Below are 1,144,945 nucleotides of genomic sequence, written 5' to 3'. Positions count from 1 at the left end.
AAGTACAGCTTCCTGTCTGAGTTAGTAAAAAAAGCATTATCGCATTGCCAGAGCAAGTCACGTCACATTTATTCTCATTTTAACCATGCTGCACAGCACTGACCATTCTGCTGTGGAACATGTCTGAAAGTGAATACAATAATATCACTATGATGCAGTCAACATTAGCCACATCTTTGGACGTTTTTCTTGTCTTTAAGCCATGTTGAACAGCAGTGAGTGCCCTGCTCTGCAGAGTCTAAAAACATTGACAAAGCCAATAGATCTTGCATAGGTGAAACCTGTTGGCTTTACCAATGCTAGTTTATAATATAGGCGTTTGCTGCTTAAATGACAGTTTCGTCAGACACAACTGCCAATTCTACGAGAATAACTGTACATAATGCATAAATAATTATACTTTTGCAGGTCTGCAAGATTTTAAACATATAAAAGTTTTCGTATGGTGGAAACCTTTGATAGTGACCATTTTGTGAAGAGTATGGAATTGGCTCTTGACATAATGCGACAGGGACAAAAGCCCAGGCAAATTTACAGGAGTGCAGAGATTAAAAAGGTTAAAACAGGAAATGCCCTAAGAAAATAGAAGAATTTGGAAATGGCACACAAATAAAGAAATAGTTTAGTAGTATGACCAATAGTCTGCTAAAATATAGTGGCAATATGAAAGGAAAGATATGGCACTAATGAGTCATATGGAGAAAGGTAACATCAAGAATAACTGAACAGAATGACAACAAATAACTGAAGTCCCTGTCTTGGTTGGGTATTGATTCCTGGGGTCGTAGATGACCTCTCCGTCCCTCTGTAGTACGGTAGGCCCAATGTGTAGCCTGAATCCTCCTTCTTTGGTCTTCCCACTTCTCGTTCAGAGAGGGCATTCAGTGGACCTCAAGATAAAATATAGGGTATCTTTTAGTCAGGATGGTAGAGTTCACGTACAGTATCTCACTCCACCATGTTGTGGTTCCAGTAATGTAAAAAACGGCAAGCTGTCAGGGATAACACACCCAGGCATCTCTTTTGAGTCATGCTCCCCTTGCTAACGTAGTCCTGCACTCCCAGTGACCCAGCCTGCCACCTCTCTACAATGAATGCACAAAAGCACAGGACTTGCCTGAGGCCACAACGCTCCTGGGCCGCAGCGTTTGGGGTCACAGGGTCCCTCTGCTCTCCAGGACAATTGGACTTGAGCGTAATACTATTACCGCTCTCCTCTTGGCCCCACTGTGGCCAGACTCCCTCTTCACTCACGTGCCTCCGGTGTCGAAACAGGTCTCAGCCTCAACATCTCCCTCCTGCGGGTCTCGGTCCTCTGCCTCTATTGCTTCACTTCTCACGCTGTGCTCTCCTCATTTGTCCAGCACACGCCTTTCTTGCATCCTTCTTGGTTCCTCCTTTATGATGCCCACACAGTCCTCAGATCATGTGACAGCCTCAAGGCCTGCTAGATCACTAGAGGGCTCTTCGAATGTCTCCACACCTGTTGCCATGTTGGAAGCCCTGGAGGCACCAGTCACTGGACTACAATGCCTTTCTCCCAGGAATGGATGTTCGGGCCATTCCGAAACAGGACAGCAGGAGAGGAAGTCTGCATGCACTGCAGCTTCCCGGGCTACTGAAAGACCTGAAACAAAAAAGTCTGTAACGCAAAAATCCACCTCAGTACTCTCTCTAGTTCGAGTCTTTATGCAAGGACAACCAAGTAAAGGGGGATGATCAGTCAAGAGAATAACGTAAAGCCTAGCAGATAATACTGTAGGGCCTCCATGGCCCATTTAACTGCCAGACATTTCTTCTGTATGATGGCCAGATGCTCTTTTCGGGGAAACAACTTACGCTCAGGTATAAAACGGAGTGCAACTCGCTGTGTCCATCAGGTTGCAACAACAGGGCCCCCAAAACCTGAGCAGAGGCGTCAGTCTATAGTGCAAATGTTTTGTCGAAATTAGGGCAAAGCAGTATAGGAGCTTGGCACAATGTCTCCTTGATCTTAAGGAAGATTTATTCCTGAACCGCAGACCAAGGTAACTGTTTCCCCGTAACCTTGTGAGACAAGAGATCCATAGCGGACTCGTGCAGACCTGCCAACTCACACGGTGCCAATGTTTGAAACATGATATCGACTCCCTTCACACGGTCATTCGCTGAGGAAGCAATATCACATAGCGGTATGGAAAACAAGCTCAAACCCATTGTAAACAGTGGGTTTTCAACTCGTTTTCATAGGCTTTTAACTGTTTATGACCATTAAGGGGTGTGAAAACAGCTGAGGGCCTTGGCACCATCTCAACAGGCCTTTTTTCTTTTACTCTGGAGGAGGGGGTTTCGGGCATAGCTGGGATAAAGGTGCCTTGTAGGTACTTCTCATCATGAAACTCCACCCCTCTTCTCACACAGTGATCTTTTCATTGTAGTTGGCAGTTCTGCTTGCAATTTCAGAGAACTAGGGAACAAACCTATAGTAATAACACACAAGTCCCAAAAATGGTTGATTCTCTTTCTTTGTGGTCGGTATCTTTTGGATAGCCTAGAGTTTGTTCGTTTGGACTCAGGTTGTCCCCGTATGGATGGAGTACCCCAGATATTCAATATGGTTAATAGCAAACATGTTTTTTCTTGTCCTTAAAGTAAGACCAGCTTGCTCCAGGGGGCTTAATACTTGCTATAGATGTTTCATCTGTGTTTCCCAGTCAGGATTGTACAGCACTATGTCATCTAAATAGGCCACTGCTTAAGTTTGATGAGGCCTCAGCAACTCATCCATATGCCTATGAAAAGTGGCAGGCCCCATAAAAGCCAAAATGTAACATCTTAAAATGATAAAGACCAGCAGGGTTCGAAAAGGCTGTTTTCTCTCATGCTGTTTGGGTGAGGGGAACCTGCCAATACCCCTTCGTGAAATTAATCGTGGATATGATTCTTGCCCCTTCCAGCCTTTAAACCAGCTTGTACACCCAGGACTTTGGATAGTTCTCAAATCTGGATATAGCATTTAATTGATGGAAGTCAACACAAAAACGTAGACTACCATTCCTTTTCGGACCCAGCACCACTGACGAGCACAGATCTGTGACTGTTCGATTATGTGTGCTTCCAGCATAGCCTTGACCAAGTGATGTACACCCAGAGACACCCGAAAGAACCCCACCAGTATGCTCAGCTGTTGCTTTTGCCAGTTTGTCAGAGAGGTACCCATTCTAACAATGTCTGTTTTTGGCTCCACAGAGGTTTGAAGGGGAAAGTCAAGGGGAATGTAGGTTGTAACAGGGCTAACGGAGAAAACTGGTACCACTGTAGAGGGTGGATGCTCTTCCCAGGCCTTCAATAGGTTGGCATGGTAGATGTGACCCATCCATCCTTATGTGGTATCAATATTCTCTATGTCTCTTGTGTCACCCTCTCAAGTATCTGGAAATGGCCTTGCCATGTGGTCAGTACTTTCTTTTTCGGAGGTTAGGAGCAAAATCAACACTTTGTCCCCCATTCCGAGTTTGGAGGTCCGAGGACCACCACAGTGGAGGTGGCGATTGCACCGCCACAGGCCCAGTGTGGAAGGCCGCCATATTATGACCATGTCATTGTTCCCAATGGGACACAGCCATACACCGCCAGTGCGGACGGACCGCCATGGCCGGCAGAGGCATCTCCAGTCCGGTGGGGACTATGTTACCGCTGACCATACTACGAGGTTACACACCGGCAGGATATCCGGTGTGGTCGGACTACCACTAAAACCCTGGCAGAAACGACCAGTATAAAAGGAGACACTCACCTTAAGGAACACAGACACGTGTGGAGCCACCATGGACCCTGAACTTGAAGTCTTACCACTGCTCCTGATCGTCCTACGACTCCAAAACCAGCGACAAAGACAACAACCATAAGTACACCCACCTAGCACACACTGGAGGGAAAGGCATTAGTACACCCCCGCACACTACACACACATCCGGGATGGCTAGCGGCGGCCACACACGCAAACTAACACCCGTACCAACACACATACACACAGCAACATAAACACATGCATACACAAGAACCACACAATGACACACAACAACATCCCAACACATCACAAATAGAAAGCACAAGGAAACCACACAACACATGCTGCAATACAGTCACATCACATACACAAAACACACACATACTAAATCGCACAAATACAACACATCCATCACAAGGGAAAGGCAGGACAAGTATGTCTCCATCTAGACCAACAGGCGGTTGGGCCATATATATATGAGATGGAAAGATATCAAGTTCTCAAGAAATGTACAAATAGGGCCAAGTGGCCAGTCCAAAAAGTCCATGTGCCACCAGGCACACATGGCTCTTTTGAATGCCCCAACTTGACTCTTGACTACAAAGTGGCCTCCACATGGTAGGGACATCAAGGGGGGCAGGCAGGCACCTCAGGACTGATGAGGTGGTGGACGGGGGGTTTGGGAGGGGGGTCCTTGGGTTTGCCCTTGGTTTTGAGGAGGGGGTTGGGCCTGGCTTTCCCCTTACTTTGTGGCTCCTTCGGTTTGTCCTTGGGAGGGGGGGAGCATAGGTTTGGGGGGCTCAATTTCATTGCAGTGGGGGGCATGGGATACACCGGGTGGGGGCAAGGGAGGACTGGGAGGTGGAAGGGCTGGGTTTGGGGAGGGACACAGTGCGTTTTGGGGAATTACAGGGTGGGAGAGTGGTAGGGAAGAGGGAAAACTCATAAAGGAATCTTTTCTTAGGGACACAAGGGTGGTCATGGAAAAGGGTTTGGGAGTGGAGGGAGAGGGAGTGATGTGAGGTGTGTAGGTGTCTTGAGTGCAGGTGCATGGGTGGAAGGCATGTGTGTGCTGGGTGTCTGTTGGGTGTGTGACTTCGGGCGTGTAGGTGTTTTGGGAGGAAGGAGGAGCAGGTAGATGCCATGGTGGATGGGTGACTGTCTTTTGGGGTGGTGCCTGCAGGTAAGGTGGATGCGCTGCATGTGGGGGTGTTGGTAGTTTTGGTGAGTGTGCATGTGGTGAATGGGGTGGATGTATGCGGATAAGGAAGTGTGGTGACTGGGTATGATGGGACTAGTGGCTGGATCAGGGAGTGTTGGTGTTGTGCCAGCAGGTGTGAGTGGTGTAGTGTCTGAAGGAAGGGTGGTGTGGGGGTAAGTGTAGGGAGTGGATGTTGTGTGTGCAGGTGGGTGTTGCTTGTTTGCATGCTGGTAGTGGGTCTTGTGGTGCTTGTGTTTGTCACTACAAACCATGTCTGTTGAGGTGGATGAATGGCAGTCTGACTGTGTGCTCTGGATGGGTGTGGAGAGAGGGATATGGGATTGTGCAGAGGTAGATGGTGGGGGGACGGAAGAAGAAGGGACACAGGCTGCTTTCAGAAAGAAGGCCAGAGCCTGAAAGGATCTCTGCTGGCCAGACAGGGCACAGTGAATGCCTTCCAGGAACGCATTGCTCTGCTGTACCTGAGCTGCCAGTACCTGGATGGGATTCACAATGGTTGACTGTCCCACAGAGATGAACCTCAGGAGGTCAATAGCCTCCTCACTGAGGGCATCAAGGCTGACTGGGGCAGGGGTGCCTGCGGTGAAGGAGACACCCACCCGCTGGGTGAACGGGCACACGCAACTGGGTGGAGAGCTATGGGAGGGCGGTGCTAGTAAGGGGGTAGCGGGCACAGATGGTGCAAGGGTGGTCCTTGATGGGTCTGCCACCGCCAGGGAGTTTCCACTGGAGGACTAATCCGGTGATGAAGTTGAAGAACCGCTCACCCCGTGGCACTCCCCTCGCCCTCCGTCCCACTGGGTCTCTCGGCCTGGCTGGATCCAGCCTCCTGAGTCCCGTGGGCTGCCGCATTAACACTCGCCTGTGCTCCTTCGCCAGATGATGCTGATGCACACAAATGGAGAGAAAGAGAGGGGGGAGGGAAAAAGAGAGGTAGGGAAAGGGTCAAAACCTAACTCTCGTTGACATATATGAACATGTACATAACACACTTTATATCTCTTGTCAGGGAATGCCATTGCCAAGGTACTCCAAGTCTGCTAATAACTATTGCACATGCAAAGCTGTAAGTCTTAGGATATCACCTGTGCACACAGCTAGGGATATGGACATGTGGAGGCTGTGACTTTGCTGTACTACTAGGATGTGCCTAAAACATATGACAATTCACATGGAGGCCTTAAGTTGTCACATCAGTTAGGTCCCTGGGCCACCATCTGATCTAGTAGCACACCATTTTAGTAAGGCCTAGTCCACACACTGACATCTAAATGAGCAGCACTTGCTGTACCATCAGCCCTCATCTCAGAGCCATTAGAAGTATCCCATTTTTGTGTCAAAACACATCCCTGAACTCTGAGGGTGAAGGATGATTGCATAGTCAGCTATCAGTACAATACTCCTGTCCCTTTAAGGCCCTTCTCATCGAGAACATGTTTAGCCACACCCACGTACAGTCAATGGCAGCTACTGTACCATGCCAATGCAAAAGTTGCAGTGGGGGACTTACATAGATGGAATAGCATTGACAGCTCTGATACAAAAATGGATTTGTATGAAGCTGGTCAGACAGAATGAATAGGGTGTCGAAACAGGCCCACCCATGTCAAGTTAGGGCTTCACTGGCTCCACTGCTTTGTCACACTTACTCCATGGTTACCCAGGCAGGGTCACTGATACACGCTGTCAATGTGCACCTTACAGTGTACACATTCACAGTATGCAGCCAACCAATCCCATTCAAGGCCTGTCCGGTGCCAGTTTACAGTCAGTACTTAACCCCTTGTGGCTGCTGTGCTGCCCTCAAGTGCCCATCCACCTCAGGGTAGGCCACTGCCTAAATACGAGCCATTAGGGGGTCAGGGTCTGACGGGCACCCCTCCCTTGTTGGGAGGACATCCCCAGCTGGGCCTCCGTGATCTTCCGGGTCCAGCATCTCAGGTCCTCACAACACTTTCTGCAATGGGTGCTCGCAGACTATGGAACCACATGGTCTGCACTTGCTTAGAAATGGTCTTCCAAAGCCCCTTCTTCTGATGGGTGTTGTCCTGGATGGGTGACACAGACAGGAGGAGAAAGTGATCAGGAGTTGCACTACATCGACAGCAGTGGTCTACATACACCACACACACACACACACACACACATCTCCATCCACATCTATCCAAATGGATCACACTCCATATATCCATGCCCCCAGCATGCATGCACACCGAGGTCGGTATGACACTGCCACTCACAGCGACACACCACTTTCACACACGCCAATGGCAGGGGGCTCACCTGTTCCTCTGGTGACCCATACAGCTGTCCATACAGCTTTCCACCAGTTTCTCCTTCTTCCTGGGTAAAGGCAGGGGCCCTATCACCTGCAGGACGTGGCATAATGGCTCCCAGAGACAGTACGCAGCAGCTCACGAAGTGGAGGTCTTGCTTGCAGGAGTGTCAGACGTCAAGTGAGATAGTTTGCAGAAAATGGCGTTCACGGCCGCCACGTACAGGACCCTGGCAGTAATCATCATTGGCCCAAATCCCCCATAGGCAGCAATGGCAACCAATGAGAAGTTACACTGCGGTTACGGCCGCCTACCGCCATGACAGAATACGCTTGCGGAATTCCATCACTTCCAACTGTCCTTGGCTGCTGGACAGGTGGCTGGCACTTTATGTACAGTTAATGGGCTTATCTGAGAACTGTGTAATGACACTTAAATGTGCCGATCAGTGCACATGCCCATGAATGTACATCATACACATCCACATACATGTGTAATACAACACATACGTAACATGAAGTGACTATGCCCCTACATGCTGGTCCATTTGCTGTTTTGCTACATATATCACTGTCATATGTACATGCATGTCATGTGCAGGACACATATGCACACAGGACCTGCACCATCACATTTGTATTGGTTGGCACATACCATGTACAGGACCAGTTATTGCCAGCCCACCTGCCATTAATGACACTCTTACATATCCTATGTAGTTACTGTCACCCGTTCAGTCATGGCTGCATTGTTTATTGTGTATCACAATATATTGGACTGATAGCATGTTTGACCTGCACATCACATGAAACAGTATTTCCCACTCCAACCGGAAAAACTTCCACTCTATAAAACATGCAGTTGGCATGCTTGGTGGACCAGTATATCTCCCAGATGACTACCAAGTTTCCGGGATCTGTCCTTGACAACTATATAATGAGGAACAGCAATATTCCAAACATGATGGCACGTCAAAAACGAGACAGGGCTTGCCTAATTGGTAGGTATCTGTGTGAATGTGTGTCTCTGTTGTTGCACCTGTCAACACTGTCTTCCATGTGTCTGTATCTGGTTTCTGCAGGCCCTGTCTCTATTCACACAGGAGACTCTGGATATCCTAACCTTCCCTGGCTGTTGACACCAGTGAGGTACCCTGCCTCTGATGCAGAGACACATTACAACAAGGCCCACGGTAGGATGAGGTGTGTGATTGAAAGGACATTTGTCCTACTCAGGGCTAGATTTAGATGTTTCCACGTCTCAGGAGGTGCCCTCCTCTACAGTCCCCAAAAGGTGTGTAAGATAATTGTTGCCTGCTGCATGCTCTACAATCTGACCCTCAGACGTAACATCCCATTACTGGCAGATGAGGAGGTGCCTGCTGGACCAGTGGGTGGTGATGGACACATGGAGAGTGATGAGGAGGCAGATGAGGATGGTGCAGCTGAGTCCAGGACGGAGTTGATCAATCAGTACTTCCAATGACCTACAAGTATGTTGTCTGCGGTATATTGCAAATGACATCTCAGCACTTGGATACAATGAAATGTCAATCCTGGCCAGGTTTATCAGTGGGGATGCCACATTTCCCTTCCCATATGTGGCTGATGAAGGACGACTGACTGTATGTCTGGAGCAGTGTAGTGTAGTCAACACTCTGCCATTTTGACCATCTATAGGTTGGCAGGTTTACATCAACTTGCAACAATAATGTTATGTGCAATGTGTCATGTCATCTCCTGTCCAGAAGTGAGGCAGGCTATGGGACTGTATGAAGAGTTTTTTTTTGTTTTTTTTGTGCTTTTTTTTGCTTGGGAGAGGGGGGTGGGTTGGGGGGGGGGAGAGAGACTCTTTTGGCTCTTTGACCAACTGTCATGGCCGCCATGGCTGACAGAGTGAAATCTCTTGACAAATCCTGTTCACTTTGTGGGCAGAGAAATATTTACACTGATCTGCATTCTCAGTTTATCTGCTGTGGTTATGCTGGCCTTAGAACACCACCATACAAGAAACAGACTATAGGTGGTACATCCTTCTCCGTTCAAGCAGCAAAACCATGGAATTCATTACCCCCAACTACAAGAGCTACAGGTAACTATCTTGTCTTCAGAAAACTACTCAAGAGTTGGCTCTTTCCTTCATAACCACCATATTCAAACAGCTATGGACTGCATATGCCTATGTTGATAAGTATTTTTGATCTGATTAGATGTATATTCTAGTTATATATAGTTCTTTCGAAAATATGTATCACTACTATGTCATAACAATAAACTACATACATACTCTTTAAACTTGTTTAACTAATGTATATTTACTCATGGTTTAAATATGTATACGTATGTTGGGGAGGTCCCTGTACACCCCTGCAAAGCTGGCCATGGAGGCAATGAGTCTGCTACTGCTGCATTGCCTCCTGGGGGTATTCCCTATGTAGCATTGTTTTTTCCTTCAAGATGGCGATTATTTGGCCCATGTTTTCCTGGGATTGCTGGTATGCACCTAGGACTTGTGAAATTGACTCCTGGTCAGTTGGCTACCTTGGCTGAACCGTCCTCTGGGCCACAGGTGCCCTCCCACGCCCCTGCCACAGGCATGGTGTACCCACTCCCAGTGTCACCATGACCTTCATTGTCTTGGGTTTGAGGGTTTGACTCTGGTCCCTGTACTGTGGGGCACACAATTGATTGTCCTGTCCTTGTGACACAGGTCTGGGGATGAGGGGTTGGCTGTGATGTTTATGCCACTAGGTGGGGGATGGGCTGATTGTGGGCCGGGTGAGGCTGGTAGTGGAAGACTGACCCGGTATCCCAGATGGGCCAGGTAAGTCGTCACTGTCCATGCATCCTGAGGCGTAGTCTTCACTGGGGCCTTCATCCTGGGGAGGGCTGGCTGTCTATGTCATTGTCTCCATGGTGCAAGCAGCTGGGGTGCCTGTGAAAGGAGTGGAAGAGTGTTACGTGAAGGTGTGATTGGTTGTCTGATGCATACAGTTGCTTCACTTGATTCCCACTTATGGCAATGACAGATACAGCACTACAGGCATTGTTTGTGGATTGTGAGAGGGATGATTTGTTACATTGTGAAATGGGGCATGAGAATTGCATAGCTGCATGGCTGTCATTGTCATGAGTTTTCCTCATTCTATACATCCAGTTAGTGTGGGGCTGCAAGGGTTGTACATGCAGGTATTGTATTGTGCAGTCTGGTTAACAGGTATTGCAGTGGATGTGCAGGTGCATTGTGGGAGTCATAGTGTTTGTTATTGGCATTGCTATCCATTCACTTGGGAGGGACTGTGAGGGCATTGTGGCTGGGTGTTGTGGTTGCATGCATGCAGGGGAGGGGTATTGGGTGATTAGATGTGGGATGGAGTGGCTGATAGGGTGATTTGGGGAGTGATAAGGTGGTGAGAAAGCATGCTGGACAGGAGTAGTTGGTGCCAGGAGAGTGTTTGTGACTTACCAGACTCCAGTCCTCCGGGAATTCCAGTCAGGCCCCCAGGGTGCAGTATTGCCAAGACCTTCTCCTCCCACAATACGAACTCTGGGGGAGGAGGTGGGGGTCCACCTCAAGTTTTGTAAACAGCGATCTGGTGTTGTGATGCCATGAAACGCATCTTCCCCCGTAAGTCGTATCACCTCTTCTTGATGTCCTCCCTTGTGCGTGGATGGTTGCCCACTGAGTTTACCCTGTCGACAATCTCTGCCCTAACTCAATTTTCCTGGCTATGAAGGTTTGCTGTTCCTGTGCTCCGAACAGTTGTGGCTCTACCAGGCAATTTCATCGACCATGACCCTCAGCTCATCGTCTGTGAAGCGTGAGTGCTTTTGACATGACCTGGTTGTGTTGTGGGTGGTGGTGTGTGTTGTGTGCAAGGGTGCAGTGTGTGGTGGGGTGGGTGTGTGTGCTTATTTGCGCTGTTGTTATATAGTGTTTTTGTGTAGTGGCGATGTGTGTATTATGTAGCTAGTGCAGTGTTGTGTGTGATGCGTGTGTAGTGTGATGGTCGCTATGGTATTGAAGAGCTGTGTCTTTTGTGTGTGTGCTCCTCTCTGTCCGTGTGTGTTTCTCTGGTTACAAAGGTTTGTGGGTCTGTGTGGGGGGTGTTATATGGTGCAGTGAGCAGGTGTGTGTATGTTTCTCAGGTGTGGGTTATTCGTACTGTCCAATGTGATGTTGGTGTATTGGCTGAGGTGAGTTTTTCAGCATGGCCGTTTGGACCACCAATGGTTTTACAGCAGTGCAACTACCACTGTGCTGATTTGTGAGTCGTAATATGGATGGCGGAATGTTTTCGGCGTGGCAGTGCTGGTGGTAGGACCACCTCTTTCCCACCCTCGGTTGTTCTGGAGGTGTCGGGTTTGTGGCTGTATTTTGGTTGTTTTCATTGTTGACCCTTAATACAGGGGGCGTGATACCACCAACACTGGCAGTCTTTTGGCGCCCGCAACTGCGGTTGTCCTGCCAAAAGACAGCCAAACTCATAACGAGGGCCTTTGTCTCCCATGGAAAATCCTCTCAATTTCGTCCCCTGATCATATGACTGTTTTTGTCTCTGTTAGGCCAGCTCCATATTGATGTGTACCTCTTGCCACGAGGACGAAAGGGTTTCTGTTAATGAAGTGTCATAAGACAACAGTTTGTTTTATCTGTCCTCCGTCCATTGTTCGGCAGCCATGTCGAAGAGGGTACTGGATTTCCTCACAAATTGCTATGTACGGAGACGTCCGTGGTATTGAGGATTTCCTCCTCAGCTAAGTAGGGCACCCTGTCTGATGCTGGAGGCTGTTCAAGCTTGAACCTAAAAGGAAAATCCCCATTTGGTGTTCTGATCTCTGAACAAATTTACCATCTAATATGGCGAATCCACAACAGGTAGCAATTGCAGTCAATATGAGACAACCCCTGACTGAACATTTATTGGCAAATGGCCTAACGGCCCAGGGGGGTCCAGTCACATTTGTGGTTGACGCACATACAGCTTACAGAACAGAAGTTTTCTATTCTTGGGTCACATTTTCAGCAGTTGATGGGAACACAAATACATTTCATAACTATACACTTGCAAATGCACCAGGACAATACAGAGCATATGCATATTTAGAAATACCTTTATCTTATCAAGAACATAATAATGGGCTTGATGGCGCCCTACCCCATACAATTTTACCAGTTACGTTAGGTCCTCTAAGTAATGATGGTCCTACCTGGCCTTTATTGGCCACTTATACACCTCACCATGCAGTAGCAAACCTAGTGGTAGCTGAAGTCCATCACTTATATACTGAGTTTACGGCAATATATAGACAATTCTTACAGTTTGTAATGCAATCATTAAATACAAACCCAGCCTGTGCTGCTCCAGCGTCACCACATGCAGTGACGCCAGGTATTAATCCCACAACTGTACATTCTATCATGGGTAAAGTACCCACCAAACGAGAAGAAATTCCATTTTGGTTAGCTAAAAAAATAAATGCACTGGAAGCAGTATTTCCCCATACTGGACCTCATAATAAACACAGAATACTAACAGTGTGCTTGCCATTTGGAATGGTTCCCACAATAGATAACTGCAATACATGGGGTACAATATTTGCTGCACTCTATACTACCACACACGGTACACTAACACTTGCCAATTTGTCGGAAGTGTTGAAACAAATTAAAGATGAATACGGGGCTGCCCCGGCCCAAGATTTGGGGATGCAATAAATGGGCAACTTTGCCACAGTATCTTCAATTATTTTAAGCAACGTTAAAGGGGAAGCGGTCGCACTAGCGGTGTGCATGCGGCTCCGGGATGTTCCTCAACAGGATCAAGAACCTGAGCTGCCAAAGATTATCGCTGAGACCTACTCTGGTACTGGTCGAGATAGTCTGGGGGCCAGACCAACAAAACCACAATTTAAGGGTAAATCTAATAAAGATTTTTCCAAGCAAGCTCCTGAGGGTAACGAGAAACGCTGGGATACAAAACAACAAACTCCTAAAAAAGAAAGGGGAGAATCTCCATGCACGGAGACCCCATAGAATAGATATAACCTCAGAAATAGAGATAATATAAAAACACCTGACAGATATCAATATACTTGAAATGACAATCTCATTCCTTTCAGGACTCATCGGAAAAACACAGTGAGAGAGGTGGGCGGTCAGACCGAAGAACAGAGTATGTGAAAACGAGACAGGAGTCACAACACTCAACAGAGGTTTCTGTTAGAAAAGAAGAGAAACCTCCACAACAAAAACCCCAATTTAAAAAGAAAAAAGACAGCGCAGCAGAGGTCACAATAGTTCGCCGAAATCCTCTAGAGCATCTGGAGGTGAAAGCAACTTATGACTTTCTACAAGTAGAAACTGCAGACATGTGTGTCTCCACGCCTGACAGGGTGTAGAAAGTACAAATACAATTAGAAGGAGACATTGAACGCACAATAGAGGCAATATTTTGGGATCGCGTAGTACACATATATGATATTTTGTTGGCTGAACAAGATTGGCCACCTGAATTTGTCTGTACTTGCCTATATGGGGAAGATGTTATCAAACCTTCTTTCTTGCCCCTTGTTCCCGAGGAACTCTCAGAATCCTACACCATCGATTGGGCATTGGCGCCGGCACGCGCGTTATATCGCAACCATGTAGGATGGGACAAAGATTCCCCCTACCATGTAATCCCAATTAAAAATCAACCACAACCTCAACCCCAATATCCAATAAAACATGATGCTAAAGCACCTGTGAGAGAAATCCTCACACAACTGGAGTACCAGGGCGTAATCGAACCCTGTGTCTCCCCAATGAATAATCCATTATTCCCAGTAGCTAAAACGGACCATTCATACGCAATCGTCTTAGACTACCGACATTTAAACAGTCATACACGCACATATGCTAGACCAAACTCACATAGCACAGCACTGATGAACAACATAGTGCGTAAAAAATACAAAACAACACACTGGACATTTCCAATGGCTGTTTTCTGCCAAAATGTAGTGCCTGAGAGTAGAGACTTAACTAGTTTCAGTGCACTAGGCACCCAGAAAAAAATCTGTCTTTTACCCCAGGGGTACAAGAACAGTTCAGGACTGTTCGCGGCTCGTGTGATTCAATATTGCACGGCATTGACCCAGAAGCTTGTTCTATGTAGATATCTATCTATCTCACGGATGATGAATTGCTACAACATTTAAGACGGGTAGCCCTCATTGTTGTGGGATTTGCTGAATTTGGCTACAAATTCAATTAAAAAAAACAAAACTAGCTTTCCTTAATGTCCGGTTTCTGGGATACAAACTTATCGAGTGAAGGAAAGAGCCTAACACCACAATTCTTAGAAAAATGTGCACAAATACAACCTCCACATACCATTAAAAAAACTCCATTCTCTATTGGGTTTCCTAAATTTTGGCAGAACTTACATTCCTGATTATGCAACACGCATAAAACCTTTATATGACTTAATACGTCCTGTTTTATCAAGTACATTTTGGACAATCGAACACACTCACATTCCCAGAGACCTGCAGACAGACATGCTTGCAGCACAACATTTACACACAAGGGACAACAAAAGACATTTGGTCATCAGAGTAATTGCTGGTGCCATTGGTTTCACCTATGTAACTTTTAATGAGGGTGAGACAGTCCCGATTGCATACAAATCACATTTGTACTCAGCAGCAGAACAACGTTTTGCTCCCACTGAGAAAATTCTCACTGCTGTTCCGATGGCTGTCATTAAAGAAAGACCTCTAACCCAAGGCAAACGCATTATTGTCGTCACTCCAATTCCAGCCCTTGAGCCTGTCACCAAAGCCAGTGTTCCAAACGCTAAAGCATTACATCCACGTTCGATAAAATGGGCCACGTCTTTGACAGCCACTGATGTAGACTACATTTTTGACCCAAAACTACAAACCCAATAATTTTTACAATATGAACGAGAATACTCAGTTCCTGCATATACACTGCCTATTGATCAGTATCAAAGAGTCATGTACACCGATGGCTCAGCGCAACCTGCAATTGGCACAAAACATCAATACTCCGCTGCTTGCACAGTCATAAGTGACTACATGGAGGATAATACATTTTGTCCCCAACATACGTACACGCAAACCCTAGGGGATTGCACAGCACAACTAGCAGAGCTAAAAGCTCTGGTGATGGCAGTGGAACATAAGGATCCTGCACAGCTGACGCTGATTGTTTGTGATTCGTACTACTGTGTCCAGTCCTTCAATGAATACCTGCATTACTGGCGCCAGAATGGGTTCAGAGATTCTAAAGGCAACACCATTAAACCCAGACTTCTGTGGGGGAAAGTAGCGGATCCGAAGGAAATGCTACCAAATGTCCATTTTGTACATACACTTGGACACCAGCGCGTTGGAATACACGCTGCTGGGAATACACTGGCTGATGAAGAAGCCGCAAATAGGGCAGTAGCTACGGCCACTGTTGCTGCAGTATCCCGCTTTGGTGCGAAACCGGATGAAGACATATGGGCTGCCATGAAAGCTACGGCTGAAGGTACGCCCTATCCAAAAACATTTCTGCTACATATTCCTACCGAATGGGAGGCTGCCTAAACGCTGAGGTTAAGATACCAGGCGTAGGGTTTGAGATATTCCCAATAAAGATATAAGACCAGAGTTGATTAAAGCAGCGCATGAAGGGGCAGCATGAAGCGGCTACAATATCATTGTTACAAGCCCATTATTGGTGGCCAGGCCTATACAAAGAGGCCAAGCAGTATGTCCTTTGTTGTGGCAGCTGCCAACAAATTAAAGTTTCCACTGATAAGCGCCCACCACAGACACCCCTCCTAATTTCCTTTACAATGTGTGTACTTGGACCATTGTGGTCCCCTAACACCGGACAGTGCATACAAATACATCTTAGTCACTGTTGACTCCTGCTCCAGATTTCTATGGGTGTGGCTTCAACGCTCAGCTGACGCTCGGACTGTTATTAAAGATTTGTGAGTCTTTATTGGTACATACGCAGTTGCGGCTTTCTACTCGGACCAGGGCCCTGTTTTTGCCTAAAGGGCATTCAGGGACATCATGGCTTCGTTGGAGGTCCAACTCCAGTGCTCGTCTCCATTTCGTCCCGAGGGAGATTCCAGCCAGAGGACCACGACTGTATGCTGATTGCTGAACGCTTCGCTACAGCTGCTTATGCAGACTTCAGGCCTTTGCTCAGGTATGGGGGATGATGTCTTCCCAGGGGAACCTGAAGGGCAGAATTAGAGCTTAATATGCTGTGCTCTATTATAGCCTAGGCAGGAATTAGTCTATTGACTCTAGTGACAACATTGTAGTGTTATTTCTATGCTTCACTCTCCTTGTCACCATTTTAATCTTGTCATGCCGTATTGTCCTGGTTATTGCAGTACATGCTTTGCTATCTAAGATGCAGTCACTTCATTAAAACCTTATTGAAACATATACTGCCTCTGTTTGTCATTGTATATGTGAGGCTAATGTAACTGAGAGAAACGGATGAGACCTGAGTGACCACAGTTTCCCTGTGAAATCAATTATGTCATGCGCTCGGCTGCCCAATCATCCTTGCCCTTGGGTAGAGATGAGGCACTGCTAGTTAGCCGGAGCGAAACCTGGATTGGGGAGACAGGTTTCACCTGTAGTGGGTCAGACTCTGTCTCCCACACTGCAGGTGATTCTGCTGCTCAAAATCACTTAAGTTCATTTCATTCCAGCCCATCAAAATGGTACTTCTGTTATGGGAAGGGGGCACAGAGGGGCGCTTGCTGGCTATATTGTTCCCCCCACCCCAGTTTGACTATGTGCTAGATGCATGACCCGCTTGCGAAATGCTAATGGCACTAATAGCTGTTTGATATGGCATCCATTACCACATGTGACTCTAAATAGGAGAATTCCTTTAATATAGAAAAACGGGCATACCATACCTGGCTTGTCATCAACCATGCATTCATCAGGGTGTTATCGCTCTTCTGTGGCGTCTGGAAACTCCATGAGGGAGACTGGTACCCCTCTTCTGAGGAAAGGACACAAGCAGAAGAGAGTTGAGACATCATTCTATACATGGCCCAATCCCTTTTTTTCTCACTTTGTGTTTTTATTCATTTCCCAACCGGGGTGTCTATTTTGGTTTCAGAAAAGGGTGCCTCCTTGCGCTACTCTTCTGGATCTTTACGGGGAGGGATCAGAGCAGCCAAATACTCATCAAAACAAGGTGGATCTCGATGTAGTAGGATTTTCTCAGGCAGGCTACAATACCAACCTTACGCAGCTGTGGATCTACCTCTAATAACACTTTGAGAAGGGGATAGGCCTTTTTCTCACCATGGACACATGTAATGTGAACCATTTCTCCCTCCCTGATCTGGGATCAGTTCCATAATGAACATCGTTTTTTGGTACCCTGTGTCTAGTAAGACTACTATGGGTCTGCCATTCAAATGCACATTTTTGTCATAGACCTTGGGTTCTCCACATTCAATCAAAACCCTACCCTGGGTATACGCCACCTCCATGGGTTCACTAGTGGTAGAGCGAAGGGGGAAATTATGGGATATGGTGTCCCTATTCTGCACATTGGTAACACTGAGGTCCATGGTGTGGTACAGTCTTCACTTCTGTAGGTGTTCTCACTACATGTCCAGGTGATGTTGGAGCCCTGTATTTCTCTAATGCTGGACTACCCAAAACGGGTGTTACTGGATGGGTTGACTGCTTGATATGCAGCCTGCAGTTCTCCCGATAAGAGGAGGAACAATATACTCTGTCCATCTCTCTTGTTTCCACTCTCTCAAAGTTAACAAATAATCTGGGTCTCCTCTTCCTGAAATTTCTGCAATACCAATCCAAGCACATTGGGATGCACATATTCACTGGAGATAGTCTCTGTGAAGTGCACAATGGCTTGAACCTGTTGATTAGTAGTTAACAACGCTGCCTGGTTATTCAAAGCGGTCTGGCAGGCTTCCCTTTCTTTTTGTGACATTTTGGGACTGTCGCCCCATAACCAGTTGCAGATGACGCTGCCCCTCACAAGCCGTGTGGCCATTGCCTCCATTATTACAGGGTCATTGTGGCAGACCCCAAGATCCCACTTCACTTGCATGCCTCTGGTGTTGATGCTGATCTCATCCTCAGCGTCTCCCTCTTGCTGGACTCGGTCCTCTGCTTTCGTTGCTCCTCTTCTCATGCCACGCTCTGCTCCTTCGTCCAGCACATGCCTCTTTCACATACTTCCTGGTTCCTCCTTAATGATGCCCACACAGGTCTCAGATGTCCTCACGGCCTGCTAGAGCATTCTTCGATCAGCTCCACATTCGCAGCCATGCTGTAAGTCCTCAAGGCAACAGTCACCAGACTACACAGGGTTAATTCCACCTTCCAGGTAGAGCTCAATCCTCTGCTCTCTCCACAAGAAAGAGTCGCCCAACTTTTCAACGAGCTATTGTATGATAGCACTGCCAGATGTGGAGGCCTAACAGTATGCCACTCTACTTGTGAGCGATTTAAAGGCATGAGCCGGGGAACAGGCACTGATTAAATGGAATCAAAAAGCTTCAGAAATACTTATGGCACCATAGACAACATCATGACGTTAGAATAACATATTTAGCATCATCAACAGCAGAACTCTTTAGCTATTTTATTAACTTACACATAGCATTTGATACAATTGATTGGAATGTACTTTGGCGCAAATTAAATGGATGGGTGTAGTACACAGAGGCAGAAATAAAAGTAAGAGATTCCACTCGCACTCCTGTGTAAGTTATTTAGTTGTAGTTTTTTGTTGAATCCACGACAGACATCGACACCCTCACAGGTCCAGAGCCAACCTCCAACTGCCTTCACACCAGGCCCCAGAACCCGAGGACACCGATGTCACATGGAACTTAGAATGCATGAATATTACAGTTCTAAAGCAGAAAACAATGAAGAGCCATACAGAGAATGCATGCGTCATTGAACAAATCCCAGACCTAATAAATACACAGTTAAGCAATAAATACAAAGTAAACACATATGACATCATCTTCCCCCTTCACAACAAAAACGAAGTCAAAAAAATAAAATAAAAAACAAAAATTTATTCCAAAACAAAATCGTTAAATTTGGAAGGCATCTTAGTCATCCGTTTACTCCGTGTACTTTTTAAACCTGAAGAGGTAAGAACATCCCTGCTACAATTATCGTTGATAATTTGAGGAAACACCTCACTCTCACAAGAGACATTTGGAGCATTAACTTCTGATCTGTCTTCGCTACCTGATTTGGTCACATTTGTATATGGGAGCTCATGAAACATAGCATGACTAGAGATGTCTACCTCCCTATTAGCATAAACCTCTTTGAAGATGTGTAGCAGAAATAGGAATGACACTGTTTCTGTTCCACCACCCTTTGCCTTCCAATAGGACCGAAGCCTTGGTTACTTTCAGAATTCTAACAGGAAGAGAATATTTAGATTCTCCTTTAGAAACTTTCTGAGGTTTTTTAATTAACACCCAATCATGAATATTTAACTCAGTTTCTTTAACTTTGTTCCTGGAATCATAATTCTCCTTTTGCTTAATTTGTTTCTTCAATACTTGTTTTCTCAAATCATCCAATGTCACATCCGATTTGCCCAATTTGTTAGGTAAGTAATCGGTCAACCATGCTATCACAAGTTTAGACCTCGACTCCCTCCCTCTAAGAAGAGCAAAAGGGGAAAACCCTGTGGTGGAGTGAGGAGTATTGGAGTAAGCCCAAACCTTCTCTTTGAGAAAATCATGAACACTGTAATTATTGGCTAAAGCTGTTTGAATGCCTTCTTTTAAAATTCTATTGGCCCTTTCTACTAGGCCATTAGAAGCTGGACTATAAAGAGCTACCTGTAAATGATGAACATTGAATTTCTCCAAGAAAGTTCTAATTTTCTTTGAAGTGAAATGTACCCCATTATCAGTAACAATTACCGACGGGGCTCCCTCCAGCATAAACAAATTTGACAAAAATTGTATTGCAGTGTCCGTATCAGTATTTTCAACAAAGGCAAAATAAATCCACTTTGAAAAGTAGTCAATTACAACAATTAGATATCTCATATCCCTAGACAGCATGTTGAAAGGCCCAGAAAAATCCATGGCAATTTTTTCCCATGGTTTACATGGCAAAGGAACACTGTATAAAGGTTTCACATTGCTTTTCCAATGTTTATTTGACACTACACACGTTGGGCATTTATCAATAAAGTCTGCCACTTGTTTATAAATGTTGGGCCACCAGTATTTTTCTTTTAAAGTCTTACAAGTGGCAGAAACACCCAAGTGACCCTCATGCGCAATTTTAATCAATTTCGATCTCAACACACTTGGTGGAACACAGACAGTGCATTGCAGTGCCGGCCTGACGAGGAGCTGGCCCTATGATGAAGCATGTCACCGGATGGTGAGTGAGGGCTCTTGCTTCGAAAATTTTGGTTTCCAGTCAATGACTGAACTACATATTGGAAAGAAACCCATAGTATTAGTTGGAACCGTGTGTTACCCTCTTCTGTTTTAGTGTTTATTGGGAACCTGACACACGGGACCAGGAGTCACTCTCCGAATATCCCGATTTTTTTGCCCCTCCTTTGTTGCTTTTTTAGGAACACAGACAGAACCTCTCATACAAAATCCATTTTCACAAGATAATTCCATGACTATCTGTTTGTACGTGTTCATTTCACCACAGTATTTTTTTATTATTAGGCCAACCATGTCTAATGTAATGTAAAACCTGAGATAGTAAGGTGTCATTAGACATGGCCAATTTCCATTCTTCCTGTGTAAACAAACCATCAGATGCAGAGACAAGATCTAAAGCACCCACTACACATTCTGTGTCTTGGTCATCATTAGAATCAGTAGAGTGTGGTAGTGGTAATCTGGATAAACAATCTGCTGTAATATTTTTCCCACCTTGTACATACTTCACCTCAAGATTATACTCTTGTAATTTGGATAATAATCTGACAAGTCGGTCAGAGGCTTTACCAAGACCATTACCCTCATTAAATACACTAGTGGTTTGTGATCGGTGTAAATCTCAAAATGGGTTCCCCATATGTACGTTCTAAACTTTTGGACAGCCCAGACACTAGCCAGAGCTTCCCTCTCAATAGTGCTGTAGATACTTTCAGCATGAGAAAGTGTCCTGGAAGCGAATGCAACTGTGTGTTCTTGGGCATTAAGCCATTGTCCAAACACCACTCCTAGTCCTTTGAGACTAGCATCCACTGTGATAAATGACGTGACAGTGGGGATGAAAGATTTCAATGTGGGTGCAGACAACACCATTTGTTTGATGTGCTCAAAGGAATCATTTACATGTTCATCCCAAACATATTTGCTACCCTTCTTTAACAGTGATCTAAGGGGTTGTACTAATAAGGCAAAACCAGACACAAACCTCGAATAATACTCGCAGAGACCAAGAAAGGAACATAGTTCATCTTTGTTGGATGGAGGAGGAGCCTTCTTTATGGCTTCTAAATTACACATTTTGGGTTTGATGCCTTCAGCTGAAATAGAATGGCCAAGATATTCCACACTGTCAACCAAGAATTTGCATTTCTCAGTTTTGATAGTCAGACCATAACTTTGAAGGATACTAAACACTTCATCTAAAACTTCTTTGTGCTTTTTAATGGTTTCAGTATGTATTAAAATATCATCCTGGAATGCACAAACATCTCTGATTTGACCAAACAATGTATCCATCATTTTCTGAAATACGCTAGCACCTGAAGCTAGACCAAAAGGTAATCTGAGGAACTTAAAAGCTCCATAAGGGGTAATGAATGTAGTTAATTCTTGAGAATCTTCACTAAGGGGAATTGGATGGTAAGCTGAATGCAAATCTATGGTAGAAAAGAATTTAGAATTTCCCAAAGTGGTTATAAGTTCTTGTATGTGGGGTAGTGGATGGCAATCTACCAGAATGTTCTTATTAAGTGATCTCAAATCCACACATAGCCTAAGGTCACCATTTATTTTCTTCGTAACCACAATAGGAGAAACCCACTCAGAGGCATTAGTAGGGGCAATTATATTGTCAGAAACTTATTTATCAAGCAATGCTTTAAGTTGATCTCTGATAGATAAAGGAACAGGTCTAACTTTATGTGAAACAGGGATAGCTCCATCTTTGAGTCTAATGGTGTGTTCAAACCCTTTAACTGTACCCACTTTATTAGCAAAAATATCCGGACATTTTTAAGTAAAGTGTTCGGGAACTCCTTTATTGGGTGTGATATGTAAAACAGAATTACCATCACTGAGGAGAGGCATCTGACTTAAAACAATGGGATTCTCCCGACCAGGACATAATATAATTCCCAATAGTCCTAGGTCTTTCCACCCCACAATGTTTCTTCCTTTTACAGCTACATACATTTTTGTATACACCGTCCTTCCTAAAATCTCCAAAGAAGCATGGAAAAATCCTAACAAATCAATGTCTTGATCGCCAAACGCTTTAGGTGCAATGTCCACAGTTTCCAACTTTTGTTTACCTTCCCACAAATGAAAGAAAGTTTTATCGCCTAAAATAGTAACTGGTGCTCCAGAATCAGCCATAACCAGGACTGCCTTGAAGTCTATTAAAGCTTCACAAAATGGGCCCTTAATATGTCCAATGTCACAATTTTTTATATTATCGCTTGGAAAATTAACTGTGAGAATCATGTTGGATAGACTGCTAGAACAATGTATTAAATCGTCAGAGTCAGGCGTGTACACATTACTGATTCTCACCTTGTTCCCGGAATTAACATTATGGGTCGCCTGTCTACAGACTGCCTGAAAGTGACCTATTTTGTGACACTTCAAACATTTTTTCCCAGTCGCAGGACAGGTAGGATTGTTACCAATGTGATTGTGGGAACCACAACGGTAACAAAACTTAACTGTTTGAGAGAGAACTTTCTTTTGTTTAAATGATCTTTCTTTAACATAATTAACTCCTAGTTCTTCACTTATCTGTCCAACATTCATTTGTTCATTTGGCACACACAATGCTCCCTGTCCACTCACAACTCTAGAAGTAAGAATAGATCTCTCGATGGCCTTAGCTAAATCCACCACTTCATCTAAAGATGGGTTGCGACAAGCCAAAAGACGTTCTTGTATCTTCTTTGAATAGCAATGAAAAACAAATTGGTCTCTCAAATATGTATCTACTATGTTGCCAAAATCACACCTTGCTGCAAGCACCCGTAAATTAGCCAAATATTCATCAACCGAATCATCAGCAGATTGTCTGCACATAGCAAAATTAAACCTCTCAAGCAAAACATTTGAGTCATCTGAATATTGTTTTCTGAGTCTCTCTTTTCCTTCAATGTAGACGTCCCAAATAGTGTCCTCGCCCACGGGTGGCGAAATAGTTGGCAAGTTGTCAAACACACGTTGACCAGCAGTTCCAAGATGGTTAAAAAGAAGAGCCAGTTTTCTTAGCGGTGGATATCTCATAGCACCTATCGCCGATAGATAATTTTCAAAAATTCTAAGCCACTCATTCCACTTTATTTCCGGCTTACCAGCTTTTTGCAGGAAAGGAAGCGGTTGCACTACTAGTTGGCTCGTTGACATGTTATTATTATTATTATTATTATTATATTTTTTTAAGGACGCTTAATTTGCAGCAATAAATGTACGAACCTTCAAATGTATTTCATTCACATAAAATTGTACATAAAATATATACATATATATATATATATATATTTTTAATATCATTATATATAATGTTTCAATTTTTGTTGTAAATGTTCCACTTAAATATTCCACTCTCAATGTAAGTGACACTTCCTGGTGTTAATCTGCTTAATCTGCAACCAAATTTGCAAAGAAAAAAAATTAACACGAAGTTGTTGGCCAAACGGACGTTTAAAGACAAGAGGTTGCTATGAAGTTGCTAATAACAAAGGGTCTCCGGAGAATAACGTGAGTCCAAGGTCGCTGGGCAACGCGATCGGCATAAACTGGACGTGGCACGCTCACACAGCTCGCATGCGTCTCACATTAAGAGAGTGCGCACAAGTGCATGCCGTCATTGCTAAGCAACACGCCTTAAACCCGCTTGTGCACTTCCTGCTTCTGATTTCTCTTGAAGTGCGCTAACTTCGTGCACAGAATGTCACGCGCGCTGAGAGCGGAAAACGCTTGAGCGCTATGCAGTTTCTTTCTTTCCCAAAAAAGAGGCTCACCTTGTCAAAACATGAAACGGAAACGGAAAAGAATAATAATACACCGTCGATGTCAACATTTTTCTTTCTCTGAGTCAGGAACACAGGAAATCGCTGATGGGTCGCATCCGGTAGGTCGGTGGATCCAAACAAAGTCTACCCCACTCCTGGTACCAAAATTTGTAGTACACAGAGGCAGAAATAAAAGCAAGAGATTCCACTCGCACTCCTGTGTAAGTTATTTAGTTGTAGTTTATTTGTTGAATCCACGACAGACATCGACACCCTCACAGGTCCAGAGCCAACCTCCAACTGCCTTCACACCAGGCTCCAGAACCCGAGGACACTGATGTCACATGGAACTTAGAATGCATGAATATTACAGTTCTAAAGCAGAAAACAATGAAAAGCCATACAGAGAATGCAAGTGTCATTGAACAAATCCCAGACCTAATAAATACACAGCTAAGCAATAAATACAAAGTAAACACATATTACAATGGGGAATAAACACAGTGTGAAAGGCCATCCAGGTTATACATTGTGATGGCTGGGTTACAGTGACATTGGGTGACACAAATCCCTGTCCAGAAGGTTCTTGAATACCAAAGGCTCTTGAATAAGAGGCTGCGTCCTATCACCAATGCTCTTTAATTTCTATTTTGCCAATATTATAACCAACTTGTAGAATCAAACACCTTGCCCCTCCCCCCAAAGTTGGAGGAACACAATCCAACTATTAATGTACATGGATGACACCATGATCTTTGATCAAACAAGTGTCTGTCCTTACACACGCACTGAAATGATTTTAAATTTACTGTGCCAAGAACCATTTAAGAGTAAATTATAATAAGTCAATGACTGATACTTTGGGAGCAGGGAAAGCAAAATGAGTGAATGGTACATAAACAATAAACATATCATGCTAGCAAACTCTTAGACATATCTAGGCTTCTTTATCAACATTACTAGATTATTTACAAAGAAAAAAGACGAGTTGAATACTAAAGCGACCAGTCTTAATATGCACTTCTAAAACATGCAAATAATCTCCCTGGGCTATCTCTGAAGTCATTGCTTGACACGATTAAAGCAAAATTTATACCAGCTCTAAGCTATGGTAATGGAATCTTTAATGTATTATCGGAACATTAGATTTAGGGCAGTGCAGCCTGTTCAGGTGACTTTTCACCTTGCCCACATCTTCATCACAAGCACAAATTCCTCTAGAATTCAGTTTATTGAATCAGTCTTTATATCAAGCCAGTCACATTCTAAGTTTCTGGCATAAATGCAAATCAGCGCAGCTGAACACACTTAGGGCAGCGATATGACGTGAAGTTCAGTCTTTTAAGAAGATTTATGAAAGTCACCTTAAAATTGTAAATGAATCACTTGATCTTCTGAAAATGTCATATGCATCGGAACTCTTTCTCTCCAAGAGGCATTTTACGGCACATGTAAAAAACATAACTCCCCTTTGCCTTAGGCCAGTCTTAATGCACTTTAAGAAAGCACATTGCCCTTCCATTGTCACCTTACTGCGCAAATGCAACGCAACTCCACTTGGTGGCCCCATCATCCAAAATAAAAAGGATTTTAACAAGGCTAAGATTTGGTCAATTTGATACGGGCAAGATTAGATAACAGTGGAGGTATGCGTGTAAATTGCAAAAGTGCTGCTTCTGCCAATATTGGGGAGAATCCCTGGCACATGTCATCTGCTGCTGCAAGGAGCTTTTTCAGAACAAACAAAACTCCTCGTGCCATCCTTCAGTTGTTAGAATATAAAATCTATCACATTGATTTTAAAGACATGCTTCAATCCAACAAATATGCTACAGGCAAGTGGATTTAACTAGTTGTTCAACATGGTAGTAGTAAAGCTAAATAAACTGTACAAGAGCAACTTAGTATGAGTCAGAGCTAAGTGACAATTTTAACAATGGACAAGAATTGTATTACTTCATTTTGTATGATGCATAGGCCTTCAACCATTGTTTTCACTTCTTTATTAATTTAATGGCAATGAAAAAAACAGTCCTGCTTATTGTGAAGTGCTTTATACAGTTTGATTGATTTTGAATTGGTAAGTGAAATCACAGAAATGTTTAAAGTGGTGCTAGCTAAACTAGCGAAATAGCACAAGGGTAACTCAGCCTGTGCCTCCGTTTTTTGACAACTCGATTATGGAAGGGTACTAAGTCATTTTATTCACAAGCCGCTGAGTATTGTGGGATTTTTTTGTATTGTTGATTATTATGATAGTGTTTTTTTTTTATCATCATAAAACAAGCTTTATTCGGTCACACATAACCATCAAAGCAATAAAAGACCAATAATCAAAAAAGAAAAATTACAAATGGATAAAAGGGGAGAAAAATATAAATAGGTAAATAAAAACATAAAAGGAGTTAAAAAATAGTCAGTCAACATTTATAATAGAATACAAAACCTTTCATTCCCTGTCCAGTAGCATACATATTTACAGAAAATTTTAAAAAAAATAAAAAGCGAATACGTATATGTCATGCAGCCACAAGAAACTTGCCAACAGCAGAAATTAGAGTAGTCGAAGTGTCACTTTTCAAAATCCTTAAGGCAATGTCACATTGTCTTATGCCCAAATTCCAAAACTGTATTAATCCACTGGCGCCGGGGAAGGGCATACACTGGACAGAAAAACATAAAATGTTCAACAGATTCAATAGCATCATTGCAGGCAGGACATAAATCAGATGTTGGTGGTAAACTCCAGCTACCAGTTAAAGACAGGAGCGGTAAACACCCAAAGCAGAAGCGGGCGTACAAGCTCTTACCCAATGAATCGGGAATAAGATCTAAAAAAGATTAACACTGGGGATACCACTTAAAATCAAGAAATTGAATAGTCAATCGACCATGTGATATACAGAGAAGAGATTATTTCTTACATAGGACCAATAGACAGATTTCAAAGATAGTTTATGGGTCTTTCCTAAATTCTGTGGATTCTCCCAGTAGCTCCCAAGTCCCAAGGTACGAAACCATTTTGACACATACCTGAGCCATGGGATGGAAACTGTATTAGGTCTTTTTAAGATGCCAAGAAGGGAGTCCCTGTAAATGGTAAGCTCTGGTGTGGTCCAGGTCCTTACCCAAAAGAGTTAGGGTCTCAGAGCTATCATATCAGAAATGCGATTAAACCTAAGATCCCAAAAAAACAGGATCAAGAGTATGCTACGTGGACACGCAAGGAGTGCTCTAGCAAAACTATTTTTGCCCACAGACAATCTATTAGTATTGCAAGATCCCCACACATCAGCACCATAGGCAGCCGCACCCTACGCTTTTGCCAGATAGATCTCAATAGCCGGGGAGACGGCTTTCGTAGTGATGCTTTTATAAAAGTGCAAGATGGCGCCTGACCTATGATGAAGAAGTGATGCACTTTTGCTAATCTGATCCTCCAAATGTAGATTATTTGAAATCATCACTCCCAGGTAGTCTATTGAACTAACCTTACTTAAGGGGGTCCCATCTAAAATGATAATCTAAAATGATGGTACATCTCCTAGCTGGTCCTGAGCTAAACACCATTAATTTAGTTTTACTAGCATTCAGTTCCAGGCCATAATCTGCACAGATTGATTTAAACCTGTCAACAAGAATCTGAAGACCCATTGGGGTCTTAGAGACAAGGAGGAAGTCGTCTGCAAAAAGTAATATGGGAATTTTCTGCGCATTTAGGGAAGGGGCATCATTTTGACAGAAAGACACAGTTTGTACCACCTAATTTATAAATAAGGTAAATACAGTTGGTGCCAAAACACATCCTTGACGAACCCCCTGCTGAATGGCAAGATGATCTGTTAATTCTTCCTGATTACCCCATCTCACCTGGGCATATGTGTTCTCATGTAGCCGTTGTAATAGATGGATTATATTGGCGGGAGTACCCATTCTATGCAGGACATCCCATAGTTTTTCTCTAGGAACCAGGTCGAAAGCAGACCGAAGGTCCACAAAGGCGACATATACATTTTGCTTTGCAAGGACTACATATTTCCAGTATAGAAGCATCAGCCTAAAAACCTGATCTACAGTGCTGGTTTTCGGGCGGAAACCTGCCTGGAGTGGGGATAACACCTGATGGATATGAGCCCAATTCAATAGCCTATCCAGAAGCTGCTTGGCAAAGATTTTCTGGAGGTTTTCAATAAGGCTAATGTGTCTATTTGCAGGGGAGCCCACATTACCCTTTTTACAAATGGGGATTATTTCGGCCCCTTTCCAAGTACTAGGAATTGGGCCCCCAGCTGCTATATTATTCAAGATTGTATTTATATACCAGGACCATATTACTGGTCCGGATTTATAAAGATCCCCCAGTATCTTATCTTGGCCTGTGCTTGGGCAGATTTTAAAGAATTAATTGCTGCTGTAGTTTCCCCCAACGTGAAAATAATTGGGTCATCTTGGATAAGAGTATCCGTTCCTTGATCATCAAGCAAGTGGCACGTTTTAACCACCTGCTGGGGAAGAAGTTCATAGGTTAAGGAATTGCAAGCTGGAGCATCAAGTTTGGAGAAATGGTCCACCCAGCTTTCAGGTTGAATGTAGGTACGGATTGTACTCTTACCCCCTCTATGTCTATTAGACAATAGCTTCCAAAATGTTGTGTTATCATTATGTTCGATTGCATCAAGCAGGTTTTGCCAAGTTGTATCTTCCCAGCTTTTCTTTGCCTGTGTTATAGTCTTGTTATAGGCAACTCTAGCTGTTTTTATCGCACCCTGTGAACGTGTCATAATAGCTGATTTTAATGCTACCTTGGCCTTAGAACAATCCTTATTAAACCACTCGTTAATTTTAAGATTATCATCAGAATACTTAATGATGGTCTTCCTGTAAAAAAGAATTCTGCAGTTTCTTCAACATATATTCATGAATGATGAGAATAGGAATGTTACTGACCTCATGCTCCTCGTAATCAGCCATAACATCAACAAACAGTTGGTAAATTCATTTGATCAAATAAGGGTTAGACAACACTTTTGGCCAGCTAACACGAGGATGGCTATTATCCAACAGTGGCTCTGGGACCACAGTAAGGAGGACATTCTGCGATCTCCTAAATACGCCATTGTGTAAAGTAAGAAGCGAGGGATTATGATCACTCTTGTGGCGAAAAATCCACCTTCATATCTTTTAAGGATGGCCATAGCCTGTCATCCACTAGAAAGCAGTCAATAACACTTGAGGACTGACCTCGCTTGAAAGTAGGTGCAATACTCAAATCGGAGCGAGTACGGCCATTGCAAGCCCAAAGTCCATATTTAAGACATAAAGATGTCAACTGGGAAGCAGCACAGGAGCGAATACACTGTCGCTTGTTCATCAGTTGTGGAATACCCCAAAGTTCATCCTCTTCGACCGTTAAATCGCTACTTAAACAAGAGGGTTCAAAGGTACAGTATCCCCTGCAACCACTAATTTTGTCAAGGGATGCAGGATATCCATAAATTCAGACAACTGAGCCAAGGTCTGAGACTCTAGTCCCTGTGAGACAGACCTGGCATATACATTAATTATGATCACCTTGAAGTCTCGATAAAATGTGAGCTGGACACCCAATAAGTCAGGGGAATCTATTTTTAATGCAAAGTGGTCACATTGTAGTTTCTTATTTAACAGTATCAATAAACCCCCTTTGGCGCAGCCTGTACCTTCCTCTGCGGGCTTGGCCACAACATTGTACGATAAAAACCCATCCATGGAAACTTTGTCCTCTCTCCCATGTCTCCTGGAATAGGCATACGTCCTGCTTATTTATATAGTTGACCCACTCAGGATTTCCCGTCTTCCTACCTAGCCCAGCTAAATTCCAAGACATAATAGAAAGTTCAGAACTAACTGTCAGAATTCTGGGCCTGGAACACTGGGCCTCCCTGTGATTTTTATCCTCATCAGATACTCCAAATTTAGCATCCGAAGTCAAAGTTGAGCTTATTGAATAGGGATCGGTATTCAGTCAATCAGTTTCTGATAATGTGTGGGAGGATTTTACTGCCAGAGCTAGAGCACACGGTTGGGTAGGGTCAAACTTCCTGCCCACTGGACCGCCATGAGATATAGGTGGACTAACAGTGGGCGGGAAAGATTTAAGTCTAATACCAACCCCTCTAGGATTCCTAAGATGGCAAGTGCGTAGTTCAAATCAATAAGTTTGTCCACCAACAACCTATCCACAAAGCAGATAGAAATTAAATCAAAATTTGAGCAAGGCTGATTATGTCTGCCCACCTCAAAAATATCTGCACCAATGACGGAAAGGCAGTTGCACTGGACACTTAACCAGCAAATTACCTTGTTGATCAGAGAATCCTGGGTTTCCAAAAAGCCAGAGGGTAACTTTGGTACCTCAGCCATATAGATAGTGCCTCCTTTGCTCCTCGAACCTTGGCCCTGTTTCATAAAAACTGGCCGACTTGTGAGAGCCTGATATACAACATCATCAGATGACTTAATGTAGTGCGTTGTGAAAGTAGCTACCTCAGCAGGCACCTGAGTACCAACATCCCCCCTGGAACCCTCGATATAGTCAGCAGACTGAACTTCCGCGGGCCTTTGTGACCCACATGTATTCCTATCCTTAAGGGCAGTGTTATACTTCCGCCTTACAGTTACAGGCGCAGTCTGGGATCCCTCAACATGGGGTGCAGATGAACTTTCTAAAGGGGAAGAGGTAGCAAGCCCCAGGGGATGGTTGCCAGCTCTGGGCCTAGATTCAGGCATGATAGTAACAGTGGACAAAACTCCTGGAGCAGGCATAATCCCGCCCCTGTTTAATCTCTGACACTTTTACACACACACTTCTGCGCTAGATCCCCGTTAAATTGTCCATCAACAATAACACCAGTCTCTTAATTCGTCTAACTTCTGGGGAATAGTAACCAAACCTAATTCCCCGCAAGACAATGACAATCTACCAATGTCCAAAGGCAAATTAGTCATGATGTTGTCGTCAACACAAGCGCCGGGTTGTATATGTGTAACACAATCATAGGACCCCCCCATCCTCAGCCAGGGGCACAAACTGATTAGAGCATGGTATATTGGGAATCACCGTAACCTCCGGGCTTAGAGGGGGCAGGGAGCCTCTTTCCCCATGGGAGGATCACCTGTGATGCAGGATACAACGTCCAGATCACTACACAAGGTAGTGGTAAGCACAGGAGAGAAATTAGATCTAGGAACTTGAGGTGCCGAATTTGGTTCAATCTCCGAGAAGGAGGTGGGTAGCTACAACTTCTTCTTAAATATATCTGGAATTTTTTTAATAGAAGTACTACACTTTATGGATGGTGGGTTGGAATTGCTTCTTATAATAGCCTCCTCCTCTTCAAACAATATATCAATGTCTTCTAGGGGATTACTTCCTTTATTGGACAGGGAACTCATTTGGTTATTTGACCGTTTTTTTTTATTTTTTATACCACTAGAGTGTGCAGGAGCATCCACAGCTTTACGTTTCCCCATCACTGAACAGCAGAAGCTTTGAACAAAGAAACAATAAATAGAGCCTGGGGTTAACTTCCATAAACATAACTTACTTCAAAAAGTCAGGGAAATACACCCAGCCCGGCCTCTATTGGGCGATGACGGGCACAGATGGGTCCGTCTTGGCCGGGTCTTCGCCCGGGAGCGTCCCACACGCATCCCGCGCTGGGGTCGCCGCTTGCGCTTATGAGCGCGATGTAGAACAGAGGAGCCTGGGGGACGTAGTCCCACCCCAGGCGATGTGGCCTGGTGGTGTCCCAGCAACCAGGTAGAGCATCCCGCGCTGCGGTCGTCGCTTGCGCTTAAGAGCGCGATGTGGCGCGGAGGAGCCTTGGGGACATAGTCCCACCCCAGGCGATGTGGCCTTGTGGTTTCCCAGCAACCAGGTAGCGAGTCCCGAGCTGCGGTCATCGATTGCGCTTAAGAGCGCAATGTAGAGCAGAGGAGCCTGGGGGACGTAGTCCCACCCCAGGTGATGTGGCCTTGTGGTGTCCCAGGAACCAGGTAGCGCATCGTAGTGTTTCTTTATACTTTGTTTTTGTAATGTTTTTCAGTATCCACGCAATAAACAATACTTAGTTACTTTACAAAGTAAAGTTAGTATGTGACTCCTGAAAACCCACAACTGCATACTTCAGGTGGCAATTATGAGTGGTCTCCCACAGCCACTGAATCCATTCTGAATGCTGCTCAAGGTGACACTGAGATTCTGGCAGAACATCATGTAAATAAAACACAATTGTTAATGTCAACAAAATGTTCTTAGTAAAAATTATAAATAACTAAATAGCACACAATACATCACCTTCCCTTTTATAAAAAGAATTATAACCTATTCAATGTACAACATAGTCATTGAATACAGAAGGAATCATGGATGTTCGCCCACTTCTGGTTCTTGGACATGATGACACCAATCCTGAACTGCAAACACCATTATTCATACATTTGGAACAGTTGCTACAGTCACTAGAACTTTCAGGATTTACACTATCACTATGTCTACCATCAATATTTTACTGTGCTGAAGAGTCACTAATCACATCAATCTTGTTGGTTGGTGATAAATCACTCCACATTGTCAATCCGAATTTCCAGACTTATCAGGGTTGTTATATACAGACACATATACCCTTGATCTGGCGTTATTAGGATTCTTATGTATGGGTCTGATAGAGCACCTCTGTCACTTATTTCAGTTTCCGAATTTCATAACCCACTGCTACGACATGGCAACAATTGATAACAAAACTGGTTACTCACAGTTGTGACGTCATAAAGGCCTTTCATTCCATGCTGACAGGGCTTTCTGGGAGCATGTCAGCTCAGCTCTGCTTAGAGTTAAAACAGAAAGCACAGCTACAGGCAGGGGAAGGAAGGCAGGGAAGGTGGTGGGGTTTGGTCAAAGATGGCAAGCGTTTTTTTTTAACCTCTGGGAGAAGAAAACCTAACAGAGGCCTCCATTACTCCTCTGGCACTGCGTAGCAGTTGAAAGCAGAGGAAGATGATTTTTGGGGCCGTACATAACATAAAATTAAATATGGGTAAAAAGTGCATTACGACGATGCTTTTCAACTTGGGGCTGTGACTGACATCATAGATAACTCAAGCTTCTCTCTTGTCTATTTGACGTCACTAAGAACCCCTCGGTGGAAAACATGCTGGTAATTCACTATTACCTATCTATAAATTTGCCGCTCAAATTCCACCACCCTTTCCCTTCCAAAATGTTTTGTTACTTTCATCGCATTTAAAGATGCTGAAAACTGTGATTTCTCTTTAGCCTATTTTACAGATTACTTGATCAGCACAGTCTCCTTCTTTCACATTAATTTTGTATGCTTGATCCCATTAGAGTAATTTTTTCCCGTCTCATTTTTAATTTCCACCCTATCTCTGATCGTATCAATTTCCAATTTAGACTTCCATTCACTGCCCTTGCTGCACAACCATGTTGGCCTCCATCTAGGGAAAGGTTCTCTTCCCTGCAGTAATACAAATTATGTTACACCTGTAGTACTATGTGGGGTTGTATTGCAACTCCATACGTGTTCATGCAAATAAATATTAACATCTACATTATTTGCAATTGCCATTTGAATTCCTTCTGTCAATAGGCAATTCACTCTCTCAACTGGTCTGTTAAAAGAAGGGCTATGTAGTGTCACTCTAAGAGGCCTAACTCCATGTTTGTTCATAAAATGAATCATATTAGCGGAAGTTAGTAAAAACTGTAACTAAATCACACACACACTTCAGAGGTTGAGGAACAGATAAGTATTGTCATTGCAGGATGAGCGATAGAAAAAGAACTCCGTGGAAAGCATTTGGTGTGTTGGTAACAGGCCTGCTACATGAGATACAGTTTCTTGCCCCATCACAAAGACCTTCATAGTGAAGAGGAGCAATCACACAAAGACCTGGAAACCCTTGCCCAGAAGGGGTTTCCAACTTGGGTGTGAACTGTCTACACAATTGGGCTCAAATTAAAATCACTTCAAGACATGGAAGGTAGCGCTCACTGAGTTTCATTTTGTTGTGGAGAAAGTGAGTTACATTGGTAGTAAGAAGTCTTCTTCATGCTTTCAGGTACGGCACAGAGTGAGTTTATCTGTAGTTGCCTTTTCAAGTACCTAGGTAACACTAAACCCCACCAGGAACTATTGATGTTTCCCACTGAGCCTTCTGATCCTCCCTGCCAATTCTAGCAGACACTCTTATTTTGTAATTATTTATTTGTTTGATAACAAACTGTTGGAAACAATGTTAGATCATTCATAGGTTATTAAATAAGTAGGTTTATTAGCTCAGTTGTAGGTTACGGATAAAGCCCCACTAGGAACAGCATCTTGCCGCTCAGCCCTTCTCATTCCAAATGGCTGCTCATCCAAGCACAAACACTCTCAGCATTCCAATCATACAATGACCTCACTCACTAGTTGAGCAGCATGGAACATTAAGTCTGTGGGCTGAGTGCATAAGATAGCAAGAGGCCACAACACAAACTTTTCTTCTCTGTAACAAAAGTAGTGCAAAAAACAATTAGATGTGACAATGACAGTATGCAGGTTTTACAAAAAGGACAGAGGTGGTTAGCTACTCCTTTCTGGTCGCACATATTCCATTGTATACAGGCTGGCATCTGGACAAGCCTGACTTTCAGTATACATCTTCTAAAATTGGAGCTTTTAATATTGTGCAGGTATGGTTACAAGCCGCCTTCACAATCTGAGGTCAATAGCTGGAACAGGTGATTTCTTATACCCATTTCGTATAAATCTCAGTTTCTGGATTTTTTTGACCACACGTTTTTTAACTTTGATGCAATGAACTGCTCCCTATGTCTGTTGTAATTGATATAGTCAGTCATGACTTTGTGAACATTTACAATCCATGGTACTGATTTTTTTTTTTTACTATAGATCACATTTGATTAAATGTCTCACTGATCTGTTAGTCCAATTGATGTGACAGGCCCAATACGTGAGCATTTTTTGCTGGTACTTAAATACTATAATAGCCCCAAACTCGAGCGTTAATGAGCTATTAAGTGTGTCTCTCGGGAGGCGTAACCATAATTTCTAGATATTAATTTCAATAATTGGAAGTTGGGGGGTGTTTTTTCTAAGATGATTTCACAACCATACTATGAAGCAGATCTTCTATTTCTGAGTTTTAAATCTCTTTGATGACTTCTACGAATATGCACCTTAGTTTGTAGTCTATTCTTTGTAATATACAAGCCACCATCGATGTTCTTAGCTCCTGTTGGTCAATGTGTTCTTTCAAGTTATGATTATATATGAAAAGAAGGCCTAAATTCCTGCACTCTCTAACCTCCTCCAATAGCACTCCATTGGACCATCACTTCTGATATATTTTCTGGATGACTTTGTTGGATAATACCATCACTTTTGTTTTGGAACCGTTTATTGTCAAATCTTGTAATGTACAGCAGGCTGAAAATGCATGTAATTGTCTCTGAAGGCCTTCTGGAGTGAGATGTAATAAAACTGTATCATCTGTGTTATATAGTCCTAAATACAAAAATAGCCTCATCACCTAATTTTGGTGAAAAAGAACGGTCCTTGCTTAGGAGTGTAGGTGCATCTGCAATGTAAATGGAGACGTGGAGTGGGTCTAAAATACACCCTCGGCTTAAGCTATTTGGTGTATATAATTGTGTCCTTAATCCATGATCCTTCATGAAGTTGAATTGTCAATTTTAGCAATCAGACGGAATTTTCAGTTTGTAATTTTTTTCCAAAGGAGGACCCGGTTAATGGTGTAAAATGGTATAGACAAGTCTGTATATGAAAACTAAAGAGACCGTTCATTATGCTTTTGGTGGTCACCTGACCGCCATGGCAACAGTGGAGGTCGGTCCGCCGCCAGGCTGGCGGTGAAGACCGCCATATGACGACTTCAGCCGTTTGGCTGAAGCCAAAACGCCGCTCGTACCGCCTGGGCGGTCGGACCTCCGGGCCAGAGGAACCGCAATATCCCCACCAGTATTATGAGTCTGCGACAGCCACGAAAATTCTGACGGTCATGCACCCGTTGACAGGAATCTCCATTCCTGTCACCGGCAGACAGACGACCACACACCTACATACAACCACCCTTAGTCACCCACGCATTCACTTTCATACACCCCCACACACTCGCACCCAAACACTCACTCAGATTCAACCGTTCACTTGCATGCATGCATTCAGACATACACATTTACTTGAATACACGCACTCAGACTTACACCCCGCATTCACACAAACATACACACACTCACCCCCCCCCCCGGATTCATACACACACAGACACCACTCACATTCAGACAACACCTCCCCCCCCATCTACTCACCCCCTCTTTTGGATGATCAATTTACCTGCTTCTATCTGGGAGGGGGTGGGTCCGTGCTCTTTCCACTGCCGGCACCGCAGTGCCATGCAGGAAACTGCAGCACCGCATTACGGATTGTAATACGGCAGGCGGAGTCCTGTTGGCGTGGTGGTGCCGGCATTAAAAACCACCTCTATTACAACATTGGCCAGGCCGACCGTGTCGGATTTCCATCCGTAATCAGTTTGAAATCAGCACAATGCCGTAATTTGTGCAGTCTTCAGACCGCCAGGCCTGGCAGTCTTTTGGCACCGGCGGCTTTTGCGGTCTTACCAAAAGCCCGCCGAAGTCGTAATGCCCACCATAATCCTTGGACTGCAAATTCCAAATTAGACATCCTTCAACCGTTGAATGCCCTCTCCGGAAGACACCTGTGCCTCCAAGAGCACTGCTTCCTTTACAGTCCAATCTTCCAGTGGATGATTAGCTTATATTTTACTTTTAATTGTCAGGTACAGACCTAGGTGGAATCCATTCTTCCTGCATATGGTCAAATAGTCAGCATGGACCCACAATCCCCTAGAAACGTCTGACAGCCTGTGGCTATGCTCTGGCTATTGCTTTGCTAGAGATGGTGCCCGGCTGGCAGCAGGAGAGTGGCACCGGCGTGTCCAAGGCAACAACAAACCAAGCCGCGTGCCTTCGAGAGATCAGTTCCTATGCTTTACTGAATGGCTCACTGGGCCATTCACCGTGAATGTACACTTCCCCGTTGCCCCTGTTGCTAGGTCAGTGCTATAAAAATACGTTTAATAAAATATTTCCTGGTTGGCGTCTCCACAGAAATAAGTGCATGCTCCTCACTGAGATGCTAATCCTCAACTGGCTACTCTTCAGTAAATCAAGATGGGGGTAAATATCACTTGATAGAACTAAATTTACCCCCCCCCCTAAGATGCATTGTCCTCTGTCAGTGTAAGGAGCATGGGCTGCAAACGTCCCTTCCCCCTCCAAGGATGAGCGAGGGACTCATATGTGAGGCTATCACAATGGGGACCAAAAGCCAGACAATAAGGTCACACAAACGCCCAGTAGTCAGTATACGCCAGTGGGCAAGAAACACAATTCTTCACTGTCCCACCCTATAACAGTTATTCCAAGAGCGGTCACAGGTACTCAGTGGCACAAGTTGGCCTAATTTGGTCGAAGAATGAGTACAGGCAATCTGATTGACCTTTTAATGTAAATCAGATATAGTAAGCTTGCATTGACCTTCAGCTCAGGCAAGGAAAGTCCCAAGATGTAGTCAGCTTTTGCGTCTTGGTCAAAGTAACCATGATTTCAAATCCTAGCCCTGGAACTGACTTAAGCTACCATTCCCTGTAATTGGTTGATTCTGTACGCCTTTTCTCAGTGATATCAATTTAATCGTCTGATAATTTGGCTTGCTTGTGCAAAAGTTTCCTTTATCACGAAGGGACCCAATATCCCTCCAAGTAACTCAACGAATGTATGGATATGCCATTATTTATATAGTGAAACTAGGTAGGAAGCAAGCAAGCACTGAACAGAGAGTGTTTTAATCATGTATCGTACGGTGTGGTCTAGTGTGGTGTGGTGTGATGCGGTCCAGTATGGGCAGTGCGGCTTCATGGTATCTGGAGCAGGTTTGTATGGAGTCTAATGTGCTTCAAGGAGGGGTGGATCCTACATCGCAGTGGTTTTTCAAATGGTTTAAGGCCGCGCACCCCCAGTGGAGTTACGTTTTGTTGCATTTTTAAAAAATAAGGAAATTATTTTCTGCTTAAGACAAAGCACTGTTCTCTGCATAATGCTTCATTTGCCCAGAGCCTGGTGAACCCGTCCCCTCTCCCCCGGGATCACTTGAGATCCCGTGGGGGGGGGGCGCCCCTTAGTCTGAAGACCCCTGCTATATAGTGTTGTATTTTCTGTTCTCAAGATGTACCTTAGCACGATGTGGTACTGCAAGAAGTGCTGTGGAGTGACATTGTGAGGGTGATTTACAGTGTGTGCTTGGTATTGCTTGATGTGGTGAGGCCATTTGATAGGATGTGATATGGTCTGGGTCATATGTTATAGTTTGTATTGTGAGGTGGTTCTGCAGTCTGCTGCTTTCATGCTACATAAATTGTACAGTTACACTAACAATGATATATGTGGAGGTGTATGATGAGATGCGTGGTGTTGCGAGCTGTGTGATACGGTGTGGTGCCATGTGGCGAATTGTGTTGTGTTGTGGTGTTGCTATTATAGTTGTTGCATCAGAATCTCTTTGTGCCCTCTCCAAAGTTTCTAGTTCTTGGTGCAGGTGATTGGTCCTCTGGAAATGTTTGTTTTACAAGTTCCCTTGGAAATGTTTGTTTTACATCACAGAATGTCTTCCACTTGGGTGAATAATTTTTAAAAATTAACCATGTTTAGCTGCCAGACTTGGCATAATGTGATTCTAGCCTTTGCTGTGTCTGTAAAGGTAACCCAGGTTCATTTGGGCATTTTCTAAGGTTGGTTATATTTTTGAGCAACGTTTTGTAGCCAGCAGAACTAGCATCATATAGTTGAATCTTGTAAATGTATTGCTGGTCAGCAGATACTGGTGGTTCGAATTTGGATGCTACCCAAGACTAGCATTATTAAATTGTGAAAACCCGCTGTTGGCCCTTTAGTAGAGCAATTGTGCTTTTAAAGAATGAAAAAATACAGTTATAGGTTGGCGTTTGCTGATAAGTTTAAAGATGTATGGTCTGTGCACAATGAGTTGCATACCTGCTGTGCGGCACCATTCTGTTTTATTGTTTGCCCGATCATCTTGTGGAACATTGGAAAACAATTATTTTGATGGTATTGGTATAAATATAATATTTATCATATTTGTATTGTCTACCACACAAGGCTGCATTGTCATAAGCATGTGTGTGTAGTTAGAAATGGGGTTTCTGGTTGACTAGGGTATGCACCTAAGCCAGCCAGGAACCCACCACTCCTCTGGTCATGGCATGTAAGTTACACACCAAAAATAACCCGTGCTCCCCCCTGTTAGCTTGGCACAGAGCAATCAGGCTTATCCCCAGAGGCAATGTGTAAAGCCTTTGCTCAACACACTCGCAAAAGGGACAAAATAAATACACCACAAAACAGACTCCACACAAGATTATATAAAAATAGGTTTCTTTATTATTATATATATATATATATATATATATATATATATATATATATATATATATATATATCATAAGACTAACAACAACATAGATCATAAGCACTGAGCACTGTGCATAAGGTACCTAGCCTATGATAATACTTATCATCCTGACAAGACAGGGTAACAATGACTTATACTATAGCATTAGATCATGAAATGCTGCTGTAAAGCATGTAGATGGTAATTATTGTGCCTCATAAACCACTACTGACAACAGTACCCGTTATTCTGGATAATGCAAGGCAGAAATTACCTATATCATGAAAGTACTGCAGTTTATCAGAGCAGATCACACATCTCAAAGTAATATCGGAAACACATTTGTAGAAAATGCCATAATCTCATCCAAACCAACATTTCCGGAAAGAACTACAGGGTCAAGGAGCACTTGCGCTTCTATTAGGGTCAATATGGTAAGGTCCCACTGAACGTTGGTGACAGGAACACCTGCACATCTACTACCTGGATTACAATAACTTTCAGAGCAGGGGAAGCAAGATCGGGACTTCTGTCGAGGAGTCACCCTGTCATGCTATTCAGATTCCAGCTCCTCGGTATGTGCCTTGGAGGGAGGGTGAGTGACACACACAAGCCCCTGTTCAGGCAGAATACTGTAGGAAGCTGGCCCTTTATATGATATATCAAAATGAGATATATTGTACAAACAGAGGGGTTCCATCACTGGTGGACAGGAGCTTGCTCTAGCAATCCCAAGGTGCTCTTCTTTTGGCAGGTAGTGTGGTCGAGCAGCCTTAGGCTTATCAGAGAGGAGTGTTACACATCTGCAAATATACACACAGTCAACAAATGAGAAATACAACTCAATAAGGAAATCCATTCCAATTTACAAAAATAACAAGTATCTTTATATATGTTTAGGCACCAGATTCAGTTCAATCAGGTAAGTATGTTTTGCAAGAAAAATCTTTACAGTTTTGAAAAGTCGACAGTGCCATTTTTGGAAGCTGCAATGTTATCCTATCGAGGAAAAACAAATACAGCAACCAGGTACAGTGCAGTGACTTACAGGACCAATTTCCTGGATTCAAGGTAAGTATTAGGCAACGGTAAGGACCACACCAACAGGTCACACTAGGCGGCTATGGGGCAGCCAGGTGCAGAAGTGTAGTATGGCATCGGGTGCCCATCTGGTTGAAAAGAGGCTGCAGTTTTGGACAGGGAGTCCAGTCAAGGAGAACCAACAGGTGGGTTCAGATCTTGAGATGCTCAGGGATGGAGTGACACCTTTGGTCCTCTTTGCATGGGTACAGAGGTGTCCTGAGACGTCAGGTTTTCCTCCACAGGAAGCACTCAAGGATGAGGGGGGCCTGCATGCAGCGGCTGCAGACGGCATCAGTGAGTCCACTGTGGGCAAGTCCAAGGTGGACATTGATCCGGAGGGCTGGGGGACCACTTTGGCACCAGTGGCCTACTTCAAGGTAGGCTAGGTGGCACATGTGCAGTGGTGTGTTCAGTTATAGGGTTTTCAGCGGTCTGGAGTCCTCGCAATTCTCCTGGGATGCCTGCAAGATGGAGGGAAGCAGCAACGCTGCTCCACAGGAGTTCCTGGGTCTTTGTTGAAGACAGGCAGGCCTCCCAGGCTTTTGGAGGCACAGCAGCTTGCAGGATGAGTCGACACTTGGGCAAATCGGCGGGATCAGCAGGCAGGCCGGCAGGGCTGGGGCCAAGTCACGTGCTTCTTCATCAGTCTTTGCTTTTGTGGCTCTTGGCTGTCCTTCTTCATAGGTCAGCAGGATTCTAGTTTCCTGGCGCCAGAGGCTCCCCTAAATGCTGAATTTAGAAGCAATAAGGGAGTGTTGGGAAGTAGCCAATGGGCTGCTTCCCCCTACGGTCACTAGGCCCCCTATATGACTACTTACTGTGGGAACTACCACCCTAGGGGTGGGACCAACCTGAGGGGTGGACACACCTCCTTGAATACTAAATTTCCTGCCTGACCTGGTGCCAAATGGGCCCTGGAGCAGGGGGGTCGCTATCTCTCCTTTGAATGAAGCCAGATCTGCACACTAAGGGCGGTGGGCTTCTTTGAAGCCCCCTGCCTTGAAATGCAGATTCACAGGTCATCCTGGTGGGTGGGGTGTATAAACACCTCTGCCGGAACAGGCTTTGTTTCTGACTGCCCTAGAGCAAAGGCTCTCACCTTAAGGGGTCAGAATCATGTCTTATGATGGCAGCTGGCTAAAGCTAGTCAGTCTGCACACTGGTAGTTGGTAGGTTTTCAGGGAGTACCTCTGAGGTGCCCACTGAGTGTATGTATTAATAAATCCATCACTGGCATCAGTGAGGATTTATTCATGCGAGATGTTTGAATCCAAACATCCCTATTTTCAGTGAAGCCATCATGTAGCTGGGGAACTCATATTGACCAGTGTCCAGCACATGTACTTAAAATGGCTTCCCTGTTCCCTCACAATGTCTAAGAATCGACAAAGACATAGCAGGGGCATATCTGCTCTTGCAGGTATGCCCTCACATGTAATGTAATGCACCCTGCCTTAGGGCTTTCATGTTCCGCCATTATTTTATTACGCTTTTTACATTTTAAATGGATATTTAAAGGATGGATACTTATTTCTCCAATTTTTCTTGGTATTACACTGCATTTTTTAATGAATCATAATTTTCAGTGAACTTTGGTCCTTTTCTCTCAGAACAGAGGGGTCTTGTTGGTTTGTCTTTCACGTCATTTGCTTCAGATTTTTCTTCAAATTCGACATTTAGGGGAAAAAGCAGGAAATTGTTTCAGTAAACTAACGCTCCCTTGAATATTATATTGGATTTGGATCACCCTTTTATGATTTCTTTGATGGAGGCTTCAATTTCTCCTGTTGACGAGGCTCGAGCAAATTCTCCTCGTCCAACGACTTCTGCGCTTCTATCCTCAAAGTCGTCATAATCGTCTTTGGCAAATAAAAGGCATAAACATGACCCTCCTTCCCCTCCGAAGTCTACATCTCCGGTTTCTCTAGATAATATACTGGAGGAAATCAGGGCCTTGCAACCATTTCTTGAGGAAACTAATGCTCGCATTCAAAATTTGGACGATAAATGGTCCTCTATGGAATCTAGGTTGAATTTGGTGGAACAAAGTGTCAGCACTATACAGGAATCCTCTTCTCGAATTGCGTCTCTAGAGAAAGATGTCTCAATATTAAAGAAACATGATGAAGATCTTGAAATTAGAAATAGATGCAATAACTTATGTTTATATGGTCTTCCAGAGGGCATTGAAAGTGGAGATCTAGTTTCTTTCTTCACTTCCTTTCTACCAAAACTGTTGGATTTACCTTCAACCTCTACTTTGAATATTCAACGAGCTCATCGGTTGGGCCACCTGCTCACTTCTTCCTCTGCTCCAACAAGACCTCGGGTGTAATCATTTTATTTTTGAAGTTCACGGATCTTTTACAAGTTTTAAATGCTGCCAAAACAAAAATCAGCTTAAATGGTCTGAAGCTAAATTATTTTTGACCCAAGATGTGTCTTCTGCCACTGCTAAACGTAGAAAGGATTTTCTTGATCTTAGTCCTGCATTGCACTCTTTAGGTGCAGGATATGGTTTGTTTAATTTTTGCACTTTTAAAGTTACATTTCAGAATAACACATCCTCGTTTGAAGATCCAGCAGACCTCAGAAAATGTATCCATTCTCACTCAACAGACTTAATGGACATTGCAGGCCCCTCAACTTCAAGATGAATTGATTATTGATTCTAATTGTCTTTATTCTTGAGCCATGTTTTAGATTAATATGTATTAATGTTTATTGCTGATTCAACCCTATTTCTTTATTCTCTTTACAGTACATCGTGGTCTCTTATGTCTTTGTGTCCCGTATGCTCCCATGTTAGGTTCCGGTGTAGCCCGTTTCTTCGTGTTGGTTGTGCTGCCTCCTATGTGTTACCGCTCCCCTTTTCCTTCATGTTTCATATAAGGTACGTTGTTCAGTTGTCTTGTCGTTTGACATGTGCTGTCATCTCTCACTGTATTCAATTCCCTTTCCTTCCCATTTTCTCTTTTCTTTTTCTGACTTCCTGCATTCTTCTCTTTTTCTTTTCCTCTTTTTCCTATTCGTGAAAGTTTTTTTGTCTTCATTTACAATTTTTGCATTTTTGAAGGTCGTGTAGTTCTATATTTATTTCCTGTTGGTTACATTCAGAGTCATATTTTGGAATGTGAAAGGATTTGTTAATCCCGTGAAAGACAGAGAATCTTATCTCACCTTGCCTCTTAAAATCCAGATTTAGTGCTTTTGCAAGAGACTCATTTTACAGAAAAGGAGGCATTAAAACGTAAGCAAAATTGGGTGGGATCAGTTTTTGTTTCTCCCACCTCTACTAAGCAAAGTGGTATAGTCGTTTTATTTCACAGAAAGTTGAATTGTATTTTTGTATCTCAAGAAAATGATTCTGAAGATAGATGGTTGTGTGTAAAATTACTTATAAATTATATTCTGGTGATATTCTGTTAACTGTTCTTAATATATATATGGCCCAACTCAACCAGATCTTTTGTTCTGGCCTAATATTGCTAAGAAATTATTTTTTTTTATTTTAGGTGGTGATTGTAATTAGATTATGGACCCTTTAGTTGACTGGAAGTCTCAAATTTGTTTTCTTCCAAATAAATCTCATAAGTGATTCCACTCCACCATTTCCCAGAATTCTTTAGCTGATGCGTGGAGATTATGTAATCTCACTGTTCAAGGGTATTCCTTTTATCCCCCATATGGTTCTCTTCTTTGCCCAGGTTATATTTTTCTTAGCAAATCACTAATACAGAATCTAATCTCTGCCTCTATTGAACCTATAGTCATATCTGACCAGGCCTCTGTTGTTGCTGATTTAGATCTAATTCGTTCATATCCCAAGTCTCCTCGGTGGAGACTGAATAATGCGCTTTTGTTGGATCCAAACTTTTCTTCTTCCCTTGTCTCTTTCACTAATAAATTATTTTTTATTTAATACTAATTCTGATACATCTCCTCAATTGGTTTGGGATTCATTTAAAGCCACACCTTGTGGTTTTATCATAGATTTTGTTTAAAAGAAAAATAAGTTTTTTGCTTATCAGCAGAAACTTTTACTATCTAACATTAAACCTCTAGAACATAAATTCTATTCCTCAGCTTCAGATTCTTTGTTACATAAACTAGTTCAGGCCAAATTAGCTTTTAATAAAAAAATCAACTGATCAAGCTTCCTCTATATCTTTACATAGTAGTGCCCGTTATTATGGTGGTCGTAATAGATCAGGAAAACATTTAGCCAATTAATTGAAAATTCATAAAGAGAACTCTTTTATTGAATCCATTCAGTTATCAGATGGGACACTTTTATTTAAAAAATGGTGACATTTTAACTGAATTCACGAAATTGTACGAAAATCTACATACTCCGGAACATCCCATTCATTCTACTTCTATTGATTTTATCTTAAAACTGTTTCTCCTCCTTCCCAGTCTTTATTAAATTTTGATCTTCTTGAAGCTGATTTATCGATTATAGAATTACTCAAAGCCCTTAACACACGGATAACAGGGAAGTCACCTGGTCCAGATGGGCTTACTGAAAAATGTTATCTAGATTTCTCCAGTCTTTTGATGCCTAAACTACAACTCTTTCAATTTTTCTTCCTTACTGGCAAGGCTGGTGGTACTTTTCAGAAAACTACTATCTGTCTAAAACATAAAGATGGACGAGATCCTACACAATGCAAGAACTATCGCCCAATATCTCTTGTTAATGTAGATTGTAAAATGTTTGCCAAATTACTAGCCCTTCGTATTGAATTGTTTTTGTTCAGATAATTCTTGTTTATTTTTTAATGTATTAAATAAAGCACCTTCTCTTTCTTATCCTCTTGCAGCTATTTCTGTAGATGCTGAAAAAGTCTTTGACAGAATAAGCTGGTCTTTTTTACTCAAAGTATTGAAATGGTATGGCTTTGGACCCAAAATGATATCTCTTATTTCTTTGCTTTACACAGATCCTCAGGCTGCAGTATTAATGGTCGTGTATCTCACTATTGTTCCTTGCAACGAGGGGTTCGTCAATGTTGTCCTTTATCACCTCTTTTATTTGTTTTAGCCCATGAACCTTTCCTCTCTCGTATTTGTGGAAACACTTTTATATCAGGTTTTCAATATGGTGATATACATTTAAAACTATCTGCCTATGCAGATGACATTCGTCTTTTCCTTTCTAATCCTGATATATCTATACCTGCTTTGCTTAAAGAGCTTTCAAGTTTTTTATCTGTCTCTGGTTATAAAATGAATTCAGAGAAGACGGAAATTCTGCCCCTTACCAAATTGTTCACTAAGCAATCCTCTGACTCCACTTGCTTTCGTTGGAATAATTCTAAAATTAAATATTTGGTCATTTGGTTTACTACCTCCGTTTTAGAATCTGTTAAAATAAATATGAAGGATTGTATCAATATAATTGACAAACTACTGTCCTCCTGGAATCCTCTTTATCATGGTGAGGTTGTATGGATTCCATAAAAATTATGATTATACCCATTGTTTTATACATTTTATCTATGACCCAGTTCATATACCAGATACTCACTTCAAAAAAATTTACTCACATTTCTCCAAATTCCTTTGGAATAAGAAAAAATGACTAATTTCTCTTTTACTTCTTAAAAAAGCTAAGGATAATAGAGGGGTGAACTTTCCAGATTTTCTGACTTATCATCAAGCTTTTGGTTTGAAACAAGAAACCAAATGGGTTTCTTCCGCTCCCTTTCTTTTTACTCCCTTTTGGCTTGGCATTGAACTAACATTACTTGTACCTTTCTCTAGTAAGGAAATTTTAACGTTTTCTTAAAAAATAACATAATTTCTTCACCACTTTTTAAACATACTTGCTGTTTATTGAGTCCCTATTATCAAATAAAAATCTCATCTAGAGCCACTTTCTTACAATCCCCGCTATGATATAACAAACTTATAACTATTAATAATAGACCCTTATATTTGAAATCTTGGAGAACTAGGGGAATTATCTGGGTTCAAGATCTTTTTGATGGCCTCAATCCTTGTTCCTTTCCTCAATTCCAAGTGATTTTTGACTGTCCTCGATCATTTTTGCACACATTTTCAATCCTTATAACGACAGTTTTAGCCATTTTCTGTTCGCTCCCATTAGACTCCATACCTCTTTCCCCTTCTCCCCCAGATTCACTTTTACATTTGTTATCTCTTAATCCTAAAGCATCTGTTATATACAAATATGTTCAATCAACTGATCCCTTTCACCCTAAAGGCAAAGTAGAACTTACTTCAGAAGCTGATTTGGAATGTAATTAGACCCTTTTTTTCTGGAACAAAGTATTGCCCAGAATCTTTAAAACTTCAAATCGGCCTCTACCACTCAATCTATGTTTTTATTTATCATAGATTATATCATACACCAACATCCTTAGCGAAATTTGGTATCAGGTTTAGCCCTGCTTGTTGTCATGTCATTCATCGAAAGGGGATTTGCCCCATATTCTTTTTTTATGCCCCCCTACTGATATTTTTTGGCAAAAGGTCTGGGCCCAACTCTCAATTATTTTTAGAATAAAATGTCCTCTGTCAATTATCTAAAAAATTATAAAATTATAGTCTATCAGATACAATTGAATTACATGCCCATGACAAAGGATTATTTGATCTTATGTTGGCCTTAGCTTTTCAACAAGTTACAATTAACTGGAAATCCTCCTCTAGCATATATTTTGCAGCTTCGTGGAATAATGTTTGCCATTATCATTGTTTAGATACTATTTTTGTTTCTGTTTGTAGACCTCTGGTGAATAGAGGTTTGTATTGGTCCACAGTTATGAACTTTCTCAATAATAACGTTGAACAATGTGATCACTCCATTAGGTCTGAGAATTTTAAACCACTGTAATTTGTTTTTTATCTCTGTTCTTTTCTCAGAAACATGGTTCTGCTTATATATTATTATATCTACCTACATGATCTTCAAATATTGAATTGCATTCCCCTTTCCCCTTTTATGCCCTTCCTTCTCCCTTATGACCATAAAATTGTAAACAGCTTTTCTCTTTATATTGCTTTGTACTTTTACTGCTTCTTGTGTTGATTACTTTTTGTTGGATTTTCATATATTCCATAATAAAGCTGAATAAACCAAAAAAAAGAGTAGATACGCAGTTGCGGGAATGCGACGCATTCTTTATGTGTACTTAGCTAAGGAGATGCACTTTTCTTTTTTTGGGTATGATTTGAAGAAAGATGGCAAAGTTCACCTGTGCCAAATTCAGAAGTGTTTTTTATTGCAACTTTTAGAAGGGCGCAATGCAATAGTATTTTCTTTTAAGTGGACAGCAAAGCCGAGAAAATAGGTGTTGCAGGAGGAAAATAAAAAGCATGCAAAACATTTTTAGCATAGATTTCTCTTCCAAAGAAAGTTTTTTGCAGAAGAATTCTCCCCCAAAAACATTTTCCTTTATGTGTATGTTTTTTTGTTTGAAATTTCTCTGGCTGGCAAAGTTGTGCAAAGGTTACATAGTCATACTTAACAGCTTCACAAAACTCAATCAATGCTATTTAATATTAAAAGCAATTTAATATGATACTATTGGGTAAATTTCAATTTCAACATTCAACATTACACTCATTAACATATAAAACATTTTAAAACAGCAAAAGTCAAGTCAGATTCCGAAAAGCCTTGATGTGACCACTTCTCTGGCATTTCTGAATAATAAATGCTTTTTAGACCATATCTAGTTCATAAAATTGTCTAGAAAAAAGACATTTAGACTACCGCACAAAAACAATCCTTTGTACTTGACAGATTGGTCTACTTTCTCATTAACACTTGCCTTTAGTGTTAGAAAGGTTAGGAATACAAGCAAGCAAAAACATACCTAGATGATAATATTTAGAACACAGAACTGGATAAAGATATGCAACACATTATGGCGCAAAAAAAACCACTTCTTTATTCTTAGTGATTGTGTACAATCCATGTTTTGTAGTGTACAGACCTTTTTTCAATGGTTGATTTGTGCTTCCGACATGGATTTTATTGCAGGGGCATTGTGTGCTATAGACAACATATGTGCTTTTACAGTTTATCCACGGTTTGAGTGACATTTTGGTTTCTTTGTAGAATTTGATTTATTCAAGTTTGTGTTGCATTTATTTGCACACTGAGCAGTCCTGGCTTGTGTGGAATCCTGTGGGATTGTCCAGAAAGTTGTAGTTGTGTTTCTTTTATTCACAAACTTAGACTAGTATAATATCTGTTTTGAGGTTTGTGACTCTTCTAAACCCTATTTGGGATTCTCTGAAATGTTGCTGAAGGATGGAATATTCGATAGCATATACCAGTGTTCAGTACGCGTCTGATGTGATGATGTCTGCTAAGAAAATTGGTGATGAATCGGATAGGATCTTTCTCTGAGCTTCAGTTTTTTAATGAAATCCTGTGAAACAGCCCACATAGTTTATAGTGACCCCTTCCTTGGCTGTGTACTCAAGACGGATTGCTTTTGCCTTGTCTGTTCTAGTCGGCCAATCAGTTCCTCAGTTTTTCTTTGAATACGTTTTGTTAACTACATTTCCTTTTGGTTTGTAGACTTTCCCTCTGGGGATATTCTGTATGATACTAGGAGGGTGCTAGCTGTTTTCTGTTAAGATTGAATTGGCAGCAGTTTCTTTCAATCAATCAATCATAAAGTTAATAGAGTGCATGCCTACTCAAAGAGTGTCCCGGCGCCATGTTGCTCGCTGCGATCTCTATAGACAAATAACTACTGAAATGCTCTCTCAAAAAGGTCTGTTCTTCAATAACCTCCGAGAGGTGCAAAGGGAGGGAGTTCCAAGCAGTGGTAGTGAGAACCGTAGAAAGAGAAACCACCACATTTCTTTCTCATGAATCTTGAAACAGCAGCCAAGATGCAACACAGGAGCGTAGAGATCGACCCGGAATATACGGTCTGGTTCTGTTCCTCTGATGATATTGCCCTTTATGGTGAAATGCTCTGTGTGTTAAAAGGAGACTCTTAAACCAGCTTTGCTGTTTAATAGGGAGCCAGTGAAGCTCTTTCAAGTGCTGCTGAATGTGACTCCTTTTTGATAATTTCAATAGAAGCCAAGCTGAGGCATGGGAGAGCTGTGTATCCTTTCGGACCAGCGAGCAGTCCATAGCCTTTGCCCCGATATCTATACACCCTATTGCAGGCGAGTTAGGGATGCAATTTCCCGGGTCAGCACAATGTACAGTCTAGAGCTGTCTTGATATGTTACCTGCCTGCTCTTTGCACTAATAAATGCATATCTTTTTGGATGCACACTTTGGGGCTGCCAACACAACATCAATAATATTGTGTTGCTTTTCAACCCTGGCTTGTAGGCACACAGGCCATTGGCTGTTCAAGCCTGGAATCAATCACATAAGCTTAACTTTAGTTTTTAGCTCCTTTTAGATCCCTCCGTTATTGAATTGCAAAAAATTTTATTGAATGTAAAACGAGACACAGGAATCGGTCACAGAACAGTTTAGAAAGTAAGTTCTACCTTACTATTGAGCATTTAGAGTGGCCGAGTGTACTTTTTACGCGTCCTTGTTGATTAATCACAGAGTTAAACAGCATGTCCCAACATTATTTCTCTATATGTTTAGACATGGATTTCACCTTTTAAGGAGCCCCTCTTTCTTAGGCGGTGTGATAGATGCTTGTCTGGGACGGCTGGTAGTACAACGAATAGGCAATAACTGGAAGTTGAATTAGTAACTCCTGGTGGGTAATCTTGTTTTACAGTATAACTGATTGGATTGTGGAAGGATTTTTAAAGGGAACCTTATGTGAAGGAAGGACAGTTTGGTGTAGATATATTTATTTTTATTTAGAAGAGGATTGCACTGAAGATGTGATGAAGGAGTTTTTAGCATGCTCTGGGTTATAGGAAAGGCAGAAGCACTATGGGCCAGATGTAGCAAAAAGAAAATTTGCGATTTGGAAATTGCGAGTCCATGCGACTCGCAATTTGCAACTCGCAAATTGGTATGCAGTACGGTGTCTCAGACACCGTCTGCGAGTCGCTATGGGGTCGCAATGACCCACCTCATTAAAATTAATGAGGTGGGTCGCAAATTGCGGCCCCATAGCGAGTCTAGGCACTCGCAAACATGGAGGCCTGCTGTAGTCAGCAGACCTCCATGTTCGTGACTGCTTTCTCAATAAAGCAGTTTTTTTTTTAAGTGTAGCCCGTTTTCCTTAAAGGAAAACGAGCTGCACTTAAAAAAAAAAAACGAAACCTTTAGTTTCGGTATTTTTTCAGGGCAGGTAGTGGTCCCTTGGACCACTGCCTGCCCTGAAAAAATAGTATTGGGTCCATTCGCAAAGGGGAAGGGGTCCCCTGGGGACCCCTTCCAATTTGCGAGTGGGTTACCATCCACTTGAAGTGGATGGTAACTGCGACACCCTGCGGTCGCAAATGGTATTGCATGCCACTCCGAATCGCAAATAGGAAGGGAACACCCCTTCCTATTTGTGATTCTGAAATGCATATTGCGAGTCGGTCCCGACTCGCAATATGCATTTCTGCATAGCAAAGAGGCATTTGCGCCTCGCAAACGGTGATTTTCGCCGTTTGCGACGCGCAAATCCTTTGCTACATCTGGTCCTAAATTGTTGCACTGGGTAAGTGGAGGTTTCTCTGTTGGTCCTACTTTCTGTCAGTGTGAATGCTCAGAAAAGTACTATACTTTGTCTTTGCAAGTGTGGGGAGGCAGCTTCAGGACCGTCAAATGTGGCTAACCTGAGCAAGGCACTTGTTCCGAAACTCACGTAGAATGAATAAAGAATATAGCCACACAAGGTACATTTACAGAACAGATGAATATAAAATATAGCTGTGGAAATTATATTCATAGAATCATTGACTCTTGATTATGTATAGTGATTGTATTGTAGGAACTTGAACATTTGGTGTAAAAAGCAAATATATGAACCATGTTGAGGAACCATAACTGAGTAACTCACTAAATGAGATATATTTTTGGAAGAAATAGGGTATTTTTTAATGACCATGAATGAATAGATTGAAAAAAGTTTTGAAGTGTGAGGTGTGGGTCGATTGGCTGTATAAGCCTTTGCTGTTTTTTTTATATAAATATGTAAATACTATGAAATGAAACAATCTTTAAAAAATGTTGTTAAATAGTATTTAATAAAACTGTCATTCAACATATAACTTTTCTGAGCATTAAAATGAATATGAGCTGTGAATGGACTGTAGGACAAGGGTTTCTCTTTATTAATACACTCTCATTTTAATGCTTACTCGCACACCATGTGCAATGCTTGTGACCTCACCCTAATGAAAAATGCAATTACAAATAGTGCAAATCGTCATACAGATGACATTACATATCACATTAACGTTACCACTTTCACATTTTTGCTAAGTGGTTTGAGTATGCATTCTTGTTTGATTACGTTTCACTTTCACGTGTTATTTGTTAATATAAGGTATAGTATTTAGTTTGAAAGTTTTGATTTGCATTGCTCTTATACGATTTATGGATTGTGCTCCTAACTATAGCTTGCAAATTCCTGTTTTTTAATATATACCCATACTGCACTTAAAACAATATTGAAAGTGTATTTCTAACATTATACTCAAAGCTTACCATAACTTTGCTTCCACCTTTGAGGGTTTCCATTGATTTTTGTGGGTTTTTCATCATACACTACATCTAAGAGTTCCATGTGCCCAACCCTCCATGAGCTGTCACTCCTCACTGCACTTGGCTGTGGCTGTATGCATATAAACACACAGAAATGTTCCATGGGACTCTATGTTTTCGCAGTTAATAAGATGTAATATAGATGTCACTATTCTCCATTTATTCTCCAAAAATAGGTATAGTTCAACGTATACGTGAAATCAAAAAAGTGCAGACGGCACAGTGCTCAAAAGTGAGATAATATGCAACTTTTACAATGATACATATATGCAAGTAGGATGTCTGCAGAGTCTGTAAATATAAAAAGAGTCCGCAATGTATTCAATTATTCCTGTCTACAATGTAATTGAATGACAGACAATCTCTTCTAAAATTGTCAATGTTTCGACCCTATAATCAACGTGCAAGGGTGTCTTCAGGACAAGAAATGCCGTCTGTCACGTCACATCCAAGCAGTGTACATTTTTCACCTGATTGGGTATCTGGAACCACACTATTATTTCTATAACCAGTGTTCAATGTCACCCTCCCCTCTCGTTATTTCGGCTGTATGCAGCAGGGATGGCCACATGTCTTTGCCTCTGGCCAACCCCTGTTTTCAACTCTCCGCGGATGGCCAACCCCTGCTGCGGATCGCCTTTGGCCATTCTGAGCTGGGCTGGGTGCAAGCCTTGTCTTTGAAGCTGACCTGCTTCACTGACGGATCTGTATGAAACTTTCCATTAAAAAACGTGAATCCACTTTGGGTTGGACATGGCAAATGGGCCCAGGGCCCCACCTCAGCTGAGCCCAGAAGAGGGCTTGTCACCAGCTGGAGGCCTGTGGCGACACCGGAGCCCTGTGAGGGCATTACTTGGTTGTTCATTTGACTTGAAATAGTGTGTTAGGCCCTGGGACATCAATGGTGAACAGCAGCATCTATAGACCAGCTTTGTCCCCATGTCACAATATTACTATGAATGTTGCATTGCAGCTCGAGGCTGACTGGTAGGAAAAAAATCTAATCTAGTGGGCCTACTAGAGACCTGATCACAGTCTGCGATTTTTGCTTTGCCAGGGCCCATCTGTGCTTCTAAAACATAAGATCTCTACTTTTTAAATCAAGGTTCAGGAGGCCAACTTTTCAATCACTTTGGTAATTTAATGAATGTCCCTGTGGCTTCCCAGAAATACAATCATGAATATAAGGTATTGATCAGCTTTAGTTAGACAGTGGCTGTCAATCTGTCTTCTCTGTTCGCTTATATGAAACTGCTGCAAACTTAGGGGGTCATTCTGAGGGTCACAAATGACGGAAGCACCGCCAACAGGCTGGCGGTGCTTCAAATGGCATTCTGACCGCGGCGGTATGCAAGCAGCGCTGCCCTGGGGATTCTGACCCCCGTACCGCCAGCCTGTTTCTGGCGGTTTTCACTGCCAGGAAGAGGCTGGCGGTAAGGGGTGTCCTGGGGCCCCTGGGGGCCCCTGCACTGCCCATGCCACTGGTATGGGCAGTGCAGGGGCCCCCTAACAGGGCCCCAGCCATCTTTTCACTGTCTGCCTAGCAGACAGTAAAAAGCGCGACGGGTGCAACTGCACCCGTCGCACCGCCGCAACACCGCCTGCTCCATTCGGAGCCGGCTCCTGTGTTGCGGCCTCATTCCCGCTGGGCCGGCGGGAATGTTGGAATGGGGACCGCAGAAATTTCCGCCGGAATCACCCCCTTAATGTTGGGACCCATGCTTTGGCTGACAGGTAGGAATGTGTTACAATTCATAGTGCCCCATTGGAATGGCTTCTTCTGGAAGGAAAAACGCAGCATTCTCAATAGTATTTACTTCTGGGAAAACAAGAGCTGGTCTTTGGTATAGTTTTACTTAAGTCTGGTGAATGAAAACAGAGTCATATGTTCCCTTTGCATCCATTTACATAACATGTCCTGCTCAGCTCACATTGTTCTAAAATAGTAAACAGGGGGCGTTAGCAGGGCAGTGTGTGGTTCCAGGTTCGAGCCCATTTCTATAGGGTGCATGGGCACAGCAAACAACTTCAACCTTAGTCTGCAAAGAAATTGGAATTTATGACAAAACTGCATGGCTTCACCATGATATATATATAATCACATATACACACATGAAGAGGAGCTGCTTCCGTTTTGTAACCTGCTTTTTCAACTAAAAACACTTCCTTAAGGACAACCAGAATCCCACTCCCTGACCGTGCCTGCTCTCCCCCACTTTAATGATGAAATGAAATTAACCAACCCCATGTAAATGGAACATGCTGGGACTGGGACTAGGATTCACTGTGCAGTTTAGATGGTCGGAAAATTAATTATGTACAGTTTCCAAACGCCGGGGATTTGTTTGTTTTTTATTTAATAGAAGCCCAGGCCGAGATTTAGGTTCCTGAACCCCTATGTCCCATAAAAGAAATGGAGGGGGAGGAGATGCCCTTTAAGATCAGCTGCTCATAAAACCAGTCAAGCAGTCATTAAATGCGTGTGTCACTTCGCAATCTGGGACACACATCATTGAAGTGATTATACAAGTGCATGAGGGCATTAGTCACATGATGGCACTGACGCAGGAGAGCAGGATGGAGCAGCCAAGTTATGCGCGGGCAGGGCTCCCTCCTTGTACATGCTTGTTTTAATGAAAGCCCTTTTTAAATGAAAATGCTCAGAGCAGGTACTTTTGTGGCTCTGCCAGGATGAAGCTTCAGCTATTGCTGCAGGGTTCTGTCGATGGCTCAGCTTTAATGCTTCCAATGTCTCTGAAACGAGAATCTCAATAATTACACCGATTACATAAGTACCCAGAAACAATCCAGTGTGTGTTGTGCTCTGCAGCAGAGCTAGTCTTGTAATGCCTGGCAGAGTTCTTATGTATCATTCATTTGTTCTATTCCTTTTTCATTTAGGCAGTTGTTTTCATATCAATGTTTTGAACGTGAGCAAAACGTCACATTGCAGATAGTGAGTTAATACAGAAACTAAACCTCCACATATCCCTCGAATAAGACACATATTGTAACCACTGTCCCCAAATGTTGGCATGCTTCTGAGGGCATCCTCTTGTGGCATATATGGGATCCTCCTGCTTTGCAAACCACTCTATTTCTTAGCTCCATTCGGTCAGGGGTGGAGACCCCTTGGAAATACAATGGTTGGCAATATCACCCTTAGCAATATTCATACCAATCAATCCCCACCAGGGTCCGGTCACACTGAGGGAACCCGCCCCCCCCCCCACCCCGGCTAGGATCTCAGTTAGAGCCAGCCTCAGTGAGGGGTCGATCAAACCTCCCAGGGCTTTCAACAAAGAGGCAAAGATCTTTTGTCAATACGCCACTATGACAGGGCAGCCCCATACCATGTGAAAGAAGTCTCCCTTAGATTGTGGACAACGGAAGCATTTTGGTTTGTGCATCACTACCACCGTGTTCCCAGGCTCAAGCTCGGGTGAGTGAATAACCAGTGTTTTATAAACCTGAGTTGTACCTCACTTTCCTATAGGGCCGATAAGCAATCATGCCTCCAGTGGGCTATATTCGGGGACCTCTAAATGTGACTCTTGGTGGATCTACAGGGTATGGCGCAAGTGTAACAGAACTGGGATTTATGTAGGTCGATGTTGGCCTGGAGCTGCTGAAAGGACTTTTATGTGTACACGCTCACATACATCCCTGACCTTTGATATTCTGATCTGGTCCCAATTACGAAACCCTCCAATCGCGCCAAATGGCCCATTCTGTGTTCTGTCCAAAGAGAAGTCTCAAGTGTTTTCTTCTGGTTCCAGCTGGCCCATCGCAACGGAGATCCCCCCGTCCGTAATACCACCATGGTCACCTCAGGTAGTGCTCTGGTGATGGACGAGCCATACAAAAGATCTAGAATTTTGTTCGGGTTAATCAGTGCTATCTCTCCCCTGAATGCAGCCCCCCTCCTCCGGTATAGCCAGTCATTGATAACCAGAGTCTGTGTTGCCCAATGATATAGATGTACATCTGCCATGGCGAGCCAGCCTTCAAATGTGGATTGCAGACATTTGCCAAAGGCTATCATGAGTTAGCTCAACCACAAGAATGCATGTACATCAGCAGTCAGGAATCAGCTCTGTAGGATAATGAGGGGGAATATCTGGAACACATAAATCATATGCCCTATATGCAGGAATAACAACCAAACTCCTAACGAAACTGCAAAGAATCCAGAACGCATCCGCCCGCCTCATTCTGGACATCCCACACCGTGACCACATTTCCCCCCACCTCAGAGACCTTCACTGGCTACCAGTATCAAAGAGGATCACCTTCAAACTCCTCTTCCACGCACACAAGGCCCTCCACAACACATGCCCAGACTACCTCAACGACAGAGTCACCTTCCACACCCCCACCCGCAATCTTCGCTCCGCCAGCCTCGCCCTCGCCTCCATCCCCCGCATCCGCCGCCCCACCGCCGGAGGAAGATCCTTCTCTCACCTAGCCGCCAAGACCTGGAACTCCCTACCGCTCCACCTTCGCCAGACCCAAGACCTCTTGACATTCAGGAAACGCCTCAAGACATGGCTCTACAACCAGTAGCTCCCCCCCAGCGCCTTGAGACCCTAACGGGTGATTAGTGCGCTCTATAAATCCTTGATTGATTGATATGCAGTAGTGCCATCATCTTGAACACGGGGGCCCTGCCTAAAATGTTGAGCTGTAATCTGGCCAATCTATTCAGGCTGTCTTGCGTTTTGCATAAAGGTGTGCGGAGGTTCAGGTTCCAGGTCAGGCCTGTTTCCCTAGCAACGCGTATGCCCAAGTAGTGAAAACTGAGGTGGCGTATTGGAAGGTTCTGCTGCCGTCCCCAATGTTGCCCCTCAAGGGGCCATTAGGAATTTAGACCAGCTGATACAAAGGCCAGGCACCTCCCTAAAGGTGTCCAGAATATGAACTAGCCAAGGTCCCATTTCGGATGGGCGAGCCAGGAATAAAAGAACATCATCTGCATGCAATGCTATCCTGTCCTCCATTTCCATCTTCCAGTGGAATGCCGAGTCCTGGGTTTCGCATCATATCCATACCGCAAGCAGTTCTATGGCCAGAACAAATAGAAAAGGGGAGAGGAGACAGGCCTGTCTGGTTCCTGTACATATAGGGAATCTGGAAGAGAAGACTCAATTCACTATCACCCAGGCTTGTGGCTATGCGCATAGTATGCAAACACATAAAATGAACCTGGAACCAAAGCCCAGTTTATGAAGTACCTCTTCCGGGAATACCTAGTTCAGAGAATCAAAAGCTTTTTCTAAATCAGTGAGCATTAGGGCATTGAAGCATTGTAAGGATTGAGAGGGTGAACCGGCTAGATGAACTCTGTGCATGCAGTGTCTTCTACTGCGTTGTGGGATGACGCTGCATTGATCTGAGTGTACCAAGTGTTTCGATATCCAGAGGACCAGTTTAGCCAGAAACCTGGCAAAGAGTTTTATCGCCGTATTTACAGTTGAAATCGGACAATATGAGGCACAGTAGTTCAACGGCCTACCCGGTTTTGGTGATACCACAGTGGTCACCAAGCCCAGCTCTGACAGAAAATGGCCCCTACCAATCGATTCAAGATACATAGCCAAAAGGGGTTAGGAGTATCACCGTATCGAGTTTGTGGTAGTATTCAATGAGGAATCTGTTATGTTAGGTTATGTTTAGTTGTGTAGCACACTAATTCCATGTGCTGTATCCAGGTGCTATCTGTCTGGTCCTGGTACCTTACCAGGATCCATGTCTGTGAGAGCCTCGTATGGGGCACCACTGTTCAGTGTATAGGGATTGATAGTAGTTGGCAAAGGTGGTTGAAATACCTTGCACCGTCAATATTAATCTGCCGGTCCCATCTATAAGATGGGGGACTATTCGCATCTCAGCATCTTTGGTAGCCAGCCAGTAGAGGAGTTTGCTTAATTGATGCCCTCATTCATACACCCGCCAGGTGGAGGTCACCCAGGTTTGGCAGGTCTCTTCCAGATAGAGCTGCAGCAGAACCCTCGATCCATCAGCAGGTGGTGCCTCACATGCTCTGTTTGATGCCCGTGATTTTTCCTGTTTCAGTTTCAAGAATCCTGTCACAAGAGCATTAATTCAGGTATATTTCTCTCGGTATCCACCTCTCAGGTATGAGCGGCCGATCCCCTTCATAGTAGCCTGAGACTTGCCGGCTGTCCATAGCACCTCAGGGGACTCGACCATCTCTTAATTGACTTCTAGGAATACATGTAGTTCTTGTAGCTTGTAGCAATAAAAAAGGGCAGATTGGTTGTCTCCCAGGAATCATGCGTTAAGATACCACACTGGTCTCTCACCTGCTCCATGGGAGCCAAAGTGGATCGTGACCAAGGCATGATCTAATATACCCCAAGACAGGATGTGGGAGGCCACTGTGTAAAGGAGATCAGGGGCAGAAAGTAGTAGCAGGTCAATGCAGGACATCGACTCATGGGCTGTAGATGCATGAGTGTATCCTCAGGTCCGTGGATTCCAGACACTTCCAGCATCACACTCTCCCAGGCCATTTACCCAGTTGGCCAGGCTTCACTCTGTGTCGCCTCGAAGGCCTAGTCGAGTCAATAGGTCCGATGATATCATTGAAGTCCCCCCCCCATAATGAAACAGGTGTCTTGGGGGAGTCCTAGGCCGAGTCCCTTGAGTGTTTCCAGTGTGTTTTTAACTAAAAGAGGGGGAGTGTAAACACTCAGTATGTTGTAGGGGGTGTCCTTTAGGGACCCCTCAATAATAATGTAATGCCCTAGTGTGTCAAGAGAGATGCAGGAGCCAGCAAGGGGCATAGTTTTATGAAGAAGAATCACCACCTTCCTAGAACTTAGTAAATGCCCTGTGTGATACACCCTGTCAAAACCATATCGAGTTAGGACTAAGCATTTGGTACCCAGGATATAGGTCTCCTGGAGCAACAGGATTGTCAGTGTATGGCATTGCACAAACTGCACAACAGTGTCTTACTTAACCCGGTTTTGAGACTGTTAACATTCCACTCATTACCGGGAAGTCAGGCATGCAGGAAGGGACATTGGATAATACTGTAGGCTGTACCATCATCATCCATGTCCGGTTGATGCCAGCAGATCCTGGCCCATAAACCGTGAGTTGAGTCTCAACGTTTTAGAGACAGGAATGCAGAGAACGTAACATTCACTGTGTGCAATGTAAAACATATAAGAAACAAAACGAAAGAACAAGAGAAACAGTGCCCTACCTCCAACTCCTCCCCTCTCTATACTTTAACCCAAACAAGCATCTGGCACCTAGAACAATAAACCAGACAAGAATTAGGCAGCAGTAATGTCTTCCCTCTCCCCTGCCCCCACAAAGTAACATATGTAGGATACAGCGGGCTGGCATGCTATTTATTATGAAAGTAGAGTGAATTGTCCATAATCAGTCCCAGATTACCCACTTCAGATTACTGTTCTTTGTACTCGGGTGAGGAGGAACCTCCAGCATTCTCTGGGACTCTGTTATTACTTGGTCCCTCCTGTTCACCCTTGGAGCCCGATGGGGCTTGTGTATCGAGGGTGCCCCATGCCCCCTCCATGCTTTCTATGGGATTTGCTGCTTCTACGGGGTCCTGCAACCACTCTGGGGACAGACCCCTCCACCAGGGTCTGCAGGCCATCTGAAGGGGGAGCAGGCCATCTCGGTACCTGGTCGAGTTTAAGCCAGTCCCTAGCCGCCTCACATGCTTCAAAGAAATGTGACTTGGACTTATGAATCACATGCAGCTTCACTGCGTATAAAAGCATATTATGGAGTTTCATGGCATGGAGTTTATGCTTAACATGGTCATAAGATTTCTGGTGCTGTTTCACCTGGAGCGTGTTGTCCAGAAAGATCATGAAGCGACTAGATTAGAATGAGAGTTGCCCCAGAATCTGTGCCCCTCGCACAACAACATCTCTGCCTCAGTAGTTCTTTAGTTTGGTGGTCATGGGGTATGGTGGGGAACCCATGAGCACTTCTGTGCTCCAGTTCCACTCCAAAGCATGGTGACAGTCAGCCCGCTTCCACCCACGATCGAATCCACTGCTGCAGAATAGTTTTCAGGTGGCACATTTTCCACTTCTTCAGGGAAGCTAACACGTCGAAAGTTACTTCTGCGGGCTCTCTTCTCTGCGTCCTCCACCTGGTCTTGGATGTCGATGCCGGTAGGGTCACTTAAGATTTAAGCTCCTGTACTGTGTCCTCCATATCCGAGATCCATCCCTCTGAAACTCTGTCAACAGCATTACAGAGGTCTTGTTGCAGGAGAGATACATTGAAATGTACTTCTCCTATCATGGATTCCAATGATGACTTTAAACCCTAGGGGGCCTGAAGTATCATACTGGTGTCCGTTCTCCACCTGGAGCTGACAAAGCCCCAATGTAGAGGCGGTGAGCCTGTCTCTTTTGGTCTGTGTCTGTGAATATGGGGGGCCCATTGCGCCCTAAAACCTGTTAGCTGTCGGACAAGGCCCTCCACTCTGGGCCAGTGAGAATTCGGGAGGAAGTGGTTGGTTGTTGTGTCCCCAAAGATCGCCTCATATCCTGGAAATGCTGGGGATTCCCTCACAGTCTTGACCTCATCAGATCAAGCCCAACCCGCTTGCTCTACAGGTTTCAGTAAAGTGGCGGGCAGCAAGAGCAGTCGGGCTATGCACCAGCGCAGTCCCCTCAAAAGAGGGTTGTGGGTATGCCAGACTCAGCATCTGTCTCCCCTGAGATCCTCTCTGAGGGTGGTGCAACCATCAGGCGATGGAATCCGCCAAGCAAACCTTCAGTGCCGAGGGTGTCCCCCACTCAAGGTCACGTTCACAACTAATTCAACTGTCCACGGGGCTAGGCCCCACTACACTGAGACCTGGCATACCTGACTCCAGGCATCAGTCAATCGTATTTTGAGAGTTTTATAAATCATGAACATGACCCAAGGCACATCAGAGCTCTGTAAAGTGAAACCATTTAATTAGATATAGCATAAGCATGACATAGCCTCAAAATAACATAAAAAGCCAAAAACATAAAGTTCACTGCTTGCTTCAATGTTCTTTTTCTGGAGGCATGCAGGTGAGAGTGCTTAATGCAGTTAGATGACCAGGAGAGGGTACCTGAAAAGTCTAGCGTGCCAGGTGTCTATTCTGGTGGATTCATTCTCAGCATCATCTCTGAGGTCCTTGCACAAATGAAGCCTGGGCTGAGCGCCACGTCTCGAGTTGCCTATAATACTTGCATATGATTTTGGTAATCAGACCACGATGTACCTTTAGTGCCAGCTTCCTGCAGTGATATAGGGGAACGTAACAATATACAAACAAATATTGCAGGCAAAGCTTACCGTATGTACATGAATACAATACACTGTTCCAACTGGAAGAAGAGAGAGGATACAAAGGAGTCCTAAATTTTAAGAGCAAGAAACCTCACACACCCAAATGGGTGTCATGCTTCATCATCGGAGTTGCTCCTCGTCAGACCGGCACTGCAATGTCTGACGGGCACCACCCCAAAGGGGGGGCTCTTTACCGGAGATCTTTTTGTGATGATGCCAAGACCCCAAGAGTGAGTTTGGGAAGGAGAAAAATGGAAGAATAAAGCAAAGGTTAAAATTGACTCCCAAACCTAAACACAGGGTAATCAATGTATTAGTCCATACGGAAGATTGAGGCCAAGCTTAAAAAATAGTCAAAAGAGTGAAACAGAGGTAATGGTCAATCACTCAATACCACAAGAAAAGACAGGGTGGGGAACTTCCAAACCATCCCTAACAAAGGGACATGTTTCTACTAATTATAAGCTGCAGGGATTGCTATAACCTGAAATTCTCAGTTGCAATGTATCCAGTCACTTACACTAGTCCGGGAATATATTGGATGTACTATTCCTAAATGTCGCCCCTCCCTATCAGGGAACGCGCTTCCTGGGACCACACGGACCAGTGGTCGGGCGCAAAATACTTTGGAGCGCTCCTGACAGCAGTGGGGAACCTACCCGGGTCCGTGTTCCCGAATCAAGCTTACCGTAGGCCGGGGTGCCAGATACTAAGGCCAAATATTCCTGATTTTACCTCATGACTTTCTTCCATCCCATACACTTCCTGTCTCTTAATCAGATTCTTACAGGATCTTTTCAACGCTGCTTTTTCTTTGTCACTGTTTTCTTATTTTTCTCTTTGTTCTTCGTTCTGCTTTTGCTTCCTTCCCTCTGTTGCGCTTGCTCAAAATTTAACAACGAAAAAAAAGCTCTGACAGCCTAAAGTGAGTGTTGGTGCCTATCACCTGCAAACACCTGAACAAATTAAGCACTGCATGATGTATTAAAGGCAATGCTTTGAGAAGTAATTCCCAAGAATTAAGCTTTTAATTTCTTTGGGCCATGGGGCCTCCGTCTGCTTGTAAGGCCTGAAAGAAAGCGTTTCCTTGTTGGGACATCTGCCTGACATCTGCATCACTTCCTGACCCAGGTGCAAAGATGACGGAACTCACAGAAGTGCGTGAGCCTGAAGCAGAGTAGAAGCCAGGGAAAGAGATTGCTGATTGGAATGTTAAAAGGTCTTTCTCTGTTTGGCATCTCGCCTGACATACTTGTTTACTACAAGTGGCAAAAAGTAAAAGCATGATACTTCAAATAGTCTGAGCTGTCTGAGGTACATGGACAGAGTTCATTATGCTGTCCACAAGGAGGCTATCAATTTCTCCTTGCTGCCTATTCCCTGTTTTCATGGTAAGCTGCCTTGCTCACTCTACTGCGTCTCACCAAAGACCATGTCATTCTCTGGAGATGAGACACCTGAAGTGAAAACCGAACATAGCACAGACAACCGACCAGCTCCACAACCTGTGCAAACATATGTTGATTCTCTATCTCTTCGTGTCCCCCTCGACTTCCCCTCAACTCACCATTTATGCTTTGGGACATTCGTAACTTTGGTCCGTGGTGGCAGAAGAAGTTTGACATATACATGGTCACCCTTGATGCTGAAAATGAAAAGTTCTGGCTATACATACTGACACACTGTATTGGCTCTGCTTCTAAAGACTGCATTTACAAAAACAATGTAACCTCTATCAGTACAGATAACTCGGCTTCAAAATTTCCTCTGCTGCGGTGGTTTAAAGCTTCCCGCCGCATTGAGGCGTATGCCAGTGTCAGTATCACCTGATGATGACGATGATGAAGATAATGATAATTGATTTGTATATCCAAAGCTTTCCTGGTGCTTAAGGATCAATCTGAGAAAGGCAGATTGGTGCTGTTGAAATAGCTAGGTTTATAGGTTCGAGCATGCGAGTGCATGCACTAGCGCATGTGTCTCGCTTGAAAGACTCTGTTGGCTACAGTAGAGGCTTGGAGCCCGCCTGTCCCCTACCATTTGTTGGCTTGCATGGCACTCTTCTTTACAGCCTTGTAATTCATCACTGCAGTCCAAGCATCATTTCTGTTCCTCTGTGTGGTGCAGAGACCAAGTACTGATTGATTCATCTTAATCAGTTCCGTCCGCTACTCCCAACATGACTGAGGTAGTATTTTGTTCTTTTTTACTTCTAGTACCCTGCAAACAGATGGTGTGTGACAGGCAAAAACATGCCCAACAGAACAAACAAAATTGCAGAGCTTAATTTTGTATGGCTATCTTCCTTTTATTTTGCCAATTCGTTTTTTTCTGACTTTGCACTCATGTTTTCTTTTGTTTTTGCTTGCGGTACTGTTCTCAAAAGATGATCATTATCTTGCGATAAATATTTCAGAGTGACGTTGTTTCTTTATTACATGTAATTTCTGATATGATGCTTTAACACATAACCGTTCAGTACACCCCAATCCAATCCACCCCACTCCAATCCACCTCACTGTAATCCACCCCAATCCATCCCACCTCACATCAGCCCACCATACTCCATTCCACTCCAAACCACCCCACTCCAGTCCTCCTAACCCACTCTAATCTAATCTGCCCCACTCTAATCCAGAACAATCTACATCACTCCAAAACAGTCTGCCCCACTGCAAGCCAAACCAATATGCCCCACTCCCATCTACTCCACTCCAATCTGCACCACTCCACTCCAATCTGCCCTATTCCAAAACAATCTGCCCTGCTGCAATCCACGACAATTTGCCCCACTCCAGTCTAAAACAATATGCCCCACTCCCATCTGCTCTACTCCAGTCTGCCCACTGCAATCCAAAACAGTCTGCCCCACTCCAATCCAGAACAAACTGCCCCACTCCAATCTTCCCCAATCTAAAACAATCTGGCCCACTGCCGTCTGCTGCACTCCTATTTAAAAGTCTGCCAAGCGCCAATCCAAAACAATCTGCCCCACTCCACTCCATTCTGCCTCATTCCAATCCAAAACAATATACCCCACTCCATCCTAATACAATCCACCCCACCCCACACTAACTCAATTATCCCACTCTGACCCAGACACCACCCCTCCAATCCAATCCACCCTAATACAATCTGCCACACTCCAATCCAAAACAATCTGCCCCACTTCAATGCCCCAATCCAAAACAATCTGCCCCACTCCAATACAATCTACCCCACTCCAATCCATTTGTCTGCCCCACTCCAATCTGCCCCACTTTAATCCAAACAACCTGCCCCACTCCAACCTGCCTTCTCCGTCCTGCCTCACTCCAATCCCAAAAACCCACTCCAACCCAAAACAACCTGCCCCACTCCAATTCGCCCCACTCCAATCCACCTCACCCCATTCCAATCCACCCCACTCAATCATAATTCACCCACTCAATCCACCACAATCCACTCACTCCACTACAATCCATTCCACCCCACACCAATCCAATCCAGCCCAGTCCAGTCTACCCCAGTCCAATACAATATACATCTCCTCACCCCAATCAAATCCACCTCACCCCAATCCAGTCCACTCCATTCTACTCCAGTCCGATCTACCCCCCTCCAGTCCAACCCACCCCACTCCAATCCATCCCACCTACCCCACTCCAATTCAATCCACCCTACTCCACTCCACCCACCCCACTCCAATCCAATCCAGTCTACCCCACTTCAATCAAGTCCACTGCTACCCAATCCACCTCACTCCAATCAACCCACCCTACTTCAATAAAATCCCCTTTAATCCACTCCACTGCAGCCCAGTCCACATTAATCCACCCTATTCCAGTCCAATCCACCTCACTCCACCTTAATCTACCCCAATCAAATCTGCCCCTCTCCAGTTAATCCACCCCACAGCAATCCATTCTGCCCCATACCAATCCAATCGACCCCCACTCCAATCCAATTCACCCCTCTCCAGTCCACTCCAACCCACTCCATTCCAATCCAATCCAAACCACTTCTATCCAATCCACCACTCAGTCCAGTCCACCACAATCCAGTCTACCCAAATCCACCCCCTCAATTCAAACCACCCCAATCCAACCCTCCCCACCCCTATCCAGTCAACCCCAACCCAATCCACCACACTCAGTCCAGATCACCGCACCCCAACCCACCCTAATCCACCCCACTCAATCCAATCCACCCCACTCAGTCTAATCCACGGCACCCCACTCTTAACCACCCACTCAATCCAATTCACCCCAGTCAATCCAATCCACCTCACTTCAATTCACTCCACCCCAATCCAAACCACCCTAATCTGAACCACCCCATCTGATCATCTACACTCCAGTCCACCCCAAAACACCAGTCCAGATCATCCCACACTAATCCAATCCACCTCACCTAAGTGAAATCATCCCACTCCAATCCACCCCACCTCACTCTAATTCAACCCCCAAACCACACCCCAATCCACCTACTCCGTTTCAATCCAGTCCACCCCACGCTACGCCAATCCACCCCATCGAAGTTCACCACACTCGAAACCACATTACCCCACTCCAATCCACCCCGCTCCAATTCAATTGATTCCAACACACACACTCCAATCCAATCCACTCTACCCCACTCCAATCCATCCCACTACAGCCCACCCCACTCCTATCCACCACACTCTATCCCAATCCAGTCCACGCAACCCCATTCCAGTTCAGTCCACCCCAGTTCATCCAGCCCAATCCACTCCAGTCCATCCCACTCCAATCCAATCCACCCCACTCTTATCCAATCCACTCCACCCTACTCTTATCCATTTCACTCCACCCCACTCCAGTCTACCCACTCCAATTCAGTGAACCCAAACCACCCACTCCATTCCAGTCCAATCTAATCCACCCCACTCCACTCCACCTCAACCCTATCACTCCAATCCAAACCACAATCCAGTCCAATCCACGTCACTGCATTTTTATCCACCCCACTCCAATCCACCCCACACCAATCCACCCCACTCACCCCAATCCATCCACCCAACTCCAACCCAGTCTACCCTACCACCTCAATCCGCTCCAACCCACTCCACCCTATTCTACCTCACTCCACTCTACAACTCTGAACTCTATTCCCCTCCACTCAACTCTACCACACTTTAATCCCCCTGTTCCACTCTATGACCACACATGGTTTTGAATTTATGGTATGGCCCAGGGCACCCGGCCCATCCCAGCTGCATCCATATGTACTCAGAGACACTCCGTTTCGTAGAATGACCATTTGTAGAAAATTCGGAGGTGAACTGCCTGGTAATATTTTCAAATGTCTGGAAGGGTCAGCCCTCCCAATCTCTTGGAGGCCTCAGCACAGACCTGGAAATACACACTTGTTTCCCACCCCAAAAAAATGGTCTAGGGATTTCTGCAGGAGCTTTATTTCACTTCCTGGGAACTTCATAGGAAGCACCTGGAAGATGTAGCGTAACCAAGGGAGTATGTTTTGCTTAATAACTGCCACCTTCCCCAACCATGAATTGTATAAGGGATTCCACCGTGAAATCTTGCTTTTAATAATATTAAGGAGGTGTGGTAGTTTGCCGAGTAAAGTTGGCGATAGTGCGAAGTAATATGCACCATCAGGTATTTCAGTTTTTTACCTACCACCCAACGGAGTGGGAGCATAGTTATTAGCCTGGTTTGTGTGTATGGTGATAGCCCCACACTAAGCACTGATGATTTAGCTAAGTTCACTTTGAATCCAGATAACTCACTGTATGTTTCCAGAAAGTCTGCCACCCTGTAAGCCAATCATGTGGGGCTGGTCAGTGTAAGAATATCTTCAGAAAACAAGTGAGTAGTGTATTGTACTCTGTTAGGTCTCAGCTTAGCTCAGAGTGTTGCCATTCAACAATTTTGAGCGTGTATAGAATGTGGAATGTTTGTCGTGGAAGGCTGGTGATTGGGAGAGAGCGGTGGGGGGAGAAGCAGGAAAGAGGTCAGGTGGAAGAAGGTGATCGTCCTGTTTCACAATTAAACTTACTTTTTCGAACAGAGGCTTTGTATTGGCGACGAGCTGAGAACAGGACGATTCCCCATGTGTGCCGTCATATCTTCATTTAGACTCTGGGTGTGTTGCAGATGAGGTGAAGTTTTCTGGCCTCCGGACCTACCAGTCCTACCTCCGGAACCTTGTCCTTCTTTTTTGCATTTTTTGGCGGACCGCCTCTGAACACCCAGGTTTGGGGTTACGCTTGGGGGACCTTGCACGCACACCAGGAACCGTTGTTAGTAGGCGCATGCCTGTCTGTAGCCGATCTCCGCATGACGTTGTAGTCCTGCGTTCCTGTTTCCTAGCAATGCTTGACAACGTCCGCTCGTGCTTGGACCGGATCTTGAGCTGTGTTTGAACCTGCGCACGCTGCACTGCAGTGCATGTGCAGGGCCACGAGGCTTCTGTTTCCTAGCAACGCAACGCTTGGATTTGGTTTTAGTGTTCATCATTGTGCCTTTATACATGTGCGTATCACAGTATCTCCTTGCAATTAACTTTGTATTGACTGCTGCACGATGATACGCACACCAAAATGGAAATAAGTTCAGTGACATTGTGCTCACTTCTACATCAAAACAAATTCATTGTACTATTGTATTGTATTGTATTGTAATAGTATTTATATAGCGCTTACTACCCCTGACGAGGCGTCAAAGTGCTTTTCGGTGAGTAGCACGCTACTTGGGAACCCAACAAGAATTAGTGATGGATTAGTATCGGGAAATAATGAGTACAGTTTTAGTATTATTATAAGCGAATTTGAGCCGCGGATATGAGAGTTTGTTAGTTAGATTGACTGGAGTAATGAAGAAGGAAAGAAATCCAGAAGTGTTAATTGGGAGTATATCCTTCATTTACTCAACCAAAAGGCTTGGGATGAGTAAAAGGGGATGGAGGAGGGAAGAGTATGTGGAAGGGTTAGGGAGAGCATAGTAGAAGGGTGAGATAAATGAGGGAGAATTTTGTAGGGTTGTGTGGGAGGTCATGGTAGTAGAGTGAGGTTTGGTGAGTTAGATGTGGACGCGGAGGGAAGAGCTTAGGCAGAGTTATTTAGGAGATGAAAGTAGTAGAAAGGATTTGGGATGAGTCAGAGTGGGAATGGAGGATAGTTTGATAGAGACATGACATATGATGATGGGTAGATAAGTGCGAAAAGATGAGAGCAGGAATTCATAGATATCTAGTATATAACAACCCACCCAGGAGCCATGCAATGACCCACGAACATGCCAAGCACAGAAACAACATATACACATACATACATACATATATATATATACATACACACATACACACACACATACAAACACACATGAATACACACACATATGCGCATACAATGCATAATTAGAACCATGGGTAAATGTACTTAGTCAAACAGGTTTAAAGAGTGTGTATGTATTTTATTGTTATTACATAGTAGCGATACATATTTTCTAAAGAACTATACATAACTAGAAATATACACATAATCAGAAAAAAATATTTATCAACATGGGTATATACAGTTTATAGTTGTTTGAATATGGTGGTTATGTAGGAAAGAGCCAACTCTTGAGTAGTTTTCTGAAGACAAGAAAGTTATCTGTGGCTCTTATAGTTGGGGGTAATGAATTCCATAGTTTGGCTGCTTGAACGGAGAAGGATGTACCACCTATAGTCTTTTTCTTTTATGGTGGTGTTCTAAGGCGGGGTGCCAATCTTGAGCAGAGGTTTCTTTGTTGGATGTATTTGGTTATTTTGTTTCTGATAAAAAGCGGTCCTGTTCCATGTATAGCTTTGTGGGTGATACAAAGCAGCTTGAAAGTGCATCTTCTGGCAACGGGTAACCAGTGTAGTGCTCTCAAGGCAGAGGAGATGTGGGCTTGTGGCTTTACATGTAATAGTAGCCTGGCTGTGGAATTCTGGATACGTTGTAGTTTTTTCATAATAGATAGAGATGATCCATGGTAGAGGCCATTGGAATAGTCCAGTTTGGATAGTACAAGCGAGATAGTAGCTTGCACCTTGTGTGGAAATCCGAGGTGGGGGAAGATGCGTCGTAAAGTCTTCAAGGTGATGAAGCTTGTTCGTGCTAATTTGTCCACTTGGGCATTCATAGTTAACTTGGAATCCATAGTGATTCCTAGGTTTTTAACTTCCTTGGATAATTGAGGAGGTGGCCTGAGATCATCAGGCCAGACGCACAGAGGGTCATATTTTTCCAGTCACCACATATGAGTATTTCTGGTTTGGAGGTATTTAGTTTGAGATGGCTCCAGGTCATCCACTGATCAACGGTTCTGAGGCAACTGAAGATTTGTGAGTTTTCAATGTTTTTGGGGCATTCCAATTTAAGTAGTATTTGTTTGTCATCTGCATAGTTGTAGCATGTGAGATGGAAATCATTGATCAGTTCTGGTAAAGATATCATGTAGATGTTGAAAAGCAAAGGTGAGATGATTAATCCTTGGGGGACCCCTGCTTTTGTGAGGTAGGGTTCGGACGAGAAGGGGGGCGAGTGGATGATATTAGATCTTTTTTGAAGATAAGAAGTAATCCAGTCGAGAGCAATCCCTTGTATGCTGGCTTTGTGGAGTCTTTGAATTAGGGTGTCCTGGTCAACCGTATCAAAGGCAGCTGAGAGGTCCAAGAGAAGTAGTGCAGCAACTCCATTGCGGTCGACTGCGTTTTTAAGATCATCCCAGATTGCTATGAGTGCCGATTCAGTGCTTCTTCCTGGCCGGAATCCAGTTTGGAAGTCTGAAAGTATAGAATTGTCTTCAATGAATTGTGACATCTGGGCGAATGCTGCTCTTTCTATCAATTTGCCCAGGAAAAGTCCATTTGTGATTGGTCTGTAGTTGTTGGGGTCTTGCAGGTGTAGGTTTGTTTTCTTTAATAACGGTTGTATGTATGCCTTTTTCAGGTCTACAGGAAAAGTTCCTGAAGTTAAAGAGTTGTTGATGATTCTTCTTACAGGTGTGACAGCAGAAGTAGATAGAAGAATGTTCTTGAAGATTTGTGGTGGGCAAGGGTCAGAAGGGCAACCGGAAGGTCTGCTTGCTTTGACCAAATCCATAAATGTACCTTGGGATATTTGTTTGAAGGACTGTAGAGGTTGGGTTGGTTTATTCTTAGAGGGTATTTTAGGAAAGGGGTTGGTGCTGATGTTTGTCTTCTGTTTTAAATAGGAGTCCAATGTGTCTGCCTTGGTTGTGTAGTGAATTGCCAATTTGTTTGTGAAATCTTGAGTAGTGGGATGACTTCCTTCCATACGTGTAGGTTTTCGAAATTCATTGAGAATTTTATAAAATTCCTTGGTTGTAGATTGAGCATTTTGAATTCTGTCTGAGTAGTACCTTTTTTTAGCTTTTTTTATTGATGATTTGTATATTCTGTTAAGTTTGTGTAGCTGCAGTTTTTCTTGACTGTTGTTTGTTTTGAGCCAGGTCCGCTGCAACTTTCTGATTTGTTGCTTTATCTTTTTAAGTTCTGTGTTTCTCCAAGGTGTTGGTTTTCTTTTGTCATGTTTAGTTTTTCTGAGTGGTATTAGGATATCAAAAGCTTCCTGTAGCCACTCATAGAGTTTTGGCACAGAATTAATTGTATCTAGATCTGGGTTGGCTGTTAGTTGTGTTTCTAAGTCATCCAAATTGAGTTTGCTCCATGGTCGATAGGTGTATGTACTATGATGTTTTGCACGAAAAACACAGCATACCTGCAGTGATTTTCTGGATCTGGCATTGAGGTGGCAAAAGATTTTAGTGCACAGTGCAAGTTGGATAACTTGCATTTATACCTTTAGTCTTGCAACATTCTATAATTCCACCACCTGTTTTTACTCCTTTTTCTTCTTCTTCTGAGTCAGATTGGGAATTATGGAAAGAAGGCTTTGAAGCGTACCTGGATGCCTTGGATGGTGACACTTTTACACATAAGAAAAAGTTTGGCATTCTTCGGCACTGTTTGGGATCCGAAGGTCGGGAAATTTTAAAACACATACCTCAAATATTAGTTAAGTTAGGAGAAGGTGAAGGAGATGGAGGAACAGACGAATATGCTTTTGCCATTAAATCTATGTATTCTAGGTTTAAAGCTTGCAAGAATGTCATTATGGAAAGGCATACATTTTACAAAAGAGCTCAAGTATCGGGTGAACCTGTTGCAAGTTTTGTGGGGACGTTGAAAATACTTGCTGTTACATGCAAGTTCAAGGTGTGCAAAGATTAAATGATTATACGTGATCAACTGGTAGAGAAAACGAGTAGCAAAAAGGTGCAAGAAACTCTGCTGTCTACCCCGAACCTAACTTTGGAAAAAGCGGTTGAAATTGCCACAAGAATAGAGAATACAACCGTGTATATGGAACAAATGAATATTTCAGATGAAAAATATTTGCATCAGAGTGTATCGTTCGTGAAAGGGAAGATGAGAAGTAAAGGAAAAGAAGGAGTTGAAACAGAAAAAAATAAGGGAGAACTTTAGGAAATTGGTGTTTTATAGGTGTGGCAGTGTGTTCCTTTTAGGAAATGCTAATGTGTGTCCAGCAATGGATAAGGGGTGTTCCAAATGTATGAAAAAGGGACATTTTGCCAGAGTTTGTAGGTCTAAAGGTAAAATTACACCTGGAAATGTTCTTGGTGTAATCAAAGATGGAACATCTGGTTTCGAGGCAGCGTCCAGTGGCGAAGATGACATTTTGACCATTATTGACACATGTGAAACACAGGAGGAGAATGTATGCGGCATAACATCTAACAAAGTTAAGAGACCGTTTTGCGACCTACTTATTAATGGGAGGGGCGTGAGAGTGATGGCTGATTCAGGCTCACCTTTCACCTTGCTAAGTGAAAAAAATTGAGAGAGTGTTTTAATCATATTTGTCTTAAAGATTCCTACATTAAACCTCTTGGTTATGGTGGAAAACTCATAGAAGTTGTGGGGGAATATGAAGCAGAATTCAATTTTCAAGGCAATATTGCAAACGGTGTGGTGTATGTTGCTAAGGATGACAATTTTGCTTGATCCTAACAATCCTGCTCAAGTGAATTTAAGTAAGGATTACAAGCCAGTGTTTTCTATTAAAAATAACACATGGGAAGGTGAGTTTTTGGAAGGCTTCCAGGATGGACTTGGGAGGTTCAGGAGTTTTTCTCATAAGGTCAAGTTGAGGGATGATACCATTCCAAGAATACATAGAGTGCGTACAGTTCCTTTAGCCTTAAGAGAGGTGTTATGGAAGGAACTTGACAAACTGTGTCGTCAAGGAGCAATGGAAAGAATTGAATCGTCTGATTGGGTTGCTCCCATTGTTATAGCTCGTAAGGCAAATGGGTCAATTCGCATGTGCGTGGACTTGCGAGATTTGAACGGTCAAATTTGGGTTGATCGCCATCCCTTACCTAATATTACTTAGATGCTGTCCAATTTGAAGGAGGCCAGACTTCAGTTTGTTGGATATGGCTTCGGCTTCGCACCAGATCAATTTACATCCGGAGTCCAGGCATCTAACTGCATTCATTACTACGGAGGGTTTATTCCAATTCAAGCATATGCCGTTTGCATTGGACTCTGCTTCTGCTGTCTTCCAAAGGGTGGTGGATAATTTGTTCAACAATATTGAGGGAGTTGTGGCGTTCCAGGATGATGTATTCATTTTTGGGAAGAATCAGAATCAACATGATGAGAGGTTGAGACGAGCATTATCAATATTAATGGAAAAAGGGGTCAATCTCAATGCAAACAAATGCAAATTCAATGTGTCATGTATAGATTATTTGGGGTACAAGATTTCAAGGCATGGTGTAGAACCTAAGGCCAGTTTGGTTAGGGCAAGTGAGGATATCCAGTCTCCTGAAAACAAGGATCAATTAAGGTCCTTTATGGGGCTAGTGGAATTTTATAGTAGATGTATTCCTAACTTTGCTGAGAAGTCATTTAATATGAGGAATTTGTTAAAGAAAAATGTCAAGTTTGAATGGGGTTTGAATTGTGAACAAGAATTCCAAATAATAAAAGTTGAAATAGCTCAGGCGATTCCGTTAAAACCATTGGATCCTAAGGACAAGACTATAATTATGACGGATGCCAATCAAAGAGACTTAGGTGCAGTTTTATTGCAACGGAAACTGGGCAAGGATGAAGTAATTGCGTTTGTTTCTTGCAGCCTGAGAGGTGCAGAACCTACGTATTTAACAATAGAAAGAGAAGCACTTGAATGCTGGAGGGGTATTATGCATTTTAAGACTTACTTGTGGGGCAAGCATTTTACATTTTGGATAGCTCACGAACCCTTAGTGCAGTTGTTTTCTACAAAAGAAGCGGAACATGCTTCTCCTAGATTGGCCAAGTGGCAATACAGATTTCAAGCTTTTGATTACCACACTGAGTATGTACCTGGTGCTAGGAACTTGTAAGCAGATTGTCTTTCACGGCTTCCCAGTGAAAATATGAGCAGTGAAGATGAAGTAGGAACGAGTGAGGATGATGTTGTTGTATGCTCTGTTGAAAGTTGTCTGGAAGGAATAGTGACAGAAGATGAGTGGAAGGTTGCGAGTGATGCAGATGAACAGATGTGTGATGTTAAACATGGTTTATCGCAAGGATGGACAAAATGGTGATAAGTTGCCCTTACTTGGTCATGGTGCTGAAGAAAGTCCTCCAGAATAATGCTGCTGTAGAAGTGGCTTAAAATCAAGGCCTGTGTACAGCTACCAGTCAACTCTTCACTCTGGCGCATTGGCATCTCACTCCAGGACGGCCTCTTTTTGGGTGCTCCAGAAGTCGTTCATGGCCAAGAAGGCTGCCCCGTCATCACATCCTCAGGCATACCACTGCTCAATCCAGGCTTACTTACTGCACCATCACAGTGAAAGACTATCATCTTGTGTCAGTGGGGTTCCCAGGACAGAGGCTCCCGTAATCCCTCACATCCGGGCTCTTGTTGCACATCCGGGTGCTCTAGATGGAAGTCCAAGTCAGTAGCTCACCAGTTGGATGCCATGCTCATGTGGCTGTAGGCCACACCCGTCGAAAAAACGATTAATGCGAAACAAATGACGACGTATGGAAAAAATAAGCCTTCTGTTACACATGAAAAATAATGGAATATCTAAAGTGGTTTGACAATCTAACAAATGTACATTTTTCATACTTCATAAGGCTTAATCTCATGTAGGTGTCAAAATCTGATACGGGTGCATGTCTATTCTTCTGAGAACAGTTGCAAACCTGACAACTTCAATACTTCTCAGGCTGACCTCTACCTACTCATTCGCCCATTAATAACTTTACCACGAGTATGGGCGACTTCATTCTCTTCAAATGAACTGTGGCCATAGTTTTACCTTGAAAAAGCCCCAAGCTTAATTGCCCCGAGTTTGAAACACGTCTTGGCCTTTATATTATCAATGCAGTCAAGATAATGTCATAAAAGATATAAACAAGAAGAATATACCCTATCTCTATTCTATCTATGTTGCAATTAAATAATGTATTTGGCGATTAACTATTTGAGTTACAATACAATCCCCCCATGTGGATATTAATACCTTTGAGTGTTGGTGAGATCATAGACTCTTCCATCCCACATCCTTATTGCTCTAAAACACCTCTGCTGCAACTGAAGCATCGCCCTCTCGAGCACACTGAATTGCTCAGCTGTAGGGGTACTGCCATCATCCTAAGCTGGCAATGGCTTTTGTCCCCACTTATTTAGGTCTGATTCTCCTGGCTCTGGCTGCTCTTGGTGACCTGCACTGGTGCCAGTGGTGGGATGAGGCGGTACTGCTTTTTCTGCTGCCAGTAGAGCTAGAGGTGAAATAGCTGGTTCTGAGGCCATGGTTTGGAGAGGTGGCACTCCAGGGTCTACTATGAAGGGTGATGGAGGTGATTAAATCAGTTCCAGTTGTGGAATCGGTACCAAATTCTTAGCCATGGAATTTGAGAAAGAAGGAGCCATTACATGGCCATTTGAAATAGGCCCCCGGTTTAGGTGTTGTTGTGTTGTGTCTTCATGTCGTACTCATCATTGCCTGGGTGCCATTTGGATCTGATAGATTGGGAGGCAATCAGGGACACCTCGAAGGGTAGTGCCATTTACATTGCACAAATGCACTTGTTATTTGTGTCTTTGTAGACACACAATAAATGTATGGGTGTGTGAGCAGTAGTAATGTCCCTGTGGAGGTGTGTTGATTGTTTTGTAAGCAATACTGTTTCTGGTTGTTATAATACGTGTCTTTGGAGTACAGGTACTATGATGCAATCAGTGGGATTTATAGTTGGTCTGGAATGCAGTGCTATTTTAAGCTCATGTCCTTTGTTCCTGTTTGCTCTGTTTACCACTCTCTAGTGGGCATGTTTCCTAGCTATATGAATTATTATTATTACTCGATATAATCCCTGGGGTGGACGTTCACTTGTCACTGTGTCTTCTGGAGTGGATGTTTAATGATGCTCATTCCTGCAACTGCTCTGGACTGGAAGTGCTCTTAAGGAGTTCGTACCGTGGTGGAGGGTGGTTGGGTACCTAGTCCATCCCCTGTTGCAGGAGTCTCCTGCATTCTTCTGACTTCCATCTCTGTGGTCCCTGGATGAAGGTCATACAATTTTTTTAAATCTCATCCACATTTCTATTGCTCACACCTAGAGGCATTGGTTCTCAGAAGGATCTGTGTTTGTATAATTTAATGCCTCTGGTACAGTTAGGGTTCCTTCTGCCCATCAATTTGTTATAATTATGTGTACATTCTTCCCCAATGATTTAAAGCATACCCACTCTTTCAGTGATGCTGTTCAGGCAGGCTGCCATCTACAGCCCTGGTTGCTGAGAAGATGCTTCTTAACAGGTTATGCCTGGATCAGCTCAGTTTCAACTGCATCATGCTCTACCTCGCTCTGATGCCCTCAGTGTCCTCTAGACATTCGGCCTAGTATTTAATGGGCAGCCAGAATCTGCAACAACTAATAGTAGAAGAGGCTTAAATGCTTGCAAGACAAATGGAAAGGAGATTGGCTGTTTGCAGAAACCAACCAGTAAAGATGATGTCCCACTCAACCCCCACCTAGTGACAGGTGACAGTTTTTCCCTGCTCCACGTCTATAGCAGTGAACAAATCTAGATCATCTGCAGTCCAGGATGTATCTACTGTGCTACTAGGCAGTACTGCAGGTTAGCAACTAGGCAAAAGATCCAATCTCTAACATTAGGATGAAACATATTTTCGTAACAGATTAGAACAGTCTCTTCCCACCTACCCGGTCTTCTACTTTAACAAATCTCTATCTGCAGTGCCATTCAATATTCCAGGGCAGTGGTTCTTAACCTGTGGTCTGGGGACCCGGTTGCGGGTTTGCAAAGCCTACTCAGTGGGTCCGCGAATGCTTAGAAAATTAAATAATATTAATAGATCAGTAAAGCGTCTATAAATAAAAATGCGAAATTAAAACGTTTTGAAAATGTGAAAAATGTTGAAATCGAAGGCTTAAAATTAAATTTGTATGCTCTGATTGATTTGTGAGACCAGTTTTTTATACTTGTTTGTGAATCTGTGTTATGAATGCTTCTTCTGTATTTTTTGTATATTGTTTTGTGGTCAAAGAATTGAAATTGCTTAGTCTGGGGTCCTGGGATTCCTGTACTGACCGTGTGGATCCTCAGACTCCAATAATGATTCAGTGGGGGTCCCCGGGTTCCAGTAAAAATTACGTGGGGGTCCACAGGAGTCAAAGATTAAGAACCACTGATATTGGAAATTCTGGGAACTGAAATGCTGCCCTCACCTAAATTTTATATGTGCATACCACACTTTTTCAGAAGGGAAGGATTCCGAAGGCAATCAGAGTGAGATGCAAAATGAGGAGGTAAGTGGCAAGGAGGGCAAAGTGGTTAAAAATGCAAACATTAAGTCTGAACCTTCAGTGATCTGGGATCCTTCGGTTGACAAAATGGTCATTGTTTGGTAGGATGCTACCTCAGGGCACAAAACCTGTTGGCAAGTTGGTAAAATCATATGGCATTGATTTAGCAGGAAATGAGTACCCAACCTAGTTTGGAAAGAGACTTTGGGCCCAATTTATATGTTGGTGGAGAGGGAGATCCAAAACGGTGACGGGTTCCCTCCTGGGTGAACTCTAGTTTGAAGACAGCAGAGACTACTCTGTCTCCGCCATGGTCAAACTGTTCCAGCGGAGTAATGGCCATCGGAGGATTGGCTGTATGGATACCACCTAATTTAGATGGGTGGACACAGAGTTGTTTTTCAATGCCTGTCACCGCCTGCAAAAACCCAGTGGTAAGGAGCACTCAAAAGTGTTCAGTGCCCCCCTCGCCATGGGAGTGAACTCCCATATTGAAGGGGCATTGTTTCTTTTTATTTTCAAAAAGAAAATTGCACTTTGATGTAGGGCTTTATTATGTTGAGGGAACCATTCTTCAGACTTACAGTACATTGGCAAGAACTACTGTGACAGCAGTTCTTGCTAATGCTTGAAATTTAAGCTATGCCAGCTGCCATTTCAAAGTTTGGTAGGCCACACCTTGTCAGGGCGACGGAGTAATTAACTCCATCACCCTGGCGGAAATAACGGCCGACCGCCAACATTTAAATCAGCCCCTTTGTTGTGAACTGTACATTCATGCAGGTCCTACACAAACTAAGCAGCTGCTTGTATGAACAGTCACCAGAATTGTGAAAACTGAAGAGCAACTCAACAAGAAGAAAATGTTGCCTTATAAACGTAAAAGTTAGAAACTGCATGACTACACATATATGCAAGTTACATTAGAAGATCGGGGTCCTCTGAAATCAGCAATGGAGTAATAAAAGATAGGTGTGGGGTATTGTAGAAGGGAAGGACAAAAAATGTTGCAATACAGCTACTTCCTAAACTCTCCCCTTATTTGAATTATTTCTCCAAGGAAGTGCAGAGAATGCAGCTGCTTCCATTGTAGCTAGATTAAATTACTCCACCCCGTGACGCAGGTACCTCCCACTGAATTAATAAATGACCGCTAACCATCCAGTCATTTATAAAGCACAGCAGTTCCTGTCAATGCATCTCGCTTCTTGGTGCAGTGCTGCATCAACATGACCGAACCATGCACCAGACAGTATTCTTTTTATATTTTCAGAAAGTAGATCATTAAACAGGATTTTCTTTTTGAAAATAAAGAAAAAGGAAAGCTCCCCTCAGCATTGGGGTCTCAAGCCGGGGGAAGCATTATTTAGTTTTTACTGTCCTTCACCACCAGGATTTCCCTGGCGGTGATGCACAGTAAAACCAAATGGATACATGTCGGTGCATCCTGATTGGGCAGATGTCCATATAGCCATTTCTTCAGTGCTCTTACTCCTGCGGGCCATCAGAGAGATTGGGCTGTGGCAGTAATGGAGTTGACCGCCGTAGCCAAACCGAAGGTCGTCCACATTTATATAAGCTGGGCGAACTTCATGTTGGCGGTACGTATACTCTGTCGCTGTTGTGGCGGAGTATACATACCACTATATTTAAATTGTGCCTTTTTTCTGAGAGACCTTCTATATTGAAAAGGAAGGTCCCAAGAATCCAGTAATTACTAGAGAGACTACTTTTTTCAGGTCAGACTTTTCTGCCTGCAATGGACAAGAAGAGGCGATTAAAAGGATTTTTCCGAACATTTAAAACAGTGAATAGTGAAGCAATTTATTGAGAACCTATAAGGCTGAAAGTGATCTACAAAAGTCAGACAGTGTTTTGCATGACAAAGAGATCAGCAATTATAAAACTGGTGAGAACTAAGAGTAATTGAATACTAAATCAACTAGGTATGTCTGAGACTGAATAAGAAATTAGCTTTCAAGGCTGTTCCCAGGTGTGAACTGCCAGATTACATAGCGAAGTTTAGCAACACTTGAACATGTTCCAAGACATACTGAAGCAGTAAGTGCAAAAGATGTCCAAAACATTTATTGTTGTAAACCTCAGATGTGGAATTGTCATATTTGATGGTGATTATTACTTTGTTTTTTCTCATTGTATCCAACATTAGGAATGAGAATGGAGGCAGAAGAACTACATCAGTTTTAAAATGCTCAGGGACTCGTTACAAGTCTGGCGGTCACTAGACCGCCAGACTTGTGGTGGAGGTTGGACCACTGCAAATGCGGCAGTCCGACTGCCACATTACAACCCTGGCGGTTGGGCCGCCAGCTCTGCCAGAATCACAGATCGCAGCAGTCTGGAGGTTGGTAGCGGTCCTAATCCACCAGGGCAGTGCTGCAGGCAGTGCTGCCCTGGAGATTACAACCTTGTTCTCTGCCAGCCTTTTCATGGTGGTGCTACCGCCATGAAAAGGCTGGCAGAGAACGAGTGCAGGGGGCCCCTGGGTGGCCCCTGCACTGCCCATGCACTTGGCGGTGGCCACCCTGTCGGGAGTTTAGCAGAGAGGCTTTCCCTTCTGCTAAACTCTAAATAGGGACCTCAGTGTCTTCTGAGAATAGGTGGTAAATTATATATAGTCTACATAGCGGTATAGCAAGCTCAATAGCTTTCAAAGGTCTATAGGTAATCGTTTGATAGGGAGGTCCTCGAGGTGGGCCACAGCGATTGGGAGCTCCATCAGGGTGAGAGTGTGGGAATGGGTTAGGTGGATGTAGGGTCACGGTGGTGGGTGGAAGGAGTGTGATGAGGGCAAGGGAGGGGGAAAAGGATTTATTGGCAAACAAAGATGCTATTTTAATAATAATGCATACCCAGCTCCACAGATCTTTAAAGCCTTTTAATAAATAAAGCTACTTACTTGGAATGTAAAGGTCTTGAATAGGACGTCTAAGGAAGTGAGGTGGTATAGAAAAAGGCTTTTGCCCTGAACATACTTTGTTAATCCGGAGACACATTTTGCTAGATATTAAATCAATAAAGTGCCAAAATGGTTGAGTTTCTGACAGGTCTACTCCTCATGTGGTGGGTCACTTATCGGGGGAGTATTAAGTGCAATATTGAATTCAATGTGGGAAATACAAAACTCCAAAATAGACAGCTGTAGTAGGATGGTAAAACCAGAGGTTTGCAGTGGAAAAGCACACTTTACTATTGGCTCCATAAACCTCGATTTTTAAGAGCCTTCAGTTTTACTGTCAGGCGTGATGAGTCCATACACTATCACACCATTTAGTTGAGTATCATTGATGTTCCTGTGGAAGATGATGTAGTTATTAGATAGGGTGCAGGTGATCTGCAAGGCACCTACTGCCAAAGTTTTGGTCAATATTTGCTTGATGCTCCACTCATTCATATTCAACACAGCATATGGCAAGGCTGGATTCTCCCCACTATGCAAGAAACATGGAGCCATTTACCAGGAAGGTATCAAACCTTGTATCAGAAGCTAAGGGCGTAAGCAGCCAGGTCAACAACCAACAACAGGAACAAAATAAATAATGAAAAATGTAGTCCTGAATGTGCTGTGCAGTAAGTATGAGCTCAGCAGGGAAAACATCCATATATTGTTGGCGAAATACAATCAACTGACTTGTTGATATCTAGGAGCGTTTTTTTTAAAGAAGGTGATGAACTCTGACTGTACTGCGCTGGTCATAATATGGATGCATACATAATTGTCTTTAAACTGGCAGGATCAACATGATTATAATTTCCGAAATTACTATATGTGTTTAGGGGCGTTTTTTTATTTCCACCACCTTATTTTCGTGAGCTGTCGGCTCTGGTCTACATTTTAATTTGGCAGAATTAAAAAACATAGAAGAGTTTATAAACTTCTCCTTTCTTGGGAAAGAGAGGGCCAGGAACCCTGGAGTGGTGTTTGTATTATAGCGCAACCAGGGGGAACAGCCTATATGCCACCGTCGCCAACATTTTGATTCTGTGCCCATATTCTACTGCACCTTTTTCTTCTAGGTTGTTAATTCAACTTTTTTAAGCTAAGAAATGTGCAATATTTTAGACAACTTTAATTTAAATCTCTAGCAGGGAGGGGATTAAAAGGTTTTTCAAAATACCTCACCTGCATACTATGAGTGGAGGGTTACCCATAAACCAGGGCTCTTCAGCGATCTGTTCTGTTGACCTTGGCAGAAGGTAGAAGTGTGAACTGTGCAGGATTTGTTGTGATAAGGATTTCACATACTTTTATAAAGTTAAGGGGGAATCGGTGCTCTCAAGCGTAACGCTTTTTGAGATTCAAGATTACTTTAGTTAGTACTTTCAAAGCCAGAAATAACCCATGTTATATGAATCCCCAGTGTGCAACTTGTTTAATTAACCTACGACTCCAACCATGTACGATTTTTACTTCATGCTAATGAAGGAAAGAAAGGATGGCCTCCTCAGATGGGCAGAGAAATGGTAAAATTGGATCAGTACTCCAAATAACTGAATTTATTGAGGAAACGTTTAAAAATGTCTAAAAAGTCATAATGTCTGTACATTGGACATTATGGCTTTTATATATCTCCCGCCAGGGTTTCTACGTGGAAAGCTGGTGATGAAGGTCTATGTCTGTGATGTCTTAAGCCACCTGCGGATAGAATACCTATGTTTGCACTTCATAGAAGTGGTTTTCAGGTGGTAGGGGAGAACTATGGGATTAATCCAGTATGGTTATGTTTGGGGACAATGACTCCCCTATGGTTCACCTGTAGGTACTGCAGCTAGTAATTAAGAAATTCCTAAGGCTTGGAAAATGAGGGATCTGCCCTCGTTCTGGGATGTGGGGAGGAGACTTACTGAGGCACAAATATTTAATATTTGTGTATCACTGGCTAGAGGTATATTGGAGAAGCATAATATGATCTGAGCAGCTTTTTATTTAAACGCTGTCTCACTAGCAATTACTGGAACTATTTATTATTGGAACTATTTGTTATATTTATATTCTATGCTATTTATTTGATTTGATCTGTTTATATTCTGTTGTGGTTATTTTATTTATTTATTCTATTCATATCTATTATGGAACTATATATTTTTGGAGTTATTATTATGTAATTATTGTAACTATTACTGAGCATGTGATTGCTGATTTCAAATGTGGTCATGAAATAACCTGCAATGTTATAACCAGATATATGATTTGTTCTTCCTAGCGTAGGCTTGTTTACGTCACATTCAACTCTTGTGTCAACACATATTCTTTTTGCTTTCGACCACTAAATCCTTAATACTACATACATGGAGACACCTAGAAAGGGTGGAGAAAATAGAGACAAAAAACTTCAGATACGATGGACCCTAAATAATCCTCGTGTTTTTTACATTGCCGAAGGGAGGCACCAATAAAGAGGGAATTAGTCTACCAAAGGAGACTTTTAGTCCAATAGTCTCATCTACAATGATGGAGCATTTCCAATCACATCCCTTCCAATGCGCTTCATAGTAACACATTAAGAATTCCTGATTACAGGGAGCCCATCTCAGACACCAGTCAGAGAGGATGAGGAGCAGAAACTCGATGATGAAACAGCCACTATGGTGGGTGATGGTTCTCTGTGCTTTTAAATAACCTGCTCCATAGTACCTACAGCTGAGCAAGGTGAACTCTGCTACCCAGGGCACATCCACAACACAACTTGTGCAGAACGTTTGTCACAACAAAAAGCAGCTGATCTGTCCAGGTATATTATACCTAGTAACCTACCAGGTTAACACCCAAATGTCCAAAAATGCAGAGTCATCGTATACTGAGCCATATGCTCGGGCACATCTTCAGATACCAAGGCCCAGTGTCAAATGCCTAGGCACAACGGTACACCAATAGAGACAACAGCCCTGATCACAGGTTCTAACATCAAGGAAAATGTACATTTATAGCTTCAAGTGTCCAATCACAGTCGCGTTTGCTCAGATACAACCATCATATGTCCAGCTACAGTCAAAACTTGCCTAGGTCGGTCTAACATGATCAGTGATATAGTCTGGAGTGACCACTACCCAGCTTAACCTCATAGGTACTAGCATAGCTCAGAAGTACTCCGGTGTGGCCTTGTGTGCCCTCGGTTGCCCCATCATAGTTTTAAAAACATGCAAAGACCCAGTAGAGCTCCACAATGGACACGTGGGGCTTGAAATGTTACTGCACCCTCATTCGCACTTCTGACACCTAAGACATACATTTACATCCACTAAAATGCGTGTTTATGGCTATTTACAAATCTTTTCCTGCCCCAGTTGCTCTCTGGCAATGATTGCAGATTTACTTTTGTCAAGGGCAGGAGTAAATTCGAATTCTGGAATAGGTAGGGAATCGTCCACCATTTAAAAAAATGTTGGGGGCATAGGGATGAGGTTGGTCGATGGCTGATATTCCTCCTGGAAAGAAATCTACAAATTTAGCTAATACAGTTCCACTTGGTTGGAGTTTCTCAGATGAGCAAATCTGTATGCCTTTACTCGTTTGAAAATCGAATTCACAGTGGATTTTCAGGACTGGAACTTGAAAAGCCGAGGCAGTCACAGCGTCCCAAGAGTTCCCCAGGAAACCTTTGTGAATTGCCTTAAGTATAAAATGTGCTGCAATCTTAGGAGTAAAACTAATGGAGCACATTTCTAAAAGCCTCTTTAGCATAAAGCCCCAGGTGTGGGGGCTGGGGAGGCGTACCTTGCAACAACTGGTACCAGTGCTGCGCCTCCTGAAGCATGATGACACAGAAAAAGAGAAAAATCCCCAGACCCCTGCCCTGCATATCACCACACCATGAGGTGAGAGGTGCTGATGGGTTAGAGCAGTGGTTCCCAACCTTTTGACTTCTGTGGACTCCTCTTTATCAATACTGGAACCTGTGGACCCCCACTGAATCATCATTGGAATTCGGGACCCCCACTGAGTTATTACTGAAAGCTGGTGATCTAATCTGTTAATATTACAGAATTTTCTAAGAATCATCATTGGAATTCGGGACCCCCATTGAGTTATTACTGAAAGCTGGTGATCTAATCTGTTAATATTACTGAATTTTCTAAGTATCATCATTGGAATTCGGGAACCCCCCACTGAGTTATTGCTGAAAGCTGCTGATCTAATCTGTTAATATTACTGAATTTTCTAAGAATCATCATTGGAATTCGGGAACCCCCCACTTAGTTATTACTGAAAGCTGCTGATCTAATCTGTTAACATTACTGAATTACTGAATTTTCTAAGCAGTCGCGGACCCCCAGAAGACGCTTTGTGGACCCCAGGGGTCCCCGGAACCACTGGGTTAGAGGAAGGACCATCCTTTTGCTTTCCACACGCTTTTCTTTCTCAGTTTAGAACTGTACCCCTGCCCCAGGGTCCCCCCGGGTGCATGCCAGGTCAGCAGCTGCTAACCCTGGCAACCCTTAAATGATGTGCCCGACCAACTCCTATGCAGAGATTTTCATAATTAACTTGGCCTTGTCAGAAGCGGAAACCACAACGCAGTTTGATTTTCACCCTGAACAGAACACATTTCTAATTCTCTAATAAAACATGCTTCAAATGCAAATCAGCTAATATGCTTCCGGCGAAGAGCAGTCTTATTTCCCATTTCGTTGAGCTTTCAGAATAACTGGGAATGAAGCAATTAAAATAATTTTGTGTCTCATTCTTACTTGTCACAATGACAATAATGCCAGCGTGCAAATAGCAACATCATTATAATGGAATCAAACAGGCGATAAACAGCGTAGCCTGCAACCCAGAAGTTGTCTGTGACAGTGCTGGTAATATTCCCATCTTAATCTCTGTAGTTAATTATTGTAATACGTTCCACATGACAAAGAACCAGATTGCTCATTTCGTTCTGAGCGAGCATCACAATGCATCAAGTGCGGTCTGGCCTATTTATATGGTGCCATTTAGTAGGACATGTTTCCTTTTGTTTGGCAATTGTGCATTTCCAGATAATGATATAAATTGCATGTGTATTGCTACATCTGGGGCGCAACCTAGCTAAAAAGTGAAGGGAACTCAACATAGGAGTGGGCCATGGGGAAGAATTCAAGATCATGCACACTGTTAAGGCAAAGAGGTGATGGATAATTCTGTTGTGGCGGCAGAGGATGCTGGATCTGAGGGTCCTTACTGAGGGTTGATGAGCTGTTCCCTGAAGAGGTAGGTCTTAAAGCCCTTTCTGAATTGCAGTAGTGGTGAAGCAAGACTGATATAAAAGGTGTGCTGGTCCCATATCCTTGACTAGTGTGCATGAAGTTGCAAACTCTTCTGACTTGCAATTTTTTTTAAACTTTGCAAAGTTCAGGATGTGTAAGGCTTGTGAAGTTTAGAAAAACCCTTGAAAGGAATTGCTTCGGCGATCTTTCATGGTTTTGAGAAGCTTTATCCTAACACAAGGGGCCTCTCCGGACAGCCGGAAGGGCTCATGGGTGGTGCGGTTTGACATCAAGTCCTATCTCCCCACTCAAAGTCCATAGCCCTTGCATCCCCACACATACTTACAAAAATTCTCAGAGCACTCAGCTACCCACCGCAATACTGTGCTGCACCCAGCCACCCCATGCCAGAATCCCCAGTGGTACCCTCAGATGCCTACATCCAGGGCATGATTTTCAAAATAATGAGTGTCAGTGCCCAAAGCTCTGCTCAGAAGCCCGCAGCTAATGCTGTTAAATGCCGTTGAGCCAAATACTAAGGTTGCACAGACCTAAATCCATTTCCTGGCTCTTTAATGCATTACCAGACACTCTGTGCTCCTTTAACTCACTCTTGCGGGTCCCTGCCTTCTCCTTTTTAGAATTTGTTTTCTGCCTATCTCTTCCTCTGTCTTTCTGATTTGTGTGTTTTTCCCTTTAGCTCTCAAGAAATGTTAGATGAGGAAAAATAAGTGTCTGGTCCCAAACATGAGTGCCTGTGGCCCACTCCAACAACCACCGGCTCAAATTAGGCACTGCATGCATCATCCCTTGTGACTCACCCTGGCACCTCTGGCCTAGCAATTATGAGACAGCTGAAGTTTTCTACAATGTAGATTTTACTAGTACTATGACGGAAAGTCTTAATTTTATTAAAGACACGGAGGCGAGTATTATGCGTTTCTTTTCTTACTTTAATTAAATATCAGCAGTCAAGAAACATACTACGATTCCCAGAAGGCCAAATAACAATAGCCAATGGGAATCAAAACGTAGTCATAACAGTGTACACCAATCACATGCATACAAGGGTATTATGACATCACTTGACTACGAAGAGCCCTCTTTTCTTGCGAGAGAGTCAATTAGAATTAAACAATGGAAATATAGAAAACAAAATGAGAATTGCCATAATGAAGGACAAAACAGCAGAACAATAGTTCAAGATCCAAGGTAACCAAGACGGATCCTGGTAGGTAACTCCTGTGGGAAGTCCGGCTTTGAGCAGTGCCATGGAAGCTTGAAGAGTAGAAAACCAAGCTGAAGGAGGAGTCTTAAGTGGAAGGTTGAGTGATGGCCAGTGGCGCTAGAAGAAAGGGAGGGAAAAGAAAGAACAAAGTTAATGAAAGTGGAGGGATAATACTAGCCTCCGTGTCTTTAATAAAATTAAGACTTTCCGTCATAGTACTAGCAAAATCTACATTTTATGACAAGACCGGAGGCTCCTATTATGCGAGTTTAAAGCATATTAATTACACTCAGTGAGACATTATCGATAGGTTTACAATAAAAAACTTTGAATACGTTGTCATTAGACCAGTCTGCAGATTTAAGAATATCTTCTAAACGGGAGCCTGCCCAGAACACTTTAGAAGCTATTGCCCCTCTGGAAGAGTGAGCTCCAAACATAGAGGTATCTATACCTGCCAAAGACATCAACCAACGAACCCACCGGGCCAGGGTAGCTGCCGAAACAGGAGAGGGAGGTTTCCTAAACGAAATTAGTAATTGGGAATGAGAAGAGGATCTTAAATCTGCAGTCTTTAATTCATACACTTTCAAACATTGTCCCACACATAGTTTCGGATGATCAGGAAAATAAGGATAAAAAACTGAGTATAAATTGGTTTTAGTTCGACGAACCACAGTAAACAAAACCCCAGAAGGTGTAAATTGACGTTTAGAAATATCTAGAGCTTTAACATCTGAGAGACGTTTTATAGAAACAAGGCACAATAACATGGTTAACTTTGCAGATAACATTTTTAGAGAAAGCATGAAATTATCAGGCCATGACAATAGAAATTTTAAAACAATGTTAACATCCCACAACTGACTGTATTTAGGCAAAGGAGGATTGGAAAACTTTACTCCCTTTCGTAAGCGGCAGATCAGAGGGTGTTCTCCAACAGGTTTCCCATTAACTAGGGAATGATTGGCAGAAATAGCTGATCTATATAGATTGATAGTACGAAAGGTTTTGCCTTTGGTTGGCTTCAGCCGCTAAATAATTGAGAATAAAATTCAAATCCGCTGAAAAGGAATCAATGTGTTTTCCCAAACACCAGCTGTGCCAAATAGACCAGGCTGATGTATAAGCCTTTTTTGTACCTGGGGCCCAAGACTTTGAGATGTATTGGGAAGCTTCTGCCAAAATGCTCGGGAGACATTGGGATTGCCTGAGATTTTCCATGCAGAGAGAGTTACCACATTGTCCAGGATGAGAGGATGAGATCAGCCTAGAGGGTCGAGCAATAGATTCGGGAAGGAAGGAATCAGAACCGGGAAATCTATTGATAGTTCTAAAAGAGCTGGGAATCAAGTTTGTGACTGCCAAAAGGGGGTTATGAGAATTAAAGAGGCTTGTTGGCGCCTAAGATGGGCCAGCACCCTGCTGATCATGAGGAAAGGGGGAAATGCATAATTGAGGGAAGGGGACCAGTCCTGTAAGAAGGCATCTGATGCTAAGGCCAATGGATCTGGACGCCAGCTATAAAATTGGGGAAGCTGAGAATTGAGGCGTGACGCAAAAAGGTCTATTGCTAGGGGACCCCATTTGTTCTGTATGTTCTGGAAAATTGAAATGTGGAGTTTCCATTCGCTTGAATCTCGAAGATGAGGAGAATGCCAATCTGCCACGGAATTGAGAGACCCCGGAAGATACTCTGCATGAACCGAAATGTGGTTTAAAAGGCAGAATTCCCAAAAGCCCTTGGCTAATTCCGTCAGAGGTTTGGATTTTGTGCCTCCAAGATAATTGATATAATGAACGGCAGAGATGCTGTCCATTCTGAGGAGAATGGCACAGCGAACTCTGTTTTTTGCAAGGCTTCTGATTGCAAAGGAGCCGGCAAGCATCTCTAAACAGTTGATATGCATTTTGGACTCCTCTGACGACCATGTGCTTCCAGTCGAGATTGGTCCACATCGGGCCCCCCAGCCTGATTGGCTTGCATCTGATTCTAATACTAGATCTGGGGCTGATGCAAAGATAGTCCTTACGTTCCAAGCATCTAAATGGTCTATCCCCCATTGAAGTTCCTTGCGAGAATCGACGTCTAGTGGAATGATGTCTGCGTACGAGAGACCTTTCCTTAAGTGACACATTTTTTACCTTTGAAGGGCTCTGTAGTGGAGAGGACCTGGGAAAATGGCTTGAATTGAAGAGGAGAGAAGACCCACAATTTACACTAACGTTCTGAATGAGATCTGAGAACTGCGTAGGACTTGTAGAATTTCCGACTTTATGGTCTTGATCTTTGCTGAGGGAAGCATAAGAGTAGCCGAAATTGAATTTATTTGGAATCCTAAGAATTCTATAACTTGAGAAGGAATTAGAATGTATTTTTCTCTGTTTCTGATAAAACCTAGGTCCGATAGGAGGGAACGCGTGAGAGATAGATGAGACAAAAGGGATTGTGGAGACTGACTCATTATTAGAATATCGTCGAGATAGAAGATGAGTCTGACGCCTTGCGCCCTGAGAAAAGCTACCACAGGTTTCATGAGTTTGGTGAAACACCATGGGGCTGATGAGAGACCGAAGGGTAGAGAGGTAAAATGAAAATACTGGTTTGACCACTGAAATTGGAGAAACTTCCTGAAATGAGGATGGATTGGAACTACTAGATACGCATCTTGAAGATCCAGTCGTACCATCCAATCCTGTTGAAGAAGGGTATCTCTGAGATGGAGGATGGTTTCCATCTTGAAATGATGATAGACTACAAAATGGTTGAAACACTTGAAGTTTATCACTGGGTGCATCTTTTTGTTTTTCTTTTGAACCAGGAAAATTGAGCTGGTAAAACCTGTTGGATCGGGAAGGATAGGAACAATGGCTTGTTTTTGCAATAGAGATTGCACTTCCGAAGTACTGAGAGATGCCATGTCTGAGGAAAAAGGAGGGAGAGGGGGTAACTGAGTCTGAATAGGACTTGCGTAAAGTTCTATGGAGTAAACTCGAACAGTGTTGAGAGTCCATGGGTCCGCCTTGATTTCCGACCACTTTGGTAGGAAAAAACAGAGACGCCCTCCTATGGGTATGGAAGAAAAAATATGACTTACTTGGTTGGGAAGAGGGTCTAGAGTTCCTGAAGCCTCTGGAGCGGAAACCTCTGCTTCTCTGAGGATAAAATTGCGGCCTATATTCCTGGTAGGACGTGTTGTGGTATCCTCTGAAACCTTGATTGTGGTATGGACGGCCGGCAAAGCGGTTCCTTCCTCTGCCAGCCGTTGCAAAAACACGCTGGGAAAACATATTTTTCATCGATTGCTGAGCCTTGTCCAGTGAAGTGAAAGTTGTTACGTATTTGCTTAAGTCTTTGATGAAAGACTCTCCAAACAGAGCACCATCGGTCTGAGTATTGGGTTGGACAGTCGCCAAGTTGACTAGTTTAGAGTCAAGTTTCAAGAGTAGACCCTTGCGCCTCTCATGCGTAAGAGTGGAATTCGCATTCCCCAGAAGGCAAAAGGTACGTTGGACCCATAGAGTAAGTTCTTCAGGGTCAATGAAGGAACCATCAATTCTAGCTGCCTCCGCAATGTCAAAAATACGGGTTAGAGGTCCCATAACGTCAAGCAATTTGTCTTGGCAAGGGGCCCACGCTTTATCCACCCCTTTGCGTGGATCCTTGCCCAATTTTGTAAAAAATGTTAAGAGAGGTTGGTCTATAGAGGGAGTAGCAGATAGATTACGGGACAGGGAGGGGCGAGGACACTCTGATTTTAATTTCACTCTGGTTTGTTTGTCCAAGGGGCAATTATTTTTTTTGCAGAGACATATTGTGCGACATGGTCTGCGGGGACCCACTCAGTAGAGTTGGGGTGAAGTATATTGGAAGGGTCAAACATCGGGAAACCCTTAGGGTCTAGAAGGGTGGAAGTTTGGAGGGAGGATAACTTGGACTTCTTAGGGGGCGGGGGAGAAAAGGTACTATCGTCTCCATTGTCCGAGACATTGGAATCGGAGTCCAAATCAGATAGATCGTCATCTGTATCAGGGATGGACGAAATAATCAAGGGAGAAATAATATTCTTTGCTTTAGATTTATGTTTTAAACTTGGTTTCCCCATGTCCAAATTTTATACTCCTTGGTGGGAGCCTTTTGAGGAACCGCGTCCTCTGCCACATGTGAGGAAACCTCACTTCTCTTTTGCGCCAATTTTTTTTTATTTTTTAGGATTTTTATTGGGAGAAAGGCGCCGACTTCATTGCCCCGCAGCCTGGGCCGACATAGACCTAGAAATCATGTCAGAAAAGGAAAGTTCTAGGTTTTTAGAAATTTTTTGTATAGAGGAAGATACTGCCTGATGGACAGAGGAATTTATGAAGGCAGACAGTTCCTGCCTAATATCCTCAACATCATGAGGTGAGGGGGAATTATCTGAATTCATGATGTTAACCAAAAAAGAACTGGGCAGTGAGGGGTTAACAGTAGGGAAAGAGGACGTTTTGTGGGCGTTGCTAAAGTTGAAAAGACAGCTGTGAGACGAGACGAGGGAGGAAATAAGGTCTGTGGAGCCACAAGAAGCCGACCAGGAATGGAAGCGTTAAAGCCTGTAATTAATTACTAAGCGCGATAAGCGGCAAGTCCAGAAATAGCCGCTCAGCCTCAGGGAATTTAAAACCAAGCGCTCGCCTCGAGGAATTGCTGTGCCGTAGTGCACCCGTTGATTCCTCAAGCGCGACCAGGCTAACTGCCGCTTGAGGAAAAAAACGGGTAGATAAAAGCAGGACGCGTGGGGCGCTGCGCCCCGAGGGAAAAAAAGTTAAAATTAGATCGCGCGAGCGAACTGGCGCCCAAGAAATGCGGCAACCTGCCGTCTCTGAAAATGAGGGAAATAAGCCTGAAACCTACGCATTAGTGAAGCGCGAGCATGTAAATAAATAAAGGTTAATAATAATAACAAAGCAATATTAAAGCACCATAAAATTGTGTGGAGAAAGATAAAAGGGTACTTATCTTGACTGCGAGCAGCAAGAAAAGAGGGCTGTTCGCAGTCAAGTGATGTCATAATACCCAAGGATGCATGTGATTGGTGTACACTGTTATGACTACGTTTTGATTCCCATTGGCTGTTGTTATTTGGCCTTCTGGGAATCGTAGTATGTTTCTTGACTGCTGCTATTTAATTAAAGTAAGAAAAGAAACGCATAATAGGAGTCTCCGGTCTTGTCATAAAATTTCTTTCTCGCCTCAACTCTTTCTGTAGGATATCCTGTAACAGGAAGTCTGTCATAGTCTGGGGCCTTGCCTCACCTTCCTACGCTCAATGAGGATGCAAATGCATTCACTGGTGCTGAATTCACTGTGGGGATTGATAAGCAGACCGTGCTTCTAGAACATCAGCGCCATTTGCCGAAAGGTTTGCATGTATGGCCAGGCAAACTACATTTCCCATGAATAAGGAAATCGCTGTTGCCATTTTGAAAATTATTGAATATAGATTTCCTCATGGTTCAGAACTACCTTACTAGGCAAGGGACATACTGTGCTACGGCAGCCAGGACCATTGTACCAGAACTTGTGAAACCTTGGGGGCTGTTTATTTTCCTTTTGAAAGCCTGTTTGGAAGATGAAGCTTAATACAGAGTTGTATGCTAAGGCTTAAGTTGTGTTTGAAAACAGATGTTAATAGTTTGAAATACTGATTCTGACTTTACCTTGAAGGAACATATATCTACATTTTTGGTGCATATTTTTGGATGCTGTTTTACATGAGGAAGCGGAAAGGATCTACTTCATTTTAAAAGACCAAAGCCCTATTCACCACAAACATATTATGTTTAAGGGGGTTGTGTGCAAGAGAAGTAATCAATTGGTACCAGTGTGAACTGGGGATAGAGAGAAGTGTGGAAAAGCCCTTTGCTCCAGTTGGATCTTCAGTTCAGGTCAGTGCATTCTGACAGCTATACCTCAGTATAAAACATCACCTGCAATCACCAAGGGTGTAAATTCCTGATTTTGTCCGGCAATACAGGTGTACTAACACCTTTGCATATTGCAAATGAATAATAACAAATACAATGAAGTGTGTAAAGGAAGAAACTTGTCTTCCGGATTTCCCCTGTTTTACACTTCTTGATTTCTTGATTTCTTGATTTTGAGCACGGTACATGGCAATATTGTGACTCCTTGTGCAGGGGCGGCTCCTCCATTAGGAAGGAGGAACGCCCCCCCCCCCACCGCCAGCAGTGGCAGCTGCAAAACCCTTACAAGGAAACAATAATAAACTGAGTTTATTATCTTTTCCTTGTAAAGGGGCGGGACCACGGGGATGACGAGCAGTGAGGTGGAGTACACAGCACTCCCCTTTCAGTGCGCATGTGTGTTTGGCCAGCCGTCTCAGAGTTGTTTGCAATCAATGTTTCTGTACAGCCACTCAAATTGAATGACATTAGAATCTGTGTGAGGGTGTCCACTACTGAGCGGGTCTGCCCTTCAGACAAGGAATACTTGAGGTGGGAAATACTATGGCCCTCATTATGATATTGGCGGTAAAAACCGACTACCACCCCGCCGGCGGCTGCCAAAAGACCGTCGCCGTGGCTACCAGCCATCCGCCGTATCATGACCACAGCCGGATTTCCGCCAGAAGAATGGCAGAAATCCGGCTTTGGCCACCCCAGTAGACTTCCACCAGCCGTATTATGACCCTTAATACGGCCTGGCAGTGTTCTGCTGATGGATGCTGCTGCTGGCAGCAGTGTCCTGTCCTGTCTTCTGCCAGAGGACCCCCTGAACACAGGTAAGTGGGTGCTCTGACAGGGGAGGGGGATGGAGGGTTTTGTGTGTGTGTGTGTGTGGGTGTGTGTGTGAATGTTTGAGCATGCCTGAATACGGGTGTGTGTTTCATGTTGAATGTGTGTGCATGTATGGAGGTGTGAGTGTGTGTATGTTGTGTTCTATGAATGCGTGTGCTTATATGTATGAAAGTGTGTGCGGGTGTGTGTGTGTGAATGGATGTATGCATGCGTGGATGCATGTGGGAATGGGTGTGTGTAAAGGGGGGTGTGACTGTTGGGGGGGTTTGGAGAGGAATTGGTGGGGCCCTCTCGAGAGGGGTGGGTGTGGGGAATACCTCTATCAGTGACAGGGAAGGTATTCCCTGTCACTGATAGGGCCTACCATCATGGTTTTTGTGGCAGTAAGGAGGCCACAGAAACCATGGCGGTAGGTGAGGTAATTATCCTGCAGGCGGTACAGTGACGGCCACTGGGCTGAAGATTGATATCTCCAACCCGGCGGCTGTTACCGCCATGGTGGTCAGTGTGGTACATTGGCGGTTTTGCCTCAGCCAAACCACCAATGTCAAAATATGGTAGAGAGTACCGCCAGCCTATTGGCAGTACTTTACACCATATTACCGCCGACTGCCAGGGTCATAATGAGGGCCTATGTTTCTGTGCAAGGTAAACATGGCAAAAATCTTTTGTGGGGTCTACGTCATAATTTTGTCTCCTCTGTGACATTTAAGCAACAACTCTTTTAATAAAAAAACTAATGGGAAATGTAAAGCCCAAAGCTTTAATTAAATTGACTGAGACAACATTTAGATGTTTTCAGAAGGATGTTTTCACTCAATTATCAACAAGGTGTATTTGTTTCAAATCTGATCTTTGCAGAACCCCAAATAAGGCCTGTCCTCAGCCAGCTCGGGAAAACCCAGGATTGAAAAGGTGAGTTGGAGAAAATGGCAGGGGTACTGGTTGGCCTTTGTACTGATTATTTGTGGTCTCATAAAGTCAGATAATGGTCCACCCTTTAATAGCAAAGAAAGTAAGGAATTTCTGAAGCATCTAACTTCAAAAGATCACAACCTTGTGGCCATGGGCCAATGGGCTTGTTGAACGTTTTATAGGTACGCTAAACAAAGAAGGGCAATGTGCAGCTCTTGAGAACCTCAATTTAAAAACATTGCTGAACTCTGGGAGCTTATTGTTCAACACTCAACTCGACCACAGGTGAAAGTCTTGCAACTTTGATGTTCAGGAGAGCAATAGCAACCAAGATACCCCAATGGATCACAAAGAGAGATACTAATGAAAACCTGTGGGACTTGGTTCAAAAACAGAAAATGGAAATGTATGCAAACAAGAGGTAACATGCGAAAGACCTCTCATTCCAAAAGGGGGACTTGGTGATTGCTTGACAACTACGAAAAAGAAAATCTTATGCTCCTTACGAAGCGGAACCATTTCAAGTAGTGTTTACCAAAGGACACATGGTGGCAGCCAAACAAACTGAGAAGTCTCTTGCCAGAGACCCTTCCCACTTTAGACTTGTTTTTCATTGATCTTCAGCTCTAGATGGTGAAAAAAAAACTGATTGAAAATTCAATGACTGTTGCTGATTCATTACCATCCTTGGCAAACCAGATCAGGTAGACAGTTCGAAGCGTGAAGAAGATTAATTGAAAAGATATATTTGTACATTTTTCTGTAAATATATATGTATAGATTTTGTGTCCGTCTAATGATTTCTGAAAAATTAAAAATGTTCATTTAACAGAGGGGGAAATTAAATGTCTTGCATGGTTTTGAACTGAACCTTTATGACTCCCTGAGGACCCTGCATCAGTGGGTGATGTAATTGCTACAATAGAATGTATGAGAGTTTGCTTTAGTTGCTGGAGTTCCCAGATACACGTAGAGGTGAAAAGATGTGTGATTTACAGCTCCATGTGTGCCCAAGTCATTCAGCAGGTTCCAGGCTGGGGAGCATGATACAGCCATGTCTTCTGCTTCTTGTAAAATTCAAGAAGAGAAGAGGAGGCTCTGATGTATGGTGGGAGGTTGTTCTCTGCTTTAGAGGCTATGTATGAGACGTGCTGACCTATGGTTCTGTTTTTGTGAATTTATGTGCAAGTAGGAATCAGGTTGAGCGGAGTTGTCTGGCTGGTTAGTGGAAGGAGATGCAATTATTCAAGTAGTCTTTAAAAGTAAGGGGTACTCTGACTCAGGCTTCTTCTGGCTGTCTTCTGTGACAATCTTGTAGCCAGCAGGGATGGCTATGGCAATGTCCAGAGTACATGCTGGGTTCAGCCACGTTTTTGTAAAGAAGAATAGGTCTGGGGCGTGATCGTGCAGCAGGTCTAATATCTCTCTGATATGTTTGCTGAGCGAGCAGGTGTTGACGAGCATGCATGAGGGTGTGGATTGGTGTTTGTTCAGTGTCTGGTTGGGGTGTGTGCGGGTATGTGAGGAGTTGGTGTCTGGGTTGTGGGTGTAAGGGACATGTATTGGCCAAAAAATGGTTGTAAAGGCATGTGTTGGAAAGGCATTCATGGAAACAACGCGGTTGTTGTTCCGACCGTGTTGTTCAGGCATGCGTGGTTGGCGCATGCGTTGTTCTATCATACAACCTATGTGCCCACAGTTTGAGTGCTTTCAGTCTGGGGTTATAGCCACTCCATAAGTAAGCCCGAATGTGAGTGTCTATGTTAGGACTTGTCTGGGTTTCTTAAGAAGTATCATCCTAAACACATGATTAAAGCAGGGTCCTATAGTCATCTTGATAGTTTGTACTCCGCCCATAGTGATAAGTCAAAATGTCTTGATTTTCTGTGGTTTATCAAAGGTACTAGTAAGTTATTTTCCGACATATGTGCCACACCATGACTGATAAGAGATTCCTTGATAATAGAAGGCATTCAGGCACCCGCTGCATGTTATAGCCCTAAAGGCTAGCTTTAGTAGTAATCTGGGACATCCAGAGGACTTCAAACTTACACCTGTTAATTTTGTAACAAGAGCTTCCAAAGAATGTGTTGACAAAAGGCAATTGCAGGGATGGTAGTCTTGATTCTGGTTAAAGTAAGTAATATATAATCTGCATATGGGAACAAATTAATCTGTTCGATCATTGTCTGCACTCCTTGTTGCTCTTGGGATTGCCTAATAGCTGTTGACAATGGTTTCAAGGCCAATAAGAACAGAAGCACTGATAATGGGCATTCCTCTCGGGTGCCTCTCCTGCTTTGGACCACTCTGGTCATTAAGCCGCCACAATTCATATCCACTGTCATGGAATCATGTAGAAGATGGATTTTATTTATAAAATCAGCTCCCAGACCAGTTCTGGACATTATTCCTATTCCACTTAGTCAAACTCCTTCTTGGAGTCGAGCGATACGGCAAGAACTTCTATTGGATTATCCTTGGTTTGCCACAAAAGATGTTCCAACGTGCGAAGATGATTACGAGATGACTTATCCGGCACAAAACCAACTAGGGAATTATTTATCAAAGAAGAGATACAGCTACAAAGTTGCATTGCTAGGACTTAAGCCGGTATATTAATATCAACACTGATTCAGGATACAGACAATAGCTGGAGCAGTCTAAAGGATCTTTACTTTCTTTGGGAAGGGGATAATTGGGCCTTATTCAATACTGGTTGGTCCCAGGGAATCTGCCACTTCTCTTTCCTTGAAAGTGCAGTACAGTATACGTACCAGTAATGTTTTGCCCATTTTATAAAATTCAATGGAATATCCATCTTCCCCAGGGGACTTACACGTCGGTAGTCAGAGAGTTCTGAGGCACACATTCTAAGTGTCTTTTAGGTCTGCGTTAGCCAAGACCTTTTGTTTTATTAACATCATATGTTTAAAATACTTAATACCATGGCTTTCAGCCAGCGTTCTTCATCTATTGGTATGTTGTTTTTCGTTTATGTTCTTCTTCCGGCCACTACAGCACACAGCACTGGGTCAGCTTACTTCAGCCATTGGCCATTTTCACTCTGAAAGGTGGTGTTTTAGTGTTTCAGAAGGACCACATCTGCACACAAAGTTCCCTCCTGTGCCACTGACCACTGACTATCTCAAATTGTGCTTTGCAAGACCTAAAAAATATTTTGGCATTGAGCCAAATCTTTTTTATGATATTGATGAGAGCTCTGCAACTTCACTAACAATAAAGTTTAAACAAAATTCACAACAAAACAAAAAAAACATTGACAAATCCAGAAGGCACAGTGCCAGACCTGCTGGGTTTACCAAAGGTAGTTTGATAGAACAACGTGAAGAAACGCTAATTGTTTTAGTCTGTCCCAATAGACACGCAGTGGTGAGATTTGCATATTGAAAATACACTGTTAGGTTTGCACATTCTACTTCCCTCTTTTTTTATGAAAAAAAGGATCTGGGGCAGTTTGTTGCTGTTGTCATTCCCTGCATGCTTTCCCCTTCGTGCCCTGAAAGTTGCCTCTTGCACATTCTCACCTAGATAAAGTAGCAGAGCTCTGGCAAGAGAGGGAGCATGCATGGAAACCTTTGATAGGACTAAGTACACAAGCACTAGGGCTTGAAATAGTCCCCACCCCATTGAGGCTCAGGGCTCACTTAGAAAGTGCATCAAACGAGCAGCCCAGAGCTTACAACCTCTTTCTCTTCCCTCCATCTTCTTTTAACACCACTGACTCTAGTGCAGGTGGCAACATTTATTTTAAAAACAAGGGTTAGTGTTGGACTTTTTTGCTTATGCGGGGCCATCCCCAATCTTTTTGCCTCCTGCCTCCTATTTTTGTCTGACCTGTTGCTGTTGGCTTTTGAACTCTGAGCACTTTACCACTGCTAACCAGTGCTAAAGTGCATATGCTCTCTGTGTAATTTGCATGTGATTGATTTATCCATGATTAGCATATTTGATTTACTAGTAAGTCCCTAGTAAAGTGCACTAGATGTGCCAGGGCCTGTAAATCAAATGCTACTAGTGGGCCTGCAGCACTGGTTGTCCCACCCACATAAGTAGCTCTGTAATCATGTCCCAGACCAGCCATTGCAGTGTCTGTGTGTGCAGTTCTAACTGTAAATTCGACTTGGCAAGTGTACCCACTTGCCAGTCCTAAACCTTCCCTTTTCTTACATGTAAGGCACCCCTAAGGTAGGCCCTAAGTAGCCCCAAGGGCAGGGTGCAGAGTATGGTTAAGGTGGGACATATAGTAATGTGTTTTATATGTCCTGACAGTGAAATATGGCTAAATTCGTTTTTCACTGTTGCAAGGCCTGTCCCTCTCATAGGTTAACATGGGGGCTACCTTTAAATCTGATTAAAGTGTAGATTCCCTTTGGGAGCGGATGGACATGTGGAGTTAGGGGTCTCTGAGCTCACAATTTAAAAATACATCTTTTAGTAAAGTTGATTTTAAGATTGTTTGTTTGAAAATGCCACTTTTAGAAAGTGAGCATTTTCTTGCTTATACCATTTCTGTGACTCTGCCTGTTTGTGGATTCCCTGTCTGGGTCAGTTTGACAGTTGGGCTGGTTGCACTTCACACTAGACAGTGACACAAAGGGAGCTGGGGAGTAGTCTGCATTTCATGATGAGCCATCTGTGCTAGGATAGAGGGGAGGGGTGGTCACTTACACCTGAAAGGGCTGTGCCTGCCCTCACACAATGCAGTCTCCAACCCGCTGATGAGTGTCTGGGGCCTGGCCTGGGCAAGGCAGGATTTCACATTCAAAAGAGACTTTACTTTGAAGTAGGCCTACTTCAAAGGAGAAATTGAGTATAAGAAGGGCACCCAAAACCAGACTTTAGATCACTTCTGGACATCAAGAAGAACCTCTGCCAGGAGAAGAGCTGATGAGCTGAGGAGAAGTGCTGCCCTGCCTGTGACTGTGCTTTGTGGAGCTATCCTGCAGTTGCTGCTTCTGCCTGTGCAAGGGGACAAAGACTAGACTTTGTGGTATATTCCTGCTTGAGAAGGACTCTCCAAGGGCTTGGACTGAGCTTGCCCCCTGTTCTGAAGTCTCAGGGCCATCAAAGACTTCCCTTACTAGCACCTGGACTCTCTGCTGATACTCCTGCCCTGACAAGTGGTGCCCTATCCAGTCCCTGGGCCCTTGAAAGGAAAAGCTGGTGAAAATTCGAGGAAATCGACTTCGGACGACTCCGGACCGACGCCGCTGCTGAATCCGGTGATGCTGCCTGCAACTGACTCAGTGATCTTCGCTGGAACCCGACGACCTTCGCAGGCCCGACACCGCTGCAGCCCCGCCGAAGTCCGTGACTCCGTGGAAGTCGCCGCACCACGTCGTGACCGACGCCACTCGAAGTGCGCGGATTCAACGTTTCGCACAGATGCTGTGATCCCCGACTTCACGCATCCGCGTGTTTTCTTTCTTCACTAAGGTACTGTACCTGGGGGTCTGCGTGACTCCGTGGCCGGTGCCGCTGGTGTTGGATTGTTGGGAACGACTCCGTCACGACGCCGTGTTAACACCTCATTGAAGCATTTTGTGTTTCTAAGCGTTATTTTTTTATTTAATCTTTAAAAATTCATAACTTGACTTGTGTATTGTGGCTTTTTGTAGTTTTGGTCTTGTTTTGTTTAGATAACTATTTCCTATTTTTCTAAACCTGTGTTGTGTCATTTTGTAGTGTTTTCATTAAGTTACTGTTTGTGTTGGTACAAATACTTTCCACCTAGCACTCTGAAGTTAAGCCTACTGCTCTGCCAAGCTACCAAGGGGGTAAGCAGGGGTTAGCTGAGGGTGATTCTCTTTTACCCTGACTAGAGTGAGGGTCCTTGCTTGAACAGGGGGTAACCTGACTGTCAACCAAAGGCCCCATTTGTAACAGTTAGTTTTCCAAAAACAAACTGCAAAGTGTTCTAAGGGTGTATCCAATGTTAAGCATTGCCCCAGCTCTTGTATCAGGTTACAACGAGTCTTACCTAGGCATTAAAATGGTACATAGAACAGTATGCAGCGGGGTGATATAAATAATTCAGAGTTGCTGCAATACTGTGTGAGTTAGCAACTCTGTTGCATTCAATTCTAAAAAAAACAAATAACCACAAGGTTATTCAACAACTGATATTAGCTTTCAAATCAGGAAAGCAATTTGTGGTTTTTGATGTACAAAACATAGGCAACCTGACACTTCTTTAATGATTTTGGCGGAAGAGTTTAATACAACCTTCAAACTTATAGGCTGGTAAAGGATCAAATCAATCAGGTGTGAGGAGCCTTGAAAGTGCAGGTGATGGAAATCGGATAGTCTACTTGAGTGATCCTCCAGCTGGCCCATTTCACTCTAGCACATGGCATGCGGGCATGTGATGGCAGAATTAAATCAGACTTGCCAAGACATCACACGTTCTTGAGTGACTCACATGAGAGTATAGTAAATGATATAATTCCCTAGCTCGAACCTTGTCCTAGCTATGTCAGTTATGGAACGCAGTGAAAAAAGCAACAATCCCCTAGCCCTTTAATGATCATACCAAGCCTGTACTCCATTGCCAGGAAATCTTGAAGGCCCCACAGCATCACCAACACGTACGTATCAAACACCAGAAAAAGATTAGAATGGGACCAAGTCCCGTCTGAATCCACTGTCAAACCACTAAATGACTTTGTAGCTAATGTCTTGGACTCTGCACATCTCCCATCACTTGATCCCCACCAAAGCATCTATTTTTACTTTTGTTGCTCAACAATTTTTGAAACCAACCACTCAATCATAAGACAAGGCCGAAATCCTTGGTTTGAGAAAGATTGTAGAAAAGCGGAGACACCACACTACTTGTTGGACTAAAAAGTGACAAAAGAGCCTTAATCAAAGCATGCTGAGCAAATTATGAGGGTTTGTTGACCAGCAAGAAAATTGATTGGGAACAAATTAAACAGCAAGATCTTAAGTGGGCAGCTTACTTTCAGTAAATGTCGTCTGGCTAAGCCGGAAGTTTATATCACCAGAAGACCAACGGGGAAAGCTTTGTACCAAGGAACAATCAGAGAGGGGCAGATAAAAACTGAGCCTTTTACACTAAAAGAAGCCCTAGCAGAATTAACAAACAAAAAACCCTTAAAGCTCTGGTGTTGGCAAAGATCCAGCAGACATATAAATTGGAATCCATTTTATGGGGACTCTACATCAGCTTAATATCCAACACCATAGTGAAGAGGGCTCCTCTACCGTCCCCTTGGCATGATGCTGAAATAACACCAATATTCAAGAGAGGTGATAGGATCCTGCTAAACATCTCCCTCTGAGTCTCCCAAACCAACTACAAATAATCATTTCCTCGGTTGTGCTGTCAAGGCTCAAGGGCTGGGCCAAGTCCATCTCGATCCTGTCAATAAACTGGTCTAGTTTCAGGAACAACTTAGGCACAATTGACCAGATGTTCAGATTTCAGATCTTTTTAGAAACTTTTGTATCACTGAAAAGATTACCTCTCTATGTCGTCTTCGGGGACCTTCAATCTACATCACACAGTGTTCTAAGGCACTTGCTGCAGATTTTCTTTTTTTTACGAGATATTGATATTGTGCTGGAACTTCAAAATATTTTTACTCATCTCCATGACAGCTACCTGGCTAAAGTTAGGCGAGGGGTTGAAGGTGACACAACACAACCCTGCCCTATAAACAAAGGAATTTGCACCCCAGCACCCCTTTTGTTTCATTGCATATAAGCTAGGTAGTCAAGGAGGTCAGCAACAACAATAATGGAGCTCCCTGTTTAGAGGGAACCAAGATCACTACTCTACTAGTCTGCTAGGAGTCTACATGCCCGGTTAGACATGTTTTACAGATGTAATATATTATTAGTGAATGCAGGAAAAACAAAACTGATGAGTTTTAGACCACACAAATGTATGAAAATTAAATTCATCCTGAACACCTCTGGTTTATAGCATGTGGATGTCTTCACCTAGTAGAGGATCTGTTTGTCATGCCATACAACATGGAAGCCTCACGTATCCTAAAATGAAGAATATCTTGGCAAAATATTGGGGTGCAATAGCTCAGCTCACCTTGCAGTAGAAAATAGGGAGCATCTGGTGCCCCCATCCGAAGAAGCATACAAAGCACAATGCCAGAATGCTTCTCTCTATGGAGCGGAACCTTGGGGCTACTAACTTTGGGGCTACTTAAAAGTTTCATAGTTGTCAAAAGAGGGTTCCTAAAGTAGACTGCTAATACTACCATCTAGTATACCTCCAGTTCACTTGTAACTAGCCTTGGGGATAACTGATATAACATCACAGGCCAAACGTAGACCCTCACTGCATTGGACAAGACTTTGGGGCATACCAGACCTTCACCATCTCAAGGATGATCTTGGTGATGTCCTGAGTTACTGTCGCACCGCTGCGTGCGGCACGAGACGTACATTCGGCTCAGGCCGCGGCACACGGTTTAAAGACGTGCCGCATCCCCAGCCTGCTCTGCTCCTTACGAGGCCCCAAATTGGGCATGGGGCCTCGTTCTTTTTTAGCGCACCGGGCTCTCAGGCAGGTCTGACCTCCCCCACTCACCTGTTCTTCTTTTCTTCTTCTTCTTTTCCCTGTTGTCTTCTTGTGCCTTCCTTTATGTTTTATCCCTTTCCCATATTCCCCTCTCTTCCCAGCATTCCTTGTTTCCCTACTCTCTATGGCTCCTTGTCCATTCTGTTCTATGTGTTTTTCCCTATCTAATATGGTGTCCTTGTACTTCCTTTGGTCACTTCCGGTTTGTTGGTATTTAAGGGCTGTACTTATTTCTCTCCTTGCGCTGCAACACTTTCTGTTTGGATGGTGTCTTCGCTCCAGCTTCCTTGTATCCTGTGCTGGTTCTCGTCTGTTCCAGTGTTTTTCCTGTATTTTGCTCCTGTTGTTACCTATTCATTTTGTTCCTGTTGCAGGAACCTATCTTTTTGGAGGTTTTTTCCCTTTTCAGGGTTTTTTTCCCTCTGGCACTACTTCTGAGGGACACGGCCTGCTCTTGGCGTTCCCATTGCCTGCAGCACCATGGCTACCAGAAAGAGTCGCCCCTACCTGGGCCAGGGCCGAACATTCAAGAACAAGATCCTCGCCACTCGTTCTGTGGACTCCAGATTAAAGCAGCACGTAAGTCGTGACAGTTACATCAACAGCAGTGCTCTGAGTTGATTTAGGTATATCAGGGATATGCTGGGGCATATTGTTCCTTCTCTCTGGGAATTCCCTTATGGGATTGCATGCAACAGGGCCTTCAAAGTCAAGACAGCACCCAAGCTCTGGTCGAAGAATCAGCTCCTCTAAGTCCAACATAGCAATTTGACTATGGGTTTTCTGCTGCATACATACATAGAGAAATTTGAGCCTTTTCAGGGTCGAGCGCACAAGTGCTCCATCCCTGTTGTAATCTCTCTAAGGGCTTTTAACCACACCCATGTGACACCTGTCGCTTTCATTGGTACATGGGCTTGCCTTTTAAAATCCGCTTGATTTCATTAGTGAAAGGCATGCATACGTCATGCATTTTTCTGGTGTTTAGCCCTCCTCGAGCGCACCAGCCAACTACTGAAAACATACGAGGCTCCATGTTTTCAGCCTGGTTTCTGCACTACTTTATCTTTTTATTTTCCATGCAGCGCTATCGCTCAGGGTTTTACATAGCGCAATCGTGCTGTTTTTTTTTTCTTTTCAATTTCAGGGCGATCGCGCTGGGTTTAACATACCGCGATCATGCTCGTGTTTTTTTCTTTCAATTTATGTGGCAAGAAAAGTCCGGTTAGGAGTTTAGAACACTAATAGCTCTAACTCGAGCAAATGCGAGACCTGTTGCAATGCAAATGCTTGTTTAGATGTTGTTACCTGGACCCTTTTTATTTCTAAGTATGGTAAATCATCTCTCCAAACACTACTGCCCAAGCTGTTCTAACCTTTTTGAAGACGAGATATGCTTATTCTTTTTTTGCCCTTTTTACACTATCTTTATGCATCAATGGCTTCTGCCTCTGTTAAGAGATATTAGTATTCAAAATCTGAAACTATCCTGGGAGCTACTGAAGGCTCTTACACTAAGTGAAACATTAATTATTAGGCGCTGGTCTAGTGACCTGTTTTCTTTATGGTGTTTATAAATTTCTATGTATAATCATTAATTTTATTTAGTTATTTTCATTTTTTATGTGTAGTACCCGAAATAAAGCACATTTATTGATTTTCACTAAGGGACAAGGCATATATGCAGAAAAGAAGATGACTTTTGACTAAGGCTTGGGGGACACCAACTGTTCGTGGCCTGGGAGGAGATTGTTGGCAAGGAACAGAGAAAGTCTGACCAGTCAGTATAAGGGTAACCCTTTGAGCACAAAGCCAATGATGCTGAGGTTCTTTAGGGAGGATATGGTGTGTATGGTAGGTTGAGTGTGGTGGTGTGTGATGGATGTGTTAAGGGAAGTTGATGATATTCTAGTTGTGGAATGTTAAGTAGAAGGTGTTTTGGGGGGGGTGTGGGGAAGGAATAATGAGGAAATGTAATATGAAAATAAAGGGAAGGTTGGTGCTTGGGGACATTTGAACCAAGAAGGTGCTTCAGACGCTGCCTACTCCCGAATCAAGAAGTACAAGAACAGAAGAAAGACTGTTGTGTTTAACAGATGAGCCAAAGTTTGCTGGGCACAGGAGTGCATTTTCCGAGGAGTGAAACACCTGGAATCTATATTATTTATTTATTATTTATTTATTATTTTATTTATTCATTTATGCAATTGTCTGTGAGCGCTTTACAGCCGAGCCAGAATATTAAGTACAAGATAAAAACAAAGGCAATTAAATGAGTAGCATTCAGGGTAAGAGTGATCGGCCATGGGCAGGTTCCCGGGCCAAGGGACTATGGTGAGACGAGCACAGGTTAGGAACAGTCGCAACCTATGCATGGGGGTGTAATAGGATGACCCTGAGGAGCACTTGTTGGTCATAATGATTACAAGCGGATACAGACTATCAGTCACAGTCAAAATGTCCCTAGAACAGGAAGATTTTAAGCTTCTTTTGAAAAAACGAAAGGCAAAGGGATGACACGAACATCTGGAGAGAGAGAATTCTAAATTCATCCTCTCCAGGTGTGCTTCCACAGACAAACTGCTTCATAAGCTGTTCTTATTTGAATGCAAGAGGCTCGAGGAGGAGGAATGTGGCATTTCTCAACCCCCTTTGGCTGTGTAATCGTTTATATTTTTCCGTCGCACTTGAGGAGTGGCGGAACACAGGGCTTTGTACGTGATGCAGGCAATGTCGATTTGTGCTCTAGCTTCCAGGTGACACCCGCGTTGTGAAGGTAGAACCGGTGAAAGGCACTGACATGTTTTGCTTCCAAAAGCAAACTGAGCGGTTGCATGCAGAACCTCTCTGAGGGTGGCTAGGTGGACACTGGGAAGGACAGTGAGTATAGATTCCCATTAGCCCAGTCTGCAAGAACACGTTTCTGAACCAAACGTTAGCGGATAGACCGCCTACTACCCCAAAGCACACTCAGGTGGTAACATGCACTCTTGGCTATATCAGAAATGTACCCTTTAAGTCTGTTGTCGAGGATGGAAGGATTTGGAATTGCCTGCGATAGCGGTTTACATTCCAGCAAAGCCAAAATTTATTTTTTAGAAAGGATTAGAAAAAAAGCTCACTTTCTACACAATTTATTTATGCAGTTGTACATAATGGGGCATGGGACAAAGGTGTTACAGTGTTTCACGGTGAGAAGCAATGGTTCAGTTAAAGGTGATGCTTCGATATTCGTCTTTAGAAGTTTGCCCGGGTGTTGAAAAGTGATGTCCTCCAAGGATGAGATGTTGCGATACATCGGGGTATCAGCAGCGTAATGATGATACAGCATCCCCGAGTTACTGAAGAAATTCTTCAGTGGTTCCAAAAATAGATTAAACACAGTCAAGGACAGGATGGACCCTTGAGGGACCCTTTGTTGCAGACTGATGTTGCTGGATATATTATTACCAATTTTGATTTTTGGGTTTGGTTTGACAATTGGGGGAACCTGTCTACTAATACACCTATGGTGCTCATTTGTTTTTCCAAAATATTGATCACAGAGGTATGATTGACTATATTGAAGGCAGCCGACAGGTCTTGAAGCAGCAGTAACGCAGAGTTTCCAGAGACCCGAGAGGTACATCTTTTACAAATTATAGATTCTGCTAGTAATTCCACTATTGTAGCAAATGTGTTGGCAGATCTTTACGAATATTACTAGGAACTGCATCAGTGAAGTGGTTCAAGGGTTTAACTTTGGTGATTGTTTGGAGTAGGTCAAAATCTGAAGTTTCTGTAAAATGAGACCAGGCCCTCTGGCTTTCCAGAGTTAACCTGCCCTGTAACCGAGGGACAGAAGGTGTAGGAAGAAGAGCTCAATGGTCTTTACCTTCTCAGCAAAGAGTTTCACATTTGGACTTTTGGTTGTTGGTTATGGTGATGGTGGTCGGGTTATAAGCCTGTTTAACTAAATCAAACAGATATAATAGGTGATTCTTTGAGGTACTCAATAGAGGCTTGATGTAGGAAGGTTTTGGCAAGTAAATGTGAATGTTGTACCTTTTTGTGGCAGCCCTAATCTGAGCAGGTATCCAGGAAGAGGGGGATTGCTTTCATTGAGCTCAAGTCTTCTCATGGACTTTCTTTCTACATACACTTGTTCGAGATTGGAGAGGGTTAAGATGAGTGTAAGAAATAGTGAAAGGCTGTTGGAAACAAGGTATTCTTCTTTTGGAAAAGAGTGGGGATTGATATATTGGGTAGAAGCTAAGGGGCTTGTGGCGTTGGCTGCTGGTTTCTTTATAAAAGGTATGACCAGAGCAGAATTAAAACATGACGGGTAAATACCAGAGTTCGGGGGAGTGATTGAAAAGCCAGGCCGGGCACAGCATGTGAGAGCAAGATGATGGTTTGGGGACTGAAATAGACGGATGGAGGTAAGTATACTCATTATGAAAAAAGAAATAAAATCAACCCCTCTAGGTTACTGATGGTGGTAGAATTGCCACTGGTAGTAAATGACAAGGAGTGTTAGGCAACTGGATTCCTGCCAGTGCTTGTGTAAATTACATTTGTAATTGTCCAGTGTTTTGTAACGGTGGCGTCAATTACCCCTGGCAGTATTTACCATCTGTGGCGATGCATTTCATATTAAGTTGGTGGACAGATATGAGTCCTTTTGTAGCTCAAAATTTAATTGAAGTCTTTTAGGGCAGTTTTGTGATTTTTTTTTACTTATAGAATCTGGTGGATCAATGCCCCTGGTGCATAGTTCTGAGGAGGATGTATACTGTGGGCATGGCAGCATCAATAGCACCTCGCTTAAATGACCTCTAGGCCCCGGTGTCTACCCCATTCAATCTTTTGTCTCTTTGAACATGTACAGAAATGTGTTTCACCTAGCACACTAAAAAGGACCAAACACATATCTGCAATTTCATGTGGCATCTTCTGGCAGCTATGCACATTGGTTTACAGTATGTTTCTCTGCGACCTAGCTGTGTCCCGGAGACGGCATTCTCCTGAAACCCGCCTACAGCATCCAGTCACCATCAGTATCATATTGATGGAATAGGCCTCAGTTACTTCGTTACTGATGACTTTATTGGGAAACACCCCACCTGGTATGTGTCCTCTTCTTCTGGTGGAACTGACCTCCTGCCTGTCCTTCCGGGGACCCAAGCCGGAGATGTCCTTACTCCATCCAGCCCTCCAGATGTTCACTCACAGGAAGTGCTGCCCAATATCCACTCTCAGTTTACTTTAAGAGCCCAGTCCATGTTACACTTTTGTCTTTAACAGGCAGGTGCATGCACCTGGCATCCTGTCTATAAGAAGGTCTGGCCTTGAATCTGGCTGTGTGGAGACGAGTAGCTGGCAGCAGGGTACATTGATCCCTCCTTTTTATCTATGCCTGACAGGTTGCATGAATCTCTTGTGCCAGGAATCGGCACTGTGTAACGTACACAGCTCGCATCCACAGCTCTTGCACAACGGGTAATTGCACTGATGTCTCCAAGATTTTCGGCCTTAATCCTTTATATATTTATCGCTCTTTGCCCCAAGGTAAAAGGCCAAGGGGCGCTTTTACAGGGTGTGATAGAGGACACTGGACGTGGGTGGTTCATTCCTCCTCCCCAGCCCCCACCCTGAGTCCACTAACTGGTGCTCATTAGGCAGGGATCCAAAGCAATTACAGCCACTGTGCCATGGCATTCCAAGAATCCTTGGAAAGTAAAATATTGCCCTGTAAGGGGCATCCTGTCAGCAAGAAACAACAGTAATACAAATTAACTATCTTTTTTGCTTGGTACAGGAACTTTTATTGAACTGATTCTGAAGGCTGAAAAGGGCTCTAATGGAAAAGTTTGTGATCCATGAATTCACTCATGAAATTTCAGATTAACCACTTGGCACCTGTTCAAAGAGGCTCCTTAAAATGTCACCGCCACTGCCAATAAATGGAATTCCTAATGCGAGTCTAATGGCAGTCAGTCCTACTGTAAGTGCATTCCAGGTCCAAACTGCTGAGTCCACAATCACAGATCTGTTTGTCCCCCGCGCTAGGGATGTACTTTGGTCCTCAGAGGACCAGGCCTGGGGTTGGACACGTCGGGGGCACGCCTGGTTTCAAATGAGTGCCGAAGGAGGTGTCCTATTTAGTCTGTGCAACCTTGTGTGCCCTTTCGCAATCACTCCTGCAGACATGAACTTGGCTTTTTCAGAAGGGACAATAAACCTTTCATAATTCATTTATTAGGAAAACATAGATATACTGACCCCTTTGCCGTGATACTTGCATACTGCTCGTGGTAGTAGGGGGTGGCGGCTGTGTCTTGTTACGAATTTCTCTGGCCCCCAGCGAGACATATTTCGGGGTTCTCTGTTCAGACTAACTTTAAATGACTAAATTTAAGGCCACTTGATCAGAAACAGTGGCTAGCAAAAACAGCCAAAAATGCAATCTGACTGACATCTGCCTAAAAAATACTACCAAAGAAACTTTTTGGGCTTGGATATGAAAATATCCCAATGTCCCCCCACCCCCCTAACTGGCGCTGTATTTTGACTGAACACCTGTGCGGGCTGGTCCTTGTACACTTTGAGCTGGGACTGGCCCTGGACGTTTCTGATAGCAGAAACACCAATATGGAGAGCAGGATGATAACATATTTATTGTACCTCGCCTTTATCAGCCCTCAAGGAGTCAGGTAACAGACTTCCGCTTGCAGTAGGACATCCATCCAATATCTTACTGCAAGTTTTAGTTCTGTTACCTGACTCATTGGCAAAGGGAATGTACAGCAATGTGGTACATCTGAGGACGAAGGGATGCGGCTTTAAACAGAAATAACAGCCGCACAGGCGGAAGCATTCCAAGGGAGCAGTGTGCATTTATTCAACACAACTTCACAGCCGCACAAGATGCAAGCAGAACAGTCGGGATAGCGGCCTGCTGCTGATGCTAGGACAAAGGTCTCCAATATGAGGCACTTTAAGTGGAAATGGAGACGTCCTCGTTCTCTCTATCCAGGGTACCCGTTTGTTTCTGAGAAGTTCGGTACTCTCCAGAAGGCACTCTTTTTTCAGAGCAAGCATACAAAATATGTCCTATTAAATGTTGTGCTGAAGGTAGCAAACTGTGGGCAGGGCCAAAACCCCTCTATGAAAAGTGTTTCTTAAAGCTGTTTTTGTTGACTACAGCTGCACTATCGAACCAGACCTAAAAATAGGGTTCTTAACTGTCCATATAATTCCAAATAGGATGTTAAATTTATAGACAGGCGGGGGCTCCGGCATTCTCAAGCTTCATAGAAGACAGCCAGACCACCCTTTCCTCTTGACCTCACGAGTGTTTTGTATCTATAATACTAGGGCGCATGAGAAAGGGTGTGTCACAGAAGAAGTGAGGTTTACACTATGGGCAGGGCCACTGGAATTATGCGGCAGGGAACACCAAATTATGTGGCAGGGTTCACCAGGTTATGAGGCAAGACAGGGCAAATAATGCAGCATAATGCGGCACATTTTGTGATAGTAATTCATTATTTTGTCATTTGTACACATTGTAATACTGCCTGGGCCAAGGTTTCAACCTATTATTACCAGTTTAAGAACCAAATACAGAAATAAGAAACTGAAGGATGACCGGTTAACCTTTGTGAAGGGTCTTTACCTGCGCACAAACACGTCACCACGTGTTTAGTAACCCTTGATTCGTTTGAGCTAGAACCATTTTTTTGTTAAAATCAGCGGATTTATGGAGTACGTAATAGATTATGTGGCAAATGCCGAAAATCTGTAATAATGTGAAAAATGTTGTGGCCGCAGAGTCACATAATTCCTGTGGCCTTCACTATGGGTAAATAGGTTGTATGTGACCAATGACAGCACAGAAGCATGTAATAAATAGATTAAATACAAATGTATGTCTAATGTGTTGAAATACACAGCAGACTTTCGCATGCATTGCAAAAAATGCTGCCCTAATGGCAGCAGTCAGAGAAGTGCACCACATAAACCTGCACCACCACTAGACCACTGTGAGGTGGTGGGAAATGCAATGGAATCACCTAGATTAGGCTTCAGTGATGGCCCCATAGTTCACAGTCCAGCCACGCCTCTGCACTTCAGGTTACATTCACAGAAAACTTGAGTAACCTGTGGTTGATGAAACAGACGGCTGGCAGGGTGATGGCACCAGAGTCCAAGGGTCGGAGTCCAACCACGCCTCTGCACTTGAGCTTACACTCACAAGCAATTTGAGAACCTCTGTGCTGCGCTGTTGAGGACAGAGGTGGCGGGCGGATTGTTGGCAATGCAGGTAATGGCACGCTAATTCAAAGCTCACAGCCCGCAACATCGCAGCACTTTAAGGTACATTATAAGGTGACCAGATTTTGAGGAGCAAAAACCGGGACAGATCAGACATAAAAGAAGGACTAAAGACTTTACTCTCACTTTTATATCTGGCCTGTCCCGTTTTTTCGCGTAGCTTTGTGAACGTGTGCCTAACAGGTGTGTGTATATATATATATATATACACACACACACACACACACTTATACACATATATACACACACACACACATTTAAAAGACTACATATATAAAATTTTCCTAACCTAACATGGCGCCCATGACAATGATCTTAGGATCAAACCGAGGACTTTTTTTGTCATAAATAAGACCATCTGCATTTTGTAAAGGATTTTCTCAGATGTACAACGCAAATGCCTTCAAAAAGCCCAGGTGAACACACCACAAGGGGGCGAAACACGTCTCGGCTGTCTCTTCTTGTATTCCCTGAAAAAATCTCTATGTATGGGACCAATAAATGCACTTAAATTGAACACGTGGATTTGACGTATTATTGCTTGAATGTGATCTGAAACATCACAATAATCTTGATACTTTGAATGTGGGTTCTTGATTCTTTCGGATCTTTTTTTTTTCCTTCTTGGGGCAAACGGGTCCATCTCCCAATTGATTACCCACTGTTAAGCAGCAAAATAAGGCAGTCCTGAGGAAGGAAGAATTGGACCTGGGTCACTTGTCTTTGATATATAAAATTAGCTATGGCTTGACCTCCCACCCTGCACCCCAAACCCGCCCCCACCCACCTCTCTCTGCTTCCCACTCCGTCTTTCTGCTGGGAGCAGACAGGGGACTGTGTTGTCTGACAGTAACAGATAAATTAGTTTAATTATTTCATACTTTGTAGGTGTTTTTAACTTATGTTTCCCTAGGTGATCTGACCTGTGTCCCAAAAACCGGGACATTTATTTAAAGATCTCACCTTTGTCCCAAAAACCGGGACATTTATTTAAAATTAAGAGAAGCGTGGGGACACCGGGACAGTTCTCTAAAAACCGGGACTGTCTGGGGAAATCCTGGACGTCTGGTCGCCCTAGTACATTACCAGGCGACTCGAGCAACCTCTGCCCGGCATTCTCGATGACACAGGCAGCAGGCCAGGGGCTGGCTCCTGTTTCAGGGCCGTAGCACATTCAAAAGGAAGTCCCCGGCCCTGTGCTGGCAGCTAACTCCAAAGCAGGATGAAACTCACTGTAAATTGCCAACTGCTCTCAGCCACAGGTGTCTCACTGACAGCACAGAGGTCCATGTACAGGCATCACCAGGGGCGTAGCTCTGGGGGGTGGGGGGTGTTTGGGGTGTTACATCCCCCTAAAAAAATTATTCTGCACTATTCAGTTGGGTACAAGTAATTTTGGCTGGGTAATGTGAAGTATGTCACACAGTCTTTCCTCTATGTTTTAAAAGCCTTAAAAATGTTTTATTGGTTTGAAAAATATTGTATTCCTCTCTCTTTCCACTGCCCTTAAGCCCCATTTATGTCCTGCTTCTCAGATAATGTGTTTTAACAATAGGTCCCAGCACGATTGATGGGAAATCTCAAGCTCACCCCCCCCAAACCATACTGACCAAGCTACGCCCCTGAGCATCACATGGGGGTACCATGGCTATTAGTAAGCGCACAGGTTCACCTAAGCTTCTATCCTGAGCACCCCTTGCAGCCATGTGCCTGCCCCAACTTAACTTACTTCATCAACACACTTCTTTTCTCCCTCTTAGATTTCATCATCCCCTGCACACCAGTGATTCTGCTTGTTTTTATATCTGATGCTCAAAAATTACTCATTGTCCCTTCCCTTTTGGCTTTCCCGCAGCCCTCTGACCGCGAAATCTCTACACATCTTCTTTGCTCCTAATAGGCAGATCCTTGAATGTGTCCCCCAAACCCTTCTCCCTGTGTTTCTCTTCATTAGTCAGTGCACTCCTTTTCTTTCTCCCTCACCAGCCCATCCTCTGATTGTTCCTTGTTCTATGTAATTGCCTTTTGGATAGGTTACCATTTTTCTCCTTCTCCCCTCTCACCATGGTAGTGCCCCGTCCATTAGGTCTTGTGATGTGGCCCCTCAAACCGGGCTACCAAGACATCGTTGCCCAACCCACAGAGCAAAGGGCCAGACGAGCTGAGCTAACAATCCCGTGGCACTCCTTGTGTTTCCTGTTAGGAGGCACTACACACCATCTTAGGCTCAGGACCTCAATATATGTTGCACTGAGAGAAGACCATAAACATGTGGGCAGATGTGTACTGAGGAAGCAGTGGCCTTGGACACTCTTGCCCATAAGGTTGGTCCCACCTGTCAGATTACTTTGCCTAGAAGTTTTCTGTACCACCTGAGTACTCTTGTGTAACGAGAGGATACACACCACTGCCACTAATACCTATCCAGAGGACCAATCACCTGCACCAAGAACTAGAAACTCTGGAGAGGCCACAAAGAGATTCTGATCCAACAACTATAATAGCAACACCACATCACAACACAATTCGCCACATGGCACCACACCGTATCACACAACTAACAACACCACGCATCTCATCATACCCCACCACATATATCATTGTTAGCGTAACTGTACAATTTATATAGCATGAAAGCAGCAGAGTGCAGAACCACCTCACAATACAAACTATAACATATAACCCAGACCATATCACATCCTATCAAATGGCCTCACCACATCAAACAATACCAACACATAACTTAGAGCACACTGTAAATCACCCTCACAATATCACGCCACAGCACTTCTTGCAGTACCACATCGTGCCAAGACACATCTTGAGAACAGAAAATACAACACTATATAGCAGGGGTCTTCAGACTAAGGGGCGGCCCCCCTACGGGATCTCAAGTGATTGCAGGGGAGAGGGGACGGGTTCACCAGGCTCTGGGCAAATGAAGCATTATGCAGAGAACAGTGCTTTGTCTTAAGCAGAAAATAATTTCCTTAATTTTATAAATGCAACAAAACGTAACTGCAATGTTTAAATAGGTCTAGACATCTTTAAACATTGCTAAATTAATAGAATAATTGAGAAAAATTCTGAGAGGGACCCAAGGTTGTTTTTTTTTTTCCACTGGGGGTGCGCGGCCTTAAAACATTTGAAAACCACTGCAATGTAGGATCCACCCCTCCTTGAAGCACATTAGACTCCATACAAACCTGCTCCAGATACCATGAAGCCGCACTGCCCATACTGGACCGCATCACACCACACCACACTAGACCACACCGTACGATACATGATTAAAACACTCTCTGTTCAGTGCTTGCTTGCTTCCTACCTAGTTTCACTATATAAATAATGGCATATCCATACATTCGTTGAGTTACTTGGAGGGATATTGAGACCCTTAGTGATAAAGGAAACTTTTGCAAAAGCAAGCCAAATTATCAGACGATAAAATTGATATCACTGAGAAAAGGCGTACAGAATCAACCAATTACAGGGAATGGCACGCTTAAGTCAGTTCCAAGGCTAGGATTTGAAATCATGGTTACTTTGACCAAGACGCAAAAGCTGACTACATCTTGGGACTTTCCTTGCGTGAGCTGAAGGTCAATGCAAATTTACTATATGTGATTTACATTAAAAGGTCAATCAGATTGCCTGTACTCATTCTTCGACCAAATTTGGCCAACTTGTGCCACTGAGTACCTGTGACCGCTCTTGGAATAACTGTTATAGGGTGGGACAGTGAAGAATTGTGTTTCTTGCCCAGTGGCGTATACTGACTACTGGGCGTTTGTGTGACCTTATTGTCTGGCTTTTGGTCCCCATTGTGATAGCCTCACATATGAGTCCCTCGCTCGTCCTTGGAGGGGGAAGGGACGTTTGCAGCCCATGCTCCTTACACTGACAGAGCACAATGCATCTTGGGGGGGGGGGGGGTAAATTTAGTTCTATCATGCGATATTTACCCCATCTGGATTTACTGAAGAGTAGCCAGTTGAGGATTAGCATCTCAGTGAGGAGCATGCACTTATTGCTGTGGAGACGCCAACTAGGAAATATTTGTTTTAACTTATTTTTATAGCACTGACCTAGCAACGGGGCAGTGTACATTCACGGTGAATAGCCCAGTGAGCCATTCAGTAAAGCATAGGAACTGATCTCTCGAAGGCACGCGGCTGGGTTTGTTGTTGCCTTGGACACGCTGGTGCCACTCTCCTGCTGCCAGCCGGGCACCATCTCTAGCAAAGCAATAGCCAGAGCATAGCCACAGGCCCGGGCAGGCTACTATCTGTCCTGTGAGAGTAGAGAAGGTGCTATGTTACTGGCCTTGGGCCCGTGGCTGATCAGATCCACCAAATGCACCTCTCTGCTTTCCCTCAACTTCCCTGCTGGGTCCTAGGGTTACAGATAAAGTGGAGTGATGGGGAGACCTGAACAAACCCAGAGTATTGGTCACACTGTATCCAAACTCTGTCACTCGTACATACCAGGCAGGGCAGGTTTGCCCCACACCCGACCTACGTAGGTGGGCGCTCTGGTGCCATGCAGTGGCATGAACATGCTATATTAACGAAACAATTCAGTATATTACAGTCTGCTCAAAGGGTCACTCTGATGGTCTAATATATTTTACACACGCTCAGATGGTTTGCTCTTTATAGATACTTTTGGTATCACAGTTGTTTAGCTGAATTGTGTTAATTGTACAGGTATTGTAGTTGTACTGACAATGGGAAATATAATCTCGCTGCCTGAGGTGCAACTTCTTTTTGTAAAAAGTTAAGTAAATGCAGATGCAATTATGAATAGGTGTTCCATTCACGTGCCAAGGTACGCTTGGGTAATAGAGAACAAATGCTCAGGGGGTGGGCAAGGGAGAAGGTACGTTATGCATGATCCATACACCTTATGGAGAATTTAAGCACTCCAGATCTCACTGGGTTAATGTCGACAGGTTGGGTTAGACATTCTGCATGCACAGCCATGCACGCCCCAGGAAGGAATGAGTCTCATTCTTTAGGCAGGGCAAGTTCGGATATTGTTCTTTCACTGGCAGCAGAAAAGCAGGTCCTTTTAACCCTAACCCTTACTTAATTTATATGCACATTGGCGTGTGCCCATCAGGCCCCATCCATAAAGTGCTTTTACAGATATGTGCCAAAACACGCATTTTGGGTTTGTGTATGCATAAAATGGGCTGAGTGTGTGTAAAATATTGAATGCATCTCGTCCTCAAACAGAATTTACTAACGAGGGCTCAATGCTTAATTTGTGGGTGAGTTTTATCATAAGTGCAGGAGCTCTAACTTTTTGTACAAAGACCATTTTTGGCACTGCTCAGTGTTTGGATTGTCTCCCTAGTTCTGATTCCATCTCATGCCTTTTTTCTCCTAACAGCTTACACTTTCACGGCCAGATGTACAAAAATCGTTTTGTATTCGTAAATCCTGTAGTCACCGAAACCACAGGGTTTGTGAGCGCAAGATCGGCTTTTACAGTTTACTTAACTCAGTTGAAATATATCTTTCTCATGCAAATTGTTTTCACAACTCACACCAAATCACAACTTGGAAGGGAAGGAAAAGGTGCATTCCTCCATAACTCTGATTTGGTATGTATCAATGGTTTGTGATTGTAATTATGATTGCCTTTGACCAATTACAAAACCACTCAAAGGAAATGGTTATTGATTAACAAAGGGGAAGGGCATTCAAGGTGGCCTCCTCCCCTTTAAAACTGTGACAACAGCCTTGCATGGAGCAGGCAGTGGCCGAGGGGAACACCGCTTGTCCCCCGATATATTCCGAAACAGGAAACCTTTTTTTAAGCAGCACTTATTTATTCAAGGAACACAGGCTGCTTTGCAAAAAAAGGTCCCATTTGGGAACACATAACACAAGAATGGTGGTCTGTTGTCCCTTGCATCCCTGTGTTTGTAGCCACTCACAACAAAAGGTCTCAAAGATCGACCTGCCTAATATTCATTTTGTTTTACAACACTCTGCAACTGGAGATTTTGCAATACAACTTACATAATCAGAGGCAGATCGCAAAAAGTCGGTGCACAATGTGCAGCCACTTTCTGTAGCCTGTCTCTCCATACATCCGGCCTCCTATCTCTTTATCTCACTTGTTCTCCTTTGAATGCAACCAGTACACCTGCATCAGTGGTGGCCTGTCATTAAGGGAGTAGGGGCCCCGCCCCACCCCACCATTTTTTAAAGCATGAAGAGTGTCTGCCAGGTCTGCCAAGGTTAGCCTCACAAACGCTGTTCATGGTCGGGTCAGGCTGCCAGGAGCTCCACAGGTGCTAAATGTGCAGGCACCTACCAGCCTGTGCCAAGCTTTGCCAGGCTGAAGATTTCACAGCCCTATGGGCATGACCTCCTCAGCCCAGCAAAAAGCTGCAAGGTCTTCCCCTTCACGATGAGGGCGGGGTGTCGTTGATGGCCTAAGATTTGTGTGCTTCAGTTTTAAGCCCTGAATTGCCCAGGGCTGAGTGTTTAACATGATATCTTGTCACAGAATGGGGTGGGATCAGCAATTCTCACTGACCCCCATCCCACTCTGTGAGGAGGTAGGGAAGGTCCTCCTCTCATTGGCTAACCCTTGGCAAGGTCAACCAGTGAGAGGAGGTGGCTGGTTCATCCTGTTCTCCTTTCCCTCCGAAGCATCCAGCTTCTTATGGTGCCTTCTGTTTCCCCTCTCTTCAGCCGCTGGATCTGCCATCACCTGGTAAGTACTTTAAAAAAAATGTTTTAGTGTGTGCATGCATGTGTGAATGTATGTGTATCTGCGCATGTGTGCTGTGAATAGATGTGTGTGTGTGTTTAAGAATGGTTGGTGTACGTGTTCCCACTTGTGAATGGATGGGTGTATGTGTACCTATGGATGAGTTTGAATGTGTGTGTGTGTGTTCACGTGACAGGCCACCACTGACCAACCCTCTTGTAGGGAGATCTGTCCCTTACCTGCATGTGTCTTCCCCTGCACCAGGTCAGGATCTCCCAAGAGAGCAGCAGCCACAGATCTGTGTGCACTCCTGTGTGAAAGAAGGATCTGGACAGATGTGTTGCATTAATGTGTGCCCGTGTTTGTAGGTGGGGTGCATCAGCACTCGTTTGTGAGGGAATTTTTTCATCAGACTTTAAGAGAGAAAATGGCAGGAAAGGAGGACAAAGATAAAGTTAGATAAACACTGGCAAAGGGAGAATGCAGGGATGAAAAAGAATCTTTCAGGAGTGAGGAGAAAGGATGTGGACGTGTAGGTGGAAGAAAGGCACGAGACAGAATGAAGCTAGCCAGCCTTGATACTGGAGACACAGGCGTTTAGCAGCAGCGGCTGTGTGCTAATAGGAACATCTGTGACTCCCTGCACGTATGTTTCACACGCTAATTAAACTCTGCTTTTTTGTGCATATTTAATTAAATAAGAATAGAATCAACCGCCTCGCCTGCCTGTGGACCAAAAGGGGTGCCGAAGGGCAGACATGCCGCATCATGGCATGGCCCGGGGGAAGCAGCGGGCTCATGGGAACAGCACAGAAGCCGCAGGCCCGGACAGGTTCCGGGTGAGAGTACTAAAAATACACTGGAGCCTCACCGGAGGATTTGCTGGTTTGGCACAGACTCTATGGTTTGGCGGAAGTCTAGCGCGCCCCGTCTGAGCTCGAAACCTGGCCAAGGGTAAAGAAGCTCCCAGTAGCTATTTTAAGCAGCTGCTCTGTACATAAATAAAGCAGTGGCCTTGTTTCAGTTCTGGATTCTGACTAGAGTTTGGAATTATAATGCTTGTAAAACTGAACACTTCGATCCAGATGGTTATAGAGGAGTTTAAGATAAGACAAAAATACAGGACACGTCCTACAAATGTGGTGAGAGTAACTGACATAGCATGCAATGACTTCACAGGAAGTGATGTCAGGGAAATGACGTTGAATTATTTTTTTACCACTCACTTTAATGAGGAGAATACAGTTAGGGGCATTTTTATACTTGGTTTGCACCGTTTTAGCATCATTTATTTTGACACTAAAACAGGGCAAACTTAACTCCGTATTTATATTTTGATGCTAGACAAATCTAGTGTCAAAATATAGGAGTTAGTGCCATATTGTGGATGCGGCAAACTACCTTTCGCATATTAGGTGCAAAGTAGACGTTCCCGTCCACAATATCATGCTAACCCCCTACCGCCATATTTATACTCCGCACCAAAACGAGGTGCACTGAGTAGGTGGACCTAAATAATGGTGCTGAGCCTGCTGGTCAGACCAAGGCGTTAGGGGACCTGTGGACCCATTTCCAAGGCTAAACACCATGGAATGGACCCACAGATGCCCCGCCCACACCAGAGAGACGCCATAGGATAGGGGACCCCATCCTGGGTAAGTACAGGTAAGTATGTACATATTTTTTTATTCTGTGCCATTGAGGGGCCCCCTGCCTAGCACTGGGTATTATGGACTTTCCCAGGGGACACTGGTCCCCTGGGCTGGCCATTGGGGTGGTGGGCATGACTCCTGTCTTTACTAAGACAGGAGTCATGTTTGGGTTGTAGTGCGTCATTTATGGCCCAATAATGCCTTTTTCCCTACCACCATCCCCCCACCCCCCCCCCAGCTAGCGTCTTTTTCTTAGACGCTAGCCATTCCTTAGTGCCAGCGTGCGCCATTCCATAAATATGGCGCCCGACTGGAGCTCTGGAATGGCGCTAGCAGGCGCTAAGGATTTTGATGCGAAACTGCGTTAGTGCAGTTTTACATCAAAATCCATAACTATGGGCCTCATTCTCTTGTCAAAGTACAAAGTTTGCTACATAACTACAACATTAAGCTTCTTGTGTTACTGAGTCAGTGTGGAGTGTCCATAAAGTCCTGTAGCTAGAAACAGAAGTTGCAGGGGCATCAACGAAGCTCATTGAGGTAAGTGCAGGGCCAAGGGGTATAAGGGACAGCGGCACAGCAGAGGGAAACAAATAGTGCCTCACCACTGCGGTGTGAGCCTCATTCCCTAGACCACACTCTCACTAATTGTATGTAAGTCCTGTTTCTTTAAAGCACAACCTCTCCCTGGGTGTGAGTGTCAAATGCCTCGCTCACTGAACTTGAATCATATGTAGGAGCAAAGTTGCACTCATCTGGGGTGATTCTCGTGCTTTGTCTCACTTGTGTGGTGCAAGGAGTCCCAAGAAACAGAGAGAGGGAGCACGACTATAGGAACAAGTAGTTTCACAAACTGGACACAAGTCTCAGACCTTGAAGCAGGGTTTAACCCACTAGTGGTGGGGCCCCCTTCTGGGTGCACATTATCACTTATTGTTTGTAATTCGTGTTTTTTGGAGCACAATCTTGCCTATTTGGTGCTTACCCCACATGTTAGTGCAAGTCTCTCCAATTAGTATGAATCTCACACCTTGGTGCACAGTTTAACACACTAGGTGTATATTGCACACATTGGCCTCAGTCATTTAGTCTGTCACACAGTTGGGTGCACAGTCTTGTTTATTTCTTGTGAATCACACTTATTGGGGTACAATATCACTCATGGGTGTGAGTGAGCCACTTAGGAGCACAGATTCTTTATTTACTATTAACAATGCTCCCATTAACTTTAAAAGACTAGCGGAGCAATACTTAGTATCCAGAATCCCTCAGATCTTATTCCTTGGCCTTGAGATCTCTGCTGAGGCCTTGACTAGGGTGGCCAGGGGATTCCACGTAAAGAAAGAAGCGGTAAATCAGTTGAATGAACATACTTTCCAAAGACACGAATGCATTAAGCAATTAGCAGAACAAATGTCCTCAGCTGTGCTTTCTGCAGGCACCCGGGAAAATGGATGAAAATTTGTGATTGCATTGAAACAGGTGCAAGGCAAATTGAAAAAAACAGGGGTTGAGCGTTTGTGGGGAGGACTGAAAATACACAAAGGGGGGATGCCTGGGTGAATGAAACACATGAGTGGAAAAATGAAGAGAGACGGCAAGGAACTTTTTACTGATAGTGAGGCAGTTGAAAATTGTGGAGATTGTTCGAGGGAGGCTCCAAAAGGATAATACGAGGGCATGGGATAGAAAATAAACTTTTGTTGTGCATTGCTTGCATTGGGATTTACTGGGATAACAATTTAATTTGTTTTCGTTAGATTTTCTTTTCATTTCGCGCTTGAAAGATGTAATTTGGCTGTTTGTTCTGTCTATGGCTGATGGAAGTAGTAAAGGGAAGATACACGCTGAACCCCTTGTGCGCCAGACCCACTGCACTAGGCCCAAGGCCATACACAGAAGCCCAATGGCAGAGGTTTGTGCATAGGTCAGCGAGCACAGGGATGATGACTAATCATGCAGAAAAGCATCTCTGCAGGTGCACGACCCATGCAATTCATTGCCTGTGGTATTTCTAGTGATCTTGCTTCCAGGACAGCTTGACAGCAGGTATCATCCATGTAATTATACAGTTCTCTGGGCTTTGCATAGGTTTTCCAGTGGTCTGGATAGTTTCTGTCCGTGAAAAGCAGGTCACCCACTGGTCACAGCAACACGGTATTCCAAGCCTCAGGGCCTGCAGAGAGGTATGCTCTATCCAACTCATCTCCTGCAGGCACACAAATGAGTAAATACATAATGCATAATTGTACCCTGGTTAAATTGCAAAGCATAATACCCTGCTTTCTGGGAGGACCTAGACATCAGATTTAGAGGTAGAGGACTCATTAGTGCTAGCACTGGCCAACCACACCAGGGTCCAGTCCAGGTTTTCAGCGCTCAAGACTTTTCCCTGAAGGGCCTAGCTGAATATTTCAGTGACTCTGGTGTGCTTATAGCCTGACGAGGCCTGTAGCTCCTGTTTGAGATAAAAAAAAGACATCATGTATGCTTCCTTCTCGTAACAAACTTATGATTCCTGTGCCCAGCATAGGTCCCTCAGCACGTGCACAAACATACTCCTTCTTTCACCCAGAGTCCCACTCACCTGGTTAAAGAGTGTCATGTGCTTCCATTGGAAGCACTAGACAAGCTTCAGTGGTTTGTGTATTGATGTGTGGGTACCTCGAGTAATTTGTGCAAAAACACAATGTGACTCAACTGGAGGCCAGAGGCGAGGAGGGGATTTTCAAGGGCTTTTGCATCAGGACAGAATACTAAGCTGGGTCCCAGTGCTAAACTCAAATCAAGCTACAGAGGACACTTAAATCTCTAGAGGACCGCTCTAGAGAAAGATCCCGGTCTCATGTAGGCGAAGAGGCAGACCTGCCAATTCACAAGGTGACACAGTGTGACACACGATATTGGCTCCCTTCATACGGTCACTCGGTGAGCAGCCGATGTCACAGGGGCAGGGAAGCCAAGCTGAAAACCACTGTAAACAGTGGATCCAAGATCTCTTTGGAAAGCTTTGAACTTCTGACATCCATAATGGGAGTGTGAAAGCACCCCAGGACACAACCCTTGTTTCTTTTTTTGGAGGAGGAGGTTTAGGGATGGGAACAAAAGTTCCTCTTAGGTACTTCTTGGAACGAGGCCCTGCCCCTTCAAGGCCCCGCCCCCTCATCACACAGTGCCATTTTTGTTTCAGTTGGCAGGTCTGAAGAGGGCCAGTGAGTAGTGAATATTCTTTGCTATTTTCCTCACCTGACCAAATGGTACATAGTCTCTGCTATTTAATGAGGTGCTGGCTAAGATGTGGAGAGACACAGTGGCTGGTTAAATAGGTGCTGCCGACGTTTACAGTGCTTTAAGCTCTCACACAGTCACCTCCTGATGAGAGCTGTCCATGGTCTGTGTGCCCTATGACACCATATTTTCAATGAAAATTAAAAATATGCAGTGGACACATAGAGGAGAGCGTAAACACTGAAGGGGTACTGTTCTACTTGAACCCTTTCTGAAGTTTAAATGCAGAATGAAGACGAGCTGGGAAACAACCAAGCACAGAACATATATGTGGAAGCCTGTTTGCAGCCAAGCTGCTCTTCATGTGTATCCCATTCAAGGCTCAAAACCAGACTGCAAACTCTTTTTGATCTCTGAGACTCCAAGGTGGTGCGAATAATTGTAATTGATGTTATTGATCGTTATAGCAAGACTTCTTGTCGGATTGATCAACATGTGATAAATAGTATATGTGCAGAAGTGCAGGGTGTGATAAGCTACTATCAATGTTGAGAGTGTGGAGGGGCCATGGCTCATGAGAGACAACGCCTCCCCTCCCTCAACCACTCTTACAAATATCATATTACACACTACGCATCTGCATATATGGTTAATGTCACAGCACTTTTTTCATTTTTTTTTTACATAAAAAAAAAAAGATTTAACTAAAATCAGGATGCAAGAGGTTAAAATTGTTCAGCCAGTTAGGCAAAATCCTACCTAGGAGGCTTGTGTCCAATAGGACAACTGTTTCCATTTGTGAAGGAATTGCAACATGGAACCTCTGAGACAGTAAATACTATTCTAATGTCAAGTCCGTTCTACTGTGGTAATCAACAGCAATTTGACCATTGCACCGTAGTAATAAATGTGCAAATGTGCTTTTTTTAGTACAGTCGCACTAAACAACAGACTATTGGACCATATTTATATTCACTGCCATGGCATAACTGTGTTTATGATACTGTGGTGAAAATAAATGCGACCCAGTTATAGGAACACATATTACAGTAGGATATTACCTTACTACACAGTACTAGACTCTTGCATCCTGGTTTTTGTTAAATATCTTTTTAAAATAAATAAACATAATTCTTTTTCATGGCTTAAACCATATATGCAGATGCTCAGAAATAATGTGCTATTCATTAACATTGTTGTCGGAGTGGAGGGGCATCATACCTACTCGATGATTCGCGCTTGTGAGTCATGGTCCCTCCAGACATTTAACAATAGTAAACAAAGTATGTTTATTCGCAGTGTATCTACATATATTGTATATGCCTTTGCATTTTTTCATATGTATTTGTTTCAACAAAATAAAATGTAAGCAAAACAAAGATGCATGGAGGGAGTTAAACTTGTGCAACCTCACTGAAGAGGCCTTGCGAGTCTAGAGAGAGTTGTGTCCATGTGTTAAGTACTTGTAAAGTGCAGTTTGTGAGACAGTAAAAAATAATTTTCTCATGAATTTTACACTACTCTAGTAATGAACTAGAAACTGGAATTTGACAATTTTCACTGTAGTAATAAAAAGTGGATGTGTGTTCATCAGTAGAGTTGCTCCACATAACGCAAGATATTGGACAATTTTTTTTATGGCATAAAATGTATATTATATATGTTAGATGTGGAGAGGGAGATATGATATTTAATACCTTTGTTGAGGGAGGGGAGAAGCACCGTGGCCCACTCAAGATTCTTGTGAGTTATGGCCCCTCCCCACACTCACCAGTGATAATAAAGAGCATCTTACACCCTACACGTCTGCATATATACTATTTATTGAAAGAAGCGAACTAATTTAGCTTCTGAAAAAAACACAAACTACCATTGTTTGGTGTCAAATGGGAGAGTGTAGAAGATGCCCATACTGTGGCTGAACTGCCCAATGGTTAACAGGAAACCTGAGGTAAAATCCTGTATTTTCCACTTGACTAAATTGTGCGATCTTTGCAGTCACTTAAAACCACCGTTTTGATGACCAACTTTGGCAGGCCCTTTTGACTTCTTCGGTTCACGATGTGCACGATACACAAATCTTGCCTCTCTGTTGTTTTATAGACTAAACTGTTGCATCACATATAGGCGGTCATTCTGACCGCGGCGGGCGGCGGTCGCCGCCCGCCATGCGGTTACCGCCGAATGACCGCCCTGCGGTCAAAAGACCGCGGCGGCCATTCCAACTTTCCCGCTGGGCCGGCGGGCGACCGCCAAAAGGCCGCCCGCCGGCCCAGCGGGAAAGCCCCTGCAACGAGGAAGCCGGCTCCGAATGGAGCCGGCGGAGTTGCAGCGGTGCGACGGGTGCAGTGGCACCCGTCGCGATTTTCACTGTCTGCAAAGCAGACAGTGAAAATCTGTATGGGGCCCTGTTAGGGGGCCCCTGCACTGCCCATGCCAGTGGCATGGGCAGTGCAGGGGCCCCCAGGGGCCCCACAACACCCGTTCCCGCCATCCTGGTTCTGGCGGTGACAACCGCCAGAAACAGGCTGGCGGGAAGGGGGTCGGAATCCCCATGGCGGCGCTGGGCCAGGGGAAAACCGGCGGGAAACCGCCGGTTCCCCATTTCTGACCGCGGCTTTACAGCCGCGTTCAGAATAGCCCAGGAAGCACCGCCAGCCTGTTGGCGGTGCTTCCGCTGCCCTCCGCCCTGGCGGTCACAGACCGCCAGGGTTGGAATGAGGGCCATAGTAACAAAAATTATCACATTTTCAGTGCATCTGACAAAATGACTCGTTTCCTTGCCGTTTTTCCTTCCATCACTGGGGGGTTTCATGAATGTTTCTAACCTCATATATAGAAAATATTACTGTTATTAAATGTTAAAAATAAATCACACATAAAAAATACAAACTATTTTTTGAATTAATGAGACTCATTTTTATATGACGTTTGTTACCCAATTTACACACCACGTACATAGTTCCGTTCGTGTTTTGGCTCTCAAAGGCTAATCCAGGCCCCTGGCTCGACTGTCTCTAGCACTGTGCCAGGTTACTAGTCTCCAGCCTACGCAACCACAGAAATACTGTGTCGGCCTTCGGGGTTAATACAGGTCAAAGCCAGCTGTGCGAAGCAGAGCAATCTTTACCCTGAATAATTAACCAGGTCTGCACTAGCTGCGAGACAGCGTGCTCCCCAAAACAAGCAAACAGATGGCAGGCAATGTAAACAAGCAGCGCGGGCCGGGCTGGACCGCTCCCAGCATGCCTCGCTGCCAGGGAACGGCCCTTTAGCCTGCCCTTCAGCACGAGGGCGGAAGGGGAGAAGCTTTGCACCCACTTTCATCTCTGCAAGGCCTCCGCGCGCAGTTTAGCCCCCTGGTTTAGATTTATTCGCTTGCTTGCTTGTAAGGCAACTTGCAATAATGTCCTTGGTTAAAACAGCTCCTGGTGCCTGGGGTAAATAAAATGTTCAGGAAGTACTAATGTGCACTGTGGTTCCATTTAGCACTGCATGCCACCCAAAGCTGTTATGTTTCCCAGGTCCATGCGTGATGTGGTGCGTCAGTACTTGGAATTTTGGTACTTGTAGTCCTGAATTGTAATGAATAAAATAAGACTACAAGCCCCAGAGTTCAAAGAAAAAAATCTGGACTGGGGCAGCACATCATGCATGGGTCTGGGAAAGTTGGCCAGGTTGGCCACTTCAGTGTTTTATACTCTTTCTGGGGATGCCCCGACGGCCGGTCCCTGCAGACTTCTCTCACCAGTGATGCCCATTACACCTTCCTCAGGTAAGCTGTTCATGGTGATAGTAAGTCAAAAACAACTATTATGAAGGGAAATCCTTCATGCCACTCCAATTTCCTGTCCACTCATCACCTTAAGAGCCATCCACCTCCTCTCTCTGCGTGCCTCCTTCAGTTGCACGGGAATGAAGCCAAATGACACAGAAGGCAGACTCAGAAAGTCTGCATGCTAGAACCTGTCGTTAATTGGATTGCGTCTTTTCTTTCCAATCAACAGCACATCATTTCTCTTGGTTCCCACCTTTCCAAACCTTGCACAGTATGCGAGGTGTCCTCAGGGCTCCTTTCACAGCCCCACTCCTTTTAATATCTATATAATACCTTGGCAAATCTGATAAGGGAGAGTTTGGCTAGAAATTTTATTGCTATCCAGAGTTGCCAACTTTCCCAGAGAAAAATACCAGCCAGTTGTTCATGTTTCAACATTCGGCAAAGGCATGGGCATAATACTTAAATGGATCTTTATCGCAAAACGTCTGTATTCATTTTTAACATGGCATTTCTGTCTTTGCTTACTTGTGATGATCTGTCAAGGATCTTTAAGGCGGCTCTAGAACACATTTTAGAGTGCTTTCAATGTATATTTACTGCCTTAAGTGGGAACTGATGAGGGTGAAAAATACCACCTTAGAGTCACTGATCATTTTTGTACCAGCCGGGCGTTGAAATTCCGGTCATGATGGTAAAGAAACAGGGGTTATCCTTGTACGAGGAGGAGCATTTATGTAATATATACATATATGCGCATATATATATATATATATATATATATATATATATATATATATATACATATATATATATAAATATATATGTATGTATATATATATATATGGATTTACAAGGCTATATTATGTAACAATATGTGTTGGCAGGACCGCCACCCTAGGCCCCCTGCCCTCCTCGCACACTCTGCTGGAAGCACGTGGCCAACCTCCTCCTATGCTGCTTGAAAGAAACAAATAATACATTACATCACTTTAGAGGGTTCTTTTGAAAGGAGAGCGTAGTTTCATTTCAGCTTTTCAGTATGACTTTATAATGATCCCAAAAACCGGGACATTTATTAAAAAAATTAGGAAAACCGTTGGAACGCTGAGACAGTCCTCGGAAAACCAGGACTTTCCGGGAAAATCCGGGACTTCTGGTCACCCTACGCACAATGACGATTTTAAGCTCAATTCTAACGAGACTGAAGCGATTACTTTTGGCAACAAGTGCTGAGTTTGGTCTGATTAGGGGTGGCTTGCTACTAGGGGCCTTCTCCGTGCCTGGTAATTCATGATCTCAATGTAAGATATATTTGTGATCACCTAGCTTTTTTTAAATACCAACATTTTTAAATTGACCTCCGCCTGTTTTTTCAGCTGCCCATCTTTAAGGAAAACCCTCCCTCTTTTTTATTCTACCTTGCTGCAAATCTATAGTCTGAGCATTAATTCAGCCTATCTCGTCTGTAATAACATATCGTCTCTCAAGCTTCCTCAATGTCTTGTGAATCAGTTCCCCAGGCCCACAAAGTGGCTCCATGCAAGTCATTAGCATCCCAGACGCACACAACATGTCTCTTACCTACAGGTAAATGTACCTGCCAGGGACAGGCTGCCTGCTAGACCCGCCTGTGAACATTTGGGGGACAGGTTGGTGGAGAGTAGAATCAATCGTTTGTGTAGGCCTCGTCTTTTTATCTTCAACAGAGTGACACCATTTCTAACTCTCCATCAGTCTCTGAATCTTCTGTCTCTTTTCACTCCCACTTTTACCCCTTTCCTTCCCCACTCCCTCCAGCCCTCTCCTGCCTGCTCAACCACTCGCTCTCCTTTACTTTCCATCCTTTCCCACGTGATGGACATCTAAAGCAGCCACCATCTAAGTATCACTATCGGATGTGAAACTGGGGCTTTATGGACCTTCCAGGCCACCTTAGTTGTTTGCATCTCTCTTGTACCCTCTCGGATCTTTGCGGTGAACGTCGGGCGGCGGAAAGAGCCGTGCAGAACGCATCTCATGTCAAGGGTGTGAATGTACACCCATTTGCTTGCAGTGTTGCTTAGACGCAAATAATATCAATGTTTATATTTTATATAAGTAAAAAAATGCAAAACATTGTTTTCTGCTGCCCGAAAGCATCGCTGGCCCTCTGGTAAAGAAACGGAGCGAAATTCTCACAAAAAATAATATGGTCATAAACTGCACGTTCGATGGCTCAGTGAGTTAATCACTCTTCGTGACATCTGAGAGTTCAGCTCCCAGCAGGGTGAACAAAGTCTTTGTTTCATATTATGACTTGGCCCTGCACTCTACCTCCCAGTGCCACTTGTGCATCAATCAGTGGTACGAACTTAGGGCCATATGCACGAACACTTTTTCCCATAGACATAGAATGGGGAAAAACCTTTGCTACATCTGGCCCTTAGTTCCAAATGCAGGTTTTGCAAAACAACAAAAATGATAACTGAAGAGCACAGGCAGCAGTTGTCCTTGAAAGTGAATACAATGAAAGACTGCAGATATCCCCTATCACCAAAAGAGAAAAAGATAGGAGAGAAAACTTATGAACAGCACATGCCTGGAATAGTTGTTTTTTTACTGGGCAAGACGCCATTTCCTAGCATGGGTGAAATCCGTAAGATGAACAGGACCATATTCTGCAAGATTTTCAGTGCAATGTGCCAGATATTGTTGCCAGTAAAAAGCAGTGATAGTGTCTTATTTATATTTGCCAAGAAAAACTACCACTTGACATAGATGTATGGCGAGTGGCAGATTTCCATAGCCCCACATACAGTGCACTTGAGCTGACAAAGACGCACCAGCCATTGAAAAGGTCTTCACTTGAAGAGGAGAGAGTTGGAGGAGTTTCAGGTTATATGGCCCATTGCGCCTATAAAGACAGCAATTTATTGTTGTCTGGGTAGGTCTGGAGGTAGCCATGGTCATGACCCGTCAAGCAATAGAAGAAATACTACCGTACCTGTGATGTACTTATTTTACTGTCATAATGACAGCCCCCAAATCACTCAGCAGAGCTTTAAGATTGTCAGGGCTACAAGGATTATATGACGTGGAGGATCACATTATGTGGCAAATTTTCCCAAATAATGTGGCTGAAAATGCAAATGATGCCACACATTCTCAGTCAATATTATTTTTATCCATTTTCAGTAGAAACAACATTTCATGTGAAATCTGCAAATTTCGTAAGACTGTGGCAAATGATGTGCCAAATTATATGGCAAATGGAATATATGCACAGAATCACCTAAATCCGTTGGCTGTCACTATTCCCTACTGTTTTATTAACAATTTATTCAAGGATGGCAGACAAAGCCTAATCATTTTAATTCCAATCAATGCCTTTTGTTAGCAGCACTTAAAAGAAAGGAACCTGCAACCCCAAAATAAACTCATAATATGAAAATATGTGAGGGGTTCCATGTATAGTGTGTTACTACACTGCCCTCTCAGCATTCTGGTGACATTTACATACCACACAACCTTTGTGCTCAATCTCTGTATTGTACCATATTACACACTTACCCATCATATTCTTTTTCTCAACAATGATGTCATTTGAGATGTCAACAGTGATGTCATCAATGATGTCATTGAACATGCCATGAGTGATGTAATATGTCAGGTCACAAGCAGTGCAATACAGAGGCAGAAGTTATAATTACCTCAGTAAACTATAACTGGCAAATTTCAGTGTTTTTTAGTCTAAAATGGTATATTGTAAATGACATTTTCAGCTAACCATAGCATCACTTTAACCTTTATTTTTTTCAGTAGAATTGATAATTTTTTTAAAAGGTTAAGTAAGATATTATTACCAGACCTAACTAGAACGCCACTTTAACATCACTTTAACCTTTGTGTATTTTGCTCTATCCAGTAACATTTTCCGTAAAGTAAAATATTACTAAACTACTTAGATTTTTTTTTAGTAAATTTCGAGTAATATTTTATGTAAAGTAAAATATCACTAAAATACCTGTCTATACATAGTAGGCCCTTTGCTCCATAAGGAGGCTGGACTATCTGACGTGAGTGAGTGCTCTGCGAAGAACTGGACAGAGAGCACCGCCAGTCTGTTGTAGTGGCTAGCCCAGCTAATTAGGCGTAGGTGTCTGAGGGGGTGGACTCTCAATGAACTGCAGCAAAGAGATCACAGGCTTTACATAGTAGGGGCGTGACCACCTAATGGGGCTTGGATCTTTGGAGAGAGTAGGTCCTACACACAGTGTGCGCCCTTGGGGCTGACTGTATGGAGTAGGCGCTTGCACATATAATGGGGCCTGGGTCTCTGGAGGGAGCGTGCTCTACACACATTCTGTGCAATCCGCACTGACTGTATGTAGTATGGGCTTGACAATCTAATAGTGCTTGCATGTCTGGAGATTGTGGGGCCTAAACACAGTAGAGACTGGGTAGCAGGGGCTAGCCCACCAAGTGGGGTTTGGGTCTTTGGAGAGAGCTATCTCTACATGCAGTTTGTGCTCTGAGAACCGACTGTGCATAGTAGGGCTTGTCCACCTAATGGGGCTAAGGCTTCTGGCGGGAGTGGGCTCTATGCACAGTGAGTTCACTGAGTATAGACTGTGTGCGTAGTACGGGATTGTCCAGCTAAGGGGGCTTCACAGTGTACTTGGAGTGCACTCTACTTGAAGAGCTATGCACTGCTCATAGGCTGTGCTTTTTTTTTTTTTTTTTGCTCTCTCCTGATCCCACAGGACTCTCCCGGGAGCGATGTGAGCCAAATCCTCTTTTTTTTAAATTGACAAAGGGGGCTTGGGGTCCATGTGGGACCTCCTCCCAACACATGGCCCCGGAGGTCTGGGTACTCTGCCACCTTCCATATGTTTTTATTTTTTCTCAGGGCATGGGGACTGATTCTCCATGTCCTGTAATGGTGGCGGCAACATTTCTGAAACTGTTGCGGCCAGCCAATCAGAGCGTTTGCCCAAGAGCAACAAGATGGCATGGTGTTCGCCAATCAAGGGATACTCCATTTGGGACCCCTGCCTCTTGGGGCCAGTGTGCGCTCTCCCTACCCCCTTATACATTTTTTATTCCTTTTCAGGACACAGGGACCATATCCCTGTGTCCTGTAATGGCTGCCACAACATAGTGCCCAACTACACGTTAAAGATGAGTGCCAGAAAGACATGCTCGCTGACACCACAACCGCCGACAACTATCTAACCACTCTGAGCATATTCTACTGTGTTTCAACTTGGAAAACCCTAAACTTGACAACCTCATCTGTATCCTCATTGAGTCTGCCACTTTTACGATGGCAGGACCTGTGTTGACAGCACCTCAGCTACCTGCCACCACCCCCAGTGCTCGTGCCATGCCTGCGGTACTACGCAGCCTGGCTCCTATAACCACAATATAATAAAGCCTGGTACTTCACCTTCCACATTTACCACCTAATGTCACTGCAGGTCTGGTCCTCTACACTGTCACATAGGTGTGCACCTCAGTGTGACTCGGTCACATGCAAGTTAAGGAAATGCATGTCACAGGTAGCCACATTGTGGGGATCCCCATAAGTTTCCTATCTTAATTATCCACACACAACACACATTCTTGTCATCATAAGCAGCACTGGTTCCACCAACTACAAGCTTTGCACTCAAGACGTGTGTCACAAAATTTCCACAATGTGTAACTTATCAGGTTAATTTGAGGATGATTACAGTACTTACAGGGTTTGGAGAGCGAGTGAGAGAAACATGGGGGCAAACCATAGAGATACGTGCCCCTACCAGCCTGTCCTTGGCCTGCTCGGGTGGGCGACTTCTAGCGCTTTCAAGACAAGGCACATCATTAGTTTATATAGTAATGCAATGCCACTATATAGCATTTTACTTTTCACTTTAGTCCCCAACTGTATTAATACATGGGCAGAAGGCTGCCCCAATAAAAGCAAAATAAGGCAATGTTATACACGGTTTTACACTCAGTGCCACATATTGGTTCACAATGTTCACCAGTAGAGCAATGACTCTCTCAGGTCAACCTAAGAATTAGGTATTGTTTTTTTTTTAGCAGGTTTTCAGTCCCTGCACACTGCAACTATGAGGTGTTACTTCAATATTTGTGAAAATCACAACCAGAAATTGGTTAGTTGCATCACTACATTTTAGTAAAATCATTACCTTGGGGATGTGTAGGTAATTCCAAAATCACTAATCTTTTGCTGTTTCTTTATTTCTGTCTTTTCCCAGGTTGAAGACTCTCTGGTAAACAAGGGGTGTGGAAACAGAAGCGGTGTTCCAAGATCAGGGAAAAAGTGAGGTGCTCTATAAAATATGAGTTGCTGCACTAGCCCTCTTTCATAAAAAGATATTAAGGGGGTCATTACAAGCCTGCCAAGCTGTAACCGCCGTGCGGCCGCCAATGCGGCCGCACTCTCGCGGTCCCCATTACAACATCCCCGCTGGGCCGGCGGGCGCAAACCTAGTTTACGCCCGCCGGCCCAGCGGGGATGCGGCCGCAACATAGGAGCCAGCTCCTAATGGAGCCGGCGGTGTTGCGGCCGTGCGACGGGTGCAGTAGCACCCGTCGCGCTTTTCACTGTCTGCTATGCAGACAGTGAAAAGCTGCACGGGGCCCTGTTAGGGGGCCCCTGACCTGCCCATGCCAGTGGCTTGGGCAGTGCAGGGGCCCCCAGGGGTCCCAGGACTCCCCTTACCGCCAGCCTCTTCCTGGCGGTGCAAACCGCCAGAAACAGGCTGGCGGTAGGGGAGTCATAATCCCCAGGGCAGCGCTGCTTGCAGCGCTGCCCTGGCGGATTATCACCGCCGGGGCTAAAATGGCAGGAAACCGCCAGCCCCGGTGGTGCGACCACGGCGCTACCGCCACGGTCATAATATGGGTCTCGGTACCGCCAACCTGTTGGCGGTACGGACGCCACTTTAGCCCTGGCTGTCTCAGACCGCCATGGTCGTAATGACCCCCTAAGTACTGGCATATGCTTCTGGGATGGCATAGTTCAAATACAGAGCCACACCCAAGATGGTCACTGCTGATTATTGTGGTACATCATCTGGGTTCCAAAGTACCCTGACATCAGTAGCCAACAGTGCTAGAATCCCACTGCTTCCAGCAGAGCCGCCTTTAGCGCTGGTGGCGCCCCGTGCAACAGACTTTTTTGGTGCCCCTCCCTCCCATGACCACCTCCTCAAATTCCCTTCCTACTACCCGGCAAATGTGCCCCTCATCTCACCATAGCTCCCCTTTCACATACATTCATTTGTTTTAAAGCTCTTCTAAAGGCTGGGTTTATTAATCCACTCAGCTATCCACATAAAATATAGTTATTTTCTTTGCAACAGGCACATTAACCCTCTACGCTACTTTATGGCGAGCGAAAGCTGCCGCTAGACAAAACTCTATCTCTCTCCCTAGCAGGAACATTAACCACAAGAGGTATCTTGACATTTTAATTGCTTCCTGAACGCAGGACACACAAGGAACTTTTCAGCAGGTGCTTTTAAATTGCAAGTTTCGTAAGTCATTGCTAAACACAGCGCCCCCGTGAGGTCAGCACCCCCAGTCCAGGTGAGCACCCAGTACGGGCGCACTGCTCACACCGCCCTAAAGCTGGTCTTGCCTCCAGGTGCCTCCTCGATTTTCATGGTTTGGACCCTAATACTGTCGTTTCTAGGGCTGAACATAGGGATATTGGGCTGTGTTTACGGTGTTCCCAGGGGGTAGTTGGCTGTGGGTCTCACTTGTGGCTACCCTGGGAAGGGGACTGTCCATTGCCAGACTGCCATTTAAGCGGGTAGGCTTTTTCCTAAGAGGCTGCCATTCTGGGGACTGGTTTTGTTGCCTTTTCTTGCCCCAGTCAAACCAACCTCAACCCAACAGATCTTCTGGGGTAAAGCATTCTGTCACTTGCAATCAAGTAGTCACTGGAGGACACGACAAATTCAGTGGACCCCGAGATAGAACTATAGATAGATACGGAATGACCCGTATGGAATGCAATGAGGATGCTCCGGAAGATTTCCGAGCAAGAGTTGGCGGCTTCCTCAGCTTCCCTGGTCATAGAAAGTAACACGGGCAGAGACTAGAAGGAGATGGGGGCACACGGTGAGTGCTAGCGTGGGGGCCGGGTCATGTCACTGTCACCGCTGTGTCCTCAGCACACCGTGAGCACTTACACCCCTCTCAGAGCTCAGGCTGACAGGCACGGTCCTCACGCCCATCGCCAGTACCATCCACAGGTGGTATTTCTGATAATCAAAGGTAGATTTGCAATGAGAGGATGTGGTTAACATGGCAGGAGGACCAGGCCCCGTCCACTCTGCACAAAGAGGGGCCCGAGGAGAGCAGAGGTAACTGGTGAGGAGCTTAGGGGGTGTTTGGGGGCAACGACATGCGGCTGCAGCTTTACATCATCCTGTATTGTGGCCACGAAGGGACCATCCTTAGGTCGTCGCCAGGGTACATGGCAGAACACTTTTGGGAGCAGGTTGGGTGGGGAATACTGACTTGTGTGAATGTTGCTGGGAGCAGGCGGAGTGAAAACTGAAAGAACAGGGATCAGCATTGAGAGGACGGATATGTGAAGGAGGGAAGAGAGAGGACAGGGGAAGCAACAGTTAGGCCAGGCCCTGGGTGGGCAGGCTAGACTAGCGAAGGGAAGAGAGCAGGTGAGAAGAGTGGGAGACGAAAGGGTTTAGGCATATAATGCTGGAGAAACCTTTATTATTGATAAGGGAGGAGGTGAGAGATGTCGGGGTGGGAATTTGTTTAGAGGTTGGAAGGAAAGAATAATATTAAATGTAAGTATTTTGTTTAGGCCATGCAACTTTGTGTGGCTCAGCCAAAGGTGTAATGAAGTTACGCCTTTCCACATCCTATAAGGCGCAGTGTAAGTTACTTCTCTCCAAAGCCCGTGGCTCGCTCGTTCTGCGTCCTGATGCAGGGCCCATCCTGTAGGGCCCATCCTGTAGGGTCCATCCTGCAGGGCCCATCCTGTAGGGCCCATCCTGTAGGATCCACCTTCAGAGGTGCAGATTCAGCCAGTCCTATGAACATCACAGTGCTGAAAATACTGCACCCGGCAGTGATCTGTCTCCAACAGCTGGGCGCAGGTTCTTATCCCGGTAAAATATCCCTTCCATCAGTGGCAGTGACGTCCCCACACTGTGGCTGCCTCCGTGGAACCGGTAGGTCACCTGTAGAAGTAGCCCTTCCATCAGAGCCGCGGCAGTGCAGTCAGAGTGCAGTTAAAAAGAGGGAAAATCAACATCACATTGAAATATCTCGCCTCACAAATGCAACAAGCCCAGGGCTCAAGTTCAACCAAATCCCCCAACATCCCAAACCCTTTCCACACGGGTCCACACATGTCCTTCTGTTGACCTCCAGGGCCGGCCTTTAACCACGCCACTGGCTGCAGCCCAGAACACTCAGAACTGCGGCATCTCACTAGTCATTCTGTTTCTAGATGTAGGACAGACATCAGACCTCGTGTATAACATTTCTAATACACTTCTCGTATAATATCTGTTCGAGTAAAACATGTGTTTAGGTTTTACATAAAAATGAAATGTGTTCATTAAAGGGAAATCGCCATATGAAAAGAATAACGGGCTGGATGAATGAATAATGGGTGGGTGAAAGCTTTGTTTATGGATGGATGGATGAGGGAAAAGAGGGCGTTTAAAAGGAGTCTGCAAAGAGGAAGAGCTCTTTGCATAACTTGTGCAATTCATATCGATTATGCGCAGTGCTTAATTTGTAAACAAAAAGGTGCCGGTGCTCAAAGCCCTCCTCTTAAACACGCGGCTGCTGCAATTAAATGTACAAACACGGAATACTGAGGCAGCGTAATCCCGCTGCCATCCCGGGCCTCTTCAATCCATATAAAGCCACTCCCTGCCCCTTCAGCTCACACTTGCAGCTTTCTGCTTTCTCTCATCGTGACGCTTTTTCGTTTTTCTCTTCCTCCGTCTTTCCCATATGTGTCTTTTGTTCTAGTAAATACTTGAGGCAGAAGAATTAGCCCCGGCCCTCAAAAATAAGTGCCGGTGCTCAGCACCGGAAACAACAAGCACAAATTAGGCACTGATTATGCGCAGAGCATGGCTTTGGTACTTTGCGTGTCAGAGATATTTGCATTCTGCCACGAGATTTTTAATTTACATAAGAGGAGACTTTGGATCTTTACATAGAAGTGGTGTTTTACAAGTGGCACAACTTCTTACTCCAATTCATCCATTGTTTGAGCTGCACAAACAATACACATGTATGCAAATACACGCTCCTAGCTATAGTAAGAATTTCTGAAGGATTCTCTTTCCTTCAGAGCTCCTTGTTAATTTGAGATGTAGTCCATATAAGTGAAATTTGTGCTGTAAAGTGCACTATTTCATGGGCTGCCTCACTGCGCCAACTCACACAGTGCACCGTGGTGCTGATTCCCAAATTTATGTCAGGGCTGTCTCCCTTTCCCTGTCCGACCCCGGGCTTGCTGCGGGGCATAACACTTTCCATCTGACAACAACTGGCACAAGAATGTAGAGGTAACATGTTTGTCAGGATTTGTGTGACACCTATATTTGTGTGCCAGGGCCCAAGTCCTCACGGCAATCTCATATCCACCGGATGTCAGAAGGGGCTCTGTCCATTCTCATTCATTTTCCTTCCTACTTTTCAGCAACAGCTGCTTCATCACATGTCACGTCATCAACTCACATCGCGCCGCATAGACCTCCCACATCACCGGCAAGCAAGACATGCTGATGATTAAAGCACCGGAGCCCATTGAAAACACCAGCAACCCAACTACTCTGCTTTTCGTAGGAAATTGCCTGTCAATGTCTCCTTTTACTAACCAAGTCATACATTAGCATGACATTGATCAAATCTGCCCCCTACCTGCAGATGGTTAAGTCTCGCTCTCTCTCTCTCTCTTTCTTAGACACATCACTTGGGGACCAGGAGCTAGAATATGATGCGTCAACCAGAAGCTGAGGATGATATGCAATTCTAGAGTACGCCCTGCTCCTGCAAGCCTCCATCACAGCGGCACACAAGATCACAGAGGGCAAGGAGATTGTTGGCCCTATGTAAAATGACCCAACTACCACTTCTCGCCGCTAGTCAACAGTCTTCCTCGTTGGACATTCGTCTAGATTGAAAGTTCCCAGGCTTATGGACCACAGCCATGGATACTTGTAATAGTTATGCAGGACTCCGTTACCTGCATAGCTGTTACTGCTAATAAGTAACTAATAGTTACTCCCTCAAAATCAGGTGCAATTCCTGTGTTCGTTCTGGCATCTTAGGGACAAGCATCCTTGGGCAAGGAATGGGCCTCTCCCCTGCTTTTTCACCCATGTGCTGTCACCCCGTCAGCCCTCTACCTCTTACGCACCCAGGTGGCTGAGTAAAACGGCCAGGCATGCATGGACGGTAGGCTTGTGGAAGTGCTAACCCTCTTGGAAAAGGATTTATTTGACCAGCAAAAATCCCAGTGGTGTGCCATCTACAACATGGAGCACACCCTGCACTTCATGAACACCACACTTGCCCTTGATAGGTACAATAAGTTTCTGCAGATTCAGAACTGGATCCTGCAGGTGACACTGGATGTACACCACAAACATCTCCAATTGCTGAGGAAGGAAAATAACAGATGGCATGATGAGCTCCTGAACCTCATTCGGGCCATGGCCAATAAGCCGTTTATCACTGCAGCAGGACTAAGCCATGCTCTTGCTCCATTTGGTGGACATCATCTACCTACAGGGCCAGCCAACCCCAACCCACCAGCCTGCTTCCAGTGGAGGACCAAACCTAAGCCCTGTATTGTGCAGTGAGGAATGTCAACACCATACAACCGCCCCCAAAACCTCCCCCCGACTGTGGTTACCCACCACTTTACCACTTGTCACTTATCCCTGGTGTGCACTATTTTCAAAAACAACCCACCCACCCGTGTTTTCATGTTACTTCTATATGCAAATAATAACTCCTTTTTAGCTCCGCATACTATCACATTCACATATTTCAGCACAAACCTGTATGTCATCCCTCCACTCTATTGGATTGCCTAAACTGTATCAAAAAATTGTATTTTATGTATTTTACTGTGTGCAAAATGCTCTAGCAGGTTTAAATGTCATTTCAATATTTTAATGTCACATCATCAAAATGCATCCTTACACAGTATACACTCAAGGAAGAGTGACATAAGGTTAAATTCTGAGAAACTGGCATACAGAAATAACTAGAAAGGCAATGAATGGGATAGGTATTTACAAAAAAATGAAATTTAAAAAAAACTAAGAAAAATACAGTCTTGGCGCATGGAGGGATCTTTGATTTGGAGTAGGGGTGGTTGTTTGAAACAGTTTATTCAAAGAAACACAATCCAAATAACAAGCACACAGCATAAATATCCCTAAAATGTAACCAAAGTTGAATTCAAACCAAACGCAAGCCATGGTCCTAACAAAATGAAATTCCAATTGAAACTAAAGGCCTAAGACCTTCTCTCAACCCAAATATTGTGCTATTCAAGAGTTCCAGCCTATGCATTTGCTGGTTGGTGGGCACTGCCATCTCCTCGGGCATGGGGATGCCCACAGATGCGGATGGACCAGACACCTCTAGGGGGACTTCACACACTGGGTGAGATGACGGGAGTCATAAAGTTGGTGGGACTCACATAGACAACCGGTGTGGAGGGATATGGGGCTAAGAATGTAGAGGGAGACAGTCCAGGAGGAGAGAAGGCAAGGTGAGAAGCCTACACATCCTGCATGCCTCAGGCCATTCTCTACCTTTACAAAGCCCCTGTCAACGGTGTGCAGTATAGGATTCTGCCATGGGATTCTGCCAAGCCACCACTTGCCTTCACACCTCCAGTTTGGCCCCAAGGAGAGCAGAGGTTGGGGTGGAGTTGATGGGGACACAAGGTGGCTCAAGAGTGTTTGTGGAGAGATGTACACTTGCCTCCTGTTGTTCTGATAGATAGTCACTACTCAAGGAAAGAAGAGGCTGAAAGTGGTGAGATCAGGCTGTGGTGTAACAAAAGCTTGATCACCAGAAACCATAGGTTCTTCCTGGCCAGAAGGACCACATTCCCCACTATCTGTAGTGATATTTGTGTGTTGACCACTGATGTTGTGTCTCACCACTTTGCACCTGGCTTAGCTGCCCACTGTCACTTTAGTGGTCACTGGTTACAGACTCCATTTTGTATTCAGCCTAAACTCCATTTTGTATTCAGCTTAGCTTCACTGCAACGTTAAAGATACGAGTAGTTTTCCACACAAACATGTTCTGCAACGTGTTTTCCATTTCTATGTGTTTTCCTTCTCACGAAGAGCTAGGACATATTATCACCCAGGACTGGTACATAATATGTAGGAGGTAAGCAGTCAGTACGATAAGAATGTAGCAGGCTGATGTTTATAATACAAGCAGAGAACAGTTTGACTTTGGGAGAAATGCCTTGGGATGTTGACCAATTCTCAATGCGTTCCTTTCAAAGCTTACCTAAACTAGCCAGCATTTTTGAATATTTCCGTCTTAGGGGAGGGTTTTTTCCAGAAAGCCCTTTCCACAGTTCTTTAAGATATAAAAAGATGGCCTTGCTCAGTAGCGGTGAATTCCCCAGACCTGAGTCAGGATTGGACGTCAAATGTCTGACATCTTTCCCGTGAGGGTGGAGATCTCTTTCTCGCAGTCGAACGGGGAGATCTTCTTGCTGGCAGGAGAAAGACAAAGCATCTGACATGCCCTACGGTGATGAATTTTTATTAATTATTTGCTTTGCATTGCGTATAAATATATATCTATATATCAATATAAGTGTTGGTATTCTTGCATGTACATATCTGCTGTTCATAGATTGAAGGTTCTTTACACATGGTTTTACGTTGTTGTGGCACATTTTGAAAGTACACTTTTTGCTATTCAAACCTTCCTTCACAAACCTTGCAAAAAGCTATAATAAATGACTTCTTCAGATTAAGAAGTGCATTCCAGAGAATCTTTTTGACTCCTTTCAGTGTGTATATCTTGGCTCAGTCAAAAGTAAAGCAAAACACTTTGGCGTAGGTTGGCAAGGGAAGGGTTTGTAGGTCAAAAGTGTACATTTAAAAGGAGAAAATTTGTTTGGCACGAAGACTAAGGCATTTGCTTCTAAAAACGTGGGTGAAAACAGTTTTTTTCAAATTCCTGGATGGTGCCACGCACCTTATGAATAGTTAGCTAGTGAATTTTCACATTCAGCTGGTTTATCAGAAAGCTGGGACGAATGTTTGAATTAGGCGGAACCAGCTGATGTTCTGTCTTGCTTAAGAAAAATAGGGAAGGATCTTTCAGTTCTTGGCAGACTAGGGTGTATACTTTTGTCTGCCTACAGAAAAATGTGTGACAAATATAAACAGTTAGAAAAGGTAAATTAGCAACTGGAAAAGCAGCTTGTGGATTAAAAAAATAGTTTTACTATGTTGCCTTGCCAAAATAAATTATTACAAGATAAGGCAGACACGTATCAAACCATTGTAGAACGAGCTTCAATCAAAATAGCTCAAAACAGATATTGTAAATGTAGGGGAAGGATAAATCAGAAAAAGATTCATTTAGTCATTGCTAATGCTGGTTTGGTTTGGTGCCCAGATTTGTTCTTGGATGGATAGTGTTTGGACAGGCAGTGAGCCGTCAAACTCTAGTGAAGATGAGAGTGAAAAGGTGGGGAACAGGGGTACCTACAGGAGCACAATGTGGTGTATTGCGCAGCCAATTTTTAGATGAAAATTGCAGCACTCACCACAGGATCCAGCAGGAGTTGCATTACATGCTTTAGAAGATTACACTCAGCAAGAAGTAAATGACATTATGGATCGTTTTAAACAGAGAACAGGGGAGTCCCTACTTGCCTGGGTTGTGAGGTTGTTTGAAACTGGTGCTTTGTTTTGTTAGATATTGGGGACTCTCGCAAGTTCTGTACTCTAAGTTCTGATCAAGTAATATAGGAACAGTTCAGGGGTTTTCAAGGAAACCACCAGACTACTTTGTTACAACTAGTTGTTGAGGGATGTAATTTGAAGTACCCCACTGATGCACAGTGGCCTCCCAATGAGAAATCCTGGTATACATTATGTGATGCAATTTAGAGAATTAAGGAAGAGGCAATTAAATCTGCTATTTTCATGGGCACTGCACACCAATTGCTAGATGGACAGCTTACTGTGCCAATAAGAAACAAAAAAATTCGCTTTGCTCCACCTGCCTATAAGCAAGTAATTATGACTTTATTAATCAACCAGACAGGGCAGGCTTTGAAAAATGTACTAGAAGGAGTCAGAGAGTTAGGTGAATTAGGATTGTGGGATAAACCTGAGAAATCTTCAAGGTCTGTGGGTCGCACAGATAACAACCGAGTGTCCAGAAAAGACCTGTTCACAGCACTATTAAAAGATGGTGTCATAAAAGAACAGATTGATGGGATAGATACCAAAAGCTTGTGGGAGATGTACCGTAAAAGGGGCTTAGATCAAAAGGAAGGCAGCAAAAAGATAAGCAAGAAAGATAACAAGCGGGAAATGCAGAGTCAGTCACAGATATCAAGGGAAGGAAAGGAAAGGGAGAAAAATATTTCTTCACGAGAGAGTGAGGAAAACCTGGACAGTGACTGGTTAACTTTTGAGAACAGAGACGGGGGCGAGCCTGCTTGCAAATATGAAAGCATGTATCCAGATCTCACTTCGGCAAAAGTTGACAGGTTTAAATCAGACTAGGAAACTGGCAAAGCTCCGGTACAACGTTGGGCTCGTCGAGATAACAGACCTCATGTTGATTTAGAAATACATTGGAAACACAAAAATGTCCAAAAAGTTTGAGCCTTAGTTGACACCGGAGCAGAGGCCTCTTTGATTTATGGGAACCCTAAGAAGCTTAACGGACCGCATTACACCATCACAGGCTTGGGAGGAAGGCAGACCCCCACTGTACAAACCACCATACAAATGAAAATAGGGAGAACAGCAAAAAGATAATTTACTGTGCTGATTGTGCCACTTTTAGAATACATACTTGGAATTGACATTTTGAAAGGAATTACTTTGTATTTGGATGATGATTGCTATCAGTTTGGAATAAAAAGATGCATTTCAGTGGCTGCCATGAAAGTGGGTTGTTTAAAAATTCCCCCAGTGAAGGTGCCTTTGGCAACTAAAGTAATTAATTTGAAACAGTACTGCATTCCTGGAGGGCATGAGGAAATAAGTGAAACTATAAAAGACATGATTTAGGCAGGTGTAATAGTTCCAACTACTACTGAATAGAACAATCCTTTATGGCCCGTGCATAAACCTGACGGGCGGTACAGAATAACCATTGATTACTGCGAACTGAATAAATATACACCTCCTTGACAGCCGCGGTCCAGACACCATCACTTTGATTGAACAGACACAGAAACATACAGGGACATGGTACACCACTATCGACATCGCCAATGCATTTTTCTCTATACCATTGGTCCCAGAATGCCAAGGGCAATTTTTGTTCACCCATGGCAGCGGGCAATTTAAGATGTTATCTTTACTCACGGGGTACATACATAGTCCCACTATCTGTCACCAGCTGTTGGCAGAGCACCTAGATAAAGTATCTATCATTCCGGGTGTGCAACTGAACCTTTACATTGATGATGTGATGATTCAGGGAGCGACAGAAGAACTAGTGCAAATTCAGTTGGAGAGAGCAGTGGAACTCTTGCAGAGTAAGGGGTGGATGATTAACACAGATAAAATACAAGGACCATCTCAAAATGTGAAGTTTTTAGGTATTCAGTGGAATCAGGGACACAGAGAGGTATTACCACAAGCAAAACAAAAGATTCTTGAGTTTGCCACACCACGCACCAAGCAGGAGACACAGAAATTCATTGGATTGTTTGGTTTTTGGAGACAGCACATTCCTCATTTGAGTCGGATCTTGGCCCCTCTGTACAAAGTGACAAGGAAGAAACACAAGTTTGAATGGGGTGAAGAGCAGCAGCATGCTTTTGATTTGGCAAAGGTAGCAATTCAACAGGCCTTAGACTTATGGCCAGTGCAGGATGGAGACATTGAGTGACATGTAACTGTTCAGGGACAATATGCAAATTGGAGTCTGTGGCAAAAACAGGGAAGTACGAGGGTGCCCTGTGGGTTTGGACCACAAAACTACCTGACTCTGGGGCGCGCTATACTCCTTGTGAAAAACAGCTTTTGGCCTGTTATTGGGCTCTAGAGGATACTGAGCAAATAACACTAGGTCATAATGTAATTCTGAGACCTGAAATACCAATTATGCAGTGGGTCATGAGCTCACCAAAATCTTACCGTATAGGGCATGCACAAGAGACTAGCATCATATGCTGGAAATGGTACATACAAGAAGCTGATACGTTTGACTGTGAGCAAACTTCTTTTTCCTTTTTTGTCTCTCCTTGGCGCTTATGCTCATGGCGGCCAGGAATTGACTTGCTTATGTCAACTGTTTTACTTTTCATTTTCAATTTATGTGGCAAGAAAAGTCCAGTTAGGAATTAACAGCGCTAATAGCTCTAACTCGAGCAAACGTGAGACCCATTGCATTGCAAATGTTTGTTTTAGAAGGGCCTTTCTTCAGAAGCAGGTTGGAGTACATTTGAGTATTGGGCTGACTTACCCCTTTATGAACGTGTTGGTGGATTTGCTTGACTCTCCCAGCACACCTCCTTGATTTTCCTCATATCCCAGCATCACAGCTTCTATAAAGTGAAGTGAAGGGGCAGCCTTAGGACCACATCTTGCAGTGGCACCGAATGAATGAAAATGAGTGAAAAACAACCTTTTTCAGTGAGTGGGGTTAGAGCTCGATAAGGCAAATTTGTAGTTTGCCTAGATACTAAAAACACTTGTGTTGTTCTGTTTTTTTATCTGATCTCATGCACTTTTAAAAACAAATATCATAGTACAAATGGTTTTGCTGGTGGGGTTCGCGAATACCTTGCAGATCGGTTAGTAATCCACCAAGATCCAACTTTCAGTTTTCTGCTCCCTTTCCGACATGCACAGGTGAAATGCTAAGCTACTGTGAAAGGGATAAAGAGAAGACCACGTAACATACATTTTTCCATTTGTCACATTTTGGCCATACATATTAGTCAAGAAGAAAAATTTTACTTGACTTCTCAACATAGACAAGCACGTTTTCAAACTTTGGGCCATATTTATACTCCGTTTGCGCCGAAATTGCGTCGTTTTTTTTGACGCAATTTCGACGCAAAACTAACGCCAACTAACGCCATATTTATACTATGGCGTTAGAGGCGAATAGCGCCAAAGTTCCCGGAATGTGCGTCATTTTTTAGCGTGAACCCCTTCCTTGCGTTAATGATATGCAAGGGAGGCGTTCCCGTCTAAAAAATGACTCCCAGGCCTTTACGTGGTATTTATACTCCCGGGCAAAAGAGACGCCCGGGAGTTGGCGTGGCTAAAAACGGCGCATTTGCGCCACTTTTTAACGCCTGCTCAGGGCAGGCGTTAAGGGGCCTGTGGGCTCAAAATGAGCCCACAGGTGCCCTCCCATGCCCCCAGGGACCCCCCCTGCCACCCTTGCCCACCCCAGGAGGACCCCCAAGGATGGAGGGACCCACCCCAGGGACATTCAGGTAAGTTCAGGTAAGTATAATTTTTTATTTTTTATATTTTTTTTTGGTGGCATAGGGGGGCCTTATTTGTGCCCCCCTACATGCCACTATGCCCAATGACCATGCCCAGGGGACAGAAGTCCCCTGGGCATGGCCATTGGGCAAGGGGGCATGACTCCTATCTTTACAATGATAGGAGTCATGTTGATGGGGGATGGGCGTCGTTAAAAAATGGCGCAAGTCGGGTTAAGACGATTTTTTCGACGTAACCTGACTTGCCCCATTTTAAGACGCCCATGCGCCATTTTCCCCCTACGCCGGCGCTGTCTGGTCTACGTGGTTTTTTCCCACGCAAACCAGGCAGCGCCGGTCTGATTGCGCCGTCTAACGCCATTCCATAAATACGGCGCCCGCTTGGCGCTTCAGAATGGCGTTAGACGGCGCAAAACTTTTTGACGCTAAACTGCGTTAGCGCAGTTTAGCGTCAAAAAGTATAAATATGGGCCTTTGTGTCTGAAAACATTTGTTGCACTGGTGCAATGTTGGGCTGGCAGTTGGACCAACAAGCTGGTGCAAAATGTCACTTTTGCACTTTTTGTCTAGGCCTGTATTACATATATGGTGCAGAGCCCTGGTTTGGGCTGCGGTGCACCTTTAACTGGGTGTGCCAGGTGTAGGCTAACACAGCGAACCCCATTACAATAAATGGCTGTACCCAACACAGCCGTGAACCTGCGCCTGCACAGGGAACAGCGCATTATTGAAAGGCAGATAGCTTTTTAAAGTAGCTGGTCTGCCTTTCACTGTGCTGGCTGTAACCCAGCCTGCATTTGAAAGGGAGGGACCGAGATCCCCCTGCAGGCGATTGCAGTGAGTGAGTGCCCCCGCCTGCAGGGGGATATCCGGAGGGGTGATCCAAGGGATCCTTTTCACCCCTACCTATGGAGACTATTGGGGTGCACCGATTGCACCAAGGTGGCGTAGAGTCAGGGCAGTCTCTTTGCCTCCTCATCCAGCATCTACACTACAGCATAGGAACAAAGGCAAATGATTCCTTCATTTGCAAGGGGCTATGTCCCTATGGAAAAAGTAAGTATCACTTTGAGATCATGCTTTGACTCTGTTTTACAGAAGGGACCGCTCAAGCATCTGAGGCCCCTTCTGTAACATAAAAGTTTGCAGGTGGCGCAAAAGCAGACTCAGATGCCTGTGCCCCCTGGGCACTTTCTATAATACTCCCCTGATATAACTGTTTATATAAAACTATGCCAGCGCAATCTGTCTACTGTAGCTTCAAACTGTAATGGTACCAGCTGAATAAAACGTTCTAAAGATCAAACATTCTTCACGGCTTTGAGACTTGTTGATTTGATAAGTAACACTTTTAATCAATATTCAGTTTTATAATCCAGTCGTTCACAACCTTTTGACTTATTTATAATTACTGGATCCCAGGGACCCCCTACTGAATCATTATTGGAATCCGGTGACCCCCCCTCTAGGTCAATATTGCCAGCCCAGGACCCAGGCCTAAATATCGTTGATGATTTGAAAAGCAAAACAATTCACAAAAAATACAGAAACAAGCATTCATCAAACACATACACAAATGATAACACATTTTATTTATTTGCAGACAAATATAAATACAAAAATAAAAACATAATTTTGATAGAAGGTTGGTGCTTTTCTGACTTCAACTGAAGCCATACATCTTCCACACTATGGTGGTCATTATGACATTGGCGGTGACTGTTAAAGTGGCGGTAATACAGCCAACAGGCTGGAGGTAATTACCGCCAAATTATGACCATGGCAGTGATAACTCCCATAGACTTCGAATGTACCACACCAACCGCCAGGGTGTTAACCCCACTGACCATGGCAGTAGCCACCTACAGCCAGGCGGAAGCCAAGGTATCGCCCACCATATTATGAAATAGCAAGCTGCCAGGATTTCCGGGGCAGTACCATTGCCATGAAAAGCCTGGGCAGTACAAAGTACAAAATGCTCACATGGCCACAGTCCAAGGCCCTACTCGTTCCCTGATGTAATCCGTACTACACTGTGCAGGGGCATCATGTTGTGAATGGCCAGGCACCTCAGGGGGAAGGCGGGTAGGGTACACCTCAGCTGAAGTGGGGAACTCGCCAACTGGTTCTGGAGGGGGCTCCATGCCCATTACAATTAGCTGGGGAGTGCAAGGTCACAGTCTCTGAGGTAGGGAACTTGACCACTGGTTCTGGAGGGGGCTCCCTGCCCATTATCCTTTGCTGGGGAGTGCAAGGTCACAGTCTCAGAGTTGGGGGACTTGCCCACTGGTTCTGGAGGGGGCTCCATGCCCATTACAATTAGCTGGGGAGTGAAAGGTCACAGTCTCTGAGTTGGGGGACTTGCCCACTGGTTCTGGAGGGGGCCCAATGCCCATTACAATTAGCTGGGGGGTGCAAGGTCACAGTCTCTGAGTTGGGGGACTTGCCCACTGGTTCTGGACGGGGCTCCAGGTACAACAGTCCCTGGAGGGTGGCCTACATGCCCCCTGCTGGAGGTGAGGGCTGCGGTGTCCAGCTGGAGGTGAGGGCTGCTGTGTCCCAGCCGGAGGTGAGGGCTGCTGTGTCCCAGCTGGAGGTGAGGGCTGATGGATCCCAGCTGGAGGTGAGGGCTGCTGTTTTCCAGCTGGAGGTGAGGGCTGGTGTGTCCCAGCTGGAGGTGAGGGCTGATGTGTCCCAGCTGGAGGTGACGGCTCCATGCCCACTGCTGCTGGAGGGGGCCTCTTGCCTCTATTAGTTGGTAGAGTGGGAACCTTCCCTCTCTTGCCTGGTGGAGTGGGATCCATACCTCTCTTGGGAGTGGAGTGGGATCCTTCCCTCTCTTGCCTGGTGGAGTGGGATCCTTCCCTCTCTTGCCTAGTGGAGTGCAATCCTTCCCTCTCTTGCCTGGTGGAGCAGGATCCTTCCCTCTCTTGGGTGGTATACTGGGATACTTCCCTCTCTTGGGTTGGCGGAGTGGGATCCTTTTCTATCCTACCTCTCTGACTAGGAGGTGCCTCCATTGTCCCCATGGGCTGTTTGGCTGAGGTGCTAGGCTGGGTCGTTGTGACCCTGCTCCTTTCGGGCAGGACGGAGGGGGAGGAATAGGTCAAGTTGGGCAAGGAAAAGCTTCTTAGGGAAGGTCGGGTGAGATGAGGGAGGAGGGATGGGAGTGGAGGTTGAGGGAGAGGCACACTGACCATGCATCTGCACCCAAAGTGCTGGGTGCAGGTGCATCGGCAGTATGCTGATGTGAGGTGGATGGCTGTTGGGTGTCTGAGTGCGTGCGTTTTTTTCTCTTAGGGGGGCAGACAGGGTGGGATAGGGCACGGGACGCGTGGATGGATGTTGTGGAGGTGTATGCAAGTGAGGTGTGTGTGCTGCTTGGTGTGGTGATGGTGGTGGTGGCTGTTGATGCAATGCATGCAGGTGTGAGTGCGGATGTGACAGTGAGGGAGGAGGAGGAGAAGGAGGGGGAGACAATTGAGGTAGTGTATGTTGTTGTGTGTGCAACTGTCTGTTGTTTGTGTGAGTGCTTATGGCCTGAAGTGTGCTGCCTGTGTTTGTCTGTGCCACTCTTGTGTGATGTTTTGTGTGCATGCTTGTCTGTATGTGTGCATGGGATGGGTTGGGGTTGAGGAGACTGGGACTGGGACACGCACTCAACGCCGGCCGAAACACCGCCTGCTACCGAGCCACCCCGAGACGCACCCACGGACCCTTCACCTGCCTGACCTGCCGCTTCATCCAGCCTCCGACCCAACACCGCACCTACTAAACCGAGCCCCAGCAACAAACACCTGATGTGCATCCTGCTCAACACCCGCTCCGTTCACAGGCATGCCGTCGAACTCTGGAACCTCCTCGACTCGACAGCACCAGACATCGCCTTCCTGACGGAAACCTGGATGAACACCTCCTCAGCGCCCGACGTCGCCATCGCCGTCCCAGAAGGCTACAAAATCACCAAGAGGGACCGCGTCAACCAAACAGGAGGAGGCATCGCCATCATCCACAAGAACACCATCCGCATCACGACCAACTCCGATGACACCTTCACCTCCGCCGAACACCTCCACTTCCAGATACACACCGACCCCAAGACCACGCTCAGAGGCACCCTCATCTACAGACCACCGGGACCACGCACACAGTTCAACGAAGACATCACAGACTTCGTCAGCCCCCACGCCATCAATTCCACTGACTACATCCTCCTGGGGGACCTCAACTTCCACCTGGAGGACGACAAGGACCGCAACACCACTGCTCTACTGGACAACCTGGCCAACCTCGGACTCAAGCAACTGGTAACCACCCCCACCCACCACGCCGGCCACACGCTTGACCCAGTCTTCTCATCCAGCAAATACGTCACCTTCAGCCACTCCACCAATCTCCAGTGGACTGACCACAGCTGCGTCCACTTCAGCTTCAGTAAAACGACGACCCACCACCACCCTCAACAAGCCCCCCGCAGGAGCTGGAACAAGATCACCGACGACCAGCTCACCACCTTCCTCAGCCAGAACCCCCCCACCAGCTCAACGGACCCCAACGAAGCCGCCAACAACCTCACACAGTGGATCACCAACTGCGCAGACGCCCTCGCACCACTGAAGAAGAACCCCCCCAGCAGACGCAGCAGCAAGAAAGCCTCCTGGTTCATCGACGAGCTCATCACCTCCAAGAAGAACTGCCGCTCCCTGGAGAACACCTGGCGCACCAACCAGACCACAGACAACATGACGGCCCTCAAACACGCCACCCGCAAACACCACCAACTGATCCGCGCCACAAAGAAGACAGCCTTCAAGGAACGACTGGACAACAACACCCACAACAGCAAGGAACTCTTCAGCATCGTCAAAGAGCTCTCCAACCCCGACGCCGGAAACAATGACATCACTCCCTCGCAAGACCTCTGCGACTCCCTCGCAGCCTTCTTCCACGACAAGATCGCCAACATTCACAACAGCTTCGGCCCACCAACCACGAACCCCACCACCGAACCGATGCACTCTGTATTGAGTGTTTGAACGCAGCGGTTCGCTCCGCCAAAGGTTTTCTGCCATGGAAGAACCGCTTTGGTGATTTGTAGTTTGTAATGTGGTGGGTGGAAAGTTGTTGGGCTGGTGGTGCTGGTGGTGGAACCGTCTCTTTTCCGCCCTCCAGTGTCCTGGTGGTCTCCAATTTTTGGCTGTAATTTGGCGGTCTTCACTGTGTGGCTCTTAATACGGCAGTCGGATGACCGCCAACATGGTGGTCTTTTGCGGCCGCCACTGCGGCGGCCTTCCGAAAAGATCGCCAAAGTCGTAATGAGGCCCAGAGTGTATATTTTTGCACTGTCATATTGGGACATAAACATGGCCATCACTGACCCGAAAAATGTTTACTGAGTGTAAATCTATTTCACATGTTCTACAAACACAAGCTCTTTCGTTCTTAAGCAGAAAAACAAACTTAGCTTTAGGGATGTTTAACATATGTGGTTATGCTCAAAAGCAAATGTAAAGTGTGGCAGAAGGCCCCTAGGCACGAGGGTGGCTATTTACTCGAATGTCTCTCATTTGCACAGCCTACTGAATTTATGAAGTATTTATCACCAGTGGTATAGGTAAGCAATCCCTTGTGCAGTGCTTTCCTTCATGAACCACAAAAATTGAGGTTTTATGGAGGTGAGCAGCATACCCTACTCCCCTAAAAGCTTTGATCAGGTGGTAGGGTCCAGAGGCATAGGGAATAGGTATTAGTCAGGGCAGCACGGGGGCGGGGATTTGGGACAGGGAATGTGGTCACCTGACATCATTTTGTAGTCACACCTTGGTTGGAAGAGCCGGATTTGGCATTTTTGCCCTACCTTCCACCCTGAAAGTGCTGTTATGGAGGAGGGGTATTTGTTTTTGGAGAGATTGCCTTCCCATTATACTTCCAGGTGGGTGCCTGTTTTTTTCAGTGGTCAGGTTTGCTTCTGACAATGGTTTTTTTCGAGGTTCTGGTTTGTTAGGACAGGTGTGCAGTTTTAGATATGAGGTTGTCGCTGAGAATGAACAGGTGCTTTTGCTATTGGTTAAAATAGTTTTAACTTACAACAAGGAACACTGGTCAGGTTGAATCCAGTTGAGAATGTGGGGGGAGGATGGGAGTTAGAAACCAACAAGAAGGCAACAGGAGTGCATACAGAATGTTTGGATGCATGAAGTTTGAGTAAGGAATGTTTGCAATGGGGTTTTGGGGAAGCTTAAGGGATGGGGGAGGAGGATGGTTAGTTAATAATTATGGGGGTCATTCTGACTTTGGCGGGCGGCCTCTGCCGCCCACCAAAGTCCCGCCATCAGAATACCGCTGCGCGGTCAAAAGACCGCCGCGGTAATTCTGAGTTTCCCGCTGGGCTGGCGGGCGACCGCCAGAAGGCCGCCCGCCAGCCCAGCGGGAAACCCCCTTCCATGAGGATGCCGGCTCCGAATGGAGCCGGCGGAGTGGAAGGGGTGCGACGGGTGCTGTTGCACCCGTCGCGATTTTCAGTGTCTGCTTGGCAGACACTGAAAATCTTGGTGGGGCCCTGTTAGGGGGCCCCTGCAGTGCCCATGCCATTGGGGATGATGTTTGAAATTCCTTATAAATATGTGCATGCCAACATGTATTTGGAAATGGACATGTGCGATGGGGCTACAGTTCATGTGGTGACACAGGCAGGAGTGTGGCAGCATTGATTGATGGCTCACACATACCCTCAACCATCATTGCATGTAATTTGGCTGATACAACTGTAATTTGCTGAATCATGCAGCAAATTGCTTTGCACATGTAAAATGGGGAAGGTTACTTTCTTTGCCGACCGGGACAGACTTGGCTGATCCCTTATGTTATGGGTAATAATAGGTTGGACATTTCATTCCAATAATATGGAAAGACAATCAATTTAAAGACCATGCAAATATAAGCCCTGAAGAATTCCTTTTGTGTAGGACGAAACGTGTTGGCTGATTGCTGGTTTGTTCAAGAAAAAGCAATAATAAAAAATGAAGATTTTTAAAAGACACCGTTGTGTTACTGGACTTTACTGACTTTGCACAGTGGTGCACTATCCATATAATTTAAGGGAATCTGTGTTTGCATGACAAAAAGAGACCATGACATGGATTCCCACTGGGTAGCATGTTAAGTGCCTACTACAAGTACTTGAAAATCCCTGGGCCTCTGCAACATTCAAAGGACTATTGGCTTCTACTGATGTAATCAGAGTATGATATTGTTAGGAGTACCAATCAAGAGAGGTGTTATCCCAGGGGCTAGCTGATCCATTGTGCCATGAAATTTGTAGACATTTCTCCCTGACATTTTGCCCATCTTGTCGCCTGTGTACGTTTCCATGCAAGATGTATCAGTCTGAGCAACATTAGTACAACCTCCAGGAGTCTATTTAGACAGTGTACTCATAGTGAAGTGACCATTGTTAATTTGTTTCCAGTGTGACATGGGTGTTTCCATGTCACCTTCTTCAGGCTACTGTACTTCTGTCAGCAACATGGCTGGATTATTTGGCCATCATTTCTTCATGATGTGGCATTGGGTGTGTGAAGATTCCCTGGATGTATGACCTTGTGTGGAATCTGGGTGAATGAACTTTGCATTTCTCTACTATTGTATGACAACCGGTAACTGAGGGATACTACATGAAGCAAACCATTGTTAAATTAGTACTGTGATTGCACAACTTCAGTCATGTAATTGGAGTTGTCTGTGATTCAGAATTTCCTCTGGCAACTGTTGACAGTTCATGTAGCATGCATGCATATGGTGTGGCAAATGTTGGCGCCACTTTGCTGGAGCTTGTGTCTGGGGACTACTGTACGTCATGGTAATGTTTGCTAATCACAACTGTTGTTCAGTTGTGATCTGGTGATCAGGCACATGTAGTGACCCTATCTGTCTTTGAAATTTCAGCAAGCGGAGGAGAGAGGGCAGAACCAAGTGGGAAGCAGCTGGCTGTGGTACCTACAGTCATGACACGACCGACACATAGGGATCCTGTGGCCCGCAGGGTGAGGGGAGTGCCACGGAAGACACAGGAACAATCTCATCATCTTCTGATTCTTCCTCCAGTGGCCACTCCCTAGGGATGGTGGAACCATAAGGACCTGCTCCTGTTCCATCCTTGTTCTCCCAGTTTCAAACCCACCCTCCTTGTTGCTCCCCAACTAGTTGGCTGTGCCCACTTACTCAAGAGGGTGGGTGTCTCCTTTGCCCCAAGCACCTCAGACCCTGCCCCTGTTACCCCTGCTGCCCTGAGTGAGGAGGCTATTGACCTCCAGAGGAGTATCTGTGTGGGTCAGACTGCCATTCTGAATGCCATCCAGGTGCAGGGCAGCCAGCTCCAATAGATGGTTGCATACCTGGAAGGCATTCATAGTGCCATGTCTGGCCTACAGAGATCTTTTCAGGCTCTGACCTCCTCACTGACGTCAGCCATCCACCCTCCACAATCCTTCTCCCACAACCTACCTGTTCCTAATTCAAATTCCCTATTCCCCTATCTGTCCCAAGCACACAGACACATCCGCACGCACCCCCCTCAACACATACAAGCAGCACACATAAACACAAGCACCACAAGACACACGGCACACAAGCACTCAACAGTCACTCACACAGACAGCAACAACCACCATTCCCACAGACACTACCACCACCCCACCCACACCTCCCCCATCACCACCAATCCACCCACAACAAACACCATACACACAAACACCACCACAACACCCATAGACCCACACACCCCAGACACCACCCCCACACACACAGACACCACATCCACCAAACCCCCAGATACCACCTCAACACCCACAAACAGATACTGCATCCACCATACCACCAGACACTACACCAACACCCACACACTCAGACACCACATCCACCATGCCCCTAGACACCACTGCAACACCCACACACTCCCATATCACCTCCACCTCAAAGCCTCCCAAGAAACGCAATCACAAACGCCCACCCCACCCAAACCCAAGAGTACCTCAGACGCGCACACACTAGCAGCATCAACACCCACAAGCAAGACAACTCCCTCAATTTCCCAAACCCCAATCCCTAGAAAAGTTTCCTTTTTGACTTTGATCTTTCCCCTGTGACCTCTAACCCACCTCCCAAACTCTAGGACCCCACCCACATCCCAGCCCTTCAACATCTAAGTCCTCCCCTCTCATACCTGACCCCTTGCAAGCTCCCATACCCTCCCCACCCCAAAAAAGAAGCCCACCCCTCCTAAGAAAAAGCCCACCTCTCCCAAACCCACCCATCTCAAATACAACCCCACCCAAAAGTGATCCCTGAGGTGCCTGAATGGCACTTGATGCCCCATCTGTGTCTTTGTGTTGTATGCATATAGTTGTGTGGGATTCACCCTGATGTCTGATCCATTTGCTGTTTTTGGCAAGATTTGACTTTGTGGGCAGTGCAAGTGTCACCCAGGAAAAGGGTAAATGTTCATTGTATGGATATGTGGGTGGTAATCAAATTGGGGTGTCATTGCATTGCGTTTTGTTTGATATTGTAAGAATTTCATCTTGGGGTGGCCAATGTCAGCATGTATTGTGTTGTAAATTGTCCTCCTGATGTAGATTGGACATTTGTCTCATGTGTGCAAGCTAGGGTTTTGTTTGTCCACACATGGAGGGTGGTCAATTGTGCTACCTTCCTAAACATTTCACTGGCCATGTGTTCATTTTGATGTGTGTATCTTCCAGCTACTTCATCTAAATTTGTGACCCATGCTGTTGCTATTGTTTTGCTTTCTTGACTTCCACTTACACATTTGGCAGATTGGCATGTCACTTGGCTCTACTATTGGTTGTCCCTGAGATACACGAAGGGCCATTTCCTGTGCAATTAGTGTTTTGAGGGCACATGCAAAGTGAAATGTGTCCCAGGCCAGCATCCTTCCTGGAGTGCTCCGGATGCCCTATTCCTTTTGTGCAGGTATTGTTGACATTGTGAACTATGGATATTTGTCTCCCAAAATATTGTGCATCCGATTGACCTTCCATTGTGTTGCAATGTGGGTCCATCATAGGGATGTTGCATGGAAGGGGTGTTTGGGTTAAATGACAAATCCATACAAATGTGTGTTCAATATCATGACAGGCCATGGCATGTGAGCAATGTAAGGGTGTCAATTTAATTATGTGTGATGTTGATGTGGTGTTGCTGTTGTATGACACAATGTACTGTACACTTCATTGTCCCTGAAACTGGGATGAACAGACATGTGTGTTTTGATGGAGTGTGTTGTTGAACAGTCAGTGACTTTCCCAAAGGAGGCATCATGTAGCTGTGTATGGGTGTACATCTCTGACCCAGGGCACACAAATGGCTCCATGGCAGCACAGGATGTTTGATGCTGCCACAGGTGAGTTCTTGCCTTATATGCCTCTGTTTCCGCCACCTGGAACGTGGTGGTTGGACCGCCAAAGGCGTGTTTGTGGACATCCAAATCACGACCTGTCCGGCGGAAACACTGGCTCTGACGGCCTCATTTGTGTATCTCACTACCATGGCGGTCTGCGTTGCCAGGCGCTACCGTGGCGGTCTTTGCTCCAGGGAAATGCATGCATCGTAATACGGTGGTCCGACCACCAACCCAACAGCGGTCGGACTGCAGCCATGACATTCCATGGACCGCCAAACTCGTATTCAGGCCCTTTCATCCCCCACCCCCTCAAAACAGAAAGTGGCCCCTCCTGAAAAAATGTTTACTAGTGTAAAATTACTAGTAATAACTTTTTACACGTAGGCGGAGGTCCCGCCTTAGTAAAGTATAGCGAAAAATAATAAGGTTTAATAATGATTATAAAATCTAGAAATATTTTAGGATGAAATAGGAATGTTCAGTTGCTTAAAATATTTATTATTAACCTAGAACTAAAAAATAATGTTACAACTCATTCAATCATTAAATTAAATGTTTTATACATGGTTAAATACATAAAATATAGTAATTTAATTTATAATTAATGGAAAAGGATTTAAAAAGCACATCCTTGCTGTCGTTGTTAGGTCTAATTACCTAATTATTTTTTTTAAATATAACAGCTATTTTTTTATTGAATTGTACTTTTAAAATGTAATATATAAGTATATGTGTGTGAAATTCCAAATTCAAAATAAAATATTTTACTTAACACCATTTCCTATTTGCCCCTGCCTCTGTTATTTTTCTATCCTAGTGCCAGTGAGTGATCATGTGTGTTGCCGACTATTTCACAGCCGGGCTGGAGTACATTTACGTCTCATGGGGGCCCGTTTTGGCTGTAGTAACTTTAGAAGTGCAGTTTTGAATAACAATGGACTTACTCTTTTTTGGGTGGGTATTTGAATTTACATGTCCCAACACAAATCTCTCCTTACCACTCCCTACGCTACTCCTTAGTCATCCATAGGCCCAACCCTATGATAATTATTCCCAATTTTTGAGACTCTTCCACATTTACTAATAATACATGGCATTCTGCAGTAGGGGAGAAGTAGTTTTAACCCTAATACAAAATGCAGTTTTCTAATAGGTCCCAAAGAATGTTTAGTTCGAATATCAGATATAGCTCACAGCAACCCATATGTTAAAAATCCTATATTCAAACAAAACAGGAGTAAAGGTGTCCGAGTGTTTCTGGGCACAATTCCACCTGCAAAAATGCAGGGGGAAATATTACAGAAAACATGCACAACAGGATGCGGTAATGTACTTTCCAGATATAATATCGGAAAGTTGGCGAGTAGAGGCATACTAACACCGCTTGGTTACAGATCAGCAGTCCTGTGTGCTGTTTTACCACCCCTTATTACGAGGCGACCTCTCACCGAGACCTTACTGCTGAAATACATGCTGTTCACTAGAAACACAGCCCCAATCCCATTGGTTTTGTCAATGCTTATTGGGAGAGTTTACAGTTCAAGTCCTCTGTACTCCTTCTGTGACCAGCCCTTCATGTGTACCATGGTGCTCCTCACTCCTTCAAGTGTCACACACGTGTTGTAAGCCACACTTCATGAAACTATTGCTTACCCAGACCCTCAGGCTCACTGTGTCTTGCTGTGCAGATTAATTGAAAGTAGCATTGCTGCTGTCATGGGGGGATTAATCTCCATGGCGTGAAGAGGAACTGCAGCGAAGTCCTAGATGTGGGCAGATATGAAAATCCATTGGCATTAATAATGCATGTGTTGCTTTTAATAGAATAGTCACATTTAATATGATGAATAAATAAACAGGATTGACTCTGAAATGTGGGATAAACTCCTAAGGGAATTAAGTATGTTTGTATTGTTTCTTTGTGCTTGTTTGGGCTCACTGAGTGCATTTGTGTGACTTCGTGAATGTTTGAACTCCTTTTTATAGAAAGTTGATTTAGTTAGAGCACACATTGAGTGAAATCTCATTGTATTGAGACACTTTCCTCAGCATATTCACCACATGTAATATAAACATGTAGCGCCGGAAAGTTATGAAGTTCATTGAATTTGGTAACCTTTGGTGTAGTTTGGTGATGAGGAGCTAGCTGTACTCTTTGGCTGGGCTGCATCTAAGAGCTGTGTGTGCAGAACGTCTCCACTAGATGAGGTTTCTGCACTGTGCTGGATGTATTTATTCCGCTGCAGCGCCAAGAGGCTGGTTGCAGGGATTCACAGAAATACTACCTCAACAATCATCAATATTGATGATGCTATGAGATGTAAAGAAATTCAGGACCTACAAGGGTATTAATATTACAAACAGGGTAGGAAAGTATTTTGGACTAGTGTAAGGGTGCACAACTAATGACACCAGGTACCCACCGGTGTCATAATTTACCAAGTTCTCCAAAATCTCAGAAGCACCCACATTGACAAATCTGATTAAATAAAAAATGATTATAACAACACATCACGCTTGAAAAGTCTACTATATTTACACGAAATCCATTTATTATATCAACAATCTTGCTTCCCATTCCATTATCTGTTTATTCATTCAAATTGTAGCATATGATATGGAAGAGATAAAACAGGGATTCTTAAACTTTTGACTTCAATGGACCCCACTGAATCATTACTGGAATTCGGGACCCTCAATCAATCATTATTGGAAGCCGGTACTCCTGGCCATAGCAGTTTCTATAATTACAATTTGAACCTCAAACTAATACACCAAAATACAAAAACAAGTATACACCAAACAAATGTTAAACTAATTAATATTTTGCTTAATTCATAATCAAATATAAACAAGCATTTGCAGTGCAAAGGGTCTCGCATTTCTCCGAGTTAGAGCTATAAGCATTTGTAAACGCCCAACCGGACTTTTCTTGCCCCATTAAATGGAAAAAAAGAGTGCCATTGCAATGCTACAGTTCACTTGAAGTGAAACCTATCGTAAAAGTGCAATTATCTACGTAACCAGCAAAAGTACAATTAACTATGTAACAGGGTCGATTTCATGGAAAGCGCTCGACCTCCGCTAAGCGAGATCGCGCTGTAAACAAAGATAAAAAGAAGTTCACAAACCGGACGGAAAACAGCGAGCCTCGCATGTTTTCAGTACTTGGTCGCTGCACTGTCAGAGGGCTAACCACCGGAAAAGGCATGACGTATGCATGCCTTCCACTAATGAAAGCAAGCAGATTTTAACAGGCAAGCCCACGAACCAATGAAAGACACTGACCTTACATGGACGGGGCTCCGAGCCCTTTTCTAGCTCCTAAAGCGTCTCGCTAGTGAAACACATGCGCAAAGCACATGCGACGCAGGCTCAACCCTAAAAAAGATTTCACATTTTCAATTTTGCTTCTTTATCTGTAAACACTTTTTTTATTTTTTTATTTATTCATTTTAATATTATTTAAATTTGTAAAATAGTCACAGACTCCCTGAGTAGGCCTTGCAAACTCCCAGGGGTCCTCGGACCAGAGATTAAAAACTAATGTGATAGAGGATCCTTTCAGATGAGGATTTGATTCTCTTGTATTGTATCATTGAGCAGAACCACAGTCGGCACGTGTTTCGCAAGTACATTCCCCCTATCAAGGCTGCATTGATGTTATTTTAAACATCTTTGATTTTATGAAGTATGGTTCATTATATCTGAATACCACAAATTAAGATGCTTTATTAGGGTCATAGAGAATTATTTCCAGCAAGCCCATCACAAGAGTAAAATTAATAATTAAGGCCCATTTTAGCACAATAAACACTTGTGCAGCACTCAAGCACGGTGCCTCTGAAGATTTAATACATTACATTTGGGCCTTTTATCCATTCAAAGCCTGCCACTTTGTGCAGCCAACTCATTGCAAGTGTGCAAAAAATTTCAGTCGTCTGTCCCGTTTTGTGGCTAAATTGCTAATGGCGGAAATATGAGCCCTGACTATTAATTTACCCTCTTTCATTGGTTCACAGTGGTGTAATTCTGGTGTTCCTAATTTAGGTTGTTGTACCCAAGTTGTGGGTACCTTGAAAGAGCCAAAGCATATTTGTAGGGAAGAATCATAGTATTGAAAGTATGTTTTCTGGGGATAGTTAACATTTACCCCAATGCAAAAAGTTTGAATTGTGCCTCTATTCTGAATCAAAGGTTTGAGAGATGAATTGTACGGTTTACCAGTGCCCTGCTATCAATATAAGAGATACTGGCTGATTTGAGCTTTTAGCAGGTTTTTTGGCTCTAATTCACTAGTTAGAGATTCTAAGGTCGAAGTTAAATAAATATGAGTACCACTGGATAAGATTACTAGTCCCGTCGCCGCCGTCTCCTGCCACCTCAATCCTCTTCTGGTGTCCCAGCATTCGCTGGGACCCAGCAGAGGCTGCCCAGCAATCCTAGCACTGCTTTCATGCTAAACCTAGCATGAAAACAGCGTAAGGATTGGTCTGAGCGGCTTGGACTGATGCACAGACACAACCCTGGGATCTGTGCAGTTTCTCCAGCCCAGCTGTTCAACACAGCTGGCCTGGAGAAACCTAAGTTGACACCTGAGACGGCCGGCCATACACACATGCACACTTAGGTGCACTCGCTCCCCCTCCCCTCACATGCTGCTGGCTGAGCCAGCAGCTGAAAGATAAAACAATAAAGAAATGTTGCTTTATCTTTCAGCTCCTGGCAGAGGCAGGGGGGTGACACTCCTTCATCCTTGTGAAGGAGCCACCTCTGTTACCAGTAGTTAGTGAAAAGAAGATTGGGGTTTTAGTGGAGTTTCTGCTGCTCGAGTGGTAACTCCCGCACAAATGCAAGGACTCCACAACTTTTCAAATTTTAGTAATTTTCCATTTGTCCATTTCATATGTGAATCTAGAAGCCTTCACTTCTGCAAAGTTCATGAAATTCTGGGAGAAATTTGGAAATGTTTCTGAACTTTTATGAATCTGTAAATGTTTTTTTTAAATTGCCTGAGAAAAACCCAGGATCTTACTGCACATTTGTTTTCTCTGCCTGATCAGTACACATTCTTCACCTTTTTCCAGCCCCTTTTTGCTGATACAGTGACTCTGTGCCCTGTAACACTCTTCTTCTGTGCCATCGTGCATGTGATCTGGCCTCAAAATGGTATTAGTAAAATAGGTTTCACCCGATTGGCATTGTTACGTTTACCATAAGCTCAGGGTAGATGGCATAGAAATTATACTTGTTGTGTGGAAGATAAATGTAATGTCTATATTGCAATATGTATTTACACCACACACATAAATGACAGTATATGGCTTCCAGAAGCACCACTGTGCCCTGACTGGGCTGTGAGTTAAAGGTACTGAAGTAAAACAGGGCAAGCAAAGGTACCTCGACCATGTAAAGAAACCTATTTTTATTTATTGGTAAGTCACCCCTAAAGTGTGCTTTGTAAGTTCACAAAGCAGAATGCCTAATATATAAAACAGTGATGTTCTATATATTGAGAACGTATGACTTAACAATGTCTGCAGGCCTCAAAGCTATTTCCATTTTGTAGGTCAGCCATATTTTTCAAAAGGCAGGCCTAGCTACGATAAACATATTAATTTTCAAAATTCACATGGGAAAATGCTAGATAAATCACTCATCTAAAAAGCAGAGTGACAAGGGAACAGGAGAGAGGCCTAGCTGATGTCAGAAAGTTATTCTTGGTAATTTTACAGTAATGTGAAGATAAAGTGATGCAACAGGAGGTGAACACAGGGCAAGAAAGTAGCCAATATTTTCAGGGAAATGTATGCAATCACTGGCTAGTGCACATGATAAGACTGACCATTAAAACAGCCTCCTCAGAACATTCCAGGACCTATGAAGACAAAGGCTGAAGAAGGCTCTGCTAGAAATAAAAGCACTGCTGACTACTACTGGAAGAAGAGGACTGAAGGACGCCTGACTTATGTTTGCCCACAGTGCCTGGACTGCTCTCCAAGGGTAAAGCAATTGGCCTCCAGTTTGACTGTTTCTGGGATGCAAAAAGCAGGACTCCTGAATCCAAGAAGGAGCACTGACGCCAGAGGACTGGACCCTGTGGAATTCATTGCTTAAGAGAGATCTAGAACCTACTTTTGACTCTGGTAGGTGGGTACTCCATCACAAACATGACAGATAACCCGTCCACCCAATTACAAGTGCATTAGGTTATAATTGGGCCCCTGGTGTCTAGAAGCATGCCATGAGGAGCTAGGGGGCTGAAGGCCAGACAAAAAGGAACTTTTTCAACAATTGTATAACAGTGGAAATTCATAATTTTTATAATTCTCTGGAGAATTAGGACAAAAACCTGAGTCTTGCACACAGAGTCCACAACTAACCCAAGCATGAGAACAAGGATTGTCCTGCTCACAGATTTTTGCTGCTCTGAAAATTATTTGAGGGGGCCTTGCGGTACAAAATCCAGCCAGTGGAGCCCTGCCTGACTAGAGCATCCAGCCTTGCCCCAGTGGAGGATTTTGTGAACTAAAAACGTGATAAAGAGCAAGATCTTGGGTTTGGCGGAGGCTACTGTGTCCATCAGGATGGCAGATGCAATTATGTCTGTTACACTGATGAACCATCATCTGCTAAATTTAGAGCTCACTGCTGGCCCTACTGTTGGATCCTCTACAAAAGTTAAAAATGCTAAAGTGCTGATGTTCACTCTCACCATGAAATCGTGACTCAAAATTAGGTGACAGGGATATACTAGCTTCTTACTGAGGAGAGCACAACATAAGATATTGGCATAAACAAAAGTGCCCAATTTTTCATAAGCATAATACTAACGCAAAACAGCCAACACATTTCGTTGCAATGACAAAGTGGAACTTCTTCAGGGTGATTGTTTTGTAGTTATTAGTCAGTGTTTCTACAATATATGTCCCACAATCCTTGAAGTCATCCAAGCAACATATTAGTATATTTGTGTAGCGATTTGGTAATGCCACTATATACACAGTCTGGTGCCTATCACATCTCAAGCTGATTTGGAACAACTGAATACCTCTATGAATCTACCTGACTCACCTAGAACCCTGCATGCCTGCTGAGAGATGGAAAGAGTCTTGCTGGCCCTGCAGGAGGAGAGACGTTCCGGGAGCAGAGAGGCCCAACATGTCCTAGCATGTCACTGGGACTACTGTACATCCAGAGAGAGCTGACTGCCGAGAGTGAGCCAAGCGTGTCCATTGTGACTAAGCGTCTTTCTGGTCTCAGACTCCAATGCTGGCAAGAAAAGATCAAACTGTTATATCTTTGTCCCAGTCAGGCCCAGTTGGGAATGCATCTATTTTTAGCTCATGCAGGGCTGCAAATGACGTGGAATCATAGACCCATTCAGGGCTGCATCTACCTTTAGCCAGGTGGGGTGCTGCAACTACAGTGATCAGCGTTGATCCAATCAGGGCTGCAAATGCAAAGAGGCTCTTAGGATGGCATCATCCTGTTCCAAGATGACAGCTAAATCTGGGTCTGCACTTGACCAGAGAAACCTCGTTGAACCACTGAGGCAGGCGGACACGTGGTCTGTCATTACCTGTGCTTGGCCTACAGGTACACAGAAGGCCTTCTGGACAGCTCAAGAGGAACGTGGACCGTATTGTTACCTACTCAAAACACAAAAAGGGGTAAGATTCAAAAACAAACTTGAACTGAGTGGGCAAATGACTGAGGGAAACACAAAGACTGCACCTGAGCTTACCTTACCTTCAGGAAACTTCTCAAGACCTGGCTGTTTGAGCAGTAGCAGCAGTTCCCCCCTCCTCCCCCCTCCTCAGTGCCTTGAGACCCTTACGGGTGAGTAGTGCACTTTACAAATTCCTGATTGATTGATTGTTTAATGCTGTAACTGATTTTCAAAATGGGGAAACTAGCTTGTGTGTGTGTGTGTGTATATGGGGGTGGATGGGTGTGTTTGGAAAGATATAGCTTTTTGTTTCAAAAAGTTATATTAAATTTAAATGTAAATATAATTTTAAAAATATTGATGCCCTTATTGTTTAAAAAAATTAGCTTCTAAACTTTTAATAAATAATTAAATCTATTTTAAAATAATAAAGTTAATAATATTTACTTTTAATTACTAAATATTGATTATGTTTCAAAATGGTTAGTTATTAAATTATTTATTGACCATTTGCTCTGATGAGTTGAAGTGGTATAAGACGTTATTCAGTCTAGATAAATAATTATCATTTTGATGTTATTTGCATTTCTTTTAATTAAAATATTTTAATTATTTTTAAAGAATGAATAAAAGTGTGTTTACGACAGGGAGCTCTCCACCCTGTAGTGGAGAACTCAACCTAAAAGTTAAAAGTAGTAACTTTACATTCATAAACTCAGCCTTAAATATCTCCACCTTCTGGATTCAGTAGGTAGAGACAAGTAATCTACAGGTAGTTGTATATCTATAATTAGAAATGAAGAAGAGCAAAAAGTATAGATTTACACCAAGATTGTAGAGTAAATTTACACATGAGTAAATCTACACATCTGACAATAGAGTACATTGGGCCTGTTTGTTGATTGCTGAGGGCGGAGCTCAGGCACTACCTCCCTGAGATGGGTGTGAGTACATCCCCCACCATTACCATGAGAGTCAAATGCAGAAAGGATTGTACTTGGCCCACTTTGCAGACGCCAGTGGCAAACAAACTCAGACCCCTGGTTAACGCCCAGTAGCCCTTGTCTGCTCCATGACCCCCTGAATTAGGTCTCACACTACACGTTTTTGCTCATCTATGCAATCAAACAAGCTATCTAGCAATTTTTCTCAAGAAATGATAAAAATAATCTGAAGTAACCTCCTCTAGTCATGCATCTAGATTCACTACCCTATGTACAACAAATTTTAATTTTAAATATCATCCTCCAACAATAACACCTGCAAGACATTGACTTGCACAATATCTTCAAGGCAAGTAGACGTGGCATTAGAATAATACATCTACACTCCATATGTATGCCTATCCTGACACTTGTTTGTAAGCTGATATCTTACTGTATGCATCAGGTGTCTTCAGCCAGCCCATCACACGCTACTGGTAGCTCACTGACACCTTCAGAGTACCTTGTAGCCTTGAGTTCATTTTTCAGTAAGGCCAGGCCAATACAGTTTATTTTATTGTAGTATTGTGTTTTCCATTTAAAGTTAATGAAGCCTGTGTTTATTTTAGTCAGGCCTCTACAGCTGGACAGCAGGGACTGATAATGATCAGTGGTGGACTCTGCTTTATGACACAGGGTGGGGCACAGAGGTGAAGAACTGAAGGACTGATGTGTTTAACTCTTGAATAAAAGTTGATGTTAATTCGATAACTGAGGGTGAAAACAAAATGTTTCTGAATGCTTTTAAATGGTAGAAAATGAAAAATTAATAGTTAACTTAATGATTGAGTTAACTCTTCTATTGAATTTTGTTCCATTTCAAAGTGTTGTATTTACACACAGACGTTATCCTGCTACAGAGGCTGGTAGACACCACATATGTATAACTGAAAAATATAGCTATTTTTAAGTGGGAGAAATTTGAATTGCATAAACATGTTCCATATTATGGAACATTTTTCTACAGTTTAAAATTCTTCCATTTAAAACAAAAATGGTATGCTTGTGCTATACATGTAACAGTGCCACATATTGTGAAAGGTATGTCCTGCGCCACACATATGACACAGTGTCTCAGCCACCCATGCATAAAGATCCCATTCAAACACACACATGTTCATGCATCTCCAAAGACCTTGTTCTCATTGACACACATGACAGCTCTGTCATAGTGCCCCTAGTCTAAAGTACTTTGTTCAAACCATACTATCTGACTCAATAGGCATTTGCCTTAAAGCCAATTAAGCGTGACTTGGAGAATCCGGTAACAATGCGCGACTTGCCTGGCCTTTAGTAGCTCACAATGATTTTCACTGATCAGAAGATGCCCTCACTGCAAAAAAGGATGGAGACCCTTGGTATATTGTTGCCTGTTGATATCTTTGTAATTTATTTTTAGACCTACAACTGTCCACTCAACATACTCGACTCATCACTCCTGTCGTTCAGAAAAAGGTTGAAGACTCATCTTTTATGGAACACCTAATGCACCATGGACAAATAACCTCCCAGCTCCCCACTCACGTAGGCTCAATACAGAAGGGCTCTACCTTCTTGCCTTTTTTCCCGCTTCCCCTTTATTCCCTTCCTCTATCCGCCCGTCTCCTCTCGTTTGCCCTCCACTTGCTTCCTCGCACACTCCCTCGGCCCCTCTCCTCTACCCACTTCTCCTCCCCACATCTTTTATCTTTTCTCTACTTAATTTACTTCTCCCTCATCTGCCTTTCTCCTCCTTTGTCTATTTAGGACCTCACTTCCTATCTTTCCATGTTCCTTCCTTCACTTCCATACCTCTTCCCTACTGTCTCCTTCCCATTTGTATATATGTAGTTTCAAATCTTCGTTACAGCCCTCCTAGATTTACAGCACCCCATTACTCTACAGCTAGTTGTATACTATATGAATACCAACACCCTGAAAAACATCTTTAGAACATCATTTTAATTTAGATTTTTTGCTTTTATGAAAATGGTTTAAATAGTATAATTTGAGTTTGGACACCAGACCCTGCTAAACATTGGCCAGGACAAAGATATTCTATCCCCTAAACATGGTATCAGATTGCCTAACACAAAGTGAATTTTATGTTTTCTAAATAATATTTTACTACAGTTATACTGATCCATACAGACAAGCGGGGCCAATTAGTTAAAGGAATCACACAGCTATATCTAGTGCACCCTCCATAGGTAGGCCAGTAGACAGTGGGAAAGAAGAACTCAAGGCTCAAACTACATTTTTCAGTGTAACATCCCTTGAAGAAAACCAATCTAGTGAAATCACAGTAAGTAGGATATAAAGAGGGTGGGGTTAGAAAGGGAGCAAAGAGAATACGAAAAGGCGGTTTGAGAGGCCTGGAGGAAAACCTGCATCTCAAAAGTGAAAACCATCACCTTTCATCAACAGCAATATCCTCCTAGTCCCATGTCGCATCCATATGTGACCACTTGAGGGTATTCAGCAAGTGCCAACATTGTGAAACAAATCACCACCTCACGAACAGTGAAACAATCAAGATATGATGCACTATCTGAGGCCCTGTCCAACTAAGACCTAGCTGCTTCAGGTACAGTAAAGATAAATGAGTTCTTCCCAAACATCGTCTTGTGGTTTGCGTAACTCCACGTAATTGCTACTAGTCCTAAGTTCAGACACAGTTCTTTTCTCATCACCTGGAGCTGTTTTCTCGTAGACTTCTCAACGATGAAGTCTGGGAAAATTAGAAGACATCTACCACCTTTTTGCAAATCACCTTTAAGGATGTCACTTTCCCCAAGACAGGAATGTGTTGATGCAGATCTCCCAAGTTGACTATTATGATTATCTTACCTCTGTTAGACTCAGAGGACGCTGTATGGACAGGGATTCTTCTATACCTTCCACACAACAACAACAGCAAATGAGTCAGAAGGGCTTAAAAAATGTTTATCATCACATCTGTGACTTCCACATTAAAGATAAACACCCTAAGATTCTTACATTCGCCATTCTCCTCGGTTTATCCAAAAAACCCTTTTAGTTCCACGTGCAACTCTAACCCAGATACTCCTCACTGAAAATTCAAGTGTACCAGACCTGTGCTTCAGATTTTTCGTTTGCTGTTTCAAATTCTGCAACCTGGAGTCAACAGTGGCCCGGGAATTTTTCACCACTGATATCCTGTCCTCTAGCCTCTCTATCCTCGCCTCCAAAGTCGTGACTGTCGTCTCCGCTTTGTCCAGCTTAGTCTAAATGTTGCCATGCTCAGCAAGAATCTTCCTTTGTCTCCTGGGAAGCTCCTCTATTGCCTGGTCATCTGCTTACTCCCTTGGGCCTATCTTCTACTTGTGTGGGTTAGAAAATCTTGCTCCTCCCTGCATGTGAATTTTCCAGCTACCTCGCCTTCATCTGTCAGCTAAGCGCCATCATGCAGCAATGAGCCCACACAAGTCCACATAGACAAAACTTCACCCTCTGGTTGCCATCCCTCGTTGCCCTCATTGAGCATAAGCTAGGTTCCACAGAACGGTGTGTTGTAGGTCTACCCAGTTTAGCCGGCCAACACCAAGGTTCCTGGAATATACCATTGCCCAACTGGAATAGTGTGTGGTATCATCCACCAAGAGGACTGTGGCAGCCCTCTTACTGACCCTATCTATGAACAAGTCAAGGCCCCTTCCTAGCAACTGCGGCCCATGTTCACACTGCAAAGGGCAAGTGACAGGAGCAGCCCTGCCCCTCAACAAGGCAGTTCCAGATCAACAGGAGACACTGAGGGTACCAGCCATCACACTGCTGATTAGGGCTTCTTCTGTCCTGCCCTATGAAAATCAGAGCCCTGCAGACCACTACAGAAGCAGAGAAGCAAACGTGGAAGAGGGAGAACTGAAATGAGGGGACATCACAGTCTAATCCAGACTCTGCCACCATTTGTTTGTCTTTAAGGTTATGGACATCAACCGTGGCACAGCAATACAACCAATGACACAATAACTAAAGTTAGTGACTAATAACTAAAGTTAGTGATCAAGTTTGGGTGCAAAATATCTAAACGCAAGACATAAATCCTATTAGCATATACTCCGAATTAACACTTCTGGATTCTTTCCACCTCACCCCTCCATTACTCCAGTCAATCTAACTAACAAACTCTCATATCCGCGGCTCAAATTAACTCATAATAATACTAAAACAGTACTCATATTTCCCGATACTAATCCATAACTAATTCTTGTTGGGTTCCGGAGTAGCGTGCTACTCGCCGAAAAGCGCTTCGATGCCTCGTCAGGGGTAGTAAGCGCTATATAAATACTATTACAATACAATACAATACATGCTTAATATTTAGATTGGTGTGAAACTTCAGTGAAATGACAAATAAAAACTCACTTTCACTGCACAGGATTTGGTAGCCTTTTTTCCTACGAGAAACGACTGCTTGTGAGTAAAATCTTTTTTTTTTTTCAGAAGTCCAACTTGGTAAAAGCTATGCTGATCATTGTGCACTGTTATATTATGTATCAAAAATGCAATTCATTGGGGAACATGTTTTTATTAAGAAAGCTATAAAGAAGATGGCATAAAGATGTATTGATTTCTGCTTGAGAGCCTAGGCATTAATTGAATCATTTCTGCTCGGCTTGCTATCTTCCCTCCAGTGTCAGTAATAAAGACTTTGATGAGGTGTGAAACAACATTCCTGGGAGAAGACAGTAGGCCTGGGCCTGCTGACAGGAAGGGTGGTAGGAGGAATCACTGGCTACTTATTTTGGAGTGTGATGGGGGAAGTGGATAGGAACAGCAGATCACCAGGACAGCTCACTGTGTGAAACCTTCCAGAGTACATGCTTATAATATAGAGCATTATAGTGTCATGAGGCCTTTGAAGGTCCTCTGCTTCCAGCCAACCCGCCTCTGCTACCAGCAAAGGAGAACGACACCACAACAGAGCCAAGGTTGGTTCTCAATAGGATGTCCCTCCTCTAAATGGGACAGCTCTGGAATTTCTTCACTGTGTGTCAAGGCTATTATTAGTTTTAGTTTTACCTGCCTGGGGCCCACATACATGGAAGTTCTGGTCAAGGAAATTCAGTGACTTCCACCATGCACCAACTAGGATCAGACCACCTTATTTGTAAACTGGCTGCTTTTTGGTGGGTGGGCTGCCGGGTCAAAGATCCACTCTCAGAGCCACCTAAAGTTCCGCAGGTAGTAACCCAGTGGTTCCCTCGTTTCTATACCGGCTGGGGAACTGCAAGATCGGTGGGACGACATCTGATATTTTGGGCAGATGCCCTGAAACCACCATACATGAGTGTTTTTTTACCTCTAGTGTACTGTGACAATGTGTCAAGGCTCTCGAAAAAGATGCAACCTCTGCATCCAAGATCTTCTGGATTACCCAACTCAGAACCTTTTGGCCGGACATTCAAGGCTTCCAAAGGACCAATGAAAAGAAGAATCTATCCTTGCAGAGATTGTATGCGACAGCAGCCTACTTTAATGGATTGCTGGACCACTCCAAATTTCAGGAGCAGTGGCATAGCGAGTCATATAGAGTTTGGTGGAGTGGGACCACCTCTGTAAACTGGCGGTGCTCCTGCCCCACCAACCTCATGGTTCCTCTGCCACATTTAGATGTGGGGAACCATATGATTTCTGATGGCAGAGACCCAGCTCGCTCCACCATCAGGTACCTTTGACTTCTCTGCTCAGACCACCACTAGCTGTCAGTTCAGAATGACGGCCATCCTACCCTACTCTGAGTACAGTGGTCATCACTATATTTTCTTCCCAAGTGTTACAAGGCGGAGAATGGCAGCTCAAGGCAAGGAAATCACTCAGTGGCCAAGAAAAGAAGCACTCTCTACCCATTGGGGCTATTATTATTTTGTTTTTGAAGAACAAACTCCCACGCCCGTTTTGCAGTCTTTCCCTTCCACCCACGTCCATGTTGCTTGTTTCCCTCCATCCATACATTGCAAAACAATTATTCAGGGTATCTTTACAAGTTCAGATCCGCCCCAGTTTGCAAACACGGCCCACTTTTTTAGTTATCAAATTCAATATTGGGGATCACTTTTATTTTGGTGCCCAGGCCTGTTTTCTAACTCAGTCCAGCCTCGGAGGGGAACAGGAATGGCCCTGTTTAATAACAATGACAGAGTGAACGGGTATGCCTAAGGGTGCTTTGTTACCAGCCTCGGATTGGCAAGGCGGGCAATTGGGCATCGGCCGATGGGTCTGTGCCTGAGGCCATATAATGCACCGGTATTTCGGTCTGTTACACAGTGCAACCTGCTTTGGCCTTCTCTGGCTCCAGCAAGTGCACAACATGAAAGCCTCTTATACTAGCGTTTATATACATCTCCATCAAATGAAGTCAGGGCAGCCGGCTAATTGTCATAGGCAGAATGACAATGGGTTGCTCCAGCTGTCACAGCGTGCCCCCTCCGACTCTCTCCAGGTGTGACAGAGCTCCTGATGGGAAGCAGTTCCCACTTGCTTTGCAGAGGACTGGGGCAGGGTAGAGGACCTGAGAGTTTGGTAGTATGGGTTGGTGAGAGGCAGAGAGGGAACTCTTCAGTTGATTTTTCTCCCTTCCATTGAACAGGGTTGGATAAATTAGTCTCTGCTGTTCTTCTTTGCCTGCCCCATTTCCGTTTCTGCAGTCAACAGGGAGAGGTTGTGGCCTTAGCGGACTTTGAAACTGAGAAACCATGTTTAAGTCCTAGTATCAGCTCAGCATCTTGTGATCCCGGGCAAATCACATAATTCACCTAAGCCTCCAAAGGAATTAATCTGACCTTCTGTATTGTTATATGGTGCCCTTGTAAAGCTCTCCAACATTCCTGTGTCAAGTTTATGCTATATAAAACTGTGAGGAAAGTGACACTATGTATATTTATTTTTGCATTTACACACTAGCGTCATTTCATTTGTGAGAACTTACGCAAGTAAAAGAAAAGAACGATGAGGTGGTCTCTGCACACTACACTACAGGACCTCTGTTAAGTAGTGTAAACTACTGCGCATATCTAAAAAGCCATGGGTGAGTGTAAAAGGCCTAAGGATGAAGAGGACTCTCAGGGAATCTCAGGGTGAGAAATATTCCAAGAACGCCCAAGAGAATAATGTGGAATAATTTTGTTTCCAGTCTTGACAAAAGTTACAGGCCCTATAAGGTTTAAAATACTTTTAGTACCGCAAATGTTTACGAACAATAGGTCCATGCCCCTAACTAAACAGTATTTTGCGAAAGGTTGGGATCTGCGAATGTGGGCCAATTTTTTTTGACTGCCCGGGTCTCATTGTGGCCCCACTCCAATCCTGTCTGTTACTCCTGACACCACCTAACCTGTACCTGTTCTTTATGACTTTTAGTAAACCTAGGCCACATCAATGCATTTTTCAAATTTAAAGTGAAAGCTGGAGGCTAAATAGAATCTGTAAAGCCACTTCTCGAAAGAGAATTAAAAAACCTGGAAAGGTGTGATAGGCCTTCTTCTAGCCATGGTCTTTAAGTGTGCTTCCGGGTCGCATGTTCCGGTATTGCTCAAGTAAACCGAGGTCACCTCAGAAGCGACCATTAGCCAGACTTTAACTCGGGTGCGAACCAGGGTGACTCCACCAAATGGCCTCTTTGTTTTGAATATACAGCCAGGTGAGATATTAATATCGGAATTTCATACAAAGACAAACCCGTGGTCTATAGGGATTGTTGCCTCATCAGAAGCATTACAGATCAAATTGCAAAAATAAAATGATTTTTTCAGTAAGCATCAATATAAGATACATTAATGAGGAGGTTTGCAAAATAATCAAAGGTCGGTAGTTTCCAGCAGGATTCAGTAATTTGCATCTATTTTCAAGGATCTTTCGGAAAAACAACTGTATTTTGCAGTTCTACAGATTTAAAAAAATCCTTGTGAAAGCCACTCCTGCTGGCAGATTTGTTATGTTTCATAAAATGAATATTCCCTTTGAAGCTGCATGGGAAATTACACTAATGCATAATTCGGAACAATACCTTCTCACTCCCCAGCCTTTTGTATGAACAGGGCTTGTTTTAAATTCATACTGCAGACTGTGCCAAATGTACACATTTATATTTTGCCACCAGGGCACACAACTATAGCTTCTAGGGCTCTGAACATTGGCATTAACTGAAATACAGTTTTAAAGTTTAAAATGGAAGTTGAAAAAATAAAAATTAATTCGTTAAAATAGTGTTACTAACAAAAGAGCGGAACAAAATTAAAATTCTGAATGGTTTTAAAGTGTTACAAATGAATCAAGAGCCTCATGTTTTAAAAAATATTGCGTTCATGAAGAAATATCTCGTTAATGAAGAAATATCTCTCGAAAACTTTGTCGAGAGAGGTCATGGTGCAGTTGATAGATTACCCCGGGTTCAACGGGTCCTTGCTATGCCCTAGTCTCGCCTATTGTGGGCAGGTGGACTCCTCAGGTGACACTTCTCCCCTACCTTTCCTGTCAGATGGCAGCTGTGGGTGGAGATAATGATAGGCCATGCGGTGTCACCGTCTGCCTGGCAGAGAGCATATCTTGGCTCCTCTGCTCATGTTTGCAACTGCAGGCAGTACAAAGGCTGGGAACTTGACCTTCTCTTTGTGAATTTTTCCCAAGGAAAGATGGAGCTTACCACCTTTAGTTCAACCATCGTGTTCCATGGTGGTGAGGATCGTGCTGCTCCCACTTCTTTTCAGCTGGGACTAGTACCAAGCAAAGGTCCGCTGACCTACAAACACTCTTTGGTTAAATTCTAGGGGAGTGTTTTTGAGTGCACAGGGAGACTACACAGTTAACTGCTCAACCAAGTTGCCCATTCCAATATGGTGGCTGCAGGGCATCAGCTTGCTCCTGTTGTGGATGTCATGCACCACATGCATCTGATATTGGTCTTCACGCACAGTATATCACTGCGGGAATCTCCTCTGTCTTAACTTTTTTTATGTCTTATAATGCGAGGATGCAGGATATCAATTATGAGGTTTATAAAGACCTGAAGTAGAAGTGATTGGTTGTTGCAAGGCCATTCTTCATAGCATCCTGTGAGAGGAAGTTTGTTGCCATGCAAAGTGCCACAAGGCCACTGAGACCTATTGCTCATTATATGTGTTATGTCTAGGATTGTGGTCATGATTTCTGGTGCTGTAGGCTTATGAGGGTGGTATTGATTTGTCTAACAGGTAAAAAGGCCAAGGCCGTGTCCCCAGGGAGGACACTTGGCTCAGTTCTGACCATGCAGACTGCCCTTGATATTGGGCTGCATTGAGTTCAGTCAATGGCCAGCAGGGGATGACTACAATTATAGTGGTCACTAGATCACTGAGGATTTAGTAGGGAGGGGAGACTCATAAGTAGTGTCCCCCCAAGAGGTACTCGCGTGAAGTGTCTAGGAAGTGAGATAGTTGAGTTGGCCTAGGTGGAAAGTAGAGCAAAGTGATTTATTTGTGCATTGCACATTTTGTTTACTATTGAATTGTGGTCTCTCTTTCTAGTTATTACTTGCAGGTTTTTGGGGGGATTATGAGGCATGAAAGAAGGACGAAGTCAAAGATCGCCTTACTGCTAGTTGCAAGAACATGAAGGTAGTGTGATGGTAGTATGGGGATCAGAGTGACTACAAAAAAACAATGGTTGGGATACAAACCTGAAATAACTTATGCTGTTGAGGACCTACCCATACCTCCCATCTGACCTCATCAAAGGACGGGGCAAAGACTCAAGACAAGGAAGAGCAAGTGCGCATAACGATGGAGACTGCCTTGCTGCACACCATCACTCTAAAGGAGATAAAGAGAAAGCTCCAAATACTCAGTGCAATGTGTAACTACAATGAGTATTAATCAATGCCACCTCGACCTCCATAATTTTCAATCTCTACATTGATCCTCTTGAGACTCTGCACACTGATAACAGCACAAATTTCACTAATGAGGTGACAACGCGCCACTCTCCTTCAATGTGTCCTGTGCTTCGGACAGCCAACACCCAAAACACTGCATGCCCTTCGTCCAGACCCGAAGGTCCAGCACCTACCTGAAGCTAAACCATATGAAGACAGAATTCCTCCTAGTAGCAAATCCAACAGGCAAAAACTAGTTCAAACGTTGCGCAACAACATAAACACGACAGATTTCAACCTCAACTTTCACCAAATTCCTAGTCACTCATATTCACACTGTGCACCGATCTCATCCTCGAGGAACCCATCTGCAAGAAAACCAAGAAAGCCCAGTAGCAGTAGCCTTCCAGTAACAGTAGCCACCCAGTAGCCTTCAATCATAGTATTTAGTGCAACTCTGGCCAAAAGACAGCAAAGCATAGCACAGTGTAAATTGCAAGGACACAGAGAGTGAGTTATTGGAGGGAAAGCTGGATTCTGAAAGTGAAGATGGGCTGTTACTTTTATGTGGTGTGTGTTCTTCGTTGAAGAGGTGTGTCTTCAGTTCTTTTCTAAATTACAGCAGGGTTCAGGTTGTCCTGATACATTAGAACATTTGTGTCAGGTTCTGGGTACAGAAAGGGAGAAGGCCCAATATCTTATTTATGTCTTTTTTTTCAATTATTTGTTTCCAGTCTGATAGTGTTCTAGCTGCAGGGTTTCTTGTCAGCCATAATGGCAGGTTTGTCACTAGTGATGGCGTTTTAGATGGTGCAGAATGTTTTGAAACTTGCGCTGTCTAGTAAGGGGAGGCAAAGACGTTCAAGCAGGGTTTGGTGATATGGTTTAGTTCAGTGGTTCCAAACCTTTTGACTTCTGTGGACCCCCATTTCATCAATACTGGAGCCCGGGGACCCCCACTGAATCATTATTGGAATCCGGGGACCCCCACTGAGTCATCACTGATAGTTGGAACCTAATATTATTACATTTTCCGAGCAGTCACGGACCCCCTGAGGAGTCTTCGCGGACCCCTAGGGGTCCCCGGCCCACAGGTTGGGAACGACTGGTTTAGTTTCCTCAGGCCCTTGATGAGGCATGCCGCAGCATTTAGAGTGCTCTAAGAGGTGGCCATTTTGGAATCTGGTAAGCATGTTGCTGCCATCTAGGTGTTGCAGCACAAGGGTTTGAATGGCAGTTCTGAAGTTATTTGAGGGAAGGAAGTGTTTTACTTTCTTCAATCGAGAAAGCTGCCACTGGGCTGTCTTGGCTTTCTTGCAGATGTATTCCTTGAGGATGAGATCGGAGCCCAGTGCGATTTAAATTGCTGGTCTAGAGATAGCCAGAGTCATAATTTCCTGAAAGATATTCTATTTCCTCAAGCAGGTCAAGAGATTCTGCGACCTGACGCATGGATTTGGGACTTATTCAATTAATTGACAACTTTCAAGAAACCTACACTCATTATCAGGAAAGGCCCTGTGAATTTGATAGGGGGTGGGTGTTATATGGGGCACAGACTGCAGCTTAGAGGACACATAAGTAGCAGGCTGGCCTTACATGCAATCATATGTGCAATCTCCCAAGATGCCAGGTATCTGTCACGCCCAAGCAGGAAGATATTTGTTAGGAATTTGATGCGGCTGAATATCTGAATGGATCAATAGTGGACTCCAGGTTGCAACATCCTGTCCGCTTCTCACATCCACATAACCTACCTTCCATGGTTCGAGAAGTCCATGCAACACTTTCGAAGTTGTTTTGAACTTTTTCCTCTAACATGGCCTCTTGCAATTTCTCTCAAGATCTTTCTATCCACCCTTGCTCTACTTTTTTGTCCTCATGTATCTTTTCCCCCAATTTGCCTCCTGCTCAAAATCATTTTACCACCACTCAAATAGTCCATGTTTTTCTGTACGTTTTTTGGTACTTCTAAGTGTAGGAAATTGACTGACTGAATAGATGCACTAGGTGTCGCATGGATGTAAGGGGAGCAGCAGTGGCCCCTTGTCTATGGGTCATGCAAAGAGTGATGGAATATAGCATAAATAGGGATTTGCGAATCCTGTTTTCTTTCTTTCTTTCTGCTTCCTCCCTATGCCCTTCCCCGAACATCAGCATCAAATAGAAGGCTGTTAATTGGTTAACGGTGAGAAAAAGGGACATCCTGTGATGGCACCGGGGTTCAAACCCTGCGTGAAGTGTCTCCTAATACTCCACCACGGCTCTATGGAAAGCTACAGTAGATTTGTTAGGAATATTAGTGCAGAGCATCTATAGGGCATTATAATGTTGCTGGTTGTTTAGAAGAGGGGTGCTACTTTAAAATATACCCAAACTATGTGTGTTCAGAGAGCTGTTTTACAGTTCTAAAATAACTATAAGCTTGGTATATGATTATTGCAGTACTCTGCTATATGGTGAATAATAATATACTCACGTCAATCAAAGACTCCAGTCTGTGTAATATGCATGTAGGTGTAAAAGTTCAATAAGGTAATAGAATGCTTGACCAAAGTAGGGGTAAAGTGCGTTTTCTTAATAAAATACATACAAAATATATGATATGAGTTCGGGACACAAGTCCAAGATCATACACAGGTCCTGGGTGTAGTAAGTGTTGTTTCCTTTCCTTTCCTGGGCTCAACCATTTCTAAAGGCTCCTGGGTGAGATTCAAACAAAAAGTTCCCTACAAGGCTCAAACCATTCAACAACAGAGAGTGGCGAGATTTACTCTACCTCTAGCCCCATCTCAGAGACCCTCTGGTGCGAGACAGTGATATGATCCAGTGTTCAACTCATCATGACCTCACAGTGTAGACACACAGGAAAATGTCATGCTTCCCTACTCAAGAAGAATGGGTCATTCTCAGACTCGTCCCCATCCTGTGCATCTGAACGAATATCAAGCTCCTTCAGAACTATGCTAAACTTTGATTGCATAATAAAATACATATTGAAATCTTTGCACACCTCAGTGGAGCGCATTCTTCATGCCCCCCTGCTGGTGAGAAGGTGCATTTCTCTTGTAGGGGATCTCCATTGATAGTCAGAAGCACTGAATAGCCCACCTACATGCAGGGAGCCCGGAGCACTTCTTCACAATATATCTTCTCAAGTGTAATATTCACCTTTCTTCAGAAATGCCTGCAGAGTCACTTAGGAGAGAAACATAGTATGCAGCCCATAGGAGTAGGCTACAATTTCCCAATTCCTCATCTTAGAGTGAAAAAAGGGCCAGGAAAATTATATATGTATATAATGTCACGATATTTTGGGAAAACAGCATAAATGCCTTTCACAAACCCTTTTATGAAGGAGTAGAAAGATGAGGTAAAACAGGGCAGTGTAGCCCCATAGGCTGTCAGTATATGAGTAAAAATTAGAGACTGTGCCCTTAAAGACCCAGAGACCACCATTATCCCGTCATGCTCAGCAGTTGGCAGTTGCTTCAGTTTTTTTTCTGGCTCCTGCTGACAGGATCTTGGGGCACTGAGCTCGGTCTTTTTTAGGCTTTTTTTAACAAACTCAACTATTTTTATTTCTCAAAATGCCATCTTTTCATGACAAATGCTCTGCCTGTGAGAGAAAGAAGGCCAAAATGAACCCCTGTGAAGTCTGTATCATCTGCCTTTGGTCAATTCATGTTCCTGACTCTTGCAGCCACTGCAAGACCTTTTAATGGTGCGCCCTGAGAGACAGTGAGAAAATCCTTCTCCATGACACCAAGTAGTGGCAAACACAACAAGCGCAATCTGAAGGTGGGACCTCAGGGCAAGAAGAGGGTAGTCCTCTACCAGGGTCCTACCAGCTGTCTCTCAGACATCAAGAAAGAAGATGACAGCACAAGATGACATCAGTCCTAGTCGACGTTGAGGGGATCGACATTGAGGAGATGCACACCACCTACTTGCCTGCTGTCAGCAGCTGGCTCGATGTCGAGAGAGCGACAAAGATCATTGTCGAGACAAGGTGGGTCAGCTTCAAAGACCAAGACACCATCGACGCACACAGGCAGGTCGGCATCAAGAAGTGTATTGACATCATCTAGAAGTGGTGCGACATCAAGATGGTGAGGAAGGTCGCTGTCGAGGAGTATGTCGACTTTATGGTGCCGTCGAAGATCACCCTCAAGAGGCAGTTCGACATCAAGCTGCCAAACGTCTCTCATAAAAAGCAGATCGATGTTGAGACGGCGAAAAATGTTGATGTCGAGGAGTATGTCAATGTCGAGGTCAGAGCAGGAGGCAAGAAAGAGGAGGAGACATAGCTATTAATCTCCACACTCGGAATACTCAAGCCTATACTCCCCCTCTTCACCTGTTATCATTCCAAGTACTCATCCACCATCCTTACCTCCTCAACACCACTTGCTCCTCCACCACTGACTCCTCCTCCACCTACGCACCACTTCCAATAGCCCCAGTTCCGCAACCAGTAGAAGCACCTATGCTGAGGACCAGATAACGGTACACAGTGTGCCATCATTCCCACCATCACCACATTGGCTCCAGACACTCACTATCACACCATCGTCATCACTCTGGGAGGTCGCGCTCCAGATCCAGTTCTTCCATAAGGTCTCTTTACCGTTCCTCTTATACCTTCTCTACTTCTACGGGGCGATACTCACTGACACTGTCGGATTCACCAACACCTTGTGTATCTCCAGTGAATGATATTACCACTTTTCAGGAAGATTCGCCCAACAGCCCGCACAAAGGGGCAAACAACCAGCTGCTTCAAAACCCTGTATCTTCTCTTCTTCCTCTTCCATTACACACTCTGGTAGGGGGAATCATTTCACATTATCTGGCACAGTGGAAACGAATAACACAAGACACCTGGGTTCTGAATTTTGTGCAAAATGGGTATTGTCTCAGGTTCAACAGCCCGCCACCGTCCACACCTCCAAAACCGTCCAATTACCATCCCCATTGCTACGGTTGAAGGTCAGCATTCTTTTACAGAAGAAAGCTGTGGAAACCGTTCCACAAGGACAATGAGGGGCTGCCATTTACTCCAGGTACTGGCAAGAACAAATTCAGACCCATATTCAACCTTAAGGTGGCCAACAAATGGATTTGGCAGAAAAGGTTCCAGGTGCTGGCATTACATCAACTCTACCCCCAACTGCACCAGGGAGACTGGCTGTGCTCCACTGACCTTCAAGATGCATACTTTCATATGTCATCAAGTATCGGTAGTTTCTAAGGGTCGTTGTGGGGCAGGACCATTACCAGTACACAGTACCTCCATTTGGACTAAAGACAGCCCCCAAACACATTCTGGAAGTAACTGGAAGTAGTAGCAGACCATCTCAGAAAACACTGAATCTTCATCTACCCATACGTAGGTGATTGACTCATAAAGACGTAAACTTCTAAAGAAGCTCAACGTCATTTCAACTAGACCGGCAATCTTCTTCAATGACTGGGGCTTCATGTAAACCACAAGTCCAATCCCACTCCGGTTCAGACTTTACATTACTTGGGAGTCTCCATGGACACAGTGCAGGGAAAAGTGTGTCCTTCAGAGAAGGGATGCATGTCAATCAGTCAGAAGTATCACTCTCTCATGAAGATATCTCATCCAACAGTAAGGGCAGTGTCCTCTCTTCTTGGTTCGGTGGCCCCCTGCATCTTCCTTACTTCAAATGCTCGGCTCCACATGTGGCCTCTTCAAGAATGCCTCGAGGACCAGTGGGACCAACTTATGGGCAACTGGGAGGATAAGATCAGGCTGTTCTTTCACACCAAACAGTCCATGAAATGTTGGTGACTCCTGCCAATCTCATGCAAAGGATGCTGTTCCACCAACAGGTCCCATCTCAAACCATAATGATGAATGTATCACTACTGGGATGGGGAGCTTACATGAATCACCTCCAGTTTCAGGGCATGTGGTCTCAGAGAGAGTAACTATCACATCAATCTCCTTGAGCTCTGTGCAGTCTATCTGGTGCTCAAAGTCTTTCATCCATCATTCACGACCCATACTCTGCTTGTTCAGACGGATAATACAACCACCATGTATTACCTTGGCAAGCGGGGTAACAAGGTCCAGGCCCTTGTCTTACGAGGCACAGACAACTTTGAAATGGCCCATCGCCGGGAACCTCCCAGGTGTCCAAATTGCTAAGGCAGACGCTCTCAGCAGAGTTCTGACAGAAAACCACAAAGGGGTTCTGCATGATGATGTCGTACAAAACATTTTCCAACTGTGGTCAGGCAAATTTCTTTCTGCCTTTCCACCAAGACCCCTGATTCAGGTATTCTTCATCAAACTGTCCCACTCGAGAGCCAAGATGATCCTCATAGCTCCAGAGTAGCCAGGTCAATGGTGGTTCATGGACCTGCTTCACTGATCACAGCGTCCACATCTCAAGCTGCCTTGCCGACAGCATCTGCTAACTAAATTCAGAGGCAAGATGGTTCATCACAACCTCTCCTCCTTGAATTTGGGGGTATGACTCCAGAGCTAGAACAAACCAGACAATTTAACCTGCCACACGAATGTATGGAGAACTTCAAGCAGGCTAAGTGGCCTTCCACATATTCCACATATGCCTTCAAGTGGAAGAGATTTTGCTTGCGGTGTTCCTACATGTTGCCCAAAGGATGTTTTTCTTCCATACCTGCTACACTTGGCTAAATCTGTCTTGCAATTCTCTTCCCTAAAGGTTCACCTATCAGCCCTTTGTCCTTCACAAAGCTCTTTTTTCAAAATCCCTGTAATAAAAGATTTTCTAGAAGGTTTGAAGAAGGTTTTACCTCCCATTAGGCGTCCTTCACCTCCTTGGGAGCTCAACATAGTTCTTTCATGACTGATGCAGGCACCTTTTGAACCAATACACAAGGCTTCCCTGCAGCATCTTTTTTGGAAAACAGCTTTTCTAGTAGCTATAACATCATCCCGCAGGGTTAGCAAGATGCAAGCACTATCCTCTTATGAACCGTACACAGTCTTCCACTTTAACAAAGTGGTTAGGAGGACTCACCCGAAATTCCTTCCGAAGGTTATTTCGGATTTCCATGTCACCCAGACAATCTTCTTACCAACTTTCTTTTAGAATCCCTCTATTCCAGCTAAGTGGCCTCCTAATTCCCTAGATGTGAGGAGAGTTTTGAGATTCTACCTTGATAAAACATGTGACAGCCGTAGTTCTAACCAACTATTTATCAACTATGAGCCAGTACATACAGGGTTGGCCACATCTAAGCAGTCCATCTCCAGATAGATAGTTTTTGTATTCTGTTATGCTATCAAAAAGCTAACAAAGGCTTAACAGGTAGGCTAACAGCCCACCAAAAGCCCACTCCACTAGAGGTAAAGTGGCTACTGCTGCTTTAATGAGAAATATCCCTATAGCAGATATTTGCAAAGCAGTCACGTGTAGATCTGTTCACACTTTCACTAAGTACTGCTGCCTAGACTCAAATGCTAGAGCAGATGCTCAAGTAGGACAGGCCTCACTCAGAAATTTGTTTGCCTAAATTGGGCTCTCTCACTCAGTCCTCTGTCTTCTCTACCACTCTTAATAGGGATGGTCTTTCTACTCTATTCAGTGCTTATGACTATCAATGGAGATCCCCAATAAGAGAAGGAACCATTTCTTACCTCTAGCTCCAGTTCTCTCATAGGGGGGTCACTATTGAAGTCATAAGCAACCCTCCCTCCTCTCTGGTGGAGTGGACAGAGGTAAATATACCTCATCATAAATTCTACCATCACCTCAAAGATAACTGAAGCAACTGCCACCTGCTTAGCATGATGGGATACTTGTGGTCTCTGGGTCATTAAAGGCACAGTCTCTAATGTTCACTCATATACTGACTGTGGGGTGACCCTGCCCAGTTGTACTTTCTACTCCTTCAAAAAAGAGTTTCTAAAAGGCATTTGTGCTGTTTTCACAAACCATCATGACATTATATCCATATATGCATTTCCTGACCCCTTTTTGACTCAAAGATGAAGAATTGGGCCATTGTAGTATACTCCTATAAACTGCATACTATGTTTCTCTCTTAAGTGACTCTGCAAGCCTTTCCAAAGAAAGGCGAACATTATACTTAAGAAGATATATTGTGAAGAAATGCTCTGGGGTCCCTGCACATGGGTGGGACTATTCACTGTTTGTGACTTCAGTGGATAGTCCCCTGTGAGAGAACTTGAGTTACAGGTAAGAAACTGTTCCTTCCTCTATTTTATGTGTCTGACGTATAGTTGCGAGTTCTGCTGATGTCCCAGTGCCTGCAAGGGTTGAGGCCTTCTGTGATTACATCATTGGAGTGTTTGTACTGGTGGGGAGGTGAATGCTTATCAGATGGTGGTTATGATTTGAAGAGATAAGTGGGGAGGCCAATAACTTTATTTTGTTCAGTGACGTCAGGAATGCCTTCATACGTTTAGCCCCTGAGGTCTACTTGGACATCTCGGGCTTTTCCTGCAAGTGACCACAAGTTTCTAAGATCACAGTCTATGGGACAGTGAACAAAACTTCTTTCCTCAGTTTGAGAGATGCAGGTTGAGAGGTGGACCCTGTATTAATAAGTCCCTAGGTGAACCATCAGGATTCCATATTTTGGCAGCGTTGAGGTATTAGTCAGTTTTTCCTAATATGACACTCTCCAGTAGGACTGAGAGAAGAATGATGAAACTGTGAGAGAATGATATTGTCACCAGCCAAGGACAAATAGAGGGCAGGAAAGGTGATGATTATTAACAAAGATAACTTCACTGATTGTGAGTGCTTTGTTCGGATACAAGAGTGTGGGTAGAGATCACTGTGGGACTGAGGGAACAGGGCAGTGCAGAACACTGGGAAGGACATCTGCGTGAGAAAAGTGACTTTTGCCGCCCCAATAAGAAACCTTTCCGCTAATACATGGAAAGAGAATAATTTTAGTTTATCAACAAAATCCTTTTTAAATAAAGACCTTTGAAGCCCCTATGACCAAGGCCCCTATGGGCATCAAAATCCGTTTCATATGTTCCTGTGTCAAACATGTGTTTTTTTCTTGCAAGATGTGTTCATTATTGCCAAACGCCAATTCCAGTTGAAGAAGACCCCAGGCCTCTCCTTCCTAGAGCAGCTATTCTCCTACTCCACCTATGTTTCTTCTCCTACCCTCAGCAGCAAGGCAAATACTTACATTTGATACATGTATTGGGCTGGGTGGCTTGCTTGGTCCCTAGCAGGTAGTAGAAGCCATGAGGTGGCCGGGACCGCAGCCAGTGTAGGTTACTGCTGGTGCACAGAGGGCTTCTGCTTCTTCATTTAGGAGAGGGTGAGGCGAGCCCCCCTTTAACAGGCTAGTGGAGGGTTGTAGGCAGGTAGCTAGGCTTGGCGCTCCTACTGTGCAAAGATAATCGTTATTCACAAGGGAATAATCCTACAGTCACTTGAGATACTCCAACCTGTAAAATGTGATATGATCACGTGCAGGATACCAATGAGAGACAAATCCATGTGCCCATCCTTGAAGTATGCTAGCCTCTGTCCGCATCATTTCACTGGCGCACCCAGTCCAGCAGGGAGTGCACAAGAGCTAACCTGTAATGAACCCAGTTTATCTTGACAACGACTGTCACCTAGCAAGAAGGTGTCCCCCACCCCCTTAGGGATTCACTAGTGTATTACCGCAGGGTAGAAAAGAGGCTGCAAAGGTGGTTGTAGTTTTCTGTCCTCACTAAGTTAGCTGTAGTGATCAACAAGAGTAGATAGTGGTCGCGAATATGGGTGTGAAGGGCAAAGCATACAGCGCCCTATGACAAAACCCAAACAAATTGCCTTTATCAAGCATGTGGGCAGTCACGAGAAATGAATCACTCCTCATTACCAATGCAGGCACACCGGTTTTAGTGTACTGGTGCTCCTTAGAGGGGACAAGAACATCCTCTTCAGCCAGCCCTAACAGGCTCCAATAATCCACATTCTAAAACTTTCCTTTGATGAGGCATGGTTGGGTTTTAAGACCTTCAGTTACACCACTCACTGGATGGCTCCTTCGTTAAGGCATATACAAGACTCTGATTCAGGCAGACTCTCAAAAAAGGGGTAAACACATAGAGGATCCCTCCCCACATGGTGGTGGCCCTCCTAGACACTTCTAACATGTTCGCACACCAGGCTCCACCACATAAGGGAGCAGCATCTTAGGTTCAGGATATCGCCTGAACTCACTCTGTCATTTCTAACTTTGCTAGCCGTGGTAACTCTGTCAACAGAGTGGATGTGAAATACCTGTGTCTGGGCACACCCACTAAATTGGAACAATGAGATAGAGCTGCACAGTGGCCAAGAGCTTGGGTCCTGCGATCTTCCAGATGTGATGCCCCATGCTGCGAGGACTCCTCCCTGATGCAAATTCCCTATCTTGCTAGGAGCATCCGCTTAGTGCTTTCTTCCTCTCTCTCAACCAGATAACTCACAAACTGCTACAAATTGGTTTCAGCCACACCCATCCATTATCCTGGCCTATCATTCACTCACACCAGGTCAATTACCAGCAGGCATGGGCAAAGGGACCATCAGACTGCCATCTTTTGATAAAGAATATCGTTTAGTTGTTCCACCTACATTTGACCGATATCAAAGGGGGCCAAAAAGGAGTGCTCAGTTCACGTACACTATCCTAATACTAAGATGCACAAGTGACCTAGTCACTGCATTCAACATTTCAATCACTGTTTTGGAAAGAACCTCTAGGATAATCTTCTCATTTCATTTCTTCCAGTCCCAAGTAAATGTGAGCACTCTGAATATCAAAACCAGAATATCGACGGCACAGAATATAGAGGTCTAAATGTTGAAACCAACTAGGTAAGTATGTATGGATTTTCGCTACCTACCCACACACATATATATATATATATATATATATATATATATATATATATATATATATATATATATATACATATATATATAAAATATAGCTTGGTGACAGATCTTCAAAGTATCTAAATGTGGAGTTAGGAATAGTAAACCTATACTTCCCTATATGCACTTTAACTTTTGATGCTGTGTCCCTCGATATTCTGTCCACAATATTCTTGTAGTTATATATTCTGTGGATCGATATGCAGTAGTACAATACCAAGTAACTATTGTGAGTGTCTGCTCACATGCATAAGCCATCATGTTAATGAGTTCACATGTGTAAGACCTAATACTAGGGGCTTACATTTTGCTCTCAATTCTTTTCTTCCCAGTACGTGACTGACTCTCTCCCCCCCCCCTCTCTCTCTCTCTCTCTCTCTCTCTCTCTATATATATATATATATATATATATATATATATATTTATATATATATATATATATATATAGATATGTATAAAAAAATATATATATATATCATTCAATCTCTATTTCTCTCTCGTCCTCTTTCTCTTTCACTGTTTGTCTTTATGTCCCTTATGCACTCCCTTACAATCCTCTAATTATTTCACCATTATCAAGTCCCTTATCTTAAGAAGGTCAGGAGTAGGTTCCTTGTATTGCCACCAATATTGGCGAAGAGAAGAATAGCTGTGGATTGGGGTGGAGACCTGGATTAGGGACGTGACATTGTGGCCCGAGCAGAGGAGAGAGCACTACAGGGGGGAGCGCCCGTGGAGTTAGGGGCACCCCTCAGACGTCGAGACACAGACTGAGCCCGAAGACATGAATGAGAGCACAGTCCAGGCCCCGACTGACTGATTGGGACACCGCACTGGACTGGATAGTATGGAAGATGACCAGTCTGAAGGCCACTTGAAATGATGCAGCAGAGAGGTCCTCCTAGACATACTGGATGCCGGGGCATGCTTGGGACGGAGGGCTGGGCAGATCCAGAAGAATGTGCCTCCCTCCACCCTTCCTTTCCCATGGGATAGACCTCATTGCCTCCCGGCAACACTAACAATGAAAGAGGCATGTATCCGTTGAGATGGTAGGGACTTAAGGCGTTTCTGGCGAACTCCCGAACACCGCGCAAACACTGAAAAGGGAGGCAACCCCCCAGTGGCATCTAGTTGATGGGTCATGGCCCAAATACCAGGTGAAATGCGGGGAAAAAGCCACACCCAGCCCACCCTCTGGCCCTTACGTCTTCAGGTTGTGGGAGGAGCTGGGCCCACCCGTCACCGCTGCAATACACGAGGGGGCCATGGCAGTGCTATTGGAGCCATAAAGCCTCTACCCATCTGGGCGGCTTCGAACCCTGAAATGGACTGGATGAAGGTATGATGACTATTATTATCTGCCAAATGCCAAATAAATACATTTTGTTTTAAAAGCAAGTCCCCTTTCTTCTCGTTCTATAATTTTACTTCCTCTCTCCCCTCTCACATTCTTTCTGTCACTTGCATCTCCTTTCCTCATCCCTTCCTACCACCTCTTGTTTACCACCTTCACTGCTACTCTGCTCCCATCTATCCAAGATGTCCGCCCTCTTCCAGGAAGCAGATTGGAGCAATTCTGATTGATTTGATAGGCACACAGTGATAACGCATTGCAGACTGAGCGGCTGCTCCTGCATGACTGGAAATGGAAAAGAGCAATGGAGCACTCGGGAGCTGCCAAAGCCCAGCTCCTCTCCCCAGGATAACAGTCTGAAGTGCAGTGTAGAAATTCAATTAGTTCCATCAGATGTTTAAGTCAAACAGCCAGACCTCGGCTTCAGCCAGAACCATCAATAATGCATCTGAACAATGTCAGCTCTTATTAACTTGCTATTTTATGTGCCATTTCACGTGGTGAGATCTTTGTCTAGGGAGTAAAGACGTTGTTATTAAAGAAATCAAAATTGAAACACTACATAGAACATGAAATGAAGACAGAAAGGCTTGATCTGGGAATAACATATGAAAAAAAGCAGATTGGAAACAGTGTGGGACCGAGGCTGCTCTTATGATCAGTGATGCACTATGCATTCACAAACTGCTGGAGTCAGAGGGGCTGGGATTCTGCAAGCACCAACCTCCAAGTACCATAGAGATGGCAAAGGGCCAATGGGAAGCGGGGAGGAGTCTGTTCATGAAACCTGACAGCTAAACGTCACCTGGTCCATGTGGTCTGATTGCAACACATGGATAGCTCTGAGCAGGCGTTAACAATGACGGAGAAAAAGGCACAGCGGAATGTTGTAAATTTCACCGTGCCATTTTTTCTGGCCTCCCCGCATCGGAACGGCCCCCTTGCATTCATTATGCCTGATGCAGGCATAAGGTGGTGCAAGGGGTTGCTAAGTGGGGCAATGCAAGCACTGCACTACTTTGTGAATACAGCGTGGGAGAAAAGCCACCTTAGCGTAAAAAAAATGTATGCTGTGGTGGCACAAGTTGGCGCTGGGGGCTTGTAAGTATGCCCCTTAGTGACTAGCCTCATGGACGTCAAATTAGGGTAGTGACGGGTAGCAGCTGCTGTCACTGACTTTCCTATGTCACTGTGCTTGCTAGCCCTGAAGCATAATAACGGGACCATGAGGAATAGAAAGAAACAGAAGTCCCAAAAGGCACACTAATTACCCTTCCTCTAATCCATCAGCGTTAAATAAGAAATAGCTGAGTGGCTAATGATCAGGCCTGTGACATCATTTGGGATCTAAAGGTGTGTTGCAATCAGAAGAAAGCCCCTAGTCAAGCAAAAGTCCAAACAAGACAGGCTTCAGATTACAATGTAGAAGGCCCATAAGGTGCACCATCCTCCCTGCTCAGATGCTGTTGTGGTGCCCGGGGCTAAAACATTTACCGGGCTCCTCTCTGATTCAAGGAGCTGCTTTATGAAAATCTGTGGTAGAGAAAGGGAAACACAGTATTTGGCACCACCGCGTGGTTTAGCTGCACTATCTGCACCACAAAGGAACAGGTGACGCCTGCCTTTTTAGGGTTTGCCTGCTGACAATGAATGTGCTGTCTGCTGTGAGGCGTAATTTTTCCTATGAAGGGCTTGGGGCTCACCCATTGCTTACTATTCATTGACTTCATTGTCACTCTTCTTTGCTGCCTACTAATTGGCCAGTGCATGCTGGTTTCGCATCCTCTTCTTTCGTGTGGAGCATGGACCAAGTTCTGATTGCTTCATCCTGATTAGTGCCCATCCGCTGCTTGTGCGATTCATGTACTATTTAATTTTTTCTTCCCTTACCACCCACCTACCTCTTTACCATGTTGCTTCTTCCCTTCCCTTCCCTCCCACTCCCTGTTGTGTTTTTAAAAAGCGAGATGATGTGGCCAGCACTAGTCGCATCATAGCACTTTTTTCTTACCATGCTGTTGCTGATTTGTCTTAAGTGATTGTGTTTTATGATTTTTTAACTTTGGGTTTTTAAGTATTAATTATACAGTTGATCACCACCAGCTCTTTCCTTTTTACCCACACATATATATATGTAGACACATATATATATGTCCTGGGTGTGTTCTTGTTTACAGTCAAATCACACTGACCCGCTCTCCTCACACACATTCCTGGCTCGATTGCAAAGGTTACAGCCGCAACAGAAGCTGGAGAACATACCTTGTTGAATGCTGTCTGTGATAAATTGGTCCCATTGCCTGACCGTGCTCGAAGTCTTGTTCTAAAATGTGTGCACCCACACCATTTTATGTAACCTTTAAATGCAATTTCAAATGGCAAAAATATTCCTTGTTCTATCTTAATTTTTTAACAGATCTTCAGAAACCAGATTTTGATATTTTGTTGTAGTCAGTGCTTTCGTTGTTTCTGACTTCCAATTGAGGTACCACCTGAGTCCATCATCAGTACTGTTCTGCCTTCTGCCAACCCCACATGGTGCCCTAACAACCTGGCATTAGTGGAGGGATGTCCAGCACAGCTGCAGAAGGGCCAGGAGAATGTCAGATTTTCAAGCTAACCAATACGTTTCTTTGTTTACTGTACTTTTTACTAATTCTGAAAATCTCGTGTAGATACAAAAATTTGGGATATACACTAGGCTTAGAAGATGACTTTACATGACTGCTTTCACCTCTTCCATGAAGGTGAAGTCCAACCCCCTACACATCTTCATGGATTCCAAAGGAGGCATGACTTTCTGCCTCCTCTGGAATGCATGGAGGTCTAGTTTATATTTGAGATGAGTCAGGGAGTCAGCGAGTGGCCCTGTAGCACTTGGCAGTGAGCCCTGACCAAAGCATCTGAAAAATGATTGCTTCAGAAAAAAGGTTTGCTTCAATTTTTCAGATGTATTTGTCTACACTTTAATACAATAGGTTTAGCATTTGTAAGGCAAGCAAATACCCGATACTCAATAAAACAAGCATTGACATAGCCAAAAGGTTTCAAGAGCTTATCACATCATAAACTTAATGTTTTTTTAAAGGTCTGGCTTGACAGCGCAACTGTCTGCCTGACATTGTTTCGAATTCCTTACAGTATACATGGAGTGGGCTTTGGCTCTTCACAGTGGGGTATTTAGTTCTTTCCTCATGCTATTGGCTATTTGATGTATCATTCCATCTTCCAGGAAATGTTTCCATTTAATGCATTGAGGACTATTGTATATCTGCATTGAGGACTATTGTAGTCATACTGTTTGTTATGTTGACTTCTTTAGGGCCTGTGTGCATTCTATATGGAAAGCAAACCTTTTTTTCTATTTTTAATATCTTGCCTGACAGCGCATTATTTGCCACTTGCAAAACATTTTGTTACCTTACAGAGGGCTTGTAGCCCGCCAATTGCTAACCATTGGTTGGCTTCATCGTCAATCTAATTTCCATGCTTCTCAATGGTAAGCGCTTGCCGGCTTCACTTTCTCTTAGTGTGTTAGACCTTCCCCTGGAGCATGGCCCAGGAATTGCACAGCCATGCCGCATAACCACACTGCTAAACAATATGCCTAAATGACATTGGCAATGCCAATAGCTTTCGCTTAGATGAGGCCTATTGGCTTTGCCTTTTTGTGTGTTTTATATATGCCTGTTGCAACAAGACTGCAGGGTTGCCAAAAGCGACTGGGGCTGTGTCCTAGCTGTCATATTGATGGCTCTGCTCAGTTCCCTGTCCCAAAGTGCCAACCAAGCCTCTTGGTGACGTAACTAAATGATTCCTTGGATATTGGTTAACAATTTGTTTCTTTTTCAGCTTTCCAATTGTAAAACTTTACAATTTTGGGAGATTTTAACTTTCATTTAGAGGTTTTAGATAATAATGACATGGAGCATATTTTTGATAATATGTGTACTTTTAATTTAATTCAAATAGTAGATGCAGTTACCCATTTAGGAGACAACTTTGCCCCTGACATGGATGGATCATCAGACTGTATTTTTTCGCTGACATGGGCTCCTACCACTTAGGCCCTCATAACGACTGTGGTGGTCCGAGGACTGCCACACTCACGTTGATGGTTGGACAGCCGCACACTCCAGGCGATCTGACCTCCACATTACAACCTTGGCAGGCAGACCCACTTAAAAACCGCAGTTCCGACCAGGAACATGGTTCCCAACGTGGTGACGGTGGTCTGAGTTGTACTTACCCAGGGTGGCACTGAACTCAGCGCCACCTGACTGATTACAACTCAGCTTTCTGCCAGCCTTTCCATAGCATGGACCCCGCCATGGAAAGGCTGGCAGAGAGCCAGTGCTGGAGGCTACAGGGGACCCCTCCACTAGCCATGCATGTGCCCCCCTGTCCAGCACTGTCAGAATGCGCACTGTCTGCTTTGGAGACAGTGTGCATTCCGAGGGTGCTGGAGTGCTACGAGGAGCCGAGACCAATATCTGCGGGAACATTGCAGTACGCTCGGGGGGGACGTCAACGCCATGGTGGTGGCGTCCTACGGGTGAGTTTGGCGGTCCTTCAGTGAGACCGACAAACTCATAATGAGGTCCTAAGTCTACCACAAGGAAATATTGTTCCTGGAAATAAATTGACAACACTAAATTGAATAAGATTTTGTTGGAATCTCAGCCCACTTCTGCCAGTAATATAGACACAGTGGCCATAAATTCTTGCACAGAAAGAAGACCTCTGCTCCGCGGTACTCACATGACTTAAGATTATTGAAAAAAAATGCAGATGTGAGGAACAAAAATGGAGGAAAAACTAATGTCCAGATGAAAGAAGCAGATATAAAAAATTAATCAGTAAATACAAAGCCTTGATTAACACAGAAAAAGCTAAATACTTTACGGAGAAAATAAATACTTCTAAAAACTCCTCTATGGAACTATTTAAAACAGTAAAAATTTTAGCTAACTGTAACACAACCAGTTTGGCAGAATTTGACTAAGCAATGTGTGATAAAGTAGCAGATTTCTTCCAATTGAAGGTGAATTCAATTTTTTATGTATTTTCTCCAAATCTGACTAATAACTCCACTGAGGCTAGGATAGCAAGCATTAATGAAACATCTAATGTGTTTTCAGCTTTCTTCCCCCTTATTATCGAAAAAAGTGGCAAATCTTATTGAGGCCACAAAATCATGGGCTCCCATACACCCCTGCCCTCCCAATGTTCTTCATGATGTCTCTGAAACAGCGATTCAGGTAACCAAATTGCTAAACAAGATTTTCTCGAGTCATTTCCCTTCGTCGTGGAAGGAGGCATCAGTGCTTCCTTAAATGGAAAAGCCATCCTTGAATCCAGGTGATGAGAAAAACTATCACCCTATTTCTCTCCTCCTTTTTTTGGCTCAGATTCTTGAAAAGGCAAAGAATTTGGAGCTTGTAGCTTTAATCAATAAATATGATATTTTAAATGGCTCCCTGTATGGTTTTAGGCCAAACCACTGCACAGAATCAGCACTAGTATTGGCCACCGAAGAAATTAAATCATTGTTTGATAAGGAACGGCAACACAGCCTTAGTCCTTTTTGACCTATCAGCCACATTCGATACTGTTAACCCTGCTTTGTTAATTGACGGGCTTGAGTCCATTGGTATTAAGAGACTCTGCCCTCTCCGTGCTAAGCTCCTTCTTAGTGAATAGGAAACACACAGTATCTCTTGACGACTTTAAATCAGAATCATTTTCTCTTCCATGTGGGGTTCCTCAGGGATCCTCTCTGAGCCACAGTCTTTTTAATATGTATGTTGCCCCGCTGGCAAATTTGATTAGATAAATGGGTTTTTCTATGATTTTACATGCTGTCTCACGCAGATTGTGGTCTCAGTTACAAGTGATGTTGAGACAGTGGCTAAACAATTCAAGAGATGTATGGAACAAATTGTTATTTGGATGAGGGAAAACTGTCTTCAGCTAAATTCTGATAAGACAGATGTACTTTTATTAGGTAAGGAGCGCTCGTTTTGGTCAAATCCTTGGTGGCCCCAGAATCTCGCTCTCTCCCCTGTCCAGCTGATAAAGCCAAATATTTAGGGGTCCTTTTTGACAGGATATTATCTTTCACAGACCATATATATCAGATTACCTCTGTTGGTTTCTTTCTGCTGCGAATCTTGAGGAAGTTGTTTCCATTCATTCTGTTGGATGTCCAAAAATCGGTCATTATTGCATTAGTCAAGTCAACCACTGATTAATGTAAAGCTCTGTATGTGGAGATCCAACAACAGCTGCTAAATAAACTCCAGATTCTTCAGAATGCTGTAGCCCAGCTGATTTTGAAAATTCCAAAACTTAATCCAGTGCGGAGGCCTTTCTCAATCTTCATTGGCTTCCTATCTGCAAGAGGGTACAGTTCAAAGCTCTTTGCTTGGCAACTAAAGCCATACATAATGCTGGCCCGAACACCTTAAAAAAATCTTTCACTGGTACGTTTCTAAGTGTACGTTGTGCTCCTCTGCAGCAAAAAAGATGACCAGTCCTAGATTTAATAAAGCTCAGTGGGGTGGCAGAAGGTTTTCTGTCTTTGCTTGCAAGCTGTTGAATTATTTGCCCTTTGAACTTAGAGCTCAACCAGATCTGCTACAACTCAGGTAATTATTAAAAGCATGGATTTTTGTACGATCTCTCTTACATTAGTTCCCGTTATAACTTTTGGCATTTGCGCGCTTTATAACAAAAAAAGCAAGCATTTGCAATGCAACTGGTCTCGCATTTCTCCGAGTTAGAGCTATTAGCAGTTGTAAACTCCCAACCGGACTTTTCTTGCCTCATTAAATGGAAAAAAAGAGCACGATCGCGCTGCTACAGTTCACTCGTAGTGAAACCTAGCGGCAAAAGTGCAATTATCTGCGTAACCAGCAAAAGTGCAATTAACTATGTTACAGGGTCGATGTCATGCACAGCGCTCGACTTCTGCCAAGCGAGATCGGGCTGCGAAGCAAGAAGTCCACAATCCGGACGGAAAACAGCGAGCCTTGTATGTCTTTAGTACTTGGTTGCATGCCTTCCACTTATTAAAGCAAGCAGATTTTAAAAGGCAAGCCCACGAACCAATGAAAGACACTGACGTGACATGGACGGGGCTCTGAGCCCTTTTCTAACTACAACAGTGTCTCGCAAGTAATACGCATGCGCAAGCGCATGCTACCGCAGGCTCGACCCTAAAAATGTGTGTTTTCAATGAAGTACAAATAGGTGGCAAAATCCACAGATTCTATCCATACCACATGCTAGCAAGTTTAATTTAGCAATCCATCCAGTTCACTGATTAGTAGTAATGTCACCTTTTTAAGTCATGGCATAAAAGCAAGGGCCCTTCAGGCGATTTTGCAATTTTATGTTATACCAACTATACTCTTTGGCTACTGGTTCAGTTCTACTTTACTTTTTCTCCTCCATGTGTTTCTCACTTGTATTAAAGCTCTCCAGTTTTGTGGCAAGCAGCTGTGAAAGCCTCACTTTCTCATGCAAAAGGAATGATACAAACCCAGTAAGGTTAATAACTAGTAACTTCACTGCACCTCGACACAACATTCTTCCTTAGTCCCTAGAGCAGGGACGTAGAATCCATTGGTGCAGCAGGTGCAGTGGCACCGGGGCCCAGAGTCTTCAAGGGCCCACTGAGCACTGGTTATTGACGTATTTTAGCATTCAGAAAACATGTGGTCCAATCTCTTCCTCGCTCTAGGGCCCATGACACACCGGCTGACCGTTCACGCCACCTATGGCGGACATTAAATTTACCCAAGCCATAACTCCGTTTTTCTTATGCGTCCATAAGGATGTAATCCTTCTTTTTCCCCTCTTCAGTGACCATTTCCACCTTAAATGTATCTCACTGTCTTTAACCTGGAAAAGCATGAATGCTTCTGTCCTTTGTGATTTATAGGTTACTTTAAATAAAGTATGTATCTATGTAGACCTCTATTACACATGCTCTGTTTTGATACTTACTTTTTTAGATGCTGGGTACTACTACTTGCCAAACAGTGGGTAGTTCTACACCCCTGAACCTTCTTCATACACACTGAACACTCTCAGATGCAAGCAGGGTCCTCCGAAGGTGACCCTTCACTGCACTCCTACCGAAGCCCGCGTGGGAGGAGTTATACAAATGAGTGCGCATGTGTACAGACCACAAGGTCATTGGTCCAGCTGCAAGGAAATTTCTACTACTAACAGAGTGGTGCAAAGAACGTGCACGGTTTGTTACTGCTCAATTTATTTTCAATCCTTACAAACAGTGGTTTTGTAAATTTCTATCCACAGGTTAATGTGGGGAGTAAGAGAAAAAATAATTCAATAGAAAATCCACATCTTGGTAACAAAATACGGTTTACTGTATGAAGGGTTGTATAAATAGCTTCTTTAATGAATCCCAGAGCATTTTCACTCCTTTCTGTGTTCATCTGTGATGGAACAAAGTAGGGGTGGGGGGAGGGGATGATGTATCACTGTACCATAAAACAGATCTATATTTTTGAAACATTTAAACCACTGACAATTGCTTTGGGCAGCATTCCATTCCAATTTTTAACACGTGGGCCTTTCAGAAGCAGATGTTCTGTATCCAAAAATTATTAAACCGCCCGCAAAGAGCTGTCTCTAGTTAAGACTAAGACTTTAAGGGCCATATGTACCAAAGCATTTTCCCATTGACATAGAATGGGTAAAACCCTTTGATACATCTAGCACTAAATTATTTTGAGGCTGTTTTGTGTTTCTTTTTTAAAAAGAATTGGACTATCAGTTAGAGCGGGACTGCTTTATTAAAAGCAGGACCAAGACGTATTTATTTCCCCAGGGAACTGGCAATTAAATCTGGGTTCTGCCTGGTGCAACTAAAAATACTACATAGGTCCTATTTTACTTGCCTTGTCATGGTAAAAGTGGGTAGGACAGCATATGCAAGCTGCCTTGGGCATTGTGGCAAAGAGGGGTACTTCTTGCATATAATATGGGACTGCCCGGCGGTGCAGCAGAACTGGGACTCAGTGGCTGCTTGCATGAACAATGTGTGTGGGACCCTCAGTGAAATGGTGTTTGTTGAATATGTGGGACTAAACAGACCATAGCAGAATGGAGATGATGTGGATGACCCTAGGGCTGGCTGTTGCCAAACGCAACATAGCACGGCAGTGGGAGGCACCACCTGTACCGCAACTGGAAGACTGGAAAAGCGACATGGATTGGTGCACAATGGCAAAGAAGGTGACTTATGAAAGCCGTGGCTGCCCACAAAAATGGGTGAAAATATGGGGGAGGTGGAACATTTACAGGTGGAATCCTTTTACATCCCTCATTTTGAACACTCCTACTGCATTGAACTCTGACCTATTAAGTCTGCTGCGATAAAGTATGGGGCGGGTGGAAGGGTTGAGAACCATCTGCATGTTTAGTAATATTGTTAGTATTCCATTGATACATGACCCTTGACTGATGGTATGTATAAACTGTGTTTTCAATGCACTTGCCAAAAAAGACGTTTACATTTATTGGGACTCCGCTCTAATGTGTATGTTGTTGATCATACTTATTTGTTTTGTAGAGCACATCTGTCACTCCACTGAGGTATCATGGCACTAAAAACAAACCATAAGCCAAGTCATTTCTGTTATATATCAGTTCTCCTGATTAGCCAGGCTTTCAAATTTCCCCTGAAGCTCAGATAATCTTTCTCTCTTTTAAGTGTGTCAGGGAGGGGTCGGGACTTGGCACCGTTAGAAGATGGTTGCCCGGTGAAGCAGTCTGTGGAGATTACAGGGAAAACCAAGTCTTTAGCATCAGACACGACACTAGCCAGTTATGTAGCCTAAACAGGTTGGAGTGAAGCAGTCCTGCTACTTTTTTCACAGTACTTGCCCACCTGCAAGGCTTTGCTGGTATGTTTCCTTTACACGGCGATAGTGCTCATGACAAAACTCATGTCCACCATTTTGATGTTAAATTATGCTGCGCTTGTCGTCTATTCACCAGTTGGTGGTTTGATCACCAGAAATTGAAGTTTAACTTTTAGTTCTTTGTTACATGGCATCCTGTCCCCCTTTAGTGCTGCTTTGATGGTCTGACTTTTCTAAATGGAGGAATTATCACCTACCCCAGCTCCACAGTTATTCTCACACTGCATTTGGTCTCAGTTAAAGTTTTTATGGGTTATGTTAGAGGTTCAAAACACGTCTCTGCCTATAAAACTGCTCCAAATCCTGGCTTACTTCCCGCACTGAGCAACCACACACCTCAGCCTTACCTCATAGCTTTGGTCTCATCATGGTGGATTCTATGCAGTCTAATCTGGAACTGGCTGTACTTCCTTTTGCGTCTACTAATATAGTCTCCTCCAAACCTGGACTTAAGTGTGGTGGGACATCTTCGACTTTCACTCATTAGAGAATGAAGAAGGATCCTCCTCACCAGTGAAGCCACCCCACCCTCTGGTTTCCATGGAGCTTGTTTTCTCGAGATTCTGATGAATAGTGGAGATGGATTCTAGTGAATTTACTCCTAAATAACTATCCCATCACGATTTCTAATGTCTATGCTCCTACACAGCCTGATAAGCGATTTTGGCACGGTATTTCACATAAACTAATGTCCATTTTGTATGATTATTCAATTTCTGGTGGCAATTATAATTTGGCTTTGAGTGGAGAAGAGTGGAACAATGGTTAGAGTGGCAGACCCTGATGCATAGATCTGCCTGGGACCAGGGTTCAATTCCCCACCTTGGTGGGTCTTGGGCTCAATTCCCTTGGACCAGATAATTCTCGCCTCGGTGCCTAATCTAATCAATGGGTCCAACTCTGGGCAATAGCTTGCTTAATCTCCACAACAGCCCTCACAGCGCTTGGATGCCTGGCTTCACCCTGGGGCTGTCCAGGAGTGGGTGCCCTGCAGGGAAAAGCCAGGAGGGGTTCCACAGCGGTATGTGTACAGCACCTTGAGACCCTAATGGGTGAGTAGTGCGCTATACAACTGCAAAGTTTACAGTTTTTATCTCAATTCTAAGGTAAAGTTTGTACCCCTGTTCATGCATAAACAGTTTATCTCAAGTACAAAATACGATTTCTGAGGGATACATGGAGGCTCTTTAACCCTTGCTTCTCAATGCAGAGTCAAACATGCATTTCCCTCTAAATCACTATCTGAACACCCATTGAACTCTGATTTTTATTCCATATTAATCTCAGATGATTCTTCTGTTAATGTAGACTTAGATTTGCTCCCTGTCTCTACACACCTACAGAAAAGGTGTTTCAATAATGCATTTTATTGGACAGTGTGCTTAATGAGCGTTTGGCTGATTTTGTAAAGGAATTCTTTCATTTTAATGACATGCAAATCCTTTGGGATTCCTTCAAAGCTGTAGCCAATAATATTATTCTTTCATATTTTTCTTTGAAAAGAAGAATAAACCACCAAGAATCGTCTTAGATTCTGACTAATAATAAAAGCAAAGAACATGCAGATTATTCTACTCACTTTTCCACTTATTTAGATGATTTAATGAAAGCTAAGTTGTAATTTAATTACCACACCACAGGTGATGCTGCTTCCTACTTATTACGATCTAGTGCTAAATTTGATGGGGCAATATAAGTCAGGTTAAATTTTGCAAACTATTTAAAAATTAAAAAAGAACAGGTCAAAATAGACACAATTACTGCTACTGATATAAACACCCTCTTTAAGGATGAAGATATTTTAGAAGAATTTAAAAATTATTATATGAATCTCTACACTCCTGAAACAAATCCTACTTCAAAGTCCATACAGCAATATTTAGCTCATATTCACAAGCACCATGATGCGACTACTTGATTTGTCCCCCCCTAGAAAAAGATATCACTTCTCAAGAAATACTTCACACTATGGAATCGATTACATCAGGGGAGGCTCCAGGACCAGATGGCTTTACAATTGAATTCCAGCATTATTGTTCACATCTTCTGATATCTCAGTTACTTCAGCTATTCCAATTTTTTATTCTAAACAAAACAACAGAAGAAAATATTTAGTAAGCTTTAATTTGTTTAATCTCAAAGGAATGTAAGGACCTCAAGTTATATAAAAAATAGATTGATCTCTGTAGTGAACCTAGATTATAAAATTCTCACTAAACTTTTGCTCTTTGATTGGATCCAATATTACCAAGCTTGATAGGAAGGGAACAATCAGTTTTTTATTAAAGGTAGACTGATAGTGGATAACACTGGGCTTCTATTTAATGTTTTAAGAGAGTGTAATTATTATAAACATGCTTTAGCTGCAATTTCTCTGGATGCAGATACAGCTTTTGATCGAATGTTTTGGGATTCATTTTTCACATGCTAAAGTGGTTTGGTTTTGGCCGCACGTTATTTCAGACTTTGGTTTCTATTCTTTAATCTTCTCCAAGGGCATCTATTTTTGTAAATGGTCTACAATCTTCCTACTGTTCTCTACATAGAGATGTCAAGCAGGGATGCCTCCTATCACCTTACTTTTCATCCTCACCTTGGAATCATTCTTACTCAAAATCTGACAAAACCCCTCCTTTCAATGGTTTCAATATAAGAAAATATGGTAGAAATGGTTGTGTATGCTGATGACATTCAGTTATTTTTATCCCATCCGGTTACTTCTTTGCCTGCATTTTTAACTGAAGTAGAACACGTTGTTGCAGTCTCTGAATACAAACTTAATTCGGATAAATGCAAATTTCTTTCACTAAATAAATTGTGTTTTAAAGAGGATTTTGCCTGTACCAACCTTGTTTGGGTCCCACCAACAATTACGGGACAGATTTATGAAAAGCGATGCTGCACCTAGTGCAGCGTCACTTTTCTTGGGCCCCTAACACCACCATGTGTGTGCTGCGTTTAATATACGGCACTCCATGGCAGTAGTTAGGGAACTAGCGTCAAACTTTTTGACACTAGTTCGGCGCTTTGCAGGATTAGCTTCAAAATTCTTACACTAACCCTGCAAAGCCCCCAGAGGCCAATTGAAACCAATGGGATCCTACTTTTAACGCCTGCTATGAGCAGGTGTTAAAAGTGCCAAAATCTCTTAGATTTCTTTGCGCCATTTTTGCGGCCCCTTTGGGTACATTATGCCTGGCGCCGGAATAATATAGTGCAAAGGGTTACAAAGTGGCGCAATGCATGTATTGTGCCACTTTGTAAATATGGTGCTGCGATTTTGGCCACGTTGGCGCGCATTAGAGTAAAAAATGACACTAATGTGATGCAAGGAGGTGCTAGCGACTTTTCAATTCTGTCCCTACATACCTAGGCTTGTAGTTTGCGAATAGCATTAAAGAAACAGTTTCTTTGAACCTTAATTCAGCAATAATAAAATTAGGCACTCTGACGTCTAAATGGAATCCATCGTATGTATCATGCTGGGGTAGATTGGATTAAGTTAAGATGATGTTTGTTCCTCTTGTTTAATATTTTCTCTCTAATATTCCCATTCAAATTACTTCTACTTATTCAAGAAAAGGTATACAATTTTATCTAAATTTCTTTGGCAATATAAAAAATCCTGAATGTCTATTTGCAATTTACAGAGCACTAAAGAAATGGGTGGGGATAATTTTCCCAATTTTCTTTTATATCAGTCTGCTTTCTGTTTGAGACAATCCACCTTTTTTCTTTGTGCAGGTAATTATACACTCCCTCCTACATGGACAGATATTGACCTCTCTGGTCTCTTTCCCTTCGCTTTTCAAGAATTTGTCTCATTGTTTCCTGGTCCATTCCAAATTTTAAACACTCATATAGAATACTGCATCTAATTTGTTTGTCAACATCTTGCTCAAAGGGAAGTATTCTTAAAATCATCCTTACGGTACAACAAATTAATTAAAATTAATGGTAGGTCCAGTTTTTGAAAGCGTGGAGAGGCAAGGGTCTGTTATGGGTCCAACAGCTTTTACTTGAAAAAAAACCCTAATCTCTTTTCACCAGGCACAATGGTTATTTAGTCTTCCAGATTCTTTAGATTCTTTGGTGGGAAATATGTGTGTCTCACTTATTCCATTTCGCAGACTCCAATTCCCATTTGTCACAGCTTCTGTCCTCACCTGCTTCTGCATCTACTTTTTACAGAACTCTTCACTCATCCACTAGTTCTAGAAATAAAACCGAAATTGAGCTTCAGTTGGAAAAAACAGGTTTCTTGGTCTACACAATTATGGAATCAAATTTGAATTAAAACTCGCAAATCCTCTTGTGTAGTAAATACCACTCAAACTTTATTTTTGTATCTACAACAGGCTTTTATACACCTCCCTTGCTTTAAATAAAATGCACCCTGATGTATCCTCAAATTGCTGGTCATGTCAAACTCCATCTGCTAAGGTATTTCCCGCTGCTGTTTTAATGATCCGTTATTCATCAATTTTGGTTAAAGGTCTAGAAGCAACACAAGGACATTTTTCTCACTCAAACATGTTTCTCATACTCCATTGTTTTTCTAGTGTGTGCAGGATATGAATGGTCCAGTTCTTTGCTCAGTGTGAAAATTATTGATCCTTTATTGGCTGTTGAATTCATCATCATCAATATAATTTATTCGACTCAATCGAGCCATAAAAGTCACACAGAAAAAGAAATACATTATAATAGACAATAAAAAACCTTTAAAAAAAATCATCAAAAAAGGATAAAAATACCGGGGCAACAACAGTAATTGACGTGATTCAATATTTAGATCGAATTCTTACTGTACTTAAAATATAATTTAGTACAGCATAAATAACACTTACATTACCCAAATAATGTAAATAATCAAAGGCAGTTACATGAGAAGTTTTTAGAACTCGTAATATTGGACGAAGAAACTGCCTTCTTTGTGGGTATAAAATATACAAAATAAAGTCAAGTGCATAGTGCTTTGCTCTGCCGGGACTTCCCAGTGACAGGAGGGAAGAGTTGAAAACCAGATGCCTTTGGTTAGAAAAGAAAGAAAAAATTTCTAGTTTTATGGCGAAACCTGGTCAACAGAAAGTTCTGCCCCCTCATTTTCAGTTATCTGCTAATAAAGTGCATGGCGTGCAGGTAATTGGAGAGGATTACGTCCATCCCATCTCTCTTTCATTCGCATTAATTGAATCTCTTTTATTCTACCCGGGGAGATGTTGAGTAGTCTAGCTGGGTTAAAAAAAAATGCTGGAGTACTTACCCTAGCAAAGCTCATTTGAATATATTTACGCCATACAATTTCTAAGCCATTATCCAGATTCATACTATCAGTCAGAATTGTTCTACGCATGGGCTTCTGGGTTTTCCTATATTCTGAGCTGAAGTAACAAGGGATGCAATTTGATATGATCTCCTAGGCAGTCCAGCTCAACCTCATTATGAAAGAAGGACATTACAGTGGATTGTGGGACTGCCAGCAGCCTTCTTATGAACCCATTTTCCACAATTTGGAGGGATTTACAATTGCATGGCCCCAGATACCGGCACCGAATGAGTCAACGGACAGACTTTACTTTTAAAGATGCAAAGCAATTTATTAATTGGTTTGTGCCTCAACCTCATAGAAAATCTATACACTGTGTCAATCGAAATTTGGAATTGAAAACTCTAATATTCAATAAAAACGTCCAGTTAAAATCTACATCTATTGGTACTCCTCTATATTTAAAATGAGGGGTTTTCCTAATTTCTTCAACCCCAGAAGAAATTTCCTAGTCTTGGATAGTTTAGGGTCACATTTCATTACAAAGGACTTTGTGTGGTTTGTCTGAAGTCCTATGCTGACCATAAAACTATTTAATGCATCTAGCAAAGATTGAAGACCATTTGCTGTTCTTGCTATCTTATGTATATAGTAACATAGGGACTTGTCGTGAGTTGACCTTTCAGATATCTTTTCCTGTCCTTAGCAAATACTCTCTAAGGCAATTAATACGAATTAAAAAGTGAAATAGTGCCAATGCACAGCTCTGTCTCACCCTCCTACTGAGGGAAATTCTTCTGTATGATCCTCACTCTACTATAATGTCCTCTATCTGTAGCATGTGCGTGAAGCCTACAAAGCAGGGTAATGATAGCTGTGTTGATGCCTAACTGTAACATTATTGATCATAATTTAGGGCTGTCCACTGTGCCAATGGCACATGTTAAGTCCATGAAGACTAGATGGACACAGCCTTTTTTTGCTTTTGTGTATTTTTTGACTATTGAGGATAGATTCAGGGACTGCTCTACCGTTCCTAGGCCTGGTCGAAAGCCACACTGGATATCTGAGAATCCTTGCATCTCAGTAGCACAGGTTTACAGTTTGGCCAAAATTATCCTGCCAAAATTGTAACCGTACAATCTAGGATGGATATTAGACAATAACAATGGGGTCACATTCACACTCTGCGCCTTTGGGCCAAATGTAACACAAGTGATTCACCCAGTCTTTACTTGGGACGACACACTCAACTTTAGGCATATCCTCACCTCAAAGGTTTTAAGAATTTACCAACTGCAGAAAGGTTAGGGAATCTTTCATTAGGCTTGCAGTTCTTAAATCTTAGAATGTCTTTCCCATAGTTTCCATTTTCCAGCTTCTTTATAAGATTTCCTGGACCTTATCTTGTGGTCATTTACTAAGAAGAAGCTTTAAAGATTTGTGGGCCTTGGAGCAGGTAGTGCCAAACCACCTTGGGTTATTGCTAGTTTTTACAGGATTCTTTGTCAGTTTGGATGCCATATTATTATTCAAGGAGGTATATGCGTATATGCCTGGATAACATCTGCTGGGTTTGAGTCATCTTGCAGAACCCTTTCAATATTAGTTTGATTGCATACAAAAGAGCTCTTTAGAAAGCTTCCTTCTCAATTCTCTCCCACTTGATAGTTGTACTTTGTTCTTACTGTATTCTGTCCTATGTTCTGAGTTTTTATATGTTTTCCCAGTTAGATATAGATTAAGCTGCAGTGTTAGGGGGTTATGGTCGCTTATGAAGCTGGCCAAGACTTTGCTGCTAATAAACACAAAAATCCTTGGAGATTAGTGTGTGATCAGTAATGGAATTTGAACCGGACACCACATATGTTGGATTTGTACAGAGCTCACAGTACCACCATCTAGAGTATACAGTATATTAGATTATTAGCAAAAATGACTGTGTTGAGTGTACCCTCAAGGGGGCTGTGCTTAAAATGGGTGAGGGGTCGGTCTGATTCATCACAGATGCCACGTGAGGTGTAGAATGCAGGATCACACATTTCAGTGCTAAAGTCACCTGCCAAGATAACTAGAAATTCCTTTCCATGATCATTCCATGCCTTAAGTAAGGCATCCTCTAATCCATCCAAATTTTAATTACTGTTGAATCAAACATGTTATAATAAAAAATAATCAGTACTAAATCAAAATATTTCTGCAAAGTAATTTAAAGCATATGGTAATAAAATGTAGCAGTAATTTCAAGAACCTTAATGGTCACTGACATAAAGGTGGCCAGGCCCCCTTTTGCCTTGCCAGACTTAGCGGGGATAGTTGGGACATGATAGGTAGCAGAACCATCTATATGAGGCTGATCAGGGAGCCATGTCTATTGGCAACAAATTATTGATTATTTTCCCACAGTGTTCAGCCAATCTGGGGTATCCTCAAGCTGGGTGTGCAGTCCTTCCACATTCTGTGAAATTAAACTCAAGATCCCATCCTGTTGGAAAGAGATAGGTTTCTTTGTGGATGGTGGCTTATTGTTTTGCCTTTCACAGTACCAGGCTGCAGGTCGTTACTACCAGTTCCCAATGGTTGAGGGGTACCTGGCTGATTAAAAAAAAACAGTGGGCAGTCTCCAGAATGATAACAGCAGTGTAGCAGTGCCCGAACTAAGGCTGGTCTTCTAAAGTTACTAATACCACAGTCACTCTGCGAGCTCTTTTGCAATGGGCCGACCCAAGGGACCCTCCTTGTGGTGATAATTTCTTTTGATAGGTCACTAGACCAGCCAGAATATTTTTGCATCCAGTGTGAAACTTTATTCAATGGGGAGGTGTGGGATTCAGAATGCACATGCGCTACTTTAGGGACATTCTCTGATACAATGATGTATGGGGTACATTCTGGAGGAGTATGAGGTCGGACGTCATTTACCTCATTCTGGGATCCCTTATTTAAAGATCTTCACCCCTTTGTAATTAATCTCCTGCTGATCTATAGATATCTGATTTCTTTGGGTTTGCTGGGTAGAGGATATCATCTCTCGATTGAGGGCCTGGAAGCACTTGTGGGTTCCTTTCTCTAACATTCTAAATGGGCCTCCTCAAAGAGGTTGGGTAACTGGACTTTGGCATTTAACAAACCTATGGCCTTCTCATGTTTTTCCGAGAGGGACACTCTCTCCACCATTTTCTCCTGGGTTGACTGGATGGAATCTAACTTTCCCTCCAAAGAAACTAGTTTTGGTATAACTAAAGAACAACTTTGGTCTATTTTATTAAAGTGATTGCCCAATTGGTCCAACCTTACTGCGCAGTTATGAACACATTTCTTTAAATAAAACTCAACAGTAGTAGCCCTCATTGCTTTATTGCTTGTTTCTTGCCCAGCACTCTTTTACCACCTGCACCCTGTTTCTGTGTTGAATGGGTGTTGGGCTCCAAATAGACAAGGTTAGAAGAGCCTACATGTACCCCCTCGGGTCTACTTCTTTTAACAGAAGGGCTCTCCGGACCAGGTATTATTTCCATCCTATCCAATGCCTGCAAATCTTGAACAACACATGAATTTGAGCGACCAGATATAGGGGGAAGTTCTTGTTAGCTAATAATAAATCCACAGGATTATGAATGTCAAGAAAGTTATGACTATGGTTTCCTCCTGCATGGATTCTAGTAAGTCCACAGTAAGGGTTTCAGTTTCAATCTCAGAGGAACCGGTTTTCTTCAAGACAAAGTCCTTCTTTGCTTCCACCCGCCTGAACTTTTTTTCAGTGGCACCCATAACATAGGTCAAATACCTTGTAGGCACATTCTTCCCCTTTTTTAAGCATGCAGACAGTTTCGTTTCCCCATCTTTAAATGAGAAAATTACCAATTGGTTACCTGAAGATTGTTCCAAATACCAGTCGGAACCACATCTTTATCACTAAAGATTTGAAGCACCGAGCCAAGAGGTGAGTCCCAGACCAGCCTCCTCCGTGCTCTGATGGGTGCAGTCATGCTTGCTCTTGGCCCGGTCTTTGCCCAGGCACACACCTGCACCTCCTGGCACAGAATGGCTGTGGGCGGTATCCCTGGGCTAGAACTTTTTGGAGCCTGAAGTCCATGGCTTAGCCATGTGTTGCTGCTCACCCCGCGGTGTGGAAGCACCTATGCGCCCTTTAAACAAACACCTCCTGGCACGCGATGGCTGTGGGCAGTCTCCCTGGACGAGGGCTTTCTGGAGCCTGAAGTCTGCAGCTCAGCCCTGTGCTGCTGCTCACCTCACAGTACCGGAGCACCACTGGGCCCTTTAAACAAGAACTCCTGGTGCGCCATGGCTATTGGCGGTCTCCCTGGACTAAGGCTTTTGGGGACCTGAGGTCCGCGGCTCAGCCTGTGCTGCTGCTCACCACTGTTGCATTCTGAAAAAAAATCAGGAATTGGAAAAATGCAGCTGATGTATCTTTTAAGTCAGGGTGGTATTGAATGTGTAATAATCTCACACTGGATAGAGCCTATGTTTCATCCCATTGCTCTTGCTATACAAAGAAATGCTCCTTGGACTCCTACTACTGTATTTCCAGACTGCTCTTCATATAGACAAAAGAAACACAAATCAATCCTTGAAGAAGTTAACAACCCCCCCAAAGAGATGCTCCTTGGACTCCACCTACTGTATTTCCAGACTGCTCTTCATTTAAACATAAGATACACCAATCATTCTTTGAAGGAGTTAACAACCCTCCCTCAAATGTTCCTATGCTTTGTTCTCTCATAGAAATTGCAATCCTATATCATGTTTTGTGTACTATAAATTCATTAAGTTTTCTTTAATCGATGGAATATAAATGGCCTTACTGTTCTAAGTTATGTTCTTTGAATTATTTGAAAGATTCCCCTCTCTTGTCTCTTTTCTTATTTCTGTTTCCATCCTTACCCTCTTTTTCCTCCAAGTTAGTATGTTCAGAACACAGCTGGTTATACCATGATGTCACCTACTCATTTGTTTTATGGATATGTGTAAGGTTATTGGCAAATGACTTGTGTGTTTCCTCTTTAATAACCGTTTTCTGTTTCAACATTTAAATAAAGAAAAAGTGTGTGAGGGTGCATGTTCCATCTGGGTTGTAATTATTCCAAAGCTTTCCCACCAATAGTCCTACGTTGTTCTTTCAGAACTATGAAATTCAGTTGGGAGGATGATCTAAAAGTATGTATGGGACAATACAGCTTAAAGTAAGATCTAAAAGGTGAAAGGCTTTGATGATGTAAAACTTTATGGACCAACAAAATCCTAACTGGAATAAAAGCAATGGAATTGAATTACCCAAAGAAATTCCCAGATGTTATGATGGGTTCCATCATTTCAATCTGTGACTTTGTTGCTGTCCTACACACCAGGTATGTCACCAAATCCAAATGTTAATGTTAAAATAGAACAAATGTGACCTAAACAGTCCCTCTTGGATGGTAATACCTCAGTCCTACCATTTTTTAAATTAGTTTAATAGATCTTCACTTCTGACTATTCACCACAAAAACAAAAACTGCAATAGGAAAACCCAAAATGCAAAAGCATGATAAAATGGAACTTATGCAGGAGAATAAAGTACAACAAATGCAAAATGGAGCACAAGGCAACAGGTAAAAAAACACATGATGCAGGCCAGGCAACAAAAGGAAAATATATATTTTTTTTTTTAAAAGGGAGAAGGAGACAGACGGACACAAGGGGATCAAAAGATAAGAAACCAGCATATTACGAAATGAAAAACATAGAGAGAAAAGAAAATGAAATAAAAATAAAAATAAAGAATTAAAAGAAATTAGTTATACGACGAGTAAGTTGTAAAAATTAATGAATGATATACAAACTGTCATCCACACTTTAAGGACGCATTTTGACCCTCATATTCCGAGAGTTTGAGGCTTCCTCCCTGTTTGCTTTCCACAATACTAGACAGGTGGCTGAGGTTGACGTAGTTCATCTATTCTCCATCTTGTTTCAACAGGCTTTATGAGAACAGGACACATTCGTAAAAAATGATGGTTTCCACAAAAATCAAGTTATTCTGGATAACTTTATCACTGTAAATACAATAGGATTATATATTTACATGTAGAATTGGTGCTTTCCACATGTTATTCATCATTGCATAGGGTGCTTTAGGGGTTCATCTTGTGATCCCCAGTAATACCGGGAACAGATATCACCAAAACCACTGGTATTGCTCATAATGGGTGCAATATCATGGGCCACATTTACAGATTCACTCATAATGCAGGTCTAGGACTCCAACCACCTTCAGTACAGAGAACAAGAGTAGCTAGTGCTACATATGGATGTGCAAAAATATCGCGATCTGACTATCGACTTCCAGAATATCATAAATATTAGAATAGTTATGTTTACTATATTTCGCTCCACATGTAGGCACCTTGATAATAATATTATATTTCCAAAGCATGTAGCTGTGACGTTAAGAACAGTTACTCTATACCTACCGATACACACATACCTTCTGGATATTCTGCTTGTAAAACGCACAGGGGTGGCTCCTCCGCTATCGTGGAGGAGCGTCGTCCCCCGCCAGCAGCAGCTGCAAAACTTTCATAGTGAAAACATAATAAACTCTTTTTATTAAGTTTTTACTATAAAAGAGGCGGGACCACAGGCGATGAAAGGGATGGCGGGGGAGTGCACAGCACTCCCCCTCATGTATGGAAGGTTGGCCGTCTCAGACCGGCCAAACATATATGTGCACTAGGCTCTCTCCAACCTGTCACTACGTTGCTAGGTTGGAGAGAGCAGGCAGAGGCTCCCACTCTGCCTTGGAGCTCCCTGGCTGAGCGCTCCACCCAATCTTGCCTCTGCAGTAGGGTTGGACGCAGGGCAGGGTGGGAGTCTGTGCGTGTGATGCAAGACGGAGCACAGCACCGCAGATGGAGTGGCGTAGCGGGGAAAAAAGGTGCGTTTTTTTAATTTTTATTATCATATAATATGCCCCGCGCCACCCCACTCCGCCCCTTTTCCCTCCTGAGAGCAGCGCCTGAAAAAAGAGATTATTTTGAGTAGTATGTGTAGATGTTTTGCCCAACCACTCCACTGCCTGCCCATACCTCCCTCATAACTCCCCACCCCATGGTTGACTGCGCGTGTAGACAATAAAAATGCCTCTTCCACGTTTGGTCCCCAAGTCAGAGGCATCACTGGCTTCCATTTCACGGCTTGAAGTTTCCCTTTGTCTGACAAAGACATCCAGCTTAAATCTTTGCAGCTTCAGGGCAATTAAATGCCATCTTCTTTTACTGCAAATCCACAGAGATGCTGGAGCCAGGTAATTGAATGTGAGTGAAATCAATGGCTGAGCTCTCAAACTGAGGGAGTTCTTTGGAGATGTTTCATCTGCGCAGGCAGGCGGTATTGTGTGGTGTAATCATAACGTGTTCCATTAGATGTGCTCTGGCAAAGAGAGTATATTGGTTGTGAAGTTCATGAAATTATGTTTCTTGGGAGTGAACAGGAAGGGGGAAGTGTTGTGGTTGTTGGGTGGCCACGACTGCTTGGGGTGCAATAATCACCAAGTTTTTATATCAGACGTCCAAGAACTTCCAAGTGCTGTCTATAACAGGTCTCATTATTACCCAATCTAGGAGTACTTTGAGCCGCATTTACAGAGTTATTTTGCAATTGCAAACCCTGCAGTTCAGACAACCACAGGCTTTGTGATGGCAAAATGTCATTTTGTTTTGTATAAAGCCCATTTTGCAAATCAGAAAAGCATTTTCAAACGGCAAACTGAGTTTACCGACCCATAACCTAATGTAAGTCGGAAGTGGTGTGAAAGGGGCGTTCCTTCCGAACTGTGATTCAGTATTTTATATATTAATAGTTGCGACTGCAATTATGGTCGCAAACCATTGATCAGTTACCGAAACCTCAAAGGAGAAGATAACTGATTCTGTGTCGGACCGGAGGCAAGGATTATGCTAATCTTTCTACCTTTATTACTTCCAGCAGCTTTCAACAATTCAAGAAAAGAACTACCTTTCCTATGAAGCCCATGGAAATGAAATAGAACAGTAAACAACCAATCAGTGACAATATCCAGGGTCCATATACGTTAATAGTCCCCAGTGCATTTCCTCTTTCTTTCCTGCAATAAGATAAGTACTTCCTTCCTCATTCGTGCAAGTACTTGCCATAACGTTTCTGCTAGTATAACGTGTTCCCTAACAGCTTTGTACGTGTGGCTGCGAGAATGCATTCAAAAGCTCCCTCCTGACTGGTGCAAATTTTTTCTGCCTAAGCCCCTCAGGACCGCGGAGTGCGGTGTAGCGCATGACCCACTAGAGAGTGGATTCTCAGGGCGAGACGCGAAGCTCGAATGCCCAGTGGGAAAGCACGTTGATCACTTCAAAGCGGAGTGCCCTTGGCCACACTCATGGGGTGAGGAGATCCTTCACATATGCTGGATCCCGATTACCTGGTTCACCCTAGATCAACAGAATGGTTCCCCTCAGAAAAAGTGGGCAATAATGTGTCCAATTGCCTTAGGAAGCCTGTTGAGAAAGAGGCTAGGGCCAAGCTTCGGGCGGAATGTCCTCAGTCCTCCCTTTCGGGCAAAGTGTCAGCTACCCTGGAGATTGATGCCCATAAGGCGACTTTCTTGCAGATGTTCATACGCAGCCCAAAAAAGGCATAGACAGTTCATGGGAAGCTTGTCAGGACAAGCTCCTTGACGCCATTGGCCTCCTTACGAGAATGGTCGAGTTGGCCGAAGACACCAAGGCCTCTGATACCTCTCTGTTCCCTGAGGTTGTATCAGGCTGGGCACAAATCGCAGTTATTTTTCTTGGGAATGCAAATGGCACATCATCCACAGAAAGACGCCGTTCTCTTCTAATCAGGGTCGACTCAAAATTGGAGGACCTGGCTTCCACAGAAGCAGGCATGGTGGCACAAGGAAGTCTTTTTGGTGAACCCTTTGTGAGAGAGCTAGCGAAATTCGTGGACACCTTCACTTCTGTGGACAAGACACAGACCTCTGAAAAAAGGTCTTCTATCCTTGCATTTTTGTAGGGGCCAGTTGTGGCAGAGGGCGCTCTGCTGGCTGCTTCTACATCCCAGGCCCTCCCAGAGGACAAGGTTTCCGGAGAGGTCAAGATCAATACAGATCAGGAGAGTTCTTCCCGACCAGAAAGGGCCAGCATGGACGAGGCACCCGAAGCTCCCCCAGGGGGCCATTTTAAGGATCTCAGTCTGGTAAATGTTTGTTTTCAACCCCAGGTACTCGTGGAAGGTTGTCTTTCTCTTTTTTGGCACAATTGGTGCACCCTTACCTTGGACGCGTGAGTGATTCAGACTGTACAGGGGTTCCAAATAGAGCTATATGAATCTCCTGTTCAGCACTCGCACCCACACCCAAAGGTTTTTTGCGCACCCCAAAAGTCTTTCATAGATCAGGAGATAAAAGATCTTCTCCACAAGAAGGCCTTAATCCCATCCCAGTTCCACACCCATAGTTTCCTCAGCAATCTCTTTCTCATGGAGAAACGAGATGGAGGGCAACGTCCAGTCATCAACCTGTGAGAATTCAATGGCTGTATGGTCTACCAACACTTCAAAATGGAAGGGATTTATGCCTTCTGGGATCTTCTTCGACCAGAGGACTGGGTGGTGCACATCGACCTCAACAATGCATACTTAACAGTGCCTATTTTCCCCCCTCACCACAGAGTTCCACAGTTCCTCTGACGCAGCATTATTTACAAGTTTACAACTCTTCCTTTCAGCTTATTCTCAGCTCCTTGGTGTTTCACCAAGCTCCTGAAGCCGGTAGTGGAGTTCATAAGGGCTCAAGGATATCGTCTTATAGTATACGTTGACAATATCCTTCTCATGGGTTAATGCGAATTCACCCAGCGGAGCCAACTGCCATCGACGATCTCCCTCTTAGAGAATCTGGGCTTTGTTATCAGCACCTCAAAATCAGTTCCTGTTCCATTCAAACAAATCACCTTCCTTGGTTTTGGTATAGACTCCACAGCAAAGACTCTCAGTTTGCCCCCATAGAAGATAACAAAAATCCACAGGGAACTGAGGGAAACACTCTCCAGATCGACCACCTCGTTACGCCAAGTGGCACGAATCGTGGGCTTTCTGCCGTCTACAATACAGGTGATTTTTACTGGGCCTCTGCATTACAGGGCCCTACCAAAGCTCAAGGCATTCCACCTGCAAAAGGGCCTTCAGTACTCAGAACAAGTTCCTCTGATGCCAGAGGTCAGACCGAAATGAACTGGTGGCTGTCCTGTATGGAGGCCTGGAACGGCAGGGCTAATTTAGGCTCGGATACAGATCTCATTATAGAATTGGTCACCAGCAAATACAGCTAGAGAGCACAATGTGGAGAATTGTTCACAGGAGGAAAATTGTTTGCGTAAGAACAGTCCCTCCAAATCAACTGTCTCAAACTCGTGGGGGGTTCCTTCGCGGTGCAGTGCTGGACCAAGGAGAAGGTAAGCTGCTCCGTGCTACTCAAGATGGACAGCATGTCAGCTGTCGGCTATGTAAATCACCTAGGTGGCTCCAGGTCGAAATTCCTGGTGAATCTCCCCAAGGATCTCTGGACCTATTTCCTTGACAATGACATATCGGTGACAGCGAAGCACCTTCTGGGCACACCCAATCAGATCAAAGATTGGTGCTCAAAGGTGTGGCCAGACATGAGTTTGTGGCAGCTAGATCCTCATGTGTTCTCTGAGCTCAACAGTCGATGGGGCCCATTCTCTGTGGACCTTTTCGCATCCCGCTTGGACCACTAGACTACACTCCCAGATATTTCAGCTGGAAATTGGATCCCCTGGTACGTGCGACAGGCGGCTTTCTTCAGAATTGGTCGAATGAGAAGGGCTACGCGTTTCCCCCCTTCGCAATGATAATGAGGCTGTCGGCTCAGGAGAGGAGGCAGCAGACAGACGTGGTGTTGATCACACCGATTTGGAGATCTGAAATTTGGTTTCCCGTTCTTCTGGAACTTTGTTGGGATTTTCCAATTCGCCTACGCCACACTCCAGACATTCTTTGGGATCCTCTAGGCCACCCTCACTGTCTAGTTCGCCAGGGTCGTCTGCTCCTCATGGCATGGAGGATTACTGGGAAAGATGGCGCTACTCTGGGATTTCACGAGAAGCTGAATATATGCTGGCCACAGCCTGGGCGTACAAAGCAGAATAAGTCAGCCTTGTTCAGGTGGGTACGTTGGTGTGTTCGACACCAAGAAAATCCCATGGGGTGCGACGTTGTCCCCATCCTCAATTTTTTTTGCATTGTTAGCGTCTCAGGGTTTGGCCTATAGGACCATTAACTCATATTGATCTGATATATTGGCAGGTCACTGCCTGATTCAAGGATCTTGAGTCAGGGTGTATCCCCTGGTTTGCAAACTGCTCTGGGGAATTCTATTATTCGTAACCCCGGATCCAAAATCCTTTGGGATGTTAATTTGATTCTGAACTTTTTCCAATTGTGCCGGAAGAATGAGCCTCTTGCGCAAATAATTGTCTGCAAAACTGATGATGCTTCTCTGCCTAGTCTCATGCTGCAGTGTATCTGATGTCAGAACTCTGGACATTTTGAGTAGAGTCTTAAGGAGTTACATTTCATATTGCCAGGATGATATAAACAAGTTCTAGGATGATATCCTATCCAGATTTTGATAATCAGCCCAAGCTTTGCGTGGTCAGGTGTCTCAAGGCATATGAAGCTGCTAAGGCAATGTTCCTCCCACCCAGACAAAGGCAATTATTGATATCCATTAAAAAAAACTTTTTCATGCAGTCGCATCCTCCACCACCGCTCGCTGGGTCTGTTGGGTCATGCAGGAAGCAGGCATCGTATCTCTTTTCGAAGCCCACTCTGCGAAGTGGGGTATGGCCTCAAAAGGTTTTTCTTTGGGTGCCAGACTAGAACATTATCACACAGCTGATTGGTCTTCGGACTCTATGTTTAAGCAGTTTTATTTCACACCGGAAATGGATATGGTGTAGTTGGTGGTGGATAAGCTTTGAACGAGCATATTCCTCGCCTCCAGTCCTTACATAGAAGGTAACATTTCCTAGCCATCGTGAAGGAAAGTTTCAATTCTACAAAGGACACGGAGGCGAGGATTATACCCTCCCATTTGCAATCTCTCTCTCTCCTCCCCCCGCCGCCTCCCAGAACAGCTCCCTTTGTTTTTTTTTGGGCTGGTTTTTAATCCAGGAATGCTTCGTTATAGGTGAGTAAAAAATGATTTCCCTATTGGAAGTTTTTTGCATCATGCGACTGTTTGTTCAGGTTTCTTTAGCATGATGGTTCTATTCTCTGTGTTGTTAATATGTTTTGGTGTATGCTTCTGTTACACGTCACACGAGGTGACAATTATAATTTAGTTTCCAACCAACAACTTGGTTGGTATGTCTTTTGTTTTTCCTCCAGGTGAGGGTTTCAATAAATGCGAATGATCCAGAATTTCATCAGGTCGCACTCAAAAAAGAGGAAACGCACTGGGGACTATTCACTTATAGGGAGCGTGGATATTGCCACTGTTTGGTTGTTCACTGTTCTATTTCCTTTCCGTGGGCTTCATGGGAAAGGTTCTTCACAATGGCTAGGACATTTTACAATTGCAAACAGTAAGGCTCTGAATGATGTCAGTGGCATCAAGGGAAGGAGGCAGAGGGCCAGGGGACCACTAGCTGCTCTAATGATGTTTTCGCAAACTAAAAACTTTTTTTAAAACAGCACATAATCCTTGAACACAGGTGTGTTGGTCTGCTTTTCTTTGCAGGACACCATCCATGTATTTGTAGCTAAACATATGGAACAGGAAACAGCAACATGTGTCAGTGATATTGAAAAGGCTGGCCATTTTCCAAATCCCGTGACCAGAGATTTTGCAACACAACCTATTTGTACATTGGTCATCTTGCAAAATCAGAGACAGTTCTCAAATATTTGGTGTACAATTTATGACGACTATTAGTGACCCGTTGCTTCAATGAGTGGCTTTTGAGGCTAATGAAATCGTAGCAAATGGCATCAACCAAACTTTAATTCACCAATGGGCCCAATGGCTGTTTTTAAAGTCTTTTTTTCAACTGGAGACAGCAACATGTTAATCAAGCGATTAACAAGTGATAGAGCGTTCCAGCCTAATAAATTACCTGTATTTGGACGCTCTTGGGTCGATTAATCTTTTGACCAAGTGGGACTCTCTTCACCCGAGATCAATCAATTTAATCAAATCAATAATCAATAACGAACATAAGCAATGCCCTGATCAACATAACACTTAACAATTAATCCAGAAAACATTTCGGCGAACCATGACCTTTCGGCCATGAATAACCACACCAGTTTATTCAAAGTTAATGAATTTATTTCCCTTTATTAACAAAGCTAGCACAATATAGATGTGTCTCAACACCAAATGATATATGTAAATGAACATTAATAGCTGTCCATAACGGCGGAAAAGATGCAATCTATGCAGCATTTGAATAACAATGCATTCGATAATAGCAACGCAAATCACTAAAACTATAATCTGTAATGAGCTAATTGCATACATTTGTCAGCATAACAAGGTCTCAAATTGCATCGTGCAACAAAAGGAATCCTCATCTAACCTCAAATTAGCATCGGCATGTGGGACTTCATGCAAAACAATTTAGTAATGTTGATTTGGAAAACTCCTAACTAGGGCTCTTATCAAAATCAGCAGTTGGTTACCTAAAAAGAAACACAATGCAATTGTACATTTTTCCTTTCATATTTACCAAATTTAATCAGCATTCAAGGAAGTCTTCGTCTCACAGGTACCGTTTCTCGATCAGCATGGGACGGGGCAAAGGGGTAAGGTGGACGGGGCAATTGCCTCACAGCGGCAAGATAAAGGACGACTACTTCATGCAAAGGGGCAGATCAAAGTTAAAGTCTCTAAGGCGAGAATTATTTAAAGTCTCTTTCTCTCGATTAGAGAAAGCATCAAAGTCTCATTCAAAATGGCGTCGAACATCAATTGGCATCGTAGAAAATGGCAAAATGACGAAGTCGGCAAGATGGGCCATAATGGCTGCAATGTCCTGCAAAATGGCTAATGTCCAATGTCTAATGTCTAATGGCTGATAGGTAATGGACTAAAATGGCTGAAATGGCGAGTAATGGCAAATGGCTGCTTTCTTCTTGTGCACCAGGTTTTTATAAACAACAGTTCAAATCCAGTAGGGTCTTCCATTGGAGGGTTCATAGGTTGGCTTCAAATTGTCCAATCAAAAACAACAGTTCTCAAGCTTCTACCTAGGCATACATTATCCTTGGAGACGGGTACGTAAGTTGCAACATATTTTACCAATTAACTCACTTTCAGAGCTTCCATTGTCCGCACCTGCAGATTGACCTTGGAGCAAAGAAGAAGATGCCAGGCTGGCACGAAACCTTAATGATAAGCATGTGAACCGATCTCACTGGAAAAGTACTGCTTCAAGCAGAAATACACGTTTATTAGCACGTTAGAAAAACACGAGCATCTAAATCGTGAGACAAGGCAACTAGGCCGAAGCCTCCACTAAAGTTATGCTAAGTTAAAATATTTCAAACAAGCAAATCATGGCACACGTTTACGGTTATGTCAGATTAGTACAATTCTAATACATCACGTTATATAAAGCACGCTTATAAATGTTGGCGAACTACTCTGAGGGCACATTTTGTCCCCGTACAATCTTTATTAGTTCGGTTAAAGTCACACTTGATTATTGCGGCACTACGTTTATGCGCTAATAAATGTAAAACCTTCGTTTCTGCGTCATCAATCCCTCCTCTGATGACTACTTGTCATCACACAAAACTATTCCCACAAATTGTATTCCATTAAAATTCTGTCAGTTCTCTTTGCCTTTTAGTTCCCCTTGTTCTTGCCTTGTATTCTTCTGCCATTCTTTTCATCATTTTCTCTTCCTTCCTTCTCTTAATTCTTGCCATTATCATTAGTATTCCCCTTTTTATTCCCCAAATCCCAAAAATGCAAATTAGTACTATTAGTATTCCCTGTATTATTTTTAGTAATATTCCATTCCAAATGCTACCAAGCCAATTTCCCACTGAAGCAATTCCTTTTCCAACCTTCTCCCAAACTCCTGGTTCTTTCAGTTCCTTCAAGTCTGCACTCTCTTTTGTTAGATTTGCAAGCATTGTTTTAATCTTCACACTGTTGTCTGGTATATACGTGCAACAGTGACGCGCACCAAGCATTTTGCAAACGCCGCCATCCTTTGCTAAAAGAATGTCTAGGGCAAGCCTGTTTTGAAGAGTCATAGCTCTTTCTGCTGCAAGTTCAGCATCCATCAGGATTATAGCACCTGAAAACTTTGTCAACATGTTATCCACTATAGTAGACAACTTTCTTATTTTGATGGAATTCAACACAACTCCCAATGAAGGAATCATGGCTCCAAATATATCTCCTACCACAGCAGCTGCGGTCTCTCTTTTCTGGATACGATGAGATCCAGATGTCTTTGGAATCACCGATAGGTCATCCAGTTGATAAACCTTTGGGAACACTATACCCAAATAACATCTCCCCCACCATCCCTTTGGAAGACGATAATAGGCATTATGCCCACAAATGTAATATACACCAGGTATGACAGGGTCAAGTCCGTTCAGCATGAATGTCCATTTGGCCTTAAAGATATACGTATGTTTACATTCACTCGCTCCTACGAAAATGTTATCATAATAAGATTCACCACGATATATACAAAATTTCCCTACATGCCAAGCATCTAAAGCTATTCTCCCTTGTGTTTTTATTGCGGCAAAAGCATAATTATCTACTGAAGTCCTCTTACTTAGCTCTTTTTCTAATTTCGCATTCATTTGTGCCCTTCTATCATCTGTGCGATCTAAAAAGCTTATTTCTACTGCAGTGAGTGAGCATGTAAGGTTTTCCCTATGAGCGTGAGCCGTTTCAAAAGGTTGCATTGGCTCGAAAAATTCCCTCATTATTTTAGCATCCCAATCTTTAGCAATCTGGCTTAGTTGCGTTATTATAGGAACATATGCAAAGGTAACATCATAATTTGAATAAAAATATTGTATGTTAGTTTGACCATAAAATCTAGAAGTTACTAAACTACATGTAATCCCGTATGTAAGAGGCATGTGGTGATAAGTCACCCCTTCCGTTACCGATGTCGGTATCTGTGTACACACATAACAATCTTTCGCATCCATAGTCTCAACATATTCTGTTAGTAGGCGATAGAAAACATTATACGAAAGCTCCTTTTTATCATGCAAGTGTCTCTCATCTAATTCTAGTCTTTTCAATGCGGTTAGTTCAGTGACAGTAACAGGAGCAAAAGTAGAAGCATCAATTGTCTCATTCTCACCCTTACCACGCGTTGCAAGCACTATTGCCATTATTATTAGTACACATGCAGTTATCAAGCCTATACACGCATATTTACAATATTTCACTCTACTGTTTTGTGTAGCGTACCTAGTCATGATCTGTATAGAATCAGAGAGCTAGAAGCACCTATAAAAGAAACGATTTAGCAATTAGTTACAAAGCTGAACGAGCGCAATGTTCACACAGTTCTCTTCAGAAGCCCAGTCACTTATCTGTTAGCAGCATTTGTCTCAATTCGGCAATAACTCAGTTTTTTTTTTTTTTTTTTTTCCCCAAAGTTCAATCAGTCTTTTATCAGTTCAACGTTGTCTCAAATCGGGTTTAAGAGTCAATCAGGTTATCAAAGTCTTATCAAGTTAGCAAATGTCTCATCCGGTTTAGCAGTGTCTCAGCTGGTTGTATCACGTTAGGTTTATAGCAAGCAATGTCATTTATCACCCTTTCAATCAACAGTGTCCATAAAACTTTTCTTTTCTATTGGTATCTCTTCTTCTTCGTTCTCGAGGCTTAGAGATACAAATTCGTCAGTCCAATCGTCATTGACTACATATGCCCATTCTGGACCGGAATATCTCCTGTTTGGTATCCTTTTCCTTTTCAATTTTGCATCTCTCTTCGATTCTGCCTCGCTGGTACTTTCCTCTTTGGCCACGTCTTTTCTTTCACTTGATGTCGGTACCACGACAGACACTTCCTTTCTTTTCTCTTTCACTCTTGGCCCTTCACTGTCGTTCAACTTTTCTCTAGTTCTTAGTTTTATTGGTGATATACTTGGTCTCCTCTTTGCACTGTGTCCACTTGATGGACCTGCTATTTCTTCTGAGGAATTTTGAACAGTGTCGTTCTGTTCTGCCTTGTCCCCTCCTTCTGGGGAGTCAATCAGGTTTTTCTTTTCTTTTTCTGTACCGTCTGCTTCTGGGAAAGCCCTCCTCTGATCAGGCTCTCCTGCTTCTTCACCTCTTTCGAGCCCTTCGTCACCGTTACTTTCGTCAGGCTCTTTATCACTTTCAGCTGCTTCAGGCTCTTTGTCACCTTCAGCTGCTTCAGGCTCTTTGCTACCCTCAGCTGCTTCAGGCTCTTTGTCACCTTCAGCTGCTTCGTCGCTGTCTGAGGTTTCTCCTTGGTCTTCCCCAAGTGAATCGGTCGTTTCGTCCTCAGAGAATATTTCTCTCTCTCCTGTTCCTGCCTGTTCGCTTCTAGTTCTGTTTTGCTCTGTCTCAGCGCTCACCACTTTGTTATCAGGAACTGGCAGTTTCAGCGCTTCAACTTCCTCATCTGTGGGACACAACACTTTCTTTGTATGACTGGCGTGAATCCAGTTGGGAACTCCCGCACACTTCACAGCGGTAGTGGTCGTCAGGATCACTTGGAAAGGGCCTTTCCAACGGTGTTCCAGACACGACTTCCTCACGTGCTTCTTTATCACGACCCAGTCACCTGCTTTCAGTGTGTGTCCTGGACCTTGGATCGGTGGCAAGGTGGTTGCTTCCACCTGGTGAGAGAAAGAGCGAACCACGTCAGCCAGACCCTTGCAGTAGTCTAACACCATATCATCTGTAATATTCAAAAGCGCATTTGCGGGAACTGCAGGAAGTCTCATGGCCCTACCCATGAGAATTTTGTGCGGGGACAATCCAGTCTTTCTGTCAGGGGTGTTTCTCATTGACATTAACACCAAAGGCAATGCGTCAGGCCATTTCAAATTTGTCGATGCACATATTTTCGCCATTCTTGATTTCAGTGTACCATTCATTTGTTCCACCAGTCCTGAGGCTTCAGGGCGATAGCTACAATGCAGTTTTTGCTCAATGTTCAGCGCTGCGCAAAGTAACTTTATCACCTCGTTATTGAAGTGACTTCCTCTATCTGATTCTAAAGAGATCGGGAATCCGAAACGTGGTATCAACTCCCTCAACAATAGTTTTGCAACTGTAAGGCTGTCATTTCTACGTGTGGGGTATGCTTCAATCCAGTGACTAAAAATGCACACAATCACCAACACATACTTCAGACCTCCATGCACAGGCATCTCAATAAAGTCCATCTGCATTCTGCTGAACGGGCCACCCGCCCTACCAATGTGGCTCACGTTCACAACCGTTCCCTTTCCTGGGTTCATCTGCTGGCAAATGACACAACGATGGCAAACTGCTTCTGCAACTTGACGGAATCTGGGGTTAAACCAATCAGTTTTGAACAATCTTATCATGGCATCTCTCCCTAGGTGAGCCTGCCCATGATAGAACCGCGCTATCTGCGATAAGAGACCATTTGGCAGAACAAATTTTCCCTCATTTGAAACCCATAACTCATCTGGTCTCTTTGTACATTGTGACTTAATCCAGGAATCTCTTTCATCCTCCCTGACGCTATTCTGTAATGCTTTTAGTTCATCCATTGTATCCACGACCTTCAAGGCAAATGCTTCAGCTGGTTCGAGTTCTGGTTCACTTATCAAATTCCATTCATCCCTGAGCAATATACAGTTCAAGGCACAAAATCTTGCGACTTGATCCGCATATGCATTTCCCAGAGAAACATAGTCCTGTCCTTTTGTATGAGCACTACACTTTACCACTGCAATTTCGGCTGGCATTTGAATGGCATGTAACAATTCCCTTATTCTCTCCCCGTTTTTCACTGGGGACCCTGAAGAGGTCAGGAAACCTCTCTGTGACCATAGTTGCCCAAAGTCGTGTACAATTCCAAACCCGTACTGACTGTCAGTGTAAATGGTAACCTTCATGAATGTAGACAGTTGGCATGCTCTTGTAAGGGCTACAAGCTCTGCTACTTGTGCGGAATAGACTCCTTGAAGCCAGGATGCTTCCAAGACACCTGTTACAGTACATACAGCATATCCTGCCTTCAAAATTCCCATCCCATCTCTTAGACATGAACCATCAACAAAAACAATTTGGTCATTTTCATCAAGCTTAGTATCCTTAATGTCAGGTCGGGGCTTTGTGCAAAATTCAGTCACCTGAAGGCAGTCATGCTCGACGTCTTCAGCGTTCTCAATTTCAGCATTTTCACCGGGAAGCAAGGTTGCTGGATTCAACGTAGTGCACCTTTTCAGCTGCACATTCGGTGAGCCCAGAATTATTGTCTCATACCTTGTGAGTTTTGCTCCGGTCATGTGTTGCGTTCGGGAGCGGGTCAAAAGTATCTCAACTGAGTGAGGGACCATGACTGTTACTGGGTGTCCCATCACTATTCCTTCACTCTGAGTGAGGCTGATACCAACTGCTGCTACGGCGCGCAAACACCCTGGAAGTGCTGCTGCGACCGGATCCAAAGTAGCTGAAAAATACGCTACTGGTCTGTTTATGCCACCATGGGCTTGGGTCAAGACAGACAAAGAACATGCATCTCGTTCATGACAAAACAATGTGAAAGGCTTTGTGTAATCAGGCATACCTAAAGCTGGAGCCCTGCACATGCATTCTTTCAATTCAATAAAAGCATCCATCTCATCTCCTTTCAGCTCAATTTAATCCAAGGCATCCTTCTGGGTCAGTTTCAGTAAAGGCTTTGCTAGAGTTGAGAAGTTGGGAATCCACTGGCGACAGTAGCTCACCATCCCCAAAAACTTCCTCACCTCCCTCCTTGTCTTTGGTGGACTCATTTGAAGTACACTTGTTATTCTTTCCTTCATTATTCTCCTTGACCCTTTCTCTATTTGATGACCCAAGTATTTTACTTTCTTCTGACAGAACTGCAACTTGGAAGGAGACACCTTGTGTCCATTCCTTCCCAAATGGTTCAGTAGAGCAATGGTATCGGCTGTGCAGCCACTTTCTTTCTTAGATGCAATCAGTAAGTCATCGATGTACTGTACTAGGGTTGACTCGAATGGCAATTCTAACGCTTCCAAGTCTTTCTTTAGAATCTGATTGAAAATTGACGGTGACTCCGAAAACCCTTGAGGAATTCGACACCAACTGTAAACTCTGTCTAAGAATTTGAAACAAAAGAGAAATTGGCTGTCCTCGTGAAGAGGCACCGAAAAGAATGCTTGTGACAAGTCGATGACTGAGAACCACTCGGCATCGCAAGGGACTTGAAACATTATCACAGCTGGATTCGGTACTACAGGGCAGCATTTAATTATGATGTCATTTATTTTCCTCAAGTCCTGCACTATTCGGACCTTTCCACTTGGCTTTATTAGTCCCATGATTGGTGAATTACATGGACTGCTTAACACTTCTTTCAGTACTCCCTGTTTTACAAACTCGTCAATGAGTTGGGCGACTTTCATGAGGGTGTCTTGTGCCATGTGGTATTGTGGGGTCTGGGGAAAGGTTACATTGGGTTTTACGTTCACTTTCACTGGTTCCACTCCTTTCATCAATCCCACCTCTTTTCCTGTCATATCCCACACTTCCTTTCCGACTGTTTCCCGTAATTCAGCTGGAATATCTTCTTCAGTTATCATCGGAAAAAGGTTAATCAGAGGATATTCTTCATCGACAGTTTCCATCTCATCCCCTTCTACACTGTCCTCTTCTTCCCCATCACTGCTCGTCTGAATTCTAATTCCATCGTTCGAACACATAATCGAACATCCCAATTTGCACAATAGGTCTCTCCCTAACAGTGCTATCGGGCTTGAGTCACATACCACAAAATTATGTAACCCTTGATAGTTACCAATTCTGACTGGTACTGGATCTGTGATTGGGTTCGTCAGGTGCCTGTTTGCTACTCCCACTACTTGAACTGTTCTCCCTGAAAGTGGCAAATTTGGTACTTCAATGCTCCTAACAGTTGAACGTGTGGCTCCTGTGTCAACCAAGAATGAAACACTATGACCCATAACTCTTCCCTCCACATATGGACCCTTTTGATCAACTTCCAAGGATGCTGCAAGCACACAATTTCCCTCCTCATCTGAACTTTCACTCTCCCATACATTGTTTATTCCATTCTCACTGTGTAATGGGAACTGTTGTACGGTGCCATTTGTACTCATTACCTGACCCGAGACCTGTGGAGGAACCATCACTTGCTGCTGACTCACTGGTGCCAAAGGTATTTGCATTTGCTGATTAGGTACCATGGGAAACTGCTGTTGCATTGGCTGCATTTGCGTCATCTGCATACGGGGCATCTGCATCTGCTGCGGCTGCATGGGCTGTAATCCCTGCAGCTGATTTATGGTCTGAAAATTTGGGTTTGGACCTCTCATTTTCGGTCCCCTCATTGTCTGGAATGCATTGACATCATTGTTTTGCTGACCAACACCTGCACCTTCCTGCACCACCATCGGACACTCGTGTTTCCAATGACCGACGATTCCGCACACGTGACACGGCATCACCCTTTTCAATGCCTGCACACCATTCGGAGTCACCACAGTGTTCAAATCCGGACCATTACTCCCAAAACCTCCCCTGCCTCTGCCTCTCGCCTGTGGCTGAAACACCATATTTCCCTGCGGCTGCGGTATCTGCTGTTGGAACCCTTGCAACCCTTGCAGACCTGTCTGAGCTGCTTTAAGTTGCATCACCATCACTTTCTCTTTCAACCTTTTCTGCTTCACTTCAATTTCGTCGCTACAGTATTTCGCATAATTCAACACCTCATCAATAGGTTTCGACTGCCAACGAATCAAATGCGTCTTTATCATCTGACTTATCTCTGGTCTCAGCCCTTCCACAAATCTAAACACAAAATGAAGCATGTCCTTCGCCTCTATTGTTTCCGTGCCACTGTAGTTCTTGAACGCCTTCAACAACCTCTCATAGTAACCGTGAATCGACTCTTTAGCCTCTTGGGCAGTTCGATCAATCTTCTGCCAATCCACATTCTTCGCGGCAACCTTCGTCTTCAAATGCTCAATCACCTTATAGTACAAACTCATCACCATAGGTGACGGTGCACCCGTGTCCCAGTCTCTCTCTGGTTCACTTGTCGGCCAACCTACAGCCCTTTTGCAGTCTTCCCACAAATCTGCCGGAACCACAATCTCAAAGAGGGTGTTCAGGTCTTCCCAAAGACATTTCGCAAGCTTCACAAACCTATCAGTCTGTTGATACCATTCAATCGGTTTCTCTCTCAGTTTGGGAAAATCATCCGTAAAAGACTGAATGTCGCTTCTGTGCCACGGTACATGTATTAATTTTCCCCCAGCTGTCTCCCTCATTGGTAACATGGTTATTGCATCACTACTCTGTGGTCTTTTCTCATTGTGCTCTGGGACACTGTCTTTCTTCTTTTCCTTTTTCTTTGCCCATCTGCTTTCCCATTTGTCTAAGCACCTCCACACTTGTGCACTCTGCAGCAATTCTCTAAGGTGCGTTTTCATGCCTGCTGACCTCATGTGTTCAAAGTCTATGGTCCCGAAATCCAATCTATAGCTCCTGCTCAAGTGTTTTGTCTTGTCTATCTCAACCCCATTTTTGTCAGCTATTTCTTGCAACCTTCTATGTACCTTGTTCACTTCTCTCGTAATCCTGGGACATAGATACCTCAGCTCTTCTTCCGAGTAGGACTCTAACCTATTCACCCCCATAGTCCCTTCCACCAATTCTTGTGCTTCCATGTTCAACCTGACCCTATTCAGATAGTCTTCTCCCTTCCCACTGGCTGAGCTTTGTGTGGAATTCAGACTGTTGAACCACTGTGTCAGCTGTTGCGCATTCAACCCCATCAGTGTAGCATTCACATCGACTGCCATTGATGGTTGCGGCAACTTTTCAGTGTTCGATGATAGCGGTATCATCAGTGGGGGACTCGACCTCACCACTGTTGACTGAGCACATATGGGACTAAACTCCATCAAGGACCCAGATCCAGTTGGCAGAGCCGCTATCGGAGTTGTCTCTGGAGTGTTTTCTATGCACCTCCTTTCCGTCCCACTCTGCACCATTGATCCTTGACCGCTCATACCTGAGTTAGGCTGAATGTACAAAGGTACCGGTGGACCTACAGTAATGGGTAGGGATATCGCATCTGGGTTCTGTCCATTCCCCATGTTCTGAGGCATGTTCATTCCCACACTATGGGTCATCATTGCCGGCATGCCCATCTGACTCCCCGTCGTCTGAGCATGTGCGTTTCCCCCCTGCATCTGCTTTTGAGGCATCAAAAACTGGGTTGATTCAGCTTGTGCCAATGTTGAGTTGCGACCATTCTGTACTCCCATTACGGTTGGATCTAGAATCATTCCCGTACTGTTGTCACTGCTGTAGTACCTTGGGACCTGCGGCTGATAATTTTCTGCTGTTTTCAATATAGGCACATCTGGATATATTCTCCTAACCTGCGGTATCTGCGGGGTGAACAGTAAACTCGGGTCCTTAGATCCCGATGGCGTTCCTGAACTCGGAGTTTCATTATTCTGTACCGGTGCCGGAGGGGCAGAACTGGTACTTGGACCTTGTCCACTCTCTGCATAAGGTGGTGGACGGTCGTTCAGCAATTGCATGATTAACTCCTCATCCTCTAACTCCTCTTCTCTCCTTAACTTTTCCTCGTCCTTTCTATCTTTGGAACACCTCCTGTTTGTCTTACAGGTAGCTTTCTTGCCTGTCGCCTCTTCTTCCTTAGTAATTGCGGGAAACAATTTTATCCCCTGCAATATATCTGACCTCCACGCCTTCTGTGTATTATCCCACCTAGCGTCCGCTAGTGTCTTTTCTGCCTTTCTTATCCTGGTCTCGAACTTCTTTTGTTGTTGCTGTCTAGCCATTAGTTCCCAAATCGCTAGAGCCTCAAACTGTGCTGGCCTTGGAGGTACCTTCATGTCGTACATCGCGAATCTCAAATTCTCTAGGATCCTTATATTGAATGTCCCATGGATCGGGAATGCTACGCTCCCATGTTTCTCTGTCAGCTTGTGCCATTGCTTTAGCCAAAGGCACGGAGCTACCCCCCTTTCCTCTATTACAATGTAAGCTGGTGTACCTTCGGGTGGTGTCTCCTCTCCTACGCTCGCTTTAATGTAAGACTCCCCCTTCATCGCACTCTTTAATGCTTTAAAAAATTTCATTTTCTCGTCTTTTTATTTCACAAAGTTTGTAATCAATAAGTGACTTTAATTCCCGGAATACTCTTCGCTTGCCTTTCCCCTTCCAATCGAGCCCCACGGACTGCGTCCAATCCGTGCGCGACCCTTCTCTACAACCAACCTATCCCAGCGCGGCTCCTAGTGACGTCACACACACTGCGGCTGACAAAGCCTCGCGGCTTGTCCTCCTTCACTCAGCTCCTCTCGTAACAACTTCTAGCAAGTATCGCGAGCAACCAAATAATAATAAAACAGATCTGTCGGTTTACTATAGGAAGGGTAACACAATCGCTTCAGGACCTTAGGGATTTTTCACTAGCCTCGGCAGTTATTCCATCTTTCTCGGTCCCCACTTTCGCAAGCAAATCTGACCCGCAGACTCTGCTCTCAACTTGTCAGTGATCTATTCTAGTGCACTTAGAATTTGTCAAAGCCCGAAGTCGAAATTTTCTTTCACTCCCTTAACACACGTACCGACTCGTTGACCACGCCCGGTCAACCTATTAAACCGACCAGACCACAACATAAAACAAGTGTCTCATACACTTTTCAACATACTCCGGAGTCTCTTGATCTCGCAGGGCCCGTCTCAACAACAACAACCACGTGGACCTTTTTCTGCACAAAGCGCCACATACACATGAAGTTCGACGACTTCCCTACTCTCACACTCGGAGTCGCACCTCCGCTATTCTCTAAAATCCTCGCAACCTTTCCAAACAATCTGCGGCAATAAGCTGTGCAAGCGCAAAACCCTGACTTCACTCATACCGTCACTAGTACCGCCAACGCCGATCTCACACCTCCATTCTTTCCATTCGCAAGCTCCGAGATCCCGGGAAAGTCGCGGGGGACTTAGCCCATCATCATTTTCTCAATCTGTTTTACCCAAGAAAAATCTAATTCAACACCATATACCTCTCGAGCGGGGTCCCAAAGGGCGTAACCGTTATCTCTCGAGTGGGGTCCCAAAAGACGTAACCGTCCTCTGCTACCATCTACTGATAGAGCGTTCCAGCCTAATAAATTACCTGTATTTGGACGCTCTTGGGTCGATGAATCTTTTGACCAAGTGGGACTCTCTTCACCCGAGATCAATCAATTTAATCAAATCAATAATCAATAACGAACATAAGCAATGCCCTGATCAACATAACACTTAACAATTAATCCAGAAAACATTTAGGCGAACCATGACCTTTCCGCCATGAATAACCACACCAGTTTATTCAAAGTTAATGAATTTATTTCCCTATATTAACAAAGCTAGCACAATATAGATGTGTCTCAACACCAAATGATATATGTAAATGAACATTAATAGCTGTCCATAACGGCGGAAAAGATGCAATCTATGCAGCATTTGAATAACAATGCATTCGATAATAGCAACGCAAATCACTAAAACTATAATCTGTAATGAGCTAATTGCATACATTTGTCAGCATAACAAGGTCTCAAATTGCATCGTGCAACAAAAGGAATCCTCATCTAACCTCAAATTAGCATCGGCATGTGGGACTTCATGCAAAACAATTTAGTAACGTTGATTTGGAAAACTCCTAACTAGGGCTCTTATCAAAATCAGCAGTTGGTTACCTAAAAAGAAACACAATGCAATTGTACATTTTTCCTTTCATATTTACCAAATTTAATCAGCATTCAAGGAAGTCTTCGTCTCACAGGTACCGTTTCTCGATCAGCATGGGACGGGGCAAAGGGGTAAGGTGGACGGGGCAATTGCCTCACAGCGGCAAGATAAAGGACGACTACTTCATGCAAAGGGGCAGATCAAAGTTAAAGTCTCTAAGGCGAGAATTATTTAAAGTCTCTTTCTCTCGATTAGAGAAAGCATCAAAGTCTCATTCAAAATGGCGTCGAACATCAATTGGCATCGTAGAAGATGGCAAAATGACGAAGTCGGCAAGATGGGCCATAATGGCTGCAATGTCCTGCAAAATGGCTAATGTCCAATGTCTAATGTCTAATGGCTGATAGGTAATGGACTAAAATGGCTGAAATGGCGAGTAATGGCAAATGGCTGCTTTCTTCTTGTGCACCAGGTTTTTATAAACAACAGTTCAAATCCAGTAGGGTCTTCCATTGGAGGGTTCATAGGTTGGCTTCAAATAGTCCAATCAAAAACAACAGTTCTCAAGCTTCTACCTAGGCATACATTATCCTTGGAGACGGGTACGTAAGTTGCAACATATTATACCAATTAACTCACTTTCAGAGCTTCCATTGTCCGCACCTGCAGATTGACCTTGGAGCAAAGAAGAAGATGCCAGGCTGGCACGAAACCTTAAAGATAAGCATGTGAACCGATCTCACTGGAAAAGTACTGCTTCAAGCAGAAATACACGTTTATTAGCACGTTAGAAAAACACGAGCATCTAAATCGTGAGACAAGGCAACTAGGCCGAAGCCTCCACTAAAGTTATGCTAAGTTAAAACATTTCAAACAAGCAAATCATGGCACACGTTTACGGTTATGTCAGATTAGTACAATTCTAATACATCACGTTATATAAAGCACGCTTATAAATGTTGGCGAACTACTCCGAGGGCACATTTTGTCCCCGTACAATCTTTATTAGTTCGGTTAAAGTCACACTTGATTATTGCGGCACTACGTTTATGCGCTAATAAATGTAAAACCTTCGTTTCTGCGTCATCACAAGTGACTTGAGCCTGGTCTGTTACTCTAACTAGCAAAAGCTGAAGTTTTGAGCGTTATCAGTCAATGCTTTTCTTTAGTTTTCATACCCTGGTTTATATCCTTCAGTTTTTTGACATATTATTTTTGTCTTCTGGCACATTTTGCAAAGCATTTAGGACTAAAGTACTTTAGATGTATAATAAATTATTAATTACATAAATAAATAAATGTTTTATCTATAATGAGAAAAAAAATCCCATTTCAAAGATATGCTCCTGTAGGAAGCTATGTTCTGGTTGCAGTACCCTCCTCCTTCACTTTTTGCGTGGTTTTTGATACAACTTTGGCTGAAGTGCACTTGGTTCCTCCTAACCTGGCCTGCCAGTGTTCCTTCCCCAAAACGAGATACCTGGTCACTTGATCCCCAACTGGCCGGGCCCTTTAGCACCTCTGTAAGTCCCTAAATGATACCCCCGGTACCTAGGCCATGGGTGCTGAAGAGGGGCTCTAAGAGCTGTAGCACAAATTGTGCTACTCTGAGGGACCCAGCACCAACCTCAGACTGCCATTGCAGGCTGCGTGACAAGGTTCTCCCTAAAAGTGAAAACATGGCATGGCAAGAAGACTGTGTGCCATGTCCCCTAAACACTGCATATAACATTTGTAAGACACCCCTTTAGCAGTCCTTACAGCCCTAAGGCTGGGTGCATTGTGTTACATGTGTGGGCTTACTACAAGACCCTGCTATGTCTTTTGTCTATTCTTGGACATAGTAAGTGCACAGTGAAGCCATTTTAACTACATGTGCTGGGCACTAGGCAATATGAGTTCCCCAGCTGCGTGAAACGGAGGATGTTTGGTATCAAACACATCATATTATTAAGCCCCCACTGATTCCAGTGACAGAATTAATAGCTTCATCCAGAGGGTACCTTAGAGATGCCTCCTGAAAACCTTTGACTGCTGGTGAGCTCACTGACCAGTTCTAACCAGTCTGCCCCCGACAGACAAGAATCTCACACTGATGGGAGAGAGCCTTTGCTCTCTGTGGGTCAAAAACAAAGCTTGCTCGGGCAGGGGTGTTACACACTCCTCCCCATAAGATGACCTGTATTCCAAGGCAGGAACTTCAAAGAAGCCCACCGCCTTTGGTCCGTAGATTTTCCCTTCCTCAGAGAAAGATGCAGAACCCCTACCCCAGGGCCCATCGGGCACCTGGATAGGTAGGAAAATTAGCTTTGCAAGAGGCGTGTTGACTTTCCAGACTGGACACACCCCTAGGGTGACCAGCCTGAAATGCACACAGGCTTAGAAAGTACACCATTTTGTGTGTGGTGGAATTGGGAATTCTTTGACAGGGTGATGCCCACTCTTCAAAGTAAGTGGTCATCTAGGGGGTGTAGTGACCCAAAGGGTTGTTGGCCCATTGGCTGCTGCCCTTCACTCCCCTTAACACCCCGTAAATTGAGTACTTAGGGACCCCCTGATATCAGATTTCCAGATCTTCGCTGGACACAAAAGAAGAAGTAGAAGAGAAGCATGCTGAGCCCGAATACAGAGGAGCATGACTGACTTTGCGCCAACCCCACGAGTCTGCCTGCTGCACCCAGCCCTCGAAGAGCAACTGACCTGTCCTGCCTTTGCAGCCTCCCAGAAACGGAGAGCTGCTAATGCTTCGCAATTCACCAAGAAGAACTCCCTTGGAGTAGAGGTGCTGCTTCCCAGCATCTGCAGGGACCCATAAAAAGAGCTGTGAGAACTGGGGCTGCCACAAACTGTGAAGACTTGGGCAGCATACTAACAACCCCAGATGGCTTTTCTCTGTTCTCTGCTACTTCTGCTCTCTACTGAGGAAGGGTTAACCCCACAAACACGTGTCTAGAGATAACAGAACTACCTGCACCAACTTTGATGAGAAACTACTGCCACTTTGAAGTAAGCATACTGCATTTACTAGGATGCAATGTGGTAGACTGTGCTGGGATGAAAGGCAGTGTGCCCCCTCCTCCTTCTGCTAAAACCCAACGCTGGACAGCACCACTGCACCCGAGCTGCCTAGCTCGAGCTGAAGTGGGCCAGCAGGGCCAGTGTGGTTCCCAGGCCCTCCAGAGACAAAGCCCACACCAAGCTTGCCCTCTGTGGACTTCACAACGGCGTCTGCAGCCTGTTACTGCAGACTCCCCCCTGAAGCCACGAGTGACCAAGAGCCACAGACCTGATGCCCCAGGACACCTCTGCACCCGTCCACCCCAGCCCGAGGAGAAGAAAACTAAGTGTGTCCTCATGACTCCCAGCCATGTGTGACATGAGCCCACTTGTTGGCTTTACATGCAGACAGTTTCTGTGGGTCCCCTGCAACCGTGAGCAACTTCTGCACTGGACCTGACGCCATAAGACACCCCTGCACCCGAGCCCCACTGCCCAAGGGGGAGTGGGCCAATGGTCTCTCTCCTTGCCTGAGGACCTCGAGGGTCAAGTCCCTCCGTGGGTTCCCCTGGACTGACTTTCCAGCCTATCTCTGCAGAAACTTTGTGACCGGATGGATCTCCATATGTTAGTATGGCCTTGGATCATGTCCTTGACTTACCTTACATCTAGGAGATTGGTCCCGTAAGTCACTGTACTATGCCTGAATGTAGCACTTGTTCTTCATCCAGAGAATAACATTAGCGCATGTGAAAAGTGTACTGCATCAACTTTTAAAAACTCTGAAAATTCCTAACTCAAAAAGTACTCACCTGGTTCCGGTGATCTTGTCATCAAAGTTCATATAAAAGTATGTGCTATTTTTATAAATTGGTGTCTGATTTCTTTATTGACTGTGTGTCTCACTTACTGCATGAGTGTGTGCCTTACATGCTTAGCACTACCCACTGACATGCCTAACTGCTGGACCACACTACAACAAAAGATGGCATTTGGGATATTATTTGGGCCTCTGTGATACCTCTGGGGTTTGCTGGACTCTTTGCACAGTGTACCTAATTTTTGTCCACTATATAAAGAACCATCTTCCTACGGTTCCTTAATGTGCCACCCTCTAAAAAAGAAGCTCTCATTCTACTTTTCAGGAAGAAATAAGTTTAGCAAACACTGAACCTGAAGCCATTCTACCTTCAGTTTTTCAAATAATAACTGAGAGATGGCCAAGTACCTCTCAAAGCATTAGTTGATTCCAACAGCTTTAAGGGGGCCTTTCTCAGGTGCCGTATTTCCAAAGTGGCACAATGTTTGCATTACGCCACTTTGTAAACACTTGCGCCACATTATGCCTGCGCCAGGCATAATGTATGCAAGGGGGTCAGGGAGACCTGAAAAAATGGTGCAGTGAAATTTACATTTCACTGAGCCATTTTCAGAGCAGGCATTAAAATGACGCACCCATTTTAAAATGGACCTCCTTGTGCTTTGCTGCACTAGCGTCAAATTTTTTTATGCTAATGCAGCAAAGCGCCACAATAGCGTAAAAAATGATGATGCTATTGTCCTAAAGACCTCCATTGTACGCCGTTTTGTGAATACGGTACAAGTATTGTGTCGTTAGGTTGGGCAAAGGCGATGCAAGAAAAACGGCACACTTTCTTGTAAATATGCCTCTATTTACTCTCAATCTTTACATGTGACAGAATCATTTTTTTCCTATTTCAGGTGACCAGAAGAGAGATTAGTGGGGCAGCAATACAAAACAAGTCTTGTTAAATGTGCAGACTGTGTTTGACACTATCAACCACATGACCTTTTCTGACAGACTAAAATGTATTGAAATATAGCACCTGGCAGTATCATGGACCATATTCTATGGGCTACGGTATTTGGGGTGCTGATGCCAAACCCAATAAATTCCATAACCATTTGGTGCAGTATTTAAGGGAGCAGTATTTCATCCCCATCAAGTTGCGAACCTCGAAATGGGACTTAGGGCCAGATGTAGCAAGCATTTTGCATGGTGCAAACTGCGAATATCGCAGTTTGTGCCATGCAAAATGCCCATCGCGATGCACATTCACAATTTGCGAGTCGGTACCGACTTGCAAATTGTGAATGCGAGTCGCAAATAGGAAGGGGTCCCCCCTTCCTATTTGTGACTATGCTAAATTGCTTTGTGACCACGAATGCGGTCGCAAAGCAATTCGCAGTTACCACCAGTGTCACACTGGTGGTAACCCATTCGCAAAAGGGAAGGGGTCCCCATGAGACCCCTTCACCTTTGTGAATGTTGCCCAAAATGTTTTTTCAGAGCAGGCAGTGGTCCTTTAAGGAAAACGGGCTGCAAAATAAAAAAAAAACTGCTTTATTTAAAAAGCAGTCACAGACATGGAGGTCTGCTGTCTTCAGCAGGCCAACATCCCTGTGAGTGCAGGGACTCGCTATGGGGTTGCAAAATTCGACCCACCTCATTAATGAGGTGGGTCTTTGTGACCCCATAGCGAATCGCAGACTGTGTCTGAGACACCGTTCTACATCCGATTTTGCGAATCGGAAATTGCGAGTTGCACCGACTCACAATTTCCGATTCGCAAAATTGGAACTACCTACATCTGGCCCTTAGTGCGCACATTCTGCCACGCTTTTCCTGGCAAGGTTAGGGATTAAGGTGTGGTAATACCGCACAAATTGTGTCCTGCATAAATGCCTGAATTAGGATTATCGTCTCTATTGGAATAAGCCCTTTGGATTACATCCTTTTTGTCAGTTCGACAACAGGTTATCTCCATACACTCAGCCTACTATGATGATATTTTATTTCATGTTTATTCATATTGAAAACCAGGTACAAAAGCAACAGGAGAAGATAGTTCCATTAATAACTTAATAATCTCAAAAACATCACATAGCAATACATAACCATAGAATTCATTTTAGAAACACAGATCTTCTCACAAGCAAGATTGTATTACCCTGTTTGGACCTCACCATTAAGTGAGGTCCAAACAGAAATCCCCCTCCAGAAAATGACTGTTTATGTTTTTTTTTATCTTCTTGAAATGAGAGATTTCAGCCTGAAGCACATCCTCACTTCTCAGACTTTTAAGTCAACCCAAAATATTCAACTTAATGTTCAGGTGGTGTGGAGATCCCAGATGCACCTCTCTAGAGGTGCAGGTGTCTAGTTGTTTAGTTGCACAGCTTTAGCAGACCAATGAACCGAAAAGGCATAAGTTGAATGTAGTATATTCTGAGGCCCATATTTAAACTTTTTCACGCAAAACTGTGCTAACGCAGTTTTGTGGGAAAATGTTTACCGCCGGCTAGCACCATTCCAGAGTGCCAGCCGGGTGCCATATTTAAGGAGTGGCGCAAGCTGGTGCTAACGATGGGCTAACATCAAGGAAAATTAAGTTAGCCAGGTGGGGTGGCAGTATAGGGGAATGGGGTCTTGCACTGAAAAATGACATTCTGCTGGTTAGAGTAAAGAAAAATGACTCTAACCAGCATAGCCTCATTTCTCAAAGTAAAACCTACCATACCACATGACTCCTGTCTTATAAAAGATAGGAGTCATGCACTTCACCCCAAAGGCCAGCAGAGGGGACAAGGGTCCCCTGGGCATGGCCATTGCACCCGGTGCCATGTAGGGGGGCCCATTTCAGTGCCCCCAATGGCACTTTTAAAAATTAAACCAAATGCTTGCCTCTACTTACCTATACTCACCTGGGATGGGGTCCCCCATCCTCCACTGTTCTTTAGGTGTGGGTGGGAGTGTCCCTGGGGCCTGGGGAGGGCACTTGTGGGCCTATTTCCATTGTGTTCCACCATGTAAATAGGCCCAAGGGTCCCCTAACGCCTGCCCTGACCCAGGCATTAAATAATGGCGCTATGCACCTTGTGACACAGGATATCGGCTCTAATCACAGGGTCACCCCGTGAGGAGCCGATATGAGACAGTGGCATGGAAAACATTTTCAACCTCCGACGTTTATCAATGTGTAGGAAAACACCTGAGGACATCGGCAAAAGCTTCAGTTATCTTTGGTTTCTTTTTTAGAGGAAGGGGCTTGTGGCTGGGTTGGGGGCAAAAATGCTTCTTAGGTACTTCTTGACACTAGGGTCCACCCCTTCAAGGCCCCACCTCCCTCCTCACATGGAGTGTTTTTTGTCAAAGCTGGCAGGCATGTGGTAAGAACAGCCATAATCAACCAGCGAGGGTGATGCAACACACGGGGGGTTGTGATCACTTTTTTGTCGCCTCCACACCCGTTGCAGCTTGATTGCGGGGTTCAGTACTGTTTGATGAAAGCCTTTCACTGACCACTCATATTTGAGTTTGGTTGTTCAGAGAACAAAGGGGACATTCAGAGCCTTGTGGAATGTTAGGTGTTTTCTACCTTCTACCTATGTTCTGGGAGAGTGTTCTATCCCTTGATGCTAGGGCGGAAGGCGGACCCAATAAATGTTCTTGTACATTTGGTTGCATGGGTGGTTAGTAGTTTGGGTAACTGAGGGTGATCATAGTTGTGTTTAAATGGTTTAGCCTACCACTAGGGAGGATGTTAATGTATGCTCCCTGGAATATGATGAACGTTTTGAGAGTAAACAGAAGCTTTTATTTGTATAGCGAACCTATATTGCTAGTAGACTTTTTGGGTTACTGTAGGAAATATTAATTTACTTACAGGTCATGCAGAATTTTTGACCTTTTGCTGAACCCCATAGGTTTGCTAGCTGTAGAACTCTGTGCACTTTACTCCTGACATCCAGCTGTAAAGTGCCTATGCTCCTCCTTTCAGCATGACATTGGTAAAATCCTAATTGGTATATTTAACTCATACTAAAGATCCCAGGGCCTGTCACTAGTGGACTGCAGCTCCTATTGTGTCATCCACTACAACAACAGTGTAAGACGTGGCTTCAGGCTTATCATGTTAGCCTGAATGTGCCAGTTTAAACACTGGAATTTGACCTGTCAAAATAACCCATTTTGACAGGTCAAAACCTACCTTTTAAATATTAATGAGTCACCCCTATATAGGCCATGTAGTCCACAAGGCAAGATGTATGGTAATTAAAAGCAGGATAGGGTGAAATATTATGGTAACATATCCTAACACTGACTAGCACTCAAAAGCTATTTTTCACTGCGGGAGGCCTAGCTCTCCTATGTAGAAAACTAGAGCAGAGATAAAAATATTAATATTGTATCTCAAGAATTGGAATAGCTAGAAAAATAATTAATAAGATATTGACACTAGTTATTAAAACTCTTATTCAATGGTGAAAGTGGATTTTAGCAAATATTAAGGAAAAGTAACTTTAGAAACCCATGTTGCAGAAAATACAACTATATTTTGGGCTAGCGCAGCCGCCCCCCCCCAACCCACTCCCCCAAAATGCCCAGCATAGCCAGTCTTGCTGGCATATCAAACTGCGACCCCACTACTCTGGAGATGGAATCCTTTATTCTTCTCCAAAAGGGTTGTATAAATAGGCAGTCTCATATGGTATCTATGAATGCTCATCTAGACCACAGCTCATCTGACGTTTGTGTCAGTAGTCCTACCAAGCCTGACCAATTGTGCTCATGTCTACTATATCTAGTGTAGGATGTTTAGCTACACTGGCCAGAAATCTAGCCTGATTACCTCTGCCCATGGGTATCTACATACTTCTCCCCAGTCACAGTCATCAAGCATTCTTTTGTCTTTTTTATATCCATAAAATGGTGGGTGCTAGAAATAGGGTTTCTAGTTGATTAGGGTATGCACCTCAGCCAAGAAGAACTCACCATTCTAGTCAGGGTAAGGGAGCTACACACCTAAGATAACCCCTGCTTACCCGCTTGGTAGTTTGGCACCAGCAGTCAGGCTTATACCAGAGGAAATGTGTAAAGCGTTTGCACTACACACACAAGCCAGAGACACAGTAAAAACACACCACAAAGAAAACTCCACAACAAGTTATATGAAAATAAACTGTATTGCGCATAAAACATTAGACCAAAAACAACATAAATCAGTAATCACTTTGCAAAACAGGCAATTGTCAATCCAACATGGTGAAGAGTAACAGAAACATTTCCAAATTGCACTTGTCAGAAAAACAGTGCCCCCCCAATGCCTGTAATGCAGATCCTGAAGTATACGTGTTACCATAGCCACGCAAAAAAAGAACCCAATAAACAATCAGCATCCGCCATTAGTAATGGGGAGAATACTCTCTATAGGGAAAGGTAGAACCTAAAGGAATCACCCCCAAAGATATATGGACATTGGTTGCCTAACTCCGAGACACAGCGTTCTTGCGATCTTTTTATAAATTACACACTATCTTGTCCCTGACGTAGAGAGCAGCCACAACTGTGTGCCTACTAGGGAGCATACTGTGGTAAAACTGAATCGGCAGGGCCGGGACGTCTGATGAGGACTCCTTCCTGCCCCGCATGGGGAATACTCGTGGGCTGCTTGTGGCCACTGCAGGCTTCTCCCTACTAGAAGAAATATGGTATCCTAGAAGCGCCTCCGGGCTCGGGCGCCTCATCTGGCACAAAACTGACACACTGCTTCATCCGGATCAGTCCAGGGGCAGAAAGCTCCTATGAGGACACAGCTCTCCTACCCTGTGTGTCTTCTTGACTTGCCGAGGGGAGGGGGGCTGTCACAGAACTCCTCTGGGGTGGTGAAGGCCTCACAGGGTCCTGTTCAGATGACAGCGGCTGTCTCTTAATAACAATCAGAAAGGGTGCGAGAGGCAGCAGAGCAGAGTGCGGCCGTCCTTGCAGTTCCCTCTTCGACAGTGGGTGCCTGCTTGTCACCTGGGGGCACGGAATAGTGCGCACCTCGTCCAGTCACGTCAGGGGAGATGGGTGGTCATCGCCGCACTTCTCCATCCTCCTCCGGCCCCTCCACGGACAGGAGGGGGAAAACAGCAGCCCTCACACAGCACTAGCTGAACACGCGCTACCCATAAGCCCACACACTGCTCCTGGGCCTAACAGAGTGCTCTTCTAGTGCTCCAGCAAAAGAATAGAGCACGCACCTCGTGCTAATAAATAGAAAGCAGAGGGGAAGGAGGCGCAACACCAAGCCCCTGGAGTACACTGGGCACCAAAGCAGGGCAGGCAGGCAGGCCACCACAAAGGTCCTGAGCACAAGGTGGCAGTCCTTCTTGTGACTGAGCAGGCCACAGGTCAGCACATCAGCAGGGCTATTCCAATGGCAGTTCCTGGCAAGTCCTTGCAGCAGCATCTGGTGTCCATTCCATACAGTGTCTGGGAAGGCCAAGTCAAGGAGTACTGGCAGCAGGGTAACAAGCAGAAAAGCAGTCCTAATGAGTCCTTTGTGCAACCCTGCAGACACCAGGCAGCAGGGCAACAAACAGAAGAGCAATCCAGAGGAGTCCTTTGTGCAGTCCAGCAGTCCTTCTGATAGAGGTTCAGTCTCAGTTCCAAAAATGCTCTGTGCATAAGGGGGCTACAGCCCCTCTACTTATACTCAGAAATGCCTTTGTTTGGGGGTAACTTCAAAAGAGCCCTTTCAAGTGAAGCACAACACCCTTTCAACCCAGTCCTGTCTCCATACATCCGTAGGGGGTAATCAGTCCATTGTGTGAGGACAGGGCACAGCCTATTCACATGTAAGATGTGAACCACCCTTCCTCTCCCCTGACCAGGAAGACTATAAATATGCAGATGCCTCTTACATCACACTCAGCTCTTTCTGTTATGGCTGTTTGGAAAGTATGCACCAAGTGGAGCTGTCACTTTGCACCAGACGTGGATTGGAGTCAGGCTGCAAAGCACTAGAGCTATAAGCACAAATAAAGGCCCACTTCCTAAAAGTGGCATTTCCAAATAGTAATGTAAAATCCACCTACACCAGTAAGCAGGATTTCTCACTACCATTCCAGACATACTAAACATGCCCATGCTACTCCTTATAGATCAGAAGGTACCACTTAGACATATGTAATGGAATTTCCAATGCAATCCTATGAGAGGAGCATCACTCACAGTAGTGAGAAACTAAATAGGCTGTTAGTCACTACTAGGACATGTAGTACATAAAAACATATGTCCTACCAAGTACATACATAGCACCCTGCCCATACTGCTATCTAGAGCCTACCTTAGGGGTGATTTAGGTTTAGCAAATAAGGAGTTAAGGCCTTGCCAAGCAGTTTGATTTGCACTAGTAACATTTCATTTACAGGCCGTGGGTATATAGCATACCATTTTACAAAGGGACTTAAAAGTAAATTAAATAAATAGGCCAAACAAGTGCAAACCAATTATACCAAGTTGTAGGGGCGAGAGCACATCCACTTTAGCACTGATTAGCAGTGGTAAAGTGCCCAGAGTCCTAAAGACAACAAAAAGAGGGTTAGAAAAATAGGAGGAGGAAGGCAAAAAGTTGGGGGATAACCCTTCCGTGTGTTTGAGCAGCGGACCATGAGTGTTGTTCATTCAGGAGGGGGTTTCCTCTTCAATCCCTTGTAGTCTGTCTACACATCTCATCAATGCATGTTTAACCTATAAATATGTAATGAATTTGGGTATGTTAAGTAACAGTCTTCATTGAGGGTTACATATGGTTTAATGCTATCCATTCCCCAAATATTTCCCAGTTTAGAGATCCCTATGGCATCCCATTTGTGGAATTCAGTGACCTTTCCCACATGTCGAAAGGACAACTGTATCCCACTGGACTATATGTAGGGTCACCGCCATCTGCTAGCCCAGCCTCTGATTTGCAACACACCATGTCTTGTTTTACTGTCTCTGTGGGTTCCAGCCAGCCATCTCTGGGGGTCCGCTCCACCATATATAGTCCTTGGGGTACCATTGGAGTTCATGCCTTGCTTGCCCTCTTGGTGCAGGGTCCTGCTGGTTTCCAAAAGCCTAGTCATTTCAAGCCAACAGCCATGATACCCAATAGTATTTCCAGAGATCAGACAGTGCTGTTTCCTCTTCACAAACCTCAGGGTCAGGGTAAGGCAATCCTGGCCGTCTCCTACATCCAAGGAAGGTGCACACTGCCCCTTGACTTTTGCAAAGAAGGCATGCAGAATTCCAAATGGGGTCTGTTGGCCACATAGTGAAATTTGCAGAGGGCCACCATCTTATAGAGTGCCTCTCTACCCAGTAGGGAGAGTGTAGGTTTTCTTTAGTGAGAAACATCAGTCTTGAAATCTGTAAAGATGAAAATGAAAGCCCTTTTCTGTGCACATATCCCTATCTTCGACCTCATTGAAGCCTAATGATTAAAAGCCCTTCATTGAAAGGAAGAGAGAACGCCTCACCTATCAGTGAGTGCCGAATCCATACGAGGGTAGGCAATAGACTTCAATCAGGTAACGCGGAGCCCAGAATGAGTTCCATATCTGTTAATTATGTCTCAGGGTCTTGGAAATGAGTGGGTTGGCATTAGAGGGGCAATCTGTGTACTGTAAGAACACAACATTCCAACCACTATCCCAGCTCATGTCCCTTACCTGGGCAGCCCTCTTGATTCAAGGCCATTGGGTCCAGCACTCGGGTAAAGCAAAGTGATGAAAGGGGGCACCTGTGCTTTATACCATGGCACAAGAGGAAGGCTTTTGCCATATACAATACCAAAGCCCATGAGAGGAGTTGTTGGCCAAAGGAGTTGTTGGCCAAAGCCTAGAGGTCTTAAGACTGCCATCAGAAAGACGACTTGATAGAGTTGAATACCTTTTTGGCATCTAATGAAAGGATCATCCAAGACTCCTGATGGTTACACACCTTTGTTGTATTGCCATAGAGACCCCTTAAATTGTGTCTGGAGGATCTGTGTGGCATGAAGCCCATCTGTTAGAGGTCAACCAATGTATCAATAACTGTGTACAGTCAGTTAGCCAGGACCCTCATGAGCACCTTCACCAGAATATTTAAGATCAAGATTGGTGTACAGAAGGTGCACTTATTTCACCTTGCTTGTGAACAAGCACTCTTGTGGTCATAAACGTATCCCGTCTGGAGTATCTATCTTCTATCACCTTCTTCAGCCTAGGTACAATGGATCTGGGCACCATCAATGACAGGTTCTTAAATAAGACTGTTCACTACTTCAATACAAATGTAGGGACTCCAGGTGCCCACTGAGGTAGTTAACTTTGTTTGTTGCATTAACTGGTTGGCCACCCACCTAAACTGTCTTATGGAGATAATGTTGTAGTAAAATGTAAATATTCTAGAAAATTGATGGCCTTTTTCAACAGTGTGGATAGGTTTCCTATTTTTAATTCGTACATCAGTTCTGTTCAATTGTGGTACTTTTGCAACCCTCAAATACCCCTGTCGGAACCATTACTCTAACATTCAGTTTGTGAGGCAGTCTGTCTCTGAGCCAATGTTGCAGTCAACATCTGTATTATTTATTAGATTTTTGTCCCTGGGCTCTCTTGCCTCAGCTGCCTGCCTACAAACCAACAGTATGATAAGATAATAAATGCAGAGTGTGATTTACTTAAGCACATGTCTCCTAGACCTGAAATTTTTGGAGGGCTCTAAGATTGATGTGATTTACTAATCTCATGGAACATAGCTGGCTTTCGTTTGAAGATAGAGAATTCTAAATAGTTATGTCACATTTGATCATATAACATCATATTATTCCAAGAGAACTGGTTACCAGCTACTGTCCACTTTAATGGCTACATGAATATCATTGTCTTGGATTCCCCTTCCAATTCTGAAGGAGCGAAATGGGGTACCCTTATTTGAATTACTCAAAAATAAGACTGTGCTTTAATTTGACCATCCTTGGAAAAACAGCAGTATATTGGTTATTGAGCTAAGGTTTTCAAGGGAAATATGTCTTATTGGAAACTATTATTAGTGATACCTGTTCAGCTTTAAATGCAATAAATTTCCAGAGCTTACAATAAACATTAGATTATCTTCCTCTTCGTGCTTATAGTAGGTTTGGGATATGTTGCAACATTTCTGTACCTGGGAATTTTAATATCAAACTACAGGGAATGTTTAATAATTTTTTGTTTATCTCAACAGGGTTACAGCTTAGATACAGATATCCCAGATCCAGTGATACCAGAGGACCTAAGCCCATAAATTTGCTTATTCCAAGAGATTGCTGCTGAGTGGAGCTTATACAGTGCACAGCAGGGAGTTTGGGATGTGCTTATTCATGTTCCTATATTTGGGGCCGAGATAGCTCCAGTATTAAAGATTTTGTTTCTATTTCTAGACACAAACAGAAGGACATTGTAGGTTAAAAAGTAACAATAACCCCTTCAGCGATCATAATCCTATCCAACTTGTTTTAGTGGTGACTCACTGTAATGGTTTGCTGTGTTTAAACCCACACTCCATCTTTTAGCTATTTGGGTTTCCTTTTAACACAACGCATTTATGGTCTCACTTATTTCAGTCTAACAGAGTTAAGTTGGTCCAGTCTACGGGAGCAGGCTTCAATTTTGCATCTCGGGTTGGATAACAAACTTATTAAATAGAAAAAACTAACTATAGCAGTAAATATATTAGGGTGCTGGGGTCTGAGATTATGTGGAAAAAACTAGTTTGCAGTTTATGGAGAATATGTTTTGTAGGTGCTTACCCAATCTTCTTATAGATGTCTATTAGGACAAATCTCAAAGCAACTTTAAACCATAAAATCATTTAGCCATGTTAAAATTAGATGCCAAACACAAGATTCCACAGTTGCCATCTGTTAACAAAAGGCTGGATCGGGGGCATGTCAAAGATGGCTGCGATGGCAGACATGTGAAACGCTGTTCCACTGCAGCCTGTTTGCTGGCCTAGGATATCCTGAACCAGACACCAGCAAAATACTAGCGCCTGACCCCAGAACAGTCACAAACACGGCTGGGGCCAAAAGTGGCGTTCTGGGGGCCGACTGCAGCAGGGATTGCCACGTAGTGAAACTCAGGGCCTGTGGGACGCTGCAACCGTTTGGAGACACTGTTGGGAGGCAGTGGGCACCGAGCGGGTAAGAGCAGTGTCTTGCGGTTGCCGGTCCCCCCCGGAGGAGAAAGAACATTGTGCATGTGACAGGGGGGAGCGACCCTGCCTGAACTGCTGGGGCGTCCAAGGTGCTGCCGGGGGCCGAAGAAGACCGCGATGAGGCCCCCTGCGCATGGTGAGGACTGAGTGCGTGAGCCGAGGCCTGGGCAGAGCGCCGCCTGCCCGACCTCGTGGGTGTGGCTGCGGGCCCTGGAGGTCGAAGTGCCGCGTTCTACTGGACCCCCCTTTGTACCCCCCAGAGTTAAAAGACGGTGAGCGGGCAGAGTAGGGGGGCGGACTGCAGCGAGGATCAGCTGGGAGACGGGCAGCGTGGCCCGGGCCTTTGGGGTCCCGCGGTTGATGCGGCCCATGCCCCCCCACTAGAGGAGAGATTGCTTGGGGAGCAATTTGCCTGCACCCTCCACCCCTTCTGACTGCTTGGTTTGATTTGCCTTCCCCTTCTGGGCACAGTTGTAGGAGCTGAGGGTCCCGGATCTCGAAAGGCCCATTGCTCTAAGGGGGAGGCCGAAAAGGACTTGGGGCGGGCCCAAACCCTGTGCTTTACTCTCTATCATTGCGGGAGCGCCATCTGCAGACGCGACCCAACATGGGCACAGAGAAGGAAATAGTGCACCCTATTGCATGGGCCCCTCCTCAAACACTGCTACCGCATATGCTGGGCACCCCCCTCCTGCCCACGTGGGTCGCTCTGGAGGCTGGAGTGACCATTGGAGGCCCACAGGTGGGGACCCAATCATCGTGAGAAATATCTTCGGACAGGAGGGCGTTGAGGGGCAAGACACTTGGGGGGTTATTACAACTTTGGAGGAGGTGTTAATCCGTCCAAAAAGTGACGGTAAAGTGACGGATATACCACCAGCCGTATTACGAGTCCATTATATCCTATGGAACTCGTAATACGGCTGGTGGTATATCTGTCACTTTACCGTCACTTTTGGGACGGATTAACACCTCCTCCAAAGTTGTAATAACCCCCTTGGTGCTGAATGTGCATAGTCACTGGCTGGCTCAGGAGTGTGAACCAGAACAAGAGAAGGGCTGGGTCTTGGGCATCCTGATTGGCCCTACCGGGAGGAGGATTCATAGGTAGAGGAGGCGGAACCACAAGGATTGGCCCCCAGCGACGTTGAATGCAATGAGTGAGAAGTGGCTGGACCATAGCCCTGATACGGCGTAGACCAGCCCGCATTAATTACCTCAGCATGGGGAAGCCAGCAGAAAGAGAGAAACCAGCGAGGTCCAGGAGATGCCGCTGACGGGACCGGACACACTAGAACAGCAAGACATTCCCCTAATGCTGGCAGGAGGCCCTACCCTGGGTGACATACTCCAAGCAATAACGGCCTCTCGTGAGGCTCTAGAAATAAAAATTGATTCCCTGTGAGCTGAGTTTGGTCTACTGAAAGACGATCATCACTGATTGGCTGAGAGAGTGGCGGCTGTGGAGAGAAAAGTAGCGGACATACCAGCTGCAGTGGCAAGTACCCAAGTACAACTAATGGAACTGGAGAACAAGGTCAAGGTCTTAGAACAGAAAGCTGATGATGCGGAGAATAGGTCCAGGCTTAATAATATACAGATTCTGGGAATACCCAAGAAAGCAGAGGGCAGAGACATGGTCACCTTCCTTGAACAGTGGATCAAAGATAAAATAGCACCTTCTGGACTATCGATCTTTTTTGCGCTGGAAAGAGTGCACGGAGTCTCATCGCAGCCCCCTTTGCCGGGGGCCCCACCAAGAGCGATGATAGCGTGCCTCCTGCATTATAAGGACAGGGACACAATTCTAGCAAAAACTTGAGGAAAAGGGGACATCATGATGGACAATAGTATGGTAATGCTCTTCCCAGACTATTCGAGGGAAGTCCAAACCCGCATAAACATTTTCCTGGCTGCGAACCGGAAACTGAGACAAATGGGAATCTCGTATGCAATGATCTACCCGGCCCGGTCGAGAATACAATCCCAGGGTTTTGCCCTTTTTTTCAACACCCCACAGGAAGTGTGGTCTTGGATCGAAACACAATCTCTGCAGGACTCACAGGGTACACAGGCCTGATAGACGGCACGTCCGAAACGTACCAGGCGGCGGGGGATGGTGGTTGGGGGGATTCCTCCCCATGGCAGAGGAGAAGCAACGGGCCCAGCATCGGGCATTGGCAGATGTGGTGGAGTTTGAGAAGCATGCTCGCTCCATCTCTACCACTAGAGGAACTCAGCTAATGGACGGGGGACCATCGAGGGAACCCAGAGCCCTGTACCAAACCATTCAGAATCAACAGATCTATTAGACTCTGAGTAGGAGCTTACTGTGGTCACCCCAGAACAGCGGATGAACTAATCTGGAACCAGTGGCTGCTGTGATCAACAGGAGGATCTCTGGGGAAGCCTTCTTAGAGTGGGCAACCCCCCTGTTCCAGCATGACGACCACCCTGGGGCCAGAAGTAGGAGACTGGCCCAGGCTGCAAATTGGACAATACACAGTGGACATTTCAGCTCGAGCCAGGGCCATCTCCCAAATCAATACGCGGCGCTTGGGCTTCCCATGATTCAATTTCGATGGCTGGCGAAACGGGTCGCACTTGCACGCGACCATCACCAACCCCTCATCCGGAGAGGTAGAGGATACCACAATGTTGGTATCTTTGAACACAGTTTGGCCCAAATAACTTTGCCAGTCTAGGGGATTGGGAGTTGGGGAGTTAAATTGTTGTCTGTTCAATAGGGGGAAAGTGCAGCATGCCACAACACAGGGGATATACATACAGTACACACAAGCCTATGGCCCCTGCACTCTCTAGAGCGACCTGCAGGAGGGACTAGAGTACCACCAAAAGATAGTACCATACAAAATGACAGAACCCAAGTGTTATAATATACTTTCCTGGAATGTGATGGGTATCCCTACACTAACTAAACTGTATAAAGTATTTTCATATCTTTCCCGTACGGGTGCACATATTGCATTACTCCAGGAAACACACCTACTGCAGAAGGAAGGACAAAGCCTACAGAGGAGGTAGAGGGGACAGCAGTACTACACAACATGCTCGGCATTTGCAAGAGGAGTGCTGATTTGGTGCAAACCTGGGGTCCTGTTTCAATGCACGGACCAGAGGGTGGACCCACAGGGGCGTTTTGTGGTGCTCCGGGGACGCCTGGATGGGCGAGACATCACTGTCATTAACATTTATGCCCCGAACATTAATCAGGCAGTTTTCCTCAATGAGCTATCCCGGTAATTGGCTTCCTATATCACTGAGGAAGTACTAATTGGAGGTGACTTCAATTGTGTAAGTGACCCCGACAAAGACAGATCACACTCTCCTCTGGATGGGACTGTGATCCGTAAACTGGCTCGCACACTCCAGGAACGGGAGAGCAACTGGGCCTTGATGGACACCTGGCGGGTGATTAAACCTGATGGTCGGGAATATTCATATTTCTCCTCAGTTTGCAATTTACTTGTGCGGTTATACAAATTCCTTGGCTCCCTGCCACTTCATCAGAAGATTTGTGATGTGGAATACTTGACTGGAACCATATCTGATCACAACCCCGAACTACTGTATTTGCGCTGGGGCACAGACCCTCTGCCCATACTCACATGGAAGCTCCATCCAGAGGCGCTCTTTGATCTTCCCTCTAGGGGACAAATAGTAACTTGTATCTCACAGTATTATGCAGAGAACGCAGAATCAACGGATTACAGAGAGATGGAATGGGCCATCTTCAAACGGGCCTAAGGGGTTGATGTATCGCGGAGGCCGTGGTGATATGACATACCCTTTTGTGAGAAACACTGGCCGCTGAAGCAAAACTGAAGCAAAACTGAAGCAAAAGGAGGTCGAACTAGCGGAGGGGAGGGGGACCAAGGAAGCGGTATTGCAGGCCAAGGAGTAGATGGCGCCCTAGTGCAACGTCTCCGCTGTCACAAATACAGAAATTACATGATAAAACACAAGGAACTCGAGAAAAGGCTGGGTAATTGTTGGCATGGATGGCTTCGCCAAGCGTACGAGGGTCCCCAGTAGTAGAGCTCCAAGAAGATTCGGAACATACAGTGACTACACAGGCCGAGATTAACGGGCCTTCCATACCTATTATGCTGGATTGTACAAAAGTAAATCGCATGTCACCCCTTCTGAAATTGCAGAATTTCTGCAGCCGCTGGCCTTCCCTAGACTAAGGCTAGAAGAGGCAGAATCATTGGGGGGAGAAATAACACTCCCAAAAGTACGGGCAGCCATACAGCATTTATCAAGAGGGAAAACACCGGGGTCAGTTGAGATCCTGGTGGAGTTTTAAGCTACCTTCATGGAGCAAATGGCACCTAAATTGGTAGCCGGCTACAATAAAGACGTACAATTGCAGACTCTCCCTCCCACGACCAGAGAGGCCTTGATGGGTCCCCCTATTAAAACCCAGGAACCCATCGCATGATATGAAGGCTTACCGCCCTCTGTCCACTCTCAACACGGACTACAAAATTCGTAGTAGAATCTTAGCCTCTCAGCTGTTAGCCCATATGCCACAGTTGGTACACGGAGACCAGATGGGCTTTATCCCATATCGTAACACAGCCCAAAACATCCGTTGACTATTGTTAATATTGGAGAAAGCCCCGACCATTGCACCACAGGCAGCAGTCTTAACCATTGACATTGAAAAATCTTTTGACAGCTTAGAATGGAACTTCCTGAGGAAGGTATTACTAAGGTTTGTGCTGGGCAGTGGATTCTTACGCTGGGTCAAACTCTTATGTGCGGAAGCACACGCAAGAGTTAAAATGGGTGCTTTCATATCGCTGAGTTTTACAACAGAGCGCAGCACTGGCCAGGGCTACCCACTGTCTCCTTTACTATTTGCTCTGGCTGTAGAACCCTTGGCCTTTTGTGCTCGCTTGGGGAATGACTATAGGGGCCTGACCATAGAGGCGGAGCACCAAAAGATCGTGTTGTACGCGGATGGCATTTTAATATTTTTACGTGATCCGGTGAGAGACTTGACAGGGGCCCAATTATTACTACGCTCATATGGAGAGATTTCTGTTCTGCAAGTAAACTGGGAGAAGACCTGCCTGTTCCCAGTCTGTCCCGATGCCCTCCCCCCGGCAGCCCAGGATCCCATCCCCTGGGAACCGCACCAGATTACATATCTAGGAGTAAGGATATGCCATGACCACAATGATATGTTACAGAGTACCATAGGCAGGGCAATGGGTTGCCTACGACAGACCAAAGACTTTTGGAAAACACTGCCGCTATCCGTCATGGGACGAGTGGCCCTACTAAAGGTGGTAGCGGTGCCGCGTTTGCTTTTACTTTGGCGCATTACCAATTAAAATCCTGCGGGCCATGTTTAAAGATTTGGATAAGATGACACTATCCCTCTTATGGGGTACTTGGCACAAAAGAGTTGCACTAACCACTTTGCAACATCCAACTTCTGATGGGGGATTAGCAGCACCAAACTTTGAGGACTACTACTTAGCAGAATAGCTGCCATAACTCACGCAGTGGCAGTGGAGCCAACAAAGCCCGCCGAACGAAGACGGTTTGGCACTCCCTCAGGGACTGGACCCCCCCCAAAAACAAGCACTAGACTCGACGGACCTTCCACTTGATTCTTTGGGTACGTTCGGGTTGCACTTACATAGCGATGGCAGCGGGCACACGGAAAGCAGTCATTTGCCTATATCGCAGGATACACTGCCACCAAATACCGCCCCTAACGCGAATACAACAGAAATGGGAAGCGGATGTAGATGGCCCCTTTACAGACGCATGTTGGGAGGCCTTAGTGGACAGGGTACCCAAAATCTCACGCAACACCATGGTCAAATTAATACACTTCTATGTCTTCCACAGAGCGATTCTCACTCCACACAGGTTGAATAAGATGCTTAGAACATTGGAGGTTACATGCCCTAGATGTGGAGAGGAAGGGGCAAGATTTCTGCATGTGTTCTGGAGTTGCCCACATTTAGATAGATACTGTTATGAAATTCTAGATACACTCTCTACATTATTTGAAAAGGAGATCTCCAGGGACCCCGCTTACTTTCTGCTGAGCAACTTCCCACAGACGGCCAAGTCCAGGGTCACAAGCAGCTTCCTAGACTTTGGGTTCGTTCTGGCTAAGCGGGAGATCGCCCGTAACTGGAAAGTCACACAGGGCCCCCGTGCACTAGTTTGGCATAAATACCTTCTACGGTGGGCAGATTACAAAGGGGCATTGCTAACCCTAGAAGTACAAAGGCTTGGAGTCCATGTTGGAGAGGGCTCGGGCGGGTCGGTCCTGGTGGAGGAGCTCAGATGCTTTCTGTCCCGGCCGGATGACTCTACTGTGGGATCCTCATAACAGAAAACTAAGGGGCAGGGAAAAGGATTGCCAGAAGAGTAACAGAACAGTCATACGAGGCTCATGCAGGCAGGGATCATACTGTGTGTGTGATAATGCTTGCTCTGTGATTAAGCTGCACACCTGCGATGTGGGAGGGGGATGTCAGTTGGGGGGTTTTAAGGATTAATATTGGATCGGGGGATTTGATGTACATACTGCCAACAAAGCAATGACTTGTACAATGTGAAATTCATACCGATTTCAGACCATGTTGGTCACTGAAAGTCTCACGATGTTGGTTATCGAAAAAGCAATAAAATAAGTTTTTTAAAAAGGCTGGATCGGAAAAGGGTGTTTAGAATTGGTCGATGCCTCCCAGAAGATATGTAGAGTGTGTAAAAAGTGGACTAAGAATGGATCTTTTAAGAGACACTGATCTGTAGATGAAAGTATTGAGCTGGGAAAGCCACAATTAGACCATTTTACTCATTTAAAAATGTCCTTCGGTCAGGAACCATATCTAGAATTAGGAATAATCTGTCAAGAACAAAATTTACTTTCAATGTTTAGAGTAGGATTAATTAGTTGTCACTTATTCACACTAGACTGGGTCCAGCGCATAATGCACGTTTGTGTCCCTGTGATCATTTCCCATTACAAAGTGCAGTACATTTTCTGTTTTTGTCTTTTTACAGGCGCCCCAGTATGATATTTTTAGCACCTTTTGAAAGACCTGAAAAATGTACAAGATCACCACCAACACCCTCGACACCCTCAATAACGCAGAACACATGCACTTCCTCATCCACGTCAACGACACCACCACCCTCAGAGGCACACTCATATACAGGCCCCCAGGACAGCGCCCCCCTTTCTGCGACACCATCGCAGACACCGTCAGCACACACGCTCTCACCTCCACAGACTACTTACTCCTCGGCGACTTCAAATTCCACCTAGAAAACCCTCACGATCACAACTCATTTTCCCTCCTAGACAACCTTTCAAACCTAGGACTCAAACAACTAGTCACAGCCCCCACCCACTCCGCTGGACACACACCCGAAGCAATTTTCACATCTAGCCAACACATCACCTACACCCACACCACCAAACTCCAATGGACAGATCACCAATGCATCCACTTCTCCTACAACAAACCTCACAAGCACCACCAACATCACACCACCCCCTACCGCATGTGGGACAAGATACCCGCGGAACACCTAATCAACCAACTGATGCAAACCCCCCCCCCAACATAACCGACACCAACACCGCCGCTCACAACCTCAACAAATGGATCACCTCCTGGGCTGACAACCTCGCCCCCCTCAGAAAAAACATCACTACTCGAAACATCAAGAACGCACCATAGTTCACCACTGAACTCCACTAATCCAAACGCAAATGCCGCAAAGCAGAGAAAATCTGGAGACAAGAACCCACCACCACTAACTTCACCACCCTCAAAACCACCACACGCACCCACCACCAACTCATACGCACCGCCAAAAGAGCACACTTCAAAGAACGCATTGACAACAACTCACAGAACAGTAAAGAACTCTTTACCATCATCAAAGAGCTCTCCAAACCCAAGGCCAGCAACCTAGACCCCACGCACACACAAACCCTTTGGGACTCCCTCTCAAATCACTTCCACCGCAAAATTCTAGACATACATAACAGCTTCGCTCCACACACACCCCCCCTCCCACACCACTCACCCACCTCACATATACCCACCACACACAAACCACATAACCTACTCACCACCTGGGCCCCCACCACCGACGAAGAAACTGAAACCACTATGAACTCTATTCACTCTGGCTCCCCCTCTGACCCATGCCCCCACCGTATATACAACAGAGCCAGCCCCGCCATCGCCCCCATACTCCAAGCCACAATCAACAGCTCCTTCGAAACCGCCGCCTTCCCAGACCTCTGGAAACACGCAGAAGTCACTGCACTCCCAAAAAAACCTAAAGCCAACCCAGACGATCTCTCCAACTACCGCCCCATCTCCCTCCTCCCCTTCCCAGCCAAGGTTACGGAAAAAATTGTCAACTCCCGCCTATCCCACTTCCTCGAGACAAACAACACACTCGACCCCTCCCAATCTGGGTTCCGCAAGAACCACAGCACAGAAACCGCCCTCTTAGCATGCACCGACGAAATCAGATCCAGAGTCGACATGGGCGAGACAGTAGCAATCATACTCCTGGACCTCTCTGCAGCCTTTGACACTGTCTGCCACCACACACTCAGCACACGCCTTCACGACGCAGGGATAAGGCACAAAGCCCTGGACTTGCTCACCTCCTTCCTCACCAACAGAACCCAAAAAGTCCGACTCCCCCCCTTCCAATCGCCCACCACCAAAATCACCTGCGGAGTCCCCCAAGGCTCCTCCCTCAGCCCCACACTATTTAACATATACATGACCCCACTAGCCAACATCATCAAACCCCATGGAATCACCATCCTCTCATACGCCGATGACACCTAACTCATCCTCTCTCTCACCCACAACCCCAACACTGCCAAATCCAACCTACACAACGCACTCATCGACAGCCAACCACCTGAAACTCAACTCAAGGAAAACCAAAATAATCCTCTTTGGCCCACACAAAAACACCTGGGACCCCTCATGGTGGCCCACCACGCTAGGCCCTGCACCCACCCCCGCCAACCACGCACGCAACCTCGGCATCATCCTAGACTCCTCCCTCTCGATGACCCAACAAATCAACGCTCTCACCTCCTCATGCTTCAACACACTCCGTATACTGAAAAAAACATTCAAATGGATCCCCACAGAGACCAGAAAAACTGTCACTCACGCACTCATCAGCAGCAGACTTGATTACGGAAACGCCCTCTACGCTGGCACCACTCTAAAACTCAAGCGCAAACTACAGCGCATCCAGAACTCAGCAGCACGACTCATCCTCGACCTCCCCCGACACGAACACATCTCTCCACACCTCAGATCCCTCCACTGGCTCCCCATTGACAAAAGGATCACCTTCAAGATCCTCAACCTCGCACACAAATCACTCCACAACACAGGCCCTGCCTACCTCAAACGAAAGAGTCACCTTCCACACCCCCACACGAAACCTCTGCTCAGCTGAGCTCTCTGTCGCCTCTGTCCCCCGCATCAAACACACCACCACTGGGGGCAGATCCTTCTCCTACCTTGCTCCCAAAACCTGGAACTCCCTCCCAACCCACCTCCGCAAGACCCAAAACCTACTTCTTTTCAGGAAGGGCCTCAAAACCTGGCTTTTCGAACAGTGATCCTCCCAGTTTCCCCCCCCCCAGCGCCTTGAGACCCTCGCGGGTGAGTAGCGTGCTTTATAAATCTCTTTGATTGATTGATTGATTGATTGATTGATACGAGCTGAAGGATAACTTTCTTGTTAGATTTGTTTTTTTAATGTATAGTATACTTACTTTTAGGACCTTTCACGCATTCTACTCCATCCACTGGTCTGTTACTCTGAGATTGTGTTTTTTCTTCCGTCCCCTACAGGTTGCAGCATGGGCCAGTGGGTCAGTCCACTTCAGCCATTGACTGACTCCACTGTGAGTGATGGCAAGGTCTGTTATGAACACAAACTAGTTCCCTTCAGTGCATGGGACTTATGTGGCAATGCGTGCTTTTGAAACACAAAAAGTATATTTTTGCTCTTTAGTCAATGTTTTGTTTAAGATTAACGAGGGAGTGTAGATTCTCCAACAATAACGTTTTTCAATAACCATAGCAAATCAAAACAAGCAGAGATAGAGCCAAAATAGTGTCGGCCAACACCAGACCTATTGCCTTTGCCAATTCTTGTTTTAGAATTATAGGACGATTTTTAAATGCAGCTGTACGAGTACGGTAAACTATTTCTATCTACTTTATGAATGAGCAATACTGTGTTTCGTTGTATTGTTGATTTTGCATGTGTTTTAATGGGTATTGGCGAGGCGCCGAAGCGCTTTTCGTCGAGTTCTAAAGGAAATAAACTATGTAGTGAGGCTGTTTGCCTCTTTCAGCTTCTAATTACTTGTTTTCTATTATGGCCGGACGCCAAGAAACACTCATGGGTGATTTCTGTGTAAAAATGCACTCTCCACGTAGCCTTTCTTGTATCCGATTGGCTGTTCCCTGTACCCCCCTTAGTTTATGTGATGCTGCACCCAATGGGGTGTTTTTTTCTGAAACACGAAGGGAAACCGCCGCAGTTAATAAAGCAGTTGTTTGGATGTTTGCGTCAGTCCATATAAATCAAGAGTATATATTTTTGCTTGCAATCCGGTGCAAACATGCTTTGTATGGCGTGTTCCATTGACTTCAACAGCGACGAGCGCTTAGCACTGTTGAGGCAACGCAAGGGCGCCTCCTGGTGGTATTGGTTGAGAGCAGACTTAAGCATCTACAGTTAATACTGACCTTGACAGTAAACAGATCGAATAGTATTTGCATCTGCATAAGCAATAGGAGGAACTGAACTGCGTCCATTTGGGCTTAAATGGCGTTGGAGAGAAAGTTTCAGGCCTGGGGTTAGAATTAAATTAGAGGCAATGGCCAGGAAGGACCCAACTGGAGAGAGCCCGATTTTGTTGGCAAACGTAAGCGTGGTGTCTCCAGCAGGCCACCATACATCCTGCACAGGTTAGTGGCAGTACCATAAATATCTAGGAGAATTAAAAGTCCTCAGATCATGCATATTCATGAGAGGACTGGCTGCGCCATGTCGTACACAGGAGTCGCGGCCCATAAAGTGTTCAGTTCAGTTCCTTGTGAAATAGGGAGTTGGGTCATTTTCTGCATTCGTTCAACTTTGCACGTCTCAGTCGTTACAAAACCATGTCTGTATATTTCCCCAAGGTCGTCACCTTTCATACATTTGGTGTTTGAAGTCCTTCCCTGCACCTCCACACATTTTATTTTAAGCGCGCTCTTTTCATTCCTTTTATGATAGTACGGTAATTTCATCGGTTCGTGTTAATATTTGTTCTCCTGTTCTATAGCTAATCTTTTTGCATTTGCATGTGCACATGAATATTTAATGAGACTATAATTGGGATCATTAATTGAAGAGAACGAATTACTGAACATTTTATCACCTAGCGGTAAGATATTCTACAGCTGTATGTGAAGTATTGTCATCCTAGAATGTGGTCTCTAGCCCTCTGCAGTGATGTGAGCCGGTCGGCTTTAGCCCTGGTGGCACCCAGTGTGACAGGCCTTGCTCGGATTCCCTCAGGCAAAGGGGCCCCTCATCGCTCCGTAGCCCCTCTTGCACATACATTTCATTTGTTTTAAAGCACTGGTAAAAAGCTAGGTTTACTAATCCACCCAGCTATCCACATAAAATACAGATCTGTTATTTGCATGAGGCAAATTAACCCTCTGTGCTACTTTATGGAGAGTCTAAACTGCTACTATACAAAACTCTGATCTCCCTCTTTAGCAGGAATATTAATCACAAATCTTGACATTTTTATTGCTGTCTGAAAGCTGGATGCACAAGAACTCACCAGCAGGTCTTTTTAAATCAAATTATTGCTAAACGCAGTGCCCCCTCCCCCCCCGAGATCAGTGCCCTCTTTCCAGGTCAGTGGCCAGCGTGAAGGCACTGGTTGCGCTGCCCTAAAGCCTCCCCTAGTTGTGTGACAGTGCTTCCTGGGTTAACCAATGAACACAGGTGTTCAGGTAAAGCATAGGCAGGTACAAGACAGGTCGAGACATTTAATGAGCAAAGGGTTATGCTCTGGTGACCGTAGTTAGATAGAAATGGAAGCAGCAGTGCTTAATTTGAGCCAGTGGTTTCCGGTGCTCGGCACTGGAACTTGACTGTCAACATCATCACTTATGACAGCTGCCACATGGTGGCGCTGTTTGTGTGATTTAGAGATGAGTAGAACAACAGTTGTTTATTAATTCAAAAATACATTAAAAACAACTTATACCTGCCATCCAAGCCATTCCTATTGCTTTGTGGGCCTTGGAAAGTCTGAACTGCCACACCTAGTCGTGTAATGGTTAGTAGTTGTGTTGGTACTGTCACTGTCAGCGCTGGCAATGGTCGGTGCAAGCTTCTGTGGCCTCCTGAAGAGGGCCCTGGTGCTTATCTCTTTACAAATTAAACCCCGGGTTGCAGTTGAGTCTCAAAAGTGATATTGACTCACACTACACTGGCTTGAATCTTGAGGGTAATTAGGTTGAGTTTCTTAGTAAGACATGGAAAGAGAAACATTGGGGTTGTGGCCACAATGTATGTTTGAAAGGAAATGGTAATGGTGCTGGCGAGGAACACCTCAAGCGTTCACACTCCGGGTTTATCTATAGGAGTATGACCAGAGATGGATGAAGCAGAAAATGATGATAAGTTTTGGTGCCGATTTGTCGCCATCGCCCTCAAACCATCAGTGAGATATCCAGATCTTTCAAGCATGTGCACCGATTTTCAGATCGTCGCGGGACCTACTAACCTTCTCTGGAGCTGGATATTACCACTGTAGGGTCTGTGCATCGACCTCTGCTTATCAATCAAGCTTATCAGGGGATTCATATATATGATGAACATTCAAGTGGACATCAGAGTTGTCTGGAGGAACCAGCTTGCTACAGCTAGTGGATTAAAGGTAACAGATTCCAACTTGAATTTTGCATCCTTTGGCTGAGAAATAAGTCAAATGAGAACAGTCCAGTGCATTCTAGGGTTGAGTTAACAAAGCCTTTCAATCAGTTATGGTCAAGTGCTGGAAATGCTGCAAAGAGGTCAAATGGATAGCGCAGAGGTTTCTCAAGAGCGGGTCACAGCCCCCCTGTGGCCCTCAATTCAGGCTGAACTGACTTCACCAGTTCTGGAAGCAAATGTTGAGGCAGAAAATGAAGGAAGTTTCTGGGCAGCTACCCCTCGAGGTCTCTTGCAGTCAGCAAGTAATTATGGGGGTCATTCTGACCCTGGCGGTCATGGACCGCCAGGGCCAACGACCGCGGAAGCACCGCCAACAGGCTGGCGGTGCTTCCGGGGGCATTCTGACCGCGGCGGTAAAGAGGCGGTCAGAAACGGGAAACCGGCGGTTTCCCGCTGCCCCAGGGAATGGGGATTCCGACCCCCTTACCGCCATCCTGTTCCTGGCGGTGACAGGATGGCGGTAACGGGTGTCGTGGGGCCCCTGCACTGCCCATGCCACTGGCATGGGCAGTGCAGGGGCCCCCTAACAGGGCCCCATAAAGATTTTCAGTGTCTGCTTTGCAGACACTGAAAATCGCGACGGGTGCCACTGCACCCGTCGCACCCCTTCGACTTTGCTGTTAGTTGCAATCTCCACACCAATCCCGATGTCATACTCTGCAATGATTGTGTGCTGCTTTGTGTTCCATCTTAATCTGCCTGCCTTAAGAACGTGGCAAATTTGTATATCTTATGTTCTGTACCCTATGGAGTTGGGATTGTAATATTTGCAGTTCAGCTGGGTATACTTTGCTGACACTTGGACGTGCATCCAGGTTATGATGAATACATATTCACCCACATCTGGTCTCCTGGTCTCCTGAGGATGTATTACAATGCTATATAGCTTTAATTTTGTAGCAGAGCAATGCAATTCCTGTTCTGAGAATGCACTTCATGGCATCAGATCTCTCCGTAAGTATCATGGACCTTCAATTCCAAATGGTGGGACCATGTCTCATCTGGGAAGATCTCTTCTCTGCTTCATAATTCTACACTTCTCCCAGTTCGCCCCCTGAGTATCAAACAAAAAAGGAGTATTTAACAACGGCCCTGGTTTGCAGGGGAGTGGTGCTGTGCGGATGGGAACAGTTACTCTCTGGCTTCCAACAACCCATTCCCCCTTCCTTTGCCTCATCAGTTTCACGTTTGTAGTGCTGAGTAGAGAAGGTGTCAGGAGACCGGTCCCTAGTCTCTGGCGAAGGCTTAATATCACTTCACGTGCTCCTTGTCAAAATGCCCTTGCGTTCTTAGTTAAATTACTCTCTAGTGCTTAAGAAATCGAAATAAAATACAGCGTGAAAGAATGCCATCCTTAACAAGACCCAATCAAGACTTTATTAGAAGTTGGTGCTCAGGTGAAGTAGAACAATAGTTGTTTTGAAAACAAAAGTTGTAATCAGGTCTATACCAGACTTGGGTGCCTGGTCCCTGATGTAACAATAGCCCCCGCAGCCCCCGCAGTGCGAGGTGGGCGAGCTCCAGGGTCCACCTCAACACAGTACACTGGCCTGAGAGCTCCTGACTGGGTGGGGAAGGGACCCCTCTAAGTACTTTGCAGACACCCTCCCCAAACCTTTGTTACGCCAACACATTCACTTTTCAAAAAAAGAGCAATTCTAAGTACATATAAAGCCACAGACAGCTACCACCCTTGCTGGGCAGTAGCAAAATGACCAATCTATGCAAAAATGTAACTTCAAATGGGTTAAATTCATGCATATATTTCTGGTTCTTTGGTAAAAATGTAGTCATGGATTGCATGTTTCTTTAGACACTGGTTACATTTTTGGATGCATAACTTAAATTCAAGCTGGTATACAGCACAACACTGTCACAAAAAACCTGCAAATTCAAAAACAAAAACATTGCGTCCTGAAAACGCACTAGGCTTTAAGAGAACATCCCTTTCAAATATGTTACAGTGTGTCTCAAAACTCAAGTACACGTCATCAAACAAAGGAACATTCTAGAATGCCTATTGTTGATGAGTGTAAGAGATGGAGGTCTGGGTGAGAAACATAGTAGCCAGTCTGTGTGACAGTTGGGAGCACCTGTCTCTCTCCCTCCTGACCCTTTGTTTTTCCTTGGCTTTTTTATTTATCTTGATCCAGTATGCGGGATTAATTACATTTGCTTTAAACTTCTAGCCAGATGCCCCCTTGAATGCAAGGTTTTAGAGTATTTTGGGAGAGAGCTCGCATACCTGCTGCCCGGTGCTGGGTGGCATGCTGGTGGTGAAGTGGAAGGGTGCCAGGTTGGTGGCCTCAGCCACGGAGAACAGGCTCTGGAGCCAGGTGGAGAAGGAGAACTCACCTCCATACCGAAAGATGAGTGGTGTTGTCATATCAGATGCTGGAGTAGGTCTTAAACCTAATGGAATCAAAGGATGAAGACAAGGGGGTTTAAACAGTCACAGATAAAAAATCGGATGAACAGCTTTAATAGCAATACTTCTACCGAACTGCATAAATGGCCATTTTAGCCCAGATAATAGTTAGGAAATAGCACAAATTATTAGTAGATATTCTTTGAGGAAAAAGGGGACATTAATAGACTAGAGGTGTCACAATGCACCACACCACGTAGGGAGAACAAACTAAGAGCTAGATGTTTGAAAATGCAATTTTGCATTTCTTAAATTGCGACTTCATAGAAATCGCTATTCAGGAAATGCAAAATGCTATGTGCAAAGATTCCGATTTCCTAATAGCAATTCCTACAAATCGCTATTAGGAAATCGGTATTGAGAAATCCCATTCCATTTGTACAAATGTGCCTGTTTTGCATTTCCTAAATAGCGATATCTTATTAAGAATTTGTTATTTAGGAAATGCAAAACCAGGTATGGCAATGGGAAAAAGCCCCCCCCCCCTTAGTGCGCCACAAAACTAGGGGTGCACCTGTATAGCACACATACTTAAGAGGCATGTGCGTGCTCTATGGCAATTAAAAAACGTACCTTGGGGTGTTTTTTTTTAAATTGCACCTGGTTATCACTGACTTCAAGTCGGTGGTAATTGCATCTCCAAAATGCCCAACTTGCATTTTAAAAATGCATGGTACATCAGAAGAGGAAACGCAAATAGGAAATCACTATTTGCATTTCCTATTCTGGGAATCCCATATTGGGATTTCTACAGGGTAGAAATCGCAATTTGTGATTCCTTAAAGGACTTTATGCATAAGAAAAGCCCAGTTTGCATTTCTTAACTGCCTGAAATATTCGATTCGGACTGTTAAGAAATGCAAACAGGCTTCGACCATCTGGCCCTAAATCAATTAAACTGGGAACATGACAAGTCTCTAAAGAAAACAATGGGACTTCAGGATGTTCACATTTAGTAACACCCCAATGATGTCTTGTCATGTAATGTTAATGTTAATTTGTAGTGCACACAACTCACCCTGGAGGATATTCTGGTGTTGAAGCAGGAGCTGTATGGGTGAACCAGGGTCAGGGATTGGTGAAGAGCCTGGTCTTCAGTTTCTTCCTAATTCAAGCACCGAGGAGGCAGATCTGATGGGCAGAGGCAGTCGTTCCAGGCCTTGGGAGAGAGGTATGCGAAGGCATTACTGCTGGCTCTGGTTCTACACATGTTGGGTTGTGCGAACATGAGTCTAGCTGCATTGAGGTGCTCGGTGGTTTTATGGGAGTTTATGCAGTTGTGAGGTCTGTGGGGATAATGTTGTGTAAGGCTTTGTATGTGAGTGTGAGGAGTCTGAAGAGTGCTGGTTTGCGGACTGGAAGCCAGTGGAGCTCTTTTAGGGGCAGGGTGATGTGAGTGTGGGGTGGGCGGTTGAGCCCGGCGGCTGAGTTTTGGATGGGCTGGAGTCCTTTGTCAGCTGAGTGAAGGTCCTTGTGGAACTCCGCAGTTGCGGTCGACGGCGTCCGAGGTGAAGGGAGGTAGGCAATTTGATAGGAAACCACATTTCCCTGTTAGCTAAAAAGAAAGCTCATAGTGTTCTGTGAAAGTTGCTGTACTTCTGAAGTGATGACTCAAGGGCAGTAAACAATATTTTTCTATTAAGGATACTCCCTTTCCACAATGCTTTTTAAGGATAACTTGTAAAAATCACAGTCCAGATTAGAGTGGATCCATGGCATTAGACCAGTCAGGACATAGGAACATAACAATGTGCCTCTTTGAGGGGCGTAGCTTCGGGTGGGGTGTCTGGGGTGCTATGCCCTCCTAAAAAATGAATGTTCTCATGAATAGTTGGGTACAGATGCTATCTGTCAGGTATGGGGAGATGTATGCTGGATTTCACCAGCAATTTTTATTAACGTTCAGAAAGAAACACACACACACACTCTCCCTCTCAGTTTTTAAAGTTGTCAAAAATATTGGTAACTATACAAAATATTTTGTTTTCCCTCAGTACCCTTACCACTTCACATTCCTCTCGCTTGTCACTGCCCCTTAGGTCCCTCTCATGCACCCTGCTTGTCATCTAATGTATTTAAGCATTATATGCCAGCCTGATTGTCGGAAATTCTGAAGCTCAAACCCCCCCCTCATCTTACTGACCAAGCTACGGCCCTGCTGGCCAAAAAGCTTGTGGAGTCCCCACTTACCTGTTACTTCAAGCAGTGAAGCCATAGCAAGCAAGTCCATTAGTCCAGAGATACCTCCAGCTGCTCCAGAGGAGAAGACTTTGATGGGACACGGTTTTCAAATATTAGGTGCAAGACCCAAGAATGTTAACTGGGGACCAAGAAGAGCAGCAGAGGTTGTGGCTAGTTTACTTGTTTTGTTAACCAAAATAGGTTAGAATTTTTGAGCCCTATAATCAGTTTTGTAGAGATTAATTAGTTAGTGTCATGAGGAGGAGTGCGTGCCTGTGTGAAACTTGGGCCTATATTTACACTTTTTTGACGCAAAAGCGGCTCAAACTTACAAAATACACTTGTAGGGGCATATTTATACTCTGTCTGCGCTGAATGTGCGTCAAAAAATTTGACCCACATTTGGCGCAAACCTTGCACCATATTTATAATATGACGCCCGACCCCGCGAACGTCAAAATTCCTCCATGTTTGTCATTTTCTGGATGTGGGAAACCGCCTTGCGTTAATGACATGCAAGGTAGGCGTTCCCCGTCCAAAAAATGAATTAAACACCCGTGCGCCATATTTATACTCCTGCGCAAAAATCCTGCACGGCCGGGAGGCAGAAAATGACACACAGCCCGATTTGCGTCAAAAAATAACACCTGGGTCAGGCAGGTGTTAAAATGTGGCAAACACACCAGTACTTAAGGAAAACACACAGAAACAACAGCAGAGCTCCAAAAGGAAGACATGTAGGTGCTTTTCATCCAGCATGCACGAAGATGCAGAGCACAGGATTAACACCGGCACCTTCCACAACACCAGCAGGGACCCCAAAGGCAACGCAGAAGGCAGGAGAGGATATTCAGGACCAGGACAACCCTTCAGTGACTCCGGCAACAAGACATCATCCAGAGGTACAGACTCAACTTGCAAGCCATTCAGCAGCTGCTGCTCAACATTGAGCCACAGTTGGCACCCAGCTTGCAGACACCCCACACCATTCCACCAGAAACCAAGCTGCTAGCTGCACTCCACATGTTGGCAAGTGGCTTGTTTCAAACCACTGCTGCCCTGGTTGCCAGGATCTCACAGTCCTCATTCTCTGCTTTCCTACCCAAGGTATTGGATGCCATCAGCTCCCTCAAACCCCACCACATCAGCTTCCCCAACACACAGCAGAAGCAGCAGGAGACCAAACAGGGCTTTTACCAAATCAACGGCTTCCCACACGTGCTTGGTGCCATTGACTGCACACATGTACGCATTGTGCCACCTGCCGCAACCGAGCATCTATACCACAACAGGAAGCACACACACTCCATCAATGTGCAGGCCATTGTCGATCACCGGGGACTGATCACCAACATCGTGGCAAAGTATCCTGGGAGTTTACATGATTCATTCATCTTTCGCCACTGCACCATCAATCACCACTTCCAGGATGGGCGATATGAAATGGCCTACTTGTTGGTAAGTACAGAAACCTACTTATATACACACAGCACAGCTACCGTGACACGTGACTACATTGACACGTGGCCAGGAAGACACTGAGGTTGTGACACTGCAAGTCATGTGTGATATCCTCACCCAATGGGATACACACCTATAGACAAATGACAGAGGAAAATAACAACAGATGCCACTCCAAAGACACAAGGGACCAATTTAAAACAACACAATGACAATGACATGGCCTTAACTGGCAGTACAACTTGGAAGATGAATCTTTCAATATCACATCAATAACACTCGATCATACACCCTTCCAATCAATACGTACTGTGTAAGGGGTGTGTAATGTGTTTCACCGCAGGTCAAACACCATGAGACACATAGCATGATGATGATGATCACTCTAATGATGGTGACATGGAATCATTGAGGCCGTACCAATATCTCACATCACTCCTGCTCTGACATTGCCCACTACCAATAAGCAAGTGGACTGTGCTAAGAGCACATATTGATGTGACAATATTGAAAGTGCACATTCCTACACATACGGTTTGAGACAATTACACATATACACAACAGATGTACAGGCATATGGACCTTCTGACACTCAAACCGTCAACCTCTCAACCAAGTTAGCCAGCTGAACTGGACCAGGTTCAGTAGTATAGGTACACGTTTGAACATGAGTCAACTCGGTAAGGGCTGATAAATAGGTCTGCAGAGAACTTGTCACACATGGGATATTTGTGGATTGTCAATTGTCAACACGTCGGTGCTGCAAACTTATGGAGATGTGTTGTACAATGTCACCTAGCCAAATCAAAGGGCCTCACTGATGTTTAACAAATTCTATTGCATATGTTAAATTGGATGGGATGTACAGGCCATAAAGATGCAACCGTGTTACCACCACTGTGGAATTGATTCTGTGTATGGAAGTATCATGTCACCCCCAGGTAAGACACATGGACACCTCTTTCACATGACATAATGCATGGGAGTACACAATGTACTTCAAGTCTACAAAAATACAGCTGACATCCGGACAATCAGCCAAACACCAGTTCAGATAATGAAACATCCCAATGCCGATGGTACATCCTAGAAGCCAAGGATTCCACACAATGACACAAACATAGATGAGTCACAGACAACACATGCGAACAACTGCCATGCAAAGTGATAATCATGGTGAAAGCAACCTCCACGTTTTCTCACTCATTTTCTCTTTCAGCTGATCAGGGGTATGGGATCCAACCATGGATCATGACCCCATTTGCAAACTCAAGCACAGCCTCAGAGCGTGCCTATAATGAGGCACATCAGAGGACATGCACCATAGTCAAGAGGACCTTTGGCATCCTGAAGTCAAGATTCAGGTGCCTCAACATCACCGGAGGCAGACTCCTATACTCACCAGAAATGGTCTGCAAGATCATTTTGACCTGTGCCATCCTGCACAACATTTGTGTAAGAAGGAACATTCCCCTCTATGAACCAGACCCACAAATGGTTGAAGAGGAGGATGCTGTCCATCAACATGAGGGGGACCATCCAAACACTGCAGCAGGATTGCGTCGGAGACAACACATTGTCCAAAACGTCTTTTAACTATAGTCACCATCACCACTGTCTTACCATATGTCATTAAACACCTATTCTAATCACTATCTCATGGTCTGGGTAATCATTTATGCATCACATTATCCCTAAGATTCATAATCAGAGTGTTGCCTCATGGAGCATTGCAGATATACAGATTAGGATACTGAAAAATCCACATCACATTTGATGAGTATGAATGTACACCCAACTTAACACACACTGTAAATGACATATGTCCTGTCCATTTCCACATTTGAAGGGCAATATCAGAGGACCACAGCTATGGCACACATACATGTTGGCAACATGGTTCACTGCAGCATATGGCACACAACTAAGACACCATGATTAATAAGGAGAGAAAAAATGCCTCATACATGAGGCAGTGGATGCGCTATTGCATTGGTAACAGGAATATATGACCAGACCCTTGACAGCAGTAAGTGTGACATCAGCTACCTCTGCAAGGAGTATGTGTGACAAGAAGTCCATGTAAACTGCAAATGGATAGCATGAGTGCCACAGTTATGACTAGCATTGCTCACAAGACATCCCCTGCACATGCCATCCCAGGTCATAAGTCCTGCCACTGCCATGTTTTCAATCTCTCCCCCCCCTTCTCTAGGAGGCCCTGGAAATTGACTATTTGTACCCAGATAATCCTTTATCTACACACACCCAGACTAACATTCTGACTCCAGTGTGCTTCCCTCTTTAGCATGGCATGCCATAGTCATAGTTCATCTGTCTGCATGGACTTCTGGTCAGATATTGCACTGCCTGGTAGTCTGTAGGACCTGTAATCACCTGTCCATTGCTTCCCATATGAAAGGCACTGTTGGCCATTTGAACTTGATTCTCACCTACAGGACTTGTGAGAGACTGAAGCTGCACACACCTGTGGGCACTTCCATGCAGACCAGCCATTTGAACATGCACTGCCCCTGCTGCTGCCTGGAACGGCATAGAAGCTGCCATTATATGTATATCCTTGTTATGCATTTCCGTATAAATCACTTGTGTAACACAGGCCTTGGGTCTGTGTGTAACGTTGCCGCACACAGGACAAATGCAGTTTTCAATTTCCACAATGTTGTTCCAGCTTTGACCAGTCTCAGTCTGCTCACTGTGTATTTGCCTTGTTCATGTTAGTTTCTGACAGAGCCTCCAACCTGTTAGCCTGATTGGTCCCTGTCTTTCTGTGACATAAAGGTTCCATGTGGCTACTTTTGTCTCATAGTTGCTTTCCATACCCTCACTTGCCTCCTGGGGTATTGTGTCAGGTAGGTCTACAATGAATACTCAAATACATTGTATAGCGTAATCAGTTTACCTATCGTATCATGGGGTGGGACATGTCTTCAAATAGCCTAATCACGGCCCATCCCTTGTCTGGGTTTCATGTATGCATGAGTAACAAATAGTGACAGCGTACCATGGCTGTATGTATGGATTGGGTATGGTGCCTCCAGCACAACAAACAAAGTTTGATAATGTGCATGAAATGTCAAAACATGTTTGTACCCTGATGGTCCTAACACTGATTCACATCGGCCCCAACCTACGGATGGGGCTTGTGTGGTGAATAGCTGTGAGATTAATCAGCACAGAGGCACTGATGTTCCCGGCTGCAGTGGGAATTTGTAGAGGCCACCCTGTGTACAAATGTTGTGAGGAAACCTGCCGGTTTTAAATTACTGATCCATTAACTTTGTGAGCACACCAAGGTTGCCCTGTTGCCAGTCTCATAAAACATCTGCAGTGCCATAGCTGGACTATCCCTATGTGTGTTCTCAATTCCTCTTTGGCTTTCGTTCAATTCAGCTGTGAAGGATACTTTGTTAATGCAGGGAATGGCTCTACAGACTCATGACTAGACCTGCACGTAACTGTGACATCATGGACCCCAATAATGACACAGGCTACACATGGCCCCACATACTTGAACTGGACACCTTTGTGCTATTAACCACTGGAAATGACTCAAACTGTGGAGTGACATTAAATTTGTGGATTGGTTTTGGGACTCTGTGTCACAAACACCGTACCCACATAGCATTTTCAAGTGCCTGACTCATGGGTAGTATCCAAACAAGTGACCAGGAAGTGGCATCCAACATTCCAGGACATGTGATGGCTTAGTCTTGGAACATTGCCATGATCAACCGCCCTCTATCTATCCTGCGCATGGTTTGTCATGCGAGATACTTTTGTCCCAAAATTCTGTGAAGTTCACACAGCATTTGTTGCCACGTTTATGACAAACACATTTCCTTACTCATTTCCACACCGAATAGCATCTGATGGTTAGCCACATTGACAACACATGCATACAAGCACATTTATGAAAACACGTTTTGTGATGTTCACACAGTGGGACAACTAAAATTGAAATAGCCAATTCACACACATTGACACACAAGCAATGTTACTGTATTAAGTTGCGTAGACTTGCTATCCTCTATTGACGCACTACCTGCTCAAACTGGGTAATACCAATTTGTATTCCAAAAGTTTGGGTATCTATTGCGTCAGTGAAGAGTGCAAATCCGATACAACAACTAGAGGATCATGGTCCGCAGTAGTGTGATCTGCCACATGTGCCCAAACACTGGAATGCACAATGTAGGTGCAAACAGCCTATCTCTGTGTAGTTACAGCTGTCATGTATTATAAAAATGTGAGAAATTACCCAAACCCAGTAAAAGACATACATTTTGACGCATACGTGTAAAAAACGCTGCATATGCGGAGAAAAATGATGCCCTCTGCTATGATACATCCATTGGCCATGAGCGGTAATTCCCACACTGTACCCCATGAAATTGGTTAACAAAGAAAAATATTTGAAAATATGGATGCAGGGTAATTTCTAAGCATGTGCGTAAAAAAAAATGATCCACAGACTGTAAGCGTTATAATATTTTGACGCATCATAATAAAAATGCACCGCATTTGAGGCAGGAAGTGATGTAATAGGATATCATGTTTACAGAATTGGTACAGTGGGTGTACTTTCACTTTCACTTTGCAGTCTGTGATTCGTCTTGACTGTGTGGCTGTGTTTGGACTTGTCTCTCTGTGAATATTGTGAATGTGTCTCCTGTGTGCTGTTTATATTGTCTTTTGGTGTTTTCTAAGTGTCTGTGGTATCCTGTGTATGTGTATTTTTGTCACTTCTGGTGTCTAATTTTGTCTTTGTACTGTTGGGAGTCTGTTGTGGGTATTGTTAGTTTGGGGATAGTTGGGCTGTTTTAGGGTTATTTACATTTCATTTCCCTCTCCTCCTTTCCCTTCATTACCCTATGTACCCCTTAATTCCCTTATTATTTCAGTCATGTTGGGTAGGCCAAGTCTGGGTAGAATGGGTGAGGAGGAGCTGGGGGATTCATTTGGCTGGTGTGCCACTTCCTCCCATTGATGATCGAAGCAGGTGGCAGGGTGATACAGGGGTATCACAAAGAGGCAAGGAGGCTCCGGTGGGCAAAGGTCCTGTACCATCTGCAACGTGTCTACAACACACCGTGCAAAGACCACCAACTAAAGCACCGCTGGGCTGACCTTGTTGCCAGGAAGCAAGATCTGCTGGACCACCTGGGTATTGTGATTGGTGGCCCTGTTGGTGAGTACAATTCAGACTAATGTGCACATTTAAATACTCTGTAGAGACAGTAGCAGATTTGTTCATATGCTGCAGGCAATGTATTTGGACATGTGGAATGCAAGTTGAACATATAGCAGCCCTGAGTTATACAATAATTGCTACACATTACCGTCATTTGTTGACGCAACAGCTGCACTAAGTTACAAAACACAACTGGAGCCTGTAAATTATTGCTTCCTTCAAATCAATAGATGATGCAAATGTGGCTCTAACATGTTTTAGCCATGGTATGTGAGTGTACCAGGAAAGACATGTTTTTCACCAGAAAATGTCAAGAATTAATGTGTCCCCCAATTATTTCTAATACACGTCTGAACTGTATTCTGGCCCATACGTACCAAGTTCTTTCTAACTTCAGGTAATATCTTAGGCTGATAGTTTGACTTGGTTGTGCCGCAATTAAATTAGGAATGGATGCCAAAGTAATGCACACGGGTTCATATCTAAATGTTTGGTGCTACTTTCCATAGCTGTGGCACATAAGATGAAGCAAATGATACAAATTGAGGGATAACAACTATCCATGGCCCTCTGTTCATTGTACCTGTGTGTTTTACATTGGTCTTGGGCACAATAGCTGGAACAGAGCTAATGCATTTGCCATCTGTGTTACTCTATAGCCATGAACTTCTCATTTAAGTTATGGGATCATCATGGGATACCTGACGTTGGGGAATGCATGGTCACAATGTATTACATGCATGATGTCGTGCAAGGGACCCCTGACCAATTCCATCATCCATATAAAGTTCCCTAATACTTTGCTAGTTTTGTTTGGTACACCCCAGCTGATCTAGTGCAGCATATGTTCAATAACTAAATTCCCAGTATGGAGGCTATCACACACATGGGTGTATGCTATGATCAGAAGACCAGCATTCCTGTGACTGCTACCATTCCAAAGGCACATACAAATTGAAACCTACATCATCATGATTGACACAGTGGTACATTTGCTAAACCATGTGTTTATAATATGACAGTGTCAGTTTGCTGTAAAGCCGCTGTTCTACCAACTTGGCAAATGTAAGATGATGAATGTGGCTCACTGTGTTTTCCAAAACCCATAATGGGTACACAGGGCAATGAGTGACACATTTCAGGTGCAATGACTACACCTGTGCCCATGCAGTGTGTCATGGATGACTACAATAAACACTGTCAGCACATATCTCCTTGTTGTATAAAAATATTAAAAGTGGTCATTCCATGGCTAGCCTCAAATTGTCACCAATTAACGCATAGGATCCCTGCCATTATGGTGTCATGAGGGCATATGTGGCTCAGGGTACACTGTTAATGTATCATATGCAACCTACACACAACACAGGCCCTACATGTAAGGGACCATAGAAAGAATGATAAATCATGACCTTAAATCAACCCACAGGTGCGTCACACAGTAAATGATTGTCCCTTGATGCACAAGCCACAATACCTGAGTGACTGGTATTGCTGTGCTCCAGGAATGTGGCTTTGCACGTCTCTTATTACTACAAATGATGAGAGGAGTACACTCCATAAATGAGTCTGCAACCAATTGATGGAGCATGCTTGTCACCACATGATAGTTAGGGCCACTGCATGTGTGCAGATATGTGTGTATCACTCACTGGGGTGACCGGGTCTGTACATGTTTGCATTGCTATGTCTGTTGGAGTATCATCATGCCTGAGAGGCTGAACTTTCAGATTTAATGTTACACACAGTAATTTTATTTGAAAGTGTTGTACAGTGCACAGACATTGAACACATTTCTCCCTTCCATGCTTTACAGGTGGACCTGCCCCCTACACAATCGGAGAAGTGGCTTGATTTGCGGACCCAGACATATCCAGTAAGTGTTGATATTTCAGTTCGGTGTTGTGTTTGCAGCTGTTGTGATTGACTCCTGTGTGTTGGACACATAGCAAGGTATGATGTGCTGGCAAATGATCTGATATGTTACCTGTGTGGACTTTCACTTTTTTTCCATCTTTGAGTTGGACAATCAGTAGCGTATAGTCATATTTTGGGATTGTAGTGCAGCCCTGTAGGCTTGGCCATGTGAAGAGGGTGACATTTGTTTTTTAAATTTTTATAAAGAAAAATTAGCAGAGGCCCATAGTCATGATTTAGTCGGCAACTCAGACCCTGAATCTCTCAGAATAGGGATGCCAAAGTCTTACCCACAGACTTGAGCCTTCCTGTTTACTAATGACCATGTTCGACTGTATGTTTGACTTCCTAGCAGCATATAGGTCCACATGTTGTGATACGTGTATGTGGCACTTGAGTACAATGTCATAGGTGTGCATGCAGCTCATGGCCAGATGCGTGCTTGCATCTATAAAGCTTTCTGGGTGTCCTTGATCTTTGAAAGTATGTGTTGCTTGTCCATCCCCCCCCTCCGAGGCACAGGCTTAGGGTTATGAAATGTGTACCTAGGTGTGATGATCCAAGTTTAGTACTCACACATATAAATCTGTAAATCACTTGTCCAAACCTAGGGTACCCACTCATGATTAGCAACTGCATTCCATCCGGGCAATTCCATTTGCAAATCACAGATCTTGTGGCCCTTGATAGTCATCCAGAAGATAGTCATAAGTTGGGCCGTCTCATGTGGAGGACTTGCAGCATTTTTTATGTGACTAATGGCTGAACAATGTTGCAAAGTTGTTACACATCTTTTAGAGCATTGCTGTGCTGTTAGATAGGACATGTGTAGGCTGCGTTGGCATGTACTTCCTCAGGGACAATCTGTGTTCTGTATGGTGATATGGCCTGTTTCGGCTACATTAGATGTATTTTCTGATTCTCATCAGTAGCTATAGCACACAATGAAGTACCTAATGATTGGCTTTATCTTTTTTAACAGCAGCCAATATGGATGGCATCCAGATTTGTCAGTTTCAGCGCCGGGCGATGCGTTACTGTCACATTCTGGATGTGGAGTCCTGGTTCCGCCACATGGCACGGCATTATCACCATGAAAAAGCCTCAGGAGTGTGGAGGGCATTTGCCAAAGGGGGCCATTCGGTGTCCACAACAGCCGCCACCACCAGCACCACCACTACCACCCAGGTCGCACCAAGGATATCAGCCACCACTGCAGGACCATCGACTTCCACTGCTCCAGGACCACTGACAGCAGCACCGGCACCTCCTCCTACAAGCGTGGCACCGACAACTGGACAAACATCTACAACTGGCACCCAGACCACCCCTGCTGCAGTCATTGACTCTGCAGATTTCAGAGTGATGCAACGTGACATGCAACGTATGTTGCGGAGACCGGACAGGCTGCAGCAGGAGGTGTCACAAATTAAAAAGAAGGTGCGTGACATAAAGAAGACCCTGCGGAGAGCGAACTTGTGACAATTATACCCTCTGCTATGGTTCCAGCCCCTCCCTCCTCTTTCCTGGTTCTTTTAATTAGTGGGTTTAGTGGGCTTAGTGTTAGGTATAATAGGCTGTTAATTTAGTTAGTAGTAGTGGGTTGGGGGCGGGGGTATAATATTTTGAAATGTTATTTTATTATGTGTGGGTGGGTGTGTGTGTAATGATGTTGGGGTTTTAAAAAATAAAAAAAAATAAAAAATAAAAAAATATAAAAATATAAAAATCCAAAAATATATATATTTGTTTAGTATAAGACAGTATGTGTTTAGGTTAGTATATGTTGTCCTCCATGTGTCCCATCTTATAAGGGGGGGGGTTGATGTTTAGAGTGTTTAGTTATATGTGATAAGTACGTTTAGCTTTGGTTAGTTAGGGCCAGTTTTGGGTAATGTGTAGTTAGGATAGGTTAGGTTAGTTAAGGTGTTTCCCCTGGTTTTATTATCCATTTTTACTGTTAAATAAATATTTAGGTACTCCTTTACAGTATGTGTCATATGCTTGGGGATCAGGGCCTTGGCATGGGTGAACAGTGTCTCTTTAGTATTTGCATTTGTGTCCCATCCTGCCACCAAATCCCAATTGAGCTGTCACATAGGCAGCTACACCAGAGCTACTTTGCTAAGAATCTGCCATCCATTGCACCCACCACTCAAGGTTACTATGGATCCCAATGTGTTGTTCATTTTTGATGTATGTTTTCAATCTCACATACTTTGGGACTAGATTTGGGATTGAGGACACTGTTTTACGTCTGCCTGCAGCCTGATGTTCAAGTGAAGCCTTATGAGGTGAGTGATGGTATATTCCCAAGTAGTATAGTATACATGACTCACACCTATCATTTATTACATTGTACAGCCAGGTAACTTATTTGTACGTACTCTCATACACATCCATTCCTGCTGTATGGTGTGTGTGTGGAAACAAATTGTAACAAATGTCACATACGTAAAGATTGTCTAGTACAATAATTTGAGGGCAATATTTTTTGTCTTAGACATCCCTTGAAGAAGACTTATTCTGTCCAACACAGCATTTTACTGTATAGTTTTGAGTTACCTCAGAAATGACCTTCATGAAGGGTAGATGATGGTACAATCCAGACCCCAGTGCATAGTTATCAGCCCACATTCTTTCAGGGCAGTTGTATTAATATTCTATGGGCATTGACATGAGACAAACATCACTAATCTCCCTCATGGTTGATGTGTCACATTACACAGAGACAAAGTGGTTGTTGAAGTGCTATTTATTTTAAAGTGCTGTTGTGCTATATTTACATTGTCCATGATTGTGGGTCCATTAGTGTGACACCTTCCATTGTGATCATACACAAGTGCAAAAAGACATGTCATTTGACATGCTGGGGTGAAGTGTCACACAGTGCAGAGGGACATGATTTGCCAATGAGTTAGTGAGAGACAATCACAGTGCATTGTGACAAGGTAAACAGTGGGCTGGAGAACAGTGCTTGAGAGCAGCTGTTGCAAGACTGGCATGTTACAAAGCACAGAACCTTGGTTATAAGTGGCCAGGTGGCAGGGACTAGTGCTACCGGGTACTCTTACGGGTGAAGGTGATCTGTTCCACGTCTTCATCTTCTGATGTGTGTGTTGTCTCCTCTGCCCTTGGTGGTGGTGGGTGTGAAGGGCCAACACACACCTCAGTGTTTGATGACGTGGAGTCAGACATCCCGGTAGCTGCCAACTGTGGGGCTATTAAGTGCAGTACTGCAGCAAGGAGGAGCTGCTGGTTCTTAAGAATAGCAACCACATCACTGTGGTAGGCAGCCAGGTCGGCCCTGAGGGGGTCAATATTGCATTCGTGCACCCGTTGAAAGGTTTGTTGTTGGAGGTGTTGTGTCGACTCTCTTACAGCTGTGCTGATTTCCTTCACACTTTTTCAAGTTCTTTCAAGATTGATGTTCGCCCTTGCATGGCTGCTGCCTGTTCTGCTGTTGACATCATGCACGAATGCACCCCCTCTAAGCTGGCTGCCATATTTTCCATCCCCACCGCACCTCCTTGGCCCGCTGTACTCCAACTACAGTTCTCTCAAAGCTGGAGCCAGTGTTGTCAGAGTCCTCAGCTGGGTTGGAGCTGGCAGGTTGTACAATTAGGGTGGTGGGTGGTTCCTCTGTGATGGCTGCTGTATCTGTGCTCCTCCTTGCGACTGAAGGTGGGGTCTGGTGGGTTCCAAGGACATCTTGGAGCGTCTGCAGGCTGATGTTTGTCAGCTCGTCATCCACGTCATCAGGGAAGTCCAGGACAGGTATATCCCCAGGAGAGCCTTCGTCCTCTGCAATGAGATATGGTACAATTAGTGTGTCTGTGTTGTGGGATTTGTAATGTGACGTGCCTGCCTTCCTATTAGTTGCACTTTGTGATGTAGGTTCCTGTTCATTGTTCCTGTCTATAATATTAGCATTATCCCACGCCTATGCCCCACCTGCATGCCACATGTAGTGTGGTCAGTTTGGGGACTTGTCTGCATCACATCCTCTAGGTGTTGGTTCTGGCCAAATTGTATATTGCCACCTTCTTGTCCTACTCAACCCTCCGTCTACTTCCATTCTCATGGTGAGGCCTTGCACTGGCTGTTGGTATTCTGATGGCACTTGCACCACACTTAACAATCTGGAACTGAGCCAGTCTCTGAAATTTCACAACCAGCTATATGTTGCTGAGACCTAGCATAACAATGTATAGAATTGGCATGGCACACTACATGTGTCAGCATTGGTAGTGTGTAAAGTTGATGTTGGGGAATGTGTGCTACATTGGATTGCACTGATGGTCCTAGCAGTGTTCCATTTCCTCTTCTACTGTATTTCACCAGCCGGTGACATATGTCCTCCCCCTCAAAGCTGTTGTCTGAGCAGTATCACATTTGGGATGTTGCATGGTGGCATTGGAGCTAGTGTGACCCAGGCACAGGGTGGACCCTGACATATGCAGCATGGTATGACATTAGGGCTGTGGGCCAGATGTAGCAAAGTATTTGCACGTCGCAAACGGCGAAAATCGCCGTTTGCGAGGTGCAAATGCCTCTTTGCTATGCAGAAATGCATATTGCGAGTCGGTACCGACTCGCAATATGCATTTCCGACTCGCAAATAGGAAGGGGTGTTCCCTTCCTATTTGCGAGTCTGAGTGGTATGCAATACCATTTGCAACCGCGTACGCGGTCGCAAATGGCATCGCAGTTACCATCCACTTCAAGTGGATGGTAACCCACTCGCAAATTGGAAGGGGTCCCTATGGGACCCCTTCCAGTTTGTGACTGGACCCACAAATATTTTTTTAGGGCAGGGAGTGGTCCAAGGGACCACTCCCTGCCCTGAAAAAATACTGAAACTAAACCTTTCGGTTTTTTTTTAAGTGCAGCTCGTTTTCCTGTAAGGAAAACAGGCTACACTTAAAAAAAAAAAAACTGCTTTATTTAAAAGCAGTCACGAACATGGAGGTCTGCTGACGACAGCAGGCCTCCATGTTTGCGAGTGCCTATACTCGCTATGGGGCCGCAATTTGCGACCCACCTCATGAATATTCATGAGGTGGGTCATTGCGACCCCATAGCGAGTTGCAGTCGGTGTCTGAGACACCGTACTGCATACCAATTTGCGAGGTGCAAAGTGCGAGTCGCATGGACTCGCACTTTGCACCTCGCAAATTTAAAATTTGCTACATCTGGCCCTGTGTTCCTCATAATGTTTATGACAATGGCTGATGTTTGTAGCAACTATGGATATTCACATTTGATAGGATTAGCACATTTGTATTGATTTCAGGGGATTGATAGCATTGTCATCCTGACCCATCTAATTTGGGTGTGTTTGATCCATGGGGACGTTACTGCCATTAGCTACATGACCTGCACACACAGCAGAGGTGGTAGTGGCAACTGTTGTCAATATTACATTCCACTTGTGGATATGGCCTGAGACTGCTAATTGAACACTAGTTCATGTAGGGAGAATACCAGCTGTCGTGTGACAGCAGGCCGGTTTTACGTTGTACCCTACCCTCCTGGACTGGCTTTACCTTTCCAACATCCTTGGCATGGCAGCATACCCCCATGCAAAGGTTGTTGGTGTAGTGTAGTGCTGTGCCCCAGCTTTCCTCTGAACAGCCCATGCCCCCGTGCTGTGGCGCTTTACCCATGCCACTCCCTGAATATCTTGACTTACATGCATTGTGTAGTAGGTATGTCCACCCCCCCTGCTTACAGTTAACTTTTGTGCATTTTAATTCCCCATGCGACTTACCCTGCATCTGTGTTGTCTCCTAGTAGTCTGCGATGTCCTGTCCTTGAATCCCTGTGACGATCTCCTCAGAGATGATGGCTGCCACCATCTCCTCCATGTGGTCCAGGGCCTCCTGTGGTGCTGGACTCCCACCTCCAGTCTGCAGTGCTGCCTTCCGGTTCCTGGCCATCTTTTCCTTTGTCCTGCGCTTGCAGTCATGCCAGCGTTTCTTGCACTCGATGACTGTTCTCCGTACTTCTGCCACACTGTTTATCTTGTCAACAATTTGTTGCCATATTGCCTCTCTCCTACTAGTTGGCAATTTAGAGGTGACAAAAAGTTGGCGCTGGAGTTTTGTCACCTCTTTCACCAGAATTTCCTGCTGCTCTGCACTGAACCAACACTTTATTTTCTTCTTCTCCCTCTCCTGGGTCTTGTGTGGGTCCTCCAGGCTTTTTCCTGGTCTGTTGTCATCTTCCTGGGGTCTGTCCAAGCATCTGGGATCCATTTTGGCTCTCCTTAGCACATCTTGCAGTGTTTTTCACCGTTTTTTGACGCTATTGTGTCAAAAAATACTGCGTATCCGGTTTGCAACTACGTAAACTCACTCACAATGATTTTCGCCACATTAACGTTGTTTTTCCTTACGACGTAACGCATTGGTTTGAGTAAAAAAAAAAGACTCACACCTGTGGTTTGTGCCGCTATGCGTCAAAGTTTAAATTTGACGCTCGAGCGGCGCAAAGAAATGGCGTTAGCCGGCGGTAAATTTTTGGGCGCAAAACTGCGTCTGCGCAGTTTTGCATCAAAAAGTATAAATATGGGGATATTTTGTAAGTTTGTGCCGCTTTTGTGTCAAAATGTGGCGCTAAAAAAGTATAAATATGGGCCTTGGTGTTATGCACTGCACAGTTGACATTGAAATCCAGTGTGCTGTGGTCCTATAATTGAAAGCTAGTACCCTGTACATTGCAACCTAGTGCTCTGTACTGATATGCTACCGTTGAAATTAAGGGCCATATGTACGAACACTTTTCCCATAGACACAGAATGGGTAAAAACCTTTGCTACATCTGGCCCCCTAGTGTGCTGTACTGAAGAAGTGTCCTTGGGCCCAGGTTTACTGTACTGTGAGTCTGACACTGATACTTTGACTATTGCAATGTGGTAATTGCGCCCTGTCGTGTGCTGCTAACATCAGCTGACGTTTTGATTGCAAATATACTCGCAGCAGTACCCAGCTGTGCATCTTCCCCACACATTGAAAACGAATCACTTCAATTGTGAATGCAGTCTTTAGGTGGTTAGAGACCAAGGATCATTAGTTTTGAAAAATGTTCATCCCTTGGTCACTGCTCTGTTGTTCTAGTGATTTTCTCAGTTTGTTTGGGCTGCACATTTGCCAGCATCACAGAGAGGCTGTTCAAGAACCACCTCAGCAGGTTGCAAGGACACTTTTTTTCTCATCCTAATGGTTTCCGGCTCTCATCTGACAGCTTTTCTCGTTTGTCCCTTGATTTATAAAAAAAAAAACGCTTTGTCTGAAATTGCTCCTCTTCTGTCACAGGCAGGAACATGTTTAACCTGCTGTCCTGAATTAATCTTCCTTCAGAACTTTTGCCTTCGCCTCTTATTTAATTCTAGTTTCTCCTTTCATTGTCTGATCTTATGACATTGATTTTATTTCGAAGTGTAAATGTGTTAACATTTTAATTCTTCATTCATGGACTATCAGTGTGACTATCTCTTCTGCTTTAGTCTTTTTTATTGTTTTCTTTCAAATCCATGATTGTTGACCAGAGAAGTAATTCCTAAAACACGTTTTTCAAGTGAACACTTAGGTATTGGTGTGCCCTAGCTTAGTCTCTCAGGTTTTTATTACAGTCTAAAAAAACATCTGAAATTCTGAGCAATTACATTTAAAATGTAATAATGGCAACAATTTAACAAGTATATTGTAAACATATATTGCCGCCATAGATGAAGCACTAGATGATGTCTTATTTTTGAATTGGGATGACAACATCTCGGGAGAATTACCTGGGGCATCAGAACATTGGATAACAAGCACTGGCAAAGCCAATACTAGTTCTGGCCTTGCTCATAGCTGCAGTAGCCCAAGCCATTACTATATGTCTCTCTCAAGTCAGAAGCAAAACTTTTAGGTCTTTTTAAAGGCTACACTCTCTCAAGTCATTACTAGCTGTCCCTCCTCAGTCGGAAGCACTTGCCTGAATAATCTTTCACAAAGCTGGAGTACCTCAAGTCGTTACTATATGTTCCTGGCCAGTCAAATGCACCTGGCTGAAAAGTCTTTAACAGGACTGCATTTCTGAAAGAAGTTATGTGACTTTTGTCCCTATTAAGTCAGATCCAACTATTTCAAGTCTTCACAAAGTTGCAGTACTTTAAGATGTTATTAATGTCCCTCTCGAGTCATATGCAACTGATTCAAACATCTTTTTCACAATTGCTTTATTTTAGGTAGTTACTGAATGACATCACTGACACCAACTCCACCAACCTCCTGGAAAGACTACACAACATTGACCGCAAGAGCTGGTCATTGACCTTGTACACAAAGCAAGACACATGCTAGACCCTATATTCACGTCCAGCAATAGAGTCTGCTAACTCACACCTCGGAACTCAGCTGGTCGGACCACTCCATCATACACTTCACATTTGCTGAACCCCACCGCACTATCCTGAGCCACCACACCTCCCTCCCACGGCTGGACCAGGGTCACTCAGCAGCACTGTACTGACTCCCTCAAAACCTCACAACCCAACGTCACCACCAACATGGATCAGGGTGTACAGAACTTTAACGACTGGATCATCAGACCAGCCTATTGGGTCACCCGAATCAAGTAAGCCAAGACCCACAAAGCTACCAAGCAAGCCAGCCTGGTACACCCCGGAACTCAGCGAGGCAAAATGCAAATGCAAACAACAAGAGAGAAGATGGCACACCAGCAAGAACCTCACCAACCGAGCCACCTTCAAATAAGCCGTCAACAACTACTACTGCCAGATCAAAACTGCCAATAAAGTTGCCCTTGCCCGACGGATCGATCTAGCACCAAGCAGACCAAGGATCTCTTTACCATCATCAGAGAGTTTGCCTGCCCGTCAGCGGTCGAAAACTACCCCACCCCACCCCACCCACCCACCACAGGAACTCTGCAGGGCCCTTGACGATCACTTCCACAACAAGATAGAGGCCATCAACAGAAACTTCAATTCCCAACCCCCAGAACCTCCCAGGATCTCATCCACCACTACCGCCAACCACCCACTCACTGCATGGGAATTTGCTCAGGGCACCAACCACGGCCACTCTCATGAGCTCCATCCACTCAGGGGCACCCATCGACCCCTGCCCCCAAAGAATTTTCAACCTCAGAAGAGACGAGATCAGGTGCCAGCTCACCATCATCCTCAACACCTCGCTCTCCACAGCCACTTTCCCAGAAACCTGGAAACACGCAGATATCAGACCTCTCGTCAAGAAACCCTCAGCTGACCCCTACAAGCAGCAAAACTACCGCCTCATCTCCCTGCTCTCATTCCCCACCAAAGTCCTGGAGAAGGCCATCAACCTCCAACTCACTGAGCACCTGGAGAGAAACAACCTTGTAGACCCTGTCCCATTTAGGTTTCAGAGCCAATCACAACACCGATACAGCTCTAATCGCTGCAATGGACGACATCCACGCTCTGCTCGACAGGAGGGAAATAGCCGCCCTGATTCTACTCGATCTCTCCGCCGCCTGCGATACTGGCCCTCCCTACACCCTCATTGGCCAGCTACGCCAGATTGGGATCATGCACGACATGCTCAGGAGGAAGGCATCCCTCCTCACGGGACACACCCAGAGAGTCCACCTCCCCCACTTCACTTCACAAGCCAAGCACACCATCTGTGGCATCCACCAAGGCTCTGCACTCAGCCCAACCCTCTTCAACATTTATAAGGCACCACTAGCAGACATTGTGAGAGTGACAATATCAACATTGTCTCCTACACAAAAGACGCGCAGCTCATCCTCTTGCTCCCAACAGACCCCACCTGAACGAAGAAAACTTTCACAACTGTATGAAAAGCATTTCTGCTTGGATGAGGATGCAGCTGCCTGAAGCTACGCTGGACAAAATGGAGGTGCTGATCTTCAGCAGACACTCAACCCTCTTGAATGACTCCTGGTGACCACTGGAAATCGACCCACTCCAATGCCTAAAGATCACGCCCTGAACCTCAGAATAATCTTCAACAGTGAACTCTCCATGAGGCGACAGGTCAACGCCATCTCCTCAGCCTGTTTTCACAGGCTTCACATGCTCTGCAAGATTTTCAAATGGTTCCCCATCGACACAAGGAAAACAGTAGCACGGGCCCTCAACACCAGCCGACTAGACAGTGGCAATGCACTCTACGCAGACACCTTCACCAAATTCCTGCAGCGACTCCAAACAATCTGAATGCAGCTGGAAGACTTATCTTCAACCTACTTAAGAGAACCCACATCACCCAGCATCTGAAGGACCTCGACGGACTCTTGATCCATAAGAGATGTCTTTTCAAGCCCCTAACCCATGCCTACAAAGTCCTCCACAACCTAGGACCCACGTACCTAAACCACTGCCTTCACCTCCACCAACCGCCCAGGAACATCCACTCCACACACCTTGCCCATGCAGAGATACCACGAATATGCCGCTGCCACACAGAAGGAAGCTCCTTCTCCCACCACCACCACCTCCACACCACACCATCACTGACCCACTTCAGAAAAGGGTTGAAAACCTGACTGTTTGAATAACACCTCCAGCAAGAGCCTGGATACTCTCTCAGGTGATAAGCCGTGCTAGACAAATACCATTGATTGATTGATTGATTACTAGATGTCCGTCTTGGGTGCCTGTAGAGCACTAGGGAATCAATTGACAGGTTGCTGCTCCTGCTGGAAGTATATGTGTTACTCAGAATATCATACTTTATTCTCATATGACTGAAAAAGATAGTGTTAACTTATAGAAAATGTCGTTTAATTTTAGCTTCTGGGGCACCTTCCATAACCTCCTTGAGAAAATCAGTTTTCTTTCAAACATCGGTGATCAAATTCCAGGAGGTCAAATTTTTTCTAGAGTAAAATCAACTGAGATTTTCTAAAATGAGTATAAAACCCACCAACAAATGATTTATATTGTGACTGAAATCTGTTTTCTCCCTTTATATGTGTTCATTTTTGTGACCCTCCAAATGTGGCAATCACTACAATTCGTTTTAGAGGTGACCATATCCCTAAGTCTTGAAATGGCTTCCAAATCATGTTGCCCATGTTGAGACCAGCTTGTCAAGGTAGAGGAGGAAGGTTCCTTAGGGACTCCCCACATGCCCTTAGGAGTCAGAGTGTGCACACCGTACCACATCATATTTTTTAATTCATTCCAGGACACAGGGACCATGTCCCTGGGTCCTGCAATGGCGACCACAACATATAGTTGCTGGTTTGGCCAGTCCCTATGGATTGATTAGTCTCTGTTAAATCTATACTTAATTATTTGCACTTACCTTCTCAATATTTTGGTCCTTATATTTTTGGCATGCTATTTTGTCCAGATGATATTTTTCACTTCAATATGGCGTAAAATAGCTGTAACTGGGTTTCCATTGCTTCACCTTGAAGTATATTCTGCCACAGTTTGCTAGTTCAGGAAGAGGTTGAGTAGACTGCTTTTCATTGTGTACACTTGTGGTTTAAAGTTTAGCATTTAGTTGTGTGTGAATTAAAGCATTTGTCATTCCAAAGGTAAAAAGCACTGGCTACCCATTGATTGTTAAGTGTTGTTGTTGTTGTGCGCTTTGCAGAGTTCGGCGTTTCTAGGCCACACCACCTTCCTGAGTAGGTTTCCAACAGCTCTGCCTCACTGCCCTGAAGGTCAAGTGCTAAAACCGTGCATAGATGCTCATTTTGGATCCAAAAGTGAGGTGGTCCCAGGTTATAAAAGGTACAGAGCCTTCAGTTGTCCTAACTGGAGCCCGGTAACTCCAGATTCCCCCGAAACCGTCCTGAGCCAATTTTGACTTTCTTACATAAACTATAAAGGAGGTGCATTGTGTTGGTCCCAGATGCCAGTCCAGGCACCGTTCCGAGTGGCCTCGGTGAAGGCACCACAAGGTCCAACAGCTGCAGTGCTAGTCATCAATTAAAATACAGCAGTGGTCCTTCATTCCATGTGTATCAGCACATCTGCTATTGGTTCCCTACTCCAAAGAGGGTCATTGCATCCTAGCGTAAGCAGCAGTGCATGGAGGGAACTGTGGGGTGGCCCATTCACTGTGATGCACTCGCATCCCTCTCCCAGTGGTGTGCATGGTATGTACTGTGTTGATCTCTGCCAGGCTTCCCTCAGAGGTGATGCCTCTCCATCCCAGTGAGTGATGAGGACAATGGATAGGTCATAGACTGCTCTATGCTGATTTATCTAGTGCATGAGTATAGGCTCTTCTGCGCATGCGCAGTGCAGTGATCCTGCCTGGTGGCCAACCAACTGCTCCCATCTTGCAGGGTAATTGCACTTTTTCTAGTATAAAAACCTAAAAAGAGGACAGATTGGCCTCCTGGGGTCTGCTTTACTAAATAAGCAGAGATGCTTCCTCTGCTCACTGGTTCGGGTTTAGGTCCATAGTTCAGCTCCTACAGTATTCACCGTGTGACCTTGGTTGACCCCGCTCTCTGAGATGTGCACCCGCGGAAGAAATGCCTGTGTAAATCATATGCATGAGCCCATTATCAGGTGTCCTCGGGCATGAGAACATCTAACCCGCCTGATATGGATCGCTTTCTGCAATGCAATCCCCTGCACAATAAATATTACTCAGCAAGGAGCTTATTATAAATTATTCAAGCAAAGAGGAGGCCGAAAATGTTATATATGGAAAGAAACGCAAGAGCTGTTTCAAAAACCTTTCCATCACCTTCACTCTGCAAGACGAGGGCGGACATGAATGCCAAACCAAATGCACATAGGACTTGTCTGTCTCAAAACCAAAAGGACTGCACGCCTTAAATGGTAGGAAAAAACATCTCGCTCTCTATCGACTCAGTAATTTCCACTGGAATTTTACTGCAGTCTCTCGCGGCAACAAACCTCAGGGGCCTTTGAAATCTCTTCAGGTAGACCCACGACCCAAGACAAGTTTAGCGGTGAAGTGCAGATTTTAATATGTAAATAGTGCGTGCATGAGCCTTATGTATGGTTTAAGGTAAAATCCTCAAAGTTTTTCCTAAGCAGAATTCATTCCTCCTCCTCATGGCTGAGGCAGAAGGTATAAGGGGCGCTGACGTTTTATACCAGATATTTTGAGGTACATTGAGAAGAGTACACAAATCTCTCTCAGTGCTGCAGACCCCACACTCACCGCCCCCCCCAAGAAGGGATAATCAAGAGACAGATTCACTCAGTGGCGGCCACTGCAAATCTTAATTGGGGATGGCGGGACTAGGGATATAATAATTTTAAAAAGTACCTGTCCTGCCGCTGGCTGCCTTACTCCTCTTCTCCTGATGATGTCCCAGCAGCCCCTGGGACACCAGCACAGACTCCCCACCCAATACTGGTGCTGCTCTTATGCTATCCCTAGCATGAGAATAGCACCAGGATTCGTCTGAGCAGCTTGGTTTGCTGCTCAGAAAGTGCATGGGAGTCTGTTCTGTTTCCCCAGCCTGGCTATGCAACACAGCTGGGATGGAGAACCCTGAGAAACCTAAGTGTGCATGTCAGTTTGGCCGGCCTAAGACAGCTGGCCAACCTGACATGTGTACTTAAGTGCACTCCACTCCACTCCTCCTCCCCCCTCCCATGGCCTGGCCTCACCCCTCCCTGCACACGGTGGCTCAGCCAGCAGCTGAAAAATAAAACGATAATAAAATAATGTTTTTTTTTTCCAGCCGCAAGCTCTGAGCTAGTGGGGCGACTCTCCTCCGCTAGTGCGGAGGACCCACCGCTGGATTCACAGTTGGATTGGGCCAAAGGCCCTTGCATTACCTGACCTGCTAAAGGACTAGGAAGAACTGAGCTCAGACTGTGCAAGGGGCATTGGACGGTAATTCTTTTGATATTCATTCCTTTATAGTATCATGCTTCCCAGTCGCTAATGCTTTTAGGGTTCATTGTGAATTGACTGCAGTAGGTTTTCATTTGTTGGTGGGGACCAGTGACATATTGTATCACGCCTGCACGTAGTTAATAGCTGACATTTCTAGTTTCGACCAATACCATTGCCATAAAAAGTGAAAGACAGGGAAAAACCTACGAAAAGAGAATTGGGCACTGTGACGCGTGAGTGCAAGCATCACCTGACATCGCGATGGCTCAGTGAGCAGAATGACCGTTGCTGAAAAAAACAGTGATCTGCAGGTCACGAGTTTGGATGCAGACAAGACAGACTCAACCTTCCATCCTTTTTAGGTCAGTAAACTGAGTATCACAAATTGATAATCACAACATATGTTATTTCTTGTGCTCGGAAAGGGTAACGTGTTAAATAGAAAAAAACAAGTTGTTATAATTATTGGCCGATCTCACAGGCTAGAGAAAGTACTCAGTAGCCTAAATGGGATGGATCAGGCGTTCAGTGAGATGTAACTAGGAGGACAGGGCAGTCTGGGGCCTTTGGACTCTGAGGCCTTAGGACCACGAGGTCGACAAAAAATGAGGCCAAGAGCGTTCTGAGCTCGTGAGGCTTCCGCTAGTTTGCAACCATGAGATTCACACAACTTTAGACCATGAGGGTTAGTGTTTTTAGGGCCATGCGAGTGGTTACAAAGAGCTTAGGAGGAGTGTAAGAGAATGGATCCTACTGAGTTTGGGGTAATGCATCCATCATATGAGCTCTAGGTATGTGAGGTACAAGTGACCTTATGACCACGAGATCCGCTGCACTTAGGAGCAGGACTTAAGATGCAATCAGGACCATGATAGTAGTGACTATGAGGTTAAGAGAAGTGTAAGAGAGTAAGGTCCTTATGAGTTTAGGATAATGCGGTGTTCCAGGTGTGTGATCTACAGGTGAGTTTGGGGCCATGAGGATTTGATGCTTTTAGGAACCATGAGGTAGAGACAGATGCCTAGAGAACCATGAGGTTAGTGACAGCGGGTTTAAGATGAGTGTAACAGAATGATGTCCGGATAGGTTTAGGACAGTGCGGTGTAAAGGCATCGATATGTGTGAGTTACAAGTGAGTTTGGAACCAGGAGGTTCAGATTTATTTAGAACCACGAAGTTGAGATGTGTATAGGACAATGCAAGCAGGGACCATGAGGTGAGGAAGAGTGTAGGAGAGTGATGTCCTGGTGACTTTAGAATAATGAGGTCTAGTGGATCTGTCTATATGAGATACAAGTGAGTTTGGGACCATAAGGTTTGGATGCGTTTAGCAGGATGAAGTACAGAAGTCTAGAGAACCATGAGGTTAGTGGCAGTGTGTTTAAGATGAGTGTAAGAGAATGATGTCTGGATAGGTTTAGGACAACGAGGTTTAGAGGCATCGATGTGTGTGAGGTACAAGTGAGTTGGGGACAATGAGTTTCCGATGACCTTAGGGCCATGATGTCTGGGATGGTAAGATTGTGGCTGAAGTTGGTCTGGTTGAGATTGGCACCTTGAGTTTCGTTGGCATGTCGGGTCACAAAGTCTAGAAAGAATTGAGAACGCGAGGTTGTGTATGAGTTTAAAAAGTTTGGGAATAAGTGAAATGCTAGCTTGAGAGCCAGCTAGGATTAGGGCAATGATGTCTGGATCATAATGTTGAGGGAAGCCTTCGAGTGTGAGGCGTGTGTGACATTGGCAGCAGGAGTTTCAAAGCAGGGGATTTCCAGTCAATAAAGACATGGCTTCGGTAAGATTTTTAGGCAGACAGTTACACAATCAATCTGTAGAACAGTCAAACCGACAGACAGACAGTCAGATGTTTCTGCACTGGAATTTGCATAACTATTAACACTTTTAGGTTTTAAATGCACGGAGCACTTTACGATTCTGGGAAATTAACATTTCTACTTGTACATACACAACAGCACTTCTGTCCTGATGATCAGTCATCGAGGGATCTCTTTGGGCACGGGGCACTACGATTTGGCCAGTGAGTTTTGTTCGTGACCGCTGTGTGCCTTGCAGTGTGCATCCGGCTATGAGATGCGAGGTACTGGGGAAAGAATGGATACAGAGGCGAGAGCTCAGCAGCACGGAGCTCTGTACTCCAGTCCCCATCAGCTCGGTTGCAGAGAATCACTCAAGCATAACCAATAAGCTTACAAGCTTCATTTTGTCTATTTTGTATTTTTACTTTATACTGTCACGCTTGAACGTCGTTTAAATTGGTTGCCTATTTTTATACTAATGGCTTTATTTTATTGTGTGGCACAAAAGACAGTAATCGAAAGTCCCCAATAAAAGCTATGCTTTTGAAATACATCGCATTACCCTATCTATTTAAGTTGTCACCAAGAAATTGGAAAACCTCTGAGGGAAATTATTTTGCTTATAACTGCAACATACTTCAGTGTAGTAAACCTGGAGTGCCTTCGTGCCATTTGCTTTTTGTCGGGTATCTTAAAGTGTCTAACCCTTATTTTATTGTTGCATTATAAATCAACTGAGGGACCAGAGGCATTCGCACATTCATCCATACTAGCATTTACACGGTGCTATGATATATTTTTGCTGCCTGTGAGTTTTTCTGTGTTGACAATGCCACATCCATTTTATGTGCTATCATGGAGTTTACCTGCCCTCAAAATTTGTCTCTCTCTAACCCAGCTTCAGAAGTAACATGGATATTTGGAGAAAAAGCCAGGGACACCTTTCCTCACTAAATGAGTACCCCCCCCCCCAATGAAATCTCACAAGGCAACCTCCATTGGTGTCATTTCTTGGCTCTGAGTCCTCTCAGCACTTAGGCCCATATTTATACTTATACGCCATTCTTTCACGTACAACCTCCAGTTTCCCTACGCCTACCCCACCAGGTTGGCGTCAATAATTTTGACGCAAACTGGGCCTCAGCGCCGGCCAGCGTTGTAGCTTAAATATGCCGCCCGGCTGGCGTCCAGTAATGGCGCTAGCCGGCGATATACTTTTTGATGCAAACCAGGGCCATAATTGTATTTTGTAAGTTTGCATCACTTTTGCGTCACAAAATGGCGCAAATGCACCACAAAAAAAGTATAAATATGGGCCTGAGTCCTTTTTCATATCAGACTTCTACTTACTACCCCCACCCACAATCCTAGTATTCTAAGCAGCTCTAATATACCACCCAATCAGCATGCAGAGGTAACAGCACCCTGCTGTCTCACAGCTTCAAAAATTGTTCTAAATATAGCACAATGGGCCAGATGTATGAAAAAAGCCTTTTGCGAATCGGAAATAGCGATTTTTAAGAAATCGCTATTTCTGATTCGCAAAATGCAATGTATCACATTTGCGATTCAGTAATAGCGATTTCTTAAAAATCGTGAATGCTATTACAGAATCGCAAATTGCAATACTAGCCCCCATTCGCACCTATGGGCCTGTAGGCCCATATGTGCGATTTTGTTTGCATTTCCAAAATTGTGAATTCCTAACTGGAATTCGCAATTTTTGGAAATGCAAAGTCCAGGGTGCTGGGGGCCTTAGACCCTCTCTGCTGCACCCCAAAATATTTTTTTACAACATGTAAGGTGCACACATGCCAAAAGGCCATGTGTGCTTTACATGTAAATTTAAAAAATGCATTTTAAATGCATTTTTAAAATTTGCACATGGTTACCACCAAGTTCAACTTGGTGGTAATAGCGATTCCTTAATGCCCATTTCGCAATAAGGAATTGCTTGTTACATGTGCTTTAGAAATCGCAAATAAGGATCCCTTATTTGCGATTTCTTATTTAGATGATCGCAATTTGCGACTCTCTAAACAGGGTCGCAATTTTAAGGAATCGCTATTTTAGCGATTCTTTAAAATTGCATTCAGAATGCCTTTGATACATTCTGAAAGGGCTTTTTGCATTCGCAAACGGGCATTCGCACCGTTTGCAAATGCAAAAAGCTTTGATACATCTGGCCCAATATGCGCTTTTAAAATCCGGAAGGACAGCATGTGGTTTCTTCAACTTAAATCCCATAGGAAACACCCAATTTGTCCTCTGGGCTTTTCTCTGTTTCCTTGTACCTGAAACATACTGATACTCTATGAAAATGTTTATGCCGATTACATGAGCAGTGTCAACATTTATTCATTATATGTTCTGAATACATTTCAGCAGATAAAATACTGAACAACAATGTTTAATGCATGTGTGTGCTCTGAGAAGTGCATAATATGTCTCCATAAGGGAGGGCAGAGGAGCTTGAGGTTTTGTGTTGTTACTTAGTCGATCTGTCGATGTCTCATTATATATCGAACGCCTCTGTACCCTAGGGTCCTCACTGCATTGGACTATTGCTCTGGTGTTATTGAGTCTTGAGATCTGCAACATTGTCTAAATCAGACGTCCCAAGAAATCAATTGCGACGCTAAATGGCATACGAAATTACGCAGCAAGGCTCAATTTAAAGAAATCAGAACACATTTCTCCGACCATTGATCAAAATGTGGAATTTCTGCACCCCTTTTTCTTTTTAAAGCATGGGAGGGATTGGCCCATTCATACCTTCAAGAGTTATTCACAAGCTACGTACCTTGCGAGAATCTGAGATCTGGCAAGACAAATCTAATTTTAGAAGTCATGTTGAACCCTAACAAACACTGGTGGTCCCAAGGTCCAGCGCTCCCCTTCCTGCTGCTTCGCTCTAGCTCCTGTTCTTTTCCTTGCTTTTTCACTGGTTTTTGAGTGCTTTCTTTTTGTTTCTATAATCATTCTCACTGCTTTCTCCTTGCTCCCGACCCCTGTTTTTTGTGTGCCTTCTCTTTGCTTTTCCCTTGTTTTCACTGCTTTCTCCTTTATTTTAACCCCCATTTTTTGTGTGCCCTCTCCTTGGTTTTCCCCTCATTTTCACTGCTTTCTCCTTGCTTTTCCCCCCATTTATAGGATCGAGCACGCAAGCGCTCTAGCCTGCTGTAATCTCTCTGTGGGCTTTTAACCACGCCCACCGCACACCCATCAGTTCCGTTGATTCATGGACTTGCCTTTTAAAAATCGCTTATTTGTGAAAGGCATGCATATGTCATGCCTTTTCCTGTGTTTAGCCCTCCTCGAGCGCACCAGCCAACTATTGCAAACATACGAGGCTCCATGTTTTCAGCATGGCTTCTGGACTACTTTTTCTTTTTATTCGCTTCTTTTTTGCTTCTGTTTCATTTTGTTTGCTCCTTCACGCTCATGGCGCTTTAAATCAGCTCACTTATGTAAAACTGTATTACTTTTCATTTTCATTTTCATTTTATGTGGCTATGAAAGTCCAGGGAGGACTTTAAAAGGATAATAGCTCTAAGTCGAGCAAATGCAAGACCCATTGCATTGCAAATGCTTGTTTGTACAGCCTCCCCACGCAACTCTGGACCATCATCTCATTTCCAAAATTCTGAAGGGCCCTCAAGACCTGGCTGTTTGAATGACCCTCTGGGACCTGCAGGTGCTGCACACCCTGTGGGGTGATTAGCTGTGCTTTACAAATCCTGTTTGATTGATTGATTGAGAAGGGGATCAAGCAGGGTTCTGGGAGCTCAACTCTGGAGGTCTCTTTGCTCAAAGATTAGACATCTCACATGTCTGGCAGTGTTAATGAAAAAAGTCTATTGAAAAATGCTTTACCTTATTGCTGGATGTTCCAATGGGATAGAACTCCTGTGACAATAAGACCCTTGAAAAAGCAACACAAACCATTGGTGAAGTCTGTGGATGATGATCCTTCAGATGTCTCCTTATCTGCCATCTATGGACCAGCTCAGATGGGTAAGAACAAAGGGCTATCCACAATATTATTTACCATACAGCTGTGCTTCAAAGTAGCCCCCATAACAAAGTAGTTTTTTGCAAAACACAATTAATTAGTTAATTAATTAACAGATGGGGCCTGGCATCATCCAAGGTTATGGTCTTTTAATATCAGCGATCGTTTGGTCTCAAGCATATGGGGACCGTCCGGATCACCTGATCTGTTGGGGGGTGTGGTGTGGATCCAAGGTTTATTAGTCCAGACCTCAGAAGGTCTCATGCGTGGCAACGAGGACTTAGAAATTCATTTTCTGTTCAAATGAAATACAATTGCATAATTTTACGGGGGCAAGAGAAGGATAATTCCATTTAAATTGCTATTTATTGTGCATGATTGTTTCATCCACCTCAACTTTTCTAGTGTAGTGATGATGCTTACATGTGCTGTGGTGCTGCTCCAAAAAGCAGCAATAACTCTCTTAGATATAATGATTATTCGCTGAGTTGCAGTAATGATGTATTAAAATGCAACCATGGTGCTCACGTGCAGTAGCTCTGAAATGCAAAGATGAAACTCTGGGATGCAGTGGTGATTATCTTAGACACAGTAATGATGTGCTGAGATTGTGAGACCATATTCTGAGATGCAGTTGTGTTGTTCTATGATGCAGTTAGGATAATTCGAGATATGTGGAAATGCCCTGAAAGGGAATAATTGAGCTCTGGGTCAAAGAACATGTGTGTATTTGCCAATCGAAGTTTGAAAGGGTTTATTAACAAAAGAAACATTAATTATATGTGAATCACGGATTCAGTCGACTAAGAAGTCCCCCAGAAAACCGCACCGGAGAGAACTAGGTAGGCAAAGGCAAGATACATATTTAAATCGATTTATATGCAGTTTCCAACGATCACTTGACTTTCTAAAACAAAGGGTGTTTGCAGGTACTTAAAAGGAGTACCTGCAGAAAGGAAGATTACAACTTTCTGTTGCAACAAGGTAATCAACGCTTTTTTTGTCTCGGGAGTCAAGATGTGCAAAAGAGACTCAAAACGTCATAACAGCACTACCTTTAGGCTTGGTTAGCAAGAGGAAGAAATCATGGCCGCATAAGTTAATCATATGCTAGTGCAGTAATTTGCAGTTTACAGGTGAAGTTCCTTGGTGATGTTCTGAGATGCACTGATGACAGAGATGCAGTCACGACGCTCCAAGATTAAATGACCATGTTCAAGGATGTTGAGGTAATGCTTTAAGATGAAGCGATGATGGTTTGAGATACCTTGGTGATACTCTGAGGCACCGTGACAATGCACTTAAGTTCAGAGGTAATGCTTTAAGATGCAACAATATCTTTGACATTCAGTGATGATGGGCTGAGATGAATTATTGTTGCTATCAGAATCTTTGGTGATGTTCTCAAATGCATTGATGGTGCTCTTAAATGCAGTGATAGTCAAATACAGCTATGACTCTCTGGGGTGAAGTGATGATGCTTTAGGGTGTTGTAATACTACTGTGAGATGCAGTGATAAAGCTCTCAAAAACAGTGAAGTTGTTCAAAGAGGCAGTGACAATGTTATGGGGTGCAGTGATGGTTGGTAGGTAGTGACAATGTTGAGACGTGCAGTGTTGATGCTCTGAGATGAAGCTGTGCAGCTATACCGTTCTAAAAATACATTGATGATGCTGTGAGATAAAGTGATGATGCTATGAGATGCAGAGTAAATGCACTACAGTGCAGTGAGGATGCTCTGAGATAAAGTAATGATAGTCTTGGATTCAGTGATGATGCTTTGGCATGCTTAGATGATGCTGTGAAATGCAGTAATGATAATATGAGATGATATGATGATGCTCTTAGATGCACTAGTCATACTCTGAGATGGAACAATGGTACGATAATCTGTGATGCCTCGATGATGTACTTGGATGCAGAGATGGTGGTCTCAGATGAAGTAACAATGGTCCTAGATGCAGTGATGATACTGTAGGATGCAGTGATGAGGCTCTGGAATCCAATAATGTGGATGTGAGAGGTCATAATGGTATACGATGCAGAGAGTATGCTCTGGGCTGCAGTGATGATAGTTTGGGAGAAAGTGATGGTGCTCAGATGCTGTGATGATTCTGTAATGTATAAGGAGAGGTGTCAGTTTCTGCAGAAGTCTTTGCCTGCATTTCTATAACCAATCCTTATTTCTTTCACTTGAATCCCTTTCTGTCTTTCCTTAGGCTGCTAAAATCAGTTATACATACCCATGACGTGGGTCGAATCTCCAGGGGAAGTTGCAGAAACAAACTTAAGAACACTGTATACAATTCCAGGAGCAGCTCCTCCTTTAGGGCAGAGGAGCATCAACCCACTAACTACAATGCTATCCCAGAAAAGCCCCAGAGATGAAAAGTTGGTAGTTAAGTTAATTTATTATCATTTTATTTTTCACCAACCAGTCCCAAACCTAGTGTCAAGACGGGCAGGGCCATTGCTGCAGCAGGGAGGAGTGGTGAGCTGGCTGTGCACTTAGCTTTAAGGTGTGCATGTCTCTTTGGCTGTCTGTCTGGCGACAGCCAGCCAGACATGCGCATTTTAAACCTCTCTAACCCATCTGTCTATGACAGATGGGTTACAGAAAGTACAGGCCTCCAGCATGAGAGCAGCGCCAGGAGGGGTGGGGGAATTGGCAGGAGCCCATGGAGCCTGGAGGAGACAGAAGCAGAACACAGACCGAAGCGAGGACGTTGAACCGTCGGAAGTTGTGCAGAATGCAAGGTAAGTGGCTAATTCTTTTTAAGGGCGAGCGGAAAGCGCTCCGTCCCTCTTTTAATCTCTCTTTAGGGGGATTTTGACATCGCCCATGTTACGTCAGTCACTTCCATTGATTTGTGGGCTTGCCTTTTAAAATCCGCTTGATTTAATTTGTGAAAGGCATGCATACGTCATGCCTTAACCGATGTTTAGCCCTCCTCGAGAGCACCGGTAAACTACTGGAAACATACGAGGCTCCATGTTTTCCGTATGGTTTCTGGACTACTTTTTCTCTTTATTTCTTAGCGCGATTGCGCTGTTTTTTTTTACACATTTGATGTGGCAAGAAAAGTCTGGTTAGGAGTTCACAACTCTAATAGCTCTAACTCGACGTAACGCGAGACCCATTGCATTGCAAATGCTTGTTCTTTATAGTTGCCACGAGCCTGGCATGCATGCACCCCCCATATATTGCCCCCCTCAATCTTCCTAGTTGCCAGCCTCCACCGCACAACTCTCAGAACCTGGTGTGTAGCAATACTTCTGTCGCGTGGGCTCTCATTATTCTAAATGAGACTACTGGATTTCTAGGTAGCAGGATCTATAACGGTGTGGGGGACTGAGTCTGACCCACGTGTAAAGAACTCTGTCACCCTAAATCCGTTTTTTGCTCCGGCTAACTAGCAGTGCCTCATTTCTCCCATGTGGAAGAAATGATTTGGCAGCCGAGCGCATGACATCTTTGGAACTTCTCAGGGAAGTCGTGGTTACTCAGATCCAAACCAACTCTCTTATTTCCAATATGATCTCATATACAAATGCAAAGACAGTATAAGTTTTATATAATGTTTTTAATAAAACGACTGTATTTTAGATATTAAGGCGTGAGCCGCAATAACCAGAACGATACAACACAGTAGGATTGAAATAGTCACCAGGAGAGTAAAACATAAGTAAAATTCAGAAACCCCAACAATGACTGGAGCTTCCGAACCGTATTAGGAGGCTGCAATAAAGGACATTTCTCCAAAAAATGTGGCGCTAAGCTCTTGCCCTCACTCGACAACTCATATCCCAGGAAAATGACGCTGAGGAAGGCAATCTTTGATTTCTTAAAATTAAACTTATAGCCAATATCAGCAAACCCCACAACAATGCGCAATACACGCCTTAGATGTTGCAGAATCTCATCGTCTGTCAAATATATGTCATCAACATATGATAACGCTTCAGGGTCGAACTCATGCAGCATTTCAGTTACACGAGCTGAAAACAGTCCTGGGCTATTCTTATATCCCTGAGGCAAACAACAACATTTTTTCTGAGAGCCAAACGCACTGAAACAGGTATAGTCCCGACTCTCGGGCGCTATATTCTGGCAGAAAAATCCATTCGAGATATCTAATGTTGTCTTGTATTTTTTACGCACTATATTATTCATAAGCGCTGCCAATAATATAAAAGGATGCCCCAAATATAAACAATACCTAAAACAATTATTTTGACAAGGTGAGAAGACAACAAAGTCATAAATTTAGGTAACATGTGATCATAAAGCCAAATTTAATATAGTGTCAATTTCGTAAAAATCCAATCGTCAGATAGAAGCAATTGAACGCAGGAGCTCCTCCACTTCGATATATGTCAATATCGGAAGATCCACGCCACAAAGTACCATGAAGCAGGTGTGATCCAAAGCCCCAAAACCATTCAGGGCGGCACCCCGTGCAGGGCCTATGAAAGAGACAATGCCATCTTCCTCCAGGAAGGGAATCTCATAAACTGCCTCACGAAGCAAGCGCATCCGTAGTGCACAAGTCTGGGAATGAGCCCTAATCGAGAACATCAACAGATCAGTATCGACCATTGGAGGGTGCTGCAATGAGATAGAGAGCCAGTGCATGTTCAAACGAGCACCAAAGGCATCGAAACACGGGTTGCACACAATCCAAAACCGGTCTGAATGACAGAGACCAGTCGCACTCCAAATGTCCCAGGAGTGTCGCTCCAAAATGCTGCATCATGCGTTCACGACACAGCTGCGCTGACAGGAGCAGCAATACAGGACCTCGTCGTGACGGGACAGCCATTGCGAAAAAATAGCAACAACAGCAAGACTCCAGCCAATAAAGCCAAAGTAATCGGGAAACCCCCAAAAATGCTTCAGAAAATAAAATGTATAGCCGAAGGTATCAAACCGAATATGGAAGAGAAGGTATGAGCAAAACCAACACCAACGACTTTGAAAAAATGTGCAATACCAGCAGTGCTGGATGCATTAAATATACGTCCCACAAGTTCACCGAAGTGATTCGGAAAGTTAGTATTCAAAAGGGACTGTATCTCTGCCGATGTCCTTGCCACTTGAAGTGCGTAGGTCTCGCTAGCAGATGTAAGGGCCACATGTTTTTGAAACAATAAATCTTTTAGCCGACTCAACTTGTCGAAATCAACCTTGGAAGTAGCAATATGAGGCCAGATGTCCGCTTCCCCCCTAAATTGAGTGGGGGGAAACAACACATTCCCGCAGCACGTAACGGCCTTGTTGACAACGACGATGTAAACTATTCCGGCACGCATGCCACAGCAGCGTTCGCTGTTAAGAACAATGTAACTGCCGTTAGAAAGCACCTGGAAAGTGTTTTTAATAACCGGGACTGGAACTCCCTTCAGATAACAAGCTAAGTTAGCAATCGAAGCGTTACACGCCCGTGCAAGGACAGCTGTTTACAAACCATTGAATGGCTGACAGAAGCTTCGCATTCGCTGCCGCCAAGAAAAACCTCCTTCAAACCATTAACACATCTGTACTGAAAGGGAAGGTCCCACACCTCGTGTATGTAACTGTCTCCCAATAGTTCATATCTACCCACCGGAATGTGCTTCAAACACGAAGTAAATTGCAAAGTGGAGATAGGCAAATTAATAACCCCATGAATCAACCACTCAGCTGACGGAATCTCAGCTACCGTGAAAGGCAGTTTCTCTAATTTCTCAATATTCAACATAACATATGTTGCTTCCTTTTTAGCCATCAGTTGTTGCTGACGAGTCAAATTAAAAGAGATAAAGATCTCTCTGGCACGAACGTGCTGCCATGGAACGCGACCCGCCTTCAAGGTCTGAAGAGTCCAACCCAGCTGCATGATGGACCGCGTCTGACTCTGCCCATGATATAAAGAAGACATGTCCGATTTAATAATGTCAATGGCAGAGGAAACAATGCTGTCAATCGTGTAAACACGGTCAGAAAGGGTATGCATGCCATTATCAACAACAGACTTTGGTGGTCATTCTGACCCTGGCGGTCTTTGACCGCCAGGGCGGAGGACCGCGGGAGCACCGCCGACAGGCCGGCGGTGCTCCAATGGGGATTCCGACCGCGGCGGTAAAGCCGCGGTCGGACCGGCACAACTGGCGGGGTCCCGCCAGTGTACCGCGGCCCCATTGAATCCTCCGCGGCGGCGCAGCTTGCTGCACCGCCGCGGGGATTCCGACCCCCCCTACCGCCATCCAGATCCCGGCGATCGGACCGCCAAGATCTGGATGGCGGTAGGGGGGGTCGCGGGGCCCCTGGGGGCCCCTGCAGTGCCCATGCCACTGGCATGGGCATTGCAGGGGCCCCCGTAAGAGGGCCCCTACATGTATTTCACTGTCTGCTGCGCAGACAGTGAAATACGCGACGGGTGCAACTGCACCCGTCGCACAGCTTCCACTCCGCCGGCTCGATTACGAGCCGGCTTCATCGTGGAAGCCTCTTTCCCGCTGGGCTGGCTGGCGGTCTGAAGGCGACCGCCCGCCAGCCCAGCGGGAAAGTCAGAATTACCGCCGCGGTCTTTCGACCGCGGAACGGTAACCTGACGGCGGGACTTTGGCGGGCGGCCTCCGCCGCCCGCCAAGGTCAGAATGAGGGCCAAAGTCTGCATCAGGTTTTCCTAATCAATCTGCCTCAACCGGGCTGCAGCCTCTTGTTGTGAAAGCTTCCAAATCTCATTATAAACTTCGTATAAGAACCGTTTCTTCCGTGGTTCTTTGGGACCCGATAAAAAATCTTGTAAATCAGTATCATTAGACAGTAACGTGAGATGTGACTTAACTGCATCCAGCGTGGATGACTTCAACCATTGTTGACAAAGCTTCCCCACACTGTATGTAGTTATAATATCAGCATGTTCTGGTGATACGTAACGAGGGTCTGCCCTACTAGTCCTGAACCCCCCGAAGAGGTGACAAAACGTCGATGACACAAATTAGTGTCTACAGGCCATAATAACCACCCGCCTGGATGTAACGATGAAGTGTTAAGTGTACCATTCTGGACCCAATGTGTAAAATCACTAAAAGTAGCATTCACATAGTGCTGCCAATTTGTCAATTTAGAAGGGACAGGTATACTAGGCAAAGTCAACTCCCTAATTGTCGCTAAGCCCAAACAGCTAGTCTGTTGTACTGTGTCATTGAGGAAAATCATTTGGACCGGGATAATACATGCTCTAAATAACGTGTCCCTATGCTTTGCATATGCCAATTTTTCGAACCCCAAACACTTTTCAAGTCAACAGTTTTAAACCAGTATTCATATCCCTCGACCGAAAGTTTAGATACAAACAAATTGGAATACAGTAATTTAGTATCGGTCAATAACATTTGCTTATTAGAATACGGTGCAACTTTAAAATAGTAGGACTTAGCATTACGTTGATCATGCCGAGAAAAATATGCACATTTTTCATAATACGTTTTCGAACTTCCTTGTGGAGGAGTCGAGCAATGTTCCCATTGCACATAATTAAACATGGGCTTAGGGCTACTAGCTTTATGAATAAAGTGGTGTCCATAATAGTTGTAACAAAACATGTCACCATGATTATCTCTAAACTGGTAAGCATCATCATCGTCATAGACAGTATAATATTGCAAATCCGTTAGCATAGAATCTACTGTCTTCACATCCCAATCATCAGAAACAATGCCAGGTATAACAATATCATCCATTGATAATTTGAGGACATACGGTATTTGAATCAATTCAGTGGGACCATATATATCAAACATTACTTTATCCCACACAATTCCATCCGGAACTGGTATCGCAGAAATGTTAACAGTGGACAAATCTCTTCGAACCATATGAGACGAAAAATGCGGTTTTAACACAGTCTCCACGTGCTCAATGTCAGATCGATCAGGAAGAAAATGTATTATCAGAAAAAAAGTAACTACAAATCCCAACCATAATAAAATAGTCATCACGGCCAAAAACAGCCAAAAATAGTTCCAAGGAAAAACAAAATATGTTCGTTTAAGCCATCCCAGCAGCCGTCGTGGACCGTGGACAGAAGACATCGAGGACGAGGAGCCGGACAAATCATTATCAGCGTCGTTGAAGCAGCCAGAAGCAGTTCTAGCAAAAGGTGCAACTGTGAACGAACAAGCAGATGGAGGCTCTCGCCGTGGCACGCTATAAACCACATGTTCAGAAACATCAGTAGAACGTACAGCAATTTGATCAAAAGATTCCATATTAATCGCCGTCGGTGGAACAATCGCAAGATCATCATCCACCCTCCCCAAGCTCGGAGAGGAAACAGTGTCGGTGTAAATCACCTGCAGCGGGACTTCCTCCCCAGTAGTGAGAGGGATTCCGGAACTACTGGGTGTCCCTCTTGGTCTGCTGTGCAGAATCGGCCACATGTTGTAACTTGACATGATCAATGGAAACAAAGCGATTTCCTTTGGCCCCTCGCAGCGGCGGTAAAATCACAGTTCTCGTGCCGCTCACCCCCAAACACAGGGACAGGTTCTCGATAAGAAGGACCAAATTCTTTTTTAACTGCGACCTTTTCACGCACTAGATCCCCAATCCTGGGTATCCAACCAGTAGGTGTTACTGGCTCATCCTTAATTCCTGAGGAGGCAGCACTGGCAGAAGAGTTATCTTCACAGAATTGTTGTAAATCCTGCAAAACAGTGACACGATCATTTATGTCAAAGGGCGTATCTGCCGCCTCCACACCAGGACCATCTAGATCAGGAACATACATTCGTGTTCCAAACAGGCACTCATATGAAGTACGACCCCCCAGTGACCTTCTAGGCAAGTTATTAAGTGCTCTCTGTACTCCATATAGGTGGGCTAGCCAACCACGACCCGTACCTATAACTCTGGCCGTTAAGGACTGCTTTAAATCACGATTTAAACGCTCCACGACAGAATTTCCCTCAGGATGAAATGGAGACGAGAATTGGAGTTGGACCCCCAACGAAGCCATGGTGTCCCTGAATGCCTTAGAGGCAAAAGCAGGGCCCTGGTCCGAATGAAAAGCCGCAACTGCAAATGTATCGACAAAGATGCGCAAATCTTTAATAACAGTTCGAGCGTCAGCCGAGCGTTGTGGCCATACCCACACAGATCTGGAGCACGAATCTACAGCAACCAATAATTATTTGTATGCACTATCTGGTGTCAGCGGACCACAATGATCCAAGTACACACACTGTAATGGTTTATTTGAAATCAGAAGGGGCGTCTGCTGCGGGCGTCTAGCCGACGATGCTTTAATTTGTTGACAAACGTCACAACAAAGGACATATTGCTTCGTCTCTTTATAGAGACCAGGCCACCAGTAACGAGCCTGTAAAAGTGAAATCGTGGCAGCCACACCAGCATGTGCAGAAGCCACCCCCTCATGTGCTGCAGAAATTAATTGAGGTCTCTCAATCTTATTGGGAATTTCCCGTACACCAATGCCTGGAATTGTAACAGTAGCATTCAGCGCACCATTCAAGCAGTAACCATATTTTGAAGGAAATCCTTTAGGAAAGGGCGTGCCATCAACCGTAGCCTTTATGGCAGCCGAAATTTCTGTGTCTGGTTTGGAACTCGAACGAGTCACTGCGGCCACAGTGGCGACAGCCACTGCCGATTTTGCGGCTTCATCAGCCAAAGTATTTCCAGCAACGTGTATTCCAACGCGCTGGTGTCCAAGTGTATGCACAACATGGACTTTAGGAAGCGTTTCCTTCAGATCCGCAACCTTACCCCACAACATTTTATGTTTAATGGTGTTGCCTTTAGAATCTCTGAACCCATTCATCTTCCAATAGTGTAGATATTCATTGAAAGACTGAACACAGTAGTAGGAGTCACAGACCAGCAAGGTTAAAGTCGCTGGAGCCGCGTGCTCCAATGCTAACAATAGAGCTTTGAGCTCAGCCAGCTGTGCCGTGCAATCTCCCAAGGTTTTAGTATAAGTATGTCGGGGGCAGAACACGTCCCCCTCCATAGTGGCGCTCACCACCGCACATGCAGCAGAATACTGTTGTTTAGTCCCAACCGCTGGTTGCGCAGAGCCATCGGTATACATGATCACATGATATTGGTCAATAGGCAACGTACCAGCAGGAACAGGGTATTCCATCTCATATTGAAGAAATTCTTGAGTCTGCAGTTTAGGGTCAAATATATAATCTACATCAGTGGCTGTCAAAGACGTAGCCCATTGTATCCATCGCGTGTGTAAAGCTTTCGAATTTGGAACACTCGCTTTGGTAACAGCCTCTAAGGCCGGAATCGGGGAAACGACAACAATGCGTTGACCCTGGGCCAGAGGTCTTTCTTTAATAACAGCCATCTGAACTGCCGTGAGAATTTTCTCAGTCTGTGCAAAACGTTGTTCTGCAGCAGAATACAAGTGAGACTTGTATGCAATCGGGACTGTCTCCCCCTCATTAAAGGTGACATAAGTAAACCCAACAGCCCCAGGTATCACCCTGATGACCAAATGTGTCTTATTGTCCCGTGTGTGTAAGTGTTGAACTGCCAAGAGATCACTTTGTAATTCTCGTAGTATGTGTGTATGTTCAATCGTCCAAAATCTACTCGAAAAATTCGGGCGAATCAACTCGTATAAGGGTTTTATACACGTCGCATAATCAGGAATGTAAGTTCTGCCAAAATTCAGAAACCCCAACAATGACTGGAGCTTCCGAACCGTATTAGGAGGCTGCAACAAAGCACATTTCTCCAAAAAATGTGGCGCTAAGCTCTTGCCCTCACTCGACAACTCATATCCCAGGAAAATGACGCTGAGGAAGGCAATCTTTGATTTCTTAAAATTAAACTTATAGCCAATATCAGCAAACCCCACAACAATGTGCGATACACGCCTTAGATGTTGCAGAATCTCATCGTCTGTCAAATATATGTCATCAACATATGATAACGCTTCAGGGTCGAACTCATGCAGCATTTCAGTTACACGAGCTGAAAACAGTCCTGGGCTATTCTTATATCCCTGAGGCAAACAACAAAAAATTTTCTGAGAGCCAAACGCACTGAAACAGGTATAGTCCCGACTCTCGGGCGCTATATTCTGGCAGAAAAATCCATTCAAGATATCTAATGTTGTGTTGTCTTGTATTTTTTACGCACTATATTATTCATAAGCTCTGCGCTGTGTGAATTCTGTATTGCATATGTGCGTGTATGACTATTCAAATGTCTATAATCCACCACTATCCTATATGAATGGTCCGGTTTAGCAACCGGAAATAAGGGATTATTCATCGGCGAGACACAGGGCTCAATCACACCCTGATATTCCAATTTTTCTAACCGATGCCCTTGCTTCAAATTTGATAGGATACTGCGGTTGTGGCTGAGGTTCGCCCTTTATCGGAATTACATGATAAGGTGATTGTCTGTCCCACCCCACGTTATTTCTATACAAGGCGGGAGCCTGTGCTAGAGCCCATGATTCACTATAGGACTCCACTAGTTCTCTCGGAACAAGTGGTGAGAAGGAAGGTGTAATAACCTCCTCCCCAACTGGACAGTCGCGCACAAAGTCAGGTGGCCAATCCTGTTCGGCCAGCAGAACATCATATGATTTTACCACATGGTCCCAAAAAATGGCGTTTATAATACGGTCAATGTCCCCTTCCAATCGTATAGTCACTGCATATACTCTATCAGGATCAGAGACTCGCATGTCCGCCGTCTCGACTTTTATGAAGTCATCAGTTGCTTTCACCTCCAGATGCTCTAGAAGACTCCGGCGAACTATTGTGACCTCTGCTACGCTGTCTAACAGTGCTAACGGCCATGTCTTGTTCGTCAAGAGAACTCTCTTCTTGAGCGGCATGTCTAACTGAGACTGCTGCCACTTTCTTCTTTTTAAATTGCTGTTTTTGTTGCAGCGGTTTCTCTTCTTGTTTAATAGAAACCTCCGCCGAGCGTTGTGAATCCTGTCTCGGTTTCATGTACTCTGTCCTCCGCTATGACCGCCCACCTCTCTCACTTCTCTTTTCCGAGGAGTCCTGAAAGGAACGAGATTGGCGTGTATCAGTATATTGATATCTATCAGGCGTCTTCAAAGTATCCCTATTCCTGAGATTATACTTATTCCGTGGGGTCTCCGGTTGCGGAGACTGTCCACCATCTTTCTTAGGTGTTTGCTGTTTCTTTTCCCAGCGCTTTTTCGAACCCTCAGGTTGTTGCTGTTTAGCAGTATCTTTATTATTTTTACTCTGTAACTGTGGTTTTTGTGGTCTAGCCCCTAGGCTATCACGACCAATACTAGAATATGTTTCCGCTATTATTCTCGGAAGCTCCCGCTCCTGATTAAGCAGCGGAACATCCCGAAGACGCATTCGCACTGCCAGTGCTACTGCCTCTCCTTTGAGATTACTCAAAATAATAGAAGAAACTGTGGCAATATTTCCCAGCAACTGCATGCCCAAATCTAAGGCAGGAGCAGCCCCATATTCATCCTGAATCTGTTTAAGCACGTCCGGTAAATTAGCTAATGTCGGTGTACCGTGTGCCGTAGTGTAGAGCGCGGCAAACACCGTGCCCCAGGTATTACAAAGGTCCACCGGAGGAACCATCCCATACGGCAAACACATCGTCAAAATTCTATGTTTATCCTGAGGTCCCGTATGGGGAAATACTGCTTCCAGCGTATTAATTTTTTGCGCCAGCCACAATGGAGTCTCCTCTCGTTTAGCCGGTACTTTACCCATAACTGAGTGTACAGTGGCCGGATTAATACCCGGAACCACAGCCTGTGGGTGTGCTGGAGAGGCACGCGCTGCATTCGTATTTAGTGTCTGCATTACAAACTGAACTAATCGTCTATATGTAGCCGTTAAGTCTGTATATAAACGACGAACTTCAACCACTGCCAATTGAGCAGGATGAGGTGTATATGTAGCCAGTAAAGGCCAGGTAGGACCATCATTACTCAGCGGACCTAACCTAACTTGTGCTACTGTGTGTGGGAGGGCGCCATCAAGCCAATTATGGTGTTCTTGATAAGATAGAGGTATTTCTAAATAAGCGTAAGCCCTGTATTGTCCAGGGACATTCGCAACAGTGTATTCGTGAAAAGTATTTGTTCCCCCATCCACTGCTGGAAATCCGACCCAAGAATAAAATAGTTCCGTTCTATAGGCTGCATGTGCGTCCACCACAAAAGTGACTGGACCCCCCTGGACTGTCAGTCCATGTGTCAATAGATGTCCCGTGAGCGGGTGACGCATATTAATTGCTATATTCACTACATTAGGATTCGCCATTTTATAAAAAATAGCTCCAGGTCAGAGAAGGCACACCAATATTGTGGTTTTCCTTTCAAAGTTCAAGCTTGAACTACCAACCACTAAGCAATAGGAGACACCTATGCCGTGGCGGCGGAAACCCTCAGCCCCACGGAAGTCTCCGTATACGGAACCGAGGAGTCAAAATATATATGAGACCAAGAGAGTCAGTCGGACCCAATCATTAGTGCCAGACCAAACGTTGGCGGCGCCATGTCGCGTGGGCTCTCATTATTCTAAATGAGACTAATGGATTTCTAGGTAGGTGGATCTATAACGGTGTGGGGGACTGAGTCTGACCCACGTGTAAAGAACTCTGTCACCCTAAATCCGGTTTTTGCTCCGGCTAACTAGCAGTGCCTCATTTCTCCCATGTGGAAGAAATGATTTGGCAGCCGAGCGCATGACATCTTTGGAACTTCTCAGGGAAGTCGTGGTTACTCAGATCCAAACCAACTCTCTTATTTCCAATATGATCTCATATACAAATGACAAAGACAGTATAAGTTTTATATAATGTTTTTAATAAAACGACTGTATTTTAGATATTAAGGCGTGAGCCGCAATAACCAGAACGATACAACACAGTAGGATTGAAATAGTCACCAGGAGAGTAAAACATAAGAACAAAGCTATCATATTGTCTAACAGTTTCTACTCTCCCTCTGCTTGTTCTATTTAGAGCACAGCATGTTAAGCTTCTAGCTTGCCTATTAGAATCACTGTGGAGACATCAGCCCTCATACCTAAGCAAAGACCTGTGATCTTGGTTCAGCATCTGCAACAAGGCCGTCAGCGTCTAGTTGTGGTTCCCTGGTCGGAATCTCCCTCTTGCGTGTATTGGGACAAGGAAGTGATTTTATAACTAACATGTCATCGTGATCACAAAATGTCCCTACGCAGGAATGCCAAGTCTAAACTCTTACCACGTCTATCGGCAATGTACCAGACTATATCCTTGACTGAAGCACAGAGTAAATATGTTATGGAGAACTCCAGTGCTGAAGTAGGCAAAACAGTGTGATATGAATAAAAAAACAACACCGGAGAATTGGCTATTTGAAAAATAACAGTACGAAGCCTAATAAAAAGCATGTAGAGCAAAGTGCACAAAGGCTCGAAGCTGTCAGCAAATGAATAAAATATATTCAGGGCAGAGTGCACAAAGGCCTAAAGCCTGAAGCTAAAGCGCAATGAATACGTAAAACTAACCACACTACAGTTCTTGAAGCGTTTCAGGTTTCAGTCTGTTACGTTATTATGCCCGTCTTGTGTTTTTAATCTGTGTGACTCAAAGCCCATGCGTTTTAAAATCCATAATGCAAACATCGACTCTGACTTCAGAGGAAAAGCAGCTTAGCAGCAAGTCTGAAAGCACTGCAGTCTGAAGACTGGTTCCTAGGGGCCCTGCATTGAAGGTGTGTGACCATGCAGGGCTCATCTGTGGGCTGCTTTCATGTGATTACACTTTCAAAAGGCTCCCATTTAACTCCTAATTTCGCTCACTGAGTGCATCTATGCAGGCAGCAGGGCTCGGAAACAGAGAGATGCAATCACTGTGGTGCAGCGCATGAAAACATGACAATAGTCTCTGATTCAGCAAGACAACTTCTGCGCTTTCTTAAATATTTACTTATTTTGGATTTATATGCAGCAAAGAAAAATCGTCCAAGTCAGATGGAAACAAGCCAGTTCATGACTTTTGGAGAAATGAAATTCAACAGCTAATGATATTTGGACCCATAATGTAAAGTGACAAAATCAAAGATCATAAGTAACAGCTGTTAAATATTTGGAGCCAATCTTTTTGAGAATAATGGTTCACTGAAAACCATCCAGTCTTTTAAGTAAAGAATAAAAAAATAAGATGCATGCGAGGGGACTGAGCATTTCAACTTCTTGCTTCTTGGCAGGTGAAACTGTACCAGACTTCTTTCTGTCTAGATGTAACGTCAATACACGTATGCTACGTGACAAAGAATGAAATCAGAAGAGGTGCCAACACATACAAGAAACTCCTGGCACAGCGGATCAGAAATGGCTCCAACATACACAAGAGCCTCCCGGCACAACTGATCTTACGGGCTTCATTTTTGATCATCACCAAAACCCAAGCTTCAAAAGGAAAGACCGTGAATAAACCTACCCAGTTTCTGGCAGTGCCCCCACTGCAGCAGGCAGTAGGTCCGTGGACTCTGTCATTTAACATTAGGGGGCTGATTTAAGAGCCCCTAGCGCCCCCTTACACCACATTAACGTCATTTTTGTTACACTAATGTGGCCCAACGAGGCCAAAATTTCTGTGCCAAATTTACAAAAAGGTGCAATGCATGCACTGCGCCACTTTGTTAACCCTTTGTGCTACATTATGCCTGCACCAGGCACAATGTATGCAAAGGGAGCCGAAATAAATGGCGCAAAGAAATCTAAAAGATTTTGTTTGCGTCATTTATTTCGGCACTTTTAATGCCTGCTCAGAGAAGACGTTAAAAAGAGGCATGCCATTCTTTTCAATGGGCCTCAATGTGCTTTAAAGGATTAGTGCAACATTTTATTACGCTAATCCTGCAAAGCTCTGAACTAACGTAAAAAAGTTTGATGCTAGTTCTCCTAACTACCACCATGGTGCGCCATGTCTTAGATATGGTGCACACATGCAGGTTTTATGGGGGCGCTAAGGGGCACAAGAAAAGTGGTGCGGCACCCAGTGCACTTACTTGATTTAAGTCTGTACCTAAATCAGGGCCTAAGGCCTTAATTAGAGTTCCGCAAGCAAAAAGAACAGGTGATGGACAGAATGTGGAACAAATCAAACATTCAACCCCAGTCACAGATCTGGGTTTAATCAATCAATTTTTGTGCTCAATATGCCAACCCAGTATGGACCAAGCCATAGGCAAATCAGTCTTGACCCTGCTCCCCATTGGAACAGTCCAGCCCGAACTGCCAGGGAGGACCTGGCCGCAGTTCGAGCTGGACTGTTCCCATGGGCAGCAAGGTCAAGACTGAATTGCAAATCGCTGGGTCCAAACTGAAATGGCATGGTGAGCAAAAAACTGATGGATTAAACCCAGATCTGGAACTCAGGTTGAAAGTTTGATTGTTCCTCATTCCATCCATCATCTGTTCTTTTTGCCTTTCTAAATTAGAGTTCAGCAGGTGGGTTACTCCATCACAATGTGATGGATATTCCGACCGACTTATTACTTGTGCTCTAGGATAACACACTTGTAATAAAGTGGATGGCATGTCTGCCTAACTGTTCTCCAAACAGTAAATCAGGTCCTAAATTCCTAGACATTGTCAGCAGCCCTTTAACAGTGAGGATTGTCTGCAAGTGGCACGCTTATGGTTGAGCACTTATGCTACTGTTGGTTGGAATTGCAGGGCTACTGAAGATACTTTGCATTATTATCCCACTAGATTGTGCTGTGGTGTGCACTGACCTCGCTTGGCCCAAATAATAGAGTGACATTTCTAGATGTGCATGAATGTATGTTTTTGCTCCTTGTGCCCCAGGGGTCCAAGGTGATGGAATGCGAGTACAGAATAAGCCAACCTTCTGTACCCGGCATGTGTGTCTGCATCCATTGCTTCAAATACTTAGCAGCAGCAGCTCCTCCGTTAGGACGGAGGAGCGTCGCCCCTGCCAGCAACAAGAGCTGCAAAACCTTTAAGAAATGAAACTATAATAAACCATGTTTATTATTGTTTGGTTGTTAAAGGGGCGGGGCCACTGGGGTGGCGAGCAGTGAGGGGAGTACACTCCCATCAGTGTCCATGTATGTTTGGTCAGCTGACTCGGGCCGGCCAAACACACATGCACAGTAGGCTCTCTCCAGCCCAGCAAAACAGTTGCCGCGCTGGAGGGAGCATGCACGGGCTCCCAGTCTGCCTGGGAGCATCCTGGCTGGGTGCTCTCAGCCAATCCTGACGCTGCTCCGAGCAGCGTCAGGATTTGCCGCAGGCAGGCTGCTAGACTGTGCCTGCAGCGACGGGAGAAAGAGGAGCAGCACGGTGGATCAGATAAGTTTTTTTTTTTTTTTTATTCAATTTTAGCCCCTTCCACCCCCACCCCCACTTGCCGCACCCGCCCCACCTCTTGTGTGAGCGAAGTGAGTGCAACTGATACTTACTACCTTAACTTTCAATTCTCAGATCGTTAAGTGTCGTCTTAAGGACGGAGTCACTATCGCAATAAACTATACACAGCTCTCCACAGTATATAAGCCTCGGGAGTCTTACATTATGCAGCTCACCTGGTCTTTGGCCTGAAGTAACACAATCAGATTGCATCAGCTCTGAAAGCCCCCCCATGGTTTCCAGTAAAAGAAGCACTTCAAAACACATTACAATGTTTATAAAGATTTTACTTAGCCACTCTCCCAGCTCTCGTGCCAAACTGTTTATCCCCATCACCTGATTAGGGCACTGAAATCTTCCAATTGGGGTCTAATAACACCTCTACATTTTAGATACAAAAGATACGGTGGTTGATTCCTTCACGTCCATGGCTCTTCTATACGGAGGGGCATATTTACAAGCCCCTTGCGCCACCTTAGCGTAATTTATTTTATGCTAAGGCGGCGATAAGGTGGCTTTTCTGTTATGCCATATTTACAAAGTGGTGCAATGCTTGCATTGTGCCACTTTGTAACCCCTTGCGCCACATTATGCCTGCGGCAGGCAAATTGTATGCAAGGGGAGCGTTCTGACGCAGGGATGCCCGAAAAAATGGCGCAGTTAAATTTACAACATTCTACTGTGCCATTTTTTCTGTCATTTTTAACATCTGCTCGGAGCAGGCGTTACAATGATACACCCGTTATATTCAGTGGGCCTCCCTGTACTTTGCTGCACTAGCGTCAACATTTTTGATGCTAGTGTAGCAAAGCGCCACCATAGCATCAAACATTTTGACGCTATTGTGCTAATGACTGCCATGGTGCGCCACTTTCTTGTACATGTGCCCCAGAATTTCTTACCATCACCACGGACCCACCTCATCACTCCAGTTTTTGATTAACCATCTCTGTGACAGCCATCCAGTTGGACATCAAGTGGTGCTCTTTCACACAACTAAGACTGACTATGCCAACTTCATCTTGACGTTTAGGCTTTTTACCCTGTGCAAGACCTTGCCATCTGTTTGGGGACACAGTAGTAAGAGGGTACCTATTGACATGCTCCGTTCCTGCCAGATGATTTTATGCAATTGTCCTATACTGAAACCCACCACTGCTTATGTGTCTTTACCCTAAAGCACTCTGAGGCTACTGCAGCATGATTTGCAGTGCTTCATAAAGCCCCCTGTAGGAAATTGGGTTACTGCTTGAGGGGCGTGAAGCCATACTCAGGCACCAACCACAAACTATGTGAGGGTGAAATACAAGCAAACCACAAATTAACCTGTGCTTAACCCTCTGTTAGCTTGACACAAAATCAGTCAGGTTTAACTTAGAGGCAATGTATAAAGTATGTATCACTTCAAACAGTAATAAAGTGAAAACACAACACAAGAAAAATCCCACACCAATTTAGAAAAATAGAGTAAAATTTAATAAATGATGTGAGACCAAAATGATACAAATCCAATCAGTAAAACTGGATATATGCTATTTTAAAGTTTTAAGTAAAAATAGTGCCTAAAAGCACAAAGCACCAACTGTGGTTATATGGTCGAGCTGGACAGGGACCAAATTCCAAGTTTAGGCCAACCACGATGGCGCACAAGCCAGATCCAAGGACAAAGTTAGGCCCCCTTTACAAAGTACCTTCAATCCTGGTTAATGGAGCTCTGTGAAATGCAAAGTCAAGGACAGCCGCTGTTCCCAGGAGCTGTGGGGCTGTGATGCAGAGTCCTGCATTATTGTCGAAGATGCCATTATCGAGGGGGTTGTGATGCAAGTTCCTGCATCAAAGATACATTGCACATTGGCGGCTCCAAAGAGCTGCAGGGCTGTGATACGGAGTCCTGCGTCGTCATCAAGGAGGTTGTCGACAGGGGATTCGCAATGTGAAGGCCTGCATTGTGGAGACTATGATGCGAGCTCTGGTGTTGCTGTGCGGCTGTTCTGATGGGTATGCAAGGAGTTGCATCACACTGTGTTGGTTCTGCTTCCCAGGACCACAGGTGGGCTGGCAGAGCACCTTAGGCCCACTTCCAAAGGTCCAGGACTGGCTGGCACCACTTGGGGGTAGGCCTCACAGCAGACAGAGTCCAGGTGCTGAGTTCAAGGTGGTTGAAGCCTTTTCTGTTCCTGGCACTCATCAGGAGGCCAGACAACGAGCCCTTGGAGTCACTCCAGTGGTCCTGGTTTCAAGAAGCAGGTTCAGTCCTCTCACTTAGGCAGCAAGGCACCAGAGTAGCAGGTCTTCTTGCAGAGCAGCACAGCAGTCCTTCTGAGTCTTCCACGGGTCCAGAGGGGTAGTGAATAATTTGGTCTGAGGGTCAAATATTTATACCTGTCCACTTTGAAGTAGAAGATTCCTGAGGTTTTTACCCCCAGCGGTGTCATAATTTCCTGCCTCCTTGCCCTGGCCCCAGCTTGTCTGGGGACACAAAAGACTTGTGTCAAACCCTTTCTAGTGTGCTCAGGGACAGCCATTGTGATGTGGAAGTGGTAGGTGGCAGCTCTTCTGCCTCATCAAGTCAGAGAAGGCCTATCCTGCCAAAACCTAAGGTTCATATTCACTGTCTGGGAGCAATAGACAAAGGCAGCAATAGACAAAGGGAGTAATAGACAATAGTGAGCAATAGATAAAGGGAGCAATAGACAAAAACCAACTGCTAGTTACATCTAGCCAGGTGACCCTGGATGCAGGCTGCAGGCACAAAATGGATAGGACAATAAAAGTGCCATTGTCAGAATTGTGACTTAAAATCCAACTTTACCATTAAAAGGGGTTTAAATTACAATTCCGTAGACACCAAAATCGATTTTCCCACCTGCTCTCAACTGTCAGTTATCACTTTTTAAATGTAATAAGGCCAGCCAATGTTCTCCCATGCAAGAGGTAGGCTATGCAGTAGTGAAAAATACATGTTTTTCACTACCATAACATGTAAAACGTATGTGTCCAACTTTTTAAATATATTGCACCCTGCCCTGTGAGTTATGTGCGGTCTACATATTAAAAAGGAATATATATTAAAAAGGAATTTTTAGCCCTGGCGCAAGGTTTATTTTGCCAGGTCAAATGGCGGTTTTAAAACTGCACACAGAGGCTGCAATTTCTGGCCTGAGACATTTTTTTAAAATGCTACATAAGTGAATGACACAATGAGCGCGGCAGGCCCAGTAGTAGCATTTAATTTACAGGCACTGGGTACATGTAGTGCCACTTTACTAGGGAATTACAAATAAATTGAATATGCCATTTGGGGGTAAGTCAATTGTACCCTGTTTTGAGGAGAAAGCACAAGTACATTAGCACGAGTTAGCTGTGGTAAAGTGTGCAGAGTACTAAAAAACAACAAAAAGAGGCTCAGAAAACAGAAGAAAAAGGCAAAAAGCTTGGGGATGACCCTGCAGAAAGGGCCAAGTCCAACCCCCCCATATATGATTCATATTATAAGCCCGCCATATATGGATATCTAACGTATTTTTCATCTTTTCATACTTGTATAGCGTTAAAGAGACTTGGTTCTACACTTCACTAAGATGGTGCCAGTGAAATGTAGAGAGCAGGAGTTTTAGCCCAGATGCAAAGCCTGCAAAGCTAGAGGGAGCTAGAGGATGGTCGCCGGAGGAGTGGACGTTGACATAGTGTTCATGAGGCATCACTTATTAGGAAATACATCTCTGACTTGGTATGATCCTCTACACAAGATGTTTCCACTAGCAAAATCAACCTAATGATTAATTCATATGCAAGCATAGTTAATTCACTTGAATTAGCGTAAGTGTCTTCCATCCTACAGCGCTTGGAAAATTCAGAACTTAACCCTCTGTTACAAAGTGGTGTATTAATTATGTATTAGTTATGTGCTCTCAGTTTTTTTCATGAGGACTGTGTGTAGTAGTAAGTACAAGGTTAAAATGCAAAGGCAAGAACAATTTCAGAACTCTTAAAAGTAGTGTTCCGCTTTCTACAACTGTTGAAAAAATTTAACAGACAAGCTAAAGAAATGATCGCTGAGAACCACTTCTTGTAGTTGGCACTACCCTGTGAAGAATCCAAGAAGGGATTAATGTATTATGGCCAACAAATGGAGGCTAGACAAATATTTACCTATTAAAAAATTCATCCTCATCACCCTAGTCATAACACTAGCCCAATGACCTGGGATCGGTGGTTGGAAGATGCAGTCATGTGTAGCTATACATCCAACAACTAGTTTAGAATTCCCCCAAAGATCTGTGCACGATGTTCACACAACCTGTGGCACATCCATGCCTCCTGTGTCTTCAATGGGGAGAGGGTGGTAGAACCAAGATCTGGGCACACTTCACCAATGTGAATGAAAGGTTTCATTCACTGAGACTGAAACCTCCAGATGCCTCACAAGGAGCTGCATCAAGGGCAATGGGTGGCACATCCATTTGTCCTCTATCTTGACCTTGGAGAGCAGTAATTCTGCAGTCTGGTGCCTACTTCACCACTGTGTCATTGTAGGTTCTTCCTCACTGAAACTGAGACCTCCGGATGCCTGACTCTGAGAGGGCAACCAGCAACTTATCCAAAGCTCCTGCGTCTTGATTGGGGAGGCCATTAATTCTGCATTGGACTGGCTGGGCTCCTGCTGAGGGCCTGCTTCACCAATGTAGATGGGAGGTTTCTATCACCGATGGCAGTAGGGCAGTACACCCCTTCCAATGAACACTACTAAAGCTAGCCCCACTTTCTGGGGAGTACGTGAACATTTCCGAAGAACTGTAAATATTTGTTAAATATTCTATAAACATGAGTCTTTTATGTGTGTTTGTGATCTAAGGCTTTTATATTTTAGTACTTCTAACCTACTTTATCAATCAACAGTTTCCTTTCACACATTGAGGCTGGTGATGCAACTGTTTCTTAAGGACAAAAAGACCATTTTGAGGTTGATCTACTGAGTGCACGGGACATGGTGATACGGGACAATTATAAATAAAGGAGATGTTGTCTACGTCAACACGGAAGATGCTCAAGGAGGTAGTCACACTCATGCTGAGAGGCAGAAACTTCTAGTGGAAGGGCATGAAAAGGGAGAATGATATTAATCATGCTGCGGTCAGGTAGAAGTATTTGGAGTGATAAGGTGGTGCTGGGTTTGTGATTGCAAAGGGTGACACAATGTATAGATGGTGATTGTGTTCCAGGTACTGGAGGCCTAAGCCATGTATAGACTTAAAAATTGGTATGAGGAATTTGTGCAGGCACCGGTGCTGCACTGTCAGCCAATATGTGTCACGTCACGTCTTTAAAAGGACATGGCAGTAGATCCAGGAAGGTAGAACAGAGTGCCTGTAACAAACTTCGGCCCTTTTGAAGGGAGACAATAGATCTGAACAAAGACTGTTAAATAAAAAATAAATAAAATAAATACAGGATTTGTAAAGCGCAGCAAATCACCCGTGAGGGTCTCAAGGCACAGAATGTTGATCCAATGCCAAGGTTCGAACCTGGTTCCCCCAGCTGAGGCAGCAGCTCAGGCCGTTACACCACACCCTCTCAATGCTTCAGGTGAAGCAACAATTTTACAGCTCCTTCATTTTAGGTGAGGCCATAATTGATTATTTCTATGCTGGTGCCAGCATTACTATGATCCCCTACTACCTCCTGTTGGTACCAGCCTAGCCCTCCACCTTGCCATAGATCCAGCCGTACCATAGAAGATGTATTGGGTGGAATGAGAAGATGGAAGCTTTTGGAGAGGTCCACCTTGGTGGCAGCTTGTTCATTGACAAGAGTCGTGGATGGCCGGTGGGAAGCTTCATCATTTCATCAAAATTAATTGATAGGTTAAGTGAAGAGCCAAAAGAGAGAAAGGACTAAAGAGGGGGAAGATGGAGGAGGGTAGCAGATGATTTCATTTTTGGCAGAGCTGGACTTCATGCAGCAAGTGGCCCTTAGATTATTGAAGTACAATACAAAATCTACACCTTTTATGGCAATCTGCTGTAGTTGTGGGGCTTTGAAATCAGACCAACTAAAATACTTTCTGTTGCAATGACAAGAGGGTCTCCACAATATGCCTACCACCACTTGGGTGTAATCCAGCTTTTATCGACTCCCACTTTCCATATGCCAACAATTCACAGCATGCCATGTTATTTTTGTACTGCAAATGTACATGAGCATTTTCGTTCAATATAAACTGTTATTGGTCTCCTTCGATCTCAAGTTGTTCTTAAACCTTGCCAACTTCAGAGGTGTGAACAAGAAGCATCTGCGAGCAGCAACTAGGGCCTCACGATATTACATAGTGTGCTGCAGTCAAGTGTTCGGGAAGCAGGGAAAGGACATAGCAATCTGTTTGTGAAGATTGTTATTTAAATTAATTAAATGGTGTCATTTACAGTGGCTAATGCTTGGATTGGAACGGATTTTTATCCCACCCGTGTTATTGATCAGATGCATTCTGCTTCGTGGACTGTCCTTGTGGTTTTAGAAGGCCTGTTTGTTGTGTATTCTGCTTTTGGCCACATTGACAGACCCCTACAACAATTCGTAGGATTGAAGACAGTCTGCCAGACTATTTCTTTATGTTTCACACGGTCCTGATGAAGGTGGAGCGGCGAAAGGAAGATTTCCACTGAAACGTGTGTTGAGGTTTTTAAATATCCACTGGGTAAAGCTAGAAGGCAAAGTCTACCAGCAGGTCCACTCTCACATCAAGCCAGCCTGTAACCCTCATCAAAGTCAGTCTGGACCATCTTTAATTCTGCAATAGGTTCCATAAGCTTCTCCATGATCTTTGCTTTTATCACATTTTTAGGCTAATTAAATTATGAATTAATTATAATTATTAATAATGAATTACTTATGACAGAATTAAAGATGTAGGCAGAACAGAAATTACCACTCTTTGTGGACAAGGATGGGAACTGAGACAAAGAGTGCTCAATAGGGGTTGGCTGGGATTATTGACCTCTGGTCCCTTCCCACCAAGCCCAAGGACCACCCTCCTAGGTGTGCCCGTGTGGTCCAGCCCTCTCCTCCTTCCTTTTGGAGGTTCCAGAATATAGAGTCAACCAGAGTAGTAAGGCCTGGGGGAGGGGAGACAGCACCCTGCAGGGGAAACCTTGCAATCAGTCTCCCCACCTGCACGGAAATGTAGGGGGCAGTGCGTTCACAGGGTTGGCGCGACTACAGCCCTCACCTCACTAATCAGGCGAATGTAAGCAGGTGCAGGCTACATTAGAAATGTTTCTGCAGGTGCAATATACTGTGCATAGTAAAGCGATGCACAATATATACTTGCAGAAAGAGAATTGTGCACACATATTCCTGCCTGGAATTGTAACAGATCGCAAGTGGCATGGACCTCTCTCCAGAGGCCCTGTTGGTCGGGCTGGTTTCTCTCTAAAATGCCAAGTGCGTCGAAAAATAACCTTGTAGGAGGAAAGGCGAATGAATACTGGGACGTCTTGCAAACTACAAGAAGGGTGAGAGCCATAAAGTTTGCAAACATTACTGGATATACCCTGATTTGAAAAGTCCTAAATTTCATCAGTCTGCTTACCCTGGCTGAAGTTGATTCCAGGGAATGTTTTCCCCCACAGCTCTTGAGGGAATCTTAGATGCTGGTCTTTCTGTGGTGAGATTTCTCAAGTCCCCGAAGGGTTGATGGAAAAAGTCAACCTGCTTTGTCTTTGGCATGATGCTGTTCAGGAAACAATGGTGGTCATTACAACCTCGGCGGTCTTTTAAGAAGACCGCCGAGGGACCGCCGTGCGGAAGACCGCCAGTAGTGGCGGTTTGCCGCTCTGCGTATTATGACCGTTGGCTGCTCTCTGTCGTTTTTCTGACGGAGAGCCGCCAACAGCCATACTTGCGGGCGGCGGGGAAGTGGAGGTTGCTCCACCTCTACCGCCACGCCAACAGAACACCGCCGAGCTAATCACGTCCTGTGATTCTGCGCAGCGGTGTTCTGTTGGCGGTGTGGTGTTGGCGGAGCCGCCCCCATGGCTCCCGTCCCCTCCCGGAGGATCGACGGAACAGGTAAGTCGATCGTCCGTTAGGGGAGGGGGGTGGGGGGGTGTTGTGTGTTGTGTGGGTGCATGGGGGTGTGCGTCTGTGTATGTAGGGGGGTGTGTGAGTGCGTGTATGCTTGCGGGGGTGTTGCGTGTTTCGGAAATGTGTGCGTGAATGTGGGTGTCTGATTGTGTGTGTGGATGTTGGCATGTATGTCGGTGTGTGTGCGTGTATGTGTGTTGGTGGTGCCTGCGTGCGTGTCGGGTGTGTATGTGTAAGGTAATGTCAGGGGTCGGGGTGGGGAGGGGGGCCCTGCCACCTTTGGGGGGTGGCAGGGGTGGTGGGGGGTGTAGGGGAGGGAGTCGGGGTGGGGATGGGGGGTGGGGGAGACCCCTATCAGTGCTAGGGAAGGAATTCCCTGGCACTGATAGTGCTTACCGCCATGGATTTCATGGCGGTTCCTACCGCTGGAAATCCACGGTGGTAAGCCGGGTCACAATACCGGCGGCGGTATTGTCACGGCCACCGGGCTGGAGACCCAGGTCTCCAGCCCTGCGGTCGTCTCCGCCCTGGCGGGTGGAACGGGGAAGCGGCAGATGACCATGGCGGTAACCGCCATGGTCATAATACTAAAAAAAAGACTGCCAGCCTGTTGGCGGTCTTACCGCCTCTTTAACACCGTCCGCCAGGGTTGTAATGACCCCCAATGTGTCTTGAGCTGTCGGACATAACTGTGAGAAGAAGTCTGTGCTTGGCTAATATGTATGTTTAAAGTAACATTGGCTTTCAACTATGAAATGATTCTGAGCATCTTACCTTACAAAGTCAGTATTTCCCATTGACATTGTGCATATCAACATCATGTGTGAGTGCAGGGAGTCTGGGGTGAGATTCCTCAGTGCCCAAAGCTCTCTTTTGAAACATGTGGCTGCTTCATTTAAATGTGCATACCATCTCGGGCCTCTTTAATCCATTTACAGCCACTCCCTGCCTCTTCAGTTCACTCTTGCAGCTTTCTGCTTTCCCCCTTTGTGACACCTTTTTGCTTTTCTCTTCCTCCACCTTTCACATATGTGTCTTTTGCTCACCACCAGCTCAAATTAAGCACTGTCAGATACAATATTCGAGACAGTGGTGACAGTAGTGACAGCATATCATATCTCGAAGCCTCTACTTGCATTCTTATCCTCGTATTCACATGCGTTCTACCATACTCTAGTGTTTAGGTCTGCCTAAGACAGCTTGCTGTCCCCAGATCTCATATCATGACAATACACAGAAAGGGGCTTTCTGTCAGCCATCATTAGCCATTAGTCGCTTTGGTTCAGCCCCCATTCAGCCACTGCTTGCAGTGTCACAACTGCATCAGCCCACTGCTGTATTGCTTAGTGACATATTTTGGACTTGATACTGAGACTCATTGCAGGGCTTATGACCAGGGCCCATGTGCTAAAAAACAGAAGGGGGGGGAACTAACCAAGTTACACAGTATACAAGTGACATCATGACGCATGATATCACAGTATGTGACATCATAGCGCGTTACCATAAGTGGCATCACAGGAAGTAGCATTACAACCCAAAACCTCACAGAAAGTGACATCACAAGGAGTGAAATCCGATCCTAAGACTTCACACACATGTTTAGCAGGACTATACGGCATATATTTGACAGAATTACCAGATTTAACAAATGAGATTTTGCATTTGGAGTTGTGCCAAAAAAGTGACACAACCCTGATGCAAAATTGGCGCCACAATTTCAACATTTAAAATCTCTGTCGCAAGCATATTGACACAAGGCGAAACTTGGCAATACATTGGTTCTGCTTAATTAATTGCAAAGACAGCATTTAAAAAAATCTTAAGGCAGAGAGCTTTGTATGCCCTGTAAATCTCAGAGAAATATGATAATGGTAAAATATCTCTGGTGGGTAATACGTTGGCTGGAAAGATGTGTGTTTGTGTCTAGTCCCAGTTTTGAATCAAAGTAGCATAGAGGGTTAACGTGTCTCCTGAAAAGCACATCATGACATATTTTTATTTTATGTAGACAACTAAGTTGGCTACTGCTTTTAACATGGAGATCTTTTTGTTACTTGCAGTTCATAACTTGTAATACTTCTAATACAGCACAGTGAACTATGAAGGAAATTTGACTCCTACACCTTGTATAACCCCCTTATCCTATGTAAAACATCCTGTACATAGATTTACACTTTTATGATTTATTGTAAATGTACAATATGTACATATGATGTAAGGCGATCTGACAGCTTGCACTGGGATAAGTAGCGCTATAAAAGAAATAAAACAAAATAGTTATACTTGTTTATTTCTCTTATATACAGGGACTGACCAAAGTCAAAACCATGCCTCTCTTAAGTGCTTGCGAAGTCACAACAAGCTATGTACCTTTGTTTTCCTTTCATTGCATTTGCAGGTAGGTGTGACGCTCCAGGTAGCTCCAGCGAGAACATAAGGAAGCCTGATGGCCACTTAATTTCCACCTTTGTTTTGGTTGCAGCTTGAATTTAAAATAAAAAAGCCCCCTCCTGCCTGGCTGCACGTTGCTGCTCAGAAAGAAAGCAGACAATGTGCAGGTGCTGCTGAATTCCTGGTCAAGTGGTCAAAGGGCCTGATTTAGATCTTGGCGGTAATGATCATGCCTTCGGTTTTGCAACTGAAAACCTGTGTGCCATGTATACATGTTAGTCATTTTTTAACATTCCTGTGACATACATATGTCAGGAACACGTTTGTGTCAGTCATGGATGGGGACACACTGGTACAAGACACATATCACACACATACACAACTGTCATTATGGTGTAGGTTTTTCATTGCGGTGTGAATGCTGGTATCACAATAGCGCGATACTCAAACTTATCAACTGTGTCTATGTGTGCACATTCTTAAGCACACTACTCACCCGGTAGGGTATCAAGGTCTTGCAAGGGCACCTATGATGTTGTGCTTCCTGTAGTGAATATGAGTCTGTATGTGAATGAATATGTGTGAATGCTATTGGCAGTTTGAGGTGGAGGGAGCTGGAGTGGGTGATGTGGTTGTGTCAGTATGAGTACCAAATGCATACAGGTCTGATGTTGCGTTTTGTTGGTTGTGTTGCTGTGTGTAACATTAAGGTGAGTGTCGTTGTGTGGTGGACGTTGTTGTGATGCATGTAGTTGTGCCTCATGTGAGTGTGTTTGTGTAGATGAGTGTGTAGTTGCGTTTGTTGTTGTGATTGTTTTTTGTGTGGGTGCACTGCCAATGGTATGTGTATGTTGTGTCATGGATGTATGGCAATGTGTTTTTTCGACATGTATGGGTTGTGTGGTGTTGAATGGCAATTGATAATGGTGTGTACCTGGTGTGTTGAGTTGTGCGTCGTGCAGGGGATCACATATGGCTAAGGTACAGTGTGTGTGTGTGTGACATACCTGTATTCCATAGCCACTGCCATAGTTCTATGGGTCCAGTGACAGGCTCCTTCTGTCAGCAGTGTGTCGCAGTACATCGCCCGCAGAGCTGTAACATCTAAATATGGTCGTTGGGAACCCGCCTACATAATAGCTAGGAAGAGCCATTCATCACGGTAGTCCTCGGTTCAGTCACTGTACATCTAAATACGGTGGGCAGAACACCTTCTACTTGACGGAGTACTCGGGTCTGCCGTGGACTGGCGGTAATACTGTGAAGACCTAAATCAGGCCCAAAGTCTTTTAGCTTTGTGCTTATCAATTTAAAAAAAAAAAAAAGTTTCAAGGTCTACCTTAATTTTGTTTCTCTTTTTGATTTTATTTGTGAACTGGAACCTAAACACACCCTTCATGATGGAGGTTTTAACATTGTCCTTGCTGGGGATTTCATTGCCAAACTGGGTTCAGGGAAGGGTGGCTATACTGGTTTAAATTTCTCTACCTTTGTAACTAGTTCCTCGGACACTTTGGCCTTCCACAATGATACCAGAAGTCAGATGTTTTTCCACTACTTGGCCAGGCATGATTTATTTATTCTTTTCAAATGGGGGTGGGGGGTTGGGCATTGTTTAATACTACCTACCTTCATTGGAGGGGCAGACCTGTTGGTTATTAATTATATCTTTGTTAGTAGGAACCTCATTGGCTGCTTGGGGGATGGTATTGTTATCTCTAGCCCTCACAGCGATCATAACCTTCTTTCTGTCACTCTGCTTTGTCTGAAGTTGTCCACAGGCCATTACCTTGGGGCCGGGAGGTCTCAACTCTTGCCGAGCAGTGATGGACTTAGGCTGGCTTGGAAGTCTGCTAACATGTATGATGTCCTAAGCAGGCTTTGCATGGAACAATTGGATTTGCTACACGATTGCTTGTGCCTAACTTACGAGTCTGGTAGCAGCACCCCATGTTTTTGATCTTTTAGGGTCCACTTCCACTTTTAAGAGTTTCCTGATGAAGCCGATCCCCCTCCTAATTCCATCGCCCACTCTTTGTTTGATAAGGCCTGAAGGGAGGCCAATCGTTGCCTATTGTGGACATTGAAAGCGACTCCACGGGCCCTGGCCGAGATTGTGTCTTGCAGAAAGATATGTAGGTTAGCCACCTGTAGAAAGAAGGCGGAGCTTAGGGAGGAAGTTTGGTGACTTTAGTCACTGCTTGTAGAACCGGCACCAGTAGCCTATTCTAGCACAAGGTTAACCACAGCCAGTTGGTCAAACTGACACCAATTGCATAGGCGATAACATTAGCACTGATTCCTAGGCCAGCCATTTTAAACACGTGGATCATACAAATGATAGTATGAGTACTAATCTGACATGCCTACGCCCTCCTAACCATTAGACATTGCATTTGCAGTGAAGGAAGTGGTTGAAGCTATCCACAATAGCCAGTCACGCAATGCCCTGGGGCCTGATGGAGTGCCCATGGACTTATATAAATTGGAAGTGAAACTTTGGGCACCATTCTAACAAACTATGCTAACCTAGCATGTCAGGTTGGCTTGCTGAAGTCGTGGTGTTCTGCCATCATAGTTCCTATCTTTTAAAAAGGCAAAAGGGCCTCTCCTAGCTGTTATAGACCCATATGCCTTTTTTACCGACGTCCAGTATGACTTTAGGCATGGTCTGAGGACCCAGGCTCAATGTCTCATTCTCTACTTCCTCATTAACAAATAATCTATGACCAAAGATGGTTCTTTGTATCTTGCTTTTATGGACCTGGTTTGCTCTTTTGATAGCATAGTCAGGTCCAAACTTTGAGAAGTTGTAGTATCCCTGGGGCTTGATCCTGGCCTTGTGTCCTTTCTAGGAAGACTCCACTATGACCTCAGTGCATGAGTTAGATTTGGGCAGAATGGTGAATGCACTGAGAGTTTCGTCCTGGACGTGAGGATCAGCAAGATTGTGTCCGTGCCCCAGTCTTGTTTCTTTCGTATAAACAGCCTGGAGGTGATTCTGATGGCCAGGGGCGGGGACCAGCCAACCATGAAGGGAAGGTGTGTCTCCATTCTCCTGTATGCAGATGATGCTGTCTTGATGTCCTGAACACCGAATGACCTCCAGACTTTATTGAACTCTTTTGTTGATCTTATGAACAGTTTGGGACTGCACACGAACCTTGCCAAAATGTTTGTAATGCCCAGTAGGCCAAACATGTAGAATTGCATTGTTTTGCAATACAGGGTACGCCCCGACTAAAAAATGCACAAAGTCCCTTATCTGGGGGGGTTACCTTTGACTCACAAGGGTCACGGGGGCCCTGCTTAATCAGAGAAGCCTTAAGTTCTGTAATTCAGCCAGATTTCTCTTTAGTCTGTTGTCAAAGATAGGAAGTAAGTCAGTTATGGCTCTTGTTGAGAACTATAGCAGGAAGCGTGTGCCGATCCTTATCTATGGCTCTGGTTTGTGTGGGTTCAAAGCAATCAATAGATTACAGGCTGAGAAAACAGGATTTGCAGATGTTTCCTTGGAGTGCTGCTAGGACCCCCTAATTATGCCATCCACAAGGAATTGGGTCTGAGTATGTTTTGAACACTATTAAACTGGCCCTTCAGATGCTATGGTGTTCCATCTGGCACAACCCAGAAGCATCGCTGAATAGGGATATCATCTTGGATTGCCTTGGTTGTGATATGGGTCTCCGTATCCCATGGCTTAGGTATGTTAAGGACATGTGTAATAAGTTGGGTAGACCTGATATTATTTCCTCACCTGCTGTTATTACTGCGAGGGATAAAGGTTGGTTAAAGCGCTTTTAGGGACTTATGAGCAGGAAAGGGAGGAGTCGGAGTGGCGGAAACCTACTAACAGAGAGTATTTGTTGGTACAAACCCCACCGGCGTGGAACCTTACCTGGCCTTGGTGCCGAAAGGAAGGGATAGGGTTCTTCTTATAAGGTTTAGGTTGGGTCTGATTAAGTGTCAACTCTCCTCTCCCCCCCGGGCCAGCTTGATCCAAAGGGGATTTTGGCCTGTCCTTGTGATAAGCGATCACTGCAAACTTTGGCACACTTGGTCTTCTTTTGCAGGTGTGTTGATACGATTGAATTGTTGGATATTGTTGTTTTTAACTATTGTATTTTAATTCTGCATTTCATTGTGTAACTATGCTTCGTGGTTTATTTTATGATCCGAAATAAAGCTGATGATGATGAAAGACTTTGCATTGGTGCATATAGTGTTTTAAATGGAAACACAGAAGTGCTAGTAATCACTATCTACGATACCTGTCTAGGCCTCAGATGTGCCAGTAAACTGTTCTAATAAATGTATTGCAGCAGTGCTGAGGAGTGCAGGTACTCTCTCTTTTAAACTAAACAAGTGTAGGTACTCTGTACCATAGAAGGCCTGCCCGTTTAAAGCAGTGGGTGCATACCTAAAAAAGTAGGCAGTGCCTGGAGGTTGAGGAGCGGTGGTGTCCAGTGGCATAACAAAACTTGAGGGGGCCTCCCTGTACAGTACATAGAGGGGCACCCCTTTAGACTCACGGAGGAGTTCTCAGGCCAGGATACGGTGCAGAAGGAGCCCCTTGGAGCTCAGGCCCCCTTGCACCACTGGGTGCGGGGACCTTTGTTACACCAGGGATGACGTCCTTCAGAGCAGTCAGATGTTTGAGCTGACTGTGTCTGGTCATTCCTAGTACTCACACTGTTTCTTTTGAATGCAAGTTGCTGGCTCGAATTACCTTCCCTTAATACATACTTCCACCCATGCATTTTGTTTTTCAAGGGGAGGCAATGCAAGCATTATGAAAGGACAATCACAGAAAAGCCACATGGAAAGACATAAAAAAAAAGTAGAAGGAACAGCCTACCCAATGCCCCAGCCATCTTGAAAAGGCGACCTGTCACTGCGACCTGCAAGAGCATGGTGTAATTGTGTCCTCTTGTGTTCACATAAACATTTTAAGATATACAGGGCTTTAAGTGGGATGAAAAAAGTGGCCACGTCTCTAAAAGGGCGTGGCCTATACAATTAAGGATATGGCCTAAACATGTAGCCTACATTTCTGTCATTTCCATAGTGTGCTACCCGGTTCCTCTCTGAGCTTTCTGTTATTGCATCAAGATACATAACACCACAACTGACCTAAAACCAGAAAGGACTATTGGCTTAGTCAGTGGTTGTTGTAATGTCTGGAGCCCAGCAATATAATGGAGGGGTTACGCCTTTATTGGTTTAGTAGTAGAGCTCATGCAAATTTAAACCACACGATACTCTGTATCCCCTTCCTTCTTTTTATACCCTCTCCCTTTCCGGTTCTCTAATCACTTTCTCTTTCCTGTGGGTCCCTCTATCCCCCCAGGGTCCTAGTGCCCGGCTATTAAATGTGCAATTACAATATTACAGTTGTTAGCTATTTAAAATAAATAATAATGATTTTGTTGTATGCAACATTAAAAATGTCTAAATTCTGAAATTGTAAGACTGTGAATTAAACCTTACTGAGGCCTGTGAAAAAGGAAGTGGTCAGCGGTGTCTGGCTCTTATTTACAATGGGGGTGCGGTCGGAGGGGGGGATAAAATAATATTAAAATACATTTTTTTTTTAAAACAGCACTTACCTTAGGACGGTCATCCTCCTCTCGTTGTCTCTCCTTCTCTCCTGGGTCCAACGCACAACAGGACCCAGGAAAATGCACTAGCTAATCCTGGCACTGCTTTCATACTGGTAACCAGGTTTAAGTGCGCATGTGAGGCTGGCCGTTGCAAGTCAGCAGGCTAAAGGGACACGCGCACTTTAAACAAGTGCACAGCTTCCGCCTGCCACTCAGCAGCAATTGCTTCTTGACAACTGGTTCAGGACAGGGTGATGAAAAATAAAATGGGAATAAAGAAAGTTTATTACCATTTTATTTGTCCATTATGGGTGCATTTTTCTTAGTTGGGCGACGCTCCTTCGCCTTCGTAGCGGGACCGCACCTGGAAGTGGTCTTCAGTTGTTATATTCACTCTGTGTTAGACATGTACGCCCTTGTTCTCTCCACATCTCGCCCATCTGCATATCTTAATTACACTGCCTTTCTGTCCTTATCACCCTCCTCGCTCTCTCCTGAATGCACTTCCTCGCACCTGTGTACCTCTTTCACACACATTTGCACAGAATCATAATTGTGAATGTAATACGTGACCACTGCTCTGTGCACTCAGCAGAGAGGCCAAGAATTGGATGACTATGTATTCTGAGCACCTTTTCAACACACTGATAGGCACTGTGGGAAACTCACACTGCCTTCTGCCTGATCTCTCAGTCGTGGCCCGTTATAAACTCCAGAAGAGCGACCTCTGACCCTGGTTCTCAGGCAGGTCGCTCCCCTCACCGCCTCACAGCCTCCAGCGTGACCGCTCTCACTCCTGTGCCCTGTGCTCCTGTGCCCTGACTGCCTTTTCCCGCCTCCAGTGACCTAGCGCCAGCGCCCTCTTCGTTGTGCCCGAGTACCTGTGTCCGCTCTTTCTTCTGTACCCCGAGTGCCTGTGCCCCTGGTATTGTTCCACTGTATTGTATTGTTTTTACCTTGTTTGCCCTCACCGTGTTCTTCTCTCTTCCAGCCTCGTCGCGTCACCCCATCGCCGCCCGTTCGTTTCCCGCCGCTACACTCCGGTAGCTCCGCCCCCTTGCTCCCCATTGGGCGCCCCGCTCCCACCTCCCAGCTGCTCCTCCCTCCCTCTTCCCCTCATATGGAGGCCGCGCCTGGACCGTGCCCAGCGCCAGACCCCCTGGCCCCCACCACTGCGAGCCTACACGCCGGACCTACGAAGCCGCCACCCTCATCGCACTCAACACCGGCCGGATCCCCGGGTGCTGCCGTGCCGCCCCAAGACGCACCCACGGACCCTTCACCTGCCAATCCTGCAAGTTCTCCTGCATCCAGACCCGCACCGCGCCCGCCAAACCAAGCACCAACAGCAACCACCTGAAGTGCATCCTGCTTAACACCCGCTCCATCCACAGACACGCCGTGGAACTCTGGAACCTGCTCGACACCACATCTCCAGACGTCGCCTTCCTCACAGAAACCTGGATGAACGCCTCCTCAGCGCCCGACATCGCCATCGCCATCCCGGACGGAAACAAGATCACCCGGAGGGACCGCATCAACCAGACAGGAGGAGGCATCGCCATTGTCCACAAGAACACCATCCGCATCACGACCAACTCCGACGACACCCTCACAGCTGCCGAACATCTCCACTTCCAGATTCACACCGACCCCAAGACCACACTCAGAGGCACCCTCATCTATAGACCGCCAGGACCCCGCACACAATTCAGCGAAGACATCGCAGACTTCATCAGCCCTCACGCCCTCCCCTCCGCCGACTACATCCTCCTAGGGGACCTCAACTTCCACCTGGAGAACAACAACGACAACAACACCACCACCCTGCTGGACAACCTCGCCAACCTCGGACTCAAGCAACTGGTGAACACCCCCACCCACTACGCCGGACACACGCTTGACCCAGTCTTCTCCTCCAGCAAGTACATCTCCTTCAGCCACTCCACCGGACTCCAATGGACAGACCACAGCTGCGTCCACTTCAGCTTCAGAAAAACCACGACTCACCACCACCCACAACAGGCTCCCCGCAGGAGCTGGAACAAGATCACCACCGACCAGCTCTCCACATCACTGAGCCAGAACCCTCCCGCCAGCTCAGCGGACCCCAACCAAGCAGCCAACAACCTTACACAGTGGATCACCAACTGCGCTGACAACCTCGCACCTCTGAAAACCCATCCCATCAGGCCCAACAGCAAGAAAGCCTCCTGGTTCAACAACGACCTCAAGAACTCCAAGAAGAACTGCCGCACCCTCGAGAGAGCCTGGCGAAAAAAACCCACTACAGACAACATGACCGCCCTCAAGTACGCGTCCCGTAAACACCACCAGCTGATCCACACCACCAAGAAGACAGCATTCAAAGAACGACTAGACAACAACGCACACAACAGCAAGGAACTCTTCAGCATCGTCAAAGAGCTCTCCAACCCCAGCGCCGGAAACAACGACATCACCCCCTCACAAGACCTCTGCGACTCACTCGCCTCGTTCTTTCACCCCAAGATCGCCGACATACACAACAGCTTCGGTGCACAGACCACGCACCCAACCACCAAACAGATGCCCCCCAACACCACCCTCCGCGCCTGGACCCCGGTCAGCACCGAAGACACCATCCATACGATGAACACTATCCATTCCGGATCACCAACCGACCCATGCCCCCACCACGTCTTCAACAAGGCCGACTCCGTCATCGCACCCCATCTCCGGGACATCATCAATTGCTCCTTCAACACCGCCACCTACCCGGAGAGCTGGAAGCATGCCGAACTCAGCGCCCTCCTGAAGAAACCATCAGCAGACCCCACCGACCTCAAGAACTACCGCCCCATCTCGCTCCTCCCGTTTCCTGCCAAAGTCATCGAGAAGACCGTCAACAGACAGCTGGCCGCCTTCCTCGAGACTAATGGATCCCTCGACCACTCACAGTCCGGCTTCCGAGCCAACCACAGCACCGAGACCGCCCTCATCGCAGCCACTGACGACATCCGAGCCCTGCTCGACAATGGGGAAACAGCGGCCCTCATCCTCCTGGACCTCTCCGCAGCGTTCGACACGGTCTGCCACCGCACCCTAGTGCAGCGCCTCAGCAACATCGGAATTCAAGAGAAGGCTCTAGAGTGGATCATCTCGTTCCTCACCGGAAGAACCCAGAGAGTTCGCCTCCCCCCGTTCAGATCCGAGGCCACCGAAGTCATCTGCGGCGTACCACAAGGATCCTCACTCAGCCCCACCCTCTTCAACGTCTACATGAGCCCCCTCTCAGCCATCGCACGCCATCACAACCTCAACATCATCTCCTACGCCGACGACACCCAGCTGATCCTCTCCCTCACCAACGACCCAGCCACCGCCAGAACCAACCTGCACGAAGGGATGAAAGACGTAGCCGAGTGGATGATGAACAGCCGCCTGAAACTAAACTCAGACAAGACGGAAGTCCTCATCCTTGGATCATCACCCTGGGACGACTCCTGGTGGCCCCCTGCCCTGGGCAGCGCACCCAAACCAACGGACCACGCACGCAACCTGGGCTTCATCCTGGACTCCTCCCTCTCGATGACCAGACAAGTCAACGCCGTCTCTTCATCATGCTTCAACATCTTACGCATGCTCCGAAAGATCTTCCGATGGATCCCCACCGAAACCAGGAAGACGGTCACCCAGGCACTCGTCACCAGCCGACTGGACTACGGTAACACCCTCTACACCGGAACCACGGTCAAACTACAGAAAAGACTCCAACGCATCCAGAACGCCTCCGCACGCCTCATCCTTGACATCCCCCGACACAGCCACATCTCCGGACACCTGAGAGACTTGCACTGGCTCCCCGTCAGCAAGAGAATCACGTTCCGCCTCCTCACCCACGCACACAAGGCCCTCCACGACCTGGGCCCCAGGTACCTCAACAACCGCCTGACCTTCTACACTCCCACCCGCCAGCTACGATCGATCAGCCACGCCCTCGCCGCCGTGCCACGCATTAGAAAAGCCACCATGGGAGGAAGATCCTTCTCCTACCTGGCAGCCAAGACTTGGAACTCCCTCCCCATCCACCTCCGTCTGACCCACGACCACCTCTCCTTCAGGAAGCAACTCAAGACCTGGCTGTTTGAGCAGTAGCGGTCCCCCCTCCCCCCCAGCGCCTTGAGACCCTCCGGGTGAGTAGCGTGCTATACAAATTTTTTGATTGATTGATTGATTGACTCAGTTCAAAGTATGCACTATACAAGAATAATATTCTACATAATAAAATATAGAAAACCAACATCCTAAGAATAGCAGGCACTGTTAGGGAGCGCAAAATTACGTAAATCGAGTGAAATATAAACAGGAACTAAATCGCTGACATGGATTACCTTAACGTTGTTTACGTTCACTATTCAGAAATCGATCAGTGTTTTGCCATTGTCTTCGTGGACATGAATATAGGGACCTGTTTCAACGTCCCTTTTCAATTACTTCCGGGTCTGAGGTCCAGTGGAACGTGGTCCTTTAAAAGGTACACCAACATTCTCCAAGTGCAGGCAGTGCCCTTGGCATTTTTGGTGATTATTAGGATTGTTATGTCGCTAATCGCATCCCTGGACTGGCATTCAGGCGCTTCCCTTCGAGTGCCTGGCGCTGTCTGCACTCAGTGTATACAGATTGTCGCTCCCAAGGGGCCTCTCGTTCGGGGTCTGAGTCTGTCAGTCCTTACCTGGGAAGCACAAGAGGGAAGGAGTTGGGAACTGAAGGGATGCGGGGGTATGAAGCTATGAACCAAGGGCACGATAAAACAACGACACCAGTGAACTGTCGTGATTGGACCAGTGGATCGGAAAATCCCATAGAAAGAAAAAGCATCAACTCTAAGACGTCCAATTCATCCACGTGACGAAGAAGCCAACCTGCCTCCTAAAACAGTCCGGTTCACACTCTTCAATCAAACCGAATGAGAGGGAGCTCTCGCTCGTGTTTCTGGCCCTCCCCTGCGCTGGCAGACGGGAGACCCACAGTGCGCCGCCTAACCCCCACAAGCACGAAGCCGAGAGAGGCAGATGGTACAGGCTTGAAAGCGAAGGAGTCCTTTGTTCTGTGGCGAACTGATCTGTCAACACTGATAGGCACTAATGCGACAAACTGCAGGAACAGCGCCCGACTCAGTCAAGAATGTTCACTAATCAGAGATGCCTAATTAGGAAGAGTAGATTGTCAAATCAGGAAACTGGAAACAGGCACTTGGACGTCTCTAAGAGCGTTCTCTCTATTTAAGAAGCCGCTGTTTATATTTGTAGATCAGTGCTTAATATGTAAAAACCATTAGTGCCAGGCCCCATCCAGGAGGTCACGCAGCTTGCACCAGTATTACCACCGTCAGTGCTGCCGATGGCTGTACCTACAGAGCTCCTAACCACCACACTGCTGCAGGTGTGACAATTCATACTGTTCGAGGCCTCCAAAGCTATAAAAATGGCTTGGGTGCAGGCAGGTATTCGTTGCATATTCAATTAGTAAACAACTGTAGTTCTGCTCATCATTACATTACGAAAAACAGCGCCACCATGTGGCAGCCCGCAAGTGAAATAATTGGCACAAATTAAGCACTGGTTGATCATTGTTGTGGTGCCAGACACCACTTCAGAGCTCTATGACAGGGGGGCAAGTTTATGAGAGGGAAAGCTGAATAAGTGTGGATAAAAGTTGTTTTTAACTCAGTTCAGCGAGACATGCAAACGTTACTAAGTCCTCTATGTCAGTGGTTCTTAATTTTGCAACTTCTGTGGACCCACACACAATCATTACTATAACCCAGGGACCCCCACTAGATCATTATTGAAATCATTGGAACCCCACTGAGTCATTACTGAAAGCTGGGTACACCGGCCTAAGCATTTTTTTTTATTATTTGAACAGCAAATACAACGCACAAAAAACAGAGAAAGAAGCATTCATCAAGCAAATACACAAATTATGAAATATTTTATTTAATTCCCAAACAAATATGAACAATTCAAAACTTAGTGGGAAGGTTGGGACTTTTCTAAATTCATCTGACGCCACTCATCGTCCACGCTATGTTCTCTTTGATGCACTCGCCACTATTCCCATGTCTCAATTTGAGGGTACCAGCTTAGGGCCTGAACTCAGCGAACAGGTTACTCTGTCACAACGGTGACGGATATCCCATCCACCAAATTCTAAATCCCATTCTATCCTGTGGGATTTAGATTTTGGCGGGCGGGATAACCATCACTGTTGTAACGGAGTAACCTTCTGCTGAGTTCTAGATCAGCCCCTTAATTTTTAGCCTTCAATTTCGAGCTCCTTTATATTAACAGAGCGTTTTAAAATTTCCAGCTTTACATTTTGCTTCTTTATTTGCATACATTTTACTAATCTGTGACTTATTCAATCTTCTAAGCAGTCGCGGACCCACTGAGTAGACTTTGCAGCCCCGCAAGGGTCCTGGGACCACAGGTTAAGAACCACTGGTCTATGTGATCTGAAAATAAAACTAGGAGGTTTGGTGTATCTTTGGGGTGCCAGTGTCTGACTCCTGATTTAGGAGACGAAAAGTAAAATTTCCACTGGGTGTCTAAGCCACCATGAAGTATAGCTCTGATCAAGGATCAGAAACAACCACCCTGCATGGTGCAATGTACATAGATGCTAACAAGCCCATATAGTCTTACTGTTTCCCTGCCAGTTCTACCCCACAGATTTTATCAACTTCCAACTCTGTCTTTGCTCTTAGGCTAGCAATCTGGAGTGCTAGTTATACACCAGTGTGAGCCCCACACCCGCGAGTACTGCAAGCAGTACCAGGGCACGTTCACTCGGTCATACACAAGTTACCCAAAAAGCATAAAATTAAGTTATGAGTAGTTATTGCATTCTTCAGTGTTGAGCCTTAACTATCCAATATGCTCTGCATAGGTGGTGATAAATGGATCACAGTCACATTAAGGGTGATAATTCATGTTATTTTGTCTTTAAGAGCAATAGCCATCCAAGTTTTAATTGGGTGGGGAGGGGGAAATAATTATACAGTATTAGATCTTCACGTGTCAGCTTGTCCTGAATTTGTAGTTGATGTGGTCAGATGGGCTTGCGCGGGCATCCCTTCAGTGTGCCTGTGCATGACCACGCTTCCAGTGCTATCTGGTTGGAGTTCACAGAGTCACTGCAAGGTACAAAAAAGATGGCTGCCAGGGTAGTATAGTACACAGCTTGTGCGATATGCTGGTAATGTCAGCAGCCAGAGGACACTAAAATAAAATATTCCTACAAGAGAATGCTGATGATTAAACTTGTCATGCTGTGTACCTAGCAGCAATTACCAAAACAATTACACGAGCAAAATGAGCACATTTCAGCAGCAGAAAACATCAAGAGTTTAGACATACGGTTACTGTGGGCAGTGTGCCCAGTAGACGTGCCCACAATCCCTCAGAAGCATATCAAGGGGATTTCTTTAGACACACACTACAAAGCAAGAATTAACATGTGCCTGTCAATTACCTCACAGTGGTGAAGCACAAGTCTATATAATATTGAGTACTTTTATTGAAGAAAGCTTCCATAATCAGTGTATGGGCTGAGTCTGCAAAATGCATTTATTCAAAACCTGTAATCACAAGAATATGGCAGTGGTTTCCCGACAATCACCAAGGACAGGAGCTCCCCAAGGCAAAGCAGACATTTGTAGCAAATGTTAGAGGCTTCTAGAATAGGGTCACTTGATCATAGGTTACATTGCTCAAGGGGGCAAGTGATTGAATGAGATCACCAGAAACAAGGGAGTTGAGAGTAAGCATCCTTCAAATGTTCCTTAATATGGAGCTGGTCTTCTCATTATTCAACACATGCAGCAGTTTTCAAAAATTATTTTTTCATGTGCAAAGCACAACCTCCATTTGGCTGAGAAGCAAAAGCTTCTGGTTAGTGAATGAGCAGCAGGGACATCTTAAGGATTTTCGGGGCCCGGGGCCAAACGCAATTTGGGACCCCATGAACTCTGAATTTAGGCCCTCTAGAGGCCTCCATTGAGTGCAAAACCTTTGAATATTTATGAGATATTGGAGACCTTGGGGGCCCCTTTCATATTGTGTAGGGGACCCCATCATTTTTGCGTCATATCACTGTCTGGTACTGTCCTGAAAGCTTAATGATGAGAAGGGTGGGAGCCCTGGGTTGGAGCCCGTTTTGCCCATGCGTTAAAACGTCTCTGAATTAGCACAGCCTAAAACAATGGCTACAGCAACAGGTTTTCGTTTCTTTTATTGGATGCCATCTTGTGTATTTTTTTCTGGAATTATGTTCTATAAATAAATAAACAAAAGTCTTACAGCATTATTCACTCCTTTTCTCCTTTGGCTCTACTTTGTTCATGTCAATCTAAAATATTATTGTCAGCAAGCAGAGTTATTTTGGCCAGAGAAGGGTTTCACAATATATACATTATTTTAATGACCTAAGCTGAGTAGTGAGTCCATTCAGTAAGAAAAAGTGGACGGCAACAGCAGCCACTGCTGTCTAGTTCCTTGGCTTATTACAAAACTCTAGTTATTTCCTGATTAATTGTGCTTTTTTGCTTGTGAATTAAAAATATATGTTTGTAATCTTACTAGTGAAATCCTCTAGAAAGCCTATGCTGTGAGACCACACGTTCATTATGTGTGACCACAAGACTTTTTGGCATCTAAATGGAGCAGCGCTGAAGTTATGTTGGTGGCGCGGTCACTTACTTCACCTTCACAAAGAGTATACATACGTTTTTTAGGGTCGACCGCACAAGCACTCCGTCCCTGTTGTAATATCTCTTTGGGCTTTTAACCACGCCCATGTCAGGCCTGTCACTTTCATTGGTTCGTGGGCTTGCCTTTTAAAATACGCTTGCTTTTATTAGTGAAAGGCATGCATACGTCATGCCTTTTCCAGTATTTAGCCCTCCTCGAGCACACTGACCAACTACTGAAAACATACGAGGCTCCATGTTTTCAGCCTCGTTTCTGCACTACTTTATCTTTTTATTTTCCACGCAGTGCTATTGCACTGGGTTTTACATAACACGATTGCGCTCGTGTTTTTTTCTTTCAATATTATGTGGAAGTAAAAGTCTGGTTAGGAGTTTGCAAGGCTAATAGCTGTAACTCGAGCAAATGCGAGACCCGTTGCATTGCAAATGCTTCTTTGCATTGTGCTATGAAAAAAAGCCTTGTTGTTTCAAAGCCACTACACAGTGTACACTTTTGTTTAGTGAATGTATCCTGTTATTTAAAAACTTATAACAATCGACATTTAGCAAAGAGCTAGGGTTGGCCATTCAGTATGCCATCATATCTTTGTCTTCTTTGCCTTTGCCATAGGATTGTAGCTATAAGTGCTTCTAGCCAACATGGTGAGGCGTTTTCCCAGTTGTTGATACCCTTGGAAATGTAACCATCCGTCTGACTAGTTCATCTCAAAATCATTGAGGACTTTCCTGTGTTAAATCTAAAGACCAGTAGCATTCCTGTTTTCAGATTTCTTATAGACCAGACTATTTCATGCTCATTTACGTGAGAGAAAACATTCAATTACGACATTACGTAATGCCAGAGACGAGAGTGTAATTTTTCCAAATAGTCTGCAATTTCTTTGCGAGTTTCTCTTTTTTCCTTGTATGGAGCCACCCAGGGTCATTTGAATCGTGTATAAATATTTAACGCACACAGCTCTAAAATCTCATGAGTCTGGTTGGGTAGGTTAATTTCATTTTCCCGTTTGTTTTCCTGTCTTTGATGTAATTTTAATATTTTGTCTGATTTCTCGTAGAGTTATTGATTGTTGAATTACTGTAGTAATGCACAAATTATTTATGTTTTAATGCATTTTGGGCAAGATGTACAAAAATTAGGAATACCAATTTCCTAATTGTGATTCTCTCTGAATCGCAAGTAGGAAATCGGTATTCATAATGTAAGGAACTCATTGATTTTCATTTAGGGAATCCTTGTGGGTGGCAAATCGAACTACCTCATGAATATTAATGAGGTAGGTCACAGTTTTGCGACCCATTAGGAATCACAACCATCACAGTGGTGGTGGCTTGCTGAGATCAGCAGGCCACCGTGTCTGTGATTGCTTTTTAATAAAGCAATTTTTAAAAACTTTAGCCCGTTTTCCTTATAGGAAAACAGGATGTGTTTAAAAAGAAAAAAAAAATGAAACCTTGAAGCTTTATTTTTAGGTTTAGCATAGCAGCGCACAAGCGCTGCTTTTCCAACATGTTGGTATGCACCAGGGCTTTTAACCATGCCCACCACTATCACTCGTTCATGGGCTTGCCCTTCAGAAATCCTTTATTTTAGTTAGTAAATGCTTTACCTTTGTCCCTCCTTGGGGCGGCTTTGTTACCGCCTTGGCCATCAACCTTGTTACATGGATAAATACACTTTTGCCAATAACTTTGACTGTGAGCGAACTTCTTTCTCCTTTTGTGTCTCTCCTTCGGGCTCACGGCGACAGTGGTAGTGGCAGCGTTTTGAATCGGCTCGCTTATGTCAACTGTTTTTCTTTTTATTTTCCGTTTTTGGTGAAAGAAAAGTCCAGTTAGGAATTTACAACTCTAATAGCTCTAACTCAAGCAAACACGAGAGCCATTGCATCGCAAATGCTTGTTAAGAGTAGGCAAAGGTCCATGTGACCACTGTCTGCTCTTAAAAATATTATTATTTACATTTTCTAGGGGGAAGGAGTCCCTTGGGCACCCCTTCCCATTTAAGAATGGGTTACAATCAGTTTTAGGCTGATAATAGATTATTACTGTTTTGCAACCAGAATTCAGACGCAAAACAGTAATACATACCATACAGATTGGGTATTTGGAAGGGAAGCCCTAAACACGCTCCTTCCAAATACTGAATCACAAATGCAAAATGCGATTCTGTAACAAGCTACTGAAGTGCATTTTGCAGGTTGTACATTTAAAAAAACCATTCCGCGAATCCGGCCATTTGAGACCAGAAAAATGCTTTGTTCATCTGGCCCTTTACTCGTACTTTTACAAAGTCATAAATAACTATGGGTATTTGAGTCATGAGACAATTTCCAGCGTTGCCACGTTTTTAACACATGCATTTATTTCCAATCACCAGTTGCAATATATTTCTACTTCAGGAGATCCTTTCTCCTGTAATAATTGCTTTAGCTTTATCACACTATCCCCATGTTATGGTCATCCCAATTCCTCCCAATTGTCCCCGATTTCTTTGGGGATTAATTTGTAGAAGCTGGAACCCAAAAACAGATTTATGTACAAAAATACCATATCTAGGTGCCTGTCTTATCTATTTTCCACGTCCTTCCTTTTTTGTTTTTACTTGATTTCCCTTTTTTACTTTTCTCTTGCTTCCCATACTTTTCTCCTCCTGCATCTCTGCTCCTCCTAATCTTACTTTGCTTTTCTTCTCTTTCCTTCTTCCTTTCACCTTCTATAATTTTTTCCCAATTCGCCTTCTTTTTCCCAATTTCATATTGTTTGTTCCCCTTCTTTTTATATTTGGACATAGAGGGGCTGATTATTAGTTTGGTGGATGGACCTCCCCGCCGGCCCCATTACGACCTTCCCACTGGGCTGACCGGTGGAAAAGCCAGAACAGCCCAGTGGGAAAGGTGCAGCAGCATTGTTGTCATCTCATAACCAACGCAGGGACCAATAGGGGTAGGTCTGTGTTCCCCTCCCCAAAAGGGAGTGGACAAAGGAAGGATGTAGCCATCCTCTGGGACAGTATCCATTGGCTATCAACCTCTGACTCCTGTAATGCCCCTAAATCCAGGATTTAAGGGCTCCCCTGAACCCAGGTCATCAGATTCCTGGCAACCTCACAAGAAGAAAGAAGGAGGACTGCCAAAACCCCAGCAGAGAAGACTAAAGGCGCAAACTGACTTGGTCCCAGCCCTACTGGCCTGTCTCCAGCTTCGAAAGGCCTGCAAGAAGAAAGCAACCCATCCTGCAGGACCAGCAACCTCTGAAAAGCCTCCAGAGGACTGCCTCCATCACAGAGGACCAAGAACTTCTGTGGACAGCGGCCATGTCCAAGAAGAAAGTCCATGGACTCCAGAACCGCCCGGATCCGCGAGTCCTGCCCACTCTACAACCGCTTCCCACAGCCTGAGTCCAAGTGGCCCAACAGACTAGAGCTGGTCCCCAAGCGATTCTGGGCAAGTGCCCACCCTGGATTGACCCCTCCTGTCCAACACAATGATGCCTGCAGGCTGAATCCGGAGGACCCCCTGACCATGACAGAACCGGACGAAGATTCCAGACGCCAAAAGTTACCCCATAACCCACAGCACCGTGGCCTTGGGGAATCCAACCTTCGGTGCAGCAACGTCCAGCAGGCGGCACTCATCTTTGTCCAGCCTTTGGTTTCCCGGAACTGACCCCCTGGGCTTCAGCTGTAGCATCTTTGTGACACCCAGTGCCCCCATAGGAAAGCATTGGGAGCCCGACGCTGTGTTTGCACCCTGCACCCGGCCGCCTCTGCGCTGCTGAGGGTATGTGTTTGTTTGTTAAAAAACAAAGTAGTATGAGGGTGCAAAATAGGGACCCCTGAGCTCCTGGCACCTTTGGGGAGGCCTAATAGGGACCCCCTGGGGCAAAAAAAGTAAAAAACTAATATTGTCATGCTCTGGTACCGGTGTACTCCATGGGACCCAGTGCAACCCTATTGTGAGATACTTCAGCGAGAGCTGCTGCCCATGCTATGCCGGCATGGTACCACAGTACTGTACAAGCTTCTAGGGGATAGCGTGGATGGTTCTGTGGTACTGTGACACCTGCGAAAAATGGAGAAAAAAAAAACAATAAATGAAACATGGGCACTAGGCTTGTGGGGGGAAGGTTGGCCATCTGTGAGAAGTTTGGTACCTCTGGCCAGAGTCTGCAGCCAAACCACCCAAAGGGCACAACTAATTGTGTGTGTTTAGCACCTTTTCTTGAGGTGTCTATCAGAACTCATTACTTCTCCTTGAAGGATGCATTTATATAGTCCCTCCCCAAGGAATATACAAAAGGTTATAGGGTGCAGGCTGTCCAGAGCACATATTCCAGCACAGGAATGAGGAAAGTTCTGTAATACACAAGGTGCATCAATTGCTCTTCGAGAGTGTGATTGAAAAATGATTTGCTGGCAGCATATTGTTCCCTGTGTATATCTCCCCAGAATTTAAAGTACAAGATCGTTCTAAAGTGCACAAATTGAAGCATTGCCACCTGAAAACAAAGCAAGTAATCTAAAAAATGTAGGCCTTATTGGTCTGAGATCATTAACCCTCCACAAATAAGGACAGAACTATTTTCTAAAAAGTGCAGGAAAATGACTGCATAAGTGTTGCAGTTCATAATCACTTACTAAGAGTCTCTGGTGTTTCTCTGTCTCCTTTTGACTTCTACAGGGTACCCCCTACTCCGCATGGTTCCAAACTCATTAAGCCATATTACAGAGCAAATTGCAATTTGGTTCAGCTTTCGCTGTTCCAAGATCTCTGTCTAAAAGTGGAGGTACCATGCTACGTCCTGATCTACAATTAAAAGACCAAACCGCGCTCCTCAAAGTTTCTAAAGTATGGGTGCATCATTATGCACAGCAAGTGGGGCCTGGGGACTCTGGATCCCTGGAGTCACAGGCGAGATCCATTTTTTCATCCCACAGTGATCCCCAAGAATTGGCCTAAGCTTGCTACTTCTTGGGACCCAGAGTGGAAAGGAGCTAAGCACCTGAGAGGAGAGTGGGGGAAGGCGTCATCGAGAGCCCAGGATACACATGAGGAAATGTGCAGTGTGGGGGATAGACTCCACGCAGGAGATTGAGGAATGCTGACAGGCGAGGGTCCACACTAGAGCAGAGCCTCTGATGGAACCTGAAAGAGTTACCTAGGTTTAGTACGACATGCTAATAGGAACGGGCAAATGCAGGGGGAACACCTTGCAACCTGCACAGGAGAGCACTCAGCATGGCAGAGAGAGGTGAACATAATGAAAACACATTGAGGTTCACACAAAGGAGGAGGTAAATGGAAGGGGAATATAAGATTTAATTTCCACAAGGAGGGAACATCACTAGCATGGAATAGAGGGTGAAAACACACCATTAACACAAGACCTGTCCCCATCCCTGACAAACATGATGGCCCTCGAAGAATAACTTAATAAAACAGACGTTCCCTCAACAGTAAACTAGATGCATTTATTATTAAATTGCAAGAAAGGCAGACACAAACATAGAGTGAAATAAATGCAAACACTACTGACATACAGGGGGGCCAGGGAAAGCACAGGAGCAACAGTGCACCGTGCAAGCGGTACCCTCACCTGTCAAAGACTTGTGAGAGTGGGAAACAAAGTCAGGGCTGCCAACATGTGCCGTCTGGAGATTCCTAAAGCAGAAGAGGGAGATGACCTTGTTACACTCATGGCTGCCTGGATTTCAGAGATGTTGGCTAGATCTCCAGAAAGCGATCAATTAGGGATAAGCTGAGAATCCACGCGGAGACCATACAGGACAGAGCAGTATGCGTAAATGACTCCTGTCTCCCTTGTCATAAATCCCTGGTATGCTCTTATTTACCCTACCTCAACCCACTCTATCACCATGCAGATTTTCCCTATCTCCGCTGCGTGATCCACTTTACTCTTGTATACTTTGGTCTTCTTTCCAAACCTACGCATCAAGTGGTACCCATGTCTGACGCTGTACTACAAAACTCCTTATTTGGGTATTAGGCCGCTAATGAGCGACTCTACAGTGTTTGTGTGTGTGTTTGTGTGTCAGGGTGGAAAGTAGAAGACTGGGACCTGGAAATTAGGGTTGTTGGCATTTGGTGGTTGGAAATAGCTTGTCGCTGGTCTGCATTTCTCTCTCTCTTGCTTGTAACTTAAGAAATTGGAATTAAGACCTCTCTAACCTCATATACCGCCTTCCTCTTCAGTGTGACAAAGCCACTGACAATGGGGAAGAAGAGGGAGGACAGTTGAAAGATATAGTGCAACCAACGGAGTAAAGAGGAGAGTGCATTGAAATTAAGGAGCAAGTTACAGAACACACTGGAACTCTGGAGGGGTTGTAGCAGGTTGCCCGCGCTGCAGGACTTTTTTTGAGCCATAGCAAGGAACTAATGCTGGGAACTATTTGACGCCAGCACCAGACCTGCATGGATTACTTAGTGAGCACTACGGATTATGGAGAGCACAGAGGACTGTACGCTAGGACAGGAGGGAGAATTGAGTGCGAGGTAGAATTTTTGGATGATCTGTTGATGTGACCGCCGTGCAAGGTTACCCAGTGTGACCTTGCGCGGAGGCCAGTTTATCAAGTACTTCAAGATAGGACTTGTGGAGTGAGAAGCTATCAACAAAAAAACCACACCATATATCACGATCTGGTCTACTTTTCTTGTTTTAATAAACTGTGTGTCTGCACAGACCACTGTGACTACATTTATTGTTTTATTTCAGACAGACTATGGCTTCCAATGAACCTCCAGCAGCTTCTTACAACATGCAGGAGAACAATCTAGGTCATGAAAAGACTGGTATGAGACATTTATGGCATATGTAGATGCTGTTGAGGTCTTTGCGTTCACATGCAAATGACCTCTCCTTAACCCCTTCGCTGCCAGGCCTTTTCCACCTCCTGTGCCGAGCCTTTTTTTTGGCTATTTGGAGCAGTTCGCGCTTAGGTCCTAATAACTTTTTGTTCACATAAGCTACCCACGCCAAATTTGCGTCCTTTTTTTCCAACATCCTAGGGATTCTAGCGGTACCCGGACTTTGTGGGTTCCCCAGAAGGAGGCCAAGAAATTAGCCAAAATACAGTGAAAATTTCGTTTTTTTCAAAAAAATGGGAAAAAGGGGCTGCAGAAGAAGGCTTGTGGTTTTTTCCCTGAAAAGGGCATCAACAAAGGGTTTGCGGTGCTAAAATCACCAGCTTCCCAGCTTTCAGGAACAGGCAGACTTGAATCAGAAAACCCAGTTTTATAACACAATTTTGGCATTTTACTGGGACATACCCCATTTTTACGATTTTTTGTGCTTTCAGCCTCCTTCCAGTCAGTGACAGAAATGGGCATGAAACCAACGCTGGATCCCAGAAACCGCAACATTTCTGAAAAGTAGACAAAATTCTGAATTCAGCAAGGGGTAATTTGTGTAGATCCTACAAGGGTTTCCTACAGAAAATAACAACTGAAAAAGAAAAATATTGAAATTGAGGTGAAAAAAACATAAATTTTTCTCTACGTTTTACTCTGTAACTTTTTCCTGCAATGTCAGATTTTCGAAAGCAATATACCGTAACGTCTGCTGGACTCTTCTGGTTGCGGGGATACATAGGGCTTGTAGGTTCATCAAGAACTCTAGGTACCCAGAGCCAATAAATGACCTGCACCCTGCAGTGGGTTTTCATTCTATGCCGGGTATGCAGCAATTCATTTGCTGAAATATAAAGAGTGAAAATAGCTATCAAGAAAACCTTTGTATTTCCAAAATGGGCACAAGATAAGGTGTTGAGAAGCAGTGGTTATTTGCACATCTCTGAATTCCGGGGTGCCCATACTAGCATGTGAATTACAGGGCATTTCTCAAATAGACGTCTTTTTTACACACTGTCTTACATTTGGAAGGGAAAAATGTACAGAAAGACAAGGGGCAATAACACTTGTTTTGCTATTCTATGTTCCCCCAAGTCTCCTGATAAAAATGATACCTCACTTGTGTGGGTAGGCCTAGCGCCCGCAACAGGATATGCCCCAAAACACAACGTGGACACATCACAGAAAACAGAGCTGTTTTTAACAAAGTGCCTACCTGTAGATTTTGGCCTCTAGCTCAGCCGGCACCTAGGGAAACCTACCAAACCTGTGCATTTCTGAAAACTAGAGACCTAGGGGAATCTAAGATGGGGTGACTTGTGGGGCTCTGACCAGGTTCTGTTACCCAGAATCCTTTGCAAACCTCAAATTTTGGCTAAAAAAACACATTTTCCTCACATTTCGGTGACAGAAAGTTCTGGAATCTGAGAGGAGCCACAAATTTCCTTCCACCCAGCGCTCCCCCAAGTCTCCCGATAAAAATGGTACCTCACTTGTGTGGGTAGGCCTAGCGCCCGCGACAGGATATGCCCCAAAGCACAACGTGGACACATCACAGAAAACAGAGCTGTTTTTAGCAAAGTGCCTACCTGGAGATTTTGGCCTCTAGCTCAGCCGGCACCTAGGGAAATGTTGGGTTCCTCTTCTGGTTCCTCGCGCTGTTCCTCGCGCTGTGGAACTGATGAACGAAGAACCAGAGTGTGGAATGTTGGAAGGTCGGGGTTACGGCGGCAGTTGGAATCGTAGACTGATGAGGGAGGACGGGTGGAAGGAGCTGTCTTAAGAATGCAACTACAATAAAGATTTATCCTGCTTACCTGGACTCGAGTGAACGGCCAGTCCTTTCAGTGGCGACGAGGACTTCCAGAGATGAAATTACCTTCCTCTACGCAAGCAAATATCCAGTAAGGTCCCGTATTCCTTCCTGCTTGCACCTCCGATTTGTGGGAATATTGGTTCCTTGCTTTCGTGGGACATGGCGTCTTGAATCCAGTTTTTTTTTTGTGGATTTATTAGCCGCATGTGCCACTGTGTGTGAGGAGCGTGCTCGTGCCTCATCAACGGCACGCCGATGGAACCCACGTTACTCCGGTGGCCGTCTCCTTGGAGACAGTAACGCAAGCGGCGTGCTCGCGCTTTGGCAGCTGCAGTTCAGGCGGAGCGGAATAGTCTCAGGAGACTGAGACGTGAGGTGTGTACTCGCGAGACTGAGACGAGAGGTGCGTGCTCGCGCCTCAGCAACAGCACTCTAGGCGGACGTGCTCACGCATTTCCAGCGTCATCGTAGGTCTCCTTGGCAACGGCACACCAAGGAAGATCATTTCTCTTCTAGGGATCTCGCGGAACACGGAAACGTTTGTTCGCAGTGGTGAGAGGTGTACTTGCTCATCGTTGGGACATTTTTAAAGGGAGGAGAACTTTACTTCCACCTGCTAATTATTCTTTCATGACAGCTTCTTCTACCGCCTTACATTAATGAACTATGTAGTTTTGTTGCCTCCTTGCTACAGTCATTGATTACGCACACCTTTCTATTGCATTGTTGCTTCATATATTATATAATTGTATTTTTTGCGAATTTCACATTACCTTGTATTTTGTCACATTACTTTAATTACGATATGCAACAGTCCATATCTCCACCTTCTCCTTTTGTTCCTAATCCGGCGTCTCCTGATGCTGATTGGGAGCAATGGAAGGAGGCATTTGAAGCATATTTAGACGCTCTTGAGGGTGAATCGTTCACTCACAAGAGGAAGTTTGCGATTTTGAGGCATTGTTTAGGTAATGAGGGTAGGAAAATTTTAAAATATATTCCTAAGGTGTCCGTGATAACTGCAGTGGGCGAAGGTGATGGAATCGAAGATGAGTATGAGACTGCAATTAAGTCTTTGGACACTAGACACAAGAGGTGCAGGAATGTTACTTTAGAGAGACATCAATTCTATAAAAGAGTTCAAGCTGAAGGCGAATCAGCGTCTAGCTATGTTGGTGCTTTGAGACTTTTAGCGGTTTCGTGTGACTACAAGGATTTTGAGGAAGAAATGATCAAAGACCAGCTCGTGGAGAAAACAAATAATAAGAAGGTACAGGAAGCTCTATTATCTACACACAATTTAACTCTTCAGAAAGCATTGGAGATTGCCACAAGAATTGAAAGTACGACTTCTTTTATGGAGCAAATGTCTATTTCTGAAAAGAAGTTTCATTCTCCGAGGTCTGATGTATTTACGGTCAATTCTAAATTAAAAAAAAAATATAAGGGGTATTCACCACAAGCCTCAAACGGTAAATCTGATAAGAAATTTACGAGATTATTAGAATGTTATAGATGTGGCAGTACTGCACATTTGGGTAATGCAAAGTTTTGTCCGGCTATCGATAAAATATGTGCCAAATGTTATAGGAAAGGCCATTTTGCAAGAGTATGCAAGGCAAACAGATCTAACAATGAGTCTAACAAGGTAAACAATGTGGATGCGAATAATTCTCCTTCTTCTAGCAGTAACGAAGAGGAAGTATTCATAGTGAATACTGGTCTCACCGACCACTGTACAAGAAGACCCTTCTGTTTGGTAGAGGTAAACGGAATTCAAGTTCAGATGATGGCTGATTCTGGATCTCCCTTTACTCTCTTAAGTGATTCCAAGTGGAATGAATTATTTAAAGGTGGTGGAATCATTTTAAACCAGTCACGTATTCAACCAATTGGGTATGGAGGGAAATCAATTGACGTAATTGGTGAGTTTCAAGCTAATATCAGGTTTAAGAACAACACAACGTCTGCTACTATATATGTTGCTAAGGATAATGCTTGTCTTTTGGGGTGGTTTGATCAGGGTAAATTGGATTTGGTTTTGGATCCGAATAACCCTGAACAAGTTATAACGAGAAGTGATTTCATGCCTGTATCCTCTGTAACGTGTGAACAGTGGGAATCTCGCTATCCTGAGATTTTTAATGATAAGGTAGGGTTATACAAGGGGTTCTCTCATAAAATCAGAATTAATGACAATGCCCTACCTAAGGTGCACAAAGTGCGAAAAGTTCCCGTCACTTTGAGGGAGGATTTCAAGAAAGAATTAGACAAACTTTGTACACAGGACATAATTGAACCTATTGAGTCCTCAGATTGGGTGTCACCGGTGGTTTTAGCTCGCAAGGCCAACGGAATGTTAAGAATGTGTGTGGATATGCGTGATCTTAACGATCAAATTTGGGTTGATCAATACCCATTACCCAACATAACAGAAATGTTATCTTCTGTTAAGGGCGGGAGAATGTTTTCTTTGCTCGATATGACTTCTGCTTACCACCAAATTAGTCTTCACCCTAGTTCTAGACACTACACCGCTTTCATTACTCCTTTTGGATTGTTTCAATTTAAACGCATGCCGTTTGGGTTGGCGTCCGCTTCCGCTGTCTTCCAGAGGACAGTTGAAAGTATGTTTAGAGGCATGAGGGGTGTGATGGCGTTTCAGGATGACATTCTAGTTTATGGCAAAGATTTGTGTGAGCATAATGATAGATTAAGCGAGGTATTGGATACACTGAAACTGAAGGGAGTAACTCTCAGTTCAAATAAGTGTCGTTTTCGAGTATCCATGGTGAATTATTTAGGATTTGAATTGTCAGCTGATGGCATCAAACCCAAGATGAGTTTGGTGAAGGCTATTCAAGATTTTATTTGTCCTGAAAACAAAGATCAACTAAGGTCCTTCATGGGTTTAATAGAGTTTTATGCCAGATTTGTACCTAATTGTTCGGAAAAAACGTACAATCTGAGGAAATTATTGAAAAAGAATACTAAATTTATGTGGAATGCCGACTGTGAGCGTGAATTTGGTGATATTAAGCAAGAGATTTCCCAAGCGATTCCCTTGAAACCTTTTGATACCCGAGATTACACTATTATTATGACTGATGCTAGTCAGAAAGGTTTAGGAGCGGTATTGTTACAGAAAAGGGATGATAGGGAGGAGGTTGTCGCATTTGCTTCAAGGAGCTTGAAAGGTGCCGAAGCAACTTATTCTGTAATTGAACGCGAGGCTTTGGCATGTTGGTGGGGCATTAACCACTTTAGACAATTTGTATGGGGTACAAGGTTTTCGGTTCGAACTGATCACAAGCCGTTAGTTCAACTTTTTACTGCCAAAGGTGCAGAAAGGGCTACTCCACGAATAGCTAAGTGGCAATATAAATTACGTGAGCACAACTTCAAGTTAGAGTATATTCCTGGTAAAAAGAACATTCTGGCCGATTGTTTGTCTAGATTAACAACCACTGATCCTTTAGAAGAAATATCTATGGATCCCAATCCCAATGATGAAGATGGAGAGGTTGTTGTCTGCATAATAGATGAACAATTGAATGGAGCATTGAGTGAACAAGAGTGGAGGGAAGCTTCTGAAGAGGATGATGAAATCAAGTCAATTGTGCATGGTGTTGTGAATGGGTGGTCGCAGTGGTCTCCAGATGGTGATATTAAAGATAAGTTTAAACATGTTTTTGATGAATTGTCGGTAATTAATGGATTATTATTCAGGTCGAATTTGCTGGTGGTGCCGAAGGGAATGAGAAATAGGGTTTTGAACCTTGCGCATGAGGGTCATATTGGTATGCATGCCGTGAAAAGGAGGGTCAGAGAAGGATTCTGGTGGCCTGGAATGGATAAGTGTGTCGAGCACTTCGTAAGAGACTGCGTCTATTGTGCAGCCAGTGACAAATCTCAGATTACAGTTCCTAGTCCTGTAGAAGCGATCTGTGTTCCTGATAAACCCTGGAGCAAGTTAGCAATTGATATAATTGGGCCTGTGAATTTATCAATTGGATCTCAGGAATATGGGTTTGTGCTAATAGATTTTTACAGTAGATGGCCGGAAGTAAAATTTGTTAAAGTTCCTGACTCGAATAATATGATCCGATGGTTGGAAGGAATTTTTGCCAGGGAAGGAATTCCTGATGAAATTTTGACGGACAATGGTTCTCAATTTACTTCGGGCCAATTTGCAGAGTTTGTGAATTTCTTAGGAATCAAACACACTAAATCCTCTTTATACCATCCTAGGAGTAATGGATTAGTAGAGAGATTCAACAGGGTCTTCAAGGACAATATTCAATTGTCTAAGGTGGGTGGTTTGCATTGCAAGAGCGAGTTGGATAAGTTGTTGTGGGCTGTGCGCACTACTAACAATTCAGATACCCAAGTGTCACCTTTCGTTTTATTACGGGGACGTGTTCCTTCCTCAAAATTGACTAGAGAATGGATGGGTCATTTTCGTGTGCCTTGGTATAAGGTTGATGGTGTGAAGGAGAGACGCCAAGTCGCGCAACAGAAATATGTGCAGAGTACACATGTATCTCGTTGTCGTAAATTCGATTGGAAGATTGGTGATGTAGTGAGAGTGAGGTGTCCAAGGTACACGGGTTTGTCCAAATTTTCTAGCGGTAAGAAAATAATACAAGTTGGCGACAGCGCAGTTAAACTGGATGATGGTAAATGGTGGAACAAGGACAAGATATCCCTTACCAAGCCTCATACTGCAAAGCATATTATCCGTAGGGACAGTAGTGGCAAGAGTGTTGAACGTCTTGGAGTACAGTCTCCACTTACAACAAAATTGATCAAACATACTAAGAGGGCTATCAATCCTCCTAAGAAACTCGATGATTACATTATGCATTTTGGTAGCTTTGCATCTAAAACAATCGATTTTCCTGTGCGTCCAAATAGACGTTCATCCAGAACTGTTAAAGCTCCTGTGAGATTAGAAGATTATACATGCTAGTGTAATGGCCAGATTATTCTGTTATGAATGTTTTTTCATGTTCAGTTTTCTTCCTTCAAGGATTGTGTTTTAAGTTTTTTTTTGATTTTGTAAATTAAATAGTTTTTATTGTTGTTAAATTTGTTGTAAGGGAGGAGATGTGTTGGGTTCTTCTTCTTGTTCCTCGCGCTGTTCCTCGCGCTGTGGAACTGATGAACGAAGAACCAGAGTGTGGAATGTTGGAAGGTCGGGGTTACGGCGGCAGTTGGAGCCGTAGACTGATGAGGGAGGACGGGTGGAAGGAGCTGTCTTAAGAATGCAACTACAATAAAGATTTATCCTGCTTACCTGGACTCGAGTGAACGGCCAGTCCTTTCAGGAAACCTACCAAACCTGTGCATTTCTGAAAACTAGAGACCTAGGGGAATCCAAGATGGGGTGACTTGTGGGGCTCTGACCAGGTTCTGTTACCCAGAATCCTTTGCAAACCTCAAATTTTGGCTAAAAAAACACATTTTCCACACATTTCAGTGACAGAAAGTTCTGGAATCTGAGAGGAGCCACATATTTCCTTCCACCCAGCGCTCCCCCAAGTCTCCCGATAAAAATGGTACCTCACTTGTGTGGGTAGGCCTAGCGCCCGCGACAGGATATGCCCCAAAACACAACGTGGACACATCACAGAAAACAGAACTGTTTTTAGCAAAGTGCCTACCTGTAGATTTTGGCCTCTAGCTCAGCCGGCACCTAGGGAAACCTACCAAACCTGTGCATTTCTGAAAACTAAAGACCTAGGGGAATCCAAGATGGGGTGACTTGTGTGGCTCGGACCAGGTTCTGTTACACAGAATCCTTTGCAAACCTCAAAATTTGGCTAAAAAAACACATGTTCCTCACATTTCTGAGGCAGAAAGTTCTGGAATCTGAGAGGGGCCACAAATTTCCTTCCACCCAGCGTTCCCCCAAGTCTCCCTATAAAAATGATACCTCATTTGTGTGGGTAGGCCTAGCGGCCGCGACAGGAAACGCCCCAAAACGCAACGTGGACACATCCCATTTTTTTAAAGAAAACAGAGCTGTTTTTTGCAAAGTGCCTACCTGTAGATTTTGGCCTGTAGCTCAGCCGGCACCTAGGGAAACCTACCAAACCTGTGCATTTCTGAAAACTAGAGACCTAGGGGAATCCAAGATGGGGTGACTTGTGTGGCTCAGACCAGGTTCTGTTACCCAGAATCCTTTGCAAACCTCAAATTTTGGCTAAAAAAACACATTTTCCTCACATTTCGGTGACAGAAAGTTATGGAATCTGAGAGGAGCCACAAATTTCCTTCCACCCAGCGCTCCCCCAAGTCTCCCGATAAAAATGGTACCTCACTTGTGTGGGTAGGCCTAGCGCCCGCGACAGGATATGCCCCAAAACACAACGTGGACACATCACAGAAAACAGAGCTGTTTTTAGCAAAGTGCCTACCTGTAGATTTTGGCCTCTAGCTCAGCCGGCACCTAGGGAAACCTACCAAACCTGTGCATTTCTGAAAACTAGAGACCTAGGGGAATCCAAGATGGGGTGACTTGTGGGGCTCTGACCAGGTTCTGTTACCCAGAATCCTTTGCAAACCTCAAATTTTGGCTAAAAAAACACATTTTCCTCACATTTCGGTGACAGAAAGTTCTGGAATCTGAGAGGAGCCACATATTTCCTTCCACCCAGCGCTCCCCCAAGTCTCCCGATAAAAATGGTACCTCACTTGTGTGGGTAGGCCTAGCGCCCGCGACAGGATATGCCCCAAAACACAACGTGGACACATCACAGAAAACAGAGCTGTTTTTAGCAAAGTGCCTACCTGTAGATTTTGGCCTCTAGCTCAGCCGGCACCTAGGGAAACCTACCAAACCTGTGCATTTCTGAAAACTAGAGACCTAGGGGAATCCAAGATGGGGTGACTTGTGTGGCTCAGACCAGGTTCTTTTACCCAGAATCCTTTGCAAACCTCAAAATTTGTCTAAAAAAACACATGTTCCTCACATTTCTGTTGCAGAAAGTTCTGGAATCTGAGAGGAGCCACAAATTTCCTTCCACCCAGTGTTCCCCCAAGTCTCCCGATAAAAATGATACCTCACTTGTGTGGGTGGGCCTAGCGGCCGCGACAGGAGACGCCCCAAAGCGCAACGTGGACACATCCCATTTTTTGAAAGAAAACAGAGCTGTTTTTTGCAAAGTGCCTACCTGTAGATTTTGGCCTGTAGCTCAGCCGCCACCCAGGGAAACCTACCAAACCTGTGCATTTCTGGAAACTAGAGACCTAGGGGAATCCAAGATGGGGTGACTTGTGTGGCTCGGACCAGGTTCTGTTACCCAGAATCCTTTGCAAACCTCAAAATTTGGCTAAAAAAACACATGTTCCTCACATTTCTGTGGCAGAAAGTTCTGGAATCTGAGAGGAGCCACAAATTTCCTTCCACTCAGCATTCCCCCAAGTCTCCCGATAAAAATGATACCTCACTTGTGTGGGTAGGCCTAGCGGCCGCGACAGGAGACGCCCCAAAACACAACGTGGACACATCACATTTCTTCATTGAAAACAGTGCCTACCTGTAGATTTTGGCCTCTAGCTCAGCCGGCACCTAGGGAAAACTACCAAACCTGTGCATTTTTGAAAACTAGAGACCTAGGGGAATCCAAGATGGGGAGACTTGCGGGGCTCTGACCAGGTTCTGTTACCCATAATCCTTTGCAAACCTCAAATTTTGGCTTAAAAAACGCATTTTCCACACATTTCGGTGACAGAAAGTTCTGGAATCTGAGAGGAGCCACAAATTTCCTTCCACCCAGCGTTCCCCCAAGTCCCCCGATAAAAATGATACCTCACTTGTGTGGGTGGGCCAGGTGCCTGCAACAGAATAAGCCCCAAAACTTGTAGAGATAGAGGGGATAGCACAGCGAGTTTATAAGGACATATTCTTTTATACATCTTTAGACTGACTCTGCTTTGGGGACCCACATAAGTGAGGTGTCATTTTACTTTGGAGACTGAGGGGAACACTGGGGAGTAGGAATTTTGTGCTGGAGTGGTGATCCTACGAAGTAAAGTCAGGAAAATATGCTTTTTTAAGCAAATTTTGAGGTTTACAGAGGAGTCTGGGTAAGAAAATGTTGGGGGATCCACGCAAGCCACACCTCCCTGGACTCCTTGGGGTGTCTAGTTTTAAAAAATGTCTGGGTTTGGTAGGTTTCCCTAGATGAAGGCCGCACACAGGACCAAAAACATAGGTGCCCTCTCCCCCCCAAACACAGGTAGTTTTGTAATATATCGTTTTGATGTGTCCACATACGTCGGTGATGTGCCAAACACTAAAATTGTGAAAAGAAACGCACTTAGGTTATGTGAAAAAGACCCCTCACCCACCAACCAAGTTGGTGGCATGCTTCATCATCAGGGTCCCACCTGAGGCACCTAGTGTGTCACAGGTGTGCTGCAACGCCTGATTACAGCGGAGCAGGTTTTGTCATTTTTACCACACATACTGGTTGGATTTGGCACGAGGGTGAGTGATGGTTCAGTGGATCAAATTTTACTAACAAGAGCTTTCACAAAAATGAAATGCACTGTTAATAACTGAAAGGCAAAAAACTGAACCAATGACTCACAGCTCGTGAGCTGTAAAGCCGCGACAAGGCACCAACCGCTTTACTATCCATTCACACAACTTTCATACATGACACACACAAGACCATTCACACCGCCAGCCACGGGCCCAGCACATTACAACACTCACATCGACAGACAGCGCCACTCAAGGGCCCATCACTTACATACGCCCACATGCCTGATACAACAATCACACCAGCTGATGGGAGTGTGTGGACTGGTGTTTGGCTGGCAGTGTGTTGCAGTAGCCAACAGCAAGTCAATATGTACACTCTCAGCCAAGCCCCACTCCACACACAATGGCATCATTTTTTTTTTTTTAAACAGAGGAACCCCTAACTAAGTAGAAAGAATTACAAAACTACAAACACAAAAGCTTTAACTAAGAACATGACAGAAATGCTAACCATGAAACTGAACACATGAAAATACAAAACAGACATGAGTTTACACTCATGGTTGTTCCCAGTAATTCTTCTGGGTGTGGTAATTCTTAAAACAACCACCGACACACAGCCCTCCGGATACCTCTTCGAAAACACACTCTACATTTCTTAGCTCGAAAGTCTTTTTTGGGTGTGGGAGGAATGTGCTCAGCAAAGTGGCGATCTTTCAATCTAGCCACATCCTCCACCACTGCTTCTCTAGGAACTCTGGCCTGTTCCACCACAATAAGGCTCTCTATCACTGACTCCTGAAATTTCACAAATGTCATCTTTGACTCTGGAGAGCTATCCCTAAACACAATAAAAGCACTGAAGGTTGCTAAGTGGAAGAGGTGAAGTGCTAACTTCTTATACCAAACGTAAGACTTACGAATAGCAGTATAAGGTTCCAACCTCTGGTCAACTCTATCTACACCTCCCATGTGCTTATTATAATCTAAAATGCACACAGGTTTGCGCACTTCAGCAACCTGGCCCCAAACAGTCACGGGGAAGTACCCTCATCATGGATTGTACTTAGCATGTAGACATCCCTCTTGTCTGAAAATTTCAAAGCTAGCAGCTCCTCGTTCCGCAAGGCACAGCACTGTCCCCTCTCAAGTTTTTTACAGACAAGCTCCCTTGGATAGCCTTTCCGGTTAGAACGGATTGTGCCACAAGCAACTGTGTCCACTCTAAACAATTCCTTGAACAACTGCACACCAGTGTAGAAGTTATCTACATACAAATGGTGACCTTTGTTGAACAGTCGTCTACCAAGACCCCACACAATTTTCTCTGTAACTCCAAAAGTGGGAGGACAACCAGGGGGGTCAATATTGGAATCCCTACCAGTGTACACACGGAAACTATACACATATCCTGTCCTACTTTCAGACAGCATATACAATTTAATTCCATATCGTGCCCTTTTGCTAGGAATGTACTGCCTAAAAACCAAACGACCCTTGAAGAGGACCAAAGACTCGTCCACACTTATCTCTTTGCCTGGAACATAGACCTCCGAAAACCGATCTACAAAATGATCAAGGACAGGCCTAATCTTAAAAAGACGGTCAGAATCTGGGTGATCTCGTGGCAAGGCTAATGCATTGTCAACAAAATGCAGCATCCTAAGAAGAAGCAAATACCGATTACGACTCATGGTCGCAGGAAATATAGCTGTTGCCATCAAGGGACTAGTAGACCAATAAGGAGCCAGTGACAGCTTCCTTATCAACCCCATCAAAAAAGTCAAACCCAAAAACTTTTTTATCTCCTCCAAATTTGTGGGAATCCACTGGGCAGCTCTAGAGTGTGGCCTAAGTCTAGCAGCGTTGTCCCTCAAATGCTGCTCCGCATACAAATTAGTCTGCTCATCAATCTCTTCCAAAAACATATCATCCATGAATAACTCAAAGAAATTGATAGGCAAAAAGTTCTCTGTATTGGCGTTACACCCCGGGAGACCAGTAAAGGCAGGCAACCCAGACATCAGGGGGGTCAGGGCGGAAGCCGCGGCCTGGCTGGGACCGCCAGAATACCGCTGCGCGGTCAAAAGACCGCCGCGGGTATTCTGGGTTTCCCGCTGGGCTGGCGGGCGACCGCCAGAAGGCCGCCCGCCAGCCCAGCGGGAAACACCCTTCCATGAGGATGCCGGCTCCGAATGGAGCCGGCGGAGTGGAAGGGGTGCGACGGGTGCAGTTGCACCCGTCGCGATTTTCAGTGTCTGCATGGCAGACACTGAAAATCATGGTGGGGCCCTGTTACGGGGGCTCCTGCAGTGCCCATGCCACTAGGGGCCCCACGACACCCCATACCGCCATCCTGTTCCTGGTGGCCAAAACCGCCAGGAACAGGATGGCGGTATGGGGGTCGGAATCCGAGCCGCCATGGAGGATTCCCCAGGGCAGCGGAAAACCGTCGGTACACCGCCGGTTTTCCGTTTCTGACCGCGGCTGTACCGCTGCGGTCAGAATGCCCGAGGGAGCACCGCCAGCCTGTTGGCGGTGCTCCCGCGGTCGTTGGCCCTGGCGGATTTTACCGCCAGGGTCAGAATGACCCCCCAGGTCTTATAACGGGAAACCTTTCAGCCCCAGGTTGCTGCACTATTGGCACATCAATGTCCTCCTCTAAAACAGGCCCTTCATCTGCACTGAGTGTGGCTTCATCATCAGAAGATTCCCCTCCAACAGAAACATCACTGCCAGAATCTCTGACTTCCTCCTCTGCCTCGGATGCAGAGTCCGTCTCATAGTCATGATCAGACTGTGACTCAAAAAGCATACCAACCACCTGCTGAGCGGTCATCCTGCGGCTAGCCATGATCTCTCCTGCTAAAATTAACTGGACAAATTCACCACCAACAACCAGCACTGTGTAAGACAAGTAACAAAGTGTAGCTTTGTTAGTAAGAGTTATAAACTCAAAAACTATACAGCTCACTTGCCTGAAAAAGCTTGATTCACCAGCAACTACACAGCAATCACCAATGATATCCCACTAAAAAGAAAGAAAGAAAGAAAGGCAAATTAGAAATAAGACAAAACAAATATCACTGTGCACAAACCTAAGGACAATTTCACACACAATCCTGCATTTAGTACACCCCCTACAAACATGTCATTCATGCATGGCAACAATACTCCTTTGGAGTAAATTGTTTTTACTTACCTAAAACATGCAACTGTGCAAACTGCAGGTCAACCACCGCCAAAACCGCAAGGAGCCACAGCAAATAAGGCAAAAGCTTTGAACTAGAACAAAAAGGAGGAAAACATTTTTTATCACAAATGCAAAGACTTCATCAGTTGACAAACACCCCACCATCAAACATTTAGAAATTGGTGCCTAAGTGGATTCTGCCATAGGGGCAGATGGGCCTACTAAAATAATAGGCCTGTCTGCCCCAAGGAAGCCAGAAAATACCTTTAGTAGTGTGTCCCCATGGAGAGCGACCCTTGCCAAAGGGGACAGCCCTCAAACAAAAAAAAACAAAAAAACACACACAACACTATCCCTGGTGCCTAAGTGGCTTCTGCCCCCCTTGGGGGCAGATCAGCCTAAAAATAATAGGCTGATCTGTCTCCAAGGGGTGCAGAAATGGCGTGGGTACATGTGCCCCCAAAGTGGGGGGCGATCCTTGCCCATGCCCCCCCCCCATCCACTAACACACACACACACACACTATCGCTGGTGTCTAAGTGGCTTCTGCCCCCCTTGGGGGCAGGTGGGACTAAATAAATAGGCCCATCTGCCCCCAAGGGGGGCAGAAATGGCCAACAGGTAATGTCCCCCTTGGGGGGGCGCCCCGTGACCAAGGGGACGCCCCCCACAAAAATAAACAAATAAAAAAAAAACTGGCGTTCTAGTGGTTTCTGCCCCCCTTGGGGGCAGATCAGCCTAAAAATAATAGGCTGATCTGTCTCCAAGGGGTGCAGAAATGGCCTGGGTACATGTGCCCCCAAAGTGGGGGAGCGACCCTTGCCCATGCCCCCCCCCATCCACTAACACACACACACACACACACACACACACTATCCCTGGTGTCTAAGTGGCTTCTGCCCCCCTTGGGGACATGTGGGCCTAAATAAATAGGCCCATCTGCCCCCAAGGGGGGCAGAAATGGCCAACAGGTCAATGCCCCCCTTGGGGGGGGTGCCCCGTGACCAAGGGGACGCCCCCCCACAAAAAAAAACAAATACAAAAAAAACCTGCCGTTCTAGTGGTTTCTGCCCCCCTTGGGGGCAGATCAGCCTAAAAATAATAGGCTGATCTGTCTCCAAGGGGTGCAGAAATGGCCTTGGTATATGTGCCCCCAAAGTGGGGGGCGACCCTTGCCCATGCCCCCCCCCATCCACTAACACACACACACACTATCCCTGGTGTCTAAGTGGCTTCTGCCCCCCTTGGGGGCAAGTGGGCCTAAAAATATAGGCCCATCTGCCCCCAGGGGGGGCAGAAATGGCCAACAGGTCAATGCCCCCCTTGGGGGGGCGCCCCGTGCCCAAGGGGACGCCCCCCACAAAAATAAACACATAAAAAAAAATCCCTGGAGTTCTAGTGGTTTCTGTCCCCCTTTGGGCAGATCAGCCTAAAAATAATAGGCTGATCTGCCCCCAAGGGGGGCAGAAATGGCCCTAAATGACATGCCCCCCAAAGGGGAGCGACCCTTGCCCAAGGGGCCGCCCCCCCATCCACTACACACACAATCCCTGGTGCCTAAGTGGCTTCTGCCCCCCTTGGGGGCAGATGGACCTAAAAAAAATAGGCCGATCTACCCCCAAGGGGGGCAGAAAAGGCCAACAGTTCTATGCCCCCTTGGGGGGGCCGCCCCTTGCCCAAGGGGGCACCCCCCCCCACATAAATAAACAAATATATAAAACATCCCTGGTGATCTAGTGTTTTCTGCCCCCCTTGGGGGCAGATCTGCCTAAAAAGTAGGCCAATCTGCCCCCAAGGGGGGCAGAAATGGCCGTCAATAATTGCCCCCACAAGGGGAGCGACCCTTGCCCAAGGGGCCGCTCCCCGCAAAACAAAATCATTACACAAATAAAAAAATTAAAAAATCCCTGGTGTCTAGTGGGCATTCCTGCTGCCCGATCGCAATGCGATCGGGCAGCAGGAATGCTCAAAGAGACACCGGGGGAAAGGAAAAGCCTTTCCTTTCCCCCGGTGCCTCTTTGGCCCAAACCCCCCACCCACCGGGAAGAGGAACACACCTCTTCTCCGCTCGCCGCACAGGAAGCAAATGGCTTCCTGTGCGGCGAGATCCCCATAATGAAGTCAGCGCGCTGACGTCATTATGGGGGGTTGGGGCTTCCCCTTCCATCCCTGACTTTGGAGGGTGGGGGGAAGCACACAGAGGGAGCGAGAGTGCTCCCTCTGGGCTGTGTGCCGAGGACGTAATGGTTATGTCCTCGGCACAGCAGCACTGTGCCGCAGGACGTAACCATTACGTCTGCGGCACAGAACGGGTTAAACATTACTTGGGAGCATCGATGTGGTACTGAGAAGGTACAGATTTTATTCAAGAGCACACCAGGAAAATTACTCTATTAAGGGAACTCAAGCCACACTGAGGTCACTAGCAGCCTCTTGTGACTTTCAGCATATTACATATGAACAGGTACTCAGGAACAAGCTCTGAATGAAGACAATATACAAAAAGTACAGGAAAGGTGTGGGTTTTCTTGGATTTAACCAATAAAGCAGCCACTGATGTAAGCAAGCATTGGCAAAGCCAACAGATCTTACCTTTGGGACCTACTGGCTTTGCAAATAGTTGTAGCCACGTAGTACAGCATCCCTGATGCAGTGCTGCATAGATAAACATTTTTTTAGAACAGCTTTTGATGCGGCCAACACTGTCATTTTGTATGCGAGTGACCACGAAGCTGCGTTTTTTTCTTTTTAGTTACGGATCTGACTTGAATCGCTAACTATATAGAAAAAAAACACACAAAAGCATTTTTTTAAGTGGGCGGGGGAAGCAATATGGTGAGAGGAATTAACACACAGGGGAAGCAGCACTGGGGGTGAAGCAGTGCTGGGGAAGAAAGCAACACAGGGGTGCGGGTGGTGGATAGAAGTAACACGGGAAGCACCACAGGGGTGCAGATGAGAGAAGCAAAATGAGGAACGTGTGTGGAGGAAGCAACGGGGGTACACGTGGTGTGATCAAATGAAAGACAACAACATATAACTGGCACGGACACAGCACATGGGCAAGAAGGCACAGCAGGGTGGGTGGGGGAGAAGCACATGGGTGAGAGATTGGAACATGGAATGCAGTGGTGGCATGCTCTCTTGTAGAGTACTTAAATGAAAGGAAAAAAGTAACACCTGAAAAAGTGAGCAGTGGAAGGGCAGCAGTAATACGCCCATGCTCCAGAGGAGAGACAAACACAACAAGCATTTGCAATGGGTCTCGCGTTACTGAGAAGTAAAACAGTTTCACATGAGTGAGCTGAAGGCTGCCATGAGCGCAAAGCAAACACACAAAAGGAAACAGAAGTTCACTCGCAGTGAAACGTATTGGCAAAAGTGCAATTATTCTTGTAACCGCCAAAAGTGCAATTATCCATATAACCAGCAAAAGTGCAAATATCCATGTAACAGGGTCGATATCATGCAAAGCGCTCTACTACTGCCCGGTGAGATTGCGCTGCCTATGAAATAAAATGAAAAAGTAGTGCAGAAACCATACAGAAAACATTGAGCCTCATATGTTTTCAGTAGTTGGCTGGTGCGTTTGAGGCGGGCTAAACACCAGAAAAGGGAAGGCATGACGTATGCATGCTTTTCAATAATTAAATCAAGCTAATTTTAAAAGGCAAGCCCACAAACCAACCAAACTGATGGGCTTGACATGGGCGTGGTTAAAAGCCCACAGAGAGATTACACCAGGGGCAAAGCACTTTGTGCTCGACCCTAAAAAGAGGAAACAGAAAGCCCATATGCTAACAAATAGAAAGCAAGCAAATGAAAGTGACAATGAAGTCAACTAATAGTGAATAATGGGTGTGCTGTAAGCCCACTGTAATATGTCTTGATACAGAGAGAGCATACCCTGTCCTTGTTACGACTCTGTCGTCCCATCTCTAGGGGGCGCTGTAAGGGGACTGTCGGAAGCCTGGGAATCACCTTAAACACTTATCTGGAGTCCCTTGCTGACTCCTGTTTGTTTCTCTTTTCTCCATGGTACACTTGTGTAGTACTACATTTGCTTCTTGGGACTGCAACTCCCATAATGCACAGCCTGGTAGTCAGGAAAGCCCGGATTCTGTTTCCCATTGTTTTCTACGGGAGAAGTCCAGTTGCTCCTTTTCACTGGATCCTCTCCTCCAGGACTTGCAAGTGTCTGAAACTACACACACCTGAGACCTCTCCTGTGCAGCCCAGCTTGGAACTGCTTATAAGCAGCCATTTCCTCAAGATCCCCATTGTGCATTGGAGTTTGATTCCTTTGTGTTACAGACCCTTTGTCGGATGGTGGTCCAGTTTTGTTCCTGTTCTGTTCCAGCTTGATCCTGTTTCCTGTTTCTCTGCCCTGCTCCTGATTGTTCCAGCCAGAGTCTGCCCCCTATCTCTTAGTCTTGTACCTGTTTGTTTCTTCCAGAGTCTGCTCCCTGTTTCTCTGCCCTGCTCCTGCCTTGTTTCAGCCTGAACCTGCTCTCTGTTTCCCAGTCCTGTTTACTACTCATTCCTACTCCCTGTATTCCAGTCCTGTCCTTGCCTGTTCTAGCAAGAGCCTGCTCTTATTTCCCAGTCCTATCTCTGTTTGTTCCAGCCAGAAGTTTGCACCCTGTTTTCAAGTCCTAGTCCAGCCTTTACTTCAGCCTGAGCCTGTTCCCAGTTCTCAATCCCTAAAAGCTCTGCTAAACCCTTTTCTATTCTGAGTGGGTTTGATAACAATATGGACATACACACACTAAAAGAGCAGGTTTGGCTGATTTAAAGGCAGATATTGGACTTCTATGATGAATATGTTACAACATATACTAGAAATCTTGCCTGTGGGCTTTTTTCATCAATGCATATTTCACTGTTTCCAGAACCAGACATTCTGTTTATCTGTAAGGTAGAAGAAGTATCAAAGCAGCTGATGGAAACTACTGCAAGGCAATTTGAAAACCTGAAAAAGAAAATGATCACCAGCTTTGGCTTAAAGAACAGTATGCTACCTCATGTGCCTCTCCAAAGACTGCTATAAAGCAGATTTTCCCTGCTATGAATGAATGTCAAAAGACTGCTTATAAATATATCAGCCTCTTCTTCAGACTCTCTCTCAGCTTGTAGTTTTCCAGGGAATATTCCTGTGCAATTGACTGAATCTCTGAGAGATTTGACAACTCTTGATTCAAAGGATGGATCAGAGTCTTCTGATGCAGAATCCAATAGCTGCACCTTAAGAAACCCAGATATGACTTTACTGGAGATTAATGGCAAGTTGTGCAACAATGTTGAAGAATCTGAATCTAGTGATGACAGTGGTTCCTGCCTTGCCGTGAACAAACCTGCAGATAGTGCTGTTCAAACGGCGCACACACCAGAATTTTCAGATTGTGGGGATACTCCTGCCCTTTCAAACAATATCATAGAATTTTCAGATAATGAAGAGACAGTTCCTGTTTCAAGTGAATTAATGGATTTTTCTAACCGTGAAGAAATACCCGCAGTTACTAAGGATGTAATAGACTTTTCAGAAAGTTTAAAAATCTCTTCTGTGCCACAGCAAACCGTGGAAATTTCAGACAAGAAAGAAAGCCAGCAATCTGAAACTGAACAGCCTGTCATAAGAAATGAGAGCCTTCTCCTAGAACAGGACACAGTTGCAGCCTCAGCCACTGATTCTGACTTGCTGTTCCCTGGCACTATGTATCCTGTTTCCAGCTCAACGGTTAGTGAAGAACAGATCTCTGATCTACAGGTATCTGATTTTGATGTAAAACTAGCCACACCAATGCCACCTGCTGTGTCTCTGAAATTAAAGACTCCTGAAAACCAGCAATCTGACACCGAAGCTCAAGTACTGAAAGATGTAATATTTCCCACTAAAACTAAAGACTTGAATTTGAATCTTGTATTCGAAGATCTGATGATAAGTACTGTACTTAGTGTTTATTGCAAGAAACCATCATCACTTCAAAGGCAAGAGCTGAAATTGTAGATAACAATGTAAAGGCGATTTCTGAAGAGACTCTAGTTCCATTTCTTTCCAAAGAACAACCTTTCAGTGTTAACAGAGTTGAAGATCAACTACCTGTAGTAGAAACGCTTTGCAAAGAAACCATTTCTGATACCAAGAAAACACCACAGAGCACTTGCAATGAAGAAATCTAAGTCTTGTCTGAAGATCACCCTAAAGAATTAGCTTGTGGAACTTCTACATTTTCAGATGTTAATCCAGTTTTTAAAGACTTGAAAACTCTTGTTGCTCCTGAATTTGATACTCCGAAGTCATCCAAGACGAAAGACAATTCTGACTTTTTCATGTTTACCTTGAGAACACCAGTTACCCATGTCTCCCAAGTCCCTCTGTTTTGCAAGCCTCAGACCACAATCAATGTAAATACTGCTGCAGAAACAGACAAATCCTGCTTGTCGGAAGGTGTTACAGACCTGACAGTTACTAATACGCCAATTATCTCCTCCAAAGAAGAAAGTACTGAACAGGTAACTAATGTCCTAAAGAATACCACCCATAATGCCATTCCAGATCTCCTTGCTCCTGAAATCACTTCACCAGAAACCAACTCCATGCACTCCTCCCATATCAATCCAACAATAAAGAGGAAAGACATCAGAACCCATATGGGTATTAATACATGCTTTGCTCATTGGAAGATTCACCTATGGCAGGTCTGTAAAGTTATCCACCAAGGTTGGTGTTGGATTTTCTTGCTGTGGCTTTTCCTCTTCAACTTTTTTCAGCCAAAGGATCGCCTTCTCTTCTTGAGCAGACTGGTGGGAGGGAGTATTCTGTTACGACTCTGTCGTCCCATCTCTAGGGGGTGCTGTAAGGGGACTGTCGGAAGCCTGGGAATCACCTTAAACACTTATCTAGAGTCCCTTGCTGACTCCTGTTTGTTTCTCTTTTCTCCATGGTACACTTGTGTAGTACTACATTTGCTTCTTGGGACTGCAAATCCCATAATGCACAGCCTGGTAGTCAGGAAAGCCCGGATTCTGTTTCCCATTGTTTTCTATGGGAGAAGTCCAGTTGCTCCTTTTCACTGGATCCTCTCCTCCAGGACTTGCAAGTGTCTGAAACTACACACACCTGAGACCTCTCCTGTGCAGCCCAGCTTGGAACTGCTTATAAGCAGCCATTTCCTCAAGATCCCCGTCGTGCATTGGAGTTTGATTCCTTTGTGTTACAGACCCTTTGTTGGACGGTGGTCCAGTTTTGTTCCTGTTCTGTTCCAGCTTGATCCTGTTTCCTGTTTCTCTGCCCTGCTCCTGATTGTTCCAGCCAGAGTCTGCCCCCTATCTCTTAGCCTTGTACCTGTTTGTTTCTTCCAGAGCCTGCTCCCTGTTTCTCTGCCCTGCTCCTGCCTTGTTTCAGCCTGAACCTGCTCTCTGTTTCCCTGTCCTGTTTACTACTCATTCCTACTCCCTGTATTCCAGTCCTGTCCTTGCCTGTTCCAGCCAGAGCCTGCTCTCAGTTTCCCAGTCCTATCTCTGTTTTTTCCAGCCAGAGGTTTGCACCCTGTTTTAAATTCCTAGTCCTGCCTTTACTTCAACCTGAGCCTGTTCCCAGTTCTTGCCTCTGCCTCTTTGTTTGTTCCCTTCTGTTTCTTATTGGTTCTTTGTGTCTGGTAAGTGTTCTATCAGTCTTCACCAGTGTATAAGTGTCCTCCTTTGTACTGGGGTTGGCTCCTGGTTTCCAGGAGGCAATTCCAGCCCCCATCCTTGCCCAGTGTTATACGTTGTCTTTCGTGCCTAACAGTGACATTGTGCTATTGCTGTTTTCTCAGGAATCGCCACTGTGTTTCCAGCTGGACCCACAAGAGCGTGTCTTGTGTATGTAAGTACTTTCCTTGTCTGTGCTCTAGGGTCCAGAGACAAAATCACTTCTGCTGCCTCCTTTCTATGGGGCTGGCAGGGTGACTATCTGTAAGAGCAAATTACACAGTGGCATTGACATTCCCTGTCACTGTGGGAGGTTCTGCGCCTTACTCTGTGTACAACCCCAGCGTGTTTGTCCATTAGTAATCTGTTTCCTGTTTGTTCACACAAGGGTTGTGAAGAGTCGGGTATCACGTAAGTGTTCTTTATTTCAAGTTCAATGTTCATTAATGCAGAACAGCAAAGTACCTCCAACCCCGACGCTCTCCCCAACCGTTCTCCCGTCGTATCTCGAGTCTCGAGGACAGGTTCTAGAATCCTTCCAAGACTCGACATACGAACCGAGAGAGAACCCAACATATCCTTCCCTTTAACACATGCAAAGTTACACTCAACAGTTGCAAAAACGTAACAAGTTATGCTAAACTAAAAATACATAATCACGGAACTTCGTAGGAAACCTCCTATTCCTAGTGGAAGATTTCCTTTCCATGTCCATCAACTCAACTTCCTTCTTAGTATGACCTTCCAAATCCTTGACCTTCTGTGGATCATTTCTTGCATCTTGATTTACTTTGGTGGATTCCTTCAAAGATCTGTTCAAGAGTTCCACATCACGAGCCAAGGACAACCTCTCCTTATTCCACCAATTGCCATCTTCCAATTTAACAGCATTTTTACAGATTTTTATGACTTTCTTAGGATGAGAGAATCTAGATTCACCTTTCTGAACAATGCGGGCACTCTTGATTTTGACAAAATCACCCAACTTTACACAAATTGTTTTTCTATAATCACCTTTGTATTTATTCTGAGCAGAAATCCTTTTTCCACTCACTTCCTCAATCAATGCCTCATCAACTCCATTTTCACCCATCCACTTCCTTTTCAACTTAGTACCAGGAGCTCTTCCCTTCAATAATATAAAAGGAGATACACCGGTATCTGCATTGGGTGTGGTCCGCACAGCCCACAACAACTTTTTAAGTTCATCCTTACAATTTAACCCTCCAGCTTTGGCCAACTGGATATTTTCTTTAATCACTCTGTTAAAGCGCTCAACAAGACCATTACTCCTAGGATGATAAAGTGAAGTCTTAACATGTTTAATGCCCATGAGCACTAAAAAATCAGAAAATTGAGAAGATGTGAATTGACTACCATTGTCGGTAAGTATCTCATCAGGAATACCCTCTCTGAGAAAAACAGATTCCAAAAATTCAATGATCTTATGCGAATTAGGTACTTTCACCAACTTAAACTCGGGCCAACGACTATAAAAGTCCATTAACACTATACCATACTCCGCTTGCCCATTGAGCAAATGGACAGGTCCAATCAAATCCACTGCAACCTTACTCCAGGCTTTCCCAGGCACTCCAATAACTTCAACCGGGGAAGGCAGGACAACCTGAGACTTGTCACTGATAGCACAGGCCAAACAATCTCTCACAAAGTGTTCTACATCTCTGTCCATTCCAGGCCACCAGAAATCCTCTCTTATTCTCCTTTTCATAGCCCGCATACCTATGTGTCCTTCATGTCCCAAAGATAATACTTTGTATCTTAAATCCTTAGGTACGACCACTGCATCCACACGCATCAACACGTTATTTACAATAGATAACTCCTCAAAAACATGTTTGTACACTTCACACTGTTCCGACTTGCATACAGACCATCCCTGTGCAATCCCCTTCATGACCTCCTTCACTTGATCATCACTTCCACACGCTTGCCTCCACTCATCTTCCGTCACCGCACCACCCAAATGAAACTCTATAGAACATACCAGTACATCATCTTCTTCTGGTTCCTCATCATCTGACTTATTCTTGCAAGGAAGTCGAGAAAGAGAATCAGCAAGTGTATTCCTTGCACCCGGAATATATTCCACATGAAAATTATACATTTGTAATCTATACTGCCACTTAGCTATTCCAGGAGTGGCTCGATGCGCACCAGAGGTAGAAAACAATTGCACTAATGGTTTGTGATCCATCCTGACTGTAAAGTGCACACCCCACAAATATGATTTAAAATGCACGATGCCCCACCAACATGCAAGTGCTTCCCTTTCAATAGTTGAGTAAGTTTCTTCAGCACCTCTCAGACTACGTGAAGCAAAGGCTACCACTTCATCCCTACCATTTTTCTTCTGCATTAAAACAGCACCTAATCCAAGTTGACTGGCATCCGTCATTATAACTATTTCATCCCTTGTGTTAAAAGACTTCAACGGAACTGCCATTGCTACTTCCTTTTTAATGGCTGTAAATTCCCGTTCACACTCCAGACACCAATCAAATTTGACATTTTTCTTTAAAAGAGATCTGATTCTATGAGTTTTACTTGCACAATTAGGAATGAACCTTGAATAAAATTCAATCAGACCCATGAAGGATCTGACTTGGTCTTTATTACTAGGGGACTGAAAATCTTCAATAGCTTCAACCAGCTTTTTCTTTGGTTCCACTCCACACTTAGAAATTTTATACCCCAGATAATCAATACTAGATACACTGAATTTACATTTGTTCGCTCCTAGTACAATCCCCTTTTTATTTAACAAAGTTAACACTTGTTCCATTCTTTCATCATGCTGTGCTTGATCCTTGCCGAAGATAAGAATGTCATCCTGGAAAGCAATTACACCTTCCATACTCCCAAATAGACTATCCACCACCCTTTGGAATACCGCAGAGGCTGAAGCTAAACCAAATGGCATGCGTCTAAATTGGAACAACCCTTCCGGAGTAATAAAAGCTGTCAAATGTCTTGACTCAGGATGCAGACTAATCTGATGATAAGCCAATGTCATGTCTAACAAACTGAACACGCTGGCCTCATCTAAAATGGATAGAATTTCAACAATGTTAGGTAATGGATGCAATCCACCCAAATGTGTGCATTGAGATCACGTAAATCAACACACATGCGAATAGAGTTATTGGCTTTACGAGCAATAACTATGGGGGCCACCCAATCTGATGCATCCACCCTCTCAATTATGCGTTGATCACATAATCTGTCTAGCTCCTTTTTCAACTCTGCTCTCAACGCTAAAGGTACTCTACGTACCTTATGAACTTTGGGAATTGCATTCTCCTTTAACTTTATCTTGTGTGCAAATCCCTTGAACATACCAATTCCTTCTTTAAAAACACCTGGAAATGCATCGACCCACATAGAACTAATAGATAACACCTGGTTATAATTCTTGCTCAGTATAACTTGTTCGGGGTTGTTGGGATCTAACAAAATACCCAACTTTCTTTGGTCTTCCCAACCTAAAAGACAAGTCTCATCATTGGCTACATACACTACTCCCTTAGTCACATTACCTTGGAAACTCAACTCGACTTCACACTCCCCCAAAACTTCCACAGGCTTGCCACCATATCCCACAGGCTTAATGCTAGACTTCCTGAGTCCCACATGGTTGAAATTTTTCTTCCACACCTTTTGACTAACAAGTGTATAAGGTGATCCAGAGTCTGCAACAACAATTATTTCATGGCCATTAATCGACAATTTACAGGTAGGCCTTTTAGTGTTGTTAAACATAACAACACCACTCTCATTAGAACAACACACAACAGTAAGAATTTCGTCATCCTCATTAGAGGAAGAATTAGATCCATCCAATTTGTCATTGTGTAACTTAAAAACCTTATCCCTTGAAGTGGAACTTGATATGTTAACAGCCCTACATACTCTAGCAAAATGCCCAACTTTGGAACATTTTGCACATTTTTTACCTACTGCAGGGCAATTACTTGCATTACCTAAATGGGTGGAACTACCACACCTAAAACATTCCCTTCTTTTGTAATTTTCCTTCCTAACTGATGTTTCAGCTTTGGCAATTGCTTGGGATTTGTTAAATTTCTGTTTGATTATAGCCACTTTCTCATGAGAATCTTTCTGAAAAGTTATATTCATCTGTTGCATATACGTTGTTGTATTCTCAATTCTATTGGCTATCTCCACAGCCTTTTCTAAAGTTAAATTCGGTGTAGACAACAGGGTCTCTTGAACCTTCTTATTATTGGTTTTCTCGACAAGTTGATCTCTAATCATTTCATCCTCACACGCCTTGTAATCACAGGAAACAGCTAACATTCTTAAAGCCCCCACATAATTAGCAACAGGTTCACCAGGAACTTGTTCCCTTTTATAGAATTTGTGTCTTTCCATAATAACATTTTTACACGTTCTGAATCTGTTATCAAGAGACTTAATGGCAGAAGCATATTCATCAATACCGCCATCACCTTCACCCACATCTAATGCAACAGTCATCTGTGGAATGTGTTTTAAAATTTTACGTCCCTCTGGACCTAAACAGTGACGTAAAACAGCAAACTTTTTCCTATGAGTAAAAAAGTCACCGTCAATGGCATCTAAATATGCCTCGAAACCTTCTTTCCAGGAATCCCAATCCGCTTCTGAAGAAACAGGATCCGGAGAAAATACAGGAGGAGGAAGAATGGATTGCTGCATATTAAATGTAACCACCCTAAATGTTAATTAAAATTAAGCAATGAGGAATAGTTTAAAATACAAAGATATGCGTGTCCTGTTAATTTTCAAAACACACTGCGCAAGGAGTGCCTGTCACCGCAGAAAATATTCTTGAATTGAATTGTAGAAGACCAATTTAACATTACTATACTGCTTGAAATGTTTTGAAACGCTTGGAAGAAGTAACTTGCAGAATGGAGCCACTTTCCATTAAGTAACGTCAAAATGAAATTTTTACGAAGAATTTGCCGGTTCACTCGTTTCCTGGTGTCTCCGTTGCCAGGAAACAAAGTCTCTCATAAGACGCTCGTTTCCTGGCATCCCCGTTGCCAGGAAACAAAGTCTCTCATAAGACGCGTATTCAGCGTCTTTCACTCGTTTCCTGGCGTCTGCGTTGCCAGGAAACGAGGTCTCTCGTAAGACGCGTCTCCGTTGCTAAGCAACTAAGTAATCAACGGCGCGCGTGATGGGACGCGTGAATAACGTCAAGAGGAGGCGTGCGTTGAATCAAACAGCCCAAAATCGATGAAAATTTAATCGGACATATAGCAGGCTCCTCAAAGAACTTCTTTCAGCAGGATTGAAACATTGAGTGCTGGATGAAGACGCCGTGCGTTGAACATCCAAAAATTCCACATCGATCTGAAAAGGTACACACCTAGGTCCCGCTGTCCTGCCGTCCTCGTCGCCAATGAAGAGTCGGGTATCACGTAAGTGTTCTTTATTTCAAGTTCAATGTTCATTAATGCAGAACAGCAAAGTACCTCCAACCCCGACGCTCTCCCCAACCGTTCTCCCGTCGTATCTCGAGTCTCGAGGACAGGTTCTAGAATCCTTCCAAGACTCGACATACGAACCGAGAGAGAACCCAACAGGTTGCTCTGCTTTTACTTTCCTGTGCCTGTTCATAGCTGTCCTTTCCGTGTATGCCTTTAGCTGCTCTTCTTCCCCTGTATACTACCTCTTTAGGATATTCGGTGACCTCAAGGGGTGTCCCAACCAGAGTCCTGATCCGACCCTCCCGAAACCGTTACAGTCTTAGGCAGGGTTGAAAATTCATGGAATTGTTTTCAAGAGATTAGAGGCAATACAAATGTGTACGATGAGGGAAGGAAGCAGTAATGCGTGCAAAATAAGAAACAGGGATTTCTAGAACAAGGGGCCGGAAAACTATTGTTACAGGTGTGACAGTGTCAACCATTCTGGTGATTTTAAGGGTTGGGCAAGATTTGCAATAATTGCGTGAAAAGGTCATTTTGGAAAAGTATGCAAAGGGAACCCATGGAGTAAGGAAAGTTTGGTAGAAGAAGTAGAATCAGACAAAGAATTGAAACTCCAGGTTGCACTTAGTGTGGTTGAAAAAAGATTGCAAAACAAGTTACCTTCAACTAATATCAGAGTAGATGGTAAAAAGATGCAGGCGATGACAGTTTCCTGTGCTTGGTATTCCATAACAAGAATGGATATGTTTGGGGAACTTTGGCCAAGTTTATTTGCACCATATATTAGCTCTGGTAGATATGCAGGATATAAAATGAAAATGTTACACATGAGTACACCTAGATGTTAAAGGGAGGCATGAAAGTGGGAAGGTATTTATTGCAGGTAAAGGAGTATCTCTTATAGACAAACAGCATCAGGAGGATTTAGGGAGAATGCTGAATCCCAGGGCAGTACAAGTGTATTCTGTGCTAGGAAATGAGACACAAGGAAAGGAAACTTGGGCAGATGAAGTAAGGAACTGTGTTTGAGAAGAATCTGTGAGAGTCCAAAGTGTCAAGTACCAGATTATAATGAAAGAAAACACAATCCTATTCTTACAACAAGGGCAGGGACATTCTTATTAACTATAGAAGTAAAATAAAGGAAAGTTTGCAAGACTTGTATGGTAAGGAAATCATATATCCTATAGATAAATCCTCCGTTTGGGTGTCTCCCAAAGTGATTTCACTTAAGGCCAATGGGGAGCTCCATCTTTGCATAGACCTTCAGAGTATAAATGAGACAGCATGGGTACTCAGTACCTGTTGCCCAATACCCATGAACTGATTTCCACTCTAGCTAGGGCTAAAGTATTTTAAAGATGAATTTAATGTATTCACTGTGTATCATCAGGGGGTATTTGATGAAAAAAAAAACATCTAACTGCTGTGTGAATGTGCATGTGTGATTATTTACACATGATGACTTATATCAGTACAAAAGCATGCCATTCGTTTTCCAGCGGCTGGAGAAGGCGAGTATGAAAGGAGTAAACACAGCGGTAGCATTACAAAACTACAATTTGATATTTGTGAGGAACCAAGAAGGTCAAGACAGAAACCTCAAGACAAGTTTTGAAAGTACTGGATAGTAAGGGACGCACAATGACGTGAGAAATGTAAATCAGCATTCAGTGATGAGTATGTGGACCAAAGAATATCTGCAGAGGGCACTTATCCTAATGTAGGATCATATCAACGCCTTAGGGCAAGCTCCTTGTCCCAGACCTAGGGATGAGATATCACAATTCCAGAGACTAACAGAGTTTTATTTCTAATTTGAGGAGAACTATGCCCAAAAGATGAATCCATTAAGGAAACTGATTTAGATGAAGCAGTGTTTGAATGGGGTGAACATCAAGAAGGGGTTATTGCTCAACTGAGAACGAGCTTGTGAACGCCCTATATTTACACCCATTTGTAGGTGGGAAGGATTGCCTAATATGTGTGAAATCAATCTTAATTGGTATTGTTTTGGCATTGCTGCAGAGAGAGGGTCATTCGGAATGGGTTCTTCCATATCGTCAAAGAACATTGAGAGATGCTTTGAAGTATTTGGTGGTGAAAAGGGAGCCTCTTCTGCGCACGTGAGCTGCTGAGCACTATAAAAAAAGTTCATTTGGGGTGCCAAGTCCACATCTGAGACACCCCAAAAACATTTGTGAACATTGTATCCAGGGGGAGTTGGGGAGGAATCAGAAGCAAAGGTTGGCCAGGTTAGTGGCTATGTTACAAGTAATCCGCGTCAATGTCTAAAATGTTCCAGGTAGGCCAAATATCCATTTGGACCGCGAAATGAAGGATCAGAGGATACTGAGAGCACAGCCATGTGTGAGATAGCGTTCACTGTCCTGGGTGCACAAGAGTTAGGCAGCATTCCATATATTAGAGTAGACTTGGGAGAAAGGGATTGAATGGGATTATAGTATGCTGAAGATCAAGGAATGTATCAAGCTAGGATGGCTGGAGGAAAGGCAGTTGGACAAGAATTTAAGCCTTTTGGGAAAATGCAGGAGGAGTTATGGATAGTGAATGACACTGTAGCTAGCAGAGAGGAGGTAATTCCCCATTTGTGCCTAGGGAAGGGGAATTTTGAATATTGCCATAAGGGATACTTAGGTACGTCTGCCACTAAGGGAACTGTTTCTGGGTCTTACTGGTGGCCGGAAGTGGATGAGAGCATTGACAATTTAATGACAAATCAGCCAAGGGTTATTGGCTGGAATCGAGACCAGTAAATGACCACCAGGTCCTTGGAGACCACTTGGAATTGATATTATTTGACTGTTTGCACTTTGCCACACAATGAAGCGTTTGGTACAGTATCTAAGAGCTATTTCTCCAAATTGGCTATATTAAGGATGGTGGAAATGGTGACTTCTGATCTAGCTTTGATTTTCAAGATGATGTTTTTGTCTCAAGAAGCGTTGCCAGAAAGCATTGTTTCAGACATTGAACCTCAATTCATTAGTAGCCACATGGAGGATTACCTTTCACAAGCAGGCATTATGCTTAAAAGAATATTTCTGTTCCATCTTGAAGGAAACTGCCAAATAGAAAGATTCAATAAAGTAATCAACTATGTCATCCAATTAATCCAGAAGAACAATTTGAATTGGAAGCAGTTGTTTTCAGCCAACTTTTTGTCATGTTGCACTTTAAAACCCCTTCTCAAGAGACATATGTCTGCATTCAAGTTGCTTCTCTGTTGGTTGAGGATGCAATTTTGTTCTGAAAGGAGTTATAAATGTTGGAAATTGGGAGAAAGAGCACACCCCTGAAATTAGAAGAAAGCATTACCATGAACCAACTAATGAGAATGTGCCAAAGAATAACCAGGTGTGGAAACTATAGTGAATTTTCATGCAGTTACACTGCTACAAACACTCAATAAAATATTAGCAAAAAAGCACAACTCTCTGAATTTTCAGATCATACAAGGAAGGGGAGAAGCGTGATGCTGGCAATAGACTCCAGCTGAACCTCGAAAGTCATTTGGCAATATCAAAGGACATTGACTTGAACAGAAGGGTGAACCATCTGAGGCTCATCTAACTGTTATCTGTTTACTGGACAGGACTTTCAATGACTCGGTGGATAGGTACACCAGGCCCTCTGCAGTCAATGATCTTGTGACGCTGCCAACACAGGCTTGCTGTACAAGTGATTGAGCAAACAATGACTCTCATTAAAGGCAGGGTGACCTGAGAGTGTGGAGACACTGCCTCCCTGCGTTTGGCCTTCAGGTGATACATTTTTAAACTCCATCAAGTTACCTGAAAGAGCAAGTATGCACAACCCTGAGCTTCATGTTTTATCTGCTTAATAAGTCACATCAGAAGTGAAAAGATACAGTCCCTCATTATGAGATTGGCGGCAAATGCCGCCTACCGTCACAGCGACAGCTGCCAACATACCGTCACCGTGGATACCGACCGTCCATGCCATTATGACTGTAGCCGGAATTCCACCAGAAGGCTGGAGGAATACCAGCGATGGTCATGGCGGCGGACGCGGTAAGGTGGCGCTGCTGCCAGCGGCAGCGCCACACCAGCAAAACACCGCCTACCGTATCAAGTTCCATGATATGGCCTGGTGGTGTTTTGCTGGCGGCCAGCAGCAGCGCCGCATCCCGTCTCCTGCCGGAGGACCCCCTGCAAGCAGGTAAGTCAGGTTCTCCGACAGGAGAGAGGGGTGGGGGGTGTTGTGTGCGTGTGTGGGGGTGTGTGTGACTGTGTGTGAATGCGTGTGTAATGCATGTGTGCATGAGTGGGTGTGTGTTTATGTGCATGTTGTGTCGTGTGCTTGCGGGTGTGCCTGGATGTATGTTCATGAGTGTTGCTGTGAGTGTGTTTGAATGGTGTGGGTGAATGTGTGTATGCGTGTGTGTATGGGTGTGTATATATTTGCGTGTATATGTGGGGGGTTGGGAGTGGGAGGATGGGGAAGGACTCTGGGAGGGGAACGGGTGGGGGGGAGACCCCTTTCAGTGCCAGGGAAAGAATTCCCTGGTACTGATAGTGCCTACCGTCATGGTTTCCGTGGCGGTACAGAAACCACGGAAACCATGGCGGTGGGTGGAGTCAAAATGCCATGTGCGGCCTAGTTACCGCCATGGCGGACGGTGTGTTGACTTGGTGGTTTTGCTTTGGCCAAACCGCAATGTCATAATAGTGGAGATAGGTACTGGCAGCCTGTTGGCGGTAATACCTCCGCTACAGCACCGATCGCAGGGGTCGTAATGACTCCCATAATCTTGCTTAACATTAAGGAAGAGAGATATTCAGTTCTGGACAATGGCATGCCAGGCCCTGATTTGTACGAGCACAACTCTTGAAATTTTATGTAAGGTTGCAGTACGCTTGCAGCCCTTTTACTTCTCTAGGTCTTGCTTTGCCTAGACAATATTTATTGTTTGAAAATATTACTTTAGAAAGTAATACTTCCACCCAATAAATAGAGTAAAGCTCTTGCACAAGAAGCGGCTAAACAACTGAGCCTAACATAATTGTTAGCTTTACTTTGAGAAATGCTTTCTCCATGTTTCTCCTTAAAGAACTGTGTATCTATCATATCAGAGTAAGCACTAACACATTGCATTATTCTTTTAGTCTATGCATGTAACCAGTAGGATAACTCAGTGGGTTAAACATTCACTGATGACATACTTCAACTAGCTGCAGATTACAGGTTTGAATCCACGTCGGGTTATCCTTTCCTACTATGGCACAACATTTTCTAAACATGTATTGCAACTAGAGGTGGGCATAACCCGTGTAATTTGCTGTAGCATAATTACATAAAATTACAGCAAATTTATGTGAGATTATGCAGAATTGCGCACTTAACCCTGCATTTGATGCTATTTTCATAGTGCACAGTACACACTTGCGTCCCAAATTGGCCAGAGCATGCATTTTGTGCCAAGAAAATGGTGTTAAATGCAGCAGAACATAAACATTAGCAGCCAGCAGCTGCTTGCACTCACTAAATTCATTCCTGCTGTGCTCCTGTGGTAGAATTTATGTGCCAAATTACTCATAATTACCTGAACGAGTGCAAGCACATACTTTTTTGTAATTTTGTGTCAAAAGAATAATGTGAGATTACCAAAATTACTATAATTACTCTGGCATAATTAAAATTTCGGCCAGGCCTGGTTGCAACTCATCACTTGCAATCGAGCTTTAAAGCTGAAAAGGTCGCTCCCTTGTCCTGTTTGAGATGTCAACCACTGACTGAAAATGAATTAAAAACTTCTCCAGGCTCATGTTCCTGTAACTGCTGCTGTGGAATGCAACGTTCTGGAAATGATGGAATTGACCAACCACAGAAGACACATAACATCCAGGTCTAAGTTAAGATATGACTCTCGCTGCATGCTGATGCCACAAACTGTGGCACTGAATGGCCAAGAGAAAACTCCATGAATAGGAGTGTTCTTCACACATTATGGATGGCGAAATCACCATGCTAACCAGTGACCATGTTAAATGAACTGCATATAAAATCATTGTATGTTACATTTTCCTACGTGGATATACTGAAAATCTGGCATAGATCCGGCCCTCCCAGAATCTACCTTGCACCATAATGCAGCAATGCGTGGAGTTAGTGCACTTTGATAAAATCTCATTGTACAAACTTTAGTAATGAGGAGAGATAACAGTTCATTTCACCTTTTTTTAGCGAATATCCTGTTTGATGACAACTACAGAAAAAAATTATTGTTGGATTAAATCCAATATGTTTCCAACAATGAGGCTAAAGGCCAGATGTATCAAACTATTTTGCTTTCACAAATGGTGCGAATCGCAAAAGTCCACTGTCACGATTTATTAAAGGCATTAGCAGTGCAATTTTAAGTAGCGATTCCCTAAAATTGCGACTCAATTTTGTGAATCGCAAATTGCAATTCCCTAAATAGGAAATTGCAAATAGGGAATTCCTATTTGTGATTCCCTAAGCACATGTATCAAGCATTTCCTAAATACTGGGCATTTTGGAAATGCACTTACCACCAACTCCAAGTTGGTGGTAACCATGTGCAATTTAAAAAAGTGCCATGTAGCACACTCATGCCCCTAGGGCATGTGTGCACTTCACATGTTCACAATTAAATTTTTGAGTGCCTTAAAGAGGGCTTTAGGCACCCTTGGTTTTGCATTTCCTAATTTGCGGTTCCTTATCAGGGAATTGCAAATTAAGAAATGCAAAAACATTTGCACCTAAAGGCCCATAGGAACGAATGGAGTTGCATTTCTTAATAGCGATTCCCTAATAGCAATTGCGACTCTGTGGGTATCGCTAGTAGGGAATCGGTATTTTCTTACATACCATTTTGCATTTCTTAAATAGCGATTTCTTAAAGTTCGCTATTTAAGAAATGCAAAACAGTACTTTGATACATATGGCCCCAAATTCTTATTTATCATGGTTATGCAATTGAAGGTTAACGTTAATTAATTATACACTTTTCTACGATTTTATATAGCATGTAACATGTATATTGAAAACGGTTTATGGATTTATTTTAAACCTAAATGGACTATTTATTGATATTACAAACTTGAAGGTAGGCATTTATACATCGGCCCTGATTATCTTAGGACGAAGTTATTTGTGTCACTCTCAGGACAGTGCAGAGAGATTCAGAATTTAATATGGAGAGGAGGTAACTTTAAGCTAAATATTCAATTTTATCAACGGGTTCTTTTATTAATATCCTACAATTTTGAAATTCCTATACTGCCCAGAATTGGCCACATTATTCTTTGAGTGATGCCTCAGCAGCATTGTACACCTATTCTAGGTACAAAAGATGGAAGCATGCCATCCATCAACACCCAAACTAATCCAGCAATGAAAGATCTGCCAACAAACCACACCCTCGCCACAATGACTACAAAAGAGTGTATCTGCCACTTAACACTTGTTAGTAGCAGATTAACATCCCATCAGAGATATCTGAGTCCCTACGAGTAAATCCCCTGTGAATTTACTAAAGTTAAACTGTTGCTGGACTAACCTCAATCTACAATTAACTCTTGAATTTCTGAAAACCACCCCAAGTGGAGCTTCCTAACTGATATTAACATTTTTCTTAAAACTCTAAAACCTTGTAAAACATTTGAGAGGAATCCCCAGAAATTCACACCACAAAGGTCTAGAGACTCTCAAACTATGACTAAAATGGAAGTTCAGTTAATCAGCCAACACTTTCCAGGACACCAAATCCTCCGCATGTATCAACAACCTAAGAGCTTCTAGCCCCTCTAACTGACCTAAGACTTCCCCACGCCCTACACCAGAAGATACATCTTCCATCTTATTTTCAGTAACACAATCATTTTGAAACTTCTGACAGCCTTTCTCTCCTTTGTTATGTATCCCTTCTACATTCACAGTACCAAAACAGAAACAAAGAGCATGCTTGAGAATTCGTCTCTGAGGCCAGATTTCAAAAACAGCTCTTCACTGCATTCTTTCACACTGTTATCACCAAGTGCTAAGCCATAGTGCATCACGTGGTATCCAGTCGCAAGGCCCTCCACTTTGAGGGATCTGCTACAATTCTGACAAAAACCACTAAATGGTTTAGCAAATCCTAGTTGTCTATAACGAAGAAGTGTAGAAGAGAAGAATCAGTTCAGAGAAAATCCATAGAAACCGATTTTCTCTGAGCACCCCGTAAAACTGCTGCAATAGAAAACCATAAGGTGTATTATCTGCAAAAAAGAGTCCTAAAAACCACAAAAAAGGTCAGATGAGAACTGTCTGAATGAGTTTCTCTGATTGTTAACCCTGCGTTCATAATTTCTGCATCTAATGACTGTTCCAAAACTCAGATAACAAACTGTAGTCCATTGACTATTGGAAGGACATGTGCTTCCTTAAACTCATGGTTAAACAAGCATTGGCAAAGCCAATAGACCTGGCTTCCGTTTTGAGTCTTACTACAATATTAAAGAAAATCCTTTGTAGAGCAAAAACAAAACGAATCTATGAGATAAAGATTTTAAAGTGTGAAGATTGTTTATTTTTAAGACGTAAAATAGTCGTTCAAGCATTGCAATGCAAGCACCCATGAGATTGAATGATACACCAAACAGCCAAAAGCATGTAGTGGAAGACTAATAACCGTCTGGGTGGAGCTAAAACCCACTCCATGTACAATTTAAGGAACTGTTAACAACAGATCATGCAGAGAGCTGACCTAAAAGCACAGAACGAATATTTCTCAATTCTAAGCGATTTCAGAATGCCAATTTAACATGTCCATTTTCTATTAAATCATCAAACTCAGCTTCAAAGTCAACAGCACTGGAGCAATGCTGGAAATGTAAGATAATGCAAGAGGACCATATTTGGTCAATTTTCGGCTCAAGTCAGGAAAGAACCTTTGCGATATGCTTGCTACCAAGAGAAACCTTTAGTGGCTCCAGTGTAAGCCATGTGATTTTTGAAGCCCTGGGCCGCACAATCACCAGTGAACTCATGGGGGCATATTTACAAAAAAATGGTGCATCATGAGCGATGCACCATTTTTCTTGCACCCACCTACCTGCATCTAACGAAACCAAGGTTGCGCTGTATTTACAATACGGTGCACCATGGCGGTCGTTAGCAGAATAGCGTAAAAGTTTTTGATGTTATTGTGGCGCTTTGATACATGCACGTCAAAAACTTTTGACACTAGTGCAGCAAAGCACAGGGCTCTCTCCAGAGGGTTGCTGGGCTGGAGACAGCCTGCACATGGTCCCAATATGCCTGGGAGCGGCCTGGCTGGGCACTCCCAGACAATCCTAATGCTCCTCTAAACAGCATCAGGATTGGCGCAGGGCAGGCTGGGAGCCTGTGCCTGCCAGCAGAGAGGAGACCGGAGGAGCGGAGCGGTGCGCGGCAGTAAGGTAAGTGTTTTTTTTTTGTTTAATTTGTTATTTAATTGAATTCTTCTCCCCAACTCTGCACCGCCCCGCCCATTATGCTTAGAGCGAGCCGCGACTGGTCTAGAGGGTGCCTTGATGAAACCAAGTGCACTATGTCATATTATATAAAATCAGTGCCTCTATCATTTACGCTCTCGCTCACTTAGTCATCCACTCATGTTTTTTCTCTCACCCCTTGAGCCATTCAGTTACTAACTCACCAGACTCACTCACTAATTAATCACTCAATCGCTTGCTCGTTCACTGACTTGCTCGCTCACTCACTCACTTAACTACTCACTCAGTCATTCATCTCATTCGCTCTCCCACGTGCTCACTCGCCCGACCATCTCACTCACTCAATCACTTGCTTACTCAGTATGCCACTGATTTAACTAACAACACGTTTGCTCATTTATTTCAATCACTTGATCACTCCTTCGGTTATTTACTCACTTGCTCATTCACTCATTTATCCAGTTCACTCAGTCAGTTGTTTTATTCGCTAAGGGACAGATGTATCAAAATATTTTGCACTCGCAAACGGCAAAATCGGCCGTTTGCGAGTGCAAAATCGTGGTCTGCAATGCATCAAAGGCATTCGCAGACCACAAAATGAAAATCGCAAAAATTGCGATTTTCTGTGTTGCGACCTGGATTTTGCGAATCGCAAATTGCGATTCGCAAAATCCAGGTCGCAAGGCAATTCTGCAAAAAATCGCAAATTGCGATTTTTCGCAGAATGGTATTTTGCACATGCAAAATACCATTGTCTGCAACCAGGTGGTAACCTGGTGCAAAATTAAAAAATGCAGTAAAACTGCATTTTTAAATTTCATCTGTAAAGCACACATGCCCTTTTGGTATGTGTGTACTTTACATGGTAAAAAAAAAAAACATTGGGGTGCAGGAGAGGGGGCCTTAGGCCCCCAGCACCCTGGCCTTTTGCATTTCCCAAATTGCGATTTCTGGTTCAGAAATCGCAATTTAGGAAATGCAAAAAATTCGCAGCTATGGGCCAACAGGCCCATAGCTGCGAATGGGGCCAGTATCGCAATTTGCGATTCGGTAATTGCATTTGCGATTTTTAAGAAATCGCAATTACCGAATCGCAATGGGCCAGATTCATACATCTGGTCCTAAGTTACCTCACTCCCTAAATCGCTTGCACCTTTACTTAGTCACCTTGCTCGTTCCCCCGCTGAACTATCCACCCTCTTGCTCATTCACATCCTTCACTCACTTGCTCAAGTTGTTTTCCCTGCCTTTTGCACCCACTCTCTTATGCAACTCACTCATTCAGCTTCTGATTTACTTTCGAACTCGCCCAACCCATTCATTCACTAATTCACTAGAGTCACTCAGCCATCCACTCAAGGCACAGTCACTTATTTACTCAGTTGCCCTCAACTGCTTACTCTCCCAACCCACTTTCAAACATTTCACCCACCTGACTCACAATGGCTCCCTCACTCCCTACTTCATTCATTCACATTCCCCCCTTTAATCTCGAGCTACACCGACTGTCTCTGTAGTGACTCTTCTGCTAAAGCACCTGAGTAATTCAAGTGCCCGGAGCCACTGAGAGTCACCTGAGGACAGAAACGCCCACAGCAAGCTCAGCTTTGTTTTCCTGAAGACTGAGACCAGGTGCAGGCTGACTACCCAACCCAGCCGGATGTTTGACTTTCCTCTCCCATCCTGGCGCTGATGTTGGTCACGAGAACACAGTCATACGATAAAAGAAGTGCTTTCAGTGGCTCAGGTCTGCCATGTTAGGAGGCCTGGGAGAGGAACGTCACGTGGGAGCCGCTTCACCCTACGCGCAGCGCAGCCCTCACTCACTCACATTTCTCTACTTCACCCGTGGTTCTGTGGCGTGACCGGGACACCTAGTGGCCAGGCGGGTATTGCATCGGGATCGCTTGTTAACTTGTCTAAATCAAAGCAAGAGTTTCACCTGTCCCTAATACAAAGGGGTTTGGTAAGCCGCCATTAAATCATAGATAGAGAAAAAATGCCAACAGTTTGTGAAAGTAAGTTTGAAGCCGGACATCGTTATAGCCCGTACCTCCACCGTCTAGCACGTTTAATGTGTAGTTTGTTAACATTTGCTGTTAACTAATCCACACCAGTGATTAATGTGAGCTTGTAGTTTCAGGTGCTGAGCACCGGCACTTATGTTTGAGGGCCGGCACTTATTTTTCTGCCTCAAGCATTTACTGCGAGCAGAAGGAACATATGGGAAGACAGAAAAAGAGAAAAAACGTAAAAGCGTCAGAAAGGGCAAAAGCAGGAAGCTGCAAGAGTGAGCTGAAGGGGCATGGAGTGGCTGTAAATGGATTAATGAGGCCCAAGGCTGCTTCAGAATTATGATGTTTTAGTATTCTGTGCTCGCACATTTAATTGCAGCAGCCGGGTGTTTAAGATGAGAGCTTGTGGCACGTCTTTATTCATAAATTATCACGGGTCTACACCTTCGTCTCTTGTGAGATTACTAGTGCCTGCACAAGATACTGAAGGCTGAAAGCTGGGCACCTGAAGGGGGCAGATCAGGGGCTGGATTAGGGTGACCAGATTTTGAGGATCAAAAACCGGGTCAGATCAGACATAAAAGAAGGACTAAAGACATTACTCTCACTTTTATATCAGGCCTGTCCTGTTTTTTTGGGCATGCCTGCATGCGTACGTATGTGTACATATATATATATATATGTATATATATATATATATATATATATATATATATATATATATATATATATATATATACATATCTATACACACATTTACAATACTACATATATAAAATAAGCTATGGCTTGACCTCCCACCCTGCACCCCCAACCAACCCACCTCTCTCTGCTCCCCACTCCCTCTCTCTGCTGGGAGCAGATAGGGGACTGTGTTGCCTGACAGTAACAGATAAAAAAAGATAAAATACTTTAATTATTTCATACTATGCAGGCCTCTTTAACTTATGCTTCCCTAGATGATCTGACCTTTGTCCCAAAAACTGGGACATTTATCAGTGGCGGCCAGCAGCTTTAGGAGAGAGGGGGGTGGGCAGGAAGCACACACACACTCATTCTTTCACACACACATGCACGCACACACGCACGCACATCCATTAACAACACTCATAACATTCAAACATGCACACACGCACCATTCATTTTAAAAGATCACACACACACACTCATTCTTTCACACACGCACGTACGCACATCCATTAACAATACTCATAACATTCAAACATGCACGCATGCACCAAACATTCATTTTAAAAGATCACACACACACACATTCTTTCTTTCACACACACACGCACGCACGCACATCCATTAACAACACTCATAACATTAAAACATGCACGCACGCGCCAAACATTCATTTTAAAAGATCACACACACACACACACTTACTTTCAGCCTCAGAGGTCCCAGGAGAGATGGGACTGCTGCCTTACCTGAGGGAAGGCAGCAGTCCCAGCCTCATCTCAGAGTGGGATGGGGTCAGTGAGACTGCTGACCCCACCCCACTCTGTGACGAAGTGTCACTGATTGACACTCGCCTTGGTTGAAGTCAATGCGTGACGCTTTCCTCGTCACCCAGGGGAGGGCCCTGAGGCACCTTTGCTGAGCTGAGGAAGTCATGCCAATAGGACCTCCTCAGCCCAGCAAAGTTCAGCTCAGACAGCCAGGAGTCTGCGCAAATCGTGCATGTCTGGTCCTGGCTGCCTGACCTGAACATAAAGAGTGTCTGTCAGGGTGACCTTTGTTCAGCCTGACAGACACTCTTCATGAGAGGCAAAAGGTGGGGGGGGGGGGAGTGTGGTCCCTCCCCCCTAAAGGACAGGCCGTGCCTGACATTTATTTAAAATGAAAATAAGCGCCTGGACACCGGGACAGGCCTCTAAAAACCAGGACTGTCCAGGGAAATCCGGGATGTCTGGATGCCAGTGGTCGAGAGACCCTCCACTATTTTTAGAAAGGGGGCTTCGTTCCCTTTTGCAGGAGGCTGGGGAGTGGCACTGTCACCCTGTGCCCCAGAACTGCAGCTGTTGCATTTCCCGGCGCTGTATGGGTGTAACATGGCCTCTGGATGTTTGTAAACCCCCAACCCTCTGGCAGCACCCCTTTATTTGTGAGAATGGCCAAAGTAGGGGTGTCCATCCTTTGTGTGAAGAGCAGAGAACAGCACTCCATTAACCTTTTGTGGCTTAACAAACTGCAAATGTGAAGGACTTGTGTGCTTTGAGGCGCGATAATGAATGCCATCAAGTGCAAGTTTATTGTTTAAAAAATACATCCAGCAGTTTGCGGAGTTTCTAAAAGTAGTTTACTATATAATTATGAAGTTGCAAGTCTGTTTAAAAATATGGCCACATTTACAGTGGTGTACACAGTATGCCACGGGGCGTGGTGACAACCAGGAAACCGACCCCTGGCCACTTTTTGAACTGTGAAATACAGCACCTGCTGCTCCAATGGAAGTTATTCCCCTGCACATTAAATCATTTTCGAGTTTAGTAAAACATTAAACTCTGGAAAAAATACATGTAATTTAGAAAATGCAAATCCCCCCAAAAACTTTGTGATTGTGTTAATTTGTTGTTACTTAAGCCCAGGAGCACAGACCCCAACATCCCAATCATCATCACATTCTCTCAGCCGTGCAGCAGAGGTCACACCTACATTGTCACGTAAAGACTCTACAATAACCTGCGTAAGGCCAAAAGTTCACCTGCCCTTAGCATCCCTGAGTAAACCCCCCTTCAACACACATGACCAAAGCAACTACTGGGAAGGCCACACTCAGGGGCATTTATCGTCATTTACATGATAAGAATCTCAACAACTAGGATTTGCATCCCTGACCTAAAGTCTTCATGCAAACAGCTGCAGTAGACATCTTAACCTCGTGTGCTAGCAATCCTGCTGACCGCCTTATCCATTCCACACAGATACTTCAATAGTTATTGGTTTTAAATGATTCTTTTAAAGGGGTTGCCTTGGATTCAGCATTGGATGGAGCTTGTATCAGGTTCGGGGGACATGTGCCCTTTCAGAGTATAAGGTTTTTTGTTACCCACTTGCAGTTCGTGTGAGCCTCTGTTTTAAGTATATGCCATGCCCCCTCGGAGTAGCGAGGCCTGCTCTCCTGCACAGCCAGATTGCAGACTAGAGTAGTCAATAAGCATTTTTATCAGGAGCAGGAGTGTTTGTCACCGGGTTTGGGAAAAGGACCTGCAGCCTTTTGGGAAAAGATTCTGAGCACAACAGGACAAGCGTAAAGGCTGATGCCCCCTGCCGCCGGGGGCGTAACACAGACCTCCACAACCTCTGCGGCACAGGGGCCCCCCAAACCTCCAGAGGGGCCCCAATCTTCAAGGGGCCCCCGTTCAGCGTAAAGTCAATGGAGATCTGTGAGATATGGTGGACTCAGGGACCCCTCCTCAAATTCTGCAGGGGCGGGGTCACCATTTCGTGTTACACCAGTGCCTGCCCTGTGCAAAACCCTAGCAGCAACCATACCCCCAACCCCAGCATCTCAGTTTCCAGAGCCTCTATAATCTTAGATAGATAGATAGATAGATAGATAGATAGATAGATAGATAGATAGATAGATAGATAGATAGATAGATAGATAGATAGATAGATAGATAGATAGATAGATAGATAGACTGACAGATAGACAGACAGACAGACAGGCAGGCAGGCAGACAGACAGACAAAGAGAGAGAATGCAGAAATAGAAACCAACTTTTATGGGACCATGGGGCCAAAACCCAGCTATTTTGTCTTTTTATTGTCTGGTAGGGCAAGCAGGGTAAAGAAAGCGGCTGTGCTTGTGGCCTTATAAATATAATATATATACCTAAGAGCAAAAAGGGCTCTGAAGATGGTCTGCTTATTTGATCAGAGACAGTCCTTAATTTGTAAATAAAAACGTGCCAGTGCTCAAAGCCCTCCTCTTAAACACGTGGCTGTTGCAATTAAATGTGGGAACACGGAATACAGAGGCAGCGTAATCTTGAAGCCATTTCGGGCCTCTTCAATCCATTTACAGCCACTCCCTGCCCCTTGAACTCACTCCTGCAGCTTTCTGCTTTCTCCCTTTGTGACGCTTTCTCGTTTTTCACTTCCTCCGTCTTTCCCATATGTCTCTTTTGCTTGCATCAAATGCTTGAAGCAGAAGAATAAGCCCCGGCCCACAAAAGTAAGTGCCATGCTCAGCACCGGAGACAACAAGCACAAATTAAGCACTGTTCAGAGATAAGTAACCACACTCTTAATTGTGAAGACGTGGGGATAGTTTGACATCAGCAAAAGATGAAGACACTGTTTGTACTTTTTAAGAAACAACAGCTCACTCAGTGTGACTGATTCAATCAGCAATTTGGTTAAGTTATGTGTTCGCTTTTATTTTCACACTTCTTTTTTTTGTAATAAAGTCACTTACTCTGATTATCAAGAAGTTATCTGTTGAGAGTGCTAGATAAAAGAAATTTACAGGAGGAGAAAATATCAATCAAAGAAACACTTTGCCTAACTATTAGCAAGGAAAATTCCTCAAAGCGCAGGTGTAAAATTAAATCAATTTACACAGTCATTTAAGAGCCAGGCACTTGCAGCTGCTGAAATATATAACAGCACAATAAAACATCAACTCAGTAACTATGAAGACTGCTTTGATTGGAATGTTGCCACTCTGCCACTCTGCCACTCTGGAATTACGGTATATTCAACAGAACTTGAATGCCATCCAGGAAACATTCACCATTTTATGAAACACATCAGATTCATCCTTTGTATCCCTTGAGCTGGGAACTTCTAAAGAGTTCTGAGCTGGTGCTTTGGATGCCGGAGTCTCTGGGTTACTGAGAAACACATACTATAATAGAATACATTAACTAATCCCAACCCCTGGGAGCAATTCCATTCCAATGTTTTTGTTTGTCACTGTGCCTTAACACACTATGAGCAGCCATATCCCAATCAGCATTGCTCCACCCCTAGTGGATGTGCTCCAATTATAGGTTGTACTTCCATATAGTGCTTCATAGCATCATACTGGTGCTAAGCACTATAAAATACAGCTGGTGCTGTTATCCAGTTGAGTTAGGGAAACAACATTTATCATGCTGTCTTTACCACAAATTGCATTTACAAAGCATTCTTTACCATGCATATGTCTTTACAATGCATGCCTTAACTATACATATATCTTTACCATATATGCCTGCACCAAGCATAATGGTAAGTACAGATAAGTATTGGTTAGGGTAAGTATAGATAAGTATAGGTAATAGTCAAGTATATGTTATGTTTTTAGTTTTAATTAGGAATAACCTGATGTAAAATGTATTTTCATTAATTTAGTTGTAATAAATAACATTTATAATATAAACTTGGTTTTAGTATTTGATATACTTTTTAAGTATTATGCCCAGAGCGGGATGTAAGGGATTTAGGGATTATGTGTGGGGTAGTGTATTAATACTCGGGTATTAATTAAAATACTAGTGTATTAGGAATTTAATCTACATTTTAATTATTTATACTTCAATGCATATTAGTTTTAAATATGCTAAATATTGTTTATGGAGGTAAGGATACAGGGGTATTATTTTAATTAGAATACATATGTACCCATATTTAATTGTAATTAAAATTATATAAACATTATAGCATATTGGTATTCAATAGGCAAAATATTGTTCTAGGGATGGGCTGTAAGGGATATGAGGTAATTGATGGGAAAATATATTGATACTTAGGCATTAATTAAATACCTGTGTATTATTGCTTTTCCCTAATTAGAATGAATTTAACATCAATGCAAATAGTAAGTAAAATTAAAATAATAGAAATAATTAACTATAGTAACAGAAAAAACATGCAAACATGTAAAATATTAAATACACAAAAACGATTTGACATTTATTAATACATATATTTAATACAATATATTAATTAGAAGTATATAAAAACATTTTTTTCTTTTTCCAAAAGCATGTTTTACTTTTACAAATTAAATAATATTTTTTTACATTTTTTGTTAACATTTAAACCATTTTTGTTAAAAAAAAAACATTTCCCCACACTTTTCCATTCATTTCAATTATCCTGTTTTTATTTTAACTTTTCGGGTTAATGTTCTTGGTTGTAAGTCTTTTTTTACATTTGGTGGAGTGTTGAGATCAAAATTGGCAGCACAGAGGAGGTGCGGTCAGGTAAGTACAATCTAATTTTCTTATAACGCTTAGGTTAGTAGCTGTGTTGTAGGGTGAGAGTAAGGGATTTAGGTAGATGATTTATCCATTAGTAATGTATGTACTGTGACATTTAACCACTTTTATATCCCCTACAATTTATGTTTGTATGTGCACATCTGGACAGATTTGTCTTTTTTAGGTTTTAAACAAATCATAATTTATTTTTAGTAAATCTAAATTAAAAAGAACATCCTTTTTTTGGTCAGGTTTTTATAAAGAAGAAAGAAACACTGTAAGGATTTTATTTTTTTAATGATAACATTTGTTTAAATAAAAGCTTTATGGGATTTTTGGACATTGTTATGGAACACTGTTGGGAAATCAATGAAGGCAACATGGAAATTAGTTAGTAGTCAGTTTCACTTGTATTGTTGATTGTGATTCACTGTTATGTATTATTGGATGCTTGAGACTCTTGGTGGGTGGGTGGTTGGATAGAATATCACCAACAGTTGAAGAAAGAAAACATCACCAAGATTTGAAGAAAGAATACAACTACAGGCTGGGCAAAACATTAACCATTTAAAATATTTTTTTTAATGCAATATAATTAAAGGTACATTTTAGAATAGGAGAGTAATGGTTGTTATTTTTAAATATTTTAATGATGCAAGAAGTATGCAGTGTTGACTATGTAGTCTAAACCTCCCCACAGTGAACATTGTTGGGCCAATAGACTTTCTGACATTTCTAATACTGGAAACAAAAAGATTCTGAGAATGTGACACTGATTGTGCCTATCTCATTTCCTGGAAACTTTGTTTCTTTTTCAAAAGTTCCAGGAATTGGTACATGTTGGAGTGACCTTTATGGACTGAGCTGTTAAAAGAATTATACAAACCTCAATTGCATTGTTTGTTTTTGCACCTCCCTTTAAGGAGGTTAAATAGCACTTTTACCAGGCAAAAAGAACTAGTGGTTTCCTTGTGAAGCAACAATTTTCTATTGTTTGAGAGTTTTGAACTTATTGGTGTGTAGTTATTGTGTTGATTACTGCTGAGAAACAGGCAAGAAGTGAATTTGTTTCTCTGCTAGGGATTAAAATATTGAGTATTGGTTTGTTTATTGGAATTTGTAATGATAACTACCTTCTAGAGGAGACCTAAGGTGAATTTTCTCTTTTTTGATGTATTTAGGTAGTTCCTGATGTTTTTCTTGTGTGAAAGACAGCTTATTGGCCTAGAGGACTACAAGAAGTTATTTGTAACAGTACTTTTTAAAATTCCTGTTCACATTTGAATTAACTATATAATTAACTTGGTTAGAAATACTTTAAGTTGTATATTCACAGAGATGTCTCTGACTGGAGTTGAAAATAGTGAATCTACCTTCTCTCGTTTCTGTTACACACCTTCCCCGAGTTGGTCCTGAGTGGAGTTGGTAATGGTTAATCTGCCACCTTCATTGTCCATTACATTCTCTGAGTTGTTATTGACTGGAGGTGGCAAAAATAAATGAGCCCCTTCACTGTCAAGCACCACCCCTGAGTTGGAGTTGGGAATAATAAATCTGCTCCCTTCACTGTCCAACTCTTTCCTCGGGTTGACCTTGACTGGAGTTGGTAATGGTAAATCTGCCCCTTCAATGTCCTGTTGGTTGGTTCTTACTGGAGTTGGGAGTAGTAAATCTGCCCCCTTTCAGTGAGCAGCACCTTCCCTGTGTTGGCTCTGACTGCAGTTAGGAACAGTAAATCTGCCCTTCTTCAGTGTCCTGCACCTTCTCCAAGTTGAAGTTGCCCCCCTTTATTGTCCCGAGATGCACAATATGCAAAATAATGATAGACTGAGATGTGGCCAGAGTAATTATCAGTGGCTGAGTTTAATTCAAGCATTCCATCCATCACTTTTTTAATATACTGTAGCGGGTTGCCCTGAGTGGGACGGGTATTCCCATGCGTAGGTTCAGTGCACACTGTGTCACTGGAACCAAGCTGTACCGTACAGGTTAGTCCAAACTAGCGTGAAACAGATCCTAGGTTGCTTCTGTTCTGGTTTCAGGAGGTCCTGGCCTGGCAGTTAGGGCTGGACAGTTGTCATTGGAGCAGGGTCAAGACTGATTTGCATATGGCTGCGTCTAAACTGAGGTGGCATGTTGTGCAAAATAACAGTGGACTGGGATGTGGCCTGAGTAAATACCAGTGTCTGAGATTAATTCAAGCATTTCATCTATCACCTTTTTGCAGACTTTAGTCTGCCGCCCTAAGTGGGAGAGGTATGCCTAGACGTGGATCCAGTGTACACTGTGTCACTGGAACCAAGCTATAACTGGATGTTGAGCCCTAACAAGGAGGAAACTGGCCCCAGGTTGCTTGTGTTTTGGTTCAGGTATGATCTGGCCTGGCAGTTTGCAATGGTTTGTTCCGATTGGAGCAGGATCAAGACTGATTTGCACCTGGCTGGATCCAAAGTGAGGTGTCATGGTGTGCAAAATAGCAATTGACTGGGACGCAGCCTGAGTAACTTTAAGTGGCAGATATTAATTCTAGCATTCCATCCATCACATTTTTGTATACTGTATTGTGTTGCCCTGAGTCAGACCGGTATGCCCAGTTGTGGGTCCCGTACACACTGTGTCACTGGAACCAAACTATTTGTGGATGATGCACCTAACTACGATGAAACCGGTACTAGGTTGTTTGTGTTCCGGCTCAGGAAGGTCCTGGTCTGGAGGTTCTGGCTAGACTATTCCCATTGGAGCAAGGTCAGAACTGATTTGCATATTGCTGGGTCCAAACTGAGGTGGCATGGTGTGCAAAGTAACAATGAACTAGGATGCAGCCCTGAGTAATTACCAGTGGGTGAGATAAATTCAAACATTCCATCCATTACTTTTTTTAAACCTTTTTAGTGCCTACATAATTCCCCAAGTTGGCCCTAACTGGAGTTGGGAATAGTAAATCTGCCTCCTTCGCCTAGTTGGCTCTGACTAGAGTTAGGAATTGTAAATCTGACCTCTTTCAGGGTGCTGTATATTCCCCGAGTTGGGCCTGACTGGAGTTGGGAGTAATAAACCCGCCCCCATTCAGTGTTCAGGTCCTTACCTGAGTTGGTCCTGGCTGGACTTGAGAATAGTAAATCTGCCCTCTTTCAGTGTACATCTCCTTCCCCGAGTTGGCTCTGACTGGAGTCTGGAATAGAAAATCTGCTCCGTTTACTGATTAGCAACTTCCCTGAGTTGGCTCTGACTCAATTTGTATTAACAAAATAGGAAAACATATTTGAATCAACTTACCTATTCAGGATTTTTCTATGTGTTAAGAAGTAAATGTAAAGCACCAGTAAAAAATACAGATTTCTTCACTTTTAGGGCATCGTGGGAGTAAAAAAGTATTTATTATATGTTTATTTGATTGCAAGTAGCCATTATTACAGATAGTCTAGTGCACCTCAGTAATGCTTACTTTGAAAAATAGGTGGCGCTGTGTTCAGCTATCACCGTCTCTGCCTCTCTTCCTCCCAACAGTGAGCTTGGTCACCTCACAGGTCAGAGTACCACTTAGCACAGCATGGAGGGAAACTGTTTCAATGTTTCTAAAGCATTTACCATCATTTACAATAAATAAACAGGCGAACTCCTTGGTTAAATGTGGAATAAGTATAACAAAACATTTATTTAAATGATTGTTTTGTTAATGTGGTTTTGCCCTTCTTCAGTGTGTGTTCACCATCTTTTTTGGGGATAGTGAGATAGGTTTATTACAGTTTTGTTCACCATGTGACACAATTCTGTGCAAATTGCCCATTGCATTGCATTGGTAATATTTCTAAAAGTTTTGCATTAACCTGCATTGTGTTGCACAATACAATTTGAAGTCTTTCCTTTCTAATGTGTTGTTTTGTGAGACGTTGATACAATCTAACCAACGGTTTAGTAATTTTGAACAGATTTTATTTCAATGTTTTCTCTGAGTATTTAATTTGCTTTCAATCATAGTAGTGCAGTTTAAGTATGTATTGTTTATTCACAATGATTAACTTTCAACATATAAAATTGTATTGTAAAGGGTTGCGTGGTAAAAGTTTGCATGCCAAAGTTATTTTTAATGTTATCAAAAGTGAATGCCTGGTAAAAGCATGCTTGGAAAATGTATATGCCTGGTAAAGGCATTTGTTGTAAATACTGCGAGATAAAGGCCTTTGTGGTAAAGGCATGCATTGTATTAAACATCTGTTTACTTGTACTCAGTTTACACACCTTGGGAGGATCAGAGACTGGGTTGGAGTTGCTAAGTGCTTGCAGATCAATCCATATCCATGCAGTGAGGGTTTAACTCAATGAGAAACCTTGGTGGCTGATAAGGGTCCGAATTAATAATTTCATGGGATGAGGGGGCAGGGTAGACAGATTGTTGAGAAAATATGGAATAACGTGCTTTACCTTTTCAGACAGGAAACTGACCTGATAAAATATCAGAAGAATCTCAAGTATTACAATTTTTTGTTTCTTCCTCTAACAAGTAATAGTTGACTGGTGCTTCAAGGGGTAAGTCATATTAAGCTTCTACAAATACCCTTTATAAATGTTCAGAATTCCGTCCATCATCTGTTCTTTTTGATTTTGTAACCCTAAGTGGGCAAGGTACACCCAGACATTGGCCCCTTGCTCACTGTGCCACTGGATTAAAGCTAGACTGGCTGATGATGGGTGATACCCCGAAACTGGTCCCTGGATGCTTCTTTCCAGCCCAGGGAGGACCTGGCAGTTCGGCCTGGACTGTTCCCATGGGGAAGGGTCTAGACTGATTTTTCTTACAATGTTTCTGCCAGTCAGCCCGGTGGAAACAGTGCAGCGACATTGGCCTTGGCTCCCTTAGGGAGCCGATGCCAATGCTGTTGCACAGAGGGTGCCCCCAGCACCCTCGGAATGCATAGTGTCTGCCATAGCAGACAGTGCGCATTCCGACGGTGCTGGGAGGGGGTGCACTGGCAGACAGTGCACATTCCGAGGGCGCTGGCAGGGGGCCTTGCACGACCTACGACATGGTTGTAAATGCTGCCAGATTGATAAACCACACCACAAGAAAAGAAACAACCCCAAAGAAATAAACAACTTATTTCTAAATAACTTAAACAAATTAAACTTACATTAAATTAAATGAACAAAAACTACATAATTTTAATGCACACAGGGGACTCCAACCCCTTCAAACTCTACTTAGCGCCAATGTTGCCCCCGCTGCACGGGACGACACGCTGGGGATCTCAGGCCCCACAACCACTCATTCCAGGATGCGCTGGACCAGCTGACAGGGGGAGGAGCCTCAACCCCCTCAAGCTCTACGTGGCGCCAACGCTACATCTGCTGCACAGGAGAACACACAGGAGACTCCAGGCCCCATGACCACTCGCACCCGGAGGTGTTGCACCATCTGACAGGGGGAGGAGCCCTCCACTCCCTCAAGCGCTACTTATTGCCAATGCTGCACCTGCTACGTAGAATGACACACAGCGGACTCCAGGCCCCACAATGACTCGCACCAGGAGATACTGCACCAACTGACAGAGGGAGGAGCCCTTAACCCCCAAAAGTTCTAATGAGCGCCAATGCTGGACCCGCTGAGCGGGATGACACACAGGGGACTCCAGGTCCCACGACCACTCATGCCATAAGGCGCTGCACCAGCTGACTGGTGGAGGAGCCCTCAACCCCCTCAAGCGCTATTTGAACCAATGCTGCACCTACTGGTCATAACAACACACAGGGTACTCTAGGCCCCACAACTGTAGGAGGCTGGCTCTCTATGTAGTGTGCAAAACCAGCCACACTGTGCAGAGAGTACAGGTAAGCATACGTTGGTTCTATCGTTGGTTCTATTCCCGGTCGCTGCAGCCCCTGTGGCCCCCACCCCTCTGCAAAGCGCTTTGCTGCCCTCCCGCCTTTGTGTGGGGTATTCCAGATCTTGTCCCCTCTAAAAAACAGTCCCAGTTGAGAGCAGCCATGCAAGTTGTGGACCTCACAATCACACATGGCATTCTGGCTTGCAATGGGCGCTCACCCTCAAAGTGCTTGCCCCGACCTTTAGACAAAGTCTTTACCGCAGCTGAATTGACTACATCCTTCTGGATGTAAGCTTGTGGAGTAAGAAGGTCGACATGGTCGCAAAAGATAGAGAGGAGAGCGACCATAAACCCTTCTCACTAAAGTTGAGAGCTTCGATGACCCTCTCATGCTCTGCATCTATGGATCATGTGGATGAACAGTTAGTCGTTACAAACAATAGGCGGAATTTGAGGTGGGAAACTGAAGCCTCCTCTCCAAAGGACCCAAGGGCCCTCTACTTAGCTCTGGCTACCCACAGGGAGAGCATATATGCTGAGTGGGGGGAAAACGACTTGATCCTTGCTAACCACCACATGTTATTCTCTAAGTTAAAGAGTGTCCTAACTAGAGAGGTGAGGCCATGCAAAGCGACTAATGGGATGGTTCAATGATCAGTGTTAAATGGCAAAGGCTCACCTTTTGCTAGCTATAAAAAGGGGGGACATTCAATCTACAATGGCCTGTGGGGCGATCTATAGGGTGAGCCTAAAAGCAGCAAGAGTAGCTTGGGAGGAGGATATGAGGGTTGATCTGTTAGACTCTGCTGTGAACAAGGACCAGAAGAAGTTCTGGTCTATAGTTGATAGGAGTGAAGGAAGGCCACGATATCCCTCCGAATCATCCATTTTGCCCTGCGAGTGGGTTGCGCATAATGTCATTAGGATATTCCCTTCCTAGGCTATGTTAGAGCATAGCATAGTAAGCCCTAATTTGCCCATCAGGTTTCCCTGCTGGGAAGACATCATCCCCAATACCTGAGCAAGGAAGCCTGCAGTCTAGGAAGATACCATTCCCATATAGGGCAGGGATTCGGTAGTCTGAACAAGCGGCTGTAGCGTGGCAGTCAGCAATCAGCTTGCAGTCGTGGTCATCTGGCTGGAATCTCACTCTAACATGTATGGGACAGAGAGGTGTTTTATATCAAAACAACTGATGTTCTAAGAAAGTGTCCCCACGTAAGGATGTGTATATTTTCTGTGAATGTCAGAGACACAGTGTACCACTTTAGCCAGCAACTCTGACTGTTGCCTTGGTAAAAGCACAGAGTGAAAAAGAATATCTTGCAAAGAACGTAGTGCTTTCCTTGGCTAAGGAAGAGCTAGATAAGAAAATAAAAACAGCGCTGCAAATGTTACTTGTATTAGAATAAAATCAAGTTTAGTAAAAATGTAACTGGGCTAAAATGCATATCAGCAGGCCTAGGTGCTAAAATAACATGTCTAAAAGCATGGCTAAAAGAGCCATACAGCAAGGGAGCACACGGGAGCGAGTACACCCATAGTGTGAAGAGCCTGATTCATCCCATGTTAACATTTTCCCTCCAGGAAACCGATCATGCAGTGGTCTCGTTTAAACCTGGGAAAGCTCTGGAGCTCAACAAAATACCTGCTGATATCTTTAAAGCGGATCCTGGAGTTTGGGTCCCTTGCTGATGTAAGTTAGGTTTCAAGTGCCATTGCATCAGCAGGAGTAATCCCTCCTTCATGGAAAGGGGCAGAGAGTGTGCCTAGTCTTAAAAAGGGATCCTGGCGTGCCTTCTGAATATCACCCTATTAGCTTAATAGACAATCTTCACAAAATGTTGTGTAAGCAGGTCCTTGAGCGAATCTTTGGATGGTGCGTGGGCAAGCAGATTTTGTCAGGGCTCCAGGCACAAGGTCAGTGCCGTTGACCAGGTCTTCTGGTTCATCTTTGTTAAGCGGTAGGATGTGGACGTGGCCAGAGGCGACCTGCTTCAACCTGTTCTGCAGCCATTTGGTCTTGAAATAAACACCTCAAAGACCAAATATATGCCGTTCACTAGGAAAGGTGAGGGGAGTGGAGTCGTTAAGGTGGGGTCAGAAGTGCCCAAAAGGTTTCAGGAATTTGATTACCTGGGCATCAGGTTAGATCAGTGTTGTCCAACCTTTTTATCGCCGCGGACCGGTAAATGTTTGATAATTTTTCCGTGGCCCGCTTGTCCCATTGTGTGACAAGCGGGCCACGGAAAAATGATCAAACATTTACCGCCCGCCACAGTGGGGCGGCCCGGTGCCGATTGATCCACGGACCGGCACCGGTCCGCGGCCCGGGGGTTGGGGAACACTGGGTTAGATGATTCAGGTTTCTGGGACCCGCATATTTTAAAATTTGGTGTAATCTCAAAGCAGCAGGCTGGAGCCATACTTAAGTTGGCCAAAAAGGCCCCATTGTCCCCCGTACGGCAAGCAGTGGAAATCTACAAAGCCCAAACAAGAGGGGGGGCTGCCCTTTATGGGGCAGAATTATGGGGGCACTTTAACATTAAGCACCTTAGTGTAGCTGGGAATAATTTAATCAGAAGTTTGGTGAGCTTGGGTGAGGGCACACAGCTTGACCCGCTCCATTTGGACCTGGGGATCCATTAGATTTTCTCTTTAGTAGAGCTGAGACCCCTATTGTATTGGATCAGAGTTTGGGGCACTGATGAACTGTCCCTCTTACAAGAGGATGTGCAGGATGTCATCTCGGCCAATCGTGGGGGGAAAAATTAAATGGTTAGGTGCACTCAAGAAGGGTTGGTGCAAGCTGGGGTTGGGTAAGTTTGGGACAGAGCCACAATCCATCAAGAGAGGGGATGCTGCTCTAGTTAAAAAGATGATGGAAGACAAGGCTATTAGATGCAGGGATTACTTGTCCTCAACCTCACAAGGGAGTTTAACAAATGCTTATCTTGTCTCTTCAAAGGAACATTAGAACCAACACTATACCAATGTTTCAAACTTTTGAAAATGAACAAAGCTGCCAAGAACTAAGAATGGAACAATCACTAGCTTAACTGAAACAAAGTCTAAAAACAAACAGAAGAAATGAACACATGTTACAAGGCAAAGTCCTTGTTAACAATCAAAGCCTACCATGCCTAGAGTCCATCGCAAGAATCTTACTCTAAACTAACCAATTGAAAAACCCACCAATAACATCCCAAAACCTATAAACAAATAAAAAAATCCATGTATTTGTTAACATATTTTAATATTTTTACTATTCAGTCTTAGTTACAAATAAGCTGGTAAATAAATAAACTGATTAGTTAATAAATATGTAACCCTTTCGTTGCCAGGCCTTTTCCCCTCAGGTGCCAATCTTTTTGTTCGCTATTTGGGGCAGTTCACGCTTAGGCCCTCATAACGTTTTGTCCACATAAGCTACCCACGCCAACTTAGCGTCCTAGGGATTCTAGAGTTACCCAGAGTTTTGTGGGTTCCCCTGGAGGAGACCAAAAAAGTAGCCAAAATACAGCTAAAATTTAGGTTTTTAAAAAAAAAAATGGGAAAAGGGCTGCAGATGAAGGTTTGTCGTTCCCCTGAAAATGACATCAACAAAGGGTTTATGGTGCTAAAATTACCATCTTCCCAGATTTTAGGAACAGGCAGACTTGAATCAGAAAACCACATTTTTCAACACAATTTGGGCATTTTACTGGGACATACCCCATTTTTACTATTTGTTGTGCTTTTAGCCTCCTTCCAGTTAGTGACAGAAATGGGTGTGAAACTAATACTGGATTCCAGAAAGCTAAACATTTCTGCAAAGTAGACAACATTCTGAATTCAGCAAGGGGTCATTTGTGTAGATCCTACAAGGTTTTCTTACAGACAATTACAGCTGAAATAAAACAATATTGAAATTGAGGTGAAGAAAACAGCTGTTTCTCTCCACTTTTTACTCTGTAACTTTTTCACGTCTGCTGGACTCTTCTGGCTGCGGGGATATATAAGGCTTGTAGGTTTATTAAGACCCCTAGGTACCCAGAGCCAATAAAAGAGCTGTACCTTGCAATGAGTTTTCATTGTATACCGGGTATACAACAATTCATTTGGTGAAATATAAAGAGTATAAAATAGGTATCAAGGAAACCTTTGTATTTCCAAAATTGGCACAAGATAAGGTGTTGAGAAGCAGTGGTTATTTGCACGTCTCTGAATTCCGAGGTCCCCATACTAGCATGTGAATTACAGGGCATTTCTCAAATAGACGTGTTTTTACACACTGTCTTACATTTGGAACGAAAAACTGTAGAGAGAGACAGGGGGCAATAACACTTGTTCTTCTATTCTGTGTTCCCCCAAGTCTTCCGATAAAAATGATACCTCACTTGTGTTGGTAGGCCTAATGCCCGTGACAGGAAAGGCAACATGGACACATCACATTTTTACATTGAAATCTGACGTGTTTTTTGGAAAGTGCCTAGCTGTGGATTTTGGCCTCTAGCTGAGCCGGCACCTTTGAAAACCTAGCAAACCTGGACATTTCTGAAAACTAGACACCTAGGGGAACCCAGGATGGAGTAACTTGTGGTGCTCTCTCCAGGTTCTGTTCCCCAGAATACTTAGCAAACCTCAAAATTTGGCAAAAAAGCATCTCAGGGGAGCCACAAACTTCCTTCCACCCAGTGTACCCCCAGGTCTCCCAATACAACTGGTACCTCACTTGTGTGGGTAGGACTAGTGCCCGCAAGAGGAAATGCCTCAAAACACTATGTGGACACATCAAATACAAAACTACCTGTTTTTTTGAGGGGCCACCTGCGTTTTTAGTCATGGGCTCAGCAGCCATCTAGAGAAACCTACCAAACCCAAACATTTCTGAAAACTAAACACCAGAGGGAGTCCAGGGAGGTGTGACTTGTGTGGATCCCCCAGAGTTTTCTTACCCAGAATCCTTGGCAAACCTCAAATTTAGCTAAAAAAATCACATTTCCCCCTTATTTCTGTGTGGGATCACCAAATTTCCTACCACCCAACGTTCCCCTCAGTCTCCTGGTAAAAATGATACCTCACTTGTGTAGGTGGGTGAAGTGCCTGTAAAAGGGAAAAGCCAAAAACATGTAAAAAATGAGGGGGAACCAAAGCGGGTCCAAAAGGGCAGTTTGAAAAAAAAAAACGTTTTTAGGCTGACAAGTGGGGCTGTATGTTTATCAGTATAGATGGAACAATGCTGGGTGGTAGGAATTTGTGGATTCTTGCAGATTCCGCTAGGTTCCATCACAAAAATGTGGCAAAAATGTGTGATTTCAAGCAAAGTTGGAGGTTTGCAGGGCATTGTGGGTAAGAAAATGGTGCGGTGCATGTTTAGCACACCACCTTGGACTCACCCATATGTTTAGTTTTCAGATGTGTCTAGGTCTTGTAGATTTTTTTACATGGCAGGGTCCTAAAGTCCAAAAAGGTCAGCCCTCACCATTCCAAGTGGGACGATTTTGAGAGTTAGACAAGCTTTCATGGCCCAAATGTAAAACCAAAACCCAGAATAATCAAATGTCCTCTTGCTTGCTGTGGGATAAGATGTTTTAGTGTCTGGGGGTAGAGCTGAAAGACTGTTATCACCTTCAGTTGGGGTGGGGTAGCCACCACCCAACTATTTTTTTTTTATTCCCTGGCATCTAGTAGGCTTTCTGCCCCCCGGGAAGTGGATCAGGAGTAATTGCCCCATCTGCCCACCGGTGGGCAGAACAACCTTGTCCCCATTTATTTGGGGTGGGGGCATGGCCATACCCCACCCATTTTTTTGAGAAAAAAAAAGTCTTCCCTGCTCTCTGGTGGGCTTTCTGCCCCCCTTGGGGGCAGATGTACCTTACAAAAATAGTCTGATCTGCCCCGAAAGGGAGCAGAAATGGCCAACAGTAATGTGCCCCCATGGGGAGCAACCCTTGCCCAAGGGCCTGCCCCCCTCAAACAAAACACACACACCAATCCCTGGTGCCTAAGTGGTTTCTGCCCCCCTGGGCAGATGGGCCAAATATAAATAGGCTGATCTGCCTAAAGGTGGGTCGGAAATGACCTGAAATAAATTTGCCCCCCCGGGGGAGTGACCCTTGCTTAAGGGGTCGCTCCCCTTGTATGAAACTGACAAAAAATCCCTGGTATCTAGTGGTTTTTGCCCGCCCTGGGCAGATTGGCCTAGGAAAAATAGGCCGATCTGCCCCCGGCGGGGCAGAAATGGCCCAAAAATAATTTGCCCCCAGAGGAGCGACCCTTGCCTAAGGGGTCGCTCCCCACATGTAAAAAAACACAGAAAAAATTATCCCTGGTGTCTAATGGGTTCTGCCCCCCCAAGGGGCAGATTTGCCTAATGAAAATAGGCTAATCTGCCTCCAGAGTGGGCAGAAAAGGCCTAATAATAAATTGTCCCCCAGGGGAGCGACCCTTGCTCAAGGGGTCGCTCCCCTTCATTCATAAAATAAAAAAAATACCCTGGCATCTAGTGGCTTCTGCCCCCCCCCGCCCCCCCATGGGGGCAGATCGGCCTAATTAAAATAGGCCTATCTGCCCCCAGGGGGCCCAGAAAAGGCCTAATGATAAATTGCTCCCCTCGGGTGAGGCCCTTGCCAAAGGGGACCTTCTCCATATGTAATAAACACACACACAAACAAAATCCCTGGTGTCTAGTGGGCATTTCTGCAGCCCAATCAAATTATTACAAAATAAAACTGAAATCTACCAAGCTGTTACAGGAGAATCTGACTTTTCACATACCAGTAATGAGAAGGTTAAAAAAGGTTGGGGCCAGTGTGAGCCTCATGAGCAGAGCATAGTTCTCCGTGCGCAGAGCAGCCCACAGTTTTTGGCAGGAGTGGAAATGCATTCTTTAAAAAATTACACTGAACAAAAAGTTGATGATGGTATATTCAGAGAACTTTTTCAGAGTATGATGTGTATAATTAATTCAGACAAGACACAGGTACTGTAGCAAAATGTGCAGTTTCTGGGAATTCAGTGGAATCCAGAACATAGAGAGATGTTGTTAGAAGTAAAACAAAAGATTTTAGAGTTTGCTACTATTTGCACTAAGCCAGAGACACAGAGTTTCATGTAATTGTTTGATTTTTGGAAACATTATAGCTCTCATCTGGACAAAGGTGCCCCTAGGATTTTGGATTAGAAAAAAATCTCACTTTGGGGAGCACTAAACTCCTTTTGAAAAACAGCTTTTGGCTTGTTATTGGGCTCTAGTGGATACTGAGCAAATTACACTAGGTTATAATGTAATTCTGAAATCTGAAATATCAGTCATGCAGTGGGTGATGAGTTCACCTAAATCTCACCGTATAGGACATGCACAAGAGGCTAGTATCATACACTGGATCTGGTATATACAAAACAGGGCTCGAGTAGGACCGGCAGGCACTGCAGCCCTACATGAACAGGTGTCACAAGCCCCTATACAGGATGAGGAGAGAGTGCAGGAGGTACAACAGGTAAAAGAGTCACCAGTAAAATGGAGTGCACCATTTGAATTCTTGTCCCCTGAGGATAGAAAGCATGTTTGTTTTACTAATGATTCAATGAAATACGTGGGTACTAAAAGACATTGGAAAGCAGTGTCATACAATCCAGTTACTGAAAAGTTGTTGTCCACCACAGGAGAAAGAAAAAATAGCCAATATGCAGAGTTGTACACTGTGTGTGAGACTCTAAAGCCAGAGTTGCCTGGAACGTGTCATTTTTACACTGATTCTTGGTTCACTGCCAATGGATTAGCCGTTTGGCTTTCCACATGGCTTGCACATAACTGGTTCATTCATTCAAAGAAGGTGAGGAGCAAAGAATTGTGGCAGGAAATTTGGGAAATGTTAGAACAGAATAATGTCATAGATGCTCATTGTCCCATTGACTCATTAGAACGCTGGTTCAATTCTTTTGCAGACGTCAAAGACAAAAGTTCAGAGGCAGAAGTGCCAATCCAGAATTGTGACTTGGTGGGGATGGCTGAGTGGGCGCACCAGAATTGTGGACACCTGGGAGAAAAAGCCACTTATAGGTGGGCAGAGGTTAGAGGGATGCACATTCCCCTAGATTTGATAAAAATAGTGTTTTGCAATGTTGTATTTGTCAACACACACAACAGAGATCTATCCCACAAACAGTCAAAGATCAATTGGGGAGAGGAATGTTACCAGGACAGATAGAAATCAAAGCTGTTCTGTTAAACAGTGGAAAAGCTGATTCATTCATACAGATTGGAGACAGAATTGTCCAATTTATCATAAGTGCAGTGTATGGAGGATTGGGAAGGAAGGGGACTACCTCAGCTGTTCTGACAGTGCAAGGAAAGGGAAGTTCAGCAGATTAAAACCTCAGTGCTAAGGTGTGGGTTGAATCCCCAAATGGCCCTTCGGAACCTGCAAAAATTATAGCAAAGGGCCCCAATAACATCCTGCTGATCATAAAACAAGGAAAGGAAAAAGGAGAGCACATTTCAGATGACAACTGTTATTTGCAAGAAAAGTCAAACTTGTTTCTTTTGCAGATCTTACTACGACTTGCCACTGACCATGAGTGTGATGTGTGGTCTGCCTTCGGGCTTTTGCGTGTGAGGTCGGGGGAGGGACCGCACTCCCAACCTGAACCTGATTGATAACCTTTGTGCAACGCTCCTGCTGCTTTTAAAGTACAAAACCTATGGATCCATTTTGCACAAATTGTGCTTCACAGATCAAAGTTCTACATGGGAACAATACAGAGTACCATGGATGTTATGTCAACTTGTTTGATTACATTCTTCCACTGGAACTAACCCATAGTTGTTATCATCTGATTACTGTTGCCAGTCTCATTAAGCAAAATTGCCAGTTGGTTGGCTGTTTTCAAGTGGAAACCTGACTTTCACTTACATTCCAGCAAACCTTTCAGGTGGACCGTGTGCCTTTACATGATTAGAACTTATGATATTTTCATCTAATTCTACACCAACTCGCTATCCCTGAGAAGCTATGCAACTAGATGACAACTGTGATTCAGATATTCAACTGTTATCCCAATCAGAGTATATAAGCTTCAGTGTTTTCATTGTAGGTGTGTCTGATTTAAACGTTTCTAAGATCAATACGTTAATCCACTTCCATTGCTTTCTAGTGATTGCTTTTATCATTGCATTATGTTGCTGTATACAAAAGCAAACCTGATTTGCTTATGATTTTTTTTTAAGTAAGAGAAAAGTACACAAAGTCATTGATCAAATGGTGGAAATGTAGTAAAATAGGTATGTTTGACCACTGACTTTGTGTTGCACCACTTTGCATATTAGTTGTTCAGTGTTCACCAGTTGCAGATTACATTTTGTATTCAGTTTAGCTGCCTATTGACTTTATCGTGGTGTTAGACATTGCAGTTGAGCTGAGTTTTTCCACATGGTAAACTAGGCTTGTTTTTCGTATTTCTTTCTCACCAAACACGAACAGTTAGTCAGTCAGCATGATAAGAAAGTACTTTTTTTTTTCAGTGCGGGGAACGGTTCGGCCTTGAGAGGAGAGCCTTGAAATGTTGGCCAGTTTTTAACGTTTTTCGTCCAACTCTGACTTACAGTAGCCAGCATTTTTGAATATTTCTCTTTCATGGGAGTTTTTTTTCCAGAAAGCCCTTTCAGTTCTTTAAGGTATAAAAAAGGTGTCCCTGCTCAGGAGCGAGGGAATTTCCAAGACCTTGGTCAGGATTAGACGTTGAATGCCTGACATACACACTTGTCCCGTGAGGGTGGATATCCCTTTCTCGCAGTTGAATGGGGTCATCTTCTTGCTGGCATGAGAAAGATGAAGAGCTTGGCAGGCCCTACGGTGATGAATTTTTACTTTATTCTTTGCTTTGCAATTATGCTATAATATAATCACATATATTTGCTGTGTACATTGCAGTTGAGAATCATTTTTGATATATTTTCCTTTCATTGCTGTGACTAGTTTTAAACAAGTGCTTTCGACCTACTAATCTCATTTTTTAGGAACCTCGTGGTGAAGTAATAATAAATGTCTTCTTTGAATTGAGAAGTGCTTTCCAGAGATTTTTGTCAGCTCGGTCATTAGTGAATGCAAAACAGTAGATTAACTATTCCCATTGCAATCTAAGCCACCTTGGTGAAAGCACTGGAATTGGAGGAGAGTAGATTTACTATTCCCACTCCAATCTAATCCACATTGAGGAAACAATTGGACTTTGAAGGGAGCAGATTTACTATTCCCAAGCCAATCTAAGCCACATTGAGGAAAGCGTTGGATTTTTTTGTTAGGTAGGTTAACTATTTCCACTCCAATTTAAGCCACATTGAGGAAAGCGCAGTACTTTGAGGTAGGTAGATTAATTATTTCAACTACAATCTATGCCACATTGGGAAAGTGTTGGACTTTGAGAGGTGTAGATTTACTATTTTAAATGAAAACTAAGGGCCTAATTTAGATGTTGGTTGACGGGTTACTCCGTCACAATGGTGAGGGGTAAACCTTCCGCCAAAATCTAAATCCCATAGAATATAATGGGATTTAGATTTCAGCAGAGTGAATATCTGTCAAAGTTGTGACGGAGTAACCCATCCGCTGAGTTCTAAATCAGGTCCCAAATCACATCAGGAAAAGCACTGGACTTTGAGGGGTAGATTTACTATTCCCACTCCAATTTGATCCACATTGTTGAAAATGTTGGATTTGAGGGGATTAGATTTACTTTTCCGACTTCAATCTAAGCCATATCTGTGAAATACTTAACTTGATAAAATATAAATAAAATATTTCCTAACCAATACATATTGGTGAAACTACTACAGTAGCAAAAAACACATATAACTATATAACCAAGACAATAAAGAACAATTGTAGTAGTTAAAAATAGCAATGTATAAATTACACTGAAAGACATTTATGAACACAAATTAGTTATATAAAATTAAGTATTGAAACAAAATCTTAATTATTTCAAGAAATTAATACATTTCAAAAAATAATGATCAATTTACAAAATCAGATAAAAATATAAAATGAATTTAAAATATAAATAACAAAAAAGAACAATTAATATTAAAAATACAGAAACAAATGTAAAAATAAACATTATTAATTATATTAAATGCCACATTCATTTTACTAAAACCTAAGTTAAAATTAAATACTTTCATTAAAATATTAATTAATACTTAAGGGAAAACATGTACCCAACCAATAACAAATAAAAATATTTAATGGAAGCTTCAGGCCCTGTGCAAGGTAGGCTTTTTTAACTTCTGCCAAGTCTTTCTCTTGCAAAAGTCTGTAATCTCCAAGCAAAGAATTGCCCACACACAAGGATTGCAAGGTCATAGGTCATGGTCTCCTGAAATCGAAAGATTATCATTATCAGCCTTAGGGTGAATCTATGGTTTGATGTCACTGGCATGTCATGTTCCCAGTCTTGAACGATATAGACAGACTCTAGAGAAGAGGCAGTCCCTTAGATGGCAATGTTCTGGAAGTTTTACTTCCAGAACATCGCAAAGTATCACTTTGTCAGTGGCACTGCTTCCTACTAGTGCCGGTACTGGCCTTACTACCCATTGCGGAAATAACATCTATATCAGATAGATAACCCCTATTCACTCTAGTGTATTTAGCCATCATGTCTGGTTTTTCAAGTTTACTTTAAGCTTGGTCTGAGATGAAATTACAGCACATGGTTCGACATAGTTGTTACTCCTGATGATGGCCAGCCGATCAACACGTTTCGATCTCTGAACTGCGGATTTACTTTCTCTGGGCACAAAATATTAGGATGCATTCCAGTGTTGATCAGTATCACTCGCTTGATAGCATTAGTAGTAGAATGTGGTCTATGAAAATGTGCCCCACCGGACACTCTGCCTCCTCCATTGACCACCGTCTTGATGCCCCCACACTTTCCACTGCCTTATTCTCAGGCACATTTAACCATGTGACAATGGGGAGAATTGTAGGTTCAGCACAATATCTTGCAGAAGTATTCACTGTTGCTCCCGGACACTGTAATGTTCTAAACCCTGTCTCGTTTAAGTGTGACACAATTGGGTTACATCACGTCTTTTCCAGTCGTGAAGTTTCACCACTTTTCCTCACTTCAGGAGAGAAGTTACAACTTTATCCAGCCCGAGGATGGCCACACGGGATCATGCGAGACCACAATGACCTCCTATTCTCTTAGTAGTCAGGCCTCCACCCTAAATGCAGAACCTGTACAGCTTTTATTCAGATTTACAATAATTCAGTCCCTATATATAATTGATAGGGGAGCCCAGCTCCTTGACCTGCTGTTTTTATTTACCCTGTAGCCATCAAGCCCTTCTTACTACTCTATTTACTCACAAAGCAATCAACCAGATCGTCCTCAAGTGGTTATTGTTTTTCGTATGTTGGTGCTAATAACGTATTCAAAGGCGACAGTGACATGTCTCCGCCCATGCCCCAGCTGCCTGCTGGGATTTCCAATAATCCATTTTTTTACCCCTTCTATTGAGTCTTCATGTGGAAACCCTGTCACTTATGCTGGCCACTTAGTACATCACAATCCACCCAAGTGCCCACGATACCCAGCTGTACAGCAGATCTTATAGAAAGAGGGCGTGGTCCATCTCCGGCTCTGCCTCACTCCCACCCATTCCTGGATGGCACCACCCACCTCAAGCTAGATCAACCACATCTTGTTGTCCTTCATAAGTAAATAGATAAATCCAATCAATAATAGCTGCCAGGCATGGACCTTGATGGATTCACTCTGATACAAGTACATTGAGCCAGATGCAACAGATTTACATGAACTCTAACCTGCCAGAGAAGCTTTGGAGGATTAAGAAAATGGAAAAAGTGCAGCACACTCTAAGAATCCTTTGGAAGAAGAAGAACCTCCACCCTGGAGTCCCATCAGGCCCTGCTCAACAGTTCAAGCATTGCGCATTCCTACATTCACTGCGGGGAATGCCTTTCTGAAGTGTCCAGATCTCAAACTTACCGCACTGAAGACGGTCACCGCTGCCCCACCCTTGCCCCACTCAGGGCAGCCACCACTGCCCCACCCTTGCCCCACTCAGGACAGCCACCACTGCCCCATCCTTGCTGCTCTGAAGACATTCACCACTGCCCCAACCTTACCCCACTGAAGACAGTCACCACTGCCCCAACCTTACCCCACTGAAGACAGTCACCACTGCCCCAACCTTACCGCCCTGCAAACAGTCACTACTTCCTCATCGCACTGAAGACAGTCACCACAGCCCCACACATGCAGCACTGAAGACAGTCACCACTGCCCCAACCTTACCCCACTAAAGACAGTCACCACTGCCCCAACCTTACCCCACTGCCCCACCCTTGCAGCACTGAAGACAGTCACCACTGCCCCAACCCTACCCTACTGAAGACAGTCACCTCTTCATCGCACTGAAGACAGTCACCACCGTCCCACACATACAACACTGAAGATAGTCACCACTTCCTCATTCTTCCTGCACTGAAGACAGCCACCACCGCTCAACCCTTACTGCACTGAAGAAAGTCACCACTGCTCCACCCTTAGTGCACTGAAGACAGTCATTACTGTCCCACACATGCAGCACTGAAGACAGTCACCACTGTCCCACACATGCAGCACTGAAGACAGTCACCACTGTCCCACACATGCAGCACTGAAGACAGTCACCACTGCCTTATTCTTCCCGCACTGAAGACAGTCACCACCGTCCCACACATACAACACTGAAGATAGTCACCACTCCCTCATTCTGCCCAACCCTTACCGCACTGAAGACAGTCCCCGCTGCCCCACACATGCAGCACTGAGACAGTCACCACTGCCCCACACATGCAGCACTGAAGACAGTATTCCACCACTAATCGTCTTTCATTTCTCACAAGAAATAAATGAATATCAGTTATCGGTGGATATCAGTGGACCCCATGATCGGGAGCCCACAGAAATGACTTTCAGTATTTTTTGTATAATTTACATTGTATTTTACTTGAGCAAACCAGAAAACTTCACCAACTGGTCTAGAAGCCTCAGGCGGTAAGGCAACTCGTATCCACTCCACCACGAGAGTGTAAATCACAGGCAGGAAAAGGATTCTGAATCAAGCATTTTCTTTGAAAAAACTTTGGACCTACTTTTTCATCTCATCGTCTGTCTCCATCCCTTTTCTAGTTCAGCCAAGAACTGTAAACGTCCCGTTCCTGCTTTTTTCTGCCCCTCACCACAACTTTTTAGGGTGTTTCTGACACTCACCATCTTTACACAATGTAATCTCCAGTTCGAACATACGTCTTTTCAGGAACGATTAGGATACGCTGAATAATTGAACTGTCCTTTACACGTTTGGTAACTGTTGGTGAGCGATCTCAAGAGTAGTATTTACACCCTAAAAGTTTGAGGTATCTCTTACTAGCACCCCGTTGTGCCTAGGTTTACCTCATAAATTAAAGACAACAACGTAGTCCAGAACAATAACAGCGTTTGAAGTATTCCAAGCATAATGTGATTTTGCCTACTTGAGCGCTCCCAGTGCACAGAGAAACCACCATTCACAGGCTTTAGGCTCTACTATCACATCGCCATTAGGTATCATCCCATGCCTTCCATCTTAACTTGCTTTGTGGAAGCAAAGGCTCTGAAAATAATATAGCGTGATGCAGTGGTCATTACTCATATGGAGCCATAGGGTCACCCTAAGGCCCAGTCTGCCTATATAGTATATAGTATAGAGGCTGCCCACATATCGTAGCTCTATTTTTCCTTCTCTCCATCTTCCTTACTCCCTGCCGTCAGTCCCTCCAGGCCAGGTCTTCTGAGCAGCACCACACAGCACTTCTGCCGAGGAGCAGGCAGTCCGTTTCAGGAAACCTTTTGAAATGAACATTACATAAATCAGCCCTTTTAATACGCGCTGGTCCATTGTAAGTATTTTTTAGTGATGGCGGTCCTCCGGTATAAATTATGACGTCCCGGTGGGTTTTGACAGCAGGCACCAGGTCTGGCGTGAGTGCTTATAAATTTGCCAGAACTTATGCCCCGAGACAGATTTATGGGGCGGCCTCGGTAGAGGAACGGGCGGTGTTTAAGGCTGCAGTGGCCAGGGAGTTGTGGTCAGTACCTGCGCTGCCCGCTATTCAGGAAGCGTCCATTTCAGTAATGGACCTAAGTAATCGCTGTAAGACTGGGGCGTTGCTGAGACAGCGCGTAAATGTATGTATGGATTACACGTTCATATGGAAATACGCAGGTCCTTAGTATAATACTCCCAAGTTCTGTGAACCTAGGGGCCAGATTCAAGAGCCCCTAGCGCCTCCTTGCTGAGGGGGGACCAGATTTTGAGGAGAAAAAAAAACCCGGGACAGGTTAGACATAAAAGTAGGACTAAATCATTTAGTCTCACTTTTATATCTGCCCTATCGCGCGTGTTTATATATATATATATATATATACAGTATATATAACACACACGCACAAGCACACGCACACACACGCAGCAGAAGTATTTAAGACTCTAGGGGTGCATGTGACAGAAGAGCATACCTTTCACTTCTGATGCACAGGTTGACCTGACCTTTGTCCCGAAAACTGGGACATTTATGTAAAATGAACAACAGCGTTGGGACACCATCTGGTCAGCCTACTCCTTGCACCACATTAATGGCATTTTTATGACGCTAATGTTGTTTAACGAGGCCAAAATCGCTGCGCCATATTTACAAAGTGGAGCAATGCATGCAATGTGCGTCTGCGCCAGGCATAATGTATGCGAAGAGGGCGTCCCCCTTTTGCGGGGGGGAGGCTGAAAAAATGGCACAAAAAAACTAAGAGATTTCTTTGCGTCATTTTTATCTGTACTTTTAACGGCGTTAAAAGGAGGCACAAGATTGTTTACAATGGGCCTCAATGGGTTTTGCAGGATTAGCCTCAACATTTTTGACACAAATCCTGCAAAGCTCCGAACAAGCTTCATACATTTTGATGCTAGTTCCCTAACTACTGCCATTGTGCACCATATCTTAGATACAGCGCACACATGGTGACGTTAGGGGAGCGCTAAGGGGCGCAAGGAAAGTGGCGCTGCACTGTGTGCAGCACCACGTTCCTTAAATCAGTCCCCTAGTCTGCTCTTGACTGTTCAGCACCTGGGACCAAGACAAGCTTGATTAAAATCTGCGTTGGTCAGGTAGCAAAAAGACCGAAATGAAACTCGAGCTGAACTTACCTCTAGCTTTTTGAAGTTTACTGCATTCTTTTTGTTTAGTGCCTGAAAATCTCTTTCCATGCGTTCCTAGTGCTGAAACAAATGGGAACTGAGGCACGGGTAGATAGGGATTTGCACAATATTAATAATTTTGTGTCCAGCATGGACGCTCTGATTAACACTTGATCACCAGCCCACATCTTCTGGAATCCAACAGCTGAAAAAACACCCCACATAAAAAAAAAAATAGACTGACCTTGAAAACAGGGAAAACAAGTTTATCCTTTAGGGTGGAAAATCTAAAAGTAGCATCTTCATTACTCTAACTACTTTCTAGTTTCTGTTTCACTGTAAAGCTTTCGGACACATTACACTTGTTAGAAAGGTACTCACCCCCCCTTTATGTCCTTTGCCTCCTTAGGGGTCTATGATCAGTCAGTGACCTGCATCCTGTCTAAGTGGCTGCGTCCATACTGGTTCCCTCCTGCTGAAGAAGCCTCTGCCTGGTCTTCATCCTCTTGTTTCACTGAGACAACAGTACTCCAGTTCCACCATCAAAAGTACCCATGTACCTTGTGACTGTTGAGTGTGGGTACGGCTGTGCCACAGAGCAGTGCTTTGGTTAAACCCCTTGTCGTTAGATCACATTTTGATATCTGGGAGGTTTTTAATGATTTATGGTTTTAGAAGAGTCCACATACAAATGCAGAAGCACTAGAGGAGCAGTTCACCTGCTTACTTCAGGCTCCTAGTGGGAGTTGATCCCAAAGCATTGCTAGCACGCCCGGTCCTTAGTAAGTAAACGTACAAGGGAACGTGTATAGGTCGATGAACCTTTTGAATCGCATGGAGTATCCTATTCATGCAGTAACCACTGGACCAGAAATCAACATCAATAACCAAAATAACCACTTTATGAGACCCCAATAGAGATCATACTAATAAGAAATAACCACTACTCATGAAAAGGTTAACAAGTATTATTTCCTATTGCTTACAATTCTAGGTCATCTGTTAGTTCAAAGTTCATTCAATCAATTCTTTACTAACTCATCAGTTAGAAGATATTATTCTCTTGAAGAAAACATATGCGACCAAGCAACAACATAAGCTATGAATATCGGCATTAACATTGTAATTCAGCAATAAAGTTTGTCAGTCATTTGTCACTGTCCACGTCACTCCTAACAGCCTACCTAACCAAGATTAGCATTAGCATGGGGGTCTACTTGCAAAAACAATTGAGAGAAAAACATTAATTTGGAAAACTCTACCTAAGAGTGAATCCCTGTAAAACAGTGCAGTTGGTACCTAGAAAGAAAAGGCACAAAATCATCAGTCACATTTCATAGCTACCTATCCAAGATGGATCAGCAACAAGTCAGTCTTCGTCTTCAGGTCATCAATGGTCAGGTACAGATCAGGCTCACAGAGTATGAGCCCAATATCAGCACCTCGGACAGCATCTCCTGACGTCATCAACTTTCTCCTCGCAGTTCTGAGTTCTCACCCCTTGTCATGACTTTTTATTATGGTCTCCCAGTCCATCCCTCTAATTGCTAATTGGTCAGTCTATCGGAAGTTATGACTCTAACCTATAGTTTTTTGTTTACCAAATCTTTGAGTTTGCATATGTCTTGTGTCCCATAAAACTGATTGGGCCTTCTTGCGATGAGAACATCATCCGGCTCTTCAGGTAACGAAATTGTTGCATACGAGTCTTTAGTCAGTGCCTCTATTGTTCAAGTCCTGGCAAAGTACATTTAGCCTACACTACACATAATTGTATCAAATTATCTTCATCATCTCCTGTCCATTGGTACATTTGCAGGATGTTCTAGCTGAGCGTCTTGAACTCTGAGCGGTTCAAGGTTGCGATCCCTGGTGTCATGACCACACAAACTTGCCAAATCAAATCAAAGAAATGCTTGAGAAAAGCAAAGAGATATCCTCAGTGGAGACAGCAAAGCCCAAACTGGAAGTAGGTTTGCAGAGTAATCTTGCGCTTATTTCAAAGGAAGAATCAAGAAGAGAAGATTCAAGATGGCCGTCGTGAGTCCTGAAGGTTAGTTACAGTTCTAGTCTGGCAATCGGTTGGTTGCTAGGTTACGAGCTCACCAGCTGGAAGCTTGGCACTTCAACTGAGGTCTGACAGGAATCAGCTGTGTGGAGAGAGAGCGCGCTTCAGAGCAGAAACTCCTGTGAGGTAAAATTACACTTGAAGACTATTTTACAGAAAACGTGTAAGGAAATGCCTCCTTGGCATGGTTACCCCCTGACTTTTTGCCTTTGCTGATGCTAAGTTTTGATTTGAAAGTGTGCTGAGGCCTGCTAACCAGGCCCCAGCACCAGTGTTCTTTCCCTAACCTGTACTTTTGTTTCCACAATTGGCACACCCTGGCATCCAGGTAAGTCCCTTGTAACTGGTACCCCTGGTACCAAGGGCCCTGATGCCAGGGAAGGTCTCTAAGGGATGCAGCATGTCTTATGCCACCCTGGGGACCCCTCACTCAGCACAGACACACTGCTTGCCAGCTTGTGTGTGCTAGTGAGGACAAAACGACTGAGTCGACATGGCACTCCCCTCAGGGTGCCATGCCAACCTCACACTGCCTGTGCAGTATAGATAAGTCACCCCTCAAGCAGGCCTTACAGCCCTAAGGCAGGGTGCACTATACCATAGGTGAGGGCACCAGTGCATGAGCACTGTGCCCCTACAGTGTCTAAGCAAAACCTTAGACATTGTAAATGCAGGGTAGCCATAACAGTATATGGTCTGGGAGTCTGTCATGCACGAACTCCACAGCACCATAATGACTACACTGAAAACTGCGAAGTTTGGTATCAAACTTCTCAGCACAATAAATGCACACTGATGCCAGTGTACATTTTATTGTAACATACACCCCAGAGGGCACCTTAGAGGTGCCCCCTGAAACCTTAACCGACTATCCGTGTAGGCTGACTAGTTTAAGCAGCCTGCCACACACCAGACATGTTGCTGGCCACATGGGGAGAGTGCCTTTGTCACTCTGTGGCTAGTAACAAAGCCTGTACTGGGTGGAGGTGCTTCACACTTCCCCCTTGCAGGAACTGTAACACCTGGAGGTGAGCCTCAAAGGCTCACTCCCTTTGTTACAGCCCCACAGGGAACTCCAGATAGTGGAGTTGCCCGTCCCCTCCGGCCACGGCCCCACTTTTGGCGGCAAGGCCGGAGGAGATAATGAGAAAAACAAGGAGGAGTCACTGGCCAGTCAGGACAGCCCCTGAGGTGTCCTGAGCTGAGGTGACTCTAACTTTTAGAAATCCTCCATCTTGCAGATGGAGGATTCCCCCAATAGGATTAGGGATGTGCCCCCCTCCCCTCAGGGAGGAGGCACAAAGAGGGAGTACCCACCCTCAGGGCTAGTAGCCATTGGCTACTAACCCCCCAGACCTAAACACACCCTTAAATTTAGTATTTAAGGGCTCCCCAGAACCTAGGAACTCAGGGGCATATTTATACTCCGTTTGCGCCAAATTTGCGTCGTTTTTTTCGACGCAAATTCGGCGCAAAACTAACTCCATATTTATACTTTGGCATTAGACGCGTCTAGCGCCAAAGTTCATGGAATTAGCGTCATTTTTTTGCGTGAACACCTTCCTTGCGTTAATGATATGCAAGGTAGGCGTTCCCGTCTTAAAAAATGACTCCGATTAGATTGCGTCGGATTTATACTCCCGGGCAAAAATGACGCCCGGGAGTGGGCGGGTCTAAAAAACCTGCATTTGCGCCGGATTTTAGCACCTGGGTCAGGGCAGGCGTTAAGGGACCTGTGGGCTCAGAATGAGCCCAGAGGTGCCCTCCCCTGCCCCCAGGGACACCCCCTGCCACCCTTGCCCACCCCAGGAGGACACCCAAGGATGGAGGGACCCACCCCAGGGAAGAAAAGGTAAGTTGTGGTAAGTATTTTTTTTAAATTTTTTTTGTGGCATAGGGGGGCCTGATTTGTGCCCCCCTACATGCCACTATGCCCAATGACCATGCCCAGGGGACAGAAGTCCCCTGGGCATGGCCATTGGGCAAGGGGGCATGACTCCTGTCTTTGCTAAGACAGGAGTCATGTTAATGGCGTCTGTGCGCCCAAAAAAAATGGCGCAAATCGGGTTAAGACGATTTTTTTGCCTCAGCCTGACTTGCCCCATTTTTGGACACCCAAACGCCATTTTTCCCTACGCCGGCACTGCCTGGTGTACGTGGTTTTTTTTCACGCACACCAGGCAGTGCCGGTCGGCTAACGCCGGCTAACGCCATTCAATAAATACGGCGCCCGCATGGCGCTTCAGAATGGCGTTAGCCGGCGCTAATTTTTTTGGCGCAAAACTGCGTTAGCGCAGTTTTGCGTCAAAAAGTATAAATATGGGCCATAGATTCCTGCAACCTAAGAAGAAGAGGACTGCTAAGCTGAAAAACCCTGCAGAGAAGACGGAGACACCAACTGCTTTGGCCCCAGCTCTACCGGCCTGTCTCCCCACTTCTAAAGACACTGCTCCAGCGACGCTCTCCCCAGGGACCAGCGACCTCTGAAGCCTCAGATGACTGCCCTGCATCTAGAAGGACCAAGAACTCCCGAGGACAGCGGCTCTGTTCACCCGAGACTGCGACTTTGCTACAAAGAAGTAACTTTGAAACAACTTGCGTTTCCCGCCGGAAGCGTGAGACTTGACACTCTGCACCCGACGCCCCCGGCTCGACTTGTGGAGAACAATCACTTCAGGGAGGACTCCCCAGCGACTGCGAGACCGTGAGTAGCCAGAGTTGCCCCCCCTGAGACCCCACAGCGACGCCTGCAGAGGGAATCCCGAGGCTCCCCCTGACCGCGACTGCCTGCTTCTAAGATCCGACGCCTGGTAAAGACTCTGCACCCGCAGCCCCCAGGACCTGAAGGATCCGACCTCCAGTGCAGGAGCGAGCCCCAGGTGGCCCTCTCCCTTGCCCAGGTGGTGGCTACCCCGAGGAGCCCCCCCCCTTGCCTGTCTGCATCGCTGAAGAGACCCCTTGGTCTCCCATTAAAACCTATTGAAAACCCGACGCGTGTTTGCACACTGCACCCGGCCGCCCCGTGCTGCTGAGGGTGTACTTTCTGTGTGGACTTGTGTCCCCCCCCGGTGCCCTACAAAACCCCCCTGGTCTGCCCTCCGAAGACGCGGGTACTTACCTGCTGGCAGACTGGAACCGGGGCACCCCCTTCTCCATTGAAGCCTATACGTTTTGGGCACCACTTTGACCTCTGCACCTGACCGGCCCTGAGCTGCTGGTGTGGTAACTTTGGGGTTGCTCTGAACCCCCAACGGTGGGCTACCTTGGACCCAAACTTGAACTCCGTAGGTGGTTTACTTACCTGCAAAAACTAACAAACTCTTACTCCCCCTAGGAACTGTTGACAATTGCACTGTGTCTAGTTTTAAAATAGCTATATGTGATGTATGTGAAAACTGTATATGCTATTTTGCTAATTCAAAGTTCTCCTACCTGCAATACCTTTCATTTGAAGTATTACATGTAAATCTTGAACCTGTGGTTCTTAAAATAAACTAAGAAAATATATTTTTCTATACAAAAACCTATTGGCCTGGAATTGTCTCTGAGTGTGTGTTCCTCATTTATTGCCTGTGTTTGTACAACAAATGCTTAACACTACTCCATTGATAAGCCTACTGCTCGACCACACTACCACAAAATAGAGCATTAGTATTATCTCTTTTTGCCACTATCTTACCTCTAAGGGGAACCCTTGGACTCTGTGCATACTATTCCTCACTTTGAAATAGTGCATACAGAGCCAACTTCCTACAAAACGTGATAAATATTGTCAAGGTTTATTTGAGGAGTTTGATAGTAGACCGTTCCAGTGGAGGTTTGGCAAGGCTACAGAGTTTAATGTATGAATAAACCTTATGTTTATAAGGTTCCTGTTTAAGATACCAAAGTCAAAAGAAAAACGAACTTTAACAAGCAAGTATTTACAAATACCAAGGTTATAAACGAAGGCCGAGTTTAACGGAGAAATTAATGTTAACAAGTAAGCATTTACAAATGCAACGGTAATAAACCAAAGTAGAGTTTAAAAGAGAAACAAACTTTAATAAACAAGCATTTACAAATACAAGTTATCGACAGATGTCGAAGTAAGAAAGGAGAAACTAACTTTAATAAACAAGCATTTACAAATACAAGTTATCAACACATGTCGAAGTAAGAAAGAAGAAGCAAACTTTAATAAACAAGCTTTTACAAATACAAGTATTGACAGAAGTCAAAATAAGACAGGAGAAACAAACTTTCACAAGCAAGAATTACCAATGCAATAAACGTAATTGAACTCTCTAATGTAAAGTGGAAACCAACTAACATCAGCTGATTTGGAGAACGCATTATCACCAACTATATATATATATATAGCAACATAAAACCAATCTCTAACAAAGGTTGAGAAGTTCTTCCAGAATCAGTAATAAGCATTTTTAAGAAGAGCTTATCATTCATAGAGAGAAGCAAGGCTACAGAGAACTCAGGGTGAGTGAAGAAATAATAGAATTAAAGAGAATTAAGTGTTAAGAGTAGAAAGTGTAAAACTGATGTTGTATGTCCCTAGTAATTGCAACTGTGACTCTTGCAGGTGCTGCATCCAATCTTAGACGTGAAGAGGCAGACTGAGCACTAACGTTCATCATCTCTGTGGCAGTCTCTCTACAATCCCATTCCCCTTTCCCCCTCCGGGGTACTCAGCACGAATGATTAAAATTTGTTGTGAGTAGCTTGGGTCGGGACTGAGGAGATATCTTCTGCTTCTGAGGAAATCGAATTGAAGTATCCTGACAGATTGAAGTGCCATCACCCTAATTTTAGGGAAAAAACTGATTTCCTCCTGAGCAGAATGGCAGAATGGCAGAAGGAATTGATATAAAAGCATTAGCCACCGTTTTGGAAGGGTTACAGAAACAATTAAATAACACCATAGAAGAAACAGTCCAAATAAAACAGCGAATAAATGAGTTAGGGAACACCGCTAAATCAAATGAATCTGTGTTTTCACAAATCCCTAGCCCTTCACAGTCTGCAGGTATATCCACTCAAGTAATTCATGCGTTTTCCCCTATTATTCCTTTGGCTCAACCCAAGCGCTTCGGTGGGGATCCAAATAAGGCGCAGATTTTTCTGACCCAATGCTCATTGCATTTTTTATGTAGACCAGTCATTTTTTCCGAAGACCAGTCCAGAGTGGCATTTATATTGTTTTATCTGACAGGTGATGCGGCCGCATGGTCCATGCCAATAATTTCCAGAAATTATCCTGTTTTATATAATTTTCAAAATTTCAAGGAAGAGTTCTTAAGAATATTTGATCGGCGAACTGCAGCTCAAGCCACTGACAATGAACTATTGGAAATCAGGCAAGGTAATAAAGATCTAGTAGCCTATCTGGCTCATTTCAATAAACTCATTGTAGAGACTGCCTGGCCGGAGTCAAAAAGAGCCGCCATATTTTATCGTTGACTGAGAGATGAATTGAAAGATGCCTTAGCACAAGTTCCAAATAGACCCACCGAAATTTCAGAGTTAATTCATCTTGTGTTACAGATTGACCACCGGTTAACCGAACGAAGAGCAGAAAAGAGAAGAGAATATCAACCATTTCCCCTGAGAATTGATTGTGTAAGAAATGATCATGCGAGAGCCGGAGAAGGGATAACAATAGAAGAACCAATGCAAATTGGTTCCATTCGAGGTCCTTTATCTAAGGAAGAAAAAGAGAAAAGAAGAGTGAATCAACTATGTTTATATTGTGGTGCATCTGGGCATTTTGTTAAAAACTGTCCCAAGAAACCCAAAGCTCTTCAGTCGGGAAAAGGCCAGCTTCATCAGTAGAGGGAGTTGCCCTGATGAAAGCAGAACCCAAGACAACTCCTTTAGATCAACGAGAGGCAAATACCTTACAAACTGCAGCGCCACATTTGGTACAAACAGTATCAGTTAAGACCCTTGAGAAGGAAATTCAAGGGATCTCAGTCATGATAGACTCTGGAGCTACGGGCAACTTCTGTGATATCAAATACGCTCGTAAAATGGGTATTCGATTTATCAAGAAATCTACTTTGAAAGTAGTAAGAGCTGTGGATGGAACCAATCTTTCTTCAGGACCCATTTCCCATGAGACCGAACCAATTCAGATGCAAGGTTTTGGTGGGCATCAGGAGCAGATAATCTTTAATTTGATAGATGCTCCACAATTTCACCTCATTTTGGGTCTGCCCTGGCTTACAGAACATAATCCACAAATTGATTGGAGCAAGAGAACGATCAAGATGAATTCCTCTTACTGCAAAGAGAATTGCTTTCATGATGGAGTGGAAGTGTCCACCAAGTCCCAAGCGGCCTGTTTATCATCACACTATTCAATGATCTGTGCACTAAAAACAACAGAACTCCCAAAAGAATATGAGGATTTAGTCGCCGTTTTTGATGAAAAGGAGGCTGAGAAATTGCCGCCACATCGACCCTACGACTGCAAAATTGAACTGGAGCCAGGTGCGATATTGCCATGTAGAAGAATATACGCATGACCGAAGCAGAGAACCAACATTTAAAGGAGTATTTGGATCAATATCTTGCTAATGGTTTTATTCGTCCTTCTGAATCCCCAGTGTCATCCCCACTATTTTTCATACCAAAGAAGGATGGGGGGTCTTCGAACTTGCATTGATTATCGAGCCCTCAATCAGGTTACCATCAAGAATCGATACCCACTGCCTTTAGTGTCAGTTTTATTAGATCAAGTAAAGAATGCTAGAATCTACACCAAATTGGACCTGCGAGGAGCATATCATTTGATACCAGTGGCTTCAGGGGATGAATGGAAAACCGCTTTTCGGACTCAATACGGATTATTTGAATATCAAGTGATGCCTTATGGGTTATGCAATGCTCCTGTTGCTTTCCAGCATTTCGTTAATGATATATTACGAGAATTCCTCGACCGGATTGCCGTGGTTTATATAGATGACATTTTAATCTTTTCCGACAATCTACAGGAGCACATTTCCCATGTTCGATCCATCCTCACAAGGTTGCAAGAAAACCATCTCTATGTAAAATTGGAGAAGTGTGCATTTCATGTGGAACGAGTTGAGTTCTTAGGATTCATTTTGTCACCAGAAGGAGTTAGTATGGTTCCTACCAAGATAAAGACAGTGCAACATTGGCCTTCTCCTTGCAATGTCAAAGAGATCCAGAGTTTCTTGGGGTTCGCTAATTTCTATTGAAGATTCATATCCAATTTTTCTCAAACAGTTACACCCATTACTCGATTGTTGAAGAAAGGAGTGAAGTTTGAGTGGACAAAAGAAGCTGAAAATGCTTTTAAGTTTTTTGAAGAATTCCTTTGTCTCAGCTCCAATCTTGCTCCACCCCAATCCGGATGAGCCATATTATGTGGAGGCAGATGCTTCAGATGTTGCCATAGGAGGTATCCTTTCCCAGCGTCATAAAGATACAGGTCAATTACATCCAGTGGCCTATTTCTCTTGAAAATTAACACCACCAGAGATAAATTATTCAATTGCGGATAAGGAGCTATTGGCAGTCAAAGAAACTTTTCGTGAGTGGAGGCATTACATTTTTGGAGCTAAGCATAAAGTGACCGTTTACACGGACCACCGAAATTTACAGTTTTTAAAATCAGCTCGAACTCTAACAGCTAGGCAACTGCGTTGGTCTCTATATTTTGCAGACTTTGATTTTGTTATTACTTTCAGGCCAGGAAAAGTAAATGGGAAGGCACATGCTCTACCTTGAATTGAGACCGGTTGCAGTTAAATAGCCTCCAGAAAAATAATTGATTATTCCACAAGAGAAGTTCATATCTGCCATATTGTATGAAGATTTAACCAAAGAAATTCAAGAAAACTTAACATTCGAAGGAATGCTGAAGCAGTCCAAAGAAGGCCAAGGAAGAGAAATCAAAGATGGTTTGCCATACTTTAAAGGTGCACAGTATGTTCCGACTGTGGAGCTGCAAGAAAAAATTCTTCAGGCTTATCATGATGATCAATTGGCTGGACACAAAGTAATTCAAAAAACTCAAAATCTGATACAACGAGAATTTTGGTGGCCAAAAATGAAAACTCAGATAAGACAATATGGGGGTTATTCTAACTTTGGAGGAGTGTTAATCCGTCCCAAAAGTGACGGTAAAGTGACGGATATACCACCAGCCGTATTACGAGTTCCATAGGATATAATGGACTCGTAATACGGCTGGTGGTAAATCCGTCACTTTTCCGTCACTTTTGGGACGGATTAACACCTCCTCCAAAGTTAGAATAACCCCCTCTGTGTCAACTTGTGACAAATGTCAAAGAGGGAAATCAAATAGAACAGTTTCACAAGGTCTGTTAAGACCTTTGCCCACTGCACCCCATGCTTGGCATACTGTCACTATGGATCTTATAGTGGATCTCCCAAGTAGCCAAGGTTTTAACACTATCCTAATTTTTGTAGACACTTTCACTAAAATGGCGCATTTCATTCCTTTGAAAGAAATCCATTGAGCCCCACAGGTTGCACAGTTGTTTACACAACACATAGTACGCACCCATGGTATCCCAAAAATTCTAGTTTCGGACAGGGGGTCCCAATTTGTTTCTCGCTTTTGGAAGGCCTTTAGTAAAAGATTAGGAATTGATTCTCGTTACTCTACCAGTTACCATCCTGAAACCGATGGGCAAACAGAGAGAGTGAATCAAGAGTAGAACAGTATTTAAGACTCAATTTATTTGATCAAGAGAAGTAATGGCCCGAGTTGATGTGGGCAGCTGAATTTGCTTACAATAATGCTGTTCATTCCACCACTGGGTTCACCCCCTTTTATCTGAACCATGGTAGACATCCTAAAGTAATGTTGGGTAAAGAAGATGATTCAGTGCCTGCAGTGGAAGAGATGGTGAGGGATTTGCAGACCATGTTAGTTAGGGCTAGAAAAAACATAATTCAAGCAAAAGATTCATATAAGACTCAGGCTGATAGAAAAAGAAGAGAGAGACCCATTTATTCGAAAGGAGACAAAGTTTGGTTATCCACTCGTCATTTACGTCTCAAAGGAAATCGCAAATTTCAGCCACGATTTATAGGCCCATTTAAAGTTGGCAAGATGATCAATCCAGTGGCAGTTAAATTGCAGTTGCCAGCTCATCTAAAGATACATCCTGTTTTCCATGTCTCCTTGTTAAAAAACAGTCCTCCAAATTTACGTCAAACCTCCCCCCAAATCCTATCCAGATTAGCTCTGCAGAAGAGTATGAGGTCAATCAATTCTTAGATTCCAAAATCCGTAATGGCAAGCTTTATTATCTAATTGATTGGAAAGGTTTTGGTCCAGAGGAACGATCCTGGGAGCCACACGAGTATGTAGATGCTTCAAGATTAGTGAGAAACTTTCATAGAACCTACGCAAGCAAACCTAAATTGGAGAACTGTTCCTTGAGGGGGAGTACTGTCATGACCACACAAACTTGCCAAATCAAATCAAAGAAATGCTTGAGAAAAGCAAAGAGATATCCTCAGTGGAGACAGCAAAGCCCAAACTGGAAGAAGATTTGCAGAGTAATCTTGCGCTTATTTCAAAGGAAGAATCAAGAAGAGAAGATTCAAGATGGCCGTCGTGAGTCCTGAAGGTTAGTTACAGTTCTAGTCTTGCAATCGGTTGGTTGCTAGGTTACGAGCTCACCAGCTGGAAGCTTGGCACTTCAACTGAGGTCTGACAGGAATCAGCTGTGTGGAGAGAGAGCGCGCTTCAGAGCAGAAACTCCTGTGAGGTAAAATTACATTTGAAGACTATTTTACTGAAAACTTGATAAATATTGTCAAGGTTTATTTGAGGAGTTTGATAGTAGACCGTTCCAGTGGAGGTTTGGCAAGGCTACAGAGTTTAATGTATGAATAAACCTTATGTTTACAAGGTTCCTGTTTAAGATACCAAAGTCAAAAGAAAAATGAACTTTAACAAGCAAGTATTTACAAATACCAAGGTTATAAACGAAGGCCGAGTTTAACGGAGAAATTAATGTTAACAAGTAAGCATTTACAAATGCAACGGTAATAAACCAAAGTAGAGTTTAAAAGAGAAACAAACTTTAATAAACAAGCATTTACAAATACAAGTTATCGACAGATGTCGAAGTAAGAAAGGAGAAACTAACTTTAATAAACAAGCATTTACAAATACAAGTTATCAACACGTGTCGAAGTAAGAAAGAAGAAGCGAACTTTAATAAACAAGCATTTACAAATACAAGTATTGACAGAAGTCAAAATAAGACAGGAGAAACAAACTTTCACAAGCAAGAATTACCAATGCAATAAACGTAATTGAACTCTCTAATATAAAGTAGAAACCAACTAACATCAGCTGATTTGGAGAACGCATTATCACCAACTATATATATATATATCTATATATAGCAACATAAAACCAATCTCTAACAAAGGTTGAGAAGTTCTTCCAGAATCAGTAATAAGCATTTTTAAGAAGAGCTTATCATTCATAGAGAGAAGCAAGGCTACAGAGAACTCAGGGTAAGTGAAGAAATAATAGAATTAAAGAGAATTAAGTGTTAAGAGTAGAAAGTGTAAAACTGATGTTGTATGTCCCTAGTAATTGTGACTGTGACTCTTGCAGGTGCTAAATCCAATCTTAGACGTGAAGAGGCAGACTGAGTACTGACGTTCCTCATCTCTGTGGCAGTCTCTCTACAATCCCATTCCCCTTTCCCCCTCCGGGGTACTCAGCACGAATGATTAAAATTTGTTGTGAGTAGCTTGGGTCGGGACTGAGGAGTTATCTTCTGCTTCTGAGGAAATCAAATTGAAGTATCCTGACACCTGGTTACCAGTCCTGTGCAAGACACTCGAATTCTTCATGTTCAGAGCAAGCAAGGCCTAGTAAAACCAGGCCCTTAGTCCGACTAATTTAAGAAGATGAATTTATATAAAACATAAGTTATACATTTCATTATGACATATTAGTGCATTTTCTTATACATTTCCATTATTTTGCATCTGTTAATACACATGGTGACCACTCCCAGAGGGCACATTTTCAAATTCACACATTATTTTTCTAAAATTAATTTCTCTATGCATATTTCTTATTAATAAACATACATAAGTCATTAGAAATTTCTTAATTAACATATCTGCTCCATCAGTATGGAGAAGCCGCACCATGGGCTAGGACAAATGGTGATGAAGCCATGGAGGTTAGTAGCTCCAACCTGTGTAGGCGAGGCTCAGTTAGCAAGGCGCTGATGGTGAATAGACAACAGAATGTGTGGATTCCAGATTATGGCCTGAGAAACCTGCACACCTTCTGGTGGACTCTGGCTGCATCACCCGAGCAGCAAGAACTTGGGGGAGGGGCTGATCTAACCAGAGCAAATACAGCAAGTCCAAAAGAGAAGACAGACAAGAACTAGAAATAATTAAAGCAATTGTGGTCCTCTAGGAAAGCCGATTCTCCACAACCACACAGGAGTCCCATGCAAGCACCAGCTTCCTTCCTTTTCTGGAGAAAAGGAGATCTTGCTAGAAGTGTCGGAAAGCCTGAATTGGCCATTTAGTTACAGCTGTACTTCTGTCTCAGTGATAGTAAAAATAATAACAATTTAATGGCAGCCTTTAACTGCGTGAAGCAGGATTATCATTGCGGCAAGCTGTATCCTCACCCTGTCCTGGATCCCAACCATCCACCGATGGGTAACTGACAATGAAGAGGCATAAGGTCTTTGTGTTCAATTCAGGAAGGGGCACTGTGTGGAGAGGATACAACCACCTGCTGATGAGTTGAAGAAAAGCTAATGGCACATGTTGGATTTGGAAAAGAACAATCAAAAGAGAAAATGTGGGATGAGAATGGCCCAAAGAAAGATAGCAGAATTGCAAAATGTGCAGTACCAAATAACTCCACAGTGTAATTTCTTCTTCGTCGCTGCAGGTGTTTGAAGCACGCAGAATATATATGATGCCCTCTTGCAGATGGTATAGCTAATTTCTCTGATTTATCGTATTGAATCAGTTTAGCATTTTTTTGTCTCAAGAAGGATATGTGACTTGGTAAAAGTTTAAAGCAATGAGGAAACAGAGGGGCTCCCAAATTCGCTAGGTCCCACCTCTTGAAGTGGAGAGGAGCGTTGCTGACCAGCCAATCACAGCTCAGGCTCAGGAATGCAATGTGGCATCAATTCCTGACACAACAATCTCAGGGGAAGTCACTCCTGGTTTAAAAAAGTGTAAGAAAGGTCTATTAAAAGAGGTTCATTCTATTCAAGATAAAGAGGAACATATCCCTGACCTAACTCCAAAGAGAGCTTCAGAGCTGCTTGAGGCCACTGGAAACTCCAAGGAAGCTACCAACAAACCGCATTTTAAAAATGTTTAGTGGAGCTGTATAAGTACTACTCACATACTGCAAATACAATTACAAACCTATGTGAGGAGACATATGATTTAATGGCAAGACAGGAGGCTATCATTTTAGCCTTACAGTCCGCCTTTGCAGGCTATACTGGCCATTAAAGGCCGGCTCCAACGTTAAAGGCCAGAGCCTAAGGCGAGGGCCTTTAACAAGGGAGCGGGGTTTTAATCGCCGGAATAGCCCAGCTACGAAGGGCTATAAGGCTATTAGAAAATTCAGCCACTAGAGGGCAGCATGCTCTAATAAATACAACAAAGGCCTCACGGAGCCCGACAATTAAAATCCCCTTGTGCTCCGTGAGGCCTTTTTTCACAGCTGTTACTGTGTGAAAAAACATTGGAATGTTGAAGCTCCGGGCTTCTATCAGCCATTAGAACCCTGGACCATTCCATTGTCTTCAATGGAGCTGCTAACATTCCAATGTTCTGATATACATTAACCCTTTTTATTCACCACTTCCAAGCCATCTTCAAAGCACCATATTAGAACAAAATATGACAAAATAAAAAGAATAGAGCATTCAGTCCATAAAACGTCTCCACACTCCAACATCTTGCTCTTTTTTTTGCTGCCTCTGTGCAGATACGTATAACTCCATGAACTTGAGTAGAGAAATATCTAGTTATTATTATATTGTGTGTTTGTTTAAACAATTTGTAGTTTTAGTTCTGTTTATTAGATAAGGGTAGATGACAGAACCCAAATTATGGGTTCTGTGTTGAGTATTTATATTTAGTAAGGAATTTGATTGGTAAATATTTGTATAATTCAATCAAATTAGGTAATACATCATGGAGATTTGTAGTAAAGATTGAAAATACAAACCGTTTAGCATTCAACTTGTATTTGTATAGTATTACAGAATAGCTGTTTTGTTATAAAAATGCCTCATGATCAGACTGTTACGGCTCTTCGTGTAGAGCATTCCGAACGCTGCACTCGACCTTACAACAGGTGACTTACTGCCTCTCAGCTGGCTCAGGCGGGGAAAAGAGGCTCGAGACGGCAGGCTTGTGTTGCGTGTGCAGAACGCCTCGAGATCACTCCTTCATCCTCACTCGTACGGTAGCGTCCTACCCCACGGCGAGCTTCAAATCCTTCCAGAGATACATCGCGAGGTCGTGTGAGGTGCGCGCGACCTCAAGTGACTGGAAATAGCAAAAAAGCCATCTATAATTAAGAAATAAAGGCTTTGGTGTTGTATTTCTTAAATTAAAGAGCTCAAACATAAATGTAATCTTATCTGGAAAATAACCAGAAGAGGAGTAAAACAGGAACAGAGACACATGAAATACAGCCTATCACCTCAATATAGGCTTTGGGTCTTTTTTTTTTTTAAGTTGAACAGCTTGTTTGATTAGAATACTTTCAGACAGATTTTCTGAGGGATTTGCAATCACTCTCCTGTTCAGATAAGTGTATCTTCAAAAGAGTATTGCATTGGCTTTATTAGTAGGTGATTTAAAATAAACAAAATAAAAAAAAAATGTCAGAGGAGAATTCAGGGAAGGATTTGCAGGAGGAGAGAGTAAGGGACATTATTGGGAAAGAATTAAAGGAAAGTGTTCAGGAGACAGTAAAAGTAGGTTAATAAATAGGAAAAGGAGGGGAATGGATGATGAGGAAGAGTATTGGTCTATGTCAGAAGAGGAAGGTATATTGAATAAAGGACCGGGGGCAAATGTTTAAGTGAAAAGAAACATCTGATGGTTGAAGAGACGCCTCTTTCTTCTAAAGTAGGAGCCCAATGCGGCTCACAAGGAAAGGTGTCCCTAAGCGTCACAAGTTCAAGGCTGCTGAACCCTGCAAATGATTGCCTTTTTCAAGGGAATAGAGATGAGGCTATTGCAGTACTGGATGAATATAGCCTTAGAACCCGCCATAGCGGGCTTTACCGGCCATTAAGGGCACGCTCCCGCTTTAAAGGCCTGAGTCGAAGGCGAAGGCTTTTAACAAAGGAGCTGGCCTTTAATGGCAGGTAGAGCCCTCTACAGCGGGTTCTAAAGCTATTAGAGCATTGGTCCTTTTCAGATGTCGGTTGCCATGAGTTTTGACAAGGCACGTGGATTTTCAAAATTTATGTTGAAGAATACCGTTGCAGCTCGGGCTGCACACATTGCGCAACCAGTAAATGGGCAAAATTAAAGAGGCAAAGAATAAACATTTGAACATGTTCCTGGCACACTAATTTACTTTTATGTAAAGTGAAAACACATTTTTCTACCTTGAAAGATAAATTGAATGAAAAAACGCTTCCATACACCGACCTTCATCTCTGCCAGACAATGGGGTCTGCCGTTAGGTGTAACGGTGCTTCTCACGCACTCTAACTCCGATTTGAAGAGGTGCTGTAGAGGGCATATTTCACTTTGTTTAACTAATTTCCAGAGTTCACCCCACCCTACTGGGATGAGGGGAGATTCTCATTATTGATCTAGAGAAAGAGAATGTATTTTCCCTTTTAGCAAAGAGTCTTTTTGCTGGGCATGCGCTTCGTGCAAACAGACATGGAGATTTTGTAAATAAAGAAGAGCCCACCCACTGTGTTGATTACCTATGCAAGCTAGAAAGCCCACCCTTCTTAACTAAAATGAGGTATGCACAGCACGCATTGTCGAAAAATAAGGAGGCTTGTAAAGTGTCCGCCTCATTTTGAAAAGATGATTAAATGATTGGCAAAAATCGAATCGAAAGAAGCACTGTATTTCTAATGTTTATATTATTATTCTTTACTTAGGTGTTGTAGAACGGGCTGCCAACTTTCTCTCTCAAAAGAGAAAGTCAGCCCTTTTAACACAGTTTAAATTTCAGCAACAAACTGGAAACCGAAATTAAATGGAAGTTAAATTAACATTGTAAAAATGTATTTTAATCTTGTCTTTTCTGTCCTTGTTTTCTTAAATTAGCAGTTGGGGAACATATGCGTCAGCTGTAGAATACATGCTGTTACATTTAAAATAAAAAGGTAGTACTAAAGGGGAATTAAAACAGCTTTGGATAAGCGAGCTAATTGTAATCCTGAACACAATTTCTAAAACACAGGTAGTGACAGGAAAATGTTTACAGACATAAAGAATAAAAACAGAAACAAAAGGCAACTATGTGCATGACAAAACATTATTTATTATATTGTTAACACCACCATGCGCTTTATTCTACAATTACAGTACTAAAATCATGAAACAAAAAGTTAAAAATATACAAGTTAAACATGCACACTAATGTGTTTGAGTTAAAATGAGCATTGGAATGCATTAAAACCATCAAGAAAAATCTGTATTAGTAAGATTTCATTTCAGTAAAAATTGTCCATTGGGAGAAAACATCAGAAAAAATTATTTTCATATTGTGATCTGTGCTGCTCCCTGTTAGCCTCAATAAAGGTTTGTCTTCTATTTCTACACAGGTTTGTGCTCCATTTATGTATTTTCCAGATGCATCTTTCTTGATCCTGTCACCTGCATTTGCTAGTACAGTGAAGCATACATTTCGATCTTCAGATGATGCTTTCCAGTAACTCTGCACACTGATTTAATTTTTGTGGCCAGTGACTGCCATTATCTGACACGCTTCAAAACCATTATCTGCAAGCAGTTGCACAGCTGTAAGGCGCAGACAATGGTTTGTGTAAATGCCGCTCAATCATGCTTTCCTGCTGATTTCTTTCATTAGTCCTCCAATTGTATTTTTCCCAAGAGGCTTATTGAAATACCACACAGAGGCACTTGCAGCATCCTCCACAGTAAGTTTCCTTGGTTGTGCATAGAAGCAACTGCATTCTCTGTGCAATTTGGAAATATACAATTTCAAAGATTTCACAGGACACATTGCACTGTCCGGTTGAACATAAATGTGCCCTCTGTTTTGTTATCTAAGTTTCTCATTTACTCAGCAGTGGCTCCTCCGCTAAGGTGGAGGAGTGTCGCACAGGAGAAGAACAAATAAAATGATAATGACGGAATGTTATTATTATTTTATTTTTATCTGGAGCCAGGTGGGGGGACGGGGCTGGAGGAGGAGTGGTATGTGCACCATAAGTGCATATATCTGTTTGGCCGGCTGTGTTGGGCCAGCCAAACAGACATGGGCACTTAGCATTTCTCCACATGGCTGTATTGCACAGCCCGGAGGAGAAAGTGCACAGGGTCCCACTCCCCGTGTGAGTGCTGAACGAGGCCTATCACAGCAGTCACGACACTGCTGCCATGCTGGTGGCAGCAGGCTCATGATTGGCTGAGGGGAGTGTGTGAAGAGGACAAAGCTGCTTGGGACGAGGACGGAGAAGAAGCCGTCTCCTGACGAACCAGGTAAGTGTTTTTTTTAAAGTTTTTTTTTATTCCCCACCCCATCACCCCATTCAGTGGCAGCCGCCACTGCATTTACTTCCTTATGGTTTTTTGTTTGTTCAATATAGGTTAACGTTGCATACTGTTGGTTATTTTCATCTACTAGGAATATGAAAGCATTTTTAGGCAACTCTCTTAATCCTTCCCTGCAACATCTTGCAAGGTGAATTTGGGTATCAAACAACCTTTGTACTGCAGTGAAATAGGTTCATCACAGTTCAAGATACCACAGTGTTTTATCAAAGACAAGTCCTGTGCTGATATACATTATTTTCTAATTCTGACATCTTTACCTTCGCCATTTTGCTTTTAAAAAATTGGTACTAACACATTCTTAGCGGGTGCAAACACAGTATCATGCATGATATTAACAGCTGTGCTCTGTCTATTTAGTCCAGCCCTTATTGATATAAGGCTTTGATTACTATGACATTCCCCTCTAGCATGGGGGCGTGGCCAAGATGGCGTAGGGTGCAGACGCCTAAAAGTAAGCTCCGTTCACGATCCGGTTATATCCTGACCATCATCCGCACCCGGGCCCCCTAAGCACTGCTCATGTCGCAGCTACCATCCAAATGCTCCAGTGAGCTTGTGAGCCGCGGCTCCAGCCGCAGACGTGGCGCGACGGTATGACAGAGACGAGGCGAAGGCACAATACGGAGAGGGTGCGCTGACTTGGAGCCGCCCTCGCAGCAGAGGAGCCAGGGACTCGGCCCTGGAGCAAATCGGAAATAAAGACGGCACAGACTAAGGTACATCGATCGGCGTGAGGGCGACCCAAGCGGAGCATGCTGGCACACTGCGGCCCCGTTGGGGAAGAGCGGAGCAGGGCCGCCGGGCCCGGTCGAGACATGAGGGAGTGCCCCCTGGGGGAACCGAGGCGCAGGCGGAGCGAAGAGAGGACGCGGTTTCCCTACACTGCTCTCGCAGTGGAGGAGGCCGGAACCCGGCCCCGGAGAAAGAATCGGAGCAGGGGGCGGCGTGGCCCCCAGCCTAGCAGACGGCGCAGGGGTGTTACCTGTGGAGCGCGCCGATCCTCTGCAGCCCTGCCGGAGGAGAACTGAGCCGGACTGCCAGTGAAGGTACGTGGGCCGTCCCCGGACGCGGCGCGGTACCGCGAGTGAAGTCCCCGCAGGGACCGGATGGGAAGAGGCGCGGGGTGGCCGCCACGGTCTTGGATCACCCTGAGAGCGCCCCGGGGGGTCCTGCTGAGCCTTGATCCACACACAGTAGCACACTGCGACCATCAAAAAACGGGGCGACACTGTACGGCATCCGGGAAAAAATTAGGACCTTCTCCCTGATATCAGGGACCTTGGAGCAACGACGGTCCTCATCGACCGGGGGGCACCTGTAGACAACGGCCCACAATTCGAACTCCCACATCTTGCCGCTATCTGAGGGGCCCGACCGGGGCTGCACCCGGTCTACTGGGAGGAATAAAAGAGGGCAGACAAAAATAAAGGAACCACGCAACAATCTGTGCAACTCCCTGGGAACAGCGGAAACTGACCTACTGCTGTTCGAGACTCAACTGCCAACCACCTCTGCAGGTGCCCAACGGTGATCACTCCTCCTTGAGCGCCACGCAAAACGCCCTTGGACCACAGACACTACACGTGGCCCCAACTAGAAGGCGCACCACCACACTCATACCAATCTCGACCAAAGAGAACAGAAGATGATTGGAGTTCTCTAATAAATCTTTTGAAAAACGAACTGCCCACAGTGAATTTGCATTTCAGCCCATAATCAACAGACGCAAACACATATAAACATGGTCAAACCGAAGCCCCCACGAGGTCACCATGAAACCAGGACCGAGACACCATCTTCGGAGATGACCATAGACACTCAAAAGGGCACCCTTCGTAAAATGTCTGACACTTTGGCCAATCATACTGCGCAGTTCGACAAACTAATGCACGCAGTACTTGAAACCAGGACATCCTTAGAAGGAAAAATAGACTCTGTAGTTGCGGAGGTCAATATCCTCTGAGTTGAACATCGTAAACTAGCGCAGAGAGTAACAACTACCGATTCAGTCCACCCCGATATAGCAGACATGAAAACAAAACTCCGACACCTGGAAACAGAGGTCACGCAGTTGCAAAGGCGGGCTGAAGATGCGGAAGGCCGATCACGCCGTAACAATGTCAGATTCCTAGGGATACCGGAACGCACAGAACTACCAAGCGCAGAATTGTTTCTCGAACAATGGCTGAAGGACACCGTGCTGGAACAGGGAGCATCACCATCATTGACAATAGAACGAGCACACCGGATCCCAGGCGGCCCCCCTTGCCCAGGTGCTCCTCCTCGACCTCTGATAGCGAGACTCCTGAACTACCACAACAGAGACTTGATCCTGCAGAGCTTCCGGACGCTGGGCTGTGTGAAACTGGACAATGCAAAGATCACAGCCTACCCAGACTACACAATGGAGGTCCAACGCAGACAAGCCACGTTCACCAAAGCGAAACAGGTCCTACGGGACAAAAACATTGCTTACTCCCTCATGTTTCCAGCCAGGCTGCGCGTGGTGGATGGGGACAGGACTCTCATCTTCCGTACTTCGGAGGATGCGTGGACGTGGCTCCATGCAAAAGGTCTGGCAAACCCACTCGAGGAAGACACTGAGCAGAAGGAATGGCTCGCCCAGCGCTCACGGCGAAGGAGGAGGGCGGGTACCGGGACAACGACACGACCGACCAGGACACAAGCGGCAGACGAGCAGGCGCAAACCCTGAAGGAGGTCAGTATGTTTTCGACCATGCAAACACCACACTGATCCGACGCTAGAGCCACAGACTAGGATTCTCCAGGGAGCCGGCGCAGTTCCCCCTCATCGCCTCTAATGCTTGGCCCAGAGCTCACTCCGCGCTCAGCCGACGACCTATGACGAAACACATGTGTCTTGTGATCTTCCAGTACTCATCAACCTCACAAAATAACACTACTATCATGGACACCGCCGACATGCCCGGTTCCTCTCCTATCGGAAAAAACACAACACATGTGCCTTTAATATGCCCATCTTAATTGTCAAAACGAGCACCTAGCCCCAGCAATCATGCAAAATGGCACATCACCGCAAGCAGTAGACAAAATTAACATGCCCGAGCCCATAAGGGAAACTTGAACAATCGTCCGGATCGAAGAACGCGAAAACCTTCAGATGGCACCCCTGCCGTTCCCTAGACCCTCACGAGTGGGTCACCAAATGGAACTGGTTCAAACTGTTGAATACATGTGCACCTGTTGTGCCTTAATGCTTAATGGGAAATCAACCATTACAAGTTGTACTACCCTTCCCCATTCACCCTCATTGCGCCAACTTCCCTACATATGCGGAGCGGACGGAGGGGACGCACGGAGCAGGGGCGCCCGACTCAGCAAGCACATTGCATCGCACCCACATAACACAACACCATGGCAACTTATAACATCTTAACATGGAACGTACGGGGACTGGCTAATGCTACAAAAAGCCGCACAGTATACACCTACCTCAAACGATATAATATACACATTGCCATAGTTCAAGAGACACATACCAACGCTCATGAACTGGGCAACATTAGTAAGAGATGGCCGGGAGTGACTCACGGTACTACGACCTCAACATACGCCAAGGGGGTTCTGATCTGGATAGCCCCGGGAATCCCATACACGGTAAAACGAACACAAATAGACAAAGACGGCAGATACGTACACCTTATGGGGGAGTTAGACGGTAAGCAGCTAATTATAACTGGCCTGTATGCACCCAACACAGGACAGGGGGAATTCTTACGATCAACCACTGCACAATTATCACACGACCCGACCACACCCATCATTTGGGGAGGTGACTTCAACTGTGTACCAGATATAACCCTAGATAGATCTTACCCCCCAATAGAGGGCGCCCACAGCAGAAGAACATCCAGTGCACTATGGTCCTGGATGTCGGAGAGGAGATTACGCGATGCCTGGAGGGACTTACACCCCACAGACAGGGAATATTCTTTTTACTCCCCAGTGCATCAACTCCAAACCTGAATAGATTTAGCACTGTGCTCAGAAGAGATTATGCACCTACTGCACAAGGCCTCATATATGGCCAAGACCCTGTCAGATCACAGTCCCCTGGTCACTACACTGAAGTGGGGTAGGCAGTACTCCCGTATCCCCACATGACGCTTACAGCCAGCCCTGTTGCGCGACCCCCCCTTCCGCGCTGAATTAGCAGACAATATAGATTCTTATTTCAAAAACAATAACCGGTCGGCATCAACACGGTCAATCGAGTGGGACGGAAACAAAGTAGTAATGAGGGGTATTTGCATGGCGGCATCAGGGGGGATCAGACGCACCCTGAACCACGGGTTACGCAACATCGAGGTTGCATTACGGGACGTAGAACGTGGGGAGGCGACAGATAAAATTGACTGAACGGAGGTGGCGAGATTCAAAAAGCAGAGGAGCGAGGCCGATGAGCGCTTGCAAAAGTTCGACTATCGCCACTACACAGCGCGACTCAATGCAGTAGGTTACTGGCCTGGCTGGTGAAGGGAGAACAACAACATACCCCCATAAATGCTATTTGCCTAGAATCAGGAACAATAGTTAACACACAATTAGAGATCAATGAAGCCTTCAGACAGTATTATGACACGTTATATAAAGCTGGGCCTTCCCCAGCCCCGGATCAGATAAGGGAATTCCTCCGGCTCTCTCCACTGACTCGCCTAACGGAAACACAACTCCTAGACTTGGATAGGCCCATAGAAATGGACGAGTTGCAACAAGCACTCCGGCAACTAGCCCACAATAAAGCCCCCGGGGGGAGGGCTTCCCAATTGAATACTACCAGGCCTTCCCGACGCAGACGCTCACGCCTTATTTGACAATGTTACAAGAGGCATTCGAACTAGGGCACCTATCAGAGTCGCAACGCAAAGCAATAATCGTTGTCCTACACAAAAAGAGTCGAGACCCTCTAGACGTCCGCTTTTACCGTCCTTTATCGCTACTAAACTCGGATTGCAAATTGTTGGGAAAGGTGCTGGCGAATCGCTTTCTTCCATTGATGCCCACCCTGATCCATCCAGATCAATCTGGATTCATACCCGGATGTAGCACTTTCATCAACATCAGGCACCTTCTGCGACTAATGGCCGAGACCCGGATGACAGATCACACACGAGTTGCGGTCTCTTTAGACGTTGAAAAAGCGTTCAACACTCTGGGTTGGCCGTTCCTGATGGCCACATTAAAACACATGGGATTCGGCGCCAGGTTCATGCGATGGATATCAATACTATACACTGATCCAAAAGCACGCGTCAAGACTGTCGCGGTGTTATCTAAAAAATTTGCCATAGGGAGGGGCAACCACCAGGGTTGCCCTCTACCGCCATTATTGTTTGCACTAGCAATAGAACCTCTCGCAGCCAGACTACGCAACGAGGCGACACGCTGGCTCATCCCAGACGGATGCGCCCACTGCGCCATCTCTTTATATGCAGACGACGCACTAATATACCTGCGTGACTGGCTCGAGTCCCTACCGCAAGTACTACAACCTCTCAACTTCTTCGGCGAACTCTCGGGCCTACGTGTAAACTGGTCAAAATCATGTCTCTTCCCGATGAGGCAGATAACAGGTCCGCAAAGCGACACGCCTACTATACACGATTTACAATGGAGCCACACAACCTTTAAATATCTAGGGGTAAACATATACCACGATGAATCAGACCTCAGAGAGGGAAATTTAGAGCGGGCGATTAGGTCAGTGAGAAGCTCGATACCTTTCTGGCAATCCCTGCCGCTCTCACCTATGGGCAGGGTAGCACTAGCCAAAATGATCATTCTCCCTCGACTGTTATACTTTTTTTCCGCGTTACCCCTTGTGCTCCCTAAAAGATTCTTTGGGCTGCTGTCCAGCTTATTGACAGACCTGATATGGGGCGGGGGACGACGCCGAGTAGCCTTGGCCAAGACGCACCTCCCGCTGGATAAGGGCGGGATGGGGGTGCCGCAATTAGAGCTGTACTACACTGCAGCACAAATACACTGGATCATGAACTGGATCGACAATCCCCTCAGTTCTGAGAGCCGTATGATAAACGCAGTCCTGGAACACTCCGACGTGCAGAGGTGGCTACTGGGTCGCGAGACCCTCCCACAAAGCAGTAATATACTATTAAAAACGGCAGACCGCATTTGGCGTCGGTATGTGATAGCGGGTGAACGCCTACCCCCGTACCTACCGAAGATCCCACTGACAGCTATACCAGGAGCAGACAAAATAAATGGACGAATGGTTCTGGCGAACCGGGTGGGGAAAGGTATTCAAACGGTGGGTGAACTCTTCGAGGGGGTACAACTCTTAACATACGAGGAACTGGCAGACACGCATACTTTGGGAAAGGGTGAATTCATCACGTATGGTGCGTTACAACATCTGGTGTGGGCCGCTTGGGGTGTCGGGGTAGAGAACCAGAGATATCATCGGTGCTTCACGAGCTTCTGACGGGCTCTGGTACACAACCCAGAATTTCTTGGATATACAAAATATTGTAGGCTGCAAAGGTCATTGCGGTGGTTTCATCTTATAATCAGGTACATGCTAATTTTTTACCAGCTTGTCTCTAAATATTTGGGTTGCCCATTTTGTTGCTGTTCTAGTTTTGGTTTCAGCCCTCCGCTCTTCAAGTATATCCAGTTCATGTGTAGCAAAATGTTGGTGGCATTTTCCAGGCATCTTTCTTTGTACTCCAGCTGATTTATTTACCCATTCATCAATGGAAATGTGTCCAAATAAATTGAAATAAATTTGTTGAGGCTTTCCCAAAAACTGAACATTCTGTGGAGGATTTGCCATAGCTACTGCTCAGCTCTTCACCTGTTTAGGACTGTTGAGCTAACTGCACTTTTAAACAGTAGAATGGATTGCTAGTGGCAGGTTGTGGGGTTTAGAAAACTCAGCTGAGAGGGTCTTTACCAGTGAATACAGATCTCTGGAGCTGCATTGTCTTCAATGGAGCTCTCAACATTGCAATGCTTTAATATATTTTCAATATGGATTACGATGATGGGGATATGTACTCTGGTACAGAATTTGGAGACCGTGAGAATATCTCCCAAAAGCTGAGAAACGTATAAAGGACCTTCTAGGGCAAACAATGTTAGACTCAAAAGAGATCACACACCCTAGGAGTCCCCACTGGTGGCTTATGGGGAATATGGCAGAATATGTAAAAAATGAAAACAGAAAAACTTTGGAAAGGGCAGAAAGAAATATCATGAGAACTGAGTGCTCAAGACCTAAAATTGATGATAAAGTCACTATGACAACTAATTTAGACCCAGAACATATTACATATTTGTTCAAACGTGGCTGAGATCCAAGTAAGGGTCAGTGCGAAGACAAAATGCTGGATTTTCTGGGTTCCCTTACACATATTTTGGCCTTGCTGAGGAACCTTACATTAAATGGAAGCAAAGTTGATTCAGAGCTTCTTAGAGGTTGGAGCCAAAGAGGAGTCTTGTTTTCTCAGAAAAGCCAATGCCAGTATTGTGGCTGAGAGGAAAAAGGCAGTACCATTTAGGGTTAGTCCAAATTTTGGAGATCTTGCTAGGAAGGAAACTGAGATGAAAACTGAAGGTCTTCTTTTCGGAAAGGGTAGGGTCAAGTCTTTGTGAAAGCTTGTGACAATGTTCACAACTTTGGACAAAGCACAATCGTCTATGAGAAAAGTCTTCAGTGCAAGTAGTTTATATCAGAGGGCTGAAGCCTTCTGGCTGAGGATATTATAAGACCCTGATGGTATACGGGAGAACGAATTACAGAAGAAATCAAGGAACACAAGGCTTCTACCCCCGGAGAGGTAGAGGAAATAGAGGCAGAAGCTCGAGATGAAGAGGACAACTATCATCCTCAACAGGTGATTATGGAGACTACTTTTGGTTCTTCCCAAATAAAGGTAAGAGGAAGGTTGAGTTTTTTAGGAAAGAATGGGAAAATATAACGCAAGACCAATGAATTCTGAGTACAGCAAATGGTTACAAAGTGGAGTTTGACAATATTCGAGCACAAGACAAAAAACAAGAGAACTTCAGTTTGAAGAAGAGCAGAAGGAAGTGGTAAGAGAAGAGACAGAGCACTGTTAGGGAAGGATGTCATAATTCAAGTAAAGGAAGAAGAAAAGTGTCCTTTAAGCAATTTGTTTTTAGTAAAGAAGAAATACAAAGGTTGGAGGCCAGTAGTAAATCTTCGACAGGTGACTCAATTTGTGACATATCGCCACTTCAAAATGGAGGGTATTCACAATTTGAGAGATATTTTACAAAGGAAGGATTGGTTGGTGAAATTAGATTTAAAAGATGCTTATTTCACAATACCAATGAACAAAGAGAGTCAGACATTTTTGAAGACAGGGGGAATGTAGATCTGTTCCAAATCCAGTGTTTACCCTTTGGACTTTCTTCATTGCTGTGGTATTTTAAAAAGGATTAAAAACCTGTTGTGGGTCTGTTGAGAGAACAGGGGGTGAGATTGGTGATTTATCTGGATGACATCCTTATCATAAACCAAGAGAAAGTGGTTTTGGAAGAACAATTGAAGATGGTGAGACAGTTGCTAAAGAATTTAGGATATGTAGTGAATCTGGAAAAGTCAATTATGTTGCCATTTCAGCAACTGGAGTTTCTAGGTTTCATAATAGATACAGCGAAGGTGCAGCTAAAACTTCCAGACAGGAAGATAAAACTGATAAAGAGAGAAGTGAGTCTGTTATGTTTGAGACAGGAAGTATCATTGAGCGATGCCGCTCTGGGAGTAGGCCTTTTGTCCTCTTCAATTCAGGCTGTTTTTCCAGGACCTTTACATTACAGAGTCCTGCAGAGACTGTAGAATTCAGGCTTATTGAGGGGTCTGTGGTACGGCGACATGGTGAAGGTATCAGAGGAAGCGAAAGGGGAATTAACGTGGTGGTTATAAACTTTGTAAGCGTGGAATGTATGTGCAGTCTTTGGGACAGCACCAAATTGTGGGCCTCATTACAACATTGGCAGTCGGACCAGCCGACTGCCAATACCGCGGAGAGGATGCCACTTTCATACTGGTTGGCGTCCCCCTCCCTATTACAACATTTTCTACTAGGCTGATCGGTGGGAACATTGTAAGAGACCATTACAGCCAGTCAGTCTGGCAGGAACAGTGCCACGATATAGGACTTGGCTCCCTTAAGAGGCCTATACCATAGCACAGAGGGGGCCAATGAGCACCCTCTGAATGCGCACTGTCTGCAAACCAGACAGTGGGCATTCTGACAGTGCTGCGCAAGGGGTCCCCTGCACTACCCATGCCGTAGGCAATGGCAGTGCAGGGGCTCCTCTGTGACCACTGGCACTGGCTTTCTGCCAGCCTTTTCATGGCAGGGCCCCCACCATGAAAAGGCTGGTGGAAAGTGAGGTTGTAATCAGCCTGTTGGTGCTGGTTCAGCGCTGCCCTGACTGGTTACAACTCCGACTGCCATCACCCGTCCAGGGTTGTAATCTCGTGGTTAGGCCGCCAGGATTGTGCGCGGTCTGACTGCCACCGCAAGTCTGGCAGTCCTAGGACCGCCAGACTCATAATCAGGCCCTAAGTCTTGGATTCAGATGCGAGCTTGTTAGAATGAGGTGCAAGGTGCATAGATCAGGATACAGGAGTGAAATAGTATGTATCAGAGAAACAGGAACATATAAATTACTTGGAGATTAAAGAATATTTTTTTTGCTCGACGCAGCTTCAAGGTTACCTAATGAGGTTGTTCAGTCTTTCAAAGAATGGACAATATAACGGCAGTGACATATAAACAAGCAGGTCCAAAAAATGATCAGAGATAGCAAAAGAAATATGGAAATTTTGTCAGGAACGAGAGATAAACTTGACAGCACAGAATTTACCAGGGAAAGAGAATACAAAGGCAAATTGGAATTCCCGATACATCAAAGTTTACAGTGATCAGATGTTGAGCAAGGAGATTTTTTCAGGGTGATAGATTGTATTATGGGACTGATAGAAGTAGATCTCTTTGCATCTCGGTTAACAACTCAAAAGAAGAATTATTTCAGTTGGCCTCTGGATCAAGATGCGCTTGTAATGGATGCTTTTACGCAGAACTCAGCAGGTGTGAATGGGTATGCTTTTCCCCCGTTTGCCATGATTCAGAGGGTGTTGTTGCAGGTGAAGAGAAAGCTATGCCTATGATTTTAATAACATAGACTCAAGTTTGGTGCCCGTCAGTCTTGAAGATAGCAGTGGACGTACCATAACAAGTCGATTGTTTCCAGGGAATGTTGTCAGGAGTAGACGGAGGTGGACATCCTCTAGTGGAAGAGGCTATGCTCAACCTTCTAGTTTGGAGGATATCAGGAGTGCAGAGAGATTCAGAGGATTTTCAGGTAAGGCTTCAGAAAGCTTACCCCACAAATTATGGCACTTATGGCATCTTTCATAACATCATTAATAATATCAATGTAATATTTGCAGTAATATTTTTGATGAAAAAACTGCGTTGCTGGGGCACAAGTTATAGTTACCTTGGGGCACGAGTTATAGTTACTTGAGATGACTAACTATAACAAGTGAATGTCTACGGTTTTATATGTTTGAAATGTGAGCCTAACTATATCATCCCTGTAACCTTTGTTTTTTTTGAGTGAAAAAGAAAATTTACTACAGGCACTATGGCCCTCATTATGACTTTGGCGGTCTTCCAACCACCATATTATGAGTACTGTAGGATTTCCGCCACAATTTGGGTGGAAATCCTCCAGTAGTCGTGCAGGAGGTCGGAGGCGCAGAGGCGGTTCCACTGCCAGCCCCGCCCTGCCAAAAGGACTCCGCCAGCCTTATTACAACCTGTAATATGCCCTGGCGGTGTCCTGATGCAGGGTGCTGCCGGAGGTGGGAGGGGCTCATTCTGGAATTTGGCACAGTCTGATGCCTGGGTGGGTGGCTAAACAACCCTTATTGTTTGGGCAGTTTTTCTCCTAATGTCTAGTAGGCTTTCTACCTTTTGAGTGGGAAATCTCCCATCAGGGAAACCTCCTATCTGCCCCCTGGACTCTATGTCCCTTCTGGTATGGGAGCATGCCCCACTGACAGGGTGGGTGCCCCATTTTTTTGGCCACTATTCAAAGGAATGGGGCACCCACCTATTCAAACTCCCTGGTTTCTAGTGGGCTTTCTGTCCCTCAAAATGGCAAATTGGGGCAAACCCATTTTCTGATCCCTCGGGGGGAAGACTGTTGCCCCTTTAGGGGTGGGGTAAGACCCAATGTCAGTGTGGGACACCTCCACCCCTTTTTTGTGCCCCATTGGTGTCTGGTGTATGCTTCTTTTTGTTTAGCAACCCTAGCATCTAGAGAGATTCCCACCATCCCTGGGGAGGCAGAATTGATGCAACCACCAATCTGCCCCTTAATGGCATATTGGGGTTTGCAGAAAGGCTGTTTTGCACTTACGTGGGTGGCACTAGTCCAAGCCCAGGAGCCTGCTCCCCACTCACAAAATTAAATCCATGACTGTAGGGGAGTGGTACCCTGCAATGGGTTTGTCCTCTGAGGACAATCTCCAAACTGAGATTTACCCAGGGAGAGATATTTTTGGAAAGGGGAGATTTTCCAACAATAACCCTCCCATTAAAATTGATACTTCTTCAAGTTTTACGACCTAGTCTGAGCAAATGAAAGTAAAATGAGCGAGCCTATCAGCTACTAGCAGGGTTACCTGTTCCACAGCAAAGAATTGGGAATTAATATTAAAGTTAGAACATGTTATCTCCACATGAGAACCAGTTAAAAAAGCTCATTTGTGGACTTTTTTAAATAATTATTACAAAGACAATCCAATGGAAAAGTCAGATTTGTACTAAATATTTTACAAAAGTAGTTTTAAAAAGTCACCTTTTGTCTGCCCGAAGCTTCTAGAAGCCCATTTTCACGAGCTTCCAGGTGTGCCTCTGGAGCTGAATAGCTCCTTGATGAGGTGTACACTTGTTCTCAGAGCTAAGACAAAGGCCTTGGGAATGGGGAGGTGTTCTGTTCCTCTGAGCAGATGGCCACCCGGGCAGTGCCCAGGAACTTCTTATCTTTAATGGGACCTATCCTGTCACAGGCAGATTTAGCTAACACCTAAGCCTACCCCCTACTTTATCCTTTTAGCCATCCAAACACCAATCCCAGTGGGAAAGGAGATGTCTATTAAACTGGTTTTGAGTGACCACAGAGGAAGGATTTCTCATTTCCCTGGCCACACCGCTAAAATAGGCACATGAGCTCTGCAAAGGTTCTGTTTTTTTGGTTTTAGGTGGAGTGTGGCACTTTGGGAGTGTTTACAGTAGGGCAGACTGGAATTACTGCAAAGTGGTTTGGCTCACCCCTTGGAACCTTTTCTCTATTGCTTAGGGAGAGGCTAGGAGTCACTCCCACCCACAGTCCTGTGCCAGGAATAAATATGACACCACTGGGCACAATCTTTAGAACACCACTGGACCTGCGCAAGACAGAAGAAGGGCTACACCTGCTATTAAGACCTGTGAGGAGAGCCCCAAGGGCTGGACCTTCCCCCTATTGCACCCAGGGCAAAGAAGTGAACTCCATGGGTCAGTTGGCTGCCCTCCTGTTGAGCTACAGATAAACATAAGCTGCAAGAAGCACACTTCCTTGAAAGAGCTCGGCTGACCAATTTCAATTGGACCTGCCCCGGACTCCGAAGTGGATTCTATTGCTGTGAGTCCTGACCCCCTAAGGCCTTTTCTGATGTCACAGAAGCCTTTGCTGGTATCAGAGTGCACTCCTCCTGCTGAAGCTTAAAAACTTGGTGCTTATTAGCTTTCTGCTCACTTTTGCCTACAGAATGGCTATGGAATCAGAACCAACCTGCCAGTGGATCCACCAAGGGAGCATCCTTGGTGTGATTGACTTCGCCATAGATCCAGCTATATTTGTCTCTGCAGCAGTAAGTCTGATTCAGTGGGCCTGATGCTGATTGACATTCAATGACATTGAATTATTTTCAGCTGCAGCATGCAGCCTTGCCCCTCTCGGAAAATAGAATTTCCAGAAAAGAGTCTAAGTCAAAGATAGAAAGCTTGACAGGCCAGTTGCAGAGCAGCATCCAATTGACGTTGATACCTTCCTAAACATGAGCTCTGGACTTTGCCAGCTCAAAGCTTTTCCCACCTTTGTCGACAGCATCACTAAAACATCTTCTTTCATCAGCTTGTTGTTGACTAGCTTGTCTTTGGATCCAGCCTGCAGCCTTGCCGTGCTGAGTACTCTACCTTCTTGGAAGTTTTCTAAGTGCATCTGACCTCTGCTCATCACTGTTGGTATTAAACCATACCTTTTTCCCAGTCTAGAGAGACCAGTTGCCCTGCATTTTCTTCCACTATTTTCATTAAAAACTTTACAAAATAAAATTTCTGGTTCCCCTTATTGGATTGTTGTCATTTTGGTGTCAGTTTGTTTATTAAAGTATTCTTTATTTTTATCAGTTGGAGCAGGATATTATTGCATTGCGTTTTTAACTTTCTAACAGTTTTGGTACTTCTAAATGCTTTACCCTCTCCTAAGTTATGCCTATGTGCCTTGTGCTATGGCTACCAGGGGTTGAGCCCAGGCTTAAATTATTTAAATCGTTATTGGACCTTACACTAATTGTAACATTTTTACTTGTGTTTGACTACTATCCACCCCAACTATTAGTCCACCTTGTTGCAATAACCATTAGCCAAAAAGAGAAAAATAGAAAGAAGAAAATGTGAAAAAGAAGAAACCCTACTCGTGACTGAAACACATTCACTTAAAGAAGTCCAGTTCTATATATCATATCATTCAAAAAAGTGTATGCTGCTGCAGACATTTTGGCAGCACAATGATAGTAAGAAAATGTAGGACCTTAAGAAAAAAAGCAAAAGTGAAGAGGATTAAAAATGTGTGCAATAACCCACAAACTTATGCTGTAAGATTTCTGAAACAGGGTACACATTTGAAACCATTTCATAAAAATACCTTAGATAAAACATCAAAGACATCCTGTAGTAAATGGAAAGTTAAGATACAGGCTAAAATTGGATCCAGTAAAAATTAAAGTCAGTACCAACATAAGTTACTGTCATATTGTTACTTAGAATGAACTTCCTGTTCTACATCTGCATTAAGGCCAATTTTACTGCATGTACCTAAATCAATGATATACCTCGACTCAATTTGTGCGACCCTTGACCCTCGGGTAGGTCGCTTCCCCGCCGCTGCAGCTCCACCTGCCCAGGCCCCTGCCACTGGTTTGTAGGTCTAAGGTTTTTCCTTTGCGCTCTGCTTTTGATTTCTCCATTTCTCTCCTGTTGTCTTCTGATTTCTCCATTTCTCTCCTGTTGTCTTCTGATTTCTCCTTCTCTCCCCTGTTGTGCCTCTGTATTTTCCATTTCTCTCCTGTTGTCTTCTGATTTCTCCATTTCTCTCCTGTTGTCTTCTGATTTCTCCTTCTCTCCCCTGTTGTGCCTCTGTATTTTCCATTTCTCTCCTGTTGTCTTCTGATTTCTCCATTTCTCTCCTGTTGTCTTCTGATTTCTCCTTCTCTCCCCTGTTGTGCCTCTGTATTTTCCATTTCTCTCCTGTTGTCTTCTGATTTCTCCATTTCTCTCCTGTTCCGCTTTCCCGCTCTCCCGCCTCCCGCTTTCCCGCCGCTGCTTCCTGTGCGTCCCCGTCCCCCCTGCTCCCATTCGTTGTCCTCCCTCCCGCCTCCCGCCTCCCAGCTGACCCCTCCCCCCCCTTCCCTCTTATGGTGGACGCTGCGCGGCCACGCTGAAGGCGCGCCAAAGGCAAGCCCATCTGCGCCTGTACGGGCCTGGACCGCGCCCAGCACCAGAACCCCAGGCCCCCACCGCACTCAAAACCCCCATCTTAGATACGACGCTGCCTCCCTCAACCCACTCAACCCCGGACGAACAGCCACCTGCTACCAGGCCAGCCCTAAACGCACTCATGGACCCTTCGCCTGTCAAGCCTGCAAGTATACCTTCCACCGAGCCTGCAAACCTCCCACCGGCCCACACACCAACAACCACCTCAAGTGCATCCTCCTCAACACACGCTCCGTCCACAAGCACACCATCGAATTATGGGACCTCCTGGACACAGCAGCACCTGACGTCGCCTTCATCACAGAAACCTGGATGAACGCCTCCTCGGCTCCTGACATCGCCTTAGCCATCCCCGACGGCTACAAGATCGCCCAGAAGGACCGCGTCAACCAAATCGGGGGAGGAATCGCCAACATCTTCAAGAACTCCATCAACATTACAACCACCACCGAAGACACCCCCCTCGCCGCCGAACACATAAACTTCCAGATCCACACCGACCCCAGAACCACCCTCAGAGGAACTCTCGTCTGCAGGCCCCCGGGCCCACGCGCCCTATTCAGCGAATCCATCACTGACTTCATCAGCCCGCACGCCCTAGCCTCACCAGACTACATCCTCCTCGGGGACCTGAACTTCCACCTGGAGAAAAACAACGACAACAACACCGCCACCCTGCTCGACAACCTCGCCAACCTCGGACTCAAGCAACTGGTGAACACCCCCACCCACTCCACTGGCCACACGCTCGACCCCATCTTCTCCACCAGCAACCACATATCCTTCAGCCACTCCTCTGAACTACACTGGACCGACCACAGATGTGTCCACTTCACCTTCAAATGAGAGACCCACCACCATCGCTCACAACAAATCCCCCGCAGACCCTGGAGCAAAATCTCCACAGAGCAGCTCCTCTCAACTCTGAACCAAAACCCACCAGCCATCACCACCGACGCCAACAACGCAGCCCTCAGCCTCACACAATGGATCACCAACTGTGCCGAAATCCTCGCCCCACTTAAAAGCCACCCAAGAGGGACCAACATCAGGAAACCCCCGTGGTTCACGGACGCCTCAAAGAATCCAAGAAATCCTGCCGTACCCTCGAAAAAACCTGGCGCAGAGAACACACCGCAGAAAACATGTCAGCCCTCAAGATCGCCACCCGTGAACACCACCACCTGATCCGCTCCACCAAAAGGGCATCATTCAAAGAGAGACTTGACAACAACACCCACAACAGCAAAGAACTCTTCAACATCGTCAAAGAGCTCTACAACCCCAGCGCCAGCTCCAACACCATCACGCCCTCACAAGAACTCTGCAACTCCCTCGCTACTTTCTTTCATCGAAAGATCGCTGACCTACACGACAGCTTCGGACCCCAGACCCCGCCGTCCACCACTGAACCAACAGCCCCCGCCACTACCCTCAACGCCTGGACCCCCATCAGCTCCGAAGAGACCAGAATCACCATGAACACCATCCACTCCGGCTCCCCCTCGGACCCGTGCCCCCATCACATCTTCAACAAAGCCGACTCCATCATCGCCCCCTATCTCCAGAGCATCATCAACAGCTCGTTCGCATCTGTCACCTTCCCCGAGAGCTGGAAACACGCGGAAGTCAGCGCTCTCCTGAAAAACCCACGGCTGACCCCAACGACCTGAAGAACTTCCGCTCCATCTCTCTCCTCCCCTTCCCGGCCAAGGTCATCGAGAAGTCCGTCAACAAGCAACTGACCAACTTTCTGGAAGCTAACAACCTGCTCGACCCTTCAGGTTTTCGGGCCAAACACTGCACGGAAACCGCCCTCATCACAGTCACCGACGACATCAGAACTCTGATGGACAACGGAGAAACAACCGCCCTCATCCTCCTGGACCTCTCGGCTGCCTTCGACACCGTGTGCCATTGCATCCTAAAATCCCGCCTCCGCTCCACTGGAATCCTAGGACAGGCCCTGGACTGGATCATCTCGTTCCTCTCAGACCGAACCCAAAGAGTCTACCTACCGCCCTTCTGCTCAGAACCCACCGAGATCATCTGCGGCGTACCGCAAGGCTCATCGCTCAGCACAACCCTCTTCAATATCTACATGAGCCCCCTCGCCGACATCGCTCGCAAACACAACATCAACATCATCTCCTATGCCGACAACACCCAGCTGACCCAACCACCGCCAAAACTAACCTACAGGAAGGAATGAAAGACGTCGCGGAATGGATGAAGCTCAGCCGCCTGAAGCTGAACTCAGACAAGACGGAGGTCCTCATCCTCGGACATTCCCCGTCTGCCTGGGACGACTCCTGGTGGCCCACGGCTCTGGGCACTGCACCAACCCCAACAGACCACGCACGCAACCTCGGATTCATCCTGGACCCCCTCCTCACTATGACCAAGCAAGTCAACGCCGTCTCCTCTTCTTGCTTCCACACCCTTCGCATGCTCTCTAAAATCTTCCAATGGATACCCGCCGAAACCAGAAAAACTGTTACCCACGCCCTCGTCACAAGTCGCCTGGACTACGGAAACGCCCTATACGCAGGAACCACCGCAAAGCTACAGAAACGTCTTCAACGCATACAGAACGCCTCCGCACGCCTCATCCTCGACATACCACGCCACAGCCACATATCCGCCCACCTGAAACACCTGCACTGGCTCCCCGTCAACAAAAGGATCACCTTCAGGCTCCTCACCCACGCACACAAAGCCCTCCACAACATGGGCCCCGAATACCTCAACGGACGCCTCTCGTTCTACACGCCCACCCGTCAGCTTCGCTCAGACAGCCTCGCCCTCGCCACCGTTCCACGTATCTGCAGAACCACCCCTGAAGGTAAATCCTTCTCCTACCTGGCAGCCAAAACATGGAACTCCCTCCCCGACCACCTAAGAACTACCCAGGACCATCTCGCCTTCAGGAAGTGCCTCAAGACATGGCTTTTTGAGCAGCAGTAACCCTCCCCCCCCCCTAGCGCATTGAGACCCTTGTGGGTGAGTAGCGCGCTCTATAAATGCATTGATTGATTGATTGATTGAATTTGTCTGAAAGTCAGAATAGATGTTAAATTGAATTATTTAAAATAGTTAAAAATAAAAATAAATATACCGTAATGCTAAAAAAAATCAAAAAATATTACATATTTAGTTAAAAATATGTTAACAACCTTTTTGAATTTATAAATTAATGTAACATTTTTTATTAAAGCACAACTAAAATACTTTTCATGATCTATACATCACTTTTAATGAATATTGATGCATAATACAAATAATGTATACTTTATGTTAGATGTTGTTAGTTTAAACATCAGAAAACATATTTTTATCATTAATTAAATAATAAAATGCTTGTGGGTTGGAATTTTTAATTATGTTTAAAAAATAGTTAAAATTTTAAAAAAGTATTTTGATAATTACATTACTCAATTAACATTTAATTTGATGAGTAAATGTGCTGCAACATTTTACTTCATTAGACCTTATTTAATAATTATTAATTTAATTTACATTTTAATTTTACTTTGAAATATTTCTATTTTTTGTGTCATTGAAAACGTTTGTTATTTTGTCTGATACTTTACAATAAGGAGATCTATCCCCACTGGCAGAGATCTCTAATTACATTGAAAAGTTACTAGTATTATCTTTATACATATATTTAACCTTAGATTACCCCACTCCCTAGTTTCAGGGTGTGGTGACATGTTAGTATACTCTAGAACATAAACCTGCACTTAGAAATGGTGAATAGCACAAAACTGTAGAATTATACCTAAGTGTAAGAGTAAATTTGAGGGTGAGTAAATCAACACTTGTAAAATCACCTTTAAGAAAAGGAAACCCAGAATTTAAGGATTCGGAGTTATCCTCTTATTGCATCATTTCTACATCAGCCCTTCTTTCTCCCCTTTAATAAATTCACAAAAATCCTGGGGAATTCTGATAAAGGCTACTCGAGTGGCTATTTAATTTATTAACATTTTGCATGGTGGGCTAGGTGGTACCTTATAGCTGTGTAGCAAGTAAACATTTATATTTATTCTTTGAAGAGTACACCCATTCTAACAGAACTACTGCGTAGTATCACAAAACTGTGCATAAAATATTTAGATTAGGATAGTGATATGAAGGGTGGCCGGTGAGGTTGCAAGTGATTCAAGGAGTGATACTAAGAACGGTAGGACATCAAATAATTATAATGCAAATTAGTAGATGTAGGTGTACATTATCTACACTAGAAGGACAAAAAATATTCATAGTTACTGTTCCACTCAAAACTCATCAATGAGATGAAGAAGCAAGTTCACTAAGAGCAGCAAGAAAACACCCAACAGTTTAAAAGGGTGTGAGAAGGTAGCCTCTTTCTAGCCTTGTTACCCCCACTTTTGGCCTGTTTGTGAGTGTATGTCAGGGTGTTTGTCACTGTTTTCACTGTCTCACTGGGATCCTGATAGCCAGGCCTCAGTGCTCATAGTGAAAACACTATGTTTTCAGTATGTTTGTTATGTGTCACTGGGATCCTGCTGGTCAGGACCCCAGTGCTCATAGGTTTGTGGCCTATATGTATGTGTCACTGGGACCCTGTCACACAGGGCCCCAGTGCTCATAGGTGTGCATGTATATGTTCCCTGTGTGGTGCCTAACTGTCTCACTGAGGCTCTGCTAACCAGAACCTCAGTGGTTATGCTCTCTCATTTCTTTCCAAATTGTCACTGACAGGCTAGTGACCATTTTTACCAATTTACATTGGCTTACTGGAACACCCTTATAATCCCCTAGTATATGGTACTGAGGTACCAAGGGTATTGGGGTTCCAGGAGATCCCTATGGGCTGCAGCATTTCTTTTGCCACCCATAGGGAGCTCTGACAATTCTTACACAGGCCTGCCACTGCAGCCTGAGTGAAATAACGTCCACGTTATTTCACAGCCATTTTACACTGCACTTAAGTAACTTATAAGTCACCTATATGTCTAACCTTTACCTGGTAAAGGTTAGGTGCAAAGTTACTTAGTGTGAGGGCACCCTGACACTAGCCAAGGTGCCCCCACATTGTTCAGAGCCAATTCACTGAACTTTGTGAGTGCGGGGACACCATTACACGCGTGCACTACATATAGGTCACTACCTATATGTAGCTTCACCATGGTAACTCCGAATATGGCCATGTAACATGTCTATGATCATGGAATTGCCCCCTCTATGCCATCCTGGCATTGTTGGTACAATTCCATGATCCCAGTGGTCTGTAGCACAGACCCTGGTACTGCCAAACTGCCCTTCCTGGGGTTTCTCTGCAGCTGCTGCTGCTGCCAACCCCTCAGACAGGCATCTGCCCTCCTGGGGTCCAGCCAGGCCTGGCCCAGGATGGCAGAACAAAGAACTTCCTCTGAGAGAGGGTGTAACACCCTCTCCCTTTGGAAAATGGTGTGAAGGCAGGGGAGGAGTAGCCTCCCCCAGCCTCTGGAAATGCTTTGTTGGGCACAGAGGTGCCCAATTCTGCATAAGCCAGTCTACACCGGTTCAGGGACCCCTTAGCCCCTGCTCTGGCGCGAAACTGGACAAAGGAAAGGGGAGTGACCACTCCCCTGACCTGCACCTCCCCTGGGAGGTGTCCAGAGCTCCTCCAGTGTGCTCCAGACCTCTGCCATCTTGGAAACAGAGGTGCTGCTGGCACACTGGACTGCTCTGAGTGGCCAGTGCCACCAGGTGACGTCAGAGACTCCTTGTGATAGGCTCCTTCAGGTGTTAGTAGCCTTTCCTCTCTCCTAGGTAGCCAAACCCTCTTTTCTGGCTATTTAGGGTCTCTGTCTCTGGGGAAACTTTAGATAACGAATGCATGAGCTCAGCCGAGTTCCTCTGCATCTCCCTCTTCACCTTCTGATAAGGAATCGACCGCTGACCGCGCTGGAAGCCTGCAAACCTGCAACATAGTAGCAAAGACGACTACTGCAACTCTGTAACGCTGATCCTGCCGCCTTCTCGACTGTTTTCCTGCTTGTGCATGCTGTGGGGGTAGTCTGCCTCCTCTCTGCACCAGAAGATCCGAAGAAATCTCCCGTGGGTCGACGGAATCTTCCCCCTGCAACCGCAGGCACCAAAAAGCTGCATCTCCGGTCCCTTGGGTCTCCTCTCAGCACGACGAGCGAGGTCCCTCGAATCCAGCGACACCGTCCAAGTGACCCCCACAGTCCAGTGACTCTTCAGCCCAAGTTTGGTGGAGGTAAGTCCTTGCCTCACCTCGCTGGGCTGCATTGCTGGGAACCGCGACTTTGCAAGCTTCTCCGGCCCCTGTGCACTTCCGGCGGAAATCCTTCGTGCACAGCCAAGCCTGGGTCCACGGCACTCTAACCTGCATTGCACGACTTTCTAAGTTGGTCTCCGGCGACGTGGGACTCCTTTGTGCAACTTCGGCGAGCACCGTTTCACGCATCCTCGTAGTGCCTGTTTCTGGCACTTCTCCGGGTGCTACCTGCTTCAGTGAGGGCTCCTTGTCTTGCTCGACGTCCCCTCTCTCTGCAGGTCCAATTTGCGACCTCCTGGTCCCTCCTGGGCCCCAGCAGCGTCCAAAAACGCCAAACGCACGATTTGCGTGTAGCAAGGCTTGTTGGCGTCCATCCGGCGGGAAAACACTTCTGCACGACTCTCCAAGGCGTGGGGGATCCATCCTCCAAAGGGGAAGTCTCTAGCCCTTGTCGTTCCTGCAGTATTCACAGTTCTTCAGCCTAGTAAGAGCTTCTTTGCACCAACCGCTGGCATTTCTTGGGCATCTGCCCATCTCCGAGCTGCTTGTGACTTTTGGACTTGGTCCCCTTGTTCCACAGGTACCTTCAGACAGGAATCCATCGTTGTTGCATTGCTGATTTGTGTTTTCCTTGCATTCTCCCTCTAACACGACTATTTTGTCCTTAGGGGAACTTTAGTGCACTTTGCACTCACTTTTCAGGGTCTTGGGGAGGGTTAGTTTGCTAACTCTCACTATTTTCTAATAGTCCCAGCGACCCTCTACAAGGTCACATAGGTTTGGGGTCCATTCGTGGTTCACATTCCACTTTTGGAGTATATGGTTTGTGTTGCCCCTATCCCTATGTTTCCCCATTGCATCCTATTGTAATTATACATTGTTTGCACTGTTTTCTAAGACTATACTGCATATTTTTGCTATTGTGTATATATATCTTGTGTATATTTCCTATCCTCTTGCTGAGGGTACACTCTAAGATACTTTGGCATATTGTCATAAAAATAAAGTACCTTTATTTTTAGTATAACTGTGTATTGTGTTTTCTTATGATATTGTGCATATGACACTAAGTGGTACTGTAGTAGCTTCACACGTCTCCTAGTTCAGCCTAAGCTGCTCTGCTAAGCTACCATTATCTATCAGCCTAAGCTGCTAGACACCCTATACACTAATAAGGGATAACTGGGCCTGGTGCAAGGTGCAAGTACCCCTTGGTACTCACTACAAGCCAGTCCAGCCTCCTACATTGGTTGTGCAGTGGTGGGATAAGTGCTTTGAGACTACTTACCACTCTTGTCATTGTACTTTTCATAAGAGAAAAATATACAAAACAAGGTCAGTGTATATACACATAGCCAAAAAGTTTTGCATTTCCTCTTTTCACTCTTTTCTAAGTGCTGAAAAGTACTTCTAAACTTTCAAAAAGTTCTTAAAAAGTTTAAAAAGTTTTTTCTGTCTTTCCAAAAAGTTCTGAAAACTTTTTTCTCTTTGTCTATCACTTTAACTCTCTCTAAAAAATGTCTGGCACAGGCCAAAAAGTTGAACTGTCCAAACTTGCATATGATCACCTTAGCTGGAAAGGAGCAAGGAGTCTCTGCATAGAGAGAGGTTTGAGTGTAGGGAAGAATCCTTCCTTAGAACTGTTAATTAATATGCTTAGAGTACAGGATAAGGCCATAAGTGCCCAATCTGTAGAAAAAGTAGCTAATGGTTCTCAATCTGATCCAGGGACTCCCCCAGGAAAAGGTTCAGGAAAGAAACTTCTCAGCCTGCCCATTACTAGACAGTCTAGCATAGTTGGTACAGAGGTTGAATCACATCATACTGATGATGTGCTCTCACATTATACTGGTAGCCAAGCTGTTAGGGTGCCCTCTGTAAGGGACAGGTCTCCTTCTGTTCATTCCCATCATACATCTGTATCTAGAAATGTCCCTCCCACCCACCCTGATGACAGATTGTTAGAAAGGGAGCTCAATAGATTGAGAGTGGAGCAAACCAGACTGAAGCTCAAGAAGCAACAGCTGGATTTGGATAGACAGTCTTTAGAATTAGAGAAGGAAAGACAGAAGTTGGGTTTAGATACCCATGGTGGCAGCAGCAGTATTCCCCATAGTCATCCTGCAAAAGAGCATGATTCCAGGAATCTGCACAAGATAGTTCCCCCTTATAAGGAGGGGGATGACATTAACAAGTGGTTTGCTGCACTTGAGAGGGCCTGTGCTGTACAGGATGTCCCTCAAAAGCAGTGGGCTGCTATCCTATGGCTATCATTTAGTGGAAAAGGTAGGGATAGGCTCCTTACTGTGAAAGAAAATGATGCCAATAATTTTACAGTTCTTAAGAATGCACTCCTGGATGGTTATGGCTTAACCACTGAACAGTACAGGATAAAGTTCAGAGAGACCAAAAAGGAGTCTTCACAAGACTGGGTTGATTTCATTGACCAGGCAGTGAAGGCCTTGGAGGGGTGGTTACATGGCAGTAAAGTTACTGATTATGAAAGCCTGTATAACACAATCCTGAGAGAGCATATACTTAATAATTGTGTGTCTGATTTGTTGCACCAGTACCTGGTAGACTCTGATCTGACCTCTCCCCAAGAATTGGGAAAGAAGGCAGACAAATGGGTCAGAACAAGGGTGAACAGAAAAGTTCATACAGGGGGTGACAAAGATGGCAATAAGAAGAAAGATGGTGAAAAATCTCAAGATAAGCATGGGGATAAGGGTAAAACCAAAGATCCCACTTCAAATCTTAAACACTCTTCAGAGGGTGGGGATAAAACAAATTCTTCCTCTTCTTCCCAACCTGCACACATTAAAAAGCCTTGGTGCTTTGTGTGTAAAAATAGAGGCCATAGGCCAGGGGATAAGTCCTGTCCAGGTAAACCCCCTGAGCCTACCACCACTAATACATCAAGCTCTAGTGCCCCTAGCAGTAGTGGTACTAGTGGTGGGACTGCTGGCAACAGTCAAGCAAAGGGTGTAGTTGGGTTCACTTATGGGTCCATAGTGGAAACTGATGTAATCAGTCCCAAGACAGTTTCTGTCACACCTAGTGGCATTGGCCTTGCCACACTGGCTGCTTGTCCCCTTACAATGGATAAGTACAGGCAGACAGTTTCAATAAATGGTGTTGAGGCCTTGGCCTACAGGGACACAGGTGCCAGTTTCACTTTGGTGACTGAAAACCTAGTGCCTCCTGAACAACACATCATTGGACAACAGTATAAGATTATTGATGTCCATAACTCCACTAAGTTTCTTCCCTTAGCTATAATTCAGTTTAGTTGGGGTGGAGTTACTGGCCCTAAGCAGGTGGTGGTATCACCTAGCTTACCTGTAGACTGTCTCTTAGGTAATGACCTAGAGGCCTCAGGTTGGGCTGATGTAGAGTTTTATGCCCATGCAGCCATGCTGGGCATCCCTGAGGAATTGTTCCCTCTCATTTCAAGTGAAATGAAAAAGCAAAGGAGAGAAGGCCTGAAAACTCAGGATCCCTCTCCATCAACAGGTAAAAAGGGTATCACAGTATCCCCTAACCACCCTACCATTCAGGATACTATTCCTGTGGTGGGAGAAACCTCTCCTGGGGTGGCACCTGTTCCAAGGGAATCATCAGCTGGCAAAGCTGGACTCCCTGAGGTGGAAGTACCTCTCTGTGGGATAACTAACATTGGTGAGAAAAAGAGCACCATTTTAGTTAACATGGAGCATCCCTCCAACCCTCCCAGAGAAACTTTAGTGCAGAAACTCTGCACTGCCTCACAACACTTAGGACAGCATCCCTGCCCTAGTGTGGAGCTGATAGGACAGCATCCCTGCCCTGCTCCAACTCAAGAGAAACAGCATCCCTGTTCTCTCTTCCAGCCAGATGGACAAAGTTTTTGCCCAGCTATGGCTTTTCTGAGACAGCATCCCTGTCTGGCATTTCCATCACTACAAATAGGTTCAGTGGACAATTCCCACTGCTCTAAACTAAAACTTACTGATAGAAACTCTGAAAATACATCTTCACATTGTTGCTTAGCTAAAAAACTTCAAACAGGGTGGTTTACATCCCCACAGGGAAGTAACCATATAGTGGATGATAAAGGGAGTAACCAGTCTATTGCAGAGCTACTCTCTACTTATCACCACTTAGACAATAAAGTCTCAACTGGCCAAGGTTAGCCTTATTGTCCTTCGTTTGGGGGGGGGTTGTGTGAGAAGGTAGCCTCTTTCTAGCCTTGTTACCCCCACTTTTGGCCTGTTTGTGAGTGTATGTCAGGGTGTTTGTCACTGTTTTCACTGTCTCACTGGGATCCTGATAGCCAGGCCTCAGTGCTCATAGTGAAAACACTATGTTTTCAGTATGTTTGTTATGTGTCACTGGGATCCTGCTGGTCAGGACCCCAGTGCTCATAGGTTTGTGGCCTATATGTATGTGTCACTGGGACCCTGTCACACAGGGCCCCAGTGCTCATAGGTGTGCATGTATATGTTCCCTGTGTGGTGCCTAACTGTCTCACTGAGGCTCTGCTAACCAGAACCTCAGTGGTTATGCTCTCTCATTTCTTTCCAAATTGTCACTGACAGGCTAGTGACCATTTTTACCAATTTACATTGGCTTACTGGAACACCCTTATAATCCCCTAGTATATGGTACTGAGGTACCAAGGGTATTGGGGTTCCAGGAGATCCCTATGGGCTGCAGCATTTCTTTTGCCACCCATAGGGAGCTCTGACAATTCTTACACAGGCCTGCCACTGCAGCCTGAGTGAAATAACGTCCACGTTATTTCACAGCCATTTTACACTGCACTTAAGTAACTTATAAGTCACCTATATGTCTAACCTTTACCTGGTAAAGGTTAGGTGCAAAGTTACTTAGTGTGAGGGCACCCTGACACTAGCCAAGGTGCCCCCACATTGTTCAGAGCCAATTCACTGAACTTTGTGAGTGCGGGGACACCATTACACGCGTGCACTACATATAGGTCACTACCTATATGTAGCTTCACCATGGTAACTCCGAATATGGCCATGTAACATGTCTATGATCATGGAATTGCCCCCTCTATGCCATCCTGGCATTGTTGGTACAATTCCATGATCCCAGTGGTCTGTAGCACAGACCCTGGTACTGCCAAACTGCCCTTCCTGGGGTTTCTCTGCAGCTGCTGCTGCTGCCAACCCCTCAGACAGGCATCTGCCCTCCTGGGGTCCAGCCAGGCCTGGCCCAGGATGGCAGAACAAAGAACTTCCTCTGAGAGAGGGTGTAACACCCTCTCCCTTTGGAAAATGGTGTGAAGGCAGGGGAGGAGTAGCCTCCCCCAGCCTCTGGAAATGCTTTGTTGGGCACAGAGGTGCCCAATTCTGCATAAGCCAGTCTACACCGGTTCAGGGACCCCTTAGCCCCTGCTCTGGCGCGAAACTGGACAAAGGAAAGGGGAGTGACCACTCCCCTGACCTGCACCTCCCCTGGGAGGTGTCCAGAGCTCCTCCAGTGTGCTCCAGACCTCTGCCATCTTGGAAACAGAGGTGCTGCTGGCACACTGGACTGCTCTGAGTGGCCAGTGCCACCAGGTGACGTCAGAGACTCCTTGTGATAGGCTCCTTCAGGTGTTAGTAGCCTTTCCTCTCTCCTAGGTAGCCAAACCCTCTTTTCTGGCTATTTAGGGTCTCTGTCTCTGGGGAAACTTTAGATAACGAATGCATGAGCTCAGCCGAGTTCCTCTGCATCTCCCTCTTCACCTTCTGATAAGGAATCGACCGCTGACCGCGCTGGAAGCCTGCAAACCTGCAACATAGTAGCAAAGACGACTACTGCAACTCTGTAACGCTGATCCTGCCGCCTTCTCGACTGTTTTCCTGCTTGTGCATGCTGTGGGGGTAGTCTGCCTCCTCTCTGCACCAGAAGATCCGAAGAAATCTCCCGTGGGTCGACGGAATCTTCCCCCTGCAACCGCAGGCACCAAAAAGCTGCATCTCCGGTCCCTTGGGTCTCCTCTCAGCACGACGAGCGAGGTCCCTCGAATCCAGCGACACCGTCCAAGTGACCCCCACAGTCCAGTGACTCTTCAGCCCAAGTTTGGTGGAGGTAAGTCCTTGCCTCACCTCGCTGGGCTGCATTGCTGGGAACCGCGACTTTGCAAGCTTCTCCGGCCCCTGTGCACTTCCGGCGGAAATCCTTCGTGCACAGCCAAGCCTGGGTCCACGGCACTCTAACCTGCATTGCACGACTTTCTAAGTTGGTCTCCGGCGACGTGGGACTCCTTTGTGCAACTTCGGCGAGCACCGTTTCACGCATCCTCGTAGTGCCTGTTTCTGGCACTTCTCCGGGTGCTACCTGCTTCAGTGAGGGCTCCTTGTCTTGCTCGACGTCCCCTCTCTCTGCAGGTCCAATTTGCGACCTCCTGGTCCCTCCTGGGCCCCAGCAGCGTCCAAAAACGCCAAACGCACGATTTGCGTGTAGCAAGGCTTGTTGGCGTCCATCCGGCGGGAAAACACTTCTGCACGACTCTCCAAGGCGTGGGGGATCCATCCTCCAAAGGGGAAGTCTCTAGCCCTTGTCGTTCCTGCAGTATTCACAGTTCTTCAGCCTAGTAAGAGCTTCTTTGCACCAACCGCTGGCATTTCTTGGGCATCTGCCCATCTCCGAGCTGCTTGTGACTTTTGGACTTGGTCCCCTTGTTCCACAGGTACCTTCAGACAGGAATCCATCGTTGTTGCATTGCTGATTTGTGTTTTCCTTGCATTCTCCCTCTAACACGACTATTTTGTCCTTAGGGGAACTTTAGTGCACTTTGCACTCACTTTTCAGGGTCTTGGGGAGGGTTAGTTTGCTAACTCTCACTATTTTCTAATAGTCCCAGCGACCCTCTACAAGGTCACATAGGTTTGGGGTCCATTCGTGGTTCACATTCCACTTTTGGAGTATATGGTTTGTGTTGCCCCTATCCCTATGTTTCCCCATTGCATCCTATTGTAATTATACATTGTTTGCACTGTTTTCTAAGACTATACTGCATATTTTTGCTATTGTGTATATATATCTTGTGTATATTTCCTATCCTCTTGCTGAGGGTACACTCTAAGATACTTTGGCATATTGTCATAAAAATAAAGTACCTTTATTTTTAGTATAACTGTGTATTGTGTTTTCTTATGATATTGTGCATATGACACTAAGTGGTACTGTAGTAGCTTCACACGTCTCCTAGTTCAGCCTAAGCTGCTCTGCTAAGCTACCATTATCTATCAGCCTAAGCTGCTAGACACCCTATACACTAATAAGGGATAACTGGGCCTGGTGCAAGGTGCAAGTACCCCTTGGTACTCACTACAAGCCAGTCCAGCCTCCTACAAAGGGGCATGGAGCCTGGGTACCAGAAGGCATGGAAAATGAGGTGTGGCACAGGACCAAGTGAGAGAGGTATGGAGAACCAATGCCGTGCACAGTTTTGAGAACCAGTAGGTGTTCTGCTTTTAGTAGAAAATGTATCTGTGTAATCCCAGCGGAATGTTATGGTTGATGATCAACGTGGGAGAGAGAGAATAATGCCTGGGGTAAAGCTAAGAGAGGAGTCCAGGTTGTGAATAAAGGGAAGGGAGTCCAGGTCCAAAGAAACAGCAAAACTCAGATTACCCTTAGTGCTGGAGCATACTTGGGATAACATGAGAAGGCTCTAAATATGGCTCAGACTTTTGAAGTGCAATCCAGGAAACTACAATGAGGATGTCTATCTGTCGAGATGACATGGTGTGCTGCAGAGTTGTGATGAAGAGGGTAACGAACGGAGGATGCTGAAATCAGAGCTGTGTGTGTGTTTGGGTGTGTCTGTGTGGTGTGTGTGCTTCAGAATCATCAATTGAAGAGGTTAGCATGTTCTCAGAAGAAGATAAGAGACTAGCAATTGGAGAATGGAAGGACATGCAGGGTCTTAAACATAAAGGTCCTAATTACAAGTTTGGTGGACGGGAACACCAGTCTGCCAAACTCCCGACAGGGTGGCTGCCACTGTAGTGGTGACCTCCCCGCCGGACCCATTCTGACTTTTCCGCTGGGCTGACTGGCAGAAACTAAGGTATCGGCAGTTAACCCAGCGGGAAAGTGACGGCAGCATTGTCAGCGGCTCATAATCGAGCTGGCCGCAATGCTGCCGCTAGCAGGGTCACCGGCACCCTTGCAATGCGCACTGTCTGCTGGGCCCCCCTATGGCCCCTTACTAGCCTTTCATGGTGGTGAAAGTGCCTTGAAAAGGCTGGCGGTGAAACAGCGATGAAAAGGCTGGTGGAGAACCAGGTTGCAATCAGCAAGGCGCCACTGTGTGCAGCACCGCCCCAGCTGATTGCAACCTGCAGCCACCGTCAGGCTGTGGATCAACGATGGTACCCTGGTGGTCAGGCTGCCAGGGTCATAATGTGGCAGTCGGACCGCCACAGCAGTGGTGGTCCAGACCGCCACCGCAAGTCATAATTAGGCCGAAAGTTACTGCGATAGCTCAGAGTCAAACTACACCATTAAAAAAGCTTAATGAAAAGACGGATCTGCATAAGCAAATCATTTACATGTTGAATATTTCAGCATACAGTCTTCGTAACCAAGCAACATTTGTGGCTTCAGTCTAACCCACTTGTCCATAAGGGCCTAATACAGTACTACTTATGTCTTTCTGATTTTTTTTAACCAATCACAAGATCAGTTATGTATAAGTGATGGGAGGGAGAGAAGTTGGTGATAACCTATGCTTCCTACATAGCATTGGTGTAATCTACTGTGAATTTGGCCATCCTTCCCCACATCTGACAGTGACCACCTTCACGCTTTCGAAGGAGCCCCCAACAGTGATACTGGAAAACCTTGGTCAGGTCACCTGGCTAAAACTTTGCTTTGCATGTGAGGAAGAATTTAGAAAATGTTCCTTTATTCTTATTCCATCTTTGGTTAACAAAATGGCTGTTTGTCCTATTGTCTGTATTGTCTTGGCCATCCTGGAAGCCCTACTGAAGTAATTTTATGAGCAAACTAAACCCAATAATGTATACATGCTGAGACACCCCTACCCTTGTGTTGTCCCAATTTAAGGGCCTCTCGATTTACTGTACATAAACCTTTCTTCCAGGGCTCCTTAGACCACACTCAAGGGTTATTCTTCTTGTGCCATTCTGTCTGTCTCTTCATGTCTAGAAAGGTGAGACCTTCACTTTCCACTCTGCAGAACATTGCACGCAGGGTAGGGCCTCGTACATCTTACTGTCGCTACCAGTCACATATTCGAGACACAGCCCCTCAGTATTCTGACTCTGCTGAGCTAAGTTCTCGACAGCATAATTGTTTTGCTATCGTTTGGCAGTTTTGGTTTCCAGAATTTAGGTTTCATCCTTGAAACGTCATCTTGTCAGCTACCTTTGGTATAGCTGGCATTACCATCACCTCAAATCAAGAGAAACCTGTTTTCAGGGATCCACTCCAACTATCGTCTAGAGCAGATCATTGCCTTCCTTTTCAACAACTACCTCTGCTCTAGAGCCAACTGTGCCAGGAACCATAGTGTCCACTTATATGAATATGGATCGGTTCCTTAATGCTTCGAGCATGACATGTTGCCACTATTCATAATTCCCACAAATTGTCAGTTTACACAGTGTCTCGGTTCCCCCAATCATACCTAAAGTTGTGTATACAAAAGATCCCACTTGGGGGTCCCTGGGTATCTGGCAGCCAAGCATACGTTTCCCTGGCACAAGAAGCAGCCTGGGGCAGAGTCAGTAGCACAAGCAATCTTAGAAACTTAAGTACACTATTGTGGTGTGTCTGACATGCTCCTTACTTGTGAGGGGGCTTAGTCCATTATCACTTACTGGGGGACCCTTGCACCATTGCCGGCCCATAGTCTTTGTCCCTATGCCCAAAGGCCCACTTTACGGCCTCCATTATTTCCATTCTAAATTGCTCGCACCATGCGGGAGCCTATGCATGCAGACATTGTCCTTTGTCATAAGCAATTGATAATTAACTCTTATAGTTCATTCTTGATCTACAGCACCAACCAGCTCCATCGACAGTACTGAGACCCAACACATTGCTCTGTCAGTGCACCTTAAGCCATATTTATGTAGATGGAGGCTTGTATCTCTCATCTATAAACATAATAACCTTTAGAAGTTAGTCTCACTATGTAAAGGTGGTAGGTATGGTGAGAGTGTGGTATTGGAGATATGGGGGTGAACTCATGTAGGTCTCTGCTTAATTCACGCTATTCACACATTGTTTGGAGAAGGACAAGCCAAATTTGTTCATCTTCCATAAAGAATTGTTCATTAGACAATGTTGAAAAATCAGATAGGGGCATGAATGACAGAGAGGCTCACTAGTGTCAGTTACCCAAGAGCACTTCCTCTTGACCCCCTTAAAAGTGCAAATGTGATGCTGAACCAACTAAAAATCAGCATATATTCTAGGTATTGCTTGTAATTTTCACACTAAGGGCCATATTTGCCAATGTTTCATGCAATTCAGTGCAGCAAGCAAATTTGTTGTGGTGTGTTGCAAATGGAGGGAAAACAACACTGCGCATATTTACAAAGATTGGCCTCCTGCTTCTTTCCCCAGTGTGGGTACTCCTAAAGGGCTGTCCCACATGGCGCAGGGCTCTGTACCATGGTGCAGAGGTGCGTGTGCACAGTAAGCATACAATTCCAGTATAAAATCCTATGCCCAGACAAACTCAAAGGGATCCCACACATTGGAAGTGTGCTGTGCACTTCCACACACATACAATATGTGGGTTTTTTTTTTAGAAATAAACACATTTCCCCTTGTCGAACCTGCTTCAAGTAGGTGGTATTTTGGCAAAAACGGGGTTAAAACTATCTTAGTAGATCAGACATTGTGTCAAAGCCTATGAGTGCTTGCACTGATCTGTCCAAGTAACATCCCCTTGACGCAAAGCGATCTCAAAACAGTGATGGGTGCTTTTGTGCTCAGGAAAGGGAAGCTATCCAGCACACAATGCCTTTTCCACTGGGAACTAACAGGCAGATGAATGTCTATTACATTTTGCGAGTCTCTAATTATGACTTTTTGCAAGTCGCGATAGAGACACACAAAATTAAATGTACAAATCTGTCTCAGACGCATTTAGCGATTCCCAATGGACCTACATCATCAATAGTCATGAGGTAGGTCGCAATTTGCAACCCAATTTCGAATGGCCATACTCACAGGGATGGTGGCCTCCTGGGGACAGCAGACCACAATGTCTGTGACTGTTTTCAAATAAAGCAGTTTTTTAAAAAAATGCAGCCCTTTTTCCTTGAAGGAAAACAAGATGCATGTAAAACAAAAACATTTCCATTCACAAAGGGTAAGGGGACCCTGTTATCATCTTGCTGTTTGCAGATGGGTTACCACCAACATGAAGTTGGTGGTAACTGCGAATGTTTTGCGACCGCATTCACGGTCACAAAACATTCCTACATGCCAGTGCAATTCAGTGTTAGGAAGGGACGCCCTAAACTCACCCCTTCGAATACTGAATTGCAAAAGCAAAATGCAATTCGGTAAACAAGTTACAGAGTCGCATTTTGCTTTGGTACATAGAAAAAAAGCATTTTTCCGGTCACATGGGACGTTTGCGACCAGAAAAATGCTTCATGCATCTGGCCCTAAATACCAGTGCATCACTTTGCATCCGTTTGCGCCACTTTGCGACCACGCAAAGCCTTAGTAAAGGTGGAGCGACATATGTAATCTCTTCCACATTAGGGTGACCAGGCGTCCCGGATTTGCCAGGACAGTCCCGGTTTTTCACCAGCTGTCCCAGTAGATTTCGGGAAATTTAGCTCATGTCCCGGTTTTTAAAAAGAGTCGCCTGAAAACTGTAAAAAGTGTTTTTTTTGTTTTCTAAAGCAGAAATACAAAGCAGCTGTTATTCGAAAGCTATTTAATTAAAAGGCATTATACTGGCTTTAAAAATGGCATTTGATTTGTGTTCTTAGTGCCTCTTCTGTAATTCTTGGATGATGAGAGCTGTAATTCTCGGCGCTCAGTTGAAGAAAACTTTTTGTCCTTCTTCTATTTTTGTGAAATGTCCCGGTTTTTGGCTTTAAAATGCTGGTCACCCTATTCCACATTGCATCCTGCTTCTGCCAGATTGAGTACGACCAGGGTGTGTTGTTAGAGTACCCGTGGGTTTAGCATTCCTGAAGAACAGGAATACCTGAAGTGACCTCTTGTGAAAGGTTAGTTGATTCTGGAGCTTAGGAAATAGCAGAGCCCTGGATCTGACGTTCTGGTTCATATCTCATTCTCAGACACTTTAATTCTCTTTTTAATATCTTGAAGCTAAAATGCCGCCTGCCCTTTACGAAAAACATAATCTGCAACTCATTCCATTCAATCAGAGCTAAATATCACGCCATATACGGCGAATGAAACGCACTGATGGAATTAAGTTGATTTAACTCAACCTGCGCCGCCGACGCTCTCCCCACCTGGCAGAGTAAGAGAAGATATGGGGTTTTTCGTGGGGTAATCAGCCTTGCTTATGCGGGGGCTTACTGCAGTATTTAATTTCCTGCCGCTGAAGCTTTCAGAGTAATGATGCTGTAACCCAGTCACCGGCGAGATGGCCGCCGCGCGCCGGAGGAGCGTTCCCCGGCAGGAGCGCCGCTGACAGCTCGGAGCAGCGCTCAGCCCGCTCTTTCCATTCTGCTGAACATATATTTAGAGCAACAGATAAGTGAGTGAGCGCTGAGACGCCGATGCTTATTCAGTGGCACCAGGTCCATCTTTGCAGAGATTGAGTTTGCGGCCTTTAATGCTCGCCGAGCGGGAGGTGGCGAATCAACTGTGTATAAAAAAGGCACACATCATTTGCAAGAAAATTCAAGCGTTTCTTTGCTCCTTTTTTTCTGCACTATAAAAGCTGGTCTTGCTAGATATGAGTTTCATTGATTTGTGCACTTTGGGGCTGGGAAAGGAAAATGTCGTGAAAAGTTACTGTTCGTGTTTTTTATTTTGTATTTAAATAAATGTTCATTGCTTCCGTTCCTTCCCAAATGAGAGCAGGTTCTTGCAGACAGGGACGAGCCATGCAAGTTAGTCCGGCATTGGGGCTCGTGCGCTGATGTTGTCACAATGAACAAAAAAGCTATTTATTTGGAATTGAGACAATGCTCCTGACTTAGAGTTTGTAGGAGAAGATATGCTGCTGCAGCTGAACCGCCGCGATGGTTGTTCCTGCCAATGACAAAAGATGTCTGCAGGGCCGGCAGACATCTCCAAGGACCAGATGTACATTTTGTTGTGTGAGTCGCAATTTGCGATTAGTTTGCGAATTGCAAATTGCGAGTCCCAAAACAAAATGTACAGTAGTGTGCGATTCCCAAATGGGTCGCAAGGGACCTGCTTCACTAACATTCATGAGGCAGGTCACAATTTGCAACCCATTTCGGAATCGTCACACTCACAAGGGTGGTGGCCTGCTGGAGTCAGCAGACCACCATGTCTGTGACTGCTTTTTAAATAAAACTGTTTTTTTAAAATGCATCCCATTTTCCATAAAGAACAACGGGATGCATTTCAGAAATAAAAATAAAAATAAAAAAAATTTCAGAGCAGGGCCGCTGCCTGCTCTGAAAAAACATTTTCACTACCATTAACAAAGGGGTCCTTTGGTGATCCGGTCCCATTTACAAATGGGTTGCCACCAACTTGAAGTTGGTGGTAACTGTGAATGTTTTGCGACTGCATTCCCGGCCCCAAAACATTCTTACATCCCCCTGCAAGTTGCAATTAAGAAGGGACACCCTTGGCACACTCCTTCCTAATAGCGAGCCGTAAACACATTTTGTGAGTCGGTAGTAGCTTACCAACTCACAAAATGGGAATGGTACGTGCCAAAAGGCATTGGGCCGTTTGCGACCCATAAAAGTCTTTGTATATCTGGCCCTAACTGCAGAGGGCAAATACTCTGTCAAGGAGACATTGGGCAATATTTAAGAAAAAGTGGCGCATCAGAACTGATGCGCCACTTTTTCTGCCCCTCCCTACTGGCACCAAACGACACCATGGTTGAGCCGTATTTATAATATGGCACACCATGGCAGGCGTTAGCAAAATAGTGTCAACATTTTTGACGCTATTGTGGCACTTTGCTACACTAGTGTCAAAAATGTTGCCGCTAGTGTAGCAAAATGCAAGGAGGCCAATAGGTTTCTATGGGAGCATCATTTTAACGCCTGCTCAGAGCAGGCGTTAAAATGATGCAAAAATGGTGCAGTGAAACTCTTAAATTTCACTGCACCATTTCTGCGGGCCTACTAGCGCCGGAACACCCCTTGCATACATTATGCCTGGCGCAGGCATAATGTGGAGCAAGGGTTTACAAAGTGGTGCAATGCATGCATTGTGCCACTTTGTAAATATGGTGTGTGGAAACAGCCACTTTCGCACCACCTTAGTGTAAAAAAACATGACGCTATGACAGCACTAAGGGGGTGCTAGGGGATCTTACATATGCCCCAGAGTACTTTACTCTGTCTCCTTAACGGAGTACAAGCTGTACAACACACTCTAAATCAGCCTCCAAGTTAGGATTATCCAAGGTTTGTTCATTCTGATGCTGATTCATGGCAAATTTTCATGATCACCACTTTGTAATTTGGTCAATTTACATTTATTATATTTTACCACATATTTCTGATCTGGAAATATAGCATAGATCGACCCTCAGCTCCAAAACAGGACAGCCAAATGACATTTGGTCTCTTATCAATGTCAGCTGTACAATTTAGCAGAACATAACACTAGGACAAAATGTTTATCATTTGATGGGAAGACAAAATCGCTATAAAGAGAAGGGCGAGAATGTAATCAGAAATAAGGAGATGGTGCTTATAAAGACTGCACTCACTCGGTTGTGGATGTCTTCCAAGTTTATTCTAAGTAGTATTTATACAGTAAATGACACACTTCAAAGCGGAGGACCCATGTAATACACGTTCCCGCATCCAAGCTTCTCTCCAACTGCCAATCCCTTTACACTCACCACTCTGGAATCCTCAACCTCTTACCGGTGAGGTATGATGCTCGTGCAGCGCGATAGACTGCTCGCGTACAACATGCTCCACTCCAAGTATCATCACAACAGTGCTATGATAGAGGATCTGCCTTGTCACAAATTCTCCAAACTTTTTTGGAAATTAAAAATGTGGTTAATTTATTGTAAAGCTCTTTTGATTGAATCACTCTGAAAGAGCCCTTTGCATTGTTCAAGGGAGATGGCACTATGTTGAATAAGGCTGATTATTGAATATATTTACTTCAGAATCCCTGAAAAACTATTTAGCTTTCAGGGTCCTTTTTTGAAAGGTTTCAAAGAAGAGTGATCTTCTTCCATACTAAGAAGGCATTTGTTTTGCAACATTTTGCTTCCATCTTAAGGTTGAACTTCTTCATGGACCTTTATTCTACTTGAACCATAGAACATATGAGATTGGTTACAGGTTCAATATCTGGTGATCATCTGGGTCACCAGTGCCTTCATTGTGATGGAAAAAGCCCCAAATTGGCTCTGCAATGTAAATTCACACGAATTACACCCTGTAGTGGTGTACAGAAAGGACCAGATGGCTTAACCGAAAAAACAGCAGCTAACCACAAGTTAACATTTTGGAACATCTAGCTAAAAGTTGCATATCACCTAATATGAGGACAGAGGAATAGCGAATAGCTTGGTGGGTGGCATTAAAGATGATTTATTTTGAAAAGTAGGTAGTAACAGAGCAAACACATTCTGTTTTTAGGTCTTGTCTGCAGAAAGATTTTAGCTGTCTGTTGTCCAAGACCTATTGTTGACAATATCAGTAATTAAAGCGAGCTTTGTGGCAGCTCATTGTTTAACACAGGTTGTTTTTTGTCTCTCTCATTTGTTTGCTTTTTATTCAACAACATTCCTTCCATTTCTTGGTTGGCTTTGTTGTCTCTTTCATTTGCTTGCTTCTTATTAAATGACTTTCCATTCTTGCCTTGTTTCTGTCCCACCCCTGGAGCATTGGTTCTTTGTAATCGTTTTGGCTAGATGAGGTATACTTCCACTTTAATTTGTAAATAAAAGCGTGCCGGTGCCCAGAGCTCTTTTAAACACGCAGCTGCTGCAATTAAATGTGCGAGCACCGAATACTGAGGCAGCGTAATCCTGAAGCCATCTCGGGCCTCATTAATACATTTACAGACACTCCCTGCCCCTTCAGCTCATTCAAGCAGCTTTCTGCTTTCTCCCATTGTGATGCTTTTTCGTTTTTCTCTTCCTCTTTCTTCCCCATATGTGTCTTTTGCTCGAGGTAAATGCTTGAGGCAGAAGAATAAGCGCCGGCCCTCAAAAATAAGTGCCGGTGCTCAGCACCGGAAACAACAAGCACAAAGTAAGCACTGCTTCCACAACTCTAATAGGGGAATTACTTTCTTGTTTTTCTTGAGCACTCCATGGGCGTTTATGTGTTTTCTTGCTCTCTCTCCCATGTGCTGCTTTCCAACACATTCCGGCCCCCTCCACACGCTCGGTGTTGTTCTTCACTCTTCCAGGTCATCTAATCAAATAGATACATCTTTTCAGGTTTCACTAAAGAGCAGACTTTTTTGAGTTGTTTTTCTTTTATATTCTGCGTTGTACCTGTTAATAAAAGCCCAGGCGTTGGCACACACAGACATCATTTATGGCACTTGGGCAGGGGTAGGCTGCAACACTCCATCTGCCTCTGAAGCAGAAGGTTTGAAGTAACTGGATAGGAGATAAATCTACCCCTGAGGCTGCTGCAAAGCCCAAATGGCCTGAGAATTTGTTTCAGTGCAGAGTCTGGTGGAAAGTAAACAGCATGCGATTTCCTTTAATTTCTGACACCTCCTCACACAGCTGTTAAGCTCGTTTGTGTATTCTGTGTTACTTTTAAGTTCGATCATGAGCAACAGGGTTTTTAAATACTGTTTAGAGTTTTCTGTATGAAATGTGAAGAATAATCCGTCCCGTCTATAAAGATTGTTTATAAAGATTGATAATACTGAATTTAAATTTCAGTTTCAACATACCTTAAGGCAGTGGTCTTCAAACTTTTTAATGCCGCGCCCCCCCAGTTGAAAAATAAAAATCATTAGGCCCCCCTCATAATTTTTCACAATTATTTTAGAAGGATGGCAATGTTTAAATAGGTCTAGGTCTATTTAAACATTGCAGTTAAGTACTGTTACCTTTTTAAAACTGCAATAACATGCTTCTGCTTAAAACAAAGGCATGTTATCTGTATAATATTTCTTTTGGCCAGAGTTTAGCGCCCCCCCTGGGATCACTTGAGGCCCCCCAAGGGGGGCTCGCCCCCCAGTTTGAAGACCTCTGCCTTAAGGTGTGTGTTTGCTTCAACTCATGTTTTCAATTTTATTTCTGTTACTTTTTTGAACAATGCTTAGTTGCAGGTTTAGAAAGATAATACTTGTTGGCCTTGCCAATGCGTGACATCATAGTTGTTTAAAGACCTATTGTTTCGATTTCTTTTAAAATAATGCATAAACTGGCCTTTGGCTCTGCTTAGAGAAGTATTTCTCTCTCACCTGAGGATACTGATTGTTTGAATAGGTGTTAAGCAAGTGAGAGTGTAAGACTGAAGGAACAGATTTTTTTGTTTGTCTCACATTTTTAAAGGTGGTAAAGGTCTGAGTGGAAATTGATGTGGAGGGAGGCATGGTCTCTGTGCCAAAAAAGATGGCCGCATTCTGTTGAAGCTCCGCTGCGTCTCAGCTTGCGGGACCAAGTATGCATCGAAAAAACAAAATATGAAGTGAATCCAGGTGAATTTACAGCCTGACAAGGTGGAGAGTGGCTCTCCACGAATTTTTGGGAGCATTTTATTTATTAAAAAGCCTTTCTGTCTATGCTCCTCAACTCCACGCGAAGTCCTGCCCACCATTTTGTTTATTGTGCATGACGGGACCTTTATGCTGCGATTAACTTTTTTATGAATGGCAGTGCGCTCCTGCTGACCCTGCTGCCTGGATAAGGAATGTTTCCTGTTGCTTTTGAACATATAATTATTTATTGAAGAGTTTTGGGTGGAATATAATGAACATTTCAGCACTCATATCCTCGGACTGCCATTTTGTATTTTCATCCCAGATGTGAGCTACATGCCTCTACCTCAGAATACAAATGCTTCATGTTTTTCTCATATATCTATATTGCTGAGAGGTGTGAGTTAACTTCATTTCTTTTGTTTGACTCAAAAATGGACTGATATAATCTAAATTAATTGATGGATACATTTTCCAGCACTAGTTTATTTTCTACGCTGCCTTAGAACCTACAGACTTTCCTTCTCTGAGTTTTTCTTTTGACTTGTGCATATCTTATATTTGTTTATTGGCAGGAATAAGAAAATCCATAAGCACCTGGAGAAGTTCCTATCAAAGATTATACATTTCCAAACTGTAACCAAGTTTAAAGCAGATATGATGAAGGGCATGGATCTTTCTACTTCAGACAGTCAGGGACCAATGCCTCCAAATTAGAGTTTGGGTGGCATTGCTAAAATATTGATGCTTCAGGTTCAGTTAAAAGGCCCAAAAAACCCTCCTCCTAAATCTCCATCGGCACTGACTCTTGATGACTCTCCTCCTAAATCTCCATCTGCACTGACTCTTGATAATTTGATAGATGAGCTGAAGTCTTTCCAGCCATTTGTCATTGAAAATACAGTTTCTTTGCAGCGGTTAGAGGAAAGAGGGTAAATGCTCGAGAAAAAGATCTCTATTGTGGAACAAGGTAACAGCAACAGGGAGGGTTCGGTACCTAATGTCTCCGAAATTAATAAAGATATTGATATGCTTACAAGAGTCACCGAAGAGTTGGAAAATAGAAACAGGAGAAATAATCTCAGGTTCTATAGTTTCCCGGAATGCGCAGAGTGCTCAGACATAATAGCTTTTCTCCAGTCAATATTACCACAGATTGTTCGATGCAATCTTAAATACCCTTTAAGCACTCAGAGAGGTCACTGGTTGGGTTCAAAGTCTCCGTCAACCTCAAGAGCCAAACCTAGAGGTATGATTATGTTATTTCTTCAGTGCACAGACTTGATGGAAATTGTCAAAGCTGTAAAATTACAAAAATCTCTTCAATGGTCAGGAAATATCATTGTTTTGTTTCAGGATGTCTCCAATGTAACTGCTACTAAGTAGAAAAAAAATCCTTGGATTAAAACTGCAACTTTGAGCTATGAATGCCAGATATGAGCTGGTACATCCTTGTCTCTTCACGGTCACTTACAGAAACAAGACCACCACTTTTACTGAACCTATGGTTTTAAAGGATTTCATATGCAGACATCAGTAAGAAGATATGGTGTTCATGCTATTGTTTACTTGTTCTTTGTCATTGTCAAACGTATTAACAAATTGTTTTCTACCCTATTAGCATTTCTATCTTGATGTTTCAAAATAACCTACTATTTTTCTTCTTTTGCAGACTCATCTGTAAATCTTCATGATTGTACTCGGGATATGTTGTAAATTAAAGCTGTTCAATGGATATTAGTTGTTGAATATTCATTAGTTGCACGTTCAATATATCTGCCTTTTGTGTAGGTAATGACAGTCATTTTTTTATATGTTATTTATGCCTATTATTGTTCATTTCATACATTATCTCAGAATCTATAAATTGTATTGTTATTAATTTTGTTGTTCTTGTCTTCTATGATTATAAGCCGGGATCAGCATGTCTTCCTGTGAGTGTTCCCACTCCCCTGCATCTGGTATGGTGTATGTCTCATTGTTTGAAATGCTTTTATATGTGGCTTTTTGGGTTGTCACCCTTTCTTCTTATACTTCCAATTCAGGATGCTTTCTCCTGTTTCTTTTTGTACTTTTTGCTTTCAACATTATTTTCTACACTTCTCTTTTTCATCCTTTTATCTATTTTTCTTCCTCTCTCCTTCTTTTATAGTATTCAATTTCTTTGACAATGAGTGTTGCTGTTATCTTTAGAATTATGTATTATAAACCTTAGAGTTATCACTTGGAATGTTAAGGGTCTAAAAAAGCATATTAAGAGACAACAAGTTTTGTCCCATCTGTCAAGGTTGAAGGGACAAAAACGGACATATGTAAACTGTGAATACAGTGGGTTGGAGACATTTTTAATGTTTCTGCTTTGTAATAAGACTGGAGTCACTTTTTTATGTCATAAAGATTTAACAGTACAGTTGCTTTTAGAAGAAAAATACTTTGTTGGCAGGTGGTTAATGATTCATATTAAGGTCAATCACAGTGAAATTTGTTTTATTAATGTCTATGGTCCTAATAATCTTGACCCTCAATTTTGGTTTACCTTATCACAAATGCTTATAAAATGCCTTACTGTAGTTTCATTTTGGGGGTGACCAGAGAGTCAATCCCTTCCCAGATGGACATTCTATGGTTAAAGTCATCCTCAAACCCACAGACGTCCAATAGATGATTGAAGATTGGTGAACCCAGATCTCAGAAAATATACTTTCACTACGCATTATATCAATCTCAGGGAGTGCCAACTTTTCATTAGTAAACCTATGACTCAGGCCTCACATAACTCAGAGATTTCAGACCATGCCCTAGTTTGGTCTGATTTTTACCTGATGTATTTGTATGTATTTTTAAATATTTTTATGAGTTAATTATTTTCTGAGTGAATTTAGTTTTGCAATTTTTAGAAATTATTGCACGTTAGTAAAAAGATTATTTTCAACTGTAAACTAAAGTAACAAGTGCAAACAGTTTTATAAGTTGTGCGCTCAGAGTCCTTTTTTCATCTAACTGAGCCCATGTTAGACTGCCTGAGAGCTCACACCCAATTAGCATGTGCCACCGATGGTTGATGCCCAGTGAATGCGCTTTTGTGGGTCGCCATTTGATTCATGATGTGTCTGAAGCAGTATTACCATAACCAAACAGAACACATTCTTCATCCTAATGTCTTCGCTGTGGCTTCCTCCTCTGACACCGGCTCCCATCCTCCCACACCCCTTTCTCCTTCTTGATTGACATGTGACCTCTTTCCCAGACCTCTTGCTTCTGGTGTATTGTCCAGGGCAGTATTTGTAATCCCCGAGTGCCTGCATTTAGTACAGGTAGGAGATGTGCAGATTAGCTTGCGTTACAGTAATTCTGGATGAATGAATGTGACCTCAGTGAATCTAAAAGGGCTCACTTATGAAAAAAGTCGTCTGCATGCAGAGTTTCAACTTTCAGGAATCCACATAGCTTTTCAAGAATATTACTGTAAAGCTGTGACAGTTGCAGCTTTGCCAGTATACTTCTGGAAAACATTTGTGAATTCTTGTCTGCAACAATGCGGGGGCATTTCTGCGTGTGTATTTGTACATGAACTCCAATGACACATGGCAGAATGACATCGCATATGTGCAATGGCACAACGTGTTCTTTCTATTTTTTTCTCTACAGTGAAAAGCTTTATACCCATATGTAAACCTCTTGCCATACACCAAAACGAATTTCGGGGGTCTTCCCTTCCTCCCACCCTGGAAAGGATTTACCCCTAGTAGGAGTAAAGCGCTGACCATTTCGAAGGTGAGAGAGGGAGGTAGACATTCTTGAAAATAAACAGTTAGATTTGTGGCTGTTCTAAAAAATTCTTGAGGTAGGACTCCCACGAATACCACTCCCCAATCCATGAGGGGAATTTACTCATGCACACTATTACTCCATCGTGGACTAATGTTGTGCATGAGTGAAAGGGTTTGCAGTTGCACATACACCCTTTGTGAATTTATTGTACTTATAAATTATGCCATTTGCATGAGTTATTAAATGTAGTCTCACAAAATGATCTGCGGATCTTAGCTCGAGTATTTACACATATCTGCAGATAAGTCAATGTACACCCATGTCGATTTGTATACTTGTTCAGTTAGACAAGGTTTTCATCATTGATTTGAACAAAAAAACCTATAGGTTAAAGGCCATGGTCGCTTTTAGGGGATGAATAAAATAAGTGCCACACTCTATGGTGTGGTGCACTAGCTTTGGGGTTACGCAGAGGTTTCTTCACATAGATTATGTAATAATATGCATGAGTAGACTGACTGAAGTGCCGAAAAATGTAGGCCCAGATTTAGGAGGGCCTAGCGCCTCGTTGCATCACATTAGCGTCATTATTTTTTAAGTTAATGTGTCCCAATGAGGCCAAAATCGCCACGCCAGATTTACAAAGTGGAGCAACGCATGCATTGCGACACTTTGTAACCCCTTGCGCCACATTATGTCTGTGCCAGGTATAATGTACTTAAGGGGGCGTTCCATGTTATAGGGGGCTGAAAAACATGGCACAAGGAAATCTAAAAGATTTCTTTGTGCCATTTTTAACACCTGCTCAGAGCAGGTGTTAAAAGTAGGCACTCCGTTGGTTACAATGGGCCTCTATGTACTGTTCAGGGTTAGCGCCAAAATGTCGCTAATCCTGAACAGTACATCAATAGCGTCAAACATTTGACGCCATTGCCCCCTACCCTGCACCACAGAGCACCGTATTTTAAATATGGTGCAGACATGATGGCGGTAGGGGGGCACTAAGGGGTGCAAGAAAAGTGGCACTGGGCGCAGCGCTGCTTTTCTTAAGTCAGCCCCGTAGTGTTTGAGTCAAGCCACTCATTGGACTGCTTGAAGTGCACAAGAGTGGCAAACAAAAAAGAGCTTGTATATGCTCTATGCATTAGGATCCCAAAGGATTTCTTTACAGTCTACCATCTAATACATTTCTTTACAATTTATTTTTATGTAATTCCTCATACTCGTACCGTTAAACCTTTGCGATTTAGCCACAAAATACAAATGCTTTGAGTTTCAGTTTGTTTCTTTCAAGCCTCCCTAAGGGGCTGAGATACAAGCACCAAAAAGGAAGAATGCACCAGTCATTTAGCTGCTGTTATACATAGGGAGGGCAAATATGGGTGCTTCTGGGCAGTCCCAGAACCACCTTCGAGGCTTCTCCTTCCATTTTAATCAAGATCCACATCCTCACTTCTATAATCAAGTTACTGTCTGTCTAAATTCCCCAAATGATGGGTCTGCCAGAGATCTCCATACCTCAGTTTGAATCTCGATAACCCACTCTGAGCCACCAATTGTACTCAAGTTGACATTCCACTTTAAAGTAGGGGTGATCAGATATCTGAAGAAGCTATACTCATTAATGATATCTTACTAGGTTATGTCTTATTCTAGAATTGAAAGGATGCAAATTATCCATGAAATGTGAGAGATGGTTTAGGCTATGAGGACAATACGAGGACGTCGAAGGATGGCCAGTGATCTGGGGAAAAGACTAATATAAAGATTGATGCTAAAGCAATTTTCCTACACCAGATCCTCTGTCACTGCCTCAGCTAGGTGCCAGTAAAATGACTATACTACTACTACTTAAGCAACACCCTTCCAGAGAGGCCGAGGCTTTCCTACACTTCCACTACATATGATGTTGAGTGAGACATTGAGCCCTGTAAAGTGTACAGCCAGGAGTAGTGAACCGTCCTTGCTTATGGTGAAGTGGAAAGAAAGCATTTCCAAAAGCAGATTGGATCGGAGTTACTATATGCGCTGTTGGAAATTTGCCCTTTCTGCAGGCTCACCCCAGATTTTGCCTTCTCTTGTTGAACCTGCTTTTGTTTCTCCGTAGCACGCTCTGCACTTTAGCCTGCTAACCAGTGGTTAAGTGTTTGTCCTCTTTCCTCTGTAAATATGGCAGAATTGGCGCATAGGTGATTGGTACATTTAATTTACTTATAAGACCCTAATATATGGTTCTACATTTCCCAGGGCCTGTAAATTAAATGCTCTAGTGGGCTTCAGCACTCCCTGTGCTACCCACTAAAGCAGACCTCTAAAATGTCTCTTTCCTGCCATTGCAGCCTGTAGGGCAGTTTTAAGCTGCCAATCCAACCGAGTAAAATAAAATATTTAGCCAAACCGACCCTTCGTTTTTAATACTTCTAGGTCACCCAGAAGGTAGGCTCTAAATGCTCATAGAGCAAGGTGTGTGGTGTTTAAAAAAGTAGGACTTGTATGTTCAATATTTTAGACTCTTGGCAGTGAAAGACCTCCAAAGTCTATTTTGTTACGGCAAGGCTGGCCTTCCAAAGACAAACACTGATTTACCTTATTACATTAATTAAGTGCTAAATTCAGTTTAGGACCAGCTGGAAAGACCCTTCATCCACCCAATTTAATAACAATTGCAATTTTAAATGATTTTTAACAGTAGAGGCAGATTTTAAATTATTGTTTTGGAAATGTCATGTTTGGAAAGTTGGCATTTCCGTTCCTAAAGTTTCTGGGACTTCCCTGTGAGTGGCCAGCTCCATTAGACTGCTGATGACTCCCACACTGGAAGTGTGCATTGGATCAAGACAGTGGATAAAGGGCCTCAGTGTAGAGGGGAGTGGGGTTTCCTGCAGGATGGCTGGGGAGCAGATGTGCCCTGCCCAGATTAGACTTCGAAGGGTCCTTCCCAGTACACACAAAAAGACTTGATGCCAGGCATGTCCCCGTCTTTTGTTTCACTAGCCAGGCTAAGGCTGAACCCAGGCAATAGGGGAGAGCAGACCTAAACCAGTTTTGGGGTTAGACAAAGGGGTGTCGCTCACCCACAGTCTGATTTTTGTTTCAGAATGAGAGTGATTGGCACCAGTGTGCAATGGGACCACAGGGGAAGCCTCAAGGCCCCTGATGTCCCAGTCAGCTCCCCGCCATCTGAGAGAGCTGGCATTGCTTTTGCACACAGGGAGCTGCTAAACATGCAGCTCCATGTCTGCAAAAACAATTTTTTCATCTCTTTCATTGCCCGTTTCAGGAATAAGACCATGCGCGGTCCAGGTCCCACCTGAAACTCCGCTGCGCGGCTCTGCAGCGCTTTCTCCGCACCACTTGTCATCCCCTCTTGCTCCAAAGGTGGCCATCAGCGTCGTCTGCCCTGTGGCAAAGCTCATAGAGTTGCAGGTTCAGGACATTGGTGGACAAGATGCACTTATCAGTGCTATTCCATGAAGGGACTACAATTCCTATGTTTTTAGAGGCAGCAGCCATCTTGGGGTGCGGCAGGCCTATAGAGCCCAGCCACACCCAAGCACGTTGCTCACCATTTTGAAGACTTCGATGCAGTCAGACCTTGTGGGGGATTCTCTGAAGAAGAGCAGAGTTCCTGCATGGCAGAGTGGCATCCAATCGAAGTATCCTTGTTTCCATGGTGAATTAAAAAATGAGTAGGTCGTACTCGTAGCGGTAAGGCCTTGATGACTTCAATTTTGGAGGAAGTCATTACTTCCAGAAGTAAAGTGCTCCTTAGCACAACAAGCAAAGCGTTTTCATTTTCCAGGTTACAGTGGCCTAGGTGCGATGATCAAAGGTGTTTCACTCCACAGATGTAAAGCGCTCTAGGCACGGCAATTCAAGCACTTCAGTGCACAGGTGTAAAGCGCTCTTGGCACGACAATTCAGGTGCTTCAGTCCACAGGTGTAAAGCGCACTTGGCACGACAATTCAGGCGCTTCAGTCCACAGGTGTAAAGCGCTCTTGGCACGGCAATTCAGGCATTCCAGTCCACAGATGTAAAGTGCTCTTGGCACGACAATTCAAGTGTTTCAGTCCACAGATGTAAAGTGCTCTTGGCACGACAATTCAGGCGCTTCAGTCCACAGGTGTAAAGCGCTCTTGGCACGGCAATTCAGGCGCTTCAGTCCACAGGTGTAAAGCGCTCTTGGCACGGCAATTCAGGCGCTTCAGTCCACAGGTGTAAAGCGCTCTTGGCACGACAATTCAAGTGTTTCAGTCCACAGATGTAAAGTGCTCTTGGCACGACAATTCAGGCATTCCAGTCCACAGATGTAAAGTGCTCTTGGCACTGCAGTTCAGGCGCTTCAGTCCACAGATGTAAAGCGCTCTTGGCATGGCAATTCAAGCGCTTCAGTCCACAGATGTAAAGCACTCTTGGCATGGCAATTCAAGCGCTTCAGTCCACAGATGTAAAGCGCTCTTGGCACGGCAATTCAATCGCTTCAGTCCACAGATGTAAAGCGCTCTTGGCACGGCAATTCAAGCGCTTCAGTCCATAGGTGTATAGCACTCTTGGCACTGCAATTCAATCGCATCAGTTCACAGATGAAAAGTGCTCCTGGCACGGCAATCAAAGCGCTTCAATCCACAGGAGTGAAAGGCTCTTGGTACAACAATCAAAGTGATTCAGGCCACATGAGGTAAGTGCCCCCTTAGCATAACGAGTGCAGCGCTTCGGGGAAGACAAGTAAAAGTGCTTTCTGGTGTTATAAGTAAAGCGCTTCAAGTTGAATGAGTAAAAACATTTCGGCCTTTATAGTTGTGAATGTAAAAGTATTTCTGGAGATAAGCAAATCATAGTTTTCATTGTTTTTTGGAAAGCATAACATGTGAAAAGCATATTTAATTCTTTGAGATTTTCTAGGTCATGATAAAGGTTTATGTTATGAATGCATAGATGTTACAGGATTGATATTCTGAGTATAAACATAGTTCAAAGCTCTTGCCATCTCTTGGTTCTGAGGTCGTAGTTTATTCTTGTTCCATGATGATCATAGTCTAAAGCTCACGCCATCTCTTGGTTCTGAGGTCGTAGTTTATTCTTGTTCCATGATTCAAAGAAGGGGCTTTGCCCTAATTTCAAAAGGGGTCTCCATCAGATATAGAAGACGCATTTGAGTCAAGAGTTATATTTCTATGAATGAGTAAATGCATATTTGTTCTAACCTTTTCTTTTCAGTTCGCTCTCTCTGCTGCTCCCTACCCTAATTCCCTTCCCCTCCCGACTGGCTTCATCATAACCCTGTGCTATATTAGCTTTCTGAGTTGGTGACGCTGGAAGGTGGGCCTTTTGTTCAGCAACGTGCAGACCCCGAGGAAAGGACACTGTGACAGCCCGCATCTCTGCGGGCATAAAAAGAGTTGAAACATCTGCTTCCAGCAGATGAGAGCACCTTGACAGCTCTTGCCTGCTGGAAGCAGATTGTTTTCACTGACTTGGCCTGTACTGTCATAGCTCCCGCCAAGTCAGAGCAACAGCTATGGTGGGCACCCTGGGACATAGAAGGAGCATTGCTGGAGGGTGGCGGTCCCCAGGGCCATTATTGGCTCCATGAGGGTGGCTGCATGGCACCCTCCAACATTTAAGGAGGTGGTGGTCCCCAAGGGTGGGGGCCACAATGGACCCCTTATTTTATTTCAGCCCCGTTGAAGTGGCGGTCCCGGGGGCTTCACGGAGGGCACGTACCTTCTACACAAAATACAATGTTGGCCCCGGGGAGGTGGCGGTCCCCAGGGCCTGGGAGAGGGGGCAGTACACAGGTCCTATATTTGAAAGATTTTGCCCCGGGACGTGGTGGCCCCACGCACACTATTTGATTTAAGCCCCGGGGAGGTGGCATAAATAAGCCCAGGAGAGGGTCCATGTGCCCCCCATCCTTTATGCTTTGATATGCCCCTAGGACCTGGTCCACTTGGGGGCTTTAGTAAAACAAGTGTGGGAGGCAACACTTTTTTTTGCTAAGTTTTGCTACAAATGTGCGACATTGTCGTGAATTCAAGACAATTTTTTTTTTAAGTGCTTTTTTTGCCATTGCAGGGTCCCTTTGGGACCCCAACATCAGAGCTAAGGGGTCAGGGCGTCCCTACTCTAGCCCATTTTCTTTTCTTATTATCTTTTTTTCTGGGACTTGGCTGAAGCCGAGTTCCAAGATGGCTGGCACCACTTTTTTTTCTGATTGAATCTGAACTCTGCACGAGGTCGGGAGTATTTGCGAGCCTTTGCACCTCTAGATACCTATATTTCTTTTTTAGTACATTTTGTAAAGATTATTCAAACTGTGCTAAAGTTGTAGGCAGGTCAAAGAAAGTTCAATTGAAACATGGTCCTAACTATAGTTACCTACTGGTGACACCAGTAGGTAATATTCACTTAAAAAATCTAAGGTTACAGGGACGTTATAGTTAGGTTCACATTTTAAAATTACCAAACCATAGAAATTCATCAATTATACTTAGAGTTACCTCATGTAAATATAACTCGTCTCCTAAGGAAACTATAACTCACGCCCTTGCCATAATTGTATTGTTGGATTTAACAAAAAAAAATATTTGTTATTTTTTTTAAAAAGTATAATATATTTTTAATTAAAAAAGAAATATGGAAATGAGTCCAGCCAGACTCAAACCCCAAAAGCTCACTGTGAAGGTCTGCAACTTTCACACTGAGCTATGGAGATTTTGTTTTCTTTTATTTAGCCCTTTATGGGCTGTGTGGGACTGAGAGGTAGCACTCAAAGGGTCACCTGCGGTCCCTACTTTTTTATTTATTTATTATTATTTCCTTTATTTCTTTTATTAAAAAGCCCTTTATGGGCTATGTGGGACCATGAGGAAGCCCTCAAGTCCCTACTTTTTTCTTTAATTTTTTTTCTTAGATTTTTTTCAATTAAAAGCTTTAAGGCTTCCCTCGCAGTGCCAATGCTCCAGCAAGCCGGGAGTTGCTTCAACAGCAGTTCCCTGCTTGCTGAAGCAATCTGAGATGAAATTTCAGATGTTGGCAGCGGGACCTGCTTTAAAGGCCCTGCTGTCAAAACCAGAAGTGTTTGCAGGGGCTTGGCTGCAGATGCAGAGCTGCAGCCAAGCCACAACAAACAGCTATGTACATAGCTGGAGCTGGAGCTGGCCCCTGCGGCATAGCAGTCCCCAGGCCCCTCTGTGGCTCCAACGAGGACTTAGCCCTGGGTGATGGTGATCTGCGGGGTTCCCATTTTTTATTTAACATTTGCCCTGGGGTGTGTTGGACCCTGGGGCAGCGTACGGGCTGTGCACCTCCCACTCCAAATCACATGTTGCCCTACAGGGGAGGCCTCCTGGCGCAGAGGGGGGCCATGAGGCCCCCCTCCTCCAAATCAAGAGTAGTCCCCTTGGCAGAGGGGGCCTCAGGGCCCTGTGCATTAATTACAAGATCGCCCCGGGGAGGTACCCGGAGCAGCGGGAGTGGGCCAAGAGGACCCATCCCACAAAGTAAAACAGCCCTGGGGAGATGGCGGTTACCAGGGCAGCGGGGGGCCCACAGGCCCCCCGCATACAAAAAAAATAGCTCTGAGGAGGTGGCGGTCCCCAGGGTTTTGGGAGGGAGCCAGGAGGCCCCCCCGCTTTAAAAAAAAAAAAAAGCCCTGGGACATGGGCCTCCTGGGGGCATTAGGCTAATGAAGCGCAGGAGACTGAGCTTCATTTTTATTTTATTTTACGAGCAGAGTCTCGGATCCACCGCGTTTCCGCTCATAAAATTTAAAAAATGCATTTTAGCCTTAGGGTGTCCCTTTGGCACCCCACCACCAGAACTTAGGGGTCAGGGGGTTCGTATCCTGGCCCCTTTTATATTTATTTAATTTGTTTTTGGGACTCGGTTGAAGCCAAGTCCCAAGATGGCTGACAATACTTTAACAACTTATGTTGTTGAAGTGTTATCAGCCAATCAGATCTCTGCACATGATCAGGAGAGTTCATGAATCCTTCACATCCCTAGAGATACAAATTAGTTTTTTCCTTAATTTGTCAAAAACTGCTGAACAGAATTACACCAAAACAAAAAGCACTCTTTCTGGACCAGGACCTAACTTCCTGCCAAATTTGGTGTAATTCCGTCCAGTAGACTTTGCGATATTGCTGTTTAAAATCCCTATGGAAAAATAAATGGGGAAAACATGTTTAGGGACCCCTCTTTTTTCTTGGCTCTCTGCCCCCGAATGCTTAAGGCAGCAACTGATGATACTAGCACATTTGTGGGGACGTTTTGTGAAGATTCGTCAAGCGGCGCCAACGATATAGGCAAGTAAAAAAATGATTGCTAGGGCCCAGAACTTTAAAAGGGCCTCCAGCTCCTTGCGCCACATTAACATAATTCTTTTTACGCAAGTGTGGCCCAATGAGGCCAAAATCGCTGCACCATATTTACAAAGTGGCACAAAGCATGCATTGCACCACTTAGTAACCCCTTGCCCCACATTATGCCTGCGTCAGATATAATGTTAGCAAGGGGGCATTCCCCCATTGGGGGGGCCACAATAATGGTGCAAAGAGATCTCAGAGATTTCTTTGCATCATTTTGTCCGGCACTTTTTGACACCTGCTCAGAGCAGGCATTAAAAGGGGGCGTGCCATTGTTTTCAATGGGTCCCTATGTACTGTTCAGTTTTTAGCACTAACCCTGAACAGTGTATCAATAGCATCAGAAATTCTGATCCTATTGCCCCCTACCCTGCGCCATGGTGCACCATATTCTAAATACGGCGCACACATGGTGGCAGTAGGGGGCCCAACGGGCTGCAAGAAAAGTGGCGCTACATGTCATGTAGCACCTCTTTTCTTAAATCTGGCCCTTGAAGTCTCACAGATCCATGGCACCAGCCGATGTTGTAACCTACCTCACAGAAACCTTCAAGGTAGCGATAAAATCCTGCATTTTTCCGTGCAGCGCAGCAGGCTGTAATTGTCGCATGAACTGTAGCCTGCTGTTGCAGAATCAGAGGACAGGATTCCTAACATTCTTGTTCTATTCTCAGAAAACGGAAATCTGCCTGATTACTATCTTGCATGGGTGCGGACTTATGACTTTTCGGAGTTCTCAAAACTTTCCTGCGTACACCTGAAAACTTGTACCTGCTGCAGCTGTCCAGGCGTAAACCAGAAAAAGTTTTGAGAATTGTTTTGTGTATGGAGAGATCCCCATCTTACATCTCCTGCAGTATGATAGCCAAAGGTAGGAGAGTAAGCCAAGGTAGACCTCAACCAGTGTCATAACGAAACTGGAGGGGGCCTCCCTACAAAGAACATGGAGGGAACCCCCCTCTAGACTTATTCGGCCAGGTGCTGTGCTGAGGGGGCCCCTGGGGGGCTGCCGGGACGTTTGTTATGCCGGTGACATCAAACTGGCTCAGGCCAAAGACCTTGCTCTAGCCTGCCACATGCTCTAATTATAGTAGTTGTGGAGGCAGCCGCAAATCTCAGGGGTGTGGGGGGATGGGGCAAATAATTAAAAAAAATGATATGTCCTGTCGCTGCTGGCCGTCTCACTCCTCCTCTCACTCCTGATGGTGTCCCAGCAGTCCTTGGACAACAGCACAGGCTCCCCCATGCAATCCTGGTGCTGCTCTCATGCTATACCTAGAATAAGAGCAGCATCAGGATTGGTCTAAGCGGCTTGGTCTTCCGCTCAGACTGCGGATTGGAGTCTGTGCTGTTTCTCCAACCCGGCTGTGCAACACAGCTGGGCTGGAGAAACCTAAGTGCGCATGTCAGTTTGGCCGGCCTAAGATGGCCGGCCAAAGTGACATGCGCACTTAAGTGCACTCCACTCCTCCCCCGTTCCATGGCCCAGCCCCATCCCTTATTTTGCACAAGCTGGCTGAGCCAGCAGCTAACAAATAAAAAGATAATATTTATTTTTTATTTTTCAGCTGCTCTGAGCCAGGGGGGCAACGCTCCTTCACTATTGAGAAGGAGCAGCCGCTGTATAATAGTAATAGTAAGCTTTAGCAATATACTGTATATCGAATGCAATAGAAAAATAAAAACATTAAAATGATAAAAAATCCTTGTAGGCTAAGGGAAGGAAGGTGATCAGTGTCCGAATTTGTAAATAAAAAGACTAAAAAAACCTTATTTGTGCATGTGTGGAGGAGCAGCTTAATAATTGCATAAAACGAGTGAACATTATTCCGCCTGAGGCCACAGGCTAGACTGCTTCTGCAAACTTGTGCAGTGATTCTATAAAGTGGCGTTGGAATGGTTGCCTCGCTATTGAGCTTATCGGTGCAGTAATGCAAGTAATTAGTATGGCTCCGGAGGGAAGTGCTTTTTGCAAGAAGAAGGGCTAGTGAAAACGGTTATTTCAGCACAGCAAGTGAGCTGAGGATGCTTTAGTCCGGTACTATGGTTGTATGACTAGGAGGGTGGAAGTGTTCCAGGCTGAGTGAAATGATACAGACTGAATAGGGTGCCTTCTTTAGGGCCCGGTCAACTCCCTGGAAGTATTTTACTGTTCAGGAGCTGACTCGAGGGTCTCCGGAGTTTAGGAATGCAGTAATGCAGTGGTTGCCAACATGTGGGCCGGGGACCCCTGGAGGTCCGCGAAGCCTCCTCAGGGGGTCCGTGGCTGCTTAAAAAATTTAATAATATTAGGTCCCAGCTATCAGTAATGACTCCTTGGGGGTCCCCATGTTCCAATAACGATTCAGTGGGGGTCCCCGGGCTCCAGTATTGATAAAATGGGGGTCCGCAGAAGTCAAAAGGTTGGGAACCACTGCAGTAATGGCTTGTCTGCAGTAACACATCCCTGCCTGGATGCAGAAGGGCTGGAGCCTGCGACAGAGCAGCTTTAAAGTGGACCTGCAGAGCCAGATAGGGTGGATTGCGTCCTCCTTTGGTTGACCACACAGCCTGCATGGAACCTCTCCGTCTGCCCATAGCCATGACGCTGCATGCACGTTAGTAGGAAGGATCCATAGGCGTTCTTGTAAAACATTCCCTTGGTTCTGCTGTTAAAAGCCTTGTCCAGATAACATGGTCTTAGGAAAGGGTAGCTGTTTAGCATCATCCACATGTGGGCACGGTTCTCCAGAGATGGCCTGTCCTCCAGAGATGGAATTAGTTTTGATGTTTGTTAACAATTCTTCAAAATGTTTGAAGGCTCAGCAATGTAGACCATAATTGAGCGAGCCCAAACAGGTCGATTGATTTTTTCACGTATTTATTGGCAGCTGAATGGGGTTTGTTTATTTCCAGCCAAACTATATTGGGTTTCAGGAGACTGGAACCAGTAGCAGATGGTGGTAAATGCAGCACATCTTACTATTGACTGTTTGGCTAGACAAAATTCTAGCCTGATTTTGGGAGGGGTGAGGTGTACCTCGGGAGCTGGAAAGTTTCTCTATAGATGCTTGTGACCATGCTGCCCAGTGTTTTTGAGGCGCTGCCCTGAAGAGCTTCACTCCCGTACACCAGGGTCGCGACTGCCTTGGCCCTTGCTATTTCTAAAATGGAGCTGTATAACAGACCATTAAGGTACTTGAATAGCGCCATGAGACCTGGTGCCAAAGCAAGCCCCCTCTTTCTTTTCCCTCTAGGGCTTATAGATCCTTTTATTGTCAAAAGAAAGTCTGAGGTATTTATATTCATTGACTTCTTCGACCTTGGTGGAATCCAGAAACCAGTTTATTTTTCCGCCTGTACTTCTAGAGCAGTTCATGATTTTAGTTTTCTTAGTGGTAATTGTCACATATTCGTGGGTGGCGTTCAGAAGGCGTTGCATCCCGACCTTGGCCCAGCTGATCAGCACCAGGTCGTCAGCACAGAGCAGATTTGAAAGGAGAATTGAGCCAAGCTTTGGGGCGTGGGAGTTAATTGAAGCCAGAGATGCTCTGATTATAGGATGAGCCATAGACAAGACAGGTCATTGCCTCATCACGCTCTCCTTGCTGCAGGTTTTAACAGAAAAAAATCATTCAAGCAGCATCCTGGAGACTGACAAAGGGCTGCTGAAACACAGTGTGAATGTAAAAAGCAATGTGTGGGTATATCCCACCCCTAAGCATGCAGGTGTTTTTACATTTCACCTACTAAGTGATTTACATGATGGCTCTTTCAAACTTCCGCCTCAGGGTTTGGCGCTTAGATCCCACGATGCAGAGACAACCAGGCAGAAAAGAACTTTACTGATCAGTATACCCACAAAGATTCAGCTTTTACTATGGCCCATGATATAGCACAATATGGGCTTAAAACTCTTAAAACACTATTTCATAATCTAGATTTCCTTGTATGTTTAGAATGCTGCATCATAAACATAAAATATGATTAAAGACTAAGACTACTTTGAGCAGTCTTTTTTTTTCACCAGTGTGTATCTGTGTCTTTTACTTAGGAATCACATTTTTCTAAAAAAAAAAAATGTCCTTAAATTGTAATTGAATTTATATAACTTTTGCTACCCTTGACGAGGCATTGAAGTGCTTTAGGAGGGGCAACATGCTGCTCCGAAACCCTAGGTTAGAGATTAGTCCAGTGTCATTGTTGGTTATTGGAATTAGTATTGTGTGCTCAAGCAAACAATTCCATGCATTCACTTTATTTTTGTTTGCTGTGGTAGATGAACTTAATAGCAGTTAGATGTGATCAGTAGTAGGGAAAAGAGGATGTGTGAATTCATGCAGATATTTGATGGGGTTAATAGATGAACTACAGGTGATCGGTTGTGTTAAGTTGCAGAGATGTAGCTTCCAAAGAAGAGGAGATTGTGATCTTTAAAATGAGTTGGGGGAAATTTGCAGAAATATATTACTATAGATCAAGGGAAACATGCGTGTGACTTAGAGAAGGCTGTGCTCAGAGAGAGGTTTCACGCAGAGAATAGGAAGGAAAGAGAAAAAATTTGAAAGGAAAAGGAAGAGATGACCATCAGAACCTTTAAATAAAGGTCGCTTGTTCATACCAGAATTTAAAAATATAGAGGGTATTTTATGTGATTGATGCAAGTTGAGATTACAAGGCTGAAGGAGAAACCACAATATTTGCTTGTGAAGTTAATGTTATGTGAGGTACTTTTATACAGGCAAAAGTATTGAAGTGATTACCTCTGGATCACCACTTCCACAAGAAGACCTGATCAGCTCAGGGGTTCGAAGCATAAAGTAATGGCTGTATGCTAAGATTGAAGGAGATTCTGCAAATGCTGGGGTGGATATCTGTTGATGTTCATCCTTAGATTTGACTCACAGTATAAAGCACAGTGGGATCCGCATAGGACACCTCTGGTTTGACATGATCCAGGATGGAGGCTAAGGACAGCTTTCCAGACAGTGGAAGTGTATTGCGGCATTCCTGTGGGTGAGATTCAGACACTGAGGTTTGGGGACTCCCTTTAAAAATTCAATGAATATTATGTTACAGTTATGAATGTATTTAAGCAATACATAACTCTTAGAGAGGGGCAATGGTTCATGAGAGGCCACCTCCTTTACAAAGTGACCTTTGAGGTGATCAGGAATCAGCCAAGCTTGGGAATGCATTAGTTTACTCTTAATAATGAACACTGCTTTGGGGAGAACACCAACCTCTCTTTCGCTTTTGTACGTTTTAAAGTGTATCTGTTTTAGCTCAATTTACTACACTGAAATGTATTTTCCCAATTATCTTTAATTTTTACTACATTTAGGGAAGAGTTTATTGTGTTTTGTGAACTAGTAGCATAGAGGAGACTCTAGACTAAACTTTAAAGGTATAATACTATCTTCATCTCTGTGAACCCTCTTTTCACAAGATTAGATCACTTTCTGGGGCTCTGTCACCAATGGCGGTATCATACGGTGGCAGCGGGTACCACAGCAGTGGCAATGGATGACCACCGTAAAAGCAGCAGCATTGTCCCAGCCCCATCGATGAAACTTTGAGCACTAAATACCTAAGGCACCATTGTCATGGAGCAGATTCCCTTCAAAACCCTATACAAACCTCCCTGTCAGAACTAATATTGACTTCTTTCCTGTCAAGACTAAATTTGACTTTCTTCCTGTCAGGACTTATATTGATTTACTCTCTATCAGAACTAATGTGGACTTGATTATGTTTACCTATATGAATATTGGTAGGCGCCACGTTACCATTCTGAATTGGCCCATACATAAAAAAGGCACATGGTGTGTCAGCCCGTAATACATTTGTTTGCAAAATACATTTGAAGCTTACAAATATACATAATACAATCACTCCTTCAGTAGATCTTCTCATGCACACGTCAAAAAGAACAAAAGTAAAAAATGTAGTTCTAAAATTCCTTGAGGGCCATGCTAATAATTGCAGACCCGGCTGTCAAAGATCAATATTCCCTTTAAATAATACACCAAAATGGTAAACTCACGAACAGCCTAAATGCAGTATTCCAACCGATTGTAGTCTCATGTATTAGAGACATCAATTATAAAGAACTTCTCTCAGCAGACAACAGACTTCCTCAAAGTGGTAAGTGCTTACCAAAACACTGACCTAAGTAAGAAAGCGGTGTACTGCCTGAAATGTAAGCCACTTAAATACACTTCTTTTCCACACTATTCCTTTTAGATAATTCATTATACTTGCTAGATGAGTCCACACATTTTCAGTATAGGTTGATGTAGTGACAAACACTACGCATACTCCCTTGTGCCTGTAGGCGTGGATGCCTCTATGAGAGTTCATGTAGGTGTCTGTGTGTCTGTATGGAACTGTCAGCCTGTGTATGTCGAGTTCTCGTAGAGGATGTGTGTGGGTAAAGTTTGTCTGTAGATCTGTCTCAAGGTTGGTCTATCTCTGGGTGAACTCAAGTGTTGTGGTGTTCAGTGTATCTTAATGCATGTGGTTGAGTGTATGTGTTATAGTGGTCATGCGCAGGTTCACGTAAGGTTGTTTGTGTATGTAAGAGAGGGATTCTGCATGTTGGCATGTATCTGTGCAGGGTGTGTGTATGTGCTGTGTATCTGCTTAAGAAACTGTGGCCCGTATTTATACTCCGTTTGCACCGAATTTGCGTCGTTTTTTTCGACGCAAATTTGGCGCAAAACTAACGCCATATTTATACTTTGGCGTTAGACGCGTCTAGCGCCAAAGTATTGGCAAATAGCGTCATTTTTTTGCGTGAACGCCTTCCTTGCGTTAATGAGATGCAAGGAAGGCGTTCCCGTCTAAATAAATGACGGCGACGCAAATGCGTCGTATTTATACTCCCGGTCAAAAATCACGCCCGGGAGTTGGCGGGTCAAAAAACCCCGCATTTGCGCCACTATTTAACGCCTGGGTCAGGGTAGGCGTTAAGGGGCCTGTGGGCTCAAAATGAGCCCACAGGTGCCCTCCCCTGCCCCCAGGGACCCCCCCTGCCACCCCTGCCCACCCCAGGAGGACACCCAAGGATGGAGGGACCCACCCCAGGGACATTCAGGTAAGTTCAGGTAAGTATAATTTTTTATATTTTTTAATTTTTTTTGGGTGGCATAGGGGGGCCTTATTTGTGCCCCCCTACATGCCACTATGCCCAATGACCATGCCCAGGGGACACAAGTCCCCTGGGCATGGCCATTGGGCAAGGGGGCATGACTCCTGTCTTTACTAAGACAGGAGTCATGAAATGGCGTCTGGGCATCGTAAAAAAATGGCGCAAATCGGGTTGAGGCGATTTTTTTGCCTCAACCTGACTTGCCCCATTTTAAGACGCCCTAACGTCATTTTTGCCCAACGCCGGCGCTGCCTGGTCTACGTGGTTTTTTTCCACGCACACCAGGCAGCGCCGGTCTGCTTGCGCCGGCTAACGCCATTCCATAAATACGGCGCCCGCATGGCGCTTCAGAATGGCGTTAGACGGCGCTAAATTTTTTGACGCTAAACTGCGTTAGCGCAGTTTAGCGTCAAAAAGTATAAATATGGGCCTGTATTCTTTGTATGTGTGGCGGGGTTTGTATGTTTGGGTTTGTCATTGTTGACCTGTCTGGTGGGGATGGCAGTCTGTGTGTGGAGAGTCTCTGTGGAGGAATCTCTGGCCCAGATTTATACTTTTTAGCACCACATTTGCGTCGTTTTTTGCCGCAAAATCAGAGTAAACTTACAAAATACAATTGTATTTTGTAAGTTTGTGCTGCTTTTGCATAAAAACATGACGCAAATGCAGCGCTAAAAAAGTATAAATATGGGCCTCTGTGTCTTGCTGTAAGGGCTGGAAGCCATTTTCATAAATAAATCCTTAAACTCATATTGGCATTAAAATGTTCACATGAAAATATATTTACTGTCAGTTATTCATGTGTGGTTGACCATAGCTAACGTAGGCCTGTATTTTAAAATGGCTAATGTTCGGTTATTCTCTTGCTTCACATAATGCGCCTTTATTTCACAAGCGGGTGACTCATAGCTTACAATGTGAATGTGTCCTTGTTCTTTTTCTCACGTGAAATGTTTTCTTTTATACGATAACTGCAGAAAGTCCTAATTAATTGCTAGTGTGCACCTGCACAGTACAGCATGGTATTATGTACATTATTATGTTTCAGATAACTGAGAGTTTGAAGGACGTGTATAGAGGAATCATTGTGTAGGAGCCTGAAAAAATAATAAACTTAGGATCTGTTTTAGAGTTGAGAGGAAGAGTTAGTCACAAACGTGATGGCTATCCCATCCACCTTATTACAAATGCATTACATCCAATGGCTCTTGTAATATGACAGACAGGACCGCCATCATGTTTGTGATGGAGCAATCCGTCCGCCGGACACCAGATCAGGCAGGCCCTTTATTGTCCACCTGAGCCTTAACTCTGATTGTTTTGTTATATAAGAACCATGTATAGATGTATCAATTGTAAGAATTGTGTGATTTATAAGGTAATGGAATGTAGATGAGAATTCAAACCACTTCTTTCCTGACTATCTAGCAGAACCACTCCACACCTTAACAGAGTAGGTTCTCCCTTTATGGGAGAACTGATTTTATTTTCCTTTCCTTTTCGAGACAACTTCACCCCAGTTCATCTTTGGTTTATTACTTTTTAACTTTGACTATACATTGAGTAATGCATGATTTGATTATTGATTTATAACTAATGTGTTGATTTGAATTTGTAAGTTTGATAATCCTTTAATAAAATTAATGGTTGGAAACCTTATCATTCTTTGTCTTCATTGTGTAGTCATATGTACGTACATGCTGTTTAATTGTATTTGATTTGATGTCTAGATTCAGTTGTAAAATCAAGATTCATCGCTTAGAGCTTTATGGGTCCAGAATTTGCACCAAGAAAAAAAAATGCAAATAGTTTATATGTGTGTTTGGATGTATGCATGTATTGTTTTATGTGTAGTGGTCTTCCTGATTGTGTGTGCAATGGTGTGAATTTTGGTGGGTGTCTGTGTGTGTGCATATGTATTTGTTTATGCGGTTTCCTGTCTGCTTTGTAAGTTTCTCTTTGTGTTTTGGGTCTATTGTGCGTTTTGTTTTGTGTCCTCAGGTTTAAGAGGGGACCTATGTGTGTGAGGGGCTTACATGTGGGCGTCTGTGGTGGGCACAATGTTCAGGAAGGTGCTGTATGTGTTGAGGACAAGTGTGGAGTCTTAATGCATGTATAAGTACATGTGTTTTTGTGCGTGCATGTGTATAAGACAGAGCTAGAGAGAGAGAGCATGAATGTGGAATTTTTGGTTTAAGTATAATGATCACAAGAAACACAAGCTTAGTCTGCCTATTGCAAGTTTCTAGCCCCAGCATCCACCCACTTACCTGGATTGCCTGTGGCACTGCTTGCTGTGTGAGGCCAAGAACAATAAAGATAGTGGAGTCTGAGGCACCTCATTGATCAGATGTTCTAAGCCCTCTTGATAATTGTTACATGCTACCACATCATATGTATTACAGAGTAAAATCATGTCATATTCAATGGTTGTGCCTCATTGGAAATGACACTGAATATATACCGCAATCAACACAAACCCTCACTCGGCCAAGGGGGCATGCTTCATCATTGGGCTGTTGCTCCCCAAAGACATGATCCTGTGTTTAATTCAGACTTCCTTGAACTCTTAATGGATTTTTTATATTTGTAGAATGGCTGTCAGTAGCAATCAGAAGGGGTCATTTTACTGTAAAAAATTGTGTAGTGGTAGATATGTTCATTATCGTCACCTCCTTGTCACAATCCTAAAAACAAGAGGGTCGCTGGCAGCCCTTCATGTCATGGTGTTGGTAGACCATGATTAAAAGACTCAGTCCTAGTGCAGACAATAGTTGTTCATCTCATACACTACAAGTCAAGCAACAACACAGTGTTTTTCTTAAAAATGTAATACTAGGAGTTAAATGATAAGGTTGCATGGAGAAAGATGTAGTTCCACCTAATAACTCCTCACTCCCTGGCCCCATATTGCCCATCATACTGATCCTGGGTCAGTGTGTTAGACCAATGATGTATTCTTCTGTGCCACTCTGTACTACACATTTACACTCCCAATACAATTATATTTTGATGAAAGGCCTAATGGCACATCCTATTTTTATAGTCTTTTTTGTATAACTGAGACAATGCCGAGGATGTCTGTGTTTATCATAGGACAATCTTCTGGATCCATTTGAGATATGTTGAATAAAAGACCACATTTTTCAAATAAGTATCATGCACTCCATACCAATACAAAATGGGTATATTGTCCTTCATTTCAATATAAAAGTACTTGGCTTCAGACAACTTGGTCACCTGCCCTACCAGCTGTGGCCCCACTCGTTATCTACAGTGGTAGGAATGACAGCAGTGCTTCTGTAACACACCACTGTGCTCACTTTACCAATGATACACATCAGAGGAGAACTAAGATTTTGTAAGGACTGATACTCAGTTCAGAACTAGAGCCTTTACCCACAACACAGTCTCCTCAGCCACACGTTTGTTATGGGGTTTGTTGAATTGGGAGCAAACACTTTTGCAACGTGAATTAAGCCTACCTTCTTCCTTTAAAATGTGAAAACGTGTACTTGGTATAATGTACTGAAAAGGAAAAATATAGCTCTGGTCACCAAGTGACCTGAAGAATCTAATTTTCATTTTCCAACTATCATAGTTCTGACATGAGTAAGTGTATTTGCTAATGTTCTACTGGTAAAGAACAACACCTTAGAAAGCACATATGTACTTTTTTTTATTTTTTATAAAGAACTTTTATTGAGTTTGAGGTTAGGTAAACGGAAAAAAATACAAATACAAATTTAAGCACATTTAAATTAAAAGTAAAAATAAAAATACACCATTAAACCAAAATGAATCTAAATGCATCGTTCGTCTCCCTGGCTCCCCCTGGGCTCCACAGACATTGGGTGTGTGTGTTCGTCTAGTTTTGGGACAATAGTTCACAATGTAACAACAGGCACTGGTACTATACACACGCACCCTGGACCCCTCTCCCTTCCCTCATCTCGGAGGCATCAAGCCTAAGGCTAGGATAGATCGTCATTCATGAGCACGGACAGTTAGTTGTCTTATGTGTTTACCCATTTCCCCCATACTCTATTGTGCTTGTTTGGGCATCCCCTTGCTTCATATATCGTTTTTTCGCATTGCGCACACCAGTCCACCCCTCGCCTCCACTTGGCCAAAGCTGGCGCTGTTTCAGCCTTCCAATCTACCATGATGTCTCTTTTTGCCACCAAGCAAGCCACTCCCAGGAAGGTCCGATTCGCTCTAGTGAGACCCGATTCCCCCATGGCCCCCAGTAGAAGCTGTGTAGGGGACATCTCCACCTCGGATTGTAGGACTTCTGAGATCTCTCCTGTGACTGCCTTCCAGTACGTCGCTATGACTGGGCAAGCCCAGACCATATGAAAAAAGTCGGCCTCCAAATTGGAGCACCGGGGGCAATTAGCTGTAGGCCGGAAGCCTGCTTTAAAGAGTCTTTTAGGGGTGAGGTATGCTGCATGCAAATAGAGGGTTTGTAACATTTGGTATCGGGAGGAGATGGCCAGTGATCAGGGAGCCATCAACGCTTCTCTCCAGTCTGTTTCTTCTATTGGACCCACCCAGTTCTCCCATCTTGAGCGGAGTCCCTCGAGAGGTGGGGAGGTGTTGGTAAGTATGGTGCGGTATAGTTGAGAGATACCCCCCCTACCCAGGCTTCCCATCAGTACCTTCGCTTCCAGTGGGCTGTGCTCTGGAAAATGGTCCCCTGGTCGCACGTGCACCAATAGGGCGTGTCTAAGTTGTAGATATTTGTGGAATTGGGTGTTGTTCAGTGAGTAGGCTCCTTGGAGTTCCCCAAATGATTGCGGGTGTGACCCTCCCCATACATCCCCGAGGGTGGAGATTCCAATGTTGTCCCATTTCTGGAAACCTTCTAATGCGGTGACTTCCGCCAACCATTTCCCTTGCCAAAGAGGGGTCTGTTGAGTGAGACGGTTCCACCAGCCCGATACCCTCTGGGCTGCTCACCACCCTGTGAGAATCATCCTAGTCACCTCCGGAATGTTTTATGGGATCGGTCTCCCGTACAGTGCATTAAAAATACCCTTGTAGCCTGTTGTCTGGAGTTCCAGTCTGTACGCTGGGTCTGTCCAGCCCCCCCCCCCCCAGCCAGTCATTAATCACCAGCAGTTGTGTTGCTAAATAGTAGAAGTAGATATTGGACATCCCCAGCCCCCCGTCGTGGATATCTCGCTGGCAAATAGTAAGAGATAGCTTGGGGCGGGAGCCATGCCACAAGAATTGGCGTGCTGTTGATTCCACTTCTTTGAACCACTTCCTAGGGATTGGGTGTGGAAAGTTCTGCAGCTGATACAAGAACCTGGGAAGTATCATCATCTTATAAAGTGCTATCCTGCCCAGTAAGTTAAGGGGAAGGCTCCACCACCGCTGGAGATCATCTTTAATTTTCTTGACCAGTGGGGTGATGTTTAGTTCCCATGTCATTTCAGGTAGGAAGGCTATATGTACGCCCAAGTATTTAAAACTATTGCGACGGATCGGGATGCTTTGTTGCCAGTTGATGCAATCTCTAGAAGGGTGCAGGGGGATCAGCAAGGATTTGCCCGGGTTTAAGGTCAGACCCGAGGCTTGTGAGAAAAGGTCTAGTAGTTGTAAGATTTGCGGGCCACTCGAGGCAGGGTTAGCAAGGTAGATGAGGACATCATCTGCGTACAATGCTATTCGGTCTTCTGGGCCAGTGGGCCATGACCAACCCTCCAGTAGGGGGTCTTCCCTTATCAGCCTCACCAGTGGTTCTATCGCTAGTGCGAATAGTAACGGGGACAGTGGGCAACCCTGTCGAGTTCCCCAACGGATGGGAAACGGTTCGGAGGCTACACCGTTTACCTGGACACTTGCGGTTGGGTTAGAGTTTAGTAGCTTTACAAGACCGCGGAACCTAGGCCCAACTCCGTTATTCCGTAGGACGTGTTCCAGGTAGGACCAGTCCACAGTGTCAAAGGCTTTTTCGAAGTCCAGTAGAAGAAGGGCCAAAGGGGAACGGGTCAAAGTAATGCGATGTGCCAGGGCGGCGTGCAGTCGTCTGATGCAGTGTCTAGTGCTACGTGATGGCATAAACCCACACTGGTCCGGGTGTACGAGGGATGGAAGTACAACCTTCAATCTAGTGGCGAGTACAGTTGACAGCACCTTAATTTAGGTGTTCAGGAGAGAGATAGGTCTGCATGCCGAGCGGTTGTGAGACGGGGGTTGGGTTTTCGGGATCACCACTATAGTGGCTTGGTCAATCCCGGAGGGGAAACCGCCATTCTTCTCAGCCTCCTCATACATATTGAGCAGGTGAGGGCTTAGAATGTCCCCACACCTGTTGTAAAGTTCCGACGGGAAGCCATCCGGGCCAGGTGTTTTGCCTGTTGATAAGCTGGATATTGCCGCTGTAATTTCCGCAAGTGTTATGGCCACGTCTAAGTTTTCCCTGGCCGCTTGTGTAAGTTTTGGAAGGGCAATGTCATCTAGGAGGGGGGCTTCCTTCTCGGCCAGGGGGCGGGGGCGTTCCGCATATAGTTGCGCATAAAAAGTGGCAAAGCTTTTGGCAATTTCACTCTGTGTTTTCGCAATTAAACCTGTCTCATCCGTGATTTCCGGGATAACTCTATTGGCTAGTGGACGTGAGGCCAGCCAATGTAGGAGTTTACCATTCTTGTCCCCCCAGCCGTACACACGGGCCATTGAGGCCCTCCAGGAATGCTTCACAGATTCCATGGTGGGTTGCCTCAGGATAGATGCTGAGGCAGCTGTGGTGTCCAGTCGTTCAAGGTATGTTACCTTGGCTTTGAGTTTCTCCACCCGTGAGTCGCGGGCGCGCTCCCGTATACGGACAAGGTGTTTGGCGAAGCCTCTGAGTGAAGCCTTGCAAGCGGCCCAGATTGTGCCCGGGGATTGTACAGATCCTACATTCAGGTCGAAATATTGGGTGAGGTGGTCCCTAATCTCGAGAGTGTACTCCTCTTCCTGTAGGTGCCAGGCATTCATGCGCCACATCAGGCGCTGGGTCGGGTCAATGCCCCCCTGTCGGATTCGCACTGGAGAGTGGTCGGAAACCCCTCGAGGTAGTATTTCCCCATGGGTGACCCTAGAGACGTTGAGTGCCGGCATGAATACGAGGTCAATTCTGGCCTGGGATTGGTGAGCGGCCGATGTATGTGTATATTGCCGCGTCCTGGGGTGCCAGGTCCTCCACACCTCACACAGAACCAGGCCGTTGGCCCACCCATTCAAGATTGACGCCCTTCCGGACCGCGCGGTGGGCACAGATCCAGAGACATCAAGTCCGGGGTCTAAGACGGAGTTGAAATCCCCTCCTATTAGTGTAGTGCCTTGGGGGAGGTCAGTCAGAACCCGGCGGAGCGCGAGTAGGAAGGCATCTAGTCCGGTCGGAGGGTCATAAGCACTCACCACATTAAATGGTAGGCCGTTTAGCGTTCCCGTCACCACACAAATCTACCCTGTGGGTCTGAGTGTGTGGTTGTGACTACAATGGGCAATGTGCGGTGGCATAGGATTGCCACCCCCCTAGAGCCCCTTGCGAACCCCGCGTGGTAAACCCTATCATAGCCCCCCCTCGCCAGCATAGGGCACTTAGTACCGAGGAGGTGCGTCTCTTGTAACAAAACCATTGATGGGGTGTGCCTGCGCAGGGTGCTAAATACTGCGGATCTCTTGATTTTGTCTAATAGACCGTTTATGTTCCATGAAAGAACCTGTATCAGTGAGGATGCCATGTGTATGTTGCTAAGGTCGTGAATTGTTGGGAGCCCATTCGAGGGCCCAGAGACGGACTATCTAAACGCGAAGGGTCAGTATGACTGGTGAATCAAAGGAAACTTAACAAAACAACTGTACTAAACCTTAAAGAACTTTTCCCCCCTCTGACCTCCCCCAACCCCATACTTCTACCCAGGAAGCATCTGTAGCCCAAGTACCCAATTGGGGTGTCACAGCCAGGTGGGCTGTCACTAAGTGGAGCAGTGGACCCCTCCATTCAGACGGATCAATTGCAATCGGCTAGTAGTAGCCAAGCTTTGGATATTGCTAGAAACCGCCACATTGTAGCGTGTGTGTGTCCCTATTTAGTCTGCATGAATCAATGCCAAGTGTGGTAGATTCCCCCTATTATATCAGAGCCCAACATGTGGAACCGCATTATCCAAGTGTGGGGGATTGACTCAGGCGATCTCCCCCTGGCCCCTGACCCGAGGCTTGATCTCCCAGGAAGCCGCCGGGGTCCCCGCCCACCCGGGAGTCCAGGTTTGAAACATTGTTCTTGTCCTCCTCCGCCGGGGCATCCGCACTCCTCCGCCTCCCGCGCCTGGACCTTGTACTCCTGCGGCCTCTCCGTGTATTCAGGTGGGGGCCGGGCCCAGCTCCCGGGGCCTCTCCAGGGCGGTCCACGGGGCCCCTTCGGCTCCCCACCCCCTCCTCCGTGAGCCAGTCCCACGCCTCCTTGGGTGACTCGAAGAAGTGTGCCTTACCGGACAGGATAACTTTGAGGCGTGCGGGGAAGAGGAGCATGTAGGAGAGTTGCATTGCTCTGAGTTTTTGTTTTACTTGTTCGTATGATCGACGCCGGGCCTAGACCTCTCGGGTGTAATCGGGGAAAATTAGGATTTTGTGGTTGTCCCAGAGGAGGTCGGGGGAGTGCCTAGCCTCCTTAAGAATAGTGTCGCTGTCTTTAAAGTTTAGAAAGCGAGCAATCATGGGTCTCCTAGGCCCGCCCGGCGGAGGCCGCGGAGACAGGGCCCTGTGAGCCCTTTCAATTGCAAACCATGGCGAAAGGGTGTGCTCCGGCATCCAGGACTTAATCCACCCCTCTAGGAATTCAGGGGTCTTGTTTTCTTCCACTCCCTCCGGGAAGCCCACAGAGCGCAGGTTGTTGCGCCTAGAGCGGTTTTCGGCGTCTTCGGCCCGGCGGTGCAGTTCGCCAGTTCGAGTTTGTAGTTGGGCTACCTTGGCCCTGAGGTCCGCCAGGTCACCCAGCTGGTGCACGGCTCCGCCTCCTCCTCCACCCGCGCCCCTGACGTGGCTCCGGTGCGGATTGCACCAGGGGGGGCAACTCGGCCCAGTGGAGCCGCTCCCGGAGACATCGGGCGGGGCCACCTCTTCCCTCCGCCGCGTGGGGCAGCACGGTGCCACTCCCGGGGCGCCAGCGAACACGACGCGGCCCTGCTGGGCACCACCCAGCAGTGCGGCCAGGCCGGCCGCGAAAAGCACGTCGCCGCAAGGAGCTCCGGCCCCAGCCGCTGGAGGACCGGTTAGTTTTCCTAGGGGAGCACGAGCTCCCGGAAGCCGCGGCTCACGGCCGATCGGAAGCGCCAGCTGCCAGCACACCCCCGGGGGTCCCGTGAGTGAAGGGACAGGATCCAAGGGGTCGATTTATCCGGGCGGATGACGGAGGGGTCCGGAGCACTCTCAGAGTGCGACCGCCATCTTGACGCCCGCTGCCACGCCCCCGCACATATGCACTTTTGGTGGCTGGTCTACTCTTTTCATTTTCTTTTTTGCACATCACAATTCACCTATAGAATAAGTAGAGGTAAGTGACCTCTATGTCAAAGTCCTGCTGAATGCTGCAAACTAGTGTGTATCTTATGAGGGCCTAACGATGACACGCTCCACTACAATATCAAGAGTAGCCAGTGACTTTCTTTGTTTTTCATATTGTGATGGAGAGGAGACAGTAAAGATTATGGGCCAGATGTACATAGATTTTTTGTGCTCGCAAATGGCAGATTCACATTATTGGGCAGTTTGCGACTGCAAAAAAGCCTTTTTTTAATGTATAAACCTATTTTGCGATTTGATAACCTATTACCAAATCACTTCCTATTAGGAAGGGGTGTGTTCAGGGCCTCCCTTCCTAATGGTAACTCACAGTAGGATGTAAGAATGTTTTGCAACCGAAATGCGGTTGCAAATCATTTGCAGCTTACCACCAACTTCAAGTTGGTGGTAACCTTTTCGTAAAAGAGAAGGGGTCCTCAAGTGACCCCTTCCTCTTTGTGAATGTGGATGCAAACATTTTTTAAGAGCAGGCAGTGGTCTCACACACCAATGCCTACTCTTAAAAATTAAAAGAAAACGTTTCAGTTTTCTTTTTGAAACACATCCCATTTTCCTTTAAGGAATACGGGCTACATTTAAAATAAACTGCTTTGTTTAAAAACCAATCATTGTGATCTGCGTACCCCAGAAGGCCTCCATCACTGTGATTTTTGGCCGTTCCCAATCGGTTGCAAATTGTGAGCTACCTCATGAATTTTAATGAGGTAGGTGAATTTGCGACTCACCAGGAATCGCTAAATGTGTCTGAGACACATTAGTACATCGCTGTTTGTGATTTCCTAATTGTAACTCACAAAGATGCGCAATTAGGAAAACGCAAATACAAAACTACATATATCTGGTCCTTTGTTATGTACCACTGCAAATTTTTAACATTTAGATCATCCCTTTTTATTACAACTGACAGCCATTCTCTCTCCTAAAGAAAACTTCAATAAGAGCACAAGGAAGCTCATCCCAGACATGGAATCCTGACTTTGAAAGGGAGCAGCCCGATGGTGAAGCTTGCCACCTTGTGTGGGTGAGGGTTTTCATTCATTTTAGAGTAGAACCTTTATTTGCTTAGAAGAACAATAGTTGAGAAAAACATACTTTTCCCTGACTTTTAAAAGATGTGATAATTTGTCTGATGTTATACTATGTTAAGTGTTTCACAGAAGCCAGGCTATTAGTGTGTTGGAGGAGACATGGTGCCACAGTCCTAGTCGCAGGAACCAGGCTGCATCTTTCTCTCCTGCCTTAGTCTATTTCTTTCTCAGCCCTTACATTTTTTATTTTATTTCCATGCAAATCCATGTTGTGTTGGTGGCTCCGGATTGATATGTTTTGTTTTCACACTACTCTTCATCTTTTCCCCTTCACCCATCTCCGTTTGCATAGACTGTGCTTGCCCCCTCAAGTACATCACAGATGCCATGTAGTGATGTCTTGTACAACATTTATTCTGTGCCCATGACCCTTCCAGTTTTATTCTCTGTCCCACCCCCGCTTTATCACAGCACCCGGCATCCTGCACATAGGCAGTCACTGCTCCTTTCTTAGCACCAAGGGGGTCATTCTGACCCCAGCGGGCGGCGGGCGCCGCCCGCCAAAAGACCGTACCGCGGGAATGACCCCCCATGTCTTTTAAGTTGTGGCAGGGGCCATGGATTGTTTTATCTCTGTTCCCTCGTCGTTTTCCAAACTCTCCTTATCTCACTCCCACCAATCGGTAAGCTCTGCAGAGGCTGGCCCCAACTCTTCCTGCACACCATATCCGCCATATTTTATTGGTCTTCACAGAATTTGTCTCTGCCCCAGCCTCCCCTTATCTGCCACTGTTGCATTGCACTAAGGGGGTCAGTCCGACCCTGGCGGTCATGGACCGACAGGGCCGGGCACGGAGGAAGCACTGCCAACAGGCTGGCGGTGCTTCTGGGGCAATTTAGACCGCGGCGGTAAAGACGCGGTCAGAAAAGGGACACCGGCGGTTTCCCGCCGGTTTTCCCCTGCCCCAGGGAATCCTCCACGGCGGCGCTGCAAGCAGCGCCGCCATGGGGATTCCGACCCCCTTCCCGCCAGCCTGTTCCTGGCGGTTTACACCGCCAGGAAGAGGCTGGCGGGAACGGGTGTCGTGGGGCCCCTGGGGGCCCCTGCAGTGCCCATGCCATTGGCATGGGCACTGCAGGGGCCCCCTAACAGGGCCCCATTAAGATTTTCAGTGTCTGCAAAGCAGACACTGAAAATCGCGACGGGTGCCACTGCACCCGTCGCACACCAGCAACTCTGCCGGCTCCATTCGGAGCCGGCTTCATCGTTGCTGGGGCTTTCCCGCTGGGCGGGCGGGCGGCCTTTTGGCGGTCGCCCGCCCGCCCAGCGGGAAAGTCAAAATGACCGCCGCGGTCATTTGACCGCGGTACGGTCTTTTGGCGGTCTCCGCCCGGCGGGCGGTGCCCGCCGGGGTTGGAATGACCCCCTAAGACTGTCCATACTCCCTCCTACACAGCAAACACAGCATGCTGTGTCAGTAGCCACAGCTTGATTGTTTTTTTGGTTTCCATCTCAACTAAATTTTCTCTCCCCTTGCCATGCATCATCTTCTGAAGCTTTCTTATCTATCATTATTCATCTGCTACTTGACTCCTTCCGTTTCTAGCCATTAAGACCCGGGCAAGGCACTATTAAAGATTGCAAGTTAGATTTTGGGGGATTTGACCGACAGCCTTGGTGCACAATTTTGTTAATGTCAACAGGGTCTTAGAGAACAAAAAAGGTGAGAATGTTCCCCTGGATATGAGGGTCACATCCAGTCAGTGAGACTGTACTTTAAGTTGTGTGATTCACACCAAATGCGTGAGACTGTGCACCAAGGTCTGGGACTCCCAACAAAACAAACATATTACACCAAGTCATGAGAAAAACTCAAAGATTGACTGTGCACTCTAAGACATAAAACTCATTCCTAGTGAGTGGGACGGTGTTCCATGGATATAAATTCACATTTAATAAGTGTGATCATGCTGAAAGCATGAGACTTGCACCCAAGGTGTAAGATGTGCATGCAGTGAGAAAATTGTCAACATGTGCACTTCAATGCAGAACGTGCATTCAATGATTGAGACTTTGCTGATGTCACGAGACCTGCACCAAAGGTTTGAGACTTTCACCCACTGATAAATGCTGTCAACTTGTGCACAAAGCTGGGGGGCTCCCACCAAAACAAATAAGACCAAGGCATGAGACAAAACCCAAAAGAGTGACTGTGTGCTCCATGACCATGAGTGGCACAGTGTTTCTTGGAGTGAAACTCAAATCCAATGAGCTATGGCTCAAGGCACAAGACTTGGACCCAGGGTATGAGACTTTCACCCAATGAGAGAGTCTGTCAACCTGTGTACCAAAGCATGAGACTTACACCCAATGAGTGAGACTGTGTTCCTAGTAGTGGGTTGTACAAACAGTGAGTGATGCTTTGGTCGAAGAAGTAAAATATATAATCAAACAGTTACATCGTGCTCTAAATAGTGAATCTCACACCCAGTAGCTCACTGTGTTGCCAGAAATGAGATTCGTCCCCGGTTTGTGAGGTTGCTCTTCCCACTCTACGTAGGAATTACTGCACACCTCTTGAAGAGACTGCAGACCATACAGAACACAGCAGCCAGACTCATCTTCGACCTGCACTCTGGTTCCCTCTCCTACACACATATACCAGCTTCCACCGAAGTAACAGTGGGGGCACTCCTTCTCCTACCTCACAGGAAAATCCTGGAACAACCTCCCCCTTCACCTACGAACATCTTCCTCTCTTTCGAAATTCAGGAAAGGACTCAAGACCTGGCTGTTCAACTGAGCCCCCATAGTACAATAACATGAGGGTGATTAGCCACGCTTTATAAATCCTGTTTGATTTGATTAGACTCTGGGTGTTCCTCTTCTGTCTCCTTACTATGTGTTCTTTATGGTGGAAGATTCCAGCTCAGCACATGCTTGCTGCCTGCCTCCTCCCCAAGAGCTCCCCCGTCCCCCAGGACTTGTGGCTCCTGATGGTGGTGGAGTTCTGCTTCTGGACTCACCACTTTGGTGAACTGGAACAAGAGGCAGTAATACTGGAAACTTAATCTGTTTATGCAGCTCAGTCCAAAAAAATCATGACGAAGCACATTTAGTATAAAAACAATAAAATTAATGAATAAGCAAAACAACAGAATCAAATGAAATCTGGAGTAGGGCCTAATAGCTAGTGAAAGCAGGATGAAAAATTGAAAATTGTTAGTTCGAGCAAATCATTTTGTAAGTGGCTTTTGAAGGTAGAAAATGACTGAACGCAACACAATTCACCTGGAAAACACATCAAGGAGATGAAAGATCATCACACACAATCTGGTTATGCACCTAATGCACAGAGCAGTATACATGTGGTATGTGAAGCAGAACTACAAGTGGAATGCAAATCTAATATTCAGAAAGTAAAGGCTGAGATAAAAACAAGTCATTCGCTGATTTATGTGATCTAAAAAGCAAATGGTATAGATGTGACAGTCTTGGACACATGTCCAATAGTCATAACTGATTTGCTAGGAATTCCACTTGACTCAAGTGTGGTCTTAAAGGAAATTATGCTTGTGTCTGCAAGTCAGGTAAGTCATTGCTGTTGAAAATGTAATAGAAGGCGCAAGAAAGGTGGTTGTGAGTGTGAAGGGAGATGCGCATATTGTAGGTACTGGAACCCTGATTATGCCTGAACATTAAATTGACATAGGTGGGAAGACGTTTTTTAGTTTTAGCTGATTCTGGGTCACCATATACCATGATTGGAGATAACATTTGGGTGGAATATTAATCCAGTTAGCTATGGCGCAACCAAAATTAATATTTTGAGCTAAGTGGTGATGAGACTTTGCTTCTGGGACAGGAAGGTGATTTGGGAAAGTGTATGTTGCAAAAAGGGGTGATAAACCTTTGGGGAGGAATCACTAGAGGGAGATGGGAATAATTCTCAATCCGAATTTGAACGATCAGGTAATGCTAACTGACGACACTGGTGATGGCGAATGCTTTTATGCAGAATTTCCTGCTGTATTCAAGGATGAGTTGGGCCTGCTCAAGAATTTTCAGCACAAAATTGTTCCAAACAGTGGTGCTAAAACTTAAGTCCATACATGACATAAGGTTCCTATTCCTCATGCCTGATCAAGGGCAGAATTAGAAAGTTAAAATGACAAGAAGGGTACTAAAGAAATAAAATCTTCGGCGTGGTTATCTTCTGAGTGGTTGGCCTTTGTTGTTCTGGCACCTAACGATGGGGGGGAATCTATAATAATGTGTAGATCTTCAAGACTTGAACAGATGTATTTGGGTAAATCGACAAGCACAACAGAATAACTTTGAAATATTAACTATGCTTTCTGAGGTCAATGCATTCAGAATCATGGATTTGTCATTGGTGTAGCACCAAATTTTGCTTCATGAAGACTACAAAGTTCATTAAAGGGTTTACGAGTGTGACTGAGCCTGTATGAATATTGTTGAAATCTTTTTCTCCTTTTCACTGGTCGAAAGAATGTGAGTTTGCTTTTAAGGTGATCAAAAGTGAGATTAGAGAAATTCCTACTCTGCAATATTTTGAAGTAAGAACGAAAACCATACTGACCACAGATGCCAGTCTGAAGGGGCTCGAGGACTGTGGCCTTTGCCTCACGTGCCCTGAAGGAAGAGGAAGGGCACTATTCAGTCATAGAGAGGGAAACTTGGGCAATTCAGCATTTCGGGATCCATCTGTGGGGTCTCCCTTTCTGGCTTATAACTGAGCATCACCCTATGGTTAAAATATTCTCACGCAAGGGCAGAGAACGCTTGACCTCAAGATTAAGGGGATGGGGTGAAGAATTGGAAGACTTTATTTTAAAAACACAGCATTTGCGAGGGCTTAAGAACAAAGCTGCCAACTGTCTGCCCATTGAGTGAGATGGTGCTAATGCCTTGATGGATGTTGTAAACTTCCCACTTTTTGCTGCTTGATGCTGTCGTTTTTGATCTGAAACTGCCCTGAGGCCTGCTAATCAGACCTCAGTGCCAGTCTCTCTCCTTTAAATTGTACTGTGATTTGGTAAACTCAATTGGCAAGGACTTTGCCACCCCTGTAAGGCACTAGTAAATGGTACTAGTGGTACTCATGGCAAGGATAATAAAGGGGTCATCAGGGCTGCAGCACTGATTGCCCCAACCCTGCTTGACCTGACTAAATGTAAAGCCTACAGAGCTGCCAGGTCAGCCTGCATAAGCAGCTTTTCTGCTCAAATTCGACTCTGCCCACACAGGTGCAGGTAGAGTCCCTTCACTGCCCATAGAGTAGGTCGGTCAACCCTAAGGCAGGCCACCTATAGCCCATGACGCATGGTGCACTGTGTTATGGGTGAGGACATATATGCCCGATCATATATAACCCTGTGATAGCGTTTGAAACTTAATGCCAACACAAGAGCCCAGCAGTCCATAGGATAACATGGGCAAACCCCAGATGTTCAGCTCCAAGATAGCCAGACCGATTTCCCCCGTGTTTGGTGTCAAACACTGTGCTTTTTACCCCTGAGCATGGTTCTCATGCCAAGGGTTACCAAGCATATACCCTGGTGGCGTCCTCAGAGAATGCCCACCAAGTTGTTATCTTTCTTTTGCCTTGGTGGGCTCCCCCGAACCATTGGCCACAAAAGACAAGAGTCTTCCCTCCTGTTGGTTGTGCTAGCACTTCCCCCAGGACAAAGACAAAGGACCTCGGCAGGGAGGAGGTCACACCTCCGCCCTCCCTGGACGGCTAGTGTTAATAGTAGGCAAGGCATTAAGCATCAAAGGCTTTCACCACCCTTGATGTATAATCTCTAGGCCCCACTCGAGGACAAAGTCCTTCCCACCCTCTCCAGGGTGGCAAGCAGAAAACTAGTGATACAGGAGGCATACACCTCCAAGAGGATAACCACACCTATAGGGTGGGCTAGGAGATCTGTACAGCCAGGGAAGGGTTCTGCCATCTTGGTAAACCCTGAATTAGTAGGTTCTGGGTAGAAAAGTGATGTACTCCCACAGGAAGATGTCACCTCAGGGGCGGTTTAGCAACAGGGACCAGTAGCACGTTGGCCACTGTCCCCCACACCCTTAATGTCCCCTAAACTAGGATTTAATGAGGCTACCCTCCCACTAGAACCTCAGTTCTGACTTTGAATCCAAGATTGACAGCACTTGTGGTTCCCGATCTGATCTAAGGACAAAAGGCTACCTCTGCACCCGGACTCCGTTGGCAAGGTAAAAAGGTACTGTCTATAGAATCTTGGTCTAGGGACCCCTCAGACCTTAACTCCAGGTGGGTCCCACAGAAGTCACACCACAAGTGACTGATTTCACACTGTGCCTACCCCATTGACTTCAGTGGTATTAGTTTGGCAACTAAAAGTGCTCCCGTCTTTAACCGCTTTAAAAATCCACAACTCTGGCTGTATGAAATTTAAAAAGTTTGTTTTGGTGTCTAAATTAAGATAAAAATCTGCGGGGTCTGTGGGGTCCCTAGACCAATTTTCTATAGACATGCTTTAGATACTGTCATTGTGGCAGAAGGCTTACCTTTCCTGAAGGCTCCTCAGCATACGGCACATGCAAGTGAAGGCAGCATGATTAGAAAAGCAACTCTTTCACCTAGGATTGCTCTTAAGTTGTCCCAGCAGCAGTGCTCTGTTCTAGCTTACCTCTCAGTTCTTGGGGCAATAACACAACAGGCAAATTTGTTTAACAAAAAAGCCTCAGCATTACTGACAAATAAGATATGTTTAATGTTACTCTACCCAGTGGTACTCCTCCTACTGCTGGATTTATCAGCGACATTTGATACTGTTTCTCATTCCATCTCCTTCAAAGACTAAGTAGTATCGGAATGGGGGGGCTGCTTTGGCATGGTTCAAATCCTTTCTTTTGGATAGAATCCAGTCGGATTGGATGCCACCTTTTGTGTCTAATCCTAAACCTCTGAGGTACGGTGTCCCCCAGGGCTTTGCATTGAGTCCTACACTCTTCAATGTGTATAAGACTCCACTGGCAGCCCTGGTTGAATTATTCGGTGTGCAGGTGTTGTCAATGCTGATAATACTCTTATCCTCCTTACTTGGGATGGTAACACCCACAATATGCACAACCGATTCACTACTTGTCTATCAGCAGTTTTCCAGTGGATGTAGGAGAATAATGTCCAATGTAACTTTAGCAAAACTGCAATATTACTTTTTGGTTCCACCATTCCTGATTGGGGAGGCAATTTGTGGAGTAGTATGGTCCCTTATCCACCCACCCCAGCCTCAGTTATTTGAAGCTTAGGAATAACATTTGATAAGTTGAAATTTGTCCCTGAAGTGGACAATGTGGTGGGAACGTGTTTTGGCCTGCTATGCTTATTAAAAAAAATGTATTCCTACATCCCTTACATTGCCAGAAGACAATAATCCATGCCATTATCACCTCACGTTTGGATTATGCTTATGCTTTGTACTGGGGTCTCTCTGCTTACCAACTTAAAAGACTCCATTTGGTGCAGAATGCAGCAGCTCATCTGATTTGGGGGGCGTGTTCAGTTTAAGGGTCTAGTCTTAGTGCACAGAGTTTTTTATCAGTCTGGCCCGAGCTATATGACTAACAGAATAGAGCATTATCGTCCAGCCAGTCTGTTGCGTTCTTCTGACGCTTTGTTCCAAAAACTAAAAGGAAGAGATGAGGTGGGTGCTCTTTTTCAGCATTAGCTGCTTTAAGCTGGAATTCTCTTCCACTAGATCTGAGGGCCACCAAAGATGAAGGGCCCTTCAAACGAAGGCTAAAAACATGGATGTTTTCACACTCCTTCTGACCTCACCTCCTTTGTGATCAATGGTAGTCTACTGGGACACTCTTTGAGTAGCCATGCACTTTACAAAATATCAATAATAATAATAATAATAATAATAATAACAATATGCCCACCCAAGGATGAAAAGCTATGGGCCCCATAGCTGGATTGAAACCTGTGACCATATAAAAAACTGGTCCCTGCAACAGCAGCATTAGTCCACTGATGGCCCAGCCAGGCAGACTATTGCCAATTCCAGAGAGCACTGACTGGTATCTGAAAATGCCTTTGTGGTCAGGAAGGATTATGTGAAAGGACAGATGATAAACCTTCAGGACAAGCACCAACAAAACACAGGTGGCTCTAGGAGCAATTTCCAAAAGTGTAAGGGGCAAATTTAATATGATTTTGGTGCATTCCTAGATTTACTAAAGGTAGTAAACCTGGGAACGTATCATAATCCTACACCTTCCCAAGTGAGGCATAACAAGGAGAAATATTTTTTCTCCTTGTTATTTCTTCTTTCTACAGCACACATACACAGAGGAATACACTTCTAAGGATTGCTTTTGTTTGAGAAAGTACGCTTACCTGCACAAAAAGAATTATGAGAACGTTGGCACCCTGCACCAGTGTTTTGACATTAACAGCCTCAAGTGCACCAGGGCATTGAGAGAGCTGAACAGTGCCATATCTTAAGAGATATGGTGATTTTCAGGTCCCTCTCGTCCACGCAACGCAGTGCAGCCACTTGCCTTGTGTAAGTAAAGTTGCCCTCAAGTGTCTCCCGAATGTGTTTAGGCCAATCAAAGAAGCACGACTCAGGAAAAACAGAATGTGCCTGATGCATTATCTAAAACTGAAATCTAAGCTATATGCAGAAGTGTGCGTTCTGCAATCAAATCTAAGCTCAAATAGCAAAGGAGAAGTATAATGTCAGACAGTTAGCATCCAGAGTGAAAATGTTCAATAGTATCTTCCCGTCAATGTTTTGATAAAGAAAAACTAGAGTGATAACATTCCATACTGATAACATAGCACAGCGAGGCAACCGTGGAAGCCATTTTGCTATGGAACAGGCAGTAAGAAATGAGTAAAACTTTTAATTGAACAGTTTCTTTTTTTGTTCATGCACACTTAAAATCCTCTGTTTAAAAAATGATAAGGGTGTTTATAGTTTAGTCAGTTATGGTATCATATAATTTAAAAATAATCAATGAAAGAAATTTAAATATTTTCCCTTGGAATATTCACCCTCGCTGTCTTTTCATGCATTCCAGAGTTTAAATTCTGAAAACAGTTTAGAAGATACATTTTTGTTAGTGAACATTGTAATGCACTTGAGTATTGTTTTTAGAAATTAAAACAAGTTCTTGTTTATAATTACCATTGTTATGTCCAAATAGGTGGACAGACCCTGCAAATGAGGTGGCACTTCAAGACATTCTATTTCTTGTAACCTTATCTCACATTCTTTTTAGGTTCACTCCTTTTCTCTATATGGAGGGATTAGACACACTCATTGTGTATTCTTCTACCACCGTGTTTATTGGGAGGTCTTATTATCAGATCAACGTGCTAAGTAAACAAAGAAGATGATTACACAGGTGAGTATTTGTAATTCTTTCTTGTATTGAGATAGAAAAGCAATATAGTTGAGAGCGTAAGGGCTTGGCCCCACATACATATACCACCTCTGCGAGGGCAGAGCATCAGAGAGGAGTCACCTATTACAGATCACTTTAAAATTTACTTTTTAGGGTATATCTGGGTGCGGCCACCCAACTCCCCATGGGTGCCCAACCACCCAATGTGGGTAGGCACCCAACCCTACACTGGTGCCCAACCTCCAATTCATTCACCCACCCAACCCCCCACTGGTGCTCACCAACCCCCCACAGGTAAAAACCAGTGCCCAACATCCCCTCACCGTGCATAGCAATCAGCGGTGTGTAGCGGTGGGGTGGTTCTGCTCCCAGCTCACTGCTGATGGTCCACCCTACTGCGCACTGCTTACAGTCTGTGCAATGCAGGGCCTGGTCCATGATAGACCCTTTAATTTTTTTTTAATGTTTTTTGATGCCATGAAACTGCAGTATACAAGGCGGTGCTGCGCTGCGTACCGTGATACCAGTTGCAAGTACAGCGGTACTGGTTCTCTGAATTTGTTTTCTAATCTAATTTATTGGGGTCCTTCTGGGACTCACCCACATAGCTCTGGGGATCAGGGTGTAGCCACCCAGTCGCCTTATGGGTTTTTCAATTTTTTTTCAGGACTCAGGGACTGAATAGAATTTTGTTAAATACTAATTTCTCAAACATGGATGAACAGATTTAGACCAAAGGATAAAAGTAGCCTTTCTGAGTAAAGTTCTAACTTTTTGCCAAATGTATAATTCCTTTCTGCTGTTTTTTTCTGTATTGTAGAGAAAAGTGTCCTATGGAACTGGCATATGAAATCACACTATAGGGCCTCTGACCCCTTTTTCTAGGCTCCGATTGATGATTCACATAAAACATTTTGATGTAGGAGGCATGGTGGAGGAACAGTGCCATCACTACAACCCTAGAAATTCCCGCAATGCATGGGTTAAAGTGCTATCCTCACCTAATATCCTAACCCCACCATCCTAAGTGAACACTAACTCCCACGCTTTTTATTTGAGAGCTTGAAATGATATGTGTTTGAGAGACTAATTGTTTTGTTTGTAAGTGTGCAAAAAGTTGTGAGATAAAATGACTAAGGGCCTGATTTATATGTTGTTCCAGAGGGAACTCTGTTGCAACTCCCTCCCAACAGAGTGGTCGGCCTGCCCGATTTTGATGAGGGTGGAACTTAAGTTTGGCCACAACAGTGATTAGTCCCACACCCTTGTGGCCAAACTTCTCCGCCAGCCCAAAGGAGTGAGAACCATTAGAGAACTGGCTATAAGTCCATCCGCCCAATAGTGATGGAGGTGCATAGAGTCATTTTTTACTGCCAGTCACAACCAGGTTAACCTTGGCAGTGAGGAACAGTAAAATCGAAATAATACCGCCCTCAACATGGGAGATGGCTCCCACAGTGAGGGGCACATTATCTTTCCTATTTCCAAAAAAAATCCAGTTTCATTTTTGAAAATATAAAAAGAAAACAGTTTGAAAATACAAACAGAGCGCAGCAACAAACAGTGAAATGTATTGACAGGAAATTCCATGACACCGGTTCCTGCCAATGCTTTATAAATGACTGCCAGCTTGGTGGTCATTTGTAAATCGCGCAGACGGTCCATCAGCCAGGGCGACGGATGGCAAACACACCACTGAGCAAAAGGCCCTCACACACCCCTGGAATAAAATAACAACAGTGCAAGACATAATTCTGGCATGAACTGGTAGGGACTCCATGCCATATAATAAGTTAGCATTTCTAGGCATCTCTCACTCAACCTATACTGTTCCAGAAGTGCCTCCTGAGCATCCATGTCCCCTGCCCTCACACAACACATATGTGATGTGCCCCGCCACCAAGCTATGGCCTTCCACCGGCACCGGCACAAGAAGGCAATGGTAGACGTGGCAGAGTCCGTTCCTCCCTCACTTCTATTAGTTGGGAGGTGTGGCAATGTAGAGAGGGCTGAGAAAGCATGGCAGCTTGCTCTGCATGCACCAGTGATAAAGCAGGTGGTTCTCTGCCTGGGGAGCAGAACTAAAAGCCTCCGCCAGCATGGCAAGATGGCAGGCTGCCCACTGACAGTAAATGAGTCTCACAGTTTTTTGCATTGAACATTAAAGTTAAACACATGTGTAACACAGTTGAGACAGTGGCATCTGGCTTGTTAACAAGTGTTTATGAATCTAGAGCCTTCTGTGATGGCATGTCTTTAATCACTCATTCAGTGCGGTCAGTCACCCCATTTGTAACTCCATTGTACTCTGTACTTCTGCCCATGTTTAGTGCCGCATTTGCGTCGTTTTTTGACGCAAAATTTACGCAAACTTACAAAATACAATTACATTTTGTAAGTTTGCACTGCTTTTGCGTCAAAAAATGCGGCGCTAAAAAAGTATAAATATGGGCCTTGGTGTGCACATGAGGTCGAGTTCCTCTGTTCACAAAAACTGAAATCCAAACTTTTATTGAATCCTGCACCTACTCAGTATTCATGCCCCTTGTGTTGCACAGCGGCTTGAGTACCAATTGTTACTTCAGTATCTCATATTGTATTAAACCACTTATATCAACCACTAGCAATACACTTGGGGGCATATTTAAAATAAAATGGCGCATCAGCTATGATGCGCCACATTTCTTGTGCCCACCTAACGTCACAATGGTATTGCCGTATTTCCATACGCCGCACCATGGCACACGTTAGCGTCAACATTTTTTATGCTATTGTAGTGCATTGGTTGACTAGCACCAAAAATTATGGCGATACTCCAGCAATGCGTGGGAGGCGCACAGGAAACAATGGGAGAGTAACTTTAACACCTGCCTTGGGAAGGCTTTAAAAATAACGGGAAAAATAGTGCAGTGCAATCTCGTAAATTGCACTGTGCCATTTTTTTGGGGCCTCCTAAAGAGAGGAATGTCACCCCCTGCATACATTATGCCTGGTGCAGGCATAATGTGGAGAGAGGGGTTACAAAGTGGCACAGTGCTTGCATTGTGCCACTTTGTAAATGTGGCGCCGGGAAAAGGACTCCCTTACAGCACCTTAGCGTAAAAAAAAAGTGATGCAAGGAGGCGCTAGGGGCTTGTAAATATGCCCCTTAATGTCTACATGTTACCACTTTGTTTTCTAATGTGCTTCTTGATTAAAATATGATTGTCCAGTGTGTCTAATTACATTTCTCCATGTCCACCTATACATACGATCAGAATTTGTCATTGGTTTCCCTGTATCCCTTTCTTTGGTTGCGGGGGCAGTGCATTAAATGCATATCAAGAAACAAACAACAAAACAATAACACTAACTTGCCTCATTGTATACATGTATCACAAACTTTAAGATATGCGGTCAATAATTATGGAACCCACTTTGGTGCAACATTCTACTTTAGTGCCTGTGAGGCTTACATATTGGTCTTACAAAGAGTTGCAGATTGCTACCACTGAGCTAGATGTATGACTTCTACTGTTAACCTTTCACAGGTATGTGTAAAATTTGCACGAGTCTTACACATTAACCAAGTAGACTGCTTGCAATTCATTTGTGTTCATAATTTGACAATACAGTATTGCGTCCTATTCTGATTACGAAAGTGAAACAGCCAAGGGAATAGTTCGGGGATGGAGGTGATTTGGAGTGTTACACCCCCCCAATAAATTTATTTTCTAGTACAGGTGGTTTCAGCCGGGTGTATGGTGAGGTTTCTGTCGATTTCACCAGGATTTTTTACATAAACAGAGACAGAACGCACACACTCTCTTGCTTACTTTGTTCTGAAAGTCTTCAAAAATGTTAGTAAGTTTACAAAATACTGTGGCCCATATTTGAGAAAAAGTGGCACATCAGAGCTGATGCGCCTCTTTTTCAGGGGCCCCCTACCGGCACCTAACGACACCATGGTTGCTCTGTATTTATAATACAGCACGCCATGGCGGTCGTTAGCAGAATAGAGTCAAAATAAATTACGCTATTGTGACACTTTGCTACACTAGCGTCCCACATTTTGACACTAGTATAGCAAAGTGCAAGGAGGCCCATAGGTTCTATGAAAGTGTCATTTTAATGCCTGCTCTGAGCAAGTGTTAAAAATGACGCCAAAAATGGCGCAGAAAAATCTGTTAAATTTCTTCACCCTTTCTGCGGGCCTCCTAGTGCCGGAACGCTCCCCTTGCATACATAATGCCTTGCGCAGGCATAATGTGGCACATGAGTTTACAAAGTCATACAATGCTTGCTTTGCGCCACTTTGTAAATATGGTGCATGGAAAAAGCCACTTTAGTGTCGCCATTGCGTTAAAACAATGACGCTATGGCGGAGCTAAGGTGGCGCTAGGGGCTCCTGAATATGTCCATGTGTTCTCCCTCACTTAGTACCCCTAGCAGTCTCCATTCCTCTCCCTTTCCACTGCACCTTAAGCCCCTCTCATGTTCCCTGCACTCGGATAATGTATTTTTTACATTATATTGTTGAAAAATCTGAAGCTCACACCCCAAGCAGCTAGTAGTTTTGCCCTCTCTTTTCACTTGCGCTCCAATCCGTGAAACCCACGTAATGGGGACTATCTTTATTTTCTTATGAAACATCAACCGCCAGGGGTTCCCGCTTCTCCCTTTACTGTCTTAATCTGCAAATCTTTAAGCAGATCTTTGCGTTTTTCATGCAGGGAACACCAAGGTTCTGATGCGCTTCTCCTTGTGACACGAAAGTCCCTCTTCCATTTCTAGGCTCTCCTACTCTGCTTATTCTATTGGGAAAGGATTTGGCTTCATAGTTTCTGTTTTCACGTAAAACACGCTACCCTTAGAGTGATGTGTAGGTTTACAGCTCCAGCCACTGTGATGAAACCGGTGTGGTAGTCCTTTGAATGTGTAAAGACCCTAAATAAACTCATTCTGTATGTCTTACTACTACGGCGCCACACTTCGCCTTGTGATGTGAAAGTCTCTCTTCTATTTCTAAGTGATTCGATTATGGTTGGTACCGTGCGGCAATGGTCTGGAGCAAGTACAGCATCAGGCTGCTCTGACAACAGAAACCCAACAGGGCCAACAGTTCACGGTAGCCATAGGCCTACCTTATTTCCTTCCCAGGTACACCAGGCATAGCAGAAAGGACATCGTAAAAATGTTTATGACGCAGAAAGAGTATATTTAGCATTTTGCTCCTTTGAAACAAAAATTTAAATCAGCATATGCAAGCAGAAATTGCTTCAAAAGCATTGCAGGTCTGCTCAAACTACTTCTCAATGATTATAGCACACAAAGGCAGAATTGCCTTGATGTTGTTACATACACTATTTTCAAGGTACCAGCGACTAGCCTTTCTAGAATCTCAAAAGCTTGAACAAATGGTCAGCATTTTTTCTAAAAAGCGTGGCAATCCTGTTCTGTGCAATCTTTTCAACACATGTGCTCGTGGAATGTTTCCCACTCTAAAAAGAACCCACTGCAGACATACCCAGCACCATCCATCATCTGTCTGCATCATTTTAATGTATTACTTTTCTTTCCAGATCTAAGCTAATTGTTAGGTCACAAGACATACTGAGGTACAGGAAAAGCAAACATGGAGAAGACATCACGAAGGACAATAGAAATTTCATAATTTGACACATAAAACTACATATCCCAGAATCAGAGTTGCAGTCTCAGCCACTAGAGAAAAAGTACACTCAAAGACACATGCTGGTAAATAGTGGCAAAAGCAAAGTATTTAGGCCTGACTCACAATGAGTTCCTTTGTCTGGCAGCTCGGGATTTTGTGACTTCTGCTACTCGCATTAGTTCACAACAGGCTTGCCTCAGTTCCTCGCCTTTGTTGTTTTCCCCTTTTCGGTTTCCTTGGTTACTCTGTATCCTATCCTGATGTAACATGTTATCTGCCTTCTTATCCTTATGGTGGCTTTGTATTTCCAATTAAGTCTTTCTCCTTCCCACTGCAGTGGTCTACATCTTCACATTGTGTGTTGGTTCGGCTGCTGCACACCAAGAGATAGTTACAGCGTACCCTCTGATTGCACGGGTAAGTCCCAACTTGCGATATTTTCATCTTTACCTTCTCACATGTGGTATGACCTCTTAGTAATGTGTGTTCTCTCACTCATAGAAGGAGATATGGCCTTGATAATCTTGACTCAAGACGCTGTATCTTAAGGAATCCAGTTTGGATCTTCCAACCAGGACCATCTTTAGGGCGGTGGGACCACACCTGGTGCTGACCTGGATTATGGGCGCTGACCTCAGGGGGGTGCTGTGTTTAGCAATAACTTACCAAACTTGTGATTTAAAAGCACCTGCTGAAAAGTTCCTTGTGCGTCTAGCCTTCAGGAAGCAACTAAAATGTCAAGGTAACTCTTGTGATTAATGTTCTTGCTAGAGCGAGGGATCAGAATTTTGTCTAGCGTCAGTTTTGACTCGCCATAAAGTAGCCCAGAGGGTTAATGTGCCTGCTGTAAAGAACAGAACTATATTTTATGTGGATAGCTTAGCTGATTGGTAAAGCCAGCCTTTACAAGCGCTTTAAAACAAATGAAATGTATGTGAGAGGGGCTATGGAGAGATGAGGGACACTTTTGCCGGATAGTAGTGAGGGAATCTGAGAAGGTGGTCATCGGGTTGAGGGGATGGGGGCACCAAAAAAGATTGCTGCACCAGGCGCACCAAAACGCCAAAGCCGTCCCTGCTTCCAACTACCAACCTGTGGGAGTGGTTCTCTTTCTCTCTCTGTCTCTCTCTGTTTCCTCATCCCCTTTTAAACGGAGTCTGAGTCTTCATTACCATCCTTGACCTAACTCGAGGGGGTGAGTAGACTTCTATGGGGAGAGGGAAAGATTTGCCTCAACATTCTTAAACTCGCAAAAACAAGCCTGTGACACATTGGTTCCTTTAGATCAGTACCCCTCAGCCATTGGTTTGAGACAATGCCAATAACATCTATGATTAGTCTACATGGGTAGTTTAGTCTCACTTTTGCTGTTTGTGTGTATCCTTTACCCTCAGTTGAGGTATATGTGGGAGTATTTACATCACAAAAGCCATTTAAGCAACAATTTTTTTGTCATATTCAGTTAGTTATCTCAGACATACATTTTATTCATTAAAGCGTCCTTTTTTTCCTGTAAGACACATTATTGAAAAATGTTTTGTGAGTCCTGTGTGAGCTGCTTCTCAGCTTGAGTACTAATTGATTCTAAATTTGGTGGCCATCTTAAAACATTATTGTACATAGTATATCACAGTTTTACTGTTCCAAGATGTTTGCAAAATTTAGAAACAATGTGGCATCCATCTTAGAGTGCTATTGTATATACTGTATTATTGTTTTGCTGTTACAAATAGCCCTCATGTTTAGAATCAACGTTGCAGCCATCCTAAAACAGCAAAAAAATAATACACTATGTACAATGATATTCCAATTAGCATCAACTTGGTGGCCATCTTTGAATGATATTGTACATACTGCATCACTGTTTTACCATCCCATGGTAGCCATGACGATTAGAATCAACAGGACAACCATTATGCTTTTTAGGTCGAGCGTGCAAGCGCTTTGACCTGTTGTAAGTCTTGCGGGCTTTTAACCACACCCACTGCACGCCCCTCACTTTCACTGGTTTGTGGGCCTGCCTTTCAAAAATCCTTTGTTGTCACTGCTAAATGCTTCACGTTTGTCCCTCCTTGGGGTGATTTTGTTACCGCCTTGGACAACGACCCTGTTACAGGGATAATTGTCAGTTTGCCGATATGTTTGACTGTGAGCAAACTTATTTTTTCTTTTGTGTCTCTCCTTCACACTCACACTTATGGTGGCTGTGGCACTTTGAATCGGCTGACTTATGTCAACTGTTTTACTTTTCATTTTCAATTTATGTGGCAAGAAAACTCCAGTTAGGAATTTACAACACCAATAGCTCTAACTCAAGCAAACCCGAGACCGATTGCATTGCAAATGCTTGTTTTTTTAACTATATAAAACAGCTAGTGGAAAAAACAATTGGTCCAATTTAAACATGCTAGCACATGCAGACACAAGCATGAACAAATGCACTCTTACATGTGCTTGTGTTTGAATGTGTTAGCATATTCTGCACATTTAACCAGTCAATCAAAACTGCTGCTGGATTCCAGTTGCGTGGTCAGATTACTTATCATCCGAATGTCTTGAATTAGAGAGCTGAAGCTCGACTAGGCAGCTCTAAAAAGGTGCTTTTCAAAGTTGTGTTTTTCACTCGTTCATTTGCTTTCAGCATTAGCAGATACCACGGGTGCACCCAGGCAACCTCGTCAACTGGGCTGCAAAGCACCGCACGCGCTCCTGGAATCATAATTCCCAGAGCGCGGATGTGCACAAAAGGCACGGCTTGACTTTCAACAGAGTGCAGTGTTAGTTTCCTCGTCTCGCGGACAGTGTAAGAGTAAAACGATATGGTGGTCGAACACAAGCATAAACTGCAGCCTGGGTGTGAGGAGTGTTTCGTGACTGAGAGGCACACGTGTAACCTGGGGCCATGATGCACCACTTTGTGTTCGTTCATAGATTTATTTATTTTTTATGCCCTTAGACACTTCTGTCAAAAGAACGATCACACTTAACACTGCCATTGTTTCCTCCTTTACCAATATTTAATAAAATCAACTTCACATTCTCTGGCTAATGGTTTACTTGTCAAACCTGGCATTCTAACTTGATTTCTGTATGAAACTATATTGATATCCCAAACGGAAAGGACATGATGAGCAAATCAAGTAAGGATGGAAATAAACATGATGGAAAAAAAGAAAAAAAGAAGAAGGAAAGGAAAGGAAGCAGAGGAGAGAGGAGGAGAGGAGAAGGGAGGGAGATGAGAAGGGAAAGGAATGTAAGGGGAAGGGAAAAAATACACTTATTCTAATGTTTAATGCATAAATCACTGCACACCAAATACCTCATATATATACTTACAGTGATATCATATGAATGATATATATATATATATATATATATATATATATATATATATATATATATACACACATATCTGAACATATGGTGATACCCAGGATGCACTCACATTTCGTGGACAGCCCAATTCACCTGCCACATACAAAGCAATGAGTTTGATATTTTTTCAAAATATATTCAAATTTAAAATTTCAAATAAAAATAGTTTACTATATTAGTAACTTTTCTCTTCAAACACTAGCTTTACATTTATTATTTAGTGCTACTTCGAAAGTACACTCAGAGGGGCTTATTCAAAAACTGAATTTTGAGTATGTTTAGTAATACTACAATAGTATTTCAAAAGTACTCTAAAATGCTATTCACTAACCTACAGGTGTAAATCTCAACCTCTACCTCTTTTATCTTTTCGATGGAGAGATCCTCACACATGTAAAATTACTATATAGTAGCTAATGTGGTGAAAGGGAGTGGCTGAATAAAGGGGCATACTTACTCCTAGATGGGAGGGGGATAGGGAGGTGGAAGAGGGGTTTAGGGAAGATTAGGGAAGGACATGCACCCACCCTCAAAAACCTGCTTGCAGCTGGAGTAAGACCATCAACACACATGGCTAATCATTGGTACTACAACACCCTTCCTTGTAAAATAATAGTGGAAGGGACCTAAAACCTAACCCCATTGAAAATAATCTTAAATTAAATTAGATTATGTAAATTAGTAAAAAATATAAATACATATTATTAATGATCAAAAAATAAAACATATATCCTAGGTACCATCCTGTCCATGTTTGCCTTTTTCTGTGCCTCTATTTGCCGTCTGAACTGATAATTAGCTTGTGCTTGTATTACCTTATCTAAGAATGTCTGTATTACCTCAGTGATCCCACAAAGTGGAATAAAGTGTTGTTGCACTAAATGAGAAGATTATAGGTGAAGCTGATATAAGGTGTCTGCTATTCCATACCACTGACTTAATTTGTAGAAATCTAACTCATATTGAGGTGCACAGCCCATTACCTCTAACTTGGACTGGTCATTATTTGCTTCATTTCACAGTGTTTGATCCCTCCTCCTTGTCACCCCACCCCACCCCACCAATTGGCCAGATGGACCAATGTTGGTCCATATTGAATCTGGAAGACTGGTCAAGGGTCTTGGATGCTTCAAGGCCCAATCAGTGTAATCGAGCACAAAGCTTTAATGACTGGATCACAAACTCACTGGATAGGGTTCTTCCAGTAAAGCAGTTCAAGCAATCCCAACAATTTAATAAATCCCCCTGGTTCAGTTCCCATCTACTCAGTTTGAAAAAACACTGTAGGCGTCTAGAGCGAACCAGAAGGAAGATCTGTGACTAAGCCAGTAAGGCTAAGCATAGGAGGGCTGTCAAGCTTTACCACAGAGAAATTAGTGTCGGTGAATCATTGAGCAGTTCGCAAACTCTCCAGATTTTTCAGATCTTAAAAGACATTATTGAGCCTAAGCCTCCAGATGTAGCCCAGGAAGCCTCCATTGAGCACAGCAATAATCTGACCAATTTCTTTCAGAAGACATTACTTGATATCTAGTCTTCGTTCCCGAACAGTGTACTTTCGGAGGATCCCCACGGTATTCTCTCAGCTGAATCAGCTGAGACCCTCACTGCTTTTCCAGACCTCACCATGAACATTCTCACAGAACTCCTCAGCATAATAAAATCAGGTTCCCCTCCCACCCCCGCCCCTTCACATCTTAAGACTGGGGTTAAACAGCAGAGCCCCGGTCCTAAAGAAATCTGGTCTCGGCCCTCTGTGTCTGAGCAACTATAGGCTTACCTCCTTGTTGACGGGTGTTTCGAAGCTTCTAGAAAAACACATCAATAAACATCTATTGGTCATGCTGGAATCCAACCAGCTCCTCCACCCTACTCAAATGGGGTTTCAACCACAGCATAGAATGAAAACTGCTCTACTGGCAGTAACGGGGGAAGATAGATGTCTGTTGGACCAAGGAAGTAAAGCCGCAATCATTTTTTTAAATTTCAGCGTGGCCTTCGACACAGTTGAAAATGCCACCCTTCTTCATCGCATAGCACAAGTTGGCATTGAAGGCCATGCTTTAAAATGGCTCTCCTTTATGGAGAACCGAACCTTTCAGGTACTTGATCACACCTTCTAATCTAACATTTTAGCTATGAGTTGTGGGGTGCCTCAGGGATCTTCCATAAGCCCCACTCTTTTCAACATTTACATGTGCCCATTAGCTGAGATTGTTCGCTCTTACTGGCTTTCACTAGTCTCATGTGGTGATGATACTCAGCTTATGATTTCAATCCCTTCTACCACCAGTTCCTCCCACCCCAGTCTGTCTCCCTGTCTCCAGATAGATGACAAATTTTAAACTCAAAGTGAATAAAGACAAAACGGAGGTGATGATACTGGGTAACAACCTCAGTAAGTGTGGTCCCTCTCCTGGCCCTGTCCATCTGGAGAACTTACACAGTTCGAAGTCTGTGATAAAGAGCCTTGATATGTGGCTTGACACTAGGCTCACCATGGAACACCAGGTGAAGCATCTTGCAGCCAATTGTTTTGGCATCCTGAGGTTACTAAGAAAGGTACTGAATCTTCTTCCTTTTTTGGCAAAAAGACTTATCATCCAGGCCCTCATTAACTTCGGATCGATTACAGAAATGCCCTGTATCTTGGTTCCCCTCAATATGTTACTAAGAGAATACAAGTCACTCATTCATCAGTAAACACTGCCTTGAAAGAGTTTCATTGGCTTCCTGTGAGGCAGTGGGTGAAATTCAAGGCCCTGTGTATCTTACATTGAGCCCTTTATGAGAGAGGCCTTTCACTATTAGGCACATTAGCCACCCCCAACATGCCCTGGAGGCCACTAAGATCTTCTACAGCTCTCTTGCTTCAGGTCCCCAAGTTTAAGAAATCTTCTTGGGGCGGCTGCTCTTTACCTCAATAGGGCCTGAAACTATGGAAAACCCTTCTATTTAAATTGCGGCTCATGACCAACTAACGCCTCTTTCATAAGGCTTTGAAAACCTGGTTATTTAGCCATTAGTCATCTGGCTTATGTTCCTTGCTGCACGGTTGACTGTTCAGCGTTGGGAGGCCTACTGGAAGCCATGCGCTATATAAGTTGCACAAACTAGAATGGAATACGATTCTTTGAGCTCCAATTATGCCAGACCTCGATCATGCCAAAGCTCTAATTATGCTAGACTTTGATTATGCTAAACTATGATAATGCCAGACTTTGATTAGTCACACTCTGATTATACCAGACATTGCTTCCATAAGACTTTCATTATTCCTGGGTCAGAATACACTAGTTGGCTAACCTGACAGGCTTTAACTCCTTGTTTGTGTCATGTTTAGTGGAGATAACAATAACATTGGCAACAACCATGCCCCCAGGATCCGGAACAACATGCCTGTATCCATCAGGACCACACCAACGCAGCTCCAATTTAGGAAGTACTTTGCCTCATCTCTTTAAAAACACTACACCAAAATTACAATAACCATCTTCAACCCAACCATACTGCATCTCCTCTTACACGTTTACTTTATGCTTTCCTGTGACCATGTACACCGCTCCACTGCCTTTGGCGAGGTTCGCACTCCAGAAATACCACTTACATCCATACATACATACATACATACAGCTCAGTGTGTTTGCCCCAAAACTAAATGAGAAAAATCTATTGGTACTTACAGCAATACTCAGTGAGTCCATTACATTTTATATTATTTATATATAAAATGTTGTCTAAATATCACTCCCCCAGCTACTGGACATGATAATCCTTATATTCCAGCTTTAATGCAACGTTAGTGCAATCCAACTTAATGAAAGATTTTACATCAAAATATTGGCTATAGATTCCAGGATAAATTGCTTCGAAAGGCATAGAAAAATAGGAGTAGTTTCCTAAAATTTTCAATTCACCCGGAAATCATGTGGCAGAGGATATTATGTTGAGTGAAATCTACATAGACACAATGCATTTGAGTAATGAGCAAGGAATTTCGTTTTGTTTACATTTTTTGCAGCAAATTCAAACTAAGTTTCACAAAATTAAAATTAAAATGGTTATGAGTTGGACCAATTTATACCATCCAAAATTTGTGAAAATGTGCACAACGTTTTCTGTAGGCACATTTTTTCTCTTAGAGGAATAAACATGGATTTAGCATGTTTTTAGCCCCCATGTCTGTTTGTAACATTTATCTCTCTCCATAGATTTTCATGAAACTTCCGAGGATCAGGTTTTTTAATTTAAATATTATTAGGTCTAGTAAAGCGACACAATCAACAATGAAGAGTTGAAATCGTAGTGCCACTGATGATGTGATTCCACCACCTTCCTATGATGAGGAGATCGCATTAGTATCCTTATCACTGGGATGGGGAGGAATCATATAATCAATGGCACACTTCAGGATCTAGTTAAAGTAAATGTATTGAACGTTAATAAAGATTTGTCCAATTTTGTCAAATGGCTTTTCCTCCGGGGAGTGTGAAATAACTAAGGAGTTGCAACTGCAACATCCTAGTATATTCAATGAAAATACATGTAATTAAGTTTTAGTTTTAAGGTTGAGAAGAACTGAATAGTGCTTGTAAGGAAATGCCTCCTTGGCATGGTTACCCCCTGACTTTTTGCCTTTGCTGATGCTAAGTTTTGATTTGAAAGTGTGCTGAGGCCTGCTTACCAGGCCCCAGCACCAGTGTACTTTCCCTAACCTGTACTTTTGTTTCCACAATTGGCACACCCTGGCATCCAGGTAAGTCCCTTGTAACTGGTACCACCGGTACCAAGGGCCCTGATGCCAGGGAAGGTCTCTAAGGGCTGCAGCATGTCTTATGCCACCCTGGGGACCCCTCACTCAGCACAGACACACTGCTTGCCAGCTTGTGTGTGCTAGTGGGGATAAAAAGACTAAGTCGACATGGCACTCCCCTCAGGGTGCCATGCCAGCCTCACACTGCCTATGAAGTATAGATAAGTCACCCCTCTAGCAGGCCTTACAGCACAAAGGCAGGGTGCACTATACCATAGGTGAGGGCATAAGTGGATGAGCACTATGCCCCTACAGTGTCTAAGCAAAACCTTAGACATCGTAAGTGCAGGGTAGCCATAAGAGTATATGGTCTGGGAGTCTGTCATGTACGAACTCCACAGCACCATAATGGCTACACTGAAAACTGTGAAGTTTGGTATCAAACTTCTCAGCACAATAAATGCACACTGATGCCAGTGTACATTTTATTGTAACATACACCCCAGAGGGCACCTTAGAGATGCCCCCTGAAACCTTAACCGACTATCCGTGTAGGCTGACTAGTTTTAGCAGACTGCCACACACCAGAAATGTTGCTGGCCACATGGGGAGAGTGCCTTTGTCACTCTGTGGCTAGTAACAAAGCCTGTGCTGGGTGGAGGTGCTTCACACCTCCCCCTGCAGGAACTGTAACACCTGGCGGTGAGCATCAAAGGCTCACCCCCTTTGTTACAGCACCCCAGGGCACTCCAGCTAGTGGAGTTGCCCGCCCCCTCCGGCCACGGCCCCACTTTTGGCGGCAAGGCCAGAGGAGATAATGAGAAAAACAAGGAGGAGTCACTGGCCAGTCAGGACAGCCCCTAAGGTGCCCTGAGCTGAGGTGACTCTAACTTTTAGAAATCCTCCATCTTGCAGATGGAGGATTACCCCAATAGGATTAGGGATGTGCCCCCCTCCCCTCAGGGAGGAAGCACAAAGAGGGTGTAGCCACCCTCAGGGCTAGTAGCTATTGGCTACTAACCCCCCAGACCTAAACACACCCCTAAATTTAGTATTTAGGGGCTCCCCAGAACCTAGGAACTCAGATTCCTACAACCTAAGAAGAAGAGGACTGCTGAACTGAAAAACCTGCAGAGAAGACGGAGACACCAACTGCTATGGCCCCAGCTCTACCGGCCTGTCTCCCCACTTCTAAAGACACTGCTCCAGCGACGCGTTCCCAGGGTCCAGCAACCTCTGAAGCCTCAGAGGACTACCCTGCATCTAGAAGGACCAAGAACTCCCGAGGACAGCGGCTCTGTTCCCCAAAGACTGCAACTTTGCAACAAAGGAGCAACTTTGAAACAACACACGTTTCCCGCCGGAAGCGTGAGACTTTGCACTCTGCACCCGACGCCCCCGGCTCGACTTGTGGAGAACAAACACCACAGGGAGGACTCCCCGGCGACTACGAGACCGTGAGTAGCCAGAGTTGACCCCCCTCAACCCCCACAGCGACGCCTGCAGAGGGAATCCCGAGGCTCCCCCTGACCGCGACTGCCTGCTTCAAAGACCCGTCGCCTGGTAAAGACTCTGCACCCGCAGCCCCCAGGACCTGAAGGATCCGACCTCCAGTGCAGGAGTGACCCCCAGGTGGCCCTCTCCCTTGCCCAGGTGGTGGCTACCCCGAGGAGCCCCCCCCCCTTGCCTGCCTGCATCGCTGAAGAGACCCCTTGGTCTCCCATTGATTTCTATTACAAACCCGACGCTTGTTTGCACACTGCACCCGGCCACCCCCGTGCCGCTGAGGGTGTACTTTCTGTGTGGACTTGTGTCCCCCCCGGTGCCCTACAAAACCCCCCTGGTCTGCCCTCCGAAGACGCAGGTACTTACCTGCTGGCAAACTGGAACCAGGGCACCCCCTTCTCCATAGAAGCCTATGCGTTTTGGGCACCACTTTGACCTCTGCACCTGACCGGCCCTGAGCTGCTGGGGTGGTAACTGTGGGGTTGCTCTGAACCCCCAACGGTGGGCTCCCTTGGACCCAAACTTGAACCCCGTAGGTGGTTTACTTACCTGCAAAAACTAACAAACACTTACCTCCCCCAGGAACTGTTGAAAATTGCACAGTGTCTAGTTTTAAAATACCTATATGTCATTTATGTGACAACTGTATATGCTATTTTGCTAATTCAAAGTTCCTAAAGTACCTACCTGAAATACCTTTCATTTGAAGTATTACTTGTAAATCTTGAACCTGTGGTTCTTAAAATAAACTAAGAAAATATATTTTTCTATACAAAAACCTATTGGCCTGGAATTGTTTCTGAGTGTGTGTTCCTCATTTATTGCCTGTGTGTGTACAACAAATGCTTAACACTACCCTCTGATAAGCCTAGTGCTCGAACATTAGAATTATCTCTTTTTGCCACTATCTTACCTCTAAGGGGAACCCTTGGACTCTGTGCATACTATTCCTTACTTTGAAATAGTGCATACAGAGCCAACTTCCTACAGTGCCTACAAGACAGAATCATAAAGGTCAGAAAAAAACAATACTTATAATAGTAAATCAAAGTGAACTCCCACCTCCATCAAGCAATATTCCCATTCCCGCTCATAAAATACTACTTTGCACAGTCTATAACAGTGCTGTAAATGGGCAGGAACTTCTTTGACCCTTTCGCTGTTAGGCCGTTCCCCTCCAGTGCTGAGCCCTTTTTTGTCTATTTGGGGTGGTTCACGCTTAGGCCTCCATACGTTTTGTGCACATAAGCTATCCATGCCAAATTTGTGCCTTTTTTCCCAAGATCCTGGGGATTCTCAAGGTGTCCAGGGGTTGTTAATTCCCCTGGAGAGAACTGAGAAAATAGTCAAAATATAGCAAAATTTTGAGTTTTCTTAGAAAAATAGGGAAAAAGTGCCACAGATAAAAGTATCAGTTTTTTCCCTACAAAATAGCATCCACAAACGGTTTTCTGTACTAAAGCCTCTTCCTGGCTTTCAGGAACAAAATATTTTCCATACTTTTTGTACTCTCAACCTTTTTCCAGTTTGTGGTGGAAGCTAGTGTAAAACCCATGGGTGATCCAGAAAAGCTATAGATTTCTAGAAAACTAGATAAAATTATACGTTCAGCAATGGGTCATATGTGGAGATCCCTCAAGGTTTTCCTTGTTGAAAAAAAGAAACATTGAAAAAGGCTAGGAAAAATGGGCATTTGTGACAACATTTTCATCTGTCACTTTTTGTCATTCTGACAGATTGACAAAAGCAATATACCATCCTGTCCGCTAGACCCTTGTGGTTGCGGGGATGTATAGGGTGTGTAGGTTCTCCAAGAACCCAAGGTACCCAGAGCAAATAACTGAGCTGCACCCTAAAATGTGTTTTCATTGAGTACCAAGTATAGACCAATTCTTATATCAAAATAGGCAGAGTGAAAAATGGGTATCAAGGAAACTTATGAAATGAGCACATGCTATAACGTTGAGCAGCAGTGGTTATTTCTACATCTGTGTATTTGTGGGTAGCCATACTAGCAAGTGATTTGGAGGGTATTTTTCAAAATGCCATCTTTTTTGGCTGGGTTATATTTGAAAGGCACAAATGCAGCAAAATCCAATTGGTAATGTTAGAAATGGGGTCTTTGGTTGACAGTCAGGTTACCCCCATTCAAGCAAGGACCCTCACTCTAGTCAGGGTAAAAGAGAATCACCCTAAGCTAACCCCTGCTCACCCCCTTGGTAGCTTGGCAGAGCAGTAAGCTTAACTTCAGAGTACTAGGTGTAAAGTATTTGTACCAACACACACAGTACCTTAATGAAAACACTACAAAATGACACAACACAGGTTTAGTAAAATAGGAAATATTTATATAAAAAAACCAAGACCAAAACGGCAAAAATCCACAATACACAAGTCAAGTTATCAATTAAAAATAAAAAAGCGTCTTTAAGTAGTTTTAAACTCATACTAACGCTGTCAATGTGAAAAAGTACCTTGGGTGCGTCAAAAATAACCCTGCACGGGCGAGTGCGCGTCAAAAAGGGCTTGCGATGCATTGATTCCACTCACGAGCAGGACCTTGCGTCGTTTCTCCTTTCGCAGGGTCGGGCGGTTTGTTTCTTCTCTCTTTAGGAGAGCAATGGGTCGATCCGGTCAGCACTCTTGGGTCCGGGCAGGCCTTGCGTTGTTTTTCCACGCCCAGCAGTACTTGAGTTGGAAATCCAGCCGCATGATGATCTGAAAACCCAGCAGCGCGGGTTGTGATCTCCCAGCCTCCGTCAGCGATGCTGCGCATCGCTTCTCCTGCTCCGTGCGTCGATCCTTCGGTTGTGTTTCCTGCTAGCGTCGATTCTCAGCTGCGGAGCCGGCGGCACGTTGTTTCTTCAGCTGAAGATCGGAGTTGCGTCGATCTTTTCCCCGCACGGCCCTCTTTGCGTGGATTTCCTTGTCTTTAGGCTGCCAGCTTCTCCTTTCAGGGTCCCAAGAACTGGATGGGCACCACAGGGCAGAGTAGGAGTCTCTCCAGAGACTCCAGGTGCTGGCAGAGGGAAGTCTTTGCTGTCCCTGAGACTTCAAACAACAGGAGGCAAGCTCTAAATCAAGCCCTTGGACATTTCTTCTCAAGATGGAAGGCACACATAGTCCAGTCTTTGCCCTCTTACTCTGGCAGAAGCAGCAACTGCAGGATAGCTCCACAAAGCACGGTCACAGGCAGGGCAGCTCTTCTTCCTCAGCTTTTCAGCTCTTCTCCAGGCAGAGGTTCCTCTTGTTTCCAGAAGTGTTTCTAAAGTCTGTGGTTTTGGGTGCCCTTCTTAGACCCAATTTCTCCTTTGAAGTAGGTCTAGTTCAAAGTAAAGTCTCTATTGAATGTGAAATCCTGCCCTGCCCAGGCCAGGACCCACTCACCAGGGGGTTGGAGACTGCATTGTGTGAGGGCAGGCACAGCCCTTTCAGGTGTGAGTGACCACTCCTCCCCTCCCTCCTAGCACAGCTGGCTCATCAGGATATTCAGGCTACACCCCAGCTCCTTTTGTGTCACTGTCTAGTGTGAGGTGCAACCAGCCCAGCTGTCAAACTGACCCAGACGGGGAATCCACAAACAGGCAGAGTCACAGAAATGGTATAAGCAAGAAAATGCTCACTTTCTAAAAGTGGCATTTTCAAACACACAATCTTAAAATCAACTTTATTAAAAGATGTATTTTTAAATTGTGAGCTCAGAGACCCCAAACTCCACATGTCCATCCGCTCCCAAAGGGAATCTACACTTTGATCAGATTTACAGGTAGCCCCCATGTTAACCTATAAGCAACAGTGAAAAACGAATTTAGCAATATTTCACTGTCAGGACATATAAAACACATTACTATACGTCCTACCTCAACCATACACTGCACCCTGCCTTGGGGCTACCTAGGGCATACCTTAGGGGTGTCTGACATGTAAGAAAAGAGAAGGTTTAGGCATGGCAAGTGGGTACACTTGCCAAGTCGAATTTACAGTTAAAACTGCACACACAGACACTGCAGTGGCAGGTCTGAGACATGATTACAGAGCTACTTATGCGGGTGTCACAACCAGTGCTGCAGGCCCACTATTAGCATTTGATTTGCAGGCCCTGGGCACCTCTAGTGCACTGTACTAGGGACTTACTAATAAATCATATATGCCAATCATGGATAAGCCAATTACATACACATTTTGTAAAGGAGCATTTGCACTTTAGCACTGGTTAGCAGTGGTAAAGTGCCCAGAGTAACAAAAACAGCAAAATCAGAGTCCAGCACACATCAACAACGTGGGGAACAGAGGCAAAAAGTTAAGGGAGATCACACCACGGATGAAAAGTCTAACAGGTAATAACAAACGTTCTACTATTCTGTGCTCCTGATAAATATGGTACATCTGATAAAAATGATTGCGTGGGTAGGCTAGTTCCCAGGACAAGGAACAGGAGAAAATGCAATATGGATGCATCGTATTTTTTTACGGACAACTGACCCTCTTTTCCCAATGTGCGTAGCCCGGGATTTCAGACCCTAGCTCAGCCAGCAACTTCGGAAATCTAGCTAACCTGTATATTTTTAAAAACTAGACACCTAGTGGTATCCAGGGTGGGCTGACTTGCATGGCTCTCCCCAGTGCCCATTTTTATCCAGAATACCCTGCAATCCTCAAACATTGACTAAAAAACTTTGTTTCCTCAAATTTCTGTGATGCAAAGTTCTGGGATCTGCAGGGATGCTGAACGTCATTTCACTGAAAAGAAAGAAACAGGCACAAAAGCCGGTGGAGCTTTTCCCCAGCCCCTGAGGCTGTTTCTATCAGCAGGAAATCCCTCTAGCAGGGCAGACAACACTCTGGTCACCACTATTGAGAACACTGGCTGAGACATTCCTGCTGCCAAGCCCACTGTCACTTGGAAGGTGCCAGTTGCCAGAAAATGGTGCACAGATAGGACTTGCACAAGAAGGGGGGATCCCCGTGGGCTGACAGATGGCAGATATCAGGTCAGGCTCCAATTGGGCACACAGCTCTGTGATTGTGGCCCTGTCCAGCCTATAGGTGAGGATAATGTGGGGGCCTGTACACGGAGGAATGTCTCCATCTCCTACTCATCCGCAGCAGTTGCAATCTAGGGGGCAAACGGTGAGCAGCTGGTCAGTATTCCATATTTACAAACACTACATGTATGGGTGATTGACTGAGTACATGAGTGGTTGTATGGGTGAGTGAGAGCATGAGTAGCTGTATGGGTGAGTGACTGGGTGCATAGCTAGCTGTATGGGTGAGTGGCAGGGTACATGAGTGGCTATATGGGGGAGTGATAGTGTGTATGAGTGGCTGTATGGGTGAGTGGGTGTATTAGTGACTGTATTGGTGAGTGAGAGGGTATATGAGTGGTTACAGGGGTAAGTGAGTAGGTGCATGAGTGAGTTTATGGGTGATTGAGTGCATGTGTGGTGTATGGGTGAGTCAGTGTACCATTGATGTATGGATGTGATAATGACTGTATGAGTGTTGTATGTGTGAGTGAGCGAGAGCATATCTGTGTGAATGAGTGAGTGAGTGAATGTATAAGTGGTGTATGTACAGTTGTGTGAGTGCTTGCATGGGAGAGTGACTGAGTGTGTGTGTCAGGTACTGTGTGGGTCAGTGACAAGAAAACAACTGGTGGCAACACATATGAAATACTGTCTATGGACGAAGACTGTCTCCCTAAGTATCTGAATGAAATATTTCCAGGCCACTACTAGTATCTTCACAGATTTGATGACATATCTCTCCAAACACTGTTGAAAAAAAGAACATAAATATAAGTTATTATTATGTTTGAAAGAGATCTGAACCAAAACAGTGTACATTATGTATGCTGTAGCCGTACATGACATTTTAGTACAACATTTTATGTTCCCTCTTTCCTGCGCTCAGCCTTTATGCTAGTACATATAAAAAGAGTATTGTAAAGTCATCATTAAACAGTGGGGAAATAACAATCATATATATTGCAGAAAGAAAAAACATAACTCCACAGTATTTCAGCACAAATTAGTGATACTGTGAATTGCACTCACTACATTTTCTAAATCATTTAATTAAGGTACAGTTACTACACTAAACAAAAGTCTGTATGTTACAAAAAAATTCCTTAATATTATATCTAGTACAAAGCTATGAACAGATATAATCTACACTTTAATTTTTCACATCTTTTTGTAGACATTACCTGCAATAGGCAAAATGATGTCTTAAACAGTGATGATGCACGTAGAGAGAAACCGTATACATGTTTTTTACCAGAAATACTTTGAGCACATTGGACCCACACTTCATTTTTTGACATTTTTTTCAAGACATTACCCCTGATAGGGCAAATTATGTCTTACGCAGTAATAATGCACATAGACAGAACACTGTATCCCATTTTTCTTCCACAAATCCTCATTAGAACTTTGGCTAAAGAAACAATAGGTAAGAATTAAAAGGTTTTAAAAGTAGTTTTTGTCTCAATTGCAGACTGCTATCATTGCATTCTGTCCATACAGTTTGAGTCTGTAAATATACAGTATAATTCAAAGATATAATAATAAGGCCTTTATGAAGATGTTAGGTAAACTACGGTATGTGGTCCCACAAACTGATATTTGTCCAACTTTAAAGTTTGTAATTTCGGTGTCCAATTTTGATCCATCTGCTCTGCATCGTTGAAGCATTGCTATAATGTATTTACCACTTCTCTGTATAAGCAATGTAGACAATACATTTGATTTACAATTTGAACAGGTCACGTTTTGACCACTCTTTTTTATTAATTTATCAAAAGACACACTTTTAGAATCCGGCAGAGTTAAGAGGAGAAATCGCTCAGATTGGATTTCAGTGGTAGACGAAAAAGAGCAATCGTCACCCTCATTGTTCCATTTATAACTCAGTCCAATTATGTCATCAATATTTACATCTTCTTTTAAAACTCCAAGGATCACCATAATAAATTCCTGTGCATCTTGTTGAGCATTTAGAGTAGATACTACAGATCCACTATATGTGTATACTTGTTCTCAAAGGCCTGAAGCAGAATCTATTACAATTCTATAACACGATAAGCATTAAAGGCAATGAAAGAGTTCTGTACACAATGTGTAAGTTGTTTTTTCTCGAATTGCATTTACAGCATGTGGTAAATGAAAAACAACACTGAGAACTACAATAGCATAGCAGTTTACACCATAAGTGTTATCCAACTGGTAACCCGCAATATCTTGATCGTTTTCCAATTTTTATTTTCTTGACACCTATTTGTTTCTCCTTGCTCTCTGTCTTTTCAGTAATATTTGCTGATTCTTATGTCAGTTTCCGCACCAGAGGGATTTTCTGTGTTGTGGGCATGGACAGCCGGGAGCCGTCTGACGCACACAACCACCGTGGCATTGTACGTCTTCCGGCCGTCTGACGCACCGAAGAGGTTAATTTGAAAGGGAGAGTTCCTACACTTCTCAGCAGTGTTGGAATGCATTTAATGCATTTAATGTGAGAGTACCATCACTTCTAAAGAGCAAACAGGTACTCTGAAGAGTGAATGCCTGCATTTCTGTACTTCCATTTAAGGCACTGGTCTATAATATCAGTAAAATGAAATGACTAATCTCTGCAAATGGAAAAAATCAATAACAAGTAAAATGTCCTTTCAAGAGTCATACAGGAACCCAATTTAAGTCAGAATAGTGATAACACATAAATATCATGGCCTAAATATCATTTTCAAAAATATTGTTCCATTGGGTGTAGATTTTCTGTAATTATCTGCAGTGGAGCATATTATTTTTCAGTTGTTTTTAATCTAGTCTTAAAGCAATGATGCTGTAATATGTAGACTCTTTGGACTCACAGGTGGACAGAGGTAGCTTTATTAACATGATCACAACTCTACATTAATTTCAAGTTGCAGGATGTAGTTCCTCTAGACACCCCATCAGGAACATGGTTGTTTATTGTAGCTCACTGCTTGCTGACTTCTGACTCCCTACTAGAAGTGATGGAACTTACTTCTATTGGAACACTGTAATTACAAAAACACACACACAGAACGTATCTAGAGGCGATTAAAGTTTTTCTTTGTGTTGAACAATCAGCAACATCACAGTCGACAAGCCAGTAACTATGACCTGGGCAGGGCACGCCATCATCAGTTTCATACTCATCCTGCAACATCACAGACCTACCACCAGTAGATCTGTCCTTTGCAGCTGTAAAAGCATCCCAAAGGAAGAATGGATTTCTGACCTCTCCGAGCAACTGCTCTATCACCCCAGCGACTTGCTGAAAGGCATCAAAACCTCAACAGCAACACCACCACATGTGCCCACACTCTAACTCCCCTCAAGCGCAACCCAAACGCAAAAGCCTGACTACAGACTAGCTGCTACACCGAGGAATTCAGGCTGACAAAACACCACTGTAAGCAATTGGAGTGCAAATGGAGAACAAGTAGAGAAGTCGCAGATAAAGACTTCTTCAAATCAGTCCCAAGATGCTACCACTAGCAGATCCGGAACACTAAGCACACAGCTCTTGCAGATCACATTGTCGCTAGAAGTAGCAAGCACAGCGATCTTCACCATCTTAAAAGATTTCGCTTTGTCTCCTGCCACCTCCAGCAACATCACCCCATCTCAAGACCTTTGTAACAAACTTGTGGAATTCTTCATATACAGCAACTTTGACCCTCAACCGGACACCGTTGAAACTCACCCACTTCTCATCACGGCTAATGAATGAACCCTGACATTGTGCCCTGCCATCCCCACCATCAAAATCCCTGCTACCATGGAGGCCATCCAGACAGGTGGCTTTATCTGATCCTTGCCCCCCCCACTGCTCATCAAAGGACTCCTACCAATCAGTGAAGCACTATGATCCATCCTCAATGCCTGAATCGACTCAGTCATATTCCCAGACACATGGAAACATGCCACTGTCATACCTCTGCTTCTACTGACCCAGCCATGCTTTCCAACTACAGGCCCATCGACCTCCTACCATACTTAATAAAGATCTTAGAGAAACTAATCAACAGGTGCCGGACCAACCCCCTCAGCTCTCATCAACTTCAGTAAAGAAACAGTATTTATCGCCGCCATAGCTGAAATCCATATGATTCTTGATAGAGAAGACATGGCAACCCTCATTTTCCGGGACCTCTCTGCATCACTTGATACAGTCTCACACCCATCAGGTGCCTGCATGAGGCTGGCATCCAAAGACCCGCTGTCCACTGGATATGCTCCTTCTTAAAAGACAGAACACAAGCTGTCAGTCTGGCACCTTACTCCTTGGCAGCTCGCAAACTCATCTGCAGAGTGCCTTTAAGGCTCATCACTCAACACCCTCTTCAACACATACATGATCCCTCTGGCACACAACATCAACATATTCTCCTAAGCAGATGACACGTACTCATACTCTCCCAACCAACCCCCAACAGAAGAAACAGGTTTACCACCTGCATGACAGAAGTTGCTAACTGGATGAAAGCCAGTTGTCTCAAGCTCAACACCGACAAGCCAGAACTAGTGATCTTCAGCAAGAACACCTCACCAAGGAACTCCAACTGGTGGCCGGCCGAACTTGGACCCACACCAAGAACCCTCTCCAGAATCCTCAGAATAACCATCAACAGCAAACTGAACATAACCAAGTCAATGCTGTAACTGCATTCTGCTTCCACACACTGAAGATGTGGAAGAAGATGTTCAAATGGCTTCTAACCAACCCTATAGAAATTGTCTCTCATGCCCTAGTCACCAGCAAGTTGGGCTACGGGAACACCCTCTATGCTGGGATCACCAAGCAACTCACTATAAGAATACAGACCATCCAGAACTCTGCAGACAGGCTCATCCTCAACCTCCCACAGAGAACTTATATCACACCACACCTCAGGGAACTACAATGGCTCCAGGTACACACTCAATTCAAACTCCTCACACACACCACATTCAAGCCACTACACAACTCAGCCCCCTCCATACCTAAACAGAAGCATCTCCTTCCACCAAGCACCCGGATACCTCCACTCTGCAAGAATCCTAATTGCACACATTCCACTCATGCACAGAACCAGTTCAGGAGGACGTTCATTCTCTTAAATTGCTCCAAGAGCATGGAATGACCTCCCATTCCACATCAGAGCCTCCTCTTCGCTTCTTGAATTCCACAAGAAGCTGAAGACCTGGCTTTTCAATTAACCAACCTACCATAGGCAGGGCTAGGCACACACACCTGCTCAGCACCAGGATACCCTCATGGGTGATAACATGCTTTACAAAACAAACAACATGTCATAACAATTGCAAACTAGCAGCTGGTGTCACTGAGGTGATGATTGATTCCAATTGCATGCCACAATAACTCAGTTCATGATGGATCAGAGATGCATTAAAGATGTCAGAAGGAAGGCAACAAAGGAAAAGAGGGCGAATTAGGGTCTAATGATGCACATGGTTTAAATATTCAAGGAGTTGCACATGAGGGAGCGCATTGTCATCCAATGTTGGACTGAATTGAGGCAGTAAGAGATTTTGAATTGAAGTCGCATGTGAAACTGGGAAAGAAAATACTGATTTGAATGTCCTCAGTATTAAGATGGAATTGGAATCAAAGCAGGTGGGGATATGGTCCAAAGACAGCCTGTAAAGAGGGAAATATAGTAGGCCCAAAGCACCAGGTGGCACCAGGCAGAAGGGTCAGCTATGAGACAGAGGAGCACCTTTAGATACAGATTAGTGGTTAGACACAAATACTCAAACAAAACAATTGCCTTTCCCGTTATGGCTAGAGATGCAAGTGTTGCAGGAATGGTTGCTCTATCACTGTATTAGAAGCTACTCAGAGGCACAGAGTGGTCAGGACAGAGGAAACATAATGATGAACCAAGAAGGTGAGATACTACGAGAGGTGTAACAAGTCTGTTTCGGTGGAGGGAATATTCCAAGATCAGACTATAGTGGATTTAGTAAACATACGGAGGAGAAGTATTGATTCCCATGTCTTTGGAAACTGAAACACATTTTTTGCTCTTTTGTCCAACCTATCAAGGTGCTTGATGTAGGTGGTTACGGCCTTTTGTAAGACCTTATACATTAAGCAGTATTCAGTCGTCTTAGGATTTTTTAAACAAACACATCAGTTTTTATTGTCTTTGCCGTAAACATGTTTTTAGACATTGCTTGGTATTCACGGAAATCAATTGTGTGTCACTCATTTGCGCATCCTGATTTCTTAATTGATTTGTTACATTGTATTCCTTTTTTAAGTATTTAATGTGAATCTATTTATAGTCTTACTTATGTATGTATCTTCTGTAGGTATTTTCAATCAATGTTTTCTGGATTTATTCCTGAAATAAACATAATAATGAATGATTCCATGTATCCAACTCACATAGAACACACAACCAATTTCAACTAGCTGCACCGGAACACATACCACAGCAAGAATGCATCTTGCATTAATACCAGATGTTAAGTAACCACTGCTTTTGTGCCCAATGTTGCCTCAATAGGATACTCTCTAATCTTTGCCAACCTCAATCCTTCGTACCCCATTTCCAGAGAACTGGCACACCACACAATACTGACTACCAACTATCAAATGGGTTAACAGGTAGCACTTCTAAAGTTGAATGTTTAAGATACTTAGCATGTAATATCACATACTAATGTGCATTTTCTTACTTAAAGACCATGGGCCTGATTTAGAGTTTGGTGGAGGGGCAGAGGCAGCCCCTCCACAAGAGCAGAGGAGTGTTGCCCCACTAAATAATTCCCCCAGAACTGAAACAAAATGGTAATAAAGTTTATATTTTACCATTTTATTTTTCAGCACACCATCCTGAACCGTGTGTCAGGATGGGGCATGGCCATTTCTGCTGAGCGACAGCAGCAGGGAGCTGTGCACTTTAGTTTAAAGTGCGCATATCCCTTTGACCAGCCATCTTGCGATGGCCAGCCTGACATGCGCACTTTAAACTTCTCTAACCCAGCTGTCTTAAGACAGCTGGGTTAGAGAAAGCACAGGCCTCCAGCGCTCTTGTGAGCGTTGAGAGGCCACTCCCACTAATCCTGAACTGCTTTCATGCTTTTACCAGCATGAATGCAGCATCAGGATTTCTTAGTGCTGTTTCCCGGTCCCCGCAGCTGCGTTGGAGTCACGACGAGAGGAGGACGTGGTGAGGAGGAAGACGCATCACCATCAGGTAAGTGCCTTTCTTTTTTTTTTTTATTATTATTATTATTGTGTCCCCCCACCACCTCATGCCATAAATGCAAGCAAGCAGCCACTGTGGAGGGGGATACTCCATCACAAATGTGACGTACATTCCGTCTGCCGTATTACAATTCCATTATAGCCTATTGAAATTGTAATATGGAGGACAGGATATCCATCACGTTTGCAATGCAGTAACCCCTCCGTCAAACTCTAAATCAGGCCCTCTGTTAGATGATTGTATACCCAAGTTTTACCATAGTTAACTCAAATGCACAGGTGTTTGTCACCAAAAGGTGGCTACAATCTTTAGTATTGTTATTCTTCACAACCGTGTGTGAATCAGTGATCTTACACACATCTAAGGTATACACTGCTGATTATGATTCTAACGTTTGCTGCGCTTCACCAAAACATACCGTATGCATTTATCCTCAAAATCCAACATCTTAATGAATCAACATTCTTTTGTTATGATGTAGCTTTGAGAAAGATCTATGCAACACATGGGAAAACATCTCTCTGCAACATCCTTCTGTTCCGAAATTATCAATTTTTAAAATATCTTTATCTGTGGAATACATTAAGGAAACTACAAAGCCAGCCTGTATGATTTCTGATTAAACTAAAAGTTACATTTGCCATCATGCATTATGGGAACTTTATCCAAGCCACCTGCTGTCACCTGCTTCCACTGCCTTGTTGCTATGACAGTAAGTAGCAACTAAGACCGAAACTTTAGCATACCATTTCACCTCGAAAGGAGTGCTTGCACTGCCATTTATGAGAGTCTATTTTACATCTTAAAAACACATTCATTCATCACACATTCAGTTCTTTAATTCACACACGAATTTTAGGAGAAACCAAATCTTTTTGTATTTTTTTTACAGTTGTAAGTTTTTTAAATCTTTTTACTAGGAGTCGAGTACAAGCTATTACCACCAGGATCACTACGATCATTGCCAATAACACCGCCATTAACGCGACAACCACTATCGCTATCAGAACAGCCATTGTTACTACCACCACCAGCAGCAAATCTATTACCACCATCACCATTACTACCACGGCATCCTTTGTGCATGCCTTTGCTTATTCTACTGTGTAAAAGCATGGTGTTTTGGTTTTGCAAGTGCTTATTAACATTTTATGATTAATACGATTGAAGTAATAGAATAAATATACCTCGCATCATTTGTTTATTTTATTATTATTTTTTAACAAGTAATTTCGTCTACAGGCTGTATCGATTGATACCCAACAGCATTCACGGGATGAATGTGTTTAGCTGTTTAAAAGGTCATTCTTGGTTTTGCTTAAGTTTTATTTATGTTTGAAGAAAGAGGGGGATCTTAAATTAAATTGTGTCTTAAAAAAATAAGAAACCCTCAGGAGGAGCCTGATGGCGGGCCATATTTACTAAAAAGTCATGGAACGCAGGGCAGCGAGCAAAGTTGCTGTACTGCTTTGCATGACCGGCAGGAAGCTGAACGGCCCCATATCTTGTAATGTGTGGTGCTTTTCAGCTCTCTACCCGAACTGGCGCACTTGAGGTCGGATAGCGTCAAAGCAGTATTTCACCATGGTGCAAGGGAGTCTGCATTACGGGGAGCATTGCATTTGTGCAGGAAGGCGTACCTTCCTGCACAAAAATAATCTTTTGAAGCATATTCCTTTTTCTGCAGCACACACGGAAAGAGGAAATATTGAGAAGAGGAGGCAGCTGCTGGCATTAAAAATGCGAGCATAGAATACTGAGGCAGCGTAATCCTGAAGCCATCTTGGGCCTCTTCGATCCATTTACAGCCACAACCCTCCCTCCTCAGCTCACTGTCAACGTCCTGCTTTTCCCCTTTGTGACGCTTTTTCGTTTTTCTCTTCCTCCATCTTTCTGCTCGCAGTAAATGCTTGAGACAGAAAACTATGCGCAGGCCCTCAGAAATAGGTACCAGTGCTACGCACCGGAAACAAAAAGCACAAATTTAAGCACTGGTATTCCCCATTTTGGTGCACACCTAGGTTTACAAGTCTTTGTAAATCTGGGTTTGATTCAAAATATATTGGTGAAGTCCTGGGAACGCCCATGTTCCACCCACGTAACGTCTACCCTATGCAAAGTAATGCAAGGAAGCGCTATGCGCTCGGTTGCATAACTCTGTATTTACTAAACCATGCACATCGAATTTGCATGGCTTAGCAAATGACAAAATGGATTTTGTCCCGGGGATGCGCCACAGAAGAGATGCAAATCTGACGCACAATCTCAGAAAATCTGGCGGTCCTGCATGCGAAGGCCTGACACGTACCATGAAGCACAACAGCAAACAAAAGAGCTTTCTGGACCCCCCTCGAGCTAAATCCTGCAATACCTGTGCTTGCAAAATAAGGCACCACTCATCCAAACGCGCACTGGGGAGTTACAGTTCAGCAGCTCGAATTACCCAGCTATCTGAATGATGCGACAAGTGAAAAGGGAGGCTGGAAACATTGTCTGTACCAGAGAAAATAACGAAGCGCTCCGCCTCACCGGAGGGGATGTTTCTCTTCTGAGCTGCCGAGGACTGAATGGGAGCCGGCAGGGAGAACAGAACAGCGCGCAGCTCTCGGAAGTTCATCAAATGAAAATTTCGCTGCGACCAAGAGACACTTTCCAAATCAATATGCAATTAGATGTGCTGGCAGCGGGGCACGAAGAGAGCTACAGTGTTGATTTCTCGCTGCGACAGAGGGTTTAAATCCTAATAACAAATGGGCCTCTGAGGGCCGGGTTCAGAGATGACACCAGCGGCGGGGTCGGGGCGCGAGCAGCTGCGAGGGCACAGCCCTGGGGAGCGCGCGCTGCACCCGGCGGGGTTGGGGTCCTCGCGCCTTAGGCTTGTCACAACTATATGTGCACACCCAGACACTGGGCACGGGCTGTACTTACGGACTTCATTTAAGTTTACATGGAAATATGGCTGCCCTTATCTATCACGTACAAATGCATACGTGTTCATGGCCGCTGAAGAATGCGTATACACTTTCCCATACCATTTGCTTATAAGACAAGAGTTTTCACTAATGCATACATACAAAAATACACACATGCATACATGCAAAGCATTGCATACACATAAACATATCAACACCCATTACTTACAGTTGCATAAAACTATTACTTGCACACATGCACAGTCATATCTTTACTTATGTATGCATATACACATACTAGTACCCTTTACCCTTGACTTGTACACGTACAGGCATATCTTCACCCAGTGCATATATATGTATGTGTGTGTGTGTGTGTATATATAGTGTGTGTATGTATGTATATATATATATATATATATATATATACATACTATTAGAGTAATACTGGTGGAATGTTTGTGTGTGTGGATATATATGGATATATATATCCACACACACAAACATTCCACCAATAGTACTTAATCATGCAAGATATGGCCAGTATTTTTGATATATAAGAACATGCTCATTCCCAAACATTCAGAGTATCAAAGACACAAGACCTCAAACCCCTTGAGGTTTGTTAGGCAAGACATACATGCAACCTTTGCTCCCGCTACCACAACGCACTGCTCGTGACCTCACAGATGACTTCAGAAATTACATTACAAATGACTTATGAGTTTACTAATGACTTCCTTGTTGGTATCACTTCACTATTGACATCAACACAACACATTAATTAGTATTTTTAAAAGATTAGTATTACTATAACTTTGTGATAAATAGTATGGAATGGTACCTTTTAAAGCACAGTCAGTCAGTAACATTGGAACTTGACAGGCAATGTGTGCTAATATGTGCTTTGAAATTGACTGAATAGAACAGAAATGCAGCTATAGAGTGGGTTGTTTTCCTGCAACACACTCTCGGGAAAATGCTGTGGCCCATATTTATACTTTTTGACGCAAAACTGCGGTAACACAGTTTTGCGTCAAAAAAATTTGCGCCGACTAAGGCCATTCTGAAGCACCATGCGGGCGCCGTATTTATTGAATGACGTTAGCCGGCGTTAGCCGCCGGCGCCGTCTGGTGTGCGTTAAAAAAAACGACATACACCAGGCAGCGCCGGCGTAGGGGGTTATGGGGCTTGGGCGTCAAGAAATGGGGCAAGTCAGGTTGAGGCAATTTTTTCGCCTCAACCCGATTTGCGCCATTTTTTTTCACTCCCAACCCCCATAGAAATGCCTCCTGTCTTAGCAAAGACAGGAGTCATGCCCCCTTGCCCAATGGCCATGCCCAGGGGACTTCTGTCCCCTGGGCATGGTCATTGGGCATAGTGGCATGTAGGGGGGCACAAATCAGGCACCCCTATGCCACAAAAAAAAAAAAAACACTTACCTGAACTTACCTTAATGTCCCTGGGATGGGTCCCTCCAGCCTTGGGTGTCCTCCTGGGGTGGGCAAGGGTGACAGGGGGTGTCCCTGGGGGCATGGGAGGGCACCTCTGGGCTCCTTCAGAGCCCACAGGTCCCTTAACGCCTGCCTTTTGCAGGCGCTAAAAAACGGCACAAAAGCGGCCGTACGTCATTTTTTTTGACCCGCCCACTCCCGGGCGTGAATTTTGCCCGGGAGTATAAATCCGACGCACATGCCTCAGACGGGAACGCCTACCTTGCATATAATTAACGCAAAGTAGGTGTCCACGCTAAAAAATTACGCTAACTCCTAGACGCGTCTAACGCCAAAGTATAAATATGGAGTTAGTTTTGCATCGAAATTGCGTCAAAAAAAACGACGCAATTCCGGCGCAAACGGAGTATAAATATGCCCCTGTATTTTTAGGTGCATTTTACTAAAAGACACTGATAATAATTGTATGGGTTTTAAAGGGAGTTCTAAAGCCAACAGCACACAGTTATCTACACACAGACATGGTGCATACAAAGCTATTGTCCTACTGTTAGCACGCACTGACTATGCTTGACTCCTATGGAAAGAGTTTGAATAAATATTTAGCAGCGCAGGTAAATAGGTTGGCAAAAGGTAATGGGGAGGATGCAGTGCACAAGTAGGGGGTATACATCGGTAGACACCGTCCACCCACTATTTTCACAACTGGACACCGTCCACCCTGCCAAGTAGTTGTGCCACACTGTAACATGTTGAACTCGTCCTGGTGTAATTTTTAAACACCGCAATGCATTCAGCAGCACCTGCACGTTGTCTGCTTTCTTTCTGAGCAGCAACATGCAGGCGGCAAGGAGGGGGCTTTTTTTATTTTAAATTTGAGCTGCGGCCAAAACAAAGATGGAAGTTAAGTGGCCATGAGGCCTCTTCTTGTTCTTGCTGGAGCTATCTGGAGCTTCACACCTACCTGCAAATGCAATGGAAGGGAAACAAAGTTACACAGCTTATTGTGACTTCACAGGTCCTTAAGAGAGGGATGATTATGACTTTGGTTAGTCCCTGGATATAAGAGATATGAACGCACAGTTAGAATGCCAGATATGCTGGTCTGTTCCTGTATTTACACAAATAGCAATTTAAATATAACTATTGTTTTATTTCTATTATAGAGCTACTTATCCTACTGCAGGGTCTCAGAGCGATTTACATCACATGTACACACTATACATTGACAATAATTCATAAAAGTGTAAATCCATGTAAAGGATGTTTTTTATAGGATAAGGGAGTTAGAAGGTGTATGAGTCACATATCCTTCATAGTTCACTGTGCTCTATTAGAAGGATTACATGTTAAAAGCAGTATCCCACTTAATTATCTACGTAAAATAAAAATCTGTCATGATGTGCTTTGCAGGAGACACATTAACCATCTATGCTACTTTGATTCAAAACTGGGACTAGACACGACACACATCTTTCCAGCCAATGTGTTAACCACCAGAGTTATCTTACCATTATTACAATTTTTTTCTCTGAGATTTACAAGGCATACAAAACTCTCTGCAGCAGGTGCCTTAACCCCTTAAGGTTTTTTTTTAAATGCAGTCTTTGCAATTAATTAAGCAGAACATATTTATTGCCAAGTTTCTCCTTGTGTCAATATCTTTGTGGCAGAGATTTTAAAAAATAAATGTTGAAATTGTGGCCCAGATTTTGCACCAGAGATGTGTCACTTTTTGGCACAACCCAAATGCAAAATCTAATTTGTTAAATCTGGTAATTATGTCAAATATACTCTGTATAGACTTGTCAAACATATGTGTGAGGTCTTAAGATTAGATGTCACTCTTTGTGATGTCACTTGCGATGTCACGTGCCATGATGTCACATGCTGTGATATCGCGCGCCATGATGTCACCTATATACTATCTTGGTTAGTCCGCCCCATGTCTTTTTTTAGGACTTGTGCCCTATGGGCATGGGTGCAAGTCATGGAGTGAGGGTGAGGGTCATAGGACAAGAACTATCCAGGTGTTTGTAGAAGGGGTCATTAACACCATTTTGTGAGGACGAAGCTTATTTTTTATCATTAGAAATTGACAAAAATTGAAAGAAAGGCAAAAAACAGAGTGAGAGTGAGGAAGAGAGAGATAGGAAAGCAGTGAGTGTTAGCATTACTGTCATTATCTATGTTTCATAGCATCCTTGTGTCAGAGCCCAATACTGGTGCCCATGTGCCCGTGTCAAAGAATACAACATAAAACAAACCCCTTTTAGTCAATAAAAGTTACATTACAAGTGGTTTAGTCAATTATAATTACAGCATAATCACATAGAAAGCTTTGAGTTACAATAGTTCAACGAATGTACTTAATGGTTTGAGCATTTAATGTCAAGTTAACTTGTATGCATAGAGTTTTCAAAGTTTTCACATCAGAATGCTTGCATGCTTTTAGATATGTTCAGAGGGTGTTATTTAAAAATGTTGATTAGCACTACAAATAATCGTTTTCACATTACATAAAAGTGGATGAACTGGTGCTACTTGTAATCTATGTTCCTTCAATTTCAACATTTGTACTTGTCTGACCTGACTCATGTTACACTTTACTGGCCATTAACTGCACTCACTGACCATTGACGATCTTTGTTTTTTTGTGTTTCTATTCCAGACTTATTGCTTTAAAACTGATGCCCATATTTATGAAAAATGATCCTCAACTGTGCTAGTGCAGTTGTGCATCCTTTTTTTTAACGTGAGCTAACGTCACTCCATAGCATCATCTGTGCGCCATATTTAAAAAATGCCGCACGATGGGGCCAAGGAATGGTTAGCGGCAAAAAAAATTACGCTAACCATTGCAACATGCCTTAAGGGAAAATGCCGCTATTGCAGCAAAAGTGCCGCTAGCCCGTTTTGTTGCACATATTACTCACGCAAAACGGGTTATCGATATTTTTTACCGCAGTAGCGTAAAAAAACAATGCACAAGCAAGGGAACACACAAAATCAAACACAAGATGGTAAATGCAGGGCAGGATATAACCCAGGGAGACCCCAACCACCCAAGTACCAGCCAAGAGGGTCCAGCAAAGTCCCAGGAGAAGGAGAAGAGGAAGCACGCTGCCGTAAGATCCTCTCCTTCATTCTGCGCTGCCTACGTGGCTGCTGTGGTGGTGTTCAGGGTTGCTGCGGTGGTAGTGGAGGGACCTCTTGTCGTCACTGACATCTGCGGCTTGTACCAAGCTGGAGCAGTGGCACTTCCATGTTGTCCTAGAGGTTGATAATGCTCCTTATGTGTGTTTTCCTTGAGTGATGGTATGTGGCCTCTCATTAACTCCTGTCTGACCAGGTGTTACATTTTTACGCTAATCTGTTTTAGCTTCATTTTTAGGACCGCCTCCTTACTGTGCGGAGTTTCTGCATAGGGAGGTAAATCTGGCACTGGGGGGACTAGCGTAATTTTTAGGAAGGGAACACCCACCTTGCATATCATTGTCGTAATTTGACGCAAGGTGGGTTGGCGCTTCCTAAAAATGATGCTAACTCACATATTTTGATGCTAGATGGGTCTAGCATCAAAATATAAATATGGAGTTAAGTTAGCACCGCTTTAGCATTAAAATAAAATGACGCTAAGGCGGCGCTAACTTTCCATAAATACTTGCCTAGGTTTTTAGCAATGCATAGGCATACAACTTGAATATGACTGCTGGAACCACTATGTAAACAGTGAAGTCTCTAGAAGAAATTTTTAGGAAAAGCAAACTAATGGGCCACAGACAAAACTGGCGGGCCACATACTTCTGGCAATCGTGAAGAACATGTGCATGAGTATACGGGTAGTGGTGAACACTTCGATGAACCCTTGCTGCCTCACTCAGTATGGTATCAAGACTGGGAAAAAACTCACCTAGCATACATAACTGCTGGAGTCAAGAAAACAGATGATTGCTGTAACACAGACATTTCCACACACAGTACAAATAATAGCACACCAGAAGGCATGAACCTAGCAAAATGAATCGTCCATCTTGGAACATGTGAACCCTGATCCTGGAATCACACGAGTGGCAACTGGAACAGCAGAATGCTAATACTGAAGTTAAATATTGCCTTAAATTATACTAATTGGAAGGACAGAAGATTAAGTGATACTGTGTAATGTCTATAATGAGAGGCATCATCAGAAAGCAATTGAAGAACTGATTGGAAAGGTTTTTTGATACCACAAGATGAGCAGATAAAACATGAAAAAGGGTGGAATGTATCAAGATTTACAAAAAACATCCAGGAGAGATAAATGAGTCCCAGAAACGGATGGTTGCTGCAACACAGACATTCCTAGACACAGTATAAACAATATCCCACTCAGGGACATAAACCTTGCAAAACAAAGCAGCCACCTCGGAACACGTGAACCAAGTATCTGGAGTAAAATGAGAGTCAACTGTCACAGTAGCATGGTAACAATGAAATGAAACAAAGGCACTAACTTAAACAAAATATTCTACTAAAATTAACCTGGCACTCCAAAGATTGAAATGAACTGAAGCAACCTGGATCTCACTCATCTGTTTACAGCATCTGAGCACTTGCACTGTTGCAATGAAACTGACAAAACTGCATTTCCTACATGCACAGAGCACAACAGCAAATAATACAAGGGGGAGGGAGCACACTGCCTGTCATCCCAGCACAGTTCACCCCATTGCATTCTGGTAAATGCAGTATGCTTACTTCAATGTTGCTGAAGTTTTTCACCAAAGTTGGTTCAGGTAGTGCTGTTATTTCTAGACAAGTGTTTCAAGGTTTAGCTCTTCATCAGTAGAAATCAGAAGTAGTAGAGAGCAGAAAATAATCATCTGGGGTTGCTGACATGCTGCCCAAGTATTCACAGGTCACAGTACCACACAGACACAGAGGTGCATCCATTAAATTAAAGTTTTAAACATGAACTTGGAAACGTTAATGACACCAAGTCCCGCCTCAATGACAATGCTATTAGTGAGCTTAGGGTCAAGTCAGTTGTCCTGACACCCTATATGTGGGGTCTATTCTTATTTTACACAGAGCAACATTATAATCTAGTAAATCAAACACAAGAGATTTTGAACAACACACATCCTCATATATTTCAAGGTTTTCTCATATGCAAGAAGGAAACTATTGAGCATGATCAAATAAAATTATTGCTTTGTATCACGCAGTTTAGTCAAATGGTCAAGTAGGGATTGATTCCAGTTTTTTCTGGTTTCACAATGTTTTAATAGAGCCATTATATTGGTATCTTTTTCTTGCTCACGTTTGACATCACAATTTGATGCTTTGTCTTGGTGCATGAGGTTTAACTGTGGATAGCAGACAGAAGCCACATGAAGTCTGCTCATTTTGGGTTCAAGAGAACCTCAAGCTGGACTAGAGCCCAGCATCTACATCATGCTTTCAATGTCTCACACACTTCGATACTTAACTTTAGGGATTTTGTGCCTGAAATAAGCTTAGATGCTGCTGCCAGTGTGATACCTGCTTTCTCGGAGATGAAATCTAGTTAGCGCTACTGCTAACCATCTTGTACATGTGCACTGCTGCCAAATGCTGCATATTGTGTGCGTTTACACACAGGCTTGACTGCTGCTGCAGATGCTGTCAATGTTTTGGGCATGCAAAGGAAGCATACATTGTATCTGGCCAAATTAGTTTGTGTTCTAAGGGTGTGACAGAAGATGGTGTATTTGTTTTTTGTGTGGAAATCATGTTATGTGAGTTAGTCAAGCCTGCACTCATAAACCCCACAGCTATTCTTATACTTGTAACAAATCTGAAATTCTGCCTATTTGTTGTATTTAAGGAGGCGTTAAATGGTGCTCCACAGTACTACATTTGTCCCATGTTTTTGAAGAAAGCTTGCAGTGGCTCTGTAGTATCACACTTCTTTCATATCTTTAAAGGAAGCTTGCACTGTCTGGGCCTGCCTGCGGTACCACACCTGTTCCATGCCTCTGATACAAGCTTCCACAGGCCTTTCAGTATGACACTTTTTCCATGATATTGGAACAAGCTTGCATAGACCCTGCATTACAACACTTGTTCCATGTCATTGAAACACGCTTGCACAGGCCATGCAGTGCCACACTTGTTCCATGTCTTTGATACAAGCTTGCATAGGCCCTCCATTACCACACTTGTTCCATGTATTTGAAGGGAGCTCGTGCTGACCCTTCAGTACCACAATTGTTCCTTGTGTTTCAAGGGAGCTTGTGCTGACCCTGCTGTGCCACACTTGTTTCATGCATTTGAAACAAGCTTGCTCAGGCCCTGCAGTACCACACTTGTTCCATGTCTTTGATATAAGCTTGCACAGGCCATGCATTACCACAATTGTTCCAAGTCTTTGATACAAGCTTGCAAAGGCCATGCACTACCACAATTGTTCCTTGTGTTTCAAGGGAGCACGCGCTGACCCTGCAGTACCACAATTGTTCCTTGTGTTTCAAGGGAGCTTGTGCTGACCCTGCTGTGCCATACTTGTTTCATGCATTTGAAACAAGCTTGCTCAGGCCCTGCAGTACCACACTTGTTCCATGTCTTTGATACAAGCTTGCATAGGCCCTCCATTACCACACTTGTTCCATGTATTTGAAGGGAGCTCGCGCTGACCCTTCAGTACCACAATTGTTCCTTGTGTTTCAAGGGAGCTTGTGCTGACCCTGCTGTGCCATACTTGTTTCATGCATTTGAAACAAGCTTGCTCAGGCCCTGCAGTACCATGCTTGTTCTTTGTCATTGAAGGGAGCTTGCACGTGCCCCGCAATACCACATTTGTTCCACTAATTTGACGTTTGTCTTCGAAGCAGGCTTGAGCTAGCTGGCACTGCTGTACCACACTTGCTCAATGTTAAGTCCAACCAAAAGACTGTTTTATCTGTTTTACCAGCCTCAAGTTTTCTAAAAAAAATAATACATAATCTTGCTTATAAAAAATGTCCTTTGGTTAAGACCATTTCCGTTTTTCATCAGACAGAGTGTCATTCACATAATATTTCTGCCCTTTAGATCAGCATACCTACAGTTGGGCAGTGGATCAGCCCTCCTTAACCATTAGCTTTGTTGCCAATATTTGCTCTCTGCCTCGTAGGCAAACGCTGATCTTTAGGAAGTCGGCGAGTCTGAGTAGAAGTATTTTTCCTGCTTAGTCTGTGATTCTCTGCATGCAGAAGAGTTCAACCTCCTGCAACTTCACACGGGTGCTAATTGAGTAATAAGAGCACCAGCAGCTTTTTTTTGCCATTGCTACTGGACCACAACTTACTTATGAAGAGTGCCAGGAATCACTGCTGCAAGCTTCAAAACCACACCACCATCTTGAAACATTCTGTACACCCTGTCATATTTTACTATTCCCAAATGGCACACCCGTGCAAATCTTTACAGTTTAATTATGTTTATTGAAGCATGTGTCGTCCATATTTAGTTGGCATTTATTTTTTACTTCTTTCTTTACTTGTTTTAGTTTATACTTGCACTACAAAGAAAACCACCCTGTGTGTTTTAGAATGCAAGTGGGACTGTTTTTGGCTGACAAGACTCTTGCCTGCTAATGTCCACAAAGATCACACTCACATAGTCTATACTGCTGGTTCGTGTGTGGCTGACGGCAGATTAAATAACCTCAGTGAAAGTTCAGACTTCATTGTAGCTTACCTCAAAAGCTTAGAATTTCACTAGTGGACCGATGCACCTGATAGTCAACCAGTGGCTCTTAGGCCAGCATCTGTCCCAATTCTGCTCCTTCCTAGTGAGCCGCATACTTGAATGTGAGTATTGTGCTTGTGTGAGCAGAGGACAGTCATCAAATTTTATGAATGCATTATGAGAGGTGTGCCTCTCTGAACACATGATTAGCATTGTGTTTTGTGAGTGATGGGTAAGTGACCTACAATTTGAAGGTTGTGCCTGTGTGAGTGCAGTGTGAGGTATATGCCTGTGTGTGTGCAGCTTGGGAGTGTGCTTATGTGAGGCAACAGTGTGATTGTTGGGGCCCTGCATGTTAGGTCTTTGTGTGCACGCACTTTACAAGGGCCAAACCTGTTGGCTTTGGGAATGCCTTTTAGGGTCATTGCTTTGACTTGTACAATTTCGGTGCATGGAGTGGAAATACAACAGTGTGTATGAGAATGGTAGTGAATTTTGATATGGATATGGCAGATGCAGACTATGTTAAAGGAGGTTGAGGAGTGTCAGGGCAGCTGACAGACTGAGACACATCCTAGCGAGGGAGCTCAGTTACTCTGCTTGCACTAGGGTGTATGGCAACATAGCTATGCCACTGCATGAAGGAGAAGACACAAGAGTTTCATATTCTCTGCAATGGGCTACAAAATCCCACCCCACCGCTTGTCTTTCTAGGACACCAAGTCATTTTAGACATCCAGAGCAGGAATCCTCTGAATCTTTATGTGTCCTGTATTCCCTTTATTCAGTTTAGCTCACAGTGTACTTCTCACCAAACAAAATCTCTTCAAGCAAACATTGTGGCTTCTGCCATTATGTCAACAATATTTATGTTACACAACAGACATTATCTTCACCCTAGGCACTCATTCCACTACACCACACCACTGTGTTTCAATCACAGGAATGAGGACACATCTGGAGAACTCAGACCTAATAAATATTGAAACAAGTGGATTTCTTCTGCCATCACCTTTGTGTCCCACCTACATCACATGTCATCAGGTTTCTTAGTAATGCAATTCTTCTACATTTAAATAATTTTTTGGTAGGGAAGACTACTATTGCCACAATGAGAACACTTTCAAACAAATGCAATATCATCACTTTTCCATATAATAATCCTGGTACAACTAACATAGCTGCATTTTAACCCATCATTACCCGGAGTGTGGGGAACTGCTCACCTGCTGCGAGGCTCAAGAATGCAACTACGCTCCCACGCTGTGCCGACGTTGACGTCTGTTTGGCTTGTCTGACAGGACACAAAATACGTGATCAATTTAGGACTCAAAAAAGGGAAGCCTTTGATTTGTCAACATTATATGAGGCTAATGCGTTTGGACTATGATCTCAATCTTTCTGTCTCTTTAACTAAGCTTCACCAGAACTCAACATCACGGGGCACAATATATGCATATCCGTAAGAGGGATGTCTTTCATTCATTTTTCAGAAAAGCACTCTCATGTTAGTGTTGTTCTTCCATTCCCAAATCCTTTGTTGGTTCTCCATTTACAAAGGAGACCCCAGGTTCTTGTCTTGCGGAGACCCTTAAGCTACATGGGTTGAAATTCGTGGACAGTCCTTTGCAGGGGTGAAGAATCCTATCTATCTAAGCAAAGGGTCACTGTTAAATAAAAGAAGACTGACTCTCTTTGGATCAACACAATGAAAGTGCCCCAAAGGACTTTCTTCAATCAACCCTCCAAACATACCTAAAATACATGGTAACATTCTAATTGCACTACAACTATTCGTTCTCACTTTATATAAATGTCGATTGACTGGTTTCAGTTTTAATCTACGAACCGTCAACATTTGTGCTGTCTGAATTGACTCATGTTACACATGATTGCCTATTAACCACACTCACTCACTGATGACAGTCTTTCTTCTATGTATGTATGTGGTATTTTTATAGCGCAAACCTAGCCAATAGGGTGGGTGCGGAGCGCTGTACAGGGTCAATGTCAAGCATAAGGTGAATGAGCGATAAGAGAGGAGGCTGGTGTGTGGACTGATAATACATAGTGATTGTTAGAAATGGGGTCTCTAGTTGGCAGTCGGTTTGCACCCTGTCCGAGTAGGGACCCTCACTCTAGTCAGGATAAGGGAGATACACGTTCAGATAACCCCTGCTCACCCCCTTGGTAGCTTGGCACGAGGCTTATCTCAGGCACAATGTAAAGCATTTGCACAGAACACACAGTAATAAGTGAAAACACTACAAAAGGACACCACACCAGTTTTAGAAAAGTAGCCAATATTTATCTATGTAAAAAAGACCAAATATGATAAAAATCCAACATACAATAATTAAGATACAAATTTTGCAACAATTACTTAAAAAGACAGTTCCTTGAAGTCAATAGCTCCATCTGGGCTATCATTGCGTCGTGAACAACAAATCCAACAGTTCAGGCTGGCCGCGGCCTTGCGTGCCAGCTACAGTGTCAGGAAGACCCACAAACAGTATCTTGGGAATGCAGGGCATCGTGATCCTTGCGATGAGGTCCGGTGTGCGGCGGCGCAGTGTCAGTTCTGGAGGTCGGTGCAGAGGTCGTCAGGCCCTTGAAGTCACACTCGTTGTGGATCAAACTCCAGGCTGATGGCGTGGATGCCATCGGAGCTGCGGTGCGAAACAGGACAATGTGACTTGCGGTGCCCACAGCTCACAGTGCCAGCAGCAGATCGGTGATGGCGTCCAGCGGCGTCGGTGAGACCAGGGCTGCGGTGTGAAGTGGGGCGGTGTGGCGGGCAGTGTCACCAGATCACAGTACAGGCAGCGGAGGCGTGGTTGCTGAAGCACTGTCGTCGGTAGGCCCGGTTCGGTGGTGCGGGATGGGCTCCGTGCAGCATCCACGGGTCGGGGTGCAGACAGGGATGCCTGGTGATTACACTGGAATCAATGGTGCTGGTGCTGGTGGACCAGGGCTGCGGTGTGGGACGGGACGATGCTTTGTGTACCTCACAAGCGATGTCCACAGGCCATGGTGCAGGCAGCGGCGTCTGTGTCAGCAGGAACATCGTCGTCAGGGATACCCAGGCTGCCAAGTGAGCAAGGCGATGCTGGAGTGCGGGACCCACAGGTCATGGTGCAAGCAGCGGTGCAGTGGCGGCATCAGAGGGCGGCGGCAGTGAGACCAGGGTTGCAGTGTGAAGTGGGGTGGTGTGGCTCCGTGCGGCGTTGGCAGGTCATGGTGCTGGCCAGCAGTGGCGTTGGCAGTGTTGCAGTGGTTTTTCTTCTTGAACAGCACAAAACACACAATTACCAGTGCTGTAGGCAGATGAAACTGAAGTCTTTGGTGTCCCTGAGACATCTAACAGGAGGCAAGCTCTACTCTAAGCCCTTGGAGAACTCTCTCAAGTAGGATACACAGCAAAGTTCACCCTTTGCTCTCTTTTAAGGCAGAAGCAGCAACTGCAGGCCAGTCCAGCAAAGCAACATAGCAAAGGGACAGTACCTCTCCCCCAGCTCTTCTCTGTGGCAGAGGTTCCTATTGATCCAGAACGATTCTCCAAGTCTCGGGTTTTGGGTACACTACTCATACCTTTTTCTGCCTTTGAAGTAGGCATACTTCAAAGGAACGTCTCTGTTGTTCACAAGATCCTGCCTTGCCCAGGCATGGCCCTAGACACACTCCGGGGGGGGGGGGTGGAGACTGCATTGTGTGAGGGCAGGCACAGCCCTTTCAGGTGTAAGTGACCACTCCTCCTTCCACTCTAGCCCAGATAGCCCATCAGGATATGGAGGCCACAGCCCAGCTCCATTTGTGTCACTGTCTAGAAGGAATTCACAGCAGCCCAACTGTCAGTCTGACCCAGATGTGGAATACACAAGCAGGCAGAGGCACAGAAAGGTCTAAGCAAGAAAAGGCCCACTTCCTAAAAGTGGCGTTTTCAAACAAACAATTTAAAAACCAACTTTACCAAAAGATGTATTTTTAAATTGTGAGTTCAGAGACCCCAAACTCCAAATTTCTATCTGCTCTCAAGGAGAAACTGCACCTTAAGGAAAATTAAAGGCAGCCCCCATGTTAACCTATGAGAGAGATAGGCCTTGCAACAGTTACAACCAAATTTGGCAGTATTTCACTGTTAGGACATGTAAAACACACCATTACATGTCCCACCTTTAACATACACTGCACCCTGCCCTTGGTGCTACCTAGGGCCAACCTTAGGGGTGCCGTACATGTAGTAAAAGGGAAGGATGCAAGTGGGTACACTTGCCAGGTCGAATTGGCAGTGCAAGACTGCAGACACCGACTCTGCAGTGGCAGGTCTGAGACATGTTTAAAGGGCTACTTATGTGGGTGGCACAATCAGTGCTGTAGGCCCACTAGTAACATTTGATTTACAGGCCCTGGGCACCTCTAGTGCACTTTACTAGGGACTTACTAGTAAATCAAATATGCCAATCATGGATAAACCAATCAACAATACAATTTATATAGGGAGCCCATGCACTTTAGCACTGAATAAAGTGTTAAAGCTCACAGAGACAATAAACCAGCAAAAACAGAGTCCAGTATACCATAAAAACAGGTCAGAAGGCAAAAAGACAGGGGAGGTTGTGTTTTTTTAACAAGGTGCATCTTCAAGGGCCTTAGAGAAGATATACTCTGTGCCAAAAGCAGGATAAGTGAATGGTGCAGCCTGCCCCTCCACCAGCCACAGAAATGCCACCTTTGTGTGTGAAGGCCTGATGTTTCATGAAACATATGGAAGACAGAAGATAAAAGAAATCCAATGGCCTGATATAGAATTTAGCAGATGAAATATCCCGCCTGCCTAGTACGATCCCGATAGCACATAATGGGATCATAAAACAGCAGACGGGATATCTGTTATATTTATGACGGGGTAGCCCCCTCCACCAAGTTCTAAATCAGGCCCCAAGTCTTCTCTTTATTCAATACTTACAAAAATATACCTGTTGCATGAGTTTGTTGGATTGGGTGGGAAGCAGCACGGAGCACGCGGGAATGTGGGTAAGTGAGTGGGGAAGCAGCACATCAGAGAGGACGGAAGCAGCAGGGCACGTAAAGAGATATACTCTCAGGGAGGGCTCAGAGAGCACCAGGGGAGGTACAAACACAGGAAGAGGAAGAAGGAAACCCATCAAATATGATGGAAGCAAATGATATGCACAATTAAGCCATCAAATGATCATCAGTGGGCTGACCAAAGCCCACACACAGTATTGGCATTGTATGCAATAGATCTTTAATGGGAGTGCCACAAAGTAAAAAAATCTGTTTAATAATGCATACCTTATAGTAACACAAGCAGCATTATGATTATCCACTCTTATCACAGTAATTTGTGTGTATAACCACGAAGGAGCAGTTTCAGTGATCCTTTGAAAATTGAATACATGGTTGAACCATACTTTCACATTATGGGCAGGTCTTTAATTTTAGCTTGCATGGTGGATGTGTTACCAAGAGCTCAGTTTTTGTTCTGAAAGCAATCTCTTGACCTGCCAGCCCTGCCTCCTGCCATTTTCATTTAGGGGCCCAGGCATTAATATAGGGGTACAGAGCCCTTCTAGAACTACTCCCCCTCCGTGGCTACTGTTGTATGCTAAAGGTTTGTTAACCTAACCCCAAACTTTGTGGCATTTCCATATCAGTTGCTCAAAAGGGTGATAAAGGGAATTGTTTGCACATGCCTGGAGGAGGGACACCCCTTTTGACACACACAAGAAGAATAGACTTTGGTCCCTTCCACAATACCCCTGACGTTGGGGACGCTCCTGTGTTTCATTTCAGATGGCCACACAAACCACTTTTGACTCTGAGCCAGCATTGCTAGGCTGAATAGAAGCAAACATCTGTGGGCTGGAGTGGGTTTCCATTATTCATCATTCAATGTCATTACTGCTCTTAGGAAGCCGGTATGACCTCGAGGTAACGCCTGAAAGCTAACATGGATTTATTTCTGGCAGAGCCTTTCTACTGTGTCGACTGTATGTAAACACACAGACACCCTCTGCTTTCCATCAGAATGTGCGGCTGGACCCAATGCATGCAAATCCCATCATTTCATAATGGGATTTCTGCCCTCGCTACTGAAATCTCTTTTAATATTTACTTTAAAATATATGGAGCACTTTGAGGCAGCGAAGGCCTGTTTGTGATGCATCAGGCCGATGTTGTTAAGCCAAGAGGAATTATTAGTGATTTTTTTCATCCTGGCTGCGGATTTCGAAACCGGTGTTGTATTGATCCGGCACTTCCTGCCTCTTCAAAGGGATTACCGTTTTGGCACTGGAATCACGGGTTTTCTTCTGCTTTGGCCGCTTGTTAAATTGTTTCTTCGGATATTCCATTGGTATGAGACCCCTCCCCCTGCGCTGGGTACCAGTTTGTTTTTTGACACATGACCTCCATTTTGCGCTTCACATGCTATTCTGCAGAAGACAAGACACGAGTACTCACGGTCCGCTGCAGAAGTCATTCAAGCATCAATTGAGCTCTGGCGCTTTGAGGGATATAGAACCTGTCACACACACATTCTGCTGCCACGGTCAATAAGAGCTTAATTTGTGCCGGTGATTGCAGGTGATGGACAGCGGTGCTCATTTTTGGGGTACAGACCTTAAGGATAAATGCATCATTGCAGTGGTTCCCAACCTTTTGACTTCTGTGGACCCCCATTTTATCAATACTGGAGCCCGGGGACCCCCACTGAATCATTATTGGAACAAGGGGACCCCCGAGGAGTCATTACTGATAGCTGTCATTACTGATATTATTAAATGTTTTAAGCAGCCGCGGACCCCCTGAGGAGGCTTCGCGGAGCCCCAGGGGTCCCCGGCCCACAGGTTGGGAACCACTGCATCATTGTATTGGTCACACAACTGGTCAAATTTAAGACCAGTATTTTTATGACAAATATTGAATTTTGTGAACCTGCTTATTTACTAATTGGTGAGCTTGTAAAAGTCTAAATCAGAGTGGGCTGCCATGTGACCTACCAGATTAACATGCATGTGGTAGGTCGCAAATTACAACTCAGTCGGATTGGACACAATCAGAGATGGTGACCTGCAAGTGTCAGCAGAACACCATGTCTGTGATTGCATTTAAATAAAGATTGTTTTTTAACAAGCCCTGTTTACTTGCAGGAAAAGGGCTGTTTTTTGTGTGAATGGGGTCTCATTTACAAAGTTTCAGTGTAGGGCAGCTTTTTGCTGAGCTGCCCTGCGTCAAAACAAAAGGGCAGGAATGCACCATATCTACAAGATACAGTGCATTCCTATCTTTGTCCCCTGAGTTGGCACAGAAGTTGCTGCCATGTGCCAACACAGGCATTCTTGAACCATGGTGCAAGGATGCCTGCGTTGCGGGGATAATTGTTTTTGTGCAGGAAGGGACATTTTCCCACACAAAAACAATCACAAGAGGCGTTTTCCTCCTTCTATGTGTGCTGCAGAATGCAGCATACATAAAAGAGGAAAAAACGGTGAGATATAATGTTATTTCTCCCCACTGTGCCACCCTTATGCCTAGTGTAGGAAACTGACACGTTCAAAGATTTACAGGCCTTGTAAAACTGATAATTTGTCAGATTCAGTGGGTGTTGCATTGGAACACCCTCAGCATCACCCATGGAGCACCCCTTTCACGCAGAGTAATGCATGAAAGGGGGCCAAATCTACAAGGTCATGTAAAGGCACACAAAGTGGCTTTACACGGCCTTGCCAATATGGCGACCCACCGGTGGCTCACAGGCCGCTTGTAAATGACCCCACAGAGTTTTTTTAAAGGTTTCTGTGGGAGTTGGCAGTGGTCCAGCCTACTCCCCCAAAAATCTATTCTCCAATTTGCAAAGGGGAACAAGTTCAAATGGCCATTTCCCTTTTGCAAACGAGTTACCACTTCATCTTTGGTTTACAACTAGAATTATGCCCACCAAACATATACATAGGGTACATGTTGGAAATGGCCTCTCTGCAGGGTCACCCCAAAACGTTTTGCCTTCCTCCTTCTCTTTTTCTGACCTAATTTTTTCTGGTTTTAGGACTCTGCACACGTTACCACTGCCAATCAGTGATAACGTGCATATGCTCTCTCCCTAAAACATGGTAACATTGGTTCATACCCAATGGGCATACTTGATCAACTTGTAAGTCCCTAGTAAAGTGCACTACATGTGCCCAGGGCCTTTAGATTGAATGCTACTAGTGGGCCTGCAGCACTGGTTGTGCTACCCACAGTGGTAGCCCCTTAACCATGTCCCAGGCCTGCCATTGCAAAGCCTGTGTGTACATTTTCACTGCCACTTCGACTTGGCATTTAAAAGTACTTTCCAAGCATTAAACTCCCCTTTTTCTACATATAAGTCACCCCTAAGGTAGGCCCTAGGTAACCCATAGGGCAGGGTGCTGGTTAGGTAAAAGGCAGGACATTTACCTGTGTTTTTTATATGTCGTGGTAATGGAAAACTCCTAAATTTGTTTTCCACTGCAGTAAAGCCTGCTCCTTTCATGGGCTAACATTACGGCTACCCTCATATACTGTTTGACTGGTAGGTTCTGATCAGAAAGGGGTAGACAGGTCATTTCAATATGGTCAGAATGGTAATACAAAATCCTACTGACTGGTGAGGTTGGATTTTATATTACTATTTTAGGAATGCCACTTTTAGAAAGTGAGCATTTCTCTGCACTTAAAATCCTTCTGTGCCTTACAGCCTGTCTCCAATCCACGTCTGGGCTGGGCTGGTTGACAGCTCTATTGTGCATTTCACCCAGACAACCACAAACACAGGATGCTCAGTCACACCTGCACACATCTGCATACTGAATGGGTCTTCCTGGGCTGGAGGGGTGGAGGACCTGACATCTACATTTCAAAGGAGAGTGGCCTGCCCTAACACAATAGACTGCCAACCCCCCTGCTGGGACCCTGGCAGACAGGGTTGTACTGAAAGGGGACCTTGTGCCCTTCAAAACTACTGTTTGAAGTCTCCCCCACTTCAAAGGCACTTTTGGGTATATAAACTGGGTCCCTGACCCTACCAACTTAGACATTTCCTGGGACAAACATTCTGAACCAGATCCTGCAACCTGCAAAGAGGAGCTGCCTGGCTGCCCAAAGGACTCACCTGGACTGCTTTGCTGTGAAGGACTACTGCTTTGTTGTGATGGACTGCTGCCTTGCTGTTGCCCTGCTGCCTTGCTGGCCTCTGGCTTTGCTGAGAAGTGCTTTCCAAGGGCTTGGATTGAGCTTGCCTCCTGTTTCCTGAAGTCTCTGGGCGAACAAGACTTCTTCTCTTCAAAGGAACTCCTTGTGTGGCGAAAATCAATGCACAGCATGCCAGAATCGACGCGCAACCTGCTTAGCAGTGAAAGAATCACCGTATCGCTGCTCCAGAATGACGCAGCCCGGCTCTCCGAGTGGAGATCGAGGCAGCACCAGCGTTGCGACCAGAACTTTTATGCACAGCGCCGGCCATACGACAGAAACTCCACTGCATCGCACACTGGATCGATGCAGCACTTGTGACTTCGCCCAGCATGCCCAGGATTTCCACACATCATCCCTGGGCGTCAAAGGACCCCGCATCGCAGAGAGGATTCAAGCTTGCGTGCCGGAATTCAATGCAAAGTCCTTGGTGCATGGAAAAGAATCAACACATCATCTATGTGCGTCCAGAAATCCGATGCACACCCTCCGTTTTGCACGCATCCCCTCTCCTGCGGCCTCCGTGCGTGTAATTTTGACGCATACCAGGTACTTTGTGCACACAAGACAATTCTTGCTTTTTAAAAACTTAAGACGCTTCTTATAATTTCAAAAGTGATATTTCAACTTGTACTTATCAAATCTTGATCGTTTTGACCTTAATTCATTCAGATAAATATCTTATATTTTTATAAACCTGTGTGGTGTATTGTTGTGGTGGTGTTTTCACTGTGTTATTGCATGATTTATTGCACAAATACTTTACACATTGCCTTCTAAGTTAATCCTGACTGCTCAGTGCCAAGCTACCAGAAGGTGGGCACAGGATAATTTGGATTGTGTGTGACTTAACCTGACTAGGATTGTAGTCCCTACTTGGACAAGGGTCTGCCAACTAGAGACCCCGTTTCTAACAGTACAGGTTTGGTTGTGGAAGGGATGCTCAAAACATGCCCCTTTCAAATTCTGAATGAGTAACCCGGTGGAATCCTAGTAAAAATTCTGACTCCTAAAATGGGATTCATACATAGCAAAACTTGGATTCAGACTGTTTGCAATTATAAAAAAATATAATATTTCTGGCCCGTATTTTTCATCATCAAATTTTAGCCCACAGCAAGAAAGAGAAAGGCAAAAAAGGTAGGAAGAATGAGAAAAAAACATTGACAAAGGGAGAAAGCTGAGATGAACAAGAATATGCAACAGTGAGATAAAAAGACGGGATGTATGATGTGATAGAAGAAAGTGGCATGCGGTACAATCAAGACTAGGCAGCATTGGTGTTGGCAACCCCAGCATTTCCCTAGGAAATCATCCGAAAAACTTTAGGCCCCCTGCTCTTATTTATTTTTTTCTATGTTAAGTAAGGAGCGTAAATTTCAGGATTCGTAGAAGTCAATCCACCAAAATGCCAGTTCTAACAAAAGTGACATTGCTTATTCTTTGGCCCCAAATGATTCTCCTTTGCTGACCTTTTGTCCCATCTGTAAACTGATGATGACTCCTATTTGAACTGGGATAAGCATGAAATACAAGACTCCACACTAAGAGGAACCGCCAAATGGTCGCTCCGCGGTCAGAAGACCGCGGATGCCATTCTGGCTTTCCCGCTGGGCCGGCGGGCGACCGCCAAAAGAGCGCCCGCCGGCCCAGCGGGAAAGGCCCTGCAACAAGGAAGCCGGCTCCGAATGGAGCCGGCGGAGTTGCAGGGGTGCGACGGGTGCAGTTGCACCCGTCGCGATTTTCACTGTCTGCTAAGCAGACAGTGAAAATCTTTATGGGGCCCTGTTAGGGGCCCCCTGGACTGCCCATGCCAATGGCATGGGCAGTGCAGGGGCCCCCAGGGGCCCCACAACACCTGTTCCCGCCATCCTGTTCCTGGCGGTAAAAACCGCCAGAAACAGGATGGCGGGAAGGGGGTCGGAATCTCCATGGCGGCGCAAGATTCAGCCTCTGCAGGGGAAATCCGGCGGGAAACCGCCGGATCCCCTTTTCTGACTGCGGCTTTACCGCCGCGGTCAGAATGGGCTGGGAAGCACCGCCAGCCTGTTGGCGGTGCTTCCGTGGTCCCCGGCCCTGGGGGTCTTGGACCGCCAGGGTCGGAATGACCCCCTAAGCCTTGTCACTTCTTTGGTAAAGGAGGTCTGTGGGCTGTAGTGGAACACTACAAGGCAGAGATGTCTTAAGTAATATCATTTCAGACTATATGTAACTGCAATTATCAATAGAATTATCTCTAAATATTAATGGGAAATCTATAATTTCTGAGAACTGAACACAAGTGAACACGAATATCTCAAAAGTGCATGTGCATTAACACTTTCCCCTATGTATAGAGTAACCATCTCAATCCTATCACTATGTGCCCTTTTGGAAGATGAGCACAGTCCCTAGTTCTGAAGAACTGAAGAAATGTTGAATACCATTAACTTCCTGTTGTTCCATACTCTCAGTATTATATAAACAGACTGGAACACTTACACCTGATATGCAGCGTTCATGAAAATATATATTCATATGCAAATGTCCTCTTAAAAATATGGCCTGTTCCTTTCCAAGGACTTTTAGCAACACACACAGCCCCAGTCTAAAAAGTTGTAATAATTGTAATCTGTGATACAATTGCAAATAAACGTGTAAGGAAAAGTTGAGATTTCAAAGTTCTTGTTCAATAACACATGAGTTCAATTACTTCTGTGTAATCCAAAAAGTCCATGGACCAATCTTTTAGCATGCAACAGGCCTTGGTGTTTGAAATCTGAAATCCGTGGAGCACGATCCTGGCAGCTGCAACACTGTAGCATGATTGCCCAGCAAAGTAGGCCATGAACTACAAGGGAAGTCATCCCTGAAGGTGCAAGCAAGGGCTTGTCTCTCTACACTCTTGAGAGTTCCTGGCCTGCGAATTGGAGTTCCCCGTCAGTGCACTGAGTCCTCTGTACAAGCACATTCCCTGAATCAGTCCAAGCACCCTGTGGTGACATCCATTCACCCCTTCCCTGAAAGGGACTCAGCACGAGCAGTTTTAAGGTGTTACTTCCTCGCACTCAGAGCAGGCTAAGCAGTAAGTGGAACCTACCGCCCCTCTTTAAGGGCGCTACATTAGCAATGGACGGGCTACTATTCACTTACCATAGCACCGGGACCGCTTGGCCTGAAGCATTGAGGGAGCCACACCAAGCAGCCACGGGAGCACCTCAATGGCGGTACATAGCTGCCAAGTGGTCCTGTCATTGAGTGACACATTCAGCCATGCTAGGGTTTTTTATTTAACAGCACTGATGGGATTGTAATTGCATGTTCTTAATATAAAGCATGGGCCTAAAACCACCAGCACCGATGGCGCTCAGGTGTAGAAGCTGCGATGTGAACACCCATACACTACCAGTGTATTGACGGAGCTAATGGGATCTGTATTTGGGAGATCGTGGGACACAGTGTATTAAAAAAACTTTCAAATAGATGTTACTATGCAAACACCTCTGCCTGGCCACACCTCTGACATTGGGAAAGCAGGAGCTGTCACGTAGACTCAATGCAGCAGCAGTAACCATGGCAACAAATGCAAGTTGCAGCCTCAGGGTCTGTAATCGGTGCCACGCAAAGTTCTCTATCTTGGCCTTGCTGGCCTAGTGCCTTCCTCCGGGGTATAGATAACCCATCATACAAACACTCTGCAGCAGTGGTTACCATGGCAACAATAAAGGTTGGATAACCTCATTTCCTGGCCGCTGGACAGACATGTCCTGCAACTTGGATGCCACCTGGCTTTTCTTGGAACAGAACTGAGGCATCATCAGGTACCCTGGCGCTGGTGCAGCACATCCAAATGAAGGAGCCGTTGCACTCCCCTTACACTGGAACTTACTACACATACAGATGGGTCACGCTTGGAGGCTGCTTTATGAGCCAGATGGGCTTCCATGACCAAACCATGAAAGCCCCCTTGGTCCCATTCTACTTCTGAGCTCCTGCAGTGTGTGGCTGGGCTGAACATTTTTGCCAGGGATGATTCTGGTCTCGAGCCCTGCCCTTGCACCATGTAGGCACCCTCCGTGATACTGACTTGTAACCCTACATTTTCTCATTCCTTATTCTGTAAGCAGCAGAATGAATAAAACTCCATTCCTTTATTTTTTTTATGGGTGAAAGGCCATTGGGGCTCATTTGCAACAGATGTTTTTCACTGCTGGAATGTAGGATTTGAGGGACATCATTGTATTGTTTTTTTGGGGTTTCACAAGTAGCACTGGCCAGTGTCAGATCTGGTGGCAGCGGACAGTTAAATGTCGCTTTTAATGTGCAAAGTTTGTGCGGGAAGCATTACTACTGTGTCCCCTCATCTAAGTGACGTCGGCAGGGATCGTATTTCATTATGTACAGATTATTCATCTCCAAACGGATAAAGCGCCAAGAACCCTCTTCTTGTTTATTAATGTGGAAGGGTTGAAAGAGGTCCCTTATGGGTCCGAGTAAAGGACCTAAATATTGAGAGATATCGCTCGTATAATGTTTTTATTGATTAAGTCTTCGTTTTTCACCTGCTTCATCTTCGGGACATGACATAGACAAAGCAAATACATTCATGTTATCAGTGAAGTCACTTTAACAGTATGTATATTTGTCATCATGTTTCCTTACCACATTTCAGACATATATTAAAATGTTCATTTGTGCAGGGATTACATTTGTGTGCAAGCAAAAATAATACGTTATTCTAAAACTCTCATCAAATATTTGGCAATAGTTCATACAGATACATGTTATCGAAGTGAATTGATTTAACTTCTAATTTCTAATCTTTCCTAACGCCACTCCCTCCCCTTGTCATGTTAATTCAAGGGTACTCTGCTAATACATTTAGATCAGCATTACGCTTAAGTACAGATAACCCATCACATTCCCTTCACACTTCAGTAGCATTTCAGAGCATCCCCGAGAGTGCCTGTTCGCACTTCCAGGCATAATCGTTTAATTTGCTTTCTCTTGGTAGCTAGTCTGTTCTTTTACATAAAATAAGAATAGCTGCTTCCCCGGCTACCAAGTGGGTCAAATTCTCTTTAACAATTGTATTTTCCATAGTCTGTTAACGTGCATACCTGACGACAAATATAATCAGAGTTGTAAAGTCGTCTTTTTTGTAATGAGAATCGTCTGTTTGAAAGGCATCAACACTTCGGCCCATATTTATACTTTTTTAGCGCCGCATTTGCGCCATTTTTTGACGCAAAAACGGCGCAAACTTACAAAGTACAATTGTATTTTGTAGGTTTGCGACGTTTTTGCGTCAAAAAGCGTCGCAAATGCGGCGCTAAAAAAGTATAAATATGGTTAATGCATAATAGGAGTGAGGCCTTGCTACTAGTTCTGTGCTGAGTCGAGCATCATTGCGCACGTGCTCTTCATTGTGAATGCACATATGGAGGCTGCCATGTTAGAATGGTGGCACATCCCATCCCTGCATGTATGGGGGCCATTTTTTAGTACAAAACCTGGCCATGTTCCTTGTCAACTTTTTTCACACACGTTCAGTTATACTATGAGCATTAGGAAAGTGCACTATCATTTATAAGGATATCCTGGCGCTGAATAGGTGCATGCGTCTATCCATGCCTAGAGGAGGTTGGTTAATTAAGAAGCCAGGTCTTCAGCTTCTTGTGGAATTCAAGAAGAGAGGCGCCAGCTCTGATGGGGATTTAGAGGTCCTTTTAGGAGTGATGTTCAGGATCGTCCATCCTCCTGGTCTTGTTCTATGTATGCATGGGATGCGTGCGAGTAGGAGGCCTGCTGAGCGGAGGTGGATGGTGGTTGGTAGAAGGAGTTGAGAATGTTCAGATAGGTGGAGCCTGAGATGTTGTTTCTGAATTTGATATGCTCTTTAACCAATGCTGCTTTATCTCCTCTGCTCCAAACGAAACTTTTTTTTGCCTCAGTCTGCCTAAGTTTTTCCTGGCAGTTCTTTCATCAGCTTGTATTGTACTCTCTGCCCTATTCCAGCTCGCTCACCTGTGATTATCCTTTCCGACAAGCTACAAACTGTCTTGCAACACACAGAATGTTCATTGTAGATCACCCCTGATTTTTAGACACTAATTCTATGTACATTTTCTCGACTCAAAGATTCAGCAGGATCCTCAAGCTAGATAGCCTCCTGATCCCCAATATTTATGTTTGCTATTAGCCAAGACTTTGATTTTATCATGCTTAGTTATTGGGGCTTTTAGACTGACCTCGTTGTCCATTGGACTGAGGCATCGTTGACATTTTCTCCCACACACTACATCATACAGCAAGGGGCAATGGGTCACCCAACATCAACCAGTGGCTAGCTTAGCTGTAAGTGAAAACATTGTGGACTTTTAGAAGGAGCACATGTTCACACAAAGTAGTTCCCTTCATTGACAGGGAGTACTGCTACAATGTGTGCTTTATGAGAACAAACAATATGTTTGCTTTTAGCCAATGTTTTTTTTTAGATTTACCAACACTCATCAGCTTTCTCAACAATATAGTTTTGCTGGCACCCATCGCCAGACCCATTCACAATGTTTGTTTTTTATTTCTGTTCCAAACAGTCCTGGTGGTTGTGGGGCTTGAAAGGTTTGGTTTCCAGGCAAGGCACTCCCCTGGTTTTTGACAGTAACAAGATTGCAGCATGTTGGATTTTTGATATATGTGGGCATAATAATTGTGAATATTTTTTGCATTATTTTGTAAATGTTATTACAATTTTGATGAAATGTACTCATGCATAATGTTTCATGCAAAATGTGCTTTTTGGACTACATGTGAACTTGCACTACTGTGAAAATACAAGCTGGCGTGGAACAATCCTGTCTCCTGTCTGACTTGCTGTTACTTGCTGTACTATATAAACGTATTCAACTTTGATATGGATAAAACGATAATGAGGGCATGCATATAATTTCTGAGGATATGCCCTTCAAGGCCGGTTCTCTGCTCTACCCCACTGAACCATTGAGTCTACGAATATACAGGATATAGCCAGACTTCCAGGTTCCATATATAGAAATTGGGTGTATTGTAAATTGTAGACATGCACCCACCGAGCCCGACCCCTACCCTCACCATCTCTTCGACCTTGGAACGGACCCAATCAGCTCGGAACTCACCAGTTTCCTCAACACCTCCATCTCCACAGCAACCTTCCCGGGCAGATAGAAACACGCTGAGGTCAGTTCACCTCTAAAGAAACCCTCTGCTGACCCCAGCGATCTCAAAAACTAACAACCAATCTCCCTGCTCACTTGCCCAGCTAAGGTGCGCAAGAAGGCCATCAACTAACAGTTCACCGAACACCTTGAATATAACCACCTTCTCGATGCCTCACAATCATGATTCCCTACCAACCACAGCACTGAGACCGCAGTGATCGCTGCCACACACAATATCCAAACTCTCCACACTGACCACAGAGAAAGTGTGGCCCTGATCCTCCTCGACCTCTCTGATGCATTCAACATGGTCTCCCACCATACCCTCATCGGCAGACTCTACAACATCAGCATACAGCACAATGCCCTCAAGTGAATTGCCTCTCTTCTTACAGGACGAACACAGAGCATCTGACTGCCTCCCTTCACATCCGCACCCAAGGACATCATATGTGGTGTACCCCAAGGATCATTCCCACCCTCTTCAACGTCTACATGATGACCCCTCTCACAGACATCATCAGATCCCATGGACTCAACATAATCTCCTACGCAGACAACACTCAGCTAATCCTCTTACTCTCCAAGGACCCCTCCAACACCAAACCCAACTTCTGCAATGCCATGACCAACGTCGCCAAATGGATGAGAGGCAACTACCTCAAACTCAACTCCGACAAAACAAGGTATTGATCTTCTGGAAGAACACTTCAATTTGGGACCAAAGCTGGTGGCCAGCAGAACTCGGACCTACACCAACAGACCATGCACGCAACCTGGGCATCATCTTCGACAACAGACTAACCATGAAATGATAAGTCAATGCAGTCACCTCCTCCTCCTTCGACTCCCTTTGCATGCTCTGCAGGATCTTCAGGTAGATCCCAATCAACATCAGAAAGACCGTCACACAGGCCCTTGTAACCAGCCGCCTCAACTATGGCAATGCTCTCTACACCAGAATTTCCACCCAGCTCCTCAGAAGATTTCAGACCATACAGAACACTGCGGCCAGACTCATCCTAGACCTCCCCTAAGCAGACCCTCACCACCCCAGAACCCTCCACTGGCTCTTTATCCAGAAGAGATGACAGTTCAAAATCCTTACACCCACCTACAAAGCTCTAGATGATCAAGGACCATCCTACATCAATCATCGACTGAACTTCCATCAGACTGCGTCCGTCGCAGGTGCTACGCAAGGCAGCTCCTTCTCCTGCATCGCCACCAAGTTCTGGAACCATACCTGCCCCTTCACCTCTGAACAGCACCCTCCCTGAAAGACTTCAGAAAGAAATTCAAGACCAGGTTTTTCAACAGAGACATACACCCTCAGCGTGCAGATACCCCTAGGAGTGAAAGTGTCGCACTATACAAATTCTGATTGATTGATTGATTGAAAAATCCAAAACAGAAAACTGGAGATATGATTTTTTAAGTAGAAATAGCACCAAAAAACACAAGGGGCCTGATTACAACTTTGGAGGAGGTGTTAATCCGTCCCAAAAGTGACGGTAAAGTGACGGATATACCACCAGCCGTATTACGAGTCCATTATATCCTATGGAACTCGTAATACGGCTGGTGGTATATCCGTCACATTTGGGACGGATTAACACCTCCTCCAAAGTTGTAATCAGGCCCAAAGTGTCATTGGTAATCAATGGTCGTTGTATACCGGGATCTAGGTGCAATTTGACACTGATCACGATAGAGTGAGATCAAATACACCAAACAGGTTTGTCCTGGTCAAAGATTTTACCTTCTGATTTAGGACCTAAAATATGGTGGTAAGGTGGTCCTCTGCCAAATTCTGAAATATCTATTGGGCTGGTGGATATTTCTACTATTGAGAGGAATGCAAGATTTTGTTTTGGAAAATACAAAAAAAAACAATGTGCCTCTTACTATGGGAGATAGCATTTTTTTTAATTATACTGACCCTTACCACCAGGGTTTTTCTGCGGTGACAGGCAGTGAAAATTTACCTGTATATCGGCTCATCTAAATTAGGTGGGCGAACATCAGGCCAATCTCTGATGGCCCTTACTCTGTCGGGCCGTGAAAGGTGTGTAACTGGGGTGGAGAAGAAGAAGTTTCCACTGTGGTTACACCAAATGTCAGCCTTCATTGAAATCGGGTGAAAGGACCAATATGTTGGGGAAAGGGTACTCCACCACTGTTGCAACAGAGTACCTTTTCCACCAACATATACATTGGACCTTAGTCTTTCGAGTCCCAGCCGATCACAGAACCACACTAATAAAGGCCCCCAGGACCTCAGGGGTGACACATAGAGACTTAAATGCCAACAGCAGGGTCTGGTCCCAGTCCAGTTACCAGTGGTCACCTGGATACTTCTAGTGAAAAACCTCTTGCAGCTTGCTGTCTCCCTGTAGCCACAGAAAACGCCAGCTAACTGACCCTTGGAGTCCACTTCTTGTTCAAGAGGGGACCAATTAAGTCCTCCGGGGCTCCTCTCAGGTCACAGACAGCAGATTCAGCCCTCTTGTGATCTTCTGTGATTCCAGAAAGTGTTCTGATGTGGCTGCCTATAACTGCCACATTTATGCCTGGCACAAGCTAGTGGGTGGGATGACTCCTGCCTCCTCCCTAACCAATGGGGTAAAGGTTCCTGGGGCCTCACCACTTTTTCATTAGTTTCTATTTGTCTTGCTGCAAACAGGACAAAATGCAATGTGTCAAGGCATTTTCAAGATGGCAAATGTCTTCAGCCACATTAAACTTGGAATCTGAGGGCTGGGGGTGTGTGTATAGGGAGTGGACTATGGTAATCCTAGTGCCCTCCAACTTTTAACATTAAAATCCAGTTTGGAGCAGATACTGTACACCCAACAAACCCAGAGACAGATTCTGGTATGGCAAAAGCAGGGTCCTTCTGCAACCAGACGGTGGATGCACAAGAACAATTGTCTTGGCATCCTGTTCTCTCCCTTTCAATTGTGCCTCAAGTGTTATATGCAAACCCAACATATCTGTCAAGCAGTATTTGACACTCAAGCAGGATTTGACATGGTAGTGTTAAGTTAAAGTAATCAATCTTTTTTCTTTTTATAAATAAACCAAAAACAGACAATACAATATATTGCAGTTAATAAAATAAGATATGTAAAATAAAATATTTAGTCAGCCATGCTTGAAAATGTGTGACTATCAATTGATAAAAATCCTTCCATAAATGACAATGATTTTCTTATTCTCATTGCCATATAAACATGGATCAATACTGCAACACAACATGTCACTGAATTCAGGGATTGATGGAAGAAGGAAGGTAGTTTACATTGATTAAAATTCAGTAATATAAGTTTTTACATTTTTGACCTAGGAATTTATAAAACGGAAAGAAAAACATAAAGTGCATAGTGCTTTGTAACGCATGTCTATCGCTTGCTTGGGCAAGGTGTGCTTTGTCTGTGCCATGCTCTCATTCTTGGGAAGACTAACATAAAATGAATGGTATTTGAATGAAACCTGACAGAATAAATGAATGTTGATGATTTACGTTCATCACAAGATATGGTTGTACACCTTCAGCGAATAAAACTAAAGTATGAGCATGAACTATCTGACTGTAGTGTCAAAATAATGTTCCTCATGTCGACCCTACGTACTCTGGGGTATTCAGTGGATTGATCCCTACCCATTCAGGGCAGCCTACTGTTTCCTCCTGAGGGCATTTCATACCTTTTTCACACCTATTCAAGGCTAATTACTTCCTGGGAAAAGCTGGGGAACTAATACCAATTAGACTATAGAACCATCATAAAAACACAGCGTCACCAATGGGCATTGTTTTTTAATAACTTTTAAAAAGAGTGGTTTAATTGTTTTTCAAATTGGTCCCATTCCTGAGACACAGTATGAATATTTTAATCTGTACTCTTGTTTTCTATAAAGGAAAGCTAGGCCTGCCATAATAAGAATTACTTCTTGTGCCTTGTCACTGAGTGGACATGATAATATTAACTTTCTACATGTGCCACTTTTAAATACCACGCACCCTACATTGTGAGCTACAAGGCTTACATACAGATGACTTATTAATATTTAAATTCAAGGTTTTCTACTGTCAAAAAGGGTCATTTAGACAGGTTGGGCTGTAGGTTTACAATTGCAGCAGCCAGACTACAATGGTAGGCCTGAAGCTATGTTTGCACTGTCTCTGTAGTAAATGTCACAATAGGTAGTGCAGTTCGCTAGTGACATTTAACTTCCAGGGTATGGGTACACTTGTAGCATGTACTAGGGATGTACAGATAGGGTAAATAAACCAATTAAGAATATGCCAACTCAGCCATTTTAAAAGGGAAACACAGTCACTAATGCACAAGTATAGATATATACACACATAGTATAAGAACAAAACCAGATATAAAAATGTTAAGCAAGCATGCAAGCATATACACCCACCCACACACACACCCCCATATACATACAGAAACAAACTCCAGTAGTTTTAGATGTGGCTTAATGTCCTCCCCTTTAAATACAGTTCTAGAAACGCCACTGAAGAGGACACACTGACTTGTCCACATTTTGCACTGCTCACCTATACACTTATTTACTCTTAGAAAGCTGCTTGGTCTTCAAAAAACATCAAATGCCAGAGGCCCAAAGCAGAGGTTGAGAGATGCTCATTTCAAGCTTAATCCCCAGAATGCCAGTCCCCAATCATCTAATGCATTGTGTGCAAGCATCGACCAAGAATTATATTTTGGGAAGAAACTACTGCAGATTTAATTTGTTTTCTGCTTCTCTTTAAAAGACCATGCTCAAGAAGTAACATCTTTTCAAAGTGACTGCATCTGTCCTAATTTTAGGGGCTATATTTTCTCTATTGCATTGCTGTATTTTAAAAAAAATCTGAACTGGAGATAGCACAGAAACTATAGTTTCTGGACGACGTTCTACGCATCCTAGATTATGGAAACTCATTCCTTCATGTTCTCTTTGACCACACTGCTGCATTTGACATAGTCTTCCTCCATGCTGCGTTCAACACTTTGAAGCAGCTAATGTGATATGAGGGAGTAGTCATGAGCTGGTTCTCCTCCTACCGAATGAACCACTCCCCAATACTTAAAATCGGGAACTTGATCTTAAAGCAATTCAGCCTGCCCCAAGGGGTCCCTCTAGGCTTGATCCTCCATCCAATCCTTTTCAACCTCTTCCCTAAATCTCTTTCTGAGGTCCTCCGGAACTTGTGAAACCTCTTCCACCTATACGACTACGATACCCCAATCTACCTGAAGGCCATGTCCTTGGATGACATTACCCATCTATCCAGTAGTGTGACAAAAATCCATCCAATTCTGGATGCCCAGCTACTAACTCAAACTAAATCAGGCAAAATAGAATTCCTTCTGAGATTGGCAAGCAAAGCTAATTCATCAGTTTAAGACTGGCAGGCTGCCTTCCCTACCTGGGAGGGCCGCCCACCAGTTGATCAAAATGCCAAGTCACTTGTTTCCACTCACGACAGCAATCTCAACCTCCAGAGCCATATCACGGCCATGGACAAGAGCACCCGGTTCCAGCTAAGGCTGTAAAGGGGAAATCAGGCAACTTATCCCAGAACAGGATCTAAAAGCAGTTGTTAAGGTGCTGGTTCTCTCAAAAGTGGACTATGGGATCACACTCATCTCAGGTGCCCCCGAAGTGCACCGAGGCTCACTCAGTGTAATCCTGCATGCAACAGCACGTTTTGTGACTGGTCACAAGAAATCTGACCCTATAACTTCTATCCTTATTACCCCCCAGTGTCTTCCGGTGGATACAGGAGGCCAATTTAAAACCACAGGCCTTACTCACAAAGCGCTGTACTCGTCTTCTCTTCTGTACTTAGCTGAGAAATTGAAAAGAGTGTAATCCTGCCTTCTCGAGTCTCCCATCATCAATGGAGAGCCAAACATTAGCCAATTGTTCTACGGGTGTGTCAGAAGAAGTGGGATCTTCCTCCATCCCCCCCATGATCCCTTGCCATGCCACCTGCCAAAAAAAGATCTCAAATGTCTTCTCTTCCATGGACAATTCGGCTAATTCACCCGGTCCTCCTCCACTCTTCAATAATATTCTAATATGTCTGCGGTTTTCTATGGTACACACAGTGAGCTTGTTTTGTTTTGGTCCTATTGCAATTGGTATTCACAACGTGATTGTTTTTGGTCCTTTTGCAAAGCGCTCTGATGCCCACGAGCCAGGCTCGAGCTATTTAAAAAATATACAAAATTGGCTTCACAGGAAAAAACTTTGTATTAAGCAAATCGCAGATATTTCTTTAAAAAAACAAGCAATTACTGTGCGTTGAATTGCTCGCTCCCCATACCTCTGCGGTGATTAAACTGCCTACTTCCTAGCTCTTTTCTTGTTAAATATGCAGGACTCGGTTGCACAACAGCAGAGCCGGTGTTAGCAGTTTCTGCATTTGATTGGCTCTCGGCAGTAACAGGCCTCCCAGGGGGGCTTCCGGCGAGCAGTACATGTGGCATTGCCTGCTGCCAGCCGAAGGCAGCCACTCAGCAGCTACCACCTTTCAGCTTGGCACGCCGTGTCTTTGTGTTTTGTGCTTTTTGGGGGGCAAAGATGGCGAGATGCATTCGTGACAGCTCTTCCCTTAAGTATTTTTGACATTGTTAAAGGTTAGAAATCGGCAAAGTTTAGAAGCAAGGAAATGAAAGGTTGTCACAGTAGCAGTGTCTTAAAAACATCGCTTCAAACGGTACAGAGAGAGAAGTATGTTCAATCAGTTTGATAGTTGGCTCTTTTAGCATGAATGTCTTTGCAGGTCACCCCCTTCACTGCCTGCACCTATATAGGCACTCTGGCAAATCCGATGGGCACTTGTGCCTAAGACAAAGAAGAGCTGCCTGGCACTGCACATGGTGATTGAGTTCCATTGTTATTTTCAATAAAGTCAATTACTTTGGGCATTTTAATCACGACGCCTCATCAGGGGTAGTAAGCGCTATATAAATACTATTACAATTACAATACAATACAATAAATTAACCTCCATAAAAAAAAGCTTACTTCATTTATCCTTGGAATTTCGACTTTCTTTTCCAAAAATGAATTCAAGCTCCCAGTAGCACAGCATAGTGGGTGTCAGCGATTCTCACTTTGTAGATTTCCTATCGGGGTGGCAGGGCGTTTAGAAGTCACGCCGCGTCCTGCACAAGTGATAATAATCCAGTCAATCCTTGTCAGTCATCGCCATATATCTGAAAATAATCCTTCTTCGCATGTAGGAAAGGCAGGGCGTTTAAAATAATACTCCTCACAAAACAGAGAAAGTCCTGGCACCTCTGATATACATCCCCAAACATCTTTATAGTGCTTAGCTTTTAGGCGCTATTCTAAGACTCTACGATGCCCTATGACAAACCTAGGGGCATAGTTATAAGAAAGAGGTACATCATAGATGATGCACCACTATTTTTGCACCCCCCCCCCCCCCCACCGGCACCTAACAATGCCATGGTTGCGACGTATTTACAATACAGCGCATCATGGCGGTCGTTAGAACAATAGTGTCAACATTTTTTACGCTACTGTGGCGCTTTGCTACACTAGTGCCAAAAATGTTAACGCTAGTGCAGCAAAGCGCAGGGAGGCCCATTGAGTAGAATAGGTTCATCTTTTTAATGCCTGCTTTGAGCAGGCGTTAAAAATGATGGGAAAAATGGCGCAGTGAAATGTAAATTTCACTGCACCATTTTTTCGGACCACCCTGCGCCAGAACACCCCCCTTGCATATGTTATGCCTGACGCAGGTATAATGTGGCACAAGGGGGGGTCGCAAAGTGGCATAATGCAAGCATTGCGCCACTTTTAAATATGGGGTGGCAGAAAAGTTACCTTAGGGCCACCTTAGCGTAAAAAAATGACGCTATGGCGGCACTAAGGTGGCGCAAGGGGATTGTAAATATGCCCCCCAGTCTGTGGGAAAGGGGTTGTTTGTTCTCAGAAAAAGGTTGTGAACTCTCAGTCTACTGCAAGTCTTTGTTTACAATCACTATATAATTAGCTAGTGAGAGGAACAGAATGCAAAAATATAGAGTTAGCTATGATAAAAATAATACAAAGGTAATTTTCTGTAATGACCCATAACACATTTCAGAAATTTACAGATGTTAATATTATCCATTTTATTGGCACTCAATTTACTAACTTCATAAGAATGTAAGGTGCAGTTGGTCCTGCCAGATTTCAGACTTCTGACCTGTCAATCACAGCCTGACAGCAGCAAGTGTCCCACTTGATGAGCAGTGGTGGTTCTTCCGCTATGGCGGAGGAACGTGCCCCCCACCAGCAGCAGCAGCAGTTGCAAACATTTAAAGAAAAAAACGACAAGAAGCTGTGTTTGTTATAGTTTTATTTTTAAAGGGGCGGGCCATAAGGGAATGACAGCCATGGAGGTGCGCACATATGTTTGGCCGGCTGACTCGGGCCCGACAAACACATGTGCACAGGGCTCTCTCCAACCTGGCACTGTGTTGCCGGGTGGAGAGAGCAGGCAAATACTTCCACTCTGCCTCGGTGTGCCCAGCCAGGGTGCTCTGGCCAATCGAAACGCTGCTCTGAGCAGCGTCAGGATTGGCTGCAGGGCAGGCTGGGAGCCTGTGCCTGCAATGCTGCAGAAAGCGGTGGTGCAGTGGTCAAGGTAAGTTTTTTTTCTTATTATATATATTTTTACTTTTGTTTTGTTCCCCCTGCCCGCCACTTTGCACCGTCACCAGCCGCGACTGTTGATGAGTCCTTTGTGATTTGCCTGCAAGCGGCAACAGGTGCAAGATTGGACAGCTTAGTGGATCTGAAGCCCACTGGCTGATTTCCCAGGAAAAATAATCTCAAAATCAAGAAACCCAAAAACCACTACCGAAAGTGGTACAGGACTACTGCCCAGATACGAAATTAATTTTAAAATGCCACCTGAACCAAATCACAGGCCTGTGTTCTGTTAAAAGGGCTATTGCTGCGCCAGGACTTTGAGGTTCAGGGGCACTGTTCGTGGCATAGACTACCTACACTGATGCCCAACTCCTCCATCAGGAGTTCAAAGAACAGCTACTGGCCTAGTGGGACCAGTAGATTGTGGCCTTGGAGCTTTCATTAAGATTTCAAACACTCCTCCATCAGAACGGAAAGCTCCTTGCTGGGCTTAGGCAGGACAAAAAGAAAGGCTGGTATGGGCTGTTCAGGATATATAGATTAACCTGTGGTAGAAAACAGATGTCTTAGCATAGGTCTTCAGCTGGCTTGATGATGTCAGCACAGCTGGACACTGTCGTGGGCAGACAACCTTGTGTCCAGCCCACCAGTGGTCACGGTCGGACTAGCTTGAAGAGCAATCAGGCAGTGCCCGTCGGGCTGGTCTCACAGATCAGTGTATGGGCCCGTTTTGGGGGTGTTCGTGGGCCTGTTTGATGGTCTGCTGGGCTGGTTTTTACTGTTGTTTTCCCTGATATTAAAATAAACATTGCCTGCAGCAAGCTCAAATCCATCCAGCCTTCCAGCCATTGCAAAACACGTTTACAGCGTCTTTACGCTTTCAAAACTGCCCCAAACTTTCAAACATGGGCCACTTTTTAAGTACCTATTCACTAATGGGGGCACTTTTTATAATATCTCTGATTGAATTTAACAAAACAGCACAATAACAGACAAGAAAAATATGTTCATTCCATGAAATGAAAACAAAACGAATCAAGCAACCAGCAACAGAGCAACCCCGCCCGGTGTCAATCCCCCGCTTTCCCCCCCAAAGGAAGGAATGATTACACTGTACATTGCAAACTCCTCCATTACGTGGTACTCACCTGCCACTCAGCTCTCCCCATCCTCCCCAAACCCAGGTTCAAAATCTGGTTCTCTCCCCATCCAGTCCCCCATATTTTCTCGTATTTACTTATACAGCCCCGTCCCTCGTCCACCATTCTCTCCTTCACCCTGCACCTTCCCATCGCTTTCCACCACTCTATTAACCTGGATTGCGGACTACCCCAGTTTCTGACAATCTCTCTCTTTACCACAGCATGGCCCAGATTAAAAAGGAGTTTAGAATAAGAAGAGACCTTGGAGTCCGTCCAAATCCCCAGCAGTACCCACGGTGTAGTCAGCGGCAAGGGCACCCCAACTTGGTGCCTCCCCCAGGTATGCTGTCACTCCCCTAGAAAGGACGAGGGCACTTCTGTGTGGAGAAAAGTAAATTTTTGGCCACAACAATCGTCCGTAGCCCGGCCTATTTTATGTAACAAAGCTCAGGTGTAGTATAGTCTGTGTAAGAATTTTAGTTGAATGAGACGGGAATTGGCCCGGATGGCCACGACTCATGGAAACTGTAACGCGTTCCTCTTATCCAAATCCTCAAGGACGTGTAGACGTGTTGAGTTCCCCTTTGTATTTCTCATCAATGTCCTATATGTCAGCGAGATGGCCTTGCTGTCCATATAGCCATCTGGCATCCAGAGCTCTAGTGAGGAATCCTCCTTATTTCCCTCGTCCCTAGAAATCCTGACATGTAATGTATGTATTAAATGTAAGTATCCAAAGACTTGCGAGGGGGCCAGGTCATATTTCGCTTGCAGCTGTGTAAAAGGGACCAACCTATTGGCATCCCACGCATCCTCCCATGAGGGTATGCTAATCAAATCCCATTTCTTAAACCACGGCATGGTCAGTATGGGCTGAGCTGTGCGCCCACCCATAATGGGGTATGTGGTGTCAACCACCAGTCCCAACCCATTTCTATTGACAATTTACGCCAAATGGCAACAACCATAACCGTAGCTAAGGGCATATCCTGTAGTATACGCCGCTGTACAACACATGTATGTAGTCCTTCTCTCCTAGACTGCAGGGTCAGCCAGCAAAACATATGCCCATTCACTGATGAACTTCAGATGTGGTGCAACGTAATATTTCCAGATATCAGGGAGTGCAATACCTCCCTCAAAAACTGACCTACGCAGCATGGACAGCACAATCTGTGCAGGGCCGCCCATCCAAGGGAGTCACTGTAGCATGGCATCCGTGGCCTGGAAGAATGTATTCCTGAGTGCAAAGGAGCTGCTCTGCAATGTATATGTGATGTGAGGTAGCACAATCATTTTGAATAGAGCTGCCCTCCCCAAAAGTGATAGCGGTAAAGCCTACCAGTGTTTGAAGTCCCCCTCCAAGTTCCACAGGAGGGGATCCACATTGTCTGTATAATGTGTATCCCTCTCCTTGGAGATCCATAGGCCTAAATATTTAAAATGTAGAGACTCTACCTTCAATGCCAGGGGTAGGTTATTTCCTGCTGACTACTCCCCCTGTTGGAAAGATCAAGGAATTCTCCCAGTTAATCTGCAGCCCTGAGTAAATCCCATAGATTCTAAATATGTCCTACAAGATTCACAAAGAGTCCTCCGGCGTCGCCATATAAAGTAAAATATAATTTGCACACAGTGAGATCCGGTCCTTCCATGAGTCGCTCCAGTGCCAGTCCCACACCTGAGCATCCACCCGGATCCACTCCACCAATGCCTCCATCACTATGGTGAACACCACTGGAGATAGGGGGCAGCACTGTTGTGTGCCCTGCCCAATGGAGAAGTTGCGAGAGAGAATCCCATTTATCTTCACCACAGCCCGAGCCGTGTGTGCAAAAGGCAGACCTTTTTCAAATATTAAGGCCCAAAGCCAATTTTTCCCATGATAGTGAACAATAAGAGCTAGTGGATAGAATCAAAGGCCTTTCACAGATTTAAAGATGCCACAGCCATTGGGGTGCCCAGCCTCTCCGTCACCGTTCTCCAATTGTATATACCATGCAAATTCAATTTATTCGTCCAGTGAGGGATAAACCTGTTTTGGTCTAGTTGAATCATGTCTAAAATTTGTCCACTCAGTCAGCTTACTAGTCCTTTAGGCAATACCTTGACATCTGCATTCAACAGTGAAATGGGTTGATAGGAGTCCTACGGCTCCCGGAGCTTACCCACCTTGGTAATCAAGACTACAGTAGCTGTGCAGAGGTGTTTCGGCAGTTCACCAGCTTGGTATGTTATATATCTCGTACAGGGGGCCAACAATCTTTCCCGCCATCCTTTTAAAGAACACTGCTGGAAGGCCATTCGGGCCTAGAGTTCGTCTTGTTTGAAACTGCATCAGTGCAAGAAAAAGCTTCTCCAGTGTAAGGTCACCCTCTAATCCCAGAGCCTCGGCCTCCCCCAGCTTTCTACAATGGCATTCCAGTGCAAACTGTACCATGTTTGGCTTAGCGACCTCACACTTACCCTCATAGATCCCCCATTTAATCGGCCATTGTGTCTGCTATGTCCTCACTATTGGTCATCAGCACCCCATCTGGTGAGAAAACGCCCTCAATGTGGGTCTACCCTTGTTCACCCCCACCTAGCCATGCCTAGAAGTTTCCCTGTCTTGTCCCCGTCTGATAAATGCACCTCTGCTGGACCATGCACATCCATTTAACCTTCTCTATGGCTAAGGTACGGTATTCCTCTGTTTTGGGGAGTTTTCCCACCCTTTTAATATCAGACAGTGCCAAATTGGAATCCACCTCCAGGTCCAGAATTTCACGTTCCAAATCTAACCTACGGTGGGCCCGCTCCCTCTTTTCCCCTACCTCATAGACGATGAAGACCCCCTGTCAAGTGTGGTCTTATAGGCCTTCTACCTAACCTGCACATCTGTCTCTGCTGCTGCATTTTCCTTGAAATAAAGCTATGTGGCTTTGCCTAGGTGGTCTACTACTTCCCTGTTCACTTTGCCTAAGGGGTCTACCACTTCCCCCTTCAACTTGAGCCACAACACCATTCTCCATTCCGTCCTACCTTTTGGTTTAGTTGTCGGCGTGGTAATGATCAATGGTGAGGTGATCCGAGACTCCCTGCACTTGAAACTCCACCTCCACAAACCTATGTAGGGTCAGCAGGTGAGTCAAATAGTAATCCGGGCGCGAATGGGTATTATGTGCCCCAGAGTAATAACATTAACCCCTGTCCACTCCATGCAAGGACCTCAAAACATCTCCTAACCCCATAGCCTGTACAAAATCTTTCAACTTCCCTGGTTGAGGGTTCCAGGACTGTGAAGGGAGCAACCTATCCAGTTGTGGATCCACCTCCCTATTAAAGGCCCCCGATAATAGTCAACATTTGCAGGAGGTTCCAGTAGTTAGCCAAAGAACTGTAGGGATTCTGGTTGCAGTCCTGGGGGTGCATAGATATTAATCCGTGCTATAGATCCACCCTTCCACATGCCCATGAACACCGTATAACATTCTCGATCACCAAATCATGTCTGTGTTACCTGAAATGGGAGGGACTTTCTCACCAATATCGCTACCCCTCTAGACCCCATGGTGTAACCTGAGTGACCTGTCACCACATAGCGTCACTGTCCCAGGGGAACACAATTAAATTCCCTTAGATGTGTTTCTTGGAGGACTATCACATCCGTGCCGAAGTGGGTAAGGGCCTTCACTACCGACCACCTTTTAACCTTGCTGCCCAACTCATTCACATTCTAGGATAATAATCTAAGGGTTTATGACTTCAATGATAAACCTGCAAAGCAGCCTCTCTTTGGAGGATCTAAGGGGGTGGGGGTGCAATCCCGATCCCACTACTCCCCACTGGCTGCAAACAGAGAGACACGTCAATAAAAATAAAAACCCAACTCCTCACACTCCCTAACCTTACCATGCTGCAGTCGTAAAACTGGTCCCCACCCCAACAAATGTTTCTTCTGTCGCCCATTATAGTCTGAAATAAGGAAGAACACATGCAACACTCAACCCCACACCACCGTGCAGGTAAAAGAACAACTTGCCTTGTCCCTTAAGCCACTCAGGTGGTCATTCTAACCCTGGCGGTAAAAACGGCCAGGGCGAATGACCGCGGTAGCACTGCCAACAGGCTGGCTGTGCACCGCTGGGCATTCTGACCGCGGCGGTTCAGCCGCGGCCAGAAACGGAAAGTCGGCGGTGTACCGCCGACTTCCCGCTGCCCTTGAGAATCCTCCATGGCGGCGGAGCGCGCTCCGCCGCCATGGGGATTCTGACACCCCCTACCGCCATCCTGTTCCTGGCGGGTCTCCCGCCAGGAACAGGATGGCGGTAGGGGGTGCCGCAGGGGCCCCCGTAAGAGGGCCCCAAAAAGAATTTCAGTGTCTGCCTAGCAGACACTGAAATTCGCGACGGGTGCTACTGCACCCGTCGCACTCCAGCAACTCCGCCGGCTCCATTCGGAGCCGGCTTCATCGTTGCTGGGTCTTTCCCGCTGTGCTGGCGGGCGGCCTTTTGGCGGTCGCCCGCCAGCACAGCGGGAAAGCCAGAATGGCCGCCGCGGTCTTGTGACCGCGGTGCGGTCATTTGCCGGTAACCGCATGGCGGGCGGCGACCGCCGCCCGCCGCGGTTAGAATCACCGCCTCAGTCTTGCTGCATCACAGACTAAGTTCTCCTCCAAGGAAGACGATTCACTCTGGTCTACCACCAACATTTTCCACTTATTAGTGGTTTCCAGGGTAGTTTGCTGCTGTAGGTCCGCCACAACCCTTTCCCTATTCATTCAGGCCTGCTCTTTAGTTGGCTTGGCCATTGGCCCATGTCATCTTGCCTTTTATCTCCGTTTCCACTCCTGCCATATTGGGACCTGAAACCACTCCACTTCCTCTGGCATTTGGTACCCTCGCCTTTCTAACCAGTCCCAGACGGCCTCTTCCACTGTAAAAAAAGTAGATTTCATCTTGGTCCATCACTTTAAGCTTTGCTGGGAAGAGGTGGGGGTATTTGATGTCCAACTTATGAAGGTATTTTTTGATGGCCCAAAAGGATTCCCTTTGGTGTTAAACAGCCGTGGTGTAATCAGGGTAGATATTCACCTGTGCATTCTCTACGGGCCATGTGTCCACTCAGCCTGCAGTATGGCATCTCTGTCTCGAAAGTTCAGCAACCTGGCCACCAAGACTTGCATCAGGCCACCGGGGGGTTCGCCAACCCACTACTCTATGGGACCGCCAACTGTGAACCTCTGTGAGGTTTTCCCTTGCAATACCACCTTAGCCAACCATTCCTCCGGGTAGAGTTCAGCCTTAGGTCCTCCAGGTTCTCCAGCACCGCCTACCACTCAGACGTTATTACGTCAGGCACGGCCCTAAAAATCATTTGGTGTGTGTGCAAGAATGGCAACTTCTCGCTCCAGGACCCGTAGACGGGTGCAGTTCTCCATCACCTTAGGTTGAATATGTCCTACCATGCTCTCAGTCTCCTTTAGCCATTTTTTTGTGATGAGCCCTAAGTAAGTTCACTTCTTGCGTAACAGAGTCTATTTTAACCTCCAGAGTCATTTTGGTCTCCTGAATGGCTGCCAGGATAGTGGACATGTGTGCCTCAAAGCTGTGGTCTGTTGCTGAGGCAACCTGCCACCTCCCCTCACCTCCAAGATGGCTGCATCATCCCCCGTCGGCTTGACCACCCTAGTGCAAACCATGTTGTGTCTGTCTAGAAGCCTCTACCAGCAGGCGCTAAGTGTTCTTCCTCACCAACACTCCAGCAAAGGTAGAAGGGTACACAACAGCCCTTCAGTAAGAGAACACTTGCTTCATAGCACCCTGGGCACAAGCGCTCCAACCTGTCCACCACACCCCTTGCAATGGAGGGGAAAGAGGGAGGGACAGCATAAGTCCCATCACTGGGTAGCCAGAGGTCTTCAAGTCTCCAACACACCCCGGGAACCACCCACCTCAATTGTGCCAGCTCCAATGTCCACCAAGATGAAGGAAGAAAGGCATGCCTTTGACCCCAGTCCCTCGATCTTCTCCCTCAAGGGAGGCCCACCGGGGTATCACTCTGGAACGTCACCAGGACAGTATACCGAACACCTGTGGCCGCCCGGTGTAACTGAGCCCTCAGGCTCGCCTCATCCTCTAGGCCAGCTCCCATCAAGGCACGGCACAGGCCAATGTAATTATACTATGCTGCCTAGCTCTTTCTGCTGTCAGGCAGCACTGTGATGATGAATTGTGACCGCCGGGGCCGTCACGGCTCTCCCAGTCTCCTGAAATCCTCATGGAGCCACTGCAGTTCAACAGCTTCACTGCCACCCCCATAGTTCGGGCCATCTCAGGCGTGCCCTCTGTAATGACAGGGGTCCCTGCAGGAGGCAAGAGGCCCATATCAGAAAGTAGGGAAGTGTGGGGCGGCCCTGAGATTTTACCTCACTCATCGAGCAGGACGCCAGAACCCCCGGTGTTCTACGAACCTTCAGACAGCCAGTGGTAAGGCAAGTTGACGCCTGTTTCCTTTCGGCCACACCCAGGGGCCATGACACCGACAGCTGCTGGCTTCCACAGCCCGCGAGAGGGTTATCAACCAGCCCAGTGGTCCCTGGGACCACTCAGCCACCCGCTCTTCGAAATTGACCCCCGAGTGGGATCCCAAGATAACAGTGCTTAAGGGGCTCTGCCTGGAGCTAGGTCTTCAAGCAACCAACACCATCAAGCACCAGGCCACACTCCTGGCCAATTTTATTTTGGTGCCTGTTCCTATTTTCTGTCCCAGTCTGACCTTGCCAGTGGTACTGAAGTATGCAGAAACTTCCCAGGAGGTATTGGATGTGCATTTTTTTAAATGTGTGTGACAGTTTTGGTAGACTGCTGATGAAACCTAAGAGGTCGGATAGCACTCTCACATAAAGACATTAAGGGGGTTATTACAACTTTGGAGGAGGTATTAATCCGTCCCAAAAGTGGTGGTAAAGTGACGGATATACCACCAGCCATATTACGAGTCCATTATATCCTATGGAACTCGTAATACGGCTGGTGGTATATCCGTCACTTTACCGTCACTTTTGGGACGGATTAACACCTCCTCCAAAGTTGTAATAACCCCCTAAATTACTTATCACTGGAATGTGGTAGGGAGATAAGGGAAGTGCCTTTATAAGGTTGTGATGATGTATACTGTTGTAGTATAAGGTGGTCTGCATGAATGTGTGCACACTTACATTAACAAGAGTATGAGGAATTAGGGGTACAGTGCAGTAGGTGCAAGAATATCTATGTGTTAGCCTAAAGGTTCTCAGAAGAGGATAGAAGGTGAACAAGCTGAGGAAAGAGTTACCAATCATGCATGTACCATTGAGTATTTGCAACATATGCCAAAGGGAAGATTACAAGTCCTCATCTTGGTCTGAGTGGTCCATGACAGCTAATGTGAGATGTTTAGCCAATTTAATAGGTGCTTCTTTAGTTCAGATCAGAAGATTTGTAGTGAGGGGCGAAATCTTATGTTAGAATGTTGGGACTCCCAAATTCCATGTACATCCCCTAAGATGTGCATTTGAGTGCTGACATTATACTGGGATCCGTAAGCCTGGTATCTTCAGAGGTCGTGTTAATGTATTTCTAGGGTTCTGCCTTTCTCAACAGTGCCAGTTTTGTAAGAGTTAAAGAGAGGTGGGTTAATGTTAGTTACCTTATTGTGAGACATGCTGTTTACTAGCTGAAGCAACATTTAAGTGTAAATGCTTTAATTTAGGTTAAAGCGGGTCAGCAGGGTTATTCTATAACATTTCCTTTTGCGTTTAGTAACCGTAGTAGCTGCATTTAGGAAGCTTTGAAAAGGTTTAAATGGAACTCTGGGAATTGGCTTGGTAGCGCATTGCCAAAGTCAATTCAGGGAACCACCAGAACCTGGATGGTGATTTAAAGCCATTTTTAGAGATAAAAATTAGTTGGTTAAAAGCTGGCATTTTTAGTTATCTCTTCAAGGTCAAGCTTGAGAAATCGTCTAACATAGTGACCAGAGATGTTGCTGAATATGCAATCTTAGGGATGAGGTTAGAGGGCTTTAATTTAGTAATCTGTTCAGGAGAGATGCCTCCAAGCTGTTAGTGGTTAGTAGAAAAAAACTAAAGGCCTGATTTAGAGTTCAACGGACAGGTTACTCTGTCCGCGGTATTGGGATCTCCACAGGCTATAATGGGTCGTAACACAGGATATCCTTCATGTTTGTTACGGAGTAACCCTCTTTGCCAAGCTCTAAATCAGGACCTCTGTCTTTTGGGGGCTATTGTTACGTTTCGTCTATGAAATCCCTGAGATGAGGTTATGTGGGCAAGGTGCTAGAATGTCAAAGTTCTAAGACTTGTCTCTCTTTAGATACTGCTGTGCACCATTTATATTCTGGTCGAATTTGAAACCTACTGTGGAGAAAATCTCACACTAGAGTTCAATTTACAGATTGACTGGAATGGTTAATAATATGGAGACTTGCAGTAATCCAAATTGAACACTTGTGAGTGCTGACAGAGAGTTTTCTGTTTAAAGTATTGCATTTTTTGGACAGCTATGCTTTTAACTAATTCAGTTCCACAGCTTTCATGGTCATCCTGTTGCATAGAGGATGAGGCGGATGCTTTGATTTGTAGAAAGACAAGGAATAGTAGCTGACAGTGTTTGCCCACATTAACTTGTATTGGAATTATCCATGAGCTTGAGCACCTGATCTAAACCTAAATTGGTGCAACTCCCATAAATAATTTTCTGCAGTGAACTTCTTGAGTAGATACACTATCCTCTCTGACTATTGTTAACAATGTTGTCCGGGTCAGTAATAGGTTATTCCGGAGGTGACGTAGATGTTCCACTTTGAGAGAATGAGCCAAGCTCAAGAGTGGCATACGTGATGACCAACAACTATGCTTTGATGGCGTCAGCATGTTCCTTGGCAAGGTCTGGGGTCAGAGGCATGGGGTGATGGCTAAGTGTTTAAGTGGATTATTTCAGGTCGGATTACAGAACAGGGTTAAAAGAAGATCATGTTGTTTTAGGTGTCTTCATTGATAGCAAAAGGTGTTCAGGATCTAAATGTGGAGTGAATTAATCAATGTCCTCACTGATGTTTTGATTTTATAGGGTAAAGTAATTGGATAGATCACCACAGCAATGGGTTTAAGAAGGAGGATGCCTTGTGTCATGTTTCTGACCATGAATAAGTCTGTGCAGAATTTCAAATCTTCACATATTTTTTTAAAACTGACACAAAATACTACTGAACAAAATGTTGTGTCATCTTGCATGAAAATTGAATGCAAGGGCATACTTCACATTTCAAAGGTCATATGAGATACTTGCAAGATAACTGATTTGAGGACAAAATGTCTCCCAATAGACATTTTCTGCTTCTGCAAAACATTTTCTACTCATCATTCGTCTGAGGAACAAAAAGAACAACTGCAAATTTCGTGGGATTTCACAAATTTCATATAATGCAGTCACGCATATCTTGATCCTCAACGCATTCACAGCATGTACCCTACACATGGACCGGTTTGCCCGCGTTGTGCCTCCCCCTCAGCAGGTTTTTACCATATGGTGTGGATCTGTCCGGTGTTACAGACTGCTTGACACAAGATTACCGAGATGATATCGGAAATGACTACTCATCCTTTACCCATGACACCTACCTCTTGCCTACTCAACATTCGCACAAAAAAGAAAGGAGATAAATACCTTCACAGGTTCATTGATTTAGCATTTGAGTTATTTAAACGTAGGATTACCATGTCATGGAAATCTCCGACTGCCCCAACCATAACACAATGGCTAAAAGATTTGCTAATTTGGTCTAAAGAAGAAGCTCATCATCTCCGCAGGCTTCGAGCCTGTGGTATCCTTCACACAGGAGTGGAATGCTGGGACCCCCTGGTTCTGAATGTGGAGCCCAAAAATGATTTAAATCCGCCCTGAGATAGGTGATCCTCACTGATAAACGCATTACTACACTACACATGCATACCCATTCAGATGCCAAAGGTGAATACTTACACTGAAAATCCTCTCTTTCCTCGGATACTCAACAGAGCACAGCGCAGTGCAATCATTTCGTCCCATTGTATTGCACACAAGCAAATGCAAGCATGGTTATGTTTTTCTGTTTTGGTTGAAATCTTCACTGTTATATAAAACAAATATTTGTACACTACTATGTAAGGATGCTTTTTGAAAAAATAGTGAAAACTCCATCAAAACACTTTCTGAACGTATGTATTTTGCCATTTTCTGCAACAATGTTAATTTGAACAATGGAATATTATATTGTACTGTATTACATACATTTTTGAAAATCAATAAACAAACGTGAACATTTTTTTTGAGGAGAAGTGACTGTAGCTGGCTCTTCATTGGGATCAATGGTAAGTGGTGTGATGGGATGTCACAACCGCAAGGGAATATGAAAACAACCTTGAAAGGACCTTCCATTTTGTGCAGGAACTCAGTGCATGTTTTTACTGCAAAACACATGCTTCACAAAGCCATTCCTTTGTGTATTAAACATGTAACATACCTTTTTACAGCACTCACATTTCTGATCCAATGGGATAGCACATGGAAGAAGTAACACCTCAGGTATGTGGGACTGCAGAGATTTTAATGGCTGATACCGAAGAGTAAGTCAAGCCCTTCAAAGGAAACATGTAAAATGTCCTGTATCCCTGAACTAGGGTCCAGAGCTTCTACGTACCCATCAGTCCAAACCTTGTAAGAAGGTTCAGACCCATTACTGATATTGGTGGACATTCAGTTTGGGTGAAGCCTAAGCTCCGGTGACAACCTCTACATCAAAACAGGGATTTGGCTAGTTTGCGACCCTTAATTCGGCCTTTGACATGTACAAACCCTATTTTGCGAGTCAGTAACCTGTTACCGACTCGCAAAATAGGGTTGCAAGTTTCTGTTAGGAAGGAGCGTGCCAAGGGTGTCCATTCCTAATAGTGACAGGGGGATGTATAATTGTTTTGCGACAAGATTGCCGTCGTAAAACAATTGCAGTTTACTTCCTACTTCAAGTTGGTGGTAAGCAGTCACAAATGGGAAGGAATCCCCAGGGACCCCTTCCTCTTTGTGAAAGGTAGCAAAAATGTTTTTTAAGAGCAGGCAGTAGTCCTAAGGACCACTGCCTACCCTCAAAAATATTTCACAGAAGCGTTGGATTTTTTTGTTAGGGTCGAGCCTGTGAGTGCATGTGCTTGCTCATGTGTTTCGCATGTGAGATACTTTTGTGTTCAGTAAAGGATTTGGAGCCCGCCTGTCGCTCACCATTTGTTGGTTTGAATGCCAATCTTCTTTACAGCCTTGTAATTTGTCAAGGCATGTCTGGCATAATTTCCGTTCCTCTGTGTGGAACACGGATCAAGCACTAATTGATTTCAACTTAATTAGTGCCGGTCCGCTGCTCCCGACGTGATTGAGGTACTATTTTGTTGTAACTTCCAGAAGGTACGTTACTGGCAAAAACATGGCCAGTAGGACAAACAAAATTGCAAAGTTTTATTTTTTAAAGCTAACTTCATTTTAGTTTGTTAAGTCATCTTTTCTCAGTTTCCACTCATTTGTTTTTGCTTGTGGGTGCTGTTGTCAAAAGATGACAATTAACTTGTTCGAAATATGCGAGACCTATTGCATTGCAAATGCTTGTTTTAAATGCATCCATTTTTCTTTAAGGAAAACGGGCTGCATTTTAAAACAGAACTGCTTTATTTAAAAAGCAGTCACATACATGGTGATCTGCTGACCCCAGCAGCCACCATCCTTGTGAGTGCTGCCCATTCCCAATGGGTCGCGAATTGCAACCTGCCTCATGAATATTAATGAGGCAGGTCCCTGACAACCTATTTAGCAATCGCAAACAGTGTCTGAGACACCGCTGTACATCAGCTTTTGCGACCTGCAAATCGAGATTGGCTAAAATTAGCAATTTGTGATTCACAAAAGCTGACAGTCGTATATTTGGCCTTTAGTTCCTTCTGCCTTTCTCTGGGTCACATGAGAGGGTGTAGCTGGCAGTTGGGCTTTGTGTATTTCTCTTAGACAGCCACACACAACAGAGAGCTTAGGCGTGCCTGGATGAACCATCACTGGCAGGGTGGGAGGGCAGAGCTGGGCACAGCCCTTCTTATACTTGAAAGGCTGTGTCCTGCCTTTACACAAAGGAAGGCTCAGGTATAAATATTGAACCTCAAACACCAACTCTTCAGAACATTTCTGGACCTGTTGATAAAGAAGGCCTGCTGTGCTGCTGAAAGGACTGCAACTCTGCTGGACAGTTTCTCTGAATGTCTGCTGCCCTGCTGCGCTCACCTGATGCCCTCTTGCCCGGGTGAGAAGGACTGGGCCTGCATCTTTTGAACCCAGCCCCCAGTGTGACTCCAAGGCTAGTTGGCTGACCTCCTGACTAGAGCCTTAAGGAATGAAGGCTCCAACAACCTTGACCAAAGCACTTGGTCTCTGCCAACTTTGATTCCTAGTCTGCCAAGTGGTGCCACCCTAGTCCGGGACAGTTAGAAGTGGGCCTGAAGGTGCTCTGCCAGCCTATCTGTGGATCCAGCAGAACCGAAGCATCTCTTCTGCTGTGCGGCGTAACCCTGAGCAGAACCGACACATTGCCTCTGCTGCGAGGATTCTCCCAGCGCAATGATGCCACTACGGACTCACAGCCTGCAGCAGAACCACTGCTGTGTGACTCCCTCCCAACACAGTTCCTTGCATTGCAAATATCAAGTCAACGGCAGCCTCGATGACACAGGTTCTCACATTGCAGCTTTGCAGCTCCTCAGAACCGATGCATCACTCTGGCTATGCAATACATCCTTGACGCCAGACTTTGTTTCGCAAGAGCCCATCAACCGTATCCTGGATGAAGATGCATGACCTTAAATTGGAACTTCACAGCTCCTTTGAACTGACACATTGCCTGCGTTGACCGACGCCTCCTCAGTGCTAGACCTCACAATGCTTCAGAACCAGGATTTAAGTTACTCTTGGTCAGCGGGCCTAACTGGGTCCCTGAAGCTGGACGCGACCATCACGGTCGGCCTTAACCTGTGACTTTGTCCCGGTCTGGCCCGACTAGATATCCGCAGTTGGCGCTTTGTTCTTTTTGGTGCATAGCCACAGTTTGAGCTTTGTGGTGCTATTTTCACTAAAATCTTTAAACCTGAACATCTTCGGTTCTACTGATTGGATTTTTGTTGTTTTGGTCTTATTTTATTTACTAAAATTGACTCTCTTTTTCTAATTTGTGTGGGATTTTTCTTGTGTTGTGTTTTCACTTTACTACTGTTTGAATTGCTGCATACATTCTTTACACATTTCCTCTAAGTTAAGCCTGACTTCTCTGTGCCAAGCTACTAGAGGGTTTAGCACAGATTAATTAGGGGTGTGATTGTGCTTCACCCAGACAAGGATTGTGGTTCCTGCTTGAGTAGGGTTTTGCCCACCCTCCTCAATAGGGTGTCCAATTTCTCACAAAGCAGATTTTAAATATCTGCTTTTTAAACCACACAGGGTGCCCCACCTGTTTCACATACTGTAAAACGTTGCCCTTTTATTGCACCCTTTTACCTTAGAACTTGATGGACCTCTCAGCCACTGGAAGCACAGTTGTGCTTATTCAGCATGCAAGGTATGTGCTATTTTCTGGCCTCGTGTTTCCTGCGCTGTTTCAACACATCCAAAAGCACAATTTAAATGCAGTCAAGCTAGCAGTCTAAATAAATAACAGTGTTGTGAGACTGTTCATGGAGGTGTTATATTCATACCGAAAGAGTGAGAACAAAGCAGAAGGTTCGCATCCAGTGAGTGACACTGTGCACTAAGAAATGACACACAACGTTTTGAGTGACATTGTGATCAAAAAGGGAAACTCAGATCCAGCGAGTGAGTCTTTGCTTCCAGACAAGAGGGTTGAACCCATTGCATTGACTTGACGTGAGAGGCCTCACCTTTCTACCAGAAACGTCTTCCAAAAGGATCTAAGTGGTGCATGAGGGCGAATAACATAAGTCTGGGGGATAACTGAGGTATAGAAAAAAGATGCTGATTTGTGATGAGTAGACAGCAAAAACAAAGAAAAATAAATATACAAACATGATATATGTATGGTATGGAAAAAGGTAGAAGTACTTACAGGTTTGATAAACTGTCTGTCCTAAGTTTTTTTGCTCCAATTCCATGAGGTAACTCATCAGGACAGTTTTACATTTATTGAGTGAGGGGCAGGCGAGGGTCTCAGGAGAGAGTGGGTTGCCATCATTTGACCTAAAGGATGGGGAGATTGCAATTTGGCTGCTGCACACAGTGGTTTAGATGTGAACAAGAGGTTCTGAAGGGCAGATTGTAGATGTGTCGAAGGTTGTGGCCTCCTGCTATTTACCTTCCTGGTCTGCAGGAAAGTGTTTGGCTTATGACCTGTTTGTGTTCTAGAATGAAATGTGGGCTGAAGGCCAGTTGTAGGTGCAGGCTGGTCCTCTTATGGTCTGAACTTTATGTCCATGTGTGGAATTTTGGCAAGTTAGTCTTGGGAAATGCACGGAGCAATCTGAATACAGTTGTCCGCAACTTGTCGATGACCCTGTTTTTGCTGAGAGCCATCCTGTGCCAGCAGTTGTGGATGTACGTCTGGCAAGATGAATGAAGTTCAAGCAGGACACTTTAGTACAATGTCATTGTAGCTAAGGAACAGAGAATGGGGGCAGTGGATAGATGTTGGTTGGTTAATCTGTGTAGATGAGGCGTGGCAGAAAAGGGCCTTCTTTTATGAAGAGTGGAACATGAGAGATTTGGGGTTCATGCTATGCCAAACTGCAGTGATCCAGACAGGGATATGTTACTGGTGGGGTAAGAAGTTAGAGGAAGAGAAAACGATTAGTGGAACATCTGCATGGGTGCGGGAGCATAAGACAAAAGAAAATATTATGGACCTCATCCAGGTCATGGTAGTCGGCCCTCTACATCAGCAGAGACCCTCACCTTTGATCATTTGGTCGAGGACGACCTGCCATATTTAAAGATCCTCGCCTGTCAGATAGGGATTTCTGTAATGAAAGTGCATCTGGAGGTTTGTTGGATGCACTTTCATTAGTGATGATTCGTGAGCAGGTCACCATCTTGATGCTACCCATTTTGCTGCCCATTTTGCTTTCTTTTTGTTTTTTTGTGCAACTGCTAGGTTGTTTTTTGGGTTTCTATTTCAGGCACTAAAATGGTGATTAATGTGCTCTGCTTCATATGTAGTTGCATAAATAAGATGAATTGATTGATTTGCAATATATGCAAAGTTTGCTGAGTAAAAATGTATTTACTACGTGAAACTGGACGCAAAAATTGGATGGTGCTCGTGTGTTAGGTTAGTTATATGTATTTTAATCCTCTTCTTATGTTCCAAAGAAAAGATACTTTTGCTCACACCATGATGATTTTGCTGTTTTACTAATTTGTTATGTGAAAATGGTGTATAAAAAGCCCTTGATTTGGTGGGGTGAGCCACAGTATTCTAAAAACGTTCCTGTTCTAATAAGAATGCTGCCCGAATTATTCCACATTTTGCTGCTTATTTGGAACTTAGAATGGTTTCTGATTTTACTACTCTGTATTACTTGGCACCTGAAAGCCCATATGGCATTAATTAATCTCCACCAGGAACATGGTTCCCGACGGGCTGACAGCGGTCAGACTTGTGGTTAGTCACGGCGGTGCTAAGTTCAGCACCCCCATGCGGACAGCTAAACTGCCATGAAAAGGGTGGTGGAAAGGAAGTCCTTGGGGACACAGAGGGGGCCCTGCACTGCCCATGACCATGTCGTGGGCAGTGCAGAGGCCCCTTACCCAGCACCCTCGGAACACGCACTGTGTTTTACTACGGAATTGACCTTGGATCCCTTAAGGGAGCCGAGACCAATACTGTAGCACTGTTCTTGCTAGGTTGACCGGTGGGAACATTGTAATGATGTTTGTGCCGGTCACCGCGGTCGTAATATGACTGGGGGTGAGGCGCTGGGTTGACAGCAGTCTCATCCCCGCGAGTTTGGAGGTCGGCTCGTCCATCCGTCATACTCGTAATGAGGGTCATTGTCTTTTGTTTGTGCTGCTTATAATATTTGCCTGTCCTAATCAAAGTCCATACCTAATCACTGCTTTTCGGGCTTAAGGTTCCAGGTTGTTAGGCGAAATTGCTTAACAAAGCAGACTTAGCTATCCTCCATATACAATTACACTGTTTGTGATACTACTTTTTAATTTTAAATCTACCCTCCCTGCTTTCCCCTGTCCCACCACATTCACAACATAAACCTATCCACTGCTCAGGGTATGGACCAGAATATTGTTGTCAGAATAGCGTCAATATGAATATGGCAGATCAAATATCATCTGCAAAAATATACTGATATACTCACAGTAGATTTATTCATGGAATATTTACAGCCACTGGGATGACAGTTATGTAAATGATATTTAGGGCAGAATATTTATGTCAAGTTACATTTCTGTATATGATAGTCTGACATACAGCCCTCCTCGTTGTGCATAGCACCACTTCACTGTGTTAATTCTGCATCCAGACAACCTTATTATTGCATCATCTTTGAAATTGTATTATAGTTAAACAAGATTCTGTGGAACTAACATTATTTCTCCGGGACTCTAGCTATGTATGTGAACCTGTGATTAGATTAGATTTGGCATGCTTACACAGCCTGCTCTCTCCTTTAAGGGGCACACGTGTCCATTCTGAACAATATTTGATCAGGCTCTTTCTGTTTAGATTGACAAGATTAAGCTACCCATTCCCTGTTCTTGATTTAACTTCTGCACTAATATACTTAGACATTAGGGCTATCCAAACATGTCAGTCTGCCGAATTCTCCTTTTTTCTGTTTGTGTTTCTACTCAATTTTTACGTTAAAAACTATAGTAATGTCATTCATTTATAACAATCAAGCAGTCACTGGCTTATTATGAGACAATATTATTTCCAAATAAGTCCGTAATTTATTACAAAAATAATTTCAACGACTTAATCGCCTTATTTTACTGTTGCTATGAGAGTGCAATTAAGAAATTGCTGCATAATGTTAGCCTTCGTGTGTTGCTCTAAAATGTAGAAAAACTGCACTGTTTCCTTAGTTTGAAAATATATCATAATATTGTTTACAGAAATATTGTCTGCCATGAATATTGTGCTATAATTTTCTTTGCAAAAATATCGTCTGGTTGGGTGCACATTTAAATTATAAACTCCTGTGGGCGATATTTGTGTAAACAATATTTAGGACACGGTGTTTATGTCAGACGTTATTCTGACACCGATATTCTTACATTACACAGTTTTGTATGGCATGTCACATTCAAAAGTCCAATATGGTAGCAAAAAAAGTCAAACTAAAAACATTCTTCTCTAGCAAAGGTTTTGTATGGTTTACACTATAAACTAAAATCAATATAGGAATAATAAGCTTCTCTAAAAACTCACCTCTGGTTATTATTGTTCTCTGTATACAATATTTGCTTTGGGGAACATCAAATAAAAGGCTTAACATAACTTACAAAAAAACACTTTACAGAAGCTCCAAGGCTGACAGCTGCTCCACATCTGGCATTTCTGTAGCTACATGCCAAGTTTCAGAAATGTGAACATTTTATTTGAAAGCATCCTCAATTCTGCACCTCTTGTAGATGCAGCTATAAAAAACATTGGCAAAGCCAAGAGGTCTGACCTTCGCTCGTGCAGTGCATTCTTTTTTTGCAAATACCCATTGCATGTTATTTTAGTTGTACCTAATAACGCAAAGAGAGAACAAGATATACTACTAGGGTATATCTTTGTCCGTCATTAGAGTAAAAAACAATGATGCCCTAGGTCAGGGGTCTTCAAACTGGGGGGCCTCAAGTGATCCGGGTGAGGGGGGAGGGCATTATGCACATAACAGTGCTTTGTTTTAAACAGAAAAAAAATGTATTGCTTTTTTAAAAACGTAACAGAACTTAACTGCAGTGTTTTAAATAACTGTATACATATTTAAACATTGCCAACTTAATAGAATAATTGTGAAAAATTCTGAGGGGGGCGTATGATTTTTTTTTCCCACTGGGAGGGCACAGCATTAAAAAGTTTGAAAACCACTGCCCTGGTGTAGAACAAATGTTAGGCCTCCTATGAGATCGTGATGAGAAGTTCAATTTTAAAGGACAAGAGCCCTCATCAAGGCAGAGGTGTCATGCTTCATTATTGGGCTTCTCTTCACAGAGGTGGGAAACCACTAATAGGGGTTCTACTCGGAAAGAGCAGGGGAGCCCTCAAGGGTAGAAAGAAGGAGGACAACTCGGTAAACTGATGTGGGAGTAATTTTAGGTACGGTTCCTGATTTTATGGTATTTATTTTTTTCACATTTCCTTCTGTTTTATCCATATTTATTTTTTGCCCGTCTTATTGGTATTTATCCTTATTTATTTTTTGTTTTGGGAAAAAATTGAGTCATAAAATGGTATATTTCCACATTTATTTAACTTATTAACATGCACTCATACTTTGCTGCCTGTCACGTTTTAGAAAATTAAGCAGCCAAATATAGTGAAACACTACACCCACAGGTAAATATCAGCATTATAATACTACTATATGTTAACATAAGCCTGTATTTATGGAAATCTCAATCTGTTTTCTTTTAACGTCCCATGCTATCTGCACAGCTGTTGTCCTGGAAATCGTGAAAGACAGCATCGAGAGTCACCCAGAGGAAGCACAAATTTCTGTATTTTCCAGTTTTATAAATAAATACAGACATTATTTTCTGTCTGGATTTAAGTGTTAAAATCAATAAAAACAGCAAACCGTGAGTCTTAATTTGAAGTATATTTGAGACGGAAACTGTAAAACTACTTCCTAGTGAACTCCAAAACTCTTACTGTGTACCCCTGTGGGTAGAGCTAAAAATGATGATCAGGGGAATAATTTGAACCTTTTCAGAGGGTCGACATGTTTCAATGCACAATGATGTTTTCAGTGGTATTGTTGAAAAATAATTTTAGTTGCATTTAAAAAACAAAATTAAGCCAGTTCAATTTTTGTGCCATATTAGTTGGTCTTGTTAGTAGGAACAAGCCCATAGCCTTTTTCAAGTAATGGTGATGCACGGCACCTCTGGGTGGGCGAGGACTGTCGTCCTTTAATATGGAACTTCACATCACAATCTCATATGAGGCCTAATGTTTGTTCTACACCTCGGACATAATTAGATTTTTTATATATTATTTTAATTTACCTTTTCTGGTGCGTCATACTAGGCAGGTTTGCATATAGCGGTTTTATTTAATGCATATCCCAGGAAATGTTGATCCTTCTTGGCGCAAGAAAAGGTATAGCTGGCTTTGAATTACTGTAACCTGAAGACATTGTTTATATGGACATGGGTGACTAAAAAGTAAAGTACTGGGCCTCTGGCCCTTGCACTGCAGTACATTTCTTTGTAGGCAGATGTGCAGATGCGGTTGGACAAAAGGCTATTACAGTGCAAGAGAGCAAATGTCTGAAGTGGGATGACTTGTTGTGACATCCTGTATGTTGTGGTGGGCAGCAGCAAAATGTGAATGACACTTGGACAGAACAATGGATAAAGAGCAGTGACCCAAAGCTCCTCTGGGTATGTATTTTTTTTAATGCTTTTTTACTGTAATAGGCTAGCGAGACAACTAACACTATCTGGGTTCTAGACCTAAAAAGCTCAGGATGTCGGTTAATGCAAGCAAAGGAAATAGGCCAAAAACATCAACGATGAAATGACTCAATCAGAGGCATCACCACATCCAGATTCAATTACTGCAACACTATTTATGCTGGTCTTGGTAGAATGAATACAGATAAAGTGCAAGTGGTTCAAAATGAGGCAACGAGGATCCTCTGCCATGCAGTGAATAAAGACCATAAATCCACTTTGCTACAAAAGTGGATTTGGTTCAACATCACTAGAAAATATAGATTTAAATGCCTGTCTCACTTTCTGGACAATAGGTGCAAACTATCAGCAAGGAAATATCAACCACCGTTGCCAATACCATCTTGCCCAATCAGTCAAGACCCAATGCACAAAAGGTAATTTTCTACTGCATGTTTTCTGCTATCTTGGGAGTATATTAACAACTTTAAGAAAATTCAGAAATGATCTTGCAATTTTTTGTGCGACTCCACCACAGAAGAATATGTATTCTGAATTTCATGCTGCTCAGATGTGATAGTTCGTCTTCTCCTCTGTATCACATCAAATACATTGTAAGCCCTTGGAGCAAATTTAATACATATTCACATATTGCAGCTTACCAACCAAAATTATTGCTCTGCATTGCATGAAAGGGAGTGAGCGAACCAATGCCGTAGCTACTAAAATATTGTGCTGTTTTCCATTCTCTCTGTGCTCCATACTTTATACTGCCATGCACCAAGGCACATACCCTTGCTCTAAAGGGCAAGGGTGTGTGCATTCTATAGGGTATAGGTTTTGTACTGGAAGGGGGGTTCCAATAAAAACACGATGCTTTTTTTACTGTTCCCATATTGTGTATGTGTTTTACAATCCAGCACATAAGCAAAGGTTGAAACGTATAAAGGAATTAAAACATTCTCCTCCGTTATGCCCGCCTCAAGGAGGTGTAAGATTTTAGCACAAATCCCTGCTTCCAATGTTAATATATGGGGGTTGGCATGAAAATCCATGGGTGGTTGCATGGCGATACCTGTTAATGCAAAGTAGCATAGTCCTAATTTGAGCTACCTTGGCCAAAATTCCAAAGCAAATCTTGAGTTGTGTTGGAAAGTAAATAACCACAACGCTTTTCACTGTGTGTTAAAAAGGTAACACCAACCCAGCGCAAAGTGTTGGTAAATCTGGACCTCCAAGAAGCTGCTCCAAAAGAAGCAAGTGAACACTTCTCTGAGACCAGGAAGGGTGAGAAGCATAGTTTAAAAAAAGGTAAAAGGTTTTGTTTTTTCAACACCTTCAATAGTCCTTTAGTTTTCCCCTACACTGTTGTGTTTAAGAGGGGGAGAATTGATTGGTCTAAACAAACACTTCAAAGGTTCAGTGGGGCTGGTAACAAAGTGAATGCTACTGATTATGAGTGGACTGGAGCTATCTGACCCAAGGGCAAATCCATGTTTCCAAAGGGCTTGGAATGGCATGTTGTATTGAGTTTATCATACCTGGTAATTACACTTTACGATAAAGTCTGCACTGTTTAGTACATTTCAGTAGGTTAAACATGTCAGACTTTAGTAGGATAAAGAAGTAAATTTTTTACTTTGACATGCTGATTCTAGTATGTTAAGCACCAATATTTGCATGGAATTTCCAAAATGTGGACTAGGTACAATTTGTCACACCAGATATATTTTGAACCGGCGAGTTGGATTTCATTGATTAAGATTAATAACACTCATCCCACCCAGGTACTGATACTCAGGGCATTAGAGAAGAAGTATACCACATTCTTACCTCCTGAAGACTCTTCTATGCTAATTCACTTTGAGCCACCACCACTCCATTAATGGCCCTTTCACAATTGCTCATTGCTTCAACACCACCGCATCACAGCAAGCAGCCATTCAAACAAAGCTACTCTTGTGTAGTCTGTTGTCTGTTCTTGCAGGTCCCTGTGTAAGACGATGATGCGTGCTGTGAATCCTGTTGTTAGAAATGCAACCAAATGTGAGAAGAAAGGACACAGCAACAAAAGTGCTGCTCGACACAACTGTATAAGGGTCTCATCATTCTTATTCCGTTACCATGGAAATGGCATTGTGTCCCATCACAAGTCTCTCCATAGGGCCCTAGGGTGGAAAGCACCAATTTATCTTTCAGTATCTTGCTGCCTCCATCTTTCATGCTCTGTCTCACTTTCTCTCTCCTAATACTGGTCTTACTCATTACTACAATGGTTTGATTTGTCTTGCTCTCTCTCTCTCACTTGCTCTCTGTACCCTCAGCTATGCATCTTGTTTTCAATGTTTCTTTCTTCGTTTCTCCTTTTGGGACCCTTATGTTGCTCAATGTTGATCGTTTTTATTTGACTCAATAGTTTCTGACTTTCACTGTATTTTTTTTCTTATTCCTCATTGTGTCCCTCTGTATCTCTTGCTCTTTTGGTGTTGTTGCAGCTTTTATTTTTCGGTTTCTGTCTCTCTACGGATCCTTTTCACCACATCCTCTGTCATTTCCTATTGCCCTTTACCTGGTCACTTTTTTCTCGTTTGCCATTACCTTGTCTGTATTTACATTACACTCAAATACCAGTACCTCATTGCATGTTTTTCTGGCCTGGCTCTCCTGACCCTATCCCTAAACCTAGCCTTGAACCTAACATTATTGCTAACAGATACGCTTACCTTAAACCTTTTATAACATTTGCTTAACCATAAACCTACTCATTTCCTTTCATTAGTCTTCTTTTAACACCAACCCCAAACATTTCATTTACCCTAAACTTGACTCTAAACCTATTCCTTACTCTTGCCCCTGACCTAACCCTAAAGCTGACCCAACCTCCCCGTACCACACAGGACCCTACGCTCAGCCTAGCTCTCTGTCGCAGAAGTACCCCGCATCAGGAAACCCAGAACAGGAGGATGCTCCTTCTCATACCTCGCAGTCACCGCCTGGAACGCCCTTTCTCTCCACATCAGACAAACCACCTCCCTCCTCAGCTTCACCAAGGAACTGAAGACGGCTTTTTTAAGAACCACCTTTGAAAGCTACACTTTTTCCCCCCAGCTCCTTGAGACCCCAATGGGTGATTATTCGCGCTTTACAAAAATTGATTGATTGATTGACCGATCTCATAACAAGACCGTGAGTCTAACCCTAAATCTAACCATTCGCCTTTCCTCCCATAGCTCTGAGCCTTTTCTTTACCACTATCCTTTCCATAACTAATCTGATTTCTTATCAAGACTCTAATCCTAATCCCTTACCCTTATCCTTACCCTAGAATCAGTTCTGACTCTAACCTTCACCCTGGCCTTCACCCCAAACCAAAAACTTTCCCTTACTTTCCTTAATTTATTTTAGGCAAGGTAATGCTAATTACAAAATAATGGTAAGTCACCCTCTATATACATTTAAAATATAATAATTTGGTTTTAGCCAGTATGAATAGGCATAGCACTATATACTGGAAGCACAAAGTACCTGAATATGTGTCCAAACATACATTTCTTTGGCTTCCTGTCTAAAGAATTCTTGATATATTTTTAAAATTACAATATGAATATAGCAACCCCATTGAGACCACCCAAACAAAACATTACTTGAAAATTTTGAGAAGGTTTTGAAACAGGTACCAAACTCTGGGTAATGCAATGCCTTACCTGGCCAGATGCAGGCTGCTCTTCACACCATAAATGCAGTACAAAGTTGTCCCATTACAAACTAAAAATATTTGGTATCAAACATCAAGCCTGTGGTCTAACCGATCAACCTTGCAAGCCTGAGGCATACACACACTACAACAATGGTGGTGCATATCCGATTCTGAGATACCCGTGTACTTCACAGAATCCATAAACAATTATGCTGTCTAGTGGGTAAAGAAAACCTACTGCTATAACCAGATTTCAAAGCAACCAACTTTATTCCAGGCATATTCAGAGTGTTCTGAGAAGAACATGCAGAGAATCCATCCCTTTACATCCATCCAAGAAACACTAGAGGAACAACCAGTTCTTCAGCATTAAATACCACAAGTATACAACTCGGAGGAGTCCATGTTCTCCCCATTACAATCATCACTGCCACTCACTTATTTATTTACCTTTGTAACAATGTCCCAACACAGGTGTTGGAATAAGCCTTCAGAATCACACCACCCAGAAACTAGCTCAACCTTGCGAGGCAGCATCACTCAAAAGCGCCTTAAGCAAGCTACACACAAACGTTAACATGGCCCTGAAGACTTTCTTTATCAAGTAAAAGCTCCTTGGCTTCTAAAACATACCATTATATTCCAATTGTTCAGGTAAGAAAGGGGAAAATCGCAAAGTACAACAAACTACTGGCTTCTTTGAATCTCACAATCCAAAATAAGAAATTTTGGAGAGCAGTCAGTCGGGAAGTTCATAGGTTCCATGCACCAAATATTCTACTCTACCTCTAGAATTCCAGGCTTAGTCTGAACCTGAGGTACTGCATCAGTCCTAATAAACCACCTATCTGCCCTAGATGACAAAAAATCAGTAGCTTTACATTTTTCAGCCATCTTTGCAGCTTCTCGTACAGTTTATCACTAAACTGTGATCACTCACATGTGGTATTGGATAGGAATCACCAGATCTGCGCTGGAAAGGATCAAGGATTTTTTTTCAGATCTGAAACCAGATGCAAGTATAGGAATTGCCAAGTACAATACAGATTACATTTGTAGCTAGCATATATCTCAACTGTCCAATGTGGGATGAAATGTGGCCCTTTACCACTCACCCGTGAGGGTCTCAAGGAGTGGGGGGGTGAGGTGGTTGCTGAGGATCTGTCAAAGAGCCAGGTCTTGAGGTCCTTCCTGAACTAAGACAGGGTGGGGGACAGTCTGATGTAGATGGGGAGGGTGTTCCAGGTCTTGGCGGCGATGTGGGAGAAGGATCTTCCTCTGGCTGTGGTTTTCCGGATACGGTGGATGTTGGCTAGGGCCTGGTTGGTGGAGCGGAGTTGGCTGGTGGGAGTGTAGAAGGACAGTCTGTGATTGAGGTAGGCTGGTCCAACGTTGTGTAGGGCCTGTAGGCATGGGTCAGGAGCTTGAAGATGATTCTCTTGTCGATAGGCAGCCAGTGTGGGTCTCTCAGAACGGCGTAGGTATGGTTGTGTTGAGGGGCGTTCTTGATGAGATGGGCAGAGGAATTCTGGATGCGTTGTAGTTTTTTTCGGGTCTTGGCGGTGGTTCCGGCGTAGAGTGCATTGCAGTAATCGAGGCGGAGGCGGCTGCTGACAAGGACCTTGTTGACTGTTCTTCTGGCTTCTGTATGGATCCACTTGTAGATTTTACGAAGCATGTGCAGGATGTGGAAGCATCCTGATGAGACGGCGCTCACCTGTCGGTCTATTGGGAGCGATGAGTCTAAGATGATGCCGAGGTTGCAGGTGTGGTCGGTGGGGGCGTTTCCGAGGACTGTGGGCCACCAGGAATCGTTCCAGGTGGACAGAGTGGAGCTGAGGATGAGGACTTCTGTTTTGTCCAAGTTCAGTTTGAGGCAACAATCTTTCATCCAGGTGGCGACTTCTTTCATTCCTTCGTGGAGATTGTTCTTGGCAGTGGTCGGGTTGTTGGTGAGGGAGACTACCAGTTGGGTGTCCTCGGCATAGGAGACGATGTTGAGAGTGTGGCTTCTGATGATGGCGGCCAGTGGGGTCATGTCGAGGTTGAAGAGGGTGGGACACCAGCAAGGATCCTTGAGGGATGCTGCAGCTGATCTTGGTGGCTTCCGAGAGAAAGGGGGGGAGTCAGACCTTCTGTGTTCTGCCAGTGAGGAACAAGGAGAGCCACTGCAGAGCTGAGTCTCATACACTCACATATGAGCTTTTAAAAACAGCAGAAAGACTGCCATGCAGCCCTGGGGAGCTTCAGCTATTACTGCAGTGTTTAAATCTCTAGTAAAATAATTGAACACGTTTAAGCCTATCTCAGATATTACAGTAGTTATACCAAAGTGATATTGCTTTAGTGGCTTATGGCAGATTTCTACTTATAAAGCTTACATCATGGTTCGAAAATATATATGTGTATTTTGGCTAGGAAGAACATAGAAATGTCATCATTGTGGCATTTTGCTAAAAGCGAAAACCTAATCCAAAGCTGAACTTAGACGTTTAGCATCACAGGTGCCAAAAATAATTTCTAGAAGTGTTGTTATATTCTGCCTTTAGTGGACTTGGGTGAAATTCAGTTCATTGAGCCCAAAACCTCTTGCAGTGACTTTAATAGGATTTAACGCTAGCCCAGAGCTTTGCTGTGAAATGTTGTAATTAAGTGTTCTCCCTGGAGGACACTTGTTTTTTTTTAGCTGAGAAGACCATGCTGTGGGCTCGCTATCTCTATTATAGGGAAATAAATTATCATCGCTGATGCTGCTAGGAAATGCCACTGTGTACTTAAAAGGTACTTATAAGGAGAGAAGGTTTTTACAGCTACCCACATAAAAGCAGACACGGTATTTTGTTGTTTCTCACTCACATGTCAAAGACATGGTGCATTGGGAAAGTACCTTTGAATCAAGCCTTGCATAGGCCGCCCTGGCACCTCACTCCTGGAGGTGTGAGGTGACACATTAAAAGATGGTCAACTTGAGTTGGTGTAACTTGCAATGGAGAATGCAGTTAGTGTCATATTCGAATCAAAAGTGTAAGCCAGAGGGCAGTCATGGGGGCCCCCACTGAGGCACTTTCCTAGGATTTACTTCTGCTACATTGGAAAACTCAGAAACAGTGACTCCTTGGATAGATTCTGCCTCACAACTGAAGAAGCATTGAAATATGGGCGTGAAAAGTTTGAGAAATTTTTTAGTGATCAGTTTAGGGTCACCACAAACCACACTGAAGGGTTACAACTACAGAGACTGTCCATTGCCTGCTGGAAATCATACAGATAGAAGGAGCATTGAAAGAAAGAAGTTGCGTACATGAAGGGATTCTTGATCGCCCTCATATAGGACTGTAACGTGACTGACTTCAGCTCTGCACCTAAGAGCCATTGTCAGGACCAGGAGAGCTTGTCTCTTGCAGCTCACTGGAACAATACAGGACTGTGAACTTTTTCAGGAAAAATCACTACTCTTTATCTGTATCCAGGAGGGGGGAAGAATAGGATTCCATGGGCAGACTAAACAGTGCTGCTTTTGGTAAAAACCAGCAGTTAAACTATAATTTAGATTTTTGGTTCTCAAGAGAGTGGTTTAGAAACCTTTCTTCCACTGGAATGTGCACCCTGGTCTCTGAAGATCCGCCCCTGAGCGGTGGGACATTTGAAGCATCAGCAAAGGAACAACATTTACTTTCAAGATTGCCTTTTAAAAAAATAGGCATTTGGGTTAATCTAAATAAGACTTTGTATAAAAGAGACCTTGGCAATCCTAAAAAACGAAAATGCTTTCCAGCTTTTCTCAGAGGGGTGTTGATTTGTCTCAGTGTTTAAAATTAACACATAGTTGCGATCCAGTACCAGGCTTAAAAGCACAGTGAGTGATCTCTTGTGTGCAGATGCTAAGCTCTAACTTCTAGTAAATTATCTAAAGCAGTTTTAGAAACAACAGAAGATAGGAAATTTGTGCTGTTTTAGTAACTCCTGATTACTACATTTAAATGGTTTCATTTACGTGCCATTTTATCCATGGAAGGGGTTTCTGTTTGATTAAATGTTTAGGTAATTTTATCATATTTAGGGCCAGATTTAAGAAAAGTGGCGCTACATTACATGTAGCGCCACTTGACTGGACTTGGAGCTTGTGTCGGCCATTCTGCACGTTGAGATGGAAAAGGTACTACTAAGTATGAGTCTTGCATTAAATATTTTATATACTGATTATTGTGATGCTAAACCCCTGCCCCTTATTTTTGTTTGTTCTGTTTGAAATTTCTGAGTAATGTGTCTTTGACCTTTCTGAGCCTTTATTCGCCACCAGTCTATAACCAGAGTATTCAGTGTCTCTCTTCCCTCGCCTATTTTTCCTCTGGTCCCTGAATTTGCAAACTATCTTGGTTGGAACGGGTGAACGAGTCAGATCACCAACATATCCAGCCTGCGGGCTTAGAGGCCTGTAAATCCAGATACTAGCATTTTCAATTTTAAATCCTTGGCATCCTTTGCTCTCTGTTAGAGAAAAAAACAGGTGAATGATTTACACCAAACTTGAGAACAATTAACTTTTCTCAGAATACGCCTTTTGTCATTTAATGGAAATCCTTTAAGTATGTTTGAAATATTTATGTTACAAAATGTATCTGGTTCAAAAGGTTAGGCTTTTATATATTTTGAGAAATGGTTTAAAGAAGGGGTTGTGAACCATTTGTTAGAATTGGTAAACAAATAGGGTTGACAGAGGAAGCTGCGTATGCCATTATGCACTGAATGATTCTTCAATCTCTGTTCTCTGAATGGTTCTTACTTTTCAAAGTTTTGTTCTGGTGCTATCAGTTCTACAACCATGTGCTATTCAAACCATGACTTATTGGTCCATAGGGTACGCTCACAATCAAAGTGACGATGGGGATACCACAAGGGTAAAAAATATGGCCCCCATTTTGACTTTGGCAGTCTTCCTTGAAGACCACCAAAGCCGCAGGCACCAGAAGACCACCAGTGCTGGCGGTCTTTCACCCACCATATTACAGGTACTGCTGTATTTCTGCCACACTTTGGGCGGAAGTCCAGCAGTAGTCGTGCTGGCGAGCAGAGGCGCATGGGTGGTTCCACCACCGGCCCCGCCAGAAGGGCATTGACCGCTGTATTATGTGCAATAATACGGCGTGGCGGTGTCCTGATGGTGGAGCTCTGCCGGAGGTGGAAGCCTGCTGGAAGACCTCCTCCCCGGACCAGGTAAGTCAGGCGTCCAACAGGGGAGAGGGGTGTTGTGTGTGCATTTGTGAGTGGGTGTTTGCGTGTGTGTATGCATGTTTGGATGGGTGTTTGCATGCATATATGAATGGGTGTGAGTATCCGTGTTTGGATGGGTGTGTGCATGCATGGCTGATTGCATGTATGAGTGCTGCAGTGAATATGAGAATGGATGCGTGTGAGTGAATGCGTGTATGTAAGTGTAGGTGAATGAGTTTATGCATGGTGAGTGTGTGTCTGTGTGCATGTATGCTGTGAGGGGGGTGCTGTGCCTGCAGGACAGGTGAGGGGAGGTGGCGCTGTACCTGGAGGGAGGGGGGGGGGGGCTTTGTGGTTGCTGGGGGAGTTTGGGGGAGTCGTCTACTGGTGACAGGGAAGAAATTCCCTGTCCCCGCTAGTCTTTCCGCCAGGGTTGTTGTGGCAGTGCTACCACCCCGGAAACCCTAGTGGAAAGGCGGCTCCTAATACTGTTGGTGGTCTTCTGTGGACCGCCAGGTCAGAGATGCTCATCTCCGGCACAGTGAGTCCAACCACCCTGGCGGTATGAGTTGAGATGTGGCGGGTTGGCAGAGGCCAACCTGCCACACTCATAATGTGGCGGTCTTCACCGCCAGCCAATTCCTGGCTAGCTCACAGAGCCTCACCTGAATGCCTAAACCAACCGGGGTGGAGGGTGAGTACAGCAAACTAAACATGACACTCTGACTCATCATGGAAGTCATGGAAACAAAACTTACCCCTTTTGTTCGTATTACTCATGCATGCCCAGGCAAAATGCAAGAGAGGTATGAAATGAGTTTTCAATACATTCCTTGAAACAAACAGTGTTGCATAAAGTGAATGAGCTGTGAAAATAAGGCAGATGAAACAAAGCAAAGTAGTTAGCATTATGAAAATGGTAAAGAAAATGAACAATCCAACCATGTTAAATGAGGTCTATTGATTCTAGAAGTTCTAAAGGTTCCTACCTAACCCTAAGTCTACACTGAGAGCATAGCGGGTGTGCCCTCCTGCCTGACCTGATATAAGGGATTAGCACCAGCCTGTACTTCAGGAGTCAGTCTGTGGAGTAGATGGCAAACCTCCCAGGAAGCTGGTAGATTAGCGCCAGCAAAGCTGCATGTTGAACCCAGCCTTCGTCCCAGGACGGTCATGGCTGGAATGCCCTCTGCTCTTTCAGTGTCAGTGCACCATTTCTATAACGAACTCAATGCTGTCTCTAGGTGTTAGAGGCTGCCTTGAATGGGCAACACAAGAACTAGGATATCGTGTACAGTGTTCCTAGCCTTGATCAGAAAGTACTGATTACATGTTATGCAATGGCTAACTAAACAAACAACTTTTATCATATATTCCTAGAAAACTATCATATAAGAAATGTGTGTAATATGTCCTTGCTAAAAACAGTGCAGCTAAAACATATAAAATATAAAATATAAAATGAAACTAAAAGCAGGGCGAACCAACTTGTCTCCAAGTGGTCCTCGTGACACAGCCTCATACTTATATATACATGGATGGGGCTTTCAGTCAGTCCTTGTCATCCATTGGTCTGTTCAAGTTCCATTCATGTTTCACATCTGCTCACCAAAGCCTAATGTAGGCAATGGGTTAGCTCACTTTAGCAACTAGCTCTCATCACTGGGGGTGATGGTATTGTGTTGCTACATATGTGAACATCTACATAAAAAGCAGTGCACTCCAATCCAAGGGCTTGTTTCATATTATATCATCTTTAAGGTTGAATCTGTGATAGCAAGCCCTAGGGCATGCGTCTCGCTTGCAAGTTTCTGTTGTTAACTAAAAAGGGATTGAAACCCGCCTGTTGTTTACTATTTGTTGACTTGCCTGTCACTTATCTTTAAAGTCTCATAATTTGTCACAGCAGGCCAAGCATAATTTTTGTTCTTATCTGTGGAGCAGGGACCAAGTACTGATTGATTCAGCTTAATCAGTGCCCATCTGCTGCTCCTGACGTGATTGAGGAACTTTTTTTAACTTCTAAAGCAGTGCAAACAGAAAGCATGTGACTGGCAAAAAGATTCCCAGTAGGACAAACAAAATTGCAAAGATTTATTGTCTATAGTTAACTCTTCTCTTTTACTTTGCCAAGTCTTGTTTTGTTTTGTTTTTTCTCATGGGCACTATTCTCAAAAGATGATAGTTATCTTGTTGTAAAGATTGCAAAACAAAATTATTTCTTTTTTCGGTTTATTTTCCAAAATTATGCTTTAATACATAATTGTGCAGTACACCCCAATTCCCCCCACTGCAAAACACACCAATCCATCCCACCTCACCCCACACAAATCCACCTCACTCAGTCCAGCTGACCCCAGACCAATCCGATTCAATCCACCCCACTCAAAACCAAACCACTCACTCCAATCCACTCCAATCCAGTCCACCACACTCAAGTCCCCCCAACCCAGCCGACTTCAATCTGCCCATATGACCCACTCAAATCTGCCCAACTCCAATCCAATCTGCCACACTCCACTAAAAATCAATCTGCCCCACACCAATCCAAAACAATCTGCCCCACTTCAATCCCAAACAGTCTGCCCCACTTCAATCTGCCCCATGCCAATCCAAAACAATCTTCCCCACTCCCACCTGAAACAATCTGCCCCACTCAATCTGCCTCACACAAATCTAAAACAATGTACCCCACTCCAATCTGCCCCACTTCAATCCAAAACAATCTGCCTGACTCCAGTCTGCCCCACTTAAATCCAAAACAATCCCACTCCAATCCCAAACAATTTTCCCCACTCCAATCTTCCCCACTCAGTCCAAAACAATCTGTCCACTCCAATCTGCCCTACTCCAATCTATCCCACTCTAATCCAAAACAATCTGCCCCACTCCAGTGTAGCCCACTTCAATCCGCCCCACTCCATTCCAAAGCAATCTACCTAACCACAATTTGCCCTACTCCAATTCCCCCAGTCCAGTCTACCACAATCTAATTCAATTCACCTCACGCCAATCCAATCCACCCCACATCCAATCCAAAACAATCTGCCCCTCTCCAATCTGCCTCAACCCAATCTGCCCCACTCAAATCCACCCCACTCCAATCTCTCCCACTCAATCCAATCTACCTCATCCCAATCAATCCACCCCACTCCATCCCATTGCACCCCATCCAATCCACCACATTCCACTGCACTATCCACCCCTACCAATACAATACACCCTAATCCAATCTACCCCACTCCAGTCCAAACGACCCCACTCCGCCCAGTCCACCCCACTCCAGCCCAATCCACCCACTCCAGTCCAATACACCCCACTCCAATCCAGGTCAACCCACCCCACACCAATCCAACCCACTCCATTCCAGTCCAGCCGAAACTGCCCACTCCAATCCATTCCACCCCATTCCAATATAATCCACCCACTCCACTTCACCGCAACCCAATCCACCTCACTCCAATCCGCCCACCCCACTCTAATGCTTCCCACTCCAATCCACCTTAATCCTTCCCACTCCAGTCCAATCCAGTCCACCTTAATCCGCCACACCCCTCTCAAATCTATTCCACCCCACTCCAAACCACTGTAATCCACCGCACTCCAGTCCAATCCACCCACTTCAATCCAGTCCACCCCACCCCACTCCAATCCACCCCACTCCAATCCACCCCACTCCAATCAATCCCACTCCAAAAATCCACACAACTCCAAAATGTCTACCCCATCCAATCCAACCCATCTCACTCCACTCCAATCCACCCCACACAACCTAACTCACCTCACTCAAAATCACCCCACTCCAGTCCAATCCACCACAATCAAATCCAGCCCACTCACCTTCACTCCATTCCAATCTACCCCAATCCAAACCATTCCAGTTCACCCACTCCAATCCACCCCACTCCAAAAATCCATCCCACCCCAACCCAGTCCACCCACCCTAATCTAATCAACCTCAATCAAATCCACTCCAATCCAATCCACCCCACTCAATTCAATCCGCCGCACATCAATCCAATCCACCCCACTGCAATCAATGCACTCCACTCCAATCCACCCCACACCACTGCAGTCCAATCCACTGCACTCCATTCCATCCCACTCCATTTAATCCACCACTCAATCCAGTTCACCCTAATCCAATGCAATCCACCCCACAGTAGAATCCTCCCCTCTTCAATCCACCCTACTCTATTTCACCCCACTCCAATCCAATCCACCCCAATCAAACCCCCCCAATCCAATACAAACCTCTCCAATCCAATCCAACCCACTCCAGTCCACGCCACCCCAATCGAGTACATCCCACCCCACCCCACTTCAATCCACCCCACTCCAATCCAACCCATCCCATCCAGTACACCCCACTCCAATCCACCCCACTCCATTCCACCCCTCCAATCAACCACACTCCAATCCACCCCAGTCCACTGCAATCAAATCTACTCCAATCCATCCCACTCTACCCCCACCAATCTACCACATTCTAGTTCTCAGCCCACCCCACTCCAATCCAATCCAGTCTATCCAGTCCACCCACTCAACTCCAATACCCCACTCTCCTCAAATCCAATTCACTCTACCCCACTCTAATCCACCCTTTAGTCCAATCCACCCTGTCTCTAACCAAAAGAATCCATTTCACCCTACTCGATTCTAATCATTCCCACTCCAGTCCAGTCCAACCCATTCTAGTTCAATCTAATCTACCCCACTTCAGTCAAATAAACCTCTCCACTCCAATTCACCCCACTGTAAACCACCCTATTCCATCTCAATCCACCCCACCCCAATCCAAGCTAATTTACCCCACTCCAACCCACCCCAACCCAATCCACCTCACCCCTTTTCATTCACCCCACTCCATTCCACACCATTCAGTCCACACTCCAATCCACCCCACTTCACCCAATTAACCCCTCTACCCCAATCCAGTCCACCCCACTCTACTCCTATCCTCCAGACTACCTCAATCCACTCCACCCTGTTCCACCCCACTCCACGACAATCTGTGCCACTGAACCACTGAACTTTACACCCCCTACTCAACTCTACGCCACTCTACCCCAACTCTACTTTATGACACTGTACTCCAACAGATCCACTCTTCATTACTACTTCCCAACTCTACACTATGACACTCCACACCACTAACTTTTAGCCATGCTCAACAGATGCCACACTGATGTACAACATGGCAAAAACACATAGTCAAGCCAATATATGTCGAGACCTATTGCCTTTGCCGATGCTTGTTTATTTAGTCTTGCAACTGTTCAAATTTGCTTATTTTTTTTGTTTGTGCAAACATGCACATTGCCCTTAAATGGAGATATGTTTTACTTTGTATTTCTTTTATACTTTGAATGTCTATTGACTGTTGCAACAAAACTTGTAAATTTGTCTATTGATATGTTTGCATCAAAAATAAGTAAAAACATAGCAGGTTTCCTAAGGCCAGACCTAAGGAAGAAGCATTTGCACAGCTTCTTACAGACATGCGCTGCAAAACATCACAACTACAAAATGACTTTCAGGACCCTTGCACCTCGCCTTCCTCTCTGCTTGGCGTGCGCACCGGAGAAGCTCGATGCATTCGCGGACCATTGATTTTCACTTGTCACAATTTGGAATATTAAGTTATCTCCTAGACATTCTGCAAATGATTTTCCTGCCAGTACCGAGCGACAGGGTTTTAATAGTCAGACTTTTGCAGTGCCGCCCTCAAGAGACCTCTTGTAATCATTGTTCAAGGGCCCTTGAACCACAGTCCCTTAATTTACGCTGCTTATGAAGTGACGGCCTTAACTTACGCTGTTTATGAAGTTGCAGCTTTACCTGTTTTTGGCGCGAGAGCGCGGGCTGGTGCATTCAACACTAAGGTGCATTAGCTATTGGTGGGGACCCAGCCAGGGGCGTGGCCTGGTCAGTAAAACAGGGAGAGTGGGGGTTGTTGGAGTTTCAGATTTTCCCAACAATCACTCTGGCATATAATGTAAAAATACATAATACGGGGTCGGGGTGCATGAGAGGGGGTCAAGGGGCAGTGGAAAGTAATGCAGATTGGTGTGTGTGTGTGGGGGGGGGGGGGGGGTGGGGGGTGAGCAAGTGAGGGGAAAAACAGCATTTTGTAGATTTTCCAAGACTTTCAAAACAGAAAGGGAGACTGTGTGTATGTTTTTATCTGTGTGTACATAAAAAGTTGTGGTGAAATCCTACAGGCACCTCCACGAACCCGACTAAAAGCACCTGTACCCAACTACTTGCTAGAAAATAAATTTGTTAGGGGGGTGTAAGATCCCAGATACACCTCTGAAGCCACGCTCCTGGTCCCAGCTTGAATCGGTGTTGAAATGATCAATAATTTGATTAAGCTCATATATTTCAAGAGGCATTTCATGTAAAGCATGGAATAATAGAAGCAGAACAGATGGCCGAGTGCCCCAGCGGCTAAACATGCAGCTGAGGAGCGAACGTCCTTTTTTGTCACTGCTTGGTTCACCACCCATGGAACAATGCAACTGTTCAGAAAAAAAAATAGAAATTAATATTGTTCTTTGGCAGAGTCCTCTGCTGCCGAAGATGACAGAATACAAAGATGCAAAAACATAGATCTTTTATTCTTTCTTCGCAACTCATCGCTGTTTAATTGGGTGTACCTGCATCAAAGGTAGGCCTCCAGTGTGCCAAACCTACCCACATTCCACCTTTGGGATGCTGCCTTGTGGATGCTGATAACCCATCCTGCATCACTTTTTTAATTTACCCCTATATTGCAGTTGCAGCAAAAAGAAAAGGGGCGGGCGGCGCAGGGGGGGGGGTTAGATTAAAAATAAAAAAATAAAAAACAAAACAACTTACCTCTGCCACCACTGCTCCAGCTGCTCCTCTGCAGGCACAGGCTCCCAGCCTGCCCTGCACCAATCCTGACACTGCTTAGAGCAGCGTCAGGATTGGCTGGGAGCACCGAGCCAGGGCGCTCCCAGGCAGACTGGGAGCCTGTGCATGCTCTCTCCAGCCCGGCAACGGTGTTGCTGGGCTGATGGGAAGCCCACTGCATATGTGTGTTTTGCTGGCCCGAGACGGCTGGCCAAACACACATGCGCGCTCATTGCTCGTCACCCCTAAGGCCCACCCCTTTTCTCAAAAAATGATAATAAACACAGTTTATTATAGTTTTTTGGGAAAAGGTTTGCAGCTGCCGCTGCTGGAGGGGTCGGGGGGGCGACGCTCCTTCGCCCTAATGGAGGAGCCACCCCTGGTATATGCATCCTCCCCTCCCCCAGTCCCCTTATTGCTTCGGGAAGTCTGCACTGCTCAATAATGGAATGTGCATCCCATATCGTCAATATATAAAAGAACACTGGGTGAATTATCAGTGAAATCCAACAGGGGTCCCAACTGGCACAGGTAAAATGACCAAGGTAAATGTGTGTATGTGTAGGCGCACAGCTGCGTGCATGCATACATTTATTAACTAAGGGCCTGATTCACAAAGGTAACATACAGGTTTGTATGAGTTTACAATTGATCAGTATTCACAAAACTGCATTTTAATAGTACGTTTACTACTGCTGAGACGCCGCAGTCAGGGTGGAGAACTCTGCACACATCGTTTTTATGTGCGGAGTTTGGGTAGCGCTTGGCCACTTAAGACGGTACATCAAACACACAGAAGGTGATTCAAGGATACTTGTAATAAGTCTAACCTCTGACAATCAGGGTAACATTCCAACCCATCGTTCTTTTGTCCACCATATCACCTCAAGCTTCAAGTGCCCCAATGAGAGGCCTGTGAAACTCAAGTGGCAGCCTTCAGCCTGATCTCATGCCTTCAAGCCAGGGTGCCAGGCACTGACAGCTCTGGGATAACCAGCTCAAAAAGGCACCAGTGAGAGCGCAGTGAAACCCATATGAATGCCTGGCATACCCCTCCACATTCCAGAGATCCAGGCGCCGACCGGAGCACCTTCCCTTTTCTGGACAGAGTCCCACCAGGCCGGGAAGGACTCTTGTGCATCTCTGAGGTGAAACAAGCACACAATGGGAGGTCAGTGAAGCCTGTGTGAACCCCTGGGACCTGGAACACAGGGCCAGCTATAGGCATTGGCAACTCCAGGTTGCCCAGCTAACTCAAGCCTAGGCAGAGTTCAGTGAAGCCTGTGCGAATAAATGGGGCCTGGTTAGCTTCTTCCTGGGCAAGGGCTCCAGCCACTAGCCAGAGCAGCATTTCGTGCCACAGGCAGGGTGTTGCCAGACTGGGGAGGACTCTCATGCCCTCCAGGCACACTAAATCCAGACAAGCCCTGAATGATAGCTCTATGAAGCCTGTATGAATGTCTGGCAACTGGACCCCTGAAATAGGGCTCTAGGCACTGGCTGCTCCTGGCCAACCAACCCAAAGAAGCCCCAGTGGCTTCTGTGTGTAGTTTAGATGAATGCCTGGGTCATGGCTCCCAGGGCCAAGGCTCCAGCACCAGCCTGAGCTTCTATCCCTACTGAATGGCGAAGCCTCATCAGTCTACAAATTGTAAAAACATCTGTCGGTAAAGAATGTCAGCTTTGACATCTGTTTTGCCCAAAGAAATCCACTGTGATATTTGCCCTACATATCATTCATTCGCAAAGCAGATTGGGTCGATGGTCAAGTAGAGGCGTGCCAACTCTGAGTTCTGGCACTGATACACATGCTCTTTTTGTATAAACAAAATCATCAATCAAACAGTCGTAATACATTTTGCACACCTCTAGTTTAGGAGTAGGTTTGGTCTACACAGACACACACAAGCATGGACATAGAAATTATTTAGTTAGTAAGTTCTTAGGGACAGATTTACTAACATTTTGCATTGTGGATGTGGCACTTTTAAGGTGCAGCCATGACGCACAATGTTATTTGTGATTTACAAAGCCACACAAATCACATTTTCATGGCTTTGTGAGCGATTTTTCTCAAAAAGTAATGCAAGGCTAGACCACTCCATCTACACCACTGCACTCTACACCACTCTACCGTATTCCACTGTATGGAACCCCACTGTATGATGCTCTACCCCACTCTCTACCTCTCCACTCTCCACAACACAAAGCTACTCCACTCTACAATACTCTACTCCACTTTACACCACAACACTCAACTCCATTTTATGCCACTCCACGCCACTCTTCTGTATGACACTCTATGCCACTTCAATCTGTGACACTCTATTACACTCTACGCTACTCTATGCAACTCCATTCTAAGCCACTCTGCTGCAGTCTACCTACCCCACTCTACGATACTCCACTCCCCCTCAAGCTACTCCACTCTACACCACTCCATGCCACTTTACTCCACTCTATGCTACTCCATGTTACTCCATTCTGTGACACTCTAATTCAATATACTTCATTACACTCTACGATGATGTACTCCACTCTATGACACTCTGCTTCACTCTACACCTCTACGACACCATACAACACTCCACCCTATTCCACTTAACTCTGTGACAATATACCCCCTGACACAATTCCCCTCCACTCTGCTTTACTCTACTCTTACACCACTCCACTGTACTCCACTGTACTCTACAACACTCTACTCTACTCCACACTACGTCAGCCTACTCTACTCTATGCCATTACACTCTATGTCACTCCACTCTACGCCACTCCGCGCTTATTTAATTCACTCTATCCCACCAAACTCTCTGACATACCACTGCACAACACTCTTTTACAGCTACTCTACTACAACCTACAGCACTCTTCTCCACACTCCTCCATTCTATCCCACTCTACTTTACTCGTCTCCACTCTGCGACCCTCTCCTCCACTCTACGACACTCCACTCTATTCTATTCGACACCACTCTACTCTAAAACAATCTATTCCACTCCACGACAATCCAACTCTCCTCTGTGTGACTAACTTTTAGCCATGCGGAAAAGCAGCGATGCTGGTGTACAACATAGCTAAAACAAATTGGCAAAGCCAATAGCTATTGCATAGACAAGAGCTATTGGCTTTGCCAATGCTTGTTTTCTTTATACCCCTCACTTTTTTTCCTGCTGGCATACACTCCTGGGAGCTGGAGACAGAGAAAGCTACTGCTGACATTCAAAACTGGCCTCCAATGGCTCCTGCGCCAGACCGCACACCCACCAAGCAAATTCCTGATGGAATAAATGGAAAATCCAGCCCTGGCTTGATGGACAACGTGAAGGCAATCCTTGCTTGCATAGGAGGCATTGAAAGTGAATGTAACTGATGTGGAGTGAGGCCGATAGGAGTTGTGGACTCACCCTCACAGCAGGGCTGTGTCATCTTGAATCTTCTGTAGAACTGAAAGAAAGTGCCTTGGGAGATGATGGGTCCAAGCCAAAGTACGACAGCCATCAGTAGACAAAGGTCTTTGCTGCACTTGTTTCTTCTTCAATTGTTCTAAAGGCAGCAGCCCCCGAAGCAAAAGCCCTGATAGAGACACCCCCATCCCCACCATAAACGCCTTTTGTTTAGGATTACTGTGTACTTCAAACTCCCAATACAAAGTGGTGGTGGGCTATCAATGGATAGTATCTAATCACCTCGGGATTGTTGCCATGCAGAGCTTTAGCAACTAATTATTCTACCTGCCATGACCTACGACCTTTAAAGGGGTGCCATCTTGGAAGGAAGACTGCACTGCCTCATGGCTTGCTGACACTTGCTTCAGTCGGAGGACTCATCAAAACATTTGCTGCTGCTCAAGCAGCCGAACCGTCTCTCCTTGACACTGCATTTAACGTGTGAACGCTTGTAGGATGTTGTGGGATGTGGAGTGTGCTTTACTGCATGCTTCTGGCTTACTGAAGTGTACTGATAAGATCGACATGTTACTTGTGGCTTGACTTTGACACTGTGCTGGTTCTGAGAAAATTGGGCGGCACTCGGGGATATTTTGGTGTAGCCGTGGGTGTAGTTGAGAAGGAAGTACATGCTGAATGCATATTTAAAGTGTTGATGCTCAAGTGAGTGTGAATCAGGCACTAAAAGGAGGAACATGGGAGGGCCATTATTTTACACAGGTTGTCTGCACGAGCAGGGGAGGGCCATTATTTTACACAGGTTGCCTGCACGAACAGGGGAGGGCCATTATTTTACACAGGTTGTCTGCACGTTGTTTCTTCATGTCTCTGGGGTGTCATCACTGCCCATGTCCTGGCCTAGCTGGAGGGATTTACTGCATGTACCTTGGCTTTCTTTGTGACAAGAAGATTGTGGTTGAATCTTCCATCTGCAAATATGAAGGATATCCTGCATGAGCTGACTCTCTTACACATGCTGGTGGTTGTGTTTAACACGTTACTGTAGTGGGGTTACAGATGCAGAAGTAGTAGAAACCTATTGCAGGGATGTGTGTAACCATAGTGTTAAAAGCAACACTTTGCAAAATGGACAGAGACAGTTGTGAACTTGAGATGAGTGGCTTTAAGCAGTATGGCCTTGACGGAGTATTGGCAGGGGAGAGAGTAGTGTGAGAGGCCTTAAGCAGTATGGCCATGAAGGCGTATTGGCAGGGGAGAGATTAGTGTGAGTTGCTTTAAGGAGTATGGCCTTCAAGGAGTGTTGGCAGCAGTGCTTAATTTGTAAATAAAAACGCGCCGGTGCCCAAAGCCCTCCTCTTAAATGCGCGGCTGCTGCAAATAAATGTGCGAGCAGCGTATTCCTGAAGCCATCTCGGGCCTCTTCAATCCATTTACAGCCACTCCCTGCCCCTTCAGCTCACTCTAGTAGCTTTCTACGTTCTCCCTTTGTGACACTTTTTCGTTTTTCCCTTCCTCCGTCTTTCCCATATGTGTCCTTTGCTCTCAGCAAATGCTTGAGGCAGAAAAGCACCGGAAACAACAAGCACAAATTAAGCACTGATTGGCAGGGGAGAGAGTAGTGTGAGAGGCTTTAAGCAGTATGGCCTTGAAGGAGTATTGGCAGGGGAGAGAGTAGTGTGAGAAGCTTTAAGCAGTATGGCCTTGACGGAGTATTGGCAGGGGAGAGAGTAGTGTGAGAGGCCTTAAGCAGTATGGCCTTGAAGGAGTATTGGCAGGGGAGAGATTAGTGTGAGTTGCTTTAAGGAGTATGGCCTTGAAGGAGTATTGGCAGCAGTGCTTAATTTGTAAATAAAAACACGCCGGTGCACAAAGCCCTCCTCTGAAATGTGCAGCTACTGCAAATAAATGTGCGAGCAGCGCATTCCTGAAGCCATCTCGGGCCTCTTCAATCCATTTACAGCCACTCCCTGCCCCTTCAGCTCATTCTTGCAGCTTTCTACGTTCTCCCTTGGTGACGCTTTTTCGTTTTTCCCTTCCTCCGCACCGGAAACAACAAGCACAAATTAAGCACTGATTGGCAGGGGAGAGAGTAGTGTGAGAGGCTTTAAGAGGCATGGCCTTGAAGGGGTATTGGCAGGGGAGAGAGTAGTATGAGAGGCTTTAAGCAGTATGGCCTTGAAGGAGTATTGGCAGTGGAGAGAGTAGTGTGAGTGGCTTTAAGAGGCATGGCCTTGAAGGAGTATTGGCAGGGAAGAGAGTAGTGTGAGAGGCTTTAAGCAGTATGGCCTTGAAGGAGTATTGGCAGTGGAGAGAGTAGTGTGAGAGCCTTTAAGCAGTATGGCCTTGAAGGAGTATTGGCAGGGGAGAGAGTAGTGTGAGAGCCTTTAAGCAGTATGGCCTTGAAGGGGTATTGGCAGGGGAGAGAGTAGTGTGAGAAGCTTTAAGCAGTATGGCCTTGAAGGAGTATTGGCAGTGGAGAGAGTAGTGTGAGAAGCTTTAAGCAGTATGGCCTTGAAGGAGTATTGGCAGTGGAGAGAGTAGTGTGAGAGGCTTTAAGCAGTATGGCCTTGAAGGAATATTGGCAGGGGAGAGAGTAGTGTGAGAGGCTTTAATCAGTATGGCCTTGAAGGAGTATTGACAGTGGAGAGAGTAGTGTGAGTGGCTTTAAGAAGCATGGCCTTGAAGGAGTATTGGCAGTGGAGAGAGTAGTGTGAGAGGCTTTAAGCAGTATGGCATTGAAGGAGTATTGGCAGTGGAGAGAGTAGTGTGAGAGGCTTTAAGCAGTATGGCCTTGAAGGAGTATTGGCAGGGGAGAGAGTAGTGTAAGAGGCTTTAATCAGTACGGCCTTGAAGGAGTATTGGGAGGAGAGAGAGTAGTGTGAGTGGCTTTAAGCAGCATGGCCTTTAAGGAGTATTGGCAGGGGAGATAGTAGTGTGAGTGGCTTTAAGCAGTATGGCCTTGACGGAGTATTGGCAGGGGAGAGAGTAGTGTGAGAGGCCTTAAGCAGTATGGCCTTGAAGGAGTATTGGCAGGGGAGAGATTAGTGTGAGTTGCTTTAAGGAGTATGGCCTTGAAGGAGTATTGGCAGCAGTGCTTAATTTGTAAATAAAAACGCGCCGGTGCCAAAGCCCTCCTCTGAAATGTGCAGCTACTGCAAATAAATGTGCGAGCAGCGCATTCCTGAAGCCATCTCGGGCCTCTTCAATCCATTTACAGCCACTCCCTGCCCCTTCAGCTCATTCTTGCAGCTTTCTACGTTCTCCCTTTGTGACGCTTTTTCGTTTTTCCCTTCCTCCGTCTTTCCCATATGTGTCTTTTGCTCTCAGAGAATGCTTGAGGCAGAAGAGCACCGGAAACAACAAGCACAAATTAAGCACTGATTGGCAGGGGAGAGAGTAGTGTGAGAGGCTTTAAGAGGCATGGCCTTGAAGGGGTATTGGCAGGGGAGAGAGTAGTATGAGAGGCTTTAAGCAGTATGGCCTTGAAGGAGTATTGGCAGTGGAGAGAGTAGTGTGAGTGGCTTTAAGAGGCATGGCCTTGAAGGAGTATTGGCAGGGAAGAGAGTAGTGTGAGAGGCTTTAAGCAGTATGGCCTTGAAGGAGTATTGGCAGTGGCGAGAGTAGTGTGAGAGCCTTTAAGCAGTATGGCCTTGAAGGAGTATTGGCAGGGGAGAGAGTAGTGTGAGAGCCTTTAAGCAGTATGGCCTTGAAGGGGTATTGGCAGGGGAGAGAGTAGTGTGAGAGGCTTTAAGCAGTATGGCCTTGAAGGAGTATTGGCAGTGGAGAGAGTAGTGTGAGAAGCTTTAAGCAGTATGGCCTTGAAGGAGTATTGGCAGTGGAGAGAGTAGTGTGAGAGGCTTTAAGCAGTATGGCCTTGAAGGAATATTGGCAGGGGAGAGAGTAGTGTGAGAGGCTTTAATCAGTATGGCCTTGAAGGAGTATTGACAGTGGAGAGAGTAGTGTGAGAAGCTTTAAGCAGCATGGCCTTGAAGGAGTATTGGCAGGGGAGAGAGTAGTGTGAGTGGCTTTAAGCAGCATGGCCTTTAAGGAGTATTGGCAGTGGAGAGAGTAGTGTGAGTGGCTTTAAGAAGCATAGCCTTGAAGGAGTATTGGTGGGGGAGAAATTAGTGAGAGGCTTTAAGAAGCATGGCCTTGAAGGAGTATTGGCAGTGGAGAGAGTAGTGTGAGAGGCTTTAAGCAGTATGGCATTGAAGGAGTATTGGCAGTGGAGAGAGTAGTGAGAGAGGCTTTAAGCAGTATGGCCTTGAAGGAGTATTGGCAGTGGAGCGAGTAGTGTGAGTGGCTTTAAGAGGCATGGCCTTGAAGGAGTATTGGCAGGGGAGAGAGTAGTGTGAGAGGCTTTAAGCAGTATGGCTTTAAAAGAGTATTGGTAGTGGAGAGAGTAGTGTGAGAGCCTTTAAGCAGTATGACCTTGAAGGAGTATTGGCAGGGGAGAGAGTAGTGTGAGAGCCTTTAAGCAGTATGGCCTTGAAGGGGTATTGGCAGGGGAGAGAGTAGTGTGAGAGGCTTTAAGCAGTATGGCCTTGAAGGAGTATTGGCAGGGGAGAAAGTAGTGTGAGAGCCTTTAAGCAGTATGGCCTTGAAGGAGTATTGGCAGTGGAGAGAGTAGTGTGAGAAGCTTTAAGCAGTATGGCCTTGAAGGAGTATTGGCAGTGGAGAGAGTAGTGTGAGAGGCTTTAAGCAGTATGGCCTTGAAGGAATATTGGCAGGGGAGAGAATAGTGTAAGAGGCTTTAATCAGTATGGCCTTGAAGGAGTATTGGCAGTGGAGAGAGTAGTGTGAGAAGCTTTAAGCAGCATGGCCTTTAGGGAGTATTGGCAGTGGAGAGAGTAGTGTGAGAGGCTTTAAGCAGTATGGCCTTGAAGGAGTATTGGCAGGGGAGAGAGTAGTGTAAGAGGCTTTAATCAGTATGGCCTTGAAGGAGTATTGGGAGGAGAGAGAGTAGTGTGAGTGGCTTTAAGCAGCATGGCCTTTAAGGAGTATTGGCAGGGGAGAGAGTAGTGTGAGTGGCTTTAAGCAGTATGGCCTTGACGGAGTATTGGCAGGGGAGAGAGTAGTGTGAGAGGCCTTAAGCAGTATGGCCTTGAAGGAGTATTGGCAGGGGAGAGATTAGTGTGAGTTGCTTTAAGGAGTATGGCCTTGAAGGAGTATTGGCAGCAGTGCTTAATTTGTAAATAAAAACGCGCTGGTGCACAAAGCCCTCCTCTGAAATGTGCAGCTACTGCAAATAAATGTGGGAGCAGCGCATTCCTGAAGCCATCTCGGGCCTCTTCAATCCATTTACAGCCACTCCCTGCCCCTTCAGCTCATTCTTGCAGCTTTCTACGTTCTCCCTTTGTGACGCTTTTTCGTTTTTCCCTTCCTCCGTCTTTCCCATATGTGTCTTTTGCTCTCAGAAAATGCTTGAGGCAGAAGAGCACCGGAAACAACAAGCACAAATTAAGCACTGATTGGCAGGGGAGAGAGTAGTGTGAGAGGCTTTAAGAGGCATGGCCTTGAAGGGGTATTGGCAGGGGAGAGAGTAGTATGAGAGGCTTTAAGCAGTATGGCCTTGAAGGAGTATTGGCAGTGGAGAGAGTAGTGTGAGTGGCTTTAAGAGGCATGGCCTTGAAGGAGTATTGGCAGGGAAGAGAGTAGTGTGAGAGGCTTTAAGCAGTATGGCCTTGAAGGAGTATTGGCAGTGGAGAGAGTAGTGTGAGAGCCTTTAAGCAGTATGGCCTTGAAGGAGTATTGGCAGGGGAGAGAGTAGTGTGAGAGCCTTTAAGCAGTATGGCCTTGAAGGGGTATTGGCAGGGGAGAGAGTAGTGTGAGAGGCTTTAAGCAGTATGGCCTTGAAGGAGTATTGGCAGTGGAGAGAGTAGTGTGAGAGGCTTTAAGCAGTATGGCCTTGAAGGAATATTGGCAGGGGAGAGAGTAGTGTGAGAGGCTTTAATCAGTATGGCCTTGAAGGAGTATTGACAGTGGAGAGAGTAGTGTGAGAAGCTTTAAGCAGCATGGCCTTGAAGGAGTATTGGCAGGGGAGAGAGTAGTGTGAGTGGCTTTAAGCAGCATGGCCTTTAAGGAGTATTGGCAGTGGAGAGAGTAGTGTGAGTGGCTTTAAGAAGCATGGCCTTGAAGGAGTATTGGTAGGGGAGAGAGTAGTGAGAGGCTTTAAGAAGCATGGCCTTGAAGGAGTATTGGCAGTGGAGAGAGTAGTGTGAGAGGCTTTAAGCAGTATGGCATTGAAGGAGTATTGGCAGTGGAGAGAGTAGTGTGAGAGGCTTTAAGCAGTATGGCCTTGAAGGAGTATTGGCAGTGGAGAGAGTAGTGTGAGTGGCTTTAAGAGGCATGGCCTTGAAGGAGTATTGGCAGGGGAGAGAGTAGTGTGAGAGGCTTTAAGCAGTATGGCCTTAAAAGAGTATTGGTAGTGGAGAGAGTAGTGTGAGAGCCTTTAAGCAGTATGACCTTGAAGGAGTATTGGCAGGGGAGAGAGTAGTGTGAGAGCCTTTAAGCAGTATGGCCTTGAAGGGGTATTGGCAGGGGAGAGAGTAGTGTGAGAGGCTTTAAGCAGTATGGCCTTGAAGGAGTATTGGCAGGGGAGAGAGTAGTGTGAGAGCCTTTAAGCAGTATGGCCTTGAAGGAGTATTGGCAGTGGAGAGAGTAGTGTGAGAAGCTTTAAGCAGTATGGCCTTGAAGGAGTATTGGCAGTGGAGAGAGTAGTGTGAGAGGCTTTAAGCAGCATGGCCTTGAAGGAATATTGGCAGGGGAGAGAGTAGTGTAAGAGGCTTTAATCAGTATGGCCTTGAAGGAGTATTGGCAGTGGAGAGAGTAGTGTGAGAAGCTTTAAGCAGCATGGCCTTTAGGGAGTATTGGCAGTGGAGAGAGTAGTGTGAGAGGCTTTAAGCAGTATGGCCTTGAAGGAGTATTGGCAGGGGAGAGAGTAGTGTAAGAGGCTTTAATCAGTATGGCCTTGAAGGAGTATTGGGAGGAGAGAGTAGTGTGAGTGGCTTTAAGCAGCATGGCATTTAAGGAGTATTGGCAGGGGATAGAGTAGTGTGAGTGGCTTTAAGCAGTATGGCCTTGACGGAGTATTGGCAGGGGAGAGAGTAGTGTGAGAGGCCTTAAGCATGTGCGAGCAGCGCATTCCTGAAGCCATCTCGGGCCTCTTCAATCCATTTACAGCCACTCCCTGCCCCTTCAGCTCATTCTTGCAGCTTTCTACGTTCTCCCTTTGTGACGCTTTTTCGTTTTTCCCTTCCTCCGTCTTTCCCATATGTGTCTTTTGCTCTCAGAAAATGCTTGAGGCAGAAGAGCACCGGAAACAACAAGCACAAATTAAGCACTGATTGGCAGGGGAGAGAGTAGTGTGAGAGGCTTTAAGAGGCATGGCCTTGAAGGGGTATTGGCAGGGGAGAGAGTAGTATGAGAGGCTTTAAGCAGTATGGCCTTGAAGGAGTATTGGCAGTGGAGAGAGTAGTGTGAGTGGCTTTAAGAAGCATGGCCTTGAAGGAGTATTGGCAGTGGAGAGAGTAGTGTGAGAGGCTTTAAGCAGTATGGCATTGAAGGAGTATTGGCAGTGGAGAGAGTAGTGTGAGAGGCTTTAAGCAGTATGGCCTTGAAGGAGTATTGGCAGTGGAGAGAGTAGTGTGAGTGGCTTTAAGAGGCATGGCCTTGAAGGAGTATTGGCAGGGGAGAGAGTAGTGTGAGAGGCTTTAAGCAGTATGGCCTTAAAAGAGTATTGGTAGTGGAGAGAGTAGTGTGAGAGCCTTTAAGCAGTATGACCTTGAAGGAGTATTGGCAGGGGAGAGAGTAGTGTGAGAGCCTTTAAGCAGTATGGCCTTGAAGGGGTATTGGCAGGGGAGAGAGTAGTGTGAGAGGCTTTAAGCAGTATGGCCTTGAAGGAGTATTGGCAGGGGAGAGAGTAGTGTGAGAGCCTTTAAGCAGTATGGCCTTGAAGGAGTATTGGCAGTGGAGAGAGTAGTGTGAGAAGCTTTAAGCAGTATGGCCTTGAAGGAGTATTGGCAGTGGAGAGAGTAGTGTGAGAGGCTTTAAGCAGCATGGCCTTGAAGGAATATTGGCAGGGGAGAGAGTAGTGTAAGAGGCTTTAATCAGTATGGCCTTGAAGGAGTATTGGCAGTGGAGAGAGTAGTGTGAGAAGCTTTAAGCAGCATGGCCTTTAGGGAGTATTGGCAGTGGAGAGAGTAGTGTGAGAGGCTTTAAGCAGTATGGCCTTGAAGGAGTATTGGCAGGGGAGAGAGTAGTGTAAGAGGCTTTAATCAGTATGGCCTTGAAGGAGTATTGGGAGGAGAGAGTAGTGTGAGTGGCTTTAAGCAGCATGGCCTTTAAGGAGTATTGGCAGGGGATAGAGTAGTGTGAGTGGCTTTAAGCAGTATGGCCTTGACGGAGTATTGGCAGGGGAGAGAGTAGTGTGAGAGGCCTTAAGCAGTATGGCCTTGAAGGAGTATTGGCAGGGGAGAGATTAGTGTGAGTTGCTTTAAGGAGTATGGCCTTGAAGGAGTATTGGCAGCAGTGCTTAATTTGTAAATAAAAACGCGCCGGTGCACAAAGCCCTCCTCTGAAATGTGCAGCTACTGCAAATAAATGTGCGAGCAGCGCATTCCTGAAGCCATCTCGGGCCTCTTCAATCCATTTACAGCCACTCCCTGCCCCTTCAGCTCATTCTTGCAGCTTTCTACGTTCTCCCTTTGTGACGCTTTTTCGTTTTTCCCTTCCTCCGTCTTTCCCATATGTGTCTTTTGCTCTCAGAAAATGCTTGAGGCAGAAGAGCACCGGAAACAACAAGCACAAATTAAGCACTGATTGGCAGGGGAGAGAGTAGTGTGAGAGGCTTTAAGAGGCATGGCCTTGAAGGGGTATTGGCAGGGGAGAGAGTAGTATGAGAGGCTTTAAGCAGTATGGCCTTGAAGGAGTATTGGCAGTGGAGAGAGTAGTGTGAGTGGCTTTAAGAGGCATGGCCTTGAAGGAGTATTGGCAGGGAAGAGAGTAGTGTTAGAGGCTTTAAGCAGTATGGCCTTGAAGGAGTATTGGCAGTGGAGAGAGTAGTGTGAGAGCTTTTAAGCAGTATGGCCTTGAAGGAGTATTGGCAAGGGAGAGAGTAGTGTGAGAGCCTTTAAGCAGTATGGCCTTGAAGGGGTATTGGCAGGGGAGAGAGTAGTGTGAGAGGCTTTAAGCAGTATGGCCTTGAAGGAGTATTGGCAGTGGAGAGAGTAATGTGAGAAGCTTTAAGCAGTATGGCCTTGAAGGAGTATTAGCAGTGGAGAGAGTAGTATGAGAGGCTTTAAGCAGTATGGCCTTGAAGGAATATTGGCAAGGGAGAGAGTAGTGTGAGAGGCTTTAATCAGTATGGCCTTGAAGGAGTATTGACAGTGGAGAGAGTAGTGTGAGAAGCTTTAAGCAGCATGGCCTTGAAGGAGTATTGGCAGGGGAGAGAGTAGTGTGAGTGGCTTTAAGCAGCATGGCCTTTAAGGAGTACTGGCAGTGGAGAGAGTAGTGTGAGTGGCTTTAAGAAGCATGGCCTTGAAGGAGTATTGGTAGGGGAGAGAGTAGTGAGAGGCTTTAAGAAGCATGGCCTTGAAGGAGTATTGGCAGTGGAGAGAGTAGTGTGAGAGGCTTTAAGCAGTATGGCATTGAAGGAGTATTGGCAGTGGAGAGAGTAGTGTGAGAGGCTTTAAGCAGTATGGCCTTGAAGGAGTATTGGCAGTGGAGAGAGTAGTGTGAGTGGCTTTAAGAGGCATGGCCTTGAAGGAGTATTGGCAGGGGAGAGAGTAGTGTGAGAGACTTTAAGCAGTATGGCCTTAAAAGAGTATTGGTAGTGGAGAGAGTAGTGTGAGAGCCTTTAAGCAGTATGAACTTGAAGGAGTATTGGCAGGGGAGAGAGTAGTGTGAGAGCCTTTAAGCAGTATGGCCTTGAAGGGGTATTGGCAGGGGAGAGAGTAGTGTGAGAGGCTTTAAGCAGTATGGCCTTGAAGGAGTATTGGCAGGGGAGAGAGTAGTGTGAGAGCCTTTAAGCAGTATGGCCTTGAAGGAGTATTGGCAGTGGAGAGAGTAGTGTGAGAAGCTTTAAGCAGTATGGCCTTGAAGGAGTATTGGCAGTGGAGAGAGTAGTGTGAGAGGCTTTAAGCAGTATGGCCTTGAAGGAATATTGGCAGGGGAGAGAGTGGTGTAGAGGCTTTAATCAGTATGGCCTTGAAGGAGTATTGGCAGTGGAGAGAGTAGTGTGAGAAGCTTTAAGCAGCATGGCCTTTAGGGAGTATTGGCAGTGGAGAGAGTAGTGTGAGAGGCTTTAAGCAGTATGGCCTTGAAGGAGTATTGGCAGGGGAGAGAGTAGTGTAAGAGGCTTTAATCAGTATGGCCTTGAAGGAGTATTGGGAGGAGAGAGAGTAGTGTGAGTGGCTTTAAGCAGCATGGCCTTTAAGGAGTATTGGCAGGGGAGAGAGTAGTGTGAGTGGCTTTAAGAAGCATGGCCTTGAAGGAGTATTGGTGGGGAGAGAGTAGTGAGAGGCTTTAAGAAGCATGGCCTTGAAGGAGTATTGGTAGGGGAGAGAGTAGTGAGAGGCTTTAAGAAGCATGGCCTTGAAGGAGTATTGGCACGGGAGAGAGTAGTGAGAGGCTTTAAGAAGCATGGCCTTGAAGGAGTATTGGTAGGGGAGAGAGTAGTGAGAGGCTTTAAGCAGTATGGCCTTGAAGGAGTATTGGCAGGGGGGAGAGAGTAGTGAGAGGCTTTAAGCAGTATGGCCTTAAAAGGGTATTGGTAGTGGAGAGAGTAGTGTGAGAGCCTTTAAGCAGTATGACCTTGAAGGAGTATTGGCAGGGGAGAGAGTAGTGTGAGAGGCTTTAAGCAGTATGGCCTTGAAGGAGTATTGGCAGGGGAGAGAGTAGTGTGAGAGCCTTTAAGCAGTATGGCCTTGAAGGAGTATTGGCAGTGGAGAGAGTAGTGTGAGAAGCTTTAAGCAGTATGGCCTTGAAGGAGTATTGGCAGTGGAGAGAGTAGTGTGAGAGGCTTTAAGCAGTATGGCCTTGAAGGAATATTGGCAGTGGAGAGAGTAGTGTGAGAAGCTTTAAGCAGCATGGCCTTTAGGGAGTATTGGCAGTGGAGAGAGTAGTGTGAGTGGCTTTAAGAAGCATGGCCTTGAAGGAGTATTGGCAGGGGAGAGAGTAGTGAGAGGCTTTAAGCAGTATGGCCTTGAAGGAGTATTGGCAGTGGAGAGAGTAGTGAGAGGCTTTAAGCAGTATGGCCTTGAAGGAGTATTGGTAGGGGAGAGAGTAGTGAGAGGCTTTAAGAAGCATGGCCTTGAAGGAGTATTGGCAGGGGGGAGAGAGTAGTGAGAGGCTATAAGCAGTATGGCCTTTAAGGAGTATTGGTAGGGGAGAGAGTAGTGTGAGTGGCTTTAAGAAGCATGGCCTTGAAGGAGTATTGGCAGGGGAGAGAGTAGTGAGAGGCTTTAAGAAGCATGGCCTTGAAGGAGTATTGGCAGTGGAGAGAGTAGTGTGAGAGGCTTTAAGCAGTATGGCCTTGAAGGAGTATTGGCAGGGGAGAGAGTAGTGTGAGAGGCTTTAAGAAGCATGGCCTTGAAGGAGTATTGGCAGGGGAGAGAGTAGTGAGAGGCTTTAAGAAGCATGGCCTTGAAGGAGTATTGGTAGGGGAGAGAGTAGTGAGAGGCTTTAAGCAGTATGGCCTTTAAGGAGTATTGGTAGGGGAGAGAGTAGTGAGAGGCTTTAAGCAGTATGGCCTTTAAGGAGTATTGGCAGGGGAGAGAGTAGTGAGAGGCTTTAAGAAGCATGGCCTTGAAGGAGTATTGGCAGGGGAGAGAGTAGTGAGAGGCTTTAAGCAGTATGGCCTTTAAGGAGTATTGGTAGGGGAGAGAGTAGTGAGAGGCTTTAAGAAGCATGGCCTTGAAGGAGTATTGGTAGGGGAGAGAGTAGTGAGAGGCTTTAAGCAGTATGGCCTTGAAGGAGTATTGGCAGGGGGGAGAGAGTAGTGAGAGGCTTTAAGCAGTATGGCCTTTAAGGAGTATTGGTAGGGGAGAGAGTAGTGAGAGGCTTTAAGAAGCATGGCCTTGAAGGAGTATTGGCAGTGGAGAGAGTAGTGTGAGTGGCTTTAAGAAGCATGGCCTTGAAGGAGTATTGGTGGGGGAGAGAGTAGTGAGAGGCTTTAAGAAGCATGGCCTTGAAGGAGTATTGGCAGGGGAGAGAGTAGTGAGAGGCTTTAAGCAGTATGGCCTTGAAGGAGTATTGGTAGGGGAGAGAGTAGTGAGAGGCTTTAAGAAGCATGGCCTTGAAGGAGTATTGGCAGGGGAGAGAGTAGTGAGAGGCTTTAAGCAGTATGGCCTTGAAGGAGTATTGGCAGGGGAGAGAGTAGTGAGAGGCTTTAAGAAGCATGGCCTTGAAGGAGTATTGGTAGGGGAGAGAGTAGTGAGAGGCTTTAAGCAGTATGACCTTGAAGGAGTATTGGCAGGGGGGAGAGAGTAGTGAGAGGCTTTACGCAGTATGGCCTTGAAGGAGTATTGGCAGGGGGGAGAGAGTAGTGAGAGGCTTTAAGCAGTATGGCCTTGAAGGAGTATTGGCAGTGGAGAGAGTAGTGTGAGAGGCTTTAAGCAGCATGGCCTTGAAGGAGTATTGGTAGGGGAGAGAGTAGTGAGAGGCTTTAAGCAGTATGGCCTTGAAGGAGTATTGGCAGGGGGGAGAGAGTAGTGAGAGGCTTTAAGCAGTATGGCCTTGAAGGAGTATTGGTAGGGGAGAGAGTAGTGAGAGGCTTTAAGAAGCATGGCCTTTAAGGAGTATTGGTAGGGGAGAGAGTAGTGAGAGGCTTTAAGAAGCATGGCCTTGAAGGAGTATTGACAGTGGAGAGAGTAGTGAGAGGCTTTAAGAAGCATGGCCTTGAAGGAGTATTGGCAGGGGGGAGAGAGTAGTGAGAGGCTTTAAGCAGTATGGCCTTGAAGGAGTATTGGTAGGGGAGAGAGTAGTGAGAGGCTTTAAGAAGCATGGCCTTGAAGGAGTATTGGTAGGGGAGAGAGTAGTGAGAGGCTTTAAGCAGTATGGCCTTGAAGGAGTATTGGCAGGGGGGAGAGAGTAGTGAGAGGCTTTAAGAAGCATGGCCTTGAAGGAGTATTGGTAGGGGAGAGAGTAGTGAGAGGCTTTAAGCAGTATGGCCTTGAAGGAGTATTGGCAGGGGGGAGAGAGTAGTGAGAGGCTTTAAGCAGTATGGCCTTGAAGGAGTATTGGCAGGGGGGAGAGAGTAGTGAGAGGCTTTAAGCAGTATGGCCTTGAAGGGGTATTGGCAGGGGAGAGAGTAGTGAGAGGCTTTAAGAAGCATGGCCTTTAAGGAGTATTGGTAGGGGAGAGAGTAGTGAGAGGCTTTAAGAAGCATGGCCTTGAAGGAGTATTGGCAGGGGGGAGAGAAGTGTGAGTGTACTGTTGAGAGCCACACAGTACCACTGGTTCGTCTTTGGTGCTGTGTTGCAGGTGAGGAAAAATAGATATTATGCAGTAGATAGTATTTTACTGTATTTTAATTGCATTTATATAGCACTTACTAGCCAAGCTGAGGCATTGAAGCACTTTACACCAAGCCGCACGCTGCTCCCCACATGTCATGGCAGGAATGGAGGCAGTGGATCTGTTATGTCTAGAGTGTATGGTCATGAACTGTGAAGAAAGGGCCACTACGTGAAACTATGTGGCTAGGGAGGAACGTGCATTAGTAGCCCACATGGTGGATAAATCTCTGTAATGCTCAGGCCGTGGCCTATAAATCCTACGTCATCCTGGTCTGGGCATTTGCCAAGGAATTAACACCCAAAGGCAGGGAGTTGCCAAGTCTTATGTGAACCTGGCAGACATCTACGAGCGTAGCAGAGGTGAGACTGCAGCGGTGATGATCACAACAAGGCCACGTTCGAGTGCAAGATGGCAGCCAATGAGCGGTGGCAACCCTATCTTCACTCCATTGAGGCCACATACCTAAGATCTGACCCAACAGCTGGACAAAGGAGATAAGGGCGGTGCCCTGCGGCCTATTAAGACACCTGAAGATTTTGTGATCAAAGATCCCCAAAGGTGCAGGATCGCCCCCTACTGCTGGAAAATGTGTGGGGCCTGGAACATACCGCTGTTGGTGGGTGCTGCCATTGAGATTGTTCTCCCATATGCAGTAAGCTGACGGGGGGCCTCACTGCACCCCCAAAGCTGATGCAATTATGGAGGGGTTCTCCCTGTAGCGGGAGAGGGGAGGCTGCGATGAGACCAGGACCGTACACTTCAGGGCACCGCGACCCTGGCAGCCCTCTAAGAGAGCCCTTCTAAAGACTGATTTACCAATCCGGAGGAAGGGGCAAGAGTGATACACTGTGTCGCGTCGGACAGATGGGGATCATGAGCTCCCACCCAAGTGACACTGAGATACATACCTTTGTGGCCCTGTAGTGCCTTGGAGAGATTTGGGACAGCCCCTAGCCACCGTGCCACTGAGGGGGAGCCCTTCTGGGATGCTGGAGTGGGTCAGGTGCTGGGTTATGTCTGCCATGCTGTAAATGTGAGGAGGCCTGCCCTGGAGCCAACATGCGTGAGACTACTAGAGCCCCAAGGGTCATCAAATCTGATGGGGGAGGTCAGCCAGCATGCCACCCTCAGGCTGTGGGGCAGTGAGCTACCCGTACCCCATGAGGGTGCGGCAAACAGTGCTCTTTTGTGCTGACTGTTGTAGAAATTTGACTGAGGCTGGGTGGCCACCCTTATTGAAACCATCCCAAATGAGTGTCGTTGAGCGGACCCTCTGGTCCTCGGATAAGATGCAACTCTACTCCACTGGGATAGTGTCACAACTTATACGGTGGGGCACTGCATGACCGAGGAGGCCCCCTCTGCAAAGAACTGCCTGCCACAACTGACCATACCTCAAAACTGACAATTTAAGTGATGTCTAGAAGCTGTTATCAAACTAGTATGTCCATAAGAAGGTTGCCACTGAGGGAGCTAACAGCACAACATTGAGTGCCCCAGGAGACTAATGCTGCCCCTTGGACTGCGCTCCACGGATGATGCCTTCTATTAAAGATAAAGGCCCTCATTTTGATTTTGACTCTGGCGGTCTTTTTACAAGACCGCCAAAGCCACGGGCGCCAGAAGACCGCCAGTGCTGGCGGTCTTCCGCCCCCCATATTACGAGTACTGCTGGATTTCTGCCACACTTTTGGTGGAAATCGAGCAGTAGTCGTGCTGGCGGGCAGAGGGGCATGGGTGATTCCACCACCGGCCCGCCCTACCAAAAGGACTCCACCAGCTGTATTATGAGCAATAATACGGCCTGGCAATGTCCTGATGGTGGGGTGCTGCTGGCGGTGGAAGCACCCCTTCCCTGCCGGGCGACCTCCTCCCCGGACCAGGTAAGTTGATCGTCCGACAGGGGAGGGGGTAGGAGGTTGCAGGGTGTTGTGTGTTGCCATTCAAGCGGCTGGAATACGGACTACAAGTACTCATACCGGGTAATCCATTTCGAGTGTGTGTGACTATAAGGGGCACCCCCCCTCTGTTTACTTCCAGACCAAAGGCAACCCGCCTAGTTGTGCAGGACCTACACACAGAGAACAAAATGTTCAGGTAGGCCTGCATCTACCCCTAGCATGCCTTATGCACTATGCTTTAGATATAGGGATCCTTGACCCTGACGAATGCCCCAGACCTTCCAGCTTTCATTATCGGCAGAAACATTTTGGTCCCTCATTTTTAGACTCGGTGAGTCATTAATCTCAACCAAGTCCTCAATACAGTTTTTTAGTCTTACCCACAATCGCCTATATTAAACTATCTCAAATCGAAACAGGTGATTTGTGAGGTAATTTTATTTATCTATCATGTCCCTATCTGGATCCCTGTAAAATATCCAGTCAGATTTAATCTCAGCACTCCCTCAATAGTTCCTTTTACAACGAGGTTGAGTCCGCCCAGGTAGTATCATCTTACCTGAGTGGGGTTAAGTGGTGAAATGATGAAGCATGACACCATAAGGTGTGTGAGACCACCTAGTCCGTAAAAGGAACTCCCTCTTCTACACAGAGACACCAGGCCCATGTCACAACACAAACATTCTCTGTTTCATCCCTTAGATCACACACACACCCATACCATCTTTCAATCCAATCCACCCCCACCTCACATTTGTCCATGCATTGCTGTTAGGGCTGGTGGTAGCATCAACTCAGCCCTAACAACATAACCGCACCAGTCCACCATAATGGGTAAAATACTCTACATGTTAAGTCGAAGAGAGGAAATGAGAAGGCCTCTGCTCTGTGGGCTATGTGGTTCATGCTGAGAGTAGGTGGCCGGAGTAGAGTGGCTTGGGGAAGCAGCTGAGAGGGTGTGGGCGAGAAAGTGATGAGAGAAGATAGATGTAGTGGTGTAGAACTTGTGAGGCAGTGAGTGTTAAGAAAATGGCGGTCTATTGCACACTCAAGCAGCATGTCTCTGAATTCCGTGCTCAGGGCGTAGATGGGTATTCTTGTGGCTGAGCCCCGAAGGAACTCCAAAGGGGTGCACTGCAACTTGGATGGAGCCTTGGAGGGGAAAGATGGTGGTTTGGCTGCAGAGTGCTGAATTAGAGGAAATAGGTTGAACTTGGTTTTCTTCTTCCCGTGCCACGTTGACACCATGTGTTGGAAGAAAGGGGCTTGGTTAAGCCTTAAGAAATTCCCCGTCCAACATAATGGTCTATCCAGGGATTCCTGCCCAAGGGTTTCCAATTCCAGATGAAGTTGAATCATTCCTGTGAGCTCAGTTCCTGCTTGAATCATATATAGAAGGCATTAAGGTGTGCTGTACGCATTGCAAAGTATTTGTTCCCGTATTTTTCATCGTCTTCATCACCCATTTACTTCTATTTTTTCCACAGATTTATTTGCAGTCAGATGTCCCTTCGTATTATCTCATGGACATCCCTCCTTTGACTCGTTTCCTTGCTTGATATCAGGGAGAGCTTGGTGCCTTGCTTATCTTCCTCCGCATAAATCCATCTTAAATCAAGAGCTAGAAAATTGCAAGGAGGTTTGTGTTCCTTTGTGGCTTTTCCTCCTAAAGGGACTCTCTTAAGGACAAACTTGATACCTTTCACCATGCTGTTGGGAGACGTTGCACTTTATTTGAGAAATCAAGAAGGCAACCTGGTAGATATTTGCATCCTCAAGTACTTGTCAGGCTCAATAAATGGAAATTCCCATGTGCCTGTAGCTGAGCCACTTAGCACTGCTGCCGATCACTAGAAGAGGCAGCTGCGCCAAGTGGGAATTAATATTAAACAGTGCGGTATCTGAAAGGCATAAAGAAAACCATTCGGTTCCGGCCATTACCCATGGTTGCTACTGGTTGCAATAAGGTCTGTGCTACATTAAGGCCGTGCTTGGTTGCCACCAACAGGGGGGAAGCATATTGCTTCTCAAAGCCAAACTGTGGTCCCATTTCGTTCTTGGGAGTGGTGGCAAATATGAGTTTACCGAGAGGAGCAAAACTCCTTGCACCTGCCCTGGGTAGAAGTCCAAGCAGAAGAGCTTCTCTTCAGACAAAGTAAGCAGGCACAATAAAATAAACAGTAGCACTTATCATGGCTTCATATAGCAGTTAAAAAGTAGAATGCAATAACTGAGTAGTATAAAAGTGTAAATAAAAGACATTATTTTGTTTACAATAAGCTACTCGCTCCTAGCATGGTCTTTCTTCTCCTATAAAAAGTAAACTTTGGCTCTATGATGTATTTGCAGAGATAGAGGATTTCACGATTTCACTATTTATTCAGTTTTATTTATGCGAGCATCTGTGTAGCGCAGGCCTCGCCATATAAGCAATGGACTGGTGTAAAAAAAAAGCTACGTTGGAACAACAGTGCCAACAACACAACAACTGATAATGGTGTCACAGGATGACAAGTGTGAAGCAGAAGAACAATGAAAGATAATGAGACGATAGACTCATGAGAAGGACTCGGCCAGCATTGAGCTATATTGTACAGTGCATAGGTAGATTGGTGGGAAGAATGTATAAATTGCACCTCAAAGCTTAATTTGTGCTGATGGTAGCAGGTGAGGGACATTGGCATTCAGGTTTGGGGACTGTTTGTGAGTGGGTAACTGTGTTCTTGTGTTTGAGTGTGTATGTGTCTTTCTGTTTTTCATCATTCACTTATTTATACCTGCGTGATGTTTGGGGGGACAGGAAGTGGAAGACAAACTTATAAAGGGTTGAGAGAGAAAAGAACTGTTGTAAGTGTTCTGTGTCTGTATAAGAAGGAGCTTTGTGTTTGTAGAAGAGGAAGTAATCACTATATATGTGGAAATTTTAGGTGGGAGAGGAGTAGATAGAGACAGAGGATTGTCTCACACAAGCACACAATAGGTTACTACACACAAACACACACACACACACAAGCACAAAAAGATTAGTGCTAAAATTACCTTTCATGTGCCCATAGGCATTGTGGACCCAGGCGCCTAAAGTAAGCTTGTGAGAACTTTGCAGTCCAGTTGCCAGGGGACTCTTGCTGGGCTCTCCCCCTGCAAAAGTCTTTGGGCAATTCCAATTCTCAGCTTTGCCATTTTTTTGCCAGTCCTCTTGAGCTTTCGCTAATGGACAGTGTGATTGTACAGCTGGGTAATTAAAGGCAGGGATGCGCTTTCTTGCCTGTAATATGCCCATTCCAGCTGGGATTTTAGAGCATGCTTGTAGGAAAGACTGAAGGCTCCAGGTTAATTAGTAATAAAAGAATCCGAATATAATCCAAGAAAAACGGTGTAGTCACTTTATTCAAAATAAAGATCCACGACGGCAGGCAGCACCCTGTCAAGTCCCAAGCCAGTGACCATCTGTCAAGATCTGGCTCTAGAACCTTACAAAGCACTGACGCAGTCATAGAACAAATACACAACAAAATAGAACAGGAGTGTTAAAGGGAGAGAACATATTATTACATCATCTTCCCCCTTTAACAAAACAAACCAAATAAAACAAAACAAACCAACTTTAACATTAGTCAATTATATAATCATCAAACCTGGATAGCATTTTGATTGCTCTATTGCTACGACTATACTTCAGCACAGATGAATTACCAACATTTTAATTTTTTGTGTTGGTACCCCGTGAGGTCATTTCATTAGGCAACATACAAGTTTCTGTTCTTGTAACGTCCACTACTTCATTTTGTAGTCCATCATCAAAATCTCTGAAACACATAGGAGTACCTCCACTTGTAGGAGAAGATGCAGGAACATCATGATACATCAAACCGTTGGAAACAATATCATCAATATCATCACTCCTATTCAAATATACTTCTTTGAATATCTGTGCCTGTCTGTTAGTGATGGGAATAACACTGTTACGGTTCCACCACCCCTTTCCCTCCAACAAAACAGAGGCTTTTGTCACTTTCGATACCTGCACTGGTAGAGAATATTTCGATTCCCCTTTTGCAACTCTCTGAGGTTTTCTTATCAGAACCCAATCAAGGACGTTTATCTCCCTGTCCTTGGCTTTATGTCTTTTATCATAATTTATCTTTTGCATAAATTGTTTCCCCAATACCCGATTCCTTACATCACTTATGGCTACATTAGACTTATTAAAATCATCCATGAGCGAATTAGCTAACCAAGTAGGTAAAAGCTTGGATTTTGACTCTCTACCTCTGAGGAGACAAAAAGGTGAAACCCCAGTGGTAGAGTGAGGTGTATTTAGATAGGCCCAAATTTTTTCTTTGAGGAAATCTCTAACATCGCAATTACTAGCTATAGCTGTCTGAATACCTTCCTTCAAAATTCTATTGGCTCTCTCCACCAAACCATTCGAGGCAGGACTGTACAAAGCAACCTGCAGATGTTTGATATTGAACTTTCCTAAAAAATCTGCCATTTTCTTAGAAGTGAAATGTACACCATTATCAGTCACTATCACTGATGGGGCACCTTCCAAATCAAACAAATTGGATAAAAATGTAATTGCAGATTCAGTATCTGTGCTCTCTACAAATGAATAATATATCCACTTTGAAAAGTAGTCAATAGCAACCACAAGATACCTCATATCTCTAGACAACAACAAATACGGACCAGAAAAATCCAACGCAATTTTCTCCCATGGCTTAGATGGTGGAATAACAGTATGCAACGGTTTAATATTGCTTTTCCAGTGTTTGTCAGACACCACACATGAAGAACAAGAGTTGACAAACTCAGCCACTTCTTTATCCATATTGGGCCACCAATACTTCATTTTAAGCATTCTGCAAGTGGCAGAAACTCCAAGGCGACCCTCGTGTGCTATCTTAATTAATCGTATTCTCAAATCATTTGGAGGTACGCACACAGACCCCCTCATACAAAAGCCATTCTCACATGATAATTCCATAGCAAGTTGCTTGTATGTATTCATTTCGCCACTATATTTCTTTTTATTCGGCCAACCATGCTTGATATAATAAAGAACTTGCGAAAGAACCACGTCATTCGCCATGGCCAACTCCCAGTCCTCTTGTGTGAACAACCCATCCGAATCAGAAACAAGGTCTAGAACTCCCACCACACACTCCACATCTCGATCATCCGCCACACTAGTAGTGTGTGGTAAAGGAAATCTTGATAAGCAATCCGCTCTCACATTTTTCCCTCCAGTAATGTACTTGACCTCTAGATTATACTCTTGCAATTTTGACAGGAGTCGCACTAATCTAGCAGATGCCTTACCAAGACCATTGCCTCTCAATAGGAATACTAACGGCTTGTGATCAGTAAAAATCTCGAAATGAGTTCCCCAAATATATGTCTTGAATTTTTTTACCACCCAAACACAAGCTAAGGCTTCCCTTTCAATAGTGCTGGAGTTACTCTCAGCACTAGAAAGTGACCTGGAGGCAAAAGCGATTGTACATTCTTGTCCATTCTGCAACTGTCCAAACACCGCTCCGAGTCCCTTAAGGCTAGCATCAACCGTTATAAAGGATTTACATTTGGGAATATAAGATTTCAAATTTGGGCCAGATGCGACAATTTTCTTGATATTCTCGAACGCATCATTGACTTCCTTGCCCCAGACAAACTTGCACCCCTTCTTCAGTAGTGACCGAAGAGGTTGGACAATTATAGCAAAACCATTAACAAATCTGGAGTAATATTCACACAGTCCAAGAAAGGAACGTAACTCGTCTTTGTTAGACGGATAAGGGGCTTTCATAATAGTTTCCAGATTGCACATCTTAGGTTTGATGCCCTCAGCAGATATAGAATGCCCAAGGTAGTCAACACTTCTAACTAAAAAGTTTCATTTTTCAGTTTTAATAGTCAAACCATAATTTTGAAGTATGCCAAAGACTTCATTTAGAGTATGTTCATGTTCTTCTATAGTTGCTGTGTGAATTAGAATGTCATCTTGGAATGCACACACCCCTTTAATGTGTCCAAACAATGTGTCCATCATTTTTTGAAAGACACACGCCGCTGAGGCAAGACCAAAAGGTAATCTGAGGAATTTAAAAGCACCAAATGGAGTCACAAAAGTGGTTAGATCTTGGGAATCATTACTAAGAGGAATTTGATGATACGCCGAATGTAAGTCAATGGTCGAGAAGAACTTTGAATTTCCCACTGTGGTAATTAGTTCTTGTATATGGGGTAAGGGGTGACAATCCACTAAAATATTTTATTGAGAGATCTCAGGTCTACACATAACCTAAGATCTCCATTTCTTTTCTTAGTAACTACAATCGGAGAAACCCACTCAGAGGCATTTGTGGGAGAAATAATATTGTCTGTCACTAACTTTTTTAGTAACTTACCAAGTTGGTCTCTGATAGACAGCGGAACTGGTCTTACTTTATGAGAGACAGGAACAGCACCATCCTTAAGTTTGATAGTGTGCTCAAAGCCTTTGACATTCCCAACTCTGTCAACAAAGATGTTGGGAAACTTACGAATATAATGTTCTGGAACAATGTTATTAGGAACAATTTGCAACACAGACTCACTTTCATCTATGTATGGCCTCTCTCCTAACTTAATAGGATTCTCCTGCCCTGGGCACAGAATAATGCCTAGACGTGCTAAGTCCTTCCAGCCTAATATGTTCCTCCCATTCACAGCCACGTAGATTTTAGTAAACGTAGACCTTCCCATCACTTCTAATTCAGCGTAGAAAAAACCCAACAAATCAATATCTTGATCTCCGAATGCTTTGGGTGCAATATCAGCTTCTTCTAATTTCTTAGTGTCAGGCCATAACTGAAAAAATGTTTTGTCTGCTAGAATAGTGATGGGAGCACCAGAGTCAGCCATTAGAGGTAACACCCTAGAATCTACTTTTGCATCACATATAGGACCTTTAATATGTTCACCCACACCCCTTATGCACTGAATAGGAAGATCCACAGCAAGAACAAGATTAGATAGTCTGTTAGCACAATAAGCTTCCTCCTCCGCATTCTCAGTGTACACATTACTGATTCTCATTTTGGACCCAGAATTAGAGTAGGAATTTGTTTGTTTGCAAACAGCTTGGAAATGGCCAATTTTGTGACACTTCAAACATTTTTTTCCCAAGGCAGGACAAATAGGATTGTTCCCCAAGTGATTATGAGAACCACAACGGAAGCAAACTCTACCGTACTGGGGTGGTATTTTCTTCTGTTTAGTTGGTCTCTCTCTAACAAAACTTACAGTTGTTTCATCTCCCACTTGATTCACATTCAAATGATCATTACGTCCACACCCCACATTCTGCCCACACACAACTTTGGATGAAACAATTGATCTCTCAATCGCCTTAGCTAAATCCACAACTTCATCCAAGGATGAGTTGCGACAAGCAAGTAGGCGTTCTTGAATTTTCTTCGAATAGCAATAGAATACAAATTGATCCCTAATATACATATCAACAATATTGCCAAAATCACATTTTGCTGCAAGTACACGCAAATTAGCTAAAAATGTGTCTACAGATTCATCTGCAGATTGCCTGCACATAGCAAAGTTGAATCTCTCCAGTAGAACATTTGAGTCATCAGAGAATTGTTTTTTGATCCTCTCCTTTCCTTCGATGTAAACATCCCACATCACATTGTCACCAGAAGGAGGTTGAATAGTAGGCAAATTGTCAAATATGCGCTGACCAGCAATTCCCAGATGATTAAATAGAAGCGCTAACTTCCTAGATGGTGAGAATCCAATGGCGTCTATCGCTGACATATAGTTTTCAAAAATTCTCACCCATTCGTTCCATCTAATTTCGGGTTTACCAGCCTTTTGCAAGAAAGGAGGTGGTTGCATGACTAGCTGATTCGAAGCCATATCAGAGAGTGTTTATATATATATATATATATATATATACCTTTACCACCTCGTCCTGCAATAATAACCTCTTCCACACAAACAGTTCACTTGCTCTTGAAGAACCTGGAGAACATACACGGTGCTGCAATGAAATATGCCCGTGTTACAAAACAAGCCAGAAAGTTGTAAAAAATGTTGCCAGGCCGAAGTTAGAGTTTTTTTTTTTTCCTTGCCAGGAAGCAAAGTTGCTTTGATCAAAAAAGGCAACGTCTGCGCATCCACAGTGCCGGAAACGACGTTGCTTTGGGATAGCAAACAACGTCTGACAACGTGTTCTCCGGCCGGGGAACAGCGTTGTTCGTTGCTAGGCAACATCTGACACAGACGCGCGTACACGTGCCAGAATGAACGCGTCCTCAAGCCGGTAAACAGTGTCACTAGTCAACATCAAGACACATGCACGTACACACGCTGAGATGAACTCGCGCTCGAGCCTTCAAAATTAATCACCCAAACGCTTGAGCGCTTCCCGATCTCTCCTTACTTCTCAAAAAAATACACTCTTCGCCCAAAGAGTATGTAGACAGAGCGCAGGGCGTAGGTCAATCTTCAAACAAGGTACGGCGGAGAATTCTTCAAACTGCAATACACAGTGCAAGCGGTTGGTGGATCACGGAATAGATGTTACCCCACTCCTGGTACCAAAAATGTAGGAAAGACTGAAGGCTCCAGGTTAATTAGTAATAAAAGAATCTGAATATAATCCAAGAAAAACGGTGTAGTCACTTTATTCAAAATAAAGATCCACGACGGCAGGCAGCACCCTGTCAAGTCCCAAGCCAGTGACCAACTGTCAAGATCTGGCTCTAGAACCTTACAAAGCACTGACGCAGTCATAGAACAAATACACAACAAAATAGAACAGGAGTGTTAAAGGGAGAGAACATATTATTACACTGCTGCTTCTGGCCAGCACCCTCTGGACTTCATCAGGGTTTCTGAAGGGATTCGTCTCCTGCACATGCTTAACTATGACTCTTTCTTTGGACACAAGGGGGATGTTTTCGGCCTGTTGATGGCAGGTAAGGGAAGCTCTAATTTTCTATCACCTTTTTGGTATACTTACACCCCTGGGCAGAGGTAAGGGCATTATTAATGCTCTGTCTGCAGAGTTTAAGTAAAGTAATTGTCCTCAGAGACTTTAAGTGTATGTTGATACTCACTCCAACACCAGGGTTTACGAATCTCAAAAGAGCATTGTGACCCTTGTCACAAGTGGTCACCTGTACCACGAGCAAGGAAGGCTGCACTTTAGATCTAGTTTCGGTGTCAGGTGATTTAGTTTTTTTACTTCCCCCCTGACCATTTTTAGTTCCTGTTGAAACTGGATCTTAGTATGTTGACAGGATCTAATACTCTCCCCGATCATTCGGCTCCGAGGAAACAATAATCTTCAAGACACCCTTGTCCTTTGATAGAATATGTAGGCTTGGGAATCCTCATGTGTTGCTTCCTTACTTTTTAACCAAGCAGTGGGAGGTTCTCAAGACCAGGGTGTCAGAAACAAAGACCTACCATGAAGTCTAGTAAGCCCTGTAACCTCTGCTTTACTGGCTTAAACTCTAGACAAAGCAGGTGGGATATGGCTTATGCTCCTACAGATAAAACAGCATACATGTAAAAGTTTAAAATCTGGCAAAAGGCCTGGTACAGTCTAACTACATCTATCTTAGCACTAAAGCACTTGAAGGCAATAACTTATTGTGTCAGTTTATCTACACTCTGAAATCATTTGTCTGTCTGATCTACCTGACTGACCAACATAGCTTTAGCATCCCAGACGTTCTGTGACAAGCCTTCTACTCCTTTTCACTCAAATCTGAAAGGAATTTATGCTAATATTAAATATAACCATAACTCATGACAATATTATGTCTAGTCAATGGCCTCAGGTGAGGACTCTACATGTTCCTCCTGGGACGCCTATGGGCCTACAGTAGTTCTCTTTTCCTGCCGTTGCTGGGGAACAGTTCACGGCTACCGACCCACGTTTTAAGTCTGGCTTCTCTAATAATCCCTGCCCTGTAGCTGCACTACATTCTTCGGCCCCTGGGATTCGCCAGCTGCTGCGTGGCATTTGGGTTGATGCAAGATCAGTGAAAAACTAGAGTAATTGCTCCCTCCTCAAATAAGCCAATCGTGACCTAGCAATTCAAACAATTATCACCCCATCACTCTTCTTCCTGCCTTGGGGAAGCTACCAGATAAGATGGTTGGTACGCAGCTATGTGATTACCTGGAAACAAATAATGTTCTTGATCCCAGCCAGGTAGATTTGTGACTAGGACATGTGACAGAAACAGTCTTAGGGCCTGATTTAGAGTTTGGCAGACAGGTTGCTCCATCACAAATGTGACAGATATCCCTCCGCCATCTTACCATCCCCATTGGCTATTAAGGAATTGTAATACGGCGAACGGTATATCCATCACATCTGTGACAGAGTAACCCCATTCGCCAAACTCTAAGTCAAGCCCTATGTAATCTCCTTGAATGAAAACAAACCCATCCTTGGTAGTAAAGATATGACAAGGTTAATTCTGATGGGCATTCACCACTTTTAAAACCGTAGACCTTGGCAGTGACTAGCTGGAATATGGGTCGGTGGCATGGTACAAAAGTGGTTGCAGTCATTCTTGTAGGGCAGGTTTCAGTACCTTCTTCTCCTGCAAGGTGGGCCTAGTTATATGAGTTCTTCATTAGCATCACTGGTGTTTAATATCTAAGTCTGACCTTTGTTTGACCTGACTTCATCAATTGGATGCTGGAATGCATCCTATGTCTATGATACCCAGCTTATTGTCAGGCTGGACAAGCATGCACCCCTTTTAGAGCTGAGGCTGAAGGACTATTTGCACCAGGTTCATCAAGGTAAGGGCCACAACTCCCTGAGGTGCCATGTGGAAAACACTGAGCTGCCTCATGTTGAGGACAACATGAAACTTTGGTATGGTGCCTGATTGCCTTCATGCATGGCAGACCCTTCGCCCTACCTGCCTCTAGAGTCCAGCCGTTATACATCCTGCTTGTTCAAAAGATTTCAGGCTGTTGTAACCAGTGCATGCTTCCGCCTCCTTCGCACAGAAAGGATTTTTTCCCTATCTTCCTGAGGATCATCATAACATTATCACTGCCTCTTGCTTTATTTACAGCATTAACTACTGCAACACCGCGTACCTGGGTCTGCCAGAATGCCTTCTGACCATCGCAGAGTAAGCACCAAGGTTTGCTGTAATGGACGGTGTGCATGTTCCAGAAGACCGATCATGTACTGGTGGCCTAATGATGTTCTGGTGGCCCAACGAGAACTGCTTCGGCTTGTGATAGAACAGAGTATAATTCAGGTGTATTCTTGGATCACACAGCCTTTTGAGGGCAGGAACAGTCAGAATTTTCCAGTCTTCTTTCACCTTGAATGCCACCTTGATCTCTTCTTTCAGGAGACAAGCTGCCCCTCGACAGTCTTCTAGATTTACAGCCACCAAGATGTGGAACAATCCACCCCTGGAACATCGGAAAATTGGCAATATCTGACTTTCACTACTTCTTACTGACTTTTATTCTGTTAACCCAAGTTTTTGTGTGTGAGATGTCAGTTATTATGTTGATTTTTAGGCGAGTGTGGTTCTTTGGACCTCATTGGTATGAAGCCGGTTGGCATTGTTGTAATTATTATTGTTCATTAGTACTTGTACAGCGCACAGTCTACCATTAGTATGGCATCCCAACCCCCATTTTAACATTAATAATTTAAAATAAATCACATTAATAGTACATGTTTACAACTGGTGTGCATGACACGCTACTTATGCATTGGAAGCATAGCAGTGATACAAACTGCTTATGGCCTACCTTTCCTTTCTGGCTGCACAGCCCACGGTGTACAATTTGTGGTCACAAAAGTTCTGGGAAGATGGCAATAGTATCACTGCCCTTGTCAACCCTCGCACCCTCAACCAGTGTGATAAGAAATCCTAGTGAAGCCCACTGGCGTTACAATAGCCCCTGCAGCCCCTGCGGTGAATAGCCACCTGCAGCCCCAGTGGTGTGCGGGGGCATCCAAGCTCCAGGGGCCCCCTCAGAACTGTAAATTGTGGACAGGCTGCGGGCACCTGCCTGAGAGTTCCTGACTTGGTGGGGATTGGCTCGCTGTACTTTGCCGGGCCCCCTCTTCCAGTTTCATTACTCCAATGGTGAAGCCCAAGAGGCTTCAGGTGAACATGAACCAAGAAGAAAACCTTGTCAAGTGAAAAAGGAACACGATGGTCGCCATGTCAGGCTAGCGTGGGTGTCCTCGTGACAATGAGCGCGAGACACAGTGCAGCAGCGGGGAATCTAACATGGCCGCTCACCTGCACGTGACACTGATCCACCAGAAGGCAATTCCTAGCACTTGTTATTGCATCAATTAATCAATCAGTGATAATAACCGTTCCTCAGGCATTTCCAGCAATCAATACTCATCACTTAATTACCCGGCCTTTTGCAGTGATGGATGTTGCCTTGCTGCTAATTAGATTCTCTCTGGCCTATCCCCACTGAATATTATGCAGAGATCTGCATTATATGCGTGTGCTGCGGCGTCAACCTCCGGCGCACCGGCGCCTGTGCGGGCTGTTTCTTAGCATAGTTTCCATCTTGTGAGAAGGGCTGTCGGGAAGCTCGGCCTAGTTTTTTTTTCTAATATGTAATAGCACACCTCTGGGGAATAGGAACAACGCGCACACCGTGAACGTCGATTCACTAAAACGCCAGAGGTAGCGGAAGTGACATCATATACTCTTTTAAGTTCCATTTCACTCACACATGCTTACACACACATTCACACTTACACATACACATACACTCTCTCATGTAAACACACACTAACCCGCAAACACGCACACAACATACATGCCTTTTAGTTAACTAAGCTGCCAGGGAAGGTCATATTCCAGCTAATTGTACATCATTTGTTTACACTAATAGTGAACAATTGAACATTATTCACTATTAATGTAATAAAAAAATAAGCGAAAACATAATGGAGCCCCAGCTGACAGCCCTAAGGACTAAGGACAAGCCCTTTGAAGCCAGGGGTCGCAAAATGAGTACCAGAGGTCGCACGGGGCAAGCCAGTGGTCGCAATTGCGACCCCAGGTGCCCCTAAATGACGTCAATGGCGCACACCATGCAATAACACTTCTGGAGACGTGCGCCGACAGCGGCAACCCGCATGGATTTAGTGTCACGAATTAAAACAGCAGCAAGATACAATGCAATCGATCGGTGTGTTGGAAAAGCGAAAGCATCCTTCTGTGTGATTATCACTAGGGCTACTGACTTCAAAATAAAACCACTGAGCAAAAATAAAACATTAAAGCAGAAAAACAGTGGAGAAAACCCCAAGGAACAAACAGCCAGGCATGCAAAAGGTTACTGAGGAAGATCGCAAAAGGAGATTGGAAGGGCAACTGAGGTGCGTTAACTTCCATCAGATTTAGTTTACTTTGCCTCACACACAGAAAATGGCGCTATGAGAAGCCACCAGGGCCATCTACGCAGCCGTACCTGAAATTTCAAATCTATAACAAAAAAACAACATGCTTACACGGATGCGATCGATTCAGTCGTTTCACTTGCCTACTGTGGTGCAGCACGCGCCTCAAATTCCCTTTTTAGTATTGGTTTTCATCCTACCAAGTACGCTTTTTATTCCACCTTTGTTGAAATTCATTTTTTTCTTTTACAGTTTTCTAGAGATTTTCTTGAAAATTCATCCACACGTGCAGTTGTCTTTGGTGAAGTCTTCCTTAGGAGAGCTTAATACTGTGAAAATCCCAATTATTCGGTTTCATATATTTGGTATCATTTCTGGTTTTCTTTCCAACGCTTCCATTATTTTGACTCGCAGAATACTTGATTTGAGCAGAAGGTGTCTTCCAGGAATTGTTAGAACAAATGTGCGCCGCATGTGCTGAGCTGGCATCATTCATGCTCTGATTTTAATGAAGGCTTAACAATGCATTGCATTCCATGGACTGCTGCCATATCAGATGGGCTTGTCACATTGATTGAAATACCTATTTAGTGTTTCTCTTTGAATCCATATTCACTACTGAAGCGGGGATTCAGCGCTGAGTCCAAGTAGTTTAAAGGGCTGAGTTTTGACAGCACTGATCTAGGTTTTGACAGCTTTTACAGACTGGTTGTTACCCAGACCCTTTGTCTCTCATATGATTCGAGTGGGTTTAGGGCCATCCCGTCCGGACATTGTCTTCCGTTTTTTCTGTGCCCAGTGTATTTGAGCCATTGAATTATAAATCGCACCTTGGCTCAGCCCATTGGAGTACTTCTCCGCCAGCCGATGCTATTGGCTGCGAGGTTGTATATCTCCACTTTTAATGGAGTGCTTGCATTAAACAGTGTGAGGGACTATTTTACAACAGCCCATCAATGTTTGTTCCTGCTCCCCTCTTCTCTTGTGTCCACTCCTGGTGGCTCCCACCCACTTCCCCCCCTTTCCCATGTATCTTACTCTCTGATTCTTTCACATACCAATCCTCTGTTTCCTCATACCTCCCGCTTGTTCCTCCCTCCTGTCCCTCCCTATTTTGCACGTTTCTCACCTTTTCTCGTTCTTGGTACCTTTTTGTTCCTTCTTTCAGCCCTTCCCTCTTTACCAAGTGTCCTCCTCAGTCTTTCCCACCCAGAGTTTCACATCAGTGTTGTCAGGACTGGGTATTTTTACTTGCCTGAAAACAAAGGCCTGCTTTCAATAGTCTTCTTTTTTTCTATGGCAAAGGAACCTTAATTATAGTCCTTTCTTTCTTTCTTTGTCACAGAAAACGACGAAGGACTACAAAGAAGGCTCCCTTGGCATTTAACCTATTTGACATAGAAACTAAAAGAGGAGTGCATTGAAAGCAAGGGTGTCCACAATATAGACTGGCTTTTAGTTTGGTAAAATGTGCATGCCTTTAATGTCACATATTGTACTTTAAATATGTCCATACGTACGAGCAGTGCTTAGTTTGTGAAAAAGTAAGTGCATGGTCCCAAAGCGTTTCCTAGGTGCCTACTATGGCGCTAGAGAATGCTGGGAATTCTAGGGCTGCCTAGCCTTGATTTTGCCTCTTGCTGATTTCTTCCACCGCGCAACACTCATTGTATCTTTATCTCACTCAAAAAGGTTCTTTTTAACCTCTCCTTCCTTCGTTTGTAACCTCTTTACTTTTTCTTCCCCCTTCTCTCTCTGTTTCCCGCCTTTTTCCGGCTTGCTCTGTTTTATAGTCTGATGATGAAAAATCAGCACTGGTCTAAAAAGATGAGTACCAGTGCTGAGGCCCAGCACCACCAGCACAAAGCAAACACTGTCTATAGGCAACCAGTTAACTGCACCTATGTAATGTACATTTAGAACATGTATTATTCTTTGTACATTCAAGATCCTGGACACGTTAAATGAAAGGACAGTCGTAGAAGGGGCTGCGGAGGTCTCTTTAGTTGCAATAACAAGAGGAAACTGCAGAGAACAGCGGTAAATGCAGTGACTAACCCGTGTTGCTGTTTGTTGCATTTGTCATTCTGTGCTTGTGGTGGCAGATGCTGTCAAAAATGTGATGTATGTCACGTATTAAACTAATATAGTGATCTTGAAAAATAATGAAATTCAGTTCCCGTCCATGGTGGTTGGGGCTCCTCGTCCGGCCTCTGTTCCTCGTGAATTTCCGCCAGCTACACCTGTTATTAGTGCAGGGCACATCAATCCACCGAGCAGTAAAATTAGGTCATATTTTCATGAGATTCACGATGCATCTCGATGAGAAGAATTTACATATACTGAAATTCGGTGAACATTATTTGCATGTTTTCGGCCATTCCGCAAATTTAACTGGATTTTACTCTTCAGTGAATTAGGAGCCAGCCCTACCTGCAAATCACTCTTGACTTTATGAATTCCAAACGCAAATCATTCTGAAGGGATAGTCTGGAATTCCAGTCTTTGTGAGTGACTGAGCGAGAGAGGGATACAAGCCTCATGCTCCAGGAATGTAGTTTTTTCTGTGCACAATGTGGTGTGTGGTACTGATGGTAATGATATTTATATAGTGTTTTCCATACCCACTGTGAGGTATGAAGGGCCATGAAGCATTCTGATTACTTTCTTCTTCGTGGGTGCCTTCGGAGTGCATGGTTGAAAGATGGTGGTCTGTAGTTCAGACCACAGGGGACTTGTTCAGTGTGGTGCCTGAAGTTTGGAATGATGTGGTGGACGCACAATGCTACTCATCGCCTGGTGGAAAAGCATGAGTTATCGGGATAGAGGCCACCACACTTGCTGGTACTTATCAACTTTAGGGTGACAGAAGCAAATGTAGAACTTGGCGCTGACGTTCATTAGTTGGGTCTACTATGGTACACAGAGTCCACCTAGTAGCATCAAAAATCCAACCCACTGTTCAGCCACCAAAGGAATTTTTTATGCGTCCACCCATTAGTGGCAGAGAACCAGGTCACTGGAGTCCATGTGAAGCAACAATGAAGTATTATTATATGTAGTGGATCCAGGAGTGGTGGGGACTTGCCCATGGAAGGCGCTGTAAAACCACCAAAGGAGTACTATATGGGGTCCACCCAGGACCAACAGAGAACCAAACCTCTTGAAGCACTTTTAATCCACCGATGAAGTACTATACCCGACCTACCAAGGCGCGACAGAGTACCCCCTGATTAAAGCTACACATGGATTGTTATGTTGGGTCCACAGAGCAGTGGCAGCGGGCTCACCATTGCAGGCACTGTTAATCCACCAAAGGAAGGCTATATGGAGCAACAGAGGGTCAGCGAATTGGAGGTACTGCTAAACACAGAAAAGGTTAATACTGTATACAATAGACCCAGAAGCGACTCAGGGTTCACCTGATGAAGGAACCCATGAGCAAGGGAAGATTAGCATGGATTAATCTCCTGTGCCCTTTCCAGGTCCAGATAAGAAAGATGTTAATGGTTGACACCCTTATCCTGCATTACCTGGATGCCTTTGATGGATGCTCTGAGAGAAATGGTTATTTCGATATGGCACGATTCATCATACCCACTAAAGCATGGTTGGTACCCAACATCTGTCGTGAGGCAGGAAATACTGTGCAGGCGCAGCCAAAAGAATGTGATACACACAGTGTGGAGAGAGGATAACATACATAAAGGAGCTCTTGCTGGCTTCAATGGAAAGATCGGAGCAAACAAAAACTCATCTAGTACGATCCTTCCAACTGAAGACTCAAAACAACAATGCAAATAATTCAACACTGTTTAAAACATAATTTCCCAAATAAAAGGTTGCTCCACAATTTAGGACAGATTATAATTTTAGCTATTTCTCTGCGGGTCTTCTTCTGACAGGTCGTGACAGGGCTGTTTGGGTTTTTCCTCATGAGAGGAGCTGGATAGGTACCACACCGTCCCTCACCATCCCTCGCTTTGCTAGGATGGTGGGTGCATGGAACAGGGAGCTTCAACTTGTCTTGGTGGCAGACCCTATGATGCAGGCTGGCCCTCCAGATGGAGCATTTCTGGCAAACAACATTCTAGTTTTCCAATCGTGGGGCTAAATTTATCAACTCTTTGCACTGGGTTTGGGCATACTGATGGTGGAATTTACTTTCAGGCACCAAACATGTTCTTCTACTAGAAAGTAACCCCAAGTAAAGAATAGTAGACAATACCTTGAGAGAAAGTGGCATAGCATGGGAGGCGATAATGTGGAGGTAGTACCGCCAACAGGCTGGCGGTACTTACCGCCACATTATGACCGTGGCGGAGATGGGGCGGTAATACTGCTGATATCGTAAGGCTGCCTGCAGCCTGGCGGTCCCAGCGGTTGTAATCCACCAGGGCAACGCTGCAAGCAGCGCTGCCCTGGGGATTATGAGTCCCCATCCACCAGCCTTTCCATGGCGGTAAACACAGCCATGGAAAGGCTGGCGGTATAGGAGACACAGGGGCCCCCATGCACAGCCCCACTGCGCATTCCACTGCCCAAATTACGGGCAGTGGAATGTGCGACGGGTGCTGCTGCACCCGACGCACCTCAACATTGCCAGCGGAAATGTCAAAATGTGGTGCCAAACATACAGCCAGCATTGGCGGTATGTTGGCGCCCGTGGCTTTGGCGGTCTTGGGAAAAGACCGCCAATGTTAAAATGAGGGCCATAGTATTTTCTACTGGAACCATCCACTTGGCATCAAGCACACACCGTTGAATGTACGTCAGCACAAGGCAGCTCAATGCGTGCCAGCACAAGTAGAGAGAAAAACACCACTATATACTGATAGATATGGTGCTGTTCTGCTCGCTCCCATTCACAAAATGCAGCTCAGCTACTTTGGTTGCTGCACCATGTTGTGAGAAATCTTAGTAAATTTGGCCCATCGTTTTCATTGCTGCATCAGTGGCACCAAATGGCATTCAGTAAGTGAACATTGAAGTAGGCATGAAACAATATAGCCCATTAGTTTCTGTCTTATTATGAGCTCGGCTTAAACTCATCCTTATCAATGTTCAGAGGCTTTTAATTGCAGCTTAGATGTATCACAAGGAACCCTTCAGTTCCTTCAGGCCTCCACCGAAATGTAAATGTAAAGTTTTATTGATAGGAAGACTGGAATAAAAATAGAAAAATGTATTGTATGTCTCAAGCTACAATAGGGAAACACTTTTCTGAGAAGGAAAAGAAAATGAAATAGAATTCTAATACTGTTGTGTCCTACCAGCTGAATGGGCTAAGTGCCAGGGCTGTGGCACAGTGGCTGGTGTAACAGGACAGATCACTGGCAATAAGGATCTCTGCCTAACACCCTCATATCTGCACTGCCACAGACTTAAATCCACATGAAGAGAGACAGTGGCACAACTAGTCTTAAACTTTGGGGGGCCAACTCGCAGTGGTTGATTTGTAAATAAAAAGGTGCTGGTACCCAAAGCCCTCCTCTGAAACACGCTGCTGCTGCATTTAAATGTGCGAGCACAGAATACTGAGGCAGCCTAATCCTGAGGTCATCTCAGGCCTCTTCAATCCATTTACAGCCACTTCCTGCCCCTTCAGCTCACTCTTGCAGCTTGCAGCTTTCTGCTTTCTCCCTTTGTGACTTTTTTGTCTTTCTTTGCTCCGTCGTTCCCATGTGTGCCTTTTGCTCTCAGTAATTGCCTGTTGCAGAAAAATGAGTGCCATCCCTAAAACATAAGTGCCTGTGCCCCCATTGGCACCCACCAGCTCAGATTAAGTACTGCTAACATGGGAAACAGTGGAGCAGAGACAGCATTATAACAATGTCCAAATTACTTGTACGCGGCAGTCCTTTATCTGGGGCATTTGTGGAAAACGATCTTTTAAAGCACACTGATTATGAACATTATTTTCAGAATAACAGGATTTAATATAATTTTTAGGGGTTTTGGGGTTGGCAGTGAATTATTGCACTGTTAATGGTAAATGTTTCCATTTATTACAAGTTGGACTAGCATGATCTAGAATGTTATGTTCTACTGTATTTCTCAGTTATTGACATGACATATTTCAAACACACGGGACAGGTTGCATCAACCTACTAGGACTTAAAACACAAACTCCTTTTAACAGGTATTTCAGCATTCTTCCCTAAAGGAAGTTTTGGAAAAGTAATAGTAAAAACTGCAGTTTAAGAACATTTCCTTAGTTACTGTCATGTCCATACTGTATTTACCTCCACATATAATCTCATGTTTTCTGCAAAAAAGGGTGCGAGCATAATAACCAACGTTCTTGATGTCTTGTAGAGAAAGTAGTATCTACTCTGTTGTGATAGTGGGGAAATCGCTAGGCTATGCAATCTAATCCCACCCTCATTTTATTTTCAGAGGTATAGTACTGTCTTGTCTGACAGGAAGCATTTACTCCAAGACAGAAAATACCTACACATGGGAATACCTATTTAAAGCACTCCCTTTCCTGGTAACTTTGCCTTCTCTTCCCCATCTCCTTCGAACATAGTTACAGACAACCTCCTTATTTCCCCACCCCCCACCCCATAGTCACATCAATCCACACCTCAAACAGCTCCACTGGCTATCAATCCAGAAACTAGCACTTTTCAAACTCTTCACTCACACATACACAGCCTTACACAATATTGGCCCTGCATACGTCAACAACTGTATAAGCTTCCACAAACCTACCAGGCACCTCCACTCAACTGGACTCCTACTCACCCCCCCATGCAGATTCAGATATGAGGATTGTGCCTTCTCCTTCCTCGCTCCTAAGCCCTGGAATGACCCATCCCTGCACATCAGACCCACCTCCCCAGTTATTGAGTTCTGCAAGAAACTGGCTCTTCATATAGCCTCGACCCTGGCTCGCCTCCTACAGGTCCTGTTTCAGTGCTAGGATACCATCCTGGGCGGGTCATGCGCTACAGAAATGCACATAACATATAATGACATCTTCAACCCTGTTGACCTCAGCCAATTTCTCCCTCAAACTTTCTCTTCTGGTCCCTCTTCAGGTGTAAGTAACTATTATGTGGATGCTCGTGAAAGGTCTGACTTTAGATACTCTGGGTCTGATTTAGAGTTTGACGCCAGGGTACTCCATCACAAACGTGATGCATATCCTCTCTGCCGTATTACAAGTTCATAGGATATGATGGTATTGTAATACGGCTGACGGGATATCTGTCCCATTTGTGACAGAGTAACACGGCTGCCAAACTCTAAAACAGGACCTATGACAGTTCCTGCTTCCCACAGGCTCTCTTTGGCCTGACCAGCTAACTCTGCCCTTATTCATAACTCTCTCTCTCTGCCATCCCTAATCTTCTCACTGTCACACTTCACCCCAAAATCTCCCCTTTTCCCTCTTCTGTCCTCTTCACCTTCATTTGTGATTTGTCCTTTGTTCTCTACCTTTTGGCAAGACGCCTGAGGCTGGACACATGTTGCGGTGACCAGGGTGGCACCAGTGCCTAGGGTAAGACTTTCTTTAGCCACAAAGCTCATTCCTCCTCCACTCCTAGATGGCACAAACTAGCATATCTCACTCCTCTTGGCTCTGCTTCAAGCTTCAGTACCTGTGCAAAATTGCTGCAATATGATACGAGCACCCCCATAGTCATTATGCCGTGCACCAAAATGTCTCCTCCTAGGTCACACTATAAACCCACACTGTAAGAGCAAGCACAACAGTGGTATTTGCAAGTGTTAGTGACTACATTTTTCACTTATCTTCACCTCACTCCACACGTAAGTGCACCCACATATATGCGGTGTCATGACAAGAGCAGTCAATGAGTACTACAGCAATACTGCTTTCATTCAGGTTACCCTATAAACCTTCACTCTCCAACAAAGCACAACTATGGGAGAAGCTAGCTACCAATCCACCAAGAAGTGCTTCAGGGCCACACCGAAGGTATAACACTATATAATAAAGCAACCACAAAACAATGCAGCCTGTTTGTTACATGTCAAACTGAGTCATTTGCTCTAATGACTATCCTTTCAGAAAAGCAAATTTAGATGCATTATAATAAATGAACACTTGTAAAAAGTAGTTCTGAACCTATGAATGTACAATTGCACAAAAGAATATACATGTAAATCAGCGAGTGTACATTCACAAAATAAAAAGTGCCTTCTTACAATACCGACACAGCATCACATTTACTTCAGGGAACTAAATGTGTTCGATGAAGTAAACAGATCATCAAAAAGCCATTGTCATTCAGGAAAAATACTATTGCAAGCACATATCCTCTTCTAAGCAAACGTGGACAAAGACACACATTCGACTACAGGAGCAGACTGCTTCCTCTAACCTCACAAAATCTGACACATTGGGATCTGAATTTTTAAGGTGTGATAAATAGCACCGACTGGGAGTTTTCTCCAATAAAAGTGGCATTACATGCAGATTTTGGTGCTTCACACACCAAATCCACATTTTTTCCTTGTAACTTCCAACAGGTTTCCCTCCTGAAATTAACCTATTGAAAAACAAAAGCAAAAAAAGTCTTTCTGCAAAACCTGTAATTTCGGTATGTGCTGTAACAGGAGTTACCGCACATATCAGAATTAAGTGGGCCAATTGTAATCGGGCCTTAGTCACTTAAAGTCACTTTTTGCAAAGTTTTACGCCAGAGTTAAGGGTGCACTGGTGAACACCACAACACTTAATGAAGACATATTGGAAAGATTTTGAAGTGCACCAATTATGGTGCTTTTAAATAAAAAACACAGAACTCTTTTCATTTCTGAATGCCCATCATTACTTTGCAACACATGACAGAACTATCCATTAGTTAGGAAGAGTTAAATTACTTGTAAAGGACTTTGATTTTCAAAAGCAAGAAACGATGCCTTTTAATACCTTCAAGACTTCTAATTTATAGATGTTGTAGTAAACAGACTTAACTTTTCTAGAAACCATTTTTTTATTTTACAAATTATATAAGGTGTGTTCTGCACAGCACTTTCATCAGGATATTTTGCCCCTACTGAAATTAGAGCTTGCATTTTATATTCCCATAGAAGCCCATATGCCATACACATTTTTAAATTATTTTTTTGCAAGTTTTGCAATTACATTTATATAGTGCTTCAACTCCTTAAGACATAATGCAATACTTATTCTTCCATTTATGTAGTTCTGCACATAATGAGTGGCTAACTCATAACTAAAAAATAAATCAAACTGCTTCTGATATTGGTGTTTTAATGTAATGCACTGTCCTGAGTTCAATCTTTTCTGCTTTGAAAAGATTGTATTTAGGGATATCTTCAGTTTATGAGATGGTCCAAAATGGAATTCGGTTAGCCCTAGCATCCTGGGAGGATGTAATGAAAATCACTGATGGCAATGTTATATTTGCTAATAGTATTCTTGAGCACCACAGCCCACTGGAGGTGGTGCTCCAAAGAAGTTCAGATTGCAGACAAAAACTCCACAAGAGCAAGAGTGAATTTCTTGAAGACACCCCATAGTTCTATTGGTGTTTGTGTGTGTGTGTGAGAGTGTGTGTGTGTGTGTGTATATATATCACAAACTCCATGAGGTAGCACAGAAAACAATACCTTTAGCTTTGAGTTTCAAGTGAAACATGACTCAGTATCTCTCCCAGTGCATTCTGGTCAAAGTGGTCCAGTCTTAAGCAAATTGCAGTCCTTCCAGTGAAGCAAAGCCTTCTAACCAAGAATGTTTTCCAATATTTAATTGACACACATGCTTCACTCTTCATGAGCTCCTCTTCAGTGACGCACAGCAGGTTCTTAGTGTCAAACCTTTGAGCAGCACAAGGAACAGTGATTTAAACCGTAATGAGCTGCAGTTATCCACTGGAACTGTCAGACAACACGTGCTGGATTACAGTTAGTGTGTAGCCAGACCTTGCACGGGTCAGTGCCAACACTGGACACCCGCCCGGCTCGCACTTCTGTCCTGTTTCAGCATCTCACACCCCATTGCTCTCTCCTGATGCAAGTGGTCAGCAGTCTCTGCACTAAACACAATTCCTGAGCTCTGTCCTGCACTCTTCTTTATTCTGATGTTAAAGGCCAGTGCATGGACGTCAATTCACCAAAATGCCAGGGGCAGCTAAAGTTACATCCCACGCCATTTGACCTTTACTTTCAGTCACACTCACACGTGCTTACACATACACCGACATTGACACACACACACACCCTCTCTCACATAATAAAAGTTTCATCCGCAAGCACTCAACATACATTTAAACACATTTTATACTTACCTCAACAGCTAGGGAGGGTCATATTTCAGCTAACTGTACTTAATTCTTTATTGCACTAATATAACACAATTCACCATTAGTGTGATAAAAGAATTGACAGAACACAAAAAAAGTGGAGCCTCATCCGACCTCCAGAAGGATGAGCTGTTCTGTGTTCCTGGCATTGATTTTACCACCTCTGAGGGCCGGGGTCGCAAAGGCAGTGCCAGGGGTCACAAGGGGCAAGCCAGAGGTCGCAGCTGAAACCCCTAAATGACGTCAGTGGCCTCTTTCATGTTAATTTTTCTAAGGGTCTGCCATCACTCATTGCCTGGGCGAGTGATGGATCAGTTGGCAGATGGACTGTCCCTTTGTCGGGCTTTGTCTCCAAGACCTTTTGGGTGGAAAGAAGACGACGGTATCATCTCTGTGAAGATCAAGTTTAGTTCATATATGTTAGATTAATTAAAATCATTACATAAAATAAAAATCATTACCTAAAACACTTTAGACCCGCAAGCATACAAGTCATGCAAAGTACTCAATATAATTTATAGTTTCTTAAGGGCACCCCCTTATTGTGCAGAAATCTCCTTTAAGACTTTTTATGGGAAAGAAGTGCATGAGGTTAGGTTGAATTATTCTCTTGTTAATTTAAAAGCCCTTGGTGGCAATCCTGATGGCTTTTATAAGCCCATGCATGGATGTTGATCCATGCATGGGCTCAAAGGTCCGACCAACTATCATGCTAGACTTTCAAAATACTCAATACAATAAGGCCCATATTTATACTTTTTGACGCAAACCAGTGCTGGTTTGCGTCAAAAATTTTACCGCCGGCTAACGCCATTCCTACGCGCCATGCGGACGCCTTATTTAAGGAATTCCGTTAGCCAGCTCTGCGGACTGGTCTGAGTAAAATAACTCAAACCAGGCAGCGCCGGCATAGGGGAAAATGGGGGTTGGGCGTCAAAAAATGGTGCAAGTTAGGTCTGAGGCAAAAATCATGCCTCAAACCGGACTTGCGCCATTTTTTGACGCACAACCCCCATTGAAATGACTCCTGTCTAAGCAAAGACAGGAGTCATGCCCCCTTGCCCAGTGGCCATGCCCAGGGGACTTCTGTTCCCTGGGCATGGTCATTGGGCACAGTGGCATGTAGAGGGGCCCAAATTAGGCCCCCCTATGCCACTTAAAAAAAAAAAAAAAAATACTTACCTCAACTTACCTGTACTGACCTGGGATGGGTCCCCCCATCCATGGGTGTCCTCCAGGGGTGGGCGAGGGTGGCAGGGGGTGTCCCTGGGGGCAGGGAAGGGCACCTCTGGACTCCTTCCGAGCCCATAGGTCCCTTAACGCCTGCCCTGACCCAGGTGTTAAAAAACGGCGCACATCAGGCTGTGCACCGTTTTTTAAGGCCCACCCCCTCCTGTGCGTCAAAATGACGCTAGAGTATAAATAAGGCGCACAGGTCTTAAAGTCATTGTTTGGGCGGGAACACCTACCTTGCATATCATTGACGCAAGGGAGTTTCCCGCCTCCAAAAAATTACGCACACAGTGGAATTTTGACGTCCGCGGGGTCGGGCGTCTGAGTTTAAATATGGGGCAAGGTTTGCGCTGAATGTGCGTCAAAATTTGTGACGCACATTCGGTGCAAACAGAGTATAAATATGCCTCTAAGTCGCTTCATAAAACACCCACTTCACATGATTCTCCTTCAGAAGATCCTGAGATATTCCCCAAGGCACACAGAATTAAATGTCTCATTGTCCCTCACTTGCACCCATATTACCTTTAAAGTCCCAATAAAGGGAGCTCAATGAACCACTAAAGTGCTGGGTGCTTGATGTTATAGGATGTAATTAAATCGCTAAAGTGCCAGTTGCTTGATTTTTATGAGAGTTGAATGAACATTGGAAAGTCCAAATCAAGTTCTCTTTTGTATAATAGTCTTAACCTGCGTCTGCTGCGCAGGGTATTTTTTGTTGTTGACTCAACAGTCCCAATACATAAACATTATTAGGCCCCTAAAGTGCTGGGTGCAGGATTATTATAAGATGCAAACAAACCCCTAAAGTGCTAGATGCATGATTTTTAGGAGAGTTACGTGAAGCTTAATACATTCTTGTGCTACTCTCTTTATCCACTTCTGGTAAGGAGGACATTTCTTGTTATATATCGGTGGTTTCTAAAGTGGTAGGTGCTTGATTTTTATGAGAGTTACATGAGGATTGATAAGTGCAAAACAAGTTCCCTCTCGTACCAATTTCTTAATCTGCATCTGCTCGGGAGGACATTTCTTATTAAAATATCAGTGAAGATCAATGTGGAATCAGAGATATTTCTTTAAAAAACAATTTGCATTTAGTTTTCAAATGAATTTACCAGATGAAATGATGATCTCTCCTGACAACCAGAAACCTCCAGCTCATGTGACTCACAAGTTCCAGCATTAAGCCGTTTTACCACAATAGAGCAATAACATAAAGAAAGGGCTCTGGTCTACTGAACTGATGTAAATGCATTGATCTATGAGCAGGCTAGGAGTGTTGCATCAGCATTCATTGAAAAGTCCTAAGCTTTGTTCTTCCTTAGATCAATGGACCAGAGGGGCTTTCAATGCCACTTCAAAAGGAGTGAAAAAAGGACCCTTGGTTGTAACTTGGGTGTGCAAGCATTTACACCCAAAACAACTCTACAAATCAAGACTTGACAACTGCCTTTGTGTCTTAAATTTATGAATGAAGAGTGACCGGCTAAAGCTCAACATTGCAAAGAACAGGATCATTTCTTCAGGGGAATGGTACAAACAAGAACTTGATGTCCCTCCAACTACATCAACAGAAGTAAGAAGCAAAGGGGTAACTATAGTGTCAGACCTATCCTTGATAGCACACGTGAACAAGGACACCATAGCATTTCTACAAAATGCAAATACTGCAACCCATCTTCTCATATGTTGGACAAAAGCTATAATCTATCCATATACTTGATATCTACAAGTTTGATTAAGTTAATAGCCCCCAGTTTCATCATGTGCAAAATAGATCTAATCCAAAATGCTGCTGCAATACTCCTTCTCCCCGGACAACGCTAGTCCTGCAAGCACTCCTCTAGATACCTGTAGCTAGATAGGAAATGTTCAAGACACTTTGCATTCTCCACAGAGCCTCCAAAGTCGGACACTGCTCTCCAGGCTTACACCATGAGTTATCATATTGCCTCATTATTAGAAATCCATAGGAAGTGCTAGCTTCTCATTACAAGCCCCTAGGCCCTGGAACTCAATACAAGTCAGGTTTTGAAGCTATTACAGTTCTCAAGAGAGGTGAAAACATGCCTGTTTCCAAGATAACTGCACCATCCCGTAAATGTGAGACAGAACCCGGAATAATAATTTCTCCTTCAAGTTCAATATTCTGTCCACAGATATTCAACAGCCCTACCGGTTTGCTCTCCTTAAGTTGCAAACACTCTAACAACTTTATATGTCCAGGAAAGTTATGAAGGGCCGATCTGTGTCTAACCTGTTGTCCTGGCCATCATTAATAGTATAACACTAAGCAGTTGTGCAGCTAATTGTATTTCAAGCAAGCTGCATAATAATTTCCCTTATACTGGTTGGCTCTTTTACACTTACATGAGACAGGAACGCTACTGGTCATGTCCGTCCCCCATTACTGTACCACTACACAGCAACAAACCACCAATGACCAACCGAACAGATATGGAATACATGAGAGACAAGTCACATGCCGCTGGCCATTGGAGGCCTCTAATGTAGACCACCACTGGATGTCCCAGCTAACTACAAACTACTACTGCTTCTAGCATCTCACAATCATATAGGGCAGTGGTGCCCAGCCATTTGACTTCTGTGGACCCCCACTTTATTCTTACTGGAACCCGGGGACCCCCACTGAATCATTATTGGAATCCGGGGACCCCCTCAGTGAGTTATTACTGAAAGCTGGGTACTTAATCTGTTATTATTTAATTTTCTAAGCAGCCGCGGACCCCCCGAAAGGGCTTCACGGACCCCCAGGGGTCTCTGGACCACCGGTTGGGAACCACTGATATAGGGAATGATTGTATTGAAGCGCTGTGAGCAGCTTAGTAGACTGTGGTCATAAGAAAAACTATAAAGGGACCTACGGGGCTGATCAAAGCTCACAGGTTAGTGAAAACTATAAACTGCATCCCTATAGCTCATACTTCTTCATACATCATACTGCTAAATGATGCTTCACCTCAAACACCAACAATACATGGAAACACGCCCCACAGAGGACCAAAACAAACACACAACACCCTTTCAACACACACCCTACATGGTGTACTGTGCTACCCATGTAAGCACAAACTTCAGTATCTCACACAGGGCCAGTAATCACTATTTAAATGTTACAATAACATTCAATACAATCCACATCGGTAGAAATGTTGATTTTTTAATTTAAAACAAACACCATCACTGAGTCATCTGATGAGAAAACTAGACAAACTTCTAGGGACTGATAATCCATACTGCTCTGTATTCTCCACAATGAACTAAATATGGCACCGTTTATCCAAACACTACCGTTTCCATTGGTTTTTATTACTTTTTTGCACTGTGTCATCAGAACATTTTTCACTCACTATTGGTCAACCTTGAAGGAATTATGTAAAAGAGCACGCAGCAGAACATGTGAGCACCAGATGTAAAAATATGATGATGTCTAAAGCTCCTTGGTACAATTATTCATACTTAATTGTCACCCTCCTAAGCGTTTCTATACATTGGGTGCACGACTATTTCAAACAGTTATCCTGCATATAAGAGATAATTTATTTCTCCATAAAGTTTGGTGTCTATCAGACATTTATAGTACACACCTTTACCAGCACAGATTTACATTTTTATGAATCCCTGGGAATCACTGTTCTCTTGCTTTCGTATTCAGTACAAGGTACAGCACCCCAGGGGTCCTAAACAAGACGAATTTTCAATGGCAAATCGACAGACTGGAAAACAAGCCTTTGGCAGGCATCACTCTCCAGTCCTGGCCTAAGTGTGGACCAGGGACTTTTCCAAAACACCAAAGTTTTGTTACGGTTTGTAAGGAGAATCCCTACTTCTAGGATCCTGCCTTCAGTCCTTCGAAAACAGGAGTCCACCAAACCCAGTTCACTGTCTGGTCCATATATCTTTAATCAAAGGTGTGTATATACTGTGGAATGAATATCCAGGGAGGCACTGCAACATCTCTTTGACCCCTGTAAGAATCTTGCCTTCTGTACTGTGCCAAAGGAAAAACACCCTTACACAGTATGAAGTGCAACACCCAACCAGTAGCAATACTTACCTTGCTCATTCAGATTCTCTCCCTGTACACACCATAACACAACCTACATTCCACATGGCCTCACCTGACAGGAATAGCTGAGTAGGTAATTCCAAGTTTACTCATTAACAAATGCAGTGTCTACACCACCTCCAAACAAGCTCATACGTTTCTCAATCCATTGAATACGTAGGTGATATGTCGTTTTGGAAGGGCCATATTGGTGCCACCTTTTCTGTACAACCACTGCCTGAATGGCTTCTGTTTGGATCCGTTTTATGCAACTGTATTTTATGTGAATGTCATGAAAATCTGACTTGAAGCCTGCACTTCTAAATCTACGATGGGCACTACTGCTCCAAACATCAGTCTGATATCCACCTCTACCAGAAACATTGGTATCTCAGCACCCCAATTACCCTACATCTTGCCTAGCGTTCCTCCTCTGTAGTGGCTTCTAAATGATCTCAGGAATGCTTTGAAAGCATCTCTGATGCTCACGTATACATACTACATTTATTGCATTTTTTGTTCATTGCTCTGGAACGCTTCTTGCTTTCTCATCTACACCCCAAGCTCCGTTTATAACACCTCCTAGTTGCAAAAAGGCTTAATTTAAAATGTGAATGCTCCATAGGGCCGTGGTTGCAACGTTTAATTTGTGCAAAAAAATAGTCCAGTGGCCCAAAGACTTCCTCAGTAGGCTGGTTCCAGCACTAGCGAATACCAAGGCTGCCTATTCTTGATTCCACCTCATGCCTCTTTCATCCATCACTCTACACTTCCTATATCTCACTCTTGCATAGCTGTCACTTTTCATTGTTCCCATGTTTTGGATACTGTTGCTTGGAGCCAATATCATCATTACCTCCTGTGACAGCAGTCACCTTGCACAAAGGGTGTGTCTGCACTCCAGCCAGGAAATGACTTTTAAAAGCAAGCACTTCAAATCAGTTCCAAATCCCTAGACTCTGGAGTCCATTTTTATGAGGTCCATGCACCGTCATTCCATCACTTTTTGTGACGCAAATGCAGCGCAAACCAAAAAATCATATTTATGAAGCCACACAAAGTCACTTTGTGTGGCTTTGTGTGGCCTCATACATATGGAGTAAGGCAAGGCAGCGCAAGTCACTGCATTGCCTTGGTCTGCGCTAGGGAGGCGTTTCATGGATGTTGCAGTGGGTGTTCCCACTAAACTCCCATGGGTTTTGATTCATCACCAGTTTTACAAGGCCTTGTAAATCTGGGGAGGCGCTGAAACCTTATGCCTTCCCAAGGGAGGCGTAGTGAGGAGAAATATGTTTATTTCTCCTCGTTTTTCCTCTTTCTATATGTGCATTCTGCAGCACACATTAAAGGAGGAAAAAGCCTTATAGGTTTGCTTTAGTGCAGGAAGGTCCCCTTTCTGCGCAAAAATAATCCTGCTTGCAACGCAAACACCTTTGCACTATGGTGCAAGGGTGTCTGCACTGGCGCTAGGCAGCCAAAAAAGGCGCTATTACAAGGTGAAAGGACAAGATTGCGCTATATTGCTTAAATACGACGCATACCTGCCCTTTCTCTTTGACGCAGGGTAGCGCAACAAGCTGACTTGCTGCGCTACACTGCACCAAAATCTCATAAATATGAGCCTGGATTCACATGGGTAGAAAAATTACTCTAAAAGTGGGACTCGGACCACCCCACTTTGTTCCTGTTCTAAGTACTCCTTCACCAAGGAAGGGAGTGTCGCACTGAGTATTAAAAGAGTTCCTATGTGGACTGGTGGGATGTAAGTTATCAACAAAAATATCAACAACAAAAATATTGCCAAAAAAATATCAAGGACAAATATGTTGACTTTACATACCTTGTACATTAATTGAAAAACATCAACGACCAAAACTACAATATCATTAGAAAATAGTAGTACATCAAATTTCAATGATTATAAACAATATTAACTTTAAAACATATATTAATTTTAAGGTCATATTAGAAATTTAAAACACATACTTTAATATAAAAAATATTACAAATGTATAAATTATAAACATAAAATAAAAATATATAATTTAAAATATTCGCATAAAATAATTAAAATTACATTTTAAAATATAATTATTACTTAAACATAAATAATAATAAAAATACTATTTACAATCATTTATACTTACAAACACAAGATATTAAAATATTTTATTTTATAAAAGGATTAGGAACATTAAAATAAAAAATAGTACAAAATAGTACTACAAAAATAATTTGAAAATTACATTATGTGTTTCAAAATTTCAAAAATCTATATGATTTAAAAAATATATATATTCAGATACAAAAATATAATTCGGAGGTTGAAATGTGTGACTCCCACTTCAGTCTGACAAACAATACGGTAAGTGTTCAACTTTGGAATGATCAGCTTTACTGTTTCCACTCCAAAATAAGCAACAGTAGGAAAAGTGTGGGACTTTGGAGGGCTGAAAGTGTTAGACTGTGGAGGGTTTACATTTACTATTCCCACTTCACCATAAGCAACAGTAGAGAAAGTTCTGAGCTTTGGGGGGGGGGTCATACTTACTATTCTTACTCCAATGTAAGCAATAGTAGGGAAAGTGTTAGATTTTTTAGGGGTTAGATTTACCATTCCAGCTCCAATGTAAGAAACAGTAGGGAATTTGCTGGACTTTGGACAGATCAGATTTGCTATTACCACTCAAACTTGAGGAAATGTAGGGAAAGTGTCAGACTTTGAATGAATCAGATCTACTATTCCAACTACAATTAAGCAACAGTAGTTGCCCCGCCTCCCTTCCACTATCAATCTTATCCCTGCTCTATACCTCTCCGACAACCCGTCCCCCTTAACTGAAATCACTCTCCCCATCCGGACGCAGCCGCCGGCCCCCGCTAGCTGGAGTTCTTTCCAACCCCTCCTGGTATCGGACATCTCCAAACTCATGTCCTCCTCCAAAACCTCCTCCCACCTAGCTGACCCCCTCCCTTCTTCCTTGGGAAAAAAACTTCACCAGTCCCTCTCCCCTACTTGGACAATGATCATCAATAGCTCCCTCCAGATGGGCGTATTCCCAGACTGCCTAAAACTAGGCCAAATCACGCCAATTTTAAAGAAACCAGGAGCAGACCCGAACAACCTCCACAACTACAGACCTGTCTCCAACCTTCCCTTCCTGGTCAAAGTTCTTGAAAAATGTGCTCTCCAACAATTAACCCAACATATCGATTCCAACAGCCTCCTAAACCCTCTTCAATCTGGCTTCCGGAAAGGCTGCAGCACCGAATCAGCCATCCTTAACATTGTGGATGACCTCCTCATCTCTCTTGACTCTGACAGACCCTGCCTACTCATTCTCCTTGATCTTACAGCAGCCTTTGACACTGTCGACCACAAACTCCTTCTCGACTCCCTCCAAAAGAGAGTAGGCATTGTAGGTACTGTCCTCCGCTGGTTTTCCTCCTTCTTACAAAACCGAACGCAACAAGTAAAACTTCTCAACTCGACCTCACCCACCTCCCTTATCACCAGAAGGGTCCCCCAGGGTTCTGCCCTCTCTCCAACTCTCTTCAACATCTACATGGACCCTCTTACCACTATCCTCACTCGAGCCAATATCCCCTTCCACCTCTATGCTGATGACACACAACTCTATATTGAACTATCCACCTTAGACGACATCCACCGTCTGAACATTACCCTTAAAGAAGCCCTATGTTGGCTTTCAAATAACCATCTCAAACTCAATCACGACAAGACGGAAATACTCCTCCTCTCGAAATCTAACCAGCTTCCTCAACTGCAAGAAGGGCTAAAATCTATTGACGCCCTCAAATGCACTCTCTCCCCGTCTACCGCGGTCAAATCCCTGGGAATCTCTCTGGACTCCAACCTGACCATGCAGGACCACATCAAGTCAAACGCTAATAATGCCTTCCTCAGCCTTAAACTTCTTCACAAAATCAAATCCTTCATTCCCCAAGATGACCTTAAACAGGCCACTCAAGCACTGGCACTCTCAAGACTAGACTATGGGATCTCTATCCTCACTGGCACGGCCAAATCTCGACTCGCCCCTATGAGGTCCACTCTTCATGCAGCTGCTAGACTAGTGACGGGAACTAAAAAATTTGACCACATCTCCCCAGCCTTGAGGAGTCTGAAATGGCTCTCGATTGAGGCCTGTTGCCTGTTCCGCACTGCCTGCCTAACACACAAAGCCCTTCACACTGGGAAACCTGAATACCTCACTAACAAGCTAGTGAAAGCTGGTCAAACCAGATCTCTGAGAAGCACAAACTCTCTCCTCCTCCTCCTACCGAAACCTAACAAGCAAAAAACTCGGTCATGCTCCTTCTCAAACAACGCTCCGAGAATATGGAACTCCTTACCCATTCACATCAGATCTAACCCTTCCCACAAGAAACTTCAATAAACTACTGAAAGAATTCCTCCTAAACCAACCCTCACATCAATAAGGGTCTCTCACTCACCACCCCTCCTTCCTCGAATTGCCACCCTTCTATTCATGAGAACCCCTATGTATCCTCATTCTACAAAGTGACTCTTGACTCGTGTGTTTCTTATGTTTATTTTCTGTTCTGTTGTAAAGCGCTCTGTTACCCGCGCGGTGTTGCTAGCGCTATAGAAAACTCTTAAAATAAAATAAAATAAATAAAATAGTTGGACTTTATAGAGGTTACATTTACTATGCCTACTATTTCCCCTCTAATGCAAGCAGCCATAAGGAAAATGTTAAAATTAAGAATGCTAAGTCAATTTTCTCTATCCTAAATTAAATACACAATAAGCATATACACATGTAAATGGTATATAATTTACATAAATAATTAGTAACTAAAAAGAAAATATTAACCTTCATAATTAAACAATTATAACAATTACAACAAAAACTAGATTTAATACACTTCCCACCCTGCTACCCCAAAATCCCAATACCCACAAAACAAATAAATTTATATAAAAAACTATATACATTATTGAAAATAAATTAATTATAAAATTATTATACAAAAAGTAAACATAATGTAATTAGCGGATTATGTATTTACTGATAATAAAACATAGTTACCTAAGTAATATTAACTAATTAAGCAATTAAGAAACTTAAATGTTACCATATTTTTTAAACTATCTATTAGATAATTTACATAATTAATTAACAAATGAAAACATTAAAAAATGCTAATCCATTAAGAAGTCATATTAAAAAACCTTCCCGCCCTACTAATGTACAAACACAACAATCCGCAAAAAAGAAAAATTGACATAAATTAATAAAACTTTAAATATATTAACAAATTAAAATATAATATACACCAAACAACAATTAAACATGTCTAACAGTAAAATAAAAAACTAATAACATTAAGAACTAATGAAACTCAAGTAAACAATTAAAACACAATATTATGTACAACTGTTGTGAAAAAAAGATAAAAGGCTTAGAAAACGATATTCTAACCTTCTGTACTCTATCCCACAATATTTTTGAAATCACAATCTTTTTGGTACAATATGTGTGTCTCACGATATTTTAACAATGGTATTTTGTCGGAATAGCAGACTGGTGTCTGCCTGACAAACAGTCTCTCAGAGTTGAGAGTACATCACCTGATGTCTGCCCAACTTACTGTAGAAGCTGTGGATCTGCCTCGCTCCTAGGAGTAAGGCTTCATTCTCATAAGAGGAAGGAGAGTGCCTTGCCCTGCAGGATGAGAGAGACTGACCAGGGTGTGAAGCCCATCCATGTTCCCAGCATTTGGAGCACTCAGAAGAAGCTCATTGCCAAGTGGGATGGCCCCTGGGAAAAGAACTGAGTCGCGAGCGACTGCCCGGTTTCCCCGATTGTGATTCTTTGAACAAACAGTATAATAACAATTTAAAGCCAAACAATTTCATGTTGCCCAGTATCTCTACTGTGTGCCTGAAGGACTGGTGATGTTGTGGCACAGGAGTGGCACATCCCTCCTTTCCTCCCCCCCACCCCCATGAGCTGACTTCGCTGCCAAAGAGGGAGATCTGCCCCATCCTGGAGGCTGCAGCTGACAAAGATGAGTACCCATTGGTCTAGCCTGTCATACAAATCCCCTCAGTGGCCTGAGTGAGGAGACAAGGCTACTGCCTCAGTTAAACACCGCTGAAGAAAACGCAGACAGTGTGAGCGCTTGACCTCAAAGGACTGAAAGATCGTGTCACAAATGCACAAAGACAATCCTACCATAGGAGATTACCTTTGCCAGGGAGAACTCTTTGAGCATTTGTTCGAACTGACCTACAAGTTGCCAATGTCGCAGCAGCTTTCTGAACTTGTCCAATCTCACCTACGATGGAACTGCAGGGAAACCAAAGTAGACAGTGGAGGATACTTGACAGCTGAATGAAGGGCACTATAGAGGGTACAGTGCTTACATGAGAGCCCACAGATTAGATAAATAACCATTTAGTTGTACCCCCTATTTAGCTGAGAACTATGCTGTTTTACCTTAATGTTAAAGTGCTTTCTTTTTAAAAAAAATACAAGTAATGGCCAGGACATTGAATATTTAATAAGGATAAATGCTTGTTTAATTCTGAGCTGGTGCCCTCCCACTATCTCCATGACTGTGACTGCTCCCCGTCGCTAGTCTGACAATAAGTGTGAAAAGCCCAGTTTGCAGAGCCATAGTAGGATGGGCCTAATGACCCAGTGGGTAATAGGTCACTATTAAACATCACTTATGACCCAGTAGTCCCTGTATGCCATGTCCGCCTTCCCATTGAATGCTGAAGGATGTATCAAAGGGTACTAACCATTCTGTGTCTATAGGAAAATGTGTTAGTACACATGGGCCTATGTTTTAATTTCTCTCTGAATTCTAGCAGCTCACTAATATTATTGCAAATAATTTCTTTGACAGTCTCCCATTTCTCATATGTGAGGACCTATTTTGATGTGAAAAAAAGTTTTTGTATGGATGTTGCATGGAACCTACACACATTTCTCTGCAAACTGCCTGTAATAACCCATCATACATCAGTTTTGATTAAAAATACACTAAAGGGAAATGGTAGTTAAAACGATTTTTTAAAGAATTATTCAAGATCATCAGGGCAAGACTCTCTGCAGAACAGAGCTGGCTTAATCAGGGGCCCCCTGAAAGGCTGGGGCCCTGGGCAAGAGCCCACTTTGCCCAGGCCCCAAAAGGTCGCTGAGACTTCAGTGGCGGCCTGTCCTTTAGGGCGGAAGGGCCACGCCCCCCCCCACCTTTTGCCCCTCGTGAAGAGTGTCTGTCAGGCTGAACAAAGGTCAGCCTGACAGACACTCTCCATGTTTAGCTCAGGCAGCCAGGAGCAGACGTGCGCGATTTGCGCACACTTCTGGCTGCCTGAGCTGAGGAGGTCACAGCTCCTATGGGCATGACCTCCTCGGCTCAGCAAAGGTGCCTCGAGGGCCTCCCCCGGGTGATGAGGAAAGCGTAACCAATTGACACTCTCCCTGAGCGCTTCAGGTTTAAGCCCTGAAGCGCCCAAGGTGAGTGTCAATCAGTGACACTTCGTCACAGAGTGGGGTGGGGTCAGCAGTCTCACTGACCCCATCCCACTCTGTGACGATGCTGGGACTGCTGCCTTCCCTCAGCCAATGAGGGAAGATAGCAGTCCCAACCCTCCTGGGACCTCAAGGCTGAAGTTAAGTGTGTGTGTGATGTTTTAAATTGAATGTTTGGTGCGTGTGTGCATGTTTGAGTGTTATGAGTGTTGTTAACGGATGTGCCTGCGTGTCTGTGTGTGAAAGAATGAGTGTGTGTGTGTGTGTGTGTGTGTGTGACGCACCGCCCCCCTCCCTCCTGTCTGTTGTCTTTAAGTGCAAAATACCCTTATGCTTCACTGCCTGCTACTTAACTGCTCCATATATTTGGGTATATATTATGGTAACTATGGGATTAAGAGGGCGAACAGGTAAATAGGGTGCATCTTTACACGCCAGAGGCTAAAAGTCTAGGCAGCCTAAGGGTTATTGCATCAATAACTGAAACTGACGTCCTGCCTTCACTGGGGCAAAATCTTACGATTCGTCAATGGCCTTGTCGTTTATGACCCAAAAGATATATTTCATGTTTAACAGAAGAAGCTTTTCGTAGTGTGCCAGCTAGAGAGATAGCGCGAGCGCTTGAACAGAGTCACAATATTCTTGGCGGACAGCCATAGGAGACCGCCTTTACTTATATTACTTATTGACAACTTTTTATAGAGCACCAACGTCACCGTGGATAGTAAAGAGAAACTATAAAATGTGGTCAGGTATAAAACAAACATTAAAAACGATGAACCTGCAATAGAATTCAACCGAGTGGGAGAAAAAATCCTTTATTCATATAGAAATAAAAATTGAGGAAGAAAGGGAGCGTGGAAGTGCGACAAATAGAAATACCCTATCAAAAAAGAAATAGAGAGCAATAGCAAATCGAACTAAAGAAGTTTGCGAGTTTTCTGAAAATACAGAACGGTAAAAAAGCACACTTTGTATTGGCAGAGCTCCAGGTCCCATGCATGGCAGCTGAAGATGCAACAGGGGTGTTTAGACCTCTGCGAACTTTTCTTTGAGTGGTTTTGCATCCACCTAATACTCACTGGGTACTAACCTTTCCAGGTTAAAGCCTGGATGGCTGGATTCATCCAGTGGTGCTGGAACCATTTTCAGGGCGAGGGAGCTGCCATCAATGTTACATCACTGAAGTCATAGGGATTGGGAAAAATTCAAGTGTCACACAAAGAACAAGTGTAGCAAATGAGCCATGACCGTTCATCAGGTGAGTGGTAAGGGTGTGGTATGTAGCAGGTAGTGAACTTTGGAGCACACTGTCACACATATATTGCTAAAGCAATGGTGTAATAGCACGCAGCCATTTACAAACCACAGATTTTCCATTGAAATGTCCGTTAAATGTACAGAGACCTGACGTTTTACTGATAAAACTATACAGCACACAAATGATAATGTGTGGATATTGGGTTTCACAAATATGTATCATTTGCGCACCACCAAGTAAAGTGCCTTGATTTTTTTGATGGTATTAAAATCTATATTTTCATCATTCTTCAGAATTACAACACAACGCATTTGTATGTGCTTTCCTAGCTTCTGATATATTTTGAATATTTTGAAGGGTTTTGTTTTGCAGGTTTATACAGCCCAAACATGATTTGAAGGTATTGGAGCACTTTGTATAAGCAACAGTTATATTACAAAAGGTAACATCATTTTTTAGGCACAGGGAGATTAAGGGCTCAATTACGAGTCTGGCAGTCCTCGGACTGCCAGACCTGCAGTGGCGGTCAGACCGCGCTGCTGTGGCGGTCCGACAGCCACATTATGACCCTGGCAGTCTGACTGCCAAAGGACCACCGTCTCCGCTGGGATCAGTTCCCCAGACGATCTGACGGCGGGTGCAGGTTGCAATCAGCCAGGGCACTGCGGAGAAGGTTTCACCATCATGAAAAGGCCGGGGGGGCCCATGCACTCTCCATGCCAGTGGCATGAGCAGTACAGGGGTCACCCTGCCCACCACCCTCATAATGCTCACTGTCTGCTGTGCAGACAGTGCACATTACACAAGTGGTAGTGCCCCCTGAGGGTGGCAGCATTGCCGCCGGCACGATTACGAGCCAGCGACAATGCTGCCACCACTTTTCTTCGGGGCTGACCGGTGGAAACCTTGGTTTCTGCCCAGCGGGAAAGTCATAATGGGGCCGGCAGGGAGGTCGCCACTACAGTGGAGGCCATTCTGCCTGAAATTTGGCGGACGGGTGCAACGGTCCACCAAACACATAATCAGGGCCTAATTGATTTGCACAGAATCATAGGATTTTGAGCTGAGACCAGGACACAAACTTGGTTTTTCATTCCCAGAGTCAGCAGCTCTAGCGGTGACACAACATCATCTCTTTTAAATTTGTTGTGTGTTAGAAAAAATATTGACATCCTACAGCCTTTCCTTTCATACTCCAAGAACCACCTTAGGATTATCACATAGTTCTCTTTACAAAATGCTCTCGCTTTGCAGAAATAGAAAGAAAAGTAAACTCCATTTTCCATGTTAAAAGAGTAAGCAATTGACCTCTTGTCTTTGAAGGCACAACAAATGTTACAGGATGAATTTTATTGCTCATTCATACTTTGAGTTCCAGTATGGTTATGATTAATTTGAGGATACTGCAGCACCCCCTGCACACCATCTTCCAGCACTTATGGTTTCAACTCTAGGTTGTTTCATGTTATGCAAATGTCTATAGGGATTTATTGCTTCACAGCCCTTAGGTAGTCTGGTGATAGCTTTAAAATGAGTTTCTGGGGTTTCCTTCACAATCCAGAGTCTGACTAGGCTCATGAAGATGTGATGTCAGTTGTATGAATGGATAAGTTCCTGTGTTAGGTGGGAGTGTGTCACCCTCAATGAGGTGTGAGTGTTTGTTCTTGGTTTGAGGTTGGTGAGACCCTAAGACTATACCAAATTGCTTTCACATTTTTAGAGTGATAAGCACGCCCATTGCCCTGCAGAGTTTTATGTGTGTGTAGGGCTTCTGGTGGGAATGTAGTTGGATGCTGTAGAAGCCAATCAATGGCATATTTGGGCTGTGTTGCATGACTAATAGGAATGTTTTTCTGAATGTTTTTGTTGTATGAGAATGCATGATGTGTCTTGGTAGAGAATGCTATTATGAGTATGATAATGAACCAATTACTCAGTAGGTGACCGCTGTCTTCATGCATGTACGTTGCTGGCCACTCATAGCCCATATTTAAAGTTTGCAGCGATGTACAAAGGGCATCAACTTCAATTGGATGGTCCTGGCAGTGCTGTTACTGCACCTGATTTCAGCAATCACAAGACATCAACAGGAAGAGAAAGTGAAAGCCTCCAAGAGCAATATTTACTTTATGTAGATTCCACCTGTGCATCTTTTTGACAACCGTTAAGGGGTTAGGGCAAGACAAGGGCTCAACCCTGTGCTATCATGCTTAGAATAGGGTTTGTCTTGTCAATTCTCCCATGGCATCTTGATGAACAAATGTCCTTGCTCTGAGCATCCCTTCATCCCTGCCCATTACTGGACCCTTATACCACATGTAGTCTTTCCAATAAAATGAACAGTTTGGTCAAGAACATGGTACAGCCATGGGCAATCATGGATTAATGGTTGACCATGAAGAAACTATCTATAGATGTGGTCAGACATGAAAATAGTAAGAAGAGGACAGAGATGGGTTTTGAGAGGAGAGTAGAGGTGTGCATTGAAGGTAATGCAGCTAAATTTAAACAAAATCCAGTTCTGCCAAGGAGCTAAAGTTGCCGATGCAAGTTGGAGATGATGTGTATGTCCAACCAATTGGGCCATAGGGTTTTCATTGTTGAGTTGTGAAGTGACCAAAGTTTTCATGGTAAAGATAAGAACATATTTACACTTTTGCACCTAGAAAACAGAAACAATACAGTAGTGAACTAGAAGGGACATGACTTTAAAGGCTGGAGGAAGAACGAAGATGAAACTCATTGGCTATGAAGCAAGGGTAGGGGAGGAGTTAATAACTGGTATGGGAATTAAAATATTAGAAATACAGTAAGGGAACGACGGGTGAGGAAATAAATAATAGAAATTCATTAGTTGTAGGGTTTCGTTTGATAGTCAATATCAAATGACATATGGAGGACATTTTGTAGGTCGGCTTGGATCAGCCCTCCTAATACTCATATAACTAAGAAATAGACTACAGCCATCATCAAAGTATGGCTGGACAAGGTTGCCCAAATATAGGATGTTACCTAATTTTGGAAGCATCTAGGAATAGAATTATTTTCAACTTCAAGATAACACATATAAATATGCACCAACATATACAAATAATATAAAATCCAATTGAAAAAAACGTATTGAACACCTTACGGACGCAGCACCAAGTGGACCTGGTCTGATAATTCAAAGTGCCATCTCATGTTTATCACGATCATTGTTCATTGATACTCAGTGCTGCCATCACCAAAGTGTTGCGATTCTGGACCTGAATGATACCCCCTGACATTTAATAACAAAAGCTGCCTCATGGACTCTCATTTGACACAAAACAGATTCTAGAGAGAACACTCACCAGAAAGATTAGTACTTTGAATCTGATGCCATCATGCCCTCATTCAAAAAGGAAGGCCATTCCTCTCAAAGTTTATAAGTACCTTGGTCAAGCCTTCTGGTTCCACCACATCAGTCATCCCACATTAGACATTATTGACTCTCACATGAGCATGGCACAAACACCCTACTCATGCAGTCATATGCACAATATTGGCCTCATCATTATTACTAAATGAATGAGGTGTGTGATGGAATCCTTGTGAAAATGTTGAGTAGACCTCCACGCCTCCAACAGTGCAGGGAGTCCATACCAATAGCAGAATATGCGCTGTATGAATGCCTCTAACATACCCCTGCAGTACAGAGTTAGAGTACAGCTCCTTTGCTCTGATATAATGGATTTCTGCTCAAGGTCCATCAAAAGAAGAGTTTGCTAAAGTTTACCTTAAAAGTGGAGATGCGGTTGTGTTCCTACGGATGCTGCAGCACTCGTGGTGTGGCTCTTTTTCCTTCATCGTTAATCATCTCCAAGTGAAACATCGGTAAAACTGGTTAGCAAAGGTTGTGATGTCACCAACTGGCTTTAATCCTACAAGGGTGTGTGACTTCAGCTTTGGCTAATTTTAACAGCTGGTGGGTTGTAGCCTTCATCAACCACTGGTCATTAACAAGTTGCCACCTCAAAATGGGGCTGAGCAGATTAACAATTGTAGCTCGGCAGGTGAAAAATGCTACTTTGTGTAGCCCTAAGGGATGCACTGCACTTGAGATCTAGCACCTTGAAAAATGGCTTACCAAGCTTAAATGTTCTCTCTAAGCTGCCTAAACTTCTACATTGCTTGTTTTGTTATTATGGTGTTCTACTGTGACCCTTAGAGGCTTTGTGCTCTGGCTGTTTCATGCTTTCTCAGCATACTACACAATACGGTCAGATTGAACAGTGGGAAGGCAGTGATTCTGGGCTAAAGGTGGTTGAATGCTGAATAGAAGCTGCTTGTTTCTGGCCCGGAAAGGACCTGGCCTGGCAGTTTCGGCTGGTCTGTCCCATGGGGAGCAGGATCAAGACTTATTTGCATATGGCTGGGTCCAAACTGGGATGGCATGGAGGAACCCACAAACTGATGGATAAAACCCAGATCTGTGACTGGGGGTTGATTTGTTCTGCATTCCGTCAATCAGCCGTTATTTTTCACAAGCAGAGGGCTTTTCCACCATGCACTGCAGTGTGTAGTCTGCTCCCAAACGATTTTCCTGAGAATGTGATTGGTTTCGTAGTAGGGACCCCTTGGGCTTTACTTCTCTCACAGTATGTGCACTAGATCATGCAGACCGAATTATGTTACATTGTATTTTATTGTGTGGATATTGTTTTGTGTGGAATTTCATTGTAGTGAAGAGTGGGAGTTTGATAGCGCCTCACACCACTGACAAGGACTTGAAGTGCTTCAAGCAGGAAAGTAAGAAGCATAAGAGGTTGTTCCTCTTTTGTTGTACAGTTTTATACAGTGTCCTCTGTGGGAAGCATTTTGGTGATATGAGTAAGTGCCAAAGGGGTGTTTCAAACATGTGCCAGCAGACTTATGGCAGTGCCAGGTCGTGGAATGCCGTAAACGATATCAAGTTGGGATGGCAAGTTGTGTGCTTGCCATCTTTGGACAGATGAGTATGTAGCTGTACGGATGCTTGTCTTTGGTTGCTGTGGTATTGATTCACAGTCTGTTTATAATTTAGGGCTTCAATTTTATGGTATTTATTTTTTTAACATTTCTGTCTGCATTTATTTATATTTATTTTTTATCCATCTCATTGCTATTTATCCAAATTTATTTTGAGAATAAATGATGTTGCAAAATGGTATATTTCCACATTAAGTTAACTGAAAAAAATGCACACATGCTTTGATCCCCACTGTGTTTCAGCAAATTAAGCAGCCAACTATAACACCTATAGAAAGAGCTTAGCACTATATTAAGAATATATGTTAAAAATCCTGTATTTAAGAAAATCTCATTCTGTTTGTTTTTTAAACTCCCTATGCTGTCTGCTCAGCCGGTGGCCTGGAATTTGTGAATGACAGCATTTAGAGTCATTCTCAAGAAGGCTAATTTTCTGAAGATTTCAGTTTAAAAATAAATGCATACAGGAATCACATTAATTTTTGTCTGCATTTTTCTGTAAAAATCAGTAAAAAGTTAAAAATGGGAGCCTTAGTTATAGGACAACTTGTTGGATGTCATGCATGAAGCTCAAAGATGTGCTCCAATCATAAGACTGCAACATTAAAGCTGTCACTATGTCTCTTGTGCAGCGGAGGGGTCTAGGATGGCTAGGGGAGGTAAACGTAAAGTACCACCCTAATTGAATCATCCTATTGGGAACAGTCAGGCCTTTCCCACCTTCCTGAATCCTATGCAGTCATGGGTGAACTTTATCCAGCTGGAGTTTTTTCTCAATAAAAGGAAACAACTCGTTCAAACCCAACTGGTAAAAATCATGCAGTAAAAATATACAAATCAGAGAAAACAGGTGAACAAGAAGGAAATGTGCCCCACTCCCCTCCTTTGCCCGAGGTAAGAAGTGCTTAATTTGTGCTTGTTGTTTCTGGTGCAGAGCACCAGCACTTATTATTGAGTGCCGGCGCATATGGGAAAGACGGAGGAAGAGAAAAACGAAAAAGCATCACAATGTGAGAAAGCAAAAAGCTTTAAACGTGAGGTGAAGTGTCAGGGGGTGGCTTCAAATGGATTGAAGAGGCTCGAGATGCCTTCAGGATTACGCTGCCTCAGTGTTCTGTGCTGGCACATTTAATTGTAGCAGCCGCATTTTTCAGAGGAGAGTTTTGGGCACCAGCACATTTTTATTTACAAATTAAGCACTGGAGGCAAGTATATGTCAACCTTAGTTGTTTAGAAACAGATATACTGAACCCTGAGAGGATCCCTGAGGATTAGGAGTTAAAGCATACAAGAGGAACAATGATCCTACAATGTAACAGAGTTCTGAAATGTACCTTGTGCTTCCACCATGACCATTAATTATACGAAAGGACATATCAGTTACATGGTTGCCTATATACTCTAGTCATGAATTGACACCATCATCCTAGGAAGACAAGTGACCTGATACAAACATCGAGGAGTACTGAGGTGAAATGTGAAATGTAAGACCCCGTCCTAAAAAATCACTGAGGCGACAGGGGAGACATACAAAAATAAATTGCCATGTTAGAGGATTGTATACAACATGAACATGTAGTTAAATAGCGTTAATTGATTTGGTTTCCATGACTGGTGGATCCGAATAAATAGTTATTTCAAATAAACAAACAAGTGAACAAGAAAGGGTTAACACCTTTGCTGCCAGACCTTTTCCCCCTCCTGTGCCGAGCCTTTTCTTGGCTATTTGGGGCAGTTCGCGCTTAGGCCCTTATAACTTTTTGTCCACATAAGCTACACACGCCAAATTTGCATCCTTTTTTTCCAACATCCTAGGGACTCTGAAGGTACCCAGAGTGTGTGGGTTCCCCTGAAGGAGACCACGAAATTAGCCAAAATACAGCAACAATTTTGTTTAAAAAAAAAAAAAAACATTGGAAAAAAGGGCTGTAGAAGACGGCTTGTGTTTTTTCCCTGAAAACGACATCAACATACGGTTTGCAGTGCTAAAATCACCAGCTTGGGTGTGAAACCAATGTTGGATCCCTGAAACCTAAACATTTCTGAAAATTAGACAAAATTCTGAATTCAGAAAGGGGTCATTGTGTAAATCCTACAACGTCTTCCTACAGAAAATAACAGCAAAAATAAAAAAAATATTGAAATTGAGGTGAAAATAACAGCCATTTTTCTTCATGTTTTACTCTGTAACTTTTTACTGCGATGTCAGATTTTTAAAAAAAATAAACCATTACATCTGCTGGACTCTTCTGGTTGTGGGGATATATAGGGCTTGTAGGTTTATCAAGAACCCTAGGTACCCAGAGCCAATAAATGAGCTGCACCTTGCAATGGGTTTTCATTCTATACCGGGTATATGGTGAGATATAAAGAGTGAAAAACAGGTATCAAGAAAACCTTTGTATTTCCAAAATGGGCATAAAATAAGGTGTTGAGAAGCAGTGGTTATTTGCAATTTCTCTGAATTCTGGGGTCCCCTTACTAGCATGTGAATTACAGGGCATTTCTCAAATAGATGTCTTTTTTACACACTGTCTTACATTTGGAAAGAAAAAATGTAGAGAAACACAAGGGGCAATAACACTTGTTCTGCTATTCTGTGTTCCCCCAAGTCTCCCGATAAAAATGGTAACTCACTTGCGTGGGTAGGCCTCACAACCGCGACAGGAAACACAACATGGACACATCACATTTTCCCAAAGAAAACTGACGTGTTTTTTGGAAAGTGCCTGGCTGTGGATTTTGGCCTCTAGCTCAGCCGTTACCTAGGAAAACCTACCAAACCTGTGCATTTTAAAATTTTTGTAAACCTCAAAATTTAGCCAAAAAAACACTTTTTCCTCACATCTTGGTGACAGAAAGTTCTGGAATCTGAGAGGAGCCACAAATTTCCTTCCATCCAGTGTTTCCCCAAGTCTCCCAATAAAAATGGTACTTCACTTGTGTGGGTAGGCTTAGTGCCCGCAAGAGGAAATGCTACAAAACACTATGTGGACACATCAAAATTATCAAATACTAAACTTCCTGTTTTTGCAGGGGGGGGAGGGGTGAGCTGCGTTTTTGGTCCTGGGCTCAGCTGCCATATAGGGAAACCTACCAAACCCAAACATTTCTGAAAACTAGACACCCGAGGGAATCCAGGGATGAGTGACTTGCGTGGATCCCCCAATGTTTTCTTACCCAGAATCCTCAGCAAACCTCAAATTTAGGTAAGAAATCACATTTCTTCCCACATTTCTGTGGGATCACCACACTGGGACAAATTTCCTACCACCCAACGTTCCCCTCAGTCTCCCGGTAAAAATGATACCTCATTTGTGTAGGTGGGCGAAGTGCCTGTTTCAGGGAAGAGCCAAAAACATGTCGAAACTGAGGGGGAACCAAAGCGGGTCCAAAAGGGCAGTTTGAAAAAAAAAAATTATAGGCTGACAAGTGGAGCAGAATTTTTATCGATATAGATGAGACAATGCTGGGTGGTAGAAATGTTGTGGATTCATAAAGGTTCCATCACAAAAATGTGGGAAAAATGTGTGATTTCCAGCAAAGTTGTAGGTTTGCAGGACATTGTGGGTAAGAAAATGGTGCGGGGTGCATTTGAAGCACACCACCCTGGAATCACCCAGATGTTTTGTTTTCTGATGTGTCTAGGTATTGAGGTTTTTTTTACATGGCAGCGTCCCACAGTCCAAAAAGTGCAGCCCTCACCATTCCAAGTGGGACGATTTTGAGAGTTAGCCAAGCTCTCATGGCCCAAATGTAAAACCAAAACCCAAAATAATCAAATGTCTTCTTGCTTGCCGGCAAGATAAGATGTTTTAGTGTGCAGGGGAGAGCTGAAAGACTGGAACCCCCTTCACTTGGGGTGGGGGCATAACCAGGCCCATACTGGTTGGTAGCCACCATCCCACTATTTTTCTTTTGTTTTTATTCGCTGGCATCTAGTAAACTTTCTGTCCCTGGGGTGTGGATAAGGGGTAATTGCCCCATCTGCCCACTGGTGGGGAGAACAACTTTGGCCCCATTTATTTGGGGTGGGGGTATGGCCATACCCTCACCCTCTTATTTTGAAAAGAAATCTTTCCTGGTGGGTTTTCTGCCCTCCCCTCCTTGGGGGCAGATGGGCCTTCCAAAAATAGGCTGATCTGCCCCCAAAGGGGCAGACATGTCCAACAGTAATGTGCCCCCATGGGGGTGACCCTTGCCTAAGGGGCAGCCCCCCCAAACAAAACACACACATACACGCACACAATCCCTGGTGCCTAAGTGGTTTAGGCCCCTCCCTCGGGCAGATTGGCCTAATAGAAATAGGTCGGTCTGCCCCCAAGGGGAGCAGAAATGGCCTAAAATAAATTTGCCCCCCCCAGGGGAACAACCCTTGCCTAAGGGGTCGCTCCCCTCATGTGAAACTGACAAACAAAAAAAATCCCTAGTTTCCAGTGGTTTCAGTCCCCCTTGGGGGCAGATTGGCCTAATAAAAATAGGCCTATCTGTCCCCAAGGGGAGCAGAAATGGCCTAAATACAATTTGCCCCCCAGGGGAGTGACCCTTGCCTAAGGGGTCACTCCCCATATATAAAAAAATGAAGTAAACAACAACAAAAAATATCCCTGGTGTCTATGGGTTTCTGACCCCCCCCTCGGCCTAATTATAATAGGTCGATCTGACCCCGGGGGGGGGGGCAGAAAAGGCCTAAAAATATTTCCCCCCTTTTGGAGCGGCCCTTGCCCAAGAGGCCACTCCCCTTATGTATAAATATGAATTTTAAAAAATCCCTGGTGTCTAGTGGTTTCTGCCCCCCTTTGGGGCAGATTGGCCTAATAAAAATAGGCCGATCTGCCCCCAAGGGGGGCAGAATAGGCCTAAAAGTAATTTTGCACCCAGGGGAGCAACCCTTGCCTAAGACGGTGCTGCCCAGGACGTAACAGTTACGTCCGAGGCACCCTGCCCTATGGGCTACCTAGGGTCCCCCTTAGGGGCAACTTGTATGTAATAAAAGGGGAGCTTAAAGCTTTGCAAAGAGTTTTAATTGCCGAGTCGACATGGCATTGCGACACTGCCTTCAGACTGCAATTGCAGGCCCGCATCATGTTTTAAAGTGATACTTAAGTGTGTGGCACAATAAGTGCTGCAAGCCCACTAGTAACGTTTAATTTACAGGCACTGGGTATCTGGTATACAACTCTACAAGGGACTTACATGTGAATTAAATTTGCCAATTAGGTATAGGCCAATCAAATCATGTTTTATGGAGAGACTGGGTAGCAGTGGTAGAGTGCACAGAGTTCTAAGGCCAATCAGCAAAAATCCAGCAAAAAAATAGGAGGAGAAAGGCACAAAGTTTGGGGGTGACCCCGTAGAGAGGGCCATTTCCAACAGGTTAGCACAACCACTTTCAAGTCAGTAGCTTTTCAATGTTTTGTTACAGATTTAATTCGCAAAACATTCATACATAGCACACAGAATTGGTATTTTGAATCTACGGCTTCCAAATAGTGATTTGGCAGGGGTTTCTGAATCCCAATTATGGAGTTTAGTGACTGCTATAATTGAATTTATACATTTGAGAAAAACATTGTTGTAGTTACAAACTCTGAATCGGAGCATTTGAGAGTGTAAAACTGCTAAATTTATCTGGCCTCTACTTATGTCTATGGAGGCATGACAAGTAAAATCCGTTTTATGAGGACCCTTATCTAATGTAGTGTGTGTGCCTCATGAAAGCAATGATAAAAAGTAATTAATATATTAAGGACTTTGGTACCTCCCACACAGTATGTGGCATGCTTCATCATAGGGCCTGCTCTTGGTGGGACTGGGCATCCATGTGAGAAAGTAGCCTCTTTCTAGCCTTGTTACCCCCACTTTTGGCCTGTTTGTGAGTGTATGTCAGGGTGTTTTCACTGTCTCACTGGGATCCTGCTAGCCAGGGCCCAGTGCTCATAGTGAAAACCCTAGGTTTTCAGTATGTTTGTTATGTGTCACTGGGACCCTGCTAGTCAGGACCCCAGTGCTCATAAGTTTGTGGCCTATATGTATGTGTTCCCTGTGTGGTGCCTAACTGTCTCACTGAGGCTCTGCTAACCAGAACCTCCGTGGTTATGCTCTCGCTGTACAAATTGTCACTAACAGGCTAGTGACCAATTTTACCAATTTACATTGGCTTACTGGAACACCCTTATAATTCCCTAGTATATGGTACTGAGGTACCCAGGGTATTGGGGTTCCAGGAGATCCCTATGAGCTGCAGCATTTCTTTTGCCACCCATAGGGAGCTCTGACAATTCTTACACAGGCCTGCCACTGCAGCCTGAGTGAAATAACGTCCACGTTATTTCACAGCCATTTTACACTGCACTTAAGTAACTTATAAGTCACCTATATGTCTAACCTTTATCTGGTAAAGGTTAGGTGCAAAGTTACTTAGTGTGAGGGCACCCTGGCACTAGCCAAGGTGCCCCCACATTGTTCAGGGCTAATTCCCCGGACTTTGTGAGTGCGGGGACACCATTACACGCGTGCACTACATATAGGTCACTACCTATATGTAGCTTCACAATGGTAACTCTGAATATGGCCATGTAACATGTCTATGATCATGGAATTGACCCCTCTATACCATCCTGGCATAGTTGGAACAATCCCATGATCCCAGTGGTCTGTAGCACAGACCCTGGTACTGCCAAACTGCCTTTCCTGGGGTTTCACTGCAGCTGCTGCTGCTGCCAACCCCTCAGACAGGTTTCTGCCCTCCTGGGGTCAAGCCAGGCTTGTCCCAGGATGGCAGAACAAAGGACTTCCTCTGAGAAAGGGTGTTGCACCCTCTCCCTTTGGAAAATGGTGTGAAGGCAGGGGAGGAGTAGCCTCCCCCAGCCTCTGGAAATGCTTTCATGGGCACTTTTGGTGCCCATTTCTGCATAAGCCAGTCTACACCGGTTCAGGGACCCCTTAGCCCTGCTCTGGCGCGAAACTGGACAAAGGAAAGGGGAGTGACCACTCCCCTGACCTGCACCTCCCCTGGGAGGTGTCCAGAGCTCCTCCAGTGTGCTCCAGACCTCTGCCATCTTGGAAACAGAGGTGCTGCTGGCACACTTGACTGCTCTGAGTGGCCAGTGCCACCAGGTGACGTCAGAGACTCCTTCTGATAGGCTCCTTCAGGTGTTGCTAGCCTATCCTCTCTCCTAGGTAGCCAAACCCTCTTTTCTGGCTATTTAGGGTCTCTGTCTCTGGGGAAACTTTAGATAACGAATGCAAGAGCTCATCCGAGTTCCTCTGCATCTCTCTCTTCACCTTCTGCCAAGGAATCGACTGCTGACCGCGCTGGAAGCCTGCAAAACTGCAACATAGTAGCAAAGACGACTACTGCAACTCTGTAACGCTGATCCTGCCGCCTTCTCGGCTGTTTTCCTGGTGGTGCATGCTGTGGGGGTAGTCTGCCTCCTCTCTGCACTAGAAGCTCCGAAGAAATCTCCCGAGGGTCGACGGAATCGTCCCCCTGCAACCGCAGGCACCAAAGAACTGCATCACCGGTCCCCTGGGTCTCCTCTCAGCACGACGAGCGAGGTCCCTTGAATCCAGCAACTCTGTCCAAGTGACTCCCACAGTCCAGTGACTCTTCAGTCCAGGTTTGGTGGAGGTAAGTCCTTGCCTCCCCACGCCAGACTGCATTGCTGGGAACTGCGACTTTTGCAGCTACTCCGGCCTCCGTGCACTTCCGGCAGAAATCCTTTGTGCACAGTCCAGCCTGGGTCCACGGCACTCTAACCTGCATTGCACGACCTCCTAAGTCGTTCTCCGGCGACGTGGGACTCCTTTGTGTGACTTTGGGTGAGCACCGTTTCACGCATCCTCGTAGTGCCTGTTTCTGGCACTTCTCTGGGTGCTACCTGCTGCTGAGAGGGCTCCTTGTCTTGCTCGACGTCCCCTCTGTCTCCTGACGCAATTTGCGACATCCTGGTCCCTCCTGGCCCACAGCAGCATCAAAAAACGCTTACCGCACGATTTGCAGCTAGCAAGGCTTGTTGGCAGTCTTTCGGCGGGAAAACACTCCTGCACAACTCTCCACGGTGTGAGGGATCCGTCCTCCAAAGGGGAAGTTTCTAGCCTTTGTCGTTCCTGCAGAAACCTAAGCTTCTTCTGTCTAGTAGAAGCTTCTTTGCACCCACAGCTGGCATTTCCTGGGCATCTGCCCATCTCCGACTTGCTTGTGACTTTTGGACTTGGTCCCCTTGTTCCACAGGTACCCTTGACTGGAAATCCATCGTTGTTGCATTGCTGGTTTGTGTCTTTCCTGCTGAATTCCCCTATCACGACTTCTATGTCCTTTGGGGAACTTTAGTGCACTTTGCACTCACTTTTCAGGGTCTTGGGGTGGGCTATTTTTCTAACACTCACTATTTTCTAATAGTCCCAGCGACCCTCTACAAGGTCACATAGGTTTGGGGTCCATTCGTGGTTCGCATTCCACTTTTGGAGTATATGGTTTGTGTTGCCCCTATCCCTATGTGTCCCCATTGCATCCTATTGTAACTATACATTGTTTGCACTGTTTTCTAAGACTATACTGCATATTTTTGGTATTGTGTACATATATCTTGTGTATATTTCCTATCCTCTCACTGAGGGTACACTCTAAGATACTTTGGCATATTGTCATAAAAATAAAGTACCTTTATTTTTAGTATAACTGTGTATTGTGTTTTCTTATGATATTGTGCATATGACACTAAGTGGTACTGTAGGAGCTTCACTCGTCTCCTAGTTCAGCCTAAGCTGCTCTGCTAAGCTACCATTATCTATCAGCCTATGCTGCTAGACACCCTATACACTAATAAGGGATAACTGGGCCTGGTGCAAGGTGCAAGTACCCCAAGGTACTCACTACAAGCCAGTCCAGCCTCCTACATTGGTTGTGCAGCGGTGGGATAAGTGCTTTGAGACTACTTACCACTCTTGTCATTGTACTTTTCATAAGAGAAAAATATACAAAACAAGTTCAGTGTGTGTACACATAGCTAAAAAGTTTTGCATTTCCTCTTTTCACTCTTTTCTAAGTGCTGAAAAGTACTTCTAAACTTTCAAAAAGTTCTAAAAAGTTTTTAAAGTTTTTTTTCTCTGTCTTTCTAAAAGCTCTGACAAACTTTTTTCTCTTTTTCTATCACTTTAACTCTCTCTAAAAATGTCTGGCACAGGCCAAAATGTTGATCTGTCCAAAATTGCATATGATCACCTTAGCTGGAAAGGAGCAAGGAGTCTCTGCATAGAGAGAGGTTTGAGTGTAGGGAAGAATCCTTCCTTGGAATTGTTACTTAACATGCTTAGAGAACAAGATAAGGCTAAAAGTGCCCCATCTGTTGAAAAAGTAACTAATGGTTCCCAATCTGATCCAGGGACTCCCCCAGGAAAAGATTCGGGAAAGAAACTTCTTAGCCTGCCCATTACTAGACAGTCTAGCATAGTTGGTACTGAGGTGAAGTCACATCATACAGATGGTGTGCTCTCACATTACACTGCCAGCCAAGCTGTTAGGGTGCCCTCTGTAAGGGACAGGTCTCCTTCTGTTCATTCTCATCATACTTCTGTGTCTAGGAATGTCCCTCCCACCCACCCTGATGACAGATTGTTAGAAAGGGAGCTCAATAGATTGAGAGTGGAACAAACCAGACTGAAGCTCAAGAAGCAACAGCTGGATTTGGATAGACAGACCTTAGAAGTAGAGAAGGAGAGACAGAAACTGGGTTTAGAAACCCATGGTGGCAGCAGCAGTATTCCCCATAGTCATCCTGCAAAAGAGCATGATTCCAGGAATCTGCACAAGATAGTTCCCCCTTATAAGGAGGGGGATGACATTAACAAGTGGTTTGCTGCACTTGAGAGGGCCTGTGCTGTACAGGATGTCCCTCAAAGGCAGTGGGCTGCTATCCTGTGGCTATCATTTAGTGGAAAAGGTAGGGATAGGCTCCTTACTGTAAAAGAAAATGAAGCTAATGATTACAAAGTTCTTAAGAATCCACTCCTGGATGGTTATGGCTTAACCACTGAACAATACAGGATAAAGTTCAGAGAGACCAAAAAGGAGTCCTCACAAGACTGGGTTGATTTCATTGACCATTCAGTGAAGGCCTTGGAGGGGTGGTTACATGGCAGTAAAGTTACTGATTATGACAGCCTGTATAACTTGATCCTGAGAGAACATATTCTTAATAATAGTGTGTCTGATTTGTTGCACCAGTACTTGGTGGACTCTGATCTGACCTCTCCCCAAGAATTGGGAAAGAAGGCAGACAAATGGGTCAGAACAAGGGTGAACAGAAAAGTTCATACAGGGGGTGACAAAGAGAACACTAAGAAGAAAGATGGTGAAAAGTCTCAAGATAAGCATGGGGATAAGGGTAAAACCAAAGATCCCACTTCAAATCTTAAACACTCTTCAGGGGGTGGGGATAAAACAAATTCTTCCTCTTCTTCTCAACCTACACAATTTAAAAAGCCTTGGTGCTTTGTGTGTAAAAATAGAGGCCATAGGCCAGGGGATAAGTCCTGTCCAGGTAAACCCCCTGAGCCTACCACCACTAATACATCAAGCTCTAGTGCCCCTAGCAATAGTGGTACTAGTGGTGGGACTGCTGGCAACAGTCAAGTTAAGGGTGTAGTTGGGTTCACTTATGGGTCCATAGTAGAAACTGGGGTAGTCAGTCCCAAGACAGTTTCTGTCACACCTAGTGGCATTGGCCTTGCCACACTGGCTGCTTGTCCCCTTACAATGGATAAGTACAGGCAGACAGTTGCAATAAATGGTGTTGAGGTCTTGGCCTACAGGGACACAGGTGCCAGTATCACTTTGGTGACTGAAAACCTGGTGCATCCTGAACAACACATCATTGGACAACAGTATAAGATTATTGATGTCCATAACTCCACTAAGTTTCTTCCCTTAGCTATAATTCAGTTTAGTTGGGGTGGAGTTACTGGCCCTAAGCAGGTGGTGGTATCACCTAGCTTACCTGTAGACTGTCTCTTAGGTAATGACCTAGAGGCCTCAGGTTGGGCTGATGTAGAGTTTTATGCCCATGCAGCCATGCTGGGCATCCCAGAGGAATTGTTCCCTCTCATTTCTACTGAAATGAAAAAGCAAAGGAGAGAAGGCCTGAAAACTCAGGATCCCTCTCCAACAACAGGTAAAAGGGGTATCACAGTATCCCTTAACCACCCTACCATTCAGGATACCATTCCTGTGGTGGGAGAAACCTCTCCTGGGGTGGCACCTGTTCCAAGGGAATCATCAGTTGGCAAAACTGTACTCCCTGAGGTAGAAGTACCTCTCTGTGGGATAACTAACATTGGTGAGAAAAAGAGCACCATTTTAGTTAACATGGAGCATCCCTCCAACCCTCCCAGAGAAACTTTAGTGCAAAAACCCTGCACTGTCTCACAACACTTAGGACAGCATCCTTGCCCTAGTGTGGAGCTCATAGGACAGCATCCCTGCCCTGCTCCAACTCAAGAGAAACAGCATCCCTGTTCTCTCTTCCAGCCATATGGACAAAGTTTTTGCCCAGCTATGGCTTTACTGAGACAGCATCCTTGTCTGGCATTTCAATCATTACAAATAGGTTCAGTGGACAATTCCCACTGCTCTAAACTAAAACTTACTGATAGAAACTCTGAAAATACATCTTCACAGTGTTGCTTAGCTAAAACACTTCAAACAGGGTGGTTTACATCCCCACAGGGAAGTAACCATATAGTGGATGATAAAGGGAGTAACCAGTCTATTGCAGAGCTACTCTCTACTTATCACCACTTAGACAATAAAGTCTCAACTGGCCAAGGTTAGCCTTATTGTCCTTCGTTTGGGGGGGGTTGTGTGAGAAAGTAGCCTCTTTCTAGCCTTGTTACCCCCACTTTTGGCCTGTTTGTGAGTGTATGTCAGGGTGTTTTCACTGTCTCACTGGGATCCTGCTAGCCAGGGCCCAGTGCTCATAGTGAAAACCCTAGGTTTTCAGTATGTTTGCTATGTGTCACTGGGACCCTGCTAGTCAGGACCCCAGTGCTCATAAGTTTGTGGCCTATATGTATGTGTTCCCTGTGTGGTGCCTAACTGTCTCACTGAGGCTCTGCTAACCAGAACCTCAGTGGTTATGCTCTCTCTGTACAAATTGTCACTAACAGGCTAGTGAACAATTTTACCAATTTACATTGGCTTACTGGAACACCCTTATAATTCCCTAGTATATGATACTGAGGTACCCAGGGTATTGGGGTTCCAGGAGATCCCTATGAGCTGCAGCATTTCTTTTGCCACCCATAGGGAGCTCTGACAATTCTTACACAGGCCTGCCACTGCAGCCTGAGTGAAATAACGTCCACGTTATTTCACAGCCATTTTACACTGCACTTAAGTAACTTATAAGTCACCTATATGTCTAACCTTTATCTGGTAAAGGTTAGGTGCAAAGTTACTTAGTGTGAGGGCACCCTGGCACTAGCCAAGGTGCCCCCACATTGTTCAGGGCCAATTCCCCGGACTTTGTGAGTACGGGGACACCATTACACGCGTGCACTACATATAGGTCACTACCTATATGTAGCTTCACAATGGTAACTCCGAATATGGCCATGTAACATGTCTATGATCATGGAATTGCCCCCTCTATACCATCCTGGCATAGTTGGCACAATCCCATGATCCCAGTGGTCTGTAACACAGACCCTGGTACTGCCAAACTGCCTTTCCTGGGGTTTCACTGCAGCTGCTGCTGCTGCCAACCCCTGAGACAGGTTTCTGCCCTCCTGGGGTCAAGCCAGGCTTGTCCCAGGATGGCAGAACAAAGGACTTCCTCTGAGAAAGGGTGTTACACCATCTCCCTTTGGAAAATGGTGTGAAGGCAGGGGAGGAGTAGCCTCCCCCAGCCTCTGGAAATGCTTTCATGGGCACTTTTGGTGCCCATTTCTGCATAAGCCAGTCTACACCGGTTCAGGGACCCCTTAGCCCTGCTCTGGCGCGAAACTGGACAAAGGAAAGGGGAGTGACCACTCCCCTGACCTGCACCTCCCCTGGGAGGTGTCCAGAGCTCCTCCAGTGTGCTCCAGACCTCTGCCATCTTGGAAACAGAGGTGCTGCTGGCACACTGGACTGCTCTGAGTGGCCAGTGCCACCAGGTGACGTCAGAGACTCCTTCTGATAGGCTCCTTCAGGTGTTGCTAGCCTATCCTCTCTCCTAGGTAGCCAAACCCTCTTTTCTGGCTATTTAGGGTCTCTGTCTCTGGGGAAACTTTAGATAACGAATGCAAGAGCTCATCCGAGTTCCTCTGCATCTCTCTCTTCACCTTCTGCCAAGGAATCGACTGCTGACCGCGCTGGAAGCCTGCAAAACTGCAACATAGTAGCAAAGATGACTACTGCAACTGTGTAACGCTGATCCTGCCGCCTTCTCAACTGTTTTCCTGGTGGTGCATGCTGTGGGGGTAGTCTGCCTCCTCTCTGCACTAGAAGCTCTGAAGAAATCTCCTGTGGGTCAACGGAATCGTCCCCCTGCAACCGCAGGCACCAAAGAACTGCATCACCGGTCCCCTGGGTCTCCTCTCAGCACGACGAGCGAGGTCCCTTGAATCCAGCAACTCTGTCCAAGTGACTCCCACAGTCCAGTGACTCTTCAGTCCAAGTTTGGTGGAGATAAGTCCTTGCCTCCTCACGCCAGACTGCATTGCTGGGAACCGCGACTTTTGCAGCTACTCCGGCCTCCGTGCACTTCCGGCGGAAATCCTTTGTGCACAGTCCAGCCTGGGTCCACGGCACTCTAACCTGCATTGCACGACCTCCTAAGTTGTTCTCCGGCGATGTGGGACTCCTTTGTGCGACTTCAGGTGAGCACTGTTTCATGCATCCTCGTAGTGCCTGTTTCTGGCACTTCTCCGGGTGCTACCTGCTGCTGAGAGGGCTCCTTGTCTTGCTCAACGTCCCCTCTGTCTCCTGACGCAATTTGCGACATTCTGGTCCCTCCTGGGACACAGCAGCATCCAAAAACCCTTACCGCATGATTTGCAGCTAGCAAGGCTTGTTGGCGGTCTTTTGGCGGGAAAACACTTCTGCACGACTCTCCACGGCGTGAGGGATCCGTCCTCCAAAGGGGAAGTCTCTAGCCCTTGTCATTCCTGCAGAAACCTAAGCTTCTTCTGTCTAGTAGAAGCTTCTTTGCACCCACAGCTGGCATTTCCTGGGCATCTGCCCATCTCCGACTTGCTTGTGACTTTTGGACTTGGTCCCCTTGTTCCACAGGTACCCTCGACTGGAAATCCATCGTTGTTGCATTGCTGGTTTGTGTCTTTCCTGCAGAATTCCCCTATCACGACTTCTATGTCCTTTGGGGAACTTTAGTGCACTTTGCACTCACTTTTCAGGGTCTTGGGGTGGGCTATTTTTCTAACCCTCACTATTTTCTAATAGTCCCAGCGACCCTCTACAAGGTCACATAGGTTTGGGGTCCATTCGTGGTTTGCATTCCACTTTTGGAGTATATGGTTTGTGTTGCCCCTATCCCTATGTGTCCCCATTGCATCCTATTGTAACTATACATTGTTTGCACTGTTTTCTAAGACTATACTGCATATTTTTGGTATTGTGTACATATATCTTGTGTATATTTCCTATCCTCTCACTGAGGGTACACTCTAAGATACTTTGGCATATTGTCATAAAAATAAAGTACCTTTATTTTTAGTATAACTGTGTATTGTGTTTTCTTATGATATTGTGCATATGACACTAAGTGGTACTGTAGGAGCTTCACTCGTCTCCTAGTTCAGCCTAAGCTGCTCTGCTAAGCTACCATTATCTATCAGCCTATGCTGCTAGACACCCTATACACTAATAAGGGATAACTGGGCCTGGTGCAAGGTGCAAGTACCCTAAGGTACTCACTACAAGCCAGTCCAGCCTCCTACAATCCACCACTGACAATCCCTCAGGGAAGCAGGCAAATGAGATTTTTCACTATCTGCATCTTAAGTATGATGCATCAAAACTTCACTGTACAACCTCATCCTGAGTGTCCACTGAGAATATATAGAATAGTGTATCTACCCTATCTTGACAGACACCCAAAATACTGAGCACAGGCCAAATGATAGAGCAGCACATAAATGTGAGCTTACAGATGATCTCCCCAGACATGCACTACGTACCAAAGGAGGGACACCATCTGCTGCTGCTACTGGTCTAAGCAGTGCTGTGGTGCCTCTGTCACCAAAAGGCTCATCGTGATAGTAAAAGCTCCCATGTGGGTAGACGTCCTCAATGGTAGCCAAAGGAGCTAGTGAGAAGGCATGCAAACAATTTCAGAAAATGAATCAGGTGCCATCTCTGCTGGCTAAAGATGCTGAAATTCTAGCCCATGCTCCTGTCTTGGGAGGGAAGCTCCCTTGGACAGAGATCCAGATGATCCCTTTGCAGGCAACCTCTCAAGCCTGACTTAGGAAACTTACGATTGTGGAAGGAGAGTCCATACTAGGGTCAGGTATACGCATTAAGAAGAAACATTAAAAGGACCAAACAAATGGCCATATTAAGTTCAGGCATCAATGACTCAACTGAGAAATTGTGAAAGGATTACAAAGGCTCAGTCCCCATCACTTCAGCACTGAAAGGAGTAAAAGGAGTAAAAGTGGCCACCGGCAATGAGGATCACCCTTGTAGAAATGTGATATGTAATGCAAAATCCGAGAAGAATTATTTATGCAGGGATTTGGATAAGCTTATAATTGCCTGCATGTTTCCAACTCTTGCCATGCAAAACCTACATCTCATCCCTGAGTCAGAGCAACCCACGTAAAATGTGAAATGCTGTTTGTGAGTTTTTGACCCCAATGATCTAATGTAAACTTAAGGTTGTGGTTAAAATCAGGTTAGGATCACTTCAAAACAAATAATTACATCACTTATACAGTACATGAATTGATGATTAACTGTTATTGAATGTCCAGATCTGAACAAATATTGATCTTAAGGTCTGGATTTTGAAATCACTCATGATGATCATTGATAGGTGGTGGAGAACACGAAAGCAATGGAAGTCCGGGATTGATTGAAAGGTTGCCAGATTATGAGTCAACAACGAGTTGGAGAACGGGCACCATAGAGAAGAGATTCTCATTCAGTGGTTGAAGCTGTTGGAAAAGTACGATCTGAGATCGTGTACTTGGCCCTGGCTTTTTGTTCAGTCTGTTCTGGAGAAAGACCTTATTGCAAGGTGGGAATGTTTTCTGGATCGTAGAGGATTCATGTAATCCCCAAGCCACATCTTGTTAATAAAGAGTAGTTCAGGTTTGTGATCAATGAGAATAACATATATATGGAAAGTCATAGACATTGCACTGATCAGAAGATAAAGGTTGTGAGGAAACAGTTTGGGTTTAGAATCAATGGTAGATAGGGGAAGGCGCCTGAGAAGGTCAGGGTAGTGGATGTATTATGGGTGAGTTAAAGGGTGAGGGAGTGGTGAAGGGTTGAAAGTGGGCAGTCAAGCAAGGGGAGTATGAACTTGATTGGTTCAGTGGAGATGTTGTGGAGTTGATGGCGGTGGGACATTTGACTGTGCTAGGCTGCTGCAGAGGTTTCAGAGGCGTAGAGTGTAGCAGAGGGAAAAGGGCTGGGAAGTTAGTGTATACGAAGAGCATTAGATTTTCTCCAATCTTTTGCCCCTTAACTGCTCTACCCCAGTACCAGGAATCCACCAAAAGGGTAAGAATCTACAAAATACTACAACAGTTTAGGGGAGCAAACTTATTACATCTTTCTTAACATAGAATTATCAGTCAAATATAGAAAATTCTAATATTTCTTCTTGTATTGCATATATAAGAGTTTTTTTCCATTTACACATAACATCTAGTCATTCACAATTATTGTCACATGGATAAGTGATCCTAGCTAAAGTAGATTTTAGTGCAATGGATCTCTTTGCTTTCGTTGAACAATCTATTCAGTGTTAGAATCCATGGTCCTGATGTCCACAACTGTATTTCCCAAAAGGTGTAAGTGTTAAAAAGTCTACAGATACAGCCACCTTGTTTGCTTCTTGTGGGCTTAAAATTGTGTTGAAAATATTAGATATTACACTGAACTGACCAGTGATTTTAATATGTAACAACATGTGTATTGTTATTTTTAAATGGAAAGTCCACAAATTAATTCCCTGCAACTTAGATGTTTGGTGCCTGAAAAACACAGTCTTCTTCACTATAATGTGTGGATAAGAATAAGCTCAGTTGTCTATAATAGCTAGCTCCCATCATGCAAAGGTGTGTCTGGAGTAAGGTGCAAAATGATCCAAGGAGGGCGAGAAAACTGGCTGAGGTGTTCTTGTGGTGGTAGACAAGAGGAGAGGCTAGCAGCGACACAACAGACCGGTGAGTAACAAAGGCTCCTGAGAGGAAGGGCCTTGGCGTGGTTGTGGGCTGGCTGGTGTTTAGCATGGCGCGGTTTGGGGAGGAAAGTCTGCAGGAAGGGGGAGAAAGCATGGTATGGTGGAATCAGCAGGGGAGGTCTCAGGAGGGACAGCCTAGAAAAAGAGACATACATGAAATGTGGCGAGAGAGGCGCTAGGGTAGAGTTGAGTGGAAAGGGTGGAGTGCACATTGCTTGCTGCAGAAGGCGGGGTGGTTAGAGGGGTGTGGGGGGGTAAAAGGAGAGGATGGGAAGAAGACTACTGCACTCTTGGAGAGTCAAGCATCTTCAGCACGGATGGCGCTATGAAGCAGATAGATGGAGGAGGAAGGTGAATGTACAGTGAGTAGGGAAGGTGAGATCCTGGAAGGGAATCAGTAAAGGGGAGGACTTGGTGAATGTGTAATACTGTAAGTGATGGATGAGTGAGAAAGGGATAGAGAGTAGATGGTGAGGATTCTCGTGATAGGTGTTTGTACATGGATTCAGGCCCATTTGGGACCTACCTGTTGCCTTTGCTCTGCATGTGGGAGTTCATCTGGAGAGTGGATTCAGGAACAGAGGACATGTCTCCTCTGCTTAGTAGTCCTTTCATCGGTAGCAGGATGCTAGATTGCTTCTAATGTTTTACAGTTTTAGTTAAATGCATCCATCTTTTTTCACTATTTCTCAGGCAGGCTGCAGGAGTGGGTCATTGCTGGGAGGTCTTGGGACCTCACCAAGAGGCTAAGTAAGTACAATCAGTTACAATGGATGTATGCAATACTCGATGCAATGCAATAGGTGTAGCGTAGGTGTAACCAGGGTAGCCCCTTTGCAGTGGCGAAAGAGTGTTGCCCCCCTGGCTAAGAGCCAGCAGCTGAAAAATAAAACTATGTTTTGTGAGCGTTTTATTTTTCAGCTGCTGTCTCAGCCAGCTTGTGCAGGGAGGGGCAGGTCCATGGGAGGGGTAGGAGGGAGAGTAGAGCCATTGAACTAAGTGTGCATGTCAGTTTGGCCGTCCGTCTCAGGCATGCCAAACTGATATGTGCACGTAGGTTTTTCCAACCCGGCTGTGTTGCACAGCTGAGTTGGAGAAACTGCACAGACTCCCACATAGTTTATGTGCGGCAGAACAAGCCTTTCAGACCAATCCTGGCACTCCTCTCATGCTAGGTATAGCATGAGAGCAGCATCATGATTGTGTGGGGGAGCATGTGTTGGTGTCAGAGGGACTGCTGGGACACCAACACCATCAGAAGAGGAGCAAGGTGGCCAGCGGTGGCAGGAAAAGGTAAGTTTATTTATTTTTTAATTATTGTTGTTTACTTCGCCCATTATACTCCCCGCCCCTCTTCCAACCCCTCCCCTTGAGATTTGCAGCAACCGCCGCTGGGTGTAACACAGTGAGCTGCAGTTAGTGCTCAATTTGAGACAGTGGTTGCAGGTGGGGCCATCGGTACTTATTTTTGGGCACCGGAAATTATTTTCCACATCAGACTTTGACAAAGAACAAGAGAGAAAAACAAAAAAGGGTGAAAGAAGGAGAACAAAAAAGACTGAAACGGTGACAAAGGGAGGCAGCAGGGATGTAAAAGAACATGCAGGAGTGACTCAGAGTGCAGGGAGTGTCTTGTGATGGATTAAATAGGAATGAGGGGGAGTCAACACTTTGCAGCCTTAGTATTTGGCACCCCGACCTTCTTCTGCACCCTTAGTGGCTTCTGATCAAACGTTTGGGCCAGGGTCTTATTATTTCACAAATTAAGGACTGGCTGGAACTATCTAGCAGATATTACTGATTTATACACGCAATCTATAGACACTTGGCAACATGTATCTAATTTAGCCGTTCTGAACTGTATATGTTGTGATTCACCAGCTATCTATTTACAATTGTAGACGACAAAATGTTACTTAGTTACTTGTAATGAGCTGGAATACTTTTTGATGGAGTAGCAGTTGATAGAATTCTTAAGTGAATAAATACCTATGAGGTCCTCCCAAGGGCAGCATAGGTGCAACCACAGATGGTACAACTGATTTATTAACAATCTGTGCATTCTACTCGGGGATGGACTGGATGAGATCCAGGAAGACACCGCTCCAGAGAGGCTACACCTGATTTACCCAATCTATGGCATCCCTCTTCAGATAGGAGAATTGGAAATCTAAACCTACAGCATTGATATATGCTCAGAGTGCAAGAAGACTGGGTGCAGAGTGTAGTCAGAACCCAGTGCATTGCTAAACTGGTCTAAACCTGGTTGGTGTATGCCCAGTCCATAATTTGTAAAAGAACTAAGGGCTGAGGGCCAAAGTCTTGCTCAGAGCAGGTGACTGGCGCCATCAAAAGTCAGGGTACCGAATCCGGAGACTCATCCCTTTTGGATCCACCACCAGACACTTCCTGCCCCCTGTTATCTCACTCTTACTTGTTTTTCATCCCTGCTTCCTCTGTTTGTCATAGTTTTCTGACTTTCTCTTCTATCACATTTCCTGCTTTTGTGTGTTTCTTTCTTGGTCTGGATTGAAGCCTGTTGAGATAAAATGAGCTCTGATACCAGTGCCACCTGCAACCGCGGGCTCAAAACAAGCAGTATGTACGCTCTTGCAGCACCACCATTATAATACCAATTTCTTATAGACAGCCAGCAGTATGAAAAAACATGGCCAGCTTTGCATGATAGTCCCTGTGTGCAAATGAGGCCTCACCTCCCCACTTACCTGCTGGCGATGAGGAAAGGCTGAGCTCTGGCACAGATTACTTTCAACATGATTCCCTGTCTGTCACCAACAAGGTATGTGTAATGGGCAGGATCTCCATCCGGTGGTGTTATGTTTATAACTTATTAGTAGTATTTCATAGACCCTAAATCGAGGTTGATTTGCTAAGTGAATATAATGATACCCTGGAGTAGTGTTTTTCAAACATTTTAATGCTGCACCCCCAGTGAAAAAAAAATCATCTGCCCCCCTCACAATTGTTCACAATTGTTCTATTACGTCAGCAATGTTTACATATGTCTAGGCTTATTTAAACATTGAAGTTGAGTTATAGTACCTTATTTAAAAATGCACTACGTTATTTTTTGCTTAAAACAAAGGACTGTTATCTGCATAATGTTTGTTTTGTCAGAGCCTGGTCCCCTGCCCCCAATTATCCTCCGGATCATGTTAACAACGCCCCCCCCCCCTGCATTTTGAAGACCCCTGCTCTAGGGTGAAGTACTTTCCTGCGTACACTTCGCACACTGGACCAGGGATGAGTGGCCGGTCCTAGATCAGCATCAGTCAGGGTTACATTTTAAACTCATCAGAGAAGCCACAGGACAAGTGATTTGAGTGCATTTGTGCAAAGAGAACATTTAATGCCAGTGCACCATTTTTGCAAGGAGGCTCTCCACCCTGCCACAGGTGCCCATAGGTTCGGCACACGCGCAGTGTTGTGGCTGCAGGCAGACAAACTGACTCATAGAGAGTGTAGGCCCAACCGAGGCGCAGGGGATAGGGAACTGATGGCGTGAGTCTTTACAGGGAAAGAGGACGTCTGGTTTGGTGATTTCACCTTGTGGGAAGAGTGGAATTGACGCCACATCTGAGGATCCATTTTGAGACCGCAGCGTCCAGCAGGCCTGAATGGTGCGATTGCTATCTGCGTGAACTTACTCCCACCGATCTATGGTAAACCAATGAGCTTCTTCAGTGATTGCATCGCCCCCGCATGGGAGCAAAACTCAACATCTGTTAACGCTCCACTCTATAATGCTGGCACCATCATCTGGCGACGGAGATTAAATCATTACCAATTAGACCGCTAGAAGCATTAAACGAGTTTCACCCATTTCCCTGGACACACACCTAATGCGTGTTCAAAAAAGCTTGCTTGCATTAGTCCGATAAGCAGAAATCTATTCAGGTAAAGGAAGAGGTCTTCTAATAGCCTGCTCGGCTGAGGGGTGAAAAGGGAGGCGGGCGGGCGCGCGAAAATAAAATGGTGTCATGGCGGCGTCTTGCCACTTCCAATGAAGCGTGGTCTATCGGGAGAACATTGGGCCTATCTGAGGACATCCCAGATGCATTTTCGTCATTCACAATAAGGCTCAGAAAAATCACACAAAAGATTGGCAGGTGTTTCTGAGGAAGAGCTGCCATGTCATTAGAAACACAGGGGCAGATTTACAAGCCCCTTGCGCCACATTAGTGACTTTTTTTATTCAAATGAGGCGTTGTAGTAAGGCATTTTTGCTGCGCCAGACCACTTTGCACCCCCTTGTTCCACATTATACTCGTGCCAGCCATAATGTATGCAAGGGGGGGCTTTCCGGCATTAGGAGCCCCGCAAAAATGGCGCAGTGAAATCTACAAGATTTCACTGCACCATTTTTGGCGTCATTTTTAACGCCTGCTCAGAGCAGGCATTAAAATGACGCACCCATATTAACCTATGGGACTCCTTGCACTTTGCTCCTCTTGCGTCAAAATTTTGAACACTAGTGTAGCAAAGCGCCACAATAGAATAAAAAATGTTGACACTATTGGCTTAATGTGCGCCATGGTGTCATTAGGTGGGACGGGGGCAACGCAAAAAAACGGGTGCATCGGTGCTGATGCGCCAGTTTCTTATATATCTGCTCGACATTATTATTTCCCATTTGTGGCTGTCTTCTACATAGCCCATGATTTGTGTGTTGGCCATAATGCGCTGTTGTGTGACGCTGGCGCTGTGAGATTTGTGCTTCCTACAGGCAGTGGTGTAAAACGTAGAGCAGTCAGACTTGTAGTCCCACAAGTCCACTTAATTATACTCCTAAGAGCACTACGCAACCCACCTTATGACTGTCACCCTTCACTAAATCAATGTATTGACCAGTCCGCGGAAAACAAAATTTAGGCCCCAAAAATGTGCTTAAGTTGACCTCACACCCTGATAATTTTTTTTAAATGTTTCTATGTTAAAAAATAAACTGATGCAATTAATTGGACTCAAAAGATTAGCAAAATAATGATGATCCCTGAAGCTACTCTGGCACCAAGGGCAGTGCCAGAAGTGTACAGAAGTACCTAAGGCAAGCCCAAGGTAACAGATGCCACTCCTCAATCAATCAGTATTTATAGAGCGTGGCTACTCACCTGGGACGGTCTCAAGGTGCTGGGGGGTGGAGGGGCCTCATCCGAAGAGCCACGTCTTGAGGATCTTCCTGAAGATGGTGAGTGACGGGCTTGTCTGAGGTGCAGGGGGAGTCTGACCATCACCACTGACATCCATTGCTTAGATTTGACCTCATTGCCTTCAAGTCACAAGGTATGCCACGAAAAGTGTTTAGCAAACAAACATCATCAGTAAGGATTTAAAAGTATTCAATGATTTGGAAAACAGACTAAAACGACCCTAACTAATATGAGTGATAATTATCAGGAATTTCTGAAGAATGCTTCAAGCGTAACTTGAAAATATTCCTGCATTTATACCCAAACTGAACATAAAATTAAATGCTGTTAAATAAATGTGAAAATAGTTCAAATATATATTGTCAAAACACCCATAAACTTGCACCGAACATACCCTAAAATAAATCCAATATTATTGAAAATATGTCTGAAGTTGTTCAGATTACTGCCATTTTCTAATTAACCTTGTGTTCACTACCCTGGTGCCCCAGTATGGATTCTTTTAGTGCACTGTTACCCAAACCGTGGGTAACAGCAGAGCAATAGATAAAGATGCATTTACATTTTATATTTATTTTGCCACTTTTCCTGTGCTTTAAAGACATAGTTCAAACGTCAGGCTATGTCTTGTAACAAAAGTGCTGCTTATTCTTTTAACATGGGGATTCTTGTTCACCATTTTTTCTCCAACTACAAAGTGAGAGGAGCAACTATGTGACCATTTTGCTGGGGTAAGGTTCTGTGAAAGGAAACGCTGCAGGATGTTATTTTTGTAACACACACCAACATTTAAATACCTGTAAATACACTGTACATATTTCAGAATATATCAGCAGTCAGCAAAGCACAAATTAAGCATTTTCTTTGTATTCTGAAGTGTAATGGTAACAAAGATTTTAATGGAATCAAAACAAATCAAGGCACTTTTACTTGGTGATGAGCACATTATAAATATTCACTGAAACCGCATGTCCGCACATTATCATTTGTGTACCATGTAGTTTTATCAGTAAAACTATGTGTCTGTGCAAATTTACTGGTCATTCAAATGGAAAATGTGCTATCCGTAAATGACAGTGTGCTACCGCACAATGGTTTAGTTATACATTTGCGACAGTGTGCTTAAAAATGCAACCAGCTGAATACTAAACCCATACTACCCTCCTGTGGAATACATTTGCTACACTTTTGTGAAACTAGGATTTTTCACGCTCCCTATGACTTCAGTGATTTAACATTGATGTCATCAGCCTTCTCTAAAAATTGTTCCAGCATCACTGGTGCAAAGGCGCTTCACCATGTCCTCAAGTCCAGTTATAAAACAAACTCTTGCAAGTATTCCCAAGCAAGACTCCGTGTAAACCTCCCAGCATTTTTGCTGCTGTGTTTTTCATCTCACAAAGCTATTACAACAGAGAATGTGCTCACTATATGTGATCATGCACAATCATTCCACTTTTGTATGACTTGCACGCATGACCCAAGAAATATGGATGTGGCCTGATGGCCAGAACTGCCAACTTTGGATCTGGGGTACTAGGTTCGAGTTCCGGTGTTGGCTCTGGACAACTCACCCTGTGCTTAAAATAAAACAAATCTGACTTTATGTAATCTGGTGCTCATGTATAGAACTTCAATGCTCTTGGGCAGTGCTGGCACTGTGTAAAACTGCAATTTATATATGGAGTCCAAAATGCTAAATTGGGCCTTGGTTTAACACAAAAATGGATATGAGGCATTATAGTATATTCTCTTATACTTTGCTGAGAAGGGATTTTCCAAATTTCCTAAAATCACCTGTATCAACACCAAGATTTTTTCAGAAGCCTTGTGATTTTAGTGAACAGATGCTACAGACCAGCACCTCACCCTGAAAAGTATTCCTCCTCCAGTGCAGTTCACCATTTGCCACTTTTATGGACGGATCAATGTCTTAGCCACAGTCCGATAAAGACATATCAAAGGGTGTGTGTAAAGGTCTTGACAATTGCTGTTGGACAGTACCACACAAAATTACAGAGTACGTTATTTTGGTAAGTCACAACATTTTGAATGCATCTCTATTACTACATTTTTTAAAAATCACACTCGCCTCATGTCTGTTAAAGCTAGGTTGCGAAAGTTTGTCATTCTAAAAATTGGGTTATGTTTCTAAATGTTTGGGAGGCACTGTCTTCGGGTATATGTATGTGTGTAGTAGTATCTGTACTGAGTGACCCTAATTGGGAAACAATGGAGCTCTGAAAAGCAGGCGATAGCCATGGTACAATTCATAAAGATTACTATTGGGCAGCTGTAAGCATCATATTGATAGGAGATAAGGCTCAATGAAGAGCGATCGCTGTCCAGTTCTTTTATGAAAGCCGGAGGGTTGGACCATTTCTGATGTCGATGGGAACACTATTCAAAATCCTAATTCTGAGGATTGAGAAAGGATCTTGGTCTCATATCATCTTGCTTCAGACAGCAGTAGACCTTTTGTGGTTTGCTACCCATGTTGGTACACTGAAAGTAGTCCGACAATTGGGTAGAAAATGGTCAAGATTTGAAACCCACATTGATTTTTGCCCTTTCTTAGTGTGTCTCTAGGCCAGCTGTTATTAACCTTTTAACTTCTGTAGACTCCCCCGAAACCATTTTAATTTTAATGGAAAGAGTGGAGCTTTTCTGACGTACCATGCTGTCCAGCATGAAGTGCTTAAATGCCTCATCATGGTTAATAAGCACTACATAAATGAGTGATCGATCCACACATCAGCAAATATCAGGTATATAAACAATTCTCGACCTTCCAGATCGCATTTAGGGTAAATTCGCACTATGCTCAAATACCGAGGAGCAAGGAGACGCGAGTGCGCGACTCCAATGTCTCGCGTCTGTGACCTGACGCAGATTTGCTGATGTGTGGGTCGATCACTCATTGGATATGGAAAATCGTGCCTATTAGGATGTGGACCCTGTGATAAAGGAGTTCAGTCGACAACTTACTTACCAGATCGAATTTGATGAACACTGTTGTTGACGTATAAAGTTGGTCAATCCTATAAATTAGGAGCCCTGAAGAAGTGGTTTGGGATTCGAACAAGGATTTCCCATGACGAAACATGTGTTGGCTTGAGTTGTACCACTATGGAGGTGTTTTCAAACATGGCTTGAGTTATACCATTATGGAGATGTTTTCAAACATATGAGAAAACTATTCAAATCATCAAATAATAATGGACTTTTCAAACGTACATTAAAAGTGGACATTTGATTCCCTCGAAATTACTTATTGAATTTTTATATGTTTAAATAAGTGTTTGTTAGGTGTGCCGCACTCTGTACCATTATAGGTAGAAAGTGACCCAGAGTGTCATCTGGGATCTTGGGTAAGCTTATGCATAAAGAAAAGGGGTCTCAAGGCCATAGATAGCAAATTCAATGTAGAAATACATCAAATGATCAATGTAAACAATTGTATATAAAAACAACGTGACTGTACAGTGGCTGTGTGAGAAGAAATGTGCTTGGTGCTCTCAAACAAGTGATACACACATGCGACAATATGTGATCAGAAGTGTTGATCAAGTAAGAACAATATGGCCCTTTTTATTCTTGTGTACAATCATATTGGGTCCATAGAACTAGTCAACGAGGTTTCAATCCTTTAGACAGATAGAAGGATAATCTTCAGGATGCTAAGAATACATCAGCCTGAGAAAAATGAAGGACTGAAAGAAAGCACAGAAAATATAGTGTTAAAGCAGAGAAGGCCATAGTATGGGATTCCAACGCATACAATGAGTGGAGCCTCACTAGGCACTAATCAAACATCACTGAAGGCACAAATTAGCTCAATTTAAGTGCATCTATAGATTCAAAATACACAAGACATCAGCCAAAATAGCGGGAAACCGGAAAGGTTAGGGGGACATTAAGAATTGGATTAGAGTAAATGTCAGGAGTCTCACAATTGCATGTGCAAGGATTGAATAGACTCCAAAAGTCTTCATAAATTGTTAATGTAGTATAGATGGGGTCCAGGGGATCTAAAGTGAGGTGTGAACAAGTAATGTTTGTCAAACAATTGGTAGGTAACGAAATAATGTAGGAATGAATGCACTATCATAAGGGCACATATGTGGTCATGTGAGCAGGGCAGAGGGGGCTGCTTCAGGAATGTAAACAAGCCTCCAGAGGAATACTGTGAGAGTTTGTACCTTTCAGGACAAACCAAGAAGCCCTGAACATCCTCAGTGGTCCAGCTAAGGCAAGTAAAACAAGAGTGCTTTGTGTAATTACTGAAACTTATCTCTTACCTGTTATTTTTCAGTTCATTCTCTGGAAATGAAAACTTGTGATCAACTGAAAGTAAAGTTTTGTCCAATTACCATAAAACAGTAATATTGTATATTTTACCTGACCTCTCCACAATGTGTAGGTAACAGATGTTTGCATATCCACACATCGGGCCTTTGACCCCCAGTTCTACATTATTATTTCATTGTTGGTTCCTTATATTTATAGACGGTTTCATATATCATGTATGTACACAACAGTGAACTGCCAGTAAATCCACGCTACTACATTAATTGGACACTACATAAAACCCTCTACACTAGAATTCCCATTACCAAGGATGCCAGCAAATTGAACCAGGTGCATTCTGTATCATTTACTTGAATTTCTGGAAATTCCATTTGTGTAGTGGGTTAGGACTAATTTAATTTAATTTCATTTAAATAGGTTGTTATGGCTACTTACTTAGTTTAATTTATCTTAATTTACTATAACTGTAATTAATTCGGGGTAGGGTTAAAAAGTTCACTTAATGTAATTTTATTATATTTCAAAATTAATTAATGGGAATACCATAGGCAATGCCATTATTAATGTCTCTATAATGGCATTGGGGCTCTAATACCTTTCTGATCTCACTTCCATGCTGGTAACTTGCTGAAATGCATTAGATCCTTTTGGAAGAAAATTAATCAATCATTCTTACACTTTTATTTCCGTGTAAGTGTCATTGGGTGTGGCAGGGGTGGTTGGATTTCCATGGAACCCTTCTTTATTTTAGCTAAATGTATTTACTTTTATATTTTGCTTTCCTTGCATTTGGAACTTCAAGTATTTGTCCTTACGTTTCTAACTTAGATTTCTTTCTGCTTTGAAATATGTTTTTGTAGGCAATATTATTTTCTTTGCCCACTTTTATGCTGTGCCTTACTTCCATCAATGCTTAAAATAGAGCTGGATAATATAGGGCCACGGGATGCATCCTAAGCTACAGACCAACCTCTTTACAACCCAACTATTTTGAATGGCTCAATGATCTTCCCATCGTGCAGGTGTTAGATGGTACGCTGAGCTGGTGGAGTTAGACGACTAGGACATCTGGGCTGACGTATCCAACATTCCCCAAACTAAACATGCGCCTAATGTCACCAATTCATTAGTCCTTGTTCAACAAGTGAAAGGACCCTCTTTTTCTGCAGGTTACACTCTAAGTCTTATTTTCAGTTCCCCTAACTGTGTTTGAGTGAGCCCACTGCTGAACCTCTTTGGGCAGAGCATTTTATACCAAACCAAAGGAAAAAACAGCACTAGGCACACTTCAACTACTGTAAAAAAGCCTTGTAATTGGAAATAGTTATCTCCTAACTAAGTTGGAATGAAGTTTGAGGAAATGAGGAAGTGTGTTGGTAATCTTAACGAAGCTCAAGACTCAGAAGCTAAACTGAAGAAATGTAACTCCCTGCTCACCTTGCATTGGATAATATTGCACTATTGAAAATGATGGAACTAAATAAACACTACTCTTTTGGACACAATCAATTAAACAAGCAATTGTCTAATGGATTTTTCAAGTCATCAATGATTCCCTAACTATTGGCATCTCCCGAATTTTTCTAAAATGACCATAATCCACCCTAAGTGTTAAAACAGTGTGTCCGGGCTCTGAAGACCCACGGAATTACCGTCCTATTTTGCTGTTATCACAGTATAAACTATTGGATTATGTACATTTTAGCTACAAACTTGTATTGAAATTGAACAGCTTGGTGAAGGATGTGCATATTGGGTTTTGACCAGTATTAGGGACTAAGCCAGTTCTCATCTCCATCATAGGTGACCTCCTGGCTGACGGCTGATGGAGATGGTCTAGAGTGGTGATCCCGTTTGATTTCTCTGTTGCATTTAACACCATGGACCATGACATCCTTATGCACCATTTAGGAAACCTTGCAGCATCAGGCACTCTTCTGAAATCTATGCAATCTTCTATCACTGGTGGCACACAAGTGGCTTACATAAAGTCTTCCTTCACCACCTCAAAACTCCTCTGTTGGGTTGTTCTTCATGGGTTGAACCTATCATCTTTGTTTTAAATCTGTACTTAAAACCACGTGCTTCTCTTCTGCGCCAATTCCATCTTACAAAGTATTTACGTACAGATTGCTTCTTTACCTCTATTACTGGTGGCAATACCCTTGTTACTCCTGGTTCGCTCTTAAATTTCCCTGGCTCTGCTCATGCTTCCTATGGTCTTGGAATCATGAATACTGTAGCAGTAATAGAAAGTAAACAAGACTCTATGAACCTCATTCACTTTTTGGAATTTACAGACCATGCCTATCTGCCATCCCCTTGGCATCAAATAAGAAGTTGTTCAAGGGCAGAGGGTTGAGCCACAGATCAACCCTGTGATGTCATAGCCAGTCAAATGATGTCTGATGACACTTCTGCCATTCCTGATGTTATTGTGTACGGGCATCCTTGCGACGACCTAGTCATTACACTTCATGCAGTCCTAGTCATTGAGCCAAGAGGGACCCTGACATGCCAATAACATAAGAAATCAGACACTCTTCAGTGCACAGACATTGTCAGCCATTAATCCGAATAATTGGGTTGCCCAGACTAGATGAAACAGCTCTGTTTCGTTGTAAATAATATATACAGACTGCTTATGAACTACAGCAAGTAAAGGCTCTGGGTGTTGGAGGAACAGGCCATACTTAGTTGGCTCTTAAAGCACGCCATGGACTCTGTTATATTAAGAGCACAATTTAAGAGGTTGGATCATCACGCTAACTAAAGCAAAGCTATTTTTAACTAAAATCTTTGCTTGCAAAGCATTTCCACCCGCATGCGGGGCCTAATTTAAAGTAGCGTGCATTTTATTTTAGGCATTTGAGATGGGAGAGTACTAGACTTAAGGAGTAATAGAGAGCTTAATGTAAAGCATTTTTGTTGCAGTTGGAGATTCATAGGTGCTGCACATAGAGGTCCAGTTAAGACTGGATTACGGAAACCGAAAGGGGTGTAAAACATGTAACTGGGGCGGTACCAGATGGTCCACCACACATCAATCTTCAGATTCTAAGCTCACTAAGGTAGTCTTAGACATCTCTTCCACACGGTGCTTCCAGAAACGGCCGATGTCGGTGACGGATGGTGGGGCGGGTCGGTGGGGGGTTTAGGGGGTGGGCGACAGATAAGAAAATACATTTAAACAAGCATTTGCAATGCAATAGGTCCCGCATTAGCGAGAATTAGAACTGTTGGCATTGTGATGATACTGACAGACTCGCATTTGGGACCTTATGAATAATTAGCCTTGCAGAACATTAAACCTTTATCACAAATAAACTGTGTTTGTGCATTCCTTCATGTACTTGGCATTATACTGTAATGGTCCGAACAGCCACTACAGAGCACCACAGTAAAAAATAGCATTTTGAAGAAACCTGGTCTTGTAACCATATATTCAGCCCCTAGAGGGCATAATTAAATAAAAAAGAATAATAAAGAACACTTCAGTTTAACAATATAATCAGCCCCTGGAGAGCATAGTGTATTATACATTTTCAGGCCTAGCAGGCCTTTTAAATATCCTGTAACTGTGGAGTTAGCGGCACAAGGGTGCAGTGCCCAGGTCATTAAAAGATGTTCCTGTAGAGTCAATAGCAGAAGGTGCAGTACCCCTGGTCGTGGCTAGATGTCCCTGTAAAATAAAAAGCAGAAGGTGCAGTACCACTGGCCATGGCTAAATGTCCCTGTGGAGCCAAAACCACTCAGAGTACAATGTCACAGAACAAACACTTCTTCTGACGTCAGAAGCTCAGAATGCCCCACAAAACCGGAAATGTCTGGAGAAGTACCAGGTCCTCAGTGAAATGGCTGAAATATTTAGCCATGCCACACATTAAACATTTATCAGAAATAAACTGTGTTTGTGCATTCCTTCATACACTTGGCATTAGACTGTAATGGTCCAAACAGCCCCTACAGAGCACCACATTAAAAATAGCATTCTGAAGAAACATGGTCATGTAACCATATAGTCAGCTCCTAGAGGGCACAATCACATGAAAAAAGAATGACAAAGAACATTGCAGTGTAACCATATTATCAGCTTCTTGAGGACATAGGGGGTCATTACAACCTCGGCGGTCTTATAAAAAGACCGCCGAGGCTGCGGGAGCCAGAATACCGCCATTGCCGGCGGTATTCCTGGCTCCCTACTATGACTTTTCCGCTGGGCCAGCGGACGGTAACAGTGTTACCGTCCGCTGGCCCAGCGGAAAAGTCACATCAACATTGCTGCCGGCTCGTAATAGAGCCGGCGGCAATGCTGATGTGCAGCCGGTGCAGTAGCACCCGTCACGCATTTCACTGCCCGAAATTCGGGCAGTGAAATGCGCGACGGGGCTATGCCTGGGGGCCCCTGCACTGCCCATGCCAAGTGCATGGGCAGTGCAGGGGCCCCCAGGGGCACCCCAAGTCCCCTTACCGCCAGCCTTTCCATGGTGGTGTTTACCGCCACGGACAGGCTGGCAGTCGGGGACTCATAATCCCCAGGGCAGCGGTGCTTGCACCGCTGCGCTGGGGATTATGACCGCCAGGCGGAAGCCTGGCGATATAGTGGAGGGGCCGGTGGTATGGCCGTGGCTATTGCGCCACAGTCATAATAGCTGGCGGAATACCGACAGCCTGTTGGCGGTGTTACCGCCAACTTACCGCCGGATGCCAGGGTCGTAATGACCCCCATAGTGTTATACACATTTTCAGGCTTAGCAGGGCTCTTAAATATTTAACTATGGAGTCAGCGGCCCAAGGGTGCAGTGCCGCAGGTCGTTACTAGATGTCCATGTAGAGTCAATAGCAGAAGGTGCAGTACCACTGGTCGTGGCTAGATGTCCCTCTAGAGTCAACAGCAGAAGGTGCAGTACCACGGGTCATGGCTAGAAGAACACGTAGAGTTAACAGCAGAAGGTGCAGTACCACTGGTCATGGCTAGATAGCCCTGTGGATTCAAAAGCACTCAGAGTACAGTGTCACAGAACGCTGCCAGAACTACTTCTGACGTCAGAAGCTCAGAATGCCCTCCAAACCCAGAAACGGCTGGAGAAGTACCAGGTCCTCAGTGAAATGGCTGAAATATTTAGCCTAGCCATTAAACCTTTAGCAGAAATAAACTGTGTTTGTGCATTAGCAAAAGGTGTAATACCACTGATCGTGACTAGACTCCTCTCAACTGTAGAAAAAAATACTTTGAAAGGTGAAAGAGTTTATGGTGTTTGGGCCATCTCTAACCTAGTGTGACCCACATGATGGCCTGAATAGAAAGAGCACATCATTCGGAATGTTTTGGTGGTGGCCCTATTGCCCTAGAACCACCACAGGATGAGTTATGGCCCAAAATGTGTTGTAAATGTAATGCCCTCAAAGCATTATGGGGTGTGTTTACTTGAGTGCAGTGAATATTGTAATATCGGCTCTCCCGCGTTGTGGGGAGAGCCGCTGTTGAGGATTCAATACCTGGGATTTCAAGCTATACAAAGCCACAAAAAAATGTACATAACACACACACAAGACACAACTACATGTATTTACTGTTTATGTGAAGTAAGGACCAAGTGTAGGGCAAACAAAGAAAAGGAACTGCACATGTGAACGCAAGTTCTTACTGACAAACACGAGAGGCAGGAAATAAAAAATAGTCCGTCCAAACAACAGAAAAACAATACAGGCGTATTTAAACTGTACTTGGCCGGTGCTCCTCAGCCAAGTACAGGAAGTGACGTACTGGCTGCCAAACCAGTTAGGAGGCAGCAAAACAACAGCAACACTGCCTTCAACCTATGGTAAGCGGCAGGCAGTAGCAGGTAGGTGCAAAGTCCTATACTCATTCCAACAGGTCTTGCAGGACAGTGCATGCACGCTGTCTAGGCTGGACCTAAAAAAAGAACTTACCTGCCTCCGTACAGATCGCTGCTGTTCTGCTACTCTGGCTCCACAGCAGCCACAGGCTCCCATATTGCCATGTGGCCCATCCTGAAGCTGCTCTCATGCTGCTGTCACAAATCGAGCGCCCTCGATTTGTGCTCCCAGGCAGACTGGGAGCCTGTACCTGCTGTCTCCAACCCGGCAACACAGCTTTGGTGGAGATAGCTTGATGCGCATGTCAGTTTGGCCATACTGAGACAGCCGGCCAAACCCACATGTGCACTGAGGGGAGTGCACACCACAGCCCCTCCATGGCTGTTATTACGATGATGACTCCTCTCCCAAGACTCGGCCAGTGGCGAAAAAAATAATGATGCTAAACCTGGTTTGTTATCATTTTATTATTCAAGTTTTGTCTTTGTTGGCAGGGGGCGATGCTCCTCCGCCTTAACGGCCAGCCCTGAGTGCTTCATCTGTAAAAATAGGTAATTGGGTCCAACTTTTTTTTTAAAACTCACTCACGGTGCTGCTGAATGCCAGAGTTGCCTAATTCCAAGACTGCCTAACCTTGATTCCACCTCATTCCGCCATCCTATGTTTCTCGTTTCTTTATCTCATGCCTGCAGTTTGTTTTTCATCCCTGTTTTCATCTTTTGTCACTGTTTTTCTAGTATTATCTTCCTCCTTTCTTTTTTGCCATTCTCTCTCTTGTTCTTGATATGATAGTTCCACCAAATGGGCTCCTGGCTAATTAGTAACTTGTGGAATCTAAGAATAGGCAATTAAACCTGTGTCCTGATAAAGGTATTTTACAAAAGTCTTAAAAATCATATAGGGCAAAATGGATGCTAAAGGGGCATTTTAGTGTGAAAGAAGTGGAACACTTTCTAAGATTATGTGACACTGAAAGAGCGACTGAAGACTCCCCTTAAACCATTCAGTTTCAAGTACTTTGCACATTCCACTCTCGATTTCATATGACCTTTTCTTTAGCTCAGATCCGAACAGCTTCTAGACATTCCTTCTGAATTTAGTGTGCTTTGAAACCACAGCATACCCGATGTTGCACTCCAGCAATGTAAAATGTTCCTCATTTTCTGAGACTAGCCCTCTGATGAAAAACCTATCATAATGGAAAATCTTCTGATTTCTGAGGGAATCATCAGTAAATCCAGGAGGAGAATGTAGATTCTTCAGGTGAGCATGTTAGGAGAGTCTGGATTTGATTAAAGACTTGGGGCCAGATTTACAAGGCCCTATTTTCACTTTTTGTGACGCTCTGGTGGGGCAATGCCCTGCGCTGTATTTACAAGGTGGCGTTAAGCTGCTTTTTGTGGCTTAACGGCACCATGTAAATATGACTCCTTCACACGCAGCACATTGCGTGGAAGGGGCATGCAATGGGTGTTGCTGTGGGTGTGCTACAGCAACACCCATGGCATTTTGACGCTGCCTCAGATTTATGGGAAATCATAACCTGAGGCAGCGCCAAAATCTAACGCCACCCAGAAAGAGGGCCCCAAAATATTCTTTGCACATGGCCCCAAAAACCCTTACGATGACACTGGATGCAAGGAGGAGGGAATACTTTTCGCTGGTCAGGGGACTTGTGGGTAAGTAGAGAACAAGAAGAAGAAAGCATTTGTCACACTACCTGAAGGATGGCAATAGTCCTGCAGCCCCACCCACAGTGAGTACTCCAGGGATCTCACTCTCTTGTGCGACCTGAGAAACTCGTCCACTCACCCTTTTTACAAGGGGTTTTTAGCAGTGCAGATTGTTGAAAGCTGAAGAAAGTGGTTATCCACATCGTAAGAGATGTTGTTGGGGGAGGATGGGGATGCAAGAATAGCTCAGGGGAACTAAAGATTGAATGCTATAGGTTTTGAAAGAGAGAGAGACCACGGAGAGATGCAGCCCTGGTCCATGTCCTAGCTAGCCGTGGCTGGGAGCATGTTAGGTCAGGATTGAAAGTATTCATTATGGTACTGGAGGAAAGGGGTCCGGTAGGCAGGTACAGAAAGACTAGCCCAAAAACTAAAAGAGAGAAACCAAGAAAACAGTGGGGAACTTGTGAGAGAAAGGCTTAAGGCTTGTTTGGTGGGCTGCTCTGTTTAGAAGATAGGAGAGGTCCAGGTTAAACTACTGTAGTAGTTTGATGACAAGCACATGGTACCGTGTACGGCCAGATAGACCAAGGATGCAAAATATGAGCTTTATCAATCAATAAATCAATCAATCAATTAATTCATAAAGCTCAGCTTTTCACCCCTGGGGGTATCTAGGGCTAAAAGATGTAGCTGTGATTAGGTTGCTACTCCTCGAAGAGCCATGTCTTAAGTTTTTGTCTGAAGTTGAGGAGAATGTGTGAGGTGCGTAGGTGGAGGGGGAGGTCATTCCAGATCTTGGCAGCAAGGTACGAAAAGGAGCAACCTCCATTCCGGTGAATTCTCGGGACCTGTGCAAGGGCATGGATAATTGAGCGGAGCTCGCTGGTAGGCTGGTGGAAGGTGAGTTTGTGGTTGATTAGATTGGGCTCAATGTTGTGTAGGGCTTTGTATGGGATGGTGAGGGCCTTGAATTTGCACCTCTTATGCACCGCTAGCCAGTGGAGATCTCTGAGATGGGGGGATGATGTGGGTCTGTCTTGGGAGGTCTAGGACGAGTCTCTGCAGCATTCTGAATGGTCTGGAGGTGGAGTAGTAGCTGGGCAGGGAGTCCAACATTGAGGGCGTTTCCGTAGGCAAGTCTGCTGGTGATGATGGCTTGGGTGAACATCTTTCTGGTTTCGATGGGGATCCATCTCAAGATCTTCTGTAGCATGCAAATGTTGTGGAAGCAGGAGGAGGCTACTGTGTTTATCTGAAGCTTGAAAGTGAGTTTGCAGTCGTGTCATGACTTGAGTGCTTCTTACCACTATAATCAGTCAGTCTCTGGGCACCACTTGGTTTCTTGCCTGTTCTGGATTGACCAAGGTAGGGGTGACCTTTTCCAGTAGCAACGGTTCTGCTGATAATAGAACACCAAGCAGGACGAATCTTCCAGAAAGAGTCCCAGAGGAAAAAAACCAATGTGGGAAAAACCCCAGAATCAAGGACTCCTGGAAAATGAAGAACAAAAGCACAAAAAAGAACTGGAACAAACTGCAGGCGGAAAAAGAACAGGAGAAATCCAAAATCACAGGATACGGGAGCGAGGAGCACAACCACGAAGGAAGTGTTTACAATGCAAGGAACAGAAAACCAACTTGTGCTTATCTACTGAAAAACAGGAAGTGACATGCAGGAAATATTGAAGACACCTTCTTGGATTAGGAAAGACCACATTCAGGTGAATGGAAAAACAGCCACAGTATAGAAAGGTAGTGAGCAAAGCATGCAGGGAAAGGAACACTGACTCTTGGGAAGAAGAAATATGGCTAAGGCAAGGAAAAGAAAAAAGGAAGAAACAAGAAGAAAAGAGGAAAACAGCAAGAACAGGAAAGCAACTTAAGAGGGCAAAGAGCAAGGGCAGCGTAACAGTGCCCAAAGGGAAAGTTTAGCCAAAAAGCGGACAGCAGCAGAAACGGCTGTCCGAGATGTGGACCGCCGATCTGACCGCGGCCCCTAAGTGAGGCGCCGCCGGTCTTCGTGGCGTCACAAGTCAATGATGAGGCCATGATTGTGGGTGTGATTGGCTGGGGTCAGGGGTTGTCCGAGTATGGAAGGCCGCCAGGTGTCGTCCCAGGTGCAGGGGTGTCCTCGGAAGATGATCATCTCAGTCTTGTCCATGTTTATTTTCAAGCAATTGGATTTCAGCCATTCGGTGACGTGTGTCATGGTGTTGCAGAAGTTGTCTCTGGGGGTGACATGGTCTTTGGGGAGGAAGAGTATGAGTTGGATGTCATTGGCGTATAAGATAATGTTGAGTCCATGGGAACGAACAGTCTCAGCCAGCGGTGTAACGTAGATGTTGAAAAGGGTGCGGCTGAGAGAGGATCCCTGGGGGATGGCGAATATGATGCTCTGAGGTTCTGAGGTGAAGGGATGGCTGGTGGCAGACACTATGGGTGTAGCCTATGATGAAGACATGGATCCATTTGAGGGCATTGCTTTGAATCCACGTGTGGTGGAGCCTGGAGGTAGGAGTGTAGTGGGAGATGGTGTTGAATGCATCAGAGAGGTCAAGGAGGATCAAGGCCGCTTTCTCTCTGTGGTCGAAGAGGGACCGATGTCGTCAGTTGAGGTAATAAGGGCTGTCTCAGTGCTGTGGTTGGCGCGGAAACCACATTGGGAGGAGTCAAGTAGGTTGTGTCTTTCCAGAGGTTCTGAGAGTTGCTTGTTGATGGCTTTTTTCCAGAATTGTGGCAGGGAATGGCAGCAAAGAGATGTGATGGCAATTTTTTAGTTTGCTGGGGTCGACTGAAGGTTTCTTCAGGAGTGGCTTGATCTATGCTTGTTTCCATGTTTCGGGGATAGTGGCGGTACTGATGGAGGTGTTGAGGTGTTGAGGACGGGAGAGAGGATGCTGCTGATTTTCATCTGGCCCAGATTAAAAATGTGATGTGGACATGGGTCATTGGGTGAGCGGGAGTGGGTTGTATTCAAGAGGGCAGCTATTTCCTGGATGAATAGTGGCTTCGGTGATGAAGTGGCTGGGGGAGTCCTCGGAAGGAGTCAGTAGGTGTTCCATGCTGGTGGGTTGGGGTGGAAGTTCCTGTAGATGGTTGTGATTTTGTCATGGAAGTAGTTGCCTAGTGAGTAGCAGAAGGTCTGGATGGGTTGGATAGCGTTTTCAGTGGCTGCTGGGCAGGAGAACTCTTTGATGATCTCGAAGAGTTCCTTTGGGCAGTTGGTGCTCTCCTCTATGCGGCTGAGTAGGGTGACCTTTTTTGCTTCTTTGACACCAAGATGATATTTGTTCAGAGCAACCTTGAACATGGTCCGGTCTGCAGGGTCCCTGCTACCTCTCCACCATCTCTCTTGCCTTTTGCATTCTCTCTTGATGTGTGTGTTTTGGGGTGAACCACCTTGCACGCCTGCTGGACTCTTCTGGGGGCTGAATTCCTTGCTGGGGTCATTTACTTTGCACCACTGAAGTTCCACTCGGAGAGGTTGCAGGTGTCTTGTTCGAGGTTGCCAGAGAGGATGAGTTTTCTGGCCTGGAGGGCGGTGATCCATTGGGTCTCTGAGACTTTTCCCCATCTGCAGAGAGGGGTGGGGGGGTGGTGGGGGAGGGTTGGACGGCTCCATTCTGCTGGTTATGGTAAAGTGTACCACGTGGTGGTCTGTCCATGTGAGCTCCGTTGTGTGGCTGAACTTGATCTTTTTGCTGATTGTGAAGATGGGGTCCAGGGTGTGGTCCGCAGTATACATGGGGCTGGACACTAGTTGTTTGAGTCGGATGTGACCTAGGTTGTCCAGGAGATTGGCGGTATTGTGGTCACTGGGGTCGTCTAAATGGAAATTCAGGTCTCCTAGGAATAGGTAGTCTGTCAAGTCGATGTCTAGAGGGTGATGAGGTCGGTCATGACCTTGCGGAACATGGAGCTGGGGCCCAGGGGTCTGTACAGGAGGGTTCCACTGATGGTTGTTTTGGCATCGGTTTGGATCGAAAGTTTAGGTGTTCCAAGAGGGGGGACTCATCTTCATCAAAGTGGTGCATGGGAGTTTGTCCTTATGCATGATGGCAATGCCTCCTCTGTCCTTGTTGTGGTGGTCTTTGTGGATCAGTCTGTATCTGTGTGGGGTAGCGCAGGTAATGTCAAGGGCGAGACAGGTGTGAGCCAGGTCTTGCTGGTGAACATCAGACCCGGTCTGAGTTTGGATACAGTGTCCTACATTTCCGTGGCATGTTTGCCAAGGGGTCGTGCATTCGGCAGCAGGAATTGGAGTTGTTTCTCAGGTTTGGAAGGAGGTGATGCGGGTGCGGTAAGGATCTCGGTGCAGCAGGTGAAGTGGCATTGGAGGCATGTGAAGGGTCCAACTGTTATTCTGTGATCCTTCTCAATAAAATAAGCTTTGTAAAATGTATAAGCAATTGCATATGTGATCAGTATAATCTCCTTAAAACCACTCTCAGATTCTGAAATAGGAATGGCAAACCCCTCCACCATGGGTGGGAGTTTTGTCTGAAGTTGCACTCGAGGGTTCAACGAAATCAGGCAGGTGCTGCGGTTTAATGGTTGGATTACTGATCCTGGACACCCAGACTCTAGTTAATGGTGTTGACTGGTGCCCACATTGTGGGTGCATACTGACAAAAGGGATCTTGAAGCACAATATAGCAATACTATTACACAAGGTCCCACAACAGGATATGTGCAAGATGGTGTGTAGTAGACAATAAGGGACCGGTCATGGAAGTGGCCGACTTGACTAACACTTCCAGGCGGCCTCATTACCATCCACCAGGGAAGATTCCATTGTGTTCATACTCAGGAGCTGATGGCCTGTCTTGACTGCACTGTATGCCTGTATGTTTTGGTATTTCTAAAGCGTGAAACCAGCTGGCTAGCATCGAAGCGCTGTACAGGGGGCAAGCTCCAGTGGAGCTATATGGGTGAGGGGACTGAGGGAGTTGGCAGAGCTAGTGATAGGGGAGGTGGGATAAGTGTCATCAATGCATCCGTGTGGGTGGGGCCAGGACAATTGGGCATAAATTCAGAGATTCCCCCAGGGTCTCGTTGCTCTTGAACATGGTTAAGTAACAGGAGATTGTGCCCAGACATATCACTTCCGTGATGTGACTCGTGGAATCTCATGGAAATAGTGGACTGCCTGCCAGATGCAAGTGCTTGCTCATTACATGAGTGGTTTTACAGAATGTGCCTCGCAGCGCTTTTTTGAATACTAATACTCATCTAACCCACATTGGGTTCATCTATTACTAGTGTTTGTATTTACTCCCAAAATCATATCATCTGGTTAGCACGTTATCTATATTTACTCAAAATTATAAGTATGTCTAGTGAAAACAATGTGAGCAACAGCACAATGAGTTACAGAGTCCTATCCCAGTGGTTTGTCACCCCCCCCCCCCCTTTCCATCACACCCTGTCCTCTGTGATGCAGTCTCAAGTGCAGATCCCATACAATTCTATGTAAGCACCTTTTGTTTGAGATTCTTCTGCTACTATAAAACATTTATTTTTCTCCAAAATGTGCTCCACTGTTCACTGGCCTATGCAGTATCAAATATAAAAAACGAACAAAAGTCCATTATGTGCAAATCATACCTGTCTGTACAAAGAAACAATTAATACTGGGCAACCGCACAGACTAACAATAGAGCGCCACTTCTTATTGATCGAATAATCTATATTAAGCATTCTCAATAATTTCTAATATGGCTCAGCAACTACAGTTTTCTATAGTGCTCGGTGTGTGGGTTTGTTTCTCTCGAGCTCCTCGCAGCGGTGACATCTAAGACAACTGGAGAACAGGAATAATGTGTCACTGGACCAGGATCACAAATGTTGTCAATTATGTAGCTATGATTAGAACGTTTATCTCTTTGTTCAGCATCAAGACTTTACCCAGTTGACCGGTGAGTTTGTTTGTGTGCATTGTGATGGGTCTCGTGCCGAGCCTAACCTATGGAACCACCTGAAGGCCACAGCCCTGCCCTCTGAGCTTCCTACCGGCAGAATGTCTGTTTTAACACTATTTAGATATGGGAAATGTTCCTTTATCATGAAATGTACATGATTGGGGGTGGTGGGACACTCGCATTATTAGTACATTTATACCAGACAGGTGTCTACGCCATTGTTATGGGAGCCCTTAATAGCCCATAACACAGGTCTTTATGAATTTATGGCATTTTTTAATCTCGGTCTACTCGAGTCACAGAAGAAAGAGGAAAGGTTCTCGGTAATTCAGAGATGTCATTCTGGATGGATGCTTATTGCTTTCAAGTGGTACCCAGAGCACGTACGTCCTTAGGTCATCGATGCTCAGGGGTGTGATGTGCCAACCAGGCCTCCACGCGGTGCATATAAAGTGCTTTAGATGATCATCCCCTTTGTGTTAAGTGCCTTCTGGAAGATGTAGCATCTGCTGAGAGCTGTCTTCCCCTCTCCAGGCGTCCTATAAATGACATAAGACACACCAAGGACACGGTGTTTACACTGCATACATTTAAACAGCGCTTCATACACTGTTGTGGATCTTTAAGGCACTATAATTGCTACCCAGGGTCACTGACAGTCAGTCTGTGAACCCCGGAAGCATAAAGGTCTAAGAAGATCTCACATGTAGGGGTGGAGTAGCAGAACATTTTCCTCGCTCACACAGCCATGAACAGTACAGGTTAGACACAACATCCCACATAAATCCAACACAGCGTCTACATGGGAAGTCACACTGCTCCCAACAGCACATGCCACAAACATCCACACAGCCAGCAACACCAGGCCTAGACTAGCTCTGACCACCAGGCAAGGGACATGGTACCTTCCTAGGAGGTGCCCTCCACCACCAAACGTACACACTCACAGGTCATTGAGACCGGTAGTGCCGCTCATCCAGAGATGGACCAAACCACAATACCAAGAACATATCATCACAGGAGGACCCTATCAATCATAACATTTATAACACATCTACTACTCACAGGATCTCTTAGCGCGAGTTGTCATCAGCATTTAGAAAGGAAACTCTTGAAGGCTTTTAAAAGGTGGGCATCCAGACTCCAGGCTGGGACAGTAAGTACATAAAGGCATGCCGGGGCGCCCAGACAGCGATAGTGCCACAAAGCCGTGCCAAAGGCAGACAGTGCTATTCAAATGCCTGCAATATAACCTAGTACAGCTCAGCTGATACACGGGTACCCAGGTCGATTGTAGGCATAGTGCAGTTGGGATGCCTCTCCACTGTAAAGATGGTGCACTGGGTTAGGCCCTATGTTTTTAGTAAAGGTTTTTGATATAGCATGTACCTAGGTATGTTCAGAATCACACATTCTTTTGGTTATATGGTGAAGCTGGGATTACAACTGAGGTTTGCAGGTTTCAGGAGAGGTAACTTAGCTGAACTACATTACCCCAGACCTAACTTCCTCGTGCTTGTTTTTTACACATCCGAAATAGTGGCTTGTATTTGTTTTTCTACAAAGGTGAAGTGGGCTGGTGATGTTGGTTTCCACAGGGGCGGGAGAAATGTGTTTGCTTCACTCTGAACGCCATGCGGATCACCTTGTTATGCTGAATGGCAGGAGCGCATTCGATAGGCCTGTTACCTACGCAGTTGCTGTGTGGTGAGGGTATCTAAAGTACTGTTTGATTGGTGGACTGAAGAGAACATCCGAAGATTGAATGGATTTTCTGTGAGGTATTGGTAGGTAAGGCAGATGACCTTGAAGGTCGTTGAGGTGGCCATGGCAAAGCAGTGACGTGGCTCCCACGGGTCCAGGGTGACCTGGTTCCGCGACTATCAGTCTGGTTGCAACATTCTGCATGGCCTGGACACAAGAGATTTAAGGGCATATTTAAGAGCCCTTAGCGCCTCGTTGCGCCACATTGGTGTCATTTTTTGTTACGTTAATGAGGCCCAATGAGGGCCAAAATCGCCACGCCAGATTTACAAAGGGGCGAAATGCACGCATTACGACGCTTTGTAACCCCTTGTGCCACAATATGCCTACATCAGGCATAATGATTGCAAAGGGGGGCTTCTCCCATTAGGGTGGCCGTAAAGATGGCGCAAAGAAACCTACAAGATTTCTTTGCATCATTTATTTTGGCATTTTGAACGCCTTCATGCCATTGTTTTCAATGAGCCTCTATGTACTGGTCAGGGTTAGCGCCAACATTTTGGCGCTAACCCTGACCAGTACATCGGTAGCGTCAGAAGTTCTGATGCTATTGCCCCCTACCCTGCGCTGTGGTGCACCTTATTTTAAAGACGGCACAAACATGGTGGCGGTAGGGGGGCAAGGGGTTGCAAGAAAAGTGGCGCTACTTTTATTCAATCTGGCCCTTAGGATTCTAGTACATCTATGGAAAGGAAGTAAGCTTTTCCAGGGTTAGGAGCCTGTAGCAGCTCATACTGCTAGTAGTTTGTCTTCTGTGTGTGGTATCAGAGGGACCAGTTGGCGCAGGAGGCAGAAGTCACAGATGCTGCTGGCCAATGGCTCCCTTTAGCCATCTCGTGTCATAGTTGAATCGAGAGGGGCCCTAGGCTGTTGATGGTCTGTAAGTGAGGGTCTGGGATCGGCAGGCACTATGAGAGTGTTCAGACTGTTGGTATGACTTTGGGAGTTGATGAAATAAGTTATTTTCTAAGCTGCCCTCCCTGATGAGACTGCTGGTCAATCATGCTTCAGCAGAGAATGTCCCACCACTGATGCCAAGATGTCCAGCTTGAGAGATCCGTGGTCGTTGACTGCATGTTATCAGGCGTTCGAGATTTCCCAAGACATTTTTTCATATGGTCAATACATGCATTCCTGGAATAGCATGCATGGAATGTACAGAACAGCACGTTCTGAACAGCCTTATCTAAAAGGTACCTTGGCCAAGGGCCAAGTGTCTGAAACTCAGCAGTCATTGATCATTGCCTAGTAACAGAAATATCGTTCTACAGGAAAAACATATATGAAATTAACAATTGAAACATAGAGAAATATCCCCTATGCCATCTCTGGGCTAACTGTAATGACACATCATGATGCAATGCAATGCATCATTACTGGTATTCACATGACTTCTCCTTTCCTTCGCATTACATCTTTCTCAAACTTGTTGCTGGGGGGGGGAAGCTCGTCCTGCTTTGGAAGTTGTGTTTGGAACAATAAATGCAATCTAATGGGAGAGAGGTCTTGAAGATTAAAAGACACAGGTGCCTTCTTGGTCTCTGTATTTGACAAAAGGGACTAAAGTTTAACACTGGATCAAGTAGACATGAAAGAACCAGCTTGTCGATTCTTTTTTCTTCATTTAGCACCATGTGGTGGAGCTCCAGTCGAGAAGCAAAGATACAGTCCATGGCTGTCCCTTTAACTTCAGGGAAAGATTTCCACAAATATCTTTTGTAAAAATCAGTTTTAGTGTTACTCTAGCCAATGAAATAATTAAATCTGTAGGTACTTGATGGGGTTGAGCAATTCCTTCAAGGGAAAGATCCATAATCTCTAGCACCTCATCCCATGGGATGTTAGTGTACAGAGATTCTGTATTAAAAGAGACTAAAATCTGCTGGTTTTTATTAAATGTTATCCCTTCCAGAAGAGTGAAGATCTACAAGAACAATCCCTCCCACAGTAATATCCAATTGAACATTTACTGAGTTATTTCTCGGTGATGTAGGGGCAAAAGGCCTCCCGCTCTGTGGAGTGATGCGATGTGTGGTCAGGTCGTTTTGTTTGTTTAGGAAACGTTCAATAAAAAGATCTGTTACACATAAAACTTTGAAAAAAAAACAATAGTTCTGGATTTTTCTTTGTGAAAGCGTGTATTTATTGATAAGCAAGTTTGTGCAGATGTGGATGGGTCAGTGGACGAATGCAAGAATATGTAGGTGGATGAATGGATGCATTCGTTGGTGTGTGGGTGGAAGAATGCTTGAATGAATGAGTAAATGATTGGGTGAATGGATGATTGGACAGATAAGAAAAAGACCAAAGGCAGCTCAGCCTACTGTTAGCTCCAGGACACGCTGAGTCCTTGCTTTTTGATAACACCCTTTAAGTAACAAGTGTACATTGACTGCTCCTGATTCGCATTTCATTTAAATATATAGTGTGATGAAGTTCTTCTTTTACTTTATTCGTCTGTCAGAGTGCAAACTGGTATACGGTGAGTCTGACATCCAACTTAACCTCTCCTCACAGGGTGTCCAGGCGGTTTGTCCAGGTAATAGGCAGAGAGTTTAAGGACAGTTTACTGTTACTTTGGGCTTGGTAGGGGGTCTGAAACCACCTGGGGTCTGAATCCCCGTCTCTTGAACTTGAGCCCTCATCTATCTTCATTTGACCTCTTCTCTCCAGCAGCTCATTCTACCTGCTAATCTTGGACCTGGTACAATAAAACTTGCTAACTGCACACTGACTGGTTTGCATACAGGGCTTCATTTTTTTCATTTTGCAATGGCTCACATTGCAATCTCTCTCTCTCTCTCTCTATATATATATATATATATGGATATAGATGTTGATATATATATAAAGATTTCAGAACCTCCTGCCTAATGAAAGTCCCGTGCAAATGCCTGCAAATGTAGAACTGGGGTCCTGCGATGGATAGCAGACTCATCCCTGTGTTTGTGTTCATTCCAAGTGCACATTTTCTTAAACTCATGCTCTTTGTCATGGAAGTCCCTGTCCCTAAAGCGTGCTTTTAGTTAAAAAAAACATTCACTTAGGAGGTTTGATATCACGGTAGCAGGAAGTGGTACCTGGTCTAGTTTCTCGACCCCCCCCCCCCCCCCCCCCCCCGCCTACCGAGGCCACCCACCACATTTCCCAAAGAGTACAATGTCCAATGAGGACAACTTCCCCTTAGTAAATCAATAGCCATCCTAAATCAGGTGGCGGCCACTGACCAATGGTTTGCAAACTATTGAGACAGTTCATAGTGACTCACAAATAGGACGGGGATTGCCCCGTTCTTTCCTCCTCGTATCATTAATTTGGAATGAGTCACTAAAGTTACTTTGCAGGTCAGAAATACCTTTATCCCTTGCACAGAAACTTTTGTATATTGTTGCATGCGTTTTTGCAGTCACATAGCCTGGGGTTTGCAAATCGTAGTCTTTGCGCTGTGAAAACCTTTCTTACAACAGGGTCGTTTACTCCTTCCACATAATTACCCTACCACCAACAGCATTAGTCCTGGGAGCAGCAGATACACGTTATGTTGCTGTGCTCAGGCCACTCACAGACTGACTCCACGTGCTGTGAGACATCCCGAGAACTTTTGCTCTGTCAAGACCTGCACGCTGTAGTCTTTGTCATGAAAACCATCAGTCTATTATCATGTACTTTTGTTCCGCTCTTGTGCTCGTCTTACACATCCACGGAGCTCTCCCGGTGCTTCTCTGTTCTTTATTTTCAATATGAACTATTTCAGTACTAGAAATCTACAACTCCAGTGGTTTCCAGCTGTGTACTTCAAGTGGTAATACAGAGTCAAGCTTTAGAACTTGACTTCATCTATCTTTGAGCTATACAAATAAATAGCTTAGGATAATGTGGCTAAAAACGTAGCTGAGTATCCCCCGGAGATGACAGGCTTTGGCCCAGTAAGATAGCTCAGCGGGCTGAGCACCTGCTACGCAGATCTTTGTGCAATAAACTCATCTAAGTTTATTTTCCGAATCAAGGGGTGTTTCGGTCTCATGCAGCTGCCGCAGAAAAGGGGGTGAAACCTGCAGGTGGTAACAGGTCATATTTCCCAGTAAAATGCAGTGTTAATGGGCCTCTTGAAGGGATGTGCTTTCCCTGTGGGTGGCAAGATCTAGGCCCAACTAAATAACTGGGAAGGAACTTGCTTCGTGCAGGGATTAAGGCTGAATCTGCAGGTCGTTCTCATTAAATGAGTTATGTTGGTTAATGCACCGTTTACAGAAATATGAGTGTAATACAATGTCATCAAAATGCAGGAATCTTTGCATAAACTACAAACCCAGAAAGATGTCCCAGGACAATACACTGTCTACTGCGGGCAGCTGTGAGTAACCTGCATGTTAAGGTTGTCACGGGAGACCCTGTTGGATGGCTCTTCTTGTTTGTGTTGTGATTTATAGCCTTTGTTCACCTTAATTTGTAATGTTTAGCTTGCAACAAGGGAGGAGTTCACAACTCCGGAGCCCTAATCGAGAACTATCTGGTTCATTTCTCAATCCTTGATTTTTCTCTCCATATTTTTAAAATGTTGGTACACAATGGTTCTGCCTATATTTATATACTCTGGTTCTAATTGTATACGCAGTGAAAATAACATTTTCCCAAAAGACTCTTTTCAAATTGTCATTTTTGATTACTTAATTATATGTGACAAATACACAAAAAGTGATGGCAGAAATGCTACAAATAGTCTAACTACTAGCAATCACTCAGGGAAGCATTCCAACACATTGTTTAGTTTTCACTCACTGTGCACTTTAGACAAATGTCCTCCTTCTACAAATCAGTACTAACCCTTTTCCTCATAGGAACAGCTATACCCTTAGCCACTTAGGGCGTTACATCAATCAGAAACAAGCACTGGCATAGGCAATAGGTCTCGCCTTTGGGACCTTATAAGTGTTTAAATATGCAGCACATTAAACTATGGTGAAAGGCGAGTAGAAGTGAGGAAGAACTCATGAGAGCACCCTTGGAGAAAGGGTCGAGGCTGGGATTAAAGCCCAAACCAAAACCAGATGGGAGGAGGGGCAAACAAACACTGTAACAGGAGGAAGCGTTAATGCGCGAAAATGTATTGTGGTGGCCAGCAAAAAGGTTCTCTTAGTGAAATCGCCTGGGAGGGAACTAAGCACACAAAGGAGGGACATTTAGAAAAAGGCACCAATGAAAATGAAGCATTTAAGACAACCACAAGAAAGAACAAATAGCAATTGTGGGCATGGTTAAAGCCTACAGACTGAATACAGCATGTGATGGTCAACAAAAAATTTCTCTTAGTAAAATCACCTGGGAGGGAACTAAGCACACAAAGGAAGGACATTTTAAAAAATGCACATATTAAACGGTAGCATTTAAGACAAGCACAACAAAGAATGAATGGCAATAGTGGGCATGGTTAAAGCCCATAGACTGAATACAGCATGTCTTGCAGATAGCGCATGCGCGCTGCCTGGGCTCTACCTAAAAAGGTGATGGGAGGTATGCTTGCAAATAGTATAACCACTGGCAATCACTCTGTGTAGCATTCCAGCCCATTGTTTTTCACACAATTTGCCACTATAGACAAAAGCCCGCCTTATGCAAGTCAGTACAAACAATGCCCCTCATGGGAACAGTTCGTCCTGAACTGCCAGGCTCACAGTGCTACTGGAACTGAGCTGCACCTGACTGAAGAGGCCCAATTAGACTGAAACTGGTCTTGGGTTGCTTGTGTTCTAGGTTTAGAGAGGACCTGGTTTAGCAGTTTGGGCCAGACTTTTCCTATTAGAAGAGGATGAAGACCCATTTACATAATGGCTGAGTCTAGACTGAGGTAGGATGGTGGGCAAAAAGGACAATGGGTTAGGATGCTACCCAAGCGATTGCCAGTGGTTAGACAAATTTGCAAGCATCCCAATAACCTTTTCTGTGCTTAACTATGTGTGTCTCCTGCTGTTTTCCAAATATAGTTCATTGTAGCTATGTCTCCATATAAAGTGCTGACTCGTAGTATCTGCATGATGGGCAGAAAAAATCTCTTCTTTGGTAGATTATACTTTACATGTATTCATCCTCTTGTCAGAAGGTACACTTTTGATCTGTGACGTATGAGGAAGTGCCACTGAGTACAAAAATGCACACTGATACCAACATGTCAGTTTCAGTCTCTGCAAGATAGTGCACAGGTTTAATTGGTGTACTTAAGGTATCTGCTTTAAACTACAGAACAGAGGATCTGGTGCAAAAGTTAAAAGACTCAGGGCCCCAGTGCAAACACAAACAAGCGTTGGCATAGCCAATAGGTCTTATTTTTGGGACCTTATAACTATTTAGCCACGCAGCACATTAAAACTTTATCAGAAATAAACTGTGTTCATACATTCCTTCATACACTCGGCATTAGACTAGTATGGTCAGAACATCCCCTAGAGGTCACCACAGTAAATATGGCATTTGGAAGAAACATGGTCATGTAACCATATAGTCAGCGACTAGAGAGCAGAACCACATCAAAAGAGAAGAGCAGAGAGATTTCAGTGTCAACAAGTCCCTTAAAACACAAACTAATTCCGGCTGTAAAGCAAAAGCTTCAGCCACGAGAGAGCCTAAAAAAACATTGAATGGTGGGTGAGGTTATGATTTTGGGGTCCTCCCAACCTAGTTTGGGGACCCAAAAGATGAGCTGGACAAAAAAAGTACATCATGCTAAATGTTTGCTGGTGGTCTCTGTGTCCTATTACCACCACAAGCTGAGTTATGGGAAAAAATGTGTTGCAAAAAGAATGCCCCTCAAAGCATTTAGGGGTGAGTTTCCTGGGTGCAGTGAATATTGTAGTTTTGGCTCCCCCGCTGTGCCGGGAGAGCTCAGTTGAGGGTTTTCCTTGTGTTTTTTCTGTTTAAAAGGTGCCAGTTTGTATATTTTTCAACTGCATTGCATGTAAAGCACTCCAGCTGAGACACCACAAAGAAATAGTCAGATGCCAGAGGAAGAAACAACACGAGCGCAAAGGGGAGAGGCAAAACAAAAAAGTAGTGTGCCAACAATAAGGGATAAAACATGAAAAGAGATGGGCAGAGAACATTGCAGTGTAACCATATATTCAGACCCTTGAGGACATAGTGCATTATACATTTTCAGGCCTACAGGCCAGTTAGAATATAATTACAAATAAGGCCCTTAGAACACAAACTACCCCAAGCAGTAAAGCAAAAACTTCAGCCATGAGAGAGCTTAAAAAGACATTACATGGTGGGAGAGGTTATGATTTTGCCCCCCAACCTAGTGTGGGGACCCAGAAGCTGAACAGAAAGAACACGTCATGCTGAATGTTTCGGTGGTGGTCCCATTGTCCTATGACCACCACAGGTTGAGTTATGGGCAAACATGTTTTGTAAAAAAGAATGCCCCGCAAAGCATTATGGGGTGAGTTTCCCAAGTGCAGTGAATATTGTTTTATCGGCTCTCCCGCTGTGCCGAGAAGCGCTGCATTGAGGGTTTCCCTTGTGGTTTTTCATTTTAAAGGTGTCAGTTTGTTTATTTTTCAACTGGTAAATTTGGGAAGAATTTTGGAACGGGGCTGCAAATTTATCCGGTGCACAAGTAAAGCGTTCAAACATTCTGGTAAAGTTTGTTCTATATGAAACTGTAAACAATAAATACAATTTTTTTTTAAAGAATCCCCCTCCAGCTTGCAGCCTTTGACTGGCGTAGACACTGCAAAGAAACAGCGAGATGCCAGAGGAAGAAGCAACATACTGTACGAGCACGAAGAGGCAAAAGAAAAAAGTAGGGTGCTGACGCCAAGGTATATGGCCAATTGTGCAATAATCCACATAGCAGGGTCAATCTCCAGGGAGGTAACAAAACAGCCTCAAGGCGGGACAAACCTAAAGCATTTACCTAACGAACCAAAGTAATTTTTTTGAAAGGCAGGCCAAAGAATGAATGAAGGTGATAGACGTGTGATGGGTGTGGTGAAAGCCCACAGAAGTAGATTACAAATGTCGGCCTAAAAAGGTTTGTGAGGATAAGTGGGAAACCTGTGGGCCTTAGAGAGTGAAATTGTAAAGGAGGACTAGTCTCAGTACTGTAAAACCTATAACTGTGCAAGGACCAAAATATTTAAGCATTGAGGTTTCTGCAAGTTGTATTAGAAAGGAGTCACTGACTCCGAAAAATCTAGAATAGAATTGAGCACATGCAGTAGAAATTGTAATACCTGCAGGTTACAGGCTACAGATCGAGTGAGATAGCTGAGCGGGTTGATTGCTTGCTGCTGAGATCTTTCTTTCACCTGCAGATCAGTTACCAATGGCAATAAGATTGCATTGTAGCTTAGTACACGTTGTGGAGTGAACAAAGGAGAGAGAGTAGTATGTAGGCATGTTTGTGAACTTGTGTGTGTATTTCGTATGTGTGCCAGAATGTTTGAGTGTAACCTAGGGAGTATTCTTATTAATGTTGGGATATTTACATTGTACCTGATTATACTTTGCTATACCTATCACTTCCGACTAGTTTGCAAGTAGAGGTTTCTGAGGAGAGCTACGGTTGCATGTTTCAGGGGTCCTCGTGCTATCCCACTGAAAATTGATGTATTCAGTAGGTTTGTGATCTTGCATGAGAGGAAGAGGGGGGGTGTCTTGATGTAAGATGACGAGCATGGTTCCATTAGTAGTTCAGATACTTTCATCATGGGCGCTAGTCTGTGGCCTACTGATTAATCTAAAGGCTCAAATCTCTTTGTGGTCCTTGCAGGATGGGAAATGGTGCCAGAGAAAAGGCTCATATATCACTCGTGTTATAATTATTCCTCTAATGTTATTCATTTTTCAACTGGAGACAGAATGTAAACCCTCACACAGCATTATGGTTGTGTCAGAGGCTTTTAATAAAATTTTAGGATTGGACAGTTCCCGAAATATGTTAATATTTCCCACAATTGCTTTAAGTACTCCCTGATGAGCTTTGAGTAATAAGCTTTTTTTCCCCGCATATTTGGCCCACACAGCCATGAAGTATGGAGTTGGAGGGGGTGGGAGACAGAAATGAATGTGCGGCAGTGTTTACCGTTGACCCATGTTCGAATCTCTGATCTTGAACTTCAAACCATTGTCACCCTGCTACCTCAACAATGATCTGTGTTACCTCCAAATGGTTCTGTACTCAAAATTCCTCCACTTCACCATCATTTAACTCATATGCACCACCTACTGATTCAGCCCTTTGTTGCTCCTGACTCTCTATCTTCCAACAGTGACTGTTCACGCACTTACACAAAGGGATATGAACACACCCTCCCTGTGGCACCAACGTGGATGCCCATGTCAAATCTCCCTCTTGTACTGGTAATTTATCCATTCCCACTATCATGGGCATGCGCAGACATTTTTTCTGGGGGGCTTAATTTTAATGTCAAAGTCCCTTTAAATTTCTCCTGCAAGGAGAACCCAGCTTGGGCAGCGTAACACTACAGTGGCCGTAGTATTATGAGGCTCTGTGAGCCTGCACACCAGGCTGTACCTAAATCCAGGGAAGGCAAGCGCCCAACCACCCCCCGCAGACACTCATGCCCACTATGCCCTTGATAGATTTCACCTCGACGAAAGTAGCAATGCTACAAAAGTTACGGTTTGTCCTGGTGATGACCCATGGATGATTGCTTCATTTTGGGTCGAAACATTGACAATCTAATGTGCATTACTGAGCCAATGGACTATTAAATTGCCTACAAAGAAAAACTATTAACGTTGTTCTTTTGATACGGCACCCACTAATTACTCCCTCACTATATTTACATTTTATATTCTCTCTATATATTTGTGGGCTATTGTATATGTGCTGCTTTGGGACTTTAGTTGCATTACGCTATTTTTTAAGCACTGCACTGCCTGCACTCTCATATATGTGAGCTGTATGAATTTCATATTACATTTTTAAAATCTTATTCCAAGTGCTATTTATTCAAAGGCATTTATTTAGCAAGTGTTGATAAACCATTTCAATGAACAAGTTATGACTCTTTTCTGAAGAGAGAAGATCTGACTGATATAGGTGTTAAAGGTATACATTTTAACAGATCGGCCGCTGCGTTTAAAAATATGCTGCCTATCTCTATCAAAAGTACATTCCTATAAGTGAATTCAGGGAACCTAAACAGCGTTTCTTCTGGCTACAATTTTATACTGCAGCTAATGCTCCGAAATGCATGGAGCTGTGGCCGGACCTCGATGCCCACTACCAAGGGTGAATTTGCTGTCCCCAAACCTCTAAAACCCTTACTAACGGTTGATGTTAACATTTGGGGCCAGATGTATGAAGAAACCACTTTGCGAATCTCTAATAGCGATTTTTAAGAAATCGCTATTTCTGATTCGCAAAATGGTATGTATCATATTTGTGATTTGGTAATAGCGATTTCTTAAAAATCGCAAATGCTATTACCGAATCGCAAATAGCGATTCTGAGCCCATTCGCACCTATGGGCCTGTCATAACTGCAAATGTTTTGCATTTCCCAAATTGCGAATTCCTAACTGGAATTCGCAATTTAGGAAATGCCAAACTCCAGGGTGCTGGGGGCCTAAGGCCCCCTCTGCTGCACCCCAAAAAATATTTGAGGACATGTAAGGCGCACACGTGTCAATTTTAAAAATGCATTTTTTATGCATTTCTAAAATTTGCACATGGTTACCACCAAGTTTTACTTGGTGGTAATTGCGATTCCTTAATGCCCAATTCGCATTAAGGAAAAGCTTGATACATGTGCTTAAGAAATCGCAAATAAGTATTCCTTATTTGCGATTTCTTATTTAGAGAATCGCAATTTGCGATTCTCTAAATGGCCTCGCAATTTTAAGGAGTCGCTATTTTAGCGGTTCCTTAAAATTGCATAGTAAATGCCTTTCATACATAATGAAAGGCATTTTTGCATTTGCATTTGCGAATGCAAATTCGCTTGATATATCTGGCCCCTAGTGTTGATTTCCCTACTGTTACCGTCACTTTGATCATATGTGCAGTATCATCTCTGACGAAAATGTGAAACAAACTGATATGAATTTACCTTTATCGGGATTGACAAGATCCGTCGATGCTTAATTTATTTGCAGCTCCATTCATTCACCCAGTGGTTAATTTGTGAATAAAAATGTGCTGGTGCCCAAAACTCTCCTCTGAAACATGTGGCTGCTGCAATTAGATGTGTAAGCACAGACTACTAAGGCAGTGTAATCCTATAGCCATCTCAGGCCTCTTTAATCCATTTACAGCCACTCCCTGCCCCTTCAGCTCACTCTTGCAGCTTTCTGCGTTCCCCTTTGTGACAAATTCTGTCTTTCTCTTCCTCTGTCTTTCCCATATGTGTCTTTTGCTTGTAGTAAATGCCTGATGTAGAAAAATAAGTGCCGACACCCAAAAGCAAGTGCTGGTGCCCCCCACTGGCAACCACTGGCTCAAATTAAGCACTGCATTCGCCTCTTTGTGAGCGGAGTGGTAAAATAGCGCATTGAGTCGGTGCTCTGAGGAACCCTTGGCAGAGATAGTGCCTAACATGCACGTCACAAGTTGTTTGTATCCAGCTTTGTCTGACCCAACCTTTCATCTTTGCAGGATCAAGTAAATGGTTACCATCAAGATGGTAAAACCTTAATCCAGTATTTACATTGCACTAGGGCAACCCCATTGTAGAAGGCGCTAAGAAAAAACAAAAATTGTCATTTACTGACTTTTTGCTATTTGCTCTATATATATATATATATATATATATATATATATATATATATATACACTAAAAAAACTAAAGGTTACAGGGATGTTATAGTTAGGAAATAGAATTTTTTTTAAACATTGAAATTCACTTAAAAAAACAAAGGTTACAGGGACGTTATAGGTAGGCTCACATTTTAAACGTACAAAACCATAGAAGTACACCACTTATAGTTAGCGTTAACTCAACTAACGATAACTCGTGCCCTAAGGTGACTATTATTCATGCCCCAGCCATGCACAGTTTTTTCATAATTTTTTTTACCTCAAATATTACATTGATATTATCAATGATGTTATCAAAGATATTGTGAGTGTCGTAATCGTTAATTAGCGGTGCATGGCGAGGGCGTGAGTTATAGTTACCTTAGGGCACGAGTTATAGTTACTCTAGGTAACTCTAACTATAACTGGTGAATTTCTATGGTTTTGCATGTTTAAAATGTGAACCTAACTATAACGTCCCTGTAACCTTTGTTTTTTTCAGTGAATTTCTGTTTTTTTTTAAATTCTATTTCCTAACTATAATGTCCCTCTAACCTTTGTTTTTTTCAGTGAATTTCTATGGTTTTTTAAGGTATAGTTATTTTCATTATTATACGTTATTCCAACCACCTCCGTGCATAGCCTTCGGCTGTGTGCAGCGGTGGTTGGCCGCAGGTCCTGGCCTGTGGCCAGGCTCTGCGGCCAACCCCCTGTAAGCACCCAACCATGCACTGTGCATGGCCTTCATCCATGTGCAGCAACGGATGCCCGCAAGATATAGCCTGCAGCCAGACCGTGCGGTCAACCCCACTAACCACCCAACCACATGCTGTGCACTGCCCTTTAGGCGTGTGTGGCAGGAGTTGGCTGCGGCCTCTCTGGGTGTGAGAATAGGTGTGAGAGGATGTATCTGGGGGTGAGAGTGGCTGTGAGAGTGTCTGTCTGGGTGTCAGAGTGTGAACATCAGTGTTTTAGTGGGTGCATCAGTGTGTGCATGGGTCTGTAAGTGGGTGCATGAGGTTGTCAGTGGGTCTGTGAGTGGGTGTGTGAAAGTCTGAATGGGTCTGAAAGTGGGTGCATAATTATCTGAGTGGGTGCGTGAGGGTCTAATTGTGGCTGTGAGTGGGTGCAGGAGGGTCTGAGTGGGTCAATGAGTGAGTGTGTGATTGTCTGAGTGGGTCAGTGAGTGGGTGCGTAAGTGTCTGAGTGGGTGTGTGAGTGGGAGAAAGATTGAAAGAGAGACAGAGAGACAGAGAAAGACAGAGAGTTTTTTAGGCTTTGATATATGATATACTTAGAATGAGATATTGCTGGACAAATTGAAAAGAAAAATGTATTTGCCATTTAAAAAGAGTAAAATCACTTTTCAGTATGAGCCTTAAACATTTGATGTTAAAACAAAAGGAGGAAAATGAGCCAGGCTGGACTCGATCCCTCAAGGCTCAGCGTGAAGATCTGTGGCTTTCACTCTGCACTATTCATTACTTTATTTTTTTTAGCCCTTTATTGGCTATTTGGGTCCACAGGGGATCCTTCAAGGGCTTCCCAGCGGTCCCTACATATTTTTTTCATATATTTTTCTTATGTATAACAAGACCTTTATAGGCTACCCGTAACCACGGGGGAAGCCTCACTGCGTCCCGCGCGGTGCCATTGCTTCAGCAAGCAAGGAGCTGCTTTAGCAGCAGGTCCGTGCTTACTGAAGCAAACCTTTCATCTCTTTTCCTTGCAGGCATACCTGCATTCAGGGGACAGAGATGAAAGCTTCGGTTTTCGACAGCGAGACCTGTTTGACACATCCCACTGTCAAAAACCAGAGTGTTTGCTGTGACTTGCCACAGCAAACGGCTATGTCCCAGGTGTGGGTACCCCGGGAAATCAGCCCTGGGGAGTGACAGTCCCCGGAGCCATCAGTGGCTCCTTGAGGGGTGCCATGTGGCCCCCCACCAATTCCCATTAACTTTGGGGAGGTGGTGATCCCCGGGTCTAATGGGGGTCCAAAACAGACCTGCTTTATATTATTTAGAATTTGCTCCCGGGAGGTGGTGATCCCAGGGCTGCGGGGGGAGGCACGCAGATCCCCTGCTCATAATTCATTATAACCCCAGGGGAGGTGGTGGTCCCCGGGGTTACGGAGGAGGCCTCGGAGCAGTGGGGGTGCCAGGAGGTCCCCCCTATTAAAAAGAAAAGAGTGCCTGGGGGACCTGGATCACAAGGCGGCTTTTTTTAAAGCAAGCGCAGGCAGATTCGCTACCCTGTCACGATTCTGCAGTAGAAATGTTTTTAAAATGCTTTTTAGCCCTGGGGGTCCTCTTTGGGGCCTCAGCACTAGAGCTACGTGGTCAGGGTGTTCATGCCCTGGTCCCTTTTGTATTTTTTTTTCTGGGACTCGGCTCAAACCAAGTCCCAAGATGGCTGCCAAGACTTCCTGGTTTGAAGTGTTGGCAGCCAATCAGATCTCAGCACAAGATCAGGAGGGGTTGTGAATCTTTTGCGTTGCGAGATATACAAATTTGGATTTCCTTAAAAAAAATTAAAACTACTGAACGGCTTTACACCAAATAACAAAAAGGGCACTTTCAGGACCAAAAGCTACCTTTCTGCCAAATTTGGTGTAATTCCTTCCAGTGGTTAATGCGCTGTCGCTATTCAATTTTCCTATGGGAATGAACATTGAAAACACTCTAAATTTCACACCCCTTTATCTCAGCTCCCGCTTGACAGATCACCCCCAAACTTTCCAGACAGCAGCACATGTGACTGTCAAACTTTTTGGATAATTTTGTGAAGATCCGTCAAGGAGCGCCAAGGATTTACGTAACCAAAAATCAGCTTTTTCTATAGAACCTAGGTCTTAACTCTCTCTCTCTCTCTCTCTCTCTCTCTCTCTCTCTCTCTCTCTCTCTCTATATATATATATATATATATATATATATATATATATATATATATATTATTACATATATGTATATATATATATATATATATATATATATATACACACACACATACACACATACTGAGGAACACATTTTAGGAGTTGCGGGCCTTTGGGGGGGGCATGACCCTATGGTACTCTTCGTGTAATGTCAGTGCAGAGGGTGAGGGGGATAAGGAGATGTGCTGCGACTCCCTGGGCCGGTTGCACACAGGTAGAGAGCCCGCCGCACACTCGCGTCGGAGGGCAGAAATGCCTGCTGGCTGCAGGTCTCCCCTTTAATTAAAGGCACACAGTCTGCTGCTGCTGCAGCTGGGCTGAGATTCGCAGGGTGCTGTGTCTGCAGCCCAGCATCAGGAGCAGCTGCGGCTGCTGGGGTACCCCGGGGAGCTCCATCATCAGCACCCACTGCACCCCAAGACTCTAGGGGTCCAGGGAACGCCCCAGTCTGTAACACAAGCCGGATGCTCAGCCTGCCCCAGACGGGGTCAGGCGAGCGGGGGCTTTGACCATCCTCACTCGGGATGCTCCCGGCCATTCATCGGCAGCTGGAGGCGGGCAGAGGAGAGCCCCGGTGGGCACAGCGGCACTGAGGGCAGGGTTGCGGTACCCCGAAGAGTGGGGCTCGTCTGCTCCCTTACGCAGCCCCCAACTGGACGCCTGCACTGCACCTTCTGACCCGTGTGATCCCGTCCTGCCTCAATGAAGAAGCTTCCCCTGCGAACGGGTCAACGGGCTGCCGTCAGCTTATAGCCCCTGAACAGCCCCCCCCCCCCCCCCCTACTGCCAGACCCCTCCTTTCCCCATGACGTCCCCTGACAGCATGTAGGAGAGGAGTATCCTGACCCCCGGCTCCTCCTCCGAACCCTCTTAACCAGTGTCCGGCTGCCATCCTGCACAGCACCCTCTCTCGAGACAACCCTTCGGGACCCAGTCTACAGCGACCCCGCCGGGTCCCAGCCTGCAGCAACCCCCCGGGACCCAGCCTGCAGCAACCCCCCGGGACCCAGCCTGCAGCGCCACCTAGGATCAGCTGCAGGGACCCCCGGAACCCAGCCTGCAGCACCACCTAGGACCAGCTGCATGGACCCCCGGGACCCAGTCTGCAGCACCACTTAGGACCAACTGCATGGACACCCGGGACCCAGTCTGCAGCACCACCTAGGACCAGCTGCAGGTACCCCCCGGAATCCAACCTGCAGCACCACCTAGGACCAGCTGCAGGGACCCCCGAGTCCCAGTCTGCAGCACCACCTAGGACCAGCTGCAGGTACCCCCGGAATCCAACCTGCAGCACCACCTAAAACCAGCGGCAGGTACCCCTGGAATCCAACCTGCAGCACCACCTAGGACCAGCTGCAGGGACCCCCGGAACCCAGCCTGCAGCCCCACCTAGGATCAGCTGCAGGGACCCACGGAACCCAGCCTGCGGCACCACATAGGATCAGCTGCAGGGACCCCGGGGACCCAGTCTGCAGCATTACCTAGGGCCAGCTGCAGACTCCCAGCTTGGAGCAACTTCTTGGTCAAGCCTGCTGTAATTCCAGGGTGCCAGTCTGCATAACACCTAGTGCCAGCCAATAGGAGTCCCTGGCACGAGTCTGCCGCACCCTCTGGAACCAAGCCTGCAGTACCACCTAGAAGCAGCTGCAGGAACCCCAGGCACTCATCCTGCAGGACCACCTAGGACCGGCTGCACGAACCCAGCTCGGAGCAACCTCTTGGTAAAGCCTGCTGTAACTCCAGGGTGCCAGTCTTCATAACACCTTGTGCAAGCCAATAGGAGTCCCTGGGACGAGCCTGCTGCCACCTCTAGGGCGATCCAGCAGCACCCCTTGGGACCATCCTGCGGCACCCCCTCGGGTCAGCCTGCAGCACCCCCTGGGACCAGCCTGTAGTACCCACTGGTACCAGCCTGCACCCAGGGAGCAGACTTCAGCACTCCTTGGGACTAGCCTGCAGCACCCCCTGGAACCAGCCTCTAGAGGACCCTGAGACCAGCCTGCAGCACCCACCGGAACCAGCCTGCACCACACCCTGAGACCAGACTGCAGCACTACCTGGGATCAGCCTGCACCACACCCTGGCACAAGACTGCAGCACTCCTTGGGACTAGCCTGCAGCACACCCTGGGACCAAACTGCAGCACCCACTGGGACTAGCCTGCAGCACACCCTGGGACCAGACTGCAGCACCCCCTGGGATCAGCCTGCACCACACCCTGTGACAAGACTGCAGCACTCCTTGGGACTAGCCTGCAGCACACCCTAGGACCATTTGCAGGAACTCTCAGGGCCAGGTCTGCAGAAACCTCGTGGCCAAGCCTGCTAAAACAGCTCGGTGTCAGTCTGCATAACACTCAGAGGTGGGCAGTAATAACCCCTGGGACCATCATGTGGCAGCAGCTGTGACCAGCCTGCACCAACTCCTGGGCCAGCCACAAGCATCCACTGGGACCAGCCTACAGGATCCCTGGGGCCCAGTCTGCAGCAACCCCTTGATCCAGCCTGCTATAGCCCCCGGGTGCCAGCCAGTAGCAACACCTTGGGCCAGCCTGCAGCACACCTTGACCCAAGCCTGCAGTACTCCCTGGGCAGCGGGAGAGCATGAAGCGTTTCCCCTCCCTCACTGGATCTGCCCAGAACAAGCTCTGAGATCTGCCTGCATTATCCTTCGTCTCCAGAGTACCCGCCAGCAGCAGCTACCAATAGCTGCCTGCATCACCCTCCTCTCCAGGAGGCTTTGACCTGACTGCAGCAATCACCAGTACTCGCCTGCATCACTGTCCTCTCTAGGAGACTTGTACCTGCCTGCATCACTGTCCTCTCTAGGAGACTTGTACCTGCCTGCATCATTGTCCTGGCCAGGAGGCTTGTACCTGCCTGCAGGAATCACCAATGCCTGCCTGCATAATACTCCTTTCGGGAATCTGCCTGAGCCAACCGCACTAGCTACCTGTGTTGTCTCTCTTCTCCATCTCACCTGCCTGTAACAACGCCCGGACTATTCTGCCTCGGCCTTTGCCCAGAGAACCTGCCTGCACAGATCTTCGGGAGCAGCATCTTCCTCGAGAGGTGCTGCCTGCAACACTCCGGGTACCAGCGTGAACTGTCCACTCTCCACTGGCCCAACCTGCCTCAGCCTCCAGGATCTGCCTGCGTCCTTTCCTCCTTTCCACCCAGGGAACCTGACTGTAACGGCCCTAGGGACTTCCATCATCTAATTCACTCTCCAGTGTGAGGGCATGCCTGCAGGAACCTCCAGAATCTGCCTGTGTGTTCACTTCCTCTCTTGAAACCTTCATTTGTCACCCCTTTCATCCAGCCACGCATCCTGCGTCGAACAGCCCCAGGGCCAATGAACTGCATGAAAGGACCACCAGGACGTGCCTGCATCATCTTTCCTCATCCAGCCGACCTGCCTGCAACAGTCCCCAGAAGCTACATGTAACATCATCCTTCTCCAGGGTTCCTGCCTGCCTACACCCCGGCACTATACAGGGAAAGTACTATCCTGTGTCACTCTTCTCTCTAGCAAGAGGACCTGCCTGCACTAATCTCCAGGATCTGCCTGCATGACTCCCCTCTCCAACCACAGAACCTGCCTCTATCAAAAAAATCTCCAGGACCTGCCTGCATCACTCCTCTCTCTAGTCAGAGGACCTACCTGTAACAATCTCCAGGACCTGCCTGCATCACCTCTCCCACCCCACCCCCAGCCGGGAGTCCTGTCTGCACCAATCTCCAGGACCTGCCTTCATCATTCCCGTCTCCAGCCCGAGGACCTCTGTAACAATCTCCAGGACCTGCCTGCATGATTCCCCTCTCCAGCCAGAGGACTTCTCTGTAACAATGTCCAGGACCTGCCTGCATCACCTCTCCCACCCCACCCCCAGCCGGGAGTCCTGTCTGTAACAATCTCCAGGACCTGCCTGCATCATTCCCGTCTCCAGCCCGAGGACCTCTGTAACAATCTCCAGGACCTGCCTGCATGATTCCCCTCTCCAGCCAGAGGACTTCTCTGTAACAATCTCCAGGACCTGCCTGCATCACCTCTCCCACCCCACCCCCAGCCGGGAGTCCTGTCTGCACCAATCTCCAGGACCTGCCTTCATCATTCCCGTCTCCAGCCCGAGGACCTCTGTAACAATCTCCAGGACCTGCCTGCATCACCTCTCCCACCCCACCCCCAGCCGGGAGACCTGACTGCACCAATCTCCAGGACCTGCCTGCATCATCCCCCTCTCCAACCCGAGGACCTCTGTAACAATCTCCAGGACCTGCCTGCATCATTCCCGTCTCCAGCCCGAGGACCTCTGTAACAATCTCCAGGACCTGCCTGCATCACCTCTCCCACCCCACCCCGTTGGGAGACCTGACTGCACCAATCTCCAGGACCTGCCTTCATCATTCCCCTCTCCAGCCAGAGTACCTCTCTGTAACCATCTCCAGGACCTGCCTGCATCACCTCTCCCACCCCACCCCCAGCCGGGAGACCTGACTGCACCAATCTCCAGGACCTGCCTGCATCATCCCCCTCTCCAACCCGAGGACCTCTGTAACAATCTCCAGGACCTGCCTGCATCATTCCCGTCTCCAACCCGAGGACCTCTGTAACAATCTCCAGGACCTGCCTGCATCACCTCTCCCACCCCACACCCCGTTGGGAGACCTGACTGCATTACCCCCCCTCAGAGAGGAATTGCCTTGCCTTAGTAACCTGCTCCACACGCGAACCCGCAGGTCCTGCGCCCACTCACCGGGCACATTCACAGCCCTCCTCACAACAGAACTGCCTGAGCTCCAGCGCAGAGGACCCCATGCTCCCCCCTGGCAAAGTACCCGCTCCCTGAGTGCCCATCTGCCCCAGACACACCTCTGCGGCTGCCCTGCCCACCACCGGAGAAGGATGAGGAGACTCCGGAGGCTTGTGCACCTCGTGCTGCTCTGCCCCCTTTCAAAGGGCATGCAGGTAAGCCACCTGATTGGGCACTGCATACACGGTAATGCTGGCATTGTGTGCCTTCTCTCTGTGTAAGGGCGGAGGTATCTCACTGGGCATTGATTATATGGTAATGCTGGGCTGGGATATGTGTGCCTTCTCTGTGTGTGAGGGTGGGGGACAATAATCTTACTGAGCACTGCATTTGTGGTAATGCTGGGCTGGGATCTGTGTGTGTTCTCTCTGTGTGAAGGTGGGGACTAAAACCTTACTGAGCACTGTATATGTGGTAATGCTGGGCTGGGATCGGTGTGCCTTCTCTGTGTGTGAGGGTGGGGGGGGCATGAATCTTACTGAGCACTGCATATGTGGTAATGCTGGGCTGGGATTTGTGTGCCTTCTCTCTGTGTGAGGGTGGGGGACAAGAACCTTACTGAACACTGCATATGTGGTAATGCTGGGCTGGGATCTGCGTGCCTTCTCTGTGTGTGAGGGTGGGGGCCATGAACCTTACTGAGCACTGTATATGTGGTAATGCTGGACTGGGATCTGTATGCATTCTTTCTGCGTGAGGGTTGGGGACAAGAATATTACTGTGCACTGTATATGTGGTAATACTGGGCTGGGATCTGTGTTTCTTCTGTCTGAGTGACGGTGGGGGACAAGAACCTTACTGAGCACTGCATATGTGGTAACGCTGGACTGGGATCTGTGTGCCTTCTCTCTGTGTGAGGGTGGGGGACAAGAACCTTACTGAGCACTGCATATGTGGTAATGCTAGGCTGGGATCTGTGTGCCTTCTCTCTGTGTGAGGGTGGGGACAAGAACCTTACTGGGCACTGCATATGTGGTAATGCTGGGCTGGGATCTGTGTTTCTTCTGTCTGAGTGGCGGTAGGGGACAAGAACCTTACTGAGCACTGCATATGTGCTAATGCTAGGCTGGGATCTGTGTGCCTTCTCTCTGTGTGAGGGTGGGGACAAGACCCTTACTGGGCACTGCATGTGTGGTAATGCTGGGCTGGGATCTGTGTGCCTTCTCTGTGTGTGAGGGTGGGGGACAAGAACCTTACTGAGCACTGCAAATGTGGTAATGCTGGCCTGGGATCTTGTGTGCAATCTTTCTGTGAGGGTGGGGGGAAAGGCACTTCACTGGGCATTTAGTATGTAGTAATGCTGAACTGGGCATCTGTGTACTATCTGTGTAAGGGAACAGGTGCCTCGCTGGGCATTGGTTATGTGGTATTGCTGGGCTGGGCATCTATCTGCATTCTTTCTGTGTGAGGGCGAGGGGAAGATACTTTACTAAGCGTTGGATATTTGGTAATGCTGGGCTTACATCTTTGTGCAGCGGGGCAGGACCCTCACTGGGTACTGAATATGTGTTAATGCTGGGCATCTGTGTGACTCCTTTCTGACTGAAGGTGAGCGGCAAGACCTCCCGGGGCACTGAATATGGGTTAATGAACCTTCTTTCTGGGTGATGGTTAGGGGGCAAGTACTTTACTGGGTATTGAATAACCCTTCTTGCTTGGGCTGGGCATCTGTGTGAGGGTGAGGGACATGCCCCTCGCTGGGCATTGAGGATGTGGTATTGCTGGGCATCGGTGTGCCTTTCTGTGTGAGGGTGAGCGGCAGGTCCCTCGCTGAGCATGGAATATGCGGTATTGCCGGGCTGAGCAACTGTGTGCCTTGTTTCTGTGCGGGGGTGAGGGGCAGGCCCCTCTCTGGGGATTGAATATGTGGTATTACTGGGCTAGGCAACTGTGTGCCTTGTTTCTGTGTGGGGGTGAGGAGCAGGCCCCTCTTTGGGGATTGAATATGTGGTATTACTGGGCTAGGCATCTGTGTGTCCTCTTTCTGTGCGAGGGTCGGCGGCAGGCCCCAACAGGGCATTGAATATGTGGTATTGCTGGGCTGGGCATCTGTGTGCCCTCTTTCTGTGCGAGGGTCGGCGGCAGGCCCGTCACAGGGCATTGAATATGTGGTATTACTGGGCTAGGCATCTGTGTGCCCTCTTTCTGTGCGAGGGTCGGCGGCAGGCCCGTCACAGGGCATTGAATATGTGGTATTGCTGGGCTGGGCATCTGTGTGCCTTGTTTCTGTGCGAGGGTCGGCGGCAGGACCGTCACAGGGCATTGAATATGTGGTATTGCTGGGCTGGGCATCTGTGTGCCTTGTTTCTGTGCGAGGGTCGGCGGCAGGACCGTCACAGGGCATTGAATATGCGGTATTGCTGGGCTGGGCATCTGTGTGCCTTGTTTCTGTGCGAGGGTCGGCGGCAGGACCGTCACAGGGCATTGAATATGTGGTATTGCTGGGCTGGGCATCTGTGTGCCTTGTTTCTGTGCGAGGGTCGGCGGCAGGCCCGTCACAGGGCATTGAATATGCGGTATTGCTGGGCTGGGCATCTGTGTGTCCTCTTTCTGTGCGAGGGTCGGCGGCAGGCCCGTCACAGGGCATTGAATATGCGGTATTGCTGGGCTGGGCATCTGTGTGCCTTGTTTCTGTGCGAGGGTCGGCGGCAGGCCCGTCACAGGGCATTGAATATGCGGTATTGCTGGGCTGGGCATCTGTGTGTCTTGTTTCTGTGCGAGGGTCGGCGGCAGGCCCGTCACAGGGCATTGAATATGCGGTATTGCTGGGCTGGGCATCTGTGTGCCTTGTTTCTGTGCGAGGGTCGGCGGCAGGCCCGTCACAGGGCATTGAATATGCGGTATTGCTGGGCTGGGCATCTGTGTGCCTTGTTTCTGTGCGAGGGTCGGCGGCAGGACCGTCACAGGGCATTGAATATGCGGTATTGCTGGGCTGGGCATCTGTGTGCCTTGTTTCTGTGCGAGGGTCGGCGGCAGGCCCGTCACAGGGCATTGAATATGCGGTATTGCTGGGCTGGGCATCTGTGTGCCTTGTTTCTGTGCGAGGGTCGGCGGCAGGCCCGTCACAGGGCATTGAATATGCGGTATTGCTGGGCTGGGCATCTGTGTGTCTTGTTTCTGTGCGAGGGTCGGCGGCAGGACCGTCACAGGGCATTGAATATGCGGTATTGCTGGGCTGGGCATCTGTGTGCCTTGTTTCTGTGCGAGGGTCGGCGGCAGGACCGTCACAGGGCATTGAATATGCGGTATTGCTGGGCTGGGCATCTGTGTGTCTTGTTTCTGTCTGAGGGTGAGCGGCAGGCCCCTCGAGGGCTGGGCATGGAAAATGTGGCATTGCCGGGCTGGGCATCTGCCCAGTGCAGGAATGTCACTTGTCGTCCTTGGAGTGGAAAGCGCACCCCTCTTGTGTATTATCTGAATGTGATCATATCACAAGTGGCAAAGATTCACTAAACGTGTTTACAAAGCTCCTCTTCTTGATGCCTCGAAGCGTGTAAACGGAAAACTAGTGGTTCTCGAATGTGTCAGCAGATGCATTAACTCGCCGTGATATTTTTGTACTGTATGGTTCACCGTACATAAATCGTACATAAATCACAAATTTCAATTAACAAAAACGTCTCTTAGTTTCACATGTTTATGCCATGGAAGTCTTGGCACTGCCCCTTATTGCTGCACCCAAATGGGCGGAAGCTAAATCGTACCACAAGGCACGCTCGATGCTCTACAAAGGTTCATGGACGTCAATTCACCTAAATTCCAGGGGTAGCGGAAGTGACATCACACGCCATGCCATCTTTACTTTCACTCATACACGAATCCTTACACATACACACACATTCACTACTACCACCCAGACACACGCTCCTTCACATAAGCACACTCGCACCCGCAAGCATAAACACAACATACATTTGTAAGCATTTTATACTTAGCTACCAAGGAGGGTCATATTCCAGCTGTGCTCTATTATTATTACACTTATAGTAAATGATATAATATTATTTACTATTAGTGTTAAAAGATAACTGGATGAAATCAATGAAGTGGAGCCCCAAGCAACGTCCATAAGAATGAGCTGTTCCTTGCGTTCCTGGCACTGATTGTGCCACCAATGAGGCCAGGGGGGCAAGAACAGTGCCAGGGGTCGCAAGGGTCAAGCTGGGGGGTCGCGACCCCTAAATGACGTCCCTGCAATGGTTGTTAATGGAAGATTGATATAAAATGAAGAATATTTATAAATACAAATATTGTTCTTTTTCGAAACTTTTAGGCTTTTAGGTGGACAATATAGATTGAAAAAAACAATATACATGGTTAGGGTGAATTAGAAAAAACTGCAAAATGCTGAGTTTCATGTGCATTCAAGAAGTCCTTTAATCCGACAGGAAGGCCCTTCAGTGTTTTTATTAACATAGCTTAGCTCTGAATTTTGGAAGGCAGCATGATAACGTGTGGTCATATAGCGCTTCATAGCGACATTTCTGCCGTTTCTAAGCGCTTTAAATAAGAGGTTTTAATGCTGGGAGGGATATTGTGTGATGCAGAGAGTGTTTTTGCTATGCAGCCATCCAAAGCGTATTTGTATTTAATTGATTCGTGTACGTATTCTTTCTAGCGCCAGTATGTACACTGTCGACCACTTCGAAGCACTTAAACGGAGGGCGAACATATGAAAGATTTAAATACGCCGGAACTCTGAATCTGAAAAACGAAAGATAGTTACCGGAAGGCTGATGAGCCTTGGTGGTGGGGTTTGGGAGGTGGGGGGAGGAGAAGTTTGTATCGTGCGCGCGAGACAAGGGTGCGCATTGTGCATTTTCTTATTTGTCGCTGCACCTAGTGACCCTCCCTAGTCTTGAACTTCACCCGGATGCAGAAGGTATATTCCTGGACTTCGTGGCCTAGGAGGTGGGGGGTGGGTAGAACCCCTTTCATGTCATGGCCAGAGACCCAGAGGACCTGCTCAGCCTAGCCCAGCTTGACTATCATTTGTCAAAGCAAGCAATGATATGACATTACTCCTGTCTGACTGTTGAAGGGAGGCGGCTACCTCATTTCTTATAGCACCAAGTACCGATATTGTATCCTATTCTAGGCGCTGTCAGCTTATGAAGACAGGTCAACTAAGACTGAAAGACATCCCCTAGATGACTTCCTCCTGCCCCACTGGTAAGGACCGACACTAGCAATCTGAGAACACTGCAGCTCACCCCTCTAGTAACGTCCGTTTACGAGGCTAGTGCTCTGAAGTCTGCCTGGGCGATTCGTAGCGCTCTACAAGACACCGCAGGGCCTTCCGTTGGAACAGGTTTGAAGATAGGCTCCCGTCTGCTTTCAATTGACTCCCAATGCCCTTCTCCCATTTTCTTGCTTTCTTGGGCTCCAGTTTTCAGCCTGCATGACCAGAATTATTCTGAGCACGGACAACGCACCCAGACTCTCACCAGAGCACTGCTCGCGCATCCGTCACAGCAAGGCTGTGGTACACAGGTCAGTACCACTGTGTTCACAACGAGGCACACGAAGGCAGATCTCCAAATGTATCTCCAACACACGCCAAAGTGTCGTTAATTGGGTATTATGGAAGATTACAGTAATCACTGCTACCAATTGTCGAATAGTCCTTTTACAAGGGTTAGCTGTTCACCTTTCAGGTGCTGATTGCTTATTCAGGTGTTAAACTGGTACTCTGGAGGTGACATTTGATCGGAGTATTAATGTGTGTCAGAGTGACAACACAGCGACATAGTACAGCACAGAATGTGCTATTATATGCTACATCTTTTGTCTGTTCTTGTCGCATAAATTAGTCATTTCTGCTGCGTATTTTGCTCTTGTATTGCCACATAATTCCAATGGCCCTTAGGTATAACCAGGGCTATATTAAGTTTTCCTCTATCTGAGGTTGAATTTCATGTTTTTTTGCTTCTGCGAGAGCCACATACATTGCCACTGTAGCCATAAACTAAGCTATGGAACACAATTTTGTGAAATTTTGTTATATGTTTTGAGGAACTGTTTTTTTCGATAAACACATTTGTATTATTTTCTGCTAGTTACAACAGCAAGTCACACTGAAATCTGACTGTAGGCCCCATCGATGCCCAGCATTACAGCATGTTTATAAGACCATTAATAAGAAAAATTACAAACCAGCAAAGTGTCACTTAGCAGGTTAGGTCATTTCGTATAACGTCCAGACCCCCTTCTCCATTCCACTTGTTCCATATTTTTTGATATTTAGAGAATGTTTTCATTAGGAAAAGGTTCAGCTCTGTCTCAGGAATGTGCATTGGGGCCTGGCCAGTTCTTTTGCGTGTTTTCGACACAGATCAAGTACACAAGTACATGTGAATTTCGGAACAGAAGGGAGGGGGTTTACTAGAATCTTCCTCTTGAGTTGGTTAATGTATATAAGACAGGGAAACTTGGCACTAAGACAGAGAAACTCGTCTGAAAGTGGACGCATTGTTCAGGATGCCATTTTAGGGACGTTCTGCAGCACTTCAGGGTTCCTCGGCTTGATGCTGGCAAGGATGATGGATTCAACCCCTATGGTTATGTATTTTTATTCCTAATTATTTAACTTGACTATATATATTTTCACTGCAACTTTTCACTATTGATGTATTGCACATTTCTGCCTATCAATGTTTAACTGCTGTGAGTACATTGGCATATACACGTATTTTGGCATATACATGTATTTCACTGCATTTGTGTTTAATGCTTATGTTCATAGTTTGGCGTGCTTTTATTTGATATCTGGGAAGTTCCTTAATAAATTCATTACTCAGACTAAGAGTGCTGCATTCTTTGGCATTGTTTCCTCTTAGTTTAAAGCAGAGCAACACAGGTGTCTCAGTTCCTCCCTGATCAACACTAGTTGTCTGGTGTAGGCAGCCTGCTCTGTAGTGGAGGGGCTTGCGCCAAGGTCAAGTCTAACTTCGAGCTGTGCAGTGCGGTGATGGAAGGCATTCTCTGTTACCTTAAGCAACTTTTTGGTGTGCCCCCTAATTGTGGCCTTACCTGCAGCCCACAGAATGCCAGCTGACTGGACCAATCCCTCATCAAGCTGAAAGTGTTGCATTATGTCTTGCTTTAAGGTGCAGACCAGGTGCTTATCTTGGAGATGTCAGGCATTAAGCCACCACAGTGGGTGGTGCATCACTCCGGTATCTCACAAACAAAGTAAAATTGGAACATGATCGGAGATTCCTCTGGGTAGAATTTGTACTTCTGATGCACATGGGATATCAGGAGCCGACATAAAAAACGTGTCCAATCGTGCATGGGTATGGTGTGCGGCAGGGATGCGGGTGTATTGGTGCTCTCTAGGGTACCAGACCCTCCACTTGTTGCACCGGCTCAGAGTATCTGCCCAGTTGCGAAGGACTTGTGCCTTTTGGCGACGGATATTGGACGGGGGTCCGGTGAAGTCCAAGGCAGGGTATACCATTGCATTGAAATTGCCCCCTATAAGGGTAGGGTCGGGCAGTAGCTGCGTCACCACCTCCCGGAGTGTAGTTAGTAAGGAGTCAAGTGCAACTGGTGGGGCATAAACACATAGGAGGTTAAGTGTGCGACCTTCCACCGTCAAGTCAATATATCGACCCTGGGGATCAAGCCAAGACCGTACCACCACCACAGGGAAGTTATGATGTAAGATAACCTCTACCCTCCATGATCCCCTATCAAAGTCTGCATGGCATAATGCACTTTATCGTACCCAGGACTGAGTATGAATGGACAACTATTAGCCATTAGATGGGTTTCCTGGAGCATCAGAACCAAGGGCAGAATGTGGTGGGCATGTCACATCACTGCGGAATGCTCGATCTTGTCTAGAAGACCGTTAACATTCCAAGACAATACACTACAGGGGGTCATGTGGGCGTGGAAGCATGTTTCCCAACACTTAATTCTCTGTGAAGGCCTGTTAAAATACAAATCCTGTAACTGGTGATATACATTCAGGTCAGTGTGAGAACCTAGGTGAAGAAAAAGTTGATTACAAATAAAGAAGCAAAGCAAGAGATGCAGTAAACACATAAACCCTCTTCCCCACAAATCCCCTCCACCCCGTACTTCCCCCAAGAAGCATCTGTCACCCTAACACGTAAACCCAAACTCAAAACCAACATAGTTGGAAAAGTGTGGTGTGGTGGACCCCTCCAGAGATCAGGATTATGGCAATGAATTGTAGGTTACCACACAAGCGTATTTGAAATGCCCAGTCACTGCCCATCGAACCAATGACCCACCCTGACCCATGCTCAGTCTATTACGATCGTGGTCAGAAAAGTGACGAAGTCCGACTCAAATGATTCGTCGTCTGGCTCCTCTCAGGGGTGTTTCCTCCTTCAGCCCGATGGGCACTTGCCCGGTGGGCGGAGGCGTTGTGGATGTCCTTGAGACAGGAGACACAGATACAGCCCCAACGGTTTGTCACCAGGGCCTGAAACGAGTCTGCGTCCTCTTCCTGCACCGAGACGGACTCCTGGCTGGCGGCAAAGCAAAGCCGGATGAGCAAAGGAGTCAACACTCTTCCATTAGCCGTTCCAAGGCTGACTCTGGGGTGTCAAAAAAGTATGTTCTTTCTTGGAATATCACTTTGAGCCGTGCTGGGAAGAGGAGCATGGATGAGAGTTTTAGTGCCCTGAGTTTCTGCCTGACAGTCTCGTAGGATCTATGCTGATTCTGGACCTCACAGGTATAGTTCGGGAAAATTCGTATTTTTAGAATTCTGGTAGTGGAGCATCGAATGTGCTCTGGCCTCTCTTAGGATGCAATCTCTGTCTTTAAAGTTGAAGAACCTGGCTATCATGGGCCTTCGTTGGGATCCTGGTGTAGGCTTAGGGGTGAGTGCTCCATGAGCCCATTCTACTGCAAACCAAGGTGAGAGTTTGTCTGCCAGGACCCAGGATTTCAACCAATCCTCAAGGTACTCTGCAGGTTGAGATCGTTCAACATCCTTTGGGAATCCAACAAAATGTAAGTTATTACGACTGGAGAGATTTTTGGTGTCCTCCGTCTGGATGTGAAGTTCGTTCATATGGGTCAGGAGCCGAGACGCCTTGGTTTTAAGCTCAACAATCTCATCCTCCACAGTAGAGAGGCGACTTTCGGTCTCTGTGATACAGCCAATGGAATTCCACAAAACCTGATGGTGGAGCGCCACATCTTCCTGCACTACCCCTATTTTAGTCTCAACCACCGATTGAGAGGAGCGTATTGCATGTAGGATCTTGTCGAGATCCCCCTCCGGTGCAGCACCCCCAATCTTGATTCTCCCCTCCTGTTGCACCCACAGGCGTAGTGAATTGGTCTGTTCATGGCTGGAAGTGGGCAGAATTGTGTTTCTGTCTTTAATCATGGCTGTAAACCTTAATGGTCACTTCTTGCAAGAGCTAAGCCTGTTTAGCGCATCCTCATGGCAGCACGAGCAGCCAAGCAAAGGTCTGACCCCAGAGTTAGGTGGGAGACACTGAAGTGTTCAGGCCCTAGTCAGTGTGGTGGACCAATATGCAGGTAGCCTACCTTCACTATGCTCCTATCTAAGTTGGTAGCAGTCTAAGGAGGTGTCGGTGATGGGCAAGAGGGACAGTTCACCCCCGGAAGGTCAAGGACACCACAGCCACCAACTAGAATCACCACTTTACTATGGGTCACTCCGCTGGTACTGGATGTGGGACGAATACTCCCTTGCAATGCTTCCCACTCGTGGCATCACCAGGCACCCCAAGGTTGGGGCGCTGCCGACATCAGTCACCCCCTGGGGGGCGGCCATTTCAGTCCCCCTGCAGTGAGTCACAAAGGGCCGGAGGGCAAGGGGTGCACTGGGTTCCAGCCCACGTCACCTACCTGTAATCTTCCTTGTTTCCGAAGCCCGCCCAGCGCCGACGCGCCACAGGAACTGCACAGGGAGTCAGGAGGCGGCCGCACTCGCCACATGTCCCCAGCCCCTGGTCAGGAACCACTTGACCTTTGTAGGGAGGTCTGGGTGATCTGTGAAAATATTCATTGCATGGAATAGTGGAAATGATCATGAGAGGCAACATTCAGCCATTTGTTATGTTATGTGTGTAGCACAGTAAACATCAGTGAGGGTATCCATGCACACCTTCTTTGCGCTTGTCCCCTCTTTGGACCCTCAGCAAGGGTAGGATGTGCTATAAAAATGCTACAGTTCAGCTGTCAAGTGGCTCATTCGTATGGGACACGAGCTAGTCCTAACTAGTCACACGTGGCATGCCACTACTGCCACCATCCACCCAGCCTTATCCCCTCTAGCCCCACGCTTTCCTTCCTTGCTCATATTAGGATTTGTGTTTCAGAGGAGTGGATCTCAACAGTCTTGGACTGAGACTCAAAAACACAAAGAGACCTTTTTTTAAATCCCCAAATGTATGCAAATGTAATCACTACTCTTTTGCATGGCATTGTTCCCATGGTGTTTTCCGCATTGCTTTTCTCATTCTCTTTGAGTCATGTTAATTTTTTTCAGTGAAGAACACTGTGCCTGTTTTTTTTCTTTTTTTTCTTTGTGCTACAGTGTGTCTAGTTTCTGTCTTAGTTATGTTGTCCGACCTCTGTATGAGGCACTGTTAAACACATTTACCAGCCTCATTGTGGGGTCTTGCCAAGACGAGAATCGAGATAGAATCAAAGCCGTCTCTATCACACAAGAGTGTCACTGACATTGATCCAATGTGGGGGTGAAGTATTGGCTACTGCAGCCTGGGGCGGACCCTCCTGCTCCTCAGGGTACCCCCATTCCGTCTGAGACTTACGCACTTATGTGCAAAGCTGTGATCTCAGGGGCCCTCATCGTGTTATGCACGAGGGACATCATTTTTGTGTGTTCCACCACTGCTCCTAGGTCAGTTTCACCTCTCATCCCACGTCTACGTGGATGAAACAGAAGCACGGTTCAAATGCAGACAGGACCAGACACAGGAACAATCTTCAGGGGGTGACCACAGTTGTAGGAACAAATGGAACTGTGCAGGGAACCCACTGTAGGATGGGTCCGGAATATCTGGAGAAGTTGGCTTCACACTGCAAGTGTGGCGGGAACTACCAAGTAAGCCATTCCATGGTAATGTGTCCGCATACTCTACAGACAGGGTCGCCAGAGTGTGGGTACTAGGGATCTGGAGCTTTCCTGACCTACTCCGGAGAGCTTCCTGTCTGGGAATCTTTCAAAGGGTTCATGTGGAACACAGGACACATTGATCGACTATTGCTAGGAGAGTGACACCCATCCCCGACTTCCTGGCCAAGCTCCTAGTAGTCTGACGAACAGCACTTCTTGTATTATTGATCATCCACTGAACTGTTAATCCTACCTCCTACCAATGTGCTTCCTCACATCCCCACTTAGGCACTGAAAATTAGAGGTATGTGTGTGTACGTGGGGGGTGGATTCAGAATCCTCAAAATAACCATGCTGGAGTTCCGAAGGCGACTGAACATAAAAGATTACTTGGAATTTTGTTTTTCACCTTGTCACATTTGTTGTGCGCTCAAAGAAATAGTTCAAATGTCAATCTAATCTTCTGGCAAACTGCTGCTTATTCTTTCACCATGGACACTGGTGTTTATTTTTCTTTCTCTTACTGCAAAGTGAGAGGAGTTTTTAAAGGGAATTATGTGACAATTCTGCTGGTGTGAAAGGAAGGGGTGTAGGATGCAGAACAAAATGTAAATACCTAAGCATGAACTGTACAAATAGTGAAAAATAAATGAACAGGAAAAGCAAAAATTAGGTGCTTTTTCCTAATTTTGAAGTGTGATGGAAACAAAGATTTTAATAGGGTCAAAACAAAGGAAGACACTTAGTGATGTGCAAATGACAAACATTCACTGAAATCCAATTTTACACAAACTAACATTTGTGTGCTGCATTATTTTATCACTATATATGTATGTCTTTGGATATTTAGTGGTCATTTCAATGAAAAATTTGCAGTCTGTAAATGACAGTACCACACAATGCTTTAGTGATATACCTGTAACAATGCGCTCCTAAATGCAACACCTGACAGATACTACACCCTAAACACTCTCCTACAAAATGGGCGTGGCTCATGTGCAGCACTTGGTCTTTCTGTGATCAGTGCTTAATTTGTGTTTGTTGTTTCCGGTGCAGGGCACTGGTACTTATTTTTGAGGCCCGGCACTTCTTTTTCTGCCTCAAGCATGTACTGCGAGCTAAAGACACATATGGGAAAGACAGAGGAAGAGAAAAACGAAAAAGTGTCACAATGGGAGAAAGCAGAAAGCTGAAAGAGTGATTTGAAGGGGCAGGGAGTTCCTGTAAATGGATTGAAGAGGCCTGAGATGGCTTCAGGATTGCGCTGCCTCAGTATTCTGTAATCACACATTTAATTGCAGCAACTGCATGTTTAAGAGCATAACTTTGGGCACTGGCACATTTTTATTTACAAATTGAGCTCTTTTCAGTGCTGTTTGGATGTTTCAGGACATCTATGAATTCAACGATGTTCCATTGACCAGTGCTTAATTTGTGCTTGCTGTTTCCGGTGCTGAGCACCGGCACTTATTTTTGAGGGCCGGGGCTTATTCTTCTGCCTCAAGCATTTGCTGCAGCAAAAGACACATATGGGAAAGATGTATGAAGGGAAAAACGAAAAAGCATCACAAAAGGAGAAAGTAGAAAGCTGCAAGAGTGAGCTGAAGGGGCAGGGTGTGGCTTTATATGGATTAAAGAGGCCCGAGATGGCTTCAGGATTAGGCCGCCTCACTATTCCATGTCCACTTATTTAATTGCAGCAGCCGAGTGTTTAAGAGGAGGGCTTTGAGCACCGGCACCTTTTTGTTTACAAATTAAGCACTGCCATTGACGCAGCAACCCCCACTCTGAAATTTGTCCAAGCACCACTGCCTACCCACCTCATATTGCATACTAACACACCATCTGATTTTGAAAAAGCTCTGCAAAGTCGTTCTTAAATCAAAACGATTTCGGTACAGAGTTGAATAAACAGTTTTGTGTCTAGAATGTAATTTTGTGTAGAACCTTGGTTTTAAGATATATGTTCGGAAATTGATCTTAGATTTACATTGTATATTTTCCCAATTTTGCTTTTTCCATTAGTTTCATCATGTTAGACTCCCGCTATTCCTGTTCTATTTACTGAAAATCCTGAGCGTGTTCCGAAGCAGCCATTGTGGCGGCAGGAGGCACTAAATTAATATTAAAGTAGGAATATTAATACTAATTTGGCACAAATCCATTGTGCCTCTGAGAACCTGACCACAGCTAGATAAATTTCCCTATTATCCTGTTTTGCAATGTCAACATTTCCTCTATAATGGAAGGCTGACTTGCCAATCTACAGGCAGGGTTCTCAACAATATAGAAGAACATTTGAGCCCAGGCGTGTGCGCCACATGTCCCTCAGCAGGCATCAAAAACTCATCTACAGTTGCCTACTTTTCATCACTAGGTCTCTCTCCTCCGCTGCATTCTGCTACCTTTGGAAATTGATCCGGCGATAGCTTATTCCTTTGAAATTTAGACCCCACACAGTGCTGGTAAGGTTCATCATATGAGGCTAAGCCTGTGGTAAATGCAGCCTGACGAAGAAAAGGGAAGGATCTGCTTACGGGCTGCTAGAGCCCATCCGTCAATACATAACTACAGCATCCCTTGAGCGATGATCATTCTTGTTCCGCGCTGACATGATGTGGCTCGAAGGCCAGGCTCTGGGTGTACTTGGATATGGTTTCGTGAAGCGCTGACCAGAATGGTTTAGACAACCCTAGCTCAGAAACAGTATGCGACGGATGTGTGCTAGAGGAGGGCTCGGTTACCATTTTGGACTCTTTGGATAATTCAAGAATTTGAACTTTATAGAAAATTTAAGATAGCTGATTCCAGGGCACCTAAACAAGAAGCTAGGGCCTGATTATGAGTTAGACAGAGCGGTATCCTGGGTGGGATACTGCTTTGCCTCATCTTGACTAGCCCGTTGTTCCTGAGTTTTGGAAGAGACGCAGTGCTTTAAATGGAAAAATAGAAGTGCATGTACTCACTATCCAGAGTACCTGTTTGGTCCTGAGAAGTGCCAGTACTCTCCCATTCAATGTATTGTAACAGTGCTGAGAAGTGCAGGTACTTTCCCTGTCAAAGAAGTGCAGGTACTCAGAACCGGAAAGTAGCTGCCCATTTAAAGCACTGGAGGAGACTATACGTAGGTGGTCAGGTAGTGCCACACTCTTCCTGCACTTAGGGGCATATTTATACTCTGTTTGTGCCAGATTTGCATCATTTTTAATGATGCAAATCCAGCGCAAACTTGACTCTATATTTATATTTTGGCTCTAGACATGTCTAGCGCCAAAATATTGGAGTTAAAGTCATTTTTTGCCTGCGGAAAACTACCTTGCGTCAATGAGATGTGAAGTAGATGTTCCTGGGCAAAAAATGACTCTATGACCCTAGTGCCTTATTTATCCTCCCATGCAAAAATCACGCACGGGGAGGAGGAGTAAAAAAATAGTGCAAAGCTTCCTTTGCACCATTCTTTAACGCCAGGGTCAGGGCAGGTGTTAGGGGACCTGTGGGCCTATTTCCATTGTAGAACACCACAGGTGCCTTCCCCAGGGCCCAGGGGCACCCCCACCCACACCAGAGGGACAGTGGAGGATGGGGGACCTCATCCCAGGTAAGTATAGGTAAGTACAGGTAAGTATATATATTGTTTGTTAAAGTACCATTGGGGGCCCTGAAATGGGCCCCACTACATGGCACTGGGTGCAATGACCATGCCCAGGGGACCCTGGTCCCCTGTGCTGGCCATTGGGGTGGGGGACATGACTCTTATCTTTTCCAAGACAGGAGTTATGTGGTATGGGTGGTTTTGCATCAGAAAATGACTCTAGGCAGGTTAGGCATTTTTTTTTTTACTTGAACCTGCCTAACATCATTTTTTGGTGCAAAACCCCTTCTTCCATACCGCCAGCCCCACCCGACTAACATAATTTTCTTTACGCTAGCCTACCCTGTGCACCAGCTTGCTTCATTCCATAAATATGGTGCCCGGCTCGTGCACAGAAATGGTGCAAGCCGGTGCTAAACTTTTTGGTGCAAAACTGTGTTAGTGCAGTTTCGCACCAAAAAGTATAAATCAGGGCCTTGGTTTTCCCAGATGCGCAAACACCGAAACAGATTTGATCTTCTCGTAATGCAGGTCAGTAAAACCGCACGAGGCTTTGAGTGCACAAGAAACAAAGCTTCCTTCCCCGTCCGTCATTCTTTTTCCTCTGGCAAGGGAGAAACATGCAATGCTCCCCTGCTATGGCCTGACTTCCCTTACCCTCCTCTAACCAACCTCTAATCCTCCCTCCCTCCCCTGCCCCAATTCAGGCCCATAGCAGGCGGTGAATGCGTGCATCAATCCACCTGGAACTCGGAACATGTGCATAATTCCTCCCGCAGAGAAATTCTTCATTTCGTGGCACTTTAATCACAATAGTAGTAATTCCACGAGGAAATTCTGCCTGCACAGAATTTTACACTATGTTCCACAATACCCCTTATCGGGTCCCATGGTGTCTAATTATACCCAGTGAATTAATATGCTGGTCCTTCGCATTTCACCAACTGTCCTGTGGTATAGCGCTTACAAATGAATGTTAATATTTCCCGAGGTGTCTGCATGCGGTTAAAGAGCACCAGTGTACGGGTCGCACATCACACTACGGGTGGGTGTTTGGGTGGAAGAGAGCTGAAGGCCAGTGTGGCCTATGTGTGAACAGTTTAGGTGCCGTCCATAATTCACCCGAAGGACGTAAAAGAGATGTTGCCAGGTTTCAGCAATGCACATTGTACAAACCTTGGAAGGATGGAAGTTGGAGTTGGCCCGACAGCTTACACTCGGAGCTCAGACGTGAATACTCATTTAACTGTTTCACTGGTTGCAATGCCCATAGTTCTGGCGTCGCTATAGCATTTCTTTTCACACACGATCGTCGGTGTATTTTACACATTAATATTATCTCGTACTCAGCGTTGGATGCAATTTAAAACAGGCAAGAGAAGAATATCAGTTATTAAAGCGGGCGATGAGCGGATTTCCGGTGAGTCGAATCTCCTGGAAGGGTATTGGACACACGGCGGTATGTGCCTTAGTACTTCCTGGACAAACAGGAAATGGGTCAGTTCTATAAACATTGCATCACTTCTGGGTCTGTCGTTTATTACTTGAGGCCACGTGGGTGGCCGAAGGTGAGCAGCAGATGCGCTGCGGGGCGCCCATAAAGCATTGACCTTTTCGTCATCCCACAGGGCACGGGTTGGGCCTACTCGTAGGACACCTGCTCACAAGGATGCAGGCTGCAGTTTTTATTGCACCTTTTAGTGCAATAATTAAGCAAATTCGCCAAATTTCCCAGAAAGCCATATGGCGATCACTGAAAGATGAACGTTTCAGTGATAGCAGAATAATATTGCACCATCGTATGCGGATGGGACGACGCTTTCATCCTCCAAGTTCGTCTAGCAAACCTACTTTTGTGTCCCGACGACGGCTTATGAGAAGTCTAAACAGAGGTTGTTCTAGATTTAAACTCATGCCTGGAACCACTCCTAATCCTACTAAATTTATTACAGTTTTACTCCACAAATACAAATCAGCCTTGTGTAAAATAGGATACTGTACTTAACTAAAACAAATTACTAGCACTGTTCCCGCCGGTCAGCCTTGCGGGAACGTCGTAATACAATCGGGACTATTGTAATGCAATGGGAGGAGGGTTGGCGATGCCAGCATGGCGGCAGCGACCTCCCAGCGGCTTTGGTGATCCCACAGTGGGACCGCCAAAGCGTTATGACACCCTTAGTTTGGAGGACCACTGCAAAAGTGTATTAGCCACTCTAGAGTGCCATCTGATTAGTTTCTGTTTCATTTGTGCATATTCAGTAGGCCTGGGCATAATTTAAATTACTTTGGAGTTGTTTTGGTAATTCCACATTACTCCTTGACGTGGAATTACCGCTAATAACATGATCACTCCTGCTCGAATAATTAAGGGAAAAGAATCCTACCACAAGAGCACATTTAGCGAACAGACAATCATACTCCCTGTTCATGTTCCGCTGCATTTAGCACTATTTCTTAATGCACAATGCATCCCTGTGTCCATTTTGGATACAACGGTGCATTTTGCATTCAGAAAATAGCGCAAAATGCCTCGAGTAAATAAGGGGAAATCCAACCCTGCGTGTAGCTGCTCACGATTATTGTTCTGATTAATTTAGCTCTATTTCTTAAGCGCAAAATGTATTCTTGCACTCATTTTGAACACAAGGAGGCATTTTTGCGTTATGAAAGTGCTAAACACAGAAGTGTTCTTCTCACGTAATGATGCACGATCTTGTGGAATTCATTTCTAATTCTGTGTGATTATGCTATACCAAATTATGCAAGTTACGCCCACCCATAATAATAATAAGTGGTTACGCCCCTTATTGGCTTGCATTGGTAGCGCAGTTGACTTGTCCTACTGACTGCAAGCCGTAGCATACTTGTGTGGTTGGGAGTGGCATAGGTGGAGTGTGTCCTTCATGGGAAGTGCTGGTGTGCCAGGTCTCGGTCTGTGCGCTTGTCATGTTGCGGTGGACATGACACTGAGGCTAGGAGTGCAGGAGTTATAGGAATATTTATTCGTTTGTATAGGTACCATGTACTTTATACATATGATGATGAAATCTCGCAGAGGCCAAAAATAAGATGTGATTCTTTCTAGTTGCAGGTTTAGGGTTTTTAATATTCTGAAATGTTTGTTCACAGTGGATGATGTGACTGAGATTTGAAATAACTCCTTATGGGGTCTTGGATTCAAGATGCTTTTAGTGAAAGTTGTGACCTACGGTTTAAAAATTGCAGGAGGTGAACGAGCACATTTTTCTAGCTTCAGAAAGAGAAGCTCTCTAGTACTTTATGGACGCATACTGATGACGTAATTAGTCACACACCTTATTCTCCCCCTGATGCCAAAAAACAGTGACTACGGTAAGGGGAGGCGGTATTTTTAATACCTTGTGCAGTGGCATAACACTAGCCCCTTCAGCCCCGCGGTCGGGGGGGCTGGTAGAGCTCCAATGGGCCCTCTCAGGACAGTACACTGCGCACAGGCGGAAGGCCCCTGACCTGAGAGCTCCAAACTGGGTCCGAAGATGGTGCCCCCTCAATGTACTTTGCAGGAGCCTTAAAATGACAAAACATGTATCTTTTGTAAAGCACACGTGATGTCTCAGTGCTTGTATAACAGGTGCTCCTTGTTAAAGAACTCATCACTGCTCATAAGGAACAGTGGGGGTGATTACAACTTTGGCGGGCGGCGGAGGCCGCCCGCCAAAGTTCCCCCAACACAATACCGCTACGCGGTCAGAAGACCGCCGCGGTTATTCTGTGTTTCCCGCTGGGTTGGCGGGCGACCGCCAGAAGGCCGCCCGCCAGCCCAGCAGGAAACCCCTTCCCACGAGGAAGCCGGCTCCGAATGGAGCCGGCGGAGTGGGAAGGGCGTGACAGGTGCAGTAGCACCCGTCGCGATTTTCAGTGTCTGCATGGCAGACACTGAAAATCTTTTAGGGGCCCTCTTACGGGGGCCCCTGCAGTGCGCATGCCATTGGCATTGGCATGGGCACTGCAGGGGCCCCCAGGGGCCCCACGACACCCCTCACCGCCATCCTGTTCCTGGCGGTCAAAACCGCCAGGAACAGGATGGCGGTGAGGGGGTCGGAATCCCCATGGCGGCGCAGCAAGCTGCGCCGCCATGGAGGATTCCTCAGGGCAGCGGAAAACCGGCGGGAAACCGCCGGTTTTCCGTTTCTGACCGCGGCCATACCGCCGCGGTCAGAATGCCCTTGGGAGCACCGCCAGCCTGTTGGCGGTGCTCCCACGGTCGTTGACCCTGACGGTCAATGACCGCCAGGGTCAGAATGACCCCCAGTGTCTAATTTGTAAAAGAATGGGTGCTGGGGCCCAAAGTTTCACTTAGAAGCCAGGGCTGGTGTTACTGAATGTCAGTGTGCTAAATACCAAACCTGTGTATTTGCGATTCCACCTCATGCCCCTTTAATCCACTCCAGACACTCCCTGCCCCGCTACCTCACTCAGCAGGCCCCTGCTCTCTCTCTCTCTGCGTGTCACATTTTTTCTATTTTTCTCTTCTTCCTTCTATGTATGTTTTTCTCTCTCTTGCTCTGGGTCAAAGTCTGATGAGTGAAAATAAGTGCGATCACCAACAATGATTGCAGTGGGCCCGCGTGCAACCACTGGCTCAAATTAAGCACTGCTTGTTAGGATGAAGGTCTTAGGAGCTATACCAGGCTTCTGGCTAAACCATGCGCTGGATGCACGAATAAACCTATACTTATATTAATAGTATTTTCTTGGTCAATGTTCTGGCTAATATATTTTTGTAGCGCAAGACTTAAAACTCAGTGTTGTGGTAGTAAACCGGTGGTGGTGGTTTGGCGCGCACCTGCTAGATATCAGTATGCCATGCCAGTGGGTGACTAGTGTTGGGAAGTGAACCTTCTGGCCTTCCTCACAAACCTTTATAAGGCCAACATGCTTACTCACTCCATATTCCCCAGGACAATCTGGACAGTGACCTGGGGTTTAATGGCTGATATCATGTGATGTCCCTCTGAAGGGTCCCCATTGCACTGGTGGTGGAATTGGTACATACTCCAAATGTGGTTGTTTAACCTCATTCCTTGGGTGTGCCCCAGGGGTTCAGTACTGCATAACATAGCTCCTCTTTCTCTGTACGATAAACATCTGTAAAGACTTTTCCTTGTGCATACTGCACTTTCAGACTTGCTGGTGAAGTTCGGGTATGAATTTAGAGTTTGTGAGCGAGACTGAGAGAATGAGGGACTATTGGTACCTCAAAGTGCAGATGCACACCAAAAAGGCACTTTGGCGCACAGAGTGAGAAGGAAAGGAAAAGTTTGAACGGTTCTGTTTACCACTTTGTGGGCCAGAGGGTCATCCCAGCTCCAACGCATGATGCCAGGTTCCGGATATTGAGCATCAGCGCTTCCCTGACCTTGCTGTCAGGAGGGAAATCGATCTCTAAAACCTCTAATGCTAATTAATAAAAACGTGGATATATAAACAGTACCTGTGCTGTATTAGGTTTCACAGCCTGTCCCCTCCGTTTTTAGCCTGTTGTAAAAGCCTTTTAGTAAAATGGGCGGAAACAAAAGGTGTTTACTCATCGGCGTACACACAGACATCACAATTTGTGAAAATGAATTCGATCATATGTGTGGCTTGCAGTGCCTCATTTGTGCCAATGATTGTAGGTGGTGCACCAGGATTTTTTTGTCAAAATTCTAGCCAGGGTTATAGAGATGGGACAGCATCAACAAAAGGCGGAAGCAGGGTCGACAAGGAACCAGCAGGGATGAGATAAAGAGGCAGGGAGCATTGGTTGGTGGAAGAAAGAGGCACGTGGTGACCTTATGACTAGAAAGCCTTGTTGCTGGTGACCACGACCATTTAGCATCGCCAGCACAGGGCTCATAAGCATAACTTTAGGCCCTCACACATTAATAAATTAAGGACTTGCAACACAGTGCCTTGCTGGTCATGGCAGCAGTCGATACTGTTAAAGACCTCAGCTGCCACCATACAAAAGCTCACTGGGACAAAAAAGGTTCTTCTCTCCACATAGCCGCCATTTTCCTGCCGCGAGCCAGTAGTGTAACGAAACTTGAGGGGCTCCCCCTGCAAGGTACATGGAGAGGCACCTCTCCGGACTCACTCCTGAGCTCTCAGGCCAGGGGGCTGTGCTGAGGGAACCCTTGGAGCTCGGTCCGCCCCCCGCTCCGCAGGGGCTGAGGGGACCTTTGTTACGCCACTGCGCAGAGCATGTGCACCGCTTTAGCGTGCTGCTATTTTCTCTGGCTGTGCTGCAATGGCCCTGATCCTGGCGCTGAGCGGAGCCTGACCTCCGGGCTCTGCACTGTGAAGCATCTCCACTCACAGAAGGGGAGGGCTGGAACTGACAGAGCAGGAGTTACTGCAGGTCAGGTGATGTGGGCGGCCACCAGTTTATGAGCAGAGCAAGAAGCGTCTGCACTCATTCCAGGGGTGAAAGACCAGCACTAATAATGTCAAGGCTATCCTGCCTCCCAGCCACTTTTTATGTCACATTATGAGGACATTGATGTGAGCTGCACAGTAACAGATGGGGGATTTATACTTCATAGTTCATATCCAAGCTTGACAAAGAATGTTTATTGGTGAGAAAAGGAGGGGAAAAGTCACCATCCTCATACAATGTCATATAATATATAGGCAGTGAATAGTCAATGGGTAGCGGCTTGTCCATGGATCGATAATAACATGGAAGGGTTCTCCTGCAGCCAAAGTACACCAAGACACAAAGGTTGAAGTGAAATGTAAATGCATATTCACATATTATAAGGCCCCCACGGCCTTATTAAGGCTCGTTAAGGGTCGTCCACCTCCCTTATTCAACTGATTGGGCACCAGGGGATGGGGTCCTTCGGGCCATCATTTTCTCAGGAAGGGGATCACATGGCCCCCCTCCCCTTTAAATTAGTTACGGCATTCGAGGATGGGGTCTCTAGGGCCCTGATGAGGCTCGGGGAGACAGGCCACTATATATATATATATATATATATATATATATATATATATATATATATATATATACATATATATATATATATATATATATATATATATAAAATTAATAATCAACAGATGGAACAATAACCATCCGCCGGCTGCACCAGTCCCTTGGTTAAATCCCGACCATTAGAGCGAAGTCATGTTCAAAAATGCTGAATTCAATTATATTAAATTGATTCCTTGTAGTGGTTGCACAGAGTCCTGCAGTGAAATGTCAACGCATTTCGGCAAAACGCCTTCTACTGGACAAATCCGGCCAAAAAAACGGCACCATATATACACAAGTTAAAATCCATCATTTGTTTTCATAGCATTCTAATGTGATCTACTACAGCGGCCATCTTAAAACATGCAAAAACCTAAAGACAATCAACATATCTGTGCCCAGTTTTAAATCAGCAATCTTGACGTAAACTACTTTCAATGGTCTAAACATTGAGGCATTGTATAATCCACACATATTTCATAAATATAAGATACATATCCGTTATATGATATAATAAAGACTTAACAAAACATTGTTATTGAAAAATCAATTAAGAATTAAACAGAGGAGATTACTAACTAACAATCCATTTGTATGTCTCATTATATATTTACCTAATGTACGACAACGTCCTTACAAGTAAATCTCTCATCCTTATCTTAATATCATATAAAAATTGGCATTTTAAGGAACTTATGTTGTTACATTATTTTGACCAGTGTCATTAATTTTTCTGATCAACAATCTTCAATCTAATTAATCAAATATTTATAAGATATATTCTCCAATGTGGGTTTCTGTATATAAATATTTCAAATATTTCAAACAATATGAGTATAGATGTCTCAAATATAATAAATATTGTAAATAGTATAAAAACCCGTAAAATATTGTAAATAATTAATACATGCAAACCAATCAGCAAAATAGCTGCTATTCTACAATTCAGTGTAAAAATGACCTCCAGTTTTGTTATAATTTACAATAAATAAGAACTTATTCATTATTGAATTCAAAATCTAAAACCTATTATAGAGTGTCAAGTACACCTAATGTATACAACTAATTACAATATCAAGCTAAACCCCATTGGAATTTAATCTTCTGTGTGGTCTACATCTTTAATGTCAACCTATAATTAAACCCCTCTGTGTAATCATTGGGTTCATTAGACCTTAGAAATGCCTTATTCTTTCATGATGTCTTGCATTGACATCTTGAAAGCAATGAATTTATTTTGTAAGGTTAATCTACTCTGATTTAATCTATATTAAAGAGTCCTATTTAGTGCATATATACGAGATAAAAATGGAAGGAGGCCACAGACTAAAGTGCAAAGTGCTAATTAAACAAAACTATTTCTATATTAAGTTAAGTGTCTAAAACTTGTGAAAAACAGTGATAAAAACTTATATCTAAATATCCACTCTTCTATAAATATCAATGTCAAGAGGAAGAAAAAATCTAAAAAGCTGAAAAATTCTGAAAAATTCTAAATGAATTTCAATTAGAGACAAATACATATTCCTAAAGATTCTACAAAATCACATATATCATTCATATCGTTAAAAACACCCCTTGGTGATGGCAGTTATAGAAATAGCATTATGTCCACGGTTCAGTGTAAGCAAAATTTGCAACACTTTAGATTCCTCTATTTATATTTCATGAACACAATGAACATTCTATATTTTATCTTAGATGAACATGTAATTCGGCATCAAGATTACGCCCCCAGGGAGATTCAGAACCAACTAATAAAATCATCTTGGATTCCATTTGTCTGAGCTCAGATGTTCTGTCACCGGCCCTAGGATTGTTTTTAATAAATTTAATACCATAAAATGATAATGTACTGGAATCCCCTTTGTGTGTATCCCAAAAATGTTTGGCCAGGGGTTATGTTCTATCTTGATTTTCTATGGCTCTAAAATGTTGCAAAAATCTAACTTTTAACTTGTGGATGGTACTCCCAATGTATTTTTTATGACATCCACATTCAACAACATAAACCACATATTCAGTGTCACACGTAATGCGATCCTTGATGTCACAATAGCGACCATCAAAAGTTTGATATCTCTGCATATTCTGTGCATACTTGCACGCCTTACAGTGGCCACACTTCCAAAATCCCAAACTTTTTTTGCTCAACCAGGATGTATTTTCTTTTGTAGAGAAAAAACGTTTAGTTAAATGATCGCCTAGTGAGCGAGCCTTATGGAAAGTAATGGATGGATGTGGACCGATACTGTCCCTAATATTGGGATCATTCTGTAGGATGTGCCAGTTCTTCTGAAGTATGGTTTTAAAGAGCCATGTTGTTGATTATATTGCAGAAATATTCTAGGGGATGATTGTTTCGTCTCATTATTAGTAGATATGTTGTTGAAAAGTAACTCATCTCTGCTTTTGTTTTTGACTCTATTCTGTGCATCCACCAATATTTTGAGAGGATATCCTCTGTTTAGAAATCTTTCCGTCATGGTCCTAATTTCCAAATCATATCTACTCTTATCTGAACATATTCTGCGAGCCCGCAGAAACTGGCTGTATGGTATACTCCATTTTAGCGTCGTGGGATGCCCACTATTGGCATGTAGGATAGAATTGCATGCCGTGGGTTTGCGATATATGGTGGTCTCTAGCTGATCATTCTTCACTTCTAGTAAGACATCTAAAAATTCTATAGTCTCTCTACTAAAAGTGGCTTCCAAATAGATGTTAAGTTGGTTATCATTTATTATATATATATATATATATATTCACCTGTTATAGTTAGAAATATCTCATGTAACTATAACTCATGCCCTAAAGTACTATGACAGGTGCATTTCTATGGTTTGGTACGTTTAAAATGTGAGCCTAAATATAACGTCCCTGTAACCTTTGCTTTTTTAAGTGAATTTTTATATTTTGTTAAACTCTGTTTCCTAACTATAACGTCCCTGTAGCCTTTGGGTTTTTCAGTAAATTTCTATGGTTTGTTTTAACATAAAGTTACTATGCGTTAATCCAACCACTGCTCCCCATGGCCTTTGGTTGTGCATGGCAGTGGTTGGCCGCAGGGCCTGGCCTGCCGCCAGACCCTGTGGCCAACCCCACCCAGCCACCAAAACTATGCTGTGCATGGCCCTCAGGCCGTGCGCAGCGGTAGTTGGCCACAGCCTGTCTCTATCAGTATGAGAATAGGTAGGAGAGGGTGTATCTGAGGGTGAGAGTGGATGTGAGAGTGTTTGCCTGGGTGTGAAAGTGGGAGCATCAATGTCTTAGTGGGTGCGTCAGTTTATGTGTGGATGTGTGAGTGAGTGCTTGAAGGTCTCAGTGGGTCTGTGATTGTATGCATGAGGGTCTGAGTGGGGCTGTGAGCAGATGCACAATTGTCTGAGTGGCTCTGTGAGTGGTTGCATGAGTGGGTCCGTGAGTGGGTGCATGAGTGTGAATGGGTCTATGAGTGGGTGCATAAGGGTCTGAGTGGGTGTGTGAGTGGGTGAAAGAGATTGAAAAAGAGAAATTGATAGAGAGAGAGAAAGAGAGTGGGAGGGAGAGAGATAGAGAGTTTTTAGGCTTTGATGGATAATATACTTAGAATGAGATATTTCTGGAATTGAAATTCAAATTGAAAAGATAAATGTATTTAACAATTAAAAATAGTGAGATCAACTGTCAGTATGAACCTTAAAGTTTAAAAATAAATTTAAGTAGGGAAATGACCACAGACAAACCTGGACTAGAACCCTCAATTTTCAGTGTGAGGGTCTGTGACCTTAATTATTATGGCACAAGTCAGTCTCTCTCTCTCTCTCTCTCTCTCTCTCTCTCTCTCTCTCTCTCTCTCTCTTTCCCTCTCTCTCTCTCTCTTCCCCTCCCCCCGTGGGGGAGCCTCAAGGCCCCCGTGGTCCTAGCCGGCTCATCTGTCTTCCCTGCACGCATATTTGAATGCAGGGAAGACAGATGAAAACTCTGTTTTCTGCAAAGGAGAGCTGTTTGACAGCTCTCTCTTGCAGAAAGCGAACTTTGTTGCTTTTGCTTGCGTGGGAGCTGTCAATGCTCCCACTATGCAAAAGCAAAAAGCTATGTCCCGGGGGTGGGCACCTCGGGACAGAGCAGGAGTTGGCCCTGGAAGTGGCGGTCCCCGTGGCCACCTGTGGCTCCTCGAGGGAAGGCTGCATGGAAGTGGGGGTCCCCAGGGCTGCATGGGGGCTTTGTGTCCCCCACATACCGCGTATTGAAATAGATGTGTGCCCCCGGAAGGTGGCGTGCCCTGGGGCTGCACATACCCCCGCATTTGTTTTCAATGTGTGCCCCGGGGAGGTGGTGGTCCCTGAGGATGTGGGGGGACCAGAGGGCCTGCCTGAATTGAAAATATATATGCCCCGTGATGTGGCCCACCTGGGGGCTCCATTGAAACAAGCGCAGGAGTCTGTGCTTATTTATTTATTTTTTCAGCCAAAAATACTTAAAAAATGCTTTTATACTCTGGGGATGTCCCTCTGGGACCCCAGCATCAGAGCTAAGGGGTCAGGATGGCTCTACCCTGGACCTTTTTCCTATTTTAAAAAAACATTTTTTCTGGGACTCGGCTAAAGCCGTGTCCCAACAGGGCTGCTGACACATCGTTGTTGAAGTGCTGGCAGCCAATCAGATCTCAGCACTTGATCAGGAGGGTTCGCGAAGCCTTCGCATCCCTTTATATACACATTTGGATTTTCTTTACTTTCTCTAAAACTACTGAACGAATTTACACCAAATAACAAAAAAGGTAGCTTTCTGGACCAAGAGCTACCTTTCTGCCAAATTTGGTGTAATTCTGTCCAGTGGTTCGGGCACTATTGCTGTTCAAAATCCCCATAGAAAAATTATTGCGGAAAAAACATTTTGGGACCACCACTTTTTCACGGCACTCGCATTATGGATCACCGCAACATTTTCTAGACAGACGCTGAAGTGAGCGTTGTGTTATCATCAAAATAGATCCTAGCTATAACTAGCTAGTGGTGACGGCCACTAAGTTATTTATATATATATATATATATATAGAAAATATTTATCACCCACTCTTTTTTTTTAAGGTTCAAAGAAATACAGGGACTCTGGATAGCAGGTGAAAAGAAACTTGAATCCGCTTGGCAGACAAAAGGGAACAGGAACGCGTTTCAGCACTCACTGCCTTTCTCAACCTGTTAGTCACAAGATTGCTGCGACTTTTAATCCCACACATGACTCCCTCTACACTTTACAATTCACTTACTATAAAACAACTTTGGCTTTTCTGGCTGTGAATTAATTTGTCATGCAACATATACCAATCTGTTTAAACCAACTCTAAGATGCAAATGTCTTGCAATATAGACCACTTCATTGTAACAGTAGTCAGCGCAATGCTTAAATACATACATTAAACAAAATGCCAAATGCTGTTAGCTGTATCTTAACAGGATTGCCAATGTACATTTTTATATCAAACCTTTCACTCAGACTTTACAAAGAGACATGTATGTATGTATGTATTGCGTATTTATAAAGCGCATTCCAACCCGTGGGCATCGAAGCGCTGACTGAGGTGGGGCAGAATCCATGTACCAAGGGACTCCCCAGTTATTGCGGGAAGAGCCACGTTTTAACCAATCTCCTAAATCTTAAATGGTTATGTTCTTGCCTAAAATTCAACGGGAGTGAATTCCAGATCTTGGCGGCCGCAATGGTAAACGCTTTATCTCCCCATTTCGCCTTCTTAGTACGAAAGGTTTGAATTCGATAGGCAGAAGCAGATCGCAGCGGCCTATTAGGCCTATAGAATTGTAGCTTGGAGGTCAAAGCGTTGGGCCCAATCCCATGGACAGCTTTATGAGTGATGCAGAGTGCCTTGAAAGAAAGCCGCTGGGCTACCGGAAGCCAATGAAGGCTTCTGAGGGAGCTCTTAGCAGAGGCCCCACGAGGTAGCTTCAATACAAGCCTAGCCGCGGTGTTCTGCATCACCTGTAGCTTGTTGAGGGATGCTTTATCCAGGTTAAGCAGCAGCGCATTTCCATAGTCCAGTCGAGAAATGACTAGAGCCAGAGTAGCGGCAATTTTACAGGAGGGTGGAATAAAAGGGAAAACTTTCTTTAATTTCTTCAGCATCCACATACAGGACTTAACTATCAGATTAACCTGCGGTTTAAATGACAGTTGGTCATCAAACAGTAACCCTAAGTTTTTCGAGGTGGATCCTGGCTCCGGGAGGGTGCCGCATTCTTTCGGCCACCACATGGAGGACCAGAGATCCCTTTTCACCCCGAAACACAGGATTTCCGTTTTTTCACAATTGAGTTTAAGCCAATTGGCTCTCATCCAATTGTTTACTGCTATCATACAAGCATTAAAGCGGATAGCCACTTTCTCCAAATCATTATCGATAGGGATGATGATCTGAGTGTCATCAGCATACAAGGTGGGAATGAAGCCGAAAGTACGAATTAATTCTGCCAGCGGTGCCACGTACACATTAAACAGCGTAGGGCTGAGTGACGAGCCCTGAGGGACCCCACACGGCAGCAGATAAGCTGGGGATCTGAAATCACCACTACTAACCGTAGCCCACCTGTCGGACAGAAAGGATTCAATCAGTTTGAGAGCTTGATCTCTTACACCAGCCTGGTGCAGACGATCTAATAGAATATGAGGGGCGATGGTATCAAATGCTGCAGACAAATCTAGCAAAACCAAAAAGACCCCTTGGCCCTCATCAACCAATCTGCGAATGGTGTCGGAAGATGCAATGAGAGCCGATTCCGTGCTATGCAATTTCCGAAAACCATGTTGCGCACTGTCTAAGCCCTTAGTGGCTGACAGGAAATCAACTAATCCTTTATTGAGATGTTTTTCTAACATTTTAGCCGCAAAGGGAAGAAGGGCTATAGGGCGTAGATTAGTCAAATCGTCAGGTTTGCCAGTTTCCTTCTTTTTTAAAGATCACATAGATCACTTAATAAATCAAGTAGTGCAAATGGTTCACCCTGTGTAACACCTCATAATAGCAACAGTCCGCTCAAATCTAGCTCAACTGCTAATCTCCTAAATGCTACTTAATGATAGATATTGATACTGATATGATGCAATACTACAAAACTTCAGTTAGATCTCAATAAACCCCAAGTGGGCATATTCATACCACGCATCACCGGCACCCAGAAAATATAATTGTTGGATATAAAGCTCCAATTATTCCTCCACATTCTCCAGCCCTGATACAAACAGTTAAATCAATGTTAAAAACAATGAACAGTTTTCCATATGTACATCATCTATGACAGAAGCAAAGATTCATATTGCCCATTCCTGCAATAGTGTCATATTCATACATGTACATGCAGCTCTCCGCTATAGTTCAGTCCATTAGGGTGCCTAGTGTCAAAGGCTCTATTATATCTAGACTCTAAAATTCACAACTTTTTTCTCTCTTGCCCCCTCTCACACCTTTGACTGCACCATCAATCACACTATACTTGATGTCATCTATTTTTCCTGCATTTACCTCTTTAATGTGTCGGGCTACAGTATATATATATATTCTATGTACCACTTTTCCTCCAATCTCTACTTTCTTGATATTTTCCCCATATATGTATATATATGATGTAGTGATGGTAGCAGTCCAGTTACGGTTCAGACACTCTTTTTTATTGAAAAGGCATTTTTTGTGATTTTCCTGTATCTTTTGACTCCATACAGTAATTTGCCAGGTTTGCCAAATTTTGTGCAGGTCTGTGCATGGGGTAAAAGTTATGGTGGGGGTGTGTGAGAAGGTATGGTTTCCCATTTTAGCTCCAACATAAAGTTTTTCCCACACCTACAGCTCAAATCATTGACTGAATTGATACCAGACTTCTCATGGCAGTAGAACTTTACTCAGAAAGCATGCTAATTCACTTCAGTAGGTATTGACATTTAAGCATGTAAAGTTTCGAAACGGTCTCTTAAGGGTTTTACACTTTTGTATATATTGGCCATTTGGAATTCACCAATCCAAGAAATCAATTAATCTGTTTGGATGAGAGAGCTTTTTCTCCTATTGTCTATTTTGGATCTGCAGTTCCACAGCTGGTACTGTGCATTTGAGTGATCTGAGTGGCTACTGCAAGAGAACAATTTTATGACGCGTGGCATGGTCACCATGACCTGAAGAAAATGCTCATTCAGGGGGAAAGGTAGGCACTCTCTGATCCACAGGTCATAATATTGGGAGTGGGTCTTGAAGTGGTCAACTGGAGTACAGTTAAAGTAAAAAAAAAAGAGGTCACATATTTAGCAAGTTCTTTTTGGGGATTTGTGGATCCCTTACACCTTAAATGGTGGTCAGGGCCCATGGTACCGAAAAAGATTCATGAACATTGTAGTTTCATTCCCAAGTACTGCCAATGAAGGGGAAGAATCAACAACCCATGTATCACTATTTGGTATTTGCCATAAAGGATTCAGAAACATGAATCCCTGAAAGGAAAGATTTGAGTAAGAATTTGCAGTACCCAGCCATGAAGCCTGCACCTCCCCCCATTCATTAAATAGGTTCCACAAATCTCCAAAAAGGTTTTTTTGAAAAAAAGGTCTGGCCAAAGAGCCAAACTCTGTGGACAAACCCTTGTGCGAATGGAGGGAATGGTCACCTCCTGCACAGTGGTGGTGGCCATCTGTGCCCTGTTGGGTGCAGGTCCTGGCCGAAGTCCGTGCACAGACGGGGCTGGTCAACCACGGTGGTCCCAGGGCTGACCCTGCGGTCAATCCCTCAAACGCATGACCAAAAGCCATATGCATCAGGGGACTGACGACTGTGTTGGGTTGGGCACAGGGCCTGGCTAAATATCAGGTCCTGTGGCCAACTCCGGCAGCAAAATTAAGTACGTCATAAAAAAATAATCAAGAATGTACATAAAAAAACAGATAAAATGTGAGTTATGTTTCTGGCTCACATGTGCAAAACCAGTAAACTTTGGTAATTATAGTAAACAACACACACAACACTTTCTAGAACTTATACCGCCTGCCATGTACAAAACAGCAACTCACCTGTAGGTGCACAGACATTCATCATAAACTGTTCCAGAAAGTGTAATAAGGCTTATTAGTATTTTTTCTAAGTACACTTGTGATGTAGGTTGAGGCCAATACAGCTCTGTAATCAAACTGTAGACTGTTAACAACAGTTTACAATCATTGTTTTCTGATGATGGACCATAGTGAGTTAAATTCTGAATCTATTCAAGTTTTTTTAGATTCTGTTTTTTGAAGACAGGCACTTCACTAGCAAATATTGATCTTTTCATCATCTGATAAGTGTTCTTATTTATCTTGAGCACTGAAATGTATTACCGTGGAGGAATTCCTAATATAGTTAGGCTGTGTAAACATATGCTATAACAATTATTATTTTTAGGACTACATGAAGGAAGATGCTCTTACTACAATGTGGAGTTAGTATTGAGAGTATGCATAATTGATTATTGTTAATAGGTTTTGTGGACTTAATTTTTAGCCCAAATTTGTACAGTCTTTCAATAAATTAACTGTGTATGCCGAAGAACGCCCACTGTAAATAGGTCTCGCTTACAAACAGTTTTTTAGCTGTCTGTTGTCAAAAGGCCTCTTTAGGGTGACCAGACGTCCCGCATTACCCCGGGCAGCCACGTTTTTTCGAGGTCTGTCCTGGCGTCCCAACGATTTTCTCAGTTTTAAATACATGCCCCTGTTTTTGAAAAGAGGGCTGAACGATGCCGAGTAGCAGCATTGAAACATTAGTGACCTAACTTCCACAGATGCGTTTAAACTCTGACGCAACCCCAGATCAATTTCTCTTTCTAGGTCGAGCGTGCAAGCGCTGTGACGTGTTGTAATCTCTCTGGGGGCTTTTAACCACGCCCATCACTACCACTCATTTATGGGCAGGCCTTTCAAAAACCCTTTGTTATCATTGGTAAATGCTTTACATTTGTCCCTCGTTGAGGCGGTTTGGTTACCGCCTTGGACACTGACCCTGTTACATGGATAATTGCACGTTTGCTGATATGTTTGACTGTACGTGAACTTCTTTTTCCTTTTGTGTCTCTTCTTCACACTCATCCTCATGGCAGCCATGGCGCTTTGAAACAGCATGCTTATGTCAACTGTTTTACTTTTCATTTTCAATTTAAATGGCAGGAAAAGTCCAGTTAGGAATTTACAACGCTAATGGCTCTAACTCGAGCAAACACAAGACCAATTGCATTGCAAATGCTTGTTTTGTTTGCACTGTTATAGGACTGATCGCTTTACATGAGCACTAGTATGCAAAATCATAGGAGGTCAGCTGGAGCCTCAGTTCTTGTTTTCAAAAGAGAGAAGAAAGGTTCTGCGAATGGGGGGCATGGATGAGGTCATGCAACAGTGGCATAGATTATACTTTAAAAATAGTCTCATTGTAAAGCAAGACTGCAAATTAATAAGAGTCTAAACCATTCAGAAAGCGGCTGTGCTGGCCATCAAAATGCTGGATACAACAGGTTCATGATAGTTATCAAGGCACCAAGTGTACTTTATAGGTAAAAGTAGGTTAAATATATCTGTTGTGGTAATTTGTGAAAGCAGCAGAGGTTAGTATGAAAAACAGTTTTGAACTGCTACCATCAGGTGGGTTTTCAGAACGTCTGAAGGTCACTACCACCAGCGAGAGAGTGCGCACCTGAGCTCCTTCTTATATGGTTATTCTATTTTCATTGTCACCCTTTAGTCCTACTTATATGTTTGGCTCGTCCCAGTTTTTACTTTTGAAACTCTGGTCACCCTACCCATTGTGGACCATACCTAAAACTTACAGTGGGCTTCAAGCTAGCCCCTTGCTTACCATTGGTTGGCTTTATTGTCTCTCTCATTTCCTTGCTTTTTATTCAATGACTTTCCTTCCTCTTCATGTGTTTGTTACTCCTCTGGAGTATAGCTTCTTTACCATCCTATGGATTGGATGACTTGTATAACTTCCGCCGCTTACATTCAGGGAAACACTTTTTTCTTTTTCATGAAGCACTCCATGAGAGTGCATGTGTTTTCTTGCTATCTCCTTTGTGTGCCGCACCCCCTCAAATACCCATCCTGGGAATTCTGTGTTGTTTCATCCTCTGCCCACAACTTGCTAATGCCTTGCTTCCCTCACTCGCTGTCACACTTGTGTCTGCTTGCTGCACCCAACGAGCTGTGTTGTTTCCTTTTCTCCAACCCATCCATTACTTTTCTCACCCTGATGTTATTGTTTTAAATATATATATACTCTACCATCTCAAACTCATCCATTGCTCTCCCTGTGCCCACTTTCATTGCTTCTCCCCACTCCACCAGTGCTCCCTCTCTCCTCCGCTCAGCCACTTCTCTAGTGACTCACCACCTCTTCTGGTCATATATGTACACAGCAAAAGAAGGTCGGATACTCATGGAGAAATGATCATCATCCAATTTTATTTGCCATAAAACCAAAAAAATCTTTGGCCAACACGTTTCGGGGCACTAGGCCATTGTCAATGTCCCTTGACCAAGGCTAAGTGCATTTTGCGCCGCTTGTGGAATCTTCAAAAAATTTCAAAACTAATACATACCTGAGTTCAGCTGCTGTGTTGAAAGTTTCGGGGTGCTTCGTCAATTGGGGACTGAAGAAAAAAGGAGGTGTCCCAAAACGAGTTTTCCCATGCAATCTCCCATAGGGATTTTAGACACAATGACAATGTAAACCACTGGACGGAATTACATCAAATTTGGCAGAAAGCTAGCTTTTGGTCCAGAAAGAGCCCTTTTGGTGATATGGTGTACATCCATTAAGTATTTTATGAGTAATTTAAGAAAACAAAATTGCATATCTAGTGACGCGGGTCCTCAGCACATCTGACAGATCTTATGCTGAGGTCTGATTGGCTGCCAGCACTTCCACAAGGAAGTGTTGGCAGCCATTTTGGGACTCGGACTCAGCAGAGTTCCAAAAAACAAATTGGAAAAAGAGAAGAGGACAAGGTAGGAATACCCTGAACCCCTATGCCCGGTGGTGGGATCCCCATTGGTCCCTATTAGGCCCAAAAAGCTTCTTTTTTTTTAAAACAAATTGCTGGGAAAAACATGGAGAATCCGCAAATCAAGGCAAAAAACAAGTGTAGTCACCCGTGCTTGCTTAAAAATCAGTCCTCAGGTGAGCCAGGTCCCGAGTACAAGTAGTAGTTATTTTTGGGAGGGAAGGGTGCATGCGCACTACCCCATGGCCGTTCTCTGCCCAGAGACCCCCACCTCCCTGGGAAGGCCATATGCAAATCAGGCGGAGGGGGCCATGCACCCCCCCCCCCCCAAGGCCTTTTAGGGCCCTTGGGACTGCCACCTCCCCAGGGCTAGGCCAAAATATGAGAGGAGAGCAGTGCGGATACCCCTCCTGAACCCAATAGGGCCCCTGGAACCACTACCTCCCCAGGGCAATGATCATATAGTCAAAAGGGGAGTAGGTAGCAATGCCACTTTCCTAGGCCATATTCGGACCTTGGGACCACCTCCTTCCTGGGGCTTGGGTACATTTTTGATAGAGAGAGCAGCCACATGGCCCCCATCCCGGGCTGTTTTGGGCCCCAGGGACCACCACCTCCACTGGGCTGGCACTGAAAGACAAAGGAAGGGGCTGTACGGTCCCCCTCCTGAAGCCATTAATGGCCCTAGGGACCGCCACACCCCAGGGCCGGCTCCCTATGTTCCGAGGTGTCCACCATCAGGACATTGTTGTGAGCTGTTACCAGGCGGGAGCTTTTTTAAGCTCCTACCAAGCTAGAGCAAACAGTAGGTCCACTCTCAGATGGATCATTTTCTTCACAGGAAAACAGATGAAAGAATTGCTCCTGCATGCAGGGAGCAGCTTTGCTTGCTCAAGTGGGCGGGCCCTGGAGGATGGGATCCCCATGGCCGAAATCAGCTGGGGAGGGTAGCCGTGTGGCCCTCTGCCCCCTTTCAATAATAGTCCAGTCCTGTGGGATGGGCTCCCCGGGGCCGAAATCAGCCGAGAAAGGGGTGGGGGGGCACACAGTTCCCCTCCCCTTTCACAAATTGGCTGGGCCCTGGGGGATGGGATTCAGGGGGGCAAAAGTGGCCCACTGAGGGATTCCACGCAGCCCCTTTCCCCTTTTAGTAATGGGCTGGGCCCTGGGTAATGGGAATCCAGGGTCTACATCAACCCAGGGTAGGGGAGCTGTTTGGCCCTCTTCCCTTTTAGCACGGTTGGCCCTAGGGGATGGGGTCCCTGGGGTCATAATTGGGATAGGGAGGGGGGGCTGAATGACCCCCTCCTGTGTTTCCCACTTATCGGGGGTGGCCATGCAACGTGTGGGTTTGGGTGTCTGTGGGGGATTGGGGGATTGCCTGCAGGGCCTACAGGGGGTTGGCCACAGACGAGGCCCTGCGGCCAACTTCCACCGAGCAAAGCCAAAGGCTGTGTGTGTCTGGAGGATGGGTGCCTACGGGAGGTTGGCCAAGTGCAGTGACGGTTGGATTAACATAAGAGAATTCAATATTACTTAATGTTAAAAAAGTCCTAGATATTCACTGAAAAAAACAAAGGTTACAGGAATGTTATAGTTAGATTCAAATTTTACGCTTACAAAACCATAGAAATTCAGCAGTTACATTTAAAGTTATACTTATCTGAACAAACTATAACTTGTGCTGTTGAGTAACTTTAGGACACAAGTTATAGTTTCTTAACATAAGTATAATTATAATGATAACTGCTGAATTTCTATGTTTGAGTGTGGGTAAAATGTGAACCTAACTATAAGGTCCCTGTAACCCTTTTATTTTTTTTCTGTAAATTTCTATATATAGATATTTATACACATACATATATAGATATACATTATATATCTATATAGATATTTATTATATAGACTTTCTATTAATATGTATAGTGTGTTTGTATAGATATATATATGTACATATATATATATATATATATTTATATATATATATATATATATATATATATATATATATATATATATATATATATATATATACACTAAAAAAACAAAGGTTACAGGGACAATATAGTTAGGTTTAGATTTTACACAAATAAAACCATAGAAGTTCTGCAGTTATACTTAGTAATACTTATCTCAAAAATCTATACCTTCTGCCCTAAGCTAACTATAACTTGTGCTTCGCCGTGCACAGTTCTCTCATCAATAATTTTATTGCAAATGTTGCAGTGACATTAGAAATGATATCATAGAAGGTGTCATGACTGATGTAATATGTGGGGTAATTAGCACTGCTTATAGTTACCTTAGGGCACGAGATAAGTATATAAGTGCTGAATTACTATAGTTTTCTGTGTGTAAAATCTGAGTCTAACTGTAACGTCCCTGTAACCTTTGTTTTTTATGTAATCTTTTAAGGTTTTTTCATTCTATGTCCTAACTATAATGTCCCTGTAACCTTTGTTTTTTTCAGTGAACTTCTAGTTTTTTTTAAACATAAATGTAATTACCATCAGCAAATCCAACCACATACGGCAACCCCTGCATGCAGCTAACCCCGCTGCATGTAGCCAAACCCACACTACGCACAGCCTTTGGCCATGCGTGTCAGTGGGTTGGACACTGGGCCTGACCTGTCGCCGGGCCCTGCCACCAACCCCACGCATGCAGCAAATTCCACGCTGAGCCCGGCCTTTGGACATGGGCAGTGGGGGGCTGACCTGTGGTTAGTCCCTGTGGCCAGCCACCCAAAGGCAGCTAACAAGCAGGCCCGCTCCACAGGCTGCTTTTATCCCCAGGGAACTCATCCCCTGGAGCCCAGTGCATTTTTAGGGGGAGGGTGCATGTGTCTCCTTCCTTGGACCGATTTTGGTCCTGGGGACCCTATCCTCCCAGGGTCCAGCTCATTTTTTTGTGGTAGGAGTATTTGGTCCCCTCCCCGGACCATTTTTGGCCGCTGAGACCCCATCCCCTCAACCCACTATTATATTTATGGAGAGGGGGCACGCAGCCCCCCTCCCTGGGCAGATTTTGGCCTGGGGACCCCATCCCACAGGGCGCAGCCGATTACTAAAGGGGGAGGGAGCAGTGCTGTCCCACTCCCCAAGCCTATGTCAGCCCAGGGGACCCCATCCCCTGGGGCCTGGCCAATCACTAAAGGGGAGTGGGCCTTGATACCCTTTTCTCTGGGGCCCGGCCTTACTAAAATGGGTGAGTGGGGTACGTGTTCCCCTCTCATGCCAACTTCAGCACCGGGGGCCCCATCCACCGGGGCCAGGCCAAACTGGTAGTAATCAAACATAACTTTGCCCAGACAGTATTCATAGTTGTTAAAATGACAAAATGTTTTTAAAAATACTGCTTCAGATTGTGCCACATCACACCATGTCCCTTGCTGCATTATTGTATGAGCTCTTCAGCATCTTCAGTGGCCTTTGCCCCCGCATATCTCCTGTGTCCCCGTCTTTGGGTTTGACTTGTTATTCTCTGTAGAGGTGGCCAGTTGTATGCAGGTGTAAGGCGTCTTTGTAACATGTGGGTTTGCTGTTAATGTATCCATCAAGTTTGGGGTTTCTTCCATGTGGTGTTGTCCAGACTAAAGGTTCTCATGGTTTTATCGTGTGGGGTTAGGAAAGTATCCTCGTAGCTGAGTCATCTGAAATACTCTCCCCGCCTTCATCCAGCCCAGTGCCATCAGTGTGTTGACGGAGCAGACTGAGTCTTGGACACGTGTGCAGCATTTCTGCTGTGGTCAGCGTGTTCACCACGTAGACAATTAGCGAGGATGTCCTGTGTGCTGCTTTTTTAGGTTTGCAGCTTTTCATCTTTATTGTTTTCCTACAGCACAGCACTTTTCATAGCTGTAATTCTAGTCGTTACTGGTGTGCATCTTGGGAAAAGTTCCCCTGTTTTAATTTTTGGTTCTTTGCCGTGTAAATTTGTGATGTTAATTTATCGTCTATAGCAGAGTGCTTTTGATGGAGAGGAGGTTCTGCTTGTGGCTACAGCGCAGATATTTGGGTTCAGGTGTGTTGCCTGCTGTGGTCTGGTGGTTACACATCAGCAGATGGGATCCCTTGGACCACAGACTGTTATTTGGACAGGTACTTAAACGTTGTGCAGTCGGAATATTTACCTGCTTGCAGTCCCGCACTGGTACATTCACCTGAGGTCCAAACGTTGTGAGATGAATATTCATAGTTGCGTGGAAGTAGATGTGAGGAATTTTCGTCAGATAATTTACTACAATAACCATGATGCATTGGGACAGTAAAAGTTACCTATTGAAACATGCAATTGTGGTGCAACAGGTAGCATTGAAACATACAACTGTATGTTCCACCGGCCAATGGGAGACCCGAAAAAGAGCAAGGGCTTTAAAAATGTCGCACAGTGTACGTTTCTGGGCAGAATACCTGCCTGAACTGACTTAATATCATGTCCCAACATGATGTCTACATATGACAGTCGCAGACTACTTTAATACAACTTTCTCCATAGCTCCTACTGAAGGCATATCATTTTTTTCTCCCCAAATTTTAGTTTTTAATTAAAATTGGAAAGTAGCCCGCCTTTTCCCCCTTCCATCCTTTCTCCCGTGCCTCCAACCCTCTTACTGTCCGGTTTGTGTGTACAAAGTGCCCCTCGTGTCCCCTGTTAATGTTCTCCAAGCTCTGTTGCCCCTTGCCAGTTTCTACCCTTTTTCTCCAGGCCCACTCTTCTACCAATGATTCCTTTTGCTATCTTAATAATTGATGGGATTATGTTTGCACTCTTTATCTAGTTCACATGTTTTCATTAAAATTGTGCTTCAGCATATTAGACAGTCCTTCAGACTAATGACTGTGCACTAGTGTTATCAGCTGGTAGATTAGCTGGGGATGTCCAGTGTGAGAAGAGAAGATTAATTCAAAAAGCTTTATTCTGTAGTGTGACTTACTCCTGCAATCCAGGAGTACATTGCACCTACTCACAGGTTCGTTCTTAGCTTTGCCAGATCACGAGTGGTACACTGGGTATGGTTAGTTATCAAGATAGGTAACAATCACCTGATAGAGACAGGCAGCTAAAGAATTGTTGAAGGCTGGAAATAACTGCTCCCGTAAATTAATGGTGACATAAAACCAGTGCTTAATTTGTGCTTGTTGTTTCCGGTGCTGAGCACCGGCGCTTTATTTTTGAGGGCCGGCGCTTATTCTTCTGCCTTAAGCATTTGCTGCGAGCAAAAGACAATTATGGGAAACACAGAGGAAGAGAAAACAAAAAAGCGGCACAAATGTAGAAAGCAGGAAGCTGCAGAGTGAGCTGAAGGGGCATGGAGTGGCTGTAAATGGATTGAGGAGGCCCGAGATGGCTTTAGGGTTTTGCTGCCTCAGTTTTCCATGCTCGCACATTTAAATGCAGCAGCCACGTGTTTAAGAGGAGGGCTTTGGGCACCGGCACGTTTTTATTTACAAATTAAGCACTGCATAAAACGTCCATAATTGGCAGAGGTCAGTCCGCACCAGTTGGGCTAGACGGCTGCCTACACTAGCAGTATGAAATGTGGAATGAACCCAGGACATTGTCCTATTTTCAAGAGGCTATAAGAAAGTGTGTTGGAAATCTCCTGCCCAGTCTTGATTCACTTACTGCTCACAGTACTTTTAGTCAAGCTTCCATTCCAAGCAACTTGTGGTTTAACTGTGAAGTTGAACTGTAAATTGTACTGTAATTTCACTTATATATTATGAATACTCCACGGAGGCTCCTCCATAGGGCAGAGGAGCATCGCCCCACCCCCCAGCAGCGGCAGCTGCAAAACCTTTAGAAGAAAATGATAATAAACACAGTTTATTATCGAATTCTTGTACATGGGCGGGCCATGGGCTCTGACGAGCACTGTGCACTCCCCCTCAATGCGCATGTATGTTTGGCCTGCCGTCTCGGGCCAGCCAAACACACATGCGCACAGGGCTTTCTCCAGCCCGGCACTTGTTCGCCAGGCTAGACAGAGCATGCACAGGCTCACAGTCTGCCTTGGATCTCCCATCCAATCCTGGCGCTGCTCTGAACAGTGTCAGGTTTGGCCGCAGGGCAGGCTGGGAGCCTGTGCTTGCAGCAGCGGAGCGACGCGGTGGTATAGACAGTGGCGGCAGCAACAATTCAGGTAAGTAAGAGTTTTTTTCGAATTTTTTAATGTTTAATGTTTATTCCCCCGCGTGCTGCCCGCTCCTTCAGCGCGCCACGAGCCGTGACTGTGCATATTGCCCCTGATGAGGTGTTGAAGTGGTTTGTGTATGTGTGGGTTGGGCAAAATGCGGTGTGATTATGGCAGATGATGTGGATAGGCAATGTGGATGTATGCGTGGAGAAAAGGGCGGTGTGATTTGGGCAGGCAATGAGGTTGGTTGGTGTGGGGCGATGTCTTCCCTACCAGTGGTAAGAGTTGTTGCACTAGAGTGAATTCGACCCCCATGCCAGTTGTGTGAAAATATAGGGCAGCAGAGTCAACCAAAGGGTACACAGAGATTTTACATCATTTAACTTGGAGACCTCTTCTTTACACCAGCCAGTGATGGCTCTGGGGTACCTACGACTGCTAAGGCTCACTGAGCCAATGAACGTGTAGCATGAGTCTGTGAGAACCTTTTAAAAAGGAGCAGCATCAAGGCCCAATTGAGGAGTGGAAAAAGACCAGGGCTTCAAAGCCATGTATGTCGGCAGACCATGTCATCACATACAAGTGTTGTCAAAGCTTTGCGTGCAGTTTTTGGTTGAGTCTGAAAAGGTTATTGAATAAAGAAAAATCATTGGTCTGTGAATCAAAGAGTCAGGTGTCCAGGGGACCCCCTGAAACCAGCAATGGAGAAAAGCTCCTTGAACAATGTAGAATACAAATTGATACTCTAATACACACGTTTCTATTGTGTATCATATCACAGAATTCTTGCTCAGGGGTGTGTAGCTTGATTAGTATGATTAGGAGAGTGTGATTTTCAGATTTGCAACAATCATGCTGGGACATCCTGTTAAAATACATTGGGCCTCATTATGTGTGTGGCAGTCTTACGACTGCCACACATGCGGTGACGGTCAGGACCGCCGCCTATGCTGCAGTCCGACCGCCACATAACAACCCTATGGTCGGACCGCCAGGGAACCCCCAGCTCCACCAGGATATTGGATCCTGGCAGCCTGGTGGTGGAAGAGATCCGAATCTGCCAGGGCAGCGCTGCCCTGGGGATTATGACCTCGTTCTCCACCAGCCCTTTCATGGCAGTGACATAACCATGAAAAGGCTGACAGAGAACAGGTGCAGGGGGCCACAGGGGGCCCATGCACTTAGCATGGGGAGTGCATGCCTCCCTCCCGCCCAGCACCGTTGCAATGTTCACTGTCTGACTTTCAGACAGTGAACATTGCGAGGGTGCCGGTGACCCTTCTGGCTACAACATTGCCACCAGCTTGATTATGAGCCAGAAATTGTATTGTTTTGTATTGTAATAGTATTTATATAGCGCTTACTACCCCTGACGAGGCGTCAAAGTGCTTTTCGGCGAGTAGCACGCTATTCCGGAACCCAAGAGAACTAATGCTTAAGCCTGTTTCCCGCTAGGCCTGCGAGTGGAAACTTAGGTTTCCACCTGCCGACCTATCAGAAAACCCATAATAATTCCGGCGGTGAGGTCGCCGTATAGGCGGCGGCCACCCTGTAGGGAGTTTGGCAGACGGAGTTTTTCGTCAGTCAAACTCATAATGACTCCCAGCATCTGAGAAGAAGGGCATGATGGGGGCTTCAGGGCAATGGTAAGAAAGACATGTGTGCATTGTTAGGGGCACTTAAAACACAACATTTTCAGACTAATCTACATATTTTATGGCCTTCAAAACACAGACAGGAGAGAGTGTATATTTCTGTAAGTGTGGACATGCAAGAATCCCAGATGAAATCCAACAGACACTTCACATTAGCCATCTGAAAGCGTGTGTACCCAACTATTTACTACATAATACATTTTTTAAGCTAGATGTAACACCCCAAACACCCCCACTGGAGCTACGTCCCTGTACTTGCCAGGAATACAAGCAGGTAAATTAGCTAGGCTAATGAGACCTATGAGATAACCTTTACTAGTACAAGAATGTAAACAGATTTCTGCTGACAATGCTAACTCAAAGCTTCATGTCGCGAGTGCCAAACCACAGCCTTCTTCAACATTAGGGAAGGTACAGCCTATGGGCAATTTTAGTACAGGCAAAAAACACATGACAGTAGCAAATTACTATTGTAAGAAGACAGCGAAAAACTGTTTAACTTTTTCGCAGCAAGTATATAGAATCCAGCGTGGAGGGTGAGGGGGGTCAAAGTTGTCTGAGATTTCCTAATAATTCCCATAGTGCAACTGACTAAACAAGGTGGTCCACAGGCTACGTATGGTGAGGGAGGTCATCCAAGGGTAAAAGGTTATGGAAGGGTAAGAGGCCTTATGGGTGCCTGCGGGTGGGTGACCAGTAGTTTGAAAAAGACACACCATTCTTGAAGCCCTTCAATGGTATGCAAGATTTGCGGTTTCTGTGTGTTGTATACGACTAGAGAAAAGCTGATAGTAGACTATTGATTTCAGCACATGCCATGGAAACTGTTACCTGCACATTACAAGTTACAGTCTCAATGAGACAGCTGAAGATATTGATGTTGTGATTTGAAGAAAACCTTGTAGGTCACAGATTCCAAGGTCAGTACGGTGGTTCCCTACACCTGCTGTATGAAAGATGGAGAGGGAATGGGGGAGGGGGGAGGGGAGAGTGAGAGAGAGAGAGAGAGACTTGTGGTGCCACACACTGAATAGAGTCGTATGCTTGGGGTCTAGATGAAATCACATTTAATGCATTTGCATGTGAGGAGATGGTTAAGGACGGAGATACTGCATTGTAATATGACTAGACTTCCTTTTTGCATTAGACTTAGTTACATAATGCAAATTTACAACTTATGGTGTTGGAAGATACAATAATTAGCTCACGGTTTTTGGGCAAGTCACGAAACTGGGATTAAAAAATAGTTTGCAGGTTTCAAAGTCATAATGAGTATATTTGACTATGGTAATTTGGTTAAAGCTGCATCTTGAATTGAGAGGTACAAAGCAGGAGCCTGTGGGCTGTGCAATGACGCCTCTTCTGCAGCTCCACTGTCAAACAATAGAAAAAGTTTCCATTCACCATTCAGTAGAATGGAAATAAAAAAAACACTAGTAAGATATGCAAACCTTTGTCAGAAATACATCTGAAAGGCTGGGTTGTCTTGCCAAAGAGTGGCAACTGGAAAGTATGAATAGATATTTGGAGATCTCTAAGCACATCCCCTACTGCTGTGAAATTCTTTCCACCTTTCCCTTCCCTCCACCATACACATATTCATGAATTTGTTTTCTCTGCCCACAGGTGTGGTGGAGAAGTTGGGCTACGCACACACTTCATGGGTCATCAGGCCATCCATAGCACGCTTGCTCATACCAGTAGAAACCAGACACAGACCCAGACACACCCATCTGGGATCCCTGCACCCGACTTTCAATCCAAAACTGTATTTATTGTGTGTTTCTGATACCCCATGCACCTCCAATGAATGAATGAAAATGTATAATACACTCTGCTACCCAAGAGGGTGCCCTGGCAATGAAGCTCTGCTCCTGAGCCAGGATACTGTTTACCATCCTACAACCTAGTGCATTCTGGGTGTTGTTTTTTTCTGTTTAATAATGCTTTATTAGGTAAGATAAAATACATTAGTACAAGAGGAAATATATAGAATTATATTACATGTTTCCGACAAAATAAAAAAAAACATATTGAACTAGAGAAGTATAGAGATAATCATATCTACCAAACAGCTAATACACTCTATAGGATAATGAACTTGTACTATAAAATACTTGCATTTTTATTGGGTTTTAGTAAAGAGAAAGAAGAGAAGAAAAGAAGAGTAAGAAGAGAAGAATAAATAATGCAATTTGAAAATCACATAATTATAGTAGAATAATCATGGATTATAAATAGGCAATCACGGAGGTTCAAAACAGCACTGGCATTAGTATGAAAGATCTTTTGTTTTGAAAGAAAAGAAGTAAGAGTAAGCCATAGCTTGTCTCTTCTGATTAGCATTTGGGTACTGTTAGCATTTGTACGATCCATTCTGTGGTTATAACAGATCAAATTCCACCAAGCGACAACCAATATTTTTGTGGTATCTTTCCAATAAGAAGTAATAATTTGCAATGCACTAGCAACAAGTAGAACAACAAATTTATCAAGCATGATCTGGGACTGCCATATTGAAGAAGTACTACCCAAAAATGTATGTAGAATATTGAAAGATATATTGGTAGACAAAGATTATTGATTTCATCCCAAACTTGTATCCAAAATGTTTTAACTAAAGGGCATTCAAAAAACATGTGCCAATAGAGACTGTTGACTTCAGAAAACGAACAATATTTGTTGTCCGCAATAAGCTTAAATTTATATAGATCTGTAGGAGTATATAACAGTCTGTTATAAAAATAAAATAGTGTTTGGGTTGTAGATGCAGAGTGAGATGTTGTGTGGAGTTTTAACCATATTTTTTCCATATATAGAGGAAACTGTTGGTTGAAGTCTAATTCCCATAGTAATTCTATTTTAGACTTTGGTCTCACAATGTAGGTATTAGTGAGGGTTTTGAATACAAATGACGCTTGGACTGGTGATGAAAAATTATGAAGTTGGGAGATGGTCTGTGGGGGGGGTTAGAAGATTGAAATAACATTTTATAGAGGTTATTTTGGAGGAACTGATATTGCACAGCATAATGAGAGGAATTGGGAAATTTTTGTTGTATATCTTGAAAGTCAAGTATACCGTTTTCTGAAATTAAGTGATCTAAATTTATTATACCTTTATGCATCAATTTTTTCCAGGTGAGAACCCTATTATTTAATTTGATATCTTTATTAAACCATATAGGAGTTTGTTTGAGATTCTCCTGTGGGGAATGAGCGGCACAAAGTAATGGCGTAGCAATAGAGAAGGAGTGGGTGATTATTAGAGAAAATAAGGATTTGTGGGATTTTGAAAGCCGGATTGCATCTTTGAAAGTAAAAGGTATGATTTGCGAGTGTTCTAATTGACTCCAAATTGTGGTTTTGTCTTGGAAGGTAGAGGAAAGAGAAGTCCATATGTGTTTCAGGACAAAAGTGGAGTGATATCGTTTAAGACAGGGAAAATTGACACCTCCATTTTCTCTAGATTCCTGTAATTTAGTCAATGATACGTGAGATTTACATTTATTCCCAAAGAAAATTATAAATATTGTATTTATAGTTTGAAAAAAACTGAGGGAAGTTTAGACAAATAAAAATGTATAGGATAGGCAACATCATTATTTTAATTGTGGCCAGTCTTCCCCACCAGGTTAAATATAAGGGGTACCATCTATCAGACGATTTACATTTTTTTGACACAACTTCTTTGAAATTGAGATGGATAGTGTCTTTAATAGAATTAGCGTATTGGATACCCAGACATTAAATATGCTTAGAATTGCAAGTAAAGCCAGTATATTTAAACATGTTGGATTCTGTGTGTTGTTTATCTTATTAAACTACCAACTGGAGACAGATACTTTGTGGATTAAAGGAATAGGACTGGAACCAGTATCCCTTATTGCATGGAGTGGGGGCAGTCTAACATTCTCTGTCCATTCCCAAGGAAACTCACAGTTTACAAAATGAGGTGGTCTTTTTTTAATCGTTAGCTGTTGGGCCTTGTCAGGCCTGCAGTTACAGATTGTCATTCATTTGGTAGCTGAGCCACAACATCCACTTGTTGCAGATCTTAAAGTTGGCAGCTTGGATCTCCATGAAAACTGTGGCTAGTTACATGGTATCACAAGGCTTTTATTTCATGTGCTTTATTTTTATCAGGGAAGATGTTGTCTGCATCAGCACAGTGTAGGGATGAGAAATGGTCCTTGGTTCCTGAAGTTCTGACTACTAATGCTGGCTTGCTCACCCGACTGCTCAGTGTGAGCTTGTGAAAAACACTTCTGTGGCTTTATTACTTTGGGCTATTCACAAAATCTGAAGAGAGAGAGTTACTCAAAATTGTAGGCTTACAAGTCTCCACCACTTGAACCAGAGGGTGTAGTCACATGGTACTACTGCCAAATAGAAACTGTAAAAGAAACAGTAGTAAGCCCAGCACCAAACATGGTAAATTATTGATACTGCAACTCTGGCCCATGGAAGAAAATGGCTAAATAAAAATAAATACAATTTAATGTTAAAAATGTATAGAAAATAAAACATGTTGGTATTTAATATTTCAATAGCCTATTTTTTTATTTAAAAATGAATGTAAAACGAAATTTGCTAAAATATAGCTACATTATGTTTAATTAATTCTACATATACCTATAAATGATTATTAGTGTATAATATATATATATATATATATATATATATATATATATATATATATATATCCCATTTTACGTTAGGTGAGAGTATATTTTTTTATTTAAACTTCAGAAAAATATGTCTAATATAGTATAATAAAATGAATTATTGATCTACTTCAAAATTAGAGTAATAGTGCTGTACAATTTTGTTTCTTTTGTCCTATGTTTAAAATAAATAAATACTTTAAATTTACAATAATATATAATGTAAAAATATTTTTACTAGCTATTTCCAAACTTAAAAACGTTTTTGCTTTTCTCTATATTTACACCCCGATTTCAGGCTCTGCCAATGGGAAAGTGTTAGGAAAAGTAAAAAATATTCTGTAGCTCAAAACAATTAGTAAAATATTTGTATATTACATTTTAATGCAAACTAATTTCAGCTATGTATCGTACTCGTAGAATAGAAGAAAAAAATGCTATAAAACTATTACCTTAATTTTTAATTAAATCTTTAATTAATTTAAATAAATGAAATGTAAAACATTTTTCTGACGTTTAAATTGAAACATAAATTCCCACATTATGTGAAAAAAAATGTTTGTTATGCATTCATAATTATTAAACACAATGTATATAATTAAATAAAAGCAGTGCAATTTTGTTTTTATAAAATTAATGTTACGTTAATTTTTAAATGAAAACAGTTAAAATATAATATAATTAAAGAATAAATATGCATTATTTTAATATTGATTAACATTAAATTATATTTGATTATATTTTTACTGTTTGAAATAATTTAATTTATTTTAACATTATTTCCTATGGTGGGTTCTAAATAATGGAGGTCCATATCACCGTTATTTGTTATGGGAGGGTGTGTCCGTATCAGTGGTTGGCCATGTGTGGTGCTGCACTTGCTATAGCTGAGCTGGACTGATTTGCTACTGTCTTGAGTAATGTTATTTGTGCAGTTTGTGACAAGAGATGTGGCTAGTCTTTTGAGAGTTGGTGCAGGTCTCTCCCTAAACCCCTCCCTAATCCTTTTTGCTGTTCCCTAATCCATTCCCCTTTACTTGTAAGTGTTCTCCATTTACCAGACACTCCCCTCTGTCCCTCCTACATTTACTAATAATTTGTATACTTATGTGTACCGAGGCTAGTCTACAGTCGACGCAGATGTCTCCAGATAGTAAGAGACACGAGAGGCACAGGCGTAACTTCCATGCATAAGTTTGTGAATAGCGTTTTGTTTTAAGTTAGTAGTACTATTGCAGTACTATTTAATATACTACAAAACCCATCTTGTCAATAAGGCCCTTTAAATGCTGATGACTTTTTTCCATGTGTGCCAAATCATTTTAGTGCTCCAATGACTTAATGCCTGTAAGAAGTGCTGTATAAATCAGAGTTGTGTTAAGGCATGGGCAAAGTGTCCAGCCTTCCGGGAGGGGGGGGGGCTGATAAAGCCAGCTCACTTCTACAAAGGGTCTTGCCCTAATGACCATGAATAATTCTTAAACAGATTGTTTTAAATACCATTTCCCTTTAATTCAATTTTAATGTGGGGGGGGGTATGTGACAATCTATTATAAACATTTTGCAGGCAAATGTTGTGTTTATGTTTAATGCAACAGCCATTAAAAACGTTTCTTTTAGATCAAAACAGGATCTCACATATGAGATATGGTAGTGTTAACGAGATTATTCACAGTAATGTTAGTATTGAAAACACACATCAGTATGGCTGTCTGGCTTTTGGATGGAAACACATTTAAAATTTGCACTGACAGTGTCCTGGCCAAAGAGCATTAAAGAGCTGAAATTAGATCATAACTTCAAAGCTGTTCCGAACAGGGGGCCCCCGAAATACGTTTGGCCCAAGGCCCTCAAAATGCTTAAGATATCCCTGGTGTAAATACAATGTTTGTTTCTGACGTTTTGATTTTTATGTATTGTATAGCGCTGCAAGAATACCTTGCAGGCACTTTAAAGTGCTTAGTCGCATGACCAACACCTGGATTCAGCACCAGGAACCTGCTTCTCATATGTCTAGGAAAAGTGTTGGCAAATGAGTCTAGATAGATAAAAAAAACTAAGGGTGGTTTGTCATGATCTAACATTTGCCTTTTTATACTACAAAGCATCCTAATTTAAGAATTTCCTGGTTAAAGAAATGGCTTTATTTCATTTCCTTCTGAATCCCGGTGACATCAGACAGCGTTCCCTCTTCTTCAGAGACGTGTAAAGTGCTCTTGTTCACCCTAATGATGAGCTTTGATACAAGTCGTCTGTAAACCCATTTGTATCTGTCAGGGTGTCATTCGTCTAGCTGCAGAATATGACTGAGCTTTAAGTGTCTCCTCGCGCGCACGGTAGCGCGAGACAAATGTCCCCCACAGAGCTGAGCCCCGGGACGGAACATGCACTCCGGTGGAGTAATTAGCCTCCGTCTCAGGCCCGAGTCGTGTAAAGTACTTCACGTTTTGATGCCTACGTAATATGATTTAAAGAGGCACTGCAGCGTGAAACGCTGTTTCACTGCAGCTGCCTTCAGTTTAATTCTCTTGCAACACAAAAGGATGATGGACGGAGTGCTGAACAATGCAAACACTCACCCCCGATCACAGATCTGGGTTTAATCCATCTTTCTTTTGCTCACCATGCCACCCTAGTTTGGACCCACCCATATGCAAATCAGTCTTAACCCTGTTCCTCATGGGAACAGTCCAGCCCTATTCTAGGGAAAATATTCAGGGTAAACACACTTTAGTATTCTCAACGCCAACCATACTTACCTTGGGAGGTAGATGTAAGTGGATTTAAGAACACATATATGCATACCTTATAATATAGTGGTAGGTCGATGTAGTGAATATAGTATTATTGCCATACAATATTTACTGCATGTGATACAGTGACTGTGGGCCACAGATTGGATGCAGTCAGGCAATGCATTTAATTCTACTATGCGGTATGAATGTATTACAGCAGCGAGACAAACTCTACTCCTAACGCTTCCCCTGTTGCTATGGGAAGTAAAGGAGCATATTTATTAATAATTATAGTTGACTCTGATCCCTGTTTCCTAGTCTGTGTGTCCCAGTGGCCAAACAGGATCATCCGCACCTGTAATCCTCCTTCATCCTCCTTAACCCTACTCAGGAAGATCTTGTGCACCATCTGTAACTTCAGGCAGAGGTGCGCTTGTCACTGGGGATACACCGGGCAACGGAAATCTGTGGGTATATCATTTGAGCTGAGATTACCCGTCTTCCCTCAGTTTGTGTGTTGGTCTTCACATTTCTCAAGAGGTGGTTTAACTTCTGAATGTCCTAGATCATCACTTTGACACAGGCTTCTATGACATCCATCCAAGAATCTAGTCCAGAATCTCATGCCAGTCAGAATGGGCAGCAGGCACTAAGTCAGATAGGTGGCCCAAGCAGTTCCTTTATGTTTTCCTTCAAATGCTAAGTGATCACAGTATAGTGTGCAACCAAAGAACGTCCTTGGTGCTAGTAGCTTTCATCTGCCTTAAGACACCATAACATAATTCACTCTTGCAGATAACAGTGGTTCTGAACTCTTGAGTTCTGCTGGTACCGTCTCAATTCTTATAATTTCTTTCGCTTTCACCTTGGCCTTTAAATCACCATAGGTCCTTGCCTCATGGTCGATATTTCACTTTTTATGGATTCAGTGCCAAAGGCGTTCAAGGGCGATTCCCTGAGAGATTCAATTGCTTGTGCATCCCTTAAGTGTGACAAGGTATTATTGTCATTCTAGACGGTTCTGTCTGTGGCACTCTAAAGGTCTTCAAATTTTTCAGGCTACCTGAAGAAGGATTCCTGCTAGGGCAAGCCAAGCACTATCACTTCCATTCTTGAGATTTGTCTATTGTCTGACTCTTGTTCATCTGATGACAAAAGTATGCTAGCTATATAATTTCCGAAAGAGTCTCTTCTAGTACTATTGACGTTAGCTCATTGCATCAGGGACTTTGATGTGTTTCTTAATCCTGCTCCCTCCTAAAATATTTCTACACTGTGGAATTTAGGCAGGAAATGTAAGAGGCGAAGGGTTTGTGTGTACAGCACTGTTCACTTTTTATTTCAATCAGGATATCAATGTTCCTGTATTCTTTGCTTCAACTCAGTCTCCAAAAGTGGAACATATTTATTTCCTGGAAGTTCTTGGGACACTTCAGCCAGAGCTATTTACCCTGGACAACTAATTTTATTATTTGCTAGTCACTTCATGGGACCTTGGGGTAGACTGCAAAGGCATTGTAAATGTATTAAGAGCCTGTTAGAGTACAACTCTTGGTGGGTATTCAGGGACACTATCCTAATGGAAACATCACTTGCTTGGTAGGAATAAAGGTCACTTAATATTCAGACATTCCCAGTTCCCTCCCAGACACCTGCCACTACTGACTCAAGCGGCAACAGTTGTTTCTGATAAATCTGCTTCTCCTGGCCCACGATCTCCTTTCACTGGTTGATTTTCTGGTGAGTGCGAAATCAGCGTAGCAGCATATTTTGCTGTCTTTTGTTTGTGATGCAATGGTGGATGTTCGAAGAACATCTGCAGCTGTAGTACCGCACATGGGGTGAGGATTGTAAGAAGGAAGATGGATGCTGTGCTAGTGCTCTTGATACTTCCTGCTAATCTTCACTACACTTAGCCCTCATTTTCCTTGTCCCATTTCTCACCATCCTTGTTCTTCCACCCTTTTCATGTCTCATTGGGGAGTGAGCAATGGCTGCTTTGTGCCTCACAGACTGTGACAGGTAAGATTACAATTCTGGGTAATGAATAATTATTTTGGGTACTTATGAGGAAGCGCTACACTTGACTCTGATACAGGAGGGTTATAAAAGTTACATTGTCCATATATATTTATTTTTTCCTGTGAAGGACCTCAAATTCACGGCACTCAATTTTTCTTTTGAAGGATATCAAATCCCAGGCTCCCAGGCTTCCCCCTAACAGAGGGACCAATGACCAGTGCCGATGTTTTTACATTAACCTGCTATAAAAGCTGACACCTTAACTATCAACATATAATAGATATATTAATTGGAGGTAAATAAGCATCTGCTGAGAAGCGCATTTCCTCTTGACCAATCTACATCAACTCTTCAAAGGTCAATTCTTGGTGGAGGTTCATATAATAAGGCCATAGTTAATAATGAAATTAAAAAGAACTCTTTTCCTATCGACTAATGAATTGGAACCCACCCAAAGAGGTGCTATTGCTTCTTCTGTCTTCTTATGTTAGCATATGAAAACAGACTGAAACAAGCATTGGCAAAGCCAATCGGTCTCACTTTGCCTATGTAAAGAAGGTGATGCAATTGACTTTGTCAATGCCCAACGAGCTATGTTAAAAATATTGAAAGTCTTGTATGCTATGCCATAGAGATGGCCATGTCATTGTGTGGTGTAAAATGCAAGGCATTGTTGCATTACCCTACAGTTGTCTTGAAAGTATACAAAATAATGTGATGGTTGTGATATTGTGTGACACAACATGATGACACAATGTGGCAGCCATCTTGAAAGTATAGAAAGTAATGTTTTGAATGTTCTCTACACTTTCAACTTAGCCAGTCGCTGCTATTGGCTTTGCAAGTGCCAGCACAGCCTAAAAGCCTCTGCTATTGGAAAAACCAATTACAAACCCAGAGCCCCCATGGAATGAGGCAACATCCATGAAATCAGCAACGTCTCCATCCAGCACCGGTTGTGCTACATAGCACCATCCAGAGAGAGGGTGGGAGGGGAGAGACAGGATAAGGAGAACATTGAGAGTATCACTAAGACCACCACCAGGTACCAGGCTCACCACCGAGGAGCATTGGGAGGAAGGTGGCAGGTTGTGAGATGGGGTGAGTGGGGAGCAAAGTAAAGAGCACGACCTCCCTTTTAGGACCATGATGTACACTTCCATAGCGTACTAAACAAAGTAATGAAAATAAAAAAGAAATCCTTAATGTCAACAGTGGAAGGCGACACCCTAGCCAATCACAGGTGGGGGACCATACTGAGATCTATTAAATCCATCCACCAAGGCTTCACACCACCCCTCCCCTTATCCCCCTGTGTGAGGCGTGAAGCTTCTCCTAGAGTGATAGGGACAACCTAACAACCTCCTTACATTCGAGAACATAACAATTCGCTGGCTGTATTTATTACAATCCATAAACATGACACAAAAAACATTTCCACAACATTCTTGCACATTATTTACAATGCTTACTGCACTTCATCGAGGATACCTAATACATGTAATCTCCTAACAATAGCTCTCATAGGAGTCATGTTTGACACCCCCCCCCCCCGCCCGGACCTATGGCATTGACTATTCTAATTGTCTTGCAAGCCGTGATTCCCCCCAAGCCAGTTGCACTTCACAAGGCGAAGTTACCTGCTCCTTCAAGATTGAGAGAGCATGGTCCAGGATGAAATCTGGACCCCCCCAAAAACAACCATGCCAGAGCCAACCCTAAGAAGGGATCCCAGCGAGCACCCAGTGGGAGATAGGCCTGGGCAACCGGGCCATACCTTGGTACCCTGGCACAGTCACCATCCCCGACATCTATCTCCAGGGCAGTGTAATGGAGTACCGTGGGAGGCTAGGGACATTCGCTGTAGCATGCGTCCTGAGCCCTTCACTAAATACCAGAGTACTCCAGCCCCGGTTTGAGCCAAAGGCTTCCAATTCCATCTTCAATTCACCTGCACTTCTATTCCTGATGCCAAGGTTGTCACCTGCTTTGGGTCCAACCATAGCTCCTTCCCTGCAAGAACTTCCCCACCCACAAAGAGGCTATCTATAAGAATGGGTGGGTGGGAAAACATATTGAACGTCTTGCTGGTCCAAAGGAAGGAAGCAGGATCCCTTGTGCAGGCGCGTCAGTGGTAGTCAAGGGCAGCCAGGTGAAAACCAGGTAGCGGAGGGCAGGACTATGGCCTCTTTTAAAATCACATGGCTGCCCTTGCCACCTGCCCAGGCAACCCCATCACCTTCTTACCAGCCAATGGCTGGCATTGCAGGTGCCTGCATAAAAATATAAAAAACTCGACTGCCACTGTTGGTCACTGCTGTTAGCCAGTCCGATCTGGCTTGTACCTGTTTTTGGGGCCTGCCATCCTGGCGTTGCCCCTAGTCCAGAAGTAAGGGTAAACAAGCTGCTTGGGGGAAAACACACAGAAGGAGAGGAAACCCATGCATTAAAGGGTAGGGAACTGTGATTGAGAACAAAGCCAGCAAATCACGAGCAAGGGGTGCCACGAAGCCCACTCTCTACTATAATATAGACAGCTGTCTGCCACAGACAACTGGAATTTTTTGTAGCAAGACTGCAAAATGAGACCACATAGATATCTCTTCAGACATATACACTGTTAAAAGCTCAAACTTATCTGTGTATCATCCTACAAACAGTGATGCACCGATACTTAAGGGCCCTCCCTGCAAAGTACCTGTAGGGGGCCCCCTCCCCCCTGGGCCCAGTCAGGGGCCTGCTGCCCCTGCACAGTGTACTGGGCCCCCTGGAGCTCCCCTCCGCCCCCCACAAGTAACACGGAGGCTGCGGGAGCCTTTGTTACGCAAGGCGTTACAAAATAAATTACACCCATATAAAAAAAGTTGAAACCTGCTGCATTTTCTCTTCCATTTTGTGAAATGCTACGAGTTCAGACACCTGCAGCTCAGTTTTAGATAAGCCCTTCAAACTATACCCTTAAAAAACTTCTAGACCTATCGTTCTGTTAGTGACAGTCAGTCCAATGGCACAGTAGATCCACCCGAGGGTAAGTAAATTGATGTAGTTGAGGTAACATTTGTGTTTTTGCCAGTGCTCCAGCCGTCACAGATTGCCATCTTCTTTGGCATTCCGGAGTGCAAAGAAGCCACAGTTGTTTGGCCACCGAGTTTGAGCTCCTTTCTCACTTGGGCCCATATGTATACTTTTTTTAGCAACGCATTTGCGTCATTTTTTTACGCAAAAGCAGCGCAAATTTACAAAATACAACTGTATTTTGTACGTTTGCAACAATTTTGCATCAAAAACGACGCAAATGCAGCACTAAAAAAGTATAAATAAGGGCCTTGGTTCCTCACTATTTGCAGTGAAAAGGCTGCACTTTTGTGAAGGACCTCAGATCCGCGGTTCTCAATATATCCCTTTCAGGCGAACTGAAGCCAAACCAGCCGAGGACTTTTAGTTTTGCGTAGGCGCTACATACAGAAGGTCCTACTGACTGTTTGCTGGACCACAGAAGGACCAAGGCCAGGCCGATGTTTTTGGAGATTCATCCTGCTATCTTGAAGAGCAGACACCATAAGCACCAAGATAGAGTAGATATATTAACTGATAGTAAATGAATATAAACAGTGTTTCCTCTTGTTGCTGTGGACCAGGATGTGGTAGGATGGAGGCTGGAGATTGAAGATAGTTGATGCGCTAATCTTATGACTGCAGCAGAGAGGAGCAGAGATAAGTGCTACATGCTTACATTAAATTATTAAATTATATAATTAAATTATTATACAATTTCATACTAAAGTTTTTCTATTGCTAAGCACAGTCAATAATAGCTTTTACTACTGTCCAGTTTTATGCTATGGTGCTCCAGACAGATCATTGGATGTGTTCGCTTTGACAGCATTTAAACTTCTGACCTGCAGAACAAAATAGATGTCAGGCCCAAGCATTTAGCTCACGGAGCCATCTTGCTGGTCGGAGCATCGGGAAGGCATTCTCCCCATTAGTTTAATGTCACTATTCCTAGACAGGCTTTGAGACCCTCACGGGTGGTTTGCTGCGCTTTATAAATCCTGGATTGATTGATTGGTTGATTGATTGAAACATGTGCAGCCCAGTGCCAGATGGTGGTGAATCTGTGGGGACCCTCATGTGGCAGCCATCCACTGTCCTACCGTCGAAGATCCCTGGGGAGACCGTTTCACAGATTGTCAGACAAGTGGTTTTAATGTTGGTCCTACATTATTGATGCACTGGACGCCTGTTTGTAGATCTGCACTTATACCTACCTATTGATGGGGAACTAGCTAGCTGGTTCGCCATCGAAAAAGAATAATTTATCAGCAAAGAGGTTCCTACTAGCACTAAGGTGAAATTTCACAATGACGAATGGAAGTCTGATGAGATCACGCTGGTTACCAAGACTGAATCCCAGGTCTGGGGAAAAAAAAACTTTAATATGAGATTAGGAAATGCAAGAATAATTGGAAGAATAAATATTTATTATAAAAAATGGGGTGGCCTAGTCGTTTTTTCATGTCTACCGCCACCCAGTAATGAAAAAGAAAAGGATGGTGGATGGAACAAATTAGAGGAGAGCAAATTGATTGTAAAAAGGGAGAAGGGGGAGAATCGAGAATGTGGGGGTGGATTGGATTGGGTGGGGAGGTTTGCCAGGATTGCGATAAAAATTGCAGCAGTGCTCAGAGCAAAGGGCTAGAGAGTGTCAAAAGGAAGGGGAAAGGGAAAAGGACGGGAGTGCGAGGGTAAGGGTAGTCCCCCTTTAAAACGAGAAACAAATGAAAGGTGGGGGGTTGGGGTTACCAGGATGCCCCCCCTTAACACAGGGTAGAAAATACTGCCTGGACGAAATATTTTCACGAAAACGTGCGGCAGGGGTGTTATCAGCAGGATCGTTTATGTGCAGGAAGGGACACCTTCTTGCACAAAAACAACCCTTAAAAGCATTTTCCATTCTAGGTTGAGCACACAAGCACATTTCGACCTGTTGTAAGTATTCTGTGGGCTTTTAACCATGCCCATATCATGCCCATCACTTTCACTTGTTCGTGGGCTTGCCTTTCAAAAATCACTTGATGACATAGGTAAATGCTTTACATTTGTCCCTGCTTGAGGAGGTTTTGTTACCGTCTTGCAGACTGACCCTGTTACATGGATTTCTGCACGAGTGCCGTTATTTTTACTGTGAGTGAACTACTTTTTTTATTTTGTAGCTCTCCTTTGTGCTCATGCTCATGGCAGCCATGGCCCTTTGAATCGGCTTGCACTGCTGTCCCCCAGCACCTCCCGCCCGTCCCTGAGTTTCCTGATTGTGTCTGCCCGTCCCCACCACCCCTCCCACATCGTTGCTTGTTGTTTTCAGGAATAATCCCTTGATTTACTCTAAACCGGTTTCCTCTCATTTGTATAGGTTTACTGAAAGGTTGAGCTGACAACAATGGTTCTATAAGCAAAGTTTGCAGTAAATTCTTTTATTCTTTATATTTCTATCTTATGTTTTCCATCAACTCTTTTGGGTGACTTCATATAGTTTATTACCTGCTTCCCCATTTCAAGGCTCGTAGAGGAAAAGAAAGCATCCTGCCCTTGCATGTTTGCATTCTTATATACATTTGTTTGTGTGTTTACACAATTTTGTGTGTGCCTATACCTGTGTATCAGTGCGTGTCTGCGGTTGTGCATTTATGCATGTGTGCAAGTGCATGTCTGCATAAGTTATGTATATTAATGGGGGTATTAAGTATGACAATGATGTAAAGTCCTGTGTTTACCTCCCCATTGAATGGGGTGACTAAGGGATTGCTCGGTTCTGAAGGAATCATGCTGCATTCATACATCTTGTGGTGGAAAAATTGCTAACTTATACTCTTAATTATGTTTATGTTATTTATGGTCAGTAAAAGTAAACGTATAGCCTCAAAGTGGCACAAGTCGTTTCGAATGTGACATAATTACATTTATTTATTTTTACCAATTATCCATAGACATCTGTATGTACGCAGACACGCGTAAAAACACAGTAGCAAACAGAGATGCCAGCATATGCAGAAACTGGAAATACACAGGCACACGCTAACAACACAGGTACATACTTGAAGAAAATACACACAAATCCAGAAAGAAACGTAGAGGGTACATATTCAGGCACCTGGAGGCTGAACACACCGAAGGCACATGTACAAATGTTGGCACCTACAGACATGCACTGAGAATCACAGAAACTGACGCTCAGAGATTGTAATAAGAACAGTACTGGTTTTCCAAGTTTTAGATAAATCTAAAGAGTAACCAAAATGGCAAGAATGCAGAAAAACAAGTTTTTACCTGTGTACAACAGGCCAACACAAATTGATAGATGAGGGAAACAGACAGCTGACCAGAGGAAGCAACAATAGACGGGTCAGGTATGATTACAGACGAGAGAGATTAAACTGCAGATCTATGGACATTGAGAAAGCACGTGGATCGACTGATGCATGAGTGAATGGGTGCATTTGGTGCGCTGATGGATGGATGAATGTACAGATGGATGTATGACTCTATGAGGTTCAGTCTGTTTGAACAATATTGATATGTTTCGGGGACCCTTCTCGTTTATTTCTCTTGCTACTCCTCCGTGGCTGTCTTGTTCTTTTTTTGGGGGGGAATTGTGATAGCCAGCCAGCAACTCCAATGGTGGGGTGGTGAAAGTGGTATTCTATTGGAATTAGCACGGCAGATTTAAATTAGGATGTTAAATGGCAAAATTTTCATTTTTGGCTGCAGATAGAGGAAGTGCTTTAGTTAAATCAGGGCTTCTGGAATTATGAGGCAGGAAAAGACCAAATTATGAGGTAGGGTTGACCAATTTATGTGGCAAAAAAGCCTAGTTATGAATTTACAACACCAATAGCTCTAACTCAAGCAAATGCAAGACCCATACATTACAAATGCGTGTACTATGTATGCTGCATAATGCATCACACATAGAAACAGGAAGGAACAAGGAGAAATAAATATATTCTTCTCGTTCTATTAAGGTCTGAGAGTCATACCATTTTTAAACATTCCCAGGCTTACAACTCTTAGCAAATCTCGATTGCGCCAAAATCCATGTGTGGATGCGTGGGAACAACAACACTCCTCCCAAGGAACCCCTCCCTGCCGCAAGGTACCACAAGGCAGCGAAATGCGTTGCCTTGATTTACCTTGGATTTACTAAACCACACAGAGCTATGCAAGGTCACTTTGCCTGGCTTAGTACATCCCACTTAACGGTGTGCATCCACGTGTGTTGCTGTGCATGACGCAAGGGCAGCGCAAGCCCTTTGTAAATCTGGCCCAAAATACTTTGTTAAAATCTGTATATTATGTGGAAGATGATGGGTTATGTGGCAAGCGCAATCCATAATAATGGAAAACACCACAGCCATACAATTGTGTAATTGCAGTGCCCCCTATCTTGATCCCAGGATAAAAGATCAGTGTTGTGTTTAGATCTTACAAAACTATTTAGATTGAGCAATATTTGCACACTAGTGTTACTTTGGGGTGTGCTTCGTCCCGCTGCACAACAACATTCCGCTCTGTCCTATCTGCTTTTGTTGATCGCTGACAGCTTCTGGCACATTCCGAGTGGGTTTTCTGTTATTGAGGAATATTGCTTATTTCTATTGGCATAAAACGTGCTGGGTTATTTAAAAAACTCTAATTAATAGGTGTTTCTAAAGCTATTGATTTTCGAATTATGCTAATAGCTTCTTATGATGCTTAATGCCGCCGTTTGAAGTGTTTTAAAGAACAGGCATTACTATTACCATAGTTAATGGTGTTAAGTATACTAACCTCGGCAGGATGAATGGCTGAGTAGCATTTTTTTTCAAAAACGTGACAAGAGGATGACCACACTTAGCAGTGATGAGCGTTCAACACATTGAGGCTTCCGGCCATATAATTCGAAATTATCTTTAAAACGCTCCATGCGGTCCTCTAAACATTTGCATAATGCCTCCAGCACCAAGGCCACCCAGCCCAAGCCTGTCTTGAGTGTTGCTTTACTCTGTTTACTTGAAAGTTGGATTTTTCTGCAACTTTTCACAGACCCTATGGTCTGGGTGAGATGTGGCCGCCCTGCAGACATCTATTTTATTTATACACATTAGTTTCTCGTCCTAGAAGATCATTCCTAACAAATGCTTTAAAATAGAGACTCATAATACAATACATGACTATATATGCATGTACCCTCAGAAATGACATCACTCATGACATGTTCAATGGCTGCATTAATGACATTCTTAATCACATCTCAAATGCCATCATTAATAACAACACTGTGCATGATGCAAGCAGTTAATTGGAGGCACATATTATATGCATAGTTACTTGAGATAACTATCACTGGTGAATTTAGGTGCTTTTGTTACTTTATAACATTGGCCTTAATTATGAGTTTGGCGGGTGGAAAAGGCCGCCAGCCAAACTCCCGCGGTTGGGTTACCGCCTATGGAGTAACCCTCTCGTAGCCCCTATTAAGAGTTTCCGGCTGGGCCAACGGGCGGAAACACCGTTTTCTCCCACTGGCCCAGTGGGAAAAGCACAACAACATTGAGGCCGGCTCAAAATTGAGCCAGCGGCAATGTTGCGTGCGTAGGATGCACCAGCACCGGTCACGCTTTTCACTGTCTGCAAAGCAGATAGTGAAAATTGCAACGGGGCTGGCCCTGGGAGCTCCTGCACTGCCCATACCAGCGCCGGTGGAGAGCGGTGTCGTAATCCCCAGGGCAGCGCTGCCCTGACGTATTGAGACCGCTGGCACCACCAGGCCATCGGCCGGCAGAAATGTGGCGGTGCCGGCGGTCTGACCGTGGCGCGTTCGCCAGGGTCGGAATCAGGGCCATTATGTTTTAACTTATATTTCACCCATCCAGAGGTCAAAGGTGGCAGGATCGGAGGGGTATGCCGTGCCCATTCTTTTTTTATTTATGATAATCTGTTCCCCTACTTTTGTAAAAAGACATCCATCCCAGACGGTTAATTCCGATAGTTTAAATGCTTCAGGTGAAGTGTCATTCAGGGAACCTCCTGTGCTGTGAAACCGAAGCTGGGCAGGCAGCTAAAGAAGCCTTCCTGCCAGGGTGCCCTCATGGCTGAAAAAAATGCACAAGTGTGCTCCGAGTTAATCTACAAATGTACTGGGTAGTCTGCAAATGTAAAGGATGCTTGGGAGATGGTACTGGCTTTATTTATCAAATCACTCAAAGCTTTGTGATGACAAAGGTGTATTCTTTTAGAGTGGTAGTGCAAAGAGTTAACAACTGAGCTGTAAGTGCGTGCTTTTAAATGTAATTGTTTTTATATAGCGCTTACAACCTCTGACATGGTGTTGAAGGGATAGTTATGTAAAAATAATTGCATTATATTCAGTTTGGGTACTGCTAAAATCTAGATTTTGGAAGCACTGTTTTGTTTTAAATCTTTTACCGCGTTATGCAGCAGTCTATCTTATAGTGTGTGTGTGTGTAATGCAAGTTTAAAATAACTTACATATTCACAGTGCTTTCTGTCAGATGCTGTGACCTCATAGCACTAAAAATGTTCAACCAAGATTTAATCTGTGGCTGTCTGGTTACACACAGACATCTGCAGTGCATTAACTAATAGAGGTTTCTGAATGTACTATGGTGCATTTCCCAATGAATAACAACGTTCTTTATTTAGTTTTGATTTAAGCTGTGTGTTTTTTTTATCTGTAGCTACCTGACAGCAAAAGGCCAAAAAAAACGTACAGAATATATATATATTTTTTTTTGCCACACCTTTGACCACGCCCCATTGAATGCAGCATCACAGTTTCCATGTTTTTTTAATGAACTACAACTGCTGCACCTATCTATAAAGTCTTCCTTGAATGTCTTAAGTGGTTTTTTTTCAATTTAAATCAAGTTATTAGCACAATTGCTAGCTGTAACATTACTCTAACCATTGTTTTTTTTTAGTAAATCTATATATTTCTATATGTATCTCTCTTTCTGCAGATAGATAGCTAGCTAGCTAGATAAATAGATCGTTCTACCTACCTATCAGGAGAGACAGCTGGAGCTTGGAGGAGTAGTTTACCTGTTCTATTCCTATATAATGTAGTGCCTATTTATTCATTCATAAACGTGTTCATAATTGCATTTTATTAATTTAATACATTTTTTTATGTTAGTTTAGTTTTAAAACCGTTTAAGCAAATCAACCAGTTTGCAGAATATGAAAACAACCATTGCTAAACTTTACCACTTACATAACATTTCAGTGTATTTAATATTCTCTCATGAAATATATCCCCAGATTATAAAGATACCAAATAAAATTATTTAATTTACAATACCTTTATATGATGTGATAAAAATGTAATCCGGCATTCTATTCATAAGACGAAAGACATTAGTGAAAGAGGCCTAGTTTCTGCGTATCATAAGCCCCCCCCGCGGTGCGTGGGGTGGGGGTGGAGGGGCGAGCTCCAGGGCGGCCCCTCAGCAAAAGTGGAAGGTGGTAAGCCTGGGAGGGGGGCCCCCCTCTATGAACTTTGCATGGGGAACCCCTCCCGTTCCATTACGCCACTGCCCTCCCCAAGGTGAAATTATAGGGTAAGTGTATACAGTGCCCGTGCTTAATGAATCGCTGAACATATAGATTAGCCATTTTTTGGGGAGTCTCTTTACAGAAAGTTCAATTCCTGACATCACATATCCAGGTATCACGTACCAACAGGGCTGTGCTAAGACCCCAGTAGGGAGGTACCTAACTGCGCCCCCACCAACTGTTACTTCAAGAAGGCACCGACCAGTACAAAAGGCCTGAAGCTGGGGATGTGGAAATAGAGCACACAAACAACAAAATATAATTTGCCTCAGGCTTCTAAAATGATTGCACTGGTGCGCCACACCATGCTCGTTTTTCAACATAGAAGTTATTTTGCTAAAACTTGACACACAAAAAACCGGGCACCTTCCATTCGAGTTTCATTAAGTGTTCTTACCATACAGGCAGGGGTGGGGAGTCGGGATAGGGCACAGTCAGGTAAGTGGGGCTGGGAGAGGATTGAGGGTCGTTTTTAGGTGTGGGGTAGTTTTAGGGGGTGGGGTGATTGTTTTTTTTTTTTTTTTAGGGGCAGGGTGGGGTTAAGGGTAGTTTTGTTTTTGGGGGGTGGGGGTTCGGGGTACTGTGTTTTTTATGGCAGAGGTGGGGGGGTAGGGGTAATTTTGTTTTTAGGGGCAGGGGTGGGGTAATTTTGTATTCAGGGAAGGTGGGGTTGGGTTTTTAGGGGTGGGGGTGAGGGGTTGGGGTAATTTTGTTTTTAGGGGCAAGATGGGGGTCGGGGTAGGACGCGGTCTGGTAAGTGGGGCTGAGAGACGATTTTTGGGTAGTTTTTAGGGGTAAGGGTGTGGGTGGCAGTTTATTATTTTTTTTAAGGGGTGCAGGTCGGTGTAGCTTTATTTTTAGGGTGGGGTAATTTTGCTTTTAGGAGCGGGGTAGGGTGGTCGGGGTAATTTAGAATTTAGGGCGGGTGGGGTGCGGGTTTTTAGGGGCAGGGGTGGGAGGATCAGGGTAATTTTGTATTGAGGGCGGGTGGGGTTTTTAGGGGTGGGTGTTGGGCTAATTTTGTTTTTAGGGGCGGGGTACTTTTATTTTTGGGGTGGGGTCGGTTGTTTTTAGGGCAGGTGGGGGCCGCTTGTTTTTACGGCAGGTGGGAGGTTGGAGTAGGTTTAGGACTCAGGGTGGGTGGGGGAATCGGGGTAATTTTTACGGGCGACTGGGGGGTCAGGGTAGTTTTATTTTTGGGGCGGGTGGGGAGTTGGGGTAGTTTTATTTTTAGGGCGGGTGGGGGGTCAGGGTAGTTGTGCTTATAGGGTGGGGGCGGCATGTGAAAACCACGCATGCCGTTCCACACATGCCTTTACTAGGCATGCCTTTACAATGAAAAATCTTTGTAAATGCATGTGTGGTAAAAGCATGCGTGGAAACAACGCAGTCGTTGTTCCGACTGCGTTATTCAGTCATTCTTGGTTGATGCACATGTTGTTCCATCATACATCCTGAATTGCATGATCCTCAACACTAATCTATTTGCCCTCATATTGCACTGTAACTTACAAGTCTAAAGGCCTGCCTTTCTTCAAGTACGCCTTCTTGCAATTTTTGTTGCACTTTCCCTTCTATTGTCTGATACCTGTATAAGTTATGCTGAGTTGTGTAAAGCACAATGATGCTCTTGAGTCCACTATGTGCCATATAAAAAGATATAAATAAAAAATACATAGTATGTGACACATGCACAATATAGTTGAATTCATCTCTGTCTCAGCTGTGCATCAGACGTTAATGCAACCAGGGGCAAACCCAGGCTTCGTGAATACCGAAAACGTTTTTTCAGATGAACACATAGGGGAAGCAATATGTTGTTTTATCATGTCAAGAGCAAAGTTTTAAAATCGCGTGACAAGGCTGAGGGGGGGTCAGAGGAAGGTTGGGGTGCCTAGGAGTCCTACACACAGGTGAAAAACGAAGGGAGTGCAACAATTATGCCCTTGTTTTCAATTTTGAAAGTCACTTAATTTAAATTAAAAACAGAAAACACGTTATAGATGGTACAAGGAAAAGGACAAACAACATTTTGTTTTAAACCACAAGAAGCATGAGAAGAGGCTGAAAATTCTAAATATGTTTAGGTTGGGTGAATAGAGTGTTATTGGTTTAAAGCAAATAATTTATATTTCTCAAACAATCATCTGCACTTAAAGAGTCAAACATAGTTCTGCCGACGTATTGGTCGTATTTGTATTGTAATATTGTAATTGTATTTATATAGCGCTTATTATCACTGACCAGTTTCCCAAACGTGGGGCCCCCAAAACACCTACACGTTTTATAAAGCTGTGACCGTGTAGTTGGGCGCCATATTGGGTGTGTGCTTTCATAAGAAGGTAAACTAAACTAAGAGATGGGATGAGTCCTGCTTTAGTTCTTTTTTGTCAAATACTACGAGTTCTTATCAAATCTAACATATTATTGATAACAAACATAACCAGGATGCAGTGAGCCACTGGACATGAAAAGACAGAAACGGAAACGATAAATTCTAATTACGCAAGTTTCTCTTTCTAGGTCCTAAATGGTACAGAATTGTTGGATAAATGCAATGTAACCAAGCATTTGGCATAGCCAAAAGGTCAGGCCTTGTCAAGCTGGTGCCATAGTTATTTCATTTTTATTACAAGCATATGTAACAAGAAGAAAAAAAAGAAAAACCGGTCACCACTTAAATGTTTAACACTTTATTCTTGCAATAAAAATGTATATTTATAAAACATTCAGCAAACACAACTGTGTTTTAAACAACATGCTTTTTAGTTACATGTATTTTTATTATTGAAGAAGGCAAGAAAAATCATAAAACTAACCAAGCACTCAAATTGCAGACAGCTTTAGTGTTACACTGTTACTTAAATACTTCACAACATAAAATTTAACAAGCATTGGCAATTCCAGTCTGACTGGCTTTAAAAGAAGGTTTGTACGGTAATGTGAAGCATTACAAGTGCACAGCGTGGGAATGAATATGTATTCATATGGAAGCGAAGAACGGTAGAATAATATTAGTATAGGTTATAGATCAGGTGACAGGTGCATTTTTAAGCCAGACCTAAAAACTCATACAGTATAGATTAATTACTACTTAAATGCCTTTTTAATCAGCAGAATGCCGCCTTGGGTGTTATTTGATGCAAAACAGGCATTTAGGGCCTGATTATGATTTCGGCAGATGGAAAAGCGCGTCCACCGAAACCCGACAGGTAGGTTGCTGCCACTGTGGCAGCCTCCCCGCTGGGCCCATTATGAGTTTCCCGCTGGGTCAGCTGATGGAACCTCAGTTTCCGACAGCATTGTCTCCAGCTTGTAATAGTGCTGGCGGCAATGCTGTAGTGCGTAGGGTGCACCAGCACCGTCGCTCTGCAGACAGTGAACACTGCAACAGTGCGGCCCAAGTGACAAGTGCATGGGCAGTGCAGGAGCTCCCCTTGAGCACCCTGCACCCCGTCTCTGCCAGACTTTTCATGGCGGTGTTACCACCATGAAATCGCTGGCAGAGAAGGGTGTCGTAATCCCCAGGGCAGCATTGCTTGCATTAGGACCGTCACGACCAACAGACCACCAGGACAACTATTTCTGGCGGTGCTGGTGGTCAGACCACGGCGCAACCGCCAGGACTATAATGTGACGCTCGGACTGCCACCACGAGTCTGGCGGTCATTAGACCTCCAGACTCGTAATGATGCTCTTATTAGACACAAATTTGTTATTGATGTGTTGTCACTGTCTTATTTCTCTTAAGATCTCCTTTCAAGCATTGCCCTCACCTAATGGTAAAGCTGCATCACTGTTGTTATACAGTAGATCCAAACACCTAGAATTGTATATGGGTTAACTTTCAATGACTGAGCTGTGCTCTACCAAACAGTTCCAAATGCCATCCTAGACAAAGAGAGCAAAGCAAGAGTTGTCAGTCCATCAGTGCCCTGAGTATTGTAAAGAACTGAAGACAGAATGCCAGGTGAAGGTGCTTCAGAGACTAGCTGTTAAGTAACCAGGTCTTTTGTAATTTCTGGAATATGAGCAAATGTGATTAGGCAAAGCCTGATGTAAACATACTATAGTGAAGATCTGATGTTTAACAATGTTCTAGGCACCCAAAATGTTTTCACAATATATGATTAATCCAGGACTTGTCACAGAGAAAAGTTATGTAGATACAGTACATTATGTTATATTGTCTTACATTATATTATGTTTAATGGTTTACAGTGTGTATAAAGGTCTATGCTATACTACATTACTTTTCTAGGTACTTGTATAAGCAACATTTGATTGGACTTAACCTCTTTGTGCAGACATCTTTTTGTAGTTGTGATTCATCTAGCAGAGGTTCTTCGTTGGGGAATTTTGTTACTGAACCACATTAGTCTAGGTCGGTCATTTGGAGGTGCTGGTCAACCTCACAGAAGTGTTCCATGTAGGTGATGGGGGAATCTTGTGACCTTCCAACTTAACCCATGTGAATGTTGAGTGTAGAGTCGGTTCTCGATGTATGCTGGGTCACAATGAGGATTTCGTTCCTGTGGCTCTCTGAAAATCTGCATCGGCTTTGGCAGTGTTCCCGTGCAGGGCAATGGATCTTGTACCATTTCAGATGAACTGAGTGTTTGTGTGTTTAGTGCAATATTTGTAGATCTTCCGTTTCTCAGATGGGGTATTTTGTTCTAATCTAGGGTCTAATGGAAACTTTTCACCCAGAATTATTATTTCCAAGTCTCCATGTTGGAAAAGGTTGGTACCTATCTTACGCTGTTTCTGCTGTTCTTGTTCGCAATATCTCTACATTGTTGTGCTTGTCGTTTCTAGACCCATTGTCGCTCAGATGTGATAGTCTCTCTGTCCCCATGTCTCCTGCCCTCTTGTCTTTCTGGCCTCTTGTTTTGCCTGTGACACCAGCGTGGTCTATGAGTTTCTGTCGTCACTGAGATTCTTTTCTCCTCAAAGTCCTTGGTTCATGAATCCCATCCCTTCACAGTCCTTTTCCTTTGGGAGCCCAAGTCCAAGGCCCCCTGGTATTGGTGGACAGCTGTAGACTGATGCAGAATGGAAAGAACAGAAGGAAGAACGATAATGAGACAGTGAGGCACCTGACCAGGCATTGGAAGCTCAGTTGTGTGAGACAAGACTGGGATATCACCATCTGAACAAGGGTGAAGGGTAGCTCTACTTTCTTTGGAAACACAGGGATAGCTGTGCTTATTGTGGCAAGTAAGGGGTAGTTCTGTTATCCATGAGAACTGTGAGATAGGTGTGCTATCTGCGTTGAGGGAAATAGATCAACCGAACAAGGGATGGCTCTACCTTTGGTGGTGCATTACACCCCTCTGTTGATGGGTGACAGTCTTGTCTCTGCCTCTCTGGTGGTGTTTTCTCAGATCCCTGCTCAGGATGACAGATGGGGCAAGCATACCTTGCCGATCCTTTTCACTAATCAATACCTTTACCTGCAGACAGTGGTAGGCCTCCCTGCACCTTTTCACTAACGAGCCCAGAGTTGCAGAGAGTCAGGGTCGGTCTGGCCTATAGGGCAGTCAGGCAGTACCCGATGGGCTGCTTCAATAGGGCAGTGTGGGAGCCTGCCATGTACCTTGAGCTGTAGTTTGGAATTATCAGCATACATGTGATAGCCAATATTGTAACAGCATACAATTTCAGCCAACAGACCTGTAGAAGTATTGAATAGGCTGGATAACAGGTCTGATCCTGGATGCTCCATGCATAATGTCTATATTTGAGGATGAGGGGTGTAAGTAATGTTTAGTATGTGGCTCATGGGTGTCTTACAGCCAATATAAAGGCCTGTTTGTAACTATTTGGTCACCTGTTTGAATCCCATTGGACCCACACAGCCTCTTATCTTTCTGGGGTTGATTAAATAAGGACAATGTCCTGGTAATAATGAGAAAAACAGGTTATCAATGTCAATACGATATCAAACGAAGTAAAGTGCCATGCATGCCTCTTCAATTGATTCATCAAACTTGCATAAAGGTACCATGTGATCGAAAATATCAGCGAACAGGATCTGACCACATATGAGATGCAAAATCTGCTCTTCTCTTACATCTATGAAGGTGATTTTGGTACCACAGTTAGAGCTCACCCCTGATTTGGTAGTCACTCGGATGTACCATGGAAGGTGAGAGGACAACTGGTTGATAGCAATAGTCTTAAGGGTCTTGGGCTCAGGCGAGAGGCTTGAAATTGGACTAAAACTGGCTATAACATCCGATCTTTTCAAGCGGGGGTGGTGTCAACATGTTTAAACTTGTTAGGGACATCATAGCAACTTACAGATGTGTTTAACACTGTGTGATGACAGGGAGGTTTGCGGGGAGCCAGGGAATGGCACCCTAGAATTGCAATTTTCATAGAGGTGCTTAGGTTTTTAAGAGGTTCTGTACCTTCAGTTCAAGTACGAGCTCTAAAACCAGTGAGAACCATAAGCCAGTGGAGCATTAAAGGGACCCATAAGGTGTGAAGCTGTAGGTAAGCAGAATGGATAGGAGGGCTTCAGTCTTGGACATGAAGATGATCAATGAAGCCCAAGGCTTGAGGATCACACTTTACTTGTGATTTGAGTAGCACTTAAGGGAAACAATCCTGGGACCGTATTATACAAAGTGCCCCAGGGGCACCACGAACATGACTGCCTGTTTTGCGCGCCCCTGGGGCACTTTGGTATTACAGAAAGGGGTGCAGACGCATCTGGGGCCTTCCTATAATACAGATAGCGCTATTGAAAAAAATACAGATAGTGCTGGCAAACATATAGCGCCAGTGCTGTCACCAGAGGACAAACCATACATCTGCTATCTCTTATCACCCTTAAAAGTGCAGGTGGCTTTCCGCCTGCACAGTGAAACACAGAGTGGCTGCTTCGAAGCAGCTTTGTTTTAAACTTGAATGCGCTGCTCCCAGGGCAGCGTGATTTCGCGGTTGCCCTGGGGGCAGCACATTCAATGTAATAGGGTGCACTTTCACTGTTTGTGCCCTGTGCACCTGTTTTAAGGTTTGCCTTGGCGCAAACAGAGAAAGTGTGTCCTATGTGTAATAGGTCCCCTGGTGTGAATCAATCTCTGGTAGGGCCCGGATGTATGCACAAAGACGCATGCACTTTTATGCGCTTTCTGAACTAGGTTGGGGTTTGCACTATGTCTATCAACTCAGACTTAAGCTGCAGCAACCCCTAGACCCCACTCAATTGCAACTCATGTTTTAGTGCTCCCTAATTGCCATAGACTGCTGCGACGCAGACCAATAACCAAAGGATAAATATTGCACCAGAATCTGCCTTCCAGAAATTCGCACCACAGACGTATCATAGCTAAAAACATTGCGCCTAAATTTCAGAAGCAGGCCTTGAAAAATGTAGGAATTAACCGCTACACTATAAAAAAAAAGTTCCCTAGAATATTGACAGACGGTTCCAATCACGCTGCAGTGTGCGCTATAGAAACAAGCCATCTTCACATTAATCTGCCTTAAATCAGAAATGATAGCATTTCTGAGCAGAGATGGGTTCCGCGTAGACAACCTCATAAATGTATTGAACTTGCAGATGTGTTGAGGTGCTGCCCTACTGCATTGAGAAGATTGATTTTTAAAGAAGGTGAATTATTATGTGGTAAGTAATGGTGCGTAAGAGGATACTCTGGAAACACGATGCCATGATTTATGTATCACATTTACTTATTTATAATGCCTGTAATGCACACACTACTGCATTACCCTTTCAAGGCACAGATACCGTAGGAGGAAAAGCTCTGTCGGGAGGACGGGGGCATAGTCAGGGGAGGATTGCCTGTGGAATGGTTCTTTCAAGAGCTATTCACACCTGAAGCTTAGAAAGACTGTGGTTTATATGGACTGCCTAAAGCATAACAGAGGGACTGCCTCCAACTTAGGCAGCAAGTTTATTCCAGAGAATGGGTGTCCAGTATTGTACCAGCGGGATGGATCCAAGCCAGATTTTCAGGATAACCGTTGACCATGTAAATTAGTTTCATTTAGGTTCATGAGATGTTGTGTCTGGATGCTTTAAAAATCTGGTATGTATCCTGCCCTCTGGGTCCTACCATACCTGTTCCAGAGCCTCCCAGCTTGCACAGAGAAGGTCTTGCCTTCTCCTCTCCAGGCTTTGCTTGAGATCCACTGATCGGAAGACCTTTGGATCTGTAAAAAAGATTTATTTTGCTCAGTTAATCCCAGTGATTCACGATAACTTGATGGAAAGGTTTTTCATCTTTATTCCCTCTCTTATGAGACACCATTATACTTTGTATACAGTTGAGATGTTCTCCCACCGGCCCCCGCCCTTTCTGTGCAATGACCAGAAAGGCGCTCATAATGCTGACTTGGGTATGTGCTGAGATTATCAGAGGAAGAAAGCAATGCCTCGTGTGTATTTGATATTTATAGTTTCAATTTCTTTGTCTTTTCAAATTCACTGGTGATTTAAGTGCATCATTTTATTATACCTATTACCTAGAGTGCAAAAGAAGTTAGACTGTACTATAGAATCAGGAGGGAAACAGCCATTGCGATTAAATGTTTGACTAAAAGAGGATTTATAGCAAAAGATAATTAATTTTAAGGAAAACATATATTTTAAATACAACGAACGATAGAGGTAAAGTGATTACTGGAGTTCGCGTCACCGCACCCTTAGCCACCTAGTCTATTCTCTTCGCTGCTGCACCGCTCTGCTCTTCACCATCCAGGGAGTCAAGAAATCACACGGTGGAGGCAGATCTTTTCCATTCATGGCTCCTAAACATAGGAATTACCTGTCATGTGGATTTACACAGCATTCAGGACCACATTTCTTTCAGGAAGTTTTTAAAAACGTTTTTGTTCCACTAACTCCTGTTGTTGCTTGATTCTGCTCTAGTCTTCCTGTTCTCCTAGATCCCAGATGCCTTTGGATGCGTTTGCACTCTATAAATAAAACTTTTTTTTGTGTCTTTATGTGTGTGCTTACACAAGGGTGTGCTAATCAGGGCCTTGAGTGCCTGCAGCACAAGCACTCTGCGCTCCAAGATGTTGAGAGAAAGGGGAGGGAACAATGCGTTGATGTGGGGGTCGTAGAGTCAGTATATACCGCAGGCAGCAGGAGACGTGTCCTTTGTGTCTGCAGCCGAGCTGAAGGGGATTTCGAGAGTCCCTGAATCAGTGGCTGTTAGAATTTGGGTTTCTGGTTGGCACAGGTATGCACCCTGTCCCAAACAGCAACCACAACCCTATTCTGGGTAAGTCACAAAGACACTCTAGGTTGACCTGTGATCACCCTCTTGTAGCTTGGCACAGCATAGTCAGGCTGAACTCAATAGGTAATGTATAAAATATTTGTGCAACACTTCAAACTGTAAACAGTGAAAACACCACACAAAAATGTACCACACCTGGTTAGAAAGTTAAACTAGAGCTTCATTTAATGAACAAAACAAAACCAAAATTAAAAAAAAGACAAAAATCCAATAAGTAGAACTTGAGATCTGAATTTTTTAAGATAAACTGAAATCTAGTGCTTAAAAGCATAAAGCCCCAACAGGTGCTATCTGGTGGTGCTGGACTGGCTCAAATATGAAAAGTCAGGCCAACCACGATGGAACACGGGTCAGATACAGGGACAGGGATGTTTACATTGACGTCACAGCTTATTCAAGTGTAAGTGTGATGCTGTGGCCAGCCCCTTTCCCATCCTGCCCAGAATGGCCGATCAGGATGTGGATGGCCCATCAGTCACACACAAGCTCTCTTTGTGTATGGCTCTTTAGAGGGAATGCGCAAAGTCCTGCTGTCACCCACCGCAGACATATATTAGAGACAGGCGGCCAGCACCCAGGGCTAAGAGCAGGAAAATGCCAACTTTCTAAAAATGGCAATTTCAAATTTGTAACCATAAATCCAATGTTTCCATAAAAGAGAATTTATCATTAAAATTCCATACGTAATATGTATGGTAGATCTAACCCTTCCCAATAAGGCATTACAGCTTATTAAATGTAAAAAGGAATCCCTAATGGAATCTCATGCTAGGGGTAAGCCTCACAGTAGTGAAAAACGAATTTGAGAGTTTTTCACTACCACAGCAGGTAAAACGTAAAAGTATATGTCCTGCCTTTTAATTACTGAGTGCCCTGGCCAATAGGCTACCTAGGGCCTACCTTACGGGTGACTTATATATAATAAAAGGGTGGTTTAAGGCTTGGCAGGGGGTTTTAAGTGCCAAGGTGACATGGTGGTGTAATACAGCATTCAAGCTGCAATGGCAGGCTTGGGGGATGTTTTAAAGTGCTACTTAAGTAGGTGGCACAAGCAGTGCTGCAGGCCCTTTACCAGCATTTAATTTACAGACCCTCGGCATATGTAGTGCACTTTCCTAGGGACTTACAAGTAAATTAAACATGTCAATTAGGTATATACCAATCAATGGTAAAGTGCACAGGCCCCCAAGGTCAACAAAAACAAATTCAGAAAAAGTGTGTGTGTTGGGCGGAGGGGGCAGCACAGCAAAATATTTGGGGGTGACCCTGCAGAGAGGGCAATTTTCAACAGTGGTGCACTTATTGAAGTCTTAAATTTTCGCCTCACTGTGGTACTCCTTAGAATAAAAGTAATAACAGTCCCAGGGAAAACACATGCTGTACAAGGAGTTCTGGCGGACCCAGGATCCAGTCAGAAGAACGTGGTCAAGCGGACCCTGCCAGCTCTGTTGTGAGTCATGTTCAGGGCAAGTATTTGGTGACTTCATGCAGAAAGTCTGGTGTAATGCCATCAGTAGGTACCCTCCTTGGGTCGGAGGGGCTTGTGTAGAAGAGTAAGATGGATGCACCAAAGAGAGGGTCCAATAGTAGTCCATGTTTTCATGGGTTTGTGTTCTGTCATACGAGAGAGGTGCAGACGCTGCTGGTACTGATGGCTGGGAATCTTTATGGCCAGCATTTACGCTGAGCTGGGACAGGACTTTGCAACTCTACTTCTTGCAGAGGCTTGTCAACAGGCAGGAGCCGCAGTGCCCAGGGACGGTGCAAGCAGCAGTCTACGTGCAACATTGGCAGGATGGAGTCCCCAGAAAAGTTTGGAAGGCCCACCAGAGAGTGGATCTGTGGGGTGATGAGAACAGGAGAGTGGCATTTGTGTCTGACAATGCAGCAGTCATGCAGCTGGTGAACAGTATGACTGTTTCTGATGCTTGGGTGTTGACGTTTCTGAGAGAATTAGTCTTGCTGTGCTTGCAGAAAAACATCTTGTTTTGAGCTAAGGACACTGTGGAGCTGGATAATGGTGTGGCTGATGCACCTTCTTGTTCACAGTGGAAGAGGTTCTGTGATTTGGCCCCGATTGCAACGAAGGAAGGACTTCATGCTCTAGAATGCTTGTGGTACATTGGGCTATGAAAGCATATATACTAATGGCATATTCTCTGGCGAAGTGCACAAGGACTGGATGGAGTCCAACAGGGCTGGATGTAGTTCATAGCATTGGGTGCCAGATGGCATGGCAATGGCAGGGGGGTGATTATGGTTGAGGTATAAGGACATGCTGGGATTCATTTTTGGCTCAAATAGGGGGGAAGCTGGCAAGTATTGCATTCTTTGGGAAGATGTAATGGTAGTATGACCCATATGGAGGCGAGCTGTTTCGGAGAGTTACATAGATGTTACTGACTGCATGGCAAGATGCCCCGTGTAAGTTATCCAATTTCGATCGATGTCTTGAGGGCAATGGTAGCGCAGATGCACTTCCTCCTGGGAGGCACAGCTCTTCAGAGTGCTATCCTTTTTGATGTTCTTCAGCTCTTTTCGGGTTTAAGAGTTGGTAAGTAGGAAAGGAAGTTTGGATATGATGTTGGCCGATCTGGTGTGGTATACTAAGAGTTTCAAAGTGCATTCGGAGAGGTCAAAGACAGATCAAAAGGAAAAGGGGACAGTGGTGCACACACATAATTCAGGTAAGGCATGGGTTTGCCCTTGGTTGCAGTTGTGGGCCTTTTTGGAGTTAAGGGGCTAGTGGGAGGGCCCCATTTTCTTGCACAAGAACCATTCTGCAGTAAGCTCATTTCACATTGGGGCAGCGACAGAGGCTTTCCGTCTGGGGATGAGGGAAGGCAAAGTGAAGGGGTTTGGTTGGAGGCAGAGGAACTGTGTGTGAAGATATGTTTGGCAAGAAATGAGGTAACAGGTTTTTGCTTTATCGCCAGGAGCTCCTTTTGTGGAGTCTCTCCAGTTGGATATATAGATCTGAGGGAAAGCCTTGGTGAAGGGGGCTGGGGTGCACACCAACAGACAATTTTGAGGCAACCAGCTGGGGCTGGACAAATATGGTGCCAAGGTGCATTGGTCTGACCTTGGTGGGATGCATTGGGGCAACTAGTGTTGGCCTTGTGGGAGTACAAGGAAATGCGGGGAAAGCCTGATGTTTTAGTCATTTATTAAAGGAGAATTAAATTGTGCAATCCACTGGGCCTGATTTGCTGGCGTCCATGAAGTGTGATGTGGAACTGCTGATGGTCAGCTGGATTTCCACATATGTTTTCTGGACTAAGCTGTTGCTTACGAGGGTGTGTAAGGTGCGTGGAGTGGCCGGCTGTGATAAATACAGAGAGTAAGGAGCTGAATAGAGAAGTGACTGGTTTCTCCAAGGCAAAAGGGATGCGGGTAATAGCACATTAAAGCAGTCTTTTGAGTCCCTGAATTTGTTCAGGCATGATGGGGTGCACTTGTCTGAGCAGGAAATTACCTTTTATTTAGACGGGTTAACAATGTCATTGAAAGGGCAGCTAAAAGACCATGAGAAGCGCTGAGTTGTGGGGGTCAAAAATGACACCTTGTAGGAGGGTCTTTCTGGTGGCAGAGGAAGGCAAACTCTTCAGTGGTGGGGAGGTTAAGAGGAAACAACGCAGTGAATGACAACCATAGGGCTGCCCACGTAGCAGCAGCTCATATAGAGCTGAAGCCTACCCTGGTACATGTTTTGGGGGCTGGGAGTGGATGTTGCCACTGAAAGGCAAGCAAGGGAAGGCAAACTGTTGAGTTGATTGAGGAAAGATGGAAGCGGTGTAAGAACGAGCAAAGAATAATGGAGTCAAGATTTGGGGCAAGGACGAGGGACTGGTCCAAGAGCGGGCAGGCATGACAAGATGGTTAATGTGGGTTCCGATGCAAGGACTACAAAAGTTGTGTGCAGTTCAGAAGTGTTTGAGGGATAGGATGTTAGGGGTGGGAGATACTGAGATAAGCTGGGCTGGTTCAGTACCTTTTGTTAGCCACTTGGCAGGGAAGCTTGTGCGGCTCAGCTGAAGGGTTAGGAATTCTTCTGGCCAGTTATAAACAAAGCAGCCTTTTGCAGTCAAAGCAAACGGAGTGGTGTGACCTCTTTTTTTGCCAAACTAGGGATTTATAAGAAGGGTAGAAACGTGCAGAAAAGCATTTACTGAAATGGGTGCCAGTTGTTTTTCTCATTTCAAATGACATTTTCCACACTGTATATATCTCTTCCAGTCTAATCCTTGCCAAGAATCACTCTGTAAATAAAGGAATTTCTTAGTGTTTTGAAGAGTCGCTAAACATCTTGACAGTCACTGATTTTGTCAACAAGAAAATATTGACTTCATAAATATCGACCCAAAAACCCAATATAAATGAAGTTGGTACTGGCCGGTGTCGGCTTAGAAGAAAGACAATCTGCAGCATTGACCCCCCATAGGGTTTCCTTTGTTTCTCAAGAAGGACAAGACTGCAGAGGGGGTGCCTTTCAGTGCAGCTCTGGGATTAGCTGTAAACTGCAACACTACAGTGAAGCAGGTGCATGAAATAAGAGGATGCTCAGGAAATCTGCATCCAAGAGGTGACTTTGGGAGACCGGCCTTGCACTTACTGGCTGAACTTTGCTTAGACTGTCGCCCGCCTTTCCCCAGATGCCATTATCTGGCTCTGTCACCATTTTAAGCCCGCCAAGGGCTTCCCATAGACATCTAGAGGGTCTTCCAGTTGAGGAACGCGAGCACTTCAGTCAAATGCCTTGTGAACAAGTCAGACTATTTTAAAGTTGGCCAGCTGCATGGTGAACAGCTAGTGTAGAGAAGGTAGCACTGTTATAATGTGTTGTAAATTATTAGACCAAGAATCAGGCTAGCCACATTGGTTTGGGCCCTCTGAAACGTTGCTATTTCTTTGACGGTGAGGCCCTCTGTACCATGTGTATGTGCAAGGATGAGTACCATGCAACCGTGTGTCAGCAGTAGAGGGAGGGTTCAGTGGCAGTGGTGGAAGAGCACATACTCGGTCGTGCTTCTATTCTATAGGATAAGTGGTAGCTCAAACTAGAACGTGGCACTGATAATGGGAAGTGGGAATCAACATGGACGCTGCACATTTTTCCACCAAAACTGACCCTATTTTCCCATAGTGGGTAGCTCTAGATTTTAGACCCAAACTCAGCTGCCACCTAGGGAAACCTAGACCATTCTATACATTTTTGAAGACTAGACACTTAGGGGTATCCAGGGTGGGCTGACTTACGTGGCTATCGCCATGTTCTGTTACCCAGAACCCCCTGCAAACCTCAAACTTACACAAAAGACACATTTTACCCACATTTCTGTGATGGGAAGTTCTAGAATCCACAGGGAGACACATACTTCCTTATACCTGGAATTCCCAAGTCTTCCAATAAGAATGGTACCTCACTTGTGTGGGTAAACCTAGTGCACGTGACAGGAAATGGCCCAAAATGCAACATGGATGCTGTGCATTTTTCCACCCAAAGGTTACCCTCTTTTCCCAGAGTGGGTAGCTATAGATTTTGGACCCTAGCTCAGCTGCCACCAAGACAACCTTGCCAACCGGTACCTTTTTGAAAACTAGACACCTAGGGGTATCAAGGTTGGACTGTCTTGCATGGCTCTTGCCATGTTGCGTTACCAAGGATCCTTTGCTAACCTCAAATGTTGAAAAAAAAAATTTGTCCTCACAATTCTGTGATGGAAAGTTCTAGAATCCATGGGGATCCCCAAACCTCCTTCCACCCAGCATTCCCCCAAGTCTTCTGATAAAAATGGTACCTCACTTGTGTGGGTAGACCTAGTGCCCACGACAGGAACCAGCCCAAATTGCAACATTGGTGCAGCACATTTTCCCACCCCAAACTGACCCTCTTTTCCCAATGTGGGTAGCTCTAGATTTTGGACCCTAGCTCAGCAGCCACCTAGGCATACCTAACCAGCCTGTACATTTTTTAAAGCTAGACACCTCGGGGTATCCAGACTGGGATGACATGTGTCTCTCTCGCCACAGTTTGTTACCCAGAATCCCTTACAAACCTGAAACTTTGACAAAAAAAACACATTTTCTTTACATTTCTGTGATGGAAAGTTATAGAATCCATGGGAAACCACAAACGTCCTTCGACCCGGCATTCCTCCAAGTCTCCTGATAAAAATGTTACCTCATTCGAGAGGCTGGGCCTAGTGTATGCACCAGAACAAATCACAAGGTCAAGGAGTGTCCCTTTGCAAGGACTCCCATTTATGTTAGTTTGATCAGTTCCTGTCGCAGGCACTAGACCCAGCCACACAGGAGGGGCAGCATTTATATTGGGGCAAGTGAAGAAATGCTGGGTAGTAGGAATTTAGAGGTTTCTTTCTGATTCTGGAAGTATATGGCACAGAAATGCAAGAAAAGGGTGTGCTTTTAGTCATATTTTGAGGTTTGCAGGGCATTGTGGGTAAGAAAACGTGTTGGAATCCACAAGAGGTGCATCGCCCTGTACTCCCCTAGGTGTCTAGTTTACAATAATATCTAGAGTTGGTAGATTTTTCCTAGAGACAATGTCCACCCTGGCAGGGAAAAACAGAAAAGACAAATATTACTTCACAACCATCTATTCATCAAGTACACACACATACTGGTTGGATTTGGCATGAGGGTGAGTGATGGTTGACTACATAAAATTTTATTTACAAGAGATTTCACAAAAATGAAATACACTGTTAATAATTGAAAGGTTAAAAAAACTGAACCAATGACTCAGCGCATGAGCTGTAAAGCCGCGTCAAGGCACCAACCGCTTTACAGTCCATTCACAAACCTTTCATACGTGACCCACACAAGACCATTCATGCCGCCAGCCACGGGCCCAGCACATCACAACACTACCATCAACAGAGAGTGCCCTTCAATGGCCAATCACTTTCATACACCCACATTACTGACACAGCAATCGCACTGTCTGGCAGCTGATGGAGTGTGTAGACTGGCTAGCAGTGTGTATAGTGACCAGCAACAAGTCATTACTCACACGCCGCAAGCTAAATGCCAGCTCACACACCACCAGCCAAACACCAGTTCACGCACACCGCCAGCCAAGCGCTAGTTCATGCACACCACCAGCCAAGTGCCAGTCAACGCACACTGCCATCACATTTTTTTAACAAAAAAAGCACAAACCAATTGGAAGTAAATACAAAACCACAAACCCAACAGCTCTACATAGCTTGAGGGGATTGTTTTTTGGGGGCATGGGAGGGAAGTAATCAGCAAAGTGGTAATCTTTTAATGTAACCACATCCTTCACCACTCCAACTCTAGGAACACTTGCCTGTTCCACTACAACAAGGCTGCCTATCACAGACTGCTGAAACTGAACAATTGTCATCTTTGACTCTGGAGAACAATCCCTGAATACAAAAAAAAACATTGGAGGTGGCAAGATTAAACACATGGATAGCCAACTTCATATACCAAATGTAAGCCTTACCAACGGCAGTGTAAGGTTCCAACCTTTGACCAATTCTATCTACACCCCCATGTGCTTATGGTAGTCTAAAATGCAAACAGCAACCTGACCCTAAACAGTCATAGGTGAAGTACTTTCACCATGGATGGTAGTCATCATGTAGATATGTCTCCTCTCTGAAAATGTCATAGCTAGCAGTTCATCACTACGCAAGGCACTGCACTGTCCCTTCCAAAGTTTTTTACAAACAAGTTCCTTTGGATAACCTTTACAGTTAGAGTAGACTGTGCCACAAGCAACACTGTCCACTTTTAATGATTCCCTGTACAATTGCACACCAGTGGAGAAGTTATATATGTATAAAAGGTGACCTTTGTTAAAAAGTCGTCTACCAAGTTCACAGACAATTTTCTCACTAACTCCAAAAGTGGACGGACAGCCAGGGGGGTGAATAGTGGAATCCCTACCAGTGTACACCCTGAAATTATAGACATAGCCTGTACTACTCTCAGACAGCATATGCATCTTAATTCCATAACATGCCCTCTTGCTAGGGATGTACAGCCTGAAAACCAAACGGCCCTTGAACAGGACCAAAGACTCACCCACAGCTATTTCTTTCCTTGGAACATTAATCTTTGAAAATCAATCTACAAAGTGATCAAGGACAAGCCGAATCCTAAAAAGACCATCACAGTCAGGGTGATCGTGTGGCAAGGCTGAAGCATTGTCAACAAAATGCAGCATTCGAAGTAGAAGCAAATACCGTTCATGACTCATGAATGCAGGAAATATGGCTGTTGCTATCAAGGGACTGGTAGACCAATATGAAGACAGCAACAGCCTCTTTATAAAGCCCATCAACAAAGTTAAACCAAAGAACTTCTTTAATTCATCCAAATTTGTAGGAGGCCACCAGGTAGCCCTACAGCGGGGCTGACGTCTGGCACTGTAATCCCTCAAATATTCTTCAGCATACAAATTAGTCTGTTCAACAATCTCATAGAAAAATACATCGTCCATGAATAACTGAAAGAAATTTATAGGCAAAATGTTTTCAGCATTTACTGTACACCATGCAACACCAGTAAAGGCAGGCAACGCCAGCTGCACCATGTTTGGGGCAACCTAGAGTTCAGCTCTTCCAATGGGCAGCTTTACCGCCCCACACTACAGTCCAGATGCTGATTGCTGCACTATTGAGACAACAGTGTTCTCCTCTGAAACAGGGACTTTCTGTGCACTGAGAGTGGCTTCATCATCAGATGATTCCTCTCAGACAGAAAATTCACTGCCAGAATCTTATACTTCCTCCTCTGCCGCAGATTCAAAGTCAGTCTCATAATGATGGTCAGAGGAAGATTCAAAGAGCATACCAACAACCTGCTGAATGGTAATTCTTTGACTAGCCATAATCCTTACTAATAAAAGTAATTTGACAAATATGTTAACAATACCCAACACTCTGTAAAAGAAGTAATAAGCAAAGTGGGGCCAAAATATTATCTCCGAAAGGAGGAGCGAACCTTGCCCTAGGGTCCGCTCCCCAAACAACAAAAAACACATTGTCAAAGAAAATCCCTGGTGTCTAGTGGGCATTCCGGCTGCACCATCACAGCCCCATGGCAATCATACAGCAGGAATGCACTCCTGAGAGACACTGGGGGAAAGAGAAACCCCTTCCTATACCCTGATGCCTCTTTGACTGCCCCAAACTCTCCCGGAGGACAAAAACGTACCTGTCCTCCAACATGCACTGGAAGCAAATCGCTTTCAGCGATGCCCCAATGTCATCAGAACGATGGGGGGTCAAGGATGCCAGCAGAAGCGCTTCCGCTACCATCCTTCTTGGTGGGCAGTAGAAGGGCAGCCCACGTGGGGAGCACCAGCGCTTCCCCTGTGGGTGTGTGCCAGGACAGCTGGGAGCCATCCTACGCCCACCTGTCGTCAGACAGATCCCGGCCGTCCGAACAGAAGGGGTTAACATATTCTCTATGTAGAAAATTGTCATCTTTTGTGTGATGTCCAATCTCCCAATTTCTGCCCTGTTTTCCTATCATTAGAATACTGACTTAACCCTAATTGGCACAATTACCTTTCCTATAAGGCCATAGGCTGTGGTGCAAAAATCAACCCCAGGCATGGAAAGTTAAGTGTGACTTGCAGACGGCAGCACCTGTTGTGCCATCCACTACAGTAGTAGTGGAAACATGGCATCAGACCTACTCTGTATAGCCTGACAGCAGCACCTTGAGCACTGCTCCACAGACCTGTCAGAATAACACTTTTGACACGTATGAAAACCTGATTTTAAACATTTAATAAGTCACCCCTAAGCACAACTTGCTGCCCACAAGGTAGGGTACAAAATATTGAAGAGTGGAACATGTGTGACATTAGAAATGGCATGACCCCCCAGTGACTAGGCTGAAATTGACATTGTCACTGGTCAGACCGTAACAGGTACATAAGGAAAGTCAAAGTACAGATTGCACACTTTAATCTAGAACGTTTTACCTGTACTTGCTACGGACTCCATTAAAGACTTATTTTACATTGTACACAACTCCTGCTACAGCCCACACAGGAAAGATTGTACTGCTCAAAAAGTGACAAAATCACTCTGCACTGGAACCTAGAAGAAATGCCAACACTTTTCTTCAAACACGTGGCAAAGAGCCTATCTAAAGTGGGACTTGGAAAACATTTTAGAATGTTTTGACTTCCATACTTTTTACCTGGTCCAATCAACTTATTATATCTGAGCAGGGCTCCATTGTGGTCTGCTTCAAATAATGCCTAGTTCCCAGTCTACAGCGCACACAGCCTTTTATTGGTGCTTTGTGCTTTGTAGCACTCTTTCTAATTAAACCTTTAAAAATTCAAGTCTCCAGTTCCCCTTATTGGGTTTTTGTCATTTTGGTGTTGTTTTGTGTATTACATTTTGCTCTGTTTTTCTAATTCTCGTCTTGGGTTGTTATTGTTTGGTGTTTTGACTTTATCACTGTTTTGGTCCTGCATAAACTCTTTAGGCTTTTCCCTATGTTAAGCCTGCCCACTCTGCGCCATAGCTACCAAGGGGTTGAGCTCCAGTTAATTCTATTACATTGAGGGTTCTCCCCGACAGGAATTGTGATTATTCCTGGAGGTGGGAAGTTGCCCTCCCCAAATAATACGCCACTTTCTTATATGTAAATGGAGGGATATTAATGAAGCATTATGTGGGTATTATCCTCTGTGTTAGAGCAATCTATTGATCTCTCGCACAAAGTGCTTGGTGGCCCCAGGCGAGAGCGCACCCTCGTGAGAATAGGCACTCTTCTTGCCAGGAGTGAAATCCTCACACACTGGAGACCAGAGTCCGTCGAGAGACAAATGCCTGAGAGATATAGATAGGTACTCTCATCTTGATGAACCCATCCGTCAAGCCTGAGCTTGTCTCTGCAAGCATAAGAAGATATGGGGGACACGATGGACCTATTTTCACAATGTGACTGTTGAGTGAATTGTATTGAATACGCTACACCTGGGCAAGGCCAGTGTGGATGTACAGGAGTACGTTTATATGGCTCATTCATCTTGCACTGATGAAATGTGTTAGCATCTATCTCTGCCACTTGTTGAAAATAAATAAAAATACAGTTCATAAAAAAGATATTATCATGTGGACCAGGATGTCAGTCGCATATGTGTGGATGGCTGACTTTGTGGTTGCCAAGAATGGCTGCAGTTGGAACAATGTGACCAGAGCAGGTGACAATGCTGATCCATGTGGTGCACAACGTGACAATTCTTGTCTTGAAAGAGAATGAACCCAGTTTCACCTGGTATGTCCAGCTTGCTCAAAAAAGCCTACTACTGGATTGCGGTCCCTACAAGTCTGCAGGAGGACTCCAACCAATGAAGAGGAATGTTGTGTCTATTGCGTCAAATGATACAGACGCTGATTTTTAGTCTCTTAGTGGTTGTAGAGCTCCCAGTGGGTAGAAAGTTGCAAGATAGCAGCAGTTTCAAGACTTTTTCCAGTGCATGAGAGATTGGAAATTGACTTAATTTGCTCAAGCCTCTAGTTTAGCATAATATTTTAGCAGTGGAGTTACTATGTATGATGCTTACATTTGTGTAGCATTCATTAACCACCATTTCTATGACGTTGTAGCGCTATGTCAAACTGGGTGTCCTTTGATGTGGACCTGGGCAGACGATCAATCAGGTGTGTAGATGTTTGATTGGGAGAGATTAGTTGAGAGTGGCTTCAATGTTTAGTTTAGAAGTGGTTTGCAAAGATTGTACAAAGTGGATCATCTAAAAATTCGGCAGGGTTTTGTTTGCATGCCTTTTGTGTCTAAAGAAAATGAATCTGCCATATTTTATTTTTATTTGTGGACGCTTTAAATTTTGACTTGATGTGAACGTATATTGTGTTCGATCTATAGGGGCCTTTGGAGAGAGCTGTGTGTGTGGATCAGAGTGCCTAAGGAGTCTCACATTTTTCTGCAGTGAGTGGTCAGCTGCCATTTGCTCAGCTGCAGTTGAGTCTTCATCAGTCAGTGTTGTGCCCATGAAGGGTGGCATGTTTATGATAGATTGATGTGTTGTGCCCAGAGGCCGTGAATGGGGTACACACGCGCCTTGTAAAATCCAATTATTACAAAACAATATGCTCTGCTTTTCCACAACTATTATACTCCCTTCTTTGTTTGTGACACTGCTGTTGTTTTTCTGTTACAGAGTCGTCTCCCTGGCATTAAAGTGAAATACCTCTTCCTCGCCTGGCTGGGCATCTTCGTGGGCAGCTGGGTTGTGTACATGCATTACTCATCCTACTCCGAGCTCTGCAAAGGCCACGTCTGCCAGATGATTATAGTGAGTACCCTAAACACCCAGATGTTTTGTGTGGGTGTCTGTGTATTTGTGGCGCGCGTGCCACACTCGATGCTCTTTTGTTGTAGCATCACCGAAGGATACTGTGAGACGGGCAGATGCTCTTGGATTCTGTGCATGTACCAGGCGTAAGCTCGAGATATTAACTTCTGTCATTCCTGCTATATAGAGACAAATGCACACACACACGCATACCACACAAACACACACATACACAGAGATAAATGGAGACACAGACACACCACACAAACACACATACACAGAGGCAAATGTACACACGCACAACAAACACATACATACACAGAGATAAATGCACACACACACACACACCACACACGCACAAATATACATACACGGAGGCAAATGAACATACACACAGAGGTAAATGTGCACACACATACACAGATGCAAATGTACACGCACACACACACCACAAACACACACATACACAGAGAAAAATGGAGACACAGACACACCACACAAACACACATACACAGAGGCAAATGTACACACACACACACACACACCACAAACACACACATACACAGAGATAAATGCACACACGCACAGATACACACCACACACACACACACTCGCAAATATACATACACAGAGGCAAATGTACACACACAGACACACAGACACAGAGGCAAATGTGCACACACACACCACAAATACACACATACACAGAGATAAATGCACACACAGACACACACCACATACACACAAATATACATACACAGAGGCAAATGTGCACACACATACACAGAGCCAAATATGCACACACATAAGTCTGCCTCGTAGCTGGAGCTCGAAACTGTTCCTATGTGAATTCCATATAATGTGAGCATGGTAATTGTGAATTGAGGAGTGTAAATCAAATGTCCTTTTCTGGTGCTCTTTTCGGTTGACTGCAGTTTGGATGGTGTTGTGATTTAAAGTTAACACCATGATACTTGTGTGAGTTATACTGTACATACGGCCAGTGTTGCACATACCAGTTTGCACAACACGTGTGCTAAGGGTGCGGTGCAGCACAGTACCGCACAGAACACTTTAGTGTCTCCTTTGTGCGAACCCCGGCTCTCAGATGATGTTGCACTTTTGTGGTCCAGGTCAGGGTACCTCTGGGGACTCTTTCAGCAATTAGAGTTGTATGTTACCCAGCATTGCTAACTCTCATCACTGGGAAACACTAAGGGCCTGCTTAAAAAAGCTGTGCATAGTGGTAATTTGTAATCTATGTCGGTGGGCATGGAATCCACGTATGTCAAGTGGAATGAGTTCGTAGGAAGCAGAATTTTCTGTTCAGTTAGTGAAGGACTGCCAAGCTGCGCGAACTTTTGATGAACTCTTAACATTGCTTAGTAAGCGATGTTGGGCTACAACTGTCTGTTCTTTGTTGTGGAGTAAAGCAACACTAAACTCTGCTTGGAAACTCTAGCCTAGAACGTGTTTGCTGATTGAGAAATCCTTGCTAGTCCCTCCTGTCTGAAGTTTTGTGGTGAACCAGGCTAATTTCCTTCATGGAACTGAATTATCTGATACTTGGAGAAGTGGCACTGCAGGAGTTTGGCTGGTGAAATGTGTAAACACCCACAAATGTGTAAGGTTTGCCGGTGTTGTATGAGTTTTGTAGATGCTGTGCCCATTTCAAAGCGTTTTCCTCTCACAATTCCTCCTTTCCCACTAAGAAGCCCAAGCTTGTGATGGTTATAACTTCACCTCCATGCCCAGCTGTCCCCTTCACAAGTGCAATTCACAATTCTACAATTCCACAGAACCCCAATATGTGAGTTAAGATGAGGAATTGATGATTGTGAATGCCAGCTTTTGCATGATTAAGTTATATTTTGATGTGCTGCAAAGCGTTTGTGAGGCTTTTCTCAAGGGGTTATCCATAGGCAATGTCATTGACATTTGTATGTGCTTTGGGATCATTGAAACAGCATGGGAATTGTAAGGGGATTAGGCATTAACCACAGTCGCATTTTACAAATATCACTTAACCTTGACTAGGAAAGCAAAAACCTTGCTATTGCTTATCATGAATGGCTAGATAATACCTAGGAAAGACTGACAAATGTTGACTAGCCTTAATTGCGGCTCATTACCTTCAAAAGGAACATAGAATTAATAATAATTTCTCTGCAGTCGTAGGTTGATATTTTTCTCCCTATCCCCTTACTTGGTGATATCATGCTGGAGATATCCCTGACATTCGTATTAAGATCATTGAATCCAGGAAAAAGGCCAGAAGTGTTTGTGCCTGGCATGTGAAAATGGTGTATCCTGCCAGCCATGTCACTGAGCTCTTGGATGCTGTGAACAAGAGAACAGTCTCTTCAGAGGTTTAATTGATGAATATTGAATGCAAGATTTGCCATTATTTTGTGAGATGTCTGGAAGACCTTTGTGAGGTAGGAAGCACAAGTGTGAATGTGTCGCTTACGTGATGTCTACCAAGCTGTCCCTTGTGGCCATGGCGGGCATTGCATCATGTTCAGAGTACTGCAGGCTCTGGATGAAGCCTTAGGGTTGTAGTAGGCGACATTTTGTGGGACAAGTAGGGAACTGGAAGTATTATTAGTTGTTGTCCTATGCTAATAGCAATTCCAAACATTCTATGAAAAGAAGAACATTTGGCAACTAGCTAAGACTGAATCAGACCTTCATTAATTCTCTCCGGACATCTTAACTGGCTATAGGTGGGTATGTGTGTTCGGCAACCGCTTATGCATAAGCTGTACATTTTCATTCACTCCTGATCTGCTCCACCCACCGCTCAACTTCTCCATGAAACAGCTGCTTCATTCCTGTCAAAAGCAGTAGACCTTTTTTCCACCCTTTTTGGTTGTTAGATAGAGGTGGGTTGCAGGCAGTGAACTGTCTTAGAGGTTTTTTTTCCATGTGTGCTTACATTATATCAGAGTTCATACATTTTCTTATGCAGAATTCTTTAGCATGCGTGGGCCCTACCAGAAACATTTGGCATGCAAATTAGATACTTACAGAGCGGGAGGGATGGGAATTCTTCCACCACTGCCAAGATATTTGCATCTGGTGGGAGTTTTGAACACAAGGTCGACCAGGGACACAGACAGCATGAACCTGGGGTAGCCATTAACTAGTTAGAACCATTCCTCTCAGTGTAGAGTCGATTTGAATCAAACCGCTCACAATATAATGGTAGGAATCATTCAGCGATAAAATGCATAGTTGTAAAACGAAAAAGACTAAAAATAGTGCAGGAAGTGGAAAAAAGCCAACAAAAAGCATTGAGAAAAGGGATAAAGTAGGAAGTACCTGTTATGAGATGGAGAAAGAGCAGGTTTGGTAGAAGAATGTAACCGGGGCAATAACACAGTTAAATCGCTGAAGCAAACGCTGAGTGTAAAGCGGAGAAAAAAAGAGCGTACTTCAAAATGGGATACAGGATGAAGAAGCAGGTTGTAGAATACCACATTTAAATGGTGAAAATGGTTAACAGAAGAAATTACAATTTCCGCCCTCGCATGGGTTCATACCAAATTATTCGAAAAAAAATTGTTTGCAATTCAAATTCAGATCTTTATTCCAGAGGCATTTTGCCTTTAGACCAGTGATCCTCGGTGCTGCCGTGAGCCTGGTGTTATCACAGCAGACACATCCATTCATGTGTCTAGAGTCACATTGCCATCAATGGGATGGAAAAAGCAGGGTAAGATGCATCAGAACTGGATGCAAGCAGGAAATGGGCAGAATACGTTCTGATGGGCAGAATGCTGTGGGTCTGGGTGAGCTCAATCCCAGGTTCCAATCTAGGAGGAGCAAGAGAAGCAGGAATACCAAAATGGCACGCATTTGTAGATGTGCCTTATACCGAACAGTGGTTATTAAAAAGTATTAATTGAAAGCGCTGCACAGCCCAGACCATGTTTAAAAGTGCACCTCCAAGCCATAACATATGCCAATGGGGTGGAGGTTTGAACCAGCCCAACATTTGGAAGAATACGAGGTAGGATATTTGCACACTACCATGTAAGATTCATATGAGCAATCTTGCGTGCATCCTTTACATAGCATAGGATTATTATTTTTTTCTATTTTTCTGCGGGAACCAGGATTCTATACTGGGCCCGTACACCCATTTTTCTATCAGAAACACCATAATTTTTCATCATAAACGTTTTTCACCATTTGTCAGACTGGACATTCAATTGTCTAGGTTTGTCAGAATTGTGTTCTTCATTAGATTTTTTTTTTTACCAAAATGGAGCAGTACCCCATGCTGAAGATGCTTGATCCGTGGCCACAAGCCACCAGAGATATTTTTTCAGGATACGCAAGACATCTGTTGCTTGAGCTGAAAAGAACTTTTCCGGCTGTCAACAAGAAGTTACAATTACTTAGCAACTGTAGTGTCAAGAGATGTTACCATGTCCTTATAAAGTCGGGTTTTTTGGAGAAAAAGAAGTATTTGAATTATATAAAGAAATTTAGTCTGACAGACTAGGTATCTCCCAGTATCTGTACAAGTGAAACAAATTGCTTTAAAAAAACATCTATTACAGTTGTTAAATAAAGAGAAATACTTCATCTGTACAATTAAAAGGTGTTCCCCTGAATATCGAAGACCGAATATTTTGGTATGGAAATACTGAGGAAAAAATATTGAAATCGAAATATCACAGGATGTAGATTTTGTTTACCTAACTCAATATATATATATGTACCTTGACGAATTATTACAAAGGCATGCAGATGTCAAATTAAGAATGGTAAATCTATGCTTTCTCTATATTCACGCTCCTTTCGACATGGTGGTCCTCGATATTTAGTCCACAGTATTTTTATATCACAATATGTCAGTGTTTGGTATACAGCAGTACAATCAATTAAAAGAACAAAAGTGAAATGGGTCTAAAAAGAAGTACAAAACTAAAAAATTAAAAGTAGTGCACCTCAGTTTGCACTCACTGAGACCAGTGCTTAATTTGAACCGGCGGTTGCTGGTAGGGCCACCAGCACATTTATTTTTGTGGTCCGGCACTTATTTTTCCTCATTTTCCGAAAGCAGGAGAGGGGAACACAACAAAGTGGAAATAAGGAGGAAGATAAAGACGGAAAAACCACCACAAAGGAAGAAAGGAGCAACCAAGAAGAGTGAGATAAAGGAGAAGGGGTGTCTGGCAGTGGATTAAAGATGCTCGAGGTATTCGGCACGCTGACATTTAATATCGCTGGCTGCAGGTTCTGAGCATTGCTTTGGACACTGGCGCTCATTTATTTACAAACCAGGCACTGGAGGTGATCTCTGTCAGTAGGTCACTAGGTGACCCAGAACTGCTACTAGCTTTGATCAATGCATAGGTTAGTGATGGAAGCCACATGGACTATGGATATGCTCTCACAGAATCGCCCAGACTAGCTAGCAATGGATAAAAGCATTGAGGTATCGGTGACTGGCAACAGTGATTGTTTGTGAACTGTCGAAGTGTCTCTCTTTTTTTAGCTTAGAGCAGAAATAATTGGCAGAGTTTTTGCATAATTCAGGAGACGGTGTCACCGTGCATGTCTTGGCTGAAGACAATTCCTGCCAAACAAGATGCAGCTCTTTTAATATGAATGCAGCTGAAAGCAATTTCTCTGTATAACATACATTTTTGCCTGTCAAAATCTTTCTTGGTATGGGCGTAACTGGCATTTACACACAAATTCAATCTTGCTGTGTAGTCCATCGTCCTTGTTCTTCCTACTGCCGGTTGTTTTGTGCTTTCCTTCCGTAGCTGCTCTGTAAACTTTTTGGAGGTATGCTTTGCCCCCTAGCTCCATTTTTTTATTTATGTAATTTAGTTAATTAGGAGTTCTGGAAGCACTACACATCACATTGCCTCTTCGGAGCACTTCAATCTGTGGAGTGCGCATTATAAACGGAATTATCTTGTGGCACATGGACTTCCTACATCGGAGTCCTGGTTATGGTGGGTACATGGTTTTGAATGACTCATCATAGGTTATAAGGGATGGAGTCTACTAACACTCCTTGTCATAGTCTGTTAATCTACAGAGCATGGCTTGAAGGCTCACACTTAAAGGGCCAACGCACCAGACGATCATAACATTTAAAACTGACGGAGGGCTCCAGCCTTGTGACCCCATCAATTTTTTATACTTTCTAGTACGTCTGAGTGAAATTATTTTCTGAAATGTGAACATGGTCAAATTCATTCATTTATGTCCCCCGGCCAAGAGTAATTTGTTTTTGCACATAGTCAAAATCTGTTCTACGAGTGCACTAGATAAAAAGACAGGACTTGTGCCCATCACAGTAATCTGCTGTGTGCAGCATGCCCACGCCTCCCCGAGATCACAAACGGAGCCAGTTGCTGCTGCATTGTTTATATTTCACGGTTTTGCCTGCAACAGTGGTCAGCAACCACTGGTTGCCAGGAGGGTGGTGGTGGTCGCCTAAAGGGCCGGCAGGGATGCCAGGACAGGTTTAAATACTGTGTGGCCTTACCTTTTCACCACATTGCTGCCTGGCTGCCCATGATGACTGTGACGCGATCCCGCTCGACCCAAAGTACATCTTTTCCCACATTCGCGTCCCTGTACTTAGTACCACTGTGAGAGGTTATTACAGTATTGCCTGTTGACTACTCAGGAAGCAGATGCAGAAGGGTTTTGTTTCAACATCAGAGGTTTATACATGATTGGGCATGCCGGGGTGCAGACTGGGGAGGAGTCATCTTTGGACACAAAACAGATAGACAACCTTGGCATCAGGAATATAAACAAAGGCAAATTCAAGATAGATTTGGTTATAAGCCTCAGGCTCAAGTCGGTACAATGGTTTTACAGTCTGTATTGGAATGCGAGGGCACGAGCTACAGAGATTGTCCTTAGCCTTTCAGGGTACTCCATTACAGTGCCCTGGGGATGGTGGTTGCACCAAGGGACGGAGGTACAGCCCAGTTGCTCTCTCAGAGGGTGCCAGAGGGAATCCATCTATCGGTTTGGCGCTGCCATGCTTCTGTGAGGAACCAGCTTACATTCTGCCCCAAGCACCACCTCCCCTAAAGGAGTGGGTGAGTTCTCTTTGTAATGGAGAATTTATGGACGGGCTCGCTGGGTTTTCCCCCAGGCCCAAGTCGATTTGTGAACGCCACAAGGGCCTGAGGGGTGGTCATTCATGGCTCCTTTTTTTGAAAATTGGTTGGAGATTTAGGGCCATATGTACGAACACTTTTTCCCATAGACACAGAATGGGTAAAAACCTTTGCTACATATGGCCCTTAATGTCTAACTTTGCCCATTTAATATTTCCTAATTATGTAAATGTTATAAATTAATATGTAAAAAGCATTTAATGCGTTCATAATGTGTAACAAATATGGCCTGAGAATTCTATATTTCATAACACAAGAAAGGCAGAGTATCAGGTAATTTTTTCATGATCAACTTTGTGGGTTTGAGAGAGTAAAACGTTTGCCATGATTGCGATCTACCCGCACCACTCCCCAATCCCCCCCACCTCCCCACCCCCAACCTGTGGCTGAAACAGCATGTTGCTTCAGCAATCCGATAGGCCGCCGTCTCAACCAATTAGGATGGCAGACTGGGGCATCATTTAATTTTCTTTAGCTGCTGCCAGGAACTGCCAGTGTCTCATATGTGTGCCAACAATATTTCAAATTTTCGTGATCCTCTGTGTACCAGGACAGGTTTTTGTCCTGCCTCTAATTCATGTGGGGGCAAAACAATTCAGAACTCCATCAGTAGTGCAGTTAATGCATTGAGGACGGTTGTTCATAAGGTTAAATTTGGCCCTGGCTGCCTGGGTGAATTCAGGGGCGGCCATCAGCAAATACTAAATTACAGCCAGTACGTCTACAGTACTCAGCCGGTACCTTTCAGTACACAGCCTCCCCTACTCAAAAGCGTCTCCACTGTGCGCCTGCTAGAATATCTGCGAAGAGGAAGGGCAATTAGCATTCACCCGATAGCTGCAATTAGTTGGAAATCAAAGATTTCATATGCCACAGTTAACAAGCGCTGGAATTTTCAGCCGCTAAATGAGGCGTGAAGAGCAGTGCACGCGCCGCGCCTCTGACGTCTTGACGCCTTCTTTAAGTAGTCCTAACATTTACGTTGCTCACCTCCGGAGATCTCTTCCTGGTCACTGTTTTAGACACACACACACCACTCCTGATTTTTGGTGGAATAATCGCCCACTTGGACCATAATTGTGCAGCTCGGTGGTGTGGGATGCCTGCTCTCTGACCTCCAGTTACCAAGGTGATGGCAAAGCACGCGCCATGCTGGTGAGCACTGAGCTGCTAGGCCAACCCTAGTCTTGATTACTTCAGACGAGCAAGATTTTTTTGCAAATTATAGTCCTGGAACTGCTTGAAGTCTAACCGTATCAAGGTCATCATGGTCTAAAAATGCAAAAAAAAACAATTTGGTGAAATCCAGTGCTTTAAATGGAAATATAGAGGTGCAGGTACTCGCTATTTAGAGTACCTGCTTGCTCCCGAGAAGTACCGTCCTCTCCCATTAATTGTATTGCAGCAATGCTGAGAAGCGCAGGTACTGTCACTTTAAAATTCAAGCAATGCGGGTACTCAGTACCTCCCATTTAAAGCACTGGTGAAATCTGCAAATGATCAGGTTTGGGTATAAGAATAACTTATCTTTCTCAATTTAAATAAGGAGTATTACAATGTAGTATTTTAAGAGTAGCATAATACCACTGCCTTTTCCTCTAAGCTCTGTTTACATTTCAAAAAAACAGAGCCCTAGTTGGATGAAAAGTACATAATTTATCAGACTTAAGAAACCTAGTTAGACACAAACTAGAGCTCCAATGCAGAGAAGAACATTCAGACAGGTGTCCGCAAGATACTGCGAAGGAGTGATGCTTTTTCTTTTATTTTCATGCAGCAAAGAATAGAGGAGCAATCACAAGGAGGCCAATACCTTCTAAAGTCCACTATACTCCACCCTTCCTCCCACTGTCTTTTTCACACTTTAGGGACGTGCCTCCAGGAATGGATCTGTACTTACTAAGAATCAAGTGTGCAGTTATGAAGAGTTGTGTGAAGCTATATCAAAGATGAAGAAAGAACTTTCAGTCTTCCCAGTAGAGGTTTGTAGACCTGAATACATTCCAGATATTCGGGGTAGCCACTGACTGTGAATGAGTTCCATTTAGAATCATTGTATGTAAAAAAATAAGTCCTATGTAGATATTGTGAACATCTGACATGAACAGATCCTAATGAACATAGATTGTACCTCCTACGTACATCATGCTGGCTTAAGCAACATATTCCAATGGTTGTACCTTTCAGAATATCCTAATGCTTCAAAGAATACAATATTAGGGCCACAAATCTAACTTTGAAACTGAACGCATTTTCACAAAGTGAAAGCAATAGTAGCCCCATGACTGCTACTTCACATAGATGCTTCTGTGACATGAAATTGTCATAACACTCCCAACTTCTCCCTCGCCACCTGTTTCCCGGTGGAGGAGGTGTGACCTAGTGATGAGGACATTCAGCATGAAAATGTAGCCATGGTTCTAAACCCTGTTTCTGTACTTGACACCATTGTGTCATCCTGGTGGCATAATTTTTGGCTCCTATCAAAACTGTAATCCCTTGGTAAGACGGCCAGCTATTGTTAGCCTTTACCACTACAAGTGAGGCGGGAGGATGTAAATAGGAACGAGGAGTTGGAGGTACAGTTTTTGGGTAACATTAAAAGACCTTTGGGGCAGGCCTTTCCTGAAGATTCAGGAGATACTGACTCTATCGCTGTATTAACAAAACACAATAGGTTGCTTTACAAATACAAGTTCTTGGAATCAGTTTTCCATTCTCTTCCTGTCCCAAGTGACTTGCTGAACTGAGAATTCCTTCACAAATGATACGCAGAATGGTGTTGAAAAAACAGTTTTGTCTCAGTCGGAAGCAGAGTTCCCACGTTTACTCTGCCAGAAGTCACTGAATAGTGCACCTCTGAAGTCATTCTTCTTACTTAATTATCCAGTTATTCTTGTAATGTATCATAATTGACACAGTTTAGAAGGACTTGGGAGGGTTGATTTGAAGCAGTCGACTGAAGGTGATTTAGTGAGAGAAAAGCATATTAGTAATAGGCAAGTATGGTGCCACACAACGTCACGTTATTGGCATTTTTCATCCTCTTTAAAGCCCTACTACTGATTTGTTTTTTAATAATCCCCATAACCCGGCATGTTTCGTACACACGGAGGAAGCTGTCAATATGAAACCAGGGCTTCCACTTAGGGAATGTTACCACCTTCTCTCAGCATAGGGTGGCCAGTAATACCGGATTTCCCCTAACAGGCCTGGTTTTTATGTTTCGGCTTAGCAGCATAGCTGTTGCCAGACAATTATGGGAGAATCTCTAGGAAAGGGGCTTTGGCTCTGCCCACATGTTGGGAACGAAGTGCACATGTTTGGATTGGGCAGCAGTTGTGTGCTTCCACAAAAAACTGCTTGCTATCCACACAGCTATGGCAATTTTGTGTTTTTATCCAGCTGCCTGAGCTTGAACTTTCAGGAGCACCCACATGGCATTGTAAGGTTATAATAGTGTCCTAGATAACTGCATTATTTGTGGGGTTCTTCTCTGGCAGCAGCACTGAAGGGAGTAGGGCAGTCATTAGCCTACATGGATCTTTAGGTCTGGCTTGCCATTGCAACTTTCATTTGACCTTTTAACCTGCACAAATATTATTTTACAGGTTTTGTTTTTGCTTCCACGCAAGTACATATCCATTCCCATGTTATCTATTTGTAATGCTAACCATACCGCATTCACTTAAAGCCAGAGGTATTGGCATTGCCAATGATTGTTGAAGGACTCTTCCGGCATGGTTTTGTGAGACATTGTGGTGAGCCATACACTAATTATTGTAGTACGCATGCTCACACCTTCAATTAACCCTCTCATCACACCATGGACAAAAGTTCACAAAAACACCTGCTGTGCTGCCTCACCTAAATTATGCAGGACAGTAGGTTTTAATAAGGGGTGGATCAGTACAGGATCTCTTCCAACTAGGTCAAGTCTGCCTGTAGGGCTAAATACATCATCGTAGAGGGAGTAGTGTTTTTTACTACGGTAAGTAGTCCTTCCATGTCAACAGCTCTCCCAGTTTTTGGTTCTGAAAATGTGGTCACCCCCCTAATAAATGTATTTTTGGTAGTAGTTGGGTACAGTTAGTTTTAGTCAAGTATGATGAGCTGTCTGTCCGATTTCACCAGGAACTTTTACATACACACAGACATAAAACCGCGCACATACTTGCTACCTCTCTCTGTTTTGAAAGTCTTCAACAATGTTTATTTTACAAAACATTGTTTTTTCTCACCTAGCACCCCCTACCAATAGGTATTCGTCTTCCTTTCCACAGCCCCATTAGCCCATGTCATGCACCCTGCTTGTCCATAAATAATTGTAACAGTACACGACAGCCTGATTGGTTGAAAATCTGAAGCACCCCCAACCCCCACCCCCAATCTCACTGACAAGGCCACGCCCCTGTCTATTCTGCTAGGAAACTATAATGGCAGCTCTTAGTTGGTCTTTTCAGAATCTGCTTGGACTATATTCAGCTCTGCCAGCCCCCCCCCATTCACCACAATAATAATACTAATGGCCAATGTGCCACGAAGCCCTTCAATGCGCTCTCGCACTGCTTTTTGTCCTGACAGTCAGATTCTTAGCCCAACCACGGAGACTTTCTCCTGACAAAATGTACACGTTGAACGAGAACAAAAGAGAGGCGTTAGACTCATGAGTCAGTTTTTGTATACACAAATAAGGAAATGCAGCGCCACTTATAAAGAAATCACATTCTTCAAAGAAATATTTCAATCTACCCTTAAACTCTTATTTTCTCTGTAACAGAAAAAAATGTGCTTAAGGCCAAGCACTGCAGTCTGAACATTTGTTCCATAAAAAAACCTCACTGTTACCTAAATTGTGTTTCATAGCAATCCAAGAAATGAAAACAGAACAGAAAATATATATTTATAAAGTGCGCTTTTGCTCCGTATGGTATCTTGGCTCTGAAAAGTAGACCCTTGTTGTTAGGCAACCCAAGGGCATACTGATTTTATCAACCTTGGAAGGATGAAAGGCTGACCCAACCCGCAGGGATTTGTGGTTCGAGCCTGTGCCCAGATCCCTGCATTGGAGGCATCAGTCCTATGAGCCACCAACTGAACTACCGTGTGCGTACGAAAACTGGACCGTTCAGAGAAGCTCTCTTTGGCTAACTGGTATCACTTATTGGTCGATTAGCACCTGTAAGTACCTGTAAATCACCTGTAAGACTGGATTCTCGCCGTCTGTACACGTACGTATTTAGGATAAATCGGAAATTACTATTTATGCCTAAAATTGACTGTAGGTTATGACTGTCACTCAAAAGGAATGTCCATGCTTTGCTATATGGGCAGAGATGCGTCCATCAGAGGGGACCTATCCAACCTACTCCCACGCTATCCAACCCCCACCGCAGTGGTGGATTACCAAATAGGCACTGTAGGCACCGGCCTATTGTCCCCCACTCTTTTTAGGGGCCCCGCGACAACAGATCAAAATAATGATTTGCAGTGGCGGCTGGTGACGTTTGAACGTGGTGGGGCGTAAAAGCTTGTAATGCGTGACCTGTCGCGAGCGGTGCAGAACGTTCATGCAGTGGAGGTACAAAGATTGCAGAAGTACAAACGCAGGTATACAAGCACAGCACTTCTAACAGGAGAACTGAAAAGAAAGAAGAAACCCAATGGACAGTCTTTGCGCGCCCTTCTCGCACACCATTTTCCTTCTGTGCTTTGCCTTCATATTGCACTCACCTACTCATCCCTCCTCTTTCACCAAACCTCACTCCTGTCTCCTCCTACTATAGTCTTCACCTTTCCTTTCTGTACTCTCATATTCTCTCCTTTTGCTCTATTTCCAGGTTTCTCCCCTCTCTCCCTCCCATTAGCCTACATCCCTGTTTCTATTGTTGGCATCCAAGTTACCATATTACCCATATCTATGTTTGTGGTACACTGGATTTATGCATTTCTAGGGCCACAGCGCTCTACAAACAATTAAGGATTTTCTGCATTTGCCACATAATCCATTATCTGCTACATAAGTTGCAGACTTTAACAAAAATGACAAATTAATAAACTACTGCTGCTCTCTCAATTCACAATGTGCCATGTTACGCCGCCAGGGGTCAGGGCACTATCTCCTTACAGTCTAGGTACTAACCTTCCTTTTCTGTTAACATTGTAACAGTTTCTGGGACTCACCCTACTGTTCCACACACACATGCACGCATGCACATATGCGCACACCCGTTATGAATAATAGGCCGCAACGTGCTTACTTTATGATAGCTCAAATATGTGTGTGCGGTGCAGTGCATTGCCTAATTTGTGCTTGTTGTTTCCGGTGCAGAGCACCACCACTTATTTTTGGGGGATGGCACTTATTTTTCTGCCTAAAACATTTACTGCGAGCAAAAGACACATATGGGAGAGACAGAGGAAGAGAACAACCACAAAGCGTCAGAAAGGAGAAAAGCAGGAAGCTGCAAGTGTGAGCTGAAGGGGCAGGGATTGGCTGAAAATGGATTAATGAGGGCCGACCACGAGATGGCTTCAGGATTATGTTGCCTCAGTATTTATTCACTGCTCACACATTTAATTGCAGCAGCTGCATGTTTAAGAGGAGAGCTTTGAGCACCGGCACATTTTACAAATAAGCACTTGTGCGGTCACAGTGCCATTAGCCATAATGATAAAACTAAAGACACGTTGTGGTCGTGCATTTCGTTTCGTGATGTTTTTTATGTTGACCATGGATGACTACTTTGAAACTGTCCTGCTAGGTCTGACCCAGACAGCAGGACAGTTTCAAAGTAGTCATGCGTGCATCACGAAAAAATACACAACGTAATGTAATATTCATCATTTTATTTCACAACAGCACTGCTATATCAACTTAAAAAAAAAAAAAAAAACTTAACTCACCTGTGCTGTGTGTCCATTGCCGTTCTTATCTGGATTTTTTTAAATGCCTGTGGCCCCTTCTCACTCGACTGGTCGCATGCTGCCTGGGCTGGCGTTGCACCAAATGAGGACTTTTACTTTAGAATTTCGACTCCTTAGGGGCCTCCACAGGGTTTAATCAGGCCCTTCTTCCTGCTTCCTGGCAGCCATTTTCTGTGGGTTCACAGGGCATAACTATAGCACATTTTCTCGCTTGTGTCCTGTTCCCCACTTGCTGATTAGAGACATAACTAGAGGGAACGTGGGGGTGGGGGGTCAACTATCAAGCATCCTTGGCACTGAGAAAAATGTCTTTATTACATCCCTGATGCTTTCTGATCTACATGAATGTCCTGTAGTCAAATATGGATAAAAATAGTGGGACTTTGGCCAGGATGTATATGGGCCATAATAATGGCACATATCACAACTAAATGCCTTCTCTGTGCCTAGGATGTATGAAAGATTATTTCCCCTACACAAGATTGAACTCTTTTGGCTATGTCTATAACCTAGGGGCTTCTGGGAGATATTTGAACAGAGTTTGAAATACAAACTGATATGAGTGTCTCATATCAGCAAAGGTATCATAAAAGAATTTCGTTAAAAACGTTCCTAAAATGCTGTGGAACAGCAAATTTAAGCCCCAGAAGTTCCATGCTATACGTTTGTTTGAAAGTGGGAAAAAATGAAAGGAAATAAAGTTGTTTTTGACTATAAAAAACTGTGAGAAAATATTGGTACTACTAAGAACAGAATGGGCCTAGGCCATAATATTGGAATAACACTTGAAAGAAATTGTTCCTAAGTGGCTGAAATGGTTGAGAGCAGGTTTCCTTCCCCCTACACAGGACTAAGCTACGCAACTGACTTTCAAAAGGCACCCGGAATTTTTTAGAATTTATTTAGAAAACCAAGAAACTACCTCGAGAGTCAAGGTGTACAGTCACTAGGCCTTGCGTCACCATTCACGTGTTTCTTATTTAGTCAAGCGTTCAACATTTTGAACTTGCATCATAATCGAAAGATATCATACAATTCCAGAAGATGGGTTTTATGAGAATCTAGGAAATGGATTCGAAATGAGGCCCCTGAGGTTTTCCGGGTTCATGTAAGAGCAACCTTCTCATATCAGTAGTCCTGTTTATCCCTTTATAAATGTAGGATCACAAGTAACAAAAATGACAACAACAGTTTTAAGTTATGTCATGTCCTTTTTGTTCCTTTTGTGATTGGTTAGTGTTTAATTGACTCGTTTTTAAGTTACCATTTTAAGTGCTTGAAATTCGCAGAAATGCTGACTCAAAGCTGTTTTCGTATCCATATAGGTCCACACTTTACATATTGCTTTACATATTGCCTACAAAAGTATTCGAATTTAGCATTTTTTGATTAACTTTCATAAATATCACCTGTTTCTGCATCCATTTATTGAGTTGTATACAACTTGGTACTCTTTCACCCATGTCCTTGTGTACCCTCACCTACGTTTCCATGTGTAAGTTCTATTTGTAGATGAGTGTGACAAAATCATTGAAAGGTGTTTTTAAATAGCTATCTAAGAGCTAGGCTTAAAAAGCTCCTTCGCAGCATAACACAGAAATTGGTAAAATCACGGGTTTGCGACCACAAAAGGGCCATTCTTCATTTACAAAAGCTATTTTATGAGTCAGAAAATGTATTTTTTGTGAGGTGGTGGAGTTGTGGGATAGGAGACCACTGCCTATTCTCCCTGTTTTCCCAAAGATTATTTTTTGTAGTGGCATTGTTTTTTAAAGAGCATGCACTGCTTTTAAGAAACAAAAGCATTTTTGGGAATGAAAACAGAAGAATGATGGTCTGCTGTTCCTTACAGGCTATCAATCCTGTGTTTGTAGTGACATGCCTACTTAATATTCATTAGGTAGGTCGATCTGACACCCCCTGGTACTGGGTCGTTTTTGCAATGAGACATATAAGCACATTAGTCGCATCACAAAAGTAAGGAGTGGTTGGAGAGAGTTGGTTCGCAATTTGTGACCACATTAGGGGCCAGATGTAGCAAGCAGTTTGCACGTCGCAAACGATGTGCAAAAAGCACATCGCAATGCACAAATCTCGTTTTGCGATTGGGTAACCTGGTTACCGAATTGCAAAACGGGTTTGCGAGTCACAATTAGGATGGGGTGTTCCCTTCCTAACTGTGAGTCGCAGTGCAACGCAGGATTGGTTTGTGACCGCGAACGCAAACTAATCGCAATTTGCACCGTTTTCAAATGGGTGGTAACCCATTCGCAAAAGGGAAGGGGTCCCCAGGGGACCCCTTCCCTGTTGTGAATGGCTCTGAAAAAATGAAACAAAAACGTTTTGTTTTTTCGTTTTTGTAATGCATCTCGTTTTCCTTTAAGGAAAACGGGCTGCATTACAAAAAAAAAAAAACACTGCTTTATTAAAAAGCAGTCACGGACATGGTGGTCTGCTGTCCGCAGCAGGCCACCATCCCTGTCAGGGCCGCCATTCGCAAGGAGGTGGCAAATTGCGACCCGCCTCATGATTATTCATGAGGTGGGTATTTGCGACCCCCGTGCGAATCACAGATGGTGTCAGGTACACCAACCAACATTCAGAATTGCGACTCGCAAATTGCGAGTCGCTCTGATTTGCAATTTGCGGGTCGCAATTCTAAATGTTGCTACATCTGGCCCTTTGTGATCAGTCTTTCAGTACATCTGTCCGTAAGTGCAAAACTCCATCAGTGTATTATACTGTACACATAAGTGCGTACTCATCTTGCATACACTTACAAGGGATTCACCCTTTGTGATTCAGACAGTAATTATGCATGCTTAAGTTACATATTTTGGGGACTGCAGGCTCCACAGTGTCCTATCAACACGTGCTAGTCACCTCTGTCCCTTTCTCAGTGTAAGCATTTCCATTTTATGAGAAGTGTGGACGTTTTCCTGAGTGAGCATATGAATTTCCAGTGGCGTCTGGTGGCCTTTGGAAGTGGTGCGGCGTAGAGATAAAATAATAAAAAGTCTAAAAAAAAAAATGCCACTCTATAAATGCGGCAGGGTTGTGACAACACTATTGGGCAGAGCCAGCGACCTCTGATCTGCCTCCGTAGTTGATGGCATGTAGACAAACAGTGCTTTGGGGCTTCGAGGCACTTGGTCTCACAGGCCCTTGTCGGGTTGGCAGGGTTGCGTTTGCAATAAAAAAGCGCAAAGTGAAATACAGCACCGAGAAGCAGTCTTATTTGAGATTGCTAACTGTTGGCCTCTCCAGCCCTCAGTCTAATTTCTTGTCAATCCTAGGGCCGGTACCTCACACACAGGTCATTAGCTATTCCGTTATGTAGATCATATGTCCAGTTGGTTGATTTGTTTCAGCGTCGTCCTTTTTACAAATTAGGAAGTTTGATATCTGCAAAATATTATCTCTTATATTGTGTTCTCCTGAGTGACAAAAATATTTTGGTGGCGAAAGATATAAATATGCAGTGTATTGAGGTACTGGGGGGCTGTTCACTCTATCACTGAAGCGCTTTTCTTCTAAACAATTAAAGTCGTGGCCAAAGAGGGAATCTAGAAAGCTGTGAGTCTGGAAAGTGCGTTCGGTCAGGACAATTCCAAATGACCATTTTTAAAGAGTATTTGGTAACTTCTAAATCACTATGAACTAAAGTATGAGACAAAAGTGATTTAAAGAGTTGTTTCGAACTTCCGTATGCTTCAGGTGCTCCAGGTGGTGCACGAGCCGCTTATTTGGGGAATGGAATGGTGGCAGAGGAGATAACAGCCCCTGGCACAATTTGGTAGTGATGCAGAGGGAGAAAAGTGCCAGGTATGGAGAACGGGCAGGCATTGAAAGTGGTGTTAAGAGACATCTGGAGGCAAAGGAGTGAGGCACATCTTCTCCCCTATCATTACTTCCACCTACCCACTCCTCCTGCCCATTTCCTCCCTTGCCATTGCCTTCTGTGCAGTTGAATTGGTTTAAAGGTGTGATGGCTTGTGTCTGTACTTTAGCACATTAAACGCATACCTATTGGCTTTAACAGTGTTTGTTTCTACTCTGCCCCCCACCGGGATATTTTGATGGATTTCATTTTTCAGCTGCTCTCAGCACTGCAAACATTTTTAACAAAAATGTATATATTCCTCTTGTTTGCATTTACTCAAAAGGGTTCATCCAACACTAGTTAACATAACTGTGTTTTTGTAAAAACCCTTCTGGTGGTGTTCCTATTTTACAAATTACTCTGCATGTTCGCAGAACGCTCATTCTTACTGCCGCCAATTTCCATAACTCACATTTTCTCCTACCTCTGCTTTCAGACGTAGATATCCATGAACAAAACATCAGCGCCTTAAATTGCAAAATAAATAAAATTACACGTATTAAGTGAACTAGGGATTTAAGTGTTCTGCCATGAACAGGATATGCACGCGTAAGTGCAGGATGCTGGCAGAAGGAAAAGTGCCCCAAGCAAAAGACTGCGGAGCGCGCCAGGCGCATGCGTGGTAACGCTCCTGCTGCCCGCGCGCAACGTCTCGAGCCTACCAAGCTTACTGTGGACGGGAGCCCAATGCCCTGCAGCGCCCCCTGTCTCCCGGACCCTGCCCGAGAGTGTTAGCGAAAAATGAGGAATAATCTCGGGGAAAATAGAATAAATTCTCTAAGGCTGTTTACGACGTAAAGGGAAGGAACAGAGGTGTTTGTTGTATGTTTTCAACAAACGAAACGATGCGTGAACAGCAGGAATTCGTGCAGGCTTCCGCCCCAGGCCGAGTTTCTGTTTAATATTCCTCGCCTGTCAAAGTCAATATTCATGTTTATGTAAACGCGTGTGGTCGCTGTACTGTCATAGCCACGTGTCTCCTTCGGCTTTACAAATCTATAGTCCTTTATTTCTGAAGGGTTGTGGACAAATTAGAGTATCACGGGTGCCATGGGTCCATGAACGTCAATTCACCAAAATGCCACTGGTAGCAGAAGTGGCATCACGTGCCATTTAACCTTTAATTTCACTCACGCGCATGCTCACACATACACACACATTTACATATACATAAATTCCCTCTCAAACACACACTCAGCCACAAGCACGTACAAAACATACATTTAAAATAATTTACTTACCTCAACTGCCAGGGAGGGTCATATTCCAAAAGTTGTACTTCATTTTTAATTACATTAATAATAAAATATTATTAATTATTTCTGTAATTAAAACTGGAAAGGAAACAATGAAAGTTGAGTTTTTCTTGCGTTCCTGGCACTGATTTTGCCCCATCCGAGGCCAGGGGTCTCAAAGGCAGTGCCAGGGGTTGTAAGGAGCAAGCCAAGGGTCGCAGCTGAGACCCCTTGGCGACCCCCTAAATGCAGTGCTTAATTTGTAAATTAAAACATGCCGGTGCTCTAAGCCCTTCTCTTACACACGCAACTGCTGCAATTAAATGTGGGAACACTGGATACTGAGGCAGCGTAATCCTGAAGCCATCTTGGGCCTCTTCGATCCATTTACAGCCACTCCTGCCCCTTCAGCTCACTCTTGCAGCTTTCTACTTTCTCCCTTTGTGAGGCTTTTTTGTTTTTCTCTTCCTCCGTCTTTCCCATGTGTGTCTTTTGCTCGCAGCAAATGCATGGGGCAGAAGAATAAGCGCTGGCCCTCAAAAATAAGTGCCGGTGCTCAGCACTGGAAACAACAAGCACAAATTAAGCACTGCCTAAATGACGTCCATGCAGGGGCCCAGGTGCAAGCAAGGAAAATGCTCCCTTTGACAGCAGTTGGAGTAGTAAAATACAGCATTGGTCGTGTTTAGTAGGCCTTTCAGGGCTGGGGCCCTGGTACCACTGTACCTGCTGCACCAATGGTAGCTACACCCCGTGTGGACAGGGAAAATTGTCCAGGCTCCAATATAGCTTACAAGAAATTGTCTTTTCGCCTGCGCAAAACAAGCAGGTGATACCAATAACATACTTAAGTGAATGAATGTAACTTACTGTCCATGTGACTACCATACTTTCTTGTCTAGTGCAGGTTGCAAAGCCGAGGATAACCCTGAGCAAGTAGAATAGCTGGAAATGCAACCCATCTAATCTACATTTCTTGATCTGTTAGAAGGGCAGATAACACAAATGGGATTTGTACCCACAAAGAAGCAAACCCCATAAATGGGAAGTTTCTTAAGTGCAGCAATAATTAAACTTTGTCTTCATGGCACTTCACAAGTACAGGAATAAATTGTGTGTTGTGCTGGCATCCTAGCCTACAAGCAACATGCACTTTTTGGGGGTTCATCATGTGCAATTGTTTCATATTGGTAATGTAAGTGTTTGGCGACCAGTTACTCATGCATGTCTCAGTGGGGTAACCAACACGTCAGTATTTCTATTTTTTTTTTTGCACCAGGCCCTATCTTTTTAAGTAAAGACTTGGAAGCACATTCAATTTTTTTTTTCCACCAAAAATCAGGACAGGAAGCAGGACATCTGCCAAAATACGTGAATGTGCACAGCCCCTCCTTCTCCATCCTGATGGTGGAGATAGCTCTGCCATCAGGGACAACTTGTGGTGACTCCAAGCAGGGCATTTCCCATCCTTGAGTTAAACAGCAGAGTAATCTTGAAAAAGTCAGGAGTAAGGAAGGGAAGGGATGAAAACAAACCCATGAACGTGGCAGTGTAAGGAAGGCGTTTCACCACACGGAAAATATCTTTCTCTCTGGAATAAAAAGGAGGCTTTGGAAAAAAGATCATAAGATGCTCTAAACTCCCTCCCAAAAAGAGTTAGGATGGCAAGAGCGTATACCTTGAAATCTATGAGTGATCCTGATGTCCAAGTGTGTGTGTGTAACAGTGTGGAAGTCTGTGTAGTGAATCTCAGGAAACATTTGTTTACTTGGATGTACATTTTTAAGTGTGTGCATCCATTTGTGTGTGCAGGTGAGCTTCGCTGTCACAGAGGAGTACAGCAAACATGTGGACCTCCAAGGCTGGAGTGACAGCAATGAAGTCCCTCCCACTGAGAGGTACTTCAAACAGTCACACTGAAGAAGTGTCTCCTAGCCAGTTGTAGTGTCGCGCCAGTGATGCAACTGGTCGCAGGCACTACCATTATGTAGTGTCTGGCTAGAGGGGTGGTCAGCCCGACTCCCCTCGTGTATGAGCATTGTGGATTGACCCTGTTGGTCACGTGAGCGAATACATAAATAAAGAGAGGTCAGTGGGTGAGGACAGATGGAACGAAAGATCGTGATGTGAATGGAACTCCCCCGCGGACCAGTTGTAGAATACAGGTCTGGTGTACTGTGGTTATTTAGCTACGCTTGCCACGCAGCACAGCACGCGACAACACCACACCAGTGACGGTTCTCAGTTCCTCAGTCATTCTTTCTACATCCCAGGTTTAAGGAGGTCAAAGAGTTGTAGGGCGGCTGTGAATACTGAGAAGTTCCCAGAAATACTGACAAGAATTCCTCATTCATATTGTTTAGACAATGATAGTCAGTGATAATGGCAATCCTGAATTTCATCTTTGGAAGAGGACGGCGTATGGGCTCCTCAGTGGTCTTGCTTTAGATGACTGGAATTGTGATTTCCTAATTGCGATTCTTACCGAATGACAAATAGGAAATCACAATTCATAATGTAAGAAAACTAACATCTTGTAAGTAGTGAATCCCGGTGGATCACAAATCGACATACCTCATGAATATTAATGAGGTAGGTTGTAGTTTGTGATCTATTAGGATTTGCAGCCATTACAGGAATGATGGCTTGTCTGTAATTGTGTGATTACTTTTTAATAAAACAATCCTTTTTTTTTAAAGCAGCCCGTTTTCCTTAAAGAAAAACGGGATGTACTTCAAAAAATAAAATGAAATGTTTCTTTTTTTTAAGAGCAGGCAGTCCATAGGGCCACTGCCTGCTCTTAAAAAATATTTGTTTCAACATTCACAAAGGGGAAGGGGTCCTTTGTGGACCCCTTCCCATTCACGAATGGTTGCCACTATCTTCGAGGTGTTGGTAAAAAAATAATGTTTTGTGGCAGCAGTTGGGTCGCAAAACATTCATACATACCATTGTGATTCTGTGTTTTGAAGGGATGCCCTAAACACGTCATTTCCAAATAGCTAAACACAAATTGTAATTCCGTAACATGTTACTCAATCACAATTTGTAGATTGTACACATGAAAAAGCGTTTTCGCAATTGGAAACTGGTCCAAGAGTTACCCCTGGGTTAGTCTTGGCATGAGTTGGAATCCTGGATGCGGCCTCATTTGTGCACAAAAATCAGCAAAACAATTTTGGACACAGTGTAGTCAAACTAAGAAGAGAATTGGGTTGGAAAGGTAACAATATTGCTAAAAACCAAACCCTGGCTTGCTGAAAATAAGACTTGGATCACTGTCAAAATTAAAACTCATTTAGTCTTGTTCTGAGACCTTGGTACTTTTCTAAATCACTGTTAGTCTTTTGAACATGTGGTTGGTAGGTCTGTAGATTTTTAACAAATATTTTTAACTTTTAAGAAATGTGCAGTACAGTTATAAGTCAACTTCCCCATGCACGTTAGGGGCAGCCATTTAAGCAGAGATAGTGAGCGAGACAGAGGCGTTAGAAATATTGACACAGTGATGTTCCTTCCCATCCCTCAGGCAGCACCATCCCAGACTATATATTGGTCTCATTATGCATTCTAGCATTCTTCTTGCGTTCCCTACTCCTCCTCCTGTAGGTCAGTGGAACTTGCCTCTGAATATTTGGGTGTGAATTATGGATAATTTCCACCAGTCCTTCACTTTTGCAAGTATTTATGATGAGAAACAATTTTGCGAAACAAACATAAATTCACAAAAAGTTCAGTTTTAAATATTTTCACAAGTATTGGTTAACATAAAGAACCGAGTCAGACAAATAGATTTTAAGTGTGCTTTTGGACAAAGTAATTCAGCAAGCCCTAATTTCTACCTGTTTTGGAAATGGTCCTACTTTTTGAGCAGTTCTTGTACACAGCGTATAGGCTTATGCATCCGCTGAAGACTGAACCACCATGGCAACGCGCCTCACTGTCCCAGCATCCCGCTATAAGCCACCCACTCTCCGGATCAGTCAAATGCAACATCAATTTTGTTTTCTCGCTGCCGTTGCTCATATAGAGGGTCGCTGTTTGATCAAGCAAATTTATCGAGGGGGCATATTACGTTATTATTGCTTGCCTTGTTCCATTAATGGCTCTTAGTAGCAAAAATAAATAATGAAAGTGGCAATCAGAAGCTTTCATCGTGATTTTCGGCCCCTTCATAATGTAGGAAAATGACATAGCCAGATGGTAAGAAATTAGGGGAGAAATTGGAAGGGGGGAGGGTAGAGTTGGCGGGGGGAAGGAGGTGGGGTTGCGAATCCAGTTTTTCCAAGCACTGATTCTGATGCTTGTTAAACACTGCCTGCTTGGCATCTGGCTGATGAAGCTCTCCATGTTCCTTCTGATTGTGGTACAGAAGGGGGTGTGTAGGAGGCGAGCAGGTCTGACATGCTGAAGGGAACAGGTTTCTCGCCTCTGAAGAGGAGCACGTAGACCTACACTGCTAAGATGTCAGAAGCTGTCCGGGACTACCGGAGACACTTTGGTACTTGGGGGCTTAATGTAGAACCATACAAAGTTGTGGGTTCAACCAACTCATGGCTCCCCAACTCATTCCTTATATGTCTGTCAGGTGGTCAGACTAGGTGAAATTGTTGAGGCTCCTCATCAAATTTTGTATTTGGGACCCTTTTCTTTGTGTATTACACCTCTGCTAGCTCTAAAAAGGCTGTGCTTAATTTGAAGTGGTGGTTGCAGGTAGGGCTTACAAGCACTCATTTTTAGTGGATGGGACTTATTTTTCATCATATTTTGGCCTATAGAAACAGAGAGGAATTCAGGACAGAGAGAAAGAAGGAGGAAAGTAAAGACGTAAAAGCATTGGCAACTGGAGCTGACAGAAGAAAAAGAACCCGCATGAGTGCGATAAGGAATGCTTGGTGGTTGATGAAAGAGGCATGAGGTGGAATCAAGACTACCCTGCAATGGTGTTTGGAAGCCAAAACGATGAGCTATGCCGGTGGTGGGCTTGAAAAAACTTTGGGCTGTGGCACTTCGGGCTAGATGTACGTACAACTGGTCGCCAAACATTGGTCGCAATTTGTGACCAGAGTGGTAATTGGTTAAGTGACCTACGTACTAAAAAGTTGTTTTGCAAATTACCAATTCGTAGTGGGTCGCAATTCGACCTGCCTAATGAATTTTAATGAGGTATGTCGCAAATTGTGACCCACTAGGAATCGCACATATCACAGGAATGGTGGCCTTGCTGACATCAGCAGACCACCATATATGTGATTGTTTTAAAATAAGTATTTTTTTTCTTTAAATCCAACTAATTTTCCTTAAAAGAAAATGGGATGCGTTTAAACAAAAGAAAATAAAAGTGTAATTTTTATTTGTTTAGGAGTGTCTACTCTTACAAAATATTTTTCTTAACATATACACAGGGGAAGGGGGTCCCTTGGGAACCTATTCCCGTTTGCGAACGGATTGCCACCTCCTTTGAAGTGTCAGTAAAATATCAATGTTTTGCAACTGTATTTCAGTCACAAAATATTAACCTTACCTCAACATTTCAGTACTTGGAAGGGAAGCACTAAGCACACCCTGCCCAAATAACCAAATGGATATTAGGTCGCAAATCCAAATAGCGATTCGGTAATGTATAACTGAATCGCAAATTGGGTTTGATGCATTAGAAATAAACTTTCTATGGTCGCAAATGGCCCGATTCTGGGACTGCAAAAAGGCTTTGTACATCTAGCCTATAATTATTTTGTTATAAACAATGGCCTGTGAAAAGCTTTGCATGGGCAAGAATGTTTCAGAGGCCAATTATGCACAATAGGTGTTGCTGCCTGCCTGGAAGCTTGGTGAATTTGAACCCTCTAGCCAATCAGAAAGAGGTCGATAATGGAGCATCAGCTCATACAGTTTACACAATGAAAAGATATGATTCATGAAAACACTACACGCTCTGTTGGCCCTTAACAAGTGTTCAATAATGTGAACTGCAAAGGCACTGACCCCTATAAAGCGCCCTGGAGCAAGTCATTAAAGGTTCTGTGCACTAGCCATATGGTAAATGAAAGCCTCGTCCATTTGTTTCCTTCAGTATCGTGGAGTTAGCGTGTCCTTGGTGCAATGACCTTTTACCAGCGTATAGGAAAGCTGAGGTGCGGAGGTGGCAATGCTTAATTTGTGCTTGTTGTTTCTGGTGCGGAGCATTGGCACTTATTTTTGAGGGCCGGCGCTTATTTTTCTGCCTCAAGCAGTTACTGCGAGCAAAAGACACAAATGTGAAAGATGAAGGAAGAAAAAAACGAAAAAGCGTCACAATGGGAGAAAGAAGAAAGCTACAAGAATGAGCTGAAGGGACAGGAAGTGGCTGTAAATGAATTAAAGAGGCGGAAGATGGTTTCAGGATTACGCTGCCTCAGTATTCTGTGTTCGCACATTTAATAGCAGCAGCCGCATGTTTAAGAGAAGGGCTTTGGGCACTGGCACATTTTTATTTACAAATTAAGCACTGGGAGGTGTTAATGAGTGACCATTGTGTTTGTGCATATTTGATGTGTTGCATTTTGTTGTGGTGATGGTGTACTGTTTTTTTGATGCATTATTGAATCTTGTTAGTGCTGTGTTGCACTGTAGTTCGTGTGTTGAGTTCAGTTTTGACAGTTTTGTTGTTTTGTCACTTTTTATGCTTTTGTTGTGCTGTTATTTTGCATTGTGCATGATGTTGTTGTGTGTTGTGCTCCGTTGTCACTTTAGACATAACCACACATTATGTCACATCTTAACTCAAAAGCAGCACGCTCCTTTAAAATTCGAGTCAAACCACTGTGTGTGGTGATAACATAAGGTCACTCCAGCTCTTTAGCCAATTAAAATGCCAGTCAGCTCAAAGGTGCTGCAGAGACCATGCCTTAAATTAGCACTTCCAGTGAAGCTGTGGAATGCATGCTGAGCTTGTGGTCATAGGACAAAAACAGTGCAAAAAGATCTCTTGCAATAGCAAACGATAGACAGCAAAACAGCTCTACAATTATTAAAACGTAAATATATAGGCCCACATTATGACAATGGCGGTATAAGCTGCCTACTGCCGCGGGGACGGACACCAAAAAACCGTCACCATGGCTACCATCTGTTCGCCAGATTATGACAACAGCCGCTTTCCGCCACAAAGAAGGGCGGAAATCCGGCTCTGGCCATACTGGCGGATGGTGGTAAGGTGGCGCTGCTACCACCAGCACCGCCACGCCAGAAGACCACCACCAGCTGTATCATGACACATGATACGGCCTGGCGGTGTTCTGCTGGTGGGCACCGTTGGCGGTAGTAGCACCCTGTCCCGTTCCGTGCTGGAAGAGCCCCCTGGTTGCAGGTAAGTTGGGCTTCCGACAGGGGAGTGGGATGGGGGGGTGTTGTATGTGTGTGTGTGTGTGGGGGGGTTGTGGGCATGAATGTGTGGGTGTGTGTGGGTATGCGACTGTGTGTGTTTAGTGTTGTTTGCGTGGGTGTATGCATATGTGAGAATGCGTGTACAAATGGAAATGTGAATGCGTGTCTGCATGTCAGTGTGAATGTGTGTACTGATGTGTGGAAGAATGAATGCCTGACGAGGCATTGAAGCACTTTTCGGCGAGTAGCACGGTAAAAGGATTAGTGGTGGATTAGTATAGGGAAATGAGTTAATATGAGCGGTTTCTGTTAAATGTATTGGCCAGGATAATGGAGGGATAGACAAGGGAAACATCTAGAAAGTGTTGTTTGGGAGAATATAGTAGTAAAATGAGGTTTGTAATGAGTAAAAGGAGAGATGGAGGAAGGAAGAGTCTCTAGAAATGGACTCGAGCGATCATACTAGTTAAAATAAGGTTTGGGATAAGTCAAATGAGGGATACATATGGGAAGAAGTTAGAAAGGATTTTTTGAGAGATCATAGCAGTAAAATGAGGTTTGGTGTGTTTTAAGGAGGGAAGATAGTTGGATGTGCTGTCAGAGATTAAAACTATGATAGCACTAGGTAGACATTTTGATACTAAGTAATCCAACCTCTCTATGGGAACCCAATTTCTGATCTAGAATTTGGAAGAATCCTCGAATCTGATAAACATAGTGAACAACATAGGGGTCAAAACAGATACAGAACTGATCAAACACCAGAAATTAACATTGTCACTCAATCACATTTTTTATCAACTAGGAAACAAAGTATGTGCTTAATTTAATCTCACTTGTCAAGAAAATGTTGCTCATGAAGGCATTTATATCAGCAACAGCACTATGCCAATACAGTGGACTTAATATTGTACATGCCACCCAAAGGCATCAGTTAAATCATAGTATTGAAATGCAATAGGATGCAAGTCATTATGGCTGGTAGATAGAATGGTTCACGACAAAAGACGTCCCCACTGCTTTATAATTTTCAAAGTATGTCCCATTTTACAAATGATGGTCAAGGTCCTCAGGCCTACTATCTATCCCACCTTTCACAAAATCCAGACAAGCAACCTTCCTGGGCAGACCGCTAGCTGAACATTGTGATAAAAAAAATATGAAAACATAATAAAAAGCTAAATACAAGCATTATAGAGACTATTACACATAATACTAGTTTCTGGTGAACAAGATCCCTTAAACACAACCTTGCAAAAACAAATATCAAGGGTTCCCGTTGGTCTCATGGTATCCCTGAATTAGGGTGACCAGACATCCTGGATTTCCCCAGACAGTCCCGGCTTTCAGAGGACTGTCCCGGTGTCCTGATGCTTCTCTTAATTTTAAATAAATGTCCCGGTTTTTGGGACAAAGGTCAGGTTATTAAATAAATGTCCCGGTTTTTGGTTTTGGGACAAAGGTCAGATCATGTAGGGAAGCATACGTTAAAGGTATGCTCTCCTTTAACAGACACCTACAAGATAGTTAAAGTAATTTATCTGTTACTTTCAGGCAACACAATCCCCTGTCTGGTACCAGCAGAGAGACGGAGTTGGGAGTAGAGAGAGGTGGGTGGGGGCAGTTTGTGGGTGCAGGGTGGGAGGTCAAGCCATAGGTAATTTTATATATGTAGTCTTGCAAATGTGTGTGTGCCAAAAGACCATCGCCGCGGCTACCAGCCATCCGCCATAATATGACCACAGCCGGATTTCCGCCACAAGAATGGCAGAAATCCATCCGTGGCCATCCTGACAAATAATACGGCCTGGCGGTGTTCTGCTGGCGGTCGCAGGGCCATGTCCCATCTCCTGCCGTAGGACCTCCTGGATCCAGGTAAGTCAGGTCTCTGCCAGGGTAGGGGTGTGGGGGGTGTTGTTTCTGTGGGGGGGGAGTGTGTGAATATATGTGTGTGCGTGAATGCGGGTGTGTGTTGAGTGTTGAATGTGTGTGTGCATGTACGGACGTGTGAGTGCATGTATGTTGTGAAATGTGAATGTGTGTCTGCGTGTATGTTTGGAAGTGAGTGCGGATATGTCTGTGATTGGATGTATGCATGCGTGTATGTATGTGTGAATGAGTGTGTATGTGTGTGTGTGAATGAGGGCGTGGATGTTGGGGGGTTTGGAGAGGTAGGGAGGTGGGGGGTAACTGGAGAGGTAGGGGGGAGACCCCTATCAGTGACAGGAAAGGAATTCTCTGTCACTGATATGGCCTACCGCCATGGTTTTCGTGGCGTTACGAACGCCACAAAAACCATGGCGGTAGGCGGGGTCATAATCCCGCAGGTGGCACAATGGCGGCCGCCGGGCTGGAGATGAGAATCTCCAGCCCAGCGGCTGTTACCGCCGTGGCGGTCAGAGTGGTACGTTGGCGGGTTGGCTTTGGCCAACCCGCCAATGTCATAATGTGGCGGCAAGTACTGCCAGCCTGTTGGCGGTACTTACCGCCACGTTATTGCCGACCGACGGGGTCGTTATGACCCCCAGTGTCTTTGGTGATCCATTTCCTACTAATTTTGTTCTTTTTAAAAGAACTGCACACAGGGGTTAGTTGTATTTTCTCGGGAACTGGATTCTACACAAACTGACCTCACAATCATGATTTGTTTAAAATAAAAAAAAAAAAAAAAAGTTGTGTCCTATAGTTATGCAGAGAACATTTAATATTTAATTTAGGTACTACTAATAGCGACATTGGCCTGTAGCCTCTCCTCAATTCAACTTGCTTTCAAGTCCCCACTGAGGATGCTTAGGCAGCATACAAATTAGATCGGACCCCCCAAGCCCCTCCTCTTGTAACCATTGTTTACCTCTAACAGCACTACACAGTCATTGGAGTCTCAGGACAATATAGTAAACTTGTCAATTTGAGCTACAGACTGTGTTCAAGACAGCTTCAGAGACAGAAAGTTAAAAACACAGTTAAGGAGACCATGAGACTAAAATCACCACAAATCCAAAACAAGCACTGGCAAAGTCTGACATTTTACGTCAGTTTGTTGGCTTTGCATTGCTTGTTTTGTCTTTTCTGCAAACTAGGATCTAGGTGCAATTTGATGCTCATGGCAACGGACTATGATCAGATACACCAGCCAGGCTCGTCCTGCACAAAGTTTTTGTCCCAAGGATTTTACTTCTTTAAGTCCCAACCAACCTCAGGAGTACACTTCTAAGGACCCTAGGGTCTCAGTTATAGACCAGCAAGGTGCCAGGCAAAGGACAACAGTAGGGTCGAATCCAGACCATTACACTGGTGAGCTGGGAACTTCCAGGAAAAGGCTTCTTGCAGATTGTTTTCTCCCTGTAACCCCACCTATCAGCCAACTGGCCCTTGCAGTTCACTTCTTTGTCCAAGGCACAAGAGGGAGAAACTCCAGTCTTTCAGGGCTCCTTAAGTCAGACAGCGGGTTCAGAACTTATTCTAAAGTTGGTGTCTTGAGGGGCCAGATTTACACCTGGCACTAGTGGGCGGGGTGACTCTTGGCCCCACCCTTACAAATGGAGTAAATGTTTTCAGTCCCTGACCCGTCTACTTTTGTATTAGTTTCTGTTTGCTTTACTGCAAATAGGCCCAAACACCAATATCTCTGGGCAAATCCACGATGGCAAAGGCCTTTAGCCACAGTAAACTTGGGCTTGAAGTGTTGTATGTGAGGAGACACTAGGATTATCACAGTAATCAACGCTCCCAGTGTTTCACTAAACCAGTCAGCCTTCCTATAGTGAAAATAGCTTTTGGGTACAAGTCACTATAAGGAAATAACATTACATTTCTAAAGATCTTACTTTTAAATTCCATGCAACATATCTTCTAGGTTGCAAGCCTACATAGGGGTGACTTAATATTTGAAAGGAAGGCTTTTCCCCCCAAAAGGATTTATTTAGACAGGCCAAACTGCTGGTAGCAGTTCAACATGCTAGCTTGAGACTGAGTTCTAGCAACCACAATTTGTGATTCAGACTGAGCTGGCCCTTTCATTAGGAGAGGGAAAAGGTCGGGGATCAGTCTGCCACCTAGTGATGATGGTGTCACAAATACTGAAAAAAGGCCTGAAGGTTGCCTTTTCGCAGTGCAAGTGGAACATGGTAGCAAGTAAAATACTATTTTATCTTCACTGTGCTAAGACCTTAAATCATTCCTAGATTCAGGAAAAACCCTTCCTATTCGTGACTACCCTTGATGCATTCCCTGCTTTCCCAGCTTATGGGCCAAGTGCAGGGATTAGTGCAAAAGCTGAACCTGTCATTTCCAAGTTTGTATGGATAGAAATCGGATAAGAGGAAAATTGTAAAGGAAAAAGTTTGGCTCTCAGGCATATGTCATTGGATACAGATGCCAAGTTAATGCTTGATGTAATGTTACGGTCCAATGGGATGTCAGGAAGCCCAGATCCTGACTTGGGATGAGCATTGTGAGGTGGACAGTTGCTTTCCACTTGGCTGGGGAGTGATAGTGGATAGGAGGTAGTGTGGATGTCTGTTTCATGTTTTTGATTTGGGATCTAGTTTTGTTGGCTTTCTTGATAAAGACATTGCACTTGTCTACTGATTGAGGGATTGGACAGCGGGGAAACAGATTACGACAGTGAATGATGGTCTGACAGTTTTGTTTCTGTGGTTTGCATTGCCGACAGTAGTCTTGTAGAAAGTGACTTTTGTTCTGATGATGAGGCTTTTTGGATAGACGGTGGAGTTCTTTTTTAACTGCGTGTAGTAATTAAGGACATTGATCCACCTCCATTACCATCCAATTTGCATGTGACATGTCTTCTTTAACATTTTTGGGTGTACGATGGTGCTGATAGAATTGGTAAAGTTCTGACAGGGGAAGTCATAGACCCATATTTTACATGCATCAGCCCATTTGAGTGAAAAACTTTAAGATATTTATCTGACAAAACAAATCAAATAATATTTTAAAATAGTGTATAAGAATATCTATAAAAATAAACAGATAAGATAGGCAGGCCCCAGACAGTACTGTAGTTACAAGAACAGTGGTCATAGACCTGGCCATGAAAGTTAGATCTTTCCTTTAACTTCACCAGGAATAGTAATGTGAGGAGCACAGCGCAGTCAATAGGTTTGGTTCAGTGGCTCATCTAAAGAACCTGAATACCTGCATTTGAATCTTTGCTTCCCCGCTTGACCAAATTGTGTGATCTTAGACAAATTAATCAGTGTGCGTGTGCCTCAGGCCCCTTATATTATTGGGAGCGGAGTAAAATTGTTAAATTGGCAGATTGCACTTTATAACAAAACATGTGCAACAATAATGTGCAACAAACATTCAGGATATTTGGACGACAGTTTGCTGTTTTGATTAAGTGATGGTCTTGGTTGGTTGGTTTTATTTAATCTTTTTTGGCTGTCTGCTTTTTAGGTTGAAAATACACCATTACATTTTGCGTGTCATCGTGGATTATATTTGGAGTGATATATGTTAGGCCTGGTTTCACAGTTCACACTAAGAAGAATTATTGTATCCAATATACTTACAAGCTTTGTGTCTCCCACTTTTAACCATTGACTTTTTTTAACCAGCCTCTTTCAGCCATTGGCTTGACTCTTTGTCAATTGCATCTAGACTGAGCCCAGAGCATTATTTCTCTCTCACCCGATGTGTTTTCCTGTATCCTTTTGCCTCAAATGGAATGTCTCCGTTGCAATTTATGACAGTATATTTCACATCTCACTGCCACCCTGGTGCTTGCATATGTTCAGGACCACTGGAAGTAGACAGCAGGGTTGGATCAAATTATTCAGCAGTGTTGACTAAAGTATGCAGCAAGAAAAGGCAAATTATGCGGTGCAATGTGACACATTGTGTGATAGTAGTACTTCGCTCTTTTGTCATTTTGATACTATTAACACTGCCGGATGAAAGGTCTCACCTCATAAGTACTAGTTCAACACCCAAACCCAGCAATAAGCAACTGAGAGGTAGCCGATCAACCTTTGCAAAGGACCCCTATTGCATGGTAATAGGTGTAACGTTTGGTAACTTTTGATCAGTTTGATCTAGAATTTTTTTTTTTTTAAAATATGTAGAATATATAGCAGATGATTGGGTGTAAGGAATGCAACAAATCCATACCTTGTGTGGAAAATGCAGTGCCCACTTAATTGCATAATTCCGTGGCTCAGCCTATAATTAGATGCATTAGCACATTCTACCAAGACCGCTTGGCTTTGCCAATGGTTTTCTGTTTCTCTTCCCATTGATATTGAAAAATGGGAAGCATTCATTTGTCATGGTTCCTCCGGGAGGTATTATGGATTTGTGTTTATTGAGGACTTTCACCACACCACTCCTACTTACTCTTAGATCCAGGATAGAAGTGCGGTGGAACTGAGCCTAAGCAAACTCTGTCAAACCCTGGACCCCTATGATATTATGCACATTTTCCAGTCTATTACAGTCTAATGCCCTCTACCCATTTACCTAGGAAGGATTCTGTCCAGTCACCCAGATAGGAAAGTTTATACATCTCTCTCATTATTTTTCCACCTCTTTTTGCGTAAATTGTTGTGTTAAAACACCTATTACTTGTTTTAACAAGATTGCTAGCTGGGCATTCATTCTGTCTGTGCAGGTATGTGGTATTTGTGTAGAGCAAACCTAGCCGAAAGGCAGCAGAGCTCAGTAGAGGGTCAAATGAAAAGACAAAGTCATCAGGTAGTTGGAGGGATAGCTGGTTTCTAAGAGGAACAGCATCGTGATGTAGTGTTCTTTAAAGAGGTGTCATCAGCTTCTTCCTAAACTGGAGCAGGGTTGGGGTAATCCTGATCGATATTGGGATGGATGTCGAACCAGGTCCTGCGCACATAGGAGAAGAGGACCTGTTTCCTTGGGTGTGTTTTTAGTTTTTGCACTTCTCTGTCTCGTCTGGTGGTGTCTGGTCTGTGGGTGTGCCTAGAGCCAGGGAATGGTAAGCTTGTAAGCCAGGTGGACATTTGTGTCGGTCTTCATGCAATGGACTGTGTGATTTACACATCAAAAGTTCAGATCCCAGCACTTTCCGTAGCTCAATTTATCCTTTCATCTTTGCGAGTTAATTAAAAGAGGGTGATAAAAACCGCATCTAAAACTGTCTGTGCAAAGCGTTAGAGATAAAAGCGCTATATAGAAAAAAGCTTTTATTCACCTTACAAAGTGAGTCATTCTCGCCACCGTGGAGGTGCAATTCTATTTCCTGTTGGAGTAAAAATGATAAAAGTTCAACCCTGAACCTAAGGGAAAGCCATTAATACAGTGCTTAATTTGTAAATAAAAATGTGCCAGTGCTCAAAGCCCTCCTCCTAAACATCCGGCTGCTGCATTAAAATGTGCGAGCACTGAATACCGAGGCAGCGTAATCCCGAAGTCAGCTCGGACCTCTTCAATGCACTTACAACCACTCCCTGCCCCTTCCGCTCACTCTTGCAGCTTTCTGCTTTCTCCCATTGTGACGCTTTTTCGTTTTTCTCTTGCTCCCTCTTTCCCATATGTGTCTTTTGCTTGCAGGAAATGCTTGAGACATAAGATTAAGTGCCGGCCCTCAAAAATTAATGCCTGTGCTCAGCACCGGAAACAACAAGCACAAATTAAGCACTGCATTAATATCTCTCTTCAGTCTCCGGACCTTTAATACCCCGATCAAAAGATACATGGGGTGCAGTTACACTACAGACATTTAAGAGCCCCCCCCAGGCCTCCCTCGAACATGAAGCACATGCTTTTAGGTGAGCAAAAAAGTAGCCGAGGGCACGTGGTTGAAAGTGTCTACAACACTGAGTTTCTCCTCTTGCCTGTAGGCAGAGCCACTGGAATTATGCAACTGTGCCTCTGCAGTGATTTTTGCATGATTATAGATTTGCCGCACTTGCCACATAATCCATCATCTGCCACATAATATGCAAATTTTAACACAAAAAACATTTTCTAGCTCAAAACAGTTCAAAGGTTACTAGAAATGTGACAATATATGGTGCCGTACAGTGGAAGATGCTTTCCAAAGGTGGACTGTTCGCCTTTGTGTTGCTTATTGCTATACTTGGCTGTTAAACTGGTACTAATGAGATGTGACAAATGCCCAGAGAGCCTTACCAAGTTTAACAAGCATTTGCAATGCAATGGGTCTCACATTTGCTTGATTTAGAGCTATTAGCGTTGTAAAGTCCAAACCGGTCTTCTATTGCCACATAAAATGAAAGTGAAAAGTAATACAGTTTTACATAAGCGAGCCCATTTAAAGCACCACGCTGTGAGCGTGAAGGAGCACACAAAAGGAAACAGTCAAACGTATCAGCAAAAGTGCAATTATCCATGTAACAGTGTCCATGTCATGCAAAGCGCTCGACTGCTGCCCCGCGAGATCGTGCTGTGTAGGAAATGAAAAGAACAAGCATTTGTAGTGCGACGGGTCTCGTATTTGCTCGAGTTAGAGCTGTTAGCGTTGGAAACTCCTAACCGGACTTTTCTTGCCACATAAACTGATAATGAGCGTGAAGGAGACATAGAAAAGGAAACATAAGTTTGCTTGCAGTGAAACGTATCCGCAAAAGTGAAATTATCCATGTAACCATCAAAAGTAGAATTACCCATGTAACAGGGTCAATTTCATGCAAAGCACTCGACTACTGCCCAGTGAGTTCACGCGGTAAAGGAAATAAAAATAAATAGTGCAGAAGCCATTTGGAAAACACATAGCGTCGTATGTTTTCAGTAGTTTACCGGTGCTGTAAATGAGGGCTAAACACAGGAAAAGGCATGACGTATGCATGCCTTTAACTAATGAAATAAAGCGAATTTTAAAAGGCAAGCCCCCGAACAAACTGACGGCGTGGTTAAAATCCCACAGAGAGATTACAACAGGGGCCAGAGAGCTAAAAAGTAGTCCAGAAGCCATGCTGAAATCAATGAGCCTCGTATGTTTTCAGTAGTTTACCAGTGTGCTCGAAGAGGGCTAAACACTGGAAAAGGCATGCCATATGCATGCCTTTCATAAATAAAATCAAGCGATTTTTAAAAGGCAATCCTACGAACCAACAAAACTGATGGACGTGCGGTGAGTGTGGTTAGAATGGTTAGAAACCCACAGAGAGATTAAAGTAGGCTAGAGCGCTTGCACGCTCGACTCTAAAAAGGACAAAATAAAGATGTAATACTATTAATAAATGTGCCCCGTTATGCTGCATAATTTGCCTTTTCTTGCTGCACAATTTACTCAACCCTTTCACATAATTTGGTCCCGTCCTGCTGCAAAATTACTGTGTCCCTGCCTATAGGTGAATGCAGATTGCATACAGAGCGGAACAAGCTGCATGACATTGTTGTTTTCTGCAAGAGAGAGGAGGGAATGAGTGGGACAAGAACAATGGGACTGGGGTAAGAAAACTGAGCTAGAAGGGACAGCAATGTGCATGTGCAATAACAATGAGCCAGAGGATGGACAATGATCCAGGAAAGAACAGTGGGCCGACGGAATAAATATGAGCAGATGGGAGAAGAGAAGGAGGGAAATGCAACTGACAAAGAATATACCTTTGGACAAAGTGTATAAACAATCGGTTTTCATGCACAAAAAAAGAACTGATAGGTAGATAAGGGGATGAACAGCGACCAGAGGAAAAAACACTGGACAGTGAAGCAACAGTGATCAGAGGAAGAACAGTGGGCAAGAGAATTACAGTAGCCACGGGAAGGGACAATGCCAGGATGAAAACAATGTTCAGAGGAAAATACAATTTAATGAAAGAAGAACAATCAGCAGAGAGACGACAAATGGGCAGCCATGTGCAGGGGGATGCTGTCAGAGCATGGTGATGAACAACACATGGACAGACAAACAATGGGCATCTGGAGGAACAGGGAGAGTGAGAAGAACAGTCGTCGCCGGGGAGAACAATTGGAAGAGTCAAAACATTGGCTGAATTTTAATACCATATAAATATCTTATTTTATTTCTGCTACGCCTCTCTTATTGATGCACAATGTATTCTCGTGGTGGTCACTGTACATTTCCTCAGGAGACCTAGCATGGGTCTGTCTATGCATTCCGTCAGTGCATGAAAGGACCTGAAAACATCAAGCCAGTGCAAAGCCAGATGGATCTGTGCTGGTACCCTGCAATCCTCACCTTCCGCCTTTGCACGCTGTCATAGTCCCAATGCTTATTTGCCTTTTATTAAGGCTTTCCACGTTTAAAGTTTATTTTTAATGATAGGGTTTTAAAATCAGCTTTTAATCATTTATACACAATATTCAGAAAAATAGCTCAATGTTTTTTGTTTTTTTGCAGTTTTATGTAGCACAGATTATATCGACCAAAATGCATTGGAGTGCTTTACACGGGTACCAGTTGCATCACACAAGGTCACATTCATTTGTATTTGTGCACGGAGAGATTAAGGACCTCATCACGAGTTTGGCGGTCCGTGGACTGCCATGAGTGCGGTGGTGGTCTGAGTGCCACAACTCAGGCTGACGGACAACCGAATTACGAGTTTGACGGTCAAATCACCAGATGCCTGCCTGCGGACCGCCGACACCACCACAGTCATTGAGGCGGGGACTGCAGCTGTCCTGACCACGGCGGCCAATGTTGGAGATCCCGGCATTGGGACCGCCATGCCCATTACGACCTGCAGGGCCGCCAGGCTTTCAATGTAGATCCCACTGGCATGGAAAGCTTCACAGTCAGGCAGGTAGGTTGGCCCAGAACACGGGGCCCAGGTGATATGGCCCCCTGGTGGATGAGGTGTGGGCCCATGTGGCCCCCAGGAAATTTCAGGTTCGGGTGTGCACTGTGTCCCATGCACGATGTGGTGCATGGGCACAGACCGGCTGCTGTGCTGACAGGTACAGATGCATGGCCGGCAGTAGCTCCATTGTAGTGCTCCCCCCAGTCATCACACCAACCCCGTGGGGAACTCGTAATCTGGCCTGGCGCCATTCGAAAGACTGCCACCATAGGGGTCCAAAGGTCCGACCACCAAATTCGTAATGAGGTGCTAAGTAATTTGCCCAGTACCACAGGATGTTGACCAACACCGAGGGTCAAACCTGATTCCCCAGTTCCAAAGTCAGCAGCTCTGGCTGTAATGACACATCCTGTACCCATGAAATCCCTAAAGAACACACAGCTTTCGCACGTACAAGACCTGGTGTTATCTGGAGTCCAGTAAGTGTAAATTGCTTCATGTCCACAAATGGAGATCTCAGCTGTGTTCGCTACTATCAACCTACAAATAAAAATAACAGCCTTATGATATTGTTGGAAATGTGAATGTAAAGACGCACCAAGCTATAGATGTCCAAGCGGATTCGTATTACTAACCCTAACATTCTCAATTTTTAAGCATAAACGTGAAGGTCATTATTTGCTCAACGTAACTCTATTATCAGTTTTATTAAGTTTGCCAGGAATGGTACGGTGTTCTGGTTGATCTTAGCCTTGACACTGTTGATTGGAGCAGCGAGCATTTCTTAATTTCTGTGTACTGTAAAGGGCTTCTTTCCCTCCACTATATAGGCCTCAGACTTCACTCTACTATTGTTTTTTCAAGGTATTATATTTTTAGGGATTCCTTCAAAGACATACTGGGATTGCCTGAGCAGCCCTGCGGGATATTCCTTCTTGCAGCCCTGTACACTGTGAACATGGTAGGAATAGGCATGATATGCCTTCTTACCGGCCCACCCTGCGATGGCGTACAATGTTGTCTTGATTTAGTCAGCAATGTTTAAGAGCACAATTTGTTGGAAAAGCTGAAGATGGGTGTTGTAGTATCCTCCCTAGCCTGGGTACTCCTAAATGAATATGCCACACACAGAGCTTGGTTTACATGACTTTATTCTTCTGCGTGCAAGCACGAACTCAACATTCTAAACATGAAATCTATTCACCACATTCTAACACTTACGTCATAGTTATACAGTGTCCATCAGAAACCCAAAGAATCCTGCCATCGCTAACTCAGAAGACACTACAGGCGTTATGTATTTTTTTACTCGACAATTCAAAGGGAACGGGCTTTCTAATGAGTTTAAATTTTGTGTATGTAATAATCACTTGGCAAATACAATGTTGCATTTTATGTTTTTGTGATTTATTTAAACTGCTAGAGAACAGATAACTTAAACCACAAGGGTTTATGAATAACACTTCATGAATTTTACAGTTATTTTTTGAATGTGGAATATGATTAAGATGTAACTGGTAAACGTTGTTTTTATTATGATAGATCATTGCTGTTTATGATTGCATATATTTTTATATATTTAGATATAGTATTTTTTTATTGTTTTGCTATTTTTATGGCACCATGTTGCTGAATATTTCTACTACTACCACTAAAGTAGGAATGTGTTTACGTACGGTGAAACGCCCCTGAACCAGCAGGTGAAGGTTGCAAATGCTTTATTGCACCTGGCTCCTCTCGTGATTGCAGATTCAGCCAGCAATGGTCATTATATCCTTTAGAATGCATTTATTTAACATGATTTCAAACTGTCTAGTGGTTGTGGATTCCTTTTTAATTTCTGTTCTTTTGTAGTTTTATCCATAAGTAGCATCACACTTGTGTGGGGTGACATCCCAAAAACTATACAAATCATGAATAAACATATGAATTTGTTGATATGCTGAATTAATAAGATTTTAACCCAATAAGTGATGTTATGGACACTGGGACACTACTAACTCCATTAGTCTGTTTTCATTCCATGCTTGCTTCCAGTTTTTCTTTTTAGGGTCGAGCCTGCGTTGCATGCGCTCGCGCATGCGTATCGCAGCGAGACGCTTTAGTATTTAGAAAAGGGCTCGGAGCCCTGTCAACTTCACGTCAGTGTTTTTTATTAGTGCGTGGGCTTGCCTAATAAAATCTGCTTGCTTTCATTAGTCGAAGGCATGCACACGTTATGCCTTTTCCGGTGGCTAGCCCTCCTCGAGCGCAACGACCAAGTACCGAAAACAAGCGAGGCTCGCTGTTTTCCATCGGGCTCGTGGACTTCTTTTTCTCTAATTTAGGAGCGCGATCTCGCTTGGCAGAAGTCGAGCGCTTTACATAGTTAATTTCACTTTCTCGGGTTATGTACATAAATGCACTTTTGCCAGATAGGTGAAAAGTCGGGTTAGGAGTTTACAACGCGATCAGCTCTAAAATGAGCAAACGCGAGACCCGTTGCATTGTAAATGCTTGTTCTGTAGTAGAAAATGTGAGCTTCGCAGAACACACAAAAAATGCTGACATCATCATGACTGACAACTCTTTAAGCCGACGTGTTCTTTGTTTATGTTAATGGGCGCAGCAGTTTCAATATGGCCTCGTGCAGTGTAAGCTTTCTGTTTACAAAGAGGGATGCATGATGGCAAAATGTGGATCCAGCTGACACATTTTGCACCGTGTTTAGTGTGATGGAATGCCTAGTGCCTCCAAAACCATTTTTATTTTGTAAATATGAGATAAAATCAGTGGTCAAATGGTGTAAAAACCCAAGGATTTCTCCATTGATTAGGAAAGGTTTTCAAGCCATAACTATAGCCAGAGGTCGTGCTAGATAGCCCTGAGTCAGTCAGAGATTGGATTCCAGAAGCTGTAGGGAAGATGTCCTTTACCTAGGGCACATTTCCTGCTTGTACAGCAGAGCTCTGCTAAGGAACAGCTGCAGCTGCTATTCAAATGTATGCTGTGCGATCCATCCTATAAAACTTGAAAGGCTGTTTTTGCTGTTTTATGCTTTAACTAAGATTTAGCAAAGCACTTTGAATTAGCATTATAGTGTTAGGGTGTACAAAACGTGCTAATAATGTTGGAAACAAGACAGTAAAGTAGATACCTATTTTTGTTTTTGCATTCCTTGTGGTTACTGTATATTTTGTATGCATTAGAGTGAGGATTTTAAAATAAACATTAAACTATATGCCTTTGTTTCTTAGTACTATCTTTGAGTGTATTATTTGTACATGAATGATTGTTTGGATTGCCACTCTGTCCATGAATTTATCTAGATCATGGGTACTCACAAACATTTTTACAGGGGCCACAAAGTTTGGTTTGTGATGTGACCGGGGGCCGCATTGATGCTAGGCGGAAGGCGGAGGGTGCAGTATGGCGGGTGAACTGCATAATGTGAAACCAGAAAACCTGGTATGAATCCTAGCTTCCCCACTTTAGCAAAATGTGTGATCCTAGACAATTCTTTTATTTCACTTTCCCTCCTTTTTCTTCATTAGTGTATATAAGAGAACCTCAAAATACTTGACTTCAGGATGTGTGCTGTGCAAAACCTCCTCCTGTGTTTATTTTAATAAACTATACTGTTCATGTGTAATAAGAACCCGGGCCAATCATAGAGTGCCCATAACAACTGACTTGCCTCTTAGTTCACTATTGGCATTGTTTTTAGGGTAGGTGGTTGTGAATGTTTCTGGATTTATGTTTGAAAACCATCACTTTAAAAGAAAATACTTCTCAATGCACTGATATAATCTAATGTACTAAGTTGAAATGACTCTGTATGTTAATGAAATACAGTTTTGATTTTTGAAGAGACCTTATTATGTTTATACAATTTTGCTGCAGTATGTCTTTAAAAATGAAGGCTTTCATAAAGGTGCAGGGCAACCTAGTTACTTCCTTTTTTGCCTCCAATTATCATTTAAATAAAGTGTTTCCTTTTATTTAACATATTTTTAATTATTGTGAGTAAACAGCAGCCCAGTCCTGCTGTTAAGCAGGGGGCCGCACGTAAAGGTCAGGATGGGCCGTACTTTGAGTATCACTGATCTAGATGGACCGATCGTAATTTGTCAGGGCTGCTATCCACCTGGCTTTCTAATTTATTGTTGATGTACTGAATTACATCCTTGAATTAGAGGGTTAGAAATCAGAGCCCTGCAGCTCTGATGACCCCGACCCCCTAGTTGTGCATCAAGGGGTGCGTTTTAGGGACATTTCCCTCTCCGAATTAAGGGCCAGATGTAAGAAAGGATTTTACCCATTCTGTGTCTATGGGAAAAAGCTTTCGTACATATGGCCCTAAGTGCATTGTTTTGTAGCTGTGGGTAAATTTCAGCTTTTTCATCCGCTTGGCCCCTTTGATTCATAGCAGCCCATGTAAATTACGCATGCGGTGGCCATATTATTTTTCCCAGGTGCCTCATGACGGCTCTAGATATGATGCCGCATTGGCACATGTGGAGATCTAAAATGCTGTTACAGAGCACCACTCCATGGTCAATGGCTATCACCCTGTAAAACACTCCTTTACCCACCCAGTTCATCCTCTCCTCCAGCCAGGCATGCTTTAGAATGCATTTTAAGCAGTGCTAGCTGGCTTCTGGGGATGGCTCTGTTTCTGGTGATTAGGGACTCTGGATGAAGTCATTATGTAGCCAAAGTCACTTTGTAATGCCTTCAGGACCTCAGAAGCATCTCCAAGCAGTGTATTCAGAGAACTGTGGTCAGTGGTATTCTGGTAAATGGTGTGGTACTTTTTCCCATACCCAAGACCTCTGGACAGTGTTATTTCGAACTACAGTTCATAAAGAGTTTAACGATGTCCAATATACAAGTACATTTTGGAAAAATCGGACCAAACATATTTTTTCTCATGAGCATATACAACTGTAAAACTGTCGGATAAGCTCGCTGGGAAGTCACCTGCCATTGATGTGCACCTGTTTGACCTTAGTGTTGATCATAAATCCATTTTACATTGGGCCTACACAGTGCACACGCGCTGGCTGGAAGACCGGCTGTATTGAATAAAGGACTTTGCTCCCACCTGCTGCTTACCATTGGTTTAGTCCAGTGTTCCTCTTCTTTGCTGCCGCCTAGGTGGTTCACACAGTGATACATCACTTCTGTATTTTTGCAGTTGAGCACCACTCAACTACTGTTTCCTTCCTCTTGCATTCTTCATCTGTTGTTGGGGCAAACTTTTTTTAAATTGTTGCAGCACGGCACACCGTGCGTTATGTTCTCATTTTGCAGCCACGCCTATCTTTCATTCGGCACTGCTCACCCACCTCCATTTTTTTATTTAATTACTTGTAATATATGTACAGCCACTTTTAACCACTTTTGCTCACTCTTTCAGTGATTAATTTGTAAATAATCACATACAGGTGCCTTAATTTTTCCTTTGTAACACACGGCTGCTAAAGTTCAATGTGAATACTGAGGCAGCTTTATTCTAAAGCCATCTCGGGCATTTTTAATATATGTACAGCCACTTGTAACCCTTTGAGCTTGCAGTGCTTAATTTGTAAACAATCAGGTGCAGGTGACTAAACCTTTCATTTCAGTGTGCAGCTGCTCCAGTTCCATGCGAATAGTGAGGCAGTGCTATTCTAAAGCCATCTTGGGCATTTGTAATATATGTCCAGCCTTTTTTAACCCCATAGCACTGTGCTTAATTTGTAGATAATCACATGCGGGTGCCTAAAGCTTTCCTTTTCAATGTACAGCTGTTGCAGTTCAATGTGAATACTGAAGCATCATTATTTTAAAGCCATCTCAGCATTTTTAGTATTTGTACAGCCACTTTTATCCCCGTTAGCGCGCAGTGCTTAATTTGTAAACAATCAGGTGCCTGTGCCTAAAGCTTCCCTTTGCAACATGTGGCTGCTGCAGTTCAATGTGAATATTGAGGCACCATTATTCTAAAGCCTTCACAGCATTTGTAATATATGTACACCCACTTTTAACCCCTTTAGCACAGAGCTTAATTTGTAAATAATCACGTGCCGGTTCCTAAAGCTTTCCTTTGCAATGCGCGAGTGGTGCAGTTCAATGTGAATACTGATGCACCATTACTTTAAAGCCATCTCAGGTATTTTTAATATGTATACAGCCACGTTTAACCACTTTAGCTCACAGTTCAGTGCTTAATTTGTAAATAATCATGTGCAAGTGCCGAAAGCTTTCCTTTGAAATGCGCAGTTGTTGCAGTTCAATGTGAATACTAAGGCACCAATATTCTAAAGCTATCTCAGGAATTTTTTATATATGTACAGCCACTTTTAATCCCTTCACCTCACTCTTGAAGTGCTTAATTTGTAAATAATCATGTTCCTGTGCATAAAGCTTTCCTTTACAACGCATGGCTGTTGCAGTTCAATGTGAATACTGAGGCACCATTATTCTAAAGACATCTTGGGCATTTTTTATATATTTCCAGCTACTTTTAACCCCTTTAGCTTGCATTGCTTAATTTGAAAACAATCACGTGCCGGTCCCTAAAGCTTTCCTTTGCAACGCACGGCTGCTGCAGGTCAATGTGAATACTGAGGCAGCGCTATTCTAAAGCTATCTCGTACATTTTTAATATATGCACAGCCACTTTTAACCCCTTTAGTGCAGTGCTTAATTTGTACTTAATCACAGGCCAGTGCCTAAAACTTTCCTTTGCAACTCGTAGCTGGTGCAGTTCGATGTGAATACTATGGCACCATTATTTTAAAGCCATCTCGGGCACAATGCCTTTAAACCCTTTAGCTCATACTTGCAGTGCTAAATTTGTAAATAATCACATGCAGGTGGCTAAAACTTTCCTTTCCAATGCAGTACAGTTGCAATTCAATGTGACTATTGAGGTACCATTATTCTAAAGCCATCTCGGGCATTTTTAATATATGTACAGCCACTTTTAACCCCTTTAGCTTGCAGTTTTTAATTTGTAATTACAGTCTAATTCCAAAAGTTTATTTCTGAAAAAAAGTTTTTATTGAACTTATAGGATAATTATATTTGTTTTAATAATCTCTCCTCATTGCCAATTATGACCATGATTCAGACCAACTTAACATCCTTATTACACTATGACTGTTTGAACACTCTTGATATGTTTGAGTGACCCTTCTAGTTTATTTATCTTGTTACTCCTCCCTGGCTGTCTTGCGTATTTTGTGGTGGGAATTATGTTAGCCAGCCAGGAGCTGATGGTGGGTGGTAAAAATTGGTATTCTATGGAATTAGCATGGCAGATTTAAAATAGAATGCCAAATGGCAACATTGTCATTTTTTACTGCAGATAGAGGAAGATGGTAATTGGAGGTGCTTTAGTTATATGCAGGGCCACCGGGATTATGTGGCAAGAAAAAACTAAATTATGAGGCAGGGTTGACCAATTTATGTCGCAAGAAAAGTCCAGTTATGAATTTACAAAGCCAATAGCTCTAACTCAAGCAAATGCAATATGTATTGCAATGCAGATGCTTGTTTATTAGTGGCATGATCAAAAGGGGTAAAGAGGGGCTTCTGCTCAGAGGACTTCACATTGTCATTCTGAAAATCGTGACCAAACAGGATTTCAAGGGCTACATTCAGAAACACTCAAACTAAAGAACTGATACCAATGGTCTGTCAGTGGTATAAAAAAAAAAAAGACTTCTTGTGAATTTGATTATCCAGCATACGTTTGCATGCACTGAAAGTGATGGTGCTCTGCATTGAGGTCTAGTTTTGAAAACCATGCGGTACCTGGAAGGTTTGTTATATTGCTATCTAGGATTAAAGTTTGGTTTTGTTCTCTCTTGTTGGCTTATTTGGCAGCTGCATAGGAACACATAAACATATCTCTACATACTGTGATTGACGAGACAGAAGGCATTAAACCAAGCACCTTTTCAATGGCCACTGCTTCATCCAGCATTTGTACCTCCGTGCTATTGCTTGAATGAAGGATTGATGTGTGCTTTCTCTTGCTTCTATTCCAGGCAGCTCAGGTCTTGAAATGGATACCTGAAGTCCACCAGAATGTTCTCCAACACATACTTTGACACATACAGCAAAGCTGAGCATTTTCTCGATTTCCACCAGGGCACAAGCATAGGATTGTGCCAGTCCCCTGGCATATTGGCACTGTGCTATGGTTGATGGCCATCTCAAATATACCTTAAGAGGGGATTGGCCATGTGCCTCAGAAGAACACTTTATTATTTTTACTATGATGTTCATTAGTTTTGGAAACAGCCTCTGTTGACTGAGTTGTTCTCTTAGCTTAACCTCTTTACAGATGCCCGTGTGCTTTAGAGTGAACACCTCTAGGTCAGTATTATGTCTCACTCTCCATCATTGCTGACTGCTTTTGTTTGTCCCTTCTTGATCATAGCTATGACGAACATTTTCTTGTCAGATCTGGCCATTCTGCAACTATGCACACATCGTTTTTTGTGCTCCTCACCCCTATTTTGTTTTGTCTGTGACCCTTGCCCAAAAGCAAAATAGCTCACCTTTCCACGCTTTAGAAAGGTGCACCTTTTTGCAGGACTTGGGGCCAGGAGTACTATTTGGTAATCACTATTCTAAATGTATGAAAGTGTTCTTTTTAAACTAGCAATTGCTAGTGGGTCACAAATCATCCTACCTCATGAATATTAATGAGGCAGATCCCAGTTTGCGACCCATTAGGAATCACTGCCATCACAAGAATGGTGGTCTGCTTGGGTCAGCAGACCTCCATAGCTGAGATTGCTTTTTAATAAATCAATTCCTTAAAGGGAACGAGGCTGCATTAAAAAAATAAAGTTTATTTTCATTTTGTTAAAAGAGGACACAGTGGCCACATGGACCACCTCCTCCTCTTAAACAAACTCTTATTTACATATAAATTCCATTTGCAAATGGGTTACTAATACATGCTTGTAGGCAGCGAAGTATTAATGATTTGATACCAGAATTAATTGCAAAACATCAATACATACCAATCCGATCCGGTATTTGGAAGAGATGCCTCTGCCTGGTTTGCAGTGGCATCCTGCCCTATGCATCCTGGGTCACTTGCCTGTGTGCTTGAGTGCAACAGGCTGGGGTTTTAAAGATCCTGCTGGTAGAACGTGGTGCTGTGGCATCACACATGTAAAACCTCTAGAAGAGAGGCCGGTCAGACAGCGTCGGAATAGATGTGCCGAAGGCTCGGATTTTCAATGATAGTTCGAGTCGCGGATCTGTGAGACCTTCTTTCTATGGGCTGAAAATAGTGCCACTCTGAGCTGGGCCTGCTTAATAACTCTTCTGCGCCTTTCCAAGTCTCCACGAGCTACTGTTGCTAATAATTCATCTCTTTTGCCTCCTTTGTATGCATTGGGAGCTTTAGAAAGACAGCTTTGTGCATGACAAAGTAACGAGGACTGTGAGGGCCATTGATTATAGAGCCAAGCATCAGTCTTGCAGCTGTGCTTCCCCACAGCATTAAAAGCAATTAATAATAGTAATAATAATTGTACTAATACTGCAGGGCCTGGTTAATCGGAGTGTATTTGTACTGATCACAGTCAGCTCGCACAGCCACAGACTAATGGCAGTAATTGCCCATATTCATGGAGTCCTGGTACTTCAGCAGGGTTGACTAGATTCATTATTAAGCTTTCAAGTTGAATGTATTTTACATTGTTTCCAGTTCAAGATCTTACCCAGGCTTTTCTCCATTCGGAGGGGAGTTAGGGAGGTACGTGTGCAGTTCTCAGTGGGGTGTGGACCCTGTGCTGGAAGGACTGCTTTTTCCCCAAACTAAATTTCAAACAAGCAGAGTAAATGGTCATCGGTGAAGGTGCAGACAGTTGAATCCCAGGGCGTTGACACTTTGAAGTTGGGGTGCAGAAGGGACATCACTGGCTCCACTTCAGCCTTAGTTCATCTTCCAAAGTAGGCATATTAACTACAAGCTAATTCTAAACAACAGCCAGGCACTGTGGGCAGGAGATTAACCTCCCGAGGAGAACAGTGCCGGACCAGAAGCCAAGATACAGCTAACCCGAAGGTGAAATCATGCCAAAAGGAAAAAAGCAGGAGGCGGGGCACCTCTGTCCTAGCCGCAAGAATAGGTGACGGCATCCTGGCTAATATCAGCAATGCAATTCAGTAAGAGGACTCACTTCTTCAAAGAACTATGGGCCTGATTACAACTTTGGAGGAGGTGTTAATCTGTCCCAAAAGTGACGGATATACCACCAGCCAAGTTCCATAGGATAAAATGGACTCGGAATATGGCTGGTGGTATATCCGTCACTTTACCGTCACTTTTGGGACGGATTAACACCTCCTCCAAAGTTGTAATCAGGCCCTTTATTCCCACACATAATAGGAATCCATCTATCCCCCACCTCGTTGTGACCTTCATAAACAAGCATCATGAGCTCTTGCACCTTCTGAGGCTCCGTTGCTTTCTAGCTTATTATATATAAGTACTAATGCATACTTAAATAGTGTACATATACATTCTAAGGACAATTTTCAGGAACTTAGTGTACCAAATACATTTTAGCCTTATGTTTAGTCCTAAGACCTCAGCAGCTTCTTCTTACTTTTTCAGCTGAACCAGTGGCTTAAAATACTCCTCTGTATTACTCCCTGCATACCATGGCAGCAATGGCTTTGGTAGGCTGCAGGCTGGCCTAGGAGAATTCTTTGTACTTGCACGTTCCTCGTGGCACCATCACCAGACTCCAGATGTTTCCGGGTGCAGCAGATATAAACTGATGATGGCGACCAGAAATTTTGACTCGGCCCCTGCACTAGTGTGTACTCATCACTGGTTCCCCGTCTTTCGTTGTGCGACCCTTAGGGCCTTATTCAGGAACAGCTACATCTTCCTGGCATCGTCTCCTATGTTTTTTGAAGAAGCTGCCGAGAGATGTCCTCGCATGTGCATGTGGCTTGGCATGACTGAGGTCTGATTAATGTGCTCTGTTACTAGAGATCAAGCAAGAATGCTCGTGGTTTCTCAGGTTTGACACCATTGGCATTGGAATAGTTGTCCTTTTTAGCTACGTGTCGCTGTCCGTAATGTGCGGACAACTCAATGTCTCCTCACTATGTGATCCAAGCAATGAAACCCTCAAACATTTATGGTCGTTAAAGAAATGCAACACCTAAGCTTCTGGGTACCTTGGTATTCTTCATACTACCACAAAGAAGGCCAAAGTTCTGAACACGTGGGACAGCAGTGGGTAGCCTATGAGTGCTACAACTCTCATCTACATCACACCTTCGTAGTCAATCACTGAGGGGTCATCTTCACAACATCCATCTTAATAGCTTGTTTTTGTTATAGTGCCTGTTGCTGGAGTCTAGTAACTTCAGATTTCTGATTATATATGTTAAAATTTGCCTTTACTAAAATAGGACTTCTTCTTAGTTTTGAAGTTGCGTGCCAAGGTACCAAGATTTTAACGTGTGACCTGTTTATGATGCAAACAGATTTCTCCATCAGGTGTTATCGTGAGCAGGGCAGCATGCACCGTCTACACAGCATCTCAGAATCTGAACTTGTTAGTTCTACTGGTGTCTGTGATTGTGTCATGGTGGTTTTAGCCAGTGGTTGGGATCTACTCATTCAATATTGCACCAATCCAATACTTGTAAATCATAGTCCTCGATGCTGGAAAAGTACTAGGCTGCTTTGTGTATTCCTATCTTAGAGTCTGAACTCCTGTAGTTTGCTGGTCTGCAATGGGGAGACTGTGTACAGCTATCCGTGCCCAGGAGTCCTCTGCTGAGTTCCTGATGTCTCCCCAATTCTGGATCATTTAGGGGGAAGACTCTGTAAGTTGGCTTAGTCTTGTAACCTTCCATTACGTCATGCGGGTGCGACTGTCCACGAGTGAGTTAGTCTGTATGTCAGTGTACTCATGTCCTTTCCTGGGTGAAGTATTAAAGTATTAGGGCCATTACATGCTGGGTGTCTGTAGAGCTCTTTTGATGGTTGATGTGGCTGGCTAGTTGTTTAGGTTTTTCTCAGGCTTACACAGTGAGCTGTGAGATGAGAAGACTAAGTTGATTTTTGGTTTCAAAGTTAAAGTGGGGCAGCTTAAGGAATTACACACAGCAAAAGCAGTTTACTTGTTCTTTCCATCCAGTAGTTTCAAACTAGCTTTAGCTTGAGGTGTCGCCTCAGAATCTTCCAGTGTCTTCTCAGTGTCACTGTGTCTCTAGAATGACTTCCCATACCTCAGTATCTCACCACGTTAGTTACTTCCTCAGTCGGATACTCTCTGTGCTCCATGTACATCTCTAACTCTATAATCCCATAAAGTATTCCCATGTCTCCCCAGTGTCTTCAGTTGTCTGAGTGCTATTTCGAAGGGCTAGAATTCCTTTGGAGCCCTAACTTTCTGCCAAATGTCAGAAGGACAGACCCCCAACTTCTAGTGCTCGCCCCCCCCTTCCGGGCTCCATAGTCCCCCACTTCAAACAACCAACATTACCACAAAGATGGACACTGAAACGAAGGGGATTCTGGGTGTGAGCTTGAATGTGAAACAATTTCAAATGCTTTCAACAGGATGCCCTAACAAGGAATCCACTTAACATTGATAACCTGTGCCAGTCATCCATGTGACTAGTCTAATAACCTGGGGAAAAATGAAACATGTTTGGTAGAGTACTTGCGTTAGTCTCTGCATCTTTTTTGGCCACCGTGCTACCTCAGATGGGTACCAGCCATGTCCGCATCAGCCTAGGTCCTGTGAGCTTCCAGGGCCCCTCTGAACAGGAAAACAAGCAACCCCAGAGGTTTTGGCCTAGTCAGACTTCATCTGTGAGGTATTGCTCCTATGGCCCAGCATGTATGTCATCCACGTCTGGACATACCCCTTATAACAACCATTATAATTAGGGCGTCCCATGGAGGAAAACACAAAAATGATGAGTGGAATGCTTGAATTATTCTCAGCCCTGTCAATTTTATTCAGGACTCTTTCTAGGCCATATTTACACTGGGGAACCGCTCTATGGGGTATCTTTGAGGCTACATCTTAAGAGTTTTTCAGCCTTAAAAAGTCTGTAGTTAGCAAAGCTTCAGGCTTTGTGAGAGTGGAAACACAAATTCGCAATGTATCAAAATAACAATACGAATCACAAATTTCTTTGCAACTCACAATGTCAACAATGCAGTTCCTCGTTAATGGCCCCAGTGGAAAATCGAAGATCCCCCCTTCCCCAACACCCTCCTGTGATTTGCAAGAAAATGAATCAATTACTTCAGGTCACACCAACAACTGCAAAAAAATGAAAGACTGTTGACTGGAGTTGTCCATCGGTGGCCATTATAATGACGGCTCGGATACCACTTAGGTAAATATTACTTTATCCAAGATGAACAGCCATTGGACAGGAAGGGAGAAGCACATCCACCTCTGTGTAGGTCCCCCGCTTCAACTGCCCCGCTCTGACAAACTCCGAATGCTCCCAACTTTCTGGAGTTGGAGTGTGAGGGCGTGTTCGACCAGCAACACAAATAATAACAACACTACAGGGTGGGTCAACAGTCAGAATGAAATCTTTTGACATCGGGAGGAGCAAACAGTGCTTCTATGGACTGCTGCATACACCCTCCCACACCCCTTTTACAACTTGTCACTTATGTCATTGCAACCTTTGCTCCTCGGGTCAACAAGAGTTGTAATATTGGCAATTCGCAACTGCAGAGATGGAGATCTGATGTCTTACGTTGACATCATCCCTTCCTTGGCAGCTGGTGCCAAGAATGTGGAGAACTCACAGTACCTCATGAATATTGATGAGGCAGGGTTTCCTTGCAAAAGTCCTACCTGTTACGTGCCACATCTGACCGGTACTTCTGGCACAGTGCAAAGAATGGGCCAAGTTGCACCGAAGTAGCTGTTAACATTCGACACGTCTAACGATGTAAAAAGGACCATGTGCTTCAAAGCACGGGTCTCACGCCTGGATTTTAGTGCACGATTCGTTCATTAGTGTGAAGTGGCGCGCGCCGGCTGCCCAGGGCACATGTGCGGCACGTGAACAATGACTAAAGCCAGCTGGTGCGGCTCCAACGCCTGCCTGTCACTGTCAGAACCATTCTGCAGCTCACACAAATGTTTTTTTTTCCTACCCCCGCTTTGCAATTTGCACTGTGTTTAGCACGTCCTCCACGCCTCCCACCCCCATCCACCTGCTCGGAGAGGATGAACACTGAATTTTAAAACACAGTGATTTTGAAAAGGTGTGAAAAATGTATGAGTTTTGTTCCCGTTTAAAATCATATCAACATTTAATACCTGTGGATTGCCATTTTGAAAAGAAATGTTATATTCTTGGTGCCCTTCATTTAAAATCGGTGAACATTGCAGTGTTTTAGGTCGAAGCCTACCAGACAGCACAGGTTGGGTACATTCAAAAAGCTTTCCTGGAAATGCATTCTGTCCATTTCTTACCATTGGCTTTGTGATGTGTAATTCACATTTGCTTGGTTTCTAATTGCTGGCTCTATTTGTTTTAGGCTGTCCAGCTCGGGGTCATCGCTTGCCCAAATTCTGTTTACTGTATTCGCCCACCAGTGCTGAATTTCTGTAAACAGGCCTTTAAACCTTTTTCTTATATTGTCACATTTACTGTGCATTCAACAACAGAGGTCACATGTCAGGCTCTGTCTTCCGGGGAGCTTGGTGTTTACTTTTCTTTGGCTGACTTCATTCAAAGTGAGAGGATTTATGTGACAATCTTGCTGAATACTGGGGGTAGGAAAGGGTTTTTTTCAGCACACAACATCTAAATGATTTGTGCAAGTATTTCAGAATATAACACATTTTTGTTCATTCTGAAGTGTGTTGGAAACAAAACCTTTAATATGATAAAAAATGAATGCACTGGTAGATGTCATTTCCACACATTATTGTTTCTGCGCTGTCTACTTTCATTAGTAAAACTGTTTGTCTGTGCAGATGTAATGGTCACTGCAATTTAAGATGTGTTGTATGTAATGGAAGTTTGCTTCAACACCATGCATGTTCCATTCTACGCCACTCCACTCTACTTCTCACCACTCCACACTATGCCATTCCACATCAAGCCACTCCACACTGCATCACTGCACTGTATTCTGCACAACTGCACTCAATGACACTTCACTCTATGCTGCTCTACTCTACATCACTCTACTCTATGCCAGTGCACTTTATCCCAACCTACTCTACTATGCACCACTGCACTCTTCGCCACTGCAATCTCCACTCTGCACCACTCCACTCGGTGCCACTCTGCTCTGCAACACGGCATCCTAAGCCACTGCACTCTACACCAATGCACTCTACTCTGTACCACTCCTCTTTATGCCAGTACACTCTATGCCAATCCATTCTATGCCACGCCAATCTACTCTGCACTCTATGCCACTCTACACCCCTGTATTCTACCGTGCACCACTCCACTCTGTGCCAATCAACTCTTCTCTGAGCCATCGCACTCTACTCTGCCCTACTGCACTCTACTCTGCACCACTGTACTCTACATTAATGCACTCTAAACCACTTTAATCCAAACCATATACTCTACTTTGCAACACTTTATGCCACTGCAGTATGTGCCACCGCTCTCTAAGTCACTCTACTCTGCACCACTCTACACCACTGCACTTCATGCCAATCTACTCAACGTCACTCTCCTCTGCGCCACTGCACTCCAGGACAATGCACTCTACTGTACAGCACTGCACTCTATGACGGTCTACTCTGCACCCTCTGCCACTGCAATATCTGCTACTTAACACCACTGCACTTTACTCTGCACCACTCTAATCTATGCCACTATACACCAATGCACTCTACACCACTACACTCTATGCTACTGCACTTCACCCTGCACCACTTCCCTCTGCGCCACTCTACTCTACAACATGGCACTCGCCGCCACTGAACTCTAAGCCACTCTTATCTGCACCACTGCACTCTACTCTGCACCACACTAAGCCACTTTACTGCACTCTACATCAATTCACTGTATTCCACTACACTCAATGCCACTCTACTCTGCATCACTGTACTCTATGCCACTGCACTCTACTCTGAAGCAAACTACTCTACCCCACAGTATTTTATGACACTCTATTCCATTCCACTCTATGCCATTCCGTTCTACACTACTGTAATCTACCCTGAGCCACTCCATGCCATTCTATTCTTCGCTGCTGCACGCTATGCCACTGCACATCACGTCAATGCACTCTACACCACTTTGCTCAAATTTAAAATACTCTACGCCACAGCAATCTACGGCAATCTACTCTGCACTACTGCACTGTACACCACTATACTCTGCACCACTCTACTTTACACCACTGCACTCTGTGCCACTCTACTGTACACCATTGCACTCTATGTTACTTTACTTTGCCCCACTCTACTCCACTCTACACCAATGCACTCTACACCACTGCACTCTGCAACACTCTACTCTGCAACACTACACTCTCCTGCACTGCACTCTATGCCACTCTGCTCTGCATCATTCTACTCTGCACCACCTCAACACTCTACTCTATGCCATTGAATGCCAGTGCACTCTACATCAGTGCACTCTATGCAACTACATTATACACCACTCTAATCTACTGTGCACCACTGCACTCTACACCACTTCACTCTATGTCTCTCTACTCTATACCACTCTATTCTGTGCACGTGCACTCTACCCCACTCTACTGTGCACCACTTCACTCTTCACCACTGCACTCTACACCTCTCCAGTCTTGGTCACACCACTCTACCCTGCACCACTCCACTATTCGCCATTCTATTCTGCAACCCTGCACTCTACACCAATTGACTCTTGGCCACTACTCTATGCCACTGCACTCTGCCTTGCACCACTCTAAGCCACTGCACTGTGTGCTGCTACTTTATGGCGCTACACTCTACCTTGCACCACTCCACTCTATGCCATTTCACTTTAGTCTGAAACAATCTACTCTACACCACTGTACTCTATGCCAATGCACTCTGCACCACCCTACTCCACTCTACACCACCTAACTCTGCTCTCAAGCATTCTCTGCCACTGCACTCTATGCCACTGTACTCCACCCTACGCCTCTGCAGTCTACTCTGCACCACTCCATGCCACTGCACTCTACGCTGCTATTCTATACCACTGCACTCTACCCTGCATTACTCTACACATTTCACTCTACTCTGAAAAAATCTACTCTACGCCACTGCACTATATGCCACTCTACTCCACTCTTTGCCCCTCCACTTATACATTGCACTCTATGCCACTGTACTCCCAACCACTGCACTCTACACCAATGCACTTAACACTACTTTAATCAAAACCAATGCACTCAATGCCACTGCACTCTACATCAATTACTCTTCACCACTCCACTGTATGTCACTATACTCTGCAACACTCTAGGTCACTGTACGCTATACCTCTGCACTTTACGCTGTGCCACTCTACTCTGCACCAATGTCACTGTATTCCACACCACTCTTTTCTCCTGTGCACCACTGTACTGTACGCCACTGCTCTCTGCACTGCTCTACTCTGTGCCACTCTATTCGATGCCACTCTACTCTGCGCCACTGCACTCTACACCACTGCACTCTACCACACTCTGCAAGATGCCACTGCACACTACACCACTGTACACTATTCTTCTCGACTCAAATATATGCCACTCTACTGCACTCTACAGCACTACACTCTACAACACTACATTATATTCCATTCCTGCCCATTCTAATCTATTCTGCACCACAGCATTCCATGTCACTGCACTCTACCCCACTCTATTCAATGCCACTGCACTCTACCCTGCACCACTCCTCTCTACCCTGCATCATTCCACTCTACCCCACTTCGCTTTACTCTAAAACAATCTACTGTACGCAATTGCACTCTATGCCGTTGTACTCTAGTCTGCACCACTCTACTCTATGCCACTGCGCTCTACACCACTCTACGCCAATGCAGTCTACACCACTTTACCGAAAACCAGTGGACTCTACACCACTGCACTGTATGCTACTCCGGACAACTGTATTTTATGCCACTTCACCATAGGCTACTCTACTACACTTTATGACACTCCACTCTATGATGTTCAACTCCATTGAACTCTACTCCACTCTATGACATTCCACTCCACTGTGTGCCACTCCACTCTACAACACTGTACTCCACTCTGTGCCACTCTCCAACACTACTCCACTCTAAACGCTATACACAGCACCCTCTATGCCACTCAATGCCACTTTACTCCACTCTATTATATGAGACACTTCTCAACTCTATTCCACTCCATTATACCACTCTATGCCACTCCACTCTATGCCACTCCACTCTGCTCTACACCACCCAACTTATAACACCCTACTCCACTCAAAACAACACCTTCCATACCACTCTGCCCTACGCCACTCTATGACACTGTATGTCACTTCACTCTCCAACATTCTACTCCCTCCATGCCACTACGTGACACTCCAGTTCACTCCACTCCATGCCAATCATCTCTACGCCACTCCACTCTACTCCACTTTACACACTCTACTCCATGCCTCTCACCTTTATGCCGCTAACTTTTAACCATGCTGAAAAGCACCCACACTGGTCTGCAACATGGCTAAAACACATTGGCAAAGTCAATAGCTATTGCATAGACGAAATCTATTGGCTTTGCCAATGCTTGTCTTAACTTGTTTGTGGCCTTTTGTGATGAATGTTCATTCTACAGTGCACACAGGACTGCATAACTATATTTGTTCAGTAGCAAAGTGTGTGCTATTGCTGCCAACATAACTCTGCTTCTGGTCCCCATGGCAAAAAAAAAATCTGATCTTGTGTAATATAATAATTTGGTGCTTGTTTAAAGCCCGCCAATGCCGTTGGGCTGAGTTTGTGGTTTATAAAACTGCAAAAAAAAAAACGACAAGCCCTCATCTTCATGCGCCACACAAAACTGCTAGGATGTCCTCTGTACAGTGTTGTGTTGCTGTCTATAGCATTTCTTGTAGAAATGCTCCAGGTCTGTGACTGAAATGTAGACTGTTTTTACTCACAGGCTCAGTACTTTTAGTGACCTAATAAAGAATCCAATTAACATTATTAGTTATTAGTATAAGTGGTAATAGTGGCATATTGTTGTTAGGATGTTGACGATGATGACGGCCGTGGTCCACTCTTGCAGGTTCCTACTTTCTCCCTTTATGATGGTTTTGTCATTCTAACTTTATCCATCTTTGCAACCTGTGTATTTTGCTCTCAGTGAATGTCTGATGATGAAAAATAACGTCTTCTCCCTAAAAATAAGTGCTGGTGGCCCCCAACGGCAAACACCGGCTCAAATTAAGCACTGCTCAAACCCAGCTTTGCTGTCCTCATGTTGATCCACCATATTCGTTGTTGTGAGGATCGAAACATCGACGTACACTCAGGGTTAATTCATATATGCTTGCCACTTTGCTGTCATTCTTATGGCTTACCCCATTGTTATTTTTAATGAGTTTAGTACCTAGGAGGCCATTAGGCGACACTCTTGTACATGCTAATTTGTATTAAATATAATTTTTTTCTCATGGTGTGGGTTATATATAAACAAAAAGTAAGCTCCTTCTTTGTCACCCCCTTTCCCTAAATAACTAAAAGTAAAAAATAAATTAATTTACCCGTGCAAGACCCCTTACATGTAGAAGGGGCATAATAAGGCCCCTTATCAAAACAAACAAGTCCTCTCCTTGCAGTGGCCCATGTCATCAGTCATCAGTCTATGCAGCTCATCTGCTTGGCCAAGCATGCTCCAACCAAGTACTGCAGATTTCAAAAACTCATTACTGGGACAAGTTAAGGGGTTGGCATGGAATGTAGGATTCTCATCTCCATCCAAGAGCCTCTTTTGGATAGATATTCACTGTCACTTTTTAGTCTTCATAAATACCAATTCTTTTAGATCTTGTCAAAAGGATGATCCTATATTCTAGCAATTGCAGCATTTGCAAGAGATTGGAACACGTCATGCACACACCACTCCTTGCGTTGGCTTCCACACACTCCCCGCTTCCGCTACCAGGACCAGCAGAGTGCACAGAGATCCATATTTTACATCTTTAGCATTGTATTGTATTTTGGTTGCATTTGTATAGAGTTCATACTCACATTGAAGCACAGTGGCATTTCTAGATGGGCAGCAAGGTACTCCATGCTTTGATTTAATAGTGTGGGGCTTTGGGGTGGCCAAAGTGTGGGGATGCCGTGCATGATGACCAGAGTTGAGCTCGTGTCAGGGATATGCCACTATGCCTTTGTGTGTATGGAAGCGAAAAAGAGTGAAAGGTAGAAGGCTTAGGCTCATAAAGTTGATAGTGTATGGACGGAGTAAGAGTATCATTGCAGTGTGGTCTGTGTGGGAGGTGTTTTTGTGTCATTCATCTATGGCAGAGATGCTCGTATCACATACATGCTCATGGCTAGAAATGTGTATCTGTTCTTATGCATGGAGCAAAGGAGAGTGATAGCTGCACATAAGTATGCACTAACTATCCTTGGGTGATTTACTCCAGTGGCTGGTGGGTATGACCCAATGTCTTGTGTTATCCATTCCAGTTAGTAAGGGTAAGTTGTTCTGTCTGATAATTGTTTACCCTTTGTCGTAAGCTTGGGAAGCCGTCAAAGCAGTGGAAGACTAGTTGGAAAGTTTATATGGTATGGAATCTGCTTCTAGTGACCTGGTTCTCTTGGGGGGGACGGGGAAGACCAGAGTCCACGATGACTCCCTGGCTTCTTTTTCCTGTTGATGTCAGTGGAGGTGTGCTGAGTTGCTTTGGTCAGTAAGCGTTAGCTGGTGGTTCGCAGGTACTCTATAGGTGTATGTTTTATGTGAGTTTAGTTTAAGGTGATCCCACACCATCTTTTGGTCAAAGGTTTGGATGCAATAAATGGTTAGGTCCCTCTCGTTTTTCCAGCTTTAAGATGCTCTGAGTATTGTTTGTAAAATGTATCTTGTTATGTTGAACTATTTGATGAGGTCTGGTAAACGTCAGAGGTAGGTATTGAAAAAATGTGGTAAGAAGAGAGAGTCGTGAGGTACCTCTGAGTCTGTACGGAGTTGAAGTGAAGTGAACATAGATCATCCAGTTAAATATGGATCCTTTGGTAGTGCCTTTATGCCTGTTTTATCGATGATGCCTTTCCATTTAAGTCAATGGAAGAGGACTTTGTCACTATTAGGTGTGTTCCTTTGGTGTGCTGTGATTTCTGATCTTTTTTTCCAAATTTCATTGGTAAGGCAGCGTCTCTTAGGTAGATGGTTTAGTCTCCTGGACGTCTTCAGAGGAAACGTTTATCAAAGACTTTCTAGAGGTAATCTCAGGGCTAATTACTTCTGCAATATGGTGAAGAGGTGAGCTGACTGTGAGATGAATGTTGAGTGTTTGGAGGTTGAGTTTGTTGTAAGTGGCTCTGTTTTTCAACGTTGTCGTAGCAGTTGTACTCATGGCGAGACTGACAATGAAGGAGTGACATGATGCTCACTCTAGATGATGGAACGTTTTCTTGGTCTTCTAAGGAGTCCAGTTGACAAAAACATATATTTATGTTGTAGCCTGTTGTATGAGTTGGTCCAGAGATGAGTTTGGAAAACTTCAAGATTTGATGGAGCTTGGATGTGGAGGTCAAACTAGATGTTCAGGTCACTCAGTATGCATATGTTGAAGCAGTGCATGGAGATGTCCCAGAAGGGTCAGGGTCTATGCCAGTATTAATCTTGGTCCTTTTTTCTGGTGTGGGTGAGAGGGACGTAGCACTTTGGAAAATTAGTTTATGTAAATGCATATTATTGGGAGGACCCCCACGTGGGTATACATTATAAAATGTTGTATTTGTGTGTTGACTAAACATCACCGTGTTCTAATAAAAAATCATCAAATTGAACGAGAGTTATTTATAAGTATTAACAAAAGTTATAGTCCAAACATCCTAATAAACTGCTGTATTTTTTCATTTTCTTATAATTGCACATGTTCCGGGAAGATTATTATCTCATTAATACAGAGGGGCATTATATCTCTGATATAAGATCTCTTTATTGCAAATCATTTTGTGTATTCCAGACTGAAAAAATAGTCATCGACAATTTTTGCTCAGAAAAACTGCGTTATTGTTGCATTATTAACCAATACGATTATCAGTTTTTCAACATCGATTGATTTAAGAACAACTGAAGTATTCAATAAGCTCTGCAGCAATCACAGCTATGCTAGGCCAACTGTTCATCTGATCTGGGATAATTATTTTTGTATTCCCAGGCTGCCGTCATGTTTAAATTCAAATGGGAGGTAGGGAAATGGCTTTTTAGGTCGAGCATAGCAGCGCAAGAATTGTTTTCCCGACGTGTTAGTATCTGTGTGGACTTTTAACCGTGCCCACGGTATGCCCATCACTATCACTCATTCGTGGGCTTGCCTTACAAAAATCCTTTGTTATAATTTGTAAATGCTTTACGTTTGTCCCTCCTTGGGGCAGTTTTGTTATCTCTTTGGACATCGGCCGTGTTTCATGGATTACTGCACGTTTGCCGATATGTTTAACTGCGAGCGAACTTCTTTTTCCTTTTGTGTCTCTCCTTCGTGCTCACAGCAGCCGCGACACTTTGAATCAGTTCGCTTATGTCAACAGTTTTACTTTTCATTTCCAATTTAAGTGGCAAGAAAAGTCCAGTTAGGAATTTACAACGCTAATAGTTCTAACTCAAGCAAACGCGGCACCCATTGCATTGCAAATGCTTGTTATTATTTTGTTGTTATATTGTTTTCTCCCTCTTGTTATACAAGCCTTTGAACTGGTCCCCTGTAAGTTTTTGGTGACAGTCAGTGCACTAAATGCCCAGGACAGACATGGTTCTACGTTAAAACTGAAAAAACAGCGTAGGCAGAAAAGCGGACTCCAAATTATAGCCTCTTCCATACATTGACGTCTTCATACAAAAATGTTGGCCTATATTTGATTCTTAAGGACAGTCAAACTCAACTTTCGGGTATTCTAAGAATCCGTTATATCTCAATGGCTACCATATTTGGTGTGGGTGGGGGGGGAGGGGGGTAAGTGCTGATATTGGAACTAGAACTGGGGGGCACATTTTTTGTAAGTAGATATTTAGACGCTGACCGATTTTGAGAGTCTTTTGAAGTCTGTATTTTGCAGAAAATATTTTGCATTTTGTTTTCACATTACCACAATGAGGCCCACAACATTTATCAAAATTGAAGAAGAACGCAAAACTTTTTATAGTTTCTTGAAACGTGCCTCTTCTCCGTCTGCCTTTGCTTTTTCGTCCATTGTCTTCCCTCCATCTCTCTTTGCAGTTTCTCCTCTACTGGCCTTCTTCGACGCCGGCCTTGGTTTGCTGTATTGCACTACAGTTTACTTTACTGTATACAGCCTGCACCGATCTCCTATAAAACATTCTTATCTTCCCGGCACTTTTATCTATACTTTGTGATTTACACACTTGAAAGACTATTTCATTTCGTGTTTGGCAGCAAAAAGGGCATCCAAATCCGAGACCTGTGTTTTCTTTGTGAAGTTTGAAACTTTTCTTCAGAAACAAAAAGAACACTGTTGGCTTCCCAAATCTACAGTAACGAGAGAACCTGTGGACCGCAGAATGACAACAGACCTCCTTTGTGTATTGTGTGATGTGCCAGAAAACCAGGAAAAACATAAAAGCCAGCCTCCGATTTTTGTTACCTTTGATACTGTTTTTCTTGTTTTTTTTAAAAAAATCTATCATTCCGTCCATCTGAAATTTGTGTAGGGTAATCACTACCTGGTATGGCCTCTTTTGCTTGCGGATTGCTTGGATATGCATAGATGTGCTGTGCTGTGTTGTGTATGTGTTGTGGCTGATATCTGAACTGTGGGTCTCCTGTGTGTATGCTGTAGGCCTGCGGAATGTCATCGGTGGTGGAGGTGTTGTCTGGTTAGCTGGTGTGTTTCTGTCGAAAAGAGAAACTGCACGTAGGGGAATAGATTCAGGGGTGGTTCCTCCATTAGAGCAGAGGAACGTCGCCCCCTTCTCTCCACCCCCCCCCCCCACCAGCAGCAAAAGCTGCAAAACCTTTCACAAGGAAAGGATAATAAACTATTTTTATTATCCCTTTGTTGTGAAAGTGGCAGGGCCTTCGGGGTGACGAGCAGTGCACTCCCCTCAGTGCGCATGTATGTATTGGGCCGGCCAGACACGCATGTGCAGTAGGCTCTCTCCAGCCCGGCACTGTGTTGCTGGGCTGGAGAGAGCCTGCACAGGCTCCCATTCTGCCTGGGAGCGCCCTGGCTGGGCACTCCCAGCCAATCCTGACGCTGCTTTGAGCAGATGCAGGACTGGCCTCAGGGTAGACTGGGAGCCTGTGCCTGCTGCAAGACGCAGGAGAGGAGTGGCGAGGAGCAAGGTAAGTTTTTTATTTTAAAATGTTTTAAAATTAATTTATAGACCAGCTTCCACCCCCACCCCCTGCGCGCCGCACCAGCCCCACTCCTTATGAGCGAAGCGAGCCGTGACTGCAGATGATCATTAGGTCAAGCACCCCCGCTGTAGCAGGGGTGCTTGATTTGTAAAAGCTAAGTAAGTGCCAGGGCCCAAGGCACTTCGTAGGAGTCCACTCCAGCTTGCAACACCACCAGTGCTGCCACTGAGGCTGAATGTCAGTACCTGTATTACCATTGTGCTAGATTTGTTTTGTTTATAAACACTGCACTGATAAATTCAGCTGAAGAATAGACACTCAGCACCACCATGTGGTGGAATCCAGTAATAGGTATCAGTGTTTAGAAATAAGTGCTGGTGCCGCACACCGGGAAACACCAGCACAAATTAAGCACTGGGGTACAGGCTGCATATGTGTGGTGCTGAGAGCACCTTATTGTCAAATGTTAGGCTGTAGTGGCTGTGTATATGAAGGTGGAATGGTGGTGCAAGCTGATTCTGGCAAGAGAATAAGATAGTGTTTAAATTGTGTTAAAAGTGACTCCACCAATTGGTTGGTTGGCCATCACCACTATGATGGGATTGAATTCAGCCCAGAGATTTGGGGTACTGGTGAAGTGGGGTTGCAGGCATTGAAGTAGAGCAAAGAAAGCAAATGCACAGTTTCAGACCATCAGATTTGTTTGGATACAAGCCGTTAGTCCAGCAACATGATCAATAGGTCTTTCATTATGTGTCCTTGATGGCATCATATACAATTTATGTTTGGAGAAATAATACACTTTTCACTACTTCTTAATTGTTAGGCAGCCTTGGTCACACAGTAGTCAACGCTTGCATTCTCTTAATCCTAGAACAATAACCAGCACAACACATTTACCCAAGTAAAATGAGCCCTCACAAGGCTCCTACCTCCTTTCTTGAGAATATACATGTGCTGCTTAAAAGTCCAAGTTTTATTATTACGGAATACCAGGGCATACTGACAGAGTCCACAAAGTCCATGTAAATTGCAGGGTGTGAGACAAAGTCTGATACATGTTTTGTAGTTGGTTAAGATTTATTCTTCCCAAAGCACAATACGAAAAGACAGCCGACACGTGTTTCGTCATCTAGACTTTCTCAAGGCATAAATCACTGACAATGACGTCCATAGGTGTTAGGAAATGTGTATTGTCTTAAAATAATCAATGTCAAGAATGGAAAACCTTTAAAGGATTGTCTTCCCAATACTAGAGATTTTCAAAATTCGGAAGAAGATGGCCATGATAAGCCTTGAAAGTTAGTCTCGTGTAGTGCAAAGACTAAAGTGATCGTAGTAAAAGTCCAAGTTTAATCTTGTGTGTACTGTATTTTGCCAGATACAGCACCTTTATAATTACAACACTAACTGAATATGCTATTGAAATCTGTGCAGAAAATAGGCACATCATGCAAATCCTTATTTCTAGTAACCTTAGCGTTGAAGCCCACTTTATTTATCTGCCAAACTATGAGACATAAGGAAATCCTAAGTGGGGCCTAAGGAGAAGGTGCATATAAAGTAGCACCTCAACTAAAAGGTTTCTAAAGGAAAACTGGAACAAAAGACTGAATTATTTGTATAGTCCTCTTCATGCCCCAAAGCGCTTTGTGGATGGGTGGGTGGTTAAAAGCCTACCCGGTTTGTTGTACTCAGTTGGAAGAATGTCGTTTGGAATTTTGACTTGGAAGCATTTCGCTTTGTGTGTGAGCTTCAGAGCTGTGCTCCATCCATGTTAATAGCCAGTGCTTAATTTGTCCCCCCCAAAAAAAAGTAAGTGCCAGGGTGCTCGTCAAGAGGCCACTGCAACATGCACCATCCATTGCCCCAGCCAGCACCGCCAGTGATAGAACCCACGCAACTAATGACCATCACACCCGAAAATGTGACAACTCAGACTGTTCCTGGTCCCCAAAGTTATAAGAATGGCTTGGGCAGCAGCTATTAGTATTTTTAATGTATATTGTATTATTAAACCATTGCTGTGTTTGTCTCTAATTTAGACAAAAAGCGCCACCATGTGGCAGACTTTCATAAATGCCAGTGTTGACAATTAAGTGCTGGTGCCGAGCACTGGAAACCACCGGCTCAAATTCAGCACTGTAAATGGCACAGCTTGGACCTCACACCTAGCCACTAGAATCAGATGGACTGACAGAGACAACATGCCTAGTCTGTCCTTTTGTTCTTTGCCTAGAATATGAAAGCTTTTTGACTTTCTAACCAGATTTATCTTACCAACATTATACCCTAACATACTTGACACATGTAGATGTATGCAGCAGGTGTCTGGGCTATCTTACAATGTAGCCTGTTTGAGACAGTTGACTCTGCTTCTCATGACGTACTCCTTTTAACTCCCTCTGACTCCCTCTCTATGCCCCTCTTCCCCCTTCACATTTTTGTTGCCCTCTCTCTATCCTTTATGGGTTTCAACTAACAACAACTTCAATTAACCCCTGAAGATTTCACGTTAACTTCTTTTGTGTGCACCATAAGAGATGCGCACTTGTCAGCCATTGTACTTCCAAATAATCCCCGGCATGTTCTCTCCGGCAATGCTCACAGACGTTAACTTTTTTTCCTTTTCTTACTTTTTATAGTTGCCTGGAGTTTTCGATCCCATTGGAATACCCGTACATGCCTTCATGTCACAAAATCCTTTGTCATGATTTCACTTTTCATTTTCAAGCCCTTCAGATCTCTTTCAAGCATGGCGGCTAGATCCCGCCGGCAGCGGCCCGTTGGGTCATGCCGGCCTCCTTAATGCTGAAACGTAGCGTCTTTGCTAGGAATGGCGGTTGGCATTGTTGGAAGCGTCTTGGGAAGAACACTTATGTTAACAAAAGAGTCCTGCTGCAATAAGAAATGCTCATTGTTGTATCTGCAGACTGCAGCCCCCTTCACTGCACGTTTGAAGGTCTACCCTGGAGGCCCCTATAAAATAACAAAGGAACATTTTTGAGCCTTTTCCGCGGGGGTTGCTTGTCATGCGCTTCAGAAGTTTGAACTAGCAGTGGGAAAATAGGTGGTTACATGGTTATTTAAAGCCATAGCTAACCTGAATCAGTGATGGTTTCCAGCATGCTGGTACGATTCTGTTGTTAGTTCTGACTGATGGACGACACCGACTAGGGGACCAAATCTGGCAATGGGAGATCGTGACCCTAGGACCAAGAGACACTGACCATGGGAGTGTCAGACATGAACCTGGGAATGGAAGACAATGACACAGGGTGGTGACAGTGACACCAGAGAAGGAAGATAGGGACGCCTGGCCCGGGAGCTACAAACACTGGGACAGTGAAACGCTGATTCTAAGGCAAGGACAAGTGGCCACTTGGGTAGAGGTATCTTGGCCCTCGGAATGTGAGGCAAGGGCAAGGAGACATTAACCTTAAGAATGGGAGGCAGTGACACTGAGGCAAGGAGACCATGGCCCTGGGAAGGGGAGACAATAGTGCTCGCTTAAAGGAGACAATGCCTTCAGGACCGGGAGACGCTGGCGCGGAGTCCCCATCGCAGGACATTACAAATGGCTGACAAGACTCTAGCATCGAACCATAGGTAGTGTGAATGTCAGCCCAAGTGATTTGTAAATTCACTTCAAATTTGGGTCTGTTCATGCGCAGTGGCCAAAATGAAAAGCCTAATTATTCTAATATTTGTCCGTGTTATATTACTGATTTTTAACTATTAATTTAACAAAAGTAACATTTTTCGTTACTCAGCTTGTAAAATGCTTAATAAAAATGTACATTGTAAAAAATCTCACAAACAAGCCACAACTTTATAACGGTTCCTGTGACGTCACAGTGTGGGTAGAAGCCTCCAAACAGTCTGCATCTGCACCCCGTATGTAAGGCAGATTGTGCGTGGTGCTCCATACTCTAGTATCTTCCGCAGGTGGCCTGTTGGCGCTATAATGCCTATTCCTAACACACGCCACCCGCAGGGCACAAAATAAGCAAAACTAATCGTAAGGGCCACAAGTTCTTTTAGGGGCTGCTGTTGAGTGCCGAGGTTTCTGAGCCCAAAGGCTGCTTAGTTTTGATTCCATCTCATGCCTCTTTCTTCCACCACCCTTTACTTCCTGTCTCTCTGTCTCACTCTTACGGGTTCTTCTTCATCCCTTCTGTCTCCCTCTGTTATTGTTTTCCTACAGTTCTCTTCTTCCCTCTTTCTCTCTTTTGTGCCCCTCTCTGTCTCTGTGTCTCTCTTGCTAGATTTCAAAGTTTGATGATGAAAAATGCGTGCTGATGTCCACCAACTGCACTCAGTAATAGAAATTAAGCATTGGCCACTGGACTATTTTTCCTAGTTTGCGGGGTCAAAATGGACGGTCAGGAGGTTTCTGAAGCTTTAGAGGTTGAGGAGCAAGCAGGATGGTTTTTGTTCCTCTCTCAGGACTGTTAGTGTACAGTGCAGTGCTTAATTTGTGCTTGTTGTTTCCGGTGCTGAGCACCAGCACTTATTTTTTAGGGCTGGGGCTTATTCCTCTGCCTTAATCATTTGCTGCGAGCAAAAGACACATATGGGAAAGACGGAGGAAGAGAAAAATAAAAAAGCGTCACAAGGGGAGAAAGTAGAAAGCTGCAAGAGTGAGCTGAAGGGGCAGGGAGTGGTTGTAAATGGATTGAAGAGGCCTGAGATGGCTTCAGGATTACGCCACCTCAATATTCCGTGGTTCACACATTTAATTGCAGCAGCCGCATGTTTGAGGAGGGCTTTTTATTTACAAATTAAGCACTGGTACAGTGACTTCTACCACACGGACACTGGAACAGGAAGACAGTGACAATTGAGCAAGGAGAAACGGACACTGAGAAAGGGAGACGACCTGCTCAGACTGGAACCCAGTGACACATTAACGGGAAGATAATAACGCAGACAGGGAGACCACAATGGGAATGAGAGACTGTGGCACTGGGACAAGGGGACTGTGACAGGAGGGCTGGGAGACAGTGACACTGACAGGGCGACTGTAACATTGAGGCAGATATAAAAATCACAATGAGGCAGGGAGGACAAGATACTGGTAGAGGGGCACATTGACACTACGATGGGATAAGTGACAGTAACACAGGGAAGTCAGTGACAGTGGGAAGGGTAATTAATGACACTTTGATCAGAAAGCATTGAGGCAGATATGATGGTGGTACAGGGAGACAATTGTGGAAGGACAGGGAAGCAATTAAGCTAAGGCAAGCATAGATGATCACAGGAAACTGGGCCAGTGCAACCTAGATATGTAATACGGCAGAAAGAATATCCCTCACGTCTGTGATGGAGCCACCTGTCAGCCATTTATGGTCCTCACTGTTAGTTTGCAGTATGATAACACCTCATACAAAATGCATCCTCATGCCACAGGCCACGGTAACTTCCAGGTCTACCTTGGAAAATGGGGAACAGGCACTGGATTCAGTGTTTCTGCACAGGCTTTCATAAGTTCTCTGATTTCAGATATGTTTCACCACTTTTGCTGGGCTTTTCCAAGTGAAATATGCGCAGAATATGGAATATTTGGAGCATTTGCCATATTTTTATACTCCACCCAGTGTTTCAATGAGGGGGTACCCCTCTCCAGACACAAAACCCTTCTCCCAGCATCTGGGTGTGTGCGTACCCCTCCCAGTGTATCATTGAGTGGGTATCCCTCTCCAAACACAGAACCCTCCTCCCAGCATCTGAATATGTGGGAACCCCTCTGGAGGTTTCAGTGAGCAGGTACCCCTGTCCAGACACAGAAACCTCCTCCCAGCATTTGATTGTGTGGGTACACCTGCCAATGTATCAATGAGCTGATCCCCCTCTTCAGACACACAACCCTCCTCCCAGCATCTGAATATGTGGGTACCTCTCTGGAGGTTTCAGTGAGCTGGTACCCCTGTCCAGACACAGAAACCTCCTCCCAGCATTTGATTGTGTGGGTACCCCTGCCAATGTATCAATGAGCTGATCCCCCTCTTCAGACACACAACCCTCCTCCCAGCATCTGAATGTGTGAGTACCTTTCCCAGTGTTTCAATGATTGGGGACCCATTTCTAGACACACAACCCTCCTCCCAGCATCTGAATGTGTGGGAATTGCTCCCAGTGTTTCAACGAGTGGGTACCCCTCTCCAGACACAGAAACCTCATCACAGCATCTCCCAGTATTTCACTGAGTAAATACCCCTTTACACACACAGAACCCTCTTCCCAGTGTTACAGAGAAGTGAAAAGATTGGGAACTACTGCTCCAGAACATAAAATGTACTTTCCCTTTTTGATTCCCAGCTCACTTCTAGTTCACTGACTTGAAAAATCATGGACAGATGTCTGGAGAAGGCACTGTCATGGAAGACTTGAGCACCAGGTACTTTGTATCCTGAAGGTATAACATGCAGAAAAAGGCTATACTAATAGACAATTATCTCATGTAGAAATGTAACCTGTTATGTTAGGAACCTTTGCAATGCAAAACAACATCACAACCCTGGTTGTTAATAGTTCTTTAAAAAAACACTCTTCATGTTTAGAACAATTATCCTATGATGTAGATAGTAATGTAGAGCTTGGGTAATCTGTATTCCAAGTGCCATTGGATATTATCAGGGCCACTCAAATTATGCAACAGGGGAGCACCAAATTATGTGCCAGGGTTAACTAAATTATGTACAAGAAAAAGCAATTTATGCTGCATAATGTGGCACAATTTTTAATAGCACCACTTCATTATTTTGTCATTTTTACAGATGATAATGCAGTCTGGGCAAAGATTTCACCCCACTAGTACCAGTTTAACAACCAAATACATAAATAAGCAACTGAATGTTGACCGGTTAAACTTTGCAAATGGTCTTTGAACATGTGAGAACACATATCAGCTCGTTTTTAATAACTTTTGATCCCTTTGAGCTACAAAACTTTTTTGTGATTAAAATCCGCACATTATTCAGCAGATGTGGATTATGTGGCAAATGTGGCAAATCATTAAGTATGCAAAAAAAGCTGCAGCCACAGAATTGCATAATTCCAGTGACCCAGGAGATAGTTCACTTGTACTACGGCAGAAAGAATATCCTTCACATCTGTGATATAGCCACCTGTCAGCCATTTATGGTCCACACTGTTAGTTTGCAGTATGATAACACCTCATACGAAATGCATCCTCATGACACAGACCACGGTAACTTCCAGGTCTACCTTGGAAAATGGGGAACAGGCACTGGATTCCGTGTTTCTGCACCGGTTTTCATAAGTTCTCTGATTTCAGACAAGTTTCACCATTTTTGCTGGGCTTTTCCAAGTGAAATATGCGCAGAATATGGAATATTTGGAGCTTTTGGCATATTTTTTGTCAGCGAAATTTTTTATCACAATATTGTGTCAGAGAACCTTGCAATGTTTCAGTTTTCCTTACAAAGGACGCAAACTTTGAAAACAACATTTACATTCTTGGCTGAATAAATGATGCAAGTGAGTTAAAACCCTTCTTGTCCCTTGTGTCCACATGTCCAGCCTGAGACCTGGGCAGCAGCGGCTCCTCCATCAGGGTGGAGGAGTGTCGCCTTCTCGCCAGTAGCGGCAGCTGCAAACCTTTTACCAAACAACAATAATAAACTGTGTTTGTTGTCATTGTTTGGTAAAAGGGCAGGGCCATGGGGTGACAAGGAGTGAGGGGGAGTGATCAGCACTCCCCCTCGGAGCGCATGTGTGTTTGGCCAGCCATCTTGGGGCAGTAGGCTCTCTCCAGCCCGGCACTGTGTTGCTGGGCTGGAGACAGCAGGCACAGGCTCCCAGTCTGCCTGGCAGCGCCCTGGCTGGGCGCTCCCAGCCAATCCGGACGCTGCCTGCAAGGAAGAGAAGCAGGAGTAGAGCAGTGTGCAACATTGAGGTAAGTGTTTTTTTATTTAAATTTATTTATAATTTTATTTTAATATCCCCTCGTGCTGCGCCCCGCCCCTCCCGCTTACCGCAAGCCAATCCTGGACCTGGGCTATCTGAGACGGTGGCTTTTTACACGAGCGTTACTGTGGTTAACTCCAAACTCCTAAACAATGCAGGGAGTTTTAATTGATACCCCCACCCTCCTTTCACTTACTGGTAAGTTGTCCAGTGGTTCATGAGTCCAGACCATTTACTTTAAGGTTGAATTACGAATTACTTTGTGTTAGTATTTTTTGAATTCTTGGTCTTATTCTGTGTGGTACTTACAGGATGAACTAAATATTGACCCTTCACAGACAGCCATCAAAGCAAAGATACAGATGTCACTCCGCTTCTCGCCTACTACCTCAGCTATGTTTGCATCTGAGCCAAACTTTCAGCAGTTACCAGGCACAGTGCCACTTCTCATCCACGAAATCCGGCATTCCTGATTTACAGAATTGGGAACAGTTGGATTTTGCTGTTGTAAACGTGATTTGCTCACACAGACTATCCTCCAGTACAGTGCAGGGTCTGCTCCTTTAGCTGGGTTTGTTGGCATTCAAGGATGGGTTGGTCTGTAAAAATGGTGGAGGTCACCCACAAACTCTCATGTTTGTGGTTAGTCACAACTTTTGACAGGTAGTTTCCTACCCTGAAAACGTTTGTAGATTGACCCCTATCATGGACAGGAGGACGTTTGTGTTCTTAGTGGGAGAGTGGTGGAAACATCCAGCGCAGTTGATGTGGGGGCAGGGTAAGAAGCGTCCAAATTAGGAAAAATACTTTATTTATAAAGAAAAAAGTAGTAGCATGTTGCAAATGTAGTGAAAGCTCGAATTTGTGCAAGCGGAAATGCACATTTCTGTAGGTGTGATTGATTACATGCCTGGGAACATGCCTCCTTTGGTAATGAATGTATAGATGGTGTCTATCCTTCAATAATACTTTCATACCTTTTTGCCTTTAACCCTCTCTATGGTTTGGGGGAAATATCAGGATGACTCAAAAAAGTGTTTATAGTATGGACTTCAAAGCATCCATACATGAGCAAAGTCTGGTATCTACCACTTTACAGGACAGATAAAGCCTCCTAACCTCAACTAAGCTACAAACATCAGGCCACCTGTCTACCTGCTCCCGTCCAATGATATTCCAGCTCCACGTTCCACCCATCATATTGCATCTCAGGCCCCAGGTGTAAAAGAGTTCACAAGGCGGGAACTCAGCAAAGAATCAACAAGAAGCCCTTCCAGGGCCGGACTGGCCATAGCGGGCATCAGGCGTTTTCCCAGGAGCCTGGAAGGGTGTGGGCGGCTGTGGAGGCTGGTTTTGTTACTGGGAGCCCATTTTGCAGCGGTCTGCAATATCCGCCTCCAGTAACAAAAGCAGCAGTGCTTCACCCCTCCACCTAACACCACCACCCCTCCCCCGGGGCCTAGTCTAACAACATTTCCAGGGCTGCATTGGGTTCCCAGTCTGGCTCTGAGCGCTTCCAATGCTCTGTGACTTTCCTATTCCACCCTTAGTTTCTTCTGAATACTTCTTTGGGGGAAGATGATCGGGTGGCAAGTGTTTAGAGGAAGTGTTGCTTAATGGCTAAGAATTTCTAATGTGTGATTTAAAGGCTACGACCACCAAATAAATAAAAGGAAGTAACCTTGGAACCACTAGACCCAATGCTTGAAATGGAAAAATTAAAGTGCCGGTACTCTGTGCCAGAGTACCTGCTTATTTCCAAGAAGTGCAGGTATTCTCCAATTAAAAGTATTATGTTTTTCTTGAGATGTGCTGGTACTCTCCCTCTCAAAATAAAAAAGTGATGGTACTCAGTACCGAACGGTACTGGCCCACTTAAAGCACTGAGTATTCTAATTCAAAAGTTTCCAGCTGCCCAAATTGTGTGCCCCAAGTTTTAAGCATTATGTTGTCTTTTAAATACAAAGTGGTCCTATCTTTCTGCAGTTCCCCCATAATTCCCTCACTGGATGCATATACTGTTTTCTTTCATATTGCCCCTACCGCTCTTGCTTTCCACTTTCATCCCACGTCCACCCTTCTCATCCCTTGCTAGCCCTGTTTTCACAGCCCTTTTCTCCGCTCTCATTTCTCTTTTCCTTGCATGCAAATATTAAAGGGCCTGAATAAAGCAGCCTGTGGCCCTGGGTGAGGTGAAATCCTGAAGGTCTCAATCCACCTGCATGCGTGACTGCCTCCCCCACTTCAATTAAAACACACATTGGCAAAACGAATAGGTCTAGTGTTAGCTGTCAGCCTTTTAGCTTTGTCAATGCTTGTTCTGTTTTGTCATTGACATCCGCCCTCCAGGCCTTCACTAATACAATCAAAATATTGTCTATAAACAAAAATATTTTTACTCACAAAAAGCACTCATTGCCACAGTAATTCCTGGCACTGAAGGGAACTACTTTGCGGATGCTCTCCGTGTGCAAGAACACAATGCGATCACTCAGGGTGAAGTGTTAAAATGAGCTGACCCACGCCCACTGTAGTGGGCAAATGAAAAATGTGAATATCACAATAACAAAGCATCGAAAGGTCTTGGCTTATGCCGGACATAAAAATTTGCATTATACACATCCTCACTTCTATGTAGTGGCAAATGATGTTGTGGGTGCAGTGATGTGATCTTCGACCACCTTTCCATGTCTCAAGTCAATGTGCACTATACTATTTCACCCTCACTCCCTGATCTTCCTGTAGCATCCTCCACTTCACATTGTTTCCTTTCGTATCCGACCATCCAATCCACCCAGCAACCATCCGCGTGCCCTTCACTGTTTAACACATCACGACACAACACCACACTATACCAGTTGGGAGCACAACCTACATCAGCGGTTCCCAACCTTTTGACTTCTGCGGGCCCCCACTTTATCATTACTGGAACCCGGGGACCCCCACTGAATCATTATTGGAATCTGGGAACTCCCCACTGAGCCATTAGTAAAAGCTGGGGACCTAATCTGGTAATATTATTTAATTTTCTAAGCAGTCGCGGACCCCCTGAGGAGGATGCGCGGACCCCAGGATGGGAACCAATTACCTACATTATACCTGCAAATTTACTCCATATCCACGCCCATATGAGCCCACCTACTTTCAGTCGCGACCAGTCCCCTCACCAACACACCACCACTAAAACACAAGACACCAACCCCAACCTTTACTTACCCCGGGCTTCTGACCCCATGTTCACATCAACATATTTGTTGCATCGAGGACACTCTTACGAGGTCTCCTAGGTGATCAGATGTTGCTATGCCCTCCATGCAGATTCACTCTCTTATCGTGCTCTGCAGGGGATAGCGCTGCTATTGTGTCTCCAGCCTGACTGCTTGAAGAAAAGCCCATTGTTGTAAGTAACCTACATGTTTGAGTATCACGTCATTTCCAACACTTATTGTAAGGTTGCCATGGCACCATGGTCTTGCAACCTTGTGGATCATTGGAAACCATGTTCCTTTGGTTTTAGATGTGTGATCTCACCAAAAACTGCAAAACAAATCTGTCAGGCGTGTTTCACCTGAGCACTTCACATTGTTTCCTACCTCCCTGCTGGGTTTTGACTCATCTGTCTAAACTATATTTTTACCTGCCGTGTTTGAGTAAAGTAAAGTCCTACAATGCTGAAACAATCTGTTTATGGTCCCACTGATAATAATATAGTTTGCGTTTGTGAAGTGGTTCTACATTCAACTAACTACACTCTGAAGGACTCCAAATGTAAACTGAAGTGCTTTCAAAGGGCCCACTGTTTGCATGTGCAGTGATAATCCAGGTATTCCGAGGAATACAGGGCCTCCCATTACCTGTTTTAATGACAACAATATACAGAAATACAAACCACTCAAAAATACAACCCACAGAGCTACTATACTATAACATACCATAAAATTCCATACCACCCAACCGGCTCACTGTAAAGCAAGCTTCCCGCTGTTCCACCCATTTCAGAGCACACTATAGCCCAGAGATCATGACATCCACCCTCCTTCCAAGCATATTCATACTACCCCAGACAAAACTACACCACCTTAGATCTCACTATCACCTATGCCACTGTAAGTAGTCCTGTCATGACCTCACAAATCAACCACCTCAGTTCTACGCACATGGACCTAACACATACAATCATGCTGTCCAAATCTCACTCCTCCAAAATATAGTATCCCAGAATATAGACCCACGTATGAGGTGTAAACATTACAATATGCACAACATCACATTGCATCGAATTCCCACTGGTGCAGCAGTGCCCTCCCCAACAGAGACCTTTTCTGCAGGGGCGTAGGTTGGTCGCTATGATTGGGTTGGGGGGGTGAGCTTAAGATCTCGCAACAATCTGCTGGGACACCTTGTTAAAACACATTATATGAGAAGCAGGAGATGATGGGGCTTAAGGTGCAATGGAAAGAGACAGAAATGCAGACTGTTACTTAAAAAGCAGTATTTTTCAAACTAATCAACATTTTTAAGGCCTTCAAACAATAGAGGAGAGAGAGAGTGTGTGTTTTTGTCAATAAAGGCTGGTAACAATCACAGGTGAAATCCGACTGACACTTCACATTACCAGACTGAAAACATTTGTACTCAACTATTTAGTACAGAGAACATTTTTTAGGGGGTGTAGCACCCCAAACACCCCCTGGAGCTTCGCCCCTTATTTCCGGACTCATATGCTTAGCTGGTTTCACTTGCGTGTACGTTTACATACATGCACACATACAAAAGAGCATGCCTACCACACTTGCTAATTATAAAGCTCTGATCCACAACTCAACAACTAATTTTCTCATCTTCGATGGTTTCACTTTCCTGACATTACACAGAAGTAAAATGCCTGTAAGCACAACTTAAGCAATGGCCAACATAATAGCTCTCCACACCTGTGAACACAGACCTGGCACAGTATTAGGTAGATAGCTTCTTCTTGGACAGGTCTAGGTGCTTGGCCAGGCCACCTGCCCTTTGTTGGGCTTTAAACTGTCTTATGTAACAGAACACACTGAGTCTGAATTATTGATGCAGAATGAAATCAGTACCCCAAGCTACATACATGCAAAATAGACATGGAGGTTCATTGCATAGCCTTGAAGGGCAGTTCTTGGAAACGAAACACCAGAGACGATGAAAAACGGGAACGGGGTACAGCTGATAGAACATGGGGCTGAGTAGGACAACATCAGGCCAGGAACTTGGGACCTCAAATAATAGTCTGGAAACACCTACCAATCAAATGTAAGAACTTCAGGCCACCCGACTAGACTGTAACTCATAGCCGGGTCCTTACCTCCCGGACCAGCACGTTTAGCAGAAACACCACAGTGGAGTCGGTCGTTCCAGTCACCCACTAGACAGTGGTTAATTTTTAAGTAAAAACGTGCAGGTACTCAGAGCTTTCCTCTGAAACATGCGGCCACTGCATTTAAATGTGCGAGCACAGATTAATGAGGCAGGTAATCCTAAAGCCATCTCGGGCCTCTTTAATCCATTTACAACCACTCCCTGTCCCTTTAGCTCACTCTTTCAGCTTTCTCCCTTTGCACGTTTTTCCGTCTTTCTCTTCCTCCGTCTTTCCCATATGTGTCTTTTGCTCGCAGTAAATGCTTGAGGCAGAAAAATAAGTGCCAGCCCTTAAAAATAAGCGCCGGTGCCCCCCACCTGCAACTACCAGCTGAAATTAAGCACTGCCACCAGAACACCACAGGGCCTTCCAAACAAAGAGGACAATTAGACCTGAACTTGCATCATGCGAAGGACAGCAGACGTGTCAGGCAAAAGGATTTAAGACACACAGAGACAAACCACTGCCTCTTCACATTCAAAAGGGTGTTTGGGGGGAGCAGAAGGGGGGAGTGGAAGGTCTCACGGCTCTCCCCAGTCCTTACAGAACACTTCTGTAAGAGTAACCCACGCATGTCAATGTAGCTGAAGAAGAAAGACCCCTAATGGAGAACCCCCACTACATGAATCACAGCTGCGGGCTGATGCGGTGTAAAGCACCTAGAGGCCAATCAGTTGCCGAACGCTGCGCTATACAAATACTTAGGAACGTAACATTAACATAACCTTCTCGGGCCTGAGCCCTGTCCTTGAGGGCTGTACTCAATGCATTAACCCCCTCTATTCCCCCAAACTCCATCTTTCATCTGACGTCCTCAGTGACCCCTCCACACGTGGCCTTTCTCTCACACATACTCACATCCTATACCTTTCCCATCACCCCCTTCTCTTCTCTCCTGTGTTACTTCCCTCCTACCCCTCCAGTCGTCGCGCACTCCTGTCTCCCCTCCGCCTTCAGTGTATGAGAGGCGGCAGGATTTATTTATTTCCTGCACCCCTCTGCCCGTCGCTCTCTGCCTCTACCTTCCCTTCTCTATTACTTCTCCACAGGGCTCCTTCTCTCTTCCCTCCCATCATGTCCCTTCCCTCCTCCCCGTACCCTCTCTCGCACGCGCCCCTCCATCTCACATCCTCGGCAACATTCTCCTCCTCTGCGCGTATTTTCTCTAGTTCCCTCCCCTGTCACCCCCACACATACCCTCCTCTTTCAAATACTTCACCCTCTGATTCTTTTCACCCGCGTCTGCTCTTCCTTCTCGCTAATCCTCCTCCTTTCACCCCAGCCTGTAATGTTCCCTCCCTCACCACCCACACTCTCCTAACATCTCCCATTCACTTGTGTTCCTCATCAGCCCTTACTCCGCGGCCTTCCCTCCCCTTCCTTTCTCTTCTCAACGCTCCTCGTTTCCCCATCTCCAAGTCTCTCCCATTTACCCCCTGCCTCGCCCTCCATCTCCGCTTCTCTCCATGCCCTCCATCTCCTGCACCCCCTTCCCCATCCTCTTGCCTCCGATGACGCACGCCCCTTTCATCCCTCACAATACTTTAATGTCGGTGCTTTTATTTCTGCTCTTTGGGCTGCATTACTTAATTTGAAGTGGCGGCTGAAGTGATGAGAAAGTCCCCCCCGTTAGTCCTCGGTATCAATGCGCCGAAGAAAAAGAAGAGCCAGCGCGAGGCAGAGGCCGCCTGTCAGCCCCCCTCTCGGACGAAGGATGCGGGGAGCACAGATGTTTGACGGAGGCATGATAGCCATTCGCGCCCGGTGGCAAAAACACCTCATGGGGGCACTTGTGGTGCGTAAGCCGAACTGCGTCAACAACTCGCCCCTGGGTCGCCCTAAATATGCCCCCTCCCGGAAGGAGAGCTTCAGCGAGCCCTCTCCCATCACAGCTGCCAGCTCCAATACTGAATTCTGAAGGATTCTGAAAACTAGGCTTTTCAACAAGGCACCTCGCAGAAGGTGCAGTTCACTGTTCCTTTGGCGTCTGGATACCCTCCTGAGTGATTAGCGTGCCTTTCAAATCCGGTAACATAACATAAACATAGCATAACACAGAGTAAGGCCAGTAATTAGTTTTCAGACCCGAGTCCTAATCGGCCGCACATGCCCTCAACCAGCAGCTGGGCCCAATTTAAGCTACTAACACATGCAGTGCTTAATTTGTAAATAAAAACCTGCGGTGCCCAAAGCTCTGCTCTGAAACAGGGCTGCTGCAATTAAATGTGTGAACACAGAATATTGAGGCAGCCCTATCCCGAAACCAACTCGGGCCTCCGCTGCCCCTTCACCTCACTCTTGCAGCTTTCTGATTTCTCCCTTTGTGACGCTTTTCTGTCCTTCTCTTCCTCTGTCTTTTTCATATGTTTTGCTCGCAGTTAATGCTTGATGCAGAAAAATAAGTATCCGCCCCCAAAAATAAGTGCCGGCGCCCCCACCACCAAACACCTGCTCCAATTAAGCACTGAACACACGCCTTCAAAGCAGTCAGTAGCATAGCCTCTATTTACTTCAGGAGTACCTTCCCCTGCCACACTCCAAGCTGAGCTGTGGGGTTGGCAGCATTCACCTATTCACAACCCTAAACTCCATCCCCTACCCTGTTGAACACATTTTTGCTAATCTTGCTTGCCTTACTTACACGCCATAGTTCTTGAGGTTAGGAGTACCCACTTCTTGACAACTTTTAGTACCTTCATTACAAGTTCCCTGTTGGCTTCATGGGGACACACTGGAGCCAGAATGAAAGATTCCAGCCAGTATCTACCTCGATTTTACAGACATCATAAGCTAAACTCCCTGGAATGGGGTAAATCCTGCTGGACCTAGAACTACTGGGTCATTTAATACTATTGCATTTTACTGTCCATTTATATACTGCTTACAACTCCTCATGATGCTGTGTTGAAGCATTTTACACCACACAACATGCTTCTTCGGAACCCAGGTTTAGTGGTTAGTCCAGTGCTCTTGGTTATTGTTGGCTACTGGGATTAGTCTTCTGTGCGCAAGGAAACCATTCCATGCGTTGACTCCAGTTTCTTTGAAGTAGGTTAAAGGAATAGGAGTTAGGTGTGATCTTTATGGAGGAAAGTGGGACATGGGAATTCATGATGATGCTTGGTGGGTTTAATGGATGAGCTAGAGGAGATTGGGTTGCATTAGGTTGCAGGGAAATCACTTTCCAAAAAAACAATGGCAAAGCCAATAGGTCTGGCCTACGAAAGAGCTATTGACTTTGCTAATGTGTTTTAGCCGTGTTGTATACCAGCGTGGCTGCTGTTCTGCATGGCTAAATGGGAGTGGCAAAGAGTGGAGTAGAGAGACATTGAGTTGAGTTGCATAGAGTGGACGAGTGCTATAAAGCGGAGGGGCCTATAGTGGAGGGCGTACAGTGTTGTACAGTAGAATGGCATAGAGTGGAGTAAAGTGGCACAGAATTAAGTAGAGGGTTCTAGAGTGGAGTGCTGTAGAATGGAGTGCCAAAGAGTGGAATGTTGTAGAGTGTCGTAGAGTGGAGTGTTGTAGAGTGGAGGGTCATAGAGAGGATGGTTGTTGAGTGAGAGACAGAGTGTCATAGAGTGGAGTAGAGTTGGGTGACAGAGTGGAGTGGTTGGGAGCAGCGTGTTGTAGAGTGGAGTGTCAGAGTGGAGGGGCATAGTGTTGTGGAGTAGAGTATCATAGAACTGAGTGGTGTAGAGTGGAGTGAAGTATAGTGTCCTTTAGTGGAGTGTTATAGAGTGAAGTGGAGTGTCATAGAGTGGAGTGTCATTGAGTGGAGTAGGGTAAAGTGGCGTTCAGTGGAGTGGAGTGAAGCATCATAGAATAGATTAGAGGGGCATGAGTGGAGTAAAGTCATGCAGAGTAGAATGGTGAAAAAGTGTTGTAGTGTGGTGTAGTGTGGAGTGGCATAGAGTGGAGGGTGGCAGAGTGGAGGCTCACAGACTGGAGGGGTATAGATTGTGAGGAGTGTAGAGTAGAGGGGCATAGAGTAGAGTAAAATGTTGCAGAGTAAAGGGGCATAAAGTGGAGTACATGTTGTAGAGTGGAGAAGAATTTTGTAGCGTGGTGTGTCATAGAGTGAAATTTCAGTGTAGTGGAGTGGAGAGGCATAGAGTGGGATAGAGTGGCATGGAGTGGCGCAGAGTGGCGTGTCGTAGAGCAAAGGGTGATAGGCTGGAGGGGCATAGAGTGGAGTAAACTGTTGGGAAGACCAAGCCTGGCATTTGACTTCTGTCTTTTGAATTCAAGCAATTGTGACAAGATAAGCACAGCATTTAAAGGCCTGTTTACAGAAAGCAATCATTTATGGAAGAATACCGTAAACACGCTATGCTCTACAGAAGGGACAGAGACATGCTGGACAGCCTAAAACAAATAAACACAGCAAACAGAAAAAAAACAAATGTGAGTTGAAACTGCAAACCCAGTGGTAAACAATGGGCAAAATGTATTCTTAGGTCAGCTTTCAGAATGTCCCAAAGAAGTTTTTAGCAACCAGACAGCTGCCCTCTGTGCTAGGCTTCGACCTAAGAAGGAAAGTTTTTTGATCTTTGAAATGAGTTGGGGGCAGTTGGCTGAAATACATTAATAGAGATTTAGGCAAATACGTTTATGACATAGAGAGAGTTGTGTTCAGAGAGAAGAGAGGATGAAAAGCAAAGAGAAAGGCATTTGAAAAGAGAAATGAGAGGTGACAATCAGAAATTTAAAGTAAAGATCAGTTTTTCATGCCAGAGTTTAGGAATATAGAGGGCTTTTTATGAGGTTGCACACAATTTGAGTATAAATAAATGTAAAAAGAAATAGCATTATTTGCATAGGGAGACAGTGCTATGCTACTTTAATAAGCACTAGAGTAAGGTGAAAGCGCTGTGCATTCCTACGTTACCATTAAATCACTGTTTCAGGAAGAGGAGCTGATCCGCTCGGGTGATGGAAGCATAAAATAATGGTTGAATGCACACACTGAAAGGAGGTTCTGCAGATGCTAGAACAGATGTGGAATGATGGCCATCCTCAAGTGAGGCTCACTGCATTAATCATAAAGCCCCCCTAAAGGACTCAATAAAGCCCTTGTTAGCACGGGGCTGTTAATCGGACTTCTTGAGTCATGGAGATGGAAGGGGTGAGGGGTGGAACTATTTGTGCAAGGTGAAAGAGACCCTGCCTTTCATATTTCTTGACCACACTTTCAGTTGGACAGGTGACCGAGAAATGCCAACACCTCACACCTCTTTCTGCCTGCTGTAAGTGTCATTAGTGCACAAATGTTGTGTCTAGAGAGCAGCCTGGTAAGGACATCTGAAAGGAGAACCAACCTATACCTGTTCTGCAGCACATCTACACAGGTTTTCCTGTTTCCAGGGATAATAAGGCTCTGATTTACTATGGACTCTGAGCAGGTGGTAAATGGGGAGGCGATATAGCGAGTTGCTGCAGCTGTAGCAGTGCCCTGGGTAGGGAAGACTTCTGCGCTGCATAGTGGGGGGCATATTCTCCCCTTCAACTCAGAATAGTGATGAGGTGTGAAACAACCGGAGTTGACCACTGTTAGACACAGAGCCACATTTGTTTTACTGGGTGCCTTTTAGCACATGGTAAACTCTCCTCAAATATACCTCGAAACCTTCCTCTGATGGAAGCCTGAAAACATAACCTGCTATTCCCTTGCCACTGGTACACTTCACGCAATGTCTGGGGTTGACCATTTATCAGCCATTGACTCCCAGAATTCACTCGGCCAGTGTGGATTCTTGCATCACCATCCAGTTCAATGGGTCTTAGTTTTACCCACCCGCTGTCCCTCATCAAAATCCAGCCTCCATCAGTACACCACACGTCATGTATCTTCTGAACAGAAGATCAGCCAGGGGACGACACTAAATTCACAGCCTCATTGCTGACTACACAATTTACTGCATCTTCCACACAGAAAACTGATTCGAACACCAACCTAAGAGTGTTACTAGACACCTCATCTCAAAGTTACACTACATTTTTTAAGTCCTGGGCTATCTTTGTTACAACAATTGCTTATCAGGGATGTTTTGTGAATTAATGGAAAGCGAAAACTGAGAAACCACTGTGGTGGAAACCAAATCATGGAAAATCAATTTTAAGGAAATCCCCAAAAACTAAAATGAAAGGAAACATTTTAAAGGAATGATACTGCTAAGGAAAATCCCAAATTACATTAAAATGGGTGGAGTTTAGGAATACTGTGAGGTCTTTGGCTCCAGGGATGGGTAATGTTTAGGGTGATGAGGGTTTTTTGGGGTCAGGAATAATTGAGGTTTAGGCATAGAAAGGGGTTTTCAGGGTTCAGAGATGGGTGGAGTGTAGGGTTGGTGATGGGCTTTTAGTGGTCACGGATGAGTGGTGTTTAGGTGTGTGAGGTGTTTTTAGGCTTCATGGATTGGCGGGGTGTTAGGGTTCATAGATAGGGGAATTTAGGTATTGGGGTTTTTAAGGTTCAGGTATGGGTAGTTGGTGGGTTGGTGAAGATTTGTGGGGGTTCAGGATGGGATGTAGTTTAGGGCGGTGAGGGGTTTTAAGGCTTTAGGAATTGGTGGTGTTTAGATGTAGAAATGGGTTCTTGGAGTTCAGGGATGAGTAGTTTAGGGTGCTGAGGAGGTCTTATAGGTCATGGATAGCTGGTGTTTAAGGTGGTGAGGGTTTTTTAGGGTTCAGGGATGTGTGGAGTGTGGGTGTGCTGAGATGTTTTAAGGGTATGTAATGGGTGGGGTTTAGGCGTAGAAAGGGGTTTTTAGGGTTCAGCAGTGGTTGGAGTTAGGGATAGTGAGCAATTTTATCTTTTAGGGATGGTGGAATTTTGGGATAGAATTGGCTTTTAGACTTCAGGGGTGGGTGTAGCTTAAGTATGGTGAGGCATTTTAGGGGGTAGGAACTGATGGTGTTTAGGGATTGTGAGGGGTCAGCAATGGATGTTGTTAATGGGTGGTGATGGGTCAGCGAATTAAAAGCATCCAAAGTGATATTTTGAAGGCGTCAAAGATATAAATATGAAATATTGTCCCTGAAGTAAATCACTGAAATAAATATGTCAGAGAAAACTGTTTCTGAAAGTAACCATTGCATTCACGATTAAAAACTAAGCACTTAAAAGACAATTTCGACCAAAAAGACATTGTGTGAATTGGTTTCTACGAAAAGGTAAGTGCCATTCATTCTGAACATTTCCATTAAGCAGTTTAGATGGAATGGTTTCTCAGTAATGTATTCCTTGAAATCTTTTTTCTACTAAATCACATACAACCTGCTTATCAGATGTGGTAGTCAAGTTGGTTCAATCAGTGAAGGGTACTATTGTTATCAACACTGGAAGGTTAAAGAACTGAGTTACCCTTGCCAGGATGTACATATGTAACCTGCAGCTTACACACCAGTCTTCTAGAGTAGGTGCTCCACCCACTAAATCAGGGGTGTCCAACGTGGGTGCAGCAAGTCTCGATCCATGCCATGCTTTCAGCCTAACCATTGAACATGCAAATTAGTTCTTCAACATCACAATGTATGTAAAAGTTTCTTACCTGATTATCCTAAAAGAAAATGTTGGCCAACTATACCAGGGCTGTCAGTTTGATGGTTGGATTAAAAAAGGAGTTTTTACTGTTACTTCTTTAGGGTATAATCAGTGCCTGTTATGCAATATTTTTTGTGTGTGTTGACTCTGTCAGGAAATTGGAAGAAAGAAGTCCGAAGAAAGCAGCAGAGAAAGAGTAAACAAGAAGCTAAGACCATGATCCTCGGTAGGCCAGACACTTACGTCAGACCCCTGTGCCCCTTATTAATTCCATTTTATGGCAATCAGATTTTGAGGGGCTCCAAGTCCAGACAGTTCATGTCGATGAAAGATACTTTCTTCCTGGTCCCTGAGGCTAGAACAGCAGCTGCAGGTTTAGTTATCTCTTGCCCACTATTGAATTATATATTTTTCTCTCTGTCTCACAGCGCCATGAGACCTTTAAGGGTGAGTAGTGCCTCTACAAATTCTGATTGACTGATTTATCGAAAGTGAAGTCTGCTTAAGAGGATTTCGGTCTTGAAGTTATAAAGAAAGTCTGGCCTGAGTTTGCACCAAGCATCCAAACTGTTCTCCAGATCACTGGCTCCAGGTTAATTCTAGGCTGCTGGCCAGCGCAGTGCCCTTAAATGGGTCTTGTCAGGATTAGATTTCTGCAACCCCTTCTATGCTAACCTTCCCACAACAGACATAAGGAAATACCTCATGTTATAATGGAAGACATAAATGCTAAACGTACACAAATGGAGGCGGAAAAAATCTCTGGTATGCCAATTTCACTATGCCCAATGGGTCCCACAATTCTCAGCGCATGGGGCAGTGCTGGACAGTCACACACCTATATTATTAAACCGTAGGAATATTTCCCTGCATGCGCCCATTGCTTAACCCAACTTGGGGCCACATGTAGTAAGGATTTTACCGGTAGCAAACACTCTCATTTGGCTTTTCCTTATAGGCTAATCATATAATAGGATTCAGGGGAATAAAAGTTTGCTGAAGAGCAGGCAGTTGTCCTTGTGGCCACTGCCAGGTCTTAAACTAGCAAACAAACATTTGCAATGCAATGGGTCTGGTGTTTGCTCAAGTTAGAGCTATTACAACTGTAAATTCCTAACTGGACTTTTCTTGCCACTTCAATTGAAAATGAAAAGTAGAACAGTTGACAAAAGTGATCCGATTCAAAGTGCTATGGCTGCCATGAGCGTGAAGGAGAGACACAAAAAGAAAAAGAAGTTTGCGCGCAGTCAAACGTATCGGCAAACGTGCAATTATCCATGAAACAGGGGCAGTCTGCAAGGCGGTAATGAAAGAGCCCCAAAGAGGGACAAACGTAAAGCATTTACCAATGATGATAAAGGATTTTTGAAAGGCAAGCCCACAAACGAGTGAAAGTGATTGGCGTGCGGTGCATGTGGTTAAAAGCCCATAATTCTTACAACAGGCCAAAGCGCTTGCGCTCTCGACCTAAAAATAGTACATTTTAACTTGGTCCCAATTCCTTGAAGGAAAACAACTGTATTTGAAATCGTTGTTTAAAAAAAAAAAGCAGTCACAGACATGGTGGTCTGCTGACCCCAGCAGGCTACCATCCCTATGATGACCTCCTGTCGTATATGTCCCAGGCCTCAGGACCTGCCTTATTAACCCGCATACTAGTAAATAGGTTGGTTCTTAAAATTCTTTACTGGTCGGAAATTGCAGCCAGCATTATGCGATCAGTAAATGGTACATTACTGTACTATTCATAGAAAGTGGGAAAGTACAAAAACAGGAGAACAAGGAGTTTTCCCATTCATGAGGTTACCCTTTGGAGGAAACAAGCAGCTACCCTAATCCTCGTCCTCTCTGTCATACTAACCAAAAATGTTATTCTGGCCCTAATCATAACACTAAACCTCACCTATCCCTTCCCCTAAATCTAACCAAACCCTACCCTCTATCCTAATCCTACCGCTTAACCTAATCGTTACACTTGTCCTTGTATTATCTGGGTGTGGTGTTATTCTCAGAACTACTTTCCATGTAGTGCCTCGAATTTAGTCCTAGGTCAGTGTAGTGGAAACTGATGCTTTTATTGCCCAGTTTTGATGGTACTCAATTTACTGACCTTCCATCTCGATCCCAATAAATGCTTTCATCTTAAGCCCGCCCCAAAAATCCAGGACTTATTTGGGTTAGTACCTGCACCAATTTTTCCCAATTGAAGCGCTGCGTCCATGTGTAGACTAATCAACATTTTCTGGCAAAGGGTGTTAAACCTGTTTCATATCTCTACGATTTAATCACTTCTCACCATAGAAAGTAATAATAGAATTTGGAAAGCAGGTCATTATACATCCTAAACCAGATACTTTAGGGTGTCCCCGTTTCTCTTGGAGATTGGAGAGGGCGCTGGTCGTGATGGTTTTGTAAATGATGCAGCTGGGTGTGAAGATTGTGCAGAATGGAAAGAGGAGCCAATGGAGTTCCATCAAGATGGGGGTGATTTAACCATATTTCCTCAGTCCCTGGTTTGGAGGTGCTGCAATATGTTGGATGCCTTTAAGGGGTGCCAGTGTGGAGTCTTGGAGGCCCTGGACTAGGATGTTATCACTTTCTAGATGCAAGAGTAAAAAGGCTTGAACAGAAGCTATGAAGTCCCTTTCTGGAATAAACAGTTTTACTTTCTTTCTTCTTTAGAAGAGAGATCTGGCACCAGAGCGCCTTTGTGTTTTTTGCCAGTGTGTTCCCTGAGAGTGTGTGGTGGTTGTTCGAGGTGATTCCAAGTGCCTGGGCATTCAGTGAAAGGTGAGGTTCGAAGCCTTCAAGGTTCGTTATTGAGCCAGGTTTGTACTGTTTCTTGTTTCTGTGTATTGTCTTGCAAATAACAGGAAATCTCTGGTGACTGGACTGAGCTTCAGATAGGCCCTGGATAACCAGATCTGAATGATGTGCAGGCAGCGTTTGAGAGGTTGAATGTCTGATGCAGACAAGACTTTCAATCGTGAATCTAAAATTTGTTATCTCTGAGAAGAGTACCAAGCGGCTCTCCATAGAGGTTTACGAGACAGCAGACAGTATGGAATTTTGGGGGACTCCACAGGTGATAGGGGTTTTTGGGTACCTGGAGGTGCCTGAGTGAACACACTGGTGTCAGTGGGACGGGTAGGAGAAGAACCAGGGAAGCGCATTGCCAGTCAGTCCCATTCAAGACTCCAGGCAGCATATGAAGGTGGAATGATAAACTGTTGAAGGCAATATCGGGCGGCAGTGTCATCTTCATCTGTGGTCAAGAGGACATCATTTACAATGTATAAGGTCTCCTTGCTACAGCATGATCTGAAGCAAGACTGGCAGTCATGTAGCTGATGGCTAGCACTGATGTGATCTTGGAGTTTGAAATAATAGCTTTTCCAATGATCTGTCTGATAAATTGTAGGTGAGTGATGGGCCGGTAGTTGTTAGGTCATCAGGCTCTAGTTGGGGTTTCTATAGGAGTGGGAGGATCAGGCATGTCTTGAGAGATACAGGGAAGATGCCTTGAGTGAGGGAGGCATGGACAATGGTGAGCAAGGGTGATAAAGCTCCCACAGGGAGCTTTGAGGGAAGAAAAGGGTAAGACATAATTTTCATAAAATGTGGATTTAAGGGATTTGGTTATGTTGGCGAGATCTGTGAGAGATTGGGCTTTGAGAATGAATACTGTAGGATTCTACTGCACGGGGTGGGTGTAAGAGATGAAGTAGGCTTGGGGCTGTTGTTATACTGTTGGATCTTCTGTATGTTTTCACTGAATAAGAGGTGGCTAGCATTGCACTTTTCTGTGGATTGAGAAATAGATGTGTCTGACAGGGGGCTGCTGCCGTGAATGATTGTCTTGAAAAACATTCTGCTTCTATTGGTTGCTTAATTTATGTTGTTGGTATAGAAACATTGCTTTGGCTGACGTGATGAGCTGTCGTTTGTTGCGCATAGGGACTGTGGCGTCATGAGATAATCAGGAGTTCTGTTTTTCATACACTTTCTTTCCAGTCTGTGATAAGTGATGAGGTATGTGACATCTGCTGCATGGATTACTGCAGAGCATTTGTGAGCATAAACTGGAATGTGAGTTATGTAGTTGTTAGTGGGAAGTGTAAAGGGCTGGGTCAATGTGTTATGTAAAGCCATGTGAGTGTTTGAGTCGTCTAGATCTGGGTGTGATTGTAGAGATTGTCAGTATACAGTGCTGGGTGGCAGTCATGGTTTTATCTTGCCTTGTAAGTTTTAGTGGAACAGAGATTCTAGCCCATGGACCTTCCTGGCTCAAACAAGCAACCCACAAGTCTCTGACGTCCTCTTTGCTGGTGTAGCCTCGGCAATGGGATGCCCTGAAATACTGATTCAAGTAGGGAGAAGGCAGGAAGTGATGTTAGTTCATCTGCAGATGAATGATGGGAAATTCACTGATGTTACTTTCTGGGCAGATAGATAATGGTAAATCCAATGATGTCACTTCCTATGCAGATGGAGGACATGAAATTACATTCTCCTGCTTTGCTCCTTATATAAAGATGTTCTTGTTGGGAGAAAGAGGTGATGTCACTTCCTGTGCAAATGGAGTTGCGAAATCCAGTGATAATACTTCTGGTGCCGATGGTGGCTAGGACATTAATTTCTTACGTACATGCTTCAGCAGGAGCAAAAATCAGAAGTAAAAAAGGAGACATTCACAAACTGGAAATCCAACACCTTACGACACTGAAAATATTTGAGGATTTACTACTGATGGAGTAACCGCCTTCCAGGATGGGAAGGTGAAGATGGGAAGAGGAACAGATGTTTTTCCCATTCTAGCAGTCTTAAAAGGTCATGAGAGGAGTAATCGTATGTCTGGAAAGGGAAACTTGGTGTGGCTTTCCAGCCGAACACCTGCTTTACAAATTAGGACAAGGTTGAAGAGGACATTCAGGTAGATTCGATTAACTGTCTGTACTTTTACACTTTTCTTTGTGCATTGAGCCTGTATTATTTATTCTTTTTTTTTTTTTAAGGTTTTCTAAAGTGTGGCATTCATCTATAGATACAGAGTACTAGCAAATGCGGAAAACCTTTTAATTAAAAAACCCAAACTAGAGATTGAAAATGGTTAAGTTCATCACAGATGGAAAACAGGTCGCTACAATGTATTTACTGCTAAGGGATTGTGGACAAAACAGCAGATCCAGAAAAGGAGAAGAGGATCAAAAAGAGAGAATTTCTGCTTTGTTACTGTTCTGTTTTAATTGGTTGAAGCACATCCAGTTTTTGATCACATCAAGACACTCAAGTAGACTGGAAGTACATTTAGCTAGATTACCTAGGATTTCTAAAACAGTCTAAGCATCGTCCACATACATGAAGAGCATGAAATCAAACTTCTAAGGCATCATGTAGAAAGAATCAGTTCTGCAAAAGTGGTTGAAAATTGGGCACTGACCTTTACCGATACATTTTTAGGTCTAAGCCTACCAGACAGTGCTGCTGTCTGGTTTGTTAACAACAGCTTGGGGACATTCTGAAAGCTTCCTTCGGGAATATAGACTGCCCTTTTCTTACCAATGGCCTTTGTGTTTTGTAACTCAAAATTGTTTGCTTTCTATTTGCTGGCTTTATTTGTTTTAGGCTGCCCAGCTTAAGTTCGTCCCTATGTGGAGCATAGCCTATTTACTGTATTCTTCCACAGCTTGCTTTCTGTAAACAGGCCTTTAAATCTTGTTCCTATCTTGTCATATTTGCTGTGCATTCAAAGACAGGTCAAATGTCAGGCTCTGTGGTCTGCGGGAGCTTAGTGTTTAGTTTTCTTTCTCTGACTTTAAAGTAAGAGGATTTATATGCAATCCTGCTGAGTACCCATGTGAGAGAAGAGGCTGCAGGATGTTATTTTTTCTATCACGCAACAAAATGTAAATGTCTTTAAATGAACTGTGCAAATATTTCAGAATATGTCAACATTAGGAAATCACAAATGAAGCACTTTTTTTGTAATTCTGAAGTGTGGTGGAAACAAATATTTTAATATGATCAAAACAAATCACCACACTTGGTGGTGCTATTTCCACACGCTATTCTTTGTGCGCTGTATTGTTTTATCAGTAAAACTGTATGTCAGTGCAAATGCAATGGTCATTTCAATTGAAAATATGTTTTCTATAGTGGCAGTGCACTACCATTCCATGCATACTCTATCTAAGCAACTCCACTATACAGCGCTCTATGCCAGTCCACTCTACAACACTGCTTCACAACACATCACAACACTCTACTTCCCTCTACGCTACTCCATTCTATACCCCCTACACTATGCCCTGTACGCTACTCCACTCTACGCCATTCTACTATAATATACTCCATGCCACTCTACTCTGCGCCACTCTATGCCACTGCACTCAGTGCCACTCTAGGCTGATTCACTGTAAGGCACTCCTCTCTACGACACTCCTCTCTGCGATACTTCACTCTGCAACACTCCACCCTATGACCCTCTACGACACTCTATGCCACTCCACTCTATGACACTCCACAACACTCCACTCTACGTCATTATACTCCATTCTACACCCCAACACTCCATGCTACGCCACTCGTCTGACACTTTACTCCACTCTAGACTTCACCACTCTACACCCCTCAACATCACTCCTCCTATGACACTCTGCTCCATTTTATACTACTATACTCCACTCTATGCCAATCTATTCCACTCCACTTGCCTCCTCTCTACGCCCCTCCATTACACTACACAAACTCAGCAAACACCACACCATGCCCCTCTACTCTATGCCACTCCACCCTACCACACTCTATCCCACTCTTTGACTCTCTAGTCCACTCTACCACACTCTACTTCACCTTACTCCACGCTACTCTACTCTTCACCGTTCTACTCTACTCTATGCCACTCCACTCTACAACACAATACTGCACTCTACGCCATTCTACTCTACTCTACTTTATGTCACTCAACTCTATGCCATTCTACTGTACTTCACTCTACTCCACGCCACTATTCTTTGCGCCATTTTACTCTACTCTACGCCACTCCACTCTATGCCACTCCACTCTATGCCGCTTACTCTAGGCCACTCTACTCCACTCTACTCCACTCCACTCCCTGTTATGTCACTACACTCTGACACTTTACTCCACTCTATGGCACTCCACTCTACTCCATTCTACAGCACTCCTCTCCTCTTTTCTCCACTCTATGTCACTGCACTCTGTGCCACTTCACTCTATGCCTCTGCACTCCACTCTGTGCCCCGCCACTCTTTGCCCTTCCATTCTACTCCCCTCCACGCTACACATCTCAACTCTATATGCCACACCAGTCTATGCCCCTTTAATCTACAGTCCACCACTCTACAATGCACCACTCTATGCCCTGCCCCTCTACACCTCTCTATGACAAATGCAATCCACCAAACACCACTCCACCCTACAATACTCCACTCTATGTTACTCCACTCTACGCCACCCTGACACTCTATGTCACTCTAGGCCACTCTACTGCACTCTACTGCACTCCACTCTATGACACTCCACTCTACTCTATGACACTCTACAACAGCCTACTCCACATCACTGCACTCTACAACACTCCACTACTCTCTACAACACTCTTTGCCACACTATGCCATTCTATGACAGTCTATGCCACTTTACTCAACTCTACGCCACTCCATTCTATGACACTTTAATCTACTCTGAGTTTTGTCACTCCACTCTACTGCACTCCACTCTACTCAATGCTGCACCACTCTACACCCCTCCACTTTACATCACTCCACTATGATACTCAACTCCATGTCACTGTACTCCACTCTATGCCACTCCACGTCACTCTACTTCACTCCACTCCACTCCACTCCACAACACTCTGTCCCCCTCCACTCTATGCCCCTTCGCTCTCTGCCACTCCACTCTACTTCACAACAGTCTACGCCACTCCACTTCAAGCTACAACACACTGCAACACTCTATCCCGCTTCGCTCCACTCTACACCACCCCACAACACTCTACGACCTTCCACTCTATGATCCTCCACTTCCGACCCTCCACTCTGCAATGCTGTACGACCCTCTAGTCCCATCCCACTCTGTGGCACGCCACTCCATTCTATGACACCCCACTCCATGCCACTCTACTCTACACCACTCCATGACCCTCTACGTGACTCCACTTTATGACACTCTACTCCACTCTAAGACACTTTACTGACCTCTATGCCCCAACACTCTTTGCCCCTCTAATCTATGCCACTCCAATCTATGCCCCTCCACTCTATGACTCTCTACTCCACTCTACACCACAACATTTCAAACCCCGTCTACTCCACTTTATGCCCCTCCACTCTACGCCCCTCCACTCTGTGCCAATCTACCCCACACCACTCCAATCTAATCACAACAAGGCTCTACAATAACCCACTCTACAACATTCCTCTCTTTGACACTCTATGCCACTCTATGCCATGCCACTCTACAACACTCCCCTCTTTGCCACTCCATTCTACACCATTCCAGCCTTTGCTTCTCTCCTCTACACCACAAACGTTTAGCCATACTGAACAGCAGCCACACTGATGTACAGTATGGCTAAAACACACTGGCAAAGCCAATAGCTCTCGTACAGGCAACACCTATTGGCTTTGCCAATGCTTCTTCATTTTCAAACTGACCAATATACTGCTATGTTAGTTCACATAATATGGAATCATAATGGATTGCAGTTTAACCTATCCCATCAATTATGACCAGGGCCACTGGAATTATGCGATTGTGCGGCTGCATCTGCCACATAATCCATCATCTGCCCCATGATCTGCAGATTTTATCAAAAAAATTATTTTGTTTCTAGCTCAAACAGTTCAAAAGTTACTAAAAATGAAGCATCACTTATTGCTGTGCAGTGGAAGGCTTCTTGCAAAGGTTGACTGAATGTTAAACTGGTAATAATGAGGTGCAACCAACTCCCGTACAGCATGCCCAAGTTTAAAAATGACAAAATACTGAAGTAATACTATTACAAAATGTGCAGCATTATGCCTCATAATTTGCCTTTTCTTGGTGCATCATTTGCTGACCCCTGCCACATAATTTGGCCCTCTACTGCCACATAACTCCAGTGGCCCTGTTCATGAGGTAGATCACAAATTATGACCCGCTATGATTGGCCACAATCACAGGGATGGGGGCCTGTTGGTGTCAGAAGAACATTAGGCCCCTAATTATGATGCAGTGGCGGTCTGGCTGCTGCCAAAGCGGTGGTCCAACCGCTTTGGCAGCAGTCAGACCGCCATATTATGAACGTGGCAATAGGACCACGGTCGGACTGCCAGCACCTCCAGCTTCTCTCCACTGGAGGGGCTGGCGGTGCTGGTGGATTACAACCCCCCTCTCTGCCAGCTTTTACATGGCTGAGACGAGGTGCAGGGGGCCCCATGAGACAGTGAAAAGCACAACGGGTGCTGTTGCATCCTACGCACCACAACATTGCCCCCGGCTCAACTATGAGCTAGCGTCTATGTTGTGGGCTGTTCCCTGCTGGGCCAGCGAGCGGAAACACCGTTTCCGTCCACTGACCCTGCGGGGAACTTGTAATGGGGCCCGCGGGAAGGCAGTCGCACTGGCGACAACCTGTCCGCAGGAGTTTGGCGGACGGCCTTTTCCATGCGCCAAACTCGTAATTATCCCCTATGTCTATTATTGCTTTTAAAAGTAGCATTTTTTTAATGCATCCTTTTTTCCTTAAAGGAAAAATTTATACATTTTTTTAAAAATGAATATTTATACAATCTTTTTTTATGAGTAGGCAGTGGTTTATGGGAGTACGTCTCAATTTGTGACATACCTCATGAATACTGATGAGGTAGGTCAAACTGTGACTCACTATAATTCTACATTTTGCGAACCAACATTTGGATTTGCAAAACATAAAACTATTCTGTAAAAGTTTTTACCAAATTGATTCTTTGCACGTGATGCTCTTACACGGAGTTCATGCTCTGTATGTATGTGGATGATACTGCCTACTTCTCAAAACGTTAATGTCAACTTTCCCTTGGGAATCCCTTCCTGGTTGCAAATGTGTTATCACCTACTTTGAGTTGGTGGTAAAATATGAATGTCTTGTGATCGGATTTCAGGTGCAAAACATTGATACATACCATAAGAAATCTGCCTCTTCCAAATACAGACTCCTTATTGTTCCTAAACCCATTTAACAATAATAAAAACCTTTTCAGAAACATTAACTGGGTTTAACACATTTCAAAAAGTGTTTTAGTGGTCGCAAACACTTGGATTTACCGAAGGGGTTTGTGACTGTTTGCATGCGGCTTCTACTGCGGTACCTACTGCGGTACCGCGAGTGATTGAAAAGAAGAGACTGAATAGAACCCCGAGGTACTCCACACAAGATTAATCTCTCAGGGAAAACATAGGAAATCAGAACAATTCCTTGATATTTACTTCTCAAAGTCCACAAAACTGATTACGGCAGTGTTGTTGTATAGTGCAAGCTACAAACATACTTGGCACTCTACGCGTAAACAGTTGGCGCTTCGTTACATGCTCACCATAAAGAAACATTGAATTCAAGAAGAATGATTTGAATGATGCATTCTTTCCAGTGATTGTTTCTATGACACATGTTTGTTCTCATCAAAGACAGTGTTTTTAAAGCAGGCACTTCAACAGGGCACTCAGGCTTTAGAAGGACAATAAATATGTTGCATCACTTTTGAGCATCCCACGTCTTGTATCCTAACATACTTCCTTTTTTGGCATCTAGTTAATAAAGATTGAATGTGCTCTGGTGCTCTGTAGAGCAGTTTTTTACTGAAAGTTGATGCTACAGAACCACCACATTTCATGCCTTTCTCTGCCATGTTACTGGGTGAGCTCTGCCACATAATTTGGGCCTCCACCCCCCATACACCCTGCTTACAAGTCTCAAAGATGCCTGTATTTTGTCATTTACTTCTGTATGAGAAGTTCTGGCCACCTCCAGTAGTAAAGTTGCCTAAGCATATTCCAGTGGAGATCATTTAGATTATACCACTGCTTAATTTGTAGAGTGGGTGCAAGGGGTGGGCACCAACACGCTTTTGGGGCTGGGACTTATTTTTCATCTTCAGACCCAGAGCTAGATCAATTAAGACAGGAAAGAAGGGAGAAGAAAGAAGAAAATAGTCCCAGAGGGAGAAAGCAGGGATGAAAAAGAACCTATAGGGATGCGATAAAGGGATAGGGAGTGCATGAGGTTAAATCAAGGCTGCATAGTACTGGTGTTTGGCAATCCCAGCATTTGGCAGCGCTTGGCGGCAGGCTCCTAAAAAACACTTAGCACCCCTGTAGTTATTTGTTTTTCAAATTAAGAACGGGAGGGAAGGGCACATAACAATGTGATTGGTCAGGATTTGTAGGGGCTCGTTGATAAAATATTTCGTAATTGGTTAATATGGCGAGATAAAGGCGCCAAGTTTGCTATTAGTTTTTCAACGACAAATTCAAGTCTTTTAGGCCCATATTTATACTTGTATTGCTCTGAATTAGTGTCTTTTTTTTTTTAACGCTAATTCAGCACAAACCTAACTCCATATTAATACTTTGGCGCTAGACACACCTAGTGCCAAAATTATGGAGTTAACGTTGTTTTGTGGATGTGAAAACCTACCTTGCGTCAATGAGTTGCACGATAGGTGTTCCCGTGCAGAAAACAATATGGTCTTTGCGCCATATTTGTCCCCCGTGCTAAAATTCAGCACGGGGATGGGCGTCTTAAATAATGGTCCTAAGCTTGCTTAGCACCATTATTTAACGCCTGGGTATGGGCCAGTGTAAGAGGACCTGTAGGCATATTTCCAGAGTCAGAGACCATGGAAAGTGCCCACAGGTGCCCTTCCCTGGCCCCAGAGACACCCCCACCCAACCCCACCCACACCAGAGGGACACCACAGGATGGGGGACCCATCCCAGGTAAGTCCCGGTAAGTATTTATTTTTTCCCCCACTAGGGGCCCCTGACTTGGGCCCCATGCACGGCGCTAGCCCCAATGGCCATGCACAGTGGACGTTTGTCCCCTGTGCATGGCCATTGGGGTTGTGGACAAGGCGCCTGCCTTTACTAAGTCAGAAGCCATGTCCATCGGGGATGTGTGCCAGAAAATGGCACTACACTGCTTAGAGGCATTTTCTGCCTCTAAAAAGTGTAGCTCCATAATTTGGCGCACAAGCTCCTGTTTCCCCTGCGCCTCCCCCGCCCTGTTAGTGTCCTTTACAAGGACGCTAATAGGGCATTAGCGCCGGCTAGCGACATTTCATAAATATGGCACCCGGTCGGCGTCTTGGAATGGCGCTAGCTGGTGCTATACTTTTTCACGCAAAATTGCGCTAACGCTAAATGTGGCCCCTGGTGTGATGCTTCGGTGCCCTTCTTTCTGGTAAAAACCCCTCGATACAAATCCTGCTCTCCTGTTTTGGCAGCCTCGTTAGTCAGCCTCTTTTAAAATGCAGGGTTCTTCACACTAATCGGGAGCATCATAACATAATCGATAATATGATTATATCCATTACTTCTGGTCCATGGAGCCATCAATGACAGTCCCTGTGAACCAGCAGATGTCCTGTCTGAAAGTACTGGATGCTACACATGACCAGTCTCATCCCTTCATTGATGGGCATTGATGGGCATCCCAGCATAGTCCTGCAGGATATAAGGCACCAAACGCCACCGTCCACCGTAAGGAGCTTGTACAGCGCAGTCCTCACCCATCTCATGCACTATACACATCCTGTCGTGTCTGTGTGCACAGGGTTCAAGACAGGCCTTCGTGTTCAGAGCACTGGGGTCAAACATCATGGACCAATCCCCCGCCTTTGCCTGCTGGCACCTGCCCTCTGGGAAGCAGGGGATTGGCTCTCAACCACTCACCAGCCATCCTCTCTTAATTACCCACCGTGCTGCTGCCGCAGGTCCGAAGCACTGACCATGCTCTGACCACACAACCGGCCGGCAGACAGTTTCACAGCCAGAGATGGATGCGCAGCTGGACTCAGGCCAGGGACCAAAATAACACGTGATGGCGCTGCGGTAGAATCAATGTCTATTCAGTTATTCAAGTGACTACAAAAATAATTAACCCGTCAATACCGCTACGAAGTATTTAGTAAAGCTCCTTTTCTAGCGTCCTTTAAATATCAGCCTTTAAATATGATTATAGTTCGTTTTCTGTTTTTACATGAAGCTTTTGAGCGTGCAGGTTTTTGAACCGTGATGGGAGTTTAATTTGCATTGATTACGTGGTAAGTGTAGGGAACACAGCAATGCCAGCATTTGGGAACTGATTGGGGGAGAGGGGCAATAAAATAATGTATTTTTTCTATAAAACAAATTATAAGTTTTCTGCCTAAACTGAGGGAGACATCGTAGGAGTACTGGGCCAGGCTACTGCAAAGGGTCACAGGTGGTGATATATAGGGGCAACTGGGCAGGCCATACACAAAAGGGTACCCCAAAATTACTTTTTAAAGTAGTGTGGGAGGGAACTGACCATAGACAGAAAGAAAACAATCCAACATTTTCTACAAAAATCACGTTTTTATTCTTCAATCATTATGACAGCAACATTTGTTTGCTATTTTAAAATTACAGAATGTGTTCATATAAATCATTTTTACATTTAGTTTAATAGAACATTGAGACTCTTTGCAATACAGTATTATACCTTAAATCTCACATTTACAACGGACCCATGAACCCTCTCAGCCTCCATACACCCACATCCACACTTTAAAAAGTGGACCCTGGTTAGATGGCACAAGCGGTCATCAGGCAGCATGCACCCAGGGATAAAGGATTTGTTTAATCGTATCCAGTCCACACTTTCCACTTTCAACATTCGCTTTGGGTTCAAAGAGATCTGAGACCCCTGTATGTTTTCTAGTGGATTACCAGATGAGTCCATGCCCCTAGGGGTGTTTCTGGCTCTCCGTCGTTGGCATACTGTACTTTGATACTTGTCAATATAGGTTTTTCCTTCAGCACCAGGTGTAACAAAGTACCAGATTGCAATGATTTTTAAAGGAAAGCCTTGGACGGGAGAGGTGGCTTCTCTGTGGCACTCAGCCATGTTGGGAGTTTTTTGGGTTAAGCCTATCAGGAAGGCCCCAGTGAGTCCATCAACACTTCAGCTTCAATGATCTTTACTTGTGACCAACTAGAGCATGGGAGTCCTGTGTCCAGCATAGTGCCTGATAGTGGCGGCTGGAAGATCTTTTAAGCGGTGGGCATAACAACAGCCTCAAATGTGAGCAGAGGGACTGGCACACATGCACAAGTATGCTCTCATTCACATGCACACCCTCAGTCAGAGGTGTGCACACTCAAACAGACCCATTCACCATCACTTCCCTTGTCCAACTTCCCTCTCTCACCTTACCTGGGAGGCGGGTGCAGTGATTTCATATCTGCAGCGACCTTTCCTCCTTCCTCCGGCTCCATCATGGTGGCAGTAGCTTCAGGTGGTAGGAGAGGGTATTTCTGGTGCAGGTAACTTGAGGAGGGCTCCCAGGCCACCACAGATGGGATGAGGGGGCTGCAAGTCATGGCGACAATGGACCATCAGGCCAGGGACAGCCATCCACACAAAGCTAGGACTTCTCGTGGTTCACCAGCCCGGCTTCAGCCCTTCTCATCTCAAACCCTGGGGAGGCTGAGCCGTCTCCAAGAAAGCAGGCCTAGTCTCATAGGGCAGTTCAGGAACGAGGTAAATAGCAATAGGGAGAGAAACGACATGGGAAGACAACAATGGCTGCCTGTCACATGATCTATGTACCTGCCACATCCCATCTCCTCTTCTTATTGGTTGACTGTCTGAAGGGCCGGCCAATGAGAGGAAAAGGAGGAGGTTCCGGGATGCCTGCTTAAGCTCACCTCAGGCTTTACAGCCCTGGAAAAAGTGCTGCTTTTGATAGTACCGGTCTGCCCTTATCTCTGCCTCTTAGTGCAGACAGCACATGTGAGACTTGAATGAAGCAGAAGTTGCCTACCTTACATGCCCCCTGTTTATCTGTACACCCTTATGCTTTACTTTACTGCCTACCCTCGGCAGTGATAGAGCAGGAGGCCAACCTGTCAGCCTCCTCCTCCAGCCTCGTCCATGCTTGGTACCATGTTCGTACCCCCGCTTTAATGGAATGCCACTGGGTCCAGGAGGATCAGAGCAGTGCCAGATGTTTAGGATAACCATTGACTTTGCAAATGAGTTCTATTTCTATTCATTGTAAACAAATTATTTTTATGTAGATAGTGTGTAAATTTAGCGTGGATCCAGCCTTCTTGGACCTCTGGTGGACACCCCTGAACAAGACCAGTCGTGCATCAGCTACTGTCAATAGGGGTGCAATCCTGTTCAAAGTGTTTTGGTTTATAGGGGAGAAATTGGCAGAAAGTCCTAGGTGCACCAGATAAATCGTCATAGGTGGGAAAATTCAGCCATATCTGTATCAGCTTTTGAGTAATAGTGCCAGAAGTTTTAATAATGCAAGCGAGGTCCCCCCCAGATTATGAATATTGGCCTACCCATAAGTCTCAGATTTCCTCCTTTTCTGATGGCTGTGCTTTGGCACAGTCTTTCCCCACAAAGTGGCAATATTTCTTCCCTAGTGCTTTTTGCTGCTGATGCTGTTCCCTGTGGGCTAATTTTATCTTTCAACTTTGAACATAGATTGATGTTCGCAGTCTGTTTTTTCTTCTGAACGTCTTGAAAGGGGAGTGAAACCCCCCACACAGACGTCTTTGTGAACTACAGGTGGGAGCCATGGTATTCACAAGAATTGTGAGATATTCAGTAGAGAAAAGCTTTCGGACTTTGCTAACACATTTGCCCATGCTTTAGAGATGCTCTAGCCTGTTAGACTATTTCCCAGGGATTCCCCTATTGGGCAAGTGTCCAACAGGCAATCCTCCAGCAACTACGGGCATGATCGAATGGGACAGAAAATAGGCCTGGGCACCAAAATAAAAGTGACTCCATTAGTGAATAAAATAGCTAGAAATGTGGGTCATGTTTGCAAATTGGGGGCAGATCTGAACTAACAAAGATATGTTGTATACGTTTTGCAAGGTATGGAAGACTATAAGGACCCAAACTTGCTACAGGATATGTTTGTTTTAATACAGAGAAATTAGCAGTAAAACCCTTCAAGGCAGACCTCAAAACAGGCCAACAAACAGTCAAAAATCTGGCACACACAGAGACCTTGTGGACCAGCCCTTTGGACCCTCCCTGATGGCCCTACAGGCAAATCCACTGAAATTATGTGATTTTGCTGCCAGAGCGTTTTTTTTGGCATAGTTATGAATTTGCCGCATTTGCCGCATAAACCATCATCTGCTGCATAATCTGCAGAGTTTAGCAAAAAAAATGTTTCTAGCTCAAACAAATCAAAAGTTACAGAAAATGTTGCATTGTGTTCACGCACAGAGGAAGGACCTTCACTAGAATTAATTGGCCAACTTTCATCTGATACTTGTGAAATATTTGCCCAACCAGTATTACCATGTATAAAAATTATATAATAACAAATGAATAGCATTGGTGTAACAAGGGCCCCCGCAGCCCCTGGGGTGGCCCTATAGGCAAAGCCACTGAGGTGGGCTGAGCTTCAGGGAGCAGGGGCCCCCTCAGCACAGTACGCTCCTTCATGAGTCTGTAAGTGGGAACCTCCTTGTTTTGGGCAGGGGGGCCCTCAAGTTTCGGTACGCCACTGATTAATCTTATCACAAAATGTGCCACATTATGCCTCATAATTCGCCTTTTCTTGTGTCATAATTTAGTACACGCTGCCTCGTAATTTGGACCTCCACTGCCGCGTAATGCCTGTAGGCCAGCCCGACCCTGGGTTTGGCCATGCAGAGAAGCCAGCGTCACAGGCCAGCTTGGAAGGGCATTCTTTCAGCACATCTTGTACTGTACTGCGGCCCATTATTTCTGTCCGCGTGGTCCCCAGATGCTGAACTGTAATGAAGAACGCATTACAAGGAATGTCTTTGGCGCTGCTTTGTTCTGCTCCGTTTCTCACAGGCGCTCTGAATTCAAAGCCGCCTTTGTCCCCGCAGAGCCCTCCACAGATTCTGTGTCGGGTTCACGGATCGAGCAAGCCCGGAGGTTGGTGCAACAGGAGCGCGGCGGCCTCAGACCTGGAAACGGGAGCTACACTGTGTAGCGGTGAGAGGCCTGGCCTCCCCTGCTCGGGTCAGGGGACAGGCGTGTGAGGGGAGTGCTGCAAGCCGACGCTTCGGGCACGAGCACACGGGGTCAGATTACCCAAACTCCATCCTTCCGGTGCAGTGTCACTGATACTGCATCGAGCATCCATCGCAGAAATGAGATTTGCACTGATTAACTAGCGAACAACAATGTCATTTGCACTGACTGACCAGCGAAGAAATTGCATTTGCACTGACTGGCCAGTGCAGAAATGAGATCTGCACTGACTGACCAGTGGAGAAATTACATTTGCAATGACTGCCCAGTGCAGAAATGAGATCTGCACTGACTGACCGGGTGCAAAAATGACTTTACATGCAAAATTCCCCAGAGCTAGTGCAGAATTGCCAGCAGAAGTCCAACGTTGCCCATACTAGTCAGTTTACACAACCTACAAAGCGTCGTACAACAGGGCTACAGGAATAAGGAATAGAAATATGCTAAATTTGGGCTGTGAGTGTGAACAGGAGGGGCCCGATTCACAAAGAGATGGCTAGGAGTAGCCGTGATTTACACTTGGATTACTGCAGGTTTACTCCTGAAAAGAAAAAAAAACCATCTAAATTCACAGAGATTGATGGCTACATCACAGCCGATCTTCAAAGCTGCAGCAATTTCTGGAGGGCACTTCTAATCCCAAACAGGTTGCATCTCTTTTTAAGATCGGTCTAAAATCCTGAAGGGTATCCTAGCTATGCACCTTAATAGTGAATTTGAATGTACTGCATTGTTTTGCAGGCTGCACTTTAATGGATGGAAGTGGCTTTAGGGACCCAGTAGTGTGACCACAGGGTAAACATGAACAGAAGACACATTTCAGGACATGTAATAATGCACCTGTAAAAAGGCAGATGGGGATCCGTCATGTTTGTGATGGAGTAACTGGTCGCTAAACTCTAAATCGGGCCCTATGGTATCAAAAATGTGTTTCTGTGCCTATGCACAATAAACAAGCATTTGCACTGCAACGGGTCTTGCATTTGCTCGCGTTAGAGCTATTAGCGTTGTAAATTCCTAACTGGACTTTTCTTGCTACATAAAGTGAAAAGTAAAAGTAAAACAGTTGACATAAGCGAGCCGATTCAAAGCACCACGGCCGCCATGAGCAGGAGGGTGAAGGAGAGACACAAAAAGAACAAGCATTTGCAATGCAACGGGTCTCACGTTTGCTCATGTTAGAGCTGATCGCGTTGTAAACTCCTAACACGACTTTTCATCTATCGGCAAAAGTGCTTTTATGTACGTAACCCGAAAAAGTGAAATTAACTGTGTAAAGTGCTCAACTTCTGCCAAGCGAAATCACGCTAGGAAAATAGAGAAAAAGTAGTCCACGATCCAACAGAAAACAGCGAGCCTCACATGTTTTCTATACTTGGTCGCTGCGCTCGAGGAGGGCTAACCACCGGAAAAGGCATGACGTGTACATGCCTTCCACAAATGAAAGCAAGCAGATTTTACTAGGCAAGCCCACGAACCAATGAAACACACTGACGTGACGTCGACAGGGCTCCGAGCCCTTTTCTAAGAACTAAAGCGTCTCGCTGCGATACGCATGCGCGAGCGCATGCAATGCAGGCTCGACCCTAAAAAGAAGTTTGCTCGCAGTCAGTCGTATCGGCAAACGTGCAATTATCCATGCAACAGGGTCAATGGCCAAGGCGGTAACAAAACTGCCCCAAGAAGGGACAAACATAAAGCATTTACCAATGATAACAAAGGATTTTTGAAAGGCAAGCCCATGAACGAGTGATAGTGATGGGCATGCGGTCGTCATGGTTAAAAGCCCACAGATAGATTACAGCACACAAAAGCGCTTACACGCTCGACCTAAAAATCCTGTCTGTAAATAACATTTCAAATACTATCTGCTGGATATGTATAGTTTGTATTTAAGAAACTTGTACTTTTAACAGCAGCTGGATCCCTTTTGAGTTATTCTGTTAAAATGTCAATATCACTAGCCAATAAGGCAATAGAATTTGCTGCAAAATTTGCCTTTGGTTTGTAAAATGTGCAGCCCAATTTGCCTTTTCATGCTGCATAATTTTGTTTTCATGCGACATAATTTAATAGACCTTGCTGCCTAGTTAGGTTCTCCATTGCTGTATAATTCCAGTAGCCCTGCGACCTTGCCTTATGGAAGCTTTGGTCTTGAGTGCTGGAAAGCAGCATCTGTACGTGAATGTATCATTGTGAACCAGAGCTGGAGAAGCTGGAGTTTTTGGCCTAGAGCGCTTTACACCACGACTGCAGGTATAAAAAGGGGAAACACAGCCTTTATTGTGATTCAGGTTTCTTCTGGTCTTTGCTCGTCCTCCTTCATGTTTGGATAGGACTCTGGTAGAGGCAGCGTTGCAAACCACCCTTTCAAAGGCTGTTGTTGCTTTTGGATTTTAAAAGGTGGTGTCCTTGAGTGCCAGTGTCCACCTTTTCACAGCATGTGCATCCCTCTGGAACCTGTAATGGTTTAGTGCCATGTTTACATTCACACACTCATCTGCGAGAGAGGATACCTGGGCAGGTAGATTGAAGGAGAGAGAGCAACAAGTATGCAACGGTAGTGGATTCACCATGGTGGTCAGTTTTCCATATTATTCCTTCCTGCTTTCTAGATTTCGCAACTGATATGAGTATGTCCATAGCTCAAAGACATTGGGAGAAAGTTACCCTATTCATTGAGCCTGGAGTCTTCAAACATATGTACTTCTTAAGTCTTCCTGGTCAAAAGTTGTGCAGACCTGGCAAACTTAACTATAGAGTACTATCTTCTGAAGAAGGAAAGAGTGATCTGCAGATTTGTAATATGGGCACATGATTCTGGAAAGCCATGGATGCTGCCTAGACTCTGTTGGAACAGCAACGATGCCTGTTAGACAGAGTGACAGATTTGGGAATGTGAGAGTTGTGGAAGTCAATCCATGTGGCATTGGTTACCTTACCTTCTGTCTTTCAGTGCATATGAAGGGCTTGGTCCTCCGGGATTAGAATTGCAGAATGTTCACCACAAACATTAATTAATATTAGAACATTGGACTGTTGGGAGCTCCATTGAAAACACTGGAATGCTCCGGGCTTCTAATCGCCGGTAGAAGCCCGGAGCTCCAACACTCCAATGTTGTTCACAGCTGTTGCTGTGAACAAAGGCCTTACAGAGTCCGAGGGGATTTGAGTCCCCTCAAGCTCCATGATGCCTTTGTTTTAATAATTAGAACATTCTGCCCTCTAGGGGCAGAATGTTCTAATAGTCTTTTAGCCTGCTTTAGCTGGGCTATACCCGCAATTAAAGGGCCTTTAATGGGCGGTATAGCCCGCTACAGCAGGCTCTAAGGCTATATAACAGCTGCAGGGTGTTTTTTACAGATTAGGATGGAAAATAAGAAGTGTAATGTATTCATTGAGGTGAATATCAAGTATTGTGATTGGAATGAAGGGGACGATACGCAATGCAAACGTTTTTATGAAAAAGCAGCAATAACCTTATTCACAGAAGTGTCTGTCGTTGTAAACGATATTTAAACAAAAGTCCTATGTATTATTATACTTTTCAAATGATACATAAAATCAAGATTTTGGGTTTTTTGTTGACCCCATATTTGACATAAAACAGCAAAATATCTGCAAGTATAGCTTATTTCATTCTGTAGCAAACTTATTGTTGGGCATGGAAACATGGGCGTCCACTGGGGAAGAGCAAAAGGGAGTCCTTTTTTAAATTGGGTCACCACCAATTTGTGCCCCTAACTTTGGTAGTGAAACTGATGTAGTATGTGTGTTAATGTCCTGTAAAAACACACCAACACTGCACATTTGCTGAAGGTATGGGAGAAGCAATTTTACCACAAGGAATATGTTTGCAAAGTTTCATGTTTCCACTATCATTCCTATAAAACAGTGCTACCGAAACTTTATGGAACCACACCCCAATTTTTAGAATAATAACACTTCAAAACCCACCTACTTTTAATGGACTTGAGGCAAGTATTTTTTTAATGTAACTAAAGCATCGTGTTGTAGCACACTGTCATGTACACACAGCACATTTGCCATTGAAACAGCTACTACATTTCCACAGACACACAGTTTTACTGAGAAAACTATATTGCAAACACATGATAATGTTTTGAAAGTGGATTTCTATTTATCATTTGTGCATCACCCAATAAAGAGTCTTGATTTATTTTAATCCTTTTAAAATCTTTCTTTTCTTCACACTTCAGAATTCCCAAAAACTGGGCTTCACTTTTGCTGTCTTAACTGCAGAATGTGTACAGTTCATTTACAGACATTTACAGTTTCGCTGTTTGTTACAAAAAATGACATCTTACAGCCTTTCCTTTCTCCCTCCTTTCACCCTAGAAAGCTTGCCACATATTTACTTTTCTTTCTCAAGAATTTAGAGAATAAAGCAGTGGAAGTGAATCACACCAATGTAAGGAGGGTATATAATCAGGGATTCTGCGAGGCCTAGACTGTTTTTTTTTTTACAGTTTAAAACTTTGGGCTTAAATGACAGAGCTTGACTCTAGATGTACTAGCGGAAGTAAATCTGGACCAGACTAGGGTATTGCAAGTCAACAATGATCAGAACACATCTTCTCACTTTAAGGTGCTGACCCGTTGATAAATTGTACGTTATCTTTAGTTACTACTGAATAAGATGACTTGATCTAACTGTTATTCAAAATTATATTATACCATTAATCCACCTGGCAAAGTTCCAGAGCTCCAGATCTGCATGGTTTACCCGTAGCTGCATTAAAGTTAAATCCGAGCTTTTGTGTTAGTCATTTAATGCCTGTTTTCCAGGCCGGTCTCTTGGTGCAGAAGTCGGCCTGTGCTGATCGAAGGCAGATCCTTCCAGTGTCAGAAAGGTTGCACTTTTGGATTTTGAAGGAAAGCTTTTGGCTAAGTTGCTGCTGAGTCATGGTTTGGAGCGGATACAGAAAAATTAGATTTTGCCAATTGAGCAAGCAGGTTTTACATCACAATATGGTACCACCCGTCATATTATCCCAATTTGTTCCTTGGTATCTAAAAATATCCACTAGGGTAAACATTTGCATTTTACTTATATTCTTATCTAATTTACTACTCAAATGCATTTGATTGAGTGAGCGAAGTACATTTCTGGACCAGACTTAATGTGTCATGCCCAGATGCAGGCCACCTGAAATTGCTGCAATGGCTTACGGAGGATAGGTGGGTCACTGTGGGTTTAGGAACGAGCGAACCGAGCACAGAATAGGTTCAGACTAAAAGTAGCTAGAAGTAGGAACGTATACTCACTCCAGTGTTTTCCAGTCTCTACTTGGCTGTCGGCTATCACTCCAAGGTCTACAAGATTCTTTTCTCCAACCCTAGTGGATATCACCTGTTGCTGATAAAGTATGCTGATGGCCCCATGCTCACTGACCTGATTCCAGTAGATCTGCAGGACCTTCCCAATAGACTTTCTTATCACGTACACAGGAAAAAGTTTGTTGATAAACAGGAAACAGGAAACTTCGACATAAAAAATCAAACTTCAGTGAGAATGGTGTAAGCTTAGAGTTGGTAAAGTCATGCAGTTATTCGATGTGGACCACGCCTGACTACTCTTGCTCCTAAAGGTCAGACAACAATTTTGGGTTTGAAAATGTTCATTCTATGGTTTGTGATCTATCAGCAATTCCAGTGTTGTGTGCATTTGACTAAGGAATTGTAGCTACTATTTTGTAGTCAGCAGTGCTCTGTGTGAGATCTGCCGATACCACACTTTGTTAGAATGCAACACTCCAAGGGACTTATTAAGTATATGGAAAGCATCCCCCCACCCCTGCTAATGCTGAGGCTGAACTTGGCAGAACTTCAGTTAGCCTTACAGCTTCTATGATGAGAGCTGTTTTAGCTAATAGTTAACCAAGCAGGATAGGATACAATCTCAGCTTACTTTGGAAGGAAATACTAAGACTTTGGGTAAGCATTGGCCATTGTACTGCATAAAACACTTTGAAAAGTTTTTAGATGTTAATATTCTTCATGTCAGCTGTAAAATATTTGGTTATTAGATGTAAGGGATGTAAGCCCTTCACAAGTAATAAGTCAGCAAGCTTCTCTTTACTGGTAACTAAGTACTACATTGTAGCTCCTGACTCTCTCGTGGTATCGAAGAAGATCAGCCCATGTCCTTCTCAGAGGAGGTGGTGTGCGCTAGTAACCCCTGCTTGCTGGTATGCAGCAACACTCAATAAACTATTGTCCACTCAATGTTTTTTCTTATGAAAAGGAAAAGTACTTTTATTACACCCACACTACTAAATATGACACATTAATTACAAACATATACAATCAAGTAGATAAAAACACCTTCGGTGATACCCTCATGACAGGTTATAGCCCTAGTGATCCTGAACCCCATAACCACAAAACCCACCACCTAGGCTAGATGCAATATCACAATGTAAAGGGTCATCATTATTCGTAAGGCAGGCCTACTGGCTTTGTCAGGGGTCACCAAAGCAGTAAGAGCAGCAATATGTAATGATTTATCACTGCAACACCATTGAAAAACCTTGCATTGTCAACCATCAATATTACCAATGAAGAGTTGTATTGAATAACGTCATAGAGTCTTTCCTTTACTTTTATTATGCTGCTACTGCAACTTTAGGAGTCTCTGTACCCCAGCGAATTTTGAGTGAAGACCTCCAGCTCCACGATTGCTTAAAACAATGGGAAACATCTCCCAGAGTCAGGGATTCTTTCCACTGAGAGACGTATGGTGACCTTTTAAGAAACATCTTTTGGGGGGCTACTGCACTTTTGGTGATGCACATGCCCCTCCTTGGGGAACTATAAGGTCATTATGCAAATTAAGTAGACCTCGCATGGACTTATGCGGTGCTCCATGCCCCGCAGCATCCATAATTTATCAGCGGTTTCTCTACTCATTTTGCAGGCATTTGCCTTTGGTAATGCAGTCTCACGGCACAACCTTTTTTCAATTTTATTAAGTACCAAGTGCCCCTGCCCACTGGGCATCTGATTGCTGCCATTTAATAGAGGTCACAACCTCTGCCGGCCCGTACTTTCTGTGGGCCAGCAACGTGCTTATCTGCTCCTGCATTAGGCTCCCTCTGCACATGTCCCTCCCGGAGGACCAAGCTTTATCTCTTGCTTTCCCTAGCCCCGAAGAACACATTTTTAATTTTGGTGTTTGTTTTGCTACTGGTGGTGAGCCCTAGCCACTAGATACATCTTCTTCAGGACTCCGAGCCTCTAAAGTGGCGACTCACATTATAAGGCCTTCACAAGGTCAGTACCAATCCCTGAATGCTCACTTCTGTGACGGAATACCTTTGCACAGGCACTGAGCTGCACAATAAGTTAGTCTCACATGTGCAGCTCACAAACAGTCCCTCATGCATATGCTCCTTTGTTCATGTATAACCAGCCCAGAGTTTCTTACCCTAGCTGTGCAGCAGCGGTTTAACCTTAAAAGGCAGACATTAGCGGTTAGCAATCTCAGTACGTTCACCATAAATTTACGTGAGTGAGATTCGGGTGGTGAGACTCACTCACAGTAAAAGTCCAAAACCAGATAGATCAATAGCAAAAAATCAAAGGAGATTAAATTGGCGGAACCCATTTGCCACACTACTGATGCTAGCTCTAATGTAGTAATGAATGCATAACTGGTGTATCTTTATTAAAATATGTGCAACAGTTTTCATTGAGAACGTGAAAGAAATAAGACACCATTTTATGCGATGTACAGCCAAATGCCTGTTTAAGTGACTAGTCAAAATGTTTCTTAGGAGACGACACTGAATATAAGACTGTCATGGAGTGGTAATCAAAGTCAGGGCTATGATAGAATTCTGACATCACTTGTGCCAACTCAAAAATCTTTGAGGAAAATTCAATTCTCCCACTGAGTTTTCTACTACAAACAAGAACTCTCATAAACAAACTATTGCCATAGTCATGGGCAACAACTACTTTACAACCATGCCTTGTCAGGGGTAGTAAGCGCTATATAAATACTATTACAATATTGAAGGCAAACAATAAAACAAGCATTGGAAAAGCCCACAGGTCTGGTGTTGGTTTTTAGCCTTTTGGCTTTGTCAATGTTTGTTTCATTTTGACATGGTTTTTGTAAAACCTGTATTGTTTGTGGGGGGAGCTGTCAGCCCTCATGATTAAAAACAAGACATTGGCAAATATCAAAGGATTTTTTGGTCTCAAAAAGCTTAACCTGCCATTGTAGTCCCTGGCACTGAAGGGAACTATTTTGCGTGCGGATGTGCTCTTTGTGATGTGAAAGGGAAGATGCTGTTACTCACAGCGAAGTTAAGCAATGGCTGAAGTAGGTTGAACCTTTGTCCCATGCTATATTCTTTAGCGGGCAGTAGAAAAATGTGAATGACACATCAACAGACCCATGAATAAAGATGGCTGGCCAAAAAGCCCCTGTAATTAAGTATATTGTAAATATAAATTTAGTAAAACCAAAAAGGCCCTTAATAACACACACAAAGGGTACTATTCAAGTGGGAAAATACTGTGGAAAGACACCTTCCCCTCTCTTCAGAACTGTGTATTGCACTGTACTTGCATCAAAGAATACTAGAGATAGGAATCAACAGAGACATCAGTGACCCCCCTCCACCACACCTCATGCACAATCTCACATCAGCCTCGCCTGACTCCTCCCTTGACAGTGCAATCACTGGCTAGATCATTTCACTCCTTAAAGGATGCCTCTTACAATGGTGAACTCACAGCCTGTTCAGTCCTCAACTTTTTACTCTCATAGAGTCTGTCCTGGCTTCTGGACACTATCATCTTCCCGGTCACAAAAATCTCTAAATACCCAATCTTCACTTTGATACACTCTCTATCACCCCATGAAAGGTCTACTCTTCCTAGGGAAGGTCTGTGAAAAAGGGCAGTTGCTAGAATCCAAGTGTTAAACAATGCTGTACCGATTGATGACTTTAGGGAACTCTTGCATTTTAGGGTTTCTGGACCGGTCTGCAGGCTTTTGCGGTGTGTCTCACATGGTATTACCTAAAAAAATACACTCTCACGCTGGCATTGCAGATATTCTTCTAAAATGGTTCCTGACCTGCTTTTCAAGCAGCAAATAAATTGTTCACATGGAACCATCTGAATAGACACCTTTCTCCATCAGAGCACTATTCTTCACAATTCAGCAATAACAACCATGAAGTACTCTTTCAACATAGCTACTAGCAGTGTTACTCAGTTAGGATATACCCCTTCACCAAACCGCTGACAACACTCAGTTGTACCTTGTTGTGTTGCCAGGCACTAATATCAATAAACCTCAATCGTATCCGGATATCATCCAGTCATGGATGTCCCTGGTATATCTCAGACCAAGTTTGTTCTCAACAGTGGTTGAACACGCCAAGTTGAATCCCATGATTGGCACCGTCACACGAACTCCAAAAGTTGCTGCCCACTGCACTCTTCTTGCTCCAAGTCTTTAAGATTCCAGATCACCACTGCACTGTTCTTGAAGGTCCATGCAAAGGACAAGACCCAGACGGCATGTGTCCAGTGCAGCAGTTCAAGTCATTCCTTCCTCCCCCATGGTCCTCACTCTCATCTTAACACATACCAGCCGATGCTAGACCTGCTGACTGGCCTCTGAGGCACCCCCATAAAATAAAGACCATGCTTTATGAAGAAGCTTGGGTCATCACCTATTGGGGGACCTTCAACCAACTGACCACTGCTCTGTCTCACTGTTCTAACACAAAAGCAGTTTAGTCCTGTGTGGTGTGAATTACAAACGTGTGCACCCAAAATGAGCCGGATTGCCTCACTACTAAATATGATGACTCTGGTAGCATCTTCAAACTCCTTATCTTCCAAGCTTAAAATTCCAAAAATCCCCAAAAAGGCATACAGGAACAGGCCTTCTCCTGATGTACACCAAGACACCGAAACAACCTTCTTTTGCTCCTCAGACTCGCTCTGCATCTCTTAATTTTTGTTAATGGTCACTGTCTTACTCTTACCCAAGGAGGTATCTCTCGTCCCCCTACTGCCACCTACCACATGCCAGTTCAGTTATTTTTCTGAACATTCCTGTGTGCCTCGATAACCCTAAACGTGGACACACCAAGCCATTGCTAAGTACCACTCTCCACTGTCTCTAAGGTCTCTGCCAATAACAAGAATAAAGCACGTCATCTGATGTCAAATCCTTTGCTGTCAGCTTCATGTTGTGTTTGTGCAATATTAATGCATATTAGTCTCTCCATCATCTTTTTTTTTCATGCTGGTACCATGGAAAGAGATGCTACTCATGAGGAAGGTGGGGAGTGTTTTTGGATCCAGGTACAATTCCCAGATCCCCGCTTTTATGGTGGTTAAAGAAATAAATGATTATAGAGTGAGAGCAGTGATATTATAAACCAGGAGTGAGCACTTCTATGCCAAAGAACATGTAACTGTCCAGATGTTTCCTTCTTCCCTCCTGCCCTCTCTCCTGGCACCTCCTTCTCTCTTCTTCTCCCTTCAGCTCATGATATTCACAGCACTGTGAAGTGACTATCGACAGCACCAGGCGCTAGCTACATGAGACCGCCTTCATTTACTTTGTCTAGCCTGCTGAGTCCCACTCTACCCATTCCTTCCTTCTCTTTCTACCATTAGCACTTTGAAGCAGTAATCATGGCATTAAGTGCTGTACAAATGACCTGCGAGTCGTAACATGCTGTACCATCTTCTTTCTCATCTAAACCTTCCTTGCCCCTCTCCTGTGCCATCCTTTCCCTTCCGCCCCCTCCCGTAATCTCCTAAACCCAACATCGCTTTGAAACATTTTACAAGCGATGTCAAGACCGGCTGCAGTCGGTTGATGTAGGGAAAGAAGTGCTGCTTTAGAACTGGGTATTTAATGCTCAAGAGTTGTCATAGTTTATAACATGATAAGAATTGTCCAAAATGGAAGTGTCAAATAAGTGTTGTTGGATGTATGGACCACCTATAGACCACCAATATCTGATCATGGAACGTTATAGTTAGGTAAAAATCTGTTAAAACATTATGTTTTAAACTAACAAAACCACTGAAATTCACCAGTTAAAGTCATCTCAGTAAATATAGCTTGTGTCTTAAAGTAACTATAGCTCACATCTCTGCTATCTAAATTGGACGGTCAAACATGTAGCCATTTCTCCGACGGCCATTACTCTGTTGGGCCGATGAAGAGGTTTCGCTATGGTGGTGATGGAGTAGTCACTGCCATAGCCAAACCTATGGTCCACCCACAATTAAATTGGGCATTCGAACCATTATGTTGGTGGTGTGTGTACTCCATCACCGTTGCAATGGAGTATACACAACGCCAACGTATAATCTGATATATATAACTTGAACAGATAAGTCTGCAAGTCATTTCTGAAGGATAGGTTGAGTTTAACGTTTTCTCTGATCTAGCTTCCTATTCCAGAAGATAAGCAAGAAAAGGCCTGATTTACAGGCTTATGTCTAGTACGAAACATGATGTGTTCTTTTTTCACATCATATGTTGCATATTTTGTCCTTTGGCATAGTAGAGAAAAGTATGTTATACAGGCTGGTGTAAAGATAATTCCTGCACTTCGTGGGTACCTAGTGGAGCAAATTCTTACTGAGCTCTCCCCTTTGAATGCTTCATAGGTTTGATGAGCAGGTACCCTTATTCATAAAGCGGAGTGGAAAGGGGCCACTGACCAGCAGAATGTCCACAGAGAACATTCCTCCTTATTTTTGGTGATGTCAAGGTAACACCTTTCCAGTCTCTTTTCTATGCACTGTCTTGTATAACTTGGTACCTAGTTAAATATAATGCAGAGCCTGAGTCTCAGTGTTAAACCTGCCAAGTGACACATTGAATAACTCAAGTTTTTCCAAAGTTATGAGGCCAGGAGAAACCCATGTGAGCATAAACGTCCCTCCCAAACCGTGCACAGAGGCCATAGACCTACAACTTCCTCAACCACCCATCTCTCCAGATGTAAGTTATGGGTGAGAAGGGATACTTTCGGATAGGCAGGCTGAGCACTATTCGCTCACAGACTACTATAGGTGTGGGAAAGATGAACAAAGGATGGTGTGCCAACCTATGTAAACCTCTGTAAAGGGTACCCAGGGGGGCGTGGACTTGTTACGGGTGTCCTTCATTGCCATGACTTGCCTGGTCTGTTTGGTGCATCTTTGTCAATCTGTGTTGGACCTGTGGAGAAAGCCTTCAATCGCCATACACAGGTGCTATTGGATGGGTTTGGAGGCAAACATGTAGCCACAGCAGAACTCCCATCCTTACAAGAGGAGTTGCCACCATTGTCTCGCTGAACCTCCTCCAGACAAATTAAACTCAACACCACTCCACTCAATGCTGCTCCACTCAATGCAACTCCACGCCACACGGCTCCACCTCACTCCGCCAAAGCCAATAGATCTCACACAGGCAAGACCTACTGGCTTTACCAATACTGGTACAATTTTTGTTTAATGCTCAGTGGGTTGCAGGGTAGTTGCAGTCCATCTAGGTTATTATCTCAATTTACCATATGACTTAGTCCTTAGTGCCAAAAAGTCAAAAAAAACATTTCTGGACTGAAAGAACTCAAGAAAACATACTAGTGTTAGTGTTAGCAGCAAATATTCGCTAAATCGCATTTACCGTTGTGCAGGTTTTGCATGGTGGTAAATGCCCTTGAAAAGGTCTGAACAAGGGTAATAATACACGCAACACAGGTACAATTTAGTTGTGGGCATAACTCACAGAATTTGACTTTGCCTAATTCTGCAGTTACATAGAAACACTGCAAGATTCCGTAGAGCGATTTAGCCCGTAAGCGTGTTCCGTGCTGAGAAACCAGCACTAACAGCACCACGCGGGACGACAGAGGGCGCAGCTACTTGAGTTGATTTTGCTGCCACTCAAGCATATTTTCTACTTGAGTGGCAGCCTTCTGACCGTGAATGGTTGCAACCACCCGCAACTGCCTGGGTTAGAAACATCTCACCAGATGTCCTTCTAGCACCCAGAAATCACGCTACGGGCCACCATATCTTACTGCCACACACCAATTTACCATCCTGAAGCCGTGCGTGATAAAAAATGTTGCCATGCAGCAACTGCGGAAATTTGGCTGAAACTCCAAGTTACAAGAGCAACACGGAGTCGCTACAATTCCACCAATTCTGCCAGTTGAAAGGACTGGTTTACCCATTCCTAGACAAATTACCATTTCCAGACATTATTTTCCATTTATTGCTGCAAAGTTTGTAACCTGATGTAGAAAAACAGGCAACTCCAGCTGGTTTTGTGTTGCCACTACCTTGAATCCACTACACTGACCTAGGACTAAATTTGAGACACTATACTACACCCCCTGACCCCCGCACAAGATCACTTAAGGCCCCCAGTATGAAGATCTCTGAGTTAGGGCAAGGGTAAGGTTTTGTTTAGTATGAGGGCTAGGATTATCCATAAATAGGGTATGAGTAGGTTACGGTAAGGTTTTGGCACATGGTAATTAGCGGTTAGATGTTTAGGCTATGAGTGGGGTAAGGGTACCAATCAGTCACAGCTCGCGGGGGTTACTGGGGGCTGGGCGACATTAAAAATGTTTAAAAACAATAAAAAAAAATTAAAAAGTACCTCGGTCCGCATGCGGCTCCTCTCCTCCATCTCCATCACTGCTCCAAGCAGAGGCTCCCAGCCTACCCTGCGGCCACTCCTGACGCTGCTCAGAGCAGCGTCAGGATTGGCTGGAAGCACCCTCACTGGGTGCTCCCAGGCAGACTGGGAGCCTGTGCAGGCTCTCTCCAGCCCTGTGCGCATGTGTGTTTGTCGGGCCCGAGAAGGCCGGCCGAACATACATGCGCAGTGAGAGGAGTGCACAGTGCACTCCCCTCACTATTCGTCACCCCATATGCCCCGCCCTTTAACAAGGAAAGGATAATTACGTTAAACTACGTTTATTATCCTTTCCTTGTTAAAGGATTTGCAGCGGTTGCAGCTGGCGGGGGGCGACACTCCTCCGGCCATGCGGAGGAGACGCCTAACACTTAGAAGTAGGTCTAGGGGTAGAAAGTGGCATTAAGCACATGGTTCAAGTTTGGACAAGTTTTAGGGTGCGCGGTTGGCTTGCACGTGAGGGTCGGTAATAGTGTAACGGTTAGTATTAGGTTGAGAGTTAGGTGACGCCACAAGTGCAGGTGACGTAGATGTGTTGATGCACCAGTCTTGGGTGCAGTAGCGCCCTAGTGGTTTTGCAGCGCCTAGCACTGCAGAAGTTTAATCCCCTGCGCTGGCGGAAGCGAGGCCTCCACCTCGGGCAGCGGTCGCACGTCCCACAGCCAGACACCGGCCTGGCAGCAGCAGAGCACCCCCGCATGCAGGTGTGCGGCCTCCAGGTGACAGCCGCGCGCAGAGGCGCACCTGCGGGGCGCTTAGAGGCCGTCAGCGCCACGGAAGCAGACAGCTGAGGCACAGACGCCACACTTTGAAAGACTGCAGGCCAAGAAAGCAATGCAATTATGGGGCAGCCGGCCGCGAAGCACGCTGCTGCCGCCGGCGGCCACCCGGCCTTAATTAAGGCCCCGCGACGGCTGTCAGGCGGGGGCCGCCGCCGGGAAGTGCGCGAGGGCAGCTATTGACTCTCTGTCTGCTGGGACTAATTTGTTTATCGAAGCCTGTTAGATCATTACTGCAGTCCTGCAGCTGGGGAGGGGGCGGCAGCCTGCGAGTTGGGGGAGGGGCAAGAACAGGCGCATCCTAGCTGGGCAACTGCACCTTTTTCATAATTTAGTCAGTGTCATATACATAGTTAAACTGCCTCAGTAAAATGGGTTAATAATTAATTTAATTAGCATTATTTGTACTCAGTTGGATGGAAAGTACTATCGGTCTCGGAAGAATGAAAGGCTCAATTGCCCACATTGGGACTTGTTGCTTTCAGTTCTGCAGTGAGCTCTCAACTCGCTGCACTGTAGTCCAAAAAGTTCTGCATTACGAGGTTGACATGTTTTCAGGAATTTCCATTTGCGTTGTAACAGGGCTACTACTTAGCAATTTGCATAAAACTATAGTTACAGAACCGGAAAAATAATTGCAGACTCCAGATCTCTAATAACAACAAATTTCCAAACACATCAAAGATTTTGCTACCTGGTATCTAAAGTTACTATGGAACTTTTCATCCTTGTTTCGTTTAACATAAAATCGTTTTTTTCTCTGAGAAAATCAACCTCAGGTTTAATTTGTTAATTTGTTCTTATACGTGACACAATGGCTTTAATGGGTTTAATTTGTTCTTATACATGACATAATGGCTTTATTCTAACTGAGCCAGTGCTTTAAATGGGCAGGTACTGTGCGGTATTGAGTACCTGCACTTTTTTCTAATTTGAAAGGGAGAGTGCCTGCACTTTTTCTAATTTTAAAGGGAGTGGTTTTAGTAGGAGGGTACCATACTTCACCAGGGGTCCCTAACAGCAGATGCTGGCTGTGGGAAGGGTTGTGCTTTCCATGCAGATCTCTGGGTGCAGCCGGCTGCGGAAAGGGTTGAGCTTTCCATGCAGATCTCTGGGTGCAGCTGGCTGTGGGAAGGGTTGTGCTTTCCGTGCAGGTCTGTGGGTGCAGCTGGCTGTGGGAAGGGTTGTGCTTTCCATGCAGGTCTGTGGGTGCAGCCGGCTGCGGAAAGGATTGTGCTTTCCATGCAGATCTCTGAGTGCAGCCGGCTGCGGAAAGGGTTGTGCTTTCCATGCAGATCTCTGGGTGCAGCCGGCTGCGGAAAGGGTTGTGCTTTCCATGCCGATCTGTGGGTGTAGCTGGCTGTGGAAAGGGTTGTGCTTTCCATGCAGATCTCTGGGTGCAGCCGGCTGGATCTCTGGGTGCAGCCGGCTGCGGAAAGGGTTGTGCTTTCCATGCAGGTCTGTGGGTGCAGCTGGCTGTGGAAAGGATTGTGCTTTCCATGCAGATCTGTGGGTGCAGGGGAGAAGGACTGCCACATTTTGGATATCAAGCTAGCGCTTTGTTTCTTTTGCTCTTGGGTTTAAGAACTAAGGAATCTTACTTTTGAAAGAGGAGAACAGGAACCCAAATGACGTTGCAAGAAGCTTACTTCCCAGTTTCCATTCCACATCAGCGCAGGGGCTGCAGCAAAGCGTGGGATGATGGGGATTGGAGTCCTACCTACGGCCATACCACCCCAATGTGTCCTATCTCGCCCCACCTGGAAAAGTCAATGGTGTGGCAATGGTCGTTGTCTGTAGCTGCCAAATAGGCCCTTTGCATGTGTAACAGCTGAAGCTGTTCATAGCCTTTTTTTTTGTAGCCTGAGCATGCTGCATTTTGGGACTTATAATTCCACTTTTAACAGGGGCGTAGCTCCAAGGGGGTTGTTTGGGGTGTGACACTAAAAAATGTATTCTGGAGTAAATAGTTGGGTACAAGTGCTCGCAGTCTAGTAAATTAAAGTGTCTGTCGGATTTCACCTGGGATTTGTGCATGCCCACACTGACAAAAACACACTCTTTCGCCTATGCTTTGAAGGGCTTAAAAAATGTTGATTTGTTTGAAAAATAGAGTTTTAAGTACCCTTAAAAATGTGCACTCCTCTCTCTTTCCACTGTCCCTTAGGCCACCCTCATGTCCTGCTTATCATATAATGTGTTTTAATAAGATGTCACAGCAAGATTTTGGGAACTATGACGCCCCCCGAAATCATACTCACCAAGCTACGCCCCTGGCTTTCAACATTGCAAGTATGGTCTGGGAATCTCCACTTGCAAAGTGTTGCTGTCTAATATGCCGAGGATGACAGGCATCGCCCGTGTCACGGGCCACCTCGCTTCACCTCCATGCTGGTTAGAGGTGTGCGAGCCACTGATGCCTCGAGCCCGGCTTGAGACACATCCCTGGCTCTGGCTCGGCCTCAGTCCCTATCAGACCTTCAAGCCAAAAACGAGCCCATGTCCTTGTGAGTGGCTTACGCCACAACCTGGTGTGAGTCACAGAGGGTGAGGAGAGAGACTGGAGAGGAAAAATGCAATGCCAGGAAGAGAGAGAGGGCTGAGGAAAGTGGACCATGGTTAGGTAGAGGCTGGACAGAGAGGGACACAGGTGACATATGGTTAGGGAAACATGAGCAATAAGGATTTGGCATGAAAGGCGGTGAGAAAGGAAAGAAAATCCAGTGGGAAGAAAAGTGATGGGACTGCAGCAGGCTGCTTTGAAAATCAGGCAGGGCTGGGCGGAGTCAGTAGTGTGACATGTCACTTTGATTGCCTGCATCATCGGCCTGCCCGGGCCACAGCTTGTCACAGGATGCACAAATGCAACAATGGTTCAGTCCACAGCTTCCTTCCCCGCCCCCTCCTCTCTACCCCTCACACCCACCCCAGCCTGCCACAGCATGTCTGAGTTTGCTACCATGGCTCGTGTTTTGGTTCGTAGAGCCAAGCCGGACCCCATAGTCAGCTTTGGCTCAACTCTTCCAGTACATTCTCTGACTTGGCACCATCTGCTACTGGTGTGGCCCTCTTACTGCAGCTGAGAACATGAAGTCCATCCCTGGGCCTAGTGCAGCGGAGGGGGGCCGTGCTGGGCGAGGAGGTTGCTCAAGGCCCACAAGCACAACACCTTATTCAGGGTCCTTGATGCTATTATAAGGGATGAAAATAAATGAAAAGAAGTGTATCCATTACCTATTTATAGCAGCTCTTAACTCGGTTGCCATGGGCAATGCACTGCCACAGTTATTTATGAATTTCTACTTAATGTACTTAATGGTTCTGTTCTGTGCTTCACCTCCAGGTCCCTGGAGCCTCTCTAGAGTATAGCTAGGTGGATTTACATGCACAGGTTTAGAAAAACAACCCTGCATGATGTCAAGGGCTGGCAGCTCACACCGAGGCCTCCGATTCTGTGTTCAGAGGGGTCGAAGTAAACGGGCAGCGAGTCCCACAGGTGGTGTAGCGAGGGTGCGAGCAAGTGAAATGTCCCCCGACCACTGAATGGATACAAAAATACAGCCATAATCAGAGGACAGTGGGCCCCGGTGTCACCGCACCTGCTGCACCATTGATAGAACGTCCTTCAATCCCTGGAATGTTTTTGGTTAAGAAGAGGGAGAGAGAGAGAAATGGATCAAAGCAAGATGAGGGCAGCCATGAAGGGGCAAGAGGAGGAAACTGTGGCCTAAATTTGTCCGAAGACCACGTTGTCCCTTCCTGTTCACGAACCCCTGAGGCATCTCAGAACACTGTAGCCATGGGAAGCCAGCATTAGCAATCTAAAGGCACTGCACTTACGTCACTGGTGTGCCACCGTCTGAATCTGCTCATTGAGGCCCAGCTCACAAGCAGCTCCCTTTCATGTGTGGCACCTCCAGGCAGTAGGGACTTTTTATAAAACCTCATTTGCAAGGTTGGAATTTTAGGGTACAATTCCCAGAAAGCAAAGTTGTTGCCAGATTGTGTACCATGCAGAAACCCATATTTTAACATAGAAATCTGAATTCGTTGAAAGTGCCTCAAATGATATGGGCCAACTGACCACTGTGCAAGGGGCTCTGCGTGGTTGTGCTTTTTCACACTTGCGACTGAGACTGGGAAAGTGCTGCAGCCCCTAGAAGAAGGGGTACAGCAGCCTGGACCCACTCTTCTGCACTCACCAAATGATCTTCTAAAGGGATCTTTGGTTCTAGTTTCTGGTGGAGAGCAGTAGTACCTATTGGGCTCTGTGTCACAGCCCTTGCCGAAGCGCACCCTTAAATGAGTGCACCTGATTCTAGAAAAAAAGTGCTGACCCCAGTACAGGTGCAAACTATGACAGTTCAGGCTGACCTTGCGTCAGAGATGTAACAAAACTTGAGGCCCATACCCCCCCGGCAAAGTGCCTGGAGGGGGCCCCCTCCCACCTGAACTCAGGGCCTGCCGCCCGTGCACAGTGTACTGTGCTGAAGCGGGGGGCCTGGAGCTGCCCCGCACCGCGGGTGCTCTGGGGGCCTTTGTTACACCACTGGTTTGCGTCTGCATCGCAGCGAGCGCATCACTGAGAGATGAAGTTGAGGCTTGAAGGCTTGAAGCCACAGCTCTGTTTCACTACCACTTGACCCTGCCTCACCTTCTAGAGATTACAGGAATCCCTGTGGGGTCATGCAGTGCCTCCCTTCCATCAGCACTTGGGAGTCACAGTGATGGGCGTCTCCTCAAATGTGCCACACAATTAACACCCCATAGACAGCTTCTTTGTTTCTACACCATGATCTAGGTAACTGCAGACACACGGGTCTTCACTTGCAGGATTCCATGCACTCGTGAAAAAGAGAGACGAGACCCCTGGCGATTGCAATGCTCCACCGCACATATCGTAACAGCATGATCCCCATAACAGAGCGGGTCCTACAAGCGTCTACAGCCTCTTCTGTAATACCAAAGAAACAAATAACAAACTCAAATGCTCTTGGCACCTCAGGGCTCACTTTGTGTAACACAAGCCATGGTGTACACCCCGCTGACGGGATGATACTATTGCAGCACACGCTACACGAGGAATGGCTAGATCTCTCCGGGAGAGCCATACATGGGTTTTCTTTTTACACATCATCACTGTAGCCTGTTGTGTGAGTGCTGTTCGAATTGTTTTTATGATAGGAAATTAAGACCACAGCTTCAAAACAGCACCGATTTGTTAAATAAAAAGGCAGGACATGAAACTTGGTGCTCGGCATTCATAAAGTGGTCTGCGTGGTCAGAGCCATCTTTAAAAGTACTTCTTTGTTTATCGGTCACCATTTACCAGGGGTGCTGAATAATGTGCTGGTGTTACCCTCTTCCAAAAACAGAGTCCATTGTCATGGGGGTGTGTGGGAAGGGGATAAACTGCATTTCTCCTTTCTTTCTGTGCTGCTAATCAGTGTTCAAATAATGGTTATTTGTTCTTGGTTTTTTTTGGAATTGAGGTCAAACTTTTGTGGCGACAGGTCAGCCGGAATGTGAACTACAGCCTGTCATTTTCCTTGCCTTTTTCCATGTTATTTTGCACGTGTGATCAATATAACGGGATAATACCCTCCCTCTAGAATATGCCTCCAGAGCAGAACGCAAGGGCACATGGAAAAGGGCAAAAGCTATCAATAAAGCTATTAACAACAACATGGATTTAAAACACAGCTTTTTAGGCCTGGTCTAGGGACAGCTTTCAACTCAGCGTCATGTAATCAAACTATCGATTATTACAAATGTATTACCTACTGGCGATAGCTAGTAGGTAGTTATAGTAAAGACCCATTTTTTCCATAGACAGAGTTTTTTGTTTTGCCAATAACTTTGACGCCGTTTGAGGAATTTTCATGACATTTTCCAAAAAAAAGTGCTACTTTGCCTAGTTCTGCATGGAAAGTGTTGGATGACTCGTCAAGCGGGGCAAAAAAGGGTGGGTTCCCAAAACACTTTTTCTGCATTCTGTGTCAATAGAGATTTTGCATTCTTTAGACATGGCTACAGCTCGAACTACTGAACGGAATTACCACAAATTTGGCAGGAAGCCAGATGTTGGTCCGCAGATCATGCTTTGTGTGATTTGGCATAAATCTATTCAGTAGATTTGAAGTTTTTTTAGGGTAAAAAATATACATAGGGAAACAGATCTGGGGAAAAATCAAGGCCCTGATTGGCTGGCTGCAACCTGACAGAAAAGTTGTGGCCATCATTTTGTTTGTCTCATTGGCTGGGGGGTGGGAAAAAAATAGTGCAAAAACACATAAGGGATGAGGTTACAGATATCCTGACCCTATAGGACACATATAGGGGTCCTTCAAGGGCAAAAAAATGGCAATTTTTTTTGTCCGATCAGCGAGGCTCAGTACGGCCCCCTCTGTAAATCCACAGTGTATCCTTGGAACTAGAGAAAAATTAGGGAGCCCCATACCCCCTGGACCCAGTCAGGGGCCTGCCGCCCTTGCACAGTGTACTATGCGGAGGGGGCTTCCTGTAGCTCGGGCCCTCCCGCACCGCGTGGGCCTTTGTTACGCAACTGCTGTTGCTGTGCGTCTTGGTGCAATACTTAGAAGCATGGTCACTGATCCTGTTCTACTATAAATCAGTACTTCGCCAGTTGCAACCATCAACAAGTAATTCTCCCATTTTAGTAATCTGGTACCACTGTCCTCAGTAACTGGGTTCGCTTGATTACATACGGAATGAATGAATGTAAATGTATATTACCAGTTTTGATTTTTTTTTTCATTTAATGGTTGCAAATCTCCACTTCGACTTTCTGTTATACTCTATAAAAATGATTCTAGGCACTTTCAACTTGTTTTCTGCAGTTGCGCCAGCAATGGGAGGTTTATTCCACCCTTTGCCTGCAGGGTGGTGTACTGGCAACAAGCACAGACAAAACCAAGTTCCATTTTCCAGAAAGAGTACACAGTCTGTATATAAGGCAGACTGGTTGTCCATTACTCTGTCCACCTCTTCAGGGCAGCGGGGTCTTGAGGAGGGCTGCAGCTAAGATGATGTGGCGTGAAAAGGTAGAGGGACCAGGAGAGGTGACTGCTATTGCAGTTATTAGAATGCTCATTGGTGGCTTGCAGATCTGGGGGTCGGGAAGGTCTATGTGCAGGCGACAGAGGTAAGTGAAGGTACCATTATGTCAGGCACATTATAATAATTCAGAGCAATGGTTCTTAACCTATGGTCCAAGGACTGCAGGTCTCCGCACCTGCTTTATAAAATTATATAATACCAAAATAAATATAATTAGGTATATACGAATAAAGAAGCAAAATTGGAAATGTAAAAGCTTTTTCTATATTTGATTGTGAATTATTCAGTATATTTTAATATTCAAGCATTTGTTTGGTATATACTTGTTTTTGTATTTCTGTGTATTGTTTTGAGGTTCAAATCATAATAATTGCCTAGGCCGGGTGTCCCCGGTTTCCAATAATGGCAAAGTGGGGGTCTCTGGAATTCCAGTAATTCTTCAGTGAGGGTCCACAGAATTCAAAAGGTTAAGAAACCTCTGATTTAGAGCATCCTTCGTGTACTGGTGTCTGAAGATGTCGTGTAAAAATATCAGTTTTTAGGCGAAAGCGACTCATTTTATTTAATCTGTTAGCTTGAGGTGACGGTGTGGTAGGCAGCCTAGTCCCGAGTCATGCCTCTGGACTAGGGGCGAAATACCTTTTTTTCTCGAACCAATCTAAGCGGGTGGGAAACTTGAGGCAATTTTGCCTTTCCCTGTGTTGTGCATCCAGCTGCTTGGGATTGAAAAAAGGTGAAATACATATGAAATGCCGCGCAGAACAAGGGTCTCTCGTCTCTCCGAGTGAGTATGCACAGAACGAGGTATTCAGCAGCTGTCCAGCACCCTCAGGAGCCGACATTACTGTCCACGCCTGCCTGGTAGAGCGCCACGAGGACCTTGCACGCAGGGGAGGCGCACAGGCGTCTCTGCCGGGGAAGTCGCACGGAAGAGCACAGCCCGGGGCCGATATATTTACCTTAATACGTGCAGGTAAATACAATGACCGGTCGCGGCGGTGCTTCTAAAAGTTGCTTCTTGGCGTTCAGCTTGTTTATTCCACCCACAGTCCCCAAATCTCCGCAGATGGGAGAAAAAAAACGAATCCCCCTTCATGCGTTTCTCTAACCACATGGACATTTCACACACCTCTGTTTTGGGATGGGGAACATAGGGCTTCAGCCTTGCTTCTAAGGATCTGATGTCTTGTTTTTGTTTAGTTCTAAAACCAATCATTGATACCTCCGAACACTGTAAAAATGAACTTCTATTTCCTACAGAAAAGCCATTACCCAACATCAAGAGTTTCCCAATATTGTTTTTAATGTGCAGTGTGTTTGAACCTAACTGGTGAATCGTTTGAGTAGAAATAGTTGTCTTTTTGCTCAGACCAGCAGATCTTGTCAGAGCTCTTGTGCAGGTGTATGTCGTGTGGCAGGGCCTCGGCTGCAGGATTTTCAGGAGCTCAGGGGCACATATGTTTGCCTCACAGTCTCTACAGGATAAGATCACAGAGAACTGGGTAATCATTAGCAGACATGTCTGTTTTCTCCTATTGGATTATGCACAATTGGCCACATTACCCCTGTGGTTTTCGGACGTCAGCTGGCTTTTTGCCACGCTAAGCAGGGCACTCCTTGTAGTGCTGAGGGCTGCATCAGTCCTTCTCACACGTCTGTGCTCCCAGATCAGTCTTTCTAGAGCGACACCCCATCTGTGAAACAGTTAGCGTGTTCTCTTTGTCTCATACATCTTTACCAGGCAGTAATGCACTCACCTACAGACTTCTGATGCTGAGAAAAGCGTTCACTTTTCCGCAGGACCCTATAAGAGTTACAAACAAGTGTATGCTTCATGCACACTGTGATCAGTACATTGGGTTGCTGCTCTAACTAAGGACCATGTTCCATGGCTTTTACCAGTTATTTTGGCTTCACTCTTCTATGGCATTTCTATCCAGATGTACTATTGCTCTGGACAGCGCAGACACGTCCGGGATGCGACGTGGTCAGTTCTTTGCACTGTGTTGGATATATCAGTCCTGCACAGCACAGGGCATCTGGTCGCACGGGTTTGCAGAAACCCTGTCTCATCAGTATCCCTGTGAATCCTTGAGATCGGATGCAAACAGAGCATGGGGTGTTTAAGGGACATCAGAGCTGTTATTATGACACCCGTCCCTTAGGCTTTCTGAGAGGGATATCATGGGGAGGGAGCTGGTTATGGCCCATAAGTGCTGATGATGCACCCAGCTGCCACCCATGCATTAGAAGATGTCCCAAGTGGATACCTCCCATGCCACAAACTCCTACTGACTCTTCAGCTGTGTTTTTCCGTATCTAGGGGATTACGCGCTCTAACGTGCTCTGCAGCCACGAGGATGGGCTGCACTTTTCACTGCTCCTCACGTGCTATAATACGGAAAACCAAAGAAGGGAAAAAGTGGGAACCAATTGATAAACAACAATGCACACGGCAAGCACTTGAATTTATCACCTGTGTATTGGTACATTAATCACTAAAACATCCGTCTGAATCTTTATACACAAGCGCAATACCTTTTTCCATAATGCTGTTGGCTACAGTAGAATTGTGGCTCACCATACATACAACATAACAGTATTGCATATCTTACCATACTTATACATAGTCATATGTCACACCAGTGCTATACATTTTGGCATATTTGTGCACATAATGATATAAACAACCAAAACATAGACATAAGATGAAGCGCAACCAACAAAACAGTTTTTCCTCTACTCTTCCATTTGTTTATCTATATCTCTGTGGCTTTTTTTCAAAACAGTTTTTGGGGTAAAGTCCTCAGTATGAGGTAGTCTTTGTGTGCAGAGCACAAACTGAAGAACTCTACGTTTTCAGCTCCTTTGGTCAGTGCGCCTCTCATTATTCCAACGATAGACCTTTAATTTGTTAGAGACTCCTCCAAATCAATGTTGACGCGTTTTGGCCTTTAGGGCTTAGGCCTCTTTATGGAAGAAGGAGGACCAAACTCTCCCATCTTGCATGAAATTAATGCGATCAAAGCGCTGTCTCCTCTTGAATCGCAACGCTCCTAAAGCGGTAGCAGCCAAATCGATATTACTGGTCTACATGTTGGCTGAGGGGAATATATCAAACAAGGGCTGGCTGCAGCCTTGGGCCCTGATGGCGAAACCCTGCGGGAACTCGGGGTAAGCTGGTGCTGTGTGGAAATACAACTGTGAGGCTCTCCTTATGATGATGCAGTCTGTACGAATCCTGCACTCCTGTGAACTTCTACGTTGCTGGATTGGGCGTCTACTTTGCTATAAAGCGATATTAAAAGCATCGCGGTGCTGCACTGTTCAGCTGTGTTTTGCCTTGTCTGGGGGACTATGAGCTCCAGTTTGCCCTGCAGCCAGGAGGAGCCACTTTTTTCTGCTGTACACGCGCTATAAAGTTCTATTACAAACCCGGCAGCATGGCCACATCCGGGCAAAGACTGGGCCAAGACCAGGCTTGTCTGCACCCGTCCGAGCCCAGAAGACCCTGGCCTGGGCCTAGTCTCTTCCATTTGTTTTTGTTGGTGTTATTCCCCTCTAGCTTGTTTTTAGGGGTGAGCGCAAAACACTCTGTCCCTCTTCTAATCTCTCTTCAGGGGGATTTTAACCACACCCATGTTATGTCAGTCACTTTTATTGGCATTTGGGCTTGCCTTTTAAAATCCACTTGTTTCCATATGTGAAAGGCAGGCATACATCATGCCTTTTCCAGTGTTTAGTCCTCCTCAAGAGCACTGGTAAACTACTGGAAACATACGAGGGCTCCATGTTTTCCATATGGTTTCTGGGCTACTTGTTCTTTATTTCACAGCACGATCACGCTGTGCTTTACCCAGTGCAACTGTTTTTTTTTCATTTAATGTGGCAAGAAAAGTCCTGCTAGGAGTTTACAACGCTAATAGCTCTTACTCGACGTAATGCGAGACCTGTTGCATTGCAAATGCTTGTTTTTTCGGAGCGAGCGCAAAGCGCTCCGTCCCTCTTCTAATCTCTCTTTAGGGGGATTTTAACCACACCCATGTTACGTCAGTCACTTTCATTGGCTCGTAGGCTTGCCTTTTAAAATCCGCTTCTTTTAATTAGTGAAAGGCATGTATACGTCATGCCTTTTCCGGTGTTTAGCCCTCCTCAAGAGCACCAGTAAACTATTGGAAACATACAAGGCTCCATGTTTTCCGTATGGTTTCTGGACTACTTATTCTCTTTATTTTGCAGCACGATCGCGCTGTGTTTTACACAGCGCAATCACGCTCCTCTTTTTTTTTTTCATTTAATGTGCCAAGAAAAGTCAGGTTAGGAGTTTGAAATTCTAATAGCTCTAACTCGACCTAATGCGAGACTCGTTGCATTGCAAATGCTTGTTTTATTTGACTTCTTGACATGGGGAAGAGAAAAGCTTCTAGTGCAGCCTGACCCCTGCCCATCCCCCACCTCCGAAGGGTACTTCAATATATTGAAAGCTTGAGCGAACGATGGGGTCAGTACTGAGATAGGCAATTGTCATTGCAGTCTGGATCCACCACATCTTTGTCTTTTGTTAGTTCTGAGTGTTCGATGCCGAGCTCTCCTGTCAGCCCTTTAGCTGCCTGCATTAATCGTAGCTCGGCCGTGGACCAGCTTTCAGCAGTTGCTTCTTCTGATGTTGGATCTCTCGAACATGAGGTAGACGGGGGCCAATGAAGGGTACGTGTCCTGTTGCATCCCAGACTGGATAGCCCCATGATTCTCCTTTATTGCTTGGATCTAAGGAAGTGCTTGCATCAGTTTCTTGTCAGAGTGAGGGGGTGAATCTGATAGCATTGTTTCATTTAAATCTTTACTGCAGGAGGCTTTTGCCCCGGTGTTGACTCGCTTGTGCGCCATGGAGCTGCAGCTGAAGGCGCTCCTCCAGAGCCGTTCCAACTTGACCTTCTTTAACTGCCCGGCAACAGAGCGTACTGATCTGGCTGTGCAAGTAACCCCAGGTCCGTTCACTCTGGGGCGGTACATCGTTCTCCCCAGCCGCAAGGTTGCCATAATCCTCAGCTTTCTGAACCCCACCCCCCATAATCCACCAATCAGCTTATCCCCTAATGGGTCTACTCTGAATTTACCTCCCACAGCATGGCATATAGTTGGTACTGCTGAATGTCCCCCCCTTTAAAATCAAGCAGAGATATATGTTGAGCTCCAGAATAAATTATTGCATTGGTTGGCGTGTAATAAGGCTTTCCTTTAGCATTAGGAGGGGAGATTTTGTTAGTCTGGCGGGTGAGTTGCGTAGGGTCTGGTCAAGCAAATGAGAAAACTGTTGGTGATTGTGTCATTATAAACTTTAGGTCTCCTTCAGTAGTAACATCTATTTTGCGTGGCAAATGGCACTCAGGAAGGGCGTCTAATACTACTGTTTTTGTCCGGCTTGGATATTTTTACAAGTTTATGTTTTCTTGTTTGACCAATGGACCATAGGGGCCTAACAAGCCCAGGGGGGGAGGTGGATCCATTTCATGAACTTGCAAATTTTGGGCAAGTTACTGAGCCCCCTGCCCCTCCTGTTATCAACCAGTTTGCTGTCCCTGTAAGCAACAGAATTGATGCACTGTCTGAGGTCAATTGGTTGCCTAAATGGATTCTCTCTGATAAAGGCATTAACGATGGGGTTTGCAAGGCTATATTGCTTCTGGTGGGGAGGGCTCCTCCTATTCTCTAATTATTTGGAATTGAGCTGGTCTCAAGGATAAAGTTTGTAACCCAGATTGGCTGACTTTTATTGACAGTTTCGATTTTGTAGTCTTACAAGATACTTGGGCTCTTTTAGATGTATCATGTAGGGGCTTCTCCTGTTACTCTTCACCTGCATTACCCTCTGTGCATGGGAGAGTTAAGGGTGGCCTATCCATTTATGTAAAGCTAGGTATTAAAGTGCTTGTAACTCAAATTTCCTCTGTCAATCCAGCATTAAAGGTGAAAAGGGGGCTTTTTTATTTTTACATAATCCATTTTTATAATAATGTTTTCTCCAACTCTTGTTTTCAACTTTCCGAGGAGCTGTTTTTATTTATTGACGGTCTGAAACCAATTGGTACGCGCAATCCTTGTCAGCCACCGTTTTTGTTATGTGGCAATTTTAATGACAAAGTGGGAAACCTTCAGCAGGGTCTAAAACATATAGATTTAGAAAGAGTCATAGGTGGCTCAGATGCCAGGGGTAGGAAGTTAGCCATTTTTTTTTACTTATCACAATTTAGTTAATGCCACTACTGAGTTTTGGGATTCAGGGCTGGTGGCTCCCACTTTCAGGGGCAGCGGTTGGTCCTCAGTTATAGATTATATTTTTGTTCCAAGGAATTTCTTACAGAGGATTATTAACTGTACCATACCCGAGTCTCAGGGGTGGGGGAGATCATAACCCCTTGTGTCTGGAGTGAATTATTTATTTGAACAAAGATGTAGTAGGGCCTGTGGCTGGGATTGAAATTAATCAACATTCTTCTAATAGCCAGCGATGTATGTGGTCTCTAATCGATTACAAAGCTGCGTTAATATTCCCAAGTGTCTTAAGTTTTTTTCTGTGTTCCTGAGATGTTTGTTGGACGATCCTGGCGCAGGATCAATTGCGTAGATAGGACCAAGTTATGGTTAACCCTTTTCGACCAGACAGTGGAAGTCTTGTTGGTGAGCTTTTTGTTCACTTTACACGCACACATCGGGCACAGGTAAGAACTGGCCGTTTGGGTGAAGTTACAGAGGTTTTTCTGTTGGGCAGGGGTGTGCAGCAGGGATGTATTTTAGCCTCTTTGTTATCTATAATTTATATTAATGGGCTTTGTGATTTTTCTTTGAAGACAGCTACTCTTGATGTTCCTAAGATAGCTAATGATTGAATTCTGTTATTGCTTTACGCCGATGATGCTGTCCTGATGGCCCACACCCCTAAAGCCTTGCATGTTTTAGTGGAATCATTCATAAATTTTATGAAAACTTTTAACCTGGGGTCTAATTTTTTGAAATCTCATATTATGGCCTGTGGTCTGGGTAAGGGAAGTTTGAGCTCCCTAAGAGTCCATGAGCAATCCTTCAGTTCAGGTCATAGGTTTAATAATTTGGGTATTTTATTTGATTTCTTCGCTTCTCAGGTTGGACAGGTGAAAACTGCTCATTTAAGATTAAGCAGGGTTGCGGGTTCCTTTTTTAATCTTACCCGGAAAGTGGGAAGAGGTTTGATAACCCCTTATCTCAAAATGTATAACTCACAGTGTATTCCAACAACCACGTATGCGGTGGGGTTACAAAATGCTGCATCCATCCAGGTGGAAGAGGGGCGAATTTGTAGCCGGCTCCTCAATCTCCCTCCTACTGCCTCAAATTATATGTTATAAGCAAAAATGAAACAGTGGTGTATCCCTGATAAAATAAAACTTGACCCACTTTTATTGTGGACTAAGTTTGGAACAGTCCGGAAGTCAGTTTTAACAGAAAAGTTATCCAAGATTACCTTAATCTTGATGGGGATTCAGCTATACATTGGGTAAATTATGTTAAAACCTCTTTGACAACCATTTGACTTATTGACCTGTTTTTTAATTCAGCTGTGTTAAAAAAATCCATCAGGTAAGAAGTCAAAACTAGATTTTCAGAGCATGTGCTTTCACAAAGTATGCATTGTGCTCTCTGTAAGCCCTGTTCTAAAGATTATTTTATTTTCTTCGCTTCAGGGGAAATGGCTTTTTATCTTTCAATGGAACTTACTCATTGGAAAAGATTACTTCTTTTTAGATTTAGGGTGGGTACGGTTTGGCGTTTGTTGAGTTTCCCTAGAGAGTGTGGTCATTGAGGGGGGCCCCCTGCCACCATGACCTTGTGATGGGGTATCCTCTCATTCCCTGATGCATTTTACATATTTGTTGCTCATTTTATAGATTTTTCTTTGTCTGCTGTCTTAACAGTATATTGAAAACCCCGTGCATTCAGTAGATGCACTGATGCCCTTTGCTATCTGAGACGTTCAGATAGTCCACTGGTTGGTCACTATGTTAGTTCTTTTCTTAGATTGTCAGTTAAACCTAGGAAGTCGATGGATGGCTAGGACAGTATCGTGATCTGAATAACGATATTAAATGTTGTTTCATTTTATCTGAGTTTACATTTTATATTGTTTTACCTGCTCTTTTATGATTTTTTGTAAAAGTCGAATATAGATACTTTGACTTGACTGACCAGAGCAGTTTGTAACCTTTCAATGCTTTGCGACCGAATGAGCAGTGAGAAATCATTGATACCCAACTGCACGTGTAATTAAAAATCATTGATAGGTGGCCTAGTGTGCTAAGCAGCAACAAAGCACTGTTACATTTTGTTGTGCATTGTGAGGACGATGGGGAGCCTCTTTGCTGCAGACTTTTCAACAGTGGCGTAACAAAACTTGAGGGCCCCCCTGCAAAGTCCCTGGAAGGAGCCCCCACCTCCTAGACCCAGTCAGGCGCCTGCCGCTGGTGCGCATTGCACCGTGGTGAGGGGGCCCCCTGGAGCTCAGGGGCCCCTCCCGCACCGTGGAGGATCTGGGGGCTTTGTTACACCCCTGCCTTTTCACTATGATTCACCAGGAATCACAGTGTTGAAACTGCATATCACGAAGACTTGCAAGGTCCTGCAATACTGCAAGCCTGGCACGTAGCCCAGCCCAGGCTTCGCTAAGGTGAAAAGCCATACATCGGTCCTCTTGTTAACGAATACCTTTGATGTTACTGTTTCCATTTGTAAAACTTATTTTGAGTAGTTGTAGCATTCATTCGATTGTGTCTCTTCTAGGCGTGTTCAGAGTCCGAAGGTTGGTTGTAAGAAATCTGTTAAAAAGCACACACCCTCTCTGCTGCACCTCCAGATGATGGCGCCAGAGGCAGCTTCCTAGGCTTGCCTTAGATCAGAGTGTACCTCAACAGCAATGCTTAGTTTGAGCCACTGTTTCGCAGTGCTGGGCACCAGCTCTTTATTCTCAAAACTGGAACTTATGACGTCTACCACATGGTGGTGCTGTTTGTTTAATTTTTAGGAAAGCACAACAACAGAGCGTTGAAGTATTAAAAATACTTAAAAAATTAACTAAGCCTATCTTCCAGACCGTTCTTATAGCTTTGGATGGACTCGAATAGTCTGAACTGTCACACTTCTAGAAGTCTGATGGTCAATATTTGTGTTGGTAATGGTATTTGGGCTGGAAAGGACAGTGGGTTGGGCAACTTCAGTGACCGCCTGAGAAAGATCCTCTCACTTAATTGTTTACAAGTTAAGCACTGCTACCCATAGGGTGACCACCTGGCACTGAGGCAAATTCTGGACAGGACTGTAAAAAATTCAGGACAAAGGGTCAAAATTCAGGACAAAAATTCAGGACATAGGGTCAAAATTCAGGACAAAATTTCAAGAACAAACGTCAGTTTTACAGACACACGCAAGAGAGGCCATGCCTCACTATGTTGGCAGTGCATTTATTTACTCTTTTTTAAACATAGCACTATTAATTCACTGTGGACCTTTTGTGATTGCCTCCTGGTGTGCTACATTCAGGTGTCACATTACGTCCTTGTTCAGTAGTAAATTAATGCCCTTCACGGCAAGGCCATCACCCCTACCCAAATCTACCTGATCTTTCCTGAAGAGAAAGTAACAGCAAAATTTTGATTATGTTTCTGAACATTTCAAAACCCCTGGCAAACAGTTTGGGAAACATTAAGGTAATTAACCTTATGCTAGTTTAAACAAATTGAACAAAAACATCTGGCTTACCCCAACCGCCCATGGGCTTTCAACCTATTTTTTTTTTTTAAGTGGCAGGGCAGATGCTGTGGGTGACAGTCTCACACCTAATGACAGGATGTGATGTACCCATAACTAGTCTGTAGTCTCACTGCACTAGAGTGTATGTTTGGGACTCTACATTTATCTCAGAAATGGGAGCCCGGACTACCAATCAAAGATAATCAAAGAGGAGGATGAAATCGAGATCAAATGGGAGATCCACAGCAAGTAATTCAAAGGGTTGTTGCTAACAACTGGATAAATAGAGAAGAACAAGGTGGGACAATTCCTAAAATCAGACAAGATGGGTCCACCAAGACTATTTGAAGGTATTGGGTACCTGGGGAGTTGTCTGCACACAGGAGCAAAACAGAAGGGGCACTGTCAAGTGGTTGAACAATCAACACCCATCCACCTTGGCAAACTCTTCTGGTGCAATGGTTCGCTGTTAGTGCTTGTGAAGGGTGAGCAGGGGCCAGACCCCTTGCAAGGTTGTGCAAGTCAATTGCCCACTTAGTCCATGTCTTTATATGGTTTTGAAATTGAGCAAAAGCCAAACTAGAGATCTGGGTTATCCCTAAGTGTCAAGTACACATAGAATCTTCAAAATATTTGGGATGTAAATTGCACAAACAAAATTTACAAATTTTAAAATGTAATTAGTGTTTCTTTAACATATGGCACTGTTTTCACCTTCATACACAATTAGATCTCAGATTGAACTGGGAACCAGTTACCTTTCGACACCTAATGATTAATATCTACCATTCTTACACTGATTTCCAGGATGAAAATCTCTGCAGAACGAACGGTCCCTCCAAGCCCAGTTTGCTTTTTGGTCTTCTCTTCTGCTTTCTGAAGAGGCCATGTGGCACTAGCGAAGATGGTGTGCTACCACAATGATAGTATTATTTTGCAAACCTTCCCCTGCTCATTCTTCATTCCTTCTTCAGACAGGCCACACATCTGATTTGGTCACTGCTGCGCCATCGGGAGCTCTTTCCACTCTAAAGCTAACTGTGACTGCAGGTGGATTAGATCTTCTGGACTTAGAATGCTTTTATTCAGCTGCAGATGTCCAATGGCGGCTCACTGTCTTTCTGCCCACCTCCCTGCATGAGATGGGGTTTACCAGTAAAGACTTTTAAGGAAGGCTTAATGCACTGCTCATCGTTTCCTACTGACCATTCTATGGATCACCATCCGGGGTTATCATGCATGGCTTTCTCTTGCCTTGCCAGAACCTGTAAACTCACTGACACAAAGAAACCCTATGCTCCTGCACTACCTTTGCTAAGCCTTCCCACTCACACAGGATGTCTGTGCTCAGAGCAACTCCATCAGTGGCATGTTGCAGGTGTTTTAAAATGGGGGACTTTGTTTCTGAACAGTGAGCTACTAAATTTTCAAACCCTTGTGGCAGTCTACCATCTTCACCCCGGTCAACTCCTTACTTACAACCACCTTAAATAATCATTAAATGCCCTATTTCATGTCTGCTACCTTGCACTAACCCTACAAGAGGTGTGCCAGAAGCTCTGTACCATAGGAAATGGTGGCAAACTGATGGAATGGGTGTACAGACCTATCCTGCAACATGGAAACCACTCCAGGTCTTCTTGTCATACTGCCTGGGTGATTGATGTACCAAACCTCTGCAAGATATGGACTAAAATACTGGACTTTCCCCACAAAGTATCCCACAGCTGTCACTTTAAGTAAATTCATAGTGCTTCCTTGTGAATGCATTCTGCCCGTTGCTTGCCATTGGCCTTGTGGTTTGTAACTCACAATTTGATGCTTTCAATTTGCTGGCTTTATTTGTTTTAGGCTATGCAGCTTGAATTCCTCCCTTCCCTTGCCAAAACCTTATTTACAGTATCCTGCCGAGTGCTCCCTTTCTGTAAACAGGCCTGTAAATCTTGTTCTTATCTTATCATATTTGCTGTGCATTCAAAGAACAAAGTCAAATGTCAGGCTCTGTCTAAGGTGGGAACTTAGTGTTTACTTTCCTTTCTCTGACTTCAAAGTGAGAGGATTTATGAAACAATCTTGCTGGATACTGGGGTTAGGAAAGAGTTTTTTCTATCACATGACAACATTTAAATAGACTTCAGAATATATCAGAATTAGAAGTACAAATCAAGCACATTTTTGTTAATTCTGAACTGTGCTGGAAACAAATACCTTTACATGATTAAAACAAATCATTGCATTAGGTGATGCAATTTCCACACATCATCGTCTGTGCACAATATAGTTTGATTTGAAAAACTGTATATCTGTGTAAATGTAATGGTCATTTCAATCAAAAATGTGTTGTCTGTAATGGCAGTGTGTTACCACACCATGCATGCTCCACTCCACTCTGCTCTGCACCACTCTACACCACTGAACCCTACTCTGTATCACTCCACTTTACACCACTCCATGCCACTGCACTCTTCTCCATTCGGAACCACTCCACATTATGCCACTGCTCTCTATGCTACTTCACACACTATGCCTCTCTACTCTACTCTGTACTACTCTACTCTAAGCCACTGCACTTTACGCCTCTCTACACCACTGCGCTCTGCTCATCTGCACGCCATACCACTCCAGTCTAGGCAACACCAATCTAATTCGCACAACTCCACTCTCTGCCACTCTGCAACGCTTCACTGTACGCCACTGCACTCTAAGCTAATGCACTTTCCTCTGTAACACTCAACTCTATGCCCCTGCACTCTACATCAATACACTGTACATCATTCTAATCTACTCTGCACCTCTGCACTCTATGCCCCGGCACTCTACACTACTTTACTCTATGCCATCACACTCTATGCCACTTTATGCAACTCCACTCTAACCTGCACTTCTCCACTCTAAGCCACCTCACTCTACTGTGAAATAATCTACTTTATGCCACTGCACTCTGTGCCACTGCATTCTATGCCACTGCACTCTACCCTGCACCTCTCCACTCTATGCAACTGCACTATACTCTGAAACAATCTATTCTACGCCACTGTACTCTATACCACTCTGACCACTGCACTCTAGTTCAATGCACTCTACACCACTGCAAGCTGACACTCTGCAACACTGCTCTGGCCGCCACTATACTCTACACCACTCTGCTCTGTACTACTGCATTTTGCACCAATATACTCTATTCCACTGCATTCTATGCCACTCTACTCTGCCCAATGCCACTCTATGCAACTGCACTCTACACCAGTGTACTCTAAACAACTGCACTGCCCTTTACTCTGCACCACTGTACTTTATGCCACTGTTCTGTGTACCACTCTACACCACTGCACTGACACTCTACTCTGCAACTCTGCACTCTACACCACTCTACTCTATGCCACTGCACTCTAGGCACTATACTCTACACCTCTCTACAATACTCCACTCTACACCACTACACTCTATGCCTCATGAGTCTACTCTGCACTCTATGACACTGCACCACTCTGCATTACTGCACTCTCTGCTACTCTATTGTATGCCACTCTACTCCACTGCACTTTATCTAACTCTACCCCATGCCACTCTATGCCACTGCACTCTGCGCCAATGCACTCTAAACAACTGCACGCCACTGCCCTCTACTCTGTACCACTGTACTCTACGCCACTGCTCTGTGCCACTCTACTCCACAAAACATCACTGCACTGACACTCTACTCTGCAGTGTTGCACTCTCCACCACCGTACTATACACCAATGTACTATGTACTACTGCATTCTATGCCACTGCACTCTGTCACTCTACTCTGCATCACTCCACTCTACAGCACTTTGCCCTACTCTGCACCACTCTACACTACACCACTGCACTCCCTGCAACGTGAGTCTACTCTGCAATCTATGCCACTGCACCACTCTACTGCTCTCTCTGCCACTCTATTGTATGCCACTCTACTTCACTGCACTCTATGCCACTCTACTCTGTCCCATGCCACTGCACTCTAAACCACTGCACTCTACGCTAACACACTCTAAACAACTGCACTGTACCCCACTGCACTGTACTTTGCACCACTGGGCTGTACGCCACTGCTCCTATGCCACTCTACTCCACTCCACACCACTATGCCACTAGCTTTAAGCCATGCTGAACAGCAGCTACTCTGGTGTACAACATGGCTAATGGCTAAAACACATTTGCAAAGCCAATAACTCTTTCGTAGATGAGACCTACTGGCTTTGCCAATGTTTGTTAGTACTATGAGGTACTGAGGTACCTGAAAGAACTGTAAAAAACACAATTACACCATAATAAAGGCTGCTACAAAATGCGCAAATACATTTCGGTTAAATAAAAAAAAAAAAGCACTTCTCAAATACAGATTTGAATAATATACAGTTTCTACCTAGTGCTAAAAAAATGTTATAACACTCCATTAATACCACACACTCCACAGCTCACATTGGAAAACCATTACAATACCTCTCTGAAAGAAATATCTTTGCCACCAGAAAACTTCAAGTGGTTCCTTTTAGTAAATTCAATGCAGGTTTTCAAGCCCCTTTGTATTTGCAGATTTACCAGTTGCCCACATTTGCATGTGTTTAGGGAAGGAGACCCCCTGGCAAGAAGGCCTTTTCTTATCTGTCTGCCCCTCCCTCCCTCAGAGCACAGGAGACCCCCTGCCTTCCAGCCCAGCTGGGGAAACTCCTCTGCCTGTAATTGCGCCCTGCCTCCATTGCCCTTCAGGTGAAAGCTAAAATTACGGACAAATGCCGTCAGTTAAAGCTTTCATCACGGACAACGGACAGCAGGGCGAAATTACGGACAGTCCGTGAAATTTACGGACGGGTGGTCACCCTAGCTACCCAGTCACAACTTCTTGCGCTGACGCTGTCCAGCTGCAAACTCCTCTAGTCCTGGTGGAGCCTGGCTTGCCCAGGTGATAATACTGTGTGCAGCACAGAGTCCGGAAGTCCTCGGCCATGCCGCATCCTCAGGGTCACCACCTAATATGAGCATAATTCTATACATGATTTACTCGCTATGACATATCATATTTAATCATGAATGCAGAGTCCATTGGAGTGACGTAATATACACCGAAAATGGGTAAAAACAAGTAATGTTCTCGCAGATCAAAAATCCTATAACTGATTACAATTGGTAATAGATTTGGCTAAATGAAGTTAAATTTATCAAATGCACCGAGTTCATTTTAACTACATATCCAAATATCTGTCACATGAGAATTGATACTCGGAGGCCCCATTGCTGCTGTTTATCAAGATGACATTCCCCATGAAGAGCAGCGGGGAACCCGAGGATGATAGAGGGTTGTGAAGGGAGGGGACTGCAGTGTGCCATGACCGTAGCATTAGTTTCTATGGTGCTGTCGTCTTTACAATAGATGCAAATGTGTTTTACAAAAAGGGCACCTGGTTCCGAAAATGCCCATGCCAGTTCCATTGTAAATGTGTTTCATTTTGATTATTTGTATGAAAATGCATTTTATCCTGAGATATCCTGAAACTCTAGCCTAGAGCCGGCCCTTCTGGACCTACGCTGGACACCCATGTACTAGACTCCACTAATGCATGAACGACTATAATAAGCACTTGATCTATCTGTCTGTCTATCTATCTATCTATCTATCTATCTATCTATCTATCTATCTATCTATCTATCTATCTATCTATCTATCTATCTATCTATCTATCTATTCTATCTATCTATCTATCTATCTCTCTAAATAGATAGATGGATGATACCTATAGAGAAGAACAGCAGCCAGGGGTCTGTGTTTTTGGTTTAATCAGAAGAGGTCTTCATCTTCAAGCATGCAGAAGCTGAATAGCCAATAGCTCCCGACACCTCCCTGTCTGCAGTCATTAGCATATCTGCCTAAAATGCCCCTAGGAAGCCTTGTCCTGATGATTAGAGGTTGTCACTTGTGTTTATCGTCCCTGTAGAGAGAGGAACAGCGGATGCCCACAAGCTTAGACTTATTAAGTGCCCTTAATATATGTTTAGCACATTGGAGAATGAGGCATACGGAACTGATGTACATTGGAGAGTCAGGCATACGGAACTGATGTACATTGGAGAGTCAGGCATACAAAACTGATGTATATTGGAGAGTCAGGCATATGGAGCTGATGTACATTGGAGTCTCAGGCATATGGAACTGACGCACACTGGAAAGTCAGGCATAGGGACCTGATATGCATTGGAGAGTCAGGCAATTGAAATTGATGTACATTGGAGAGTAAGGCATACAGCACTGATGCAAATTGGAGAGTCAGGCATACGGAACTGTTGTACATTTGAGAGTCAGGCATACGGGGCTCATGTACATTGGAAAGTCTGGGTTATGGAAATTATACACACTGGAGACTGAGGCATACTGACCTCGTGCATTGGAGAGTCAGGCATGTGCTACTGTTGCACACTGGAGAGTCAGGCTTAAGGAAATGATGGACAACAGTCATACACTGCTGATGCAGATTGGAGAGTGAGGCATGAAGGCCTCATGTGCATTGGAAAGTCAGGGAGGCATACACTACTGATGCACATTGCAGAGTCTGAGATGTGTAAAATAAAAAACAAGGTATCTATACACCCAGAATTTGTAACAACGTCCCCATATCCTCCAGGACCTCCCTGACATGGCTCCAATTTAGGAAAGAATTAAAGGCTCACCACTTTTTAAAAAACAGTACATAGCAATGCATGAACCGTCCTCATCACAGCCTCCTCTCCTAGTGCTCACGATTTTAATCTTGCCTTTGACGTTGCACATCACTCCGCTGCCTTTTGGCCAGATATACACTTTAGAAATACAATATACTTACAGAGTCAGGCATACACTGTTGATGCACATTGGAGAGTTAGGCTTACGGAACTGGTGCACTTTGAAGAGTCAGGCATACACTACTGATGTAGACTGGAGAGTCAGACGTACGGGACTGATAAACATTGGACAGTAAGGCAATTACTACAGAGGCACAGTTGGGCGTCAGACTTAAGGGGCTGATGAACACTAGAGAGCAAGGCACACACTACTGATGCATATTAGAGGAATAGGCACATATGGAACTGGTGCACATTGAAGAGTCATGGTTACAGAAATAGGCACATATGGAACTGGTGCACATTGGAGAGTCGTGGTTACAGAAATGATGCACATTGAAGAGTCAGCTTGATTGATACACATTGGAGAGTAAGGAAATCACTACTAGTCGTACTTGACTGATGCACACTAGAGAGCAAGGCAAACACCTGATGCACACTGGAGAGTCATGCTTATGCAACTAATGCACACTGGAGAGCAAGCTATATACTAACGACACACATTGGAGAGTAAGACATACCTTACCAAAGCACATTAGAGAGTCTGGAATGCACAATTGATGGAGAGTCAGACATACACTTCTGATGCACATTGGAGAGTCAGGTATACACTTCTGATGCAGATTGGAAAGTCAGGCATACAGTTCTGATGCACCCTGGAGAGTCAGGAATACATTTTTGATGCAGACTGGAGAGCCAGGCATACACTTCTAATGCACATTGGAGAGCCAGGCATATACGTCTGATGCACATTGGAGAGTCAGGCATACACTTCTAATGCAGATTGGAGAGTCAGGAATTCACTTCTGATGCACAATTGATGGAGAGTCAGTCATATACTTCTGATTCACATTGGAGAGACAGGCATACACTTCTGATGCACATTGGAGAGGCAGGCATACACTTCTGATGCACATTGGAGAGGCAGGCATACACCTCTGATGCAGATTGGAGAGTCAGGCATACACTTCTAATGCAGACTGGAGAGGCAGACATACACCTCTGATGCAGATTGGAGAGTCAGGAATTCACTTCTGATGCAGGTTGGAGAGTACACTACAGAATTGATACACGTTAGCACGCCTGGATCTGACTGATAGACAAGGATGTCGCACATCTCTAAACTGATCTTTCCCCTTCTCTCCCCAGTGTGATCAGTACAAGAAGGGGATCATCTCCGGCTCCAGCTGCAAGGACCTGTGTGAAGATCACACCCTGGTGCTCCAGCAGTGTCTCTCCTCTTCTCCTGCCCACCAGGTACTGTGTGCTTGTGCGCGTCAAGGAACACAGTGCGGCTTGATGTTGTGACTGTTTACTTTGTTGAGGTGTTGTATATGATGCCTTACAGTTTCGTCAGAGCGCTCGTGTATACTGTATGCCTGCAAATATGAAGTTGGAGACACTGTGAGCATGTGAACATGGAGTTCAAGTCACTGTAAGCATTCAGACATCCAGTCTGGGACCAGTTAACAAGTGGGCATGCGGTCTAGAACACTGTAAGAATGTTTACATGCAGGAGGAATCCCTTAAACATGGAGACATGCAGTATAAAACACTGTAAGCATGTTTACATGCAGGTGGAAACCCTTAAACATGGAGACATGCCGTCTAAAACACTGCAAGCATGTTTACATGCAGGTGGAAACCCTTAAACATGGAGACATGCAGTCTAAACCACTGTCAGTATGTTTACATGCAGGTGGAAAACCTTAAACATGGAGACAAGCCGTCTAAAACACTGTAAGCATGTTTACATGCAGGAGGAAACGCTTAAACATGGAGACATGCAGTCTAAAACACTGTAAGTGTGTGAACATGGGGTTCAAGTCACTGTAAGCATACAGACATCCAGTCTGGGACCAGTTAACAAGTGGGAATGCAGTCTAAACCACTGTCAGCATGTTTACATGCAGGTGGAAAACCTTAAACATGGAGACATGCCGTCTAAAACACTGTAAGTGTGTGAACATGGGGTTCAAGTCACTGTAAGCATACAGACATCCAGTCTGGGACCGGTTACAAGTGGGCATGCAGTCTAAACCACTGTAAGCATGTTTACATGCAGGAGGAAACGCTTAAACATGGAGACATGCAGTCTAAAACACTGTAAGTGTGTGAACATGGGGTTCAAGTCACTGTAAGCATACAGACATCCAGTCTGGGACCGGTTAACAAGTGGGCATGCAGTCTAAACCACTGTAAGCATGTTTACATGCAGGAGGAAACCCTTAAACATGGAGACATGCCGTCTAAAACACTGTAAGCATGTTTACATGCAGGTGGAAACCCTTAAATATGGAGACGTGACGTCTAAAACACTGTAAGCATGTTTACATGCAGATGGAAACCATTAAATATGGAGACGAGACGTCTAAAACACTGTAAGCATGTTTACATGCAGTCCAAGTTACTATAAGCGTGCTGACATGCAGACGGATGCTCTTTTAAAATGCAGTTATGCAGTATAAAACACTCTAAGCATGTGAACATGCAGTCTGAGTCACTCTAAGCATGCTACCATGCAGACGGACACTCTTTTAAAATGCAGACATGCAGTATAAAACACTCTAAGCATGTGAACATGCGGTCAGAGACACCATAAGCATGCTGACATGCAGACGGACACTCTTTTAAAATGCAGATATGCAGTGTAAAACTCTGTAAGCATGTGAAAATGCAGTCCGAGTCACTATAAGCATGTTAACATGCAGATGGACACTCTTTTAAAATGCAGACATGCAGTATAAAACACTCTAAGCATGTGAACATGCGGTCCGAAACACTATAAGCATGCTGACATGCAGACGGACATCCCTTAAAGATAGAGACGCACAGTCTTAAATACTTTAAACATGCAAGCATGTAGTCCATAAGCATGCTGACATGCAGGTGGATGCCCCTTAAAGATAGAGACATGCAGTCTTAAATACTTTACACATGCAAGCATGTGGTCCATAAGCATGCTGACATGCAGGTGGATGCCCTTTAAAGATAGAGACATGCAGTCTTAAATACTTTAAACATGCAAGCATGCAGTCCATAAGCATGCTGACATGCAGACGGACACGCTTTTAAAATGTAGGCATGCAGTATAAAACACTGTAACCATGCAACATACACTCCGAGTCACTATAAGCATGGGGCTTCGCAGTCTGAGACACATTAAACATGCAGGCATGCAGTCTAAGACACATATACGCACACACACACAAAACACACATCGAGTCTCAAAGGCCTCAGAGGCATTTTCTCACTTAATTAAATGTATTTATTATTTATCAAGTATTGTAATGACCCACATTTAAGAAAGCTTCACAGCCTTGAACAATACTCTTAGAAAAGAAGTATATTTCCGTAAAACACCAGAAAAATAAAATCATGAAGAAGAGAATGTAAAAATAACTCTTGAACAGACTACTAAAAACGAATTAATAACCACCAACAAACAACTATACACTGTAGATCCAAGGGACTCCCTAACTGCACATTGAGGTGCACAGAAGACCCTATGTTGTCACTCTAATCATGTACAAATGCAGAGGACATAACACAAACTGATTAACCCCAGAGGCACAGCTGAAAGCTGAGGTTCGAGATTGCCACATGTGGGCAGTGCACTGTGGAATGTCTGCCAGCCAAGTGTCAGATGAAGAATCCTTGGCACCGGAGAGAGGCGCTGCAGTCCAGGATGAAGGGCATCACAACCCTTAGAGAAAGGAGTGAGTGAGGTCCATGAATACTACCACCCAGGTCCCTCAATAACTTTACAGACTGTGCAGACCATGAGGAAGAGAATTCAGAACTCCTTAGGAAGACTTCTTATTCTGCCATCTCCGGCAGCGATCATTTGAATAGTTTATTTGTATGCCAAAGCTTGTGGTAAACATGGACAAACCGAGTCTGGGCTACACATACACATTTTAAGCATTCGGAGAGCCCTTTCCATAAGCTATAACCATATTCTTATTTAAAGGACGAGTTCCATAACCTATCCCAAACTGATTTATATTTCTTCAAGGGTTTTGGAACCACCATCCTGCAAGCTTACACAAAAATAGTTGTCTTTGGTAGGTTTTTGTTTTGAAATGGGTGTCTTTAATAGATTTTTGTTTTGAAATTGTCTCTTTGCTATTTCTTGCTCTATTTGCAGTGTAGGCTCTAGTGGGGTGTATTTCTGCTGGTCTGAAAATTGCTTTGTGAGTGTTTCTTGTTGCCTGGAACAGGGCCATTAGAATGACCTCTGAATGCAGTGGAATGCTTTCACCACTTAACAGACCTCAGAGGCACCTTGGCTATGGTGGACCACTCTCTCCACTCAGAAAGGATCTCAATAGTCACAAATTACTCCTAGCAATCTTGACTCCTTTAAAGGCTTTCTACTAACCACCACCAAAAGGGCCAAACTAGGTACTGCTCTATCTCTTGTCTTTTCTTAGTCCTTGTCTATTTCCCAAGTCCTCTTCTATAGCTGCTGTGCCCCCTGCCCCTCTACTGGAACATGACACATTGACATGCAATTTTACACTGCTGACACCACACAGTTTAATTAAGATTACAGAAGACATAGAAGCATTGCACCTTCTCCAAAAGTGTCTCAATCCCATGCAAGACTGAACACACATTACTTGTCCTCAGCCCAAACACATTAAAATATAACTAATCGTGTTCGGTGACAACTATAAAAGGTCACGCAGATATTTGTCCTTAGATACTCTTCAGTGTAGTTACACGCTTGGTGAAGGTGGGAAATGTCAGCATCTATTTCACTTCTAAAACATGTCTTCTCCACGGCCATGAACTAAGGATTGAGGCTTGCATTGGTTGATGGAATACACCAGTGAGAGATGATGATGAGGCCACGTTCCGAATTTTCTCTGTTCTAGACCAGTTTGTGTATCTTCAAATACAGCTTTACACATCCAGCTCATGGAACTCACCTGAACAATGGGACGGAAAAGCGTATGGGCGATGCACATCATCCAGGACCCCTTGATGACTTTGGGCCTCACCGATGTGCACCAGGCAGTGTGACATTCATGTGTAAGGATACTACATAGACATCCGTAGTCCATCTTTTCATCAGACTTGAACATTAATCTGGTTACCTACTGTACTTTGTGACTAATTGGTTCTCATTTAAAAGTCAGAGGCACATTACTGCCAGAGAAAGAAAACATTTTGCATTTGCTTTCATGATGTCAATCTTATTTTATTGTTCATTTAATTGTCTCTTCCCTTAGTTAATATTCATACATTATCCCCAGGAGCCCAGCATGCCTTGGCATCCAGGAAGTGTCTTCAAATGAGCCTTCCACTCATAATTAACTATTATTATCATGTTATAGCTAATTCATTAATACCTTGTCAATCAAACCCAAGCACACTCCAACATTGCAATGCATTATCCTTTGGACCGTCCTTGTGCCATCCAGTTCTCCTACATACTGTTTTTCAGTAAAGAAACAATCAAGTGTATTTGTGTTAAGATCAAGTCACAGTTCCATAATAATGTTTCTCACAGGGGCCATCCAGTGTAGAAGAAAAAACGGTTCTCTTTGATTAGTTCTTTATCTCTAACAATCACTAATAACAGGTGATCTAGAACCTGTGTTTGTTTGATGAGATCAAATAGTGCTTTGAGATCCATTGTGATATTATTCACCAGATGGGTCATTTAAAATAGATTTTAGGAGAGGAACCACTAACATAAAGGTGAATCTGCATCACCTTCGACAGGTACCATCAAACTTCTGAATGGGCTCCACCTCCAAACTAGGTAAGATCCACCAGCAGGAATATCCAAATTGCCAGCATCCTATGAGGACAATTTAATTCATACCGCCACAGCTGGCAGACTCTGATTGCCCAGACATTCAGAATCATGAACATCAAACACCTTTGTTCCAATTAAACATATGCAATACTACAACCCAGGCTCCACCAGCAAGATCTCTTGAACTCTATATGCACCACTTCACATTGTACATCTGTTCATAGTGGATGGAGAACCATAGCAGAGGTGGGACAGGAGTGCCGGGTTATGACACATAGGCCCTAATTCTGAGTCTGACGGGCGGCGGAGGCCGCCCGCCAGACTTCCCCCCTCCGAAATACCGCTCCGCGGTCGAAAGACCGCGGAGGGTATTCCGAGTTTTCCCCTGGGCTGGCGGGCGGTCTTCGCAAGACCGCCCGCCAGCCCAGGGGAAAACTCCCTTCCCACGATGACGCCGGCTCGTAATAGAGCCGGCGGAGTGGGAAGGTGCGACGGGTGCAGTTGCACCCGTCGCGTATTTCAGTGTCTGCTTTGCAGACACTGAAATACTTTTAGGGGCCCTCTTACGGGGGCCCCTGCCGTGCCCATGCCATAGGCATGGGCACGGCAGGGGCCCCCAGGGGCCCCGCGACTCCCCCTCCCGCCATCCGGTTCCCGGCGGGAGAACCGCCAGGAACTGGATGGCGGGAGGGGGAGTCGGAATCCTCCATGGCTGCGGAGCGCGCTCCGCAGCCATGGAGGATTCCTACGAGCGGCGGAAAGTCAGCGGGAGACCGCTGGCTTTCCGCGTCTGACCGCGGCTAAACCGCCGCGGTCAGAATGCTCGTAGGAGCACCGCCAGCCTGTTGGCGGTGCTCCCGTGGTCGGTGGCCCTGGCGGCCACCGACCGCCAGGGTCGGAATGACCCGCATAGTATTTGGCATCTCAAGTGGAGTGGTTGGCCTTGTGGGTAGACGGACGTACTGATCAAGCAATAGCAGAAATGTAGCATAATAATGTTGTTCATTGCACGTGTGTTGCTCTTTTACCAACTTGTGATGCTAAACTCTGTCAAACGTGGGAACAGGAATTAGGCCAACCCCTCTCTGATAAAATCTGGTATTATTTCTGCAACCAAAGCAAGCTGATATCACCTAACCACAGACACAAGATCCTCCATTACAAATATCTGCTGCACGCATACACTACGCCCAGTGTCCTAGCAAAGATAGACCCTTTGAGATCCTCCAACTGTCCCAAGTGCCACTCTGTAGATGCTGACTTGGCGCACCTTACATGGTCCTGTGGCATTGTAGGTGCTTATTGGAACTCAATTTTCAAACAGCTTCCCCTAATAATTGAGACAGCCTTGGCACCAGACCCGTTCCTTGCCTTACAGAGGAATGTTTAAAATAAACCACGCAGAGTCTGCAGATCCACTGCCATGGCTTTACTGCTGGCGAAACCAGAAATTGCCACATAATGGGGCAGTCGTCATCACCCTTCTCTCGCCGATTGGTTAAAAGGGATGTCACACTGCAGCATCACTAGTGAAATTTACACCACGCTCCAACACCCCACATCTAGACCGAAAGACATTTGGCAACCACTTTGAGATTATCTATTGTTGTAAGAACATGGGGCCTCAGATTGATTGCATCCCTCCCCCCACTATTTTGATTCACCTCCCCTCCCCTGCTATGCCTGTGCTATCTGTGCTGGTCCCCCCTTCACTGCTTGATGTATTTGCTTATTATTACAAGATTTATCCACATGTTCTTTCTTTTACTGCTGTACGACCTGTCTGACCAAGATACTGTGTAATGTAATACTGCTTTTCAATTTGCCCTCCTTATACACACCACCTTTCCATGAAGTTATGTCTTTTCCGTTTTTGTGTTTCTTAAAAATGATAAATAAAGTTTTAAAAATGAGGTTGTTAGAGCCCTATTGCACCTTTTACTAACACATACACGAAATACCAGCAGTGGCCCAGGCTGGCAAGAGTTGCGCATAAATGCTGGTAGAGATGGCGTTCAAAAATCTAAATGGACCCCTCTCTATGCCCGCATTATCCCACTGGAGATCCTGTTACGGGCATGGATGTGGCAACTATCTTCAAACCTGGAAAAATGTGACCCGGTTGGAGATGGGTGACTATTTTAAGGAAGTGAAACTATTAACTCTGGCGGAAATGGTGGAAGATCTGGGTTTCCTTCAGCACATTTGTAACCTAAGGTAGACTTAGATGTTTAGTGAAGGAGCTTTGGAGTTGTAAAGACACAGAGTCCCAAACCCATGAAGCGCTGGTGCTCCTATTAATTCTGAGTCATGGCAGCTAATTGATTTCTGGGATTACAAAGCATTTATAGCTATGATTAAAATTAACAACATGGCCACCAAATCCAGATAGGTGACTTCAATCGAGGGGGTCCCCATGGGTAAATAATGGGACGGGACGAAAGGCCATACTCAAACCTGCCAACGCATGCGGTGCACTGTGTGACACACAATATCGACTCCCATCACACGGTCACCCAGTGAGGAGCGGCTATCACACGGTGGCAGGTAAAACGAGCTGAAAATCACTGTAAACTGTGGTTTTCAGCTCGTTTTTAGAGGCTTTCTAACTCCAACGTCCATTAATGGGTGTTAACACACCCGAGGACATTGGCAGAAGCCTCACTGAGTTTTTGTTTCTTTTTCAGAGGAGGGGGCTAGGGGCCGGATTGGGGGCAAAAGTGTCTCTTAGGTGGTTCTCGGCTGAGGCCCCGCCCCTTCAAGGTCCCGCTCCCTCCTCACACAGTGTGATTTTTCTAAAAATTGGGAGGTCTGCATACTCAAAGACTCTCTAGAGATGCTTGACTCAGGTATATCCAAGTTAACTACCTACACGCCACATAACTGACACTTAAACGGCTGAACCATGTCCTTGGCACTGACACACAGAAGTGCCCGACATGTGGCACTAATGATGCAGACTTTTCACACACGGTGTGGCAATGTGGGGCACTGGCATTTTACTGGGAACAGACTGTGCACACTTTAACCATTGTGATCCAAAGGGAACTTGTCTGTGCACCAGAGGTGTGCCTCTTGGGGACATTTTCTAGGCTCAAGGCAAGCTTAGCCGGTAGTCAGTTTATTCACTTGGACTTTATGTTGGCCTAAGGGTTCATTGCCATGCACTGGAAATCAGATGAACCAGCACCGTCATTGGCATGGTGGAAGAGTGACGTAAGTACATGGGCATGGTGGAAGAGTGACGTAAGTACATGAGCATGGTGGAAGAGTGACGTAAGTACATGGGCATGGTGGAAGAGTGACGTAAGTACATGGGCATGGTGGAAGAGTGACGTAAGTACATGAGCATGGTGGAAGTGTGACGTAAGTACATGGGCATGGTGGAAGAGTGACATGGGCATGGTGGAAGAGTGACGTAAGTACATGGGCATGGTGGAAGAGTGACGTAAGTACATGGTGAAAGAGTGACGTATGGTCATGGGCATGGTGGAAGAGTGACGTAAGTACATGGGCATGGTGGAAGAGTGACGTAAGGTCATGAGCATGTTGGAAAATTGACATAAGTACATGGGCATGGTGGAAGAGTGGCGTAAGTACATGGGCATGGTGAAAAATGTATGTAAGGTCATGGGCATGGTGGAGGAATGACGTAAGTACATGGGCATGGTGGAAGAGTGACGTAAGTACATGGGCCAAGAGTGAAGTGTTAGTGTTGCTTGAAGACTGTAAGGGTATTAGAAGTACCACATGGCATTTGGGGCATCCCCAAGACCCGCCTGGCAAATTAAACATAACAGCAAGCACCCAGGCACACTGAGTAGCACCAGTCGGAGTGTTTAGGCTAATAGGGTGCATGTTAGGGAAAACAGAGGGCGCGGATAGATGGTAGGGAACAGGTGAATGTGCTGGAACCTTGCTTTTATTTGCAGTTTTACAATTGTTTGAATTGCAAAAAAATAATACAATAGAATCTGATGTGTCTGACTCACCAACCCTATGCATCCACAGACAGTAACATGGCATGGGAACGAACAGGAATAGCATAGAAACTGCAGAATTGTTATTTTAGCAGAACATAAGCAGCACGTTTCTCACTGATGTATAAATACGTGTGATATTTGATGCATAACATTTATACAGTGTGATGTGACTACTTAAAATGCAAAAAACTGATTTTGAAAAAAAAAGTGGATGGAGAACAGCTTGTGGGCCGTAGGTTGTGAAACATCCACGAGGACCAACCACTGAAATCTGGCCCACGGCTCCCTTCGTCGTGCATTTCTAAAAGTAGCGCTTCTCCTCAAGGGCCTGGAGCAGGGGTGGCCACAGCAACACAGGGAAGAGGGAAAGAACGCTGATTTTGTGAGGAGAGCATCCCTTAAAGAGTCCAAGTCCGGGAAGGGGCCAACAGCACAGGTGAGAGCATCCTTGTCTGTCTGGCTCATGGCTCCAGAGGGAGCTTACTCGTCCTGGTGCCATCTACAGGCACTAGAATGGAGCTCTGAGGCCCCATGCCACGTCCCTGGTACTTTCGCATGCGAGTACAGTTGAAGGTGAATGCAGGGCTGGCTTTAGGGCGGTGTGACCGGTGCAGCTGCCCCTGTGTTCAGAAATAACTTTTCGTTTTAAAAGCACCTGCTGTTTACTTCAGTCCAGCAGTTTTTAGGCAACAGTGAAAATATCAAGGTAACTCAGCTGGTTAATGTTTTTGCTGGAGGGAAATTATGTCCTGTCTAGTGGCAGTTTTGACTCATGGTCATGTAGTGCAGTGGGATAATGTGCCTGCTGCAAAAAGTGTGTACCATGCAGATCACAAAACTGTGAGTTAACTGTGAGTAGCGCTTTAAAAAAATTAAATGTATGTCAGAGAGGGATTATGGAGAGGTGTAGGGCACTGTTGGAGAGTGGTAGTGAGGAAACCGTGAAGGAGGAGGCCCTGGGGTGGGTGAAAAAGACTGTTGCACCAGGTACCACCAGCGCTAAAGCTGGCCCATTCTCCCAGATATTGAATGACGATTTTGGGTTGCGAGGATCAAAGGAAGTTGCAGCTAGTGCTTGAAATGGAAAAATAAAAGTGCAGGTACTCTGTGCCAGAGTACCTGCTTGTTTCTGAGAAGTGCTGGTACTCTCCAATTAAAGGTATTACGTTGTACTTGAGAAGTGTAGGTACTCTCCCTCTCCAAATAAAAAAGTGCTGGTACTCAGTACCATACAGTACCGGCCCATTTAAAGCACTGGTTGCAACCCAAGTATGATCCTTGGAGGGAAAAGTAAGTTTTATGGATTGGGGCTCGGTTTGCCACGAGGAGGCTGGATGTCCTTTCTCAGAGAGTATTTTTCTCAAAGGTACAGATGCCTTTAAAGTACAAGTTGGAATGGGTCCTGTATCAGAAACAAACAAATTGGAGACTGCCGTGAGGTCATGTGATATTGAGGGTCTTGAGTACTCAAAAAGAATTTCCCCAGTTGGTTTATGCAAGCTGGCACGCTTTTACAGCTCTTTTTCTTGTGCCGTAAGGCAACCACCTAAAGTGGCCTTACTGTAGCACTGGCCTGGTAAAATGTGTGCCATCCAGACAGATGACGTGTAGACTCAAAGGTGAAACCCACAATGGACATGCTGAAATATCTGAAACAAAGAGTGAAATCCCTGCAACTTCTTGGTGGACAGGTTTGGACCTGTGATGTTGCTATGGCATTGAGAGGGTGTAAAGAGTGTGGAGAAATATATCATAATTTAAGAGCCACAATTGCACCCATGCGCCATATTACATCGACTGATTGTTCAAGGCAAACAGTAGTATTTCATAGCTTGCTGCTTTTCCTTGATTCACTTCCTAGATTCCAGGGTTTCCTCTTGCTAGTTGACTATTTTTAAAGGTGGCCTGGTGTAAGGAGTTCTGCTGGCGTTGTGGAAGACTCTGTAGTAAGGTTTGCTCCTTCTGCGCTGTGTGCTTACAGTGAAATGATGAAGTAGTGAGTTCTAGCGGATCCCTAAGGGCATCCTTAAGATGTGGTGGCTCCTGGTCTTGGTGTTTGAGAAAAGGGTTTGATGTACTGTGTGGCACCACACAGCGTAAGTGGGGTGAGTCTTTTTGAGGTACTGAGGGAAAGGAAAGCAGTCTCTTGGTTATGTCTGTGGAGTTAAAAGATGACCAACTGGTGTGGACAGAAGAGGGCAGAGGTGCACAGTAAAACATATTAGGTCAAAAATAGAATGAAAGAGTATTGTTTGGTGATGGGTGTGAATGTGATTGCCTGGGGTCATGGTGAAATGGAGGTCTGCATTGAGTGATCGCTTGAGTGGTGCTGGCAGACAGAGTGGCGTGTCTCAGCCCTAGCGACTGACGGGGAGGGTTGTGTAGAAGGAAGATAACACAAAAACAGGGAAGAAACAACTGGGTGTAGATTTCGGCTCACTGAGCAGCATCCACAGAAGCACCCTGATGCTGCAGAAAATTTATGAACTTGTGATAATTATATACACCTTGTGTATCATGCTTGACTTACTAAGTGACTGGATGGCCGTGTAGGTGGTGGTGGTAGCGAGGGGGCAGTTTTAGATCAATTGCCCTGCGGTGTTTGTCTCTTTTGACATAATGTAGATACTTGTTAATACAACAAGCAAGGACAGAGATTCTGCAGGAGACCACTAGGCATTTGTTGGGTAGGACTTAAAAGGATGAGTTGTGATGGTGTGACCACTTACTGTTAAAGAGCCTCCCCCTTCAGCACATTCGGTAAGCAAACCTTAGACCAGGAGGGTCACCTTCCATGCCAGATTTTCATGCTAGCCACATAAGGTATACAGTAAATTTAAATGGAACTCATGTCCATTGGTTACCCTGAAACTCTTGCATACACCGACCCTCCTAAACCCACATTGGACACCCCTGCTTTAGACATTAGTAGGGTTTGCAAGCTGCATAGCTGCACTTCTGACAACCTTCCCAGCCCTGCTGTTCCTGACATTGGGTTCAAATATACCTTTTTTCTTTCCCACTTGTATTATTAAAACAAGATTCAGTTGCCCTCGTTAACCCACCCCCCTCTCTCCCTCCCACCAGCCTCTTTCAGCAGAACAAAATGTGCTTGGTCTCTGCTTTATTCTTATCTGTGGTTTTTGGAGTCCCCCGGGCAATGCTCGTTGTTCTGTGATGCGTGCGGCTCCCCATTCACTCACGTGGCTCTTTTCAGTGGCTTCTCCATCTGCCAGAGGCCCATTACCGCCTTGCTCTCCTGCCTCTGTGCGAATAAGACCTCCCCCATAGGCTATCCAGGCCCCGCCGGGACCGCTTGTTGGTTTGTGATAATGGCAACTGGAGCAATGAGAGGCCAGAGGGGACCTTCTGTTTGCCAAAACATGGCTGGCGACGGGCTCACATGAATTAATTAGCGGGGCGGTTTCTAGTACATCAACAGAGACGGATTGGCCTATAGGGGGTTCAGGAAAATGGCTGACAGGCTTGGGCCTGTCGGGGCACCTGCTGATTTCCCTATAGGTCGGCCCTCCTCTTCCCCGTCAACTTTAAAAAAAAGTGAAGGGTGAGCTAATACTGTTAACGTAGATTCTCACTGAAAATGTTCAGTGTTGGAAATGTTAATTATCTTGAACCGGGGATGAAGGGAGCTTGGTCGCCCTGAAAGTGTCTTTTGCCTCAGAAGATTCTCACGTCGCAAAAAGTCTGAGTTTATTTTGCCTCATTACTCCTGACTTTCAGGTACTGCCACAGAGTTCACCAGAAGGGCGGAAGAAGCTACAGACTGGTAATTTATCGTGTTCCTTCCGCGCTGCTTTGCCATCCTTGACAAACTTCTTGGCGCGGGCAGCCGTGTGGTTGCCATGGTAACAGCACTCCCCATCACCTCGGCAGCAGCTCTCGGAGGGAAGAGCGCGAGACGCAGGAACACGGCGCTGGCTTATTAAAAAGAAAGTTCAAACAAGTTGATGCGGGATTTCATATGCTGTGAAAATTATTGTAAGAAGTATTTTCAATGCAATTGGTCTCGCATTTGCTTGAGTTAGAGCTATTGGCGTTGTAAATTCAGAACTGGACTTTTCTTGCCACATAAATTGGTCAACCCTACTTTTTAATTTCATGTTTTCCTGCCACATAATTCCAATGACCCTGCATATAACTTAAGCACTTCCATTCACCCTTTTCCTCTATCTGCAGCAAAAGGTTGGAGAACCCTGGTTTACACAATGGTGAGGCTGCCTATCTTCGAGTGGCCAATGATGCCATACCCTGAATGTGTCCTAGTGGACCAAGTCAGTTTGTAATGGGGACATGCAACTGTGCCTTGCAGAGCGTATTCTGATGTAATTCCTGCACAAAACAAGTCACATATTATCAATCTATTGCCTTGGTCCAGTGGAATCCTCACAATTGTGTGTCAAAAATGCCTTTTGCAGGCCCCCGAGATTTGTGTGCCAATGCTCATTACACAAAGTACATTCTGTAAGTGTCCACTCCAATTCTAAGTGAAGAAGCATATTTTAGATGATTTTTCCCGGGTCATGAGGACACCAGTTCCTGTGGTAACGGAATCATAGTCAATTGGCCATCAAGGCTGAAGTACTACATACAAAGGGGATAAGAAAGAAACTTTTAAACTCATGACAAATCACACAAGTAAAGCGATGTCTAGCGGTCTCTATAAAGCACATCTCTGTAGAACTGGACATTATCTCACACAACACGCAAGGCTTTAACCTTTATTATGGTAATCTGAGCACTCTCTGCCAGAGTTTAAAATATTACCTCAGAAGTCAAAGCAAAATCACCAAGGAAAGAAGATTTGGAAAATAAATCTGGACAAGTATTTTTCTTTTCATATTAACAGAATGCATTCTTGCCTCACATTTCAAAAAGCTCTAATGAAGATTACTATAGCAGAGCAGCCTGAGAAGATTTATAGGCCCACTAAAGGAGATAAGCAATGTCCTGTGTGCAGATGTCAGGAGGGGCCCTGGAGAGACTCCAGGTGCCAGGCTCTGCAAGTTTCACATCATTGTGAGCAGTGTACTAAAGGTTTAGGCACTGGGCTTTTCTTTTGTAAAATAAGCTTATTTTAATGTTACATAAACACCCCCCCAAAAAAAGCCCCAAAATAAGCATACTTCAATTTTAAATCAACGTGCGCACACTCTGACTTGTACTGAAAGAACATCAATCAACAGACAGTGGTAAAAAAACTAAGCCTAGGAGCTACCTTTTATTAAAGATTTAATGGCAGAACAAATGTTCCAGGAGCCAGAAGTGGACAGCACTGGACTAAAGCCAAAACAAATGTCAGTGAGATGGGAGGAGTTGGGAGAAACAGAATGCTGCAATAAAACGCAGGTAGCTACCAGCCTAAACCAACCACAGTAAAAAGGCATCAACAAAGAAATGCCAAAGTAGCCGGTCACAGCAACAGATAAAGAAACCAAAGTGGAATAATACAGTTTTTGGCCACTGCTCTGAATAAGAAAATTTGAGGAGATTTTGTAGCACCATATTCTCGGACTAACTAATCTGACATCAACTTTATTGGATCTTATATTAACGAAAATCTTTCTGCTATTTGAAGGACCTTGTGGTTACCTGTTTTTTTGGAAAGATACATATTTCAGTTCAAATATGCCCCCCCAAAAAAGATACAATAAAAATATAATAAAAAAAAAAATAAGAACCTTGTCGCTAAACCTCAGCTTGAGTCAGCACAAAAAGCTGCTCAAGCTAAGACATAAGCGTGGTTGATTTGGTCTGATTCTTAGTTGTAACCTACTGCCGTCCAACTGCCAACTCAGCTCCTTCCACTATTGAACACAGCATATGTTCATAATTCAAGCCGCTCTAAAGACACCACAGGCTCCTGATTGAAGAAGTGCTTACTTTGTAAAAAAAAAGTAAGTGCCAGGGCCCTCGTCGGGAGGCCACTGCAGCTTGCACCCAGGGGCGTAGCCTGGTCAGTAAGATTTGGCGGGGGTGAGCATTAGATTTTCTGACAATCAGGTTGACATATAGGCCCATATTTATACTTTTTCAGCACTGCATTTGCGTCGTTTTGTGACGCAAAATCAGCGCAAACTTACAAAATACAATTGTATTTTGGAAGTTTGCGCTGCTTTTGCGTCAAACAATGTGGCAAATGCGGTGCTAAAAAAGCATAAATAAGGGCCATAATGTTTAAATACATTATAGGGGAATCAGAGTACATGAAAGGGGTCTAAAGGTCAGTGTAAAGGGAGAGGAATGCGGATTGGTAGGAGTACTAAGAAAGAAAACACAATATTTTGTTAAATAAGCAATACTTTCCAGGACTTTTGAAACAAAGAGGGAGAGAGTGAGCTTGTAATTTTGCCTTGTGTGTATGTAAAAATTCCTGGTGAAATCCAACAGACATCTCATCATGCCTGACTAAAAGCACCTGTATCCAACTATTTCGCAGAGAATACATTTATTAAGGGGGTGTAACACCCCAACCCCGCCTCACGCTATGCCCCTGCTTGCACCACCCATTGCCTCTGCCAGTGCTGCCAATGCCCGTATCAACACAACTACTAACCATCGCACTCCTACACGTGTGACAATTTGCGCTATTCCAGACAGCCAACACTATAAGGATGGCTTGCTTTGGGCATTGTATATTGAATTAATAAACAACTGCTGTATAGTTAATTTCTACTTTGGACAGCCAGCGCACCATGTGGCAGACTTTTGTAAGTGCCGGTGTTGTCAATATAGTGCCAGTGCCCAGCACTGGAAAACACCAGCTCAAATTAAGCACTGGATTCAAGCCACTCTAAAGACCATAGCATAATTCATAATTCAAGCCACTGTAATGAACATAGCACATGCTACTATTTCAAGCCCACTCTAAATACCGCATCACGTGCTCGTGATTCAAACCACTCTCGCGATCTCAGCACATGCTTGTGATTCAAGCCGCTCTAGCGATCTCAGCACATGTCCCTGATTCAAGCAACTCTAAAGATCGCAGCACCTATTCACATTTCAAGCCATCCTGAAGACCCTCTGAATTCAAAGTAAGAGGACTTATATAATATGTATTATGCTGGCTGCTGGGGGTGTGCACCCAGAATTACAAGAAATGGCAAATCCATCTGGGAATAAAACGAAGCGTAAACCATACTTGTTTCCTTAGTGCTCATCATCAGTCATTATTCGCAATCTTCTTTGTAATATATGTTTTAGTTATTAGCCGTTTTAAATGGTGTAAACAAGACCCAGATGCTGACAGAGTGCATTACCTAGGAACAGATTCAAACAAACAGTAAATACATATGCTAGAGTTCCATAGGTAGGGTCACAGTATTATCATATAAAATACTAAGAGCCTGATGTTAAGTTTTGTGGGCAATCTGCTGTCTGTCAGGGGTAGCTGAGGATATTAAGTCCACCACCCTGGCTGGACTCCACACGCCATGTATGTAACTTACTTCTGGCCCAGCAGTGATCTTTGTGCCTTTAGAGCAACTGCTGTCACAGGCGGCCACAAAGCAAACTTTTTTGTTTTTCAGAAACAAGCTCTCAAAGCTGGAGCTTGTTTTTGAAAAAAACAAAAATACTAAGACCTCACATCCTGGGAGTGTTTACTCAGGGTGCTGGCATCATTTTGTTTTCTTTTTGATAAGAGCCAGAAAAAAACATTACACCGTAGGCTCTAAATTGGAGAGGCAGTCTGATGTCCTTATTCTCATAGTCCCCACTTCTTTGGACATTGGAGTAAACTTTCGGACTGAAGAGCTAGTGAGGACACCTTTGTAGGAAGCATCATGGTCCACCTGACCCTGAATAGAGTGGGCAGACTGAAGGTTTGGTGGATCATGGAACTCTGCTGTGTTTGTGATAGAGTCAATGCTTTAAATGGGCCGGTACTCTCCGGTACTGAGTACCGGCCCTTTTTTATTTTGAGAGGGAGAGTACCGGCACATCTCAAGAAAAACGTAATACTTTTAATTGGAGAGTACCGGCACTTCTCAGAAACAAGCAGGTACTCTGGTACACTATTTTTCCATTTAAAGCACTGGATAGAGTACAGTGTCCGCCTAACTCTAAATCTGTCACTGAGTCTGCAATCTACCAAATAAAGGTAAAAACATGTATAGAAGTACTGGCAGTACATATCCTGGGTGAGAATGTTGCGTAGGCTCTCATTATTCTAATGAGACTACTGGATTTGAGCGGCAGAATCACCTGCAATGTGAGAGAATGAGTCTTAACTCACTACAGGTGACACCTGTCGCCCCAATCCGGGTTTTGCTCCGGCTAACTAGCAGTGCCTCATCTCTACCTAAGAGCAGGGATGATAGGGCAGCCGAGCGCATGTCACAATTGACTCCTCAAGGAAATTGTGGTTATTCAGATCTCATCCATATCTTTCAGTTACATTATTCTCACATATACAATGACAAGCAGAGGCAGTATATGTTTCAATAAGGTTTTAATGAAGCAGCTGCATCTTAGACAATATAGCATGTACTGCAATAACCTTGACAATAAAGCTTGACAGGATTAAAATTGTGACAAGGAGAATAAAGCATAGAAATAACGCTACCATATTGTCACTAGAGTCAAATAGAATAATTCTTACCTATGCTATATTAGAGCACAGCATGTTAATCTCTAGTTCTGCCCTTCAGGTTCCCCTGGGAAGACATTATCCCCCATACCTGAGCAAAAGCCTGAAGTCTGCATAGTCAGCTGTAGCAAAGCGTTCAGCAATCAGCATACAGTCGTGGTCATCTGGCTGGAATCTCCCTATAACGTGTATGGGACAAGGAAGTGTTTTAAAATAAAACAACTGATGTTCTGAGAAAATGTCCCTACGTAAGGATTTGTGTGTTTCTATGAATACCAGAGACAAAACGTTTACCACGTTCACAGGCAACCTATCTTACTGTAGCCTTGAGAGAAGCACAGAGTGCTTGTTAAAGAACACAGTGCTAGCCTAAGCAAAGAATAGCTAGATAGAGAGAAATAAAACAAGACCGCAAATGTGGCTATTGATAAAATAATAAACAAAGCTGAATAAAATATATCTAGGTTAAAGTGCACAGCTGCAGGCCGAGTGAGCTAAAATAACGTGCATGAAGCTATAACTAAAATGGCTACCCCACAAGAAGACATTTAGTGCACTACCTGATCAGCCCATGGCCTTTCAGTTGAAAGTTCTGCTGAAATTACAGGTCTTCAACTTTTATAAAGACTTCAGGGGGTACTGTTGGTCCTAATGGATGGTGCTTTAGAGTTTCTCAACCACCGGTGCAGTTCTCGAGAGGGCTGGCTTTAGTGTTTTTGATTGTTAGAAAACAAAGTTGTCAGAGCTGTGCAATTTGTGTTACACTCTTGAAATGACCAGTTTGTGGTCAAATTAGTTACAGGCTCTCAAAAACTGAGCGTTATTAGTGAAACATGCTAGTTTAAAGATACTTCTTGGCACTAAGAGGAAATGGAAATGAGGTTAGAGTTTAATGAAAGTCTCCAATTTGTTATTCGAACAACTACCAGCACTGGGTATGACATAAGTTTTCCCAACTCAATCAGGGGAATTCACAATCATTACTACTAAATGGATTGTTTCTAGTCATAATGAGACCAAAGTTTGTTTCCACGTACTGATGAAACCCAGCGTTGTGCAAATTGGTTCCCCATACCCAACCTACATTTCACCGGAAAAATTACGCAATGTGTATTAAGAAGGCAGCAACAAGCCAATGGAAACCAAAACACCCCTTTAAAGCACAGCTGATCATACTTCAGACCTCCAGAAGACACAGACTCCGCACTGGCATATATTACAGACACAGACTCTGCACTGGCATATATTACAGAGGACCTCATTATGGATGAAGGGCAGCGCGACAAGGGCAGCGTATCTTGTATTTAATCCTCAAACCCTCTGTTGCCTGCTGCTTGGAGGGCAATACTATGCTACTGAAGATGCCCAAAATGGGTGGAAGTATTAGGCCTGGATGAGACGGGATTTGATCTTTCCTCATGAGTCACAGTCAGCCATTAATTCTACTAAATCATCATCCCATAGAGCATCAGACGAAGTTCCTCAATGATCCACTCTCTCACCGTTGTTCGTCTACATTAATAAACTCCCTTTGAACCAGATATATGAACACCAATAGGTAAACTTGCATATATACAACACTGACAAGCCTCCATCACGTTAGAGAAAAACATAGAAACAAGTGTCACTGAGTGTCTGATCATGTCCAGAAGAGAAAGGAGGGCTTCCTCTGTGTAAAAGGATTGGGAGCCATCAATGGACCATTCAGCTGACATGCAGACTAGGGTCCGGCATCTATTCCTGCACAGGAAGCAAAAACTACTTGTGTCTAAGTGAACAGTAATATCGCCTTTGCACCCTAACTCAATACAGTTATCTGGGGTACTGACTTTCACCTTATTCCCAGTGACCCAACAAACCGTCAAGAAACATAAGCTTGGAGGAGGGTCGTTGGGGATCCAAGGCCAACACAGTGTAACAACCTGATTTGAATTCCTAGGTGAACCCAAAAATCATCAGTTAATGAGAGCCCTGAAAACTCATCTGCTCAAATAGGGGTTTGAATACTACTTGTCAGGCAGGATGAGCAAACAAAATTAACAGACCATTAACCAGTGGTTGCCTCCAACTGGATTCGTCAGGCCTGAGTTAGAATTTGTCTGATATGGTACTTGTCTGCATTGGTACTCAGTCACAAATATGGCAGAGTACTTAGGCCCATATTTTTACTTGGTTTGCACTGAATTAGCGTCATTTTCTTTTTTACACTAATTCAGCGCAAACCTAACTCCATATTTATACTTTGGCGCAAAGTTATGGAGTTTACGTCATTTTCTGGACGTGAAAACCTACCTTACATCAATGAGATGCAAGGTACGCGTTCCCATCCAGAAAATGACGATATGGCCTTAGTGTCATATTTAGCCCACGTACTAAATTAACGCCTGGGTAAGGGCAGACGTTAGGGGAACTTTAGTCCTTTTCCCATGGTCAGAGACCATGGAAAGAGCCCACAGGTACCCTTCCCTGGCCGAAGAGACACCCCCACCCACACCAGAGAGACACCACAGGATGAGGGGAACCCATCCCAGGTAAGTCCTGGTAAGTTTTTTTTTTTCCCCCGCTCAGGGGACCTGACTTGGGGCCCCCTGCATAGTGCTGGCCCCAGTGGCCATGCCCAGGAGACATTCATCCCCTGGGCATGGCCATTGGGGTGGTGGGCATGGCTCCTGTCTTTTCTAAGACAGGAGCCATGTCCATGGCGGTTGTGCACCAGGAAATGGCGTTACACTGCTTAGAGCCATTTTTTGCCTCTAAACATTGTAGCACCATAATTTGGTTCACAAGCCCTGGTTCCCCCATGCCTCCCCACCCGGTTAGCGTCCTTTACAAGGATGCTAACAGGGCATTAGCGCCGACTAGCGCCATTCCATAAATATGGCACCCGGCCAGCATCTAGGAATGGCGCCTCGTGGCGCTACACTTTTACAGGCAAAACTGCGCTAACGCAGTTTTGCCTGTAAAAGTATAAATATGGGCCTAAGTGCGGGAAATATTCAGTCACTATTCTTAGTCACGTGGACTGTTAGTTTTCCGATGACGGTGCCCCCTCTGCCTACACTGTTGGAAAACGTACTCCGATGTCTCAAGGGAGTAGGAGCTTGGAGTATGCCATTAGACTGCCAGTCCTGTATAGAGTGGATGGAAGGAAAATCTGGAGGTCATTGGTGTCACGGTCATGACTTATTTGTTTTTCAAACTCAAAGTCTACTCTTCAAGTTTGTTTGTGAAAAACGAAGAGATTGGTGCGCGACCACTTAAAAGACAACAGCGGTGCACTAAACTTTCAGTGGCCCCTCGTGATCAGCTGTGACAGCGGCTACTTTGGGTGCACAGAGTTTCCCCACTGGGCCTGTGTTGAACTCTAAATATGGTCGTTCTCGGACATCTGGGCGGGCGGCGTAATGCCTTCCGCCACCCTAATGGACAGAAATAAAACCACCATACCCAAAATCAGGTTCAAACATTTTTAAGATTGTTCTCTCACCTCAGTATGAATTAGTGTTCTACCGAGCAGTCTGTATTGATCCTTGGAGATGTGTTCTCAAGTACAAAACACATACAAAAACATGATTACAACTAAAATAGTGACCCTTTCTACTGATATAAACCTTTATACGATATTATTATTTTACAATTTCTTTTCCGATTTAAACAGTTTCTCAAAATGTCCCATTTCCCTTTTTTAAACTTTTTTGTTGTTTGTTTTTCTGAATGTGGGACCCTTCCTCAGAATTAGCTCCTGTTTAACCACATCTAACTTGTTACATTCCAGCATCCCCACACTATGGTCACCCTCTCCTTCCCAGTCTGCCGCCTCCACAAGCTTTGTTTTGTATAGTTTCCCATGCCAAGGGCTGAGAAATATTCTACAAAATATTAGTTTATAAATGTGCTGATAAAACTGTATGACAAATCCTGCACAACTCAGCAAGACATTCTTTATTGGTGCTATTTTCATTTATGTTTCTGATGCACGCTGGGTTGGAGGATACTATGAAATTTAAAAAAAGGGACCATTGCAAAGAGGCTCAAAATTTTTTTTTACTGGTGAAACTACAAGAATGGAGCGGGCTAAGTATGAAAACGCAGGAGGATAAAGAAAAGAATGTAACTAACACAGTCCGTAGATTGGGCTAGCTCCTCTTCCCTCCTCACAAGTGCTTAATTTGAGCAGGTGGTTTCCAGTGCTCGGCACTGGCACTTAATTGTGAACACTGGCACTTATAACTGTCTGCCACATGGTGGCACTGTTTGTCTAATTTAGTGATGAGCACAACACCAGTTGTTTATAAATTCAATAGTCATTAAAACAACTAGTCCCTGCCGCCTGTAGTGTCTTCCCGAGTCTGGGAGCATGCAGATGAATTACGCCACAAGGGAGCTACGGTCAAACCTTACTTTAGCATACACCCACACAATGTGCATTACATCATATTTTCCGTTAACCACACCCTTACATCTCCCCACATATTACGTACTTCTTGTTCAGAACCCGCCCAGAACCACAAGGATTTTAGTGTGCATAACATCAATATGCTACATCGCCCAAGCCATTGTTGTAGCTTTAGGGACCTGGAGTAGTCCGAATTGTCACACTTGTAGGAGTATGTTGGTTAGAAATTGTGTTAGTACTGTCAATGGCAGCGCTATCGGGGGAATGCGTGATGCAAGCTGCTGTAGCGTCTTGACCAGGGCCCTGGCACTCATTATGTTCCAAATTAAGCACTGCTCCTCACTGACCTGCAACACGTTCTTATTAAACGTATGTTGCATAATTCTTGAATTGCATTCTTTCAACCATAACGTTGTTGTGGTTAACATTTTTTTTATATTGTATAATGTTTATTATGTTATTAAGCTGTAAAATATAGCATCATTTTGGAGTGAGCCAGGTAACCCAATTCCAACATTACCGGGATGTTACTAAAAATATATTTTCCGGAGGGGGAGTACATACAACAAAATATATCATGTTTAGGCTGGGATCAGGCTGATACCTTTTTAGGTCTGATTACAAACAACTTCAGTTCGCTGGAAGACCACATATATTACAATAAGAGGTGCAACAAGAGAGTGGGCTCTGAGTCAGCCCCCTTCAGCCTTTGGTTTTCAGGCGTTTTTCATGGTTTCCTATTGCTTGGATGACTGCCCATCAACCCACTGCATTTCAGGGGTGCCTGATTTGTCTCATTGTTTTCGATTAGGCTTGGTGATGGGGCTCAAGTAGTTATTTTGTTTCAAAGCCAGTGTGTGTGCTGTTTAATCTATTCCCTTTGTTGAGACAACTACATTTTATTACTAATTCAAAGCTTGTTTGTTTTGGAAGTGCTTTCTGTTCGGATGCCTTAGCCCATTAGGAAAACAGAGTGCTATACAATAAATGGCCTGCACGTCCATTTGTTTAACTTTGCGATCTTAATAACATATAATTGGATTTACAGACTTTTGTTATCACAAAGTAAAGATGTGCTCAGACAAAGGCATTTTTAAAGCTGCACGAAAAAACATTAATAACTTGTCAAAAGTGTTCGCTATGCAGTATTTTGCTGTGTGTGCTTTTAATTTCACCACTTCCATCACACATTTCTCTTAGGTTCTTTTCATGAGACTTTTTTTGAGGGCACAACTTAGCTCTGCTAATGCTGTCTGTTCAGGGAAGGGGTAGTACCAATTCTTCTATTTTGTTGTAGCCAGAAATATTGCTTCATTATTGGAATTTCTTCCTATGATATTTGGGAGCAACACACACATACTAGCACAACTATTACCAAACAGTTCCCATAACATAAAACAGCACTATTGGCTACACCACCACTTGTAAAAGTTGCAGCATTTTCATATATTTTCCTTTCAATTATGTCTCCACCTTGTTGGTGAAGAAGGCAAGATAGAAATCTACCAAGTATTTAAGATATTTTAGATACAAACGCCCCCTGAGACAAACATGTAAGTAACACGGAAGTTCCAATGCTTAGATTATTCATTCACAATTTTAAAAGTGCACTTTTCAAAATGAAGTGGTAAGTTAAAAAATCAAATGCTGAGGACACAACATTGTACTTCTTATCCACCATCTGTAGGAATTTATGATTAAACCGGATTAAAGTGACAACAGCAGTGAATCTATTTCATCAAGCTAAATCTGATGACACCTTTACAGCAAACCTTAAACAAAACAACTGCCTTACCCACCAAAGTGCTTTTTCATGCCTGTTACACTAGAAGTGTGAAGTGCTGGTCCTACAGAAAGAGGATCCCTTTTTATGGGACGAGCACAAAGCGCTCTGTCCCCTGTAGTAATCTCTCTTTCGGCTTCCAACCACGCCCATGTCAGGTCAGTCACTTACATTGGTTTGTGGACTTGCCTTTTAAAATCCGCTTGTTTTCATTTGTGAAAAGCATGCATACGTCATGCCTTTTCCGGTATTTAGCCCACCCACACATACGAGGCTCGATGTTTTCAGCATGGTGTAGAGACTATTTTATCTGTTTATTTTCCACGCATCGCAATCGCGCTGCATTTTACATAGTGTGATCGCACTGTGTTTTTTTTCTTTACAAAGCTAATAGCTCTAACTCATGCACATGTTGCATTGAAATTGCTTGTTTTTATATGCGGATAGGGACTGCTTTTCCCTTCACCACCTTATCCTTCTCAGAAAACACAAGGTGATCAAACAAGAATGAAAAACAGTACTTCGGAAAAAAGTCTGCTAAGACACAAAGGGCCATATTTATACTTTTTGACGCAAAACTGCGCTAACGCAGTATTGCGTCAAAAAAATTAGCGCCGGCTAACGCCATTCTGAAGCGCCATGCGGGCGCCGTATTTAATCAATGACGTTAGCCGGCATTAGCCGCCGGCGCTGCCTGGTGTGCGTGAAAAAAAATGACGTACACCAGGCAGCGCCGGCGTAGGGGGATATGGAGCTTGGGCGCCAAAAAATGGGGCAAGTCAGGCTGAGGCAAATTTTTCGCCTTAACCCGATTTGCGCCATTTTTTTCGACTCCCAACCCCCATTGAAATGACTCCTGTCTTAGCAAAGACAGGAGTCATGCCCCCTTGCCCAATGGCCATGCCCAGGGGACTTATGTCCCCTGGGCATGGTCATTGGGCATAGTGGCATTTAGGGGGGCACAAATCAGGCCCCCCTATGCCACAAAAAAAATAATAATAATAACTTACCTGAACTTACCTTAATGTCCCTGGGATGGGTCCCTCCAGCCTTGGGTGTCCTCCTGGGGTGGGCAAGGGTGGCAGGGGGTGTCCCTGGGGGCTTGGGAGGGCACTTCTGGGCTCCTTCCGAGCCCACAGGTCCCTTAACGCCTGCCCTGACCAGGCGCTAAAAAACGGCGCAAAAGCAGCCGGACGTCATTTTTTTTTACCCGCCCACTCCTGGGCGTGAATTTTGCCCGGGAGTGTAAATACGGCGCACATGCCTCGGAGTCAATTTTTTAGACGGGAACGCCTACCTTGCATATCATTAACGCAAAGTAGGTGTCCACGCAAAAAAATGACGCAAACTCCATGGACTTTGGCGCTAGACGCGTCTAACGCCAAAGTATAAATATGGAGTTAGTTTTGCGTCGGAATTGCGTCAAAAAAAACGACGCAATTCCAGCACAAACAGAGTATAAATATGCCCCAAAATCTGAATACAGGAAATACAGGAAAATATCTCAAGGTAGGCAGAACACCAAGAAAAACTCAGGAACAGAGGAATCTTTTAAAACATTGAAGAAAGGAGTCATCAGACACCAACAGAACAGCAAATAAATAAGCTGCGCTGCAGGTGAAGCTGCGACGACCAGAGATGGTGACTATGACTCCTTGTATTCTGCATTGGAACTGACCTGGAAGAAATTAACAAAGTGAATCTCTACCATGATGGAAGGAGATTCTGTGATAACGACATTAACAAGGAAAGACGGATTCCCCCAAACTACAACAAATTTCCCCGCATCCCGGTGAGGTTGCAAAATCCCTGATGATAGCAACTGCACATCGCCTCCACATATGGCCTGGAAACCCACTGTCCGCAGGGGTTTCCAGCTCCCCAAGTACACACACCCTGTGATATCGGCATTGTACATTGAGACCATGTGAGAATGAATACCCTGTGGCACTGTGTGACTTGGCAGGTCTAGTTCTCTTGATCTGTGGTTGAGAAGAAAGGGCGTTTCAGCTAATCTGGATCTGCATTTGGGTCAGCTTCAGCTCCTTTGGAGAAGAGTGGAAGTCATGAGCCATCTCTCAAAGTTCTGTGGCATAACAGGCCCACTAAAGGCAGACATAGATAAGGACTAAGCTTACGATGCATCTGTGCCGGATGATTGTGTGACGCTTTAAGCACTGGAAGCCACAAATAGGACAAGAAGTTTATGAAGAACACACAAATTCAATATATGACGTCCCTCACCTCCTCTCAGTATGAATGCTGTAAACTGACAAGCTGTAAGATGCCTTCAAACATGATACTTTGTAGTAATGTTCACTCTTGGAAGCCATCTGTGCTTCTGAGCCTTAGAAAATAGTTTCTGATTCGTTGGAGGTCGGATCCTCTAGGATACGCCCTTGAGGTCGTATTCTTGTCTACAGTCCCTTCAAAGATTTATCTATTTTTAGACTCACACACCCTAACATTTTTACAGGCACACCCAAGGCATGTTCTTAAATTCATGCCAGTCACTAGTCTTACTTTTCACCCTTTGTATTGGTGCTAAATTATCCTGAAAGCCTACTCAGTTGCCAGGTGCTCAGCAAGAAATAAATTGCCTGTCAAACCTTTTATCTTGTTGGCCTCTTCAGAAAAGAGTCAGATGCATCGTTCCTGGTTGAACATGTGATGATCGGTGTCTGTTTCTCCATAACATGAACCCTTCTGTTAAAGCACCCAGACATTGGACTGGACTTACCTGTCAATTATACGCAGACAAAACAACCCCATACCCAGTACATGACACCATGGTATGAAAGGTGAATATTGAAAGTAGGAGTAGCCTTTATCAAAGATCCAGGAAATGAGTGCTGCATCAAGCCCACAGTAAGGTATTGTGCTCACAGGGCAAATGGTGCAACTTGAAATCAAGAGAGGTCCATTGTGCTCGCAGTAAGAGAGGTCCATTAAAGCATGTCTCTATGAGTTCTGCATTGTGCTATCAATAGGAAATATGCATCTTAGTCAGAGTGAGAGGTGTACCATCATGCTCAGAGTAAAGGAGGTGCATCATCGTGCTTATAGTGAGAGGTGCATCATCATGTTCAGAGTAAAGGATGTGGATTGTCAGGTGCATCATCACGCTCACAGTGAGAGGTGCATCATCGTGATCAGACTAAGGAAGGTGCTTCGTCATGCTCACCGTGAGAAGTACATCATTCTGGTCAGAGTAAAGGAGGTACATCATCACACTTACAGGGGAAGGTGCATCATCACGCTCACAGGGAGAGGTGCATCATCATGCTCACAGTGAGAGGTGCATCATCATGCTCAGAGTAAAGAAGGTGCATCATCATTCTCAGAGTAAAGGAGCTGCATAGTCACACTTACACGGGGAGGTGCATCATCACGCTCACAGTGAGAGGTGCATTATCATGGTCAGAGTAAAGGAGGTGCAACATCACACTTACAGGTGGAGTTGGGATCATGACGCTCACAGTGAGAGGTGCATCATCATGCACACAGTGAGAGGTGCGTCATCATGCTCAGAAAAAAGAAGGTGCATCATCATGCTCAGCGTAAAGAAGGTGCATCATCCTTCTCAGAGTAAAGGAGGTGCATCATCACGCTCACAGTGAGAGGTGCGTCATCATGCTCAAAGTAAGGAAGGTGCATCATCATGCTTACAGTGAGAGGTGCATCATCATGCTCATAGTAAAGGAGGTGCATCATCATGCTCAGAGTAAAGGAGGTGCATCATCATTTTCAGCTCAGAGTAACATCATGCTCAGTGTAAAGGAGGTGTATCATCATGCTTACAGTGATAGGTACATCATTCTCAGAATGAAGAAGGTGCATCATCATGCTTACAGTGAGAGGTGCAACTTCATTCTCAGATTAAAGACGATGCATCATCATTCTCAGAGTAAAGGAGCTGCATAATCACACTTACACGGGGAGGTGCATCATCACGCTCACAGTGAGAAGTGCATCATCATTCTCAGAGTAAAGGAGGTGCATCATCATGCTCCGTGTAAAGAAGGTGCATCATCATTTTCAGAGTAAAGGAGCTGCATAATCACACTTACACGGGGAGGTGCATCATCACGCTCACAGTGAGAGGTGCATTATAATGCTCAGAGTAAAGGAGGTGCAACATCACTCTTACAGGGGGAGTTGGGATCATGACGCTCACAGTGAGAGGTGCGTCATCATGCTCAGAATAAAGAAGGTGCATCATCATGCTCAGCGTAAAGAAGGTGCATCATCATTCTCAGAGTAAAGGAGGTGCATCATCATGCTCACAGTGAGAGGTGCGTCATCATGCTCAGAGTAAGGAAGGTGCATCATCATGCTTACAGTGAGAGGTGCGTCATCATGCTCAGAGTAAGGAAGGTGCATCATCATGCTTATAGTAAGAGGTACATCATCATTCTCAGAATGAAGAAGGTGCATCATCATGCTTACAGTGAGAGGTGCATCATCATGCTCGTAGTAAAGGAGGCGCATCATCATGCTCAGAGTAAAGAAGGTGCACCATCATTTTTAGCTCAGAGTAACATCATGCTCAGTGTAAAGGATGTGTATCATAATGCTTACAGTGAGAGGTACATCATCATTCACAGAATGAAGAAGGTGCATCATCATGCTTACAGTGAGAGGTGCATCATCATGCTCATAGTAAAGGAGGTGCATCATCATGCTCAGAGTAAAGAAGGTGCATCATCATTTTTAACTAAGAGTAACATCATGCTCAGTGTAAAGGAGGTGTATCATCATGCTTACAGTGAGAGGTGCATCATCATGCTCATAGTAAAGGAGGTGCATCCTCATGCTCAGAGTAAAAAAGGTGCATTATCATTTTCAGTTCAGAGTAACATCATGCTCAGTGTAAAGGAGGTGTATCATCATGCTTACAGTGAGAGGTTCATCATCATTCTCAGAATGAAGAAGGTGCATCATCATGCTTACAGTGAGAGGTGCAACTTAATTCTCAGAATAAAAAAGGTGCATCTTCATGCTTACAGTGAGAGGTGCATCTTAATGCTCAGAGTCAAGAAGGTGCATCCTCATGCTTGCAGTGAGAGGTGCATCATCATGGTAAGAGTAAAGGAAGTGCGTCATCATGCTCACAGTGAGAGGTGCAACATCATTTTCACAGTAGGATAGGTGCATTAAGGTATAATGGTTGTAGTAAAAGCGATGCAATTTCTCATCAAGAGACATTTTCTGCTTGAACCAGTCTCCTGTTTGTATTTTGAAAGCCTTTTTTGTGCAAGCTAGGCATTCGAGTAAAAGTGGAAACCACATTTTGATTCAGAAGCATGTTTTTCCACAATTTTATTAGACTTTTAGAAAACGTTTCCACTGCTGGTGAGTGCTGGGGCTCCTGAACACCACAGATGCCCAGTCTTAATTTAATCTCATGACTCTTTCATCCACTACACCACACTTCCTGTCTCCTTACCTCACTTTTCCAGTTTCTTTTTTATCCCTTCTTTCCCCCTTTGTCATCGGTTCCTTTCTCCCTTTCCAGCATCTCTTTCGTTTGCTCTGGTTCAAAGTCTGATGATAAAAAAATAAGTCGGGGTCCCCAGAGATGGGTGCTGGTTTCCATCAATAGCAACCATAGGACTGGAAAGATGAGGTGGAGCTGACTCTTACCTGCACCCTATGTGGTGTTAAGATCGTGAATAGAGGAGGAAGGCACTAGTTTCAAGAACGTTTTCCTTTGTTTTTAAGGTCCACCAGTGGTTATCATGATGAATGAACCAATGCATACAAATTATAGGACTGACTACGACCTTCATGGGTGGGATACTCCATCACAAACGTGACGGATATCCGCCCGCCATTTTACAAGTTCCATAGGATATAATGGAACTTGTAATCAATCAATCAGTTTTTGTAAAGCGCGGCTACTCACCCCTGAGTGTCTCAAGGAGCTGAGGGGGGCCTCATCCGAAGATCTGTAATACAGCTGACGGGATATCAGTCACTTTGTGGCAGAGTATCCCATCCGCCAAGGTCGTTATCAGGCCCTATATGTCTTTGCATCATCTCTATAGCTATGTACCAAGTCATAACAAAATGCAGCACCTTAATACATTTAAGGAGTATCTACAGCTCACCATGATGACATTTTCACTCTGAGGCTAAAGATCAGCATTTTAAAAAACAAAAACTATTTTTTTCAGCTTACTTATTCGGATTTCATCCACGAAATGCTCTCTTTTCTGTCTCTCTTGCCCAGGTCTATGGCGGGGTGTGGAAGGACAGAGAAATAATCATAAAATGTGGAATAGAAGAGGTACTGAAGACAGACAGCAATCCGGACGCGGGCCCTCGGCGGGAGCTGGTCCTGTTCGATAAACCCACCAGGGGGACTTCCATGGATGAATTTAAGGAGATGCTGACCAACTTCTTGAAGGTACATATCTGTGCTCATCTTGGGAGGGGAAGGTACCTTCTATTCATATCCTCTAGCATTGTAACTCAAGGTCTTGTTAGACTTTGATGACTTTACTGACATAGGGCTGTCAGTCAAAGTAACTCAGACTATCTGCCCTGCTTAGAGCAGACAGTCTGACATATATTTTTAGCTTTTTTGGATTTAGAGGGAAAGTGGGGCAGTCTCAAGTAGGGAAACAAATAATTCATCCCATGCTCGGAGAAAACATTTGTGTGTCATGGACATTTATATTTGTTTTTTCAAAACAAACTCCTCCACAGGAGTTTGTTGTTGAAAAACTAAAACCAACACGATATGCACAAAGTGTGATGAAAGGAATGCTAGCAAATAGTCTAACCACTGGTAATTCCCTGGGTAGCATTCCAACCAATTGCATTTTTGCCCACCGTCCCACCTCAGTTTAGAAACATCCTTATGCAAATCAGCCTTCCTCCTGCTCCAGTAAGAACAGTCCTGCCCGAAATGCTATCCAGGTTCTTTTTAACTGAAACTCTAGCAACACAGGGCCAGTTTCAGATTACTTGGGCCTCTTCATTTGGGTGCAGCTTGGCTCTAGTGGCACAGTGAGCACGGGTTCATGACTGGGCATGCCCTTGGCCACGTAGGGTGTGAAATCAAACACACAAAAGGTGATGAGAGGAGTTCTTGCAAATAGTGCAACCACCGGGTAATCGCTCGGATAGCCTTCCAACCCATTGGTTTTTCGCTCACCGTGTTACCCCAGGTGGGCAAAAAAACAATGGGTTGGAGCACTACCCCGAGCGATTGCCAGTGGTTAGACTATATGCAAGCACTCCTCCCATCACCTTTTAGGTGTTACATTGAATATGGTGCTGGCACAGCTAAGCTTCAAGGCTTTCAGAGGAGCAGCCGGGGTGGTGGCTCCCCTGGAGGAACAAAGATCTCTGCCTTGCAGAAAGCTCTAAATATGGTGAGCTGTAGACTGCCAGGGCAGGGTTTCACCCCCACCATGCTCTAACAGAACAAAATACAGCTTGCCAATCTTTAAATGAATCCCGGTGACTTAGAATTCTAGACTTTATCATCAGTGAGTAGTAGTCTTCTGACCACTCCTACCCATCCCTAGTTGACTGAGGCTCCGAATTAAGGTGTCCTTCCGCATCTCATTGGTGGGTCCCAGAAGATATGTGTATGACCTAATGGAAGAGGCTCTTCGTGCCCCAAGGGTGCATGTCAGCATGCTGGGGATGTTGTGTATGGCAGACCACTTCAATAAACCACTCTATGTGCCTCACCTGGATTTTTGCAATCCGGCAACCACACTATCTCCCTCAAATAGCCCTAAACACAGAGTACTGTGACACCAAGCTATTTCTATTTGGGAGTGCACAAAAAGGGTGCATGCTGCATTCCTACAAGAGTGTCAGTAGATAAAAAGTCTTACAGGGAGAGGAGGCCCACCCAGGACTTCTAGACAAATCTGTAACTTCTGTATATAGCCCCTCACACATGGATTCCTACAGACTTCACGCAGCAGATACAATGCTCTGGAATTTTGGGATTTTTACTTGTTCCCTTCAGGTCCCTTTTTCTTTCCATTCCCTGTCCCCTATAGCCTACCCATCTCCTAGTCCCAAGGACTTCCCGAGTGGGTGCCCTACAAGCCCAGGGAAATAAGGAACATTTTTGAGGGGCAACAATGTATGCCATGCAGCTTTGAATTGGGCTGCCAATATTCCTGGTTTGGACATCATTAGGCTCTGACCCTGCCTGCTGCATGCTCAGGAGCTAGAAAGCTCTCACTGCCAACAAGGTAAGGGACTGTCCCCGTACCCATATCTACCCACAGGGTTGGTGGTCCGATGTGATTAACCAAACATGTTACCCACTTTTGGTTCCCTTATGGCTTCTCTACAGCCTGTCCTCCTCCCCTGGTCTTTGAGGACCCTTCCAAGACAGGACGATCATCCATCATGTGAAGTTAACTTCACAAGGTTGTTGGAAACGTCAGTGACCCAGACTGAGCATTCTTTCTCCTGCAGACTCGAGGCACGCCCGTTCATCCTTCCAGCCAATAACAAACTCACAACAGGCATATTGAAAACCATGGCGTGGACAGACATAGGCGGTCATTCTGACCGCGGCGGTCGGTGGTCGCCGCCCGCCAAGCGGTTCCCGCCGAAAGACCGCTCCGCGGTCAAAAGACTGCGGCGGCCATTCCGGCTTTCCCGCTGGGCCGGCAGGCGACCGCCAGAAGACCGCCGGCCGGCCCAGCCCCTTCAACAATGAAGCCGGCTCGGAATGGAGCCGGCGGAGTTGAAGGGGTGCGACGGGTGCAGTGGCACCCGTCGCGATTGTCACCGTCTGCACAGCAGACAGTGAAAATCTTTGTGGGGCCCTGTTAGGGGGCCCCTGCACTGCCCATGCCAGTGGCATGGGCAGTGCAGGGGCCCCCAGGGGCCCCACGGCACCCGTTCCCGCCATCCTGGTTCTGGCGGTGGACGCCGCCAGAAATAGGCTGGCGGGAAGGCGCTCGGAATCCCCATGGCAAGCAGCGCCGCCATGGCGGGTTCCCTGGGCCAGCGGGAAACTGGCGGGAAACCGCCGGCTCCCCTTTTCCGACCGCGGCTTTACCGCCGCGGTCAGAATCGCCCAGGAAACACCGCCAGCCTGTTGGCGGTGCTTCCGCCGCACTCCGCCATGGCGGTCATGGACCGCCAAGGTCAGAATGACCCCCATAATGTCAGGCCATGCTCTATATGCTATGGGAACTTGTAAGCCATATTTATCACCTTATGGACCAAAAGTAACAGACATGCATGGCACTCACTGGTCCATCTGATAGTGGCATACTATTAAGCAATTACAATTCAGCCATTCACCCTTTAAGAAGGGACCCTTACACCACAGTAGGCACATTCAGAATACCTGCTCTTGACACACAGTTCCTGCATGGGCTCTCTCTGACTTCCAGGGCCGGTGTTTTCATAACATGGGGTAAAGCTGCAATTTAGGGTGCCACTACCCGGTGATGCTGGACAACAAAGAAAGGCCTGACGAATTGCCCTCCTTAGTGGATGGCACTCATGTGACAAAACGCATTTTTGCCTGGAAGTCTAACCAAATTGTCCCATTCCTGCTATTGTTATCTTTGCATGAGTTAGGTTGCTGTTATCTCCTACACTTCTGACGGGAAACCGCATTCACTGCCTTTCAACTTGAAATAAATGTGCGACCATCACTCCTTTTGAGACGAGCCTCTTTTTATGACGTAGTGCTGTATTAATACCCCCTTCACACCTCTATTTTGCAAATGTATTTTCTTTTCGAGGTCCTTTTCGTTCGACCTAACACTTGGAATATTCACCTATCCCTAACCCTACCCTACTGGGGGTATGGGCCCAAAGTAGCACAATATACTGAAGCAGAAACCTCACCAGATGTGTGTGCAGTGACAACACAGATTGCTTGTTTATTCTGATCCTGTTTCTCCTTGTGCTGCCCAACACCCTCTTTCGCTCTCAGTAGCTGCACCAAGCTGTTTGAAGACCATCAGCGCAGACCATTTAAAACATAACCCAAGCAGAAGATATAAAAACATCCTTTATCTTATGATTGAAGTCCTGTTCACTGCCCCATGTTGTGCTATGACCCAAGAAGTCTGTGTCACAAGCATAACCCTGTATTTGGTGGCCTAGAACCTAAGCTGTGCCCTACCACTACTAATCACGACAGATGCACAAAGAGACACCTCACACACAGTGGTCACAATTTGGGCACTGAATATTTGCGATCAATTTTTAATTTTGAGATAAACCTATATAGAAGTCACGTTGTAAAACCTCCAATTGATGGAGGTCACAAAATGGCCTACCTAATTAATACTAAATAGGCAGGTTGCTTTTTGCAACCCCTGCGATTGGCTACAAACACTGGAGAACTGCTAGGAACAGCGGGCCACCATCCTTGTCTTTTTCATTCTTTTCCTGTTTAGTTCAAGCAGCGGTATGTATCTGGGCTTTAACCACGCACACTGCACTTCCTTCACTATCACTCGTTCATGGGCTTGTCTTTCAAAATCCTTTGTTATCATTGGTAAATGCTTTACGTTTGGCCCTCCTCAGGGCAGTTTTGTTACCGCCTTGACCATTGACCCTGTTACATGGATAATTGCACTTTTGCTGACAACTTTGACTGCGAGCGAACTTCTTCTTCTTTTGTGTCTCTCCTTCCCGCACACGCTCATGGCGGCTGTGATGCTTTGAATCGGCTCACTTATGTCAATTGTTTTACTTTTTATTTTCAGTTTGTGTGGCAAGAAAAGTCCAGTTAGCAATTTACAACACTAATAGCTCTAACTTGAGCAAACGTGAGACCTACTGTATTGCAAATGCTTATTTTAAAGCAGCCGGCGCTCTTCCCGTTTAGAAAGACATGGAGGAGAGAATGCAGTGGGGAGAATGCAGTCACCCCCAAGGCCGCCTGACACCATTCCCAAAGAGACGTTGTCCAAGGATGACTGCTTCCCTTCTGCAAATCTATAGCCAATTCCTTTGAGGAGTCAGTAATATTTCAATAGTCTGCGACCACAATTGCAGTCACAAGCCAATGATATATCTAATTGTGCCCTTTCCTAATTCTCACACAACTCCTTTTGCGATTGTGAAAGACATTTCCAAATTGCAAAAGGGATTTAGCAAACACTAAAATGCAGGGGCGGCTCCTCCACTAAGGCAGAAGAGCGTCGCCCCCTGGATTGTAGAAAAAGGAATAACAAAATGATAATAACACTATGTTATTACCATTTTATTTTTCTTGGGAGTAAGGGTGAGGGGGCTGGGCTGAGGGGGGGCTGGAGGAGGGCTGGAGGACAGATATGTGCACCACAAATTACGCATGTCTGTTTGGCCGGCCGTGTTGGGCCAGCCAAACAGCCATGCGCACTTTCCATGCTCTCTACCCGGCTGTACTGAACAGCCGGGTGGAGAACATGCACAGGCTGCCACTCCCAGTCTGAGGCTGCTCAGACCAATCACAACTCTGCTGTCATGCTGGTGACAGCAGTGTTGTGATTGTCTGGGAGCCTGTGTGCAGACGGGAAGAGGACGAGGACAGAGGGGAGATGAACATGTCTCCCCAAGAAGGTAAGTGGGTTTTTTGTTTGTTTTTCAAACCGCCCCTTTGCCCCGTCCACCACCCCCATTTAGTGGCAGCCGCCACTGCTAAAATGTCATATTACGGTTACAAACCCTCTATTCTACGTTTGTACATCCACCTTGCTCTGCTTCCTATTGCTCTTTGACTCTCCTCCCCAGAGGGCACCCACCCTGTTCACCAATCTGCCCGAAGGCCAAGGTTTATTAAAGCTGTGTGAGCATGTATGTGGACCCATTTTGAAAGCTTTAGTAAAATGTAAGTATATCCCATCCATCATTCTGTCAGCCTTTTGTTCTTGACACATAATGAAAAACCCAATTACGTTTGTCTTGTATGACCTTCGCCTTGCGAAACCATCCTGCCTTGATTCCAGTCACCGAGCATTCGAATACCTTTTTTCCTTAAAAGTGCTTTCATCATTCATGTCAGAAAGGCTGTATTACAGTTCCCAACATCCCCCATGCTCCTAATTTTCTAGAGTGGGACTGCATATGTCAGAAAACCAGATTATTCTACAGGCTTCATTCGTATTCTAAAATGCACTTGTTCATATTAAGCAGGGGCGGATCCTCCTCTATGGTGAAGGAGCGTCACCCCCCTGCCAGCAGCTGAAACTTTCGGAGGTGGGGCCATGGGGATAGCAGGTACCAGGGGGGGTGGTAGGTGCAATCCCCTCGGTCCGTCTCAGGACAGCCAAACACACATGCTCACTGAGCTGTCTCCACTGTCTCACTGAGAGCAGGCACAGGCTCCCAGTCTGCCTGGAAGCCCAAATCGAGAGCTCTCAGGCCAATCCTGATGCTGCTGTCATTCTGCTAGAGGCATGAGAGCAGTGTGAGGATTGGCCACAGGGCAGGCTGGGAGCCTGTGCCTTCAGCGAGGGACCCAGAAGAGTGGTGAAAACTGCCGGCGATGCGACAGGTAAGGTTTTTTTTTTAGGTGTTTTCTGTTTTGTGCCCTGCCACCCCGCCACTTTGCCCCGACTCCAGCCACCACTGATATTAAGAGTTCAGTAGGAATCGTGCTAGCATTCACATCACCCAAATTTCTTCAGGCCCTATTTACTATTAAAAAAAAGGTAAACATATAGGTGGTAATTTACATCTACGCCCAAACATACTTTAGGTGTTTTTTTCCTATTCATAAACATTCTTAGAGGTATGTGTATTCATCATGTGCGAAATTCAACATAGCATAGAATTATGTACCAGCGGAATGGAGCCCTCCGTGCAGACACATGCTTTCGTTTTCCTTTTCTCTGCTGGGCAAATATTTTCCCCATAGAGAAAGTCCTGCTGCCGAACCACATCCTGGAAGGGGACTTACACCTGCCCCTTGCTGAAGTAAAGTTATGCCCATTTCAAGGGTGAGTGTGAGAATACCCACGGTTAGGGGCAGTGCTTTAAATGGAAAAATAGAAGTGCAGGTACTCACTCCTTAGAGTACCTGTTTGCTCTAGAGAAGTGCTGGCACTCTCCCATTAAATGTATTGGAGCAGTGCTGAGAAGAGTAGGCACTCTCCCTTTCAAATGAAAGAAGTGCAGGTGTTCACTCCTTAGACTACCTGTTTGCTCCTGAGAAGTGCCGGTACTCTCCCATTAAATGTATTAGAGCAGTGCTGAGAAGTGCAGGCACTCTCCCTTTCAAATGAAAGAAGTGCAGGTACTCACTCCTTAGAGTACCTGTTTGCTCCTGAGAAGTGCTGGTACTCTCCCATTAAATGAATTGGAGCAGTGCTGAGAAGTGCAGGCACTCTCCCTTTCAAATGAAAGAAGTGCAGGTACTCACTCCTTAGAGTACCTGTTTGCTCCTGAGAAGTGCCGGTACTCTCCCATTAAATGTATTGGAGCAGTGCTGAGAAGTGCAGGCACTCTCCCTTTCAAATTAAAGAAGTGCAGGTACTCATGCCTTAGAGTACCTGTTTGCTATAGAGAAGTGCCAGTACTCTCCCATTAAAGGTATTGGAGCACTGCTGAGAAGCGCAGGCACTCTCCCTTTCAAATGAAAGAAGTGCAGGTACTCACTCCTTAGAGTACCTGTTTGCTCCTAAGAAGTGCCGGTACTCTCCCATTAAATGTATTGGAGCAGTGCTGAGAAGTGCAGGCACTCTCCCTTTCAAATAAAAGAAGTGCAGGTACTCATTCCTTAGAGTACCTGTTTGCTCTAGAGAAGTGCCGGTACTCTCCCATTAAATGTATTGGAGCACTGCGGAGAAGTGCAGGCACTCTCCCTTTCAAATGAAAGAAGTGCAGGTACTCACTCCTTAGAGTACCTGTTTGCTCCTGAGAAGTGCCGGTACTCTCCCATTAAATGTATTGGAGCAGTGCTGAGAAGTGCAGGCACTCTCCCATTAAATGTATTGGAGCAGTGCTGAGAAGTGCAGGCACTCTCCCTTTCAAATAAAAGAAGTGCAGGTACTCATTCCTTAGAGTACCTGTTTGCTCTAGAGAAGTGCCGGTACTCTCCCATTAAATGTATTGGAGCACTGCGGAGAAGCGCAGGCACTCTCCCTTTCAAATGAAAGAAGTGCAGGTACTCACTCCTTAGAGTACCTGTTTGCTCCTGAGAAGTGCTGGTACTCTTCCATTAAATGTATTGGAGCACTGCTGAGAAGCGCAGGCACGCTCCCTTTTAAATGACAGAAGTGCAGGTACTCAGTGCCGGGCAGCACCTGCCCATTTAAAGCACTGGTTGGGGGCGTTCCCGAACGTCCGAGGTAAACCACACATTGGAATGCCCTCTCTTCCCAACCATGGGTGGGATTATCTACTATGTATTTTTCTGCTATTACGAGGGAGAAGAAACTGCAGAAGGAAACGGGTGTATGCGTCTGAAATCATGTGAATCCTTGCAGGTTCAGAGGGAGTAAGGGATGAGGCAGCCCTGGTGCCTGGCCGCGGGGGCTGAACGTGTGTGGTGAGTGTTTGATGGCTAAAGAAATAGAAACAGAAGGGGTTAAGAATCCGAATTAGGATGTTCTGAGATCATGTCAATTGAAATGAAGGGAAAGGGTCTTTAGAAAGTCAAACGGTGGGAGTGTTTTAGGGAAGGGGGAAAGGATAACTAGTGATTCAGGGTGTTTGTAGGGAAATTTTTGATTTTACAGCTAAAGCTGGAGAATATTTGTTAGCACTGTGAATTCAGCTTAGTTCAAATAAATGTGGCCTATTGCACATTTAGTAGTGGTGTTGATATTTTGTTCTCTCTCCTGAGAGCATATCGCCGGAGATGTCTGTGTGATATCAAAGCAGCGACCAGAGAGAAGGGAAGGAACCGAATTAGAAGTTTAGACGCATAAAAAGTAGTAAAAACTGAAAGAAAAAAACAGACGAGGGGACAGAACGAAGAAAGAGTGACAGAAAAAGACTATAGTGAAAAGAAAGTGGGTGGGACTGAAAACTATATACTGTAAGGACTGAGGTTTTCATAGCTGTAGGCTAAAGGATACTGAAAGTCAATTTAGAGTTCTGTGACCATATTAAAGCTCTTTTCGTGCAGTCCACCTATCTCTGTGAACAGAGCCTCCTCATGCAACATATATTTAAGGTCTGTTTGTCCATCTTTCAGAAATGTAGTCACTGGATTCTGTAGAAACTGTTGGTCATTTTGGGTTAAGGACTTGTTTGATGATACGACTCGAAGGACAATGCCTTAGTTCTTGTCTCTTGCATTTCAATGAAGCTACGAGACAAGCGTCCTGAGTTGGCGTTTGATGGACAGGGTAGTCTATAGCAAACGGGTTGGAATACCCTGTCTGCCCGCCTCATTTACAGTCAGACGAACCGGAAGTACTCAGCCGACGGAGCCCCGTTAGCTCTAGTGATGAAATATTTCATCCAAAGGCCCCGTGGAGGAGGGGCAGTGGGAGGAAAAACTTTATACCATCTGCCCTACTTCGGATGGACAGTGTAATGTATTTTTTTCCCTCTTGTCAACGCCAAGAAAATCCTGACAATAAGGGTCAGAAAACAAACAATAATGACGCCCACCCTGGGAGAAAAAGGGAGCAATTACTTGTTTGTTTTTCAGAAATAAACTCCTGCTTTAGGAGTTTTTTTTTGAATGACAAGACACTTTTGAAGAGTTTGATGAGCATCTGTGATAGCTGATGGTACCAGAAATGAAACTTTACCTACATGGACTGTAGCTGCCATGATGGCAGTCCTGCCAGTGTAGAGAGTTGTCCGCAGGGCTCTCGGACAACTGTGGCAGACAGAGGTCCCTCTGATGGCGGAGGTATTGTCTTCCACTATCCCACCAGAATACGTCTGTAAACTCCATCTACCAAACTCCAAATAGGCCCAAAACCTTTTTAAGGTATATCACTGACAAAGGACCTGAAGAATTGAAGTTGTAATTTGTTTCACATATATTCTTATTAAAATTATTTTTAAAAAATGGTTCTTACTGAGTTCGGTGGGAATTGCAGTGGCAAAATGGCTATGTGGGTGAAGCGTTACCACAAGTATGACCCCTATGTATTTTCCAAGGCGATTCAGAATTCTTCATGTCAGACTGTGCTATAATGCGCTACGTAGGTCTTCACAATTGGTAAAACCGCATGTTCCCCCCTTTCGGACATGTTTTGATGCCTCCAAGGAATGTCTGGATAAATTTGAGTGAGGGAGCACCCTATGCCACAGACGAGCTGATGGCGAAGGGGTGTAGGTGTGGCTTCAGTTATTGGAGGCGTACAACGCAGTGACCATTGGCTTCAGGATGACCCAATGACATGGGCGATGGAGAGCGTATCAGTCGCATCAGGGTCAGGAGGGTTTGGCCTACGTGCGTTTGGCTTGTACTCAAATGGAATGTGGAGTGTGGAACCGTAGCGGAATGCCCGGCTTCCCTAGAGCTCTTTCCAATGATGTTGGCAGTCAGTCATGGGAGAGCATGCTAAAAGACAGGAGAGTGATTTCTGTGAATGACATTGATGGGAAGTGAAGTGGAGCTTCATTTCAACCCAAATATTTCTACAAACTCAGTGGTGCAACTGCGAAAATCTTTGCATAGCAGAAGGCTAAATGGCTTCTGGGTTTCGAAATGTGCTAGCATGAGCAGATTGTAACACACAAGACAGGCTGTTGCTATAACTCGTCTTTTTGTTTATCTTGCAGGCAAATCTGGGAGATCAGACCTCCCTCTCTGTCCTAGTGAGCCGCATCATCAACATGGCGGATGTGAACGGGGATGGGAGAGTGTCTCTTGCCGAAGCCAAGTCCATCTGGGCTTTGCTCCAGCTCAACGAGTTTCTGCTCATGCTCTCCTTACATGAGAAGGAACACACCTCAAGGCTACTGGGTCACTGCGGGGACCTGTACATCACAGAGAAGACTCCACACGTCTCACTTTATGGATCTCAAATCCCTCACTTCCTGAAGCCCTTTCTGCCTTCTCCCATACACAGGGTGGTCAACCAGTGGTTCGCCCCCGCTTGGCCTCGAAGAGCCAAAATTGCCATCGGTCTCTTGGAATTCGTGGAAGAGATCTTTCACGGCACCTACGGCAATTTCTTCATCTGTGAAACTAACTTTCAGAACGTAGGCTACAATGAAAACTACGACTTCAAGATGATCGACCTGCGCAATGTTGCTACAGAAATGTCCATCCGAGGATTCCTCAAGGGTCGACACTGTGAGCAGAATGCTGACTGCACTTTTGGAAAGGACTGCACGGCAACGTGTGACAAGCTGATGAAGCAGTGCAAGAGTGACATGATCCAGCCCAACTTGGCAAAAGTCTGCACACTGCTACAGGACTATCTGCTGTATGGCACCCCGGCTGATCTGAAGGAAGAACTTCAGAAACAGCTTCGAACTTGCATGACACTCAGCGGCTTGGCCAGCCAGATGGAAGTGCATCACTCCTTGGTACTGAACAATCTAAAAACCTTACTGTGGAAAAAGATTTCCAACACCAAATACTCCTAGAGGGAGCTGGAAATGCTCAGAAGCCTGTTGCTATGCTGTGGGAAGCCTTAAATTAGAAAGCCTGTTTGCCTATAGCCCATTTTCCCTATCCTGTGCTGGGGGGACTGAGGTTCCAGCCGGGTTAGCACACATGGTTGCAGACTGGTCCCATTACTGGAATGATAACTCTGGTACATTCAATGGCCACTTGGACCTCAGAGTATGGAACCTGTAGTTCTGATAGTCGAGGTAGATGAACTTTCGAGAAAGCGAGAAGGGACTGCTTGCCATGGATGCGCATGTCTCCCTTTGATCCAGATTAAAATAAGACAAGGAGTACAACTGGAGAAAATAAGCTGTAATTGTCCTTTTCCATTCTGAAGAACACCTCTGATGTAAATAAATGAATTTTATGTGAAATAAGATTGTCCTGCTTTTCTTATCGCCACCTAAAATCTACTGTCCTTGCTACATGCTCGTGTTTTCTAGCTTGACGGCTGGCAATGGACGCTTTCTGGTCTAAGGTTATCCTTTTGCTATTCATATGCTTAGGCAAGGACACTGTGTTTCTCTGCAAGCACCTTTGCCATGCAGCTATTTCAAATGCTCTTGCTTTCACTGGCAGGCAGTCCTACAGCCATGTACAACCTGACTTTGAAGGACATCTACCTTCAAGGGAAAAATAGATTATTTTTCTGCTTCATTGAAGCGAATGCAGTTGCTAAGATTGGGTCACTCACTGCTTTCATTTCCATTTTCTCGCATTAACACATGCTTCTGATATTTCTCTATGGCTGGTTGGCCTTGTTTGCTGTCTGTGTGTCGTAGGCCACGCACTTGCAATTACTTCTCAAAGTATTAACTCATGGGTTCAGTGGACTGCAGGTTACAAGTCTGCTCATTCTTATTATGTGTTAACTTTGGTTGGTTGGGTCTAGCCCTGTCCTATATTGGCTAGACTTTAGCACTTAAGTTCTGATGTATGTTTTTTGGTGTGTGGATGTTTTTAGAACCATGAATTCCAAATGCCTAGCCTACTCCCTCTGTGCATTCTCCTGTCACTCACAGTGCCACAAGGGTTAAACATTCCTAGAGCCCTCCTACCCTGAAATCTAACAGAAAAGGATCCATCCACCAAAATATAATAGTGCATAACATGTTCTGAGTTTCTGTAGTGAATATTATATCAGGTTTGCAGCAAGAACCTAATGTATTGAGGTAACTTTGAGCCCAATTTTCAAACTGCATTTTGGAATGCATAAAGTACTTCTACAGTAGTACCACTTATTGCAAAATGTAATTCACAAATCTACAAGTGCAAATCTCCACCTGTCCTATTTTCTATGGGGAGACCCTCACACATGTAAGTTTACTACTTAGCAGTAAATGTGGAGCAGTAAATGTGGGAATGAATAGGGAAATGGCTAGTAAAAAGGAATGCTTACTATAAATGGGTTGGGTTAGGGAGGATTAAGGCAGGGTTTTGGGAGAGCTAAGGAAGGGTTTAGGTAAGGACAGGCACTAATTCAAAAGAGAGTAAGCCCATTGCTATTCGCAAATTGCACTTTTAAAGTTCCTACAGCAGAATAGGACAGAATGGTAGTGAATGTACTCCAGCACAGCACCAGAGTAAACCCAGAAGCACACATGGCCAACCAGTGATGCTGCAGCACCCTCCATAGGCAATGACTCAAATCAGAAAAAAAGAAAACAATAGTAACATAATCTACTTTAGTTTTACTTCTTCAAAATATACATAAATTTACTTTAATGTTTAAAAAAGTTATATATAAATTTACTCAAAAATCATGAATAAACTTACCCATGTAAATTTACTCATGTGTAAGTTTATGTTAGTGAATAGGCCCTGTATGTTTGTGAATTGTATTTTGTAATACCTAAGACTACTGTAGTACTATTGTATGTACTCCTAAAAGCAGTTTGTGAATCTGGTACCGTAAGAGTACATTTACATGTGTAGATTTACTCATATGTAAATTTACCTATGTGAATACCCCCCTCAAAGTTTACCCTAGTGGGAATCACATGAGTTAGAAAGCCAGCACTTTTTCGGGCTCCTGACTTTTCCTCTGATGTCGAATAAAACACAACAGTGTACCTCCCTGCTGGGGAGCTCCCGTACTGTTCTATCAAAATTATATGTGATGGGTAACTTTCTTGTTTTAAATGGAAAATATTTATTGCAAGCATACTGCTTCCGGTTTTCAGTGGCAGCCTGTTTTCTTTCTTTTCATTGCCCTCTTTATTTTTGTGACATATGCAGGCAATACTATGCTTGTTATTCATCTGTGGTTACTCTGATTGTTGTTAAGCTGCCTGCCAGTCTATGGTTATGGTCGTGTTGTATACAAACAAAATAATACAATCGCATATACTGTGACAGCACTTCTGGTAAAGTTTTTTTTTTAACTTTGCTTTTTGGGTTTGCTTTAAATGGTGTTTGCTGGATTTTGCCTGGGAGGGAGCCAAGCACTGCACCTCCCAGGCTACCCTGCTGCTGTAAGAGCCAACTAGCGGTGGTGAGGAAGAGGAGCTAGCACTACATGTTTGCTGGACTATTGCCTGAGCGGGAGCTAAGAACTACACCTCCCAGGCTACCCTGCTGCTGTAAGAGCCACCTAGAGGTGGTGAGTAGGAGGAGCTAGCACTACATACTGTGCCCTAATGTCCAGCAGTGCAGGGCACTTTTGATGTTTGCTGGACTATTGCCTGAGCCGGAGCTAAGAACTACACCTCCCAGGCTACCCCCCTGCTGTGGATCCAGAAAAGGGTGAAGAGGAGGGGGAACTAGGCGCTACATAATGCTTGCAGGAGTTTCGACTCTGGAGTTGATGGTCAAGGCAGAGAAAAACAGGAGTCACAGCAGTTCCATGAAAGCCATTTGTGTGTGGAAGCCGGCAGTAGAAGGGCCAACCAAAGCGCAAAGTATTTCTATATCAAATCAAAGAGAACTTTACTCAGCAGAATAAACGCTATTAAAAAAGCACAAATAACAGTCACATCAATTAATATTAACAAAAAAATATACGAATAAGGAAGTCAAATGCATCAAATACAGTATGTTAAAGCATCAATGAGTTACAGTATCTAACCACACATTTAAATCAGATAGCATCTGTAAATGCATGAAGGCAGGCCTATATCTGGTTAAACCAACAGCTTTAAGCAACAGGATTAAACAAAGTAACAGGGGGCCAGATGTACATACGTTTGACTTAGCGATTTCCAAATTTAAATTTTTGCGATTCACAATTAGGAAATCACAAACACCCATGTACCAATGTGTCTTTGACACATTGTGCAAGTCTCAATGGGTCGCAAATAGACCTACTTCATTATTATTCATAAGGCAGGTCTCGCTTTGTGTGACGCATTGTGAATCACAAGAATCACAGGGATGGTGACCTGCTGAGGTCAGCAGGCCACCATGTCTCTGATTGCTTTTTCAAAAAAGCAATTTTTTTAAAATGCAGCCTATTTTCCTTAAAGGAAAATTGCATTAATTTCAAAAACAAAACTGAAAAGTTTCCTTTTCATTTTTAAAGAGTAGGCAGTGGTCTGTGGGGCCTAAAAAAACTTTTCACCCATATTCGCAAAGTGGATTAGGTCCCATGGGGACAACTTTCCATTTGTGAATGGGTTACCACCTCCTTCAAGGAGTCGGTAAAATGTGAATGTTTTGCGACTGCATTTCGGTTGCAAGACATTCACACATACCAGTGTGATTCGGTATTAGGAAGGGACGTCCTAAACATGACCAAATCGCAAAATCAAAATGTGATTCAGTAACAAGCTACTTGCCATTTGTACATTGCAAAAGCTATTTTTCCAGTCACAAATGGCCAAGGACCCTTGGCCATCTGTGACCAGAAACATGCCTTGTACATCTGAGCCAAGATGAATAAAATTTACCAAAAAAGATAAAGTGCAAAAGTTATTGGGGTGAAGTCTTGTCACAGGGACAGCAGTAAGATAGAATCAGAGTTGTATTCCCCTCTTAGGGAATGAAAAGATGCATCCATTGAGCCCATCCTAAAGCGACAAAGGAGACTTCTCTCTTAGGGGGAGAATGACATCTGATCAGTATAGCTCCATATCAAATGTGTTCTGCAACAAAATGTACACATAAACTGAAGGGCTAAGACTACCCACATGAGCTGATAAATGTTTTAAGAAAGTGTTGCCTTACCCTGATTTTATCTAATTGAACGATGTTATCAGGTTAGAAAACAGATAATCTGCCGAGGATGCTAAAATATGATTTAATAAATTTCGGCCAAGAAATTCTAAGCGCATCAGCTGAGCTATGATAAATAAAAATAATGGCTCCATTGAGAGAGGCTTTTGGGTGGGACCAAATTGATAGCCATGTTAATAAGGGAGCCAGCAAAATAGGATTCTCAACATATGGCAGACCAAGCGCCTTGTGGCAAGAAAGCGTTAGGAAGCAGACCCAATAACCTTCAGCAGCTATTTATTCTTGTAATTTGACACTGCAAGAGTAACACCAAATACTGGTGCCATAGCACAAAATGGAAACACACTTCATTTTGTAAATCACTAACATCTGATCAAGTGGTTTTATCCCAGCTCAGAGGCAAAATTAAAAACAGCCCCTACATTTTGGAAAAAAAATTCATGCATATGGGGTTACGGCAAGGGGACCAGGTATTAGCGGACTATCTTAAAACGTGAATCAGTCACAAAAGTAATTTTCCCCAGCATGCTGTCTATGAGACTTTAACTATAGGAGCTGACGGTGACTCATGGAAGGTCTTGCTATGGCACTCAGGCCCTTTGGAGCGTGAATTAGACATTTTTTTCTTGAGTTTGACAGCAGGGCGGGCAAGACGAGAAAGAATAACTTCATTACATTCAAGAGGTGGCACTGAGTCAAGGCCTTGCCAGTAAGGAATATGTTCCAAGAAGTAGACAGCCCTGTAGTTGTCTGTGTTGCAATTGAGGATGTGGAGGGAGAGGGGTAAACATTTGGGAGGCACTCACCCAATAGACGCCTCTCCACCAATTCATTGTCTATGGAGATTACACTAATAGCACCCTTAAGAAAAAAGTCAGTGGTGGAGTGACAGGGGCCATTATTAACTAGCCCAGAATTGCTTGGATTCCTATGCTTTCCCATTGAACAGGAGAGCGGCAATTGAGAAAAGGGAAGGCAGAAGGGGGGTGGCCCAGCTCAGTTACTACCAGTTGTTGATGGGCGCTGATGGGCCCGTACATGGCCTGGTCTTCTCCCAGGCACAGCCCTACCGCGCTCTGCGCTGTGGGAGAGCAACACACACCTTGTAGTCCCTAGCTCCTTCTCCTCCCCACATTCATGGTCCACAGCAGCAGAGTTACCGTGTCTTCACACCATCCAGCCGTCCAAAATATCGCCGTCAGACTGGTCTGCCGTTAACCCCAGAACATCATGTAGTCCTATTCTGGTGTCGCTCCATTGGTTGACCATTCACAAGCGGATAGTTTTTAAGTTGCTGTGCCATGTTCACCGAACTCTACGCAGGCAGCCACAGCCATCTCTGTAGTAGAGTCAGCTTCCACGGTCTCACCAAGGTTCTCAGATCATCCTCTCTTGTTTTAAGCCAGCAGTGATGATCGCTCTTACACGTACTTGTACACGTAACTTTCTGATTGAAATTTGCACCTGCCAGCAAATAGAAACTTCAAAAAATTACTTAAAACTTGCCTATTTTTTGGTCTGCATTCTCCTGAGCCTTTACTGCTGAGATGCTCCCTTGGGAGTGAGTTTGGCGTGGTACAAAAACCTTAACATAACATAATGGTTTAGCCTGGGAGGTGTAGTACTTGGCTTACACACAGCCAAAAATCTAGCAAACACCAAAAGCGTCTCACACTGTGGTAGAGTAGATCACACTATGTAGCGCCTAGTTCCCCCTCCTCCTCACCCCTTTTCTGGATCCACAGCAGTGGGGTAGCCTGGGAGGTGTAGTTCTTAGCTCCCGCTCAAGCAAACTCCTGCAAGCATTATGTAGCGCCTAGTTCCCCCTCCTCTTCACCCTTTTCTGGATCCACAGCAGGGGGATAGCCTGGGAGGTGTAGTTCATAGCTCCCGCTCAGGCAATAGTCCAGCAAACATCAAAAGTGCCCTGCACTGCTGGACATTAGGACACAGTATGTAGTGCTAGCTCCTCTTCCTCACCACCGCTAGGTGGCTCTTACAGCAGCAGGGTAGCCTGGGAGGTGCAGTGCTTGGCTCCCTCCCAGGCAAAATCCAGCAAACACCATTAAAAGCAAACCCAAAAAAGCAAAGTTAAAAAAAACTTTACCAGAAGTGCTGTCACAGTATGTGCGATTGTTTTATTTTGTTTGCGTATAGCACGACCATAGCCATAGACTGGCAGGCAGCTTAACAACAATCACAGTAACCACAGGTGAATAACAAGCATAGTATTGCCTGCAGATGTCACGAAACCTAAAGAGGGCAATGAAAACAAAGAAAACAGGCTGCCACTGAAAACCGGAAGCAGTAAGCTTGCAATAAATATTTTCAATTAAAAAAAATAGTTACCAATCACATATAATTTTAATGGAACAATACGGCTGCTTCCTAGCAGGCAGGTACACTTTTGTGTTTTATTCCACATCACATGGAAATATGATTCTTATTGGCACAGAGAAAAGGGGATGTCGGCTTTGAGTTACTGTAACCTGCAGACATAGCACAAACATGACTAAAAGAGCCTAAAGAAAGACACAAAAAAGCATCGACAGAGTATAATAGTGGCCCACCAGCCCTTGCCCCGCAGTGCACTTGTTTTTAGGTGGATGTGTACATGTGATCAGTCAAGTTGCCATCACCCTGCAAGAGGGCCACTAGCTTAAGTGGGTCGACGCACTCCAACATGCTGTAACCTGCGGTAGGCAGAAGCACAATGTGAATGGCAGTGGAACAGGCCAATGAATTAGGAAGGCTGACCTAAAGCCCCTCTATATATGAATGAATGAATGAATGTTTTTTAATGTGTGTTCTTGTTACATGAGGTTGTAATACACTTAAAAATGTCTGTAAGTCAGTTGAAAAGAACATTCTCAAAACATGGACGGAGCTGTGGTGTACATCAAGGGTTAAACGTTAGTGGTCACTAGTGCAAAGGTCAATCCGATTTTTTGGAAGATTTGCTGATACTGCCGTGCTCTACATTACTCACTTAAATAAATACATAAGAGGTCGTATACAGAAAAGTTCCACAGAGAGTGCATACAATATATGACAAAAACGTGAGTGAGTGCTATAGGTGTAATGGTAAGCAATGACTCTTTAGAAGAGCCGTAGACACGTCAGACAAATGATGTGCCCACTTCCTTTCTAGATCACCATGGAACCTATTTCTGCTTAATGAGCTGAAGGACTCTGCATGCATGAAGCAATAGTACAGTGTGCTGGAGTGAGTAGTTATACACTTGGTAATATAAAATAAAGAAAGTGCATAAGAAATGGATACTACAGGACTTGGGAACTTAGAGGTTTCCTGTTTATCCTACTGGCTGCTCTGGCAAAAACAATCAATATCTTCTCGTTGACCAACCAATGACATGAATAAAAGACTAAAAATGGAACATGGTGGCCTCTGGCCACGGCCAATTGATGTGCAAACCACTACTGGCACAATTCTTTGGATATGTGAGAAAAGATCCGACCTTTGCTTTCTGGCTTGATATTCGGACTATAACAAGTGTGTCTTCGAGTTGCCATTTCGTGAGACTGCTAATACATCCTTGACGTGTCGAAGCCCAATTAAAGGTCTTAACTCACTGGGGTGTGAGCTCGAAGCAAAAGGTGTGATTAGAAAATTAATTTCAAAATGAGTGTAGGCTCTGCACATTTACAAATCTTTCGGAAGTCCCTGAGAATAGTCACTTAAAAACTTCAGCAAGACCTTTCTTCCTTTAAAGAAAATGTCTGTAGACTGAGACCTGGGAAGATTTCATCTTCTAGCAGTGCTGGGCGGTGGCAGCTGGGTCGTATTTACAATGGAGTGTGTGCGAGGGGGGTTACAATAAGAATTTTTTTTTTTTTAAAAGCACTTTCCTTACGACGATCTTCTCTCCTCTCACCATCTCTCCCAGCTCTGACGCGTGACGGCCACTGGACCCAGGAAACTGCACAAGCCAATCCTGACGCTGGCTTCATGCTGGTAGCCAGCATGAAACCAGCATCAGGATTGGTGTGAGCGGCCTCTCTCAGCGCTCACGGGAGCGCTGGTGGCCTGTGCTTTCTCTAACTCAGCTGTCTTAAGAGAGCTGGGTTAGAGAAGTTTAAAAAGTGCGCATGTCAGGCTGGCTGCCACAAGACGGCCGGACTAAGGGATATGCACACTTTAAAAGAGTGCACAGCTCCCTGCTGCCACTCAGCAGCAATTGCCCCGCCCCATCCTGACACTCAGGTCAGGACGGGGTGCTGAAAAATAAAATGGCAATAAACAAAGTTTATTACCATTTAATGTTTCCGCTCAGGGGAGCATTTGTTTGGGAGGGCAATACTCCGCCACCCACATGCCGGGCCGCTCCTGGGGCTGGGGTGGTCATGAGAGCCACAGGGAGATCCTCCAGTGATCTGCTGATAGTGGTGAATGGATGGAGTGATCATCAGCTATTCAGCCTGACAAACTCCATTTTCTGACGGAAAAGTATACAGTTTGATCCTTCAAAACCTCTTTAAGAGAGTAAGACCAGGGCCAATGTAATTAGGGGTGTACCAAATTATATGGAAAATTGACTAGATTATGTGGCAACATAAGGCATATTATGTGACATAATGCAGGACATTTACTTCATTATTTTGTCATTTTTACACATTAATCCTGTCGGGCAAAGGTATCATCTCAGTACCAGTTTAATACCCAAATACAGCTATAAGAAGCAGAAAGGTGACTGGTCAACCTTTGCAAAGAGCCTCCCACTGCGCGGACACACATGTTGCTGTACTTGTAATAACTTTCAACCTGGTTGAACTAGAACATTTTTTTTGTTACATTTTGCAGCTTATGCAGCAGATGGTGGAATATGTGTCAAATGCGGCAAATCGATAATTATAGGGAACATGCAGCTAGCATTGCATAATTACTGTGGCCCGAAGTGAGACTGACTTCCTACACTCAGTTAATGCACTGGTGGTTTGTATGAATTCTTTTTCACAGGATGATTTTAGCACCCAGTCTGGCACTGCCATGAAGAGGCACTGTCTGGAAAAGATCATTTGTAAAGGTGTGCAAAGTGAGGACTCCAGAGAATGTCATTCAGTGTTGGGAAAGGGGCACCACCATAGTCCTGAGCTCAGTTAGAGGTTATTGCTGTAAACCCTGTTAGTGCGCCCACCACAGCAACCTCATAGAGACAAAGCAGGGAACGCTATGAGGTATTTAGGAGTGTTGCAATAAATAATATTCCACTCTTGGTAGAGCTGAGCAATGTCTTTGCAATTTTGGTGTCAAGAATGAAGTTCACTTATACTAATATACAGAGTATGCGTAAACATCTGACTTGACTTGATTTGACTTGAAAAAGTGGCTTTTCAGGAAATGTTTTTGAACTCACCACTGCAGAAAATATTAGCCCGGTACAAAATTTGATTGGATACCTTCAGCATGGTAGCCGCTTGTGCATGGTTGCTTCCCCAGGTCTCTGAGCAGCTCTTCTATGCATAGCTCCGAAAACACCTTTTCAACAGAACAGCAGAACTTTACATCTATCAAAAGGTACTTCTTGGCACAAGGCCCCACCCCCTCTAAGCCCCCCCCCCCTCCCATCTCACACTGTGACAACTTTATTTTAGTAGGCAGGTCAGTGAATACAATGTACTTTAAATTAGATACCTTTAATAGAATTAATAAACTTCATACTATGGACATACCACATTACAAAAGAACATTCCTACACAAATCCAACTTTAGATCATCAGGGAAAGAATTGCTCCTCTCCCACATGAATGAAAGCAAAGCACACTTAAAGACTTTCCGCATCCATACCGTCAAGGCTGAAAGGCATCTGTGGTAACTTGACGTATCTAGATACAGAGTGTGTATTGAGTCCATGGAAACTTGTAACCATGAGATGGTGTATTCATAGAATTTTGAATAAATCATCACGGGAACGTACATGTGGTCAGTCGGTCGCAGGCTCCATTGGAAGAGGGCAACAGACTTGCTGACGGGGATAGGGTCTCCTATTGTATTATCTTAAGCAAATAAAAGTATTCTTGCTAATTATTGCTAATCCATTCTAACTCCGCATGGATACACTTCACATTTGGCGACGAGCGACGGGCCAGCAGCAACGCGGATTTTAGACACTGACGTCCGTCATCGTACAAGGCCTGGTAGAAGCCCTAACACAGCAAATCAAGTAAGGCACTATGGGGAGTTTTGTGTTGCTGTTGGATAAGTGCCAAACTAGCCTTGACGACATTATTGCTGCCGTATAAAAAGGACCTGTTAGTAGCGGGACCCACGACTGTGACCCCATCGCAGGGCGCGGTTTGCGTAGGTGAGTCCCAGAAGGCTGAACGCCGCTGGAGTCCGTGTGACGAGCCACAGCAGCAGAGGGAGCTGTGGCACATCGGGAATCCGTGTCATGAGCAGCAGCATCAGAAGGAGCGGTAACATGTCAGTGCAGCCATACACAAAGCTTCCTATCAATACGCGTCATCACGTGGAGAGGGAAGGATCTGAGCAGCGAGTCGGCATTTATCATCTCCATGGTAACGATCATCAGCGCACCTCAGTCATTCTGCCCAAGTGCATTCTGTAGACGAGTGTCAGCGCGCCTCACACAGTTTTGCCAGTGCTTTGATTTGACAGCTCGTTGTATGTTTACCGGCAAATTGCCAGCAAAGGACAAGATTATTTATCCTGGCAGGTGTGTAATGAAGAGAAGGTGCATTTCACCCAGTGATACGCACAACACATAATTGTAGATTTCTAGTTAAAGTACAGTGTGTCTAACAGTGACAAGCACACCAACAATGTTGCGGGAATTATGGTTATTGTGAGTGCTAGACCTGGCATCCTTGGTGTGGTCTCCTCTAACTTTTTGCCTCTGCTTCCTAAGTTAATGTGCTGTTTTTGTTACTCTGGGCACTTTACTACTGCAGACCAGTGCTAAAGTGAAAGTGCTCCCTGTGTGAAATTGTATGTGTAATTGGCTTTTCCCTAATTGGCATATTTGCTGTACTAGTAAGTCCTTAGTAAAGTGCACTAGAGGGGCCTAGTGCCTGTAATTCAAATGCTGCTAGTGGGCCTGCAGGACTGATTGTGCCACCCACATGAGTAGCCCTGTAAACATGGCTCAGACCTGCCACTGCAGTGTCTGTGGGTGCAATTTTAAACTGCCATTTCCAGCTGGCAAGAGTACGCACTTGCCAGGCCCAAACCTTCCCTTGGCATACATGTAGGGAACCCCTAAGGTAGGCCCTCGGTAGCCCCAGGGGCAGGGTGCAGTGTATGTTAAAGGTGGGACATGTACTCATGTGGTTTACATGTCCTAACAGTGGAATCCCGGCAAATTTGTTTTTCACTGTTGAAAGGCATATCTCTCTCATAGGTTAACATGGGGGGTGACTTTAAATGTCCTTAAAGTGCAGTTTCCCTTTGAGAGCAGATAGAAATGTGGATATTGGAGTCTCTGAACTCACAATCTAAAAATACATATGTTAATGAAGTTGGTTTTTAGATTGTTAGTTTGAAAATGGCACTTTCAGAAAGTGGACATTTTCTTGCTTTAACCATTCTGTGACTCTGCCTGTTTGTAGATTCCCTGTCTGGGTCAAACTGACAGTTGGGTTGTTTGCGAATCTCCTCTAGACAGTGAAATAAATTGAGCTGGGGTGTAGCCTGCATATCCTGACGACCCATCTGGGCTAGAGTGGAAGGGGGTGGGTTCACTTACAGCTGAATGGGCTGTGCATGACCCCACACTATGCAGTCTCCAACCCCCTGGTGTGTGTCTGGGGCCTGGCCTGGGCAAGGCAGGAACCTGTAAACAACAGAGACTTTCCTTTGAAGTTTGCCAACTTCAAAGGCAGAAAGGGGTATAAGTAGTGGTCAGTCGGTCGCAGGCTGCGTTGGAAGACGGCAACAGACTTGCTGACGGGGATAGGGTTTCCTGTTGTATTATCTTAAGCAAATAAAGGTATTCTTGGTAATTATTGCTAATCCATTCTAACTCCGCATGGATACATTTCACATTTGGCAACGGGCCAGCAGCAACGCGTATTTGAGACACTGACGTCCGTCATTTCACAAGGCCAGGTAGAAGCCCTAACACAGCAAGTCAAGTGAGGCACTATGGGGAGTGCTGTGTTGCTGTTGGATAGGTGCCAAACTAGCCTTGACGACATTTTTGCTGCCGTATAAAAATGACCTGTTAGTAGCGGGACCCACGACTGTGACCCCATCGCAGGGTGCGGTTTGCGTAGGTGAGTCCCAGCAGGCTGAACACCGCTGGAGTCGTGTGACGAGCCACACCAGCAGAGGGAGCTGTGGCACATCAGGAATCTGTGTCATGAGCAGCAGCATCAGAAGGAGCGGTAACATGTCAGTGCAGCCATACACAAAGCTTCCTATCAATACGCGTCATCACGTGGAGAGGGAAGGATCTGAGCAGCGAGTAGGCATTTATCATCTCCAAGGTAACGATCATCAGCGCACCTCAGTCATTCTGCCCAAGTGCATTCTGTAGACGAGTGTCAGCGCGCCTCACACAGTTTTGCCAGTGCTTTGATTTGACAGCTCGTTGTATGTTTACCAGCAAATTGCCAGAAAAGGACAAGATTATTTATCCTGGCAGGTGTGTAATGAAGAGAAGGTGCATTTCACACAGTGATACGCACAACAAATAATTGTAGATTTCTAGTTAAAGTACAGAGTGTCTAACGGTGACAAGCACACCAACAATCTTGCAGGACTTATGGTTATTGTGAGTGCTAGACCTGGCATCCTTGGTGTGGTCTCCTCTAACTTTTTGCCTCTGCTTCCTAAGTTTGTGTGCTGTTTTTGTTACTCTGGGCACTTTACTACTGCAGACCAGTGCTAAAGTGCAAGTGCTCCCTGTGTGAAATTGTATGTGTAATTGGCTTTTCCCTAATTGGCTTAATTGCTTTACTAGTAAGTCCTTAGTAAAGTGCACTAGAGGGGCCTAGTGCCTGTAATTCAAATGCTGCTAGTGGGCCTGCAGGACTGATTGTGCCACCCACATAAGTAGCCCTGTAAACATGGCTCAGACCTGCCACTGCAGTGTCTGTGGGTGCAATTTTAAACTGCCAATTCCACCTGGCAAGAGTACACACTTGCCAGGCCCAAACCTTCCCTTGTCATACATGTAGGGAACCCCTAAGGTAGGCCCTCGGTAGCCCCAGGGGCAGGGTGCAGTGTATGTTAAAGGTGGGACATGTACTCATGTGGTTTACATGTCCTAACAGTGAAATACCGGCAAATTTGTTTTTCACTGTTGAAAGGCATATCTCTCTCATAGGTTAACATGGGGGGTGCCTTTAAATGTCCTTAAAGTGCAGTTTCCCTTTGAGAGCAGATAGAAATGTGGATATTGGAGTCTCTGAACTCACAATCTAAAAATACATATGTTAATGAAGTTGGTTTTTAGATTGTTAGTTTGAAAATGGCACTTTCAGAAAGTAGACATTTTCTTGCTTTAACCAATCTGTGACTCTGCCTGTTTGTGGATTCCCTGTCTGGGTCAAACTGACAGTTGGGCTGTTTGTGAATCTCCTCTAGACAGTGAAATAAATTGAGCTGGGGTGTAGCCTGCATATCCTGATGACCCATCTGGGCTAGAGTGGAAGGGGGTGGGTTCACTTACAGCTGAATGGGCTGTGCCTGACCTCACACTAAGCAGTCTCCAACCCCCTGGTGTGTGTCTGGGGCCTGGCCTGGGCAAGGCAGGAACCTGTAAACAACAGAGACTTTCCTTTGAAGTTTGCCAACTTCAAAGGCAGAAAGGGGTATAAGTAGTGGACCCAAAACCTCAGATTTTAGATTTATTCAAGATCACTTCTGGATTCAAGAGGAACCTCTGCCAAGGAGAAGAGCTGAAGAGCTGAGGAGAAGTGCTGCCCTGCCTGTGCTTTGTTGGGCTATACTGCAAATGCTGCTTCTGCCTGTGAAAAGGGACAAAGACTGGATCTTGTGGTGCATTCCTGCTTGAGAATAATCTCCAAGGGTTTGGATTGAGCTTGCCTCCTGTTTTAAAGTCTCAGGGCCATCAAATACTTCCTCTGCCAGCACCTGGACTCTCTGCTGAGACTCCTGCCCTGCCAAGTGGTGCTCTATTCTGTCCCTGGGCCCTTGAAAGGTGAAGTTGCCAGAACAAGGACATTTTTGCTGCACCATCTTCAATGCGGCTGATAAACGACACGCCACCTGCTTCGTGGCTAAAATCAACGTTCCACCTGCATTGCGGCTTGGAGATCGATGCATTGTGGCTGGAAAAACGATGCAACACCCGCTTGTGGCTGCTGATAACGACACAAACACCACACAGTGCGGTTTTCTAACACAGTGCAACTGGATTTCTCATGCATCTACGCTGTGCGTCAAAGTCATTGTGAACCTGTGTGGATCCGAGGTGCCCCGTCCAGAAATCAACGCATCGCTCTCTTGCGAGGGAGAAAAATGATGCATCGCCGACCCGACCGGAGAAGAAAACGACACATGGCCTCACTTGAGAGTAAGGAATCGATGCATCGCTGACTTTTCCAACGCACGCTCGTGCAGCTTTATTTTTGACACAAACCAGGTACTTTGTGTATTAACAACATTTCCATTGTTTTCTATGGAGTAAGACTCTTATTCTTTTGAAAATTCATATCTTGACTTGTGTTTGTTGGATTTTTGTTGTTTTGGTCTTTTTTTGATTTACATAAATATTTCCTATTTTTCTAAAGTGGCGTGGTGTCCATTTTGTAGTGTTTTCACTGTATTACTGTGTGTGTTGGTACAAATACTTTACACATTGTTTCTGAAGTAAGCCTGACTGCTTGTACCAAGCTTCCAAGGGGTGAGCAGGGGTTATCCTAGGTGTGTATCTCCATTACCCTGACTAGAGTGAGGGTCCCTGCTTGGACAGAGTGCAAACTGACTGCCAACCAGAGACCCCATTTCTAGCAGTCATTTTAAAGAACTTCCAAATGAAGCACAACATGTCTAACGGTGACACACGCACCAACTAACTTGCAGGATTTATAATAAATGTAAATTTGTAGTTATAGGATCTTTTCAAATTTGATGTTTAGAGTGAGCTCATTATAGGATCTTTTCAAGTTTGATGTTGAGAGTGAGCTCAAACACCTGCACCAGGTTATTTTTTATAACACTTGGTAACACTACATATTTGATGTTTAGAGCGGGCTCAAACATCTGCACAAGGTTATTTTGATAACTCTAAGCAGCACTACATGAAGTAATATGTGTTTTATGTGACTTTTCATTTATTATTCTTATGTGAGTGTCTTATTATGTATGATGCAGAACTTTCCAGCAGCACTATTCTTCTTGGTATCTCCAGGTGATCCACCAGTACAATAGCAGAAGTGGAAGAAAGTTTTCAACCACTATGTTAATGTTTGAGGAACCTCGATCAGCGCAGAAAGGAAGATGTCTGTGTTAATGCGCTGTTTAGGTACAGAAGGGCAGGGAGTATTTGAAAACTTACCGGACTTATCTCATAGTGACGCAGCAGGCCTTAATGAATATGAAATATGTATAAAAAAACTTGATTTGCATTACTTGCCCAAAGTGAGCAAAGTGCTTAAACGCTATCAAGTTGGGAAAAGATTGCAGCGCCAGGGTGAGTCAGTAGAGCAGTATATAATTGAATTACGGAGACTGGCTTCAACTTGTGCGTTTGGAAGCTCTTATGAAGAACGATTAAGAGATCAATTTATGTTGGGGTGCTCACTAGAGAAGGTAAAGGAAAATATGTGGCAGAAGGATAATCCTTCTTTGGATGAAGTTTTAGTGATTGAAAAAAATAGTGAACATTAGAAGTGTGTAGAAGTCTTTCGTAGTGACAACATAAGTACAGACAAAGCTGAGAAAAAGAGAGTGTTGTTATTAAAAGGGTACAGAGCAGTATAACAAAGAACAATGTTATAAAAGGTAAAGGAAATATGACATCAGGAAGGCCTTTTACCAGGAAAGTGTTTCAGGTATAGGAATGTTGAACACATGGCCAATAATAAAGAATGCCCGGCCTGGAAGATTGTTTGCAAAAACTGTGGGAAAAGAGATCACCTTGCCATGTGTTGTAGAACAAAAAGTGATACAAAGATAGTAAGAGAGGTTGAATATGAAGATGAAACTTAATGTGGAATCAGTAAATGAAGTTCAGATTTTACAAATGTGTGTCCTCAAATGATCCGATTGAAACAATTTTAGTGAATGGTGAAGTGGTTAAACTCTTATTTGATTTTGGAGCAAAAATAACTTTGATATCAAAAACATTTTATGAACATCGCTTGAGAAAGAAGATCAAATTGCTGAAGCCAAATGTAAAACCCAAAGGGTATGATGAGAACCAATTAAATTGCCAGGGTACTTCTGGGGAAGCATAGATTTTAAAGAAGTGTATTCACCTTGAAGGATACCATGGCCCGTATTTATACTTTTTTTAGCGCCGCATTTGCGCCGCGTTTTAATGCAAAAGCGGCACAAACTTACAAAATACAATTGTGTTTTGTAAGTTTGCGCCGCTATTGCGTAAAAAATGACCAAATGCGGCGCTGAAAAAGTATAAATACGGGCCTATGTGTATAGTGTGTGTAATACACAACTTCAACTCCTAGGAGGCACTGTTCCTATGATTTAAAACACCAGACCAGTGTCCTATCCTCCAAATACTCATGTTTGTTATCCCTCAATTTAAGTGTACTCACCTGGGGGGACACCGTGTGTATAGTGTGCGCAGTACAGGGACTGACACAACTGCAACTCCTAGGAGGCACTGTTCCTATGACTCCAAACACCAGACCAGTGTCCTATCCTCCAAACACTCATGTTTGTTATCCCTCAATTCATGTGTACTCACCTGGGGGGATACCATTTGTATAGTGTGTGTAGTACAGGGTCTGACACACCTGCAACTCCCAGGAGGCACTGTTCCTATGACTCCAAACACCAGACCAGTGTCCTATTCTCCAAATACTCATGTTTGTTATCTCTCCATTGAAGTGTACTCACCTGAGGGGATACCATGTGTACAGTGTGTGTAGTACAGGGATTGACATGGGTGCAACTCCGGGGAAGCACTGTTCCTATGAGTCCAAACACCAAACCAGTGTCCTATTCTCCAAATACTCATGTTTTTATCTCTCAATTGAAATGTACTCACCTGAGAGGATACCATTTGACAAGTTTTGGGAAGCATAGGGAGTGAACTGAATGCAAAGCCCAATGGGTCCTGTATCACCAACTCCAACCACCAGCACAGTGTTCACGTACCCAAACACATGTGTTGGTGAACTCTTAAGTGAAGTGTACTCAAGTACAGATCATGCACAAATGACAGATGTAGCTGTCAACATAGATCCATCTTGACTTGCAAACCCAAGTGTAGGAAAGTACCATCCTTTTTGGCATGTTATCCCCAATTTCTACCTGTTTGTCAGTGTGTTTTTACTGTCTCTCTGGGATCCTGCTAGTCAAGACCCAAGTGCTCATAGTTTGTGGCCTATGTGTTGTCAGTATGCTTGACTGTGTCACTGGAGTTCTGCTAACCAAAACTCCAGTGCTTATGCTCTCTCTGTTTACCAAATTTGTCACTATAGTCTAGTGACTCCGTATCCCAATTCAGATTGTCATACTGGAACCCCCTTATAAGTCCCTAGTATATGGTACCTAGGTACCCAGGGCATTGGGGTTCCAGGAGATCCTTATGGGCTGCAGCATTTCTTTTGTCACCCATAAGGAGCTCATACAAACACTCCTTCAGGACTGCCACTGCAGCCTGAGTGAAATAGTGCACACACTATTTCACAGCCATTTTCACTGCACCAGGTAACTTATAGGTCACCTATATGTCTAACCTTCAGTTACTGAAGGCTAGGTGCAATGTTACTGTGTGTGAGAGCACCCTTGCACTAGCAAGGTGCCCCCACATTGTCCAGGACCAATTTTCCGGACTTCGTGAGTGCGGAGACACCATTATAATCGTGCACTACATATAGGTCAATACATATATGTAGCTTCACAATGGTAACTCCGAATATGGCCATGTGAGGTGTCTAAGATTGTGAAATTCAACAGCCAAACCAAATATGGTATTGGGGGGCCAATTCCATGCATCCTGGGGGCTCCACCATGGGCCCCCAGTATTGCCAAACCAGCTCTCTGAAGTTTCCACTGAAGCTACAGCTGCTGCCACCTCATAAACAGGTTTCTGCCCTCCTGGGGACTGAGCAGGTCAATCCCAGGAAGGCAGAACAATGCATTTCCTTTAGGAGAGGGGTGTTACACCCTCTCCCATTGGAAATAGGTGTTACAGGCATGGGAGGGGTATCCCCCCAGAGCCTCTGAAAATGCTTTGAAGGGCACAAACGGTGCCATCCTTGCATAATCCAGTCTACACCAGTTCAGGGACCCCAGTCCCTGTTCTGGTGCAAACCTGGACAAAGGAAAGGGGAGTGACCATTCCCCTGTCCACCACCCCACTCTGAGAGCTCCTCCAGAGTGTCCCTGGTGTTAGCCATCTTGGATTCCAAGGTGTGGGGACCCCCTGGGAGCATCTCAGTGGCCAGTGCCAGCAGGTGACATCAGAGACCCCCTCCTGATAGGTGCATACCTGATTAGGTAGCCAATCCCCCTCTCAGGGCTATTTAGGGTCTCTCCTCTGGGTGTTTCCTCAGATTCGGTTTGCAAGACTCTACCAGGACTCCTCTGCTTCCTCTGCTTCAGCTTCTGACCCTCAGATCAACCGCACACTGCTCCAGGACCGCTATAATTGCAACAAAGTATCCAGGAAGGCTACTGTGACCCTTCAACTTCAGCTCCAGCCAGCAACTGCAACAGTTTCCAGGTTGTGCATGCTCTGAGGACTGCCCGTCTTCATTCTGCACCAGAAGGACCGAAGGAATATCCAGTGGAGTGACGGAGTCACTTTCCTGCTTCAGCAGGCACGTCTCTGCAATGACAACCGGTACTCTGGGACTCTTCTCCTGTCGATGAGCGTGATCCCTGAAACACAGGTAGTGGACTAAAGTGATCCTGACTGTCCAAAGGTCGAGCTGTCCAAATTTGTTGGAGGTAAGAGCTTGCCTCCCCGTGCCAGACAGTACCCCTCTGCACCGCATCTTCTGCAGCTCCTTGGGCTTCTGTGCACTTCTTCCAAAAGTTATTTGTGCACAGCGTAGCTCAAGTCTTCAGCACTCTATCCTGCGACGCTCAGCTCCCTGAGTTGTTCTCCGGCATCGTGGGATCCCTTTGTGTAGTGCTGCGATGACTGCAATTTGCAACTCCTTTGTCCCTGTGTCCTGGGACTCCTGTGGGTATTGCCTGGTCTTCTGAGGGCTCTCTGAAGTGTTGAAAGCCCCCTCTGTCTCCTCAGTCTGAGTCAAGACCACCAGGTCCCTCCTAGGCCTGGGCAGCACCTCTTTGCTGCAAAAAACGTCCTTGCATGAACCAAGGCTTGTTGGCAGAATCCAGCAATGAAAATCAGCCTGCATCCAATGACTCGACATGGGACATCTCTTGCACCAAGCAGGAAAACGCAGCTGTCTTCTTTGGTGCATTTCTGTACTTTTCTTCTAACCGGAGAATCCACTTTTGCACCTTCATCTGGGTTGGCAGGAGCTCCTGTTCTTCCTGGACTCGTCATCGACTTCTGGGCTTGGTCTCCTCTCCCCACAGGTCTTCAGGTCCAGGAATCCATTGTTGGTTTCTTGCAGTCTTGCTTGGTTTTTGCATAATCCCTTATCACGACTTCAAGTGTGTTCTGAGGAAACTTGCTGTCCTTTACTCCTGTTTTCCTGAGCTCTGGGATGGGGTACTTTACTTACCTTTGGTGTTTCCTTACACTCCCAGCACCCCTCTTCACACTACCCTTGCCTAGAGGGGACCCGACATTCGCATTCCACTATTTTAGTATATGGTTTGTGTTGCCCCTACGCCCATTGTAATCTATTGTGTTTTTCACTGTTTGCGCTATTTTATGACTGTGTACTTACCTGATTTTGGTTACTAGTGTATATATTGTGTATAATACTTACCTCCAGAAGTACTATTAGCTCTAAGATATGTTTGGCCTTGTGTCACTAAAATAAAGTACCTTTGTTTTTTGGTAACACAGAGTATTGTCTTTTATTGTGTATAAGTACTGTGTGACTATAGCGGTATTGCAAGAGCTTTGCATGTCTCCTAGTTCAGCCTTGGCTGCTCTGCTACAGCTATCCCTAAGCTGCTAGACACTGCCTACATTTCACTAAGATGGATCACTGGACCTGGTATAAGGTGTAAGTACCTCTGGTACCCACTACAAACCAGGCCAGCTTCTCACACCAAAATGAAATATTGGAGGACTGGAATGACACCTTACCCAGTGTGCAGAACAATGATCCCTAAGGCCTCAAAATGCATAACCAGAATGGTATTGGCAGCGGGCACATTCACACTGCACTGACCACATGATGACTTCAGTCACATATACAACAAACTCCTGGGGCTACCTGCATCACATTCAAGTAGGCCTCCTAATGGGCAAAGACATATGTTGCCTAGCCACTGGTTTAACTGCACTGGTGGCAAGGTGGCATTCTCAGGCCATCTTCCCAAGTGCCAATGATCTGCACATTCCAGCAGCTGCTTGACTGAAATGGAATTGGCATGCTTCACAAATGTCATGTCGATACTATCAATACCATGGATACTTGCCACAATAGGATTAACTGAAATTTAATTTTCTAAAAGGTCTCTGCTTACTGCCACACTAAACTGCTGGAGGTAGGTGTCACAATACAACTAGTAACATTGTACATTTCACATCATTGAGTCGAGCTGCCACTGGGCACACAGAGGCCACAGAAGAGACTCCCACTACCACCCTGGATGAAATCCTCAGTGAAGAAGACACTCCTGGAGGTCTGGACGTGGAGGGCGGTTCTAGCCCATCTGGGCAACCTGGTTAGACACCAACAGTGAGTCTCAATGTGCCCACATCAACACCTCCCAGCCCGGCTGTCTTGACATCACAGGCAACCAATTGCCACCCAACCTGTGTACCTAGCATAGTGTCTACCATCTCATGCCCCCCTGTCATGCATCCTGAGTTGCAGCGCAACAATTACAACAACGATGGTCCAGGACCCAGTGGGAGAGGGTGCTCTGTGGCAAGGGCACAGGCCAGTGGGGATAGGGTGTGTGGAAGGAATGCTGTGGGCCAGTGGGGTGAGGCCACTGGGTCTGCTCTTGGCCAGGACACCATCAGCCACATCATGGGGATCTATCAGGTGTCCCAAGGCCTGATGAGCCAGGTCTTGAATGCACTCGAGGAAATCAAGCAGCTACAGTGGGACATCCATATGGACATGCGGGAACAGACGGAGGCCCACAATAACAACATGACCTCCCTAACAGGGGTGCTGAGGGGCATTCACATCACCCTGAACAGGGTTTGTCAACAACAATCTGCCCCTTCCTTTGGTTCATCAACACTAGGCACATCTACATTGGTGCCAGACACTGGAAAGGAGGCCCTGCCAGAGGATCAATCAGATACAGACACCTCTGCCTCTGTAGTAGATGAACACTCTCCCCCAATGCAAGCGAGGACAGCCAGCCAAGAATCCAGGAGGTGTGGATGGCAAGACATCCACCACTGCCAGCATGTGACCTCTTCCTAAAGGACCTCCTTTGTGCGCAACACATTCACTCTGTTGACTGATCCTGAACCACCTCCAATTTCCAATGGGAGGAGTACTCTGGACTTTGTATTCCCAATATTGTGGCATCTATTCCAATGATTTCGTTCACCAGGACTGACCTCTTCTCTGCACTACTTTGTTTCTTCATGTCCCAAATTTATTTTCTGCATAAGCTTCATAATAAATTCACCCATCACAAACTCATTGCCTGATTGCTTAATTTACTACGTTTTCCTCTGTTTAGCTGTAGACCATGTGAACCATGTGATGAAGATGCAAGATACTTGTGGAAGGAGAGATATGTTACAGGTACAGTGTCCAGCTCAGGATACCAACCATAACACACCAAAACATAAGGACAAGGCACTTGTCAAAACAAAAAATTTGTTCCAGTGTACAGCACATAGGCAAGATGTTGTGACTTTTAAAAACAAGAATGTGTGACTCATATTGGGTCAAAGTACATATTTCAAGGTACAGGCCCTCAGTCCGTGGTAGGAAGGTCCTTGTCAGACATTGTCTTGTAGAGTAGGCAATCGTTAGAGGGGTTAATGTCAGCAGCTTGAGTCTTATCACATACCACACCAAATTAATCTTACATCACATAGTCCAAGATACAGACAGATGGAAGTACAATAGTCCCTGATCACAGGCCCCTCATAATACAGTTACCATGCATCTGGTGATATGACAGAAACATATGTCAGTGTTGTGACACAGGCACTGTGGCTTGCAATGATGAAACACAACTACAGCTATATAAAGGTCAGAGAAACAAAAAGAAAAAGTGGCTAGCCAATGTGAAGGTAAATGAGTTGGTGAAAAGCTAGGACAACATATCTTGTGACCAAATTAAGACACAAATGAGGCATCAGGCCCAACACAACACACAAAACAAGTTCAATATTCACTTCTGTACCTCCACCCAAACACTGTGTAAACTCTCTTGGTACAGGTCTCATACATCCAAACTGTGCAACCTACATTACCTGGAGCAATCCAAGTCCACTTTCTATGTAGGGACATCATCAGATACCAGCTAATGTCACAATTCTGAAATGCCCTCATGAAGATGGCATGGTGAAGTTACCTGCACAAATAACAAAATAAGGAGCATTAGCTTGAAACCATACATATAACATAAGTCACATTGCAAGGAAATGGAAAACAAAGTAAATTGCAAGGAAGCAACATCATCAAGGTGGGGATGTGTCCAAAGCTATCTTATCAAGCAGCCTTTGGTTAAATGTTGCAGAGCATCAGCTCCCTAGCTGTTCCAAAAACATTCAGCTCCACAGATTCTCACAACTACAGTTCATTGTACAGTCACAGACATTACACCACATGACCGACTTACACGCATCAAAAGTAGCTGTTGATGAGATTGTCCCACAGGTAAGCTCCTTCCTCTTCACCACTGTCATCCTCACTTGGCATTTCAAGATTCTCACCTGGTGGCACTGCAGGCTCTCCCTTCTCTGGGATGTACTAGATATTCCTCTGCAGGGTGATTTTGTGGAGCATGCAGCGTGCTACAGTGATCTCACACATTTTCATGGCTGAGTAGAGGAGGGCTCCACCAGTCCAATCCAGACAGCGGAAACTGACCTTCAGAAGTCCAAAAGCCCGCTCCACTGGCCTCTATGTTCTTCAGTGGGCCTCACTGAAGCAGACTTCCCCTGGCGTGGCTAGAGTCCTTACTGGTGTCAACAACCAAGGGCAGTTTGGATATGCAGAGCCTCCTGTTAAGGAATGCGGCATAAGTCCAACAATGAGTCACTTACTTCATGATTTTAGCACCTGACATTTCTCACACACAATCAGGACAGACATGACTTACCAACCAGCTAGGCCCTCTTTGGTCACAGTTGTGACATCAGCTGGGATATGGTGCTGTTCTGCATTATAAAGGAATCATGTGCTGGACCTGGCAAATGGACACAGACATGTGAGATGTATAGATCCGCCAAACAGACAAATTACACGTTGATGGACTGGAAGTTCTTTCTGTTGCGATACACTTGTTCAGTGGCCTGTGGTGGCACCAAGCCAACATGTATGCCATCAATGACCCCGACCACATATGGGAGGTGGCCAAAACCATAGAAGTCAGCCTTCACATTAGCTAAATCCTCACATCGGGGGAACCTGATATAGCTGTCAATGTATTCTAAAGTTGCTTCAACACCAGACTGAGCATAGGTTGGGACATACCAGCAGATAGGGCCACTGTATGTTGGAAGGACCATGTGGCCAGGAAGTGCAATACTGACATGACTTGTACAATGGGTGGTATGCTGGTTGGATAACTGATAGCAGGCATCAGATCTGGCTTCAACTGATGGCGTAAATCCACCAGAGTTGCCTATCCAGACGGTAGTACATAATGATATGGTGTACCCTCCATAGTCTGAAAGTCTGTCAGGGGACGGGAGACAGGAGGTTGTCATATCCTCTCTCTCCCAGGGTACCTATGTGTGACAAGACATAAGTTGTGACATTAGTCAGTGTGTTCACAGCAACATACAAGATGCATGCCAATGATATCATGTGACCAAGCATTTCTGGATAGACATGACATCCAGTGCACATCATAGCTGCCAACTACATAAGGGTCCCATGTGACACCCTTGCCCAACACATGCTTACCAAACATGGATTTAGACAAAACTCATAGATGTGCAACACAATTGCCCCACGAAATGTGACTTTATATTCCGACTGCCAAAATGACCAGCGGCGGGGGTAGTCGGTGCACTGTTGTAAAATGTAAAATGCCATCTGTGCCCTGAATCATACTACATTGTTGCTTGACTAGAAGGACCTGCATGACAAGGATGTTTGTGTTGCAACACAACATGTATTGTACGTGTGACACAATTTAGAAAAAGCTCAATACAGCGTTTCAGGCCACCAAAATGGCAGATGCCTGACCTACTCCACTGGACATTAGGGACCGCCAGCGACCACAGGCAGAAGTCATCATGGTGGTAGGCAGTTGCAACCGCAGCAAACACAGTTATAGGCTAAAGTTGTTGCCAGTAGCAGGTGCGGGCCAATGGCTGTGTCCACCAGTGGTGACGGCCGCGTACATGGTGGATGTGACTGCCATGTTGTGCACATCCACTCACTTCACTCCTGACACTGCTGCCAGACACACCTCCACGACCTGAGCTGCTGTGTGCCGCCTCTGGGAGCAATCGTGCAACATCCAGCAGGTGATAGGGCACCAGCCTTCTCTCCAGAGGAGTTGGAGAGGCTTGTGGCAGAGGTCCTACCCCTGTATGAACAGCTCTATGACTCACCAGAGGAGCAAGTAAGTACCCCATATGCACAATTTTCTCTGTACTTCACCATCCTTTCCCTCCTCACAGGCTACAGTGTGCCCCTGTGTGCCAGTTAGGCTTCTCGCATGCCTGTTGTTGCAGTCTGTGTACATCAATGGGATGTACATGGTGCAGCTATTACTGGCCAGTACTATATTTTAAGTTCAGTTACATTGTGTTGTGTGATGTTTTTTGGGGTTCTAGATCCACTTTGTTTTAGATGCACATAACTAGGTAAGGAGACTTTACTGCATTTCTTTCCTTATGATGGTTGTAAATGTTGGACAAAATGTATGTGCATGACAGCATGAGCTGGGCATGAATCGTGTATGAGTCATTTGAGGATCTTGTAAGAATTGTGTATTGTGCCACAGATCTTTCACCCCACACCTGGCCTTGTCAAACTATTGTCTGGAATCCATATCCTGACTCACCCTGCCCTTCAGGTTGGCACACACACCACATGACAAATTGCTGATGGCCACATGATGTACTGCCAGGTGTGGAACTGATGGAAATGTAGTAGGTTCAGCATGCTCAGCCTGTAGAGACCAGGGCTTCTCAAATGTATGTCCCAGTATGGTAACTATTCTAGGCTGTGTGGGAGTCACTGTGCCTATGCAACTGTGGCACTGTGCCCACTCCCTGTACAACAGCAGATCCTTGCATGTGGACAATATGATGCCCCCTTGGGGAAATTTTACCTAAATGCCTCAGTTCACTGACTCGGTTAGGAATGGGTACTACAGTAAATCATTACAGTAGTCCATATGTGCATTTTGCCTCATTGTCAACGTGTGTCTTTGACTCATGACAGGTCTCTTACTCCCACAGCTCTGTTGTGACCTTCACACAGGTCATATTTGACCTGTACTGCTTTAGTGCCTGAATGACAGTCCCACAGTGCAGACAGTGTGTGGCTTCCTGGGAGGCCATGATATGTGACTCAGTAGCTTGGTCACGTAGCAGAAATTGCATGCCTTTATATATAGGATGCCATCTCTGTCGGATGTATACATATCTCCAAAGGAGTGTTCTGTGGTACAGGTACATACCACAGAACCCACCCCTGAAGTGGGATGAGTCTGCATTTGATGGGCTACATGTCCACACATGGACAAGAAAGGCACTTTCTGTACCCACCATGCCTGGCCCTTGATTGTCACTCAAGTGGAATGGTGAAGTATGTACAATGTTAGTTGCCTGTGTGACTGGATGCAGTGAGTCAATATCACAAAGTGAGGATGTGTTTGTCTATTCAGGCCTAATGAGTTTACCCTTCAGAAGCCACAAAGGTGTGCAATGTTTATTGTGGCTCACATCACAGTACATGTTGCTGTTGCTGGACCATGACCAACCTCATGTCCATAGGCTTGCTTAGTCATTGTAGGCCCTGCCTTGTGTGTTTCACATTTGGAGTGTTAACAAACAGAAAGGTTCTAGCTTGGTGTTTTTGACATGTATGTAAGAACTTGTAATTGAAATCTCTTGATGTGTCTTTTGCATCCATGCAGGTTAATGCCCATCAAAAGAAGCTATAGAGAGCCATTGCCCGTAATGTGCAGACCCTGGGGGTCCACAGCCGGCAGAGCGCCCACTGTGTGAAGAGGTGGGACGACCTGAGACACTGGGCCCGTAATATCACAGAGGTCCAGTAGGGGCAGTTCTCCCAGCATGGACGGGGTGCCCATCGGACTATTACCCTCCCTAATGGCCTGCATTCTGGCGGTGGCCTACCCGGACCTTGATTGGCATTTGAGGACAGCCCAGCAGCCACTAGGGGATGAGCATAGGCATATTCCTGCCTGTCACATTGCCACGTTGATGTGTTAGGTTCTAACAGATCCCCCTGATGATTAGGGATGAACCATATGTAGCACAGTAGATGAGCAACTATTTGTGAGGACATGTTATGTGGTGCATACTGATGTGCCTTGCCTATTGGCCCAGGGACCGAGGACACAACTGTGTACAATTCACAAACAATTTTCTCTTTAAGGACCACATATGGCTGTTTAGATTGATCAAACAAGTAATGTTTGCTTTTGTAGTGGGTGTAAATTCTACGTATCAGACCACTACTGCTCAGTGGTACAGGCCAAAAGATAGGAAGTGATGGACCACTGTCCTCAGCTATGTATCAGGTCAATTGATTATTTTGGCATCTGCCACCCAGAGGCTCATTGTCTTCAACTTGTGAAGGGTGCTGGTGCCTCACTACTGTCTGAAATGTGGAGATGCCCAACATTCATGTGACAGAGCATACATTTTAATTGCGGTGCAGCTACGGATAAAGCTTTGCCTTGGTAAGTGGGGAATGTCCATTGGCATGGTTTATGTGCCATGACTGTTGCCAACATTCCTTGCGCCCACGTCAGCATGTGTCCCTTTCTCTTCTGACCAAATGTGAACACTGCTATTTCATGCGTGGTCTACCTATGCTGATGGGATGATCTCCGTACACCCTCACATATATGTGCATGCCAAACTTTGTGTGGAATAGAACATTTCAATGGAGCAATTCATGTGGTGCCACATACAGGATTGTGTCAACATTTATTATTGGCTGACACCCTTCATAGCATGTCATTTGGCATGTACAACTGCAGTTACAATGAGGGACGTGACGGGTAGGACTAGAGTTTTGACACACAATGTGCATTTCCATGCCATTGATGTGGCATCATGTTGAAAAGTGCACTGCATGTGTGTGAGGTAGAAGGTTTGTAACCTGACTGTTGCCATGCATCATGGAGTTACTTGCAGTTCAGTTGGAATCACATGTGGTCGGGTACAACCATTCATCCATAGACATCTGGGTTTGCATGACTAAGATGGAGGCACTGATTTTTCTTCCCTTTGGGCAACCTGTTGTGGGCCTTCTATCAGGACTTGCACATCTCTGTGTCTCTCCAACAGCCAACGAGCTAATAGTATCTAATGATGCAATCAGCGTATGTCATTGTAGGGGGTGCCAGACATCAGTGGTTATTTCCCTGGGACTTGCAGATTCATTTTATTGTGGATTTTAGGGACATATCCCCCTAACAATTTGAACATGATGTCTACAGTGTACAATTCCATGCCAAGTGTGTAGCATCTCTGAGCAACATTGGTACTACATCCTTGAATCCATTATGACAATTTTCCCTTGGTGAAGTGTGCCTTGTTGATATGTTTCCAGTGTGACATGAGTAATCGATATCACCTTCTACATCTACTATACTGCTGTCAGCAACATGGCAGGTTTTAGGAGCATCATTTTTTATTGTGATGTCATTGTGTATGTGACAAAAAGATGTGTGCATGGCCTTGTGTGGGATCTGGGAAGGGAGCTGGCATTGTCCTACTGTTGTATGACAACAGATAACTGAGGTATGCTCCATGAGGCAAAGCATTGAAGGTGATGTGGTCTCCTACTTGTTCAAGGGTTACTGTGATTGCACAACTTCAGCCATGCAATTGTCGTTTTTCTGAGATCCTGATAATCCTGTGAGCAACTGTTGACAGGTCAGATGGCATGAATGCATATGATATGGTACATGTAGGGCCACTTAGGTGTAGTTTGTTTTTGGGAACTACTTGACATCATGGTAATGTTTGCTAATCACCGTTGTTCAAGTGTGATTATGGACAGGTTATGACCCTATTTCTCTTTGTATATGCAGCATCAGCCCAAAGAAGCAAAGGAGTCTAGGGACAGCTGAACGGGGAAGCATCTGGCCACGGGACCTCGGGTCAAGACACCACAGACACCGTGGGACCCACTGGCCTGGAGGGTGAGGGGAGTGCCATGGAGGAGATCGGATCTACATCATCATCATCAACATCATCATCATGTGGCCACTCCCTAGTGGTGGCGGACCCATCGGGAGCTTCTCCTGTGCCATCTCTGTCCACCACCCCCAGTTCTATCACCACCCTCCCTGTTGCTACCTACCCAGTTGGCCTTGCTCCCTCACCCAAGAGTGTGGACATATCCTTTTCCACTGCCACCAGCCCCTGCATCCGCACCAGCCCCTGATCTCTCTGCTGCCCTGAGTGAGGAGCATATTGACCTCTTGAGGAGTATCCCTGTGGGTCAGATTGCAATTGTGAATGCCACCCAGGGATTGGTGAGTCAATGTCAGCAGGCTAATGCTTTCCTGGAAGCCATTAATAGTGCCATGTCTGGCCTGAAGAGATCTTTTCAGGTTCTGGCTTCCTCACTGATGGCAGCCAGTCAACCCCCACCTTCTGTCCCCTTTGACCTCCCAATTCCCAATCCAAATTCCCAATTCCCCCACCTATCCCAAGCACACAGACATATCTGCACACACCCACCTCAACACACAAAAGCAGCACACATAAACTCAAACACCACATGACACACTGGCACGCAAGCACTCAACAGACAACCAGACACACATCAGCCACCACTCCCCCAGACACCTCCACCAGGCCCACTGGCCCACATACCACATGAAGCATACCCACAGGTACCACCACAACAAGCAGTGACACACCCACCACGCTCACCATACCTGCAGACACCACCCCAACAGACACACAGACATCCACCTCATCCACCATACCTTCAGCCACCACCCCAAAAGACACACACACATCCGCCACTACAAGCATACTCACTGACAGATATACACACATTCACCACTCCCACTCCCACATCACCCAGAACCTCCACCTCCCAGCCTCCCAAGACATGCAAACGCCCACACTCACACATGCAACAGACACCACCCAAACACAAGCATACCTCATACACATACACATCCAAGACAACAACACCAACACACCATACAACTACTCCCTCGACCTCCAAATCCCCAACCTCTTCCGGTGACCGTCCCCGTGTTCCTAAGGAAAGTTTGTTTGTTTTACCCTGCCCTTTTCCTGGTTCCCTACGCCCCCTTCAAACCCAAGAGGCCTGACCCACATCCCAAGTCATCCCTTCCACCTCCAAGTCCTCCCCTGTCACACCTGCCCCCCCTGCAAGCACCCATACCCTACCCACCCCAAGAAGAAGCCCACCCTTCTGAAGAAACAATCCACCCTCCCAAGCCTACCCCTCCCGAATCCAACCCCCCCAAGGATGATCCCTGAGGTGCCTGCCCACTTGATGTCCCTTCCTGTGGAGGTTCCCTGGCAGTAACAGGAGTCAACTTTTGGCACAGTATTGCGCTATGAGGCACAACACAATGGACTGGCCAATGACCTTGGACAATGTATCTTTGTTAAACAAATAAACCCAACCAGTAGTTGATTTGGGTACACGGTTGTCCTGCATTCCTTTTCTAATTTTATATTGTTCCTGAGTAACTTGAATTGTCTGCCTACAGTTGTGTGTGTTTGAGCCTGCTTGCTGATCCATTTGCTGTTGTTATGAAAATCAGACTTTGTTGGCAGTGCTGGTGTGCACCAAAACAAAGGTAGATGTTGACTGTATGGATAGGTTTTGTTGCTCCAAATGGGGTGTCGTAGCATTGTGTTCTGTTTGGTATGATAAGTATATTATCTTGTGCGGTATTAGACTTGTTCCCCTGGTATGGATTGTATATTGGTCTCATGTGCGGGAGCTGGAGTTTAGTTTGTGCAGACATGGAGTGTGTTCAATTGTGCTAGCTTCTTTTGCATTTGACTGCCGGGGTTCATTTTTGCTGTGTGTACCTTGCAGCTACTTCATCTAGATGTATGTCCCATCCAGTTGCAGTTGTATGTGCTTTCTTGACTTGCACTTCCACATTGTGCAGATAAGCGTGTCACTTGTCCCTAGTATTGTTTGTCCCTGAGATCCATGTAGGACCAGAGCCTATGCAAATGTTGTTTTAGGTGCGTGCTTAACGTGATACATGTCCCAATGCAGCATCCTTCCCTGAGTGTTCCTGATGCCCCCATCCATTTTCTGCAGGTATTGTTTGCATAGTGAACTTGAGTGTATTTGTCGTCAGTTATTGTGCATCCCATTGTGTTGCAATGTGGGTGATGTTTGTGTCCATTGCAGGGCTGTTTCATGTGAGGGATGTTTTTGTTCTATGACACATAAATAGATATGTGTGTTGAATGTGACAGCAGTCCATGACATGTGAGGAATGTGAATGTGTCAGTTTTATTTGTAGGTGTGATGTTGCTCTGCTGTTGGAGTTGTGTGACACAACGTTGTGTACACTTCACTGTCCCTGTGCCTGAGATGTGCAGACGTGTTTTTGTGTAGTGTTGCAGTGCAGTGTGAGTGAGTGAGCTGCCCAAAAGGGGCATTTTGTGGCTGTGATTGTGTCCTTCTTTGTGAATGACTCAGGCTGTGTACACAATGTCAAGTGCACTTGGTGCCCATAGCATGACCCCCATGTGGTGTGGAGGATGGCACGACAAACTGCTTTTGACCTGCATGTCACAGATAGGTGTGTGTACTTATGGTCAGTGGGTGGCATGGATTTTCTGCTCCTTCAATGATCAGCAGCAGGAGGATGTGTGTGATGGGCTACATGGTGACACAGGATGTTTAAGGCTGCCTGCAGATGAGTTGTTTCTTTTATACTGTCCAGTTCCGCCTGCTGAGACGTGGTGATTGGACTGCAACGGTCAAATTGGCGGTGTGCAACCTCATAATGTGTCCGGCAGAAACACAGGTTCCGCCGGCCTGTTTGTGCAGCCTCGCAACCACGGCGGTCTGTGCTGCCTGGCAGTGCTAGTGGGACCACGGCTGTCTTTGCTCCATAGGCCCACATGGCTCGTAATACAGTGGCCCGAATGCCAAGCCGATGGCAGTCGGACTACCACCATGGTGGTGCACAGACCCCCAAACTCCTAATGAGGCATGCACTGAGTGACCTGTTAAAGTAAACTTTCTAAATATGAACTTAGGAACATTCATTAACCCCCTTTCTCTGCCCACCACCTGTCACCACTGTACAACCAGCAAGCTAGGAGGCAAATCATTTGTTATGTACTCCCCTATATATGGCCTATATTGGTTTTATAGATGAGCAAACCATACACAAGAGATAGTTTGCATAAGTCACATCTAAACTGGCTTACTTCAAGGAGCTCTCCAATGTGATGATCAAGGAAAGTGAGAAACAGTAAAGTGATTTGTGTACAGGACCGGACTCGCCATAATGGGCAACAGGCGTTTTCCCAGGAGGCTGGAAGGGTGGGGGCCTGTTTTGCAGCAGTGCTGCATTATCGGCCCACGGTAACAAAAGCAGCAGTGCTTTGCACTTGCACAACACCCCACCCACTGGTCTGCCACAATTACCAGGGCTGTTTTGGGTTCCCAGTCCGGCTCTGTTTGTGTAAGATCACACAACTTGGCCAAGGAGAGAAGCATGGATTGGACCCCAGGTTTCCTTGTTACTTTCTGCAATTTAGTTACTGGATTAATATCTTCTACGGTGCTTTTGTTTACTTCTACCAAGAGTTAAACAGTGCACATGCACTGATGTCATAGTAAATTAATCAGAAACCAAACGTCTCTCTTAAAAAAGCACACAGTTAAAGGAAGTCATGAGCTGATACCAGTCTCACTGCACAGGTGATGTAGGCAGTCACAGCAGTGCTGAGAGGCCAGTGATGTGGATGGATGAAGGCGTAAGCACTTCCTACTGGAACAAGCTAGGAGGGCAGGCAGCGGCACAAGCAGCAAATGCGGGACCCAGCTGTATGCATTAGAAGCAGGACCACTGACATGACCATCCTGTGCAGGGAAACTTACAGGCTGGTTTGTAATTTGACCAGTGTTACACTATGTAGTCAAGGCCTGGCTGGAAGCTGGAATCTGAACTCCAAGTTTCCTGGTTCCACATTGTGTAATCTAGCCACTAGATTGCTACTTTCTTCAATAGCACCTTTAACACCAAAAGGACAGTGTTTTTCGTTTAACTCTCCCAGGTGTACACAGTATTAAAGTCATATAATATAATATGGTAAATTAATCTGACACAAGCCAGCTTTCTTGAAAAAAAAAGTGCAAGTTTGAGGAATCATGGAACAGGTGTGGAAGGCAGCTTGGAAGGCAGGCGACTACATGAGCTGCAAACCAAATATGGGTCTAAGCCGGAGGCATTTGAAACAGCTCCATGACCGTCCTACATGGTGACACTGCCAGGGGCACGCAGGAACCGAAGCTGTTTCCCTGCACAGCAACAGTAGTACAGACTCCTTGCGCTGTCCCAGGACCAGCAGAACTTCAGTCCCCACTCTCATTTTCTATTTCCAGATTGAAAGAGTTTTTTAAATACGTGCCTCATCAACCCCACCCCACCAGAGCTTTGCCTATCCCACTCATGGTCTGCCCTGGTAGGCCTGGTTATGTGTAGGCCTTGTACTGAGCCACCAGGGCTCACGCAACACCTCAACAGGAACGGCTGAGGGGATAAATAAAAGGGGACAAACAACTGCAGGTTCAGTCCCGGAGAATATACATAGGGGCATCTTTACAAGCCCATTACGCCACTTTAGCGCCACCATAGTGTCTTTTTTTTATGCTAAGTTGGCTTTTCTGCTGCGCCATATTTACAAAGTGGCGCAATGCTTACATTGCGCCACCTTGCGACTACTTGCGCCACATTATGCCTGCGTCAGGCAAAATGTATGCAAGGATGGGGTTCCGGCACAGGGAGGCCTGAAAAAATGGTGCAGTGAAATTTACAGCATTTCACTGTGCCATTTTTTCCGTCATTTTTAACACCTGCTCAAACCAGGCGTTAAAATGGGGCACCCATTATGTTCAATGGGCCTCCCTGTGCTTTGCTGCACTAGTATAAATCTTTTTGACGCTATTGTGCTAACGACTGCCATGGTGTGCCATAATGTAAATACGGCACAACCATTGGATTGTTAGGTGCCGGTAGTGGGTGCAAGGAAAGTGTTGCATCATTTATGATGCGCCACTTTCTAGTAAATATGCCCTATAGTGTTTTGTGTGGTTATTGGTGTGCCTCAGGTAGGCCCTCTGACATGCTTGTTCTCCTGACTGTTCCCGCAACCGTGAGGCGGGGTCACCGGCTGCCCATCAGCACACAGACAACAAGGAAGTGAATCACCTTCAGTGGCGCATTCAGCCCACAAAGTGTTGTAACGCTAATCGGTGCAAGAAGCAGAAGTGCCGCATCACAGAGTACGGGCCCAGCTGCACGTTGGGTGCCGCCGAAGGGCCCTAACATCATCAGCATGGTGGGAGGGGCAAGAACACCACGTGCCCTGTAAAGTTTGGGCCAAAAAGAAAAGAAATTATACAGACTGTAGTGCAGAAATGGACTAGCATGCAGTGAAAAAAAAGCGGCAAACATATGTCACTACTATCCTGGCACGCAAGCAAGGGGCAAGGACTCATACTGCCCTTAACAAAAACATCTGGGTTACCCTGAGTGCAGCGCACATGATGCCAACAAAAGGGGTGGGGCAATCACCGTGCTCAAAGCACACCAATGCAGTAAGTCGACTAGAAGGTACGACACACAGGGCTACCTGTAGAGGAAGGACCCTCACTGCGCATAGATGCCATTTCATAGCCTGCAATCCAGCTGCGCAGGTATGGGAGAATATGCCACGTGGCACCAAGACAGTTCTACGTGGTTCTCACAGAGTGTGTGAGTATGGCAGATGAGGCACATGCTGGAGGAACCATGGAGCAAGTGAAGGAGCATGTGCTAAGGGCCCTAAAGCAGCCACGAGCACCCACTCAACCTCAGCCACGAGCACCCACTCAACCTTAGGGCCATGTCACCTATCTGTGAACTAGCAGACCCAGCTACACAGGCCCCAGGTGGAAGGCCTCGGTGGGGAGGCTTGAGAACTACTTTAGGTCTTTGAGGGAGCAAGACAATGAGGTTAAAACTTTGCTGTTGCTGCGCATCATTGGGGTAGAAATATATAAACTGTTCTAACACCTTCTGAACACATGAGATCGACAACTATGATGCAGCCATAACTGCCCTCAATACACATTGCGACCAGCAGCTATACCCCAATTTTGAATGGTTCGCACTACAACAAGCCCGACATCAGGAGGGACAATTTCAATGCCCGCCTGAGAGCTCTAGCCAGCACCTGCATGGATAACGACCAGCAGAAGGAGGTCAGGGCAAAGTTGATACAAGGGTGCATGTCTGCCAACTTGAGGAGGCTCATCCTCCAGAAGCCTGTAATCAAACTTGAAGACATGCTCATCCTGGCCTGCACGTATGACCTATCCAGTGTCCAGGAGAATAAGATAGACCTAGCGCTGAACCGAGGGGCTGGACAGGCTATCAACCTGAAATTGCCAGTTGTCAAATCTGAAACAGTGGATGCCATCTGCAGCAGACCACCATCACCAAAGGTGAAGATGTGGCAGGAGTCAGAAAGCCACTGCAGAGACTGTTGGTTAGAATATCACCTATTGGAGAGATGCCCAACTGCAGGGCACACATGGTCTGCGTGCAGCAAGCCCAACCACTTCACAAGGATTTGTAGAGGTGGTGAGCGGGGGCACCGAGACAGGAGATTGCCAACAAAGGCCATCTGCAACCAGATCATAGATGAGCAAGTCCACCCTACGATTGCAGGGGGAGACTGGTGGAGGGAAAATAAAGTAGCAGAAGATGACCTTGAAGAGGAAAAGATGTCCCTCCTCTCATATACTGCCACAGGGAGTAGAGGCAGCCAACCCTCAGTCAGTCTGCAAAGTAACCATCGCAGGCACATTTGTGCTGGCCCTGATAGATACATGGGCATTGGGCAACATAATTACCCACCAACAATATCTACTGGGAAGCCCAAGACCGCCCATTACACCTTCAAAAACAAATGTATCCATATGGGGGCAAAGAACTGCTTCTGCAGGTAGGGGCGATGAATGAAACAGTTCAGCAACGGGACAGAGAAACCCAAACAATATTTCACCTGACGGTGGATGGAGAAGAAATATTGATTGGATGTGATACAGCGAAAGTCTTGGGCTTAGTCTTCTTTGCCTGGGAAATCTATGAGTTCCTGGTGGATCGGCTGCTGGAGCAGTTCCTGGAGCTATTCCAGGGGCTCAGACACTGAAAACAGGTACCAGTCAAGCTTCACATCGACAAAACAATCCATGCAATGGCCCTCCAACATTGCTGAGTTCTATTCCACCGGTGCAGTCAAGTCAAGGCTGAGCTGGAAAAACTTGAACAGATTAATGTAATAGAGTAAGTATCAGGACCGACACCCTGGGTGTCATCCCTACTGGTAACAGAAAACCCCCCAGAAAACCCGGGCAATTCGCTTGTGCATAAATATGAGGCTTCCCAAAAGGGCAATACGCAGAGAGTGCCATATCACCCCCACCATGGATGACATTATCATTAATATTAATGGTGCAAAATTGTTCTCAAAACTTGACTTAAATGCGGGGTACCACCAGTTGGTGCTCAATCTGGACACTCATAATATTACAACCTTTTCAAAGCACCAAGATCTCACAAGGCAAAAAAGAGATTAAACTTCTAGATATCAGCAACCACTGAAGTGTTTCAGAATGTGATCAGAGAGACACTTTCGGGCCTCAAAGGGGTTCTCAGCATTAGTGATGATACCTTAATTTATTCCACCATACTGGCTGATCATCATAGATGCCTCAAGGGCACTCTGCTGAGGTTACGAGACAGCAGACTAACTTTACACAAGGACAAATGCCCGTTCTTTAAGTCCAAGAGTGAGTTATTTTAATTTTCCTTCCCAGGAGAGGGGTTACAGGTTGATCCTAGGAAGTTCACTGCAATCAAGGAGGCCCCCACACCCAAGAAAGCCACGAGGTTTGCACCTTCCTGGGCTTGGCATCTTATTGTGGTTGGTTCCTGCCCAGTCTGGCCTCTCTAGCGGACCACTCAGGGCACTACAAAATGAGGAACAAGGTGGTCATTGGGCCCTCTGGAACAAAAGGCTCTGGACAAGATTAGGGCCGGCCTCTTGGCAGATGACACAATGATGACAAAGTTACAGAGTTGGTCATGGATGCAAGCCCGGTAGGCTTAGGAGCAGTTCTGACCCAGGAATAGGGGCCAGGAGTGTGGGCCCCAGTAGCATTTGCCAATCAGGCACTGACTGCCATGTAAGTGCGGCAGATCAAACAAGAGGCCCTGACTATCAAGTGGGCCTGTCACCACTTCCACTTGTACATATAGAAACATGAATTTAAGGTGATCATGGACCAGAAGCCGTTGGTGATTCTGTTTGACCTAGGTTCAGACACTATCTAGCAACCTAAGGAATCCAACATCAGAAGGTAACATAGCAATGGCCCCAGGCTAACGGCACTGCGGAAAGATTCATGAGAATCCTCAACAAGGCTTTCCATGTGGCAGTGGATCAGAATACTGATAGCGAGTGGTAGCTACATCGTTTCTTCTTCAGGGCATATTGGAACACCCCTCCCTTTACGACGGTAAACACCTAGGCATTTCATGTTTCAATGACATGTGAAGGACAGCATCCTGACTGGCCCCGGCTGCAGGTCAGAAACATTTGATGAGGTGGGCACTCATTAGAGGTGATGGAGAACAAGTCGAGCCCGGCGAGCGGTGGAGAGACGCCTTGAGGTGTGGGACCATATGTTGGTAAGAATCTGCCACCCCAGCTGGAAGTTTCATACTCCGTATAAGAGGGGAACATGGACAGTAGAAGAGGTGAATGGTACAATGATAACCACGAGAAACATTTCAAGATTTGTATTGACAGAAATCCCAGACTGAAAGGAGGAAGAAAATGGCTGCATTGGTGGCTAGGGATGTGCCTCCGATGGATGGAAAGCATGGTGTTACCACGACGCGATACTCCAAAACCTCACAGCCAAGAAACAGGGAACTGCCTGCACCCGCCAGAGAAGCAAGGCCCGAGAGGGTGGAGAAGGACTCCACAGCCCCCTGAGTGGGAGAAGTCACTGGTACGAACTAAGTCTCAACCCAGCATCCAGCCAACAACTTTGTGACTTTTTGTGTGCCCAGGTGGGGATATTCCCTGGCGTCTAAAGTTGGATGGGATGTACTCAGCCACCCGGGCTTGCCACATGATGATCAGTGTACCCATGACAAGCACTTCGTCCGGGCACAGCCGAGGTGATAAATAAAAAGGGACAAACACCTCAGGGTTCAGTCCCTGAGAATATACATACAGGGGTAGATTTACAAACATTTTGCACTGGGTTAGTGTCACAAATGTGAAGCAAACCAGCACATAATGTTTTTCCCAATTTACTTTCCAGTGCACAACTTGTTTTGTGCTGAAAGGTACCCTAAAAGTAACGCAATGCAAAGCACTGCTTTGCATTACTTAGAGCCAAGGGAGTGTTATATGGGTGATGCATGAGTGTTCTAATGTGTTAGACCTGACAGCCTAAGGGTGGTCACCCTCAACTTTTTGCCTGCCTCCCTCCACTTTTTGACACTCTTTTTGCTGGTTTTAGGACTCTGCGCACTTTACCACTGCCAACCAGTGCTAAAGTGCATATGCTATCTCCCTTAAAACATGGTGAAACTGGCTCATAACAATTGGCTTATTTATTTTACTTATAAGTCCCTAGTAAAGTGTACTGCATGTGCCAAGGGCCTGTAGATTAACTGCTACTAGTGGGCCTGCAGCACTGATTGTGACACCCACATAAGTAGCCCCTTAACCCTGTCTCAGGCCTGCCATTGCAAGGCATGTGTGCAGTTTTATTGCCAATTCGACCTGGCATTTGAAAGTACTTGCCAAGCCATAAACTCCCTTTTTCTACATATGAGTCAACCCTAAGGTAGGCCCTAGGTAACCCATAGGGCAGGGTGCTATGTAGATAAAAGGCAGGACATATACCTGTGTAGTTTATATGTCCTGGTAGTGTAAAACTCCTTAATTTGTTTTTCACTGCTGTGAGGCCCGCTCCTTTCATAGGCTAACATTAGGGTAACCTCATATACTGTTTGAGTGGTAGATTCTGATCTGAAAGAGTAACAAGGTCATATTTAGTATGGCTAGAATGGTAATACAAAATCCTGCTGACTTGTGTAGTTGGACTTAATATTACTATTTTAGAAATGCCACTTTTAGAAAGTGAGCATTTCTCTGCACTTAAATCCCTCTGTGCCTTACAATCCACATCTGGCTGGGTTAGTTGACAGCTCCCTTGTGCATTTCACCCAGACAGCCACAAACACAGGATTGTCAGGCACACCTGCACACATCTGCATACTGAATGGTCCTTCCTGGGCTGGGAGGGTGGAAAGCCTGACACTTACATGTCAAAGGACAGTGACCTGCCCTCACACAATGGACTGCCAAACCCCCTACTGGGACCCTGGTAGACAGGATGGAATTGAAAGGGGATCTTGTGTACTTCTAAGCCACTCTTGGAAGTCTCCCCCACTTCACACATTTGGGTATATATACTGGGTCCCTGACCCTACCAAGGCAGACACTTCTTGACAAGATACCTCCTACGAAAGAAACTCTGAACCAGAACCTGCAACCTGCTAAGAGAAGCTGCCTGGCTGCCCAAAGGCCTCACCTGACTGCTTTGCTGTAAAGGACTGCTGCCTTGCTGTTGCCCTTCTGCCTTCCTGCCCTCTGGCTCTGCTGAGAAGTGCTCTCCAAGGGCTTGGATTGAGCTTGCCCCCTGTTTCCTGAAGTCTCAGGGCCAAAAAGACTTCATCTCTGCAAAGAACTCCTTGTGAGGCAAAACTCGACGCACAGCCTGCCTTGTGGTGAAACAATCACTGCATCGCTGAACCGGAATGACGCAGCCCAGCTCCCCGAGTGGAGATCGACACAGCACCAGCACTGAAACCGAAACTTCACCGCACGGCCCACTGGATCAATGCATCGTCGAACCGGAACAACGCAGACCGACTTCCTGCGAGAGGAATTGACGCAGCACCTACCATGCAACAGAAATTTCCCCACATAGCCCACCAGATCAACGCAGCTCCTGTGACTTCGTCCTGTATGCCCAGGATTTCTCTGCATCGTCCCAGGGGCATCCAAATACCCTGCAACCTGAAAAGGATCCAAGTCTGCGCACCGTAAATGTTGACGCAAAGCCCTTTCTGCGTGGAAAAGCATCAACGCATAGTCTGTGTGCACCCAGAGAAACTGACGCACAACTCCCCATTTTCCACACGTCTCCTCCTCTGCAGTCCTGTGTAGATAATTTAGACGCAAACCAGGTACTTTGCACTCGCAAGAGATCATTGTTGTTTTTAAGAACTAAAAGACTCTATTTATCATTAAAAAAGTGATATCTCAACTTGTATTTATCAAATCTTTATCGTTTTGACCTTAATCTACTCAGATAAGTATACTATATTTGTCTAAACCTGTGTGGTGTATTTTTGTGGTGTTTGTACTGTTATTGCATGATTTATTGCACAAATACTTTACACATTGCCTTCTAAATTAAGCCTGACAGCTCAGTGCCAAGCTACCAGAGGCTGGGCACAGGATAATTTGGATTGTGTGTGACTTACCCTGACTAGAGTGTGGGTCCTTGCATGGACAGGGGTTAACCTGACTGCCAACCAAAGACCCCATTTCTAACACAATGCAACCACCCTAGCCTTTTGAATCAAGACCCTATCCACAAACAATAATAGGGTTTTGCACTAAAAGTTAATGCCATTTGAAAGCAGATGTTAAAAGGAGAATTGTTTTTATTTTTCCTTTCTTTTCAGACTTTGCATGCAGGCTGCACTGTGCAGCACACATACAAAGTAGGAAAAGTTTTAAATGAAGTCTTAGCATAGTATTTTGTACTGGAAGGATACCCTTCCAGTACAAAGCCTATGCTAGACTCTCGCACACACCCTTGCACTATGGCGCAAAAATGTGTGTGTCGCACGGCAGCTAAAATCTGCACAGGCGCTAGGGAGAGGGCAGAAGAGAGTCATATGTCTGCAGATATGGCGCTCTTCTCCTCCCCCGTCACTCAAGGCAGCGCATCATCTTTGGGAGCTGTGCTGCGTTATCTGGCCCTGGGACATAGCTTAGGGGGGGCATTACACCCCCCTTAACAAATGTATTTTGTTATTTATATAGGGGCATATTTAAGAGCCCCTAGTGCCATTCTAACATCACATTAGTGTAATGTTTTGATGCTAATGTGGTATTGGAAGGCCAAAACGCCGTGCCATGTTTACAAAGTGGCGCAATGCATGCATTGCACCACTTTGTAACCCTTTCCGCTACATTATGCCTGTGCACTTTTAACACTTGCTCAGAGCAGGCTTTATAAGGGGGCATGCCATTGAATACAATGGGCCCCTATGTATTCTGCAGGAGTAGCGCCAAAATGTTGGCACTAATCTTGCAGTGTGCATCAATAGCATAAAAAAATTACTCTATTGCCCCCTACCCTGCGCCATAGTGCGCATATTTTAAATATGGCACACACATGGTGGCAGAAGGGTGGCACTAAAGGGCGCAAGAAAAGTGGCACTGCACTGTGTGGAGCACCACTTTTCTTAAATATGCCCCATAGTTGGGTACATGTGCTTTCAGTCGGGTATGGTGCGGTGCCTGTCGGATTTCACCTGGAATTTTTACACACAGACAAAAACTCACACACTCTCTCCCTCCCTCTCTCTGTTTGGAAAGACTTCAAAAATATTGGTTATTTCCTTAAATAATGTGCTTTTTCTCACATAATACACCTACCAATAAACATTCTTCTTCCTTTCCACAGCCCCTTAAGTACCACTCCTGAGCCCTGCCCTCTGTATAATGTATTTTTGCATCATGTGCCAGCGTGACTGTCTGGAAATCGAAAGCTAAAGCCCCCCAATCATACTGACCAAACTACGCCCCTGCTCGTATCTTTGTATATCTGGCCCATAGAGAGCTGTATGGCAGTGGTTTCCAACCTGTGGTCCCAACCTGTGGGGGCCCTGAGGGTCCGCAAAGCCTCCTCAGGGGGTCCGTGACTGCTTAGAAAATTAAATAATATTAACAGATTAGGTTCCCAGCTTTCAGTGATCATTTAGTGGAGGTGTACCCAGATTCCAATAATGATTCAGTTGTGGTCCCTGGGAGTCAAAAGGTTGGGAACCGTTGTTGTATGGTATTGGAATTCTTCAGAAGGCCGCCAGACGGGCCTGTTCTCCCGACTGTTTCTAGGACCTGAGGCGTCATCATTGGCTGTCCATCAGATGAAGCTTGTGGGCAGATTGAGACGGCTCTAATCTGCACAAGACACTAAGAGGGTCATTATGACTGTGGCAGTCACTAAACCACCAGGGTCAAGGTTGCAGTCGAACTGCCACCAAAGTGGCGGCTCGACCGCAACATTATGACCGTGGCAGAGCCACCATAGTCCATCCGCCAACATCACCAGGCTGCCGCCAGCCTGCAGCCTGGCAGTCCCGACGGTTGTAGTCTGCTAGGGCTGCGCTGCCCTGGGGATTACAAGTCCTCATCCGACAGCCTGTCCATTGTGGTAAACACTGCCATGAAAAGGCTGATGGAATGGTGGACTCGGGGGGACCCCTGCACCGCCCATGCACTTGCCATGGGCAGTGCAGGGGCCCCCATGCACAGCCCCATTGCGCATTCCACTGCCCTAATACGGGCAGAGGAATGCGCGACGGGTGCTGCTGCACCCGCTGCACCGCCACATTGCCGCCGGCTCCATTAGTATCCAGCTGCAATGTTAAGGCCCGGTTCCCCGCTGGGTCGGCGGGCAAAACACTGTTTCCGCCCGCCGGCCCAGCGGAGAAGCCACAATAGGGCTGGCGAAGTTCAGGCCGCACAGGGGTCCTGATAGCAGTATGGCATTGGCGGGCGGTGGCATAATTAAGGCCAAGATTTTTTGGAAGTTCCCGCAGAACTATAGGTTTCTGAGCTGGCTCCTGTGTGCCCTCCACCCCCGTTCAATGGCTTCGGCCTTCTACGTTCCTCCCTCACTCTTGGGCCTAGAGCCCAAAGCCTCCCATCCCTTTAATGCCTTTTCTCGACACGTGCTGCTCGCAGCGAGCAATTTCCAAATTCCCATGGCGCTTCGCAGCTAATTTCCTGCGTTCTCCCTCAGGGGGAATGAATCAGGTTGCCGAGTACTACACGCCCCTCAAACCCGCAATAGATGGTTAGTAATTTTGTCTCTTTTTTTCTTCCTCATAAAAAATAGAACGCCTCACCGGCAGTCTGACAGAACCTGCCTGGCAGGCAGTGTGTTACATGACAACCTCCACCCCGCGGAGTGATGGCCTCTGCGCGCGGAACGCAGCAGCGCGCGCCAAAAAAGCAGGCGAGTCACCCAGGCTCGGTGCAGATCCACCAAGGGAGCAGAGACTGATTATAAAGGTGGGAATACAGCAGTGCGCAGGGGTTTCCAAGAAACAGCTACCTGAACATGGCTTGATGGATGCGCTGTCGTTTTTCTGTCTAGGCTGCAAGGGTATTTTTAGGCGGTGAAGAAATGGATGAGGTTCTGTTGGAGAGAGGCGCCCTGTACAGCGCACAAAGGTATTCTCATGCAGAAGGCAATTATGATGTAAGGGACAGGGCCGCAACACCATTATGGCACTCAGTAATGTTGTGGCCTATAAGCCAAGACAATAAATTGGAGGTATGTATCACACATTTGCTACAACACGCTCCACCCGCGGGCTCTCAGATACACCACAATGTTGAAAAATACGGATGATTGATGACTGCTGCGAACAATATGGGAATGTCGGGCTAAATGAGAAATACCGCGGATAAGGAAAGCAAATCACCTGCTGTGAAGGGACAGGGATTGGTTTAGTCTGGTGAGCTGTCACAGACGTAAGGGATATTTCGTCCGCTGTATTATTGCATTAAGTGGGATGAAAAAACTGGGGAAGGGTCTCTCAAAGGGGCGTGTCTGATGTAATGAAGGGCGTGGCGTAAAACACGTAAAATCAAAATCTGTGTTCAGCATAGCGTACCTCCCAACTGGTATTTTGCTGCTTCTTTCTAGCATTGCTTCCAGATATATAATGCAGCAAATAACATTACACCCGCAACAAGCCAAGACTATTGGCTTTGCCAATGGTCGTTAATTGCATAAATTAAGCTTCCTTGGATAAAATATTGAAATTGCTTGTGTTCTGAAATGATGACACTGGGCAGTAATAATGACGAGTCTCTTTGAAGTTACATCAGAGGCAGCACAGGGTGGTATTGCTGCAGAGTTACAATTTTTTTTTCTCTCAGAGGTTGAGCGCAAAAATGGAGAGCCCGATGGGTACCAATCTCGGCATCTGCTTTTAAGAACTGCTGGTGCTAAGCACCGCCAGGACCTGGCCCACTTAAAGCCCTGTGGAGTAAACTGTCTGACAAACTCTAAATCAGGTCCTTAGTGCTACAGATACAACGTAATATTGATGTCAACTTTTGTGCCGCACCAAACCTGAATCGCTACCACCTTGGAAGCATCCACTGACATGGGTGAGGTTGGAGCGCTGCACTTGGGCCATTTCTCTCTCTACTCTAGCGGTCATGAAGAGGGAGGGCCGTCTGTGTTTAGAACAGAGAAAGAGTGATGGGGGCGTGGCACGCACAAGGAAGTGTGGACTAGAAGCTGAAAATTGAAGTACATGATTCAAGTAGTGGATACTCACATCCAAGGTAGTTTCCTTTGCTTTTTTGTAAAGAAAATTGAAAAGCACAGTGTTAGCCGTGAGCAGTGTCCTGCTTGGAGGCCATTAAAAATGATGGTTGATGCTCATATGTGACCCAACAATAGGCACAAGGCCGCTGGTGTCTATTCTTTGTGGAGTTGAATGGCCCTGAGAGGACAACGTATTCTGGGGGTAGACATGCTTAATTTGAGCCGGTAGTTGCAGATGGGGATCGCCAGCATTTGTTTTTGGGGTCTGGCAATTATTTTTCCTCATCAGACTTTCACCAATAGTTAGAGAGAGAACTGCACACAAGGGGGGAAGAAAAGACAGAAAACAGTGATAAAGAAACAAAGCAGGGATGAGAAGAAACTTGAAAGAGTGAGATACACAGCGAGGCAGTGCCTAGTGGTAGATTAAAGAGGGATGGGGTAAAAAAAAAGATTATGTACCCTTGGTATTCGGCACCTTGACCTCAGATAACCATGGCACTGCACTTCTAAACACATTTTTGGTCCCCGGCACTTATATATTCCAAATTAAGCACTGTGAATAGGGATGGCTATAAACATAAATATGTTGATTCTAGCTACAAAGCAACAGAGCGTGGCACAGGGGAGAGGTTTACAACAAAGAATTGGTTGTGAACAGCTGGAAATGTTCGTGGGTGCAGAGTTTGCAGTAATGAATCAGTCTGTAACAGGGAGGGGGTAAGAGAGCCAGACTGATCAACGGAGAGATGGGAGTACTGTATTCAGGTGCAGCCAGTAACACGGTTGTCATAGTGCAAAGATGTGCCTTTAGATTTTTTCTAAACCTGAGGAGATATAGAGTCTTCTGAATCTGGACTGGGAAGGAGTTTCAGACTCTCTTTGCACTGCTGAAATGGCCTCATGTTCTTTCTTCTGCTTCATACTCCTCCTGGTCTTCTGTCTGACAATGCCAGTGCTAGCATTGAGAGATCTGCTGGAGTTCTTAATCTCAGATGCCAAGTACAGTAGGGAACTTTTGTTGAGTACCTCGCACACAACACAGCAGATTTTCATTGTTATGACTGGGGAGTAAATGCAGTTCTCAGAGGTATGTGTGTTTCTGTTGCACTTTTGGTGTCATTTGAATGGTTGGGCTGTAACATTCGGTGGGTGAGGTCTGTCTTGCGCATGAATCAGGAGAGCATTGTCTCCATTGAGATGAGCCAGACAAATGCTTGGACATCAGTTCTGAAGTTTGGTCCATTAGAAAGGTCTTCACTTTGCAAAGCAAAGATAGTGAGAAACAACTGCTTGCTGTAAAAAATAATGAGTGCAGTTTCTATCTTTTTAGGGTTGAGATTGAGATAAGCCTTTGACACCCATGTTTGAATCACAGCAAGGAAGTGCCCTCAGATTAAAGCTGTTTTACCACAGGAAGGCCATCAGGTGGAGCAGAATGTCATCATCATTATACTGCAATGTCAACATTCTTATTGGCCAACAGGGCCCTGCAGAACAATCACAACCCAGGCCAGGAGCCCACCACATTCCTCACTAGAGAAATATAAAAATTGCCTGGTTCAATGGCAATTTAAATGACGAAAGGAGCATTCTAAAGCTTGTAAGATCACGGAGAATCTCCCCACCTAGCTCTCACCTCAAGCAATTGAGTGCATTAAAAAGCTCCTACAACAAAAAACACCTGAAGGTCAAAAGCAGAATAGTTGAGGTTGCAACTAGATAATGCCAAAAACAGATCTAAAAAAACGTTTTGAAATCAAACAACAAGCAACTTGCTATTCTAAACACCACTCAGTAGATAAGGAGACACTACCTAATGGTGAGGAGTTCTCCACACATTTTATTAATAAGACAAGGAAAATCAAATTAGATTTGCAACTCGCCTCTCAGCGTTTGCTCAGCCAGGTTCAGCCCACTCTCCCTCCGTTGCAGCTCCTGGACAGTCATCATTCTGGACATATGACAAAAAACATGGCTACTTGGTCTTCCTTCAAAATCACTGACGAAATCGACATGCTCACAATAGCGACATCAATAAATCCCTCTAACCATTTAAATGGTCCCCTGCCTGCTAAACTTGTTAAAAGCTTAGATGTTCCATACTCCCTTTATGGATGAAGATTATCAAAGCATCTCTTTCTGAGGGCATGGTGCCCGACAGCATAAAGACAGGATAGGTCATCCCAATTAAAAAAAAACCTAATGCTAACCAGTCTGACCCCAACAATTTTCACCCAATCTCCAACATCTCGACTCTGGCAAAACTTCTGGAGAAATGTGTACACCTTCGAATCTGTAACTACATTAAACAATTCCAACTTCTAGATCAGTACCATTCTGGCTTCAGAACTGGTCATAGCACTGAAACAGCTTTGATACACATTGTTGATGATGCCCTGAGATTGCCTGATCAGAATGAATCCTGTTTATTATCCTACTTGATCCTGGTTTTGGCATTTGATACGGTCAAACATGACAGTTTGATTAACCTCTTTGAAAATAGGATGGGATTATCTAGTCCCGTTTTAAACTGTTTTTCTTCATTCCTTAACAATAGATCTCAGAGAATCAAAGTCAACCAACCCCTATCAGACATTACACCAGTAACGACTGGAGTACCTCAAGGCTCCACACTCTCACCCACACTATTCAACTTGTTCATGGAACCTCTCACTGACATTTTGAAGATCTCAAACATTCATTACCACATGTACACTGAAGATACACAATTGTATTTGAAAATCTCCCCACCTGAAGATATCAAAGTGCTCAGTTGCACTCTGTTGAAAACCCAATAATGTCTGACCCACAATCACCTCATGCGCCACACCCTTAAAACTTAATACATTTTGATCACCCCTCACAATCACTCGGCCCCCTTAGAAGATTGGATCAAACAACTCACATTTCTCAACTGCTCCCCCCTCATTATTGACTCTACTCAATCTCTAAGCATAACTTTGGACAGACATCTTAATATGCAAGATCACATTAGTGCAACCATCAGGGGAGCCAATCACCACATAAACATTCTAAGGAAAATTAAACCCTTCTTGCTCCCTATGGATATTCAGATAGCAGTACAATCTCTTGGCATCTCCCGATTAGATTATGGGAGTGCCGCTCTTGTTGGCCTACCCAAAAAAGCTGGCACTGGTAAAGGCACAATAAACCCAGGTGCCCGACTCAACAGGTTCCAGGAGATTCAATCACATTTCTCAAGACTTAAAACATCTAAAATGGATAGCGTATGAAGCTAGAATCCAATTGAAGATTGCGTGCATGACACACAAGGCCCTCCACCATAATACTCCTGCCTACTTGGCCAAAAAACTCGAGATATCTGGAGGTAGTCGCTCCTTAAGAAGCCCTGACTCCCCATTGTTGAAACCAAAGAAGTTAAAAAAAAATAAAACCTACAACAGCTCCTTCTCCAGCCTTGCCCCAAGAATTTGGAACACGTTACCACTTGAAATCAGGACAAAATCCACGACTGCCTCCTTCAAAAAACACAGATTCCTTCTCCAGCAGCCTATCCTTCTTCAGCTTGGCTAGCGTTGGATGGAATCCCTTGGTTCTTGGAACTGTTATGCTTAATTGATGTACTGTATATATGTAACTCCATGATTATTCCTTCTGTGATTGTCCTTTGTTTTTCTCTTTTCCCATTATGTATGACTGGATTGATATATGTACAGCACTCTGATACCCGGATGGGTCATGTTTGCTCTATATAAAACTCACACAAAAAAAAAAAAATGGCCTACCTGGCCTTATGTGAGGTGGGGCCGTGTCTGGGGAGCCCAGTCCTGCGTTGGTGGCCAATGCCTATCCAGTGTCCACAGGTGTCCTACGGCTTGTCAGGGATCCAATGGTCCAAAGAAAGGCCTGTTGGGTTCTTGCAGGGCCCTACAGTGACCTTGAGCTGTTGGTCAAACAAGTGGGCTAAAAATGTCGGGTGGAGACAGACGTCGGATGCTCCAACTTTTCTACTCTTTCGGCCTCTTCATGAAAGCTCCACCAGCATCTTTCCAAATGTCTGCACAGGACGCTAGATTCTGGGTGGTAGGTGTGCATACACACTGAGCTGCATGTTGATGGCACAATAATACAGTCAGGATGCTGCACAACCCAGATGCCATCAGTTCGAAATGCTTAGATTGCTTATCACACACACCACATGGAAGAACAGCTTTTAATAACAATGGTTCAAAAAGCAACAAATAGTAAATTAGCAAAATCAGTAAAAAGCCCAGAAAGCTTTCAAATATATAGTTTATCAAGGTTTTTGTGTTACTGTGTCCATTTCTAGAGCTCAAGGGTCTTGATCCAGAAGCTGGAGCAACAGAGGTAGGAGTAGGGAAAAGCATAGCGCACAACAGCATGTCCTGGAGGGCACACAAAGGAGGGGTGCTAGAAGCTGAGAGAGCAGATGGAAGTAGTACAGCTTCACAAGTTGCATGTACATCTAGTGCCTTCAAGTCTAACTCAACGAGTGTGAGTGTCACTTTGTGCAGCACAGTCAAACTGCAACAGCCACACTTTAGTGCACAGTTTAACTATTCTTAGAAAATCCACACCCTGTGGCTCAGTCTTTCTCATTGAGTAGACTCTCACTCCTTCGATGTGAGTGTGAATGCTTGGGTATGAGTCTCACATCTTGGAGCATAGACTTAGTCATTTGGTATGAGTCTCACACTTTGGTGCACAGCCGCTCCTCGAGTCAGAATCTCAATTACTGCAGTCTCACTCACTGGGACTTATTTTCTCTTGTAGGGGCACGGCATCACCAATTGATTGTGACTCTGATGTCCAGGGACACAGTATGACTCATTTGGTGTGAGACTCATGAGGGTTGGACCAGGACAGAAAACAGATGTGGGCCCCCCATTAGTGAATTAGATGGCTAAAAAAGGGGCCCATATTTGCAAATTGAGACAGTTTTGAACTTGTAAAGACATGCTGTATATGTGTTTTGCAAGTTCAGCAAAATTGCCTGGATTTGAGCTTGCTGCAGGCAATGTTTGTTTTAATATTGGGGAATTCAACAGTAAAAACTGACTCAGCAGACCATGAGACAGGCCCACAAACAGACAAAAATATGTCCCACTCACTGACCTGTGAGACCAGCCCATCGAGCACTGTGGATTGCCCCAAAGGTCAGTTCAACCAAGAGTCGCACTCAATAGTAATAAGGGCAGCACTGTTGGTGAATGGTCCTACTCAGTTGGTTTTAATCCCACATCTTGGAGTAGAGTTGCTAACCGCTTTGCTTTTTAAAGTCTTTGTGTAGTTCTACTGGCCTGCACTGTGGACACAGGCAGGATGATATAACTACTGACTTATTAAGGTCTTTAAAATTGCATACATATACAAAAGTGGGGTTACAGGAAGCCTTGAAAAACCAAGGCAGCTCACAAAAGAGGTGTCAGCAAGATGAACAACTATTATGGAGGTAAATATATTAACTAATGGAGAATAAAATATTGACCAGAGAAGATCCTCATCATCTACGCCTGGGATACTTTATCACATATAATATATAGTCACATTATCATCTTTCCCCCAAGCAACTTAAAAACTTTGGTACATAGCTCTTTCATATAAAAGAGGGAGCATGTTTGCAAACACGAAGAATAAAAATAAAACTCTAGTGCAAAATTAAACATATAAAAAATGTGTTAGCTATTTGTTGCAAACAGATATTAGAAACAGCTCTAAACAGTTTTTTTGAAAAAAAAAAAAGCTGGAGTGGTTCGAAAAGTGTAGAAACATGCAGAAAGATCCTAGTTTTTTTCTATCTAAAGAATCCTTGTCATTGTAAGCTATTAAAACAGAGCAGAGGAGAGAAAGGCAGTCCTCCTTTTCTGGCTGTAAACAGCTGCTTTAATTATGCTCCATGACCTGACGCTTTTCACCTCGGCTGCTGGCTCTGGAAGCAGGCATTGTGACTCAGAACTCCACTGTAATAACGTACAATAGTCCAGTTCTGACTTCTTTTGTTTATAATCAGTGACTGGGTGCCTCACGAGTTGCATACAATAAGGAAATTAGTGACAAGTGTTTATACAGGGATTGCAGAATCCCACGTGTCATAAGAAAATACATTCTGAACTTTATAAATACCCATTTGCATTTGAAAAGAGGCTTCTTTTTCTCTCTGATCGTATTCAAAGAGCATCTATCTGGTCAATCAAGCACAACACCAAAGCACCACCCAGCTAGGATTACACCAATACAATACCCTGCCAGCCAGGCACTCCCCCACAGTGTAGCATGCTACCTGTCTGAAAATGAGCTTCAGCATCCTACTCAGGGTTATGACGTGCTAGATTAATGCTACAATACAGTAATGGAGTTTGAAAGTCCAAAAGTCATTATCCTGGATCACAGCAAGGCAGACATGTTGCTATCCAGAAGGCAGCTGAAGGACACCAGATAAGAGTGGGATGGGAGAGTGCCCAGCATCAGGAGGCACCATGCACACTGAAACAATCACCTGTGACCGCTGACACAACACATTGGCTGTCGTGCACAGGAAAGGGCAGGGTGACCAGGGACAGATGAGGATGAGAAAGATGGTGAGTACAAAAAACAGTGTAGGCCCATCAGAAAAATATGGAGGAAGGAGTATAAACAACATTTACATAGGGTATAAGGTAACAGTCCAATGGAAAAGATGGTGAAATTGGGGAGGGGAGGCAATAAATAAAATAATCTGAAACTATCCCAACATGGTGGTAGTGATGTGATGGAAGGGGCCAGGGCAACCTTTGCTTTGGGTGTAAAGACACATGAGGGGAAGCAGTAGGAAAGGAGTGAAGTACATTCAACTGATATCATGTGCAACTGTAGTATGCAGGCAGGGACATCCTGGGCAGACAATGTAGGGTGGAGGGGAACACGAGGAGATGCATGGGGGTGGGAGTCACAGAAGATGAAAATGCCCAAAACAATTGACAACATTTGTCATCTGTGGCAATAATAAAAACAAGCATTGGCAAAGACATTAGGTCTGGATTTGACTTCCAGCTTTTTGGCTTTGTCAATGATTGTTATAATTTGTAATGGATTTTTCAAAAGTTTATTGTTGGGGAATCTCTCAGCCCTTGTCAATGTAAAGACAAAGGGCCAGATTTATCACACTTTCACGCAGCACAATGCAACGCAAAACAACATCTTGCTGTACTTTGCTGAGTGAAAGAGAGAGGGCTGGAGTGCGCCATATCTAAAAAGATATGGTGCATTCCTGTACCTGCCTGTTTTGGTGCTTAATTAGCAGCCTAGCGCCAATGCAGGCACCATTGCACAATGGAGAAAGGGTGCCTGCATTACAGGCAGCATTGTTTTGTGCAGGAAGGGACACCTTCCAGCACAAAAGCAATCCTGAGATGCATTTTCCTCTACCTATGTGTGCTGCAGGATGAAGCACACAAAGCAAGAGGAAAGAAAGAGTAGAAATAAATGTATTTCTCCTTGTTACGCCTCCCCTGAAGAGGCATAAGATTTTGAGGCATTCCCAGTTCTACCAGTAATGTTAAATCTGGAAACTGGAAAGGTGGCAAAATACATGGGTGGATGTGTAGGAAAACCTACGTTCCACCCATTTAACGCCTCCCTGGGGTGATTTGCCCTGCCCTGTGTTTCTCCAGATTTATCATGCCGTGCGGGACCACGCAAGGTACCCTTGAATGACTTGATACATCTCACTTAGGTTTTGCATCACCTTGTGCCACATTGCTTGGTGCAAGAGTGACACTAAACCTTTATAAATCTGGCCCGAAGATTGGCTAAAAATTAATTTTCTGTGTCAAAAAGCCCAAGTTGCCAGAGTAGTCCTTGGAACTTTAGCGAACTGTTTGGCAGATTTACCAACATTTTGGGCTGTGTTTGCATCAAAAAAGTGATGCAAACCAGTACAAAACTTTTTTTTGTAATTTACTTTCCAGCGCCTGAAATTGCCTAATAGTAACGCAAAGTAGTAGGAAATGCTACTTTGAGTTACTTAGCATAAAGGAGCACTTCCATGCAACCACCCATAATTTTTGAAACAAAACCCTATATATAAAAAATGTGAAGTAAAGTTGTGTGTCAAAAATTAATTCTATTTGAAAGCAGGCATTAAAAGGAGAAGTGTTTTAATTTCTCCTTTCTTTTCCGACTTTGCACGTAGGCTGCAGTGTAAATCACACATAAAATGTAGGAAAAGTCTTAAAAGCTGTCTAGGCCTTGTGTTTTGTACTGAAAAACAAGGTTGTGTTCCAGTACATAACTTAGGCCATAACTTAGGCCAGACTCACTCACACTCCCTTGCTCTATGGCACAAAGATATGTGCGTGGCTCTCGGCTGCAAAATTGTGCACCAGCGCTAGGGAGAGAGGAGGAGAGTGCCATTTCTCTGTAGATAGGACGCTTCCATACTTCTGCTCCCTCCCTGCGTGCAATGTAGCACAGGATCTTTGGCTGCTGCACTGCGTTGGGTGACAGTTCGATAAATCGGGCCCTTCGTGTGTGGCCATTGGTTGAAGTGGGCTGATCCACTCCTTCATGCCGTATGCTGTAGTGTGTGAAGAAAATGTGAATGACAACACACGAGTAGATGAAGTGGGCCAACTGGAAACATGTATTATTAAGTGTAGCATACATAAAGTGTTAGTAAAATCAGAAGGTCCTGGCTAACAATCAAGGTAGGAAAATAGACTGTGGCATGGACGACCCCTGGCACTTCTTTTGTGACCTCTGGCCTCAGGGGTGGCAAAATCAGTGCCAGGAACACAAGGGGAGCCCGTCCTTACAGGCGTCACTTGGTGCTAAATTTTCCTTGTTTTCTGTCAGTTTATATTACACTAATAGTAAATAACTATTCACTATTAGTCCACTAATAGTGAATAACTATTAATTACTATTAGTGTAATAATAAATGGAGTACAATTAGCTGGAATATGATCCTATCTGGCAGCAAAGTAAAAAATGCCTTTAAATGTAAGTTGTGTGTGTGCTTGTGGGTAAGTGTGCTTATGTGGGAGTGTGTATGAGTGAATGCATGTGCATATGTGAGGGTGTAAGTAAAGGTCAAATGGCATATGATGTCACTTCCGCTACCACTGACATTTTGATGAATTGAAGTTCATGGACAGTGGCAGCGAAAATGGAGGCAGCAAACTGACACTGACTGTGAAACAGGAGTCCTGGATGGCGACCTGCTGCAGCTCGTCCTACTTGCCAGTCACCAGGTGCCAAGGAACCCGGGAGTCAGTGCCAGAGAAATGGAAAGTTAAGCGGATGGGCTCTTCGACTCGCATCAACTACAAGTGAAGCTGAAATGGGCTTCTTCTAGTTCTTTATCCTTATAACTTTTGCAAAAAAAAAAAAAAACAACGCCATGTATTTTTTAGTTACCAGGAGAGGATGAGAGCGAAAACTAATTACATTTTACAACCTCAGTGTTCTCCATTTATATCTCCACGCGGCAAGGCATGTTACTGTGTCCCAAAACGATACCAAGAAAATATTACTCCATTACTCAGTGTGCAGAAGAAATGTTGTGGAGGAGCGTCACCACACAGCCTGCGAAACAAAGAATGCCAACGACTGCATGGACTAGGCACATATAGAGCCAGGTGTAGCAAAGGTTTTTACCCATTCTGTGTCTATGGGAAAAAGTGTTCGTACATATGGCCCATAGTGACTTAATTTTGCATAGAAGATTCTCTAAATAGGAATCTTTATCTAGCACTGAAGGTAGTTATACAGATCTTCACTATACTTTAAAGCTTGAATGTGCCTATTTGCTTTTCAGCACTAAACCCCAAGCGGTAGTTCATCACCCTTTTCCCCTTGCAACAGCCTGATTCAGCTGCCTGTCACAGACAGTACTGCATACAATACTACATAGAGCGGGCTTTGGGCCAGACTCCAGCTCATGATTGGATGGCTTCCTTGCCTTAGCCCCTTGTTCCTCATTGGATGGCTTTCTCACTTATCCCTGTGTTTGTCCAAGCCAGAAACGTTTGCTCTTACCTTCGTTTTTGATTGGCTGAGTGGTATCCTTCCACTGCTGATGTCACAGAGCAATATTTTGGGAGGTTTCAATTCTCATGGGAGTGCATGACCTGCTCCTTCCTCTGGGTCTTTTGCATATAAACCATGCTCAGGCTCATTCTCTTACCTCCGCTAACCTCTTTAACCTCATCTTTCTCATCACTGCTTCCCTCATTGTACCACACTCTCTCTCTCTGCACTCTCACGCCTACTCCCTCCATTCACCTCAGTTCAAGTGAGACCTTGAGCAGTGAGCTGCTCTCCCTGTTGATGAGACTGGAGATTTGATTGATTCCTCAGTGGCATACCAGGGCAGGATGGTGGGTTTCATGATGCCCAATATAACCTCCTGCAATACTTTCCTAAAATATCTTAGCGTCCCCTTCTGATCCTCTCTTCCTCCCTCTCCCCTTAGCTGCTCCTTGCTGATTGCCACTACTGGCTGTGCCAATGTGAACTGCTTGTATAATGCACTGGTTTTGACAAAGCCAACAGTCATCTTTGTACTTTCAAGATGGCCAGTGAAACATGGCATGACACAACGTGGTGGCCATCTTGGAAGTATAGAAAATAATATTTTCAAGATGGCCACCATATTGCATAATGCAACATAATTCGCTGTGGCAAGCTCCCCTCTAGCTAGTTCCCGTTGCAGCAGGGCCAAGACTGATTTGCATATGGCTGGGTCCAAACTGATTTGTCATGGTATGAAAAATAACAATGGGTTGGGATGCGGCTCCATTAATTACCAGTGGCTGAGATTAATTAATGCATTCTAACTGTTGTGTTGGCTCTCATTATACTAATGAGACTACTGGATTCGGGCGGCAGCACCACCAGGTTGTGGGGAACTGAGTCCAATTCCACACTGTGTGACAACTACTGACCTAACTGTTCCGGCCAGCTAGGAGTATCTCACCAGCGCCTGAAAGTGGAGGTGATTTGTGGCAGCTGTGTGCATGACATTCTGATTTCTCAGGGAAATTGTGGTGTAACAGGACTCAGCCTTTTCTCTCAGTTACATTTGTCTCACACATGCAAAGACAAACTGAAGCAGAAATTGGTTCAATTTGTTTTATTCAATCAACTGTGTTCTAGATACATTAGCATGTACTGCAGTGGTTAGGATTATAAAACAATAATAACGCGGTGAAACGTAAACTGAAGCTTAAGAAAAATCCCATCGTAGTGTCAGAATGCTATGGGCTGGAATTCCTACCTATGCCGCTAAGGTAGTACTAGGGCACAGGCGTGTTAGCCCTAATCTGCCCTTCAGGATCCCTAGGAAGACAATATCCCCCATACCTGAATATGGAAGTAGCGAAGAGGGCTGTTGGTCTCCTGAGAGTACTCTCCCATGTAAGCGGAAAAGATGTCAAGTCTCCGCATACAGCCGCAGTGAAGCGACAGTGGCAGCATTCTGACTGGAACTCTCCCTCTAGCGTATAGCGGGCAGAGGCATGTTTTATAATGAAACAGCTGGTGTTCTGAGAAAACTGTCCTAACGTAAGAACGAGTGAAGTGGCAAAGATTGTGGTGTTCCTACTTTGTACTGACAACAATATCGGGTACAGCCTTGAGCAGCACACAGAACGAGACTGTCCTACTAAGAAGGAAGAAAACAGTTCCTACGCTAAAAGTCTATGAGATAAAAGAAATCAAACATCACCACAGAATGAAGCTTCTGCTCAGAAATTAAAATTAATAAAATAAATTATTAGGCTAAAGAACACAAGCCTGCGGCTAAAATAACGCGCCCATAAAAACCTCACATAAATAACCTCATGACCTAGCCATAATTTTTTGTGTACTTCAGTGCCTCATCCTAAATGGGACAGGTATGCCCAGACGTGGGTCCTGTGCACACTGCGTGCTGACACTAAGCGATACCTGGCTGACGAGCTCTAATAAGAGCAAAACCGCTCTGTGGTCGTTTGTGTTCCGGTTCAGGAAGCACCTGGCCTGGCAGTTCAGGCTGGACGATTCCCATTGGAGCAGGGTCAAGATTGATTTGCCTACGGCTGGGTCCAAACTGAGGTGGCACGGTGAGCAATCGAACAATGGATTGGGATGCAGCCCGCGTAATTATTAGTGCCTGCGATTAATTTAAGCATTCCATCTATCACTATTTGGCATCCACCATGCTTACCATGGATACTTCCAACTTGTGACCAGTAAAGAAACCTCAGCTGAAAAGCAAGGTGTTTATCAAGTTAATCCGGAAGTAAATTATTGGCCTCCTCATAATGTGCAGTCCAACGACCAACACCGTTTTTGTTTCCAAAACATTGCACATTCTACACACATCAGTCTATTACATTACTAGTTACGGTTTCTGTTCCATAGATGTACAGCAACCCCTAACAACACATGAGATAAGTAACCTCCGCTATAGTATGAGCTACTGGAAAGAAGAACAACATGGTTTAATATCTGCTAGTTCCAACTGCAAAATAACATTTCTTGAAATTTATCACATTTTCTTGAACGTTTGATTGGGGCCTTCATAGCTTGAAGCTAAAGTTCAGTTCTATTACCCAGCTGCTTTGTTTGACCACAACAGCTAAACAGGTTTTCCCTTGTTATAAGAGAGAATGCTGGGGGTGGTGACTTTCTCTTTACATGCTACAAGGGAATGGAACACCCTCCCTCACTAACTTAGAGGGAACTCAAATCACCAGAGTTTCAGGAAAGCACTGAAGGCATTGCTCTTGGAATAATGGAGCTTTTTCTGTTATCCACAATTCAAGACACCCTTTGAGTATCATAGTGCTCTATAAAACTAATGAACGTAACAGCTTAACATACCATAACATAACATAGAAACAACATCTACAGAGTCTCTAGAGAGTCTGCTGGCTACAGTAATCTATTATAAATTTCTTGTCACAACACCTGGATTCTTTCTATCTTTCTATCACAAAACTGGTTAAGGGCATTGCACTTCCATGGAATTGTGTTGCTGAGGCTCTGAGGTGGGCAAAGCAAATGAATGTGGAATCTAGGTTACTGTTCCTTTGGATTAGAGTTCCTCAGGTAATCCAGCAAAAGAATGAATATGTCTGGATTATCGGACTGTGTACTTACTCGTTCTAATCTTTCAATGCCATTCCTTGTTCCATTACCTGTTTGGGTTTCTTCTCCCTTGAAATTATGTGTTTCAATTATGGAACGTAGAAGAAGAAAGTGGGGAAGAGGTTCACCAACCAACATAAAGTCATCCCCCTCAACAATTCCTAATTTGATTATTATATAGGGGATAATAGAGAATTGTGACCTTCTGATGCATTCCCTGTTAAGGTTTCCCATTTCTCTCTGAGAAAAAGGAGCTAATGCTCCCTCTAAGAAGAAACCTGTTGAATCTTTCCAGAAGCCACATTTAAGCATCACACTGGCCAGGCTGACATTTGGTCTTCAAAACAGCAAGATCTTCCAAGCTAACAACCTGCTTGAAGAGCATTGATTCCCTGTTGCATCAAATGGAATAATGTCTCTTTGAAACAGAGAAAAACCAGGGAATGAGGAATGAGCTATTGTGGCAGATTGAAGCAGTACAGTGGGTCTCAGGTAAGATGGGGCCACACAAGTGAATTAGGTAAATGATCTTGCTGATGGGTGCGTGAGCAGAGGCGCTCAGCGGCCTCATGCATGACCCAGAGCAGCTGGCTAGCACGAAGAGAAACTTCTAGAATCAATTTTGTGATGAAATGTTGAGACCACTGACCATGTATGGACAATGAAGGAAAATGGAGGGTCTGCTTGAGGGGGTATAGGCTGGAGTATGACTATGCACAGAGCCCCAGTAACAACACCAGAGAGAAGGGAATTAAGTTACTCAGAGTTACATGAAGGTTCCTTCTTCAATCCAAAATGCATAGCAAGATCTTCACTGGGGTCTGTGGAAATTCCATTCCTATGCCCAGCAGTCTCTGACTGTATTGTGTGTGAGGAAGCAGGCAGCATTCAGTATTTGAACAAAGTATCTGTAAAAAATGACATGAATTTCTTTTTAGATGTGTTGCTCTCCAGCCCATGGAGTGACAGAACTCAGCAAAATGAGTTAGGAGCTTCTGCAACCCCCTCGGAGTCTTGGAGATCAACAACTTGTCATCTGCAATTAAAAGTATCGGGACTTTGACCTGGCCTAGGGATGGAGCAACCGTCTCTTCCTGGGCCAGAAAACAGACAATGTAGTTGATAAATACTGAAATAGGGTAGTTGCCAACACATAGCCATGGCATGCTCCCCTGGAAACTGGTACCTTCTCTGTCAGCTGGCCCTGATCACACCACACGTGCATAGTTACTCTCATGTAAACGTACCAAAAGTGAAAGAATATAATGGGGCATTATCATTTCGGAAAAGATCTTCCACAGATCAACTCCCGGAACCAAATCAAAAGTCGATTTTTAAATCTACAAATGCCACATAAATATTGCCCTTATTGATTGTGACCGTTCGCCAAAACAACAACAAAAACCAAAACACTCGGTCCAAAGTAGAGGTTTTCTTATGGTAACCAGCTTGTAAAGGGTGTTAAATATCACAATCAGACATCCAATCCTGTGTTTTCCAAAGAAGACCTCAGCAGAAAACGTTCTAGAAACAGTCTATCAGGCTAATAGGACTGTAATTGCATGGTAGAGACTTGTCTCCCCTTTTTGTGGATCGGCACCACAATAGCACCCTTCCAAGATTCAGGGACAGGAGCCCCTGCTAAAATTGCATTTGCTAAAGTAAGAATATAGCTCGACCAAAGTTCCCTGTTGGTCAAGAACACGTCAGCTGGGACACCGTCTGGGCCCGAGGCCCTTCCACATTTTACCACATCAAGTGAATGGGCAATGTCAGAGAAAACTAACATCTCTGTGGGAGGCCAACTAGAAGAGCTGAGTGAGGAGCCGAATTGGTCAGACGAGGCCTGATACTGTTCCAAAACAATACTGGTAGGATCAAAAGAATATAAATGAATAAAATAATCTACCCAGTCTGCAGGAGCAATATGCATTGTTACATCCAGCATCCTAATGCCAGGACCGCATGCAACCAACTTCTAAAATTTAGAGGAAGCCTTAGCAGTAGATGCATCCTTTAGCGCCAAACAGCATCGGTCATCCCAATCTTTCTTGGCTTTACAGATTGCCAGTTTATAGGACTTCCTAAGTGCCAAGATTAGAAATGTATTCTTGGATTTACCTGCTTTGATCAGGGCCAGACTTAACATGCTGTAGTTCTTATTGAACCAAGGGTGCTTTCCTATGGGTTTATTGTTTCCATGTTTACTAATAGTAACAAAATATGCTGGCTATGTTCTCAAAGAAAGTAGTATGCAATACTAACAGCTGACTGTTAATAACAATTAATCAATACAGGCAAATACATCTTTGAGATTATAGTTCACTGCTCTCAATATGACAGGACAAGCCACCAGCTGATGGCATTTTAAGTGGTGTTTATCATTTGTCAAGATTATGTCCCTCACATTTATATTAAAGTCTTTACCTATAAGATTTTCTTTAGACCGTGCTTGCATTTACAGCGAATGCAAATTATGGTCACGCTCTGTCATCTCTGACACCACCATGTCAATCACGATGGGCCACAACCTTAAGTCAACTAAGCTGTAGTCTATTCTGCTGGAGCGCCCAACTGTGTTATCTGTATGACAACCCTTTAGATCAGACCATGTCATTCCATTCAGGGCCCTTAATCCAAACACAATAGTTACTCTTTAACTGAACTGCGGCTAGTGACCACCTATTAGTCAGGGGAATATCCAGCAAAGGATCAGATACGATTTTAATGATGGGGGGACTGCCTGAGAAAGGATTCAAGAGCACAGATAATAGGAGACACTGAACCCCCTCTCATACCTCGTGCATAAACATTTAAAACAATTAAACCTAAATCAAGCCCTTTTTCCAACTGGATGCCCTAAAAGAGCCAATGTTTAGCTGTTGAACATGACCATTTGACATTGTTTTAATCCACTCAGTTAAACCACCTGAAGGCCTGCCTCTCTCACTGGCTAGAGCTTGGATAAAATAATTGAGGTAAGCTGATCCACAAATTGGATCCAAAGCCTGAGGGCCAGATGTTTCAAAGGATTTTTGCATTCGCAAACAGTGCGAATCAGTAAATTCCACCATTTGCTAATGTAAAATTGCCTTTCACGATGTATGAAAGGCATTCACAGTTCAAATGTAAGGAATCGCTAAAATAGCGATTCCTTGCAACTGCGATGTGAATTTGCAAATCGCAGAATGCGATTCGCAAATTCCATATCGCAATGCAATGCATCAACAAATCGCAAATTGCGAATATTCGCAGAATGGCTTTTTACACATGCAATTTAACATGAATTGAAATCAGGTGGTAAACAGGTGCAACCTATATAAAGAGGCCCAGAATGACTCAGCCTCTTTTCCAAAATGGATAGACTCTGCGTCATGGCGAGGAGGATGAGGATCCTGGCAGGTTTGAGGAGAGGGGGGAGGAGACAGAGGCGCATTTTCAGATTGCGCTTCACCCTTTTTGACCAGACAGAGGAGTAGATATATATGTACAGGTTAAGCTCAGCCATGATACTTGACCTGATAGCTGATCTACAACCCCTACAGTGAAACACACACAGGACCAATAGCATACCCACCCATGTGAAGGTATTATGCTCCCTGCACCTATTAGCCTCATGGAGCTATCAAGGGGTCATAGCAGCAGCTGGAGGTGTCTCACAGAGTGTGCTTTTAAGCTTCTTCAATGTATTCCTCAATGCGATGCTTAGCAAAATCCATCAGCACATAAGATTCCCCAACACCCCACAGGAATTGCTGCAAACCAAATACAACTTCTACCAGATTGCCCAATTTCCACATGTCATTGGCTGCATCAATGGGACCCATGTAGCTATCTGTCTACCATCGGCCACAGAGTATGTTTAGCGGAACAGAAAGAGTACACATTCCATGAACATACAAGTCATAAGCAATGCCTCCAACGTTATTACAGATCTTGTGGCCAGATACCCAGGTAGCACACATGACTCCTACATCTTCAGGCACAGTGAAACACACACAAGACAATTTGCTGGGGAGGTTGGCGACAGATACCTGCTTGATAATGTAATAGTTGACAATGTCATATATGTGATGTCACGGATAACAAATATTCATTTTACTCTCCTGTCATTCTAGGAGACAGTGCCTATGCAGTGTGCTCGTTCATACTTACACCCTATCTGAATCCTGCCATGCCAAGGGAAAGGAGGTATAATGCAGCACAAAGGACGACACGCAGCGTTGTAGAGAGGACCTTCGGCCTGCTGAAGAGCCGTTTCCGGTGCCTGCACAAGAGTGGTGGTGCACTGCAATACAGCCCCGAAAACACCTGCAAAATCATGGCTACATGTGCTATGTTGCACAACATCGCAACAACAAGGGGCATACTAGTGGAACCCACAAAGCCTGACTCAGATGAGGATGGTGATCCTTTGCCACTCCTTCAGCCAGCAGACAGAAGCAGTGCAGCAGATGCCAGACAAAGATATGCGTGATTAGGACATAGGGTAAGCACTATACACAAACAGGTGCTAGTTACAGTGTCACACTATTAGCATCATAGTATCACTGAATTGCTACATGATATACAAGTCCCCTGTACCTCTCTACAGTACTTCCTACGTCCACGCACTACACTTGAGTGCTCAGTGGTCTCTGTGGCACCTTTTGTTGTGGGTTCCAAGATAGTACTGTGGCTGGTACTGCGACGCATAGGATCCATCACAGGGGCTGTGAGACTGCTGAGGCTAGAGAGATCCTCACTATCCCCACCACCAAGTTCATTGTTTGTAGCACTCCGTGCTGTCTGCATTGTCTCCAAAACATTGGTGATTTGCACCAATCCTGTTGCAACTTCCCAACTACAATGGGCCATCTCCACTTGCATGCCCACAGCATGTCGTGATTCCAAAGCAGTAGTGGTAGTGGGCTGATTGACAGATCTGCAGAACCCATCCAACCTGCCTATTAATTGGTGATGGCGCCTACGGTGGCTGACATGCTCCTGCTGCATCACAGTGCAGAGTTCCCTAATGGCACTTGTCATCTCCTTTGCATGTTCTGCTGCTGTTTGCTGTCCCTCATGCAGCTTGCACATGTTGTCATTGAGAGACTCCAACTGCTTGTGCACTGATCCCATGTTGTCATTATCAGACTCAAACTGCCTGTGCATTGCTCCCATGTTATGATCGAATGACACCAACTGCCTGTGCATTGACCTCATGTGTTTACATTGCAGGCGCTGCACTTTCAGTATGGAAGCCTCCATACCACCAAACAGTGATGGGCCCTCACCTTCCTCTGTGCACTGTCTGCCTTCTTCACGACGCCTCCTGAGGGGAGTGGACTGACGCTGGGGCAGGGACTGCTGTCTGTCTGTGCTTCTAGCCTCTGAGGGTGGTGTTGGTACTTTATCCGGCATTTTATCAGAGTCCAGGTTATACTCAGGGAGGGGTAGCACTCTTGTGCTGCATCTAGTTGGTGCTTGTATGAAGGACTCACTGGTGTTTGAGTCGGACTGTGGCTGACTTTGTCTATCCCCCACATTTCCACCTTCTGATGCATCAGGGCCCGGAACAACTGCAACAACAATGTGCAGCATGTCATTCTTGGATATGTACCAATTCGCTATGTTTTGCGATTTGGTATTTGCAACTCGCAAATTGCGATTGCAAATTTTAAGAAATCACTTTACTGACTTGCAACTTTCATACATCCCATTTTGCATTTCTTAAATAGCGATGTCCTCAAATTCGCTATTTAAGAAATGCAAACCGGGAGCTTGATACATCTGGCCCCAAGTCTCCTGAAAAAGACATATGTCATAGGAGTCAAACATTGCTCACATGTTTCAAGAGAAACCTTAGACCTCAGGCCTGCTACATTTTAAGAGAGAAGACGAAACCCTGTATGTTGAAATACCACTGGCTGTACAGGAAAAACTATGGGCTGAGTAACATCAAGTTGTCTCTTAATAAAAACAGCCAGAGCTAAATACACAATTGGGGGGGCAAACCAATAGTCAAAGTGGATTTAAAACCAAAATCAAAGATTCAGATGCACATGTGGTGTGCAAATTAATTTTTCTCACATCCAATTGCAGCCCTTATGCCACGGGAGGAAATTATAGGTAATGGAGGAGGAAAGTCTACATGGGGATCAGACAACTCTCTGAGTCACTCATTTTCACTAAGACATGAAGAGCGACTCGTTGAGCGCAATAAAGACTGCAATTTATACTGATGAATGCACCCTGGGTACTTGAATTGTATATTTGAGCCACTCAAGGGACGTTTACTAGCATTCAAAGCTACCAAGTTATCAACCATATCCTTTTCCCTTAGGGTTAGTTCAAGCATATCATACTGTGAATGAGAATCGGTTCTGTAATTGCCCCCACTATGTCATCTCGTATAATTGAATAACTACTTCTGACGTGCCGTATCCAATGCATTGTCTTTCTTTAATCGATTCCTCTCCCTCAGCGTACAATGACATGTTTAACTTGGGAACATTAACCATCATAACAATATTGGAGGTATTTTGCCCATTGCCGCCTGGGTGCAGTGCGTGGCTGTCTACATCACTGCAGGCATGTCTGAGAGGTAAGTGGCGATCTGCTAGAGCCTAATTGTCCACTGGCCTCCCAGAACGAAAGTTGCTACGCCTGGGTCCCTGGCGAAAGGTCCCCAAGTGTCCTCCCATCAGAAGAATGGGGCAGGTGGCAAGCTCTGAGGTGACACAATGATTAACAATGGAAGAAAAATTATTGTCACAAGATGTCTGGGACACAGTTGATGGAACAAACAATGGACCCTTGGTACTGGACTCCTGCTTATGCAAACTAGTTGATGTATGCACCTTTTTAGAATCTAACAAATGTTTACCAAGAAAGGTTAGTGACCTAATCATGTTTTTAATTCACCCACCTCAACCTTCAAACCCTGTATAAGAGAAATGTATTGTGTATGTTAGAAATGATAAGGCAGATTTATAACAGGGCCACTACAGAAGGGGCCACGTTAGAGGAAAGGTCCTGCTCATCCAGCACATCGCTTAACAGAGCAAAACGATTGCTGCATGGCACTACATCATCACCAGCACCCACCTCTAAATCGGCTGGGCCCAAATCTGGTTGAGCAGCAACTGAATCTGAGCCTTCCCCAGCATCCTCTCCTGAATCTTGTCCAGGACTATCCCTTTTCTTTGTAAACATTTCTGAAGTTTTCTTATGCTTGTTCATCTAGTTTGTGACACTCGGGAGAAGAGAACAAGAGGACTCTGGAGAGGGAGCCAATATCTCCTCACATTCCACAAAAAGATTGTCAATTCTATCCAGAACACAGTTCTCACCTGCATTTTTAGTGATTTACATGTTTTCTTCTTTACAAAACATAACCAACCCTCAGTGGCCTTCCTTTTACCCATATATAAAGCAAGAAAAAAATGTCACACACAAATAAAACAAGCTAAAACAAATGTCCAACTATTTAACCAAGTCCAGTGGCATACAGGTGATAAGAGACAGTTTAGCAGTAGTCAAAAAGTACCTCTAATTCTCTTAAGCAAAATGAAAGAGAGGTGGCCCAGCCTCCTTTTGGCTTTGACGGGCCCACCCTTAGCTTTATAGCACAGAGGGTGGTCAGGTGAAGGTGATTGAGAGAGGCCACCCTAATGCCCCAAGGACACGTGGGACACATAGTCCTTGTTTCACAGCTCCTGCACCGTGGGCTTCCGATGGTGATTTATAGCGCAGAGGGAGGCCAGATGAAGGTGATGAAGAGAGGCCGACCTAATGCTCCAAGACACCTGCTACATGAAGTCCTGGTTTGACAGCTACCGCTCCGCGGGCTCCCAAAGATGCCTTATAGCGGAGAGGGAGGCCAGGTGAAGGTGATAAAGAGTGGCTACCCTAATGCTCCAAGGACACATTCGACATGAAGTCCTGGTTTGACGGCTCCCATGCTGCGGGTTCCCGATGGTGCTTTACACAACAGATGGCGGCACGGTGAAGGTGATGAAGAGAGGCCGTCCTAATGCCCCAAGGACACCTGCGACATGAAGTCCTGGTTTGACAAAGAAGATGCGGGCCGCAAAGAAGGTGATGTATCAGAAAAGCAAAATGATGCATTGGTTCCTTACTGCACAGGGGAGGTGATGCATAGGTTCCTTATTGGCAGGAGTGATGGTGCACTGATTCTCTCCTCGCAGGACAGGCGATGCATCGGTTCCTGATTGGCAGGAGAGGTGATGCATTGGTCCCTCACTGGCAGAGGAGCTAATGCGTTGGTTCTCTCCTCATAGGAGAGACAATGCTTCGCTTTCTACTCACATAGCCTCGGTTCCTTACTGTGGTGCAGGGTTTATGAGAAGGTGACACCTAGGGATGATGTATGGAAAATCCAGATGTGTTGCGATGATGGAGCTGTGGTGGAACAGGCGCTGCGTCGATCCCACAGGCGCTGCTTCTATTCTTCCATGGCAAGACAGGCGCTGCATCGATGTATTAGGCTACAGGACAGGTTTTTAGCAGTGGCACTCCTATGCATGGATTTTCTTCTGCAGGACAACAGTTTCCACTTCCAAAGGCCCAGGGACTGGATTGGGCAACACTTGGCAAATGAGAACACTCAGCAGAAGAGACCAGGCACTGGTAAATGAAGTCTTTGATTTACCTGAGAATTCATAACAGGAGGCAAGCTCAGTTCAAGCCATTGGAAAACCTTGAAAAGCAGGATGTAGAAAGCAAATTCCAGTCCTTTCACTCCCAGGACGGAAGCAGCAAGCAAGCACAGAAAAGCAACAGGGAGAGTGGCAGTCCCTCCCACAACATCCAGCTCTTCTTCCTGGCAGAATGTCCTCAGTCCAGTAGTAAAGTTGTGGTCTCAGAGGTCCAATATGTATACTCATGTCTACCTTTGAAGTAGGCAAACTTCAAAGGAAAATCTTTCTAGTGCACAAGACCCTGCCTTTCCTTGCCCTGGCACTGGACACACTTCAGGGGGCTGGAGACTGATTTGTGTGAGAACAGACACAGCCTATTCAGGTGAGCCAGCTCCCACCACCCTAGCCGAGGAAGACCCATTAGGATATGCAGGGCACACCTGAGCTCCCTTTGTGTGACTGTCTAGAGTGAATTCACTACCAGCACAGCTGTCATCCTGGCCCAGACGTGTATTCCAGCAGACAGACAGAGGCACAGAATGTTTAAGCAAGAAAATGCCCACTTTCTAAAAGTGGCATTTGCAAACTTACAATCTAAAATCCAACTTCGCCAAAAGGTGTATTTTTAAATTGTGAGTTCAGAGACCCCAAACTCCATATCTCTATCTGGTCCCAATGGGAAATTTCACTTAAAAGATATTTCAAGGCAATCCCCAAGTTAGCCTATGGGAGAGAAAGGCCTTGCAATAGCGAAAACTGAATGTAACACTCCTTCAGTATCAGGACATGTAAAACACACCAGTACATGTCCTACCTTTTAAATATACTGCACCCTGCCCATGGGACTGCTTTGGGCTTACCTTAGGGGTGACTTACATGTAGTAAAAGGGAAGGTTTGGGCTTGGCAAGTGGGTGCACTTGCCAGCTTGAACTGGCAGTTACCCCCACAGACACTGCAGTGGCAGGTCGGAGACATGTGTACATGTGTACAGGGCTACTCATGTGGGTGGCACAATCAGTGCTGCAGGCCAGCTAATAGGGTTTGACTTACAGGCCCTGGACTCACATTGTGCTCTATACTAGGGACCTACTAGTAAATCAAATATGCCAATCATGGATAAACCGATTGCCAGTACAATTTACAAAGGGAGCACTTGTACTTTAGCATTGGTCAGTAGTGGTAAAGCGCCCAGAGTCCTAAAACCAGCAAAAACTAAATTCAGCACAGGATCAAAACAGGAGGTCAGAAGCGAAAAAGACAGAAGGGACCACGCCAAGAGCTAACCGGTCTAGCATACACTACCTACCCACATTTAAAGACCATTTCAATTTTTTTTCTTCTGCAATACATCATGTCTCTGGTTGGTTCTACAAGTGGAGCCATGGAGATGGAGCTGGCTAAGCTGGAGGAATACACAGTTAATCAGTTGAAAAGTTTTTGCAAACGGATGGTGGTATCTGCCCGAGGAGCCACTATGGAGGTGGATTTTCAAACAGAGCTGAGTGCCTGGGCAGAGTCCCGCTCCCAAGAGAATGATGAGTTGGGGGAACATGTGAATGGCTCTTCTGTGGAGCTACCTGCAGCAGTTGAGGGGGACATTGATAAGTGGTTTTCTGCTTCTGAAGTTGCACTGAGGATACACAGGGTTTCTGAAGAGCACAGGGGGGAGAGTCTGTGGACACATATGTGAACACTTGGGAGGGGCATACTTCAAACATTAGAGATTGGGAACCAGACTAAGTACACTCCCATGAAAGCCATTTTGATTGCCAAATTTGGACTAACCACTGAGAAGTATCGCCAAAGATTCAGGGATAGTCAGAAGCTCCCCAACCAATCCTGGGTAGAATCCATTGGTTACTCGAGTAAGGCACTGAATGGCTGGGTGCGGGGTAACAAAGTCAATGATTATGTTGGATTGTACAATTTAATCTTGAGAGAGCACACGCTCAGTACTTAAGTTGCACCAGCACCTAATTGACAGTAGGCTGATGATTCCAGGAAGCTTGCAGAGGACACTGACCTCTGAGTGTCCAAACGGTATCTGGTGGAACACCCCCACAAAGATGGTCAGGGTTCCCACTCGAAGAAAGAGGAAAGAGAAAACTTAAAAATAAGGAGTTCTCTGAATTCTCCCAAAATAATTCCCAAGAGAGTAGTGGTAACCAGTCCAGTCTGATCCTAAAAAGAAAGGGTTCTTTGACCCTAAGACTTGGACTTGGAAGTTTGTACCCCAATGCACATAGTGCTCCAAGTACGGTCACTTTAAGGGCGACTCCAAATGTCCCAAGGGGGCACTGCCCCCCACTGGTGAGCAGACACCTGGGTTGGCCAGTGTAGCGCTTGGAGAAGAGGTAGTCCCAGCTAGTTTTGGGTAACAGACAGAGGTGACCCTAGTGTCCCTGCGGATAAAGATATGGTGCCAAAAGCACACATCTGCCAATACTTCCATGTTTAGGCAGTAGGTCACCATTAATGGGCAATGGGTGGAGGCTCTACGTGACACAGGAGACAGCATGACATCTCTCAAGTGTCAGCTGGTGTCAGCAGAGCAGGTCTACTGAACACATTCCACCAACTCGTAGCCGCTGACAATCATGAGAGCCATCTACCAGTGGCTTTAGTTACCTTTGAGTGTATGTTTGTGGTACTCTGAAAGTTGCTGTGAGCCCTGCCATGCCTGTAGCTTGCCTGTTAGGCAATGACCTGGAGCACACAACCAGGAGGGAGGTAGAGTTCAGGTCTTACTTGGAGATAATGAGATTGCCTCAGTGGGTATTTATGATCACACGGTCCATGGCTGCCCTGGAAGGGAGTTAAGGGTATCTAGAGCCTGGAACAATGGCCTAGAAAGCTGCCAAGGAGAGGGTCAAGGGGTGTGGAAAACCGGTCCCTGAAGCTCCTGCGGTGGAGGTTGGGCTTCGTCCCAAATTTTTGCCTTCCTTCTCCCTTTTTGTTACCTTGCTTTTGCTGGTATTAGGACTCTGCGCACTTTACCACTGCAAACCAGCGCTAAAGTCCTTGTGCTTTCTCCTCTAGACATAGTAATAATGGCTTATCCCCAATTGGCCTATTTAATTTTCTTACATGTCCTTAGTAAAGTGCACTACATGTGCCAAGGGTCTGTTAACTAAATGCTACTAGTATGCCTGCAGTCCTGGTTGTGCCACCCTCTTAAGTAGCCCTTTAAACATGTCTCAGGTCTGCCATTGCAGATCCTGTGTGTGCAGTTTTGAAATGCTACATCAACCTGGAAAAATAAACCTTTTGTCAGGCCCAAAACTTCCTTTTTAATTCATATGTCACCTCTAGGGCAGGACCTGGCCGGCCCAGCGAGCAAGGTTATAATGTATTTAAAAAGTAGGACATGTACTTTTAGTTTTACATATCCTGGTGGTGAAAAACACTTAAATTAGTGTTTTACCACTGCAAGGTCTATCTCTCCTATAGGATAACTTTGGAATTACCTTATTATATTTTGTAAGTGTTATTTACAAATGGTAAGGTATATCCCCTTTGTGTTTGGTGTCTCTGGAATGGCAATTTAAAATCCTAACTTATGGTGAAGTTGAATTTTAAAATGCAATTCTGAAAATGCCACTTTTAGAAAGTAGGCATTTTCCTGCCTTAGCCATTTGGTGCCTGTCTCTGCTCACATGACTGGGTGAGGTTGTCAGTTGGGCTTTGTCTATTCCTCCTAGACAGCCTCATACAGTGAGTGCTTAGGTACGATTTGATGGACCATCTTGGACAGGTTGGGAGGGAGGAGCTGAACACAGCCTCACTTACACCTTAATCGGCTGTGTTCTGTCCCCACACACACTGCTGCATATCCACTGTAGTTAGTCTGGAGCCTGCTTGCAAAGGCAGGATATCTGTGCATATCAAAGGCATGTCTTCGCAGTCTCCCCCACTTCGAATGCACTACTGAGTATAAGAATTGGATCTCAGACACCACCACTTCAGCTCACTTCTGGACCTGTGGATACTCTGCCAGGAAGAAGGGCTGTTGTGCTGCTGAAGGACTGCCACTGCTGGACTGCACTCTGCTGGACTCCTAATTTGCTGTGCTGACCTACTGCTTGCTACCCTCATACTTAGGTGAGAAGGATTGGACATGCATCTCTTGAACCCAGAAAGCACAGTGACTCCAAGGGCTAGTTGGCTGGCCTCCTGATCTGAAGTCTCAGGTGCATAAAAGACTTCCAATCACCCTGCTTCTGCACCTGGACTTTGCCATTTGTGAATCTAGTTTGCCAAATGGTACCACCCCAGTCCTGGACCCCTGGAAGTGGGCCTTAGGTACTTGCAAGCAGAGCTGACATATCTGTGAAAAGGCTCACTGCCATGAAAAGGCTGGGAGAGAACGAGGTCGTAGTCCGCAGGGCAGCACTGCCATGGCGGATTATGATCTCTGCCACTACCAGGGCGGAGCTGGCGGTCTAACTGACAGGGTTGTAATGTGGCGGTCGGAATGCCGCACCCGTGGTGATCTCAAGGCTCCCACACGCCTAATGACCCCCTACGTGTTTATCAGATGAGCGGGAGAGGAGCCAGTTTTCAAAAGAGGTCAGGGGTCGCCTCACATGGGGGCAAATATGGAACTGCAAGAGCCAGTGTAAAAGGGCAATGTATTGCCAGCGGGCACCAGATTGGAGGCCATAATGAGAATGGAGTTGCGCAAAGTCCATGATCTCATTATGGTCAAAGAGATCACCCATCCTTTTGTAGTTAGCCGCCTGCCAGAGGGCAAAGGAAGGTCCTTGTGCCGCTAGTAGGAAATCAGGGTTGCCTATAGAAGGGGTCAGGGGAAATATACGGGTAGAGAGTTTGGATTGGAGTGGCACTGTGTCCCAGACACCTATCATGGCACGAGTCACAGGGGAGGGCTGCAGGATTTGGGCAGTCACGGTATTCTCCAAATATGTATGCCAGCCACAGCTTGGTCTATGAAGCACCAGTGCTTCTCCGTAAGCGGCATAGACCATTTCACTATGTAGTGGAGTTGAGCTGCTTTATAGTATCTTGTTAAATGGGGGACTCCTAAACCACACTCCAAGGAGGCTAGGTAGGCCTGTTTCCTCACCACACATACCTTCTTCCCATTCCAGACGAAGTCATCTATGACATGCTGCAATTTACTGAGGACACATGGAAGGGGAGGCTGCAGTGGTAATGTTTGCATTACATAAAGGATCTTAGGCAGAAGGGTCATTTTGACCGTCTCCAGTCTCCCCAACCAGGAGAGGGTGTATCTCCTCCAAGAGGAGAGGTCTGAACTGGCAGCGGCCAGGAGCTTATTGTAATTTCTCTCTGTGGTTCGGCCTGAAGTTGGATCACACCATGGGGTGCTCAAGTGAAGGGGAAGAGGCGTTCCCGGTGTGTTTGGGCTGCCTAGGGGAGAGTGAGATTAAGAATGTGAGACATCTGGAAGTTAACATTGAAGACAGAGGCTTGTCTAAATGGTTCTATCTTGTGCATCAGAGGAGGTAAGAAGGTGAGAGGTTTTGTCAACACTATCATCACGTCATTGGAATATAGCGCTAATTTATGCTACCTGCCCCATCTGTAACCCCCTGATGTCACTGTTCTGACATATCCGTTCAGCAAAGGGCTCCATATAAATAGCAAAAAGTAGGGGAGAATGGAGGCAACCTTGCTGAGTGCCCCTAGCAATATCAAATGGCTGTGACATCAGACTGTTGACCCGAGCTGCTGCTTTGGGTTGTGCATAGCTGCACCATATCCAGTGGCAGAACAGCGGGCCTAGGCCCATTTGCTTAAGTACAAGTTGGAGGTATGGCCAGTGGACCCGATCAAATGCCTTTTCCACATAAACAGATACCAAAATGGCTGGTGTTCAAGACCGCTGGGCTTTATCAAGAAGGTCGCAGAGATGCTTAGAATTATCGCTGGTGCTGCGTTCAGGTACAAACCCTGCTGTGTTGGGGTCCACTAGGTGTTGCATAAAAGGAGGGAGTCGAGCAGCCAGGATACTCATGAAGATGTTGGCATCTACGTTCAGCAGCGAAATGGGGTGGTATACGGAGCAGTGAGCAGGATTTTTACCCGGTTTTGGGATAACCGTGATCCTTGCTAATTGCATCATGTCAGTGAGTGTGCCAATTGTACTAAATGAGTTGTATAAGCGAGCTAAATTAGGAGCTAGTATGGGTGCAAAGAAATCCTCTATGTAGCTGTCTGGGCCCAGTGCCTTGCCAGGTTGCATTTGTTTTATAGCCATAAGGACGTCATTGGTCTGGATGTCTCTATCTAGGCTGGAGGAGTCGACCGGTGGGAGACGGGTTAGGGGTACTTGGGCCAGATATGATTCAGCAAACCCTAAGATCAGAGCTTCAGCAGTATAGAGAGTGGAGTAGAAGTGTTCAAATGCACGGGCTATGTGTGCATCTTGGTCAACTTTCTTGCCCTGGGAGTCCTCAACCTCTAATATGCTTTGTTGGAGGGTCTGGGCCCGAAGCCTATGCCCCAATAGTCAGCCTGCTTTGTTGCCCCCAGCAGAGTATTGCTGCTTCTTTCTTATGCAGGACAACATATTCATCTTTACCAATATCAAGGCCTTTGAGTTGTTTATGGGCAGTGCGTTGATGTACTTACTCGAAGTCTCTCGCCTCATCCCCCAGCTGAGAAAGTTTGTCCCTCCTATCTCTGTTCATCCAAGCCGCTATAGCGATAAAGCTGCCTCGAATTACTGCTTTCAACGTGTCCCAAAGCAATGCTATGGGGGACTCAGGTCTATCATTGGTGACCATGAAGTCTTGGATGGCATTCGTCAATTCAACAACATTGGCTTCGTGTTGTAAGAGTTAGTGATTCAGATGCCAGAGATGGTGCTACGGTTTGGGACTAGGAAAGTGGTAATGGATATGGGTGAGTGATCTGAAAGTGCGGCTACTCCAATATCTACCACCTTAGTTGCGGCAGTTAGGCACTGGGGGGTAAGGAAATAATCGATTCTAGCATAGGACTAGTGTGCTGCAGAGAACAATGTATAACTTTTTCGTGAGACAGTAGCATTGGCGCTAGACATCGGCTAATCTGACATCTGTTAACCACAGCCGACAAGCCAGCAACAGCGCTCCCATCTGTCCCATCCTCTCGGTCGATCTATCAAGGGATGTAGCAGGGACCACGTTGAAGTCTTCCCCCACCATAATATTTGTGTCTGGGTTGGCTAACACTCGCCCCACTGCATCTTTGTGTTGATGCGCAGATAGTAGTCTACCTGGGATTTCAGCCTGGGTCTGAATCACCCCCCGACAAGTGTATGGCCAGCAGCACCGCTTCGAAGCCCTCTAACCCAAGCCTGAGGAGAAATATTGGCGGTCAAACCATCTGGAACACAGACGCTCCAAGTCTGCCTTGAGGAGATTTGTTTCCCGAATGAAGCAAATAACACAGTTTGAGTCCCTGAGCAAAGAGAGGAGTGCCAGCCATTTCACAGGGTAGTTAAGGCCTTGTCTGTTTGGACTAATTATCTTAACCATGTGATGCAGAATGGATAGAGCTACTGCCATGTGGGTGGGATAAGCCCCATAACAGCATTAGTGCAGTGCCCTTCTGTCTATATGATGTTTTACTGGTGCCTAACCAGATGTGAGCTGTCAAAACTAGGAGAACAGTGATAAACAGTGAACAGTGCAACTGGGGGGTTTCCTGTCTAGGAACATCTTGAAAAATCAGTTAGAGGATCCATGTCGCCAGCGAGAACGGTGTCTAGCTCCCAGTGGAGTGGAGAGGGGAGCTCCGCTGCGATGATAGAAACCCTCGCTCCCGGCTCCTCTGGGCTCAAGAAGAGAAGGGACCAGTCCCGCATTGCAAGCCAGCAGAGGTGACAGGGACAGAAATGGGAGTGGGGACCTCTTTTAATCATTGTCCAGGTCTGAGACACTGTCCTTCCTTTGGAGTTGATGAAGTAAGGTGGCTCGTTCCTGGCGGTGCTCCAGAGCAGAGGGTTTGCGGAAGTGTTTTGTTTTCTTGCGGGGGGCTTGGGCCTCTGCCTCTGATTGGGGTGGTAAGCACACATATTGTGACTGAGAGGGATCATCGTCCAGCAATAATTTGTGCAATCAGTGAACCCGCCTCCTCAAGGCTGCACAAGCAGTGGGTTTAATTATTCCATATAAACATAATGCGGAATGGGTGTCCCCATTTATATTGTCACAAAGAAAACTGGTGAGAGGTTCGAGGGCCCTGCAGCACTGCAATAGAAGGCAGATCTTGGTACAACCACACCTTCACACCTTCAAAGTCAATAGCATTTTTAGTAATTTTCATTTTAAACATTAATTTGTTGGTGGTTTCTACAGTTTGAGGTTGTTATGTTTATTTTTGTTTTTAACTAATTTATGTATTCTTGCATTATTTATTTTTGCTGGTTTGTGATAGTTATTTTTGGGCAGTTTATCTGTTTTTCAAGTCACAATTGTTTTTTTTAGGAAGTCTACAGGGAGAGAAGCTGGAGACTCTTGTAATATTTATTTGCTATTTTACTTTTTTAAGTTTAATATCAATTACATTTTAGTTTAAATATAAGTTTTACTTGCTTGGCTAGGGAGTTCTTTTCATGTATATATTTCTTCTTGATGGTCTGCTGAGAGAACCTGACAGTTTCCTCTTCTTGCAGTGTTTGTCATTTTTAAAGTATTCGGGCCTGATTTATGAAAAGTTAGCTCCGCCTTTATGTCATTTTTTGACGTAAAAGTGGGGCAAACTTGCAAAATAGAAGCAGTGCTAACTGTTCATAAATCAGGCCCTTAGTTGTTTAGATTAGGGTGCCTTTTCATTGCTGATTTATGTTTCATTTTATTGGTATATAGTTAGTTATAGTTTTATTTTATTGGTCGGTTTTAGTTTTAGTTTGAATTATTTTTTATCAGTTGAGTCCTTTTATGGTAAATGGTAATTTAGTTTTTTTTATGTATGATATATAGTTTGATAGTTTGGAATACAATTGTATTTATACATAAATATTTATTAATATTTGGGTTGCGTTTAAATGTTTGCAGTTAAAGCTAATATTTTGGGGTGTTTATTGTTTATATTTAGATATATAATTTATTGGGGTGAATGGTACATATTTTATTAATGTGATATATTTTCATTTAATTTGAATGTATGTATGAAATGTTTTGGGTTTATTTGAAGTAATTGTTTTATATAAAAAGTGTTTTATATATTCATTAATGATTATTTAATTTGTTTGTCAATAATACTGTAGTTGATACTGTGTGAACAGATATTTTTCACATATTGTATGTTTATTTAAAGTTAAGGATATTTTTGTTTCCAATATTTTTCTTTTCAATATAAGTAAAAATTGATATTTTTAACAATGATATTTGTGTTCTCAACATTTGTAGTTCAGCTAGTTGAGTATAGAAAGTTGATATTTTTGTTTTCGCTATTTAATTTCCGATATTTTTATGTATCGATATTGTATGCATAAATATTATGTCAGCGATCCCAGCATTCTGTACACAGAATGTCCCCCTGTCTGTCAATGCTGCCAGGTGGAGTTCTGTAGTCAGTCCCGTTTACTTGAGAACATTCCATGGCACCTTGCGATCCTTACTGCTCTTTTTTTTCCTAGTCTTGACTTTCACACTAAAATACTGAAGCATTCTGGTGCATATAGTCATTTGCTTCCTAAATCTTAGCTCACAGCCTCTAGGTGGAATCCTGTTTGTTATCCTATTTCCTGATTTATACAGAATTTGCTAGGATCTTTACTCCATTCCTGGTTTCTGCACTTTAATCCTTACATCTGTAGTCTTTCCCTCTCCCATTACATGTCCAATCTTCACTCTTGAGGTTGAGTAGTTATTCGCAGAGTCTGCCCAAAGCCTTTAAGTTAGCACTTTGTCTACACCTATGCTCCATTCATGATCTGCCTGCCACAAACCCCTCTGGATTCACAATTTCTTGTTCTTGCTACCATCTTCCTTTTACTCAAACCTTGTCCTGCTTGCTTGTTTATGACCAATCCTTTCTTCCTATGTGTTTTCTAGATGTCAGACTCCTTGCTTCTGTCTTGACTCTATAGTTACTCCACTTCCTATGTCCTGTTTGATTCTCTTCCTGAATCCCCTTCTGGAGCGTTAGCTCTTGATGGGTCTGATGTTCAAACGGTTAACGTTACTATTCATACAGCTAATTTTAATGGCTTGCTATTTCTGAATCACAAAATAATATTTGTTAATGCTCATCATTACTAAATAGTGATTGTCGCTATCACTAAATACTGATTTCCAACTGCGATTGGATAAGCTTTGCAAATTGAGAATCATGAGATGGAAATTGCATTCTTCGCACAGGAGTGGCTGATCAAGAAGTGACCCAGAAGCATTGTACCTGGTGCCTGGAGAGTAGCACACTTCTCTAACACTGGTAACCTCGGGAGATTGGGCATAATGTCAAGCCAGGAGCCACATAAGAGATGGAAAGAAGATGGGAGAGGATGATGTTCAGTGAACGGGAACTAGTTTGTCGCTGACATCCCAGAGGCTGCCAAAAAACAAATACTGAGACAGATTCAAGGCCTGGTTAACGCTGCAGGGGTTACCAACAAGCATGTAAGCAAGCCTGCAAGTGTTGGTATGACCTAAAGTCCAAGGAGCAAAGTGCAAACTGGAGACATGAATCAGGAGCAACAGATGAGAAACCCAGCATTGTGCCACTACCTTCATCAATAGAGATGTTTATAGAGTCTGCTTTCCAGCCAGAGGGAGTGACGAGTATAATCCCAGTCTAATCATCAGCTCCAAGACAATATAAACAATATGTGCTTCAGTTCTACATTTTATTTAAAAACTTTTAACCATTACAAACTGCGCATTAATGCATATCAGGTATATTTAATGCAAAATACGTCCTACCAAAATCTCCGGTAGAACATTCTATTTCTTTTTGCAATGTATGTCACTGACAATTCATGTTTTGTAACACAGTCCTTGTGAATGAGGCTGTCCATCAATCAAAACTCAAAAATATAATATAATCTTAAACGAGATAAAATAAAGCTGAACATGTTTATTGTGAAAAAATATTGATTTGACATTTTTGGCATTACATTTGACAATATTTATGTAACATATTTCTGAAAATATCATTAATGTATATAAAATGTATCTGAAGGCATCTTCTGTTATTACATAAACAGAAATTATGTTAAAGTTACTGTGTAACCTAACAGACCAGCCAGCCAGAGAAGCCAGGTACAGACTGAAGGAGACCATTGTTGTGGGAAGACACCAGTCCATCTGTAACATTGATTCTGAAAACACTGTTTCCAGCTTTCTACCACGTCAGCCATTACCGACATCTCCTACAATAGCTGGCAGATCACCAAGCTCTGTTACTCAGTCACCCACCACTCACTTAACGCAACACAACAACGGAGACACATAAAGACATCTGACATTATCAGACCTAGCAGGACTTCTAGGCAAAGTTTACGTCAATCCAGTGCTTAACTTGTGCTTGTTGTTTCCGGTCCTAAGCACCGGCACTTATTTTTGAGGGCCAGGGCTTATTCTTCTGCCTCAGGCATTTGTTGCGAGCAAAAGACACACATGGGACTCACGGAGGAAGGGAAAAACGAAAAAGCGTCACAAAGGGAGAAAGTAGAAAGCTGCAAGAGTGAGCTGAAGGGGCAGGGAGTGGCTGTAAGTGGATTGAAGAGGCCCTGAGATGCCTTTAGTATTACGCTGCCTCAGTATTCTGTGCTTGCACCTTTAATTGCAGCAGCCGCGCGTTTAAGAGGAGGTCTTTGGGCACCAGCACCTTTTTATTTACAAATTAAGCACTGCGTCAATTGTTATTTAAAGTGCCTATTGGCACTCCTACTCCCTCACAGTATAATGCATTGGAGAAGGCTATGCTACTCATTCAGTATAAGCAGCATAATGGGATGTGTGAGCTTAGAAAAAGGACTGAGAGTTGGTAGCCACACTGGAGGCACATTCCGTTATAAGATCTACTATGTGTCATTTAATCACTTGCCTGCTAAACGTTTTCTCTCCCAGTGATGAACCCATTATTTGATATTTGGGCCAGGTCCTGCTTAAGCCTTCATAACCTTTTTCTACAGAAGACATCCTGGACAAATCTGCAAACCTTTTACACTGCCTATTAGTGATTATAAACGTGTCCAGGACTTGTGCAAGAAAGAATATTGTTTTCCCCTAACAATGGCATCAACTAAAGGTTTGTTGTGCACTAAGTTCACCCTCTTCCCAGTTTTCAGAAACGGGTAGAATTGTAAAAATATATATATTTTTTCACCACATATTTTGTTTTCCAATTTTCTACTTTGGGTCAATTTTGTAGTTACTACCTGTTTGCAGTTCGAGGGAGAAAGAGATGTTAAACCATGGCTGAACCTGGAAAGCTATACATTTCTGAAACAAACCAAATTCAGAATTGTAGCAAGGGACATTTGTGTATATTGTGCATGGTTTCCTAAATAAACTAATAGTTGAAATCAAATATTAATGAATCTCAGTAGGAAAGACAAAAATAGGTGAAAATGTTATTATCTGTAATTTTTTCCAGGGTAATCCTAGAAGATATGGCTTGCGTTGGACCCTACAGGTTTTCTTGCCCAAAATGCCCTATAAATGTCATGTCTATGCATAAAAAACCAAATGTTGTTGCACGATCCAGTATTAGGTCTGGAGTCAGCCAGCTCTCTGGGAAATATACCATTCAAACATGTTTTGAAAAATGGTGCCGGATGTGTGTATCCCACCACTTTGGTTTATACAGAAAGCCCTATAAATGTAAAAAAAACTCAATGTCCTCATATTTATGCTACAGACAATTTCATAACTTGCAGCCAGCAATAAAAGTTCCTCCTTCCTTCATTCCCCCACTTCTTTTGATGAAAGCAGCATCCCACATTCATAGGTGGGACTTTTGTACCAGACAGGAACTGGACAAAACTTGAACTGTGTGAGTCAACATAGTGCCAATATGGTACACACAGGTCTACCGTTTTGGTCTGTTCCTTTCATGTGCATTGTAAAGACAACTCACACATGTGAGATACCGCTTTTCCTTAGAGACAACATGATAAGGTTTTTTTCCTATTGTCTATTTCTGTCACACAAAGGTAAGGTAAATTGCATTTTTGACCCACACTATGATATTTACAGGGCAGTCTGTGTAAGAAAACGTTCTGGGATCTGTGCAAGGCACGCCACTCTTTATTCAATTAGGTGTCAAGTTTTCAGAAATGCCCAGAGTTAGTAGGGTTTATTTGGGTGACAGACCCAAATATTGCAATCATTCACCATGGTAAGAGAGAGGAAACAGTAGCGTAACAAAGGCCTCTGCAGCCCCTGCAGTGCGGGGGCCCCTGAGCTCCAGAGGCCTCCTCAGCACACTACCCTGGCCTGAGAGCTCCTAGGTGAGTCTGGAAGGGGGCACCCAATGTACTTTGCAGAGGAGCTCTCTCAAAATTTGTTACACCACTGAGAGCAAATTCAGGGCCAGATTTAAGAAAAGCTGTGCTGCACTTAATGAATCGCCACTTTTCTTGCACCCCTTAGCGTCCCCCTAACACCATCATGTGTGCACCGTATCATAATATGATACGGCACACCATCTCAGTAGTTAGGGAACTAGCGTCAACATTTTTTATGCTAGTTTGGAGCTTTGAATGATTAGCGAAAAAATGTATGCTAATCCTGCAAAGCCCATTGGGGCCCATAGTGAATAATGGTGTTCCTCCTTTTAACGACTGTTCTGAGCAGGCATTAAAAGTGGCAAAAAAAAATGATGCAAAGAAATCTCTTGGGAACGCTCCCTTTGCATACATTATACATGGTGCATGCATGATGTGGTGCAAAGTGTTACAAAATGGCCCAATGCATGCATTGCCCCAGTTTATAAAACTGGTGCTGTGTTTTTGGCCATCTAACGCCACATTAGCGTAAATAAAATGACACTAATGTTCCATTATATGGCGCAAGGGGCTCTAAAATCTGCCCCTCAGTCTTTTAGACACAGTTTTGACGTTCCAGAGCATCCTGAGATCCACACAAGTCACACCACCTTGGATTCCTCTGGTTTCTTGGTTTTAGAAATACCAGGGCTGATAAGGTTCCTTTTGTGCCATCCAACCCCGTGTCATACTACTGCAGGAACCCTTCTTTGCAAATGAAAGTTGAACAGGTGTTTTATGCATAGTTTTCATGTTTGCCAGGCATTCTGAATGCACAACATGCCCAGATGCACGCAAGCTGCACCAATCCGGAATTCCCTAGATCTCTAGTAGAGGTGTGTGATATTTGCATATTTGGCTTCTATGCAGTTCAGTGAAATTTTCAAAAAAATATACAAAATTATGCTAATTCCACAAAATGAAAACAGGAATTTGGCACTATATTTTAGCTCGAAATGCACCAATGTGGGAGTGTGTATCCATTTTGTGAAAAACACAAGCACCTCAAACCACAGATGCTCTTGTTCTGGTTACTCACGTCTCTCCCATGCACTTGCACTAAATATTTGCTACAAACAGCACGTAATTACACAACATGTCATAATGACAACATTTCTGGAATTTCATGTAACAAGCATAACATTAAATTGCCAACTTTTATGTCAGATTATGCCCCCATAATAGACATTTTGTTGATCCTACTTTCTAGGTTTTCAGAAAGCTGGTAGGCTTCATTAGGGAGCAGTTGACATAGAGCCCAAGCACTGCAGCCTATCCTCAATGTAAGTGAGAGGGAACTGGGATTTCTTTAGGTGTAATTTTGATATATAGACCGACAAAAAGGGGGTAATGCTATCATTCTGCCTATCCTGGTAGAGGGGGATCAGAAAAACTGTTTTAGGCCCAGTGGTAAGGGAAAGCTCAGAGCCAGGACAAGCCAGGTTCTCCCTACATTTTTTTAAAAACATTTTTTACTTGGTGATCTAGTGGGCTCTATGCCCCCTTTGAGACAGATATGGAATAAACCTCCAATCTGCCCCCAACAAAGGGCATAAACATTGCCTGTGGGTGTAGGGTACAGCTCAGTGAAGGCCAGGTCGCACCCCCACCCCACTGCATACATAATAAAAAGAGTAATCACCAGTAGGCTAGTAAGCTTTATGCCTCCCCAGTGACAAATTCGGGTAAACTTCCAATCTGTCCCTCCAGGAGGGCAGTAAAACTGTTTTGGGCATAGAGGTAGGGGGCAACACAATGCCAGGATGGGCCAGGCCTCCAACCACATACATAATTAATAAAAAGTAATCAAGTAATCCCTGGTGTTTAGTGGAGCTTTCTGTCCCAGGGTGGATGGATTGGGCATAAAACCTCAATCAGTCTCCCAGGCAGGGTGGAAACACTGTCCGGGCTCCTAAGGTGAAGTGGTGTGGCTCAAAGTGAATAAGGACTGCTCCTTCCTCGTACATAATACAAAAAAGTAATATCCTGTGTCAACTTGTGCTTTCTGTTCTCCCTGGTTGGGCACATTGGGAACTCCCTAATATGCCTCATAGGAGCCAGAAGGACTTTGTGGGCCACTGAGTTCTATGGGTGCGGCCTGGTGACAATAGAGGCTACTTGCACTTTTTACGTATTAAAAATAATTCCTGGTGTCTAGTGGTGTTTTCTGCCTTTCTGGGGGCAGATTGGGGATACACTGCTCAACATGCGTCCTAGGATGCAGAAGCTCTAAGGTGAACAGGTGAGTCATGATGCCAAAACAGGTACCACTCCACTGTGGAAGGGCAGATTCGGAACAAGCTATTTAATATGCCTCCAGTGGGCGGGAGACTGATTGGGCCTCTTAGTGTAGAGGTACAGCCTGATGCCAATACAGGCTGCCACACCTCACACATAATGAAATAAATAATTCCTGGTGTCTAGTTGTGCTTTCTGGCCCTTTGCATGAGCGGAATATGGATAAACATCCCAAAATGCCTCCAAATGGGTCAGAAAGCCTTTCTGGGAGCCTGGGTAGCCGCAAGTGCCAATACGGGATGCCCCATCCCATCCCTTCTTTTTAAAAAAAAATATTTTCCCAGGCGTCTAGTGAGCATTCTGCACCATCCGCTGCCCCCCTTTGGGCGGGCAATTTGGAGACAAAATCCCCAATCTGCCCCTCCAGGGAAAAGAAAGACTGTCTAGGCCCTAGCAGCATAGGTAAGCAGCCAGACAGCCTTCCTATCGCCCCATTCCTTTAAAAAAACAAAATATTGTCTCTGGTATCTAGTGCGTTTTCTGCCTCTTGGAGTGGGTGGATTTGGCCAAGGGAGTGGGCAGTTTGTGGGCAATTCCCATATCTCCACCCCCCCCCCACAGAAGGGCAGAAAGACACAGCCCTGGATGCAGAGCAATGACAGGTGGGCTGGCCACATCCCATTCTGATCTTATTAATTTACCTCATACTAATGGCATTCTGCACTGCTGTGGGGTGCAGATTTAAGGTTAAAAAAACTAATTTGTCCTCCGAGGGAGAGGGGTTGGAAAGACTTCTAAGGGCTTGGGTGTAAGGGCTTGGATGGGGGGGATGAGTTTAAGGCCATGCTGGTGGTGCAAAGCCACCCATGTAAGTGAACTTGGGCCCGCATTACGACTTACCCGCCAGACGACCGCCATATTACGAGTGGATGCTGCTCTCCGCCATTATTGAGGTGGAAAGCAGCCATCATTATTCAGCCAGGACCCATCCCCTCCTGGACGTCCTTCTTGACTCAGAAGGTAAGTGGGCATTTGAAAGGGGAGAGGGGATCTGTGTGTTTGGGTGCGTGTGTGTGTGTCCGCGGAAGGGGGTGGTGAATGCGAGCGTGTATGTGAATGAATGTGAGTGAGTGTGTGTGTGCGTATATGTGCGCGTGTATGGGGGTGTCTTAGTGGATGCATGTGTGTGCTGCATGTGTGTGTATGTGAATGCATGTGTGCATAAAGGGGGGGTTCGTGAGTGTGTGGGGGGAGATGTGTGCATGTGTGGGGAGATGTGTGTATGTGTGTTCCGGCGTCAAAAATTTATATTCCTGTTGCCGGGTGAGTGACCGCCAGGGTTTTTGTGGCGGGGTGACCGCCACAGAAACCCTGGCGGTTTGCAACCTCGTAATCTGGGCGGCGGCCTGCCGGCGGATTGGAGGAGGTCACCGCTGGCCGCGGTGGTGCGACCGCACCGGCAGGCCAGACGGAGTTGTTGAGGTTTGGCTTCAGCCCTACCCCACAACTCGTAATACAGCAGTCTTCACCGCCGGCTCCACGACGGTGAGACCACCACAGCGAGGCTGGCGGTCTCATGACCGCCAGACTCGTAATGAGAGCCTTTGTGGTCTAGTTGGGTGGATTTCTCCTCAGGAATTGACCTCCTGTGCTGATCGCCAAGCAGGAATCCAGTAAGGAGAGGAATCATTAGCAACAGTACCACTCCACTTCAGATTAGTGCCCGGGGGTTGGGCTGTGCCACCGAGCACAGATCAACGTGAAAGCAGTCCGAGCTGAATCTCTTTCAGAGAATCTCTGAGCTGAAGCTGCTTTCACTTTCAATGTTGATGACGTCGGCACGCATATGTGCTTTGATGGGAACTCCCTGTCAACACACCTGATGGGTTTCACTGTTGATGAGGTCAAGTCAGTAACAACCAAAGTGTTAAACCCAAGTAGCGAAGGACCTGTGCCAAGTTATCGCTGCTGACTCGAGGCAAACAAGCGCAGAAAAAGGAACACAGAAAACTAGTCACCAAAGCACTAATGTAGCCATAAGCCTTGCACAGATGACATATACACTTGAAATACAGACAGGCAAGACACCTAGCACCACAGCAGTTGAAGAGGCTTCAAGCATCAGCTGAGTTTCTGTGACAACTGAGCCAAGCATTTGAATGTGTAGAAGATGCCACTGAGGTCAGGAAGAGAGCAACGGAATTCAGCCTTCCACAGAAAAATAAAGTATCAGTGGAAGTAGATAAAACCTTAAATGCAGTGGCAGCTGGCTCATATTTACAATGGGGTGGGAAGGAGGGGGGATACAATAAAAATAAAATGCACCTACCTGTCGACGATCTTCTCTCGTCACGTCACATTGTCTCTCCCAGCTCCGATGCACGACGGTCACGGGACCCAGGAAACTGCACAAGCCAACCCTGATACTGGTTTCAAGCTGGTAACCAGAATGAAACCAGCGTCAGGATTGGTGGGAGTGGGCTCTCTCAGCGCTCACCATAACGCTGGAGGCCTGTGCCTTCTCTAACTCAGCTGTCTTAAGACAACTGGGTTAGAGACGTTTAAGGTGCGCATGTTAGGCTGCGCATCGCAAGACGGCCTGCCAAAGGGACATGCACACTTTAAACAAGTGCACAGCTCCCTGCTGCCACGCGGCAGTAATTCCCACGCCCCGTTCTTATACTCTGTTGAAGACGTGGCGCTGAAAAATAAAATGGTAGTAAACAAAGTTTATAACCGTTTTATTTTTCTTTTATGGGGAGCATTTTTTTGGGGCGGGTGATGCTCCTCCACCAGCGTGGAGGAACTGCTCCTGCTTACATGTACATTAAACATGTTTATAATAGGTATTTTGTTGACACGGAAAATTGTGTGAAAAACTTGAAATCACTGCTGCTAAGAGTATGGCTCAAACTTTTTTCTCATTATAATTACATAGAAGTAAATATATGACGATGATATGAACTGCACATTAAAGTTTATATACGTGAATCTGCGTTCTGTCTCTTTTACCTCGAAAGTAATTAAGTCCAGCACAGTCCGCCTACAGCAGTTTCCGCATCCTGTCATGGGCTGGATTTCTTCATCACCAACAGTCATCATTAACTGATTCCATAGACATTCTTTTCTTGATGACTATATTGGGCAACATGGTACACATGGCTATGATTTTGCAATAATTAGTAGAGTCATATTTTAGTGCACCCCCACTCTTGTCCAGACAACAAAATCTGACTTTCAAAGAGCCAAATATCCATTCTGTAATATAATTGGAGGCATATTTATAAACCCCTTGCACTTCCATGAGCTACATTAGCGCCATTTTTTAATGCTAACTAGGCGTTAGGTAGGCATTTCCGATGCGCCATGTTTACAAAGTGGCGCAATGCTTGCATTGCACCACTTTTTAACCCCTTGCGGCACATTATGTCTGCACCAGGCATGATGTAGGCAAGGGTGGCGTCCCAGTGCTGAGAGGCCAGGTGAAATTTACACGATTTCACTGAATCATTTGTTGTGTCATTTGTAACACCTGCTCAGAGCAGTCGTCATGTTCAATGGGACTCCCTGTGCTTTGCTGTACTAGCGTCAAAATGTTTGACGCTAGTGTACTTGACGCTAGTGTAGCAAAGCGCCACAATAGCATCAAAAGTGTTGACAGTATTGTGCTAACGACTGCCATGGTGCACTGTATTGTAAATACGGCACAATCATGGTGTCGTTAGGTGCCAGTAGGGGGGCACAAGAAAAGTGGCGTATCATATATGATGCGCCACTTCCTTGTAAATATGCCCCCTGGTTTACTCCTGAGCAGCTTTATACCTTCTTTATCTGGCTGCCTGTGGATTTGGGTGTAGTGTTATTATCCACGGGTGTAGGGCCGAACCACTGTCATCTGAAAGGGGGATGTTTATATATTAAGTAGAAAAACAAACAACCGCTTATTATCTGAACTACTAAAAAGTGTAACTTCATGCACCCTTACCAGGAAACCACCTGTCTCGCTTCTTGCTAGTCGGCCATACAGTTTACAGAGACAAAATAAATAAGATGAGTTTGCTCCCCGGGTACCATGCAACAAGGTCAGTGATTAGGCATATAGCATTGCATATCACCTGTTTATTGAAGGAGTGTTGGTTCTTCCAATTTCCGTAAAGAAGCTCCCTCGGGTGCTTGGGAGCATAGAAGGAAAGGATTCCCATTCACACAGCCAATGAAGTGGGAATTGTGTAATAGCATAACATTGGACCTCTGTGGCCTGTAAATGAGCAGGGGTGTTTGCAAAATGTATGTGTGTTTTTTTTCCACCATGGGATCAAAGACATTGCTGCAAACCCTTGACAGCGCACTCTGTGATATACTTACACCACCTGCTACTGTACACTGGTAACTATCAAATGGTAGGAGGTGTAAGCTACACAAAGCCTTAATCTGTGTGATACTGACTCGCTAAGTTTCAGGTACTTATGTTCGGAGAGTCACAAGGCTAAAAAGGGCTCCTGGGCCCAACCATGGCAGATGGGTCGTTGCCCACTGGTATCCTAGGTCAGAGTTACTATGGCTGTACAAACTGGAACCAATACACCCTTTCTGCGCTTGACTCTCAAAGTAGTGAGGGCAAGTAGTCAAAGGCTTCGCAGGGAAGGAGTGCGAGGGACAAGAGCTCAGAACACAACAGTCATTCAGCAGACACAATATCATAGTGTTCAGCCCACTGCTTAACTTTTGATTAAACAGAAAGTACTTTAATGAAACAGCATAACATAATCCTACACATCACAATCAGGGGAATAAGACACTGGGCTGTAATATTGCTTTAGATCTTACTTAAGGTACTGCACACATCAGTAACCACTCAGCTACTGATGAAGTTCCCCATCATCTATGATCCCTTTTGTATGATACGGGACAAGTCCTCACTTAGCATAGCTACCAAGATTCCCAGGTCCATGCGTGATGTGCTGCGCCAGTCCAGGTTTTTTTTCTTTGAATTCTGGGACCTGTAGTCCTGTTTTATCATTGCATAAACAAGACCACATGTCCCAGAATCCAAATTAAAAACCGGGACTGGTGCAGCACATCACTCATGGACCTGGGAAACTTGGCAGTACTGAATTAGGCACAGGTGCAGCAATGCCAAAATACCAGCAGCGGAGCGTCACCCCACTGATGTGGGGAGAAGAAAATATAAAATGATAACAGAACGTTATTATCATTTTATTTTTATCTGGATCCAGGTTGGAGGGGCGGGACTAGAGGAGGTGTGCAGGAGGAGGAGGAGTATATTTATATAAACATTTGCAACCAAGACTGCACAGGCAATACCATATCTGAATAAGATCACACACTGCCTCAGAGAAGGGAAATGGGACATTAAGGGCTAAGCTTATGGCCAAGTCTTGCAGCGCAGCAAGTCTGCCTGCTATGCTGAGCTGCATGACAGGGAACGGGCACGAATCCACTGTACTTAAAAAAAATAAGGCCCATTTCTGCCTTTGTCCCTGCTCTGGTGCTGGTTTGGCTGCCTGGCGCCAATGCAGGCATCCTTGCACCATTATGCAAGGGTGCCTGCATTGTACAGAGGTTTGTATTTAACAATCCCCTGACGCCTTTTCCTCTTTCTATGTGTGCTGCAGAATTCAGCACACACAGAAAGAGGGAAAATGAGGAGAAATAAAGATATTTCTCCTCGTTACATCTCACCTGGGAAGGCATAGCAAATACTTTGCATTTCCACGTCTACCACTTTTGGTAATCCTGGCAATGTATCAAAATCCATGGATGTGGTGTGGGAACACCCACACAACACTCATGGAATGCCTCCCTGGGGCAGAGTAATGCAACGCTGTGATTTGCACTATACTGCTTTGCTCCAGGTTCATGAGCACACTCAGGAGCACACAAGGTGACCTTGTCGGGCTTTATACATTGCATTTTGGGCTTGCTTTGCAGATTAACCACATTCCCTGAAGCAAGAGCTTCACAATCCCTGTCATAAATATGCCTCTTCCGTGCCTGGTTGCAGGGAGAACAAACCGCATTCCTAAGACCTTCACTTGTTGAAAGGCTTACCTTGATACAATCAAGCTACTTGCTGAAGAAAGTTGAAATGTAAATACTCAGTAAATACATTTTTAGTTTCTACTTGTTAGAGAGTCTTGTCTTATTTGCACACCTATTTAGCACAACATACTTCTTTTCTGTGATTTTCAAGAAAAACATCATGACTCCTTTGCAGTTTTATGGGCTGGGCTCATACCTAGGCTCTTAGAGCCAAGCCAGACCACTGACTCAGCTCTGGCTCGGCTCTTCCCATGAATGTTCTGGCTTCATCACCTTTAGTCCTGTTTCTGCAGTGGCGCTTGAACTTCTGTCTGGACTGTGACTGCAGCCTCGCCTGAAACTTGATGACATCATTCTCAGCATGGTTGCTCTTGTCTTCAGCAGCTGTGGCCTCCCTATACCTGGGCAGACAGAACACTGGTACAGGAGGTGCAGCCTCCGGGCCAATTTTGATCTGGTAGTGATCTTCAGCACTTCTTTCATCCAGGATGATCAGGGCTCCCATGTAGGTGTTGACGAAGCATTCAGTCTCTGACACTGGCAGTAGCATCACAAGTTTCAGCCATGATGGACTGAGAATCTTACTAGATGCTGATGTTTACATAAGTGTTGGTGTGGTTCAATACCAGACCTATTCGTGGAGACTGGGAAAACCAGTTACTCCTGGTTGAGCTCTCTTGCCCTCTCTTGCCCTCTCTTGCACTCTCTGGCTTGTTCCTCATCCTAGGAACATGCTGGGCTTCCCTTCCAGGACACCATTTCCTCTTGCAGGGCCAGGTTCTCTCCTTTCCTCTATCAGCAGGCCGATAGGCTTCTAGGCTTTAGGCAAACCCTCAGCTCATCCATCAGAAAGTGTAGACTTCAAGTGATGCCCCCTCACCTCTGGGAGACTGGCTGTCATTTAGACACCAGCCCAGGTCACACAGCCGTCCTTCAGGTATTCTCTGGAGCTATCCCCTCCTCTGTCGTGAAGTATCTGAAACTGGAACAAAGTAGGGTGTTTTGGATGTCTTTTTTACATACATTTTCCAGTTAAGGTATGTGGATCCACTTTGTAAAGTTTCAAAACTGGTTTAAGGCAGTTCACTTTCAAATGTCATATTCCTCACACAGAGCATTGGTGCATGGCGATGGCTCTCACAGCAGGTCGCAGTGACTCTGGTTCCAAACAGGAGTATCCAAACTAAGGACACACTTAAGTGTGAGATCTCTGCCCCTGGCTGTCTCCCGCCTTCCTGAAGCAGTAATCAAGGAACAGGCAAAAGGCGGGCTCTGCCTAGAAATGTCCTCACCTTTAATGATAGTAACCGCATTGTCAGTCCTAACCTTTAGCTAGCATCTACCAAAAGGAAGTGCAAAGGAAGAACGAATCATCAGCTTTTACTAAAATGGACACCCTTTGACTCAAGGAGCCTCCTTCACTCTAGTGTTGGAGTCTACACCCTACAGCTACAGGGATGCAGTCAATACATTGTCTGAGGAAGCGTTAGCCACCCTCCATCTGTGTCATGCTAAACCAGGGCCATCTAAAATGGATCCCACTGATCACAGTAATTGGAATCTCACCACACAGAGTCTTACTACCATACATGCACTTAACGAGCACACAGAATGTCAGCGCAAAGATCTGGGGTTCACACTATAGCAGAACTTTGCATGAGAGGGGCTAGTATACTACCCTCTCCCCAACAGAGAGGCAATGTGTTATCCCACTCAAGATCCTCAATCCTCAGTATGCTGCTATCACCACTTTATGTGAGTAAATGTAAGTAAATCACATGGTCATGGATAGTTGCCTTATGCCCACCACGAGAGCATGGTCCGAGTGCCATTTCCGGCCACAGAACCGGCTCTGGACGTCACATTATCGGCTCGGGTGTAGACCTCTGCACATACACTAGATTAGCATAATGCAAGGGCTGAAATAAAATGTTAGGATACCAGTACCACTAAGATTCTGTCACTCAACACACTACTACACATACTCACCTATTTACCATGCAGGGGACATTCTTGTCCCAGCACCTTGCCTAGGCAATAGGTTGCTCATCAATCATATTTAAAATCACCTTCTTTCTCTATATATCTAATGTATAAATTGTACTCTGTTTGCTAAAAAAAAGGGTGATAATTCCCTCATTCTCCTTCTCCTCCCCTGCTATTCTCCTAGGATGCACATCACCCTCACCACAGCATAGAGTGCTGCCACTGTGAATGCTTACTTAGCATGCTTGGTGAGTTTTTATACTTTGCATCCGGTTACCACCTTCTTCCACTAGATGTTAAATTGCCCATAGAATATACTGTTTTTTTTTTTACTATCGTTTAGTACGTGTAAATTGGGAATCGGCAATTTGAAATCAAAATCTTAGAATTGCTAATTTCATTTGTAAAGCTAGGAATCCTTACGTGTTAGCTGTGCAATTGTTGCACATCGTTGTATGTGAACCCTTGATACATCACACATGGCCGATGTTTTTCTCCCAAATCATTGTGCCAATAGTTTGCAACTTGCACAAGCTCCATAGGCCACGCCCTTTTTTCATGTGCCCTCCTTTGGTGCTGGTGTTCCTTCTGCTCTTGAGGCCTGTCTCGCAGCTACTGTTGCTTCTGTATCTGAATTCCTGTACATGTATGTAGGTAATAGTTCCATGCTCCAGTGCTTGTTATCATGCAGAATTCTTACTGTGTGTTGCAGAGGTCCATTTTCTGTCTGCATACTTCTAGTCCTTCCTCTGGTTACTTGTTGCCTTTCCTAGCTACCAAAGTCTGTTTTGCTTTTCCAGTTAGTTAGGTTTGGCATCTCTGCTCTTTCTATATTCTATAACCATTTCTTCGTTACCTGTTTCTTACAATCCAATCTTGCCTTTCCCTAGGCCTGTATGCTGTTCTCCTTGCCCCCTTCTGTGTAAAAAAATATTATTAACAGAGAATGCTACAGAGTTCTGGGACAGGGCGCCTGAAGCCCACAGACTCGTTTTAGCACGTTTAATCTGTAAGGGGTATTGGGTGACGCCTATGATTCATGATGTCAGAATAATGATTCGCGTGATTTAGTATTATGATCCCTTTCAGTTACTGACGGCTCACATATCACGAGGTATACATGCTGTCAGTCTATTGCCGTGGTATGCTTTTCTATTGTTTACACTTATTTTTCCATAGGTTCTTGTACTGTGTGTGTGTGTCTGTAGGTTTGTCTTCTGTTGGCTTTCCACAGTTCCTGCCCCGGCTTCAGGTGACTCTTAGATCCAGCATGCTTCAGTCCTCAGGCCCAGTCTGGTTTCACTCTTCTAGAATATGGGTAATTCCTAATATATGTTTAATCCCTCTACCTACACCTCCTTTTTGGTGACAAAAGCAAACTCTACCTGTCAGAGATTCCAGTCCTGAACCCAACAGGGTGTTCTAATACTCTAGCAGCATGTCTTCACAGTGGCAGCTGCTGATGCTTAAAAGTGGCAGTCTGTAAGTACCTGGCCTGAATTTTACTGAGGGGGCGCATCTGACTTCTGGCAAGTGCTCTTCAGTGGGGTCATCTTCCTCTAGTTACTTTTTAATCAACTGGACCAATTTTTTGCACCACTTTTTTCACATACATGTGCTAAAGAGACAGAGGTTCACAAGAGACACTCAAACATTCCAATATTTTGATAGTGAACCAAGTAACGCCGACCCTCTGCAGGCGTGCTGTGGTGGGGTGGTAGGGCACACAATAGATATGTTCTGTGGTGTTGTGCATGCAGGAAGAAGCAGAGTGGTCCTGGTTCTCTGACACTGAGGTTGCAAGTTTCAAACCCAGATCTTAGGCAGGTAGCAGATACCAACCACAGGATGGTGTCACTGTTTCTGGCTCGGAGGACGACTTTAGACCACTTTGAAAGCTCAGTCAATGGAAGATAAGTGTCTGGGGGACTTCAGCTAATGATATTTTTTAATTATGTTAAGCCTGTTCGATTTTGAATATGCCTAAAGCAAAAGACAAATCCAGGGGGTACAGGAGGCGGTCCAGATCTAAATATCCAGGTCCATGTTTCATTCTTTTTGAAGTAGACCTCCTTCTTCAGGCGTTTACACACCTCCTCATAGTCACAGAGAGTTACAGAAAGTGGTTGATAGATTTGTTATAAAGGCATTAAAGAGAACTAAGTAGACATTACCAGATCAATGCAGGAAGTGACGTGAATGAGGCGGAGATACATCACACTTTATGCCAAAGGAAAAGTTTACATTGGTTCTGCAACATGTCAGGAAAATTGGCTTGCTCGATACATTGTGAAATTCTGAGGATGAGAATGACTTTTATTTTATCAATACGAACAACTTTCATCTGCTAATCTGCCCCTTCGATGCTCCGTGAAGTCAATCATTTACAAAGAGTGGTGTGAACCAGAGAAGTTAACCTTCCAAAACTCTATGTCCAAACTTCACCCTGTTGTGGATGAAGATCTCTTGTGGACAAACATATTTCTAAAAGATGCAGGGCAAATCTGCTACCCACATCGACCAGGAGCCCGATCATGTCCAACACAGCCAACAAGGTAGATTCAATGCTGTTTTTAGCCCTAAAGCCAATTTGGGAAGCATCCAGCAGATTATTGCTTTCCAGGTAGTCACTAACCTGACTGATGACTAGTTTTTCCAGAACTGTCGCTGGATATGGAAGAAGAGAAAGGGGACAATAATTACCCAGATTAGAAGTATCAACGCATGTGGCCTTCGATCTATTAGAGTGTCTGCATTTTTTTGGAACTTCAATCATGGCTGCTAAGCCCAACATTTGGATGCCCCATTAGAAGATTGATTCCAATCAAAAGAATGTTTTAAATATTTGTTCCAGCCCTAAAGGAAGTAGTAAAGACAGCTATTGAAAATCACAAATGTGTATATATCTTACAATCCATGAAAAAGCAAGATGAGAAAAAGAATAAGGATCAAGATGAGGAGATGACGTCTTCTTCCATTGCTTCTATTAAAACATTGCATATTTTTAAACCATCATCTGCTCCCTCTACACCTAGAGGCAAATCTTGCTTCTAACTAGTTCTGGGAAAAAGGCATGCATTTTCTCAGCTGGAGCACTGGTCCACTGCTGGAGGTGATCTGAAGAGGATGTCTTTGATGGTTCTCTTTCCCAAGGGATACTCTGTGCCAAATCTTAGGTATAGAATATAAATAGACCAAGAATGCTACCTAGAATTCATTTCAATTGTACCAGATTGTGTAATTTGAGTGACACAGCTGCAAAGACAGCACTTGCGGAACAACTGCAGGAATTACTAACCAAGAGACCCATTAGACCAGTTCCAATAAAATAGATTGTCTATAGAATTGATTCAACAGTCATTCCACTTCTGCAGTGCAATGGAAAGCTCAGATTGGTCATTCAACCTGAAACAGTTGAACCAGTGGGTACTGTATCTCCATTTCAGAAGTACTTCCCTGAAACAAGTCATTACAATTACAGATTGTATAACCTCTCTGTAGGAAGGTGGCTCTGTATGTGCTATTTCAAAGTAAGGAATAGCATGCACAGAGTCCAAGGGTTCCCCTTAGAGGTAAAATAGTGGTAAAAATAGATAATACTAATGCTCTATTTTGTGGTAGTGTGGTCGAGCAGTAGGCTTATCCAAGGAGTAGTGTTAAGCATTTGTTGTACATACACATAGACAATAAATGAGGTACACACACTCAGAGACAAATCCAGCCAATAGGTTTTTATCTAGAAAAATATATTTTCTTAGTTTATTTTAAGAACCACAGGTTCAAATTCTACATGTAATATCTCATTCGAAAGGTATTGCAGGTAAGTACTTTAGGAACTTCAAATCATCAAAATTGCATGTATACTTTTCAAGTTATTCACAAATAGCTGTTTTAAAAGTGGACACTTAGTGCAATTTTCACAGTTCCTAGGGGAGGTAAGTATTTGTTAGGTTAACCAGGTAAGTAAGACACTTACAGGGCTTAGTTCTTGGTCCAAGGTAGCCCACCGTTGGGGGTTCAGAGCAACCCCAAAGTCACCACACAAGCAGCTCAGGGCCGGTCAGGTGCAGAGTTCAAAGTGGTGCCCAAAACACATAGGCTAGAATGGAGAGAAGGGGGTGCCCCGGTTCCGGTCTGCTTGCAGGTAAGTACCCGCGTCTTCGGAGGGCAGACCAGGGGGGTTTTGTAGGGCACCGGGGGGGACACAAGCCCACACAGAAATTTCACCCTCAGCGGCGCGGGGGCGGCCGGGTGCAGTGTAGAAACAAGCGTCGGGTTCGCAGTGTTAGTCTATGAGAGATCTCGGGATCTCTTCAGCGCTGCAGGCAGGCAAGGGGGGGGTTCCTCGGGGAAACCTCCACTTGATCAAGGGAGAGGGACTCCTGGGGGTCACTCCTCCAGTGAAAGTCCGGTCCTTCAGGTCCTGGGGGCTGCGGGTGCAGGGTCTCTCCCAGGTGTCGGGACTTTGGATTCAAAGAGTCGCGGTCAGGGGAAGCCTCGGGATTCCCTCTGCAGGCGGCGCTGTGGGGGCTCAGGGGGGACAGGTTTTTGTACTCACAGTCTTAGAGTAGTCCTGGGGTCCCTCCTGAGGTGTTGGATCGCCACCAGCCGAGTCGGGGTCGCCGGGTGCAGTGTTGCAAGTCTCACGCTTCTTGCGGGGAGCTTGCAGGGATCTTTAAAGCTGCTGGAAACAAAGTTGTAGCTTTTCTTGGAGCAGGTCCGCTGTCCTCGGGAGTTTCTTGTCTTTTCGAAGCAGGGGCAGTCCTCAGAGGATGTCGAGGTCGCTGGTCCCTTTGGAAGGCGTCGCTGGAGCAGGATCTTTGGAAGGCAGGAGACAGGCCGGTGAGTTTCTGGAGCCAAGGCAGTTGTCGTCTTCTGGTCTTCCGCTGCAGGGGTTTTCAGCTAGGCAGTCCTTCTTCTTGTGGCTGCAGGAATCTAATTTTCTAGGGTTCAGGGTAGCCCTTAAATACTAAATTTAAGGGCGTGTTTAGGTCTGGGGGGTTAGTAGCCAATGGCTACTAGCCCTGAGGGTGGGTACACCCTCTTTGTGCCTCCTCCCAAGGGGAGGGGGTCACAATCCTAACCCTATTGGGGGAATCCTCCATCTGCAAGATGGAGGATTTCTAAAAGTTAGAGTCACTTCAGCTCAGGACACCTTAGGGGCTGTCCTGACTGGTCAGTGACTCCTCCTTGTTTTTCTCATTATCTTCTCCGGCCTTGCCGCCAAAAGTGGGGCCTGGCCGGAGGGGGCGGGCAACTCCACTAGCTGGAGTGTCCTGCTGGGTTGGCACAAAGGAGGTGAGCCTTTGAGGCTCACCGCCAGGTGTGACAATTCCTGCCTGGGGGAGGTGTTAGCATCTCCACCCAGTGCAGGCTTTGTTACTGGCCTCAGAGTGACAAAGGCACTCTCCCCATGGGGCCAGCAACATGTCTCGGTTTGTGGCAGGCTGCTAAAACTAGTCAGCCTACACAGATAGTCGGTTAAGTTTCAGGGGGCACCTCTAAGGTGCCCTCTGTGGTGTATTTTACAATAAAATGTACACTGGCATCAGTGTGCATTTATTGTGCTGAGAAGTTTGATACCAAACTTCCCAGTTTTCAGTGTAGCCATTTTGGTGCTGTGGAGTTCGTGTTTGACAGACTCCCAGACCATATACTCTTATGGCTACCCTGTACTTACAATGTCTAAGGTTTTGTTTAGACACTGTAGGGGTACCATGCTCATGCACTGGTACCCTCACCTATGGTATAGTGCACCCTGCCTTAGGGCTGTAAGGCCTGCTAGAGGGGTGTCTTACCTATACTGCATAGGCAGTGAGAGGTTGGCATGGCACCCTGAGGGGAGTGCCATGTCGACTTACTCGTTTTGTCCTCACTAGCACACACAAGCTGGCAAGCAGTGTGTCTGTGCTGAGTGAGAGGTCTCCAGGGTGGCATAAGACATGCGGCAGCCCTTAGAGACCTTCCTTGGCATCAGGGCCCTTGGTACTAGAAGTACCAGTTACAAGGGACTTATCTGGATGCCAGGGTCTGCCAATTGTGGATACAAAAGTACATTTTAGGTGAAGGAACACTGGTGCTGGGGCCTGGTTAGCAGGGTCCCAGCACTCTTCTCAGTCAAGTCAGCATCAGTATCAGGCAAAAAGTGGGGGGTAACTGCAACAGGGAGCCATTTCTTTACACAAGCCCCCCCCAGCCCACAGGCCAGGAGACTCAGCCCAAGCTGGGAGAGTCTTCCTAGTCTGTCAGGCGAGGAAGAGTAGGAGAAATAGGCTGGTTAGTTGCAGGGCCTACTCTGCCTTACATCCTTCTGTTCAGGTCATTCCCTTTGGGGAACTGACCTACTTCCACAGTGATAGGACCTAGTCTGAATTGCCTCTTGTCTGCCTCTTCAATGTCTCCACCCATTCTTTCTATTTTGGTCTTAGAGGTATCCACCTCTGCTAACTTTATCTTGGCCAGGGTTACCCCTAGCTTACCCAGAGAGGTTACCCAGAGCTGGAGTAACCCCACCATGACCAATAGGGTCAGGGGGCCTAACTTGCTATTTGGCATGGGGTCAGACCACCATGCTAAGGATAGTGCAGCCATAAAGGCTAACACCCAGCAGAGGCCACTGACAGCTGTCAGTGCCCAGAACCACACCTTTAGCTCCTCACCTAAAGGGGAAGGGGCTAAGTTACAGGCCTCTTTGGGTTCAGGTGGCCTGTCTGCTGTATTAGAGTGGGGGGTTACCACATCTTGTAGTAAACACCCTTCTTCCACTCTTTCTTCTGTTAGCTGAGGAGCCACCCACTCAGGTTTAACAGTTGCCTGACTAGCCAGGACTTCTTGTGGGTCAGGTTGGACTTTATCAGGGCCATTTTTGGAGTTCTCCCCTACTGGAGCAGAATCTCCTTGGCTTGCTGTAACCTTGGCTAAAGGTTGTCCACCCCTCCTACTCTGTTTTCTTTTCTTCTTCTTCTGGGGCCTGCTTGCATTTACTGCAGAGGCAGGATTTCCAGAATCCTTGGGAGAGGACTGGCACTGGACCAGTTCCTCTCTTGGGCTCTGACTAACCTCTGGGTAGTCATTTCCAAGGAGACAATCAAGGGGGAGGTCTGTACTGACTACTACCCTTCTCCAGCTAAGAGTGCCACCTACTTCTATGGGCACTAAAGCTACAGGCCTCTTAGTGACCCTGTCTAGGCTAACTCTTACCCTGGCAGTCTCACCTGGGATGTACTGGTTTGAGAGCACCAGCCTGTCATGCACAATAGTGTGACTGGCACAAGTGTCTCTCAGGGCAGTGGTGGGGATTCCATTCACCAGTAGGTGGTGGAAGTGTCTACTTCCCTCTGGAATCTCCAACTCACCTGTTGGGCCCTGTTTCCAGTTGAAGGCTATGAAGACCTCCTCATCTGAGGAGTCATCTCCCATGGCTACACTGGTTACCCCTGGAATCTTGTTCTGGGGTTTGTTTTTGGGACAAGAAGTGTCCTTGGTGTGGTGCCCAGACTGTTTACAGTTGTGGCACCATGCCTTAGTGGCATCCCAGTTCTTACCCTGGTACCCACCTTTGTTTTGGGTTGTGTCCTGGGGCCCACCCACCTGTTCTGGTTTTTGGGGGCCTACAGAGGACTCTTTTTCTTGGTTTCTAGTGTTACCCACTTTCTCCTGGGGAGTTTTTGTAACCCCTTTCTTTTGGTCACCCCCAGTGGAAGTTTTGGTTACCCTAGTCTTGACCCAGTGGTCTGCCTTCTTTCCCAATTCTTGGGGAGAAATTGGACCTAGGTCTACCAGATACTGATGCAACTTTTCATTGAAGCAGTTACTTAAAATGTGTTCTTTCATAAACAAATTATAAAGCCCAACATAGTCACACACTTCATTTCCAGTTAACCAACCATCTAGTGTTTTTACTGAGTAGTCTACAAAATCAACCCAGGTCTGGCTCGAGGATTTTTGAGCCCCCCTGAACCTAATTCTATACTCCTCAGTGGAGAATCCAAAGCCCTCAATCAGGGTACCCTTCATGAGGTCATAAGATTCTGCATCTTTTCCAGAGAGTGTGAGGAGTCTATCCCTACACTTTCCAGTGAACATTTCCCAAAGGAGAGCACCCCAGTGAGATCTGTTCACTTTTCTGGTTACACAAGCCCTCTCAAAAGCTGTGAACCATTTGGTGATGTCATCACCATCTTCATATTTTGTTACAATCCCTTTGGGGATTTTTAGGATGTCAGGAGAATCTCTGACCCTATTTAAGTTGCTGCCACCATTGATGGGACCTAGGCCCATCTCTTTTCTTTCCCTTTCTATGGCTAGGAGCTGCTTTTCCAAAGCCAATCTTTTGACCATCCTGGCTAACAGGGGGTCATCCTCACTGAGAGCATCCTCAGTGATTTCAGAAATGCTGGACCCTCCTGTGAGGGAAGCAACATTTCTGACTATCATTTTTGGAGACAGGGCTTGAGAGGCCCTGGTCTCCCTATTTAGGACTGGAAGGGGGGAATTGCCCTCCAAGTCACTAATTTCTTCCTCTGTGAAGTCATCCTCAGAGGGGTTGGCTTTTTCAAACTCTGCCAACAGCTCCTGGAGCTGAATTTTGGTAGGTCTGGAGCCAATGGTTATTTTCTTTATATTACAGAGAGACCTTAGCTCCCTCATCTTAAGATGGAGGTAAGGTGTGGTGTCGAGTTCCACCACATTCATCTCTGTATCAGACATTATTTTGCTAAAAGTTGGAAGACTTTTTAAAGAATCTAAAACTGTTTCTAGAATCTAATTTCAAACCTTTAACAAACTTTTAAACTCTAAAAGACAATGCTAAACAGGGACTTAACACACAAGGCCCTAGCAGGACTTTTAAGAATTTAGAAAAATTTCAAATTGCAAAAATGAATTTCTAATGACAATTTTGGAATTTGTCGTGTGATCAGGTATTGGCTGAGTAGTCCAGCAAATGCAAAGTCTTGTACCCCACCGCTGATCCACCAATGTAGGAAGTTGGCTCTGTATGTGCTATTTCAAAGTAAGGAATAGCATGCACAGAGTCCAAGGGTTCCCCTTAGAGGTAAAATAGTGGTAAAAATAGATAATACTAATGCTCTATTTTGTGGTAGTGTGGTCGAGCAGTAGGCTTATCCAAGGAGTAGTGTTAAGCATTTGTTGTACATACACATAGACAATAAATGAGGTACACACACTCAGAGACAAATCCAGCCAATAGGTTTTTATCTAGAAAAATATCTTTTCTTAGTTTATTTTAAGAACCACAGGTTCAAATTCTACATGTAATATCTCATTCGAAAGGTATTGCAGGTAAGTACTTTAGGAACTTCAAATCATCAAAATTGCATGTATACTTTTCAAGTTATTCACAAATAGCTGTTTTAAAAGTGGACACTTAGTGCAATTTTCACAGTTCCTAGGGGAGGTAAGTATTTGTTAGGTTAACCAGGTAAGTAAGACACTTACAGGGCTTAGTTCTTGGTCCAAGGTAGCCCACCGTTGGGGGTTCAGAGCAACCCCAAAGTCACCACACCAGCAGCTCAGGGCCGGTCAGGTGCAGAGTTCAAAGTGGTGCCCAAAACACATAGGCTAGAATGGAGAGAAGGGGGTGCCCCGGTTCCGGTCTGCTTGCAGGTAAGTACCCGCGTCTTCGGAGGGCAGACCAGGGGGGTTTTGTAGGGCACCGGGGGGGACACAAGCCCACACAGAAATTTCACCCTCAGCGGCGCGGGGGCGGCCGGGTGCAGTGTAGAAACAAGCGTCGGGTTCGCAGTGTTAGTCTATGAGAGATCTCGGGATCTCTTCAGCGCTGCAGGCAGGCAAGGGGGGGGTTCCTCGGGGAAACCTCCACTTGATCAAGGGAGAGGGACTCCTGGGGGTCACTCCTCCAGTGAAAGTCCGGTCCTTCAGGTCCTGGGGGCTGCGGGTGCAGGGTCTCTCCCAGGTGTCGGGACTTTGGATTCAAAGAGTCGCGGTCAGGGGAAGCCTCGGGATTCCCTCTGCAGGCGGCGCAGTGGGGGCTCAGGGGGGACAGGTTTTTGTACTCACAGTCTTAGAGTAGTCCTGGGGTCCCTCCTGAGGTGTTGGATCGCCACCAGCCGAGTCGGGGTCGCCGGGTGCAGTGTTGCAAGTCTCACGCTTCTTGCGGGGAGCTTGCAGGGATCTTTAAAGCTGCTGGAAACAAAGTTGCAGCTTTTCTTGGAGCAGGTCCGCTGTCCTCGGGAGTTTCTTGTCTTTTCGAAGCAGGGGCAGTCCTCAGAGGATGTCGAGGTCGCTGGTCCCTTTGGAAGGCGTCGCTGGAGCAGGATCTTTGGAAGGCAGGAGACAGGCCGGTGAGTTTCTGGAGCCAAGGCAGTTGTCGTCTTCTGGTCTTCCGCTGCAGGGGTTTTCAGCTAGGCAGTCCTTCTTCTTGTGGTTGCAGGAATCTAATTTTCTAGGGTTCAGGGTAGCCCTTAAATACTAAATTTAAGGGCGTGTTTAGGTCTGGGGGGTTAGTAGCCAATGGCTACTAGCCCTGAGGGTGGGTACACCCTCTTTGTGCCTCCTCCCAAGGGGAGGGGGTCACAATCCTAACCCTATTGGGGGAATCCTCCATCTGCAAGATGGAGGATTTCTAAAAGTTAGAGTCACTTCAGCTCAGGACACCTTAGGGGCTGTCCTGACTGGTCAGTGACTCCTCCTTGTTTTTCTCATTATCTTCTCCGGCCTTGCCGCCAAAAGTGGGGCCTGGCCGGAGGGGGCGGGCAACTCCACTAGCTGGAGTGTCCTGCTGGGTTGGCACAAAGGAGGTGAGCCTTTGAGGCTCACCGCCAGGTGTGACAATTCCTGCCTGGGGGAGGTGTTAGCATCTCCACCCAGTGCAGGCTTTGTTACTGGCCTCAGAGTGACAAAGGCACTCTCCCCATGGGGCCAGCAACATGTCTCGGTTTGTGGCAGGCTGCTAAAACTAGTCAGCCTACACAGATAGTCGGTTAAGTTTCAGGGGGCACCTCTAAGGTGCCCTCTGTGGTGTATTTTACAATAAAATGTACACTGGCATCAGTGTGCATTTATTGTGCTGAGAAGTTTGATACCAAACTTCCCAGTTTTCAGTGTAGCCATTATGGTGCTGTGGAGTTCGTGTTTGACAGACTCCCAGACCATATACTCTTATGGCTACCCTGTACTTACAATGTCTAAGGTTTTGTTTAGACACTGTAGGGGTACCATGCTCATGCACTGGTACCCTCACCTATGGTATAGTGCACCCTGCCTTAGGGCTGTAAGGCCTGCTAGAGGGGTGTCTTACCTATACTGCATAGGCAGTGAGAGGCTGGCATGGCACCCTGAGGGGAGTGCCATGTCGACTTACTCGTTTTGTCCTCACTAGCACACACAAGCTGGCAAGCAGTGTGTCTGTGCTGAGTGAAAGGTCTCCAGGGTGGCATAAGACATGCGGCAGCCCTTAGAGACCTTCCTTGGCATCAGGGCCCTTGGTACTAGAAGTACCAGTTACAAGGGACTTATCTGGATGCCAGGGTCTGCCAATTGTGGATACAAAAGTACATTTTAGGTGAAGGAACACTGGTGCTGGGGCCTGGTTAGCAGGGTCCCAGCACTCTTCTCAGTCAAGTCAGCATCAGTATCAGGCAAAAAGTGGGGGGTAACTGCAACAGGGAGCCATTTCTTTACACTCTCTAATCTAGATCTCCAGGATGCTTACCTTCACATCCCTTTACATCTGGGTGCTTGCAAATGTCTCAAGCTCATCACTCACTATCAGAAATTTTAAATCATCAAACTAGCCTCAAGTCACAACTGTACTGAGAGTCTCTACCAAGACAATGGCATTATTAGTAGTGTCCTACATCAAAAAGACTACATGTTTTCCATACCTCAACAATTGGTGGACCCATGCCTAGTAGATAGACCAAGCAGCAATGAAATACAAAATTCTCTTCCACCATGGTCAGTTAGTACACCAAAAGAAGTTGTGTCTTGTTTCATTGCAGACTCTGGAATTTATCAGTAGTTCCTTCAAAACAGACTGCTAGAAAGATTTTCTTATAGATGAAGAATAAAAGTTCAACAATCCACTTTACCAGACAGATCCAGCTAGAGCCTGGTTGAAGGTACAGGGACACATGGCCTCCACGGTGTTCTTAAGACCACCGCCTCAAATCATTATTTCTACCTACCCTTTGAGATATTGGAATCAAAATTCAGAACAGTACGAGATGTACTTGAAAGTTCCATTCAACCTTTGTTCAAATTGCTGTGGTGGCTCTAGGCTGACAATTAGACCAAGGACGCACCTCTAGTTCAATCTACTCCTTTAACGTTGATAATAGATGTCAGTGCATTGGGCTGGGGACACTTTGAACACTTTAAAAGTACAGGGCTGATGAAAGACAGAAACAATTACAGAGAACTGGAGTCCATTTGGCAAGGTCTTCAATCCTTTTCTTTTGGCAGTCAGGACAGGCAATACTGCAGCCAAAGCATACATCAACAGGCTAAGGGTAACAAATGAAAAGTATTGGCTTTGGAGGCAACATACAGTTTGGCAAGCAGAACTACAACTGGCATCTCTGACAGTAACTTGCATCAAGGGCGATCTGAAATGGAGGATGGATTGAACATTATTCACGACTTCCCAAGATCTATGTATGGGCAAAACAACCTTACCTCTTCAACTGGGGAACTAGGGAGTACATGCTCACGTTTCATTGACCCGCTATGTATGATCGCTGCCGTGCTAGACACTCCTGTAATGGGAGCATGTTCAATCGTGCTTGCACCACTATAATTATACATGAACCCATCATCCCCAACAATTTCATAACTGTCCTCACAGTTATAGGATGTAGTGTGTGAAAAAGAGGTGGCATCTTTTGGAATGCCATCACCCTCTTTTGGTTTTGGTAGGATTTACCTGTGACAGAGTATAACCCAGCTCTTATAAATTGCTGTATTTGCAGTGGGTTGAGATGCAACTTCTTCACGTGGACTGTGAACCCTAACATGTGTAACAGTGATACTGTTCCTGAGTATGTGCTAGGCATTGCTGCCAGCTACTGCGATTTATCAGCTAGTCGTCCAGGTATGGGAAGGCATGAATAGCACGGAGGTGCAGATGTGTTGCTACAACAGCTAGACATTTGGTAAACACTCTTCAGGCTGTTGTGACCCTGGAGGGCAGAACTTTGAATTGGTAGCGCTGCCCTTTTATTCACAAAACGCCGATATTGGTGATGTGTTGTAGGTAGAGATGTTGAAGTTTGTCCTTGATGTCAAATTTCTCACTGTTATTTTTCATGCAGACCAGAAGTTGTCATTTTGAAGTGCACTGGTAGGATGTAGTGATTCAGTGGCCTCACTCTGAGAATGGGCTACAGAGTACCATCCTTTTTGGAATTGAGAAAGCCAAGGGATTACACACCCCAGTACCACAGGGGTAGGGTCACAAGCTCAATGGAACTACTACTTAGAACAGCCTGTACTTCATCTTGCAGCAATTACTGGTGCTTCCGACTGGTAGCTAGCTGGTGAGGTGTTACGTTTGGTGGTTGGTTGTATGTTGGTGAGACGTTATGTGTGATGGTGGGAAATAATAAGCAGTGTCAGTGCTGGACAACAGACAGAATCCACTTGTCTGACGTTATTTCCCCATATGGTGGAAAGAATAACCTGTTTTCCCTTCCTAACAGGTGTTATGTGATTGGGGGCATGCATGGCATGATCCTGCTAAGTGGTGGAGCCACATTGGCATCAGTCGTTGCCTTGAGAATCCCCTCAACTGTATTGTTTGAAAGTGTGTCTTTCTTCAAAGGGTCGCTGCTGATGGAATTCTGGGTGCTGTACAGTGGTTGTGGTCTTGGCGTCTGCTGCATACAAAATCCAGTTCAGGGAGACTGGGTTGGCAGGGTACATGGATTTGGCAGAGTTCATGTCCTTTTTGAATCTTAGAGGATACTGTCTGCTGAGGTTCTAAGAAATGTTGCCCACTGAAAAGTAGGTAGGTTAATAAGATGCTATTAGACCTTAGTCCAAAAGCCAGACACTCACAGTAATGCGTGACAGCAAAGGAAAATGCTTGTGTTGACCTCCCATGAGGTTGTGTCAACTAAATCCAGGCAAACTTAATAATGGCTTAGCTCTCTCCTCGAGCAGTGACACGTCTGGCAAATGTTTAACCAGATTCTGCATTTTCTCTCAATGAGATTGGTCATAGCAGTAGAATCAGAATGTAGCACACACAGAAAGAGGAAAAAACAAGGAGATATAAGCATATTTCTTCTTATTAGACCTCACCTGGGGAGGTGTAGCAATTTTGGCACATTCCCAGGTCTGCCACTTACGGTAAATCTGTAAATGCATCAAAATTCATAGGTGTTGCATGGGAGCACCCACACACCATGCATGGAACACCTCCCTTGGGCAGGATCACAAAATGCAGCAATTTACTCTGTGTTGCCTTACTATGGATTTATCAAGCTACTGAAGACCCATGTGATGTGGCTTGATAAATCAAATTCAAGGTGTACATCACTTTTGAGCCCCACTGTGTGGCTCAAAAGAGATACAACCTTTTGATAAATCTGCCCCTGGGAGTCACCACCCAGAACTTAATAGGTTCTCTAAAGGTGTTAGTGGCCCATATTGTCATGCTTTTTAGCAAGGTCAAAAACTGTACAGATCTCTTAGGCTTTGAGAAAGTTTCCACAAATAAGTAATCCTTTTTTTCCACCACATGACATTTGACCTTGGCATGGTCAGCTGCCCCTTACATTATGGGGTGATATACCACAGTATCGTCCTAGGGTGAGTTTTGCTCTATACAGATTTAGCCACCATCATTATGTAGGGGTCCACATTATAATCCTCCCAAGATAATCTCCACCCATAGATGGTGTAGGGTCAAATTAAGAATCCTGAGGGTCATAGTGACTCTTTTCATCACAATTGCACAGAAAGAGTAGGAATACTCTTCATCATGGCTCGGGTAGTGCGGATAGTATATGACATCATGTTAGGGTTTGTTGAGGAGGTTGTGACACAGGGATGGTAACCTGATCTTTGCTGTCCTTTGGGATAGGCTAAAACTCCAACTCCTCTGGTAGTCCCACCTCAAAAGTCATGTTCCTCTTCTTTGTGTATTAGATGTGGTGCGTGAGGCTCCTGTGGAGATGGGCATACTAGAATCTTTCCTGTACATCTTTTGTCTGAGGTCACACCAAGAGGTGACTGCCTCATATGGAAAAATCACAGGGCTTAATGCGCAACTTGGCTCTGAAGATGCTCGGCCTCTGTATGAGACTTCTTCCAAGATGATGCCACGATCTTTAGTGTGGGTCAAAGAATGGTGCCTCTGGGTTTGAGGTTTGTCCTGGGCCATGTCATTTCCTGCAGGAAAGCAGCCTGAATCTCGACATCAGAACCATTGAAAGAGGTTCTTGCGTCTGTTATTCTTGAGCCACCGATTAACCAGATAGGCCCTCTTCATATGCTTCCTCAATACTCTCAAAGTCAAGGGCAGCAGGCAAATCAGTGGGGTGCTGATGCTGCACTTTGGTGGGCCCAGCACCAGTCTCCCTGGTAGCAGATGATCTTATTTCAGAACGCCTCCCAGGTCAGACAGTTTGATTCCTCATGGTTTCGAGGGAGGCACATGTTCCACACTCTATGCTGTTCCCACCATAGGAGTTTTGCCTTACACTTGGGGCCAAACTGAAAAATGCATGCTGTCCACATCCCTCCCCTTAAGAAGTAATTTCCATGTGAATTTTGTCCTAGAAACTTGTCCTAAGGTTTGAATCCAAGGCAGTGTAAAAACACCAGTGGTGTCTTCTGACAAACATTCAAAATCCTCAATGGTAGGAGCCGAAAAAAATAAAAGGGGTCAACAGTCCCAGATTTCTAGCGGACTCATCCAAAAAGAACGTGATGTGGAGTCTTTTTACCTAGCACATGAGGAGTCACAAGATGAAGACTTCCTCATAGAAAATGAATACCCGTGTGTGCAGACACTGCCATATAAAAAAAGATAGGCAGAGGTGGAGTTCTCCACAAGTAGGATTGTGAACAGCATTTCTATGTACTACTAAAACTACAAAGTTCAGTTTGTCAGAGGGCCCATCATATTTTGTGCAGAGATCTATAGAGGTGTAATCGTTAGATGCTTTACTGCAGTGGCTCCTTATCAGGGTCTAAGAGTCATAACCCTGCCCCCTGTGGGGCACCACGAGCAGCTTCATCAAAACACAAGTTCTGTGTTTTTATGAACACTGTCAGTGCACAGGTAAGCCCTCCCTGATGACAAGAGGAAGAGGAGGGGGCAGTAGATGGGCTGATGCACAATCCAGCTAAAAAAGTGCCATAATACAGCACTCTAAGCTGGATGTCTGTATTGCTCATGTGAGGGGCATAGTTTAACTACAAACCCCCCCTCACACAGGTAAAATCCAGTTTATTTGGCAGGCCTACTGCACATGCCTCAGGCAGCACAGTATAACGGATAAAATGTAGCCATCATCCATGAGGCCAATGAATAGCCACACAGCACAGTAGGGGCAGTCTCCCAAGCACTGTTATTGAAGAAGTTGGGAGAGGAACGGATATATTACCTTGCATTCAAAGTGCTGTGCACTTACTACGAGGCAAAGGGATCACAGATAATAAATTAGGTATGGAAATAGACATTCAGGCCTACTAGAATATTATTAGAAACAAGGACCCCGAGAACACAAGCTACTCCCGGCTGTAAAGCAAGACCTCCAACCATGGGATGAGCTTACAAAGACATTAAATTGGGGAGATGTTATCATTTTGGGGGCCTTCCCTCAAACTGGTGTGGGGGCCCAGAAGATGAGCTTGACAGAAAGAGCATATCCAGATGAACGTTTTGGTGATGGTCCCATTGTCTAGGACCACCACAGGCTGCATTATGAAAAGAATGCCCTGCAAAGCATTATGGGGCATGTTTCCCAGTGTGCAGTGAATACTGTAGTATCTGCTCCTCCGCTGTGCCAGGGAAAGCCACACTGTGTTTCCCTTGTCTTTTTTCTAAATCAAAGGTGCCAGTTAGGCTATTTTTAGTATCTGCTCTTGCGCTGTGCTGGGGAAGAGACGAGTTGAGTGTTAACCTTGTCTTTTTTCTAAATCAAAGGTGCCAGTTTGGCTATTTTTCAACTGCTAAGCTTGGGAAAAAAGTAGGAGTGGGACTGCAAATTCAACCAGTGCTCATGTAAAGCCTTCAATCTTCCAGTCAAGTTTGCTCTAGATCAGTGGTCCCCAACCTTTTGACTTCTGTGGACCCCCACTTTATCATTACCAGAACCTGGCTACCCTCACTGACTCATGATTTGAATCCAGGGATCCCCCCCCCCCCACTGAGTCATTACTGAAAGTGGGATACTTAATCTGTTACTGTTTAATTTGCTAAGCAATCACTGACCCCCAGGGATCCCCGGACCACATGTTGGTAACCACTGCTCTAGATAAAGAAAAAAGAATCCCCTCCAGCTTGCAGCCTTTGGCAGGCGCAGAGACAGCAAAAACAGCCAGAGGAAGAAACATACTGCCACGAATCACAAAGTCAGAGGCAAAAGAAAAAAGTAGTGCGCCAACATGAAGGTATATGGCCGATCATGCAATAATCCATTTAACAGGCTCAGCCCTCGAGGCAAGAACCAAACAGCCTCAAGGTGGGACAGATGTAAAGCATTTACCTAGGAAAACAAAGAAATGTTGAAAGGCAGGCCAAGGAACAAATGAAAGTGATGGGTGTGGTGAAAGCCCACAGAAGTAAATTACATGTCGAGAGAGCGCATGTGCACTGCCTAGGCTCAATCTTAAAAGCAACGCAGACATCTCACTTGCACGGAAATAGCAATCAGTAGTAAAGCAGATGCAGTGCACCCGCACCCCCGAGGACCAGGATACTGAGGGGGTGTGGCACTGCATCACAAATTGGATGGTCTTACTTTACACAAGCAGCATCAGGCTGATATTTTTAGTATTAGAGCTGGGGGCTCCGTGCCCTTTTTAATTTTTCCAGCATCTCATCAACCTGTCATCCAAAAAGATCAAGTGGCAGGTTAAGATGCTGCTGCACTTCACTCTTGACTTTGCATATCTTGCTTCAAGCCACAGCATAATATTATGGAGGTATTTACCCCAGGCAACAGTCTCCGCAGCATCAAGGGCACAGCGTACTGTGGTGTTAAAAGGAAAATGTGTCCAACCCTGTAAGCATCTGTTCATGGCATATAGTGCTGTAGTTTCACATGCTGTGCATACTCCTGGAATCCAGTGTGGGGCCCAGAAGGGTGCACGTTGTTTTTCTTAAAAGAAGTCTTTCCAGTCACGAGGTAGGGTAACTCCTCTAAGTGATAATGAACTTGGGCACAGACTCCTTTGTTATATTGTTTTCCCACTTGGTGGGTAAGCTTGGAGTGTGAAACAAAGTGATAAGAATAGAGATGCCCATGCATAAGAGTAAAAATTTTAGCAGATACTGCAAAGGCCACCAGCTTCTGGAGAGGAGTGGGCGCATATGAATCTACAGCACTACATGCCACAAACAGATGCTTACATGGTAAGCGTTTTCTGTTGAAAGCATGTGTGACTGTAGATATCCATGCTGTGCATGGACTGTAAAGCAGTCCTCCCCAAAAGCGGTGGCTAGCCTGGGAGTGTTGCAGTGGTTTGAAAAGTGTACAGAGGACTGCCTGACCAACATTAGCTTGCTGGTATGCTAGAACATACACTCAGTAATGTTTAGTAGTATGTGTGGTGTAGACAAGGCTGCCTAGCAAATGTCAGCTATTGGGATGTTCCCCAGGAAGCTATAAAATAAGAATAACCCACCTTCACTTATGAATCCAAGAATACGGAATCCCCAAATACAAAGAAAACTCATCAAGCCACAATCCTACATATGCATGCATATCCATATGTTTTATAGCAATTTATTCCATATCCATTCATTAAACAATTAACATCTTGTTTGTTTCAATATTTTTTATGTATATATATATATATATATATATATATATATATATATATATATATATATATGGAAAATGGCACTTACCCAGTGTACATCTGTTCGTGGCATGGTGCGCTGCAGATTCACATGCTGTGCACTGTTCCTGCCATCTAGTGTTGGGCTTGGAGTGTTACAAGTTGTTTTTCTTTTAAGAAGTCTTTTCGATTCACGGGACCGAGTGACTACCCCCTTTCGGCTCCATTGCACATGGGCGCCGACTCCATCTTAGATTGTTTTCCCAGCATAGGGTGAGGTAGGAGTTGGTAAAATAAGGATACTAAAGATGCCCATGCAATGGAGTACATATGTATGTACATAGTTTGTAGTAAAGGAATATTTATTTACATATATACAATTTACATGCAACTAAAATGGCTACAGGCTCCCGGGGAGGTGGGAGGACGCATGTGAATCTGCAGTGCAACATGCCAGGAACAGATGTACACTGGGTAAGTGACATTTTCCGTTTGATGGCATGTGTAGCTGCAGATACACATGTTGTGCATAGATTACAAAGCAGTAATCCTCCCAAAAGCGGTGGTCAGCCTGTAGGAGTTGAAGTTGTTTGAAATAATGTTCTTAATACAGCCTGTCCTACTGTGGCTTGTTGTGTTGATAACACAACTACACAGTAATGCTTAGTAAATGTATGGGGTGTAGACCAAGTGGCTGCCTTACAAATCTCTGTCATTGGTATATTACCTAGAAAAGCCATTGTGTCACCTTTCTTTCCAGTGGAGTGTGCCCTTGGTCTAATGGGTAATTCTCTTTTAGCGTTAAGGTATCAGGTTTGAATACATTTGACTATCCATCTGGCTATGCCCTGTTCGGATATAGGGTTACCGGCATGGGGTTTTTGGAAAGCTACGAACAATTGTTTAGTTTTACGACATGCTTTCGTTCTGTCTATGTAATAAATTAGCGCTCTTTTTATGTCTAATGTATGCAGTACCCTTTCTGCTACTGAGTCTGGTTGTGGAAAGAAGACTGGGAGTTCAACTGTTTGGTTTAGATGAAACGGTGATATGACTTTTGGTAAAAATTGTGGATATGTACGGAGAACCACTTTATGTTTGTGTATTTGTATAAAGGGTTCTTGGATAGTAAACGTCTGTGTTTCGCTAACTCTTCGTAGTGAAGTGATGGCTATTAGAAAGGCTACTTTCCAAGTCAAGAATTGGATTTGACAAGAATGCCTGGGTTCAAATGGTGGACCCATGCCCATGAGCCGTGTAAGTACAATATTAAGATTCCACAAAGGTACTGGTGGTGTTCTTGGAGGTATGATTCTTTTTAGTCCTTCCATAAAGGCTTTAATAACTGGGATTCTAAAAAGCGACTTTGTATGTTTAATCTGCAGATAAGCAGATATTGCAGTGAGATGGATTTTTATGGAAGAAAAAGCGAGATTTGCTTTTTGTAAGTGTAGTAAATAACTCACAATGTTTTGTATGGAGGCCTCTAGCGGCGTGATTTGATTTGCCTGGCAGTAGAAAACAAACCTTTTCCATTTATTAGCATAAAAAATGCCCTGTTGTCTGTTTCCTTGCTTTGTTAATGACCTCCATACATTCATTTGAAAGGTTTAGATATCCAAATTCTAAGACTTCAGGAGCCAGATTGCTATCTTGAGCGATGCTGGATTGGGGTGTCTGATCTGTTGTTTGTGTTGTGTTAACAGATCTGGTCTGTTTGGTAGTTTGATGTGCGGTACTACCGAGAAGTCCAACAGTGTGGTGTACCACGGTTGGCGAGCCCACGTTGGTGCTATGAGTATTAGTTTGAGCTTGTTTTGACTCAATTGGTTGACCAGGAAAGGAATGAGCGGGAGAGGGGGAAAAAGCATAAGCAAATATCCCTGACCAGCTGATCCATAGAGCATTGCCCTTGGACTGAGGGTGTGGGTACCTGGATGCGAAGTTTTGGCATTTTGCATTTTGTTTTGTTGCAAACAGATCTATGTTTGGTGTCCCCCACCGGTAGAAGTAATCTTGTAGAATCTGGGGATGTATTTCTCACTCGTGATTTGCTGGTGATCTCGACTGAGATTGTCGGCTAACTGATTATGAATGCCTGGTATATATTGGGCTATCAGGCGAATGTTGTTGTTAATTGCCCAATGCCAAATTTTTTGTGCTAGGAGACACAGTTGTGACGAGTGTGCCCCCCCCCGTTTGTTTAGATAATACATTGATGTCATATTGTCTGTTTTGACAAGAATAAGTTTGTGGACTAGAAGGGCCTGAAAGGCTTTTTTATGCTAGAAAGACTGCTAGCAGTTCTAAGAGATTTATGTGAAGTTGTTTTTGTTGACTGTCCCATTGACCTTGTATACTGTGATTGTTGAGGTGTGCTTCCCACCCAATCATGGAGGCGTCTGTTGTGATAATGGCGTAAGGCACTGGGTCTTGAAAAGGCCGCCCTTTGTTTAAATTTACAGGGTTCCACCATTGAAGCAAAGAGTGTGTTTGGCAGTCTATCAACACTAGATCTTGGAGTTGACCCTGTGCCTGCATCCATTGTTTCGCTAGGCACTGTTGTAAGGGCCGCATGTGTAGTCTTGCATTTGGGACAATAGCTATGCATGAGGACATTATGACTAGTAGTTTCATTACAAACCTGACCGTGTATTGTTGGTTTGGCTGCATGCTTGATCTTAAATTTTGAAACGATTGAACTCTTTGTGGACTTGGAGTGGCAATTGCTTTCTGTGTGCGGAGTGTGGCTCCCAAGTATTGCTGTATTTGGGATGGTTGTAAATTAGATTTTTGGTAATTTATAGAAAACCCTAGTTTGTGTAGAGTATCTATTACATATTGCGTGTGAATTGGACATTGGTGTTGTGTTGCCTTTTATTAGCCAATCGTCTAGATACAGGAATACGTGCATGTGATGTCTCCTTATATGAGCTGCTACTACGGTTAGGCATTTTGTAAATACCCTGGGTGCTGTTATCCCGTAGGGCAACACTTTGAATTGGTAATGTTTGCCTTGTATTACGAACCTGAGGTATTTCCTGTGAGATGGATGAATGGGTATGTGAAAATATGCATCCTTTAGATCCAGTGTTGCCATGTATTCCCCTTGTTTTAGTAAGGGAACTACGTCCTGTAGTGTTACCATGTGGAAATGATCTGATTTGATGAAGAGATTTAACGTTCTGAGACCTAGAATAGGCCTTAACGTCTTGTCTTTTTTTGGAATAAGGAAATATAGGGAGTAAACCCCTGTTCCTTTCTGGTGATAAGGTACTAGCTCTATGGCTTGTTTTGCTAGTAGTGCTTGGACCTCTATTTGTAATAGGTCTAGGTGTTGTATCGACATCTTGTACGTTCTTGGGGGAACATCTGGAGGGAATTTTGTGAACTCTGTGCAGTAACCATGTTGGATAATTGATAGCACCCATGTGTCCGTGGTAATGTGTGCCCAATTGTTGTGGTATTTTGTTAATCTCCCCCCCCACTGGTGATGTGTGTTGGGGAAGTGTGACATTGAAGTCACTGCTTGCTTCTAGGGGTTTGCTTGGCAGGCGGAAATTTTCCTCTTCCTCTTGGGAACTGTCCTCTATAGGAACCACGAAACTCCCCTCTCTGGTACTGAGACTGGTAAGTGGGTTTTGTTTGGGAGGTGGATGGTTCTGAGGGTTGGTGTCTAAGCCCTCCCCTAAACTGTGGTTTCCTAAATGTTCCCCTGTATTGAGAGGAGTAGAGCGCGCCCATGGCTTTGGCCGTGTCCGTGTCCTTTTTCATTTTTTCTATTGCGGTGTCCACCTCCGGCCCGAATAGCTGGTGTTGAACGGCATATTCAATACCGCCTGCTGTATCTCTGGTTTAAAACCAGAACTTCGCAGCCATGCATGCCTCCTAATGGTGACTGCTGTATTGACAGTCCGTGCCGCTGTATCAGCAGTCTAGTGCAGAGCGGATCTGGTTGTTGGAGATGGCCTTTCCCTCCTCCACCACTTGTTGGGCACGTATTTGATGCTCTTTTGGTAGATGTTGGATAATATCCTGCATCTCGTCCCAATATGCTCTGTCGTAACGGGCAAGGAGGGCTTGTGAGTTGGCAATTCGTCACTGATTGGCCGCTTGCGATGCCACTCTTTTCCCTGCCGCGAACTTACGGCTTTCCTTATCAGGGGGTGGCGCATCCCCTGATGACTGAATTTGCCCGCTTTCTTGCAGCCCCCACTACAACTGAGTCCGGGGGGAGCTGTTGTGTAATAAACACAGGGTCTGACGGGGCGGTTTATATTTTTTCTCGACCCTTGGCATGATGGCTCTCCCTTTTACTGGTTCTTGGAAAACCTGTTGTGCATGTTTAAGCATGCCCGGTTACATTGGCAGGCTTTGGTACGAAGCATGCGTGGATGTCAGAGTGTTAAACAGAAAGTCATCCTCCACTGGTTCTGAATACATTGTAACATTGTGAAATGTTGATGCTCTGGCCAGTACCTGCATGTAAGACGTGCTATCCTCTGGAGGTGAAGGTTTTGAAGGATAACTCAGGACTGTTGTCCGAAACTGGTGGGTCGTATGGATCCCAGGGGTCCGCATCGTCCTGCGTCATCCCACTATGTGTGGGTGACTGTGCCATTGGTGTACCCACTGGTGACAGTTGCGGTGATTTAAGTGGGGACGTTTGTGGTGAGAAATGTGGGGGTGGTGACTTTTCTCTAACCACCTTGGATTTTGGTTGCATTTCAGTCTCATGAAAAGCTAGTTTTCTTTTGAACGTGAGCGGAGGGATGGTTTGTATTTTCCTTGTCTTTTTGGATTTGTAGCCTTGGTTGAGTTTGGTCAAGCTCTTCCAAATCCAGTTCCTGCTCGAATCTGTGCTTTTCCTTGAGCTGTTGAGAGAGCCCCTCCTCTTCCGTATAGGAAGTCTTTTTCAGCTCCAAAGCAGTTTTTTTCAGTACCGAAACCCCAATGGAAACTGTCGGTCTCTGCTCCGAGAGGCTTTACCGAGGTTTGCTCGACTCGACGTCGACTCTTTTCGGTGCCTGTTTCTCGACCCAAGTCGGAAGTCTTCGGCAATATTTTGGCCTTTTTCGGTGCCGAAGATGGTAATTGGTCACCGCCTTTTCTGTGGGTCGAGCCATAGCCTTCCAGCAGTGGGGTCCCAGATGCCTTTTTGTTACTTTATCTGACCTTGGGTCTGGGGCGGGGCAGGTGTACACACTTTTTACTCCGCTGTCGATGGCCGATCCCCATCGGAATCATCCGAGTCCGAACCCTGAATGGAGATTCTCGTTTCTTCTTCCTCGGCGTCGAGGTGTTGTGTCGGCTTCGATGCTATCTGTAAACATCTTGCGTGTCGATCTCTTAGGGTCTACTTGGATCGAAAAGATTTGCAGGCCTCACAAGTATCCTCTCTGTGTTCGGGCGATAAACACAGGTTACAGACCCGATGCTGGTCTGTATAAGGATACTTTGCGTGACACGTCGGACAGAAACAGAAGGGGGTCCAATCCATGAGTCTTCGACGATGGGTGTGGTCGTGCCGACCAGGCCTTGGTTAAGTGCGGAAGCCCTGAAGGACCACCCAAGCAGTCTTGTTGTCTGTGCCGATGTGTTTATACTAAACCGGTCCCGGTCCCCAAACAATACCAACGGATTTCGATGATTTTTTTAAGTTTTCCCGATTCGAACTACGGAGCGAAGGGGAACACGTCCGAACCAGATGGCGGAGAGAAAACAATCTAAGATGGAGTCGACGCCCATGCGCAATGGAGCCGAAAGGGAGGAGTCACTAGGTCCCGTGACTCAAAAAGACTTCTTCGAAGAAAAACAACTTGTAACACTCCGAGCCCAACACTAGATGGCAGGAACAGTGCACAGCATGTGTATCTGCAGCTACACAGGCCATCGGACATATATATATATATATATATATATATATATATATATATATATAAATATATATATATATATATATATATATATATAAAAAATGCAAAAAATCCCATAACTCCTGGGCGAAAAACAGAAAAATAAAGACAAAAATAGAAACTCACATTACTACCATCACAATCATACTATTAAAGACAAGGACAGTATATGCAAGATATTCTAGACACTTAACCCTCCACAAAAAAGGGGAAAAACATACATTTTCACAGCAAATAACCCAGAATGCTCCCTTTGTGTTTACAAACAATGTCACTTGATTTTCAGGTCCTCAAAGTTGAGAGGCTATATATTCATGATCGAGATCACCTCCATGAATTTGAGTGGTTTAACCTGTGTGACAACAGTCTCAGATTCACTCCCAACTCCAGCAACCAGAAGGTGGAATTTCTGGATATCCTCATTTTTGAGGATTAAGGACTTTTACAAGTGTCTATATACGAAACCTCCAGCTAGGAATATGCTTTTGCACTTTGAAAGCTTCTACCCTAGATGCCAACGACAAAGCATCCCTTTCAGTCAGTTTCTCAGAATACAGATGAACTGAATATGATATGAATGCTAAAATATTGAAGGACAAGTTCCTTCAGGAGCTATCCCTATAGGGTAATAATAGAGAAGCCTATAAAAGGGCTAAATACTACAACCGTCACAGCTTATTTGAAGCACACCAAAATAATTAATCTAGGATGGTTTGTGTTAGACATTCCATTATCAATAAGTGCAGGGAATTAACACACACTGGAACATACTTAACACCAATGAGTATGCTCCTCTCCCTATGCCTATACTCACCTTTAAGAGAAACTCAAACCTAAGAGACCAAACTGTTTGAAGCTAGATACATGAGAGGCAATGAATTCATTTAGAAAAGCATAACAGGAGCTCATCCTGTTTTAGGCAACCACCGCTGTGGAGCATGCCATACCTGTGCTCAAGCCATATCAAACACCTTTCAATATAAGAAAACAGTTCCAACTTAAGACCATGACTAACTGTTGTAGCTCCAATGTGAGATACTGTATTATGTGCCCTTGTAACTTAGGGTATGTTGGGGAAACAGGAAGGCAATTTAGAGTACGGTTTAGCGAACATAAACAGCGATTAAAAATCAGAAACTTGAAGCCCCTCTGGTTGATCATTGTGTAGAAAAGGGACATCGGGAAAGTGAACTGAAATCTATTATCCTTGAGAGAGCTGTAGCATCTCATGGTGATACCACTAGATACAGAAGAAAAAGAGAAGTCTACCGGATTTATTTTTTGGACACAGTATATCATGGCCTCAATGAAAAGAGTTCCTTGGGAAAATGCATTTCCTTTAAAACATTAAGCTTGTCTTTGGCACTTTCATTCTCTTTTCAGAACAATACTGTAATAAACATGTTGGATTTCGTTTAGATAATACTTTTTATAATCTTTCTGTGGTTGTTCCTATTGACAGCTTGGGGACTACATACATCCCGTGGTGTGTTGATTATCTTTCTTGATAATAGTTTAGAACTTTATTCCCTACGATATTTGGCATAACACTCTTATTAGAATATGGGGCATTATTTTGCTATGCCTGCATATTTGTTTTTTTACTGTTTTAGTCAGAGGATTCTACTTAATATGGTACCTGCACTTTCCATCACATGATCTTGTTCTGGTCTACCTCTGTCCTATAACATTTCCCCACTCCGATATTTTGAAATCTGTGGGAGGTGGGGTGAAATATCTTCTGGATCTCATTACAAAGGCCGTTTTGTTTGGTAAACCACGGTCTCATTTTAATGACAACCTTTACCTTTTTATGGGATGTCTGCATATTTATCATTTTTTCTGAAACGAGTATTCCAACATGGCGCCCGCACATTCGTGATACTCTGCGGGCATCTATGTAGTCCGTCCTTTAACAAAGAACCGCTTCGCCCTGGATTATAAACACTTCTGGGTGATGATCGTAGTTTTCTGGCGTTTCCTTGACTCACGTCGCAGATGCACCCTTCAACTCTTCCTCCCATATCGTTCTTCTGGCGACGCCAGCATGACATACTTCAGAGTAATATGGTTCCCTTAAAGTAAGCTTTTCTGAAGCAAGAAGACATTTTGGCCCGCATTACAACATTGGCAGGCAGCGGTGTAACCGCCATGCGGCTGCTCTCCCACAGTGGCCATTAAGACATCCCCGCTGGGCCGGCGGGTGGAAACCTAGTTTCCACCTGCCAGCCCAGCAGGGATGTCAGCCGCAACACGTGAGGCAGCTCCAAATGGAGCCGGCGGTGCGACGGGTGCAGTCGCACTCGTCGCGCTTTTCACTGTGCTATGCAGACAGTGAAAAGCTCCATGGGGCTGTGGCAGGGGGCCCCGCGACTCCCCTTTCCACCAGCCTTTTTATGGTGGTTCTTACCGCCATGAAAAGGCTGGCGGGAGGGGGACTCGTAATCCCCTGGGCAGCGCTGCAAGGAGCGCTGCCCTGGTGGATTACAACCACTGGTACCAACTTGGCGGTAAACCAACGGTCCTGGTGGTGTTGTAATCCCAAGGTTTGCACCGCCAGCCTGTTGGTGCAACCGTCGAAATGGCCCCGGCGATCTTTGACCACCAGGGTTGTAATGAGGGCCTTAATCTTTTAAATCAATCTATAATATAGAGGCTGTTTATACGTTTGACTATACGATTTTACATCATGCTCAGGTCCATTTTAATTCATCTCCCTCCTATGTTCTTTAATCCATTAAAGGATTCATATTTCTAAGACAACTAAAGAGGCTAAATTCCATGTTCTGAGTGTTTGGAGCCCTATGACTCCTATACAGTAGTAAGGAGAATGTTCTATATGGAAAATGTCACTTACCCAGTGTACATCTGTTCGTGGCATGAGACGCTGCAGATTCACATGCTGTGCATATCCCGCCATCTAGTGTTGGGCTCGGAGTGTTACAAGTTGTTTTTCTTCTAAGAAGTCTTTGAGTCACAAGATCGAGGGACTCCACCCCTTTCGGCTCCATTGCGCATGGGCGTCGACTCCATCTTAGATTGTTTTCCCCGCAGAGGGTGAGGTAGGCGGTATATAGTAATAGTGCCCACGCAATGGAGTAAGTATGTATGTACATAATGTGATTAAAAGTGTTATATTTGCAAATGTACAAGTTTATTTTTTATCAACTTATAACGGCTACAGGCTCCCGGGGAGGTGGGTGGGCGCATGTGAATCTGCAGCGTCTCATGCCACAAACAGATGTACACTGGGTAAGTGATATTTTCCGTTCGATGGCATGTGTAGCTGCAGATACATATGCTGTGCATAGACTAGTAAGCAGTTATCTCCCCAAAAGCGGTGGTTTAGCCTGTAGGAGTTGAAGTTGTTTGAAATAATGTTCGTAATACTGCCTGTCCTAATGTGGCAAGTTGTGTTGTTAACACATCCACACAGTAATGTTTAGTGAATGTATGAGGCGTAGACCATGTGGCTGCCTTACAGATTTCTGTCATTGGTATATTTCCTAGAAAGGCCATGGTGGCACCTTTCTTCCTAGTGGAGTGTGCTTTTGGTGTGATAGGCAGTTCTCTCTTTGCTTTAACATAACAGGTTTGAATACATTTAACTATCCATCTGACAATGCCTTGTTTGGATATTGGATTCCCTGCATGAGGTTTTTGGAAAGCTACAAACAATTGTTTTGCGAATTTGTTTGGTTCTATCAATGTAATACATTAGTGCTCTTTTTATGTCCAATGTATGTAATGCTCTTTCAGCTACAGAGTCCGGTTCTGGAAAGAACACTGGGAGCTCCACTGTTTGATTTAAATGGAACGGTGATATAACTTTTGGCAAAGATTTGGGATTTGTGCGTAGAACCACTTTATGTTTGTGTATTTGTATAAAGGGTTCCTGTATGGTAAAGACTTGTATTTCACTCTTCTGGGAGATGTGATAGCTATTAGGAAGGCTACTTTCCAGGTCAAGTATTGAATCTCACAAGAGTGCATGGGTTCAAATGGTGGACCCATGAGTCGTGTTAATACAATATTGAGGTTCCACGAAGGAACTGGTGGTGGTCTTGGTGGAATTATCCTTTTTAGACCCTCCATAAATGCTTTTATGACTGGGATTCTAAATAGTGAAGTTGAATGTGTAATTTGCAGATAGGCAGAAATTGCTGTGAGATGTATTTTAATGGATGAAAAAGCTAACAGACTTTTGTAAGTGTAGTAAGTAGATTACAATGTTTTTCGCGGACGCGTGTAATGGTTGAATTTGATTATTATGACAGTAATAAACAAATTGTTTCCATTTATTTGCGTAGCAATGTCATGTAGTAGGTTTTCTAGCTTGTTTGATGACCTCCATACATTCTTGTGTAAGGTCTAGATGTCCGAATTCTAAGACTTCAGGAGCCAGATTGCTGGATTGAGCGATGCTGGATTCGGGTGTCTGATCGGTTGTTTGTGTTGAGTTAACAGATCTGGTCTGTTTGGTAGTTTGATATGAGGCACTACTGACAGGTCTAGTAGTGTTGTGTATCAAGGTTGTCATGCCAAAGTTGGTGCTATTAGTATTAGTTTGAGTTTGTTTTGACTCAATTTGTTTACTAGATACGGAAGGAGTGTGAGAGGGGGAAAAGCATAAGCAAATATCCCTGACCAACTCATCCATAACGCATTGCCCTTGGAGTGAGGCTGTGGGTACCTGGCTGCGAAGTTTTTGCATTTTGCGTTTTCTTTTGTTGCGAATAGGTCCATTTGCGGTGTTCCCCAGTTTTGGAAGTAGGTTTGTAGTATCTGAGGATGAATTTCCCATTTGTGGACCTGTTGGTGATCTCGACTGAGTTTGTTGGCTAACTGGTTCTGAATTCCTGGTATGTATTGCGCTATTAGGCGAATGTGATTGTGAATCGCCCAATGCCAAATCTTCTGTGCTAAGAGAGACAACTGTTGAGTGTGTGCCTCCTTGTTTGTTTAGGTAATACATTGTTGTCATGTTGTCTGTTTTGACAAGAATGTGTTTGTGGGCTATTAGTGGTTGAAATGCTTTTAACGCTAGAAACACTGCTAGTAGTTCTAGTTGATTTATATGAAGTTGTTTTTGTTGAATGTCCCATTGTCCCTGGATGCTGTTTTGGTTGAGGTATGCTCCCCACCCTACCATGGAAGCATCTGTTGTGATCACGTATTGAGGCACTGGGTCTTGGAAGGGCCGCCCTTGATTTAAATTTATAGGATTCCACCATTGAAGCGAGGTGTGTGTTTGGCGGTCTATCAACACTAGATCCTAAAGTTGACCCTGTGTCCATTGTGTTGCTAGGCACTGTTGTAATCTTGCGTTTGGGACAATGGCTATGCATGAAGACATCATGCCTAGAAGTTTCATCACTAGTTTTACTTAATAGTGTTGGTTTGGGTGCATGCTTTGTATTACATTTTGGAATGCGTGTACCCTTTGTGGACTTGGAGTGGCAATCCCTTTTTTTGTGTTGATTGTTGCTCCTAAGTATTGTTGTATTTGACACGGTTGTAAGTGTGATTTTAGGTAGTTTATTGAGAACCCTAACTTGTGAAGGGTTTCTATGACGTATTTTGTGTGTTGAAGACATTGTTTCTGAGTGTTGGTTTTTATTAACCAATCGTCCAGATACGGGAATACGTGTATGTGCTGTCTTCTGATATGTGCCACTACTACTGCAAGGCATTTTGTAAATACCCTTGGTGCAGTTATCCCGAATGGTAACACTTTGAATTGGTAATGTACTCCTTGGATTACAAACCTCAAGTCTTTCCTGTGTGAAGGATGTATGGGTATATGGAAGTACGCATCCTTTAGATTTAATGTTGACATGTAGTTTTGTTGTTTGAGCAAGGGGATCACGTCTTGAAGTGTTACCATGTGAAAGTGATCTGATTTGATGTAAAGATTTAGTGTTCTGAGATCTAAGTTTTGTCCTTTTTGGGTATTAGAAAATACAGGGAATAAACACCTGTTCCTTTCTGATGGTTGGGTACCAGTTCTATTGAGTCTTTTTGTAACAACGCTTGGACTTCTAGTTGTAATAGATCCAAGTGTTGTTTGGACATGTGTTCGAAGCACATTTGGTGGTAATTGTAGGAATTCTATGCAATAACCATGTTGGATAATGGCTAGGACCCACGAGTCTGTAGTTATTTCCTCCCAATTTTGGTAATCTGCGAGTCTCCCCCCCCACTGATGTGTTGGGGATTTGTGACATTGAAGTCACTGTTTAGTTTGTGGGTCTTTGGGCTTTGGAATTTCCCTCTGGTTTTGGGGAACTGTCCACCTCTATATTGTCCCCGAAAGCCTCCTCTGATACTGGCCCTGGTATGTGGGTCTGCCTTGTGAGGTTGAGGGTTCTGTGCTTTGGCCTCGAAACCCCCCTCTAAAGTGTGGTTTCCTAAATGTGCCTCTGCTCTGTGGTGAGTAGAGCGCGCCCATGGCTTTGGCCGTGTCAGTGTCCTCCTTTAGATTCTCTATAGCTGTATCCACCTCCTGCCCAAACAACTGTTGTCCATTAAAAGGCATATTAAGCACAGCCTGTTGGATCTCTGGCTTAAATCCGGAGGTGCGGAGCCATGCGTGTCTCCGAATAGTGACCACTGTGTTCACAGTTCTGGCGGCTGTGTCCGCTGCGTCCTTTGCCGATCGTATCTGTTTGTTGGAGATACTTTGGCCCTCCTCCACCACTTGCTGTGCACGCTTTTGAAACTCCTTGGGAAGATGCTCAATAAAATGCTGCATTTCATCCCAATGAACCCTGTCATATATTGCCAATAAAGCTTGTGAATTGGCAATGCGCCATTGATTGGCAGCTTGTGCTGCAACTCTCTTCCCCGCCGCATCAAACTTTCGACTTTCTTTGTCGGGTGGTGGTGCATCCCCAGAAGTCGGAGTTTGCCCTTTTGCGTGCTGCGCCTACTACCACGGAGTCAGGTATTGCGTGATGTACACAGGGTCTGTAGGGGGAGGCTTGTACTTTTTTTTTCCACCCTAGGTGTAATAGCTCTGCTTTTGACTGTCTTGAAACACTTGTTTTGCGTGTTTCAACATCCGTGGTAACATCGGCAGACTCCGGTACTGGCTGTGTGTTGATGACAAAGTATTAAATAAGTCATCCTCAATAGGTTCAGCAAGCAGTGCTACATTGCGAAAAGTAGCTGCTCTGGACACCACCTGCATGTAAGCAGTAGTATCTTCAGGTGTTGACGGTCTTGCCGGGTAGCATTCTGGACTATTGTCAGATACTGGTGCATCGTAGAGATCCCATCCATCTGGGTTGTCGTGGGACATCCCTGTGTGCGTTGGCGATTGCATCATAGGGGGTGTTGCAATAGGTGACAGTTGCGGTGAGTGCTGTGGCGATGGTTGTGGGGGAGTTTTTTTCTTTCGCCACCTTTGCTTTTGGCTGTTTCTGTTTCCTGGAAAGCAAGTTTCCTTTTCATTTTGATAGGGGGAAGAGTTTTTATTTTCCCTGTGCCTTTTTGAATATGGAGCCTTCTTTGTGTATAGTCTGGCTCTCCCTGCTCCAATTCTTGTCCAACTCTATGGCCTTGAAGTTGGGATGACAGGCCTTTTTCCTCTGAATAGGAGCTCTGTTTAGGCTCCGACGCTGGATGTTTCGGCAATGAAACTTTTTCCGCAGTCTTTTTCGGCTCCGAAGCCACTTTTTTTTCGGTTTCGGGGTGCCGATCTCTTGGTGCCGGTATCTGTGTGTCGAGTCTGTTCGGAGTCAGTATCTCGGTGCCGAGAATACTCTGTGCCGGTATCTCGACCGGAGTCGGATGTCTTCGACACGTGTGCCCTTTTTCGGTGCCAATGGTTGGTCACTGTGTTTACGGGTTAAGCCATGGCCTGCCGGCGGTGGCGTCCCGTGGGCTTTCGTTATCTTGGTGTGAGTTTTAGCCAGGGCAGCTTTACTCACGTTTTCGCCAGCTGCTCGCTGTCGGCCTCATCAGAGTCCGAAACCGGAATGGAGTAAGTCTCCTCCCCTTCGACGTCGTGTTGACCTGACGGCACCGACACCATTTGAAGCCTTCAAGCTCTCTGGTCCCGTAGCGTCTTTGACCGAAATGCCCAGCAGGCCTCACAGGTATCCTCTGTGTTTGGGGGACAAACTCAAATTACAGACCAAATGCTGGTCTGTGTAAGGATACTTATTGAGGCATTCGGGGCAGGAGCGGAATGGGGTCCATTCCATTAGCCTTGAAGACGCACGCAGTTGGGCCGACCGGGCCCTGCTGGAGAATAGAAGCCCTGAAGGGCTACCGGAGCTCTTTTATTCGGTGTTGATCTGCTATAACTAACCTGATACCGAACGCAAACAATACCGTCTAGTTTTCCAATATAAACTAACTTTCCGAACCCAAACACGGAGCGAAGAGGAACACATCCAAACCAGATGGCGGAAAGAAAACAATCTAAGATGGAGTCGACGCCCATGCGCAATGGAGCCGAAAGGGGAGGAGTCCCTCGATCTCGTGACTCGAAAAGACTTCGAAGAAAAACAACTTGTAACACTCTGAGCCCAACACTAGATGTCGGGATATGCACAGCATGTGTATCTGCAGCTACACATGCCATTGAACACTTTAATTCACTTGATGGGAATATCATAATGCAAATTAACTAGTAGCACTTTGGTTGCTTCTAAACCATATTGCATGAGGCTTATGGCTATTATTTTCACCATTATAAGCTGGCAGGGTAGCAGCTTGATGCAGTGATGAGTAGCAACATGTATTGGCAGGTGTGGAAGCACTAGACTAACAGACAATGCAGGTGCATTGAGTCACATCTATCCAGGAAGTGGAAAATTTTGCATGATATTTTGGACCATCTTTGGGGATGGAGCCACTAGGTATATTCCATTTCTTTATTTTTCCTCTCTATTCCTTTATTTACTTCGAGTCAAGCCATCAGCTCTAATACTTTAGATTAGATATTATAGGGCTTATAAAACACCACTACTTCTCCTGGGAAGGTTCTATATCATTGTACAACTTGTGCCCTGAAGGTGCGTGACCTTTTTGTCACTTTTCACCAAACCATGCATTAGGCTATAAAATGCTATAAAACATCTGGATATGCATTTATATGTCGGACTTTGGCTTGGTAAGTTCTTTATATTTGGGGATTCTGTATTCTCAGAACCATTAGTGAGGGTGGGTTCTTATTTTGTGGATTTCTTTTCCCTGTCCCACTTTAACACTTAGCAGGGGAACCCTGGCTTTGTTTGGATGTTCCCCAGGAAGACCATAAAGACTCCTTTCTTTTGAGTAGTATGCTCAAGGGGCTGGTAGAACTATTAGCTTTAGCATAAGATGGCTGAAGGCATTTATCTATACATCTGGGAACGCATTGAGCTATAGCCTTTCAGAGGTTGAGAAAGCAACAAAAAGGTTGAATCGATCTAAAAATTGTCATATCAGTGTAATAGGAGCGCTCACTTGACAACATATGGAGAGAGCTTGGTCTGTGATGGCATGCATTGGCAGATGTGAAAGCTCTAGACAAACCGATGCATGCCCATGGAGTCACACCTTTGGACATAAATCCACAAAGTGGTTTGTTTTTTTTAACAATTAGGGGATGGGACCAGTAAGTAGAATCTCCATATCTCCCTTTTTATTTTTCCATTAAAGGATTTTTTCTAGTGCTACTACAGAGGAGAAATCATACCCGAAGGGTCTGGAGCCCTATGATTTCCCTATACAGCAGTAATGAGCTTGCATTGTATACACTTCAATCAACGTTTGAGGGTAACATCACCATGTAAGTTAACTAGCACTTTAGTTACCTCTAAACCATATTACATGAGGCCAATGGCTATTTTCACCATCATAAGCTGGCAGGGTAGCAGCTTGATGCAGTGATAAGTAGAAACATGTATTGGCAGGTGTGGAAGCACTAGACTAACAGACAATGCAGGTACATTGAGTCACATCTATCCAGGAAGTGGAAAATTTTGCATGATATTTTGGACCATCTTTGGGGATGGAGCCACTAGGTATAGTCCATTTCTTCATTTGTCCTCTCTATTCCTTTACTTTGTGTCAAGCCATCAACTCTAATATTTTAGAGATTATAGGGTTTATAAAATACCACTACATCTCCTGGGAAGGTTCTATATCGTTGTACAACTTGTGCCCTGAAGGTGTGTGACCTTTGTCACTTTTCACCAAACCACGCATTAGCACCACCATTAAGGACAAGGACGGGCTATTTGAGTTAAACACCCTCTTTATAAACATCTGCCAGCCTTGATTAACAAAATCTTAATCCTGGTGTATATGCATTAAAACAGGAGCAGAGAAATCATGAATATACAGCCTAAACATTGAGGACCTGCAAATCAAGTGACATTGTAAACACAAAGGGGCCATTATGGGCTATCTACTGCGAAAATGTATTTGTTTCTTTTTTTTGGTGGAGGGTTGTGAAGGGTCTTTAGAATATCTCATACTGCCTTGTCATTTTTAATAGTATGATTGCAATGGTATAAATGAGTTCTGTTTTTAACCCAGGAGTTAAAGGATTTTTTGCATTATATATTTAGAATAATGAAAAGCTGTTTAATGAGTGATATAGAATAAAATGCTGTAAAACATCTGGATATGCATGTCAGATTTTGGCTTGGTAAGTTCTCTTTATATTTGGGGATTCTGTATTCTCTGAAACATAAGTGAAGATGGGTTATTCTTACTTTGTGGATTTATTTTCTGTCCCACTTCCAGAACACTTAGCAGGGGAACCCTGGCTTTGTTTGGATGTTCCTCAGGAAGACCATAAAGACTCCATTCTTTTGAGTAGTATGCTCAAGGGGCTGGTAGAACTTTGCTTTAGCATAAGATGGCTGAAGGCATTTAACTATACATCTGGGAATGCATGGAGCTATAGCCTTTCAGGTTGAGAAAGCAACAAAAAGGTGGAGTCGATCTAAAAATTGTCTTATCAGTGTAATAGGAGGGCTCACTTGACATCTAACATATGAGGAGAGAGCTTGTTCTGCAGCAGAGTTTAGTTGTAGGAATACCACTAGATTTAGACAGAAATAAGACAACACCTTAGGGAGAAATTTGGTGTTGGTGCAGAGGACAGTCGCGTCCCTATGAATTTGGAAGGGTTCTTCCAGGGTTAATGCTTGAAGCTCACTTATATGCCTAAGTGAGGTAGTAGCAACCAGAAAAGCAAACTTCAAAAGAGAAACTGAAGGGGCTCAAGGGGAGGGCCAAGAGCGACGAGTACAATAAGATTCTAAGAGGGTGCTGGTGGGACCTGTGGTGGAATCACTCCTTTGAGAACTTCCATGAAAGCTTTAATATCTGGTATTCTGAAGAGATGTGTTACCCATTTTGAAGATGGGTAGCTTCTGGAGCTAGATGTCTTTGTGGAGGTGAAGGACAAGGCCAGAAATTTGTAAGGGGAAACGAGTAACACTGTAGCAGGGGGTTGGGCGATTTGTTTGGAATTAAACTGGCACCCAAACCTCCACCATTCTGCCACACAGCAGGTGAGTGACCGGCCTGCTTCCTTGAGCATGCTCCTTTATTCAGGGGGAAAATTAAAAGGTATCCAAATTCTATGACCGGAGGAGCCAGATTGAGGAACGGGTAACCGGGGTGCTAGATTTCCCCATGGTGGTGGTGCGAGGTCTGGCCTGTTGGGGGAGCCTCTTGCAGGACCTAATAGTGCAGTCATGAACCATGACTGGCAAACCCAAGTGGGAGCTACCAGGATGAATGTTACATTTGCAGAAGCCTCTGGACCAGGAGAGGAATAAAAGCATAGGCTAATATCCCTAACTAATGTATCAATAGTACATTGCTGCTGTACTGTGGGGACCCCTCTTAACCCCCCACCCCTCCCCCAATGCAGCTCACCCTGTGAGGGAGGCATCCATGTAACAAACCTCTGCGGTACAGGGTTGATAAAAGGCCTCCCGCGCAACAGATTGGTGTTCCACCACTGCAGTGGGTGATGAAAGCAGCAGATCAATACTAAATTATGCCAATGACCCTCTGCACGAGGCCTCAGTTGCGCTAAACATTCCTGCAACAGATGCATGTGAAGTCTTGCATGAAGTACAATGACTATGCAGGAGGACATTAGGAGGGAAAAAAAGTGCCCGCCTCAAAATGAGCAGCTATTACAAGTGTTTTAGAAAAATTAAAGAATATATGTCTGCCTTTAAAAACCGGTAGCACACCTTTGGTGAGCCCACACCAATGATGCAAATGTACATATCAGTATTGTGGATGCTTTTAAACAGAAACCCAAAGGCCATCTACCAATGATTAAGACCATTGCATAGCTGGTAAGGTAGAAAAACCACCATCTACCTGGGTCAGTAGTACAGAAAGTACCCCAGGCACAATGGGCATGTGCGCTCCCAAGGCACTTTATTGCAGAGGAGTCCTGCAGACACTTGTACGCCTCTTCTAGAATACTGGTATCACTGGTGCAATATAGCACCGACATAGGTGTGGTCCCTTTCAAATGAGGGACTCCTGTGCCCAAGTGTGCTGCCCCACGGTGCACAGTTTATTTGCATTCCCTATGAATGCTACTTATTACGGAGAACCATGGCTTCTTTAAAAGCAAAGGGGATCATAGAGCCTACTTACCACCAACCCAGTCCCTATTCACATCACCAAGATACAGAATGAGCACTTGCATACAGCTATATACCAAGGGCATTTCCTTAAGGCAGAAATAAATTGGCCACCTGAGCCTTATAGAATCTCTCGCTGCCCAGTACCAGATTTAGTTTAATAGCTCCCCTAGCCGCCCCCCCCCAAAAAAAGCACACTTGGAAGGCCAGTTAAATCATGCTAAATTTTGACAAAAGTCACGTGTGACATGCGAACCAATTTGGAGTGGCCATGAAAACGCAATACAGGAAGCATGTTAGGGAATCTGCATAGCTGAGCATTGTACAATCCCAATTTTACTAAAGGTCAAGACTACAGATGGACAGCTGTAAACAAAAATGCCACGTCACCAAGTTGTTTAAGAGTTTTCGTAAGTTTAATGCCATGTAACAAGATTAACAAGTCATGAAAAATGGATAATGCACCCTTGTTCATACAGGGAGTGCAGAATTATTAGGCAAGTTGTATTTTTGAGGATTAATTTTATTATTGAACAACCATGTTCTCAATGAACCCAAAAAACACAATATCAAAGCTGAATATTTTTGGAAGTAGTTTAGTTTGTTTTTAGTTTTAGCTATGTTAGGGGGATATCTGTGTGTGCAGGTGACTATTACTGTGCATAATTATTAGGCAACTTAACAAAAATCAAATATATACCCATTTCAATTATTTATTATTACCAGTGAAACCAACGAACATCTCAACATTCACAAACATACATTTCTGACATTCAAAAACAAAACAAAAACAAATCAGTGACCAATAAAGCCACCTTTCTTTGCAATGACACTCAAAAGCCTGCCATCCATGGATTCCGTCAGTGTTTTGATCTGTTCACCATCAACATTGCGTGCAGCAGCAACCACAGCCTCCCAGACACTGTTCAGAGGTGTACTGTTTTCCCTCCTTGTATATCTCACATTTGATGATGGACCACAGGTTCTCAATGGGGTTCAGATCAGGTGAACAAGGAGGCCATGTCATTAGATTTCCGTCTTGTATACCCTTTCTTGCCAGCCACGCTGTGGAGTACTTGGACGCGTGTGATGGAGCATTGTCCTGCATGAAAATCATGTTTTTCTTGAAGGATGCAGACTTCTTCCTGTACCACTGCTTGAAGAAGGTGTCTTCCAGGAACTGGCAGTAGGACTGGGAGTTGAGCTTGACTCCATCCTCAACCCGAAAAGGCCCCACAAGCTCATCTTTGATGATACCAGCCCAAACCAGTACTCCACCTTGCTGGCGTCTGAGTCGGAGTCGGAGTGGAGCTCTGCCCTTTACCAATCCAGCCACGGGCCCATCCATCTGGCCCATCAAGACTCCCTCTCATTTCATCAGTCCATAAAACCTAAGAAAAATCAGTCTTGAGATATTTCTTGGCCCAGTCTTGACGTTTCAGCTTGTGTGTCTTGTTCAGTGGTGGTCGTCTTTCAGCCTCTCTTACCTTGGCCATGTTTGAGTATTGCACACCTTGTGCTTTTGGGCACTCCAGTGATGTTGCAGCTCTGAAATATGGCCAAACTGGTGGCAAGTGGCATTGTGGCAGCTGCACGCTTGACTTCAGTTCATGGGCAGTTATTTTGCGCCTTGCTTTTTCCACACGCTTCTTGCGACCCTGTTGACTATTTTGAATGAAACGCTTGATTGTTCGATGATCACGCTTCAGAAGCTTTGCAATTTTAAGAGTGCTGCATCCCTCTGCAAGATCTCACTATTTTTTACTTTTCTGAGCCTGTCAAGTCCTTCTTTTGACCCATTTTGCCAAAGGAAAGGAAGTCGCCTAATAATTATGCACACCTGATATAGGGTGTGGATGTCATTAGACCACACCCCTTCTCATTACAGAGATGCACATCACCTAATATGCTTAATTGGTAGTAGGCTTTCAAGCCTATACAGCTTGGAGTAAGACAACATGCATAAAGAGGATGATGTGGTCAAAATACTCATTTGCCTAATAATTCTGCACTCCCTGTAGTTCAGGATTCTCCTGCATCAGAAATCTACCTGAAAGAGAAAAAATAATCTGTTAGTGTTTTTGAAGCATATGTAACGAGTGAATCAATTATAAATCGGTTCGAACTGGTCAATAAGGCACCAAGAACACTGTATGCAGTAGGAAAAAAAAAAAAAAAAAAAGGCTTCTAATCTCCATTTAAAAAAAACCTGCCTGGAGTGAAGTCAAAGTTACCGAGAAGCTGGACATTTAACCTAAGATTGGTAATGGACAAACTTGGATTTCGGAAATTTGCCCTAATCTGTACCGGACCTACACAAGCCCAATGATGGCCACCGTTCATGACGCGATTGCAGAAAAGAACGGGTGACCCGTTCTTTTCGGCAGTGAGGTTTCTGCTTTTGTCATGTGTTGACAAATTTTAACTTAAACCGAATTAATTTGTGGGTGAATTGCAAATCACAAAACAACCCAAGCATGCGTCACAATAAAGACTTACCTTGACCATCAAGTAAGCTGAAAAACTGTGCAGTTGGTCTCTTGCGGTGTGGCTGCGATCCGTGTACACCAGACATTCTCAATAACTGCAAAAGGTGATTGAAGAATGTTACTACAGCCAAAATGCACTTTGTATGGATTAACTAACTAAACAGTAGGACGCCTACATGCTGGTCTGCTTTCAAGTACACAAAGGCCGCCCCTGTATTCCAGACAGTGGGAGACGCTTAGCATAATTTGAGCAGCTACATACAGCGCATCATACCTCAATGAAGGGCAAAGCGCTTCTCACTACTCTTGAATCCCCAGCCCGCCCTCTGAAGCCCCAGGTTTAAAGCCTACCGGCAGCAGTGTACGGCTATTAATCATTCTGAGCGCTCATGGTTATGGAGCGCTGAGCGTAGACATAGCCGGTTCCTCTGCGCCACCCAATGACACAAACACAGCACTGCAGCGGTGCCTGTAACGCCTCTGGGGGCGGGCATCCTGGGGAAGGACCACGAAAGGACTGAGCACAGAAATTAGAAGTTATACGGAGAGGGAACAAATAAATCCGGCAAGAGCTCGTGGTGGTCACTTTCCTGGTGGTTTAATGGATCATTGTTTTCGTATTGTAGCAGAGTACAGAGGTTCCTTTGGTGAGGCAAAATGCGTTTAATCGGAAGGACTTTCGATTCACTTCCCACCAACTACTTGCCTAGGCATCCACTCAACGACATGAGACATTAAGTCCATCTGACGAAACGTGTTGGGTCTGACTGAGACCCCCCCCCCCCCCCCCCCAATGATTTACTAAAACCACGAGGAAACTTCACTAGAATGAGCCCTCCTGCTGAATTATGTACTGTTCATATAACCATCGCGGTGTATGCTCCAAGTCGTAGTTTTGAGGTTCAATTGTGACCAGTAAGCGTAGTCGCCATCACAACATCAACATAGCAGGTGTTTTGACATTCTTAGACGAATGTGAACAGATTTGGACCCTTTAATGCATAACTAGACGCCTTTATACAAGTGCAGGCCACCTTTATGCAACAATGATAGATTCAAGCAACCCAAATCCTGTAGCCACGAGGCGTATGTGCAGTCTATCTAAAATACCAAACGCCTTACTAGGAGGGCCAAGCAATCCCTGCGGTGTCCCGTTTACCCGTGCACCGGGAATAGAGCCATTGAGCTCAACCCCACTGCTCCCCACCTTTACACAAAGCAGTCATAATAGGCGAAAAATCTCCGAAATTGGAAGCGAAGCATAAGGCACCAGAAACAGATGGCTGCATGTCACGCCCCAAGGCAGCTGCAATTACAATGCAAAAGTTGGACTACAGTGGTGACCAGACAACGGAGGCCAAGGCTAGGGACTGAAAGCTGAAGCAGCGACCACACGGCCATAGAAGGGCCTCCTGCTGACAGCAGCGACCACTCCCACAGAAGGGGCTCCTGATGAACGGGTACTGTCACCCATACTACTAGTAGGACCAGTTTGCTGCAGACATCTGTGCACGCGCCGGAGCACAGACACGTGCCTGGCTGTTACTCGACAGTGTTTGCTTTTAGACGCACCATGGAGTGATGCGTTATACTTCCTGCAGAATCCACTAGCGATGGCACCAGGGACAAGCATCTCACGCACGCTCACCTCGGACAAGCACCTTCCTGTTCAATCCGGACCCCGTCTGCTCCGTTCACAAATTCACGTCCTGGAAAAGACTGCGTCGAAGCTCCCACACCAGACGTGCACTCTGCAAATAAGATGTAACGCAGTGAATGAGCCTTAGAGAAGCGAAACCATAGCAAGTTACCAGCCCCACAGAGGTGAAGCATTAAACCATTCAAAGCTTAGAGGCAACCCTAGAACTGCGAGTCACAGAACCTACAACCGGTCAGATACGTCACGGCCAAGTGCAGGCATTCTGCTGAAGGGAGCCCCAGCCACCACTGATGCTTCTAGTATGCAACCAGCCAAACTATTCTGACGCACACCAAGGACTTGTTCGTTAACAGGCAAGCGATAGCACCATTTTGAAAAATGTTATACAAGACATACGTGACGGGATTAATAAAAAGCTTCGTATACTGACAGCTACTTTGCTGTGTTAAACCAGTAAGTGCCACCCTGGAAAGGGGGCGCCCGAGCTGGCCAGCCAGAGGGTGTTCTTTCCACATATTACTGCACATGAAGATCCTACGGCTATTCAGCCACTCGTTCTATCCCTGCCGGACGATGGGACCGATTCAAGCGCCGTACAATACAACAAGCCAGTGTCCGGCTGCTAATCATTCTGGGTGCTCACTGGTTCCAGAGTGCCGAGCGTAGACACAGCCGGTCTCTCTGCGCCACCTACTGACATACACAGCACTGCAGCTGTGTCTGTAACGCCTCTAGGGGCAAACATTGAATTAAATATTGAAGTGCGTACTTACCTCGGAGGCACCGACGATCCAGCAGCCTTCATATTCATCTGCAAACAGAAACGAGCCAATGTAAACGCAGAGGAAATACGGAGTCTATTTAAACGCACGTTATCTTTCAAATAACCCAAGCGGAATAGTGTAGGACAATGCCAGGTTCACAGTAGCGCTGTACTAAACGGCATGGATCCCTTGCTACATAGGTCATACTCGGTGAGCTTTTGGACTTATCGCCAGATCCGAATTTGGCCTCCCAAATCAATAAGTCAAAGGTGACTGAAAGGGGAAGCACCTATCCGTTTTTACTCACGCGATGGTAAAGATTTATACTTCAGCCAGGCCACACGTAGGCAAGTTACGCAACCAGTACACTACTATGTGAAGTTTAATTCTGTGGCCTAGAGACCACCACCCACTTGGCACAATGGGATCTGGGATTAGCTGCGAAAAGTATGTGCAGGCTGTTAGGTCTACCATGGACAGTTCTTACTCCAAGGAGACACGTATTTTGTGAAGCATGTATGTAGACTCTGAAGGGACCATCATGCCACGCATGGGCCCTGCATAGATGTCTGGCACGAGGCCCCAGTTTGTGTCCGACAGCTTTCTGGCATAAACCAATTGTCACTCCACCCACAACTGTTGCATTACAAGTCTTTTCCCTAGACTGTCATTACCACCAACAGCCACTGCCTGGACTGAGGGACAGGCACTCAGAAAGGGCTACACTGCGTGCCCCTTAACCAATCAGATATCAATGAGAGAAGTCACGAGTCACCTCCAGTGGTGTTGCACGATTTGTTAACCCACTGGATGAACGAGCAGGCCAGAAAGCGCGCATGTCCGGGCACCACTGCTCGCCAAGCCGGACACGATGCTGGCTAGAGGCGTAGCCAAGTTAAGGACTATTTGGAAAGGCAAGAGCATCCCTCCTGCGCAGGTGTCAACTGCCCTGGTGGCTCACCAATCCAGAGTGCCCCCAGCCGCGGCCATCGTGCGCTAGCATGGAAAAAATTAGTGCAACGAGAAGAGGCTAGAAAACGTTGGAGGAAGAACCAACACACCACAGGCGGTAGGGTAGCAAGATATGCTGCAGAAAATCTTCTCAAAAGTCGAAGATATGCTGTAAAATAAAGGAACTGAAAAAAGGACGAGGCAAAACGCACCCACTCGGCAAAGATTGAAATGCAGGAATCGGGGGTTTTAGCATCACTGGAGTCAAAAAACACGGGCCTTCAGAGCAAGCTTTAAATATGTGAATTACAGGTATTGGTTTCCCTTTATCAAATGCACAATGATAAGTCAGTGTAACTGTACAAGAAAAACTACTGCTCTAGTAAACAAGTGTCCGGCTGCTAATCATTCTGAGCGCTCACTGGTTCAGGAGCGCCGAGCGTAGACACAGCCGGTCTCTCTGCGCCACCTACTGACACATACACAGCACTGCAGCTGTGTCTGTAACGCCTATAGGAGCGGAAGGCCACTGAAATAAACAATGCACTCACCGTGAAGACCCTTTTAGGTATCCCAAGGCAAGCAGGACTTCTAGTCGCATCTGCCGAAACAAAGGAAACATGTTTGAGGAACAGCAAAGCAATATTAAGCAGAAGGTTAGTTAACTTGCAAAAGTCATTTTTACAGCAGAACACGTCGAAACTTTCAAAACTATATTCCACAAAGTGCAAGGTGAGCGAGAAGCAAACCCCCCCCACCCAGCACAATGGGATCACCGCTGAAATTCTACCCCGGCACGAAAAGTAAAGCAAAAATGCAACCGCAATCGGCTTCTGCGGTGAGACTTCTGCTTACTAGTGCAGTCACGTTGTAAGAGGTTTGCAACACCAACGACCCATTTAAATCCATAGAATATACGGATTAGGACACCAGGCAGGGTCACGTAGTGCACCATTAACGAAGTGGACTCGTCCCGTGGAGGTTCGCTGCTCAGAAGTACCAATGAAGTAACGTGCCCGGTTTTATAAAGTGTTCAGCCATTTGCGTCTGACAACCAACATTTTCCGAATGCATGTATCAAACGCACGTGTCTGGTTTCTTTAATACCAACAAAAGCCATACAAAGCACCACTCCTGAAATGCTCATTCTTTAATACAGACAGCTTTTTAAAGCTTCATTGGTAAATGCCAAGCAGGCATGATTCACCGAATAGCCTCGCTGAATAGTTTCCCCTCCATCCAATCAAGAGTACAGAGAAATAGGTTCTATTTAACTTTAAAAAGTAAGAAAGTGTCAGCACAGGATATATTTAAAGTTGCAACGGAGGACTACAACACACACGTGAAGACAGGACATGCTTTCACCGTAAGAAAAGACGTAAGTGGTGGTAACCAGGTCAGAAAGTGAATGTACGGCATATTTTCAATGATGGTAACTCTACCATTACAGGAGCCAACAACATGTCTAAGCCAACTCTTAAAACCATTGTATTTCAAATTCCACAGGATCAAGGTAGGAGGTTGCAGATTCTTCAAGTGAAGCACTCACTTATGTTGCAGCTCTATGGTTCCCACCTGTTTTGTTACACATTCAGCTCTATTGAAAACAAACTCCATTTATGTTAGGCTGTTAAAATAATTGAGGGCTCATGGTAGAGCACAAAATGTAGACACTGTCAGTTTCTCTTCGCCACCTACTAACTACACAGCACTGCACCTGCATCTACAGCATCTTTAAGAAAGGGGGACATTTAAAGTAGGGGTTGGCGAAAAATTCCACTGCAGGAGTTTAGAGTTTTGGCCACTCAGTTTTCAGAATGTAACAGTTATTGCCGAATTCTGCACTCTAGCACATGGTGGGGATTTTTCTTTTTTGTGTGCTAGGCGGGCGCCTGGCAAGAGATCCCCCACTGTGGGCACTGGTGACCACTTGTGTTGGAAAAGTTTACGCCAGAGTAAAAAATCTACTTGAGCAGCAGTGCCACCTGGTGCAGTTTGTGCCTCTTTCTCAGTATGGAACAAGCTCCTGCTACATAACAGTGTGACGTACTGATAGCTTCCAGCAGAACTCTGCAATCAGGCAGTTTTAAATGTAACTTCGCTGAAAGCAACCTTGCGAGTTCCACCCTCCCCCATTGTAAAGTAAGGAAATATGCTCACCTTTATGCCATGGTGCGCTTCTCCATACGTTTTGGTCTGCTTAGCCACCGGCTGAAAAGATACACATTTTAAGCTGAATAAAAAAAAGTCACAAAAGAAGTTCAAATGTCTAATGACATATCAGACCGACTACCTAAATCAGGTGAAGAGCGAATTATGAAGTATGTGTGCCACTCTTGCCCAGCTTGAGATAGTGAAAAGTGAGGCACATGTCGAATACAAAATATTTTAAGTTATTCAAGTCTAAGCTGAACAAACACTGAACGGTGGAATACAGCACAGCCCAGAGACAAGTATATACTTTAAAAATTAAAGCTCCTAAAAAAAAAAAACACCCTGGCTGAGAGTCAGGGCTGATCATTCTACCGCGACTATTCAAGGAGCAGATAACTCCTAAAGGTGGTGAGGATTGTAAAGGATCTTTGGCACGCCACTATCTGCTGTTTGATGTATATATATATATAAAAAAATAAAAATAAAAAAAACTTTAAAGTGTACTGAAGGATTCATGAACCTTCCCCTCTGCTAAGAATAGTAATGCAGGTTCCACCTCCTACTCACTTTTCCATTAGAAAACAACATTTCACAAAATTGACTGACCTTAAGTTAAAGGTAATGACCACTGATTCTATTTGCCGGACACTTCCATCTTCATGGAATGCCTCCGTAAAAAAAAAATGAGGTGGTTCCTGCTGAAGAAACTCAAATGGGACCCCGCAGCGTTAAGTAACTACTGATATTTTGGCAGGAGAAGTAAGGAGCGAAATACAAGTGGAGTGAATCAGCTTCTTGTCTGTCAAATACATCCACCATGTTAACTCAAATAAGCTTCCGACATCCACATAATGCAGAGAGCTTTGCTGGCAATAACTGTATCCAAAAGACGCTGGATCAAGGATGAAGTGCAACACTTTGCTTTATAAGTTCAGAGTGCAGTCTGAGGGGGTCTTAATCTGTTTTGAGAAAGTAAATCCTAACAGGAATTGATTTGTCATTCAAGTGGTTCTCCTACCTTGAATAACTCTTCCCAAGCAGTCACCAAGAAACCTCACTGTTCTAAACCTAAGCCATTGTTGTGGAGTCCCATAAGGACCCTTGTTGAGCCCCACCTGGTTTAATATCAGACTGCACTGGTGGACTCATTTGCAGCTATGGGGTTCTAGTGATATGATTTAGATGATATGCATAATACTCAGCGATTGCCTCCATTTAGAATTTAAGCGCATACCTGCTTGGAGTGGATACTTGGATGGAAAAAAAACATGGTGACAAACAGTTGTTCCTCTTCAGAGGAGCTGCTGATCTACCCGGTGATCAACTAGGAAGTGTTCCTGTGACCAGTGAGTCAGGTAGGATCCTGGGATTAGCTTTTGAATGTTAGAGCGATGAAGGACTCACGTATGCACATGCAGTGGCTGCTCTCGGCCCCTTGCATAATTTACGAAAGGCAAGGAGTCGGAGCCTTTTCTTATCCTGTGCCAGAGTTAAGAAACTCAATCTTCACCCCATCATACGAAGCGTCATGACTGCCTTCAGACATTGATCAATAAGACGGACTCGCTTGGCGCTGAATACCCTTTCGGTTAACTGTTTGATTCTATTTCTGGTCTCATTTTATTCAAAACAATTCCAGGGGCCCCAGGTTTAACTACCCTACTATTATTCAAATGTAGATATGAAGTCAATTTCGCTTTAACTTGAGCACTCACCGAAGAAGTTATGGTAACCACCAATTGCTCCAAATGTACCACTATCCAATACTAAGAACTCCGCTTACACGTGTCAGGCTGTTAATCATTCGGAGTGCTCACTGCATCAGCACAGAGTGTAAAATGTACCACTATCCAATACTAAGAACTCAGCTTACACGTGTCAGGCTGTTAATCATTCGGAGTGCTCACTGCATCAGCACAGAGTGTAGACACAGCTAGTTTCTCTTCGCCACCTACTGACACATACACAGCACTGCAGCTGTGTCTGTAACGCCTCTAGGGGCAGAGTTTATTTAAAGTACTGAAAAATGCTCACCTTCATGCCAGTCAGCTTCTCCAATATTTATGATCTTCATAACCACCAGCTGAAAAGAAAAATCCCATGTAAAAAGCTGCTTATAAATTAACAAAAGTTCTAATGTTTGGATTTCGGGTTGAAATAAAATTGAGCAAGGACCAATGACTTGTTATCTAGACAGATGGCTTAGGGCGAACAAAAAAGGTAAAATATGCCACTCAAACTCAGCCAATGAGTGAATAAATGGCTTCTTGGGGCATAAATGGAGTACAAAATGTTTTAAGACCGTCACAGCCTTTGCTGAAGTAAATCAGGGGTAAAAACAAAAAACATGCTTTGCTCTTTGTATACAGATGAAGCATGCAGGTGTTAGAGGTTCGAAATGTGTCTAATGTGCAAAATGTACTGTAATGGTCATTAGAGTGGGCAAGGGACGTTTTGTCATACATTGCACACAATCCAGCGTTCGTATGGTACTGCATCTTTAGTGGGAAGAGTAATCGGCCCAAGGTTTCCACAGCAGACAGAACTCGCTTTAGTTTTGTGAAGTAAGGGGCCTGGGAGAAGTGATGCCAGGCTCAAGGAGTTCTGTTTTGAATGGCGACGCCAGAGAGCAGTAACAAATTGCTACAACTGTTAGGTACGTATGCTAACTGCCCAGCAGCAAGCCAGATAGTGGTACCATATGTTGACAAGTGCCCCCTTTTGCAGTATTTGATGTCAATTTAGGCTTCTGTCCTAGAAAGATGATAGTGAACCTATCCTATACGGTGTTGTGGCATTTTAAACCAGAGTTTAGGGGTATGTGTTGTTGGAAGATCAATACCCACCGAAGGGGCATTTTTTCTAATGCGTGATGTTTGAAACAAACCACTTGCCACTTAAGAATAATGAAGCTGTTTGCACTTGTCTGGATTATCAAACCTGGCCCTCTGTAGAACCATCCTTAAACTTTGCCTTCACCCTCCCTTTTTCTGAAAAAGTTTATTGGCTTTTAGGACAGCGCAAGTTAAGTGCTCGTTATCTAAGATACCCTAAACTGGCTTAGACTACAGGCATCTTTAATTTACTTGGCAGCCCCCCAGTTATATCTACAGCCTGTAGATAAATACTACTAGTGGGCATGTAGCCATTCTAGGTGGGCCTTTAAACCTCTTAAGTATGCCATTGTAGCCTGTGTTTGCAGTTTTAAACTCATTTCGACATGGCAAAATAAACCTTTTTATAAAATAAACCTTTTTAATACATACAAGTCATTCCTAAGGTACACCCTACACAGCCCAGGGTGCATTTAAAAATGACATCCAACTTGACTTTTGTCATGTCAGTGAAAAATTCATAATTTTTTTTTCCACTACTGCAAGGACCACCTCCCCCATAGGCGAATTTGGTTACCTTATTACATTTAATAGGTGAAAACTTTAAACCGTGGACAGGTACGAATGTCAAGTTCTGTCTTTAAAGAACTGTTATTTAAAACTCTTTATTGGTTAAGTTGGAACTTAAGGCAATTCTAAAAATGCCATTTTCAGAAAACTGGCATTTTCTTGTGCCAATCATTCGGTGGCCTGTATTGGGGCAGGGGGCACATGACTTGTGTAGCTGGCAGTTGTCTTTGTGTATTACTCCCAGACAATAACAAAGGGGGTATTTGTAGGCAGGATGGGCCATCTGACACGAGGGTTGTCGAGCTGTCACTTACCACATGTGGACATCAAGGACTACACTCACAGGATTCATGCTAGCCTTTTGTGCCATCAATCTGCCTCTCACATAACTGGTTTGACAGAACAGCCCGCAACTAGTGGGAGAAACTACCTTAAGAGTGTTGAAATATAAAGGATGACTTGCCAGTGAGGATTGGATCCTAAAGTAGGATGTAAGAGAGCAGGTGCAAAGAAGAAATGTCAGCGAGGAAAATGGGAGACAGCACTGAAAGCAAAAATGTAAGATTCTTAGTTGGCTGTGCATGCCATGGAGGAACTGGAACGTGGCAGTTCACAGTCTACCTCCATACAGGCCTGATTAGCCGACAGATTAAGTGAGCTAAAGCATCTAATATCTTAAAAGATTTGGCCACATTTCTGAAAACTGTCTAGTTTAAAATGGTCAGTTTAATATTAAACATTAATAACAAGAACTGGAAAAGCCAGAGATCTGGCTTTCATTTGTATTCGTAACGTAACTAGCAAAAAAAGCCTGCTGTGTTAAAAATGCTTTCTGTATACAAGCCTAAACAAGAAATGTGCAATTTACTAATAACTAAGACATAAAACAGTCCCTAGTGGGCTCAATACGACGCAGAATACACAGTTCAGCCAACATCATAAGGCAAGTTTAAAAACTCTCATGGGCAGAAGAATTTTCTTCATTTCTTAATTATTAAAACCGGGTCTTAAGTGATGCACTTCAGTTTTGGAAGGACTGTAAACTAACTTATGCCTAAAGGTAGTACTTAAAGACAAGCTACTATAAGAAAATAATGCAGACTCTAGTTAAATGTTCAACATAGCTACTGCTGGCCCTGTCCTTACCAAGCATAAATGCTGTTTTGTACGCATTTCATTATGAACTTTTTACACAAACAAGTCCGAAACAGAATTTGCTATAACTTTAAATTAGAAGCAAGCCAAATTGCAATTGCTTTCGATAAAACACCTACACCGCCACCCACATATTAAGATGTGCAATTTCCTTCTCCGGAAAAGGAACCTATTTATATACAACAAAACATAAGGCAGGGGAAGATGCAATTTCACTGACAGGCATAGGGGTGTGTTGACACTACCTGCATAAAGCATGCATCAAGATACTTACTACATTTGAAAGCGATAGCAGAAAGTTTAATATTTTAGTCTAAGATGATATTAAACAAAGGCCTCTACGCAACAGACTAAACATACACATTAAATCAACAAGCAGGGAAACATGCAACAACTGTGTCCGGCCACCATCTTAAGTATTCATGATAATAAACACCACATTTAGATATAGCCAGTATACTGTATGCCACCCAATGACACAAACATGACACTACAGGCATGTCTGCAACACTAAAGGGGCAAAAATAGTCAGTAAAGAGTTCACGTCCTAATCTGGTCCAAAAAAAAAAATCTTAAATATATTCTACATTGGTGCAGCAATAGTAGCTACCTAAATTAAAATAGGAACTAACACATAAACGACTGGTAAAGCTATAATGTCCGGCTGTTACTAACTATTCCTACATGTTAGTGTTAAATGTTTAACTTCTGAGATTTGGCAATGCTTATTTCAGTGTATACTAGCTCTCCAAGAGGCAAAATATTCGAGTCCGCCAAAACATTGCTGCAGTAAAAAAATATATATTGCTTTCCGTGTAGAATGCATGCATTACAGTTTAATGGCAGTAAGTTTGCAACATTCATATAGCATTTACTAATCTTATGTGGAGGCCTGAAGCACTTGCCTAGATGGGTAGCACACTACATTGTGCATGGGTGAAACAGTAGTCTGTTTTGATACTATGTCATAGCTGCCAAGTTTCCCAGGTGCATTTTTGATATGCTGCTCCACTCCAGGCGTTCTGAGCAGCACATCACGCATGGACCTTGGAAGCTTGGCAGGGCTGCTATGTAGGAAAGGTTTCCAAGTTGTGTGACTACTACGGAGATAATCGATATTGTGTTATGGGACACAGGGTTTAGTATGGTAGCTGAAAAGGGGAGACATACAATCTTCATTAAACTGGCAGCTTCTATTAGATTTTCAGGTCCGTTTTGATACTTATGGTTATAGTCTACTTAGCTGCTAACTACACTGGGTTGTTCATTGTGAGATATTTTATTTAAAGGTAATGGTCCTGCTGACGCTAGTTGGGAGACATATCTGCTGGGACAGACTTAATATAATTCAAAATGTAAATTTGAGATGTAAACAGTCATGGTAAGTAACTAGATATCTGCAGTGGTAGACCAGATTAGAGTCTGGATTAGTCAGCAGTACCCTTTAGATTTATGCACAGTTATTACATGGCTTTTAAGTTGGCTATTCATTAGTTAGACTGGTACAGTATTGGGTGATTGACAAACCCATAGCAGACCCGTCTTATTGAAGGGACAGTGGCAGGCAATACAAAAGAATCATGCAGCCTGAGACAGTCTATAGTTAGTGTGTCGTCTTTAAACGGCCTGGTGCAGGACTATCATGTTTTTGCTGAGCCCAACACACACGTCAAAAGCACTTGATCAATTTAAAGAAAATCCACATGGTGTTTACCTTTGTAGTAATCCGCAGTAACCATTAATGCCCGAGTACCACTAAGTCAACGGAAGGCTTGCAGCACCTAGGAAAACAAAAAGAAAATAATGATAAAAACTATTGTTATAATAACACAGAATTTACTAGTTAAAGATGTTTGATAACAGTCTAAGACACCTAACGTTAGAATTAAATGAGCCAACGTTATGCATAACTGAAAATGACAAGTTTCACAAACGCCAAAATTAAACTGGGAGTATCATGTGGTCAGACGATCAAGGCCTATTGATATCATAAATCAGTAAGTTACGCGCAGCATGATGACGACATACATGCCAACAGACCCGATTCAGACGAAAGACTCCCGATTTTCGAAGCAAAGAAAATCGCTTTATTTTAGCTGTTTCCCGCCTAAACCTACCTCTGAAACAATATAAATCAATGATGAGAATACATTCTCGATTTTCGTTTAAAAAATCCCGCATACCAGTTGTAAAATGTTGGTAGGTATGCCGCAGGCGCTCACCACTTAGCCCAAGGTCCCGGAGATCATTAGTCTATGACGGATCTTTACATAAGGACCAAAACTACACATCTAAAAAAAAAAAAAAAAAAACGCGTAGTATATTTACTTCGTTACGGAAGACTGCGGACCACAGCCGGGCCAAAGTAATGAAATTACAAAAAAGCCAGTAACATGCCCAAGAGAAGCGACGAAGGATCATCTGCTTCCAGCACCAGACCAGCCACAGAGAACGCCACGAGCAACCGTCAGCTATTTATATACCTGGGGTACGGAAGCCGGACAGGGACATAATTCACACCCTCGTGCCCTGCCTGCGGCACATTTATGTCGATCAGTGACACAGAAAAAGGACCAACACGTCAATGCCCAGCACCCTTCTGTGCTGTGAGGGATCGAGGTGACCCTGTTGTAGCAAAAAAAGCTGTCGCCAGTAACCGGAAAAGTATAGCATTGCGCTAGACGGTATTCAAAAGAGTCAACAACTATGTCTTGTAACTGAATTTCAATTTGTATCAATTCATATATTTCAGAAGTTTTACTTCAGGCATATATTGTTTAAGTATTTGCATCATTACACGTCGGATAATAGTTTAGTCAATGTTAAAATGTCGAATTCTTTTGCCTTCATCACAGAGCTGTATTGAAGCATTAGTCAATCGGCCACAGACTTTGCAAACCTCATGGGGCATATTTATAAGCCCCTAGCGCCACCTTGCGCCACATCTGCTGCAATTATTTCGACGCAAATATGGCGTTAAGGTGTCATTTCCCACGTACCATATTTACAAAGTGGTGTAATGCTTGCATGGGGCCACTTTGTAAACGCTTGTGCCACATTATGCCTGCGCCAGGCATAATGGATGCAAGGGGGTGTTACCCCTTTAGGGGGGCTGAAAAGATGGCGCATGGGAATCTACCAGATTTCCATGCGCCATTTTTTTCTGCTCTTTTAACACCTGCTCAGAGCAGGCGCTAAAAGTGGGCATACCATTATTTATTATAGGCCCCCTATGTACTCTTCAGGAGTAGTGCCAACATTTAGGTACTACTCTTGCAGAGTACATCAATAGAGTCACATAAAATGAGCTATTGCCTCCTGCGCTGCGCCATGGTGTGCTGTATTTTAAATATGGCGCACAAATGGTGGCGGTAGGGGGGAGCTAAGGGGTGCAAGGAAAGTGGTGCTGCACTGGGTGCTGCGCCACTTTCCTTAAATCTGCCCCTATATGTGCTACAGTACAATACTTGTGCAAGCAGGTGGCAAACAGGCCTTGGTAACTGGTTCTAAAAAGGCCCTGGAATTGCCTTTGCTATGACTTTAGGTAGTCATAGTCCTACTTGTGTCAAAGCGGTTGGATGCAGAAAGTTGGAAGGCAGAAAACGCTGCACGTGAAGCACTGCTGTACCAACAAAGGATGACGAAGTGTCCACATCTAATGTGACTAGATTCTATGTCTGGACCAGAGGCTCGATTGTGCTTGAATTTTATTACTTCCTCACAGCAGCTATCAATAATAATAATAAAAAAACACACCTCCAATGAACCCCACTGTATGTCATAAGACACGTGACCATCTCAAACAACACAGCTCTGCCAAGTTTCCCAGGTCCATGTGTGATGTGCTGCTCCAGTGCAGATTTTTTTTTCTCTTAATTCTGGGACTTGTAGTCTTGTTTATTCCATTATCAAAACAGGTATACAAGTCCTAGATTCAAAGGACAAAACTTGGACAGGAGCTGCACATCATGCATAGACATGGGAAACTTGGTAGGTATGCAAATAATTGTGTTCATGACTTTATATAATGTGGTGTCATTCTCTGCTAATCCTTTTTCTTTGCAGCTCACAGCAGCTTCAGAGAAGTACATTTTCTTCTCCTCATTGTTTGATCATACGCATAACTATTTCTGCTATTAGGTGCATTCAGTACAGTCTTGCTACCTGTGGCTCTTCTCCGTTGCGCTACTCTGATTTCCGTCTTGGAGTTCTTCACTCGGGGAGGGCTTTGCCTGTGGTACAGATCTTCTCTTCAGGAGCAGGATGGGAAATGATCTTGATACTCTCTCCCCAGCACAGCATTGGTAACATAAGCAAAGGTAAGAACCCCTGTCTGGGGAAAGAGAAAGGAAGAGACCAAGGGCCTGATTTATAGTTTGGTGGAGGGGTTACTCCGTTACAAACGTGACGTATATCCCTTCCACCAATTACAATTTCCATAGGTTATAATTGAATTGTAATGCAGCGGATGGGATATCCGCCACGTTTATGATGGATTAACCCCTCAGCAAAACTCTAAATAAGGCCCTTAGTGTTGCACGTTGCCCTGTCAGGAGGAGCTGGAACTATGCATATTCAGTGACAGATTGGCGGATTGATTACTCAGGACTTCAAGAGTTGCATTGGCCATTTTGCATTATCATCTGGCATGCTCTTTTCAAATGCATTAGCTCTGAAAGTCACAATAGAATTTTTTCACAGGTTCTTCGTGGCTTAGTTAGCATTCTCTCCCTGTGTATCTCTTTTGGTGTGTAGTTGCCTGGGTTGCCACAACTTCTTTAGGGTAGCAGACAACCACGTGTATGAGAGACAGGAGGAGACAGAACAAGAGCGTAATATTGACACTGAGCTGGTGGAGATGATTGACCTGGCACTTACCAAGTCAGCAGAGAACTCAATGGCCGTTAACATTGCAAAAGTTGCAGAACAACCCTGCCAAGAACCCCAAGGGTCCTATGGGCACTTTGTCATAGATACAGTGTTCCTGTGTAGGTGAGATCACCAATGGGGTCCAGGGATACAAACAGTCCAAAGAGTGGGGCAAATAATTTGGAAAGCTGCATCACTTACTGCACACATCCCAAGTGGAGGGGGGGTGGTCAAAGCAGGCTTTTCTCCATGGAGGCTACCTCTATGGATGCTCTATAGTCTGACCAAGATCAAAACAATACTGATTCCTACTCCTCCCTAGACTCAGACAAAGCATCTAAATATTTGAGGGATTGGTGTCCCTCCAGAGGGTGCAAAAAAAAAAAAAATGAAAGCCACAAACCCCAATGACCAGGATAAGGACCTCTTTGATCCCAAAGGCATCTGGGACCGCTGCTCTTCAGAGTGGGAGTTATCCTCCAATGTGGCATGTTACTTCAAACACTTGAGGCAACCTTTGGATAAGGAGGGGCACAATAAATTAAGGGCGGAATGCCCAAAGGCCCTCCATCAAGGACAATGCTGCTGCCACACCTGAACTAGATACCATCATGGTTACCTTTATGGGAAAGCTCATTAAGGATCCCAAGAGGGGCATCAGTAGGTCCTCACACTTGTATTAGGACAAGTGCGGTATGAACCACTCAAAGACTGGTGTAGCTTTCAAGGATTTATTTCAAAAGACCGAATACACCCACAACCAAGAGTGTTCAGTGTCTCAGAGCTTTAGCCAGCAACACAGTAACGTTGCAGTGAGTCTTGCAGTCACCGTTCTACTCCAGATTATGGAACAGAAACTGACATGCTCACGTTAAAACCCATACATTTGTGTGTCCCGTGACTACATCTGGCTTTTTACTACAACATTTCCCTCCTTAAAAGAAAACAGATAAAACCTCACACATATATATGTAACAAACTAAAAATGATGCATAATGTCAAAACTTTGAAAGTGATCATAGTGTCAAAATAACATAGTCATTAAAATCTGCTTGGTGTCTTTCTCTGGCAGCACCTCGCTTCTCTTTTGTCTCACTAACCACCACCAGATACATGAAAAGTAGTGTTGATGACATCCTGAGTCAAGAAACATGCAGATGTCATAACACCACAAGCTAATGATAACTTTTGATGATGAGGCTGTAACCAATTGAACTAATCTCGTTTATCAGCGTCAACCTTAGAGTGTTTCCTCAAGGAAATCACCTGTAATCAGAGAGGTGAACAAGACTTCACTTGTTCCACCAATCTCTGTCACCAAGAATAGCTGAATCTTTACTCACCTTCCTGACCTGAATAGGCGAAGAGAACTTTGATAATCCTTTTTGCACCCTCCTCTGTTTTTTTATCAGTACCCTTAAACCTTGATTAGTCTATGGCGCAAAACTTCAGGTGGTATAAATAACCCTTGCCTGGTTATCCTATCGTTTTCCAATGTTAATTCAGTGGATATTTGTTCCTACAGAACTAAAGTTTTTGAAATGTTTCTTATTAGTGGCCAACCACTCAACATATATTTTCTTACTTCACTTAAGACAGGATCTTGTCTGAATGCTTGATTCCACTCCTCTTCTTTGATGATGCCAGACGAATGATTAGAAGCATCTAACGCAGATACTACACACTACTGATCTTGTTCAATATCAGAATTATCTAGACACTTCAAAGGCATACGGGATAAGCAGTCTGCTCTAAAAATAAAACTCCACCTTGAATATGTTTGATGGTGAAATCGTACTCTTGCAATTTCAACAATAACCTACGTAATCTAGCTGATGCTTTTCCCTTGCCATTTCCACTCATTAAAAGATAATCAGTTTGTGATCAGTAATTAATTCAAATTGATGTCCCCATAAATAAGTTTTAAACTTTCAACAGCCCAGGTACAGGCTAATGCCTCTCTTTCAATAGTACTATAATGACACTCAGATTTGGTTAATGTTCTAGAGCTGAATGCTATGATCCGTTCCTTTCCGTGATGAATTTGGGTAAGAACAGCCCCCAGACCAATTGAACTAGCATCAGCTATAACTGCACATTTGCCTGTACAATTGAAAGGTTGCAGTGCAGGTGCATCACATATCATTTGTTTTATATCCTGAAATGCTTTTTCTTCCTCACTTGTCCAAACACATTTTTTATGTTCCTAATAAGACATCTCCAAGGTTCTACTGCAACAGCATATCCCTGAACAAACCTAGCGTAGTATTCGCTGAGTCCTAAAATATAATTCAATGAGCTCTTATCATTAGGAGAAGGAGCTTTACTAATAGCCTCTAATAAATCTTGTTTAGGTTTAATACCCTGTTCTGTTATAGTGTGGCTTAGATACTCAAGCTCTTTTACAAGGAACTTACATTTATCCTTAGAAACCATCATTCCTTTCTTGCTCAATGTATTTACCACTTTCTCCAATATTTCATTATGTTCATTAATATTTTTAGCAAATATAAGAATATCATCTTGAAATCCCTGCACACCTTTTACGCCTTCAAATAAGGAGTCCATTAGTTTCTGGAACACGCTAGCAGTAGATGCTAACCCAAAAGGTAATCTTAAAAATTCAAAGGCACCAAAAGGCGTGACAAAAGTGGTAGGTTTCCATCACTTTGTAGATAATGCAACTTGGTGGTATGCCGACTTAAGGTCAATCAAAGGAAAATATACAGCATCTCCTAAGGTCATAAGCATTTCTTGAATTTTTGGTAATGGATAACAGTCCACAACTATATTTTTATTTAATGACCTCAAATCAGCACACAAACGCAAGTTTCCATTCTTTTTCTTAGCCATAACAATAGCCGAAACCCATTCAGATGAATCACAAGGTTGTATAATACCATTCTTGCACAAGTCTTCCACCAACTTATGCAAGTCTTCTCTAACACTGAGAGGTACAGGTCTGACCTTGTGAAGTATAGGTACAGCACTGGATTTCAACTTAATATCATGCATAACACCATTGACACAACCCACCTTTGAATCAAAAACATCAATATATTTAGCTAAAATATCATTAATACTAGTACATGGTTTCAAGTTTTTATTAGGAATTTCAACTGATGCAGCTGGTAAATTACCTAATACTATAGGTTGATCACTGTCAGGTTTTGTTATAATGTCCATGCTATCTAAATCACACCAGACAACGATATCATGACCTTTCTTTCCAACACATACTTTTGTCATGACTCTCCTTCCCAACACAGACACCGAATCAATAAAATAACCCAACACGTCAATCTGTTGCCCTCCAAAGGCTTTGGGATGAATGTCTGTGTCCAGAAGATCATTCTTAAATTTTTTAGAATAAAATGTTAAATCGGATAGAATGGTTATTGGTGAATCGGAATCTGCTATGACTTCGACATTGACGTCACCAACTTGAGCAGTACCTAATGGAGTTTTAACATTAGTATTGTGAGGTAATACACTCTCAGTAGTCAATACCAAATTGTTAATCATGTCTTCTTAACATTCTTAATCTGCAGATTCCACGGCATTGACCCTTATTTGCGTATTTGTGGATGTAAAACTTGATTTACATACGCTATGAAAGTGTCCTTGTTTTTTGCACTTGTTGCATGTTCTGTTGATAGCGGGGCAGTTGGATTATTGCCTAAATGTTGTCTGGAACCACACCTGTAGCAAATCAGTTTACTTCAGGAGATAATACTAGGTCTTCCTTTGTAATTTTCATGTTGCCCTTTTTTATTGCTAATGACACAAATAGATTCATTACTTGTGTCAGCTCCTGTTATAACTTTTGTAGACAAGGAAGAACGTTCAATGCTTTGAGCTATATCAATAACTTCATTTAATGTAGGATTCCTGCAGGCTAGTAAACGTTCTTGTATCTTCTTGCTATAACAATGAAAAACAAACTGATCACGAAGATAAATATCCAGATTTTCTCCAAATTCACACTTGGCAGCTATAATACGCAAACTTGAAATTTAATCCTCAATTGTTTCTTCTACCAGTTGTTTTCTATGAAAAAGACTGTGGGGGTCATTCCAACCCTGGCGGTCATCGACCGCCAGGGTGGATGACCACGGAAGCACCGCCAACAGGCTGGCGGTGCTTCCCTGCCCATTCTGACCGCGGCGGTAAACCCGCGGTCAGAAAAGGGGATCCGGCGGTTTCCCACCGGATTTCCCCTGTCTGGGCTGAATCTCCATGGCGGCGCTGCAAGCAGCGCCGCCATGGAGATTCCGACCCCCTTCCCGCCACCCTGTTTCTGGCGGTTTTTACCGCCAGGAACAGGATGGCGGGAACGGGTGTCGTGGGGCCCCTGGGGTCCCCTGCACTGCCCATGCCACTGGCATGGGCAGTGCAGGGGCCCCCTAACAGGGCCCCAGCATGATTTTCACTGTCTGCTTAGCAGACAGTGAAAATCGCGACGGGTGCAACTGCACCCGTCGCAACACCGCCGGCTCCATTCGGAGCCGGCTTCTGGGTTGCAGGGCCTTTCCCGCTGGGCCGGCGGGCGCTCCCTTGGCGGGCGCCCGCCAGCCCAGCAGGAAAGCCAGAATGGCCTCCGCGGTCTTTTGACAGCGGAGCGGCCAATTGGCGGTTTCCGCTTGGCGTGCGGTGCCCGCCACCCGCCAATATTGGAATAACCCCCTGTGTCTCTCAATCATAATATTAGGTTGTTCTGAGAATCTTTTCTCAAGTCTTTTGACAGCTTCAGTATAGACATCCCATGGTATGAACTGACCAGGCAGTGTTTCAACTTATGGCAAATTATCAAAAATCTCCTGTTCAGCATCACCTAATAAGCCAAATAATAAAGCTTTTTTTATTTCGTTTGAATCATTCTTTCCATCAATGACAATTAAATAATTGTCAAAAGATCTAAACCATTGTTGCCATTTTGAAGCTGGTTTTCCAGGGTTCTGAAGGAATGCATTAATTTGTATTGGATGTATCTGGTTAGCCATTGTTAAAATGGAGATAAGTGAAATGACAAAAATTCAAATGGCATATACTGTATGCAGATAACAGTACCAATTAACGCTCCCTTGTATTTTCCTGTACAAATCAGGTGGCAAATAAAGAAATAGTGAGCAATCCAAAAAGATGTCTAAGGCGCTCATTACAACCCTGGTGGTCGGTGGAGACATGGCGGTAATACCACCAACATACTGGCGGAAAATAAAATGGCATTACAAGCATGGCGGTGACCGCCATGCTAAACCGCCATTTCTCCACTCCGACTGCCAGGGTGGTAACGACCGCTGGGCTGGAGACCTTGGTCTCCAGACCAGCGGCTGTCACAACACCGCCGGCGGTATTACGACCCTGTATACCACCATGGATTTTGATCGGTTTTGTACCGCCACGAAATCCATGGCGGTGGGCACTATCAGTGCCATGGAATTTGTTCCCTGGAACTGATAGGGGTCTCCCCCAGCCGCCTCCCCCACCGAGTCCTCCCCCACACCCTGACCCCCCTACCACCTCCCAAAGGTGGCAGGACCCCCTTCCCACCCCACCAACAACCACACACACCCCCCTACACATACACAGACACTACCACCACACATACCCGCACACATACTAACATTCCAACAGACACACACAGTCATACATGCACACATATATACAGACATACATGCACACATACTCACAGACATACAAACAGACAGACATGCACACATTTCCAAACACACAACACCCCTGCATGCATACACGCACTTACACACCCCCTCTACACACTCACACTCAAACCCCCATGCACGCACACAACACACAACACCTCCCCAGCCCCCTCCCCTAATGGACGATCACCTTACCTGGTCCGGTGATCCTCCGGGAGGGAACGGGATCCATGGGGGCAGCTCCGCCGCTAGCACCCCATCACCAGAACACTGCCACGCCGAATCATGGGACGTGATTCGAAGGGCGGTGTTCTGATGACGTGGCGGTGGAGCAGCATCCACTTACTCGCCGACCGCCAGTATGGCTGCTGGCGGCTCTCTGTCCGAAAAAGGACGGAGGGCTGCCAGCAGTCATAATACACTGTGCGGAAAACCGCCTGCACTGGCGGTCTTCAGCACGGCAGTACCTCGGCGGTCTTTAAAGAAGACCGCCGAGGTCAAAATGAGGGCCTAAATATCTAACGACAGACGGAATTTACGTTGCATCACAAATTTCTAATGCGAAGATGACAGGAACGAACATACACTGTCCGCGCAAGGCAATTTAAAGCATGCAGGTGAGTCTTTTAGCGCAGTACATCTCTACAGCCGTTATAAAACACAGAAATAATCGCTTGCAACAAAAGGTAGTCAATTTTAAAATGTCTAGAATAAAATTACCGTAAGGCCCTGTTAGAGCATTATGCTTCCTCTGTGGGTCAAATCAATGGATAAATAAAGTTCAGCTCGTTGCCAAATACTGTGGTGTCTTCTTTAATTATGATGAATCAGATGAAGCCAGTGATGAGATGAAAGTAGAATATTTATTTAAAGTCTTCAGAGATCCATAAATTCAGACCCACAAAGAGCATTTAACAAGCCTCTGGTCAGTGCTGCAATCTCATCCAACTCTCAGCCGAGAATCTCTGAGAAAGCCACAATACCATGGCAAAAGAACACTGACAAAGATTCAAGTACAAACATATAGACAGCATGGCAGATTAGCATTTACAATACCTCAAAGAATAATACCAAACCCCACAATATAACAAACACCCAAATATTCTTGGTGTCCGGCATGAATGATGTCCTTTCTCAAGGACACTGGTGGAACAAAGAAGTCATGACGTATTACCATATTGTTTACCACCGATAATTCAGTGGTCACTTGGGAAAAACTTCTCAATTCACCAGATATATTCCTGCTTTCAGGCCAACCTCCGACTATGAAGCTCTTTACCTGACTGGGCCTGGTATCCTCAGAATACCTTTCCTGCCAAGCTTGTTCAGTTATGGGAGCACACTGAACTACTGCATCCATTGCTGCCACAACACATTCCGTGTCCTCTCCCTCATCGTGGTCATGCTCATCCTCTATTGCCATCTGCGATAAGTAGTCAGCCCTAAAGTTATTTACCCCTGGTAGATGCTTGATGCTGAAATGATACTCCTGCAACTTGGGCAGTAAGCGCACAAGTCTTGCTGAGGCTTTGCTTGCACCACCACCGCTGAGGATATGCATTAGCGGTTTGTGGTCAGTACACACCTCAAACTCGTGTCCCCAAATGTAGGTTCTGAATTTGTGTATGGCCAAGACGCACAAAAGAGCCTTATGCTCTATCATGCTGTAGTATGTCTCAGTTTGCCTCAACATCCTGGATGCGAAGGCAGTTGTCTGCTCCTTACCTGCCCCACTTTGTTCAAGAACTTTGTCTAATACTGGCATCAACGTTTATGAAACACTTGTAATCATCCTCAATTGGTCATAATGCTGGGGCCCCTTCAATAAACTTGTCAACATTGTCAAATGTCCCAGCCAATTCATCCATCCAAACTTGCCCCCTTTCCTCAATAACACTCTCAAGGGCTCTTCCGTTTGTGCATAACCATGCATAAAGTGGGCGTCATACTCCGCTAGACCTAAAAATGAGCAGAGAGCATCTCTATCTCTAGCTGGAGCGGCATATCGTATAGTCTTTATCAAGTAAAACTTTGGGCCGATGCCATCAGGTGAAATCATGTGCTCTAAATATTCAAGCTCCGTGTGCCAAATTTACATTTATCTTGCCTGATTGTCATGCCCGCAGCAGACAATGTAGATAACACCTTGTGCAAGGTTTTGTTGTGTACCTTCCAACTACCAGCAAAAACCACTATGTTATCTTGGTATGCCTGAACCCTAGGTATGTTTTCTAAAAGATTGTACGTTTTTGGAAGAAATTAGCTGCAGAGGCTATGCCGAAGGGTAGACGGGATCACAAAGGTAGTCAGCTCTTGCAACTCAGCTGTAACCGGTATTTGAAGATAAACTGAGTGCAAGTCTATGATGCAAAATAACTTGACCCCCCCAAATTGGCTAGTAACTCCTGTATTTTGGGTAGGGTATGGCAATCACTCAGTATATTCTTGTTCAATGAGTGCAAAATCAGCACAAAGTCTGACCTTCCTAGACTTTTTCCTCACCACCACAATGGGTGAAACCCACTTAGATGAACATAAGTTCTCCAAGAAAGTCTTAAGTTCGTCTCTCGCACTTAATGGCAAGGGACCAACTTTGTGGACCTCTGGTTGAGCCCCTGATTTGAGAAAAATTTGGTGTTCAAATCCCTTGATGGTTCCTACTTTGTCACTAAACACATTGGCATATTGATTCACAATATCCTCAATTTCTGTAGCTCATGAGCCCCCTTCAACACATCTCCACTACAACAGGAATGTCTTCCCCTGGTTTCAAATACAGCCACGTTTTGGCCAAATCTTACCACTCAATGATGTTCCTTTCTTTGATTGACAAGTACACCTTGGCAACAATGTGTTTTCCTAAACATTCCAATCTAGTCATAAAATACCCAAGCATATCTATCTCAGTTTCACCGAATGCTTTAGTCTGTTTAAGCAATACCTTACCATTCCAATTCTCATGAAATGTGACATCTGAAATAATGGTAATTGGAGATCTAGAGTCAGCCATGATTTGGAGGTCTGCATCACCAATCACAGCATTACACTATGGACCCTTGGCCCTATTAGATTCAAACACAGAATTATACTCAATGGTTAAAATGACATTCCTCAATTTCTCTGTACATGTATCTGTATTTTCAAAAACATCTATGCTGTTACCCCCTGTGAATCTCTTACCACATTTGCACACTGCTTGGAAATGGCCCACATTTTTTGCATAGTAGACAATTTTTCCCCTTTGTATGGGATCGCGGCCACGGGGTAGGTTTCCTGTCGGACTGATGCTTGTGAATAGACAACGTTAGCCTTGTGGCCCGCCTTGTCCCATGGAGCTGTATCCTTAATTTAGGATAGGCACTCCTAGATCACATCCAATGGATGTGTGATTTTAGTGAGTAATTCAACTCATTTTTTGTCACTCTTTAATTTTCTAATTCTTGGCACATTGTCCATTGAGTTTATAAATTAACCCAGGAGAAGTGATTGTTGTTTTTGGTCCTGAAGAAGCGCCATATGATCTGATTGGACTTGTGTGAGGTGCAAAACATGTTGACCTGATCTCGCTTGGTGGAAGTAAATTCTGTCCACCTTATGTTTAGTAGAGTGTGGGTACATTATTTCCTGGTCGCTCTACATTGGTTTTTTTTTAAACCTTATTCAGGATTCTGTCTCATTCAATAAACC

The 1,144,945-nt window shown here is 44.5% G+C and overlaps 2 protein-coding genes, 2 long non-coding RNA genes and 5 other non-coding genes across 12 annotated transcripts; 1 reads left to right on the top strand and 8 right to left on the bottom strand.

Moving 5' to 3' along the window:
• Nucleotides 1–438,422: 438,422 nt before the first annotated feature.
• LOC138301805 (octapeptide-repeat protein T2-like) lies at nt 438,423–438,959 on the bottom strand. The gene has a single exon (XM_069242305.1). It carries the CDS (start codon nt 438,957–438,959, stop codon nt 438,423–438,425), a length of 537 nt encoding a protein of 178 aa, XP_069098406.1.
• Nucleotides 438,960–520,398: 81,439 nt separating this feature from the next.
• Nucleotides 520,399–1,074,936, bottom strand: LOC138301290 (uncharacterized). Its single transcript, XR_011205080.1, has 5 exons — nt 1,074,893–1,074,936; nt 589,737–589,925; nt 565,433–565,572; nt 543,194–543,261; nt 520,399–523,432 (listed from the first exon to the last, which is right to left on the bottom strand). It is a non-coding gene; the product is annotated as an uncharacterized lncRNA (long non-coding RNA).
• Nucleotides 722,497–990,709, top strand: DIPK1B (divergent protein kinase domain 1B). The gene is made up of 5 exons (XM_069241590.1): nt 722,497–727,135; nt 809,993–810,127; nt 949,415–949,522; nt 979,047–979,223; nt 989,501–990,709. The coding sequence occupies exons 1-5, from the start codon at nt 727,073–727,075 to the stop codon at nt 990,311–990,313; spliced, it is 1,296 nt and encodes a 431-aa protein (XP_069097691.1). The 5' UTR covers nt 722,497–727,072; the 3' UTR covers nt 990,314–990,709.
• A 43,607-nt stretch (nt 1,074,937–1,118,543) lies between the features above and the next one.
• Nucleotides 1,118,544–1,133,184, bottom strand: LOC138301287 (uncharacterized). 4 transcript variants are annotated; one of them, XR_011205076.1, is made up of 9 exons: nt 1,133,055–1,133,184; nt 1,132,441–1,132,507; nt 1,128,202–1,128,250; nt 1,126,174–1,126,224; nt 1,124,565–1,124,614; nt 1,123,072–1,123,109; nt 1,122,287–1,122,389; nt 1,120,649–1,120,733; nt 1,118,544–1,120,199 (listed from the first exon to the last, which is right to left on the bottom strand). It is a non-coding gene; the product is annotated as an uncharacterized lncRNA (long non-coding RNA). The 4 variants fall into 4 exon arrangements; XR_011205079.1 differs by having other exon boundaries at nt 1,132,844–1,133,179; XR_011205078.1 differs by having other exon boundaries at nt 1,133,124–1,133,179.
• Nucleotides 1,120,997–1,121,129, bottom strand: LOC138302294 (small nucleolar RNA SNORA17). Its single transcript, XR_011205380.1, has one exon. It is a non-coding gene; the product is annotated as a small nucleolar RNA SNORA17 (small nucleolar RNA).
• Nucleotides 1,122,909–1,123,040, bottom strand: LOC138302297 (small nucleolar RNA SNORA17). Its single transcript, XR_011205382.1, has one exon. It is a non-coding gene; the product is annotated as a small nucleolar RNA SNORA17 (small nucleolar RNA).
• On the bottom strand, nt 1,124,403–1,124,536 carry LOC138302293 (small nucleolar RNA SNORA17). The gene has a single exon (XR_011205379.1). It is a non-coding gene; the product is annotated as a small nucleolar RNA SNORA17 (small nucleolar RNA).
• On the bottom strand, nt 1,128,042–1,128,172 carry LOC138302296 (small nucleolar RNA SNORA17). The gene has a single exon (XR_011205381.1). It is a non-coding gene; the product is annotated as a small nucleolar RNA SNORA17 (small nucleolar RNA).
• LOC138302298 (small nucleolar RNA SNORA17) lies at nt 1,131,122–1,131,249 on the bottom strand. Its single transcript, XR_011205383.1, has one exon. It is a non-coding gene; the product is annotated as a small nucleolar RNA SNORA17 (small nucleolar RNA).
• Nucleotides 1,133,185–1,144,945: the final 11,761 nt, after the last annotated feature.

Source organism: Pleurodeles waltl, chromosome 6, assembly GCF_031143425.1.
Source record: "Pleurodeles waltl isolate 20211129_DDA chromosome 6, aPleWal1.hap1.20221129, whole genome shotgun sequence".
Classification (NCBI taxonomy): Eukaryota; Metazoa; Chordata; class Amphibia; order Caudata; family Salamandridae; genus Pleurodeles; species Pleurodeles waltl.
The sequence above is the reverse complement of the archived record's forward strand: the minus strand, read 5'-3'. Positions and strand labels throughout refer to the sequence as shown.

What these genes read in the sequence shown, in the direction of transcription:
- LOC138301805 (XM_069242305.1), bottom strand. Translation starts at nt 438,959, where the DNA reads ATGGGCTTGCCTTTGGCGCGCCTTCAGCGTGGCCGCGCAGCGTCCACC.
- DIPK1B (XM_069241590.1), top strand. Translation starts at nt 727,073, where the DNA reads ATGAGGAGACTCCGGAGGCTTGTGCACCTCGTGCTGCTCTGCCCCCTT. An exon ending in CCCTTTCAAAGGGCATGCAG is followed by an intron (nt 727,136 to 809,992) that starts GTAAGCCACCTG and finishes TTTCTGTTACAG; the next exon opens with AGTCGTCTCCCTGGCATTAA. An exon ending in TGCTGACCAACTTCTTGAAG is followed by an intron (nt 979,224 to 989,500) that starts GTACATATCTGT and finishes TTTATCTTGCAG; the next exon opens with GCAAATCTGGGAGATCAGAC.